Here is a 1,153,433-nt window from a genome sequence, read left to right on the forward strand (position 1 = left end):
GAGCGAGTCGCCGCAAGCGCGGTGGCGGATATGGACCGCTGGAGGCAGCTCCCTTTAACAATCCTGGGCAGAGCGGCCATGTATAAAATGGTTATACTACCAAAATTCCTGTACGCCCTCCAAAACGAGTACTATCCGATACCTACTGCGGTCTTCAGCAAGATCCATGCAGATTTACGATCTTTCCTCTGGCTCGGCAAGCAGGCAAGAGTGGCTTTGGCCACACTGCAACGACACCAGTACAATGGGGGAATCTCGCTTCCCAATTTGGAGGCCTACTACTGGGCGGAACACCTGACTCCAATTAATGACTGGCTCCATGCAGCGGCAGACCACCCGACATATTCCCTAGAAAGAGCCAAGCTGGCGCCTAAAAACATATTGCGGTATCTCTACGGGGACGTGAGGAGGGCTCATCTTCTCCCTGCTACAATCATAACACTTAGGGCTTGGACAAAAGCTACAAAACGCATGGGATGGGAACAGAAACCTACACTGCAGACACCACTATGGCACTGTAGCTGGTTACGTGAACTACACAAACTGCGCGGATTCCAGCGATGGGACGACATTGGCATCTCCACCATTGGGGACGTAGTAGCCAAGGGGGAGCTAAAATCATTCAGAGCTCTTCAAATGGAGTTCGGGTTACACAACACGCAACACTTCAAATATGCTCAGCTGCGCCATGCCTGGAGGGCCCGAAATATCTCACTGCTTGACATCCCTGAATATGCACCACTGAAGGGGAGGCTGCTCCAGGAGCATATGGTTGGACAGGCGGTGTCCCACACATATAAGACATTGACCAACCATATGTTGGGAGACCTAACAAAACTTAGGCATGTATGGGAGGTGGAGGTAGGGGAAATGGAGGACCTGGACTGGGAGATAGTCTTGACACACCCCCGGGAGGTGGCCATCTAGTCCAGATTGCGACTGATCCAGTTATACTTTCTCCACAGAACATACTTTGACAGGGTACGCCTCTACAAAATGGGGAAAATAGAGGAACCAAGATGCCTTAGGTGTGGGCAGGGGAGGGGCACTTCTTTCATACGGTATGGACCTGCACGGTAATACAGAAGTACTGGTCGCAGATCTTTCGGGAACTCGAAGAGATCCTAGGGGCCCCCATCCCTCTGGACCCCAAGCTGGCACTGCTTTGTATGACAACAGAGGTGGATTTGACCCGCCCATTACTCATTTTCCTGGTCTTGGCGCTGGTGGTCGCCAAACGGGATATTGCGAAACATTGGGGAGCGCCAGAACCCCCAACCATGGGGGAGTGGAGGAGAGGGTTGGACCTGTACATGGCAGAGGAACGGGTCACATACAAGGCAAGGGGCTGCCCCCGTAAATTTAGGAATGTTTGGTCGAAATGGAGACAGTACCATGGATTGGATGGGGGGCTGTAGTGTGATGTGCAAGATGGAGGGATTGCGTCGCTGATCTTGACCGGATGGGGAGCAGGAGGGTCTGAACAGTCGTGCTTACGATCACATGGGGAAGAGAGGCCACTGGTTGCGACAGGCTTTGACCAAATGTACTTACCTGGCTGAGAGTGGAGGGAGGGGGGCGGGAATGTATGCGATAATGACACGTTCTTAACATCTACTGGTGTATTGCTGAACCTAACTTGAGTTTTCAAATGTTTGCCCACCTTGGGATAAGGGTGGGAGGTGGGAGGGGGGTTGTTCCATTACTGACAGAAAAAAAAAAGAAAAGCAGACACACGGGACATTTGCAACGGATCAGGGTTGACAATCACGGGTGTAACTATTATACTGACAATGCACGCCGCCCGACCTCCGGGGTGTGGGCTAAATGGCTGTGTACCCCCCAGAGTGCGAGGTATCACCAGCTGTTGTACACAGAGAAATATATACAGTTTATATCTTGGCCCCTTGTGTATCTGCAATAAAAATAATTTTATAAAAAAAAGAAATTATGGAAGGTTCTGTCCGATTTGGGGATGCCGCCCTATTTAGTGTCCCTATTGGTGAAGTTCCATTCTGGGAACTTCGCACAGGTGAGATGGGGCAGGCAGGGCCAGAAGACTGCCAGAATCCCAGTGAACAGGGGAGTCCGCCAGGGTTGTGTTCTTGCCCCCACTCTTCTCATTGTATGTGAACGGAGTGGTGGAGCATCTTCTGAAGATTCCATCTGATTCACCATCCCTGGCGGGCAGGAGAATACCAACCCTCCTATTCGCCGATGATACCCTTTTAATCTCAAAATCCCCTATGGGCCTACAGAGACTTCTGGATAGTTTCCAATCATTTTGTGTTAGTAGGGGTTTAATGATCAACACTGAAAAGACAAAGTATCTGGTACTGAACCCCCCCAAAAAGCTTGGGCAGGCTCCCACGCTAAACATGGTTCCTCTGGAAAGGGTTAGGAATTTGATTACCTAGGCATTCGCCTAACCGACTATGCGGTAGAACTCCCACCTCAATAAGATGCTTCTAGGTCACAGAAGGGTGGTGGGGGCCTTACTTAAAGAACAGCGGACGTCCTCCATTAAACCCATTGCCCCTGTGCTAGACATCTATAAGGCGAGAGGTGTCAGTGCAGCACTTTATGGGGCTGAGCTCTGGGGAACCCATAGCACTGACCTGCTACCCTGCTCAGAAAATAAATTTCTGAAGGATCTAATGGCCCTCTCCCAGAGTACTCCAACGCTCCCCCTGCTTTTAGATATGGGATGCCGCCCTATTAAAGATCAGGCAATGCTGCACCCCCTATTACTTTGGGCCCGCTTGTGGAGGGTGCCAGAACTCGCCAGCTATGCGGAAGGCCTAAAAGAGGCATTGTCGTTGCCCGGGTGGTCAAAAATCAGGTGGCTCAGGGACGTCAAATCCCTGCTTGGGGAGTTGGGGCTTAGGGAGGCTTGGCTATCTAGATCAGCCCCCCCTAAGTCTGTCCTTAAGAAAATTTATTGGAACTGGGTGGACAAGAGGAGTAGTTCTGACCCCAAACACTGTAGAACAACCAGTGAGTTCCTTATGATTAAGGACATGCCCTCCCGTGAACCATATATTGACCTAATCTCAAAATTTAGAGATAGGGCCCTGTATTTTAAATTCAGAATAGGCATGCTTCCAGTAGGTGAACTAACTGCCCGTTGGAATATTCCGGCCCAAACCTCACCTTTTTGCCCATTCTGTATACTTAGGGTCGAGTCTGTTGCCCATCTCCTTTTTGAATGCCCTGCCTACAAATTTCCGCGAAAGAGGTGGTTAAAACCATTTTGCAAGGAGCTGTGGACCAGACACCACATAGCCGCTATGCGTATCCTGAAGTCTGATACCCGGCCCTTGTTCGTGTGTGGTGTGGCTACGTTTTTAAGCTGGACATAGCTGATTAGGCTTAAAAGATTTAATGAAATTGTTTAAAGTAGTTGGAATCATAAGGCTGTATGAAATTGTTTAATTATGGCCACTATGTTGGACCTTCTTAATTAATTTATTGTTGTTGTGTATCTTTTTTAAACCATGTCTATGCATTTTTATTTGTGTTATGTGATGCTTTTTAAGATATGTTTTTATCGAAATAAAGCCTTTGATACTGATACTGGTTTCTTGATGATTAATACAGAAATGGTTGTGATAAGGTCTATAGTTTTACAAAATCGTCTTGCTCTTGATATCCTATTGGCAAAAGAGGGCGGAGTTTGTGGTATGTTGCAAATTCAACATTGCTGCACTCACATTCCTGAGACAAAAGTCAGGAAATTAAAGGGTATATTGAAAATATTACAAGAAGTCATAAAGATTTGACCCAACTGGAGGTTGACGGTGTATGAAGACGACTAACAAAGAGTATAACATCAATAGGGAAATGGTTTACTGATTTTGGGAAGAGTTTTCTAGGTCAACTAATAGTACCAGTAGTTGTGATAATGACAATAGTATTGATAATGATGATTACATGCAGCTCTTGTAGAAGCAAGGGAAAAAGAAGAATACATTTAGAAAAAGAAGGGAAAGAAGGGAAACGAAAGAGGGAGTACAAAGAAATTCAGCTGGGGAAATAAAAGGAAAGCTATATAAAGGGATGAAAGATTTGAAAGGTGACGGAGAGACTGAGAAGGATCAAAGAAAAGGCAAAAAAGCTGAGACAAGCTAAAGTTGGCATCTGGGAGGGATGGGTAATTATGTGATGGCTCAAAAATGCCATCGGGAAGGGGATTGATGGAGCAAGGTTTCGTGGAAAAGAGACTTGCTCGGAAGCAATCCACTTGTTTAACTTACTAACAAAGTTATTAACTAAGTGTTGTGAATAACTAATAAGCACCACATGAACACGCGGGTTAGTGAAGCTTGCGTATGTGTGTACTAAGGCGCATCCGTCAACTGCATCTATGTAGAATGACGTATTAATGCTTGGAGGGAAATTCTGGCGCATGAGCAGAAGACACTAAAATGGAGTCTTGAAGACTCGCTTGCATGGCATCTGCTTACTTGAAACAAAAACAAGCTATTTTACTAATGTTAACGTGGGAAAAGTATTAATAAGTAAACCGGAACAGAGTAGAGGTTGGTGGTGTACAGTGCAACCACTTTATTTGTGAAATTAATATTTGTCTTCCTGACTTTATCACTAGTGTGTATTTGGGCCTCTCATGTATAACTGGATTAAGCTGAGTGATGCAAAGTCCGCGCATGCCCACTGAGTGAAGCCATGAAGGCCATGACTGCGCATTTGAAAGAGAGCCAAGATTGAATATTACAGCATGGGAACGGACGGTGAAGAGTTCAACGATGAAGACTCCTATTCAATATGGTATTATATTGTTTCAAATTGAAATGTGAAAGCGTATGAGAATCAAATTTATGAATAAAAATGAAGGGGCTGGGTTTGCGAACAATAGTTGAACTGGTAAGCATGGTGTGATAGAGCTTCCTCCTTTGCCTGACCAATCATATTTTGTATTTTCACGATATTGAAACATTAATGGGTGGAACATGAAGAACAAAAGGTATAATTAAGATAGCCTTAGTTAGTTAGTTAGAGATTGAAGGCTTGGTGCGGGAGAGGCTGTGGCTGGTAGAGAGATGCTAAACCGAATGCAGAGCCTTAAGCAGAACCTTCTATCCTAATTTATTTGGGTTTGATCAGAAGATCGCGGCAGAATCTCGAAGAGCAAGAGAGTGTCAGAGAGGGGTACAGCACAATCGTCGGTATTCTAGAGAGGTCATCTATCCTGTCCTGGAGTCTTTCTCTCATGCCCAATCCCGGGGACCCTCACCAGCCCTTTGGCCAGGGGGTTAGTCTTTCACACCATCCTTGGTAACTATATTTTCTTGTTATTTGTTGATGTCCTTTTCTCTCTGCCCTCTCCCTTTCTGAGCATTGATTATTGTATGAGTCCGAAGTATATGCTTGGGGTTTATAAACTGAATTTTCTCTGCTATGAATGACGGTGACTGCACTGTATTTTGCACTGTATTTTGGTATGGTTCGCATACAAGTAATTTTAGATAAAGATTTAAAACCTTTGTGAGTCTGTGGTTATTTACATTGAATAAAAAAACAGTTAGTTTTATGTTATTCTCACCATCAACTAGTTCAACTAATGGTCAATTAACCAGAGGAAAGAACTTTTTGATCAGTGAAAGGTTAGTTGGAAGTATTAAATAACTAATCCTGAACACAGTGGAAATTACAAACTTGACCCCAGCAGATTTACGGACTGTGAGTTTATGGGCCCAGGTGAGTATATGGTAGTGGAGTATCTGTTGGTCCAACGCTGGATCAATAGTGCGGGCTTCTGGAGACCGGTATCTCCTCCGATGGTTACTCTCTTTCAATCTGTCCTTGGAGTGGTGGCTGTTGGCCCCTTTGGAATTTTCGCTTGGCTGTGGTTCATCCTGGCTCAGAATCCAGCCAGTTCCCTTCCTTGCATGTCGACCTCTGCTCAGAGATCGCCTGCTTCCTCCTCTCCTGCAGGATTCTCTATCCTCTTGAAGCAGGATATGTTCCGGGTCTCTGTCTCCTCTTCCCGATGAGCATTATACCTCAGTTACCAACTATTATCCAGGCTCATAGGGGGTGCAGAACCTCTATCCATGTCATCAGTTAAGTAGATTGAGGTGATCTCCTGGTTTTAGATTATGGTGGCTTGCACTTCTCTGCCTATTTGCATTGTTACTGTTGCATTCTCTTCACATCTGGGTGCCATCTGCATCAAACTTGAGAGGGGATCACATTGGATGGACTGGGATCATGTCCTGCTGATCTCCTTTTAGCATGAGATTCCACAGTGCACACCTAGTTGTACTGCGCAGGATCTCTTAAGAATCCCTTAGGAATTGACGTAGACATCTCTCTGGGTTTTCACCTACATGGACCGCTATTCTTAGTGCCTTATATATGGTGAGCATGAAGCGTGCTACGTTACCATTGGCCTGAGGCCATTGTTGGTTGATGCAACGGTCTCAAACACCCAGCTGCTGCAGGAGGTTCTGAAATTCTAGACCCTAGAACAGCGGATCATTGTTGGTATTGTTCTCTTTGTAAATACCAAAGTGAGCCCGTCTCTATCCAAGGCGGGAGGGACATTGATGAACTTAGCTGACTAGATAGGTTCCACTACAGGTTAACATGCCATCTCATTCTTTTGTTCGGTAATCACTAGTGCTGGGACCTCTGGGCAACCTGTTACTTGACACACTTCACATTGGTGCACTAGGTCATCTACTGCTGCACTAGGTCATCTACTGCAGCACTAGGTCATCTACTACTGCTTTCAATTCCAGGAACCACACCTTTTCCCATAGCCGACTCTTCATCTTTGCAGCCCCTTGATGTCCTCCATGGGCAAGTTCAGCAACTCGCTGCATCAGCTCAGCAGGGATCACTATGTGGTGCCTCTATGACACTAGGTCTTCAGGGGTGGCACTCAGCTCATGTCTGACTCTCCAAAGCTGTGTCAGTCTACCATAGTCTGGGGCTCTCCACTGGTTGGTGTTAGGCAATAATGCATTCCAGTATCCCAAACATCGCGCATCAATGACCTTCACTAGGACAGCATCTTCCTTCATCTCCTGCCCACTTTATTTGGCGGGCATTGCTTTCAGGCACATGGCTAACATAGTCTCCCACTCGATTATTGCCATTCCCACTGGCATCACCTCACAACTATGGGAGAGAAAGTCAACCAGGTTCTTGGATCCGTACTCGTACATCACTTCAAACCTATATTGTTGCAAATGAATCGCCCAACCGCTCACTCCTTGGCGGGAGTGTGGCACCATGCCCCTGAAAAGTGGAATTTAAGGCTGAAGTACAGTGACCTCACTGGAATAAATGTTTCTCGTCTGTGTTGTGATTCTGAGACAAGTATTTCAAAAGGGTTACTGAGACAAGTAATCCAGGAAAATAGTGCAAGGTATATATTTTGGTTTTCGCTTAGTATTTCATAAACAAAAGAGTGTTCCTTTATTTATTGGTGACATTATCCTGTTTATTTTTAGGCAAACAGCTGATCTATATATATATATATATTGTGCAAATCTGGTACAATCTATTGAATGAGGTCTTTCAAACTACAAGTCCCAGCATGCATACCTGATAAGTATGTCCTTCATTTCTATATATCACATGGAGGGGGTGAAAGCATCACATTTTGAAAAAAACTGTATAAAAACTAAAAGTGGACTACGTGTTTGTAAAGTGAGAAAGAATACAAAGGTATTCGAAACACGTCTGACTATTTGGATAAATAAAGACCTGCATTTTTCCACGATATTTGGAGTCTGTTGTTCATCCTTTGGTGGTGTTCCAGCTGGGCGCTGCAGAGAGGAGTGAAGGTATCTATATATATATATGAGGTACGTGGAGTTCCCAGAGTCAGCAAGTGCAGCAAATATAGCCACTCGAACAAACAGGAACCAGCGAGACCCAAGGAGGTGCACATTTTTCTTTATTAGTTTTTAGCCCAGCACCAGTCCGCCGTGTATATATATATATTACCTACTGGCGGTCGCCAGTAGGTATATAGTTAGGACCTAGTTTCCATAGGAAATCCGCAACATTCTATTGGAAATAACTTTGGCGCTGGTTGATGAATCTTCACAAATTTCTCAAAGAAGATGGCCCGCTCCGCTCCTTCCATGAAAGTTTTGGGGGGATTCGTCAAGTGGGGGCTGAGAAAAAAGGGGGGTCCCAAAACGTGTTTTCTCCATGTTATTTTCCATAGGACGATTAGACACGGCTGAACGGAATTGCACCACATTTGGCAGAGAGGTAGAGTTTGGTTCGCAGATCGGCCTTTTGCTTAAATTGTGTAAATACCTCCAGTAGTTCCTGAGAAAATCAAAAGGAAAATTTATATATCTGGGCGGAGCCTAACCACACATCTCATCATGAGATCTGACTGGCTGTCAGCACTTCATCCAAGAAGTGTTGGCAGCCATATTGGGACCAATATACATGATAGCACCTCATTAAAAAGCAGTGCAGTTAATAGTAAGTTTTAGGACTGTAGTTACATTATAAACCATTTGTTGATGGTACCATACTCATTTTAGGAATTGTGGTGTGTTCTAAGGTGATTTTACCATGTGAAAAAGCCTTCTGCTTGGATATCATGAATCATGTTTGAAAGAAAACTATTATCTCATGCTTTTCCCACAGTGGTTTGGAAGGGGATCTATAAGCTAAACTGAAAGCATATTTTCTGTAAATTCACATTATCTTTCTCAGTCATGTGAGAATGAAGTCTGACATTCTCAGTAAAACATGTACATCCAACAAGGACAGAGACTGTCAGTTGATTCCTATGTGTTCTACTGCAGCCTCCTAGAGTGTTCTAAAGAACAACTAGAGTGCTGACAATCCTACTTATTACAAAGGTATGGCTCACCTGAAGCCATCTTGATTGGAATAAAATGGTAACTCTTAAAACATTTAATTTAAAAAGGAACAAAATGAGGGCGTATATTTTGCCATAGAAAGCATAATTAGTGCTGCAGAAAGAAAAATTAGGGCACATTTTGAGGGACTTCTCAAATCCTCTTCTATTTCATAAAAAAATTCTGGCATGCAGTCTCGCAAGATGGCCACCAGAGACAAAAGAGCCCAAATGTAGCCCAAATATCACCCAAATGTAGCCCAAGTATAGCCCAATGGCAGAATGTCCCAGAGTGTTCTAAAGAACAACTAGAGCGCTAACAGTCTTACTTATGACAAAAGTATGGCACACCAGAAGCCATCTTGATTGGAATGAAGTGGTAAGTCTGAAAACATATAATTTAAAAAGGAACAAAATGAGGGGGTTCATTTTGAAATAGAAAGTATGATTAATGCTTCAGAAAGAAAAATTAGGGCACATTTTGAGTGACTTCTCAAATCCTCTTTTATTTCATTAAAAAAATTCTGACATGCAGCCTGAAACATGCACTTTGAATACAAGCAGCAGACTTCCCTGGTGAGCAGTAGCTTTACTACAGTGATCTAATGAGCAACTAGAGTGCTAAAATTCAGAATTCATGGCAAATGTGTGATACATCTGAATGCCTTCTTGATGGAACCAAAGTAAACAAGCATTGAAAATGCAATAGATCTCGCCCTCGTTTAAGTTAAAGCCATTCTGTTTGTAATGAGGTGGCTTTTTAGCTTTGCTTTTCTTAGTGTTTTTCAAACTTTCATGTAAATAACATGCATATGTATGCATATATGTATATGTATGCATGCATTTATAATTGTATTTATATAGATATGCAGATTATATATGTTTATATATGTATGTATATATATATATATATACACATACATATATATAAATGCATATGCATATATATGCATATATATATGTGTATATGTGTGCGTGTAGAGAGAGGTAGAGAGGTAGAGGTAGAGAGGTAGAGGTAGAGGTAGAGAGGTAGAGACTAGTAGACAGAGGTAGAGAGGTAGAGAGTACAGATTGAGTAATAGAGAGTAGAGAGTTAGTAGTAGAGAGTAGTAGAGAGCAGTAGAGAGAGTAGCAGAGAGTGAGTAATGAGGTTCCGTGACGATTTGAACCCGTGTTTTCAACATTGTCGTAAACTCATAATTTTGGTATCAGTGAACCGCAAATGATCCATTTAGCATATCCTGGTGTTTTCGCTACACTACGAGCAAGAGCACTCCTGTTATAAACACATTTCTGATCTACTTGTACGAAAAAGCAGCAGCGGACCTTAAAGAATGCCGCACATAACCTCCAGTGCCAATAAGTCTAAGATCAAGTCAGTTTGATATTGTGCTGCCAGCCCCGACACCAGCTGCTGTTTGGCGTCGCTGTGCTCTCCAGATCAGTTAAATAGTTTTTAGGTATTCATGGGGGCACACCAGAATGAGAGTCCAAAAAGAATAAGTAGAGAAATGTTCTTTATTTATCTTTGTTCAGTAGAAAAGGCACATTAATAAAATATATCAGCCTGATCTCACTATATATTTTATTAATGTGCCTTTTCTACTGAACAAAGATAAATAAAGAACATTTCTCTACTTATTCTTTTTGGACTCTCATTCTGGTGCGCCCCCATGAATACCTAAAAACATTTCTGATCTACCCATGGCATCCATCTTAGATCACGGCAGCCATTTTGTATTTCTTGCCCTCACATAGTCAATGGACACGCAGTGACCTCTTTCACTTAAGGACACGTAAGCTTTAGCCGGCGATTCACCTTGCTGGTGACACGTGCACCTTAGGACAGAAAACGACATGGCTGCATGACTCGGCAGAAGCTGCCTCCCCAGCCTGAGGCCAGCCTTGCTATACTGGTTCTCGTGTTCGTTGGCCTGATCATGATTAGGCGGCCGAAGCTGGTAGCCTTGCCCATTACGACCCACAAACATCTCTTATCCTGCTTTTTCTATCTTCTGCACCTGGCTCTGCTCCTTTCCTTCTGGGCCTTTATTAGGGGGAGGTAACGAAATTTACGATGAGGCGGTCCGGCTCTTGAATGAAAAGTTGACATGGGATTATGATGGAACCGTGGGAACCCCTCGTTCGTAATGTTTTGACATCAGATATTGTTGACGATTCCTGTGTAACGCCAAATATTTATTGTTTAGGACACGAAGGTTTAGAAATGTACTAGCATGTAAAGAATTTGCCCCAAGCTGAAATTTTAGTATTTAAGGAGCAACCCACTTTGTACAAATCGAACAGGCTCCTAGATACTGCCCGTGTGTAGTTTCTGTGACTTCTGTGTCCCTGCAGTAATAAACCTTTGGTCTTTGACGCCACCATCGAGAAGCCCGTGTTTCTGTTTATTTGTGCACCGAGACAGGTAGAACTCCGGGGTCTTCGGGTGTTATCCCTGACACCTCTGAACGGAACCAAAAAGTCCAGAACTCCAATTGGCGCCCAACGTGGGGCGACGTCATTAGGTACCGGTCCAAAAGCCTGAAGAGTTCGAGAAGCTTCGTGTGAAGATTCTGGAGGGAGGCGCCCCACTTCATCGATCCCGGCATATCGCAAAAGTGGCCCGACGTTCTCTTCCACGAGGGTTCCCGTTCAGACGGCTGCAGTGGTCCGTTGCCTTGACCGTCGCCCTGTCTTGAACCCGAGGTGCAGACCTTAGTACGGCGAGACGAGACGGGTTTCTCCTTGGTGACGTCTTCAGTGCCTCAGTTAAGTATTAAGTGGTTGCTAGTTGGTTACTTCGTAAGGGTTGCTCCTGTTTGGATAATCCTTTTAGTTCTTGGTTTGGTTTGGTTTCGTAAGATTATCACTGGTTGTTCTAGTTACGATAATCATTTGGTTTAGTTAGGGTATCGATACATTTGTTCGCTTTGGTAGGCCTAAGTTCTTGGTTCTAGTGCGCACCTTTGTTTGTGTTTGTTCTGTGTTCCGGATTATAAAATGGTAAGTCGGAAAAATTGTATGTTGTCGTGTTTTGGTTGCAACAGTGATTCCCGATTGGAGGACTCATGTCTGGTTCCTCCGATTGGAACTCCTCTTTATGATCTGTACTGTAAGTTTGGTGTGGGTCCTATATTCTATAACGAGGTATGGATCCGATATACAGAGAAAGACGGTGTCCTTAGTTGGCCACTGCATGGTAGTTTTGAACCCGAAATTCTTGACAATTTGGAAAGAAAATTATTTAAGAAGAAAGCCCGGCCGGCAATGTTTGATTCTTTCCGTTATTGGCGAAAAGAATCCAAACAGAGAGAAACTAAAAAGTTAAAGAAAGAACAGAAAGAGCAAGAGTTGACTTTAGAACAGTCTGCCAAGCAGCTGCAACTCAACGAATCTGAGAAAGCAATGGAGGTGGCCAATAGAGAGCGTAATCTAGCGATAGACAAGTGCTATCCTGCCTTGCCATCGAGTACAGCTAAGATAGTAGAGGACCCCGAAAAGGATCCCCTGTTGTCTTACTTGTTGAGGTCACCCCCACCGTATGCACAGGGTGCTACGGCTCCACCTTTACCGAATGTGCAAGTACCGGTTGCTGGACAGCCTGGTATTCCTGCTCCTGCTCCCCCGAATCAAGCTCCTGTACCTCCTGTGGTCAATATTAATGTTCCTCCGGCACCCCCTCTTCCAGGGTTGCCGGCTCCTTTGCCTATGCCTGTACCGCTCATACCTGTTGTTTCACAAGCTGTCTTGCCTGCTACTCCTACTGTTCCTGTTTTATCTGTTCCGACTGCTACCCTACTTATGGCTTCTGCTAGCATTATGACTCTGCTTTCTGTTCGTCGGAGAATCACTGACTCTGTCTCTAATATTCTATCTCCCTTCTATAAAACTTTAATGAAGACTCCTGCCTCTGACTCCGTTCAAAGACGCAGTCAGCTTCCCAGTACTGAAGATCGGGGAATATTAGATTCCACAGCTCTTAGATGGATTTCGAAAAGTGGAAGATATAGTGTAAGAGATGTATTAGATACATTTATGCAATGGAATGAACCGACACAGCGATATGTGTTTGATGAAATGTGCTCCCTTTTGCGTGAGGAATTGGAAGAGGATGACTCTGAATCAATTCTAGACGAATTAATTCATGTTCAGAAAGAATTTGCTGCAGGTATGATAGTTGGTCAGAGTATAAAGGAAGCGATGGAATTGATTTTAAGTTATAGGAACGATCCATCCCTTCGTTCACCAAGGGAGTTAGAGAAACGTAGTACGAAACAAGGTCGCCAATATCCTATGAGGGAGGTTCCTCCAATTTGGCGCGAAGCTGTACAAGCTGATGCGCATCGTGGTATTGCAGCCGCTCCGGCGCAATTCCAGAGAGTGTGGATACACATTCCGTGGAAACGAGCCGAAGTGTTAGCAGTGAAACAGGCCTTGCCAGATCCGCGTAAGAATCCAGCCGGATACTACAAAGAGTTAGCGCAGACAGTTGAAGCTTGCGTAATGAATTTAGCGGACATTGACATGTTATTTGGCAATGTAGTACCTCAACCAATTTGGGCTAAAATTCGTAAAGAAAATCATCCAGTTGCCCTAGGTGGTGATTGGGCAGCTATAATAGCGGCAGATGGTCAACAAATAGGTGGTTCTAAACCCGAACCTCTAATTGCTGATTTGCCTGGTAGAATAATCGATTTAATGAAGACTCTGATGCCAGCATTGCGCGTTAACTGGGACAAGTTGTCCGCATGCAGGCAGAAGAAGGACGAAAGTGTCTCCGACTTTTTCACACGGTTTGAAGAAACTTTCGTAGATCACAGTGGTCAGGATATGAGCACGGAAGGAGGACAGAGACTATTTGTTGATAAATTTGTGCACAATCTATTACCAGAGCTCAGTAATAAATTGAAAGATTCTGAAAGTGCGTGGGCTGTCTCTACGACTGCGCAAATACTTGCAACTGCCCAGTACTATGAAAATAGGGATAAAGAAGAGAAGGAAAAGTCAGATAAGAAAACGAAAGATTTAAAAACTAAAGTTCTTTTGCAACAAGCATATCCGCCTCGCGCGAATCAGACTAACACACAGCAAGGATCATATCAAAGGACAGATTATGGTTCTCAGAGACCGCTATACCAATGGAATCAATGTGCTTACTGCAAGAAGGAAGGTCATTATAAAAATGAGTGTCCAGTATTAGCACAGAATAATGCTGCAGCAGCTCAGAGAGGTCGTGGTGGTTCTATGCAAAACTCTAGAGGTCGAGGACGAGGTGCTATGCCTCCACAAACGAATGATCGCCCTTCTAATTATTTTGATCAGCGAAATGGACAGTCTGCCCAACAAAATAGATCTCAACAGTATCACGTTGAAGACTACTGTGAAGTTAGTGAGGAATTTCAGCAAAGTGAGTACTAGGACAGCCATGGACAAAGAGAGGGAGTAGTATCAGTTCCAGTAGATCAGAGTGGGCCTTATGTCGCAGTAGCAACATCAGGTGTAGTCGAACCGTTTCTGTTGGATACTGGTGCAGCAAAAAGTTCTATCATACATGCGAAACTCCCTGGCGCACCTTTGTCTGGCTTAACAAATGTTTCCGTAGGTTTTTCAGGCGCCCCTGTTTACAACCCCGTATCTGGTCCTTTGTCTATTTCTGTTGGACCCCGTCAATTGAAAGCACCCTTGATTTTGACGACCGGTTGTAATGAAAATCTGCTTGGTTTAGACTTGTTAAAACGCCTGTACGCGACATTGTACTGTTCTCCGGCAGGAGTACAGCTTACATTGGGTAAGAGAATCATCTCTCCGATGTACTTGTCGATGGATGCGGTCCCACCAGAGCTGCGTTCTCTCCCTGATACTTTTTGGGCGACTGGTCCTAACGATGAAGGTCTTTTAGAAATTCCACCATATGTAGTAACTTTGAAAGCGAATGTCAAATTTCCACGAATCCCACAATACAAGATCTCTAGTGAAGGTGAACGAGCGCTTTTATTGATTGTGCAAGATTTGATCAAGAAAGACGTAGTAGAAGAAACTAGAGGAAATGTCTGTAACAGCCCTGTACTGCCAATTCTGAAACGCACTGATCCTTCAAAGCCTCCAGTCTATAGATCTGTAATCGATCTTAGAGAGGTTAACAAAATTGTGATTCCGCAGTTTCCTGTGGTTCCAGACATTACTGCATTGTTAACGTTGATTCCTGCTACAGCCACATGGTTTTCAGTTATCGACTTGAAGAATGCCTTTTTCAGCATTCCGATAGCCGAGGAAAGCAGAGATATTTTCGGCTTCTCTCTAGGAGGTCGAAGCTTCAGGTTTAAACGTGCTCCACAAGGCTATTGTGAGAGCCCGTCCATTTACAGTCAGGCATTAAAAAGTCAGTTGGATTCCTTTGTACTTCCTCCTGGTTCTGCTTTAGTGCAATATGTCGATGATCTTCTAGTGGCTGCAGATGACAAGGAAACTTGCAAAGCAGCTACAATTTCCTTATTGCATCATTTGTCTAGTTTGAATCACAAGGTGTCACCTTCGAAAATGCAATATTGTTGTCAAGAAGTGACCTACCTAGGTCATCTCTTGTCAAAGGAGGGAAGAAAGTTGACCCCAGAGAGAATAAAAGCAATTACGCAGATGAATGTTCCTAGCACACAGAGAGAAGTGCGTGCCTTTTTAGGTATTACTTCATACTGTAGGCAATGGATCCCAAATTTTTCTCTTTTGGCAAAACCATTGGTGGCCTTGACTGGGAAAGGTGTTCAGAGTCCGGTGCCATGGTCTGCCGAATGTCAGCAGAGTTTTTCTGAGCTACGAAATGCACTGTGTTCAGCTCCTGTGTTGGGTACACCTGACTACAGTAAACCATTTACACTTTATGTTCACGAGAGAGAAGGTTGGGCGATGAGTGTTCTGACGCAAAGATTTGGTGATAAACAACGCCCTTGTGCGTATTTTTCATCAACATTAGATCCGGTAGCCAGAGCATTGCCTAGTTGTTTGAGAGCTACAGCAGCAGCTGCAGCTTCCATTCGACAATCTGCTGGTTTGGTGATGAACAACATGCTAGTGGTCATGGTTCCTCATGCTGTGGATACACTCATGAACCGAACCAAGACACAGCACCTTACCAGTGCTAGATTATCAGGCTACGAGCTGACACTGCTAGCGAGTCATATTCAGATCAAAAGATGCAATGTATTGAATCCAGCAACATTGTTGCCGACTAGTCAGGAGTCGAGTGATTCGGAACCACATGCTGTTCTTTCAGAACCGAGGAAGAGACAAAAGGACGAATTGATCTTAAAGACACTCCATTACCAGATCCAGATGGCACGTTGTATGTTGATGGGTCTTAATTTAAATTGGAGAATGGTGATGTGACAGCTGCTTACGCAGTAACGACTTTGAGTACGATTGTGGAGACTGCAAGAGTGAGTCAGAATTCTGCCCAAGCTGCAGAATTGATCGCGTTAACGAGAGCGTGTGTTTTAGCTAAGGGAAAGAGAGTGAATGTGTTCACAGATAGTCAGTACGCATTCGGCGTGGCCCATAGTTTTGGCCGTTTGTGGAAAGAGAGAGGTTTCATTACGTCCCATGGGACTAAGATTCAACATGGTCAGCTAGTTAATGACTTGTTGGAATCTCTGACCTTGCCGACTGAAGTTGCGATTGTGAAGTGCAGTGCTCATCGAGCAATCACGGATGATGTTGGTCGTGGAAATGCTTTTGCTGATGAGACCGCTAAACAGACAGCTAGAAATATGATGAGTAGGATGTATGTTGCAACATCTGCAAGATGGATTACTGAGTCTGGAATGTGTGAGGATACAGTGGAAAGTGTGAAAGAAATTCAGAAAGAGGCGACTGAAGAGGAAAAGCTTGCATGGAAAGAGAATACGGGTAAATTGGACTCGAGTGGGTGTTGGATTGATTTGTCAGAACAGCAGCGTTGGATGTTGCCTAATGCGTATGTGCTTGCAGTAGTAACGATGGTGCATGGAGCAGCGCACATCAGTTCTAAAGGGATTTGTAAGATGTTGGCTCCAGTTTGGAAGAATGATGGGATTAGTAAGTGTGCAGAGAGAGTGGTGAGAAATTGCATGATATGCCTGATGCATAATCCTGGCAAGGGAATCCCCACTCCCGCTGGCCACTTCGCTCCCCCTTCCTGCCCCTTTGAAGTGATCCAGTTAGATTTCATTCACGTGGATCGTTGCAATAATCTAAAGTACGTCCTAGTGGTAGTCTGTGCTTTTTCCAGATGGATCGAAGCATATCCACTAAAGGACAATACTGCCTTGTCCACTGCCAAAATCCTTCTCAAAGAATACTTCCCCAGGTTTGGAATGCCACGGATTGTATGGTCAGATAACGGAAGTGAATTCGTAGGGAAAGTTATGCAGAGTGTGTGTGCCGGCTTAGGGATAAAACAGAAGTTCCACAGTGCGAATCACCCCCAGTCTGCTAGTTTAGTTGAGGGTTACAATGGCACCCTCAAACTGAAACTTGCTAAAATACAGGCCTCCACGGGTTTGTCCTGGCCAGATGCACTACCTTTGGCTCTGTTATCCACAAGAGCGACAGTACATTCTAGAGTAGGACTTAGTCCTTATGAGATTGTATTCGGTCGACCTGCGAATATTTGGGGGGTACCTAGACCGAAGGAGTTTAAGCAGCTGGAATATCCAATGTTAATTGATTACCTTTTCGACTTGACTGCTAAATTGAGTCTTATTCACCAACAGGTTTTCGATGCATTGCCAAAGCCACCGGAGAGTCCAGGTCATCAGCTGAAACCGGGTGACCAAGTGGTCATCAGAAACTTTGGACGGACGAGAAATCTCCAACCCAAATTCGTCGGACCATTCCAGGTCCTGTTGGCGACGAGGACTGCTATACGTGTGGCTGGCAGAAAGAACTGGATCCATGCGACGCACGCTAAACGTGTACCCCTTCCACTTCCTTACGACAACTGGGTGAAGAAAGGAATCGGTGCCTCTGAAACTGAAACTGTCCCCAGATTTATTCCTTTCAGCGATGCAGAACTGATCACTGATTCACCGAACTCTGGTTCCCCTTCTGAAACTACTCCTTTGAACTCCGAACATTTGTCTTCTGCATCGAAAGAACATTTGCCATCTGTGAACCTGAACATTGCAACATCTGCTGAAAATACACTGTTTCCGGATCAAACAGCTCCAGGAAAATTGAGATACAACTTACGATCTCACTCAAAGGACAAATAAAGCAGGAAACTGCCAATTTTACATATTTGAATTTTGATACATTGCCTCCAGCCAGGAAGTTTGCTAATATTTTGTATTATTATGTTGTTTTAAATTGCCTTGCCGTCTGGGTAGCCGTAGGGTCGTGGCTGTGTGCCTAGTTGAATCTGCGGGGGTCAGACACAAGGTCGATCTTTCTGTTAGTTCTGGGAACTCCCAGGGCTGATAGAGGCATTTTCAACTATGTACACATCATCAGTGGTCGCGAGCGGTTGTAGAAGATGGAGCTTCCTGAGCTGCACCGAGAGAATGTAATTTATGTTCGCAGAAACAGACTTTACAAAATTCTTCATAGCAAATGCTTTCTGATGCAATGTGCAATTACGTTTTTGATTGTTTTAATGACGTTGGTGGGTGGAATCGTCTTTTGTATGCATTTAATTTTTATACCGGTAACAACTACAGTACCTCCCCTTGATCCTGTTTCTTCTACTGTTGCTTCTTATCATTCTTTTCACTCGTTTCCTGAACACGAACAAGCTTGACGCTCAGAATTCATTAATAACACTTTTGTACAGCTCTTGCATCAACACCAACTGGTAGTTAACACAACAGACTGCTGGGTGCGTGGTTTGATACCCCACACTATGGATAAAGGCATTCCTTATCTAGTCTTGCCTTTTAGCTATAATGGATCATTTCAGGCCTTTCAGACTATTTTTGTCTATGCCCTTGAGACCTATCCTCCGCGTCCACCACGTTCCACTAAATATAACTCTGCCAATAAAGCTTTAGTCAAGGGAATCATTGACATGATTAAAGACGTCAATAACACCCCATCTTACCCTAGAGATGAATTACAGGTATATTTGAGTTGGAATTCTACAGAGTATCGCATTAGTTTGGGAGAAAGCAAGCGTAAGAGCTCCGCTCCAGTCTGGGTCGTACCTCACCGAGGTCAAGTCTGTTTGCAAGGAAATGGGAGAAATCCGAGAGCTCAGCTAGGGAAGAGTGAGTGCGTTGAGACTTACGTGTTTCCGTCTAACTCTTCCCCTGCCTTTCTTACTGCTAGGGGTACCTACTTCATCTGTCAAGATAGAGCATATACATGGCTGCCTGCTGACTTTTCAGGTTCATGTTATATTGCTCGACTGTTACCTCCAACATACACTGCTTCTTCAGATTATCACAAGACCAGAGTAGCAAGAGGTGTTTTCAGCAAGGAAGATACCGCTGGTCAGGAAGCTGGAGACTTCTTCAAAGGTTTCCTTCCGTTCTGGGGGCCTATGGCCAATAGTAGAAATCCACGTCAGCTAACACGGGTAGTTGAATCTACTATTACAGAAACTGCTGGTGCCCTTAGTAATTTAACAGCTGAGCTTCAGGCGGATCGTCTCATGACGTTGCAGAACCGTATGGTTCTAGACGTAATACTTGCAGATCGAGGTGGGGTATGCAGAATGATCCAATCGAGCTGCTGTGTTTTTATTCCCAATAATGCTCCGACTGTCTATGAAGCGATCTCTAAGCTACACAAGATTTCCGACTCTATTCACGTAGACAAGGGAAACTGGTCCTTAATAGAGTGGCTTTGGACTCTACTATCAGCGTGGGGATGGAAGGTTCTGATGGTCGTTGGCATTATCCTAGTGTTCCTGTTCTCGTGCTGCCTTATTATCCAATGTGGTCCCGCTTTATGTAGCCTCTGTGCTGCAACCTGTTTCAGAAAACCACCTGCGTTTGGAGACAAGGTACGAGAAAGGATGATGATGCAACAACATGTCACTGACCTGATGAGCATTGAAATAGACTCTGACATAGACTGAGTAATTGCCTATGTAAGGGCAAAAGGAGGGTCTGAGGTTCTGTGACGATTTGAACCCGTGTTTTCAACATTGTCGTAAACTCATAATTTTGGTATCAGTGAACCGCAAATGATCCATTTAGCATATCCTGGTGTTTTCGCTACACTACGAGCAAGAGCACTCCTGTTATGAACACATTTCTGATCTACCCATGGCATCCATCTTAGATCACGGCAGCCATTTTGTATTTCTTGCCCTCACATAGTCAATGGACACGCAGTGACCTCTTTCACTTAAGGGCACGTAAGCTTTAGCCGGCGATTCACCTTGCTAGTGACACGTGCACCTTAGGACAGAAAACGACATAGCTGCATGACTCGGCAGAAGCTGCCTCCCCAGCCTGAGGCCAGCCTTGCTATACTGGTTCTCGTGTTCGTTGGCCTGATCATGATTAGGCGGCCGAAGCTGGTAGCCTTGCCCATTTACGACCCACAAACATCTCTTATCCTGCTTTTTCTATCTTCTGCACCTGGCTCTGCTCCTTTACTTCTGGGCCTTTATTAGGGGGAGGTAACGAAATTTACGATGAGGCGGTCCGGCTCTTGAATGAAAAGTTGACATGGGATTATGATGGAACAGTGGGAACCCCTCGTTCGTAATGTTTTGACATCAGATATTGTTGACGATTCCTGTGTAACGCCAAATATTTATTGTTTAGGACACGAAGGTTTAGAAATGTACTAGCATGTAAAGAATTTGCCCCAAGCTGAAATTTTAGTATTTAAGGAGCAACCCACTTTGTACAAATCGAACAGGCTCCTAGATACTGCCCGTGTGTAGTTTCTGTGACTTCTGTGTCCCTGCAGTAATAAACCTTTGGTCTTTGACGCCACCATCGAGAAGCCCGTGTTTCTGTTTATTTGTGCACCGAGACAGGTAGAACTCCGGGGTCTTCGGGTGTTATCCCTGACACCTCTGGACGGAACCAAAAAGTCCAGAACTCCAGTAATAGAGAGTAGTAGAGTGAGTAGTAGAGAGTAGTAGAGAGTGAGTAGTAGAGAGTGAGTAGTAGAGAGTAGTAGAGAGTAAGTAGTAGAGTGAGTAGTAGAGAGCAGTAGAGAGTGAGTAGTAGAGAGTAGTAAAGAGTGAGTAGTGGAGAGTAGTAGAGAGTGAGTAGTAGAGAGTAGTAGAGAGTGAGTAGTAGAGAGTGAGTAGCAGATAGAATAGTAGAGAGTAGTAGAGAGTGAGTAGTAGAGAGTAGTAGAGAGAGAGTAGTAGAGAGTGAGTAGTAGAGAGTGAGTAGTAAAGTGAGTAGTAGAGAGTGAGTAGTAGACAGTAGTAGAGAGAGAGTAGTAAAGAATGAGTAGTAGAGAGTAGTAGAGAGTGAGAAGTAGAGAGTGAGTAGTAGAGAGTAGTAGAGAGTGAGTAGTAAAGGGTGAGTAGTAGAGGGAGAGTAGTAGAGAGTGAGTGGTAGAGAGTAGAGAGTGAGTCAAGTCAAGTCAAGTTTAAATTTGTATAGCGCACTACTCACCCAGAGGGTCTCAAGGCGCTTAAGGGAGGGGGGGAGCTTTACTTATCAAATATCCAAGTTTTGAGTTGTTTTCTGAAGGAGAGGTGGTTCTGTGTAAGGCGGAGGTGGGTGGGGAGAGAATTCCAGGTCTTGGCCGCTAAGTAGGAGAAGGATCTTCCCCCCATGGTGGATCTTTGGATGCGTGGAATTGCGGCGAGGGCTTGATTGGATGATCGAAGTTGGCGGGTGGGGGTGTAAAAGGACAGGTGCGTGTTGAGGTATTCGGGTCCTAGGTCGTAGAGGGCTTTGTGTGCATGGGTGAGGAGGCGGAACGTTATTCTTTTGTTGACGGGGAGCCAGTGGAGGTTTTTCAGGTGACCGGAAATGTGAGCTTGGCGGGGGATGTCTAGGATGAGTCTTGCTGAGGCGTTTTGGATGCATTGGAGTTTTTTCTGTAGTTTGGCTGTGGTTCCGGCGTGAAGGGTGTTTCCGTAGTCCAGTCGGCTTGTGGCCAGTGCATGGGTGACCGTCTTTCTTGTTTCGGTGGGGATCCAGCGGAAGATTTTTTGAGCATACGTAGGATGTTGAAGCTTGATGATGAGACGGCGTTGACTTGTCTGGTCATCGAAAGGGAGGAGTCTAGGATGAAGCCCAGGTTACGTGCGTGGTCTGTTGGTATGGGTGCGGTTCCCAGGGCCGGTGGCCACCATGAGTCGTCCCAGGCGGAGTGCGATGATCCTAAGATGAGGACTTCTGTTTTGTCCGAGTTCAGTTTTAAACGGCTGTTCTTCATCCACTCGGCTACTTCTTTCATCCCTTCATGTAGGTTGGTTTTGGTGGTGTTTGGGTCGTTGGTGAGGGATAGGATCAGCTGGGTGTCGTCTGCGTAGGAGATAATGTTGAGGTTGTGTTGGCGCGCAATGGATGCGAGGGGACTTATGTATACGTTGAAGAGGGTGGGACTGAGTGAAGATCCTTGAGGTACGCCGCAGATGACTTTGGTGGCCTTTGAGCTAAAAGGGGGGAGGCGGACTCTCTGGGTTCTTCCGGCGAGGAACGAGATTATCCAGTCCAATGCTTTTCCTTGTATTCCGACGTTGCTGAGGCATTGTATAAGGGTGCTATGACAGACTGTGTCGAAGGCTGCGGAGAGGTCAAGTAGGATGAGGGCAGCTGTTTCTCCGTTGTCCAGTAGAGTTCGAATGTCGTCTGTTGCTGCAATGAGGGCGGTCTCGGTGCTGTGTTTGGCTCGGAAGCCTGACTGTGAAGGGTCAAGGGATTTGTTGGATTCGAGAAGGCGGCGAGTTGACTGTTGACGGCTTTCTCAATGACTTTGGCAGGGAATGGGAGGAGCGAAATGGGGCGGTAGTTCTTAAGTTCTGTGGGGTCTGCTGTAGGTTTCTTCAAGAGGGCGCTAAGTTTGGCATGTTTCCAGCTTTCCAGGAAAGTAGCGGAGTTGAGGGAGCAAGTTGATGACGTCTCGGAGATGGGGTGCGATAATGGAGTCTGCTTTGTTGAAGATGTGGTGAAACCATGGGTCGGTTGGCGATCCAGAGTGAATGGTGTTCATCAGGCGGATGGTGTCTTCAGTGGTGATTGGGTTCCAGGCGCAAAGGTTGTTGGAGGGGGGTTTTGGTTCGGATGTGGGTGGGGTGGACTGTTCACCCAAGCTGTTATGTATGTCAGCGATTTTGTTGTGGAGGAACGAGGCTAGAGAGTCGCAGAGGTCTTGGGAGGGAGTGATGTCATTGGTGCCGACGGTGGGGTTGGTGAACTCTTTGACGATGTTGAATAGTTCTTTGCTGTTGTGGGCGTTGTTGTCGAGTCGATCCTTGAATGCTGATTTCTTGGTGGATCGGATCAGTTGGTGGTGTTTGCGGGTGGCGTTCTTGAAGGTGGCCAGGTTGTCAGTGGTTGGGTTTTTTTGCCAGGCTTTCTCGAGGGTGCGACAGATCTTCTTGGATTTCTTAAGGTCATCATTAAACCAGGGGGCTTTTTTGCTGCCTTGCTTGATTTGATGGTTTTTCAGGGGTGCTAATTCGTCAGCGCTGTGGGTGATCCATTGTGTGAGGTTGGTGGCTGCTTGGTTTGGGTCCGTTGATTTAGCAGGAGGGTTTTGGTGAAGAGATGTGAAGAGCTGGTCGGTGGTAATTTTGTTCCAGTTTCTACGGGGAATTGGTTGTGGGTGGGTGTGGGTCATAGTCTTTTTGTAGTTGAAGTGAACGCAGCTGTGGTCCGTCCAATGGAGAGCTGTGGTGTGATTAAAGGAGATGTGCTTGCTGGAGGTGAAGATTGGGTCGAGCGTGTGCCCGGCATAGTGGGTGGGGGTGTCAACAAGTTGTATGAGTCCGAGATTGCCGAGGTTGTCCAAAAGGGTGGTGGTGTTGCTGTCGTTGTTCTTTTCCAGGTGGAAGTTGAGGTCTCCCAGTAGAATGTAGTCCTCGGAGGGGAGGGCGTGAGGGCTGATGAAGTCAGCGGTGTCTTCGCTGAATTGTGTGCGAGGTCCGGGTGGTCTATGGATGAGGGTGCCTCTGAGTGTGGTCTTAGGGTCGGTGTGAATCTGGAAGTGAAGGTGTTCGGCGGTTGTGAGGTTGTCATTGGAGCTAGTCGTGATGCGGATGGTGTTCTTATGGACGATGGCGATTCCTCCTCCTGTTTGGTTGATGCGGTCCTTTCGGATGATCTTGTAGCCGTCCGGGATGGCTATGGCGATGTCGGGCGTTGATGAGGCGTTCATACAGGTTTCTGTAAGAAAGGCGATGTCCGGCGATGTGGTGTCGAGTACGTTCCAAAGTTCAATGGCGTGTCTGTGGACTGAGCGGGTGTTGAGTAGGATGCACTTCAGGTGGTTAGTGTCGGAGCTCTGTTTGGAGTGTGTGGATTTGGTGTGGGTCCTGATGCAGTCGAACTTGCAGGAGTGGCAGGTGAAGGATCCATGGGTGTGTCCTGGGGAGGCTTGGTAGCAGTTTGGGAATCAGCCGGGGTTAAGTGCCGAGAGGGTAGCGGCGTCGTACGTTACACGGGTGGAGTGGATTTTGCGGGGGCCAGGGGGTCTGGCGCTGGGCCCGGTCCAGGCGCAGACAGGCGTAGACGGGCTTACCTTTGGCGCACCTTCGGCGCACATAGGGCGCGTCCGCTGCGCATGAACGCTGCGCGCAGATGCCTTCGACGTAAGAGGATAGTGGAGGGGGGCGGGGTGAGGGAGGAGCAGCTGGGAGGCGGGAGCAGGGTGGAGAGACGGGCTATGAGGCACAACAACAACAAAATGGTAGCAAAAAAGAAAGCGAAACAGAGCGAGACTGGGGCACAATCTGTGGTGTCTCAGGATATGGGCAGAGGCACAATCAGGCACAATTCACTTTAAAACAATGCGAGCAGTGCAATAAAATCTAGGTTCACGCTACCAGGCAGCTTCAAATGGCAATGCAGGCAATGAGAGCAATGTAAAGGCACTATAGTGCTACGAAATCGCAAACAATAACAAACAAAAAGCGCCAATGATAATGCCAGCAAAGCGAGCGAGGCGCAGACTAACTATCAGCAGCGGTGATGAGCTAGAAAGCGCTACATACCAGAAGACTTGGGAGCGTGGGGAGCGACCGCTTCTGAGCGAGTCAGGAGGGTCACAGCGTGGGGACAGTCGGGACGGTCTACAACTATCTGTGGGAGGGAGGAGCAGCTGGGAGGCGGGAGCGGGGTGGAGAGACGGGCTATGAGGCACAACAACAACAAAATGGCAGCAAAAAAGAAAGCGAAACAGGGCAAGACTGGGGCACAATCTGTGGTGTCTCAGGTTATGGGTAGAGGCACAATCGGGCACAATTCACTTTAAAAGCAATGCGAGCAGTGCAATAAAATCTAGGTTCACGCTACCAGGCAGCTTCAAATGGCAATGCAGGCAATGAGATGCTTTTATTTTCCTTAAGTTTATGTACCACAGCCAGCCAACGCATTTCGTTCTGTACAACAGAACTTCTTCAGGGCGTTCTTATTTACTTCAAGTTATGTCGGTATCCTGTTGTCATATAAGTAGATATTTCTTCCAAATGTTAGACGAGACGTAAGTACATTCTTATTCAAAGTGACTAGGTATCAATTTTACCCACACAATTCGGGCAGACTTGAGTAATTTATGGCATCCTCAAAGTCAGTCTTTCAAAAATTCCAAAGTATAGGACATGATAATCCAAATCCAAATGTTTCTCAAGAAAAGTCATTTTCAATCGTTCAGAATATTGGCGTTTGGGCAGATATGACCCACGGACACGGTTTATGACTTTTCTTGAGAAACATTTGGCTTTGGATTATCATGTCCTATACTTTGGAATTTTTGAAAGACTGACTTTGAGGATGCTATAAATTACTCAAGTCCATGGTTGCTGCTGGGAACGCCCCCATCAACACCCATTGCACACCCCTTTAACGCAGGACACTGGGTTAAAGGGACTGATATTTATCAGGCAGGATTACGCCACAAAAAGTGGCTTAGTCCTGCCTGATAAATATCACTCAGTCTTCTGCGCCACCGGAACGTCACAAAAAGTGCATCATTCATGACATGGTCAGTGACATCACTGATGACATCACTGATGACATCTCAAATGACATCACTGATGACATCACCGATGACATCATCCATGTGACAATCAAATATACCTCATCACACACTGGTATAATCTTTCATCACTCACTGTAAAATAGAAAGTGCCATATTTGTAACCATTGACACACCAATAGAAATTTCTAAACACCCACTCAGTTATTCATAGAACTATACATACATCTAATCACTTACCTATAGATTCAGTGTCATATGCAGTGAATAATCAACAGAACACTATCAAATATACTTATACGCCTATTTCAATATTACACACCAGCACACATTGTATTCACTTATAATGACATCCTTCTAACTTATGCAAACAATTGATTATACTTTCATTTACTCACCTACACATACAAACACCACTTCATCTATTTATATAAATAGTAACTCACACTTAGTGTGTTATAAAATCACTATTACAAGTATACAGTTATCCATATAGTGACTCATACAATCACTAAGTCTTAGGCACACTTAATTAGATATAACTGTCACATACACTGCCTTTTTTTTCAAGTTTAATGGAGATGTACCATTGAGAGAAATATTTCATCACCACCACATCCATAAACATATACACTCACAGAAACAACTGTTATAACATGTAGTCTTAACCTCATATACCTACTAAATGAACTATTCACACATTTTTTGGCAATCACACCCCCCCCCCACCAAACCACATAGACATTCATTTACCCATACAAATACGCAGGTAAGAAACCAATAACATATATAGTCTTTAACATAGCAATTAAGACAAAGCAATAAAGACTTTCACACAGTTTAGTAACTACACATTATATATAGTGTGACTTTACAAATTAGTCAAGGAAACAATCAATGACACTGTTACTAAATCCACCATCCACACATTTATATTTATATATCCACTCATTCTTCAATGCAAAGTAGTGTATTTATAATACATCTTTTTATATCAAAGCAAACCACATTCACTGGATGATATCATCAGTGATGTCATCAGTGTTGTCACTGACCATGACATGAATGATGTAATATGTGACATCATCAGCAGTGGATTGTGGGCGCGTGAGTTATAGTGAGTACAACTAACTATAACGGGGTAAGTTCAATGGTTTTGTATGAGTAAAATGTCCAGCTAACTATAATATATATATTTATATATACGTGCGCGGACGTGCGTGGACCTTCGCGTGCGCGAGCTGCATGCTGATTGGCTGCCAATGTCTGTCAACACTCCAAAACAGAAAATTGTTGGCAGCCATCTTGTGCCTCGGTAGACTGAGGCACAAGAAAGCAGAAAAACAAACATGTAGAACTCAAAAAGGGGGCAGGGTAGAAGCACCCTGACCCCCTAGGCCTGCTCAGGGGGTCCCAGTAGGACCCCCAAGGCCAAAAAAAAGTATTTTTTTTAAGTGATGTCATCAGTGATGTCACTGACCATGTCATGAAGGATGTAATATGTGACCTCATCAGCAGTGGATTGCGGGCGCGTGAGTTATAGTGAGTACAACTAACTATAACGGGGAAAGTTCAATGGTTTTGTATGAGTAAAATGTCCAGCTAACTATAATATATATATATTTATATATACGTGCGCGGACGTGCGCGGACCTTCGCGTGCGCGAGCTGCATGCTGATTGGCTGCCAATGTCTGTCAACACTCCAAAACAGAAAATTGTTGGCAGCCATCTTGTGCCTCGGTAGACTGAGGCACAAGAAAGCAGAAAAACAAACATGTAGAACTCAAAAAGGGGGCAGGGTAGAAGCACCCTGACCCCCTAGCCTGCTCAGGGGGTCCAGTAGGACCCCCCAAGGCCAAAAAAAAGTATTTTTATTTCGAAAAATTGCGCGGGTGCACGTACCGTGCGCGCACGGGTCCGCGTACATATGCGTACGGTACCCGGACGGTGCGTGTACCTTTTCTAGAAAGCTGCATGCTTATTGGCTGTCAACACTCCAAACCAGGAAGTGTTGGCAGCCATCTTGTGCTCATTAGACTGAGGCACAAGAAAGCAGAAAAACAAATGTGTAGAACACAAAAAGGGGGCAGGGTAGAAACAGCCTTACCCCCTAGGCCTGTTAAGGTGGTCCCACAAGGACCCCCAAGGCGGAAAAGTTTTTTTAAAATAACTAGGTATGTTTTTTTTTAAATTACCCCCCAGGGGGACCAAATCGTGGGGGCATAGAGATAAAGAAGTGTGGGGGTGCCCAATCCCCCCAGACTGCCCCGGGGACCCCCGCCCTCTGCGGCAAAGCAACACAGTCCCCTGGTGCATACTGGAGGCTCCTTGTGGGCTAGTTGCCCCCCAGGGACCCCCAGTATGCAAGGGAATTAGTTCCCCCTCTGCAAACGCGCCAGGGGGCTGCGTTGCAGAGAGGTGTAACAAGGGGCATAGCCTCATTACACCTCTGTGCAATGCAGCCCCCTAGCGCATACTGGAGGTTCCAGGTGGGCTAGTTGGCCCCCAGGGGCCCCAAGTATGCAAGGGGAATTAGTTCCCCCTCTTCAAACATGCACGTGGGCTGCGTTGCAGAGAGGTGTAAAAAAGGGTGTGGCCTCATTACACCTCTCTGCAATACAGCCCCCTGGTGCATACTGCAGGTTCAAGTTGGGCTAGTTGGCCCCCAGGGACTCCCAGTATGCAAGGGGAATTAGTTCCCCCTCTGCAAACACGCCCGGGGACTGCGTTGCAGAGAGGTGTAAAAAGGGGAGTGGCTTCATTACACCTCTCTGCAATGCAGTCCCCTGGCGCATACTGGAAATTCCTGGTGGGCTTTCAGGTCTTATATAGTTAGGAATTAGCATTAAAAAACCTTTGAAATTCACTGAAGAAACCATAGGTTTCAGGCCTTCTATAGTTAGGAATTAGCATTTAAAAAACCTTGCAAATTCACTGAAAAAACCATAGGTTTCAGGCCTTATATAGTTAGGAATTAGCATTTAAAAAACCTTTGAAATTCACTGAAAAAACCATAGGTTTCAGGCCTTATATAGTTAGGAATTAGCATTTAAAAACCTTTAAAATTCACTCAAAAAACTATAAGTTTTAGGGATGTTATAGTTAGCTGGACATTTCACTCATACAAAACCATTGAAATTGCTCCTATATAGTTAGTTGTACTAACTTTATTTCGCGCACCCGCAATCCACTGCTGATGATGTCACATATTACATCATTCATGACATGGTCAGTGACATCACTGATGACATCTCAAATGACATCACTGATGACATCACTGATGACATCATCCACGTGACAATCACATACACCTTTTCATACACTAGTAAAATCTTTCATCACTCTTTGTAAAATACAGAGTATCATATTTGAATCCATTGTCACAGCAATACAAATATCTAAAAACCCACTCAGTGATTCATAGATGTATACACACATCTAATCACTTACCTGAAGATTCACTCATACATGCTGTCAATGAACAATAGAACACTATCAAAAATACTTATACACCTATATTGACAGTACACACCAGCACACATCCTATTCACATATGAAGTCATCCTACTCACTTATGCAAACAATGGATCATACTTACATATTTACTTAGCTGCACACTTATACAAACACAACTTCATCTATTCATTTAGATAGTAAGTCATACTTAGTGAATTATAAAATCATTATAATTATACAGTTAACAATACAGTCACTCACACAATCATTGAGTCTTATGTATACTTATTTATATACAACAACTGACACATACACTGCCTTTTATTTTTCTAGTTTGTTGGACATGTACCATTGAGAAATATATTTGCTCATCACCACACCCATAAAGATATTCACTCACCCAAAAAACTGTTAGAACATGTAGTTTTAACTTCATATATCTAGTGAATCAAGTATTCGCACATCTTTGGGCAGTCACACACCCCCCACCGAACCACACACACATTCACTCTCCCATACAAATACTCAGTTAACTAATCAATAACTAATATAGACTTTCACATAGCTAGTAACAAACTGGAGAACCAGTTTACACAACAACTGACAAAGTGGTACAGATATTCTCAAAGTTTAGTCACTATCCACTATATTTAGTGAGACATTATATATTGGTCAAGTAAACAGTCAATTACACTGCTACTAAATCCTCCATCCAAATATTTAGTTTTATATATCCACTCATTCTTCAATGCAAATTGCTATATATATATAATGTATATTTAAATAACGAAGCAAACTACATTCACTGGATGATGTCATCAGTGATATCATCAGTGATGTCCTTTGAGATGTCATCAGTGATGTCACTGACCATGTAATGAATGATGTAATATGTGACATCATCAGCAGTGGATTGTAGGTGCGCGAAATATAGTTAGAACAACTAACTATATAGGAGCAATTCCAATAGTTTGGTATGAGTGAAATGTCCAGCTAACTATAACACCCCTAAAACATATAGTTTTTTGAGTGAATTTTAAAGGTTTGTTAAATGCAAATTCCTAACTATATAAGGCCTGAAACCTATGTTTTTTTCAGTGAATATATATATATATTGAAATTGAGCATCATACTGCTATTAGCAATAAGAAGCCTGTGAGAATTCATCAACAGTCTTCATAATGAAACTATAGTTTGACTCATACCAGGTAAAACATTTTGATAAGTAAAATAATAGTTGATGTACCATACCCTGATGCATTCAGATGATTAATCATGTTTTTATTATGTACCAGTGTAACACAGAATAATGCAGTATAACAGAGTCAAGAGCACATCCTGGCAGATTCCAGAGAGCTAACTCCTAGACGTGAACGAAGACATCATTTTCGCTTGTCCGGATGTTTCTCTTTCTTGTCTTCCGATTACCCCATGATCCCTGAGAGGTTCCTGAAGGGCAGAGTATCTCATATTACTGCCTTTTTGTCACCTCTCAGAGTGATTGGGGCACTATCATCACCCATGGAGAGCAAAAGGAGCACAGGTGAGTGACTGAGCCTGACAGGCAGGGCCATGAGCCATTGTGACTACAGGAAGAACATATGCATCTGGCAATATCCATCTTTGCTTCCCTGGCTTGTCAATCCAACGTCACTCAACGTTCAATTGTGCTGTATTTTCTTGCCACACTGCTAATTCCTCCACTGTGGCCTCACTCTGAATTTCTTTCACATTCTCACGTGTATCCTCAAACATGGTGACCTCGGGCACCTACCTAGCAGGAGCTGCTACGAACATTCTTTTCATCCTGGTTCGGGCTGTTTCCGTGGCTGTCTGATCTGCCAAAGCGTTCCCTTTACCCACTTCATCAGTAACCTTCCTATGGGCGCTACACGTGATTATTGCCAAACTTTTGGGGAGTGTCAAAGCAGACAAAAACCTACAGATAAGAAGACTGTGCTGAATCTTTGCCCAGAGTCTCCCAAAATTATGGGCGACTCTGAAGGCATACTGGCTGTCAGTATAAATATTAACAACCAGTCCCTCCCTCAATTCACAGGCTCATATTAGGGCAACAAGCTCTGCATCTTGGGCTGACTGATAAGGAACTTGTGATGTCTCGACTACCATTCGCAGCGGAGTAATAGCATATGCAGCGGTTGTGCTGCCATCTGGTAATTTAAAACAAGAGCCATCGATATATAGTTTCCCTTGGTGGTCAGATAAGGGAACAGCAGTCAAGTCTACCCATCCTCTTGTCACTTCTTCCGTCCGGAAGATACAATCATGTGTGTCAATCTCCTCATTCTCAGAAGGGAGGGGCAGTAACATGGCTGGGTTCAGATTGGCACATCGTTTGATCGTAATGTGTTTGGCAAACAGCGTTAGCTCATAACCTGTCAGGCGTGCACTGGTGAGGTGCTGTGTCTTTGTCTTATTAAAAAGTGTATCTACAGCATGGGATACCATGACTGTGAGGTCAGTATCAAGTATGAGTCCAGCAGATTGCCTTATTGAGACAGCCGCAACTACTCTTAGACAGCTCAGGAGGGATCAAACACGGCAGAGAAATAAGCACACAACTGTTGCTTAGCTCCAAATTTTTGTGTTAGAACAGAAAGCGCACAACCAGCCGTCTCATGAAAATATAATACAAATGGCTTTCGGTAGTTAGGCATGGCAAGCACTGGAGCCAAACAAAGTGCAGTTTTTAATTGCTCAAAAGACTGCTGACATTTAGGCGTCCAAGGCAAGGGTTCATGCACATCTTTAGGAGTCAAAGAGAGAAGGGTTTTGGTTAGTAGGGAATAATTTGGAATCCATTGGCGACAGTAGTAAGTAATGCCAATAAAAGTGCACACATCTTTTTGGGTTTGAGGAATGGGCATTTTAACAAAAGTACTGATGCGCACAGCGATTAATCTCCTACCTCCTTTGACAGTAGGTGACCTAAGAAGGTGACCTCCTGTGGACAATACTGCAATTTGTAAAGGTGATACTTTATGGCCATGTTGAGCTAAATGTAACAGGAATTTAACTGTACTGTCTCTGCAACCTTGTTCTGTATCTGAGGCAATGTAATATAATGTAATGTAACTGTTTTTTATATAGCGCGGGTTACACTCCAGGGAGCATCTTAGTGCTTCAGAGTGTAACAAAACAGGTGGCTATGTTCATGTGGCAGGTCGTGAAACAGGAGTGTTAAATCATGTTTTTACATTGTGTGTCGGATAAGGTGTAGATCCAAGTTTTAAGGGTCTTTCTGAATGTGGTTTCTGTGGAGATTTGCGGGAAAGAGGATGGTAGTATATTCCAGGCTTTGGACCCCCAAACTGCCAGGGCTTTACCTCCCCTAGTTTTCAGTCTAAACTTGGGGACGGTAAGGAGGTTATCACCTTGGGACCTCAGACATTGGGAGGGGGCATACCGTTGGAACATGTTTTCAATATATTTGGGTCCTGTCCTGTTGAAAGCCCTAAAGGTGATTAGCAGAATTTTGAACAGCACCCGTTTATGTATTGGCAGCCAGTGTAGGATGTTCATAGCTATCGTGGCTGAGGTCCTTCTTTTCCATCCCAACACTAATCTGGCCTCTGCATGCTGCACCATTAGTAGTTTGTGGCAAACTGTCCTATTTGTTCCTGCGTATACGCTGTTGCAGTAATCGATGCGTGAGGTAATGAGGGCTACTGCCACCATCTTCCTTGCTGCAAAAGGGATCAGGTCAAAGAATTTCCTGAGCCCTTTTATTATGCCAAAGCAGGTCCCCGCCACGGCTACTGCTTGTTGTTGGAAACTCAGGGAAGGATCAAATTTTATCCCTAGGTTTCGTACTGCGTTGGCTGTGTTAGGGGGGACAATAGCATCCTCTGGCCACCACAGTGTTGGATTGAATGAGTTTCCCTTTCCGAAAGGTAGGATCTCGGTCTTTCCATAATTACATCTAAGGTGATTCTTGCTCATCCAGTGGAAAGTAGCTTTTAAACAGTTTTTAAACCTGGCCTCTGCTTCACTGGTATCATCCTCCATCACTAGGATGAGTTGTGTGTCATCCGCGTATGAGATGGTGGCTATGCCAAAAGATGATATAAGGGTAATCAGAGGAGCCATATAAACATTAAAAAGTGTCGGGCAATGAGCAAGTAAACGACATACTGAAGCAATACATTACCTGTAGGGAGTGACAACAAATCCAGCTGACCTTTCAATGCCTGGCTATATATACTCAGACTTTCTTTATAGCCTTGAGGAGTGCAACAGAATCTAAAACTTCTACCAGCTAGGGTGAACCCATAAAGATACCTGCTGTCAGGATGAATGGGAATACTGAAGAAAGCATTTTTCAAGTCAATGACAGGAAAGTATGTAGCAGAAAAAGGAATCATTGTCAAAAGAGTCTTAACGTCAGGGACCACCGGCAATCACCAAAACCTAGTTGTTTCAGTCGATTCTGCCTCGCTTAAGGTTAACGCCAACATGAGGCTCCATGATGTGTTGGCGTGACGCGACTGAAACAATTAAGTTTTGGCGATTTCCTTCCGTTCCCATTACGAGAGGCTCATGGGGTATTACCTCCCATACTACATAATTAACACATACATGATACTAGTGGGTTTTGTATCAAGTGCATACATTTCATGCATTTCATTTCTTTTTTAATTTTTTCACTTGTATATAGCACACCCGTTGGGGACATTCAACATAGTGAGTCCTGGGTGATCTTTCAGTCCTGATGAAGAAGCCTTTGCTTCGAAACATGTTGACTCTTTAGGAGTGTCCGCGCATTACAAGCAGGATATCTCTGCACCACTTTTTTTAACAGGTCCAGCCTCTGCGAACTAATAACATTTTTTAAGTCAATGAGGCCAGGTCCTTTTTAATCACTTTAACCCATACTCACACCCGACCTCTCCTCTAACTACCCAATCACCACACATAGTGTTGTCAAAACAGTGCTCCCATGTAGTCATAGGTCGTAGCACGCCCGTCACGCAGCGGGGCGGGAAGACCCCTATGATGAAGCATGACACCAAGGGCCCGTTGGTGTGTGAGGGGTATTGAAGCAAACACTGTATGCCTTCTCATCTTGATGGGCAACACATTCCTAGATACATCTCCCTTGAAAACTGTCCGATCTATGTGGTGGATCCTTTTGATTTTATTACTTGATGTTGATGTTGATGTTGGGGTATTTATATAGCGCGCTGTCTCTCCAGGGAGCATCCTGGCGCTGCGACTTCATTACTGGTAAATTGATAAGTTTTAACTGATTGTAGATGTTTTGTATACAGGGGGATCAGACAAGCGATTTGCAAACTGATTCGGCTAGGCAATAGATCCATGTTTTAAGAGATTTTTTAAAGGTCTGTTCTGATGTAATTGTACGAAGATGGGCGGGCAGCTTGTTCCATGCTTTAGCTCCTAAAACTGCCAAAGATTTTCGTCCCTTTGTGGCAAGTCTGAACTTGGGGACACTCATCAGGTTGGCAGTAGCTGACCTGAGTTCTCTTGTGGGGTGGTATCTGTGGAACTTTTTGGACAGATATTGTGGACCACGCTTGTGAAAAGCTCTAAAGGTGATCACAAGGATTTTGAACAATATGCGCTTCTGAATTGGAAGCCAGTGCAACATGTCCAAGGCGGCCGATGGTGATGATTTTCTGGGCCACCTTAGAACCAGCCGTGCCACCGAATTCTGTACCATCTGTAATTTGTGCAGGGTGGATTTTGCCACCCCTGCATACAGACTGTTACAGTAATCTATTCTTGACTAATGCAATTGCTACTGTGCGGCGGGCTGATAGAGGCAGGAGATCAAAACATTTTCGGAGGCCTTTTATGATATTAAAGCAAAGGGTAGCCACTTCTCTAGATTGTTGTTTGAAAGAGAGCATCTCATCAAATTTTATTTCCAGGTTTCGTGTTGCACTGATGGTGTTTGGTGGGGCTTCCGCATCAGATGGCCAGCAAGTGTGTGGAGAGAAGAAGTTATTTTTCCCAAATGGTAAAATCTCTGTTTTAGCAGAGTTACATTTAAGATGGTTATCATGCATCCAGTTGAAAGTCGCGGTCAGACTCTCTTTCAGAACCTGTTCTGCTTTATCTGTGTTGTCATCCAGAACCAGGACCAATTGGGTGTCGTCTGCGTACGCTATAGTACTGATATCATAGGAAGCAATAAGGTTGATCAGGGGCCCCATATAAAGATTAAACAAGGTTGGGCTCAAACTTGAGCCCTGTGGCACCCCTAAACCAATCTTCTTCTCTTCCAAATGGAATTGCCCGAGCATGGTTATCTGTTTTCTGTGCAGCAGGAAGTTTTTAAACCATTTTAACACGGTGCCCCCTATGCCAGCCCTGACATGGCGATGTAATAGAATGGCATGGGACACCGTGTCAAATGCTGCAGATAGATCGGGGAGGATTAAAACTGCCCTCTTGCCTAGATCTAGTGAAGCTCTTATGGTTTCCGTTGTTGACAGAAGTGCCGGTTCTGTGGAATGGTTTGCTCTGAACCCTGCCTGATTTGGATGGAGGATGTTATTTGCTTCCAAGAATGTTGAGAGCTGCTTATTGACGAGGGTTTCAGCACATTTACATATGGCAGGGAGTTGTGAGATGGGCCAAAGATTTGATAAGACAGATGGATCATGTAGAGTCTTTTTTTGCAGTGGTTTTACTATTGCAGTCTTCCATGAGGTAGGGACATCTCCAGATTGGAGAGATGTGTTAAGAATGGCATTGATCACGGGGTTCACATCTTCTTTAATTGCATGAAGCAATGAGGGGGGACAGAGGAGGAAGCAACCGCCATAGTGTCTGCGTGTGACACTACCCGCTCACTCCCTCGCCTTGTTATGTACTGCCACAGTGATACACAGCTTATGGGTGATAGTCACTGTAGCGTAGGACATGTTAACAAAATTGCTACATGTCCTACTTTTAAATACCATGCACCATGCGCTCAGGGCAAGAAGGGAGACCTATTATTAGTTAAAAGGGTGGTTTTTACCTCTCAAAAAGATGTATTGGTTCTTGATGTTAAGTTTTGATAATCCAGTCATGATTTTATTAAGTGGTAGTGCTATATGGATGAGTGTACACTTCAAAGCTCAGGCAAATTGGCTGCTAAGCAACCTGATGGCATTTTTGCTGACAGGGTGGCAGAATAGATTCCCACTCAAACACTTGAGATGTCATCACAGAAGAACAGGATCTCCCTTAGTACGTAGAATGTAGGAGGGCTGGGCTCAGCAGCTAAAAAGACATAACACACGTACATGCTTGAAGAGAAGGGGTACAAGTATCGCATTGCTCCACGGGCCAATCTTACTAAAACTGTGGTCTGTAAGATCTGTAGACTACAAAGGAGATGGATGGGTCAGATATTTGCGACTGAGTACTCATCTTTTGCAAGATGGGAGCTTTGTCTAGATTAGACCGGAGTTCTGATCCCTGCCTCACTTTCTGTGGTAGATTTAGAAAGAAGATATGTGCTGGTGGAAGGTAAGTTTGATTAGCAAGAGAGAGCTATTGTTGAGGAGTATTTATGAGTCTAACTAAAAGCAGGTACCATTTCTTGCATTGCTGACTTTGCAATTGAATCCGCTGCCTGGAGCTTCTATGTTTGTTAGAGGGGATTTATCTGTGCTAGCGATGTACACATAGATCACTCCATGGCACAATAGGCAGGTGCTGAGTCTGTTAAAGCAGCCACAGGCTCTACTAGTTGGATAGCTGATTAAAAATTGGTGGATGATTAGAGGTGCCACCACAGGCACAATATGGACTACTTGTTTGACTCCAGGATGTATGATGACCCCATGCAATTGGATGCAGTGTTCTTCACTAGTACGTTATGTCAATGCATGGTGAGTTTGGAGTTCTTGGGCAGGACATTGTATGATTATAATCCACTTTTGATGGGAGTAAAACTGGGGAAACCCCACAACCGATAGTCATTAGAGATTGCAGCCTATCGCCCTGACAGTTGCAGAATTTCAGACCTCGCTGGAGGAGGTGATTACGGAATACTTCTGCACTAACCAAGGAGCAGCATCTGACATGGGGGTTGAATAGGAGGCTTTTAAGGTGGTGGTGTGGGGTCGTTGTTTTGGTAGGGTAATGGGGTCTGGAAGGAACTAGATGAAGAGCTATGACAAAACCAACCATTCATGAGTTGGAATTAGACCCAGTAGAGGCTCAGGCTACTAATAATAATAAATTAGCTGATAGTAGGGAGAGGGACACTCAGAACTTTAGGAAGTTGCACTGTTATAATTACAAAGAGTACACCAATAGGTTACATGAAGGGCCTGGGAGGATGCCCGCAGAGGGTCTTCAATCACACAGTTACAGGATCCTGGTGGTCACACACTATGCTACCAGACTCAAATAATGATATCTTCCTAGAATATTATATGTCTCAGTAAACCCAATCTGATGGGGCACTAAGGAAAGAAGTGAAGGATTTTTTTAACAAGACACGTATGATTGTGATGGATTCAGGGAGCAGAGTAACTCTGGGGAGCCCAATCACAGAAAATCAAATCAGGCAAGCCATTAAAGACATAGGCTATGGTTAAACGACAGGGAGTGATGAGCTACTAGCAGGGTCTACTTATTCGATTCACTTGGAACCGCATTTGGTCAAGATATATGCAGCGGCTCGGAAGAAGGGCAAGGTCCCAGCTTCAGCTAGGGAGGCCTTAGTGGTACCACTCCTTAAACCTGGAAGAAATTGAGGCAATCAAGTGGATTTATATAGTACAGCTAATCACCTGGGAGGGTATCCAGGTGCTTGAGGGTATTGATGGTTCAGGTGACTCAGTCGATCTACAAACAAGACAAAATCCTGCCTGGTAACAAACTATAAACAATGCATCGAATCATATATAAAATAAAGTGCAAAAACAGCCCACAGAATCCCCACAAATCTCATAATTTGATCTTTCTAATTGGACTGACTCTATCAAATGTATTAATTTTGGTTGACCAATAAAATAGTAAATTCCTTTTTATACAAAATAAAGAGAGGAAAGAAGTCAAGAATACAATATATACATTGATGTGCATAGAAATCTCTGGGAACCCCCAGAAACCAACGACCCCCAAATCAACTCAATCCAACTACTAGTCACTCAAACAGGCAAATCAAGTCAATCCCACACTTCAGTCATTCAAGCATAAATAGCACATATTGATAAAAACAACCAAGAATAATTTTCTATGAACCAGGAAAATAAATTAGTTTGGTAGTAGTAAATCCTTGATATGAATATTCCAAAGTTTCAAATAATACATGGTCCAAGGTTCCTCCATCCAATGGTGCTCGAATAAGATAATGTCCTCCTCTGGATGGTTGTTGAAATAGTGCCGACGCGCGTTTTGGTATAGACCTCTCTCTGAGGTCAACTTTCTTCAGGGCACAATAGAACTAAATAGAACTAGGACACTGGGTTTGCTCCATCAAGATCAGATTGGTTTCATACCAACATGTAACACATCTGGTAATCTCAGGGAACTATATAATATTCTAGATGAGAGAAATGTGGCCTTATTCCGTGGTGCAACAATCGTCTCTGTCGACCTTGAATAGGCCTTCAACACTGTAAAATGGAATTATCTTGATATGGTTATGGACAGAATGAAGCTGGGGCTGGGTTGGATTAAATGTATTAGGGTAATGTACTCTAATCCAGGGACCCGGGATGGAATGTATCTCAACAAAATTCGATATATCACGGGACACAAAAGGGTCACCTTCTATCCCCCCTACTTTTTGCTATTGAACTTCAACCGGTGGTAAGCCAAAGGGCAAGGGGAGGCCAGAGGCATTCCACTATGGTGTGGAGGCAGATTATTGTAAACCCACTGGTGCAGTGTCACCTTTAGTCCAAGGGTTATTAACAAGTAAGGAGGAATTGACACTGGAGTGAAATACAAACCAAGGGTCCGTTGTTAGCATTCATGAATGGGGGCTCATTCGACAAGCACCAAAGAGATGCTCAGGAGGCACCCTGAATAATGGTTACACGTGTTTTCGTAGCAAATGATCACAAACAAGTGACTCCCAGAGGTAAATAGAGCTTTGGGAAAAACACACAAATGAGGTAACGGTAAGAATCAACAGCCTTGGTGCCTTGTGCAATCGTCGCATCCTCAATCAATCAATCATTTGTAAAGCGTACTACATACCCGCAAGGGTCTCAGGGCGCTGGGGGGGGGGGGGGGGGGGGCACTACTGATCGAAAGGCCAGGTCTTGAGTATCCTCATGAAGGTCAGCAGGTCTTGGGTCTGTCGTAGGCTCAGTGGGAGGGTGTTCCATGTCTTGGCGGCGAGGTGGGAGCAGGATCTCCGGTGAGTGAGAGGTCGGCGGAGCGTAGCTGGCGCTTGGGGATGTAGAAGGAGAGCCGCCTGTTGAGGTAGGCTGGGCCAGTCTTGTGGAGTGTCTTGTGTGCGTGGTTGAGGAGCTTGAAGGATATCCTCTTGTTGACGGGGAGCCAGTGCAGGTTTCACAGGTGGGGGGTGATGTGGCAGTGGCGTGGTACGTTGAGGATCAGTCGTGCCGAGGCGTTTTGGATGCGTTGTAGTCGTTTGATGAGCTTGATCGGGGCTCCCGCGTAGAGGGCGTTTCTGTAGTCGAGTCTGCTGCTGACGAGGGCCTGGGTGACTGTCTTTTTTGTATTTGTCGGGTTCCATCTGTAGATCTTGCGGAGCATGCGGAGGGTGTTGAAGAAGGAGGAGGACACGGCGTTGACTTCCTTGGTCATTGAGAGCGTTGAGTCGAGGATGATTCCCAGGTTGCGTGAGTGGTCAGTGGGTGTCGAGGCTGCCCCCAGTGCCGTCGGCCACCAGGAGTCATCCCAGGCTGAAGAGTTGGAGCCGAGGATGAGGACCATTTCCACTTCATTCCTTCGTGGAGGTTGGCTTTGGCTGTGATGGGGTCCTTGGTGAGGGAGAGGATCAGCTGAGGGTCGTCGGTGTAGGAGATTATGTCGAGGTCGTGCTGTTGGGCTACGTGTGCGAGCGGGGCCATGTAAATGTTGAACAGCGTCGGGCTGAGGGAGGATCCCTGAGGTATGCCACAGATGATCTCGGAGACTTTGGAACGGAATGGGGGAGGCGGACGCTCTGGGTTCTGCCGGAGAGGAAGGAGGTGGTCCAATCCAGAGCTTTGTCTTGGATACTTGCGGTGTGGAGGCGTGCGCGTAGTGTGCGGTGGCAGAAGGTGTTGAAGGCGGCAGAGAGGTCTAGGAGGATGAGTGCTGCGGTCTCGCCATTGTCCAGCAGTGTCCTGATGTCGGTGGCAGCGATGAGGGTAGTCTCGGTGCTGTGGTTGCTGCGGAACCCTGACTGGGAAGGGTCCAGGTTTCTGTTTTCTTTGAGGTATCGGGTTAGCTGTATGTTGACGGTTTTCTCGATGACCTTGGCCCGGGAATGGGAGCAGTGAAATGGATTAGAAGTTCTTGAGGTTTCCTGGGTCTGCCTTAAGTTTTTTGAGTAGGGTGTTGATCTCAGTGTGTTTCCAGATCTCTGGGAAGGTTGCTGTCTCGAGGGAGAGATTGATGACGTTGTGCAGGTGGGGTGCGATGGTGCTGCTTGCTTTGTTGAAGACGTGGTGGGGGAATAGGTCTGACGGAGAGCCGGAGTGGTTTGAGCGCATGGTCTTGATGGTGTCATCGATGCTCACGTTGGCCCAGGCTAGCAGGGGCTCGTGGTCAATGGTGTACGGAGGGTCTGTTGTGTTGCTGTCTGCGGGCTGTTTGGGTGTTGAAGCTGTCGTGGATGTCTGCTATATTGCGGTGGAAGAAGGTGGCGAGAGAGTCGCACAGGCCTTGCGACGGCGGTATGTCGTTAGTGTTGGAGCTGGGATTGGAAAGTTCCTTCACGATGTTAAAAGAGCTCCTTGCTATTGTGTGCGTTGTTGTCGAGGCAGTCTTTGAAGGAAGTGCTCTTGAACGCCCTGATGAGGTGGTGGTGGTTGCCGATTGCGTCCTTGTGTGCTGCGTGGCTGTCCGGAGTTTGTTCACTGTGCCATTTCTTCTCTAGTTTCCAGCAGGCTTGCTTGGAGGCAAGAAGTTATGGGGTGAACCAGCTGGCCCTCTTGCTGGTGTCTCTGGGGTGGGGTTTCTTGAGCGGGGCGAGGTGTTGGCGCAGTCCTCGATCTAGCGTCTGAGGCTGTGGGCAGCGTCGTCTGTGTTGGAGGGTTCGGTGGGTGGGCTGAGAGCGAGGTTTGCGTGTAGTTGGTCTTCGGTGATTTTGCTCCAGCAGAGGTGGGGATATGTTGGGTGCGGTGGTGTGTGGTGAGATTCTGGAAGGCGAGGTGGATGCAAAGGTGGTCGGTCCAGAGGAATTCCGTGGTGTGGCTGATGGAGACGTACGGGCTTGAGGAGAAAACTGGGTCGAACGTGTGGCCGGAGGAGTGGGTGGACATTGTGACGAGTTGCTTCAGTCCGAGGTTGGCAAGGTTATCAATCAGGGTTATGGAGTTGTTGTCGCTGTTGTTCTCAAGGTGAAAGTTCGCGTCTCCGAGGAGGATGTAGTCGGTGGAGGTCAGGGCGTGCGTGCTGAACAAGTCGGGGATGGAGTCGCTGAACTGGGGGTGGAGTCTGGGGGGTCGGCAGACGAGGGTGCCGCTGAGAGTGGAATTAGGGTCTGTGTGGATCTGGAAATGCATGTGTTCAGTGGTGCTGAGTGTGTCGTCGGTGCCGGTCGAGTCCCTGATGCTGTTCTTGTGGACGATAACGATTCCTCCTCCGTCTCCATTCGGGGCGGCCTTGAAGCACCTGTGGCTCCGTCCCGAGTTGAGAGCGTGCAGAGTGCTGGCATCATAGTGTCAGCAGTCATCATGGTGGGTGCGGGGGCCAGGGGTTCTGGCGCTGGGCGCGGTCCAGGCGCGGACAGGTGCAGACGGGCTTGCCTCAGGTGCACCTTCTGCGCGCCAGCGGCGCGGCTGCGCATCAGCTGGCATATATAGGGAGGTGGGAGGGAGAAGCAGCTGGGAGGCGGGGGGAGCAAATTGGCAGTGGGCAGTCAGGGGGGCGGGGACGCTGGGGACGCAGCGGTGAGAGCGATGAGGGACAACAAAGGTAACATGAGGAAAAGGGGGCACAAAAATTGAGTGTAAAACGAGTGGCACAGAAGGTAAAACGGCACAAAAAACAGTGGAACAGAAGGCAAAAGGGGCACAGAAACGAGGGAAAAACGAGTGGCACAGAAGGCAGAGGGCATGATAAAACGAGTGGAACGGAGGGCAGAAGGACAAAAATAACGAGGGAAAAACAAGTGGAACAGAGGGCAGAACGGCACAAAAAACGAGGTAAAAATGAGTGGAACATAGGGCAGAAAGGCACAAAAAAACGAGGGAAAAATAAGTGGAACAGAGGGCAGAAAGGCACAAAAACTAGGGAAAACGAGTGGAAAAGAGGGCAGAAAGACACAAGAAACTAGGGAAAAACGAGTGGAACAGAGGGCAGAAAGGCACAAAAACGAGGGAAAAACGAGTGGAACAGAGGGTAGAAAGGCACAAAAAACGAGGGAAAAACGTGTGGCACAAAAGGCAGAAGGGCACAAAAAAATGAGTGGAACAGAGGGCACACGGGCACAAAAAAACAAGGGAAAAATGAGTGAAACAGAGGGCAGAAAGACAAAAAATGAGGGGAAAACGAGTGGAACAGAGGCAGAAAGGCACAAAAACGAGGGAAAAACGAGTGGAACAGAGGGCAGAAAGGCACAAAAAACTAGGGAAAAACAAGGGGAACAGAGGGCAGAAAGGCACAAAAAAGAGGGGAAAACAAGTGGAACATAGGGCAGAAAGGCACAAAAAATGAGGGAAAAATAAGTGGAACAGTGGGCAGAAAGGCACAAAAAACGAGGGAAAAACGAGTGGTACAGAGGGCAAAAAGGCACAAAAAACGAGGTAAAAACGAGTTGCAGAGAGGCACAAATTACGAGGGAAAAATGAGTGGAACAGAGGGCAGAACAGGCAGAGAGGCACGGGGCAGTGAGGGGAACAGAAGAGAAAACCGGGCAGAGAAAGCACGGGGGACAGCGAGGGGAATAGAGGGAAGACAAAGGGGCATGGACCACGTAAAGGCAGCGGGGGAAGACAGAACACAGCAGTCACGGACACAGCAATGAAAATACAGGCATTGAGGGCCTTGCACGTCCTCAGCAGCGGCAGCGGGGGCAGGGAGGCACAGGCGGTGCTGTGCGGCAAGGGAGTGACCTACCTGGTGGGGTCAAGGGTCGCTCCTAAGGCTGCACAAGATATTCTATTTGGGTAAACTTTACTTGAGCCTTTACCATTGTCTGAAAAATGATGTCAGCTGTTCTTTTGCGCTGACTCTGACTCTGCATGTACACACAGCCTACAATGCCCCAATCTAGATTCTTTACTCATGTTTATACAGATGCGGTGTCAAGGATAGAGCCGGGCTGGAAGTAGGGCAGGGGTGAAAATCTTAACATACTTACTTCCTTTATGTATCTATATACTTTCAATGTACTTATGGATCTATATATTTATCACTTTCTTCGAATTTAGCATTTCCAATGCACTAGCCTATTTTGCAGCCTATACTTCACTCAATATATCTTCTAGCCCAACCTTCTTACTCATCTCAAACTTCTTTCTACTACTCCTTCCAATGCACTACCCTATCTCTCATCCTATACATCTATCATTATATCCTCTACATCCACTCTCTCATTTATCCCAAACCCCATACCACTACTATGATCACCAAAATAACCCTTTCTAGACTCTCTCCTGCTCTACCCTTCCTTGCATCATCTGACACCTCTTTTTACTACACTGATCCCCTAAAACAAACTTTTCTAAACTCTCCCCTCTAACTCTTCCCCTCCAAAACTCCTTTTTACTCATCCAAAAGCCTCTTCCTACTGCTAAGACCTAAAAAAAATAGAAATCTTCACTCTTTTATCCCTCCACTATCCTTTTCAATCAAAATTAACAGACTAACATGTTCACTTCTCAAATTCCATATTTACCTATACTAATATACTGCCCAAATACTGAATAACATATCTACTACTCAAATTACTTCATATTTATTTATTTATTTTATTTATTTATTTATGGGATTTTTAATGCGCAACTAATACCCTAGGGTGTCTAGGCGCAATGAGATGCTCTAGGATACACAAAATTCAGGACAGGAACTTATTGATTAAATAGCCAAGTTTTCAGGGCCTTACGGAAGGCAATGAGTGTTGGTGCTGTTTTAATATACAAGGGGAGTGTGTCCCACAGTATGGGGGTCGCTACCAGGAAGCGTCTATCTCCCCATGTGGCCGTTCTTGTTCGGGGAACATGCAATAGGTGGCTTGCTGCTGATCTTAGATTCTTTCCAGGTATGTACACCTGAAAAGCTTCCTTTAAGAACTTTGGTCCAGTCTGATGAATGGCCTTATAGGCGATGCAGAGAGCCTTGAATTTGATTCTGCTCTCCACTCTTAGCCAATGTAGATGGCGTATGGCTGCTGAAGTAGAGTGTCGCCAAGGAATATTAAGCAGAATCCGTGCTGCCATATTTTGCACGGACTGTAGTTTGTTCAGGATGTATTTGTGAGTGCCAAGGAAGAGGGCGTTTCCATAGTCCAGCTTCGAAAACACTAAGGTGGTGATCAGTGTTTTCCCTGCCGAAGCGGGTAGGTATGGCATGAGTTTTTTTATTTTCTTCAGCACGAAGAATGCAGCAGAGACCACCTTGTTGACATGATAACCAAAAGATAGCCTGTTATCAAAGATCACTCCCAAATTCCTAACCTTGACAGCTGGAATCAGGGGGGAGCCCATCTGACTGGGCCACCAAGTTGGGGACCATTCGGGGGAGATCTTACCGAAAGTCATAACTTCGGTTTTCTCTGCAATAAGTTTCAGGCAGTTACTGTGCATCCATGATTGTACATCCAGTAACCCCTCCTGAAACTTAGCTGCTACCACTGGACCGTTCTTATGCACCGCCAACACAAGCTGGGTGTCATCCGCGTAGGTAGTTAATCCCATCCCATGTGATTTAATAACCCTCGCCAAGTCCGCAACATAGATATTAAAAAGCGTAGGACTTAGCGAGGATCCTTGAGGGACTCCACAGGGCAGTTCAGAAGTGGGCGAGTAGTAGTTGCCCAGTTTGACTGCCTGTTTGCGATTAACAAGGAGGGAGGCTATAAGGTCTTTAGCCAGATGACTAATTCCAAGGGCTGCGACAAGGTCGACCAAGATGACGTGGTCGACCTTGTCAAAAGCAGCTGACAGGTCCAATAAGATGAGCACTGCAGCACCTCCCGAATCCATGATCTCTCGAATTTCATCCGAGGCCTTTATCAATGCTGTCTCAGTTCCGTATCCCTTCCGGAACCCAAACTGAGTGTCATCTAGGAGCTTATGTTGTTCAATAAACTCAGAGAGCTGTTTATTCATTATTGCCTCCACTATTTTGGCAGGAAATGGAAGGCAGGCAATTGGCCTGTAGTTGGAAGTGATGGTAGGGTCTAAAGATGGCTTCTTAATCAAAGGTTTAACAATAGCCTTTTTCCAGGTCTGTGGATAGACACCTGTCCTAAAGATGGAGTTGCATATGTTGGTCAGCGGCTGGGTAACCACATTGTGTAGTTGGTTCATTATGGTCGGAGGACATGGGTCCAACGGAGAGCCTGATTTAATTTTGCCAACAAGTGCGTTGACCTGTTCTTCGGTAGCTGACTGAAACTGAGTAAAGGAAGGGTGCTTCAGTGCTGGTTGAATAGTTAAATCAGCGGTTCTTCCTACCGGCTCTTTAGAAAAAGTGGAGTAAATATCCATTACTTTAGTAGTAAAAAATGTGGCTAGGGCGGTACAGAATTCCTGCGAGTTCTCTATTGTGGAGCCAGCTGGAGGACTGGACAGAGAGTTCACCACCTGAAATAACATCCTAGCTGAATTCTGGGCGTGCTCAATACGACCAGTGAAGAAAAGATTCTTTTGTGTGGTGATAGCTTTCTTATATATAGCCAGAGCACTTTTGTATTCTTGCTTAGCCAATGGACTATAGTGCTTTCTCCAGCACCTTTCTAAATTTCTACAGAACTGACGCTGGAGTCGCAGCTCTTCTGTATACCACTGGGCAGATGGAGTGGTTCTATTGGGGCAATAAGTTTTTTCAGGCGCAACTTCGTTCGCTGCTTTTAAGATCCATTCCTGAAATTTAATGGACATAGTTTCAGTATCGTCTCCGCTTTCTGGAGCAGATGACAGCAAGAGATTTGAGAGATGTGGTATGTCTGCGTTTTTTCACATCCGCGCCCCCACTGGTGTCCTATCTTTGGTCTGAGGGGGTTTGAGTGGTAGCATCCGGATCCTAAAAATAATGGCTTGGTGGTCAGACCAGATCAAAGGTAGTGTTGCTACCAACTCAATGCCATGGTCATTCGTAAACAGGCCATCCAGCGTGTGTCCGGCTTCATGCGTGGGGCCCTTCACCAGCTGCTGCAGTCCTATTGCCTGCATATCAGTAATAAGTTGGAGTGTATCTTTGTTTTCCAAGTTTTCCAATGGAAAATTAAAGTCCCCATACTATACTAATTTTCAACACTAATCCTTTAGGGGTTCTGGAGTGGCGTGCTACTCGCCAGAAAAGCGCTTCAACACCCATCAGGGGTAACAAGTGCTATATGAATGCAAATCTTTCTTCCCCTTTTATCCCTCACTATCCTTCTCACTCCAAGTAACAGTCTAATATCCACCACTGAAATTACCTCTTATTTCACAATATTAATTCACCACTAATCCTTTATAGGCTTCCTGAATAGCATGCGTCAACAAGTGATAAATAAATACAACCTTTGTCCTCCTCTATCCTTCTGCTATCATTCCAAATCCAAATAACTGACTAGCCTATCCACCACTTAGAATGTACTTGCATGTTTCACTATACTAATTCAACACTAATCCTCTATGGGTCCCGGAGTAGCGTGCTACCCGCCAAAAAAGCGCTTCAACGCCTCATCAGGGGTAGTAAGCGCTATATAAATGCAATTACAATACCATACAATATCGTAGGGGCACACTGAATGCAGCAACAGCAGGTGAGAAAGATGATTCCTATGGTTGCTATTCCCATTAACAATTTCCAGCGCCAAGTAGAAATGATTTCCAATAACCACTGAGACCAAGTCCATGTTGCTTGGTGTTGGTGTATTTCCGCAGCTATTTTATGCAATTTGGAAATGGCGTCATAAACAGATGGGGATTGGACAGGGATAAACACACAGCAGCTAATGCAATATCAATAGTTATAGTTCATTTGAATCGGTTCAAGGAAACGTCATTAAAAAATGTTTGGTCTTTGTGATAAGATGCAGGTGCTAAGAACACGGGAGGAAGCAAAAAGGACACATAACATATTCCGGACCTTTCAACTGGTAGATTATGATAACCTTTGTTTCCACAAATGAAGTAAGTGTTATGGGAAGAAAGAAAGCTACTATTGTTTGTTCCAGTGATATTCAACATTGTAGTACAGTCACTTTTCCCCACAGGAATACTGCCAACACTGCTTACACAGAGATTTGCTTGGGCTCTAGTAATAGTGATGACAGGAGGTCCATTGCTTTTGGCTGTTCGAGTGTTAGGAAAAATATATCTTGTGGAGGAATATCCTCTGTGATACTCCTCCAGTTCCCTTACAGTTCCTTTGGCCAGTGGGAGGCCTTCATGATTGGGGTAACAGACCAAATTTAGCTGTGTATTAAGTCTTCCTACATCCGGTGGAGCAATATTATCAACAGCAGAGACCCAAAACAGTGCGAACCAGGCTCCACAAGAGCTACTATGTGCAAATGGCAGGGGAATGAGAGGCGTCCCTCCCTTCTTCTGATGGGCTTGCAACATTCCACATACCCAGCAGTTGGTAGTATTCGTAGCATTACGAGTATGATGTTTCCCAATTATATCCCAATAAGGCTCCAGAATCGGGTGGGCCTTAATATCCATGAAACGACCTGTCAGATGCCGGGAGAGACCCTTTGACCTTTCTTCTGTAATCACCATCTCCCAGTACTTTTTTTTAAAAAGAGTTTTGGAGGGGAAAAGCGTGTTTTCCGGGTCTTCCCACAATTCCCTCATTCCCAATTTAAAAAGTAAAGACTGAATGGCCTTTAACCATTGTATTTTTCGGGAGGAATCCTTCTTCATTATCTCTCTCAAGCCCTGAGCATAGTGGCTTAGTTCTTCTGTGGTCCATAGGCGGCGCCAGTAAAGTAGGGGCCGCAAAAGGGCGAGGTCCTGCACCGCCTTTTTTCAAAAGTCCCACATTAATGGAGTTAACGGGGTACTAACGTAAACGCTAGTAGCTTTTCGTAGAAATTCATTTTCTGCTAGCGTCAATTTCCCAAGATCTTCAAAACCCCAAAGTTCGGCACCGTAAAGGGCCGAACTTAGGACCTTCATCACATATACTTCTAATAATGGGCTAATGGGCTTTGTCAATGAAGAGGTACAATTTTTCAAGAGAATGCCTGCCTGCTGTCGGTGTTTTAAAACTACAATGTCTATTTGTCTAGACCACCCCAGATCTCTCTGGAGTATAACCCCCAGGTAAGTGAAGGCATCTACCTGCTCCAGCGGGGAGCCATTCATATGTATCGTCCCTTTAAAAGGCCTGGCAGTCCCATGAGCTTTACCGCCCGTAAGGACCATAAACTTGGTTTTTGCTCTGTTTATTTCTCAGCCCCTGTCGAGACAAAAGTCTTCATAGCGCTGCAGCGCTTGTTGGAGCCCACTGGATGTTTTTGAGATGATGAGGGTATCGTCCACAAACATGAGGATCAGGACCCGCTCACCACACAACGCAGGAGCGTTGGTCGGGACCAGCGAGAGGAAATCTGCAACCCTGTTCACGAACAGCGAGAACAGGGTCGGTGCCATGACGCACCCCTGCCTCACTCCCCGCTCTACATGGAAGGATTCCGTAACCTCCCCCTGGCGACCCCACCGAACCCGAGCGAACGTACCCTCATGTAAGCGGACGATCAGACTCAACAGTTCAGGTGGCATCCCTTGCCCCGCAAGAACTTCCCATAATGTATTTTGTGGGACCAGGTCGAAAGCCGCCTTTAAATCAACAAAGACGGCAAACAAAGTACCCTTTTCCAGGACCACGGTACGCCAGTACAACATTATAAACCGGAAGACCTGGTCTATGGTACTTGTTTTTGGGCGGAAGCCAGCCTGGAGGTGACTCAAAATATTGTCATTATCCATCCAGGTCTGGATTCTGCCCAAAACCAGCCGTCCCATGATTTTTTGTATGCAGTCAATTAGACTTATTGGTCTATAATTGGCTGCGAGCGACTTGTCCCCCTTCTTAAACACCGGCACTATTTCGGCCCCTTTCCAAGATTTAGGTACATCCATACCTTGGGCTACGGCATTAGCCACATACAAGATGTAGACCCGCCATCGCACCTCTGTTACTTAGAAATAAATCTGCGGGAACACAATCCATGCCGGTAGCACGACCCTCTGTGACTTGGTCCAAAGCCCTATCCACTTCCCCTAAATTAAAAACAGGCTCCTCATAGAAGCTATAAACAAAAGAACCTCCACTATTTTCAGAAGTGCTACTAGCGTATTGGGGCTTAAAATAGTCAACCCATATTATTCCATCTTTCAGCTTGGGATCGTAATACATACGTCCTACTCATGTGTTTACTTGCAGTATTTCTTGCAACTTCATCTGCGAAGGCATTTCCTTGTCCCACTTTGTCTATGATTCACTTGTGGGCACTACATTTGATAATGGCTACACTCTTTGGCAATGTCAAGGCAGTAAGAAGACTATTTACCAATTCACTGTGCTGTATTTTTGAACCATGGAAGGTTAGGAATCCCCTTTCCTTCCAAAGCTTGGGAAAATTGTGTGCCACACCAAATTCATACTGACTCTCTGTGTAAATGTTCACTGATAATCATTCACTAAGTTCACAGACCCTTAAAAGCGCAATAAGTTCAGCTGCATGGGCAGATTTTTGCAGAAAACGGGCTGTTTCTACCACAGTTTGTAATGTGGTTATGGTATGGGATGAAGAGGTGGTGCTGTCGGGTACTTTCAAGCAGGAACCATCCACCCATAATTCCCCCTCAGGATCTAACAAAGGTGTATCTTTAAAATCTATTTTTCCAAACGTGTGTTCTTCTATCAGAAAAATACAGTTGTGCAAATTATGAGTTTGTTCAGCTGGCAAAGGTAACAATGTAGCTGGGTTCAATGTCAAACATTTCTTGAGTGTGATATGAGGTGCCAAGAGCGCAAGTTTGTATCCTGTGAGTCTAGCACTAGTCAGGTGTGTCTCGGTCTGATTAAGGAGTGCATCTACGGAATGTGGTACCATAACCATAAGCTTGTTACTTAACACTACCCCCTCTGATTATTTTATAGAGATGGCTGTGGCGGCAACCGCTCTAAGACAGCCTGGAAGTCATCTGGCCACTGGGTCTAATACAGCCAAAAAATAAGCACATGGACGATGTTTACTACCATAAGGTTGTTTCAAAACTGACAATGCACATCCTTCTCTCTTGTGTAAATACAATATGAAAGGCTTGGCATAGTCTAGAGTGCCAAACACTGGAGCAGAATAAAGGGATGCACAAAGCTGCTGTATGCTTGTTGACATTCAGATGTCCATGGTAGAGGAAAGGGTGCGTCTTTAGTAACAAGGGACAAAAAAGGTTTGAAAATAAGTGAAAACTTGTGGAGCCACTGTCTGCAATAGGAAGTAATACCAATAAGTGCCCTGACTTCTTTTTGAGTACTTAGAATGGGAATTTTTAGGATGGTTTGAATCCTATCTTTAGTCAGAGTGTGGCCTTCCTTAGACATAAGGTGACCCAAATAAGTGTCCTCGACTGCCAGTATTACAACTTATTCTTAGAGACCTTATGTCCCTTAACAGCAAGATGACGTAATAGAGAGAGAGTGGCCTCTTTACAATGATCAACTGTGTCTGCTGCTCGCAAAATGTCATCGACATATTGTACAAGTGTAACTCCAGGTGGCAAAAGAAGTTCATCCAATTGTCGTTTAACCCCTTTGATGCTCATGACGGAACGGTTTTGTCATGAGCATCGGTCGCGCTGTGCTCATGACAGAACCGTTCCGTCATGACCACACCCACGAATGGAATGTTCAGCACCGGGGGAGAATCGGCGCTGCAGGCAAGGTGTTAAGTGCCTGACTGTAAATGCTAGGACTTTCTGTATAACCCTGTGGAGCTCTACAAAATCTAAATGAGCAGCCCCTTAATGAGAATCCAAACAAATATCTACCATCCTTATGTTTAGGAATAGAGAAAAAAGCATTTTTGAAATCTATAACCGAAAATACAGTGGCTGTAGGTAGGATTAATGTCAACAGGGTGGTAATATCAGAGACAACAGGATATTGTGGAACCACTATTTTGTTTATTTCTCTTAAGTCAATCACAAATCGGTAAACCTTGTCTCGTGTTCCATCACACCTTTTAGGGATAGGAAGAATCAGGCTGTAACATACATTAGAGGAAACCTCCTCAATGACTCTTGTACGTATCATGTTGTCAATGGTAGATATTAGCGCATCCCCACCTTCTTTCAATATTTTATATTGCAGGACCCTTGGTAAGGAAGCACCCTCCTGAACCTGTATGTGTACTGGGGAAATGTCCATTCTTCCCACATCTGTGTCAGCAGTAGCCCAAACACATGGAGGAACAGAATCAAGATCCGAACATAAAGAGAAATTATATTGTTTAGGCAATGTTTTTTTCCCAAAAATAACACTACCTACAGACGGGGAATAATGTATAGTAGGATGGAAAAATGTAAAAAGATCAAGTCCCATCAAATTATCAGGAGCGAGTGGGGGAGGTAAAAAGGTGGCTAGAGTGTTGAAATTCTCTACCTGCAGAGGTATTCTTTGGGACACAGGGCTAGGAGTTAGTGTTCCATTAAACCCTATCGATGTGATTACTTGGCCAGGCAAGGGTTTCCCAGGGACCAGTCTTTGAGATATCGCACTGCGTGTCGCCCCTGTATCCACTACAAATTTCTGATCCTGCCCAAGTTTGGTGGCTGTTATATAGGGTCCTGACTTGTCTACAGGTATCTCAACTGGTCCTCCTTGTCCTACGCTGTCCTAGGCAAAGTACGTTCCCACAGTTTCCTTTGATTTCTAATCCTCCATAGAATATTGATTATTTCGTTGATCAAAATAATTTTCTGATCTATTCTTCCCTGGAGCTTGAGCTTGTTGTAACTGCTGTTGGGGAGCTGAAATCCCCCGGCCACTGTTCACTTCCTCTCCCACCAGCAGCTAAAACAGGACATTCAGAACTCCAATTTCCCTTTCTTTTACAATAAGTGTATTGATCCAGCCCTAATGGAGTCTGTGGACGTGGCGGCCCTACTGGAGGAGCTTGTCTAAAAGTTTTGACCACGACCTCGGCCCTGGGGTCCTCAGGCCTTAGTTTTCAATTCTTTTAATTTTCCTTCTCTCCGTTCTTACTCAGTGGTCACCTGATTCTGATAATACTGAGCCATATCTAAAATAGCTTTTGGGGTTACCGAAGACCAGGTACTCTCTGAATTTTTTAAGCAAACTGATACCTCGGAAAGTAAGTTTCCCACAAATCTATCTACAAATAAATGTGCACCCGTAGGTGTAGAAGTATCTTGCCCACTAAAACCGTGGAACACTTCCTCAAAGCGAGTAAAGAAATCAGGAACGGTCTCTCCCCATTTTTGTTTACAAGCAGTGAGAAGTTCCCAATCTATTTTCCTTGCCGGAACCAATGTTTTTATCTAAGTAAGTATGTTACCAGGAAGATCCAGTATGAGCTGACTAGGTTTCTGACCAGGTTTCCTATCAGTGTCGGCTGCTATGATGGCAGTCCAGTCTCCACCTAAATCAGCAGCATGATCCTGTTTCCGAGTAAGTCGCCACATATCCGGTGGCAAGATCCTACCAAAAAACATATCAATATCAGCTAAGGTCAGGACACAGGAATCAATGTACATCATCATAAAATCCTCTAGGGTTTTTCCCTTTGTCAGGTAAGGAGGCTTTTAAAGTGAGTACATCTGTCCTTTTCCAGGGCGTATATATCCAATTGTACATAAAGTGGGCTTTAGCATTTGGACCATTAGGGTCATCATCTTTTGCATTCCCTGTGGCAGGAATAAACTGCAGGGCAGCTTCCCTCATTGGTCTTATCCGTGGAGAGGAAAAAAGTTCATTGAGATATCCAAATATTGTTGCTATGGCAGTGTTAACTCTACTTACAGGGAAGACTCGTATCTGACACTGTCGGTTAATAGCTCTAACTTCATCTGGACCATTCTCTCCTTTAGTCATCTCCCATTGAACTATAAGTTGATGAAATAGCTTATTTACCAGTTGAAGAACCTCGCCCTCTGAAAAATACTGTATCTAATCTATCATTTCTTCTACTTTGTTTTCATGATTACTCAACCAATTTAATACTATCAGCCTTATTGCATCCTGACGTGACTGAGCTACAGTAGAACGAAGAATTTGAGGGGTCGAGACAGATACAGAAAGTATGGGATCATCAGTCATTTCAGGTACAATGGCCTAGGATGGGGGCGCAGTGGCCTGGGATGGAGGGGGTAAGGGATGTTCCAGTACTGGTTGGAAAATAGGGAGCTGGACAACCGCGGGCAAAGGAGGTGGAACTGGAGGTACAGGGGAAACGACATTTGGTGGTCCAGGGGGTGAGGTGTTAAAGGTACATATGGGGATGGGGTAGTTCAATCAATAATCCATCAATATCTGAATCCACATCTTGGTGGATTTGTGCTGTTACTGTCGGTCTGACAATATATTCCTTAGATATTAGCAATCTATGCTCTCATTCTAAACATTCCTTTTTCTTCTGAACTTCATTATTCTTCAATTCCTTATACTTCTTATACTCTGTCTTCCTTTCTTGTTTCCTTTGTACTTTCTCCGCCTTGAGCTGCAGCTCCTTTATTTCTTTCCTCCACATAAGCAAACTGTCAAACATAGCTGGCCTAACTTTCTTTAAAAACAATAATTTCTCTAAATACTTGAGTTTGTGAGGGTCCATTGTTCCCTCTAGTGACCATTGCCATTGGGGATCCCCTTTTGTATATTTGTTCTACAATCCTTTATACATGATAAAAAAGATAAGAAAAGACGGGGCACCTGGGCCGAACGGTCTTTCAGGAGCCATTTTTAGAGAAGATCCGGTATATTGGGGCACAATTTTATCCAATCTGTTCATTGAATGCCGATTGAAAGCAAAGGTGCCGGATTCATGGCGAGGCTCTTTTTTCCATCCTATCTTCAAGAAAGGAGATAACACAGACCCAAAAAATTATAGATTAATTGCCCTTTTAGATGTTGAAGGAAAAGCCAATGCCAGCACATTAGTGAATGAATTAAATAGTTGGATCAAAGAGAATGAAATCCTCCCCTCCTACCAGACCGGATTCCGCAAAGGCTGCTCCCCAATTGACAACATCGTGGCCATGTCGTATTTGAACCAGCACGCTAACTGAAAAAATAATAAACCAATATTTGCATGCTTCGTTGACTACTCAGCGGCCTTTGACGGAGTGCCTCAACACAAGATTTGGAATAAGTTGCGCAACGGGTATATCCCAGTAGGTCTTCTTAGCGCTATCATTTCATTGTACAGTAACACCTGGATCAAAGTGAAGCTAGCAGATAATACCACAACGAAGAAGTGTCGGACAAACCGTGGCCTAAAACAGGGATGCGTTCTTGCCCCCACACTGTTTAATTTATATACGGCTGACCTGGGGAAGAAGCTTCAAAAAGCTAGTCTTGTTACTCTGAAAATTGGAACCAACAAACTGCAAATATTACAGTATGCAGATGACTCGGTGGTAATGGACCACACAAAAATCGGGCTACAAAGGGGCCTAGATGCCCTCAATAACTACAATGAAAGAAATGAACTTATAATAAATGCTCAAAAAACTAAAGTAGTTATTTTTGGACACTACCCAAAACAGGCTCTTTTGAAATGGTATGTGGGCAAAGAATCCATCGTCACAGCAAAATCCTATAATTACCTAGGTTGCTGGCTAAGCGAAACCGGTAAAGCAACAATACATCTACATAAAATGAAGGCTAAAGCACATTCAACAACTTATGCCTTATGCAAACTAAATGTGATCATGCAAAGCCCAACAACTGTTCGGATTAGGAAAGTAATACAAGCAAAAATCAGGGCGATTGCTGGTTACGCACAGCAAGCATTCCCGGGTAAAATGGAATTAATGTTAGACAAAGCACAATGCCAGGCAACAGCTTAATTCGTCTAGAATTTGGTCTGAAGCAACAAAGTAAAGAATGCTTGGGAACGCATGCGAAATACTACTACCAAGTCCTAACAGCTCCAGCTGGAACCCTAAAGAGCATGTTGAAGCCAATTTTTGGGGAGTCAATTAACCCGTGGCATCGTTACACAGAGGAAGCAGTGGAAACACTGGGATTAGCAATGGAAAATTGGGATCAGGGAACAGTAAACTATCAGGCCATCAAAAATTCAATCAATAAACAATGTTATCAACTGTCGCACCAAAGTGCTCTAGCAGAACACGCAACAGTAACAGGAAGAGGCTCACCTTGGCTGAAAAAATCATTTGCCGGGAGTACAATCCAGTCATATCTGAAGCAAGCCCCGGGAAGGAAAGCACTAAAAAACATTGTATGGGCCAGACTGGTGCCTCTCCCCATTAAGGAATTAAATCCCGGGTGGAGATCCCTTGAACATAGAATCAGATGCAGAATCTGTGATTATCAATTTGAATCCCTGCTACACTTGATTTGTTGTTGTCCTGGTATGTCGCAGCCCCGTAGGATCCTTTTAAAACAAATATGGCTCCGCAACGGGGTACGGACAGTGAAAGAAGCAACTTCGGTTCTCTTTACCTGTACTACACCACAGGACTTGGCCAGATTTGGGAGATACATGGCCGAGCTGCGTCTTAGGCTTATGGAACAAGAGGGGCCAGGCATTATAAATGGCAACTAGGCCCGTTAAACCAGTATTTTCCAACATGGCCGAACCGACAACGAATTGACAATCATTCGCAGACTTTTTAAATGTATATATTATATCTTCTTACTCAGTATTTACATGGTTGCAAGCAAACCCAATGTCCTTTTATTCTATAAGAATGTATTTTTTAAACAATTGTTTCAATTTGTTTTTCAAAATCACATGTAAGTTATATTGCAGATGGTTTTAAGTAACTGTGCAATACAAAATAAAATAAATACAATACAATACAATACATGATGGCACAAATACCATATTTAATGTACATCTCAAAATACGGCATACCTTCTGGTGGCGCTGGATGACTTGCTTCCAAAATGCTCTGCTTATCGCAGCAGCAGCAAGAAAACTTCCAAAGTGTGCTAAATACTGGCATGTTATAAAAGATATAAAAAATTTATAAACAGAAAGAAATGAAAAAATATTCTCACATTGCCTATAAAAAAAATGTTAATCAATATCACATGGCAAGTTCCAAAGAAGGTTCCAAAACAAATTCCAAACAGATTCCAAACAAAATTCCAAACAAATTCCGAATAACCAAAAGAACCAGTTCAATACAAATCTACCTTATTTCGTAGTCTTCAAATCCCACCTGTCGATTCTCCCTGATCCAAAAGAATGACCATCCGAGGTCCCCAGTCAAGGTTAGCAGCCGCCAGGTAGATCAGAGTCGGAGAGCCGAAAAATCACCTTGGACATGAGAACTAGTCTCTTCAGGTGGTGCGCTCCTCAGGGAAGTTTGTTTTACAGACACAATCTCATTCCCCGGTCAGACTGCAAGCCTTTGATGGGGCCTCATGTTTGGGCACCAATTTGTGGAGGCGGATTATTGAAAACCCACTGGTGCAGGGTCACCCTTAGTCCACGGCTTCTTAACAAGTAAGGAGGAATCGACTCTGGAGTGAAGTACAAACTAATGGTCATTTATTACCATTCATGAATGGGGGCTCATCTGACAAGCACCATAGACTAAAAGGCATCACAGATAAAATCACAGGCTTAAGCATTTACACCCAGACACCCTAGAAGGAATGTCTGGGAACATAACCCCACGTGGCTTATGGCTCCACCTTACGCAGGTACTTCACATAACACATGTGACTTTCTGTCCCTCTAAAAGAAATAACATTAGTAAATGCATTTCGCCTGCTAGCTGGTTTTGCCGCCAGCGTTTCCACGGACCAGCGCTCACCTCATCTGATCACATCAGCTGTTCGCCGCACCCGCTCCGCGGGTGCCGCTTCATTGAGGGTCTTGCTGACTCTGCCTGCTGTTTGTCGGCACACTCCTGGGTGAACTTTGGGCATAGGAAGGCTTGAGGGCTGCGAGCGTGCAGGGACTACCAGATCCAGGTGTCCCTGCGAGACCGTTTCCAGCTTCCGGTCCGCTCTCCCTCTAGCCCCGCCCCCCGCCCATCGGACGGCTGACAAAAACCACCTGTGCTGCCCTTGACCTTTGGGACATTTCGCCTGCTAGCTGGTTTTGCCGCCAGCGTTTCCACGGACCAGCGCTCACCTCATCTGATCACATCAGCTGTTCGCCGCACCCGCTCCGCGGGTGCCGCTTCATTGAGGGTCTTGCTGACTCTGCCTGCTGTTTGTCGGCACACTCCTGGGTGAACTTTGGGCATAGGAAGGCTTGAGGGCTGCGAGCGTGCAGGGACTACCAGATCCAGGTGTCCCTGCGAGACCGTTTCCAGCTTCCGGTCCGCTCTCCCTCTAGCCCCGCCCCCCGCCCTTTCCAACCTACCACAAATAGGGTGTGTACTCCCGCAGCGCGGGACGCAGCTCGGGGCGAAGACCGGGCAAAGAGCGGGCCGTTTGAGGCCGTTCGAGTACGAGAGAGTCCGGTCCGGCCCACCCCCCTAACTGCTTTATCACGGCCATCTCCATATAGGCACTCATTACACTCTGATCCTTTCTAATCCACCCACTGGACAATGAATACTCGTTCTACCAAACAGAAGAAAGCCAAAAAAAATGGGATAGGAGATAAACTGCTTGGTCCAATGGACGATTTCCTCGCCAAAGCTAATACATTTATTGATCAAAGTATAAGCCTAATTGAGGGAAGAGTTTCAACTGAACTCGCCATTGCACGCCGATCATCAATGGGACTACTAGCCTCCGCAAGAACCCCAGATCCCCAGGCAACCCCAACTCCAACAGTTGTGTCTGCGAACAGACTCAGTCTGCCAAACAACGTAGATCTTTCTGCCACCCAACTCTCAGTAGCTTTCTCGGATAGTGACCTCGAAAAAACCCCAGTCATTTTTCCCGACCCAACGCCTGAAGAAGTAAGGCAATCGAGAGGGAGGAGGGAGGGAGCTATCAAAAAAAGAAACGCTAGCAAAAAACAAGACCACATCGAAACCATGGGAGCAGCTAACCTTATAGTCTCGGTAGGCGACACAAATCCCGTAGTATTGCCCCTTCACGCTGTTCCCCCGCCCAATAACATTGAAATGATACATCATCTTCCACACGATCGTCATGATTCTCCAATTCTGGAACCAAAAAGCCCACGACTACAAGGTAAAGAAAAAGAATCAGCTAGATTAATCAAGGAGATAGCTTCCCTGCTGAATTCCTATATACGCCCTTTAGAAGCTAGACTTAGTAACATCGAGAGTCTAATTCTAAAAATCTCCAGCCCTCCCAAAATTACATCCTCGCATGTCCCTCAAAAGCCTTCTTCAGACCCCTCGACCATAACTCACCCAAACAAGAAAACGGTATTGTTGCCCCCTCCACAGACCAAAAAACAACTTACACTAAAGGTTTCAACAGTACCAAATCCTCCTATTGCCCAAAAAATCACTCCCAAGTCCTTGACCATTCCTCCATCATCAAATTCACTTCCTTCACCAATAGTAAACACTCCAAGTTTAAATACCCCCTCCTCTAAAACCCCTGTTACGACAAACCCCCCTGCCTCCACAATTCCTGCCATAACAAACACAAAACAAACAAAAACAAAAGGCACCCCGAGAGAGGTTACTGACCAAAGACCCCCCGTAAATCTGCCCCCCGCAGCATGTCCATACGTAGTGGTCATGACAGGGGTCCCTGAACTTACTGGAGATGGGACCGAACCCAACTGGTCACTGAAGAATAAAGTACAGTTTTGGCTGAACACCAATCGCCCTGTTCCCCAACACTGGAAAAGCACCATAGCCTCTGTCTCCCGGACCTCGTGGGTGGGCCACAGAAAAAAAACTATCCGGGGCGACTGCATTGTAATCACGTTTGAGGATCCAATCATAGCAGAATATATCTGCTCCCGGGAGTTTAATACCTCTGGGGGAATTGCCACAAGACCCTTGTCATACTTCTACCCGAAACGATATCACAACAATAACTATTCCCGTGATATCGATAGCATCTGGAGGAAACCAATACTGCAGCCATGGGAGCTAGATATTGCGGGACCAAAACTAATGCCGCGATACAACGAGCCCGACCACCCTTGGTGGCCATCAAACCAAAACCTCCCGCAAAGAGAAGCACCATGGCAGATCATCGGCCCACACAAAAGATCCAGAAATTGGGAGCAGTGGGAGAGACCACCGCAGAATCCATATGGCACCAGTTACAGAGAGCCCACAAATGGGCAAAACTGGCAAGGGATACCGCTAACGAATCGTTTTAGCGGCCTGGAAATGGTCGATTGACAAAGAAGCCATTCCACGGAGCCAGCACAAACAACTAAGGTCCCGACCAATCTTATAAAAGAACTTCCTCAAATGAAAAGTCCACCGTTAGATTTGGCACTCTCACCGTTATCCATTACCTTCTGGAATGTGGCAGGCCTTCGAAACAAAATAGAGGACGGCTCGGCCGTTGGTTTTCTGAAGGATTCACAAATTATTTGTCTACAAGAGACCTGGACATTGATCCCCTCACATCTCGTGGGCTACAGGACATTTTTTTCCCCCGCCCTTCCCAGCAGCGCAGGTAGACCGAAAGGGGGCCTGGTAATATACCTGGCTAACACAATTTCTGATTTGAAGATCACTAAGGTAGACTTAACTCCACACTTCCAGATCCTCACAATTACAACTGGGAAAAAATTTTGCTTTACAATAATAAACCTCTACAACAACTTAGAGGATGACTTCTTTTTGGACGTTCTTTCAGTAATCCAATTAAAAATAACCGATCACTGGCACCCCAAACAGAAAAAGGAAACACCGCAGATAATCTGGGGAGGTGACTTTAATATTCACCCCTGCTCCCTGAACGACATATGTGGGATAAAAGATGAGAATGACAATCCATTGGTACACTTTTCCCACTCAGGAGCGGGAACTGCCATGAATAGAACATTAGCCGATCTAGATCTACAAATTATGAACCCAACACATCAGAGTCATAGCAAACTGGAACCCACCTATAGAGGAAGGGGTCACGCGACCACTGTAGACTTCGTACTTGTGACAGAAGGTTTAAAAGATCATACCAAAAACTTCAAAATTCTGGAAAACAATCTTAGTGATCACTCTGCCTTAAACCTGAGCTTCTACATACATCAATCAAGGCCACTGATGACAATGATAGCAAACACGCTGACGCAGAATAGACTGGAGCTGGGGAAGAACAATGGTTATACCATAAAATGGGAAAAAGTGGACCCAAACACATTAACAAAACGGCTAGTAGAAACTTCCTACAATAGCTTCATGATCTGCCTTGACCCTTATGCAGAGCCAAAACAAATTTTGGAAAACTTTAACATTATAATAGAGCAAGTCAAAAAGCAGCTGACTAAAACATCCAGGCAAACTAAAATAAACTCCACAGGTTGGTTTAATCGAGACTGCAGGAAAGCCCAAACCAAATTAAGGAATGCTCTCGGAAAACCAATCAGAGATGCAACAGAGATCCAAGCTCTCCGACGAGAGTACATCTCCTCCAGAAAAGAGAGGAAAAAAGAACTGAAACAATCCCTGTGGAATGCCCTACACAAGAGCGCTCTCTTGAAAGACAGTAAGACCTTCTGGAAGATTGTTAAATCACCCATGCTAGCTGACTCTGCTGGTCCAAAAATAGATGTGGCCATCGATGAGGATGAGTGGGTGAATCATTTTTCAGAAATCTTCAAATTGACATTAACCAGCGAAGATAATCACTCCGACATCCCTTTAGTCACCTATCCAATAACCATGGACCTTGATATGCAGGACCTAGAGCGGGCACTCTCTTTAAGTAAAAGCGGGAAAGCTCCTGGCCCTGACGGGGTTCCGGTTGACTTGTTCAAACATCTGCCGGACTTATGGATTCCAATATTGACAAGAGTATGTCTAGCCACAATGGAACTTGGCCTATTAGAGTCATGGTCCTCCTCAATAATGGTCCCAATTTTTAAGAAGGGGGACCGTCAGGACACAAAGTGTTACCGGCCGATATCGCTCCTAGATTCTCTGGGAAAAGTAGTTGGAAGAGTCCTCCTCGAAAAACTACAGCAATGGGCAGAAGATAAAACCATCCTCTCGGACTTACAGTTCGGATTTAGAGAGGGCTTTGGGACAGTTGAGCAGGCCCTAAACTTAAGTCTGTTAACCTCAAAGTATATCCATGCTAAACCTGGTTCCATCTACATGGTCTATGTGGACTTGTCCTCCGCATTCGACTGTGTTTCGCATGCGAAGCTTTGGTCACTGCTGAACGTAATGGGGGTCGATCCTCCCCTCCTGAATTTTTTGAGGGAATTGTACAGCGAAGCTACGGCGAGAGTAAGATACGGAATAAACGGAGAACTGACAACACCATTCAGGGTAGAGCGGGGAGTAAGGCAAGGGTGTGTCCTTGCTCCCTTTCTCTTTTCATTGTATACAAACGGCCTAGAAGAGTCCATGCTGAGAGGGGCGAGGGATCTCCCCAGCGCAAAAGGTCGCTTGATCCCCGCACTCCTATATGCGGACGATGCAGTCATCCTAGCTCGTACCCCTAATGAACTGCAGAAATCCTTAACTAAATACGCAGACTTTATGGGGGCTTTAGATCTGCGTATCAACATCAAAAAAACGTTTGTTATGGTAGCCGGCGGATCAAGAAAATCAACCAAATCGATCTTTTTGAATGGTGAAAAAATTGAAAAGACCCAACAATACCCGTACTTAGGCATCATGATTGATGATGCCTTAAATTGGAAAGCGGCGGTTGAGTCCAGGAGGCTTCTCTTCAAAAGAGCAATCATGGCGCTGATAAAATTCTCTAACAAGCTGGGAAAAAGAGCACCAGTAGAACTGCTTCAGATCTACGCTGCAAAATGCCAATCTATTGCATTATATGGAGCAGGGATTTGGGGTCATGTTTCCTCCAGCTCAATACAAAAAGAAGAGAACATTTTCATCAGTTTCCTTCTCTCCATTCCAAGAGGTACTTCCACCTACGCCTCACATCTAGAGCTGGGAATTTCTCATATTGAAGATTTAATAAAAATTCAACCTCTACTGCTTTGGAGGAGAGCCTGGTTGTCGGTAGAAAACACTCTGACTAAAAGTATCCTACAGGACACCATGGATCTAGACCATGCTCATAAAATCGCATGGCTCTCGTATGTTAGATGCTTCTTTACGGACCTGGGCCTACAAAAGTACTTTTACACCCCTGAAACCCTGAGAGAAATCTCCAAAAAGGAACTGAAACGACTCGCGTTGGGCCATTTGGAGTCACTGAGATTGACTACGCAGATCACAAAAAAATCTGTCACCCACGCTATTATGATCCAGCAGTCCTTGAGTACTCAGCTTTACCTGACCATGGAGCTCACTGTCTACGAGAAAATGCTCTTAACAAGATTTAGAATGAACCTTTTTTTCAGGCTAGTGTCCTTCCCCAATAAAAACAACTGGAACACACAGACAGACCCATGTCCATGCGACGACCTTTCTCAACAGTCCACCATACACACGGTACTGTTTTGCAAGTTTTATCATCCCCATCGGAAAATTTGGTTAATTCCTTTACTAAAAAAATGGGGCCATAGACAATGTCGCCCGGCCATGCTGGCCCTCCAAACCTTGGACTCTGAGAGTACTGTCTACCATGTTTTAAACTTTTTAAAGTGTATCATGAGGCATCGTAATAACTTGTAAGACAGTGGACTTGTAGCAGTATTGGAAAATGTAACTTTTTTTTAAATGTCTAGCTTAAACTGCACTTTTTAAATTGACTCTAAATATTAATTCTGTATTTTGTGATATCTTTTATGGTTTTGCAAATGCTAAAAAACCGAATAAAGATTATTATTATTATTATTAGTAAATGCACTACTGGTGCAATTACACCGCTTAATCTCCAGGGGATGCCCTCTTCCAGACATCCCCAAGCTCAACCCTTCACATTTCGCTCCTTTGCACCATCTTTAACGCAAACTCAGCAAAAGAACAAAAGTTCCAGCCACAGGATGCTGTTGAAGCCGGTGATGACCCCTTGAGGGATTATTTTTTATAAGTCCCCCAGAGACTTAGGGAGGGACTTTCCATTTTAATGCTGGGGGAGACTGCATTGCTCCAGCAACTCCCCCTGTACCTTTGCACTCACTTGGGGGTGCCCTGTTCTCCTAAAGCCACCACAAGTAGAACACAGCAGGTTTTCATGCAGGCCTGTCCAAGCGCTGCAAAGTATTATGGAGCGCTTCTTCCCGGCTCCATGAATATCGTAGCAGCGGCTCCCCCGCTGCACTGGGAGATTCACGCTGTGGGCCACCGGCCGTGTCTTTCCACCTTTGCAGGGTCCAGTCCCACCCGGACCCCCAGATGAGTGATGCAGCTCGGGGAGCCCACCTCCTGCTGCTCATGCTGATTTTCGGAGCCCGGTCCCACCCGGGCCCCTGGCACCTCATTTCTGCCCCACATTGGAGAGCCACCTGGGGAGCCAACACCCAGTGGCGCCCACTGGCTCCCCACTCGGCCAGCACACTCTTGTGCTGCCACGGGAGCCGGCACTCCATCGCAGGTCTGGCCGCCAGGCAGACACAAGGCGGTCTCCTCATCAGCGGGTCTTCGAGGGATAGCGACGGCACTCCCTCCCATCTTCATGCTTCGGGGCCCAGATATGGGGTCCCGGGCCCCAGGACATCTTCACTGGGGTGATGGGGCAAGCTTTCGTACGTAAAGAAACTTGCTCGGGTCCAATCCTCTCAACTAATAAGTAATATTGTAACCAACAATGTTTGTGAATACCAATAATTGCACAACACAGCATTTACTTCATCTAGGGGAAGCTTTCCAATGTGCTTTTACTAACAAGTAACTAAAGTGCCTAATATGGCTGCCAAAACCGCAGAAATCTTCTGCACATGCGTCTACTGCATCTACGTAAATTGGCGTCTTTCGCTTTGGTGGGAAATCTTTGCAGCTGCGCAGTAGTATTAAAGATGGCCGCATTGAATCTCACATGCTAATGCACATGGCTATGCTTAGAATAAACCTCTCTTGTCTTACTAAACTGCTAATGCAATAGTTAAATTAAATTAAAGAGAGTAGAGTAGGAATAAGTGGTATACAGTGCATTCATTTATTTTCGTATTGTAACTTGTTTTTCTTTGACTTTGTAATTAGTTCGTATTTGGGCCTGGAGGGTGATCGAAAGCGCCATCTTGCTAAGGTGTGCACAAGCGCATTGGACTCTGTAAAACTTCAAGCTGTGACATTGAAACTCTGCCAAGTACAGTTGACCAGCAGATGCGCCTGGGAACAGCACTTCTTGACCCGAAGAGGGGAAGGAGAAAAACCAAATTTTGGATACATTGTTAAAATACTAATATGAAATGCGGGTGGGAATTAAAGCATGGGAAAATAAGTAAGGGGAGGGAACATAGAACAATGAACCTAAGAAAATGACATTACATTAGTATGGTGTGATGACCTCTCCCCATCCCATTGTCCAACCACCAGTAGAGGATTCACGAATATTGAAACATTGGGGGTGGTATGAATGCTTACAACACTATAAGTAAGATAGGCTCAGTCATTTAGATTGTCAGACTTGGCACAGACCTGTCACCGACCCATCATTGCTGCAGAAGACCGAGGAAGCCACGGAGGTCAGAGACGTTGCTCGAGCACTGTGACAGAAAAATCGAGAAAAGGGAGATGGAGAGAACGAAGAGTCGGAGAGATCGCTGCGGGATAAGATTCTGTCCATCCTAATGGTGAAGAATCGAGGAGAGTAGCACCAGAGAGGGTGTAACGCTGGTGTTACACATAGAAGAGGTTACCTGTCCTGTCCTGTTGGCTCCTGATTACTCTGGAGTCCCTTTCTAGCTCCTTGGCCAGGGGTTGGTCCTCACATCATTCTAGGTAAAAATAATTCTGTGTGGTATGTCTTTGTACCATTTCCTTTCCCACCCTTCCCAGGTACCAAGGTCAGGAGATTTTATTAAATCTTTAAGTCATCACTTAGGGCATTATTTTTCTCTTTAAAAGTTGGTGTTTGACATGTATTGGTATTTGACTCACAAAATAATTGCATAGATAAAGGTTTTAAAACTCTCCCGAGTCTGTGGTCATTCAAAGAAATAAAAGTAAATGTAATTTATGCCTATTATGCTAACAACCTGATCTATCGACCAGAGGAAATTAAGAGCTAAGGTGTTATGGTTTGGTAAGAATTGGTGGACAGGTAAAAATATATTTCAAGGTAAATCAAATCCTGATCGCAAGCGCATGATTGTCAGCTTATTGTATGAATGTTTTATTGGACCAGTTGAGTAAGGTGCTTTAGAATAAACCTAAGCTGGTAAACTCGCTACATCAGTATTTCTTGGTAGCAGAGCCATGGTTAGATTTTAGTTAAGATAGGTAGATAGTTGTGTATTGGAATACTGATTTATGTATTAACCAAAACCTGTATGTATTGTTGTATGTTGTCCAGAATTCCCCAGGGATATTGGAAGCCACACTGCAGTGAGGTTACTGGCTTTGATGAAGAAAGTGTGGAAAGTTAGGTAGAACTTAAAGCCCTGTTTAGGAATTATTTTCTTGTATAAAAGTGAGAGTGACGGGTAGCAAAAGAGTTCGCTAGTGAAACTTTAGTCTTATATCACCTACAAAAGGGTAATACTGAAGGAGAAACAGGTTCTTTGATGCTTGAGTGAAGAGTAAGCGGAAGAGGTTTTACTCGTAGTGTGTGAAGGGTAAACGGAAAAGTTTTACTTGCAGTGGAATAAATTGACTTTTCTTTGGAATTAGTAAATCAGGCACAGTAGCGAATGTTTCTGCATTGCTAATTAATGAAATGTGTAATTAAAATTTAAAGAAATTGTGTTTTGCATTACCTTGCAAAGGAGGGGTCAGTCGCGGGTGCTGCACTGACGTAACTAAGAGCCGTGCTGGGATTGGTAGAAACAGCGGGCGTGTAGCTGAAGTAAAATTGTAAAGGAGGGGTGAGTCAGGAGGAGTGAAACTAACGTCACAGAAAAACTGCGCCAGCATTAGTTAAAGGGACTAAGTAAACCAAACATTGATTGGTCATCAGAATAAAAGACTCACTGTCATCGGAGAAGCATTAGAGTAAAGGTAAACTATTTGTTAAACGTCAAAATAGAAGTATTGGTGTTAGTAGACAGAGAGGATTGCATGTGGAGTGTAGATCCTACTATAGTAGGGACCTGTCCAGACGGAAGATTTATAGGTTGTGCCCATGAGCAGTAGATTAGAGGGAACCCGAACACAATGTATGGAGGAAACAGGAAAATGTCAATTATGCAGAGAATTCAAAATTATTTTAAGAAGGATTAACCCATTAAAACTAGAGAAGGAATTAATATCCCTCCCCCGAAAACCCCTGCATCTTATATGATGATAGAAAGAGGCTACCACACTTGTGTACGGTTAGAAAATGTGATAGAATACACAAAAGGTTATGGAGTACTAACATTCCCTGAGTACGGAACATTCAATGGAGGAGTTTTACATAATTTACGTCTTTGCATGAATGAGTTAGAACAAAGACCTAGATTAACCCAGTACGAAGCCTTAGAAGAATGGGAGACTGAAGCATTTGAGCGAGACAGAACACAATGTAGCAGTAACATAAGTAAATTCTATCCCAGATTTCCTCGTGAGACCCGAGACAATCAGATGAACCAATGGAGACTAGCCATAGTGGTAGAAGGATTATATCCTATAATGACTACAGAAGAAATGACAGGAAGCAAATGTACAGAGAAAACAAAACATTTAGTAACTGGTAGTGGAGATTCAGAAGATGATTATTTTGAAGATATTTTAATGAAAAATCCTCCACCTTACCAAGAAGAATTAAATAGAATTAACCCTAATGCACCGCTTCTCGGTTCCGCAGGTTGTACATGAGACTACAATAGAAAAGGTACTTCAAGAGAAGGAACGAGAAGCGATAAATAAAAATAGACGTGAGTTGATTCAGAAAATAAGCCAGTTGAATACAAGTCCTGCAGCACTAACGATACCAGTGACTATAGGTCATGTTGTTCCCTTATATGGGGATAAGGAAAATTGTCCTAAAACACCTGTCCTGACCTCACCGATAACCAAACCCAGAAACAAAAATATAATAACAGAAGATCAGGAAAGTGAGTGTGAGTTGATAATTTCTTTAATGGATATGCCAAGAAGAGAGCCAATAAGCGATTCATTCAGAAAGGTCACACCTGGATGCTCAAAAGAGGTACAAATTGAAACACCCACAGGGATGAAAAGTGCCACTGTAGTAACCCCAGAAGAAATTAATAGGTAGACAAGAGAAATAGGGAAGCAAAAATCTCAGCGAAAGGTATTGGATATATTTAAATTACAAGTAGAATTGGAAGAAATTATAGCTGGAAATGTAGGGATAGAAAGATTAAATACTTTCAATGAAGAAGAGCTACTATTCATATGCAGAAGTATCACCAGAAATACGAAAAAATTTCATGAAAAAATTATGAATCTGGCTTCAGAAATGAGAATTGGCAAAGGTAAATCCATAACCATATACCATATAGGGAAGAATTTTCAGACAAAGATTTAGAAAACATGAATGTATCAGGAAGAAAACTACAGATAAAAGTATTATTGACATTGCTGCAAAAATGGGGAGATTTGGATAGATGGAAAACTAGATGGACAAAGAAAAAGGAAGAAGCACAGGAAAATCAAACATCATCTGAGTATTTAATGAAAGAAACTGAAAAGGTTGAAAGGTTGGGTTCAGTGAGAGAAGTTCCGGGAGGAGGTTATGTACATGTTCCATGGACCCGACAAGATATTTTATCATTTACAAATGATTTTCCAAAGCTTAGAGATACATCAGTAGAATGGTACAGACAAGTTGAAAAGTTTGTGAAAGTCTCGAAAGTTTTGTTGAAGGATTTAGATGGTTTATTTTACATAGTTGTTCCTACTGATTTATCGGCAGAATGTAAAATTACAGCGGATTGGCCTAATGAGTACCTAAGAGATGGAAAGACAGGAGCCCCATCAGAAGATGTAATGAACAAATATCATCAGGTAATTGCTTTCCGGAAGGGAAAGATCCTCTCAAAAGAAACTGATTGGATAAAAATAGATAACAACCCAAGAAAATGATGAGTCAGTACATGCACATTACGAAGGTCTCTTACAGGTATTAAAAGAATACAATGGGTTTGAAAACATTGAAAATAAGGACATGACTCATTTTGTGTATCGTTTTGTGTCTGGGTTGTGGTTATACATATCACAAATGATTAAACAGTACATGTTATGCTGGCAAGCGAATACAATAGACGAAAACGTTAAGTATGCAAAGTATTGTGGGGATGACATCAACAATAGATGAACAAATTTAGAAGAAAAGGTCATGTGGGCCCAAGTTAAATTAGCAGAGCAGCAAGAACTTCAGTTAAGTAATCAGGCAGAAAACCCAGGAAAGGGGCACGGTCAAGGTGAAAATAGCGGAGGCAAACCAAGAGGGCGAATGAGCAAAGAAGAGACTAAGAAAAAGTTTCCCTGTCCCCGTGCAGAAAATTGGGGAATTGGAAAAACGAGTGTAAACTTATACAGAATAATAATGTCCAAACTCAAAATTTAAATCCACAGATGCAGAATGAGGTGTTAATGAGGCAACCGCAGCATGTTGTAGAGAGTCAATTGCCACCAGCCCTTATGCCAGATTTTGTGAGTTAAGTCAAGTACAGTGTGGACACCGGAGTTCGGGAGGAAAGTGGTAAGAAAAATTCTGTAACACCACAGTTTCTTTTGCAGGATTATTTTTTGAGGCAGAACTACAATGACAGTGCTTGTGAGGGGAGGAAGAGGAATGGGTATTTGGCGCATCCTTGCTGGTAGATCAGTCAGGTCCATATATAGATGGCAAGGTTGAAGGAAATGATATCACCTTCTTATTGGATACTGGTGCTATCCGTTCTACTGTGAGAACAGCAGACGTCCCAAACCTACCCCTCTCGGGAGAAGCGATCCAAGTAGTGGGTTTTTCTAATAAACAAATCAGGACCACAATTACCGAACCAATGGGGGTATGTATTGGCAACTTCAGAGAAATGCAAAAGTTTGTTATGTGTGCCTCAAGTCCCGTAAACTTGCTAGGAAGGGTTTTGTTGTGCAAAATGAACTGCACAATATTTTGTACACTGAATGGTGTTGCAATTCAACCTCCTGACGAAGATAAAGTATACAAAATCATGTTAGCTAAACAGGGAACAGAAGTGAATGACATGCTTTCTATGATGACACCAAATGAGATACCAGATAAGGTCCAAACAACAGTAAATCCTGATGTATGGGATTTCACTGAAAAAGAAGTAGGATTAATGGCAAATGTAGACCCAGTAAAAGTAACCGTAAAAGAAGTTGCAGTTTATCCTAATACTCGACAGTACAAAATGAGCCCAGAAATTAAAGCAGGTGTTGCAGCAGAGATTGAATGATTGGTTGAGCAAGGCATATTAAAAGCAGTAACGAGTAGCCCTTGCAATTCGCCTATAATCGGTATAAAGAAACCTAACAGAAAATATAGGGTGGTCCAAGACTTGAGGAAAATTATTAAAATTGTTGTACCTTGTTGTTCGATTGTGCTAAATCCAGCAGTAATCTTATATCAGATACCATGGAACGCAGGATGGTTCACTGTAATTGATTTATGCCATGCCTTTTTCTGCATTCCATTGCATCCTGCATTTTGTTCAAATTTGATGAGCATGTTTACGTTTGGAATCGTGTTCCACAAGGGTACACTGAAAATCCTTCCATTTTTAATCAAATTTTTTTTAAAACAAACTTTATTCGTCAATTTGCATAATCAACGCGTGACTCTGCACTTCAGAGTCCACTGCAGTATCTCATTACACATTTATTTTAAGTTCAAAAGAATTTTATTTGATAATAATAAAAAGATAAAGACAGGTGTCAAAACAGAATACAATGGAATACAAAGTTAAAGACTCTTAAAAGGGCATAAATGTACAAATGCATTTGCAATAAGAGAGACAGGAAAAATGCATGAGCGTAAAATATGGCAATCATAAAATTGAATTGAATTGAAATTGAAAATTCCATTTATATAGCGCATAACCACCCAAAGGCCTCGCAGCGCTAAATAAAAACATTGGGAAAATTTAAGAGAGTGATACAGTGAAGGATAGATGGAATGTATCAAGCGTTTAGGGGGGTTTGGGAACTTCTTGTTGTGGGGGCAGTGGATGAAACAAACGTTTACTACATGAGTCCAAATAAAGTGTAACTGGAGTCCATAAGTCCATGCGCTTGACAGCCAAACATGCCGGGAAAACATGAGTGGTATCAAGTCTGTGATTATGGCAGACGTTAAACCACCATGCTTTGAAAGAGATTTTGGAGAAATCCTTCCAGTTAACTGTTATTTGTTGGAAAGCAGCAGCAAGTAAAAGGTCAACAATCTGGGGTTTTAAGTCAACAACATCCCAGCAAGGGGAAAGGCTACCCAGAAAAATATGCGTGTGGGAGAAAGGGATAGAAGTATGAAAAATCACATTAAGTTGAGCCCATACCTGTAACCAAAAACTACGAACATGAGTACATAAAAATAGCATGTGGAATAAGTCAGCTTGTGGAGATGAGCAAGACCAGCATGTGTGAGGAGTGTTAGGAAAGCGTTTGTGTAGGTCAGAGGGTGTGAAGAGGAGTCTGTTGTAAATAAAGAATAAAGTCTGAATGAGTGTTGCTGCCCTTTAAGATTTGCGGAGTTTGGTCCAGATTTTGTCCCAGAAGGGAACTGACCAAGAGACAGACAAGTCATGCTCCCAAGACTCCTCGACTTTGGATTTAGGTCTTGGAGTCTAAGTAGCGTGGAGGTATTTATAGATAGCAGTAGCCTTCGGTGCAGTGCGCAAGAAGGAGTGGAGTGAGAAGGTGGGTGTGGATGAAGAAGATGGAGGGTTGGGTTGAGTAAGGAGATCATATTTCAATAAAACTGCATTTTTAAGCGAGTGATATTTGCGTGCGAAGGAGGTGGGTAAGTCATAAAGGATGCGGAGTTCATGGAAAGGTATAAAAGAGGAGTTGGAAAAAAGTTGGGAAATCCATTGGAGACCCCGAGCGTGCCAGGATTTCCAGAAAAAGGGTCTGTCTCGAATGAGTAAGGAGGTGTTATGCCATATGGGGGAGGATAGGAAATCTGCAATAGTGGTAGGGGGTGAATGAGAGAAGGAGAGGAGTATTTTTGTGGTAAACTTATGAATCGGGGTGGAAACAGATGCAGGTTTGCGAGAGGAGAGGTACTCGGAAAAAGAGAAGGGAGATAGAAAAAGGCGTTCAAGTTTGACCCATAATGGACATGGGGTGTCTGGATCCTGGAGCCAAAAAGAGGCTTGTCTCAATTGGAATGCCTTGTGATAGGCTGGGAAATCAGGGAAGTTAACCCCACCCTCAGATTTAGGACGAATCAGGCGTGCCAAGGACATTCGTGGTTTCTTTTTGTTCCAGAGAAAGGAGGTTAAAATGGAGTTGATCTGTTTGAAAAATTTGGACGGTATAGGGACCGGAATATTAGAGAGTGTGTATAAAACAATGGGAGAGAGCATCATTTTTATAGTGTCTAGACGGCCCCACCAGGAGAGGTAAAGAGGGTGCCATTTGGACGTGAGATCTGTCAATTTTTGAATACATTTGGACATACACAAGAAAACAGTATCTGGGATGGTGGGGGCAACATGCAATCCAAGGTACTTGATATGGGAAGGTTTCCATGTAAAGTTGGAGGCAGCAAAATCTGGCTGGAATGTAAATGTGGTTAAAGGAAGGATCTCGCATTTGTCATTATTAAGTTTGTAACCAGAGATTTGGGAATAAGCATGGACTTCGGTGAGAAAAGCAGGAATGGAGGTAGAGGGGTCGGAGACAAATAACAGAATGTCATCCGCATAAGCAGCTAGCTTGATGTGGGAATCTGATAGTTGGTAACCATGAATGGAGGAGTTTTGACGAAGCTTGGAGAGGAAGGGTTCTAAAGCCAGGTTGAAAAGAAAGGGGGATAGGGGACATCCTTGACGAACACCTCTTTTTAAATCAAAAAATGAAGAAATTTGACCATTGGCACAAACCGCTGCGCGTGGGTTAGAATAAAGCAGTGAAATTAAAGATGTAAAAATAGGGCCAAAACCGAACCATTGGAGGGTATGAAACAAATAAGTCCACTCAACTCTATCGAATGCTTTTTCAGCGTCCAGAGCAATGGCCGCAAGAGGGTGAGGTAAGGGGCAGGATTTAGTGAGAATGTTAAATAGGAGTCTGGTGTTATCAGTAATAAATCGGCTTTTGACAAAGCCGGACTGTTTGTCACCCAACAAGTCTGGAAGAAGAAGGTCGAGTCGAGCTGCAAGGGATTTTGCAAAAATTTTGTAATCAATATTGACCAGAGAAATCGGCCTGTAATTTTTGCAATATTGAGGATCCTTCCCCTCCTTGGGTATGAGGCAAATATGAGCGTCTGAAAAAGAGCCGGAGGAGGAACCCAAGGAAAGGAAGGTGCCAATAAGGGAATGGAGTCTGGGAATGAGAAGCTTTGAGAAGTGGAGAAAGAATTCTACTGTGAAGCCGTCGGGCCCAGGGGCTTTGTCTTTTTGGAGGGTTTGAAGTGCTTTGAGTAATTCCTGTTGGGATAGATCGTGTTCTAATTGAGAAAGGTCAAGTGGAAAATGTGATGGTTTTTGGATGGTGGAGAAAAATGTGTCTAGTAAGTGGGAAGATGGTTGAGTTTCAGAAGAATATAAGGTCTTGTAGAAAGTAGAGAATGCAGTGAGAATGTCTGCATCTGTGTGTTTAAGGGTCAAGTCAGTGTCGTAGACAGATTCAATGTTTAGTTTGTTATGTTTCACCTTTAAATAATTGGCTAAGATCTTGCCAGCCTTATTTTTGCCCCCATAGAACTTGGCACTAGATTTTAATAAATATAGTGATGCATCATCAGTAGATTTTTTGTTAAATTTCATCTTAGCGCTAATAAGGGCGGTTAGAGTTTGCTGTGAGCGGGAGGTAAAATAAGAATGTTCCAATTTCTTAATATCTAGAAGGATGGTTTTAGTAGCTTCACGTGCAGCTCTACGTTTTTTAGCAACAAAGCTGATGATATAGTCCCTCGCTGCCGCTTTAAAAGCATCCCAAATAGTGTGTTTGGGAACAGGAGAATTATCGTTTAGGGCAAAGAATTCATGGGAGAAAGAGGTGAAGGCAGTAGTAAATTTGGGATCTAGAAGAAGAGAATTATTGAAACGCCAACGTTTAGGGCCTGTTGATTTGGGTAAGAGATCCAATTGGACTAATGTAGGGGCATGGTCAGAAAGTAAAATTGGACCTATTTCTGCATAAGAGAGAGTTTGGGCAATATTATGGGTAACAAAGATGTAATCGATTCGGGATTGGGAATGATGACATGGGGAGTAGAACGTAAATTCTCGGAGATTCGGATTACAAAGACGCCAAGCATCGGTGAGTTTATGTTGGGAGATGGTGTGGGAGAAGGATTTGTGGGGTTTATTAGGAATGAAATGTGCTTTGGAGTTCCTGTCTAAAAAGGGATCCAAGGGCTGATTGCAGTCTCCCGCTAAAATAAAATTATCATCAATGAATCTGGTGACATGTTGGGAAAATGAATGCCAAAAAGTGGGATCACCAGTGGTAGGGGCATATACATTTAGGAGAGAAATTGGAACATTCTTAATAGAGAGTTGAACATAAGTCCAACAGCCTTCAGTATCCGACTCTTGAGCAATCACAGAAGGAGAAAGAGCTTTGTGACAAAGAATAGCAACTCCATTGCGTTTACCATCTCCAGGGGAAAAATAAACATCACCCACCCAGCTTCTTTTCAGCTTAACAGATTCTTCAGCAGACAAATGGGTTTCTTGTAAAAAAGCAATGTCCACATTTAAACGCGAAAGATGAGACAAAATTCTTTGTCGTTTGATGGGCGAGTTGACGCCCTTAACATTCCAAGTGATTATTTTAAGAGACATATCATATCAAAGAAGAAGAAAAAAAAGAAAAGCAGAAGAAGGTAATAAAAGAGTACTGAAAAAAGAGGATGCGGAAAAAATGAGAAGGTAGTCCAGGGACATATCATGTCGAAGAAGAAGAAGAAAGCCAAAGAGAGAGAAAGGGGAGCGAAGGAGACCAAAAGAATTGAAAAGCCAGGAAGAATAAGAGAGTCAATAAAAAGCAGTGCAGTATAATAGAGAGGAAAAGGATGAGGGAAGAAGAAATAGGGTGAGGAAAAGAAAAGTATGAGCGAGTTGTGTAGAGGAGAGGATAAGGTAGTCCAAGAGGGAGGCAGAATAATAGACACAAGACAGCAATAGAAGAGTATTCGAGAAGTAAGAAGAGACACCTGTGAAACAGAGAAAATTGGGAGACGTAAAAGCAAAAAAGATACAAAGAGGAAAGTGAACAACTGGGAGAAAAGGGAAAACATACTTACGGAGGGTAGAGACGAGGAGGGGTGATCACCAGGGGAAGGGTAAACGAGGAGATGAGTGAGGGGGGGAGCACCAGGCAAAGGAAGCAAGCGTCCGATGCAAACGAACCAACAGGTCGGGGGGATGACGCCAAACATATGGTAAAACCTGCAAGGAGAAGGGAGGAGAGACAACAATGAATGAGACGAATGAGAGAAGGTGAGAACAAGGCAGTAACAAGTAGCAAAAATGGTACGCAAACAGGCGGCAGTGAACAATACTAAGTAATGAACAGGGAGAGAAGAAATACGAAGGGGATTAAGGGGGAGAACGTGGGAACATAAGAACAGGAGCCGCCTGACATCATAACAAGAACAAGCAAAAAGACGTTCAACCATGCACGAGAAGCATGCAGATTAACTGAACTTGCAAAGCTTTAACACGCAGAAATCATGGCGGAAAAGCTGACGATGAACTAGAGAAGTCCATATCAGATGCTTGAGTTGCATTCAAAAAGCTCCGTAGGCGGACAGGATCCTCGTAAGTCGTAGTTTTATTGTTGTAAGTCACTCGGAATAGACATGGGTGGAATAGACCGTATCTGGCTCCAATGGCGCGAAGTTCTGGTCGCATGTCCAAGAAGGCCTTGCGTCGAGTGGCTGTAGCTCTTGCGTAATCCTGTGCAAAGAAAAGGTTGGAGCCTGACCATTGCAGTCGAGGTGAGGCACGGGCCGCCGTAATAACTTTGAGTAGGTCGGTGTATTCCAAGAAGTACATGATGACACCTCTTGGCCGTGAAGAAGGAGAGGAAGCAGAAGGGAGACGTCCCAGCCGGTGTGCACGCTGGATGTTAAGCGCGGTATCTTCAGGTAGGTGGAGGAGCTTGGGCAGAAATGACTTGAAGAAGGCAATAGGATCAGTCCCCTCACAATTCTCCGCCAGGCCGTAGAGACGAAGATTATTGCGCCTATTTCGGTTTTCCAATTCTTCAACTTGTTTGTGGAGAGAGGAAATCTGAGATTGCATATGTGATATCTTGGAGGATGACTCCTGGAGAGAAGTGATAGAGTGTTCCACTGTAGTCACTCTGGCATCCATTTGGGCCCAATTGTCGGTGAGGACCTGCAACTTAGAATTGGTTTCTTCCATGAAGGGCCTGAGAGCACGAATCTCTTCCAATAACAGCTCCATAGAGACTGCCGATGTGGACCCCGTTGGTGATGGAGGATCTTTTTTAAGACGTTTCGTCGTGTTTTTCCCTGAAGACTAAATAGGTCGGTCTGCAGATGACTGCGACATTTGAGTAGCGAGAGTCTGAGAGGCCTCAAGGTGTGCCAGTGCAGAGAAGACTCTTGAGTTCTTGATGAAGACACGACGCGGAGTCTTGGGGGTCCGAGAGAGTGTCTTCTTTTCCATAAAAGTGAAGTAGAAGGGAGTCGTTGGTAAGGAAGAAAAAAAGGTCCGATGAGAAGCACTGCTTGTGCAAGGCAGTGCCAAAATTCCCAACTAGAAGACTGCACAGAATGTAATAGTGCCAAAGAGTCAAAAAGAAGGGTGGAGCTGCAGCCAAATCACTTTGTGAGATAGAGAGGATCTTTCAAGTGGAATAGATATGGAGAGCGTGTAAAAGTCATGCTGAAAGCTGCCCTAAGAAGCATGTAGCGTAAAATGTAGGAGCATGAGAGAATACAGCGCTTCCAGCACAAAGGTGACTAAGTTCAATGACACCAACAGGGTATTTGAGGAGAGGAAAGTCAATTTGCTCAAAATAGCTGCTCAGGACATGCAGAACGCTGAAGAGACTCGTTTGGCTTCATTAAGGAGCAGCTGTTATAAAACTGGTGCAGCGTTTAGACAAAAGTGCAGAAGAAAATCTCACCAGAAGGAGTTGAAAATGCCCAGGACTCGTAAACAAGCTCGCATGGTCGGGTGAGAGGTGCGCCGCAGTCCGCGCTGACTGAAAACAAAATGGCGGGCGCGACTATCACTGAGCCGCATCCGCTACGAAATTGCCGAAAACAACAATTCCGGTGCTGAACGGAGCCTCCACTCGGAACCGCTTCATTGCCTGTGGTCTCCACTTGAAGAAAAACGGGATTGCAGGTGTAATTGGTAGGTTGATAGCGGCGGAATCCCCGAGCGACCGGGAGCGCTCACATCCGCGCTGCCGTCCTCGCCGGGCGCCAAGCCACGCCCCCCCTCATTACACATTTAAATGGCAGCAATTTACATTTTCGAGAAAACAATAGAACCAGCACATTTGACAATGAGCATCATTTAGGATAACAGCCCCACGTGCCCCAACTGTTCCCCACTCCCCCCACCCCCTGAGTTGCGCAACCACCACCAAGACCCACCCAACTGAGCACACACACACCCCAGACTACGGCCCTGCGCCAGGCCCAACCAACCAGTCCCTACCTTCATTCCACTGAGATATCATCTGTTTCAGCCGGAGGCTCCAGCCACAAGCCCCTATAGTCAGCCCACCGCTTCCAAATTTTGTAATGCTTACGCGGGCATCCCCGGGCCACAAAGATTGGCCGCTCCATCCCCATGCAGAAGTCCATGTAGTTCTTCCAGGCGGCCACAGATGGTGCCTGTGCATCCTTCCACATTTGAGCAATATCACGTTTTGCCAATGTGAGGCCCAACTGTAACAGATGCCATTTATAGAGATTGCCCCCGATCCCTTCCGTCACATGGAATAAGGCAAACTGTGGTGTACGTGGAAGCGAACACCCCAAGACCTCAGAAAGGCAGGTGAATATCCCTCTTCAAAAATGATCCAGTGACAAGCATTGCCAGACGGTATGCAGAAATGTGCCTTCCATCCAACCGCACTCAGTCCCGCCCGCCACAATCGTACCTGAGTAAAATAAACCCGGTGAAGGTATTTAAATTGGATGAGGCGGAGACGCATATGCTAAGGCTGCCCCCGGGGTGCAGCTAAGGCCTCCCTTCAGTCCTCCTCCTCCAAGACCCCCACATCACTCCCCCGTAATTTCTCAAGTTGTGACGCACTGTGGATGACCAGGGTCTGGTATATCCGCAATATCTTTTTGGTCTCCAGGTGACCCATAAAATGTTTCGCATCCAGCTGGCTAAACTCGGGGATAGAGTCAAAGCCCTCCAGACTAGGGGTAAGCGCGTGTCTCAGCTGGAGGTACCGGAAGAATTGGGACTGAGGCATGCTAAATTCCACTTGTAGATCGCGAAACAATTTGAGGGAGCCATCGCACACATCACCCAGGGTGGAGATCCCAATGGTGTCCCAGCCCCGAAAGCCCTGTATGGCCACCAAGTCAGGCAGGTGCCCATTATGCCACATGGGGTTTCTTCCGTTAGTGTACTCCTCCACCCCATGCGCTTCAGAGATTGCCGCCAAATTTGGAAGACTACTTTGGTGGCCGGCGTCAATGCACCACGCAACGCAGCTGAATAAAGTATCGTATGGAGAGTGGACTGCCCCATCATGTACCGCTCCACAGCAAAAGGCTGCGTCCCCCCTGTCCCCATACCACCACTCGTTGTGGACCAACAGGTGTGAGGCTTGATAATATGAAAGGCTATCTGAGGTTGCTAGGTCTCCACAGTAAGTGGAGAGAAAGCACGTACACAATGAGATACGCACCGCTCCTACCCCCCAGAGAAACTGCCCCAGTGTCGAATTTACCAGCAGGAACCATCTGGGCGCGATCGGGTACAGGTGATTCCGTAAATGGTACAGAAGGTGGGGGAGCGCAACCATTTTAAAAATTGCTGACCTGCCATAGATCATTAGTGGCATACGGGTCCATGTTTTGATATCCGCCTGCACGCGCTCACTAACTGGCACCACATTCCGCTCCCATGACACCACTGGCACGTTGGAGAGGAAAACGCCCAGATATTTGAGGCCTCCAACCGCCACCTATAGCGTAGACGCCCATGCACCCACTCCATCCCGAGCCCCCAGTACCCATAGCGTAGACTTACGAGGGTTCATGTATAGCCCGGATGCCTCCCCAAATATTCGCATGATCTCCAGGATCCGCGGCCCGACCTATCCAATGCCATTAAAAAGAAAAGGACGTTGTCAGCATACAATGCTGCAATCCTATCTGAGAGCCCAGTAGCCCACTCAAACCCCTTCAACTGTGCATCAATGCGCACCCAAACCGCAAGCGGCTCCATAGCCAGGACAAATAAATAAGGCGACAGGGGGCACCCCTGCCTGGTGCCTCAATAGATCGAGAAGCTAGGTGATACCGCACCCGCCACATGGACCGACGCTGTCAAGTGGGTGTATAGTAGCCTCACATATGACAGAAATTGGGGGCCAAGATTAAGCCGTCGAAGAAGGGCGAACAGGTAGACCCAGCTCAGGGAGTCGAACGCCCTGTCTATGTCCGTCAGTAGGAGCACCGCTGGTGCCGCTGTCCGTCAGATCGCTGCCAAAGCTACGTGGGCCTGCCACATGTTTTGCCGCATTGCCCTCTGAGGCATGAACCCGCCCTGGTCTGGGTGGACCAAAGAGGAGATATACAGCAAAAGGAGGTTGGCTAGAGCCTTGGCTAAAACTTTTGCCTCCACATTGAGAAGGGAAATGGGGTGGTAAGAGGCATGTTGCTCCGGAGGCCGACTCGACTTATGAAACACCACCACCTCCGCATGTCGCCAGTCCGGGGGGAGCCGACCAGTCTCCCTAGCCTGCTCCACTGCTGCCCGATAGTAAGACGCCAAATGTAGATGGTACAGACGATGGAACTCAGCGGGGAACCCATTGGGTCCTGGGGCCTTCCCGGTATTGAGTTCTCCCAGGGCCGTGCCCAATTCTTCCACCGATAGGGGAAGCTGAAGCCGTTGGCGTGTATCATCGGACACCGCTTTGGGTGGGAGATCCGCAAATAAACTTGTCCACCGTAGCCTCGGGTAGACACTCCCGCGGAGCATATAGATCTGCGTAATAGGTGGCTGGGTCTGTTATCGGTGTCCCACTCTCATTGAGCACCCCTGGAAGGGCCTGTGGATGAGAAACACCCTGGCAGAGCCGATGTAGCATTTTGCTTGACTTGTTGCCCCATTGGCAGATTCTGCTACATGTCGCCAGTCAAATTAGACGGGCCTCATCCAGTAGGAGCGAGGCGTACGACTGTTGTGCCTGCAGTAGCTGACGCACCACCAGACCATCGCTCGCTCCCCAGCTCCGACGCTCAGGGGTCTCCACCTCTGCCTCCACCTGGACCAACTCGTCCCGACATTTTCTGCGTGCCGCCATACACCATGCTATATCCACCCCCCACAGAGTGGGCTTCAGTGCCTCCCAGAGCATTATCGCGCTGGAAACCGATCCCACATTGGCGACAAAATAGTCTGTGATCGCTCCCGCATGTGCCTCTCGTAGTCGGCATTCTGCAAATGCCATACCGCTAGACGCCAGCAAAAGGGCTGCCGCCCTCTACCCAGCTGCAATTCCAATTTTTAATCACATTTTGAAGAAATGTCTTGAATCTCAGGTGTTGTCCAGACAATCAGTTTTGGTGCAATACATTGGCGACTTACTAGTCGCGTCAAAAACTCAAAGTGATTGTGTTACTGATTCAATTGCATTATTTTTAATCACCTGGCTGATGGTGGACATAAAGGGTTGCCAGAAAAATAAAAAATGTTCACAACTTTGGTTAAATATTTGGGACACCAAATAGAAAGAGGAGTCAGAGGAGTGACCTCAGAAAGAATAAAAATAATAAGACATATGCAGTTACCACAGACCCAGGAAGAAATAAGGATGTTTCTTGGAGTTGTAGGTTACTGTAGGCAGTGGATTGTGGGATTTGCAGTACTAGCCAAACCTTTGACACAAATGACCAAGAAACGAGCAAAGGACCCCCAGCAGAGTGGGATGATGAAAGTATGACAGCTTTTATAAAAGTACGAAACTGTCTGTGTAAAGCAACTGCTCTAGGTATGCCAGATTATTCAAAAGAATTTGAAAATGTTCAGTGATGAGAGAGATAACTGTGCACTCTCCGTCCTAACACAGAGATATGGCCTAATGCAACGTCTGGTGGCATATTTTTCAGCTACATTTGACCCAGTGGCATCTGCATTGCCAGTGTGTCTGAAAGCTGTAGCTACAACATGCATGAGTCTAGAACAAAGGGAATCCATTGTAATGGGACACCCTGAGAATGTAACGATAGTCAGGTGTACTGTTGTGAACCCAGCACTCTGTTGCCGGATCCATATTTTGAAGAAGTAAAAGATGAAGTTGATCATAAATGTCTCGACGTCACTGAACTAAGTACCAAACCTCGTCTAGACATACAGGAAGAACCATTAAAGAATGCAGAACATGAGCTGTTTGTAGACGGCTCATTCATGTGTCATGAGGAAGGAGGATAATGTGCTTTTGATGCTGTGTGCACATTGGTTGGAATAGCCAAAGCATCCTCTTTACCAGGAGTCGTCTGCACAAGTAGCCGACTTGGTAGCTTTAATTAAAGCATGCAAAATTGGGAAAAATTGGAGAGTAACCATTTACACTGACAGTCAGTATGGTTACGGGGCTGTGCGTGACTTTGGCCAGCTCTGAATGCAAAGGGATTTCATGTTTTCTTCAGGAACCCCTATCAAAAATGGAAATTTCGTAAAAGAATTTATTGAAGCAATTCAATTGCCCAAATAAGTTGCTGTGGTCAAGTGTGCAGCTCACCAATCAGAAAATGATAAGGTGACAGCTGTTAACCGTTATGCTGACCAAGTGGCCCAACATTGTGCTAAGTACAAAATAGCAGTAAACAAGAAAATTGATGCATGTGGAATCAGCTGCTAACTTATGCTACTTGGGGGAGTAGGAACATGGGAAGAAGTGCGAGATCTACAAAATGAAGCAGATACAAAAGGAGGAATGGGAGTAAATAGGTTGTCAGAGAAGAGCTGACAATGGGGTGTGGATTTATCTAGATGGAAGACCTGTTACCTGACTGTAAGCGTGCACCCATGGCTAGAATGTATCATGGAGACACACACATAGGCAGAGATGCTATGATTAGACTTTTTCGACAGGATTGGTTTAATGCAAGTTTCAGGAATGTTGCAGAGAGTCTTTGCCAGACATGCTTAACGTGTCAACAAATAAACCCAGGCAAGAAAACTGTAGTCTGCACAGGGAAAATTGGAAAGGCTGATGGTCCTTTTATAAAATTTCAGATTGATTTGATCCAATTACCTGTCTGTTGAGGATTGAAATATGTACTTGTCATTGTTTGTTTGTTTTCAAAGTGGGTGGAGGCATACCCGACCAGAAGGAATGACAGCTTGACAGTGGCCAAACTTTTACTGACGGAACTCATTCCAAGATTATGTTTTCCAGTAACTATTGAATCAGACAGAGGGTCTCATTTGAATAATGAAATAATTCGATTAATATTTGAAGCATTCAAAATTGAACAAAAACTGCACAGTGCATACCGTCCAGAGGCTTCTGGAGTGGTAGAAAAACTGAATGGCACAATCAAGTAAAGACTGGTAAAGGTGTGTGCATCCACCCTGATGGAGTAGCCTGATGCTTTACCTCTTGTCCTGATTGGACTCAGAAGTATCTCAAACAAAAATACAGGCTTGAGTCCCCATGAGATAATTATGGGAAGGGCAATGAGGCAAGCATGTATACCAGGACACAAGCTGCTGAATATATCTGATGATTTGGTACTGGAGTACAGTAAAGAGTTAGCTGACTAAGTGCGTTCTATCTCTCACCAGGTTGGGGAAGACACTGTTGCCAGGCAGCCGAACCAAGCGCATGAACTGAATCCCGGTGACGGGGTAGTAGTGAAAAATCACACTCGAGAATCGTGCCTAGCACCAAGGTGGGAAAAGCCACATCAGGTTATATTGGTTAAAACAAAAGCTGTAAAATGTGCAGGCTTGCCAAATTGGATTCATGCTAGCCATACAAAGAGAGTACCAGCACCAAACACAGTAGATCCAGAAGAAACTCAAGCATTTGACGAGGCTGATGGTTGTACTTCTGAAGGATCACAGAAAATAGATCCTGAAGTAGCTGATCAAGAACAACCTAGCACTAGTCAGGACGACAGGATCCCAGTGGTGGATATACCTGAAATTATTGTGAGAACAAGAAGTCAAACTCAATTAGAAAGACAGAATGAGAGTGAGGACAAGACAGGAATAGAAGACCATACTCAGATTACAGAAAATAAAGCTAACATTGAATCAGAAGAGGACCAGATAAGGAAAGAGCAATATACTCAGACAGAAGAAAATGAAAGCAACACCTGTGAGTCTGAGGAGGGACAGATAGGCATTAGAGAAAATGCCCAGGCAGAAGAAAATCAAGAAACTTTAAGACCTGAGCAGGACCAATTAGGTAAAGAAAAACAAGTTCAGGAAGAAGAAGTAGAACAAAGTCAAATCAAACAAACCCCTGAACTGGGTCAGAATAGAAAAGAAGCACCCATCCAGGCAGAAACGGATAAGGTAATACGCCCTGGACAAGGTCAGATAAAGACGAATTCTAAAGACGGAAATAATCAAGTTGTGCCACAAATCAACGAAAACAAAAGAGCACTTGAAGAAACTGAAAGGACAGTGCAAGCTAAAAGATTCAGGAAAGGTGATACTTGGCCTAGTATTATCAAGAAACTGAAATATCGCCTTAAGACAATAAGTTAAGAACCCGATCAAGTACACGAAGTAACCACTCAATCTGGACTGTCAACAGAAAAGCTAAAAAGGAAAAGTCCACGATTGAAAAGGATGAATAACAAATTCAAAGGTTCTGAATGGACATATGTGATCCTTGAAGATTTTGAGAAACTGGAAATAAGTGGAGATAGTGATGAAGAATTAAACGCTGATCGAATTGACGAGGAAGTGAGACCAACTTGAAAGGAAAAACTCCCCAGGTTGTATTCTGTACAAAAAGTTAAAAAGAGGGGGGAAATATCCTTAGTTTAAAATGGCTGACAATAGAGCTGCTGGAAAACCGAAACAAAGCTGTATAAAAAGATGCTGTAGAATGTGTATACGTAGCACATTTTTTGTACTTATAGTATGGTTAGCACTGGCAATAGCTATTCCCTATCTAATGACTGCAAATAAACAGAATGACATTAATGTACACGGAAAAGTTGCTAACATTAAGCAAGACAGAGTAGAACTAGAAGCACCAGATGAGACAGATTTAATTCACAGTGTGTATAAGAATGATACACATTTAAATGTTTTTGATAATTTGTTAGTACATTATGCAGGGACCATGGAAGTTAGTGATTGTTATATATGTATGAAATTGCCGACATCAGTAGCAGAAAGAGTAGCATATCATCATTTACCATTGACATATGGTATTTCATGTAGTATTTTAGCTAGTTTATTTTACATAACTGGAAAATTACAATATTATTATTCCAATATAGATGTGATTTTATTCTGAAGTTCCTCTGCATAAAAATATGAACCCTGTCCTTAGTAGTAGAGGCTCACAATTCATGGGTGAATATTTTCTAACAAAGAAAACAATAAATATAGCTGAAGCACATAAGCACAATCTAACATGCAAGTTAAATGAATAAGAAAATATATTTTTGAATTTAGTAGAGAAAAGGAGACAGGATTTCCATAGAAGGGCTTCTGAACCAAAACCTCAGATACCTAAATGGGCTGAGAGAGAAGACATTATTGCAACTGGCAAGACTCATGCTGCTATGTCCCTGGACCTTAAAAAGAAAGGGAAAATCTGTCTCCATAGGTTGAAAACAGAGTATACCAATATATTTATTGGTTCCAGTGAACGTGATGCAGTATTTCCTGGAATCTATTATATATGTGGGAATAAAGCTTACTTTAAGCTGCCTAACACTGGTATGGGAGTTGCTATTTCGGAATACTTTTCCCAAAGGTATACCATGTAAAAAGAATCACTGGAAGCAATGAAGAAAATAACGGACTAACAAGCAAGAAAAGGGCTAGTTTTTCAGAAATCATTGGAGATATATTTATTGCAATGATACCTTCAGTGGGAGTAGTTCTGAATACACAAAGAATTTGTAAATTATCTATAGTGGTTGATCGCTTATCGACTGAAACTGCTGTAGGATTCTTATTGATCAATACAGAATTAGTTGCGATTAGATCTATGGTTCTACAAAATCGACATGCACTTGATATATTATTATTGGCAAAAGAGGGCAGAGTCTGTAAAATGTTGAAAGTGCAACATTGTTGCACATACATTTGGAAGAAGAATTGAAACCACTGGATGTTGACAGTGTAGGGAAGAATCTAACAAATAGTATTTCTTTTATAGGTAGTTGGTTTTCTATGTAGGAAGAAGTATTATAGGTCAAATACTGATGCAAATAATAGGAATAACACTATTAGTCTTAACAATAATGGTTTGGTGCAAATGCTGCAGCAAATGAAAATGGTATGGAGTAAATGAAAAGGGAAGTAAAGAAAATATGATGAAATGCAGCTGGAAGAAATAAAAGGATATATTTACAAAAGAATGAAGGGTTTTCAAAAGAGAAAGGGAAATCCCAAAGTGATAGAAGAAAGAGAAATGGGAAATTGCTAAAGATGGCATCTGGTTTAGTAATTAGTGATGGCATAGAATGCCATCAAAGAGGGGATTGATGGAGCATGGTTTTGTACGTAAAGAAACTTGCTTGGATTCAATCTTCTCGACTAATAAGTAATAATGTAACCAACAATGTTTGTGGATACTAATAATTGCACAACACGACATTTACTTCATCTAGGGGAAGCTTTCCAATGTGCTTTTACTACCAAGGAACTTGAGTGTCTAATATGGCTGCCAAAACCACGGGAATCTTCTGCGCATGCGTCTACTGCATCTACGTAGTATGGCGTCTTTCGCTTTGGTGGGAAATCTTGCCGAGGTGTGCGCAAGCACATTGGACTCTGCAAAACTTCGAGTTGTGACACTGAAACTCTGCGGAGTAAAGTTGACCAGGAGATGCGCCTGGGAACAGCACCTCTTGACCCGAAGAGGGGAAGGAGAAAAAACAAATTTTGCATACAATGTTATAATACTAATGTGAAATGAGGGTGGGAATTAAAGCATGGGAAAATAAGTAAGGGGAGGGAACATAGAACAATGAACCTAAGAAAATGACATTACATTAGTATGGTGTGATTACCTCTCCCCATCCCATTGTCCAATCACCAGTAGGGGATTCATAAATATTGAAACATCAGGGGTGGTATACACACTGAGAATAGTATAACTAAGGTAGGCTCAGTCAGTTAGATTGTCAGACTTGTTACAGACCTCTCACCGACCCATCATTGCTGCAGTAGACGGAGGAAGCCACAGAGGTCAGAGACGCTGCTCGAGCACTCTGACAGAAGAATCGAGAAAGGGGAGACGGAGAGAAAGATGAGTCAGAGAGATCATTGAGCGAGAAGAATCTGTCCATCCAAAAGGGGGAAGAATCAAGGAGAGTAGCACCAGAGAGGGGTGTAACGCTGTTGTTGCACTTAGAAGAGGTTACCTGTCCTGTCCTGAACCTGTCCTGTCCTGTTGCTCCTGATTACTCGGGAGTCCCTTCCCAGCTCCTTGGCCAGGTGTTGGTAAATAAAATTCTGTGTGGTATGTCTTTGTACCGTTTCCCTTCCCACCCTTCCCAGGTACCAACATCATGAGATTTTATTAAATCTTTATGTCATCACTTAGGGCATTATTTTTCTCTTTAAAAGTTGGCCCTGATCCAGCACGGTCGCTACCTCCACGCTCCCTGACCCCAGCTCCTGCTCGCCCTGGCTTGCTGGTGAGACCGAGACTGCAGATTATTTAAATAACCTCGCGCTGTTGTACATTTATTTAGCTTGACTAGCGCTGTGCATTAATTATCTATTTCGACTCGCGCTAGAATTAATTAATTATTTCAAGTCGCGCTAGGATTTAATTATTTATTTAGAGTAGCGCTGGGATTTATTTAATTATTTTTACCGAACGCTGGAAACTGATCTGTGCCGTGGTGCTTCTGCTGCCCCTGCCATAGTCCCCCTTTGACCCTCCATCTTGTTTACTCGCTCCCTAGCCCGCCCCTCCTCCCTGCTACCGCCTCCCAGCTGCTGACCCTCCCACGCTCCGCCCCCCTCACCATCCATTTATGGCCAAATGCCCCCACGCGCAGCGTCCACGCGCTACGTACACGCCGAAGGTGCGCCAAAGGTAAGCCCGTCTACGCCCGTCCGCGCCTGGACCGCGCCCAGCGCCAGACCCCCTGCCCCTCGCGCTGCCCAGCCCCCCGGCGTTACCTACGATGCCGCCACCCTCCTAGCCCTTAACCCCGGTCGCGCCCCCAACTGCGTCCAAGCCGCTCCTGGACGCACCCATGGACCGTTCTCCTGCTTCTCCTGCAAATTTAGTGGCACCGACAACATCTCCGCTACGACCACAACACAGATTCCCGACCCCAACCACCTAGAATGCATCCTTCTCAACACCCGCTCGGTCCACAGGCACGCCATTGACCTTTGGAACCTACTAGACACCATCTCTCCTGACGTCGCCTTCCTAACGGAAACATGGATGAACGCTTCCTCCACCCCTGACATCGCCATCGCTATCCCTGATGAATATAAGATCACACGCAAGGACCGCACCGACCATACAGGAGGAGGAATCGCTATCGTCCATAAGAAAACAATCCGCATCTCAACCAGCTCTGATGCCAACCTCGCCAACTCCGAACACCTTCACTTCCAGATCCACATCGACCCCAAGACCACACTCAGAGGCACCCTCCTCTACAGACCACCAGGACCACGCGCAAAATTCAGTGAAGACATCACGGACTTCATCACCCCACACGCGCTCCCCTCCAAAGACTACATCCTTCTGGGAGACCTCAACTTCCACCTTGAAAAGAACAACGACCGCAACACCGCCACCCTCTTGGACAACCTCGCCAACCTCGGACTTAAACAACTGGTCACTTCCCCCACCCACATCGCAGGTCACACTCTCGACCCCATCTTCACCTCCAGCAACCATGTCTCCTTCAGCCACACTACGGATCTCCTCTGGACTGACCACAGCTGCGTTCACTTCACCTACAACAAGCCGAAACCCATCATCCACCTCCAACCAACTCTACAAAGAAACTGGAACAAAATCACCACAGAGCAGATCTCCACATCGCTCCTTCAAACCTCCCCAGCCCTCTCTTCTAACGCCAACGAAGCCGCCTCCAACCTCACCCTTTGGTTATCCAACACCGCCGACACCTTAGCACCACTGAAAAAACGTCAACACAAACTTGGCATCAAGAAGGCCTCATGGTTCAACGACGACCTCAAGAAGTCCAAGAAACTGTGCCGCTCCCTTGAAAAGGACCCATCCACCAGCAACAAGGACGCCTTCAAAAGCGCCATCCGTACTCACCACAAACTGATCCGAAAAGCCAAGAAAACAGCATTCAAAGATCGACTTGACAACAACGCCCACAACAGCAAGGAACTTTTCAACATCGTCAAGGAATTTTCCAACCCCTCGGCCAACTCCAACGACATCACCCCCTCTCAAACCCTCTGCGATTCCCTAGCCTCTTTTTTCCACAACAAGATTGCTGACATCCACAACAGCTTTGACAACCAACCCGGAAGCCAACCCACCCTACCATCAGCTGACCATCTTCCCCCCGTTAATACCCTTAACGCCTGGAACCCAATCTCCACTGAGGACACCATCCGCCTGATGAATTCCATCCACTCTGGATCCCCCACAGACCCATGCCCTCACCACATCTTCAACAAAGCAGACTCCATCATAGCTCCGCACCTCCGAGACGTCATCAACTGCTCCTTCAACTCCGCTACCTTCCCAGAAGACTGGAAACACGCTGAACTCACCGCCCTTCTGAAAAAACCAACAGCAGACCCCACCGAACTCAAAAACTACCGCCCCATCTCGCTTCTTCCATTCCCGGCCAAAGTCATCGAGAAAGCTGTCAACAACCAGCTCGCCGCCTTCCTCGAAGCCAACAAATCACTCGACCCCTCACAATCTGGCTTCCGAGCCAAACACAGCACTGAGACCGCCCTCATCGCAGCAACAGACGACATTCGAACTCTACTGGACAATGGAGACACAGTCGCCCTCATCCTCCTCGACCTCTCTGCAGCCTTCGACACAGTCTGCCACAGCACCCTATTACAACGCCTCAGAAACATCGGAATCCAAGGAAAGGCACTGGAATGGATCACCTCGTTCCTCACCGGAAGAACCCAGAGAGTCCGCCTCCCACCATTCAAGTCCGAGGCCTCTGAAATCATCTGCGGCGTACCACAAGGATCCTCACTCAGTCCCACCCTCTTCAACGTATACATGAGCCCCCTCGCGGCCATAGCCCGCCAACACAACCTCAACATCATCTCTTACGCGGATGACACTCAACTGATCCTATCTCTCACCAAGGACCCCAGCACCGCCAAAACTAACCTACACGAAGGAATGAAAGAAGTCGCCGAATGGATGAAACAAAGCCGTCTGAAACTGAACTCAGACAAAACAGAAGTCCTCATCTTAGGTAAATCCCCCTCTGCATGGGACGACTCCTGGTGGCCGGAAGCCCTCGGAAATGCACCCATCCCGACAGACCACGCACGGAACCTTGGCGTCATCCTGGATTCTTCACTCTCAATGAACAGACAAGTCAGCGCCGTATCCTCTTCCTGCTTTAACATTCTTCGCATGCTCAGAAAAACATTTCGCTGGATCCCCTCCGAAACAAGGAAAACAGTCACCCACGCTCTAGTCACGAGCCGACTGGACTACGGAAACACCCTCTACGCAGGCACCACCGCTAAACTCCAGAAGAAACTACAACGAATCCAAAACGCCTCAGCCAGGCTCATATTAGACATCCCACGCAACGAACACATCTCTGGTCACCTTAAAGACCTCCACTGGCTACCCGTCAATAAGAGGATTACTTTCCGACTGCTTACCCACGCACACAAATCACTCTACGACATCGGACCAGATTGCCTCAACTCTCGACTGTCCTTCTACACCCCCTCCCGCCAACTTCGCTCTTCCAGCCAAGCCTTCGCCACTGTACCTCGCATCAACAAGACCACCATGGGAGGCAGATCCTTCTCATACCTGGCTGCCAAAACATGGAACTCACTCCCCGCTTACCTTCGCCTCACCCAGAATCACCTAGCGTTTAAGCGTGGGCGGAAAATCCGTTCCGCTCGCGGATTTTGCGGATTTTCGGGAAATCCGCAATCCGCGAGATTTGCGGATTTCCCGCAAAATCCGCAAATTCGCACGCAGCGGATTTTTTTGGCGGCGCGCGGCGTTGGTGATACAATTTTTGCGGCGCGCGGCGTTTATCATCGTTTGCCGAGTTGTTTTTTTCGATAGTTTGCGAGTGCTGCGCCATTTTGGATCTTGCTGTGTGATCCCGCGGGAATTGGCGAGCGCGATTACGTCATCGCGGCTTGCCAGCGAGAGTTTGTCAACGCGAGTACGGCGAGATCACGTCTCGCGGTACTTCGCAAATTGCGAGATTTGAGATGCGGCGCGCGAAAATATAAATTTGCAATTCTGCACAAGAAATCCACCAGCAAGCAGCATAAACCTTCTAGAAATGATGATTTTTATGTGAATAACTCCTTAGTTTGACATTTGCCTGCACTTTTTTAGCGAGGAGTCCATTTTGGGGAGGGGGGCAGGGGGGTGGGAGGAAGGAAGTGCCCCATAGTCTTCAACTTCCTGTTCCTGTTCAGCAGGCTCCTCCCAGTGCTTTGTCCATCTCCTGGTCACTTTTCATTCGGATGTGGACCTGGAAGGATTACCTTTTGTGGATGCTGCTGGATCTTTGGATTTGAGGCCTTTTTGACTTTCTTTGGATCACTGTTGGATTAGAAATTTTACAAGTAAGTTTGTTTGGGGCATTACAGTTGCTGCAACTAAAAATTTGGGATTTTCGATTTTTGGGCTGTTTTGGGGCCTTTTCCCAGGGGTACTCAGTGGTGGGTGGACTGATTCTTTCTGTGGGTTGTCTTGAATTTAAACATCATGGAGGCCATAGATGAATTGGGATTGTGCTGATTTTTCTGTGTTTTTCGATTTTTTTTTTTTGTAAAATTTTGTGTTTTTCGATTTTTGACCTGTTGTTGGGGCCTTGACCAGGGGTAGTGAGTGGTGCATGGGGCCTAGTCTTTCTGTGGGCTGTCTTGAATTTAAACATCATGGATGGAATGGGATTGTGCTGATTTTGCAGTGTTTTTCGATTTTTGGGGGTGTTCATGGGGAGGGACATGCCATGTGGCTGGTGGCCATTTTGAGTGCAGCTACAGGCACTGGCCATGTGCTGGCAGGCAAGTGGCCATTTTGAATGCAGGCTTTGTTGTTAGGCCTCCAACCATTTTGCCTACTTTTCAACCTTTATTTATGCCAGGGGTAGTGAGTCTTGCATGGGCCTAGTATTTCTGTGGGTTGTCTTGAATTTAAACATCATGGAGGCCATGGATGGAATGGGATTGTGCTGATTTTGCAGTGTTTTTCGATTTTTGGGGGTGTTCATGGGGAGGGACATGCCATGTGGCTGGTGGCCATTTTGAGTGCAGCTACAGGCACTTGCCATGTGCTGGCAGGCAAGTGGCCATTTTGAATGCAGGCTTTGTTGTTAGGCCTCCAACCATTTTGCCTACTTTTCAACCTTTATTTATGCCAGGGGTAGTGAGTCTTGCATGGGCCTAGTATTTCTGTGGGTTGTCTTGAATTTAAACATCATGGAGGCCATAGATGAATTGGGATTGTGCTGATTTTTCTGTGTTTTTCGATTTTTTTTTTTTGTAAAATTTTGTGTTTTTCGATTTTTGACCTGTTGTTGGGGCCTTGACCAGGGGTAGTGAGTGGTGCATGGGGCCTAGTCTTTCTGTGGGCTGTCTTGAATTTAAACATCATGGATGGAATGGGATTGTGCTGATTTTGCAGTGTTTTTCGATTTTTGGGGGTGTTCATGGGGAGGGACATGCCATGTGGCTGGTGGCCATTTTGAGTGCAGCTACAGGCACTGGCCATGTGCTGGCAGGCAAGTGGCCATTTTGAATGCAGGCTTTGTTGTTAGGCCTCCAACCATTTTGCCTACTTTTCAACCTTTATTTATGCCAGGGGTAGTGAGTCTTGCATGGGCCTAGTATTTCTGTGGGTTGTCTTGAATTTAAACATCATGGAGGCCATGGATGGAATGGGATTGTGCTGATTTTGCAGTGTTTTTCGATTTTTGGGGGTGTTCATGGGGAGGGACATGCCATGTGGCTGGTGGCCATTTTGAGTGCAGCTACAGGCACTTGCCATGTGCTGGCAGGCAAGTGGCCATTTTGAATGCAGGCTTTGTTGTTAGGCCTCCAACCATTTTGCCTACTTTTCAACCTTTATTTATGCCAGGGGTAGTGAGTCTTGCATGGGCCTAGTATTTCTGTGGGTTGTCTTGAATTTAAACATCATGGAGGCCATAGATGAATTGGGATTGTGCTGATTTTTCTGTGTTTTTCGATTTTTTTTTTTTGTAAAATTTTGTGTTTTTCGATTTTTGACCTGTTGTTGGGGCCTTGACCAGGGGTAGTGAGTGGTGCATGGGGCCTAGTCTTTCTGTGGGCTGTCTTGAATTTAAACATCATGGATGGAATGGGATTGTGCTGATTTTGCAGTGTTTTTCGATTTTTGGGGGTGTTCATGGGGAGGGACATGCCATGTGGCTGGTGGCCATTTTGAGTGCAGCTACAGGCACTTGCCATGTGCTGGCAGGCAAGTGGCCATTTTGAATGCAGGCTTTGTTGTTAGGCCTCCAACCATTTTGCCTACTTTTCAACCTTTATTTATGCCAGGGGTAGTGAGTCTTGCATGGGCCTAGTATTTCTGTGGGTTGTCTTGAATTTAAACATCATGGAGGCCATAGATGAATTGGGATTGTGCTGATTTTTCTGTGTTTTTCGATTTTTTTTTTTTGTAAAATTTTGTGTTTTTCGATTTTTGACCTGTTGTTGGGGCCTTGACCAGGGGTAGTGAGTGGTGCATGGGGCCTAGTCTTTCTGTGGGCTGTCTTGAATTTAAACATCATGGATGGAATGGGATTGTGCTGATTTTGCAGTGTTTTTCGATTTTTGGGGGTGTTCATGGGGAGGGACATGCCATGTGGCTGGTGGCCATTTTGAGTGCAGCTACAGGCACTTGCCATGTGCTGGCAGGCAAGTGGCCATTTTGAATGCAGGCTTTGTTGTTAGGCCTCCAACCATTTTGCCTACTTTTCAACCTTTATTTATGCCAGGGGTAGTGAGTCTTGCATGGGCCTAGTATTTCTGTGGGTTGTCTTGAATTTAAACATCATGGAGGCCATAGATGAATTGGGATTGTGCTGATTTTTCTGTGTCTTTCGATTTTTTTTTTTTGTAAAATTTTGTGTTTTTCGATTTTTGACCTGTTGTTGGGGCCTTGACCAGGGGTAGTGAGTGGTGCATGGGGCCTAGTCTTTCTGTGGGCTGTCTTGAATTTAAACATCATGGATGGAATGGGATTGTGCTGATTTTGCAGTGTTTTTCGATTTTTGGGGGTGTTCATGGGGAGGGACATGCCATGTGGCTGGTGGCCATTTTGAGTGCAGCTACAGGCACTGGCCATGTGCTTGGCAGGCAAGTGGCCATTTTGAATGCAGGCTTTGTTGTTAGGCCTCCAACCATTTTGCCTACTTTTCAACCTTTATTTATGCCCAGGGGTAGTGAGTCTTGCATGGGCCTAGTCTTTCTGTGGGTTGTCTTGAATTTAAACATTATGGAGGGCATGGATGTATTGGGATTGTGCTGATTTTGCAGTGTTTTTCGATTTTTTTGTGCTCTATAACTGAACTGATGTTCCTCTGTCTTCCATTTTTTTTAGGTGCACAAGACTCAAGAGAACCACCAGTGCCAGGAAGAAGTCCTGCAGCGGTGTGTGTGTGCAGCATAACGTCACGCGACGTCACGTCTGGCCTCAGACAACTCTACAATTCGTGCAACTGCGGCCTGCTGTCTGACCTGCTCTGAAGAAGATGGCCCCAAAGAAAGTTCTCCGTAGCTCCTCTAGCAAGAAAGTTGCTAGTAAGGAGCAGAAGAAGCAAGTTACCAAGGAGGCTGGTGTGCCACCCACCACTTTTTTTGGGAGCAAAAAAAAAAGTACGCCTGCAGCAGCAGGATCTGCTGGGGACCAACCTGAGAGCAGCACCCCTGCTCCATTGGGTTCAGTGCCTCCACCACCACGCCAACTTAAGTCAAAGCCCTTGAGTGCTTCAGAGGCAGTCAGTGTACTTCTCCAATCACCATCGACCAGTGATGTTGGCTCATCGCAAGAAAGTAGCAGCAATGTCCCTGAATCAACACAGGTTGTTGTAACTCATCTGACAAGTGTTGAACAACCACAGCCGCAACAACAACACCATGTGCAAGTACACGCCCAAGTACATGTGGAAGGAGAGGCAGCAAAAGGAGATGCGCAAGCAAAGGTGCATGGACGTTCACAAGTGCCCACAATAGTTGTTCCTCCCGAAGTAGGGGCACATTTGGAAATCGACAATGAAGCTGAGGTATCATTGGAAGCCACTCCTCCTGATGATCATTCATTGTCTTCCACATCCCTAGCAAGGAAAAGATCAAGGGGGGTGTCTACATCTTCTTCAAGCCCACCTCGTTCTGGTGCAAGTGATCTGTCTTGGGAACCACGACAACTGCGGTCTGACAGTGAGGCAGAGGCACACCATGATCTGCCACCGGTACCTAAGCGTAAAAGGAAGGTCGTCCAAAAACTCAAACCTATGGAGTGTGATGAGGCTCAACAAGAAGTGACAGATACTGCTGGTGATGAAGCCTCTCACGATGACGACGAGGCAGTCATCACAAAGGTCACTGCAGCCCCACCGGGCATGCAGCAAAGAGACATTTTGACCCTATCCCGAGAAGCTGCTGAGCGTGATGATGATGTCGGCGAGGAGGCAATGGAAATGGAATCATTAGATTTGGAGTTAAGTAGTACACCAAAACCTACCGCTTCCATATTTCTTCCTCGCAAGAAGGTACCCACCTCGTCCTCGACCTCAATTCGTGGTGGTGAAAGTGCAAAACGTACTGAAGTTCGGCAATCCACATCCTCCACTTCATCTGTCATTAGCAGCAGGACCACCACCACCAGTATCGCCGCCTCCTCCGGCCCCCGAAGACATTTCAAGTCTCCAGTTTGGGACTTCTTTAGTGTTTGCCCAAAAAAGGAAAACGTAGCCATTTGTAGCCTTTGTAAGCTTCGATATAGTCGTGGTAAGCTTGGTTCTAACTATGGTACCGGAGGCCAGAGAGGTCATCTTGAGAGAAGGCACCCTGTCGAATGGTTTCCGCACCTAGAGGCGGTCAAGAAAGCCGGAATTGCACGTAATGAAAACGTTGATTTGTCATCTGCTGATGACGAGGAGGTAGAAGAAGACGATTCAAACACTTCACTTACACCCAGTTCCCATGTCAGCAGCACACCCCATGGGAGCCACACTAAGAGTGTGGGAGAGAGTGAGACATCAATGCGGAAAAGTTCATCAGCGAGCGTAACTGGGTCGAAGAGATCATCATCATCCCGTAAATCATTGGTCCAGGGCAACATTAAAAAGATGTTGTTTACAGAAGCGCAATATGAACGCAACCACCCAATGACCCGTCTGTATAACACTAAGCTGGCTAAAATGCTAGCTCTGGACCTTCTCCCTTTTTCTTTTGTAGAAGGGGTTGGTTTTCTAGAATTAGTGACAGTGCTCTGCCCTAAATGGAAGGTTCCTAGCCGGTTCTATTTTGCCCGAGTTGCGGTTCCAGCACTACATGAAGATGTTCTGAAGGTGATTGGGGCAGCTTTGGAGAAGAGTGCTGTTCACACTATACATCTGACAACAGACATGTGGACCAGTGGCGCAGGCGCTGATTACATGTGCATCACTGCACACTGGGTCTCTTTTTCAGGGGCTAAAGCAAAGCTAAACTCAGGTGTTGACACTAACATTGTTTTTAAAGGTGCTCGGAAACATGCAACACTAGCCATGTTTGGTTTGGAGAAACGTCACACAGCAGAAAACATTTTGGATGTCTTTAACACAAAGGTCCTTAACTGTCTGTCCCCACTAAAACGCAAGGTTGGTTATGTTTCCACAGACAATGGCTCCAATATAGTTAAGGCCATGAGGGACGGTTACTATTTCAGAGTGCCGTGTTTGGCGCACTGTATAAACCTGGTTGTCCAAAAATTCTTGGGTAATAAACGCAGTGCAGCGTACAGTGTATTGGACAACTGCCGAAAAATTTGCAAGCATTTCAGGCATTCTTTTAAGGCCCGCAAGCAGCTGAGGAGCATGCTATATCAAAGTCAAATGCCAGTGAAAGCACTCATCCAGGAGGTGGTAACACGTTGGAACTCAACCTTCTACATGCTTGAGCGTCTGTATGAGCAGTATACGCAACTCAATCAATATTTCTTGAAAGAGGGTATAGAGGAGCTGAGGATGGGTGGGCCGCAATGGAACATAGTTGAAAGCCTAACACGCATGCTTCGTCCTTTTGAGGTCTTCACACGTGCAGTCAGCAAGGAGGACTCTAATTTGGGAAAAGCTATCCCATTGTTGTACATGCTGGAGGACCAACTGAAGGAGGTGTGTTCTGTGTTTCGAAAAGATGACAAAAAGAAAGACTCTTTGCTTCTGGCTGAGAAATTATTAGAGCTCCTACAAGGTGATGAACGTCTTCAAAAGATCCACTCAGAACAGCATTACATTTGTGCTACTATTCTGGATCCACGCTACAAAAAGGCGCTGGCAGGCAGAGCATTCTTTCCTTTTGCTGATGAAGATGTTACAAAGTACAAACGTTGGCTAGCCTTGTCAGCCAAGAAGTTTGAAACAGAACGGCTGGAAATTGAAGGAAATGGCAGTACATCAGCAGGCCATCCCCAGTCAAAACAATCCACTTCTGCACCTGTGGCTGTGGCACAAGTGACCTCTCAGCCGTTAAAGACACCGGCAACCGCATCATCTGCACGAAAGACAGCAGAAACATTGGAGGCTGAAGAGGATTGGCTAGCTCTGCGTGGGTTTGGTTCTCAAAAGGCCAGAGGCACAGCAAGAGCTACGCAAAGTGGAGGAACCTTGGAGGAGGACCTTGAGTCGATGGTGAAGGACTATCTGAATGACTCCACAGAGGTCTATGTTAATTCTGACCCATTGGCGTATTGGCATGGGAAAAAAGAATTGTGGCCACAGCTCACCAACCTGGCTTTAAACTACTTGTCTTGCCCACTCGCAAGTGTGTCTTCTGAACGGGTTTTCAGTGCGGCTGGTGGGATTGTAACTCCCAAACGGAGCCGCCTCTCGCCCAAAAATGTGGAGAGGTTAACAATGATCAAGATGAATCAGCACCTCATACCACCAGATATAAGAGTACGAGAGAGCGTGCTGGATGAAGAGGAGGTGGCCAGCACCATAGATGAGGGAATTTCTACTCTGTCAGGTGGCACTGACCTCACCCGGGCTGAATTCGCAGAGTATGATGACGAAGCCTTATTCTTATTCCTGGACCGTGATTCCGACTTCGAGCCCTGAAAATGAGACAACGAATCAATAACTTTCTTTTTCATCCTTATTCACTTTTATTCCTGTGTGTCTGTCTTTCTTTGTTGTGCACAGTTAATATAATTCAAACTTTAATCAGATAATCACAAAGACAAGCCCATCAGCAGAACTGTCTTCACTTGTTTGCTAATTTATTTGAAGGTGCCGCAGTCTGCATTCCTCAGGTTCACAAGTTCAGAAGAACATGCTCCTCTATCCTCCTCCTCCAGACTCCTATTTCCATCAAAGCAGAGGGCTGGTTTACGCCCAATGAAGAAAGACTCAGCACTTGTGGGGGTGTTGTTCTACCTCTTTGCAGGTGAGTTGACGGGTCTGGGGCCATTGCTGGGAAGCACTAAAAGTGGTTTGTGCCAAATCCGAGGCGGAAATTTTTTTGTGTTTTTGATGACTTGCTTGCCTTTGAGGTGCTCTTAGGGGGGGTTCCGTCTGTTTGTGGGTGAGTTTCATGGTCTGAGAGCATTGCTGGGACACTCTAATCTTGATTGCATTTGCTTTTCAGGAAATCCGTCGTGCCAACCCCGACTTATGGCCCAGCTACGCAGCGCGTTTGGACCGAAGGCCCAGAAATATTGCAAGTATGAGAGTTTGCTTTTGGCCTGTTTGGGGGTGTTATACTTCTTGGCGGGTGGGTTGCCGGGTCTTGGGGCATTCCTGGGAAGGTCTAATACCGGGTAGAAGTGGTTGGGACAAAATCCAGGCCGATTTTTTTTTGGGCTATTTCTGACATTTTGCTCTATGTAGCGTTTTCGGGGGCCTGTTTGGGGGGCTTCCTGGTGTTTGCGGGTGAGTTTCGTGGTCTGGGAGCACTGCTGGGACACTCTAATCTTGATTGCATTTGCTTTTCAGGAAATCCGTCGTGCCAACCCCGACTTATGGCCCAGCTACGCAGCGCGTTTGGACCGAAGGCCCAGAAATATTGCAAGTATGAGAGTTTGCTTTTGGCCTGTTTGGGGGTGTTATACTTCTTGGCGGGTGGGTTGCCGGGTCTTGGGGCATTCCTGGGAAGGTCTAATACCGGGTAGAAGTGGTTGGGACAAAATCCAGGCCGATTTTTTTTTGGGCTATTTCTGACATTTTGCTCTATGTAGCGTTTTCGGGGGCCTGTTTGGGGGGCTTCCTGGTGTTTCTGGGTGAGTTTCGTGGTCTGGGAGCACTGCTGGGACACTCTAATCTTGATTGCATTTGCTTTTCAGGAAATCCGTCGTGCCAACCCCGACTTATGGCCCAGCTACGCAGCGCGTTTGGACCGAAGGCCCAGAAATATTGCAAGTATGAGAGTTTGCTTTTGGCCTGTTTGGGGGTGTTATACTTCTTGGCGGGTGGGTTGCCGGGTCTTGGGGCATTCCTGGGAAGGTCTAATACCGGGTAGAAGTGGTTGGGACAAAATCCAGGCCGATTTTTTTTTGGGCTATTTCTGACATTTTGCTCTATGTAGCGTTTTCGGGGGCCTGTTTGGGGGGCTTCCTGGTGTTTCTGGGTGAGTTTCGTGGTCTGGGAGCACTGCTGGGACACTCTAATCTTGATTGCATTTGCTTTTCAGGAAATCCGTCGTGCCAACCCCGACTTATGGCCCAGCTACGCAGCGCGTTTGGACCGAAGGCCCAGAAATATTGCAAGTATGAGAGTTTGCTTTTGGCCTGTTTGGGGGTGTTATACTTCTTGGCGGGTGGGTTGCCGGGTCTTGGGGCATTCCTGGGAAGGTCTAATACCGGGTAGAAGTGGTTGGGACAAAATCCAGGCCGATTTTTTTTTGGGCTATTTCTGACATTTTGCTCTATGTAGCGTTTTCGGGGGCCTGTTTGGGGGGCTTCCTGGTGTTTCTGGGTGAGTTTCGTGGTCTGGGAGCACTGCTGGGACACTCTAATCTTGATTGCATTTGCTTTTCAGGAAATCCGTCGTGCCAACCCCGACTTATGGCCTAGCTACGCAGCGCGTTTGGACCGAAGGCCCAGAAATATTGCAAGTATGAGATTTTGCTTTTGGCCTGTTTGGGGGTGTTATGCTTCTTGGCGGGTGGGTTGCCGGGTCTTGGGGCATTCCTGGGAAGGTCTAATACCGGGTAGAAGTGGTTGGGACAAAATCCAGGCCGATTTTTTTTGGGCTATTTCAAACATTTTGCTCTATGTAGCGTTTTCGGGGGCCTGTTTGGGGGGCTTCCTGGTGTTTGCGGGTGAGTTTCGTGGTGTGGGAGCACTGCTGGCTATATATACTTTACTTTGCAAGAGGTTTGAAGCAAATCCATGGTGGCTGAGGGGACTTAGGGCCTAGCTGCAGAGCGCGCGCGGAGTGATTTGGGAAATTTGTGAAAAAGTGACTAAGTCCCCATTTTTGTACTTTTGCTCTTTGGCTGTTTGGGGGTCTTCTACTCGTTTTCTCCTGGGTTGACGGCTCTGGGGCCATTGCTGGGAAGCTCTAATACCGGATAAAAGTGTTTTGGACCAAATCCCAGGCGGAATTTTTTTTGTGTTTTTGATGACTTGCTTGCCTTTGAGGTGCTCTTAGGGGGGGTTCCGTCTGTTTGCGGGTGAGTTTCGTGGTCTGGGAGCACTGCTGGGACACTCTAATCTTGATTGCATTTGCTTTTCAGGAAATCCGTCGTGCCAACCCCGACTTATGGCCGAGCTACGCAGCGCGTTTGGACCGAAGGCCCAGAAATATTGCAAGTATGAGATTTTGCTTTTGGCCTGTTTGGGGGTGTTACGCTTCTTGGCGGGTGGGTTGCCGGGTCTTGGGGCATTCCTGGGAAGGTCTAATACCGGGTAGAAGTGGTTGGGACAAAATCCGCGCGGAAAAGCCTTTAGTTTTGGCACTTTTTGTAACTTAGGGTTCGTTAGGGTTAGCCCTAGCAGCAGGATTGCATGTGTTTCGGGGTGTTCTAGATTTTTCAAACTGAGTTCTGGGGTCTTAGAGCACTCGTGAGAATGTGTAATTTTGGTTGCAAGTCATTTGAAGAAAATCCATGGTGGGAAAGGGGGGATTTGGCATAGTTAAAGAAAGCCTTTGCCACTATTCTTAACTTAGGGTTCGTTAGGGTTAGCAGTATTTCTATTGCATGTGTTTGAGTGGGGGGGATTTCGAGTCTTGGAGCGATGCTGGCTATGGCTACTTTTGCTTGGTTGCTTGCAAGTGGTTTGAATGCAATCCACGGTGGGTAATGGGTAATTAGGGTACTTCGGCCTACTTTTACTTTCAAAGTAAGTTTTGTCACCAGTTTTCTGCTAGGCCTCGTTTTTTGAGATTTGATTGGGGGTCTTCTACATTTTTGCGACTGGCTTTAGTAAGGGTCTGGGTGGGAGCACTGCTAGGAAGATCTAATTTTGTTCTAAAACACAGTTTACAGTACACCTAGCTTGAGGGGCAAGATCCGATACATTAATTTGCCCATACATCCTTCAAAAGGTGACTCAGAGTACGCACTTTCAAAAACATTGTACTGTCTACTAGGAAAAACAAATTGTGACTTTTTGCACTCCACAGCCTACATGCCTTATATTTATTTATCAGTGGTGTTGTAATATTATATCACTTCCTGTTTTTCGTTGAATAATTACAGGCCGGGTTTCAGTCTCTGCAATGGGGAAAAAAGGATGGAGTCAGGCTTCACAGTAGCGAGCCACAATTCAGCATCAGGCAGGCAGTGGACAGGGTGTCTTCTGGTGACCAACATCGATGGACGAAGCGTCGGCTGCAATGGAGGAGTGCCGCTAATAGGAGGATTTTTTTTCTGCGGGCAACTTACTTACCACTTCCAACAGGACCACTACAACCACATAGATACAGTATCCCTTGCCTTTTTCTCTGACTGTGACTGCATTTCTTGGCTCTCTCTCTGCTTCTACATTGATCCCTTAACACATCACTTAGTCCACTCCACTATCACATCTGCACCACACATAGTCATTTGTAAGTGCTCCTACGTAATTCGCAAGTCGCAGCACGCCCCAGGCCGTAGAGGACTGGGATGGCCCCAATGATGAAGCATGTCACCAAGGGGCAACCCTGGTGAGTGAGGGGACACCTAGAAAAAAAGCAATTTCTCCTTTTCTATCTACTATACCTTCTGTCAGGTTACGCAGCCCCTAAGCGCCTACCGTACTATGAAACTACATTTCCCATGAGTAGGCGGGAGACTTGCAGACTATTTAGTGAGACTATATGAGAGAGTACCCTTGTATGTTAGGACAGCACTTCACTGATGCCTGTCTTGTCTTCTGTTACAGGTATCCTTTCCCTGCTGACCCTACCTTTACCCATCCCACATTTTTTATTTTAGTTTGTTATTTTTCTCCCCCGCCTAATGCCTCGAACACCCTGTGTTTACACTTCTGGGTGTTGGTGACATTTGGAGGCGGAACCATATTTGCATCGACTGGATCACGGGGAGTAAACCTGACACCTTCCAGACCAACCCCATTGAGTGTTGTTGTAAATGGATTTATAGTGACCAGCAAGGCTCTCAGGTATCTGGCTACAGAGACCTTATGTTGAATATAGTTATCAATATTTCCACCCACGCCCTGTACTGTCGCATTCTTTCTTCCACAGTTGTCGAAAGTACTAATTACTTTTAACTGACATGCATGCAGTTACAGTAGTGTATGCACTTTCAAAGATTGAGGGATAGGTTTGTACCCAAAGATTTGTTTATGTTCACAATTGTTCGTCCATGCTGTGCTACTTTTTCTTGTCTCCCAAAACCTTTCCCAAAAACCCCCGTACCCATCCATTTTTCAAACCCTAACCCTCTTCCCCCGGGCTGTGTGGTTTTGATTGATGTGTGACTAAATTACAGCAATAAATCCACACACTTGCTGGGGAGGATAAGGTGATAGCAACAGGCTGGTGAAGAAATCCGAGGATATATTCTTACTCTGCTTGACAAAGACCCATGGCTAATGTCAAAGAACTTCAACCGAATTAGTTATACTTTAACATTTGTTAGGCTACAACGTGGCACTGTTCTAGTGTACTTCTGTCACCTGCTATATTCTGTATTGTACCTTTGTATTGCTCAGGAGGACAAACCAGATTTCATTTTCTTTTTTTCATAGGCAAGCAACTGCCACTGTGTCACACCAGTAGTACCACCGCTATGAGGAAATTTTATCCGCCCAGGATTGCCAACCTTATTTGCTGTTTCCCGTGGAGCCAGCCCTGGGCCTAGCCCTACTTGCAAACAGAAATTACAGGTAAGATAGGCGTTTGGTTGGAGGTAGTATAATGGAGTATTAGGAGAGACGAGAGATTTGATTGACGGTAGTACTACTAAAGTCCTAGGACTATTCAGGAAAACAAACTTACTGTTATGTTAAACCCCCACCCACCAGACTCAAAAGCAGTAAAAAACAGGTATGGTCAGATAAAGTTTCAAAAAGTATATTTTTATAGCCCTAACAAAAGAATCTCCCGCAAGACCCTCCCTAACCCCAACGATTGTCCTTCAAAAGTCCCCAAAAATCACAACTCCCAATTCCCACCCCCCAAAAGTCTCTAAAAAAGGGGCAAGGGACACTATGGCAGGGTGCTGTTGGAATTAGCAGCCAGGGCATCATGCTCCTTGCGGAGGGTGGCAAGTTCGAAGCGGAGGCCCTCCACCACGTTCTTATAATTATGGACCTCCTGCTCCAGGTAGGACAGTCTGAGGGATAAGCGGCGCCGGTGTGCCTTGCAAATCCTGTGAGGGGCAGCTGCTTTCTTTGCTGCTGGGCGGTGGCGTTTGGCTTTGGTAGCCCGGCTCCGTACCGCTGGAGCACTGCGCTGGCTGGCAGCCCGCACGGAGGAGGAGGCAGCTGTCCCAGTGGACGTTGTTGTTGTTCCAGACTGCGTCTCCTCCTCCTCCAGGGCCACCAGCCGCCGATATTCAGCCACAGTGGCATCCAGCCTCCGTTGCCGGGCCATTCGAGCCTGCTCCTTCCTCCTTGATGGTGTCTTGGATTTGGAAGGAGCAACTACATGAAAAAAGAAAGACATAGTCTGTAACCAATGCTCCTTAAGATTAACACAAAATGATTGAGCAGAAAGTTGTCACAGTACAAGTAGCAAATTGAAAGCACAGTGCATAACTATTGAGGACAGTATCTATGTAACCTCCGACTTCTTCATCCTTGCTCTAACATTAGTGGGAGTTTAAGGAACAAATTCTACGAGCACTATGGACTTCTATTACAGTCGACTATGACAGTACACCACTCTTATTCTTCTTCTTCTCTCTTGTTTAGGACAATTGGTACGTTATCTTATGCAAGCCGGCATAATGCCAGCGCAGTGAACTTGCACCCGAGAAAAACAGACGCACACCATGGTGAGTGAGACAGACTTGCGTTACTGTACCGGTCCAGTACATGCAGGTGGTGAAGCTCTTACTTTTCTATTACGGGTGGCACTGAGAATACTCTGTTAAAAGGGCTACTGCTTAATTAATTTAGCTTTCACCCTACAGTGCAAATGAGTATTAGAAAAGGAAAATGAAGAAGCTAAATTATCTGATTATCTATCACTTCACATGGGATGTATTTGATGACATATGGGATGACTTTAGGTGCTTTGCTTATTATTGAGTGAACAGTGATACCCCCACACATGAATGACGTACTACTACTAAACTAAAGTTATTAAGGGAGGTAGGGAGTGCCCATCGTAATAACTGGATATATGCTGTGCTTGCAGTTGCAATACAAACTACTGCTACTATTCATGGTAGTCTTTGGACAACGTTACAACTTCTTTTCCTTGCCTTTCCTACACTGGAACGGACGTGCGGGTGCGGTGTTACATGCTCTTCAAAGTAACACTTAGTTCATCCAGTGACCGTCTACTCTCTCTAGATTCACATATGCTATCTAAGAGTCAGATAGTACCATGAATGATCCAGGCATCCATCCATTCAAAGTATATTGCAGACATACAGTTTCTGTCTCACCCACCCAGGCTGTTCTCCTTCCACCCATCCTTGCTTCATCATTCACCCAGCCATGCACCATACCATTTTCTTACCTTCCCAGCCACCTCGGGGACCAAGCAAACACATATCATTCTTCTTTGCCAGTCATCATTACATTTCTCGTGCTTCCACACTTACTTACACCCTTCTTTCGCTTTTCGTTCATCCCATCCATCAAGTTCACCTCAGATCTGATTGGGATTCTTCTCGCCAAAAACTTCACAGCTAAGTCGAAGTACATTTAGAGGAGGCTACTACCTGCTTTTTTTATAATACACCCGTGCAGAAAGCACACTCTGCAGTCTTCAATCTCAATGACTAAGGAATGTATAGCTTACCTCTGCCCGCCACCACCGTGTGAACCCTCACAGGCATGTCCTTTTCCGGCACTTGCACCGCCTCCTCCCCAGAGTTGTCCTCCTCGTCCAATGCCACCACCTCCGCGCTGGCCCCGTCTCCAGATGTTCCACCTACAAAGTACATTTAATAATGTTAGAATACACCACTCACTACTATATAATATTTGGTCTAGGAGGAAGAAAGAAATGTGAAAAAAGTGTACAATTTAATAATTTTTGACTGTGTACTCTAGAGTAAAAATGTCCCTTTTTCCAGGGAAGGCTGTTGTCTTGCTGCACTTTTTGGCACAACTGATGAATGTTTGCTTTTTACTTTTTAACACGCACCACTTTTTCTCCTAACAGACAGAACCTTGACTTCTAAGAACACGAGCAGGATCAAGTTCAAACCAGGTGAGAGCTCGGCTCGACCACAAGAAATGTGTCCAATTAATCGTCAGCACTAAGCACTTTTCCATTTTCAGTTACACGTTCACTTTTATGACAAACTTGAATTTAATAAATGTGTTTACTTTTAATAAAGCTTTTAAACTTAAATAGACTCTGTGGTTTTTGGTCCTCCAGACTAGAGTGGATGAGCTAAAGGTTTTCGAATTTTTGCAAGCATGATTCCGTGCCTCTGCCATCGGTGACTTTGGGAGCGAAATGACTCTGCCACACTATCTAGTCAGTAAGGAGATTGGGGGTTCAACTACAAAGTCTGTTATCACTGAGGTATGTGGAAAGTCTAACAGTTACAGCACCTATTATAATTGATAAGCTAAGCGATGCATTATTTAGTGTCCATAGTTCTGTTTGTGCAGATTTGTCCCTGCAACAGTAGTAGAATGGATTGTCCTATCCAAACCAAAAGTAAAGTAGTATCTTATTATTTCTTGGTGGTGGTCATTCACCTTTTTATTGTTGGCAATGGTCAAAGCATAAACATTTAGAATACTTGAAAAGACATTATGGACAATCCCAGAGGACTACACTCAGTGCATAGAGCTATTGCTGACTAGAATGGGAGTCCAATGGAAATGCCAAATGTGCAATCTTAGTTAGCTACACAGACAGACTAATAAGAATAATCTAGTAATACCACACGGAGTCATAGGGATAAGAATTTAGATCCTGTCTACAAGAAGATCAAAGACGATTTAGAAAAAATCGAATGAGGAACGCTAGGAAAAAATAAGTACTCTATATTAAAATTAAAACTTACTGGGGCCAGCAAAGGAGCCCTCGACTGCCCGGTCCTGGCCTGCATCGACAACAGCACCCTCCTCCTCCTCCTCCTGTGTCCTCCTCTTGCCCCTGGGGGAAGCTGATGTACAACATGAAAGAAAGAAAAACAGAAAACATGGATCATATTTATTTCTCAACCAAATCAAACATTTAAAAAAGAACTAACAAAGTAACAAAATATTTTTGCGAAATAGCAAATAGGGAACGACTCCACGGGATATATTATTGACCAATCTCATGTGGTCGACTACGTCATTACTTTAGTATTGCTTGATTTGCGGACCGTCGAATTGGAAACTACCCTATGTAACTCACTAAACAAAGTACTAAAAAGGTTTGCCTAGGATTGGCAGGCAGCAGTCCGCAGCACGCAAAGTGACAGCCAAAGTCCATCGTGATTGAAGATCAGCGACAACACTAAAGTTTCCTACTACATTCACCAGTCATTAAAATACTCAAACTATTAATCCACCACCACTATTTCTTCTTATCGCCATGTGTACAAAGGAAGGACTGGACTTGAGTCTGTAGGGGCTGATTTATAAGGCCCTTGCGGCTCTTTTGCTCCATTGTTGCGTGACTTTTGTGACGCAGCGACAGCACAAAAGAGGCGCAATGGTGCGGCGTATATTAACAACGTGACGCATCTGGGAGATGCATCACGTTGTAAAGCCCTGCGCCAATAGGGGTGTTCCGGCGCAAGGGAGGGCGTTCCTGCGCAGGAACGCATCCTAAAAGTGGCTGAGGGAAATCTACAAGATTTCAATCAGTCACTTTGAGGACAATGATGCGTGACTCAAACCCTGCGCCTGCTTGAAGCAGACGTACGGCTTGACGCAGCATTGGGGAGATAGGGCACCCCAGAGAATTGATGGAGCTGCACCATCGTTGCGACGCAACTCCAGCAATGCGCCACCTTTACGGCACAGATGCGTAACGCTTTGGTGACGTTTTGGGCCCATGGCGCGCCGCATTGTAATACGGCGCACCATGGGTGATGGTGGCGTGACGCACAATTACTGGCGCATCCCTGCAACTTTGCAGGGATGCGCCGGTAATTAAAAATCTGAACCTTAGTGTGTAGCATTGCGCAGTTCTTTCAACTACACTCATACATAATTTCACAGGCCAATGAAATGAACACAAAATCTAAAACAAATAAGCATAGTAGCAACACTACTGAGAAGGAGAGCAGTGTACCTGAAATGCACAGAAGATTTTGAAATAAAATGTACCTACAATGTAATGAGCAGCATTATTGCTCTTGGTAAAAAACAAAAATTTGCAATATAATAACACAGCAGGAGAAAACATAGTAGTAAAGACATAGCTACTACTACTCACCAAGCCCGGGGATCTCAAGGCCAAGGAGGTCGAGCAGATCTCGCTCACGGGTCAGGACATCCGTCCAGCGGTGGGTGGCCTGGTTGTAGGTGCGCCAGACCCGAGAGTGGTGGTAAATGGCCTGGCACACCTTCTCCCACCGCTTCCGGCGCTCCCGGGCCCCGTACCCGGCACTGATCTTGCCGCCTCCCATGATGGTCCTGGGGAGGCGGCGCTGAACATAAAAAATGAGTTGGGCCACCTCCTCCGGGGTAAAGATCTCCCGTGGCATCACTAGCTCCCCCCTCAAACGCCCGCACGGGAGCCGGACACGGGGTGCGGGACCCTTCCCCTTCTCGGGATGCTTCCCGGCTCCCTTCACCATGGTCTGGGCGGAAAGGAATAAAGAAAATAGAATAGGGAAGAGAAGAAAAGAAAAGAGTTTACAAAAGTAGTTTAAAATTAACCAAAAGTAGCAGTAAACACAAAAATATAGGGCTAGAAAAATAGAGGGATAGATAATAAGTAAAATAGATAAAAAAAAACTTCAAACAAGCAAAGGATGGCAGAGATTGACAGAGGATACAAAGACCATGCCCAGAACCATAGCAATGAATGAGAAACAAGATGGCCGCGCCCGTTCACGACCGCGCGGGTAAGTTCGCGCGAGATTTTCCTTGCGAACACGCGCGAGACTGTACTGGCAAACCGCGGACTTTGCGAGATTACACTTCGCGCCCGGAAACGGAAATACGTCAGGCAAACAAGATGGCTGCGCCCTTGAACGACCGCGAGGGTAACTTCGCGTCTTGCGCTACGAGCGGCTCGCAAAAACGCACAAAACCTTGCCAACTAACACGCCGCAAAAAAAACAAATTGCATATTCGCACGAATTTGCGGCTTCCGAATCCGATCTTGCGCGTGTTCGCACCCCGCGAACCCCGCGAAATTGCAGAAAAACGAGTTTTTCAAAAGTGAAAGCACTCGGCAGGGGCAAGAGTTCAAACTCATCATTAGTAGCAATTCCCGGTAGTGCTTCCTGACTGGGGCCCCTCCAGAATTCAGTTGCTAGTTGCAACAATTGTATGACCCTGCTCTGACCCTCACAGCAGGCTCATACAATAGCTACAAGTAGGCCACAAAGAAGGTCCTGGGGAAAAAAAATGCACTGCAACAGAAAGCAAAATTACAGATAAGGAAGCAGGTGCCAGACTGGAATTTTAAAACAGTGACACATTAATAAACTAACCCCAAATTAATTCATCTGAGTTGAAGCAGGGATGGTGTGCTTGCTTTTCCCCCCCATAATCTACAGTAATGATGAACCAGAGGGTGGCATTGATGTAACAGAGGGTTGCAGTGGTGAAACAGAGGGTGCTGGGAACCTGTGATGATGAACCAGACGTAGAAACAACATAATTCGCGACCGTTGCGCGACGAAATGTAAGTTCGCAATTGCGAACTGGTACGAAACCCTCGCGAACTGGCAGAAATCCTTGCGAACACAAAAAAAAAAAAAAATCCGCAAATTCGCAAGAATTCGCGGATTTTGCGGATTGCGAGTTCAAAAATCCGCAAATTCGCGAACGCGAGATCCGCAAAATTCGCTCATGCTTACTAGCGTTCAGAAAGCAGCTTAAAACGTGGATATTTGACAAATAATCCTCCTCCCCTTCCTAAGCGCCTTGAAACCCTCTGGGTATGTAGTGCGCTATATAAATGTTTTGACTTGACTGACTTGACTTGACTTGTGTTTGACATGTATTGGTATTTGACTCACAAAATAATTGCATAGATAAAGGTTTTAAAACTCTCCAGAGTCTGTGGTTATTCAAAGAAATAAAAGTAAATGTAATTTATACCTGTTATGCTAACAACCTAATCTATCGACCAGAGAAAATTAAGAGCTAAGGTGTTGAAGTTTGGTATCAATTGGTGCACAGATAAAAATATATTTCAAGGTAAATCAAGTCCTGATTGCCAGTGCATGATTGTCAGCTTATTTTATGAATGTGTTATGGGCCCAGGTGAGTATGGTGATTTAGAATAAACCCAAGCTGGTAATCTTGCTGCATCAGGGGGCGCAACAGCGGTCCCCTTCCTAAGGAGTCTTCGGGGGCCAGGGTGGGCTCCTGATACCCCTCGGTGGGGACAAACTTCACGGGGAGTGCGCCGGCGCTCCCTGGCTGGACTTTGGTGCGACGGAGCCCGGAGTTGGGATCCCGGGCCCCTGGGGCAGCTTGTGTTCTACCGCGAGGAGGCACGATGGCACTTCCCTCCCTCCCCAGTCTTGTCGGGAGGCAGGGTGTGCTCCTGGCAACCCTTTTGGGCAGTTTCACAGGGACCGCGACAGTGCTCCCTAGCTTATTATCTTCTGGGGGTCGCCCTCGAGACCTGACCCACCCCGGGGCATTTTCTGGACCGGCGGAGAAGCCCCGCGCGCTTCATCGTCAGTTGGCCAAAGGTCGCCTACCTTCTGGGGGATATCTCAGCGCCCAGGGAGCCGATCTTCCTGATTTTGGCCTCATCTTGCTCCCGGTGACACTCCACAGCCACTGGGAGCACTTTATTCTGCCCTATGGGTCTCCTAGAGGATGAAGGCAGCAGTGAGCATTCTTCACTGGCTCCCTGCGTCAGCCTTTCACCTGGCTCTTTTCCTGGGCCTCTCTTCTCCTTGCGCAGAGGCCGAGGCTTCTAGTCACTTGCCATGGTCTCCTCTTTTGGTGCAAGTCAGAGTCCTGGGCCATTCTGGAGGTTCTTCCTTTCAGCTGTCCATGGTGCCAGGCTCCAGCACCAGTTGTCCTCAGCAGACCACACTCCAGAGAGTGGTCCTCTTCCTGTGCAGACTCTTTTTAAAGAATTAGGAGGGGGCTGGCATGAAGTCTCTGTTTGACCTATCACACAGCGACACATCACTTCTCTGCCCCTGCTCCCTCCTTCCTGCCCAGGCCTCTGGGTTTGTTCAAAATGGTGTCACCCAGGGGTCTCATGCCACATGGTCTCTGAGAGTCCCTTCCCCTCTCATTGCCTTCTCTCCAGAGCACCTTGGTGCCTGCCACCAGGTGTCAGCTGCTGATGGATGTCTCTGTAGCTCCATCCATCTTCTCTTCTTGGAGTGGAGGCCTTCACCCTTGGAATGCTTGTGGTGCAGGGCTGGGCCTCTGATGCTACAGCTTGAGGAGGGAGATCATTAATTCAGCCTGGCAGGGTTAGCCCCAGCCAGGCCCTGGTTATGAGCTGACTCAGAGGAATATGACATTTCAGTATGACCCAAAAGCAGTACAACTATGAATATGGACTCTGCAGAATACTTCTTCTCACATACGTTACAGTGAACTTTAGTGTGTGTCTGGAATTTGTAGGCTCTAGGAAAGTAAAACTAGCCCATGTGCTCCCTATACTCTTAGGAGAGTAATGAAGTGAAAAACAGTAAAGCACACTGACTTTCCCTCAAATGTTTCTTCCCATTGTAGAAAGCCCATTCCATGTCACCACCCAGTTCTGCATAAGTCCTACGACACCATTCAATTAGTAGCTGCTCCAGGGCTGTGCACGCCAGGAATCACCTCTGAGCACCCCTTACACTTGTGCACACGCATGTACACACGTGTCTGCATTTAACCAGCCTAGTGCCCCTTACTCTGGCTGCAGCGCAGTGGCGAGTAGGCCACTGGGACACCTGTAAAATACACATGCAGTCCCTTTCATCATGAGTTCACTGTGGGTGAGTCCCAACTTATGAGGGTCTCCCATAGTAAAAGCTCAACAAATAGGTGTTTTAAAAGCGAAAAATCCGGGCGGCTCAGATGCCCAGAACCACCTTCTAACACCAACCTTCCCGATTCTGGGAGAGGCTACTGATTTCAAGGCAGTTTCAGAGTTTTGTAAAACTGCCAAAAATAGAATGTTTTTTGTTTGTCATGCAAGCTTTAATCTCCCCTCCAAGAACCTCTGACCTCAAAGGTTAACTAACACACTGTCTTAATTGTGTAGGGGAAGATTAGAGCAAGCCAGTGGAAGATTAGAGCAAGCCACAGATCTCGGCATTTTATTTTTGTCAGGTTTACGTGCAAACAAAAGCAGAGTTTAAACTCTGTTTGGTTTGCACTATGTTTTATGTCCCACTCGCCTGCTTGAAAATGTTGGCATATATGTTAATTGCCATACAACCTGGCCTAGCTAATTAATAGTAACTAAGATAAAAACAGTTGGAAATCCTACTTCCTAAAATAAAACATGCATTTCCGGATTAAGAAGCATCCGTTTCCAAGAGTCGAAAAGGGAAGTGACCTCTTAAACGAAAACATCAGTTAGAGAGTCATGTGTGTAGCAACCTACCAGCATTCATTTCTTCAGACAGGTCGGGCACGTTATCGCGAGTGACAGTCGTTTAATCCCTTTGTGCTCCGAGAAGGCCTTTGCCTGAGCATCATAGGCATTGTGTTGTTTTAAAGAAAGGCGCACAAGGATGTGCGCGACCAACGGTCGCTGTCCATGTGGGCGGAGCCGCGTGCACTCAGCCGCTCCGGGGCGCTTCAGCTAAAACAACGGGGGAGGCGACGCGGCCCCACACGCCACTATGGCGCCCTGGGTGCTCTTGTGGGCCCTGGGCCTGCTGTTCGTACCGTTTCTTCAAGGGGCGTTTGTTGAACGCACACCGGACGGTTATGAGGTGATCATCCCACGGATATTGTCGAGCGACTCGGAATCCGGACTAGTCTACCAAATGGCCACGGCAGGCCGGACCTACATCCTGCACCTGCTGCAAAACACAGACCTACTAGACCCGGGCTTCTCAGTCTACACCCAGAACAGCACGGGCCAACTGATCGAGGAGCCAGCCTTCTTCCCCCGAGAACACTGCCATTACTACGGCTACGTGGATGGCATCTCTAGCTCTAGCGCCGCCATCAACACGTGCTCCGGGCTTCTGGGCTTCTGGCAGACAGGTGCCTTTACTTATGCCATTGAGCCTGTTAAAGGTTCTGACTCGTTTCAGCACGTTGTATACAAGGTGGAAGATATGGAAACCGACGTAAAGCCTTGCCTTACGGTTCGTGCGGAAAGAACCCCCAGAGAAGAGCTTTACCACAAAATGCGACAAAAAGAAAACCGCCGGCACTCTAGTCAGGCACACTTCATGCAGATTTACGTCGTAGTTGACAATGACTTGTATCAGTACTATCACAAGAACATCACTCTTATTACTGATAACGTTATTCATGTTTTGAACATGGCGGATGCTATGTTTGTACCATTGCGTCTTCAGTTAGTTCTATCTGGATGTGAGATCTGGAACGTAAAGAATGTAGTACCATCATCTAAATACGTAAAAAAGTTTCTCTTGGACCTAGTGACCTGGAAAGAAAAGGATGTAAGTTCACGTCTAAAAGTCGACATGGCTGTTTTAATGAGAAAAGACCAGATTCAAGGTGCCAGTGCGGGAACTTTTGATGGAGAGATCTGTTGGAGTGAAAATGCATTACTGTTTCTTGCAGTCAGTCATGATGTTTTGCCTGTAGTTGCTGGACATTTAGCTCATGTGCTTGGTCATTCCATTGGTATTCCGCATGACTCAAACTATACAAGCGAATGCCTTTGTCCTCAGGCCGCGTGTATCATGCTTCATGGTGGAATCTCTGCAACATCATTTAGTGTTTGCAGTTTGCAATATTACAACAGTTTTATTGCCCAAGGTGGCGGATACTGTTTGCAAACTGTACAATCAGCTTCTTTGCAAAAGCAATACACTTATCAATACTGTGGCAACAGAATAGTAGAAGGAGAAGAAAAGTGTGACTGTGGTACCAAAAATGAGTGCATCACGGATCCATGCTGTAATAGTGATTGTAAACTGAGAAATAATGCTCAGTGTAGTTCTGGTGAATGCTGCAAACGGTGCCAGTTCATTAAACAAGGGATTCCTTGTAGAAAACCAGTTTCTGAGTGTGACCTTGCAGAATATTGCACTGGCATATCAGGCATTTGTCCTGAAGATGTTTATTCTCAAGATGGATCACCATGTAATGACAATCAGTCATACTGTGTAAGTAACATATGCTACGACTATGACCAGCATTGCCAAATGCTTTTTGGTAAAGAAGCAGTTGTTGCTGCAAAGGAATGCTTTGCCTTAAATAACATTGGTGACCAGTTTGGAAATTGTGGTTTTCAAGATAAAGGTGGGCCACCAATAAAATGTAAAACTGCAGATGTTATGTGTGGGCGAGTTCAATGTGAAGCAGGAGAGGATAATTATATATATAAGTTGCATTCTGTTACAGTGCAAACACCCTCTGGAAATGTGTCTTGTTTGAGTGTAGATTTCAATAGCATACCTGACAGTGGATCTGTTGCAGACGGGGCACAATGTGGTATTGGGAAGATTTGTCTGGATAGAAAATGTGTTGAACTGTCAGTTCTTGATTATGATTGTGATATTCAGGAACACTGCAGTGGTCGTGGAGTTTGTAATAGCAATAAGAAATGTCATTGCAATAAGGGTTGGGCTCCTCCAAATTGCACCTTTGGAGGATTTGGCGGAAGCGTTGATAGTGGGCCTTTAGTTTTAGACTCCTTCATTAGTTATATTCCTCCAGAACAGGGGATCAAAATTAAAGATTTTGAATATAGAGAATGCCCTTTAAAAAAGAAAAGAGATCTTGAAATAGGTTTGGGTATCGCTCTACCTTTACTTGCTGTTGGCATTGTTCTTGCAGTCATTTATAGACATGAAATAAGGTCATTTTTCGAAAAATAATATCTTAAAAAATAAAATATTTCTGCTGCCACGAAACTGGGGCTACATAGTCAAATGTTAAGTACTTATTCTATCTGGTATGTTTATCGTCAAAGTTGTTCATATTTTACATGACTCTTGTTGGTGGAATGTAAAACGCAAGGCTGTTGGAAATGTAGCATTTGAGAGCCTTTTCCAGTTCAAAATAATTCTGTCTACTGTGTTTGTGTTTTGTGTCGTTATTACAATAGCGTTAAATTGTTGCAGACTTTTAATTTGAACACTTTAAGCGCCTTGAGACCCTCCGGGTGAGTAGTGCGCTATATAAATGCTTTGATTGATTGCTTGACTTATATGTAAACATAACCATCCTTGTTTGAAGAAGAACAATTATCATTTCTTTATTACTTCATGTAAATTGAAAGAGCATACTCACTGCACTTAACAGTAACCAGAGCATACATATGTGAATGAAGGTACTTTGCTGAGGATGAAGGCCATTGGGTGGAATCAACAGTTTCACTGTTATTGTAATTTCTAAATAGATGGGTCTTTAACCCCTTTACCGCGGCCCCGATTTTCCCACAGTGCGGCACTTCCGCAAAACTGGCAGGCCGCGTCGGCCATTGGCCGACGGCAGCACTGGGGAGGTAGTGCTGCCGTCGGCCAATGGCCGACGGCAGCAAGGAAGGGGTTGATTATTTCCAAAAAAGATTGGTGGTTGGGGTTAAGTTGATTAAGTCTGAGATCACATGGTAGATGGTTCCATAACCTTAGTGCCTGCCTAGAGAAGACTTGATACATGATGACTTTTTTATTTTGAGAACTTTAAGAAACAATCAGGCTTTGCCCCTTATACCACGTCTTAAACAACTGATACAAATCTAATTATAAATGACGGAACCAGATAAAGAGCAAGTCCAGAATCACAATTTAGTGAAACAATCAGTGCTTAAAAATATATACCAAGAACATATTTAACACAAGACCAGACATTCTCTTCTTCCATGTTAATTTTCTTAAGCTTTAGGATAACAGTAAAAACCCGGAGTACAGTTTATAAACATTACTGGCCAATTAAGCCCAGCTTAAGTGCGCAAAGTAAATATGCAAATATAAATGCCACTAATCCATATTCACAGGATTTAGGGCCCGATGTAGGTAAATCCCATTTACCGATTTTGAAATACCGAATTTTACCTATTCGGTCTTTCAAAATCGGTAAAAGGGATGTAGGTCCCAACATCTGGATTCGTTACCGAATCCTTAACAATTCATTAATTACCGATTCGGTAAATACTGAATCGGTAATGCCCATTCATTCCTATGGGCTTTGAAGCCCATAGGAATGATTAGGCATTACCTGGTAATTAATGAATTCACAAGGGTGCAGGGGGTGTCACTTTGACACCCTCTAGCACCCCCAAAACGGGCATGTGTGCAATGTGGCACACAGACATGCCCTAAGGGCACGTCTGTCTGTCACATGGCACATGTGTACATGCACAGATGTGCATGTACACAGGAATCGGTATTTTACCATGGATTTGTATTCCATGGTAAAATACCGATTCTGTAAGCCATGTGCCAATGGAAAATTGGCTACCCACAAAGCATTTTCGGTAATTTTACCGAATCGGTAAATATTACCGATTCGGTAATTATTACCGAATCGGTACTTATTACCGATTGGGTGATAATAACGATTCGGTAAAATTACCGAATATGTGCACCTACATCTCCCTAGCCCTTTACCGATCGGAAACGGCCGAAAATCGGTATTTTCGGCCGATTCCGATCGGTAAAGGGCTACCTACATCTAGTTCTTTGAAAATTACATCAGTAGATGCATCTTCTAAAAGGAAAATTCTACCAGAATGATGGAGTTCTCTCATCGGATAGTTAAAGGCGGGAAGGTAGTAGTGTTTGGTAAAGTTATAATCCTGCAAAAGCCAAAGAACACTGACAAACCCAAAATATTATTGGGAAAAACATTTTGGGTTGCCATTCTTATACTGGAAACACAGAAATCAGCTCAAGGAAAAGCCTGGATTAAATGCAGCTCCCAAATAGGTAAGGCAAGAAAACACCACTATGATACACAGGTAGTGGACAAGGGTTCCCTCATATTGAGATATATTTTTAGATTTAAGAAAAAAGAGCAATACAAATGTGTACATCGGCTGCACTTACAAGATTAGCAGACGAGTCCTCATGAAAATGTATTTATTTTATTAACCGCTTTATTGCAGAGGCCTTGCCCTCTATGTATTACTTTATAATACCTTTAAAGAATGGAGACATTTAGAGGTCCTGTTCTCCCACATTGCATGTAGCAGAGCCTCTGACGCTTGCACTAGAGGATTTCATGTCAGCCAACACCTGGTGAATAATGACATCAGTGTGACCTGGTGTTATTCATCAGTAATTGTGCAAAGCTGTTGCTGGAGACACAGTGAGTCTTACAGACTGAATTGTAGGGAAAGCTTGCTGTCAAAGTTGCACCTAGTCCGATAGTGTGTTCGCAGTACAAACATTCTACAGCAGCTGTATTGGCAGATGGGCCAATGATGGCTTGGGTAGCAACATTTTCCTTTTGGATAATAGGATAGAACCCTCCAGATCACTAACCGTAGAAGCCTGTTTAGGACACTTTCTTCTCCACGGGATTTTGCTGTCAGACTTCTGCTTTAATTTGCCTTTCATCCTGTTTTATTGTGTTTCTTCATTTTCTCAGTCTGTCAGTTGTGTTCCTCCTCATCAGAAGTTCTTTTCCCACCTTGAATTTTCTGGTGACCCAATGCAGTACTCTGCCCTTTGTAACTAAGCCGCAGTCCTAGGTAGACGTCAGCTGTTGCTTTTGATTTACCATTTCTGCTGTCCCCTGTAGGTCTACCTGTTATGTCTAACCAATTGTTGTGCAAAAGAACAGGTATTCTGTGTCTAGTGCTTCATCTGATCATGGTGTACCTCCCTCTGTGAGAAAGACGGATTTCAACTGTTAATTGCCTTTTCTCTCTTTTGATGTTCCACATGCCTTTTCCCCAAGAGACTGAACCACTCCTCACTGCTACACCTAAACAGAAACAGGGAGTGGGATGGTTCAGCAATGGGCTCTTATTGTTGTTGTTGGCCAGTGACACTCTCATCCATGGGCACCTCTGGATACGAGAGAGGCACTGTTGAAAGGAGATAATCTCCCCTTTTTAGCAGTGCATCTCCCAAATTTATTTCTGCTCGAATGTACAGCAGAGCAATGCTAGCCAAGCAGCAATCCATCAGTTGTGCCACTAGTCCGATTGGAATGGGGTGTTTACCTTCATAGGGGCCAAATATATTTGAAAAGTCTTCTCCGATCCCTGGCAGGAAATTGAATCCAGACCTCCAACATTAAACATTCCTTTTTCAGGGTAGGGAAACCCCGCAAGACATCAAGAATGTGTGGCTAATCCCTTGGCAGGAAAGAAAAGTGAATTGGCACCATTGGAATGGATTTCTGCTTGCAGGTTGCAACCGCACCTCTCCGAGTTTTTTTTAACACTCAGATAATGAACCACTAACCCATAAAAAATAAAGCAACAATCTATAGATGTTCCAACAGTGAAGTAAAAGCAGATTAAATGACTATAAAACATCCACACTTCCACTCTCTTTGGCCCTTATTATTGTCCGGCTGAAAAATAATTTTGCTATAGCATGAGCGGCAGCTGATTATAGTTTGCACATCCAGAAATGGGGAATCAAGTGCAATTTGTGCATGATGATACCTTTTCCTGGCGTGAAACTACTATTTTGAGCACTTTGCTTCTATAATTTGTGTAAGATTTTCCTACTACATATTGTAGGAACAAACTCCTGCGTCGGCTCAAATTTGCTTCTGAATCACATCCCATTTTGATAATTAACAAGAGCTTGTTCCCAAAATGGGATTTGCAGCCCCTTCATAATCACTGTTTAAGTATAGAATTAGTATGGCCTTTCTAGCACAGACAATGGGACTAACATGTTATTAGCAGTGCCTCTGCATTGGAAGAGACTTGGAGGTCACATCATAGTATGAAGTGAATGAAAATACCTTGCGTTTCTACAATATCTCCATGAACATAACTGCCTAGGTATTGGAGCAAAATTCCAATCCGTTAGCAGGCATCTATTGGCAGGCCTTTAGTGTGCCTTCTGAAAATATGTGCTTGAGAAACCACAGTCTTTTAGCAAGAATCCTTTTAAGAGGGGCACAGAGGTTCCCCTTTCCAACTCCTGCTTCATTGACGCCATATAATATAAATAATTCCCTGTTTCTGAATCAGGCATAGCGATAGAGATGGAAGGACATGTATTGTTAGAAAGAGGAGATGCTCCCTAGTCAGCGGTGTATCTCTCGTGGTATTCCAGCCTGAATTTGACAGGTAAAACCCCAATTTGCTTTCCAGCTTTTTTCTTTGTAAGTTTTCCAACATCAGTATAGTCCCACATTTGTGATCACAATTTTGGTATTCTCCAACTTCCCATGTATCATGAGCATAGATCAATTTTAACTCTGCAGTGTATGCTGCATTATAGTGCTTACTCTGCAGCACTGCCACAAAATCATCCACTACATGCTATTCAAAATTTGGCATGTGGTGAACCATCTCTGCAAAATTTGCTGAGTTTTATATTGTGGAACAGAATACAGCAGTGCACAAGTCTTTAATCTAGTACCAATTATGGTTCCTTTTCAAACAGACTATACCTAGATAGAGTTTATGGTGTGTCATCAAGATGTGTATGTTGTGCAAGAGTTTCAATCATTATGTACCCAGTTCAAGTTTTTGTACTGGAAATAACTCCATAATCAATTCTGCCGATCCCCCTGCCTCATTTGGAATTAGGGAGAAGATTGAATGATTATGCACAATTTCTATTTCATGAAGTTTCTAACTTTTATGGAGACAATTTCTAAACAGGAATACTCCTGTTAACTGAACTTTTCCATGGTGATAGGGGTTTGCCGGAGAATTCAAAGCAACTACAAAAGTTTCCCTGAGGAGTTTGTTTGTAAAAAACTACAAAAAGGTGACTGCAGTGACTTCCATTACAATGAGCTGCTAGCGACAGCAGATGGGAAGCATTTGGTGAGGTCTCTATAAACTTCACAACCCCGGGTTTCCCCAAGGCTGTGTATTTCATAAATGTCTGACATTCGGAGGTTCAACCTGAAAACCAAATACTGCAGCCATCTCCCATGAATGGCAATTGGGTTTTCTTGGCTTAGGTATGACTTATGTAGGACATTCTGATAAGAAAACATGCAGAGATCACACTGCTTCAGCCCGGCATCTCATGGTTCTCTAGTTATCAGAAATGCCCAAGGTTGCTCGGGTCACCTGCTACCAGCTTATTCCAGACCAGAATACTACAGCCACCCTTGTTTTTAGATGTAGTTCTTAACCTCATCCATGCTGGTGACAAGCTCAGCTCGTCATGGAGTACAGTTGAGCTGTACTCATGACGAGCTGAGCTCGTCACGAGGGCAGCTCCGCTGTGCCTCATGACGAGCTCGGCTCGTCACCAGCATGGGGGCGCTGCGCGCCCCCTCCCCCACCCCCCACACAGCGGGGGGAAACGCCCCGCTGAAAAGGGGTTAACATTACAGAGCATTCTGGTTAAGAAAAAGTAAGGAGATCTGTGCATGCCCAGGTTCCGCTGGGTGCTAGATTTCAGAAATGTCTTGTGTTGGAAGGCTTCTCTGCGTGTCAACTGACTTCAGGTCCAAATTCCACAGCTATGCACATTCCAAGAATCAATATAATTGAAAGCAAAAATGTTTGTTTCAATGGTGCATTTTTGGGCCTTGTCTGTTCTGATCCAGGAGGCAATCTACGGAAATGAGCTACTGTTTTTATTGAGGAAAGTGTTAAAATGTGTTGAAATGTTTAGTGTTAGGCCTTTTCCCATTACCATCAATTTCACAAAAATGCGAGGGAATCTCTTTTTTCTAAGCATACTTTGACATTTTAGGGATTTCTTGGTACAAAAAAATGATGCGACTCACATAAGTGACACCAAGCTGGACTCCCCCAAGTTTCTAGTTTTCAGATATGTTCAGGTTTGGTCAGATTCTTTGGTTGCAGCTCCATCCATGGCCAAAATGTGGCAGGCAGCCACCACAGCAAAAGTGTATCCTATCAAAACATTATTTTCTTTCTTCACATGGTCATATTTTTTGCCCTTTCCTATCCTGTAGGATAAGCCCACCTGCACATGTGGGATACTGTTGTTAGTCGATTACGTTTTTTGATAAAAAATGGTAGGACACTGTGTGTTATCTTTTGAAATTCCTATCTTTTGAACCTCCAGTTGTAAGCCATTGTGGGAGAAATGCCTTCAGAACTCCCTGGCATTAGTAGTAATCTAGAACTGGGAGCTGTATGTTTATTGTATTGTTCTGGATATTTCTTACACGCATAGCCTTCCTTTATATCCTTTTTAATTAATTAGGGTTTACTTTATGAAGTGATGCAATGTTGTCAAATAATAGAAAATCTTTGTCAGCTGAAGCTGGGCTGATATCCTTGGTTGTTAGAGATTTTGACCAGGAGAGTCTGACAGAAGTAACTGTTTAGTCCTTACATAGCTTGTACTTTACTGCACAAATTTACAACTCGAATCCTTTTTACCAATTTCAGTTTAGTTCCACGGGAAAAGCATGAGCAATCTACCAATATCATCCCTTGCAGAATTCAGATTGTTGTCTAGCTTTCAGAATTGTATAGCTTTCTGGTCTCATCCATGGGTTTGAGAATTGTTATATTTTCATAGATACAGCAAGGTAAAACCAAACAGTGCAGTTGATTCTTTGTATGTATCAATATAGACCAGACAGTACAAGAGAGAACATCAATCAGTCTAGTCAATAGTCAGCCCCAGATCTACTTGTGTTTGTGCTGGCACCCCCTAGCTATGTATATGGGCTCTTTCAGCTTTGCCCACCAGTCCATCTACTTACACCATACTTTGATCAATGGTAGTTCAGGCTTACCCCAATGTAAGGGTATAGGCCTGATTTGGATCTCTGCAGATGGGTCTAAATCTGGCACTAAATCTCGTTTAGCAATTAAATGAACTAGTGAACTCTCGCCCCAGAGCCCCCACCACTTCGTCAAGCAATCCTTAGAGCGTCACCCTCAGGGAGACATCTATGCGGTGCTCGAGCACCCATGACAGAGTGTGGAACATCTCTCTCTAATATTGGAGCACTACCTAGCAGGAACCCGTCATATGGAAGAAATTTGACTCCCTTCCCCGCATCTGTAACAAGCCGAGGTTGAGCATAGGTGTGTTTTCCACAGTCTCACTAGCCTAAGGTATGTGGTGTGGGGTTATTGCAATAGGATCAGGCTAAGCCAGAAAGAAATCATAAGCTCTCTTGGAGCCGGTAAGTCTTGCCTTCACACAGAGTCCTCACGTTTTAATGATGTAAAGAAGTAAGGTGAGTTAATTACCAAGGATCTATAGCTGTGGGATATTCCCCCTTTCCTTATGAGTCCCATCAATCCTTGAGCTTCCATGGAACTAGGTTAGGGGGTCTCTCCCAGTACATATTGATGAGATGCCAGCGCATGGCAGAGTTGGAGATATCTGAAAAACTGCAAATGATTTAGCTCAAAGTCCATTTGCATTTACTGAAATTATTTCATTTGGGACCTCTTCCGTAAGTCCTCCCAGCTTTAAGATTCCAATTAAATTGCATTTTCTGAATCCCCTCAGGTTGCAGCCATTGACCTTTCCAATGGGTGGGTACTAGATATATTTTATTGCTTCATTCTGTACAGCAATAGGCTGCTCTGCATATCATAAGGACCACCCTCGATAGTTGCTGGAGAGATCTAAGAATTGGGGCTCCGTATAACATATCTCTGATGGCTTCCCACCGCATCACATGTACTTATCTCTTGACCGCCATATTCATCCAGCCTTCATGTATCCAGTCATTATGAACCACCAGTTCTGATGCTCAGTAGTACAACCATAAATCAGCAGTGGCCATGTCCTCATCATATGTGGATTGAGTACATTTACCGAAGGCTATACATGGATTTTTACCTCCCCTAAGAAAGGCCCGTATCTCCGCTTGGGCATCTGTAAACCATTTTTGTGGAAATAAGTTTGTTTGAAGTTCTTTAAGGTATATTGAATATGTGGTAAGATCTTTATCTTGAAAAGGTCTACCTGCTCTACAGCACTAAGCAGCAGCTGATTCCATTTGTCCAGATCCCTTTTCATTGTGGCCAACAGCGGGGTAATATTTAGTGACCAGGTCAAGTCTGATAGTGGGGAGATGTATGTCCCTAGATATTGAAAACGGAGTAGAAAGTTGTAGATTCAGGTATGCCAGTCCCCCATCTCTGCTGCACCAATGATTGGTAACAGTAGGGACATGGCCCAGTTCACTAAAAGTCCCAATTCTGGACGGTAAAGGTCAAGCATATTAAGGAACTGAAGCACAGTTATCTCAGGTCAGAAAAAGTATGACATTGTCTGCGTGGAGGGCAATGCACACTTCTGGCCTCCCCTCCCCACCTTTACCCTACACCTGAGCATCACAGTGGACCTATGTGGTTCCATTACCAAAGTAAAAAGCAAAAACCAAAGGCGATAGAGGGCATCCCTGCCTAGTGCCACGCTAGATCTGGAATGCCCCATATAGGGTTATATTTACATAGATAGGTAGCGGGGTATTCATACAGCACCTTCAAGTATTTCTTAAATCATGGACCCAGCCCCAGTCATCGAATTACATCCCATAGTAATTCCCAAATGAGGAAATCAAATGTTTTCTCAAAGTCAATGAAAAGAAAGTCACAGGACCAACTTCATTAGTGTGCTATTCTAGCGCCTCTTGGACATGGCGTATAGTGTCTGGTGCTGCATTGTGGCAAAAAAGCTGCACTGGTCTCGGTAGACCAGAGCTGGCGATACCGTACAGTCAATTAGCGAGTATCTTGGCATTGAGCTTGAGCTCACTGTTGATTAGTAATATGGTCCTTTAGGAGGAGAATTCATGCGGAGAGGGGGTTGTCCTTTGTGGAGGACCACAATTATAACTTCACCTGATACTTCCAGGAATCAGCCTTTATCAGCAGCTTCGTTATACTTGCTAGTAGGGGCTGTAGAAGCCTAGAATGGAACCTACAATAATATTAAAATGGGGAACCTGTCCGGCCCCAGGGTTTCTCCCCTGTGTTCATATCTGCCAGGGCTTCTTCCAGTGATATGGGGCATTCTATTTCAATGCGTTCTAGAGCAGAGCTTGATGGCAAACATAGGTTGGCTATCAGGGAGTAATGGTCTCCCAGGGAGGTCATTCCCTGTAAGCATACGGAGGCTGATAAAAATCTGCAAAGGAATTGACATTTGCCTCAGACTCACGTACAGGAGGGTCCTGTAATCTCCGAGATCACCCCGTTAGTCTCTCCATAAGTTGCCAGTCAGTAAAATGACTTGCTGGATTTATTGCCCCAGTCATAGGCACTGCTGGTGGATGCCAGCCAACATTGACAAGCTTCAGAAGGTACAGTTGCCACACGCCTGCTCTATTGAGCGATGCCTGGCAGTTGTCTGTTTCGTCCAGCTCAGTATTCCCCTACAGGCAGGAGATACATGCCTCCCGGTCTGCTTTATCATGCTGTTTTCACTCATCACTGGCTTTGAGGTGCAAACAGGCCACATTGTGCATGCAAGTTTTCCCTGCCCGCCCCCCCAGAGTTCCACAGGAATCTGACTATTTGTTTTTAAGAAAGATCATCGGTTTGTGAGCGCGGTAGTATGAGAACTGTCTGTCCCTCAGGTGCCAGGCGTTCTGCCACCATAGCAGACATGACCCCCTCACCTGACCCCCCATCAGTAGTACCACTGGAGAGTGATCAGAAATGTGGTCACAAGTAAGTCCAGTGCCAGAAAAGGTCTATATGCCACCTTGTGCCATGTGCTGCCAAGGTATGTGTGTATTCTCATGTCGATGAGAGCCATACTCTACAGGTGTTGCAGAGGTCAAGGCTGGCAGCCCATGTCACCAGACCTGACTCCCTTTGCCTACCTCAATTCCTCCTACCAGAGCAGTCAGTCTGTGTATCCATGATGTCATTAAAATTGCCTGATATATTGAGTATCCACTAGGCATGTGGAGAACTTCCTCTTTTATTTTCTCTAGTGCCGGGCATGCCAGCTGTGGGGGTTCTTAGATGCACATGAAATTGTAAGCTTGTCATGATGCCATCCCCTCAATCGAATCTATGACAAAATATCGACTAAAAAAATATCTACCTACCAAAATATTGCAACAAAAATATCGATTACATTAATATAGAGATCCTATATCTAACAAGGTAAGTACAAAAATATCGAAAAAATAATATTGATGTCAAAAATATCGTTTTTTTATATATCATTTTTTTTAATTAAAAAACATGGAATATTAACAAAATAATACTTATAAATGTAATAAACATAGTTAAAAATATATTATAATATTTAAAATTTATAAATAATGTAATAAAATGAATAATAATAAAGATATAATAAATAGTATATAATTCATTATTAATACCACTAATAAATTATTTTAATAACTTATAAATGAATGAAAATATAATAAATTTCAAATAAATTTATATACATCAAATAATAATATAAATAACAACTAATAAACATGTAAAACAAATAAAAAAAATTAAATACATTTTGGATAGCGTACGGGTAAAAATTACTATTCCCACTCCAGAGAGTGAACAGTAGGGAAAGTGTTGGATAGCGTAGGGGTAACAATTACTATTCCAACTCCAGAGAGTGCAACAGTAGGGAAAGTGTTGGATTTGTGTAGGGTAAAAATTACTATTTCCACTCCAGAGAGTGCAACAGTAGGGAAAGTGTTGGATAGCGTAGGGGTAACAATTACTATTTGCACTCAACAGAGTGCAACAGTAGGGAAAGTGTTGGATAGCGTAGGGGTACAAATTACTATTCCAACTCCAGAGAGTGCAACAGTAAGGAAAGTGTTGGATAGCGTAGGGGTAAAAATTACTATTCCAACTCCAGAGAGTGCAACAGTAGGGAAAGTGTTGGATAGCGAAGGGGTAACAATTACTATTCCCACTCCAGAGAGTGCAACAGTAGGGAAAGTGTTGGATAGCGTAGGGGTAAAAATTACTATTCCAACTCCAGAGAGTGCAACAGTAGGGAAAGTGTTGGATAGCGTAGGGGTAACAATTACTATTCCCACTCCAGAGAGTACAACAGTAGGGAAAGTGGTGGATAGCGTAGGGGTAACAATTACTATTCCAACTCCAGAGAGTGCAACAGTATTCCCACTCCAGAGAGTGCAACAGTAGAGAAAGTGTTGGATAGCGTAGGGGTAACAATTACTATTCCAACTCCAGAGAGTGCAACAGTAGAGAAAGTGTTGGATAGCGTAGGGGTAACAATTACTATTCCAACTCCAGAGAGTGCAAGAGTAGGGAAAGTGTCGGATTGCGTAGGGGTAAAAATAACATACTTATAAATAAATGTATTTTTTTAAATATTAAAAAACGTAACTTTTAAATAAATATAAACCATTTACAAATACCAATACATAGTTATTAAAAACATTGGCAAAATATATTTAACTAAAAAAATTATTAAAAAATACCATTTAACCCCTTCGCTGCTAGGCCTTTTCCCCTCCTGTGCTAAGCCCTTTTTTGGCGATTTGGGGTAGTGCGCACTTAGGCCCTTGTAACTTTTTGACCACATAAGGTATCCACGCCAAATTTGCGTCCTTTTCTTCCAACATCATGTGGATTCTAAAGGTGCCCAGGGTTTGTGGATTACCTTGGAGGGGTCCCAGAAATTAACCAAAATATAGTGATTTTTTTGTTTTTTTCAGAAAAATGGGAAAAACAGGCTGCACATGAAAGCCTATGGGTTTTTCCCTGAAAATGTTATCAAAAAAGGGTTTGTGGGGCTGAAATCTCCATTTTCTCAGCTTTTAGGAAATGACAGTCTTTTGTCAGAGAACCGACATTTTTCACACAGTTTTGGCATTTTTCTGGGACATAGCCTATTTTTGCTATTTTTAGAGCTTTCCACCTCCTTCCAGTTAATGGTAGAAATGAGTTTGAAAGCAATAATGGATCCTAGAAAGCTGTACATTTTCAAAAGGTAGACAAAATTCTGAATTCAGAAAGGGGTCATTTGTCTAAATCCATGAAGGTTTCTTTATAGAAACTAACAGTTAAATATTGGAATAATTGAAAATTTGTTGAAAAAAACAGCCTTTTGTCTCAACGTTTTCACCTATAACTTTTTTTTGTTTTGACAGCTCTTAGAAAGCAATATACCGTTACATCCGTTAGACCTTCCTGGTTGTGGGGATATATAGGACTTGTAGTTTCACCAAGAACCCGACGAACCCAGATCCAAAAACTGAGCAGCAACTTGCAATGGTATTTTTTCATTTACTGGGTATAGAGCAGTTTGTCTTGGAAAATGTATACATGGAAAAATCTGTATGAAAGACACCTATGTATTTCTGAATTGGGTACAAAATATAGAGTTCAGAAACAGTATATTATTGCTAATTTTCAAAATTGGGAATACTCATACTAGCATGAGAATTATTGGTCATTTTTCAAAAAAATTTTTTTTTTACACAATGTCTTTCATTGAAAGGGAGAAATGCGCAAAAGCTCAATTGGTAATAACAGTTGATTTACAAATCTGAATTACCCCAAGTCTCCCGATAAAAACGGTACCTCACTTGTGTGGGTCGCCCATGTGCCTGCGACAGGAAACGGCGCAAAATGCAAAGTGGTGACACCTAAATTTTGCAGTTACAAATTGACCCTTTTTTAGCAAAGTGCCTACCTGTAGTTTTTGCACCCTAGCTCTGCCGGCACCTAGGGAAACCTAGCAAACCTATACATTTTTGAAAAGTAGACACCCAGGGGAATTCAGGATGGGGTGACTTGACTGCCTACCACCAGGTCTTGTTACCCAGAATCCCTTGCAAACCTACGAATTTGACAAAAAAAACACATTTTCCTCACATTTCTGTGGAGGAAAGTTCTGGAAACTGCTTGGATCAACAAATTTCCACCCACCCAGTGTTCCCCCAGGTCTCTCGAAAACAATGGTACCTCACTTGCGTGGGTAGGCATAGTGGCTGCGACACGAAACAGGGCAAAACGCAACGTGGTTGCACCTCAATTTCCCAGTGAAATCTTGCGCTCTTTGGACAAAGTGAAATTGTGCACGTATTGGGCAAAGAGACTACCTTTTGTTTTTGTTTTTGAACCCTAGCTCTGCCGGCACCTAGGGAAACCTAGCAAACCTATACATTTTTTAAAAGTAGACACCCAGGGGAATTCAGGATGGGGTCACTCGACTGCCTACCCCCAGGTTCTCTTACCCAGAATCCCTTGCAAAGCTAAGAAATTGGAAAAAAAAACGCATTTTCCTCACATTTCTGTGGTGGAAAGTTCCGGAATCTGCGTGGATCAACAAATTTCCACCCACCCAGCGTTCCCCCAGGTCTCCCGAGAAAAATGGTACCTCACTTGCCTGGGTAGGCATAGTGGCTGCGACAGGAAACAGTGCAAAACGCAACGTGGTCACAACTCAATTTTTCAGTGAAATTGTGCACGTTTTGGGCAAAGAGACTACCTTTTGTTTTTTAACCCTAGCTCTGCCAGCACCTAGGGAAACCTAGCAAACCTATACATTTTTGAAAAGTAGACACCCAGGGGAATTCAGGATGGGGTCACTCGACTGCCTACCCTCAGGTTCTCTTACCCACAATCCCTTGCAAAACTAAGAAATTGGAAAAAAACCCGCATTTTCCTCACATTTCTGTGGTGGAAAGTTCCGGAATCTGCGTGGATCAACAAATTTCCACCCACCCAGCGTTTCCCCAGGTCTCCCAAGAAAAATGGTATCTCATTTGCCTGGGTAGGCATAGTGGCTGCGACAGGAAACAGTGCAAAACGCAACGTGGTCACAACTCAATTTTTCAGTGAAATTGTGCACGTTTTGGGCAAAGAGACTACCTTTTGTTTTTGAACCCTAGCTCTGCCGGCACCTAGGGAAACCTAGCAAACCTATACACTTTTGAAAAGTAGACACCCAGGGGAATTCAGGATGGGGTCACTCGACTGCCTACCCCCAGGTTCTCTTACCCAGAATCCCTTGCAAAGCTAAGAAATTGGAAAAAAATTGCATTTTCCTCACATTTCTGTGGTGGAAAGTTCCGGAATCTGCGTGGATCAACAAATTTCCACCCACCCAGCGTTCCCCCAGGTCTCCCGAGAAAAATGGTACCTCACTTGCGTGGGTAGGCATAGTGGCTGCGACAGGAAACAGTGCAAAACGCAACGTGGTCACAACTCAATTTTTCAGTGAAATTGTGCACGTTTTGGGCAAAGAGACTACCTTTTGTTTTTGAACCCTAGCTCTGCCGGCACCTAGGGAAACCTAGCAAACCTATACATTTCTGAATGTCAATCCCACCAGCTTTTGAAAGAGGGGTTACCTGGGTTTTTGGCCCCGTGCGAGACGGCCATGTAGGAAAACCTACCAAACCCACACATTTATGAAAAGTAGACACCCGGGGGCTTCCAAGGCGGTATGGCTTGCGTGGATCCTCCAACGTTCCTTTACCCAGAATCCCTTGCAAACCTCAATTTTTGCAGAAAAAGTCAGTTTTTTCACACTTTTTTTGTGTGGGAAAGCGTGGCGTCACTGGGCTCACACAAATTTCCTCCCACCCAGCGTTCCCCCAGGTCTCCCGATAAAAATGGTACCTCACTTGCGTGGGTAGGCATAGTGGCTGCGAAAGGAAATGGTTCAAATTGTACGGTGGTGAATTTACAATACCAAATTGCAAAACAACCTTGATTTTGGGGGGGGGGGCACCTGAGTTTTTGGCCCGGGGCTCGGTGGTATTCTTTGGAAAGTACAAAACCCAAACAGTTCTGAAAAGTAGACCCCCGGGGGAGTCCAGGGAGGTATGGCATGCGTGGGTCCCCGAACGTTTTCCTACCCAGAACACCTTGCAAACCTTAAAATTAGGTAAAATAATCACTTTTTCAAACTTTTTTGCGTGGAATCACCGTGCCGGCAAAAATGTCTTATCACCCAGCGCTCCCCTTGTTCTTCCGAGTAAAAGGATACCTCACTTGTGTGGGTGCCCCAAAGCAGAACAGGCCAAAAACGAATGTTGAAAAAAGTAGTATTTCAGTGTAACAAATTAAGCCCCCCTGCCTTAGTCACAGGCCTTTGGCCCACCCACACAAGTGAGGTATCATTTTACTCGGGAGAACAAGGGGAACGCAGGGTGGTAGGACATTTGTGCCGACACGGCGATCCCACGCAAAAATGTATGGAAAACTGTTTTTTTAACCTAAATTTGTGGTTTGCAGGGATTTCTGGGTAGGAACACATTGGGGGACCCACGCATGCCATACCTCCCTGGACTCCCCCGGGTGTCTAGTTTTCAGAACTGTTTGGGTTTGGTAGTTTCCAAAGATGCCCGCCGAGCCCCGGTCCAAAAACTCAGTCCCCCCCCCCAAAAAAAGAAGGTAATGTTGCTATTGGTTATTGTGATGTCTCCACCGTACGATTTGGACCGTTTCCTGTTGCAGCCACTATGCCTACCCACGCAAGTGAGGTACCATTTTTATCGGGAGACCAGGGGGAACGCTGGGTGGGAGTAAATTTGTGTGAGCCCAGTGACGCCACGCTTTCCCACACAAAAAAGTGTGTAAAAACTGATTTTTCCATCAAAAATTGAGGTTTGCAAGGGATTCCGGGTAAAGGAACGTTGGAGAATCCACGCAAGCCATACCTCCTTGGAAGCCCCCGGGTGTCTACTTTTCAGAAATGTGTGGGATTGGTACGTTTCCCGACATGGCCGTCTCGCAAGGGGCCAAAAACCCAGGTAACCCCTCTTGCAAAAGCTGGTGGTATTGAATGTCAATCCCACCAGCTTTTGAAAGAGGGGTTACCTGGGTTTTTGGCCCCGTGCGAGACGGCCATGTAGGAAAACCTACCAAACCCACACATTTATGAAAAGTAGACACCCGGGGGCTTCCAAGGAGGTATGGCTTGCGTGGATCCTCCAACGTTCCTTTACCCAGAATCCCTTGCAAACCTCAATTTTTGCAGAAAAAGTCAGTTTTTTCACAATTTTTTTGTGTGGGAAAGCGTGGCGTCACTGGGCTCACACAAATTTCCTCCCACCCAGCGTTCCCCCAGGTCTCCCGATAAAAATGGTACCTCACTTGCGTGGGTAGGCATAGTGGCTGCGAAAGGAAATGGTTCAAATTGTACGGTGGTGAATTTACAATACCAAATTGCAAAACAACCTTGATTTGGGGGGGGGGGGCACCTGAGTTTTTGGCCCGGGGCTCGGTGGTATTCTTTGGAAAGTACAAAACCCAAACAGTTCTGAAAAGTAGACCCCCGGTGGAGTCCAGGGAGGTATGGCATGCGTGGGTCCCCGAACGTTTTCCTACCCAGAACACCTTGCAAACCTTAAAATTAGGTAAAATAATCACTTTTTCAAACTTTTTTGCATGGAATCACCGTGCCGGCAAAAATGTCCTACCACCCAGCGCTCCCCTTGTTCTCCCGAGTAAAAGGATACCTCACTTGTGTGGGTGCCCCAAAGCAGAACAGGCCAAAAACGAATGTTGAAAAAAGTAGTATTTCAGTGTAACAAATTAAGCCCCCCTGCCTTAGTCACAGGCCTTTGGCCCACCCACACAAGTGAGGTATCATTTTACTCGGGAGAACAAGGGGAACGCAGGGTGGTAGGACATTTGTGCCGACACGGCGATCCCACGCAAAAATGTATGGAAAACTGTTTTTTTAACCTAAATTTGTGGTTTGCAGGGATTTCTGGGTAGGAAAACATTGGGGGACCCACGCATGCCATACCTCCCTGGACTCCCCCGGGTGTCTAGTTTTCAGAACTGTTTGGGTTTGGTAGTTTCCAAAGATGCCCGCCGAGCCCCGGTCCAAAAACTCAGTCCCCCCCCCCCAAAAAAAGAAAGTAATGTTGCTATTGGTTATTGTAATTTCTCCACCATACGATTTGGACCGTTTCCTGTTGCAGCCACTATGCCTACCCACGCAAGTGAGGTACCAACGCTGGGTGGGAGGAAATTTGTGTGAGCCCAGTGACGCCACGCTTTCCCACGCATAAAAAGTGTGAAAAAACTGATTTTTCCAGCAAAAATTGAGGTTTGCAAGGGATTCTGGGTAAAGGAACGTTGGAGGATCCACGCAAGCCATACCTCCTTGGAAGCCCCCGGGTGTCTACTTTTCAGAAATGTATGGGTTTGGTAGGTTTCCCTAGATGGCTGTCTAGCACGGGGCCAAAAACCCAGGTAACCCCTCTTTCAAAAGCTGGTGGGATTGACATTCAATACCACCAGCTTTTGCAAGAGGGGTTACCTGGGTTTTTGGCCCCGTGCGAGACGGCCATCTAGGGAAACCCACCAAACCCATACATTTCTGAAAAGTAGACACCCGGGGGCTTCCAAGGAGGTATGGCTTGCGTGGATCCTCCAACGTTCCTTTACCCAGAATCCCTTGCAAACCTCAATTGTAGCTAAAAAAAAATCGTTTTTTTCACACTTTTTTGCATGGGAAAGCGTGGCATCACTGGGCTCACACAAATTTCCTCCCACCCAGCGTTCCCCCAGGTCTCCCGATAAAAATGATACCTCACTTGCGTGGGTAGGCATAGTGGCAGCAACAGGAAGCGGTCCAAATCGTACAGTGGAAAAATAAGTTTTCAATTTGAGAGCGTGTGATTCAAGGAAATTGTGACAGACAATTTCAAGTTTGCAGGAGATTCTGGATAAAAATCCACAATAGAATTCACCAGAAAGATATGACCATATACTTCCATGGTTTAACAATAATAACTAAATTTAGTAAGTTATTTATAGCTATAATGTTCACCGTAACAGAGTTACTCAAAAGTCAAACATTCAAGGCACGGCTAACTATTCCTGAAAGACACACACATACAGGTTGGATTTGGCACGAGGGCGAGTGATGGTTCAGTACATAAAATTTTATTAACAAGATATTTCAAAATATGAAATGCACTGTCAATAAAAAAATGCATAAAAACCGAACCAGTGACTCGCAACTCGTGAGCTGTAAAGCCACGACAAGGCACCAACCATTTTACAGGCCATTCACGCGCCTTTCATACCTGATACAAACCAGACCATTGACACCATCCAGAAAGAACAGCAACACACTACAACAATCACAATAAGAGACAAGGTACACCCTACTTCAGAAAGAGATAAAAGACAAACATTACTGCACAGCCATCTAATCCGCAAGCACACACACATTCTGGTTGGATTTGGCACGAGGGTGAGTGATGATTCAGTACATACAATTGTATTCGCAAGTAATTTCAAAAAAATGAAATACACTGCGTATAATTGAAAGTATGATAAACTGAACCACTGACTCACAGCTCGTGAGCTGTAAAGCCACGTCAAGGCACCAACCTCTTTACAGGCCATTCATACACCTTTCGTACGTGTGACACATACAAAACATTCACACCGCCAGCCGCGGACCCATCACATTTCAACACTCACACCAGCAGACAGCGCCATTCAAGGGCCCATCACTTTCACACGCCCACATTTCTGACACTGCAACTACACAAAATGATGGACTGCGTGGAGTGTCACTCAACTAGCAGTGTGTGTAGTGACCAACAGAAAGTAACTACTCACACACTGCCAGCCAAGCGCCAGTCCACCCACTCCACCATCCAAGCACCAGACCATGCACACCGCTAGCCAAACCCCACTCAGCACACAACGACAGCCAAGCACAACTCTGTGCACAGACAGCGAAGAACCACTCCACACACACCACCAGCCAAGTACCACTCCACACACACCACCAGCCAAGCACCACTCCACACACACCGCCAGCCAAGCACCACTCCATGCAAACAGCTAAGCACCACTCCACGCACACCATCCAGCCAAGTACCACTCCACACACACCACCAGCCATACACCAAACCACACACTCCACCAGCCAAACCCAACTCCATGCACAGACAGCCAAGCACCACTCCACGCACACCACCAGCCAAGCACCACTCCACACACACCACCAGCCAAACACCACTCCATGCACAGACAGCCAAGTACCACTCCACGAACACCACCAACCAAGAACCACTCCACACACACCACCAGCCAAGTACCACTCCACACACACCACCAGCCAAGCGCCACTCCACACACACCGCCAGCCAAGCACCACTCCATGCAAACAGCTAAGCACCACTCCACGCACACCATCCAGCCAAGTACCACTCCACACACACCACCAGCCATACACCAAACCACACACTCCACCAGCCAAACCCAACTCCATGCACAGACAGCCAAGCACCACTCCACGCACACCACCAGCCAAGCACCACTCCACACACACCACCAGCCAAACACCACTCCATGCACAGACAGCCAAGTACCACTCCACGAACACCACCAACCAAGAGCCACTCCACACACACCGCCAGCCAAGCACCACTCCGTGCACCAACAGCCAAGTACCACTCCATGCACACCACCAGCAAAGCGCAACTCCACACACACCGCCAGCCAAGCACCAGCCGGCACACACCACAAACACATTGAGAATTCTTTTTTTGAAAAAAACACTAAACAAATGGAAATACCTACAAAACAGCTAACACAAATTCTTAAACTAAACACTTTGCACTAATGCCAATCCTTGAAACAAACTAAATATTTCTTACAGAATGCAGACCAGGCAATTCAATTTAGAGCTCATTAAAACTCCCAAAACTTCTTTTGCGTGTGGTACAATTTAAAACAAGCTGACAGACACAATGCAGGCTTAGAAGGACAGTCAGGACAGTATAAACGAGACTCCTTCCGCACGCCTCTTCGCCAACAGACTCTGCATCTTCTAGTCGGAAAGTCTCTTGCGGGAGTGGAAGGAATAGATTCAGGAAAGTGGCGATCTTTCAATCTAGCCACTTCCTCCACCACTCCAAATCTAGGAACACTTGCCTGCTCCAAAAGTACAAGCCTGCCTATTATAGACTCCTGAAACTTAACAAAAGGCATCTTATTCTGAGGACAAGACTTCTGATACACAACAAAAGCATTAAAAATTGCCAAGTGGAACAGATGGATAGCCAACTTCTTGTACCAAACGTAAGCCTTTCGAAGAACAGCATAAGGTTCCAACCTCTGATCTACTCTGTCAACACCTCCCAGGAACTTATTGTAATCTAAAATGCACACAGGTTTGCGCACTTCAGCACCCTGACCCCAAACAGGCACAGGTTCTGTTCTTTCATTGTGGATAGTAGTCAGCATGTACACATCTCTCTTGTCTGAAAACTTCACAGCTAGAAGCTCCCCACATCGCAAAGCCGTAGACTGTCCCCGCACAAGCCTTTTGCAAACAAGTTCCTTTGGGAAACCTTTACGGTTACTGCGCATTGTGCCACAAGCAACAGTGCCCACTTTGCCCAACTCCTTGAACAACCGCACACCAGTGTAGAAGTTATCTACATATAAATGATGGCCTTTGTAAAATAATCCTCTACCTAGTTCCCACACAATTTTCTCAGTCACTCCAAAAGTAGAAGGACAACCAGGAGGGTTAATGCTGGACTCCTTACCAGTGTTCACCCTGAAATTGTAGACATATCCAGTCTCACTGTCACACAGCATATACAGTTTGATTCCATAGCGTGCCCTCTTACTAGGAATGTATTGCCTAAAAACCAAGCGGCCCTTGAACAACAGCAAAGACTCATCCACTGCAATTTCTTTACCAGGGACAAAGATCTCAGAAAAACGATCAACAAAGTGATCCAGGACAGGTCGAATTTTAAACAAACGGTCACAATCAGGGTGATCGCGTGACAACGCTAAACTATTATCAACAAAATGCAACATCCGAAGAAGAAGCGTATACCGATCACGACTTATGATTGCTGGAAATATAGCTGTTGCCATCAAGGGACTAGTGGACCAATATGAAGTAATTGATGGCTTCCTTAGCAAGCCCATCAAAAAAGTTAATCCCAAAAACTTTTTCAACTCTTCAACATTTGTGGGAGTCCACCGGATTGCTCTAGAATGGGGCTTAAGGCTGGCACTGTTGGCCCTCAAATATTGTTCGGCATACAAATTGGTTTGATCAACAATCTCTTGCAAAAACACATTGTCAAAAAACAACTCAAAAAAATTTATTGGCAGAAAATTCTCAGTATCCACTCTACACCCAGGAACACCAGTGAACTCTGGCAATGCCGGCTGCACCATGCCAGGGGGAACCCAGAGGCCATCCATATCAACGGGGGGAGCAGCCTCCCCAGCCTGCAGCACCGAAACATCTTGCTGCTGTTCACCAACGGGAGGCCTAACAGCCACAGATACTTCTGGCTGCACAACATCAACAGAAGACATAGCATCCCCAGAGGGCTCTTCCTGCACTACAACAACGGGAAGCCCAGCAGCCTGAGATGCTTCTTGCTGCACTACACCACCGGGAAACCAAGCAGACCCAGATGCCTCTTGCCCCTCTACACCAATGGGAAGCCTAACTGCCACAGATACTTCAGGCTGCACAACACCAACAGAAGACATAGCATCCCCAGAGGGCGCATCATGCACTACACCAACGGGAAGCCCAGCAGCCTGAGATGCTACTTGCTGCACTACACCACCGGGAAGCCTAACAGCCACAGATGCCTTTTGCTGCACTACACCAGCAGGAAGACGAAAAGCACCAGATGCCTCTTTGCGCACCACAGCAATGTGAAGCCTTTTGGGCGCAGGCTCCAGCCCACTTACCTCTTGCCGACGTAAAAAGAAAGGAAACCTTGCGGCCCTAGGCAGCAGCACAGATGCCTCTTGGCCCACTACCGGCATCACAATGTCCTCCTCTAACATAGGCCCTTCATCAGCACTAGAAGAAGATTCATCTTCCGATGATGATACCATGCGAAGAGAAAACTCACTGCCTGAATCTTCTGCCCCCACCTGGGAGTCCAAATCGTAGTCAGACTCAGAACCATGGTCAGAGGAAGACTCAAAAAGCAAACCAAGAACCTGCTGAGCAGTAATCCTGCGACTAGCCATTATCCTTCAAAAGCAAGAAGACTGCACACACAAGTGAACAACAACCTACACTGTGCAAAGTAAGAAGTAAACAAGGTAAGGCTTTCACAAACAGATAAATACAATCCAAAACTATTTCACTCTAACCAAATATAGCTACACTCACCAGCACCTACTCTGTTGAGACACAGCAAAAAGAAATGATATCCCACTAGAAAGAAAAAAAGAAATGACAGATTAGAAAACAAAGTGCACATCAAGCACTAATACTGAAAACAAAAAAAAACAGAGCCACACAAACTGGTAGAAGTACAACCTTTTTCAATAAGACAAACATCAAGGGAAAGTAGTACAAAATACATTCACTTACCAAGCACAAGCAACTACACAAGCTGCAAACAGACACGCAACCTACAACAATCCAAACAGCAAAAGCCTGAAACAAGACAAAAATAGAGAAGAAAAAAAAATAACTACCACATTTCACAAACAATATAACAATTCAAAAAACAACACACAAACTTGCCCCCCAAATTTAAATTCAGCAAGATGGGCCACCAAATAGGGCTTAGACCAATTGGGATTAGATGAGGTTTAACATCAAGACACTGGTTAATTTTTTGATTTTTTTTTACTGCCAGACCCCTTTGGTGCCACTCAGTCTTTTGCTCCTAACAGTACCCCCATCACACAGGGACAGTAAGGACATTCATATACCTTTTGTACGTGTGACACATACAAAACATTTACACCGCCAGTGCCATTCAAGGGCCCATCACTTTCACACACCCACATATCTGACACAGCAACTACAGAAAAAGATGGACTGCGTAGAGTGTCACTCAACTAGCAATGTGTGTAGTGACCAACAGAAAGTAACTACTCACACACCACCAGCCAAGCGCCACTCCACGCATACCGCCAGCCAAGCACCACTCAGTGCACAGACAGCAAAGTAGCACTCCACGCACACCACCAGCCAAGCGCCACTCCACACACACCGCCAGCCAAGCAGCACTCCATGCACAGACAGCAAATGACCACTCCACACACACCACCAGCCAAGCGCCACTCCACACATACCGCCAGCCAAGCACCTCTGCGTGCATAGATAGCCAAGTACCCCTCCACGCACACTGCCAGCCAAACACCACTCAGCGCACACCGACAGCCAAGTACCACTCCACACACACCGCCAGCCAAGCACCACTCCACGCACACCGCAAGCCAAGCGCCACTCACCGCCAGCCAAACACCGCTCCACGCACACCATCCAGCCAAGTACCACTCCACACACACCGCCAGCCAAACACCACTCCACACACACCACCAGCCAAACACCACTCCGTGCACAGACAACCAAGTACCACTCCACACACACCACCAGCCAAGCGCCACTCCACACACACCGCCAGCCAAGCAGCACTCCGTGCACAGACAGCAAAGTAGCACTCCTCGCACACCACCAGCCTTGCGCCACTCCACACACACCATCAGCCAAGCACCACTCCGTGCACAGACAGCAAAGTATCACTCCACGCACACCACCAGCCAAGCGCCACTCCACACACACCGCCAGCCAAGCAGCACTCCATGCACAGACAGCAAATGACCACTCCACACACACCACCAGCCAAGCGCCACTCCACACACACCGCCAGCCAAGCACCACTCCGTGCATAGATAGATAGCTGTGCATGCTGACGTCATCAGGGATTCCCACGGGGGGGCAGCGGAAGCTCTTCCGCTGCCGCCCCCAGCAGCACAACCAAGATCGCAGACCCTCGGGGGGAGCGCCAGCGCTTCCCCCGAGGGTGGGGCTGATGACGAGCTGGCCTTGTCATCCGCGCACGACAGGTAAGCGCCATGACGAGCCCAGCTCGTCATTAGCCTCGAAGGGGTTAATAATATTTAACTACTAATTAATAATAATCTTCAATGATATAATTAACAAAACAATCAATTAAAAAAACACTTTTACTTAATTACATTTAAATTACTTCCTACCCATTTCCCCTATAAACCCACAACCCGCTACAGAACACAATTATGAATTAATCAATTAATTAAAAATAAACTACCAATTAATTAAAAATAATTATCAATTAAATAAAATTAATTTATAATTCCTACAAATTAATAACTCATTTAACATAATTAAATTACTTCCCAACCTATTCCCCTATAAACCCACAACCCGCTACAGAACATAATTATCGAACAATCAATTAATTAAAATTAATTGCCAATTAATTAAAAATCATTTCCAATTAATTAAAATTAATTTATAATTCCTACTAATTAATAATTAATTTTACATAATTAAATTACTTCCCACCCTATTCCCCTATAAACCCACAACCCCCTACAGTACTAAAATACAAAATGACATAAAAATAAATTAAAAACATAATAAATACATAATAATATACACAAAAATAATTAAAAAATCGATATTAGTAACATCGAAATTATTAACATTGATATTACTAGAATCAATATTTAACACTTCGATATTACTAATATCGATATTAAATCTATCGATATTACTTACCTTCTATATTATGTCCCTTCGATATTTAAACTTCGATATTATTGTATATCGATATTTAAATATCGATATTTTGACTGCATACCCCCTCAAGCACCAGGTATCCACCCATATCATTTATGATTACCTGGGACACCACCATGGGGAAACATGAGTGTGAAAGTATCGGCACCCTTCGGATTTGCCTGGAATGCCCTGTATGAAGCACTTTGTCAGAAGTTTATCGAGCGAGGAACTAACAGCAGCTGTGTCTCCTGGAGGAGCAGAAGCTCTGCCTTATGTTGTTGTGCAAATCCCATGACACCCCCTCTTTTTTTTATCCAGTAATCCATTGACATTCCACCTCGTCTTGGGGGGTGTCAAGAGATAGAATTGTAAGGATTGAGGTTTGTCATTGTGCCTTGGGAGCACCAGCTGAAAATGCAGCCTGTCTGATCTGTACATAGATAGCCAGTGACAAGCCATTACCTGTAATCCGACTTGTGGAACAAAGCAAATGTTGCTATGGACCAACAGGGCCCCACACCTTCCAAATCCCCTGCCCGTACGTCCACCACAGGAGCATTTGCTGCCCCAATAAAATTAACAATCAGCAGAAAGGGAAGAACCTGGTCCTTTATGGATTCCCTTATGAAAAGTCAGGAATACTTGTTGCTGGCTAATAAATGTTACTGGCTGCATTATGTGGAACCATTTTGTTGCTGGTCCCCATCTGCTTGAGATCCTCATGGCTCCTGCAAACAAGCTGGATCAACATCCCCAAGTTTTCCTTCTGCCTTCCAAGCCCCCCACGGGGCAAGACCTCCAGGTTCATGGCGCAGGTCATTAATTCTCGGGTTGCTGTGATTCAGCAACCCATTCCCAGGTTGCGAGTTTCTCGTAGAGTTTCAGCGCCTTTTGCTGGTCACCCACCAGGGAGGGAAGTAGCATCCCATATGCCGATGTTCCATGACAAGACCGGTTTATAAAAGGAGAGTCTTGGAGGCATGCACCACCCTAAGTTTGGCCAGGAACAGGAGCGTGTAAGATGCTTTCATTGGTCTCAATTTCTGCTTAACCGATTCAATTAATTTTTGCTGTTGTTGCACTTGGCATATGTAGAACAGAAAAATCCGGATTTTGGAGAAATGGTAGTTCAGATCTTCTCTCCCTGTCGTCACTCTTAGGATTGTGTCTCTAGCCCTACAATTGAAGATTTGTGCAATCTTAGGAGTGGAGGAGCACCCAACGGGGCTTGGCTACCAACGACCACTGCGTTCGTTTGACCACAAAGCAGGGTGATGGTTGGACCGCAGGAGAAGAGCCACCGCTACATGAACGCCTCCAACACAGACACCTCTGACCCCTCAGGGAATCCAATGAATGAAGCAAAGGATGCTTCTTTGATAGAGCATCGCTCTGTTATGTGTTTCAGACAGACTGCATTTAAAATGGCATGCAGATTTTGGCGCAAGTGAAAACACATGGCACATGAAATATGAAATGAGGCCTAGTAAAATGCTTTTTAAAAGGGGCACTTTTGGTGCATTAAAAGTGATGGACAAGAAATGAGGTCTGGTCAAAATGCTTTCAGTCTGAAACCTTGTGCTGAATTAACATGTGTTTTTGCAGTGTAGAGCAACTCGTGATTGCAGTTTCCTTTTTAGATTTAAACATAATCATGGAATGTGTTCTCTCCTCCTAGCTCCTTTTCATTGTAACCTACACTCCCCATTCCTGCCTCAAGAGACTTTGGCTTTGTTGCATATTTAGACAATGCATATTCAGTTCATAACACATCTTCTGATAATGTGTATTAATTAATCAGCCATGCACCAACACCACATGTGGGGCAAACACATTTTGCATAAAAAGCTATTTAACCCCTTCCATGCTGATGACGAACCCCAGCCGTCACGCTCCACGGTGCTCGTATGCTGATGACGGCTGGGGTTCGTCACGGCCCCGCCCTGTTCGTTTGTTTACCGCACAGCGGCGGAAACGGCCCAGCATGGAAGGGGTTAAAACATTAGAGCATGTTGCTATGAGTATGTATTAATTGTTTGCGCTTTGAAATTTGCACTGGTGCATGTTTATGCTATGTTGTACATTACACATTTTTGCATGATGTCCACAAATAATAGAAACGCTGCTTTAAACTAAAAGCATTTGCTAGGTAATAACTAATACATGGTACTAGTATGGGGGGAGGTAAACATAATGGGTTTTAATTAATAAATTAAATACTCTTTTGTGGGGGGAGGAGCCTAACCAGCGACCATGATGGCCGCCTGATCTCTCGGCTCCGCCGACCCTCTTGCTTTTCTCCCGTTTTCCGCCTCATCCTGCGACCTATCCTGCCACTACGCGACATCGGCGGAAACGGGAAGAAACCCCGGATCTATTGGTGTGCTTTCTGTCTGGATCCCGGCGGCACACCCACTGAACCAACTTCTCCCCTGCCTCGCGCTGCGCGGCTACGGCTGGGTCTTTGTTCTCTGCCTGGGGTCGGCTTCGCCCATTACAACAGCCGCTGTGGCCGGTGGACCATCTACGGCGGTTTCAGCCTCGTCCTGCTCCCCGCGGTGTGCTTTCTTGCTCCTCAGGGTCGCACACATCGCTGGTACTGAAAACACTTTGTATCGTGTTTTTCACCCGGATGCAACATTGGCGGATACTTTGTCTCCCTACGCGCCGGGCTGGGCGCCATCTTACAAGCTGATCTCCCTTTTTGTAGCAGCGGACCCTGGGCTACTACCGAAGATACAGCCGTCCTGCCATACCGCATTATTACTCTGCTTCCATGTCGTGTGCCCTTCCTGTGCCTCAAGGCTGTTTGTGCTGTTGCCCGGATATCGACGGTGCTCTGCTGGCCATGGATGGCAATGGTGGATGGCTAGACGGACAGTGCTGCCTTTGTTCGCCCTGCTTGCCGAGGTCTGCCCAACCCTCTCATTCCGGCGCATCTGTGTCGCTCAGTGATGTGATGTGCGCCCTGGAAACTGTGAGAGCAGCTCTCCATTCTGCCGTTCGTGTATTGGGAGACCGGCTGGCTTTGATTTCCTCTGTGGCACCGCAGCTTGAACATGGACGCTCCCGGGAGCAGGACACAGTGTCTCCTACTGATGCTGCCTTCTGTTGTTCTTCCTCTCCGGCCATCACGGGCACACAACGGGTGCGGGACCCAAGCGCAGTCAAGATGTCGGCTGAACTATTCTGGGGACAGACTGCAGTTACGGGACATGTAGTGTGGCAAGAGCATTGCAGCTGGAAGTCATGTCTAGTTTCTCCTTCTAAGGACCCTGGCGTGTCTCGATTCCTAATCCTGAATCCACTCCTACTGACTGGTTTTTCCAATCTCGGAGAAACTTTGTTGTGCGTTATCCTGGACTCTGCTGCGGACTCCTACACGGCGGACTATCGGATGGACTACATTGATCGTCCCCCCGCTTGGATCATGATGCTTGGATCGCTTTCCTCCTGCAAGATGTCTACCGTGAGGCCGGACTACGTCGTTGCCCCATATCGCAGGGGCCATGGTTGAGTGTGCCCCCCCGTCATGTCGGGACTGTTTTACTTGTACTGCTGGGTCACTGAAAGACTGCCGGGGATATCAACTATGGGTATTGTATTGGTCGCGGGGTCTGGGATCGGGCGGCCGGAATGAAACTGTATAGTGCTTTGAATATATTCGATGGCCCTCCTCCGTTCTTCTGTGAATTACGTTTTTCTTTCACCTCTCTTTTCTCTCTCTACTCTAAATTTCGGGTTCGGTTTGTGGGCGACAGGCACGCAGCTTGGGGGGGGGGGTAGGCCGTAGCCTCCGCTTACGTGCAGGGTGGGGGGTGGGGGGTAGGGGTTTTGTTTTAGTTTCGGTTTCTATGGGCCTTTTTCTTGTGTTTTCTCTTCCTTACCTCTTCCTTTTCTTTTTCTTTCTTTCTTCCTTTGGGTTCTCAGGTGCTTCGGGGTAGTGTTACCTATTCTCTCCGCTGTCGCTGCTGTCATCTTTGTGGATTTGGGTGTTCTGAGTCCGTGGGGCGGGCGATGGCCAGCATGTACTGTTTTCTCGTGCTAGTATCCTTAGGGTCACTATCCTTTGGTGCTGTTAATTTTACTTCTCGTCTTGCTCATGTCTCGCTGGCTCGTTGCCTGCCATTTCTTTTAGTGGATTGAATGCACCTGATCCTAAATTCTCTTCAAAACTTTAAAAATTAACCTTATGCATCCTGTGCCTGGTGGTCCCACTTCAGTTTGGCCACGTTTCAGACAATTATCGTTTGTACATTCATTGGGACTGCTGAGTTGCAATATCCGTACTTTTTGTGCCATTGATTCCTTTCGAGGCCGGCCTGTATGGTTGTAGGCCCGTAATTGTACGCTTGCTATGCACAATAAAGGTTTTCAAAAATTAAAAAAATAAATAAATAAATAAATACTCTTTTGTGTTTGTTTTGTTTTTGGGCCCACCATAAAATGGCTGACTAAGAATCCAGCATGGCTGAGAATTGTGCTGAATGAGAGAAGCATGCGCAGATGCATGAACTGCCAAGTGCCTCAAGTGAAGACACATGGGTCAAGGCCACAGTGAACTGTACACTCTTGTCATCATGCCAATGTACCAGTATTTGTAGGAAAGTGTCCTCCCTGTGTGCTATGTGAAAGAGAGTCAAGAAATTGAGTGATACATTTTGTTGCAAGAAATATTATTACTGATACATGGTATGTATATTGTTCTTAGCATTAAGCGCCTATTGTCAGAACTGGTATGGGTTGGATTTGCAATAACAGGATGGTGAAACCCTCATGTCATCTATGCTAACCAATCACAGTGCGAGTTTCTACTGAAACTGTAACATTATTAGTATAGTCAGCCAAGAATTAGAGTATAACAAATGACACCATAGGGGGCCTTAGTCTCCAAGGGAGGAGAGGAGAAGAAGCAGATGAGCGGAGAAGAAGCTGATATCTCATATGCTTCTTCTCCTCTCCTCCCTCTGAGACTAAGGCTCTAAGGCTGACACGCCCCTATGGGGTCATTTGCTATACTCTAATTCTTCAGACATCATATGGCTTAGGTACGTGAACGTCGCGGGTGCAGCCTGCAAGGTGGTTGCGTCTGAGGAGAGATAGAGGGAGGAGGGGGGAGAGAGGCATAGGTTAGCCTTGCATGGCATATTATTGGCACGGCAGATCACATTCCTCTGTGGTCTTGTGAAGTGAGGGCAGCCTCTCTCAAATGAACAGACCAGGGCAGAGAGTGCAGCTGATGGAACAGGTTTAGATGTAGATACTAAAACTCTAAGTTTATGCTTTGACTAACTAACTAGTTATGAGAAGATGTATTTGTCTTATGCATTTATTTCTCTTTATGGGAGATTTTTGCCTAATATTAATTATTGATTAGCCTTGCATAACTCACTCTTAATTTATATTTTCCTGAACTCTTCAAAGAATTCTGACTGGCATATGATGCCTCATTCCATTCCTATATGGAATGCCTTGTATCCAGTCTGTAATATGTTCAGTATTAATTCTATTTTTCCTATTTTCAATTCTGTAACCTGATTGATATTTGACTAATGAATAAAGGGTCAGAGAACCTTAACTTTTAACTGCAAAATAAAACCCTTTAAAATACTCACAACTCTCTTTATTGGCTTAAATATTAATTGTATTTTAATTTGTCAAGTTTATGTAAAGTCTCCTGAAGGTGGTGCACGGTGGCAAAGGTCCATTCACCTATACAGCGGTAAAATAGAGGTAAATTAGGTTTTGCATTGAGAAATTGCTGCTGGATCATCTTCATGCTTGAATAGCCGTGCAATGTTCCAAAGTCTGTGATGCCATAGTCAAGTGTCCCAACTCGACCTTCAGCATAACAATGTAATCCTCCAAGTCGGAGATCCAGTCCTGTAACCCTGTCATCCTGTCCACAACCACATGAAGGTCCTGGCAGATGAGGCCCACATCCATCTCTCCAATCCTACTTTCCAACACTGACTTCGATGCTTAGATGGCATCCAGCGGAGTCTGATTTTCTGGGGGCAGAAGCTTTTGCTGGGACGATCCCCCTTCACTGACCGTCTGGATGCCGATTGGGGCATAGGGTAGTCAATGGTCCCTGTGCCTGGGATAGAGAGAGGCCGTTCCCCCCCCCCCACCCCCCCCCCCCCCCGTTTTGTGTCCTAGCTCTGGTGCCCTGTACAAGCTTTGTGGAAGTTGTGTGCCCCAGGACCTAGGACAGCTCTGTCTTGGAGCCTCAGGAGTCTCTGATAGTTCTGATAGGTAGAGTTTCTCCGCAGTTTATGGAGTCTGGCAGATGGAGGTAATACCTCTCCCAACTGGTTTGTCCAAGGGGCATCCTCATGGACAGTACATGCATTCAGGCTCTGTTCTGGAAACTCCTGTGTTTCGTCGCCAGGTGCTTTGGCCTGTTGGAAGGGTTGGTTGGTGCCTAGTCTCCCCGGCACCATCCCTGGCGGTTGGAGGGGGGGCACACCAACCCGCTTGCCTAGCGATATAGTCGCTCGTGTAGAACAAGCAGTCAGCCACACACTGCTGCTGATCATTCTGTCCCCAAGTAGGTCCGCTAAGAAGGTAGCCCGAATTCAGTGTCTGACGGGGGGGTCACCTCACTCCCCTACCTCTTTTTTTTGATGTTGGTGTGGTGCCCTTGTCCTAAAGCGTCTACTCAGGCCCTCTCTTCTTAAAGCTGCTCAGGCAAACTCACCCTCAGCTCCAACAGATTCTTTTGAACACTTGTCCATCAGTGGGCTCGCTTGCTGCTCACCTCCCTGTGGGAGCCTGACCATTTTTTCTCATTTTTGGGGCTCTTCACTGGGCACCTGCTGGTTTGGGCTTTCTGCGGAGGCCTCTTCTCACCCTCAAACCTGCACCCACCACTGCTGCCATGCAGTTCTCATGTTCTGGACCGCACCACATCAGCGGGCCGAAACTGTGTTACTTTGGGCAGCCAGTGTGTGAAACTCAGCCGCTGGAGGGCCCGCCGGTGCCTCCTCGCTTGAGGTATATGCAGAGATCTCCCAATGCCGACTTGCAACAGGATAAGTGAGCTGGGTGGGCTCCTGGGGCTAAGAGCTTAGCAAGGAATGCCCGTTATTTTGGCCGCCTTGGCCATGCCCTGGAATTTTACACATCTATTCCCCACTGTTTGCAAGTAGATATTAACTGCAAAAACACTGACCACCATTTTTGCAAAAACTGTTTTAGCGCAGCCAACATGTTCTTAATGACATTTTTAGAACCAAAATACTAACTTGCAAGGCCATTTTTGCATAACGAAATAAATGCCTCATATTGTGTAGTTCCCAGGGCCTTTGTAATCCCTAACACGTGGAATAAAAAGGATGGAATATTGATGAAATATCTTTTGCAGAAAAAAAGGGATGATGGCTTAATCGTGAACTGGCTCAAATGTCAAAAAACTGCTGAAATGTCATAGTGCTTGAGTGGTTAATATTCAAATGGCACAGTTTATATAACTATCAATTTATATGCATGTAGCAAATAAAGGGGCAATCCTGTTTTCCTATGAACCCGGATGGGTATATATATTTTTTCTTGTTGGAATATGTTAGCGGTGATGCTCCGCTCCCGAGCCTCAATCTGCCAGGAAGGGTGTCCTTTTCAGTGTCAAGCTTATTTCGATTTACATGGTAAAGGACGCCCGTCGGCTGCAGAGTGGACACAAGAACAATTATTTGATGTGAGGCCTCTTTCAAACAGAACGGGGGACCTGCCCAAAGGCATATTGATTTTGAAAACACTATCTGTCAGCCAGGATTTACGGGGGGACTGTCCTTCATGCATGCCGGGAGCTTTAAAAGTAGAATACTGTGCAGAGGTTTACTTGGAGGAAGTACAACAAAAACAACAGGTCCAGGGATCCTAGTTCTAGATATTTGTTTCCTAATATATTGAACGGTGAAGGAACCATGTAGTAGCTTCACAAAATCAAATAGGGTTAAGTATTATTGAGCTGATGTTCCTTTGTTGTGAGCAAATATTGAAACAGGATGAATCTTCTTTTTCAAATATTACGCTGATAAACATCTCATACTCCATTTTCAATATTTTAACACTTATTTAATCCATGGTACTCGTTATTTGACTCATCAATTTTCTATTTTATTGAAGTGAGGCAGCCAGCTTATGTTGACAGTGACAGAAAACAGCCGACATGTGTTTTGCCCTTTGTGGCAGATCGAACCAGGGCTTTCTCAAGGTGTAACACAATGAAAGTGCAATCAATACTTTGTAAATATTGATAAAGTGACCCCAAGAGAGTGATCAGAGTGAACCAACATGCCAGTGATCGACTTCAGAAGAGGAAGAAGACAGGAGCTAAATATTCCAGAAATTACAGACTACTATAGGGTAAATAAACTAAAAATGCTATGAAGAGTCACCTGTAGTCCATCTTCAGTGTTTAAGGTCATGGATTTAAACACTGAAGATGGACATGATACATATGATTAAGACCCAGGAGGGTTGAAACGCGTTATGTAAAGAATGTAAAGAACTTTCTGCTAAATAAAGAAGTCATGTATGCTACTTACCGGCTGGCGGGCTCATTTTATCCCTGGACTCAGAGGTTTCTTGTTGTTATATATATGTACCTAAAAGCAGCGCCGCTGTATTGACTGTTTAAATTGCTTGTCATCATGGGAATCAAAATTGGACTGGTATGCACATGTCAACATTTCCAAATAAATATGTCATTCAGTTAATTTCTAGTTTTGCAGTTGCACATCTGTTGGTTTACGTATACTTTATCTCCTTTCATTTTAACTGTGTTGGTCAATTATTTAATCGTAACATCCCAAAATTGCTTATTTTCCATCTTGAGACAGCATGATCATTTCTGTATTACATTATCCTGAGCAACACATATCTATCTATCTATCTATCTATCTATCTATCTATCTATCTATCTATCTATCTATCTATCTATCTATCTATCTATCTATCTATCTATCTATCTATCTATCTATCTATCTATCTATCTATCTATATATTAAAACGGAAGGCCAATGGTGGATGCGTGTCATGTGATCAAGTCCCCATTGGAGGGATGAGACGCGTTATGGCTGCCGATTGTTTGTGAAATCTTTGAATAAACCAGGCGGTATTCAAAAAGAATCCTGTGGTCCGTGTTTTTTCCGTCCGACTACCAGTGAAGGTAAGGCTGTGAAGAGTGCTTTGGGATATATATATATATATATATATATATATATATATATATATATATATATATATATATACACACACACACACATACATGTTTATATCACTTTATGAAGACCAGTGAAAAAAACCTACATTATGAGGGCCACCCTTTCTGATCATCAGAGAATCAAAATGATCATACATTTTATGTTTATACTATAATGACAGTATGAAAGTTATATCAGATTTTCAAAAAACGATTATGGGAATAGTTTTGAGACTTTCTGACATAACCCCCTTATGAGGACCGCATATGTCCCGTATCCAAGAGTTATGAAGACCATTTTTACACACTACATAAAGACAGCAAACAGCTTTACGAGGACCGGTGTGTGTTTTTATACAAGGCTGTTTATGAGGACCAGATTATATTTTACATATAGTGTCTTCCTATTTGGTACAGTATATATTTGTCAAAAAAACAGCCTTTATTTGGATCCCTTTCGTATGTGACTGACAATTTATTACAGAATACATATGCATTTAGCAAACACTGCTTTCCTATTTCATCCAGCGTATATTTAACTGACCATACTGGATTTCAAATAGTGTATTATTTAGACAATACCTTTAAAAAATAGTTCCTAACTGCTAAAATATCCATCTTTTCACAGTGTTTCCCTTTGAATTTGTGTGTTCTGCATCCTCAATTCAGTTGGTATTTTGAACATTTGCGAAGTGAAGAGCTGTTTTTCAGTTTCCAGCCACATGTGCTATATTCTTAAAGTGGTAAAAAATGTAGGGCCCTGATTAGGCATTGTAGCCCTTGTAAAACTGCAGACGGGATCTCCATCTCGTTTGTGAAGGTGTATCCCATTCATCCAACTCTAATTATGGCATCTGACAATTTGTAAGTAAATTCTGTCCATAAATTGTGAAAAGCTGGTTAAACGTCAACTTCAACATAAGAACTTGAGGTCGCTCAGATAAGACCTGGAAGGCAAGAGTAGAGCTGAACCTATTTTGATCTTTAAAATGGGGATACATAGGTTTTTGTCTTTCTGTAGCTATGAGTTTTACACATGTTTAGGTGCCTGATATGTCTGTGCTTCTATTGCCATCATATGGATCATATCTTAGTGTGTGTCAAAAAAGTGTGATCTGTTATCCATCACAACGAGGACCATATGATATTGTGTGTTAAACATCTGACCCTATTCTCATAGCAATTACCTCACCATTAGGTCTGATGCAAATTTGTGCTGTTATCAAAGGTACTGTTATCAAGCATGAATTTCTTTTCTATTCAATAAGGACTATATCACCTAGTATATTACAATTGCATGTGGTTTTACCATTCACACTGAGAAACAGATAATATAGCATGCTACAAGATTTTGTTCTTTGATACATCACATTGAGGGCCACATCATGGTGTTTGTTAGTAATATGAGCGGGTGCCTATTCATCACAGAGGACATTTTCATACTGTGTATTGCAGGGTTGTGCATGCTTTAAACATCACCAGGAGAAAAATATTATGGAGTGTGTTACAAGTCAATGCTTGTTAGACCAGTCAGCCTTAGGGTGGTCGTCCCCAAAGCTGATTGCCTTCACCCCCACTATATTTCTGAATTTGCTTTTGTTGGCCTTAGGACTGCTAACCAGTGCTAAACTGCTTGTTCACATTCCCTAAAACATGATAAAATTGGGCTACAGACCCCATTGTCACATTTAATTTATTTGCAAGTACCTAGTAAAGTAATATTGCATGTACACCCACGGCCTGTAAATTAAATGCTATTAGTGTCCCTACAGCACTTTTTGAGCCACCCACTTAAGAAGACTTTTTTTAACCTGTCCCTGATCTGCCAGTGCAGCTTGTGGGTGCAATTTTAAACTGCCATTTCCACCTGTCAAACTAAACCTTTTACCAAGCGTAAACCATTCTGTTGAGTACATATAAGTCACCTATAGGGTAGGCCCTCAAAAGCACATAGGGCAAGGTGCAGTTTACTTAAAAAAGTTGGACATGTAGTTTTTAATCTGACCTGTCCTGGTAGTCACTATTGCAAGGCCTGCCTCTTTCATAGCATACCATTGGGTACCTTATTACATTTAATAAGTGTTAATTTTTTTATTGGGAGCAGGTAGGAAAGTCATGAATGGTATCAGAGTAATTTAAAACCATCTTGAATGGTAAATTCATATTTCAATCCTCAATTTTAAAAATGCCACTTTTTAGAAAGTTGGAAACAAGAAAAAGGTCTGGACGTACGTTTTTGAATAAATACATTCATAAATAACCACCTTAGATTCTCAAGTAGTTATATTGTTTTCCTTACACTTGTTGTTTGTTCATTTATTTGTGGAACAAACAAGATGGATATTTCTTTCATGTCTTAAAGAAGAACAATTAGTACCAACATATATCAACAACACAATGGTGACAGTACTTTGGACATATAACAAATACTTAGGAAATGACCAAACATGACAAAACAATAGACCAGTCCTTATTTTAACATAAAGAACAATGGCGGTACAATTCAGTTATGTGTTTCACTACATACACCTGCCATAACCAGCGAAGCAGTTAAACAGTTACACCAGGCCTAAATGTCCTGTTTGTACTCGGTATGGGTCGGTTGATTGGTGGTGATTGTTGCTGGCTGGGTGGGGTCGACACATTTCAGAACCCTATTTGATTTCAGGGTTCTCCTCAGGACCAGGACTTGGTCATTCACATTTGAGGTGAGGGAATTCTCACGGGTGATGATGCCTTATGAACTCAAGGGGTGTGGTCCTTTTTCTCTTGTTGTGTCCAGAAATGACTGCGGCGGTTGCTGGTGCTTCAATATGATATTCATGCTTCAAAATAATTAGATGATGACAGGGGGGACTTGTTAATGGCTTTCAAGCTGTAGCTTTGTGAATGGTTCTCATGGGGGCCCCACATGGGTCCTCTCCTCATGTACGATGTACATCCTATGTACTCTGTCCCTGTTGTAAATCACAGATACCCCTTTATCTAAATCCTCCCCCCACCACCAAGTATAAATCACCCAAATCTTTTTCACTTGCCCTTATTAATGTCCGCTCGCTCGGGAAACACCGACAGGACGTAGCCGACCTGATGGAGGACAATAGTTTAGACTTACTATTTATGACAGAAACTTGGATGGATAGTTCGTCCGATCCAGATATAGTGATTGCAGCTCCAAAAGGCTTTTCCATCCATAGACTGGACAGACAACGCAAGAAAGGTGGTGGGATTGCCGTCATTTTACGCGACACTTTTATCGCCAGAACCAACATGATCTCACTACCATCCTGTGAAGCTCTGCAATTTTCTATCAAACTGACTCCCTCCCATAACTTTAATGGGATCCTTTTGTATCGTCCACCAGGATCAAGGACCGGATTCATTTCCAACCTCAGGTCCATTCTGGAATCTTCAGCCCTTGATAGTTCCCTCACTGTCCTCAGTGATTTTAACTTTCATTTTGACAAAACAGAGGACAAAGATACTGCTGCGCTTCTAGGAGATATGACCACCTTTGGTCTCCCATTGTTGGTCAAATCATCCACACATGACGGGGGCCATATATTGGATGGCATTTTTACCAACTCACAGGATTTACAAGTCTCTCAAATCCTTCCAGTTACTTGCTCAGACCACCATGCCATCATGGCGTCACTAACCATTCAAGACATTGGAGCCTCCACACTACCATCCAACTCTCAACAGTCCTTCCAGGCGTGGAATGACATTGATAGTTCCAGCCTGAAAACTCTCTTAACCAAATCCACTCCCCCTCTATCAACCGACCCTAACACCACCACCTCCCAATTCTATGAGTGGGTGGGCTCGGCGGTATCCTCCCTGGCCCCGGTTAAACAACGGTCTCGCAATAGATCTACCCCGTCGGCCCCCTGGTATTCGGAGGCCTTAAGAGAACAAAAACAACAGTGTAGGAATAAGGAGAGGCACTGGAGGAAAGACTACTCTGTAGAAGCCAAAATTAAGTATAAAGAAACGGTAGCCAAATATAAAACTATGATTAATGAGGCCAAGAAAAAATTCTTTAGCGTTAGAATCGAAATGGCCAAAAACTCCAATAAAGCTCTGTACGAAACTACTAAGCAGCTAGCAGGATACTCCACAAACCTGACTCCACCTCCCTCACAACCCCTCTGTGACGCCATAGCCAGCTTCTTCTTTAGTAAAGTCAACGACATCTATTCTGCCTTTGCTAATAACACCAAACTCCCTCCCAACTTGTCGACCGCCGCCCATACTGGACCCATCCACTCTCAGTTCGCAGAAATTTTTAGTTCCCAGATTGCTGATATTATATCCACCATTAGATCAGGTTCTGCTCTTGACCCCTGTCCATTTAAAGTACTGCTACCTGTTATTGAAACGGTTCTTTCTGCCATCACCTCTATCTTCAACGCAGTGTTTAGTACAGGCACTTACCCTGATATTCTAAAAAAAAAACTAATTAAACCACTCTTAAAGAAGCCACATCTCGACATGGCTAAAAAAGCTGAAAAAGCTCTGAATCAACAACTCTCCGCGTTCTTAGAGCAACATAATTTACTTGATGAATCCCAGTTTGGCTTCCGCCAATTCCATGGGACGGAGACGGCTCTGATCAAAGCGGTGGATGATATTAGATCCATCCGCGATGCTGGGGGTACAGCAGTCTTGATACTGCTTGATTTATCGGCAGCCTTCGACACGGTCAATCATGCTACGTTGATCGACCGTGTCGAAAACATGGGTGTCCAGGAAAATGCCAGTAAACTTCTGGCCTCTTTTCTGGCCAATAGAACCCAGGTGGTCACAATGGGACCCTTTCACTCTTCCACCTTGTCCCTGCCATGTGGAGTACCTCAAGGCTCATCCCTAAGTCCGACACTTTTCAACATCTATGTGTCGGACTTAGCCAATGTTATTCGTGCACATGGGATGAGCCTTACTACCTATGCAGATGACACACAGTTGGTCCTTGCCATTAAGAACAACGGCCATAAAATAGCGGAAGATCTTAAATCAGGCATGGTAGCAATTGGGAGCTGGATGGCTTCCAATTGCCTAAAATTTAATTCCGACAAGACAGAAGTAGTCATCTTCGGACCGCTGACTCCGGAATGGTCATCCAATTGGTGGCCATCCTCATTAGGCTCGCCTCCCGAGCCTGTCAGTAAGGTGAGAAACCTGGGAGTCATTTTTGATAACCGCCTCACTTTCCATCCACACGCTAACCAGATCACCTCCTCAGCCTTCCACAAACTAAGACTCATCAAAAAAATCCTCCCCTTTCTTCCTGATACAGACGGTAAAACCCTGGTTACTTCCCTTGTATTGTCCACCTTGGATTACTGCAACGCTTTATTCCTCAATGCACAAGAAGGAGTTTTAAACAAAATGCAAATTATACAAAACTCAGCTGCCAGGCTACTGGGAAAAATTCCCAAATATCAATCCGCCTCGGACACAATCAGAGAGTTACACTGGTTACCCATCAGAAACAGAATAAAATTCAAAACTCTCTGTATTGTGTACAAGGCCTTGCATAATATGGGACCAGCATATCTTGTCCAAAATCTGATTCCCTATTGTCCGTCCAGAACACTACGTTCTTCAAGTCTAATTGATCTTGTGGTTCCTCGGACCAAAACTGTTTCTGGGGTGACAGAAGATTCCTGGTGTCAGCTCCAAAATTGTGGAACACGCTGCCCCATTTGATTAAAGCCAGTCCTTCCCTCTGGTCCTTTCATAAGCAACTTAAGACCTGGCTCTTTAATCACTAGACTCAGCTCCCCCCTCTCAGGTTAAATATTACAGATATCTTAGCGCCGAGACGCCCATGGGCCTTTGTTCACGCTTTAGAAATATCATTAATAATAATAATAATAATATGTGAAGCAAATGATTTCTGGCAGAAACCGTGATGCATTGACATTTTTGTGCAGTGTAATGCCAGTGGCGGGGAACACAAGTATTTCAATGACTTCCGCATTGTTGGCATACCTGGGAGAGATGATGCAGCAGAGGAGGAACTCGATCGGGAACTTATACATAATTGAAGGAGCTGAGCCCTTCATTGAAAGACTCGCAATCCCCACCGCCGGCATTACACTGCACAAAAATTTCATAAGGCTGCCTTAAGATGCTTGATAGAGGCAGAACTGTATCCAATTCTGAGTGCACTCCTGACAGAGATTGTTCCTCTTAGGTGCTGATAAGCAGGAGTTGTTTTTGATAGTTTAGTCCATTAAAATGATTATATCACATTTCATATTGCAACATTGTGCGCTATTAAATCCTTTATTGAAAAAGCATCATGAATCACAGCAGGGTCATGGTTGCGGGGCGGCGTGGCGGCTGCGCATGGTGTGCCGGGATGACAGGCATTGGATTTGTTATTTTCGGGTGGCGTTTCTCAATGTACCTGTGTCGAGTATGTGCTTTTCATTAATTATGCAAGTTTAGAAACTTAGTAGAACTTAAATGTTTATCTGTTATTAAGATAAATATTTATACATATTTTTGATGACCCTATATATTTTGTGATCATGTGAAAGGCTAAGGTAAATCATGCACTTGTGTTAATTTATTTACGCTGCCTAGACCTATTAATGCCAGGCTTTCTTCCAAAGGTTCTAGGCATCGTACAAGGTCCAACAAAGTCTTTTCACTATGTTTACTCATATGTGAGCTTGGTGTTTATAGGTGATATGGTATAATCACCAAGTATGTATTGGCTTTGAGAAAGACCAGTTTGGTTGAAACGCGTCAGCCGAATAAAACTTTCTTTGAAACCTTAAAAAAAAAAAGAACCAGCAGGGTCACAATCACAATCTTGCCAGTGGTTTTCTCCTGCTCTGTAAAATGACCATAGCTTTGATTTTTACAGGTGTGTTGGTATGTTATATATGTGAGCTACTATTATCATACTTTGGATCAAGTCATGGTGTGCATCCCAGCAGTTTGATTTTATCCATCATAATGAGGACCACATGATGTTGTGTGTTACACAACTGAGCTTTTTCCTATCACTGTGATGACCACCCCACTAGGTCTGTTGCAAAAGTGTGCTAGTACCTAAAGTACTGTTACCAAGAATTAACTTCTTTCCATAACAAATAGGAATATATCTCATTGTATGTAACAAATTAGATTGGGTTTATCAAGTGCAATGAGCACTAGATGCCATGACATGTTTCAAGATCGCTTGTTTTGATACATCACATTAAGGAGCACATCATGCTATCTGTTACTACATGAGAGATTGTCTATTTATCATAGAAGGTAATTTCACATAGTTTTACATGGATGTGCATGTTTTAAATATCACCAGGAGGGCAATATCATGCAGTGCACTACAGCTGCATGTTGGTTTATTTCTTCATTTGTAATTAATCGCAGAGACTTTGTGATGTGCTGGCATACAATAACAAGGCTACCGTAGCATTCTTAATAGACATAGATCAATTCCTCATTACAACTGTATTCATGTGAGATTGGTCCGTCCTATCTGGTGTCACTAAATATGATTTGTTTAAGATTTTTGGTCCATCAAACTCATAACGACATCACAGTGCATGATTTAACTCTCTGTTATATTACACCACACTCTGATGAAAAAAAACTCTTGCGTGTTTTTATCCATCAAAATGAGGACTACATTGTGGTATGAAATTCAGATGACCATGTGTGTAAATTGTGAGGTTTTATACATTGCAAAAAGGAGCATAGCAAAGCACATGTTACAGTTTTCTTTTGTGTTTCTAACATGTAGTAGACACTGCCACAACTTTACATGTGTATCAAGCATATGAACCTTTCTTCTGGACACTGAAAACCATTTCATATTTTGTGTATCACAAGAAGGTGCTCTTTTATGCTTTACAATTGCTCCTCTATAAAGGTGGCTTATGCTCCTATGTGCACTTATAGGTCACACTGAGGACCATGTTAAATTGTGTGAGACAGGTTTGTGTACCTTTATCTGCCACAAGTAATATTGTGGTGCCTATTACAGAGGTTGGTGTTTTTATCTATCACAATGAAGACTGTATCAAGATGTGTGTCATAATTGTGTGTTTTTATCCAACACAATGAGGACCACACTTTGGTTCATTTTAGACATGTGTGCTTCTGCTATCACAGAGACACACCATGTGATATTGAACAAGTTCATGTTAATGTAGCTTAATTAGAAGTACAACATTATTGTGATTTAGTTTTATTGCACATTCCTTTAACAGTAAGCTCCATTAACAGTAAGCTTCTTTAACATTATGTTGGGTATTAGTAAAGCGTTTTTATCCATCACAATGAGGACTGTATCAAGATGTGTATAACAACTGTGTGTTTTTATCCAACACAATGAGGACACATTTTTGTGCAGTTTAGACAAGTGGGCTTCTTCTATCACACAGTCGCATCATGTTGAATTGAACAAGTTCATGTTAATTTAGCCATCATTAAAAGTACGACATTAATGTGAATTAGTGTTATCACATATTCCTTTAACAGAAAACTCCTATGACATTATGCTGTGTATTAGTAATGTGTATGATCTTAAGTAACTAAAAGAATCTATATTGTATTGTATCTTGGAAATGTGTGCACTCATCCATCACAATGAGGGCTCTATACAGGCCTGGTCCCTAGGACATGCACCATCCAGCCAATCGACCATCATAAAAAAGCACAGGTGCTAATGTGCACCGGTATACATTTACACTTGCAAAAAGATGACTAGTGAATGTGAGTAAATACTTCTGTGTGTGGGGTTAGTGAATTTCAGAGGGCCTTGTTGTTCTGCAAAGTATTTGTGTGCCTGCAAATGTGCTACTTTGTAACTGTCCACAAACATTTCTTTCTGCCCATTCCAACCCAGGGAACAATCTGATATTCATTCCTAACACGTGCCAGATTAAATCTGTTTCCAGGGTTGGAAGTGGAAGCAATTAGACTAAAAATTGGAAATAGCATAGATGAAGAGATTATTACATAGGGGAAAATGTTTTTAAAATGTTATTACTTCTACTTGCTTCAGAATATTTCCCAAAATCTAAGCATGCAAACTTGTTCAAGGGAAAATGGAATTCTCAAAAGAAAATGAAGACTACCCCTTGAAATACATCCTCTGTAGCTGTATGCTAACTGTCCCCGAGGCAACCTTTGTGAATTAAAAAGCAGCTTGCTCATGTAATCCAAAATTATAATAAATGTAGCACTTGGTGTAGTGAATTGAGTAAATGTAAATGTATAGTATTTATATAGCACACTCCTACCCAGAGGCCTCATAGCGCTGTATTCATACCGCTGTGGAACCCATCACGGCATTCCTGTGAAATGTCTACTCCTGGGCACCCCCAAGGTGAAGCCAGGCATCCAAGCGCTGCTGGGGCCGTTGTGGAGATTAAGCAAGCTATTGCCCAGCGTCACAGAGTGGGACCCATGATTAGACTAGGCACCGAGGCAAGAATTATCAGGTCCGAGGAAATTGAGTCCAAGAACCGCCGAGGCGGGAATTGAACCCTGGTGCCGGGCCAGACCTCTGCATCAGGGTCTGCCGCTCTAACCATTGAGCCACGCTTCTCCAGTAAATGATAAAGGAGTATAAAAGGTGTTTTGTCTATATGAATCACAGCAGGGTCACAATCACAGTCTTTCCAGTGGTTTGCTCATACCCTGCACAATGACCATAGCTTGGAGTGTTATAGGTGTTTTGGGGTTTTATATAAGTGAGCTACTATTATACTTTGAATTGAGTCTTGGTGTGCATCACAATTGTCTGTTTGTATCCATCACAACGAGGACTATATGATGTGTGTTTTATATCTGAGCTTTTGTATATCACTGTGAGGACCACCCCACTAGGTCTGTTGAAAAGTTGTGCTATTATCTAAGCTATTGTTACCAAGAATGAAATTATTTCCATCACAAATAGAATTATACTACATTGTATGTTATAAATTAATTTGGGTTTATTAAGTGCAATGATCACTAGATGCCTTGAAGTGTTACACGATTGTTTGCCTTGATACATCACATTAAGGAGCACATCATGCTGTCTGTTAGTAATATGAGACAATATCTATGTATAACAAAAGACAATCTCATACAGAGTTTTACAAAGATGTGCATGCTTAACCATCACCAGTGGGGCAATAGCATGCAGTGCACTAAAATTGCATGTTGATTTACCTCTTCATTTGTAATTCATTGCAGAGAATATGTGATGTGCTTGCCTAGCATCATAAGGCTGCCTTAAGATACTTCATAGAAACAGACCTGTTCCTCATTAAGACTGCATTCCAGTGAGAGACTGGTCCTCCCTAGTGTCAATAAATATGAATTGTTTAAGAACTGTAGTCCATCAAACTCATTACAGCATCACACTGCATGTTTTTAACTCGGTGTGCTATTACACTGCACTCTAAAACAAAAACACGACAGTGTTGTTATCCATCAGAATGACGACTATATTGTGGTAGGCAATTCATGTGACCATGTGTATAGCGTGTAAGCTTTTATGTAATGCAAAAAAGGGCACATCATGGCGCATGTTACAGAATTGTGTTGAGATTTTTAACATATTATAGACCCTGCCACAACTTTATAAGTGTATCAATCATATGAACATCTGTTCAGGACACTAAAAACAACTTCATATTGTGTGTCACAACATTGTGCTCCTTTTTGCTTTGCAATTGCTCCTATATATATGGGGATTATGCTCCTATGTGCACTTTATAGGTTAAACTGAGGATCATATTACATTGTGTGAGACAGGTTTGTGTGCATTTGTCTGCCAGAGGAAATATGCTGCCTATTGGAGAGGTTGGTGTTTTTATCCATCACAATGAGGACCATATCAAGATGTGTGTCACAATTGTATGTTTTTATCAAACGCAATGAGGACCATATTTTGGGGCATTTTAGGCATGTGTGCTTCTTGTATCACAGAGGAATATCATGTTGCATTGAGCAAGTTCATGATAATGTAGCTATCATTAAAAATACAACATTAATGTGATTTTGTGTTTTCGCATATTCCTTTAACAGAAAGCTCCTTTAACAGTAAGATGGTTTAACAATATGCTGTTTAGTTGTAGTGTGTATGATCTTAGGTAACTCAAAAAACTATATTGTATTTCATCTTGGAAATTAATGCACTTTTCCATCACACTGACGGCTCTATGCAGACCTGGTTCATAGGACATGAATTTATCTACATCACAAAAAATCCCAAGGGTTAATGTTGTGTGCCTTTATCTGCCACAGGAAATATTATGCTGCCTATTACAGAGGTTAGTGCTTTTATCCATTGCAATGAGGACCATATCAAGATGTGTGTCACAACTGTGTATTTTTATCAAACACAATGAGGACACATTTTGGTGCATTTTAGACACGTGTGCTTCTTCCATCACGGAGTAACATCAAATTGTATTGAACAAGTTCATGTTAATTTAGCCATCATTGAAAGTACCACATTAATGTGAATTATTGTTATCACTTATTCCTTTAACAGAAAACATCTATAATATTATGCTGTGTATTAATAAAGTGTATGACTTGAGTAACTAAAAAAAAGTATATTGTATTGTACTTTGGAAATGCGTGCACTTATCACTCACAATGATGGCCCTATACAGCCTGGTCCATAGGACATGCATCATCCATCGAACAATCAATCACAAAAAAGCACAGAGGCTAATGTGCACAAGTACATATGTACACTTGGAAAAAGATGACTATTGAATGTGAGCAAACATTTTTTGTGTGTGGATAGTGATCTCCATAGGGCTTTGTTGCTCTGTAAAGTATTTGTGTGCCTCCGAATGTGTTCCTTTGTAACAGTCCACAAACAATTCTTGAGCCTATTCCCACCCAGGGAACAATCTCAGATTCACTTCTAACAAGTGCCGGATTAAATCTGTTTCCAGGATGGAAAGTGAAAGGAATCAGACTAAAAATTGGAGATGGCATAGGTGAAGGGATTACTTGACAGGGGAAAATGTTTTTCAAATGTTATTACTTCTACTTGCTTTGTAATATTTCCAGAAATGTAAGCATGTAAACGTGTTCAAAGGAAAATGGAATTCTCAAAAGAAAATGAAGGCTACTCCTTGAAATACATCCTCCTTAGCTATAAGCTAACAGTCAACAAGACAACTTTTGTGAATTAAAAAGCAGCTTGCTCTGTTTCCAAAATGATGATAATAAACGAAGCACTTGGTGTTGGGAATAGAGCCAATGATTAAAGGGTATGAAGCTGTTTGTCTACATGAATCACAGCAGGGTCACAATCACAATCTTTCCAGTGCTTTGCTCATACCCTGCACAATGACCATAGCTTGGAATGTTACAGGTGTTTTGGGGTGGTATATAAGTAAGCTACTATTATACTTTGAATCAAGTGTTGGTGTGCATCACAATTGCTTGTTTTAATCCATCGCAACAAGGACCGTATGATACTGTGTGTTACATATCTGAGCTTTTTCCTAGCACTGCGAGGACGACACCACTAGGCCTGTTGCAGAGTTGTGCTATTATCTAAACTACTGTTACCAAGAATGAACTTCTTTCCATCACATATAGGATTATATTACATTGTATATTACAAATTAATGTGGGTTTATTAAGTACAATGATCACTAGATGCCTTTAAGTGTTACAAGATTGTTTGCCTTGATACATCACATTAAGTAGCACATCATGAATTCTGTTAGTAATATGAGACAGTATCTATGTATAACAGAGGACAATCTCATGCACTGTTTTACAAAGATGTGCCTGCTTTAACCCCTTCGATGCGGCCGCGATTCCCCTGGCGTGCTGTAAACAGCACGAACAGGGGCGGGCCGTGACGAACCCCAGCCGTCATCAGCACACGAGCACCGTAGTGCATGACGGCTGGGGTTCGTCATGAGCATGGAAGGGGTTAACCATCACCAAGAGGGCAATATCATGAGGTGCACTAAAACTGCCTGATGGTTTACCTCTTCATTTGTAATTCATTTCAGAGAATTCGTGATGTGCTTGCATACGATCATAAGGCTGCCTTAAGATACTTCATAGACACAGACCTGTTCCTCATTAAGACTGCATTCCAGTGAGAGACTGTTCCCCTCTGGTGTCAGTAAATATGAATTGTTTATGAAGAGTAGTCCATCAAACTCATAACAGCATCACACTGCATGTTTTAACTCTGTGTGCTATTACACTGCACTCTGAAAGAAAAAAATCACATGCATGTTTTTATGCATCAGAATGAGGACTATATCGTGGTAGGCGAATATTCATGGGACCATGTGTATAGCATATGAGTTTTTATGTATTGCAAAAAAGGGCACATCATGACGCATGTTACAGAATTGTGTTGAGATATTGAGATTATGCTCCTATGTGCACTTTAAGGGTTAAACTGAGGACCATATTAAATTGTGTGAGACAGGTTTGAATGTCTTTATCTGCCAGAGGAAATATGCTGCCTATTAGAGAGGTTGGTGTTTTTATCCATCACAATGAGGACCTTATCAAGATGTGTCACAATTGCATGTTTTTATCCAATGCAATGAGGACCATATTTTGGGGCATTTTAGCCATGTGTGCTTCTATCACAGAGAAATATCATGTTGCATTGCGCAAATTCATGATAATGTAGCTATCATTAAAAATACCACATTAATGTGATTCAGTGTTTTCGCATATTCCTTTAACAGAAAGCTCCTTTAACAGTAAGATGCTTTAACAATATGCTGTTTAGTTGTCATGTGTATGATCTTAGGTAACTCAGAAAACTATATTGTATTTTATCTTGGAAATTAATGCATTTTACCATCACACTGGCTGCTCTATGCAGGCCTGGTCCGTAGGACATGAATTTATCACCATCACAAAAAATCCCAAGGGCTAATGTTGTGTGCCTTTATCTGCCACAGGAAATAATATGCTGCCTATTACAGAGGTTAGTGTTTTTATCCATCACAATGAGGACCGTATCAAGATGTGTGTCACAACTGTGTGTTTTTATCCAACACAATGAGGACACATTTTGGTGCATTTTAGACAAGTGTGCTTCTTCCATCACAGAGTGACATCATATTGTATTGAAAAAGTTCATGTTAATTTAGCCATCATTAAAAGTACCACATTAATGTGAATTAGTGTTATCACCTATTCCTTTAACAGAAAGCATGTATAACATTATGCTGTGTATTAGTAAAGTGTATGACCTTGAGTAACAAAAAAAACTATATTGTATTGTACTTTGGAAATGCATGCACTTATCCATCACAATGACGGCTCTATACAGCCTGGTCCATAGGACATGCATCATCCATCGAACGATCCATCACAAAAAAGCACAGAGGCTAATGTGAACAAGCATATATGTACACTTGGAAAAAGATGACTATTTATTTATTTTTATTTATTTACGCGATTTCTAAAGCGCCTGGTGACCCAAGGGCATCCCCGCGCTATGTGGCTTGAATCCTGTTGAGAGGGGAGGAAGCTGGAGGATATTATTTGGGGAACAGATGGGTCTTTAATCCTTTTCGGAACGCAAGGAAGTTGGATTCCAGTCTGAGGGCCCGAGGAAGTGCATTCCAGCCCTTAGCCGCCTGAACTGATAATTGACGACCTCCTGTGCGGACCTTTTTGAATATGGGGATGCGGACTAGATTCTCATTTTGAGATCGTAGCGATCTGGTTGCTGTATAAGGAGTGATCATTTCACTGAGGATCGCGGGGCCAGATCCGTTGTAGAGCTTGTGTGTGATACACATTGCTTTAAAGTGCACTCTTTGGCGCACAGGCAGCCAATGCAGGGCTTTGAGGGCTGGCTTGGCGGATAATCTGGAGGGGGTGTTGGTAATCATGCGTGCTGCCGCGTTTTGTGTCCGCTGGAGTTTCGTGATGGTAGCCTCGGGGGCTCCCAAATAGACCAGATTGCTGTAGTCCAAATGGGACAACACTAGGCCCTGGATAAGGAGCTTTCTGGACATGGGTGGTAGTAAGGGCAGAATTTTACGGGTCGTACGCATAAGCCCAAAGCATGTGCCCGAAGTCTTGGTTGCCTGGGTCTTCATTGTGAGCTGTGGCTCTAGCCATACCCCGAGTGTCTTGATTTCCGATTTGGGGGGGGGGATTTCACCGAACACATCGGGCCATATCGTGGGAGGGATAGTTGTCCATTGATTGCCGAGTAACATTACCTCTGTCTTAGTCCCATTTAGTTTCAAAGATGATTCGTTCATCCAGTTGTGGATGTTTATGAGGCAGTTGGTAAGATTTTGAATGTGAGCAAACATTTTTGTGTGTGTGGAAAGTGATCTTCACAGGGCTTTGTTGCTCTGCAAACTAGTTGTGTGCCTCCAAATGTGTTACTTTGTAACTGTCCCCAAACAATTCTTCAGCCCATTCCCACCCAGGGAACAATCTGAGATTCACTTCTACAAGTGCCGGATTAAATCTGTTTCCAGGATGGAAAGTGAAAGGAATCAGACTAAAAATTGTAGATGGCATAGCTGAAGGGATTACTTGACAGGGGAAAATGTTTTTCAAATGTTATTACTTCTACTTGCTTTGTAATATTTTCAGAAATGTAAGCATGTAAACTTGTTCAAGGGAAAATGGAATTCTCAAATGAAAATGAAGCCTACTCCTTGAAATATATCCTCTGTAGCTATAAGCTAATAGCCTACAAGACAACCTTTGTGAATTAAAAAGCAGCTTGCTCTGTAATCCAAAATGATGATACTAAACAAAGCACTTGGTTTTGGGAATTGAGCCAATGATGAAGGGGTATAAAGGTGTTTGTCTACATGAATCACAGCAGAGTCACAATCACAATCTTTCCAGTGGATTGCTCATACCCTGCACAATGACCATAGCTTGGAATGTTACAGGTGTTTTGGGGAGTTATATAAGTGAGCTACTATTATACTTTGAATCAAGTCTTGGTGTGCATCACAATTGTTTGTTTTTATCCATCGCAACGAGGATTGTATGTTGTTGTGTGTTACATATCAGAGCTTTTTCCTAGCACTGCAAGGACGACACCACTAGGCCTGTTGCAGAGATGTGCTATTATCTAAACTACTGTTGCCAAGAATAAACTTCTTTCAATCACAAATAGGATTATATTACATTATATTTTTGTCACCGGGTCGTCAAGGAAGGGGTTAAGCCCCGGAAGGAATCAACTTGCGACTTTATTCTTTTATCCCTTTTATTAGGTATGGTTTGAATATGTTTTTATTTTTCACGTCCGAGTTCGTCTGTTTACACAGCTAGTAGAGTTTAGGTATGAATACTGCTTCCGTTCTTCCTCTTATGAGGCCACCAGGTCAGTCATGGACTCGTATGTTCCTCGGTCAGAAAACCACTGGTGAACGTCGGAACATCGACAATATGTAGAAGTGTAGAGGGCCAGTGCAGGGAGTATCACCACACTCAAAGAAGCCACCACCACCAAGTGTAGTCCGGTTAACCCACCGGTTTAGCAGAGGTGTGTCCTCTATTTACCTTGGTGCCTTCCAGCCCAGTGCCCGTGAGCAGCCCGCAGCCGGACTATACCTTGTTCAGCCACATTCCTCCTAGAGCGTGGCAGAGCGAAGCGTGAAACGGTTGGCCTCCTGGCGACTCCTTCTCTGCAGGGGTTACCTCCCCACTTGTTGCAGGCGATGAGGTCCCATTTCTCCATCACGCGCTCTGGTTCACCTGGCTCTCTCCGCGTTCTTTAGGTCTCACTTCTTCCTCAGCATCCGTTCCAACATCCATTTCCGCTTTCATCAGCGGGGCTCTCTCTCCCCATTGGTCAGGGGGCAGAGACGTCTTCCGGACTTGCTGACCACCTTCTTCTTGGGTGTCAGAGTCCTGTTCCTTAAAGGGACAGACCGGAGAAAAATCCTGCACACAGAGGAAGAGTGCCTCATTCACCATAGTCACCGGGGAGTATGGAATCTCCTCCAATAAGTCATCCTCGACCTTGTGACACAGTTACAAATTCATTTGAGTTCATCATGTGCATCGAGCACCTGATGTCTTAAGATACCTAATAGAAACAAACCTGTTCCTCATTGCATGTGTATTCCTGTGAGAGACTGGTCCCCTCTGTTGTCAATGAATATGAATTACATCACAGTGCGTGTTTTAATTCTGCGCTATAACACCTCACTCTGAAAACAATATCTCACACATATTTTTATCCATCACAATGAAGACTGCATTGTGTTATGCAATTCATGTGACCACGTGTATAGCATGTGAGCTTTTATCCATTGCAAAAAGGAGCACATCATGACGCATGTTACAGTTTTGTGTTGCCATTTTAAACATGTAATACACACTGCCACAACTTTATATGTTTCAAGCATATGAACGTTTGTTCTGGACACTGAAAACCATTTCATACTGTGTGTCACAAGATTGTGCTCTTTGGTGCTTTACAATAGCTCCTATTTAAATGTGACCTACGGTCCTATAGGCAGTGGTGTAACTAAGAACCATATTAAATTGTGTACAACAGGTTTGTATGCCTTTATCTGTCACAAGAAATATTATGCTGCCTATTACAGAGATTGGTGTTTTTCCCATCACAATGAGGATTGTATAAAGATGTGTGTCACAATTGTGTGTTTTTATCCAACACAATGAGGACCACATTTTGGTGTATTTTGGACATGTGTGCTTCTTCTATCACAGAGTCACATCAATCAATCAATCAATCAATCAATCATTTGTAAAGCGCACTACATACCTGTGAGGGTCTGAAGGCGCTGGGGGGGCGCTACTGATCAAACAGCCAGGTCTTGAGTACCCTCCTGAAGGTCAGCAGGTCTTGCGTCTGTCGTAGGTTCGGTGGGAGGGTATTCCATGTCTTGGCGGCGAGGTGGGAGAAGGATCTCTCACCAGTGGTTGTTCTTTGGATGTGCGGGACGGTGGCGAGTGAGAGGTCGGCAGAGCGGAGCTGGTGGTTAAGGAAGTAGAAGGAGAGCTGTCTGTTGAGGTAGGCTGGGCCGGTCTTGTGGAGTGCCTTGTGTGTGTGGATGAGGAGCTTGAAGGATATCCTCTTGTTGACCGGGAGCAAGTGCAGGTTTCTCAGGTGGGGGGTGATGTGACCGTGGCGTGGTACATCAAGGATCATTCGTGCCGAAGCATTTTGAATACATCGTAGTCGTTTGTTGAGCTTGGTCGGGGCTCATGTGTAGAGTGCGTTTCTTTAGTCGAGTCTGCTGCTGACGAGGGCCTGGGTGACTGTCTTTCTTGCATCTGTCGGGATCCATCCGTAGATCTTGCGGAGCATGCAGAGAATGTTGAAGCAGGAGGAGGAGACAGTGTTGACTTGCTTGGTCATAGAGAGCGTTGAGTCGAGGATGATTCCCAGCTTGCGTGCGTGGTCGGTGGGTGTCGGGGCTGCCCCCAGTGCCGTCAACCACCAGGAGTCGTCCCAGGCTGAAGAGTTGGAGCTGAGGAGGAGGACCTCCGTCTTGTCCGAGTTCAGCTTCAGATGGCTGGTCTTCATCCAGTCGGCGACGGCCTTCATTCCTTCGTGGAGGTTGGCTTTGGCGGTGATGGGGTCCTTGGTGAGGGAGAGGATCAGCTGAGTGTCATCGGCGTAGGAGATTATGTTGAGGTTGTGCTGTCGGGCTACGTGTGCGAGCGGGACCATGTAAATGTTGGACAGCGTCGGGCTGAGGGAGGATCCCTGGGGTACACTGCAGATGATCTCGGAGGCTTTGGAACGGAATGGGGGGAGGGGGACGCTCTGGGTTCTGCCGGAGAGGAAGGAGGTGATCCAATCCAGAGCCTTGTCTCGGACCCCTGCGGCGTCGAGGCGTGCGCGTAGTGTGCGATGGCAGATGGTGTCAAAGCGGCAGAAAGGTCTAGGAGGATGAGTGCTGCGGTCTCGCCATTGTCCAGCAGGGTCCTAATGTCGTCGGTGGCGGCGATGAGGGCAGTCTCTGTGCTGTGGTTGCTGCAGAACACTTACTGGGAAGGGTGGGGATTCTGTTTTCTTCGAGGTATCGGGTTAGCTGCCTGTTGACGGCTTTCTCGATGACCTTGGCTGGGAAGGGGAGCAGAGAAATGGGCCGGAAGTTCTTGAGGTCTCTTGGGTCTGCCTTAGGTTTTTAGGTCTCGCCTGCCAATGCGCTTGCGCATTGCTGGCGAGAATTATAGTAAGTGGAAAAGAAAAGTCTACCAAAATGGCTGCGGATCCCATACAGTTCATGTGAGACAGGCGCGTGCACGCCAGCCACATAACACACCACCATTTGTCTGTGCCTCGGCATCAGACATCAAAGGCTGCCGCTCCCCGCCCCCCTCGTGCATATCGCGCACCACCATTTGTCTGTGCCTAGGCATCAGACTTCAAAGACTGCAGCTCCCCCTCCCACCCCGCCACAGCACGCACACAGGGCACTCTCATTCCCTCCCGCACGTACTCTTAAATACATTTTCACTCAAATCTTTGCTTACCCATATCAATTCAGCTTTTTAAGGCTCTCAGCATCTGTCACAAGGCTCCCTCCTACACTCACCATTAGGAATCACTACCTTCCTTTTATTTATTTATTTTATGTGTTTTTATATAGCGCAGACTTCACCCGAAGATGTCAGAGCGCTTATTACTGCACGTCTCTTTCTCTTCGCTGTTGGCCGCTTCCCTTGCACCCGTCTGGCATTCCTCCCCTCGTCCCCTTGTCATTTCCACTGTTTCCTCACCCGTTGCTGCCATTAGTCAATGCCCTCCACCTCCCCTTCATCTCTTAACTCGCCAGTCACTGGAAGTTGGGAGGGGAACAGCGTGACAGTGCTTCTCTTTGTCGGCAAAGCCAACCGTTTACCTTTAATGTGCTATTATTGCACGCACTCATTATTTCTGTATGTTTGTCTGTATATGCGCTAGGACACCTAGGGCCAGATGTAGGAGCCCTAATACCGGTCGGAAACGGCAGATTTCGTCCGTTTCCGACCGGTATTAGGGTTTTCAGATGTAGGGGGCTGAAAATTACAGAATCGCTATATTTACCGTTTCTGTAACATTACCGATTCGGTAAATTACCGAATCGGTAAATATACCGATTCTGTAATTACAAATGTCGGTGGCACAGTTTACAGTGCCACAGGCCCTTAAGAGTCGGTATTTTACCACCCAATCCCATTGGGTGGTAAAATACCGAATTCAGGTGTGTATGCACATCTGTGCATGCACACCTGTGCAATATGACGCACAGATATGCCCTTAGGGCATGTATGTGTGCCACATGTCACACAAGCCTGTACTTGGGGTACTAGAGGGTGTCAAAGTGACACCCCCTGCACCCTTGCAGGATTCGGTATTTACCGATTCTGTAAATACAGAATCGGTATTTCCCATTGACTCCTATGGGCTTCAAAGCCCATAGGAATCAATGGGAAATAACGATCCAGTATTTACACAATCGGTAAATACCGAATTCTACAGATTGGGTAATTCAGATTTTAAAATTACCTACATCTGCCCCCTTCCCATTTACAGACTCTTAAATACCGAATCAGTAAAATTCGGTATTTAAGAGTCTGTAAATGGGAATTACCTACATCTAGCCCTTAATGTCATACCTGCTTTTTTCATTTATAGGGCGGACGAATGGTACGGACCGTGCAAATCAGCTCATACGAACGTAAAGTGTTTAAAACAAGTGCAAGCAGCTTGAAAGGGACGAGCAGCATCCCTATTCATGCAGTAGTTACAGGCGGTGCAAATCTGGAAAGCATCCAGGACAACTTGCTTCAAATGATGGAGCAGGGAAGCCCAATGGCTCAGAATCTAGCTCAGTGAGTTAAGAGCTCACTACTGAAATCAGTGTGCAACCTGCACGTCTAGGGTTCATATGTATCCTCCCTACTCTTGCTCTGCTTTTCCTCTCCCTCTAGCCTATAAAAGAAGTACCATTATTTTGGGCAACAGTGACCGCTACTACTAGTAGCGTTATGAGAGCAAGCACTACACGTATTATTATTGTTAATGATTAGGTGTGCAAACTGAACACGGGACATATTACACACTTGTCAGTTTTCCTTATCTTGATTTAAATATAAATTGACACCAGTGATACGTGCTATTTTTATCGCTTTTATAAGGATGTCTGCTTCTATCCTTTGAATACCCCGCCCCCCCATGACCCACTGTTAGCAACCTTCTTAGTGTGTCATTGACCCCCAGGGCCCACCGTTAGCAACCTTCTTAGTGTCACATTGACCCACAGGACCCACTGAATGAGATTTGTGCCCTTGTGTCTGCTCCATAACCTTTGAATGCCCCCCTCCCCCTGACCCACCGTTAGCACCCTTCTTAGTGTCAAATTGACCCCCAGGGGCACAGCTCTCTACAACCCTCTCTCTACACCCCTCTCTTTACACCCTCTCTCTTTACACCCCTCTCTCTCTCAACACCCCTCTCTCTCTTTACACCCCTCTCTCTCTACCCCTCTCTCTCTACACCCCTTTCTCTCTACACCCCCTCTCTCTCTACCCCCTCACTCTGCCCCCTCTCTCTACACCCCTTTCTCTCTACACCCTCTCTCTCTACACCCCTCTCTCTACACCCCTCTCTCTCTACACCCCTCTCTTTCTACACCCCTCTTTCTACACCCCTCTCTCTGCACCCCTCTCTCTGCACCCCTCTCTCTGCACCCCTCTCTCTGCACCCCTCTCTCTGCACCCCTCTCTCTACACCCCTCTCTCTACAGCCCTCTCTCTGAACCCCACTCTTTCTGCACCCCACTCTATCTGCACCCCACTCTCTCTGCACCCCACTCTCTCTGCACCCCACTCTCTCTGCACCCCACTCCTTCTACACCCCTCTCTCTACACCCCTCTCTCTACACCCCACTCTCTCTACACCCCTCTCTCTCTACACCCCACTCTCTCTCTACACCCCTCTCTCTACATCCCCCTCTATCTATCTATCTATCTATCTATCTATCTATCTATCTATCTATCTATCTATCTATCTATCTATCTATCTATCTATCTATCTATCTATCTATCTATCTATCTATCTATCTATCTATCTATCTATCTATATATCTATCTATCTATCTATCTATCTATCTGTCTATTTCCCTCACTCTATCGCCCTCACTCTATCTATCTATCTCCCTCACTCTATCGCCCTCACTCTATCTATCTATCTATCTATCTATCTATCTATCTATCTATCTATCTATCTATCTATCTATCTATCAATCACCCTCACTCTATCTATCACCCTCACTCTATCTATCAACCTCACTCTATCTATTGCCCTCACTATCTATCTGTTGCCCTCACTCTATCTATCTATCGCCTTCACTCTATCTATCTATCGCCCTCACTCTATCTATCGCCCTCACTCTATCTATCTATCTATCTATCTATCTATATATCTATCTATCTATCTATCTATCTATCTATCTATCTATCTATCTATCTATCTATCTATCTATCTATCTATCTATCTATCTATCGCCCTCACTCTATCTATCTGTCTATCTATCTATCGCCCTCACTCTATCTATCACCCTCACTCTATCCATCGCCCAGTTCGCGCTATATAAAACATCTATCTATCACCCTCACTCTATCTATCGCCCTCACTCTATCTATCACCCTCACTCTATCCATCGCCCAGTTCGAGCTATATAAAACATATAGCTATCGCCCTCACTCTATCTATCTGCCTATCTATCTATCTATCGCTCTCACTCTATCTATCGCCCTCCCTCACTCTATCTATCACCCTTCCTCTATCTATCTATCTATCTATCGCCCTCCCTCTATCGCCCTCCCTTCTTCTATCTATTGCCCTCCCTCCCTTTATCTATTGCCCTCCCTCTATTTATCTATCGCCCTCACTCTATCTATCTTTCCTCCTCCCTCTAGCTATCTATCGCCCTCACTCTAACTATCTATCGCACAACAACAGCATCACTCCAGGGCACCACTGCATCACTCAGGGGCACCACAACATCACTATGCGCTACCACAGCATCACTGAACGCCACAGCATCACTTGTCGCCACCACAACATCACTCAGCGCCACCACAGCATCAATCTGTGCAACCATTCAACAACAACTGGTTCAAATATGTTCTCTCAATGTTTCAAGCTTTATTACAAATGTTACAAATGTCACAAACATATTCTTCACAAAAGTTATTTACAAAAGTTTAAGCTATTGCCATTATACATTACAATAACTTTTATTTAAGTATTAATTATTAAAAAAAATGCCTTCGTTATTTGTAATTTCAATACATCTAAGTCACGTAAATACAACACATATTGCATTACAAATGCTATAGGTGTCACATTTGCGAAAGCTAAAACTATTGGCATTGTAAATGACAAAGCTATTAAATTAGCTATTTTCAAAACCAACACATAAATACAAAATTTGTCATTTACAATACCAATAGCTCAAACTTTCCTAATGCGAGACCTATTGCATTGCAAATGCTTGTTTGATTAGGTCATTGATCCCGGCGTGTTTCCAGATCTCTGGGAAGGTAGCGGTCTCGAGGGAGAGATTGATGACGTTGCGCAGGTGGGGTTCAATGGAGCTGCTTGCTCTGTTGAAGACGTGGTGCGGGAATGGGTCTGACGGAGAGCCTGAGTGGATTGTGCGCATGGTCTGATGGGCAAATTTTGCGAATTCGCGATCTGCGGATTTGCGAATTCGTGATCCGCAAAATTCACGAATTTGCGGATTTTTTTATTTTTGCGTGTTCGCGGGGCGGTTGGCGTGTTCGCGGGGCGCTTTGCGTGTTCGCTGGGGTTTTTTTTGTGCGAGACCGCAATGCGCCCTTCTGCCCCACTCGTTCTTGTGCCATTCTGCCCTCCGCCCCACTCGTTGTTGTGCCCTTCTGCCCTCTGCCCCACTTGTTGTTGTGCCCTGCTGCCCTCTGCCCCACTTGTTGCTGTGCCCTTCTGCCCTCTGCGCCACTCTGTGACCTTCTGCCCTCTGCCCCACTCCTGTTTTTTTCTAGAATGGCGCCAGCAAGCTGCCAGCGCCATTCTAAAATAGTTACTAAGTTAGCTTCATCAGGAAGCACTATTAGATAAAATAAAGCACGTGCTCGAGCACCTGCATTTTATCTATTAGTGCTTCCTGTTGAAGCTAACTTAGTAACTATTTTAGAATGGTGCTGGCAGCTTGCCGGCGCCGTTCTAAAATAGTTACAAGCTTGAAGCTTGAACTTTTGCCCCCCGGATCCGTTCCGCTTGCGGATTTTCGGCAAATTCAAGGGAATACGCGGATCGCGAATTTGCCGAAAAACCGCGAGCGGAACAGATTTTGCGCCCATGCTTAGTCTTGATGGTGTTATCGATGCTCACGTCATGTTGTATTGAAAAAGTTCATGTTAATTTATCTATAATTAAGAGTACCATATTATCATTATTTCTTTAACAGTAAGCGTCTATCAGATTAAGCACTATATTACAAATGTGTAACTCAAAGAGAACTACATTGTATTTTATCTTGGAAATATGTGCACCTATCCATCACAATTATGGCTATGTAATGGCCTGGTCTATATGGCATACATTTATCTCAATTCAAAGAAAGACAAAGTGCTAATGCGCACAAAGTACATGTGTACACTTGGAAAAAGATTAAAAAACATACAGATATCTATGTGAATAAATATTTTTATGTGGGTATGTAGAGACATTTTAAGGGCTTTATTGCCTTACAAAGTATATGTGTGCCAGCAAACTTGTGAGTTTGTAACTGTCCACAAACACTTTCTCTGCCAATTTCCACCCGGGGAACAATTTAAGATTCACTTCTCACAAGAGGTGGAGTAAATTTGTTTCCAGAGTGGGAATAGGAAGGAATTTCGGAGATGGCATAGATGAAGAGATTACTCAACAGTGAAACATGTTTTTCAAATGTTACTTCTCCCACTTGCTACACAATATTTCCAAGCATTTAAACATGTTCAAGGAAAAAAGGGATTCTCAAAAGAAAATGAAGAGTAAGGAAACCCTAGTGCTACTGTGCATAAAGTATATGTGTAGACTTAGAAAAGATTGACTAGCATATAGATTTCTATGTGAGTATATTTACTGGACTTTAGAGCCCACGCTGCTTTGCCTGATTACCGCGCCAAGAGCGCTGCCGCCATCCTCTCTCGCACCCGGAGGTGCATAAAGGTGCTCGCAGCTCCCGCTTCGCGGGAACCTCTTTACTGGACTTCAGAGCCAGAACTTGGCTATATGCAAATTAGTCTGACCCTGGCCCAGTGCATCATGGGAACAGGGCAGACCAAACTACCAAGCCAATTCTTATACTGGGAAGGAAACAAGCTACCGGGGACCGGTTTCTGGCATTTCAGCTGTCTTCGGCCCGGCTTGCTTGAATCCTGATGGTGCAATGAGCTAGGGACTCACATCTGAGAATACCCTTCCACGCTTATGGTGAACACTATAGGTGTGGCAGGGTATACTCAGACATGAATCCCTTTCTCACTGCACCATCAGGACCCCCGGTAGCTTGTCTCCTTTCTGGTGAAGAATTGGCTTGGTAGTTTAGTCTGCCCTGTTCCCATGATGCACTGGGCCAGGGACAGACTGATTTGCATATAGCCAGGTTCTGAGCTGGGATGGTGCAGTGAGATAAATAACGGTGATGGATCAAGCCCTGATCTTTGGACTGGGTAAGAGTGGTCTGCTTAATTCAGACACTCTGTTCATCACCACCCCCTTTTCTGTATCGTTTTTGGACACAATAGGTGTGGCAGGGTATACTCAGACATGAGTCCCTTTCTCACTGCACCATCAGGATTCAAGCAAGCCGGGCCGAAGACGGCTGAAATGCCAGAAACCGGTCCCCGGTAGCTTGTCTCCTTTCTGGTGAAGAATTGGCTTGGTAGTTTAGTCTGCCCTGTTCCCATGATGCACTGGGCCAGGGACAGACTGATTTGCATATAGACAGGTTCTGAGCTGGGATGGTGCAGTGGACTGGGTAAGAGTGGTCTGCTTAATTCAGACACTCTGTTCATCACCACCCCCTTTTCTGTATCAATATCTTTGCTTGTCTCTTCTTCTAAAGTAATGGCAAGAATGCTGTTGGCCAGGCTAGAGCAATGGGTAGAAGAAAAGAACATCTTATCTGTAGCTCAGTATGGCTTCAGACGAGGTGTTGGGGTGGTCGAACAGTTTCTGAGCTTAGAACTAATAGGGGAACTTTACCTGTTGCTTGTACTTGCTCCTGAGGGCCGGTCATTGCTCTGCTTCATCATCTTGGCCGGGCTTGGCTCATCCGAGCCCCGCATTCCTGTGGCAGCACCTGTGGGTAGGGGCTTTGCTCCACTCACTCCTCCGGCCGGGCTTGGCTCCGCCGGGCCCCTTCCACTCCTGTGACTACACCTCCCAGCAGCCCCACTAGCGGCCAGGACGCCGCGGACGACACACGGAAGCGCCAAGAGGCGCATAAAGGCTCCCTTGGTGCCGAGTCCGGGGGGAACTTTACCTGTTGCTTGTACTCTCTCCTGAGGGCCGGGCATTGCTCTGCTTCATCATCTTGGCCGGGCTTGGCTCCGCCGAGCCCCGCATTCCTGTGGCAGCACCAGTGGGCCGGGCTTTGCTCCGCTCGCTACTCCGGCCCGGCTTGGCTACGCCGGGCCCCTTCCACTCCTGTGACTATGCCTCCCAGCAGCCCCACTAGCGGCCAGGACGCCGCGGACGTCACACGAAAGAGCCAGGAGGCGCATAAAGGCTCCCTTGGTGCCGAGTCCGGGGGGAACTTTACCTGTTGCTTGTACTCGCTCCTGAGGGCCGGGCATTGCTCTGCTTCATCATCTTGGCTGGGATTGGCTCCGCCAAGCCCCGCATTCCTGTGGCAGCACCTGTGGGCCGGGCTTTGCTCCACTCGCTGCTCCGGCCGGGCTTGGCTCCGCCGGGCCCTTTCCAGTCCTGTGACTACACCTCCCAGCAGCCCCACTAGCGGCCAGGACGCCGCGGACGTCACACGGAAGCGCCAGGAGGTGCATAAAGGCACCCTTGAGTGCCGAGTCCGTGGGGAACTTTACCGGTTGCTTGTACTCGCTCCGGAGGGCCGGGCATTGCTCTGCTTCATCATCTTGGCCGGGCTTGGCTCCGCCGAGCCCCGCATTCCTGTGGCAGCACCTGTGGGCCGGGCTTTGCTCCACTCGCTCCTCCGGCCGGGCTTGGCTCCGCCAGGCCCTTTCCACTCCTGTGACTACACCTCCCAGCAGCCCCACTAGTGGCCAGGATGCCGCAGACGTCACACGGAAGCGCCAGGTGGCGCATAAAGGCTCCCTTGGTGCCGAGTCCTGGGGGAACTTTACCTGTTGCTTGTACTCGCTCCTGAGGGCCGGGCATTGCTCTGCTTCATCATCTTGGCCGGGCTTGGCTCCGCCGAGCCCCGCATTCCTGTGGCAGCACCTGTGGGCCGGGCTTTGCTCCGCTCGCTCCTCCGGCTGGGCTTGGCTCCGCCGGGCCCCTTCCACTCCTGTGACTACACCTCCCAGCAGCCCCACTAGAGGCCAGGACGCCGCGGACGTCAGACGGAAGCGCCACGAGGCGCATAAAGGATCCCTTGGAACCTCGTCCCGCGGGGGCGCGCCGGGAGAAGTCCGGGACAAGGGCGGGGCCATCTGCGGCTGTCCTAGGCAGACCGAGGCAGGGCAGGCCCCGCCCCTTACATGTGAGAACTTGAACCACCCATATAAAAAAAAAGGTACTGTGCTTGTTCGTCAAGTTGACTGCTCCCTGATACACAAGATAGTGTTGGGCCACCTTCGAGTTGTTGGATATTATCCCATTTACCAGGGAAAGTTGTAGCTAGCAATGGGTAAAAGGAAGGTAACGGAGGGGGGGAGCACTTGCCATTACAACTAAAAAAAGGAAGAAGTCAAAAAAGTCGCTACATGCTGCCACTAATTGTGTTATGTCAAGCATCGAATCTATTGTTGAAGATTTTGAGGACATTCTATTGACGGCCCCATCCTTAAGAAATGTGGATAACCCTGATCCCCTGGTCGACGGTTTACTGCAGATAAAGAGCAAAGTGATCCCAGCTATTTTTTCTAAAAGACCAACATCCAAGTGCTCAGTAGATGATATGCATTCTAACCCTGCTTGCCCCATTGAGGTAAATGTTACAGAGGCATTAAGAGGGGCAAACATGAGTGCTAATGCCGAACTTCCAGCTATATCAACTGGGAATATAGACAGGTCCTCGCAGGTGATAGCATGTGAAATGGGCATCACTTGTACTAATCGCTTTTCAGTGTTGGAAGGGGAATCCAGGGAATTAAGTGAGGTCTTATCGCAAGGGCTGGGGGGACTGTGGAGGCTGTGAATAGTCCAGGTGAATGCTCCAGATGTTTGAATTTTAATAATTTAATCATGATGAAAATGGAAAGCCTGGAAAGGGATATAGCTATTATTAAGAAATTCATGATGGACTTTACAAAACGGGAGGAACTACACATAACAAACACTCTACACCCAGTGTTAGTGTACAACCTGGTAAAAGCCCCTATCTTGCGATCGGCCCCACCAAACCAAACAGCAGGAGCGGCCCTATCTAAACCCAATACACTAACAGCTCAATTATGTGTCTCCAAAACTGTAGTAGAGTTACGACCCAAAATCCCAGCTCATAACCCCCTAGCTAAAATGCCCACCAGGCAAAACACCTCGGGCTCATATGCCGAAGTAGCAAAATTGAGGGGGTCAATATCACAATGCAGGGTCCTGCAGGGGGATAATAAATATTATAGTGACATGGTTGAAACAACTAATTGGAGTAACAAACAGATAAACACACCATACAGATCCCCTTGTGGTATTGTCTACATGACCGGGGTCACCAAGCTTGGAGCTGCTAACACTTATGAGAACAGTGAATCCATACGCAATAAAGCCATTCACGGGCTTCGCCACGTGAGAGGGTGCAGATCAGTCATTAGGGAGGATATGATTAATGTTAAAAGAATTTCCTTGCCTAGTTCATCAACAGACTGTATTGAGATACAGTTTGGTAACATAGCAATTGCAGAGAACCTAGTAGGACATGCCCCCCTAGGAATTGTAACATACAAATCAGACATGCACCTCTATGGTCTAAATCTAGGCTCGAGGACGCATTGGGTCTAAACAACATAGACTGACCATTAAAGGATAACTATCTGAATAGTGTAAGACAAACACACAATATGTGCAAGCCCGAGGGTCAGACCAATTCCACCACAAGCCTTATAGATATGGAGGCTATGAAGATTAATGATGAGGTTGTTCCTCGGGGGAAGAAAGGTCTAATGAAGTGGTCAACGCTCAATATCCCCTAACAGCAGTTGTAAGACTAGCTTCAGAAGTAGTTCACACAGAGAGGGTTACAAACACAAACATGATTAAATTGTTTTCCTGGAACATAGCGGGGCTTCAAAAAAATATGGCAAATCCAGAATGGAACCAATTCATAGATACGTTCGACATCTGTATGTTCAAGGAAACATGGAGCATGTCTCCCCTATATAAATGCGGATATTCCACCCACTTTATTCCGGCAATTAGTTCAGGGAGAGGTCACCAATCGGGAGGACTGCACGTATGGTTTAGTGTGGCTTTGAATTGGGCACTTACTGCGCATACTTTACCATCGTAGGACATACTACAAATCTCCACTAAGGGCTCCCATATTGGAAGCTCAATGGAGCTGTTTAATATTTATGCTAGAGGTTGCCCAGGAGGTCAAACTTCACCCACTATAGCCTTACTCGAGGTGGTGCTAGCAGGTATCCCCCCATTGTCTAGCATTATTGTAGGGGGAGATTTTAACTGTACATATGAACCCCTAAGCAAAGAAGATCTCCTGGGACTTAATGAAGAGGATTCTAGACAGTCCATCCCGCCTCTAACCATAGCGCCAATCAGAAAATGGACGCCAAGAGCGATCCAAATAAATGTCCTAACACTAGAATATAACCTACGTGCCCTGAATGGTAGGACAACCTCAGACCCAAATGGTATGATGACCTATAACAGATTTAGTTGTCCATCCCGTATTGATTACATTCTGCTCCATACCGGTTCCTGGAACAGACTAGTTGTCATGGAAGTCAGACAGTCACAGGATAGCGATCATAATCCACTTTGCATGGAAATAAGATGGGGTAATGAGAGGGAAGCATTAAATGCCCCACTTATGATCAAAAAAGAAGTAGTTCCATCTAATTGCAAACACAGATTAAAGTGGAACAGGGTGATGTGCCAAGAAGATAGTTTGATCCGTATTAAAGAACTAGTAGAGGCAGAAACTAGGGAACTCCTATCCCATACCTCCGCCCAGTCAACCAAACAAAGCCTGAATTTTATAGACTCCTACAAGAGTCTAATAGAGAAAATTGGTTCATTCTTCACTATAAGAGATACTAGTGGACCAAGGAAGAAGAATCCACCAAAAAGTGGCACCCTATGGTATACAACAGGTTGTAGGGAAAAGAGAAGGGCTATAGCAAACGCCATTAGGAGAAAGGACGCTATAGCAGTTAGGACGGCTAGAAGGTAATATAGCGATTGCATCAAAAGTGCAAAGAAGGACTGGGAGGAAGAATATTGGCAACAACTTAAGATCGCTGCCAGTTCGAAGAACTCTACCCTGTTTTGGAACTTGATAAACAAACTTGACAGGAGAGAAGTAGAGCCCCTCCCTAACCATATAACTGAGCAACCATGGCATTCCCATTTTTCAAATCTGTATTTGGGTGAAGATGATTTAGTTCAATCATGGAGGGTACAAAATAACTTTATTAATGAGGAACTTACACCTGTAGAACCCTTTGTAGCCCGAGAAGTTTCTGATGCTATCAGGAGCATAACACCCTCTAAAGCGGCAGGCCCGGATGGGTTACCGGGCGATCTATATATACATGACCCTAAGCTGTGGTCTGATTTTATTGCTCCTCTAATGAATAGAATCCTTCATGGATACCCTGTCCCTGACTCGTGGAGGGGTGCTGAAGTTGTTACTATCCATAAGAAAGGCGATAGGGAGGACCCTGCCAACTACAGGTCGATTAGTTTAATCGGCGCTGCTCAGAAAATAGTTGGCAGGGTCATTATAAATAGAGTAGGTATGTGGCTAGAGGAGGGGAATATACTGTCCCACTTCCAGGCGGGTTTCCGCCAGAATGTGGGTACTATGGACCATGTTTTCAGGTTTTGGGCAATATACTGGAAATCAGTAACCATTATGAAGGGGAATTTATATCTGACCTTCATAGACCTCAAAAGCGCCTTTGATTTGGTGCCTCGTGATAAACTCTGGAGGGTGCTGCTGGAAATGGGGTTCCCGCGTTACCTCCTGGAGTTTATAGTTAAACTTCACGAAGATAATTATGCTAGAATTAGATGGGGAATGAGGGACAGCTAACAGGTGAATAGGGGGGTACGTCAGGGCTGTGTGATGGCCCGACATTGTTCTCCCTCTTTATCAATGGGGTGGTAGACCATTTGAGGGAGGACAATGCCGATGCTCCGGTCCTGGCGGGGGAGAAAACACCAACCCTCCTCTTTGCAGATGACACCCTCCTGTTGTCCAAAACCCCCTCAGGGCTGGAGAAACTACTGGACAGATTCAGTCTATTTTACGATGAACGCGGGCTGACCATTAATACATCCAAAACCAAGTTAATGGTGCTGCCCCTTCAAAAAAAGCAAAGAAAATTAATTTCACCCTTAATGGGTCGCCTCTTGAGGTGGAGGAGGATTTTGACTACCTGGGAATCAGGATTAACAATAGAATGAAATGGGACTCCCATGTTGCCAAGATGCTGCTAAACCTCAAGAGAGTCTCGGGAGCCATTCTGAGGAGTCAGCGTGTGTCAGTCAGCAGGCCTATAGCCCCGCTCTAACTGTATATGAAGGGAAGGTGCTGTCCTCCGCAGTCTATGGGTCGGAACGGTGGGGCTGCGAAAATGTCACCGATCTGGTTAGAGCCGAGATTAAGTTTATAAGGGACTTAGTTGCCGTTACTATCTCAACCCCATTGAAGCCCCTTTTTCATGATATGGGCAAACGCTCGATTTTAGACATAGTACGCCTTCGCCATGTGCTGTTCTCGGTGCGCCTGAGAAGGACCTCAGAACTAGCAAATTACGCCCTGGTGATGGACGAACTGCTATCCTTGAATAGTGTGAATAAGATCCAGTGGCTAAACAAATTGAGGCAAATGGTCATGAAGCTGGGATTGGCTGAATCCTGGACCTCACAGTCCCCTCCTCCAAAGCAAGTTGTTAAGAAAATGCACTGGGAGTGGGTACACACTGAGGAACAGAAGAGTACAAAATGGGGAGCTCTAACCACACAATTTTTGGAGCATAAGCCCACTAGGAGGTTTGAACCATTATTAGATTTCATCCAAATACTAAAAGACAGATCAATTCTTTTTTAAATGAGGTATGGGACACTACCCCTTAACAAATTTATTAGGGGATGGAAAGGAACGCGGGTCTCAAATGGCACCTGCCCAAGCTGTCCATGTGAGACCGAATCCCTACCACACTTTCTGTTTGGTTGCAAAGCATACAAGAGGGCGAGATCGAGATGGTTGAAGCCAGTATGCAGGGAGTTGGGTGTTAGAGATTTTAGGGTCGCCCTCTGCATTCTCTTAACCGATACAACATCTTTATTTGTTGTATGCAGAGTTGCAAAGTACCTATCAAGTGCCTGGCTTACTCGCACCAGATTGCTAAATACTAATAAAGTATAGATCCTGCATGTACAGAAAGCCCACATGTATATTACCGTTGTTGCACTTTAGTACCGCTATCAGAGTTGTTTTTAAAGTGTAAATAGCATTTTTATTGTTTTTTATCTTATGAATTGTACATTTTTATCATATATGCCATTTTTTATTAACTTGAATGTTAGTACTTTTATGATATGATTATATCGAATAAAGTATTACAACAACAATAATAGGAAAATACACCTTCGCTAGGGAAGGATCCTTGCACCTTTGCTTTGTAGATTTGTCAAGTGCATTTTATGGGAGACGTTGGGAGGGATGGGAGCCCCGGAGGATATTATTAGTTTCTTATCTCAAATCTATGCTCGTCTGTCCGCAAATATACGTTATGGAATACATGGGGAATGCACAAAGCACTTTAATATTACACATGGAATAAGACAAGGCTGCACACTTGCACCTCTTCTGTTTTCACTTCATATAAATGGCATTGATATTTTACGACAGAATTTGGGGGTAGATGTCCCAATGATCGGTAAGCGGGCAACACCCCTATTATTGAACGTCGATGATGCTGTCCTAATTTCAAGGACAGCGAACGGATTACAGACCCTGATGGACAATTTTACTAGTTTTATGACGGAAAACATTTAAAAAGTAACCTGAGTAAGACTTTGGTTATGTCCTAAGGTAAAAAGAATATTAAAACAAAATCACATTATATTAACGAGACATTAATAGAGAGAATATTTACATTTTCTTACTTAGGGATTCTTTTTAACAGTAAAGGTACTTGGAATACACATATAACTCTATGCAAGTTGAAATTTGTGAAATTGGTGGAGGCTATTTTTAGATTATCCCAAACAATTGGTAAAAAATCCGTACGGGAGATTCTCAAGCTATACGGAGCAAAGTGCATCACCGGGAGTTGTTACGGGGGAGCACTATGGGGCCAGACGGATACTTTGCCATTACAAATTCTTGAAAACAACTTTTTAAGACGTTTGTTAGCCGTACCGGCCTTCACCCCTTTCATTATCTTGCATAGAGAAACCGGAACACCTTTCATTATCTTGCATAGAGAAACCGGAACACCATATATACACGATTTGATTAGCATAGCCGCCTTAAATTTGTGGCACCGTATCTGGACTAGGGAAGAAACTCGCTTTACGAGGGATATTATTTTAGACTGTTTGTCCCAAGACCGATGCAAGAAAATACCTTGGTTGAGTTATATTAGTGGTCTCTTAGAAGAATGCAACTTGCCCCTGAATGGAAATCAACCTGAAGACATACAACACATCAGTAAGGTTGATTTGAAAAGGAGTCTCCTGAATGTTAGGACAGCCTTAAGAGATGAGGTTTCAGGTTCTAAGAAAATTGCTATATCTTATCTTAAGGGACCAATCGCCATGGGTCTGCAGCCATACCTCGTTTTTATAACTAAGGTACAGCATAGATTCTACCTAATAAGACTACGGATGAATACATTACACTATCTTTTTGCTTTTCCTAAAAGGGGCAAGTGGTGTGCTAATCTTCTAAACTGCCCGTGTGATGGTAGATCCAAACAAAGCAACCTTCAATTTTTACTCTTTTGAAAGTTTTATATAGAAATTAGAAAAATGTATCTCCGTCCAATTTTTAAAGATAATTGCCTGTAATCCTATAAAACTTCTTTTAATTATTAACGGAATTTGGAAAAAATACCAGTCTGAAATGCAGTAATTTGTTAAATAATGTCAGCAAAAAAACAAAGGAATGAACTTGTTCACTTAGAAAAATTGAACTAAGAATTACTATAGGTATACATGTATAATGATTGTGCTTATTTTAATTGTGTTAAGATGTTGTTTCTTTTGCATATTCTTGGTTATAAATGGATTTTATTGTATTTCATAGAATGCTTTTATGGACATTTTTTATGATCCGAATAAAGCTTGATTTGATTGATTGATTGAGTACATATTTCTGTGTGTGTGGATAGAGAGCTTTCCAGGGCGTATTTGCTCTTCTTGCAGATTCCTCACCTTTTGAGTAAATTCCCCCAACAGTCACAAGACAAGGTGTGGGTGCATGGCTGTTTTTACCAAGAACTTCTCAAGGAACCAGCGAGCGAAACGACTTTCCATTCTCCCTTCTGAGTTCAAATGGTAATGCTACGCAAAAGTGTAGAGGGACACCCAACTCACCACTTTTCAGATGTGTGCTATCGGAACTCCTGTTGCCATTGCAGAAGTACAAAACTTGCTCTGGTGGAATGAGCTTGAATACTTTCTGATGGCTCTTTGTTAGCCAGAGCACTGCACATCGTAATTCATAGGATTATCCATCTCGATAATGTCCTCTTATGCACTTTCTTGCCTTTCACCTTCCCCATATAGCCCACAAACAGCTGATCATCTAGCCTTAACTCGCATGTTCTGTCCACGTAGAAGCTAACTGCTCTCTTAGGATCAAGACGATGCAGTCTCTGTTCTTACTTGGTTGCCTGTGGAAGAGTGAAGAAGGTTGGGAGTCTGCATGGCAGTAAGGCAGCCTTGGTTCTTAACACCAATCTGTTAGGACTGAAAGAAATGAATATATGTTTGACACTAAAAGCTTGCAATTTGCTAACACGTCTAGCTGATGTGTTAGTGATCAGGAAGACTGCCTTAAATGTGAGTAACGTAAAGGACAACTATGTAATAGTTCAAAAGGGGAAAATAAAAGAAACATGAGAACCAAGTTGTAGCCCCATTGAGGCATCCTAAAAGGGATTGGTGGAAACTTGTTAATTGTCCCTTTAGGAACCTCATAACTATGGATGGTTTGAAAAGGGACAGCTGGTCAGGTAAACAAAGAAAAGCCGAAAAGTCTGATAAGTGAGCTTTAGCAGTACCCACTGCGCCCCACTGCTGAGCTAGTGAAAGGACAAACCTAAGATGTTAGACAGATGAACCTGAAGAGGGTCTACTAAGCTGTCTACATATCAATTGGTAAATGAATTCCATCTGCCTCAGAACACTATCTTGGTGACATGACTGTGGGCACATAAATTAATATCCACACCTTCAGAAGGTAAAGAAAGAGATCTCATGTTGCCCGTTAAATCTCTAGAAAGACAGGTGGAGCCTTTAGCAGTTGGGATGGAGAACCCGCCATGTGACTGCAACGAGAGGTCTACTCTGTGAGGGAGACAGAGCGGAGGGCACAGGGAGAAGCGAATAAGGTCTACATTTTACACCCTTTGTGGCAAATCTGGGGGCAATGAGGATTACTTGGGCCTGATCAAGAAAACATTTCCTCAGAATTTGAGCAATCAAGGGAATGGAAGGAAACACATAATGGAGCGGAAAGTTCAACTTCAACTGAAACATGTCCCCCAATGCTCCCTGCATCGGAAACTAGAGGTCACAGAATTTCAGGAATTGAGCGTTCTCGTGAGTGGCACATAGGTCAATATCAGGAGTCCTCCAGGCTGGAATATGTCCTGGATTACTTCCGATTCCAGATGCCACTTGTGGTTGGCAAGATGATTCTTACTGAAACTATCCACTAGCACATTGAGCACACCTGCAAGGTGATGTGCCACCAGGCAAATCTAATGTTCCTGAACCCAAGACTAGAGTCTCAGAGCTTCTTGGTAGAGAGGTATGACCCTACCCACCCCTGCTTGATGATATACTACATAGTTTATTGTCCATCAAGATCTGAAAACACTGATCACTGAGGGAATGGAGGAAGACCTTGAGTGCCAAAATTATGGCCTGTAATTCCTAGAGGTTAATGAGCAATCTCCGTTCATCTAGGGACCAGGGACTTCTGAGCTCACATTCTTCCAGATATATTACCCACTCTAGAGTGGAGGCATCAGCTATAACTGTTGCCACCGGAGGGATAGAGTGAAATGGACTTACTTGGGATAGATTGCTGTCCATCCTCTACCACTGTAAGGCCAATAAAGTGTTTCCAAGGTGCTTGAACCACTGTCTGCAAAGACATCATTGGAGTGCCCTCATGTGTCAGCATGCATAGGTGATCAGAAGGATGAAGGAGGATTGCAGATCGAAGCGGCATAAGACCATCAGGACTGGAACAATCGCTCCATTTTGAAACATCACAATCATAGCCTGGATGTTGTGAACCTTCTGAGAAGAAGGGAAGGCTCAATTTGCAATGGTATACCATCCCAACCCTTCCAATTTATCACGTCTTCAAGCAAAGCATTGCTGCAAGATACCTTGCTGCTCTGCACAAAAGGGAGAGATAAGGAATGTGCCATATTTAACATTATTTGGCATATTCCTGTCCTCTGTTTGTGATGGCGCAACATGCACTGCTTGCACCAGAGCAGGCACCCTTGCACAGGGGTGCAGTATTGTTTTTGTGCAGGAAGGGGCATCTTCCTGCACAAACACAACGCTGAAAGACACTTCCCTCAACTAAGTGTGTTGCAGAATGCCGAACACTTAGAAAGCGGAAACAATAAGAATATATAGACATATTTCTCCTAGCTGTACCTCCCCTGGGAAGGTGTAGAATGTTGACACATTCCCAGATTTATTCGGGGAATGCACCAAAATCAATGGATGGATGCATAGAAACATCCAAGCTTCACCCATGGAACGCCTTGTCAGGGCAGAGTAGAGCAAGGCAATGACTTGCGCAGCCTTTTGTTAATCTAGCCAGGCTTGGTAAATCTCATTCTAGTTTTGTGTAGCCCTGCACTGCCTTGCGCGGTGAAAGGGCAATGCAAAACTTTGATAAATATGCCTCCGGATGCACTGTAAGGGAACTAGGGGAGACATAGGATTGTTGATGGAAAAGTTCATATTGACCGACAACTTGTCAGTTGTGTGCAAATGGTAGGACACATCCCTGGTCAGTTGGCTTTTAGGAGCCAGTTATCCCGGTAAAGGAATTCTGGAATTAATTGTCACCTGTGAAGGTCTGAATCTACCACCACCACTTTTGTGAAGACTGGAGGAGCGAAGTGAGGTCAAATGGGAGAACAGCAAACTAATAGTGGTCAGATCGGACCATGAAGCATAGAAAATTCCTGTGTATCCGCAGGATAGGAAGGTGGAAGTAGATATCTTGCAGGTCAACAGACACAATCTAGACTTCCATTTCCAGTGCTAGAAGAACCAGAGCTAGGGACAGGATCACTAGCCCCTCTCCTGCTCTGGAACACACTCCACAGTACCCATTACTAGTAAGGTCAGAACCTCTTGCTGAAGGACAGTCAGATGGTCTGGCAGGAGTACTGGTAACTGGAAGAGATGGTTGGGGGTTCTGCTGGAAGGATAGGCCATACTCCTTTCCACAATCTACAAGACCCAAAGGTCTGGAATCCTCAAAACTTGTGAAAGGTCTGAGGGGTCCAAACGTGTGAAAATGGGATGTCTGTCCCCAAAATGACTGTGTGTGTTCGGACAAGGGTAACTATGGCTGTTTCCCTGTAGTGGTTGGGGAAGAAGAGGAGGAGGGAGAAAGGGGTAGAGCATCTGTTCTTCCCTTGCTTTGTCCTCTCTACTATTTGTAGAGGGAAGATCCCCTGTTGTTGGTGCTGCTGTTGGGTGTATTGCTGATGGCCCCAAAAGTAAATCCCCTGCTGAAACCTCAGATTATATTGTGGGAAAGGCATCAGGTGTTACCTTGCTTTGTCCTCTCTACTATTTGTAGAGGGAAGATCCCCTGTTGTTGGTGCTGCTGTTGGGTGTATTGCTGATGGTCCCAAAAGTAAATCCCCTGCTAAAACCTCAGATTATGTTGTGGGAAAGGCACCAGGTGTTAGCTTGGAAAAATAACAAGTTTGCACTACTAGGCTCTCCAGGGATGGGTGAGACGAGAGGAAGGTGGGACCTCCTGGAAATGGCTTATAGTGTCAGGCATCGGTTCCTGAAATCTCAGTAGAAGTTATTGTTTTTTTCAAATAGCTAGACTATGTTCTGTTAGGGCCTTATTGAAAGGAAGTAACAATTCTACTGTATGAGGGGTTAAATGTACAACCTCAATAAGGGGGTCTGATCTTTGTTTCTATGGACGGCACTTGGAGGTATTAGCGACCCTCCTAATGACCGAGTGGTATGAATGAACCTCTGGTAGGGGCAAACCCGTAAGAGAGAGAAGCTCCCTCTCTGGTGAAGTGTCAATACCACTTGCATCTTTCAGGCCTCTAAAGTCCAGGTCCAGTGTATACTAACCATCCTAATCATCTGCATTTAGATCTGAGCCCCAAAGAAGAAACTGCCTTCTTCTATTAACCTTTGGCCTCTCCTGGAGCGATAAAGTTGATGGTTAATAAATGGAAGAGAGTCTGTTCGAGTGGTCAGCTGAACTGGTGGAGTCAGAAGAGGTGGAAGAATCAATAGTAGCAGCACCAGGGTATTGTCAGTGGCGTTAGTGGAATTAGAGACGTCATCTGTGGCACCAGAGAGGTGTTTTGGTCTGGCGCTGAAGGCGAGTAAGAAGGGCTGTTCAGTGGAGGTGGTAGCCGCGGCGCTGATCCCGAATGCTGTGTTGGCACTGAGTCTGTGTTGCTGATTATGATAATGCGGGCTAGGGAAAAAAGGGTGAAAAGGGCGTTGAGTGGAATGACGCTGGTAGCCTTCCAGTGCTCGACAAGAGCAAGTCATTGGGCCTGTGGGACCAGCGAGCACTCTAGAAGGGACCACAGATCTGCTTAAAATGCTTATCATGTCACTCAGGGATGCTGAAGGGTCCTCCACCCAACAAATCGGAAAATATGGGCAAAGCTGACTGGCCATGGGCCTTCGGATCGATGATGCAGAAAAATTGACTCCGAAGCCAGCTGCAGGTCTGAAGAAACCACATGCGCCATAGACTCCATTGGGACTATCATTGGTTCCTTGTCCGACATTGAATGTGGCAAAGTCTGGGTTGTAGAGACTTACTTCTTGAAGTATGTCGGAGAGACTCATGCCTCTTCAATAAATTTTTGACTTTGATGAAGATGGCTACTGCAGCAACTTCAATCACTGTCTCAATTTTGTCGTCCCCAATGCTTGTCTTGTGCTAGACCATAAACATCTTTGCCTCTTGTTCTTTATTCACCTTTGGATGCATACACTGACATAATTTGCAGGCCTGTGGGTCGTGGTCAAATCCCAGGCACCAGAGGCACATGTTGCAGGATTTCTGATGGAGATTTGGCCATTACAATCTCTGTATGGTTTAAAGCCATACCGCTCGGCTGGTATCATCGTGAGGTAACTGTAACCAAACTTTTTATATTTTTTAAGAAATCGCCCATGACATCAACACTCATGAGAAGAGTTTGGAGTGCTCCAGAATGTACAGGTGTAGCACAAAGAAGGAAACTGATGTCAGCACTCCTAAAGGTGAATTTTATGGCTCTAGTGACTTCGCAGTGATGCCACTTATGGCAATGAAGTGGAGCCAGCACATCATATTTGCATAGGAGAGCTATTGAAGAGTTTCCGGATCCTGATTGGCACTGGGGATATTCAAAAAGATGAGGAATTTGCAGGTAGAAGTGTCCATCAGAAAGTAAAAAGATCTGTGAGATGTTGTCAGAGTTAAGAGCATGAGAGACACAGAGGAGTAAGTTTAGAGTGAGTAGAGAAGATAATGAGGAAGAATGAGTGAAGAAATGTATAAACTAACAAGGATTAAATGAGGTGAGTGAGGAAAGTGACATAATGAGCAATCAGTTAGTTATAGTTAGTAAATAACTGTTTAAGTGAGGAGTTTGTTACAAAATGGCCCCAGGCTATTTGTCACTGACAAACACCTCTATTTCATAACCAGCAGCACTTTGAAGTTTGAGTGAAGTCAACAACCATACAAGTATCAGAATCCAGACAAAATGGACTCATGCTATACATATTAGGCCTTTGGCTCTAATCCGTCCCCAAATGGCCATTATAATACCACTTTCAGTCATTTTGTTTCTGGTGCACTCAATATAGGCAATAGTTTATGACTGAAAGGATTTTAGCTCTGGGAATGGTCAATGTACATTAGAAGCATAAAAAGATAGAAGTATTCACAGATCTTCAATAGCACTGGACAGCAGATTATCAGCAACAGAGCAGCAAAGGGGAAACAGCATTCTTGATCCTCTGAGGAAGAGCAACCCAAACATACTATTCATTGCTGATGAAAAACAACATGAAATGTATAAGGGGTGAAAAAATTTGATTAAATGCTCATAAGACAGCACATGCCATACTTAAATTCAAGGTTTAAGGACCTAAAGGATCAATATCTGATAAGGTACTTTAGAGGGCGGATTCAGGTGCTAGGTAGGAAGCTATTTGTAGAAAAGCTAATTTGGGGCTTTCACTCTACCATTTTTGATTATTTCTCATAAAGCAAGCCCACCATTGTTTTAGGTGTAAACAAAATTGTGGAGACAACCACAGACCTATAATTACCAGCATCTTGAATTGCAATGATCAGTACTCAGTTCTTAGTGCTCCCAGGGAAAGTGTAAAAATCACCTTATGATTATTAATTAGACCTCTCACAATTTTTGGCAGGCAAAGACAACATTCTACCCTTGAAAAAATATACCTGAAAGAAAAAGTTAGCTCCTTCGCTCTGATTGTTATATTTCTTTTAAGTCAAAACAGTCTATGATCTGTGATGAGATAGTGGCACGAAGGAGATGTGATCTTGGTGTGATGAACACCTAGTCAAACTGTTTGAATTTATATCCGGAAAAACTTGTGTTGGCAACTATTAAGTACAAATTACCTAGAAATAGAGGGTGTATTAAGTGACTGCAGCAACCTGATAACTGAAAGTCCTCATTATAGGTGATTATTAAAGTATGTAGAAAATGGACAAATTGCTAAGAAGTATAAAAAACAAGAAAGCTGCAGAGGGCACTATGTGATGCTCAGGATTTAAGTTAATATGAGTATTAGTACTATTTAAAATTTTACACCCTAAAGAAGAGGTTATAATAACACACAAGAAACTAAATTAAAAATTAGCTGTTACTACTATAACTTTCATATAAATACAATGTTGAAAATATTCATTTAATAACAATAGTGTTATGGTTATTTATACTCCCCTTCAGAATTATGCATTTCAAGTTTTGGATCCTATTATGAAAAACCCCTCTGTTAATCAGTTAACATCCCATTTGAAAAATTGGTGAGATTTTAATCATTTGTGGCCACAATTACTATCACACGTGATTAATTCATAACAATCAGTCAATCAGAAATATAAGGCTTCAAAGGGAAGGACCATCTGCTCTGAGATGTTTGTATTTAAATGAAATCTTTACTCAGACATTATCAGATCTTCCCCAAGTTAGGATGATGTGTTAATTCGTTTGATATCTACATCAACCTCAAGACACAGGCCGTAGGCGTCAGGTGCAGTGGTTGTTCCAGGCATCAGGTTTCTTTGTCCTCAGCAGGCTCTGAGTATTTCTTTAGTGATTCTTTTGAACAGAGCTGCTGGAGATCCGGTCTTTGTTGTAGGGAGTCAGTCCTCACAGGAGTTCTGGAGATTGCTGGCTGCAGGACAAGGCCATCTTTGGCGCAGAATCTCAGGAAACTGCAGGCGGGCCAGTAGGGCTGAGGCCAAGCCAGTTCTTCTCTGCATTCTCCTCTGCTGGTCGTCTTCTTTCATCCTTCTTCTTCCTAGGTATCAGGAATCTGCATCCTGGGTTCAGGACTGCCCCCTAAATACTGCATTTAGGGGGCATTTTATGGGTCTCTGCGTCAGGTACCAATAAAATTCTGACCTATGGGTGACTACACCCTTGGTGTGCTCACCCTATGTGGGAGAGGGGGCACAATCCCTAACACTGATTGGAGAGTGCCTGCCATTTGCAAGATGGTGGGCACTGAAGGGTGAGCTTCACCTTGCCTCTCCCACCTGAGGGGTGGGGTTGGCATAGGTGGGCACACCTTTTGGGTTGTTCTAATTTTTCCTGCCTGGCCTCCCACCGAAAAGGGGGAAAGACAGGAAGAGGGCCAGCTCCTGATAGCAGGAGAGGCTCGGGGTCATGTTACAAAGGTGGAAGGCCTTTGAAGCTCACCTACCACAGATAACCTGGGGGAGGCGTGACCACCTCCGCCCAGGAAAGGCTTAGTTTTTGGGCTGAGGAAGCAAAGGCTCCCATCCCATTGGTCCAGAAACATGTCTTGTGATGGCAGGCTGGTGGTTACCAGTTAGGGAACCCACCAGAGGCTGTTCTCTTTTTCAGGGTGCATCTCTAAGATGCCCTCTGAGTGCATGGTATAATAAATCCCAACACTGCCATCAGTGTGGGTTTATTATGCTGAGAAGTTTGATACCTAACTTCCCAGAATGTAGTAAAGCCATTATGGTGCTGTGGAGTTCGTAATGACAAACTCCCAGACTATATAATCTATATGGCTTCACTTCACTTAAAATGTCTAAGAATGGACTTAACACTGTAGGGGTACAGTGCTCATGTAACTGTACTCTCACCAGTGGTATAGTGCACCCAGCTAGAGGGGTGGCTGACCTGTACCATAGGCAGTGGGATGCATGCATGGCATACAGGTGTGCCATGTCGACTCTTCAATTTTCTCTGCACCAAAACGCACAGCCTGCAATGGCAGTGTGTGTGTGTTAAGGTATAGGGCCTTTAAGGGTGGCACAATATGTGCTGCAGACCATAGAGGTACAAAAGGTGGAGGAGATGGACGGAGCATCTGAACCAATCAAACACTCACACCCAGCCAACAGATCTGGGTTTGATCCATCACCGTTCTTTAGTCCACTCTGCCACCCCAGTTTAGACATGGCCATATGCAAATCAGTCTGACCCTGTGCCTCATGGGAACAGTCCAGCCCGAACTGCCAAGACATACCTTCCCTGGACCGGAATCAAGCGTCCTAGGACCGGTTTCTGGCATTACAGCCATCTTCAGACAGGCTTTCTTGAATCCAGTGGCAAAGTGAGCAAGGGACTCACGTCTGACATACCCTGCCAACTTATGGCGACAAAGCGGTACAAAAGGGGATGGCCATGTCTGAACTGGGGTGGTGTGGAGTGCAAAAAAACAATGGATTTAGGCCCAGATCTCTGTACTGGGGTGAATGTATGACATTGTTCTGCATTCTGTCCATCAATTGTTGTTGTTTTTGCATTTGTCACCCCGAGTGGGATGGGTATGCTCAGACGTGAGTCCCATGCTCTCCACACCACTGGAGTCAAGCTATCCTGGCTGAAGACGGCTGATAGCCAGAAACCGGTCCTAGGATGCTTGATTCCGGTCCAGGAAAGACATGGCTTGGCAGTTCGGGCTGGACTGTTACCATGAGGCACAGGGTCAAGGCTGATTTGCATATGGCCATGTCTGAACTGGGGTGGTGTGGAGTGCAAAAAAACATGGATTTAGGCCCAGATCTCTGTACTGGGGTGAATGTATGACATTGTTCTGCATTCTGTCCATCAATTGTTGTTTTTGCATTGGTCACCCCTAGTGGGATGGGTATGCTCAGACGTGAGTCCCATGCTCTCCACACCACTGGAGTCAAGCTATCCTGGCTGAAGACGGCTGATAGCCAGAATTCGGTCCTAGGATGCTTGATTCCGGTCCAGGAAAGACATGGCTTGGCAGTTCGGGCTGGACTGTTCCCATGAGGCACAGGGGCAAGGCTGATTTGCATATGGCCATGTCTGAACTGGGGTGGTGTGGAGTGCAAAAAAAACATGGATTTAGGCCCAGATCTCTGTACTGGGGTGAATGTATGACATTGTTCTGCATTCTCTCCATCAATTGTTGTTTTTGCATTGGTCACCCCTAGTGGGATGGGTATGCTCAGACGTGAGTCCCATGCTCTCCACACCACTAGAGTCAAGCTATCCTGGCTGAAGACGGCTGATAGCGAGAAACCGGTCCTAGGATGCTTGATTCCGGTCCAGGAAAGACATGGCTTGGCAGTTCAGGCTGGACTGTTCCCATGAGGCACAGGGTCAAGGCTGATTTGCATATGGCCATGTCTGAACTGGGGTGGTGTTGAGTGCAAAAAAACAATGGATTTAGGCCCAGATCTCTGTACTGGGGTGAATGTATGACATTGTTCTGCATTCTGTCCATCAATTGTTGTTTTCGCATTGGTCACCCCTAGTGGGATGGGTATGCTCAGACGTGAGTCCCATGCTCTCCCAACCACTGGAGTCAAGCTATCCTGGCTGAAGACGGCTGATAGCCAGAAACCGGCCCTATGATGCTTGATTTCGGTCCAGGAAAGACATGGCTTGGCAGTTCGGGCTGGACTGTTCCCATGAGGCACAGGGTCAAGGCTGATTTGCATATGGCCATGTCTGAACTGGGGTGATGTGGAGTGCAAAAAGACGATGGATTTAGGCCCAGATCTCTGTACTGGGGTGAATGTATGACATTGTTCTGCATTCTGTCCATCAATTGTTGTTTTTGCATTGGTCACCCCTAGTGGGATGGGTATGCTCAGACGTGAGTCCCATGCTCTCCACACCACTGGAGTCAAGCTATCCTGGCTGAAGACGGCTGAAAGCCAGAAACCGGTACTAGGATGCTTGATTCCAGGCCAGGAAATACATGGCTTGGCAGTTTGGGCTGGACTGTTCCCATGAGGCACAGGGTCAAGACTGATTTGCATTTGGCCATGTCTGAACTGGGGTGGTGTGGAGTGCAAAAAAACGATGGATTTAGACCCAGATCTCTGTACTGGGGTGAATGTATGACATTGTTCTGCATTCTGTCCATCAATTGTTGTTTTTGCATTTTTCACCCCGAGTGGGATGGTATGCTCAGACGTGAGTCCCATGCTCTCCACACCACTGGAGTCAAGTTATCCTGGCTGAAGACAGCTGATAGCCAGAAACCGGTCCTAGGATGCTTGATTCCGGTCCAGGAAATACATGGCTTGGCAGTTCGGGCTGGACTGTTCCCATGAGGCACAGGGTCAAGGCTGATTTGCATATGGCCATGTCTGAACTGGGGTGGTGTGGAGTGCAAAAAAACGATGGATTTAAGCCCAGATCTCTGTACTGGGGTGAATGTATGACATTGTTCTGCATTCTGTCCATCAATTGTTGTTTTTGCATTTGTCACCCCGAGTGGGACGGGTATGCTCAGACGTCAGTCCCATGCTCTCCACACCACTAGAGTCAAGCTATCCTGGCTGAAGACGGCTGATAGCGAGAAACCGGTCCTAGGATGCTTGATTCCGGTCCAGGAAAGACATGGCTTGGCAGTTCAGGCTGGACTGTTCCCATGAGGCACAGGGTCAAGGCTGATTTGCATATGGCCATGTCTGAACTGGGGTGGTGTGGAGTGCAAAAAAACGATGGATTTAGGCCCAGATCTCTGTACTGGGGTGAATGTATGACATTGTACTGCATTCTGTCCATCAATTGTTGTTTTCGCATTGGTCACCCCTAGTGGGATGGGTATGCTCAGACGTGAGTCCCATGCTCTCCCCACCACTGGAGTCAAGCTATCCTGGCTGAAGACGGCTGATAGCCAGAAACCGGTCCTAGGATGCTTGATTCCGGTCCAGGAAAAACATGGTTCAGCAGTTCGGGCTGGACTGTTCCCATGAGGCACAGGGTCAAGGCTGATTTGCATATGGCCATGTCTGAACTGGGGTGGTGTGGAGTGCAAAAAAAACATGGATTTAAGCCCAGATCTTTGTACTGGGGTGAATATATGACATTGCTCTGCATTCTGTCCATCAATTGTTGTTTTTTCATTTGTCACCCCGAGTAGGATGGGTATGCTCAGACCTGAGTCCCATGCTCTCCACACCACTGGAGTCAAGCTATCCCGCCTGTTGACGGCTGATAGCCAGAAACCGGTCCTAGGATGCTTGATTCCGGTCCAGGAAAGACATGGCTTGGCAGTTCGGGCTGGACTGTTCCCATGAGGCACAGGGTCAGGGCTGATTTGCATATGGCCATGTCTGAACTGGGGTGGTGTGGAGTGCAAAAAAACGATGGATTTAGGCCTAGATCTCTGTACTGGGGTGAATGTATGACATTGTTCTGCATTCTGTCATCAATAATTGTTTTTGCATTCGTCACCCTGAGTGGGATGGGTATGCTCAGACGTGAGTCCCATGCTCTCTACACCACTGGAGTCAAGCTATCCTGGCTGAAGACGGCTAATAGCCAGAAACCTGTCCTAGGATGCTTGATTCCGGTCCAGGAAAGACATGGCTTGGCAGTTCGGGCTGGACTGTTCCCATGAGGCACAGGGTCAAGGCTGATTTGCATATGGCCATGTCTGAACTGAGGTGGTGTGGAGTGCAAAAAAACGATGAATTTAGGCCCAGATCTCTGTACTGGGGTGAATGTATGACATTGTTCTGCATTCTGTCCATCAATTGTTTTTGCATTTGTCACCCCGAGTGGGATGGGTATGCTCAGACGTGAGTCCCATGCTCTCCACACCACTGGAGTCAAGCTATCCTGGCTGAAGACGGCAGAAAGCCAGAAACCGGTCCTAGGATGCTTGATTCTGGTCCAGGAAAGACATGGCTTGGCAGTTCGGGCTGGACTGTTACCATGAGGCACAGGGTCAAGGCTGATTTGCATATGGCCATGTCTGAACTGGGGTGGAGTGGAGTGCAAAAAAACGATGGATTTAGGCCCAGATCTCTGTACTGGGGTGAATGTATGACATTGTTCTGCATTCTGTCCATCAATTGTTGTTTTTGCATTTGTCACCCGAGTGAAATGAAATGAAATGAAAAATTCCACTTATATAGCGCATAACTGCCCGGAGGCCTCGCAGCGCTGATGACTGATTACTGTGTTCGACTGCAGGGCAGAGTTAGTACGCTTTTGAGAACAGGTAGGTTTTTAAGTCTCTCCTAAATGACATCAGATTATCATTTTGTCTAAGGGACAGAGGCAGGGAATTCCATGCCTTTGCTGCTGAGCAAGTAAATGAACGGCCACCCCAACGGGCTTTCTTGATTTTTGCCGTGGTTGCCAAATGCAGAGAGGCCGAACGAAGAGTTCTAGGCAGCACATAAGGCGGTACCAGGGGGAGCAGCACTGCCGGGCCAGTTTGATGAAAGGATTTGTGCAGAATGCACATGGCCTTGAACAATGTTCTTGCAGCCACTGGGAGCCAATGAAGCTCCTTTAGGGCAGTTCTCGCTGACTGCCAGCGAGGGATATTGAAGAGCAGGCGCGCCGCACAGTTTTGAGTGACTTGGAGTTTTTTTGTCACCGATGCCGGAGCCCCTAGATATAAAACGTTTCCATAGTCCAGGCGGGAGAGTATCAGGGCCTGTACCATGACCCTTCTCGCCTGGAATGGAAGTAAGGGGAGCACTTTCCTGAGCATTTTCATTAGCCCTACGCATACGGAGGCTGTTTTAGTGGCTTGAACCGAGAAATCCAGAGCTCTATCCAGCCAGATTCCCAAACTCTTTATCTGGTCCTTTGGAAGAGGAGGGGTGCCGAGACACGAAGGCCAGTTCAACTGGAAGGTAGGAGAAGGGTTACCTAGTAACATGATCTCGGTCTTCTCCCCGTTGAGTTTGAGATGGGAGAGTTGTATCCACTCTGCAACAGCCTCTAGACACGGACCCAGGGTGTTAGACGAACCCTCCTTGTGGTCCAAAGAGACCACAAGTTGGGTATCGTCAGCGTAGGTGACAATCCGCACACCGTAGGGGAGAACTATCTTCTCTAGAGGCTGCATATAAACATTAAACAGTGTGGGGCTCAGGGAGGAGCCCTGAGGAACCCCACAACTGAGCGGATGCTTAGATGATACCACCTCGCCCTCAAATACTTGGAAAAAGCGTTCCTCCAAAAAAGAGGTCAGCCATTTCAGGGCCGCGCCCGACACCCCCATGCCCTTCAAACGATGTAACAGGGTGGCATGGTTAACAGTGTCGAACGCGGCACTGAGGTCCAACAGTATGATAGCAGTTTTTCCACCTTGGTCCATTATTGCTCTGGCCGCCTCTGTGACTGCCAGAAGGGCGGTCTTAGTGCCATGTTGAGGACGGAACCCTGTTTGGGAGACCTGTAGAAGTTTGTTGGACTCCAAGTAGTCCCCTAATGTTTTATTGATATGTCTCTCCAACAACTTACTCAACCACGGAAGCAGCAAGATAGGGTGGAAATTGGAGTGGGATGGTATGCTCAGACGTGAGTCCCATGCTCTCCACAGCACTGGAGTCAAGCTATCCTGGCTGAAGACAGCTGATAGCCAGAAACCGGTCCTAGGATGCTTGATTCCGGTCCAGTAAAGACATGGCTTGGCAGTTCGGGCTGGACTGTTCCCATGAGGCACAGGGTCAAGGCTGATTTGCATATAGCCATGTCTGAACTGGGGTGGTGTGGAGTGCAAAAAACCGATGGATTTAGGCCCAGATCTCTGTACTGGGGTGAATGTATGACATTCTTCTGCATTCTGTCCATCAATTGTTGTTTTCGCATTGGTCACCCCTAGTGGGATGGGTATGCTCAGACGTGAGTCCCATGCTCTCCCAACCACTGGAGTCAAGCTATCCTGGCTGAAGACGGCTGATAGCCAGAAACCGGTCCTAGGATGCTTGATTCCGGTCCAGGAAAAACATGGTTCAGCAGTTCGGGCTGGACTGTTCCCATGAGGCACAGGGTCAAGGCTGATTTGCATATGGCCATGTCTGAACTGGGGTGGTGTGGAGTGCAAAAAAAACATGGATTTAAGCCCAGATCTTTGTACTGGGGTGAATATATGACATTGCTCTGCATTCTGTCCATCAATTGTTGTTTTTTCATTTGTCACCCCGAGTAGGATGGGTATGCTCAGACCTGAGTCCCATGCTCTCCACACCACTGGAGTCAAGCTATCCCGCCTGTTGACGGCTGATAGCCAGAAACCGGTCCTAGGATGCTTGATTCCGGTCCAGGAAAGACATGGCTTGGCAGTTCGGGCTGGACTGTTCCCATGAGGCACAGGGTCAGGGCTGATTTGCATATGGCCATGTCTGAACTGGGGTGGTGTGGAGTGCAAAAAACGATGGATTTAGGCCTAGATCTCTGTACTGGGGTGAATGTATGACATTGTTCTGCATTCTGTCATCAATAATTGTTTTTGCATTCGTCACCCTGAGTGGGATGGGTATGCTCAGACGTGAGTCCCATGCTCTCCACACCACTGGAGTCAAGCTATCCTGGCTGAAGACGGCTAATAGCCAGAAACCTGTCCTAGGATGCTTGATTCCGGTCCAGGAAAGACATGGCTTGGCAGTTCGGGCTGGACTGTTCCCATGAGGCACAGGGTCAAGGCTGATTTGCATATGGCCATGTCTGAACTGAGGTGGTGTGGAGTGCAAAAAAACGATGAATTTAGGCCCAGATCTCTGTACTGGGGTGAATGTATGACATTGTTCTGCATTCTGTCCATCAATTGTTTTTGCATTTGTCACCCCGAGTGGGATGGGTATGCTCAGACGTGAGTCCCATGCTCTCCACACCACTGGAGTCAAGCTATCCTGGCTGAAGACGGCAGAAAGCCAGAAACCGGTCCTAGGATGCTTGATTCTGGTCCAGGAAAGACATGGCTTGGCAGTTCGGGCTGGACTGTTACCATGAGGCACAGGGTCAAGGCTGATTTGCATATGGCCATGTCTGAACTGGGGTGGAGTGGAGTGCAAAAAAACGATGGATTTAGGCCCAGATCTCTGTACTGGGGTGAATGTATGACATTGTTCTGCATTCTGTCCATCAATTGTTGTTTTTGCATTTGTCACCCGAGTGAAATGAAATGAAATGAAAAATTCCACTTATATAGCGCATAACTGCCCGGAGGCCTCGCAGCGCTGATGACTGATTACTGTGTTCGACTGCAGGGCAGAGTTAGTACGCTTTTGAGAACAGGTAGGTTTTTAAGTCTCTCCTAAATGACATCAGATTATCATTTTGTCTAAGGGACAGAGGCAGGGAATTCCATGCCTTTGCTGCTGAGCAAGTAAATGAACGGCCACCCCAACGGGCTTTCTTGATTTTTGCCGTGGTTGCCAAATGCAGAGAGGCCGAACGAAGAGTTCTAGGCAGCACATAAGGCGGTACCAGGGGGAGCAGCACTGCCGGGCCAGTTTGATGAAAGGATTTGTGCAGAATGCACATGGCCTTGAACAATGTTCTTGCAGCCACTGGGAGCCAATGAAGCTCCTTTAGGGCAGTTCTCGCTGACTGCCAGCGAGGGATATTGAAGAGCAGGCGCGCCGCACAGTTTTGAGTGACTTGGAGTTTTTTTGTCACCGATGCCGGAGCCCCTAGATATAAAACGTTTCCATAGTCCAGGCGGGAGAGTATCAGGGCCTGTACCATGACCCTTCTCGCCTGGAATGGAAGTAAGGGGAGCACTTTCCTGAGCATTTTCATTAGCCCTACGCATACGGAGGCTGTTTTAGTGGCTTGAACCGAGAAATCCAGAGCTCTATCCAGCCAGATTCCCAAACTCTTTATCTGGTCCTTTGGAAGAGGAGGGGTGCCGAGACACGAAGGCCAGTTCAACTGGAAGGTAGGAGAAGGGTTACCTAGTAACATGATCTCGGTCTTCTCCCCGTTGAGTTTGAGATGGGAGAGTTGTATCCACTCTGCAACAGCCTCTAGACACGGACCCAGGGTGTTAGACGAACCCTCCTTGTGGTCCAAAGAGACCACAAGTTGGGTATCGTCAGCGTAGGTGACAATCCGCACACCGTAGGGGAGAACTATCTTCTCTAGAGGCTGCATATAAACATTAAACAGTGTGGGGCTCAGGGAGGAGCCCTGAGGAACCCCACAACTGAGCGGATGCTTAGATGATACCACCTCGCCCTCAAATACTTGGAAAAAGCGTTCCTCCAAAAAAGAGGTCAGCCATTTCAGGGCCGCGCCCGACACCCCCATGCCCTTCAAACGATGTAACAGGGTGGCATGGTTAACAGTGTCGAACGCGGCACTGAGGTCCAACAGTATGATAGCAGTTTTTCCACCTTGGTCCATTATTGCTCTGGCCGCCTCTGTGACTGCCAGAAGGGCGGTCTTAGTGCCATGTTGAGGACGGAACCCTGTTTGGGAGACCTGTAGAAGTTTGTTGGACTCCAAGTAGTCCCCTAATGTTTTATTGATATGTCTCTCCAACAACTTACTCAACCACGGAAGCAGCAAGATAGGGTGGAAATTGGAGTGGGATGGTATGCTCAGACGTGAGTCCCATGCTCTCCACAGCACTGGAGTCAAGCTATCCTGGCTGAAGACAGCTGATAGCCAGAAACCGGTCCTAGGATGCTTGATTCCGGTCCAGTAAAGACATGGCTTGGCAGTTCGGGCTGGACTGTTCCCATGAGGCACAGGGTCAAGGCTGATTTGCATATAGCCATGTCTGAACTGGGGTGGTGTGGAGTGCAAAAAACCGATGGATTTAGGCCCAGATCTCTGTACTGGGGTGAATGTATGACATTCTTCTGCATTCTGTCCATCAATTGTTGGTTTTGCATGTGTCACCCCGAGTGGGATGGGTATGCTCAGATGTGAGTCCCATGCTCTCCACACCACTGGAGTCAAGCTATCCTGGCTGAAGACGGCTGATAGCCAGAAACCGGTCCTAGGATGCTTAATTCTGGTCCAGGAAAGACATGGCTTGGCAGTTCGGTCTGGACTGTTCCCGTGAGGCACAGGGTCAAGGCTGATTTGCATATGGCCATGTCTGAACTGGGGTGTTGTGGAGTGCAAAAAAACGATGGATTTAGGCCCAGATCTCTGTACTGGGGTGAATGTATGAAATTGTTCTGCATTCTGTCCATCAATTGTTGTTTTTGCAGACCATAGAGGGCTTCCCTGGGCACAGTGTCCTTGGTACCCATTATACTTTTTCCAAGGGACTTAAATGTGGCCAGAGAGGTGACAATCGGGCGCAAAAGGGTACCATTTTGGGAGAGAGCATAGTGCCCTGGAAACCTGATTGGCAGGGACACAGGACACATCAAGTCAAAGTGCATCAGAAACCTGGCAAATAGTGTGTAGGTGGGTTACTGCAACCAGAAACCCACTTTCCTACAAGAGAGTGTTCCTAATAGCCTGAAGTGAAGTGGGCACGGTTTCTCACACTATTCACCTCTGCTTACCGCAACATGCTGCTGTGCACACAGTGATAAAAAGGTGCATACAAATATTGCGATCCTACATACAGAGGAAAACTAGCACAGGAAACATTACTTATGAGTGTCTCTATACTTGAGGGAGCGAGCAATGAATACGAAGTGAGGACAGATGAGTGGACAGCTAATAATGAAAGGCAAGTGAGCAAATTAATGACGTAGGTATCTATTGATGCCACCTGGCCACTTTTATAGCAGCATGACAGGTACAAAAATATGAAAAAAATCACCTAAAGACTGTATTTATTCCCTCTTTCAATACATACTTAAAACAGTAAATGTAGGATGAAAACAATTTAAATGTGCTCTATTGCTGCCCTAATGACCCCTGACAGGTAACTAAAGTAAACAAAGACAGAAAAGTAACGTTAAAAAAAGAATACAGATATTTTCATTTTAGGTTCTACTTAAGAAACGTGTCCTGATGCAATATAAGGCAAGTAATGGGGATTTTCTTGTTTTAGGGTGGGTATGGGTTTTGGGGTACATGGGGATAGTATTTTTATCCCTACTCTATCCAACACTTACCCCACTGTTGCACTCACTAGAGTGGGAATAGAAATGTGTACCCCTACACTATCCAACACTTACCCTACGGTTGCACTCACTGGAGTGGGAATAGTAATTTTTACCCCTACGCTATCCAACACTTACACTACTCTTGCCCTAAAAGTATTGCGCGTTGTAATGGAATGCGTTGTAATGGTATGCGTTGTAAAGGAATGCGTTGTAAATGTAGTTACTAAAAATGCGTTGTGATGGCATGGGTTGTAAAATCATGCATTGTAATGGATGCTGCGATGTAAAAACCGCGTTGTAAAGGCATGCGTTGTAATTGTTTGCGTTGTAACATCATATATTCAGTTTAGCCTCATTCAGACATGTCAACATTTTAAAAGTAGATATTTAGAAAGCAAATTAGGGGGAATGTATTTTGCCAATTGAAATACATTAAAGAAGAAGCAATTTCAGGTCAGAATTCTACAGTCTTCAACTAGTTCAGCCGGGGAAACAACCTTTACATAGAAGTCATTACAACGCACTACCTTCACAACGCAGTCATTATAACGCAGCTGCCCTCACATCACATACCATTCCAACGCATGCCATTACAACGCATGTCACTACAACGCATGCCATTACGATGAATATCATTACAACGCATGCCATTGCAACACATTATAAGGTAAGTAAAGGGGATTTTTTAGTTTTAGGGTGGGTATGGGTTCTGGGGTACATGGGAATAGTATTTTTATCCCTATACTATCCAACACTATCCAACTTACCCTAGTGTTGCACTCACTGGAGTGGGAATAGAAATTTTTACCCCTTCACTATCCAACACTTACCCTAATGTTGCACTCCCTTGAGTGGGAATAGACATTTTTACCCCTACACTATCCAACACTTACCCTACTGTTGCACTCACAGGAGTGGAAATAGCAATTTTTACCCCTACGCTATCCAACACTTACACTACTCTTGCCCTAAAAGTATTGCGTGTTGTAATGGAATGCATTGTAAATGTAGTTTCTAAAAGTGCGTTGTGATGGCATGCGTTGTAAAATCATGCATTGTAATGGATGCTGCGATGTAAAAACCGCGTTGTAAAGGCATGCGTTGTATTTGTTTGCGTTGTGACATTATATATTCAGTTCAGCCTCATTCAGACATGTCAACATTTTAAAAGTAGATATTTTGAAAGCAAATTAGGGGGAATGTATTTTGCCAATTGAAATACATTAAAGAAGAAGCAATTTCAGGTCAGAATTCTACAGTCTTCAACTAGTTCAGCCGGGAAAAAGCCTTTACATAGCAGTCATTACAACGCACTACATTCACAACGCAGTCATTACAACGCAGCTGCCCTTACATCACATACAGTTACAACGCATGCCATTACAACGCATGTCACTACAACGCATGCCATTACAATGAATATCATTACAACACATGCCATTACAATGCATTATATGGTAAGTAACGGAGATTTTTTAGTTTTAGGGAGGGTATGGGTGCTGGGGTACATGGGCATAGTATTTTTATCCCTACACTATCCACACTTACCCTACTGTTGCACTCACTGGATTGGAATAGAAATGTTTACCCCTACACTATCCAACACTTACCCTACTGTTGCACTCACTGGAGTGGGAATAGTAATTTTTACCCCTACACTATCCAACACTTACCGTACTGTTGCAGTGACTGGAGTGGGAATTGTAATTTTTACCCCTACGCTATCCAACACTTACACTACTCTTGCCCTAAAAGTATTGCGCGTTGTAATGGCATGCATTGTAATTGTATGCGTTGTAATGGAGTGCGTTGTAAATGTAGTTTCTAAAAATGGGTGGTGATGGCATGCGGTGTAAAATCATGCATTGTAATGGATGCTGCGATGTAAAAACCGCGTTGTAAAGGCATGCATTGTAATTGTTTGCGTTGTAACATCATATATTCAGTTCAGCCTCATTCAGACATGTCAACATTTTAAAAGTAGATATTTTGAAAACAAATTAGGGGGAAGGTATTTTGCCAATTGAAATACATTAAAGAAGAAGCAATTTCAGGTCAGAATTCTACAGTCTTCAACCAGTTCAGCCAGGAAACAACCTTTACATAGCAGTCATTACAACGCACTACCTTCACAATGCAGTCATTACAATGCAGCTGCCTGTTATCAGAAACACATCTTATTTGGAAAGATAGGAAACTACTTAACCAATTAGGATATGAAACTATGGTCTGCTCATCTGCTGGGACATCTATAAGAGGGGTTGCAATACTTAAGGACAGGCGCGTAAGAGTTGAAGTTTTGCAGACTGCCCATGACAAAGATGGCAGATGGGCAATAATGCAGTTTAAGTATGAAAACAATACATTTGTATTATGTGTGGTGTACGGGTCTAACACAGACGAACCAATGTTATTTGACCAATTGAATATAAAATTATTGGACTGGGTGGGGGAAATTATAATTATGGGTGATTTTAACTGTATCATGGATTATAATCTGGATACAACCAGACCTAATAGCCACAAACGGATGCATAAGACTAGGGCGGCTATATTAGATATTTGTCGTATACATAATATTAAAGATGCCTGGCGTCAGCTACACCCAAGTCGATCTGGGTATACATATTATTCGGCACCCCACAAATTATGCTCAAGATTAGATATGGCTCTAGTCAGTGATAAGGTATTAGAGACTTGCTCCATGACCCTATGCCCTCGCATTTCCTCTGACCATAACGCTATAATTATATCATTTTCCACACCACACAGCACAGCTCCCCCCAGAATGTTCTCCTTTCCCAGATATCTTATCTCAGATGCATCTTATATTTCGCAGCTGAAAGCACATCTTGCCGAGTTTATTAGTATCAACAAGAACTCGGCCTCCTGTCTTGTTGTATGGGATGCCTGTAAGGCGAGCATAAGGGGTTTCACACAGGCCTATGTGTATAGACAAAATGCCGAACTTAAACAACGCAGAGCGACGATAATATCACAAATAACTAATCAAGAACAGCTACTGGCCCTCGCACTTCGACATAATCTACCAGCTGTCACGGATATTAATCTTAAACTTAGCTCTTTAAAAAACAATGCAAAGAAAAGCTTCTATCAGAAACATAGTGCAAATATTCGTAAATATAAAATTGCGCAATACGAGGGGGGGGACAAAATTGGCCGCATTTTGGCTTATAAGGTGTCTGAGTCCAGAGCAGGCTCTCTAATCTCTAATATTCGGGGGTCAGATAACAAGATATATAATAAACCACAAGAGATTTTAGAGCTATTTGCTGAGTTCTATAAAACTCTTTATACTCCAGAGAATCAGCCAGATCCGGATCTTATACGGGCCTATATTGAGGAATATGCAATACGGGCAGCTGATAGCGTAGACCTGAGCTCCCTGTCTGATGATTTAACTATGATAGAACTACATCTGGCTATTAATCATCTGCCCGTGGGCAAAGCGGCAGGGGAAGATACTATTCCGTTGGAGTTATATAAGGCATGTTTACCCGAATTAGACTTGCTATTATTAGAAGTTATGCAGTCAGTAGGGTTGAATAGAAAAGCGCCTAAATCATGGAATAGGGCGAAAATTGTTTTTTTTCTAAAGAAAGACAAACCAAAGGAAGAGAGAGGGTCATACAGGCCAATTTCATTGATAAACACAGATGCAAAAATATTTGCTAAACTCCTCGCAATCAGACTGGTACCTATTATGCCCCAACTTGTCAATATTCAGCAACATGGTTTTATTCACGGGAGAGACACTACCTCACATGTAAACACGGCTATAACGGCTTTCGATATCGCAGAGATAGAATCCACCCCACTAGGCATGATCTTATTAGATGCGGAAAAAGCATTTGATCGAGTGGGGTGGAGCTATCTCTGGAACACGTTGCTTAAAATGGGGTTCAGTGGAAACTTTCTAAGGAGTATACAGGCTCTATATGACAATCCCTATGCCTGCACTAGTTATAATGGTCTAACTTCCTCAGATTTTCCAATTATGCGTGGCACTCGCCAGGGCTGCCCTCTCTCACCCCTCTTATTTGCTCTCTCTTTGGAACCTTTTTTAATGGCTCTTAACTCGCAAAATTTAATCATGCCCTTTAGCTCTGGCTCTCAAGAGCTTAAACTGACTGCATATGCGGATGATATTGCTATCTATACAAACGACATAAATAAGGCCCTAAAAGGAATTAAACTAGAGGCAATTAAATTCGGGAAAGTATCTGGCTATAGGCTTAACATACAGAAGACACAAGTTGTTGCCAACTATTCCCCCTCCGTGGCTACTCCAGAGATTTGCAAGGTAGCTACCTATCTCGGTGTTAAACTCACGGCGAAAATACAAGAAATAAATCATATTAATTATAATGAATTAATCAAATCCACTGCTATACTTTTAAAGAAGTGGCATAGGTTACCTCTGAATATTATCGGCAGAATCAATCTTATTAAGATGAAGGTATTACCTAAGTTCTTATATTTATTTCGATCTATTCCTTTGGCATTGAATAATCGGTTTTTCCAACAATTGGATGGGGTTCTAAACAGCTTTATCTGGGGCTATAAAAAAACAAGAAGATCGCTGAAACACCTGAAAAATAACACAAGTGAGGGTGGGCTTAACTTCCCAGATTTTAAGTTGTATTTTTGGTCCTCATTTTTTCTACGATTACGTTCTTTATTTCATAAGGAAGGAACCATATTTTTTCACTATCTTATGTTGAAGCAAGAGTCAAACATGTTTTTGTTTAGAGCAAATGACCCCAATTACTTCAAGAGGGTAAGGTTCAAGACGGCCAGGGATATAACAAAGATATGGAAGAACGTATTGATATATTGCAGGACCTCGTTCTTTCACCCGATGCTACCTCTTTGGGGTAATCCAGGTCTTCCAAGAGCATTTTCTGATAATATCAATAATATATGGGCAGAGAAGGGAATTAATACCTTGGCTGACCTATATGGCCCACAGGGATTTGTTGATTTTAATCTGCTTAAACTTAAATATGATTTACCGGAAAATGCTAGATATAAACACTTACAGATCCATGATTTCTTAATTAATAAACAAAAGATTCGTAGCATTGCAGACTGTGATATCTGGACTTGTTTATATTCTAAAAAAACTAAATCAGTTATTAGTGGGGCTTATAAACTATTATTAAAATATAAAACAAATGACCTGCCTAAACTAGCGGAGAAATGGGGGGTCCAACTTGGCTCTAATGTCACCCCGAAGCAAATAACGAACTCCCTTTCTAACATCAACAAGCTAGTAAGATCATCCAGCCTTAGGCTACAGCAGTTTAGAACAACGTGCATGCTCTACTATACTCCTGAAAGAGTCTCCAGATGGTCCCCCAATCCCGATTTCATAGACCGCACAAAATGCCCCAAATGCTCTGGGGTAGCCGTTAATTTAGTTCATATGTTGTTTTCCTGCCCTAAGCTTAAAACCTTCTGGGACGAGATTCAAGATATCTGTAGAATTAAGAATATTTTTTTGCCTATTCTTACTGCCCACCTAGTTTTGTTAGATCATCAACCTACCCAAATCCCACATTCTCCCCTGGCAACCATACTTATTTCTTGTGCTAAACTAACTGTTGCAAGAGCCTGGATTGCTATAGATCCACCTACGGCCTGGGATTGGTGGGCTCTAGTAATGGAAATACATTCCATGGAATCTGCCCTAGCTAACCTAAGGGGAGGCCGTTCACTGATAAAATTTGAAAGATATTGGGGAACTTGCTTCTTAACTTGATATTAATTTGTCAAAATTCTATTTCCTTTGACATTGTATGAAATCTATAAACTTATATACCTTTTTTTTAATCTTTTTTTTTTTATTTTTTTTATTTATTTTTTTTATTTTTTTATTTCCACGTTCAGCAACTTTGGACGTCTATGATCTTTCTTTGCGTTTTGATGATACCTCTTTGTTCTCTCCTTGTCGTAATATTTGCTGTATTATTTAACTATTTCTCTAATGTATTTAATGTCCTGGATATACATATTTGTATCGTATTTTTTTTTTCCCTGTTATCTTGTTTACAATAAAAAGTTAAAAAAAAAAAAAAAAAAAAAAAAAATACAATGCAGCTGCCCTTACATCATATACCATTACAACGCATGCCATTACAACACATGTCACTACAACGCATGCCATTCCAATGAATATCATTACAACGCATGCCATCACAACGCATTATAAGGTAAGTAATGGGGATTTTTTAGTTTTAGGGTGGGTATGGGTTCTGGGGTACATGGGCAGACTATTTTTATCCCTACCCTATCCAACACTTACCCTACTGTAGCACTCACTGGAGTGGGAATAGAAATGTTTACCCCTACACTATCCAACACTTACCCTACTATTACACTCACTGGAGTGGGAATAGTAATTTTTACCCCTACACTATCCAACACTTACCGTACTGTTCACTCACTGGAGTGGGAATAGTAATTTTTACCCCTACGCTATCCAACACTTACACTACTCTTGCCCTAAAAGTATTGCGCGTTGTAATGGTATGCGTTGTAATTGTATGCGTTGTAATGGAATGCATTGCATATGTAGTTTCTAAAAAAGGGTGGTGATGGCATGCGTTATAAAATCATGCATTGTAATGGATGCTGCAATGTAAAAACCGCGTTGTCAAGGCATGCATTGTAATTGTTTGCGTTGTAACATCATATATTCAGTTCAGCCTCATTCAGACATGTCAACATTTTAAAAGTAGATATTTTGAAAACAAATTAGGGGGAAGGTATTTTGCCAATTGAAATACATTAAAGAAGAAGCAATTTCAGGTCAGAAACAGAAAAAAACATTTTGGCTTAAACATTGGTAGTCTCAAGCTTGAATCAGGTATGCTGGCATGTATGCTCATTGAAGAGAGTTTAAGTGTTCACATTTATAGGTGGGCAGCTATTGTCACAAAAGCCTTTTACCCTACTCCCCTGAACCATAATAAAGCCAAAAGTGGACTCCCATTGTCTCAATACAGGGTAGGCAAACAATAGCTGTATGTTGTATGAAGTCATTTATTAAATAGGAAAGGCCAAGTAAAACAAAGCTGGCCAGGTGATCAATGCAACAGTTCAGTACAGTGAGAGAACCACAGTCCAATAAAGTGTATCTTATATAACCAAAGGAACACATTTTTTCTGACTGGATTTGTAAATGAAAAGCATGTTTACAACTATACATTTAGTTTTTTGCCTGTGTGAGAACCACAAAAACTGCCTGCTATGCTGAGGATAAAAGGTGTGATGCCACAGCAATACCTAAAAGAATATGAATGAAAATTAATGTTTTTATGAAAATCATGTTATGTATTTGATGGCAACAAACATATTGTTAAAAAAGCAAATGTTTAGTGAGGGAAATGTGAATCAGCTGTGCTATCATTTGTGAAAGATAAAAGTGTGTTTTCACTGATAACACTATTCTTTATTTACGATTCTTTAGCCTAAAATTAAAGAATTGAAGCTCACAACTGTTTGTAAATTTGGATATGGGTGCACTGGAGAACAACCTCCATTTTGTGTGAACTGAGACTTAATACAGTCAGAGGCAGTCCAAGATGGCCGCCGTGTTGAGGGAAATCTCACTGAGGCCACTCTCTTTCTCTCACAGAGAACCAGCATAGGAAATAAATGTGCAAGGCAAAGGAATAAAACAAGGGGTTTGTGGATAGTAAACAATTTAGGAATAAATAGAAAAGGGAACAATACCGGGTGTATGTAATGAATATGAAGTGAGTGAAGTGAGGGACAGGGATAACCTGGAGAGTGTTGGGAAAGGTTGTTGTAAGGTTCAATCATTTGGCCAAAGCAAGAGTGACATGAGCCAGAACCGATCTCTGTATCTAAAGCTTCTGTCACTTTTCATGTTCCTCTCTGAGAAGGGTGCTTGAAGTGGGGGCTGGGCAGGGAAGCTTTAGAATGTTGGCACAGAATACTGACACAGGGCATTCTTCTCTCAGAATGTCCCAGCCAGCCTCTGCCCTGGTGGCAGAAGAGGCCAAAAGTTCAACTCAGCTGATAGAGATACCACTCAAAGTGTGTGCCCTCTTTCAGCCAGACTGCTGGATAAACTGCATATTACTTTTTGGCAATAACTGGGCCCTCCTAACAAGCAAAATACTTCTACAGTCTTTAACTAGTCCAGCCGGGAAACAACCTTTACATAGCAGTCATTACATTGCACTACCTACACAACGCAGTCATTACAACGCAGCTGCCCTTACATCACATACCATTACAACGCATGTCATTACAACGCATGTCACTACAACGCATGCCATTACAATAAATATCATTACAACGCATGCCATTACAACGCATTATAAGGTAAGTAATTGGGATTTTCTTGTTTTAGGGTGGGTATGGGTTCTGGGGTACATGGGGATAGTATTTTTACCCCTACACTATCCAAAACTTACAATACTCTTGCCCTAAAAGTATTGCGCGTTGTAATGGCATGCGTTGTAATGGTATGCGTTGTAATGGAATGCGTTGTAAATGTAGTTACTAAAAATGCGTTGTGATGGCATGCGTTGTAAAATCATGCATTGTAATGGATACTGCGATGTAAAAACTGCGTTGTAAAGGCATCCGTGTTAATTGTTTGCGTTGTAACATAATATATTCAGTTTAGCCTCATTCAGACATGTCTACATTTTAAAAGTAGATATTTTGAAAGTAAATTAGGGAGAATGTATTTTGCCAATAGAAATACATTAAAGAAGAAGCAATTTCAGGTCAGAAATCTACAGTCTTCAACTAGTTCAGCCGGGAAACAACCTTCACATAGCAGTCATTACAACGCACTACCTTCACAACGCAGTCATTATAACGCAGCTGCCCTTACATCACATACCATTACAACGCATGCCATTACAACGCATGTCACTACAACGTATGCCATTACAATGAATATCATTACAACGCATGCCATTACAACGCATTATAAGGTAAGTAAAGGGAATCTTTTAGTTTTAGGGTGGGTATGGGTTCTGGGGTACATGGTGATAGTATTTTTATCCCTACACTATCCAACACTATCCAACTTACCCTACTGTTGCACTCACTGGAGTGGGAATATAAATATTTTCCCCTACACTATCCAGCACTTACACTACTCTTGCCCTGAAAGTATTGCGCGTTGTAATGGTATGCGTTGTAATGGAATGCGTTGTAATGGAATGCGTTGTAATGGAATGCGTTGTAAATGTAGTTTCTAAAAATGCGTTGTGATGGCAGGCGTTGTAAAATCATGCATTGTAATGGATTCTGCGATGTAAAAACCGTGTTGTAAAGGCATGCGTTGTAATTGTTTGAGTTGTAACATCATATATTCAGTGCAGCCTCATTCAGACATGTCAACATTTTAAAAGTAGATATTTTGAAAACAAATTAGGGGGGATGTATTTTGCCAATTGAAATACATTAAAGAAGAAGCAATTTCAGGTCAGAATTCTTCAGTCTTTAACTAGTTCAGCCGGGTAACAATCTTTACATAGCAGTCATTACAACGCACTACCTTCACAACACAGTCATTACAACACAGCTGCCCTTATATCACATACCATTACAACGCACGGCATTACAACGCATGTCACTACAACGCACTCCATTACAATGAATATCATTACAACGCATGCCATTACAACGCATTATAAGGTAAGTAATGGGGATTTTTTTGTTTTAGGGTGGGTATGGGTTCTGGGGTACATGGGGATAGTATTTATATCCCTACACTATCCAACACTATCCAACTTACCCTACTGTTGCACTCACTGGAGTGGGAATCGACATTTTTACCCCTACACTATCCAACACTTACCCTACTGTTGTACTCACTGGAGTGGGAATAGAAATTTTTACCCCTACACTATCCAATACTTACCCCACTGTTGCACTCACTGGAGTGGGAATAGCAATTTTTAGCCCTACGCTATCCAACACTTACACTACTTTTGCCCTAAAAGTATTGCGCGTTGTAATGGCATGCGTTGTAATGGTATGTGTTGTAATGGAATGCGTTGTAAATGTAGTTACTAAAAATGCGTTGTGATGGCATGCGTTGTAAAATCATGCATTGTAATGGATGCTGCGATGTAAAATCCGCGTTGTAAAGGCATGCGTTGTAATTGTTTGCGTTGTAACATCATATATTCAGTTCAGCCTCATTCAGACATGTCAACATTTTAAAAGAAGATATTTTGAAAGCAAATTAGGGGGAATGTATTTTGCCAATTGAAATACATTAAAGAAGAAGCAATTTCAGGTCAGAATTCTACAGTCTTCAACTAGTTCAGCCGGGAAACAACCTTTACATAGCAGTCATTACAACGCACTACCTTCACAACACAGTCATTATAACGCAGCTGCCCTTACATCACATACCATTACAACGCATGCCATTACAACGCATGTCACTACAACGCATGCCATTACAACGAATATCATTACAACACATGCCATTACAATGCATTATAAGGTAAGTAATGGGGATTTTTTAGTTTTAGGGTGGGTATGGGTTCTGGGGTACATGGGCAGAGTATTTTTATCCCTACCCTATCCAACACTTACCCTACTGTAGCACTCACTGGAGTGGGAATAGAAATGTTTACCCCTACACTATCCAACACTTACCCTACTGTTGCACTCACTGGAGTGGGAATAGTAATTTTTACCCCTACACTATCCAACACTTATCGTACTGTTGCACTCACTGGAGTGGGAATAGTAATTTTTACCCCTACGCTATCCAACACTTACACTACTCTTGCCCTAAAAGTATTGCGCGTTGTAATGGCATGCGTTGTAATTGTATGCGTTGTAATGGAATGCGTTGTATATGTAGTTTCTAAAAATGGGTGGTGATGGCATGCGTTGTAAAATCATGCATTGTAATGGATGCTGCAATGTAAAAACCGCGTTGTAAAGGCATGCATTGTAATTGTTTGCATTGTAACATCATATATTCAGTTCAGCCTCATTCAGACATGTCAACATTTTAAAAGTAGATATTTTGAAAACAAATTAGGGGGAAGGTATTTTGCCAATTGAAATACATTAAAGAAGAAGCAATTTCAGGTCAGAATTCTACAGTCTTCAAATAGTTCAGCCAGGAAACAACCTTTACATAGCAGTCATTACAACGCACTACCTTCACAATGCAGTCATTACAACGCAGCTGCCCTTACATCAAATACCATTACAATGCACGCCATTACAACGCATGTCACTACAACGCATGCCATTACAATGAATATCATTACAACGCATGCGATTACAACGCATTATAAGGTAAGTAATGGGGATTATTTAGTTTTAGGGTGGGTATGGGTTCTGGGGTACATGGGGATAGTATTTCTATCCCTACACTATCCAACACTATCAAACTTACCCTACTGTTGCACTCACTGGAGTGGGAATCGACATTTTTACCCCTACACTGTCCAACACTTACCCTACTGTTGCGCTCACTGGAGTGGGAATAGAAATTTTTATCCCTACACTATCCAACACTTACCCTACTATTGCACTCACTGGAGTGGGAATAGTAATTTTTACCCCTACACTATCCAACACTTACCGTACTGTTCACTCACTGGAGTGGGAATAGTAATTTTTACCCCTACGCTATCCAACACTTACACTACTCTTGCCCTAAAAGTATTGCGCGTTGTAATGGTATGCGTTGTAATTGTATGCGTTGTAATGGAATGCATTGCATATGTAGTTTCTAAAAAAGGGTGGTGATGGCATGCGTTATAAAATCATGCATTGTAATGGATGCTGCAATGTAAAAACCGCGTTGTAAAGGCATGCATTGTAATTGTTTGCGTTGTAACATCATATATTCAGTTCAGCCTCATTCAGACATGTCAACATTTTAAAAGTAGATATTTTGAAAACAAATTAGGGGGAATGTATTTTGCCAATTGAAATACATTAAAGAAGAAGCAATTTCAGGTCAGAATTCTACAGTCTTTAACTAGTTCAGCCGGGTAACAACCTTTACATAGCAGTCATTACAACGCACTGCCTTCACAACGCAGTCATTACAATGCAGCTGCCCTTACATCACATACCATTACAATGCACGCAATTACAACGCATGTCACTACAACGCATGCCATTACAATGAATATCATTACAACGCATGCCATTACAACGCATTTTAAGGTAAGTATTGGGGATTTTTTAGTTTTAGGGTGGGTATGGGTTCTGGGGTACATGGGGATAGTATTTTTATCCCTAAACTATCCAACACTATCCAACTTACCCTACTGTTGCACTCACTGGAGTGGGAATCGACATTTTTACCCCTACACTATCCAACACTTACCCTACTGTTGCACTCACTGGAGTGGGAATAGAAATTTTTACCCCTACACTATCCAATACTTACCCCACTGTTGCCCTCACTGGAGTGGGAATAGCAATTTTTAGCCCTACGCTATCCAACACTTACACTACTTTTGCCCTAAAAGTATTGCGCGTTGTAATGGCATGCGTTGTAATGGTATGTGTTGTAATGGAATGCGTTGTAAATGTAGTTACTAAAAATGCGTTGTGATGGCATGCGTTGTAAATTTATGCATTGTAATGGATGCTGCGATGTAAAAACCGCGTTGTGAAGGCATGCGCTGTAATTGTTTGCGTTGTAACATCATATATTCAGTTCAGCCTCATTCAAACATGTCAACATTTTAAAAGTAGATATTTTGAAAGTAAATTAGGGAGAATGTATTTTGCCAATTGAAATACATTAAAGAAGAAGCAATTTCAGGTCAGAAATCTACAGTCTTCAACTAGTTCAGCCGGGAAACAACCTTTACATAGCAGTCATTACAACGCACTACCTTCACAACGCAGTCATTATAACGCAGCTGCCCTTACATCACATACCATTACAACGCATGCCATTACAACGCATGTCACTACAACGCATGCCATTACAATGAATATCATTACAACACATGCCATTACAACGCATTATAAGGTAAGTAATGGGAATTTTTTAGTTTTAGGGTGGGTATGGGTTCTGGGGTACATGGTGATAGTATTTTTATCCCTACATTATCCAACACTATCCAACTTACCCTACTGTTGCACTCACTGGAGTGGGAATAGAAATTTTTATCCCTACACTATCCAACACTTACACTACTGTCGCACTCACTGGAGTGGGAATAGAAATTTTTACCCCTACACTATCCATCACTTACACTACTATTGCCCAAAAAGTAATGCACGTTGTAATGGTATACGTTGTAATGGTATGCGTTGTAATGGAATGCGTTGTAAATGTAGTTTCTAAAAATGCGTTGTGATGGCATGCGTTGTAAAATCATGCATTGTAATGGATGCTGCGATGTAAAAACTGCGTTGTAAAGGCATGCGTTGTAATTGTTTGCGTTGTAACATCATATATTCAGTTCAGCCTCATTTAGACATGTCAACATTTTAAAAGCAGATATTTTGAAAGCAAATTAGGGGGAATGTATTTTGCCAATTGAAATACATTAAAGAAGAAGCAATTTCAGGTCAGAATTCTACAGTCTTTAACTAGTTCAGCCGGGTAACAACCTTTACATAGCAGTCATTACAACGCACTACCTTCACAATGCAGTCATTACAACGCAGCTGCCCTTACATCAAATACCATTACAATGCACGCCATTACAACGCATGTCACTACAACGCATGCCATTACAATGAATATCATTACAACGCATGCGATTACAACGCATTATAAGGTAAGTAATGGGGATTATTTCGTTTTAGGGTGGGTATGGGTTCTGGGGTACATGGGGATAGTATTTCTATCCCTACACTATCCAACACTATCAAACTTACCCTACTGTTGCACTCACTGGAGTGGGAATCGACATTTTTACCCCTACACTGTCCAACACTTACCCTACTGTTGCACTCACTGGAGTGGGAATAGAAATTTTTATCCCTACACTATCCAACACTTACCCTACTATTGCACTCACTGGAGTGGGAGTAGTAATTTTTACCCCTACACTATCCAACACTTACCGTACTGTTCACTCACTGGAGTGGGAATAGTAATTTTTACCCCTACGCTATCCAACACTTACACTACTCTTGCCCTAAAAGTATTGCGCGTTGTAATGGTATGCGTTGTAATTGTATGCGTTGTAATGGAATGCATTGCATATGTAGTTTCTAAAAAAGGGTGGTGATGGCATGCGTTATAAAATCATGCATTGTAATGGATGCTGCAATGTAAAAACCGCGTTGTAAAGGCATGCATTGTAATTGTTTGCGTTGTAACATCATATATTCAGTTCAGCCTCATTCAGACATGTCAACATTTTAAAAGTAGATATTTTGAAAACAAATTAGGGGGAATGTATTTTGCCAATTGAAATACATTAAAGAAGAAGCAATTTCAGGTCAGAATTCTACAGTCTTTAACTAGTTCAGCCGGGTAACAACCTTTACATAGCAGTCATTACAACGCACTGCCTTCATAACGCAGTCATTACAATGCAGCTGCCCTTACATCACATACCATTACAATGCACGCAATTACAACGCATGTCACTACAACGCATGCCATTACAATGAATATCATTACAACGCATGCCATTACAACGCATTTTAAGGTAAGTAATGGGGATTTTTTAGTTTTAGGGTGGGTATGGGTTCTGGGGTACATGGGGATAGTATTTTTATCCCTACACTATCCAACACTATCGAACTTACCCTACTGTTACACTCACTGGAGTGGCAATCACCATTTTTACCCCTACACTATCCAACACTTGCCCTACTGTTGCACTCACTGGAGTGGGAATAGAAATTGTTACCCCTACACTATCCAACACTTACCCCACTGTTGCACTCACTGGAGTGGGAATAGCAATTTTTAGCCCTACGCTATCCAACACTTACACTACTCTTGCCCTAAAAGTATTGCGTGTTGTAATGGCAATGCGTTGTAAAGGCATGCGTTGTAATGGAATGAGTTTTAAATGTAGTTTCTAAAAATGCGTTGTGATGGCATGCGTTGTAAAATCATGTGTTGTAATGGATGCTGCGATGTAAAAAACGCGTTGTAAAGGCATGCGTTGTAATTGTTTGCGTTGTAACATCATATATTCAGTTCAGCCTCATTCAGACATGTCAACATTTTAAAAGTAGATATTTTGAAAACAAATTAGGGGGAATGTATTTTGCCAATTGAAATACATTAAAGAAGAAGAAATTTCAGGTCAGAAACAGAAAAAAACATTTTGGCTAAAACATTGGTAGCCTCAAGCTTGAATCAGGTATGCTGGCATGTATGCTCATTGAAGAGAGTTTAAGTGTTCACATTTATAGGTGGGCACCTATTGTCACAAAAGCCTTTTACCCTACTCCCCTGAACCATAATAAAGCCAAAAGTGGACTCCCATTGTTTCAATACAGGGTAGGCAAACAATAGCTGTATGTTGTATTAAGTCATGTATTAAATAGGAAAGGCCAAGTAAAACAAAGCTGGCCAGGTGATGAATGCAACAGTTCAGTACAGTGAGAGAACCACAGTCCAATAAAGTGTATCTTATATAACCAAAGGAACACATTTTTTCTGACTGGATTTGTAAATGAAAAGCATGTTTACAACTATACATTTAGTTTTTTGCCTGTGTGAGAACCACAAAAACTGCCTGCTATGCTGAGGATAAAAGGTGTGATGCCACAGCAATACCAAAAAGAATATGAATGAAAATTAATGTTTTTATGAAAATCATGTTATGTATTTGATGGCAACAAACATATTGTTAAAAAAGCAAATGTTTAGTGAGGGAAATGTGAATCAGCTGTGCTATCATTTGTGAAAGATAAAAGTGTGTTTTCACTGACAACACTATTTTTTGTTTACGATTCTTTAGCCTAAAATTAAAGAATTGAAGCTCACAACTGTTTGTAATTTTGGATATGGGTGCACTGGAGAACAACCTCCATTTTGTGTGAACTGAGACTTAATGCAGTCAGAGGCAGTCCAAGATGGCCGCCGTGTTGAGGGAAATCTCACTGAGGCCACTCTCTTACTCTCACAGAGAACCAGCATAGGAAATAAATGTGCAAGGCAAATGAATGCAACAAGGGGTTTGTGGATAGTAAACAATTTAGGAATAAATAGAAAAGGGAACAATACCGGGTGTATGTAATGAATATGAAGTGAGTGAAGTGAGGGACAGGGATAACCTGGAGAGTGTTGGGAAAGGTTGTTGTAAGGTTCAATCATTTGGCCAAAGCAAGAGTGACATGAGCCAGAACCGATCTCTGAATCTAAAGCTTCTGTCACTTTTCATGTTCCTCTCTGAGAAGGGTGCTTGAAGTGGGGGCTGGGCAGGGAAGCTTTAGAATGTTGGCACAGAATACTGACACAGGGCATTCTTCTCTCAGAATGTCCCAGCCAGCCTCTGCCCTGGTGGCAGAAGAGGTCAAAAGTTCAACTCAGCTGATAGAGATACCACTCAAAGTGTGTGCCCTCTTTCATTCAGACTGCTGGATAAACTGCATATTACATTTTGGCAATAACTGGGCCCTCCTAACAAGTAAAATACTTCTACAGTCTTTAACTAGTCCAGCCGGGAAACAACCTTTACATAGCAGTCATTACATGGCACTACCTACACAACGCAGTCATTACAACGCAGCTGCCCTTACATCACATACCATTACAACGCATGCCATTACAACGCATGTCACTAAAACGCATGCCATTACAATAAATATCATTACAACGCATGCCATTACAACGCATTATAAGGTAAGTAATGGGGATTTTCTTGTTTTAGGGTGGGTATGGGTTCTGGGGTACATGGGGATAGTATTTTTATCCCTACACTATCCAACACTTACCCTACTGTTGCACTCACTGGAGTGGGAATAGAAATGTTTACCCCTACACTATCCAACACTTACCCTACTGTTGCACTCACTGGAGTGGGAATAATAATTTTTACCCCTACACTATCCAGCACTTACAATACTCTTGCCCTAAAAGTATTGCGCGTTGTAATGGCATGCGTTGTAATGGCATGCGTTGTAATGGAATGCGTTGTAAATGTAGTTTCTAAAAATGCGTTTTGATGGCATGCGTTGTAAAATCATGTGTTGTAATGGATGCTGCGATGTAAAAAACGCGTTGTAAAGGCATGCGTTGTAATTGTTTGCGTTGTAACATCATATATTCAGTTCAGCCTCATTCAGACATGTCAACATTTTAAAAGTAGATATTTTGAAAACAAATTAGGGGGAATGTATTTTGCCAATTGAAATACATTAAAGAAGAAGAAATTTCAGGTCAGAAACAGAAAAAAACATTTTGGCTAAAACATTGGTAGTCTCAAGCTTGAATCAGGTATGCTGGCATGTATGCTCATTGAAGAGAGTTTAAGTGTTCACATTTATAGGTGGGCACCTATTGTCACAAAAGCCTTTTACCCTACTCCCCTGAACCATAATAAAGCCAAAAGTGGACTCCCATTGTTTCAATACAGGGTAGGCAAACAATAGCTGTATGTTGTATGAAGTCATGTATTAAATAGGAAAGGCCAAGTAAAACAAAGCTGGCCAGGTGATGAATGCAACAGTTCAGTACAGTGAGAGAACCACAGTCCAATAAAGTGTATCTTATATAACCAAAGGAACACATTTTTTCTGACTGGATTTGTAAATGAAAAGCATGTTTACAACTATACATTTAGTTTTTTGCCTGTGTGAGAACCACAAAAACTGCCTGCTATGCTGAGGATAAAAGGTGTGATGCCACAGCAATACCAAAAAGAATATGAATGAAAATTAATGTTTTTATGAAAATCATGTTATGTATTTGATGGCAACAAACATATTGTTAAAAAAGCAAATGTTTAGTGAGGGAAATGTGAATCAGCTGTGCTATCATTTGTGAAAGATAAAAGTAAGTTTTCACTGACAACACTATTTTTTGTTTACGATTCTTTAGCCTAAAATTAAAGAATTGAAGCTCACAACTGTTTGTAATTTTGGATATGGGTGCACTGGAGAACAACCTCCATTTTGTGTGAACTGAGACTTAATGCAGTCAGAGGCAGTCCAAGATGGCCGCCGTGTTGAGGGAAATCTCACTGAGGCCACTCTCTTACTCTCACAGAGAACCAGCATAGGAAATAAATGTGCAAGGCAAATGAATGCAACAAGGGGTTTGTGGATAGTAAACAATTTAGGAATAAATAGAAAAGGGAACAATACCGGGTGTATGTAATGAATATGAAGTGAGTGAAGTGAGGGACAGGGATAACCTGGAGAGTGTTGGGAAAGGTTGTTGTAAGGTTCAATCATTTGGCCAAAGCAAGAGTGACATGAGCCAGAACCGATCTCTGAATCTAAAGCTTCTGTCACTTTTCATGTTCCTCTCTGAGAAGGGTGCTTGAAGTGGGGGCTGGGTAGGGAAGCTTTAGAATGTTGGCACAGAATACTGACACAAGGCATTCTTCTCTCAGAATGTCCCAGCCAGTCTCTGCCCTGGTGGCAGAAGAGGTCAAAAGTTCAACTCAGCTGATAGAGATACCACTCAAAGTGTGTGCCCTCTTTCAGCCAGACTGCTGGATAAACTGCATATTACATTTTGGCAATAACTGGGCCCTCCTAACAAGCAAAATACTTCTACAGTCTTTAACTACTCCAGCCGGGAAACAACCTTTACATAGCAGTCATTACATTGCACTACCTACACAACGCAGTCGTTACAACGCAGCTGCCCTTACATCACATACCATTACAACGCATGCCATTACAATGCATGTCACTAAAACGCATGCCATTACAATAAATATCATTACAACGCATGCCATTACAACGCATTATAAGGTAAGTAATGGGGATTTTCTTGTTTTAGGGTGGGTATGGGTTCTGGGGTACATGGGGATAGTATTTTTATCCCTACACTATCCAACACTTACCCTACTGTTGCACTCACTGGAGTGGGAATAGAAATGTTTACCCCTACACTATCCAACACTTACCCTACTGTTGCACTCACTGGAGTGGGAATAATAATTTTTACCCCTACACTATCCAACACTTACAATACTCTTGCCCTAAAAGTATTGCGCGTTGTAATGGCATGCGTTGTAATGGCATGCGTTGTAATGGAATGCGTTGTAAAAGTAGTTACTAAAAATGCGTTGTGATGGCATGCGTTGTAAAATCATGCATTGTAATGGATACTGCGATGTAAAAACTGCGTTGTAAAGGCATCCGTTGTAATTGTTTGCGTTGTAACATAATATATTCAGTTTAGCCTCATTCAGACATGTCTACATTTTAAAAGTAGATATTTTGAAAGTAAATTAGGGAGAATGTATTTTGCCAATTGAAATACATTAAAGAAGAAGCAATTTCAGGTCAGAAATCTACAGTCTTCAACTAGTTCAACCGGGAAACAACCTTCACACAGCAGTCATTACAACGCACTACCTTCACAACGCAGTCATTATAACGCAGCTGCCCTTACATCACATACAATTACAACGCATGCCATTACAACGCATGTCACTACAACGTATGCCATTACAATGAATATCATTACAACGCATGCCATTACAATGCATTATAAGGTAAGTAAAGGGAATCTTTTAGTTTTAGGGTGGGTATGGGTTCTGGGGTACATGGTGATAGTATTTTTATCCCTACACTATCCAACACTATCCAACTTACCCTACTGTTGCACTCACTGGAGTGGGAATATAAATTTTTATCCCTACACTATCCAACACTTACCCTACTGTCGCACTCACTGGAGTGGGAATAGAAATATTTTCCCCTACACTATCCAGCACTTACACTACTCTTGCCTAAAAGTATTGCGCGTTGTAATGGTATGCGTTGTAATGGAATGCGTTGTAATGGAATGCGTTGTAAATGTAGTTTCTAAAAATGCGTTGTGATGGCATGCGTTGTAAAATCATGCATTGTAATGGATGCTGCGATGTAAAAACCGTGTTGTAAAGGCATGCGTTGTAATTGTTTGCGTTGTAACATCATATATTCAGTTCAGCCTCATTCAGACATGTCAACATTTTAAAAGTAGATATTTTGAAAACAAATTAGGGGGAAGGTATTTTGCCAATTGAAATACATTAAAGAAGAAGCAATTTCAGGTCAGAATTCTACAGTCTTTAACTAGTTCAGCCGGGTAACAATCTTTACATAGCAGTCATTACAACGCACTACCTTCACAACGCAGTCATTACAACGCAGCTGCCCTTACATCACATACCATTACAACGCACGCCATTACAACGCATGTCACTACAACGCATGCCATTACAATGAATATCATTACAACGCATGCCATTACAACGCATTATAAGGTAAGTAATGGGGATTTTTTAGTTTTAGGGTTGGGTATGGGTTCTGGGGTACATGGGGATAGTATTTTTATCCCTAAACTATCCAACACTATCCAACTTACCCTACTGTTGCACTCACTGGACTGGGAATCGACATTTTTACCCCTACACTATCCAACACTTACCCTACTGTTGCACTCACTGGAGTGGGAATAGAAATTTTTACCCCTACACTATCCAATACTTACCCCACTGTTGCCCTCACTGGAGTGGGAATAGCAATTTTTAGCCCTACGCTATCCAACACTTACACTACTTTTGCCCTAAAAGTATTGCGCGTTGTAATGGCATGCGTTGTAATGGTATGTGTTGTAATGGAATGCGTTGTAAATGTAGTTACTAAAAATGCGTTGTGATGGCATGCGTTGTAAATTTATGCATTGTAATGGATGCTGCGATGTAAAAACCGCGTTGTGAAGGCATGCGCTGTAATTGTTTGCGTTGTAACATCATATATTCAGTTCAGCCTCATTCAGACATGTCAACATTTTAAAAGTAGATATTTTGAAAGTAAATTAGGGAGAATGTATTTTGCCAATTGAAATACATTAAAGAAGAAGCAATTTCAGGTCAGAAATCTACAGTCTTCAACTAGTTCAGCCGGGAAACAACCTTTACATAGCAGTCATTACAACGCACTACCTTCACAACGCAGTCATTATAACGCAGCTGCCCTTACATCACATACCATTACAACGCATGCCATTACAACGCATGTCACTACAACGCATGTCATTACAATGAATATCATTACAACACATGCCATTACAACGCATTATAAGGTAAGTAATGGGAATTTTTTAGTTTTAGGGTGGGTATGGGTTCTGGGGTACATGGTGATAGTATTTTTATCCCTACATTATCCAACACTATCCAACTTACCCTACTGTTGCACTCACTGGAGTGGGAATAGAAATTTTTATCCCTACACTATCCAACACTTACACTACTGTCGCACTCACTGGAGTGGGAATAGAAATTTTTACCCCTACACTATCCATCACTTACACTACTATTGCCCAAAAAGTAATGCACGTTGTAATGGTATACGTTGTAATGGTATGCGTTGTAATGGAATGCGTTGTAAATGTAGTTTCTAAAAATGCGTTGTGATGGCATGCATTGTAAAATCATGCATTGCAATGGATGCTGCGATGTAAAAACCGTGTTGTAAAGGCATGCATTGTAATTGTTTGCGTTGTAACATCATATATTCAGTTCAGCCTCATTCAGACATGTCAACATTTTAAAAGTAGATATTTTGAAAACAAATTAGGGGGAATGTATTTTGCCAATTGAAATACATTAAAGAAGAAGTAATTTCAGGTCAGAATTCTACAGTCTTTAACTAGTTCAGCCGGGTAACAACCTTTACATAGCAGTCATTACAACGCACTGCCTTCACAACGCAGTCATTACAACGCAGCTGCCCTTACATCACATACCATTACAATGCACGCAATTACAACGCATGTCACTACAACGCATGCCATTACAATGAATATCATTACAACGCATGCCATTACAACGCATTTTAAGGTAAGTAATGGGGATTTTTTAGTTTTAGGGTGGGTATGGGTTCTGGGGTACATGGGGATAGTATTTTTATCCCTACACTATCCAACACTATCCAACTTACCCTACTGTTACACTCACTGGAGTGGGAATCAACATTTTTACCCCTACACTATCCAACACTTGCCCTACCGTTGCACTCACTGGAGTGGGAATAGAAATTTTTACCCCTACACTATCCAACACTTACCCCACTGTTGCACTCACTGGAGTGGGAATAGCAATTTTTAGCCCTACGCTATCCAACACTTACACTACTCTTGCCCTAAAAGTATTGCGTGTTGTAATGGCAATGCGTTGTAAAGGCATGCGTTGTAATGGAATGAGTTTTAAATGTAGTTTCTAAAAATGCGTTGTGATGGCATGTGTTGTAAAATCATGTGTTGTAATGGATGCTGCGATGTAAAAAACGCGTTGTAAAGGCATGCGTTGTAATTGTTTGCGTTGTAACATCATATATTCAGTTCAGCCTCATTCAGACATGTCAACATTTAAAAAGTAGATATTTTGAAAACAAATTAGGGGGAATGTATTTTGCCAATTGAAATACATTAAAGAAGAAGAAATTTCAGGTCAGAAACAGAAAAAAACATTTTGGCTAAAACATTGGTAGTCTCAAGCTTGAATCAGGTATGCTGGCATGTATGCTCATTGAAGAGAGTTTAAGTGTTCACATTTATAGGTGGGCACCTATTGTCACAAAAGCCTTTTACCCTACTCCCCTGAACCATAATAAAGCCAAAAGTGGACTCCCATTGTTTCAATACAGGGTAGGCAAACAATAGCTGTATGTTGTATGAAGTCATTTATTAAATAGGAAAGGCCAAGTAAAACAAAGCTGGCCAGGTGATGAATGCAACAGTTCAGTACAGTGAGAGAACCACAGTCCAATAAAGTGTATCTTATATAACCAAAGAAACACATTTTTTCTGACTGGATTTGTAAATGAAAAGCATGTTTACAACTATACATTTAGTTTTTTGCCTGTGTGAGAACCACAAAAACTGCCTGCTATGCTGAGTATAAAAGGTGTGATGCCACAGCAATACCTAAAAGAATATGAATGAAAATTAATGGTTTCATGAAAATCATGTTATGTATTTGATGGTAACAAACATATTGTTAAAAAAGCAAATGTTTAGTGAGGGAAATGTGAATCAGCTGTGCTATCATTTGTAAAAGATAAAAGTGTGTTTTCACTGATAACACTATACTTTGTTTACGATTCTTTAGCATAAAATTAAAGAATTGAAGCTCACAACTGTTTGTAAATTTGGATATGGGTGCACTGGAGAACAACCTCTATTTTGTGTGAACTGATACTTAATGCAGTCAGAGGCAGTCCAAGATGGCCGCCGTGTTGAGGGAAATCTCACTGAGGCCACTCTCTTTCTCTCACAGAGAACCAGCATAGGAAATAAATGTGCAAGGCAAATGAATGAAACAAGGGGTTTGTGGATAGTAACCAATTTAGGAATAAATAGAAAAGGGAACAATACCGGGTATATGTAATGAATATGACGTGAGTGAAGTGAGGGACAGGGATAACCTGGAGAGTGTTGTGAAAGGTTGTTGTAAGGTTCAATCATTTGGCCAAAGCAAGAGTGACATGAGCCAGAACCGATCTCTGTATCTAAAGCTTCTGTCACTTTTCATGTTCCTCTCTGAGAAGGGTGCTTGAAGTGGGGGCTGGGCAGGGAAGCTTTAGAATGTTGGCACAGAATACTGACACAGGGCATTCTTCTCTCAGAATGTCCCAGCCAGCCTCTGCCCTGGTGGCAGAAGAGGTCAAAAGTTCAACTCAGCTGATAGAGATACCACTCAAAGTGTGTGCCCTCTTTCATTCAGACTGCTGGATAAACTGCATATTACTTTTTGGCAATAACTGGGCCCTCCTAACAAGCAAAATACTTCTACAGTCTTTAACTAGTCCAGCCGGGAAACAACCTTTACATAGCAGTCATTACATGGCACTACCTACACAACGCAGTCATTACAACGCAGCTGCCCTTACATCACATACCATTACAACGCATGCCATTACAACGCATGTCACTACAACGCATGCCATTACAATGAATATCATTACAACGCATGCCATTACAACGCATTATAAGGTAAGTAATGCCCCGGTTACTTACCGGTAATCTTCATTACTCCGAGTATAGTCTTCCTCGCCACATGATTTACATAGTGAGCTTTAGCTCCACGACAGAACCCTCCAAAGCAAAAAGAAACCCCTCCCACCCCCTCCCAACATGGCCGACCAGTCCCACCTGACCTCTATAAGAGGCGGACCGGCCCAACCATCAGCCTGATCTACCAAGCAAACAATGAAGCCGATAGCCAGACAGGGAGGGGGGGAGGGAACTCATGTGGCGAGGAAGACTATACTCGGAGTAATGAAGATTACCGGTAAGTAACCGGGGCATTACCTCCTCGTTAGTCTTCCTCGCCACATGATTTACATAGTGAGCAAATACCCAAGCCAACAAGGCTTCATTGACCACCATAACCACAACACCACATGGTGATGCAGAGAAACCAACCCAAGGTTGATGTAAACAACTGAAAAGAAAACAGGGACCACAGGAAACCTGAAATCAAGACCTCCCGGAAAAGGAGGCCAACCAGGAGTCGCAGCTCCAGCACTCAGAACGGCCTCAGCGAAGTCCCCCCGGGACTGCTAGAGACCCACGTACCAGGCGGGTGATGACCACGCCGAAGACAGACCAATACTCCACAGAGGAGACACCCACTAAGGGGGCCCAGGGAACAGAGCCACACCTCGCAGACCGACCCCGGGCCCCCGCCGGATCCACCGAACCCAGCGAAGCGTAGGGTAGGAAGCCAGCCTGTGTAAGCCCGCGAACCAATGAGGAACGAGGGCTAGCGGCCCGAACGATCGGGCCCAAAAGGCATAACACAGGTCATCCCACCGGGAAAGGAAGAAAAACGTGCGGCCAAGTGAAGCCAAAACAGCACGTCGAACAACCAGCCCGGACAAGGGAGGAACCACGTTGGTCGGAAAAAGCGGTAAAGATACCACCTGAGTCCGAGGCCCCAGGGAAGGGACCCCGGGAAGGACACGGGGGACATGCCGGAGGAGCAACCCCGTCCGGCAAAACCCGTCAGAAGGGCGGGGAGCGGAGGAACGACCCCCGCACGCCCATCCGCCCAGCAGACACCATCGCCACCAGGGGAGCCTGACAGGCGAGGAACCGCCACCGACGGCCGGGTCCCAAAAGGGCGGGCCCTGAAGAGCTCGTAGAACGAGAGAGGGTGCAAGTGTATTGCGATGCGCATAGCGCACGTATTGCCCAAAGGCCACAAGGAGCGTGCCTTGGGAACCCGACCTGGTATTCCCCTGCGAGATCAGGGTGGCATGGCCGTAGGCTGCAGGATACAAGGTGAGAGTCAGGCACCCCGCCGCAAGGGGCCCAGGTGGAGAATAAGCAAGCATCTGCCCAGAGATGCAGAGTGTGAACCCGTGAGACGAGTAGGCACCGGCATGAGAATTCACGCGTCCATGGAAGTATGTAAGCCCAAGACCCACCGAGGCGGGGAATCGAACCCAGGACCAGGACCCTTCTCAGTAGCCGGGTCTGACCCCTGAGCCACACAGCTCCACCAACATGGAACGCTCCACGATTTGCGGGACCTCCTTGCGCCGGAGCCGAGGCAACCCATTCTGTATCTTACCGAATCATGTCTACGTGCCGCCGGAGCGAGCACTGGAACAACCGCGGGAACACAGCAGCCAAAAGGCCTCCTCCGCTCCAGAACCAGGCCAGCACAAGGAGGCAGGCTAGCCGCCAAGAGCCGGCTCAACACCGGCGCCGAGAGCGGGGGACCCAATCCTGTACGGGAAGATCCGGGATCGGCCAGGTGGCTCGAATCGCCAGCTCGGCCAAGGAGAGGGAACCCGGGGCGGAGGACCCCGCCGGGAGCCCAAAAACAGGAATGCCCCAGGACATGCGAGGCAACCACGCGCGGGTGCCATGCGCCGCCGGGTCGAGCACCCAGGAGCACCCCGGCCCTGCCCAAGCGAATCCAGCCGAGGATCCGAGAGAACAGAGGGCACGGGGGAAACGCGCACATCAGTCCGAATGGCATCGCACAAGACCGGGCCTACAAGGACCCGGGCGGACAAACTAGAATCCGGGCAGGAGGGCCGAGACCCCCACCGTGACCAGAGTCACCGGAGGCAGACCGAGACGAGGCCCCAGGCACTGTAACACCACCGGGGACCGGGTGAGACCAGGCAACGAGGGCAGAACCGACACAGTCGATCCGCCCCCACCTAGTCGGACCCCGAGGAAAAGACAGCCCGAAGGGCCAGGACCGGCTACCCAAGAAAACCAGCACCGAGCAAGGAAGCCAAAAGGGAGAGTTTCCGCGTAGTGCGACTGCCGGGGAGCCCATTGACCCCCCAACCGACCCGGTGCCCAAGGGCGCCCCCCCCCTAAATGAACCAGAGGGGAGGACGGGGACCAGACACACGACCCCCGAAGGAGGGGCCCGCGGCAAGATACAACCTATCTATAGCGCATCAAGCGCTAGCTCAGGGAACCCGTCCCCGTAGACCCCTGAGAGAAACCCCGGCCGGGCCTCCGCAAGGTGGAAGCCGGGCAGTTCGCCGCGAGGGGCCGAACAGGGGATCCTCGCAGGGCGTGAATCCGTGAGACGAGAAGTGTCGAGTCCACGGACCCTAAGAGTGGAACACATGCCCCCGTCGAGCCGGGAATTGAACCCCGGTCCCCGGCCGACCACAGCTGCCAGGTCTGCCCACTGAAACCAGTGAGCCACACCACTCCCGAAGGGACCACCGTCCCCAGAGCAGGGAGCCGACGGCGGAGGGACCCCGCCTGACGTGACGCCTCACCCCCGACAAGGATGAGGCCGGGCCGTTCCAAAAAGCCAGACAGGGAACACCTGGCCGGAAGGCAAGCCCAACAGAGGCACGCAACCGAGAGTGGGAACCCCCACTCGCAGACCGGCCGCCCAGGCCAACCACAGGGCCACAGAATAGACACGGGAAGGAGGAGTCCTCCGAACCCGATGGTGAGGGGGGACCCCGCGGGAAAACCGCAAGACCAGCAAGGCCGGACACCGGCCAGCTAGCCCGAAGCTCCCCCGAACCGGGACAGCCACGACCCCAGACGGGCACGCAACGGAGGCAACAGCCCCCCTCCCCCTCAGGGAACCCCTTGGCGTGAGAGGGCCGAAAGCCCGGAACCAGGGGCGAAAATTGGAGCGCAGCACCAGGACGAGACCGGAAAACCGACCTCCGGGCCCGGGATCCCGAATGGGAACAACCCCCGCCGCCGGCGGAGGTAAATGCATATCGTTCCATTATTAGTATATGTGCTGCCTAAGCGAGCACCCAGCCCCAACAGGAACAAAACATGAAGTCAGCCAGCCCCGCGTAGGGGCCCTGCCACACTGCCCAGAAGCGCAACTAGAGACAAGATCAGCGTAAGACACCCTCGCAAGGGCACAAGACGCTCGCACGCCCGCAGCAGCGGTAAGTACCACAGCAGATTCCAAGACCCATTAGTCAGAAGCAAGGAACCTTTTAACTGCGCCTAAAACCCCGGGATTAACCAGGGACCGGTAGATCTTCAGTCCGACGCTCTCGCAACCGAGCTACCTCGGCCTGCGTCCCGGTCAACCCCTCTGAGGCGAACATGCATCTCGGGAAACCACTACCGCCTTGGCAGGACTCGCCCCGTGGCCTGTGAGCCGCACCCCAGGCACAAGCCCGGACACCCCCGAGGAGGAGCCCGCCAGTGCATCGTGGGGGCCGAAAGTGGCGAACAGAAAAAATTCAATCGTAAATATGATTATTGTTACGCAACTCAATGGTACACATTTTATCAATCTCAAATGGATGAAAGGTGGAGTGGACTGGCTAGCATTTGAACCCGTGACTCTGAGGTAGCACACCGGGTTCTGCAGTGGACTCAACAATCCACTGAGCCATCAGACTGCGACACCCCCGCCACCACGAGGAGACTGAAAATCACCGTTTGAAAACTTACAGTACTGGCAGGATTCGACCTCTGGCCTGTGAGGGCTGTCCTCACCAAAAGGTACAAGTCTTACCTTTGAGCCCGGCGCATCCTGACGTGCACAGGAGGAAAACACGGGCTCCCAGGGCGCCAGAAGAAGGGCGACCGAACATCGAGTAGTCACCTCGCTTCAAAACAGAAGTGCACCGGTAAACTGCAGAGAAGTGAAGCACACCTGAGTCCGTGGTGAAAATTCGGACTGCGAGGCCCCGCCCCCTCCAACGCGAGCCGCGTCCACAACGCAGCGCCAGCAGGAGAGGGCCGGCAATCAACGGCCGCACCTGGTGGCAATCAAACCCCGCCCCTGAGAGGCGGGAGGCGCCCGGGCCAACACCAGCGCGGCAAACCGCCGCGGCCCGTAGGGGAGAAAGTGCATGAAGGGAGGCGGCCGTGACCAGCGCTGCGCCTCCGAGACCCAGGCTGGCCGGAAGGGAGAGCCGGTGCAGAAAAACGAGGTCGGACCGGTAAGTGTTGCACGCCGAGGCTCCCCCGGCCAGGCCTCAGCGCAAGAGACCAATTATAGACGTGCAATATAAAAAGTCTTGCACCCTTTAATGCCACTAACGTGGACAAGATATTCGCTGAAGATGTCCCCACAACTCCATGAATAATCAGGAAGTATGTCAGCCGGGAATAAGGCATCACACCCCGGCCCAATTCAGCACAAACCCTGTACATAAAACAGCACAGTGCAGAGACAACATACTGAAGACAGTAATATTGTAGGCTCGGTTACAAAACCCGGGGAAGCTCCGCAACTAGGCTGTGCGTGCATTTGGGATATAGTTACAATAGTATGAGGGGACACCCGGATCTGGACCAGGGACCTCTTGAGCAATTGATATACATTTTCTTTGACCAAGCCGCCTGAACAGGGCCTGAACCCTGGGCTGACTGTGCAGTCAAATGCTCCAACACTGAGCTATATCACCTGGGCCAGGCACGTGGATGACCCCTGCCCGACACGGGTGAGGCTGTAACACACAGAATCATCACACATGCGTCCAGCGCATGGAATGCCACCCCGGCACACACACAGGGGAACCCGCGCCGGACCCCCCCCGGGCAAGGTCCCCCTAGTAACGACCGGGGGAGACACGGGAATGTACACACTACCCACACCCCCGGCCGCCCCCCCCCCCTGTAGACCCTTGGCACGCTAGAGCAGCACCTAACCGGCCCCACAGGACCGGGGGAAGGAAGAGGGGGGGGGGTTAGTAGGTCCAAGGCACTAGAGACCGCTAGAGCAGGTCCTCCACCCTAAACCCCAAGGGCCAGCTCACGCCGGCCCATCTTACCTGAACAGCGCATCTGGAGAGTATTCGCGCAGAACAAAAAAAACAGGCTGATGGTTGGGCCGGTCCGCCTCTTATAGAGGTCAGGTGGGACTGGTCGGCCATGTTGGGAGGGGGTGGGAGGGGTTTCTTTTTGCTTTGGAGGGTTCTGTCGTGGAGCTAAAGCTCACTATGTAAATCATGTGGCGAGGAAGACTAACGAGGAGGTAATGGGGATTTTTTTTGTTTTAGGGTGGGTATGGGTTCTGGGGTACATGGGGATAGTATTTCTATCCCTACACTATCCAACACTTACCCTACTGTTGCACTCACTGGAGTGGGAATAGACATGTTTACCCCTACACTATCCAACACTTACCCTACTGTTGCACTCACTTGAGTGGGAATAGTAATGTTTACCCCTACACTATCCAACACTTACAATACTCTTGCCCTAAAAGTATTGCGCGTTGTAATGGCATGCGTTGTAATGGTATGCGTTGTAATGGAATGCGTTGTAAATGTAGTTACTAAAAATGCGTTGTGATGGCATGCGTTGTAAAATCATGCATTGTAATGGATACTGCGATGTAAAAACCGCGCTGTAAAGGCATCCGTTGTAATTGTTTGCGTTGTAACATCATATATTCAGTTTAGCCTCATTCAGACATGTCTACATTTTAAAAGTAGATGTTTTGAAAGTGAATTAGGGAGAATGTATTTTGCCAATTGAAATACATTTAAGAAGAAGCAATTTCAGGTCAGAAATCTACAGTCTTCAACTAGTTCAGCCGGGAAACAATCTTTACATAGCAGTCATTACAACGCACTACCTTCACAACGCAGTCATTATAACGCAGCTGCCCTTACATCACATACCATTACAACGCATGCCATTACAACGCATGTCACTGCAACGTATGCCATTACAATGAATATCATTACAAAGCATGCCATTACATCGCATTATACTGTAAGTAATGGGAATTTTTTAGTTTTAGGGTGGGTATGGGTTCTGGGGTACATGGGGATAGTATTTTTATCCCTATACTATCCAACACTATCCAACTTACCCTACTGTTGCACTCACTGGAGTGGGAATAGAATTTCTTACCCCTACACTATCCAACACTTACCCTATTGTTGCACTCACTGGAGTGGGAATAGACATTTTTACCCCTACACTATCCAACACTTACCCTACTGTTGCACTCACAGGAGTGGGAATAGCAATTTTTACCCCTACGCTATCCAATACTTACACTACTCTTGTCCTAAAAGTATTGCGTGTTGTAAAGGCATGCGTTGTAAAGGTATGGGTTGTAATGGAATGCGTTGTAAATGTAGTTTTTAAAAGTGCGTTGTGATGGCATGCGTTGTAAAATCATGCATTGTAATGGATGCTGCAATGTAAAAACTGCGTTGTAAAGGCATGCGTTGTAATTGTTTGCGTTGTACCATCATATATTCAGTTCAGCCTCATTCAGACATGTCAACATTTTAAAAGTAGATATTTTGAAAGCAAATTAGGGGGAATGTATTTTGCCAATTGAAATACATTGAAGAAGAAGCAATGTCAGGTCAGAATTCTACAGTCTTCAACTAGTTCAGCCGGGAAACAGCCTTTACATAGGAGTCATTACAACGCACTACATTCACAACGCAGTCATTACAACGCAGCTGCCCTTACATCACATACCATTACAACGCATGCCATTACAACGCATGTCACTACAACGCATGCCATTACAATGAATATCATTACAACACATGCCATTAGAATGCATTATAAGGTAAGTAATGGAGATTTTTTACTTTTAGGGTGGGTATGGGTTCTGGGTTACATGGGCATAGTATTTTTATCCCTATACTATCCAACACTATCCAACTTACCCTACTGTTGCACTCACTGGAGTTGGAATAGAATTTTTTACCCCTACACTATCCAACACTTACCCTACTGTTGCACTCACTGGAGTGGGAATAGAAATGTTTACCCCTACACTATCCAACACTTACCCTACTGTTGCACTCACTGGAGTGGGAATAGTAATTTTTACCCTTGCACTATCCAACACTTACAATACTCTTGCCCTAAAAGTATTGCGCGTTGTAATGGCATGCGTTGTAATGGCATGAGTTGTAATGGAATGCGTTGTAAATGTAGTTTCTAAAAATGTGTTGTGCTGGCATGCGTTGTAAAATCATGCGCTGTAATGGATGCTGCGATGTAAAAGCCAGGTTGTAAAGGCATGCGTTGTAACTGTTTGCGTTGTAACATCATATATTCGGTTCAGCCTCATTCAGACATGTAAACATTTTAACAGTAGATATTTTCGAAACAAATTAGGGGGAATGTATTTTGCCAATTGATATACATTAAAGAAGAAGCAATTTCAGGCCCTAGTTAGACCCTCTTGTATGACCTGTAACTGGATGCTTTTCTAGGTCACGATATTGGCTTCAATGCACTGCTTTTAGATCTACTCCTGCAGCAACTATGATTGAAGGACAACTAGACTGATGCCAGCTTGTAGAGGCCAACCAGTTGTGCCTATGTTACATGTAGTCAGCAGCAAACTGAGTTCTAAAGTTGTATTTGGGTATCTGGCTCTGTATGGTTATACAAAGTGCCTCTGTAACTCTGTCTCCCGAGTCACTGTGATTTTAGACCAGCCCATTGTAAGTGTGAGCACAATGTTCATGGGTCAGATCAAGCCGAGGAATCACAAGTATGAGTGTAGCTGTATCACAAGGTAGACAAGAGCCACCTCAACCCGATTGTGAAGCTCGAAGGAGGACGTCTGAAGCAGGGCCCCTAGCTCAGAAGGGGAAATCCTCACATATCCACAGGGTAGGAGGGGATAATGTGTAATGCTGCTTACAGCTTACAGGCTCTGTTAAAAAATCAAACCTTAACCCTTCAGACCTGGGAAACTATTGCCCTATCTCGTTGCTCCCTGGAGTTAGTAAAATTATTGAAAAATATTTTAATTTAATACTATCAGCGCACTTGGAGACTCATAATCTTCTTCATCGGACTCAAACCGGTTTCCGCCCATTACAGGAAACAGAGACGGCCCTTCTCTCTGTGGTGGAAGAGTTAAGAAGGATAGTCGACGCCGGTGGCACCGCGGTGGTCCTCCTTTTGGACCTCAGCACGGCCTTTGATACTGTAAACCATCAGATTTTGATCCATAGGCTCCATAAATCAGGTATCACTGGTATTGCCCTGGCCTGGCTAAAATCTTTTCTGAACAGCAGATCCTTCCATGTTTTTGACAAGGAAGTCACGTCCAAACGGACACCCCTTCGTTGTGGAGTGCCGCAGGGATCTTCTTTAAGTCCCACTTTGTTTAATGTTTATACCTGCACTCTTGCGGAGGCAGTTTTACCCTTTGGAGTCCACATAGTCTCCTATGCGGATGATACACAACTGGTGATTGGGCTCAATAAAGCGGAAAGCTCTCCTTCCAGTCTTCGTCCTTGCATGGAAGAAATTGCAAGATGGATGAGCAACTCCTTCCTAAAATTTAATGGGGAAAAGAGTGAAATCATGATTTTCGGTAACCACTCCCCCCTTGATTTGACTGAAATCTGGCCTAGATCCATGGGCTCCTACCCCACTCCTAAAACCAGTTAAAGAGTCTGGGCGTTTGGATGAACCATAAACTTACATTTAAATCTCAGGCCCGGAAGACATCTGCCTCTTGCTACTGGATCCTTAAAATGATCCGGAAAAACCTCCCCCTCCTCCCCTTCCAGGCAAGAAAAATAATGGTCCAAGCGCTGGTGTTATCCAGATTGGATTTTGCTAATGCCCTTTACTTGGGTTCCCCTGCTGCTACTATCTCCAAATTACAGACAACTCAAAATTGGGCTGCACGACTTCTTTTGGGCATCCCCAACCATCACTCTGCTAAACCTGCCCTTAAATCACTCCATTGGCTGCCAGTCCAGGAGAGAGTTAAGTTCAAAGCCTTGTGTATTGCTCATAAGTCTATGTTTAAAACCGGACCCTCTATTCTCCAGGGCATTATTCAGCCTTATGAGCCCAAGAGATCCCTTCGCTCCGAAACCCAGAACTTGGCCATTATTCCTAGAATTAGGAAGGCAAGAAGCGGAGGTCGATCTTTCTCATTTAACGCTGCTGGACTCTGGAACTCCCTTCCTCTTGACCTCCGCATAGAATCCAACCACTTTTCCTTTCGTAGATCCCTGAAAACATTCCTCTTTCCAAACTGAGTAACATCCCCCTGTTTTATCACCTTGGCTGCTGAGGCAATTCTTCCCGGGTGCTGAAATTTTTGAATTGCCATTCTTCATGACGAGCTCAGCTCGTCATAAGCACAGCTCAACTGTGCATCATGACGAGCTCAGCTCGTCATGAGCATCGAAAGGGTTAAACTGTAGGCGCTGGGATGCCTCCGGGCAGCCATGCGCTATATAAATGCTTTTTACAATTACAATTACAGAAAACATGGGCAGCAGAAGTCACCAATTGATTCATTAAGGAGAAAATGCCTGAAGCTGCTAGTTCTGCTAGGTCCTAGCCAGAAAACAGCCTGTGTTTTTACTGGGGGTTGTCCATTGGATTGACCCAGCCAGAAACCACTTCCCCCTAGGACAGAAGTGCAAATCTAGCAGGCCTTGTCCTAATCTGGAGATTGTGTGCTGAAGGGAGGATCACAGAAATGCACAACAGCTCGAGCCACCATGATGAGGACGAGGAAGTTCCCATGGAGGGTCCCACAAACTTTGAGGGAAGCCTAAAGGCGAATGTGATCTTGACAGTCAGCCTGTTAATGTTACAGTAAAGGAGGCTCATCTAACTCACCTACATGACAGAATAGGATGCACTGTATCATAACTTTGAGAGCAGGTATAAGATGTGAAATAATAGTCAAAACTACGACATCAGATATACTAAAGTAATGTGTGAGGAGGGTAGCTCAGTTGGTAAGGACACATCTTATGATTTACCATCAAAACACCAACAAATAGGCAAAGTTGTTGATTTGACTTAAGTAAAACAGTACTTTAATGCAAGCTATTGCCAAAGATCATTGGCACTATAGATAATTAAGAACAAATGTGGCATGAGCAGTCTATCATTTAGTGTGCCCTAAAGTCTGTCTCAAGCAAAAGGGAAGGAAAGCACGAAGAATAGTGTTTTCATGTCACCAATGCCTGCAGGTGTAGCCTTAGTGTAGGGCTTTGCTGTAGCCTTAGGTGTAGGGCTTCGGTGTAGCCCTACTCCCCGGGAAACACAGTGAAGGTAATGGTCATCAACCGGAGACACTCAAGCTAGAGGAGGAGGGAAAACACAGCTGCACTTTGATTAGAAATGATACGCTTTGGTAAAGAAATAAACATGGAAACGCTGGAACTTAATGTTTATAATGAATCCAAAGAGCTGACTTGCTTTCTTTTTTAGAGATGGAAATTCATCGAAATCCCCAAAACATGCAACTCAGATGGGTCCTTCAGAAAAGGCGTGTTTTGCCTAAGGTGAAATTTCACCTGATTTTCATCTCACCTGAACCGGTTAGGATATCTATCACTCCTACCTTTTCTTCTCTCTCTAATAGTATATATATTTATAAATATATACATATATATGTATATATATATATCATGTTCCCTGGTAATCTCTCTCTCTCTCTCTTTCTCTCTCTCTCGTTATTCTTTCTCACTCTCATTCACATCTTCTCTCCCTCTCTCTCACTTAGTCACCCCAGGACAGCCTACCAACCATGACAATGATTGTCAGGTCATTTATATTGTATAGTGAAACTTTGATAAGGCTGGGGTGGGACTACGTTGCTTAGCAACCAACCCATGAAGAGCTCAGGATCATACATTCTTAAGCCCACAGCAACTCAGAAGAGACTGGGTCTTTCGTACTTCATCATAGTCTGAAAGAAGAAATGCTAGGCCACTGTACTTGGCACCACCTTTACAGAGGAACCCAACCTAACTCAACCAAATTCCTGCTAGAGGCCTGAGTAGTATATATCATCTGGAGTAAAAGCCAGCAGAGGGGACCCTGACTCACACCTTTACCACTACCCTAATTCCATAGATCGTATGCTCGAAAGGGAAAAAGGGGTAGTGAGCACCAAGATCACCCTCTCAGAAAGGAGAATGTTGTTAAATCTAGGCTCTCCAACTCTGGCCTCACAACCCCTACAGACCTTCCAGCCTCTCAACAGAGGCTCATACAGATCTTGACCTACCTGCCACCCCATTCCAGGGTCTAATTCCCAGTTCCACATCGAAACCACAATCCCTGGCCTTGGTGGAAGCCACCTGTGTGGAGAATGACAACCATTCCCCTGACCATACCACTTCCTTGCCCCCCGCAAATCCAAAAGGGTAACAAGCCCAAAACAAACAAGCAAGGGAGCTAAGGCCACAAACCCCGCTTCCTCTAACAAATCAAGTTGCTTACCAGATAAAGCTTTGCAGTGCGACCTGCATCCTCAGTCCCTCCTGACCGCAAAAAACGAGGGTCCTCAAGAACCCCCATCCCAGTACATGTCCATGCTATTGTAAGCTGTACAAACAGATTAATAGATTATTCTAAGGGCAGAGCTTGTTCCCTTAGTAGCTCGCCTCGATGCTCTGGACATCAAAATAGAGGCCCTTAGGAGTCCTCCTCCCCCTGCGGTAGGAATTACATCTCCCCCCACTATTGTGCTGTTACATCAAGCTGAGCAAGTAAGGCCCAACCCTTTCCCTTTATTGTAAACGCCCTGTCTGCTTGAATGTAAAACTTGAGAGGGTGCAGCAGGCTTAGTGGGTAATCCAGAGGGACGAGCCTGGAGTAACAAAAATGCAGTGGGTGGAAAGAAAAGGCATGTCCAGCACAAATGGCCATTTAGGAAAAGCAAAACGAAAAGATAATGGGCAGAATGTTTAACAATGCAAACATTCACCCCAGTCACATGTCTGGGTTGAATCCATTGTTTTTTGCTCACCACATCATCCCAGTCTGTACCCAGCCATGGTGAATGTTTGACAATGTTCACATTCTGTCCATCATCTTTCTGTGTTGCTATAGTCACTCTAAGTGCAAAAGGTATGCCCAGGAGTGGGTCCCAGGCTCACTATGCCACTGGATTCAATCTAGCCTGGCTGATGTGGGGTGATACCAGGGAACTGGTCCCAGGATGCTAGTTTCTGGTCCAGGGAGGGCGTGGCCTGGCAATTTGGGTTGGATTATTCCATGGGAGACAGGGTCAAGACTGATTTGCAAATGGCTGGGTACCAACTGGTATGGAGTGGTGAGCAAAACATAAAATATGGATTAAACCCAGATCTTTGATCGGGGACGAATGTTTGACCCCCACCCCCATTGTCCCCAAAGTGCACGGCCTACCTGATTGTCCTCCAGAATGTTTCTGGGATACCCCCTGGTGTGCAAATGTGTAGGGAGAGTCCCTTGTTTAGACAAATATCCGAATGACTGTTCTGGGGACAGAGTATTAGTTAACTTCAAGCCTCCGTTATTGGTAGAATTGCTTCTACTGCGATTTAGCTCAATGACTTCTCCTCTAGACCAAATTAAAATGCTTCCAGAAATGTATTTCGAAAGACCAGTTGCTGCGCTCACCTCTAATTTGGATACACCCATCAGCAACCATGGCCAACTCATTTTCAAAATAGTCACAAAAAACACTTTTGAACCCCTTTCACGTTTGAATGCCCAATATTGACGATGTGTGATAATGTTACTCGGGGCATCAACACATCCCCTAGAGGGGGGAACTACCAGAATAACCTGGATTCACAAGTACATTAAATCTAGTACCATCAAAGGGGGCTCATTTCCTTCCAGTGGATTCCCCTTCCTCCATGATTTGCGCTATAGATGCATCTTGTTCCTGATTCTGATTCTGACCCTGTTAATGCCATAACAACTACTGCCAATTTGACACCAACAAAGGGCACACACAACGATTTTGCACCTCTGTCCTCTCCAATAAGTGTATCCCATAGACTGGCATCTCTGTTCTCTAATTCTCCTCACCCTAGCCAAAGCTCCAACTCAGCAGGGACAATCAGAATTCTCTTGTGGAACGTTGCTAGTATTAAGTCCAAAGAGCCGCACCAGACTGTAGAGAATATATAGACCAATTCAATGTATGTAAGCTCCAAGAGATGTGGGCAATTGAACCCCAGTTTAAATCTGGCTACACCACATATCATGTCAAAGCACTGACATCAGTTCGAGGCAGGGCATCAGGGGGCCATTGGACTTGGGTCAAATTGATTTAAACCGACGAATCAAAACATTGACTCGTCAGATATTTTGGGGCTAAAAATGTATTCCCCAGTGAAGACTTGTAGGTATTTGTTTATTGTCTACTGTAGACCCAGAAGCAGAAGTGTGGAATTGTCTACTGTAAACATCTTGCAACATTCTGTTAGACAGATCAACTCCAAGGATATGGTCATTATAGGTAGAGATTTTAATATAGACTTTGAAACCATATATGGCTGTGATTTAGTGGTGGGGTATCCCTTCCCTTCCCTCAGCTCAAGATCCTATATCTTAAGCTCAGTGGTTGCCATGCAGGTTGTCCACTTCATTACACTAAATGGGCTGAGGGCATGTAATGGAGATCTGTATCTGACAAGCTGGGGCATTTGCATTTAAGAAAGGTTCTATAAGATCAAAAATTGATTGCATCATGACCAGGGTTGTCATGTGGGAAAGATTGGCGGACTCTGAAGTGAATAAGAGAGGAGAGTAGCCACTACCCCTTACACCTAAACATCCTGGGTTGTAGCTCCAACTACCCACCCCTACAGCACCACAAATAATGCCAATAATGGGAAACAACCATAGGTCCACCAGGTTGCTCTCAATTGTGGGGAATGCAGAGACCGTGACAGAGATATATGACATATTTGTGAGTGTTCTGTCTCACCTAAATAGCCTGGAAAATCCAAGGATTTTTATCACTTATTGCTTCTCTTAAAAAAGGGCAAAAGCATAATGAATCTTTGTTTTTTAGAGCACACCTACACAAAGATGGCTTAAAAGTGTGTATCTGCTTAGACTGGAAGTGTTTTATGTAGCCAAAAAGCAGTGAGGTACCGCCTGTGCAAGTGGCTAAGTTAAACTATTTTAAATGTGGCATTCATCTACACCTGCTTTGCATGTTTGCCCCATTTTTGATCAGTAATATAATAAGGTCGCAGAAGAAAAATATTGCTCTTTTATTTATGTTGCCGGATTCTAATAAGGCATGGAGCTGATAATTAAATATGATTTTCTGTTAATTTGTTAGCTTGGCAACACTGAGAGTGCGCTGGTAATAATTTAGGAATAGATAGCTCTAAAATTCTTTTGAAGTGTTTTCTTCATGTATTTGTTTTTGATATGTACAGTGAATTGGGAAAAATATCTGTTTTGTTGATTTTCTCATTATTCTCAACAACCTCAGCATAAATAAAAGGCAGCTACATCAGTAATATGCTCGGAAGATGGAAACTGCATTTGTGCTTCCTTACGTCTAGTATTTATTTTCCCAGTACTTGATAAGTAGGATGTCCTGGATTTGCCAGGACAGTCCCGATTTCCGCCCCCTGTCACAGCAGATTTTAGTAAATTTAGCACACGCCCCAAATCGGGTCAACTGAAAAGAAGGGAGTGAAGTTTTCACGTCATGCTTATCAGAAAGCAATTCAATTAACGCACATGGTACTGGATTTAAAAGTTGCATTTAATTTATTCCCTTAGGGGGACATGCATCAAGCCTTTTCCCATTCGCAAACTGTCCGATTCGCAGAATTGGCCCGTTTGCGAATGGAAAAAGGCCTTTTCCAATGCAGGTACCTTTTGTCATTTGCAATTTAGGTCATCAGATTTATCTAAATTGCGAATGCATTTAGGGAATCGCAATTTGCGATTCCGTAATGCCAAGGCGTTTATGCCTTTCCTAAATACAAACTGTGCAATTAGGAAACGCTAATTACCATAAACTTCAAGTTGATGGCAATTTGTGCATGCTTCGAAAAATGCACCAAAATGCATTTTTCGAAGCATGCCATGTAGCGCACTTTGCTTCACATGCGCACACTTACTTTTTTTGGGGGTTGCTTCAGGGGGGCCTTAAGCCCCCGGCACCCTTGGATTTCCATTTGTAATTTACGATTACCAATTTGGTAATTGCACTTTGCAAATGCATTACCATTCATTCCTATGGGCCTGCAGGCCCATAGGAAAGAAAGGAGTCACGTTAGCTAATAGCGATTGGCAACTTCCGAATCGCTATTAGCCAATGTTAAGGAATGACAAATTTGATTCCAATTCCTACATGCATAGGCATTTGCACAGGACCAGCATTAGGAGGACCAGGACAAAGGAGACCAGGAATATCACTATGAAGCCCAGGAGGAGCAGGCTCAGGAAGTCTCACACCAAGGCAAAGAGAACCAGATGACCAGGGGAACCAGAACAAAGAGGACATGAACATCCGAGATCGGAAAAGCACAAAAGGTGATGAAAATAATGTTCTGTCTAATCACTTTTGCCCACAATGCCATCCCAGTTTGGACCCAGCCATTTGCAACCCAAGACCGGTATCACCATGTTTGTGGCTCTTCAGTCAGGTTTAGCTTGACTCCAGTGCACCATGAGAGAGGACCCATGACTGAGCATACATATAGCCACTTGGACCATTACAACAAACTCACAATAGGTGATGAGAGGATGCTTGCAATATATCTAACCACTGGCAAGTGTTCTGGATAGCTTTCCAACCCATTGTTCTTTTGCCCACCATGCCACCTGTTTGGACCAAGCCAAATGCAAATCAATCTTGACCCTGCTTCAATAGGAACAGCACAATAGGCACTTATTGCTTCCTTACCTTTTCTAGTTATACACCCCAGAGGAGGTGCACAACATTTTTCGGCAACTATCACTAGTGAAAGAGTAGGTGATCCTGCCTATAATGACTGAATCTGTAATGTTACCTTAAATGTGCAAGATTTTAAAACCCTAGTGCAAGTTTGCACTGGCATGATATGATGATGCTTTCCTGCCTGCAAGATTGCTTATGGTGTCTGGTTTGCCAAATGACCATGGCCTATATTCTGAGTTGCCTAATTTCTGCTGTGCCATGATAAAAAAAAAGCTTACTGAGGATTGCAGTCAGCCTATTTTACTGATGTGTGAGACTCATATTGTAGGTTTCCTGGAGTCTGCTGACCAGGACAAGGGATATAAAAACAGCATACCATTTTAGAGTTCAAAGTAATGTCCTTTAATCCTGACGCGTTTCAGAGCACTACGGCTCCTTCATCAGAGGAAAATGGTGTTCAACAGCTTAAACGGCTTGAAAGTATTTATGCGCATGCACTCATTTCATGGCACACAGGTGTGTCGTTCTCCCGGCATGCTGATACTTGTAGTCACTGATAGCAAGTCACGTATTTCCCAATGGGCACCGTTGACAAACGGAGGAAAAGACAAAAAGTGGAAAGGGTCTGAGGGGGGTACGAGATTAAAGACCTAACAACACCCTACCCCTAATGGACTAATGGAAAACACAAGGGGTGCTAAGGTCGGTACCGACCTTAGCGCACCGTTGACAAACACCATCTGTTCAAAACATAACATTCATACCCATGTGGCCCTCCGGGCCGGAATGCTGATTCTAATCAAGTCCTGTCCACTGTACCCTATTGCAAACACAAAACTTTTCATGTCAAAGGCCCCGCTCCTGCTATGTCATCTTCCCTGCGGAAGGGCATACGTGACATACATGTGCATTGCCCGCATGTGTGGGGGGTGCTGTGCGTGTAAGCGTCCGTAGAATACTGCTATGATATGATTGAACTTTAAAATGTGGATGTCTAATGCGTTTCCATACGTACACGTTCGTGGTCTTTGGACCGTGATTTACAAGTTTTGTGGATATCTAGGTGTGTACATACATGTGCGTGTCTATGTACAAATACACGTCTCTATGTGTGCTAGTGCCCTGTGCAGTGTTCATGCATGCTGTCTGCATTTACATACGGATGATGCAGTTTGTACCAGTGTGCATACATTCGCACAGCTCTGTACAAAGCTCTTCTGCACCTAAACAGAAGTAGAGAGTGCTATCCAATGTGACAGCAGCGTACATGCGGGCTGGGCACACTGTGCATGGATAAGTTTGTGTCTGTCTGTCAGCGCGTCTACTTTGTGTGCCTGCACAGAGTGTGCTGCGCTGCTGCTGTGGGTCCCTGCGAAGGGCGCCTGCGGTTCATTTGTAGTTTTGTAACTGCAGCAACAATTTCAGAGCGAGGAAGGCTGAAAATCTGCTATGTGTTACTAACCCCGTGCACACAACTCCTCAAAGTGTCTGCCTTCTCTGATGCGCACTTTACCTCACCCGGGCACCCAGACATTAGAGGCAGAGTAGGCACAGAGATCTCAGAGGACTGGGCAGGCAGAGCGCAAGCGGATGAGCAAGGTGGCTGAAGCAGGCAGCAGAGAAGGAGCAGGCAGAGTGCTGAGCAGGCAGGGAGCCCACGCGGAAGAGTAGGGTTGATGGATCAGGCAGCAGGGAGGACAGAAGCCTGAACAGGCAGAGTCCAATTTCATGGTTTTGTTTATTTTATATAAAAACACCCTGTATGAATGTTGTAACATCATACTTTGTCAATTAGCCAGGATATAGAGTCATGCAGGGATGTTTATAGTATGAGCTGGGGTTTCGTTTCCTGATGTATAGGAATTTCAGTGCAATAGTTTTTGTCCTAAGAGGTAGGAGGTTCCTCAATTTATGTTTAAGCCAGTGGTGAGCACATTTCAAGGGAGAATTTTTAAGCAAGAAAAACTGGTTTATGATATCAATGAATCTTATATTGCCTAGTGGCCCCAAGAAGCATGGACTGCCATTACCAATGATGGATAGTGTGTCTGTCATTACCAATAATGGGTAGTCTGTTTACCATTACCAATGGTTGATAGCGTGTCTTCCATTGTCACTGTTTGATAGCGCGTCTGCCATTGCCAGCGGTGGTTAGTGTGTCTGCCATTATCATTGGTTGATAGTGTGTCTGCCATTACCACTGGTTGACAGCGTGTCTGCCATTACCTTTGGTTGATAGAGTGTTTGCCATTACCGTTGGTTGACAGCGTGTCTGCCATTACTGTTGGTTGACAGCGTGTCTACCATTACCTTTGGTTGATAGCATATCTGCCATTACCGTTGGTTGACAGCATGTCTGCCATTACCGTTGGTTGACAGCGTATCTGCCATTACCGTTGGTTGACAGCGTGTCTGCCATTACCTTTGGTTGATAACGTGTCTGCCATTACCTTTGTTTGATAGCGTGTCTGCCATTACCGTTGGTTGACAGCGTGTCTGCCATTACCTTTGGTTGACAGCGTGTCTGCCATTACCTTTGGTTGACAGAATGTCTGCCATTACCGTTGGTTGACAGCGTGTCTGCCATTACCGTTGGTTGACAGCGTGTCTGCCATTACCTTTGGTTAACAGCGTGTCTGCCATTACCTTTGGTTGACAGCATGGCTGCCATTACCGTTGGTTGACAGCGTGTCTGCCATTACCGTTGGTTGACAGCGTGTCTGCCATTACCATTGGTTGACAGCGTGTCTGCCATTACCTTTGGTTGACAGCGTGTCTGCCATTACCTTTGGTTGACAGCGTGTCCGCTGTTACCTTTGGTTGACAGCGTGTCTGCCATTACCGTTTGGTTGACAGCGTGTCTGCCTCTTACCGTTGGTTGACAGCGTGTCTGCCATTACCTTTGGTTGACAGCGTGTCTGCCATTACCTTTGGTTGACAGAGTGTCTGCCATTACTGTTGGTTGACAGCGTGTCTCCCATTACCGCTGGTTGACAGCGTGTCTGCCATTACCTTTGGTTGATAACGTGTCTGCCATTACCTTTGGTTGATAGCGTGTCGGCCATTACCGTTGGTTGACAGCATGTCTGCATTACCGTTGGTTGACAGCGGGTCTGCCATTACCTTTGGTTGACAGCGTGCCTGCCATTACCGTTGGTTGACAGCGTGTCTGCCATTACCATTGGTTGACAGCGTGTCTGCCATTACCGTTGGTTGACAGCGTGTCTACCACTACCTTTGGTTGGCAGCGTGTCTGCCATTACCTTTGGTTGACAGCGTGTCTGCCAGTACCTTTGGTTGACGGAGTGTCTGCCATTACCGTTGGTTGACGGCGTGTCTGCCATTACCGTTGGATGACAGCGTGTCTGCCATTACCGTTGGTTGACAGCGTGTCTGCCATTACCTTTGGTTGATAGCATGTCTGCCATTACCGTTGGTTGATAGCGTGTCTGCCATTTCCAACAGTGGGCAGTGTGCATGCTATAAGCAATGATTTCCAGTGTGTCTGCTGACTGTGTGGTGGAAGTCTGTTTACCACAATAGCGTTGGTTAACAGCGTGTCTGCCATTACCTTTGGTTGACAGCATGTCTGCCATTACCGTTGGTTGACAGCGTGTCTGCCATTACCTTTGGTTGTCAGTGTGTCTGCCATTACCCTTGGTTGACATTGTGTCTGCCATTACCGTTGGTTGACAGCGTGTTTGCCATTACCGTTGGTTGACAGCGTGTCTGCCATTACCGTTGGTTGAGAGCGTGTCTGCCATTACCTTTGGTTGATAGCGTGTCTGCCATTACCGTTGGTTGATAGCGTGTCTGCCATTTCCAACAGTGGGCTGTGTTCCTGCTATAAGCAATGATATCTAGTGTGTCTGCTGACAGTGTGGTGGAAGTCTATTTACCACAGTAGCAGGGAGACCCCGATTCCTAGGGTTGGAGCTGGGCCTGAAGACGAAGTTGCTGTCTGGAAGATTTCCAGCGACTGTCATGTTTGAGATTTCCGCTGGAAGGGAAGGTGTTTGATGATGCTGTCATGGGATGCTCATTTGGGTAAAGTGTTTTTTTTTTTGTGAAAATCTTTTTATTGATTTTTAGAAAACAACCATAAACGTGGTACACATGTTGTCATACACATACAGCTATTTCAATGTGTCATAAACATACATTTAGTGTTCGTCTTGCAAATCAATTATTTCCCGTTACATTGTTCAACGTTGTTATATCAGAGCAAACCAGTCAGATAAATTACACACCCATTACAAAAGAAATGAAACAATAGAAACCCAGGGACTAGAACAGGTCATATTGAGGAAAGGGTAGGCGGGCAAGGGGGCACCTCCACCACAACCCAACAGGTCAACCACTAGTGAGGCAGCTAGCACCCAAACCCTCCCTCAGGTCTAATCCAGCTGGTGTGATAGCATAGATCGCCTGCTGTTCCTGACAATATATTAGCTCATGAAGCCACTGCTTAAACTTGGGTGCTCTCCCTCTTCCCCAGCGGCATGCCACTCTCCTTTTAGCTAGAAGCAACGTCAAGGCCACACATTTACGATGTTCCGCTCTTAGCTGCTCCACATACCCCAATAAAGCCTTCAGTGGGGACATGTCAATCCGGGCATTAATCATAGTGGACAGAGCCTGAAAAATCTGCGCCCAATACTTATATATCTCGGGACAGCCTCATGCCAGGTGCAGGAAGTCAGCGCCTTCAGCATGACACCTATCACACGAGTCGGTATCCCTCAATTTGTATCTATACATTCTGGCTGGGGTATAATACAGTCTATGTAGGAATTTATAGTGGATAATCCTAAGCCTACTGCTAGCTGAAATTCGCTCAGTCTGCAGTGAGCAGAATTCCCACTGTTTATCCGTCAGAGTTATACCCAGTTCGAGGTCCTACCTTTCACTTGCCTTTGCAGGTTGCTCAATCTTCTGTGTGTGTACTGCTTTGTATAGTATTGACACCAGCCGTTTAGCCATCTCGTTCTGAAGTGTCAGCTGTAGCGGTGTAAAGGTCGGTGGCTCCGAAGGGAAATCAGGAGTAATTGAGCGAATTCCCTGCCGCACGCGAATGTATAGGAAGGTTTCTAGGGGTGTCTGTGTTATATTCTGGAACACGTGCGCCACTGTGCGGAATGACCCTTCTTGATACATGTCCCCCCAGTTGTGTATCCTAGTGTGATCTTCAAACTTGTGGAAAAGTGTCTCCTGAAGAAGACGCATGGCGGGATGATATACCAGCGGTAACAATGGCGAGTAAATCATAGGCGCATCCAACATCTTACTCACATGTGCCCAGGCCGCCACCGTGCAACTCACCGTGGTCGGCGTCTTATCCCGCATGAGGGGCGGAATGTACACCGCCGCCTCAATGGGGACGGGAAGAGTGAGCCAATGCTCCACCCCCACCAGGGGCATATAACGTGGTTGATGCACCCAAAAATGGGCATAATGCGCCTGTGGGCTGTAATAGTTTAATTCAAAATTAGGTACACCAAATTAACCCTGAGAATAAGGCCTCGTCAATACATCCCACCGTAATCTCGCGGTTTTACCCCCCCGCCCCACACTAATCGCGTTAGTTCTGACCGCAACTGTTTAAAAAAAAATGACCCCGGGTGAAAGGGTATATTAAGAAACATATACAATAGTTGAAATAATATAACCATCTTTATCAAAGAGACACGCCCGCCATGGAGAGATGGAGGGTAATCCATTTTGATATATTATCCACAATTCGAACCATAGCGGTCCCGTAATTAAGACACATCAATTCATCTCTATCCCTCGTCACACGGATGCCTAAATATTTCAGTTCATCCTCGCACCATGCCATCGGATAGTCCAAGGGAAAGCGACTCATTGTATCAGTAAGGGGAAAGATGCTCTACTTACCCCAGTTTATCAGGACCCCTCAAAGCAATCCAAACACTATAAATTCTCGAAGGATAATATTTAAGTTCTGTTGGGGGTTTCGTATGCAGAGTGTAATGTCGTCCGCATAGAGGGAAACCAATATCCGCCTCATGTTGCATTGCAATGCTCTGTCACGGTGGTGCTGACGCAATTTAGCCGCCAGTGGTTCCACCGCGATCGCGAACAACCGGGGGGACAGGGGGCAACCCTGCCTCGAACCTCTCGTTATTGAAAAACCCTCAGAAGTTTTGCCATTAATCACTATTCTAGCTGTAGGTGAGCAATACAACAAACATATCCAGGAAAGGAAAAGGGGAGGAACCCCATTCGGGACATCAAACCAAACAAATAGTCCTACTCAATGGAGTCAAAAGCCTTTGTGGCATCCAGGAAAACTGCTGCCAAAGGTAACTCCGAAGAAACGTTATTCAATATTGTGAATATGGTCCGCAAGTTATGGGATATTGCACGTCCGGGCACAAATCCCGACTGGTCAGGCAGTATTAAATGTTCTATGAGTAGACTGAGACGATTAGCTATGAGCTTAGCTAATATTTTAACATCACAATTGAGCAGTGACAGGGGCCTATACGAATCACAGTGGCGCGGTGTTTTCCCTGGTTTTAATAGGGAGACGATGATCGCCTCTCTCATGGAAGGGGGGAGACGCCCTACCTCCAGTGCATCCTCATAGACCTCACGCAGTATGGGAGCCTGTGAGAAGTTGGCCTGATATTCAGTGTTCACTATTCTAGTGATCACTATGTATCAGTCCAAACAACCCTTATGGTGATTGGTTGTAAGTCAACCGATAGACCAGCTATCCTAGTAGCATGGACAAGAGCAGTCTTCGGGCTAAACTCTAGAGGGCGTGTTAAGCCAGCTGTTATACCATCACATATACCCCTTGAACACCAAGTGAAAGGACACCACACAGTTGTTATGAAAATAAACAGTGTATTTATTTAGATCACAACAGCCCTGTACTCTTTATGAGGACAGGGTACTAAGCACACAACAAAACTCTTACGAAAATACTTTAAGTTGCACAATTTACACAAATGCCCGAGGGGCACGAAAAACCATATACTATGAAAGTGGAATGCAAAATTACTAGCAGGTAAGTACTGGACTAATAGGCTTTGGAATTGCTAGGACAACATTACTGAACCTTCAGATTACTAGTAGGAGGCCTAGGGGACTCGGGTGCAGAGTGTGCACTCTCACGCGGGATGCGGGACAAAGTCTATGGGAGTTAGTACAAGCAAAGTTAGTGTTCTCGGGCGAACCCGATAAGGTAGGTCGAAAACGACAGTGACTCTGGACCCTTGGATAGTGAGGCTATGCTGGGGCACCAAAATGCCGAAGTTACCTAGCCCAGGGGCTGCGGCTGCATAGGTCTGTACAGACGTCGGGAATCCTCGTTGACGAACCAGGAGCCTGAAGAAAGAGTTGCTGGCAGGCGACCAGTGAAGATTGTTCGAAGTGATCCAAGCCTGGATCGAAGATGGATGACACCTGAAAGCAGAGGGGACCAAGTTCTTAACCACTAGCCAGTGATCAGATGGCACCAGGAGGGCACCGGATGGTAGTCACCTCGACCAGGTGAGTGGGCGACGCTGGGCTGTGCAGTCTCACGGACCAGGAGGTGTTGTCGGCGACCAGGATGGAGGTGCGAGCTGTCCCACGATGGTTGATGCTGTCGACGTCGCTGGACCCAGGATTGGGGCAACAAGTCTTGGCAAATTCAAGCCCACGCGGTGGACCTAAAATGGCGTCTTGAGTGGACCAGGAGGGTCCGGGGTGCTCCTCTTTTGGAAGGGAAAATATTTACAACAAGGGGTGGTGAGGGACAGAGTCTCTGAATTAAACAGAATACTCTCACCCAGTCAAGAGATCAGGGCTAGATCCAACACCGTTTTTTAGCTCACTGCACCATCCCAGTTTCAGAACCTGGCTGTATGCAAATTAGTCTGTTCCTGTCCCAGTGCATGATGGGAACAGGGCAAACCAAACTACAAAAGCCAATTCTTACACTGGGAAGGAAACAAGCTACCGGGGACCGGTTTCTGGCATTTCAGCCTCTTCGGCCCGGCTTGCTTGAATCCTGATGGTGCAATGAGCAAGGGACTCACATCTGAGTATACCCTTCCACGCTTAGGGTGGACAAAAATATTTACAACAAGGGGTGGTGAGGGACAGAGTCTCTGAATTAAACAGAATACTCTCACCCAGTCAAGAGATCAGGGCTAGATCCAACACCGTTTTTTAGCTCACTGCACCATCCCAGTTTCAGAACCTGGCTGTATGCAAATTAGTCTGTTCCTGTCCCAGTGCATGATGGGAACAGGGCAAACCAAACTACAAAAGCCAATTCTTACACTGGGAAGGAAACAAGCTACCGGGGACCGGTTTCTGGCATTTCAGCCTCTTCGGCCCGGCTTGCTTGAATCCTGATGGTGCAATGAGCAAGGCAAATTCAAGCCCACGCGGTGGACCTAAAATGGCATCTTGAGTGGACCAGGAGGGTCCGGGGTGCTCCTCTTTTGGAAGGGAGCAAGGGCCAGTCTGGAGCAACCAGACCAGCAGTGTTGTTGTCGTCGGGCGTCGTCGGGAAGGCCACAAGCCAGCGGGCTAGTAGCCAGACAATGCGGTGAGCAGCCAAAAAGCAGAAGGGCCCCACGCAGATCTCGTGGATGCTGGGGGGCTGGACTTCGGGGCTGGAGGTGCTCAGGGTCGGGGCTTCTCGGACCCCAAAGCACTCACCAGAGGATCCCTCGGCGGTCGTGCTGGATAGAAGTCGTGCAGTTCTGATGATGGCCGGTCCCTCGAGGTCTTGTCGCACCTACGGTTCTCAGCTTAGCTGTAGAGATAGCTAGAGGTCAGAGGTGCCAGGGAAGCCGGGTCTCGTCGAGCTGGTCAGTCAGATTCCGGAGGAAGGACGTGCAGCAAACCGCAGAGTTCTTAGATGGTGCCTGCGGATGCAGGGTGACTACTCCTTAGTCACAAGGGAGAAATCTTGAGAAGAGTCGAGAGTTCCTTTCGTGGAAAGTAGTTTCTTGATTCAAAGATGATCTAATTTGGAAGGGTCCCCGCTCCTGCCTTTATCTTAAAGAAAGGGGTGGGTACGCGACTAGGTCCTGCCCTAGGGGTGGGACCAGGAAGGGGGGTGGTTACACCCCTCTCCCATGCCGGACTTTCCACAGGCCAGGAGCTGGTGTGCCCCTGGAACTGGTTCTAGCCGGCAGATGCGTAGTGAGCACCGGGGTGCCACTTACAGTCACCTTCCTGAAAAGCCCTGCCTACCCAGGATACACAAAACCCTGTCTGGGATGGTGCGAGCACCACCCCTGACAGGAAACCCTTTGTCCAAGCTCCCCTCGCTGGAAGGACTCCCAGCTGTAGGGGGTCAGACTCGTGTCTGTGGTGGCAGCATCCATTTTGTGATGCTAAAGCTCGAGTTAACTTTAACCGGGGTTCAGAGTTACATACATGTCGTGTCCCTCTAGAAGGGTGGAATGCTAACCCCGTCACCAGAATTGGCGAGGGGTTAGTATTCCAATTCGTATGACACCTTACTCGACATGTTTTGATAAAGCGATACCAAAGATAGCATTTAACCTCGAGGATTATAATGCACTTAAGAGTACATGGTACGCGTTATCATGGAACAGCTATTAGGACTTGGTTCCGCAAGCTGCAAACGGGCTCAGCTCATGCCAGAGCACCATCTCACACGATTCAAAGCACTATGCTTTCAGGATTGTCAAGGCCTGCCATAGGAGTGCTGATAGGAATCTGTGTGTCCATTTTTAGGGTTAGATATAGGTATACTATATCTAAAGCAAAGGGTGGTTACACCACCTTGCCCCAGCTGTCGTGCAGCCAGTTGTGTCAGATTTAGATGGCCAGCCAGGGGTGGCATAATACATGCTTCAGCCCCTGGTAGGCCCTGGGTACACCTATGCCCTGAGTTACAGGGTCTGATAAGGTGGCCCAGTACCAATTGGTAAATGCACCTAAGGTACACGTTGTAATTTAGTGAGAGAACAGCTAGGCTGTGGGTCTGATTAGCAGGCCCACAGCCAGAGAAAGTCGTAAACCAGTGAAACAAAAGCAAAAAATCTGGGTGATCATAGGATTGCAGACCCTACTCTCCTACATGACCCCCCCCCCCCAAACTTTGGGACAATAAACTAACCTTGACCAGGTGAGTCTTCTTGCTCTAAGTGGAAATAACTGGAGAGCCCATCTGCATTGCCATGATCAGTGCAAGGTCTATGCTCCACTGTAAAATCCATCCCCTGTAGGGAAATGGACCACCTAAGCAGTTTGGGGTTTTCACCCTTCATCTGATTTAGCCATAAGAGGGGCTTATGGTCGGTCTGAATCTTGAAATGAGTGCCAAACAAGTATGGCCTCAGTTTCTTCAGGGCCCAAACCACAGCAAAGGCCTCCCTCTCAATAGCTGACCAATTTTTCTCTCTTGGGGTCAGCCTTCTGCTTATAAAAGCAATGGGCTGGTCATTACCATCAAAATTCAGTTGAGATAGAACAGCTCCCACACCCAACTCAGAAGCATCTGTTTGGACAATGAATGGTTTGGAGTAGTCTGGACTCTTGAGGATAGGTGCTGTGCACATGGCCTGCTTTAGGTCATCGAATGCTTTTTGGCAGCTCGCTGTCCACTGAACTTTCGTTGGCATTTTCTTACTTGTCAGTTCATTAAGTGGAGTCACAATTGATCCATAATTCCTGACAAACTTTCTGTAGTAACCAGTCAGGCCCAAGAAAGCTCGAACCTGAGTCTGGGTGGTTGGAGGAGCCCAGTCCCTGATTGACTGTATCTTGCTCTCCAGTGGCTGAACTTGGCCTCCACCTACAAGGTGGCCCAGGTATACAACCTGTGTCTGCCCTATCTGGCACTTTGTGGCCTTGATAGTGAGACCTGCTGCTTGCAGTGGCTCTAACACTTTCCTCAGGTGGACCAGGTGATCCTCCCAGGTGGAGCTAAAGACAGCTATATCATCAAGATACGCTGCACAGAAGTCATCCAACCCAGTGAGAACATGATTCACCAGCCTTTGGAAGGTGGCAGGTGCAGTTTTTCAGACCACAAATTGATAATGTCCACCAGGGGTTGAAAATGCTGTCTTGGGCTTGGCATCCTCAGCTAACCTGATTTGCCAATACCCAGCTGTCAGGTCAAATGTACTTAAGTAGTTGGCAGAAGCCAATCTATCTATAAGTTCATCTGCCCTTGGTATTGGGTGGGCATCAGTCTTAGTGACTGCATTGAGACCTCTGTAGTCTATGCAAAACCTCATCTCTTTCTTACCACCCTGGGTGTGAGGCTTTGGCACTAGAACTACGGGACTAGCCCAAGGGCTATCTGAGGGTTCAATGACTCCCAACTCCAACATTTTCTGCACTTCTGTTTTGATGCAGTCTCTAACATGATCAGGCTGCCTGTAGATTTTACTCTTAACTGGCAAGCTTTCACCAGTGTCAACCTCATGGGTACACCAATTGGTCTGACTGGGTGTTAGAGAGAACATATGCCTGAAGGATTGAAGAACTTGTTTGCAATCCTTCTGTTGATGTTCAGAGAGGCTGCCACAAAAGACAACACCATCTACTGATCCATCATCAGGATTCTGAGTGAGCAGGTCTGGGAGAGGATCACTCTCTTCCTCCTGTCCCTCATCTATGGCCATGAGCAAGCTCATGTCCTTCCTGTCGACATATGCTTTGAGCCTGTTCACATGAAGCACCCTGTGGGGGCTTCTGGGAGTTCCAAGGTCCACCAGGTAGGTGACCTCTCCCTTTTGCTCAAGAATTGTGTGGGGCCCAGACCATTTGTCTTTGAGTGCTGCTAGGTCCACTGGCTCCAACACCCACACCTTCTGTCCAGGCTGATAGACAGTCAGGACAGCCTTTTGGTCATGCCAAGCTTTTTGGAGTTCTTGGCTGGCCTTAAGGTTTTCAGATGCCTTTTCCATGTACTGAGCCATCCGGGAGCGGAGACCAAGTACATAGTCCACTATGCTGGTTGCAGGCTTTTTGAGAGGTCTCTCCCATCCTTCCTTTACCAAACACTGAGGTCCTCTTACAGGATGTTTGTACAAAAGTTCAAAAGGGCTGTAGCCAACCCCCTTCTGTGGGACCTCTCTATAAGCGAATAAAAGGCAGGGTATCAGGACATCCCATCTACGCCTGAAATTTTCAGGTAGTCCATGAATCATCCCTTTTAGGGTCCTGTTGAACCTTTCAACGAGCCCATTGCATTGTGGGTGATAGGGTGTGGTGAACTTGTAGTTGACACCACATTCTTCCAAATATAGCAGTTAAGTAGCTTGACATGAAGTTTGCACCTCTGTCAGAGACAACCTCCTTAGGGAAGCCCACTCTGGAGAACACTCCAACTAGGGCTCTTGCCACAACAGGTGCAGTAGTGGCCTAAGGGGAATAGCTTCAGGATACCTGGTGGCATGGTCCACCACCACCAGTATAAACGTGTGCCCTGATGCTGTTTGGGGTTTCATTGGTCCAACAATGTCAATCCCCACCCTTTCAAAGGGCACCCCCACCACAGGCATTGGTATAAGGGGGGCCTTTGTGGTGCCACCTGACTTACCACTGGCTTGGCAAGTGACACAGGAGCGACAAAACTCCTTGGTATCTTCATTCATGTGAGGCCAGTGAAAGTGTGAGACAATTCTGTCCTAAGTCTTGTTCTGGCCTAAGTGACCTGCAAGGGGAATCTCGTGGGCCAAGGTGAGAAGGAAACCTCTCAGAGACAAGGGGCTGACCAGCCTCCTGGTTGCACCAGGCTTGGGGTCTCTTGCCTCAGAATATAGGAGTCCATCTTCCCAGTATACCTTGTGGGCACCTGTGGCGTTCCCTGCAGCCTCAGCAGCAGCCTGCTGTCTGAGGGGTTCAAGAGAAGGGCAGGCTAACTGTTCCTTCCCCAGGTCTGCTCTGGAGGGTCCCCCTGAGCCCAGAAATTCAACTTGATCAAGTTCAAATTCCTTAGGCTCAGTTTCCCTCAGTTCCTGTAGGTCAGCCTCCTCTGAGACTTGATCCTCAACCTGGGGCAAGGGGGAAGGCAATGCCTTTACCCTCCTGCTCTTCTTCTTGGAAAGTGTCTGGTCCATTGTTCCAGGATCCAGCACCTGTTCATTGGGGCATCTTCTGGCCTGTGACCTAGTCACAGCAAGCACATGTGCTGGCAAGCCTAACATCTCCATGTGAGTCCTCTGCTCCACTTCTGACCACTGTGATGACTCCAAATCATTGCCCACCAAAACAATCCACTGGGAGGTCTGAACTAACTACAACCTTCTTTTGGCCATTTACCCCTCCCCAGGAGAAATCAACAATCGCCATACTATGACTGGTAGTGACGTTGCTGGCATTGGTCACCAGGAAATCTGTACCTGGCATGATCTGTCCAGGGTCCACAAAGTTAGGTGTCACCATGGTGACACTGGCACAAGTGTCCCTATAGGCCTGAGCCATTTTGCCATTTATCAAAGGTGTCTGTCTGTATTTGCCCAAAGTATTGGGACTGACATCAGGGCATATATCCACACCCCCTGTACAGACAAGGACAGCCTGAGTGAGTGTGACAACTAAGTTGTCATACCCCTCAGAACCCAAGGTTAACCCAACTATTCCCTTGGGAGGTGCACTACCACTGCTGGCTGTACTAGGGGGTGCAGTTGCCTTAGGGGCTGCAGTGGCAGGAGTTTGCCCTCCTTTCTTGGTGCACTCACTAAACCAGTGAGTTTTACTTTTACAGTATTGGCACCACCTTTTAGACTGGCCTTCTTGATTCTTCTTCTTCTGGGAAGCCTGACCCCCACCCTCTTTGGATTGTTGGGGACCTGTCGAAGACTTCTGGTCATTTTGTTCGCCTTTGGTATCTTTACCCTTCTGGTCTGCTTTCTTCTGACCTCCCTGGTTCTGGCCCTGGTTCTGCTTAACCCTTGTTCTGACCCATCTGTCTGCCTTCTTTCCCAATTCTTGGGGAGAGGTCAGATCCGAGTCAACAAGGTGCTGATGCAACAACTGGTTCTGACAATTGTTTAAAATCTGTTCCCTCATGATCAGATTGTACAATCCTGTATAATCAGTAACCTTACTGCCCGGCAACCAGCCCTCCAAAGCCTTAGTGGCACAATCTACAAAGTCAGACCAATCCTGAGACTGAGTTTTCTGGGTATCCCTGAACAGCAACCTGTACTGCTCAGTGGTTAGGCCAAACCCATCTATCAGTGTATTTTTCAGGACTTGGTAATCATTAGCATCCTCAGCTCTAGTAGTGAGGAGCGTGTCTCTACCTTTACCTTCAAAGGAGAGCCACAAGATAGCTGCCCACTGACTCTGGGGGACACACTGTACAGTGCAAGCCCTCTCCAAAGCAGTTATCCATTTGTGGATATCATCCCCTTGTTTAAAGGGGGCACTGTATTACTCAGGTGTCTAGTGTCTAAACTCCTGTTCTCTCTTGGGAGAATGCTGCCACCAGCGGAATCTAGTCCACTTAACTTTTGCTCTCTAGCAAAGGCAAGCCTCTCTTTGGCCAGGGCAAGTTCTTTCCCTTTCAATCCTCAGATTGGCTTCCCTCATCTTAACTTCGTGCTCCCTTCTCTTAGGGGAGGACATCCCTCTATGAGAAGAGGCCTGAGAGCCATTGGTTCGAATGGATCTATTAGAACCTCTTGATAGAGATCTAACTCATCCATTCCCAATGTTAAGTCTGCCTGAGAGTGGCCCTGGGGGTCCCCCAAATCCATTCTAGTGCCTACTTAAGTTGGTCCTAGTGAGTCTGCTGACTTCTACCTGACCTGTTTCTGCCTCATCCCCAGATAACTCATCTTCCGCTCCCTCCTCAGCACTGTCTGCTGCCTGGAGGTGTCGGTCAGGGTCACCCTGGGTTCCCTCTAGGGGAGGCATGTTCCCATCTGGATGAGAAGGATCTGTGTTAGCAGCCCTCCTAGCATCATAAGTCTCTAAGAGACCAATCAGAAAAGGAATGGTAGGGTTTGAACCCTGTTTTAGTTTCCTGAAGGTACACACTTGTCTCATCTCCTGGAAACTAAGAGCAGCATATCTGGAAGGGACCTGTGGAGGGTCCACAACCACAAGAGGGGTCTCTGAAGACTCTCCGTGGTTAGACATGCTTCTAGTGTGGTGTGAGTGATGCACCTACCTACACTATTTGTTTGCCTACTGATCCCTTGCTAAGAGTTGTAGTCAAGGTGTGCTAAGCTTTGTTAAACTACAACAGCTGGTTCAGTAGAACTCAGAGTATTCTAAGCTAAGTTATACGTACCTTAACCTATGTGATCTTTCACAAAGATATTCTTAGGATACGTGTGGTAAAACAACAGCAAGCTCAAATCCCAACCGCTGCTCACCAATGTGAGAAGTTGGCCTGATATTCAGTGTTCACTATTCTAGTGATCACTATGTATCAGTCCAAACAACCCTTATGTGATTGGTTGTAAGTCAACCGATAGACCAGCTATCCTAGTAGCATGGACAAGAGCAGTCTTCGGGCTAAACTCTAGAGGGAGTGTTAAGCCAGCTGTTATACCATCACATATACCCCTTGAACACCAAGTGAAAGAACACCACACAAGTGTTATGAAAATAAACAGTGTATTTATTTAGATCACAACAGCCCTGTACTCTTTATGAGGACAGGGTACTAAGCACACAACAAAACTCTTACGAAAATACTTTAAGTTGCACAATTTACACAAATGCCCGAGGGGCACGAAAAACCATATACTATGAAAGTGGAATGCGAAATTACTAGCAGGTAAGTACTGGACTAATAGGCTTTGGAATCGCTAGGACAACGTTACTGAACCTTCAGATTACTAGTAGGAGGCCTAGGGGACTCGGGTGCAGAGTGTGCACTCTCACGCGAGATGCGGGACAAAGTCTATGGGAGTTATTAAAAGCAAAGTTAGTGTTCTCGGGCGAACCCGATAAGGTAGGTCGAAAACGACAGTGACTCTGGACCCTTGGATAGTTAGGCTATGCTGGGGCACCGAAATGCCGAAGTTACCTAGCCCAGGGGCTGCGGCTGCATGGGTATGTACAGACGTCGGGAATCCTCGTTGACGAACCAGGAGCCTGAAGAAAGAGTTGCTGGCAGGCGACCAGTGAAGATTGTTCGAAGTGATCCAAGCCTGGATCGAAGATGGATGACACCTGAAAGCAGAGGGGACCAAGTTCTTAACCACTAGCCAGTGATCAGATGGCACCAGGAGGGCACCGGATGGTAGTCACCTCGACCAGGTGAGTGGGCGACGCTGGGCTCTGCAGACTCACGGACCAGGAGGCGTTGTCGGTGACCAGGATGGAGGTGCGAGCTGTCCCACGATGGTTGATGCTGTCGACGTCGCTGGACCCGGGATTGGGGCAACAAGTCTTGGCAAATTCAAGCCCACGCGGTGGACCTAAAATGGCATCTTGAGTGGACCAGGAGGGTCCGGGGTGCTCCTCTTTTGGAAGGGAGCAAGGGCCAGTCTGGAGCAACCAGACCAGCAGCGTTGTTGTCGTCGGGCGTCGTCGGGAAGGCCACAAGCCAGCGGGATAGTAGCCAGACAACGCAGTGAGCAGCCAAAAAGCAGAAGGGCCCCACGCAGATCTCTTGGATGCTGGGGGGCTGGACTTCGGGGCTGGAGCTGCTCAGGGTCGGGGCTTCTCAGACCCCAAAGCACTCACCGAAGTATCCCTCGGCGGTCGTGCTGGATAGAAGTCGTGCAGTTCTGATGATGGCCGGTCCCTCGAGGTCTCGTCGCACCTACGGTTCTCAGCTTAGCTGTAGAGGTAGGTAGAGGTCAGAGGTGCCAGGGAAGCCGGGTCTCGTTGAGCTGGTCAGTCGGATTCCGGAGGAAGGACGTGCAGCAAACCGCAGAGTTCTTAGATGGTGCCTGCGGATGCAGGGTGACTACTCCTTAGTCACAAGGGAGAAATCTTGAGAAGAGTCGAGAGTTCCTTTCGTGGAGTTTCTTTATTCAAAGATGATCTAATTTGGAAGGGTCCCCGCTCCTGCCTTTATCTTAAAGAAAGGGGTGGGTACGCGACTAGGTCCTGCCCTAGGGGTGGGACCAGGAAGGGGGGTGGTTACACCCCTCTCCCATGCCGGACTTTCCCCAGGCCAGGGGCTGGTGTGCCCCTGGAACTGGTTCTAGCCGGCAGATGCGTAGTGAGCACCGGGGTGCCACTTGCAGTCACCTTCCTGAAAAGCCCTGCCTACCCAGGATACACAAAACCCTGTCTGGGATGGTGCGAGCACCACCCCTGACAGGAAACCCTTTGTCCAAGCTCCCCTCGCTGGAAGGACTCCCAGCTGTAGGGGGTCAGACTCGTGTCTGTGGTGGCAGCATCCATTTTGTGATGCTGAGGCTAAAGTTAACTTTAACCGGGGTTCACAGTTACATACATGTTGTAACCCTCTAGAACGGTGGAATGCAAACCCCGTCGCCAGAATTGGCGAGGGGTTAGTATTCCAATTCGTATGACACCTTACTCGAAATGTTTTGATAAAGCGATACCAAAGATAGCATTTAACCGCGAGGATTATAATGCACTTAAGAGTATATGGTACGCGTTATCATGGAACAGCTATTAGGACTTGGTTCCGCAAGCTGCAAACGGGCTCAGCTCATGCCAGAGCACCATCTCACACGATTCAAAGCACTCTGCCTTCAGGATTGTCAAGGCCTGCCATAGGAGTGACTGATAGGAATCTGTGTGTCCATTTTTAGGGTTAGATATAGGTATACTATATCTAAAGCAAAGGGTGATTACACCACCTTGCCCCAGCTGTCATGCAGCCAGTTGTGTCAGATTTAGATGGCCAGCCAGGGGTGGCATAATACATGCTTCAGCCCCTGGTAGGCCCTGGGTACACCTATGCCCTGAGTTACAGGGTCTGATAAGGTGGCCCAGTACCAATTGGTAAATGCACCTAAGGTACACGTTGTAATTTAGTGAGAGAACAGCTAGGCTGTGGGTCTGATTAGCAGGCCCACAGCCAGAGAAAGTCGTAAACCAGTGAAACAAAAGCAAAAAATCTGGGTGATCATAGGATTACAGACCCTACTCTCCTACAGAGCCATCATATCAATATAGGTTTTATAAAACTCGACTGGGATACCATCCGACCCCGTGGGCTTACCCGACTGCATATGCATGATGGCTTTCCTGACCTCGTCAAGCTCAAACGGGGCACACACAAATGTCTGCTGTGTATCGTTCAACCACCCCAGCGATATATCGTCCAAATATGCGTCTAGGTTCAATTTTCCCGTCCTAGTGGTTGTATACAATGCCGTGTAGTGCTCAGTGAAGGCATTAAGTATGGTCGCAGTGTCCCTATATACAATGCCGTCCAACCCTTCCAATTCTAGGATTACATTAGAGCCTCATGACCTCCGAATCGTCTCTGCCAGCGCCTTCCCAGGCCTCTCCCCCTGGCCATAGCGGCGGGCCGTCCAATACTTCCCTCGAAATCTCGCCTCTCTGCGAGCCTCATCCATGTAGGCTGTGAGTTTCGATCTAAACTGAGATTGTTTTTGGATATGCCATCCGGCCTAGTAGCTAATCTGCTCTCCAATGACTTAAGTTTGGTCTCAAGTGTACTTAACGTGTTCAAAATATCTTTAAGCATCCCAGCACCCTTTGCTATGCAAAAACCTTGTAACGTCACTTTGAAAGCTTCCCAGATAATTTCTACGCTATCTACCGAATCCTTATTACGTATGAAAAAATCTTTGATCTCCTCTCTGAGTTCCTCCTGAAACACAGTGTCTAGTAGTATGGTAGGTTGCAACCTCCAGCTGCTTCTGGGAGGACCATAATCTGTGGAGGACAATGTAAGCCGTACCGGTGCATGATCCGAGTAAGTCCTGGCTAAGTGTTGTACTTGTAAAATCGCTGGACATAGCCCGACACTCAAGAAAATATAGTCCAGTCTCGCCCCAGTAGCCCATGCGCAGTAAAGTGGGTTCCCTCTAGGTCGTTAGGGTGCAAGTGTCTCCACGCATCTATCAGATTGTGGTCCGTGAGTGTGGAATGCAGCATGGCACGGGCTTTTGTGTAATGATGGGGAGCTGGGTGGGACCTATCAATATCCGGACTCCGCGCAATGTTAGTCACCTCCCCACACAATATGGTTGGACCCAATGTCCACAATCATAGTTCTGTAATGAACTGGGGGTCGTCCACATTAGGACCATAACAGCAGGCCAGGGTAACAGAATCAGACCCCAACCTCCCCCAAGTCAGGCAATATCTCCCCTGGGCATCCCACGTGGCTCCCGTTAGTGTGAACGGAGTGCCCCTCTTAACCAGAATCGCCACACCTCTCGCATAGGAAGAGAAAGAAGAAAAGATCCTGTGTGCCGCCCATTTACAAGCAAATGTGATGTTACGTCTTGGGTTGAAGTGTGTCTCCTGCAGCATTGCTACGTGTACCTGGTGTCTGTCAAGATAGGATAGTATTTGACGTCTCTTACGCGGGTCACGCAGCCCCCATACGTTCCATGTAATTATGTTTAGTTTAGTGCTGTCAATGGGGGTCATGAGCTAGGCCTTGTACATCTCTACAGTGCTCCATCGGATAGCATTGCCTCTGTTCCAGATCCACCACCTTTAGTCACTCAACAACTGCGGCTCCAGTACAACAACGACATTTCAAAGTAATATTAATCTTTGTGTACGACCATACAGTAAATCCCTTGGATGTGCTTATTGACAACCACATGTACCAAATAACTCCCTCGAACAAACCCCCCACAGACCTACGTCTAATCAACAAGAACTGCAAATTCCCTCCCCCCACCCACTGAAGCAACCCAATCTTGCCAGAATCCCACGTCCACCCTCCCACCCTACCTCCAAATTGGAACCCCACTTCTGTTACCCTCCCCTCATAGTTCAGAACTTGTACTTCCATGGGGTAATACCCGTTGGGGGACCTTCTAGACAGCTATGCAGTCTCCTCACTCCCCTTAAGTTCTCCTCCGAAGGCGCTGCCGGCCCTATCATGAGGAGGGGGGAGCAGGCCTGGAACCACAATAACATGTAAACAATTGAGCCATACTGGAAGGATCTCATCTCGCATCAGCTAGATTGTCCGACCAAGCCTACCAATCCGTAATAGTTTCCTTGGATGTGTGCAGATTACTTTGCTGGAGTCAGTCATTCCAGATCCTCATTTTCATTCATGTCACCATTCCACTGCGAGGCCTCCAGTCGCTCTCCACCCCGGTTTGATCATTTCAATGTTCGGAGGAAGTCTTCGACTTGCTGGGGAGACGTGAAGAATCGCTGCTTCCCTTGGCTGGATAGAGGAGTGCGTAATCAATTTGCTCCGATCGCAACTTCCGCTTGACTTCCAAAAACACTGCGGCAATCTTCTTATCTTCTTGCATGATAGGTGTGAAGTCTGGATATATGGAAAAGGTGTTATCATCATATGTCAACTTCTGCTTGTTTCTCGCAGCTCTGAGGGCTACATCTCGGTCTCTATAATGAAGTAATCGTGCAATTATAGGTTGTGGGGGGCTTCCCGGCACCGGACGTGGACCGAGGGTTCTGTGCGCCCTTTCCACTATGAACTGCGAGGAAAAGGCGTCTTTGCCTATGGACTCCAGCAGTAGTTTTTCTATATAGTCCTCCATTCTACCAGTATTTGTCGATTCTGGTAAACCTATGACGCGTATGTTGTTGCGCCGACTGCGCGCTTCCAAGTCCTCATTTTTTGCGGCTATGATGGGTAGCAGTTTATCCATTCTCATAAGTTGCACTGTACGGGTTGCAGTGACGGCATCTAATTCTGATATGTGTCTTTCCGCCTCCTTAATGCAGTCTTCCTGGCCATCTAGCTTATGTGCAATGGCATTCATCCTAGAGGACATTCGGTCCACCTTGTCCACCACTGTTGCAAATCCTTGCCGCATCTCTTGTAGTATATTGGCCATGTCCGAGGCCTGTGAATTGGCTCCCCCTCCAGCGCACTCAGCCAAGTCCTGCTCCTGGTCGTCAGCAGTAGATTTGCTTCCCTTCTTTGCAGCTTCAAAATTTAGTTTCGGTTGACGAGTGTCGGTCTTCCCCATATTTCAGCAAGAGTGCGACGCCTTCTGCGTATGTATCAGGAGTAATCAAGGCAACCACCAGTCTAGGGTGAAGTGTGAGGGCCAGCCCGAGTCACCACATGGCCCTTTCGTCGTCAACAGCTGATCCTGCCCCGCACTCTTGTCGCGTCAGCTTGCTCTGTCCAGCGCTTCTCAGCAGCTCTCACCTCACTGGGTCAGCTACTTGCCCAAGACTGTGTCCCGCTGAAGCATCACCTCATAATCGCCAGCTGCCTTCTCCACCAATGTATGGCGATTCACAGAGCTACTTGAGCCCCTTCTAAAGCCCTGTAGGGCACAACGGCAGCAGGTTGCTAAGTCCGTAAAACCGCAGCAGCCTGTGACATCCAGCCCCCACAATATGGGGGTGGAGTACTCGTGGCGGCCCGGCAGTCACAGTCCCTGTCAAACCACCACCCAATGCTCCGCCGCTCCAAGGGGGTTGATCGCACCTGTCGCAGGTCGCTTCAGGCGCTCCGCACCGGCCAGTAAGGGTCTCACTCCTCTTGCACTCTCGTCTCAGCCGGCTATCCACGCACTGCCACTGCCCATCTCCCCTCTCACCACGGGCATCACACAGACTGTTCCATACCGTAACCGAGGCGTGTAGGGGAAGAACACTGCTCAGTATCTTCGCGAAGCCTGTCCCCACACCTCGGAACGACTCTCCTGCCAAAGGCGCTTTCCCCGCAGCCGCCATTGTATGTCCGGCCTCCTCAGTATATTTATTATCCTGCCCCGGTGTTCACTAGATCTTCACAGCGGGGGGGGGGAACACGCGCCAATCCTCCACCGCTGCGCTATGTGGGCTCCCCACAAATTCACCTACACAGTCCTCCCCGCCTCCGTCAGTATGTCCGCATCCATCAATCAAATCGCAACACCATTATGGCTCTCGGCAAAGTCTCTTGCGCAGTGGCCTCATGGAAAACTGCGCCGCCACCCCCAGCAGTACAATCTCCACAAATGCCTCCTTGGCGTCCTGTTGCACCGGCAGTCCGCCTCTGCGCCGTGACTCGGTTGTTAGCGATAACGCTGGTTCACTGTGTCGTTGCCGGACGCCCGGCCTGGTTGCCTCGTGGTAATCCCCGGCCTTTCCCAGTCACTGCAGCCGAGTCAAAGCTCCATGCAGGTCAGGCAGGCGGCGCGGCTCAGATTTCAGGCGCCCGCCGCTCCGATTGTCCGCCGCCGATCCTTCCGCACTTCACTCCACTTGTAGCCGCGGGGTAGCGCCACCGATCTCTCGACAATTTACCCCAATTAGCGGCCAATTGTTCAGGATAAGTGAAGGATATCAGTTCCAGGAAGCAGGAGCCTCACATCAGTGCGGCCATGCTGCTTGCGCGCTCTCTAGCGCCCCCCCTCAATGGGGTAAAGTGTGGATTTTTTTGTTTTGCTAAGAAAATGTAAGTGATGTCCAAGATGGTTGTTGTGGCCTCAGGGTGCATTAATGGTGCATTTTCTACTGAGGCCATTGTCAATGCTGCTTAACATCTGAAGGATGAAAGGCTTAGATGGCCATGCAGGGATTCCAGGGCGATCTGCTGATTCCAGCTATCAGCAGTGAGGGCTTAACTTATTTCCCTTTTGTAAAAATCATTGTTATCTGCAGCCTCTGTTTTGACTTAAAGAGCACGCTTTAGTGCCCTGACTTCAGAATCCGTTAGAGTCTTTGAACTACCAGCCACCAAGAACCCTTTTTGCATGCGTGTAGTTGACTTAGAAACCTGTGAAGGTGGGCATAAAATAGTAACTACGAAACACTATTGTCCGGAAAGCACGGCCAACAGGGTGGCTACTGATGTGGCGCTTTCTGTACTGGATGGATGCAGTTGCTGCTTGTTCCAGCAGTCTCCCTCATCTCACCTGGTGGTACCACACGTCCTCCTCATGTTTGAAAGCCCTTGAGTAGCAAACACACCATGGACCATCTGTTTCTATTGGACACACACCATTGAGTGGTGATGCGCTAGCAACTTTTTGGTTGGTACAAACTATCACTTTGTCTGCTTTATCTTCCTTGCAGTTTTCACAGTCATTAGGCTGGTGGACAGACGGAAAACTGTCAGTTTTGAAAAGTTCATTATTATGGAAATGTTCATGTGAATGTTTGTTTAATTTCCAGCTGTTGTTTGGGATTGGTCTGTGTGGAATCCTTGTACACGCATTAGTCTGGTCCTCCTATGACTACTGCCTCCATAGTGTATGATCTTCAGCCTGTTTTTGGTTTCTGCGCCATTGTTCAATTAGGTAGACTAGTATTCTTGGAGCATCCCATATTCACAAGAACATCAGAATACATCAGCTCTGTATGCAGCCATTGGACCTCGATAGATCGAGTCGATGAGACGAGGTCCATGTGCCATCACGGGCTCAGCCTAGACTTGTCCAATTGAGATCCATGGTTCAGTGCGTAAGCTGGGCTTTTGGCTTCTTCTCACAGATTGACCCCACCATTTGATCCAACTCACAGTAGGGCTGTGGTTCTCATGCCCTGGATTATCGTCCTCCTCCAAGCCTCACAGACGCCTTTAATCCCACCTGTCTGCTCGCCATTGCACTACTGCAGCGTGAAGGAGAGGGCTGTCTAGACATGTGCATTTTACCTGTCTCCAGAAAAAGATGTATTTAGCAATTTTACCACTCTCTCCTTTTCTCGTGAAGGCAGAATATTCCAGTAGAGTTGCAGTCACTTCAGCAGGGTCTCCTATCTGGCAGTCGAGTGCTCGTAAAATTCCTGTGGCACATGATTGGAAAGTCCCTATCTCTATCTTCACGTCACTGGCTCAGATCTGGCAGGAGTCATCACTTTGCACGGGCCAATTTTCTTCTTCTTACTTTCATTTTTATGTTGAGCCTGCAGCAGCGCACATGCGCTGCACTGGCGAGACTTTTAGTAAGGGGCTTTGAAAAGCTCACCACAGGCTCGTGCGTGTGTGGCCTATTGCTTGCCGTTACCCACACATGCGCCATATGTTTTGAATTATGGTGCCCAGACACAGATGCGATAATTCAAAACATATGGTCTGGTGCTCGCTCTTGCGCGCGCGCCACTCACTCCATCGTCATGGCTGATTAAGCGCATGGCTTGCGGGCACTCTTATAGCGCGCGCACATGGGCCAAGCGCCACTGCTCCCGCTAGTTTATAAGAATAAAAAGAGTGACCCATTCAGTTTCTGTGTGGTTGGACCGAAGTCTGTGCTCTTTACATGCGGTTTTCATTTAGCATCTCCTAACCTTCATGCTTCCGTCCTCCTCAATCATTTTCTGTCCACTCGCCATGTTGGGAAAGATGGCTCCATTTCATTTTTACCTCCGCCACTGCGACCTTCACATATGTTTTGGAATTGTTAATGAAGCAGCCTAAATATGCAAAGGGAACCCATGGTAATTAATTAATGTCTCAATAAAATAGTTTCCCTCGAATACAGCAGTCTTTCAGCACAAAAAATCCATGTTCTATACTCGAACAATGGTGAAAGCTGCAGCGCTGGAAGACTTAATGGCCTGCTTTTCTTGTACGATTTAAGTGCAGAACTTTTCATTTACATTTTGAGGATGGTATGGTGAGTGACTAGAATGCCTTGCCAAAACACCTGCATAGACACTGCTCATAAATGGATAAACATATTCTAGAAACAGTCTCCTCAAGTGTCCCTTCTGTCGCTCTTCTCCATTGAGGAGCAGAACATGTGGTGCATTTGGACCAGTCAACGCCTGTGCTGTATTTACTTCCTTATTGCCTTTTTTAGAAAACTTCTGAATGTGGGTTGAATGGGAGTATGTTTCTGTTTTTTCACTTATTTGTCCTACAGACACCACCCAAGACATTAGCTCAGAAATCTGAATAGCAAGTGTAGCATTTGGGATTTTCCTTTTTAAATATTCAGTTTTTTTTAATCATATATTAAAGATGCATGCAAGGGCAAAAGAAAAGAAATAGCTCACCTAGCACATGTCAAACATAACATTTGTTACAAGTCCACTATTCACAGATTGAAAGGGTACGATGGGGAGTGGTACATCCATCATAAGAACAAGCCTTCCTCGTCCATTTCTAATGTGAGATTCATCCCCTTCATACTCTTCAGGCGCCAGACTGGATAATCTCTCTCTCTCTCTTTCTCTCTCTCTCTAAATCTCTCTCTCTTTAAATCTATTTTTTCTCTCTCTCTAAATCTCTGTCTCTCTCTCTCTCTCTTCTCTCTCTCTCTCTCTCTCTCTCTCTTTAAATCAATCTCTAAATCTCTCTCTCTCTCTCTGAGAGTTTGCCGTTTGCGGCCGAGGGCCATGCCCCCTACATCTCGGCCACAAAAGACCAGGCATTATAGCATGGAAGCTCTCCTCAGCATAAGGCCGTTAGGAACGAACTGTGGCCTGCATTTACATCATACTACAGAGCTCCCAGAGATCTGTCCAAAATGTAAACTATCGCTCAAACCTAAGCAGGTCCTAGATGCGAAACAGGATTACTGTATGCTCTTATTAAACTGCAGATCCCTGCCCAAACATAGGGTGGAAATTGCCCTTTTGTTAGAGGAACGCATGCCAGACGCAGTGTTTCTTACTGAAACATGGCTCACGTCGGACTCCGACCCTGCATTAGTGACCGCCCTCCCTCCAGGCTTCCAAATTATCCAACAGGACCGCCCTGATGGGAGAGGAGGAGGCCTAGCCATCATCTATAAAGAACAATACCACTGTCGAGTAATCTCTGAAGCAATTCCAGACTGTGAGAGCTTAGCATTTATCCTAGAACTCTCCCCTAGAAACTGCTTTTCAGGAACATTAATATATCGACCCCGGGGCCCCCCCAAACAGTTTCACAATCTCCTCCCATTGATTGTGGCTGACCGTGTTAGCACTGCCTCTAATTATACTCTGCTAGGGGATCTCAATTTTCATTTTGATACTGCCCTGGACCATACAGCTACAGCACTTACAGACGACCTAGCTACACTACAATGAGTGAAGGCACCGACTCACGCTAAGGGCCACTTACTGGACCCTGTGTTCAGTAACTGTGCAGACCTTGTGGTTGGGCTACAAATCTCCCTCCCATGGACTGATCATCTACTAGTGCCTTTCACCTGGACCACATTTAAGCCACCCCCCGTGAGACCCACGGTAAGACATGCCAGATCCTGGGCGCGGCTACCAGTCAATGACTGGACTAGCAGACTCGCGATTGACAAACCCTCTTACAATGAGGACCCATGCCTGGCCAACCTGGATCACGTTGACTGGATCACAAAAGCGCTTGAAACCATTCTCCCCCTGAGTAAAATAACGATGAAACACTCCCACAAAACGGCCCCCTGGTATTCAGAGGCTCTCAGGGAAAAGAAATGCGAATGCAGAAAAATAGAAAGACGATGGCGTCTAGACTACTCTAAGGAGGAAAAAACCCGTTACCCAGAGGCAATCAAACTCTACAAAGGCGAGGTCAAATCTGCCCAATCTGTATATTTCTCGGACAAAATCATACTAGCAAAATCCAAACCTAAGGACATTTTTCAAATTCTGAAAAAACTCATAAACCTCCATCTTCTAACCTGCACGAGGAAAAAACAACAGACCACTGTAATGACTTGGCAGAATTTTTCCACCAAACAGTCAATAAAATCTACTCATCCTTCCCCTCTACAGGTACTGTCTCCATAGCCCAGGATCAAACAAATCTGGGAACCACTTTATCAGAACCCCGTCCTACACTGGACCACTTCCCCCCCTAGACCTTGAATCCTTGGACTCCATTGACCGCAAGGTAAAATCTGGGTCCCCATGCGACCCAGCATCTCCACAAGACATGATGCTGGCACCCCAGGTCACTTTACCAACCATTGTGGACCTCCTGAATGCCTCCATTACCTCTGGTACTGTCCCTCCCGCTTGGAAGCGGGCCATGGTCCGAGCTCTGCTGAAAAAACCCAACTAGATCCCTCTGACTTTAGCAACTACCGGCCGATTTCTCTGCTCCCCTGGGTGAGCAAAATCCTTGAGAGGTACATCAATCTCCAGCTGGTGAATTTCCTTGAAAATAACCAGCTGTTAGATGCCACCCAGGCGGGTTTTAGACCCAAACACGGAACAGAGACCGCCCTTCTAACAGTCAATGAGGAAACCAGAAAAATCCTAGATCGGGGGGGTCAGTGGCAGTGATCCTCCTTGACCTAAGCGCGGCATTCGATACTGTCAGCCATGACACCCTGCTGAGCCGCCTCTCGAGTGTCGGAATAGTAGATAGTGATTGGCTATGGCTCAAATCCTTCTTGAGCGACAGATCATTCCAATTCTTTGATGGAGAAACAGTGTCCATGAGTAGGCCGTTGAGGTGCGGAGTCCCACAAGGCTCCTCTTTAAGCCCTGCGCTTTTCAACATCTATATGAGACCACTGGCTGAGGTCGTTCGTCCATTTGGGGTTAAGATAATTTCTTATGCGGACGACACCCAGCTGGTGGTCTCCTTGGCGCAGGAGGCCGACCTGCCGTCGTCAGGTGGGCTAATGAAGTGCTTACAGGAGGTAAAGGGCTGGATGACCGCCTCATCTCTCAAGCTCAGTGGGGACAAAACAGAGCTGATGCTCCTGGGCCCTGCAAACCCCACCTTTTACAATTCCTTGTGGCCTTCTTGTCTAGGTACCCCCCCAGTACCCAAGGATAATATCAAGAGCCTTGGGGTGTGGCTGGACAAGACCCTCTCATTTAACATCCAGGCTACAAAACTCTCGGCGACCTGCTTCGGAATTCTTAGGATGGTAAAGAAAGTCCTCCCTCTTCTACCCGTGGAGGCAAAGCAGGTGGCCATCCAAGGTCTTATACAGTCCCGCCTCGACTTCAATAATGTTCTCTACCTTGGCGCCCCGGAGTACACCTTGCGCAGACTACAGATAGTGCAGAACTGTGCAGCCCGCACACTGTTACAGCTGCCACGCAGACAATCAGCCAAACCTGGTCTGATCAGCCTGCACTGGCTGCCAGTGCGACAGAGAATCATCTTTAAGGCCATGTGTATTGCCCATCAGGCCTTTTGGGACACAGTACCTAGGATTACCCGGGACCTAGTAAAATAGTACCACCCCAGCAGAAACCTTCGATTTAGCCAGGCCTTTATGGCGATAGTTCCGAGAATAAAAAAGGCAAGGGCGGGTGGCAGGACATTCACCCATAATGCCTCCAAGATCTGGAACTCACTTCCTCTTCATCTTAGATCCAACCCTAATCTCCCCTCATTCCGAAAACAGCCGAAGACTTTTTTGTTTAACTCCCCTCAGTAATATCAACAAGTTACCTCTTCAAGCAATTTCTATTCTGGTCTCTAGCGCTTGGACGCCTCTGGGCAGCAACCGCGCTCTATAAATCTACTTTTCATTTCATTCATTTCATTTCTGAACCTCTGTAAAACTCTCTCTCTAAATCTCTCTCTCTCTAAATCTCTCTCTAAATCTCTCTCGCTCTAAATCTCTCTATCTCTCTCTCTCTCTAAATCTCTCTCTCTCTCTAAATCTCTCTCTCTAAATCTCTCGTTCTCTATAAATCTATTTCCCTAAATCTCTCTCTAAATCTCTCTCTCTATATATATATCTCTCCCTCTAAAACTCTCACTCTCAAAATCTCTCTCTAAATCTCTCTCTCTCTTCCCCCCCCCCCTCAGCTTCCCCCTCTTCTCAATTTTTCCTCCCCCTGTCGGCATTTTCTGGCTTTCAAACTCATCCAGAATCTTTCATTATTTTCCAACTAGCTCTTTGAAACCCACAAGTCCTCTCCCAATCTCTCTCTCTCTCTCTCTAAATCTCTCAATCTTTCTCAATCTCTCTCTCTCTAAATCTCTCCTCTAAATCTCTCTCTCTAAATCTCTTGCTCTCTCTCTCTAAATCGCTCTCTAAATCTCTCTCTTTAAATCTCTCTAAATCTCTCTAAATCTCTTGCTCTCTCTCTCTCTAAATATCTCACTCTCTAAATGTCTCACTCTCTAAATCTCTCTCTCTCTCTAAATCTCTCTCCAGACTCTCCTTGGGCTACAGAAGTTTATTTTCAGTTTTGGCATAGAATGAATAGCCACATTTGTAATGAGTGTACAGTGGGGGTTTAGCTTCCCTTGGCATAGCCATTAGATCTCGCCTTTGGGACCTTATAAGTGTTTAGTTATCCAGCACAATATCCTTGGTGCAACAACATCAACTGTTGCATGGCTAAACACTTATAAGGTCCCAAAGACGAGACCTATTGGCTATGCCAATGATGGTTTTCACTTAGTTACAGCATTAATATGTGGGGAAAATGCATAGGGACAATTTTCTCCCTGCGTCTAGGCCTCCTCAAAATCATTCCATATCCGGACTCTGCTTCTGTCTGAGTTTTCTGATTCTTGATTAAAATGTTTACTGAGACTTGGAATTAGCCTGATTTGTAATTGAAAGTAAAAGTTCGCAGGTCGAGCACTTTGGTGATAGAGATGAATTTGGAAAGAAAGATTTCAAATTGAAACATTCCCCTCACTGTTTATTGCGCCGTTTACTGCTACCTGGCTCACTGTCATCAGTACTTAGTCCAGTTGATGATGATACACATAACTATTACAAATGGGTGATGGACGTGTAATGAGTGCAAAGTGATATCTGATACCCTAGGGCAAGTTTGCATTGAATGATATGATGATGCTTTCCTGCCTGCAAGATTGCTTATGGTATCTGGTTTGCCAAATAGCTATGGGTTATATATAAGCTGAGTTGCTTATTTTCTGCTGTGACATGATAAAAAAAACCTTACTGAGGATTGCAGTTGGCATATTTTATTGATGTTGTCATTGCACCATTGTGAGACTCATATTGTAAGTTTCCTGGACTCTGCTGACCAGGACAAAAGATATATATATTTGCAGTTTATGTCCCAAACGTACAGGTAGCATACAAGACTGGACCATCCCCGTACAAGTTATCACCAGATCCACTGGGGGGTGGCGGGGGTGTAGTTTTTATATTGCATATGGTTTGGAATAATGGCTACACCTCAACTGTCAGCCTATTACAACATGGATGTCTACTGTATGTCCATGGACTGAATGTCTATGTGGTGTGTGAGCCAGAGTCTCAGTTGCCACTTCTTACACTAATCATTGTCATGTACATCCTTCCTACTGTCTTCTGTGCTCCTCATCCTTAAACTGTTATAATTCTGACAGCTCTCTTCTACCTCTGACAGATCATCCCAGTCTCTGACAGATCATCCCAGATCTATCCTCCATTCCAAGCACTTTCAGATCACGCTAAGCTCTAGTACTTTCCTCTCTTGCTACAGCTGCGCAGAGGTGAGCACCGCTATGGTAAGGAGATGAAAGAATGTGAGCACTGGCCGGCCAGAATTCATCCTTGGAACTGAATAGAAAAACAGTGAAACCGCTGAGACATTTCCACATCACATTGTTGTGTGCAGAATCGAGCCTGTGCTTTTAATGATCACATTTTCGTTTTTGACACTCCAAAACCTTTGGCAGGTGCTTTCCAGTGAGAAAATAGCACTTCTATTGAAATTCTGAAGCGTGTACACCTTCAGCTATCTCACTGTAGGAGGGACCTTCCCAGTCCCAATTTTGAGAAGTTGAAATGACTATTTATAAAACATATCTTTTTTTTATGGTTGGCCCTATGTTAGTACTTTTCATTAAAAACACACATCATTGGAGTCTTCAAAACCCCTTCTTCTTCCGAGCCTATGTCACACAAAAAAAAAACCTTTTTAAACTCTGGCTGTTAGGATTTATAATGTTTAGAGCTGGGTTTCCAGCTATAAAAATTTTTTTTTTGTGCAAAAATGATAAATTAAAATACACTTTCTGAAGGTTAGAAGGATATACTCAAACTCTCCTAGACTTCTACTGACGGTATGGGAACCTGCAGCATCACACACACTTTAAGACTTCTATTGATAATATGAGGACCAGGAAGACACACCCCTGAAATCTGATTGGTTGCTTTCTGTCCTTAGCAACCGCACTGTCTGTGTGTGTAGAGAGAGGATATTTTTGTGTGTATAGGAGGGTATTCATCACACACACTGTCTGAAAAATAGGAATTATGAAGCCCTCTTCAAAATTTCACTCAGACAGCTGAGAGAGCTTCCCTCAGTATGTAAGCACTGTAAACGTTATGAGGACCGGCTTTCCGGTCCTCATAGCGCACTGATCCTCATAGCGTTGGTGTGCAAACATGTTCTGGTCCTCATAAATATAGATATACAAACACACACACACACACACACACACACACACACACACACACATATGTGTATATATTACCTACTGGTGGTTGCCAGTAGGTAGTTATAGTTAGGACCTATTTTCCATAGGAAATCCGCAACATTCTATTTGGAATACCTTTGGCGCCGGTTGACGAATCTTCGTGAAATTTTCAAAACAAATGGCCAGGTCCGCTCTGCTCTTATCCTGAATGTCACAGGGTGGTACGTGAAGCGGGGGTGAGAAAAAAGGGGGGTCCCAAAACATGTTTTCCCCATGCAATTTTCCATAGGAACCTTTAGCCACAGCTACAGCCCGAACTGCTGAACGGAATTACACCAAATTTGGCAAAGAGGTAGTCCTTAGTTCAGACTTGTGCCGTTTGCTTTAAAGGCTGCAAATCTGTTAAGTAGCTTTTTAGATATTAAAGGGGGAAAAATACATATATATCTGGGTGTAGCCTAACGACACATCTCATCGTGAGATCTGATTGGCTGTCAGCACTTCATCCAAGAAGTGTTGGCAGCCATCTTGGGACCAATATACATGATAGCACCTCATTAAAACCCTTTGCAGTTAATAGAAGGGTCTAATGCCCAGATGCATCAACCGTTTTAGGAAGTGCAAACGGTGCGATTCGCATAAATCGGCCTTTTGCACTTCCTAAATTGGTTACTGGGATGCATCAAGCATTTTTTGGAATTCGCTTTTTTTGCGAGTTCCAAAAAAATGCGATTGCTGTTAAGGAATCGCACATTTGCGATTCCTTAACAGCAATGCATCATCCCCAAAACATTTGCGATTTCCAAAATTGCAAATGCAAATTACCACGAAGTTGAACTTCGTGGTAATTTGGAAAAATGTTTAAAAACGCATGAAAATGCATTTTTTAAACGTGTACGTTACAGGCACACATGTCCTTAGGACATGTGTGTATGTAACTCACATGTAAAAGTGCATTTCATGAGTGCAGGGGGGGGTCCGTGGGACCCCCCTCTCCACCCTTGAAAGGCTTTGATGCATTCCAAATTTAAATTGCGAATTCGCAATTCCCATTCATTCCTATGGGCATTTCAGCCCATAGGAATGAATGGAAATATCGGATTCGCTTTTTGGAAATCGCATTTTTTTGGAATTCGGTAAAAAATGCGATTTTTACCGAATCCCAAAAAAATTGCGAAATTAATGATGCATTGTCATTTGCGAATCCTTAATTGCGATTCCTTATTTTTCGCAATTAAGGAATCGCAAATGACAATGTTGATGCATCTAGGGGTAAGACTTTAGTTACATTATAAATCATTTGTTGATGGTACCATACTCATTATAGGAATTGTGGTGTGTTCTAAGGTGATTTTATCATGTGAAAAATCCTTCTGCTGGGATATCATGAATCATGTATGAGAGAAAACTATTTTCTCATGCTTATCCCATAGAGGCTTGGAAGGTGCTCCAGAAGCTAAAATGAGAGCATATTTTCTGTAAATTCACATTATCTTTCTCAGTCATGTGATAATAAAGTCTGAAATTCTGAGTAAAACATGTACATCCAACAAGGGCAGAGACTGTCAGTTGATTCCTTTGTGTTCTACTGCAGCTACCCAGAGTGTTTTAAAGAACAACTAGAGCACTAACAGCCTTACTATTAACAAAATTATGGCACATCTGAAGCCATCTTGATTGGAATAAACTGGTAACACTTAAAACATTTAATTTAAAAAGGAACAAAACAAGGGCTTTAATTTTGTAATAGAAAATGTGGTTAGTGTTTTTTTTTGTCCTCATTAGCCGCATTATCATTCCAAGAAATATCCAACCACCATTAATGTCCTGGAAAGGCTAGAGACCAAAGTGGTCTAATTCTTTCCCAGGGCAAACATATCAAATTGGTGGGAGGTATCTTCCGGAAGGTCTTACTCCGTCAAAGCTTATTTCAAGCTGTCGGCCCAGTTTCGCCGTGGCACGGGGGGCCTCCTTCTGGACCTGGAGTACAGGGCCTAATCATCTGACCCGGGGGAAAAAAAAAACCCGGATACCCAGATGGTTTCTCATCTCCACTTAAGTAGAAAATTCCAGAAGGCGAGGCTTCTGGAACTGCCAGATCTTGCCATGTCCACTTTAGATATTTCATAAAGCGATATCAGCCACTCTGCATGAGTCAGCGGGTTGGTGTTGACCCAGTTGTTACATATTTGACGTCTTGCTAAAAGGATAGCATAGTACAGAAAAATTATTTCTGCCCCCACTATGTTGTTGCTCAGTCCGAAAATAACTAGTGACAGGCAAAGAGGGATCAGAGTTTTAAGGATTGACTCTAGAGAAGTCTTGACTTCCTCCCAAAATGTACTAAACCAGGCAGGCTTGATGACTTGGTACAGGAGGCTGAAAGATCTGGTCCATAAGTCCTCCGTCTGAACTTCACCATCACCTCCCCACAGTACCCTCGGGAGATCGAAATCTCCGTCAGCTTCCTCCATGATGGACCAATACCAAAAAGCCACCTCTTTGGGGCCCCTTAATCTATCTACCAGATTTTTTTCTAGAGAACTATACCCCCAAGTTTCACATTTTTCTTTAACTGTTCTCGGAACCAACTGGCCAATTGCATGTATTTAAACCAGGATAAAGCTGAACCGACCCTCTCTGAAAAAATGTCCCATTCTACCAAGATCCCTCCCGCCACCAACTCTCCCCATCTTAGTACCCCTGCATCCAATAAAGGAGGTGTAAGGCTATCAGCAAGACAGGGGGGAGGCCCGGGGAATCCCAGATTGGAGCAAGATTAGAAAAATATGCCAACCCAACCCTAGTTTTTATTTGGGTCCATTCTTTTATGAAGAGGTATAGAATCTTTAACCTCACCCTCTTGAAATATCTCTGATGTCCAAATTTGAACAAAAAAAACATTCAGTGGTAGATTAGAGCCAGATAGCATTGCCTTAAACATACACCGGTTTGAGTTGTCTTCGAGGGTCTTCAGCAGCATCCTGGAATGAGACCGGTGGAATGCCCAGGTGTAATATTCCAGGTCTGGCAGTGCAAGGCCTTCCTTCTCCCTCCTTCTCCTTAGTTTTTTCCAGGCCAGCCTGGCGGACCTAAATCCCCAGATGAAGGAGTTAATATATTGTTGACATTTGTGGAGTTGTTTAGAGTCAAATGTCAGTGGGATAGCATTAAAGATAAATGTATATTTGGGGAGGATGGTCATTTTCACTAAGCTTGTTCTCCCATAAACCGTAAGAGGGAGGAAGGACCATGCTTTCAACAGTGCCTTGGACTCGCGGGAAACCCGATCTAGATTCGTCTGGGCCAAAATACCGATATCATGGGTAATTCTGACTCCCAGGTAGCGAATTGAAGGTGTTACTGGAAGTTGAAGGTTATCGATATTCCAGGTCATGAGATCGGTTTTCCCAGCATTAATTTCATAACCCGAGTACCTCCCAAACTCCTCTGCCCTCCTTAAGACCGTGGGGAAGGTCTGACCGGGGTCTGTTGTATAGATAAGAATGTCATCAGCATAGAGCCCGACCTTTTTCTCCCAACCATGGAAAGAGAAAGGCGGGATGCTGCAGTCATCCCTAAGAGTCTGAACAAAGGGTTAGACGTATAAATTAAACAGGAGGGGCGAAAGCGGACACCCCTGTCTTGTCCCCCTCATAATTTAGAAAGGCTCTGTACGGGCGCCGTTGACCAAGAGGCTGGCCCTAGGATCACTATATAACAGGTTTATTGCTCGACAAAATTTAGGACCAAGTTGGAATTTCCTCATTACGGCATCTAGATAGGGCCAATTGACCCTATCGAATGCTTTTGTGGCGTCGAGCGTCATGATCGCGAGAGGGAGAACAAAAGTTGAGGCGATATCAATCGCCCCAACCAGGTCATAAGTCCGGTCAGCCAGTTGGCGTCCCCGGATAAAACCCTTTTGGTCATGATGGATAATCGTACCGATCTCGCTCCCAAGACGTGCTGCCAAAATTGCTGCAAAGATCTTATAGTCGTTATTTAGGAGCGGGCGATAAGATCCACAATCGACCGGATCCTTTCCCGTTTTTAGAACTAGGGCAATATTTGCCTCACCCCATGACATGGGAGGCGCCACTCCGTTCATTAAGATGTTATTAAACAAGTCAGTTAAGGTTGGAACAATAGTCGTGTCCAAAACCCGATATAGTTCGCCGGGTATGCCATCAGGCCCTGCGGCCTTCCCCTGTTTCAACTGTTTGATTACTCTGGTGACTTCCGCTTCTGTTACCTCCTTATCAAGACGATCGCTCTGTTCCTTGGTCATCGTAGGGAGGTCCACCTTCCCTAGCCACGCATCCCTCTCCCTTGCGTTAATTGCGATTCCATCAGTATATATGTTCTGGAAAACGCCCGAAAGGCTTCCCCTATTTCTGAGTTAGAGATCCTAGTGGTGGCTTCCCCCTCTACTATCACTTCTTTAATGTAATTTCTAGCTTGGTCTGCTTTGATTTTCCAGGCAAGCAATTTGCCTGCAGCCTCACCATATTCGAAGTGTGAGAGCTTACTGGCCTCCCACCTCTTCGCCACTCTCTCCTGCAGTATAGAATCTAGTTTGTCTTTTAGGTCGTTATGTCTTTTTAGATTTACTGGAGACACGGGGTCATTTGAGTCTATGAGTGCCAAATCCAGCTCTATGTTTAATATCTCTTCTCTGTATTTCCTCTTTCTATAAGAGGCACGGTTGGTGATACATCCTCTTACATACGCCTTCCATGTCTCCCACACAGACACTAAGGGGGCAGAATTTAGATTATGTTCTAAGAATGCGGCGGAACTCTTTTATAAGAAATTCCCTCTCGTCTTCTTCGAGTAAGATGGTACGATCGAATGACCATGAGGTGTGTGTGACATTCTGGCCTAATACTAACGTGAAGAGAATAGCCGAATGATCGGACAGATGAGAGGGAAGGTAGGTCTAATTTTTCAAAATATGGTTAATGTTATAGAAAGAAAAATTAGGACATGTTTTAGGTGAGATCTCAAATATCTTCCCGTTATATTTCAACGGGAGCAGCCTGTCAGTTGATTGCTTTGTGTTCTACTGCAGCTTCCCAGAGTGTTCTAAAGAACAACTAGAGCGCTAACAGTCTTACTTATGACAGAATTATGGCACACCTGAAGCCATCTTGACTGGAATAAACTGGTAACACTTAAAACATTTAATTTAAAAAGGAACAAAATAAGTGGGTTTATTTTATCATCGAAATTATGGTTAGTGCTGTAGAAAGAACAATTAAGATGTTTTAAGTGAGATCTCAAATATCTTCCTGTTATATTTCAACAGGAGCAGCCTGTCAGTTGATTGCTTTGTGTTCTACTGCAGCTTCCCTGAGTGTTCTAAAGAACAACTAGAGTGCTAACAGCCTTACTAATGACATAAGTGTGGCACACCTGAAGCCATCTTGATTGGAATAAACTGGAAACTCATAAAACATTTAATTTAAGAAGGAATAAAATGAGGGGGTTCATTTCGTCCTAGAAATTATGGTTAGTGCTGTAGAAAGAAAAACTAGGATTTTAAGTGAGATCTTAAATATCTTCCTGTTATATTTCAACAGGAGCAGCCTGGCGGTTGATTCCTTTGTGTTCTTCTGCAGCTACCTAGAGTGTTCTAAAGAACAGCTAGAGCGCTAACAGTCTTACTTATGACAAAATTATGGCACACCTGAAGCCATCTTGATTGAAATAAACTGGTAAAACTTAAAACATTTAATTTAAAAAGGGACAAAATGAAGGGGCTCATTTTGTCATAGAAATTATAGTTAGTGTTGTAGAAAGAAAAATTAGGGCATATTTTAAGAGAGATCTCAAATCCTCTTCTATTTAATTTAAAAATTCTGACATGCAGACTGAACAATCACTTTCAATACCAGCAGTAGACTTCCAGTTAACTCCCTGGTGAGCACTAGCCCCTACACTACTCAAACACCACTGCACTACCCTTAACCCTAAAACACTACCACTAGCACGAGCCCCTACACTACACAAACACAACTGCACTACCCTAAACCCTAAAACACTACCTCCTACAGTACACAAACACCACTGCGCTTTCCTAAACCCTAAAATACTACCCCCAGCATGATCCCCTATACTACCCAAACACCACTGCGCTACCCTAAACAGTAAACACTACCCAGCACGAGCACCTATACTACCCAACCACATTTGTACTATTCTAAACCCTAACACACTACCACAGCACGACCCTCTACACTACCCAAACCCCACTACACTGCCTAAACCCTAAATCTACCCCCAGCACGACCCCCTACACTACCCAAACACCACTGCGCTACACTAAACCCTACAAAACTACCCCCTACACTACACAAACAGCACTGCACAACCCTTAACCCTAAAACACTACCCCCAGCAGGACCCCCTACACTACACAAAGACCACTGCACTACACTAAACCCTAAAACACTACCCCAGCATGAACCCCTACCCTACACAAACAGCACTCTACTACCCTAAAACACTACCCCAGCACAAACCCACAGAAACTACACGAACACCACTGCACAACCCTAAATCTACCCCAGCACGACCCCCTACACTACCCAAACACCACTGCACTACCCTAAAAACTAAATCTACCCCCAGCACGACCCCTACACTACCCAAACACCACTGCACTACCCTAAACCCTAAAACACTACCCCAGCACGACCCACGACCCCCTACACTACACAAACACCACTACACTACCCCAAACACTAAATCTACCCACAGAACGACCCCCTACACTACAGAAACACTGCTGCATTACCCTAAACCCTAAAACACTACCCCCAGCACGACCCCTACACTACACAAACACCATTTCATGACCCTAAAACACTACCCCCAGCTCGACCCCCTACACAACCCAAAAACCACTGTGCTACCCTAAACCCTAAAGCACTACCCCCTGCAGTACACAAACACCACTGCGCTTCCCAAACCATAAAACACTACCCCCAGCACGACCGCCTACACTACCCAAACACCACTGCGCTACCCTAAACACTAAAACACTACCCCAGCATGACCCCCTACACTACCCAAACACCTCTGTACTACCCTAAGCCCTAAAACACTACCCCAGCATGACCACCTACACTGCCCAAACACCATTGCACTTCCCTAAAACCTACATCTACCTCCAGCATGACCCCCTACACTACCCAAACACCACTGCGCTACCCTAAACCCTAAAACACGACCCTTTACTCTACACAAACACGACTGCACTATACTTAACCCTAAAACACTACCCCCACCACGACCCCCTACACTACCCAAACACCACTGCGCTACTCTAAAACCCTAAATCTCTACCCCAGCACGACCCACTACACTACTCAAACACCCCTGCGCTATTCTAGACCCTAAAACACTACCCCCAACATGACCCACTACACTACCCAAACACCACTTCACTACCCTAAACCCTAAAACACTACACCCAGCACGACCCCCTACACAACCCAAGCACCACTCTGCTACCCTAAACCCTAAAACTCTACCCCCAGCACGACCCCCTACACTACCCAAACTCCACTGCCCTAGCCTAAACTCTAAAACTCTACCCCCAGCACGACCCCCTACACTACCCAAACACCACTGTGCTACCCTGAATCCTAAATACTACCCCAGCAAAACCCCCTACACAACCCCAAACACCTCTGCACTACCCTAAACCCGACACCAACACAACCCCCTACAGTACCCAAACACCACTGCACTACCCTAAACCCTAAATTTACCCCAGCACGACCTTCTACACTACCCTAACACCACTGCAATACCCTAAACCTTAAAACACAACCCCCTAAACTACACAAACAACACTGCAGTACCCTAAACCCTAAAACACTACCCCCTACACTACACAAACACCTCTGCACTACCCTAAACCCTAAAACACTACCCCAGCACGACCCCCTACAGTACCCAAACATCACTGCACTACCGTAAACCGTGAATCTACCCCAGCACGACCCCCTACACTACCCTAATACCACTGCACCACCCTAAACCTTAAAACACAGCCCCTACACTACACAAACACCACTGCACTACCCTTCACCCTAAAACACTACCACCAGCAGGACCCCTTACACTACACAAACAGCACAGCACTGCACTACGCTAAACCCTATAACACTACCCCCTACACTATACAAACACCACTGCAGTACCCTAAACCCTAAAACACTACCCCAGCACGACCACCTACACTACACAAACACCACTTTAGAACCCCAAACCCTAAAACACTACCCCAGCACGAACCCGCAAACACTATGCAAACACCAGAGCACTAGCCTAAACCCTAAATCTACCCCCAGCAGGACCCCCTACATTACCCAAACACTATTGCACTACCCTAAACCCTAAATCTACCCAAAACATGATCCCCTACACTACCCAAACACCACCGCACTATCCTAAACACTACCCCCTACACTAGCCGAACACCATTGTACTACCCTAAAACACTACCCCCAGTATGACCCCCTACACTGCACAAACACCACTGCACTACCCTGAACCCTATATCTACCCCAGCACAACCCGCTACACTACCCAAAAACCACTGTACTACCCTAAACCCTAAAACACTACCCCAGCCCGACTCCTACTCTACACAAACACCACTGCACTTCCCTCAACCCTAAATCTACCACCAACAAGCCCCCTACTCTACACAAACACCACTGACTACCCTCAACCCTAAATTTACCACCAACACCAGCCCCTACTCCACACAAACAACACTGCACTAACCTAAACCCTAAATCTTGCCCAGCACAACCCCTACACTACACAAACACCACTAAACTACCCTAAATCCTAAAACACTATCCCCAGCACGACCCCTACACTACACAAACACCACTACACTACCCTAAACCCTTAAACACTACCCCCAGCATGACACCCTACACTACCCAAACACTGCTGCACTACCCTAAACAATAAACACTACCCCAGAATGACCCTCTACACTACATAAAAACCACTGCACTACTCTAAACCCTAAAACACTACCCCCTACACTACACAAACGCCACTGCACTACCCTAAACCGTAAAACCCTACCCCCAGCATGACCCCCGACACTACACAAACAACATTGCAGCGCCCTAAACCTTAAATCTACCCCCGCATGACCCCCTACACTACCCAAACACCACTGCACTACCCTAAACCCTAAACCACTACCCCCTACACTACACAAACATCACTGCACTACCCTAAACCCTAAAACACAACCCTAAGCATGACCCCTTCACTACTCAAATACCACTGCGCTACCCTAAACCCTAAAACACTACCCCAGCACGACCCCCTACACTACCCAAACACCACTGCGCTACCCTAAACCCTAAAACAGTACCCCAGCAAGATCCCCTACACTACACAAATACCTCTGCACTACCCTAAACCCTAAAACACTTCCCCAGCACGACCCCCTACATGATGAGGAATTTAAGCAGTGCCTCATTTCGTATCCTCCTTTACTAACATGTCTGTTTGCAGGTTCACGGTTTCGCTTTTAGCATATTTTGTTTTCATGCCTCTAGACTGAGGAAACGTATTTCACTAGAGCGATGTCACATAATTGAACCCTCCATTAAAACCTATGATAGTGCTCACTCCTTTTTGAAAGGTTTGGCACGGATATTTCTGCAGGCACTTAGTGCAAATGTAGAAATTATTTAGAACATGCTAAGCATTAGCACAGTTGAACTCTAATAGATCGCTCGCCACTTAAACGGTAAGACATGTGTAAAAAGGGCATGGCTTCAGACCACCTCTCTGCAATGCAGCTCTGTGGTGCTTACTGGAGGTACCTGGTGGGCTAGTTGGACCCCAGGGACCCTGAAGATTCAAGAGGACTTAATCCCCCAACTTAAACGCGGCACGGGCGCGTTTGCACAGTGGTGAAGGAACGGGGCTGGGCCTGAAGTGACATGTGTGCAAACACGCCCTGTGGCGTGTTTTAAGTTTGGGGAATTAATTCCCCTTCAATCCTGAGGTCCCCTGAAGGCCAACTAGCCCACCAGGTACCTCCAGTAAGCGCAAGAGGCCTTCATAGCAGAGTGGTGGTCCAGGCCATGCCCCTTTTTACACCTCTCTGCAACACAGCTCTGTGGCGCTTACTGGAGGTACCTGGTGGGCTAGTTGGACCCCAGGGACCCTCGGCATTTAAAGGGACTTAATCCCCAAACTTAAAAAGTGCCACTGTGCGTGTTTCCATAGTGGTGAAGGGAGGGGCGGGCCTGATATGATGTGTGCAAACACGCCCTGTGGTGCCTTTTAAGTTGGGGAGTTTATTCCCCTTCAATCCTGAGGGCCCCTGGGGGCCAACTAGCCCACCAGGTACCTCCCGTAAGTGCCAGAGACCTGCATTGCAGAGAGGTGGTCCAGACCACGCCCCTTTTTACACTCTGCAATACACCTCTGTGGCGCTTACTGCAGGTACCTGGTTGGCTAGTTGGACCCCAGGGACTGTCAGGATTCAAGGGGACTTAATCTCCCAACTTAAAACTGCCACAGGGCATGTTTGCACACATGTCCCTTCAGGCCCCCCCATCCCTTCACCACTGTGCAAACGTGCCCCGTAGCGTGTTTTATGAGGTAGTTTTATTCCCTCTGCCCTATTATGTACTAGCGCCTTACAGAGGAGGTCATGCTAATCACATGGGTACCCCAACTTATAGTGTTCCCTAGTGTATGTAGGTGTTTTCACTGTATTCTAAGTGTATTTTAGCATACCACTGGTTCTAGGCCTGGTTAGTCAATGTCAGTTACCACCAGTACTCATCTGAAAAAGTTGTGGGCACAGGATGATTTTGCACCAAGGCCTCTTTCTGCTCCTCTGTTGGTTCTTTCTGCACCTCTTACTTCTTCCTGCACTTTTCTTCGTCTTTGTGGACTTCTGTTGCTTCTTTCTGCATTTCTTTTGCTTCTTTCTGTGCGTTTTGTCTTCTTTCTTCACATGTCCTAACTCTCTAGGCATCGCTAGAAGCTAGCATCTGAAAAACCTTTGAAATTCCCTGAAAAAACATAGGTTTCAGGCATGTTATAGTTAGAAATTATCACTTAAAAAAACCTTAGAAATTCACTGAAAAAACCATAGGTTTCAGGGGTGTTATAGTTAGCAGGACATTTCACTCATACAAAACCATAGAAATTCCTCTGTTATAGTTAGTTCTGCTAATTATAGCTTGCGCCCTTGCAATGCACTGCTGATGACATCACATATTACATCACTCGATTGCTCCAATTGTTTTTGAGTTGCTGTGTAGCAAAAGAGAGGTCCCACCCACACCCCATGGATATAGCACCTGCCCTGAGTTCGAAGTTCGAGGTGAAAGATGTGATGGTGATGCATATATATATATATTACCTACTGGCAGTCGCCAGTAGGTAGTTCTAGTTAGAACCTAGTTTCCATAGGAAATCCACAACATTTTATTTGGAATAACTTTGGCACCGGTGGACGAATCTTCGTGAATTTCTCCAAGAAAATGGCCTGCTCGGTTCCGCTCCTTCCCTGAAAGTTTGGGGGTGATTCGTCAAGTGAGGGCCAAGAAAAAAGGGGGTCCCAAAACGTGTTTTCCCCATGCAATTTGCCAATGGGGACATTTACCCAGGGCTACAGCACGAACGGCTGAACGGAATTACACCAAATTTGGCAGAGAGGTAGAGTTCGGTTCGCAGATTGTGCTTTTTGTTAAATGGTGTAAATCGGTTCAGTAGTTTCTGAGAAAATTACAAGTAAAATCATAGTGATATCTAGAGACGGAGTTCAGCACGCGTACGGAAATCGGTTCAATTACGAGCGCGAGTTGCATGCTGATTGGCTGTGAACTGTCTGTCAACACTCGAAACCAGGAAGTGTTGGCGGCCATCTTGTGCCTCTGTAGCAACGAGTCACAAGAAAACAGTAAAACAAAGTTGAGAAATAAAGGAAGGGGGCAGGCTAGAAACATTCTGAACCTATAGTCTTGGTCAGGGGGTGGTACATGGATCTTTAGGCTCAATTTTTATTTTTTTTTTAAATAAAAAAATGGCGGGGTACTCGTGCAGTACTTGTACGTGGTGGAAAAGGTGAAAAAAAACTAGAAGTCCGTTTCATTCATTCGGTCTCGGGGGGGCAAATTACGGGGGCAATTTTTTTGCATAATGGGGGCTTGTAAGGTGCCCCGAGTACTGGGGAACGGCACTCCTCTGGTTTTATTTTGAAGTATGCAGGGGAGTTACGGTCCTTCTCCCCGCAGTCTCGGGGAGTGGCACCCCTCGGGTGTTTTAAAAAAAAATATGTGTTTTGAGCTCTCTCTCTCCCCGTACACGTCGCGGGGAATGCCACCTTTCTAGGGCAGTAATATGTAAAATGACCTTCCAGCTCTGGGTACCTGCATTGTCTGGGGTTTTTTATTAATGTTGGGAGGGTGAGCTTGATAATACGTCCTTGTTAATTCCCATAGAAGCCTATGTTCTGGTGTTAACATGGGCTTCTATGGGAAATAACAAGGTTGTATTATCAAGCTCATTATCGCCATTGTATCGGCAGTTTCCTGCCAATAAAACGGCGATAATTTTAACACCGGTCCTTGATAATATGCACCTAAGTTTACTGGTGAAAAAAAAGAGCAATGGGCCATATTATCAACAAAAGGCGATATATTATCGCCATTTTTATCGGCAGGAAACTGCTGATAAAGCGGCGATAATGGGCTTGATAATACGGCCTTGTTATTTCCCATAGAAGGCCATGTTAACACCAGAACATAGGCTTCTATAAGAATTAACAAGGGCCTATTATCAAGCCCATTATCGCCGCTGTATCGGCAGTTTCCTACCGATAAAAGCGGCGATAACATATCGCCTTTTGTTGCTAATATGCCCCTTCATTTCTATGATAGTATGTACAACTTTCCTTTTTTTTGTGTAGCAGTTGTACTCTACGCATGCGCAGCCTAGTTTCGAAGCCCGCGCTTTTTTCTTCAAGTTCAACAAGCAAACCTTTCTTTATTTCAGGTAGTAAATTTGTCACTTTCTTTTCCCGGGTCGTGTGTGTCATCCGCTGCCGTACTTTTGTAATATATTAATAATCATATTTTTTCTATATTTATTTGAAAGGCGACAAACTTTGATTACGTACTCCGTCCACCGCCATTTTAGTAGTTTTTGACCGTTATTTTTACTTAGAACTCAGTAGTTTTCAATCCTAGTCTTGAATATCTTACTATAGTATTTCAACATTATTTTTATTGTGGACCGTCATACCCCTCCCCCACAAAATAAAAGAAGTAAGTAGTTTTTTTAATTAACTTTTATTAAATCAAGAAATGTAAACGAAACTAAATATTACTATATTAGATGCAACTAGAAAAATAACTTTAACAACAAACAATATTATAAACAAATTATTAAATGGACTCCAAAAGATGTCCGATTGGTAATCTGCAAAACAAAAAAGAAAATTAGAGTTTAGAATTATGTAGATGTGAGTAAATGAGCTGAAGCATTACAAGTTTTGGTAACTCTACGGTTTTACGTATGCAGTGTGCCTCGTACATTTCAGTTGTGTTATACTGCCGCGTTCAAGTGGTGTCTATATGGAAGTGCCTACTGCGTTACTGATGCCCGTTATGCCGATGTATTACTAATGCATTGCTATGAAGGCTTTGTAGATCTAGGCCTCTGTGCTTACCGTTGTATAAACACTGCAGCCAAACACTTCAGCCAGTTGAATTCACAACTTATTTTCACCAATTCTTCTACACGTCCGAGCAGACAGCAGTGTCTATAAGAGAGAAAGAGAAATGATGTAATGGAGAGTGAGAGAGAGAAAGAGAGAGAAAACAACATTAAAACTGTGTCGCAGAGTCTGGAGTTGAGATTTTTTCTTGAAAAGTCAGACGTAGATTTATAAGCTCCTTGTGTCACTTTACCCATGTTAAAAGTGACTCACAAGTGGCGTAATAAAGTTGTGGATCTGTTTGTCAGACTGTTGTAACGTATCTGATTTTACAGAGAAGCTGCTGTACACTACGCACTCTGGGCCATATTATCAAGCCTGGGTGACAAATTTATCGCCACTTTATCGGCAGGAAAGTGCCGCTAAAGTGGCGATAATGGGTTTGATAATATGCTCTATGGAATTCCAATCGAAGCTCATGTTAGATGTCCTTCGCATCTAAAATGAGCTTCGATTGGAATTCCATAGAGCATATTATCAAACCCATTATCGCCACTTTAGCGGCACTTTCCTGCCGATAAAGTGGCGATAATTTTGTCGCCAAGGCTTGATAATATGGCCCTCCCTCCTTTCACAAATAAAGGTAACACTATAGTTTTATGAGTGCAGTGTACCTGTATCATTTCACTTGTTATAGTGCCGCGTTCAAGTGGTGTCTATATGGAAGTGCCTACTGCGTTACTGATGCAAAAGTGCCATAACGGCATTGTAAATATGCTGATTTATTTCTAATGCATTGCTATGAAGGCATTGTATATGTAGGCTGCTGTGCTTACCTTGCATAAACAGTGCGGCCACCGGAGTTCACCATTCGACTTGAACTCTGCTTCTATACGTCAAAGTATATTCAATACGTTGCAGACAATTCCATTGCTGTTGCTCGATAGGCCGTGGTTGCTTCTGAATGATGTTTGGTGAAGAAAACAAAAGAACATTTTGATTAGTCATCGTAAACTGAGTTGTGTAACTACTGTCAAAAGTGAATTTTAATGTAGGTTCTTAATATTCCGTAGTTAGACTGTTGCAGATGCGCCACTTTTATTGGCAGGAAACTGCCAATAAAGCGGCGATAATGGGCTTGGTAGTATGCGCTGGTGAATTCCTATAGCAGCCCAGGTAAACAGAAGAACCTGGGGTGCCATAGAAATACAGAAGGGCATATTATCAAGCCCATTATCGTTGCTTTATCTGCAGTTTCCTGCCGATAAAACGGCGATAATTTGAACACCGGTCCTTGATAATATGTCTGTTTGTATTCTAAATATATTCCGGACATTTTAGCGATTATAAAAAGTTACTGCTATTGGGAGGAAAAAAATTAAATATGTAAATTAATACATTAAATAGGAGTGCGTTCGTCTAAAATATTAAGTCGCATTTTTGTATGTAGTCAGCTACAACCCTTTGACTCCTTCTGATGCGTACTCAAGTGTCACTGCTCACCTTTTGTGGAAACGAGTTTCTTCATGATGTAGTCACGATCTTCAACAAAGAGGTCTCATACCTGTTGCCAAGTCTTGATACCTCTCTGGCTCACGACATACTCGTGCTCCCATCATCATCATCATCGCAGGTTCTTCACCCGCTTAGTGCTTCGGGCACCACTAACTCAGTGACCAAAGAGGGCACGCATGTGGTAGTGGGCCCTTTCTTCGGTGCTTTGGGAGCAACTCTAAAATGGCGTACAACACGTGCGCTCCATCTTTTTTATAGATAGGGTCACGTGTGTAGTGACAGATGCGCTGAATGGGTGTGGTGTGGGTGTATACCAGCCATGAGGGAGTGTGTGTGTCGATCTGACAACTAAATCTGCAACTAAGAAACCACTACAATGGAAGTTTGGGCCTTGTACTTTTGTTGTGTTTTCCGGGTAGCGTAAGAGTGGCCTTCTTTTTTCTATGGGACGTTATAGAGTCACCATTCAAAGACTATCATTGCCAGGAGCTATTGCCAGGTGACGGACTTGCCTGCTTTTGCCACCGGACCCTATACCTCGCCGCACCCGCTCCGCGGGTGCCGCAGCGCCTGAGGGTGAGAGGGGCTGCACGCCGGAGTTAGAAGGAAGGAGGAAGGTACCTTTTGGACTTGGGCGAGGTTGTCAGCGGGGCTGCGAGCGTAGCAGGGACTCCATTGCCCAGGAGTCCCTGCGTGACCGACCGACAGCTTCCGGTCCGCTCTCCCTGTTGCCCCGCCTACCGCCCCTTACTTCCCCAATATCTAAGGATTGAACTCCGGCAGCGCGGGACGCAGCTCGGGGCAAAGACCGAGCTAAGAGCGGGCCGTTTGAGGCCGTTCAAGGTCTGAGAGGCCTGGCCTGGGCCACCCCCCTTGTCTTTTAGCTGCCATATTGTCCCCGCTAATTTGTTGATCCTTCATAACCATTATGTGCACACGGGGTAGTCCAGCAAAACTGCTAAGGGGGTGAAGAAGCCCAATGGGACTCTCGATGATTTCCTTACCATGACCAATATGGCCATTGACGCGGAAATCAGCAAAATGCAACATAGAGTGTCCTTGGAATTAGAAGCAGCACGAAGGCTTTCTCTGAACATAGCGTCCTCTAAGAAATCATCCTTAGGGAAAATTGCAGCTGTTTTAACCCCGGAGCGCCTATCTGTCCCTCGAACACAGGCGGATATCCATCATGTCCCAACTACACCGCTATCTGAGCCTATTCTTATTCCAACACCGACACCTCCAAAGTCCACTAAGGTGTCTGCGCCATACGTCCCTGGGTCAGGTATGGGCTTTACCAGCAAATCTGATCTGTCTAAGCAGGCAGCTAGCGCAAACAAAAAAGATGTTACTCACAAAAGGAAATGTCTTGCCAGATCAGCCTATGCACGCAAAAAGGCCAAAATTGCAAGGTCTCAATTTTTTAATAATCGTCGTCCACTGGTCACTAACGGGGTAGATAAAGAGGTCCCTGAAGCTAACACTTGTACACTGGGAGAGGAAAATGGCTCTGGTTTATCCAGCGCTGTGTTAGACCTAACAACGGGGGCTTCTCTTCCTAACATCGATGAGAGGTCTACTGAGGGTAGGTTGAGTGAGCCAGGGAAGGATCGGGGGGGGGGGGGGGTGACGAAGAATTTCTTAAAATCATATGGGTTACCTTAAAACAGCTCTTAACTCCCTTGGAACTTAGACTTTCTCGTATTGAAAACAGCTTATTAGAAATGGATAAGACTATAGTTACTCTAACTAGTCTTAGCCTAAAACAAATGGAAGCTAAGTTTACCAAGGGTGATGATTGTACCACTCAGGCTCCTGTGGTAGAACCCCCGGCTTTGACCCCCCAAAACCCAAACCCATACCTAAACCCCATACAAAAGTTTGTATCCCTACAGCTACTATCCCAAGAACCACAGCCCCAACCCCCTGTCCCCCACAAGGCATAGTACCATCTAACCAGAGGTCACAAGCTGCTCTTCACCAGCCTATTCAGCCAGCGACCACGTGTACACTTCCCCAGCAACCTAGCCGCCCGAACTTTCGTGGGGGTTTTATTGATCTGCCACCAGAAGCTAGACCTTATGTCATCGTGTTAGCTGGAGTGCCTGCCCTGGATTCACAAACCCAAGAGAACCATTGGTCGCTAAAAAACAAGGTCATTTACTGGCTCAATGTAAATAGACAGCTTCCTAACCACCTAAGAAGCAGGATACTAATGGTACGTAGAGTACCCTGGGTAGGTCCTACACGTAAGTCTATTGCTGGTGACTGTATAGTAGTCTCCTCTGCGGATCCCCACACAGCTCAGCATCTTTGTTCATGGGATTCACGAGGAGATAATTCAACTATTGTTGTCAAACCCCTTACATTTTTCTACCCTCCACGGCAGAATGTTGACATAGAGGGGAACTGGTCAACTGTCCAAAACATCAGACGGAATGGATGAAGGGATGGTCGGCAAGGCCAAAACATCTGGTAGGAAGGGGCTCCTACTTCCAACATGTTCGGTTGTTTGGATGAGGTTGATTGACTTGGGGGGATTGACGCCTCAGTACACACCATCGAACCTAATCCCCTACAGGTGATTCCCTCCACTACCCCCTTAGTAGCTTGCGTAGACAGTCCTGCTCTCTCCGAAGGCCCTAGTCCAGTCCCTGGTCATGTCACCAGATCCACTGAGATCAGGGCGGACGACTTGGGCTTATCGGAGACCATTCCATCTAGTAGCTCAGTAGGAACAATCAGGGTGGCTTCCTGGAATATTGCAGGGCTAAGGGGTCGCTTGGATAACGATGATTGGGGCGATTTTATCGACACGTATGATATCATCATTTTTCAGGAAACCTGGGCAATTGCCCCTCTATTTAGAGCAGGCTTCTTGCATTATTACAAGCCCGCCATACAGTGCCCTAAGGGTAGGGCCTCTGGAGGACTTACGGTGTGGATTAGAAACACCCTGGGACTCCAAGCTAAGGAAATCTTGGTAGAGAATGCTGACTTTCTATGTATCAGCCTTAGAAAGGATAATAATAAGCCCATTCTCCTAATTAACATCTACGCCCGAGGCTGTCAGGGTGGTCGCAAGCAACCGGTCCTGAACGATCTAGATAGCCTTCTGAAGAAGTTCAGTGGTGACCGTTTTATTTTAGTAGCAGGCGACCTGAACTGCTCTTATGAACCCATCCTTAGTATGGCCGAAGATGTGGGAATAGATGAGGATACTGCTTGGAATATCCCCCCGCTGACTATAAGTAAGGGTGTCAGGGGAACCGAGGCGGCCCACCACTGGCTGGGATTCTGCCTGGAGTGGGGGCTACGGGCAGTGAACGGCCGCACTCCGTCTGATAAATCCGGGAAACCAACCTTTGATAATGGGACCAGCATGAGTCGTATTGACTACATACTGGTCAAAGTAGAAAATTGGTCACTCGTACTAAATATGGAGGTAGAGCCTAGGCCAGAGAGTGACCACAATCCCCTCTCCTTGGGTCTTAGGGTTCCCGGACTGGGTGTCGGCCCTATGATAACAACTTGCCTAACGTCCGACACAATATTGTGTAACAACAGAAGACAGGTTAAATGGCCTAGGGTCATAGCTGACCCAGAGCTTACTCATGAAATAGAGGAGTTAGTCTTAGAAACAAGGGGTAAGATGATAGACTTATCCCCCCCTGGTGGGGCCGACCCCTTAATTATCAACCTCCATGAGAAGTGTTTTACGGAACTTAAAAGCCTGCTCACTAAGCCATCAAATAATAAGGTATTCAAGGCCCCCAAAAGATGGTATAACAAGAGTTGCACGGAAGCCCACAGTAAATTAATAGCAGCTGTTAAATCGAGGATCTCCCATGACATCAAGAAAGCCAGGCAGTCCTACAAGCAGGTCCTTTGGATAGCCAAGAGGGATTGGGATGATTCTTACTGGTCAGATCTACTTATGGCGTGCAAGTCATCTAACCAAGTGACATTTTGGGAGACTATTAGGTGGGGCAGGGATCCGGATTCCCAAATACCGGTTAACCATGTCTCTGCTCTGGACTGGGTGGAATTCTTTTCAGCCCAATTTAAAGATATGAGCGCCGAACCAGAACTGGTAATCAAGCCTGCACTGGAGGCACAGTCCATAAACCCCGGGCCCCACTTATTTTTTCCGCCTCAGATACGGTGCATGCCCTCGGCTCCGTCCATTCAGGAAAAGCCCCGGGTCTAGATACCATCCCAGCAGACCTTTTTAAATTAAATTTTGATCTATGGGTCCCATACATCACCCTATTGGCAAATGCCATTGCAGCAGGGGCAAGGATTCCACAATCCTGGAAAGGGGCTGAGATACTGCCTATATATATCAAAAAGGGGATCGTTCATTGCCAAACAACTATCGCCCCATAAGCTTGATCGATTCACTCCAAAAAATAGTATCAAGAATGGTACTTGCAAGAATCCAGGGATGGATAGAACAGAACAATATACTTTCCCCCATGCAGGCAAGGTTTAGATTGGGCACCAGCACTATAGACCAAGTGTTCCGACTCACCATGCTCTATTGGAAGGTGGTCTTCTTGGGTGGAGGGGTAATCTATGCAGCATTCGTAGACCTCAAGTCGCCTTTCGACTTAGTTCCAAGGGTGAAACTATGGGAAGCATTAAGACGTATGGGATTACCTGTCGAACTCTTGGAATTAGTCATGAGATTGCATGAGGATAATTTTGCCCGAGTGAGGTGGGGCAAGGAGGGCCAGGTGACCAACAGCTTCCCGGTCCAACGAGGGGTGCGCCAGGGCTGCGTGTTGGCCCCTACCCTGTTTCTCCTCTTCATAAACCAGGTAGTCGAAAATTTTACCAATACGCAGACTGATGCACCATCTCTGGGTGGGTCAAAATATCCGATGCTAATCTTTGCCGATGACACCCTGCTCCTTTCTAAAACCCGGAGCGGGTTGCAGTCAGCCCTGAACAGGTTTGCAGAGTTCTGTAAGATAAATGCATTACAGATTAACGTAGACAAAACCAAAATTTATGGTTTTTAGCAATAGAACCCCAATCAAAAGTTCAGTTAGTTTGAACGGTGTTTTAATTGAACAGGTCAAGGTTATGACGTATTTGGGTGTGACCCTTGACTACCAACTTAGCTGGAAACCCCAGTTGGAGGCACTAAATCTCAAATTTGTCCACCTCACGGGTTGTCTATTGCATGAACAGAAGAAATCCTTGACTAAACGTATTACCCCAGCATTAAAAATATATGAAACCAAGGTCAATGCAGCAACCCTTTACGGAGCAGACATATGGGGATACAAGGATTTGTCAGTTTTGACCACAGCCCAGAATAGGTTCCTACGGAACTTGGTGGGGCTTCCCCAAGCCACACCTATCAAACCGTTGCTATTAGATCTAGGTCGCAGACCTTTAGATGAGATGGCACAGTTTCGATTAGTGGCACTCTGGCGTCGGCTTTGGACGACTCCAGAGCTCAGCCTCTTCGCTCGTGAATTGGATGAGGTCAAATCATTGTGGGGTGCCAATAGAATCCCCTGGCTCAGGGAAGTCAAAAATGTTTTGTATGCAATGGGCCTTCCTGAGCTGTGGATAAATCCCGGGTGTTCCAGTTTCCCCCCAAAGAAACATTTTAAAGATCTATTCAGGGCTTCGATAAAATCTATGGTGGTGACTCATTCTTCTGACACGAACTTAACAGGGCTTTTTCTAACACATAAATTGACACCTTCCCTCGAGCCTTATTGGGACCTGATATGTAAAACCCTGGATCGTAAACTGTACCATCAGTTTCGTGTAGGTACACTCCCCATTAATTCTTTTACTATAAAGTGGGCGAAGAATGGAAGTAACAAATGTTTCTGGTGTCCCGATCATGTAGAAAGTATTGGCCATTTGTTTTTTGCCTGCCCAGCTTATCGAGCCCCACGATTCAAATGGCTGAAACCTCTATGCAGAAGTTTGGATTGTGGGGGATATCTTGAAGCCCTGCAGATGTTTTGTAATATTAGATCCGAGCTTTTTGTGATTTGTGTGGCTAAATTCCTGGGTTGGGCGTGGCTGATCCGTACCAAGAAATTGAAAACTTATTTAAATTAATTGCCATGATATGAAGTACATGCCGTATGCTCACAACCTTTTAAATATTATGGGTCATGTTTGCAGTTTTTTTAACATATTTTATGTATTGTATGTTGTCTTTTATGAATTTTATTTCGAAATAAAGACATAATGAACTGAACTGAGTCACCATGTATGTAACTTATTTTGTGATGCATTTTATTGTACAATGCGTTTGAAAATCTAGTTGTGGTAGGGTGTTTTTTAAATTAAACTGTGTACTCTGGTTACGAGTTTGTTGAGTGTAGAAGTATATATATATTTTTTCTATTTTGTATTCTATCATAATTGTGCTGACTTTTCTGCTTTAACGTGCAGTACTATATTATTTTATAAAATGTATAATAAACTGTTGAAATCATGTTTGAAATTAGAATGGAAGCGTCTAAGCTGCTCTCGGTGAGGAATAGCAATGCTGGCTCCCGAATGATCCAGGGAGCCGGCTGGTACCGTGGTGGATTTGGGGCTCCACCTACGGTCTTGAACGTTATATTTGAGGCTTGGTGGATGGGGTGTCTGATGATTGTAAAAAATGAGTGATGTATGCTAATTTTTTTTTACCATATATTTATTTTGCACGTACAGTGCGAATTTTGAACGTTATTCCATAAGTGTACGTAAGCAAGAAAAATGAATTAAAAATAAATCTTTTACAGATATTTATCAAGTTTATGTGTTTATTTCTTTGTTGCTTGTAATGAGACGTTTAAGCTTTATTGGTACTTATAAGTAAGTGCTTATGCATATTCTAAATTTGTTGAGGAGCAGTGTTTTATACAGTGCTGAACTTTTGACCTCTATTGACAGTTGACTTTTGCATGATCTGTTGAGGGTAGGGTGGAAAATTATGTCAGTTGGAAAGGTTTGGAATGTTAAATCAATAGAAATGTGTGTTTTGTTTTGAATTAATGTGTGCAGGAGTTTAATTGGTTATTTATATGTATGTATGTGTAAAATGAGAGGGAAAATGTTCCATTTGACGGTTCTGCTGCAAACACGGAACTAGAGAGATTCTGTACAAGAATATCCACTGTGTGAATGGTATTCTTCTTAATCTACAAATCAATTTGAAAGGTGAGTTGATAAGTTGTATGGGAGTGTGTGCGGTGCATCTTTGTACATTAGGGAATTATGGGGTATATCAAGACAGGCGATAACATTTTTGCCGCTTTATGGGTAGAAAACTGCAGATAAAGCGGCGATATTGTTATTGCCTGTCTTGATAATATGCCCCTATATTTGTCCGTTGTTAAACGTTTTATAGTAGTAAATGTGTTTTGCTATTATGCATGCTGTTTTGTTTTTTTGTTTAATATCAGTTTGTGCGTCTCAGTACATTAAGGGATTATGGGCCATATTATTAATAAAGGGCGATACATTATCGCCGCTTTTATCGGCAGGAAACTGCCGGTAAAGCGGTGATAATGGTCTTGATATTATATCCTTCTGAATTGCCATAGAAGCCCAGGTTAACACTAGAACCTGGGCTGCTATGGGAATTTACAAGGGCCTATTATCAAGCCCATTATCGCCGATAAAAGCGGCAACAATGTATTGCCCTTTACTGATAATATGGCACTGACGGGATATTATCAAGGAATTAGGTAAAGAGGGGGACGCTGAATTGTGGGAAGAAGAGGCCTAGATATCAGAGGGTGCAGGAAATGTGGGTTGACTGATATGATGGTGAGTGGGCAAAATTTAAGTTATTAAGGGGCCAATTCTGATTCGGGTCAAAAATCGGCCCGACCGACTCGTACCCGGAACGGAGTCCGACCGACACCTACCTGCACCCTAGTACCCGTGCAGTACAAAGCCTGTGTTTAATAACCGAGCCGTACGGAAACCAAGCCGTTCGACCGAGCTGTGCAAAATTCAGCTATCCAGACGAAAAATGGACACAAGCCGCATCAACCAAACCAAACACAGAATGAACCCAACCGATACGTACCCGCGACGTCCGAGCCGCACAGTATGATGCCAAACGCATAAAATCAGACCGAACCGCATGGAGCCCAAACCCACGGCGATAGACTCGCATGCAACACAGAACACAGTCAGCGTGAAAGACAAAGAGCAGCCCGCACAAGCCAACATGAGAGTCCGACTTGGTCAGAAGAATGTCTCCTACATGCCCACAACAAACAATGCCAAAAACACAAAAAAAGGACCAGTCAAGCCATGACAAAGTCAATAAATACACAAAAAATTAAAAAACACAGAGACACACCACTAACTCCACCTATAAAAAGGCAAAACTACACTACCATGAGCCTTTGCAAGTACAACAGAGCAGCCAGCACAGAACACCTTGAGACACCAACCACAGACACACACACAACTCACCCATAACACAAACCACACACCATCAGCACTCCTCCAAAAGCTCTCACACATATACATAACAAAACAGACATCACTTGCACCCACACACCCACATCACTCCTCACCACCACCCATCACTATGCCCCCTAAGAAAACACAGTTCACAGACACTGAGCTAGAAAAATTGGTAGATGAGATCCTCAGAGTGGAGCCACATTTGTTTGGCGCATTAGTACAAAGGACCCCCATGTCACAGAAAACCAAGATGTGGGACAGAATGGTGGACAAGGTGAACGCACAAGCACCAGCGTATCGCACGAAGACGGACACTCAGACCAGATGGTATGACGTGTGCAGGAGGGTCAAGAAGCTACTCGAGAAGGAACACGCCTTGAGTCAGCGCACTGGCGTTGGCCCTCCTGCCAAACCAATCTACTTCAGGTCCTGGGAGGAGAAGGTCCTGGACATCCTACCATCAACACATAAAACAATCAATCAATCAATCAATCAATCAATCAGAGCATTTATATAGCGCACTGCTCACCCAGAGGGTCTCAAGGCGCTTAGGGGAGGGGGGTCCGCTACTGCTCGAACGGCCAGGTCTTGAGTTGCTTCCTGAAGGCGAGGTGGTCCTGGGTCAGGCGGAGGTGGGTCGGGAGGGAGTTCCATGTCTTGGCGGCGAGGTAGGAGAAGGACCGTCCCCCTGTGGTGGCTCTTCGGATGCGGGGGACGGCGGCGAGGGCGTGGCCGGTCGATCGAAGCTGGCGTTTGTGAGTGTAGAAGTTGAGGCGGCTGTTGAGGTATTCTGGGCCTTGGTTGTGTAGGGCTTTGTGTGCGTGGGTGAGGAGTCGGAAGGTGATTCTCTTGTTGACCAGGAGCCAGTGTAGGTCTCTCAGGTGTCCTGAGATGTGGCTGCGACGGGAGATGTCCAGGATGAGTCGTGCTAGGCGTTCTGGATCCGCTGGAGTCTCTTCTGGAGTTTGGCGGTGGTTCCGGCGTAGAGGGAGTTGCCATAGTCCAGACGGCTGGTGACGAGGGCCTGGGTGACCATCTTCCTAGTCTTGGTGGGGATCCACCGGAAGATCTTATGTAGCATGCGCAGGATGTTGAAGCACGACGAGGAGACGGCGTTGACTTGCCTGATCTTATGTAGCATGCGCGGGATGTTGAAGCACGACGAGGAGACGGCGTTGACTTGCCTGGTCATGGAGAGGGAGGAGTCCAGGATGAAGCCCAGGTTGCGTGCGTGGTCTGTAGGTTTGGGTGCGCTGCCTAGGGCGGGGGGCACCAGGAGTCGTCCCAGGCGGAGGGTGAGGATCCCAGGATGAGGACTTCCGTCTTGTCCGAGTTCAGTTTTAGGCGGCTGTTCTTCATCCATTCGGCTACCTCTTTCATCCCTTCGTGTAGGTTGGCTCTGGCGGTGTTGGGGTCGTTGGTGAGGGAGAGGATCAGCTGGGTGTCGTCGGCGTAGGAGATGATGTTGAGGTTGTGCTGGCGTGCGATGTCTGCGAGGGGGCTCATGTAGACGTTGAAGAGGGTTGGACTGAGCGAGGAGCCTTGATGGACGCCGCAGATGACTTCGGTGGCTTCAGATCTGAACGGAGGGAGGTGGACTCTCTGTGTCCTTCCGGCGAGGAAGGAGATGATCCACTCCAGTGCCTTCTCCTGGACTCCGACGTTGCTGAGGCGCTGTACTAGGGTACGGTGGCAGACAGTGTCGAAGGCCGCGGAGAGGTCTAGGAGGATGAGGGCCGCTGCATCTCCGTTGTCGAGCAGAGCTCGGATGTCATCGGTGGCTGCAATCAGGGTGGTCTCGGTGCTGTGGTTGGCCCGGAAGCCAGACTGCGAGGGGTCGAGGGCGCCGTTCGTCTCGAGGAAGGCGGCTAGCTGCTTGTTGACGGTCTTCTCGATGACTTTTGCAGGAAACGGGAGCAGCGAGATGGGGCGGTAGTTCTTGAGGTCGGTGGGGTCGGCTGAATTCTTCTTGAGTAGGGCGCTGAGTTCGGCGTGCTTCCAGCTCTCCAGGAAGGTAGCGGTGTCGAAGGAGGTGTTGATGATGTCCCGCAGGTGGGGTGCGATGACAGCGTCGGCCTTGTTGAAGACGTGGTGAGGACAGGGGTTGGTCGGCGATCCGGAGTGGATGGAGTTCATCGTACGGATGGTATCTTCGGTGCTGATCGGAGTCCAGGCGCGGAGGGTGGTGGTGGCGGGCGGAGGTTCGGTCGTGGCGTGCGTCGGTTGAGTGCTGAAGCTGTTGTGTATGTCCGCGATCTTGTTGTGGAAGTAGGAGGCGAGGGAGTTGCAGAGGTCTTGCGAAGGGGTGATGTCGTTGTTTCCGGCGTTGGGGTTGGAGAGCTCTTTGACGATGTTGAAGAGTTCCTTGCTGTTGTGTGCATTGTTGTCCAGTCGTTCTTTGAATGCGGTTTTCTTGGTGGCGTGGATGAGTTGGTGGTGCTTGCGGGTGGCGAGCTTGAGGGCAGCCATGTTGTCTGGAGTTGGGTCTATGCGCCAGGTTCTCTCGAGGGCTCGGCAGTTCTTCTTGGAGCTCTTGAGTTCGTCGGTGAACCATGGGGCTTTCTTGCTGCTGGGTCTGCTGGGCGGGGTCCTCAGGGGGGCGAGGTCATCTGCGCAGTCGCTGATCCACTTGGTGAGGTTGGTGGCCGCCTGGTTTGGTTTCTTTGTGCTGATGGGAAGGTTCCTGCTCAGGGAGGTTGCGAGCTGGTCGGCTGTGATCTTGTTCCAGCTTCTGCGTGCAACCTGTTGCTGGTGGTGGTGGATCGTGGTCCTTCTGAAGCTGAAGTGGACACAGCTGTGGTCCGTCCAGTGGCGTGGCTGAAGGCGATGTCCTTGCTGGATGAGAAGACGGGGTCGAGTGTGTCCCCGCCGTAGTGGGTGGGGGTGGTGACCAGCTGCTTGAGTCCCAGGTTTGCAAGGTTGTCCAGCAGGGTGGTGGTTTTGCGTTCATTGTAGTTCTCCAGGTGGAAGTTGAGGTCCCCGAGGAGGATGTAGTCGGTGGAGCAGAGGGCGTGCGGGCTGATGAAGTTGGCGATGTCTTCGCTGAATTGTGTGCGTTGTCCCTAGGTCTGTAGATGAGGGTGCCTCTGAGGGTGGTCTTGGGGTTGATGTGGACCTGGAAGTGCAGGTGCTCGGCGGGTGCGAGGGTGTCTTCGGTGTTGGTCGTGATGCGGATGGTATTCCTGTGGATGATGGCGATGCCTCCTCCGGTGTGGTTGATGCGGTCCCTTCGGATGATCTTGTAGCCGTCTGGGATGGCGATGGCGATGTCGGGCGCTAAGGCAAATTATTTATGAAAGAAGTATGTATACACCTCACTTCTATTTCATGCTCTGCGACAAAACCCTCTTTGTAATTATTTCATATGTGGTAATGTGCAATGCTTATTGCCTTTTATTTTTTGATAAAAACCCTTTTTCAACAGACAGTCTACAAGAAAGTGCAAGGTGACTGAAAAATAGCTTACACAATTCTCAATCAATTCAGTACACCAAAATTAGTGAAAAAATGAGAGAAAGACAAAATGACCCCTCACGGGCGCACCACCAACGGGGTAACTGGTAGGTACTCACCAGATAGGCCCCCTATTCTCATCATAGGCGGTCATTTTTGTCCCAGAAAGAAAAAGGGTCCAAACAAGGGAAAATAAAACCATAAACTGTGTTAGTGCAGTAGAGTGATAAGTAATCACACTCCACTTTGTGACAAGAAGTGAATGAAATTGGCAGACACATTTCTATCACAATTGTATTATTTATTAAGTGTGATCTGGCAAATTAAAAGAGAGGCTGGTTGCTATCCTTGCATACCAACACCCAATGCCAACATGTTTTTTGCCACAACATTTTTGGCAAGTTCTTCAGGGCCAGACACTTCGTCACAGCACCAATGTTAGACACATCATTCTTATAGACTGTCAATTGAAAAGGTATAGAAAAAACACTATGTTAAAAATACAACCGTTTTACCCCATGGACAGTCCCTATTCTGAAGTTGAAAAACATAATGGTTACCCTCAGTCAGCTCATATTTCTCAAACCAGCATGTGAGGTACATTTGTAGTGTAACAAACTCCTCATGTGAGTCCTTTTCAAATGACCCTTCAGTCATTTTGTCAATCTGAAACTATGCCCCAAGGAAGGAATAAAAGTTTTTCAAAAGGCATGTTGGAAAATGCACATAATACATATTATCACACCAACAATCTCAATGTAACTGTATCATCATGACTTGCGAACCCTTAATGTATTTTAATGTCATGGAAAATTGGCATTCAACCAATTACTATTGAAAAATGCGTAATACGCCTAATAGAAAGAAGCAAGCAAAATACTTGTGTCAGATCTTTCTACATAAAATATCAATGCAGGTCTGAAGCTCGCAGTCTCGGGGCATTATGTGCAAGTGCGTTATAAGCCTAACAGAAAGAAGCACGCAAACCAATCCTGTCAGCTCCTTCTACATCAAATCTCAATGCAAATATCAGGCTCGCAATCTCGGGGCGTTTTCCGCAACAACTATGTAACTACCCTATTACATCATATCTCTTTTGGCGTTACCCCAAACTAATGTCAAACCATCTAGGAGCCACGGTTCTCAATACATTCCCGGCCACCCCACTCCTCACTGAATAAGGCCTCACGGAGCACAGCGTCTCCTCCTGTATCTCACTGCCCTGTCTCATTGTATTTAAAACTCTGTATGGGGCGGTCACTTGATGGCGTCACCAACATGTTGTGCGCGGCCACCATCTTAGAATGGGAAGGTTTTATTCTACTTCGGGAATAAGATATTCCATTTCTAAAAGTTTTTAGACCAAACTACAATACAAATACGTTTTTTTTTTAAAACAAGCGATCTTCAAACCTGGGGGTGATGGTGCACATACTCATTGCATTGTCACCAGAAATAATAAAGAAAGGATCAAGAAAAAAATCAAGAAGAGAGTTGCATGTAAGTTCAATTATTGGCAACTTTATTAGGCAGACACGACAATATGGCTAACAATGATCGTCAACCTTCTGACACAAATACATGGGCATCAAAATATCCGATTCAACTTAAAAGACTCAGTGAGGGGCACTGTTAGACCCGTCTGAGTCCCCTCACCACTATGATTTCTTTTGTTCCCCTGTACCTCCCAAAATTTGTCGCTTTTCTTTGTCTACCAGGAATTTTGTGTGCTGTTTCATGGGGCTGGATGTTCCTTGACGCCCAGTTTTTCTCAAGGTTTTTGGCACCTATTTACAAGGAACCTGTGACATTATAGACTGGGATTGGCAACCTGTATGAATGGCCTCAAAATGGTGGCCATCCATTTTCCTCATGTGAGTGACTCCCCTTGGAGCCTCCATGAACCTTGACCTTTCAAGGTTTTGGCGCCCTTTTACTTGGCGCGCATTCCTGACAGGAATTTCTTTATTTCCCTCAGGTACACAAAATGGCTGCTCTAGAACCCCAGTATGGTGGCTGTTAGGGTCCCAAATACCTCTCAGAAGGGCCATGTCATTGGCCTAGCCTAAAGAAGGTTCTAGAACCTACTGGCACGAGCCAGCACCTCAGGGCACTGGCTATATAAGGTCCAGTCCCTGGCGGCCATTTTGGAGATGACCAGAAGACTAGATAGGATAATGATGTTCCAGATCTAGGTGAAGACGGAGATTCCAGACTTGACACCAGATTGACACCTGCCCTGTTGACCCCTGAGGCGGCTGGTAGTGCAGGCAGTAGAGCAAGCAAGGGTCACTGGTGTGGATCCTGACTGGCGTTCCAGTCAGCTGTGTGTGTGCGGTGACCTCGCGCCTACAGCGCCTGCCCAGCGAGTGCCTCGTCACCCCCAAGAGACTGTGGCTGTTTTCGTGTGCCTCCCCGCCCCCGGTGGTGAATTACGACAGACTCTGGTCGCGAGGTGAGAGCAAGTTCACCGTGACCGAGAGCGTCCTCTGTGCATCCTTGTGACAGGCGCCTCCAGCGAGGAGCTCGGACGTCTCCGAGCTCCACCGGCGTAGAGTGCTTCCTGCGCAGACCGAGATGAGGTGGTGCACCGGGGCGGGGAAAGGCCGACCTTCGTTGGGCGGGACTACTGTCTCTGCCCCTCCCCAGTGGATCGGCGGCTGTAGCTGTGGGCAGGAACCATCCTTGTTTGAGGAAGTCGGCGGGAGGTCCGTGGAGCCCCTGAGAACCCGTCGCTGGCGAGAGAAGTGCTGAACCCGACTGAATCGCTTTTCGATTGCAGCCGATGTGAGGTGGGCCCGTTTCTTCAGGTGGGAAGCGCTGATATAAAGGAACTGTGAACCGGCATTCATTTGACTGAGCGCGAAGATTGTGTGACCTCTTCGGCAGCCCCGTTCGGCAGTCTAAAGACTTTGAACTGGTGCCGCCTGAGTGCTAGCAGTGGTAAAGCCCCTAGGCGCGCTTAGATCCCCACCGGCAAACAGAGATCTCAACCCGGTGGCAGCCGAGTGTAAATTAAGTGTTCACTGTCTTTCGTTGCCTTTTAGATACACGCGCATAACCCCGTGTGATTCTTAAAGAATCCCAACACTCCTTTTGTGCCCAGAGAAGCCTGTGTACATTATTGGTGAAATCGTCATAAACTGTAAGAGTTATCTTTCCAACCTGAAATGTATTTCCAAATGTAGTGTTCCTGAAGTATTTAATTGGTGGCAGCGATACCAGAAAGAATATGTGGTTGTTTATTTAAATGAACCAGTATTCATTCTGCTATACAGAAAGTGATATTTATGCTATTTATTGAAGATATTTATTCCCGATATTTATTCTATTTATTGAAGATATTTATTCCTGGTATTTATTCTATTTATTGATGAATTGTAACCCTGAGCTTATTTATTGTATTTATTCCAAAATCGAAACCCAGCCAATTGTGACCAAAAGAAATATAAACGTGCTTTCCTAATTGATCTCCATTCACAACAGAGAGTTTTTACATAAAGGAATCGTATTTTTCTACAGCAGTGGTGTGGTGTCCTTCTTTTTGGTGGTTGTTCAAGGAGATATTATTGGGTCAAAGCCGGCTTAACACAATAGCCTTCACTTGCCTTGACACTTGAGCCAAGCTATCCCCTTTGTGCTGGGCTTGCCCATCACAGGTCCAACATAAAATTGGTGCGCAGCGGGTGGGATTAAGAGCCGTGCTTGTTTTGGACCCCATAATAATTCAGTGTGCGCCACAGGTACACACTCGGAGTTTTCTCCCAGCGGCCCTCCAATTCAATATTTCGCTTTTTCCAAATTCTCTTCTGGAGGTGGTTGGAGGTGACCCTCAGAGTTCCAGGCCCAAAGAGACCACCCCCTCCCACTCGAGGAAAGGCCCCTGGAGTTGCTAGTGTAGCGCTCGGGGAGGAGATGCCCTTAGTTAAGGGGAGGGAGTGGGCGGGTGTCACCTTAGTGTCCCTGGGTGATCGGGAGATGGTTCCAAAGATCCAGGTGCCCCCAAATACTACCAAGTATGGGCAATGGGTCACCATCAATGGCCATAGAGGGGAAGCTCTGAGAGATACAGGAGCCAGTATGACTATAGTCAGGAGTCATCTGGTGTCCTCAGAGCAGGTGATTCCAGGTGTACTTCATCCAGCCGCGATGGCTGACGGCAGAATGAGCCTCTATCCCGTGGCTGAGGTTCCCTTTGAGTGGGGAGGGGTTGCAGGTTCACTTTGAGTCGCCGTAAGCCCCGCCGTGCCAGTCGATTGTCTGCTGGGCAATGATATGGAGCACAATGCTTGGAAGGAGGTGGAATACCGGACTCATTCTGAGATGCTGGGAACACCTGATTGGGCCTGTGTGAGTACCAGGTCGGCGGCTGCTCGGGAGGAGAAGCCGCATGGGTTGGAGCCTGGAACAATGGCCACCCAGCTGCTGATGAGGGAGCATCTCGAGGACAGGAAGAGCCTGCCTCAATGTCCGTGCCCCGTGAGACGGATAGGCCATCGGAGGAGATGGACCCGGAGTCCGTGGAGGAGGACATGGTTCCGTTGGAGGATCTGCCTATCCCCGCTGAGTGGCGAGTGGAGGGGGCACCATCCAGGGAGGAACTGAGCAAGGGGCAGAGGGAATGTCCCACCCTCAAGGGTCTGAGGCAACAGGCTGAAGCCCAGGCAGCAGGTAACGAGTCTGGGAACTATCGTGTTTACTGGGAGGATGGTCTCCTCTACAGTGAGCCCAGGGCACCAGTGCATGGACTGTCACGGGCCCTGGTAGTCCCACAGTGTTACAGAGCCTTCCTATTAGAGTTGGATCACGAGATTCCCTTGGCAGGACACCTGGGACAGGACAAGACCTTTGCACAGCTTGTCCCCCACTTTTATTGGCCTCGAATGAGGGTGGCGTCCGACACATACTGTCGGTCGTGTGTGTCATGCCAAGCCAGTGGGAAAACAGGGATGAAGCTGAAGGCTCCCCTGGAACCACTTCCCGTCGTTGGCACCCCCTTTGAAAGGGTGGGCATCGACATTGCTGGGCCCCTTGATCCACCAACATCATCCGGTCACAGGTTTATCCTGGTACTGGTGGATCATGCTACAAGGTATCCGGAGGCAATACCTCTGAGAACCATTACTGCACCAGTAGTGGCGAAGGCCCTGATGGGGATCTTTACCCGAGTGGGATTCCCCAAGGAAGTTGTGTCTGACAGGGGGACCAACTTCATGTCAGTGTACATGCGGGCTATGTGGAAGGAGTGTGGAGTGACCTACCGGTTTACCACTCCTTATCACCCACAGGCCAATGGCCTTGTGGAAAGGTTCACTAAAAGAGAAACACCCTGTCTTAGACGTTTTTAGGTACGGTATCCTACCATATGAACACAGAGAGTTAAATACTTAGGAAGTCTATAAACCTATAGACTCTCAAAAATCAAATGAAATAAAGCTAAAGCAGGGCAGTGCTGGGTAGACAAGTAGACAAAATGAATAAAACAAGATAATAACACCAAGTGAGAAGATATGTCGGAATACAAACAATAAAATGTATTACCTCCCGAACGGGTTACAATCTAAAAGAATAATTAAAAACCACTATAGGCCACCAAAAAGGTGGATAGTTCATAAAAACAATCATATACAAGCAAGTGAACACAGTCGACGCAGCGTTTCGGTGCTTAAAAGAATCTTCACACCTTCCTCAGGACGTTCACACTAATTTCATATCTAAAGCAATCAAAGAAAAGTTTTTTCAGTCAAGTAAAACTTTAATAAATTAACAAAACATTACGCCATTTGTCTACACTTAAGGATAGTTATAGCTCCTGCATTTCTCTTGTTACTATTTAAATATGTTCTCCATTTTAACATGTATAGTTACCAAAACATATGAATTCAGAGCTGCTATTCGACATGATACTCTCATCTTGTGCCTAGTTAAAAATGCTCACAAGGCCACTCTGTATTTTGTATATATATAGCTAGTAGTTATACATCCTTTTATACCCCGAGTCTGTTAAGCCTTAATGAATTTTCTAGGGCTTAACCGGTTTCATACGTGTATGGTTTGTGAGTACCTGTTGGGGATGTGGGATGAATGTATCAATTCTTTTCACCCAGAAAGCAAGTATTTATCTTCAGCGGAATTATTCTCGCTCAAGCTGTGTAGTAAAGAGGCACAAAAAATATTCAATCATTTTGCTCCCTATTCCTGTGGTGGAATTTCATAAGAGGCTAAAACACTAGTAAATTACCTTCTATAAGGATGCACTTATTTTCTAGGTGCACGGAGGGGCCACCGATGGATAGTCTCAATACCTAGATACACAGATACATACGGATCAATCCATGTTTTCAGATTTTTAGGAAGATCATTTGTTTATTTTATGTATCATTCCATATTCATACTGACCTGATAGTTACTCAGGCTATCAGTGAGAATTTCACGACTCTTGTGGATTGTCGCTTCTGAGGGTTCTTCGTACATTTAGAAACCCCAATTTCTTGGCTCTAGAGAAAAAATATTTTTTAAGGATAAAGGACCTTGTTTTCATAACCCACTTTTTTTGAAAAAAAGTTTACTAATACATTTATATGTCATAGACATTATTACACGTATATATCCTTAGTCCTGTCTGAAATGGGGATATGCTTTAACTATCACAAAGTGAATGGACAATTTAAGAGTGGTATTTACATTGTCCATATTCTGTACTCTGCTGAGTATGCTGAAAAAGGAAGGTAAAGTTTTTCCTTTTGCCCTTGCAGTCCCATACTTTATCTATGTGTTACAAGGCACAACTCTATGGGGCATTTTAAACTATACTGACAAATACGCTATGTGTCCAACTCCATAGGGGAACATTGTCTGTTAACCACTTCCATGCTAATGACAAGGTCAACTCGTCATGGGTTTTACCTGCCCTGTGCTTATGACGAGTTGACCTTGTCATGAATAATGGGAATGAAGGATCTGCAGCACAGGAGGGGAAAACCCTTAGCAGCCAAGGTGTTAATAAAAAGAGTACTTATTTAAAAAAGAACCTATTTAAAAATGGCCATATGTCGATATTTCGACCAATTCTATTTTTCGAATGGGAGAGAGTATTCTTACCAATATTTACTGATTCGGCCTCCCTGCTCCTCCGTGCTGTCGTGGTTGTCGATGCCTTCGTGATGGTGCAGACTCTAAATGCAGCCATTCACGAGGGTGTTTTTATGCTGACACCACTCTTCTTGACCCGGAAGTGTCCTCGCGGGTGAAATATTTACTTAGACCGCGCATGTTAGAAATTTAAATCTTTTAAAATAAACTAAATCATACTTAATGGCGATACTGTCCATAAGGTTAGGACGAAAGAAAAACTACCATATACGCGAAACGCGAGCCGGATCACCCGGAAGTGTTCCATTTACTGATGTGATGGAAAACGGGGAAACAATGCTGATATTTCCCTCGTATATTTTTGTTACTGTATTTTAAGCGAACAGTGCTACGAAGTAGTACCAATCATGCGGTGCTCAAAAAACTTATATCGAGTTTGTAAAGAGAGAAAAAGTGTTATATCGAAAAATATGGCAGCCATATTGGATTGGGCATCTTTTTCTAGTATACAAACGGTCGGGTAATCATTTACTCCGTACTTCTGTGTTTTTGATAGGCCATGAGCAATATACTTTCTCTATTTTACATTCTATATACTGTCTATTCACCAATAAAACGACCTCTACATATGGAAAGGTTCAACAAAACCTTGAAGGGTATGATCAGAAGTCTACCCGAAAGCCTGCGGAGGAAATGGGACGTCCTCCTACCCTGTTTGCTCTTTTCTTACAGGGAAGTGCCGCAGAAGGGAGTGGGCTTTAGCCCCTTTGAGCTTTTGTACGGGCACCCTGTACGCGGACCTCTCAGCCTGGTGAGGGACTCCTGGGAAAAGTCTCCTCAGAAAGTTCCCCGGGACGTGGTGAGCTACATACTGGCCTTCCGGAGCCAAATGGCTAAGTTGTGGAAGCAAGCTTCTGACAACTTGGAAGCCAGCCAGTCTGTGATGAAAGCGTGGTATGACCGCAATGCTCACCCGGTGGAGCTGGAGCCTGGTCAGAAGGTGTGGGTGATGGAGCCTGGAGAGCTGAGTGCCCTCCAAGACCGTTGGACCGGCCCCTATGAGGTGTTGGAGAAGATGGGCAAGGCTACCTACTTGGTGGACGTGAAGACCCCTCGGCACCCACATCGGGTGTTACATGCCAACCGCCTCAAGCCCCACTACGAGAGGCCCGAAGTCATGTTGGTTATGGTGACTGACGGATCAGAGGAAGAGGACACAGAGCCTCTCCCTGACCTTTTTGCGTCTCAAGAAAAGGATGGGTCGGTGCAAGGAGTGAAACTCTCGCCATCCCTGACTCCTGTGCAGGAGGAATGTCGCCAGGTCTTGGGGTCATTCGCTCCTCTGTTCTCCCTTGTCCCGGGTAAGACCCACCTATGTACCCATGATGTGGACACAGGAGACAGCCCACCTGTGAAGTCCAAGTCTTACCGGCTGTCTAACAAGGTGAAGGCCAGCATTCGAAGTGAAGTAGCTAAGATGCTGGAGCTAGGAGTCATTGAACCTTCAAGTAGCCCTTGGTCTAGCCCGGTGGTTTTGGTGCCCAAAGCTGCTCCACCTGGCGCCACACCAGAATTACGATTCTGTGTGGATTACCGAGGACTAAATTCGGTAACCAAAACGGATGCTCATCCGATCCCTCGGGCGTATGAACTGATTGACCGATTGGGAGCTGCCCAATATCTCAGTACCATTGACCTCACTGCAGGGTACTGGCAGATTCCCATGACTGATGGAGCCAAGGAAAGGTCAGCCTTCTCCACACCTGATGGACACTACCAGTTCTGCGTCATGCCCTTTGGGCTCAAGAACGCTCCTGCCACTTTTCAGCGGTTGGTGAACACGATCCTCACCGGGATGGAGTCCTTCTCTGCTGCCTACTTGGATGACATAGCCGTCTTCAGTAGCAGTTGGGAGGATCACTTGCAGCACTTGCAAGCCGTTCTCCAAGCCCTGGAAAGGGCTGGCTTGACGATCAAGGCCTGCAAATGTCAGATTGGTCAGAGGTCGGTAGTGTACTTAGGTCACTTGGTGGGCAGGGGAAAGGTGCAGCCCCTTCAGGCGAAGATTGAGGCAATCATAGCCTGGAAACCCCCAAGACCCAGACTGAGGTCCGAGCCTTCCTGGGCATCACAGGCTACTACAGACGGTTTGTGAGGGGTATGGCACTATCGTGGCACCCCTTACGGAACTCACGGCCAAGAAGCAACCAGGAGAGTCATCTGGACGGAGGCTTGTCAGCGGGCCTTCGACACTCTGAAACAAGCATTGTGTAACGCTCCTATCTTGAAGGCTCCAGACTTCACGAAGGAATTCATTGTCTAGACAGATGCATCCGACATTGGCATTGGGGCGGTGTTATCGCAACTCAATGAAGAGGGTCTGGATCAACCTGTGGTCTTTCTGTCATGGAGACTGCTTCCTCGGGAACAGAGGTGGAGTACCATTGAGCGGGAAGCCTTTGCGGTGGTCTGGGCACTGATGAAGCTGCGACCATACTTGTTTGGTTCACACTTCCTTGCTCAGACAGACCACCGACCCCTTCGCTGGCTCATGCAGATGAAGGGGGAAAACCCCAAACTGTTGAGGTGGTCTATCTCTCTACAAGGAATGGACTTTCGGGTGGAACACCGACCCGGAGTTGACCACGCCAATGCAGACGGTCTCTCCAGGTATTTCCGCCTTAGTGTTGAGAACTCCCAAGGGGTTGGGTAGCTCTCCCCACTTTCAGCTGGGGGGGATGCGTGTTAGACCCGTCTGCTTCTGAGAGTCCCCTCACCACTATGATTTCTTTTGTTCCCCTGTACCTCCCAAAATGTGTCGCTTTTCTTTTTCTACCAGGACCTTTTGTGTGCTGTTTCATGGGGCTGGATGTTCCTTGACGCCCAGTTGTTCACAAGGTTTTTGGCACCTATTTACAAGGAACCTGTGACATTATAGACTGGGATTGGCAACCTATATGAATGGCCTCAAAATGGTGGCCATCCATTTTCCTCATGTGAGTGACTCCCCTTGGAGCCTCCATGAACCTTGACCTTTCAAGGTTTTGGCGCCCTTTTACTTGGCGTGCATTCCTGACAGGGATTTCTTTATTTCCCTCAGGTACACAAAATGGCTGCTCTAGAACCCCAGTATGGTGGCTGTTAGGGTCCCAAATACCTCTCAGAAGTGCCATGTCATTGGCCTAGCCCAAAGAAGGTTCTAGAACCTACTGGCACGAGCCAGCACCTCAGGGCACTGGCTATATAAGGTCCAGTCCCTGGCGGCCATTTTGGAGATGACCAGAAGACTAGATAGGATAATGATGTTCCAGATCTAGGTGAAGAAGGAGATTCCAGACTTGACACCAGATTGACACCTGCCCTGTTGACCCCTGAGGCGGCTGGTAGTGCAGGCAGTAGAGCAAGCAAGGGTCACTGGCGTGGATCCTGACTGGCGTTCCAGTCAGCTGTGTGTGTGCGGTGACCTCGCGCCTACAGCGCCTGCCCAGCGAGTGCCTCATCACCCCCAAGAGACTGTGGCCGTTTTCGTGTGCCTCCCCGCCCCCCGGTGGTGAATTACGACAGACTCGGGTCGCGAGGCGAGAGCAAGTTCGCCGCGACCGAGAGCGTCCTCTGTGCCTCCTTGTGACAGGCGCCTCCAGCGAGGAGCTCGGACGTCTCCGAGCTCCACCGGCCTAGAGTGCTTCCTGCGCAGACCGAGGTGAGGTGGTGCGCCGGGGCGGGGAAAGGCCGGCCTTCGTTGGGCGGGACTACTGTCTCTGCCCCTCCCCAGTGGATCAGCGGCTGTAGCTGTGGGCGGGAACCATCCCTGTTTGAGGAAGTCGGAGGGAGGTCCGTGGAGCCCCTGAGAACCCGTCGCTGGCAAGAGAAGTGCTGAACCCGACTGAATCGCTTTTCGATTGCAGCCGATGTGAGGTGGGCCCGTTTCTTCAGGTGGGAAGCGCTGACATAAAGGAACTGTGAACCGGCATTCATTTGACTGAGCGCGAAGATTGTGTGACCTCTTCGGCAGCCCCGTTCGGCAGTCTGAAGACTTTGAACTGGTGCCGCCTGAGTGCTAGCAGTGGTAAAGACCCTAGGCGCGCTTAGATCCCCACCGGCAAACAGAGATCTCAACCCGGTGGCAGCCGAGTGTAAATGAAGTGTTCACTGTCTTTCCTTGCCTTTTAGATACACGTGCATAACCCCCATGTGATTCTTAAAGAGTCCCAACACTCCTTTTGTGCCCAGAGAAGCCTGTGTACATTATTGGTGAAATCGTCATAAACTGTAAGAGTTATCTTTCCAACCTGAAATGTATTTCCAAATGTAGTGTTCCTGAAGTATTTAATTGGTGGCAGCGATACCAGAAAGAATATGTGGTTGTTTATTTAAATGAACCAGTATTTATTCTGCTATACAGAAAGTGATATTTATGCTATTTATTGAAGATATTTATTCCCAATATTTATTCTATTTATTGAAGATATTTATTCCTGATATTTATTCTATTTATTGATGAATTGTAACCCTGAGCTTATTTATTGTATTTATTCCAAAATCGAAACCCAGCCATTTGTGACCAAAAGAAATATAAACGTGCTTTCCTAATTGATCCCCATTCACAACAGAGAGTTTTTACATAAAGGAATCGTATTTTTCAACAGCAGTGGTGTGGTGTCCTTCTTTTTGGTGGTTGTACAAGGAGATATTATTGGGTCAAAGCCGGCTTATCACAATAGCCTTCACTTGCCTTGACACTTGAGCCAAACTACCCCCTTTGTGCTGGGCTTGCCCATCACAGGTCCAACAGGCACCATAACTTTAAATTATGGCAGTTTGTTATATATAGGTTCGTAGGAACTTTATCAATATGGTTCTGCAATGAAAATCCTCATCCATCTGTTCTCACAAAAGAACCTTGAAAAACAAGGGTGAAAAGACACTGATAGAAGCACCATCACTGACTCAACTTTTACAAAATCGGTGAAGAACACCATAGCATTGAATTATGGCAGTTTTTTAATATAGAAATCTTTTTTCATCTATTCCCACAAAAGACATATTGGAAAGCAGGGGAGGAAAGATACTAGTGGAAACATCATCACTAATACCAAGGGCTTTAAATTCAAAACTAGAGGATAGTGACATGGAGGTTAAATTAACCAACCCTATTTCACTCAATAACCTCATTAAGCCCCTGTTGATCACTTTTTTCTTGATAAATCCATTGTGCTTCTTTGGAAAGAAGAACCTTTTCAACATTTTGTGGGGTACCTCGTACTCTCTCAAGGACTACCTAGGTGAAACCATGTTTTGCTGTATGGCAGTGTTGTACTAGTTTTGTTTCAGTTTTACTGCCATTATGGTGCTCAGATGTTCTTGCATCCTGGCCTTAATCTTTCGAGATGTGAGCCCTATATATTGGAGACCACATTCACAAAGTAATCTGTATACCACGTTAATAGTATTACAGTTACTGAAGTGATTAAGAAACCACTCCCTTCCGGATTTTAAAATTACACTTGTTCTTTTCTTGGTTAAAGGACAAACCGAACAGGATCCACACGAAAATGCCCATTTGGAATAGTAGTCTCATTAGTTTTCACTGCAGTGGGTACTCGAGTGTGGGCCAGTTTGTCCTTCAAATTGCAAGATCTCTTAAGTCAAGTCAAGTCAAGTCAGAGAATTTATATAGCGCACTACATACCCAGAGGGTCTCAAGGCGCTTAGAAAGGGGAGGAGTATTACTTGTCAAATATCCACGTTTTAAGTTGCTTTCTGAATGCTAGGTGGTTCTGGGTAAGGCGAAGGTAAGCGGGGAGTGAATTCCATGTTTTAGCAGCCAGGTATGAGAAGGATCTGCCTCCCACGGTGGTCTTGTTGATGCGAGGTACATTGGCGAGGGCTTGGCTGGAAGAACGTAGTTGGCGGGAGGGGGTGTAGAAGGACAGTCGTGAGTTGAAGCATTCTGGTCCGATCTTGTAGAGTGATTTGTGTGCGTGGGTTAGCAGTCGGAAAGTGATCCTCTTATTGACGGGTAGCCAGTGGAGGTCTTTAAGGTGACCAGAGATGTGTTCGTTGCGTGGGATGTCTAATATGATCCTGGCTGAGGCGTTTTGGATACGTTGGAGTTTCTTCTGGAGTTTAGCGGTAGTGCCTGCGTAGAGGGTGTTTCCGTAGTCCAGTCGGCTCGTGACCAGAGCATGGGTGACTGTTTTCCTTGTTTCGGTGGGGATCCAGCGAAATGTTTTTCTGAGCATGCGAAGAATGTTGAAGCAGGAAGAGGATACGGCGCTGACTTGTCTGTTCATTGAGAGTGAAGAATCCAGGATGACGCCTAGGTTCCGTGCGTGGTCTGTCGGGATGGGTGCTTTTCCGAGGGCTTCCGGCCACCAGGAGTCGTCCCATGCAGAGGGGGATGTACCTAAGATGAGGACTTCTGTTTTGTCAGAGTTCAGTTTGAGACGACTTTGTTTCATCCATTCGGCAACTTCTTTCATTCCTTCGTGTAGGTTAGTTTTGGCGGTGCTGGGGTCATTGGTGAGAGAAAGGATTAGTTGAGTGTCATCCGCGTATGAGATGATGTTGAGGTTGTGTTGGCGGGCGATGGCCGCGAGGGGGCTCATGTATACGTTGAAGAGGGTGGGGCTGAGAGAGGATCCTTGTGGTACGCCACAGATGACTTCAGTGGCCTCGGACTTGAATGGTGGAAGGCGGACTCTCTGGGGTCTTCCGGTGAGGAACGAAGTGATCCATTCAAGTGCTTTTCCTTGGATTCCGATGTTATTGAGGCGTTGTAGAAGGGTGCTGTGGCAGACTGTATCGAATGCTGCAGAGAGGTCGAGGAGGATGAGGGCGACTGTGTCTCCATTGTCCAGTAGAGTTCGAATGTCGTCTGTTGCTGCGATGAGGGCGGTCTCAGTGCTGTGTTTTGCTCGGAAGCCAGATTGTGAGGGGTCGAGGGATTTGTTGGCTTCGAGGAAGGCGGCGAGCTGGTTGTTGACAGCTTTCTCGATGACTTTGGCCGGGAATGGAAGGAGCGAGATGGGGCGGTAATTTTTGAGTTCGGTGGGGTCCGCTGTGGGTTTTTTCAGAAGGGCGGTGAGTTCAGCGTGTTTCCAGTCTTCCGGGAAGGTGGCGGAGTTGAAGGAGCAGTTGATGACTTCTCGGAGGTGCGGTGCTATGACGGAGTCTGCTTTGTTGAAGATGTGGTGAGGACATGGGTCTGTGGGGGATCCTGAGTGGATGGAATTCATCAGGCGGATTGTGTCCTCAGTGGAGATTGGGTTCCAGTTGTTAAGGGTGTTCACGGGGGGAGAATGTTCAGCAAATGGTAGGGTGGGCTGGTTTCCGGGTTGGTTGTCGAAGCTGTTGTGGATGTCTGCAATCTTGTTGTGGAAGAATGAGGCTAGGGAGTCGCAGAGGGCTTGAGAGGGGGTGATGTCGTTGGAGTTGGCCGAGGGATTGGAAAATTCCTTGACGATGTTGAAAAGTTCCTTGCTGTTGTGGGCGTTGTTGTCAAGTCGATCCTTGAATGCTGTTTTCTTGGCCTTTCGGATTAGTTGGTGGTGAGTGCGGGTGGCTTGTTTGAAGGCGTCCTTGGTGCTAGTGGTTGGGTCTTTTTTCCAGGCCTTTTCAAGGGAGCGGCAGTGTTTCTTGGACTTCTTAAGATCATCGTTGAACCATGAGGCCTTTTTGCTGCCAGGTTTGCTTTGACGTTTCTTCAGTGGTGCTAAGGTGTCGGCGGTGTTGGATAACCATAGGGTGAGGTTGGCGGCGGCTTCGTTTGCGTTAGAAGAGTGGGCTGGGGTGTTTAGAAGGAGCGATGGTCCGTGGTGATTTTGTTCCAGTTTCTTTGCAGAGTTGGTTGGAGGTGGTTGGTGGGTTTTGGTTTGTTGTAGGTGAAGTGAACGCAGCTGTGGTCAGTCCAGAGGAGATCCGTAGTATGGCTGAAGGAGACATGATTGCTGGAGGTGAAGATGGGGTCGAGTGTGTGACCTGCGATGTGGGTGGGGGAAGTGACTAGTTGTTTAAGTCCGAGGTTGGCGAGATTGTCCAAGAGGGTGGTGGTGTTGCGGTCGTTGATCTTTTCAAGGTGAAAGTTGAGGTCTCCCAGAAGGATGTAGTCTTTGGAGGGGAGCGCGTGAGGAGTGATGAAGTCCGTGATGTCTTCACTGAATTTTGCGCGGGGTCCTGGTGGTCTGTAGAGGAGGGTGCCTCTGAGTGTGGTCTTGGGGTCGATGTGGATCTGGAAGTGAAGGTGTTCGGAGTTAGCGAGGTTGGCGTCAGAGCTGGTTGAGATGCGGATTGATTTCTTATGGACGATCGCGATTCCTCCTCCTGTGTGGCCGGTACGGTCCTTGCGTGTGATCTTATAGTCTTCAGGGATGGCAATGGTGATGTCTGGGGCGGAGGAAGCGTTCATCCAAGTTTCTGTTAGGAAGGCGACGTCTGGAGAGATGGTGTCAAGTAGATTCCACAGGTCAATGGCGTGTCTGTGGACCGATCGAGTGTTGAGAAGGATGCACTGTAGGGGGTTGGGGTCAGGAATCTGTGTTGTGGTCGTAGCGGAGATGTTGTCGGTGCCGAAGAATTTGCAGGAGTAGCAGGAGAAAGGTCCATGGGTGTGTCCAGGAGCGGCTTGGACGCAGTTGGGGGCGCGACCGGGTTAAGGGCTAGGAGGGTGGCGGCATCGTAGGTAATGCGGGGGGGCTGGGCAGCGCAAGGGGCAGGGGGTCTGGCACTGGGCGCGGTCCAGGCGGGGACGGGCGTAGACGGGCTTACCTTTGGCGCACCTTCGGCACGGATTGGGCGCGGTCGCTGCGCATGAACGCTGCGCGCGGGAACTCCTGTCATATATGGATGGTGGAGGGGGAGGGGCGAGGGCGTCTCAGCTGGGAGGCGGGGCGGGCACACGAGGACTAGCACAACAAACAAAATGGAGGCGGAGGGGGGGGGCACAGCGGAGCGCTAGCGGCAAACGCGCTGAAAACAAACTTAAACAGCACAGATAGAATACCCAAAGCGCTACTACAGCAAAGCGCTAAGCCAGCATACAGCACGTAAGAAAATAAGGCAATGTAATCAGCAATGTAATAAGGCAATGTAATCAGCAATTCAGCGCTACGATACCAGCAGTCAGCAGGGACCCTGGGAGCGACCACTCGGCTCGTGGGAGAGGAGCGAGTCACGGCGCCTGTAGGGAGGTGAGCGCTACTTCAGGACAGTGGGAGGGCGTCTCAGCTGGGAGGCGGGGCGGGCACACGAGGACTAGTACAACAAACAAAATGGAGGCGGAGGGGGGGGCACAGCGGAGCGCTAGCGGCAAACGCACTGAAAACAAACTTAAACAGCACAGATAGAATACACAAAGCGCTACTACAGCAAAGCGCTAAGCCAGCATACAGCACGTAAGAAAATAAGGCAATGTATTCAGCAATTCAGCGCTACGATACCAGCAGTCAGCAGGGACCCTGGGAGCGACCACTCGGCTCGTGGGAGAGGAGCGAGTCACGGCGCCAGTAGGGAGGTGAGCGCTACTTCAGGACAGTGGGAGGGCGTCTCAGTTGGGAGGCGGGGCGGGCACACGAGGACTAGCACAACAAACAAAATGGAGGCGGAGGGGGGGGCACAGCGGAGCGCTAGCGGCAAACGCGCTGAAAACAAACTTAAACAGCACAGATAGAATACACAAAGCGCTACTACAGCAAAGCGCTAAGCCAGCATACAGCACGTAAGAAAATAAGGCAATGTAATCAGCAATTCAGCGCTACGATACCAGCAGTCAGCAGGGACCCTGGGAGCGACCACTCGGCTCGTGGGAGAGGAGCGAGTCACAGCGCCTGTAGGGAGGTGAGCGCTACTTCAGGACAGTGGGAGGGCGTCTCAGCTGGGAGGCGGGGCGGGCACACGAGGACTAGCACAACAAACAAAATGGAGGTGGAGGGGGGGGCACAGCGGAGCGCTAGCGGCAAACGCGCTGAAAACAAACTTAAACAGCACAGATAGAATACACAAAGCGCTATTACAGCAAAGCGCTAAGCCAGCATACAGCACGTAAGAAAATAAGGCAATGTAATCAGCAATTCAGCGCTACGATACCAGCAGTCAGCAGGGACCCTGGGAGCGACCACTCGGCTCGTGGGAGAGGAGCGAGTCACGGCGCCTGTAGGGAGGTGAGCGCTACTTCAGGACAGTGGGAGGGCGTCTCAGCTGGGAGGCGGGGCGGGCACACGAGGACTAGCACAACAAACAAAATGGAGGCGGAGGGGGGGGGCACAGCGGAGCGCTAGCGGCAAACGCGCTGAAAACAAACTTAAACAGCACAGATAGAATACACAAAGCGCTACTACAGCAAAGCGCTAAGCCAGCATACAGCACGTAAGAAAATAAGGCAATGTAATCAACAATTCAGCGCTACGATACCAGCAGTCAGCAGGGACCCTGGGAGCGACCACTCGGCTCGTGGGAGAGGAGCGAGTGGATCAAAAAAAGCTACTGGATCAAAAGTCATGACTACAGGAACACTGTCATCCTTCTCTTTCACACTCTTCTCTAAGAAGACACTGCGTGGATTACTAAGGGCTCTTTTCTTGGCTTGTTTAATTATTCTTGGTGGATAATTTCTCTGCTGTAACTTTGTTGTAAATTCCGGAGATTGTTCCATATAGGTTTCGGTTGATGAACAATTCCTTTTGTAACGCAAGATATGCCCTACCAGGAGATTATCCCTCAATGCTCTAGGATGGTATGAGTCATAGAGTAATAATGAGTTTCTGTCAGTTGGCTTTTGATGCACATGTGTGGTGATAGCCTCTTCCTTGGCTTCTATAACCAGGTCCAGATACATAGCGGTATTATGGCTGTAGGACCATGTAAATCTCAGGCTGGAATCCTGTACGTTAAGCCAGTTGAGAAACTCCAAAAGAAGCTCTTCAGTTCCTGACCAAATGCAGAGCACATCGTCTATATACCTCTTCCAGAGGCGTAGATTTCCCTGGAAGGGATTGGTGGACTGATAGACGATGTGCTCTTCGAATTGCCCGACATAGATACATGCCAGACTGGGTGCCATAGAGGCAACCAAAGATGTTCCTGTTGTTTGGAGGTACAATTTGTGTTAGTAACTGAAGTAGTTCCTGGTTAGGGCTAGTTCGACGCATTGCATCACAAACGATTGGGGAGCATCATAGAGCCACTCTTGCTCCCCCAGTGCACAAGCTGCTGCCACAAGCGTCGCGTCCTGGGGGATACAAGTATAGAGTGATTCTATATCGATCTTGACTAAAAATGTGTTTTCTTGATCAGATTGCATACCGTCTAGAATGTTCAGAGCTTCTGTGGTGTCTTTTATGAATAAATGTTGGTTAATAACTGATTCACGAAAAAAAATCTGCGTATTCTGATAGAGGTTCTAAGACGGATTGAATACCCGACACTATAGGCCGTCTAGGACGGGGGCGTGTGGGCTTGTGAATTTTGGGAAGGATATAGAAGGCAGGAGTCCTGGAATTTTCATTAACCAAGAACTCTGCCTCCTTCACCGAGATCCACTTATTTTCTTTAGCTCTGCACACCATCTCCCGTATAGTCTTTAGAAGTTCTTGTACTGGATCACAACTGAGGGGCCGATAGTTGTTACGTACCTCCAACAGTCTCATGACCTCAGCATCATAATCTTTAGAGTTCAAAACAACCACTGCCCCACCCTTGTCAGCTGACTTTATAGTCAAAGAGTGGTTGCCCTGTAAACTCTTCACTGCATTCCAGTCTTCCTTGGTCATGTTTTTATACTTTGATATGTTATCTTCTGTTTCAAACCTAGCAATATCTTGCAATACTTTGGTTTCAAACACTGCCTCTTCAGGACCTACTGCGGTTGCCGGAGGACAGAATGATGATGGTCTCTTTAAAGTTGTGCTAAGGGCTCTAGGACTCTCTTGTGGTTTATTAGCAAAAAAACTTTTTCAGTTTGATCCTACACATGGTCTCATGAAATTCCACCCTACATTTAAATGAGTCATGTGTAGGTGTAGGAACAAAACCAAGCCCCTTATTTAGGACTAGGCATGGGCGAATTTTGCGAATCTGCGTTCGCGAATTTGCGTATTTGCGAACTCGCAATCCACAAAATCCGCGAATTCTCGCTAATTTTTTTGTGTGTTCGCAAGGGTTTCTGCCAGTTCGCGAGGGTTTTGTACCAGTTCGCAATTACGAACCTACTTGTCGGCTCGCAACGGTCGTGACTTTGTTGTTTCTACGTCTGGTTCATCATCACAGGTTCACAGCACCCTCTGTTTCACCACTGCCACCCTCTGATTCCCCCATGCCACCCTCTGGTACATCACTGCCACCCTCTGATTCATCACTGTAGATTATGGGGGGTAAAGCAAGCACACCTGACCTGCTTCAACTGACATGAATTAATTTGGGGTTGATTAATGTGTCACTGAATTTAAACTTCCTGTCTGGCACCTGCTTCCTTATCTGTAATTTGCTTTCTGTTGCAGTGCAATTTTCTTTCCCAGGACCTTTGTGGCCTACTTGTAGCTATTCTATGAGCCTGCTGTGAGGGTCAGAGCAGGGTCATAGAATAGTTGCAAGTAGGCAACTGAACTCTGGAGGGGCCCCTCAGGAAGCACTACAGGGAATGGTTACTAATGATGAGTTTGAACTTTTGCACCTGCTGAGTGCTTTCAGTTTTGCAAAACTCGTTTTTCTGCAGAACAGCAACTGTAATGCCCCAAACAAACTTACTGGTGAAAGTTGATTTCTAATCCAAAAGTGATCCAAAGAAAGTCAAAAAGCCTCAAATCCAAAAAAGTGCAGGCAAATGTCAACCTGAGGAGTTATTCTGATAAAAATCATCATTTTCAGAAGGTTTATGCTGCTTGCTAGTGGATTTCTTGTGCAGAATTGCAAATTTTGTAATTTTGCGAGTGCGAGATTGTTGCCCCATCTACATGTTCGCAATTGCGAACTCTCGCGATGTGTCGCCAAACTCCCGCGGGATCCCGCAGCAAGATCCAAAATGGCGCAGCACTCGCAAAATATCGAGAAAAACAACTCGGCAAATGCTGAATGATGGTAAGTGAACGCCGCACGCCGCAATATTGTATCACCAAGCAAATAAATCCGCTGCGTGCGAATTTGCGGATTTTCGGTAAATTTGCGAGAGTTTGCGGATTGCGAATTTACCGAAAATCCGCGAGCGGAACGGATTTTCCGCCCATGCTTATTTAGGACCATCTCTTCACTGGCAGTAAGAGTGTGGTCCGATAGATTGACCACAATACTACTCACGTCTGATTCCGCTCCCGGCTGCGGGCTACTCTTGGGGAGATGGATTGCCATTGTGGAGGCTGATTGCCCCTGCTTGGCCTCTTCCTGTCTGCCCCCCACCCCTCTGTTGGCCATCTGTCCTTGTCCTAAAAAAGACCTAAGGAGCACACCCAAATCCTCGTTACTACGATCTTGTTGATTGAACCTCACCCTATATCCTTGCGGGCCCTCTTCTTCTTCACTGGAGGTGTTGCCAAGGGTTCAATATTTAGGGGTACGTCTGATCTGTTGTCTCCCCCCTCTCTCCCTTTGATGTCCTCCTTCTATTCTGCTGTTCAGGTCCTGATTGATAGTACCTGTCGTTTACATATGGGAATGCCCACTCTTGGGTGAATCTCTCAAGGTTACGTTGTAATCCTTTTATTTTTTGGTTGATCATATAATTTTTATAATCACTCAAGTCTCCTTGGATTCTATTGAGGTGCTCTTTGGTATCCTTAAGGGTGGTGTCTTGTTGTATGCTTTCCTCCAATTCCAAAATCTCTTTTAGCAGTTCTTCACTCAACCTCTTGGCGGTGCTTATGATTAATATTAGCCAGTCATGTGTACATTTATCGGCTATGAAGCTCCTGTTTAGCATAAATTTACTATCATCCAAAAAGATTTTTGGGTCAATCCTTACAAGTAGGCTAGCTGGGGCAGCTCTAAGCATGGGCGAATTTTGCGAATTTGCGATCCGCGAATTTGCGGATTTACGAATTCGCGATCCAAAAAATTTGCGTCTTCGCGAGCCACTTGCATAGCGAAGTTACCCATGCAGTCGTTTATGGGAGAGGGAGAGAGAGATAGATAGATAGATAGATAGATAGATAGATAGATAGATAGATAGATAGATAGATAGATAGATAGATAGATAGAAAGAGAGAGAAAGATAGGGAAAGAGAGAGGGAGAGAGAGAACGAGAGAAAGAAAGAGAGGCCAGATCTCTGAAGGGCCAGATTCCTGAGTTGCCCCTACAGAACATACAGCTTTTTATTTTAGGAAAGGCTGAGGGGAGAGAGAACAGTGTGCAATAACATAGTGTATTTTCAATAAAAACTTCAAAAGAGCTCTCACAGCTGAGCCGCCGTACTACCCATCTATTCCAATAGGAGCACAGAGGGAAAAAGAGACCGCGGGTTGCCCTCCACTCAATAAATCATCAACACACAAAACCCGGTCTCTAAGGCAAATTATTTATGAAAGAAGTATGTATATACCTCACTTCTATTTCATGCTCTGCAACAAAACCTTTTTTTTATTATTTCACATGTGGTAATGTGCAATGCTTATTGCCTTTTATTTTTTTATAAAAACCTTTTTCAACAGACAGTCTACAAGAAAGTGCGAGGTTCAATCAACAAGATCGTAGTAACGAGGATTTAGGTGTACTCCCTATGTCTTTTTTAGGATGAGGACAGACGACCAACAGAGGGACAGGAGGAGGCCGAGGCAGGTGCAATCAGCCTCCACAATGGCAATCCTTCTCCCCAATCCCCAAGAATAACCCGCAATCGGGGGCGGAATCAGACATGAGTAGTATTGTGGTCAATTTATCGGACGACACTCTTACTGCTAGTGAAGAGATGGTCCTAAATAAGGGGCTTGGATTTGTTCCTACACCTACACTTGACTCATTGAAATGTAAGGTGGAATTTCTTGAGACCATGTGTAGGATCAAACTGAAAATATTTTTTTGCTAATAAACCACGAGAGAGTCCTAGAGCCTTTGGCACAAATTTAAAGAGCACTTCAAAAAAGGGGGAGTCTAGAGGGAAAGACAGAATGGAACTAGGACGCCCTCCACTCTATAAGCTAATCAGCAACAATAGTCCTAGTTCTAGTGGCAATATTTGATTATTAGTCTGTAAACATTGGCGGTGGACGTTCGTCACCCAAGGGACTCCGTTCAGTATAGGGATAGTCCAAATGTTTCAGTCTATTGCCTCTTTAAAAAAAACAACCTCTCTGATCTATACATATAAGACAGCACAGACAAAAAATGTGAGAAAAGCGAGATGGCACCTCACGGGCGAACCACCAATGGGACCCCTGGCTGGTACTCACCAGGTTGGCCCTGTTCTCATCATTGGTGCCATCAATCTATAACGGAAACGTGTCTCAGACCCCAAGAAAGAAAAAAAGAAAAAAAGGACAGTGGATGGTGCAGTGAACACAACTTATATGTAACACAACTAACAACATTGAACATTTAACATATAAGACACTGCGCAACTAGGACTATCAACTTTACTTTCGTTCCTTACTATGTTGCGAACAGTAAACACAAAACAGTAAAAAAGGAGGGTGTGAATACTACCTATGGACTCACACCCTACTTACAGCCGACATGTTTCATTGCCTTGGTGTCTATCAGGCAATTTCTTCAGGGCAACTAACTTTTAATGTCACTGCCAGAGACACTGATTCTCGAATGCTGTAATATAAACAAACATATATGTGGTCACCTGGCGTTCTCCCCTAATTTCTGCACATCGAACTCTATGTAATGTCAAACAACCATGCTGTATGGGTAAGTTTATTATTACCCTTCAAGCAGTTTTGCCTCTCATACCAGACAGGTGGACTTTAAAATGAGGAATCCAGCCCCCATAGGTGAGCGTGGTCCTATCTCCCCACCTAGAAGTGTGAGGCTGGTGTGGCGCTATATTACTCAAAATTAGAGTCCTAGACCTAGATCATCTGTGTTAAGGTGTAGGGTCCAAGAGTCACAGGGCTAGCCCTGTGACTCTTGGATCCTACACCTTAACACAGATGATCTAGGTCTAGGACTCTAATTTTTAGTAATATAGCGCCACACCAGCCTCACACTTCTCACACTTTTCAAACATGGCTGCCGCTGTAATTGAATATGATCACACACCGCTATAAACTGGTCGTCACTGTATTAACACTTTTATCAACAGCTTGTTAATTAATTAGCCTTTGCGGTTTATAGATACGGACACCCTATACATAAAGATCGATAATGATTAATACGCCCAGGCGACTACCAACGTCGTAAGAACTTCCTGTTTGAAAATACGCTCTTGCGCTGGTATGTTTTAGAAGTTAGTTGTACTTTAAAACAGATACCGCCATACCACCCGTGTCTTTACTTGGGCTGGAGATCCGTTTATTAATGGCCGCGGCAGTTCCTTTATTTCGGAACCGGCATCTGAGTACAACGGGAGTCACCTGACCACGCGGTCCAATTAGCAGCCGATAACCGCGTGAGTCAGCTGATCCTGCTGACCAATCACAGCGCTCAAAAATTGGCAGCGCTGCCGGTAAAAGAAAAGGGCTACACTCGGTCGGCGTTCGAGTGTTGAGAGGACGCCGACCCTTACTCTTCCACCGGTAACATTTTATCCACTTTGTTTCAGGCCAGCATACTTTGACAAGGTAGGAGGCGGCCCCGCGACTGAGATAACCAAGTTTCTTTCTGGTCCTCTCTTTTCAGTAACTTCTCTATGGGGAGATAGGACCACGCTCACCTATGGGGGCTGGATTCCGGATTTTAAAGTCCTCCTGTCTGGTATGAGAGGCAAAACTGCTTGAAGGGTAATAATAAACTTACCCATACAGCGTGGTTGTTTGACATTACATAGAGTTCGATGTGCAGAAATTAGGGGAGAACGCCAGGTGACCACATATATGTTTGGTTATATTACAGCATTCGAGAATCAGTGTCTCTTGCAGTGGCATTAAAAGTGAGTTGCCCTGAAGAAATTGCCTGATAGACACCAAGGCAATGAAACATGTCGGCTGTAAGTAGGGTGTGAGTCGATAGGTAGTATTCACACCCTCCTTTTTTACTGTTTTGTGTTTACTGTTCGCAACATAGTAAGGAACGAAAGTAAAGTTGATAGTCCTAGTTGCGCAGTGTCTTATATGTTAAATGTTCAATGTTGTTAGTTGTGTTACATATAAGTTGTGTTCACTGCACCATCCACTGTCCTTTTTTTCTTTTTTGGGGTCTGAGACACGTTTCCGTTATAGCTTGATGGCACCAATGATGAGAACAGGGCCAACCTGGTGAGTACCAGCCAGGGGTCCCATTGGTGGTTCGCTCGTGAGGTGCCATCTCGCTTTTCTCACATTTTTTGTCTGTGCTGTCTTATATGTATAGATCAGAGAGGCTGGTTTTTTTTTGTTTTTTTTTTTTAAAGAGACAATAGACTGAAACATTTGGACTATCCCTATACTGAAAGGAGTCCCTTGGGTGACGAACGTCCACCGCCAATGTTTACAGACTAATAATCAAATATTGCCACTAGAACTAGGACTATTGTTGCTGATTAACAAATTTAAAGAGACCATCATCATTCTGTCCTCGGCTACCGCAGTAGGTCCTGAAGTGGCAGTGTTTGAAACCAAAGTATTGCAAGATATTGCTAGGTTTGAAAGAGAAGATAACATATCAAAGTATAAAAACATGACCAATGAAGACTGGAATGCAGTGAAGAGTTTACAGGGCAACCACTCCTTGACTATAAAGTCAGCTGACAAGGGTGGGGCAGTGATTGTTTAAAGATTATGATACTGAGGTCTTGAGACTGTTGGAGGTAAGTACCAACTATCGGCCCCTCAGTTGTGATCAAGTACAAGAACTTCTAAAGACAATAAGGGAGATGGTGGGCAGAGCTAAAGAAAATAAGTGGATCTCGGTGAAGGAGGCAGAGTTCTTGGTTAATGAAAATTCCAGGACTCCTGCCTTCTATATACTTCCCAAAATTCACAAGCCCACACGCACCCCTCCTTTACGAACTATAGTGTCGGGTATTCAATCTGTCTTAGAACCTCTATCACAATACGTTGATTTTTTTCTTCGTGAATCAGTCATTAACCAATAATCATTCATAAAAGACACCACAGAAGTTCTGAACATTCTAGACGGTATGCAATTTGATGAAGAAAACACATTTTTCATCACGATCTATATAGAATCACTCTTTACTTGTATAGCTCAGGACGCAACACTTGTGGCAGCAGCTCGCGCACTGGGGGAGCAAAAGTGGTTCTATGACGCTCCCCAATCATTTGTGATGCAATGCATCGAACTAGCCCTAACCAGGAACTAATTCAGTTACAAAGACAAATTGTACCTTCAAACAACAGGAACATCTATGGGTGCCACTATGGCACCCAGTCTGGCATGTATCTATGTCGGACAGTTTAAAGAGCACGTCGTCTATCATTTCACCAATCCCTTCCAGAGGAATCTACGCCTCTGGAAGAGGTATATAGACAACGTGCTCTGCATTTGGTCAGGAACTGAAGAGCTTCTTTTGGAGTATCTCAACTGGCTTAACGTACAGGATTCCAGCCTGAGATTTACATGGTCCTACAGCCATAATAACGCTATATATCTGCATGGACCTGGTTATAGAACCCAAGGAAGAGGCTATCACACACATGTCCATCAAAACCCAACGGACAGACACTCATTATTACTCTGGCTCATACCATCTCTAGAGCATTGAGGGATAATCTCCCGGTAGGGCAGTTCTTGCGTTACAGAAGGAACTGTTCATCAACTGAAACCTATATGGAACAATCTCAGGGATTAACAACAAAGTTACAGCAGAGAAATTATCCACCAAGAATAATTAAACAAGCCAAGAAAAGAATAAGCATGGGCGAATTTTGCGAATGTGGCGTTCGCGAATTTGCGTACTTTCGAACTCGCAATCCGCAAAATCCGCAAATTCTCGCGAATTTGCGGATTTTTTTTTGTGTTCGCAAGGGTTTCTGCCAGTTCGCGAGAGTTTGGTACCAGTTCGCAATTGCAAACTTACTTGTCGGCTCGCAACGTTAGCGACTATGTTGTTTCTACGTCTGGTTCATCATCACAGGTTCCCAGCACCCTCTGTTTCACCACTGCCACCCTCTGTTTCACCCATGCCACCCTCTGTTACATCAATGCCACCCTCTGGTTCATCATCACTGTAGATTATGGGGGGAAAAGCAAGCACACCTGCCCTGCTTCAACTGACATGAATTCATTTGGGGTTAGTTTATTAATGTGTCAGTGTTTTAAAATTCCAGGTCTGGCACCTGCTTCCTTATCAGTAATTTGCTTTCTGTTGCAGTGCAATTTTTTTTCCAGGACCTTTGTGGCCTACTTGTAGCTATTCTTGAGCCTGCTGTGAGGGTCAGAGCAGGGTCATACAATTGTTGCAACTAGCTACTGAACTCTGGAGGGGCCCCAGTCAGGAAGCACTACTAGGAATGGTTACTAATGATGAGTTTGAACTCTTGCACCTGCTGAGTGCTTTCAGTTTTGCAAAACTCATTTTTCTGCAATTTCGTGGGATTCGCGGGGCGCGAACTTGCGCGAGATCGGATTCGGAAGCTGCGAATTTGTGCGAATATGCGATTTGTTTTTTTGCGGCGTGTTAGTTCGCAAGGTTTTGTGCTTTTTAGCGAGCCGCTTGTAGCTCAAGGCGCAAAGTTACCCTCACGGTCGTTCAAGGGCGCGGCCATCTTGTTTGCATGACGTATTTCCGTTTCCGGGCGCAAAGTGTAATCTCGCAAAGTGTGCAGCTCGCTAGTACAATTCCGCGGGTGTTCGCGAGGAAAATCTCGCGCGAACTTACCCGCGCGGTCGTGAACTGGAGCGGCCATCTTGTTTCTCATTCATTGCTATGGTTCTGGGCATGCTTTTGGTATCCTCTCTGTATCTCTGACATCCTTTGCTTGTTTGAAGTTGTTTTTGATCTATTTTACTTATTATCTATCTCTCTAATTTTCTTGCTCTATATTTTTGTGTTTTCTGCTACTTTTGGTTAATTTTAAACTACTTTTTTCAACTCTTTACTTTTCTTCTCTTGCCTATTCTATTTTCTTTATTATTTAGCTTCCTTTCTGCCCAGACCATGGTGAAGGGAGCCGGGAAGCATCCAGAGAAGGGGAAGGGTCCCGCACCCCGTGACAGGCTCCCGTGCGGGCGTTTGAGGAGGGAGCAGGTCGTACCCCAGGAGATCTTCAGCCCGGAGGAGGTGGCCGCACTAATTTTTTATGTTCAGCGCCGCCTCCCCAGGACCATCATGGCAGGCGGCAGGATCGGTAGCGGGTACGGGATCCGGGAGCGCCAGAAGCGGTGGAGAAGGTGTGCCAGGCCATGTACCACCACTCTCGGGTCCGGCGCACCTACAACCAGGCCACCCACCGCTGGACGGATGTCCTGGACCGTGAACGCGATCTGCTCAACCTGCTTGGCCTTGAGATCCCTGGGCTTGGTGAGTAGTAGTAGCTATTCCTTTACTACTCTGTTTTCTCCTGCTCTGTGTGTTATTATATTGCAAAATTGTGTTTTTTACCAAGAGCAATAATGCTGCTCACTACATTGTAGGTAAATTATATTTCTAAATCTTCTGTGCATTTCAGGTGAACTGCTCTCCTTCTCAGTAGTGTTGCTACTATGCTTATTTGTTTTCGATGTTGTGTTCATTTCATTGGCCTGTGAAATTATGTATGAGTGTAGTTTAAAGAACTGCGTAATGCTTGACACTAAGGTTCAGATTTTTAATTACCGGCGCATCCCTGCAAAGTAGCAGGGATGCGCCAGTAATTGTGCGCCACGCCACCATCACCCATGGTGCGCGTATTTACAATGCGGCGCACCATGGGCCGAAAACGTCACCAAAGCGTTATGCATCTGTGCCGTAAAGGCGGCGCATTGCTGGAGTTGCGTCGCATCGATGGCGCAGCTCCATCAATGCTTTGGGGTGCCCTATCTCCCCAATGCTGCGTTAAGCCGTACGTCTGCTTCAAGCAGGCGCAAGGTTTGAGTCACGCATTATTGTCGTTAAAGTGAGTGATTGAAATCTTGTAGATTTCCCTCTGGCACTTTTAGGATGCGTTCCTGTGCAGGTACGCCCTCCCTTGCGCAGGACACCCCCTGATGGCGCAGGGCTTTACAACGTGATGCATCTCCCATATGCGTCACGTTGTTAATATACGCCGCACCATTGCGCCTCTTTTGTTCTGCCGCTGCGTCACAAAAGTCACGCAACAATGGAGCAAAAGAGCCGCAAGGGGCTTCTGAAATTGCCCCTATAGACTCAAGTCCAGTCCTTCCTTTGTACACATGGCGATAAGAAGAAATAGTGGTGGTGGATTGATAGTTTGAGTATTTTAATGACTGGTTAATGTAGTAGGAAACTTTAGTGTTGTCGCTGATCTGCAATCACGATGGACTTTGTCTGTCACTTTGCGTGCTGCGGACTGCTGGCTGCCAATCCTAGGCAAACCTTTTTAGTACTTTGTTTAGTGAGTTACATAAGAAGTTTCCAATTCGACGGTCCGCAAATCAAGCAATACTAATAACGTAGTAGACCACATGAGATCGGTCACTATATCCAGTGGAATAGTTGTCTATTTGCTATTTCACCAAAATATTTTGTTATTGTTCTTTTGAAATGTTTGATTTGGTTGACAAATATCATCCATGTTTTCTGGTCTTTCTTTCTTTCATGTTGAACATCAGCTCCCCCAGGGGCAAGAGGACACAGGAGGAGGAGGAGGAGGACGGTGCTGTTCAGGATGCAGGCCAGGATCGGGCAGGCGAGGGCTCCTTTGCTGGCCCCAGTAAGTTTTAATTTTAATATAGAGTACTTATTTTTTCGTAGTGTTCCTCATTCGATTTTTTCTAAATCGTCTTTGATCTTCTTGTAGACTGGATCTAAATTCTTATCCTGCCTCGACTATGACTCCCTGTGGTATTACTAGATTATTCTTATTAGTCTGTCTGTGTAGCTAACTAAGATTGCACATTTGGCCATTCCATTGGACTCCCATTCTAGTCAGCAATAGCTCTATGCACTGAGTGCAGTCCTCTGGGATTGTCCATAATGTCTTTTCAAGTCTTCTAAATGTTTATGCTTTGACAATTGCCAACAATAAAAAGGTGAATGACCACCAAGAAAGAATAAGATTCTACTTTACTTTTGATTTGGGTAGTAGGACAATCCATTCTACTACTGTTGCAGGGACAAATCTGCACAAACAGAACTATGGACACTAAATAATGCATTGCTTAGCTTATCAATTATAATAGGTGCTGTTAGACTTTCCACATACCTCAGTGATAACAGACTTAGTAGTTGAACCCCCAATCTCCTTACTGACTAGATAGTGTGGCAGAGTCATTTAGCTCCCAAAGTCACCGATGATTGATCCCCAATGATGTCAAAGGCACAGGCTCATGCTTGCAAAAATTCCAAAACCTTTAGCTCATCCACTCTAGTCTGGAGGACCAAAAACCACAGAGTCTATTTAAGTTTAAAAGCTTTATTAAAAGTAAACACATTTATTAAAATCAAGTTTGTCATAAAAGTAAACGTTTAAATGGAAAAGTGCTTAGTGCTGACGATTAATTGGACACATTTCTTGTGGTCGAGCCGAGCTCTCACCTGGTTTGAACTTGATCCAGCTCGTGTTCTTAGAAGACAAGCTTCTGTCTGTTAGGAGAAAAAGTGGTGCGTGTTAAAAATAAAAAGCAAGCATTCATCAGTTGTGCCAAAAAGGTGCAGCAAGACAACAGCCTTCCCTGGAAAAAGGGACATTTTTACTTTAGAGTAGACAGTCACAAATTATTACATTGTATTCTGTTTTTTTCACATTTCTTTCTTCCTCCTAGACCAAATATTATATAGTAGTGAGTGGTGTATTCTAACATTCTTAAATGTACTTTGTAGGTGGAACATCTGGAGGCGGGGCCAGCGCGGAGGTGCTGGTATTGGACGAGGGGAACAACTCTGGGGAGGAGGCGGTGCAAGTGCCGGACAATCCTGTGAGGGATAACACGGTGGTGTCGGGCAGAGGTAAGCTATATATTCCTTACTTATTGAGATTGAAGACTGCAGAGTGTGCTTTCTGCACGGGTGTATTATAAATCAACCAGGTAGTAGCCTCCTCTAAATGTACTTCGACTTAGCTGTGAAGTTTTTGGCGAGAAGAATCCCAATCAGATCTGAGATGAACTTGATGGATGGGATGAACAAAAAGTGAAAGAAGGGTGTAAGTAAGTGTGGAAGGACGAGAAATGTAATGATGACTGGCAAAGAAGAATGATATGTGTTTGCTTGGTCCCCGAGGTGGCTGGGAAGGAAAGAATATGGTATGGTGCATGGCTGGGTGAATGATGAAGCAAGGATGGGTGGAAGGAGAACAGCCTGGGTGGGTGAAACAGAAACTGTATGTGTGCATATACTTTGAATGGAAGGATGCCTGGATCCTGGTACTATCTGACTCTTAGATAGCATATGTGTATCTAGAGAGAGTAGACGGTCACTGGATGAACTAAGTGTTACTTTGAAGAGCATGTAGCACCGCACCCGCACGTCCGTTCCAGTGTAGGAAAGGCAAGGAAAAGAAGTTGTAATTTTGTCCAAATACTACCATGAATAGTAGCAGTAGTTTGTATTGCAACTGCAAGTACAGCATATATCGGTTATTACGGTGGACACTGCCTACCTCTATTAATAACTTTAGTTTAGTAGTAGTACGTCATTCATGTGTGGGTGTATGACTGTTCACTCAATAGTAAGCAAAGCACCTAAAGTCATCACATATGTCATCAAATACATCCCATGTGAAGTGATAGATAATCAGATTATTTAGCTTCTTCATTTTCCTTTTCTAGTACTCATTTGCACTGTAGGGTGAAAGCTAAATTAATTAAGCAGTAGCCCTTTTAACAGAGTATTCTCAGTGCCACCCGTAATAGAAAAGTAAGAGCTTCACCACCTGCATGTACTGGACTGGTACAGTAACGCAAGTCACCATGGTGTGCGTCTGTTTTTCTCGGGTGCAAGTTCACTGCGCTGGCATTATGCCGGCTTGCATAAGATAACGTACCAATTTTCCTAAACAAGAGAGAAGAAGAAGAATAAGACTGGTGTACTGTCATAGTCGACTGTAATGGAAGTCCATAATGCTCGTAGAATTTGTTCCTTAAACTCCCACTAATGTTAGAGCAAGGATGAAGAAGTCGGAGGTTACATAGATACTGTCCTCAATAGTTATGTAATGTGCTTTCAATTTGCTACTTGTACTGTGACACAACTTTCTGCTCAATCATGTTGTGTTAATCTTAAGGAGCATTGGTTACAGACTATGTCTTTCTTTCTTCATATAGTTGCTCCTTCCAAATCCAACAGACCATCAAGGAGGAGGGAGCTGGCTCGAATGGCCCTTCAACGGAGGCTGGATGCCACTGTCGCCGAATATCGGCGGCTGGTGGCCCTGGAGGAGGAGGAGACGCAGTCTACCGGTACAACAACAACATCCACTGGGACAGCTGCATACTCCTCCGTGCCCCCACGGGCTGCCAGCCAGCGCAGTGCTCCAGCGGTACGGAGCCGGGCTACCAAAGCCAACCGCCACCGCCGAGCAGCAAAGACAGCAGCTGCCCCCACAGGATTTGCAAGGCACGCCAGCGCCGCTTATGCCTCAGAGTGTCCTACCTGGAGCAGGAGGTCCTAAGCTATAGAAACTTGGTGGAGGGCCTCCGCTTCGACCATGCCACCCTCCGCAAGGAGCATGATGCCCTGGCCGCTAAAGTCAACAGCACCCTGCCGTAGTGTCCCTTGCCCCTTTTTTAGAGACTTTTGGGGGGTGGGAATTGGGAGTTGGGTTGTTTTTGGGACTTTTGAAGGACAATTGTTGGGGTTAGGGAGGGTGTTACGGGAGATTATTTTGTTAGGGCTACAAAAATATACTTTTTTAAACTTTATCTGACCATACATGTATTTTACTGCTTTTGAGTCTGGTGGGTGGGGGTTTAACAGTAAGTTTGTTTTCCTGAATAGTCCTAGGACTTTAGTAGTACTACCGTCAATCTCTCGTCTCTCCTAATACTCCATTATACTACCTCCAACCAAACGCTTATCTTACCTGTAATTTGTGTTTGAAATTAGGGCTAGGCCCAGGGCTGGCTCCACGGAAAATGGCGATTAATGTTGGCAATCCAGGGCGGATGAAATTTCCTCCTCATTGCGGTGGTACTAGTGGTGTGACACAGTGGCAGTTGCATGCCTATGGAAAAAAAGAAAATGAAACCTGGTTTGTCCTTACTGTAGCATTACAACGGTACAATAGAGTATATAGGAGGTGACAGCACACTAGAACAGTGCCACAATGTAGCCTAACAAATGTTAAAGTATTGAAAGTATAACTTGAACTTGTGTTGGATTTCTTTGACATTGGCTACAACTACAAGAAATAGTACTGAAGCTGAGTAAGTCTAGAATATATCCTCGGATTCCTTCACTAGCCTGTTGCTATGACCTTATCCTCCCCAGCAAGTGTGTGGAATTATTGATGTCATTTAGTCACACATCAAGCAAAACCACACAGCCCGGGGGAAGAGGGTTAGGGTTTGGAAAATGGATGGGAATGGGGGATTCTTTTTGGGTAGGTTTTGTTGAGAGAAAAAAAAAAGCACAGCATGGACAAACAATAATTGAACATAAAGAAATATTTGGGTACAAAGCTAGCCATAAATCTTTTACGTGGCATAAAGGAAGTGCATGCACTACTGAATGCATTGTTACTGAAAAGTAAGTAGTACTTTCGACAACCGTGAATGACAGAATGCGACAGTACAGGGCTACATTAAATTAGGTTTAAAAAATAGCCGAAGTAAAACCTATAGAATGGCTGTAGGGATCAATTTAGAAGCAGATAGAGATCCAAGAAATGCAGTCACACTCATAGAAGAAAACAATGGATACTGTATCTGTATGTTGTTGTAGTTGTCCTGTTGAATTTGGTAAGTAAATTGCATGCAGCAAACAATTCCACTTATTAGCGGCACTCCTCCATTCCAGCTGACGCTTCCTCCATCAATGTTGGTGACCAGAAGACACCCTGTCCACTGCCTGCCTGGCGGATGCTGAATTGCGGCTCGCTAATGTGAAGCCTGACTCCATCCTTTTTTCCCCATTGCACAGACTGAAACCCGGCCTGTAATTATTGAACGAAAAACAGGAAGTGATATAATATTACAACACCACTGATAAATAAATATAAGGTATGTACGCTGTGTAGTGCAAAAAGTCACACTTTGATTTTCCTAATAGACTGTACAATATTTTTGAAAGTGCGTACTCTGTCTGAGTCACCTTTTGAAGGATAAATAAGTATGGGCAAATTAATTTAGCTGGTCTTTCCCCTCAAGCTAGGTGTACTGTAAACTGTGTTTTAGAACAAAATTAGACCTTCCCAGCAGTGCTCCCACCCAGACCCTTACTAAAGCCAGTCGCAAAAATGTAGAAGACCCCCAATCAGATCTCAAAAAACGAGGCCTAGCAGAAAACTGGTGACAAAACGTACTTTGAAAGTAAAAGTAGGCCCAAATACCCCCTTACCCACCGTGGATTGTATTCAAACCACTTGCAAGCAAGCAAAAGTATCCATAGCCAGCATCGCTCCAAGACTCGAAAACCCCCCACCCAAACACATGCAATACAAATACTGCTAACCCTAACGAGCCCTAAGTTAAGAATAGTGGCAAAGGCTTTCTTTAACTATGCCAAATCCCCCCTTTCCCACCATGGATTTTCTTCAAATGACTTGCAACCAAAATTACACATTCTCACGAGTGCTCTAAGACCCCAGAACTCAGTTGCAAAAATCTAGAACACCCGAAACACATGCAATCCTGCTGCTAGGGCTAACCCTAACGAACCCTAAGTTACAAAAAGTGCCAAAAGGCTTTTCCTTATGGATTTTGTCCCAACCACTTCTATCCGGTATTAGACCTTCCCAGGAATGCCCCAAGACCCGCCAACCCACCCGCCAAAAAGCACAACACCCCCAAACAGCCAAAAAGGAAAATCTCATACTTACAATATTTCTCGGCCTTTGGTCCAAACGCGCTGTGCAGCTAGGCCATAACTCCTGTTTTCCACCACGGATTTCCTGAAAAGCAAATGCAATCAAGATTAGACTGTCCCAGAAGTGCTCCCAGACCCCAAAACTCACCCACAAACACCCGGAACCCCCCAAAGAGCACCTCAAAGGCAAGCAAGTCAGCAAAAACACAAAAAGATTCCGCCTCCGATTTGGTCCAAACCACTTTTATCCGGTATTAGAGCTTCCCAGCAATGGCCCCAGAGCCGTCAACCCAGGAGAAAACTAGTAGAAGACCCCCAAACAGCCAAAAAGCAAAAGTACAAAAATGGGGATTTAGTTATTTTCTTGCCAATTTCCCAAATCACTCCGCGCGCGCTCTGCAGCTAGGCCCTAACTCCCCTCAGCCACCATGGATTTGCTTTAAACCTCTTGCAAACTAAAGTATCCATAGCCAGCAAAGCTCCCAGACCCCGAAACCCACCCACAAACACCAGGAAGCCCCCCAAACAGGCCCCCGAAAACGCTACATTGAAAAAAATGTCAGAAATAGCAAAAAAAAAATCTGGATGGATTTTGTCCCAACCACTTCTATCCCGTATTACACCTTCCCAGGAATGCCCCAAGACCCGCCAACCCACCCGCCAAAAAGCACAACACCCCCAAACAGCCCAAAAGGAAAATCTCATACTTACAATATTTCTCGGCCTTCAGTCCAAACGCGCTGTGCAGTTAGGCCATAACTCCCGTTTTCCACCACGGATTTCCTGAAAAGCAAATGCAATCAAGATTAGACTGTCCCAGCAGTGCTCCCAGACCCAACAACTCACCCACAAACACCCAGAACCCCCCCAAAGAGCACCTCAAAGGCAAGCAAGTCAGCAAAAACACAAAAGAAATTCCGCCTCCGATTTGGTCCAAACCACTTTTATCTGGTATTAGAGTGTCCGAGCAATGGCCCCAGAGCCGTCAACCCAGGAGAAAACTAGTAGAAGACCGCCAAACAGCCAAAAAGCAAAAGTACAAAAATGGGAACTTAGTAATTTTCTTGCCAATTTCCCAAATCACTCTGCGCGCGCTCTGCAGCTAGGCCCTAACACCCCTCTGCCACCATGGATTTGCTTCAAACCTCTTGCAAACTAAAGTATCCATAGCCAGCAGTGCTCCCAGACCCCAAAACCCACCCACAAACACCAGGAAGCCCCCCAAACAGGCCCCCGAAAACGCTACATTGAGCAAAATGTCCGAAATAGCAAAAAAAATTCTGCATGGATTTTGTCCCAACCACTTCTATCCGGTATTAGACCTTCCCAGGAATGCCCCAAGACCCGCCAACCCACCCACCAAAAAGCACAACACCCCCAAACAGCCAAAAAGGAAAATCTCATACTTACAATATTTCTCAGCCTTTGGTTCAAACGCGCTGTGCAGCTAGGCCATAACTCCTGTTTTCCACCACGGATTTCCTGAAAAGCAAATGCAATCAAGATGAGACTGTCCCAGCAGTGCCCCCAGACCCCAAAACTCACCCAAAAACACCCGGAACCCCCCAAAGAGCACCTCAAAGGCAAGCAAGTCAGCAAAAACACAAAAAGATTCCGCCTCCGATTTGGTCCAAACCACTTTTATCCGGTATTAGAGCTTCCCAGCAATGGCCCCAGAGCCGTCAAACCAGGAGAAAACTAGTAGAAGACCCCCAAACAGCCAAAAAGCAAAAGTACAAAAATGGGGATTTAGTCATTTTCTTGCCAATTTCCCAAATCACTCCGCGCGCGCTCTGCAGCTAGGCCCTAACTCCCCTCAGCCACCATCGATTTGCTTCAAACCTCTTGCAAACTAAAGTATCCATAGCCAGCAGTGCTCCCAGACCCCGAAACCCACCCACAAACACCAGGAAGCCCCCCAAGCAGGCCCCCGAAAACGCTACATTGAGAAAAATGTCAGAAATAGCAACAACAAAAAATCTGCATGGATTTTGTCCCAACCACTTCTATCCCGTATTAGACCTTCCCAGGAATGCCCCAAGACCCGCCAACCCACCCGCCAAAAAGCACAACACCCCCAAACAGCCCAAAAGGAAAATCTCATACTTACAATATTTCTCGGCCTTCGGTCCAAACGCGCTGTGCAGCTAGGCCATAACTCCCGTTTTCCACCACGGATTTCCTGAAAAGCAAATGCAATCAAGATTAGACTGTCCCAGCAGTGCTCCCAGACCCCAAAACTCACGCACAAACACCCGGAACCCCCCCAAAGAGCACCTCAAAGGCAAGCAAGTCAGCTAAAACACACAAAAAATTCCGCCTCCGATTTGGTCCAAACCACTTTTATCCGGTATTAGAGCTTCCCAGCAATGGCCCCAGAGCCGTCAACCCAGGAGAAAACTAGTAGAAGACCCCCAAACAGCCAAAAAGCAAAAGTACAAAAATGGGGATTTAGTCATTTTCTTGCCAATTTCCCAAATCACTCCGCGCGCGCTCTGCAGCTAGGCCCTAACTCCCCTCAGCCACCATGGATTTGCTTTAAACCTCTTGCAAACTAAAGTATCCATAGCCAGCAAAGCTCCCAGACCCCGAAACCCACCCACAAACACCAGGAAGCCCCCCAAACAGGCCCCCGAAAACGCTACATTGAAAAAAATGTCAGAAATAGCAACAAAAAAAATCTGCATGGATTTTGTCCCAACCACTTCTATCCCGTATTAGACCTTCCCAGGAATGCCCCAAGACCGGCCAACCCACCCGCCAAAAAGCACAAAACCCCCAAACAGCCCAAAAGGAAAATCTCATACTTACAATATTTCTCGGCCTTCGGTCCAAACGCGCTGTGCAGCTAGGCCATAACTCCCGTTTTCCACCACGGAGTTCCTGAAAAGCAAATGCAATCAAGATTAGACTGTCCCAGCACTGCTCCCAGACCCCAAAACTCACCCACAAACACCCGGAACCCCCCCAAAGAGCACCTCAAAGGCAAGCAAGTCAGCAAAAACACACAAAAAATTCCGCCTCCGATTTGGTCCAAACCACTTTTATCTGGTATTAGAGTGTCTGAGCAATGGCCCCAGAGCCGTCAACCCAGGAGAAAACTAGTAGAAGACCGCCAAACAGCCAAAAAGCAAAAGTACAAAAATGGGAACTTAGTAATTTTCTTGCCAATTTCCCAAATCACTCCGCGCGCGCTCTGCAGCTAGGCCCTAACTCCCCTCAGCCACTATCGATTTGCTTCAAACCTCTTGCAAACTAAAGTATCCATAGCCAGCAGTGCTCCCAGACCCCGAAACCCACCCACAAACACCAGGAAGCCCCCCAAACAGGCCCCCAAAAACGCTACATTGAGCAAAATGTCCGAAATAGCAAAAAAAAATTCTGAATTGATTTTGTCCCAACCACTTCTATACGGTATTAGACCTTCCCAGGAATGCCCCAAGACCCGCCAACCCACCCGCCAAAAAGCACAACACCCCCAAACAGCCAAAAAGGAAAATCTCATACTTACAATATTTCTCGGCCTTCGGTCCAAACGCGCTGTGCAGCTAGGCCATAACTCCCGTTTTCCACCACGGATTTCCTGAAAAGCAAATGCAATCAAGATTAGACTGTCCCAGCAGTGCTCCCAGACCCCAAAAGTCACCCACAAACACCCGGAACCCCCCCACAGAGCACCTCAAAGGCAAGCAAGTCGGCAAAAACACAAAAAAATGTCCGCCTCCGATTTGGTCCAAACCACTTTTATCCGGTATTAGAGCTTCCCAGCAATGGCCCCAAAGCCGTCAACCCAGGAGAAAACTAGTAGAAGACCCCCAAACAGCCAAAAAACAAAAGTACAAAAATGGGGACAGTCATTTTCTTGCCAATTTCCCAAATCACTCCGCGCGCGCTCTGCAGCTAGGCCCTAACACCCCTATGCCACCATGGATTTGCTTCAAACCTCTTGCAAACTAAAGTATCCATAGCGAGCAGTGCTCCCAGACCCCGAAACCCACCCACAAACACCAGGAAGCCCCCCAAACAGGCCCCCAAAAACGCTACGTTGAGCAAAATGTCCGAAATAGCAAAAAAAAAATCTGCATGGATTTTGTCCCAACCACTTCTATTCGGTATTAGACCTTCCCAGGAATGCCCCAAGACCCGCCAACCCACCCGCCAAAAAGCACAACACCCCCTAACAGCCAAAAAGGAAAATCTCATACTTACAATATTTCTCGGCCTTCAGTCCAAACGCGCTGTGCAGCTAGGCCATAACTCCCGTTTTCAACCACGGATTTCCTGAAAAGCAAATGCAATCAAGATTAGACTGTCCCAGCAGTGCTCCCAGACCCCAAAACTCACCCACAAACACACGGAACCCCCCCAAAGAGCACCTCAAACGCAAGCAAGTCAGCAAAAACACAAAAAAATGTCCGCCTCCGATTTGGTACAAACCACTTTTATCCGGTATTAGATCTTCCCAGCAATGGCCCCAAAGCCGTCAACCCAGGAGAAAACTAGTTGAAGACCCCCAAACAGCCAAAAAACAAAAGTACAAAAATGGGGACAGTCATTTTCTTGCCAATTTCCCAAATCACTCCGCGCGCGCTCTGCAGCTAGGCCCTAACACCCCTATGCCACCATGGATTTGCTTCAAACCTCTTGCAAACTAAAGTATCCATAGCCAGCAGTGCTCCCAGACCCGAAACCCACCCACAAACACCTGGAAGCCCCCCAAACAGGCCCCCGAAAATGCTACATTGAGCAAAATGTCAGAAATAGCAAAAAAAAAATTCTGCATGGATTTTGTCCCAACCACTTCTATTCGGTATTAGACCTTCCCAGGAATGCCCCAAGACCCGCCAACCCACCCGCCAAAAAGCACAACACCCCCAAACAGCCAAAAAGGAAAATCTCATACTTACAATATTTCTCGGCCTTCGGTCCAAGCGTGCTGTGCAGCTAGGCCATAACTCCCGTTTTCCACCACGGATTTCCTGAAAAGCAAATGCAATCAAGATTAGACTGTCCCAGCAGTGCTCCCAGACCCCAAAACACCCACAAACACACGGAACCCCCCCAAAGAGCACCTCAAAGGCAAGCAAGTCAGCAAAAACACAAAAAAATGTCCGCCTCCGATTTGGTACAAACCACTTTTATCCGGTATTAGAGCTTCCCAGCAATGGCCCCAAAGCCGTCAACCCACGAGAAAACTAGTAGAAGACCCCCAAACAGCCAAAAAACAAAAGTACAAAAATGGGGACAGTCATTTTCTTGCCAATTTCCCAAATCACTCCGCGCGCGCTCTGCAGCTAGGCCCTAACACCCCAATGCCACCATGGCTTTGCTTCAAACCTCTTGCAAACTAAAGTATCCATAGCCAGCAGTGCTCCCAGACCCCGAAACCCACCCACAAACACCAGGAAGCCCCCCAAACAGGCCCCCGAAAATGCTACATTGAGCAAAATGTCAGAAATAGCAAAAAAAATTCTGCATGGATTTTGTCCCAACCACTTCTATTCGGTATTAGACCTTCCCAGGAATGCCCCAAGACCCGCCAACCCACCCGCCAAAAAGCACAACACCCCCAAACAGCCAAAAAGGAAAATCTCATACTTACAATATTTCTCGGCCTTCGGTCCAAACGTGCTGTGCAGCTAGGCCATAACTCCCGTTTTCCACCACGGATTTCCTGAAAAGCAAATGCAATCAAGATTAGACTGTCCCAGCAGTGCTCCCAGACCCCAAAACACCCACAAACACCCGGAACCCCCCCAAAGAGCACCTCAAAGGCAAGCAAGTCAGCAAAAACACAAAAAAATGTCCGCCTCCGATTTGGTACAAACCACTTTTATCCGGTATTAGAGCTTCCCAGCAATGGCCCCAAAGCCGTCAACCCAGGAGAAAACTAGTAGAAGACCCCCAAACAGCCAAAAAACAAAAGTACAAAAATGGGGACAGTCATTTTCTTGCCAATTTCCCAAATCACTCCGCGCGCGCTCTGCAGCTAGGCCCTAACACCCCAATGCCACCATGGCTTTGCTTCAAACCTCTTGCAAACTAAAGTATCCATAGCCAGCAGTGCTCCCAGACCCCAAAACCCAGCCACAAACAACAGGAAGCCCCCCAAACAGGCCCCCGAAAACGCTACATTGAGCAAAATGTCAGAAATAGAAAAAAAAAATTCTGCATGGATTTTGTCCCAACCACTTCTATTCGGTATTAGACCTTCCCAGGAATGCCCCAAGACCCGCCAACCCACCCGCCAAAAAGCACAACACCCCCAAACAGCCAAAAAGGAAAATCTCATACTTACAAAATTTTTCGGCCTTCGGTCCAAACTTGCTGTGCAGCTAGGCCATAACTCCAGTTTTCCACCACGGATTTCCTGAAAAGAAAATGCAATCAAGATTAGACTGTCCCAGCAGTGCTCCCAGACCCCAAAACACCCACAAACACCCGGAACCCCCCCAAAGAGCACCTCAAAGGCAAGCAAGTCAGCAAAAACACAAAAAAATGTCCACCTCCGATTTGGTCCAAACCACTTTTATCCGGTATTAGAGCTTCCCAGCAATGGCCCCAGAGCCGTCAAACCAGGAGAAAACTAGTAGAAGACCCCCAAACAGCCAAAAAGCAAAAGTAAAAAAATGGGGATTTGGTCATTTTCTTGCCAATTTCCCAAATCACTCCGCACGCGCTCTGCAGCTAGGCCCTAACTCCCCTCAGCCACTATCGATTTGCTTCAAACCTCTTGCAAACTAAAGTATCCATAGCCAGCAGTGCTCCCAGACCCCGAAACCCACCCACAAACACCAGGAAGCCCCCCAAACAGGCCCCCGAAAACGCTACATTGAGAAAAATGTCAGAAATAGCACAAAAAAATCTGCATGGATTTTGTCCCAACCACTTCTATCCCGTATTAGACCTTCCCAGGAATGCCCCAAGACCCGCCAACCCACCCGCCAAAAAGCACAACACCCCCAAACAGCCCAAAAGGAAAATCTCATACTTACAATATTTCTCGGCCTTTGGTCCAAACGTGCTGTGCAGCTGGGCCATAACTCCCGTTTTCCACCACGGACTTCCTGAAAAGCAAATGCAATCAAGATTAGACTGTCCCAGCAGTGCTCCCAGACCCCAAAACTCATGCACAAACACCCGGAACCCCCCCAAAGAGCACCTCAAAGGCAAGCAAGTCAGCAAAAACACAAAAGAAATTCTGCTTCCGATTTGGTCCAAACCACTTTTATCCGGTATTAGAGCGTCCGAGCAATGGCCCCAGAGCCGCCAACCCAGGAGAAAACTAGTAGAAGACCCCCAAACAGCCAAAAAGCAAAAGTACAAAAATGGGAACTTAGTAATTTTCTTGGCAATTTCCCAAATCACTCCGCGCGCGCTCTGCAGCTAGGCCCTAACTCCCCTCTGCCACCATGGATTTGCTTCAAACCTCTTGCAAACTAAAGTATCCATAGCCAGCAGTGCTCCCAGACCCCGAAACCCACCCACAAACACCAGGAAGCCCCCAAAACAGGCCCCCGAAAACGCTACATTGAGCAAAATGTCCGAAATAGCAAAAAAAAATTCTGCATGGATTTTGTCCCAACCACTTCTATACGGTATTAGACCTTCCCAGGAATGCCCCAAGACCCGCCAACCCACCCACCAAAAAGCGCAACACCCCCAAACAGCCAAAAAGGAAAATCTCATACTTACAATATTTCTCGGCCTTCGGTCCAAACGCGCTGTGCAGCTAGGCCATAACTCCCATTTTCCACCACGGATTTCTTGAAAAGCAAATGCAATCAAGATTAGACTGTCCCAGCAGTGCTCCCAGACCCCAAAAGTCACCCACAAACACCCCGAACCCCCCCAAAGAGCACCTCAAAGGCAAGCAAGTCAGCAAAAACACAAAAAAATGTCCGCCTCCGATTTGGTCCAAACCACTTTTATCCGGTATTAGAGCTTCCCAGCAATGGCCCCAAAGCCGTCAACCCAGGAGAAAACTAGTAGAAGACCCCCAAACAGCCAAAAAACAAAAGCACAAAAATGGGGACAGTCATTTTCTTGCCAATTTCCCAAATCAATCCACGCGCTCTGCAGCTTGGCCCTAACACCCCTATGCCACCATGGATTTGCTTCAAACCTCTTGCAAACTAAAGTATCCATAGCGAGCAGTGCTCCCAGACCCTGAAACCCACCCACAAACACCAGGAAGCCCCCCAAACAGGCCCCCAAAAACGCTACATTCAGCAAAATGTCAGAAATAGCAAAAAAAATTCTGCATGGATTTTGTCCCAACCACTTCTATTCGGTATTAGACCTTCCCAGGAATGCCCCAAGACCCGCCAACCCACCCGCCAAAAAGCACAACACCCCCAAACAGCCAAAAAGGAAAATCTCATACTTACAATATTTCTCGGCCTTCAGTCCAAACGCGCTGTGCAGCTAGGCCATAACTCCCGTTTTCAACCACGGATTTCCTGAAAAGCAAATGCAATCAAGATTAGACTGTCCCAGCAGTGCTCCCAGACCCCAAAACTCACCCACAAACACACGGAACCCCCCAAAGAGCACCTCAAAGGCAAGCAAGTCAGCAAAAACACAAAAAAATGTCCGCCTCCGATTTGGTCCAAACCACTTTTATCCGGTATTAGAGCTTCCCAGCAATGGCCCCAAAGCCGTCAACCCAGGAGAAAACTAGTAGAAGACCCCCAAACAGCCAAAAAACAAAAGTACAAAAATGGGGACAGTCATTTTCTTGCCAATTTCCCAAATCACTCCGCGCGCGCTCTGCAGCTAGGCCCTAACACCCCTATGCCACCATGGATTTGCTTCAAACCTCTTGCAAACTAAAGTATCCATAGCCAGCAGTGCTCCCAGACCCCGAAACCCACCCACAAACACCAGGAAGCCCCCCAAACAGGCCCCCGAAAACACTACATTGAGCAAAATGTCAGAAATAACAAAAAAAAATTCTGCATGGATTTTGTCCCAACCACTTCTATTCGGTATTAGACCTTCCCAGGAATGCCCCAAGACCCGCCAACCCACCCGCCAAAAAGCACAACACCCCCAAACAGCAAAAAAGGAAAATCTCATACTTACAATATTTCTCGGCCTTCGGTCCAAACGTGCTGTGCAGCTAGGCCATAACTCCCGTTTTCCACCACGGATTTCCTGAAAAGCAAATGCAATCAAGATTAGACTGTCCCAGCAGTGCTCCCAGACCCCAAAACACCCACAAACACCGGAACCCCCCAAAGAGCACCTCAAAGGCAAGCAAGTCAGCAAAAACACAAAAAAAAATCCGCCTCCGATTTGGTCCAAACCACTTTTATCCGGTATTAGAGCTTCCCAGCAATGGCCCCAAAGCCGTCAACCCAGGAGAAAAGTAGTAGAAGACCCCCAAACAGCCAAAAAACAAAAGTACAAAAATGGGGACAGTCATTTTCTTGCCAATTTCGCAAATCACTCCGCGCGCGCTCTGCAGCTAGGCCCTAACACCCCTATGCCACCATGGATTTGCTGCAAACATCTTGCAAACTAAAGTATCCATAGCCAGTAGTGCTCCCAGACCCCGAAACCCACCCACAAACACCAGGAAGCCCCCCAAACAGGCCCCCGAAAATGCTACATTGAGCAAAATGTCAGAAATAGCAAAAAAAAAATTCTGCATGGATTTTGTCCCAACCACTTCTATTCGGTATTAGACCTTCCCAGGAATGCCCCAAGACCCGCCAACCCACCCGCCAAAAAGCACAACACCCCCAAACAGCCAAATAGGAAAATCTCATACTTACAATATTTCTCGGCCTTCGGTCCAAACGTGCTGTGCAGCTAGGCCATAACTCCAGTTTTCCACCACGGATTTCCTGAAAAGCAAATGCAATCAAGATTAGACTGTCCCAGCAGTGCTCCCAGACCCCAAAACACCCACAAACACCTGGAACCCCCCCCCCAAAGAGCACCTCAAAGGCAAGCAAGTCAGCAAAAACACAAAAAAATGTCCACCTCCGATTTGGTCCAAACCACTTTTATCCGGTATTAGAGCTTCCCAGCAATGGCCCCAGAGCCGTCAAACCAGGAGAAAACTAGTAGAAGACCCCCAAACAGCCAAAAAGCAAAAGTACAAAAATGGGGATTTAGTCATTTTCTTGCCAATTTCCCAAATCACTCCGCACGCGCTCTGCAGCTAGGCCCTAACTCCCCTCAGCCACTATCGATTTGCTTCAAACCTCTTGCAAACTAAAGTATCCATAGCCAGCAGTGCTCCCAGACCCCGAAACCAACCCACAAACACCAGGAAGCCCCCCAAACAGGCCCCCGAAAACGCTACATTGAGAAAAATGTCAGAAATAGCAAAAAAAAAATCTGCATGGATTTTGTCCCAACCACTTCTATCCCGTATTAGACCTTCCCAGGAATGCCCCAAGACCCGCCAACCCACCCGCCAAAAAGCACAACACCCCCAAACAGCCCAAAAGGAAAATCTCATACTTACAATATTTCTCGGCCTTCGGTCCAAACGTGCTGTGCAGCTAGGCCATAACTCCCGTTTTCCACCACGGACTTCCTGAAAAGCAAATGCAATCAATATTAGACAGTCCCAGCAGTGCTCCCAGACCCCAAAACCCACGCACAAACACCCGGAACCCCCCCAAAGAGCACCTCAAAGGCAAGCAAGTCATCAAAAACACAAAAAAAATTCTGCTTCCGATTTGGTCCAAACCACTTTTATCCGGTATTAGAGCGTCCGAGCAATGGCCCCAGAGCCGCCAACCCAGGAGAAAACTAGTAGAAGACCCCCAAACAGCCAAAAAGCAAAAGTACAAAAATGGGAACTTAGTAATTTTCTTGCCAATTTCCCAAATCACTCCGCGCGCGCTCTGCAGCTAGGCCCTAACTCCCCTCTGCCACCATGGATTTGCTTCAAACCTCTTGCAAACTAAAGTATCCATAGCCAGCAGTGCTCCCAGACCCCGAAACCCGCCCACAAACACCAGGAAGCCACCCAAACAGGCCCCCGAAAACGCTACATTGAGCAAAATGTCCGAAATAGCAAAAAAAAATTCTGCATGGATTTTGTCCCAACCACTTCTATACGGTATTAGACCTTCCCAGGAATGCCCCAAGACCCGCCAACCCACCCGCCAAAAAGCACAACACCCCCAAACAGCCCAAAAGGAAAATCTCATACTTACAATATTTCTCGGCCTTCGGTCCAAACGCGCCGTGCAGCTAGGCCATAACTCCCGTTTTCCACCATGGACTTCCTGAAAAGCAAATGCAATCAAGATTAGACTGTCCCAGCAGTGCTCCCAGACCCCAAAACTCAAATACAAACACCCGGAACCCCCCCAAAGAGCACCTCAAAGGCAAGCAAGTCAGCAAAAACACACAAAAAATTCTGCTTCCGATTTGGTCCAAACCACTTTTATCCGGTATTAGAGCATCCGAGCAATGGCCCCAGAGCCGCCAACCCAGGAGAAAACTAGTAGAAGACCCCCAAACAGCCAAAAAGCAAAAGTACAAAAATGGGAACTTAGTAATTTTCTTGGCAATTTCCCAAATCACTCCGCGCGCGCTCTGCAGCTAGGCCCTAACTCCCCTCTGCCACCATGGATTTGCTTCAAACATCTTGCAAACTAAAGTATCCATAGCCAGCAGTGCTCCCAGACCCCGAAACCCACCCACAAACACCAGGAAGCCCCCCAAACAGGCCCCCGAAAACGCTACATTGAGCAAAATGTCCGAAATAGCAAAAAAAAATTCTGCATGGATTTTGCCCCAACCACTTCTATACGGTATTAGACCTTCCCAGGAATGCCCCAAGACCCGCCAACCCACCCGCCAAATAGCACAACACCCCGAAACAGCCAAAAAGGAAAATCTCATACTTACAATATTTCTCGGCCTTCGGTCCAAACGCGCTGTGCAGCTAGGCCATAACTCCCGTTTTCCACCACGGATTTCTTGAAAAGCAAATGCAATCAAGATTAGACTGTCCCAGCAGTGCTCCCAGACCCCAAAAGTCACCCACAAACACCCCGAACCCCCCCAAAGAGCACCTCAAAGGCAAGCAAGTCAGCAAAAACACAAAAAAATGTCCGCCTCCGATTTGGTCCAAACCACTTTTATCCAGTATTAGAGCTTCCCAGCAATGGCCCCAAAGCTGTCAACATAGGAGAAAACTAGTAGAAGACCCCCAAACAGCCAAAAAACAAAAGCACAAAAATGGGGACAGTCATTTTCTTGCCAATTTCCCAAATCAATCCACGCGCTCTGCAGCTTGGCCCTAACACCCCTATGCCACCATGGATTTGCTTCAAACCTCTTGCAAACTAAAGTATCCATAGCGAGCAGTGCTCCCAGACCCCGAAACCCACCCACAAACACCAGGAAGCTCCCCAAACAGGCCCCCAAAAACGCTACATTCAGCAAAATGTCAGAAATAGCAAAAAAAATTCTGCATGGATTTTGTCCCAACCACTTCTATTCGGTATTAGACCTTCCCAGGAATGCCCCAAGACCCGCCAACCCACCCGCCAAAAAGCACAACACTCCCAAACAGCCAAAAAGGAAAATCTCATACTTACAATATTTCTCGGCCTTCAGTCCAAACGCGCTGTGCAGCTAGGCCATAACTCCTGTTTTCAACCACGGATTTCCTGAAAAGCAAATGCAATCAAGATTAGACTGTCCCAGCAGTGCTCCCAGACCCCAAAACTCACCCACAAACACACGGAACCCCCCCAAAGAGCACCTCAAAGGCAAGCAAGTCAGCAAAAACACAAAAAAATGTCCGCCTCCGATTTGGTCCAAACCACTTTTATCCGGTATTAGAGCGTCCGAGCAATGGCCCCAGAGCCGCCAACCCAGGAGAAAACTAGTAGAAGACCCCCAAACAGCCAAAAAGCAAAAGTACAAAAATGGGAACTTAGTAATTTTCTTGCCAATTTCCCAAATCACTCCGCGCGCGCTCTGCAGCTAGGCCCTAACTCCCCTCTGCCACCATGGATTTGCTTCAAACCTCTTGCAAACTAAAGTATCCATAGCCAGCAGTGCTCCCAGACCCCGAAACCCGCCCACAAACACCAGGAAGCCACCCAAACAGGCCCCCGAAAACGCTACATTGAGCAAAATGTCCGAAATAGCAAAAAAAAATTCTGCATGGATTTTGTCCCAACCACTTCTATACGGTATTAGACCTTCCCAGGAATGCCCCAAGACCCGCCAACCCACCCGCCAAAAAGCACAACACCCCCAAACAGCCCAAAAGGAAAATCTCATACTTACAATATTTCTCGGCCTTCGGTCCAAACGCGCCGTGCAGCTAGGCCATAACTCCCGTTTTCCACCATGGACTTCCTGAAAAGCAAATGCAATCAAGATTAGACTGTCCCAGCAGTGCTCCCAGACCCCAAAACTCAAATACAAACACCCGGAACCCCCCCAAAGAGCACCTCAAAGGCAAGCAAGTCAGCAAAAACACACAAAAAATTCTGCTTCCGATTTGGTCCAAACCACTTTTATCCGGTATTAGAGCGTCCGAGCAATGGCCCCAGAGCCGCCAACCCAGGAGAAAACTAGTAGAAGACCCCCAAACAGCCAAAAAGCAAAAGTACAAAAATGGGAACTTAGTAATTTTCTTGGCAATTTCCCAAATCACTCCGCGCGCGCTCTGCAGCTAGGCCCTAACTCCCCTCTGCCACCATGGATTTGCTTCAAACATCTTGCAAACTAAAGTATCCATAGCCAGCAGTGCTCCCAGACCCCGAAACCCACCCACAAACACCAGGAAGCCCCCCAAACAGGCCCCCGAAAACGCTACATTGAGCAAAATGTCCGAAATAGCAAAAAAAAATTCTGCATGGATTTTGCCCCAACCACTTCTATACGGTATTAGACCTTCCCAGGAATGCCCCAAGACCCGCCAACCCACCCGCCAAATAGCACAACACCCCGAAACAGCCAAAAAGGAAAATCTCATACTTACAATATTTCTCGGCCTTCGGTCCAAACGCGCTGTGCAGCTAGGCCATAACTCCCGTTTTCCACCACGGATTTCTTGAAAAGCAAATGCAATCAAGATTAGACTGTCCCAGCAGTGCTCCCAGACCCCAAAAGTCACCCACAAACACCCCGAACCCCCCCAAAGAGCACCTCAAAGGCAAGCAAGTCAGCAAAAACACAAAAAAATGTCCGCCTCCGATTTGGTCCAAACCACTTTTATCCAGTATTAGAGCTTCCCAGCAATGGCCCCAAAGCTGTCAACATAGGAGAAAACTAGTAGAAGACCCCCAAACAGCCAAAAAACAAAAGCACAAAAATGGGGACAGTCATTTTCTTGCCAATTTCCCAAATCAATCCACGCGCTCTGCAGCTTGGCCCTAACACCCCTATGCCACCATGGATTTGCTTCAAACCTCTTGCAAACTAAAGTATCCATAGCGAGCAGTGCTCCCAGACCCCGAAACCCACCCACAAACACCAGGAAGCTCCCCAAACAGGCCCCCAAAAACGCTACATTCAGCAAAATGTCAGAAATAGCAAAAAAAATTCTGCATGGATTTTGTCCCAACCACTTCTATTCGGTATTAGACCTTCCCAGGAATGCCCCAAGACCCGCCAACCCACCCGCCAAAAAGCACAACACTCCCAAACAGCCAAAAAGGAAAATCTCATACTTACAATATTTCTCGGCCTTCAGTCCAAACGCGCTGTGCAGCTAGGCCATAACTCCTGTTTTCAACCACGGATTTCCTGAAAAGCAAATGCAATCAAGATTAGACTGTCCCAGCAGTGCTCCCAGACCCCAAAACTCACCCACAAACACACGGAACCCCCCCAAAGAGCACCTCAAAGGCAAGCAAGTCAGCAAAAACACAAAAAAATGTCCGCCTCCGATTTGGTCCAAACCACTTTTATCCGGTATTAGAGCTTCCCAGCAATGGCCCCAAAGCCGTCAACCCAGGAGAAAACTAGTAGAAGACCCCCAAACAGCCAAAAAACAAAAGTACAAAAATGGGGACAGTCATTTTATTGCCAATTTCCCAAATCACTCCGCGCGCGCTCTGCAGCTAGGCCCTAACACCCCTATGCCACCATGGATTTGCTTCAAACCTCTTGCAAACTAAAGTATCCATAGCCAGCAGTGCTCCCAGACCCCGAAACCCACCCACAAACACCAGGAAGCCCCCCAAACAGGCCCTCGAAAACACTACATTCAGCAAAATGTCAGAAATAACAAAAAAAAATTCTGCATGGATTTTGTCCCAACCACTTCTATTCGGTATTAGACCTTCCCAGGAATGCCCCAAGACCCGCCAACCCACCCGCCAAAAAGCACAACACCCCCAAACAGCCAAAAAGGAAAATCTCATACTGACAATATTTCTCGGCCTTCGGTCCAAACGTGCTGTGCAGCTAGGCCATAACTCCTGTTTTCCACCACGGATTTCCTGAAAAGCAAATGCAATCAAGATTAGACTGTCCCAGCAGTGCTCCCAGACCCCAAAACACCCACAAACACCCGGAACCCCCCCAAAGAGCACCTCAAAGGCAAGCAAGTCAGCAAAAACACAAAAAAATATTCGCCTCCGATTTGGTCCAAACCACTTTTATCCGGTATTAGAGCTTCCCAGCAATGGCCCCAAAGGCGTCAACCCAGGAGAAAAGTAGTAGAAGACCCCCAAACAGCCAAAAAACAAAAGTACAAAAATGGGGACAGTCATTTTCTTGCCAATTTCCCAAATCACTCCGCGCGCGCCCTGCAGCTAGGCCCTAACACCCCTATGCCACCATGGATTTGCTGCAAACCTCTTGCAAACTAAAGTATCCATAGCCAGCAGTGCTCCCAGACCCCGAAACCCACCCACAAACACCAGGAAGCCCCCCAAACAGGCCCCCAAAAACACTACATTGAGCAAAATGTCAGAAATAACAAAAAAAAATTCTGCATGGATTTTGTCCCAACCACTTCTATTCGGTATTAGACCTTCCCAGGAATGCCCCAAGACCCGCCAACCCACCCGCCAAAAAGCACAACACCCCCAAACAGCCAAAAAGGAAAATCTCATACTTACAATATTTCTCGGCCTTCGGTCCAAACGTGCTGTGCAGCTAGGCCATAACTCCCGTTTTCCACCACGGATTTCCTGAAAAGCAAATGCAATCAAGATTAGACTGTCCCAGCAGTGCTCCCAGACCCCAAAACACCCACAAACACCCGGAACCCCCCCAAAGAGCACCTCAAAGGCAAGCAAGTCAGCAAAAACACAAAAAAATATCCGCCTCCGATTTGGTCCAAACCACTTTTATCCGGTATTAGAGCTTCCCAGCAATGGCCCCAAAGGCGTCAACCCAGGAGAAAAGTAGTAGAAGACCCCCAAACAGCCAAAAAACAAAAGTACAACAATGGGGACAGTCATTTTCTTGCCAATTTCCCAAATCACTCCGCGCGCGCCCTGCAGCTAGGCCCTAACACCCCTATGCCACCATGGATTTGCTGCAAACCTCTTGCAAACTAAAGTATCCATAGCCAGCAGTGCTCCCAGACCCCGAAACCCACCCACAAACACCAGGAAGCCCCCCAAACAGGCCCCCAAAAACACTACATTGAGCAAAATGTCAGAAATAACAAAAAAAATTCTGCATGGATTTTGTCCCAACCACTTCTATTCGGTATTAGACCTTCCCAGGAATGCCCCAAGACCCGCCAACCCACCCGCCAAAAAGCACAACACCCCCAAACAGCCAAAAAGGAAAATCTCATACTTACAATATTTCTCGGCCTTCGGTCCAAACGTGCTGTGCAGCTAGGCCATAACTCCCGTTTTCCACCACGGATTTCCTGAAAAGCAAATGCAATCAAGATTAGACTGTCCCAGCAGTGCTCCCAGACCCCAAAACACCCACAAACACCCGGAACCCCCCCAAAGAGCACCTCAAAGGCAAGCAAGTCAGCAAAAACACAAAAAAATATCCGCCTCCGATTTGGTCCAAACCACTTTTATCCGGTATTAGAGCTTCCCAGCAATGGCCCCAAAGGCGTCAACCCAGGAGAAAAGTAGTAGAAGACCCCCAAACAGCCAAAAAACAAAAGTACAAAAATGGGGACAGTCATTTTCTTGCCAATTTCCCAAATCACTCCGCGCGCGCTCTGCAGCTAGGCCCTAACACCCCTATGCCACCATGGATTTGCTGCAAACCTCTTGCAAACTAAAGTATCCATAGCCAGCAGTGCTCCCAGACCCCGAAACCCACCCACAAACACCAGGAAGCCCCCCAAACAGGTCCCCGAAAACGCTACATTGAGCAAAATGTCAGAAATAGCAAAAAAAAATTCTGCATGGATTTTGTCCCAACCACTTCTATACGGTATTAGACCTTCCCAGGAATGCCCCAAGACCCGCCAACCCACCCGCCAAAAAGCACAACACCCCCAAACAGCCAAAAAGGAAAATCTCATACTTACAATATTTCTCGGCCTTCGGTCCAAACGTGCTGTGCAGCTAGGCCATAACTCCCGTTTTCCACCACGGATTTCCTGAAAAGCAAATGCAATCAAGATTAGACTGTCCCAGCAGTGCTCCCAGACCCCAAAAGTCACCCACAAACACGCTGAACCCCCCCAAAGAGCACCTCAAAGGCAAGCAAGTCATCAAAAACACAAAAAAATGTCCGCCTCCGATTTGGTCCAAACCACTTTTATCCGGTATTAGAGCTTCCCAGCAATGGCCCCAAAGCCATCAACCCAGGAGAAAACTAGTAGAAGACCCCCAAACAGCCAAAAAACAAAAGCACAAAAATGGGGACAGTCATTTTCATGCCAATTTCCCAAATCAATCCACGCGCTCTGCAGCTTGGCCCTAACACCCCTATGCCACCATGGATTTGCTTCAAACCTCTTGCAAACTAAAGTATCCATAGCGAGCAGTGCTCCCAGACCCCGAAACCCACCCAAAAACACCAGGAAGCCCCCCAAACAGGCCCCCAAAAACGCTACATTCAGCAAAATGTCAGAAATAGCAAAAAAAATTCTGCATGGATTTTGTCCCAACCACTTCTATTCGGTATTAGACCTTCCCAGGAATGCCCCAAGACCCGCCAACCCACCCGCCAAAAAGCACAACACCCCCAAACAGCCAAAAAGGAAAATCTCATACTTACAATATTTCTCGGCCTTCAGTCCAAACGCGCTGTGCAGCTAGGCCATAACTCCCGTTTTCAACCACGGATTTCCTGAAAAGCAAATGCAATCAAGATTAGACTGTCCCAGCAGTGCTCCCAGACCCCAAAACTCACCCACAAACACACGGAACCCCCCCAAAGAGCACCTCAAAGGCAAGCAAGTCAGCAAAAACACACAAAAATGTCCGCCTCCGATTTGGTCCAAACCACTTTTATCCGGTATTAGAGCTTCCCAGCAATGGCCCCAAAGCCGTCAACCCAGGAGAAAACTAGTAGAAGACCCCCAAACAGCCAAAAAACAAAAGTACAAAAATGGGGACAGTCATTTTCTTGCCAATTTCCCAAATCACTCCGCGCGCGCTCTGCAGCTAGGCCCTAACACCCCTATGCCACCATGGATTTGCTTCAAACCTCTTGCAAACTAAAGTATCCATAGCCAGCAGTGCTCCCAGACCCCGAAACCCACCCACAAACACCAGGAAGCCCCCCAAACAGGCCCCCGAAAACACTACATTGAGCAAAATGTCAGAAATAACAAAAAAAAATTCTGCATGGATTTTGTCCCAACCACTTCTATTCGGTATTAGACCTTCCCAGGAATGCCCCAAGACCCGCCAACCCACCCGCCAAAAAGCACAACACCCCCAAACAGCCAAAAAGGAAAATCTCATACTTACAATATTTCTCGGCCTTCGGTCCAAACGTGCTGTGCAGCTAGGCCATAACTCCCGTTTTCCACCACGGATTTCCTGAAAAGCAAATGCAATCAAGATTAGACTGTCCCAGCAGTGCTCCCAGACCCCAAAACACCCACAAACACCCGGAACCCCCCCAAAGAGCACCTCAAAGGCAAGCAAGTCAGCAAAAACACAAAAAAATATCCGCCTCCGATTTGGTCCAAACCATTTTTATCCGGTATTAGAGCTTCCCAGCAATGGCCCCAGAGGCGTCAACCCAGGAGAAAAGTAGTAGAAGACCCCCAAACAGCCAAAAAACAAAAGTACAAAAATGGGGACAGTCATTTTCTTGCCAATTTCCCAAATCACTCCGCGCGCGCTCTGCAGCTAGGCCCTAACACCCCTATGCCACCATGGATTTGCTGCAAACCTCTTGCAAACTAAAGTATCCATAGCCAGCAGTGCTCCCAGACCCCGAAACCCACCCACAAACACCAGGAAGCCCCCCAAACAGGCCCCCGAAAACACTACATTGAGCAAAATGTCAGAAATAACAAAAAAAATTCTGCATGGATTTTGTCCCAACCACTTCTATTCGGTATTAGACCTTCCCAGGAATGCCCCAAGACCCGCCAACCCACCCGCCAAAAAGCACAACACCCCCAAACAGCCAAAAAGGAAAATCTCATACTTACAATATTTCTTGGCCTTCGGTCCAAACGTGCTGTGCAGCTAGGCCATAACTCCCGTTTTCCACCACGGATTTCCTGAAAAGCAAATGCAATCAAGATTAGACTGTCCCAGCAGTGCTCCCAGACCCCAAAACACCCACAAACACCCGGAACCCCCCCAAAGAGCACCTCAAAGGCAAGCAAGTCAGCAAAAACACAAAAAAATATCCGCCTCCGATTTGGTCCAAACCACTTTTATCCGGTATTAGAGCTTCCCAGCAATGGCCCCAAAGGCGTCAACCCAGGAGAAAAGTAGTAGAAGACCCCCAAACAGCCAAAAAACAAAAGTACAAAAATGGGGACAGTCATTTTCTTGCCAATTTCCCAAATCACTCCGCGCGCGCTCTGCAGCTAGGCCCTAACACCCCTATGCCACCATGGATTTGCTGCAAACCTCTTGCAAACTAAAGTATCCATAGCCAGCAGTGCTCCCAGACCCCGAAACCCACCCACAAACACCAGGAAGCCCCCCAAACAGGTCCCCGAAAACGCTACATTGAGCAAAATGTCAGAAATAGCAAAAACAAATTCTGCATGGATTTTGTCCCAACCACTTCTATACGGTATTAGACCTTCCCAGGAATGCCCCAAGACCCGCCAACCCACCCGCCAAAAAGCACAACACCCCCAAACAGCCAAAAAGGAAAATCTCATACTTACAATATTTCTCGGCCTTCAGTCCAAACGCGCTGTGCAGCTAGGCCATAACTCCCGTTTTCAACCACGGATTTCCTGAAAAGCAAATGCAATCAAGATTAGACTGTCCCAGCAGTGCTCCCAGACCCCAAAACTCACCCACAAACACACGGAACCCCCCCAAAGAGCACCTCAAAGGCAAGCAAGTCAGCAAAAACACAAAAAAATGTCCGCCTCCGATTTGGTCCAAACCACTTTTATCCGGTATTAGAGCTTCCCAGCAATGGCCCCAAAGCCGTCAACCCAGGAGAAAACTAGTAGAAGACCCCCAAACAGCCAAAAAACAAAAGTACAAAAATGGGGACAGTCATTTTCTTGCCAATTTCCCAAATCACTCCGCGCGCGCTCTGCAGCTAGGCCCTAACACCCCTATGCCACCATGGATTTGCTTCAAACCTCTTGCAAACTAAAGTATCCATAGCCAGCAGTGCTCCCAGACCCCGAAACCCACCCACAAACACCAGGAAGCCCCCCAAACAGGCCCCCGAAAACACTACATTGAGCAAAATGTCAGAAATAGCAAAAAAAAATTCTGCATGGATTTTGTCCCAACCACTTCTATTCGGTATTAGACCTTCCCAGGAATGCCCCAAGACCCGCCAACCCACCCGCCAAAAAGCACAACACCCCCAAACAGCCAAAAAGGAAAATCTCATACTTACAATATTTCTCGGCCTTCGGTCCAAACGTGCTGTGCAGCTAGGCCATAACTCCCGTTTTCCACCACGGATTTCCTGAAAAGCAAATGCAATCAAGATTAGACTGTCCCAGCAGTGCTCCCAGACCCCAAAACACCCACAAACACCCGGAACCCCCCCAAAGAGCACCTCAAAGGCAAGCAAGTCAGCAAAAACACAAAAAAATGTCCGCCTCCGATTTGGTCCAAACCACTTTTATCCGGTATTAGAGCTTCCCAGCAATGGCCCCAAAGCCGTCAACCCAGGAGAAAAGTAGTAGAAGACCCCCAAACAGCCAAAAAACAAAAGTACAAAAATGGGTACAGTCATTTTCTTGCCAATTTCCCAAATCACTCCGCGCTCGCTCTGCAGCTAGGCCCTAACACCCCTATGCCACCATGGATTTGCTGCAAACCTCTTGCAAACTAAAGTATCCATAGCCAGCAGTGCTCCCAGACCCCGAAACCCACCCACAAACACCAGGAAGCCCCCCAAACAGGCCCCCGAAAACGCTACATTGAGCAAAATGTCAGAAGTAGCAAAAAAAAAATTCTGCATGGATTTTGTCCCAACCACTTCTATTCGGTATTAGACCTTCCCAGGAATGCCCCAAGACCCGCCAACCCACCCGCCAAAAAGCACAACACCCCCAAACAGCCAAAAAGGAAAATCTCATACTTACAATATTTCTCGGCCTTCGGTCCAAACGTGCTGTGCAGCTAGGCCATAACTCCAGTTTTCCACCACGGATTTCCTGAAAAGCAAATGCAATCAAGATTAGACTGTCCCAGCAGTGCTCCCAGACCCCAAAACACCCACAAACACCCGGAACCCCCCCAAAGAGCACCTCAAAGGCAAGCAAGTCAGCAAAAACACAAAAAAAGTCCACCTCTGATTTGGTCCAAACCACTTTTATCCGGTATTAGAGCTTCCCAGCAATGGTCCCAGAGCCGTCAAACCAGGAGAAAACTAGTAGAAGACCCCCAAACAGCCAAAAAGCAAAAGTACAAAAATGGGGATTTAGTCATTTTCTTGCCAATTTCCCAAATCACTCCGCACGCGCTCTGCAGCTAGGCCCTAACTCCCCTCAGCCACTATCGATTTGCTTCAAACCTCTTGCAAACTAAAGTATCCATAGCCATCATTGCTCCCAGACCCCGAAACCCACCCACAAACACCAGGAAGCCCCCCAAACAGGCCCCCAAAAACGCTACATTGAGAAAAATGTCAGAAATAGCAAAAAAAAATCTGCATGGATTTTGTCCCAACCACTTCTATCCCGTATTAGACCTTCCCAGGAATGCCCCAAGACCCGCCAACCCACCCGCCAAAAAGCACAACACCCCCAAACAGCCCAAAAGGAAAATCTCATACTTACAATATTTCTCGGCCTTCGGTCCAAACGCGCTGTGCAGCTAGGCCATAACTCCCGTTTTCCACCACGGACTTCCTGAAAAGCAAATGCAATCAAGATTAGACTGTCCCAGCAGTGCTCCCAGACCCCAAAACTCACGCACAAACACCCGGAACCCCCCCAAAGAGCACCTCAAAGGCAAGCAAGTCAGCAAAAACACAAAAAAAAAAATTCTGCTTCCGATTTGGTCCAAACCACTTTTATCCGGTATTAGAGCGTCCGAGCAATGGCCCCAGAGCCGCCAACCCAGGAGAAAACTAGTAGAAGACCCCCAAACAGCCAAAAAGCAAAAGTACAAAAATGGGAACTTAGTAATTTTCTTGCCAATTTCCCAAATCACTCCGCGCGCGCTCTGCAGCTAGGCCCTAACTCCCCTCTGCCACCATGGATTTGCTTCAAACCTCTTGCAAACTAAAGTATCCATAGCCTGCAGTGCTCCCAGACCCCGAAACCCACCCACAAACACCAGGAAGCCCCCCAAACAGGCCCCCGAAAACCCTACATTGAGCAAAATGTCCGAAATAGCAAAAAAAAATTCTGCATGGATTTTGTCCCAACCAATTCTATACGGTATTAGACCTTCCAAGGAATGCCCCAAGACCCGCCAACCCACCCGCCAAAAAGCACAACACCGCCAAACAGCCAAAAAGGAAAATCTCATACTTACAATATTTCTCTGCCTTCGGTCCAAACGCGCTGTGCAGCTAGGCCATAACTCCCGTTTTCCACCACGGATTTCCTGAAAAGCGAATGCAATCAAGATTAGACTGTCCCAGCAGTGCTCCCAGACCCCAAAAGTCACCCACAAACACCCTGAACCCCCCCAAAGAGCACCTCAAAGGCAAGCAAGTCAGCAAAAACACAAAAAAATGTCCGCCTCCGATTTGGTCCAAACCACTTTTATCCGGTATTAGAGCTTCCCAACAATGGCACCAAAGCCGTCAACCCAGGAGAAAACTAGTAGAAGACCCCCAAACAGCCAAAAAACAAAAGTACAAAAATGGGGACAGTCATTTTCTTGCCAATTTCCCAAATCACTCCGCGCGCGCTCTGCAGCTAGGCCCTAACACCCCTATGCCACCATGGATTTGCTTCAAACCTCTTGCAAACTAAAGTATCCATAGCGAGCAGTGCTCCCAGACCCCGAAACCCACCCACAAACACCAGGAAGCCCCCAAACAGGCCCCCGAAAACGCTACATTCAGCAAAATGTCAGAAATAGCAAAAAAAAATTCTGCATGGATTTTGTCCCAACCACTTCTATTCGGTATTAGACCTTCCCAGGAATGCCCCAAGACCCGCCAACCCACCCGCCAAAAAGCACAACACCCCCAAAAAGCCAAAAAGGAAAATCTCATACTTACAATATTTCTCGGCCTTCAGTCCAAACGCGCTGTGCAGCTAGGCCATAACTCCCGTTTTCCACCACGGATTTCCTGAAAAGCAAATGCAATCAAGATTAGACTGTCCCAGCAGTGCTCCCAGACCCCAAAACACCCACAAACACCCGGAACCCCCCAAAGAGCACCTCAAAGGCAAGCAAGTCAGCAAAAACACAAAAAAATGTCCGCCTCCGATTTGGTCCAAACCACTTTTATACGGTATTAGAGCTTCCCAGCAATGGCCCCAGAGCCGCCAACCCAGGAGAAAACTAGTAGAAAACCCCCAAACAGCCAAAAAACAAAAGTACAAAAATGGGGACAGTCATTTTCTTGCCAATTTCCCAAATCACTCCGCGCGCGCTCTGCAGCTAGGCCCTAACACCCCTATGCCACCATGGGTTTGCTGCAAACCTCTTGCAAACTAAAGTATCCATAGCCAGCAGTGCTCCCAGACCCCGAAACCCACCCACAAACACCAGGAAGCCCCCCAAACAGGCCCCCAAAAACACTACATTGAGTAAAATGTCAGAAATAACAAAAAAAAATTCTGCATGGATTTTGTCCCAACCACTTCTATACGGTATTAGACCTTCCCAGGAATGCCCCAAGACCCGCCAACCCACCCGCCAAAAAGCACAACACCCCCAAACAGCCAAAAAGGAAAATCTCATACTTACAATATTTCTCGGCCTTCGGTCCAAACGCGCTGTGCAGCTAGGCCATAACTCCCGTTTTCCACCACGGATTTCCTGAAAAGCAAATGCAATCAAGATTAGACTGTCCCAGCAGTGCTCCCAGACCCCAAAAGTCACCCACAAACACCCCGAACCCCCCCAAAGAGCACCTCAAAGGCAAGCAAGTCAGCAAAAACACAAAAAAATGTCCGCCTCCGATTTGGTCCAAACCACTTTTATCCGGTATTAGAGCTTCCCAGCAATGGCCCCAAAGCCGTCAACCCAGGAGAAAACTAGTAGAAGACCCCCAAACAGCCAAAAAACAAAAGTACAAAAATGGGGACAGTCATTTTCTTGCCAATTTCCCAAATCACTCCGCGCGCGCTCTGCAGCTAGGCCCTAACACCCCTATGCCACCATGGATTTGCTGCAAACCTCTTGCAAACTAAAGTATCCATAGCCAGCAGTGCTCCCAGACCCCGAAACCCACCCACAAACACCAGGAAGCCCCCCAAACAGGCCCCCGAAAACACTACATTGAGCAAAATGTCAGAAATAACAAAAAAAAATTCTGCATGGATTTTGTCCCAACCACTTCTATTCGGTATTAGACCTTCCCAGGAATGCCCCAAGACCCGCCAACCCACCCGCCAAAAAGCACAACACCCCCAAACAGCCAAAAAGGAAAATCTCATACTTACAATATTTCTCGGCCTTCGGTCCAAACGTGCTGTGCAGCTAGGCCATAACTCCCGTTTTCCACCACGGATTTCCTGAAAAGCAAATGCAATCAAGATTAGACTGTCCCAGCAGTGCTCCCAGACCCCAAAACACCCACAAACACCCGGAACCCCCCCAAAGAGCACCTCAAAGGCAAGCAAGTCAGCAAAAACACAAAAAAATATCCGCCTCCGATTTGGTCCAAACCACTTTTATCCGGTATTAGAGCTTCCCAGCAATGGCCCCAAAGGCGTCAACCCAGGAGAAAAGTAGTAGAAGACCCCCAAACAGCCAAAAATCAAAAGTACAAAAATGGGGACAGTCATTTTCTTGCCAATTTCCCAAATCACTCCGCGCGCGCTCTGCAGCTAGGCCCTAACACCCCTATGCCACCATGGATTTGCTGCAAACCTCTTGCAAACTAAAGTATCCATAGCCAGCAGTGCTCCCAGACCCCGAAACCCACCCACAAACACCAGGAAGCCCCCCAAACAGGTCCCCGAAAACGCTACATTGAGCAAAATGTCAGAAATAGCAAAAAAAAATTCTGCATGGATTTTGTCCCAACCACTTCTATACGGTATTAGACCTTCCCAGGAATGCCCCAAGACCCGCCAACCCACCCGCCAAAAAGCACAACACCCCCAAACAGCCAAAAAGGAAAATCTCATACTTACAATATTTCTCGGCCTTCGGTCCAAACGCGCTGTGCAGCTAGGCCATAACTCCCGTTTTCCACCACTGATTTCCTGAAAAGCAAATGCAATCAAGATTAGACTGTCCCAGCAGTGCTCCCAGACCCCAAAAGTCACCCACAAACACGCTGAACCCCCCCAAAGAGCACCTCAAAGGCAAGCAAGTCAGCAAAAACACAAAAAAATGTCCGCCTCCGATTTGGTCCAAACCACTTTTATCCGGTATTAGAGCTTCCCAGCAATGGCCCCAAAGCCGTCAACCCAGGAGAAAACTAGTAGAAGACCCCCAAACAGCCAAAAAACAAAAGCACAAAAATGGGGACAGTCATTTTCATGCCAATTTCCCAAATCAATCCACGCGCTCTGCAGCTTGGCCCTAACACCCCTATGCCACCATGGATTTGCTTCAAACCTCTTGCAAACTAAAGTATCCATAGCGAGCAGTGCTCCCAGACCCCGAAACCCACCCACAAACACCAGGAAGCCCCCCAAACAGGCCCCCAAAAACGCTACATTCAGCAAAATGTCAGAAATAGCAAAAAAAATTCTGCATGGATTTTGTCCCAACCACTTCTATTCGGTATTAGACCTTCCCAGGAATGCCCCAAGACCCGCCAACCCACCCGCCAAAAAGCACAACACCCCCAAACAGCCAAAAAGGAAAATCTCATACTTACAATATTTTTCGGCCTTCAGTCCAAACGCGCTGTGCAGCTAGGCCATAACTCCCGTTTTCAACCACGGATTTCCTGAAAAGCAAATGCAATCAAGATTAGACTGTCCCAGCAGTGCTCCCAGACCCCAAAACTCACCCACAAACACACGGAACCCCCCCAAAGAGCACCTCAAAGGCAAGCAAGTCAGCAAAAACACAAAAAAATGTCCGCCTCCGATTTGGTCCAAACCACTTTTATCCGGTATTAGAGCTTCCCAGCAATGGCCCCAAAGCCGTCAACCCAGGAGAAAACTAGTAGAAGACCCCCAAACAGCCAAAAAACAAAAGTACAAAAATGGGGACAGTCATTTTCTTGCCAATTTCCCAAATCACTCCGCGCGCGCTCTTCAGCTAGGCCCTAACACCCCTATGCCACCATGGATTTGCTTCAAACCTCTTGCAAACTAAAGTATCCATAGCCAGCAGTGCTCCCAGACCCCGAAACCCACCCACAAACACCAGGAAGCCCCCCAAACAGGCCCCCGAAAACACTACATTGAGCAAAATGTCAGAAATAGCAAAAAAAAATTCTGCATGGATTTTGTCCCAACCACTTCTATTCGGTATTAGACCTTCCCAGGAATGCCCCAAGACCCGCCAACCCACCCGCCAAAAAGCACAACACCCCCAAACAGCCAAAAAGGAAAATCTCATACTTACAATATTTCTCGGCCTTCGGTCCAAACGTGCTGTGCAGCTAGGCCATAACTCCCGTTTTCCGCCACGGATTTCCTGAAAAGCAAATGCAATCAAGATTAGACTGTCCCAGCAGTGCTCCCAGACCCCAAAACACCCACAAACACCCGGAACCCCCCCAAAGAGCACCTCAAAGGCAAGCAAGTCAGCAAAAACACAAAAAAATGTCCGCCTCCGATTTGGTCCAAACCACTTTTATCCGGTATTAGAGCTTCCCAGCAATGGCCCCAAAGCCGTCAACCCAGGAGAAAAGTAGTAGAAGACCCCCAAACAGCCAAAAAACAAAAGTACAAAAATGGGTACAGTCATTTTCTTGCCAATTTCCCAAATCACTCCGCGCTCGCTCTGCAGCTAGGCCCTAACACCCCTATGCCACCATGGATTTGCTGCAAACCTCTTGCAAACTAAAGTATCCATAGCCAGCAGTGCTCCCAGACCCCGAAACCCACCCACAAACACCAGGAAGCCCCCCAAACAGGCCCCCGAAAACGCTACATTGAGCAAAATGTCAGAAGTAGCAAAAAAAAAATTCTGCATGGATTTTGTCCCAACCACTTCTATTCGGTATTAGACCTTCCCAGGAATGCCCCAAGACCCGCCAACCCACCCGCCAAAAAGCACAACACCCCCAAACAGCCAAAAAGGAAAATCTCATACTTACAATATTTCTCGGCCTTCGGTCCAAACGTGCTGTGCAGCTAGGCCATAACTCCAGTTTTCCACCACGGATTTCCTGAAAAGCAAATGCAATCAAGATTAGACTGTCCCAGCAGTGCTCCCAGACCCCAAAACACCCACAAACACCCGGAACCCCCCCAAAGAGCACCTCAAAGGCAAGCAAGTCAGCAAAAACACAAAAAAATGTCCACCTCTGATTTGGTCCAAACCACTTTTATCCGGTATTAGAGCTTCCCAGCAATGGTCCCAGAGCCGTCAAACCAGGAGAAAACTAGTAGAAGACCCCCAAACAGCCAAAAAGCAAAAGTACAAAAATGGGGATTTAGTCATTTTCTTGCCAATTTCCCAAATCACTCCGCACGCGCTCTGCAGCTAGGCCCTAACTCCCCTCAGCCACTATCGATTTGCTTCAAACCTCTTGCAAACTAAAGTATCCATAGCCATCATTGCTCCCAGACCCCGAAACCCACCCACAAACACCAGGAAGCCCCCCAAACAGGCCCCCGAAAACGCTACATTGAGAAAAATGTCAGAAATAGCAAAAAAAAAATCTGCATGGATTTTGTCCCAACCACTTCTATCCCGTATTAGACCTTCCCAGGAATGCCCCAAGACCCGCCAACCCACCCGCCAAAAAGCACAACACCCCCAAACAGCCCAAAAGGAAAATCTCATACTTACAATATTTCTCGGCCTTCGGTCCAAACGCGCTGTGCAGCTAGGCCATAACTCCCGTTTTCCACCACGGACTTCCTGAAAAGCAAATGCAATCAAGATTAGACTGTCCCAGCAGTGCTCCCAGACCCCAAAACTCACGCACAAACACCCGGAACCCCCCCAAAGAGCACCTCAAAGGCAAGCAAGTCAGCAAAAACACAAAAAAAATAAATTCTGCTTCCGATTTGGTCCAAACCACTTTTATCCGGTATTAGAGCGTCCGAGCAATGGCCCCAGAGCCGCCAACCCAGGAGAAAACTAGTAGAAGACCCCCAAACAGCCAAAAAGCAAAAGTACAAAAATGGGAACTTAGTAATTTTCTTGCCAATTTCCCAAATCACTCCGCGCGCGCTCTGCAGCTAGGCCCTAACTCCCCTCTGCCACCATGGATTTGCTTCAAACCTCTTGCAAACTAAAGTATCCATAGCCTGCAGTGCTCCCAGACCCCGAAACCCACCCACAAACATCAGGAAGCCCCCCAAACAGGCCCCCGAAAACCCTACATTGAGCAAAATGTCCGAAATAGCAAAAAAAAATTCTGCATGGATTTTGTCCCAACCAATTCTATACGGTATTAGACCTTCCAAGGAATGCCCCAAGACCCGCCAACCCACCCGCCAAAAAGCACAACACCGCCAAACAGCCAAAAAGGAAAATCTCATACTTACAATATTTCTCTGCCTTCGGTCCAAACGCGCTGTGCAGCTAGGCCATAACTCCCGTTTTCCACCACGGATTTCCTGAAAAGCGAATGCAATCAAGATTAGACTGTCCCAGCAGTGCTCCCAGACCCCAAAAGTCACCCACAAACACCCTGAACCCCCCCAAAGAGCACCTCAAAGGCAAGCAAGTCAGCAAAAACACAAAAAAATGTCCGCCTCCGATTTGGTCCAAACCACTTTTATCCGGTATTAGAGCTTCCCAACAATGGCACCAAAGCCGTCAACCCAGGAGAAAACTAGTAGAAGACCCCCAAACAGCCAAAAAACAAAAGTACAAAAATGGGGACAGTCATTTTCTTGCCAATTTCCCAAATCACTCCGCGCGCGCTCTGCAGCTAGGCCCTAACACCCCTATGCCACCATGGATTTGCTTCAAACCTCTTGCAAACTAAAGTATCCATAGCGAGCAGTGCTCCCAGACCCCGAAACCCACCCACAAACACCAGGAAGCCCCCCAAACAGGCCCCCGAAAACGCTACATTCAGCAAAATGTCAGAAATAGCAAAAAAAAATTCTGCATGGATTTTGTCCCAACCACTTCTATTCGGTATTAGACCTTCCCAGGAATGCCCCAAGACCCGCCAACCCACCCGCCAAAAAGCACAACACCCCCAAAAAGCCAAAAAGGAAAATCTCATACTTACAATATTTCTCGGCCTTCAGTCCAAACGCGCTGTGCAGCTAGGCCATAACTCCCGTTTTCCACCACGGATTTCCTGAAAAGCAAATGCAATCAAGATTAGACTGTCCCAGCAGTGCTCCCAGACCCCAAAACACCCACAAACACCCGGAACCCCCCAAAGAGCACCTCAAAGGCAAGCAAGTCAGCAAAAACACAAAAAAATGTCCGCCTCCGATTTGGTCCAAACCACTTTTATACGGTATTAGAGCTTCCCAGCAATGGCCCCAGAGCCGCCAACCCAGGAGAAAACTAGTAGAAAACCCCCAAACAGCCAAAAAACAAAAGTACAAAAATGGGGACAGTCATTTTCTTGCCAATTTCCCAAATCACTCCGCGCGCGCTCTGCAGCTAGGCCCTAACACCCCTATGCCACCATGGGTTTGCTGCAAACCTCTTGCAAACTAAAGTATCCATAGCCAGCAGTGCTCCCAGACCCCGAAACCAACCCACAAACACCAGGAAGCCCCCCAAACAGGCCCCCAAAAACACTACATTGAGTAAAATGTCAGAAATAACAAAAAAAAAATTCTGCATGGATTTTGTCCCAACCACTTCTATACGGTATTAGACCTTCCCAGGAATGCCCCAAGACCCGCCAACCCACCCGCCAAAAAGCACAACAACCCCAAACAGCCAAAAAGGAAAATCTCATACTTACAATATTTCTCGGCCTTCGGTCCAAACGCGCTGTGCAGCTAGGCCATAACTCCCGTTTTCCACCACGGATTTCCTGAAAAGCAAATGCAATCAAGATTAGACTGTCCCAGCAGTGCTCCCAGACCCCAAAAGTCACCCACAAACACCCCGAACCCCCCCAAAGAGCACCTCAAAGGCAAGCAAGTCAGCAAAAACACAAAAAAATGTCCGCCTCCGATTTGGTCCAAACCACTTTTATCTGGTATTAGAGCTTCCCAGCAATGGCCCCAAAGCCGTCAACCCAGGAGAAAACTAGTAGAAGACCCCCAAACAGCCAAAAAACAAAAGTACAAAAATGGGGACAGTCATTTTCTTGCCAATTTCCCAAATCACTCCGCGCGCGCTCTGCAGCTAGGCCCTAACACCCCTATGCCACCATGGATTTGCTTCAAACCTCTTGCAAACTAAAGTATCCATAGCCAGCAGTGCTCCCAGACGCCGAAACCCACCCACAAACACCAGGAAGCCCCCCAAACAGGCCCCCGAAAACACTACATTGAGCAAAATGTCAGAAATAGCAAAAAAAAATTCTGCATGGATTTTGTCCCAACCACTTCTATTCGGTATTAGACCTTCCCAGGAATGCCCCAAGACCCGCCAACCCACCCGCCAAAAAGCACAACACCCCCAAACAGCCAAAAAGGAAAATCTCATACTTACAATATTTCTCGGCCTTCGGTCCAAACGTGCTGTGCAGCTAGGCCATAACTCCCGTTTTCCACCACGGATTTCCTGAAAAGCAAATGCAATCAAGATTAGACTGTCCCAGCAGTGCTCCCAGACCCCAAAACACCCACAAACACCCGGAACCCCCCCAAAGAGCACCTCAAAGGCAAGAAAGTCAGCAAAAACACAAAAAAATGTCCGCCTCCGATTTGGTCCAAACCACTTTTATCCGGTATTAGAGCTTCCCAGCAATGGCCCCAAAGCCGTCAACCCAGGAGAAAACTAGTAGAAGACCCCCAAACAGCCAAAAAACAAAAGTACAAAAATGGGGACAGTCATTTTCTTGCCAATTTCCCAAATCACTCCGCGCGCGCTCTGCAGCTAGGCCCTAACACCCCTATGCCACCATGGATTTGCTTCAAACCTCTTGCAAACTAAAGTATCCATAGCCAGCAGTGCTCCCAGACCCCGAAACCCACCCACAAACACCAGGAAGCCCCCCAAACAGGCCCCCGAAAACGCTACATTGAGCAAAATATCAGAAATAGCAAAAAAAAATTCTGCATGGATTTTGTCCCAACCACTTCTATTCGGTATTAGACCTTCCCAGGAATGCCCCAAGACCCGCCAACCCACCCGCCAAAAAGCACAACAACCCCAAACAGCCAAAAAGGAAAATCTCATACTTACAATATTTCTCGGCCTTCGGTCCAAACGTGCTGTGCAGCTAGACCATAACTCCCGTATTCCACCACGGATTTCCTGAAAAGCAAATGCAATCAAGATTAGACTGTCCCAGCAGTGCTCCCAGACCCCAAAACTCACCCACAAACACCCGGAACCCCCCAAAGAGCACCTCAAAGACAAGCAAGTCAGCAAAAACACAACAAAATGTCCGCCTCCGATTTGGTCCAATCCACTTTTATCTGGTATTAGAGCTTCCCAGCAATGGTCCCAGAGCCGTCAACCCAGGAGAAAATTAGTAGAAGACCCCCAAACAGCCAAAAAGCAAAAGTACAAAAATGGGAACTTAGTCATTTTCTTGCCAATTTCCCAAATCACTCCGCACGCGCTCTGCAGCTAGGCCCTAACTCCCCTCTGCCACCATGGATTTGCTTCAAACCTCTTGCAAACTAAAGTATCCATAGCCAGCAGTGCTCCCAGACCCCAAAATCCACCCACAAACACCAGGAAGCCCCCCAAACAGGCCCCCGAAAACGCTACATTGAGCAAAATGTCCGAAATAGCAAAAAAAAATTCTGCATGGATTTTGTCCCAACCACTTCTATCCGGTATTAGACCTTTCCAGGAATGCCCCAAGACCCGCCAACCCACCCACCAAAAAGCACAACACCCCCAAACAGCCAAAAAGGAAAATCTCATACTTACAATATTTCTCGGCCTTCAGTCCAAACGCGCTGTGCAGCTAGGCCATAACTCCCGTTTTCAACCACGGATTTCCTGAAAAGCAAATGCAATCAAGATTAGACTGTCCCAGCAGTGCTCCCAGACCCCAAAACTCACCCACAAACACGCGGAACCCCCCCAAAGAGCACCTCAAAGGCAAGCAAGTCAGCAAAAACACAAAAAAATGTCCGCCTCCGATTTGGTCCAAACCACTTTTATCCGGTATTAGAGCTTCCCAGCAATGGCCCCAGAGCCGCCAACCCAGGAGAAAAGTAGTAGAAGACCCCCAAACAGCCAAAAAACAAAAGTACAAAAATGGGGACAGTCATTTTCTTGCCAATTTCCCAAATCACTCCGCGCTCGCTCTGCAGCTAGGCCCTAACACCCCTATGCCACCATGGATTTGCTGCAAACCTCTTGCAAACTAAAGTATCCATAGCCAGCAGTGCTCCCAGACCCCGAAACCCACCCACAAACACCAGGAAGCCCCCCAAACAGGCCCCCGAAAACGCTACATTGAGCAAAATGTCAGAAGTAGCAAAAAAAAAATTCTGCATGGATTTTGTCCCAACCACTTCTATTCGGTATTAGACCTTCCCAGGAATGCCCCAAGACCCGCCAACCCACCCGCCAAAAAGCACAACACCCCCAAACAGCCAAAAAGGAAAATCTCATACTTACAATATTTCTCGGCCTTCGGTCCAAACGTGCTGTGCAGCTAGGCCATAACTCCAGTTTTCCACCACGGATTTCCTGAAAAGCAAATGCAATCAAGATTAGACTGTCCCAGCAGTGCTCCCAGACCCCAAAACACCCACAAACACCCGGAACCCCCCCAAAGAGCACCTCAAAGGCAAGCAAGTCAGCAAAAACACAAAAAAATGTCCACCTCTGATTTGGTCCAAACCACTTTTATCCGGTATTAGAGCTTCCCAGGAATGGTCCCAGAGCCGTCAAACCAGGAGAAAACTAGTAGAAGACCCCCAAACAGCCAAAAAGCTAAAGTACAAAAATGGGGATTTAGTCATTTTCTTGCCAATTTCCCAAATCACTCCGCACGCGCTCTGCAGCTAGGCCCTAACTCCCCTCAGCCACTATCGATTTGCTTCAAACCTCTTGCAAACTAAAGTATCCATAGCCATCATTGCTCCCAGACCCCGAAACCCACCCACAAACACCAGGAAGCCCCCCAAACAGGCCCCCGAAAACGCTACATTGAGAAAAATGTCAGAAATAGCAAAAAAAAAATCTGCATGGATTTTGTCCCAACCACTTCTATCCCGTATTAGACCTTCCCAGGAATGCCCCAAGACCCGCCAACCCACCCGCCAAAAAGCACAACACCCCCAAACAGCCCAAAAGGAAAATCTCATACTTACAATATTTCTCGGCCTTCGGTCCAAACGCGCTGTGCAGCTAGGCCATAACTCCCGTTTTCCACCACGGACTTCCTGAAAAGCAAATGCAATCAAGATTAGACTGTCCCAGCAGTGCTCCCAGACCCCAAAACTCACGCACAAACACCCGGAACCCCCCCAAAGAGCACCTCAAAGGCAAGCAAGTCAGCAAAAACACAAAAAAAATAAATTCTGCTTCCGATTTGGTCCAAACCACTTTTATCCGGTATTAGAGCGTCCGAGCAATGGCCCCAGAGCCGCCAACCCAGGAGAAAACTAGTAGAAGACCCCCAAACAGCCAAAAAGCAAAAGTACAAAAATGGGAACTTAGTAATTTTCTTGCCAATTTCCCAAATCACTCCGCGCGCGCTCTGCAGCTAGGCCCTAACTCCCCTCTGCCACCATGGATTTGCTTCAAACCTCTTGCAAACTAAAGTATCCATAGCCAGCAGTGCTCCCAGACCCTGAAACCCACCCACAAACACCAGGAAGCCCCCCAAACAGGCCCCCGAAAACGCTACATTGAGCAAAATGTCCGAAATAGCAAAAAAAAATTCTGCATGGATTTTGTCCCAACCAATTCTATACGGTATTAGACCTTCCAAGGAATGCCCCAAGACCCGCCAACCCACCCGCCAAAAAGCACAACACCGCCAAACAGCCAAAAAGGAAAATCTCATACTTACAATATTTCTCTGCCTTCGGTCCAAACGCGCTGTGCAGCTAGGCCATAACTCCCGTTTTCCACCACGGATTTCCTGAAAAGCGAATGCAATCAAGATTAGACTGTCCCAGCAGTGCTCCCAGACCCCAAAACTCACCCACAAACACGCGGAACCCCCCCAAAGAGCACCTCAAAGGCAAGCAAGTCAGCAAAAACACAAAAAAATGTCCGCCTCCGATTTGGTCCAAACCACTTTTATCCGGTATTAGAGCTTCCCAGCAATGGCCCCAGAGCCGCCAACCCAGGAGAAAAGTAGTAGAAGACCCCCAAACAGCCAAAAAACAAAAGTACAAAAATGGGTACAGTCATTTTCTTGCCAATTTCCCAAATCACTCCGCGCTCGCTCTGCAGCTAGGCCCTAACACCCCTATGCCACCATGGATTTGCTGCAAACCTCTTGCAAACTAAAGTATCCATAGCCAGCAGTGCTCCCAGACCCCGAAACCCACCCACAAACACCAGGAAGCCCCCCAAACAGGCCCCCGAAAACGCTACATTGAGCAAAATGTCAGAAGTAGCAAAAAAAAAATTCTGCATGGATTTTGTCCCAACCACTTCTATTCGGTATTAGACCTTCCCAGGAATGCCCCAAGACCCGCCAACCCACCCGCCAAAAAGCACAACACCCCCAAACAGCCAAAAAGGAAAATCTCATACTTACAATATTTCTCGGCCTTCGGTCCAAACGTGCTGTGCAGCTAGGCCATAACTCCAGTTTTCCACCACGGATTTCCTGAAAAGCAAATGCAATCAAGATTAGACTGTCCCAGCAGTGCTCCCAGACCCCAAAACACCCACAAACACCCGGAACCCCCCCAAAGAGCACCTCAAAGGCAAGCAAGTCAGCAAAAACACAAAAAAATGTCCACCTCTGATTTGGTCCAAACCACTTTTATCCGGTATTAGAGCTTCCCAGCAATGGTCCCAGAGCCGTCAAACCAGGAGAAAACTAGTAGAAGACCCCCAAACAGCCAAAAAGCAAAAGTACAAAAATGGGGATTTAGTCATTTTCTTGCCAATTTCCCAAATCACTCCGCACGCGCTCTGCAGCTAGGCCCTAACTCCCCTCAGCCACTATCGATTTGCTTCAAACCTCTTGCAAACTAAAGTATCCATAGCCATCATTGCTCCCAGACCCCGAAACCCACCCACAAACACCAGGAAGCCCCCCAAACAGGCCCCCGAAAACGCTACATTGAGAAAAATGTCAGAAATAGCAAAAAGAAAATCTGCATGGATTTTGTCCCAACCACTTCTATCCCGTATTAGACCTTCCCAGGAATGCCCCAAGACCCGCCAACCCACCCGCCAAAAAGCACAACACCCCCAAACAGCCCAAAAGGAAAATCTCATACTTACAATATTTCTCGGCCTTCGGTCCAAACGCGCTGTGCAGCTAGGCCATAACTCCCGTTTTCCACCACGGACTTCCTGAAAAGCAAATGCAATCAAGATTAGACTGTCCCAGCAGTGCTCCCAGACCCCAAAACTCACGCACAAACACCCGGAACCCCCCCAAAGAGCACCTCAAAGGCAAGCAAGTCAGCAAAAACACAAAAAAAATAAATTCTGCTTCCGATTTGGTCCAAACCACTTTTATCCGGTATTAGAGCGTCCGAGCAATGGCCCCAGAGCCGCCAACCCAGGAGAAAACTAGTAGAAGACCCCCAAACAGCCAAAAAGCAAAAGTACAAAAATGGGAACTTAGTAATTTTCTTGCCAATTTCCCAAATCACTCCGCGCGCGCTCTGCAGCTAGGCCCTAACTCCCCTCTGCCACCATGGATTTGCTTCAAACCTCTTGCAAACTAAAGTATCCATAGCCAGCAGTGCTCCCAGACCCCGAAACCCACCCACAAACACCAGGAAGCCCCCCAAACAGGCCCCCGAAAATGCTACATTGAGCAAAATGTCCGAAATAGCAAAAAAAAATTCTGCATGGATTTTGTCCTAACCAATTCTATACGGTATTAGACCTTCCAAGGAATGCCCCAAGACCCGCCAACCCACCCGCCAAAAAGCACAACACCGCCAAACAGCCAAAAAGGAAAATCTCATACTTACAATATTTCTCTGCCTTCGGTCCAAACGCGCTGTGCAGCTAGGCCATAACTCCCGTTTTCCACCACGGATTTCCTGAAAAGCAAATGCAATCAAGATTAGACTGTCCCAGCAGTGCTCCCAGACCCCAAAAGTCACCCACAAACACCCTGAACCCCCCCAAAGAGCACCTCAAAGGCAAGCAAGTCAGCAAAAACACAAAAAAATGTCCGCCTCCGATTTGGTCCAAACCACTTTTATCCGGTATTAGAGCTTCCCAACAATGGCACCAAAGCCGTCAACCCAGGAGAAAACTAGTAGAAGACCCCCAAACAGCCAAAAAACAAAAGTACAAAAATGGGGACAGTCATTTTCTTGCCAATTTCCCAAATCACTCCGCGCGCGCTCTGCAGCTAGGCCCTAACACCCCTATGCCACCATGGATTTGCTTCAAACCTCTTGCAAACTAAAGTATCCATAGCGAGCAGTGCTCCCAGACCCCGAAACCCACCCACAAACACCAGGAAGCCCCCCAAACAGGCCCCCGAAAACGCTACATTCAGCAAAATGTCAGAAATAGCAAAAAAAAATTCTGCATGGATTTTGTCCCAACCACTTCTATTCGGTATTAGACCTTCCCAGGAATGCCCCAAGACCCGCCAACCCACCCGCCAAAAAGCACAACACCCCCAAAAAGCCAAAAAGGAAAATCTCATACTTACAATATTTCTCGGCCTTCAGTCCAAACGCGCTGTGCAGCTAGGCCATAACTCCCGTTTTCCACCACGGATTTCCTGAAAAGCAAATGCAATCAAGATTAGACTGTCCCAGCAGTGCTCCCAGACCCCAAAACACCCACAAACACCCGGAACCCCCCCAAAGAGCACCTCAAAGGCAAGCAAGTCAGCAAAAACACAAAAAAATGTCCGCCTCCGATTTGGTCCAAACCACTTTTATACGGTATTAGAGCTTCCCAGCAATGGCCCCAAAGCCGTCAACCCAGGAGAAAACTAGTAGAAGACCCCCAAACAGCCAAAAAACAAAAGTACAAAAATGGGGACAGTCATTTTCTTGCCAATTTCCCAAATCACTCCGCGCGCGCTCTGCAGCTAGGCCCTAACACCCCTATGCCACCATGGATTTGCTTCAAACCTCTTGCAAACTAAAGTATCCATAGCCAGCAGTGCTCCCAGACGCCGAAACCCACCCACAAACACCAGGAAGCCCCCCAAACAGGCCCCCGAAAACACTACATTGAGCAAAATGTCAGAAATAGCAAAAAAAAATTCTGCATGGATTTTGTCCCAACCACTTCTATTCGGTATTAGACCTTCCCAGGAATGCCCCAAGACCCGCCAACCCACCCGCCAAAAAGCACAACACCCCCAAACAGCCAAAAAGGAAAATCTCATACTTACAATATTTCTCGGCCTTCGGTCCAAACGTGCTGTGCAGCTAGGCCATAACTCCCGTTTTCCACCACGGATTTCCTGAAAAGCAAATGCAATCAAGATTAGACTGTCCCAGCAGTGCTCCCAGACCCCAAAACACCCACAAACACCCGGAACCCCCCCAAAGAGCACCTCAAAGGCAAGAAAGTCAGCAAAAACACAAAAAAATGTCCGCCTCCGATTTGGTCCAAACCACTTTTATCCGGTATTAGAGCTTCCCAGCAATGGCCCCAAAGCCGTCAACCCAGGAGAAAACTAGTAGAAGACCCCCAAACAGCCAAAAAACAAAAGTACAAAAATGGGGACAGTCGTTTTCTTGCCAATTTCCAAAATCACTCCGCGCGCGCTCTGCAGCTAGGCCCTAACACCCCTATGCCACCATGGATTTGCTTCAAACCTCTTGCAAACTAAAGTATCCATAGCCAGCAGTGCTCCCAGACCCCGAAACCCACCCACAAACACCAGGAAGCCCCCCAAACAGGCCCCCGAAAACGCTACATTGAGCAAAATATCAGAAATAGCAAAAAAAAATTCTGCATGGATTTTGTCCCAACCACTTCTATTCGGTATTAGACCTTCCCAGGAATGCCCCAAGACCCGCCAACCCACCCGCCAAAAAGCACAACAACCCCAAACAGCCAAAAAGGAAAATCTCATACTTACAATATTTCTCGGCCTTCGGTCCAAACGTGCTGTGCAGCTAGACCATAACTCCCGTATTCCACCACGGATTTCCTGAAAAGCAAATGCAATCAAGATTAGACTGTCCCAGCAGTGCTCCCAGACCCCAAAACTCACCCACAAACACCCGGAACCCCCCAAAGAGCACCTCAAAGACAAGCAAGTCAGCAAAAACACAACAAAATTTCCGCCTCCGATTTGGTCCAATCCACTTTTATCTGGTATTAGAGCTTCCCAGCAATGGTCCCAGAGCCGTCAACCCAGGAGAAAATTAGTAGAAGACCCCCAAACAGCCAAAAAGCAAAAGTACAAAAATGGGAACTTAGTCATTTTCTTGCCAATTTCCCAAATCACTCCGCACGCGCTCTGCAGCTAGGCCCTAACTCCCCTCTGCCACCATGGATTTGCTTCAAACCTCTTGCAAACTAAAGTATCCATAGCCAGCAGTGCTCCCAGACCCCAAAATCCACCCACAAACACCAGGAAGCCCCCCAAACAGGCCCCCGAAAACGCTACATTGAGCAAAATGTCCGAAATAGCAAAAAAAAATTCTGCATGGATTTTGTCCCAACCACTTCTATCCGGTATTAGACCTTTCCAGGAATGCCCCAAGACCCGCCAACCCACCCACCAAAAAGCACAACACCCCCAAACAGCCAAAAAGGAAAATCTCATACTTACAATATTTCTCGGCCTTCAGTCCAAACGCGCTGTGCAGCTAGGCCATAACTCCCGTTTTCAACCACGGATTTCCTGAAAAGCAAATGCAATCAAGATTAGACTGTCCCAGCAGTGCTCCCAGACCCCAAAACTCACCCACAAACACGCGGAACCCCCCCAAAGAGCACCTCAAAGGCAAGCAAGTCAGCAAAAACACAAAAAAATGTCCGCCTCCGATTTGGTCCAAACCACTTTTATCCGGTATTAGAGCTTCCCAGCAATGGCCCCAGAGCCGCCAACCCAGGAGAAAAGTAGTAGAAGACCCCCAAACAGCCAAAAAACAAAAGTACAAAAATGGGGACAGTCATTTTCTTGCCAATTTCCCAAATCACTCCGCGCGCGCTCTGCAGCTAGGCCCTAACACCCCTATGCCACCATGGATTTGCTTCAAACCTCTTGCAAACTAAAGTATCCATAGCCAGCAGTGCTCCCAGACCCCGAAACCCACCCAAAAACACCAGGAAGCCCCCCAAACAGGCCCCCGAAAACACTACATTGAGCAAAATGTCAGAAATAGCAAAAAAAAATTCTGCATGGATTTTGTTCCAACCACTTCTATTCGGTATTAGACCTTCCCAGGAATGCCCCAAGACCCGCCAACCCACCTGCCAAAAAGCACAACACCCCCAAACAGCCAAAAAGGAAAATCTCATACTTACAATATTTCTCGGCCTTCGGTCCAAACGTGCTGTGCAGCTAGGCCATAACTCCCGTTTTCCACCACGGATTTCCTGAAAAGCAAATGCAATCAAGATTAGACTGTCCCAGCAGTGCTCCCAGACCCCAAAACACCCACAAACACCCGGAACCCCCCCAAAGAGCACCTCAAAGGCAAGCAAGTCAGCAAAAACACAAAAAAATGTCCGCCTCCGATTTGGTCCAAACCACTTTTATCCGGTATTAGAGCTTCCCAGCAATGGCCCCAAAGCCGTCAACCCAGGAGAAAACTAGTAGAAGACCCCCAAACAGCCAAAAAAGAAAAGTACAAAAATGGGGACAGTCATTTTCTTGCCAATTTCCCAAATCACTCCGCGCGCGCTCTGCAGCTAGGCCCTAACACCCCTATGCCACCATGGATTTGCTTCAAACCACTTGCAAACTAAAGTATCCATAGCCAGCAGTGCTCCCAGACCCCGAAACCCACCCACAAACACCAGGAAGCCCCCCAAACAGGCCCCCGAAAACACTACATTGAGCAAAATGTCAGAAATAGCAAAAAAAAATTCTGCATGGATTTTGTTCCAACCACTTCTATTCGGTATTAGACCTTCCCAGGAATGCCCCAAGACCCGCCAACCCACCCGCCAAAAAGCACAACACCCCCAAACAGCCAAAAAGGAAAATCTCATACTTACAATATTTCTCGGCCCTCGGTCCAAACGTGCTGTGCAGCTAGGCCATAACTCCCGTTTTCCACCACGGATTTCCTGAAAAGCAAATGCAATCAAGATTAGACTGTCCCAGCAGTGCTCCCAGACCCCAAAACACCCACAAACACCCGGAACCCCCCCAAAGAGCACCTCAAAGGCAAGAAAGTCAGCAAAAACACAAAAAAATGTCCGCCTCCGATTTGGTCCAAACCACTTTTATCCGGTATTAGAGCTTCCCAGCAATGGCCCCAAAGCCGTCAACCCAGGAGAAAAGTAGTAGAAGACCCCCAAACAGCCAAAAAACAAAAGTACAAAAATGGGGACAGTCATTTTCTTGCCAATTTCCCAAATCACTCCGCGCGCGCTCTGCAGCTAGGCCCTGACACCCCTATGCCACCATGGATTTGCTTCAAACCTCTTGCAAACTAAAGTATCCATAGCCAGCAGTGCTCCCAGACCCCGAAACCCACCCACAAACACCAGGAAGCCCCCCAAACAGGCCCCCGAAAACACTACATTGAGCAAAATGTCAGAAATAGCAAAAAGAAATTCTGCATGGATTTTGTCCCAACCACTTCTATTCGGTATTAGACCTTCCCAGGAATGCCCCAAGACCCGCCAACCCACCCGCCAAAAAGCACAACACCCCCAAACAGCCAAAAAGGAAAATCTCATACTTACAATATTTCTCGGCCTTCGGTCCAAACGTGCTGTGCAGCTAGGCCATAACTCCCGTTTTCCACCACGGATTTCCTGAAAAGCAAATGCAATCAAGATTAGACTGTCCCAGCAGTGCTCCCAGACCCCAAAACACCCACAAACACCCGGAACCCACCCAAAGAGCAACTCAAAGGCAAGCAAGTCAGCAAAAACACAAAAAAATGTCCGCCTCCGATTTGGTCCAAACCACTTTTATCCGGTATTAGAGCTTCCCAGCAATGGCCCCAAAGCCGTCAACCCAGGAGAAAAGTAGTAGAAGACCCCCAAACAGCCAAAAAACAAAAGTACAAAAATGGGGACAGTCATTTTCTTGCCAATTTCCCAAATCACTCCGCGCGCGCTCTGCAGCTAGGCCCTAACACCCCTATGCCACCATGGATTTGCTGCAAACCTCTTGCAAACTAAAGTATCCATAGCCAGCAGTGCTCCCAGACCCCGAAACCCACCCACAAACACCAGGAAGCCCCCCAAACAGGCCCCCAAAAACGCTACATTGAGCAAAATGTCAGAAATCGCAACAAAAAAAATTCTGCATGGATTTTGTCCCAACCACTTCTATTCGGTATTAGACCTTCCCAGGAATGCCCCAAGACCCGCCAACCCACCCGCCAAAAAGCACAACACCCCCAAACAGCCAAAAAGGAAAATCTCATACTTACAATATTTCTCGGCCTTCGGTCCAAACGTGCTGTGCAGCTAGGCCATAACTCCAGTTTTCCACCACGGATTTCCTGAAAAGCAAATGCAATCAAGATTAGACTGTCCCAGCAGTGCTCCCAGACCCCAAAACACCCACAAACACCCGGAACCCCCCCAAAGAGCACCTCAAAGGCAAGCAAGTCAGCAAAAACACAAAAAAATGTCCACCTCCGATTTGGTCTAAACCACTTTTATCCGGTATTAGAGCTTCCCAGCAATGGTCCCAGAGCCGTCAAACCAGGAGAAAACTAGTAGAAGACCCCCAAACAGCCAAAAAGCAAAAGTACAAAAATGGGGATTTAGTCATTTTCTTGCCAATTTCCCAAATCACTCCGCACGCGCTCTGCAGCTAGGCCCTAACTCCCCTCAGCCACTATCGATTTGCTTCAAACCTCTTGCAAACTAAAGTATCCATAGCCATCAGTGCTCCCAGACCCCGAAACCCACCCACAAACACCAGGAAGCCCCCCAAACAGGCCCCCAAAAACGCTACATTGAGAAAAATGTCAGAAATAGCAAAAAAAAAATCTGCATGGATTTTGTCCCAACCACTTCTATCCCGTATTAGACCTTCCCAGGAATGCCCCAAGACCCGCCAACCCACCCGCCAAAAAGCACAACACCCCCAAACAGCCCAAAAGGAAAATCTCATACTTACAATATTTCTCGGCCTTCGGTCCAAAGGCGCTCTGCAGCTAGGCCATAACTCCCGTTTTCCACCACGGACTTCCTGAAAAGCAAATGCAATCAAGATTAGACTGTCCCAGCAGTGCTCCCAGACCCCAAAACTCACGCACAAACACCCGGAACCCCCCCAAAGAGCACCTCAAATGCAAGCAAGTCAGCAAAAACACAAAAAAAATTCTGCTTCCGATTTGGTCCAAACCACTTTTATCCGGTATTAGAGCGTCCGAGCAATGGCCCCAGAGCCGCCAACCCAGGAGAAAACTAGTAGAAGACCCCCAAACAGCCAAAAAGCAAAAGTACAAAAATGGGAACTTAGTAATTTTCTTGCCAATTTCCCAAATCACTCCGCACGCGCTCTGCAGCTAGGCCCTAACTCCCCTCTGCCACCATGGATTTGCTTCAAACCTCTTGCAAACTAAAGTATCCATAGCCAGCAGTGCTCCCAGACCCCGAAACCCACCCACAAACACCAGGAAGCCCCCCAAACAGGCCCCTGAAAACGCTACATTGAGCAAAATGTCCGAAATAGCAAAAAAAATATTCTGCATGGATTTTGTCCCAACCACTTCTATACGGTATTAGACCTTCCCAGGAATGCCCCAAGACCCGCCAACCCACGCGCCAAAAAGCACAACACCCCCAAACAGCCAAAAAGGAAAATCTCATACTTACAATATTTCTCGGCCTTCGGTCCAAACGCGCTGTGCAGCTAGGCCATAACTCCCGTTTTCCACCACAGATTTCCTGAAAAGCAAATGCAATCAAGATTAGACTGTCCCAGCAGTGCTCCCAGACCCCAAAAGTCACCCACAAACACCCGGAACCCCCCCAAAGAGCACCTCAAAGGCAAGCAAGTCAGCAAAAACACAAAAAAATGTCCGCCTCCGATTTGGTCCAAACCACTTTTATCCGGTATTAGAGCTTCCCAGCAATGGCCCCAAAGCCGTCAACCCAGGAGAAAACTAGTAGAAGACCCCCAAACAGCCAAAAAACAAAAGTACAAAAATGGGGACAGTCATTTTCTTGCCAATTTCCCAAATCACTCCGCGCGCGCTCTGCAGCTAGGCCCTAACACCCCTATGCCACCATGGATTTGCTTCAAACCTCTTGCAAACTAAAGTATCCATAGCGAGCAGTGCTCCCAGACCCCGAAACCCACCCACAAACACCAGGAAGACCCCCAAACAGGCCCCCGAAAATGCTACATTCAGCAAAATGTCAGAAATAGCAAAAACAAATTCTGCATGGATTTTGTCCCAACCACTTCTATTCGGTATTAGACCTTCCCAGGAATGCCCCAAGACCCGCAAACCCACCCGCCAAAAAGCACAACACCCCCAAAAAGCCAAAAAGGAAAATCTCATACTTACAATATTTCTCGGCCTTCAGTCCAAACGCGCTGTGCAGCTAGGCCATAACTCCCGTTTTCCACCACGGATTTCCTGAAAAGCAAATGCAATCAAGATTAGACTGTCCCAGCAGTGCTCCCAGACCCCAAAACACCCACAAACACCCAGAACCCCCCCAAAGAGCACCTCAAAGGCAAGCAAGTCAGCAAAAACACAAAAAAATGTCCGCCTCCGATTTGGTCCAAACCACTTTTATCCGGTATTAGAGCTTCCCAGCAATGGCCCCAGAGCCGCCAACCCAGGAGAAAACTAGTAGAAGACCTCCAAACAGCCAAAAAACAAAAGTACAAAAATGGGGACAGTCATTTTCTTGCCAATTTCCCAAATCACTCCGCGCGCGCTCTGCAGCTAGGCCCTAACACCCCTATGCCACCATGGATTTGCTTCAAACCTCTTGCAAACTAAAGTATCCATAGCCAGCAGTGCTCCCAGACCCCGAAACCCACCCACAAACACCAGGAAGGCCCCCAAACAGGCCCCCGAAAACGCTACATTGAGCAAAATATCAGAAATAGCAAAAAAAATTCTGCATGGATTTTGTCCCAACCACTTCTATTCGGTATTAGACCTTCCCAGGAATGCCCCAAGACCCGCCAACCCACCCGCCAAAAAGCACAACACCCCCAAACAGCCAAAAAGGAAAATCTCATACTTACAATATTTCTCAGCCTTTGGTCCAAACGTGCTGTGCAGCTAGACCATAACTCCCGTATTCCACCACGGATTTCCTGAAAAGCAAATGCAATCAAGATTAGACTGTCCCAGCAGTGCTCCCAGACCCCAAAACTCACCCACAAACACCCGGAACCCCCCAAAGAGCACCTCAAAGACAAGCAAGTCAGCAAAAACACAACAAAATTTCCGCCTCCGATTTGGTCCAATCCACTTTTATCTGGTATTAGAGCTTCCCAGCAATGGCCCCAAAGCCGTCAACCCAGGAGAAAACTAGTAGAAGACCCCCAAACAGCCAAAAAACAAAAGTACAAAAATGGGGACAGTCATTTTCTTGCCAATTTCCCAAATCACTCCGCGCGCGCTCTGCAGCTAGGCCCTAACACCCCTATGCCACCATGGATTTGCTTCAAACCTCTTGCAAACTAAAGTATCCATAGCCAGCAGTGCTCCCAGACCCCGAAACCCACCCACAAAGACCAGGAAGCCCCCCAAACAGGCCCCCGAAAACACTACATTGAGCAAAATGTCAGAAATAACAAAAAAAAATTCTGCATGGATTTTGTCCCAACCACTTCTATTCGGTATTAGACCTTCCCAGGAATGCCCCAAGACCCGCCAACCCACCCGCCAAAAAGCACAACACCCCCAAACAGCCAAAAAGGAAAATCTCATACTTACAATATTTCTCGGCCTTCGGTCCAAACGCGCTGTGCAGCTAGGCCATAACTCCCGTTTTCCACCACGGATTTCCTGAAAAGCAAATGCAATCAAGATTAGACTGTCCCAGCAGTGCTCCCAGACCCCAAAACACCCACAAACACCCGGAACCCCCCCCAAAGAGCACCTCAAAGGCAAGCAAGTCAGCAAAAACACAAAAAAATGTCCACCTCCGATTTGGTCTAAACCACTTTTATCCGGTATTAGAGCTTCCCAGCAATGGTCCCAGAGCTGTCAAACCAGGAGAAAACTAGTAGAAAACCCCCAAACAGCCAAAAAGCAAAAGTACAAAAATGGGGATTTAGTCATTTTCTTGCCAATTTCCCAAATCACTCCGCACGCGCTCTGCAGCTAGGCCCTAACTCCCCTCAGCCACTATCGATTTTCTTCAAACCTCTTGCAAACTAAAGTATCCATAGCCATCAGTGCTCCCAGACCCCGAAACCCACCCACAAACACCAGGAAGCCCCCCAAACAGGCCCCCGAAAACGCTACATTGAGAAAAATGTCAGAAATAGCAAAAAAAAAATCTGCATGGATTTTGTCCCAACCACTTCTATCCCGTATTAGACCTTCCCAGGAATGCCCCAAGACCCGCCAACCCACCCGCCAAAAAGCACAACACCCCCAAACAGCCCAAAAGGAAAATCTCATACTTACAATATTTCTCGGCCTTCGGTCCAAACGCGCTGTGCAGCTAGGCCATAACTCCCGTTTTCCACCACGGACTTCCTGAAAAGCAAATGCAATCAAGATTAGACTGTCCCAGCAGTGCTCCCAGACCCCAAAACTCACGCACAAACACCCGGAACCCCCCCAAAGAGCACCTCAAAGGCAAGCAAGTCAGCAAAAACACAAAAAAAATCCGCCTCCGATTTGGTCCAAACCACTTTTATCCGGTATTAGAGCTTCCCAGCAATGGCCCCAAAGCCGTCAACCCAGGAGAAAAGTAGTAGAAGACCCCCAAACAGCCAAAAAGCAAAAGTACAAAAATGGGAACTTAGTAATTTTCTTGCCAATTTCCCAAATCACTCCGCGCGCGCTCTGCAGCTTGGCCCTAACTCCCCTCTGAAACCATGGATTTGCTTCAAACCTCTTGCAAACTAAAGTATCCATAGCCAGCAGTGCTCCCAGACCCCGAAACCCACCCACAAACACCAGGAAGCCCCCCAAACAGGCCCCCGAAAACGCTACATTGAGCAAAATGTCCGAAATAGCAAAAAAAATTCTGCATGGATTTTGTCCCAACCACTTCTATACGGTATTAGACCTTCCCAGGAATGCCCCAAGACCCGCCAACCCACCCGCCAAAAAGCACAACACCCCCAAACAGCCAAAAAGGAAAATCTCATACTTACAATATTTCTCGGCCTTCGGTCCAAACGCGCTGTGCAGCTAGGCCATAACTCCCGTTTTCCACCACGGATTTCCTGAAAAGCAAATGCAATCAAGATTAGACTGTCCCAGCAGTGCTCCCAGACCCCAAAACACCCACAAACACCCGGAACCCCCCCCAAAGAGCACCTCAAAGGCAAGCAAGTCAGCAAAAACACAAAAAAATGTCCGCCTCCGATTTGGTCCAAACCACTTTTATCCGGTATTAGAGCTTCCCAGCAATGGCCCCAAAGCCGTCAACCCAGGAGAAAACTAGTAGAAGACCCCCAAACAGCCAAAAAACAAAAGTACAAAAATGGGGACAGTCATTTTCTTGCCAATTTCCCAAATCACTCCGCGCGCGCTTTGCAGCTAGGCCCTAACACCCCTATGCCACCATGGATGTGCTTCAAACCTCTTGCAAACTAAAGTATCCATAGCGAGCAGTGCTCCCAGACCCCGAAACCCACCCACAAACACCAGGAAGACCCCCAAACAGGCCCCCGAAAACGCTACATTCAGCAAAATGTCAGAAATAGCAAAAAAAAAATCTGCATGGATTTTGTCCCAACCACTTCTATTCGGTATTAGACCTTCCCAGGAATGCCCCAAGACCCGCAAACCCACCCACCAAAAAGCACAACACCCCCAAAAAGCCAAAAAGGAAAATCTCATACTTACAATATTTCTCGGTCTTCAGTCCAAACGCGCTGTGCAGCTAGGCCATAACTCCCGTTTTCCACCACGGATTTCCTGAAAAGCAAATGCAATCAAGATTAGACTGTCCCAGCAGTGCTCCCAGACCCAACAACTCACCCACAAACACCCGGAACCCCCCCAAAGAGCACCTCAAAGGCAAGCAAGTCAGCAAAAACACACAAAAAATTCCGCCTCCGATTTGGTCCAAACCACTTTTATCTGGTATTAGAGTGTCTGAGCAATGGCCCCAGAGCCGTCAACCCAGGAGAAAACTAGTAGAAGACCGCCAAACAGCCAAAAAGCAAAAGTACAAAAATGGGAACTTAGTAATTTTCTTGCCAATTTCCCAAATCACTCCGCGCGCGCTCTGCAGCTAGGCCCTAACTCCCCTCAGCCACTATCGATTTGCTTCAAACCTCTTGCAAACTAAAGTATCCATAGCCAGCAGTGCTCCCAGACCCCGAAACCCACCCACAAACACCAGGAAGCCCCCCAAACAGGCCCCCAAAAACGCTACATTGAGCAAAATGTCCGAAATAGCAAAAAAAAATTCTGAATTGATTTTGTCCCAACCACTTCTATACGGTATTAGACCTTCCCAGGAATGCCCCAAGACCCGCCAACCCACCCGCCAAAAAGCACAACACCCCCAAACAGCCAAAAAGGAAAATCTCATACTTACAATATTTCTCGGCCTTCGGTCCAAACGCGCTGTGCAGCTAGGCCATAACTCCCGTTTTCCACCACGGATTTCCTGAAAAGCAAATGCAATCAAGATTAGACTGTCCCAGCAGTGCTCCCAGACCCCAAAAGTCACCCACAAACACCCGGAACCCCCCCACAGAGCACCTCAAAGGCAAGCAAGTCGGCAAAAACACAAAAAAATGTCCGCCTCCGATTTGGTCCAAACCACTTTTATCCGGTATTAGAGCTTCCCAGCAATGGCCCCAAAGCCGTCAACCCAGGAGAAAACTAGTAGAAGACCCCCAAACAGCCAAAAAACAAAAGTACAAAAATGGGGACAGTCATTTTCTTGCCAATTTCCCAAATCACTCCGCGCGCGCTCTGCAGCTAGGCCCTAACACCCCTATGCCACCATGGATTTGCTTCAAACCTCTTGCAAACTAAAGTATCCATAGCGAGCAGTGCTCCCAGACCCCGAAACCCACCCACAAACACCAGGAAGCCCCCCAAACAGGCCCCCAAAAACGCTACGTTGAGCAAAATGTCCGAAATAGCAAAAAAAAAATCTGCATGGATTTTGTCCCAACCACTTCTATTCGGTATTAGACCTTCCCAGGAATGCCCCAAGACCCGCCAACCCACCCGCCAAAAAGCACAACACCCCCTAACAGCCAAAAAGGAAAATCTCATACTTACAATATTTCTCGGCCTTCAGTCCAAACGCGCTGTGCAGCTAGGCCATAACTCCCGTTTTCAACCACGGATTTCCTGAAAAGCAAATGCAATCAAGATTAGACTGTCCCAGCAGTGCTCCCAGACCCCAAAACTCACCCACAAACACACGGAACCCCCCCAAAGAGCACCTCAAACGCAAGCAAGTCAGCAAAAACACAAAAAAATGTCCGCCTCCGATTTGGTACAAACCACTTTTATCCGGTATTAGATCTTCCCAGCAATGGCCCCAAAGCCGTCAACTCAGGAGAAAACTAGTTGAAGACCCCCAAACAGCCAAAAAACAAAAGTACAAAAATGGGGACAGTCATTTTCTTGCCAATTTCCCAAATCACTCCGCGCGCGCTCTGCAGCTAGGCCCTAACACCCCTATGCCACCATGGATTTGCTTCAAACCTCTTGCAAACTAAAGTATCCATAGCCAGCAGTGCTCCCAGACCCGAAACCCACCCACAAACACCTGGAAGCCCCCCAAACAGGCCCCCGAAAATGCTACATTGAGCAAAATGTCAGAAATAGCAAAAAAAAATTCTGCATGGATTTTGTCCCAACCACTTCTATTCGGTATTAGACCTTCCCAGGAATGCCCCAAGACCCGCCAACCCACCCGCCAAAAAGCACAACACCCCCAAACAGCCAAAAAGGAAAATCTCATACTTACAATATTTCTCGGCCTTCGGTCCAAACGTGCTGTGCAGCTAGGCCATAACTCCCGTTTTCCACCACGGATTTCCTGAAAAGCAAATGCAATCAAGATTAGACTGTCCCAGCAGTGCTCCCAGACCCCAAAACACCCACAAACACACGGAACCCCCCCAAAGAGCACCTCAAAGGCAAGCAAGTCAGCAAAAACACAAAAAAATGTCCGCCTCCGATTTGGTACAAACCACTTTTATCCGGTATTAGAGCTTCCCAGCAATGGCCCCAAAGCCGTCAACCCACGAGAAAACTAGTAGAAGACCCCCAAACAGCCAAAAAACAAAAGTACAAAAATGGGGACAGTCATTTTCTTGCCAATTTCCCAAATCACTCCGCGCGCGCTCTGCAGCTAGGCCCTAACACCCCAATGCCACCATGGCTTTGCTTCAAACCTCTTGCAAACTAAAGTATCCATAGCCAGCAGTGCTCCCAGACCCCGAAACCCACCCACAAACACCAGGAAGCCCCCCAAACAGGCCCCCGAAAATGCTACATTGAGCAAAATGTCAGAAATAGCAAAAAAAATTCTGCATGGATTTTGTCCCAACCACTTCTATTCGGTATTAGACCTTCCCAGGAATGCCCCAAGACCCGCCAACCCACCCGCCAAAAAGCACAACACCCCCAAACAGCCAAAAAGGAAAATCTCATACTTACAATATTTCTCAGCCTTTGGTCCAAACGTGCTGTGCAGCTAGACCATAACTCCCGTATTCCACCACGGATTTCCTGAAAAGCAAATGCAATCAAGATTAGACTGTCCCAGCAGTGCTCCCAGACCCCAAAACTCACCCACAAACACCCGGAACCCCCCAAAGAGCACCTCAAAGACAAGCAAGTCAGCAAAAACACAACAAAATTTCCGCCTCCGATTTGGTCCAATCCACTTTTATCTGGTATTAGAGCTTCCCAGCAATGGCCCCAAAGCCGTCAACCCAGGAGAAAACTAGTAGAAGACCCCCAAACAGCCAAAAAACAAAAGTACAAAAATGGGGACAGTCATTTTCTTGCCAATTTCCCAAATCACTCCGCGCGCGCTCTGCAGCTAGGCCCTAACACCCCTATGCCACCATGGATTTGCTTCAAACCTCTTGCAAACTAAAGTATCCATAGCCAGCAGTGCTCCCAGACCCCGAAACCCACCCACAAAGACCAGGAAGCCCCCCAAACAGGCCCCCGAAAACACTACATTGAGCAAAATGTCAGAAATAACAAAAAAAAATTCTGCATGGATTTTGTCCCAACCACTTCTATTCGGTATTAGACCTTCCCAGGAATGCCCCAAGACCCGCCAACCCACCCGCCAAAAAGCACAACACCCCCAAACAGCCAAAAAGGAAAATCTCATACTTACAATATTTCTCGGCCTTCGGTCCAAACGCGCTGTGCAGCTAGGCCATAACTCCCGTTTTCCACCACGGATTTCCTGAAAAGCAAATGCAATCAAGATTAGACTGTCCCAGCAGTGCTCCCAGACCCCAAAACACCCACAAACACCCGGAACCCCCCCAAAGAGCACCTCAAAGGCAAGCAAGTCAGCAAAAACACAAAAAAATGTCCACCTCCGATTTGGTCTAAACCACTTTTATCCGGTATTAGAGCTTCCCAGCAATGGTCCCAGAGCTGTCAAACCAGGAGAAAACTAGTAGAAAACCCCCAAACAGCCAAAAAGCAAAAGTACAAAAATGGGGATTTAGTCATTTTCTTGCCAATTTCCCAAATCACTCCGCACGCGCTCTGCAGCTAGGCCCTAACTCCCCTCAGCCACTATCGATTTGCTTCAAACCTCTTGCAAACTAAAGTATCCATAGCCATCAGTGCTCCCAGACCCCGAAACCCACCCACAAACACCAGGAAGCCCCCCAAACAGGCCCCCGAAAACGCTACATTGAGAAAAATGTCAGAAATAGCAAAAAAAAAATCTGCATGGATTTTGTCCCAACCACTTCTATCCCGTATTAGACCTTCCCAGGAATGCCCCAAGACCCGCCAACCCACCCGCCAAAAAGCACAACACCCCCAAACAGCCCAAAAGGAAAATCTCATACTTACAATATTTCTCGGCCTTCGGTCCAAACGCGCTGTGCAGCTAGGCCATAACTCCCGTTTTCCACCACGGACTTCCTGAAAAGCAAATGCAATCAAGATTAGACTGTCCCAGCAGTGCTCCCAGACCCCAAAACTCACGCACAAACACCCGGAACCCCCCCAAAGAGCACCTCAAAGGCAAGCAAGTCAGCAAAAACACAAAAAAAATTCTGCTTCCGATTTGGTCCAAACCACTTTTATCCGGTATTAGAGCGTCCGAGCAATGGCCCCAGAGCCGCCAACCCAGGAGAAAACTAGTAGAAGACCCCCAAACAGCCAAAAAGCAAAAGTACAAAAATGGGAACTTAGTAATTTTCTTGCCAATTTCCCAAATCACTCCGCGCGCGCTCTGCAGCTAGGCCCTAACTCCCCTCTGAAACCATGGATTTGCTTCAAACCTCTTGCAAACTAAAGTATCCATAGCCAGCAGTGCTCCCAGACCCCGAAACCCACCCACAAACACCAGGAAGCCCCCCAAACAGGCCCCCGAAAACGCTACATTGAGCAAAATGTCCGAAATAGCAAAAAAAATTCTGCATGGATTTTGTCCCAACCACTTCTATACGGTATTAGACCTTCCCAGGAATGCCCCAAGACCCGCCAACCCACCCGCCAAAAAGCACAACACCCCCAAACAGCCAAAAAGGAAAATCTCATACTTACAATATTTCTCGGCCTTCGGTCCAAACGCGCTGTGCAGCTAGGCCATAACTCCCGTTTTCCACCACGGATTTCCTGAAAAGCAAATGCAATCAAGATTAGACTGTCCCAGCAGTGCTCCCAGACCCCAAAACACCCACAAACACCCGGAACCCCCCCCAAAGAGCACCTCAAAGGCAAGCAAGTCAGCAAAAACACAAAAAAATGTCCGCCTCCGATTTGGTCCAAACCACTTTTATCCGGTATTAGAGCTTCCCAGCAATGGCCCCAAAGCCGTCAACCCAGGAGAAAACTAGTAGAAGACCCCCAAACAGCCAAAAAACAAAAGTACAAAAATGGGGACAGTCATTTTCTTGCCAATTTCCCAAATCACTCCGCGCGCGCTCTGCAGCTAGGCCCTAACACCCCTATGCCACCATGGATGTGCTTCAAACCTCTTGCAAACTAAAGTATCCATAGCGAGCAGTGCTCCCAGACCCCGAAACCCACCCACAAACACCAGGAAGACCCCCAAACAGGCCCCCGAAAACGCTACATTCAGCAAAATGTCAGAAATAGCAAAAAAAAAATCTGCATGGATTTTGTCCCAACCACTTCTATTCGGTATTAGACCTTCCCAGGAATGCCCCAAGACCCGCAAACCCACCCACCAAAAAGCACAACACCCCCAAAAAGCCAAAAAGGAAAATCTCATACTTACAATATTTCTCGGCCTTCAGTCCAAACGCGCTGTGCAGCTAGGCCATAACTCCCGTTTTCCACCACGGATTTCCTGAAAAGCAAATGCAATCAAGATTAGACTGTCCCAGCAGTGCTCCCAGACCCCAAAACACCCACAAACACCCGGAACCCCCCCAAAGAGCACCTCAAAGGCAAGCAAGTCAGCAAAAACACAAAAAAATGTCCGCCTCCGATTTGGTCCAAACCACTTTTATCCGGTATTAGAGCTTCCCAGCAATGGCCCCAGAGCTGCCAACCCAGGAGAAAACTAGTAGAAGACCCCCAAACAGCCAAAAAACAAAAGTACAAAAATGGGGACCGTCATTTTCTTGCCAATTTCCCAAATCACTCCGCGCGCGCTCTGCAGCTAGGCCCTAACACCCCTATGCCACCATGGATTTGCTTCAAACCTCTTGCAAACTAAAGTATCCATAGCCAGCAGTGCTCCCAGACCCCGAAACCCACCCACAAACACCAGGAAGCCCCCCAAACAGGCCCCCAAAAACGCTACATTGAGCAAAATATCAGAAATAGCAAAAAAAAATTCTGCATGGATTTTGTCCCAACCACTTCTATTTGGTATTAGACCTTCCCAGGAATGCCCAAAGACCCGCCAACCCACCCGCCAAAAAGCACAACACCCCCAAACAGCCAAAAAGGAAAATCCCATACTTACAATATTTCTCGGCCTTCGGTCCAAACGTGCTGTGCAGCTAGACCATAACTCCCGTATTCCACCACGGATTTCCTGAAAAGCAAATGCAATCAAGATTAGACTGTCCCAGCAGTGCTCCCAGACCCCAAAACTCACCCACAAACACCCGGAACCCCCCAAAGAGCACCTCAAAGACAAGCAAGTCAGCAAAAACACAACAAAATTTCCGCCTCCGATTTGGTCCATTCCACTTTTATCTGGTATTAGAGCTTCCCAGCAATGGCCCCAAAGCCGTCAACCCAGGAGAAAACTAGTAGAAGACCCCCAAACAGCCAAAAAACAAAAGTACAAAAATGGGGACAGTCATTTTCTTGCCAATTTCCCAAATCACTCCGCGCGCGCTCTGCAGCTAGGCCCTAACACCCCTATGCCACCATGGATTTGCTTCAAACCTCTTGCAAACTAAAGTATCCATAGCCAGCAGTGCTCCCAGACCCCGAAACCCACCCACAAACACCAGGAAGCCCCCCAAACAGGCCCCCGAAAACACTACATTGAGCAAAATGTCAGAAATAACAAAAAAAATTCTGCATGGATTTTGTCCCAACCACTTCTATTCGGTATTAGACCTTCCCAGGAATGCCCCAAGACCCGCCAACCCACCCGCCAAAAGCACAACACCCCCAAACAGCCAAAAAGGAAAATCTCATACTTACAATATTTCTCGGCCTTCGGTCCAAACGTGCTGTGCAGCTAGGCCATAACTCCCGTTTTCCACCACGGATTTCCTGAAAAGCAAATGCAATCAAGATTAGACTGTCCCAGCAGTGCTCCCAGACCCCAAAACACCCACAAACACCCGGAACCCCCCCAAAGAGCACCTCAAAGGCAAGCAAGTCAGCAAAAACACAAAAAAATATCCGCCTCCGATTTGGTCCAAACCACTTTTATCCGGTATTAGAGCTTCCCAGCAATGGCCCCAAAGCCGTCAACCCAGGAGAAAAGTAGTAGAAGACCCCCAAACAGCCAAAAAACAAAAGTACAAAAATGGGGACAGTCATTTTCTTGCCAATTTCCCAAATCACTCCGCGCGCGCTCTGCAGCTAGGCCCTAACACCCTTATGCCACCATGGATTTGCTGCAAACCTCTTGCAAACTAAAGTATCCATAGCCAGCAGTGCTCCCAGACCCCGAAACCCACCCACAAACACCAGGAAGCCCCCCAAACAGGCCCCCGAAAACGCTACATTCAGCAAAATGTCAGAAATAGCAAAAAAAAATTCTGCATGGATTTTGTCCCAACCACTTCTATACGGTATTAGACCTTCCCAGGAATGCCCCAAGACCCGCCAACCCACCCGCCAAAAAGCACAACACCCCCAAACAGCCAAAAAGGACAATCTCATACTTACAATATTTCTCGGCCTTCAGTCCAAACGCGCTGTGCAGCTAGGCCATAACTCCCGTTTTCAACCACGGATTTCCTGAAAAGCAAATGCAATCAAGATTAGAGCTTCCCAGCAATGGCCCCAAAGCCGTCAACCCAGGAGAAAACTAGTAGAAGACCCCCAAACAGCCAAAAAACAAAAGCACAAAAATGGGGACAGTCATTTTCTTGCCAATTTTCCAAATCAATCCACGCACTCTGCAGCTTGGCCCTAACACCCCTATGCCACCAAGGATTTGCTTCAAACCTCTTGCAAACTAAAGTATCCATAGCGAGCAGTGCTCCCAGACCCCGAAACCCACCCACAAACACCAGGAAGCCCCCCAAACAGGCCCCCAAAAACGCTACATTCAGCAAAATGTCAGAAATAGCAAAAAAAATTCTGCATGGATTTTGTCCCAACCACTTCTATTCGGTATTAGACCTTCCCAGGAATGCCCCAAGACCCGCCAACCCACCCGCCAAAAAGCACAACACCCCCAAACAGCCAAAAAGGAAAATCTCATACTTACAATATTTCTCGGCCTTCAGTCCAAACGCGCTGTGCAGCTAGGCCATAACTCCCGTTTTCAACCACGGACTTCCTGAAAAGCAAATGCAATCAAGATTAGACTGTCCCAGCAGTGCTCCCAGACCCCAAACCTCACCCACAAACACACGGAACCCCCCCAAAGAGCACCTCAAAGGCAAGCAAGTCAGCAAAAACACAAAAAAATGTCCACCTCCGATTTGGTCCAAACCACTTTTATCCGGTATTAGAGCTTCCCAGCAATGGCCCCAAAGCCGTCAACCCAGGAGAAAACTAGTAGAAGACCCCCAAACAGCCAAAAAACAAAAGTACAAAAATGGGGACAGTCATTTTCTTGCCAATTTCCCAAATCACTCCGCGCGCGCTCTGCAGCTAGGCCCTAACACCCCTATGCCACCATGGATTTGCTTCAAACCTCTTGCAAACTAAAGTATCCATAGCGAGCAGTGCTCCCAGACCCCGAAACCCACCCACAAACACCAGGAAGCCCCCCAAACAGGCCCCCGAAAACGCTACATTCAGCAAAATGTCAGAAATAGCAACAACAAAAAATTCTGCATGGATTTTGTCCAAACCACTTCTATTCGGTATTAGACCTTCCCAGGAATGCCTCAAGACCCACCAACCCACCCGCCAAAAAGCACAACACCCCCAAAAAGCCAAAAAGGAAAATCTCATACTTACAATATTTCTCGGCCTTCAGTCCAAACGCGCTGTGCAGCTAGGCCATAACTCCCGTTTTCCACCACGGATTTCCTGAAAAGCAAATGCAATCAAGATTAGACTGTCCCAGCAGTGCTCCCAGACCCCAAAACACCCACAAACACCCGGAACCCCCCCAAAGAGCACCTCAAAGGCAAGCAAGTCAGCAAAAACACAAAAAAATGTCCGCCTCCGATTTGGTCCAAACCACTTTTATCCGGTATTAGAGCTTCCCAGCAATGGCCCCAGAGCCGCCAACCCAGGAGAAAACTAGTAGAAGACCCCCAAACAGCCAAAAAACAAAAGTACAAAAATGGGGACAGTCATTTTCTTGCCAATTTCCCAAATCACTCCGCGCGCGCTCTGCAGCTAGGCCCTAACACCCCTATGCCACCATGGATTTGCTTCACACCTCTTGCAAACTAAAGTATCCATAGCCAGCAGTGCTCCCAGACCCCGAAACCCACCCACAAACACCAGGAAGCCCCACAAACAGGCCCCCAAAAACGCTACATTGAGCAAAATATCAGAAATAGCAAAAAAAAATTCTGCATGGATTTTGTCCCAACCACTTCTATTCGGTATTAGACCTTCCCAGGAATGCCCAAAGACCCGCCAACCCACCCGCCAAAAAGCACAACACCCCCAAACAGCCAAAAAGGAAAATCTCATACTTACAATATTTCTCGGCCTTCGGTCCAAACGTGCTGTGCAGCTAGACCATAACTCCCGTATTCCACCACGGATTTCCTGAAAAGCAAATGCAATCAAGATTAGACTGTCCCAGCAGTGCTCCCAGACCCCAAAACTCACCCACAAACACCCGGAACCCCCCAAAGAGCACCTCAAAGACAAGCAAGTCAGCAAAAACACAACAAAATTTCCGCCTCCGATTTGGTCCAATCCACTTTTATCTGGTATTAGAGCTTCCCAGCAATGGCCCCAAAGCCGTCAACCCAGGAGAAAACTAGTAGAAGACCCCCAAACAGCCAAAAAACAAAAGTACAAAAATGGGGACAGTCATTTTCTTGCCAATTTCCCAAATCACTCCGCGCGCGCTCTGCAGCTAGGCCCTAACACCCCTATGCCACCATGGATTTGCTTCACACCTCTTGCAAACTAAAGTATCCATAGCCAGCAGTGCTCCCAGACCCCGAAACCCACCCACAAACACCAGGAAGCCCCCCAAACAGGCCCCCAAAAACGCTACATTGAGCAAAATATCAGAAATAGCAAAAAAAAATTCTGCATGGATTTTGTCCCAACCACTTCTATTCGGTATTAGACCTTCCCAGGAATGCCCAAAGACCCGCCAACCCACCCGCCAAAAAGCACAACACCCCCAAACAGCCAAAAAGGAAAATCTCATACTTACAATATTTCTCGGCCTTCGGTCCAAACGTGCTGTGCAGCTAGACCATAACTCCCGTATTCCACCACGGATTTCCTGAAAAGCAAATGCAATCAAGATTAGACCGTCCCAGCAGTGCTCCCAGACCCCAAAACTCACCCACAAACACCCGGAACCCCCCAAAGAGCACCTCAAAGACAAGCAAGTCAGCAAAAACACAACAAAATTTCCGCCTCCGATTTGGTCCAATCCACTTTTATCTGGTATTAGAGCTTCCCAGCAATGGCCCCAAAGCCGTCAACCCAGGAGAAAACTAGTAGAAGACCCCCAAACAGCCAAAAAACAAAAGTACAAAAATGGGGACAGTCATTTTCTTGCCAATTTCCCAAATCACTCCGCGCACGCTCTGCAGCTAGGCCCTAACACCCCTATGCCACCATGGATTTGCTTCAAACCTCTTGCAAACTAAAGTATCCATAGCCAGCAGTGCTCCCAGACCCCGAAACCCACCCACAAACACCAGGAAGCCCCCCAAACAGGCCCCCGAAAACACTACATTGAGCAAAATGTCAGAAATAACAAAAAAAAATTCTGCATGGATTTTGTCCCAACCACTTCTATTCGGTATTAGACCTTCCCAGGAATGCCCCAAGACCCGCCAACCCACCCGCCAAAAAGCACAACACCCCCAAACAGCCAAAAAGGAAAATCTCATACTTACAATATTTCTCGGCCTTCGGTCCAAACGTGCTGTGCAGCTAGGCCATAACTCCCGTTTTCCACCACGGATTTCCTGAAAAGCAAATGCAATCAAGATTAGACTGTCCCAGCAGTGCTCCCAGACCCCAAAACACCCACAAACACCCGGAACCCCCCCAAAGAGCACCTCAAAGGCAAGCAAGTCAGCAAAAACACACAAAAATATCCGCCTCCGATTTGGTCCAAACCACTTTTATCCGGTATTAGAGCTTCCCAGCAATGGCCCCAAAGCCGTCAACCCAGGAGAAAAGTAGTAGAAGACCCCCAAACAGCCAAAAAACAAAAGTACAAAAATGGGGACAGTCATTTTCTTGCCAATTTCCCAAATCACTCCGCGCGCGCTCTGCAGCTAGGCCCTAACACCCCTATGCCACCATGGATTTGCTGCAAACCTCTTGCAAACTAAAGTATCCATAGCCAGCAGTGCTCCCAGACCCCGAAACCCACCCACAAACACCAGGAAGCCCCCCAAACAGGCCCCCAAAAACGCTACATTGAGCAAAATGTCAGAAATAGCAAAAAAAAATTCTGCATGGATTTTGTCCCAACCACTTCTATACGGTATTAGACCTTCCCAGGAATGCCCCAAGACCCGCCAACCCACCCGCCAAAAAGCACAACACCCCCAAACAGCCAAAAAGGAAAATCTCATACTTACAATATTTCTCAGCCTTCAGTCCAAACGCGCTGTGCAGCTAGGCCATAACTCCCGTTTTCAAACACGGATTTCCTAAAAAGCAAATGCAATCAAGATTAGAGCTTCCCAGCAATGGCCCCAAAGCCATCAACCCAGGAGAAAACTAGTAGAAGATCCCCAAACAGCCAAAAAACAAAAGCACAAAAATGGGGACAGTCATTTTCTTGCCAATTTCCCAAATCAATCCACGCACTCTGCAGCTTGGCCCTAACACCCCTATGCCACCATGGATTTGCTTCAAACCTCTTGCAAACTAAAGTATCCATAGCGAGCAGTGCTCCCAGACCCCGAAACCCACCCACAAACACCAGGAAGCCCCCCAAACAGGCCCCCAAAAACGCTACATTCAGCAAAATGTCAGAAATAGCAAAAAAAATTCTGCATGGATTTTGTCCCAACCACTTCTATTCGGTATTAGACCTTCCCAGGAATGCCCCAAGACCCGCCAACCCACCCGCCAAAAAGCACAACACCCCCAAACAGCCAAAAAGGAAAATCTCATACTTACAATATTTCTCGGCCTTCAGTCCAAACGCGCTGTGCAGCTAGGCCATAACTCCCGTTTTCAACCACGGATTTCCTGAAAAGCAAATGCAATCAAGATTAGACTGTCCCAGCAGTGCTCCCAGACCCCAAAACTCACCCACAAACACACGGAACCCCCCCAAAGAGCACCTCAAAGGCAAGCAAGTCAGCAAAAACACAAAAAAATGTCCGCCTCCGATTTGGTCCAAACCACTTTTATCCGGTATTAGAGCTTCCCATCAATGGCCCCAAAGCCGTCAACCCAGGAGAAAACTAGTAGAAGACCCCCAAACAGCCAAAAAACAAAAGTACAAAAATGGGGACAGTCATTTTCTTGCCAATTTCCCAAATCACTCCGCGCGCGCTCTGCAGCTAGGCCCTAACACCCCTATGCCACCATGGATTTGCTTCAAACCTCTTGCAAACTAAAGTATCCATAGCCAGCAGTGCTCCCAGACCCCGAAACCCACCCACAAACACCAGGAAGCCCCCCAAACAGGCCCCCGAAAACACTACATTGAGCAAATGTCAGAAATAGCAAAAAAAAATTCTGCATGGATTTTGTCCCAACCACTTCTATTCGGTATTAGACCTTCCCAGGAATGCCCCAAGACCCGCCAACCCACCCGCCAAAAAGCACAACACCCCCAAACAGCCAAAAAGGAAAATCTCATACTTACAATATTTCTCGGCCTTCGGTCCAAACGTGCTGTGCAGCTAGGCCGTAACTCCCGTTTTCCACCACGGATTTCCTGAAAAGCAAATGCAATCAAGATTAGACTGTCCCAGCAGTGCTCCCAGACCCCAAAAGTCACCCACAAACACCCGGAACCCCCCCAAAGAGCACCTCAAAGGCAAGCAAGTCAGCAAAAACACAAAAAAATGTCCGCCTCCGATTTGGTCCAAACCACTTTTATCCGGTATTAGAGCTTCCCAGCAATGGCCCCAAAGCCGTCAACCCAGGAGAAAAGTAGTAGAAGACCCCCAAACAGCCAAAAAACAAAAGTACAAAAATGGGGACAGTCATTTTCTTGCCAATTTCCCAAATCACTCCGCGCGCGCTCTGCAGCTAGGCCCTAACACCCCTATGCCACCATGGATTTGCTGCAAACCTCTTGCAAACTAAAGTATCCATAGCCAGCAGTTCTCCCAGACCCCGAAACCCACCCACAAACACCAGGAAGCCCCCCAAACAGGCCCCCGAAAACGCTACATTGAGCAAAATGTCAGAAATAGCAAAAAAAAAATTCTGCATGGATTTTGTCCCAACCACTTCTATTCGGTATTAGACCTTCCCAGGAATGCCCCAAGACCCGCCAACCCACCCGCCAAAAAGCACAACACCCCCAAACAGCCAAAAAGGAAAATCTCATACTTACAATATTTCTCGGCCTTCGGTCCAAACGTGCTGTGCAGCTAGGCCATAACTCCAGTTTTCCACCACGGATTTCCTGAAAAGCAAATGCAATCAAGATTAGACTGTCCCAGCAGTGCTCCCAGACCCCAAAACACCCACAAACACCCGGAACCCCCCCCCAAAGAGCACCTCAAAGGCAAGCAAGTCAGCAAAAACACAAAAAAATGTCCACCTCCAATTTGGTCCAAACCACTTTTATCCGGTATTAGAGCTTCCCAGCAATGGTCCCAGAGCCGTCAAACCAGGAGAAAACTAGTAGAAGACCCCCAAACAGCCAAAAAGCAAAAGTACAAAAATGGGGATTTAGTCATTTTCTTGCCAATTTCCCAAATCACTCCGCACGCGCTCTGCAGCTAGGCCCTAACTCCCCTCAGCCACTATCGATTTGCTTCAAACCTCTTGCAAACTAAAGTATCCATAGCCATCAGTGCTCCCAGACCCCGAAACCCACCCACAAACACCAGGAAGCCCCCCAAACAGGCCCCCGAAAACGCTACATTGAGAAAAATGTCAGAAATAGCAAAAAAAAAATCTGCATGGATTTTGTCCCAACCACTTCTATCCCGTATTAGACCTTCCCAGGAATGCCCCAAGACCCGCCAACCCACCCGCCAAAAAGCACAACACCCCCAAACAGCCCAAAAGGAAAATCTCATACTTACAATATTTCTCGGCCTTCGGTCCAAACGCGCTGTGCAGCTAGGCCATAACTCCCGTTTTCCACCACGGACTTCCTGAAAAGCAAATGCAATCAAGATTAGACTGTCCCAGCAGTGCTCCCAGACCCCAAAACTCACGCACAAACACCCGGAATCCCCCCAAAGAGCACCTCAAAGGCAAGCAAGTCAGCAAAAACACAAATAAAATTCTGCTTCCGATTTGGTCCAAACCACTTTTATCCGGTATTAGAGCGTCCGAGCAATGGCCCCAGAGCCGCCAACCCAGGAGAAAACTAGTAGAAGACCCCCAAACAGCCAAAAAGCAAAAGTACAAAAATGGGAACTTAGCAATTTTCTTGCCAATTTCCCAAATCACTCCGCGCGCGCTCTGCAGCTAGGCCCTAACTCCCCTCTGCCACCATGGATTTGCTTCAAACCTCTTGCAAACTAAAGTATCCATAGCCAGCAGTGCTCCCAGACCCCGAAACCCACCCACAAACACCAGGAAGCCCCCCAAACAGGCCCCCGAAAACGCTACATTGAGCAAAATGTCCGAAATAGCAAAAAAAAATTCTGCATGGATTTTGCCCCAACCACTTCTATACGGTATTAGACCTTCCCAGGAATGCCCCAAGACCCGCCAACCCACCCGCCAAAAAGCACAACACCCCCAAACAGCCAAAAAGGAAAATCTCATACTTACAATATTTCTCGGCCTTCGGTCCAAACGCGCTGTGCAGCTAGGCCATAACTCCCGTTTTCCACCATGGATTTCCTGAAAAGCAAATGCAATCAAGATTAGACTGTCCCAGCTGTGCTCCCAGACCCCAAAAGTCACCCACAAACACCCGCAACCCCCCCAAAGAGCACCTCAAAGGCAAGCAAGTCAGCAAAAACACAAAAAAATGTCCGCCTCCGATTTGGTCCAAACCACTTTTATCCGGTATTAGAGCTTCCCAGCAATGGCCCCAAAGCCGTCAACCCAGGAGAAAACTAGTAGAAGACCCCCAAACAGCCAAAAAACAAAAGTACAAAAATGGGGACAGTCATTTTCTTGCCAATTTCCCAAATCACTCCGCGCGCGCTCTGCAGCTAGGCCCTAACACCCCTATGCCACCATGGATTTGCTTCAAACCTCTTGCAAACTAAAGTATCCATAGCGAGCAGTGCTCCCAGACCCCGAAACCCACCCACAAACACCAGGAAGCCCCCCAAACAGGCCCCCGAAAACGCTACATTCAGCAAAATGTCAGATATAGCAAAAAAAAATTCTGCATGGATTTTGTCCCAACCACTTCTATTCGGTATTAGACCTTCCCAGGAATGCCCCAAGACCCGCCAACCCACCCGCCAAAAAGCACAACACCCCCAAAAAGCCAAAAAGGAAAATCTCATACTTACAATATTTCTCGGCCTTCAGTCCAAACGCGCTGTGCAGCTAGGCCATAACTCCCGTTTTCCACCACGGATTTCCTGAAAAGCAAATGCAATCAAGATTAGACTGTCCCAGCAGTGCTCCCAGACCCCAAAACACCCACAAACACCCGGAACCCCCCCAAAGAGCACCTCAAAGGCAAGCAAGTCAGCAAAAACACAAAAAAATGTCCGCCTCCGATTTGGTCCAAACCACTTTTATCCGGTATTAGAGCTTCCCAGCAATGGCCCCAGAGCCGCCAACCCAGGAGAAAACTAGTAGAAGACCCCCAAACAGCCAAAAAACAAAAGTACAAAAATGGGGACAGTCATTTTCTTGCCAATTTCCCAAATCACTCCGCGCGCGCTCTGCAGCTAGGCCCTAACACCCCTATGCCACCATGGATTTGCTTCAAACCTCTTGCAAACTAAAGTATCCATAGCCAGCAGTGCTCCCAGACCCCGAAACCCACCCACAAACACCAGGAAGCCCCCCAAACAGGCCCCCGAAAACGCTACATTGAGCAAAATGTCAGAAATAGCAAAAAAAAATTCTGCATGGATTTTGTCCCAACCACTTCTATTCGGTATTAGACCTTCCCAGGAATGCACCAAGACCCGCCAACCCACCCGCCAAAAACCACAACACCCCCAAACAGCCAAAAAGGAAAATCTCATACTTACAATATTTCTCGGCCTTCGGTCCAAACGTGCTGTGCAGCTAGGCCATAACTTCAGTTTTCCACCACGGATTTCCTGAAAAGCAAATGCAATCAAGATTAGAATGTCCCAGCAGTGCTCCCAGACCCCAAAACACCCACAAACACCCGGAACCCCCCCCAAAGAGCACCTCAAAGGCAAGCAAGTCAGCAAAAACACAAAAAAATGTCCACCTCCGATTTGGTCCAAACCACTTTTATCCGGTATTAGAGCTTCCCAGCAATGGCCCCAGAGCCGTCAAACCAGGAGAAAACTAGTAGAAGACCCCCAAACAGCCAAAAAGCAAAAGTACAAAAATGGGGATTTAGTCATTTTCTTGCCAATTTCCCAAATCACTCCGCACGCGCTCTGCAGCTAGGCCCTAACTCCCCTCAGCCACTATCGATTTGCTTCAAACCTCTTGCAAACTAAAGTATCCATAGCCAGCAGTGCTCCCAGACCCCGAAACCCACCCACAAACACCAGGAAGCCCCCCAAACAGGCCCCCAAAAACGCTACATTGAGCAAAATATCAGAAATAGCAAAAGAAAATTCTGCATGGATTTTGTCCCAACCACTTCTATTCGGTATTAGACCTTCCCAGGAATGCCCAAAGACCCGCCAACCCACCCGCCAAAAAGCACAACACCCCCAAACAGCCAAAAAGGAAAATCTCATACTTACAATATTTCTCGGCCTTCGGTCCAAACGTGCAGTGCAGCTAGACCATAACTCCCGTATTCCACCACGGATTTCCTGAAAAGCAAATGCAATCAAGATTAGACTGTCCCAGCAGTGCTCCCAGACCCCAAAACTCACCCACAAACACCCGGAACCCCCCAAAGAGCACCTCAAAGACAAGCAAGTCAGCAAAAACACAACAAAATTTCCGCCTCCGATTTGGTCCAATCCACTTTTATCTGGTATTAGAGCTTCCCAGCAATGGCCCCAAAGCCGTCAACCCAGGAGAAAACTAGTAGAAGACCCCCAAACAGCCAAAAAACAAAAGTACAAAAATGGGGACAGTCATTTTCTTGCCAATTTCCCAAATCACTCCGCGCGCGCTCTGCAGCTAGGCCCTAACACCCCTATGCCACCATGGATTTGCTTCAAACCTCTTGCAAACTAAAGTATCCATAGCCAGCAGTGCTCCCAGACCCCGAAACCCACCCACAAACACCAGGAAGCCCCCCAAACAGGCCCCCGAAAACACTACATTGAGCAAAATGTCAGAAATAACAAAAAAAATTCTGCATGGATTTTGTCCCAACCACTTCTATTCGGTATTAGACCTTCCCAGGAATGCCGCAAGACCCGCCAACCCACCCGCCAAAAGCACAACACCCCCAAACAGCCAAAAAGGAAAATCTCATACTTACAATATTTCTCGGCCTTCGGTCCAAACGTGCTGTGCAGCTAGGCCATAACTCCCGTTTTCCACCACGGATTTCCTGAAAAGCAAATGCAATCAAGATTAGACTGTCCCAGCAGTGCTCCCAGACCCCAAAACACCCACAAACACCCGGAACCCCCCCAAAGAGCACCTCAAAGGCAAGCAAGTCAGCAAAAACACAAAAAAATATCCGCCTCCGATTTGGTCCAAGCCACTTTTATCCGGTATTAGAGCTTCCCAGCAATGGCCCCAAAGCCGTCAACCCAGGAGAAAAGTAGTAGAAGACCCCCAAACAGCCAAAAAACAAAAGTACAAAAATGGGGACAGTCATTTTCTTGCCAATTTCCCAAATCACTCCGCGCGCGCTCTGCAGCTAGGCCCTAACACCCCTATGCCACCATGGATTTGCTGCAAACCTCTTGCAAACTAAAGTATCCATAGCCAGCAGTGCTCCCAGACCCCGAAACCCACCCACAAACACCAGGAAGCCCCCCAAACATGCCCCCGAAAACGCTACATTGAGCAAAATATCAGAAATAGCAAAAAAAAATTCTGCATGGATTTTGTCCCAACCACTTCTATACGGTATTAGACCTTCCCAGGAATGCCCCAAGACCCGCCAACCCACCCGCCAAAAAGCACAACACCCCCAAACAGCCAAAAAGGAAAATCTCATACTTACAATATTTCTCGGCCTTCAGTCCAAACGCGCTGTGCAGCTAGGCCATAACTTCAGTTTTCCACCACGGATTTCCTGAAAAGCAAATGCAATCAAGATTAGAATGTCCCAGCAGTGCTCCCAGACCCCAAAACACCCACAAACACCCGGAACCCCCCCCAAAGAGCACCTCAAAGGCAAGCAAGTCAGCAAAAACACAAAAAAATGTCCACCTCCGATTTGGTCCAAACCACTTTTATCCGGTATTAGAGCTTCCCAGCAATGGCCCCAGAGCCGTCAAACCAGGAGAAAACTAGTAGAAGACCCCCAAACAGCCAAAAAGCAAAAGTACAAAAATGGGGATTTAGTCATTTTCTTGCCAATTTCCCAAATCACTCCGCACGCGCTCTGCAGCTAGGCCCTAACTCCCCTCAGCCACTATCGATTTGCTTCAAACCTCTTGCAAACTAAAGTATCCATAGCCAGCAGTGCTCCCAGACCCCGAAACCCACCCACAAACACCAGGAAGCCCCCCAAACAGGCCCCCAAAAACGCTACATTGAGCAAAATATCAGAAATAGCAAAAGAAAATTCTGCATGGATTTTGTCCCAACCACTTCTATTCGGTATTAGACCTTCCCAGGAATGCCCAAAGACCCGCCAACCCACCCGCCAAAAAGCACAACACCCCCAAACAGCCAAAAAGGAAAATCTCATACTTACAATATTTCTCGGCCTTCGGTCCAAACGTGCAGTGCAGCTAGACCATAACTCCCGTATTCCACCACGGATTTCCTGAAAAGCAAATGCAATCAAGATTAGACTGTCCCAGCAGTGCTCCCAGACCCCAAAACTCACCCACAAACACCCGGAACCCCCCAAAGAGCACCTCAAAGACAAGCAAGTCAGCAAAAACACAACAAAATTTCCGCCTCCGATTTGGTCCAATCCACTTTTATCTGGTATTAGAGCTTCCCAGCAATGGCCCCAAAGCCGTCAACCCAGGAGAAAACTAGTAGAAGACCCCCAAACAGCCAAAAAACAAAAGTACAAAAATGGGGACAGTCATTTTCTTGCCAATTTCCCAAATCACTCCGCGCGCGCTCTGCAGCTAGGCCCTAACACCCCTATGCCACCATGGATTTGCTTCAAACCTCTTGCAAACTAAAGTATCCATAGCCAGCAGTGCTCCCAGACCCCGAAACCCACCCACAAACACCAGGAAGCCCCCCAAACAGGCCCCCGAAAACACTACATTGAGCAAAATGTCAGAAATAACAAAAAAAATTCTGCATGGATTTTGTCCCAACCACTTCTATTCGGTATTAGACCTTCCCAGGAATGCCGCAAGACCCGCCAACCCACCCGCCAAAAGCACAACACCCCCAAACAGCCAAAAAGGAAAATCTCATACTTACAATATTTCTCGGCCTTCGGTCCAAACGTGCTGTGCAGCTAGGCCATAACTCCCGTTTTCCACCACGGATTTCCTGAAAAGCAAATGCAATCAAGATTAGACTGTCCCAGCAGTGCTCCCAGACCCCAAAACACCCACAAACACCCGGAACCCCCCCAAAGAGCACCTCAAAGGCAAGCAAGTCAGCAAAAACACAAAAAAATATCCGCCTCCGATTTGGTCCAAGCCACTTTTATCCGGTATTAGAGCTTCCCAGCAATGGCCCCAAAGCCGTCAACCCAGGAGAAAAGTAGTAGAAGACCCCCAAACAGCCAAAAAACAAAAGTACAAAAATGGGGACAGTCATTTTCTTGCCAATTTCCCAAATCACTCCGCGCGCGCTCTGCAGCTAGGCCCTAACACCCCTATGCCACCATGGATTTGCTGCAAACCTCTTGCAAACTAAAGTATCCATAGCCAGCAGTGCTCCCAGACCCCGAAACCCACCCACAAACACCAGGAAGCCCCCCAAACATGCCCCCGAAAACGCTACATTGAGCAAAATATCAGAAATAGCAAAAAAAAATTCTGCATGGATTTTGTCCCAACCACTTCTATACGGTATTAGACCTTCCCAGGAATGCCCCAAGACCCGCCAACCCACCCGCCAAAAAGCACAACACCCCCAAACAGCCAAAAAGGAAAATCTCATACTTACAATATTTCTCGGCCTTCAGTCCAAACGCGCTGTGCAGCTAGGCCATAACTCCCGTTTTCAACCACGGATTTCCTGAAAAGCAAATGCAATCAAGATTAGAGCTTCCCAGCAATGGCCCCAAAGCCGTCAACCCAGGAGAAAACTAGTAGAAGACCCCCAAACAGCCAAAAAACAAAAGCACAAAAATGGGGACAGTCATTTTCTTGCCAATTTCCCAAATCAATCCACGCACTCTGCAGCTTGGCCCTAACACCCCTATGCCACCATGGATTTGCTTCAAACCTCTTGCAAACTAAAGTATCCATAGCAAGCAGTGCTCCCAGACCCCGAAACCCACCCACAAACACCAGGAAGCCCCCCAAACAGGCCCCCAAAAACGCTACATTCAGCAAAATGTCAGAAATAGCAAAAAAAATTCTGCATGGATTTTGTCCCAACCACTTCTATTCGGTATTAGACCTTCCCAGGAATGCCCCAAGACCCGCCAACCCACCCGCCAAAAAGCACAACACCCCCAAACAGCCAAAAAGGAAAATCTCATACTTACAATATTTCTCGGCCTTCAGTCCAAACGCGCTGTGCAGCTAGGCCATAACTCCCGTTTTCAACCACGGATTTCCTGAAAAGCAAATGCAATCAAGATTAGACTGTCCCAGCAGTGCTCCCAGACCCCAAAACTCACCCACAAACACACGGAACCCCCCCAAAGAGAACCTCAAAGGCAAGCAAGTCAGCAAAAACACAAAAAAATGTCCACCTCCGATTTGGTCCAAACCACTTTTATCCGGTATTAGAGCTTCCCAGCAATGGCCCCAAAGCCGTCAACCCAGGAGAAAACTAGTAGAAGACCCCCAAACAGCCAAAAAACAAAAGTACAAAAATGGGGACAGTAATTTTCTTGCCAATTTCCCAAATCACTCCGCGCGCGCTCTGCAGCTAGGCCCTAACACCCCTATGCCACCATGGATTTGCTTCAAACCTCTTGCAAACTAAAGTATCCATAGCGAGCAGTGCTCCCAGACCCCGAAACCCACCCACAAACACCAGGAAGCCCCCCAAACAGGCCCCCGAAAACGCTACATTCAGCAAAATGTCGGAAATAGCACAAAAAAAATTCTGCATGGATTTTGTCCAAACCACTTCTATTCGGTATTAGACCTTCCCAGGAATGCCTCAAGACCCGCCAACCCACCCGCCAAAAAGCACAACACCCCCAAAAAGCCAAAAAGGAAAATCTCATACTTACAATATTTCTCGGCCTTCAGTCCAAACGCGCTGTGCAGCTAGGCCATAACTCCCGTTTTCCACCACGGATTTCCTGAAAAGCAAATGCAATCAAGATTAGACTGTCCCAGCAGTGCTCCCAGACCCCAAAACACCCACAAACACCCGGAACCCCCCCAAAGAGCACCTCAAAGGCAAGCAAGTCAGCAAAAACACAAAAAAATGTCCGCCTCCGATTTGGTCCAAACCACTTTTATCCGGTATTAGAGCTTCCCAGCAATGGCCCCAGAGCCGCCAACCCAGGAGAAAACTAGTAGAAGACCCCCAAACAGCCAAAAAACAAAAGTACAAAAATGGGGACAGTCATTTTCTTGCCAATTTCCCAAATCACTCCGCGCGCGCTCTGCAGCTAGGCCCTAACACCCCTATGCCACCATGGATTTGCTTCACACCTCTTGCAAACTAAAGTATCCATAGCCAGCAGTGCTCCCAGACCCCGAAACCCACCCACAAACACCAGGAAGCCCCCCAAACAGGCCCCCAAAAACGCTACATTGAGCAAAATATCAGAAATAGCAAAAAAAAATTCTGCATGGATTTTGTCCCAACCACTTCTATTCGGTATTAGACCTTCCCAGGAATGCCCAAAGACCCGCCAACCCACCCGCCAAAAAGCACAACACCCCCAAACAGCCAAAAAGGAAAATCTCATACTTACAATATTTCTCGGCCTTCGGTCCAAACGTGCTGTGCAGCTAGACCATAACTCCCGTATTCCACCATGGATTTCCTGAAAAGCAAATGCAATCAAGATTAGACTGTCCCAGCAGTGCTCCCAGACCCCAAAACTCACCCACAAACACCCGGAACCCCCCAAAGAGCACCTCAAAGACAAGCAAGTCAGCAAAAACACAACAAAATTTCCGCCTCCGATTTGGTCCAATCCACTTTTATCTGGTATTAGAGCTTCCCAGCAATGGCCCCAAAGCCGTCAACCCAGGAGAAAACTAGTAGAAGACCCCCAAACAGCCAAAAAACAAAAGTACAAAAATGGGGACAGTCATTTTCTTGCCAATTTCCCAAATCACTCCGCGCGCGCTCTGCAGCTAGGCCCTAACACCCCTATGCCACCATGGATTTGCTTCAAACCTCTTGCAAACTAAAGTATCCATAGCCAGCAGTGCTCCCAGACCCCGAAACCCACCCACAAACACCAGGAAGCCCCCCAAACAGGCCCCCAAAAACACTACATTGAGCAAAATGTCAGAAATAGCAAAAAAAAATTCTGCATGGATTTTGTCCCAACCACTTCTATTCGGTATTAGACCTTCCCAGGAATGCCCCAAGACCCGCCAACCCACCCGCCAAAAAGCACAACACCCCCAAACAGCCAAAAAGGAAAATCTCATACTTACAATATTTCTCGGCCTTCGGTCCAAACGTGCTGTGCAGCTAGGCCATAACTCCCGTTTTCCACCACGGATTTCCTGAAAAGCAAATGCAATCAAGATTAGACTGTCCCAGCAGTGCTCCCAGACCCCAAAAGTCACCCACAAACACCCGGAACCCCCCCAAAGAGCACCTCAAAGGCAAGCAAGTCAGCAAAAACACAAAAAAATGTCCGCCTCCGATTTGGTCCAAACCACTTTTATCCGGTATTAGAGCTTCCCAGCAATGGCCCCAAAGCCGTCAACCCAGGAGAAAAGTAGTAGAAGACCCCCAAACAGCCAAAAAACAAAAGTACAAAAATGGGGACAGTCATTTTCTTGCCAATTTCCCAAATCACTCCGCGCGCGCTCTGCAGCTAGGCCCTAACACCCCTATGCCACCATGGATTTGCTGCAAACCTCTTGCAAACTAAAGTATCCATAGCCAGCAGTTCTCCCAGACCCCGAAACCCACCCACAAACACCAGGAAGCCCCCCAAACAGGCCCCCGAAAACGCTACATTGAGCAAAATGTCAGAAATAGCAAAAAAAAAATTCTGCATGGATTTTGTCCCAACCACTTCTATTCGGTATTAGACCTTCCCAGGAATGCCCCAAGACCCGCCAACCCACCCGCCAAAAAGCACAACACCCCCAAACAGCCAAAAAGGAAAATCTCATACTTACAATATTTCTCGGCCTTCGGTCCAAACGTGCTGTGCAGCTAGGCCATAACTTCAGTTTTCCACCACGGATTTCCTGAAAAGCAAATGCAATCAAGATTAGAATGTCCCAGCAGTGCTCCCAGACCCCAAAACACCCACAAACACCCGGAACCCCCCCCAAAGAGCACCTCAAAGGCAAGCAAGTCAGCAAAAACACAAAAAAATGTCCACCTCCGATTTGGTCCAAACCACTTTTATCCGGTATTAGAGCTTCCCAGCAATGGCCCCAGAGCCGTCAAACCAGGAGAAAACTAGTAGAAGACCCCCAAACAGCCAAAAAGCAAAAGTACAAAAATGGGGATTTAGTCATTTTCTTGCCAATTTCCCAAATCACTCCGCATGCGCTCTGCAGCTAGGCCCTAACTCCCCTCAGCCACTATCGATTTGCTTCAAACCTCTTGCAAACTAAAGTATCCATAGCCAGCAGTGCTCCCAGACCCCGAAACCCACCCACAAACACCAGGAAGCCCCCCAAACAGGCCCCCAAAAACGCTACATTGAGCAAAATATCAGAAATAGCAAAAGAAAATTCTGCATGGATTTTGTCCCAACCACTTCTATTCGGTATTAGACCTTCCCAGGAATGCCCAAAGACCCGCCAACCCACCCGCCAAAAAGCACAACACCCCCAAACAGCCAAAAAGGAAAATCTCATACTTACAATATTTCTCGGCCTTCGGTCCAAACGTGCTGTGCAGCTAGACCATAACTCCCGTATTCCACCACGGATTTCCTGAAAAGCAAATGCAATCAAGATTAGACTGTCCCAGCAGTGCTCCCAGACCCCAAAACTCACCCACAAACACCCGGAACCCCCCAAAGAGCACCTCAAAGACAAGCAAGTCAGCAAAAACACAACAAAATTTCCGCCTCGGATTTGGTCCAATCCACTTTTATCTGGTATTAGAGCTTCCCAGCAATGGCCCCAAAGCCGTCAACCCAGGAGAAAACTAGTAGAAGACCCCCAAACAGCCAAAAAACAAAAGTACAAAAATGGGGACAGTCATTTTCTTGCCAATTTCCCAAATCACTCCGCGCGCGCTCTGCAGCTAGGCCCTAACACCCCTATGCCACCATGGATTTGCTTCAAACCTCTTGCAAACTAAAGTATCCATAGCCAGCAGTGCTCCCAGACCCCGAAACCCACCCACAAACACCAGGAAGCCCCCCAAACAGGCCCCCGAAAACACTACATTGAGCAAAATGTCAGAAATAACAAAAAAAATTCTGCATGGATTTTGTCCCAACCACTTCTATTCGGTATTAGACCTTCCCAGGAATGCCCCAAGACCCGCCAACCCACCCGCCAAAAGCACAACACCCCCAAACAGCCAAAAAGGAAAATCTCATACTTACAATATTTCTCGGTCTTCGGTCCAAACGTGCTGTGCAGCTAGGCCATAACTCCCGTTTTCCACCACGGATTTCCTGAAAAGCAAATGCAATCAAGATTAGACTGTCCCAGCAGTGCTCCCAGACCCCAAAACACCCACAAACACCCGGAACCCCCCCAAAGAGCACCTCAAAGGCAAGCAAGTCAGCAAAAACACAAAAAAATATCCGCCTCCGATTTGGTCCAAGCCACTTTTATCCGGTATTAGAGCTTCCCAGCAATGGCCCCAAAGCCGTCAACCCAGGAGAAAAGTAGTAGAAGACCCCCAAACAGCCAAAAAACAAAAGTACAAAAATGGGGACAGTCATTTTCTTGCCAATTTCCCAAATCACTCCGCGCGCGCTCTGCAGCTAGGCCCTAACACCCCTATGCCACCATGGATTTGCTGCAAACCTCTTGCAAACTAAAGTATCCATAGCCAGCAGTGCTCCCAGACCCCGAAACCCACCCACAAACACCAGGAAGCCCCCCAAACAGGCCCCCGAAAACGCTACATTGAGCAAAATGTCAGAAATAGCAAAAAAAAATTCTGCATGGATTTTGTCCCAACCACTTCTATACGGTATTAGACCTTCCCAGGAATGCCCCAAGACCCGCCAACCCACCCGCCAAAAAGCACAACACCCCCAAACAGCCAAAAAGGAAAATCTCATACTTACAATATTTCTCGGCCTTCAGTCCAAACGCGCTGTGCAGCTAGGCCATAACTCCCGTTTTCAACCACGGATTTCCTGAAAAGCAAATGCAATCAAGATTAGAGCTTCCCAGCAATGGCCCCAAAGCCGTCAACCCAGGAGAAAACTAGTAGAAGACCCCCAAACAGCCAAAAAACAAAAGCACAAAAATGGGGACAGTCATTTTCTTGCCAATTTCCCAAATCAATCCACGCACTCTGCAGCTTGGCCCTAACACCCCTATGCCACCATGGATTTGCTTCAAACCTCTTGCAAACTAAAGTATCCATAGCGAGCAGTGCTCCCAGACCCCGAAACCCACCCACAAACACCAGGAAGCCCCCCAAACAGGCCCCCAAAAACGCTACATTCAGCAAAATGTCAGAAATAGCAAAAAAAATTCTGCATGGATTTTGTCCCAACCACTTCTATTCGGTATTAGACCTTCCCAGGAATGCCCCAAGACCCGCCAACCCACCCGCCAAAAAGCACAACACCCCCAAACAGCCAAAAAGGAAAATCTCATACTTACAATATTTCTCGGCCTTCAGTCCAAACGCGCTGTGCAGCTAGACCATAACTCCCGTATTCCACCACGGATTTCCTGAAAAGCAAATGCAATCAAGATTAGACTGTCCCAGCAGTGCTCCCAGACCCCAAAACTCACCCACAAACACCCGGAACCCCCCAAAGAGCACCTCAAAGACAAGCAAGTCAGCAAAAACACAACAAAATTTCCGCCTCCGATTTGGTCCAATCCACTTTTATCTGGTATTAGAGCTTCCCAGCAATGGCCCCAAAGCCGTCAACCCAGGAGAAAACTAGTAGAAGACCCCCAAACAGCCAAAAAACAAAAGTACAAAAATGGGGACAGTCATTTTCTTGCCAATTTCCCAAATCACTCCGCGCGCGCTCTGCAGCTAGGCCCTAACACCCCTATGCCACCATGGATTTGCTTCAAACCTCTTGCAAACTAAAGTATCCATAGCCAGCAGTGCTCCCAGACCCCGAAACCCACCCACAAACACCAGGAAGCCCCCCAAACAGGCCCCCGAAAACACTACATTGAGCAAAATGTCAGAAATAGCAAAAAAAAATTCTGCATGGATTTTGTCCCAACCACTTCTATTCGGTATTAGACCTTCCCAGGAATGCCCCAAGACCCGCCAACCCACCCGCCAAAAAGCACAACACCCCCAAACAGCCAAAAAGGAAAATCTCATACTTACAATATTTCTCGGCCTTCGGTCCAAACGTGCTGTGCAGCTAGGCCATAACTCCCGTTTTCCACCACGGATTTCCTGAAAAGCAAATGCAATCAAGATTAGACTGTCCCAGCAGTGCTCCCAGACCCCAAAAGTCACCCACAAACACCCGGAACCCCCCCAAAGAGCACCTCAAAGGCAAGCAAGTCAGCAAAAACACAAAAAAATGTCCGCCTCCGATTTGGTCCAAACCACTTTTATCCGGTATTAGAGCTTCCCAGCAATGGCCCCAAAGCCGTCAACCCAGGAGAAAAGTAGTAGAAGACCCCCAAACAGCCAAAAAACAAAAGTACAAAAATGGGGACAGTCATTTTCTTGCCAATTTCCCAAATCACTCCGCGCGCGCTCTGCAGCTAGGCCCTAACACCCCTATGCCACCATGGATTTGCTGCAAACCTCTTGCAAACTAAAGTATCCATAGCCAGCAGTTCTCCCAGACCCCGAAACCCACCCACAAACACCAGGAAGCCCCCCAAACAGGCCCCCGAAAACGCTACATTGAGCAAAATGTCAGAAATAGCAAAAAAAAAATTCTGCATGGATTTTGTCCCAACCACTTCTATTCGGTATTAGACCTTCCCAGGAATGCCCCAAGACCCGCCAACCCACCCGCCAAAAAGCACAACACCCCCAAACAGCCAAAAAGGAAAATCTCATACTTACAATATTTCTCGGCCTTCGGTCCAAACGTGCTGTGCAGCTAGGCCATAACTTCAGTTTTCCACCACGGATTTCCTGAAAAGCAAATGCAATCAAGATTAGAATGTCCCAGCAGTGCTCCCAGACCCCAAAACACCCACAAACACCCGGAACCCCCCCCAAAGAGCACCTCAAAGGCAAGCAAGTCAGCAAAAACACAAAAAAATGTCCACCTCCGATTTGGTCCAAACCACTTTTATCCGGTATTAGAGCTTCCCAGCAATGGCCCCAGAGCCGTCAAACCAGGAGAAAACTAGTAGAAGACCCCCAAACAGCCAAAAAGCAAAAGTACAAAAATGGGGATTTAGTCATTTTCTTGCCAATTTCCCAAATCACTCCGCACGCGCTCTGCAGCTAGGCCCTAACTCCCCTCAGCCACTATCGATTTGCTTCAAACCTCTTGCAAACTAAAGTATCCATAGCCAGCAGTGCTCCCAGACCCCGAAACCCACCCACAAACACCAGGAAGCCCCCCAAACAGGCCCCCAAAAACGCTACATTGAGCAAAATATCAGAAATAGCAAAAGAAAATTCTGCATGGATTTTGTCCCAACCACTTCTATTCGGTATTAGACCTTCCCAGGAATGCCCAAAGACCCGCCAACCCACCCGCCAAAAAGCACAACACCCCCAAACAGCCAAAAAGGAAAATCTCATACTAACAATATTTCTCGGCCTTCGGTCCAAACGTGCTGTGCAGCTAGACCATAACTCCCGTATTCCACCACGGATTTCCTGAAAAGCAAATGCAATCAAGATTAGACTGTCCCAGCAGTGCTCCCAGACCCCAAAACTCACCCACAAACACCCGGAACCCCCCAAAGAGCACCTCAAAGACAAGCAAGTCAGCAAAAACACAACAAAATTTCCGCCTCCGATTTGGTCCAATCCACTTTTATCTGGTATTAGAGCTTCCCAGCAATGGCCCCAAAGCCGTCAACCCAGGAGAAAACTAGTAGAAGACCCCCAAACAGCCAAAAAACAAAAGTACAAAAATGGGGACAGTCATTTTCTTGCCAATTTCCCAAATCACTCCGCGCGCGCTCTGCAGCTAGGCCCTAACACCCCTATGCCACCATGGATTTGCTTCAAACCTCTTGCAAACTAAAGTATCCATAGCCAGCAGTGCTCCCAGACCCCGAAACCCACCCACAAACACCAGGAAGCCCCCCAAACAGGCCCCCGAAAACACTACATTGAGCAAAATGTCAGAAATAACAAAAAAAATTCTGCATGGATTTTGTCCCAACCACTTCTATTCGGTATTAGACCTTCCCAGGAATGCCCCAAGACCCGCCAACCCACCCGCCAAAAGCACAACACCCCCAAACAGCCAAAAAGGAAAATCTCATACTTACAATATTTCTCGGCCTTCGGTCCAAACGTGCTGTGCAGCTAGGCCATAACTCCCGTTTTCCACCACGGATTTCCTGAAAAGCAAATGCAATCAAGATTAGACTGTCCCAGCAGTGCTCCCAGACCCCAAAACACCCACAAACACCCGGAACCCCCCCAAAGAGCACCTCAAAGGCAAGCAAGTCAGCAAAAACACAAAAAAATATCCGCCTCCGATTTGGTCCAAGCCACTTTTATCCGGTATTAGAGCTTCCCAGCAATGGCCCCAAAGCCGTCAACCCAGGAGAAAAGTAGTAGAAGACCCCCAAACAGCCAAAAAACAAAAGTACAAAAATGGGGACAGTCATTTTCTTGCCAATTTCCCAAATCACTCCGCGCGCGCTCTGCAGCTAGGCCCTAACACCCCTATGCCACCATGGATTTGCTGCAAACCTCTTGCAAACTAAAGTATCCATAGCCAGCAGTGCTCCCAGACCCCGAAACCCACCCACAAACACCAGGAAGCCCCCCAAACAGGCCCCCGAAAACGCTACATTGAGCAAAATGTCAGAAATAGCAAAAAAAAATTCTGCATGGATTTTGTCCCAACCACTTCTATACGGTATTAGACCTTCCCAGGAATGCCCCAAGACCCGCCAACCCACCCGCCAAAAAGCACAACACCCCCAAACAGCCAAAAAGGAAAATCTCATACTTACAATATTTCTCGGCCTTCAGTCCAAACGCGCTGTGCAGCTAGGCCATAACTCCCGTTTTCAACCACGGATTTCCTGAAAAGCAAATGCAATCAAGATTAGAGCTTCCCAGCAATGGCCCCAAAGCCGTCAACCCAGGAGAAAACTAGTAGAAGACCCCCAAACAGCCAAAAAACAAAAGCACAAAAATGGGGACAGTCATTTTCTTGCCAATTTCCCAAATCAATCCACGCACTCTGCAGCTTGGCCCTAACACCCCTATGCCACCATGGATTTGCTTCAAACCTCTTGCAAACTAAAGTATCCATAGCGAGCAGTGCTCCCAGACCCCGAAACCCACCCACAAACACCAGGAAGCCCCCCAAACAGGCCCCCAAAAACGCTACATTCAGCAAAATGTCAGAAATAGCAAAAAAAATTCTGCATGGATTTTGTCCCAACCACTTCTATTCGGTATTAGACCTTCCCAGGAATGCCCCAAGACCCGCCAACCCACCCGCCAAAAAGCACAACACCCCCAAACAGCCAAAAAGGAAAATCTCATACTTACAATATTTCTCGGCCTTCAGTCCAAACGCGCTGTGCAGCTAGGCCATAACTCCCGTTTTCAACCACGGATTTCCTGAAAAGCAAATGCAATCAAGATTAGACTGTCCCAGCAGTGCTCCCAGACCCCAAAACTCACCCACAAACACACGGAACCCCCCCAAAGAGCACCTCAAAGGCAAGCAAGTCAGCAAAAACACAAAAAAATGTCCACCTCCGATTTGGTCCAAACCACTTTTATCCGGTATTAGAGCTTCCCAGCAATGGCCCCAAAGCCGTCAACCCAGGAGAAAACTAGTAGAAGACCCCCAAACAGCCAAAAAACAAAAGTACAAAAATGGGGACAGTAATTTTCTTGCCAATTTCCCAAATCACTCCGCGCGCGCTCTGCAGCTAGGCCCTAACACCCCTATGCCACCATGGATTTGCTTCAAACCTCTTGCAAACTAAAGTATCCATAGCGAGCAGTGCTCCCAGACCCTGAAACCCACCCACAAACACCAGGAAGCCCCCCAAACAGGCCCCCGAAAACGCTACATTCAGCAAAATGTCAGAAATAGCACAAAAAAAATTCTGCATGGATTTTGTCCAAACCACTTCTATTCGGTATTAGACCTTCCCAGGAATGCCTCAAGACCCGCCAACCCACCCGCCAAAAAGCACAACACCCCCAAAAAGCCAAAAAGGAAAATCTCATACTTACAATATTTCTCGGCCTTCAGTCCAAACGCGCTGTGCAGCTAGGCCATAACTCCCGTTTTCCACCACGGATTTCCTGAAAAGCAAATGCAATCAAGATTAGACTGTCCCAGCAGTGCTCCCAGACCCCAAAACACCCACAAACACCCGGAACCCCCCCAAAGAGCACCTCAAAGGCAAGCAAGTCAGCAAAAACACAAAAAAATGTCCGCCTCCGATTTGGTCCAAACCACTTTTATCCGGTATTAGAGCTTCCCAGCAATGGCCCCAGAGCCGCCAACCCAGGAGAAAACTAGTAGAAGACCCCCAAACAGCCAAAAAACAAAAGTACAAAAATGGGGACAGTCATTTTCTTGCCAATTTCCCAAATCACTCCGCGCGCGCTCTGCAGCTAGGCCCTAACACCCCTATGCCACCATGGATTTGCTTCACACCTCTTGCAAACTAAAGTATCCATAGCCAGCAGTGCTCCCAGACCCCGAAACCCACCCACAAACACCAGGAAGCCCCCCAAACAGGCCCCCAAAAACGCTACATTGAGCAAAATATCAGAAATAGCAAAAAAAAATTCTGCATGGATTTTGTCCCAACCACTTCTATTCGGTATTAGACCTTCCCAGGAATGCCCAAAGACCCGCCAACCCACCCGCCAAAAAGCACAACACCCCCAAACAGCCAAAAAGGAAAATCTCATACTTACAATATTTCTCGGCCTTCGGTCCAAACGTGCTGTGCAGCTAGACCATAACTCCCGTATTCCACCACGGATTTCCTGAAAAGCAAATGCAATCAAGATTAGACTGTCCCAGCAGTGCTCCCAGACCCCAAAACTCACCCACAAACACCCGGAACCCCCCAAAGAGCACCTCAAAGACAAGCAAGTCAGCAAAAACACAACAAATTTCCGCCTCCGATTTGGTCCAATCCACTTTTATCTGGTATTAGAGCTTCCCAGCAATGGCCCCAAAGCCGTCAACCCAGGAGAAAACTAGTAGAAGACCCCCAAACAGCCAAAAAACAAAAGTACAAAAATGGGGACAGTCATTTTCTTGCCAATTACCCAAATCACTCCGCGCGCGCTCTGCAGCTAGGCCCTAACACCCCTATGCCACCATGGATTTGCTTCAAACCTCTTGCAAACGAAAGTATCCATAGCCAGCAGTGCTCCCAGACCCCGAAACCCACCCACAAACACCAGGAAGCCCCCCAAACAGGCCCCCGAAAACACTACATTGAGCAAAATGTCAGAAATAGCAAAAAAAAATTCTGCATGGATTTTGTCCCAACCACTTCTATTCGGTATTAGACCTTCCCAGGAATGCCCCAAGACCCGCCAACCCACCCGCCAAAAAGCACAACACCCCCAAACAGCCAAAAAGGAAAATCTCATACTTACAATATTTCTCGGCCTTCGGTCCAAACGTGCTGTGCAGCTAGGCCATAACTCCCGTTTTCCACCACGGATTTCCTGAAAAGCAAATGCAATCAAGATTAGACTGTCCCAGCAGTGCTCCCAGACCCCAAAAGTCACCCACAAACACCCGGAACCCCCCCAAAGAGCACCTCAAAGGCAAGCAAGTCAGCAAAAACACAAAAAAATGTCCGCCTCCGATTTGGTCCAAACCACTTTTATCCGGTATTAGAGCTTCCCAGCAATGGCCCCAAAGCCGTCAACCCAGGAGAAAAGTAGTAGAAGACCCCCAAACAGCCAAAAAACAAAAGTACAAAAATGGGGACAGTCATTTTCTTGCCAATTTCCCAAATCACTCCGCGCGCGCTCTGCAGCTAGGCCCTAACACCCCTATGCCACCATGGATTTGCTGCAAACCTCTTGCAAACTAAAGTATCCATAGCCAGCAGTTCTCCCAGACCCCGAAACCCACCCACAAACACCAGGAAGCCCCCCAAACAGGCCCCCGAAAACGCTACATTGAGCAAAATGTCAGAAATAGCAAAAAAAAAATTCTGCATGGATTTTGTCCCAACCACTTCTATTCGGTATTAGACCTTCCCAGGAATGCCCCAAGACCCGCCAACCCACCCGCCAAAAAGCACAACACCCCCAAACAGCCAAAAAGGAAAATCTCATACTTACAATATTTCTCGGCCTTCGGTCCAAACGTGCTTTGCAGCTAGGCCATAACTCCAGTTTTCCACCACGGATTTCCTGAAAAGCAAATGCAATCAAGATTAGACTGTCCCAGCAGTGCTCCCAGACCCCAAAACACCCACAAACACCCGGAACCCCCCCCAAAGAGCACCTCAAAGGCAAGCAAGTCAGCAAAAACACAAAAAAATGTCCACCTCCAATTTGGTCCAAACCACTTTTATCCGGTATTAGAGCTTCCCAGCAATGGTCCCAGAGCCGTCAAACCAGGAGAAAACTAGTAGAAGACCCCCAAACAGCCAAAAAGCAAAAGTACAAAAATGGGGATTTAGTCATTTTCTTGCCAATTTCCCAAATCACTCCGCACGCGCTCTGCAGCTAGGCCCTAACTCCCCTCAGCCACTATCGATTTGCTTCAAACCTCTTGCAAACTAAAGTATCCATAGCCATCAGTGCTCCCAGACCCCGAAACCCACCCACAAACACCAGGAAGCCCCCCAAACAGGCCCCCGAAAACGCTACATTGAGAAAAATGTCAGAAATAGCAAAAAAAAAATCTGCATGGATTTTGTCCCAACCACTTCTATCCCGTATTAGACCTTCCCAGGAATGCCCCAAGACCCGCCAACCACCCGCCAAAAAGCACAACACCCCCAAACAGCCCAAAAGGAAAATCTCATACTTACAATATTTCTCGGCCTTCGGTCCAAACGCGCTGTGCAGCTAGGCCATAACTCCCGTTTTCCACCACGGACTTCCTGAAAAGCAAATGCAATCAAGATTAGACTGTCCCAGCAGTGCTCCCAGACCCCAAAACTCACGCACAAACACCCGGAATCCCCCCAAAGAGCACCTCAAAGGCAAGCAAGTCAGCAAAAACACAAAAAAAATTCTGCTTCCGATTTGGTCCAAACCACTTTTATCCGGTATTAGAGCGTCCGAGCAATGGCCCCAGAGCCGCCAACCCAGGAGAAAACTAGTAGAAGACCCCCAAACAGCCAAAAAGCAAAAGTACAAAAATGGGAACTTAGTAATTTTCTTGCCAATTTCCCAAATCACTCCGCGCGCGCTCTGCAGCTAGGCCCTAACTCCCCTCTGCCACCATGGATTTGCTTCAAACCTCTTGCAAACTAAAGTATCCATAGCCAGCAGTGCTCCCAGACCCCGAAACCCACCCACAAACACCAGGAAGCCCCCCAAACAGGCCCCCAAAAACGCTACATTGAGCAAAATGTCCGAAATAGCAAAAAAAAATTCTGCATGGATTTTGCCCCAACCACTTCTATACGGTATTAGACCTTCCCAGGAATGCCCCAAGACCCGCCAACCCACCCGCCAAAAAGCACAACACCCCCAAACAGCCAAAAAGGAAAATCTCATACTTACAATATTTCTCGGCCTTCGGTCCAAACGCGCTGTGCAGCTAGGCCATAACTCCCGTTTTCCACCACGGATTTCCTGAAAAGCAAATGCAATCAAGATTAGACTGTCCCAGCAGTGCTCCCAGACCCCAAAAGTCACCCACAAACACCCGGAACCCCCCCAAAGAGCACCTCAAAGGCAAGCAAGTCAGCAAAAACACAAAAAAATGTCCGCCTCCGATTTGGTCCAAACCACTTTTATCCGGTATTAGAGCTTCCCAGCAATGGCCCCAAAGCCGTCAACCCAGGAGAAAACTAGTAGAAGACCCCCAAACAGCCAAAAAACAAAAGTACAAAAATGGGGACAGTCATTTTCTTGCCAATTTCCCAAATCACTCCGCGCGCGCTCTGCAGCTAGGCCCTAACACCCCTATGCCACCATGGATTTGCTTCAAACCTCTTGCAAACTAAAGTATCCATAGCCAGCAGTGCTCCCAGACCCCGAAACCCACCCACAAACACCAGGAAGCCCCCCAAACAGGCCCCCGAAAACGCTACATTGAGCAAAATGTCAGAAATAGCAAAAAAAATTCTGCATGGATTTTGTCCCAACCACTTCTATTCGGTATTAGACCTTCCCAGGAATGCCCCAAGACCCGCCAACCCACCCGCCAAAAAGCACAACACCCCCAAACAGCCAAAAAGGAAAATCTCATACTTACAATATTTCTCGGCCTTCGGTCCAAACGTGCTGTGCAGCTAGACCATAACTCCCGTATTCCACCACGGATTTCCTGAAAAGCAAATGCAATCAAGATTAGACTGTCCCAGCAGTGCTCCCAGACCCCAAAACTCACCCACAAACACCCGGAACCCCCCAAAGAGCACCTCAAAGACAAGCAAGTCAGCAAAAACACAACAAAATTTCCGCCTCCGATTTGGTCCAATCCACTTTTATCTGGTATTAGAGCTTCCCAGCAATGGCCCCAAAGCCGTCAACCCAGGAGAAAACTAGTAGAAGACCCCCAAACAGCCAAAAAACAAAAGTACAAAAATGGGGACAGTCATTTTCTTGCCAATTACCCAAATCACTCCGCGCGCGCTCTGCAGCTAGGCCCTAACACCCCTATGCCACCATGGATTTGCTTCAAACCTCTTGCAAACTAAAGTATCCATAGCCAGCAGTGCTCCCAGACCCCGAAACCCACACACAAACACCAGGAAGCCCCCCAAACAGGCCCCCGAAAACACTACATTGAGCAAAATGTCAGAAATAGCAAAAAAAAATTCTGCATGGATTTTGTCCCAACCACTTCTATTCGGTATTAGACCTTCCCAGGAATGCCCCAAGACCCGCCAACCCACCCGCCAAAAAGCACAACACCCCCAAACAGCCAAAAAGGAAAATCTCATACTTACAATATTTCTCGGCCTTCGGTCCAAACGTGCTGTGCAGCTAGGCCATAACTCCCGTTTTCCACCACGGATTTCCTGAAAAGCAAATGCAATCAAGATTAGACTGTCCCAGCAGTGCTCCCAGACCCCAAAAGTCACCCACAAACACCCGGAACCCCCCCAAAGAGCACCTCAAAGGCTAGCAAGTCAGCAAAAACACAAAAAAATGTCCGCCTCCGATTTGGTCCAAACCACTTTTATCCGGTATTAGAGCTTCCCAGCAATGGCCCCAAAGCCGTCAACCCAGGAGAAAAGTAGTAGAAGACCCCCAAACAGCCAAAAAACAAAAGTACAAAAATGGGGACAGTCATTTTCTTGCCAATTTCCCAAATCACTCCGCGCGCGCTCTGCAGCTAGGCCCTAACACCCCTATGCCACCATGGATTTGCTGCAAACCTCTTGCAAACTAAAGTATCCATAGCCAGCAGTTCTCCCAGACCCCGAAACCCACCCACAAACACCAGGAAGCCCCCCAAACAGGCCCCCGAAAACGCTACATTGAGCAAAATGTCAGAAATAGCAAAAAAAAAATTCTGCATGGATTTTGTCCCAACCACTTCTATTCGGTATTAGACCTTCCCAGGAATGCCCCAAGACCCGCCAACCCACCCGCCAAAAAGCACAACACCCCCAAACAGCCAAAAAGGAAAATCTCATACTTACAATATTTCTCGGCCTTCGGTCCAAACGTGCTTTGCAGCTAGGCCATAACTCCAGTTTTCCACCACGGATTTCCTGAAAAGCAAATGCAATCAAGATTAGACTGTCCCAGCAGTGCTCCCAGACCCCAAAACACCCACAAACACCCGGAACCCCCCCCAAAGAGCACCTCAAAGGCAAGCAAGTCAGCAAAAACACAAAAAAATGTCCACCTCCAATTTGGTCCAAACCACTTTTATCCGGTATTAGAGCTTCCCAGCAATGGTCCCAGAGCCGTCAAACCAGGAGAAAACTAGTAGAAGACCCCCAAACAGCCAAAAAGCAAAAGTACAAAAATGGGGATTTAGTCATTTTCTTGCCAATTTCCCAAATCACTCCGCACGCGCTCTGCAGCTAGGCCCTAACTCCCCTCAGCCACTATCGATTTGCTTCAAACCTCTTGCAAACTAAAGTATCCATAGCCATCAGTGCTCCCAGACCCCGAAACCCACCCACAAACACCAGGAAGCCCCCCAAACAGGCCCCCGAAAACGCTACATTTAGAAAAATGTCAGAAATAGCAAAAAAAAAATCTGCATGGATTTTGTCCCAACCACTTCTATCCCGTATTAGACCTTCCCAGGAATGCCCCAAGACCCGCCAACCACCCGCCAAAAAGCACAACACCCCCAAACAGCCCAAAAGGAAAATCTCATACTTACATTATTTCTCGGCCTTCGGTCCAAACGCGCTGTGCAGCTAGGCCATAACTCCCGTTTTCCACCACGGACTTCCTGAAAAGCAAATGCAATCAAGATTAGACTGTCCCAGCAGTGCTCCCAGACCCCAAAACTCACGCACAAACACCCGGAATCCCCCCAAAGAGCACCTCAAAGGCAAGCAAGTCAGCAAAAACACAAAAAAAATTCTGCTTCCGATTTGGTCCAAACCACTTTTATCCGGTATTAGAGCGTCCGAGCAATGGCCCCAGAGCCGCCAACCCAGGAGAAAACTAGTAGAAGACCCCCAAACAGCCAAAAAGCAAAAGTACAAAAATGGGAACTTAGTAATTTTCTTGCCAATGTCCCAAATCACTCCGCGCGCGCTCTGCAGCTAGGCCCTAACTCCCCTCTGCCACCATGGATTTGCTTCAAACCTCTTGCAAACTAAAGTATCCATAGCCAGCAGTGCTCCCAGACCCCGAAACCCACCCACAAACACCAGGAAGCCCCCCAAACAGGCCCCCAAAAACGCTACATTGAGCAAAATGTCCGAAATAGCAAAAAAAAATTCTGCATGGATTTTGCCCCAACCACTTCTATACGGTATTAGACCTTCCCAGGAATGCCCCAAGACCCGCCAACCCACCCGCCAAAAAGCACAACACCCCCAAACAGCCAAAAAGGAAAATCTCATACTTACAATATTTCTCGGCCTTCGGTCCAAACGCGCTGTGCAGCTAGGCCATAACTCCCGTTTTCCACCACGGATTTCCTGAAAAGCAAATGCAATCAAGATTAGACTGTCCCAGCAGTGCTCCCAGACCCCAAAAGTCACCCACAAACACCCGGAACCCCCCCAAAGAGCACCTCAAAGGCAAGCAAGTCAGCAAAAACACAAAAAAATGTCCGCCTCCGATTTGGTCCAAACCACTTTTATCCGGTATTAGAGCTTCCCAGCAATGGCCCCAAAGCCGTCAACCCAGGAGAAAACTAGTAGAAGACCCCCAAACAGCCAAAAAACAAAAGTACAAAAATGGGGACAGTCATTTTCTTGCCAATTTCCCAAATCACTCCGCGCGCGCTCTGCAGCTAGGCCCTAACACCCCTATGCCACCATGGATTTGCTTCAAACCTCTTGCAAACTAAAGTATCCATAGCCAGCAGTGCTCCCAGACCCCGAAACCCACCCACAAACACCAGGAAGCCCCCCAAACAGGCCCCCGAAAACGCTACATTGAGCAAAATGTCAGAAATAGCAAAAAAAATTCTGCATGGATTTTGTCCCAACCACTTCTATTCGGTATTAGACCTTCCCAGGAATGCCCCAAGACCCGCCAACCCACCCGCCAAAAAGCACAACACCCCCAAACAGCCAAAAAGGAAAATCTCATACTTACAATATTTCTCGGCCTTCGGTCCAAACGTGCTGTGCAGCTAGACCATAACTCCCGTATTCCACCACGGATTTCCTGAAAAGCAAATGCAATCAAGATTAGACTGTCCCAGCAGTGCTCCCAGACCCCAAAACTCACCCACAAACACCCGGAACCCCCCAAAGAGCACCTCAAAGACAAGCAAGTCAGCAAAAACACAACAAAATTTCCGCCTCCGATTTGGTCCAATCCACTTTTATCTGGTATTAGAGCTTCCCAGCAATGGCCCCAGAGCCGTCAACCCAGGAGAAAATTAGTAGAAGACCCTCAAACAGCCAAAAAGCAAAAGTACAAAAATGGGAACTTAGTCATTTTCTTGCCAATTTCCCAAATCACTCCGCGCGCGCTCTGCAGCTAGGCCCTAACTCCCCTCTGCCACCATTGGTTTTGCTTCAAACCTCTTGCAAACTAAAGTATCCATAGCCAGCAGTGCTCCCAGACCCCAAAATCCACCCACAAACACCGGGAAGCCCCCCAAACAGGCCCCCGAAAACGCTACATTGAGCAAAATGTCCGAAATAGCAAAAAAAAATTCTGCATGGATTTTGTCCCAACCACTTCTATCCGGTATTAGACCTTTCCAGGAATGCCCCAAGACCCGCCAACCCACCCGCCAAAAAGCACAACACCCCCAAACAGCCAAAAAGGAAAATCTCATACTTACGATATTTCTCGGCCTTCGGTCCAAACGCGCTGTGCAGCTAGGCCATAACTCCCGTTTTCCACCACGGATTTCCTGAAAAGCAAATGCAATCAAGATTAGACTGTCCCAGCAGTGCTCCCAGACCCCAAAAGTCACCCACAAACACCCGGAACCCCCCCAAAGAGCACCTCAAAGGCAAGCAAGTCAGCAAAAACACAAAAAAATGTCCGCCTCCGATTTGGTCCAAACCACTTTTATCCGGTATTAGAGCTTCCCAGCAATGGCCCCAAAGCCATCAACCCAGGAGAAAACTAGTAGAAGACCCCCAAACAGCCAAAAAACAAAAGTACAAAAATGGGGACAGTCATTTTCTTGCCAATTTCCCAAATCACTCCGCGCGCGCTCTGCAGCTAGGCCCTAACACCCCTATGCCACCATGGATTTGCTTCAAACCTCTTGCAAACTAAAGTATCCATAGCGAGCAGTGCTCCCAGACCCCGAAACCCACCCACAAACACCAGGAAGCCCCCAAAACAGGCCCCCGAAAACGCTACATTGAGCAAAATGTCAGAAATAGCAAAAAAAAATTCTGCATGGATTTTGTCCCAACCACTTCTATTCGGTATTAGACCTTCCCAGGAATGCCCCAAGACCCGCCAACCCACCCGCCAAAAAGAACAACACCCCCAAACAGCCAAAAAGGAAAATCTCATACTTACAATATTTCTCGGCCTTCAGTCCAAAAGCGCTCTGCAGCTAGGCCCTAACTCCCCTCAGCCACTATCGATTTGCTTCAAACCTCTTGCAAACTAAAGTATCCATAGCCATCAGTGCTCCCAGACCCCGAAACCCACCCACAAACACCAGGAAGCCCCCCAAACAGGCCCCCGAAAACGCTACATTGAGAAAAATGTCAGAAATAGCAAAAAAAAAATCTGCATGGATTTTGTCCCAACCACTTCTATCCCGTATTAGACCTTCCCAGGAATGCCCCAAGACCCGCCAACCACCCGCCAAAAAGCACAACACCCCCAAACAGCCCAAAAGGAAAATCTCATACTTACATTATTTCTCGGCCTTCGGTCCAAACGCGCTGTGCAGCTAGGCCATAACTCCCGTTTTCCACCACGGACTTCCTGAAAAGCAAATGCAATCAAGATTAGACTGTCCCAGCAGTGCTCCCAGACCCCAAAACTCACGCACAAACACCCGGAATCCCCCCAAAGAGCACCTCAAAGGCAAGCAAGTCAGCAAAAACACAAAAAAAATTCTGCTTCCGATTTGGTCCAAACCACTTTTATCCGGTATTAGAGCGTCCGAGCAATGGCCCCAGAGCCGCCAACCCAGGAGAAAACTAGTAGAAGACCCCCAAACAGCCAAAAAGCAAAAGTACAAAAATGGGAACTTAGTAATTTTCTTGCCAATGTCCCAAATCACTCCGCGCGCGCTCTGCAGCTAGGCCCTAACTCCCCTCTGCCACCATGGATTTGCTTCAAACCTCTTGCAAACTAAAGTATCCATAGCCAGCAGTGCTCCCAGACCCCGAAACCCACCCACAAACACCAGGAAGCCCCCCAAACAGGCCCCCAAAAACGCTACATTGAGCAAAATGTCCGAAATAGCAAAAAAAAATTCTGCATGGATTTTGCCCCAACCACTTCTATACGGTATTAGACCTTCCCAGGAATGCCCCAAGACCCGCCAACCCACCCGCCAAAAAGCACAACACCCCCAAACAGCCAAAAAGGAAAATCTCATACTTACAATATTTCTCGGCCTTCGGTCCAAACGCGCTGTGCAGCTAGGCCATAACTCCCGTTTTCCACCACGGATTTCCTGAAAAGCAAATGCAATCAAGATTAGACTGTCCCAGCAGTGCTCCCAGACCCCAAAAGTCACCCACAAACACCCGGAACCCCCCCAAAGAGCACCTCAAAGGCAAGCAAGTCAGCAAAAACACAAAAAAATGTCCGCCTCCGATTTGGTCCAAACCACTTTTATCCGGTATTAGAGCTTCCCAGCAATGGCCCCAAAGCCGTCAACCCAGGAGAAAACTAGTAGAAGACCCCCAAACAGCCAAAAAACAAAAGTACAAAAATGGGGACAGTCATTTTCTTGCCAATTTCCCAAATCACTCCGCGCGCGCTCTGCAGCTAGGCCCTAACACCCCTATGCCACCATGGATTTGCTTCAAACCTCTTGCAAACTAAAGTATCCATAGCCAGCAGTGCTCCCAGACCCCGAAACCCACCCACAAACACCAGGAAGCCCCCCAAACAGGCCCCCGAAAACGCTACATTGAGCAAAATGTCAGAAATAGCAAAAAAAATTCTGCATGGATTTTGTCCCAACCACTTCTATTCGGTATTAGACCTTCCCAGGAATGCCCCAAGACCCGCCAACCCACCCGCCAAAAAGCACAACACCCCCAAACAGCCAAAAAGGAAAATCTCATACTTACAATATTTCTCGGCCTTCGGTCCAAACGTGCTGTGCAGCTAGACCATAACTCCCGTATTCCACCACGGATTTCCTGAAAAGCAAATGCAATCAAGATTAGACTGTCCCAGCAGTGCTCCCAGACCCCAAAACTCACCCACAAACACCCGGAACCCCCCAAAGAGCACCTCAAAGACAAGCAAGTCAGCAAAAACACAACAAAATTTCCGCCTCCGATTTGGTCCAATCCACTTTTATCTGGTATTAGAGCTTCCCAGCAATGGCCCCAGAGCCGTCAACCCAGGAGAAAATTAGTAGAAGACCCTCAAACAGCCAAAAAGCAAAAGTACAAAAATGGGAACTTAGTCATTTTCTTGCCAATTTCCCAAATCACTCCGCGCGCGCTCTGCAGCTAGGCCCTAACTCCCCTCTGCCACCATTGGTTTTGCTTCAAACCTCTTGCAAACTAAAGTATCCATAGCCAGCAGTGCTCCCAGACCCCAAAATCCACCCACAAACACCGGGAAGCCCCCCAAACAGGCCCCCGAAAACGCTACATTGAGCAAAATGTCCGAAATAGCAAAAAAAAATTCTGCATGGATTTTGTCCCAACCACTTCTATCCGGTATTAGACCTTTCCAGGAATGCCCCAAGACCCGCCAACCCACCCGCCAAAAAGCACAACACCCCCAAACAGCCAAAAAGGAAAATCTCATACTTACGATATTTCTCGGCCTTCGGTCCAAACGCGCTGTGCAGCTAGGCCATAACTCCCGTTTTCCACCACGGATTTCCTGAAAAGCAAATGCAATCAAGATTAGACTGTCCCAGCAGTGCTCCCAGACCCCAAAAGTCACCCACAAACACCCGGAACCCCCCCAAAGAGCACCTCAAAGGCAAGCAAGTCAGCAAAAACACAAAAAAATGTCCGCCTCCGATTTGGTCCAAACCACTTTTATCCGGTATTAGAGCTTCCCAGCAATGGCCCCAAAGCCATCAACCCAGGAGAAAACTAGTAGAAGACCCCCAAACAGCCAAAAAACAAAAGTACAAAAATGGGGACAGTCATTTTCTTGCCAATTTCCCAAATCACTCCGCGCGCGCTCTGCAGCTAGGCCCTAACACCCCTATGCCACCATGGATTTGCTTCAAACCTCTTGCAAACTAAAGTATCCATAGCGAGCAGTGCTCCCAGACCCCGAAACCCACCCACAAACACCAGGAAGCCCCCAAAACAGGCCCCCGAAAACGCTACATTGAGCAAAATGTCAGAAATAGCAAAAAAAAATTCTGCATGGATTTTGTCCCAACCACTTCTATTCGGTATTAGACCTTCCCAGGAATGCCCCAAGACCCGCCAACCCACCCGCCAAAAAGAACAACACCCCCAAACAGCCAAAAAGGAAAATCTCATACTTACAATATTTCTCGGCCTTCAGTCCAAAAGCGCTGTGCAGCTAGGCCATAACTCCCGTTTTCAACCACAGATTTCCTGAAAAGCAAATGCAATCAAGATTAGACTGTCCCAGCAGTGCTCCCAGACCCCGAAACTCACCCACAAACACACGGAACCCCCCCAAAGAGCACCTCAAAGGCAAGCAAGTCAGCAAAAACACAAAAAAATGTCCGCCTCCGATTTGGTACAAACCACTTTTATCCGGTATTAGAGCTTCCCAGAAATGGCCCCAAAGCCGTCAACCCAGGAGAAAAGTAGTAGAAGACCCCCAAACAGCCAAAAAACAAAAGTACAAAAATGGGGACAGTCATTTTCTTGCCAATTTCCCAAATCACTCCGCGCGCGCTCTGCAGCTAGGCCCTAACACCCCAATGCCACCATGGATTTGCTTCAAACCTCTTGCAAACTAAAGTATCCATAGCCAGCAGTGCTCCCAGACCCCAAAACCCACCCACAAACACCATGAAACCCCCAAAACAGGCCCCCAAAAATGCTACATTGAGCAAAATGTCAGAAATAGCAAAAAAAATTCTGCATGGATTTTGTCCCAACCACTTCTATTCGGTATTAGACCTTCCCAGGAATGCACCAAGACCCGCCAACCCACCCGCCAAAAACCACAACACCCCCAAACAGCCAAAAAGGAAAATCTCATACTTACAATATTTCTCGGCCTTCGGTCCAAACGTGCTGTGCAGCTAGGCCATAACTTCAGTTTTCCACCACGGATTTCCTGAAAAGCAAATGCAATCAAGATTAGACTGTCCCAGCAGTGCTCCCAGACCCCAAAACACCCACAAACACCCGGAACCCCCCCCAAAGAGCACCTCAAAGGCAAGCAAGTCAGCAAAAACACAAAAAAATGTCCACCTCCGATTTGGTCCAAACCACTTTTATCCGGTATTAGAGCTTCCCAGCAATGGCCCCAGAGCTGTCAAACCAGGAGAAAACTAGTAGAAGACCCCCAAACAGCCAAAAAGCAAAAGTACAAAAATGGGGATTTAGTCATTTTCTTGCCAATTTCCCAAATCACTCCGCACGCGCTCTGCAGCTAGGCCCTAACTCCCCTCAGCCACTATCGATTTGCTTCAAACCTCTTGCAAACTAAAGTATCCATAGCCAGCAGTGCTCCCAGACCCCGAAACCCACCCACAAACACCAGGAAGCCCCCCAAACAGGCCCCCGAAAACGCTACATCGAGAAAAATGTCAGAAATAGCAAAAAAAAATCTGCATGGATTTTGTCCCAACCACTTCTATCCCATATTAGACCTTCCCAGGAATGCCCCAAGACCCGCCAACCCACCCGCCACAAAGCACAACACCCCCAAACAGCCCAAAAGGAAAATCTCATACTTACAATATTTTTCGGCCTTCGGTCCAAACGCGCTGTGCAGCTAGGCCATAACTCCCGTTTTCCACCACGGACTTCCTGAAAAGCAAATGCAATCAAGATTAGACTGTCCCAGCAGTGCTCCCAGACCCCAAAACTCACGCACAAACACCCGGAACCCCCCCAAAGAGCACCTCAAAGGCAAGCAAGTCAGCGAAAACACAAAAAAAATTCTGCTTCCGATTTGGTCCAAACCACTTTTATCCGGTATTAGAGCGTCCGAGCAATGGCCCCAGAGCCGCCAACCCAGAAGAAAACTTGTAGAAGACCCCCAAACAGCCGAAAAGCAAAAGTACAAAAATGGGAACTTAGTAATTTTCTTGCCAATTTCCCAAATCACTCCGCGCGCGCTCTGCAGCTAGGCCCTAACTCCCCTCTGCCACCATGGATTTGCTTCAAACCTCTTGCAAACTAAAGTATCCATAGCCAGCAGTGCTCCCAGACCCCGAAACCCACCCACAAACACCAGGAAGCCCCCCAAACAGGCCCCCGAAAACGCTACATTGAGAAAAATGTCAGAAATAGCAACAAAAAAATCTGCATGGATTTTGTCCCAACCACTTCTATCCCGTATTAGACCTTCCCAGGAATGCCCCAAGACCCGCCAACCCACCAGCCAAAAAGCACAACACCCCCAAACAGCCCAAAAGGAAAATCTCATACTTACAATATTTCTCGGCCTTCGGTCCAAACGCGCTGTGCAGCTAGGCCATAACTCCCGTTTTCCACCACGGACTTCCTGAAAAGCAAATGCAATCAAGATTAGACTGTCCCAGCAGTCCTCCCAGACCCCAAAACTCACGCACAAACACCCGGAACCCCCCCAAAGAGCACCTCAAAGGCAAGCAAGTCAGCAAAAACACAAAAAAAATTCTGCTTCCGATTTGGTCCAAACCACTTTTATCCGGTATTAGAGCGTCCGAGCAATGGCCCCAGAGCCGCCAACCCACGAGAAAACTAGTAGAAGACCCCCAAACAGCCAAAAAGCAAAAGTACAAAAATGGGAACTTAGTAATTTTCTTGCCAATTTCCCAAATCACTCCGCGCGCGCTCTGCAGCTAGGCCCTAACTCCCCTCTGCCACCATGGATTTGCTTCAAACCTCTTGCAAACTAAAGTATCCATAGCCAGCAGTGCTCCCAGACCCCGAAATCCACCCACAAACACCAGGAAGCCCCCCAAACAGGCCCCCGAAAACGCTACATTGAGCAAAATGTCCGAAATAGCAAAAAAAAATTCTGCATGGATTTTGTCCCAACCACTTCTATACGGTATTAGACCTTCCCAGGAATGCCCCAAGACCCGCCAACCCACCCGCCAAAAAGCACAACACCCCCAAACAGCCAAAAAGGAAAATCTCATACTTACAATATTTCTCGGCCTTCGGTCCAAACGCGCTGTGCCGCTAGGCCATAACTCCCGTTTTCCACCACGGATTTCCTGAAAAGCAAATGCAATCAAGATTAGACTGTCCCAGCAGTGCTCCCAGACCCCAAAAGTCACCCACAAACACCCCGAACGCCCCCAAAGAGCACCTCAAAGGCAAGCAAGTCAGCAAAAACACAAAAAAATGTCCGCCTCAGATTTGGTCCAAACCACTTTTATCCGGTATTAGAGCTTCCCAGCTATGGCCCCAAAGCCGTCAACCCAGGAGAAAACTAGTAGAAGACCCCCAAACAGCCAAAAAACAAAAGCACAAAAATGGGGACAGTCATTTTCTTGCCAATTTCCCAAATCAATCCACACGCTCTGCAGCTTGGCCCTAACACCCCTATGCCACCATGGATTTGCTTCAAACCTCTTGCAAACTAAAGTATCCATAGCGAGCAGTGCTCCCAGACCCCGAAACCCACCCACAAACACCAGGAAGCCCCCCAAACAGGCCCCCAAAAATGCTACATTCAGCAAAATGTCAGAAATAGCAAAAAAAATTCTGCATGGATTTTGTCCCAACCACTTCTATTCGGTATTAGACCTTCCCAGGAATGCCCCAAGACCCGCCAACCCACCCGCCAAAAAGCACAACACCCCCAAACAGCCAAAAAGGAAAATCTCATACTTACAATATTTCTCGGCCTTCAGTCCAAACGCGCTGTGCAGCTAGGCCATAACTCCCGTTTTCAACCACGGATTTCCTGAAAAGCAAATGCAATCAAGATAAGACTGTCCCAGCAGTGCTCTCAGACCCCAAAACTCACCCACAAACACACGGAACCCCCCCAAAGAGCACCTCAAAGGCAAGCAAGTCAGCAAAAACACAAAAAAATGTCCGCCTCCGATTTGGTCCAAACCACTTTTATCCGGTATTAGAGCTTCCCAGCAATGGCCCCAAAGCCGTCAACCCAGGAGAAAACTAGTAGAAGACCCCCAAACAGCCAAAAAACAAAAGTACAAAAATGGGGACAGTCATTTTCTTGCCAATTTCCCAAATCACTCCGCGCGCGCTCTGCAGCTAGGCCCTAACACCCCTATGCCACCATGGATTTGCTTCAAACCTCTTGCAAACTAAAGTATCCATAGCCAGCAGTGCTCCCAGACCCCGAAAACCACCCACAAACACCAGGAAGCCCCCCAAACAGGCCCCCGAAAACACTACATTGAGCAAAATGTCAGAAATAGCAAAAAGAAATTCTGCATGGATTTTGTCCCAACCACTTCTATTCGGTATTAGACCTTCCCAGGAATGCCCCAAGACCCGCCAACCCACCCGCCAAAAAGCACAACACCCCCAAACAGCCAAAAAGGAAAATCTCATACTTACAATATTTCTCGGCCTTCGGTCCAAACGCGCTGTGCAGCTAGGCCATAACTCCCGTTTTCCACCACGGATTTCCTGAAAAGCAAATGCAATCAAGATTAGACTGTCCCAGCAGTGCTCCCAGACCCCAAAAGTCACCCACAAACACCCCGAACCCCCCCAAAGAGCACCTCAAAGGCAAGCAAGTCAGCAAAAACACAAAAAAATGTCCGCCTCCGATTTGGTCCAAACCACTTTTATCCGGTATTGGAGCTTCCCAGCAATGGCCCCAAAGCCGTCAACCCAGGAGAAAACTAGTAGAAGACCCCCAAACAGCCAAAAAACAAAAGTACAAAAATGGGGACAGTCATTTTCTTGCCAATTTCCCAAATCACTCCGCGCGCGCTCTGCAGCTAGGCCCTAACACCCCTATGCCACCATGGATTTGCTTCAAACCTCTCGCAAACTAAAGTATCCATAGCCAGCAGTGCTCCCAGACCCCGAAACCCACCCACAAACACCAGGAAGCCCCCCAAACAGGCCCCCGAAAACACTACATTGAGCAAAATGTCAGAAATAGCAAAAAAAAATTCTGCATGGATTTTGTCCCAACCACTTCTATTCAGTATTAGACCTTCCCAGGAATGCCCCAAGACCCGCCAACCCACCCGCCAAAAAGCACAACACCCCCAAACAGCCAAAAAGGAAAATCTCATACTTACAATATTTCTCGGCCTTCGGTCCAAACGTGCTGTGCAGCTAGGCCATAACTCCTGTTTTCCACCACGGATTTCCTGAAAAGCAAATGCAATCAAGATTAGACTGTCCCAGCAGTGCTCCCAGACCCCAAAACACCCACAAACACCCGGAACCCCCCCAAAGAGCACCTCAAAGGCAAGCAAGTCAGCAAAAACACAAAAAAATGTCCGCCTCCGATTTGGTCCAAACCACTTTTATCCGGTATTAGAGCTTCCCAGCAATGGCCCCAAAGCCGTCAACCCAGGAGAAAAGTAGTAGAAGACCCCCAAACAGCCAAAAAACAAAAGTACAAAAATGGGGACAGTAATTTTCTTGCCAATTTCCCAAATCACTCCGCGCGCGCTCTGCAGCTAGGCCCTAACACCCCTATGCCACCATGGATTTGCTGCAAACCTCTTGCAAACTAAAGTATCCATAGCCAGCAGTGCTCCCAGACCCCGAAACCCACCCACAAACACCAGGAAGCCCCCCAAACAGGCCCCCGAAAACGCTACATTGAGCAAAATGTCAGAAATAGCAAAAAAAAATTCTGCATGGATTTTGTCCCAACCACTTCTATTCGGTATTAGACCTTCCCAGGAATGCCCCAAGACCCGCCAACCCACCCGCTAAAAAGCACAACACCCCCAAACAGCCAAAAAGGAAAATCTCATACTTACAAAAATCCCAGACCTGAGGCGGAAGCCGGGCTCTGGAGGTACGCGATATTTTTAAAACTTTGACAAATTGATTTTACTGTGTGGATTGAATAACTTGTATCAAGCTGACCATTATTGGCATCCTACCTTCTTGCCACGCAGCCGATTGAGCGCTGCTACGGCAATTGTTTGTATTACATCCAGCGGCCGCCATCGCAGGCGTGCTCACTAGCCACGCCCCCTTGAGGCCACGCCCCCTGCCCTTTAAAAGCGCCGCCTGGAAGCACACTCACAGAAATCAGATCCCAGACCTGAGGCGGAAGCCGGGCTCTGGAGGTACCCGATATTTTTAAAACTTTGACAAATTGATTTTACTGTGTGGATTGAATAACTTGTATCAAGCTGACCATTATTGGCATCCTACCTTCTTGCCACGCAGCCGATTGAGCGCTGCTACGGCAATTGTTTGTATTACATCCAGCGGCCGCCATCGCAGGCGTGCTCGCTAGCCACGCCCCCTTGAGGCCACGCCCCTTCCTTCTTCTTCATTATGTGCCAGGGCAGGAAGCGCAGCGGACGAGCGCAGCGGGAGCGCCGTTTGCGCGCCGAAGGCGCGCCTAAGGCAAGCCCGTCTGCGCCCGTCATCGCCAAGTCATCGCCTCTCGCCAGTTCCCCTGGCCTAACTCTGTCACAACCCCTCTCCTATGACAGCGAGCTACTACATAGCCTGAACCCCGGACGGTCTTGCGCTAAAACTACAGGTAAGCCCGGTCTCACATGCCTACAATGTCAAAGCTGCAGCTTTACTACTGCTACACCCCACCTCATTCGACAGCTCCAGGCATCGGAGAAAACCACCTCCATTACGATCTTTCACCTCAACGTAAGATCGCTAGCTAGACACCACCTTGAGGTCAATACCCTTATCCTGGACGAAAATCCAGACATCCTCTTCCTCTGTGAAACCTGGTTACGGGATGGCACCTCTACCATTCCTAACCTTACGCTGCCAGATGACTATCTCATGTCGACAATTAACAGAGATGGAAGAGGAGGCGGTATCGCTATAATCTATAAAAGAACGTTTTCCTGTTCATTTACTAAGGAAGATCTACCAGACTGTGAAAGCGCCCAGTTTAAAATCACTATAAACCCTAACTTCACTGTATCTGGTCTCTATATCTACCGTCCACCCGGCCCCACTGTAAAATTCATCGAGGCTCTTCTTGAAACAACAACCTCCTTAATAACCAAAAGCTCTAACTTTACGATCCTGGGAGATCTCAATCTTCACTTTGATCTAACAAACGACTCTACGATCAAAACGCTCCTTGCAGATCTCTCTGCACTACAACTCAACTCCTTCATCTCCACTCCAACCCACCTTGCGGGTCACATCCTAGACCCAGTTTTCTCAAACCTAGAGAAACTCACCTCAGAGACACCCCTTCCTATGGGATGGACGGATCACTCCCTCATTAAATTGGCCATCCCGGTCAATAAAAGCAGGCACAACACGGCACCGCCCCGTCGCCTAAAAAGACAATGGCATAAACTATCTCGCGGCGCCCTCCACTCGACCTTAGGGGACTTCCACCTTGACACCAACTCTGACATAAACGCCAATTACAGTGCGTTTCATGAGTGGATCACGGGCGGACTAGACAGTCTCATCCCTGCCAAATGGGTAAAAGGTCGTAACTCTCCTTCTAACCCTTGGTACAACGACACTCTCAAAAACTTACGTAAAGAGTGCAAAAAGGCAGAACGCCTCTGGCGTAGGGAGTACAACGCAGAAGATAAAACTAAATACCTACTTGTACAAAAAACGTATCACAAAGCCATTCGTGCTGCACGGACCGCTTTCTACTCCGACAAGATCGAATCTAGTCCCACCCCTGCTAAAGAAATTTTCAAGCTCGTACAAAAACTTCAGAGCAGCAAAGCCCCCCTCCCGAGTATCTCCTCCGAGCAACAATGCGAAGACCTTGCCAGGTTCTTTGTTGATAAGGTACAGAAAATTTACACTTCCTTCCCTCAGCACCCCCCCAGCCCTACCAGCAATCCTTCCCCTTGCCCCAACTACTCGACCTTGACCCACATCCCGGAAATCTCTGATGATATCCTCATCAGACTTTGCAAAAAAGTTAAATCTGGTTCCCCTGCGGACCCTATGCGCCCGGCTCAATTCCTAGAATCACTTAACTTCTTTCTACCGACACTTACCACCATCCTGAACCTCTCCTTCACCTCCGCGTGTGTACCATCTGCCTGGAAGCAAGCGTGGGTTTCGCCTATCATCAAGAAACCCACCCTAGATCCATCCAAACCGGAGAACTTTCGTCCAATCTCCCTGCTTCCATGGCTGTCTAAACTCGCTGAAGCGCACGTTAACAGTGCTCTATCCCAGCACATGGTCGAAAACAACATTCTAGACCCATCGCAAAATGGGTTTAGACCAGGCCATAGCACTGAGTCCGCCCTCTTAGCCACCACAGAGCACCTCCGAACGATCTTAGATGCCGGTCAAAGTGCTGCGCTGATCCTTCTGGATCTCAGCGCGGCCTTTGACACGGTGTCTCATAACATCCTTCTAAATCGTTTGGAGACCTTTGGAGTAGCCGAGCAGGCCTTGGATTGGTTCAGATCTTTCCACGAAAACAGGTCCTTTCGAGTTTCCGCCCCCCCCTTCCTGTCCAAACCCCACCCCATTGCTCAGGGAGTTCCGCAGGGCTCTGCGCTGAGTCCTTCCCTTTTTAATCTCTACGTCCAACCTTTGGCGGCAGTGGCCAAAGAATGGGGCTTGACATTAGTGTCGTACGCCGACGACACACAGCTGGCCATAGCTCTCTCAAAAGGCCCTTCCAGTTCATCCTCTAACTTTAAAAACGGACTCTCTGCGGTCGCCCAATGGATGACAATGAATTGTCTGCAACTTAACGGCGGAAAGACAGAGGTGCTATTCCTTGGCAAAGACACCAGCCTCTGGAATGAGTACTGGTGGCCGTCTTCCCTAGGCACCATCCCTCCCCCCAAAACCCTAGTAAAAAATCTAGGTGTTTGGATGGATGCCTCACTCAACTTTCGGTCTCACACCAAAAAGGTTGCCGGCACCTGCATTGGCTTGCTGAGAAGCCTCAGCCATATACTAGGCTTTTTCAACGCTAAAACCCGCCAACTCATTATCCAAGCCACCATCCTCTCACGCTTGGACTACGCTAATGTGCTCTTTCTTGGTGCCAACAAATGTGAGATAGCGCGGCTCCAACGCGTGCAGAACTCTGCGGCTAGAACTCTGGTCGGCCTACCCCGCAGATGCTCCGCCAGAGCGACCATCAAAAAATTACACTGGCTACCCGTTGATTCTAGAATCAAATTCAAGACCCTCATTCTGTCTTTCAAAATCCTCAAACTCAACTCCCCTCCTCTGCTTCGACCCCTTCTCACTCCCTATGCGCCGTCACGGAACCTAAGATCTTCCAACCAAAACCTCCTATGCGTCCCACGCATAAAACTCAGCCGCATGGGCGGCCGCTCCTTTAGGTTCCTCGGAGCCAAACTGTGGAATGACCTCCCACAACACATTCGCTCCATTGACAGCCTATCGGCATTCCGGAAAGCAGTGAAAACGTTCCTATTCCCTTGCCTGTAAAGCCTCTCTCCAGCCTTGGTTTCTCCCTGCTCAGGCTAGGATCTTACGTTCTTAGCGCCGGGACGCCTCATTGCTGGGGCAGCTGTCGCGCTCTACCAAAACGAATAGAATAGAATAGAACAATATTTCTCGGCCTTCGGTCCAAACGTGCTGTGCAGCTAGGCCATAACTCCCGTTTTCCACCACGGATTTCCTGAAAAGCAAATGCAATCAAGATTAGACTGTCCCAGCAGTGCTCCCAGACCCCAAAACACCCACAAACACCCGGAACCCCCCCAAAGAGCACCTCAAAGGCAAGCAAGTCAGCAAAAACACAAAAAAATGTCCGCCTCCGATTTGGTCCAAACCACTTTTATCCGGTATTAGAGCTTCCCAGCAATGGCCCCAAAGCCGTCAACCCAGGAGAAAAGTAGTAGAAGACCCCCAAACAGCCAAAAAACAAAAGTACAAAAATGGGGACAGTAATTTTCTTGCCAATTTCCCAAATCACTCCGCGCGCGCTCTGCAGCTAGGCCCTAACACCCCTATGCCACCATGGATTTGCTGCAAACCTCTTGCAAACTAAAGTATCCATAGCCAGCAGTGCTCCCAGACCCCGAAACCCACCCACAAACACCAGGAAGCCCCCCAAACAGGCCCCCGAAAACGCTACATTGAGCAAAATGTCAGAAATAGCAAAAAAAAATTCTGCATGGATTTTGTCCCAACCACTTCTATTCGGTATTAGACCTTCCCAGGAATGCCCCAAGACCCGCCAACCCACCCGCTAAAAAGCACAACACCCCCAAACAGCCAAAAAGGAAAATCTCATACTTACAAAAATCCCAGACCTGAGGCGGAAGCCGGGCTCTGGAGGTACGCGATATTTTTAAAACTTTGACAAATTGATTTTACTGTGTGGATTGAATAACTTGTATCAAGCTGACCATTATTGGCATCCTACCTTCTTGCCACGCAGCCGATTGAGCGCTGCTACGGCAATTGTTTGTATTACATCCAGCGGCCGCCATCGCAGGCGTGCTCGCTAGCCACGCCCCCTTGAGGCCACGCCCCCTGCCCTTTAAAAGCGCCGCCTGGAAGCACACTCACAGAAATCAGATCCCAGACCTGAGGCGGAAGCCGGGCTCTGGAGGTACGCGATATTTTTAAAACTTTGACAAATTGATTTTACTGTGTGGATTGAATAACTTGTATCAAGCTGACCATTATTGGCATCCTACCTTCTTGCCACGCAGCCGATTGAGCGCTGCTACGGCAATTGTTTGTATTACATCCAGCGGCCGCCATCGCAGGCGTGCTCGCTAGCCACGCCCCCTTGAGGCCACGCCCCTTCCTTCTTCTTCATTATGTGCCAGGGCAGGAAGCGCAGCGGACGAGCGCAGCGGGAGCGCCGTTTGCGCGCCGAAGGCGCGCCTAAGGCAAGCCCGTCTGCGCCCGTCATCGCCAAGTCATCGCCTCTCGCCAGTTCCCCTGGCCTAACTCTGTCACAACCCCTCTCCTATGACAGCGAGCTACTACATAGCCTGAACCCCGGACGGTCTTGCGCTAAAACTACAGGTAAGCCCGGTCTCACATGCCTACAATGTCAAAGCTGCAGCTTTACTACTGCTACACCCCACCTCATTCGACAGCTCCAGGCATCGGAGAAAACCACCTCCATTACGATCTTTCACCTCAACGTAAGATCGCTAGCTAGACACCACCTTGAGGTCAATACCCTTATCCTGGACGAAAATCCAGACATCCTCTTCCTCTGTGAAACCTGGTTACGGGATGGCACCTCTACCATTCCCAACCTTACGCTGCCAGATGACTATCTCATGTCGACAATTAACAGAGATGGAAGAGGAGGCGGTATCGCTATAATCTATAAAAGAACGTTTTCCTGTTCATTTACTAAGGAGGATCTACCAGACTGTGAAAGCGCCCAGTTTAAAATCACTATAAACCCTAACTTCACTGTATCTGGTCTCTATATCTACCGTCCACCCGGCCCCTCTGTAAAATTCATCGAGGCTCTTCTTGAAACAACAACCTCCTTAATAACCAAAAGCTCTAACTTTACGATCCTGGGAGATCTCAATCTTCACTTTGATCTAACAAACGACTCTACGATCAAAACGCTCCTTGCAGATCTCTCTGCACTACAACTCAACTCCTTCATCTCCACTCCAACCCACCTTGCGGGTCACATCCTAGACCCAGTTTTCTCAAACCTAGAGAAACTCACCTCAGAGACACCCCTTCCTATGGGATGGACGGATCACTCCCTCATTAAATTGGCCATCCCGGTCAATAAAAGCAGGCACAACACGGCACCGCCCCGTCGCCTAAAAAGACAATGGCATAAACTAACTCGCGGCGCCCTCCACTCGACCTTAGGGGACTTCCACCTTGACACCAACTCTGACATAAACGCCAATTACAGTGCGTTTCATGAGTGGATCACGGGCGGACTAGACAGTCTCATCCCTGCCAAATGGGTAAAAGGTCGTAACTCTCCTTCTAACCCTTGGTACAACGACACTCTCAAAAACTTACGTAAAGAGTGCAAAAAGGCAGAACGCCTCTGGCGTAGGGAGTACAACGCAGAAGATAAAACTAAATACCTACTTGTACAAAAAACGTATCACAAAGCCATTCGTGCTGCACGGACCGCTTTCTACTCCGACAAGATCGAATCTAGTCCCACCCCTGCTAAAGAAATTTTCAAGCTCGTACAAAAACTTCAGAGCAGCAAAGCCCCCCTCCCGAGTATCTCCTCCGAGCAACAATGCGAAGACCTTGCCAGGTTCTTTGTTGATAAGGTACAGAAAATTTACACTTCCTTCCCTCAGCACCCCCCCAGCCCTACCAGCAATCCTTCCCCTTGCCCCAACTACTCGACCTTGACCCACATCCCGGAAATCTCTGATGATATCCTCATCAGACTTTGCAAAAAAGTTAAATCTGGTTCCCCTGCGGACCCTATGCGCCCGGCTCAATTCCTAGAATCACTTAACTTCTTTCTACCGACACTTACCACCATCCTGAACCTCTCCTTCACCTCAGCGTGTGTACCATCTGCCTGGAAGCAAGCGTGGGTTTCGCCTATCATCAAGAAACCCACCCTAGATCCATCCAAACCGGAGAACTTTCGTCCAATCTCCCTGCTTCCATGGCTGTCTAAACTCGCTGAAGCGCACGTTAACAGTGCTCTATCCCAGCACATGGTCGAAAACAACATTCTAGACCCATCGCAAAATGGGTTTAGACCAGGCCATAGCACTGAGTCCGCCCTCTTAGCCACCACAGAGCACCTCCGAACGATCTTAGATGCCGGTCAAAGTGCTGCGCTGATCCTTCTGGATCTCAGCGCGGCCTTTGACACGGTGTCTCATAACATCCTTCTAAATCGTTTGGAGACCTTTGGAGTAGCCGAGCAGGCCTTGGATTGGTTCAGATCTTTCCTCGAAAACAGGTCCTTTCGAGTTTCCGCCCCCCCCTTCCTGTCCAAACCCCACCCCATTGCTCAGGGAGTTCCGCAGGGCTCTGCGCTGAGTCCTTCCCTTTTTAATCTCTACGTCCAACCTTTGGCGGCAGTGGCCAAAGAATGGGGCTTGACATTAGTGTCGTACGCCGACGACACACAGCTGGCCATAGCTCTCTCAAAAGGCCCTTCCAGTTCATCCTCTAACTTTAAAAACGGACTCTCTGCGGTCGCCCAATGGATGACAATGAATTGTCTGCAACTTAACGGCGGAAAGACAGAGGTGCTATTCCTTGGCAAAGACACCAGCCTCTGGAATGAGTACTGGTGGCCGTCTTCCCTAGGCACCATCCCTCCCCCCAAAACCCTAGTAAAAAATCTAGGTGTTTGGATGGATGCCTCACTCAACTTTCGGTCTCACACCAAAAAGGTTGCCGGCACCTGCATTGGCTTGCTGAGAAGCCTCAGCCATATACTAGGCTTTTTCAACGCTAAAACCCGCCAACTCATTATCCAAGCCACCATCCTCTCACGCTTGGACTACGCTAATGTGCTCTTTCTTGGTGCCAACAAATGTGAGATAGCGCGGCTCCAACGCGTGCAGAACTCTGCTGCTAGAACTCTGGTCGGCCTACCCCGCAGATGCTCCGCCAGAGCGACCATCAAAAAATTACACTGGCTACCCGTTGATTCTAGAATCAAATTCAAGACCCTCATTCTGTCTTTCAAAATCCTCAAACTCAACTCCCCTCCTCTGCTTCGACCCCTTCTCACTCCCTATGCGCCGTCACGGAACCTAAGATCTTCCAACCAAAACCTCCTATGCGTCCCACGCATAAAACTCAGCCGCATGGGCGGCCGCTCCTTTAGGTTCCTCGGAGCCAAACTGTGGAATGACCTCCCACAACACATTCGCTCCATTGACAGCCTATCGGCATTCCGGAAAGCAGTGAAAACGTTCCTATTCCCTTGCCTGTAAAGCCTCTCTCCAGCCTTGGTTTCTCCCTGCTCAGGCTAGGATCTTGAGTTCTTAGCGCCGGGACGCCTCATTGCTGGGGCAGCTGTCGCGCTCTACCAAAACGAATAGAATAGAATAGAACAATATTTCTCGGCCTTCGGTCCAAACGTGCTGTGCAGCTAGGCCATAACTCCCGTTTTCCACCACGGATTTCCTGAAAAGCAAATGCAATCAAGATTAGACTGTCCCAGCAGTGCTCCCAGACCCCAAAACACCCACAAACACCCGGAACCCCCCCAAAGAGCACCTCAAAGGCAAGCAAGTCAGCAAAAACACAAAAAAATGTCCGCCTCCGATTTGGTCCAAACCACTTTTATCCGGTATTAGAGCTTCCCAGCAATGGCCCCAAAGCCGTCAACCCAGGAGAAAACTAGTAGAAGACCCCCAAACAGCCAAAAAACAAAAGTACAAAAATGGGGACAGTCATTTTCTTGCCAATTTCCCAAATCACTCCGCGCGCGCTCTGCAGCTAGGCCCTAACACCCCTATGCCACCATGGATTTGCTTCAAACCTCTTGCAAACTAAAGTATCCATAGCCAGCAGTGCTCCCAGACCCCGAAACCCACCCACAAACACCAGGAAGCCCCCCAAACAGGCCCCCGAAAACGCTACATTCAGCAAAATGTCAGAAATAGCAAAAAAAAAATTCTGCATGGATTTTGTCCCAACCACTTCTATTCGGTATTAGACCTTCCCAGGAATGCCCCAAGACCCGCCAACCCACCCGCCAAAAAGCACAACACCCCCAAACAGCCAAAAAGGAAAATCTCATACTTACAATATTTCTCGGCCTTCGGTCCAAACGTGCTGTGCAGCTAGGCCATAACTCCAGTTTTCCACCACGGATTTCCTGAAAAGCAAATGCAATCAAGATTAGACTGTCCCAGCAGTGCTCCCAGACCCCAAAACACCCACAAACACCCGGAACCCCCCCAAAGAGCACCTCAAAGGCAAGCAAGTCAGCAAAAACACAAAAAAATGTCCACCTCCGATTTGGCCCAAACCACTTTTATCCGGTATTAGAGCTTCCCAGCAATGGCCCCAGAGCCGTCAAACCAGGAGAAAACTAGTAGAAGACCCCCAAACAGCCAAAAAGCAAAAGTACAAAAATGGGGATGTAGTCATTTTCTTGCCAATTTCCCAAATCACTCCGCACGCGCTCTGCAGCTAGGCCCTAACTCCCCTCAGCCACTATCGATTTGCTTCAAACCTCTTGCAAACTAAAGTATCCATAGCCATCAGTGCTCCCAGACCCCGAAACCCACCCACAAACACCAGGAAGCCCCCCAAACAGGCCCCCGAAAACGCTACATTGAGAAAAATGTCAGAAATAGCAAAAAAAAAATCTGCATGGATTTTGTCCCAACCACTTCTATCCCGTATTAGACCTTCCTAGGAATGCCCCAAGACCCGCCAACCCACCCACCAAAAAGCACAACACCCCCAAACAGCCCAAAAGGAAAATCTCATACTTACAATATTTCTCGGCCTTCGGTCCAAACGCGCTGTGCAGCTAGGCCATAACTCCCGTTTTCCACCACGGACTTCCTGAAAAGCAAATGCAATCAAGATTAGACTGTCCCAGCAGTGCTCCCAGACCCCAAAACTCACGCACAAACACCCGGAACCCCCCCAAAGAGCACCTCAAAGGCAAGCAGGTCAGCAAAAACACAAAAAAAATTCTGCTTCCGATTTGGTCCAAACCACTTTTATCCGGTATTAGAGCGTCCGAGCAATGGCCCCAGAGCCGCCAACCCAGGAGAAAACTAGTAGAAGACCCCCAAACAGCCAAAAAGCAAAAGTACAAAAATGGGAACTTAGTAATTTTCTTGCCAATTTCCCAAATCACTCCGCGCGCGCTCTGCAGCTAGGCCCTAACTCCCCTATGCCACCATGGATTTGCTTCAAACCTCTTGCAAACTAAAGTATCCATAGCCAGCAGTGCTCCCAGACCCCGAAACCCACCCACAAACACCAGGAAGCCCCCCAAACAGGCCCCCGAAAATGCTACATTGAGCAAAATGTCCGAAATAGCAAAAAAAATTCTGCATGGATTTTGTCCCAACCACTTCTATACGGTATTAGACCTTCCCAGGAATGCCCCAAGACCCGCCAACCCACCCGCCAAAAAGCACAACACCCCCAAACAGCCAAAAAGGAAAATCTCATACTTACAATATTTCTCGGCCTTCGGTCCAAACGCGCTGTGCAGCTAGGCCATAACTCCCGTTTTCCACCACGGATTTCCTGAAAAGCAAATGCAATCAAGATTAGACTGTCCCAGCAGTGCTCCCAGACCCCAAAAGTCACCCACAAACACCCGGAACCCCCCCAAAGAGCACCTCAAAGGCAAGCAAGTCAGCAAAAACACAAAAAAATGTCCGCCTCCGATTTGGTCCAAACCACTTTTATCCGGTATTAGAGCTTCCCAGCAATGGCCCCAAAGCCGTCAACCCAGGAGAAAACTAGTAGAAGTCCCCCAAACAGCCAAAAAACAAAAGTACAAAAATGGGGACAGTCATTTTCTAGCCAATTTCCCAAATCACTCCGCGCGCGCTCTGCAGCTAGGCCCTAACATCCCTATGCCACCATGGATTTGCTTCAAACCTCTTGCAAACTAAAGTATCCATAGCGAGCAGTGCTCCCAGATCCCGAAACCCACCCACAAACACCAGGAAGCCCCCCAAACAGGCCCCCGAAAACGCTACATTCAGCAAAATGTCAGAAATAGCAAAAAAAATTCTGCATGGATTTTGTCCCAACCACTTCTATTCGGTATTAGACCTTCCCAGGAATGCCCCAAGACCCGCCAACACACCGGCCAAAAAGCACAACACCCCCAAAAAGCCAAAAAGGAAAATCTCATACTTACAATATTTCTCGGCCTTCAGTCCAAACGCGCTGTGCAGCTAGGCCATAACTCCCGTTTTCCACCACGGATTTCCTGAAAAGCCAATGCAATCAAGATAAGACTGTCCCAGCAGTGCTCCCAGACCCCAAAACACCCACAAACACCCGGTAACCTCCCCAAAGAGCACCTCAAAGGCAAGCAAGTTAGCAAAAACACAAAAAAATGTCTGCCTCCGATTTGGTCCAAACCACTTTTATCCGGTATTAGAGCTTCCCAGCAATGGCCCCAGAGCCGCCAACCCAGGAGAAAACTAGTAGAAGACCCCCAAACAGCCAAAAAACAAAAGTACAAAAATGGGGACAGTCATTTTCTTGCCAATTTCCCAAATCACTCCGCGCGCGCTCTGCAGCTAGGCCCTAACACCCCTATGCCACCATGGATTTGCTTCAAACCTCTTGCAAACTAAAGTATCCATAGCCAGCAGTGCTCCCAGACCCCGAAACCCACCCACAAACACCAGGAAGCCCCCCAAACAGGCCCCCGAAAACGCTACATTGAGCAAAATGTCAGAAATAGCAAAAAAAAATTCTGCATGGATTTTGTCCCAACCACTTCTATTCGGTATTAGACCTTCCCAGGAATGCCCCAAGACCCGCCAACCCACCCGCCAAAAAGCACAACACCCCCAAACAGCCAAAAAGGAAAATCTCATACTTACAATATTTCTGGGCCTTCGGTCCAAACGTGCTGTGCAGCTAGACCATAACTCCCGTATTCCACCACGGATTTCCTGAAAAGCAAATGCAATCAAGATTAGACTGTCCCAGCAGTGCTCCCAGACCCCAAAACTCACCCACAAACACCCGGAACCCCCCAAAGAGCACCTCAAAGACAAGCAAGTCAGCAAAAACACAACAAAATTTCCGCCTCCGATTTGGTCCAATCCACTTTTATCTGGTATTAGAGCTTCCCAGCAATGGCCCCAGAGCCCTCAACCCAGGAGAAAATTAGTAGAAGACCCCCAAACAGCCAAAAAGCAAAAGTACAAAAATGGGAACTTAGTCATTTTTTTACCAATTTCCCAAATCACTCCGCGCGTGCTCTGCAGCTAGGCCCTAACTCCCCTCTGCCACCATGGATTTGCTTCAAACCTCTTGCAAACTAAAGTATCCATAGCCAGCAGTGCTCCCAGACCCCGAAATCCACCCGCAAACACCAGGAAGCCCCCCAAACAGGCCCCCGAAAACGCTACATTGAGCAAAATGTCAGAAATAGCAAAAAAAAATTCTGCATGGATTTTGTCCCAACCACTTCTATTCGGTATTAGACCTTCCCAGGAATGCCCCAAGACCCGCCAACCCACCCGCCAAAAAGCACAACACCCCCAAACAGCCAAAAAGGAAAATCTCATACTTACAATATTTCTCGGCCTTCAGTCCAAAAGCGCTGTGCAGCTAGGCCATAACTCCCGTTTTCAACCACAGATTTCCTGAAAAGCAAATGCAATCAAGATTAGACTGTCCCAGCAGTGCTCCCAGACCCCGAAACTCACCCACAAACACACGGAACCCCCCCAAAGAGCACCTCAAAGGCAAGCAAGTCAGCAAAAACACAAAAAAATGTCCGCCTCCGATTTGGTACAAACCACTTTTATCCGGTATTAGAGCTTCCCAGCAATGGCCCCAAAGCCGTCAACCCAGGAGAAAACTAGTAGAAGACCCCCAAACAGCCAAAAAACAAAAGTACAAAAATGGGGACAGTCATTTTCTAGCCAATTTCCCAAATCACTCCGCGCGCGCTCTGCAGCTAGGCCCCAACACCCCTATGCCACCATGGATTTGCTTCAAACCTCTTGCAAACTAAAGTATCCATAGCGAGCAGTGCTCCCAGATCCCGAAACCCACCCACAAACACCAGGAAGCCCCCCAAACAGGCCCCCGAAAACGCTACATTCAGCAAAATGTCAGAAATAGCAAAAAAAATTCTGCATGGATTTTGTCCCAACCACTTCTATTCGGTATTAGACCTTCCCAGGAATGCCCCAAGACCCGCCAACCCACCCGCCAAAAAGCACAACACCCCCAAAAAGCCAAAAAGGAAAATCTCATACTTACAATATTTCTCGGCCTTCAGTCCAAACGCGCTGTGCAGCTAGGCCATAACTCCCGTTTTCCACCACGGATTTCCTGAAAAGCCAATGCAATCAAGATAAGACTGTCCAAGCAGTGCTCCCAGACCCCAAAACACCCACAAACACCCGGTAACCTCCCCAAAGAGCACCTCAAAGGCAAGCAAGTCAGCAAAAACACAAAAAAATGTCTGCCTCCGATTTGGTCCAAACCACTTTTATCCGGTATTAGAGCTTCCCAGCAATGGCCCCAGAGCCGCCAACCCAGGAGAAAACTAGTAGAACACCCCCAAACAGCCAAAAAACAAAAGTACAAAAATGGGGACAGTCATTTTCTTGCCAATTTCCCAAATCACTCCGCGCGCGCTCTGCAGCTAGGCCCTAACACCCCTATGCCACCATGGATTTGCTTCAAACCTCTTGCAAACTAAAGTATCCATAGCCAGCAGTGCTCCCAGACCCCGAAACCCACCCACAAACACCAGGAAGCCCCCCAAACAGGCCCCCGAAAACGCTACATTGAGCAAAATGTCAGAAATAGCACAAAAAAATTCTGCATGGATTTTGTCCCAACCCCTTCTATTCGGTATTAGACCTTCCCAGGAATGCCCCAAGACCCGCCAACCCACCCGCCAAAAAGCACAACACCCCCAAACAGCCAAAAAAGAAAATCTCATACTTACAATATTTCTCGGCCTTCGGTCCAAACGTGCTGTGCAGCTAGACCATAACTCCCGTATTCCACCACGGATTTCCTGAAAAGCAAATGCAATCAAGATTAGACTGTCCCAGCAGTGCTCCCAGACCCCAAAACTCACCCACAAACACCCGGAACCCCCCAAAGAGCACCTCAAAGACAAGCAAGTCAGCAAAAACACAACAAAATTTCCGCCTCCGATTTGGTCCAATCCACTTTTATTTGGTATTAGAGCTTCCCAGCAATGGCCCCAGAGCCCTCAACCCAGGAGAAAATTAGTAGAAGACCCCCAAACAGCCAAAAAGCAAAAGTACAAAAATGGGAACTTAGTCATTTTTTTACCAATTTCCCAAATCACTCCGCGCGTGCTCTGCAGCTAGGCCCTAACTCCCCTCTGCCACCATGGATTTGCTTCAAACCTCTTGCAAACTAAAGTATCCATAGCCAGCAGTGCTCCCAGACCCCAAAATCCACCCGCAAACACCAGGAAGCCCCCCAAACAGGCCCCCGAAAACGCTACATTGAGCAAAATGTTCGAAATAGCAAAAAAAATTCTGCATGGATTTTGTCCCAACCACTTCTATCCGGTATTAGACCTTTCCAGGAATGCCCCAAGACCCGCCAACCCACCCGCCAAAAAGCACAACACCCCCAAACAGCCAAAAAGGAAAATCTCATACTTACGATATTTCTCGGCCTTTGGTCCAAACGCGCTGTGCAGCTAGGCCATAACTCCCGTTTTCCACCACGGATTTCCTGAAAAGCAAATGCAATCAAGATTAGACTATCCCAGCAGTACTCCCAGACCCCAAAAGTCACCCACAAACACCCAGAACCCCCCCAAAGAGCACCTCAAAGGCAAGCAAGTCAGCAAAAACACAAAAAAATGTCCGCCTCCGATTTGGTCCAAACCACTTTTATCCGGTATTAGAGCTTCCCAGCAATGGCCCCAAAGCCATCAACCCAGGAGAAAACTAGTAGAAGACCCCCAAACAGCCAAAAAACAAAAGTACAAAAATGGGGACAGTCATTTTCTTGCCAATTTCCCAAATCACTCCGCGCGCGCTCTGCAGCTAGGCCCTAACACCCCTATGCCACCATGAATTTGCTTCAAACCTCTTGCAAACTAAAGTATCCATAGCGAGCAGTGTTCCCAGACCCCGAAACCCACCCACAAACACCAGGAAGCCCCCAAAACAGGCCCCCGAAAACGCTACATTGAGCAAAATGTCAGAAATAGCAAAAAAAAATTCTGCATGGATTTTGTCCCAACCACTTCTATTCGGTATTAGACCTTCCCAGGAATGCCCCAAGACCCGCCAACCCACCCGCCAAAAAGCACAACACCCCCAAACAGCCAAAAAGGAAAATCTCATACTTACAATATTTCTCGGCCTTCAGTCCAAAAGCGCTGTGCAGCTAGGCCATAACTCCCGTTTTCAACCACAGATTTCCTGAAAAGCAAATGCAATCAAGATTAGACTGTCCCAGCAGTGCTCCCAGACCCCGAAACTCACCCACAAACACACGGAACCCCCCCAAAGAGCACCTCAAAGGCAAGCAAGTCAGCAAAAACACAAAAAAATGTCCGCCTCCGATTTGGTCCAAACCACTTTTATCCGGTATTAGAGCTTCCCAGCAATGGCCCCAAAGCCGTCAACCCAGGAGAAAACTAGTAGAAGACCCCCAAACAGCCAAAAAACAAAAGTACAAAAATGGGGACAGTCATTTTCTTGCCAATTTCCCAAATCACTCTGCGCGCGCTCTGCAGCTAGGCCCTAACACCCCAATGCCACCATGGATTTGCTTCAAACCTCTTGCAAACTAAAGTATCCATAGCCAGCAGTGCTCCCAGACCCCGAAACCCACCCACAAACACCAGGAAGCCCCCCAAACAGGCTCCCGAAAACACTACATTGAGCAAAATGTCAGAAATAGCAAAAAAAAATTCTGCATGGATTTTGTCCCAACCACTTCTATTCGGTATTAGACCTTCCCAGGAATGCCCCAAGACCCGCCAACCCACCCGCCAAAAAGCACAACACCCCCAAACAGCCAAAAAGGAAAATCTCATACTTACAATATTTCTCGGCCTTCGGTCCAAACGTGCTGTGCAGCTAGGCCATAACTTCAGTTTTCCACCACGGATTTCCTGAAAAGCAAATGCAATCAAGATTAGACTGTCCCAGCAGTGCTCCCAGACCCCAAAACTCACCCACAAACACACGGAACCCCCTCAAAGAGCACCTCAAAGGCAAGCAAGTCAGCAAAAACACAAAAAAAGGTCCGCCTCCGATTTGGTACAAACCACTTTTATCCGGTATTAGAGCTTCCCAGCAATGGCCCCAGAGCCGTCAAACCAGGAGAAAACTAGTAGAAGACCCCCAAACAGCCAAAAAGCAAAAGTACAAAAATGGGGATTTAGTCATTTTCTTGCCAATTTCCCAAATCACTCTGCACGCGCTCTGCAGCTAGGCCCTAACTCCCCTCAGCCACTATCGATTTGCTTCAAACCTCTTGCAAACTTAATTATCCATAGCCAGCAGTGCTCCCAGACCCCGAAACCCACCCACAAACACCAGGAAGCCCCCCAAACAGGCCCCCGAAAACGCTACATTGAGAAAAATTTCAGAAATAGCAAAAAAAATCTGCATGGATTTTGTCCCAACCACTTCTATCCCGTATTAGACCTTCCCAGGAATGCCCCAAGACCCGCCAACCCACCCGCCAAAAAGCACAACACCCCCAAACAGCCCAAAAGGAAAATCTCATACTTACAATATTTCTCGGCCTTCGGTCCAAACGCGCTGTGCAGCTAGGCCATAACTCCCGTTTTCCACCACGGACTTCCTGAAAAGCAAATGCAATCAAGATTAGACTGTCCCAGCAGTGCTCCCAGACCCCAAAACTCACACACAAACACCTGGAACCCCCCCAAAGAGCACCTCAAAGGCAAGCAAGTCAGCAAAAACACAAAAAAAATTCTGCTTCCAATTTGGTCCAAACCACTTTTATCCGGTATTAGAGCGTCCGAGCAATGGCCCCAGAGCCGCCAACCCAGGAGAAAACTAGTAGAAGACCCCCAAACAGCCAAAAAGCAAAAGTACAAAAATGGGAACTTAGTAATTTTCTTGCCAATTTCCCAAATCACTCCGCGCGCGCTCTGCAGCTAGGCCCTAACTCCCCTCTGCCACCATGGATTTGCTTCAAACCTCTTGCAAACTAAAGTATCCATAGCCATCAGTGCTCCCAGACCCCGAAACCCACCCACAAACACCAGGAAGCCCCCCAAACAGGCCCCCGAAAACGCTACATTGAGAAAAATGTCAGAAATAGCAAAAAAAAAAATCTGCATGGATTTTGTCCCAACCACTTCTATCCCGTATTAGACCTTCCCAGGAATGCCCCAAGACCCGCCAACCCACCCGCCAAAAAGCACAACACCCCCAAACAGCCCAAAAGGAAAATCTCATACTTACAATATTTCTCGGCCTTCGGTCCAAACGCGCTGTGCAGCTAGGCCATAACTCCCGTTTTCCACCACGGACTTCCTGAAAAGCAAATGCAATCAAGATTAGACTGTCCCAGCAGTGCTCCCAGACCCCAAAACTCACGCACAAACACCCGGAACCCCCCCAAAGAGCACCTCAAAGGCAAGCAAGTCAGCAAAAACACAAAAAAAATTCTGCTTCCGATTTGGTCCAAACCACTTTTATCCGGTATTAGAGCGTCCGAGCAATGGCCCCAGAGCCGCCAACCCAGGAGAAAACTAGTAGAAGACCCTCAAACAGCCAAAAAGCAAAAGTACAAAAATGGGAACTTAGTAATTTTCTTGCCAATTTCCCAAATCACTCCGCGCGCGCTCTGCAGCTAGGCCCTAACTCCCCTCTGCCACCATGGATTTGCTTCAAACCTCTTGCAAACTAAAGTATCCATAGCCAGCAGTGCTCCCAGACCCCAAAACCCACCCACAAACACCAGGAAGCCCCCCAAACAGGCCCCCGAAAACGCTACATTGAGCATAATGTCCGAAATAGCAAAAAAAAATTCTGCATGGATTTTGTCCCAACCACTTCTATACGGTATTAGACCTTCCCAGGAATTCCCCAAGACCCGCCAACCCACCCGCCAAAAAGCACAACACCCCCAAACAGCCAAAAAGGAAAATCTCATACTTACAATATTTCTCGGCCTTCGGTCCAAACGCGCTGTGCCGCTAGGCCATAACTCCCGTTTTCCACCACGGATTTCCTGAAAAGCAAATGCAATCAAGATTAGACTGTCCCAGCAGTGCTCCCAGACCCCAAAAGTCACCCACAAACACCCCGAACCCCCCCAAAGAGCACCTCAAAGGCAAGCAAGTCAGCAAAAACACAAAAAAATGTCCGCCTCCGATTTGGTCCAAACCACTTTTATCCGGTATTAGAGCTTCCCAGCAATGGCCCCAAAGCCGTCAACCCAGGAGAAAACTAGTAGAAGACCCCCAAACAGCCAAAAAACAAAAGCACAAAAATGGGGACAGTCATTTTCTTGCCAATTTCCCAAATCAATCCACGCGCTCTGCAGCTTGGCCCTAACACCCCTATGCCACCATGGATTTGCTTCAAACCTCTTGCAAACGAAAGTATCCATAGCGAGCAGTGCTCCCAGACCCCGAAACCCACCCACAAACACCAGGAAGCCCCCCAAACAGGCCCCCGAAAACACTACATTCAGCAAAATGTCAGAAATAGCAAAAAAAATTCTGCATGGATTTTGTCCCAACCACTTCTATTCGGTATTAGACCTTCCAAGGAATGCCCCAAGACCCGCCAACCCACCCGCCAAAAAGCACAACACCCCCAAACAGCCAAAAAGGAAAATCTCATACTTACAATATTTCTCGGCCTTCAGTCCAAACGCGCTGTGCAGCTAGGCCATAACTCCTGTTTTCAACCACGGATTTCCTGAAAAGCAAATGCAATCAAGATTAGACTGTCCCAGCAGTGCTCCCAGACCCCAAAACTCACCCACAAACACACGGAACCCCCCCAAAGAGCACCTCAAAGGCAAGCAAGTCAGCAAAAACACAAAAAAATGTCCGCCTCCGATTTGGTCCAAACCACTTTTATCCGGTATTAGAGCTTCCCAGCAATGGCCCCAAAGCCGTCAACCCAGGAGAAAACTAGTAGAAGACCCCCAAACAGCCAAAAAACAAAAGTACAAAAATGGGGACAGTCATTTTCTTGCCAGTTTCCCAAATCACTCCGCGCGCGCTCTGCAGCTAGGCCCTAACACCCCTATGCCACCATGGATTTGCTTCAAACCTCTTGCAAACTAAAGTATCCATAGCCAGCAGTGCTCCCAGACCCCGAAACCCACCCACAAACACCAGGAAGCCCCCCAAACAGGCCCCCGAAAACACTACATTGAGCAAAATGTCAGAAATAGCAAAAAAAAATTCTGCATGGATTTTGTCCCAACCCCTTCTATTCGGTATTAGACCTTCCCAGGAATGCCCCAAGACCCGCCAACCCACCCGCCAAAAAGCACAACACCCCCAAACAGCCAAAAAGGAAAATCTCATACTTACAATATTTCTCGGCCTTCGGTCCAAACGTGCTGTGCAGCTAGGCCATAACTCCCGTTTTCCACCACGGATTTCCTGAAAAGCAAATGCAATCAAGATTAGACTGTCCCAGCAGTGCTCCCAGACCCCAAAACACCCACAAACACCCGGAACCCCCCAAAGAGCACCTCAAAGGCAAGCAAGTCAGCAAAAACACAAAAAAATGTCCGCCTCTGATTTGGTCCAAACCACTTTTATCCGGTATTAGAGCTTCGCAGCAATGGCCCCAAAGCCGTCAACCCAGGAGAAAACTAGTAGAAGACCCCCAAACAGCCAAAAAACAAAAGTACAAAAATGGGGACAGTCATTTTCTTGCCAATTTCCCAAATCACTCCGCGCGCGCTCTGCAGCTAGGCCCTAACACCCCTATGCCACTATGGATTTGCTTCAAACCTCTTGCAAACTAAAGTATCCATAGCCAGCAGTGCTCCCAGACCCCGAAACCCACCCACAAACACCAGGAAGCCCCCCAAACAGGCCCCCGAAAACGCGACATTGAGCAAAATGTCAGAAATAGCAAAAAATAAATTCTGCATGGATTTTGTCCCAACCACTTCTATTCCGTATTAGACCTTCCCAGGAATGCCCCAAGACCCGCCAACCCACCCGCCAAAAAGCACAACACCCCCAAACAGCCAAAAAGGAAAATCTCATACTTACAATATTTCTCGGCCTTCGGTCCAAACGCGCTGTGCAGCTAGGCCATAACTCCCGTTTTCCACCACGGACTTCCTGAAAAGCAAATGCAATCAAGATTAGACTGTCCCAGCAGTGCTCCCAGACACCAAAACTCACGCACAAACACCCAGAACCCCCCCAAAGAGCACCTCAAAGGCAAGCAAGTCAGCAAAAACACAAAAAAAATTCTGCTTCCGATTTGGTCCAAACCACTTTTATCCGGTATTAGAGCGTCCGAGCAATGGCCCCAGAGCCGCCAACCCAGGAGAAAACTAGTAGAAGACCCCCAAACAGCCAAAAAGCAAAAGTACAAAAATGGGAACTTAGTAATTTTCTTGCCAATTTCCCAAATCACTCCGCGCGCGCTCTGCAGCTAGGCCCTAACTCCCCTCTGCCACCATGGATTTGCTTCAAACCTCTTGCAAACTAAAGTATCCATAGCCAGCAGTGTTCCCAGACCCCGAAACCCACCCACAAACACCAGGAAGCCCCCCAAACAGGCCCCCGAAAACGCTACATTGAGCAAAATGTCCGAAATAGCAAAATAAAATTCTGCATGGATTTTGTCCCAACCACTTCTATACGGTATTAGACCTTCCCAGGAATGCCCCAAGACCCGCCAACCCACCCGCCAAAAAGCACAACACCCCCAAACAGCCAGAAAGGAAAATCTCATACTTACAATATTTCTCGGCCTTCGGTCCAAACGTGCTGTGCAGCTAGGCCATAACTCCCGTTTTCCACCACGGATTTCCTGAAAAGCAAATGCAATCAAGATTAGACTGTCCCAGCAGTGCTCCCAGACCCCAATACACCCACAAACACCCGGAACCCCCCCAAAGAGCACCTCAAAGGCAAGCAAGTCAGCAAAAACACAAAAAAATGTCCGCCTCCGATTTGGTTCAAACCACTTTTATCTGGTATTAGAGCTTCCTAGCAATGGCCCCACAGCCGTCAACCCAGGAGAAAACTAGTAGAAGACCCCCAAACAGCCAAAAAACAAAAGTACAAAAATGGGGACAGTCATTTTCTTGCCAATTTCCCAAATCACTCCGCGCGCGCTCTGCAGCTAGGCCCTAACACCCCTATGCCACCATGGATTTGCTTCAAACCTCTTGCAAACTAAAGTATCCATAGCCAGCAGTGCTCCCAGACCCCGAAACCCACCCACAAACACCAGGAAGCCCCCCAAACAGGCCCCCAAAAACGCTACATTGAGCAAAATGTCAGAAATAGCAAAAAAAAATCTGCATGGATTTTGTCCCAACCACTTCTATTCGGTATTAGACCTTCCCAGGAATGCCCCAAGACCCGCCAACCCACCCGCCAAAAAGCACAACACCCCCAAACAGCCAAAAAGGAAAATCTCATACTTACAATATTTCTCGGCCTTCGGTCCAAACGTGCTGTGCAGCTAGGCCATAACTCCCGTTTTCCACCACGGATTTCCTGAAAAGCAAATGCAATCAAGATTAGACTGTCCCAGCAGTGCTCCCAGACCCCAAAACACCCACAAACACCCGGAACCCCCCCAAAGAGCACCTCAAAGGCAAGCAAGTCAGCAAAAACACAAAAAAATGTCCGCCTCCGATTTGGTCCAAACCACTTTTATCCGGTATTAGAGCTTCCCAGCAATGGCCCCAAAGCCGTCAACCCAGGAGAAAAGTAGTAGAAGACCCCCAAACAGCCAAAAAACAAAAGTACAAAAATGGAGACAGTCATTTTCTTGCCAATTTCCCAAATCACTCCGCGCGCGCTCTGCAGCTAGGCCCTAACACCCCTATGCCACCATGGATTTGCTGCAAACCTCTTGCAAACTAAAGTATCCATAGCCAGCAGTGCTCCCAGACCCCGAAACCCACCCACAAACACCAGGAAGCCCCCCAAACAGGCCCCCGAAAACGCTACATTGAGCAAAATGTCAGAAATAGCAAAAATAAATTCTGCATGGATTTTGTCCCAACCACTTCTATACGGTATTAGACCTTCCCAGGAATGCCCCAAGACCCGCCAACCCACCCGCCAAAAAGCACAACACCCCCAAACAGCCAAAAAGGAAAATCTCATACTTACAATATTTCTCGGCCTTCGGTCCAAACGCGCTGTGCAGCTAGGCCATAACTCCCGTTTTCCACCACGGATTTCCTGAAAAGCAAATGCAATCAAGATTAGACTGTCCCAGCAGTGCTCCCAGACCCCAAAAGTCACCCACAAACACCCTGAACCCCCCCAAAGAGCACCTCAAAGGCAAGCAAGTCAGCAAAAACACAAAAAAATGTCCGCCTCCGATTTGGTCCAAACCACTTTTATCCGGTATTGGAGCTTCCCAGCAATGGCCCCAAAGCCGTCAACCCAGGAGAAAACTAGTAGAAGACCCCCAAACAGCCAAAAAACAAAAGTACAAAAATGGGGACAGTCATTTTCTTGCCAATTTCCCAAATCACTCCGCGCGCTCTGCAGCTAGGCCCTAACACCCCTATGCCACCATGGATTTGCTTCAAACCTCTTGCAAACTAAAGTATCCATAGCCAGCAGTGCTCCCAGACCCCGAAACCCACCCACAAACACCAGGAAGCCCCCCAAACAGGCCCCCGAAAACACTACATTGAGCAAAATGTCAGAAATAGCAAAAAAAATTCTGCATGGATTTTGTCCCAACCACTTCTATTCGGTATTAGACCTTCCCAGGAATGCCCCAAGACCCGCCAACCCACCCGCCAAAAAGCACAACACCCCCAAACAGCCAAAAAGGAAAATCTCATACTTACAATATTTCTCGGCCTTCGGTCCAAACGTGCTGTGCAGCTAGGCCATAACTCCCGTTTTCCACCACGGATTTCCTGAAAAGCAAATGCAATCAAGATTAGACTGTCCCAGCAGTGCTCCCAGACCCCAAAACACCCACAAACACCCGGAACCCCCCCAAAGAGCACCTCAAAGGCAAGCAAGTCAGCAAAAACACAAAAAAATGTCCGCCTCCGATTTGGTCCAAACCACTTTTATCCGGTATTAGAGCTTCCCAGCAATGGCCCCAAAGCCGTCAACCCAGGAGAAAAGTAGTAGAAGACCCCCAAACAGCCAAAAAACAAAAGTACAAAAATGGGGACAGTAATTTTCTTGCCAATTTCCCAAATCACTCCGCGCGCGCTCTGCAGCTAGGCCCTAACACCCCTATGCCACCATGGATTTGCTGCAAACCTCTTGCAAACTAAAGTATCCATAGCCAGCAGTGCTCCCAGACCCCGAAACCCACCCACAAACACCAGGAAGCCCCCCAAACAGGCCCCCGAAAACGCTACATTGAGCAAAATGTCAGAAATAGCAAAAAAAAATTCTGCATGGATTTTGTCCCAACCACTTCTATTCGGTATTAGACCTTCCCAGGAATGCCCCAAGACCCGCCAACCCACCCGCTAAAAAGCACAACACCCCCAAACAGCCAAAAAGGAAAATCTCATACTTACAATATTTCTCGGCCTTCGGTCCAAACGTGCTGTGCAGCTAGGCCATAACTCCCGTTTTCCACCACGGATTTCCTGAAAAGCAAATGCAATCAAGATTAGACTGTCCCAGCAGTGCTCCCAGACCCCAAAACACCCACAAACACCCGGAACCCCCCCAAAGAGCACCTCATAGGCAAGCAAGTCAGCAAAAACACAAAAAAATGTCCGCCTCCGATTTGGTCCAAACCACTTTTATCCGGTATTAGAGCTTCCCAGCAATGGCCCCAAAGCCGTCAACCCAGGAGAAAACTAGTAGAAGACCCCCAAACAGCCAAAAAACAAAAGTACAAAAATGGGGACAGTCATTTTCTTGCCAATTACCCAAATCACTCCGCGCGCGCTCTGCAACTAGGCCCTAACACCCCTATGCCACCATGGATTTGCTTCAAACCTCTTGCAAACTAAAGTATCCATAGCCAGCAGTGCTCCCAGACCCCGAAACCCACCCACAAACACCAGGAAGCCCCCCAAACAGGCCCCCGAAAACGCTACATTCAGCAAAATGTCAGAAATAGCAAAAAAAAAATTCTGCATGGATTTTGTCCCAACCACTTCTATTCGGTATTAGACCTTCCCAGGAATGCCCCAAGACCCGCCAACCCACCCGCCAAAAAGCACAACACCCCCAAACAGCCAAAAAGGAAAATCTCATACTTACAATATTTCTCGGCCTTCGGTCCAAACGTGCTGTGCAGCTAGGCCATAACTCCAGTTTTCCACCACGGATTTCCTGAAAAGCAAATGCAATCAAGATTAGACTGTCCCAGCAGTGCTCCCAGACCCCAAAACACCCACAAACACCCGGAACCCCCCCAAAGAGCACCTCAAAGGCAAGCAAGTCAGCAAAAACACAAAAAAATGTCCACCTCCGATTTGGTCCAAACCACTTTTATCCGGTATTAGAGCTTCCCAGCAATGGCCCCAGAGCCGTCAAACCAGGAGAAAACTAGTAGAAGACCCCCAAAGCGCCAAAAAGCAAAAGTACAAAAATGGGGATTTAGTCATTTTCTTGCCAATTTCCCAAATCACTCCGCACGCGCTCTGCAGCTAGGCCCTAACTCCCCTCAGCCACTATCGATTTGCTTCAAACCTCTTGCAAACTAAAGTATCCATAGCCATCAGTGCTCCCAGACCCCGAAACCCACCCACAAACACCAGGAAGCCCCCCAAACAGGCCCCCGAAAACGCTACATTGAGAAAAATGTCAGAAATAGCAAAAAAAAATCTGCATGGATTTTGTCCCAACCACTTCTATCCCGTATTAGACCTTCCTAGGAATGCCCCAAGACCCACCAACCCACCCACCAAAAAGCACAACACCCCCAAACAGCCCAAAAGGAAAATCTCATACTTACAATATTTCTCGGCCTTCGGTCCAAACGCGCTGTGCAGCTAGGCCATAACTCCCGTTTTCCACCACGGACTTCCTGAAAAGCAAATGCAATCAAGATTAGACTGTCCCAGCAGTGCTCCCAGACCCCAAAACTCACGCACAAACACCCGGAACCCCCCCAAAGAGCACCTCAAAGGCAAGCAGGTCAGCAAAAACACAAAAAAATTCTGCTTCCGATTTGGTCCAAACCACTTTTATCCGGTATTAGAGCGTCCGAGCAATGGCCCCAGAGCCGCCAACCCAGGAGAAAACTAGTAGAAGACCCCCAAACAGCCAAAAAGCAAAAGTACAAAAATGGGAACTTAGTAATTTTCTTGCCAATTTCCCAAATCACTCCGCGCGCGCTCTGCAGCTAGGCCCTAACTCCCCTCTGCCACCATGGATTTGCTTCAAACCTCTTGCAAACTAAAGTATCCATAGCCAGCAGTGCTCCCAGACCCCGAAACCCACCCACAAACACCAGGAAGCCCCCCAAACAGGCCCCCGAAAATGCTACATTGAGCAAAATGTCCGAAATAGCAAAAAAAAATTCTGCATGGATTTTGTCCCAACCACTTCTATACGGTATTAGACCTTCCCAGGAATGCCCCAAGACCCGCCAACCCACCTGCCAAAAAGCACAACACCCCCAAACAGCCAAAAAGGAAAATCTCATACTTACAATATTTCTCGGCCTTCGGTCCAAACGCGCTGTGCAGCTAGGCCATAACTCCCGTTTTCCACCACGGATTTCCTGAAAAGCAAATGCAATCAAGATTAGACTGTCCCAGCAGTGCTCCCAGACCCCAAAAGTCACCCACAAACACCCGGAACCCCCCCAAAGAGCACCTCAAAGGCAAGCAAGTCAGCAAAAACACAAAAAAATGTCCGCCTCCGATTTGGTCCAAACCACTTTTATCCGGTATTAGAGCTTCCCAGCAATGGCCCCAAAGCCGTCAACCCAGGAGAAAACTAGTAGAAGACCCCCAAACAGCCAAAAAACAAAAGTACAAAAATGGGGACAGTCATTTTCTAGCCAATTTCCCAAATCACTCCGCGCGCGCTCTGCAGCTAGGCCCTAACACCCCTATGCCACCATGGATTTGCTTCAAACCTCTTGCAAACTAAAGTATCCATAGCGAGCAATGCTCCCAGATCCCGAAACCCACCCACAAACACCAGGAAGCCCCCCAAACAGGCCCCCGAAAACGCTACATTCAGCAAAATGTCAGAAATAGCAAAAAAAATTCTGCATGGATTTTGTCCCAACCACTTCTATTCGGTATTAGACCTTCCCAGGAATGCCCCAAGACCCGCCAACCCACCCGCCAAAAAGCACAACACCCCCAAAAAGCCAAAAAGGAAAATCTCATACTTACAATATTTCTCGGCCTTCAGTCCAAACGCGCTGTGCAGCTAGGCCATAACTCCCGTTTTCCACCACGGATTTCCTGAAAAGCCAATGCAATCAAGATAAGACTGTCCAAGCAGTGCTCCCAGACCCCAAAACACCCACAAACACCCGGTAACCTCCCCAAAGAGCACCTCAAAGGCAAGCAAGTCAGCAAAAACACAAAAAAATGTCTGCCTCCGATTTGGTCCAAACCACTTTTATCCGGTATTAGAGCTTCCCAGCAATGGCCCCAGAGCCGCCAACCCAGGAGAAAACTAGTAGAAGACCCCCAAACAGCCAAAAAACAAAAGTACAAAAATGGGGACAGTCATTTTCTTGCCAATTTCCCAAATCACTCCGCGCGCGCTCTGCAGCTAGGCCCTAACACCCCTATGCCACCATGGATTTGCTTCAAACCTCTTGCAAACTAAAGTATCCATAGCCAGCAGTGCTCCCAGACCCCGAAACCCACCCACAAACACCAGGAAGCCCCCCAAACAGGCCCCCGAAAACGCTACATTGAGCAAAATGTCAGAAATAGCACAAAAAAATTCTGCATGGATTTTGTCCCAACCCCTTCTATTCGGTATTAGACCTTCCCAGGAATGCCCCAAGACCCGCCAACCCACCCGCCAAAAAGCACAACACCCCCAAACAGCCAAAAAAGAAAATCTCATACTTACAATATTTCTCGGCCTTCGGTCCAAACGTGCTGTGCAGCTAGAGCCATAACTCCCGTATTCCACCACGGATTTCCTGAAAAGCAAATGCAATCAAGATTAGACTGTCCCAGCAGTGCTCCCAGACCCCAAAACTCACCCACAAACACCCGGAACCCCCCAAAGAGCACCTCAAAGACAAGCAAGTCAGCAAAAACACAACAAAATTTCCGCCTCCGATTTGGTCCAATCCACTTTTATTTGGTATTAGAGCTTCCCAGCAATGGCCCCAGAGCCCTCAACCCAGGAGAAAATTAGTAGAAGACCCCCAAACAGCCAAAAAGCAAAAGTACAAAAATGGGAACTTAGTCATTTTTTTACCAATTTCCCAAATCACTCCGCGCGTGCTCTGCAGCTAGGCCCTAACTCCCCTCTGCCACCATGGATTTGCTTCAAACCTCTTGCAAACTAAAGTATCCATAGCCAGCAGTGCTCCCAGACCCCGAAATCCACCCGCAAACACCAGGAAGCCCCCCAAACAGGCCCCCGAAAACGCTACATTGAGCAAAATGTTCGAAATAGCAAAAAAAATTCTGCATGGATTTTGTCCCAACCACTTCTATCCGGTATTAGACCTTTCCAGGAATGCCCCAAGACCCGCCAACCCACCCGCCAAAAAGCACAACACCCCCAAACAGCCAAAAAGGAAAATCTCATACTTACGATATTTCTCGGCCTTTGGTCCAAACGCGCTGTGCAGCTAGGCCATAACTCCCGTTTTCCACCACGGATTTCCTGAAAAGCAAATGCAATCAAGATTAGACTATCCCAGCAGTACTCCCAGACCCCAAAAGTCACCCACAAACACCCAGAACCCCCCCAAAGAGCACCTCAAAGGCAAGCAAGTCAGCAAAAACACAAAAAAATGTCCGCCTCCGATTTGGTCCAAACCACTTTTATCCGGTATTAGAGCTTCCCAGCAATGGCCCCAAAGCCATCAACCCAGGAGAAAACTAGTAGAAGACCCCCAAACAGCCAAAAAACAAAAGTACAAAAATGGGGACAGTCATTTTCTTGCCAATTTCCCAAATCACTCCGCGCGCGCTCTGCAGCTAGGCCCTAACACCCCTATGCCACCATGAATTTGCTTCAAACCTCTTGCAAACTAAAGTATCCATAGCGAGCAGTGTTCCCAGACCCCGAAACCCACCCACAAACACCAGGAAGCCCCCAAAACAGGCCCCCGAAAACGCTACATTGAGCAAAATGTCAGAAATAGCAAAAAAAAATTCTGCATGGATTTTGTCCCAACCACTTCTATTCGGTATTAGACCTTCCCAGGAATGCCCCAAGACCCGCCAACCCACCCGCCAAAAAGCACAACACCCCCAAACAGCCAAAAAGGAAAATCTCATACTTACAATATTTCTCAGCCTTCAGTCCAAAAGCGCTGTGCAGCTAGGCCATAACTCCCGTTTTCAACCACAGATTTCCTGAAAAGCAAATGCAATCAAGATTAGACTGTCCCAGCAGTGCTCCCAGACCCCGAAACTCACCCACAAACACACGGAACCCCCCCAAAGAGCACCTCAAAGGCAAGCAAGTCAGCAAAAACACAAAAAAATGTCCGCCTCCGATTTGGTCCAAACCACTTTTATCCGGTATTAGAGCTTCCCAGCAATGGCCCCAAAGCCGTCAACCCAGGAGAAAACTAGTAGAAGACCCCCAAACAGCCAAAAAACAAAAGTACAAAAATGGGGACAGTCATTTTCTTGCCAATTTCCCAAATCACTCCGCGCGCGCTCTGCAGCTAGGCCCTAACACCCCAATGCCACCATGGATTTGCTTCAAACCTCTTGCAAACTAAAGTATCCATAGCCAGCAGTGCTCCCAGACCCCGAAACCCACCCACAAACACCAGGAAGCCCCCCAAACAGGCTCCCGAAAACACTACATTGAGCAAAATGTCAGAAATAGCAAAAAAAAATTCTGCATGGATTTTGTCCCAACCACTTCTATTCGGTATTAGACCTTCCCAGGAATGCCCCAAGACCCGCCAACCCACCCGCCAAAAAGCACAACACCCCCAAACAGCCAAAAAGGAAAATCTCATACTTACAATATTTCTCGGCCTTCGGTCCAAACGTGCTGTGCAGCTAGGCCATAACTTCAGTTTTCCACCACGGATTTCCTGAAAAGCAAATGCAATCAAGATTAGACTGTCCCAGCAGTGCTCCCAGACCCCAAAACTCACCCACAAACACACGGAACCCCCTCAAAGAGCACCTCAAAGGCAAGCAAGTCAGCAAAAACACAAAAAAAGGTCCGCCTCCGATTTGGTACAAACCACTTTTATCCGGTATTAGAGCTTCCCAGCAATGGCCCCAGAGCCGTCAAACCAGGAGAAAACTAGTAGAAGACCCCCAAACAGCCAAAAAGCAAAAGTACAAAAATGGGGATTTAGTCATTTTCTTGCCAATTTCCCAAATCACTCTGCACGCGCTCTGCAGCTAGGCCCTAACTCCCCTCAGCCACTATCGATTTGCTTCAAACCTCTTGCAAACTTAATTATCCATAGCCAGCAGTGCTCCCAGACCCCGAAACCCACCCACAAACACCAGGAAGCCCCCCAAACAGGCCCCCGAAAACGCTACATTGAGAAAAATTTCAGAAATAGCAAAAAAAATCTGCATGGATTTTGTCCCAACCACTTCTATCCCGTATTAGACCTTCCCAGGAATGCCCCAAGACCCGCCAACCCACCCGCCAAAAAGCACAACACCCCCAAACAGCCCAAAAGGAAAATCTCATACTTACAATATTTCTCGGCCTTCGGTCCAAACGCGCTGTGCAGCTAGGCCATAACTCCCGTTTTCCACCACGGACTTCCTGAAAAGCAAATGCAATCAAGATTAGACTGTCCCAGCAGTGCTCCCAGACCCCAAAACTCACACACAAACACCTGGAACCCCCCCAAAGAGCACCTCAAAGGCAAGCAAGTCAGCAAAAACACAAAAAAAATTCTGCTTCCAATTTGGTCCAAACCACTTTTATCCGGTATTAGAGCGTCCGAGCAATGGCCCCAGAGCCGCCAACCCAGGAGAAAACTAGTAGAAGACCCCCAAACAGCCAAAAAGCAAAAGTACAAAAATGGGAACTTAGTAATTTTCTTGCCAATTTCCCAAATCACTCCGCGCGCGCTCTGCAGCTAGGCCCTAACTCCCCTCTGCCACCATGGATTTGCTTCAAACCTCTTGCAAACTAAAGTATCCATAGCCATCAGTGCTCCCAGACCCCGAAACCCACCCACAAACACCAGGAAGCCCCCCAAACAGGCCCCCGAAAACGCTACATTGAGAAAAATGTCAGAAATAGCAAAAAAAAAAATCTGCATGGATTTTGTCCCAACCACTTCTATCCCGTATTAGACCTTCCCAGGAATGCCCCAAGACCCGCCAACCCACCCGCCAAAAAGCACAACACCCTCAAACAGCCCAAAAGGAAAATCTCATACTTACAATATTTCTCGGCCTTCGGTCCAAACGCGCTGTGCAGCTAGGCCATAACTCCCGTTTTCCACCACGGACTTCCTGAAAAGCAAATGCAATCAAGATTAGACTGTCCCAGCAGTGCTCCCAGACCCCAAAACTCACGCACAAACACCCGGAACCCCCCCAAAGAGCACCTCAAAGGCAAGCAAGTCAGCAAAAACACAAAAAAAATTCTGCTTCCGATTTGGTCCAAACCACTTTTATCCGGTATTAGAGCGTCCGAGCAATGGCCCCAGAGCCGCCAACCCAGGAGAAAACTAGTAGAAGACCCTCAAACAGCCAAAAAGCAAAAGTACAAAAATGGGAACTTAGTAATTTTCTTGCCAATTTCCCAAATCACTCCGCGCGCGCTCTGCAGCTAGGCCCTAACTCCCCTCTGCCACCATGGATTTGCTTCAAACCTCTTGCAAACTAAAGTATCCATAGCCAGCAGTGCTCCCAGACCCCAAAACCCACCCACAAACACCAGGAAGCCCCCCAAACAGGCCCCCGAAAACGCTACATTGAGCATAATGTCCGAAATAGCAAAAAAAAATTCTGCATGGATTTTGTCCCAACCACTTCTATACGGTATTAGACCTTCCCAGGAATTCCCCAAGACCCGCCAACCCACCCGCCAAAAAGCACAACACCCCCAAACAGCCAAAAAGGAAAATCTCATACTTACAATATTTCTCGGCCTTCGGTCCAAACGCGCTGTGCCGCTAGGCCATAACTCCCGTTTTCCACCACGGATTTCCTGAAAAGCAAATGCAATCAAGATTAGACTGTCCCAGCAGTGCTCCCAGACCCCAAAAGTCACCCACAAACACCCCGAACCCCCCCAAAGAGCACCTCAAAGGCAAGCAAGTCAGCAAAAACACAAAAAAATGTCCGCCTCCGATTTGGTCCAAACCACTTTTATCCGGTATTAGAGCTTCCCAGCAATGGCCCCAAAGCCGTCAACCCAGGAGAAAACTAGTAGAAGACCCCCAAACAGCCAAAAAACAAAAGCACAAAAATGGGGACAGTCATTTTCTTGCCAATTTCCAAAATCAATCCACGCGCTCTGCAGCTTGGCCCTAACACCCCTATGCCACCATGGATTTGCTTCAAACCTCTTGCAAACGAAAGTATCCATAGCGAGCAGTGCTCCCAGACCCCGAAACCCACCCACAAACACCAGGAAGCCCCCCAAACAGGCCCCCGAAAACACTACATTCAGCAAAATGTCAGAAATAGCAAAAAAAATTCTGCATGGATTTTGTCCCAACCACTTCTATTCGGTATTAGACCTTCCAAGGAATGCCCCAAGACCCGCCAACCCACCCGCCAAAAAGCACAACACCCCCAAACAGCCAAAAAGGAAAATCTCATACTTACAATATTTCTCGGCCTTCAGTCCAAACGCGCTGTGCAGCTAGGCCATAACTCCTGTTTTCAACCACGGATTTCCTGAAAAGCAAATGCAATCAAGATTAGACTGTCCCAGCAGTGCTCCCAGACCCCAAAACTCACCCACAAACACACGGAACCCCCCCAAAGAGCACCTCAAAGGCAAGCAAGTCAGCAAAAACACAAAAAAATGTCCGCCTCCGATTTGGTCCAAACCACTTTTATCCGGTATTAGAGCTTCCCAGCAATGGCCCCAAAGCCGTCAACCCAGGAGAAAACTAGTAGAAGACCCCCAAACAGCCAAAAAACAAAAGTACAAAAATGGGGACAGTCATTTTCTTGCCAGTTTCCCAAATCACTCCGCGCGCGCTCTGCAGCTAGGCCCTAACACCCCTATGCCACCATGGATTTGCTTCAAACCTCTTGCAAACTAAAGTATCCATAGCCAGCAGTGCTCCCAGACCCCGAAACCCACCCACAAACACCAGGAAGCCCCCCAAACAGGCCCCCGAAAACGCTACATTGAGCAAAATGTCAGAAATAGCACAAAAAAATTCTGCATGGATTTTGTCCCAACCCCTTCTATTCGGTATTAGACCTTCCCAGGAATGCCCCAAGACCCGCCAACCCACCCGCCAAAAAGCACAACACCCCCAAACAGCCAAAAAAGAAAATCTCATACTTACAATATTTCTCGGCCTTCGGTCCAAACGTGCTGTGCAGCTAGAGCCATAACTCCCGTATTCCACCACGGATTTCCTGAAAAGCAAATGCAATCAAGATTAGACTGTCCCAGCAGTGCTCCCAGACCCCAAAACTCACCCACAAACACCCGGAACCCCCCAAAGAGCACCTCAAAGACAAGCAAGTCAGCAAAAACACAACAAAATTTCCGCCTCCGATTTGGTCCAATCCACTTTTATTTGGTATTAGAGCTTCCCAGCAATGGCCCCAGAGCCCTCAACCCAGGAGAAAATTAGTAGAAGACCCCCAAACAGCCAAAAAGCAAAAGTACAAAAATGGGAACTTAGTCATTTTTTTACCAATTTCCCAAATCACTCCGCGCGTGCTCTGCAGCTAGGCCCTAACTCCCCTCTGCCACCATGGATTTGCTTCAAACCTCTTGCAAACTAAAGTATCCATAGCCAGCAGTGCTCCCAGACCCCGAAATCCACCCGCAAACACCAGGAAGCCCCCCAAACAGGCCCCCGAAAACGCTACATTGAGCAAAATGTTCGAAATAGCAAAAAAAATTCTGCATGGATTTTGTCCCAACCACTTCTATCCGGTATTAGACCTTTCCAGGAATGCCCCAAGACCCGCCAACCCACCCGCCAAAAAGCACAACACCCCCAAACAGCCAAAAAGGAAAATCTCATACTTACGATATTTCTCGGCCTTTGGTCCAAACGCGCTGTGCAGCTAGGCCATAACTCCCGTTTTCCACCACGGATTTCCTGAAAAGCAAATGCAATCAAGATTAGACTATCCCAGCAGTACTCCCAGACCCCAAAAGTCACCCACAAACACCCAGAACCCCCCCAAAGAGCACCTCAAAGGCAAGCAAGTCAGCAAAAACACAAAAAAATGTCCGCCTCCGATTTGGTCCAAACCACTTTTATCCGGTATTAGAGCTTCCCAGCAATGGCCCCAAAGCCATCAACCCAGGAGAAAACTAGTAGAAGACCCCCAAACAGCCAAAAAACAAAAGTACAAAAATGGGGACAGTCATTTTCTTGCCAATTTCCCAAATCACTCCGCGCGCGCTCTGCAGCTAGGCCCTAACACCCCTATGCCACCATGAATTTGCTTCAAACCTCTTGCAAACTAAAGTATCCATAGCGAGCAGTGTTCCCAGACCCCGAAACCCACCCACAAACACCAGGAAGCCCCCAAAACAGGCCCCCGAAAACGCTACATTTAGCAAAATGTCAGAAATAGCAAAAAAAAATTCTGCATGGATTTTGTCCCAACCACTTCTATTCGGTATTAGACCTTCCCAGGAATGCCCCAAGACCCGCCAACCCACCCGCCAAAAAGCACAACACCCCCAAACAGCCAAAAAGGAAAATCTCATACTTACAATATTTCTCGGCCTTCAGTCCAAAAGCGCTGTGCAGCTAGGCCATAACTCCCGTTTTCAACCACAGATTTCCTGAAAAGCAAATGCAATCAAGATTAGACTGTCCCAGCAGTGCTCCCAGACCCCGAAACTCACCCACAAACACACGGAACCCCCCCAAAGAGCACCTCAAAGGCAAGCAAGTCAGCAAAAACACAAAAAAATGTCCGCCTCCGATTTGGTCCAAACCACTTTTATCCGGTATTAGAGCTTCCCAGCAATGGCCCCAAAGCCGTCAACCCAGGAGAAAACTAGTAGAAGACCCCCAAACAGCCAAAAAACAAAAGTACAAAAATGGGGACAGTCATTTTCTTGCCAATTTCCCAAATCACTCCGCGCGCGCTCTGCAGCTAGGCCCTAACACCCCAATGCCACCATGGATTTGCTTCAAACCTCTTGCAAACTAAAGTATCCATAGCCAGCAGTGCTCCCAGACCCCGAAACCCACCCACAAACACCAGGAAGCCCCCCAAACAGGCTCCCGAAAACACTACATTGAGCAAAATGTCAGAAATAGCACAAAAAAATTCTGCATGGATTTTGTCCCAACCACTTCTATTCGGTATTAGACCTTCCCAGGAATGCCCCAAGACCCGCCAACCCACCCGCCAAAAAGCACAACACCCCCAAACAGCCAAAAAGGAAAATCTCATACTTATAATATTTCTCGGCCTTCGGTCCAAACGTGCTGTGCAGCTAGGCCATAACTTCAGTTTTCCACCACGGATTTCCTGAAAAGCAAATGCAATCAAGATTAGACTGTCCCAGCAGTGCTCCCAGACCCCAAAACTCACCCACAAACACACGGAACCCCCTCAAAGAGCACCTCAAAGGCAAGCAAGTCAGCAAAAACACAAAAAAAGGTCCGCCTCCGATTTGGTACAAACCACTTTTATCCGGTATTAGAGCTTCCCAGCAATGGCCCCAGAGCCGTCAAACCAGGAGAAAACTAGTAGAAGACCCCCAAACAGCCAAAAAGCAAAAGTACAAAAATGGGGATTTAGTCATTTTCTTGCCAATTTCCCAAATCACTCTGCACGCGCTCTGCAGCTAGGCCCTAACTCCCCTCAGCCACTATCGATTTGCTTCAAACCTCTTGCAAACTTAATTATCCATAGCCAGCAGTGCTCCCAGACCCCGAAACCCACCCACAAACACCAGGAAGCCCCCCAAACAGGCCCCCGAAAACGCTACATTGAGAAAAATTTCAGAAATAGCAAAAAAAATCTGCATGGATTTTGTCCCAACCACTTCTATCCCGTATTAGACCTTCCCAGGAATGCCCCAAGACCCGCCAACCCACCCGCCAAAAAGCACAACACCCCCAAACAGCCCAAAAGGAAAATCTCATACTTACAATATTTCTCGGCCTTCGGTCTAAACGCGCTGTGCAGCTAGGCCATAACTCCCGTTTTCCACCACGGACTTCCTGAAAAGCAAATGCAATCAAGATTAGACTGTCCCAGCAGTGCTCCCAGACCCCAAAACTCACACACAAACACCTGGAACCCCCCCAAAGAGCACCTCAAAGGCAAGCAAGTCAGCAAAAACACAAAAAAAATTCTGCTTCCAATTTGGTCCAAACCACTTTTATCCGGTATTAGAGCGTCCGAGCAATGGCCCCAGAGCCGCCAACCCAGGAGAAAACTAGTAGAAGACCCCCAAACAGCCAAAAAGCAAAAGTACAAAAATGGGAACTTAGTAATTTTCTTGCCAATTTCCCAAATCACTCCGCGCGCGCTCTGCAGCTAGGCCCTAACTCCCCTCTGCCACCATGGATTTGCTTCAAACCTCTTGCAAACTAAAGTATCCATAGCCATCAGTGCTCCCAGACCCCGAAACCCACCCACAAACACCAGGAAGCCCCCCAAACAGGCCCCCGAAAACGCTACATTGAGAAAAATGTCAGAAATAGCAAAAAAAAAAATCTGCATGGATTTTGTCCCAACCACTTCTATCCCGTATTAGACCTTCCCAGGAATGCCCCAAGACCCGCCAACCCACCCGCCAAAAAGCACAACACCCCCAAACAGCCCAAAAGGAAAATCTCATACTTACAATATTTCTCGGCCTTCGGTCCAAACGCGCTGTGCAGCTAGGCCATAACTCCCGTTTTCCACCACGGACTTCCTGAAAAGCAAATGCAATCAAGATTAGACTGTCCCAGCAGTGCTCCCAGACCCCAAAACTCACGCACAAACACCCGGAACCCCCCCAAAGAGCACCTCAAAGGCAAGCAAGTCAGCAAAAACACAAAAAAAATTCTGCTTCCGATTTGGTCCAAACCACTTTTATCCGGTATTAGAGCGTCCGAGCAATGGCCCCAGAGCCGCCAACCCAGGAGAAAACTAGTAGAAGACCCTCAAACAGCCAAAAAGCAAAAGTACAAAAATGGGAACTTAGTAATTTTCTTGCCAATTTCCCAAATCACTCCGCGCGCGCTCTGCAGCTAGGCCCTAACTCCCCTCTGCCACCATGGATTTGCTTCAAACCTCTTGCAAACTAAAGTATCCATAGCCAGCAGTGCTCCCAGACCCCAAAACCCACCCACAAACACCAGGAAGCCCCCCAAACAGGCCCCCGAAAACGCTACATTGAGCATAATGTCCGAAATAGCAAAAAAAAATTCTGCATGGATTTTGTCCCAACCACTTCTATACGGTATTAGACCTTCCCAGGAATTCCCCAAGACCCGCCAACCCACCCGCCAAAAAGCACAACACCCCCAAACAGCCAAAAAGGAAAATCTCATACTTACAATATTTCTCGGCCTTCGGTCCAAACGCGCTGTGCCGCTAGGCCATAACTCCCGTTTTCCACCACGGATTTCCTGAAAAGCAAATGCAATCAAGATTAGACTGTCCCAGCAGTGCTCCCAGACCCCAAAAGTCACCCACAAACACCCCGAACCCCCCCAAAGAGCACCTCAAAGGCAAGCAAGTCAGCAAAAACACAAAAAAATGTCCGCCTCCGATTTGGTCCAAACCACTTTTATCCGGTATTAGAGCTTCCCAGCAATGGCCCCAAAGCCGTCAACCCAGGAGAAAACTAGTAGAAGACCCCCAAACAGCCAAAAAACAAAAGCACAAAAATGGGGACAGTCATTTTCTTGCCAATTTCCCAAATCAATCCACGCGCTCTGCAGCTTGGCCCTAACACCCCTATGCCACCATGGATTTGCTTCAAACCTCTTGCAAACGAAAGTATCCATAGCGAGCAGTGCTCCCAGACCCCGAAACCCACCCACAAACACCAGGAAGCCCCCCAAACAGGCCCCCGAAAACACTACATTCAGCAAAATGTCAGAAATAGCAAAAAAAATTCTGCATGGATTTTGTCCCAACCACTTCTATTCGGTATTAGACCTTCCAAGGAATGCCCCAAGACCCGCCAACCCACCCGCCAAAAAGCACAACACCCCCAAACAGCCAAAAAGGAAAATCTCATACTTACAATATTTCTCGGCCTTCAGTCCAAACGCGCTGTGCAGCTAGGCCATAACTCCTGTTTTCAACCACGGATTTCCTGAAAAGCAAATGCAATCAAGATTAGACTGTCCCAGCAGTGCTCCCAGACCCCAAAACTCACCCACAAACACACGGAACCCCCCCAAAGAGCACCTCAAAGGCAAGCAAGTCAGCAAAAACACAAAAAAATGTCCGCCTCCGATTTGGTCCAAACCACTTTTATCCGGTATTAGAGCTTCCCAGCAATGGCCCCAAAGCCGTCAACCCAGGAGAAAACTAGTAGAAGACCCCCAAACAGCCAAAAAACAAAAGTACAAAAATGGGGACAGTCATTTTCTTGCCAGTTTCCCAAATCACTCCGCGCGCGCTCTGCAGCTAGGCCCTAACACCCCTATGCCACCATGGATTTGCTTCAAACCTCTTGCAAACTAAAGTATCCATAGCCAGCAGTGCTCCCAGACCCCGAAACCCACCCACAAACACCAGGAAGCCCCCCAAACAGGCCCCCGAAAACACTACATTGAGCAAAATGTCAGAAATAGCAAAAAAAAATTCTGCATGGATTTTGTCCCAACCCCTTCTATTCGGTATTAGACCTTCCCAGGAATGCCCCAAGACCCGCCAACCCACCCGCCAAAAAGCACAACACCCCCAAACAGCCAAAAAGGAAAATCTCATACTTACAATATTTCTCGGCCTTCGGTCCAAACGTGCTGTGCAGCTAGGCCATAACTCCCGTTTTCCACCACGGATTTCCTGAAAAGCAAATGCAATCAAGATTAGACTGTCCCAGCAGTGCTCCCAGACCCCAAAACACCCACAAACACCCGGAACCCCCCCAAAGAGTACCTCAAAGGCAAGCAAGTCAGCAAAAACACAAAAAAATGTCCGCCTCTGATTTGGTCCAAACCACTTTTATCCGGTATTAGAGCTTCCCAGCAATGGCCCCAAAGCCGTCAACCCAGGAGAAAACTAGTAGAAGACCCCCAAACAGCCAAAAAACAAAAGTACAAAAATGGGGACAGTCATTTTCTTGCCAATTTCCCAAATCACTCCGCGCGCGCTCTGCAGCTAGGCCCTAACACCCCTATGCCACTATGGATTTGCTTCAAACCTCTTGCAAACTAAAGTATCCATAGCCAGCAGTGCTCCCAGACCCCGAAACCCACCCACAAACACCAGGAAGCCCCCCAAACAGGCCCCCGAAAACGCGACATTGAGCAAAATGTCAGAAATAGCAAAAAATAAATTCTGCATGGATTTTGTCCCAACCACTTCTATTCCGTATTAGACCTTCCCAGGAATGCCCCAAGACCCGCCAACCCACCCGCCAAAAAGCACAACACCCCCAAACAGCCAAAAAGGAAAATCTCATACTTACAATATTTCTCGGCCTTCGGTCCAAACGCGCTGTGCAGCTAGGCCATAACTCCCGTTTTCCACCACGGACTTCCTGAAAAGCAAATGCAATCAAGATTAGACTGTCCCAGCAGTGCTCCCAGACACCAAAACTCACGCACAAACACCCAGAACCCCCCCAAAGAGCACCTCAAAGGCAAGCAAGTCAGCAAAAACACAAAAAAAATTCTGCTTCCGATTTGGTCCAAACCACTTTTATCCGGTATTAGAGCGTCCGAGCAATGGCCCCAGAGCCGCCAACCCAGGAGAAAACTAGTAGAAGACCCCCAAACAGCCAAAAAGCAAAAGTACAAAAATGGGAACTTAGTAATTTTCTTGCCAATTTCCCAAATCACTCCGCGCGCGCTCTGCAGCTAGGCCCTAACTCCCCTCTGCCACCATGGATTTGCTTCAAACCTCTTGCAAACTAAAGTATCCATAGCCAGCAGTGTTCCCAGACCCCGAAACCCACCCACAAACACCAGGAAGCCCCCCAAACAGGCCCCCGAAAACGCTACATTGAGCAAAATGTCCGAAATAGCAAAATAAAATTCTGCATGGATTTTGTCCCAACCACTTCTATACGGTATTAGACCTTCCCAGGAATGCCCCAAGACCCGCCAACCCACCCGCCAAAAAGCACAACACCCCCAAACAGCCAGAAAGGAAAATCTCATACTTACAATATTTCTCGGCCTTCGGTCCAAACGTGCTGTGCAGCTAGGCCATAACTCCCGTTTTCCACCACGGATTTCCTGAAAAGCAAATGCAATCAAGATTAGACTGTCCCAGCAGTGCTCCCAGACCCCAATACACCCACAAACACCCGGAACCCCCCCAAAGAGCACCTCAAAGGCAAGCAAGTCAGCAAAAACACAAAAAAATGTCCGCCTCCGATTTGGTTCAAACCACTTTTATCTGGTATTAGAGCTTCCTAGCAATGGCCCCACAGCCGTCAACCCAGGAGAAAACTAGTAGAAGACCCCCAAACAGCCAAAAAACAAAAGTACAAAAATGGGGACAGTCATTTTCTTGCCAATTTCCCAAATCACTCCGCGCGCGCTCTGCAGCTAGGCCCTAACACCCCTATGCCACCATGGATTTGCTTCAAACCTCTTGCAAACTAAAGTATCCATAGCCAGCAGTGCTCCCAGACCCCGAAACCCACCCACAAACACCAGGAAGCCCCCCAAACAGGCCCCCAAAAACGCTACATTGAGCAAAATGTCAGAAATAGCAAAAAAAAATCTGCATGGATTTTGTCCCAACCACTTCTATTCGGTATTAGACCTTCCCAGGAATGCCCCAAGACCCGCCAACCCACCCGCCAAAAAGCACAACACCCCCAAACAGCCAAAAAGGAAAATCTCATACTTACGATATTTCTCGGCCTTCGGTCCAAACGCGCTGTGCAGCTAGGCCATAACTCCCGTTTTCCACCACGGATTTCCTGAAAAGCAAATGCAATCAAGATTAGACTGTCCCAGCACTGCTCCCAGACCCCAAAACTCACCCACAAACACACGGAACCCCCCCAAAGAGCACCTCAAAGGCAAGCAAGTCAGCAAAAACACAAACAAATGTCCGCCTCCGATTTGGTCCAAACCACTTTTATCCGGTATTAGAGCTTCCCAGCAATGGCCCCAAAGCCGTCAACCCAGGAGAAAACTAGTAGAAGACCCCCAAACAGCCAAAAAACAAAAGTACAAAAATGGGGACAGTCATTTTCTTGCCAATTTCCCAAATCACTCCGCGCGCGCTCTGCAGCTAGGCCCTAACACCCCTATGCCACCATGGATTTGCTTCAAACCTCTTGCAAACTAAAGTATCCATAGCCAGCAGTGCTCCCAGACCCCGAAACCCACCCACAAACACCAGGAAGCCCCCCAAACAGGCCCCCAAAAACGCTACATTGAGCAAAATGTCAGAAATAGCAAAAAAAAATTCTGCATGGATTTTGTCCCAACCACTTCTATTCGGTATTAGACCTTCCTAGGAATGCCCCAAGACCCGCCAACCCACCCGCCAAAAAGCACAACACCCCCAAACAGCCAAAAAGGAAAATCTCATACTTACAATATTTCTCGGCCTTCGGTCCAAACGTGCTGTGCAGCTAGGCCATAACTCCCGTTTTCCACCACGGATTTCCTGAAAAGCAAATGCAATCAAGATTAGACTGTCCCAGCAGTGCTCCCAGACCCCAAAACTCACCCACAAACACACGGAACCCCCCCAAAGAGCACCTCAAAGGCAAGCAAGTCAGCAAAAACACAAAAAAATGTCCGCCTCCGATTTGGTCCAAACCACTTTTATCCGGTATTAGAGCTTCCCAGCAATGGCCCCAAAGCCGTCAACCCAGGAGAAAACTAGTAGAAGACCCCCAAACAGCCAAAAAACAAAAGTACAAAAATGGGGACAGTCATTTTCTTGCCAATTTCCCAAATCACTCCGCGCGCGCTCTGCAGCTAGGCCCTAACACCCCTATGCCACCATGGATTTGCTTCAAACCTCTTGCAAACTAAAGTATCCATAGCCAGCAGTGCTCCCAGACCCCGAAACCCACCCACAAACACCAGGAAGCCCCCCAAACAGGCCCCCAAAAACGCTACATTGAGCAAAATGTCAGAAATAGCAAAAAAAAATTCTGCATGGATTTTGTCCCAACCACTTCTATTCGGTATTAGACCTTCCCAGGAATGCCCCAAGACCCGCCAACCCACCCGCCAAAAAGCACAACACCCCCAAACAGCCAAAAAGGAAAATCTCATACTTACAATATTTCTCGGCCTTCGGTCCAAACGTGCTGTGCAGCTAGGCCATAACTCCCGTTTTCCACCACGGATTTCCTGAAAAGCAAATGCAATCAAGATTAGACTGTCCCAGCAGTGCTCCCAGACCCCAAAACACCCACAAACACCCGGAACCCCCCAAAGAGCACCTCAAAGGCAAGCAAGACAGCAAAAACACAAAAAAATGTCAGCCTCCGATTTGGTCCAAACCACTTTTATCCGGTATTAGAGATTCCCAGCAATGGCCCCAAAGCCGTCAACTCAGGAGAAAACTAGTAGAAGACCCCCAAACAGCCAAAAAACAAAAGTACAAAAATGGGACAGTCATTTTCTTGCCAATTTCCCAAATCACTCCACGCGCGCTCTGCAGCTAGGCCCTAACACCCCTATGCCACCATGGATTTGCTTCAAACCTCTTGCAAACCAAAGTATCCATAGCCAGCAGTGCTCCCAGACCCCGAAACCCACCCACAAACACGAGGAAGCCCCCCAAACAGGCCCCCGAAAACGCTACATTGAGCAAAATGTCAGAAATAGCAAAAAAAATTCTACATGGATTTTGTCCCAACCACTTCTATTCGGTATTAGACCTTCCCAGGAATGCCCCAAGACCCGCCAACCCACCCGCCAAAAAGCACAACACCCCCAAACAGCCAAAAAGGAAAATCTCATACTTACAATATTTCTCGGCCTTCGGTCCAAACGTGCTGTGCAGCTAGGCCATAACTCCCGTTTTCCACCACGGATTTCCTGAAGAGCAAATGCAATCAAGATTAGACTGTCCCAGCAGTGCTCCCAGACCCCAATACACCCACAAACACCCGGAACCCCCCCAAAGAGCACCTCAAAGGCAAGCAAGTCAGCAAAAACACAACAAAATGTCCGCCTCCGATTTGGTCCAATCCACTTTTATCTGGTATTAGAGCTTCCCAGCAATGGCCCCAGAGCCGTCAACCCAGGAGAAAATTAGTAGAAGACCCCCAAACAGCCAAAAAGCAAAAGTACAAAAATGGGAACTTAGTCATTTTTTTACCAATTTCCCAAATCACTCAGCGAGCGCTCTGCAGCTAGGCCCTAACTCCCCTCTGCCACCATGGATTTGCTTCAAACCTCTTGCAAACTAAAGTATCCATAGCCAGCAGTGCTCCCAGACCCCAAAACCCACCCACAAACACCAGGAAGCCCCCCAAACAGGCCCCTGAAAATGCTACATTGAGCAAAATGTCGGAAATAGCAACAAAAAAAATTCTGCATGGATTTTGTCCCAACCACTTCTATCCGGTATTAGACCTTCCCAGGAATGCCCCAAGACCCGCCAACCCACCCGCCAAAAAGCACAACACCCCCAAACAGCCAAAAAGGAAAATCTCATACTTACAATATTTCTCGGCCTTCGGTCCAAACGTGCTGTGCAGCTAGGCCATAACTCCCGTTTTCCACCACGGATTTCCTGAAGAGCAAATGCAATCAAGATTAGACTGTCCCAGCAGTGCTCCCAGACCCCAAAACACCCACAAACACCCGGAACCCCCCCAAAGAGCACCTCAAAGGCAAGCAAGTCAGCAAAAACACAAAAAAATGTCTGCCTCCGATTTGGTCCAAACCACTTTTATCCGGTATTAGAGCTTCCCAGCAATGGCCCCAAAGCCGTCAACCCAGGAGAAAACTAGTAGAAGACCCCCAAACAGCCAAAAAACAAAAGTACAAAAATGGGGACAGTCATTTTCTTGCCAATTTCCCAAATCACTCCGCGCGCGCTCTGCAGCTAGGCCCTAACACCCCTATGCCACCATGGATTTGCTTCAAACCTCTTGCAAACTAAAGTATCCATAACCAGCAGTGCTCCCAGACCCCGAAACCCACCCACAAACACCAGGAAGCCCCCCAAACAGGCCCCCAAAAACGCTACATTGAGCAAAATGTCAGAAATAGCAAAAAAAAATTCTGCATGGATTTTGTCCCAACCACTTCTATTCGGTATTAGACCTTCCCAGGAATGCCCCAAGACCCGCCAACCCACCCGCCAAAAAGCACAACACCCCCAAACAGCCAAAAAGGAAAATCTCATACTTACAATATTTCTCGGCCTTCGGTCCAAACGTGCTGTGCAGCTAGGCCATAACTCCCGTTTTCCACCACGGATTTCCTGAAAAGCAAATGCAATCAAGATTAGACTGTCCCAGCAGTGCTCCCAGACCCCAAAACACCCACAAACACCCGGAACCCCCCAAAGAGCACCTCAAAGGCAAGCAAGACAGCAAAAACACAAATAAATGTCCGCCTCCGATTTGGTCCAAACCACTTTTATCCGGTATTAGAGCTTCCCAGCAATGGCCCCAAGGCCGTCAACCCAGGAGAAAACTAGTAGAAGACCCCCAAACAGCAAAAAAACAAAAGTACAAAAATGGGGACAGTCATTTTCTTGCCAATTTCCAAAAATCACTCAGCGCGCGCTTTGCAGCTAGGCCCTAACACCCCTATGCCACCATGGATTTGCTTCAAACCTCTTGCAAACTAAAGTATCCATAGCCAGCAGTGCTCCCAGACCCCGAACCCCACCCACAAACACCAGGAAGCCCCCCAAACAGGCCCCCGAAAACGCTACATTGAGCAAAATGTCAGAAATAGCAAAAAAATTCTGCATGGATTTTGTCCCAACCACTTCTATTCGGTATTAGACCTTCCCAGGAATGCCCCAAGACCCCCCAACCCACCCGCCAAAAAGCACAACACCCCCAAACAGCCAAAAAGGAAAATCTCATACTTACAATATTTCTCGGCCTTCGGTCCAAACGTGCTGTGCAGCTAGGCCATAACTCCCGTTTTCCACCACGGATTTCCTGAAAAGCAAATGCAATCAAGATTAGACTGTCCCAGCAGTGCTCCCAGACCCCAAAACTCACCCACAAACACCCGGAATCCCCCAAAGAGCACCTCAAAGACAAGCAAGTCAGCAAAAACACCACAAAATTTCCGCCTCCGATTTGGTCCAATCCACTTTTATCTGGTATTAGAGTTTCCCAGCAATGGCCCCAGAGCCGTCAACCCAGGAGAAAATTAGTAGAAGACCCCCAAACAGCCAAAAAGCAAAAGTACAAAAATGGGAACTTAGTCATTTTTCTACCAATTTCCCAAATCACTCCGCGCGCGCTCTGCAGCTAGGCCCTAACTCCCCTCTGCCACCATGGATTTGCTTCAAACCTCTTGCAAACTAAAGTATCCATAGCCAGCAGTGCTCCCAGACCCCGAAACCCACCCACAAACACCAGGAAGCCCCCCAAACAGGCCCCCGAAAACGCTACATTGAGCAAAATGTCCGAAATAGCAAAAAAAAATTCTGCATGGATTTTGTCCCAACCACTTCTATCCGGTATTAGACCTTCCCAGGAATGCCCCAAGACCCGCCAACCCACCCGCCAAAAAGCACAACACCCCCAAACAGCCAAAAAGGAAAATCTCATACTTACGATATTTCTCGGCCTTCGGTCCAAACGCGCTGTGCAGCTAGGCCATAACTCCTGTTTTCCACCACGGATTTCCTGAAAAGCAAATGCAATCAAGATTAGACTGTCCCAGCAGTGCTCCCAGACCCCAAAACTCACCCACAAACACACGGAACCCCCCCAAAGAGCACCTCAAAGGCAAGCAAGTCAGCAAAAACACAAAAAAATGTCCGCCTCCGATTTGGTCCAAACCACTTTTATCCGGTATTAGAGCTTCCCAGCAATGGCCCCAAAGCCGTCAACTCAGGAGAAAACTAGTAGAAGACCCCCAAACAGCCAAAAAACAAAAGTACAAAAATGGGACAGTCATTTTCTTGCCAATTTCCCAAATCACTCCGCGCGTGCTCTGCAGCTAGGCCCTAACACCCCTATGCCACCATGGATTTGCTTCAAACCTCTTGCAAACTAAAGTATCCATAGCCAGCAGTGCTCCCAGACCCCGAAACCCACCCACAAACACCAGGAAGCCCCCCAAACAGGCCCCCGAAAACGCTACATTGAGCAAAATGTCAGAAATAGCAAAAAAAAATTCTGCATGGATTTTGTCCCAACCACTTCCATTCGGTATTAGTCCTTCCCAGGAATGCCCCAAGACCCGCCAACCCACCCGCCAAAAAGCACAACACCCCCAAACAGCCAAAAAGGAAAATCTCATACTTACAATATTTCTCGGCCTTCGGTCCAAACGTGCTGTGCAGCTAGGCCATAACTCCAGTTTTCCACCACGGATTTCCTGAAAAGCAAATGCAATCAAGATTAGACTGTCCCAGCAGTGCTCCCAGACCCCAAAACACCCACAAACACCCGGAACCCCCCTCAAAGAGCACCTCAAAGGCAAGCAAGTCAGCAAAAACACAAAAAAATGTCCACCTCCGATTTGGTCCAAACCACTTTTATCCGGTATTAGAGCTTCCCAGCAATGGCCCCAAAGCCGTCAACCCAGGAGAAAACTAGTAGAAGACCCCCAAACAGCCAAAAAACAAAAGTACAAAAATGGGGACAGTCATTTTCTTGCCAATTTCCCAAATCACTCCGCGCGCGCTCTGCAGCTAGGCCCTAACACCCCTATGCCACCATGGATTTGCTTCAAACCTCTTGCAAACCAAAGTATCCATAGCCAGCAGTGCTCCCAGACCCCGAAACCCACCCACAAACACGAGGAAGCCCCCCAAACAGGCCCCCGAAAACGCTACATTGAGCAAAATGTCAGAAATAGCAAAAAAAATTCTACATGGATTTTGTCCCAACCACTTCTATTCGGTATTAGACCTTCCCAGGAATGCCCCAAGACCCGCCAACCCACCCGCCAAAAAGCACAACACCCCCAAACAGCCAAAAAGGAAAATCTCATACTTACAATATTTCTCGGCCTTCGGTCCAAACGTGCTGTGCAGCTAGGCCATAACTCCCGTTTTCCACCACGGATTTCCTGAAGAGCAAATGCAATCAAGATTAGACTGTCCCAGCAGTGCTCCCAGACCCCAATACACCCACAAACACCCGGAACCCCCCCAAAGAGCACCTCAAAGGCAAGCAAGTCAGCAAAAACACAAAAAAATGTCCGCCTCCGATTTGGTCCAAACCACTTTTATCCGGTATTAGAGCTTCCTAGCAATGGCCCCAAAGCCGTCAACCCAGGAGAAAACTAGTAGAAGACCCCCAAACAGCCAAAAAACAAAAGTACAAAAATGGGGACAGTCATTTTCTTGCCAATTTCCCAAATCACTCCGCGCGCGCTCTCCAGCTAGGCCCTAACACCCCTATGCCACCATGGATTTGCTTCAAACCTCTTGCAAACTAAAGTATCCATAGCCAGCAGTGCTCCCAGACCCCGAAACCCACCCACAAACACCAGGAAGCCCCCCAAACAGGCCCCCGAAAACGCTACATTGAGCAAAATGTCAGAAATAACAAAAAAAAATCTGCATGGATTTTGTCCCAACCACTTCTATTCGGTATTAGACCTTCCCAGGAATGCCCCAAGACCCGCCAACCCACCCGCCAAAAAGCACAACACCCCCAAACAGCCAAAAAGGAAAATCTCATACTTACAATATTTCTCGGCCTTCGGTCCAAACTTGCTGTGCAGCTAGGCCGTAACTCCCGTATTCCACCACGGATTTCCTGAAAAGCAAATGCAATCAAGATTAGACTGTCCCAGCAGTGCTCCCAGACCCCAAAACTCACCCACAAACACCCGGAACCCCCCAAAGAGCACCTCAAAGACAAGCAAGTCAGCAAAAACACAACAAAATGTCCGCCTCCGATTTGGTCCAATCCACTTTTATCTGGTATTAGAGCTTCCCAGCAATGGCCCCAGAGCCGTCAACCCAGGAGAAAATTAGTAGAAGACCCCCAAACAGCCAAAAAGCAAAAGTACAAAAATGGGAACTTAGTCATTTTTTTACCAATTTCCAAAATCACTCAGCGAGCGCTCTGCAGCTAGGCCCTAACTCCCCTCTGCCACCATGGATTTGCTTCAAACCTCTTGCAAACTAAAGTATCTATAGCCAGCAGTGCTCCCAGACCCCAAAACCCACCCACAAACACCAGGAAGCCCCCCAAACAGGCCCCTGAAAATGCTACATTGAGCAAAATGTCGGAAATAGCAACAAAAAAAATTCTGCATGGATTTTGTCCCAACCACTTCTATCCGGTATTAGACCTTCCCAGGAATGCCCCAAGACCCGCCAACCCACCCGCCAAAAAGCACAACACCCCCAAACAGCCAAAAAGGAAAATCTCATACTTACAATATTTCTCGGCCTTCGGTCCAAACGTGCTGTGCAGCTAGGCCATAACTCCCGTTTTCCACCACGGACTTCCTGAAAAGCAAATGCAATCAAGATTAGACTGTCCCAGCAGTGCTCCCAGACCCCAAAACTCACGCACAAACACCCGGAACCCCCCCAAAGAGCACCTCAAAGGCAAGCAAGTCAGCAAAAACACAAAAAAAATTCTGCTTCCGATTTGGTCCAAACCACTTTTATCCGGTATTAGAGCGTCCGAGCAATGGCCCCAGAGCCGCCAACCCAGGAGAAAACTAGTAGAAGACCCCCAAACAGCCAAAAAACAAAAGCACAAAAATGGGGACAGTCATTTTCTTGCCAATTTCCCAAATCAATCCACGCGCTCTGCAGCTTGGCCCTAACACCCCTATGCCACCATGGATTTGCTTCAAACCTCTTGCAAACGAAAGTATCCATAGCGAGCAGTGCTCCCAGACCCCGAAACCCACCCACAAACACCAGGAAGCCCCCCAAACAGGCCCCCGAAAACACTACATTCAGCAAAATGTCAGAAATAGCAAAAAAAATTCTGCATGGATTTTGTCCCAACCACTTCTATTCGGTATTAGACCTTCCAAGGAATGCCCCAAGACCCGCCAACCCACCCGCCAAAAAGCACAACACCCCCAAACAGCCAAAAAGGAAAATCTCATACTTACAATATTTCTCGGCCTTCAGTCCAAACGCGCTGTGCAGCTAGGCCATAACTCCTGTTTTCAACCACGGATTTCCTGAAAAGCAAATGCAATCAAGATTAGACTGTCCCAGCAGTGCTCCCAGACCCCAAAACTCACCCACAAACACACGGAACCCCCCCAAAGAGCACCTCAAAGGCAAGCAAGTCAGCAAAAACACAAAAAAATGTCCGCCTCCGATTTGGTCCAAACCACTTTTATCCGGTATTAGAGCTTCCCAGCAATGGCCCCAAAGCCGTCAACCCAGGAGAAAACTAGTAGAAGACCCCCAAACAGCCAAAAAACAAAAGTACAAAAATGGGGACAGTCATTTTCTTGCCAGTTTCCCAAATCACTCCGCGCGCGCTCTGCAGCTAGGCCCTAACACCCCTATGCCACCATGGATTTGCTTCAAACCTCTTGCAAACTAAAGTATCCATAGCCAGCAGTGCTCCCAGACCCCGAAACCCACCCACAAACACCAGGAAGCCCCCCAAACAGGCCCCCGAAAACACTACATTGAGCAAAATGTCAGAAATAGCAAAAAAAAATTCTGCATGGATTTTGTCCCAACCACTTCTATTCGGTATTAGACCTTCCCAGGAATGCCCCAAGACCCGCCAACCCACCCGCCAAAAAGCACAACACCCCCAAACAGCCAAAAAGGAAAATCTCATACTTACAATATTTCTCGGCCTTCGGTCCAAACGTGCTGTGCAGCTAGGCCATAACTCCCGTTTTCCACCACGGATTTCCTGAAGAGCAAATGCAATCAAGATTAGACTGTCCCAGCAGTGCTCCCAGACCCCAATACACCCACAAACACCCGGAACCCCCCCAAAGAGCACCTCAAAGGCAAGCAAGTCAGCAAAAACACAAAAAAATGTCCGCCTCCGATTTGGTCCAAACCACTTTTATCCGGTATTAGAGCTTCCTAGCAATGGCCCCAAAGCCGTCAACCCAGGAGAAAACTAGTAGAAGACCCCCAAACAGCCAAAAAACAAAAGTACAAAAATGGGGACAGTCATTTTCTTGCCAATTTCCCAAATCACTCCGCGCGCGCTCTCCAGCTAGGCCCTAACACCCCTATGCCACCATGGATTTGCTTCAAACCTCTTGCAAACTAAAGTATCCATAGCCAGCAGTGCTCCCAGACCCCGAAACCCACCCACAAACACCAGGAAGCCCCCCAAACAGGCCCCCGAAAACGCTACATTGAGCAAAATGTCAGAAATAACAAAAAAAAATCTGCATGGATTTTGTCCCAACCACTTCTATTCGGTATTAGACCTTCCCAGGAATGCCCCAAGACCCGCCAACCCACCCGCCAAAAAGCACAACACCCCCAAACAGCCAAAAAGGAAAATCTCATACTTACAATATTTCTCGGCCTTCGGTCCAAACTTGCTGTGCAGCTAGGCCGTAACTCCCGTATTCCACCACGGATTTCCTGAAAAGCAAATGCAATCAAGATTAGACTGTCCCAGCAGTGCTCCCAGACCCCAAAACTCACCCACAAACACCCGGAACCCCCCAAAGAGCACCTCAAAGACAAGCAAGTCAGCAAAAACACAACAAAATGTCCGCCTCCGATTTGGTCCAATCCACTTTTATCTGGTATTAGAGCTTCCCAGCAATGGCCCCAGAGCCGTCAACCCAGGAGAAAATTAGTAGAAGACCCCCAAACAGCCAAAAAGCAAAAGTACAAAAATGGGAACTTAGTCATTTTTTTACCAATTTCCCAAATCACTCAGCGAGCGCTCTGCAGCTAGGCCCTAACTCCCCTCTGCCACCATGGATTTGCTTCAAACCTCTTGCAAACTAAAGTATCTATAGCCAGCAGTGCTCCCAGACCCCAAAACCCACCCACAAACACCAGGAAGCCCCCCAAACAGGCCCCTGAAAATGCTACATTGAGCAAAATGTCGGAAATAGCAACAAAAAAAATTCTGCATGGATTTTGTCCCAACCACTTCTATCCGGTATTAGACCTTCCCAGGAATGCCCCAAGACCCGCCAACCCACCCGCCAAAAAGCACAACACCCCCAAACAGCCAAAAAGGAAAATCTCATACTTACAATATTTCTCGGCCTTCGGTCCAAACGTGCTGTGCAGCTAGGCCATAACTCCCGTTTTCCACCACGGACTTCCTGAAAAGCAAATGCAATCAAGATTAGACTGTCCCAGCAGTGCTCCCAGACCCCAAAACTCACGCACAAACACCCGGAACCCCCCCAAAGAGCACCTCAAAGGCAAGCAAGTCAGCAAAAACACAAAAAAAATTCTGCTTCCGATTTGGTCCAAACCACTTTTATCCGGTATTAGAGCGTCCGAGCAATGGCCCCAGAGCCGCCAACCCAGGAGAAAACTAGTAGAAGACCCCCAAACAGCCAAAAAACAAAAGCACAAAAATGGGGACAGTCATTTTCTTGCCAATTTCCCAAATCAATCCACGCGCTCTGCAGCTTGGCCCTAACACCCCTATGCCACCATGGATTTGCTTCAAACCTCTTGCAAACGAAAGTATCCATAGCGAGCAGTGCTCCCAGACCCCGAAACCCACCCACAAACACCAGGAACCCCCCCAAACAGGCCCCCGAAAACACTACATTCAGCAAAATGTCAGAAATAGCAAAAAAAATTCTGCATGGATTTTGTCCCAACCACTTCTATTCGGTATTAGACCTTCCAAGGAATGCCCCAAGACCCGCCAACCCACCCGCCAAAAAGCACAACACCCCCAAACAGCCAAAAAGGAAAATCTCATACTTACAATATTTCTCGGCCTTCAGTCCAAACGCGCTGTGCAGCTAGGCCATAACTCCTGTTTTCAACCACGGATTTCCTGAAAAGCAAATGCAATCAAGATTAGACTGTCCCAGCAGTGCTCCCAGACCCCAAAACTCACCCACAAACACACGGAACCCCCCCAAAGAGCACCTCAAAGGCAAGCAAGTCAGCAAAAACACAAAAAAATGTCCGCCTCCGATTTGGTCCAAACCACTTTTATCCGGTATTAGAGCTTCCCAGCAATGGCCCCAAAGCCGTCAACCCAGGAGAAAACTAGTAGAAGACCCCCAAACAGCCAAAAAACAAAAGTACAAAAATGGGGACAGTCATTTTCTTGCCAATTTCCCAAATCACTCCGCGCGCGCTCTGCAGCTAGGCCCTAACACCCCTATGCCACTATGGATTTGCTTCAAACCTCTTGCAAACTAAAGTATCCATAGCCAGCAGTGCTCCCAGACCCCGAAACCCACCCACAAACACCAGGAAGCCCCCCAAACAGGCCCCCGAAAACGCGACATTGAGCAAAATGTCAGAAATAGCAAAAAATAAATTCTGCATGGATTTTGTCCCAACCACTTCTATTCCGTATTAGACCTTCCCAGGAATGCCCCAAGACCCGCCAACCCACCCGCCAAAAAGCACAACACCCCCAAACAGCCAAAAAGGAAAATCTCATACTTACAATATTTCTCGGCCTTCGGTCCAAACGCGCTGTGCAGCTAGGCCATAACTCCCGTTTTCCACCACGGACTTCCTGAAAAGCAAATGCAATCAAGATTAGACTGTCCCAGCAGTGCTCCCAGACACCAAAACTCACGCACAAACACCCAGAACCCCCCCAAAGAGCACCTCAAAGGCAAGCAAGTCAGCAAAAACACAAAAAAAATTCTGCTTCCGATTTGGTCCAAACCACTTTTATCCGGTATTAGAGCGTCCGAGCAATGGCCCCAGAGCCGCCAACCCAGGAGAAAACTAGTAGAAGACCCCCAAACAGCCAAAAAGCAAAAGTACAAAAATGGGAACTTAGTAATTTTCTTGCCAATTTCCCAAATCACTCCGCGCGCGCTCTGCAGCTAGGCCCTAACTCCCCTCTGCCACCATGGATTTGCTTCAAACCTCTTGCAAACTAAAGTATCCATAGCCAGCAGTGTTCCCAGACCCCGAAACCCACCCACAAACACCAGGAAGCCCCCCAAACAGGCCCCCGAAAACGCTACATTGAGCAAAATGTCCGAAATAGCAAAATAAAATTCTGCATGGATTTTGTCCCAACCACTTCTATACGGTATTAGACCTTCCCAGGAATGCCCCAAGACCCGCCAACCCACCCGCCAAAAAGCACAACACCCCCAAACAGCCAGAAAGGAAAATCTCATACTTACAATATTTCTCGGCCTTCGGTCCAAACGTGCTGTGCAGCTAGGCCATAACTCCCGTTTTCCACCACGGATTTCCTGAAAAGCAAATGCAATCAAGATTAGACTGTCCCAGCAGTGCTCCCAGACCCCAATACACCCACAAACACCCGGAACCCCCCCAAAGAGCACCTCAAAGGCAAGCAAGTCAGCAAAAACACACAAAAATGTCCGCCTCCGATTTGGTTCAAACCACTTTTATCCGGTATTAGAGCTTCCTAGCAATGGCCCCACAGCCGTCAACCCAGGAGAAAACTAGTAGAAGACCCCCAAACAGCCAAAAAACAAAAGTACAAAAATGGGGACAGTCATTTTCTTGCCAATTTCCCAAATCACTCCGCGCGCGCTCTGCAGCTAGGCCCTAACACCCCTATGCCACCATGGATTTGCTTCAAACCTCTTGCAAACTAAAGTATCCATAGCCAGCAGTGCTCCCAGACCCCGAAACCCACCCACAAACACCAGGAAGCCCCCCAAACAGGCCCCCAAAAACGCTACATTGAGCAAAATGTCAGAAATAGCAAAAAAAAATCTGCATGGATTTTGTCCCAACCACTTCTATTCGGTATTAGACCTTCCCAGGAATGCCCCAAGACCCGCCAACCCACCCGCCAAAAAGCACAACACCCCCAAACAGCCAAAAAGGAAAATCTCATACTTACGATATTTCTCGGCCTTCGGTCCAAACGCGCTGTGCAGCTAGGCCATAACTCCCGTTTTCCACCACGGATTTCCTGAAAAGCAAATGCAATCAAGATTAGACTGTCCCAGCACTGCTCCCAGACCCCAAAACTCACCCACAAACACACGGAACCCCCCCAAAGAGCACCTCAAAGGCAAGCAAGTCAGCAAAAACACAAAAAAATGTCCGCCTCTGATTTGGTCCAAACCACTTTTATCCGGTATTAGAGCTTCCCAGCAATGGCCCCAAAGCCGTCAACCCAGGAGAAAACTAGTAGAAGACCCCCAAACAGCCAAAAAACAAAAGTACAAAAATGGGGACAGTCATTTTCTTGCCAATTTCCCAAATCACTCCGCGCGCGCTCTGCAGCTAGGCCCTAACACCCCTATGCCACCATGGATTTGCTTCAAACCTCTTGCAAACTAAAGTATCCATAGCCAGCAGTGCTCCCAGACCCCGAAACCCACCCACAAACACCAGGAAGCCCCCCAAACAGGCCCCCAAAAACGCTACATTGAGCAAAATGTCAGAAATAGCAAAAAAAAATTCTGCATGGATTTTGTCCCAACCACTTCTATTCGGTATTAGACCTTCCCAGGAATGCCCCAAGACCCGCCAACCCACCCGCCAAAAAGCACAACACCCCCAAACAGCCAAAAAGGAAAATCTCATACTTACAATATTTCTCGGCCTTCGGTCCAAACGTGCTGTGCAGCTAGGCCATAACTCCCGTTTTCCACCACGGATTTCCTGAAAAGCAAATGCAATCAAGATTAGACTGTCCCAGCAGTGCTCCCAGACCCCAAAACTCACCCACAAACACACGGAACCCCCCCAAAGAGCACCTCAAAGGCAAGCAAGTCAGCAAAAACACAAAAAAATGTCCGCCTCCGATTTGGTCCAAACCACTTTTATCCGGTATTAGAGCTTCCCAGCAATGGCCCCAAAGCCGTCAACCCAGGAGAAAACTAGTAGAAGACCCCCAAACAGCCAAAAAACAAAAGTACAAAAATGGGGACAGTAATTTTCTTGCCAATTTCCCAAATCACTCCGCGCGCGCTCTGCAGCTAGGCCCTAACACCCCTATGCCACCATGGATTTGCTTCAAACCTCTTGCAAACTAAAGTATCCATAGCCAGCAGTGCTCCCAGACCCCGAAACCCACCCACAAACACCAGGAAGCCCCCCAAACAGGCCCCCAAAAACGCTACATTGAGCAAAATGTCAGAAATAGCAAAAAAAAATTCTGCATGGATTTTGTCCCAACCACTTCTATTCGGTATTAGACCTTCCCAGGAATGCCCCAAGACCCGCCAACCCACCCGCCAAAAAGCACAACACCCCCAAACAGCCAAAAAGGAAAATCTCATACTTACAATATTTCTCGGCCTTCGGTCCAAACGTGCTGTGCAGCTAGGCCATAACTCCCGTTTTCCACCACGGATTTCCTGAAAAGCAAATGCAATCAAGATTAGACTGTCCCAGCAGTGCTCCCAGACCCCAAAACACCCACAAACACCCGGAACCCCCCAAAGAGCACCTCAAAGGCAAGCAAGACAGCAAAAACACAAAAAAATGTCCGCCTCCGATTTGGTCCAAACCACTTTTATCCGGTATTAGAGCTTCCCAGCAATGGCCCCAAGGCCGTCAACCCAGGAGAAAACTAGTAGAAGACCCCCAAACAGCAAAAAAACAAAAGTACAAAAATGGGGACAGTCATTTTCTTGCCAATTTCCAAAAATCACTCAGCGCGCGCTTTGCAGCTAGGCCCTAACACCCCTATGCCACCATGGATTTGCTTCAAACCTCTTGAAAACTAAAGTATCCATAGCCAGCAGTGCTCCCAGACCCCGAACCCCACCCACAAACACCAGGAAGCCCCCCAAACAGGCCCCCGAAAACGCTACATTGAGCAAAATGTCAGAAATAGCAAAAAAATTCTGCATGGATTTTGTCCCAACCACTTCTATTCGGTATTAGACCTTCCCAGGAATGCCCCAAGACCCGCCAACCCACCCGCCAAAAAGCACAACACCCCCAAACAGCCAAAAAGGAAAATCTCATACTTACAATATTTCTCGGCCTTCGGTCCAAACGTGCTGTGCAGCTAGGCCATAACTCCCGTTTTCCACCACGGATTTCCTGAAAAGCAAATGCAATCAAGATTAGACTGTCCCAGCAGTGCTCCCAGACCCCAAAACTCACCCACAAACACCCGGAATCCCCCAAAGAGCACCTCAAAGACAAGCAAGTCAGCAAAAACACCACAAAATTTCCGCCTCCGATTTGGTCCAATCCACTTTTATCTGGTATTAGAGTTTCCCAGCAATGGCCCCAGAGCCGTCAACCCAGGAGAAAATTAGTAGAAGACCCCCAAACAGCCAAAAAGCAAAAGTACAAAAATGGGAACTTAGTCATTTTTCTACCAATTTCCCAAATCACTCCGCGCGCGCTCTGCAGCTAGGCCCTAACTCCCCTCTGCCACCATGGATTTGCTTCAAACCTCTTGCAAACTAAAGTATCCATAGCCAGCAGTGCTCCCAGACCCCGAAACCCACCCACAAACACCAGGAAGCCCCCCAAACAGGCCCCCGAAAACGCTACATTGAGCAAAATGTCCGAAATAGCAAAAAAAAAATCTGCATGGATTTTGTCCCAACCACTTCTATCCCGTATTAGACCTTCCCAGGAATGCCCCAAGACCCGCCAACCCACCCGCCAAAAAGCACAACACCCCCAAACAGCCAAAAAGGAAAATCTCATACTTACGATATTTCTCGGCCTTCGGTCCAAACGCGCTGTGCAGCTAGGCCATAACTCCCGTTTTCCACCACGGATTTCCTGAAAAGCAAATGCAATCAAGATTAGACTGTCCCAGCAGTGCTCCTAGACCCCAAAACTCACCCACAAACACACGGAACCCCCCCAAAGAGCACCTCAAAGGCAAGCAAGTCAGCAAAAACACAAAAAAATGTCCGCCTCCGATTTGGTCCAAACCACTTTTATCCGGTATTAGAGCTTCCCAGCAATGGCCCCAAAGCCGTCAACTCAGGAGAAAACTAGTAGAAGACCCCCAAACAGCCAAAAAACAAAAGTACAAAAATGGGACAGTCATTTTCTTGCCAATTTCCCAAATCACTCCACGCGCGCTCTGCAGCTAGGCCCTAACACCCCTATGCCACCATGGATTTGCTTCAAACCTCTTGCAAACCAAAGTATCCATAGCCAGCAGTGCTCCCAGACCCCGAAACCCACCCACAAACACGAGGAAGCCCCCCAAACAGGCCCCCGAAAACGCTACATTGAGCAAAATGTCAGAAATAGCAAAAAAAATTCTACATGGATTTTGTCCCAACCACTTCTATTCGGTATTAGACCTTCCCAGGAATGCCCCAAGACCCGCCAACCCACCCGCCAAAAAGCACAACACCCCCAAACAGCCAAAAAGGAAAATCTCATACTTACAATATTTCTCGGCCTTCGGTCCAAACGTGCTGTGCAGCTAGGCCATAACTCCCGTTTTCCACCACGGATTTCCTGAAGAGCAAATGCAATCAAGATTAGACTGTCCCAGCAGTGCTCCCAGACCCCAATACACCCACAAACACCCGGAACCCCCCCAAAGAGCACCTCAAAGGCAAGCAAGTCAGCAAAAACACAAAAAAATGTCCGCCTCCGATTTGGTCCAAACCACTTTTATCCGGTATTAGAGCTTCCTAGCAATGGCCCCAAAGCCGTCAACCCAGGAGAAAACTAGTAGAAGACCCCCAAACAGCCAAAAAACAAAAGTACAAAAATGGGGACAGTCATTTTCTTGCCAATTTCCCAAATCACTCCGCGCGCGCTCTCCAGCTAGGCCCTAACACCCCTATGCCACCATGGATTTGCTTCAAACCTCTTGCAAACTAAAGTATCCATAGCCAGCAGTGCTCCCAGACCCCGAAACCCACCCACAAACACCAGGAAGCCCCCCAAACAGGCCCCCGAAAACGCTACATTGAGCAAAATGTCAGAAATAGCAAAAAAAAAATCTGCATGGATTTTGTCCCAACCACTTCTATTCGGTGTTAGACCTTCCCAGGAATGCCCCAAGACCCGCCAACCCACCCGCCAAAAAGCACAACACCCCCAAACAGCCAAAAAGGAAAATCTCATACTTACAATATTTCTCGGCCTTCGGTCCAAACTTGCTGTGCAGCTAGGCCGTAACTCCCGTATTCCACCACGGATTTCCTGAAAAGCAAATGCAATCAAGATTAGACTGTCCCAGCAGTGCTCCCAGACCCCAAAACTCACCCACAAACACCCGGAACCCCCCAAAGAGCACCTCAAAGACAAGCAAGTCAGCAAAAACACAACAAAATGTCCGCCTCCGATTTGGTCCAATCCACTTTTATCTGGTATTAGAGCTTCCCAGCAATGGCCCCAGAGCCGTCAACCCAGGAGAAAATTAGTAGAAGACCCCCAAACAGCCAAAAAGCAAAAGTACAAAAATGGGAACTTAGTCATTTTTTTACCAATTTCCCAAATCACTCAGCGAGCGCTCTGCAGCTAGGCCCTAACTCCCCTCTGCCACCATGGATTTGCTTCAAACCTCTTGCAAACTAAAGTATCCATAGCCAGCAGTGCTCCCAGACCCCAAAACCCACCCACAAACACCAGGAAGCCCCCCAAACAGGCCCCTGAAAATGCTACATTGAGCAAAATGTCGGAAATAGCAACAAAAAAAATTCTGCATGGATTTTGTCCCAACCACTTCTATCCGGTATTAGACCTTCCCAGGAATGCCCCAAGACCCGCCAACCCACCCGCCAAAAAGCACAACACCCCCAAACAGCCAAAAAGGAAAATCTCATACTTACAATATTTCTCGGCCTTCGGTCCAAACGTGCTGTGCAGCTAGGCCATAACTCCCGTTTTCCACCACGGATTTCCTGAAGAGCAAATGCAATCAAGATTAGACTGTCCCAGCAGTGCTCCCAGACCCCAAAACACCCACAAACACACCGGAACCCCCCCAAAGAGCACCTCAAAGGCAAGCAAGTCAGCAAAAACACAAAAAAATGTCCGCCTCCGATTTGGTCCAAACCACTTTTATCCGGTATTAGAGCTTCCCAGCAATGGCCCCAAAGCCGTCAACCCAGGAGAAAACTAGTAGAAGACCCCCAAACAGCCAAAAAACAAAAGTACAAAAATGGGGACAGTCATTTTCTTGCCAATTTCCCAAATCACTCCGCGCGCGCTCTGCAGCTAGGCCCTAACACCCCTATGCCACCATGGATTTGCTTCAAACCTCTTGCAAACTAAAGTATCCATAGCCAGCAGTGCTCCCAGACCCCGAAACCCACCCACAAACACCAGGAAGCCCCCCAAACAGGCCCCCAAAAACGCTACATTGAGCAAAATGTCAGAAATAGCAAAAAAAAATTCTGCATGGATTTTGTCCCAACCACTTCTATTCGGTATTAGACCTTCCCAGGAATGCCCCAAGACCCGCCAACCCACCCGCCAAAAAGCACAACACCCCCAAACAGCCAAAAAGGAAAATCTCATACTTACAATATTTCTCGGCCTTCGGTCCAAACGTGCTGTGCAGCTAGGCCATAACTCCCGTTTTCCACCACGGATTTCCTGAAAAGCAAATGCAATCAAGATTAGACTGTCCCAGCAGTGCTCCCAGACCCCAAAACACCCACAAACACCCGGAACCCCCCAAAGAGCACCTCAAAGGCAAGCAAGACAGCAAAAACACAAAAAAATGTCCGCCTCCGATTTGGTCCAAACCACTTTTATCCGGTATTAGAGCTTCCCAGCAATGGCCCCAAGGCCGTCAACCCAGGAGAAAACTAGTAGAAGACCCCCAAACAGCAAAAAAACAAAAGTACAAAAATGGGGACAGTCATTTTCTTGCCAATTTTCAAAAATCACTCAGCGCGCGCTTTGCAGCTAGGCCCTAACACCCCTATGCCACCATGGATTTGCTTCAAACCTCTTGCAAACTAAAGTATCCATAGCCAGCAGTGCTCCCAGACCCCGAACCCCACCCACAAACACCAGGAAGCCCCCCAAACAGGCCCCCGAAAACGCTACATTGAGCAAAATGTCAGAAATAGCAAAAAAATTCTGCATGGATTTTGTCCCAACCACTTCTATTCGGTATTAGACCTTCCCAGGAATGCCCCAAGACCCGCCAACCCACCCGCCAAAAAGCACAACACCCCCAAACAGCCAAAAAGGAAAATCTCATACTTACAATATTTCTCGGCCTTCGGTCCAAACGTGCTGTGCAGCTAGGCCATAACTCCCGTTTTCCACCACGGATTTCCTGAAAAGCAAATGCAATCAAGATTAGACTGTCCCAGCAGTGCTCCCAGACCCCAAAACTCACCCACAAACACCCGGAATCCCCCAAAGAGCACCTCAAAGACAAGCAAGTCAGCAAAAACACCACAAAATTTCCGCCTCCGATTTGGTCCAATCCACTTTTATCTGGTATTAGAGTTTCCCAGCAATGGCCCCAGAGCCGTCAACCCAGGAGAAAATTAGTAGAAGACCCCCAAACAGCCAAAAAGCAAAAGTACAAAAATGGGAACTTAGTCATTTTTCTACCAATTTCCCAAATCACTCCGCGCGCGCTCTGCAGCTAGGCCCTAACTACCCTCTGCCACCATGGATTTGCTTCAAACCTCTTGCAAACTAAAGTATCCATAGCCAGCAGTGCTCCCAGACCCCGAAACCCACCCACAAACACCAGGAAGCCCCCCAAACAGGCCCCCGAAAACGCTACATTGAGCAAAATGTCCGAAATAGCAAAAAAAAATTCTGCATGGATTTTGTCCCAACCACTTCTATCCGGTATTAGACCTTCCCAGGAATGCCCCAAGACCCGCCAACCCACCCGCCAAAAAGCACAACACCCCCAAACAGCCAAAAAGGAAAATCTCATACTTACGATATTTCTCGGCCTTCGGTCCAAACGCGCTGTGCAGCTAGGCCATAACTCCTGTTTTCCACCACGGATTTCCTGAAAAGCAAATGCAATCAAGATTAGACTGTCCCAGCAGTGCTCCCAGACCCCAAAACTCACCCACAAACACACGGAACCCCCCCAAAGAGCACCTCAAAGGCAAGCAAGTCAGCAAAAACACAAAAAAATGTCCGCCTCCGATTTGGTCCAAACCACTTTTATCCGGTATTAGAGCTTCCCAGCAATGGCCCCAAAGCCGTCAACTCAGGAGAAAACTAGTAGAAGACCCCCAAACAGCCAAAAAACAAAAGTACAAAAATGGGACAGTCATTTTCTTGCCAATTTCCCAAATCACTCCGCGCGCGCTCTGCAGCTAGGCCCTAACACCCCTATGCCACCATGGATTTGCTTCAAACCTCTTGCAAACTAAAGTATCCATAGCCAGCAGTGCTCCCAGACCCCAAAACCCACCCACAAACACCAGGAAGCCCCCCAAACAGGCCCCCGAAAACGCTACATTGAGCAAAATGTCAGAAATAGCAAAAAAAAATTCTGCATGGATTTTGTCCCAACCACTTCCATTCGGTATTAGTCCTTCCCAGGAATGCCCCAAGACCCGCCAACCCACCCGCCAAAAAGCACAACACCCCCAAACAGCCAAAAAGGAAAATCTCATACTTACAATATTTCTCGGCCTTCGGTCCAAACGTGCTGTGCAGCTAGGCCATAACTCCAGTTTTCCACCACGGATTTCCTGAAAAGCAAATGCAATCAAGATTAGACTGTCCCAGCAGTGCTCCCAGACCCCAAAACACCCACAAACACCCGGAACCCCCCTCAAAGAGCACCTCAAAGGCAAGCAAGTCAGCAAAAACACAAAAAAATGTCCACCTCCGATTTGGTCCAAACCACTTTTATCCGGTATTAGAGCTTCCCAGCAATGGCCCCAAAGCCGTCAACCCAGGAGAAAACTAGTAGAAGACCCCCAAACAGCCAAAAAACAAAAGTACAAAAATGGGGACAGTCATTTTCTTGCCAATTTCCCAAATCACTCCGCGCGCGCTCTGCAGCTAGGCCCTAACACCCCTATGCCACCATGGATTTGCTTCAAACCTCTTGCAAACCAAAGTATCCATAGCCAGCAGTGCTCCCAGACCCCGAAACCCACCCACAAACACGAGGAAGCCCCCCAAACAGGCCCCCGAAAACGCTACATTGAGCAAAATGTCAGAAATAGCAAAAAAAATTCTACATGGATTTTGTCCCAACCACTTCTATTCGGTATTAGACCTTCCCAGGAATGCCCCAAGACCCGCCAACCCACCCGCCAAAAAGCACAACACCCCCAAACAGCCAAAAAGGAAAATCTCATACTTACAATATTTCTCGGCCTTCGGTCCAAACGTGCTGTGCAGCTAGGCCATAACTCCCGTTTTCCACCACGGATTTCCTGAAGAGCAAATGCAATCAAGATTAGACTGTCCCAGCAGTGCTCCCAGACCCCAATACACCCACAAACACCCGGAACCCCCCCAAAGAGCACCTCAAAGGCAAGCAAGTCAGCAAAAACACAAAAAAATGTCCGCCTCCGATTTGGTCCAAACCACTTTTATCCGGTATTAGAGCTTCCTAGCAATGGCCCCAAAGCCGTCAACCCAGGAGAAAACTAGTAGAAGACCCCCAAACAGCCAAAAAACAAAAGTACAAAAATGGGGACAGTCATTTTCTTGCCAATTTCCCAAATCACTCAGCGAGCGCTCTGCAGCTAGGCCCTAACTCCCCTCTGCCACCATGGATTTGCTTCAAACCTCTTGCAAACTAAAGTATCCATAGCCAGCAGTGCTCCCAGACCCCAAAACCCACCCACAAACACCAGGAAGCCCCCCAAACAGGCCCCTGAAAATGCTACATTGAGCAAAATGTCGGAAATAGCAACAAAAAAAATTCTGCATGGATTTTGTCCCAACCACTTCTATCCGGTATTAGACCTTCCCAGGAATGCCCCAAGACCCGCCAACCCACCCGCCAAAAAGCACAACACCCCCAAACAGCCAAAAAGGAAAATCTCATACTTACAATATTTCTCGGCCTTCGGTCCAAACGTGCTGTGCAGCTAGGCCATAACTCCCGTTTTCCACCACGGATTTCCTGAAGAGCAAATGCAATCAAGATTAGACTGTCCCAGCAGTGCTCCCAGACCCCAATACACCCACAAACACCCGGAACCCCCCCAAAGAGCACCTCAAAGGCAAGCAAGTCAGCAAAAACACAAAAAAATGTCCGCCTCCGATTTGGTCCAAACCACTTTTATCCGGTATTAGAGCTTCCTAGCAATGGCCCCAAAGCCGTCAACCCAGGAGAAAACTAGTAGAAGACCCCCAAACAGCCAAAAAACAAAAGTACAAAAATGGGGACAGTCATTTTCTTGCCAATTTCCCAAATCACTCCGCGCGCGCTCTGCAGCTAGGCCCTAACACCCCTATGCCACCATGGATTTGCTTCAAACCTCTTGCAAACTAAAGTATCCATAGCCAGCAGTGCTCCCAGACCCCGAAACCCACCCACAAACACCAGGAAGCCCCCCAAACAGGCCCCCGAAAACACTACATTGAGCAAAATGTCAGAAATAGCAAAAAAAAAATCTGCATGGATTTTGTCCCAACCACTTCTATTCGGTATTAGACCTTCCCAGGAATGCCCCAAGACCCGCCAACCCACCCGCCAAAAAGCACAACACCCCCAAACAGCCAAAAAGGAAAATCTCATACTTACAATATTTCTCGGCCTTCGGTCCAAACTTGCTGTGCAGCTAGGCCGTAACTCCCGTATTCCACCACGGATTTCCTGAAAAGCAAATGCAATCAAGATTAGACTGTCCCAGCAGTGCTCCCAGACCCCAAAACTCACCCACAAACACCCGGAACCCCCCAAAGAGCACCTCAAAGACAAGCAAGTCAGCAAAAACACAACAAAATGTCCGCCTCCGATTTGGTCCAATCCACTTTTATCTGGTATTAGAGCTTCCCAGCAATGGCCCCAGAGCCGTCAACCCAGGAGAAAATTAGTAGAAGACCCCCAAACAGCCAAAAAGCAAAAGTACAAAAATGGGAACTTAGTCATTTTTTTACCAATTTCCCAAATCACTCAGCGAGCGCTCTGCAGCTAGGCCCTAACTCCCCTCTGCCACCATGGATTTGCTTCAAACCTCTTGCAAACTAAAGTATCCATAGCCAGCAGTGCTCCCAGACCCCAAAACCCACCCACAAACACCAGGAAGCCCCCCAAACAGGCCCCTGAAAATGCTACATTGAGCAAAATGTCGGAAATAGCAACAAAAAAATTCTGCATGGATTTTGTCCCAACCACTTCTATCCGGTATTAGACCTTCCCAGGAATGCCCCAAGACCCGCCAACCCACCCGCCAAAAAGCACAACACCCCCAAACAGCCAAAAAGGAAAATCTCATACTTACAATATTTCTCGGCCTTCGGTCCAAACGTGCTGTGCAGCTAGGCCATAACTCCCGTTTTCCACCACGGATTTCCTGAAGAGCAAATGCAATCAAGATTAGACTGTCCCAGCAGTGCTCCCAGACCCCAATACACCCACAAACACCCGGAACCCCCCCAAAGAGCACCTCAAAGGCAAGCAAGTCAGCAAAAACACAAAAAAATGTCCGCCTCCGATTTGGTCCAAACCACTTTTATCCGGTATTAGAGCTTCCTAGCAATGGCCCCAAAGCCGTCAACCCAGGAGAAAACTAGTAGAAGACCCCCAAACAGCCAAAAAACAAAAGTACAAAAATGGGGACAGTCATTTTCTTGCCAATTTCCCAAATCACTCCGCGCGCGCTCTGCAGCTAGGCCCTAACACCCCTATGCCACCATGGATTTGCTTCAAACCTCTTGCAAACTAAAGTATCCATAGCCAGCAGTGCTCCCAGACCCCGAAACCCACCCACAAACACCAGGAAGCCCCCCAAACAGGCCCCCGAAAACGCTACATTGAGCAAAATGTCAGAAATAGCAAAAAAAAATATGCATGGATTTTGTCCCAACCCCTTCTATTCGGTATTAGACCTTCCCAGGAATGCCCCAAGACCCGCCAACCCACCCGCCAAAAAGCACAACACCCCCAAACAGCCAAAAAGGAAAATCTCATACTTACAATATTTCTCGGCCTTCGGTTCAAACTTGCTGTGCAGCTAGGCCATAACTCCCGTATTCCACCACGGATTTCCTGAAAAGCAAATGCAATCAAGATTAGACTGTCCCAGCAGTGCTCCCACACCCCAAAACTCACCCACAAACACCCGGAATCCCCCAAAGAGCACCTCAAAGACAAGCAAGTCAGCAAAAACACAACAAAATGTCCGCCTCCGATTTGGTCCAATCCACTTTTATCTGGTATTAGAGCTTCCCAGCAATGGCCCCAGAGCCGTCAACCCAGGAGAAAATTAGTAGAAGACCCCCAAACAGCCAAAAAGCAAAAGTACAAAAATGGGAACTTAGTCATTTTTTTACCAATTTCCCAAATCACTCAGCGAGCGCTCTGCAGCTAGGCCCTAACTCCCCTCTGCCACCATGGATTTGCTTCAAACCTCTTGCAAACTAAAGTATCCATAGCCAGCAGTGCTCCCAGACCCCAAAACCCACCCACAAACACCAGGAAGCCCCCCAAACAGGCCCCTGAAAATGCTACATTGAGCAAAATGTCGGAAATAGCAACAAAAAAATTCTGCATGGATTTTGTCCCAACCACTTCTATCCGGTATTAGACCTTCCCAGGAATGCCCCAAGACCCGCCAACCCACCCGCCAAAAAGCACAACACCCCCAAACAGCCAAAAAGGAAAATCTCATACTTACAATATTTCTCGGCCTTCGGTCCAAACGTGCTGTGCAGCTAGGCCATAACTCCCGTTTTCCACCACGGATTTCCTGAAGAGCAAATGCAATCAAGATTAGACTGTCCCAGCAGTGCTCCCAGACCCCAATACACCCACAAACACCCGGAACCCCCCCAAAGAGCACCTCAAAGGCAAGCAAGTCAGCAAAAACACAAAAAAATGTCCGCCTCCGATTTGGTCCAAACCACTTTTATCCGGTATTAGAGCTTCCTAGCAATGGCCCCAAAGCCGTCAACCAAGGAGAAAACTAGTAGAAGACCCCCAAACAGCCAAAAAACAAAAGTACAAAAATGGGGACAGTCATTTTCTTGCCAATTTCCCAAATCACTCCGCGCGCGCTCTGCAGCTAGGCCCTAACACCCCTATGCCACCATGGATTTGCTTCAAACCTCTTGCAAACTAAAGTATCCATAGCCAGCAGTGCTCCCAGACCCCGAAACCCACCCACAAACACCAGGAAGCCCCCCAAACAGGCCCCCGAAAACGCTACATTGAGCAAAATGTCAGAAATAGCAAAAAAAAAATCTGCATGGATTTTGTCCCAACCACTTCTATTCGGTATTAGACCTTCCCAGGAATGCCCCAAGACCCGCCAACCCACCCGCCAAAAAGCACAACACCCCCAAACAGCCAAAAAGGAAAATCTCATACTTACAATATTTCTCGGCCTTCGGTTCAAACTTGCTGTGCAGCTAGGCCATAACTCCCGTATTCCACCACGGATTTCCTGAAAAGCAAATGCAATCAAGATTAGACTGTCCCAGCAGTGCTCCCAGACCCCAAAACTCACCCACAAACACCCGGAATCCCCCAAAGAGCACCTCAAAGACAAGCAAGTCAGCAAAAACACAACAAAATGTCCGCCTCCGATTTGGTCCAAACCACTTTTATCCGGTATTAGAGCTTCCCAGCAATGGCCCCAAAGCCGTCAACCCAGGAGAAAACTAGTAGAAGACCCCCAAACAGCCAAAAAACAAAAGTACAAAAATGGGGACAGTCATTTTCTTGCCAATTTCCCAAATCACTCCGCGCGCGCTCTGCAGCTAGGCCCTAACACCCCTATGCCACCATGGATTTGCTTCAAACCTCTTGCAAACTAAAGTATCCATAGCCAGCAGTGCTCCCAGACCCCGAAACCCACCCACAAACACCAGGAAGCCCCCCAAACAGGCCCCCAAAAACGCTACATTGAGCAAAATGTCAGAAATAGCAAAAAAAAATTCTGCATGGATTTTGTCCCAACCACTTCTATTCGGTATTAGACCTTCCCAGGAATGCCCCAAGACCCGCCAACCCACCCGCCAAAAAGCACAACACCCCCAAACAGCCAAAAAGGAAAATCTCATACTTACAATATTTCTCGGCCTTCGGTCCAAACGTGCTGTGCAGCTAGGCCATAACTCCCGTTTTCCACCACGGATTTCCTGAAAAGCAAATGCAATCAAGATTAGACTGTCCCAGCAGTGCTCCCAGACCCCAAAACACCCACAAACACCCGGAACCCCCCAAAGAGCACCTCAAAGGCAAGCAAGACAGCAAAAACACAAAAAAATGTCCGCCTCCGATTTGGTCCAAACCACTTTTATCCGGTATTAGAGCTTCCCAGCAATGGCCCCAAGGCCGTCAACCCAGGAGAAAACTAGTAGAAGACCCCCAAACAGCAAAAAAACAAAAGTACAAAAATGGGGACAGTCATTTTCTTGCCAATTTTCAAAAATCACTCAGCGCGCGCTTTGCAGCTAGGCCCTAACACCCCTATGCCACCATGGATTTGCTTCAAACCTCTTGCAAACTAAAGTATCCATAGCCAGCAGTGCTCCCAGACCCCGAACCCCACCCACAAACACCAGGAAGCCCCCCAAACAGGCCCCCGAAAACGCTACATTGAGCAAAATGTCAGAAATAGCAAAAAAATTCTGCATGGATTTTGTCCCAACCACTTCTATTCGGTATTAGACCTTCCCAGGAATGCCCCAAGACCCGCCAACCCACCCGCCAAAAAGCACAACACCCCCAAACAGCCAAAAAGGAAAATCTCATACTTACAATATTTCTCGGCCTTCGGTCCAAACGTGCTGTGCAGCTAGGCCATAACTCCCGTTTTCCACCACGGATTTCCTGAAAAGCAAATGCAATCAAGATTAGACTGTCCCAGCAGTGCTCCCAGACCCCAAAACTCACCCACAAACACCCGGAATCCCCCAAAGAGCACCTCAAAGACAAGCAAGTCAGCAAAAACACCACAAAATTTCCGCCTCCGATTTGGTCCAATCCACTTTTATCTGGTATTAGAGTTTCCCAGCAATGGCCCCAGAGCCGTCAACCCAGGAGAAAATTAGTAGAAGACCCCCAAACAGCCAAAAAGCAAAAGTACAAAAATGGGAACTTAGTCATTTTTCTACCAATTTCCCAAATCACTCCGCGCGCGCTCTGCAGCTAGGCCCTAACTACCCTCTGCCACCATGGATTTGCTTCAAACCTCTTGCAAACTAAAGTATCCATAGCCAGCAGTGCTCCCAGACCCCGAAACCCACCCACAAACACCAGGAAGCCCCCCAAACAGGCCCCCGAAAACGCTACATTGAGCAAAATGTCCGAAATAGCAAAAAAAAATTCTGCATGGATTTTGTCCCAACCACTTCTATCCGGTATTAGACCTTCCCAGGAATGCCCCAAGACCCGCCAACCCACCCGCCAAAAAGCACAACACCCCCAAACAGCCAAAAAGGAAAATCTCATACTTACGATATTTCTCGGCCTTCGGTCCAAACGCGCTGTGCAGCTAGGCCATAACTCCTGTTTTCCACCACGGATTTCCTGAAAAGCAAATGCAATCAAGATTAGACTGTCCCAGCAGTGCTCCCAGACCCCAAAACTCACCCACAAACACACGGAACCCCCCCAAAGAGCACCTCAAAGGCAAGCAAGTCAGCAAAAACACAAAAAAATGTCCGCCTCCGATTTGGTCCAAACCACTTTTATCCGGTATTAGAGCTTCCCAGCAATGGCCCCAAAGCCGTCAACTCAGGAGAAAACTAGTAGAAGACCCCCAAACAGCCAAAAAACAAAAGTACAAAAATGGGACAGTCATTTTCTTGCCAATTTCCCAAATCACTCCGCGCGCGCTCTGCAGCTAGGCCCTAACACCCCTATGCCACCATGGATTTGCTTCAAACCTCTTGCAAACTAAAGTATCCATAGCCAGCAGTGCTCCCAGACCCCGAAACCCACCCACAAACACCAGGAAGCCCCCCAAACAGGCCCCCGAAAACGCTACATTGAGCAAAATGTCAGAAATAGCAAAAAAATAAATTCTGCATGGATTTTGTCCCAACCACTTCCATTCGGTATTAGTCCTTCCCAGGAATGCCCCAAGACCCGCCAACCCACCCGCCAAAAAGCACAACACCCCCAAACAGCCAAAAAGGAAAATCTCATACTTACAATATTTCTCGGCCTTCGGTCCAAACGTGCTGTGCAGCTAGGCCATAACTCCAGTTTTCCACCACGGATTTCCTGAAAAGCAAATGCAATCAAGATTAGACTGTCCCAGCAGTGCTCCCAGACTTCAAAACTCACCCACAAACACCCGGAATCCCCCAAAGAGCACCTCAAAGACAAGCAAGTCAGCAAAAACACAACAAAATGTCCGCCTCCGATTTGGTCCAATCCACTTTTATCTGGTATTAGAGCTTCCCAGCAATGGCCCCAGAGCCGTCAACCCAGGAGAAAATTAGTAGAAGACCCCCAAACAGCCAAAAAGCAAAAGTACAAAAATGGGAACTTAGTCATTTTTTTACCAATTTCCCAAATCACTCAGCGAGCGCTCTGCAGCTAGGCCCTAACTCCCCTCTGCCACCATGGATTTGCTTCAAACCTCTTGCAAACTAAAGTATCCATAGCCAGCAGTGCTCCCAGACCCCAAAACCCACCCACAAACACCAGGAAGCCCCCCAAACAGGCCCCTGAAAATGCTACATTGAGCAAAATGTCGGAAATAGCAACAAAAAAATTCTGCATGGATTTTGTCCCAACCACTTCTATCCGGTATTAGACCTTCCCAGGAATGCCCCAAGACCCGCCAACCCACCCGCCAAAAAGCACAACACCCCCAAACAGCCAAAAAGGAAAATCTCATACTTACAATATTTCTCGGCCTTCGGTCCAAACGTGCTGTGCAGCTAGGCCATAACTCCCGTTTTCCACCACGGATTTCCTGAAGAGCAAATGCAATCAAGATTAGACTGTCCCAGCAGTGCTCCCAGACCCCAATACACCCACAAACACCCGGAACCCCCCCCAAAGAGCACCTCAAAGGCAAGCAAGTCAGCAAAAACACAAAAAAATGTCCGCCTCCGATTTGGTCCAAACCACTTTTATCCGGTATTAGAGCTTCCTAGCAATGGCCCCAAAGCCGTCAACCAAGGAGAAAACTAGTAGAAGACCCCCAAACAGCCAAAAAACAAAAGTACAAAAATGGGGACAGTCATTTTCTTGCCAATTTCCCAAATCACTCCGCGCGCGCTCTGCAGCTAGGCCCTAACACCCCTATGCCACCATGGATTTGCTTCAAACCTCTTGCAAACTAAAGTATCCATAGCCAGCAGTGCTCCCAGACCCCGAAACCCACCCACAAACACCAGGAAGCCCCCCAAACAGGCCCCCGAAAACGCTACATTGAGCAAAATGTCAGAAATAGCAAAAAAAAAATCTGCATGGATTTTGTCCCAACCACTTCTATTCGGTATTAGACCTTCCCAGGAATGCCCCAAGACCCGCCAACCCACCCGCCAAAAAGCACAACACCCCCAAACAGCCAAAAAGGAAAATCTCATACTTACAATATTTCTCGGCCTTCGGTTCAAACTTGCTGTGCAGCTAGGCCATAACTCCCGTATTCCACCACGGATTTCCTGAAAAGCAAATGCAATCAAGATTAGACTGTCCCAGCAGTGCTCCCAGACCCCAAAACTCACCCACAAACACCCGGAATCCCCCAAAGAGCACCTCAAAGACAAGCAAGTCAGCAAAAACACAACAAAATGTCCGCCTCCGATTTGGTCCAATCCACTTTTATCTGGTATTAGAGCTTCCCAGCAATGGCCCCAGAGCCGTCAACCCAGGAGAAAATTAGTAGAAGACCCCCAAACAGCCAAAAAGCAAAAGTACAAAAATGGGAACTTAGTCATTTTTTTACCAATTTCCCAAATCACTCAGCGAGCGCTCTGCAGCTAGGCCCTAACTCCCCTCTGCCACCATGGATTTGCTTCAAACCTCTTGCAAACTAAAGTATCCATAGCCAGCAGTGCTCCCAGACCCCAAAACCCACCCACAAACACCAGGAAGCCCCCCAAACAGGCCCCTGAAAATGCTACATTGAGCAAAATGTCGGAAATAGCAACAAAAAAAATTCTGCATGGATTTTGTCCCAACCACTTCTATCCGGTATTAGACCTTCCCAGGAATGCCCCAAGACCCGCCAACCCACCCGCCAAAAAGCACAACACCCCCAAACAGCCAAAAAGGAAAATCTCATACTTACAATATTTCTCGGCCTTCGGTCCAAACGTGCTGTGCAGCTAGGCCATAACTCCCGTTTTCCACCACGGATTTCCTGAAGAGCAAATGCAATCAAGATTAGACTGTCCCAGCAGTGCTCCCAGACCCCAAAACACCCACAAACACACCGGAACCCCCCCAAAGAGCACCTCAAAGGCAAGCAAGTCAGCAAAAACACAAAAAAATGTCCGCCTCCGATTTGGTCCAAACCACTTTTATCCGGTATTAGAGCTTCCCAGCAATGGCCCCAAAGCCGTCAACCCAGGAGAAAACTAGTAGAAGACCCCCAAACAGCCAAAAAACAAAAGTACAAAAATGGGGACAGTCATTTTCTTGCCAATTTCCCAAATCACTCCGCGCGCGCTCTGCAGCTAGGCCCTAACACCCCTATGCCACCATGGATTTGCTTCAAACCTCTTGCAAACTAAAGTATCCATAGCCAGCAGTGCTCCCAGACCCCGAAACCCACCCACAAACACCAGGAAGCCCCCCAAACAGGCCCCCAAAAACGCTACATTGAGCAAAATGTCAGAAATAGCAAAAAAAAATTCTGCATGGATTTTGTCCCAACCACTTCTATTCGGTATTAGACCTTCCCAGGAATGCCCCAAGACCCGCCAACCCACCCGCCAAAAAGCACAACACCCCCAAACAGCCAAAAAGGAAAATCTCATACTTACAATATTTCTCGGCCTTCGGTCCAAACGTGCTGTGCAGCTAGGCCATAACTCCCGTTTTCCACCACGGATTTCCTGAAAAGCAAATGCAATCAAGATTAGACTGTCCCAGCAGTGCTCCCAGACCCCAAAACACCCACAAACACCCGGAACCCCCCAAAGAGCACCTCAAAGGCAAGCAAGACAGCAAAAACACAAAAAAATGTCCGCCTCCGATTTGGTCCAAACCACTTTTATCCGGTATTAGAGCTTCCCAGCAATGGCCCCAAGGCCGTCAACCCAGGAGAAAACTAGTAGAAGACCCCCAAACAGCAAAAAAACAAAAGTACAAAAATGGGGACAGTCATTTTCTTGCCAATTTTCAAAAATCACTCAGCGCGCGCTTTGCAGCAAGGCCCTAACACCCCTATGCCACCATGGATTTGCTTCAAACCTCTTGCAAACTAAAGTATCCATAGCCAGCAGTGCTCCCAGACCCCGAACCCCACCCACAAACACCAGGAAGCCCCCCAAACAGGCCCCCGAAAACGCTACATTGAGCAAAATGTCAGAAATAGCAAAAAAATTCTGCATGGATTTTGTCCCAACCACTTCTATTCGGTATTAGACCTTCCCAGGAATGCCCCAAGACCCGCCAACCCACCCGCCAAAAAGCACAACACCCCCAAACAGCCAAAAAGGAAAATCTCATACTTACAATATTTCTCGGCCTTCGGTCCAAACGTGCTGTGCAGCTAGGCCATAACTCCCGTTTTCCACCACGGATTTCCTGAAAAGCAAATGCAATCAAGATTAGACTGTCCCAGCAGTGCTCCCAGACCCCAAAACTCACCCACAAACACCCGGAATCCCCCAAAGAGCACCTCAAAGACAAGCAAGTCAGCAAAAACACCACAAAATTTCCGCCTCCGATTTGGTCCAATCCACTTTTATCTGGTATTAGAGTTTCCCAGCAATGGCCCCAGAGCCGTCAACCCAGGAGAAAATTAGTAGAAGACCCCCAAACAGCCAAAAAGCAAAAGTACAAAAATGGGAACTTAGTCATTTTTCTACCAATTTCCCAAATCACTCCGCGCGCGCTCTGCAGCTAGGCCCTAACTACCCTCTGCCACCATGGATTTGCTTCAAACCTCTTGCAAACTAAAGTATCCATAGCCAGCAGTGCTCCCAGACCCCGAAACCCACCCACAAACACCAGGAAGCCCCCCAAACAGGCCCCCGAAAACGCTACATTGAGCAAAATGTCCGAAATAGCAAAAAAAAATTCTGCATGGATTTTGTCCCAACCACTTCTATCCGGTATTAGACCTTCCCAGGAATGCCCCAAGACCCGCCAACCCACCCGCCAAAAAGCACAACACCCCCAAACAGCCAAAAAGGAAAATCTCATACTTACGATATTTCTCGGCCTTCGGTCCAAACGCGCTGTGCAGCTAGGCCATAACTCCTGTTTTCCACCACGGATTTCCTGAAAAGCAAATGCAATCAAGATTAGACTGTCCCAGCAGTGCTCCCAGACCCCAAAACTCACCCACAAACACACGGAACCCCCCCAAAGAGCACCTCAAAGGCAAGCAAGTCAGCAAAAACACAAAAAAATGTCCGCCTCCGATTTGGTCCAAACCACTTTTATCCGGTATTAGAGCTTCCCAGCAATGGCCCCAAAGCCGTCAACTCAGGAGAAAACTAGTAGAAGACCCCCAAACAGCCAAAAAACAAAAGTACAAAAATGGGACAGTCATTTTCTTGCCAATTTCCCAAATCACTCCGCGCGCGCTCTGCAGCTAGGCCCTAACACCCCTATGCCACCATGGATTTGCTTCAAACCTCTTGCAAACTAAAGTATCCATAGCCAGCAGTGCTCCCAGACCCCGAAACCCACCCACAAACACCAGGAAGCCCCCCAAACAGGCCCCCGAAAACGCTACATTGAGCAAAATGTCAGAAATAGCAAAAAAAAATTCTGCATGGATTTTGTCCCAACCACTTCCATTCGGTATTAGTCCTTCCCAGGAATGCCCCAAGACCCGCCAACCCACCCGCCAAAAAGCACAACACCCCCAAACAGCCAAAAAGGAAAATCTCATACTTACAATATTTCTCGGCCTTCGGTCCAAACGTGCTGTGCAGCTAGGCCATAACTCCAGTTTTCCACCACGGATTTCCTGAAAAGCAAATGCAATCAAGATTAGACTGTCCCAGCAGTGCTCCCAGACCCCAAAACACCCACAAACACCCGGAACCCCCCTCAAAGAGCACCTCAAAGGCAAGCAAGTCAGCAAAAACACAAAAAAATGTCCACCTCCGATTTGGTCCAAACCACTTTTATCCGGTATTAGAGCTTCCCAGCAATGGCCCCAAAGCCGTCAACCCAGGAGAAAACTAGTAGAAGACCCCCAAACAGCCAAAAAACAAAAGTACAAAAATGGGGACAGTCATTTTCTTGCCAATTTCCCAAATCACTCCGCGCGCGCTCTGCAGCTAGGCCCTAACACCCCTATGCCACCATGGATTTGCTTCAAACCTCTTGCAAACCAAAGTATCAATAGCCAGCAGTGCTCCCAGACCCCGAAACCCACCCACAAACACGAGGAAGCCCCCCAAACAGGCCCCCGAAAACGCTACATTGAGCAAAATGTCAGAAATAGCAAAAAAAATTCTACATGGATTTTGTCCCAACCACTTCTATTCAGTATTAGACCTTCCCAGGAATGCCCCAAGACCCGCCAACCCACCCGCCAAAAAGCACAACACCCCCAAACAGCCAAAAAGGAAAATCTCATACTTACAATATTTCTCGGCCTTCGGTCCAAACGTGCTGTGCAGCTAGGCCATAACTCCCGTTTTCCACCACGGATTTCCTGAAGAGCAAATGCAATCAAGATTAGACTGTCCCAGCAGTGCTCCCAGACCCCAATACACCCACAAACACCCGGAACCCCCCCAAAGAGCACCTCAAAGGCAAGCAAGTCAGCAAAAACACAAAAAAATGTCCGCCTCCGATTTGGTCCAAACCACTTTTATCCGGTATTAGAGCTTCCTAGCAATGGCCCCAAAGCCGTCAACCCAGGAGAAAACTAGTAGAAGACCCCCAAACAGCCAAAAAACAAAAGTACAAAAATGGGGACAGTCATTTTCTTGCCAATTTCCCAAATCACTCCGCGCGCGCTCTCCAGCTAGGCCCTAACACCCCTATGCCACCATGGATTTGCTTCAAACCTCTTGCAAACTAAAGTATCCATAGCCAGCAGTGCTCCCAGACCCCGAAACCCACCCACAAACACCAGGAAGCCCCCCAAACAGGCCCCCGAAAACGCTACATTGAGCAAAATGTCAGAAATAACAAAAAAAAATCTGCATGGATTTTGTCCCAACCACTTCTATTCGGTATTAGACCTTCCCAGGAATGCCCCAAGACCCGCCAACCCACCCGCCAAAAAGCACAACACCCCCAAACAGCCAAAAAGGAAAATCTCATACTTACAATCTTTCTCGGCCTTCGGTCCAAACTTGCTGTGCAGCTAGGCCGTAACTCCCGTATTCCACCACGGATTTCCTGAAAAGCAAATGCAATCAAGATTAGACTGTCCCAGCAGTGCTCCCAGACCCCAAAACTCACCCACAAACACCCGGAACCCCCCAAAGAGCACCTCAAAGACAAGCAAGTCAGCAAAAACACAACAAAATGTCCGCCTCCGATTTGGTCCAATCCACTTTTATCTGGTATTAGAGCTTCCCAGCAATGGCCCCAGAGCCGTCAACCCAGGAGAAAATTAGTAGAAGACCCCCAAACAGCCAAAAAGCAAAAGTACAAAAATGGGAACTTAGTCATTTTTTTACCAATTTCCCAAATCACTCAGCGAGCGCTCTGCAGCTAGGCCCTAACTCCCCTCTGCCACCATGGATTTGCTTCAAACCTCTTGCAAACTAAAGTATCCATAGCCAGCAGTGCTCCCAGACCCCAAAACCCACCCACAAACACCAGGAAGCCCCCCAAACAGGCCCCTGAAAATGCTACATTGAGCAAAATGTCGGAAATAGCAACAAAAAAAATTCTGCATGGATTTTGTCCCAACCACTTCTATCCGGTATTAGACCTTCCCAGGAATGCCCCAAGACCCGCCAACCCACCCGCCAAAAAGCACAACACCCCCAAACAGCCAAAAAGGAAAATCTCATACTTACAATATTTCTCGGCCTTCGGTCCAAACGTGCTGTGCAGCTAGGCCATAACTCCCGTTTTCCACCACGGATTTCCTGAAGAGCAAATGCAATCAAGATTAGACTGTCCCAGCAGTGCTCCCAGACCCCAATACACCCACAAACACCCGGAACCCCCCCAAAGAGCACCTCAAAGGCAAGCAAGTCAGCAAAAACACAAAAAAATGTCCGCCTCCGATTTGGTCCAAACCACTTTTATCCGGTATTAGAGCTTCCTAGCAATGGCCCCAAAGCCGTCAACCCAGGAGAAAACTAGTAGAAGACCCCCAAACAGCCAAAAAACAAAAGTACAAAAATGGGGACAGTCATTTTCTTGCCAATTTCCCAAATCACTCCGCGCGCGCTCTGCAGCTAGGCCCTAACACCCCTATGCCACCATGGATTTGCTTCAAACCTCTTGCAAACTAAAGTATCCATAGCCAGCAGTGCTCCCAGACCCCGAAACCCACCCACAAACACCAGGAAGCCCCCCAAACAGGCCCCCGAAAACACTACATTGAGCAAAATGTCAGAAATAGCAAAAAAAAAATCTGCATGGATTTTGTCCCAACCACTTCTATTCGGTATTAGACCTTCCCAGGAATGCCCCAAGACCCGCCAACCCACCCGCCAAAAAGCACAACACCCCCAAACAGCCAAAAAGGAAAATCTCATACTTACAATATTTCTCGGCCTTCGGTCCAAACTTGCTGTGCAGCTAGGCCGTAACTCCCGTATTCCACCACGGATTTCCTGAAAAGCAAATGCAATCAAGATTAGACTGTCCCAGCAGTGCTCCCAGACCCCAAAACTCACCCACAAACACCCGGAACCCCCCAAAGAGCACCTCAAAGACAAGCAAGTCAGCAAAAACACAACAAAATGTCCGCCTCCGATTTGGTCCAATCCACTTTTATCTGGTATTAGAGCTTCCCAGCAATGGCCCCAGAGCCGTCAACCCAGGAGAAAATTAGTAGAAGACCCCCAAACAGCCAAAAAGCAAAAGTACAAAAATGGGAACTTAGTCATTTTTTTACCAATTTCCCAAATCACTCAGCGAGCGCTCTGCAGCTAGGCCCTAACTCCCCTCTGCCACCATGGATTTGCTTCAAACCTCTTGCAAACTAAAGTATCCATAGCCAGCAGTGCTCCCAGACCCCAAAACCCACCCACAAACACCAGGAAGCCCCCCAAACAGGCCCCTGAAAATGCTACATTGAGCAAAATGTCGGAAATAGCAACAAAAAAATTCTGCATGGATTTTGTCCCAACCACTTCTATCCGGTATTAGACCTTCCCAGGAATGCCCCAAGACCCGCCAACCCACCCGCCAAAAAGCACAACACCCCCAAACAGCCAAAAAGGAAAATCTCATACTTACAATATTTCTCGGCCTTCGGTCCAAACGTGCTGTGCAGCTAGGCCATAACTCCCGTTTTCCACCACGGATTTCCTGAAGAGCAAATGCAATCAAGATTAGACTGTCCCAGCAGTGCTCCCAGACCCCAATACACCCACAAACACCCGGAACCCCCCCAAAGAGCACCTCAAAGGCAAGCAAGTCAGCAAAAACACAAAAAAATGTCCGCCTCCGATTTGGTCCAAACCACTTTTATCCGGTATTAGAGCTTCCTAGCAATGGCCCCAAAGCCGTCAACCCAGGAGAAAACTAGTAGAAGACCCCCAAACAGCCAAAAAACAAAAGTACAAAAATGGGGACAGTCATTTTCTTGCCAATTTCCCAAATCACTCCGCGCGCGCTCTGCAGCTAGGCCCTAACACCCCTATGCCACCATGGATTTGCTTCAAACCTCTTGCAAACTAAAGTATCCATAGCCAGCAGTGCTCCCAGACCCCGAAACCCACCCACAAACACCAGGAAGCCCCCCAAACAGGCCCCCGAAAACGCTACATTGAGCAAAATGTCAGAAATAGCAAAAAAAAATATGCATGGATTTTGTCCCAACCCCTTCTATTCGGTATTAGACCTTCCCAGGAATGCCCCAAGACCCGCCAACCCACCCGCCAAAAAGCACAACACCCCCAAACAGCCAAAAAGGAAAATCTCATACTTACAATATTTCTCGGCCTTCGGTTCAAACTTGCTGTGCAGCTAGGCCATAACTCCCGTATTCCACCACGGATTTCCTGAAAAGCAAATGCAATCAAGATTAGACTGTCCCAGCAGTGCTCCCAGACCCCAAAACTCACCCACAAACACCCGGAATCCCCCAAAGAGCACCTCAAAGACAAGCAAGTCAGCAAAAACACAACAAAATGTCCGCCTCCGATTTGGTCCAATCCACTTTTATCTGGTATTAGAGCTTCCCAGCAATGGCCCCAGAGCCGTCAACCCAGGAGAAAATTAGTAGAAGACCCCCAAACAGCCAAAAAGCAAAAGTACAAAAATGGGAACTTAGTCATTTTTTTACCAATTTCCCAAATCACTCAGCGAGCGCTCTGCAGCTAGGCCCTAACTCCCCTCTGCCACCATGGATTTGCTTCAAACCTCTTGCAAACTAAAGTATCCATAGCCAGCAGTGCTCCCAGACCCCAAAACCCACCCACAAACACCAGGAAGCCCCCCAAACAGGCCCCTGAAAATGCTACATTGAGCAAAATGTCGGAAATAGCAACAAAAAAATTCTGCATGGATTTTGTCCCAACCACTTCTATCCGGTATTAGACCTTCCCAGGAATGCCCCAAGACCCGCCAACCCACCCGCCAAAAAGCACAACACCCCCAAACAGCCAAAAAGGAAAATCTCATACTTACAATATTTCTCGGCCTTCGGTCCAAACGTGCTGTGCAGCTAGGCCATAACTCCCGTTTTCCACCACGGATTTCCTGAAGAGCAAATGCAATCAAGATTAGACTGTCCCAGCAGTGCTCCCAGACCCCAATACACCCACAAACACCCGGAACCCCCCCAAAGAGCACCTCAAAGGCAAGCAAGTCAGCAAAAACACAAAAAAATGTCCGCCTCCGATTTGGTCCAAACCACTTTTATCCGGTATTAGAGCTTCCTAGCAATGGCCCCAAAGCCGTCAACCAAGGAGAAAACTAGTAGAAGACCCCCAAACAGCCAAAAAACAAAAGTACAAAAATGGGGACAGTCATTTTCTTGCCAATTTCCCAAATCACTCCGCGCGCGCTCTGCAGCTAGGCCCTAACACCCCTATGCCACCATGGATTTGCTTCAAACCTCTTGCAAACTAAAGTATCCATAGCCAGCAGTGCTCCCAGACCCCGAAACCCACCCACAAACACCAGGAAGCCCCCCAAACAGGCCCCCGAAAACGCTACATTGAGCAAAATGTCAGAAATAGCAAAAAATCTGCATGGATTTTGTCCCAACCACTTCTATTCGGTATTAGACCTTCCCAGGAATGCCCCAAGACCCGCCAACCCACCCGCCAAAAAGCACAACACCCCCAAACAGCCAAAAAGGAAAATCTCATACTTACAATATTTCTCGGCCTTCGGTTCAAACTTGCTGTGCAGCTAGGCCATAACTCCCGTATTCCACCACGGATTTCCTGAAAAGCAAATGCAATCAAGATTAGACTGTCCCAGCAGTGCTCCCAGACCCCAAAACTCACCCACAAACACCCGGAATCCCCCAAAGAGCACCTCAAAGACAAGCAAGTCAGCAAAAACACAACAAAATGTCCGCCTCCGATTTGGTCCAATCCACTTTTATCTGGTATTAGAGCTTCCCAGCAATGGCCCCAGAGCCGTCAACCCAGGAGAAAATTAGTAGAAGACCCCCAAACAGCCAAAAAGCAAAAGTACAAAAATGGGAACTTAGTCATTTTTTTACCAATTTCCCAAATCACTCAGCGAGCGCTCTGCAGCTAGGCCCTAACTCCCCTCTGCCACCATGGATTTGCTTCAAACCTCTTGCAAACTAAAGTATCCATAGCCAGCAGTGCTCCCAGACCCCAAAACCCACCCACAAACACCAGGAAGCCCCCCAAACAGGCCCCTGAAAATGCTACATTGAGCAAAATGTCGGAAATAGCAACAAAACAAAATTCTGCATGGATTTTGTCCCAACCACTTCTATCCGGTATTAGACCTTCCCAGGAATGCCCCAAGACCCGCCAACCCACCCGCCAAAAAGCACAACACCCCCAAACAGCCATAAAGGAAAATCTCATACTTACAATATTTCTCGGCCTTCGGTCCAAACGTGCTGTGCAGCTAGGCCATAACTCCAGTTTTCCACCACGGATTTCCTGAAAAGCAAATGCAATCAAGATTAGACTGTCCCAGCAGTGCTCCCCGACCCCAAAACACCCACAAACACCCGGAACCCCCCCCAAAGAGCACCTCAAAGGCAAGCAAGTCAGCAAAAACACAAAAAAATGTCCACCTCCGATTTGGTCCAAACCACTTTTATCCGGTATTAGAGCTTCCCAGCAATGGCCCCAGAGCCGTCAAACCAGGAGAAAACTAGTAGAAGACCCCCAAACAGCCAAAAAGCAAAAGTACAAAAATGGGGATTTAGTCATTTTCTTGCCAATTTCCCAAATCACTCCGCACGCGCTCTGCAGCTAGGCCCTAACTCCCCTCAGCCACTATCGATTTGCTTCAAACCTCTTGCAAACTAAAGTATCCATAGCCATCAGTGCTCCCAGACCCCGAAACCCACCCACAAACACCAGGAAGCCCCCCAAACAGGCCCCCGAATACGCTACATTGAGAAAAATGTCAGAAATAGCACAAAAAAAATCTGCATGGATTTTGTCCCAACCACTTCTATCCCGTATTAGACCTTCCCAGGAATGCCCCAAGACCCGCCAACCCACCTGCCAAAAAGCACAACACCCCCAAACAGCCCAAAAGGAAAATCTCATACTTACAATATTTCTCGGCCTTCGGTCCAAACGCGCTGTGCAGCTAGGCCATAACTCCCATTTTCCACCACGGACTTCGTGAAAAGCAAATGCAACCAAGATTAGACTGTCCCAGCAGTGCTCCCAGACCCCAAAACTCACGCACAAACACCCGGAACCCCCCCAAAGAGCACCTCAAAGGCAAGCAAGTCAGCAAAAACACAAAAAAAATTCTGCTTCCGATTTGGTCCAAACCACTTTTATCCGGTATTAGAGCGTCCGAGCAATGGCCCCAGAGCCGCCAACCCAGGAGAAAACTAGTAGAAGACCCCCAAACAGCCAAAAAGCAAAAGTACAAAAATGGGAACTTAGTAATTTTCTTGCCAATTTCCCAAATCACTCCGCGCGCGCTCTGCAGCTAGGCCCTAACTCCCCTCTGCCACCATGGATTTGCTTCAAACCTCTTGCAAACTAAAGTATCCATAGCCAGCAGTGCTCCCAGACCCCGAAACCCACCCACAAACACCAGGAAGCCCCCCAAAAAGGCCCCCGAAAACGCTACATTGAGCAAAATGTCCGAAATAGCAAAAAAAAATTCTGCATGGATTTTGTCCCAACCACTTCTATACGGTATTAGACCTTCCCAGGAATGCCCCAAGACCCGCCAACCCACCCGCCAAAAAGCACAAAACCCCCAAACAGCCAAAAAGGAAAATCTCATACTTACAATATTTCTCGGCCTTCGGTCCAAACGCGCTGTGCAGCTAGGCCATAACTCCCGTTTTCCACCACGGATTTCCTGAAAAGCAAATGCAATCAAGATTAGACTGTCCCAGCAGTGCTCCCAGACCCCAAAAGTCACCCACAAACACCCGGAACCCCCCCAAAGAGCACCTCAAAGGCAAGCAAGTCAGCAAAAACACAAAAAAATGTCCGCCTCCGATTTGGTCCAAACCACTTTTATCCGGTATTAGAGCTTCCCAGCAATGGCCCCAAAGCCGTCAACCCAGGAGAAAACTAGTAGAAGACCCCCAAACAGCCAAAAAACAAAAGTACAAAAATGGGGACAGTCATTTTCTTGCCAATTTCCCAAATCACTCCGCGCGCGCTCTGCAGCTAGGCCCTAACACCCCTATGCCACCATGGATTTGCTTCAAACCTCTTGCAAACTAAAGTATCCATAGCGAGCAGTGCTCCCAGACCCCGAAACCCACCCACAAACACCAGGAAGCCCCCCAAACAGGCCCCCGAAAACGCTACATTCAGCAAAATGTCAGAAATAGCAAAAAAAAATTCTGCATGGATTTTGTCCCAACCACTTCTATTCGGTATTAGACCTTCCCAGGAATGCCCCAAGACCCGCCAACCCACCCGCCAAAAAGCACAACACCCCCAAAAAGCCAAAAAGGAAAATCTCATACTTACAATATTCTCGGCCTTCAGTCCAAACGCGCTGGGCAGCTAGGCCATAACTCCCGTTTTCAACCACGGATTTCCTGAAAAGCAAATGCAATCAAGATTAGACTGTCCCAGCAGTGCTCCCAGACCCCAAAACTCAACCACAAACACACAGAACCCCCCCAAAGAGCACCTCAAAGGCAAGCAAGTCAGCAAAAACACAAAAAAATGTCCGCCTCCGATTTGGTCCAAACCACTTTTATCCGGTATTAGAGCTTCCCAGCAATGGCCCCAAAGCCGTCAAACCCAGGAGAAGACTAGTAGAAGACCCCCAAACAGCCAAAAAACAAAAGTACAAAAATGGGGACAGTCAGTTTCTTGCCAATTTCCCAAATCACTCCGCGCGCGCTCTGCAGCTAGGCCCTAACACCACTATGCCACCATGGATTTGCTTCAAACCTCTTGCAAACTAAAGTATCAATAGCCAGCAGTGCTCCCAGACCCCGAAACCCACCCACAAACACCAGGAAGCCCCCCAAACAGGCCCCCAAAAACGCTACATTGAGCAAAATGTCAGAAATAGCAAATAAAAATTCTGCATGGATTTTGTCCCAACCACTTCTATTCGGTATTAGACCTTCCCAGGAATGCCCCAAGACCCGCCAACCCACCCGCCAAAAAGCACAACACCCCCAAACAGCCAAAAAGGAAAATCTCATACTTACAATATTTCTCGGCCTTCGGTCCAAACGTGCTATGCAGCTAGGCCATAACTCCCGTTTTCCACCACGGATTTCCTGAAAAGCAAATGCAATCAAGATTAGACTGTCCCAGCAGTGCTCCCAGACCCCAAAACACCCACAAACACCCGGAACCCCCCCAAAGAGCACCTCAAAGGCAAGCAAGTCAGCAAAAACACAAAAAAATGTCCGCCTCCGATTTGGTCCAAACCACTTTTATCCGGTATTAGAGCTTCCCAGCAATGGCACCAAAGCCGTCAACTCAGGAGAAAACTAGTAGAAGACCCCCATAAAGTCCAAAAAACAAAAGTACAAAAATGGGGACAGTCAATTTTTTGCCAATTTCCCAAATCACTCCGCGCGCGCTCTGCAGCTAGGCCCTAACACCCCTATGCCACCATGGATTTGCTTCAAACCTCTTGCAAACTAAAGTATCCATAGCCAGCAGTGCTCCCAGACCCCGAAACCCACCCACAAACACCAGGAAGCCCCCCAAACAGGCCCCCGAAAACGCTACATTGAGCAAAATGTCCGAAATAGCAAAAAAAAATTCTGCATGGATTTTGTCCCAACCACTTCTATCCGGTATTAGACCTTCCCAGGAATGCCCCAAGACCCGCCAACCCACCCGCCAAAAAGCACAACACCCCCAAACAGCCAAAAAGGAAAATCTCATACTTACAATATTTCTCGGCCTTCGGTCCAAACGTGCTGTGCAGCTAGGCCATAACTCCCATTTTCCACCACGGATTTCCTGAAAAGCAAATGCAATCAAGATTAGACTGTCCCAGCAGTGCTCCCAGACCCCAAAACACCCAGAAACACCCGGAACCCCCCCAAAGAGCACCTCAAAGGCAAGCAAGTCAGCAAAAACACAAAAAAATGTCCGCCTCCGATTTGGTCCAAACCACTTTTATCCGGTATTAGAGCTTCCTAGCAATGGCCCCAAAGCCGTCAACCCAGGAGAAAACTAGTAGAAGACCCCCAAACAGCCAAAAAACAAAAGTACAAAAATGGGGACAGTCATTTTCTTGCCAATTTCCCAAATCACTCCGCGCGCGCTCTGCAGCTAGGCCCTAACACCCCTATGCCACCATGGATTTGCTTCAAACCTCTTGCAAACTAAAGTATCCATAGCCAGAAGTGCTCCCAGACCCCAAAACCCACCCACAAACACCAGGAAGCCCCCCAAACAGGCCCCCGAAAACGCTACATTGAGCATAATGTCCGAAATAGCAAAAAAAAATTCTGCATGGATTTTGTCCCAACCACTTCTATACGGTATTAGACCTTCCCAGGAATGCCCCAAGACCCGCCAACCCACCCGCCAAAAAGCACAACACCCCCAAACAGCCAAAAAGGAAAATCTCATACTTACAATATTTCTCGGCCTTCGGTCCAAACGTGCTGTGCAGCTAGGCCATAACTCCCATTTTCCACCACGGATTTCCTGAAAAGCAAATGCAATCAAGATTAGACTGTCCCAGCAGTGCTCCCAGACCCCAAAACACCCAGAAACACCCGGAACCCCCCCAAAGAGCACCTCAAAGGCAAGCAAGTCAGCAAAAACACAAAAAAATGTCCGCCTCCGATTTGGTCCAAACCACTTTTATCCGGTATTAGAGCTTCCTAGCAATGGCCCCAAAGCCGTCAACCCAGGAGAAAACTAGTAGAAGACCCCCAAACAGCCAAAAAACAAAAGTACAAAAATGGGGACAGTCATTTTCTTGCCAATTTCCCAAATCACTCCGCGCGCGCTCTGCAGCTAGGCCCTAACACCCCTATGCCACCATGGATTTGCTTCAAACCTCTTGCAAACTAAAGTATCCATAGCCAGCAGTGCTCCCAGACCCCAAAACCCACCCACAAACACCAGGAAGCCCCCCAAACAGGCCCCCGAAAACGCTACATTGAGCATAATGTCCGAAATAGCAAAAAAAAATTCTGCATGGATTTTGTCCCAACCACTTCTATACGGTATTAGACCTTCCCAGTAATGCCCCAAGACCCGCCAACCCACCCGCCAAAAAGCACAACACCCCCAAACAGCCAAAAAGGAAAATCTCATACTTACAATATTTCTCGGCCTTCGGTCCAAACGCGCTGTGCCGCTAGGCCATAACTCCCGTTTTCCACCACGGATGTCCTGAAAAGCAAATGCAATCAAGATTAGACTGTCCCAGCAGTGCTCCCAGACCCCAAAAGTCACCCACAAACACCCCGAACCCCCCCAAAGAGCACCTCAAAGGCAAGCAAGTCAGCAAAAACACAAAAAAATGTCCGCCTCCGATTTGGTCCAAACCACTTTTATCCGGTATTAGAGCTTCCCAGCAATGGCCCCAAAGCCGTCAACCCAGGAGAAAACTAGTAGAAGACCCCCAAACAGCCAAAAAACAAAAGCACAAAAATGGGGACAGTCATTTTCTTGCCAATTTCCCAAATCAATCCACGCGCTCTGCAGCTTGGCCCTAACACCCCTATGCCACCATGGATTTGCTTCAAACCTCTTGCAAACGAAAGTATCCATAGCGAGCAGTGCTCCCAGACCCCGAAACCCACCCACAAACACCAGGAAGCCCCCCAAACAGGCCCCCGAAAACACTACATTCAGCAAAATGTCAGAAATAGCAAAAAAAATTCTGCATGGATTTTGTCCCAACCACTTCTATTCGGTATTAGACCTTCCAAGGAATGCCCCAAGACCCGCCAACCCACCCGCCAAAAAGCACAACACCCCCAAACAGCCAAAAAGGAAAATCTCATACTTACAATATTTCTCGGCCTTCAGTCCAAACGCGCTGTGCAGCTAGGCCATAACTCCTGTTTTCAACCACGGATTTCCTGAAAAGCAAATGCAATCAAGATTAGACTGTCCCAGCAGTGCTCCCAGACCCCAAAACTCACCCACAAACACACGGAACCCCCCCAAAGAGCACCTCAAAGGCAAGCAAGTCAGCAAAAACACAAAAAAATGTCCGCCTCCGATTTGGTCCAAACCACTTTTATCCGGTATTAGAGCTTCCCAGCAATGGCCCCAAAGCCGTCAACCCAGGAGAAAACTAGTAGAAGACCCCCAAACAGCCAAAAAACAAAAGTACAAAAATGGGGACAGTCATTTTCTTGCCAGTTTCCCAAATCACTCCGCGCGCGCTCTGCAGCTAGGCCCTAACACCCCTATGCCACCATGGATTTGCTTCAAACCTCTTGCAAACTAAAGTATCCATAGCCAGCAGTGCTCCCAGACCCTGAAACCCACCCACAAACACCAGGAAGCCCCCCAAACAGGCCCCCGAAAACACTACATTGAGCAAAATGTCAGAAATAGCAAAAAAAAATTCTGCATGGATTTTGTCCCAACCACTTCTATTCGGTATTAGACCTTCCCAGGAATGCCCCAAGACCCGCCAACCCACCCGCCAAAAAGCACAACACCCCCAAACAGCCAAAAAGGAAAATCTCATACTTACAATATTTCTCGGCCTTCGGTCCAAACGTGCTGTGCAGCTAGGCCATAACTCCCGTTTTCCACCACGGATTTCCTGAAAAGCAAATGCAATCAAGATTAGACTGTCCCAGCAGTGCTCCCAGACCCCAAAACACCCACAAACACCCGGAACCCCCCCAAAGAGCACCTCAAAGGCAAGCAAGTCAGCAAAAACACAAAAAAATGTCCGCCTCCGATTTGGTCCAAACCACTTTTATCCGGTATTAGAGCTTCCCAGCAATGGCCCCAAAGCCGTCAACCCAGGAGAAAACTAGTAGAAGACCCCCAAACAGCCAAAAAACAAAAGTACAAAAATGGGGACAGTCATTTTCTTGCCAATTTCCCAAATCACTCCGCGCGCGCTCTGCAGCTAGGCCCTAACACCCCTATGCCACTATGGATTTGCTTCAAACCTCTTGCAAACTAAAGTATCCATAGCCAGCAGTGCTCCCAGACCCCGAAACCCACCCACAAACACCAGGAAGCCCCCCAAACAGGCCCCCGAAAACGCGACATTGAGCAAAATGTCAGAAATAGCAAAAAATAAATTCTGCATGGATTTTGTCCCAACCACTTCTATTCGGTATTAGACCTTCCCAGGAATGCCCCAAGACCCGCCAACCCACCCGCCAAAAAGCACAACACCCCCAAACAGCCAAAAAGGAAAATCTCATACTTACAATATTTCTCGGCCTTCGGTCCAAACGCGCTGTGCAGCTAGGCCATAACTCCCGTTTTCCACCACGGACTTCCTGAAAAGCAAATGCAATCAAGATTAGACTGTCCCAGCAGTGCTCCCAGACACCAAAACTCACGCACAAACACCCGGAACCCCCCCAAAGAGCACCTCAAAGGCAAGCAAATCAGCAAAAACACAAAAAAATTCTGCTTCCGATTTGGTCCAAACCACTTTTATCCGGTATTAGAGCGTCCGAGCAATGGCCCCAGAGCCGCCAACCCAGGAGAAAACTAGTAGAAGACCCCCAAACAGCCAAAAAGCAAAAGTACAAAAATGGGAACTTAGTAATTTTCTTGCCAATTTCCCAAATCACTCCGCGCGCGCTCTGCAGCTAGGCCCTAACTCCCCTCTGCCACCATGGATTTGCTTCAAACCTCTTGCAAACTAAAGTATCCATAGCCAGCAGTGCTCCCAGACCCCGAAACCCACCCACAAACACCAGGAAGCCCCCCAAACAGGCCCCCGAAAACGCTACATTGAGCAAAATGTCCGAAATAGCAAAATAAAATTCTGCATGGATTTTGTCCCAACCACTTCTATACGGTATTAGACCTTCCCAGGAATGCCCCAAGACCCGCCAACCCACCCGCCAAAAAGCACAACACCCCCAAACAGCCAAAAAGGAAAATCTCATACTTACAATATTTCTCGGCCTTCGGTCCAAACGTGCTGTGCAGCTAGGCCATAACTCCCGTTTTCCACCACGGATTTCCTGAAAAGAAAATGCAATCAAGATTAGACTGTCCCAGCAGTGCTCCCAGACCCCAATACACCCACAAACACCCGGAACCCCCCCAAAGAGCACCTCAAAGGCAAGCAAGTCAGCAAAAACACAAAAAAATGTCCGCCTCCGATTTGGTTCAAACCACTTTTATCCGGTATTAGAGCTTCCTAGCAATGGCCCCACAGCCGTCAACCCAGGAGAAAACTAGTAGAAGACCCCCAAACAGCCAAAAAACAAAAGTACAAAAATGGGGACAGTCATTTTCTTGCCAATTTCCCAAATCACTCCGCGCGCGCTCTGCAGCTAGGCCCTAACACCCCTATGCCACCATGGATTTGCTTCAAACCTCTTGCAAACTAAAGTATCCATAGCCAGCAGTGCTCCCAGACCCCGAAACCCACCCACAAACACCAGGAAGCCCCCCAAACAGGCCCCCAAAAACGCTACATTGAGCAAAATGTCAGAAATAGCAAAAAAAAATCTGCATGGATTTTGTCCCAACCACTTCTATTCGGTATTAGACCTTCCCAGGAATGCCCCAAGACCCGCCAACCCACCCGCCAAAAAGCACAACACCCCCAAACAGCCAAAAAGGAAAATCTCATACTTACGATATTTCTCGGCCTTCGGTCCAAACGCGCTGTGCAGCTAGGCCATAACTCCCGTTTTCCACCACGGATTTCCTGAAAAGCAAATGCAATCAAGATTAGACTGTCCCAGCACTGCTCCCAGACCCCAAAACTCACCCACAAACACACGGAACCCCCCCAAAGAGCACCTCAAAGGCAAGCAAGTCAGCAAAAACACAAAAAAATGTCCGCCTCCGATTTGGTCCAAACCACTTTTATCCGGTATTAGAGCTTCCCAGCAATGGCCCCAAAGCCGTCAACCCAGGAGAAAACTAGTAGAAGACCCCCAAACAGCCAAAAAACAAAAGTACAAAAATGGGGACAGTCATTTTCTTGCCAATTTCCCAAATCACTCCGCGCGCGCTCTGCAGCTAGGCCCTAACACCCCTATGCCACCTTGGATTTGCTTCAAACCTCTTGCAAACTAAAGTATCCATAGCCAGCAGTGCTCCCAGACCCCGAAACCCACCCACAAACACCAGGAAGCCCCCCAAACAGGCCCCCAAAAACGCTACATTGAGCAAAATGTCAGAAATAGCAAAAAAAAATTCTGCATGGATTTTGTCCCAACCACTTCTATTCGGTATTAGACCTTCCCAGGAATGCCCCAAGACCCGCCAACCCACCCGCCAAAAAGCACAACACCCCCAAACAGCCAAAAAGGAAAATCTCATACTTACAATATTTCTCGGCCTTCGGTCCAAACGTGCTGTGCAGCTAGGCCATAACTCCCGTTTTCCACCACGGATTTCCTGAAAAGCAAATGCAATCAAGATTAGACTGTCCCAGCAGTGCTCCCAGACCCCAAAACTCACCCACAAACTCACGGAACCCCCCCAAAGAGCACCTCAAAGGCAAGCAAGTCAGCAAAAACACAAAAAAATGTCCGCCTCCGATTTGGTCCAAACCACTTTTATCCGGTATTAGAGCTTCCCAGCAATGGCCCCAAAGCCGTCAACCCAGGAGAAAACTAGTAGAAGACCCCCAAACAGCCAAAAAACAAAAGTACAAAAATGGGGACAGTCATTTTCTTGCCAATTTCCCAAATCACACCGCGCGCGCTCTGCAGCTAGGCCCTAACACCCCTATGCCACCATGGATTTGCTTCAAACCTCTTGCAAACTAAAGTATCCATAGCCAGCAGTGCTCCCAGACCCCGAAACCCACCCACAAACACCAGGAAGCCCCCCAAACAGGCCCCCAAAAACGCTACATTGAGCAAAATGTCAGAAATAGCAAAAAAAAATTCTGCATGGATTTTGTCCCAACCACTTCTATTCGGTATTAGACCTTCCCAGGAATGCCCCAAGACCCGCCAACCCACCCGCCAAAAAGCACAACACCCCCAAACAGCCAAAAAGGAAAATCTCATACTTACAATATTTCTCGGCCTTCGGTCCAAACGTGCTGTGCAGCTAGGCCATAACTCCCGTTTTCCACCACGGATTTCCTGAAAAGCAAATGCAATCAAGATTAGACTGTCCCAGCAGTGCTCCCAGACCCCAAAACACCCACAAACACCCGGAACCCCCCAAAGAGCACCTCAAAGGCAAGCAAGACAGCAAAAACACAAAAAAATGTCCGCCTCCGATTTGGTCCAAACCACTTTTATCCGGTATTAGAGCTTCCCAGCAATGGCCCCAAGGCCGTCAACCCAGGAGAAAACTAGTAGAAGACCCCCAAACAGCAAAAAAACAAAAGTACAAAAATGGGAACAGTCATTTTCTTGCCAATTTCCAAAAATCACTCAGCGCGCGCTTTGCAGCTAGGCCCTAACACCCCTATGCCACCATGGATTTGCTTCAAACCTCTTGCAAACTAAAGTATCCATAGCCAGCAGTGCTCCCAGACCCCGAACCCCACCCACAAACACCAGGAAGCCCCCCAAACAGGCCCCCGAAAATGCTACATTGAGCAAAATGTCAGAAATAGCAAAAAAATTCTGCATGGATTTTGTCCCAACCACTTCTATTCGGTATTAGACCTTCCCAGGAATGCCCCAAGACCCGCCAACCCACCCGCCAAAAAGCACAACACCCCCAAACAGCCAAAAAGGAAAATCTCATACTTACAATATTTCTCGGCCTTCGGTCCAAACGTGCTGTGCAGCTAGGCCATAACTCCCGTTTTCCACCACGGATTTCCTGAAAAGCAAATGCAATCAAGATTAGACTGTCCCAGCAGTGCTCCCAGACCCCAAAACTCACCCACAAACACCCGGAATCCCCCAAAGAGCACCTCAAAGACAAGCAAGTCAGCAAAAACACCACAAAATTTCCGCCTCCGATTTGGTCCAATCCACTTTTATCTGGTATTAGAGTTTCCCAGCAATGGCCCCAGAGCCGTCAACCCAGGAGAAAATTAGTAGAAGACCCCCAAACAGCCAAAAAGCAAAAGTACAAAAATGGGAACTTAGTCATTTTTCTACCAATTTCCCAAATCACTCCGCGCGCGCTCTGCAGCTAGGCCCTAACTCCCCTCTGCCACCATGGATTTGCTTCAAACCTCTTGCAAACTAAAGTATCCATAGCCAGCAGTGCTCCCAGACCCCGAAACCCACCCACAAACACCAGGAAGCCCCCCAAACAGGCCCCCGAAAACACTACATTGAGCAAAATGTCAGAAATAGCAAAAAAAAATTCTGCATGGATTTTGTCCCAACCACTTCTATTCGGTATTAGACCTTCCCAGGAATGCCCCAAGACCCGCCAACCCACCCGCCAAAAAGCACAACACCCCCAAACAGCCAAAAAGGAAAATCTCATACTTACAATATTTCTCGGCCTTCGGTCCAAACGTGCTGTGCAGCTAGGCCATAACTCCCGTTTTCCACCACGGATTTCCTGAAAAGCAAATGCAATCAAGATTAGACTGTCCCAGCAGTGCTCCCAGACCCCAAAACACCCACAAACACCCGGAACCCCCCCAAAGAGCACCTCAAAGGCAAGCAAGTCAGCAAAAACACAAAAAAATGTCCGCCTCCGATTTGGTCCAAACCACTTTTATCCGGTATTAGAGCTTCCCAGCAATGGCCCCAAAGCCGTCAACCCAGGAGAAAACTAGTAGAAGACCCCCAAACAGCCAAAAAACAAAAGTACAAAAATGGGGACAGTCATTTTCTTGCCAATTTCCCAAATCACTCCGCGCGCGCTCTGCAGCTAGGCCCTAACACCCCTATGCCACTATGGATTTGCTTCAAACCTCTTGCAAACTAAAGTATCCATAGCCAGCAGTGCTCCCAGACCCCGAAACCCACCCACAAACACCAGGAAGCCCCCCAAACAGGCCCCCGAAAACGCGACATTGAGCAAAATGTCAGAAATAGCAAAAAATAAATTCTGCATGGATTTTGTCCCAACCACTTCTATTCGGTATTAGACCTTCCCAGGAATGCCCCAAGACCCGCCAACCCACCCGCCAAAAAGCACAACACCCCCAAACAGCCAAAAAGGAAAATCTCATACTTACAATATTTCTCGGCCTTCGGTCCAAACGCGCTGTGCAGCTAGGCCATAACTCCCGTTTTCCACCACGGACTTCCTGAAAAGCAAATGCAATCAAGATTAGACTGTCCCAGCAGTGCTCCCAGACACCAAAACTCACGCACAAACACCCGGAACCCCCCCAAAGAGCACCTCAAAGGCAAGCAAGTCAGCAAAAACACAAAAAAAATTCTGCTTCCGATTTGGTCCAAACCACTTTTATCCGGTATTAGAGCGTCCGAGCAATGGCCCCAGAGCCGCCAACCCAGGAGAAAACTAGTAGAAGACCCCCAAACAGCCAAAAAGCAAAAGTACAAAAATGGGAACTTAGTAATTTTCTTGCCAATTTCCCAAATCACTCCGCGCGCGCTCTGCAGCTAGGCCCTAACTCCCCTCTGCCACCATGGATTTGCTTCAAACCTCTTGCAAACTAAAGTATCCATAGCCAGCAGTGCTCCCAGACCCCGAAACCCACCCACAAACACCAGGAAGCCCCCCAAACAGGCCCCCGAAAACGCTACATTGAGCAAAATGTCCGAAATAGCAAAATAAAATTCTGCATGGATTTTGTCCCAACCACTTCTATACGGTATTAGACCTTCCCAGGAATGCCCCAAGACCCGCCAACCCACCCGCCAAAAAGCACAACACCCCCAAACAGCCAAAAAGGAAAATCTCATACTTACAATATTTCTTGGCCTTCGGTCCAAACGTGCTGTGCAGCTAGGCCATAACTCCCGTTTTCCACCACGGATTTCCTGAAAAGCAAATGCAATCAAGATTAGACTGTCCCAGCAGTGCTCCCAGACCCCAATACACCCACAAACACCCGGAACCCCCCCAAAGAGCACCTCAAAGGCAAGCAAGTCAGCAAAAACACAAAAAAATGTCCGCCTCCGATTTGGTTCAAACCACTTTTATCCGGTATTAGAGCTTCCTAGCAATGGCCCCACAGCCGTCAACCCAGGAGAAAACTAGTAGAAGACCCCCAAACAGCCAAAAAACAAAAGTACAAAAATGGGGACAGTCATTTTCTTGCCAATTTCCCAAATCACTCCGCGCGCGCTCTGCAGCTAGGCCCTAACACCCCTATGCCACCATGGATTTGCTTCAAACCTCTTGCAAACTAAAGTATCCATAGCCAGCAGTGCTCCCAGACCCCGAAACCCACCCACAAACACCAGGAAGCCCCCCAAACAGGCCCCCAAAAACGCTACATTGAGCAAAATGTCAGAAATAGCAAAAAAAAATCTGCATGGATTTTGTCCCAACCACTTCTATTCGGTATTAGACCTTCCCAGGAATGCCCCAAGACCCGCCAACCCACCCGCCAAAAAGCACAACACCCCCAAACAGCCAAAAAGGAAAATCTCATACTTACGATATTTCTCGGCCTTCGGTCCAAACGCGCTGTGCAGCTAGGCCATAACTCCCGTTTTCCACCACGGATTTCCTGAAAAGCAAATGCAATCAAGATTAGACTGTCCCAGCACTGCTCCTAGACCCCAAAACTCACCCACAAACACCCGGAACCCCCCCAAAGAGCACCTCAAAGGCAAGCAAGTCAGCAAAAACACAAAAAAATGTCCGCCTCCGATTTGGTCCAAACCACTTTTATCCGGTATTAGAGCTTCCCAGCAATGGCCCCAAAGCCGTCAACCCAGGAGAAAACTAGTAGAAGACCCCCAAACAGCCAAAAAACAAAAGTACAAAAATGGGGACAGTCATTTTCTTGCCAATTTCCCAAATCACTCCGCGCGCGCTCTGCAGCTAGGCCCTAACACCCCTATGCCACCTTGGATTTGCTTCAAACCTCTTGCAAACTAAAGTATCCATAGCCAGCAGTGCTCCCAGACCCCGAAACCCACCCACAAACACCAGGAAGCCCCCCAAACAGGCCCCCAAAAACGCTAAATTGAGCAAAATGTCAGAAATAGCAAAAAAAAATTCTGCATGGATTTTGTCCCAACCACTTCTATTCGGTATTAGACCTTCCCAGGAATGCCCCAAGACCCGCCAACCCACCCGCCAAAAAGCACAACACCCCCAATCAGCCAAAAAGGAAAATCTCATACTTACAATATTTCTCGGCCTTCGGTCCAAACGTGCTGTGCAGCTAGGCCATAACTCCCGTTTTCCACCACGGATTTCCTGAAAAGCAAATGCAATCAAGATTAGACTGTCCCAGCAGTGCTCCCAGACCCCAAAACTCACCCACAAACACACGGAACCCCCCCAAAGAGCACCTCAAAGGCAAGCAAGTCAGCAAAAACACAAAAAAATGTCCGCCTCCGATTTGGTCCAAACCACTTTTATACGGTATTAGAGCTTCCCAGCAATGGCCCCAAAGCCGTCAACCCAGGAGAAAACTAGTAGAAGACCCCCAAACAGCCAAAAAACAAAAGTACAAAAATGGGGACAGTCATTTTCTTGCCAATTTCCCAAATCACTCCGCGCGCGCTCTGCAGCTAGGCCCTAACACCCCTATGCCACCATGGATTTGCTTCAAACCTCTTGCAAACTAAAGTATCCATAGCCAGCAGTGCTCCCAGACCCCGAAACCCACCCACAAACACCAGGAAGCCCCCCAAACAGGCCCCCAAAAACGCTACATTGAGCAAAATGTCAGAAATAGCAAAAAAAAATTCTGCATGGATTTTGTCCCAACCACTTCTATTCGGTATTAGACCTTCCCAGGAATGCCCCAAGACCCGCCAACCCACCCGCCAAAAAGCACAACACCCCCAAACAGCCAAAAAGGAAAATCTCATACTTACAATATTTCTCGGCCTTCGGTCCAAACGTGCTGTGCAGCTAGGCCATAACTCCTGTTTTCCACCACGGATTTCCTGAAGAGCAAATGCAATCAAGATTAGACTGTCCCAGCAGTGCTCCCAGACCCCAATACACCCACAAACACCCGGAACCCCCCCAAAGAGCACCTCAAAGGCAAGCAAGTCAGCAAAAACACAAAAAAATGTCCGCCTCCGATTTGGTCCAAACCACTTTTATCCGGTATTAGAGCTTCCTAGCAATGGCCCCAAAGCCGTCAACCCAGGAGAAAACTAGTAGAAGACCCCCAAACAGCCAAAAAACAAAAGTACAAAAATGGGGACAGTCATTTTCTTGCCAATTTCCCAAATCACTACGCGCGCGCTCTCCAGCTAGGCCCTAACACCCCTATGCCACCATGGATTTGCTTCAAACCTCTTGCAAACTAAAGTATCCATAGCCAGCAGTGCTCCCAGACCCCGAAACCCACCCACAAACACCAGGAAGCCCCCCAAACAGGCCCCCGAAAACGCTACATTGAGCAAAATGTCAGAAATAGCAAAAAAAAATCTGCATGGATTTTGTCCCAACCACTTCTATTCGGTATTAGACCTTCCCAGGAATGCCCCAAGACCCGCCAACCCACCCGCCAAAAAGCACAACACCCCCAAACAGCCAAAAAGGAAAATCTCATACTTACAATATTTCTCGGCCTTCGGTCCAAACTTGCTGTGCAGCTAGGCCGTAACTCCTGTATTCCACCACGGATTTCCTGAAAAGCAAATGCAATCAAGATTAGACTGTCCCAGCAGTGCTCCCAGACCCCAAAACTCACCCACAAACACCCGGAACCCCCCAAAGAGCACCTCAAAGACAAGCAAGTCAGCAAAAACACAACAAAATGTCCGCCTCCGATTTGGTCCAATCCACTTTTATCTGGTATTAGAGCTTCCCAGCAATGGCCCCAGAGCCGTCAACCCAGGAGAAAATTAGTAGAAGACCCCCAAACAGCCAAAAAGCAAAAGTACAAAAATGGGAACTTAGTCATTTTTTTACCAATTTCCCAAATCACTCAGCGAGCGCTCTGCAGCTAGGCCCTAACTCCCCTCTGCCACCATGGATTTGCTTCAAACCTCTTGCAAACTAAAGTATCCATAGCCAGCAGTGCTCCCAGACCCCAAAACCCACCCACAAACACCAGGAAGCCCCCCAAACAGGCCCCTGAAAATGCTACATTGAGCAAAATGTCGGAAATAGCAACAAAAAAAATTCTGCATGGATTTTGTCCCAACCACTTCTATCCGGTATTAGACCTTCCCAGGAATGCCCCAAGACCCGCCAACCCACCCGCCAAAAAGCACAACACCCCCAAACAGCCAAAAAGGAAAATCTCATACTTACAATATTTCTCGGCCTTCGGTCCAAACGTGCTGTGCAGCTAGGCCATAACTCCCGTTTTCCACCACGGATTTCCTGAAGAGCAAATGCAATCAAGATTAGACTGTCCCAGCAGTGCTCCCAGACCCCAAAACACCCACAAACACCCGGAACCCCCCCAAAGAGCACCTCAAAGGCAAGCAAGTCAGCAAAAACACAAAAAAATGTCCGCCTCCGATTTGGTCCAAACCACTTTTATCCGGTATTAGAGCTTCCCAGCAATGGCCCCAAAGCCGTCAACCCAGGAGAAAACTAGTAGAAGACCCCCAAACAGCCAAAAAACAAAAGTACAAAAATGGGGACAGTCATTTTCTTGCCAATTTCCCAAATCACTCCGCGCGCGCTCTGCAGCTAGGCCCTAACACCCCTATGCCACTATGGATTTGCTTCAAACCTCTTGCAAACTAAAGTATCCATAGCCAGCAGTGCTCCCAGACCCCGAAACCCACCCACAAACACCAGGAAGCCCCCCAAACAGGCCCCCGAAAACGCGACATTGAGCAAAATGTCAGAAATAGCAAAAAATAAATTCTGCATGGATTTTGTCCCAACCACTTCTATTCGGTATTAGACCTTCCCAGGAATGCCCCAAGACCCGCCAACCCACCCGCCAAAAAGCACAACACCCCCAAACAGCCAAAAAGGAAAATCTCATACTTACAATATTTCTCGGCCTTCGGTCCAAACGCGCTGTGCAGCTAGGCCATAACTCCTGTTTTCCACCACGGACTTCCTGAAAAGCAAATGCAATCAAGATTAGACTGTCCCAGCAGTGCTCCCAGACACCAAAACTCACGCACAAACACCCGGAACCCCCCCAAAGAGCACCTCAAAGGCAAGCAAGTCAGCAAAAACACAAAAAAAATTCTGCTTCCGATTTGGTCCAAACCACTTTTATCCGGTATTAGAGCGTCCGAGCAATGGCCCCAGAGCCGCCAACCCAGGAGAAAACTAGTAGAAGACCCCCAAACAGCCAAAAAGCAAAAGTACAAAAATGGGAACTTAGTAATTCTCTTGCCAATTTCCCAAATCACTCCGCGCGCGCTCTGCAGCTAGGCCCTAACTCCCCTCTGCCACCATGGATTTGCTTCAAACCTCTTGCAAACTAAAGTATCCATAGCCAGCAGTGCTCCCAGACCCCGAAACCCACCCACAAACACCAGGAAGCCCCCCAAACAGGCCCCCGAAAACGCTACATTGAGCAAAATGTCCGAAATAGCAAAATAAAATTCTGCATGGATTTTGTCCCAACCACTTCTATACGGTATTAGACCTTCCCAGGAATGCCCCAAGACCCGCCAACCCACCCGCCAAAAAGCACAACACCCCCAAACAGCCAAAAAGGAAAATCTCATACTTACAATATTTCTCGGCCTTCGGTCCAAACGTGCTGTGCAGCTAGGCCATAACTCCCGTTTTCCACCACGGATTTCCTGAAAAGCAAATGCAATCAAGATTAGACTGTCCCAGCAGTGCTCCCAGACCCCAATACACCCACAAACACCCGGAACCCCCCCAAAGAGCACCTCAAAGGCAAGCAAGTCAGCAAAAACACAAAAAAATGTCCGCCTCCGATTTGGTTCAAACCACTTTTATCCGGTATTAGAGCTTCCTAGCAATGGCCCCACAGCCGTCAACCCAGGAGAAAACTAGTAGAAGACCCCCAAACAGCCAAAAAACAAAAGTACAAAAATGGGGACAGTCATTTTCTTGCCAATTTCCCAAATCACTCCGCGCGCGCTCTGCAGCTAGGCCCTAACACCCCTATGCCACCATGGATTTGCTTCAAACCTCTTGCAAACTAAAGTATCCATAGCCAGCAGTGCTCCCAGACCCCGAAACCCACCCACAAACACCAGGAAGCCCCCCAAACAGGCCCCCAAAAACGCTACATTGAGCAAAATGTCAGAAATAGCAAAAAAAAATCTGCATGGATTTTGTCCCAACCACTTCTATTCGGTATTAGACCTTCCCAGGAATGCCCCAAGACCCGCCAACCCACCCGCCAAAAAGGACAACACCCCAAACAGCCAAAAAGGAAAATCTCATACTTACGATATTTCTCGGCCTTCGGTCCAAACGCGCTGTGCAGCTAGGCCATAACTCCCGTTTTCCACCACGGATTTCCTGAAAAGCAAATGCAATCAAGATTAGACTGTCCCAGCACTGCTCCCAGACCCCAAAACTCACCCACAAACACACGGAACCCCCCCAAAGAGCACCTCAAAGGCAAGCAAGTCAGCAAAAACACAAAAAAATGTCCGCCTCCGATTTGGTCCAAACCACTTTTATCCGGTATTAGAGCTTCCCAGCAATGGCCCCAAAGCCGTCAACCCAGGAGAAAACTAGTAGAAGACCCCCAAACAGCCAAAAAACAAAAGTACAAAAATGGGGACAGTCATTTTCTTGCCAATTTCCCAAATCACTCCGCGCGCGCTCTGCAGCTAGGCCCTAACACCCCTATGCCACCATGGATTTGCTTCAAACCTCTTGCAAACTAAAGTATCCATAGCCAGCAGTGCTCCCAGACCCCGAAACCCACCCACAAACACCAGGAAGCCCCCCAAACAGGCCCCCAAAAATGCTACATTGAGCAAAATGTCAGAAATAGCAAAAAAAAATTCTGCATGGATTTTGTCCCAACCACTTCTATTCGGTATTAGACCTTCCCAGGAATGCCCCAAGACCCGCCAACCCACCCGCCAAAAAGCACAACACCCCCAAACAGCCAAAAAGGAAAATCTCATACTTACAATATTTCTCGGCCTTCGGTCCAAACGTGCTGTGCAGCTAGGCCATAACTCCCGTTTTCCACCACGGATTTCCTGAAAAGCAAATGCAATCAAGATTAGACTGTCCCAGCAGTGCTCCCAGACCCCAAAACTCACCCACAAACACACGGAACCCCCCCAAAGAGCACCTCAAAGGCAAGCAAGTCAGCAAAAACACAAAAAAATGTCCGCCTCCGATTTGGTCCAAACCACTTTTATCCGGTATTAGAGCTTCCCAGCAATGGCCCCAAAGCCGTCAACCCAGGAGAAAACTAGTAGAAGACCCCCAAACAGCCAAAAAACAAAAGTACAAAAATGGGGACAGTCATTTTCTTGCCAATTTCCCAAATCACTCCGCGCGCGCTCTGCAGCTAGGCCCTAACACCCCTATGCCACCATGGATTTGCTTCAAACCTCTTGCAAACTAAAGTATCCATAGCCAGCAGTGCTCCCAGACCCCGAAACCCACCCACAAACACCAGGAAGCCCCCCAAACAGGCCCCCAAAAACGCTACATTGAGCAAAATGTCAGAAATAGCAAAAAAAAATTCTGCATGGATTTTGTCCCAACCACTTCTATTCGGTATTAGACCTTCCCAGGAATGCCCCAAGACCCGCCAACCCACCCGCCAAAAAGCACAACACCCCCAAACAGCCAAAAAGGAAAATCTCATACTTACAATATTTCTCGGCCTTCGGTCCAAACGTGCTGTGCAGCTAGGCCATAACTCCCGTTTTCCACCACGGATTTCCTGAAAAGCAAATGCAATCAAGATTAGACTGTCCCAGCAGTGCTCCCAGACCCCCAAACACCCACAAACACCCGGAACCCCCCAAAGAGCACCTCAAAGGCAAGCAAGACAGCAAAAACACAAAAAAATGTCCGCCTCCGATTTGGTCCAAACCACTTTTATCCGGTATTAGAGCTTCCCAGCAATGGCCCCAAGGCCGTCAACCCAGGAGAAAACTAGTAGAAGACCCCCAAACAGCAAAAAAACAAAAGTACAAAAATGGGGACAGTCATTTTCTTGCCAATTTCCAAAAATCACTCAGCGCGCGCTTTGCAGCTAGGCCCTAACACCCCTAGGCCACCATGGATTTGCTTCAAACCTCTTGCAAACTAAAGTATCCATAGCCAGCAGTGCTCCCAGACCCCGAACCCCACCCACAAACACCAGGAAGCCCCCCAAACAGGCCCCCGAAAACGCTACATTGAGCAAAATGTCAGAAATAGCAAAAAAATTCTGCATGGATTTTGTCCCAACCACTTCTATTCGGTATTAGACCTTCCCAGGAATGCCCCAAGACCCGCCAACCCACCCGCCAAAAAGCACAACACCCCCAAACAGCCAAAAAGGAAAATCTCATACTTACAATATTTCTCGGCCTTCGGTCCAAACGTGCTGTGCAGCTGGGCCATAACTCCCGTTTTCCACCACGGATTTCCTGAAAAGCAAATGCAATCAAGATTAGACTGTCCCAGCAGTGCTCCCAGACCCCAAAACTCACCCACAAACACCCGGAATCCCCCAAAGAGCACCTCAAAGACAAGCAAGTCAGCAAAAACACCACAAAATTTCCGCCTCCGATTTGGTCCAATCCACTTTTATCTGGTATTAGAGTTTCCCAGCAATGGCCCCAGAGCCGTCAACCCAGGAGAAAATTAGTAGAAGACCCCCAAACAGCCAAAAAGCAAAAGTACAAAAATGGGAACTTAGTCATTTTTCTACCAATTTCCCAAATCACTCCGCGCGCGCTCTGCAGCTAGGCCCTAACTCCCCTCTGCCACCATGGATTTGCTTCAAACCTCTTGCAAACTAAAGTATCCATAGCCAGCAGTGCTCCCAGACCCCGAAACCCACCCACAAACACCAGGAAGCCCCCCAAACAGGCCCCCGAAAACGCTACATTGAGCAAAATGTCCGAAATAGCAAAAAAAAATTCTGCATGGATTTTGTCCCAACCACTTCTATCCGGTATTAGACCTTCCCAGGAATGCCCCAAGACCCGCCAACCCACCCGCCAAAAAGCACAACACCCCCAAACAGCCAAAAAGGAAAATCTCATACTTACGATATTTCTCGGCCTTCGGTCCAAACGCGCTGTGCAGCTAGGCCATAACTCCCGTTTTCCACCACGGATTTCCTGAAAAGCAAATGCAATCAAGATTAGACTGTCCCAGCAGTGCTCCCAGACCCCAAAACTCACCCACAAACACACGGAACCCCCCCAAAGAGCACCTCAAAGGCAAGCAAGTCAGCAAAAACACAAAAAAATGTCCGCCTCCGATTTGGTCCAAACCACTTTTATCCGGTATTAGAGCTTCCCAGCAATGGCCCCAAAGCCGTCAACTCAGGAGAAAACTAGTAGAAGACCCCCAAACAGCCAAAAAACAAAAGTACAAAAATGGGACAGTCATTTTCTTGCCAATTTCCCAAATCACTCCGCGCGCGCTCTGCAGCTAGGCCCTAACACCCCTATGCCACCATGGATTTGCTTCAAACCTCTTGCAAACTAAAGTATCCATAGCCAGCAGTGCTCCCAGACCCCGAAACCCACCCACAAACACCAGGAAGCCCCCCAAACAGGCCCCCGAAAACGCTACATTGAGCAAAATGTCAGAAATAGCAAAAAAAAATTCTGCATGGATTTTGTCCCAACCACTTCCATTCGGTATTAGTCCTTCCCAGGAATGCCCCAAGACCCGCCAACCCACCCGCCAAAAAGCACAACACCCCCAAACAGCCAAAAAGGAAAATCTCATACTTACAATATTTCTCGGCCTTCGGTCCAAACGTGCTGTGCAGCTAGGCCATAACTCCAGTTTTCCACCACGGATTTCCTGAAAAGCAAATGCAATCAAGATTAGACTGTCCCAGCAGTGCTCCCAGACCCCAAAACACCCACAAACACCCGGAACCCCCCTCAAAGAGCACCTCAAAGGCAAGCAAGTCAGCAAAAACACAAAAAAATGTCCACCTCCGATTTGGTCCAAACCACTTTTATCCGGTATTAGAGCTTCCCAGCAATGGCCCCAAAGCCGTCAACCCAGGAGAAAACTAGTAGAAGACCCCCAAACAGCCAAAAAACAAAAGTACAAAAATGGGGACAGTCATTTTCTTGCCAATTTCCCAAATCACTCCGCGCGCGCTCTGCAGCTAGGCCCTAACACCCCTATGCCACCATGGATTTGCTTCAAACCTCTTGCAAACCAAAGTATCCATAGCCAGCAGTGCTCCCAGACCCCGAAACCCACCCACAAACACGAGGAAGCCCCCCAAACAGGCCCCCGAAAACGCTACATTGAGCAAAATGTCAGAAATAGCAAAAAAAATTCTACATGGATTTTGTCCCAACCACTTCTATTCGGTATTAGACCTTCCCAGGAATGCCCCAAGACCCGCCAACCCACCCGCCAAAAAGCACAACACCCCCAAACAGCCAAAAAGGAAAATCTCATACTTACAATATTTCTCGGCCTTCGGTCCAAACGTGCTGTGCAGCTAGGCCATAACTCCCGTTTTTTTATACCACGGATTTCCTGAAGAGCAAATGCAATCAAGATTAGACTGTCCCAGCAGTGCTCCCAGACCCCAATACACCCACAAACACCCGGAACCCCCCCAAAGAGCACCTCAAAGGCAAGCAAGTCAGCAAAAACACAAAAAAATGTCCGCCTCCGATTTGGTCCAAACCACTTTTATCCGGTATTAGAGCTTCCTAGCAATGGCCCCAAAGCCGTCAACCCAGGAGAAAACTAGTAGAAGACCCCCAAACAGCCAAAAAACAAAAGTACAAAAATGGGGACAGTCATTTTCTTGCCAATTTCCCAAATCACTCCGCGCGCGCTCTCCAGCTAGGCCCTAACACCCCTATGCCACCATGGATTTGCTTCAAACCTCTTGCAAACTAAAGTATCCATAGCCAGCAGTGCTCCCAGACCCCGAAACCCACCCACAAACACCAGGAAGCCCCGCAAACAGGCCCCCAAAAACGCTACATTGAGCAAAATGTCAGAAATAGCAAAAAAAAATCTGCATGGATTTTGTCCCAACCACTTCTATTCGGTATTAGACCTTCCCAGGAATGCCCCAAGACCCGCCAACCCACCCGCCAAAAAGCACAACACCCCCAAACAGCCAAAAAGGAAAATCTCATACTTACAATATTTCTCGGCCTTCGGTCCAAACTTGCTGTGCAGCTAGGCCGTAACTCCCGTATTCCACCACGGATTTCCTGAAAAGCAAATGCAATCAAGATTAGACTGTCCCAGCAGTGCTCCCAGACCCCAAAACTCACCCACAAACACCCGGAACCCCCCAAAGAGCACCTCAAAGACAAGCAAGTCAGCAAAAACACAACAAAATGTCCGCCTCCGATTTGGTCCAATCCACTTTTATCTGGTATTAGAGCTTCCCAGCAATGGCCCCAGAGCCGTCAACCCAGGAGAAAATTAGTAGAAGACCCCCAAACAGCCAAAAAGCAAAAGTACAAAAATGGGAACTTAGTCATTTTTTTACCAATTTCCCAAATCACTCAGCGAGCGCTCTGCAGCTAGGCCCTAACTCCCCTCTGCCACCATGGATTTGCTTCAAACCTCTTGCAAACTGAAGTATCCATAGCCAGCAGTGCTCCCAGACCCCAAAACCCATCCACAAACACCAGGAAGCCCCCCAAACAGGCCCCTGAAAATGCTACATTGAGCAAAATGTCGGAAATAGCAACAAAAAAAATTCTGCATGGATTTTGTCCCAACCACTTCTATCCGGTATTAGACCTTCCCAGGAATGCCCCAAGACCCGCCAACCCACCCGCCAAAAAGTACAACACCCCCAAACAGCCAAAAAGGAAAATCTCATACTTACAATATTTCTCGGCCTTCGGTCCAAACGTGCTGTGCAGCTAGGCCATAACTCCCGTTTTCCACCACGGATTTCCTGAAAAGCAAATGCAATCAAGATTAGACTGTCCCAGCAGTGCTCCCAGACCCCAAAACACCCAGAAACACCCGGAACCCCCCCAAAGAGCACCTCAAAGGCAAGCAAGTCAGCAAAAACACAAAAAAATGTCCGCCTCCGATTTGGTCCAAACCACTTTTATCCAGTATTAGAGCTTCCTAGCAATGGCCCCAAAGCCGTCAACCCAGGAGAAAACTAGTAGAAGACCCCCAAACAGCCAAAAAACAAAAGTACAAAAATGGGGACAGTCATTTTCTTGCCAATTTCCCAAATCACTCCGCGCGCGCTCTGCAGCTAGGCCCTAACACCCCTATGCCACCATGGATTTGCTTCAAACCTCTTGCAAACTAAAGTATCCATAGCCAGCAGTGCTCCCAGACCCCGAAACCCACCCACAAACACCAGGAAGCCCCCCAAACAGGCCCCCGAAAACGCTACATTGAGCAAAATGTCAGAAATAGCAAAAAAAAAATCTGCATGGATTTTGTCCCAACCACTTCTATTCGGTATTAGACCTTCCCAGGAATGCCCCAAGACCCGCCAACCCACCCGCCAAAAAGCACAACACCCCCAAACAGCCAAAAAGGAAAATCTCATACTTACAATATTTCTCGGCCTTCGGTCCAAACTTGCTGTGCAGCTAGGCCGTAACTCCCGTATTCCACCACGGATTTCCTGAAAAGCAAATGCAATCAAGATTAGACTGTCCCAGCAGTGCTCCCAGACCCCAAAACTCACCCACAAACACCCGGAACCCCCCAAAGAGCACCTCAAAGACAAGCAAGTCAGCAAAAACACAACAAAATGTCCGCCTCCGATTTGGTCCAATCCACTTTTATCTGGTATTAGAGCTTCCCAGCAATGGCCCCAGAGCCGTCAACCCAGGAGAAAATTAGTAGAAGACCCCCAAACAGCCAAAAAGCAAAAGTACAAAAATGGGAACTTAGTCATTTTTTTACCAATTTCCCAAATCACTCAGCGAGCGCTCTGCAGCTAGGCCCTAACTCCCCTCTGCCACCATGGATTTGCTTCAAACCTCTTGCAAACTAAAGTATCCATAGCCAGCAGTGCTCCCAGACCCCAAAACCCACCCACAAACACCAGGAAGCCCCCCAAACAGGCCCCTGAAAATGCTACATTGAGCAAAATGTCGGAAATAGCAACAAAAAAATTCTGCATGGATTTTGTCCCAACCACTTCTATCCGGTATTAGACCTTCCCAGGAATGCCCCAAGACCCGCCAACCCACCCGCCAAAAAGCACAACACCCCCAAACAGCCAAAAAGGAAAATCTCATACTTACAATATTTCTCGGCCTTCGGTCCAAACGTGCTGTGCAGCTAGGCCATAACTCCCGTTTTCCACCACGGATTTCCTGAAGAGCAAATGCAATCAAGATTAGACTGTCCCAGCAGTGCTCCCAGACCCCAATACACCCACAAACACCCGGAACCCCCCCAAAGAGCACCTCAAAGGCAAGCAAGTCAGCAAAAACACAAAAAAATGTCCGCCTCCGATTTGGTCCAAACCACTTTTATCCGGTATTAGAGCTTCCTAGCAATGGCCCCAAAGCTGTCAACCCAGGAGAAAACTAGTAGAAGACCCCCAAACAGCCAAAAAACAAAAGTACAAAAATGGGGACAGTCATTTTCTTGCCAATTTCCCAAATCACTCCGCGCGCGCTCTGCAGCTAGGCCCTAACTCCCCTCTGCCACCATGGATTTGCTTCAAACCTCTTGCAAACTAAAGTATCCATAGCCAGCAGTGCTCCCAGACCCCGAAACCCACCCACAAACACCAGGAAGCCCCCCAAACAGGCCCCCGAAAACGCTACATTGAGCAAAATGTCAGAAATAGCAAAAAAAAAATCTGCATGGATTTTGTCCCAACCACTTCTATTCGGTATTAGACCTTCCCAGGAATGCCCCAAGACCCGCCAACCCACCCGCCAAAAAGCACAACACCCCCAAACAGCCAAAAAGGAAAATCTCATACTTACAATATTTCTCGGCCTTCGGTTCAAACTTGCTGTGCAGCTAGGCCATAACTCCCGTATTCCACCACGGATTTCCTGAAAAGCAAATGCAATCAAGATTAGACTGTCCCAGCAGTGCTCCCAGACCCCAAAACTCACCCACAAACACCCGGAACCCCCCAAAGAGCACCTCAAAGACAAGCAAGTCAGCAAAAACACAACAAAATGTCCGCCTCCGATTTGGTCCAATCCACTTTTATCTGGTATTAGAGCTTCCCAGCAATGGCCCCAGAGCCGTCAACCCAGGAGAAAATTAGTAGAAGACCCCCAAACAGCCAAAAAGCAAAAGTACAAAAATGGGAACTTAGTCATTTTTTTACCAATTTCCCAAATCACTCAGCGAGCGCTCTGCAGCTAGGCCCTAACTCCCCTCTGCCACCATGGATTTGCTTCAAACCTCTTGCAAACTAAAGTATCCATAGCCAGCAGTGCTCCCAGACCCCAAAACCCACCCACAAATACCAGGAAGCCCCCCAAACAGGCCCCTGAAAATGCTACATTGAGCAAAATGTCGGAAATAGCAACAAAAAAAATTCTGCATGGATTTTGTCCCAACCACTTCTATCCGGTATTAGACCTTCCCAGGAATGCCCCAAGACCCGCCAACCCACCCGCCAAAAAGCAAAACACCCCCAAACAGCCAAAAAGGAAAATCTCATACTTACAATATTTCTCGGCCTTCGGTCCAAACGTGCTGTGCAGCTAGGCCATAACTCCAGTTTTCCACCACGGATTTCCTGAAAAGCAAATGCAATCAAGATTAGACTGTCCCAGCAGTGCTCCCCGACCCCAAAACACCCACAAACACCCGGAACCCCCCCCCAAAGAGCACCTCAAAGGCAAGCAAGTCAGCAAAAACACAAAAAAATGTCCACCTCCGATTTGGTCCAAACCACTTTTATCCGGTATTAGAGCTTCCCAGCAATGGCCCCAGAGCCGTCAAACCAGGAGAAAACTAGTAGAAGACCCCCAAACAGCCAAAAAGCAAAAGTACAAAAATGGGGATTTAGTCATTTTCTTGCCAATTTCCCAAATCACTCCGCACGCGCTCTGCAGCTAGGCCCTAACTCCCCTCAGCCACTATCGATTTGCTTCAAACCTCTTGCAAACTAAAGTATCCATAGCCATCAGTGCTCCCAGACCCCGAAACCCACCCACAAACACCAGGAAGCCCCCCAAACAGGCCCCCGAAAACGCTACATTGAGAAAAATGTCAGAAATAGCAAAAAAAAAATCTGCATGGATTTTGTCCCAACCACTTCTATCCCGTATTAGACCTTCCCAGGAATGCCCCAAGACCCGCCAACCCACCTGCCAAAAAGCACAACACCCCCAAACAGCCCAAAAGGAAAATCTCATACTTACAATATTTCTCGGCCTTCGGTCCAAACGCGCTGTGCAGCTAGGCCATAACTCCCATTTTCCACCACGGACTTCGTGAAAAGCAAATGCAACCAAGATTAGACTGTCCCAGCAGTGCTCCCAGACCCCAAAACTCACGCACAAACACCCGGAACCCCCCCAAAGAGCACCTCAAAGGCAAGCAAGTCAGCAAAAACACAAAAAAAATTCTGCTTCCGATTTGGTCCAAACCACTTTTATCCGGTATTAGAGCTTCCCAGCAATGGCCCCAGAGCCGTCAAACCAGGAGAAAACTAGTAGAAGACCCCCAAACAGCCAAAAAGCAAAAGTACAAAAATGGGAACTTAGTAATTTTCTTGCCAATTTCCCAAATCACTCCGCGCGCGCTCTGCAGCTAGGCCCTAACTCCCCTCTGCCACCATGGATTTGCTTCAAACCTCTTGCAAACTAAAGTATCCATAGCCAGCAGTGCTCCCAGACCCCGAAACCCACCCACAAACACCAGGAAGCCCCCCAAAAAGGCCCCCGAAAACGCTACATTGAGCAAAATGTCCGAAATAGCAAAAAAAAATCTGCATGGATTTTGTCCCAACCACTTCTATACGGTATTAGACCTTCCCAGGAATGCCCCAAGACCCGCCAACCCACCCGCCAAAAAGCACAAAACCCCCAAACAGCCAAAAAGGAAAATCTCATACTTACAATATTTCTCGGCCTTCGGTCCAAACGCGCTGTGCAGCTAGGCCATAACTCCCGTTTTCCACCACGGATTTCCTGAAAAGCAAATGCAATCAAGATTAGACTGTCCCAGCAGTGCTCCCAGACCCCAAAAGTCACCCACAAACACCCGGAACCCCCCCAAAGAGCACCTCAAAGGCAAGCAAGTCAGCAAAAACACAAAAAAATGTCCGCCTCCGATTTGGTCCAAACCACTTTTATCCGGTATTAGAGCTTCCCAGCAATGGCCCCAAAGCCGTCAACCCAGGAGAAAACTAGTAGAAGACCCCCAAACAGCCAAAAAACAAAAGTACAAAAATGGGGACAGTCATTTTCTTGCCAATTTCCCAAATCACTCCGCGCGCGCTCTGCAGCTAGGCCCTAACACCCCTATGCCACCATGGATTTGCTTCAAACCTCTTGCAAACTAAAGTATCCATAGCGAGCAGTGCTCCCAGACCCCGAAACCCACCCACAAACACCAGGAAGCCCCCCAAACAGGCCCCCGAAAACGCTACATTCAGCAAAATGTCAGAAATAGCAAAAAAAAATTCTGCATGGATTTTGTCCCAACCACTTCTATTCGGTATTAGACCTTCCCAGGAATGCCCCAAGACCCGCCAACCCACCCGCCAAAAAGCACAACACCCCCAAAAAGCCAAAAAGGAAAATCTCATACTTACAATATTTCTCGGCCTTCAGTCCAAACGCGCTGGGCAGCTAGGCCATAACTCCCGTTTTCAACCACGGATTTCCTGAAAAGCAAATGCAATCAAGATTAGACTGTCCCAGCAGTGCTCCCAGACCCCAAAACTCAACCACAAACACACGGAACCCCCCCAAAGAGCACCTCAAAGGCAAGCAAGTCAGCAAAAACACAAAAAAATGTCCGCCTCCGATTTGGTCCAAACCACTTTTATCCGGTATTAGAGCTTCCCAGCAATGGCCCCAAAGCCGTCAAACCCAGGAGAAAACTAGTAGAAGAACCCCAAACAGCCAAAAAACAAAAGTACAAAAATGGGGACAGTCATTTTCTTGCCAATTTCCCAAATCACTCCGCGCGCGCTCTGCAGCTAGGCCCTAACACCACTATGCCACCATGGATTTGCTTCAAACCTCTTGCAAACTAAAGTATCAATAGCCAGCAGTGCTCCCAGACCCCGAAACCCACCCACAAACACCAGGAAGCCCCCCAAACAGGCCCCCGAAAACGCTACATTGAGCAAAATGTCAGAAATAGCAAATAAAAATTCTGCATGGATTTTGTCCCAACCACTTCTATTCGTTATTAGACCTTCCCAGGAATGCCCCAAGACCCGCCAACCCACCCGCCAAAAAGCACAACACCCCCAAACAGCCAAAAAGGAAAATCTCATACTTACAATATTTCTCGGCCTTCGGTCCAAACGTGCTGTGCAGCTAGGCCATAACTCCCGTTTTCCACCACGGATTTCCTGAAAAGCAAATGCAATCAAGATTAGACTGTCCCAGCAGTGCTCCCAGACCCCAAAACACCCACAAACACCCGGAACCCCCCCAAAGAGCACCTCAAAGGCAAGCAAGTCAGCAAAAACACAAAAAAATGTCCGCCTCCGATTTGGTCCAAACCACTTTTATCCGGTATTAGAGCTTCCCAGCAATGGCACCAAAGCCGTCAACTCAGGAGAAAACTAGTAGAAGACCCCCATAAAGTCCAAAAAACAAAAGTACAAAAATGGGGACAGTCAATTTTTTGCCAATTTCCCAAATCACTCCGCGCGCGCTCTGCAGCTAGGCCCTAACACCCCTATGCCACCATGGATTTGCTTCAAACCTCTTGCAAACTAAAGTATCCATAGCCAGCAGTGCTCCCAGACCCCGAAACCCACCCACAAACACCAGGAAGCCCCCCAAACAGGCCCCCGAAAACGCTACATTGAGCAAAATGTCCGAAATAGCAAAAAAAAATTCTGCATGGATTTTGTCCCAACCACTTCTATCCGGTATTAGACCTTCCCAGGAATGCCCCAAGACCCGCCAACCCACCCGCCAAAAAGCACAACACCCCCAAACAGCCAAAAAGGAAAATCTCATACTTACAATATTTCTCGGCCTTCGGTCCAAACGTGCTGTGCAGCTAGGCCATAACTCCCATTTTCCACCACGGATTTCCTGAAAAGCAAATGCAATCAAGATTAGACTGTCCCAGCAGTGCTCCCAGACCCCAAAACACCCAGAAACACCCGGAACCCCCCCAAAGAGCACCTCAAAGGCAAGCAAGTCAGCAAAAACACAAAAAAATGTCCGCCTCCGATTTGGTCCAAACCACTTTTATCCGGTATTAGAGCTTCCTAGCAATGGCCCCAAAGCCGTCAACCCAGGAGAAAACTAGTAGAAGACCCCCAAACAGCCAAAAAACAAAAGTACAAAAATGGGGACAGTCATTTTCTTGCCAATTTCCCAAATCACTCCGCGCGCTCTGCAGCTAGGCCCTAACACCCCTATGCCACCATGGATTTGCTTCAAACCTCTTGCAAACTAAAGTATCCATAGCCAGCAGTGCTCCCAGACCCCGAAACCCACCCACAAACACCAGGAAGCCCCCCAAACAGGCCCCCGAAAACACTACATTGAGCAAAATGTCAGAAATAGCAAAAAAAATTCTGCATGGATTTTGTCCCAACCACTTCTATTCGGTATTAGACCTTCCCAGGAATGCCCCAAGACCCGCCAACCCACCCGCCAAAAAGCACAACACCCCCAAACAGCCAAAAAGGAAAATCTCATACTTACAATATTTCTCGGCCTTCGGTCCAAACGTGCTGTGCAGCTAGGCCATAACTCCCGTTTTCCACCACGGATTTCCTGAAAAGCAAATGCAATCAAGATTAGACTGTCCCAGCAGTGCTCCCAGACCCCAAAACACCCAGAAACACCCGGAACCCCCCCAAAGAGCACCTCAAAGGCAAGCAAGTCAGCAAAAACACAAAAAAATGTCCGCCTCCGATTTGGTCCAAACCACTTTTATCCGGTATTAGAGCTTCCTAGCAATGGCCCCAGAGCCGTCAACCCAGGAGAAAACTAGTAGAAGACCCCTAAACAGCCAAAAAACAAAAGTACAAAAATGGGGACAGTCATTTTCTTGCCAATTTCCCAAATCACTCCGCGCGCGCTCTGCAGCTAGGCCCTAACACCCCTATGCCACCATGGATTTGCTTCAAACCTCTTGCAAACTAAAGTATCCATAGCCAGCAGTGCTCCCAGACCCCGAAACCCACCCACAAACACCAGGAAGCCCCCCAAACAGGCCCCCGAAAACGCTACATTGAGCAAAATGTCAGAAATAGCAAAAAAAAAATCTGCATGGATTTTGTCCCAACCACTTCTATTCGGTATTAGACCTTCCCAGGAATGCCCCAAGACCCGCCAACCCACCCGCCAAAAAGCACAACACCCCCAAACAGCCAAAAAGGAAAATCTCATACTTACAATATTTCTCGGCCTTCGGTCCAAACTTGCTGTGCAGCTAGGCCATAACTCCCGTATTCCACCACGGATTTCCTGAAAAGCAAATGCAATCAAGATTAGACTGTCCCAGCAGTGCTCCCAGACCCCAAAACTCACCCACAAACACCCGAAACCCCCCAAAGAGCACCTCAAAGACAAGCAAGTCAGCAAAAACACAACAAAATTTCCGCCTCCGATTTGGTCCAATCCACTTTTATCTGGTATGAGAGCTTCCCAGCAATGGCCCCAGAGCCGTCAACCCAGGAGAAAATTAGTAGAAGACCCCCCAAACAGCCAAAAAGCAAAAGTACAAAAATGGGAACTTAGTCATTTTTTTACCAATTTCCCAAATCACTCAGCGAGCGCTCTGCAGCTAGGCCCTAACTCCCCTCTGCCACCATGGATTTGCTTCAAACCTCTTGCAAACTAAAGTATCCATAGCCAGCAGTGCTCCCAGACCCCAAAACCCACCCACAAACACCAGGAAGCCCCCCAAACAGGCCCCCGAAAATGCTACATTGAGCAAAATGTCGGAAATAGCAACAAAAAATTTTTTGCATGGATTTTGTCCCAACCACTTCTATCCGGTATTAGACCTTCCCAGGAATGCCCCAAGACCGCCAACCCACCCACCAAAAAGCACAACACCCTCAAACAGCCAAAAAGGAAAATCTCAAACTTACAATATTTCTCGGCCTTCAGTCCAAACGCGCTGTGCAGCTAGGTCATAACTCCCGTTTTCCACCACGAATTTCCTGAAAAGCAAATGCAATCAAGATTAGACTGTCCCAGCAGTGCTCCCAGACCCCAAAACTCACCCACAAACACCCGGAACCCCCCCAAAGAGCACCTCAAAGGCAAGCAAGTCAGCAAAAACACACAAAAAATTCCGCCTCCGATTTGGTCCAAACCACTTTTATCCGGTATTAGAGCTTCCCAGCAATGGCCCAGAGCCGTCAACCCAGGAGAAAACTAGTAGAAGACCCCCAAACAGTCAAAAAGCAAAAGTACAAAAATGGGAACTAAGTCATTTTTTTGCCACTTTCCCAAATCACTCCGCGCGTGCTCTGCAGCTAGGCCCTAACTCCCCTCTGCCACCATGGATTTGCTTCAAACCTATTGCTAACTAAAGTATCCATAGCCAGCAGTGCTCCCAGACCCCGAAACCCACCCACAAACACCAAGAAGCCCCCCAAACAGGCCCCCGAAAACGCTACATTGAGCAAAATGTCGGAAATAGCAAAAAATAAATTCTGCATGGATTTTGTCCCAACCACTTCTATCCGGTATTAGGCCTTCCCAGGAATGCCCCAAGACCCACCAACCCACCCGCCAAAAAGCACAACACCCCCATACAGCCTAAAAGGAAAATCTCATACTTACAATATTTCTCGGCCTTCGGTCCAAATGCGCTGTGCAGCTAGGTCATAACTCCCGTTTTCCACCACAGATTTCCTGAAAAGCAAATGCAATCAAGATTAGACTGTCCCAGCAGTGCTCCCCGACCCCAAAACTCACCCACAAACACCCGGAACCCCCCCCCCCAAAGAGCACCTCAAAGGCAAGCAAGTCAGCAAAAACGCAAAAAAAAGTCCGCCTCCGTTTTGGTCCAAACCACTTTCATCCGGTATTAGAGCTTCCCAGCAATGGCCCCAGAGTAGTCAACTCACCCGCAAAGAAGTAGAACACCCCCAAAAGTGCTGAGTCTTTCTTCATTGGGCGTAATCCAGCCCTCTGCTTTGAGGGAAATAGGAGTCTGGAGGAGGAGGATAGAGGAGCATGTTCTTCTGAACTTGTGAACCTGAGGAATGCAGACTGCGGCACCTTCAAATCAATATGCAAACAAGTGAAGACAGTTCTGCTGTTGGGCTTGTTTTTGTGATTAGCTGATTAAAGTTTGAATTATATTAACTGTGCACAACAAAGAAAGACAGACACACAGGAATAAAAGTGAATAAGGACGAAAAAGAAAGTTATTGATTCATTGTCTTATTTTCAGGGCTCAGTGTCAGTGAATAAGAATAAGGCTTTGTCATCATACTCTGCGAATTCAGGTAGGGTGAGGTCAGTGTCACCTAACAGAGAAGAAATTCCCTCATCTACGTTGCTGTCCACCTCGTCTTCATCCGGCGTGCTTTCTCGTACTTTGTAATCTGGTGGTATGAGGTGCTGATTCATCTTGATCATTGTTAACCTCTCCACATTTTTGGTTGAGAGGCGGCTCCGTTTGGAAGTTACAATGCCACCAGCAGCACTGAAAACACGTTCAGAAGACACACTTGCGAGTGGGCAAGACAAGTAGTTTATAGCCAGGTTGGAGAGCTGTGCCCACAATTCTTTTTCCCCATGCCAATACGCCAATGGGTCAGAATTAACATAGACCTCTGTTGAGTTATTCAGATAGTCCTGCACCATCGACTCAAGGTCCTCTAAGGTTCCTCCACTAGGCTTACTTTTTGCTGTGACCTTTTGAGAACCAAACCCAAGCCGAGTTAGCCAATCCTCTTCTGCATCCAATGTTACTGTTGTTTCTGGTAAAGATGATCCGGTTGGCGGTGTCTTTAACGGCTGAGAGGTCACTTGTGCCACAGCCACAGGTGCAGAAGTGGATTCTTTTGACTTGGGATTGCCTGCTGATGCTGATGTACTGCCTTTTCCTTCAATTTCCTGCCGTTCTCTTTCAAAACTCTTGGCTGACAAGGCTAGCCAACGTTTGTACTTTGTAACATCTTGATCACCAAAAGGAAAGAATGCTTGGCCTGCCAGCGCCTTTTTGTAGCGTGGATCCAGAATAGTAGCACAAATGTATTGCTGTTCTGAGTGGATCATTTTAAGACGTTCATCACCAAGTAGGCGCTCTAATAATTTCTCTGCCAAAAGAAAAGCGTCTTGCTTTTTTTCATCTTTTTCAAACATAGAAGAAACCGCCTTCCGTTGGTGCTCCAGCACGCGCAACAATGGGATAGCTTTTCCCAAATTACAGTCCTCCTTGCTGACTTAACGCGTGAAGACCTCAAAAGGACGAAGCATGTCTGTCAGGCTTTTAACTAGGTCCCATTGCGCCGCATCAAGCCTCAGGTCCTTCAGAGCAGTACCCTGTGTTAAGAAATACTGATCGAGTACCGTATACTGCTCATACAGACGCTCAAGCATGTAGAAGGATGAGTTCCAACGTGTTACCACCTCCTGGATGAGTGCTTTCACTGGCGTTCGACGTTCATGTAGCAGGCTCCTCAGATGCTTCCGGGCCTTAAAAGAATGGCTGAAATGGTTGCACATTTTTCGGCAGGTGTCCACTACCTCGCACGCCGGACTGTCTTTATCACTCAAGAATTTTTTAACAACCAGGTTTATACAGTGCGCCAAACACGGCACTCTGAAATAGTGACCCAGCTCCATGGCCTTAACTACATTGGCGCCATTATCCGTGGACACATAACCAATCTGGCATTTTTTTGGGGACAGCCAGTGAAGGACCTTTGTGTTAAACTCATCCAAAATGTTTTGTGCTGTGTGACGTTTCTCCAAGCCAAACATGGCTAGTGTTGCATGTTTCCGAGCAGCTTTAAAAACTTGTTCCGGGTCAACACCTGCGTTTAGCTTTGCTTTAACCCCTGAAAAAGAGAACCAGTGTGCAGTGATGCACATGTAATCAGCGCCTGTGCCACTGGTCCACATGTCTGTTGTCAGATGTATAGTGTGAACAGCACTCTTCTGCAAAGCTGCCCCAATCACCTCCAGCACATCTTCATGTAGTGCTGGAACCGCAACTCTGGCAAAATAGAACCGGCTAGGAACCTTCCATTTAGGGCAGAGCGCTGCCACTAATTTTAGAAAACCAATCCCGTCTACAAAAGAAAAAGGAAGAAGGTCCAGAGCTAGCATTTTAGCCAGCTTAGCGTTATACTGACACGTCAGTGGGTGGTTGCGGTCATACTGCGCTTCTGTAAACATGGCTCTAATGTTGCCCTGGACCAAGCATTTACGGGATGATGATGACTTCTTCGACCCAGTTACGCTCGCTGATGAACTTTTTCGCATTGGTGTCTCACTGTCTCCCACACTCTTAGTGTGGCTCACATGGGGTGTGCTGCTGACAGGGGTACTGGGTGTAATTGAAGTGTTTGACACGTCTTCTTCCTCCTCGTCATCATGAGATGAAACATCAACGTTTTCTTGACTTGCACTTCGGGCTTCCTTGATCTCCTTTAGGTGCGCAAACCATTGGACAGCGTGCTGTCTCTCAAAATGACCTCTCTGGCCTCCGGTACCATAGTTGGTACCAAACTTACCACGACTAACCGCATGCTTACAAATGCTACAAATGGCGAGGTTTTCCTTTTTTGGGCAAACACTAAAGAAGTCCCAAACTGCTGACTTGAAATGTCTTTGGGGGCCGCAGGAGGCGGCGATACTGGCGGTGGTGGTCCTGCTGCTAATGCCAGATGAAGTGGAGGATGTGGATTGCCGAACTTTAGTACGTTTTGCACTTTCACCACCACTAATTGAGGTCGAGGTGGATGGAGGTCCCTTCTGGCGAGGAAGAAATATGAAAGCGGTACGTGTTGGTGTACTAGTTAACTCCAATGATTGTGGTGTTTCTTCCATTGCCTCCTCATCGACAACATCATCACGCTCAACAGCTTCTCGGGCTAGGGTCAAAATGTCTATTTGCTGCATGCTCGCTGGGGCTGCAGTGACCTTTATGATGACTGGGTCGTCGTCGTGAGAGCCTTCATCAGCAGCAGTATCCGCCACTTCTTGTTGAGCCTCATCACACTCCATTACTATGAGTTTTTTGACGACCTTCCTTTTACGCTTAACTACCTTTGTCAGATCATGGTGTGCCTCACTCTCAGACGGCCGTGGTGGTTCCCAATTTTCATCCATATCATCAGAAGGAGGTGGGCTTGAAGAAGATGTAGACACCAGCCTTGATCTTTTACTTGCTAGGGATGTGGAAGACAATGAATGATCATCAGGAGGAGTGGCTTCCTCAAATGATACCTGGGCTTGATTGTCAATTTCCTGATGTGCCCCTACTTCGGGAGGAGCAACTATTGTGGGCACTTGTGACCCTTCATGCACCTCTGCTTGCGCATCTCCTTGCACTGCCTCTCCTTCCACATGTACTTGGGCTTGTACTTGCACATGTGGTTGTTACTGCGGCTGTGATTGTTCAACAATCGTCAGATGAGTTACAACAACCTATGTTGATTGAGGGATTGCTGCTACTTTCTTGCGATGAGCCAACATCACTGGTCGATGGTGATTGAACAACTAGACTAAGTGCCTCTGCAGCACTCAAGGGCTTGGACTTAAGTTGGCGTGGTGGTGGTGGTGGCACTGAGCCCAATGGAGCGGGGGTGCTGCTCCCAGCTTGGTCCCCAGCAGGTCCCGCTGCTGCTGCAGGCGTACTTTTTTTTTTACTCCCAAAAAATGTGGCGGGCGGCACACCAGTCTCCTTGGTAACTTGCTTCTTCTGCTCCTTACTGGCAACTTTCTTGCTAGAGGAGCTACGGGGAACTTTTTTTGGGGCCATCTTCTTCAGAGCAGGTCAGAACAGCAGGCCGCAGTTGCACGAGTTGCAGAGTTGTCTGTGGCCAGACGTGACGTCGCGTAGCGTTATGCTGCACACACATTCCGCTGCAGGACTTCTTCCTGGCACTGGTGGTTCTCTTGAGTCTTGTGCACCTAAAAGCAATGGAAGACAGAGGAACATCAGTTCAGTTATACACCCCAAAAAAATCGAAAAACACAGAAAAATCAGCACAATCCCATGCCATCCATGATGTTTAAATTCAAGACACCCCACAGAAAGACTAGGCACATGCACCACTCACTACCCCTGGTGAAAAGGCCACAACAACAGCCCAAAAAAACGAAAATCACAGAAAAATCAGCACAATCCCAAGCCCTTCATGATGTTTAAATTCAAGACACCCCACAGAAAGACTAGGCCTATGCACCACTCACTACCCCTGGGCATAAAGGTTGAAAGCTAGGCAAAATAGTTGCAGACCTAAGAACACTGCCTGCATTCAAAATGGCCCCCTCCCTCCCAGCACATGGCCAGGGCCTGTAGCAGCACTCAAAATGGCCCCCACCCACACGGCCTGTCCCCATGAACACCCCAAAAAATCGAAAAACACAGAAAAATCAGCACAATCCCATGCCATCCAGGCCCTCCATGATGTTTAAATTCAAGACACCCTACAGAAAGACTAGGCACATGCACCACTCACTACCCCTGGTGAAAAGGCCACAACAACAGCCCAAAAAAACGAAAATCACAGAAAAATCAGCACAATCCCAAGCCCTCCATGATGTTTAAATTCAAGACACCCCACAGAAAGACTAGGCACATGCACCACTCACTACCCCTGGTAAAAAGGCCACAACAACAGCCCAAAAAAACGAAAATCACAGACAAATCAGCACAATCCCAAGCCCTCCATGATGTTTAAATTCAAGACACCCCACAGAAAGACTAGGCACATGCACCACTCACTACCCCTGGTGAAGAGGCCACAACAACAGCCCAAAAAAACGAAAATCACAGAAAAATCAGCACAATCCCAAGCCCTCCGTGATGTTTAAATTCACGACATCCCACAGAAAGACTAGGCACATGCACCACTCAGTACCCCTGGTGAAAAGGCCACAACAACAGCCCAAAAAAACGTAAATCACAGAAAAATCAGCACAATCCCAAGCCCTCCATGATGTTTAAATTCAAGACACCCCACAGAAAGACTAGGCCTATGCACCACTCACTACCCCTGGGCATAAAGGTTGAAAGCTAGGCAAAATGGTTGCAGACCTAAGAACACTGCCTGCAATCGAAATGGCCCCCTCCCTCCCAGCACATGGCCAGGGCCTGTAGCAGCACTCAAAATGGCCCCCACCCACATGGCCTGTCCCCATGAACACCCCAGAAAATCGAAAAACACAGAAAAATCAGCACAATCCCATGCCATCCAGGCCCTCCATGATGTTTAAATTCAAGACACTCCACAGAAAGACTAGGCACATGCACCACTCAGTACCCCTGGTGAAAAGGCCAAAACAACAGCCCAAAAAAACGAAAATCACAGAAAAATCAGCACAATCCGAAGCCCTCCATGATGTTTAAATTCAAGACACCCCACAGAAAGACTAGGCCTATGCACCACTCACTACCCCTGGGCATAAAGGTTGAAAGCTAGGCAAAATGGTTGCAGACCTAAGAACACTGCCTGCATTTAAAATGGCCCCCTCCCTCCCAGCACATGGCCAGGGCCTGTAGCAGCACTCAAAATGGCCCCCACCCACATGGCCTGTCCCCATGAACACCGCAAAAAATCGAAAAACACAGAATAATCAGCACAATCCCATGCCATCCAGGCCCTCCATGATGTTTAAATTCAAGACACCCCACAGAAAGACTAGGCACATGCACCACTCAGTACCCCTGGAGAAAAGGCCACAACAGCAGCCCAAAAAAACGAAAATCCCAGAAAAATCAGCACAATCCCAAGCCCTCCATGATGTTTAAATTCAAGACACCCTACAGAAAGACTAGGCCTAAGCACCACTCACTACCCCTGGGCATAAAGGTTGAAAGCTAGGCAAAATGGTTGCAGACCTAAGAACACTGCCTGCATTCAAAATGGCCCCCTCCCTCCCAGCACATGACCAGGGCCTGTAACAGCACTCAAAATGGCCCCCACCCACATGGCCTGTCCCCATGAACACCCCAAAAAATCGAAAAACACAGAAAAATCAGCACAATCCCATGCCATCCAGGCCCTCCATGATGTTTAAATTCAAGACACCCCACAGAAAGACTAGGCACATGCACCACTCAGTACCCCTGGTGAAAAGGCCACAACAACAGCCTAAAAAAACAGAAATCACAGAAAAATCAGCACAATCCCAAGCCATCCAGGCCCTCCATGATGTTTTTATTAAAGAGACCCCACAGAAAGACTCAGTCCACCCACCACTGAGTCCCCCTGGCAAAAGGCCCCAACAACAGCCCAAAAATCGAAAATTAGAAAATTGTAGTTGCAGCAACTGTAATGCCCCAAAGAAACTTACTTGTGAAATTTTTAATCCAAAAGTGATCCAAAGAAAGTCAAAAAGGCCTCAAATCCAAATATCCAGCAGCATCCACAAAAAGTAATCCTTCCAGGTGAAGAATCCGAATGAAAGTGACCAGCACATGAAGAAAGCCCTGGGAGGAGCCTGCTGGACAGGAACAGGAAGTTGGAGACTGTGGGGCACTTCCTTCCTCCCACCCCCCCACCCCCCCCAAAAATGGACTCCTTGCAAAACAAAGTGCAGGCAAATGTCAACTTGAGGAGTTATTCTGATAAAAATCATCATTTTCAGAAGGTTTATGCTGCTTGCTGGTGGATTTCTTGTGCAGAATTGCAAATTTTGTATTTTCGCGAGTGCAAGACTGTTGCTGCCGGCCGAATGTATGGGTTCGCGATTGTGAACTCCCGCGATACGTGATCACGGCGTACTCGCGTTGACAAACTCTCGCTGTGCAAAGTGGCGAGCGCGATGACGTAATCGCGGTCGCCATACTCCCGCGGGATCTCGCAGCAAGATCCAAAATGGCGCAGCACTCGCAAAATATCGAGAAAAACAACTCGGCAAACGCTGAATGACGGTAAGTGAACGCTGCGCTCCGCAAAATTGTATCACCAAGAAAATAAAATCCGCTGCGTGCGAATTTGCGGATTTTCGGTAAATTCGCGAGCGTTCGCGGATTGCGAATTTACGCAAAATCCGCAAGCGGAATGGATTTTCCGCCCACGCTTAGAAAAGAGCCCTTAGTACTCCATGCAGTGTCCTCTTAGAGAAGAGTGTGAAAGAGAAGGATGACTGTGTTCCGGTAGTCATGACTTTTGCTCTGGTAGCAACCAGAATTAGACAATCGATCCACAAGGACTGGTCTCTTTTATCAAACAAGGACTTTAAGATGCCACCCCCCAGGTTTGCTTTTAAGAGATCTAGCAATTTGAAGGAAAAACTGGTCCACACTCGTGTACCCACTGCAGTGAAAACGAATGAGACTACTACTCCTAATGTGCATTTTTCGTTTTTGATCCTGTTCAGTAACTGTAATACCACTAATGTGGTATACAGATTACTTTGTGAATGTGGTCTTCAATATATAGGGCACCATAAGGGCGGGAAAACTGACAACAAAACTAGTACAATATTGCCATACAGCAACACATGGTTTCACCTGGGAAGTCCTTGAGAGAGTACTTTGTACCCCACAAAATGTTTAAAAGGTTCTTCAGTGGCTTAATGAGGTTATTGAGTGGAATAGGGTTGGTTAATTTAACCTCCATGTCACTATCCTCTAGTTTTGAATTTAAAGCCCTTGGTATAAGTGATGGTGTTTCCATCAGAATATTTCCACCCTTGCTTTCCAATGTGTCTTTTGTGGGAATAGATGAAAAACGATTTCTATATTAAAAAACTGCCATAATTCAATTCTATAGTGTTCTTCATCGAGCTTGTAAAAGTTGAGTTTGGTGTCAGTGATGGCGTTTCTATCAGTGTCTTTTCACCCTTGTTTTTCAAGGTTCTTTTGTGAAAACAGATGGAATATGATTTTCATTGTAGAACCACATTGATAAAGTACCTACAAAACTATATACAAAAAACTGCCATAATTTAACTTTATGGTGCCCCTCACCGATTTTTTTTAAGTTGAGTCTGATATTTTGATGCCCATGCATTTGTGTCAGAAGGTTGACGATCATTGTCTGTTAGCCATATTGTCGTGTCTGCCTAATAAAGTTACCTAAATTGAACTTACAAGCAACTCTCTTCTCAATTATTTTCTTGATTCTTTCTTGATTATTTATGGGGACAATGCAATGAGTATGTGCATCCTCACCCCCAGGTTTGAAGATTGCATGTTTTTTAAAAAAAAAACGTATTTGTATTGTAGTTTTTTTAGTACAAAAGGAACATCGTATTCCCAAAGTAAAGTAAAACCTTCCCATTCTAAGATGGCGGCCACACACAACACGTTGGTGACGCCATCACGTGACCGCCCCTCGCAGGGTGTTAAATACACGGAGAGTCAGCAGTGAGATACAGGAGGAGACGCTGTGCTCCGTGAGGCCTCAGTCGGTGAGAAGTGGGGTGGCCGGGAAATTATTGAGAACTGTGGCTCCTTGATGGTTTGACATTGCTTTGGGGTAAGGCCTAAAGAGATATGATGTAATAGGGTAGTTACATAGTTGTTGCACATAACGCCAGAGGGCCCGATTCACAGAATGAACTTACTACTTTTGGCATTCACAGAATGCACTTACTACTTTTGGTATTCACAGAATGAACTTACTCATTTCGGTATTCACAGAAGTTAGGACTACTAACTTTAGGACTCCTAAATGCCTTCTGTGAATACCGAAAGTCTTAAAATTAGGACTTTTCTCTATTTAGTAGTAGTAAAGTTAGGACTCCTAACTTTAGGATGCCTAAATGCCTTCTGTGAATACCGAAAGTCTTAAAATTAGGATTTTTCTCTATTTAGTAGTAGTAAAGTTAGGACTACTAACTTTAGGACGCCTAAATGCCTTCTGTGAATACCGAAAGTCTTAAAATTACGATTTTTCTCAATTTAGTAGCAGTAAAGTTAGGACTACTAACCTTAGGATGCCTAAATGCCTTCTGTGAATACCGAAAGTCTTAAAATTAGGATTTTTCTCAATTTAGTAGTAGTAAAGTTAGTAGTCCTAACTTTACTACTACTAAATAGAGAAAAATCCAAATTTTAAGACTTTCGGTATTCACAGAAGGCATTTAGGCATCCTAAAGTTAGGAGTCCTAACTTTACTACTACTAAATTGAGAAAAATCCTAATTTTAAGATTTTCGGTATTCACAGAAGGCATTTAGGAGTCCTAAAGTTAGTAGTCCTAACTTCTGTGAATACCGAAATGAGTAAGTTCATTCTGTGAATACCAAAAGTAGTAAGTGCATTCTGTGAATGCCAAAAGTAGTAAGTTCATTCTGTGAATCGGGCCCCGAGATTGCGAGCCTGATATTTGCATTCAGATTTGATGTAGAAGGAGCTGACAGGATTGGTTTGCTTGCTTCTTTCTGTTAGGCTTATAACGCACTTGCACATACCGCCCTGAGACTGCGAGCTTGAGACCTGCATTGATATTTGATGTAGAAGGAGCTGACATGAGTGCTTTGCTTGCTTCTTTCTGTTAGGCATATTACGCATTTTTCAACAGAAATTGGTTGAATGTCGATTTTCCATGACATTAGAATACATTAAGGGATCGCAAGTCATGATGATACAGTTACATTGAGATTGTTGGTGTGATAATATGCATTATGTGCATTTTCCAACATGCCTTTTGAAAAACTTTTATTCCTTCCTTGGGGAATGATTTCAGATTGACAAAATGACTGAGGGTCAATTGAAAAGGAGGACTCACATGAGGAGTTAGATACACTACAAGTGTACCTCACAAGCTGGTATGAGAAATATGAGCTGACTGAGGGTAACTATTATGTTTTTTTACTTCAGAATACGGACTTTCCATGGGGTAAAACGGTTGTGTTTTTAACATAGTGTTTTTCTATACCTTTTCAATTGACAGTCTATAAGAATGATGTGTCCAACATTGGTGCTGTGGCAAAGGGGTCGATTCCGATTCGGGAAAAAAAAAACATCCGACAATTCGTATTCGTAGCCGTTTCCGTGCGAATCATACAAACCCGTCCGAATTGCGTAGTACGATCCGTTTCCCAAAAATACGTCCAAATGTTTTCGAACCGTACAAAAAATAAGCCAAGATCCGTACAATATGGTTTGGGAAATTGAACCGTACGATTCGTAAACATGCCATACGACCCGACAAGTACGATCCGGACCGGGGACCCAGGACGCGATTTATACGGGTAAACATAGTCGCGTATGAACTGTGATTTGTACGGAAAACATTGCGTATGAGCGAGCAGCACAAACTAATACGAAACGTACCCCTCTTAACAAAGCGCATGCGAACCCACGGAAAACGTCCTGTATGAGCGAACCACAAAAACAAATATGCAACGCACTCCCCATTAACAAAGCCCACGTGAAGCCCCGGAAAACGTTCCGTCTGAGTGAGCCACACAAACAAATACGATACGCACTCCCTCTTAACAAAGCACCCACGAACCCTGTATAAACGCCGCATATGCACGAGCCACAAAAGCAAATACGATTCGAACCCCCCATGAACGAAGCCAACGCAAAGCTATAAAAATAGCACAAGGAGGGTGCAAAGGACTCGCACAACACCACAAAATGTCTCCTGTGTACAAACCATTGCAAATGAATGTCCAGGCCACATCAAAACAGGCAAACAGAGGGCCTAATTCAGAACCACCCCTTATACCACACCCAAATTCAAAATAAGCCCCACCCTCAAAAGGACCAATAAAAGGGCCCATACACACACACAACCCATCATCCTTTGCAACCCACACATTTGCCTACAGAGACTGACAACACACCAACAACTGCACACATACACCGTCAAACACACACTTCAATCACATTCCGACCCACACACCCCTTCACATTCAGTTCCACACCCCTCCATCCATACACTCCGTCACACCACCCCAATCACAGACACCCCACACCATGTCCACACACAAGAATCCAAAGTTCACAAACCCGGACATGGAGATCCTTGCAGATGAAGTCATCAGAGTTGAGCCACAGCTGTTTGGCGCATTGGTCAGACAGACCAGCATAGCTGATAAAAACACGGCTGTGGGAGAGGATCGTCAATATGGTCAATGCTGTTGCACCCATCAGGCGCACCAGGGGGGATTGCCAGGCCAGGTGGCACGATCTGCGGAGGATGGTCAAACGGAAGATGGATGAGGAATACGCCCAGAACCAGCACACTGGAGGTGGTGGTCCCCGCAGATCAGTACAGTACCATCCCTGGCAGGAGAAGGTCATGGCCCTGCTACCACCAGTGGGAGTACATGGAATTGAAGGAGTCATGGAGCCTGGTGATTATACTAACAACTCATGTAACATGGGGGGACTCCCAGCAGTGTCCAGACATATGAGGGGTGTGGGCACAGGACTCCCAGCATAGGCCAACAGTATGGGGGTGGGTGGATATGACTCCCACCAGTGTCCAGACATAAGAGGGGTGGGTGAATAAGACTCCCAGAAGAGCCCAACAGTATGGGTGTGGGTGGATAGGACTCCCACCAGTGTTCAGACATATGAGGGGTGGCTGGAAAGGACTCCCACCAGTGTCCAGACATATGAGGGGTAGGTGCACAGGACTCCCAGCATAGGCCAACAGTATGGGGGGTGGATAGGACTTCCACCAGTTTCCAGACATATGAGGGGTGTGTGCACAGGACTCCCAGCATAGTCCAACAGGATGGGGGGGGGTGATAGGACTACAACCAGTGGCCAACAGTATGGGGGTGGTTGGATAGGACTCCCACCATTGTCCAGACATATGAGGGGTGTGTGCACAGGACTCCCAGCATAGGGCAACAGTAAGGGGTTGGATAAGACTACGACCAGTGGCCAAAAGTATGGGGGTGGGTAGATAGGACTCCCACCAGTGTCCAGACATATGAGGTGTGTGTGCACAGGACTCCCAGCATAGGCCAACAGTATGGGGGGTGGATAGGACTCCCACCAGTGTCCAGACATATGAGGGGTTTTTGCACAGGACTCCCAGCATAGGCAACAGTATGGGGGGGTGTATAGGACTACGACCATTGGCCAACAGTATGGGGGTGGGTGGATAGGACTCCCACAAGTATCCAGACATAAGAGGGGTGGGAGGGTAGGACTCCCACCAGTGTCCAGACATATGAGGGGTGTGAGCACAGGACTCCCAGCATAGGCCAACAGCATGGGGGTGGATAGGACTCCTACCAGTGTCCACACAAATGAGGGGTGTGTGCACAGGACTCCCAGCATAGGCCAACAGTATGGGGGGTGGATAGGACTCCCACTAGTGTCCAGACATATGAGGGGTGGCTGGATAGGACTCCCTTTTAATCAAATGTGGAGGGAGATGGAATGCTGATCCATTCAGTTTCCAAATTACATATGCTAATCAAAATGAGAATGGATCACTTGTCCTGCACAACCTTAGGTATGCAGGCGAAAAAGGAGGAGGGGGTGTCCCGATATAAAAGACCCTCATCCACGTGATAGGTATGTTGGTGTCAAAAGCGGTATATCTTGATTCTCCGCTCTTGGATCACATGTGTGCATAATCATTAGGTCGATCAAGTTATGCAGCCTCCACCAGGAGGTTCTTACCCAAGGTTGATACAGTAGTGAGCCAGTGATAAGGAATATAAAGAAAATAAAAGGCCCGAAAATCCAGAAGGAAAATTTTATTGGTCTAGTTTTAGGGTCTGGTAACTCTTAGAATAGTGCATCTTTGAACTTGGTTAGGAGTAGAAGGTGCACTCAGAGTATAGAGATCATAAATAGTGGGGGGGAAAAGTTAAAAAGTGGTCGACATGTTTCTGCCTCTATTGCCTCGGTTAGGACTTACGGGCATTCATCAGGACCGTTAAGTGAATAACGTGAGTAGAATATAAATTAGGTGCTCTCGAAAAGTGAAAAGAAATAGGGATGTTGACCTGCTTCTCTGTTATGAAGGTTTCAGTGTACCTGCGAAGAATAAACACAATTGTTTTGCAACACACAAAAGGAAGGGGGTACACGGGGACACACACCAAGCTTAACACATCTATCCATTGATAGAGTTCTAAACAACTAAAAAATGGCAATACTTCATTGAACGGTTAGCAATCATGGCAGCGTCAACTCTCTCTTCAACACTCCAAACTCATGCAGAGGACTATGGCATGCTTGCAGTTGGGGATGCATGCAAGTATATACAACATATTCATCGGTGCAGGGTGAATCTAAGCGTCATTCGGTCTCACTTAATAGGTGATTGTGCAACTGGAGTCAACTCTTTATGTATATTATCATGAACATTCACGAAAGCACCTTCTATTTGGTAACGTGTGAAAATGCAGTAACGTGAAAAAATTCGAGGCGGCCGGGTCAGGTGTGTCATTGCGTGTGTGATTTTACAAGTGTGACCCTGACAGACCGTAGTCTGTTGTTAAACGCCATCGCAAAGTTGTTACCTAGCGCATATGGCTAACGCTCTCCAATCGGATGGTAGAGCCTCAGGGGGACTAGGGAGAAGAGACACTTTGATTAACATTGTCTTTTGTAATATACTTGCGGTTAGTAATGATCTTGTTCCTCCTCCTTTGCTACCTATTGCGTCCGTGCCTGGCGTCCACTGTGTGCGCTGCTCAAGCCGATCCGGAAACAGTCCATTCTGTTTCCGGGTCGACATTAAAGGCGGGGGTAATCTTGTGTGGTGATCCTATTGGTCTACGCACCGTTGTCATGGTAATCTTGGCGTACCTTCTTTTTAGGGAGTTAGGACGCGTGTTAACAATAACAATAATACTGTTTGATTTCGTGAGGTAGCTGGGGCCACAATTACAACGCTAGTCAGTTAATTGATATGGTTATGATGTTACGATTCGTGCATAATCTTGTGCGTAGATACTGAGATTGGTAAACAGCATATCTGAAGTTGCTGTCCACCGGCACGAGTGAGGAGATTCGTTAAAATGTGAGGATTAATACTGTGTATAATGCGTAGATGTCAGTACAGGTAAATATTATAGAAAGATGTTTGAGGCACAACAGGGGCCAAGGTTGTTAGACTTGGACAATAGTCACATGCTGACGTGTGTTGCAATAGGGAGGAGGTGTGATGGTGTTAGGAGGAATATGACGTTCAATGCAACATTAATTACTGTCATAAGTAATAATCATATATTATGGTTACATCGTCTTGTGGGTACTCTATGAATACGTTTACACATCTTATAGATTCTCAATATGGTATTAAGTGAGACAGCCAGTATTTAGAAAAAAGTCTATGAAATTCTCAAAATAGAGAGGGTTGCAGATTCTCAGACTTAGTAGTAGTTACTTCATCTCCTCGCAAGGCTGAGCCATGGTATGTTATCATTCAGCCCTTCGCTATCAGTTCTAAGCCTATGTACCCACCCACCGAATACTCTCCTACTACCATGCTCCTGGTCGGATTCGATGTGGAAAGCCTGTATACTACCCTTCCACAAGGCAAAACCATGGAATCCCTCGAAAACATACTCTTCATTTCCACATGGACTTACAAGACTCCCAGACACTTCGTACTGGAATGCTGCCAGACTTCAAATGGACCCTGAAAGGCCACACAAACTGTAATACCACCCACGGGGTCTACATGATCACCTGCCCATGTAACCAAAAATACATTGGCATGACATGCAGGAAAGCCATCAAACAAAACAAGTCCTAGTTCTCACGGCAATACTACTTAATGATATATAGACGTCACTGGTTGCTCATAAATCAAACCAGGGAGTTCCTTAATATAGGATTACTCGCGACATCTCTTATCTATTGCTTAGATAAAAAAGCAACCTCGCTCTGATCTGGACAATATGACACAACACAAACCTCACAAAACATTTTGAACGGACAAAAAAATGTGTGAAGAGCAAGATGGCACCTCACGGGCGCACCACCAATGGGACCCCTGGCTGGTACTCACCAGGATGGCCCTGTTATCATCATTGGTGCCATCAAGCTTTAACGGAAACGTGTCTCAAACCCAAAATAACAGTGCGTGATGCAGTGAACACAACTTATATGTAACAATGACTAACAAACATTGAACATTTAAACATATAAGATACTGTGCAACAAGGGCGTTAAACTTTACTTGTGTTCCCTTTGTTGTAGCAAACAGTAAACACTTAAATATAAAAAAGGGGGAATGCAAAGACTACCTATCGCTTCACATCCCACTTACAGCCGACATGTTTCATTGCCGTGGTATAAATCAGGCAATTTCCTCAGGGCCACTCACTTTGAATGCCACTGCTGGAGGCACTGTGCTGCCAACGCTGTAAAAAAACAGACACAAGTATATATATATGGGGTTACCCTCCCTTCACCTAACTGAAGTGTAGAAAACAGCATTAATGCAGTCTAACAATCATGCTGTCCCAATTACAGGATCTTATATTTACCCTTCATGTGGTTTAACCCCTCATACCAGCCGAGAGGAAAACCAAGTAAAAGAGGAAACGCCCCCAAAGGTGAGCGAAGTCCTATCTCCCTTCGATATGGTCACTGCAATAAAGTATCAAACATCAAGGGTTATCCTCATTTAAAACGCGACTTTGCCTATGTTCGCATAGATTCACTCCTAAGGTTACCAGCTCCGCCAATCTCACCAGTGGAGAACCCTCGTTCGGCGTCTTCTCATTCCTCGAACGCCGAGCGAGTGCATCGCTGAACTATTTGTTTACCCCAGTGCCGGTTTTCGCGGTCTCTCATTGGCCGCGATTCCGCCTCGCTAATTGGCTCTGCTAGCGTGCTCCGATTTTCGCGGTCTCTCATTGGCCGAGATTCCGCCTAGCTGATAGGCCCTCCTGGTCACATGGTCTCCGCAATCATTGCGATGGCGATAATCATACTGTCATATTGGTCATTTCCTTGTTTACAACCCGTCGGCCATGCTTAAACTGGCCGATTACAATCACCAACCCGATTTCAAGGGGTGCCTTCACCACATTTTAAAGGCTATATAACTAGTGGACATATTGTTTCCTCCTTTTGTTTTTATATTTTCAAAAAACCAAAACGAGCGAGTTTATCTATTATTTTCATGAAAATCATTTTTATAGAAGATTCAATATATTCACCGCTACTATATTGCAAGGGAAGGGTATCAAGAAGACACACATAATAGTATCGTGATTCACATCTACCTAATGCAACAGTCCCAGACTGAAAAAGGCATGTATATCAGATCTATGGAGTGTATATGGACAAACAGGTATCAGTCCCACTGGTATGGGCTATATCAAGTACCCTGTATAACCTCTATTTCATTTTGCACTTAGGTGATAGACCAAGTTAATTTCTAGCCCGTAAGGGCTGCTAAGAGAATCTAGCAACCTACTGTGCCAAGGAGCATTCACGTCATTTTTTACTTAGACACAAAGTAATACAGGATGAATACTATCTCAGTTTAGTTTTTTTTTGGCAGGATCTGGCAACCAACAGGGTCAAGAGGCATCCACGTCTTTTGTCTCAGCGTAGCTTGTTCCACTCCAAGAGTTCATTTAGTCCTCTCTGCTCGCTTTGTTCTTGGTATATCCAACGTGCTTCCTTGGTTATCAGACGTCTCTCAATGGTCTGGGTGTCGCCCATCACTCTCTCTAATACCACCCACGTAAAAGTGTGTTTATTGCGGTGGCAGTGCTGCACTAACTTGGTGGTCAGTTTCCCCATCCTGATTGTACTCAGATGTTCCTGGATCCGGAGTTTAATTTTGCGTGTAGTGAGCCCTATATATTCCAAACCACATTCACATCTCAGTCTGTACACAACATTAGAAGTGTTACAATTACTGAAATGGTTCAGTGTCCAAGTCTTGCCTGATTGTAGTGTCACTGTGGTGGCTTTTTTTGTCATTGGGCACACAGAGCAATTTCCACAAGGGAAATGCCCATTTGGAATGGATGTCATTTCTGCTTCTCTCACAACAGTCCTGGTGTGGACTAGGTTGTCCTTCAAATTACTAGCTCTGCGGAAGGCAAAGCGCGGGGGGGGGGCATCTTAAAATTTCCAGTGGAAAGTAAGGACCAGTGTTTCCTGATGGATTGGCGAATCTTAGTGGCCATAGGGTCAAAAGTCATGACCACTGGTAGACAGTCTTTTCTTTCCTTTATTTGCGTCTCCAACAGGGCCGCCCTCGGTGTGTTTAAAGCTCTTTTATGCGCATGTTTAATGACTCTTTGCGGGTAATCTCTGGCCTCCAATTTCTCACTTAATGCTCCTGCTTGTTCTTTGTACATTTCTGTAGATGAACAATTACGCCTGTATCTTAAAAATTGTCCTACAGGGAGGTTGTCCCTGAGTGCTCTCGGATGGTATGACTGATATGAGAGTAGTGAATTCCTATCAGTCGGTTTTTGGTGAACCCTCGTGCGGAATCCTCCGTCTACTGCTTCAATATCCAAATCCAGATAGACTGCACTGGTGTGATGGTAATTCCAGGTGAAACGGAGGCTAGTATCATGTGTATTCAGCCAGTTCAGAAACTGAAGGAGGGACAATTCATCCCCGGTCCATAGGAGGAGCACATCATCAATATATCGCCTCCAAAGGCGGATATGATCTTTGAAAGGATTACTCCCAACTTCGATGATGTGCTCCTCAAATTGGCCAACATAAATACAGGCCAAACTGGGAGCCATTGTGGATGTTCCGGTTACTTGAAGGAACAGATCGTTTTTGTAACTGAAGAAATTGCGCGTAAGCGCCAGTTCAACGCATTGCATGACAAAGCTCTGGGGGGCATCATAAAACCACTCTTGTTTGGCTAGCGCCCTCGCTGTTGCCACTAACAGGGCGCTAGCCAAACAAGAGTACTTTCCACTGGAAATTTTAAGATGCCCCCCCCGCGCTTTGCCTTCCGCAGAGCTAGTAATTTGAAGGACAAGCTAGTCCACACCAGGACTGTTGTGAGAGAAGCAGAAATGACATCCATTCCAAATGGGCATTTCCCTTGTGGAAATTGCTCTGTGTGCCCAATGACAAAAAAAGCCACCACAGTGACACTACAATCAGGCAAGACTTGGACACTGAACCATTTCAGTAATTGTAACACTTCTAATGTTGTGTACAGACTGAGATGTGAATGTGGTTTGGAATATATAGGGCTCACTACACGCAAAATTAAACTCCGGATCCAGGAACATCTGAGTACAATCAGGATGGGGAAACTGACCACCAAGTTAGTGCAGCACTGCCACCGCAATAAACACACTTTTACGTGGGTGGTATTAGAGAGAGTGATGGGCGACACCCAGACCATTGAGAGACGTCTGATAACCAAGGAAGCACGTTGGATATACCAAGAACAAAGCGAGCAGAGAGGACTAAATGAACTCTTGGAGTGGAACAAGCTACGCTGAGACAAAAGACGTGGATGCCTCTTGACCCTGTTGGTTGCCAGATCCTGCCAAAAAAACCCTAAACTGAGATAGTATTCATCCTGTATTACTTTGTGTCTAAGTAAAAAATGACGATAATGCTCCTTGGCACAGTAGGTTGCTAGATTCTCTTAGCAGCCCTTACGGGCTAGAAATTAACTTGGTCTATCACCTAAGTGCAAAATGAAATAGAGATTATACAGGGTACTTGATATAGCCCATACCAGTGGGACTGATACCTGTTTGTCCATATACACTCCATAGATCTGATATACATGCCTTTTTCAGTCTGGGACTGTTGCATTAGGTAGATGTGAATCACGATACTATTATGTGTGTCTTCTTGATACCCTTCCCTTGCAATATAGTAGCGGTGGATATATTGAATCTTCTATAAAAATGATTTTCATGAAAATAATAGATAAACTCGCTCGTTTTGGTTTTTTGAAAATATAAAAACAAAAGGAGGAAACAATATGTCCACTAGTTATATAGCCTTTAAAATGTGGTGAAGGCACCCCTTGAAATCGGGTTGGTGATTGTAATCGGCCAGTTTAAGCATGGCCGACGGGTTGTAAACAAGGAAATGACCAATATGACAGTATGATTATCGCCATCGCAATGATTGCGGAGACCATGTGACCAGGAGGGCCTATCAGCTAGGCGGAATCTCGGCCAATGAGAGACCGCGAAAATCGGAGCACGCTAGCAGAGCCAATTAGCGAGGCGGAATCGCGGCCAATGAGAGACCGCGAAAACCGGCACTGGGGTAAACAAATAGTTCAGCGATGCACTCGCTCGGCGTTCGAGGAATGAGAAGACGCCGAACGAGGGTTCTCCACTGGTGAGATTGGCGGAGCTGGTAACCTTAGGAGTGAATCTATGCGAACATAGGCAAAGTCGCGTTTTAAATGAGGATAACCCTTGATGTTTGATACTTTATTGCAGTGACCATATCGAAGGGAGATAGGACTTCGCTCACCTTTGGGGGCGTTTCCTCTTTTACTTGGTTTTCCTCTTGGCTGGTATGAGGGGTTTAACCACATGAAGGGTAAATATAAGATCCTGTAATTGGGACAGCATGATTGTTAGACTGCATTAATGCTGTTTTCTACACTTCAGTTAGGTGACCAGGAGGGTAACCCCATATATATATACTTGTGTCTGTTTTTTACAGCGTTGGCAGCACAGTGCCTCCAGCAGTGGCATTCAAAGTGAGTGGCCCTGAGGAAATTGCCTGATTTATACCACGGCAATGAAACATGTCGGCTGTAAGTGGGATGTGAAGCGATAGGTAGTCTTTGCATTCCCCCTTTTTTATATTTAAGTGTTTACTGTTTGCAACAACAAAGGGAACACAAGTAAAGTTTAACGCCCTTGTTGCACAGTATCTTATATGTTTAAATGTTCAATGTTTGTTAGTCATTGTTACATATAAGTTGTGTTCACTGCATCACGCACTGTTATTTTGGGTTTGAGACACGTTTCCGTTAAAGCTTGATGGCACCAATGATGATAACAGGGCCATCCTGGTGAGTACCAGCCAGGGGTCCCATTGGTGGTGCGCCCGTGAGGTGCCATCTTGCTCTTCACACATTTTTTTGTCCGTTCAAAATGTTTTGTGAGGTTTGTGTTGTGTCATATTGTCCAGATCAGAGCGAGGTTGCTTTTTTATCTAAGCAATAGATAAGAGATGTCGCGAGTAATCCTATATTAAGGAACTCCCTGGTTTGATTTATGAGCAACCAGTGACGTCTATATATCATTAAGTAGTATTGCCGTGAGAACTAGGACTTGTTTTGTTTGATGACTTACTGAGTGGAGGGCGTCCTAGTTCTGTCTTTCCCTCTAGACTCCCCTTGTGTATGCATGCAGGAAAGCCAAACAAAGACTATGTGAACACCGTAGCAACGTTAAATGCAAGAAGAGCACTACAAAAATGGCCACCCACTATTTAGAACAGGGCCATACTGTACAAGATCTACAATGGGTCATTCTTGAGACCTTGTCCAACAAAGACAGCAATGCAGAAAAAACCCTCTTTGAAAAAGAGCAAAGGTGGGTACATAGGCTTAGAACTGATAGCGAAGGGCTGAATGATAACATACCATGGCTCAGCCTTGCGAGGAGATGAAGTAACTACTACTAAGTCTGAGAATCTGAAACCCTCTCTATTTTGAGAATTTCATCAACTTTTTTTTAAATACTGACTGTCTCACTTAATACCATCTTGAGAATATATAAGATGTGTAAACGTATTCATAGAGTACCCACAAGACGATGTAACCATAATATATGATTATTATTTATGACAGTAATTAGCGTTGCATTAAACGCCATATTCCTCCTAACACCATCACACCTCCTCCCTATTGCAACACACGTCAGCATGTGACTATTGTCCAAGTCTAACAACCTTGGCCCCTGTTGTGCCTCAAACATCTTTCTATAATATTTACCTGTACTGACATCTACGCATTATACACAGTATTAATCCTCACATTACAACAAATCTCCTCACTCGTGCCGGTAGACAGCAACTTCAGATATGCTGTTTACCAATCTCAGTATCTTCGCACAAGATTATGCACGAATCGTAACATCATAACCATATCAATTAACTGACTAGCGTTGTAATTGTGGCCCCAGCTACCTCACGAAATCAAACAGTATTATTGTTATTGTAAACACGGCGTCCTGACTCCCTAAAAAGAAGGTACGCCAAGATTACCATGACAACGGGTGCGTAGACCAATAGGATCACCACACAAGATTACCCCCGCCTTTAATGTCGACCCGGAAACAGAATGGACTGTTTCCGGATCGGCTTGAGCAGCGCACACAGTGGACGTCAGGCACGGACGCAATAGGTAGCAAAGGAGGAGGAACGAGATCATTACTAACCGCAAGTATATTATAAAAGACAATGTTAATCAAAGTGTCTCTTCTCCCTAGTCCCCCTGAGGCTCTACCATCCGATTGGAGCACGTTAGCCATATGCGCTAGGTAACAACTTTGCGATGGCGTTTAACAACAGACTACGGTCTGTCAGGGTCACACTTGTAAAATCACACACGCAATGACACACCTGACCCGGCCGTCTCAAATTTTTTCACGTTACTGCATTTTCACACGTTACCAAATAGAAGGTGCTTTCGTGAATGTTCATGATAATATACATAACGAGTTGACTCCAGTTGCACAATCACCTATTAAGTGAGACCGAATGACGCTTAGATTCACCCTGCAACGATGAATATGTTGTAAATACTTGCATGCATCACCAACTGCAAGCATGCCATAGTCCTCTGCATGAGTTTGGAGTGTTGAAGAGAGAGTTGACGCTGCCATGATTGCTAACCGGTCAATGAAGTATTGACAGAAACAGGTCAACATCCCTATTTCTTTTCACTTTTCAAGAGCACCTTATTTATATTCTACTCACGTTATTCACTTAACGGTCCTGATGAATGCCCGTAAGTCCTAACAGAGGCAATGGAGGCAGAAACATGTCGACCACTTTTTAACTTTCCCCCCACTATTTATGATCTCTATACTCTGAGTGCACCTTCTACTCCTAACCAAGTTCAAAGATGCACTAATCTAAGAGTTACCAGACCCTAAAACCAGACCAATAAAATTTTCCTTCTGGATTTTCGGGCCTTTTATTTTCTTTATATTCCTTATCACTGGCTCACTACTGCATCAACCTTGGGTAAGAACCTCCTGGTGGAGGCTGCATAACTTGATCGACCTAATGATTATGCACACACGTGATCCAAGAGCGGAGAATCAAGATATACCGCTTTAGACACCAACATACCTATCACGTGCATGAGGGTCTTTTATATCGAAACACCCCCTCCTCCTTTTTTGCCTGCATACCTAAGGTTGTGCAGGACAAGTGATCCATTCTCATTTTGATTAGCATATGGATAGGACTCCCGCCAGTGTCCACACATATAAAGGGTGTGTGAACAGGACTTCCAGCATAGGCCAACAGTAGGGGGAGCAGATAGGACTCACATAAGTGCCCAGACATAAGATGGGTGGGTGGATAGGACTCCCAGAAGAGCCCAACAGCATGGGGGTGGTTGGCTAGGCCACCCTGCAGTGTCCAGACATATAAGGAGTGGTTGGATAGGACTCCCAGCATAGGCAAACAGTATGGGGGTGGGTGCAAGGGAGAGGGCCAGAAGGCTGCAAGGGGGAGGGGTTGAAGTGTGCAAGGGGAAGGTAGGAGGGTGCAAGGGGGATGGTGAAGAAGCCAAAAATGTGCACACCACTACCACCAATACTGTGTACGCACATGCCCAATTGCACTCATCCCATATGGCCCAGGTACACACCCATGCACCATGCTCAATGTGCAGGGAGTGTGAAAGTACTGACGAGATAGCTGACACTACCAGCACGGCCTGTCACACACATCCCTTACATAAACATAGCCTCCTGGGACAGGCAATGGAGTGCCCCACTGTCACAATTGTCATGTAACACAACAAAACAAATACAGATTTGATTACGCATCCAAGCAAAAAATGCACAGTGCTGATTCACAAGTACCTTGTGCTTCTTACAGGATGCCGTAGCTTCGCCTTTGTGACGCAGCAGACGCACAAAAGTTGCGCCATGGTGCTTGGTATTGACAAGGTGATGCATCTGGGAGATGTGCCACGTTCTAAATCCCTGTGCCACAAGTAGGTGTATTGGTCCAGGGGGGTGGGCAGTGGGTGGCCCTCACGGCGCAGCAACACCTCCCAAAAGTTGCTGAGTGAAATCACAAAGATTTCACTCAGTCACTTTTATGCACATGCTGCATCAAAACCCTGTGAATGATTGAAGCAGGCATAAGGATTGACGCTGCATTGTGCAGATAGGCCACACAGAGAATTGCTGGATCTGTGTTGCGCCGACGACACAACCACAGCAATGTTCCACCTCTATGGCACATATGCGTGACACAGTCGTTCTTTTTTCCACCATAGTGATCCGCATAGTCAATGTGTTGCATCCATGCTGTCATAGCTGTGGTGCACAATGACTGGCAAATCCCTGCTGACATGCTGTGTCATTGTAAACAGTCTCTCACATGTCAATGACTGCTGAGCACATATCAATCTGACACCACAACATACCCATTCACAAGTGAACATTGAGAACAATCCAAAGCAGGTGGAACAGTGCCAGCGACAATGTATATGAAAATTGGATGTTGCATGAAATGGCATTAACATTGTCTGTCTCTCACACCCACAGGGCAACGTGCGGAATCTACCCCCAACCAGGGGAGAGATGGATCACAGTCCCAGACTCCGCAGGACCCTGATCCCATTGACAGCGACGCCTCTCACCACTCCATGGATGACCACAACCCACCTGGCACTTCTGGAGCCCAATCCTGTGCAGCAGCTGGACCAGGGACATCTGTGCCAACCATCACACCCATTCCTGCCACATCCCAACAGACAGCTCGGAGCCCTACCCACACTCCATAACTGAGCCATTCTGACAATGAGGGACAAGCTTCGCCGGGCACCCAGGAGGAGGCAGACAACTCCACCACTGCCATCCCTCAGGGGTCCCATCGACCCGATGTGCCCACAACAGCAGGCCAGGTTCCTGTGGGCAGGGGTGGTAGGAGTGGCACAAGGCGGAGGCGAGAACCTGACCAGCCAGCTGCAGGGCCCGGTATGTCTGAACTCAGAAACATAATGGAGGTATACCGGCAGGACACCAGGGAGTTCAGCCAGGTAGTGGGGGAAATAAAAAAACAGCAGGCCGCGCAACACGCCAGTCAACGATGACAACAAGGATGGATGGAGGCAAGACTGGCTGAGCTCTTGACGGTGCAGAGGGACATAATCCATTCACTCCGTCGGATCGCTGACAACATGCAGCTCCCTCCCTGTGTCACCAGGCCAGAAACATCTAGGCAAAGACTGTCAACAGGCACAGGGAGGGAGGAGGATTGTCCGACGGAGCATCCCAGGCATCGTCAAGGCCTGCACATGACGGTCCCCCAAGGAAGGTGGGTCGTCCACGCAAAAGACAGTGAAAGGCAGTGGGCCATATGCATCTCCTAGGTCACCTGGGCTGGCATCTTGCCTTTGTGTGCAACAGCATCACCTTATTGACTGTCTTACTCGCCCACATGGACTTTCTGGTCCCAGTCTTAACAATGCTGCCAAGCACTGTGGTCTTGACTCTGTTGACTCAAACTGCAAGGCATCACATCTCCCTCTGTGAACTTTGGATTCCCCCCCTTTTTGTACAGTCCCTAGCACCTACTCACGTTTCCCGCACAAGATTGATAAATAAACATAACAAACACAATAGATCCTGATGTTGCAGTCTTTTTCCCTAAGTCCACAACATACATGTGGGGATATGTCAAAGTATGCCAGAGTGTGGAACAAACTCAAGCCATCCATACACTGGGTTCTGAGTCCGGTTGAGGATACACATAGGTCACAATGTATCATCAACTACATATTTGGATGGCAATACTCACCCGTGATAGTTTCTATCTGCTGGGGGGGAGGGGGGGGTTGGCTTACTGCACTGACCCTTATTCCTGAAGAGTTTCATGAAGATGTAGAGGTCATGGGTAATGTGTATGTGCCCAGGGAGGGAGTACCAGGTCTGTTTGGTGAGGTGGGAGAACTATCGCCCGCATGCAGTTGTACTGTGGATGTGATGAATGTTGCCCAGGGCAAGGGTGGCAGGACGGAGTTGGGGCAACGGGGTGTTGTATGGGTGACGTCCCTAATCGTTTTTGGGGCTGGGGTTGTGGAGTGCCTACTGAGTGTGGCTGAGAATTATGAAGGTGATCCTGCAGTTGACAGTGATACTATTGTAGGTATCCCAGGTGGACGGTCATGTCGCTGTGGTAGGGGATGTTGAGGATGAGTTTTGCGCATGTACCCTGGATGTGCACAAATCCTCCTGGAGTCTGGCTGTTGCTCCTGCGTAGAGGGTGTTGCCGTAGTTGAGCCGGCTGGTGTCGTTGACCTGGGTGGCTGTCTGTCTTCACTCGGAGTGGATCTATCTGAAGATCATTTCCAGAATGTGGAGGGACTAGCAGCATGAGGTAGTGATGATGTTGACTTGCATGGTCATTGTGAGCAAAGAGTGTACAATGATCACCTGCTTGCATTCATGGCCTCTGTGTGCTTGTGCTATGCCCAGGCCGTTATGACACAAGGATTCGGCCCAGCCATAAGGGGACATTCCTCAGATGATGAGCTCAGTCTTGTCTAAGTCCAGCCTCAGGTGGCTGATGTTCATCCATTTCTCAATGCACCTCATGCCTACTTGAATGTTGGATCTGGGAGTGGCTGGGTCTTTGGTGAGGGTGAGGTGCAGCTGGGTGTCAATGGCATAGGACATGATGATGATGTTGTGTGTGCATGTGATGGTGGACAGGGGGGTCATGGAGACATTGTAATTGTCACGCTGATAGATGAGGCTGGGGTATGGGCCCAATGACCCTAGTGTTCTACATGACGAAGGGGGGATGCGGAGACCCAGGGCCTTGCTGGGGATGTACTTGGCCATTTCATTCATGTGGATCCCAGTGTTGGAGATGTGTGATCTGACAGTGTGGTAGCACATGGTGTTGAATGCCGTTGAGCAGTCGATGGGGTGAGGGTGGTGGTCTCACCATTTTTGAGCAGGGTCCAAGATGGCGTTGGTGGTGGAATTGAGGGCTGTGGCAGTGGGGTGAATACTGTGGACGATGGTCTGGGGCGGGTTGCCTGGAGATGTGTGCTTGGAGGGAGATGGTCAGTTGCTCCTTGACTGTCTACTTGTTGACATTTTCTGGGTAGGCACTGTCTACTTGTTGACATTTTCTGGGTAGGCAAGCAGGGCGATGTACCAGGACATCCTGCGGTACTGACCTCCATTGTCAAATAAGGGCCTGGGTTACTGCATGCCCCCAGCTCCCATGGGAAGAGGCATAGGCAAAGGAGCCATGCATGTCGTGCCGGAGGTGGGCTTCAAGGATGGTGTATGCTGTGCTTGAGATGTTTTGTGGGAAGAGTCCTGATGGAGAGCCAGAGTGGATGGTGTACATGATCCGGGTGGTGTCTTAGCTGCTGACAGGAGTCCAGGAACTGATGGGTGGCATGTCCTGTGGAAAATAGCAATGTCTGCCTATGTGTGGTTAGGCTGTCGGGTACGTCCACGAGCTTTGAGTGCTAGAAAGTTGCAAGGGATCCCTTTGGCCTTGCAAGGGTGGGATGTTGTTTGGATGGAGAGCTGGGGTTAGATAGTTCACACACAATGCCGATGAGGCCATTCATGTTGTGTATGTTGCTGCCTAGCCCAAACATGAAGGTTATCCTCTTGTCCATGCTGATGATATGGTGATGTGTGTAGTGGATTTCATGTATGAAGGGTAAATGATGGTTGTTTAGTTTACACGGTTTACACATTAGTCTGGCTTTACCTGTATGAGTCCAGGAGGCCTGCCTTGTCCCTGGTGACTTAACAGTAGTGGTGCTACACAGGAAAGTCCCCCAATGTGGCAAGAGTGTTGGAACAGTCGCGGATCCAGTATGTGCGGTTGCAGGGTGTGGCGGTGGAGTTGTTTGGAGTGTCCTGTGTGAGGGTGCCACACAGCTTGTCTGTGTCCACTCAGGTAAAGTACTATTTGGTGGATCAGTAGCCGAGTATGGTACAGTGTGTTGTGACTTGGACAACTGGATGCAAATGTTGTTGTACCAATGCAGGATGGTGGTGTGGGTGTCCTCCAGCCACGAGTTGCTCTCACCCTGACCCATGTAGTCTGTGTAGGTGCGGCCCTATGTGCAGATTTCGTTGTCCAATGTCTGAGGACCAATCAGTATATATGTTTCACAGCTCTGTGGTCTCAGAATTTGTCTCAATTCCTGAGGAAGCCTCTCTGCTCAATTAGCAGATGTGTAAATCTGGTTACCCTACTGACCCCTTGTCCGCCAAGCAATACAACATCTTTGCTAAGCTTCACAATCACCATATAAACGCCATTTGTAATCTTTAGCTCTGATTGGGCTCTAATCCGGATGCGTGGAAACACACGTTCCTCCTGCCCATGTTAAGTAAAACAAACGCAGATCCTGAATATCCTTCCAACCATAGACCTAACTCTCTTTTAACAGCTCTGGCCAACATTTCAGTGAAATATGTCTGTCAGCAAATGATGACCTTTGTAGAAGATAATAGCCTCCTCCACGACTCGCAATCCAGCTCCCATCCGTGATATAGTATGCAGTCAGCCCTCATAGAAATGACAGACTCTAAACGCTGTGAGGGCAATAGAGGTTCCAAGGTGGGATTGGTGCTGTTAGACTTGTCTACAGCATTTGACACCGTCAAACATCCCATTTTTCTTCACTGCATTAAGACCATAGGTGTGGGGGGCTTAGTGCAGAACTGGATATCGTCCTAACTAACTGACCGCACACATAAGGTCCGGATTTACACATTCATCTCACCAGTCAAACCACTGAAGTGGGGCTTGCTGCAGGGCTCTGCTCTGAGCCCACTGACTTTTAATATTTGCTTAACCCCGCTGGCTGAATCAATTGCCATGTCTGAAGTCAACATCATATCATGTGCTGATGATCTTCAGCCTCTATTCACCTAAAATGCTGTGTGTGTTGCAAAATTTGACCCACTCAAAAATTGACTCACAAATTTTGCGGCCTGGATGGACCCCCTTTGCATCAAAATTAATCCAGATAACACCTAGGTTGTATATATTTACAGAAATCATTCTCCCCTCTCTAACAATCTTTGGTGGCCAGAGGAACTGGCCATTGCTCTGGCACACAAGGACTTGGTCAGGAATCTGGGAGTCAGATGGGACAATCGTCTATCCCTTGCCACACAGGTACAAGAGGCGGGTGCTGCTTGTTTTGGCAAGATTAAAATAATCTAGAGAATCATTAAGTATCTGCACAATATAATCCAGGAAACGGCGGTTGACGCACTGATCAAACCCATTTTGACTAAGCAAATGGGTCATCTGTGGGCCTCACATTAGGCTTGCTACGTATACTGCAGATGGCCAAAAATGTGGCTGCCTGCATGGTATGTGGAGTCTCTGTTTGACAACATATCTCCCCTTTACTTCAACTAGTCCATTGGCTGCCCAAGGCTACCCAAACAGATTTCAATGTGCTGATACTCGCCTACAGTGCAGGACTCGGTCGTGGGCCGGTCTACCTTAGGAGGAGGCTCCGTCCCTATTGTCACTCACGACCTCTACGTTCCATAGACAAGCACTTGCTCATTGGTCCTTGGTCAGCAAAACCAAGATCAGGAGATGAAACCTTTCAGGTAGGAACCACCCAATATGGGACTAAGCCACCTCTTCCGCTGCATAGGAATCTGTCTGAATGTGAGTTTTGCAAAGGCCTTGAAACCTGGCTATTTTGCATGCTTGATGACTTGCTACTCCGTAAGCTGCCTCCTTTTCGGCACCCAACAGTTCTGTGACACCTCGTTGGGTTAGATGTGCGCACAAGAAATGATCATTCACATATTCATAGATGGCTTAGCAGAATTGTGGGTGTAGGCTAGAAGACCTGTAGATGACAGTTATACTGAGGGTGGTCAGGGTGTTGGTGTGAAACATAAAGTGCAGATGGCTGACAATGCTGAGTGTGTCCTTGGTGTTGTATGTGACTCTGAGGGGGTACTTCAGACACTATTTCAAATCACACGCCTGGATTGTTGGTGTGGTCACTACGGGTAATAGAGTTTCCGTCTATGATGGCAATGTAGAAGTAGTGTACTGAGGTTGCGTACAACCAGGTTACAGTAATGAAGGCAATGTGTGTGGCTGTTGTGTTGATGAGGTAACAGAGTCCAATGGCATGCTGGTGGATGTAGCGGGTGTGCAGTACGAGGCACATGACCTGCTTGTACGGAAATGCACTGTTATGTGTGGCAGCGCGGTGTGGACAGTATGAGTTCCACACACTGCCTGACAAGCTATCATGGGTGCGCTTAGGGGTTGCCTGATAGTAGGTGGATGATTGTCTGGTGTTCACTGTTTGGAGGGTGGTGGAGCATGAGTCTGTCGTTTTACCTGGGTCATGAAAGGACCAGAGTGTCTTGCACTGTGCACCTTGCAGGCGCTGACGGTCCTGCCTTTGGCACAGAGGTGCTGCAACACCCCCATTTCTGAATCAACACTGGCACTGACCAGCTGCTGCCTGCCTTAAGAATGGAGGGAGGAAGGAGCATCTTTGAGGTGTGTGTGTTGCAGAATCAGGGCACTCAGAGGTGCGGTGTTGCTGGGGAGGCAGCAGCAGGAACGAGTGAACACATGACGGCAGAAGGGGTGAGACACCATGCAACAGTAGCACACAAAGACTAGGAGTTTTGAAAGGCACCATGTAACATGTGTATGGAAAGGAAGGTGTGTCTGGTTAGTCACGGGTCACTGAAAGAACATGGATGAACAATCACCAATTATGACAGGCACAGGATCAGGCACCAAAAGGCCAAGCGGGGCACAGGACACACAGTGTCAGCAAGTGTTGGCTGACCATTGTGGGTAGCTAGGTTAAACAATACATACATAACCATGTACGTCATGCACAATATGGATGTTTAGCCATTATGAACTGCATGCATGTTGCCACAGTACGCATACTCAGATATGCACAATCATTGAAAATTCTGCCATCGATGACACATGCAGACTGTCAACTGATCCACGGTGACAGTGATGAGGCAAAATGTACTGTGGGGAACACATTTCATACACAAATGGATCTAGTTTGTTTTGAGGCCATGCTGCTTCAGCCAATGTCCATGGCCAGGGCCATTGCTCCAAACAAAATTAACAGTATTGCAATGATGTTACCTGTGATGCTGGTGAAACAATCTCCACACGACTGACAGGGACTGTCGGTACCTTGAATCCTCGGAGACGTGCAATGCTGAAAGAGGTCCATCTCCCGATAGTCCCTTGGTCTGAGTATAAATATCTGACTCAAAAGGGTGATCAGGCGAGGGAAGGAGTGGATGGGAACAGCAAGGAGAGAGATCTGCAACAAAGTTAAACAAGGATAGGATACTACACTTGTTGTCACTGAACCACAAATTACCTCAGGACCTGTACTGTTACAGTTACAACTGTAAAGGAAAACAACAGCCACTGTATCCTAGTTGGCATCACAGAAATGTAAATGATACTAGATATGTGTATTGAACACGGTCACATGAAAGGTAGCAGAGGTTGTCATCTAAATGAAGGGGGCAAAACACTCTCCAGGCTGCTTCAATGCAATCAGATCCATGCGGTCATCAAGTGAGTCACAGTGTATGAATTTGGGGCCAATATACAGATTAACAAATGTGTGTAAGTGTTACTCACACAAAGCCAGCAATCCATAGTTAACCCTGGGAATCAGTGGGGGCCAAGAATGGAAATTACACATCACCCACAAGAGCCGTATGAGGCTCATACAACGACGGAGGGAATTTGTAAACACAAGGAAGCCACGCATAAGCCAGTCATTGGCTCTTCCAACTGGCCTTTACAATGCCTAACATGACAAGCAGGTGGGAACAAACTCAACAGAGAGTAATGAGAAACAAAGCCACCAAACCGCCCCTACCATGACCATGATATGCAGCACGGTACAAGAGAATCCTGGAATCAACTTCACCCGACTGGCGCCACGGAAGCGTTCAATTTTGCTACAGCACAATGTTGTGATGTCATATGCGCAACATTCCTGCCATCATGGGAATAGAAAGTAACATCAACTTACAGAGAAGGCTTGCAAAGCAGTGTTCTCCACTGGCACTGAGGTAGCGACGTGACAGTGACATTACATACTGGCACAAGGGGCAATGCATCCATACGAACAGACCACATGACAGTTGACAGAACATGTGGGACATACACTGGACCACAGCTTCACAACATGGTTGTTTGGAAATCTAACTATACTGGCACACAAGATTAAGGGGATGACCAAACACATCCTGCTGCACACAATGAGGCTACAATTCCCCACAGACCCTGTGATTGTGATGTCACAAACAATGTCAACCGGTGGTATACGCAATGTGTCAGGGTCAAGTTTTACATACATTGATGCATTCACCATACTCAAAACTCAACAACAGATGACTGTCAAGAAGGGTGACTGTCCTGTCATGGGAGTGGTGCAACATGAAATTTGATCCATGGTGATGAGACATGTATGGATGGTTCTACAACATGCACAGAATCAGTTCCCACACATTCCCAAACCATAACAACCCTAAACTGCCTGTTTGGATATCTTACCCGAAATAAAATTTGCACATGTCCGTGCATGGAACGCACATTTGGCCCACGTTGCACTCATCATGAGAAATAGCAGGATGACTGATGGGATACGAACAGACAACAGGCACAGCAACCTGGGAATGAGAGGCACACAAGGGGTCACCTTCAATATTCCTTCATAAAGACATGGTCATGGTAAAACCATAAACAATGTAGTACACATGTACATTTCAAGATCAATCATTGCACATTTGTGTGTGGCATGACATCAGCACTTGCGTGACACATCGGATAACACATCAAAGTGACTTTGCATACAGTCAGCTGGACACACACATTGCAACACATGCCACTTTAGGCTACGAGCTTCCACACTCATTCCCAGTGACTCACCATCATGAGAAGTTGCGTATGAGCTGACTCCGGATATCATCCTCCTCCTCATCATCACTTGCATCGTGGCCAAGCACTTGATCCTCAATGGGTGGATGTTCCAGCTCCTCAGGATCCAGGATGAGTGGCACGGCCTTCTCAACTGCCATGTTTTGCAGCATGCAGCACACAATGAAGATGTTACAGACCTTGGCCAGGGCATATGGGAGGGATCCACCGGTCTTATCGAGGCATCGGAATCGGCTCTTCAGGAGGCCAAACGTACGCTCAATCACTCGCCTGGTCTGCCAGTGTGCATTATTGTACCGCTGATCTGCCGCTGTTCTCGGGTTGCGCAGATGTGTCAATAGCCATGGCATGTTGAGATATCCTGCATCACCTACAATTATACATCATGTAAATAATTGGCTCAGGAGATGCCGTCAGAGCAAAAGATACTGAGACACACAGTACAAACAGATTTTACCCACCAACAAGACATGCCCGATCGTTGTGCAGCTGCAGCATCATTCGTGGTACCCTGCTACGCCTCATGATGAATGCATCATGGCACGATCCTGGAAAACGTGCACAAACATGTTAAATCAGCATGTTAGCAAGACACACCACATTTACCTTGGGGGACAGCGCCGTCGGATACCTGTGTCGCGGTTGGAGATGTGGTCCCAGCCTGTTTGTCAAGTCCTGAATCAACGCTCAAATGAATCAGTAACGTCGGATGCTGTCCCATTCCCTCATGATAGCCAAGTCTGGAAATGGCCTTGGTAGAGGTAGTGCCCTGCAGGACATATGTGTGAAGAATTGAGAATAACTGTTAGCCAACAACGAGATGAATGTACATAGCACATGCAACACTGCTACTACACATCAGGTCACTATGGAGTCTGATGTGTGCAATACATCCAGCCCACATATGCCAGCTTGCTGGCCCTCCTACAAAAACCCACATACACCTGTTGATTGAGAAATATACATTACATGCCCTCAAAAGAGCTGCTGGGCTGGTCTGAGTGATCAGCCCAAGATGTCACTGGAGTGGCACACGTCACCAGACCAGCATTGGAATATTGTCATCCCATCCAGACAGCTGACTGCAAGGCACACGCCCAGGTCACATGGAATATCAAATGTACATATGAAACAAATTGCAATGAAGGTGTGCATGTGACAACAAAACACCACAGTCATTGTCACGATGAAGACATGTATGCCTGGGAATAAATGATGTATGATGCCATCAGACCCAAATGCCGTGGAAATTGTCATGTGGCATGGTGTGCGTATATGTCAAACCACTAACATCTCAACAGAGACCCATGATAGATGCACCAACAGCAGATGCAGTTTGCGTAACACAAACAGCAAGCTCATACTTTAACATGACACACACTGGACATAGTCACATAGGGTCATGCTAAGCCTCTGATTGTCAATTGACAAAGTGCCCCGGTCACTGGTATCATGGAACTGGTGCCGGTAGTGATGACTGTGCCATCCCAGTGTTGATGTGTATGTCTACATGTGCATAATGATACATATGGGCCAAGTGTGAAGGTGATGTGTACCACATAGTGCCCAAGCACACATGACATGTGTCAACAGGACATCACACATTGATTGTACAACAAGATCAGATGCCCTGTGCTATATCACAGCCTGCGCAAAACCTAGGGTCTTCTCATGTAAGTAAAAATGACAGGATCTTGATAACCATCCTTGTTTCAACCGTACCCCTACATTACGTGCGTGTGTGCGGGACGTTACACTATTGAAATGATGCCATCCTTGTTTGAACCGTACCCCTACATTACGTGCGTGTGTGTGGGATGTTTCACTATTAAAATGGTGCCATACGCAAGTGAATCGGACCCCTACATTATGTGCGTGTGTGCGGGATGTTTCACTATTGAAATGGTGCCATCCTTGTTTGAACCGTACCCCTACATTATGTGTGTGTGTGTGTGCGGGACGTTTCACTATTGAAATGGTGCCATATGCGAGCGAACCGTACCCCTACATTACATGCATGTGTGCGGGACGTTTCACTATTGAAATAGTGCCATCCTTACGTGAACTATACCCCTACATTACGTGTGTGTGTGCGGGACGTTTCACTATTGAAATGGTACCATATGCGAGTGAACAGTAACCCTACATTACGTGCGTGTGTGCGGGACGTTTCACTATTGAAATGGTGCCATATGCGAGTGAACCGTAACCCTACCTTACATGCGTGTGCGCGGGACGTTTCACTATTGAAATGGTGCCATCCTTGTTTGATCCATACCCCTACCTTATGTGCGTGTGTGCGGGACGTTTCACTATTGAAATGGTGCCATACATGAGCAAACTGTACCCCTACATTACAAGCGTGTGTGCGGGACATTTCACTATTGAAATGGTGCCATACGTGAGCAAACCGTAACCCTACATTACGTGCGTGTGTGCGGGACGTTTCACTATTGAAATGGTGCCATACACGAGCGAACCGTAATCCTACATTACGTGCGTGTGTGCGGGACGATTCACTATTGAAATGGTGCCATATGCGAGCGAACCGTAGCCCTACATTACGTGCGTGTGTGCTGGACGTTTCACTATTGAAATGGTGCCATACGTGAATAAACCGTACCCCTACATTACGTGTGTGTGTGCGGACGTTTCACTATTGAAATGGTGCCATACGCGAGCGAACCGTCCCCCTAAATTACGTGCGTGTGTGCGGGACGTCTCACTATTGAAATGGTGCCATACGCGAGCGAACCGTACCCCTACATTACGTGTGTTTGTGCGAGATGTTTCACTATTGAAATGGTGCCAAATGCAAGCGAAGCGTACCCCGACATTACGTGCATGTGTGTGGGATGTTTCACTATTGAAATGGTGCCATCCGCGAGCGAACCGTACCCCTATATTATGTGCGTGTGTGCGGCTCGTTTCACTATTGAAATGGTGCCATACGCGACGTGAAACGCACCGTACACGTCAGGGGACCTCAAAAAATACTCTGGGGACACCTAGGGGACAAGTAGTAGGCCCTGAATGCAGCCTGGTTGTCATGGATACTGAGATTTGAATGTGTGCTACAGGTGTCCTGCAATAGTCAGGTGGTCTAAAATATACAATGTTGCAAAATGATTGTGGAGCTGAAGCTCAAATTTATAACCCACACAAATGTGTGTCAGGGCCGTATGTTTAAAGGGATTGGATGAAAGGTAGGATGCAAAGTAATCTGGCCCATCATACTGTACTCCTGAGACTGAAAGCACCTCATCAGCACAGATTTAAGGCTGCATGTGGCTGTGAGAGAGCACTTGCCTGCACAACATTGGAGTGGACCACACTGCTGCTGTCTCTGCATTCCCTGGACTCTAATGTCGCGTACGAAGGAGAGGGCACTAGCATTCTCTGAGGAGGAAACCAGGCCCTGCTGGAAACCCTCCTACCACAGTACAGCAAGCTGTATGGGAGACCATGGAAGCAGGTACGTGCTGACTGCACTATCTTTGACTGTGCACCTGTTGTGTGGGTGTCAAAACAGGCATTGTGTATTGGTGGGTCAGACATGCAATGTGGTTTTGAGAGAGTCCCAGGGGGTGTACATGGTGGTGTCTCTCATGCAGAGCATGATGTAGTTCATGTGTGTTCACTCCTCACTTGAATTGTGCTTACTGTGACATTCACTGCATAGTGAATGACACATTCAGCCGTGCAAGCCCTTGGTGGTTTATTCACTGATGTCCTGAGATGTAACAGTGTTTCCCCCAGGCTGACAGCTGAATGTATGACTTGTGGGGACCTGTGGTGATATTAAACAAATGATGTTTGTGACCTCATGGACATTGAAGTGTGTGAATGTTCCTTGTCATCTGGGCGAGTGTATATGTGATGTGTTGCACCGCAGCTGCATGGCTTATGCATCAGCTCTGGCCATCTGATGTGACAAGTAAGCAGTGCTGTGTGCCTGACTAGCAAAGTTAGCATGACACCTGTAACACCTCTTTGTCAAGTGGCACATGTGCAAAGTGAGGGTTGTACCTACTGCGGTCAGTGACAGGCGAGTGATCTGTGCCAGGGTGTATAGGCCTGGTCTGCTGAGGGTTGTTAAGTGGAGTAGGAAATGTGACTGCTTGCCACGTGCTGTCCCACACCCTGCCGTTGCATGTGTTGTACAGTGTGTGCCATGATCAGTGAGTGTGTTGCCCCCCTTATGCCATCTGTTGTCTTACATAGGCATGTAGTGCATTGGGGTTTGCCCGCAGGCCAAATTCACATGCACGATGATGGAAGTCCTGTCAGCATCCTATGGAAGTGGTCTTTCCAGACCTCCATAGGCAGTTGCAGGAGAGACAGCAGCAAGGAGGTGGTATGTACATGGCTGTTTGTAGTGTTGTGTGTCACCTGCTACTTGAGGTGCTCTGAAGCCTGGAAACACTCCCACAATTGGGGTGTCTGGTCAGACAGGCTATTTGTGCATTTTAGTTTCAATTCCCCATATTCAGCTGGTGCCCTTTTTCATCACTTACCCCCCTTCTCCACATGTGTCCCCTGGTCTGTGTTTTTTTACATTTGCACATGTTCTTCTAGGGTGCCAGGTAATTAGACTGCACATTGATTAGTGCATCATGTGGGAGGGAGGTCTGTGACATGTGTTGGTACCTTGCCTGTGCCATGGCCTGTGCACTGTGTTTGTGCTTCATATTTGTTAGCACTGATGATGAATCTCAACATAGGAGTGTGAGGTTTTAACTGCACACCCTTGCAGCATGCATGACCCATGTTGTGTTCTCAGACATGATGTACATCATTTGTGAGATATGCATAGTGCCATGATGGTTAATCATGGTACAGTCAGCTCATTCCAGAACCACGGATCAGTGTGCCAACTACAGTCACCAGACACACCCTGGCCTCCTAATCATGTGTGTCATCCAACACTGTGCCCATTTAATGTGTGTTCAGCATGGGTCTGCCTCTGTGGCATTGGTCCCTGGCATAGTTTGTATTTATCCTGTGTCTGCTACTTGTGCATGCTCACACTGGGCAGTGCCTGTGTGCCTATTCACAACAATCTGTGGTTGGTTGTTTGTGACTAATATGTATTGGCAGCCCCACAAGGTGAGTTTGTGTTGCTTTTGTAATTGTTGCTGTACAGTTTTTGTTACCCAGATTCTGAGTTCACACTTCTTGATCTGTTTCAATCACATTGACTGAGGGATGGGGGTGTTGTGCAGGTGAGGTCTAATGGGCCTGCCTGATTTCGCCTTGCCAGGTGTGACCGGTGGGTGAGAATTGGCTGGTCGGTGTTTCATCATGCTCTTCACCTGTGATGGTGGGCAGTGCTTTAATTTTGTGCTTGACAGCCTATGTAATTTGTTTCCAGACATGATTGTGCCTCCTTCATTTTTGCCACATGTATGTAGTTCCGGTGGAACGCTGGTTTGTCTTAGTGCGCCCACTACTGTGTTGTCATTTTGCCTGGGGATGAGGGTGTGTCCCCGATGCAGCTATGAATTATTTTTTCACAATTTCAGGCCCATTAGCTTGAGCATTGTTCTGATTTGGGACATGTGGGCCACTTCACATGACAGCCAGTAGGTCTTATGTGCTAGCAAATGCATGATCAGGTAATAGATGCTCCAGTGAGGACTGACATATTTCAATTTGACTCTTATTAATGATTGTACCTTGCCAACCCCAAAACTTGTTATTAGTTCTTTACGTTTTGAATGTGTACATATGATGATTTGTGTAAGTATCACTTATGAGCCTGCATGATAGTTGTCTCACAAGGTAGTGCACACGAAACAACATTAGCACGCTTTTGTTACAAGCTGACAGATTTTGAATGAGGCCAGCGTTAGTGATTAATGTTGTGCGTTGATCTCCATATACATGTCCCCACAGTGGTCTTGAGGTCTTGCAACTCCTTTGTTTTCAATTGTACAAACTAATGTGTGTCAAGCCATGAAGACGTCCGTTGGCCCATGTATATGGCAAATCTGCAATGCCATTTATTTCTAACAGTGTTTCAGCTTACAGGGTGCCAGCTGTTTCAATGAATGTGTCTATGTTTTTTGTGTGCATTTCCTTGTGAGAGATCTTTCATGTAGGCACATATGTGTTCTCTTCACAAATTGGCAAATTTACACATTCAATGCATGTTGAATGTATGAAGTATTGTGAGTCCCAAGATGTAAACTATTTGTTACATTTTTGATCACCCAAATGTACTTACAGGGCTCTGAATGTGGTGTCACCTTGGGGAGTGAGGTGTGTTAGTTTGCCCTGAGGGTCACCACAACTGTTTATTTGTTGGTGAACTTGAAGTGGCATCACTTCATTGTATAGATCTGCTCTCATGTAAACACACAGATTCTTCTAAGTGCAACTCTCATTCAAGTTGGGGCCTGGTGTGTTCTTTGTATCCTTGTGTCCAAGTAGCATTGTGTCAATAACACCTGGTCAGTACTAGTCTCAAATATGTGCAGAGCTATCTGGCTGTTACTCATGATGCATGCCATGATTTGCAATGTGACCAACTGATTTTGTGCTCATGTGTCTGATGTGTACAGGTGAATGATGCATTTTTGTTTCTTCTCCTTGCCCACAGCATCATAAACAGAGTCAGAAGGAGGAGACATGAGCATGGACCAAGAGAGGGGACCAAGCCACAGTGCCACCATGGCTGAGGAGTCGGAGGGAGCCAGTGGCGAACAGGGTGAGGGGAGTCAGCCGTCCGTACCTTTTGAAGGTGACACTTCATACCATGCGGACGGATCGTCTTCTGACTCCCTGGAGGAGGGGGAATACGCGGCAACACCATCTTCCATCTCGGTGTCTGTCCCAGCCTCCTTCAGACCCATCTCCACCCTCCCAGTTGCTAGTGTCCCTTCAGTCCGTGCTGCCCCTCATGTCTCCTTCGGCCCCAGCACCACAGCCCCTGCCCCTGTCTCCCCTGCTGCCCTCAGTGTGGAGTCTGTGGACATACGCTGGCAGATTCAGGTTGGTCAGACATCAATGCTGACTGTCCTCCATGGCCACACTACAATACTGACACAGTTGTTGTCCTTCATGGAGGGCATGTCAGCTATGATGTCTAACCAACGTCGGATTCTATCATCCATGGAGTCCTCAATGACGGCAGCAGTATCCCTCCTGCAGCGGTCCGCCCCCCCTCCTTTGGACCCATCCACACCCGCCTCTACCATACCTGTCCATGGCACACACAGACGAACAAGATCACGCACACCAACAGACACAACCAGAACACCACCACGAAAGTCTAAGCGCAGATCTCCAGGCGCACAATCTCAGAGGGATGCAGGCACACCCACAGGGGCAGGGGACAGACGGCATGCACGCAGCTACAGACAAAGCCCGCTTGACTCACATCCCTCTACCTCCACTACCGTTGTGTCCCCGGGTGCAGGTGGTGGTCTGGCTGAACTGACAGCAGTGTGCAGCGCTGAGTTTGTTTCCACCTTCGGCGCTGCATAAGCCACTGAGGAGGAATCCTCCCCCCCTGCATGCACAACACCTACCCTTCCCTCTACTGTCCCTGCGGTGCCTCTCCGTGACCAAGAAGATGCCACACACAGGTCACCAACCCTTTAGCTCCTACAAGTGCAGGCAAGTTTGGGGTCGACGAGCTCCCCAACGTCCCCCATACAGACTATACTGTGGACTGGCCATTGGCCTTGTTTGAGCCTGGACTCATTTTCTAAATCATTTTACTTTGGAGCTGAATAAAGCATTTTATTTTTCATTCTAAACTATTGCATTTCAGGAACTTGCTTTCGGTGCTGTGGGCCTAGGAGTTTGTGTCATGGTAATGTTTTGGGGTTCTGGAAGATGTCTATTTTATGATGATGATGATGATGTGGACCATGGTATCTATGTGCTATCACAATGTTGCAGCTATTGATCTTTGGTTGTGTGTGTTCAGTTTGGCTAGAGATATTGTCCCAAGGAGTGTTCCTTCATCAGTGACACATGAGCTCTTCACTACAGATGGTTGCACAATTGTTCTGACATGTGTGCAGATTTCCTATTTCGTTGACTGTTCCCTTCAGCAATGGACATGCCTGCTCAGAGATGACTACTGCTCATTAGTCTGTGCCACCCATGCTACTCACTGTACTTGTCTTTTTTAGTATGTAGAAATGGCTTCATGGACACAGTAACCCTTTTCCCCACTATGCAGATGTGCAATCAAAACCTACCCCTATGTTGGGTTTTGTTATGCAGGGTATTTGCGCACATGACTCACAATTTTGTGCTTTGTATCTAAGGGGTTTCAACCCTATTCCTTCCATGAGAGAGTACATGTTGGCGGTCTGACCATCACCTGGACATTCAAATCAGCCCAGGGATGTACATGACAGACAGTGTGTGTTCCCTTTCGCTGTCTTTGTTTGGTGGGCTGTCACATGACTATACAGTATTGTGTCATGATGTTAGGGTGTGTAGGTTGTCTGCAACCTCCATGGGTGGGTATGGATGTGGGATCTGACATCACATACACACACATGTGGTGTGTCACGCTGTGTGTGACAGAAATCCATCCTCCGTGGAGTGGCACACTGCTGTAAGTGATGTGTTGCTATGGCAAGACACTCACAGGTTAGGGATGTAAACATACACCCATGTAGTTGTATGATGATGATAATAACCCCATGTATATCTGAGCAATGCTGGGAGTCCTGTGCACCCACACCCATACGATTGAGCACTTCTGGGAGTCATATCCATCCACCCATCTTATGTCTGGGCACTGCTGGGAGTCCTCTGCACCCACCCCCATACTGTTGGGCACTTCTGGAAGTCATATCCAGCCACCCCTCGTATGTCTGGGCACTGCTGTGAGTCATATCCACACACCCCTCTTATGTCTGGGCACTGCTGGTAGTCCTCTGCACCCACCCCCATACTGTTGGGCACTTCTGGGAGTCATATCCACCCACCCCTCTTATGTCTGGGCACTGATGGGAGTCATATCCAGCCACCCCTCTTATGTCTGGGCACTGCTGGGAGTCATACCCATTCACCCCTCTTATGTTTGGGCACTGCTGAGAGTCATATCCACCCAACCCATACTGTTGGGCACTGGTGGGAGTCATATCCACCCACCCCTCCTATGTTGTCTGGGTTCTGCTGGGAGTCCTCTGCACCCACCCCCATACTGTTAGGCACTGCTGGGAGTCATATCCACCCACCGTTTCTTATATCTGGGTACTGATGGGAGTCATATCCAGCCACCCCTCTTATGTCTGGGCACTGCTGGGAGTCATATCCACCCACCCCTCTTATGTCTGGGCACTACTGGGAGTCATATCCACCCACCCCCATACTGTTGGGCACTCTGTGAGTCATATCCAGCCACCCCTCTTATGTCTGGACACTGCTGGGAGTCATATCCAGCCACCCCTCTTATGTCTAGGCATTGCTGGGAGTCATATCCGCCCACACAACTTATATCTAGGCACTGCTGGGAGTCCTATCCACCCACCCCCATTCTGTTGGGCACTGCTGGGAGTCATATCCAGCCACCCCTCCTATGTCTGGGCACTGCTGGGAGTCATATCCACCCACCCCTCTTATGTCTGGGCACTGCTGGGAGTCCTCTGCACCCACTTCCATACTTTTGGGCACTTCTGGGAGTCATATCCACCCACCCCTCTTATGTCTGGGCACTGCTGGGAGTCATATCCAGCCACCCCTCTTATGTCTGGGCACTGCTGGGAGTCATATCCAGCCACCCTTCCTATGTCTGGGCACTGATGGGAGTCATATCCACCCAGCCCTCTTATGTCTGGGCACTGCTGGGAGTCCTCTGCACCCACCTCCATACTGTTGGCCACTTCTGGGAGTCATGTCTAGCCACCCCTCTTATATCTGGGCATTGCTGGGAGTCATATCCACCCACCCCTCTCATGCCTGGGCACTGCTGGGAGTCATATCCACCCACCCCCATACTGTTAGGCACTGCTGGGAGTCATATCCACCCACCCCTCTTATGCCTGGGCTCTGCTGGGAGTCCTCTGCACCCACCCCCATACTGTTGGCCACTTCTGGGCATCATATCCAGCCACTCCTCTTATGTCTGGGCACTTCTGGGAGTAATATCCACCCACCCCTCTTATGTCTGGGCACTGCTGGGTGTCATATCCAGCCACCCCTCTTAAGTCTGGTCACTGCTGGGAATCATATCCAGCCACCCTTCTTATGTCTGGGCACTGCTGGGAATCATATCCACCCACCCCTATACGGTTGGGCACTTCGGGGAGTCATATCCAGCCACCCCTCTTATGTCTGGGCATGGCTGGGAGTCATATCCAGCCACCCCTCTTATGTCTGGGCACTGCTGGGAGTGATATCCACCCACCCCTCCATTGTCTGGGCACTGCTGGGAGTCCACTGCACCCACCCCCATACTGTTGGGCACTTTTGGGAGTCATGTCCATCCACCCCTCTTATGTCTGGGCACTGCTGGGAGTCACATCCACCCACCCCTTTTATGTCTGGGCACTGCTGGGAGTCCTCTGCACCCACCCCCATACTGTTGGGCACTTCTGGAAGTCATATCACCCACCCCTCTTATGTCTGGGCACTGCTGGGAGTCATATCCAGCCAACCCTCTTATGTCTGGGCACTGCTGGGATTCATATCCACCCAGCCCCATACTGTTGTGCACTTCTTGGAGTCCTATCCAGCCACCCCTCTTATGTCTGGGCATTGCTGGGAGTCATATCCAGCCACCCCTCTTATGTCTGAGCTCTGCTAGGAGTCATATCCACCCACCCCTCTTATGTCTGGGCACTGCTGGGAGTCCTATCCACCCACCCCATACTGTTGGGCACTGCTAGGAGTCACATCCAGCCACCCCTCTCATGTCTGGGCACTGCTGGGAGTCCTCTGCACCCACCCCCATACTGTTGGGCACTTCTGTTAGTCATATCCAGCCACCCCTCTTATGTCTGGGCACTGCTGGGAGTCCTATCCATCCACCCCTCTTATGTCTGGGCAATGCTGGGATTCATATCCATCCACCCCTCTTATGTCTGGGCACTGCTGGGAGTCATATCCACCCACCCCCATACTGTTGGGCACTTCTGGGAGTCCTATCCACCCACCCCTCATGTCTTGCGTGCGGCTCGTATCTCTATTACATTGGTGCCATACGCGTGCGCATGTGATGCACCATACCCCAATATTCATGGCGTGCGTGCGGCTCGTATCTATTACATTAGTGCCATACGCATGCGCGTGTGATGCACCGTACCCCAATATTCATGGTGTGCGTGCGGCTCGTATTTCTATTACACTGGTGCCATACGCGGGCGCGTGTGATGCACCGTACCCCAATATTCATGGCGTGCGTGCGGCTTGTATCTCTATTACATTGGTGCCATACGCGAGCGCATGTGATGCACCGTACCCCGACATTCATGGTGTGCGTGCGTGGTATATGCAGCAATATATGACGCACCGTACAGGTACACTTCCCTTATTACGGTATGTAATTCTCACTGTCTGCGTTGTCGTCGGTTTCTATGCACCAGATCATAGGCGTACAGGACTGGGATGACACGGATGATGGGGTTCATGGCGTGTATGTCGCGTACCGGGGTGCGGTTCGAGGTGGACTCTGCTTTTACGGCAGATTTTGGGTCCCGTAGAAGAAGGGTCGTACGGAGTGTCGCAGGGACAGATCGTACTTGGTGGGCCAGAAACTGCTGCTTTTTTATGTACGGACGTACCGTACTGCGTGATCCGGAAGCAACTCGTATGTATTTCCATGTTGTACGGTGTTTTTCCGAATCATACGTGGATTAGCTTGGTTATGTGATCGTACTTGGACGTACATACGAGAATGTTGTAGGTGTACGAATCATGCGGGAAAAACGCTCCGAGCAGCGAATTGTAGGGAATTTTACCGAATTGGAATCGGCCCCAAAGTATCTGGCTCTGAAGAACTTGCCAAACATTTTGTGGCAAAGAAACATGTTGGCTTTGGGTATGCAAGGATAGCAACCAGCCTCCCTTTAATTTGACAGATCACACTTAATAAATAATAAATTGTGATAGAAGTGTGTCTCCCAATTTTCATCACTTCTTGTCACAAAGTGGAGTGCAATTACTTATCACTCTACTGCACTAGCACGGTTTATGGTTTTATTTTCTCTTGTTTGGACACTTTTTCTTTCTGAGACAAAAATGACCGCCTATGATGAGAATAGGGGGCCTATCTGGTGAGTACCTACCAGTTACCCGTTGTTGGTGTGCCAGTAAGGGGTCATTTTGTCTTTCTCACAATTTTTTCACTAATTTTGGTGTACTGAATTGATTGAGAATTGTGTAAGCTATTTTTCAGTCACCTTGCACTTTCTTGTAGACTGTCTGTTGAAAAAGGTTTTTATCAACAAAAAACATAAAAAAGCAATAAGCATTGCACATTACCACAGATGAAATAATAAAGGTATATAAATCTTTCATAAATAATTTGCCTTAGAGACCGGGTTTTGTGTGTTGATAATTTATTGAGTGGAGGGCAACTGCAGTCTCTTTTTCCCTCTGTGCTCCTATTGGAATAGAAGGTGGGACATCCTACCACCAGAGGGCGTCCATGGCCTACTTGACATGTCACAGCCTGGTGAGTACACAACCAATATGCCCAATATTGTGTCGCAATACACACACAGAACCGTTAAGGGGACTTTGAAACCATGCACTGAGAACAAAGGCATAGGAAAGAAAAGTCAATAAGCCCAAGAAGTCAATGCCAGTCAGACAAACTCAATAATGGCCGCATCATAGTGAATTGTAACTGTGTCGTGACATGTACAAACTTACCAACAAATAGGGCAAGGCAGTGGCACTAATCAGAGTTAACACTGTCAGACATCCCTGCCACCAAAACCAATAACTCACAGTAAAGCTGACTGACAGGAAGGAATAGTGGGCACGCTTGCTAAGTAAGTGTATAACAAAGCGCGATGGTGTTGTTGTCACAGATAATGCACCCCCTCACAATTGCACCATCAACACCTCTCTGAACAATGCTCACCTCACAGGGGCATGGAAATGGGCTGGCAAGTACTCTGGGAGTGGTCTCTGTTGTGGGGAGCACAAGGCCCAGCTGGGAATTGGCCACTACCAAACACCAGGACTCCACTGCCAGCCATCTTGCCATCGCTGCCACACCCCCTCACAGGGAGGCAGAGTCAGAAGGAGGGAAGTGAGGGCATGCTGGGAAGGGGGTGTAGCCCAGAGCATGCTGGGAGCTGCAGTCACTCACACACCTCAGCCACCTACATGGCCCAGCATGATCACACTGCACAATGCTCATCTCAGAGGGGGTGAAAATGGGCTGGCAGGTTGCCTGAGACTGGGCTCTGTTGTGGGGAGCACAAGGCCCTGCTGGGAATTGGCCACCACCAAACACCAGGACTCCACCGTCAGCCATCTTGCCATTGCTGCCACACCCCCTCACAAGGCAGCAGAGTCAGAAGGAGGGAATTGAGGGCATGCTGGGAAGGGAGGTGTAGCCCAGGGCATGCTGGGAGTTGCAGTCACTCACAAACCTCAGCCACCTACATGGCCCAGCAAGATCACGCTGAACCATGCTCACCTCAAAGGGAGTGGAAATGGACTGACAAGATGTCTGACACTGGGTCCTGTTGTGGGGAGCACAAGGCCCTGCTGGGGACTGTGCACCAACAAACACCAGGACTGCACTGTCAGCCATCTTGTCAGTACAGGCACACCCCCTCACAGGGAAGCAGAGTCCAAAGGAGGGAAGTGAGGGCATGCTGGGAAGGGGGGTGTAGTCCAGAGCATGCTAGGAGTTGCAGTCACTCACAAACCTCAGCCACCTACATGGCCCAGCAAGATCACACTGAACCATGCTCACCTCACAGGGAGTGGAAATGGACTGACAAGATTTCTGACACTGGGTCCTGTTGTTGGGAGCACAAGGCCCCGCTGGGAACTGTGCACCAACAAACACCAGGACTGCACTGTCAGCCATCTTGTCAGCACAGGCACATCCCTCACAGGGAAGCAGAGTCCAAAGGAGGGAAGTGAGGGCATGCTGGGAAGGGGGTGTAGCCCAGAGTATGCTGGGAGTTGTAGTCACTCACAAACCTCAGCCACCTACATGGCCCAGCAAGATCACACTGAACCATGCTCACCTCACGGGGGGGTGGAAATGGGCTGGCAGGTACCCTGGGACTGGACTCTGTTGTGGGGAGCATAAGGCCCTGCTGGGAAGTGGCCACCACCAAACACCAGGACTCCACTGTCAGCAATCTTGCCATTGCTACCACACCCCCTCACAGGGAAGCAGAGTCAGAAGGTGGTAAGTGAAGGCATGCTGGGAAGGGGGTATAGCTCGGAGCATACTGGGTGTTGCAGTCACTCACAAACCTCAGCCTCCTCCATGGCCCAGCAAGATCACACTGAACCATGCTCACCTCAAAGGGAGTGGAAATGGACTGACAAGATGTCTGACACTGGGTCCTGTTGTGGGGAGCACAAGGCCCTGCTGGGGACTGTGCACCAACAAACACCAGGACTGCACCGTCAGCCATCTTGTCAGCACAGGCACACCCCCTCACAGGGAAGCAGAGTCCAAAGGAGGGAAGTAAGGGCATGCTGGGAAGGGGGGTGTAGCCCAGAGCATGCTGGTAGTTACATTCACTCACAATCCTCAGTCACCTACATGGCCCAGCAAGATCACACTGAACCATGCTCACCTCAGGGGGGGGTGGAAATGGGCTGGCAAGTACTCTGGGACTGGGCTCTGTTGCGGGGAGTGCAAAGCCCTGCTGTGAATTGGCTACCAACAAACAACAGAACTCCACTGTCAGCCATCTTGTCAGCACAGGCACACCCCCTCACAGGGAAGCTGAGTCTAATGTCAACAGGGATCACACCCCTGTGTCAGGCACCTGATGGCCCTTGAGTAACAATGACCATGTATATGGAAATCCATACATGAGCTGGGTATTTGCACATATCAACATGCACATAGAAAGGCTTCATGTTGTCAGGACAATGCACTACCAAAACATCAACCTCTGTCTGTGACAAATGAAGACAATGCAGTGTTCAGGCATGCATCCTGACGTCATATTGATAATGTCATGTACATAAAACATTGTTACAAAGCTCAAGGAGGGGTGAATGGTCTACTCCTCCTGTGCAACCTGGTTCATAACACCCAAAGGCAAAGGAAAAATGTTGAACATTGTGATGCATGAAGTCACAAACAAAGGTGTTGTGTCTGGACCCAGATACTCATCCACCACACCAGGGTTGGTCACTGTTGGTCAACATGTAGCAGCCCCATGGGTGCGTGGCTAGCCAGCCAACATGGCGGACGTGTCCGTGTAGAGCTCCAGTGTTTGACCTCTAATTATCCTGCAATTTACCCTGCGGATGTGTTTCCACAGCCCGTGCTTTAAGGAGCTGGTGCGGGTATACAATGGGGAGCCTGCGGAGAAAACCGGATTCGGAATTGGGGCTGCGGCTAAGACTGTAGAGACCGCTGGCGGGCAGAGGCACTGAGGCCCGAGACGGAGTGGCGCAAAAAGTGCCTGGCGGCCGTTGGAGTTGCTGAGCACCGCTATGGGTCGTCGGGCCTTGCTCTGAGCCCAGACATCCTGTGAGTCCTGCTCCAGCGCTGCTGGGAGGCACGAGAGGCAGGGCAGCTGGCTGTGATAGCCGAGCAGTGTCTCGCGTGGACGAGGGGTGTGCCGGTTCTTGCGGCCGGCGGAGGCTGGTGCTGACCCCCTGTGGAGCCTAGGAATAGCGGAGACTCGCGGCCTCCCCGATCGCAACGTGGCTGCCAGGTGGAGGCGGACATCTGAGCTGGTGAGGAGAGGGACTCGGGCGGACCGGGGGAGCCCTGTGGCAGTGTCCTGTCACCCTGAGGAGCCAGAGCGGTAGCGGGGGGACTAGCGCCCCAGATGGTGGACTAGGTGCTCGGGGACCGCCGCTTGCAGTGTGCGTCGGCTGGGCGGCACAGCGAACTGTAGGCCGCATTGCCTCGGATCATTAGCAACGAAGAGAGACCCGTGTCTGAGGCCCGGAGCCCGAACTGCCTACATCGCATAGGAGTCCCAGGTGCGTGGCTAGGGTCAAGAACTACATTGGTGGAGGCCGCGAGGAGTGACCACCCAGGGGACTGAGGCGGATTGAGGTGATTGCCCCTGGGCCTGACAAAGTGCTGTGTGGGACAACGTGCTGTATGGGCTGTGACCTTCTAGACAGAGTTGTGTGCCTATAAATCGACGCACTGGACCCGGGCGCCATTTTCACGCTGGCGCCATTTTAGCTGTTGTTGCTCCTTAGGCGGCCGCCCCTGGTGCGTGCTCGGCGCTGCGCTTAGAGAGGACGCTGGGCGCTCAAGACTGCTCAGGGAAAGTTGGATTTCACCACTGCGGCACTGTGGCCTCTGCTGCTGGGAGACATTGGAGTGGTGCAGTTGTAGTTTGCCGACGGGGGGGCACTGGTGCAGTGGTCTCTGGAGAGACGGAGAGGGCACACCCCTGCCGAACGACATGGTGCGGGTCAGTCACTTGCCAGAGGCACCCACGGGGCAGACGCAGGCTGTTGGGCGCTGAGGCTTAGCCTTTGCTGGTGCTCAGTCTGAATCGGCTGTCCCTCTGATCACGCCTGGTGGCACCGGACTGGTGAGGCGTCCTCTTATCTGAGACTCTGGTAGGGGCCTGATGATGGGTGACGGGTGACTGTCGGCGGGTGTGGATGCCTTCTGCACAGCAGCTGGTGATGGGCAGGCTCAGGGATAAGTCCCTGCAGAAGCAGCAGGTAGCTGATGGACTGGGCTCATCGCATGGATCGCAGAATGAGAACCTGGGCCCGGCGGCAGCCCTTGCGGCCAAGATGGATTCCGTGCTGGCAGCAGTGGAGCGCATAGGCACTACGTTGGAGCAAACAAATGCATCCCTGGAGGCCCGGATCGACAAGGAAACGTTGGACTTTACTCCATGCTGACCACCACAAGCTGGCGGAGTCAGTCATTGAGCAGCGCCAGTCGTTTCAAGAGTTGCAGCCTGTGGTGCAGAATCATGCTTCGGCGCTTCAAGCCATCATAGACAGGGTCCATGTACTGGAAGATCGCATTTAGGATGCGGAAGGGGGCTCCCGGTGCAACAACGTTCGGGTGGTCGGACTCCCAGTAGGTGAAGAAGGGAAAGACCCGGAGCGGTATACCGAGAACTGGCTGCAGGACCTCCTGCCCCCGGAGGTGCTGTCCCCGCACTTTGTAGTAGAAAGAGAGCACAGTGTGCCGGCGCAGAAGCCTCGACCCGGAGCCCGACTTTGCCCGTTTCTCTTCAAATTACTAAATTATTTTGCCCGGGATTTGGTGCTGCGTGAAATGAGGAAGCTGGATAATGTGACAGTGGGGAACAGCCGTGTGATGTTTTTCCCTGATTATACAGCAGCAGAGCAGAGAAGGAGGAGAACATATCTGGTGGTGAAAAAGCAGCTGAGAGAACTGGGACTGCCATATTCCTTGCTGTTCCCATCTCGTCTTCGCGTGATCACCAAAGAGGGTGCCTGCTTCTTTGACGGACCATCAGATGTCTGGGACTGGCTGGAGGAAACGGGGCAGTGGAAGGGCACGCGACCTACAGGCACGGAGGAGGAGGAGGGTGAATGGCAGGTGCAAAGATCAAGAAGACGCAGCAAACGAGGCACCCGCCGTGGCCAGGGCCCCGGCCCAGCTGCGCCCAGTCCGGAGAAAATGCGGCTCGAGTGGCAGGAAGCGCTTGAAGCGGTTGCGAACCTGAGAGCAGTGCAGGGTGTGGTCCGAATAGCCTCTCAGACACGCAGCGAACCAGACATGAGCGGCCCGTCATCCCCATCTACAGTACTTTCTGAAGACACAGCTGTTGGACCCGGCCCTTTGGGCAGGTTCACCCCGAGACTTTTTGCTTTTTCCTAGCCTGTTTCTGGAACCTGGTGGTGGTGATTTTAGGCCTCAGCGCACTTTTTCACTGTGGTACAGTGTAAAGTGCTTGAGCTCTCTGTGTATGTGTGGTGAGTGAACTGCCCTCCCATAGGAATGAATGGGGAATATGTATGCCCATGGTAGTTCCTGATGTGTGGGGAGTGCAGGGGCGAGTTTGGTATGAGAGAACTCGTGAGACTGAATGCTGCGAAATGGTATATGCGGCATGAGTGTGTCTAGTCTAGAAGTGCCACTTTTAGAAGTTGGCATATTTGTGTTATTTGTGTCTGGCGTGTGATTGGCTGGTGAGCCTGGGTCAGGAGTGCCTGGGCCTGCTTGTGGATTGACTGTCTGGTTTGAGGGTGACAGGGGCTGGAGAGCCCAGGAGGTTGTCTGAGTCAGCCCATGGATGAAAGGCAGCATCTGCTGCCAGGGAAGTGGGAGGAGATGGCACCTGATAGTGAAGGGCTGTGCCTGCCTGACTACAAAGCTGGCTCCACCTCCCGCTGGGAGACTGTCACCTCTGTCCCTGATACTGACAGGACTTCCCTATAACCAGTTCTAGCTGGTTCTCACACTGCCTACACAAAGGCTTCAAAGACTTTTCTGTGTATAAGAAGGGGCTGTGTCCCCTTCCAAAATGTTCTTGTTTCTGACTTGAATTTACCAGGGGCGGGCGCTGCCCAGCCCCTGGATGCCCTTATGGACTGCTGGGGGACTCTCCCTGACTGTCCCCCTGCCTGCTGCATTTCTTGGAGGACTTTGCTGGTCAATAGCGCTTAGGAGCACTTTATTTGCCTTTCCTAGCGCTTGGGAGCACTCTGCCTATTTTCTAGTGCTTTGGAGCGCTTTATTGCCACCAAGCGCTGGAGAGCGCTTTACTTGTACTTATAGCGCTACTTGGCCCCAAGCGCTTAATAGCGCTTTTATTTTTATTGTTTATTTTTTATTGAGGGTGCCACCCCTTGGATCGTGATTCCCCGCCTGCCTGCCTAAGCGGGGCCGCTGCACTGCCCGCAGCGACCCGGAAGTGGTTGGCCGGCCGGCCAATCGCAGCACGGCCGGCCAGAAGTCCCGCCCCCGCTGCCGGCCAAGGGAAGAAGAGAAAAAGTGGTGCGGCAGAGATGGCGCGGGGCTCCCGTGAGGCTGGGAGAGCCCCGCACCCAGAGAAGAGGCAGCGTAACGATGTCCCAGCGAGACTCCTGTGAGGGAAGAGGAGCCCCGCCTGCTGCCCCGGTGAAGCTGCGTGTGCTGGTGGCTGGGACGAGGGAAGGAAGCTGCCTGCCGGGTCCCCCGGGGCTCCCGAGTGTAGGGAGAGCCCCGGAGGTTTTGCGGGAAGGCAGAGACCAGTGCGAGTCGTCGTGGGGCTCCCGGAGTCCAGGGGAGCCCCGCTGGAGAAGTACCGCCGCAGCCCGGGATGCCTCAGGGAAACTCCGGTGAGTGGGGCTCGTGTGTGTTGCCGGAGTCCGGCCCGAGGACTGGGATGCATTTATGGCGGCCTTGGATGGCAGTGAATGTAAATGTAAATGTACATGTATTTATATAGCGCAAATCACTGACCAAGGTCGGTATCTAAGCGCTTGCTTAGGGAACCCGTCCTGGTATTCCCCTGTGAGATAACCCCAGCAGGGTATCCACAAGGTGAAAGCCAGGCATCCCGCCGCGAGGGGCCGTTGTGGAGATTAAGCAAGCTATTGCCCAGAGTCGCAGAGTGTGAACCCGTGAGTCGAGAAGGCACCGGAGCGAGAATTATCGAGTCCGTGGAATTTTTTAGCCCAAGACCCGCCGGGGCGGGGAATTGAACTCTGGTCCATGGCCGATCTCAGCTTCCGGGTCTGCCGCCTCTAACCCCTGAGCCACACTTCTCCACCACACAGTGGGCCGCCCCAACGCTTTTAAGAGTATCTTAGTGCCTCGAGGGCTCCGTGGGGCACAGGTACAATGTTCAGAGCCCATGATGGCTCCAACATGCCGGCGCATGACCCAGACAGTTTGCATTTAGAGCGGCCCGAGTTGCAGCGGGCCGCTCCACCTGCAGTGGCAAGTTCCCCCCACCTTGGGGGCATGTTTTGTTTCGTGGGCCACAGTGTTTAGGGGGTCCAGAGGAGCCCAGTTCCCTTTTTCAGCCCCAGTGCGTGGGGACCCGTGTTATTCCAGAGCGCTAGTGCGCTCCACCAGGGGCATGGCGGATTTTAGAGCCTAGAGGGCTCCTATGCTGTGCGCAGTTGATCCTAGAGCCTAGAGGGCTCCTACGTTGCGCAGTCTGGGTATTTCAGGAGCCAGAGTGCTCCAGAAGGCATGTGGTTATTGCTAGAGCCAGAGGGCTCCAACCCTTTGCACATTTGTGCACAGGTTTATTATAGGGGCTAGTGACAGTCCCTGTCGCAGTTTTGAAGTTCTCCAGCTGCCCAGCAATTAGTGGGCAGCTGCACCGTTTAGGCGCAAGTTGGAGAGTGAGTCCCTGAGAGGGACAGAGATGTCACAGAGGTGCCCGGCCAGTCACAGCTGTGCAGCACTTAGTGCCAGCTGCAACGTTTAGGCCCTTGTGATTGTTTCCAGGTGCCCAGCAAGTAGTGGGCACCTGCACCGTTTAGGTTTTGCACCAGTGGCGCATCCCTGACTGGCGCTGCATGGCAGCGCGCCCTGACATTCTGGGCACAGGGATCTTTTAGTCCCTTTATTAGATGGGGGCTGGTATGTGATTTCTGCGCAATGTGATTTCTATGTTTTTAATAGTAATTGTCTACTGTGTGTTTTTGCGCTATTGTGTTGTTCAGGCACCTCTGAATGTTTTTAGGCATCATGTGTCTTTCTTTTCATGCGCTGCACCTCTGAATGTTTTAGGCATCATGTGTCTTCTTGCGCTGCACCCCTGAATGTATTTTATTGCATCATGTGCTTTATTCTTAACACCTCTGAATGTTTTAGGCATCATGTGTTTCTCTTTATTACTCCTCTGAATGTGTTTCATGCATCATGGGTAATGTGTTCTTGGGGGCGTGGCTTAACAAGCCACGATGGCGGCTGTGTCCTGCTGAGGCTCCGCGATCGGGCTAGCACCTTGCCCAGTTCCTGGATCGCGGGAGCCTCAACATATCCGAATCCACACCCGGGATGCCCCCTGCACACCAGGGCACCCCTTGAGTGACCAGCGGCTGCTGTGGACGGCGCGAGCCAGGCTGCCTCTTGCCGAGACCGAGGGACGCCTGCCCTGGGGAAAGGCGGGCGCTGCTGAACCCGGCGGACCCGTGAATCGTCGAAATCCAGCTATATAGAGGACGACCCCAGGAGTCATACCCAGCGACGCCTGCAACGAGCCTGCGGGGAAGCGGACATTAGCCCGCCGGGGTACACAGGGCACAGCGTCTCTCTGCGCTCCGGAGCCCCGATGCACAAGATGGCGGCCGCCGTCCCGGGGCTCCGATTCATCGAGGCTACATTGCCGCCAGGAGCCTGATCGGCACCCGGACCCGATCTGCCTGCCTCCACGCACCGCAGGGAGCCAGCGAGCACACCACTGGCGCGGAGTCGCCCACCCCAGACACCCGGAACCATCGCAGTGCGCAGTGAGAGGAGATCTCCCCATTCCCCCTCCCCCCCCTCCCAGGGATCTGGACTGTGACACCCCGGTCTCAGCCTCGTGGGCCGACATCCCGCAGGAGCTGCGCTGCCACACGGCGCCCTTCTCCATCCCGGAGTTCCGGCACGTAGGAAGGCACCCCGGGACCCCGGCACTCTGACGGCGGCTTACTACCAGGGTCTTGATCGAGCCCCGTGAGGCCAGACGGCTTACCGCCGCGGAACACTGAGCATTACAGCGGTGGGGGTCGCCCTGGCTGTTCCCCGTCCCCCCCCCCCCCCCCCCGTGGACCGACCTTTATCTCACGTCCACCATTGCAGGGAGCCACTGAACACACCGCCATCCGTCCAGGGCGGCCACCTCCACTAACTGTGCCTGACCCTAACGTGGCGCCCATAGGGACCTGGCGCCAAAGACGATCGCTTTGTGGATAGGAGCGCCCTACCTAAACGGCAACCGACACCAACCCACGCTTCCTGACTCTGCCCTGTCAGGTACCGCGGACCCCTCCGCGCAGAGAGGAGACGACCCCCACACGACCCCCATACGGACGGAATCGCCAACCGCGGCAGCCGCGCGCCACCCCTGACGCCCCCTGGCAGAGACCCCTCAGGGCCGCATGGCTCCCGGCGAGGGACAGAGGCCCTGTCCAGTATTCGACGACCACTCATCCAATGCTGCTGTGTGACGACGACCTACCGCCCTCGAGACACACGGCGGCCACAGGGAGAACCCCCTCTCCCGTCTAGCAGTGCCCATGGGGAAACCGAGGGCCACCCAGACAGTCCCGGAAACAGCTGTCGAAAGGATGCCGCAGACGAGGGCATGGACGCAGACTAATGCGTCGCAAACCGACCCTACGCTATCAGCAAAGCTGGATCAAGTGCTGGCGGCAATTGAAATGTCCCGCCTCTCGATGGAAGAGAGATTGGGCACTTTGACGACTGACATCAGCCTGATTCGAGATGACCACCGCAAACTGGCGGACAGAGTGAAAGAAGGTGAACGGATTATGACCGAAATGCAACCAGCGGTGAAATCACAAGAAGCAGATATGCAGGAGATAATGCGCCGCGTGACGACCCTGGAAGAACGCACAGTGGATTTGGAGGGACGCTCGAGGCGCTGTAACATTCGCGTACTGGGCCTGCCGGAGGGGATTGAAAACTCGGACCTCCTGGCTTACATGGAATCCTGGACTAAATCGTTTACCCCAGACTGCGACCGGTCGCCGTACTTCTCCATCGAAAGGGCCCACAGGGTCCCGGCCCGAGCTCCCAAGCCTGGTCTCCCTCCACGGCCCATGCTAGCCAAGTTCCTGCACTTCCGAGACCGGGATGCGGTCCTCCGCGCAGCCCGAACGGCCGGCCCTCTGCAAGTTGAAGACCAGCATGTTATGGTGTTCCCAGACTATGCCCGAGAGATCCAACAGCGACGTTCCACGTTCCTGGAAGTCAAAAGACGCCTCCGCGCGAATGATCTTCAGTATTCCCTGCTGTTCCCTGCCCGCCTTAAAGTGATCCACAAAGGGAAAGCTCTCTTCTTCGACACAGCAGCGGATGCGCAGGATTGGACCGAATTTCATTGCCCACTGATCCCTAAACCAGGACCCCAGAAGAAACGCAACAATGACTCCGGACGATCTAGAAAACGGGGTGCAAGCCGCTCGCGAGCTAGTCACTCCAAGAGTCGGGCGTCTTCCCAGGCGGGCTCGCCCGATCTCACACAAATCATGCAGGAACGACGAGACGCTATACGGGCGGTCTCTGGACTACATTCGTCACCCCCAGCATCGGACTTGGAAGGTCCACCGCACCTGTTCACCCCAGAGAAAGACCGGGACAGTGATGGAACTATGTCAGGATTTGGCCCAATCTCTTCCCCCCTTGTTGTGACACACACGCTGGACGCTGCCTTAGCCAGTCAGCCTACCACCTCTTCGTGAGCAACTGAACTGTCAACTGACATATCCTTTTCATGATTGCCTGTTTTAATGCGCGATGTCTAGAAGCCTAGACTGCTTTACCAGATAACTGCGAGCTCCGGCGAGCGATCCACACTTCTCCTGCTAGAGCCCGACTCGCGCACAGGCCCAGCAGCGACACATGCTGCCACCCCCGCGAATTTCTGTTGGTTTTCTCCCCTAGTGGGACACTAGTTTGGATATGCCACCCCCAGTGACGTATCCTCAGAATTGGGACAGTTGCCCACCCAAAGTTCTAGTTGCTGTTAACGCCCCCAGTCCCCCCCCCATGTTTGAGGAAGCTCGGCGCGCAGGACCACATACGATACACATTCACAGGCGGCATACAGGAATGGTAGAGGAACCCCCCCCCCCCACCACACCACCCTAGAAATGGTAGTCCCCCACTCAGACATTAATATTCTCACACTAAACGTGCGGGGCCTACACACACCCAGCAAACGCTACTCTGTATACTCCTACATACGGCGCATGGCAGCCAATATAGCGTTCCTACAAGAGACACACATTAACACCACTGAACTCAATCGCCTACAAGCCAAATGGCGAGGGACCATCTGTGCCACACAATATTCGTCATTTGCGCGCGGCGCATTGGTCTGGGTGAGGCCAGGTACCCCCTTCCGAGCGCTCAGGCGCATAGTGGATGGGATGGGCAGGTATGCACTTCTGGAGGGCATTCTTGATGGGCAGGGGATACTTCTAGGCAGCATTTACGCCCCCAATACGGATCAGGACCAATTCTGGGATCACCTTACGGGCGTACTGGCCCAGTTCACCACAGTCCCATGGATATTGGGAGGCGATTTTAACTGCACGCTAGACCCCTCACTGGACCGCTCACACCCTCCCCCCACTAAGCGTGGGCGGAAAATCCGTTCCGCTCGCGGATTTTGCGGATTTTCGGGAAATCCGCAATCCGCGAGATTTGCGGATTTCCCGCAAAATCCGCAAATTCGCACGCAGCGGATTTTTTTGGCGGCGCGCGGCGTTGGTGATACAATTTTTGCGGCGCGCGGCGTTTATCATCGTTTGCCGAGTTGTTTTTTTCGATAGTTTGCGAGTGCTGCGCCATTTTGGATCCTGCTGTGTGATCCCGCGGGAATTGGCGAGCGCGATTACGTCATCGCGGCTTGCCAGCGATAGTTTGTCAACGCGAGTACGACGAGATCACGTCTCGCGGTACTTCGCAATTGCGAGATTTGAGATGCGGCGCGCGAAAATATAAATTTGCAATTCTGCACAAGAAATCCACCAGCAAGCAGCATAAACCTTCTAGAAATGATGATTTTTATGTGAATAACTCCTTAGTTTGACATTTGCCTGCACTTTTTTAGCGAGGAGTCCATTTTGGGGAGGGGGGCAGGGGGGTGGGAGGAAGGAAGTGCCCCATAGTCTTCAACTTCCTGTTCCTGTTCAGCAGGCTCCTCCCAATGCTTTGTCCATCTCCTGGTCACTTTTCATTCGGATGTGGACCTGGAAGGATTACCTTTTGTGGATGCTGCTGGATCTTTGGATTTGAGGCCTTTTTGACTTTCTTTGGATCACTGTTGGATTAGAAATTTTACAAGTAAGTTTGTTTGGGGCATTACAGTTGCTGCAACTAAAATTTTGGGATTTTCGATTTTTGGGCTGTTTTGGGGCCTTTTCCCAGGGGTACTCAGTGGTGGGTGGACTGATTCTTTCTGTGGGTTGTCTTGAACTTAAACATCATGGAGGCCATAGATGAATTGGGATTGTGCTGATTTTTCTGTGTTTTTCGATTTTTTTTTTTTGTAAAATTTTGTGTTTTTCGATTTTTGACCTGTTGTTGGGGCCTTGACCAGGGGTAGTGAGTGGTGCATGGGCCTAGTCTTTCTGTGGGCTGTCTTGAATTTAAACATCATGGAGGCCATGGATGGAATGGGATTGTGCTGATTTTGCAGTGTTTTTCGATTTTTGGGGGTGTTCATGGGGAGGGACATGCCATGTGGCTGGTGGCCATTTTGAGTGCAGCTACAGGCACTGGCCATGTGCTGGCAGGCAAGTGGCCATTTTGAATGCAGGCTTTGTTGTTAGGCCTCCAACCATTTTGCCTACTTTTCAACCTTTATTTATGCCAGGGGTAGTGAGTCTTGCATGGGCCTAGTATTTCTGTGGGTTGTCTTGAATTTAAACATCATGGAGGCCATGGATTGAATGGGATTGTGATGATTTTGCAGTGTTTTTCGATTTTTGGGCCTGTACTTGTGGCCTTTTCACCAGGGGTATTTGAGTCTAGCATGGGCCTAGTCTTTCTGTGGGCTGTCTTGAATTTAAACATCATGGAGAGGCCACGGATGGAATGGGATTGTGCTGATTTTGCAGTGTTTTTCGATTTTTGGGCCTGTACTTGTGGCCTTTTCACCAGGGGTATTTGAGTCTAGCATGGGTGTTAGACGGACCGGGAGGGTCGGCCGAGATTACGGGGAGAGGTCTCCAGGGAGAGCCGTCTCCAACGACTGTACAGATAAGTAACTTCCCCCCCACAGACGGACACCACACAAGATTGAAGGTTAACGAGACTTTATATGCACTTCTTAGGTTACGTTGATATAATACAAGGAGGTCTGGACTCAGGGGTCCCCTCGGTTCTGATCTCTGGTTGAGGAAAAGGGTAGCGGGACAGTCTTAGTTACCAATGAGTTCAATAGCTCTCAATCCTCGAGCTCGGCGTGGTTGCTGATCGGGCCGTGGAGGAGCCAAGCAGGTCCCGAGATGGAGGAAGGGTGGTCGACGGGCCGTGGAGAAGCCAAGCAGGTCCCGAGATGGATGAAGGATGGTCGACGGGCCGTGGAGAAGCCAAGCAGGTCCCGAGATGGATGAAGGATGGTCGACGGGCCGTGGAGAAGCCAAGCAGGTCCCGATGCAGATGACAGTTACAACGGTCCGCGGCCTCGCCAGCAGATCCGGACGACGGTGAAGGATGAAGGTTACGACGGCTGTGGCAGCGCCACCAGGCAGGATGATGGTGCACAGGACAGAGCTACGGCAGCGCCAGTAGTCCGTCCAGGATGAGTTCTTCTTTCGTCTCTCGACTCCAAGATACAACTGCCTTCCTGTTCTGGAGCTGCCCCAGTTATAGGGCTGGCGTGCTTTGATGTCCGGACCCTCGCACTTGGAGGTCGGGAGGTCCGGGATGAGGGAGTCCAGACACCCAGCAGGGGGGTGGAGCCAGCGCCCGGGGAGGCGAGGGGCGAGCGGCACTGGCCGGGGGAGAACCATCGACACCTCTTTCTCCCATTGACTGGCCAAGTAGCTCGCTCACCTCCTGGGTGGAGGGTGGTGCCGGAATGTCTGAGGCCGGGCTAGGCCCAGGGTTGAGGTCGATCGGGGGCCAGGCGGCCTCGTGGCGAAGTGTCCAAGATGGCGGCCCGGGCTGGGCGCGTGGGTCGGCCGTGGATCGGACCCACGAGGTTATCATGCTCGGGGGCAGGTGTCCCTGAGGGGACGTAGGACGTGCAATGGTGGGGTGTGGTGCTTGTATGACTGGCTCGGGCTTGGTCGAGCCGGGGGAGAGCGGCCCGTCACGTGGCCTGTCCAACATGCGTCCCCCCCAGCTGAAGGCGGGGAGAGTTACCCATCCTCTTGGGGACTCTCTTCGTCGAGGCGGAAAAACCGGGACAGGCCATCCGCGTTGGCGTGGTCAGACCCAGGCCGGTGTTCAACGGTAAAGTCCATACCTTGCAAGGAGATGGACCAGCGTAGCAGTTTTGGGTTTTCCCCCCGCATATGCATCAACCACTGCAGGGGTCGGTGGTCAGTCTGCACCCGGAAGTGGGTGCCAAAAAGGTAGGGTCGGAGCTTCTTGAGGGCCCATACCACAGCGAAGGCTTCCCTCTCTATGGTGCTCCAGCGTTGCTCCCGTGGTAGGAGTCTCCGGCTGATGAAGGCCACCGGTTGATCAAGGCCTTCGGTGTTCACCTGGGACAGGACCGCCCCAATGCCCTGGTCGGAGGCGTCCGTCTGGACGACGAACTCCCGGCTGTAGTCTGGGGCCTGGAGTACAGGAGCGGAACACATGGCGGCCTTTAGCTGTTCGAAGGCCGCTTGACACTCTGGGGTCCAGTTCACCTTCTTGGGCTGATTTTTCGACGTGAGTTCGGTGAGAGGCCCCACGATGGTACCATAGTCTTTCACGAACCTTCGGTAGTAGCCCGTGAGGCCCAGGAAGGCTCGCACCTCAGTTTGAGTGTTAGGGGGTTGCCAGTTCTGGATGGCGGCAATTTTCAGTTGAAGAGGGGCCACTAGACCGCTTCCCACTTGGTGTCCGAGGTAGGTCACTGACCCTTGTCCAATTTGACATTTGCTGGCCTTGATCGTGAGGCCAGCTCGCTGAAGGGCTTGCAACACTGCCTGGAGGTGGTGGAGGTGCTCGGTCCAGTGGTGGCTGTACACAGCGATGTCGTCCAGGTAGGCGGCGCTGAACTCTTCGAGCCCCGCCAGGACCTGATTGACGAGCCGTTGGAAAGTCGCTGGGGCATTTTTCATGCCGAAGGGCATGACCGTGAAGTGATAGTGGCCATCGGGGGTGGAGAAGGCAGAACGTTCTTGTGCTCGGGGTGTGAGGCCGATCTGCCAATAGCCTGCCGTTAGATCGAAGATGCTGAGGTAACGGGCAGCGCCCATTCGGTCGACCAGTTCATCTGCCCGGGGGATGGGGTGTGCGTCCGTTCTGGTGACTTCATTCAGGCCCCGGTAGTCGACACAGAACCGGAGTTCGGGTGTGGTTCCGGGGGCGGCTGCTTTGGGGACCAGTACGACCGGGCTGGCCCATGGACTGTCGGAGGGCTCGATGACCCCGAGCGTGAGCATCTTAGTTACTTCCGCCTGGATGCAGGCCCGTACCCGATCAGGTACGCGGTAGGCCCGGTGGCGGATAGGAGGGCTGTCTCCGGTGTCCACATCGTGCACACACCAGGAAGTGACACCTGGGGTGAGGGAGAACAGGCTGGCAAATCGTGATAGGAGGGCTTGGCACTCTTGGCGTTGTTCCTGGGTGAGGGTCTCCGAGAGTCGGACCCCATCCACGGAGCCGTCTTGCTCCTGGGTCCGCAAGAGGTCAGGGAGAGGCTCGGAGTCGTCCTCAACCCCGTTGTCTGTGGCCATCAAGAGGCTGAGTTCTGTTCGTGCAAAGTGGGGTTTCAGTCTGTTGGTGTGGAGGACTCGGAGCGGATTCCGGGCGGACTCCATATCGATCAGATAGGTGGCGGGTCCCTTGCGCTCGATTACCTTGAAGGGTCCCGTCCATTTGTCTTGGAGAGCGCACGGTTCTGTGGGGGACATTACCCAGACCTGTTGCCCCGGCTCGAATTCAATAGATGAGGCGTTCTGGTCATACCATCTCTTCATGTCCTCTTGACTGGCCTCTAGGTTGGCTTTCGCTAGGTCTCTGAACCGCTGGGACTGGTTGCGGAGGGTGAGGAGGTACCGGAAGACATCTGGAGGACTCTTGGCCGGAGGCAACTCCCAGCCTTCTTTGATCAGGCTGAGTGGCCCCCGTACTGGGTGCCCATAGAGCAGCTCGAATGGGCTGAAGCCTAGGGACTTCTGTGGGACCTCCCGGTAGGCGAAGAGGAGGCACGGCAGCAGCACGTCCCACTGGCGACGGAGGGGTTCTTCCAATCCCCCGATCATCCCTTTTAGTGTGCGATTGAACCGTTCAACAAGTCCGTTTCCTTGGGGGTGATAGGGGGTCGTGAAGCGGTAGGTGACCCCACACTGTTGCCAGAGGGACTTCATGTATTTGGAAATAAAGTTCGTGCCTCTGTCACTGACGACTTCTCGGGGGAACCCCACACGGGAGAAGATCCCCATCAGGGCCCTGCCGACCACTGGGGCTGTGACGGTCCGGAGAGGAATAGCCTCAGGGTAGCGGGTGGCGTGGTCCACTAGTACTAGGATGAAGCGATGGCCTTGTCTTGTACGTGGGTCTAGGGGTCCCACAATGTCTATTCCGACCCTCTCAAATGGGGTTGTGACTACGGGAAAGGGTTGCAGGGGGGCCTTTAATTTGCGGCCGCTCTTCCCACTGGCTTGGCACGTGGGGCAAGATCGGCAATGCTGGTGCACATCGTTTCTCATTTTTGGCCAGAAGAAGTGGGTCACTAGGCGGCTGTAGGTTTTATCTTGTCCCAGGTGCCCTGCCAGGGGGACATCGTGGGCCAGATTTAGCAGGAAGTCTCTAAAGCGGAGTGGCACCACTAGTACTCGGTTGGCCCCCAGCTCGGCGATTCGTTGCTCGCTGTACAGTAGGTCATTGTCCCAGTAGACCCAATGAGCTCCGGAGGTATCCCCTGCGCTTTGGGCGAGCGCTTGTTGTCGGAGTCCCTCAAGGGAGGGACAGGTCTTCTGCTCCTGACGAAATTGTTCTTGTGTGGGCCCCCCTTCTTGAGCCCACTGGTCGAGATTAGCAAGGTCGGAAGGTTGAGCAGGTTCGAGGGGGATGCACTGGTCGGGGGTCTCGGCGGGGGCGACCGGAGGCGGAGGCGCCGGCCATTCTGGTTCTTCCGGGTGATGGTTGGCACGGGCGGCCATAGACCGGGTGGTGACGCACGCCCAGTCTGGGACGCCCAACATCCCCAAGTGTTCTTTTCGCTCCACGGCTGCCCACGGGGAGCTTTCCAGGTCATTTCCGAGGAGGCAGTCCACGGGGGCGTCGTCTCGGACCGTTACTTTCAACATGCCGGAGACCCCTCCCCATTCAAAGGGGACGCAGGCCATCCGACACAGACTCTCCGAGTTGTCGGCTGATCGTACAGGGCAGAGAATGTTCGGTAGATATTGCTCTGGGGTCACCAGATGACAGCGGACGGCTGTCACACTGGCCCCGGTGTCTCGAAGGGCTTCGGCCCGTTGTCCATTGATGCTCACCCATTGGCCGTACTTCTGGGTGTTAGCGGGTAGGGGGACCCGCGGGACCATGTCTCTTCCCCCTAAGCACGCGAGAGTCATGGCGGCTGGCTCCCACCCTTGATACTCTTGCTCGTCTGTTTCTTGTTCCTCGGAGATCTGTTCTTCCCCTAGTGCCGCGGCGGTCACCTGGCGGGGTCTTGGGCTCTGATACTGCGGGCAGCTTGGGTCATTTGCATAGTGGCCGACTCGTTGGCATCGGTGACATGTAACATTGGCTCTGTATCCCGGTCGCGCCGGGGTGCTGCCCCGGTTGGCCGGGGGGGTGGTGCTGGTAGTGGGGGCGGCCGGAGTGTTGTCTCTTCCTCGTCCTTGGCCCCCTCCTCCTCCTCCGGATCGGTGGTGACCATTGTTGTTCCTGTTCTGCTCGTAGGACCCATTCCGGCCCACTCGGGTGATCTCCCACCGGTCAGCTTCGGCTGCGAGCTGCCGGGGATCGGTTAACTTGCTGTCGAGGAGGTGTTGGCGTAGTTCAATGAAGCAGTTGTTGGACAGATGCTCCCATACCATCAGATTGAACAACTGCTCGTAGGTCGTGACGTTGTTCCCTCTGATCCAGCCTTCGAAGGCTCGGCTAAAGTACGTTACATAGTCCACCCAAGTTGTACCTGGAATGCGTGTGCAGTCTCGGAACCTCTGACGGTACATCTCGGGCGTGAGGCCATAGCGAGTGAGGAGGGCCGCTTTCATATGGTCGTAGGAGGTCATCTGGTGGTCTGGGAGCTGTAACAGAGTATCGCGGCCCTCATTGAGGAATTTGCCCCATAGGCCGGCTCCCCAGTCGGCTCTATCGATCCGGTGCGCAGTCATCGCGATTTCATATGCTTTAAACCATTGCTGGATGTCGTCTTCTCGAAAATATTCTCGGACCACATCCTTGGGGATGTGCACTTTTTTGTCCGTGGTCCCGGGGGTGGACGGTCTGTCGGGCACCCCTAATTCTTTATTCTGTTTGCGCAGGTTGATCTCGGCTAGGTTCCGCTCGTGCTCGTACGTTAGTCTTTTTTCCTCGAGCTCCCTTTGCCTCTGTTTCTCCTCTCTTTCTTCTCGGAGGCGAAGGTGCTCTAAGTTTATTTTTTGCTCGGCCAATTTGAGTTCTATGTCCATCTTGAGTCGGGCCATTTCAAGTTCGTGTAGTCGGGCTTTTTCTCTTTCTTGGATCTCGTCTTGCGAGAGACCCGTTCTTTGCTCTTCAGGGGCCGTGTTGGTCTTTTTCGCGGTGCTTTGCTCCGGGGCTTCGACATCCCCGGTCTCTGCCCAAGATTCTAGGGCATGCTTAAAATCGTCCTTGGTACTTAGTCCGGTGGTAGCGATACCTAGTTCGATGCAGAACTGCTTTAGTTCACGATGGCTGTATTCCTCTAGCTTTTCCATTTGGAACTTCTCAGTTGATCCGCTCTCTTTAGTCGACATTGTTGTTCGTTGTGGGGTGAGCTACTCTCTGTACGTTATGCGGTGATTCGGATCCCACCGCTGCCACCAATGTTAGACGGACCGGGAGGGTCGGCCGAGATTACGGGGAGAGGTCTCCAGGGAGAGCCGTCTCCAACGACTGTACAGATAAGTAACTTCCCCCCCACAGACGGACACCACACAAGATTGAAGGTTAACGAGACTTTATATGCACTTCTTAGGTTACGTTGATATAATACAAGGAGGTCTGGACTCAGGGGTCCCCTCGGTTCTGATCTCTGGTTGAGGAAAAGGGTAGCGGGACAGTCTTAGTTACCAATGAGTTCAATAGCTCTCAATCCTCGAGCTCGGCGTGGTTGCTGATCGGGCCGTGGAGGAGCCAAGCAGGTCCCGAGATGGAGGAAGGGTGGTCGACGGGCCGTGGAGAAGCCAAGCAGGTCCCGAGATGGATGAAGGATGGTCGACGGGCCGTGGAGAAGCCAAGCAGGTCCCGAGATGGATGAAGGATGGTCGACGGGCCGTGGAGAAGCCAAGCAGGTCCCGATGCAGATGACAGTTACAACGGTCCGCGGCCTCGCCAGCAGATCCGGACGACGGTGAAGGATGAAGGTTACGACGGCTGTGGCAGCGCCACCAGGCAGGATGATGGTGCACAGGACAGAGCTACGGCAGCGCCAGTAGTCCGTCCAGGATGAGTTCTTCTTTCGTCTCTCGACTCCAAGATACAACTGCCTTCCTGTTCTGGAGCTGCCCCAGTTATAGGGCTGGCGTGCTTTGATGTCCGGACCCTCGCACTTGGAGGTCGGGAGGTCCGGGATGAGGGAGTCCAGACACCCAGCAGGGGGGTGGAGCCAGCGCCCGGGGAGGCGATGGGCGAGCGGCACTGGCCGGGGGAGAACCATCGACACCTCTTTCTCCCATTGACTGGCCAAGTAGCTCGCTCACCTCCTGGGTGGAGGGTGGTGCCGGAATGTCTGAGGCCGGGCTAGGCCCAGGGTTGAGGTCGATCGGGGGCCAGGCGGCCTCGTGGCGAAGTGTCCAAGATGGCGGCCCGGGCTGGGCGCGTGGGTCGGCCGTGGATCGGACCCACGAGGTTATCATGCTCGGGGGCAGGTGTCCCTGAGGGGACGTAGGACGTGCAATGGTGGGGTGTGGTGCTTGTATGACTGGCTCGGGCTTGGTCGAGCCGGGGGAGAGCGGCCCGTCACGTGGCCTGTCCAACAATGGGCCTAGTCTTTCTGTGGGCTGTCTTGAATTTAAACATCATGGAGGCCATGGATGGAATGGGATTGTGCTGATTTTGCAGTGTTTTTCGATTTTTGGGCCTGTACTTGTGGCCTTTTCACCAGGGGTATTTGAGTCTAGCATGGGCCTAGTCTTTCTGTGGGCTGTCTTGAATTTAAACATCATGGAGAGGCCATGGATGGAATGGGATTGTGCTGATTTTGCAGTGTTTTTCGATTTTTGGGCCTGTACTTGTGGCCTTTTCACCAGGGGTATTTGAGTCTAGCATGGGCCTAGTCTTTCTGTGGGCTGTCTTGAATTTAAACATCATGGAGGCCATGGATGGAATGGGATTGTGCTGATTTTGCAGTGTTTTTCGATTTTTGGGGGTGTTCATGGGGAGGGACATGCCATGTGGCTGGTGGCCATTTTGAGTGCAGCTACAGGCACTGGCCATGTGCTGGCAGGCAAGTGGCCATTTTGAATGCAGGCTTTGTTCTTAGGCCTCCAACCATTTTGCCTACTTTTCAACCTTTATTTATGCCAGGGGTAGTGAGTCTTGCATGGGCCTAGTATTTCTGTGGGTTTTCTTGAATTTAAACATCATGGAGGCCATGGATTGAATGGGATTGTGATGATTTTGCAGTGTTTTTCGATTTTTGGGCCTGTACTTGTGGCCTTTTCACCAGGGGTATTTGAGTCTAGCATGGGCCTAGTCTTTCTGTGGGCTGTCTTGAATTTAAACATCATGGAGGCCATGGATGGAATGGGATTGTGCTGATTTTGCAGTGTTTTTCGATTTTTGGGGGTGTTCATGGGGAGGGACATGCCATGTGGCTGGTGGCCATTTTGAGTGCAGCTACAGGCACTGGCCATGTGCTGGCAGGCAAGTGGCCATTTTGAATGCAGGCTTTGTTCTTAGGCCTCCAACCATTTTGCCTACTTTTCAACCTTTATTTATGCCAGGGGTAGTGAGTCTTGCATGGGCCTAGTATTTCTGTGGGTTGTCTTGAATTTAAACATCATGGAGGCCATGGATTGAATGGGATTGTGATGATTTTGCAGTGTTTTTCGATTTTTGGGCCTGTACTTGTGGCCTTTTCACCAGGGGTATTTGAGTCTAGCATGGGCCTAGTCTTTCTGTGGGCTGTCTTGAATTTAAACATCATGGAGAGGCCACGGATGGAATGGGATTGTGCTGATTTTGCAGTGTTTTTCGATTTTTGGGCCTGTACTTGTGGCCTTTTCACCAGGGGTATTTGAGTCTAGCATGGGCCTAGTCTTTCTGTGGGCTGTCTTGAATTTAAACATCATGGAGAGGCCATGGATGGAATGGGATTGTGCTGATTTTGCAGTGTTTTTCGATTTTTGGGCCTGTACTTGTGGCCTTTTCACCAGGGGTATTTGAGTCTAGCATGGGCCTAGTCTTTCTGTGGGCTGTCTTGAATTTAAACATCATGGAGGCCATGGATGGAATGGGATTGTGCTGATTTTGCAGTGTTTTTCGATTTTTGGGGGTGTTCATGGGGAGGGACATGCCATGTGGCTGGTGGCCATTTTGAGTGCAGCTACAGGCACTGGCCATGTGCTGGCAGGCAAGTGGCCATTTTGAATGCAGGCTTTGTTGTTAGGCCTCCAACCATTTTGCCTACTTTTCAACCTTTATTTATGCCAGGGGTAGTGAGTCTTGCATGGGCCTAGTATTTCTGTGGGTTGTCTTGAATTTAAACATCATGGAGGCCATGGATTGAATGGGATTGTGATGATTTTGCAGTGTTTTTCGATTTTTGGGCCTGTACTTGTGGCCTTTTCACCAGGGGTATTTGAGTCTAGCATGGGCCTAGTCTTTCTGTGGGCTGTCTTGAATTTAAACATCATGGAGAGGCCACGGATGGAATGGGATTGTGCTGATTTTGCAGTGTTTTTCGATTTTTGGGCCTGTACTTGTGGCCTTTTCACCAGGGGTATTTGAGTCTAGCATGGGCCTAGTCTTTCTGTGGGCTGTCTTGAATTTAAACATCATGGAGAGGCCATGGATGGAATGGGATTGTGCTGATTTTGCAGTGTTTTTCGATTTTTGGGCCTGTACTTGTGGCCTTTTCACCAGGGGTATTTGAGTCTAGCATGGGCCTAGTCTTTCTGTGGGCTGTCTTGAATTTAAACATCATGGAGGCCATGGATGGAATGGGATTGTGCTGATTTTGCAGTGTTTTTCGATTTTTGGGCCTGTACTTGTGGCCTTTTCACCAGGGGTATTTGAGTCTAGCATGGGCCTAGTCTTTCTGTGGGCTGTCTTGAATTTAAACATCATGGAGAGGCCATGGATGGAATGGGATTGTGCTGATTTTGCAGTGTTTTTCGATTTTTGGGCCTGTACTTGTGGCCTTTTCACCAGGGGTATTTGAGTCTAGCATGGGCCTAGTCTTTCTGTGGGCTGTCTTGAATTTAAACATCATGGAGGCCATGGATGGAATGGGATTGTGCTGATTTTGCAGTGTTTTTCGATTTTTGGGGGTGTTCATGGGGAGGGACATGCCATGTGGCTGGTGGCCATTTTGAGTGCAGCTACAGGCACTGGCCACTGGCCATGCACCTGGCAACCAAAGTAAAAATCAAGAGAGCCCGATGGGGCGGCCGCTCTTTCACCTATTCAGCGGCGAAGGCATGGAACTCCCTACCTCTGTCCCTCAGGAAAAACAGCAACCTGATGTCATTTAGGAGAGAATTGAAAACCCATCTGTTCTCAAAAGCGCATTAATCTCTCCCTGCAGTCGCACACAGAATTCAGTCCCTAGCGCTGCGAGGCCTTCGGGTGGTTATGCGCTATATAAATGGAATTTTCAATTCAATTCAATTCAAGTGGCCATTTTGAATGCAGGCTTTGTTGTTAGGCCTCCAACCATTTTGCCTACTTTTCAACCTTTATTTATGCCAGGGGTAGTGAGTCTTGCATGGGCCTAGTCTTTCTGTGGGTTGTCTTGAATTTAAACATTATGGAGGGCATGGATGGATTGGGATTGTGCTGATTTTGCAGTGTTTTTCGATTTTTTTGTGCTCTATAACTGAACTGATGTTCCTCTGTCTTCCATTTTTTTTAGGTGCACAAGACTCAAGAGAACCACCAGTGCCAGGAAGAAGTCCTGCAGCGGTGTGTGTGTGCAGCATAACGTCACGCGACGTCACGTCTGGCCTCAGACAACTCTACAATTCGTGCAACTGCGGCCTGCTGTCTGACCTGCTCTGAAGAAGATGGCCCCAAAGAAAGTTCTCCGTAGCTCCTCTAGCAAGAAAGTTGCTAGTAAGGAGCAGAAGAAGCAAGTTACCAAGGAGGCTGGTGTGCCACCCGGCACTTTTTTTGGGAGCAAAAAAAAAAGTACGCCTGCAGCAGCAGGATCTGCTGGGGACCAACCTGAGAGCAGCACCCCTGCTCCATTGGGTTCAGTGCCTCCACCACCACGCCAACTTAAGTCAAAGCCCTTGAGTGCTTCAGAGGCAGTCAGTGTACTTCTCCAATCACCATCGACCAGTGATGTTGGCTCATCGCAAGAAAGTAGCAGCAATGTCCCTGAATCAACACAGGTTGTTGTAACTCATCTGACAAGTGTTGAACAACCACAGCCGCAACAACAACACCATGTGCAAGTACACGCCCAAGTACATGTGGAAGGAGAGGCAGCAAAAGGAGATGCGCAAGCAAAGGTGCATGGACGTTCACAAGTGCCCACAATAGTTGTTCCTCCCGAAGTAGGGGCACATTTGGAAATCGACAATGAAGCTGAGGTATCATTGGAAGCCACTCCTCCTGATGATCATTCATTGTCTTCCACATCCCTAGCAAGGAAAAGATCAAGGGGGGTGTCTACATCTTCTTCAAGCCCACCTCGTTCTGGTGCAAGTGATCTGTCTTGGGAACCACAACTGCGGTCTGACAGTGAGGCAGAGGGCGAGGCACACCATGATCTGACACCGTTACCTAAGCGTAAAAGGAAGGTCGTCCAAAAACTCAAACCTATGGAGTGTGATGAGGCTCAACAAGAAGTGACAGATACTGCTGGTGATGAAGCCTCTCACGATGACGACGAGCCAGTCATCACAAAGGTCACTGCAGCCCCACCGGGCATGCAGCAAAGAGACATTTTGACCCTATCCCGAGAAGCTGCTGAGCGTGATGACGATGTCGGCGAGGAGGCAATGGAAATGGAATCATTAGATTTGGAGTTAAGTAGTACACCAAAACCTACTGCTTCCATATTTCTTCGCAAGAAGGTACCCACCTCGTCCTCGACCTCAATTCGTGGTGGTGAAAGTGCAAAACGTACTGAAGTTCGGCAATCCACATCCTCCACTTCATCTGTCATTAGCAGCAGGACCACCACCACCAGTATCGCCGCCTCCTCCGGCCCCCGAAGACATTTCAAGTCTCCAGTTTGGGACTTCTTTAGTGTTTGCCCAAAAAAGGAAAACGTAGCCATTTGTAGCCTTTGTAAGCTTCGATTTAGTCGTGGTAAGCTTGGTTCTAACTATGGTACCGGAGGCCAGAGAGGTCATCTTGAGAGAAGGCACCCTGTCGAATGGTTTCCGCACCTAGAGGCGGTCAAGAAAGCCGGAATTGCACGTAATGAAAACGTTGATTTGTCATCTGCTGATGACGAGGTAGAAGACGATTCAAACACTTCACTTACACCCAGTTCCCATGTCAGCAGCACACCCCATGGGAGCCACACTAAGAGTGTGGGAGAGAGTGAGACATCAATGCGGAAAAGTTCATCAGCGAGCGTAACTGGGTCGAAGAGATCATCATCATCCCGTAAATCATTGGTCCAGGGCAACATTAAAAAGATGTTGTTTACAGAAGCGCAATATGAACGCAACCACCCAATGACCCGTCTGTATAACACTAAGCTGGCTAAAATGCTAGCTCTGGACCTTCTCCCTTTTTCTTTTGTAGAAGGGGTTGGTTTTCTAGAATTAGTGACAGCGCTCTGCCCTAAATGGAAGGTTCCTAGCCGGTTCTATTTTGCCCGAGTTGCGGTTCCAGCACTACATGAAGATGTTCTGAAGGTGATTGGGGCAGCTTTGCAGAAGAGTGCTGTTCACACTATACATCTGACAACAGACATGTGGACCAGTGGCGCAGGCGCTGATTACATGTGCATCACTGCACACTGGGTCTCTTTTTCAGGGGCTAAAGCAAAGCTAAACTCAGGTGTTGACACTAACATTGTTTTTAAAGGTGCTCGGAAACATGCAACACTAGCCATGTTTGGTTTGGAGAAACGTCACACAGCAGAAAACATTTTGGATGTCTTTAACACAAAGGTCCTTAACTGTCTGTCCCCACTAAAACGCAAGGTTGGTTATGTTTCCACAGACAATGGCTCCAATATAGTTAAGGCCATGAGGGACGGTTACTATTTCAGAGTGCCGTGTTTGGCGCACTGTATAAACCTGGTTGTCCAAAAATTCTTGGGTAATAAACGCAGTGCAGCGTACAGTGTATTGGAGAACTGCCGAAAAATATGCAAGCATTTCAGGCATTCTTTTAAGGCCCGCAAGCAGCTGAGGAGCATGCTATATCAAAGTCAAATGCCAGTGAAAGCACTCATCCAGGAGGTGGTAACACGTTGGAACTCAACCTTCTACATGCTTGAGCGTCTGTATGAGCAGTATACGCAACTCGATCAATATTTCTTGAAAGAGGGTATAGAGGAGCTGAGGATGGGTGGGCCGCAATGGAACATAGTTGAAAGCCTAACACGCATGCTTCGTCCTTTTGAGGTCTTCACACGTGCAGTCAGCAAGGAGGACTCTAATTTGGGAAAAGCTATCCCATTGTTGTACATGCTGGAGGACCAACTGAAGGAGGTGTGTTCTGTGTTTCGAAAAGATGACAAAAAGAAAGACTCTTTGCTTCTGGCTGAGAAATTATTAGAGCTCCTACAAGGTGATGAACGTCTTCAAAAGATCCACTCAGAACAGCATTACATTTGTGCTACTATTCTGGATCCACGCTACAAAAAGGCGCTGGCAGGCAGAGCATTCTTTCCTTTTGCTGATGAAGATGTTACAAAGTACAAACGTTGGCTAGCCTTGTCAGCCAAGAAGTTTGAAACAGAACGGCTGGAAATTGAAGGAAATGGCAGTACATCAGCAGGCCATCCCCAGTCAAAACAATCCACTTCTGCACCTGTGGCTGTGGCACAAGTGACCTCTCAGCCGTTAAAGACACCGGCAACCGCATCATCTGCACGAAAGACAGCAGAAACATTGGAGGCTGAAGAGGATTGGCTAGCTCTGCGTGGGTTTGGTTCTCAAAAGGTCAGAGGCACAGCAAGAGCTACGCAAAGTGGAGGAACCTTGGAGGAGGACCTTGAGTCGATGGTGAAGGACTATCTGAATGACTCCACAGAGGTCTATGTTAATTCTGACCCATTGGCGTATTGGCATGGGAAAAAAGAATTGTGGCCACAGCTCACCAACCTGGCTTTAAACTACTTGTCTTGCCCACTCGCAAGTGTGTCTTCTGAACGGGTTTTCAGTGCGGCTGGTGGGATTGTAACTCCCAAACGGAGCCGCCTCTCGCCCAAAAATGTGGAGAGGTTAACAATGATCAAGATGAATCAGCACCTCATACCACCAGATATAAGAGTACGAGAGAGCGTGCCGGATGAAGAGGAGGTGGCCAGCACCATAGATGAGGGAATTTCTACTCTGTCAGGTGGCACTGACCTCACCCGGGCTGAATTCGCAGAGTATGATGACGAAGCCTTATTCTTATTCCTGGACCGTGATTCCGACTTCGAGCCCTGAAAATGAGACAACGAATCAATAACTTTCTTTTTCATCCTTATTCACTTTTATTCCTGTGTGTCTGTCTTTCTTTGTTGTGCACAGTTAATATAATTCAAACTTTAATCAGATAATCACAAAGACAAGCCCATCAGCAGAACTGTCTTCACTTGTTTGCTAATTTATTTGAAGGTGCCGCAGTCTGCATTCCTCAGGTTCACAAGTTCAGAAGAACATGCTCCTCTATCCTCCTCCTCCAGACTCCTATTTCCATCAAAGCAGAGGGCTGGTTTACGCCCAATGAAGAAAGACTCAGCACTTGTGGGGGTGTTGTTCTACCTCTTTGCAGGTGAGTTGACGGGTCTGGGGCCATTGCTGGGAAGCACTAAAAGTGGTTTGTGCCAAATCCGAGGCGGAAATTTTTTTGTGTTTTTGATGACTTGCTTGCCTTTGAGGTGCTCTTAGGGGGGGTTCCGTCTGTTTGTGGGTGAGTTTCGTGGTCTGAGAGCATTGCTGGGACACTCTAATCTTGATTGCATTTGCTTTTCAGGAAATCCGTCGTGCCAACCCCGACTTATGGCCTAGCTACGCAGCGCGTTTGGACCGAAGGCCCAGAAATATTGCAAGTATGAGATTTTGCTTTTGTCCTGTTTGGGGGTGTTATGCTTCTTGGCGGGTGGGTTGCCGGGTCTTGGGGCATTCCTGGGAAGGTCTAATACCGGGTAGAAGTGGTTGGGACAAAATCCAGGCCGATTTTTTTTGGGCTATTTCAGACATTTTGCTCTATGTAGCGTTTTCGGGGGCCTGTTTGGGGGGCTTCCTGGTGTTTGCGGGTGAGTTTCGTGGTCTGGGAGCACTGCTGGGACACTCTAATCTTGATTGCATTTGCTTTTCAGGAAATCCGTCGTGCCAACCCCGACTTATGGCCTAGCTACGCAGCGCGTTTGGACCGAAGGCCCAGAAATATTGCAAGTATGGGAGTTTGCTTTTGGCCTGTTTGGGGGTGTTATACTTCTTGGCGGGTGGGTTGCCGGGTCTTGGGGCATTCCTGGGAAGGTCTAATACCGGGTAGAAGTGGTTGGGACTAAATCCAGGCCGATTTTTTTTTGGGCTATTTCTGACATTTTGCTCTATGTAGCGTTTTCGGGGGCCTGTTTGGGGGGCTTCCTGGTGTTTCTGGGTGAGTTTCGTGGTCTGGGAGCACTGCTGGCTATATCTACTTTACTTTGCAAGAGGTTTGAAGCAAATCCATGGTGGCAGAGGGGACTTAGGGCCTAGCTGCAGAGCGCGCGCGGAGTGATTTGGGAAATTTGTGAAAAATTGACTAAGTCCCCATTTTTGTACTTTTGCTCTTTGGCTGTTTGGGGGTCTTCTACTCGTTTTCTCCTGGGTTGACGGCTCTGGGGCCATTGCTGGGAAGCTCTAATACCGGATAAAAGTGTTTTGGACCAAATCCCAGGCGGAAAATTTTTTGTGTTTTTGATGACTTGCTTGCCTTTGAGGTGCTCTTATGGGGGGTTCTGTCTATTTGTGGGTGAGTTTCGTGGTCTGGGAGCATTGCTGGGACACTCTAATCTTGATTGCATTTGCTTTTCAGGAAATCCGTCGTGCCAACCCCGACTTATGGCCCAGCTACGCAGCGCGTTTGGACCGAAGGCCCAGAAATATTGCAAGTATGAGAGTTTGCTTTTGGCCTGTTTGGGGGTGTTATACTTCTTGGCGGGTGGGTTGCCGGGTCTTGGGGCATTCCTGGGAAGGTCTAATACCGGGTAGAAGTGGTTGGGACTAAATCCAGGCCGATTTTTTTTTGGGCTATTTCTGACATTTTGCTCTATGTAGCGTTTTCGGGGGCCTGTTTGGGGGGCTTCCTGGTGTTTCTGGGTGAGTTTCGTGGTCTGGGAGCACTGCTGGGACACTCTAATCTTGATTGCATTTGCTTTTCAGGAAATCCGTCGTGCCAACCCCGACTTATGGCCTAGCTACGCAGCGCGTTTGGACCGAAGGCCCAGAAATATTGCAAGTATGAGATTTTGCTTTTGGCCTGTTTGGGGGTGTTATGCTTCTTGGCGGGTGGGTTGCCGGGTCTTGGGGCATTCCTGGGAAGGTCTAATACCGGGTAGAAGTGGTTGGGACTAAATCCAGGCCGATTTTTTTTTGGGCTATTTCTGACATTTTACTCTATGTAGCGTTTTCGGGGGCCTGTTTGGGGGGCTTCCTGGTGTTTCTGGGTGAGTTTCGTGGTCTGGGAGCACTGCTGGCTATATCTACTTTACTTTGCAAGAGGTTTGAAGCAAATCCATGGTGGCAGAGGGGACTTAGGGCCTAGCTGCAGAGCGCGCGCGGAGTGATTTGGGAAATTTGTGAAAAATTGACTAAGTCCCCATTTTTGTACTTTTGCTCTTTGGCTGTTTGGGGGTCTTCTACTCGTTTTCTCCTGGGTTGACGGCTCTGGGGCCATTGCTGGGAAGCTCTAATACCGGATAAAAGTGTTTTGGACCAAATCCCAGGCGGAAAATTTTTTGTGTTTTTGATGACTTGCTTGCCTTTGAGGTGCTCTTAGGGGGGGTTCCGTCTGTTTGTGGGTGAGTTTCGTGGTCTGGGAGCATTGCTGGGACACTCTAATCTTGATTGCATTTGCTTTTCAGGAAATCCGTCGTGCCAACCCCGACTTATGGCCCAGCTACGCAGCGTGTTTGGACCGAAGGCCCAGAAATATTGCAAGTATGAGAGTTTGCTTTTGGCCTGTTTGGGGGTGTTATACTTCTTGGCGGGTGGGTTGCCGGGTCTTGGGGCATTCCTGGGAAGGTCTAATACCGGGTAGAAGTGGTTGGGACTAAATCCAGGCCGATTTTTTTTTGGGCTATTTCTGACATTTTGCTCTATGTAGCGTTTTCGGGGGCCTGTTTGGGGGGCTTCCTGGTGTTTCTGGGTGAGTTTCGTGGTCTGGGAGCACTGCTGGGACACTCTAATCTTGATTGCATTTGCTTTTCAGGAAATCCGTCGTGCCAACCCCGACTTATGGCCTAGCTACGCAGCGCGTTTGGACCGAAGGCCCAGAAATATTGCAAGTATGAGATTTTGCTTTTGGCCTGTTTGGGGGTGTTATGCTTCTTGGCGGGTGGGTTGCCGGGTCTTGGGGCATTCCTGGGAAGGTCTAATACCGGGTAGAAGTGGTTGGGACAAAATCCGCGCGGAAAAGCCTTTAGTTTTGGCACTTTTTGTAACTTAGGGTTCGTTAGGGTTAGCCCTAGCAGCAGGATTGCATGTGTATCGGGGTGTTCTAGATTTTTCAAACTGAGTTCTGGGGTCTTAGAGCACTCGTGAGAATGTGTAATTTTGGTTGCAAGTCATTTGAAGAAAATCCATGGTGGGAAAGGGGGGATTTGGCATAGTTAAAGAAAGCCTTTGCCACTATTCTTAACTTAGGGTTCGTTAGGGTTAGCAGTATTTCTATTGCATGTGTTTGAGTGGGGGGGATTTCGAGTCTTGGAGCGATGCTGGCTATGGCTACTTTTGCTTGGTTGCTTGCAAGTGGTTTGAATGCAATCCACGGGGGGTAATGGGTAATTAGGGTACTTCGGCCTACTTTTACTTTCAAAGTAAGTTTTGTCTCCAGTTTTCTGCTAGGCCTCGTTTTTTGGGTGGGAGCACTGCTAGGAAGATCTATTTTTGTTCTAAAACACAGTTTACAGTACACCTAGCTTGAGGGGCAAGATCCGCTACATTAATTTGCCCATACTTATTTATCCTTCAAAAGGTGACTCAGAGTACGCACTTTCAAAAACATTGTACTGTCTGTCTACTAGGAAAAACAAATTGTGACTTTTTGCACTCCACAGCCTACATACCTTATATTTATTTATCAGTGGTGTTGTAATATTATATCACTTCCTGTTTTTCGTTGAATAATTACAGGCCGGGTTTCAGTCTCTGCAATGGGGAAAAAAGGATGGAGTCAGGCTTCACAGTAGCGAGCCACAATTCAGCATCAGGCAGGCAGTGGACAGGGTGTCTTCTGGTGACCAACATCGGTGGACGAAGCGTCGGCTGCAATGGAGGAGTGCCGCTAATAGGAGGATTTTTTTTCTGCGGGCAACTTACTTACCACTTCCAACAGGACCACTACAACCACATAGATACAGTATCCCTTGCCTTTTTCTCTGACTGTGACTGCATTTCTTTGCTCTCTCTCGGCTTCTACATTGATCCCTTAACACATCACTTAGTCCACTCCACTATCTGCACCACACATAGTCATTTGTAAGTGCTCCTACGTAATTCGCAAGTCGCAGCACGCCCCAGGCCGTAGAGGACTGGGATGGCCCCAATGATGAAGCATGTCACCAAGGGGCAACCCTGGTGAGTGAGGGGACACCTAGAAAAAAAGCAATTTCTCCTTTTCTATCTACTATACCTTCTGTCAGGTTACGCAGCCCCTAAGCGCCTACCGTACTATGAAACTACATTTCCCATGAGTAGGCGGGAGACTTGCAGACTATTTAGTGAGACTATATGAGAGTACCCTTGTATGTTAGGACATCACTTCACTGATGCCTGTCTTGTCTTCTCTTACAGGTATCCTTTCCCTGCTGACCCTACCTTTACCCATCCCACATTTTTTATTTTAGTTTGTTATTTTTCTCCCTCGCCTAATGCCTCGAACACCCTGTGTTTACACTTCTGGGTGTTGGTGACATTTGGAGGTGGAACCATATTTGCATCGACTGGATCACGGGGAGTAAACGTGACACCTTCCAGACCAACCCCATTGAGTGTTGTTGTGAATGGATTTATAGTGACCAGCAAGGCTCTCGGGTATCTGGCTACAGAGACCTTATGTTGAATATAGTTATCAATAATTCCACACAGGCCCTGTACTGTCGCATTCTTTCTTTCCACAGTTGTCGATGATATATTCTTACTCTGCTTGACAAAGAACCATTGCTAATGTGAAAGAACTTCAACCGAATTAGTAGTTATACTTTACCATTTGTTAGGCTACAATGTGGCACTGCTCTACTGTACTTCTGTCACCTGCTATATTCTCAGTTGTACCGTTGAATTGCTCAGGAGGACAAACCAGATTTCATTTTCTTTTTTTTCATAGGCATGCAACTGCCACTGTGTCACACCACTAGTACCACCGCTATGAGGAAATTTTATCCGACCAAGATTGCCAACGTTATTCGGTGTTTCCCGTGGAGCCAGCCCTGGGCCTAGCCCTACTTTCAAACACAAATTACAGGTAAGATAAGCGTTTGGTGGTTTGGGGGTATAATGGAGTATTAGTACGAGAGACGAGAGACTGAAGGTAGTACTACTAAAGTCCTAGGACTCTTGGATTCACTTCACTTAGTCTGTGAGAGGCACTTAGTGTTGAAAACATTTGGGCATTTACACTTAAAGGAAGAAAATGGAACTAAACTTTCAGGAAAACAGTCAACGTTAAACCCCCACCCACCAGGCAAGCAGTAAAAAACAGGTATGCTCAGATAAAGTTTGAAAAAGTATATTTATATCCCTAACAAAATAATCTCCCGCAAGACCCTCCCTAACCCCAACGATTGTCCTTCAAAAGTCCCCAAAAACCCAACTCCCAATTCCCACCCCCCAAAAGTCTCTAAAAAAGGGGCAAGGGACACTATGGGTGGATGCTGTTAACTTTTTGGGCCAGGGCATCATGCTCCTCGCGGAGCAAGGCGAGCTCCTGCTGAAGGCGGGACACCATCAGGGTAGTGCGGCGCAGGCGTGCCTTCACTGCCTTGCAGGTGCAAGGCCTGTGAGAAGCAGCTGTTGGCCTTGCTGCTCGGCGGTGGCGTTTGCCTTTGGCAGCCCGGCTCAGTCTCGGTGGACCACTGTGCTGGGTGGCAGCCGGTGGGGCCACGGAGGCCGATGCAGACGACGTTGTCGTTGTTGTCGACCGCACACTTTCCTCGTCCTCCAGGGCCACCAGCCGCCGATATTCCGCAACAGTGGCCTCGATTCTCCGTTGCCGGGCCGCTCTAGCCAGCTCCTTCCTCCTTGTTCGTTTGGAAGGAGAACCTATATGAAGAAAGAAAGACATAGTCTGTAACCAATGCTCTTTAAGATTAACTCAATCATTCAGCAGAAATGTGTGCTGCAGTACAACTAGCAACTTGCAAGCGCATTACATAACTATTGAGGCCAGTATCTATCTAACCTCACACTTCTTCATCCTTGCTCTAACATTAGTGGGAGTTTAAGGAACAAATTCTATGAGCACTGTGGACTTCCATTGGAGTCGACTATGAAAGTACACCAGTCTTATTCTTCTTCTTGTCTCTTGTTTTGGAAAATTGGTACGTTATTTTCTGCAAGCCGGCATAATGCCAGCGCGGTAAACTTGCACCCGAGAAAAAGAGACGCACGCCATGAGGAGTGACCTAGACTTGCGTTGCCGTTGCGTTACTGTACCCGTCCAGTACATGCAGGTGGTGAATCTCTTACTTTTCTATTACGGGTGGCACTGAGAATACTCTGTTACAACTCAAGGGCTACTGCTTAATTAATTTAACTTTCACCCTACAGTGGAAATGAGTACTAGAAATGGAAAATTGAAGAAGATAAATAATCTGATTATCTATCACTTCACATGGGATGTTTTTGCTTATATATGGGATGACTTTAGGTGCTTTGCTTTTTATTGAGTGACAGGCAGTGATACATCCACACATGAATGACTGAGTACTACTAAACTTATTAAGAGAGGTAGGGAGTGGCCACCATAATAACCGGATCTATGCAGTGCTTGCAATACAAACTACTGCTACTATTTATGGTAGTATTTGGACAAAATTAAAAGTTCTTTTCCTTGCCTTTCCTACACTGGAACGGACGTGCGGGTGCAGTGTTACATGCTCTTCAAAGTTACACTTAGTTCATCCACTGACCATCTACTCTCTCTAGATCATGGGTACTCACAAACTTTCTCTCAGGGGCTACATTTACAGTGTAGTTTGGGGCCGAGGGCCGCACTGGTGGGGGCGGAGTCAGAGGGGGCGGGGCTAAAGCAAAACGATAACTTGTGACCATGAGGTTGCACACAGGTCCCTGCAGCAGATGCCCTCATCCACTGAGCCACCAGACCCAGCATTTACATACATCTCTCTCCCTCCTGCTGTCCCTCCTGCCCTCCCTCCATCTCTCTCTCCCTCCTGCCCTCCCTCTCCCTCTGTCATCTCACTGTGTGTGTGTCTATCTGTGTCAGCCTTCAGCCCGGGTTGAGACCGCTTCCTCAACGCGCACACACAGACAACAACACCAAAGTACTTAACAGGTCTTTAAAAGACCATTAACATATTATTGAGGCTTTGTTTGTTTTAGCGCCCCTGCTTCTCCACCCTGACAATCACTGCTTGCCCGGCCCCACAGAGCAGAGGCTTTGTTCTATTTCACCTCTTTGTGGCCTTGCATCTCCACTCTGCTCTGTGGGGGCCGGGGGAGCAGTGATTGTCAGAGTGGAGATGCAGGGGCGCTAACAGGTGAAATACAAAAAAGCCTCTGCTCTGTGGGGGCCGGGGGAGCAGTGATTGTCTGCAAGGTCTGCGCACCGCCAAGGAAGGCTTGCCGGGCCACCACCGGCCCGCGGGCCGTACTATGAGTACCCCTGCTCTAGATACACATATGCTATCTAAGAGTCAGATAGTAGCATGATCCAGGTATATGGACACATACAGTTTCTGTGTCACCCACCCAGGCTGTTGTCCTTCCACCCATCATTGCTTCATCATTCACCCAGCCATGCATCTCATATTCTTGCCACCCCAGCTAGTCTTCAATCTCAATAAGTAAGGAATATATAAGAGCTTACCTCTGGCCGCCACCACCGTCTCAACTCTCACAGCCGCCGCCGCCGCCTCCTCCCCTGATGAATTGCCCTCCGCCTCCGTGTCGAGCACCACCACCACACTGGCCCCGCCACCAGATGTTCCACCTACAAAGTACATTTAAGAATCTTAGAATAAAGCACTCACTAGTCACTAGTATTTGGTCTAGGAATGAAGACATGTGAAAACAATGTAATTTGTGACTGTCTACGTTAAAGTTAAAAAAAATGTCCCTTTTTCCAGGGAAGGTTGTCTTGCTGCACTTTTTGGCACAACTGATGAAGGCTGATTTTTTAACACGCACCATTTTTCTCCACACAGACAGAAGATGGACTTCTAACAACAAGATCAAGTTGAAACCAGGTGAGAGCTCGGCTCGACCACAAGAAATGTCTTCAATTAATCGTCAGCACTAACCACTTTTCCATTATCAGTTAAACGTTTAGTTTTATTATGACTTCATTTTAATAAATGTGTTTACTTTTAATAAAGCTTTTAAATTTAAATACAATCTGTGTTTTTTGGTCCTCCAGACTAGAGTGACTGAGCGAAAGGTTTTGCAATTTTTGCAAGCATGAGTCCAGATAGAACACTTCAAAAGACATTATGGACAATCCCAGAGGACTGCACTAAGTTGATAGAGCTATTGCTGACTAGAATCATGGGAGTTTCGCCAACCGTGCAATCTTAGTTAGCTACACAGACAGACTAATAAGAATAATCTAGTAATACCACAGGGAGTCATAGTAGAGGCAGGATAAGAATTTAGATACAGTCTACAAGAAGAGCAAAGACAATTTTGAAAAAATTCAAATGAGGAACGCTAGGAAAAATAGGTACTAGTCTAAAATGAAAACTTACTGGGGCCAGCAGAGGAGCCCTCGCCTGCCCGATCCTGGCCCTGTTGAACAGCATCCGCCGCCTGCTGCTCCTGTGTCCTCCTCTCGCCCCTGGGGGGAGCTGACGTACAACATGAAAGAAAGAACAGAAAACATGGATGATTGTTGCTTGTCAATGTCAACCAAATCAAACATTTCAAAAGAACAATAACAAAATATTTCCGCGAAATTATATTGATTATGGTTACTTTTTATTTATTTGCGGACCTGTGACTTCGAAAGTCACGTAACTCACTAAACAAAGTACTGAAACGTTCACCTAGGACTGGCAGGCAGCAGTCCGCAGGCAAGACGCAAAGTGACAGACAAACTCCATTGTGATTTCAGTCAGATCAGTGACAACACTAACAGTTGCCTGCTACATTACCAGTCATTTAAATAGTCAAACTATCAATCCACCGCCACTATTTTTCTTATTGTCAGGGTTACAAAGGAAGGGGCAGATTTAAGCCCTTGCGGCTCTTTTGCGCCGTTCTTGCGTGACTTTTGTGACGCAGCAGCTAAACAAAAAAGGGCGCCATGGTGCGGCGTATAATATTATAACAACGTGACGCATTTGGGAGATGCATCCCGTTATAAAGCCCTGCGCCATCAGGGGGCGTTCCGGCGCAAGGGAGGGCATTCCTGCGCTGGAACACATCCTAATAGTGGCTGAGGGAAATCTACAAAATATCAATCAGTCACCTTTAGGACAATGATGCGTCACACAAACCCTGCACCTGCTTGAAGCAGACGTACGGCTTGACCCAGCATTGGGGAGATAGGGTACCCCAGAGCATTGATGGAGCTGCGCCATCGTTGCGACGCAACTCCAGCAGTAAAGCTTCGGTGACGTTTTGGGCACATGGGGCGCCGCATTGCAAATACGGCGCACCATGTTTGGTGGTGGTAGCGGGCCGCACAATTAATGGCGCATCCCTGCTACTTTGCAGGGATGCGACGGTAATTGCAATTCTGCCCCTTAGGGGCATACTTACTTACGCGTTCTGGCGCATCTCCAGAGATGCGCCAGATCAAATGCGTCACGCAAAACTACCCTTGCGACACGGCAGATGTGCCTCATTTACAATGCGGCGCGCCCTGGCGCAAGGGTAGGCACTTGCGTGACGCATCTCGTCACGTAAGAGCGGCGCATCGCTGGAGTCACGTCGCCAACGCAATGCAACTCCAGTAATGCTCAGGGCCACCCAATACTTTACATGCTGTGTCAGTCCTTTCGCCTGCTTCGAGCAGACATAAGGAATTGAATTGACGTAGCAGCGTCGCAGAAGTGCCTGCGTTAAATCTTGTAGATTTCACGCAGGCAATTTTGCGAGGCGCACAGCCGCTGGACCGCCCACCCTGCGTACTAGGAACGCACCCATTGTGGTGCAGGCCCATGGCTTTATAACGTGACGCATCTCCCTAGATGCGTCATGCTGTAAATGACTTGCAGGGATGCGGCACGTTTACGCCGCTGTTGCGTCACGCAAGGCAACGTAAACGTGGCGCAAGGGGCTTGTAAATGTAATCTGCCCCCTAGTGTCTAGCATTACGCAGTTCTGTTAAGTACACTCATACATAATAGTTACTCAGGCCAATGAGACCACGAAATAGAAAACAAATAAGCATAGTAGCAACCCCACTGAGAAGGAGAGCAGTGCACCTGAAATGCACAGAAGATTTTGAAATATAATTTAACTACAATGTAATCGTCATCAGCGGCATTATTGGCTTGCTCCATGTAAAAAACAAATATTTGCAATACAACAACACAGAGCAGGAGAAAACATCATAGTAGTGAGTGATTAAATGCCAATGGCTACTACTACTCACCAAGCCCGGGGATCTCCAAGCCGAGCTGGTCCAGCAGGTCGCGCTCGCGGTCCAGGAGGTCCGTCCAGCGATGGGTGACCTGGCTGTAGGTGCGCTGGACCCCGTAGAGGTGGGATATGGCCCAGCACACCTTCTCCCACCGCTTCCGGCGCTCCCGCATGTTGTAGCCGCCGGCCGCGATCCTGCCGCCTCCCGCGATGGTCCTGGGCAGGCGGCGCTGGACGAAGTAGACCAGCGCGCCCACTTCCTCCGGGCTGAATATCTCCCGGCGCGTCACCTGCTCCCCCCTCGATCTCACGCCTGCTGTCCTGCCACTGGGTCCAGCACTACTCCCCGCCGCCGCTGCGGCCCTCAAGTGCCTGGGCAGCTTCACGGCGCCTGGCTTGACCATGGTCTGGGCAGGTAAGGTAGGAAGAAGTAGAAAATTAAGAAAGAATAGGATAGGGAAGAAGAAAAGAAAAGAGTTTACAAAAGTAGTTTAAAAGTAAAGAAAAATAGCAGAAAAGACAAAAATATACAGCTAGGAAAAGAGAGGGATAGATAAGAAGCAAAATCGTAAAAAAAAAACTGAAAACAAGCAAAGGATGGGAAAGATATCAAGAGGATTAAACACCATGCCCAGACACAGGAAATGAATGAAAAACAAGATGGCCGGCGCCCGTTTCCGAGCGCGAAAGTCAGTTCGCGCGAGATTTTCCTCGCGATCTCGTGCGAACCTCTAGATTTCCCGCGCGATCTCGTGCGAACCTCTACTCGCAATGCGCTTACTGCGCGAGATTATACATAGCGGGCGGAAACGGAAATACGTCACGCAAACAAAATGGCCGCGCCCGTACTCGACCTTGGGGTAAATTCGCGTGTTGCGCTGCAAGCGGCTCGCGAATACTGCAAAAAAACTCGCGAAACAACAAGCCGCAAAAAAATAAAATGCTCATTCGCACGAATTGGCGGCTTCCGCGGTCGGTTTCGCACGACGCCGCGCCCCGCGAATAGCGCGAAAAAAACCGCAAAACGATTTCAGCAAAAGCAAAAGCAATGAGCAGGTGCAAAAGGTCAACCTCATGATTTGTAACGATTCTTTGTATTGCTTCCTGAGGGGGCCCTCCAGAATTCGGTTGCCTGCTTGCAACTATTGTGTGACCCTGCTCTGACCTTAACTGTATGCCACAAAGGTCCTGATTTACAGCTAAAGGAGCAGACAAGCAGGTGCCAGGCTGGAACTTTAAATTCTTTCAGTGACACATTAATTAGCCCCTAATTCATTATTGTCAGTTGGGGCAGGGCAGGTGTTGTAACTAATTTTGCAACAATGAAAGCACTTAGCAAGTGCAAAAGATCACTAATCAGGGCGCACTAAGGAAGCAGGTGCCAGCTAAAAAAATATTCTGTGACACATTAATCAGCCCCAAATTAATTCAGGTCACTTGAGGCAGGGAAGGTGTGCTTTGCTTTGCCGAAAATAATGTACACTGGACAACCAGAGGGTGTGGTGATGAAACAGAGGGTGGCATGGGTGGGCCAGAGGGTGGCATGAGTAGTCAGAGAGTGGCAGTGGTGACAGAGAGTGGCAGTGATGAAGAAGAGTGTCCCAAACAGGCTGGACATGTAGAAACAACAAGTTCGCAAAACTTGCGACCCGACAGGTAAGTTCGCAAATTGCGAAATTGTAAAAACCCTCGCGAACTGGCAGAAACACGGGCGAACACAAAAAAAAAAAAAAATCCGCAAATTCGCGGGAATTCGCGGATTTTGCGGATTGCGAATCCGCAAATCCGCAAAATTCGCGAACGCGAGATCCGCAAAATTCGCCCATGCTTACCCCCCACACACTCCCCGGCCCCCCGGCAAGCAGCCCTCTTTAGAACATGGACTGCACACTGGGCGCTCACAGACGCATGGCGACACCTCCACCCACTAGATCGCATATACTCCTTCCACTCGATCCCACACAATCTCCGGGTCCGCCTGGACCGTTTCCTTTGCTCTGCTCCGATCCTTCCTAAGATTACATCCACGGACTATCTGGGCCGGATCCTCTCGGATCATGACGCCCACATTATACGTCTTACCTGGCGCCCCCCGCATCCACCAGTCCCCACCTGGCGCCTCCCCAGAGACTGTCTGACGGACCCGATTTTCAGAGATGCGCACGCATCCAGCATACGCGATTACTTTACACACAACGAGAACACTGCGTCATCGGTACTGGTGGAATGGGACGCGTATAAAGTGGTGGCGAGGGGAGAATGCATCAAACAGATAGTGGGGGTCCGCCGCACCTTAGAACGGACGCTTTTAACGACGGAACGGGCCTTAGCTGCCCTCACCAAGCGAACTGACGACTCGGAGGAACACGCCGTGCTCACGGCGGAGGCTAAATCGGAATATCAGACTGCCTGCACTGACCTGCGGAAGTACAATTTTAGGGCATATGCCTCTAGGGTGCACAAAGACAGGGACAAAACCGGGGCGCTCCTGGCCTGGATGGCGAGGCAGGAAACTGAAATCAAACCGATCACAGACATCGTCAATCCGGAAGGCGTGTTGGTGCAATCACAGGCCGAGATTCTCCTGGCATTCCAACGCCATTATACACGAGTATACGAGACCCCAACTTACTGCTCCCCGTTTCCCGCGACCCACTTTTTGGACCCCCTGACACTGCCCGCGATATCGGATGATGACAAGCGCACACTGGACGCCAAAATTATTCCCTCTGACATCACCCGAGCGATGCGCGCCATGTCCCGGAATAAAGCACCGGGACTGGACGGCTTCCCACTAGAATACTACACAACATTCTCTTCCCTGGTGGTCCCCCGCCTGTCACGGATGCTCGGGGCGTCACTTCGTTTGGGGAGGTTACCCCAGTCGCTACGGGAGTCTGTGATTGTCACCTTTCTTAAGCCTCACAGGGATCCGCTCCACATGGGGTCGTACCGGCCCATCACACTCCTGTCAGCGGATTGTAAGATCCTAGGGAAGATCCTGGCCGACCGATATGCACAAATCATACGCCCACTGGTCCACCCCGACCAATGTGGCTTCATCCCAGGGAGAAATACCTCCCAGAACCTCCGCCGGGTCTTCCATATTCAAGATCAGGTACGTGACAGATTTCCCCGAGCCGCCTGCCTCATTATGGACCTAGAGAAGGCGTTCGACACTCTCACCTGGCCCTACCTGTTCTCAGTTCTGCACCGCCTCAATATCGGCCCGACCCTCATGGCATATACCCGCCTCCTATACACCGACCTCACCGCTCGAGTTCGTATCGGGAAGCGCATCTCACCGGCGTTTGAAGTTCGGCGAGGCACAAGACAAGGATGCCCCTTGTCGCCCCTTCTATTCGCACTGGCAGTCGAGCCGCTGGCGGTTCGACTGCGTCAGGAAGGTGTGGACTGGGGCATACCACTCGCAGACGGAACCCATTGTGTGTCCATGTACGCGGATGATCTTCTTATATATGTCCGCGACGTAGAATCGGACCTGACCCCCATAGGGACCGCATTAGCGGAATTTGCAGCGGCCTCCGGCCTACAAGTAAATTGGGACAAGTCCACAGTCTATCCTCTACACCCAGACCTACCCTCCCGGGACGTCGAACTCGGTTTACATAAACTCTCATGGTCAGCGGAAGCCCCCCGATACCTCGGCGTGCGCCTATACCATTCTCCAGCAGACATCTTCGAAGGCAATCACCTTAAAATACTAGCATGCCTACGCCCGACGGTCGCCTTCTGGAATAAACTACCGCTAGCCCCGATAGGACGGATAGCCCTCGCTAAAATGGTGATGCTTCCCCGGCTCCTTTATCACTTTACAAACCTGCCGGTGATACCGCCCAGATCCTTCTTTCGCGATGTAGATTCCCTCTTAGGAACCCTTATTTGGGGAGCTGGCCGCCACAGGGTCGCTCTGAAAACTCTCCAACTCCCCGCGACACAGGGGGGACTCGGAGCACCATCCTTTGAGGCATATTTTCTTGCGGCACAGCTCCAGTGGCTATCCTACTGGACGGCGGACCGCTACCCTCAGGAGACGGTTACCTCTACTGGCAGAATCACAACACCGGAGCTTACTCGTCTACTCCTCCCGGGCACCAAGCCGCGGCGCACATATCCCCTCCATGTGGCGGTGGCGCGCCGGTGCATGATGCGGGTACACCGGCTATCCCCTGGTAGGCCCCCATACTCTCCGCTGCTACCATTAATAGGCAGCCCCAGGCAGGATTCCTATTTCACGGCTCCACTACTCGCCGATTGGTCCAACTGTGGTATCACAGACCTGGAATCACTCTTCGAGGAGGGACAGCTGAAGCCGCTGGACCGCCTGATAGCGGAATATGGGCTCCCCCCGGGTCAGTTCCTAAGGTACAGACAACTGCTCGATGGATACCGACCCCACTTTAATCTCCACACTGGCGAACCAGACACGCATCCAGTAATACATACTATCCTGCATATGGGGGTGGGTCGCCACCTAGTCACATGGTTGTACAAATCCATCCGAGAACTCTCATACGCTCCCCTGACAACCCTGCGCGCCACCTGGGAGGAGGACATAGGCCGCGCTCTACACGACTCAGAATGGACCAAGGCGCTTGAGGCCCCTAAACGCGTCTCTAGGAACGCCCGCTTCAAAAATATACAGTATTACATACTACACAGGGCATATCTCACCCCAGCGCGATTACAGAAGTTCTACCCCTCCACGCCATTCCTATGCCCCAGATGCTGCTCCCCAGCTGCAAACTTTCGTCATATGTTTTGGGACTGTCCTGACCTCCAGCCCTTCTGGCGGGCAGTACACGACACACTACGGGAACTCACGGGCCTTACTACACTAGCCACCTGGGAGTCCAGTGCACTAGGCATCCTCCACATCTCAAAGCAGGAACCTGCCCACAGACGCTTCGTGCCCCTGGCGCTCTTGTTAGCCAATAGGTGTATAACCATGCGCTGGCGATCCCCAGAGGGCCCCCCCATAGCACAGTGGAAAGGGGCGGTTAGCAAATGGGCAGCAGCGGAGGAAGACGCCTTAAGAGAAGAAGAAGCCAAGGGTGCGCGTAAAATTCCCATCTCCATGGAATGGGCCATGCTCCTTCACAATTTCCGTCAGTCCACGCAGGCGGGAGACCAGCCTGACCCTTCCCCTCCCCCCGCCCAGGAAGGCCAGTAGCCCTTATCTGATGTGAGCCACCCCAGGGTCAAACCCCGATAACCCCCGCATCTGGAGCGGCCTCTCGTACGTCCAGCCACTTGACCCCCACCCCGCTGGCCGAGATACAGCAGGCCCCCCCTGCCGATCACCCCCCCCCCCTACTACACCCTGCTGCCGATATCTTCCCGTTTGGACCCTGCTAGCGCCTACATGCTTCCCTCCCACAGTTCTGTTTCCCCTCTGTTTACTGGTCACACTATCATATGCACAGTACAGACCCAGATCCTGCGCCGCTGTGGCAAGCGAGGGCCCGCCTCTCCTTACTCACCGCCCCCACGGCAGTACCGTCCCATCGCTTCCCAGCTCGCAGGCGCCCTCACACGCGTATAATGCACGGATTACCCGATGTCATGTTTAAGTGTACCAGTTCTATAAAACGAGAAAATGTTGCACACATGGCTGTTCGTGGCTGAATGTTGAGGCCACGTCGGCGGATTGTTTACTGTACTGGTGTACCTTTTTTTACTGCAACAATAAAAACAAATTTAAATAAAAAAAAAATGGGTAATGTGTTCTTGTGTATACCCCTAAATGTATTTTATTCTTAGGCGGTTGTTCTTTTTAGTACAGGTGGTCCTAGTAAGGTCCTGGTTCCTGTTACCAGTGGATACTGGTTGTGATCTTTTTGATTACCATTTTATGTTTATTATTCCTTATTCTAAAACTGCTATATCTGATTCTGACAGTGGCCCATGTGGCCCTGTCTTGTAAATAATCCCTTATGAATGTTGCCCGTGCCAGTTGGCACAATGTACATGTGTGATTTTTATCTGATATGTGTTTTGACAATACAAAAGTTATTTTATAATAACCTTGTGTGGAGTTCCTTTTGTAGTGTGCCTAGTATGTTGTTGCTGTTGTATGCTGGCGCAAATGCTTTACACATTGCCTCCGAGTTTAGCCTTACTGCTTGTGCCAAGCTACCAAGGGGGTGAGCAAGGGTTATCTTGGCCTGTGACTTCCTTGCCCTGACTAAAATGGTGGTTTCAGCCTGGCTTTGGCGTCAGCCTTAGCCTACCAGAAATAGCCAGTTCTAACAATGGCCATGCCAGTGGTAACACCACAAACAGCCGACCTCCTTATGTGCTGTGACCTGTGGCAGACATACCAGGGTCGCTACCCTCGGCTTCGCACTTGATTGGGATGTATTTCTCATATTATTGCTGTGCGCGCTGATTTGCTATGTTTGCTTTTCTCCAAACATTATCGTGCTGCTGCGGAAAGCGGCGAGGCTGAGTGACTGTGGGTATTGCTGCAGGGCCAGGGCTAGCGGGTGCTGAGTGTTTATTCCACTAGTGGGCTCCCCTGCAGGTGTCCTACACTGGCCTAGTGCGGTTATAGGTCCTAGACGGCCCGAAGCACCTCCCGCATTTCCAGGCGATATGAGTTAGGGGTGTAGGGTAATGTGGTTGTTGGCAGCACACACACCCAGACAGCAGCCGCGCTGACTAAGCCTACTCTTGTGTGGTGGATCTTGTTGAAGTTTGGACGTATACCCTACCGGGGATGCGCCCTTCTTGTTACACTGTTTGTGATCGTTCACATGTTTCAGTTGGGGCACACTGACCTTTTCCCCGCTGGCGTTTGTTCGCCCCCCCCCCCCCCGAGGCGCTCCCTTGCCCCTGTGCTTGTGCGAAAAGACCTGACACATGACACACACTAACATAATGACTTGGAACATCCGCCGTATGCACACCCGTCCCGCTGTTACTCAGTGTTTTCCTACCTACAATGTCATGAGGTGGGGATTGCTCTTCTCCAGGAGACACACATGACACTGGTCGAGCTAGATAAACTGTGCAGGCGTTGGAGGGGGCAGATATTCGGTACAACCTTCTCTGCCCATGGGCGTGGCACTCTGATTTGGGTAAGGGCGGGTGTCCCCTTCAATTGTACGGAAGTGCTGGTAGATCCTGCGGGCAGGTATACCCTAGTGCGGGGGCGGTTGAATGGTCAGGAAATCCTGTTAGGATCCCATTATGCCCCGAACACAGACCAGCCCTCCTATTTAGAGAGCCTGAATCAAATCCTTCATCTGTACGCTGGTCTCCCTTGGCTGATTGGCGGGGATTTTAACATGGTACTAGACGTGCACTTGGACCGGTCTTTCCCCACCTCCGAGCTGCGGCAGTAGCATCTAATGCGCATGCGTTTAGGGATTGTGCTTGCGCACTGGGGGGTGTATGACCTCTAGCGCGCGCAGCACCCCATAGATAGAATTTACTTTTACTATTCCCCAGTTCATGATTTGCATGTCCCATTAGATCGGATAATAGGCACCCAGTTGTTGCTTCCGCTCCTCTTCAAGACAGAATACCTAGGGAGAGCGCACTCTGAGCACAATCCCCTATGGTTCCAGATTAGCTGGGAGGCAGATCGCCTACCCGTACCCACGTGGCGGCTGCAGCCTGCTGCGCTCGAGGATTCTGGGTTCCGATCCTCACTGGGCACGGCCCTCTTAGCTTACTTTGAGGCCAACGAAGGGACGGCGAGCAGCGCAGTGGTGAAGTGGGAGGCACATAAAGCAGCTATTCGCGGGCATTGCATGAGGGCCACTTGGAATATACGTAAAACGTTATCGGCCTCCCTGGCGCGCCTGGAGTCGGAGCTCCTCTGCTATGAGAGGGCGGGTGAGGGGACAGGTGAGCACTCGCGTACACTAAGTGACCTGCTCACTAGACATGCAGCGCTTATGGAGCAGCTGCGCCGCCATAACTATGCGGCACACACGGCCAGGACGCATGCCAAGGCGGACAGAGCTGGCCACTGCTAGCCTGGCTTGTGCAGAGCGATGGGCGCGGAGTCCCCACAGGAGCACTGTGCACAGCGGTGGGGGAGATGGTATACACGCAGCGAGAAATTCACCGTGCTCTGTCTGACCATTATAAGCAACTGTACAAGGCCCGCGGCACTGGCCCTCGGCATGCGTTGGACACGTTCCTGGACGCTGTCACCTTGCCTGCTGCATCTGAGGAACACAGGGGCGAGCTTAATGCCCCCTCACACTGGAGGAGGTAGGAGACGCGATCAGGGATATGGCAGCTGGTAAAACCCCCAGGCCGGATGGCCTACCCGCCGAATACTATAAGGCGAATAGGGATATTTTGGCACCCCTACTCCTCCAGCTGTATAACACCGTTATAAGTGAAGGCTCGTTCCCTCCGACCACGCGGAAAGCGTTCCTGGTCTCATTGCCCAAGCCGGAGAGGGACCCCACTGCTTTAGGTTCGTACAGGCTGCTGGCAATGCTTAATGCAGACTATAAAGTTTTCGCCAAAATTCTTGCAGAGCGGCTTGCGGCAGTGGTCCCTCATCTAGTGCACTCCGATCAAAACGGGTTTGTGCCGGCGAGATCCACATCTCAGGAGGTTCTTTAGGGTGGTGGCTGAAGCGACAAAGGAATGGCCCAGGGCGGGGTGCCTGATAATAGACTTGGAAAATGCCTTTGACTGCCTGGAGTGGGGGTACCTGGCTGCGGTGCTCTCGCGCTATGACCTTGGCGTGGATTTCCTGCAGATGGTTCAGCTCCTCTATTAAAATCCTGTGGTTCGGGTGAGGCTGGGACCCTATATTTCTGAATCGGTGGCGGTGGGCCGGGGAACCCCGGCAGGGATGACCCCCTGTCCCGGCTATTATTCGCGCTGGCTGTGGAACCTTGGCGACAGCACTGCGGCGGACACTGGGAGTGGGAATTCCCCTGAGGGATGCGATCCACCAGGTCTTGCTTTATGCGGACAACCTGCTGGTGTTTGTTAAAGATGTAATAATAAGAACAAAACGGATAGAGTGAGGGTCCTAGGGAACGTTTAAAGGCCGAGCACAGTTACGATCCCCAAATTACACAACATAAGAACACACAAAGAAACTGTGGGTCTAAATAAACAGGTTGTTAAACAGTGTCTGTAGGAACGGGGGTCGCCAGTTCCCCGGGGGTAGCCTGGCACAAGCAGGTAGGCACCCGAAAGCTTAGGTGTAAAGTGACCATACAGCACACACAACCAGAGACAATAAAATGCACGCAATGACTGATGCCACTCCAGGGTGTTTGATTAAAAATCAAATAACTTTTATATAAGATTAAGGTTCGGGAGTGGAAAATCACAGTATCAATTAGTCATGAAAGCATTTCATAGGAGGGGAGAAAAGGGACAGTTCAATAACCAATTTAACATGTTACCATGACATTTCATTGGGAAATTAGCAGTTCATTAGTCAACGATGAACATTTCCTGAAAGAATTAGCATCTCATCAAACAGGAGCAAAACATCTCATTAGGTATGAAATACCATCACATTACCTGGTACCTTAATCAACAGTTCCTTAGATAACTGTAGACCTGGAGTCAACAACTTCCTTTGCGGCCTAAACACCTTAGGGAAAATAAGGCAACCTCTCATGAGGCAAAAGAATAGTTCATTAAACATGTGCAGAGGATTTCATCAAGGAAATTAAACACTGCATTGCCCAGCAGTAACCATTTCATTAACCATTTGTGGAGAACTTCATTAGGGCAAGAATAAACAGTGCCTAAGGTAAAAGGAGCATAGATACACTATGCATTAACATCTTCCTTCCAGCATTTCATTAGAGGAACAACGTTGCATTAGGCAAAACCCCAAACATTTCCTAATCAGGAATAACCCTGTCAGCAGGTAAGAATAAAACATTTCAGCAATCAGCCATTCATTAGTAAATTACCACCATTCCATTACTCAGCACCAAGGATTTCATAAGGCTCCCCATAAGCCCAGCATAAGGCTGAAAATGAGCATTTTCGTTAATCACAATAACCCTTCCATCAGATAGGAAGGGCCTCTTCATAAAGGCCTAGTACTGGCATTAACATTTCAAACCACAGTAACAGACCCCTATGCCGGGCTAAATATTTCAACAGGCAAGCATAAGCATTTCATGCCGCAAGAATGAGCTTATAGGACTGGGCTTGCACATATAAAACCTTTCAGTAGGGAAGGGCCACCATTCCTGTAGTTAACTGTAGACATTCAGGACATGCAGCACAAAACAAGAGCCTACAACATTTCATTAGCAATCAGAATACTCGGCTCACTAGAAATCCGGCAGGGATGGCATTTCATGGCTCCAGGATAAACAGATCATTAATAATCAGCCCAGATGGAACAGTACTTCCCTATGCAGTACCAGACCCCTAGCCAGGGGTTAACTCTTATTAAGTGATGCCCCCAAGGTGTCTTTTGGGGTTCTGACCCAGGTTCAGTGCTGACAGGGGGGTCAAATAGGGCCAACAGGGCCCAATCTCCAGTCTCCAATGGGGCTATTCCCCAGTTCAGGGAGCCTTGCGAGGGCCAACGGGGCCCAATTTCAACTTTCCCTGGGGAGGGGCGAACTCGGGGCCTTCTCCGGCCTCCCACCCACCTCCCCGAGGTTACCTCCTCTCTTCGGCCTTTCTCCGGCCCTTGCGTTGGTTCTCAGCCGGTGTGGGGGTTCCGGCCCTCTGGTAGGCCCTACTCGGCCCCGTGCTGTGGTGGGGCTGGTTGCAGCACACAGGCGGTCTAGTCGGGGCCCCGAGGGTGTAGCAAGTTGGAGGGGGGCTCTCTCACCTCCCGGCCCCCTCCGCGACGTTTCCCCGGCCCGGCCGGGGCTTCTCAGGGTGTTGGGCCAATCAGAGGCCTCGCTGGAAGGGCGCGCCCGGCAGACCAATCGCTGCACAGCGAGGGCGGGGGCGCGGCCTGTGACACGGCCAGCGCCCCCGTCACGCGGTGCATTTGTAGGCGGTTCAGACTTGGACTGCAGCGGCGGTGGTGGGGGCGGGGCTAGACTCGCCCCCCGTCATGTGAAGAGGATACATGCTTCATGGCCTAGCGCGGCCCTCTCTGGATGCCTGTGGCCCCCTCCTGACACCGGGTGCCGTCGCGAAGGTCGGAGCAGCAGCCGGGTCCACTTAGGGGCAAGCGCCAAGGTCGCGACAGCGATGGCGAGGCCCGAACACCTCAGGGGCCCCGGGGATGACAGCGCCGCACTTCTCACACAGCGCCGGGCCGCGACGGTGAGTTCCTGACAGGAGGGACTCGGGGTCAGCAGCGCTTCCTGGCACGTCCGGTTCCCTAATTACAGTGCTCAGGAGGGTCAGCGCTTAGAAGCGGCTAGCAGATCAGCAGCCACAGTGCTTCGGGCGGTTTCTATGATAGCGCTTTGGGGGCAGACAGTAATGCAGGCCCAGAGCACAGCAGGGATAGCGCTTAAGCAGATCACAGCGCTCTGAAGGACACCACAGCTCAGGCAGTCTCTGGCGCTTCCCAGGGGTACAGCAGAAGAGAGCTGGGAAGGCAGTCTAGCAGTCCAGACAAGGCAGGACAGGCCACACGACAGTGGCAGTATAGCGCAGGGACCCAGGTGAAGGCAGGGGGGGCGCAGGTGCAGCACAGTCCAGTACCTGGTCAGCGCAGTTAAACTTCTTCTTCTTGGCACTTGATGGTTCCTGCGCCCTTGTAAATAGCAGCTTCTGTTTCTTGTTTCTTGAAGGGGGGTTGAGTTGGGGACTGCAGGCAGGCTTCCTCTGCAGGTCACTGTAGATGGTCCCTGGGGTTCCCTACCGCTGGGCCAGATCAGGGAGCTAGTCTAGGACACCTCACCCAGCTTAAGAGGCAGCACCCAAATCCTGTCACTCCCAGTAGCATAGGTTCCTAACTAGGCTCACCCGCCTAAAACTCCTGCGTGGGTTCCCCAGGTCAGTGATGCCCCAACTGACTGGAAAGTTTCCCTTCCTTTCTTTATATAGGCCCAGGTCAGGTGACCACCCTCTAAGGCGGCAAAACTAAGCTCCGCCCTTGTTCTAGAAGGTACCAGGATCTTCCCCGCTCTAACTGTGGGCAGGCAAGGCAGGCTGGAATGGCAACCTTGTTTGGAGACTCAGCCAGCTCCTGGCAGCTAGAATGCGCTTTACCAAGACCATGCTGCAGTAACAGTGGCCTTTGGCAGCCATGTTGAAGGTAGAGCACCTGTACCTAACATTGATTTTAAGAATACACAGGGCATTACAACCTCGCAGGGCCTATACAATTACATTATAAAGGGGGGACATCCTGAATTAGGGGAGCGAAAAGCAAACAATTTCAGTGAAAAGGGCCAAGTCCAACAGTGTCTGACCACCAACTCAAACCTAACTAAAGCATAATCTCAAAAGATAAGTGATACTTCCAGAGCGTAAAAGTACCCATCAGTTATCGTTCAGTGCCGTCCTTGTCATCACTTGGGACTCCTTACACCAAGGAGGATATTCCTGCATCCATAATAAGTGTGGAAAAACTGAACGGATGCCCCAGTGCAACTAAGGGTGTATGAAAGGTAACCTTATGCTGATAACTGTAAAGCAGTGCGTGATGGGGTGTGTGAATAAAGGGAACAATATGAAATTGGAGAGTGGAGAGGGAAAGGAATTTATTAGATACCTCTCATACTTCCAAAGATTAAAACCAGTGCGGGAACATACTAGTTACAACAAATAGCTACTATTTAGGTTGAATAGGTCGACATGTTTCAGCAGTGTGTGGACCCTGCCGGGTGTCCGCTGCATTCTTCAGGACCAAACTTCGCTACTGCATTAAAATGAGAAAGAATAAATAACAAGTGCAAATATAATTCAAAATTGTCCCCTGGACGTCTTGGATATGTAATAGTCCTCCAAAATTCTGAAAGAGGTAACGTCCAAGTGGAATGAGTCAACGCGTCAGACAAACATAACAACAAGTAAAAAACACAAACACACATTGGTATTTGAAAAGTAACATCACATTCGATGGTAGGTAGAAGAAGAATTTCTTAGACCTTTAGTACCCAAAAGTATGTACTAGGCCCAAAATTAAGGCTGTCGTCCACATACCTAATTGGTAGGACGTGGGTGCTACACCTCACCTGGCTGCGGCTCAGGTAGGAAGAACACCGCTCTGGTAGAAACCAAGCAAAATAAGTCAGGGACAATTAGTATTTATCATTGCCACCTGGTCTTCATTATTCAGATATAGAGTGCATTAAGATAGGTCCTCACTCAAAGGTCTACTGTAAACTCGAAAGTGTTGTAGTTGGTACACCTCATTCGGGTCATCGTAGGCCATGAGAATATGCTGGCCCACTGTCTCACAATGTTAACATAACATCATGTGGCTTCATGGTGGGAGAACTACCACGCTATCGTATGTCTTCAATGGGGACAGTCGTAATTGCCAGCCATTGCCACTAATCTCTAAGTAACTATTCTTTCAATCCTGTCTCATTATGAGAAAGCGCCAAGTTGCGTAGTCTAATTTCAAGTATATGTGGCCAGGAAGCCAGTGAATCGTTCATCAGCATCTACATATATGACACATCTCTTTTTAATATTCATTCAGTGAACGGCAACACGGATCATAACTAAGATGTAAATGTTATGTCCAGTTGACCCTACACATCTGAAAGAGCTCATTGCGTGAATGCGCCGCATTACATAATGTGATTACAGGCATAAGTGACTGGGGAGCCAGAGTACGATTCATTAACATCTATATGTGTGGCACATCTCTTTTAGCGTTTGTTTGATAGACGGCCGCCCCAAGCATAGCCAAAAAGCAAATATTATGTCTAGCAGCCCCTACCCGTATGAAGATAGCTCGTTTTGGTTCTTTAAAATGGCATATCTTATATTTGCGTGGCAGTGTTGTTGTTAAGTTATCTTCGCTGTTGTTCCAACCGCTCAAATGGAACTTTGCACTTTAAACTGCCTGCGTATAAAAATGTTATTTATATTAGATAAATTATACAGGGAAGGATGCCCACTCCTTACCTGCCCGTCGGTACCCCGGGCATCCCTCTGGGCCGTCTTGGGGAGGTACCAATCGGGTTATCTCGGCCATTATTATCACTTCCGTCTTTCTTTACCGCGCATTACATGGATCTACCACGTGTTGCTCTGAGAATGCCGGGAACTGTAGTTCTCTGCCTCGGCACTGCGTTATGTTATTTCTTATGAATTAATAAAGCTCTATTACTTTTGAATGTCACGGCAGGGGCTTAATCGTATATCCATAGTGTCTTAGCTGGATATAATATTGAAGTTAAACTGCCCCATTCATGTCCATAATAGGAACGCTCTTTGCGGCGTAAACAGGTACTAGTCATATATCCTTTCAAACTTAAATGGATATAGTTTCGATGTAACACTGCCCCATTAGTATCTATAATGGAAACGGTCTACGACCCACATCATACGTTGGCTGATCACGGAAAAACCCAATAGTAACTCCTGCAGAGGGAGAGAACTTCCTAATTCTTACGTTTGGTGGTGTCCGTAGGCGTATACTAAGTCTCGATTTATTCATGATGATAGTAACATACTCGTGTGTTTAACATCCAAGGGTAGGTTGTATCATACTGATAGACTCAAGCCTAAAAACTGTTTTTTAGGGAATGAGCCTACTTTTAATGCTAGTGGTCTCATCAGATCAATGTTAGATTTTCTAATTATGTCATATAGTAATGCACTTGCAGTTATCAAATATGTCAGTCAGTCAGTCAAAAGCTTGTATTATCGGTTAATAACCATAAAAAGGCATATTTACACATATACAAATAAAATAAAAAAATGTACAATGCTAAAAGACCTCAAGGGGCACTAAGTCATACAAATGTTAAGAAGAGTAAAAATAGAACAGACATCGTTGGCTCAATATGCAATGCAATGAGACTCACGGTGGGACACCCCAAACAGTTTATTAATGAAAAGGCTCCCCACAACAGTCAACATGCAATCCCAGGGGTAGTAGTCAATGATTTTGCATTTTGTAATATTGCACACCTAGAATACCACATAGACAAGAGGAATCTTGCTGTTGCGAACACTGTCAAAGGTGTGGTATCAACTTTAAGAATTCTAAAAACCTCCTTATAGTCCCTTAAGCCCCTGGTCTTACAGAATTGGATAATCCACTTGGCTCTCGCCCTTGAGTACGAGGAGGAGAAGAGCAGAACGTGCTGATCCGTCTCTCTGCAGCCCGTACACCCTGGGCAAGAGCTCACTTGCGAAGAAGCTTTTGACCACTTGTAAGTAAGGCCCCTAAGGGGCAGTGAGCCATGCCTAAACTGGATACATAGTTTCTTTGCCAGGGGAGGCAGGATGACATCCAGAAATTTCTCAAATTTGGGAAGAGCCTTGAAATCTAGAAAGTTATTAGTCAACCTGCCCATAGAAGAGTTTGACGGCAGTACGGTGTTGTGTTAGTGCCAAACTCAAGGATTTCTGGGAGAGCATGGAGCAAGCCACCTCAGGGGACGACCACAAGTGCCCCATACCGAGAGCTTGAGAGAGGTGCTTAATGTGCTTTAACCAAGGGATCTTCCCCCCGCCTCCTCTGGACAGGAGATCCCCCAGATCATCTCTGTAACTCACAAGTTCCAGAGTGGACCAGAGTCGTCTCCAATATAATAACGTGGGGTTCAAGACAATTTCCTGAATAGGCACTAGACCTAGATCCAACCTTAAGGGAGTTAAAGGGGTACTCCGGGGGAGTCTCAAAAGGCGCCTAATGAAACTATTCTCAGTGAGAGATAGCGGAGCAGCGCTGACATGCCCCCATAGATCTGCACCATATAGCGCACCCACTCTCGCCTGGGCTTTATAGATTTCAACGGGCGGTCCCACCAAATTCCATCCAAGTGCGGGTGAGGGCAATTGGGATGTTGCATATTGTAGACCATGTACTTGGTTTTAGAAACGTTGATCTTCAAATTCCTCAGTCTGCAGAAGCGGCAGAAAGCTTTCAATGTACGCTGGATAGCCCCAGATGACTTTGACAATAGGACGGTATCGTCAGCGAACATTAGGGCAGGTATTTTCCGCCTGGCTAGACTGGGGGAGTCCGGGTCTCTAGCTTCAAGTAAATGTGCAATCAAACCATTGAGGAATAGTGAGAAAAGCGTGGGGGCTAAAACGCAAACCTGCCTCACGCCCTTTTCCACCGGAAACGGAGCTGACAGCTCCCCACCCCTCCCAAACCTCACCCATGCGTACATGCCCTTGTGCATACGTTTAAATAGCTCACACAGGTAGGCCGGGGTGCCCATCTCAAGTAGTATTGCCCAAAGCTTGTCCCTCTGGACCAGGTCGAATGCGGACCGAAGGTCCACAAAGATAAAATACAAACTACCAGCCCCTAGGGTTACCGTCCTCCAATATATAAGCTGTAACCAAAACAATTAGTCAATCGTAGAGACCCCTGCCCGAAATCCTGCCTGGAGGGAGGTTAGGATGTGGTGGTCGCCCATCCAACTCTGCAACCTAGTTAGGAGGACACGGGCAAAGAGTTTCTGGAGGATGTCGATCAAGCTAATGGGGCGGTAGTTGACCGGGTCCAGGGGAGAAGCTTTCTTGTAGATGGGTATGATTTCTGCTCCTAGCCATGTCATGGGAATATCCAGACCCTGCATAATGGCATTAAAAAGAACGCAAATATAGGGAGTCCACACCCTTTGCTCACTTCGGTAAAGATCACCGGGGATCCTATCAAGGCCCGGTGCTTTCCCCGCAACCAAACTTTTGAGTGCCACCTTAACTTCCAAAAGCGTGCAGGGGTGACTGTCATATACCATTCCCTTCGGATAGGCTGTTGCGGGAAAGCTTAATAAATCAAATGCAACAACAGGAGGATCTAAGGGACTAAGTGAATAGAGGGGCTTAAAGTGAGCAAGCCAAACATCTTCACTAAGGTTGGGCAGGATAGAGGACATCCCTTCCGCCGGTCCCCCAAGCACCAAATTCCAAAAGCACCTGTAGTCGTGGGCGTCAAGCGCCGCACTGACTTTTTCCCATCTGTCAGCCTCCCACTCAGACCTGGCCTCTGTAATCAATTTTTTACAGAATGACCTAGCATTTCTGATGCGCGAGGGTGACCCCAGTTTCACCTCCTTTACCAGAGCAATTTTGGCCGCCCTACAATTTTTGTTGAACCAATGATCGTGCTTAGTTACCCTGGTCCTGCCGATCTTGGTGGAATAGAAAAAGTCAGCCAATGAGATAAGGAGCACATTATGGGTACACTGCAGGGCCAGAAGATAAGAGGGCTCAGAAGTGTAGCTCAGCAAATCACTGACCACTACTAAAGCGCCTGCTATGTGATTATATAGCTCTGCTATCAAGTCCGGCGCTAGCGCCACCTTCGCCCACCTAATGCGTCTGCCTCCCGCCATTTGGAGTAAGTTCTCGTTACTGGGGGTCTCCGCTTCTACTTGTACTTTTTGGTACCTCAAGCAATTGGCCAATTCCAGTGACAGTAAGTTATGGTCACTATCGACCCTGGGAATTACGGAGAATGGTTTGGCTTGAACCCAAAATTCCACATTAACCAGAATATAGTCAATTGTTGTACTTTTCCCTGGTCTATTGAAAGTACAAAAGCCCGGGATATCGGGGAGAAGTCTACCATTACATGCCCTTAGGGAGTAAGTTACAACCAGGTTATTTATGGCAAGAGCCAAGGGCAGGAGGCGCTTTTCCAGATACATGGAACATTCCGGGATAAACCAAGTATCATCCTCTTTCGAGGTTACAGAAGGGATTCCCATGAGCGGTTCGAAGTGGCAGTTAAAATCTGCACCAATAATTTTGTGGTAGGACGAAGGGAAGGAGAGAAGGAGAGCCTCCATAACCTCTAAGATGGATAATCCCAGCTGATGGGGGTTGGGGCGTAGATAGATGTTAATCACTGCCAGTACCATACTATCCTTAAAAGTAAGTAAAATGCAAAGGATGTCTGGGCAGTGCAGTTATCAAATATGACCTATCAAGGACTCGGCCTGGTGTGGTACTCCCAACTCCGAATACTCTTAATTAAGTGTGGGTCAGTTACTCAAGTACCCACTACAGCGATTCATAGGTATCTTAGCTACGCTGTTACTTCTTATCGTTTAACATAGCTGTTTACTGGACAAACTATATGGCTAACTGGTCATTTATGGCAAAAGGCGCATGGATCTAGTAGTTGCCTGCTAAAGCAATTCACAGGTATCTTAGCTGCATTATTACCTCTTCTCGTTTGACATGGCTATTTGCTAGGCAAAATATATGGCTGGCTGGTCATTAGTGGTAAGAGGCACTGGGATCTAATGGTTAAAGTGACATCCAAGGTATGTCCTCGTTAAGACCTTCCTCGTCTGTATTAAGTTTGTATACCCATTTTTGTTCTTTCTTGAAGAGGTATTTAATAATATGTGAGGTGTGTTCCGGGATCATTGGTTGTTCAATAACTGTCCAGGTGAAGTCTGTGTGGGTATGACCAACCTCCAGGAAATGGTTAGTGAGAAGAGTAGCCTGTTTTTTTACACCGGATGGTGCTTTTATGTTGTGAGATCCGGACCTTTATCTTCCTGGTGGTCATACCACATACTTGAGCTGACAAGGACAAGTGATAAGATAAATTAGATTTTGACTGTTACAGTTAGTAAACCGCCTTTGTTGCCACGGACAGTTGCTTCCAATATCTAGGCTAGTTGATTTGGAGGTTTGAGGGCAAGCTGTACAATTACCACAAGGGTGATGCCCTTCAACGGCCGGCATGTCCCAAAGAGTCCCAACTGACCGTGCAATTTTTGTCTTCGGTCTCGTGTGCACGAGTTTGTCTCTTAGGTTGGGTCCTCTTTTAAAGGCAAAGAGTGGAGGTGGTAGATCGTCAGAACCAGTGTTCAAGATGGTCCAGTGCTTCTTGATGATTTTTTGTTTTATTCGATTGAGTACTGTAGGTGTTTACGCACGTAATCCTTTGGTTTTTCTCTTTGGGAAAAGAAGGTTCCAACAAAGACTCCCGATTATTATTAGCTGCTCTCTGCAAAGATTGATGTACCAGTTTCTTGGGGTATTTTCTATTGCGCAATTGTTTCTCTAGAGTCCCCGCATGTTCACGGAATGACTCCCGTGTGGAACAGTTACGTTGAATCCGTAAAAACTGCCCATACGGTAAGTTATCTTTCAGAGCCTTTGGGTGACAGCTATCATAGCATAAAAGAGAATTATGTGCCATGGGTTTTTTGTATAACTCCGATCTCAGACCTGTTGGAGTTGCTGCTATGAGAAGAGCCAGAAATGCTAGTTGTTGTTTGTGATGTTCAACTGTGAAACGTAGGCAGTTGTTCCCTGTATTTAACCAATGATGAAACTGTAAAAGTTCCTCAGTAGTGTCACGCCATACTACCAAGATATCATCAATGTATAAAAAGGATTAGTAGGTGTCAAAACATGATCTTGCTCAAACTTGTGTTCATAAAGGTTCGCTAAGTTTGGGGCAAAAACACTGCCCATGCTGGTCCCTGATGTTTGTAGGAAGATAGTTTCCTCAAAGCGAAATAAGTTTTCTTTTATGGCCAAGCTTGCCAAGTTTATTATCAGATGCACTGGTGTGATTGAGTCAAGGTCTCTTTCCATTAGGAGGTTTTCTATCACGGCCAGAGTGTCATCCTGAGGTATTGACGTATATAAAGATTCGACGTCAAATGACACTAATAGGTCAGTGGTGACGTCGAACTCTATTTCTGGGAGAATTCGGAGCACATCTTTGTTATCTCGTAGAAATGTTGGTATTTTTCTAACCATAGGTCGTAAAAAGATGTCCACGAAAGTAGATAGCGGTTTTAGAAGCGAGCCAATCCCAGATATATATAGTCTCTCAGTCGGGTCCTCAGTTAGAGACTGATACGCACTGGTATCTTGTAATTGTCTCCTCTTTGTCATCCAAAAATTGCCTTGGCGCATTGGTGACAATCAGTCCTGTAGGGGCACAATTGCCCCTCAGGTATTCGCCCATTGTTATTCCATGTATGCAGGTGTGTGAATTACTTTTTTAAGAACTAAAAAAAACACTCATTCACGCACCTGCATACATGGAATAACAATGGCCGAATACCTGAGGGGCAATTGTGCCCCTACAGGACTGATTGTCACCAATGCGCCAAGGCTATTTTTAGATGACAAAGAGTTTCTAAAGGACTGGTCATTAATCTCATGGAGGTGCACATGGGACTGGCTTGTCTTGATTATCAATACAGCCAAGAAAGTGGCCGATAAGATCTTAGTTGAATTCCAACTCCTAGAAGGCCAAATTAAAGCCACAATCTCTGGAAAGTTATTCTCCAAGAGTCAGGAAGAGAGTAATAAGAACAATAAGGAGTTCAAGGACTCGGTACTATTCACCAAACTAGAGAAATTCCAAAAGGACATGGCTAGATTCTCCTCTGAAAAAATGTACCCATACACCAGCGACAGTTATGTTCCTGCCACATACAATAGAAATGGCAGGAGAGGAGGGTCTACATATGGGACATCCAGTTCCGAAGAAATATCAAGTGACTCAGACACATCAAGTACTGGCAACTCGGCGAATAAGACCCGTGGCAGGGGTAATCGTCGAGGTTGGAGAGGTTATAATTACAACCAGCCCCAGTTCTCTCCTTGGTGGCCTCTGAACCCCTGGGCACAAGGTGGTCCACAGTTTCCACCCCAGATGGGCACATATGGCCCCCGACAATTCCACCCTGATTTTAATATGCAGCCTTTTTTAGGGTTTGGCTGCGGGATATCGAGAGGAAGGAGGTGGACACAACAAGGGCAGGTGCATTGGAACCTTCCCCCTCCCTTCATGGACCTGAGGAGCGGGAGGAAGATCCCACAAGGGCAGGCAGGACCTAGTGCGGGGACATCCTCGTAATCAACCTCAGCTCTAGACTTATCACTGAGAATGAAGAGAGAGCACTAAGCAGAGGGTTAGGATTTGTGGCGACACATACAGGCGACCCCTTCCTGACTCAAATAGAAATGGCAAAATTCTTTAGGAAGATACGCCTCCACTTCTTCTTTGCCAAAAACACAAGGGAAGTGGTAGACATCACAGAGAAAAACACAGGTCTCAAGAGACCCTCCACGCTCAATCCTCCTACAGCAGGCATTCCAGCTAAAGTGCTTACATTTGAACAAGCAGTGGAAAGTGATATCAAGAGACTATGCCAACAAGAACATCGGCCTTTTGTCAAGTTCCCTAAGAAGGAACAAGAAGCGCTTAGGAGTCTCACAAGTGATGACTCCCTAACGATCAAACCAGCCGACAAGGTCGGGGCCATAGTCCTGCTCGACACTACCACTTACCGCAATGAATGCCTTAGACAACTACAAGATACCAGTGCGTATTGGTCTCTAACTGAGGACCCAACTGAGAGACTTACGAACACCATAGGACACATAATTGAAGAAGCACTCTCAGAAGGGTTGGTCACTCAAAATGAAGCACAGTACCTACATACCACACATCCTACCATGCCTTACTTTTATGTGCTTCCTAAAGAACATAAAAACCAACAACCACCTCCAGGCTGTCCAAATATTTCTGGGATTGGCTCTCTTCTAGAACCGCTATCTACTTTCATGGACATCTTTTTATGACCTATGGTTAGAGAAATACCAACATTTCTACAAGATACTAAAGATGTGCTCCGAATTCTCCCAGAAATGGAGTTTGACGTCACCACTGACCTATTAGTGTCATTTGACGTTGAATCTTTATATACGTCAATACCTCAGAATGACACTCTGGCCATGATAGAAAACCACCTAATGGAAAGAGACCTTGACTCAATCACACCAGTGCATCTGATAATGAACTTGGCAAGCTTGGCCATGAAAGAAAACTTCTTTCGCTTTGAGGAAATTATCTTCCTACAAACATCAGGGACCAGCATGGGCAGTGTTTTTGCCCCAAGCTTAGTGAACCTTTATGTACACAAGTGTGAGCAAGATCATGTTTTGACACCTACTAATCCTTTTTATGCATCCTTACGCATATGGAAAAGATACATTGATGATATCTTGGTAGTATGGCGTGGCACTACTGAGGAACTTTTACAGTTTCATCATTGGTTAAAAACCAGGAACAACTGCCTACGTTTTTCAGTTCAACATCACAAACAACAACTGGCATTTCTATATCTTCTCATAACGGCAACTCCAACAGGTCTGAGATCGGAGTTATACAAAAAACCCATGGCACGTAAATTCTCTTTTATGCTATGATAGCTGTCACCTAAAGGCTCTGAAAGATAACTTACCGTATGGGTAGTTTTTACGGATTCAACGTAACTGGTCCACATTGGAGTCATTCCATGAACATGCGGGGGCTCTAGAGAAACAATTGCGCTCTAGAAAATACCCCAAGAAACTGGTACACCAATCTTTGAAGAGAGTGGCTAATAATAATCGGGAGTGTTTGTTGGAACCTTCTTTTCCCAAAGAGAAAAACCAAAGGATTACGTGCGTAAACACCTACAGCACTCAATCAAATAAAATACAAAAAATCATCAAGAAGCACTGGACCATCTTGAACACCGGTTCCGACGATCTACCACCTCCACTCTTTGCCTTTAAAAGAGGACGCAACCTAAGAGACAAACTCGTACACACGAGACCGAAGACAAAAATTGCACGGTCAGTTGGGTCTCTTTGGGACATGCCGGTCCTTGAAGGTCATCACCCTTGTGGTAATTGTGCAGCTTGCCCTCAAACCTCCAAATCAATGAGCCTAGATATTGGAAGCAACCGTCCGTGGCAACAAAGGCAGTTTACTAACTGTAACAATCAAAATCAAATTTATCTTATCACTTGTCCTTGTCAGCTCAAGTATGTGGGTATGACCACCAGGAAGATAAAGGTCCAGATGTCAGAACATAAAAGCACCATCCGGTGTAAAAAACAGGTTACTCGCCTCACTAACCATTTCCTGGAGGTTGGTCATGCCCACACAGACTTCACCTGGACAGTTATTGAACAACCAATGATCCCGGAACACACCTCAGATATTAGTAAATACCTTTTCAAGAAAGAACAAAAATGGGTATACAAACTTAATACAGATAAAGAAGGTCTTAACGAGGACTTACCTTGGATGTCACTTTAACCATTAGATCCCAGTGCCTCTTACCACTAATGACCAGCCAGCCATATATTTTGCCTAGCAAATAGCCATGCCAAACGACAAGAGGTAATAACGCAGCTAAGATACCTGTGAATTGCTTTAGCAGGCACTTCAACTACTAGATCCCTGCGCCTTTTGCCATAAATGACCAGTTAGCCATGTAGCTTGTCTAGTAAATAGCTATGTTAAACGATAAGAGGTAACAGCGTAGCTAAGATACCTATGAATCGTTGTAGCAGGCACTTGAGTAACTGACCAACACATAATTAGGAGTATTCGGAGTTGGGAGTACCACACCAGGCCGAGTCCTTGATAGGTCATATTTGATAACTGCAAGCGCATTACTATATGACATAATTAGAAAATCTAACATTGCTCTGATGAGATCTTCAGCATGAAAAGTAGGCTTATTCCTTAAAAAACAGTTTTTAGGCTTGAGTCTATCAGTATGATACAACCTACCCTTGGATGTTAAACACACGAGTATATTACTATCATCCTGAATAAATCGAGACTTAGTATACGCCTACAGACACCACCAAACATAAGAATTAGGAAGTTCTCTCCCTCTGCAGGAGTTAATATTGGGTTTTTCCTTGATCAGCCAAAGTATGATGTGGGTCGTAGACCGTTTCCATTATGGATACTAATGGGGCAGTGTAACATCGAAATTATATCCATTTAAGTTTGAATGGATATATGACTAGTCCCTGTTTACGCCGCAAAGAGCGTTCCTATTATTGATATGAATGGGGCAGTTTAACTTCAATATTATATCCAGCTAAGACACTATGGATATACGATTAAGCCCCTGCCGTGACATTCAAAAGTAATAGAGCTTTATTAATTCATAAGAAATAACATAACACAGTGCTGAGACAGAGAACTACAGTTCCCGGCATTCTCAGAGCAACACGTGGTAGATCCACGTAATGCGCGGTAAAGAAACACGTAAGTGATAATAATGGCCGATATAACCCGATCGGTACCTCCCCAAGACGGCCCAGAGGGATGCCCGGAGTACCGACGGGCAGGTAAGGAGTGGCATCCTTCCCTGTATCATGTATCTAATATAATTCACATTCTTATGCGCAGGCAGTTTAAAGTGCAAAGTTGCATTTGAGCGGCCGGAACAACCGTGGAGATAATTTAACAACAGCACTGCCACGCAAATATAAGATACGCCATTTTAAAGAACCAAAACGAACTATCTTCATACGGGTAGCGGCTGCTAGACATAATATTTGCTTTTTGGCTATGTTCGGGGCGGCCGTCTATCGAACAAACGCTAAAAGAGATGTGCCACACATATAGATGTTGATGAATGATACACTGGCTTCCCGGTCACTTATGCCTGTAATCACATTATGTAATGCGGCGCATTCACGCAGATGTGTAGGGTCAACTGGACATAACATTTACATCATTTTATGATCTGTGTTGCCGTTCACTGAATGAACATTAAAAAGAGATGTGTCATATATGTAGATGCTGATGAACGATTCACTGGCTTCCCGGCCACATATACTTGAAATTATTCTACATTACTTGGCGCTTTCTCATAACGAGACAGGATTGAAAGAACAGTTACTTAGAGATTAGTGGCAATCACGAATTGTGTGGCTGGCAATTACGACTGTCCCCATTGAAGACATAAGATAGCGGGGTAGTTCTTCCACCATGAAGCCACATGATCTTATGTTAACATTGTGAGACAGTGGGCCAGCATATTCTCATGGCCTAAGATGACCCGAATGAGGTGTACCAACTACAACACTTTCGAGTTTACAGTAGACCTTTGAGTGAGTTCCTATCTTAATGCACTCTATATCTGAATAATGAAGACCAGGTGGCATTAATAAATACTAATTGTCCCTGACTTATTCTTGCTTGTTTTCTACCAGAGCTTTGCTCTTCCTACCTGAGCCGCAGCCAGGTGAGGCATAGCACCCACGTCCTACCAATTAGGTAAGTGGACGAAAGCCTTAATTTTGGAACTAGTACATACTTTTGGGTACTAAAGGTCTAATAAATGTTTTTTATACCTACCACCAATGTGATGTTACTTTTCAAATACCAATGTGTGTTTGCCTTTTTTATTTGTTGTTATGTTTGTCTGACGCATTGACTCATTCCACTTGGACGTTACCTCTTTCAGAATTTTGGAAGACTATTACATATCCAAGACGTTCAGGTGACACTTTTGGATTATATTTGCACTTGTTATTCATTGTTTCTCACTATAATGCAGTAGCGAAGTGTGGTGCTGAAGGAAGCAGCAGACACCTGGCAGGGTCCTCACACTGCTGAAACATGTCCACCTATTCAACCTAAATAGTAGCTATTTGTTGTAACTACTAAGTTCCTGCACTGGTTTTAATCTTTGGAAGTATGAGAGGTATCTAATAAATTCCTTTCCCTCTCCACTCTCCAATTTTATATTGTCCACTTCATTCACACACCCCATCACGCACTGCTTTACAGTTATCAGCATAAGGTTATCTTTCATACACCCTTAGTTACACTGGGGCATCTGTTCAGTTTTTCCACACTCATTATGGATGCAGAAATATCCTCCTTGGTGTATGGAGTCCCAAGTGATGACAAGGGTGGCACCAAACGATAACTGATGGGTAATTTTACACTCTGGAAGTATCACTTATCTTTTGAGATTATGCTTTAGTTAGGATTGAGTTGGTGGTCAGACACTTTTTAACAACCTGTTTATTTAGACCCACACTTACTTTGTGTGTTTGTTAAAGATGTGACACACATACCAGAGAGGCTGGCCCACTTGCTGGAACAGTTTGTGGTTGTCTCAGGGTAAATGCGGGCAAGTCTTGCCTCTATGCCTTCAACACTGAGATAGAAGACCCGGGGTACTGTCTTGGTGACACAAGAGTCCAATGGAAGGCCGCCATATACAACTTTATGTTGTTCATAGGGCCTACCTCATGCATGCGCTCATCAATAGATACTTCCACCGCGTGGATGCGTCCTGCCCCAGGTGCGGAGAGCTGGACACGGGGATCCTCCACCTCTTATGGAGCTGCCCTAGGCTAGGCTCCTTCTGGAGTGTAATCGGCTAGCTGCTCCGCGGCTGCACTGGACGCATTATATCCTTTGACTGGCCGGAATACATTGTGCACAAATTTAAGAGGCCCCCTAAAGATAGGGCGTCGTCCCGCTTTCTGGACCTGGGGATGGTGGTGGCTACGCCCCTCCTTACGAGGCGCTGGTAGGAGAGTGACCCACCAAGCGTGCAGGCGTGGACCTCCTCCTTTCAGGCATGGTCCTGGGCGGAGTAGACGGCCATACGCAGGGAGGAAGCGGTGGGGCTCCGAAAAGAACCAATGGCGGAGCGCTGGGAGTGTATGCTTAATGCCTTGCAGCCGACGGGTGGGGTCGGGAGCGTAGGAGCTGTGGAGGATTAGGTGGCACCCTCTGGGATTGGGGTGTGCCGTGGGCTGATCTCCTGCCTAAGCAAATGATTAGACGCCTTCTTTGACTCCTGGGGTTATATAGGTTTTAGGTGTAGGTCCATATGTGACTGGGGTGTGCGCGCGCGCAGGGGGGGGGCTGGCGGGAGAGGGGGGGAGGAATAACTAGTATCAGTGTTGTTGGTTTTGCCGCTATTGTTTTCTTCTTCTTTTCCTTTTTATTGCTGTTCACAGTTGTTGTATAAAAGTCATCTTTGAGCACAAGCCTGGCGTTGGGAAGATCCACTCTCAACTATGCTAACGCAAATAAACTTAGCGTGTGGACAGTCATGGACCTATTTTGGGGCGGCTGCCTCGGCAACATGTGCTTTCGCCAGTACTGGGCGGGTATCCTTCCTTCGTATTTCACCACTGGCCTTGTACCTCTTACCTGTATGCTATATTGTCTCTGAATGCGCATCTGACATGCCCAATTGCTGAGCTGATACTGTTGAAACGTCTAATGTACTGTGATATCTTTTTAAAAAACTGCAAATAAACAGATTTGACAAAAAAAACATGTAGCAGCCCCATGTGATCCTAGACCTAATATCTCCTCTGCACACTACTGGGAAAGCACCCAGTCTACCTCCAGGATGAGGCACTTCATATTTGCAGTAAAGGTGAACCAAAGTAAATGCAGTTATAGTACACTGAGGCAGCAATCCAAGTAGCACGGCCCCATTCCTGTATACCTATGGGAGGGAATTTACAAAGGAATGAAATCATGTACATATCATGGCTGCACAGGATGAGTGATCCACTGCCCCCTCCTTCATTGTTAGTACTACCCATTGCAAGATGAATGTGTCAGTACCTCTTCCCCCCTCCCTGTTGCAATATACATAGGTCAACCCTTGATGTCTGTAGTAACAGAAATGACAATGTCTGTCTCTTCCAAACACAGGTGCCACTGGGGATTCAGCACCAAGTGAAGAAGAGTCCCTGGACCGGACCCTGGTGGAGGATGAGCTCTCTGGTGTCCATCTGGCCCTGTCCTCATCGGATGACGACACTCAACCTGGAACCTCCGTTGTGAGACATCAGGCAGCCCCACCATCAAAAACACCTGCACCCCCTGCAGCCATGTCTACACATCTGCCGACAGACCTAACACCCCGCAACCACGGACCGACCTAGGAGACTAAGTTCAAGCAGCACAGGGCCCCCGGCCACCCAGGATGCTACCAACAATGGCCTGTATCTGTGGCAACAGCCAAGGGGGCCCCGGGTTAACTGTGCCTGCCACCACAGGTACAGGCCGTGTGTCTAGGGGTGGTGGGAGAGGTGTTAGGTCGAGGACACGGTCTGCAGAGGGGCCTGGATTGCCTGATGACACCCAACTGGTTCGCACCATAGATGTGTACCAGGATAGCACCAGAGGATTCAAGAAGGTAGTGGGGGTCCTCAAGGACATGCAGCAGGAGCAGGCTGGCCATCATGCCCGCATGGAGGCCAATTGGGACAAACTCACAAGTGTGCATATGGACATATTGACCTGTCTCCGCCAGATCAGCACAAATATGTCCACACCTCCCTGTGTGCCCACAACATCTCAAGCAACAACATCTGCTAATGCCACATGGAGGGAGGATGAATCTGGTGGAGACTCCGATGCATCGTCGGCGCCTGCTCCTGAGGTTCCCCCACAGAAGAAGAGGAGGGATCATCCGAATTCGACCTATTCAACCTAAATAGTAGTTATTTGTTGTAACTACTATGTTCCCGCACTGGTTTTAATCTTTGGAAGTATGAGAGGTATCTAATAAATTCCTTTCCCTCTCCACTCCCCAATTTTATATTGTCCACTTTATTCACACACCCCATCACGCACTGCTTTACAGTTATCAGCATAAGGTTATCTTTCCTGATTGGCTCCTGAGGCGGAAAGCCGGGAGCCGGGCCATTTGTTTTTAAAATTTATCTGTCACTGATTACTGTGTTTTACCAGGCTTCTTTCACTTACTTATTACTTCTGACCTGCTACAAACAGCGCTACTCGCTGCAACGATCCCCTACTTCTCCCGCCATTCTCGAGGGCGAGGCGAGACACGCCCCCTCGGCTGGCCACGCCCCCGCCAGACCGATAAATAGAGCGCGCCGCTGACGGGCGTCGCATTCCTGATTGGCTCCTGAGGCGGAAAGCCGGGAGCAGGGCCATTTGTTTTTAAAATTTATCTGTCACTGATTACTGTGTTTTACCAGGCTTCTTTCACTTACTTATTACTTCTGACCTGCTACAAACAGCGCTACTCGCTGCAACGATCCCCCTACTTCTCCCGCCATTCTCGAGGGCGAGGCGAGACACGCCCCCTCGGCTGGCCACGCCCCCCCAACCCCCTATCTCGCCAGCATAAAGCATGTGTCTTGGCAGGAAGCGCAGCGGACGAGCGCAGCGGGCGCGACTTTTGCGCGCCGAAGGCGCACCTAAGGCAAGCCCGTCTGCGCCCCTCCGCGGCCGGTCGGGGCTGGGGGCACGACTCCATGCCAAAAATATTTCTTACTCTACTAAGGACCTTACTGCCCTCCAGGGCCATTGGCCACTCCCGGACCACATCCGCAGGTTGATCTCTTCACTAGACCTTGCTCCTTCTTCCCCCATTGCACTCGATCCCCCGCAGCACGTCCCCCCGCTACCCCGCCCCCCACCCCTTGACCCTCCCCCCTCTTCTTTGGCACTGTCTGTCATCTTACTCAATACCAGATCAGCGGTCAAGCACCATCACGAGCTGTTTGTCTTACTCGACTCAGAGAAACCTGACATACTGCTCCTGACCGAAACCTGGTACTGCGACTCATCCCTTCCTGCGCTCCTGGCCACCTTACCCCCTTCTTATGTGGCCCTGCGAGCCGACCGGCCGACAGGAAAGGCTGGTGGCGGAGTCGCCTTAATCGCTCGGTCGGAGCTGAATTTCCAACCACTCCCTTTCTCCCCTATTCCCCCTGCTGACTTCTTGGTAGTCCGCTCCCTCTCATTTTCCCCCCCCATCACTTGCCTTCTTATGTACCGTCCTCCTCAACCCTCGCCTTTATTTTTGCCGGCATTTCAAGACCTGCTAGCCAACTTGGTGGTCAACTACGCCTCGGTCTTGGTGCTGGGGGACTTCAATTACTGGCCCTCAGACCCTCATGAGTGTTCAGCCTCTAAAGATTTTACCGATTTCCTTTCATCCCTTAATTTCGTGTCACACATTTCCGTCCCCACTCACTCCCATGGACACACACTGGACCAGGTCTGGTCCCTTAACCTCCCTGTAGCCTCGGCTGCTGTTTCGCCGTGCCCATGGTCCGACCACGCCCTCATTTCCTTTCTCATTCCCAGAAACCTGATACCCAAACCTCCGCATACCAAAAACACCTGGGCGCGTAACTGGAACAAAGTGGATTATCCATCCTTGACCTCCTCACTCCGCAACTCCTCTCCCACCCTTGCTGGCTTACCATCTGCCTCTCAAGCCAAGGCCATCAACACCTGGCTGGCTGGAGGCTGCGACTCAGTGGCGCCCTTACGCCGCATCTCCATCCGCCGACCTAAGGACTCCAACAGATGGTTCAATGACCACCTAAAAGACCTTAAACTGAGCGCCCGACGGGCGGAGAGGCAATGGAGGAAAAATTACAGCCCCTTATTAAAAACTCACTTCCTATCAGCACTTGCCGAATATAAAACAGCAATCCTGGATGCAAAAACTTCTTATTTTTCTTCAAAAATAATCTCTGCAGAAAACAAAACCAGGGAAATTTTCGGCATAGTGAATGACCTGGCATTCTCAGACCGCACCTCGTCCCAAATTCCCCCTTCTCAGCCTCTCTGCGATCAACTTAACACCTATTTCGTAGAGAAAATTGCTACTATCAAGACCAACATCCCACCACCTTCGTCTGCCTTCATCGATCCCTCCCCTCCTCCCGTTCTACACCTTTTTACCGCTATCCCCCCCCTCACTCAGGATTCTTTTTTGGAGATACTCCCCAAAGTGAAGTCAGTGTCCCCTGCGGACGTCTGCCCGGCAAGAGTCCTGCAGCAAGTTTACTCCAGCTGCCCGGACCCCCCCATCGCCTTCCTCAACAGTTCTCTGGCACAGGGCGTTGTGCCCTCTGTGCTAAAGGCAGCCACAATAGTGCCCATCCTAAAAAAACCTGGCGCGGACCCTTCCATCTCGGCCAACTACCGCCCCATCTCCCTGTTACCCTTCTTGGGTAAGGTGATGGAACGCCATGTCACCGCGGCACTCAGCGCTCATGTTGAGGCATATGGAGGACTGGCATCCCGCCAAGCCGGGTTCCGCCCCAGGCATTCTACCGAATCAGTCATGGTTGCGGTCTTAGACAATCTCAGAAAGGGTATGGACGAGAACAAACGCCAGGCACTGGTCCTCCTTGATCTTTCCGCCGCCTTTGACACGGTGGACCACACCATCCTACTTACCCGTGTCAAGGCTGCCGGCATCGGGGGATCAGCACTGGTCTGGCTCTCCTCCTTTCTGAGGGACCGCACTCAGGCGGTTCGGCTAGGCGACTTCATGGCCACCCCTCTTCCTGTCACCTGCGGTGTTCCCCAGGGTTCCTCTCTCTCCCCCTTGCTCTTCAATCTCTATATCTTTCCTCTCATCTTCGCACTCCAACAGCTGGAGGTCACCGTCTATAATTACGCGGACGACCTCCAGCTCATCTTTGATCTATCCCCCTCTTCTCTTTCTGTCTCCAATTTCCAGTCTACTATGACATTCATCAGGGACTGGATGAACCACAACCATCTCAAGCTGAACCCGGATAAGACCGAGCTGGTTCTCACGGGTGGCTCATCCAGCCCCTGGAACTCTCTCTTTTGGCCTCCCTCTCTTGGTCCCTCTCCTACCCCCTCCACCTCGGTCAAAACACTTGGTGTGAAAATTAACAGCCAGCTCACTCTTCATTCACAAATCAGCTCTGTGGTGTCCTCTTGTTTCCTCACCCTCCGCACTATCCGCTCTATTTCTCGCTTCTTTTCCCCTCAGGCACTTAAGATCATCATGGCCGCATTAGTGATGTCACGATTGGACTACGCAAACGCTCTCTACCATGGCATCCCCGCGTACAGCCTGCGTAGACTCCAGATTATTCAAAACCAGGCAGCCCGGCTGGTGTATGGCCTTTCTCGTTATCACCATTCTACCCCCCTTCTCAAGGAGCTTCACTGGCTCCCTGTAAAAGAACGCTCCCTTTTTAAGATCGGCTGTATGGCCTTCCAGGCCCGCCAGGGCACCGCCCCCGCTTTTATTTCCTCACTAATCCACCCGTATGTACCTGCAAGAGATCTTCGGTCTTCCTCCAAGTCCCTTCTTCAGACCCCCCGCTTCACACGCAAAAAGTGGGGCGGGGCCAGTTTTTCCACACTGGCTCCAACTTTTTGGAACTCACTCCCCGACCACCTCCGCTCTGCCACTCAGTACCTCTCCTTTCGTAGAGACCTGAAAACGTTCCTCTTCGACCAGGCCTTCCCTTCTTAAACTCCCTAAACACCCCCCTTTTTCCTTTCTTCTGGTCTCTCTCCCTCAGTTGCCAATCCCCCCAGCGCCAAGAAACCGCAAGGTGTACGCTGCGCTCTACAAATATTTTAAATTAGAAATTAGAAATTAGAAATTAGAATTCATACACCCTTAGTTACACTGGGGTATCCGGTCAGTTTTTCCACACTCATTATGGATGCAGGAATATCCTCCTTGGTGTAAGGAGTCTCAAGTGATGACAAGGGCGGCACGGAACGATAACTGATGGGTACTTTTACACTCTGGAAGTATCACTTATCTTTTGAGATTATTCTTTAGTTAGGATTGAGTTGGTGGTCAGACACTTTTTAACAACCTGTTTATTTAGACCCACAGTTACTTTGTGTGTTCGTTAAAGATGTGGCACACATACCGGAGAGGCTGGCCCACTCGCTGGAACAGTTTGCGGTTGTCTCAGGGTAAATGCGGGCAAGTCTTGCCTCTTTGCCTTCAACACTGAGATAGAAGACCCGGGGTACTGTCTTGGTGACACAAGAGTCCAATGGAAGGCCGACACCTTCAGGTATCTAGGAATTCAGATCTACAGGCAGCCAGATGATCTTTTTGAAGGCAACCTGGGAAGAGCGGTGGCAGCGCTTAGATCCCAGATACACTTTTGGTCCTCCCTCCCGCTAACCACAACGGATAGGATGGCTCTTGCCAAAATGCTTATGCTCCCCCGACTCCTGTACTACTTTGTCAATCTGCCTCTTTATGTCCCGGCCTCCTTCTTTTCGTTGCTCAATGCGACACTGTAGGACTTCATTTGAGGCACATCCCGGCACCGGTTGGTGCTTGCCAAGCTGTTCCTGCCAACAGTCAGTGGTGGGCTGGCCGCTCCCTGTTTCGAGCACTTCTACTTGGCCGCGAAGCTTCAATGGATTGCCCGCTGGTTGGTGGACAGAGGTAGGGACAATACCTCCACAGATGAGCCGCCGTACTCACTGGAACTAGTCGCCAGGCTTTTCCACCCCCTGTCGGCCCCTGCGAGACCCACCCCGCTGCTGCTTACAGTGGTGTATAAGTGCTTCCGCAGAGCACTCTTCCTTACCTGACAGGTGCTCCCGTACGCACCTGTGGTGCCTTTGGAGGGTCTCTGGGAGGTGAGGCAGTCCTTACGCGACCCATGCTGGAGCACTGGAGAGAGGCAGACATTCAGATGCTAGGTGACCTCTTTAGGGACGGTGCGTTAGTGGCGTATGAGACATTGGTCTCAGACGATGGACTCAACCCTGTGGGGTTCCTGTTGCATCGCTCCATAGTGGCGAAAATGACAGCCAAGTGGGGAAACATGGCATCGGAGCCTGAACAGCACCTAACTATACAGTACCTACACGTCATGAGGAGGGGCAAGCATCTGGTTTGTTGGTTTGCGGGGTCATTAAGGATCCACACAGGGACTAGTTTGGCCCCGCTCAGGGGTAAATGGGAGCGTGACATGGGCAGGCAACTATCGGATAAGAAGTGGGAGAGAATTCTTAAAAGTCCGGTACGCATCCCCAGAAACTTGCGCTTCCGCCAGATACAACTTTATGTTGTTCATAGGGGCTACCTCACGCCTGCGCTCATCAATAGATACTTCCACCGCATGGATGCGTCCTGCCCCAGGTGTGGAGAGCAGGACGCGGGGATCCTCCAGCTCTTATGGAGGTGCCATAGGCTAGGCTCCTACTGGAGTGTAATCGGCTAGCTGCTCCGCGGCTGCACTGGACGCATTATATCCTTTGACTGGCCGGAATACATTTTGCACCAATTTAAGAGGCCGCCTAAAGACAGGGCGTCGTCCCGCTTTCTGGACCTGGGGATGGTGGTGGCTACGCGCCTCCTTACAAGGTGCTGGTAGGCGAGTGACCCACCAAGCGTGCAGGCGTGGACCTCCTCCTTTCAGGCATGGTCCTGGGCAGAGAAGACGGCCATACGCAGGGAGGAAACGGTGGGGCTCCGAAAAGAACCAATGGCGGAGCGCTGGGAGCGTATGCTCAACCCCTTGCAGCCAACGGGTAGGGTCGGGAGCGTAGGATCTGTGGAGGATTAGGTGACCCCTCAGGAATTGGGGTGTGCTGTGGGCTGATCTCCTGCCTAAGCAAATGGTCAGACGCCTTCTTTGACTCCTGGGGTTACATAGGTTTCAGGTGTAGGTTCAGATGTGACTGGGGCATGCGCGCGTGCAGGGGGGGAGCTGGCGGGAGAGGGGGGGAGGAATAACTAGTATCAGTGTTGTTGGTTTTGCCGCTATTGTTTTCTTCTTCCTTTCCTTTTTATTGCTTAATTACAGTTGTTGTATAAAAGTCATCTTTGAGCACAAGCCTGGCGTTAGGAAGATCCACTCTCAACTATGCTAACGCAAATAAACTTAGCGTGTGGACAGTCATGGACCTATTTTGGGGCGGCTGCCCCGGCAACATGTGCTTTCGCCAGTACTGGGCGGGTATCCTTCCTTCGTATTTCACCAGTGGCCTTGTACCTCTTACTTGTATGCTATAATGTCTCTGACTGTGCATCTGACATGCCCAATTACTGTGCTGATACTGTTGAAACTTCTAATGTACTGTGATATCTTTTTTTAAAAACTGCAAATAAACAGATTTGACAAAAAAAACATGTAGCAGCCCCATGTTATCCTAGGCCTAATATATCCTCTGGACACTACTGGGAAAGCAGCCAGTCTACCCCCAGGTGGAGGCACATCATATTTGCAGTAAAGGTGAACCAAAGTAAATGCAGTTATAGTACACTGAGGTGGCAATCCAAGTAGCACGGCTGCATTCCTGTATACGTATAGGAGGGAATTTACTAAGGAATGAAATCATGTACATATCATGGCTGCACAGGATGAGTGATCCACTGCCCCCTCCTTCATTGTTAGTACTACCCATTGCAAGATGAATGTGTCAGTACCTCTTCTCCCCTCCCTGTTGCAATATACATAGGTCAACCCTTGATGTCTGCAGTAACAGAAATTACAATGTCTGTCTCTTCCAAACACAAGTGCCACTGGGGATTCAGCACCAAGTGAAGAAGAGTCCCTGGACCGGACTCTGGTGGAGGATGAGCTCTCTGGTGGAGACTCCGATGCACCGTCGGCGCCTGCTCCTGAGGATCCCCCACGGAAGAAGAGGAGGGATCGTCCAAAGAAGGACAAGTGAGCCACAGTTGTGCCCACACATCCCCCAGTAACCCAGAACCTGTTTTGGATTTTGGTCTTTAGGTGCAAAGCGTTCACCTTGTTGCACATGACACAGGTCCCCATCATGACATGGAGGGTCCATGTTGTATCAATGTAGAAGATGAATGTGGACTTCACTCTGAACATTTCATCTACCAATACTTCTTACTCATGTGTGAACTGTGGATTCTCAACCTCATGTACAGCACTATCTCCACACATGTATGTAAATAAACTCACCATTACATTATACTTGCCTATGTTGTGATTCAAACTTGGTATGTGTCATGGAGATGATGAAATGCTGAAGCACACAGTGCATGCCGACTACTATAGCAATGTCATTACCATTATGTGACTTACCATGGACATGTGACACATTGCCTACAAAGATGGTTGCCAGATATACGGTGGAATGCAGACACCACACCTTTCCACAGTCACTGCCAACAAGCCCACAGGTGAGGTTACCAAATGTCAGTCAGTTGTGTGAAGACAGACGACACGCATTACTAAGTGAAGCACAGGTTCATTACAAATCAGAAACAAGTTTATTACACAACAGTTTCAACGTGAATCCACATGACAGTGGGCACATGGTCAACAAATGTTGTCAAATGAATTCTGGTTGTTGGTGTCAGACTTGCCCCAGCAACTAGCAAAGACCCTTGTGAAGGACAGAAATGAGACACAGTCAGAAGCACACCAGAACAGGTAGGAAAGGCAATAAACATGTCACAAGAAACCTACACAGTAACAACTTAGCATGTCCACACAATTGTGGACTACAGACCATCGGACTGGACACATCACAGCACGCTTCCAGTCAAGTACCACATGGACAAACACAAACAGCAACTGGGCTGCACTAACACATCACAGGCTCACGCAGGACATTGACATGACAACGCTGTCAACTCACCTTCAGCTGAAGAAGTCATTGATGAGCTGAGTGTGGACTTTAGCCTCATCATCATCACTGGCCTCGTGGCCCAAGCCAGGATCCTCCACAGGTGGTGGATGTTGGTCGTCATCGTCCTGGATAAGAGACACCTCCTCCCTTACTGCCATGTTGTGAAACATGCAGCAGACAATTATTATTTTTCAGCTTTGGGAGTGCCCCTCCGTTCTTATCCAGGCAGCGGAAGCGGCTCTTCAGGAGTCCAAAGGTACGCTCGATGACTCGCCTGGTTCTGCCATGTGCCCGATTGTATCGCATCTCCGATGGTGTCACAGGGTTCCTCAGGGATGTCAGCAACCAAGGCATGTTGGGATATCCAGTCTCGCCTACATACAAAGAACCACACATTAGTTGAGTATTGTAAGGGTGTGGGAGACAACATTGCAAAACACATACAACGTTAAACAAGACACACCAACAAGCCAGGCACGCTGGTTTGGCATCTGTGACATCATCACCGGGATGCAATTCCTCCTCAAGATGTAGGCATTGTGGGCTGAACCAGGAAACCGTACACACACATATGAAATAACAATGTCCGCCAGACATACCACCAGAGCATTTATTGAGTCTTAATGTTTGCGGTTGCGGTAGGTCTGTAGCTGTGCTCATGGTGGTATCAGGGCCACATGTGTGTCATCGATTGAGCCAATCACATTTGGCATCCTCCTCAGTCCATAGAAGGCATTCTAAATCCCTACGAGTTAACCTGGTGTTTGAAACTTGATGCATGAGTCAAGGTGGTGCAACATTCCCTCCAAAACATCCCGTAGCACATGGCTGAACATTGTCTGTGACATACCCCCAACACTAGCCACAGTGTGTTGGAAGGTACCGGTGGCAAAGAAGTGCAGGGCTGCCATCACCTTCACCTTTGGTTACAGTGCTGTCGGGTATGTGCGGCCAGGTAGCAGATGTGGTGCCAACTGCTCCGCCAACTCATCAATCAGGCTCCTGGTGAAGCGGTACTGATGGATGCTGTTGCGTTCCATCACGGTCTCGAGGTCCTGGAACTGTCTATGGACTGCTGGCGCCCTGCAGTACAGAGATGGGTAAAGTAACATTATACATTCAGCTACCCATGTAGCACTCACCTTGCAGAAAATGACTATATACATCACAGTAATTCACAATTAACTAAGGAGTGTGCTTTCTTGTTATGGACACATATGTCACCTTCATGACCATCATCTCACATATCATTGACACATGTGTGCATGAGTTCCCTGTGGCGCTATGGCAAATCATTGGGCTGTGGCACAGTACCCATGGACTGCTGTCACATTACAAACACACAACACAGTGACAAGTGATGACAGATGTTTCACAGGCATCACAACTCCATGTCAGAGAGATAGCCATGGCCCCAGCATTGCCACTTGTGCACTGGAATGCCATGTAGTATCATGGACATACCACAAATAATAATGACTTCCCCAGTTAGTGGGCCCTGTGGTCCCTGCAGGCCATACATGGATGACCCTTACACACACAGCATGAAATAGCATGCACAAGGAACATGGTGGACCCTGTCTCACATTGGGGCCATGGAAACATAAACATCAGAGATACAACATGCACACAGACTTTGTGGATAGATCATGAATGTAGCCATGGCTCTGTCTGTGACGTACATGACATGCAACCCTCTACTCATGTTGTATGTGACACGTCATACAGATCTCCAAATTGGTACTGTGTCCATGACTCATGCCCATAAGCCAACACTTTGAAATTACATTTGTGAGGTGCACACACCAAAAGTAATCTGTCCCCATGAACTCATGCCCAGCCTGGGAGTGGTTTGACCTAAGTGCCATTAAATGATAGGAATGTTGCACCACCCCATACACACAGGTGATACAGCCTTACATGCCATGGGATGTAGTATGGGACATGCTGTGTTGTTGAAGGTGGGGCCATGGCACTTAAATCAGTGTTTAAACCGTCTGCAAGTCACACCAATGTGATCCGACGCGGCTGACTTGTATGCAGACGCGCCGTACATGCATGGACCGAGTTGTGCACACACCTTGTCCATTGACTGTACGATGCGTATGAATTACAGTCACCTGCATCGGATCAAATTGCTGCCAATTAGCAATGCGTACACATGGCTCGGTTCATGCATGTTGGACGCGTATGCAATCTGACCCAACGCGGGTGAGTCGTAAGCAGACGCGTCATACAGTCATGGACCGAGCTGTGCGCACGCATAGCCCATAGATTCGTATCCAGACGGATGCGTATTTTTTAAAATAAACACGTTGGATAGTAAGTTTTCCGAGCCGTGCGCACTCATTGGCAATGGGCTGTCATGGAGACGGACGCAAATTAAAAAAAACGCTTGAGTCGTGCGCTGGAAATACAGTTGGATGCGTACAACAATGTTGCAATCCTAGGGCGTCCTGAAGTTGTTTTGAACGATGTGGAAGAAGTGTAGGAGTCTTTAATTTCCATGGATTGGACAGATTCACAGAATACAACAGTGTCTGGCCTATCAGTGAGGCTGGCTGTTGTTAAGCCTTGAAAATTAAATGAGGACACAAGGACTCTTCCTTGTCATAATATTAATTTTCTATTTTTGTTCACTTCAACTGTTTCTCCGCATGTTTTTACAACTATGAATAATGTATACATTTACCTACGTTTATAGAAATATATAGTGTGTGCATAGGGTACGTCTGTGTAGTAATTGTGAGGTCCTGTCAGCTCGCTGACATTACCATTGGGTAGTTACCTGGTTTTCAACTCACCCAGTTACACCACAAACTAATGTACATTAGTGCTTCCATACAGGCAGTGCGCCCATTTCTAGATTGACATCTAAAAACCATTCCTACTTTTTCCCTATCAGTGAGGGGCAATGTCACCGAATATGCCTCTGCAGCACAGATTTAAGGCTGCCAGGCCCCCGGGGACCCCACTTGCCTGCACTACATGCTAGAGGACCACTTTCCACAATCCACTGCTGCTGCTGTCTGTGCTTCCTCTGGATCCTGCAATGGCATGTACTTTGGAGAGGGCCCCAGCATTCACTGAGGAGGAGAACCAGGCCCTGCTGGATGGGGTCCTCCCAGAGTACAGCAAGCTGTATGGGACACCATGGAAGCAGGTGAGTGTGCAGTCCACTGCCCATCATATCATGCAAGTGGTCTGACTAAAAGTAATGGAAGTGTGCACAGCAGTGGGAGGCGTATGCACTCAGTACTTTCAGCTACCTATTCATGTGGGTACATGTGTTGAAAAAGTGTCCTGCTGCTGTAGTGCAGTACTGCTGGCCTTACAGTCCTAGCCAATGTTACCATGACAGACCTGCAAATTTCTATGGGTGCACTACCTGTGTACCTCTTTTGGCTTTGTGAGGACTACATGTATTTTCAACTGTATGCAGCACAATTATGTGGCATGTGTGGTAATGTCCTCTTCACTTTGTCATCCTCACAGGTTGATGCCTACCATAAGCAGTAAATCTGGCTGACCATCGCCAGGGCAGTCAGATCAGTGGGGGTCTACAAGCGCCGGATCCGCAACTGCCAGAAGAGGTGGCAGGACCTACGTGGCTGGACCCGGAGGATCTCAAGGGTCCAGCTGAAGCTGTTGCCTCTTCACCGTAGGGGAGTGGACACCGGACCCTGACCCCCACATGCTGCAGATTCTGCCGGTGGTCTTCCCGGACCTGGATGGGCAACTGAAGGCCAGACAGCAGCTAGGAGGGGGTAAGCCCATGCCTGATCTATGATCATGTCTGACATGCTATGTGCAGTGTTTTGGCCTGGTCATACTCCCACATTAAGTTGGTCTTGGAGTCCAGGACTTGTGTCCCTCTATTGTGTAAGTCACACTCCTCATCTGATCCACGATTGTGGCCCCTACAGTCTGTGACTATTTTCACCTTGGGCACTGTGTCCCTCAAATTAGCTATTCTGATGGTCCTGCACAGCATATGTTACTGTGACTCTGATGTGTGCATCGTGGGTGGGTCTCTTCTTTGCACTTTGCTTGGTCTCTGACATGTGTTCTGTGTGTGCCTTTCATATCTGTTCAAATTGCTGGTCTGGGTCACAGCATGTGTGTGGAGTTCTTAAGACTTACCCATGCAGCAAGTGAGTCCATGTAGTGTCCTCAGGGCTATGTAGAGGAAGTATGTCACAGTGGGCCAGACACCTGCCCACTGTCCATGCCAATACGCTGTATTTGGCTTACCTGCTCTGTCATGCCCACTCCACTGCATAGTGAGTCTCTGTACTCACACTCACGTGTATGGACCTACTGGTTGTTGTTCCTGAAATGTGCCATCAGGTGTCTAACACAATATCATTGTAGTGTGCCTTCCAATTTTGTGGCAACTGGTGTGTAGAGGATTTTAGTGTGAGCAGGACATCGGAGTTGCGACAATGGGGATGATACCTGTGCAACATTTAGGGGTGTGGTCAGTTCAATGAGCACAATGTTGTATGCAAGAGTGTCTTTAACGCAGCTATGTGTCATTGGCAGCAGACTGTGTAGTGCTAATGTTCAGGTAGTTGTGTTTGCAGGCACTCATATGTCAGATTTCCACAGTCCTCCGATCCCTCTTCCTCCAAGAGCCCTTCCCTTGCTCACCTGCAACCCCATCTCCTAAAAAGCTCTTCCTGTGTGACCTAGGCCTCTTCCCCTCAGATCCAGCAGATCCTGACTACAGGGGGATGGGGAAGTCACCACACACAGAGAAGAGTGCCCCTCACACCCGGACACCCTCCCCCAAGCTCAGGCAGACTGAGGCCCCCACCCGCAAGTCACCCCTTAGCCGGAAGAGCAAGACCCAACCCCCACCCCCCAGGTCCAATACACAGACTCCTTCCTCCATCCCCTAGGTCAGCACACCACAGGTTCCCCCACCACACCCTGTCCCGGGTTCCCCCACCCACAGATACATCATCCCCAAAATTATCAGGCCCTCCCCCCTGCCACTTGCTCTTCGACTGACACCACCACCTGCAACTGCAACTACTGTGGGGAACGTGTCACCCCAGCTGTCCTGCCAACCCCACCTGCACCCCTTTCCACTCCCATGGTGTTAGACACTGCAGTGGAGTCCACGCCCACCCAGTCTGACATGGGCACTGCAGTGGGGACCATGTCCACTACACCTGATCTGCCCACTGCAGTGGTTCCAGTACCCACTCCATTAGACTTGTGCCCCACAGTTGTGACGGCACAACCCATGTCAGACCCCTCCACTGCAGGTGCTACTGACTCTCCTGCACCCAGCACCCCTTCCCAACCTCCTTCTGAACCCTGATCCAGTCCCTTCGGTGCCTGGCCTGCCCAATGTATGCACCTCAGAATGGATGTCCCCCAGTCCTTATCAGTGCAGGCAAGCAATGGGTGACAGGTGTCACTGATACCATCATTGGACTTTTGATTTTCACTGAACATTGGACTACATGTATTTATTTATTTTGCCTTCCAGATGGCAGTTTGCTGAATAAAGCATTTTTTATTCTCCTTGTACATTTGATTTAGCTGTAGATTTTGTTGCTGCTGTTTACCCTGACCTTGGTGTGAAGATGCAGGATTTACAAATGTCTGTTACTGAGGTGTTGATGTGGTGTACTCCAATTGGGCCATAAGATGAATTTTATGTTCAGGTTGGTATCCATGTCATCCTTTGCAGCTGAGTGGGGGTGTCATGATTGACTAATTTGGCACAGGGATGGTAACATTTATTTGGCATGGCCACATCTGTGGCTTGCACCCATGCACATATGATGTGCTTCACAATGTCCAATGTGACACTTTTCCTGACTGTTGTGCCACCTACACTGTACATGCAGGTGCTGGACATCATTGGTGTAAAGTCAACTGTGTCCTCTGTGCAACTTGGTAGACATATGTATTGTCTATGGGCAGGTGACTTAAGGGGTAATACTGTACCCATGCGTATGTCACTAGTGCCTACACTGGGTGGCAGATGAAGGTTGACTGTACAGGTGTTGTCCTGACATACACAAAAATCATACATACTGTTTGTCAAGTGCTGCTATTTCCATGATGACACCTACCTTGTGGTCACTGTGATGATGGGTGATTTTGACAATGCTGCACTTTGTGTCCACACATTTTACATTGGATGTACACACTGATGGGATGTTTTCACACATTGGCCTAGTTCTATTTGAAAGCTTGACTTGAGTAGCCCACACTCTTGTTTACTTCACACATGTGATGGTAGATACTGTGTGTGTGTCATGAATCAAAATCCCTGTTGGGGCTATTTGTCAGGCACTACACACTGTTGGCATGATGTTGTTGTGGAATGTATTTGGCTGACATGCCTGTGGCTGATGTTTGATGGATGTGTGTCACATCATCCGCTCTATGGGTGGGATGGCATCAGTAATAGGCAACATGCCACTATGGGTGGGGGGGCATCAGTGATAGGCAACATGATACATATGGGTGGGGTGGCATCAGTGATAGGCAACATGCCCATATAGGTGGTTTGGCATCAGTAATAGGCAACATGATACATATGGCTAGGGTGGCATCAATGATAGGCAACATGATACATATGGGTGGGTGGCATCAGTGATAGGCAACATGATACATATGGGAGGGATGGAATCAGTGATAGGCAAGATAACCCATATGCTGTAACACATATGGGTGGGGTGGCATCAGTGATAGGCAAGATGATGCCAGGAAACCCATGGTGTCAGCGCACTTTACAAATATCACCTAACATAACATAACATAACACATATAGGTGAGGTGGCATAAGGGATAGGCAAGAGAACACATATGGGTGGGGTGGCATCAGTGATAGGCAATATGCCCCTATTGGTGGGGTGGCATCAGTGATAGGCAACATGATACTTATGGGTGGTGTGGCATCAGTGATAGGCAAGACAACACATATGGGTGGGGTGGCATCAGTGATAGGCAACATGCCCCTATTGGTGGGGTGGCATCAGTGATAGGCAACATGCCCCTATGGTTGGGGTGGCATCAGTGATAGACAACATGATACATATGGATGGGGTGGCATCAGTGATAGGCATGATAACACATATGGGTGGGGTGGCATCAGTGATAGGCAAGATAGCACATATGGGTGGGGTGGCATCAGTGATAGGCAACATGCCCCTATGGGTGGGGTGGCATCAGTGATAGGCAACATGCCCCTATGGGTGGGGTGGCATCAGTGATAGGCAACATGGTACAAATGGGTGGGGTGGCATCAGTGATAGGCAATATACCACATATGGATGGGGTGGAATCAGTGACAGGCAAGATAACCCATATGGGTGGGGTGGCATCAGTGATAGGCGACATGCCCCTATGGGTGGGGTGGCATCAGTGATAGGCAAGATAACACATATGGGTAGGATGGAATTAGGGTAGGCAAGATAACACATATGGGTGAGGTGGCATCAGTGATAGGCAACACACCCATATGGGTGGGGTGGCATCAGTGATAGGCAACATGATACATATGGGTGGGTGGCATCAGTGATAGGCAACATGCCCCTATGGGTGGGGTGGCATCAGTGATAGGCAACATGCCCCTATGGGTGGGGTGGCATCAGTGATAGGCAACATGCCCCTATGGGTGGGGTGGCATCAGTGATAGGCAAGATAACACATATGGGTGGGATGGAATTAGGGTAGGCAAGATAACACATATGGGTGAGGTGGCATCAGTGATAGGCAACACACCCATATGGGTGGGGTGGCATCAGTGATAGGCAACATGATACATATGGGTGGGTGGCATCAGTGATAGGCAACATGCCCCTATGGGTGGGGTGGCATCAGTGATAGGCAACATGCCCCTATGGGTGGGGTGGCATCAGTGATAGGCAACATGCCCCTATGGGTGGTGTGGCATCAGTGATAGGCAACATGATACTTATGGGTGGGTGGCATCAGTGATAGGTAACATGCCCCTATGGGTGGGGTGGCATCAGTGATAGGCAACATGATACATATGGGTGGGTGGCATAAGTGATAGGCAAGATAACACATATGGGTGGGGTGGCATCAGTAATAGGCAACATGCCCCTATGGGTGGGGTGGCATCAGTGATAGGCAACATGGTATATATGGGTGGAGTGGCATCATTGATAGGCAAGATAACACATATGGGTGGGGTGGCATCAGTGATAGGCAAGATAGCACATATAGGTGGGGTGGCATAAGTGATAGGCAAGAGAACATATATGGGTGAGGTGGCTTCAGTAATAGGCAACATGCCCCTATGGGTGGGGTGGGATCAGTAATAGGCAACATGGTATATGTGGGTGGGGTGGCATCAGTGATAGGCAAGATAACACATATGGGTGGGGTGGCATCAGTGATAGGCAAGATAACACATATAGGTGGGGTGGCATAAGTGATAGGCAAGAGAACTTATATGGGTGGGGTGGCATCAGTGATAGGCAACATGCCCCTATGAGTGGGGTGGCATCAGTGATAGGCAACATGATACATATGGGTGGGGTGGTATCAGTGATAGGCAAAATGCCCCTATGGGTGGGGTGGCATCAGTGATAGGCAACATGCCCCTATGGGTGGGGTGGCATCAGTGATAGGCAACATGATACATATGGGTGGGGTGGCATCAGTGATAGGCAACATGGTACATATGTTTGGGGTGGCATAAGTGATAGACAAGATAACACATATGGGTGGGGTGGCATCAGTGATAGGCAAGATAACACATAGGGGTGGGGTGGCATAAGTGATAGACAAGATAACACATATGGGTGGGGTGGCATCAGTGATAGGCAACACGCCCCTATGGGTGTTGTGGCATCAGTGATAGGCAAGATAACACATATGGGAGGGGTGGCATCAGAGATAGGCAAGATAACACATATGGGTGGGGAGGCATCAGTGAAAGGCAACGTGCCACTATGGGTGGGGTGGCATCAGTGATAGGCAACATGCCCCTATGGGTGGGGTGGCATCAGTGATAGGCAACATGATACGTATGGGTGGGGTGGCATCAGTGATAGGCAACATGATACATATGGGTGGGGTGGCATCAGTGATAGGCAACATGCCCCTATGGGTGGGGTGGGTGGCATCAGTGATAGGCAACATGCCCCTATGGGTGGGGTGACAAAATGCAAAACAACAGTTGATGGACAGAATGCAGAACAATGTCATACATTCTACCCAGTACAGAGATCTGGGCCTACATCCATAATTATTTTTTTTCGCACTCCACACCACCCCAGTTGGGGTGGTGTGGAGTGCAAAAAAACGATGGATTTAGGCCCAGATCTCTGTAGTGGATTCAGGCCCAGATCTCTGTACTGGGGTGAATGTATGACATTGTTTTGCATTCTGTCCATCAATTGTTGTTTTTGCATTTGTCCCCCTGAGTGGGATGGGTATGCTCAGACGTGAGTCCCATGCTCTCCACACCACTGGAGTCAAGCTATCCTGGCTGAAGACGGCTAATAGCCAGAAACCGGTCCTAGGATGCTTGATTCCGGTCCAGGAAAGACATGACTTGGCAGTTCGGGCTGGACTGTTCCCATGAGGCAGAGGGTCAAGGCTGATTTGCATATGGCCATGTCTGAACTGGGGTGGTGTGGAGTGCAAAAAAACGATGGATTTAGGCCCAGATCTCTGTACTGGGGTGAATGTATGACATTGTTTTGCATTCTGTCCATCAATTGTTGTTTTTGCATTTGTCACCCCGAGTGGGATGGGTATGCTCAGACGTGAGTCCCATGCTCTCCACACCACTGGGGTCAAGCTATCCTGGCTGAAGACGGCTGATAGCCAGAAAACCGGTCCTAGGATGCTTGATTCCGGTCCAGGAAAGACATGGCTTGGCAGTTCGGGCTGGACAGTTCCCAGGAGGCACAGGGTCAAGGCTGATTTGCATATGGCCATGTCTGAACTGGGGTAGTGTGGAGTGCAACAAAACGATGGATTTAGGCCCAGAACTCTGTACTGGGGTGAATGTATGACATTGTTCTGCATTCTGGCCATCAATTGTTGTTTTTGCATTTGTCTCCCCGAGTGGGATAGGTATGCTCAGACGTGAGTCCCATGCTCTCCACACCACTGGAGTCAAGCTATCCTGGCTGAAGACGGCTGATAGACAGAAACCAGTCCTAGGATGCTCGATTCCGGTCCAGGAAATACATGGCTTGGCAGTTCGGGCTGGACTGTTCCCATGAGGCACAGGGTCAAGGCTGATTTGCATATGGCGATGTCTGAACTGGGGTGGTGTGTGTTGGGGTTCAGGGGGGGACAGTGCCTTCTGTCTAGTTCCCCTGTTATTGGTTTTAGCTTAAGGTGCCAAGTGCATATGCAAATTTATGGACGCTCCCTCTGGCTCGCTTTAAAAGGGCCTGCCTACAGGAAACAGGTGCTTGGTTTCTTGAATGGTCCCTTGCCGTGTGTTTCCTGTTCCTGTTGTTCCACCTTGTTCCCTTTCCATTGAGCTCTATTCCAGCGGTCCTTCCAAGGGCTGGATTTTGATTCCCCTGTTTCCCCTTTTACCCTGTTTCTTATACCTTTGGGCATTACTGAACCCTTACTGGGGACCTGTTTTGATATTTCGGTGACAATTTGGGATTCGCGGCTGCGTTTCCTATGAGTTCTGGCGTCCCGTTATTTACCCTTTTTTGTACTCAAACCATCTTGTTGAGTGTCTTTTGGGTGGTTTCACAAAGGAGCTGAACAACGGCCGTTTTTTGCGCTACCTTCGTGTTCTTTTAAAGTCCAGAGGTTTTTTGGGTGTCTTTCAAATTCCCTTGACGCCTTTTTTCCCCTGTCTCTTTTTTGTCTTTTCATTTTGAATTCCACCCCCTTTCACATTCTCGGTGTTTCCTGAGGGGGCGTGGTTGGTCTGTTGGTTACACAAGAAAAAAACAATACGATTGCAGTGGAGTTATTCCTGTTTCATATCAAGCCACTCCCGTTTGTTAACTGGGGTAAGCAGGGAGGTCGGTGGTTCGTGTGTGTACTTGGCACTGGTATTATTAGTGGGGTGTGTCTAACCTTGTCCCCCTTTTTCTTTTACAGCGGTCTCGTCTGAGTCAATCAGTTAGCTGCCGAGAAGCTGGAGGAGACGAGCTGTGTTCCCCAAGACCTTGGGTTCCCTTGTTTTATTTACCCACCTTCTCCTGGTGTCTTGTTCTCCACCACCCGGTTTATTCATGGGTGTTGGGGGTCACGGCGAGGGTAGGGGATTGGGATGTTCTTCACTCCTGCGGTGTTTAGCTGGTCGGCATTGGAACAGTGTGGAGTGCAAAAAAACGATGGATTTAGGCCCAGATTTCTGTACTGGGGTGAATGTATGACATTGTTCTGCATTCTGTCCATCAATTGTTGTTTTTGCATTTGTCACCCCTGGAGAACCTGGCCTTATGGGCCCGGCGGCGCAGGGCACGCCTAAATCCCCGGATTCACCTGCCTTGTAACTAACAGAGATACGAGACACTCCGTTGAGCGTGGAAGCCAGGTTTATTAGCTGCAGCTAAGCACAGTTATCCTAGAAGTTACACATGAAGTGGGTTCTAAAGAGACTGCCACTTCAATCCGTGGCGTACAATCTCTTATACTAAACATATTTACAATATCCCACTCCCCATATACACAAAACGAACCAATGAGAAAAGTTGGAAAACAAGCTATCAGGTGTCTCAGAATGCGCCTCTTTCTCGGACCTCGAGTGCCACCCCTCCCATCAAATTAATCAGTGATGGTGTTCACAATCCCCTCTCGCAGGTGACAGGACATGCTTGTGTATCCCAAAGGATAGTTGTGTAATAGGAGCATACAAGGAGAAAATAGCAAAGGCCAGTCGGATAAGATAGTGTAAGGGAAGAATTGGAGAGGGCAAATAGTTGGCTGAGACAAGGATCAATCGAACCAGACATGGATTAGTAAACTCAGCCAGACCTCGACATCGAGTTTCATGAACAAGGACAATAGAGTTACTTTTTAACTGAAAAGACACATAGCAGCTGGAAAAGCAAAAGCACATTGTTCGCCGTGCTGCCTGGGTGAGGGCAACACAAAATGGCGACAAGACACAAAATGGTGGCTAGATACGAGACGAAATCTAAAATCGCAGAACCTTAGATCCTCCTTTTGCCATTACTCATGCAATACATCAGGGACTCAAGTCAATCTGAGTCGATGCCAATGGCCATGAGGTCATCGAGCTGTTGCTGTAACATCATTCTAATGTTCTCTGTTTTTTGTGAAGCAGGATTCGGGACACAAATAGCGGAACACAGACCAGATATTGCAGGTCCACACTGCACACAAAGGCAACAAGAGAAGATAATAGCTAAGACCATTCCAAGGAAAGTTAGTATCTTTCATCCCCATATGGACAGTAGTCCCCAAAACCATCCCATCACAGACCAATCTCCCGTGTCCTGATGTATAGACTCGGAGATGGTATGTAACTTAGAGATAGCTTGGTATACTGTGGGGGCATTATCAGGAATGTAAACACAACAACTAGACCCGATCAATTAACAGACTCCATCCCTATCTGCAAGGATAATATCTAAAACTATCCGATTTTGTAAAGTCATAAGACGATCCGCCTGAAGCTCGGCTGTCACATTACTCAAGGCTCCGGAAGTTTCATTTATGGTAGCCTCAACAACACAAGCTAGGTGTCTGATGTCTCTGCTATTGGCCATTGGGCCCCAGCAAGGAAGCAACCCTTTGATGAAGTCAGCTGCCTCCTGTCCTGCTGTGTCCTTCTGATCAAAGACTCCCCTACCATGTCTCTTTTTGTAATTACTTGAAGGAGCGGTATATGTTGGAGGAAGAAGAAAAGCCACATAACATGTTCCTGAGAAGTAAGTAGGAAGCCATGTATAGGCTCTATCATGACAGATGAAATATGTGCCTTGTGATGGCACTAACGGTGAGGAAATCTGAGGTGTGTAAACATAGGTATGAGAACAGATACTCCTCTCTGGCTGATTCTTGACATTCTGACCATTAATTTGTAAGCAGAAATTACCTCGATGAGGCACAGTCCAGATTGGCGGAGAGCTCCTTAGTTTAGCCTTTTCTGTAAGGCTAGTAATATATTGTGTTATGTTCCATCCATCATATGCGCTCTTCTCATCTACAGGAATCTTGCTAATCTGAGCAATTTTAGCCATAGTCACAATTCCCTTAATCAAAGTACTATGACTAAAGTCTGCTCCACCGCCATATGGACTGCCAGGGGAATATCGCAGCTGATTTTGATAAAGATTAGAAAACATAGCCAGATAAGCCCAGGCGGAACCTTCATAGGAGAATGGAAAAACCAAATATGGCATGCCCCTGTCTGTATTATGAGGCATAAGCCCACAAACCCAACAATCAGTAGTATTCATTACTAACTGATGTTGGTGTAATAGCTGAATGAACGAATTGTTGAAGTATTCGGTCCTCCTAATCTGTTCGTGTGCTGAAAGTGTATAGAACCGGTGTGGGGAGGCAGTAACAGAAAAAGATACAGGGACAGAGGTAGGGACAGGTAACAGCTGTAGGACATAAACAATCCAACTTCCACAAGCTAATAAAGTACATAAGCATATCAAAATATATAAGGTTATCCCACATGGACTAACCATCAGTTTCATAAATCGCTGTTTCATATTTACAGTCTGATCATTAATTTCCACTTTAACATCCATTACTCTAAAGGCGTTGCTCACGATAATCTTCCTTAATCACTTAGCTGTGGTTGTTAGCCGTCCTATGACACAGCAAGTCCTGCGGAACCTAGGTCACTACTCAGGTCACAGCTTAAGACTCCTACCGTGACCCTGCAACTTGCTGAATAGTGGAAGAAAACACATAAACAAAATGTCTTTTCAAAACAAAAAGTTATAACCCGAAAAATAATAAAAAGTCAATTGTTCTTGACCACTCTCGGTCGCAAGTTATATCAAGTCTTATTGGGGATCGTCTGGTCCTTAAACAAGGCCTCTGGATTAAGTGTTCAAACGCAAGTGTGTTGGGACGGCCTCCTGTAACACGTCGTCGTCTTCTTTCTCAGAGTTTTTGTGGTCCAGGCGTGCACTACTAAACGGTACAAATCTAGTCACTGTTTCACTTTCATTGTCCGCTATACCCTCACGAACCCACTGATCAAAAGGCAAGGGCAGGGGTATCTTTTTACAGTGCATGCCATGGACCCAGTTCTTTTTCCCAACAACCTTTACTGCCGTCCGTGTAGTTAATAGCACTTGACGCGGTGGGCCCCAACGAGGTTCCAGATTCCGCTTCCGCTGAAAATTCTTCACGCAGACCCAGTCACCAGGTTGGATGGAATGACCTGGGTCTGCGGAGGCCTCTGGCAAAGCGTTTTGAACCTGTTGGTGGAGAACACGTAATTTAGTGGTAAGGTCATGCAAGTAGTCAATCAGCATTGGGTATGGAATATCAGAATATTTTTTAGGTCGAGGCACTCCCCAAACATTTGCTGGTCGCCCTAAGACGACCTCATACGGAGTCAAACCTAAACGAGAATGAGCAGTAGTTCTTGTAGACAGGAGTGCTAATGGTAAGGCAGCAGGCCAGGCGAGACCTGTGCTCGCCTGAATCTTTGCCAATTTGAGCTTGAGAGTACCATTATAGCACTCCACCAATCCCGCTGACTGAGGATGGTTTGCAGCATGGAATTTCTGCTTGATACCAAGACCTACACATACTTTCTGCATGATCTCGCCTACGAATTCACTCCCATTGTCAGACCAAACAATGCACGGCAAACGAAACCTCGGGAAACACTCCTTCAAAAGAACTTTAGCAGTAGATAAGGCAGTATTGTCCTTTAGGGGGTAGGCCTCTATCCATCTGGAGAAGGCACAAACCACCACCAGAACATAATTGAGGTTATTACAACGATCCATATAAATGTAATCGATTTGCAATACCTCAAAAGGATACGTGGGGGGAGCAAAATGACCTGCTGGAGTTGGGGTTCCCTTTCCTGCATTATGCTTTAGACAAACAATGCAGTGCTTCACTACGTTTTCCGCACATTTAGGAATTCCCTCATTCTGCCATACTGGAGCCAAGTTTTTACGAATGCCTTTTGCACTAATATGGGCTGGACCATGCACCATAGTAACTTCAGGTAGTTCATAAGCGTCTGGTAACAGCCATCGTTGATGCTCTGACAATTCCCTCCAACACCCAGTCGTGTCCAACATTCCCGTACCTTCTCTCCACTTACTCAACTGTTTCCCAGTAGCCTCTTCTTGAATCATTCTTACACTTTCTATCGTGTCCTCACACATTCCTCCTTCTCTGATCCATCTTGCAGGGCCCGCAATGTACATTCGACTCGTAACATCTCTCGCTGTCTCTTTTGCTACCTCGTCTGCAAAAGCATTTCCACGACCTACATCATCGGTAATCTTTTTATGAGCGCTACACTTGACTATTGCTATTTGTTTAGGCAAAGCAAGTGAGTCGAGAAGATCAGTCACCAACTGGCCATGCTGTATTTTAGTCCCATGGGAAGTAAAGAATCCTCTTTCCTTCCACAAGCGACCAAAACTATGAGCCACACTGAAAGCATATTGGCTATCAGTGTAGACATTTACTCTCCTTCCTTTCGCCAAAACACACGCTCTCGTTAAAGCAATTAAATCAGCTGCTTGGGCTGAATTCTGTGTGTTACGTGCTGTCTCCACTACAGTATGCAAAGTAGTAACAGCATAAGCAGCAGTTGTCTCTCCATTTGGAAGCTTAAAACAAGATCCATCCACCCATAGGATCCCGTCCAGATCCACAAGTGGTGTATCTTTTAGATCTATTCTGCCTTTCGTTTCCTCCTCTGTTCGGAGAAAGCAATCATGCTGTTCCTGAATGCCTTTCTCATCCGGTATGGGCAACAATGTCGCTGGGTTCAGAGTATTACACCGCTTGATATGTATATGACTAGCCAAAAGCGTTAGCTCATATCCAGACAAGCGAGCACTCGTAAGGTGTTGTGTCTTAGTCCTATTCAAAAGAGTATTTACTGTATGTGGTACCATAACAACAAGGGTGTTGTCCGATACCAATCCAGCAGACTGACGAATAGAAATTGCTGCCGCTGCTGTAGCTCTGAGACAACTAGGCAATGCCTTGGCTACTGGATCCAACGTAGCCACAAAATAGGCACATGGCCGTTGTTTGTCTCCAAATTGTTGTGTTAAAACTGACAATGCACAACCTTCTCTTTCATGCACATAGAGTGTAAAAGGCTTACTGTAATCCGGAGTACCTAACACAGGTGCAGAACACAAAGCATTACGTAAATCAGAAAAACTCTTTTGGCATTCATCGGTCCAAGGGAGAGGTTGTGGCGTATCTTTCAATGTAAGCGCCAGCAAAGGCTTAGCTAACAAAGAAAAATTCGGAATCCATTGCCTACAATATGAGGTAATGCCCAAAAAGGCACGTACCTCCCTCTTTGCGGTTGGCTCAGACATTTGTGCAATCGCTTGAATTCGCTCTGGGGTCAATCGTCTTCCCTCCTTCGACAAGAGATGACCTAAGCAGGTAACCTCTTGGCGGCAATATTGCAACTTAGAAGGGGCCACTATATGATGTAGATCAGACAAAGAAACCGTCACATCCTTACAAACATCCTCTGAATCATCAGCAATCAGCAAATCGTCAATGTATTGGATCAAAGTAGCACCTGAAGGCAAAGTGAACGCGTCAAGCTGAGATTTCAAAGCTTGACTGCAGATAAACGGACTTTCACAATAACCTTGTGGAGCACGCTTGAACCGAAAGCTTCGGCCTCCAAGAGAGAAGCCAAAAATATCTCTACTTTCCTCAGCAATGGGAATACTAAAGAAAGCATTCTTTAGATCGATAACCGAAAACCATGCCGCTGAGGCGGGTATCATAGTAAGCAAAGCAGTGATATCTGGGACAACAGGAAACTGGGGGACAACAATCTTGTTGACCTCCCGAAGATCAATCGCAAAGCGATACACAGGTGGTTGAGAAGGATCGCTGCGTTTAAGAACGGGGAGAACAGGACTGTTACAAACATTGCCTCTCGTTTCTTCAACCACGCCCTTCTGGAGCAAATCATAGATCATAGCCATCAAGGCTCGCTCACCATCATTAGAAATCTTGTATTGCAGAATATGTGGCAGTTTAACATTAGGCTTGATAGTAACCACATAAGGAGGAAGTGTAGCAGGAAGAGACTGTAATTCAGGTGGAAAACTATCCTTTGATAGATATATAGGAGAAACCAATTTCTTACCCAAAGTAAGATGCACACCAGAGGGGGAGCAATACATTGTTGCATGAAGACGTTTCAACAGATCCAAACCCAACAAATTCTCTCCGCAACCAGTCGTTAAAATAAGGGGAGCTTCCAGATCGTAAGGACCAATCGAAAGAGGCAAAGGACACGAAACTGGGTTAGCAACTGGGGCGCCAGAAAATCCTACAGAAACGTTCGTTAAGCCAGACAAAGGTGCCCCAGGGAGTTTTGAATGCATCATAGAGCTTCTCATTGCACCGGTATCCAAAAGAAATGGCTCTGCAACACCCAAGGCAACTACCTCAACATAAGGCCCATTCTGATCCACTGGAACTGATACGACTCCCTTACTTTGTCCATGGCTGTCCTAACTGGAATGAAAATCCTGAACCTCACCCTCAACACAATAATCATCATTGTAATATTGCGCAGACTGAGTATTCTGCTGATCAAAATAATTCGACGAGTTCTGAGGGGGAAAGGAACGCTGCCCCTGAGGCAACGCACCTCGCCCTCTACCCCTAGGTGCTGATTGAAAATCACCACGGCCTTGCTGTCCTTGAATCCACCACTACGCTGCAATAAAACCGGACATCTATTCTTAAAATGGCCTTCCTCTTTACAATAGGCGCACTGATTAGGACCTAACAAAGGTCGTGGCACAAAAGGTTCAGGTTTCAGCAGTAACCTTTGAGACTGAACAGGTTGCTGAAACTGACGCTGACCGGAACGAGGAGGATAAGCCTGCTGAAGAAGAACTCTCATTTTTAAATCCTTAGTCTTCTTCACAGCCTTATCTTTTTCCTCCTTGTCCCTATTCTCATAATATTGAGCAGTAGCCAATATTTGGGAAGATGAAGAAACAGCCCAAGAACTTTCCGAATCTTTAAACTTATGAGACAATTCAGAAAGTAAATTGAAAACAAATTTATCCACAAATAATCGCTGTCCCCCTTCAGTACTCAAGTCCTGACCACTATGGTCAATAAACATTTCTTCAAACCGAGTAAAGAAATCGGAAACACTCTCATCCTTTTTCTGTTTGCACGCAGCTAACTTATCCCAGTTAACGCGTAAAGCAGGCATCTTCATCTTCATTAAAGTTATAATTCTACCAGGCAACTGTGTAATCAAATCATCTGGCTTAGCACCACCCACTTGTGCTGTATCTGCGGCAACTATATCAGCCCAAGTACCACCTAAAGCTTGGTCGTGGTCCTCTCTACGAATCCGAGCCCACAATGCTGGTGGAACTACATTCCCCATCAGCATATCAACATCAGCCAAATTCATAATTCATGCATCAACAGTCTGGGACAACTCTTTATAATAGCCAGCAGGATTTTTACGAGGGTCTGGCAAAGACTGCTTAAGTGCTAACACTTCAGCTCGCTTCCAAGGAACATGTACCCATACCCGCTGAAAATGAGCAGGGACAGGTTGAGCAGCACCTACTTGCGAAACTGCTTTCCTCCAAACTGGAGGAACTTCTCTCATAGGATAATTCTCAGTTTTCTGTCTAACTGCAGGATCAGGTTCGGGAATAGTCCGGGAAGAATATAACGACCTAAAAGTACCAAGTGTTCGTATGGCATCCTGAACATCAGGACCCACTATAAGTCCTTTATCGAACTTATTCTGTATCTCCAATAGACCCTGAGGAGTTAAATCCAATTCCATATACTCCGATCCTTTAGTGAGTATATCACACATAACATTAAAAACGTATCTTTGTGTAGGCGCATTCCATTGGAGAAAGGTACTCAGTATATCGGGTACACTATATAATGGACCATTCATCATCCATCTATGGGCAAGGGAGTCAAATACAACCCATTCTTCGGAATCTGGGAGTTGACTACGGGATTGCCTTCGAGAAAAAGCAGGAGTCCTGTTAAACGAACCAAAGAGGGGGAGAAAAGACCAGAAACAGTATCAACTAACCAATTACGAATCGGAGAAGAAGTAGGGAGTAAAACTGGAGATGAAGTATTAAGCAAAGGCAGAGAAGGGCTACCTGTTACAAGAGACACAAAAGGCAAAGGAGACTGAGGTACAGATGTGTGTGGCAAAGGAGGTGCAGGCGGTATTACTGGAAGAGCCAAGGGTGCAGGAGCCAGAGCTCTTGGCTGAACAACAGGTTGCTGTGCAGGTGGCAATAATACAGGTGTATTAGCGCCTGGCGCATAAGGCAGAGGCAATTTCAGCAAATGAGACATTAACGGATCTTCATCAAAATCTTTACATTGCGGGGGTAACACAGGATAGCACCTATCTATTGCCATCTGATGCTGTCTATCCGAAACCTCAATCGTTCGATCAGTCTCATCATCTTTAAATTGCTGGGCAGCCTGTGTAAACGTCATATCTTTCATTTTCCTATCTCTTTTTGCTTGTTTAATTTCTCTCTGTTTGGCTTCCTTACGCCAAAGGCGGAAAGAGTCAAACATTGCCGGCCGGGCTTTTCTTTTAAACAGAATTGACTCCAGATTATCTAATATATCAGGCTCAAAGCTACCATTTTATGGCCACCGTAAGACACCATCTTTCTTTGTGTATCGGATCCATGCATCGTTAAAGGCAATAGGACCAACACCATGCTTGGAATGGAGCTCATAAGTGGGAGTTCCACCCGGAAGAATCGGACATGACTCCTCAAGCCGGGAATCCCTAGAACAGCAAAAACAACAGACTTGCCTAAATCTGCTCAGACCAGGCATTTTAAGCACACTGATCCATTTACCAATTTCGAGGAGTGAAAGCAAAGAACACAGTACAAAAGTACTCACCCCTCGGCTTCGACTATTGCAACAGGCGAATAACAAAAATCAAAAACAAAACAAAGAAGTGGGCACTACCCACGAATACTTAACTAGATGGTCTTCTCACGCCAACGGAGGTCCGTCTAACGTCTCACGATACCAATCATCACCAGAGGGTCCAAGGCAGGGCGATAGTCAGGGCAGCAGTCATCAGCAGCCGTCGGAAAGGAGTAGTCACGCTGCAAAAGACCTTCGGTCCACTTCGACATACAGGGGTCGCTTGGTGTGGCTTGCGAATCTTCCGGAATTTTCTTGCGGGGCTTCTCACGACCCTCGGGCTGAACCGCCACCACTGAAACCGCCCCACGTTGGGCGCCAGTTGGAGAACCGGGCCTTATGGGCCGGGCGCCGCAGGGCACGCCTAAATCCCCGGATTCACCTGCCTTGTAACTAACAGAGACACGAGACACTCCGTTGAGCGTGGAAGCCAGGTTTATTAGCTGCAGCTAAGCACAGTTATCCTAGAAGTTACACATGAAGTGGGTTCTAAGGAGACTGCCACTTCAATCCGTGGCGTACAATCTCTTATACTAAACATATTTACAATATCCCACTCCCCATACACACAATACGAACCAATGAGAAAAGTTGGAAAACAAGCTATCAGGTATCTCAGAATACACCTCTTTCTCGGACCCCGTGTGCCACCCCTCCCAACAAATTAATCACTGATGGTGTTCACAAACCCCTCTCGCAGGTGACAGGACATGCTTGTGTATCACAAAGGATAGTTGTGTAATAGGAGCATACAAGGAGAGAATAGCGAAGGCCAGTTGGATAAGATAGTGTAAGGGAAGAATAGGAGAGGGCAAATAGTCGGCGGAGACAAGGATCAATCGAACCAGACATGGATTAGTGAACTCAGTCAGACCTCGACATCGAGTTTCATGAACAAGGACAATAGAGTTACTTTTTAACTAAAAAGACACGTAGCAGCTGGAAAAGCAAAAGCACATCGTTCGCCGTGCTGCCTGAGTGAGGGCAACAAAAAACGGCGACAAGACACAAAATGGCGGCTAGATACGAGACGAAATCTAAAATCGCAGAATCTCACCCCAAGTGGGATGGGTATGCTCAGACGTGAGTCCCATGCTCTCCACACCACTGGAGTCAAGCTATCCTGGCTGAAGACAGCTGATAGCCAGAAACCGGTCCTAGGATGCTTGATTCCGGTCCAGGAAAGACACGGCTTGCCAGTTCGGGCTGCACTGTTCCCATGAGGCACAGGGTCAAAGCTGATTTGCATATGACCATGTCTGAACTGGGGTGGTGTGGAGTGCAAAAAAAACGATGGATTTAGGCCCAGATCTCTGTACTGGGGTGAATGTATGACATTGTTCTGCATTCTGTCCATCAATTGTTGTTTTTGCATTTGTCACCCCGAGTGGGATGGGTATGCTCAGACGTGAGTCCCATGCTCTCCTCACCACTGGAGTCAAGCTATCCTGGCTGACGACAGCTGATAGCCAAAAACCGGTCCTAGGATGCTGGATTCCGGTCCAGAAAAGACATGGCTTGGCAGTTCGGGCTGGACTGTTCCCATGAGGCACAGGGTCAAGGCTTATTTGCATATGGCCATGTCTGAACTAGGGTGGTGTGGAGTGCAAAAAAATGATGGATTTAGGCCCAGATCTCTGTACTGGGGTGAATGTATGACATTGTTCTGCATTCTGTCGATCAATTGTTGTTTTTGCATTTGTCACCCTGAGTGGGATGGGTATGGCAAGACGTGAGTCCCATGCTCTACACACCACTGCAGTCAAGCAATCATGGCTGAAGGTGGCTGATAGCCAGAAACCGGTCCTAGGATGCTTGATTCCGGTCCAGGAAAGACACGGCTTGGCAGTTCGAGCTGGACTGTTCCCATGAGGCACAGGGTCAAGGCTGATTTGCATATGGCCATGTCTGAACTGGGGTGGTGTGGAGTGGAAAAAAACGATGGATTTAGGCCCAGATCTCAGGACTGGGGTAAATGTATGACATTGTTCTGCATTCTGTCCATCCATCAATTGTTGTTTTTGCATTGGTCACCTGGAGTGGGATGGGTATGCTCAGACGTGAGTCCCATGCTCTCCACACCACTGGAGTCAAGCTATCCTGGCTGAAGACTGCTGATAGCCAGAAACCGGTCCTAGGATGCTTGATTCCGGTCCAGGAAAGACACGGCTTGGTAGTTCGGGCTGGACTGTTCCCATGAGGCACAGGGTCAAGGCTGATTTGCATATGGGCATGTCTGAGTTGGGGTGGTGTGGAGTGCAAAAAAACAATGGATTTCGGCCCAGATCTATTTACTGGGGTGAATGTATGACATTGTTCTGCATTCTGTCCCACAATTGTTTTTGCATTTCTCACTGCGAGTGGGATAGGTATGCTCAGACGTGAGTCCCATGCTCTCCACACCACTGGAGACAAGCTATCCTGGCTGAAGATGGCTGATAGCCGGAAACCGGTCCTAGGATGCTTGATTCCAGGCAAGGAAAGACATGGCTTGGCAGTTTGGGCTGGACTGTTCCCATGAGGCACAGGGTCAAGGCTGATTTGCATATGGCCATGTCTGAACTGGGGTGGTGTGGAGTGCAAAAGAAATGATGGATTTAGGCCCAGATCTCTGTACTGGGGTGAATGTATGACATTGTTATGCATTTTGTCAATCAATTGTTGTTTTTGCATTTGTCACCCCGAGTGGGATGGGTATGCTCAGACGTGAGTCCCATGCTCTCCACATCACTGGAGTCAAGCTATCCTGGCTGAAGCCGGTTGATAGCCAGAAAATGGTCGTAGGATGCTTGATTCCAGTCCAGGAAAGACATGGCTTGGCAGTTCGGGCTGGACTGTTCCCATGAGGCACAGGGTCAAGGCTGATGTGAATATGGCCATATCTGAACTGGGGTGGTGTGGAGTGCAAAAAAACGATGGATTTAGGCCCAGATCTCTGTACTGGGGTGAATGTATGACATTGTTCTGCATTCTGTCCATTAATTTTTGTTTTTGCATTTGTCACCCCGAGTGAGATGGGTATGCTCAGACATGAGTCGCATGCTCTACACACCACTGGATTCAAGCTATCCTGGCTGAAGACGGCTTATAGCCTGAAACCGGTCCTTGGATGCTTGATTCCAGTCCAGGAAAGACATGGCTTGGTAGTTCGGGCTGGACTGTTCCCATGAGGCACAGGGTCAAGGCTGATTTGCATATGGCCATGTCTGAACTGGGGTGGTGTGGAGTGCAGAGGTGGTGTGGAGTGCAAAAAAACGATGGATTTAGGCCCAGATCTCTGTACTGGGGTAAATGTATGACATTGTTCTGCATTCTGTCCATCCATCAATTGTTGTTTTTGCATTGGTCACCTGGAGTGGGATGGGTATGCTCAGACGTGAGTCCCATGCTCTCCACACCACTGGAGTCAAGCTATCCTGGCTGAAGACTGCTGATAGCCAGAAACCGGTCCTAGGATGCTTGATTCCGGTCCAGGAAAGACACGGCTTGGCAGTTCGGGCTGGACTGTTCCCATGAGGCACAGGGTCAAGGCTGATTTGCATATGGGCATGTCTGAGTTGGGGTGGTGTGGAGTGCAAAAAAACAATGGATTTCGGCCCAGATCTATTTACTGGGGTGAATGTATGACATTGTTCTGCATTCTGTCCCACAATTGTTTTTGCATTTCTCACTGCGAGTGGGATAGGTATGCTCAGACGTGAGTCCCATGCTCTCCACACCACTGGAGTCAAGCTATCCTGGCTGAAGATGGCTGATAGCCGGAAACCGGTCCTAGGATGCTTGATTCCAGGCCAGGAAAGACATGGCTTGGCAGTTTGGGCTGGACTGTTCCCATGAGGCACAGGGTCAAGGCTGATTTGCATATGGGCATGTCTGAGTTGGGGTGGTGTGGAGTGCAAAAAAACAATGGATTTCGGCCCAGATCTATTTACTGGGGTGAATGTATGACATTGTTCTGCATTCTGTCCCACAATTGTTTTTGCATTTCTCACTGCGAGTGGGATAGGTATGCTCAGACGTGAGTCCCATGCTCTCCACACCACTGGAGTCAAGCTATCCTGGCTGAAGATGGCTGATAGCCGGAAACCGGTCCTAGGATGCTTGATTCCAGGCCAGGAAAGACATGGCTTGGCAGTTCGGGCTGGACTGTTCCCATGAGGCACAGGGTCAAGGCTGATGTGAATATGGCCATGTCTGAACTGGGGTGGTGTGGAGTGCAAAAAAACGATGGATTTAGGCCCAGATCTCTGTACTGGGGTGAATGTATGACATTGTTCTGCATTCTGTCCATCAATTTTTGTTTTTGAATTTGTCACCCCGAGTGAGATGGGTATGCTCAGACATGAGTCGCATGCTCTCCACACCACTGGATTCAAGCTATCCTGGCTGAAGACGGCTGATAGCCTGAAACCGGTCCTTGGATGCTTGATTCCAGTCCAGGAAAGACATGGCTTGGTAGTTCGGGCTGGACTGTTCCCATGAGGCACAGAGTCAAGGCTGATTTGCATATGACCATGTCTGAACTGGGGTGGTGTGGAGTGCAAAAAAACGATGGATTTAGTCCCAGATCTATGTACTAGGGTGAATGCATGACATTGTTCTGCATTCTGTCCATCAATTGTTGTTTTTGCATTTGTCACCCGAGTGGGATGGGTATGCTCAGATGTGAGTCCCATGCTCTCTACACCACTGGAGTCAAGCTATCCTGGCTGAAGACGGCTGATAGCCAGTAAATGGTCGTAGGATGCTTGATTCGGGTCCAGGAAAGACATGGCTTGGCAGTTCGGGCTGGACTGTTCCCATGAGGCACAGGGTCAAGGCTGATGTACATATGGCCACGTCTGAACTGGGGTGGTGTGGAGTGCAAAAAAACGATGGACTTAGGCCCAGATCTCTGTACTGGGGTGAATGTATGACATTGTTCTGCATTCTGTCCATCAATTGTTGTTTTTGCATTTGTTACCCCAAGTGGGATGGGTATGCTCAGACGTGAGTCCCATGCTCTCCACACCACTGGAGTCAAGCTATCCTGGCTGAAGACGGCTGATAGCCAGTAAATGGTCGTAGGATGCTTGATTCGGGTCCAGGAAAGACATGGCTTGGCAGTTCGGGCTGGACTGTTCCCATGAGGCACAGGGTCAAGGCTGATGTACATATGGCCACGTCTGAACTGGGGTGGTGTGGAGTGCAAAAAATCGATGGACTTAGGCCCAGATCTCTGTACTGGGGTGAATGTATGACATTGTTCTGCATTCTGTCCATCAATTGTTGTTTTTGCATTTGTCACCCCGAGTGGGATGGGTATGCTCAAACGTGAGTCCCATGCTCTCCACACCACTGGAGTCAAGCTATCCTGGCTGAAGACGGCTGATAGCCAGAAACCGGTCCTAGGATGCTTGATTCCGGTCCAGGAAAGACATGGCTTGGCAGTTCGGGCTGGACTGTTCCCATGAGGCACAGGGTGAAGGCTGATTTGCATATGGCCATGTCTGAACTGGGGTGTTGGGGAGTGCAAAAAAATGATGAATTTAGGCCCAGATCTCTGTACTGGGGTGAATGTATGACATTGTTCTGCATTCTGTCCATCAATTGTTGTTTTTGCATTTGTCATTCCGAGTGACATGGGTATGGCTGAGACGTGAGTCCCATGCTCTCCACACCACTGGAGTCAAGCTATTCTGGCTGAAGACGGCTGATAGCCAGAAAACTGTCCTAGGATGCTTGATTCCGGTCCAGGAAAGTCATGGCTTGGCAGTTCGGAATGGACTGTTCCCATGAGGCACAGGGTCAAGGCTGATTTGCATATGGCCATGTCTGAACTGGGGTGTTGTGGAGTGCAAAAAAACTATGGATTTAGGCTCAGATCTCTGTACTGGGGTGAATGTATGACATTGTTCTGCATTCTGTCCATCAATTGTTTTTGCATTTGTCCCCCCGAGTGGGATGGGTATGCTCAGATGTGAGTCCCATGCTCTCCACACCACTGGAGTCAAGCTATCCTGGCTGAAGACGGCTGATAGCCAGTAAATGGTCGTAGGATGCTTGATTCGGGTCCAGGAAAGACATGGCTTGGCAGTTCGGGCTGGACTGTTCCCATGAGGCACAGGGTCAAGGCTGATGTACATATGGCCACGTCTGAACTGGGGTGGTGTGGAGTGCAAAAAAACGATGGACTTAGGGCTAGATCTCTGTACTGGGGTGAATGTATGACATTGTTCTGCATTCTGTCCATCAATTGTTGTTTTTGCATTTGTCACCCCGAGTGGGATGGGTATGCTCAGACGTGAGTCCCATGCTCTCCACACCACTGGAGTCACGCTATCCTGGCTGAAGACGGCTGATAGCCAGAAACCGGTCCTAGGATGCTTGATTCCGGTCCAGGAAAGACATGGCTTGGCAGTTCGGGCTGGACTGTTCCCATGAGGCACAGGGTCAAGGCTGATTTGCATATGGCCATGTCTGAACTGGGGTGTTGGGGAGTGCAAAAAAATGATGAATTTAGGCCCAGATCTCTGTACTGGGGTGAAAGTATGACATTGTTCTGCATTCTGTCCATCAATTGTTATTTTTGCATTTGTCATTCCGAGTGGGATGGGTATGGCTGAGACGTGAGTCCCATGCTCTCCACACCACTGGAGTCAAGCTATTCTGGCTGAAGACGGCTGATAGCCAGAAAACTGTCCTAGGATGCTTGATTCCGGTCCAGGAAAGTCATGGCTTGGCAGTTCGGGCTGGACTGTTCCCATGAGGCAGAGGGTCAGGGCTGATTTGCATATAGCCATGTCTGAACTGAGGTGGTGTGGAGTGCAAAAAAATGATGAATTTAGGCCCAGATCTCTGTACTGGGGTGAATGTTTGACATTGTTCTGCATTCTGTCCATCAATTGTTGTTTTTGCATTTGTCATTCCGAGTGGGATGGGTATGGCTGAGACGTGAGTCCCATGCTCTCCACACCACTGGAGTCAAGCTATTCTGGCTGAAGACGGCTGATAGCCAGAAACCGGTCCTAGGATGCTTGATTCCGGTCCAGGAAAGTCATGGCTTGGAAGTTTGGGCTGGACTGGTCCCATGAGGCACAGGGTCAAGGCTGATTTGCATATAGCTATGTCTGAACTGAGGTGGTGTGAAGTGCAAAAAAACGATGGATTTTGGCCCAGATCTCTGTACTGGGGTTAATGTATCACATTGTTCTGCATTCTGTCCATCAATTGTTGGTTTTGCATTTGTCACCCCGAGTGGGATGGGTATGCTCAGAAGTGAGTCCCATGCTCTCTATACCACTGGAGTCAAGCTATCCTAGCCAGAAACCGGTCCTAGGATGCTTGAATCCGGTCTAGGAAAGACATGGCTTGGCAGTTCGAGCTGGACTGTTCCCATGAGGCACAGGGTCAAGGCTGATTTGCATATGTCCATGTCTGAACTTGGGTGGTGTGGAGTGCAAAAAAACGATGGATTTAGGCCCAGATCTCTTTACTGAGGTGAATATATGACATTGTTCTGCATTCTGTCCATCAATTGTTGTTTTTTCATTTGTCACCCCGTGTGGGATGGGTACGCTCAGACGTGAGTCCCATGCTCTCCACACCACTGGAGTCAAGCTATCCTGGCTGAAGACGGCTGATAGCCAGAAACTGGTCCTAGGATGCTTGATTCCGGTCCAGGAAAGACATGGCTTGGCAGTTCGGGCTGCACTGTTCCCATGAGGCACAGGGTCAAGGCTGATTTGCATATGGGCATGTCTGAACTGGGGTGGTGTGGAGTGCAAAAAAACGATGGATTAAGGCCCAGATCTCTGTACTGGGGTGAATGTATGACATTGTTCTGCATTCTGTCCATCAACTGTTGTTTTTTGCATTTGTCACCCCGAGTGGGATAGGTATGCTCAGATGTGAGTCCCATGCTTTCCACACCACTGGAGTCAAGCTATCCTGGCTGAAGATAGCTGATAGCCAGAAACCGGTCCAAGGATGCTTGATTCCGGTCCAGGAAAGACATGCCTTGGCAGTTCGGAATGGACTGTTCCCATGAGGCACAGGGTCAAGGCTGATTTGCATATGGCCATGTCTGAACTGGGGTGGTGTGGAGTGCAAAAAAACTATGGATTTAGGCTCAGATCTCTGTACTGGGGTGAATGTATGACATTGTTCTGCATTCTGTCCATCAATTGTTTTTGCATTTGTCCCCCCGAGTGGGATGGGTATGCTCAGATGTGAGTCCCATGCTCTCCACACCACTGGAGTCAAGCTATCCTGGCTGAAGACGGCTGATAGCCAGTAAATGGTCGTAGGATGCTTGATTCGGGTCCAGGAAAGACAAGACTTGGCAGTTCGGGCTGGACTGTTCCCATGAGGCACAGGGTCAAGGCTGATGTACATATGGCCACGTCTGAACTGGGGTGGTGAGGAGTGCAAATAAACGATGGACTTAGGCCCAGATCTCTGTACTGGGGTGAATGTATGACATTGTTCTGCATTCTGTCCATCAATTGTTGTTTTTGCATTTGTCACCCCGAGTGGGATGGGTATGCTCAGACGTGAGTCCCATGCTCTCCACACCACTGGAGTCACGCTATCCTGGCTGAAGACGGCTGATAGCCAGAAACCGGTCCTAGGATGCTTGATTCCGGTCCAGGAAAGTCATGGCTTGGCAGTTCGGGCTGGACTGTTCCCATGAGGCAGAGGGTCAAGGCTGATTTGCATATAGCCATGTCTGAACTGAGGTGGTGTGGAGTGCAAAAAAACGATGGATTTTGGCCCAGAGTTCTGTACTGGGGTGAATGTATGACAATGTTCTGCATTCTGTCCATCAATTGTTGGTTTTGCATTTGTAACCCCGAGTGGGATGGGTATGCTCAGACGTGAGTCCCATGCTCTCTATACCACTGGAGTCAAGCTAACCTGTCTGAAGACAGCTGATAGCCAGAAACCGGTCCTAGGATGCTTGAATCCGGTCTAGGAAAGACATGGCTTGGCAGTTCGAGCTGGACTGTTCCCATGAGGCACAGGGTCAAGGCTGATTTGCATATGGCCATGTCTGAACTTGGGTAGTGTGGAGTGCAAAAAAACGATGGATTTAGGCCCAGATCTCTGTACTGAGGTGAATGTATGACATTGTTCTGCATTCTGTCCATCAATTGTTGTTTTTGCGTTTGTCACCCCGCGTGGGATGGGTACGCTGAGACGTGAGTCCCATGCTCTCCACACCACTGGAGTCACGCTATCCTGGCTGAAGACGGCTGATAGCCAGAAACCGGTCCTAGGATGCTTGATTCCGGTCCAGGAAAGACATGGCTTGGCAGTTCGGGCTAGACTGTTCCCATGAGGCACAGGGTCAAGGCTGATTTGCATATGGCCATGTCTGAACTGGGGTGTTGGGGAGTGCAAAAAAATGATGAATTTAGGCCCAGATCTCTGTACTGGGGTGAAAGTATGACATTGTTCTGCATTCTGTCCATCAATTGTTGTTTTTGCATTTGTCATTCCGAGTGGGATGGGTATGGCTGAGACGTGAGTCCCATGCTCTCCACACCACTGGAGTCAAGCTATTCTGGCTGAAGACCGCTGATAGCCAGAAAACTGTCCTAGGATGCTTGATTCCGGTCCAGGAAAGTCATGGCTTGGCAGTTCGGGCTGGACTGTTCCCATGAGGCAGAGGGTCAAGGCTGATTTGCATATAGCCATGTCTGAACTGAGGTGGTGTGGAGTGCAAAAAAAACGATGGATTTTGGCCCAGAGTTCTGTACTGGGGTGAATGTATGACATTGTTCTGCATTCTGTCCATCAATTTTTGGTTTTGCATTTGTAACCCCGAGTGGGATGGGTATGCTCAGACGTGAGTCCCATGCTCTCTATACCACTGGAGTCAAGCTATCCTGTCTGAAGACAGCTGATAGCCAGAAACCGGTCCTAGGATGCTTGAATCCGGTCTAGGAAAGACATGGCTTGGCAGTTCGAGCTGGACTGTTCCCATGAGGCACAGGGTCAAGGCTGATTTGCATATGGCCATGTATGAACTTGGGTAGTGTGGAGTGCAAAAAAACGATGGATTTAGGCCCAGATCTCTGTACTGAGGTGAATGTATGACATTGTTCTGCATTCTGTCCATCAATTGTTTTTGCGTTTGTCACCCCGCGTGGGATGGGTACGCTGAGACGTGAGTCCCATGCTCTCCACACCACTGGAGTCAAGCTATTCTGGCTGAAGACGGCTGATAGCCAGAAACCGGTCCTAGGATGCTTGATTCCGGTCCAGGAAAGTCATGGCTTGGAAGTTTGGGCTGGACTGGTCCCATGAGGCACAGGGTCAAGGCTGATTTGCATATAGCTATGTCTGAACTGAGGTGGTGTGGAGTGCAAAAAAACGATGGATTTTGGCCCAGATCTCTGTACTGGGGTTAATGTATCACATTGTTCTGCATTCTGTCCATCAATTGTTGGTTTTGCATTTGTCACCCCGAGTGGGATGGGTATGCTCAGAAGTGAGTCCCATGCTCTCTATACCACTGGAGTCAAGCTATCCTGTCTGAAGACAGCTGATAGCCAGAAACCGGTCCTAGGATGCTTGAATCCGGTCTAGGAAAGACATGGCTTGGCAGTTCGAGCTGGACTGTTCCCATGAGGCACAGGGTCAAGGCTGATTTGCATATGGCCATGTCTGAACTTGGGTGGTGTGGAGTGCAAAAAAACGATGGATTTAGGCCCAGATCTCTGTACTGAGGTGAATATATGACATTGTTCTGCATTCTGTCCATCAATTGTTGTTTTTTCATTTGTCACCCCGTGTGGGATGGGTACGCTCAGACGTGAGTCCCATGCTCTCCACACCACTGGAGTCAAGCTATCCTGGCTGAAGACGGCTGATAGCCAGAAACTGGTCCTAGGATGCTTGATTCCGGTCCAGGAAAGACATGGCTTGGCAGTTCGGGCTGCACTGTTCCCATGAGGCACAGGGTCAAGGCTGATTTGCATATGGGCATGTCTGAACTGGGGTGGTGTGGAGTGCAAAAAAACGATGGATTAAGGCCCAGATCTCTGTACTGGGTTGAATGTATGACATTGTTCTGCATTCTGTCCATCAATTGTTGTTTTTGCATTTGTCACCCCGAGTGGGATGGGTATGCTCAGACGTGAGTCCCATGCTCTCCACACCACTGGAGTCACGCTATCCTGGCTGAAGACGGCTGATAGCCAGAAACCGGTCCTAGGATGCTTGATTCCGGTCCAGGAAAGACATGGCTTGGCAGTTCGGGCTGGACTGTTCCCATGAGGCACAGGGTCAAGGCTGATTTGCATATGGCCATGTCTGAACTGGGGTGTTGGGGAGTGCAAAAAATGATGAATTTAGGCCCAGATCTCTGTACTGGGGTGAAAGTATGACATTGTTCTGCATTCTGTCCATCAATTGTTATTTTTGCATTTGTCATTCCGAGTGGGATGGGTATGGCTGAGACGTGAGTCCCATGCTCTCCACACCACTGGAGTCAAGCTATTCTGGCTGAAGACGGCTGATAGCCAGAAATCTGTCCTAGGATGCTTGATTCCGGTCCAGGAAAGTCATGGCTTGGCAGTTCGGGCTGGACTGTTCCCATGAGGCAGAGGGTCAAGGCTGATTTGCATATAGCCATGTCTGAACTGAGGTGGTGTGGAGTGCAAAAAATGATGAATTTAGGCCCAGATCTCTGTACTGGGGTGAATGTTTGACATTGTTCTGCATTCTGTCCATCAATTGTTGTTTTTGCATTTGTCATTCCGAGTGGGATGGGTATGGCTGAGACGTGAGTCCCATGCTCTCCACACCACTGGAGTCAAGCTATTCTGGCTGAAGACGGCTGATAGCCAGAAACCGGTCCTAGGATGCTTGATTCCGGTCCAGGAAAGTCATGGCTTGGAAGTTTGGGCTGGACTGGTCCCATGAGGCACAGGGTCAAGGCTGATTTGCATATAGCTATGTCTGAACTGAGGTGGTGTGAAGTGCAAAAAAACAATGGATTTTGGCCCAGATCTCTGTACTGGGGTTAATGTATCACATTGTTCTGCATTCTGTCCATCAATTGTTGGTTTTGCATTTGTCACCCCGAGTGGGATGGGTATGCTCAGAAGTGAGTCCCATGCTCTCTATACCACTGGAGTCAAGCTATCCTGTCTGAAGACAGCTGATAGCCAGAAACCGGTCCTAGGATGCTTGAATCCGGTCTAGGAAAGACATGGCTTGGCAGTTCGAGCTGGACTGTTCCCATGAGGCACAGGGTCAAGGCTGATTTGCATATGGCCATGTCTGAACTTGGGTGGTGTGGAGTGCAAAAAAACGATGGATTTAGGCCCAGATCTCTTTACTGAGGTGAATATATGACATTGTTCTGCATTCTGTCCATCAATTGTTGTTTTTTCATTTGTCACCCCGTGTGGGATGGGTACGCTCAGACGTGAGTCCCATGCTCTCCACACCACTGGAGTCAAGCTATCCTGGCTGAAGACGGCTGATAGCCAGAAACTGGTCCTAGGATGCTTGATTCCGGTCCAGGAAAGACATGGCTTGGCAGTTCGGGCTACACTGTTCCCATGAGGCACAGGGTCAAGGCTGATTTGCATATGGGCATGTCTGAACTGGGGTGGTGTGGAGTGCAAAAAAACGATGGATTAAGGCCCAGATCTCTGTACTGGGGTGAATGTATGACATTGTTCTGCATTCTGTCCATCAACTGTTGTTTTTTGCATTTGTCCCCCCGAGTGGGATAGGTATGCTCAGATGTGAGTCCCATGCTCTCCACACCACTGGAGTCAAGCTATCCTGGCTGAAGACGGCTGATAGCCAGTAAATGGTCGTAGGATGCTTGATTCGGGTCCAGGAAAGACATGGCTGGGCAGTTCGGGCTGGACTGTTCCCATGAGGCACAGGGTCAAGGCTGATGTACATATGGCCACGTCTGAACTGGGGTGGTGTGGAGTGCAAAAAAACGATGGACTTAGGCCCAGATCTCTGTACTGGGGTGAATGTATGACATTGTTCTGCATTCTGTCCATCAATTGTTGTTTTTGCATTTGTCACCCCGAGTGGGATGGGTATGCTCAGACGTGAGTCCCATGCTCTCCACACCACTGGAGTCACGCTATCCTGGCTGAAGACGGCTGATAGCCAGAAACCAGTCCTAGGATGCTTGATTCCGGTCCAGGAAAGTCATGGCTTGGCAGTTCGGGCTGGACTGTTCCCATGAGGCAGAAGGTCAAGGCTGATTTGCATATAGCCATGTCTGAACTGAGGTGGTGTGGAGTGCAAAAAAAACGATGGATTTTGGCCCAGAGTTCTGTACTGGGGTGAATGTATGACATTGTTCTGCATTCTGTCCATCAATTGTTGTTTTTGCATTTGTCATTCCGAGTGGGATGGGTATGGCTGAGACGTGAGTCCCATGCTCTCCACACCACTGGAGTCAAGCTATTCTGGCTGAAGACGGCTGATAGCCAGAAATCTGTCCTAGGATGCTTAATTCCGGTCCAGGAAAGTCATGGCTTGGCAGTTCAGGCTGGACTGTTCCCATGAGGCAGAGGGTCAAGGCTGATTTGCATATAGCCATGTCTGAACTGAGGTGGTGTGGAGTGCAAAAAATGATGAATTTAGGCCCAGATCTCTGTACTGGGGTGAATGTTTGACATTGTTCTGCATTCTGTCCATCAATTGTTGTTTTTGCATTTGTCATTCCGAGTGGGATGGGTATGGCTGAGACGTGAGTCCCATGCTCTCCACACCACTGGAGTCAAGCTATTCTGGCTGAAGACGGCTGATAGCCAGAAACCGGTCCTAGGATGCTTGATTCCGGTCCAGGAAAGTCATGGCTTGGAAGTTTGGGCTGGACTGGTCCCATGAGGCACAGGGTCAAGGCTGATTTGCATATAGCTATGTCTGAACTGAGGTGGTGTGAAGTGCAAAAAAACAATGGATTTTGGCCCAGATCTCTGTACTGGGGTTAATGTATCACATTGTTCTGCATTCTGTCCATCAATTGTTGGTTTTGCATTTGTCACCCCGAGTGGGATGGGTATGCTCAGAAGTGAGTCCCATGCTCTCTATACCACTGGAGTCAAGCTATCCTGTCTGAAGACAGCTGATAGCCAGAAACCGGTCCTAGGATGCTTGAATCCGGTCTAGGAAAGACATGGCTTGGCAGTTCGAGCTGGACTGTTCCCATGAGGCACAGGGTCAAGGCTGATTTGCATATGGCCATGTCTGAACTTGGGTGGTGTGGAGTGCAAAAAAACGATGGATTTAGGCCCAGATCTCTTTACTGAGGTGAATATATGACATTGTTCTGCATTCTGTCCATCAATTGTTGTTTTTTCATTTGTCACCCCGTGTGGGATGGGTACGCTCAGACGTGAGTCCCAAGCTCTCCACACCACTGGAGTCAAGCTATCCTGGCTGAAGACGGCTGATAGCCAGAAACTGGTCCTAGGATGCTTGATTCCGGTCCAGGAAAGACATGGCTTGGCAGTTCGGGCTACACTGTTCCCATGAGGCACAGGGTCAAGGCTGATTTGCATATGGGCATGTCTGAACTGGGGTGGTGTGGAGTGCAAAAAAACAATGGATTAAGGCCCAGATCTCTGTACTGGGGTGAATGTATGACATTGTTCTGCATTCTGTCCATCAACTGTTGTTTTTTGCATTTGTCACCCCGAGTGGGATAGGTATGCTCAGATGTGAGTCCCATGCTCTCCGCACCACTGGAGTCAAGCTATCCTGGCTGAAGATAGCTGATAGCCAGAAACCGGTCCAAGGATGCTTGATTCCGGTCCAGGAAAGACATGCCTTGGCAGTTCGGAATGGACTGTTCCCATGAGGCACAGGGTCAAGGCTGATTTGCATATGGCCATGTCTGAACTGGGGTGGTGTGGAGTGCAAAAAAACTATGGATTTAGGCTCAGATCTCTGTACTGGGGTGAATGTATGACGTTGTTCTGCATTCTGTCCATCAATTGTTTTTGCATTTGTCCCCCCGAGTGGGATGGGTATGCTCAGATGTGAGTCCCATGCTCTCCACACCACTGGAGTCAAGCTATCCTGGCTGAAGACGGCTGATAGCCAGTAAATGGTCGTAGGATGCTTGATTCGGGTCCAGGAAAGACATGGCTGGGCAGTTCGGGCTGGACTGTTCCCATGAGGCACAGGGTCAAGGCTGATGTACATATGGCCACGTCTGAACTGGGGTGGTGTGGAGTGCAAAAAAACGATGGACTTAGGCCCAGATCTCTGTACTGGGGTGAATGTATGACATTGTTCTGCATTCTGTCCATCAATTGTTGTTTTTGCATTTGTCACCCCGAGTGGGATGGGTATGCTCAGACGTGAGTCCCATGCTCTCCACACCACTGGAGTCACGCTATCCTGGCTGAAGACGGCTGATAGCCAGAAACCGGTCCTAGGATGCTTGATTCCGGTCCAGGAAAGTCATGGCTTGGCAGTTCGGGCTGGACTGTTCCCATGAGGCAGAGGGTCAAGGCTGATTTGCATATAGCCATGTCTGAACTGAGGTGGTGTGGAGTGCAAAAAAAACGATGGATTTTGGCCCAGAGTTCTGTACTGGGGTGAATGTATGACATTGTTCTGCATTCTGTCCATCAATTGTTGTTTTTGCATTTGTCATTCCGAGTGGGATGGGTATGGCTGAGACGTGAGTCCCATGCTCTCCACACCACTGGAGTCAAGCTATTCTGGCTGAAGACGGCTGATAGCCAGAAAACTGTCCTAGGATGCTTGATTCCGGTCCAGGAAAGTCATGGCTTGGCAGTTCGGGCTGGACTGTTCCCATGAGGCAGAGGGTCAAGGCTGATTTGCATATAGCCATGTCTGAACTGAGGTGGTGTGGAGTGCAAAAAAAACGATGGATTTTGGCCCAGAGTTCTGTACTGGGGTGAATGTATGACATTGTTCTGCATTCTGTCCATCAATTTTTGGTTTTGCATTTGTAACCCCGAGTGGGATGGGTATGCTCAGACGTGAGTCCCATGCTCTCTATACCACTGGAGTCAAGCTATCCTGTCTGAAGACAGCTGATAGCCAGAAAAAGGTCCTAGGATGCTTGAATCCGGTCTAGGAAAGACATGGCTTGGCAGTTCGAGCTGGACTGTTCCCATGAGGCACAGGGTCAAGGCTGATTTGCATATGGCCATGTCTGAACTTGGGTAGTGTGGAGTGCAAAAAAACGATGGATTTAGGCCCAGATCTCTGTACTGAGGTGAATGTATGACATTGTTCTGCATTCTGTCCATCAATTGTTGTTTTTGCGTTTGTCACCCCGCGTGGGATGGGTACGCTGAGACGTGAGTCCCATGCTCTCCACACCACTGGAGTCAAGCTATCCTGGCTGAAGACGGCTGATAGCCAGAAACCGGTCCTAGGATGCTTGATTCCGGTCCAGGAAAGACATGGCTTGGCAGTTCGGGCTGGACTGTTCCCATGAGGCACAGGGGGAAGACTGATTTGCATATGGCCATGTCTGAACTGGGGTGGTGTGGAGTGCAAAAAAACGATGGATTTAGGCCCAGATCTCTGTACTGGGGTGAATGTATGACATTTTTCTTTCTGCATTCTGTCCATCAATTGTTGTTTTTGCATTTGTCACCACGAGTGGGATGGGTATGCTCCGACGTGAGTCCCATGCTCTCCACACCACTGGAGTCAAGCTATCCAGGCTGAAGATGGCTGATAGCCAGAAACTAGTCCTAGGATGCTTGATTCCAGTCCAGGAAAGACATGGCTTGGCAGTTCGGGCTGGACTGTTCCCATGAGGCACACGGTCAAGGCTGGTTTGCATATGGCCATGTCTGAACTGGGGTGGTGTGGAGTGCAAAAAACGATAGATTTATGCCCATATCTATGTACTAGGGTGAATGTATGACATTGTTCTGCATTCTGTCCATCAATAGTTGTTTTTGCATTTGTCACCACAAGTGGGATAGGTATGCTCAAACGTGAGACCCACGCTCTCCACACCACTGGAGTCAAGCTATCCTGGCTGAAGACGGCTGATAGCCAGAAACCGGTCCTAGGATGCTTGATTCCGGTCCAGGAAAGACATGGCTTGGCAGTTCGGGCTGGACTGTTCCCATGAGGCACAGGATCAACGCTGATTTGCATATGGCCATGTCTGAACTGGGGTGTTGGGGAGTGCAAAAAAATGATGAATTTAGGCCCAGATCTCTGTACTGGGGTGAATGTATGACATTGTTCTGCATTCTGTCCATCAATTGCTGTTTTTGCATTTGTCATTCCGAGTGGGATGGGTATGCTCAGACGTGAGTCCCATGCTTTCCGCACCACTGGAGTCAAGCTATCCTGGCTGAAGACGGATGATAGCCAGAAACCGGTTCTAAGATGCTTGATTCCGGTCCAGGAAAGACATGGCTTGGCAGTTCGGGCTGGACGGTTCCCATGAGGCATAGGGTCAAGGCTGATTTGCATATGGCCATGTCTGAACTGGGGTGGTGTGGAGTGCAAAAAAACGATGGATTTAGCCCCAGATCTCTGTACTGGGGTGAATGTATGACATTGTTCTGCACTCTGTCCATCAATTGTTTTTGCATTTGCCACCCCGAGTGGGATGGGTATGCTCAGACGTGAGTCCAATGCCCTCCACACCACTGTAGTTAAGCTATCCTGGCTGAAGACGGCTGATAGCCAGAAACCGGTCCTAGGATACCTGATTCTGGTCCAGGAAAGACATGGCTTGGCAGTTCGGGCTGGACTGTTCCCATGAGGCACAGGGTCAAGGCTGATTTGCATATGGCCATGTCTGAACTGGGGTGGTGTGGAGTGCAAAAAAAGATGGATTTAGGCCCAGATCTCTGTACTGGGGTGAATGTATGACATTGTTCTGCATTCTGTCCATCAATTGTTGTTTTTGCATTTGTCTCCCCGAGTGGGATGGGTATGCTCAGACCTGAGGCCCATGCTCTCCACACCACTGGAGTCAAGCTATCCTGGCTGAAGACGGCTGATAGCCAGAAACCGGTCCTAGGATGCTTGATTCCGGTCCAGGAAAGATATGGCTTGGCAGTTCGGGCTGGACTGTTCCCATGAGGCACAGGGTCAAGGCTGATTTGCATCAATAAATCAATCAAAGCATTTGTATAGCGCGCTACTCACCCAGAGGGTCTCAAGGCGCTTGGGGTTGGGGGGTCCGCTACTGCTCGAACAGCCAGGTCTTGAGTTGCTTCCTGAAGGCGAGGTGGTCTTGGGTCAGGCGGGGGTGGGTGGGGAGGGAGTTCCACGTCTTGGCGGCCAGGTAGAAGAAAGATCTTCTTCCCGTTGTGGGTCTTCAGATGCAGGGGACGGCGGCGAGGGCGTGGCTGGTCGATTGAAGCTGGCGGGTGGGAGAGTAGAAGTTCAGGCGGTCGTTGAGGTATCTTGGGCCTTGATTGTGGAGAGCTTTGTGTGCGTGTGTGAGGAGCCGGAACGTGATTCTCTTGCTGATGGGGAGCCAGTGCAGGTTTCTCAGGTGTGCGGAGATGTGGCTGTGACGGGGGATGTCCAGGATGAGTCGTGCTGAGGCGTTCTGAATGCGCTGGAGTCTTTTCTGGAGTTTTGCAGTGGTTCTGGTGTAGAGGGAGTTGCCGTAGTCCAGTCGGCAGGTGACCATGGCCTGGGTGACCGTCTTCCTGGTTTCGGTGGGGATCCACCGGAAGATCTTTTGTAGCATGCGTAGGATGTTGAAGCATGACGAGGAGACGGCGTTGACTTGTCTGATCATGGAGAGGAAGGAGTCCAGGATGAAGCCCAGGTTGCGTGCGTGGCCCGTTGGTTTGGGTGCGCTGCCCAGGGCAGGGAGCCACCAGGTGTCGTCCCAGGCGGAGGGCGACGATCCCAGGATGAGGACTTCCGTCTTATCTGAGTTCAGTTTCAGGCGGCTGTTCATCATCCACTCTGCTGCGTCTTTCATCCCTTCGTGTAGGTTGGTTCTGGCGGTGGCGGGGTTGGTGGTGAGGGAGAGGATCAGCTGGGTGTCGTCGGCGTAGGAGATGATGTTGAGGTTGTGTTCGCGTGCGATGGCCGCGAGGGGGCTCATGTAGATGTTGAACAGCGTGGGGGTGAGTGATGATCCTTGTGGTATGCCGCAGATGACTTCGGTGGCATCTGATTTGAACGGGGGGAGGCGGACTCTCTGTGTCCTTCCGGCGAGGAAGGAGATGATCCATTTCAGTGTCTTCTCCTGGATTCCGATGTTGCTGAGGCGCTGTACTAGGGTGCGGTGGCAGACCGTGTCGAACGCCGCGGAGAGGTCCAGGAGGATGAGGGCCGCTGTTTCCCCATTGTCGAGCAGGGTTCGAATGTCGTCGGTGGCTGCGATGAGGGCGGTCTCGGTACTGTGGTTGGCCCGGAAGCCGGACGGCAAGTGGTCGATGGATCCGTTCGTCTCGAGGAAGGCGGCCAGCTGTCTGTTGACGGTCTTCTCAATGACTTTGGCAGGAAACGAGAAGAGCGAGATGGGGCGGTAGTTTTTGAGGTCGGTGGGGTCAGCTGATGGTTTCTTCAGTAGGGCGCTGAGTTCAGCGTGCTTCCAGCTCTCTGGGAAGGTTGCGGTGTCGAAGGAGGCATTGATGATGTCCCGTAGATGGGGTGCGATGACGGAGTCGGCCTTGTTGAAGGCGTGGTGAGGGCAGGGGTCGGTTGGTGATCCGGAGTGGATGGAGTTCATCGTGCGGATGGTGTCTTCGGTGTTGATCGGGGTCCTGGCAAGGAGGGTGGTGGTGGGGGGCGTTGGTGTGGTCGTGGGGTGCGTCGGCTGTGTGCTGAAGCTGTTGTGTATGTCTGCGATCTTGCTGTGGAAGAACGAGGCGAGCGAGTTGCAGAGGTCTTGCGATGGGGTGATGTCGTTGTTTCCGGCGCTGGGGTTGGAAAGCTCTTTGACAATGTTGAAGAGTTCCTTGCTGTTGTGGGCGTTGTTGTCCAGTTGTTCCTTGAATGCGGTTTTATTGGTGGTGTGGATCAGTTGGTGGTGTTCTTGAGTGGCGAGCTTGAGGGTGGTCATGTTGTCTTTTGTCGGGTCTCTGCGCCAGGCTTTCTCGAGGGCTCCGCAGTTCTTCTTGGAGCTCGTCGGTGAACCAGGATGCTTTCTTGCTGCCGGGTCTGCTGGGAGGGGTCTTCAGTGGAGCGAGATCGTCTGCGCAGTTGCTGATCCACCTCGTGAGGTTGTTGGCGGCTTGGTTGGGGTTCGCTGAGCTGGCGTGAGGGTTCTGGCTAAGGGCTGCTGCGAGCTGGTCGGCTGTGATCTTGTTCCAGATTCTGCGGGGAACCTGTTGCTGGTGGTGGTGGAGCGTGATCCTTCTGAAGCTGAAGTGGACGCAGCTGTGGTCTGTCCAGTGGAGTCCAGTGGCATGGCTGAAGGAGATGTCCTTGCTGGAGGAGAAGACGGGGTCTAGCGTGTGGCCGGCGTAGTGGGTGGTCACCAGTTGCTTGAGTCCGAGGTTGGCGAGGGTGTCCAGCAGGGTGGTGGTGTTGCGGTCGTTGTTGTTCTCCAGGTGGAAGTTGAGGTCTCCGAGGAGGATGCAGTCAGCGGAGGGGAGGGCGTGTGGGCTGATGAAGTCGGCGACGTCTTCGCTGAATTGTGTGCGTGGTCCCTGGGGTCTGTAGATGAGGGTGCCTCTGAGGGTTGTCTTGGAGTCGGTATGGATCTGGAAGTGCAGGTGTTCGGAGGCTGTGAGGGTGTCGTCGGAGTTGGTCGTGATGCGGATGGTGTTCTTGTGGACGATGGCGATGCCTCCTCCCGTCTGGTTGGCGCGGTCCCTCCGGGTGATCTTGTATCCGTCCGGGATGGCGATGGCGATGTCTGGTGCTGAGGAGGCGTTCATCCAGGTTTCCGTGAGGAAGGCGACGACTGGAGTGGTGGTGTCGAGGAGGTTCCAGAGTTCTACGGCGTGTCTGTGGACGGAGCGGGTGTTCAGCAGGATGCATTTCAGGTGGTTGCTGCTGTTGCTCGTCTTGGCGGGTGCGGTGCAGGTCCGGATGCAGGGAAACTTGCAGTATTGGCAGGTGAAGGGTCCGTGGGTGCGTCCTGGGGTGGCTCGGTGGCAACCAGGGGTCCAGCTGGTGTTGAGAGCATTGAGGATGGCGTGGTCATAAGTCCGGCGGGTGGGCTGGCATCTTCGGGGGCCAGGGGGTCTGGCGCTGGGCACGGTCCAGGCGCGGACGGGCTTACCTTTGGCGTGCCTTCGGCGCACAATTGGTGCGCCCGCTGCACGCAGACGCTGCTTGTGCACGTGGACTCTGCCATAAATGGAGTAGTGGGGGGGGAGCGAGGGAGGAGCAGCTGGGAGGCGGGAGCGGAGTGGCGAGTGGGGGGGAGCGTGCAGGGATGCCGGAGGGAGTGGGGCTGGGGCCGCAGGGGAGCAGCGACAGGGAGCGGGGTGGGGCAGGCAACAACGAGGGACAGAGGGACAACTAAAGGGCACACACGAGAACGAGAACGGCAGCAGAGAAGAGTACAGTTACCAAAACAAAAAAGAAATGGCAAGCAGGCACAGGGACGGTCAGGGAACAGGGGCCAACCAAGACAGGGGCAGTTTTGAGCTCGGCAGCGGGGGCAGCAGCGGGAGGAGAGCGGGCACACTCTGGGTGGCCACGGGGCAGGAGGAGCGACCGGGCCGACCAGGTCAGGTCAGGTCACAGCTCCTGGCCCCGTGAGCCACTCCTTAAATACCTAAGTGGGAGGGAGGAGCAGCTGGGAGGCGGGAGCGGGGTGGCGAGTTGGGGGGAGCGTGCGGGGATGCCGGAGGGAGTGGGGGTGGGGCCGCAGGGGAGCAGCGGCAGGGAGCGAGGTGGGGCAGGCAACAACGAGGGACAGAGGGACAACTAAAGGGCACACAAGAGAACGAGAACGGCAGCAGAGAAAAGTACAGTTACCAAAACGAAAAAAAACAGCAAGCAGGGACAGTCAGGGAACAGGGGCCAACCAAGACAGGGGCAGTCTTGAGCTCGGCAGTTGCGGCAGCAGCAGCGGGAGGAGAGCGGGCACACTCGGGGTGGCCACGCGGCAGGAGGAGCGACCGGGCCGTGTCTGAACTGGGGTGGTGTGGAGTGCAAAAAAACGATGGATTTAGGCCCAGATCTCTGTACTGGGGTGAATGTATGACATTGTTCTGCATTCTGTCCATCAATTGTTGTTTTTGCATTTGTCTCCCCGAGTGGGATGGGTATGCTCAGACCTGAGTCCCATGCTCTCCACACCACTGGAGTCAAGCTATCCTGGCTGAAGACGGCTGATAGCCAGAAACCGGTCCTAGGATGCTTGATTCCGGTCCAGGAAAGACATGGCTTGGCAGTTCGGGCTGGACTGTTCCCATGAGGCACAGGGTCAAGGCTGATTTGCATCAATCAATCAATCAAAGCATTTGTATAGCGCGCTACTCACCCAGAGGGTTTCAAGGCGCTTGGGGTTGAGGGGTCCGCTACTGCTCGAACAGCCAGGTCTTGAGTTGCTTCCTGAAGGCGAGGTGGTCTTGGGTCAGGCGGAGGTGGGTGGGGAGGGAGTTCCACGTCTTGGCGGCCAGGTAGAAGAAAGATCTTCTTCCCGTTGTGGGTCTTCGGATGCAGGGGACGGCGGCGAGGGCGTGGCTGGTCGATTGAAGCTGGCGGGTGGGAGAGTAGAAGTTCAGGCGGTCGTTGAGGTATCTTGGGCCTTGATTGTGGAGAGCTTTGTGTGCGTGTGTGAGGAGCCGGAACGTGATTCTCTTGCTGATGGGGAGCCAGTGCAGGTTTCTCAGGTGTGCGGAGATGTGGCTGTGACGGGGGATGTCCAGGATGAGTCGTGCTGAGGCGTTCTGAATGCGCTGGAGTCTTTTCTGGAGTTTTGCAGTGGTTCTGGTGTAGAGGGAGTTGCCGTAGTCCAGTCGGCAGGTGACCATGGCCTGGGTGACCGTCTTCCTGGTTTCGGTGGGGATCCACCGGAAGATCTTTTGTAGCATGCGTAGGATGTTGAAGCATGACGAGGAGACGGCGTTGACTTGTCTGATCATGGAGAGGAAGGAGTCCAGGATGAAGCCCAGGTTGCGTGCGTGGCCCGTTGGTTTGGGTGCGCTGCCCAGGGCAGGGAGCCACCAGGTGTCGTCCCAGGCGGAGGGCGACGATCCCAGGATGAGGACTTCCGTCTTATCTGAGTTCAGTTTCAGGCGGCTGTTCATCATCCACTCTGCTGCGTCTTTCATCCCTTCGTGTAGGTTGGTTCTGGCGGTGGCGGGGTTGGTGGTGAGGGAGAGGATCAGCTGGGTGTCGTCGGCGTAGGAGATGATGTTGAGGTTGTGTTCGCGTGCGATGGCCGCGAGGGGGCTCATGTAGATGTTGAACAGCGTGGGGGTGAGTGATGATCCTTGTGGTATGCCGCAGATGACTTCGGTGGCATCTGATTTGAACGGGGGGAGGCGGACTCTCTGTGTCCTTCCGGCGAGGAAGGAGATGATCCATTTCAGTGTCTTCTCCTGGATTCCGATGTTGCTGAGGCGCTGTACTAGGGTGCGGTGGCAGACCGTGTCGAACGCCGCGGAGAGGTCCAGGAGGATGAGGGCCGCTGTTTCCCCATTGTCGAGCAGGGTTCGAATGTCGTCGGTGGCTGCGATGAGGGCGGTCTCGGTACTGTGGTTGGCCCGGAAGCCGGACGGCAAGTGGTCGATGGATCCGTTCGTCTCGAGGAAGGCGGCCAGCTGTCTGTTGACGGTCTTCTCAATGACTTTGGCAGGAAACGAGAAGAGCGAGATGGGGCGGTAGTTTTTGAGGTCGGTGGGGTCAGCTGATGGTTTCTTCAGTAGGGCGCTGAGTTCAGCGTGCTTCCAGCTCTCTGGGAAGGTTGCGGTGTCGAAGGAGGCATTGATGATGTCCCGTAGATGGGGTGCGATGACGGAGTCGGCCTTGTTGAAGGCGTGGTGAGGGCAGGGGTCGGTTGGTGATCCGGAGTGGATGGAGTTCATCGTGCGGATGGTGTCTTCGGTGTTGATCGGGGTCCTGGCAAGGAGGGTGGTGGTGGGGGGCATTGGTGTGGTCGTGGGGTGCGTCGGCTGTGTGCTGAAGCTGTTGTGTATGTCTGCGATCTTGCTGTGGAAGAACGAGGCGAGCGAGTTGCAGAGGTCTTGCGATGGGGTGATGTCGTTGTTTCCGGCGCTGGGGTTGGAAAGCTCTTTGACAATGTTGAAGAGTTCCTTGCTGTTGTGGGCGTTGTTGTCCAGTTGTTCCTTGAATGCGGTTTTATTGGTGGTGTGGATCAGTTGGTGGTGTTCTCGAGTGGCGAGCTTGAGGGTGGTCATGTTGTCTTTTGTCGGGTCTCTGCGCCAGGCTTTCTCGAGGGCTCCGCAGTTCTTCTTGGAGCTCGTCGGTGAACCAGGATGCTTTCTTGCTGCCGGGTCTGCTGGGAGGGGTCTTCAGTGGAGCGAGATCGTCTGCGCAGTTGCTGATCCACCTCGTGAGGTTGTTGGCGGCTTGGTTGGGGTTCGCTGAGCTGGCGTGAGGGTTCTGGCTAAGGGCTGCTGCGAGCTGGTCGGCTGTGATCTTGTTCCAGATTCTGCGGGGAACCTGTTGCTGGTGGTGGTGGAGCGTGATCCTTCTGAAGCTGAAGTGGACGCAGCTGTGGTCTGTCCAGTGGAGTCCAGTGGCGTGGCTGAAGGAGATGTCCTTGCTGGAGGAGAAGACGGGGTCTAGCGTGTGGCCGGCGTAGTGGGTGGTCACCAGTTGCTTGAGTCCGAGGTTGGCGAGGGTGTCCAGCAGGGTGGTGGTGTTGCGGTCGTTGTTGTTCTCCAGGTGGAAGTTGAGGTCTCCGAGGAGGATGCAGTCAGCGGAGGGGAGGGCGTGTGGGCTGATGAAGTCGGCGACGTCTTCGCTGAATTGTGTGCGTGGTCCCTGGGGTCTGTAGATGAGGGTGCCTCTGAGGGTTGTCTTGGAGTCGGTATGGATCTGGAAGTGCAGGTGTTCGGAGGCTGTGAGGGTGTCGTCGGAGTTGGTCGTGATGCGGATGGTGTTCTTGTGGACGATGGCGATGCCTCCTCCCGTCTGGTTGGCGCGGTCCCTCCGGGTGATCTTGTATCCGTCCGGGATGGCGATGGCGATGTCTGGTGCTGAGGAGGGGTTCATCCAGGTTTCCGTGAGGAAGGCGACGACTGGAGTGGTGGTGTCGAGGAGGTTCCAGAGTTCTACGGCGTGTCTGTGGACGGAGCGGGTGTTCAGCAGGATGCATTTCAGGTGGTTGCTGCTGTTGCTCGTCTTGGCGGGTGCGGTGCAGGTCCGGATGCAGGGAAACTTGCAGTATTGGCAGGTGAAGGGTCCGTGGGTGCGTCCTGGGGTGGCTCGGTGGCAACCAGGGGTCCAGCTGGTGTTGAGAGCATTGAGGATGGCGTGGTCATAAGTCCGGCGGGTGGGCTGGCATCTTCGGGGGCCAGGGGGTCTGGCGCTGGGCACGGTCCAGGCGCGGACGGGCTTACCTTTGGCGTGCCTTCGGCGCACAATTGGTGCGCCCGCTGCACGCAGACGCTGCTTGTGCACATGGACTCTGCCATAAATGGAGTAGTGGGGGGGGAGCGAGGGAGGAGCAGCTGGGAGGCGGGAGCGGAGTGGCGAGTGGGGGGGAGCGTGCAGGGATGCCGGAGGGAGTGTGGCTGGGGCCACAGGGGAGCAGCGACAGGGAGCGGGGTGGGGCAGGCAACAACGAGGGACAGAGGGACAACTAAAGGGCACACACGAGAACGAGAACGGCAGCAGAGAAGAGTACAGTTACCAAAACAAAAAAGAAATGGCAAGCAGGCACAGGGACGGTCAGGGAACAGGGGCCAACCAAGACAGGGGCAGTTTTGAGCTCGGCAGCGGGGGCAGCAGCGGGAGGAGAGCGGGCACACTCTGGGTGGCCACGGGGCAGGAGGAGCGACCGGGCCGACCAGGTCAGGTCAGGTCACAGCTCCTGGCCCCGTGAGCCACTCCTTAAATACCTAAGTGGGAGGGAGGAGCAGCTGGGAGGCGGGAGCGGGGTGGCGAGTTGGGGGGAGCGTGCGGGGATGCCGGAGGGAGTGGGGGTGGGGCCGCAGGGGAGCAGCGGCAGGGAGCGAGGTGGGGTAGGCAACAACGAGGGACAGAGGGACAACTAAAGGGCACACAAGAGAACGAGAACGGCAGCAGAGAAAAGTACAGTTACCAAAACGAAAAAAAACAGCAAGCAGGGACAGTCAGGGAACAGGGGCCAACCAAGACAGGGGCAGTCTTGAGCTCGGCAGTGGCGGCAGCAGCAGCGGGAGGAGAGCGGGCACACTCGGGGTGGCCACGCGGCAGGAGGAGCGACCGGGCCGTGTCTGAACTGGGGTGGTGTGGAGTGCAAAAAAACGATGGATTTAGGCCCAGATCTCTGTACTGGGGTGAATGTATGACATTGTTCTGCATTCTGTCCATAAATTGTTGTTTTTGCATTTGTCTCCCCGAGTGGGATGGGTATGCTCAGACCTGAGTCCCATGCTCTCCACACCACTGGAGTCAAGCTATCCTGGCTGAAGACGGCTGATAGCCAGAAACCGGTCCTAGGATGCTTGATTCCGGTCCAGGAAAGACATGGCTTGGCAGTTCGGGCTGGACTGTTCCCATGAGGCACAGGGTCAAGGCTGATTTGCATCAATCAATCAATCAAAGCATTTGTATAGCGCGCTACTCACCCAGAGGGTTTCAAGGCGCTTGGGGTTGAGGGGTCCACTACTGCTCGAACAGCCAGGTCTTGAGTTGCTTCCTGAAGGCGAGGTGGTCTTGGGTCAGGCGGAGGTGGGTGGGGAGGGAGTTCCACGTCTTGGCGGCCAGGTAGAAGAAAGATCTTCTTCCCGTTGTGGGTCTTCGGATGCAGGGGACGGCGGCGAGGGCGTGGCTGGTCGATTGAAGCTGGCGGGTGGGAGAGTAGAAGTTCAGGCGGTCGTTGAGGTATCTTGGGCCTTGATTGTGGAGAGCTTTGTGTGCGTGTGTGAGGAGCCGGAACGTGTTTCTCTTGCTGACGGGGAGCCAGTGCAGGTTTCTCAGGTGTGCGGAGATGTGGCTGTGACGGGGGATGTCCAGGATGAGTCGTGCTGAGGCGTTCTGAATGCGCTGGAGTCTTTTCTGGAGTTTTGCAGTGGTTCTGGAGTAGAGGGAGTTGCCGTAGTCCAGTCGGCAGGTGACCATGGCCTGGGTGACCGTCTTCCTGGTTTCGGTGGGGATCCACCGGAAGATCTTTTGTAGCATGCGTAGGATGTTGAAGCATGACGAGGAGACGGCGTTGACTTGTCTGATCATGGAGAGGAAGGAGTCCAGGATGAAGCCCAGGTTGCGTGTGTGGCCCGTTGGTTTGGGTGCGCTGCCCAGGGCAGGGAGCCACCAGGTGTCGTTCCAGGAGGAGGGCGACGATCCCAGGATGAGGACTTCCGTCTTATCTGAGTTCAGTTTCAGGCGGCTGTTCATCATCCACTCGGCTGCGTCTTTCATCCCTTGGTGTAGGTTGGTTCTGGCGGTGGCGGGGTCGGTGGTGAGGGAGAGGATCAGCTGGGTGTCGTCGGCGTAGGAGATGATGTTGAGGTTGTGTTGGCGTGCGATGGCCGCGAGGGGGCTCATGTAGATGTTGAACAGCGTGGGGGTGAGTGATGATCCTTGTGGTACGCCGCAGATGACTTCGGTGGCATCTGATTTGAACGGGGGGAGGCGGACTCTCTGTGTCCTTCCGGCGAGGAAGGAGATGATCCATTCCAGTTTCTTCTCCTGGATTCCGATGTTGCTGAGGCGCTGTACTAGGGTGCGGTGGCAGACCGTGTCGAACGCCGCGGAGAGGTCCAGGAGGATGAGGGCCGCTGTTTCCCCGTTGTCGAGCAGGGTTCGGATGTCGTCGGTGGCTGCGATGAGGGCAGTCTCGGTACTGTGGTTGGCACGGAAGCCGGACGGCGAGTGGTCGAGGGATCCGTTCATCTCGAGGAAGGCGGCCAGCTGTCTGTTGACGGTCTTCTCAACGACTTTGGCAGGAAACGGGAAGAGCGAGATGGGGCCGTAGTTTTTGAGGTCGGTGGGGTCTGCTGATGGTTTCTTCAGTAGGGCGCTGAGTTCAGCGTGCTTCCAGCTCTCTGGGAAGGTTGCGGTGTCGAAGGAGGCGTTGATGATGTCCCGTAGATGGGGTGCGATGACGGAGTCGGCCTTGTTGAAGGCGTGGTGAGGGCAGGGGTCGGTTGGTGATCCGGAGTGGATGGAGTTCATCGTGCGGATGGTGTCTTCGGTGTTGATCGGGGTCCTGGCACGGAGGGTGGTGGTGGGGGGCGTTGGTGTGGTCGTGGGGTGCGTCGGCTGTGTGCTGAAGCTGTTGTGTATGTCTGCGATCTTCCTGTGGAAGAACGAGGCGAGCGAGTTGCAGAGGTCTTGCGATGGGGTGATGTCGTTGTTTCCGGCGCTGGGGTTGGAAAGCTCTTTGACAATGTTGAAGAGTTCCTTGCTGTTGTGGGCGTTGTTGTCCAGTTGTTCCTTGAATGCGGTTTTATTGGTGGCGTGGATCAGTTGGTGGTGTTCTCGAGTGGCGAGCTTTTCGGGTGGTCATGTTGTCTTTTGTCGGGTCTCTGCGCCAGGCTTTCTCGAGGGCTCCGCAGTTCTTTTTGGAGCTCGTCGGTGAACCAGGATGCTTTCTTGCTGCCGGGTCTGCTGGGAGGGGTCTTCAGTGGAGCGAGATCGTCTGCGCAGTTGCTGATCCACCTCGTGAGGTTGTTGGCGGCTTGGTTGGGGTTCGCTGAGCTGGCGTGAGGGTTCTGGCTAAGGGCTGCTGCGAGCTGGTCGGCTGTGATCTTGTTCCAGATTCTGCGGGGAACCTGTTGCTGGTGGTGGTGGAGCGTGATCCTTCTGAAGCTGAAGTGGACGCAGCTGTGGTCTGTCCAGTGGAGTCCAGTGGCGTGGCTGAAGGAGATGTCCTTGCTGGAGGAGAAGACGGGTGTTGGACAGGCCACATGAAGGGCCCGCTCCCCCTCTGCACGACCAGGCCCGAGCCCGGCTCCTCAAGTGTTACACGCCACCACTCCACGTTTCCCGTCCCCTCTGGGACCCCTGCCTCTGAACATCTCGACCTCATGGGCCCGATCCCCTACCGGCCCTCTCGCCCGGCCGCCATCTTGGACACTGCACCACGAGGCCGCGTGGCCTCCGATCGACCCTAACCCTGGGCCTGGCCAGGCCTCCGACATCCCGGCACCACCATCCACCCAGGAGGTGAGCGGACTACTTGGCAGGTCAATGGGAGAAAGAGGTGTCGATGGCTCTCCCCCGCCAGGTGCCGATCGCCCCCAGCCTCCCCGGGCACTGGCTCCACCCCCCTGCTGGGTGTCTGGACTCCCTCATCCCGGACCTCCCGACCTCCAAGTGCGAGGGTCCGGACATCAAAGGGCGCCAGACCTATAACTGGGGCAGCTCCAGAGCAGGAAGGTAGTTGTATCCTGGAGTCGAGAGACGCAGAGAAGAACTCATCCTTGACGGACTACTGGCGCTGCCGTAGCTCTGCCTTGCGAACTATCGTCCTGCCTGCCGGCGCTGCCGCAACCTTCCTAAACCTTCATCGTCGTCGGGACCTGCTGGCGTGGCCGCGGACCGTTTGTAACTACCATCTTCATCGGGACCTGCTGGCTCCGCCGCGGACCGTCGCTACCGTCATCCATCTCGGGACCTGCCGGCTCCGCCGCGGCCCGATCATCTAGAACGCCGAGCTCGAGGATTGAGAGCTATTTCATCTATTCAATTGGTAACAAGACTGTCCCGCTACCCTTTTCCCAATCCAGAGACTAGAACCGAGGGGACCCCGGAGTCCAGACCTCCTTGTATCAAACTACCGTACTTGAAGAATTACTTATAAAGTATCGTTGAACCTTATCCTTGTGTGGTGTACGTCTGTGGGGGGGGAAGTTACTTGTCTGTACGATCGCTGGAGACGGCTCTCCCCGGAGACCTCTCCCCGTATCCTCGGCCGACCCTTCCGGTCCGTCTAACATTGGTGGCCAGCGGCGCGATCCGAATCACCGCATAAACGTACAGAGAGTAGCTCACCCCACGACGAAATCACGATGACAACCAAAGAAAGCGGATCCACCGAGAAATTCCAGATGGAAAAATTGGAAGAATACAGCCATCGTGAATTAAAACAATTCTGCATCGAACTAGGTATCGCTACCACCGGTCTAAGTACCAAAGACGATTTTAAGCACGCCCTGGAGTCCTGGGCAGAAACCGAGGCCGTCACACCCCCGGACCAAAATGTCGCAGCAGTAGAAAAAGACACCGCGACTTCCGAGGAGCGAAGAACGGGTCTCTCGCAAGACGAGATCCAGGAACGAGAAAGAACACGACTACACGAACTAGAAATGGCCCGGCTCAAAATGGATGGTGAACTCAAGTTAGCCGAACAGAAACTGAACTTAGAACATCTGCGGCTCCGAGAAGAAAGAGAGGAAAAGCAGAGACAAAGAGAGCTCGAGGAAAAAAGACTGGCATATGAACATGAGCGCAAACTAGCTGAGATAGACTTACGCAAGCAGAACAAAGAATTAGGGGTGCCCGAGCAACCCCGCACCCTGGGGGCAACAGATAAAAAGGTACACATCCCCAAGGATGTCGTTCGAGAATACTTCCGAGAGGACGACATCCAGCAATGGTTCAAGGCCTACGAAATCGCTATGACCTCCCACCGGATCGATCGAAGCGACTGGGGAGCCGGTCTATGGGGGAGATTCCTCAATGAGGGCCGCGATGCCCTGCTACAGCTCCCGGACCATCTGATGACCTCCTATGACCACATGAAAGCTGCCCTCCTCACCCGCTATGGGCTCACACCCGAGATGTACCGTCAGAGGTTCCGAGACTGCACCCGCATCCCGGGTACAACTTGGGTGGAGTACGTGAACTATTTCAGCCGAGCTTTCGAGGGTTGGATCAAAGGAAGCAATGTCACAACTTACGAACAACTCTTCAATCTCATGGTGTGGGAGCATCTATCAAACAATTGCTTCATCGAGCTCCGGCAGCACCTCCTCGACAGCAAACTGACTGATCCACGGCAGCTCGCCGCCGAGGCTGACCGGTGGGAAATCACCAGAGTGGGCCGAAATGGGTCCTATGAACAGAACCGGAACCACCACGGTCAGCACCGTCCCCGAGGAGGAGGAGGAGGGGGCCAAGGGCGAGGAAGAGACAACGCTCCGGCCACCCCCGCTACCAGCACCACCCCCCCGGCCAACCGGGGCAGCACCCCGGCGCGACCGGGATATAGAGCCAATGTCACGTGTCACCGATGCCAGCGAGTCGGCCACTACGCAAACGACCCAAATTGCCCACAGAATCAGACCCCGAGACCCCGCCAGGTGGCTGCCGCTGCCCTGGGGGAAGAACAAATCTCCGAGGAACAGGAAGAATATGAGCAAGAACACCAAGAATGGGAGCCAGCCGCCATGGCTCTAGCATGCTTAGGGGGGAAAGACATGGTCCCGCGGGTCCCCCTACCCGCTAACACCCGGAAGTACAGTCAATGGGTGAGCATCAATGGACGCTGGGCCGAAGCCCTACGTGACACCGGGGCCAGTGTAACAGCCGTCCGCTGTCAACTGGTAACCCCAGAACAGATCCTACCAAACATTCTCTGCCCTGTCCGTTCAGCCGATAATTCGGAGAGTCTATGTCGGATGGCCTGCGTCCCCTTCGAGTGGGGAGGAGTATCCGGCATGTTAAAGGTGACGGTCCGAGATGATGCCCCCGTAGACTGTCTCCTGGGGAATGACCTTGAAAGCTCTCCGTGGGCCACCGTAGAACGAAGAGAACACCTGGGGATGTTGGGCATCCCGGACTGGGCGTGGTTCACCACCCGGTCCATGGCCGCTCGTGCCATTCCCCGGCCCGAAGCACCTGAATGGCCGGCACCTCCTCCCCCGGTCGCTCCAGTGGAAGACATCGACCGTGCCGTCCCTCCAGAACAAGCTCCCGAGGGGCTCGCTCAACCTCCGGACCTTTCCGGCCTGGATCAGTGGCATCAAGAGGGGGGGCCCACCCAGGAGCAGTTTCGCCAAGAACAGAAGACCTGTCCCTCCCTCGAGGGACTCCGCCAACAAGCCCTCGCTCAGAGCGCAGGAGATACTTCCGGAACACATTGGGTCTATTGGGACAATGACCTGCTATACAGTGAACAGAGAATCGCGGAGTTAGGGGCCAGTCGAGTGCTAGTGGTGCCCCTCCGTTTTAGAGACTTCTTGCTAAACCTGGCCCACGATGTCCCCCTGGCTGGCCACCTGGGTCAGGATAAAACTTACAGCCGCCTGGTGACCCACTTTTTCTGGCCTAAAATGAGGAACGACGTACTCCAGCACTGACGATCTTGCCCCACGTGCCAAGCCAGTGGAAAGAGCGGCCGCAAACTGAAAGCCCCCCTGCAACCATTTCCAGTGGTCACCACCCCGTTCGAGAGGTTGGGGATAGACATTGTGGGGCCCCTCGACCCCCGTACAGCACAAGGACACCGGTTCATCCTGGTACTGGTGGACCACGCCACCCGCTACCCTGAGGCTGTTCCCCTGCGAACTGTGACAGCCCCGGTAGTCGGCCTGGCCCTGATGGGGATCTTCTCCCGTGTGGGCTGTGAGAAGTTGGCCCGATATGCAACGTTCGCTATTCTAGCGACCGCTATGTATCGTTCCAACGACCCTTATGGTGTTTGGTTGTAAGTCAACCTATAGACCAGCTATCCTAGTAGCGTGGATACGAGCAGTCTAAGGCTAAAGACTCGAGAGGGCGTGTTAAGCCAGCTGTTTACCACACATGTACCCCTTGAACACCCAGTGAAAGGACACCACACAAGTGTTATGAAAATAAACAGTATATTTATTAAGAATCACAACAGCCCTGTACTCTTTATGAGGACAGGGTACTAAGCACAAACCAAATCTCTTTAGCAAATACTTCAAGTGCACAATTAAAACAAGTGTCCGAGGACACGGAAAGATTAAGGTCTCGGGCGGACCCGATAAGGCAAGTCGGAAGCGAGGGACTCGGGACCCTAGAGTAAGGAGGCTATGCAGGCACCGAAATGCCGAGTTACCTAGCCACGAGGGCTGCGGCTGCACAAGTCTTACAGGCGTCGGGGTCTTCGCTGACGAGCCAGGAGCCGGAAGAAAAGGAGTTGCTGGCCGGCGACCAGTGCTGAATAGTTCGTAGAGATCCAAGCCTGGATCGGAGATTGAAGAAACCTGAAAGCAGAGGGGACCAAGTTCGTACTACTAGCCAGTAGTCAGAGGGTACCAGGAAGGCACCGGTTGGCCGTCACCTCGACCAGGTGAGTGGGCGACGCTAGGCTCTGCAGTCTCACGGACCCGGAGGCGTTGTCGGCGACCACGGCGGAGGTGCGAGCTGTCCCACGAAGGATGATGCTGTCCGCGTCGCTGGGCCCAGGATGGGGCAACAAGCCTTGGCAGTTCTCAGGGCCACGTGGTGGGCCTAAGATGGCGTCTTGAGTGGACCAGGAGGGTCCGGGGTGCTTCTCGCAAAGATGGAAGCAAGGGCCAGTCTGGAGCAACCAGACCAGCAGTGATGATTCTCGGATGTCGTCACAGAAGGGCACAAGCCAGCGGCTAGTGACCAGACAACGTGCTGAGCAGCGAGCAGAAGGGCCCCACGCAGATCGTGGAGATGCTGGGAGACTGCACTTCGGTGCTGGAGCGGCTCAGGGTCGGGGCTTCTCGGACCCCAGAGCACTCACCAGAGAGTTACCTCGATGGTCGTGCTGGCGTTAAGAGCGTGCAGGTTCTGATGATGGCCGGTCCCTCGAGGTCTCGTCGCACCCACAGATCACAGCTGAGCTGATGACGTGGGTAGAGGTCAGAGGTGCCAGGGAAGCCGGTTCTCGTCGAGCTGGGCCGTCGGATTCCTTGAGGAAGGACTTACAGCAAACCGCAGAGTTCTTAGTTGGTGCCCGCTGATGCAGGGTGACTACTCCTTAGTCACAAGGGAGAAATCTTGAGAAGAGTCTTGAATGTCCTTTCGTAGAAAGTAGTTCTTGAATCAAAGATGATCTAATTTGGAAGGGTCCCCGCTCCGGTCTTTATTCTAAAGAAAGGGGTGGGTACATGACTAGGTCCTGCCCTAAGGGTGGGACCAGGAAGGGGGGTAGTTACACCCCTCTCCCCTGCCGGACTTTCCCCAGGCCAGGGCTGTCGCCCCTGGAACTGGTTCCAACCGGCAGATGCGTAGTGAGCACCGGGGTGCCACTCCGCAGTCACCTTCTTGCCAAAGCCCTACCTACCCAGAATACACTAACCCTGTCTGGGACGGTGCGAACACCGCCCTCGACGGGAAACCCTTTGTCCAAGTGCTCCTCGCTGGAAGGACTCCCAGCAGCAGGAGGTCAGACTCGTGTCTGTGGTGGCAGCATCCATTTTGTGGAGCTGAGGCTTCAGTTAACTTTAACCGGGGTTCACAGTTACGTGCATGTCGTGTCCCTCTAGAAGGGTGGGATGCTAACCTCATCGCCAGAATTGGTGAGAGGGCAGCACCCCGATTCGTATGACACCTTACTTGACATGCCTGGATAACGCGACACCGGAGTTACCGTTATGGTACGCGTTATCATGGAACAGCCATTGGGTCTTGATTCCGCAAGCTGCAACCGGGCTCGGCTCGGGCCTGAACCTAGCTCACACGAGCCCACGCACTCTGCCTTCAGGATTGTTAAGGCCTGCCATAGGAGTGACTGATAGGAACTCGGGTGTCCATTGTATGGTTAGATATAGAGCTACTATACCTAAAGCGAAGGGTGGTTACACGGCTTCGCCCCAGCTGTCGTGCAGCCAGTTGTGTCAAATTTAGGAGGCCAGCCAGGGGTGGCATAATACATGCTTCAGCCCCTGGCGGCCCTGGGTACACCTATGCCCTGCGTTGCGGGGTCTGATAAGGTGGCCCAGTACCAATTGGTAAATGCACCTAGGGCACATATCGTAATTTAGAAAGAGAACATCCAGGCTGTGGGTCTGATGAGCAGGCCCACAGCCAGAGAAAGTCGTAAACCAGTGAAACAAAAGCAAAAAATCTGGGTGATCATAGGATTGCAGACCCTACTCTCCTACATGACCCCCCCCCAAACGTCGGAACAATAAGCTAACCTTGACCAGGTGAGTCTTCTTGTTCTAAGTGGAAATATCTGGAGAGCCCATCGGCATTGCCATGATCAGTACCAGGTCTATGTTCCACTGTAAAGTCCATCCCCTGTAGGGAAATGGACCACCTAAGCAGTTTGGGGTTTTCACCCTTCATCTGATTTAGCCACAAGAGGGGCTTATGGTCGGTCTGAATCTTGAAGTGAGTGCCAAACAAGTATGGCCTCAGCTTCTTCAGGGCCCAAACCACAGCAAAGGCCTCCCTCTCAATAGCTGACCAATTCTTCTCTCTAGGGGTCAGCCTTCTGCTTATAAAAGCAATGGGCTGGTCTTGACCATCAAAATTCAGTTGAGAAAGAACAGCTCCCACACCCAACTCAGAAGCATCTGTTTGGACAATGAATGGTTTGGAGTAGTCCGGACTCTTGAGGATAGGCGCCGTGCACGTGGCCTGCTTTAGGTCATCGAATGCTTTTTGACAGCTCGCTGTCCACTGAACCTTTTTTGGCATTTTCTTACTTGTCAGTTCGTTTAATGGTGTCACAATGGAACCATAGTTCCTGACAAACTTCCTATAGTAACCAGTCAGGCCCAAGAAAGCTCGAACCTGAGTCTGGGTGGTTGGAGGAGCCCAGTCCCTGATTGACTGTATCTTGCTCTCCAGTGGCTGAACCTGACCTCCACCTACAAGGTGGCCCAGGTATACAACCTGTGTCTGCCCTATCTGGCACTTGGTGGCCTTGATAGTGAGACCTGCTGCTTGCAGTGCCTCTAACGTCTTCCGCAGGTGGACCAGGTGATCCTCCCAGGTGGGGCTAAAGACAGCGATATCGTCAAGATACGCCGCACAGAAGTCATCCAGCCCAGTAAGGACTTGATTCACCAACCGTTGGAAGGTGGCAGGTGCATTTTTCAGACCAAAGGGCATTACCACGAACTGATAATGCCCACCAGGGGTTGAAAATGCGGTTTTAGGCTTGGCGTCCTCAGCTAACCTGATTTGCCAATACCCAGCTGTCAGGTCAAACGTACTTAAGTAGTTGGCCGAAGCCAATCTATCGATAAGCTCGTCTGCCCTTGGTATTGGGTGGGCGTCAGTCTTAGTGACTGCATTGAGACCCCTGTAGTCTACGCAAAACCTCATCTCTCTCTTACCACCCTGGGTGTGAGGTTTCGGCACTAGAACTACGGGACTAGCCCAAGGGCTATCCGAGGGTTCAATGACTCCCAGCTCCAACATTTTCTGCACTTCACTTTTGATGCAGTCTCTAACGTGATCAGGCTGCCTGTAGATTTTACTCTTGACGGGCAAGCTGTCACCAGTGTCAACCTCATGGGTGCACCAATCGGTCTGACTGGGTGTTAGAGAAAACATATGTCTGAACGACTGAAGAACCTGTTTACAGTCGCTCTGTTGATGTTCGGAGAGGCTGCCACAAACGACAACACCATCTACCGAGCCATCATCAGGATTCTGAGTGAGCAGGTCGGGGAGAGGGTCACTCTCCTCTTCCTGTCCCTCATCTAGGGCCATGAGCAAACTCATGTCCTTCCTGTCGACATATGCTTTTAGCCTGTTGACATGAAGCACCCTGTGGGGGCTCCGGGGAGTTCCCAGGTCGACCAGGTAGGTGACCTCTCCCTTTTTCTCCAGGATGGTGTAGGGCCCGGACCATTTGTCCTTGAGTGCTGCTGGGGCCACTGGCTCCAACACCCACACCTTCTGTCCGGGCTGGTAAACAGTCAAGACAGCCTTTTGGTCATGCCAAGCTTTTTGGAGTTCTTGGCTGGCCTTAAGGTTTTCAGATGCCTTTTCCATGTATTCAGCCATCCGCGAGCGGAGGCCAAGCACATAGTCCACTATGTTGGCTGCAGGCTTTTTGAGAGGTCTCTCCCATCCTTCCTTCACCAAACACAGGGGTCCCCTTACAGGATGCCCGTACAGAAGTTCAAAAGGGCTGTAGCCAACCCCCTTCTGTGGGACTTCTCTGTAGGCGAACAAGAGGCAGGGGATCAGGACGTCCCATCTACGCCGAAGCTTTTCCGGTAGTCCATGAATCATCCCTTTTAGGGTCCTGTTGAATCTCTCAACAAGCCCATTGCATTGTGGATGATAGGGTGTAGTGAACTTGTAGTTGACACCACATTCCTTCCACATAGCAGTTAAGTAGCTCGACATAAAGTTTGCACCTCTGTCGGAGACGACCTCCTTAGGGAAGCCCACTCTGGAGAACACTCCAACTAGGGCTCTTGCCACAACAGGTGCTGTAGTGGTCCTAAGGGGAATAGCTTCAGGATACCTGGTGGCATTATCCACTACCACCAGTATAAACTTGTGCCCTGATGCTGTAGGTGGTTCCATGGGACCGACGATGTCGATCCCCACCCGTTCAAAGGGCACCCCCACCACAGGCATTGGTATAAGGGGGGCCTTTGTCGTGCCACCTGACTTACCACTGGCTTGGCAAGTGACACAGGAGCGGCAAAACTCCTTGGTATCTTCGTTCATGTGAGGCCAGTGAAAGTGTGAGACAAGCCTGTCCCACGTTTTCGTCTGGCCTAAGTGACCTGCTAAGGGAATCTCGTGGGCCAAGGTAAGTAGGAAACCACGCTGAGACAAGGGTACAACCAGCCTCCTGGTCATGCCAGGCTTGGGGTCTCTTGACTCCGTGTACAGGAGTCCATCTTCCCAGTATACCTTGTGGGTACCTGTGACGTTCCCAGCAGCCTCAGCAGCAGCCTGCTGTCTGAGGGGTTCAAGAGAAGGGCAGTCTAATTGGTCCTTCCCCAGGTCTTCCCTTGAGGGTCCCCCTGAACCCAAGAATTCAACTTGATCAAGTTCGAATTCCTTAGGCTCAGTTTCCCTCAATTCCTGTAGGTCAGCCTCCTCTGAGACTTGATCCTCGACCTGGGGCAAGGGGGAAGGCGCAGCCTTAACCCTACTGCTCTTTTTCTTGGGAGGTGTCTGGTCCGTTGTTCCAGGATCCAGCACCTGTTCAGTGGGGCATTTCCTGACCTGTGACCTAGTCACAGCGAACACATGTGCTGGCAAACCTAACATTTCCATGTGAGTCCGGTGCTCCACTTCTGACCATTGTGACGACTCCAAATCATTGCCCAACAAACAATCCACTGGGAGGTCTGGACTAACTACAACCTTCTTGTGGCCAGTTACCCCTCCCCAGGAGAAAGCTACAATTGCCATACTGTGATTGGTAGTGACATTGCTTGCATTGGTCACCAGGAATTCTGTACCTGGCATGATCTGTCCAGGGTCCACAAAGTTAGGCGTCACCATGGTGACGCTGGCAGAAGTGTCCCTATAGGCCTGAGCCATCTTTCCATTTATGAAAGGCGTCTGTCGGTATTTGCCCAAAGTATTGGGGCTTACGTCAGGGGATACGTCTGCGTCCCCTGTACTGACAAGGACAGCCTGAGTGAGTGTGCCAACTAAGTTGTCACGCCCCTCAGAACCCAGGGTTAACCCTACTAAACCCTTGGGAGGCGCACTACCACTGCTGACTGTACTAGGGGGCACAGGTGCCTTAGGGGCTGCAGTGGCAGGAGTCTGCCCTCCTCCTTTCTTGGTGCACTCACTAAACCAGTGAGACTTACTTTTACAGTACTGGCACCATCTTTTGGATTGGCCTTCTTTCTTCTTTTGGGGAGCCTGACCCCCACCCTCTTTGGGTTGTTGGGGACCTGTCGAAGACTTCTGGTCATTTTGTTCCCCTTTAGAATCTTTACCCTTCTGGTCTGCTTTCTTCTGACCACCTTGATTCTGGCCCTGGTTCTGTTTAACTCTTGTACGAACCCATCTGTCTGCCTTCTTTCCCAATTCTTGGGGAGAGGTCAGATCCGAGTCGACAAGATGCTGATGCAACAACTGGTTCTGACAATTGTTTAAAATTTGTTCTCTCATCATCAAATTATACAATCCTTGATAATCAGTAACCTTACTGCCCAGCAACCAGCCCTCAAAAGCCTTAGTGGCACAATCGACAAAATCAGACCAATCTTGAGACTGCGTTTTCTGGGTATCCCTGAACAGCACCCTGTACTGCTCAGTGGTTAGGCCGAACCCTTCAACGAGTGTATTTTTCAAGATTTGGTCATTGTTAGCATCCTCCACCCTTGTGGTGAGGAGCTTGTCTCTTCCTTTTCCTTCAAAGGAGAGCCACAAGATAGCTGCCCACTGACTCTGGGGAACACCCTGCACAGTGCAGGCCCTCTCCAAAGCAGTAATCCATTTGTGGATGTCGTCCCCTTGTTTAAAGGGGGGCACTATCTTACCAAGGTGTTTCGTATCGAAACTCTTTTCCCTATTACTAGGTACATTGCTGCCACCAGTGGGGACTGCCCCACTTAACTGTTGCTCTCTAGCAAAGGCAAGCCTTTCTTTGGCCAGGGCAAGTTCTTCCCTTTCGATCCTCAGATTAGCTGCCCTTTCCTTAGCTTCGTACACTCTCCTCTGAGGGGACGTCATCCCTCTCTGAGAAGAGTTGTGAGAGCCATTGGTTCGAAGGGATCCGCCAGAGTCTCTTGACAGAGATCGGGCTCGGCCATTCCCAATGTTAAGCTGACCTGATAGTGGCCCCAGGGGTCCCCCAGTACCGCTATCATGTTTGCTTAAGTTGGACCTGCTTAGTCTGACGACTTCTACCTGTCCCTTATCTGCCTCATCCCCAGAGAGATCCTCATCCTCATCCTCCTCCACATCTTCGTTCTCAGTTGCGAGGTGGATGAGGTCAGGATCGTCTCGGGTTCCCTCGAGGGGAGGCATGTCTCCTTCTGGATTAGAAGAGCTACGAAGTTTCTCAGCTCTCCTGGCATCATAAGTCTCCAAGAGACCAATCAGAAAGGACGTTGTGGGGTTAGACCCCTGCTGAATCTTCCTGGAGTGACACAGTCGTCTTAACTCCTTGAAGCTCAGCACAGTATATCCTGAAGGGATGACCTGTGGAGGGTCAACTGACACAAGGGGAGACCCAGAGTTTCCTCCTTTGTCCGACATACTGGTTCTAGTGTGGTGTAAGTGATGCACCTACCTACACTACGTGTTTACCTACTGTACCCTCGCTAAGAGTTGTAGCCAAGGTGTGCTAAGCCTTGAGGAGCTACAACAGCTGGTTCAGTAGAACTCAGAGTATTCTAAGCTTTTAGTTATATGTACTAACAGTACTTGTGCGATCTTTCAACAAGATATTCTTAGGATACGTGTGGTAAAACAACAGCAAGCTCAAATCCCAACCGCTGCTCACCAATGTGAGAAGTTGGCCCGATATGCAACGTTCGCTATTCTAGCGACCGCTATGTATCGTTCCAACGACCCTTATGGTGTTTGGTTGTAAGTCAACCTATAGACCAGCTATCCTAGTAGCGTGGATACGAGCAGTCTAAGGCTAAAGACTCGAGAGGGCGTGTTAAGCCAGCTGTTTACCACACATGTACCCCTTGAACACCCAGTGAAAGGACACCACACAAGTGTTATGAAAATAAACAGTATATTTATTAAGAATCACAACAGCCCTGTACTCTTTATGAGGACAGGGTACTAAGCACAAACCAAATCTCTTTAGCAAATACTTCAAGTGCACAATTAAAACAAGTGTCCGAGGACACGGAAAGATTAAGGTCTCGGGCGGACCCGATAAGGCAAGTCGGAAGCGAGGGACTCGGGACCCTAGAGTAAGGAGGCTATGCAGGCACCGAAATGCCGAGTTACCTAGCCACGAGGGCTGCGGCTGCACAAGTCTTACAGGCGTCGGGGTCTTCGCTGACGAGCCAGGAGCCGGAAGAAAAGGAGTTGCTGGCCGGCAACCAGTGCTGAATAGTTCGTAGAGATCCAAGCCTGGATCGGAGATTGAAGAAACCTGAAAGCAGAGGGGACCAAGTTCGTACTACTAGCCAGTAGTCAGAGGGTACCAGGAAGGTACCGGTTGGCCGTCACCTCGACCAGGTGAGTGGGCGACGCTAGGCTCTGCAGTCTCACGGACCCGGAGGCGTTGTCGGCGACCACGGCGGAGGTGCGAGCTGTCCCACGAAGGATGATGCTGTCGGCGTCGCTGGGCCCAGGATGGGGCAACAAGCCTTGGCAGTTCTCAGGGCCACGTGGTGGGCCTAAGATGGCGTCTTGAGTGGACCAGGAGGGTCCGGGGTGCTTCTCGCAAAGATGGAAGCAAGGGCCAGTCTGGAGCAACCAGACCAGCAGTGATGATTCTCGGATGTCGTCACAGAAGGGCACAAGCCAGCGGCTAGTGACCAGACAACGTGCTGAGCAGCGAGCAGAAGGGCCCCACGCAGATCGTGGAGATGCTGGGAGACTGCACTTCGGTGCTGGAGCGGCTCAGGGTCGGGGCTTCTCGGACCCCAGAGCACTCACCAGAGAGTTACCTCGATGGTCGTGCTGGCGTTAAGAGCGTGCAGGTTCTGATGATGGCCGGTCCCTCGAGGTCTCGTCGCACCCACAGATCACAGCTGAGCTGATGACGTGGGTAGAGGTCAGAGGTGCCAGGGAAGCCGGTTCTCGTCGAGCTGGGCCGTCGGATTCCTTGAGGAAGGACTTACAGCAAACCGCAGAGTTCTTAGTTGGTGCCCGCTGATGCAGGGTGACTACTCCTTAGTCACAAGGGAGAAATCTTGAGAAGAGTCTTGAATGTCCTTTCGTAGAAAGTAGTTCTTGAATCAAAGATGATCTAATTTGGAAGGGTCCCCGCTCCGGTCTTTATTCTAAAGAAAGGGGTGGGTACATGACTAGGTCCTGCCCTAAGGGTGGGACCAGGAAGGGGGTAGTTACACCCCTCTCCCCTGCCGGACTTTCCCCAGGCCAGGGCTGTCGCCCCTGGAACTGGTTCCAACCGGCAGATGCGTAGTGAGCACCGGGGTGCCACTCCGCAGTCACCTTCTCGCCAAAGCCCTACCTACCCAGAATACACAAACCCTGTCTGGGACGGTGCGAACACCGCCCTCGACGGGAAACCCTTTGTCCAAGTGCTCCTCGCTGGAAGGACTCCCAGCAGCAGGAGGTCAGACTCGTGTCTGTGGTGGCAGCATCCATTTTGTGGAGCTGAGGCTTCAGTTAACTTTAACCGGGGTTCACAGTTACGTGCATGTCGTGTCCCTCTGGAAGGGTGGGATGCTAACCTCATCGCCAGAATTGGTGAGAGGGCAGCACCCCGATTCGTATGACACCTTACTTGACATGCCTGGATAACGCGACACCGGAGTTACCGTTATGGTACGTGTTATCATGGAACAGCCATTGGGTCTTGATTCCGCAAGCTGCAACCGGGCTCGGCTCGGGCCTGAACCTAGCTCACACGAGCCCACGCACTCTGCCTTCAGGATTGTTAAGGCCTGCCATAGGAGTGACTGATAGGAACTCGGGTGTCCATTGTATGGTTAGATATAGAGCTACTATACCTAAAGCGAAGGGTGGTTACACGGCTTCGCCCCAGCTGTCGTGCAGCCAGTTGTGTCAAATTTAGGAGGCCAGCCAGGGGTGGCATAATACATGCTTCAGCCCCTGGCGGCCCTGGGTACACCTATGCCCTGCGTTACGGGGTCTGATAAGGTGGCCCAGTACCAATTGGTAAATGCACCTAGGGCACATATCGTAATTTAGAAAGAGAACAGCCAGGCTGTGGGTCTGATTAGCAGGCCCACAGCCAGAGAAAGTCGTAAACCAGTGAAACAAAAGCAAAAAATCTGGGTGATCATAGGATTGCAGACCCTACTCTCCTACATGGGCTTCCCCCGAGAAGTCGTCAGTGACCGGGGCACAAACTTTATTTCAAAATACATGAGGTCCCTCTGGCAACAGTGTGGGGTCACCTACCGATTCACGACCCCCTATCACCCTCAAGGAAACGGACTCGTTGAGCGGTTCAACCGCACGCTCAAAGGGATGATTGGGGGGTTGGAAGAGCCCCTCCGTCACCAGTGGGATGTGCTACTACCGTGCCTACTCTTTGCCTACCGAGAAGTCCCCCAGAAGTCCCTCGGCTTGAGCCCGTTTGAACTCTTGTATGGACACCCGGTGCGAGGGCCGCTCAGCCTAGTCAAGGAAGGCTGGGAGATGCCCCCTCTAAAGAACCCTCCAGATGTCTTCAAATACCTCCTAACCCTCCGCAACCAGACCCGACGATTCCGAGAGATGGCGAAAGCAAACTTGGAGGCCAGTCAAGAGGACATGAAAAGGTGGTACGACCAAAATGCCTCCTCCATCGAATTTGAACCCGGCCAACAAGTATGGGTAATGTCCCCCACCGAACCATGCGCCCTGCAAGACAAGTGGACGGGGCCCTTCAAAGTAATCGAGCGCAAGAGCCCTGTCACCTATCTCATCGATATGGAATCTTCACGGAACCCTCTCCGGGTCCTCCACGCTAATAGGCTGAAACCCCATTTTGTGCGTTCAGAACTCAGCCTCCTGATGGCAACAGACAATGGAGCCGAGGAGGACTCCGAACCCCTCCCTGACCTCCTACGGACTCGGGAGAAGGACGGCTCCGTGGACGGGATCCGACTCTCGGAGGCCCTCACCCTGGAACAACGCCAAGAATGTCGAGACCTCCTGCTGCAGTTCGGCAGCCTGTTCTCCCTCACCCCAGGGGTCACCCCCTGGTGCGTACACGACGTGGACACGGGGGACAGTCCCCCTATCCGCCACCGGGCCTACCGCGTACCAGATCGGGTACGGGCCTGCATCCAAGAGGAGGTGGCCAAGATGCTCACGCTCGGGGTCATTGAGCCCTCCGACAGCCCCTGGGCCAGCCCAGTAGTACTGGTCCCCAAAGCGGCCGCCCCCGGCACCACACCAGAACTCCGGTTCTGCGTCGACTACCGGGGCGTGAATGCGGTCACCAGAACAGACGCACATCCCATTCCCCGGGCAGATGAACTAATCGACCGCATGGGAGCTGCCCGCTACCTCAGTATCTTCGACCTGACGGCGGGCTACTGGCAGATTGGCCTCACACCCCGGGCCCAAGAACGATCTGCGTTTTCCACTCCTGATGGCCATTATCAGTTCAAGGTCATGCCCTTCGGCATGAAGAATGCCCCAGCAACGTTTCAGCGGCTAGTCAATCAGGTCCTGGCAGGACTTGAAGGATTCAGCGCCGCTTACCTAGACGACATCGCTGTATACAGCCACCACTGGTCCGACCACCTCCACCACCTCCGAGAGGTGCTACAGGCCCTTCAGCGAGCGGGCCTCACGATCAAGGCCAGCAAATGCCAAATTGGTCAGGGGTCCGTGACCTACCTCGGACACCAGGTGGGAAGCGGTCTGGTGGCCCCTCTGCAGCTCAAGATCGCCGCCATCCAATCTTGGCAGCCCCCCATCACCCAGACCGAGGTACGCGCCTTTTTGGGACTCACAGGCTATTACCGGCGGTTCGTGAAGGACTATGGCAGCATAGTGGGGCCCCTCACGGAACTCACATCCAAAAACCAACCAAAGAAGGTCAACTGGACCCCAGACTGTCAAGCCGCCTTCGAACAACGGAAGGCCGCCATGTGCTCCGCCCCTGTGCTCCAGGCCCCCGACTACAGCCGGGAATTCATCGTCCAGACGGATGCCTCCGACCATGGCATTGGGGCGGTCCTGTCTCAGTTGAACCCCGAAGGCCTGGACCAGCCAGTGGCTTTCATCAGCAGGCGACTCCTGGCCCGAGAACAACGCTGGAGCACCATCGAGAGGGAGGCCTTCGCCGTGGTATGGGCCCTCAAGAAGCTCCGGCCCTATCTCTTCGGCACCCACTTTCGGGTACAGACCGATCATCGACTCCTGCAGTGGCTGATGCAGATGCGGGGGGAAAACCCGAAACTACTACGTTGGTCCATCTCCCTGCAGGGGATGGACTTCACTGTGGAACATCGACCTGGGCAAGACCACGCCAACGCGGATGGCCTGTCACGCTTTTTCCGCCTCGACGAGGAGAGTCCCCAAGAGGATGGGTGACTCTCCCCGCCTTCAGCTGGGGGGGACGCATGTTGGACAGGCCACATGAAGGGCCCGCTCCCCCTCTGCACGACCAGGCCCGAGCCCGGCTCCTCAAGTGTTACACGCCACCACTCCACGTTTCCCGTCCCCTCTGGGACCCCTGCCTCTGAACATCTCGACCTCATGGGCCCGATCCCCTACCGGCCCTCTCGCCCGGCCCGGGCGCCATCTTGGACACTGCACCACGAGGCCGCGTGGCCTCCGATCGACCCTAACCCTGGGCCTGGCCAGGCCTCCGACATCCCGGCACCACCATCCACCCAGGAGGTGAGCGGACTACTTGGCAGGTCAATGGGAGAAAGAGGTGTCGATGGCTCTCCCCCGCCAGGTGCCGATCGCCCCCAGCCTCCCCGGGCACTGGCTCCACCCCCCTGCTGGGTGTCTGGACTCCCTCATCCCGGACCTCCCGACCTCCAAGTGCGAGGGTCCGGACATCAAAGGGCGCCAGACCTATAACTGGGGCAGCTCCAGAGCAGGAAGGTAGTTGTATCCTGGAGTCGAGAGACGCAGAGAAGAACTCATCCTTGACGGACTACTGGCGCTGCCGTAGCTCTGCCTTGCGAACTATCGTCCTGCCTGCCGGCGCTGCCGCAACCTTCCTAAACCTTCATCGTCGTCGAGACCTGCTGGCGTGGCCGCGGACCGTTTGTAACTACCATCTTCATCGGGACCTGCTGGCTCCGCCGCGGACCGTCGCTACCGTCATCCATCTCGGGACCTGCCGGCTCCGCCGCGGCCCGATCATCTAGAACGCCGAGCTCGAGGATTGAGAGCTATTTCATCTATTCAATTGGTAACAAGACTGTCCCGCTACCCTTTTCCCAATCCAGAGACTAGAACCGAGGGGACCCCGGAGTCCAGACCTCCTTGTATCAAACTACCGTACTTGAAGAATTACTTATAAAGTATCGTTGAACCTTATCCTTGTGTGGTGTACGTCTGTGGGGGGGGAAGTTACTTGTCTGTACGATCGCTGGAGACGGCTCTCCCCGGAGACCTCTCCCCGTATCCTCGGCCGACCCTTCCGGTCCGTCTAACAACGGGGTCTAGCGTGTGGCCGGCATAGTGGGTGGTCACCAGTTGCTTGAGTCCGAGGTTGGCGAGGGTGTCCAGCAGGGTGGTGGTGTTGCGGTCGTTGTTGTTCTCCAGGTGGAAGTTGAGGTCCCCGAGGAGGATGCAGTCAGCGGAGGGGAGGGCGTGTGGGCTGATGAAGTCGGCGATGTCTTCGCTGAATTGTGTGCGTGGTCCCTGGGGTCTGTAGATGAGGGTGCCTCTGAGGGTTGTCTTGGAATCGGTGTGGATCTGGAAGTGAAGGTGTTCGGCGGCTGTGAGGGTGTCGTCGGAGTTGGTCGTGATGCAGATGGTGTTCTTGTGGACGATGGTGATGCCTCCTCCCGTCTGGTTGGCGCGGTCCCTCCGGGTGATCTTGTATCCGTCCGGGATGGCGATGGCGATGTCTGGTGCTGAGGAGGCGTTCATACAGGTTTCCGTGAGGAAGGCGACGTCTGGAGCTGTGGTGTCGAGGAGGTTCCAGAGTTCTACGGCGTGTCTGTGGACGGAGCGGGTGTTCAGCAGGATGCATTTCAGGTGGTTGCTGCTGTTGCTCGTCTTGGCGGGTGCGGTGCAGGTCCGGATGCAGGATTGGCAGGTGAAGGGTCCGTGGGTGCGTCCTGGGGTGGCTCGGAGGCAACTGGGGGTCCAGCCGGTGTTGAGAGCATTGAGGATGGCGTGGTCATAAGTCCGGCGGGTGGGCTGGCATCTTCGGGTGCCAGGGGGTCTGGCGCTGGGCACGGTCCAGGCACGGACGGGCGCAGATGGGCTTACCTTTGGCGTGCCTTCGGCACACAATTGGCGCGCCCGCTGCGCGTCGACGCTACTTGTGCGCGTGGACTCCGCCATAAATGGCGTAGTGGGGGGGGAGCGAGGGAGGAGCAGCTGGGAGGCGGGAGCGGAGTGGCGAGTGGGGGGGAGCGTGCAGGGATGCCGGAGGGAGTGGGGGTGGGGCCGCAGGGGAGCAGCGACAGGGAGCAGGGTGGGGCAGGCAACAACGAGGGACAGAGGGACAACTAAAGGGCACACACGAGAACGAGAACGGCAGCAGAGAAGAGTACAGTTACCAAAACGAAAAAAAACGGCAAGCAGGCACAGGGACAGTCAGGGAACAGGGGCCAACCAAGACAGGGGCAGTTTTGAGCTCGGCAGCGGCGGCAGCAGCGGGAGGAGAGCGGGCACACTCGGGGTGGCCACGGGGCAGGAGGAGCGACCAGGCCGACCAGGTCAGGTCACAGCTCCTGGCCCCGTGAGCCACTCCTTAAATACCTAAGTGGGAGGGAGGAGCAACTGGGAGGCGGGAGCGGGGTGGCGAGTTGAAGGGAGTGTGCGTGGATGCCGGAGGGAGTGGAATTGGGGCCGCAGGGGAGCAGCGGCAGGGAGCGAGGTGGGGCAGGCAACAACGAGGGACAGAGGGACAACTAATGGGCACACAAGAGAACAAGAACGGCAGCAGAGAAAAGTACAGTTACCAAAACGAAAAAAAACAGCAAGCAGGGACAGTCAGGAAACAGGGGCCAACCAACACAGGGGCAGTCTTGAGCTCGGCAGTGGCGGCAGCAGCAGCGGGAGGAGAGCGGGCACACTCGGGGTGGCCACGCGGCAGGAGGAGCGACCGGGCCGTGTCTGAACTGGGGTGGTGTGGAGTGCAAAAAAACTATGGATTTAGGCTCAGATCTCTGTACTGGGGTGAATGTATGACATTGTTCTGCATTCTGTCCATCAATTGTTGTTTTTGCATTTGTCACCCCGAGTGGGATGGGTATGCTCAGACGTGAGTCCCATGCTCTCCACACCACTGGAGTCAAACTATCCTGGCTGAAGACGGCTGATAGCCAGAAACCGATCCTAGGATGCTTGATTCTGGTCCAGGAAAGACATGGCTTGGCAGTTCGGGCTGGACTGTTCCCATGAGGCACAGGGTCAAGTCTGATTTCCATATGGCCATGTCTGAACTGGGGTGGTGTGGAGTGCAAAAAAACGATGGATTTAGTCCCAGATCTATGTACTAGGGTGAATGCATGACATTGTTCTGCATTCTGTCCATCAATTGTTGTTTTTGCATTTGTCACCCGAGTGGGATGGGTATGCTCAGAGGTGAGTCCCATGCTCTCCACATCACTGGAGTCAAGCTATCCTGGCTGAAGATCGCTGATAGCCAGAAACCGGTCCTAGGATGCTTGATTCCGGTCCAGGAAAGATATGGTTTGGCAGTGCGGGCTGGACTGTTCCCATGACGCACAGGGTCAAGGCTGATTTGAATATGGCTATGTCTGAACTGGGGTGGTATGGAGTGCAAAACAACAATGGATTTAGGCCCAGATCTCTGTCCTGGGGTGAATGTATGGCATTGTTCTGCATTCTGTCCATCAAATGTTGTTTTTGCATTCGTCACCCCGAGTGGGATGGGTATGCTCAGACGTGAGTCCCATGCTCTCCACACCACTGGAGTCAAGCTATCCTGGCTGAAGACGGCTGATAGACAGAAACCAGTCCTATGATGCTCGATTCCGGTCCAGGAAATACATGGCTTGGCAGTTCAGGCTGGACTGTTCCCATGAGGCACAGGGTCAAGGCTGATTTGCATATGGGCATGTCTGAACTGGGGTGGTGTGGAGTGCAAAAAAACGATGGATTAAGGCCCAGATCTCTGTACTGGGGTGAATGTATGACATTGTTCTGCATTCTGTCCATCAATTGTTGTTTTTGCATTTGTCACCCCGAGTGGGATAGGTATGCTCAGATGTGAGTCCCATGCTCTCCACACCACTGGAGTCAAGCTATCCTGGCTGAAGATGGCTGATAGCCAGAAACCGGTCCAAGGATGCTTGATTCCGGTCCAGGAAAGACATGCCTTGGCAGTTCGGAATGGACTGTTACCATGAGGCACAGAGTCAAGGCTGATTTGCATATGGCCATGTCTGAACTGGGGTGGTGTGGAGTGCAAAAAAACTATTGATTTAGGCTCAGATCTCTGTACTGGGGTGAATGTATGACATTGTTCTGCATTCTGTCCATCAATTGTTGTTTTTGCATTTGTCCCCCCGAGTGGGATGGGTATGCTCAGACGTGAGTCCCATGCTCTCCACACCACTGGAGTCAAGCTATCCTGGCTGAAGACGGCTGATAGCCAGTAAATGGTCGTAGGATGCTTGATTCGGGTCCAGGAAAGACATGGCGTGGCAGTTCGGGCTGGACTGTTCCCATGAGGCACAGGGTCAAGGCTGATGTGCATATGGCCATGTCTGAACTGGGGTGGTGTGGAGTGCAAAATAACAATGGACTTAGGCCCAGATCTCTGTACTGGGGTGAATGTATGACATTGTTTTGCATTCTGTCCATCAATTGTTGTTTTTGCATTTGTCACCCCGAGTGGGATGGGTATGCTCAGACGTGAGTCCCATGCTCTCCACACCACTGGAGTCAAGCTTTCCTGGCTGAAGACGGCTGATAGCCAGAAACCGGTCCTAGGATGCTTGATTCCGGTCCAGGAAAGACATGGCTTGGCAGTTCGGGCTGGACTGTTCCCATGAGGCACAGGGTCAAGGCTGATTTGCATATGGCCATGTCTGAACTGGGGTGGTGGGGAGTGCAAAGAAATGAAGAATTTAGGCCCAGACCTCTGTACTGGGGTGAATGTTTGACATTGTTCTGCATTCTGTCCATCAATTGTTGGTTTTGCATTTGTCACCCCGAGTGGGATGGGTATGCTCAGAAGTGAGTCCCATGCTCTCTATACCACTGGAGTCAAGCTATCCTGTCTGAAGACAGCTGATACCCAGAAATCTGTCCTAGGATGCTTGAATCCGGTCTAGGAAAGACATGGCTTGGCAGTTCGAGCTGGACTGTTCCCATGAGGCTCAGGGTCAAGGCTGATTTGCATATGGCCATGTCTGAACTTGGAAGGTGTGGAGTGCAAAAAAACGATGGATTTAGGCCCAGATCTCTGTACTGAGGTGAATGTATGACATTGTTCTGCATTCTGTCCATCAATTGTTGTTTTTGCATTTGTCACCCCTCGTGGGATGGGTACGCTCAGACGAGAGTCCAATGCTCTCCACACCACTGGAGTCAAGCTATCCTGGCTGAAGACGGCTGATAGCCAGAAACCGGTCCTAGTATGCTTGATTCCGGTCCAGGAAAGACATGGCTTGGCAGTTCGGGCTGGACGGTTCCCATGAGGCACAGGGTGAAGACTGATTTGCATATGGCCATGTCTGAACTGAGGTGGTGTGGAGTGCACAAAAACGATGGATTCAGGCCCAGATCTCTGTACTGGGGTGAATGTATGACATTGTTGTGCATTCTGTCCATCAATTGTTGTTTTTGCATTTGTCCCCCCGAGTGGGATGGGTATGCTTCGACGTGAGTCCCATGCTCTCCACACCACTGGAGTCAAGCAATCCTGGCTGAAGATGGCTGATAGCCAGAAACCGGTCCTAGGATGCTTGATTTCGGTCCAGGAAAGTCATGGCTTGGCAGTTCGGGTTGGACTGTTCCCATGAGGCACACGGTCAAGGCTGATTTGCATATGGCCATATCTGAACTGGGGTGGTGTGGAGTGCAAAAAACGATGGATTTAGGCCCAGATCTCTGTGCTGGGGTGAATGTATGACATTGTTCTGCATTCTGTCCATCAATTGTTTTTGCATTTGTCACCCCGAGTGGGATAGGTATGCTCAAACGTGAGTCCCATGCTCTCCACACCACTGGAGTCAAGCTATCCTTGCTGAAGACGGCTGATAGACAGAAACCAGTCCTAGGATGCTCGATTCCCGTCCAGGAAATACATGGCTTGGCAGTTGGGCTGCACTGTTCCCATGAGGCACAGGGTCAAGGCTGATTTGCATATGGGCATGTCTGAACTGGGGTGGTGTGGAGTGCAAAAAAACGATGGATTAAGGCCCAGATCTCTGTACTGGGGTGAATGTATGACATTGTTCTGCATTCTGTCCATCAACTGTTGTTTTTGCATTTGTCACCCCGAGTGGGATAGGTATGCTCAGATGTGAGTCCCATGCTCTCCACACCACTGGAGTCAAGCTATCCTGGCTGAAGATGGCTGATAGCCAGAAAACGGTCCAAGGATGCTTGATTCCGGTCCAGGAAAGACATGCCTTGGCAGTTCAGAATGGACTGTTCCCATGAGGCACAGGGTCAAGGCTGATTTGCATATGGCATGTCTGAACTGGGGTGGTGTGGAGTGCAAAAAAACTATGTATTTAGGCTCAGATCTCTGTACTGGGGTGAATGTATGACATTGTTCTGCATTCTGTCCATCAATTGTTTTTGCATTTGTCCCTCCGAGTGGGATGGGTATGCTCAGATGTGAGTCCCATGCTCTCCACACCACTGGAGTCAAGCTATCCTGGCTGAAGACGGCTGATAGACAGAAACCAGTCCTAGGATGCTCGATTCCGGTCCAGGAAATACATGGCTTGGCAGTTCGGGCTGGACTGTTCCCATGAGGCACAGGGTCAAGGCTGATTTGCATATGGGCATGTCTGAACTGGGGTGGTGTGGAGTGCAAAAAACACGATGGATTTAGTCCCAGATCTATGTACTAGGGTGAATGCATGACATTGTTCTACATTCTGTCCATCAATTGTTGTTTTTGCATTTGTCACCCGAGTGGGATGGGTATGCTCAGACGTGAGTCCCATGCTCTCCACACCACTGGAGTCAAGCTATCCTGGCTGAAGATCGCTGATAGCCAGAAACCGGTCCTAGGATGCTTGATTCCGGTCCAGGAAAGACATGGTTTGGCAGTTCGGGCTGGGCTGTTCCCATGAGGCACATGGTCAAGGCTGATTTGAATATGGCCATGTCTGAACTAGGGTGGTATGGAGTGCAAAACAACAATGGATTTAGGCCCAGATCTCTGTCCTGGGGTGAATGTATGGCATTGTTCTGCATTCTGTCCATCAATTGTTGTTTTTGCATTTGTCACCCCGAGTGGGATGGGTATGCTCAGACGTGAGTCCCATGCTCTCCACACCACTGGAGTCAAGCTATCCTTCCTGAAGACGGCTGATAGCCAGAAACCGGTCCAAGGATGCTTGATTCCGGTCCAGGAAAGACATGCCTTGGCAGTTCAGAATGGACTGTTCCCATGAGGCACAGGGTCAAGGCTGATTTGCATATGGCATGTCTGAACTGGGGTGGTGTGGAGTGCAAAGAAACTATGGATTTAGGCTCAGATCTCTGTACTGGGGTGAATGTATGACATTGTTCTGCATTCTGTCCATCAATTGTTTTTGCATTTGTCCCCCCGAGTGGGATGGGTATGCTCAGATGTGAGTCCCATGCTCTCCACACCACTGGAGTCAAGCTATCCTGGCTGAAGACGGCTGATAGCCAGAAACCGGTCCTAGGATGCTTGATTCCGGTCCAGGAAAGACATGGCTTGGCAGTTCGGGCTGGACTGTTCCCATGAGGCACAGGGTCAAGGCTGATTTGCATATGGCCATGTCTGAACTGGGGTGGTGTGGAGTTCCAAAAAACTATGGCTTTAGGCCCAGATCTCTGTACTGGGGTGAATGTATGACATTGTTCTGCATTCTGTCCATCAATTGTTGTTTTTGCATTTGTAACCCCGAGTGGGATGGGTATGCTCCGACGTAAATCCCATGCTCTCCACACCACTGGAGTCAAGCTATCCTGGCTGAAGACGGCTGATAGCCAGAAACTGGTCCTAGGATGCTTGATTCTGGTCCAGGAAAGACATGGCTTGGCAGTTCGGGCTGGACTGTTCCCATGAGGCACACGGTCAAGGCTGATTTGCATATGGCCATGTCTGAACTACGGTGGTGTGGAGTGCAAAAAACGATGGATTTAGGCCCAGATCTCTGTACTGGGGTGAATGTATGACATTGTTCTGCATTCTGTCCATCAATTGTTGTTTTTGCATTTGTCACCCCGAGTGGGATAGGTATGCCCAAACGTGAGTCCCATTCTCTCCACTCGACTGGAGTCAAGCTATCCTGGCTGAAGACGGCTGATAGCCCGAAATCAGTCCTAGGATGCTTGATTCCGGTCCAGGAAAGACATGGCTTGGCAGTTCGGGCTGGACTGTTCCCATGAGGCACAGGGACAAGGCTGATTTGCATATGGCCATGTCTGAACTGGGGTGGTGTGAAGTGCAAAAAAACGATGGATTTAGGCCCAGATCACTGTACTGTGGTGAAAGTATGACATTGTTCTGCATTCTGTCCATCAATTGTTGTTTTTGCATTTGTCGTCCGAGTGGGATGGGTATGCTCCGACGTGAGTCCCATGCTCTCCACACAACTAGAGTCAAGCTATCCTGGCTGAAGACGGCTGATAGCCAGAAACCAGTCCTAGGATGCTTGATTCCGGTCCAGGAAAGACATGGCTTGGCAGTTCGGCTGGACTGTTCCCATGAGGCACACGGTCAAGGCTGATTTTCATATGGCCATGTCTGAACTGGGATGGTGTGAAGTGTAAAAAATGATGGATTTTGGCCCAGATCTCTGTACTGGGGTAAATGTATGACATTGTTCTGCATTCTGTCCATCAATTGTTGTTTTTGCATTTGTCACCCCGAGTGGGATAGGTATGCTCAAACGTGAGTCCCATGCTCTCCACACCACTGGAGTCAAGCTATCCTGGCTGAAGACGGCTGATAGCCAGAAACCGGTCCTAGGATGCTTGATTCCGGTGCAGGAAAGACATGGTTTGGCAGTTCGGGCTGGACTGTTCCCATGAGGCACAGGGTCAAGACTGATTTGCATATGGGCATGTCTGAACTGGGGTGGTGTGGAGTGCAAAAAAACGATGGATTAAGGCCCAGATCTCTGTACTGGGGTGAATGTATGACATTGTTTTGCATTCTGTCCATCAATTGTTGTTTTTGCATTTGTCACCCCGAGTGAGATACGTATGCTCAGACGTGAGTCCCATGCTCTCCACACCACTGGAGTCAAGCTATCCTGGCTGAAGACGGCTGATAGCCAGTAAATGGTCGTAGGATGCTTGATTCCGGTCCAGGAAAGACATGGCTTGGCAGTTCCGGCTCGACTGTTCCCATGAGGCACAGGGTCAAGGCTGATTTGCATATGGCCATGTCTGAACTGGGGTGGTGTGGAGTGCAAAAAAACGATGGATTAAGGCCCAGATCTCTGTACTGGGGTGAATGTATGACATTGTTCTGCATTCTGTCCATCAATTGTTTTTGCATTTGTCACCCCGAGTGGGATGTGTATCCTCAGACGTGAGTCGCATGCTGTCCACACCACTGGAGTTAAGCTATCCTGGCTGAAGATGGCTGATAGCCAGAAACCGGTCCAAGGATGCTTGATTCCGGTCCAGGAAAGACATGCCTTGGCAGTTCGGGCTGGACTGTTCCCATGAGGCACAGGGTCAAGGCTGATTTGCATATGGCCATGTCTGAACTGGGGTGGTGTGGAGTGCAAAAAAACAATGGATTTAGGCACAGATCACTGTACTGTGGTGAATGTATGACATTGTTCTGCATTCTGTCCATCAATTGTTGTTTTTGCATTTGTCACCCCGAGTGGGATGTGTATCCTCAGACGTGAGTCGCATGCTGTCCACACCACTGGAGTTAAGCTATCCTGGCTGAAGACGGATGATAGCCAGAAACCGGTCCTAGGATGCTTGATTCCGGTCCAGGAAAGACATGGCTTTGCAGTTCGGGCTGGACGGTTCCCATGAGGCACAGGGTCAAGGCTGATTTGCATATGGCCATGTCTGAACTGGGGTGGTGTGGAGTGCAAAAAAAGGATGGATTTAGGCCCAGATCTCATTACTGGGGTGAATGTATGACATTGTTCTGCATTCTGTCCATCAATTGTTGTTTTTGCATTTGTCACCCCGAGTGGGATAGGTATGCTCAGACGTGAGTCCCATGCTCTCCACACCACTGGAGTCAAGCTATCCTGGCTGAAGGCGGCTGATAGCCAGAAACCGGTCCTAGGATACTTGATTCTGGTCCAGGAAAGACATGGCTTGGCAGTTCCGGCTGGACTGTTCCCATGAGGCACAGGGTCAAGGCTGATTTGCATATGGCCATGTCTGAACTGGGGTGGTGTGGAGTGCAAAAAAAGATGGATTTAGGCCCAGATCTCTGTACTGGGGTGAATGTATGACATTGTTCTGCATTCTGTCCATCAATTGTTGTTTTTGCATTTGTCACCCCGAGTGGGATGGGTATGCTCAGACCTGAGTCCCATGCTCTCCACACCACTGGAGTCAAGCTATCCTGGCTGAAGACGGCTGATAGCCAGAAACCGGTCCTAGGATGCTTGATTCCGGTACAGGAAAGTCATGGCTTGGCAGTTCGGGCTGGACTGTTCCCATGAGGCACAGGGTCAAGGCTGATTTGCATATAGCCATGTCTGAACTGGGGTGGTGTGGAGTGCAAAAAATTGATGGATTTTGGCCCAGATCTCTGTACTGGGGTGAATGTATGACATTGTTCTGCATTCTGTCCATCAATTTTTGGTTTTGCATTTGTCAGCCCGAGTGGGATGGGTATGCTCAGACGTGAGTCCCATGCTCTCCACACCACTGGAGTCATGCTATCCTGGTTGAAGACGGCTGACAGCCAGAAATCGGTCCTAGGATGCTTGATTCTGGTACAGGAAAGACATGGCTTGGCAGTTCGGGCTGGACTGTTCCCATGAGGCACAGGGTCAAGGATGATTTGCATATGGCCATGTCTGAACTGGGGTGGTGTGGAGTGCAAAAAGCGATGGATTTAGGCCCAGATCTCTGTACTGGGGTGAATGTATGACATTGTTCTGCATTCTGTCCATCAATTGTTTTTGCATTTGTCACCCCGAGTGGGATAGGTATGCTCAGATGTGAGTCCCATGCTCTCCACACCACTAAAGTCAAGCTTTCCTGGCTGAAGATGGCTGATAGCCAGAAACCGGTCCAAGGATGCTTGATTCCGGTCCAGGAAAGACATGCCTTGGCAGTTCGGGCTGGACTGTTCCCATGAGGCACAGGGTCAAGGCTGATTTGCATATGGCCATGTCTGAACTGGGGTGGTGTGGAGTTCCAAAAAACTATGGATTTAGGTCAGATCTCTGTACTGGGGTGAATGTATGACATTGTTCTGCATTCTGTCCATCAATTGTTGTTTTTGCATTTGTCCCCCCGAGTGGGATGGGTATGCTCAGACGTGAGTCCCATGCTCTCCACACCACTGGAGTCAAGCTATCCTGGCTGAAGATGGCTGATAGCCAGTAAATGGTCGTAGGATGCTTGATTTGGGTCCAGGAAAGACATGGGTTGGCAGTTCGGGCTGGACTGTTCCCATGAGGCACAGGGTCAAGGCTGATGTGCATATGGCCATGTCTGAACTGGGGTGGTGTGGAGTGCAAAAAAATGATGGACTTAGGCCCAGATCTCTGTACTGGGGTGAATGTATGACATTGTTCTGCATTCTGTCAATCAATTGTTGTTTTTGCATTTGTCACCCCGAGTGGGATGGGTATGCTCAGACGTGAGTCCTATGCTCTCGACACCACTGGAGTCAAGCTATTCTGGCTGAAGACGGCTGATAGCCAGAAACCGGTCCTAGGATGCTTGATTCCGGTCCAGGAAAGTCATGGCTTGGCAGTTCGGGCTGGACTGTTCCCATGAGGCACAGGGTCAAGGCTGATTTGCATATGGCCATGTCTGAACTGGGGTGGTGTGGAGTGCAAAAAAACGATGGATTTTGGCCCAGATCTCTGTACTGAGGTGAATGTATGACATTGTTCTGCATTCTGTCCATCAATTGTTGTTTTTGCATTTGTCACCCCGAGTGGGATGGGTACGCTCAGACGTGAGTCCCATACACTCCACACCACTGGAGTCAAGCTATCCTGGCTGAAGACGGCTGATAGCCAGAAACCGGTCCTAGGATGCTTGATTCGAGTCCAGGAAAGACATGGCTTGGCAGTTCGGGCTCGACTGTTCCCTCGAGGCACAGGGTGAAGGCTGATTTGCATATGGCCATGTCTGAACTGGGGTGGTGTGGAATGCTCCGACGTGAATCCCATGCTCTCCACACCACTGGAGTCAAGCTATCCTGGCGGAAGACGGCTGATAGCCAGAAACCGGTCCTAGGATGCTTGAATCTGGTCCAGGAAAGACATGGCTTGGCAGTTCGGGCTGGACTGTTCCCATGAGGCACACGGTCAAGGCTGATTTGCATATGGCCATGTCTGAACTAGGGTGGTGTGGAGTGAAAAAAACGATGGATTTAGGCCCAGATCTCTGTACTGGGGTGAATGTATGACATTGTTCTGCATTCTGTCCATCAATTGTTGTTTTTGCATTTGTCACCCCGAGCTGGATAGGTATGCCCAAACGTGAGTCCCATTCTCTCCACTCGACTGGAGTCAAGCTATCCTGGCTGAAGACGGCTGATAGCCATAAACCGGTCCTAGGATGCTTGATTCCGGTCCAGGAAAGTCATGGCTTGGCAGTTCGGGCTGGACTGTTCCCATGAGGCACAGGGTCAAGGCTGATTTGCATATGGCCATGTCTGAACTGGGGTGGTGTGGAGTGCAAAAAAACGATGGATTTTGGCCCAGATCTCTGTACTGAGGTGAATGTATGACATTGTTCTGCATTCTGTCCATCAATTGTTGTTTTTGCATTTGTCACCCCGAGTGGGATGGGTACGCTCAGACGTGAGTCCCATACACTCCACACCACTGGAGTCAAGCTATCCTGGCTGAAGACGGCTGATAGCCAGAAACCGGTCCTAGGATGCTTGATTCGAGTCCAGGAAAGACATGGCTTGGCAGTTCGGGCTCGACTGTTCCCTCGAGGCACAGGGTGAAGGCTGATTTGCATATGGCCATGTCTGAACTGGGGTGGTGTGGAATGCTCCGACGTGAATCCCATGCTCTCCACACCACTGGAGTCAAGCTATCCTGGCGGAAGACGGCTGATAGCCAGAAACCGGTCCTAGGATGCTTGAATCTGGTCCAGGAAAGACATGGCTTGGCAGTTCGGGCTGGACTGTTCCCATGAGGCACACGGTCAAGGCTGATTTGCATATGGCCATGTCTGAACTAGGGTGGTGTGGAGTGAAAAAAACGATGGATTTAGGCCCAGATCTCTGTACTGGGGTGAATGTATGACATTGTTCTGCATTCTGTCCATCAATTGTTGTTTTTGCATTTGTCACCCCGAGCTGGATAGGTATGCCCAAACGTGAGTCCCATTCTCTCCACTCGACTGGAGTCAAGCTATCCTGGCTGAAGACGGCTGATAGCCATAAACCGGTCCTAGGATGCTTGATTCCGGTCCAGGAAAGACATGGCTTGGCAGTTCGGGCTGGACTGTTCCCATGAGGCACAGGGTCAAGGCTGATTTGCATATGGCCATGCCTGAACTGGGGTGGTGTGGAGTGCAAAAAAACAATGGATTTAGGCCCAGATCACTGTACTGTGGTGAAAGTATGACATTGTTCTGCATTCTGTCCATCAATTGTTGTTTTTGCATTTGTCACCCCGAGTGGGATGTGTATCCTCAGACGTGAGTCGCATGCTGTCCACACCACTGGAGTTAAGCTATCCTGGCTGAAGACGGATGATAGCCAGAAACCGGGTCTAGGATGCTTGATTCCGGTCCAGGAAAGACATGGCTTGGCAGTTCGGGCTGGACGGTTCCCATGAGGCACAAGGTCAAGGCTGATTTGCATATGGCCATGTCTGAACTGGGGTGGTGTGGAGTGCAAAAAAAGGATGGATTTAGGCCCAGATCTCTGTACTGGGGTGAATGCATGACATTGTTCTGCATTCTGTCCATCAATTGTTGTTTTTGCATTTGTCACCCCGAGTGGGATGGGTATGCTCAGACGTGAGTCCCATGCTCTCCACACCACTGGAGTCAAGCTATCCTGGCTGAAGACGGCTGATAGCCAGAAACCGGTCCTAGGATACTTGATTCTGGTCCAGGAAAGACATGGCTTGGCAGTTCGGGCTGGACTGTTCCCATGAGGCACAGGGTCAAGGCTGATTTGCATATGGCCATGTCTGAACTGGGGTGGTGTGGAGTGCAAAAAAAGATGGATTTAGGCCCAGATCTCTGTACTGGGGTGAATGTATGACATGGTTCTGCATTCTGTCCATCAATTGTTGTTTTTGCATTTGTCACCCCGAGTGGGATGGGTATGCTCAGACCTGAGTCCCATGCTCTCCACACCACTGGAGTCAAGCTATCCTGGCTGAAGACGGCTGATAGCCAGAAAACGGTCCTAGGATGCTTAATGTCCGGTCCAGGAAAGACATGGCTTGGCAATTCGGGCTGGACTGTTCCCATGAGGCACAGGGTCAAGGCTGATTTGCATCAATCAAATAATCAAAGCATTTGTATAGCGCGCTACTCACCCGGAGGGTCTCAAGGCGCTTGGGGTTGGGGGGCCGCTACTGCTCGAACAGCCAGGTCTTGAGTTGCTTCCTGAAGGCAAGGTTGTCTTGGGTCAGGCGGAGGTGGGTGGGGAGGGAGTTCCACGTCTTGGCGGCCAGGTAGGAGAAGGATCTTCCTCCCGTTGTGGCTCTTCGGATGCAGGGGACTGCGGCGAGGGCATGGCTGGTCGATCGAAGCTGGCGGGTGGGAGTGTAGAAGTTCAGGCGGCCGTTGAGGTATCTTGGGCCTTGATTGTGGAGAGCTTTGTGTGCGTGTGTGAGGAGTCGGAACGTGATTCTCTTGCTGACGGGGAGCCAGTGCAGGTTTCTCAGGTGTGCAGAGATGTGGCTGTGTCGGGGGATGTCCAGGATGAGTCGTGCTGAGGCGTTCTGAATGCGCTGGAGTCTTTTCTGGAGTTTTGCAGTGGTTCTGGCGTAGAGGGAGTTGCCGTAGTCCAGTCGGCAGGTGACGAGGGCCTGGGTGACCGTCTTCCTGGTTTCGGTGGGGGATCCACCAGAAGATCTTACGTAGCATGCGTAGGATGCTGAAGCATGCCGAGGAGAGGGCGTTGACTTGTCTGGTCATGGAGAGGGAGGAGTCCAGGATGAAGCCCAGGTTGCGTGCGTGGTCCGTTGGTTTGGGTGCGCTGCCCAGGGCAGGGAGGCACCAGGAGTCGTCGCAGGCGGAGGGCGACGATCCCAGGATGAGGACTTCCGTCTTATCTGAGTTCAGTTTCAGGCGGCTGTTCATCATCCACTCGGCTGCGTCTTTCATCCCTTCGTGTAGGTTGGTTCTGGCGGTGGCGGGGTCGTTGGTGAGGGAGAGGATCAGCTGGGTGTCGTCGGCGTAGTAGATGATGTTGAGGTTGTGTTGGCGTGCGATGGCCGCGAGGGGGCTCATGTAGATGTTGAACAGCGTGGGGGTGAGTGATGATCCTTGTGGTACGCCGCAGATGACTTTGGTGGCTTCTGATTTGAACGGGGGGAAGCGGACTCTCTGTGTCCTTCCGGCGAGGAAGGAGATGATCCATTCCAGTGCCTTCTCCTGGATTCCGATGTTGCTGAGGCGCTGTACTAGGGTGCGGTGGCAGACCATGTCGAACGCCGCGGAGAGGTCCAGGAGGATGAGGGCCGCTGTTTCCCCATTGTCGAGCAGGGTTTGAATGTCGTCGGTGGCTGCGATGAGGGCGGTCTCGGTACTGTGGTTGGCCCGGAAGCCGGACGGTAAGTGGTCGAGGGATCCATTCGTCTCGAGGAAGGCGGCCAGCTGTCTGTTGACGGTCTTCTCGTTGACTTTGGCAGGAAACGAGAAAAGCGAGATGGGGCGGTAGTTTTTGAGGTCGGTGGGGTCTGCTGATGGTTTCCTCAGTAGGGCGCTGAGTTCAGCGTGCTTCCAGCTCTCTGGGAAGGTTGCGGTGTCGAAGGAGGCGTTGATGATGTCCCGTAGATGGGGTGCGATGACGGAGTCGGCCTTGTTGAAGGCGTGGTGAGGGCAGGGGTCGGTTGGTGATCCGGAGTGGATGGAGTTCATCGTACGGATGGTGTCTTCGGTGTTGATCGGGGTCCAGGCGCGGAGGGTGGTGGTGGGGGGCGTTGGTGCAGTCGTGGGGTGCGTCGGCTGTGTGCTGAAGCTGTTGTGTATGTCTGCGATCTTGCTGTGGAAGAACGAGGCGAGCGAGTTGCAGAGGTCTTGCGATGGGGTGATGTCGTTGTTTCCGGCGCTGGGGTTGGAAAGCTTTTTGACTATGTTGAAGAGTTCCTTGCTGTTGTAGGCGTTGTTGTCCAGTCGGTCCTTGAATGCGGCTTTCTTGGTGGCGTGGATCAGTTGGTGGTGTCCTCGAGTAGCGAGCTTGAGGGTGGTCATGTTGTCGTTTGTTGGGTCTCTGCGCCAGGCTTTCTCGAGGGCTCGGCAGTTCTTCTTGGAGCTCTTGAGTTCGTCGGTGAACCAGGATGCTTTCTTGCTGCCGGGTCTGCTGGGAGGGGTCTTCAGTGGAGCGAGATCATCTGTGCAGTTGCTGATCCACCTCGTGAGGTTGTTGGCGGCTTGGTTGGGGTTTGCTGAGCTGGCGGGAGGGTTCTGGCTAAGGGATGCGGCGAGCTGGTCGGCTGTGATCTTGTTCAAGCTTCGGCGGGGAACCTGTTGCTGGTGGTGGTGGAGCGTGGTCCTTCTGAAGCTGAAGTGGACGCAGTTGTGGTCTGTCCAGTGGAGTCCGGTGGCGTGGCTGAAGGAGATATCCTTGCTGGAGGAGAAGACGGGGTCTAGCGTGTGGCCGGCGTAGTGGGTGGGGGTGGTCACCAGTTGCTTGAGTCCGAGGTTGGCGAGGTTGTCCAGCAGGGTGGTGGTGTTGCGGTCGTTGTTGTTCTCCAGGTGGAAGTTGAGGTCCCCGAGGAGGATGCAGTCAGCGGAGGGGAGGGCGTGTGGGCTGATGAAGTCGGCGATGTCTTCGCTGAATTGAGTGCGTGGTCCTGGTGGTCTGTAGATGAGGGTGCCTCTGAGGGTTGTCTTGGGGTCAGTGTGGATCTGGAAGTGCAGGTGTTCGGCGGCTGTGAGGGTGTCGTCGGAGTTGGTCGTGATGCGGATGGTGCTCTTGTGGACGATGGCGATGCCTCCTCCCGTCTGGTTAGCGCGGTCCCTCCGGGTGATCTTGTATCCGTCCGGGATGGCGATGGCGATGTCTGGTGCTGAGGAGGCGTTCATCCAGGTTTCCGTGAGGAAGGCGACGTCTGGAGCTGTGGTGTCGAGGAGGTTCCAGAGTTCTACGGCGTGTCTGTGGACGGAGCGGGTGTTCAGCAGGATGCATTTTAGGTGGTTGCTGCTGTTGTTCGTCTTGGAGGGTGCGGTGCAGGTCTGGATGCAGGAGAACTTGCAGGATTGGCAGGTGAATGGTCAGTGGGTGCGTCCTGGGGTGGCTCGGTGGCAACCGGGGGTCCGGCCGGTGTTGAGAGCATTGAGGATGGCGTGGTCGTAAGTCCGGCGGGTGGGCTGGCATCTTCGGGGGCCAGGGGGTCTGGCGCTGGGCACGGTCCAGGCGCGGACGGGCGCAGACGGGCTTACCTTTGGCGTGCCTTCGGCGCACAATTGGCGCGCCCGCTGCGCGCAGACGCTGCGTGTGGACTCCGCCATAAATGGCGTGGTGGGGGGAGAGCGAGGGAGGAGCAGCTGGGAGGCGGGAGCGGGGTGGCGAGTGGGGGGGAGTGTGCTGGGATGCCGGAGGGAGTGGGGGTGGGGCCGTGGGGGAGCAGCGGCAGGGAGCGGGGTGGGGCAGGCAACAACGAGGGACAGAGGGACAACTAAAGGGCACACACGAGAACGAGAACGGCAGCAGAGAAGAGTACAGTTACCAAAACGAAAAAAAACGGCAAGCAGGCACAGGGACAGTCAGGGAACAGGGGCCAACCAAGACAGGGGCAGTTTTGAGCTCGGCAGCGGCGGCAGTAGCAGGAGGAGAGCGGGCACACTCGGGTGGCCACGGGGCAGGAGGAGCGACCAGGCCGACCAGGTCAGGTCAGGTCACAGCTCCTGGCCCCGTGAGCCACTCCTTAAATACCTAAGTGGAAGGGAGGAGCAGCTGGGAGGCGGGAGCGGGGTGGCGAGTTGGGGGGAGCGTTCGGGGATGCCAGAGGGAGCGGGGGTGGGGCCGCAGGGGAGCAGCGGCAGGGAGCGGGATGGGGCAGGCAACAACGAGGGACAGAGGGACAACTAAAGGGCACACAAGAGAACGAGAACGGCAGCAGAGAAAAGTACAGTTACCAAAACGAAAAAAAACGGTAGGCAGGCACAGGAACAGTCAGGGAACAGGGGCCAACCAAGACAGGGGCAGTCTTGAGCTCGGCAGTGGAGGCAGCAGCAGCGGGAGGAGAGCGGGCACACATTCGGGGTGGCCACGCGGCAGGAGGAGCAAACGGGGTGGTGTGGAGTGCAAAAAAACGATGGATTCAGGCCCATATCTCTGTACTGGGGTGAATGTATGACATTGTTCTGCATTCTGTCCATCAATTGTTGTTTTTGCATTTGTCACCACGAGTGGGATAGGTATGCTCAAACGTGAGTCCCATGCTCTCCACACCACTGGAGTCAAGCTATCCTGGCTGAAGACGGCTGATAGCCAGAAACCGGTTCTAGGATGCTTGATTCCGGTCCAGGAAAGACATGGCTTGGCAGTTCGGGCTGGACTGTTCCCATGAGGCACAGGGTCAAGGCTGATTTGCATATGGCCATGCCTGAACTGGGGTGGTGTGGAGTGCAAAAAAACAATGGATTTAGGCCCAGATCACTGTACTGTGGTGAATGTATGACATTGTTCTGCATGCTGTCCATCAATTGTTGTTTTTGCATTTGTCACCCCGAGTGGGATGTGTATCCTCAGACGTGAGTCGCATGCTGTCCACACCACTGGGGTTAAGCTATCCTGGCTGAAGACAGATGATAGCCAGAAACCGGTCCTAGGATGCTTGATTCCGGTCCAGGAAAGAGATGGCTTGGCAGTTCGGGCTGGACGGTTCCCATGAGGCACAGGGTCAAGGCTGATTTGCATATGGCCATGTCTTAACTGGGGTGGTGTGGAGTGCAAAAAAAGGATGGATTTAGGCCCAGATCTCTGTACTGGGGTGAATGTATGACATTGTTCTGCATTCTGTCCATCAATTGTTGTTTTTGCATTTGTCACCCCGAGTGGGATGGGTATGCTCAGACGTGAGTCCGATGCTCTCCACACCACTGGAGTCAAGCTATCCTGGCTGAAGACGGCTGATAGCCAGAAACCGGTCCTAGGATACTTGATTCTGGTCCAGGAAAGACATGGCTTGGCAGTTCGGGCTGGACTGTTCCCATGAGGCACAGGGTCAAGGCTGATTTGCATATGGCCATGTCTGAACTGGGGTGGTGTGGAGTGCAAAAAAAGATGGATTTAGGCCCAGATCTCTGTACTGGGGTGAATGTATGACATTGTTCTGCATTCTGTCCATCAATTGTTGTTTTTGCATTTGTCACCCCGAGTGGGATGGGTATGCTCAGACCTGAGTCCCATGCTCTCCACACCACTGGAGTCAAGCTATCCTGGCTGAAGACGGCTGAAAGCCAGAAAACGGTCCTAGGATGCTTTATGTCCGGTCCAGGAAAGACATGGCTTGGCAGTTCGGGCTGGACTGTTCCCATGAGGCACAGGGTCAAGGCTGATTTGTATCAATCAATTAATCAAAGCATTTGTATAGCGCGCTACTCACCCGGACCGTCTCAAGGCGCTTGGGGTTGGGGGGTCCGCTACTGCTCGAACAGCCAGGTCTTGAGTTGCTTCCTGAAGGCGAGGTTGTCTTGGGTCAGGCGGAGGTGGGTGGGGAGGGAGTTCCACGTCTTGGCGGCCAGGTAGGAGAAGGATCTTCCTCCCGTTGTGGCTCTTCGGATGCGGGGACGGCGGCGAGGGCATGGCTGGTCGATCGAAGCTGGCGGGTGGGAGTGTAGAAGTTCAGGCGGTCGTTGAGGTATCTTGGGCCTTGATTGTGGAGAGCTTTGTGTGCGTGTGTGAGGAGTCAGAACGTGATTCTCTTGCTGACGGGGAGCCAGTGCAGGTTTCTCAGGTGTGCGGAGATGAAAACAAGTTACTTACCTGTAACTTTGGTTCCCCAGTATTGGTAACTTTCATAGATTCCCATGCTTTTTTGATTCCCATGCTTTGTATCATTCCCCGTCGTCGGACTGGGAGTCTCGGTAATAAAAAAAAAATATCATAGTAGTAGGTACAAAAGAGAAAGGAAGGGCCTAGGCCTCATTCCCTTTTGTAACATATCAGCCTCTTTTTGTAAAAGAGACCAAACTCTAGGCGTCAGCCAATCAGAAGAGCCTCACCCTTAGAACCTTCCTGAAGGAACCTCAGAGCCTCAGATTTTCGTAGCCGTAGAGTGCTAGACACCATACCTGCTGAAGGCTGAGCTTTCCCCAGGGAGGTGGGTGGGCGCATGGGAATCTATGAAAGTTACCAATACTGGGGAACCAAAGTTACAGGTAAGTAACTTGTTTTCTTGCCCCAGTATTGGAACTTTCATAGATTCCCATGCTTTGTATCAGAATAGCAAGCAGTAAAACATCATAAACACATTTTGTAAAGCAGTACATTATCACATTAGCAAGAAATTACAAAATGTGTCACCCATGGAAGGTGGGATAGAAAGGAAAGCTCACCCATCACTTGAAGAGGTTTCTCAGGACAGCTTGGCCCACAGCCGCATCATCCTGCTGCAAGGATTCTAAGCAATAATGCTTAGTGAACGTGTGTACGCTGCTCCAGGTAGCAGCCCTGCAGATGTCCTTGACATGTACCCCCGCAAAGAGGGCCGAAGAAGAAGCCACCGACCTTGTTGAGTGAGCGCGGATCTTGCCCACCAGAGGTTTTCCTGCTAACTGGTGGCAATGCAGAATGGCACTTGAAATCCATCTCGAGATCCCCTGTTTGGAAAGAGGGAGACCCTTGTTTGGACCGCCGAAGCAATGAATAATTGCGAAGATTTCCTAAAGTCCTTGGTGCGGTCTATGTAGAACTTTAGACATCGTTGCAAATCCAGAGTGTGCAATGTCTTTTCTGCTGGAGTGACTGGGTTCGGAAAAAACGTTTTAAGTATGACTGGTTCATTTAGATGAAAGTCAGTGGGGACTTTTGGAATGAACTTTGGGTTCGTCCTTAAGATGGTAGTGTTCTTTTTGAATTGCAAAAATGGTTCTTGGATAGTCAGGGCCTGTATTTCCCCTACTCGCCTCGCTGACGTGAGGGCCAAGAGTAGAGCTAACTTCCACGATAAGAACTTTAGTTCTGAGCGGTGAATCGGCTCAAAAGGTCCTTTCATTAGCTGAGCCAGGACTAAGTTCAGATGCCACGTTGAAGGAGGAGATCGCACTGGTGGATAAACTCTGAACAGGCCTTTGAGGAATTGCTTGACAATTCTCGCAGACCACAAAGAAGGGCCCGAGTCCGCCCTTCTGAATCTCGAAATCGCCGCTAAATGAACCTTGATGGTAGAATGGGACAGATTAGACTTAGCTAGCGAGAGTAGGTAAGGCAGGAGCTGATGAGGTTGTGACATGAAAGGATCAATCTTTTCTTTATTGCACCAAATACAAAATCTCTTCCACTTTAATCTGTATGTTTTGTTCGTGGACGGAGCCCTCGCCTGAGAGAGGATGTTCTTGACCTCCGTGGAAAGTGGGACATTCATGTATTCTCGCTGGTCAGGAGCCATGCGGTCAGGTGCAACGACCTTGGGTCTGGATGCCAAACTTGCCCTCCGGACATTGCCAAGAGATCCGGAACGTCCTCTAGTGTTATCGGAGGTACCAGCGACAGCAGATGTAGTTCGGTGTACCAGAATTGTCTTGGCCATGCCGGGGCTATTAGGATGAGTCTGCATGGTTCCGTTTTCATCTTCCTGATGAGTCGAGGAAGCAGGGGGATCGGTGGAAATGCATAGAGGAATCTCCCCGTCCAGGCTATCGACAGGGCATTGCCCAACGAGTCTTGGTGATGGAACCTGCTGGCGTAGGCTGGACACTTTCTGTTGGTTGGAGTTGCAAAAAGGTCCACCTCTGGTGTGCCCCATTGTTGAAAGATTAGATCCAGAACTTGTTGCTTCAGCTCCCACTCGTGAGTGACTGAGGTGAGTCTGCTCAGTCTGTCTGCGCCTTCGTTGAGCACCCCTGGTAAGTGCTCCGCCCTCAGAGAAATTCCGTGAAGAATCGTCCATTCCAGAATCTGCTGAGCCTCTCGTGACAAGGGAAGTGATCTGGTCCCTCCCTCCTTGTTCACATAATGCATAGCTGTGGTGTTGTCTGTCCTGACTAGCACCTGTGAACCCCGGAGACGCGGAAGAAAGGCTTGAAGGGCCAGCCTTATTGCTCTCAGCTCCAACAGGTTGATGTGTAACTTTTGGTCGCTTGGGGACCAACGGCCGCTGACCTGCAGGTCCTGCATCACGGCTCCCCATCCCTCCAATGACGCATCCGTCGTCAGTACGTGAGGTGAAGGAATGCTTGCGAAGGATAGACCTCGGCATAAGTTCTGTTGATTTGACCACCAACGCACTGCATCTTTCATGTTTCGAGTGACCAGCACTTTGTCGTCGAACGATCCGTGCACTTGTTGCCACTGGAGGTCCAGTTGCTCCTGCAGGGGGCGCATCCGGAGTCTGCAGTGCGGGATCAGGGGGATACAGGATGACATTACCCCCAGCAGCGACTTGTAGCTGCGTACAGAAAGACACTTTTTTCTTTGAAGGTTTCCTGCTAGTGTCTGCAGTTTCTGAATTCTCTCTTGAGTCGGAAAGGCTTTGGAAAGCTGTGAATCCAGCATTGCTCCGAGGAACCGAGCTCTCTGTGACGGCAGCAGCGTGGACTTGTCTCTGTTCAAGGTGAGACCCAGATTGTGGAACAGAGTGGTGCAAGCCTGCACCGCGTCCTGCGCTAATGTCTTGGTTGGGGCCTTCAGTAACCAATCGTCCAGGTAAGGGAAGACCTGAAAGTGATGTTTTCGCAGGAATGCTGCGACAGGTGCCAGCACCTTCGTAAAAATCCTTGGAGCAGAGCGAAGGCCGAACGGCAAGACTCTGAATTGAAAATGGCTCTTGGCTACTGTGAAGCGCAGGAACCTTCTGTGCGCTGGGTGAATTGGGACATGGAAGTACGCGTCCTCCAGATCGAGTGTGGCCATATAATCCCCCGGGTTGATCATCTTCAAAACATCCTGCAGGGATACCATCCTGAAGGATAGGGAGATGAGATAGGCATTTAGCTCCCTGAGGTCGAGGATGGGACGCCATTTCTCTCGCGTTTTCCTCACCAGGAAGAACCTGGAGTAGAAGCCCTGGCCCCGTTGATTGGAGGGGACCGGTTCCACCGCTCCCTTGCGGAGCATCTGTTGAACCTCTAGTCGTAGGAGATGAAGATGATGCAATGGTATGGCTGATGGGGGTCTGGGTGGAGGGACTTCCGTAAACTCTAAAGTATGTCCTCGTTTGATTATGTTGAGCACCCAACGGTCCGATGTAATTTGGGACCAATTCAGAAGGAATTTTGACACCCTGCCTCCAACTGATGATCTCTTGGAGGAGGGAACAGTAGGCAGAGCCAGGAGGCCGCTATTGGCGTTTAGATGAGTCCCGTCCACGGGCAGCCTGCTTGCCCTTATTGTATGGCCGTGTATAACCAGAGGACTGGCCCTGTCTCTGTTGGTAGGATTGGCGATTCGGTTGGTATCCAGAGCTGGTCGAAGAGTAGCGCTGTTGTTGGTATGCGCCTCTGTAAATGCCACCTCTGCCTCTTGTGCCCCTAAAAGGAGTTTTGCGGTACTGGAGCGTTCCCAACGATCTAGCCGTCTCTGTGTCCTTCTTTATCTCCTGAAGTGTGTCGTCGATTAGTTTGCCGAAGAGTGCCTCGCCATCAAAAGGAAGATCCAGGACCTTATTTTGGATTTCTGGTCTAAACCACGTCGCTTTTAGCCACCCCTGGCGTCGTAACACTGCCGCTCCTGCCAAAGCTCTAAAGGACGTAGTGGCAATGTCCATGGCACAATCTATGATCTCCATGGAGACCGCTTCACCTTCTTGCAAGGTCTTCTTGGCTTCCAGCCCCGATTCTGGGGGAAGTTGATCCAAATAGGGAGCTATATCGCACCACAACTGGCGATCATATCGTCCCAGTATCGCCAAAGCATTGGCTGCGCGAACCAGAAGGCTAACGATGGATGAAAATCTCTTGCCTGTGCTATCCAACCGACGTCCATCCTTATCAGGAGGGGCCGTTAAGGGTGCCGAAGGGTTCCGTGACTTCCTTTGCGCTGCCTGTGAGATTACAGAGTCCGGTCTGGGATGACCTGTCAGGGCAGCCGGTCCATCCTCCGGCGCTTTATACTTTTTGTCAAGGCGCGGTAGCACAGGGACTACCGTGGCTGGGTTTTTCATGGTCTTTAACCCCTCCTCCCATATATGGTCCACAATCGGAATGGACCTCGTAGACTTACGGTGAGTGTCTTTAAAGTCATACAAGAAACAATCCGTTGTTTGCGCAGGCAAGACCAACTTAAATCGGCCGGCTGCACGTTCCATCAGTTGGTGAAAACTACCAATGTCAGCAGGAGGAGAATCGCCTAGGTCCTGGTGTGGCGATGCCTGATCCGGGTGGACGTAATCATTGTATTCATCTCCATCCTGATCCGAGTCCGGACGATTATCGGAAGACACATCCGTGTCATTATTATGATCCCTATCCGGATCATCTGCTGGATCAGACGGAGTCTGGGGCAGTGGCCGCTGTGGTTGAAGAGGAGACTGCACCGGGTGCATAGGTGGGACAATTAAAGAGTGGTCCCTAACTGGAGTTGATGGAATAGATCGTCTCGGAGCTGGGCGCTCAGCCTTGGATTTATAGTCATGCAACATCTTGTGCAGGTCATGTAGGAAGGACGTCGGGACTGAAACCATGCCCTGTGATTCATATTCCCTTGGCTCATAAGTTTGTGGGTAGTAACCGCCACCCTGTTCATACGCTTCCTCCGAGTCAGTTTCTTGACTTTTAATGAGTAGTTGCGAAGGGCTATTCGCATAATCAAAGCCATCCTGACCGTCTCCCTCAGAGTCCTCCTGGTCTAGCAACAGTGTGGGAGGCAATGACGGCACTCTTCTTGGGGACGTCATTTCAGGCGTGATCCTCGTAAGAGAAATCGTTACCCTCCTCTCTGCAGCCAATATTGTAGGCTGCTCCGTCGGTGCCGGTGAAATCCTCGTCGACGAGATAGGAATGGAGGAAGTCGTCGTCGACGCCACCGACGACGAGCCCGCCGTCGATGTTGAAATCGTTGTCGTCGTTGAAGCACTCGTCGACGACATGACCGTCGTCGACACCGTCGTCGACACCACCGTCGACGGCGTCGTCGTCGATGTGCCCGTCGTCGACAACGTCGTCGTCGGTATCGCCGTCGTCGCCACCACCGTCGACGGCTTCTTCGTCGACGATGTCTTCACCTTCGTCGACGATGTCGTCGGCATACTGTCCGTCGACGCTGTAGTCGTCGAGGCCTTCTTCGACGACGACGGCGCCTTAGCCGTCGACGCTCCCGTCGACGAGCCCGTCGAGGGAACCAATTGGATCTTGGGCTTCATTTTCGTCGTCGACGGAGCCACCGTCGACGATGTCTTCGTCGTAGAGGACTTGGAACTCCTCTCAGAAGAATGTGAAGAGGGTTTCTTGAAGGCTGGGTCTGTCTTCTCACCCTTAGGAGGCGAAATCAATTCCGTCTTGCCCGACCCACTGCGGTGGGGGGAACCTCCTGAACCCCGGCCATCAGACTCACTGGGGGTCTTCCTTGAAGCCTTAGAGGGGCGCCCAGTAGAGGAAGAGGGGGGACCTCTACCCCTTTTCACTGACCTTCTAGAAGAAGCGCAGGACACTGATTCCTCCTCATCACTGGAAACTCCATGTTTCCTCTCCTTCTGCCTCTGCAACCATGTCAGAAGCCGTCCAGCACGATCTCTCAAGGTCTTGGTGGAGAGAGTGCGGCAAATTCGACAGTCCTCTGCCTTGTGATCAGGATACAGGCAGTAAATGCAATCCTTGTGTTTGTCTTCCACAAACAGCCTCTTCTTACCATAGGTGGAACAGGGCTTAAAAAGGGCTTTTTTCTTCTCAACTTCTGCCATCTTGATGAAGAAAGGTGTTTCCTGAAGAATCTGAAGAAAAATCTGAAGAAATATCTATCTAAATGAGTTCAAAAGAGTAGAAATAGAGCAGAGCTCAATGGAGACTCCCTAGCACAACGTGCGGTAGAAAATCTGAGGCTCTGAGGTCCCTTCAGGAAGGTTCTAAGGGTGAGGCTCTTCTGATTGGCTGACGCCTAGAGTTTGGTCTCTTTTACAAAAAGAGGCTGATATGTTACAAAAGGGAATGAGGCCTAGGCCCTTCCTTTCTCTTTTGTACCTACTACTATGATATTTTTTTTTTATTACCGAGACTCCCAGTCCGACGACGGGGAATGATACAAAGCATGGGAATCTAAAAGGCATGGGAATCTATGAAAGTTCCAATACTGGGGCAAGTGGCTGTGTCGGGGGATATCCAGGATGAGTCGTGCTGAGGCGTTCTGAATGCGCTGGAGTCTTTTCTGGAGTTTTGCAGTGGTTCTGGTGTAGAGGGAGTTGCCGTAGTCGAGGGCCAGGGTGACCGTCTTCCTGGTTTCGGTGGGGGATCCACCAGAAGATCTTACGTAGCATGCGTAAAATGCTGAAGTATGACGAGGAGAGGGCGTTGACTTGTCTGGTCGTGGAGAGGGAGGAGTCCAGGATGAAGCCCAGGTTGCGTGCGTGGTCTGTTGGTTTGGGTGCGCTGCCCAGGGCAGGGAGCCACCAGGAGTCGTCCCAGGCGGAGGGCGACGATCCCAGGATGAGGACTTCCGTCTTATCTGAGTTCAGTTTCAGGTGGCTGTTCATCATCCACTCGGCTGCGTCTTTCATCCCTTCGTGTAGGTTGGTTCGGGCGGTGGCGGGGTCGTTGGTGAGGGAGAGGATCAGCTGGGTGTCGTCGGCGTAGGAGATGATGTTGAGGTTGTGTTGGCGTGCGATGGCCGCGAGGGGGCTCATGTAGATGTTGAACAGCGTGGGGTTGATTGATGATCCTTGTGGTACGCCGCAGATGACTTCGGTGGCTTCTGATTTGAACGGGGGGAGGCGGACTCTCTGTGTCCTTCTGGCGAGGAAGGAAATGATCCATTCCAGTGCCTTCTCCTGGATTCCGATGTTGCTGAGGCGCTGTACTAGGGTGCGGTGGCAGACCGTGTCGAACGCCGCAGAGAGGTCCAGGAGGATGAGGGCCGCTGTTTCCCCATTGTCGAGCAGGGTTCGAATGTCGTCGGTGGCTGCGATGAGGGCGGTCTCGGTACTGTGGTTGGCCCGGAAGCCGGACGGCAAGTGGTCGAGGGATCAGTTTGTCTCGAGGAAGGCGGCCAGCTGTCTGTTGACGGTCTTCTCGTTGACTTTGGCAGGAAACGAGAAAAGCGAGATGGGGCGGTAGTTTTTGAGGTCGGTGGGGTCTGCTGATGGTTTCTTCAGTAGGGCGCGGAGTTCAGCGTGCTTCCAGCTCTCTGGGAAGGTTGCGGTGTCGAAGGAGACGTTGATGATGTCCCGTAGATGGGGTGCGATGACGGAGTCGGCCTTGTTGAAGGCGTGGTGAGGGCAGGGGTCGGTTGGTGATCCGGAGTGGATGGAGTTCATCGTACGGATGGTGTCTTCGGTGTTGATCGGGGTCCAGGCGCAGAGGGTGGTGGTGGGGGGCGTTGGTGCAGTCGTGGGGTGCGTCGGCTGTGTGCTGAAGCTGTTGTGTATGTCTGCGATCTTGCTGTAGAAGAACGAGGCGAGCGAGTTGCAGAGGTCTTGCGATGGGGTGATGTCGTTGTTTCCGGCGCTGGGGTTGGAAAGCTTTTTGACTATGTTGAAGAGTTCCTTGCTGTTGTAGGCGTTGTTGTCCAGTCGGTCCTTGAATGCGGCTTTCTTGGTGGCGTGGATCAGTTGGTGGTGTCCTCGAGTAGCGAGCTTGAGGGTGGTCATGTTGTCTTTTGTCGGGTCTCTGCGCCAGGCTTTCTCGAGGGCTCGGCAGTTCTTCTTGGAGCTCTTGAGTTCGTCGGTGAACCAGGATGCTTTCTTGCTGCCGGGTCTGCTGGGAGGGTTCTTCAGTGGAGCGAGATCATCTGTGCAGTTGCTGATCCACCTCGTGAGGTTGTTGGCGGCTTGATTGGGGTTTGCTGAGCTGGCGGGAGGGTTCTGGCTAAGGGATGCGCTGAGCTGGTCGGCTGTGATCTTGTTCAAGCTTCGGCGGGGAACCTGTTGCTGGTGGTGGTGGAGCGTGGTCCTTCTGAAGCTGAAGTGGACGCAGTTGTGGTCTGTCCAGTGGAGTCCGGTGGCGTGGCTGAAGGAGATGTCCTTGCTGGAGGAGAAGACGGGGTCTAGCGTGTGGCCGGCGTAGTGGGTGGGGGTGGTCACCAGTTGCTTGAGTCCGAGGTTGGCGAGGTTGTCCAGCAGGGTGGTGGTGTTGCGGTCGTTGTTGTTCTCCAGGTGGAAGTTGAGGTCCCCGAGGAGGATGCAGTCAGCGGAGGGGAGGGCGTGTGGGCTGATGAAGTCGGCGATGTCTTCGCTGAATTGAGTGCGTGGTCCTGGTGGTCTGTAGATGAGGGTGCCTCTGAGGGTTGTCTTGGGGTCAGTGTGGATCTGGAAGTGCAGGTGTTCGGCGGCTGTGAGGGTGTCGTCGGAGTTGGTCGTGATGCGGATGGTGTTCTTGTGGACGATGGCGATGCCTCCTCCCGTCTGGTTGGCGCGGTCCCTCCGGGTGATCTTGTATCCGTCCGGGATGGCGATGGCGATGTCTGGTGCTGAGGAGGCGTTCATCCAGGTTTCCGTGAGGAAGGCGACGTCTGGAGCTGTGGTGTCGAGGAGGTTCCAGAGTTCTACGGCGTGTCTGTGGACGGAGCGGGTGTTCAGCAGGATGCATTTTAGGTGGTTGCTGCTGTTGTTCGTCTTGGCGGGTGCGGTGCAGGTCTGGATGCAGGAGAACTTGCAGGATTGGCAGGTGAATGGTCAGTGGGTGCGTCCTGGGGTGGCTCGGTGGCAACCGGGGGTCCGGCCGGTGTTGAGAGCATTGAGGATGGCGTGGTCGTAAGTCCGGCGGGTGGGCTGGCATCTTCGGGGGCCAGGGGGTCTGGCGCTGGGCACGGTCCAGGCGCGGACGGGCGCAGACGGGCTTACCTTTGGCGTGCCTTCGGCGCACAATTGGCGCGCCCGCTGCGCGCAGACGCTGCGTGTGCGCGTGGACTCCGCCATAAATGGCGTAGTGGGGGGAGAGCGAGGGAGGAGCAGCTGGGAGGCGGGAGCGGGGTGGCGAGTGGGGGGGGCTGTGCTGGGATGCCGGAGGGAGTGGGGGTGGGGCAGTGGGGGAGCAGCGGCAGGGAGCGGGGTGGGGCAGGCAACAACGAGGGACAGAGGGACAACTAAAGGGCACACACGAGAACGAGAACGGCAGCAGAGAAGAATACAGTTACCAAAACGAAAAAAAACGGCAAGCAGGCACAGGGACAGTCAGGGAACAGGGGCCAACCAAGACAGGGGCAGTTTTGAGCTCGGCAGCGGCGGCAGCAGCGGGAGGAGAGCGGGCACACTCGGGGTGGCCACGGGGCAGGACTATTCCCTTGAGGCACAGGGTCAAGGCTGATTTGCATTAGGTCATGTCTGAACTGGGGTGGTGAGGAGTGCAAAAAAACAGATGGATTTAGGCCCAGATCTCCGTACTGGGGTGAATGTATGACATTGGTGTGCATTCTGTCCATCAATTGCTGTTTTTGCATTTGTCACCCCGAATGGGATGGGTATGCTCAGACATGAGTCCCATGCTCTCCACACCACTGGAGTTAAGCTATCCTGGCTGAAGACGGCTGATAGACAGAAACCGGTCCTAGGATGCTTGATTCCGGTCCAGGAAAGACATGGCTTAGCAGTTCGGGCTGGACTGTTCGCATGAGGCACAGGGTCAAGGCTGATTTGCATATGGCCATGTCTGAACTGGGGTGTAAGTATGAGCGAATTTTGCGAATCTGGCGTTCGCGAATTTAGCGAATTTGCGAACTCGCAATCCGCAAAATCCGAGAATTCACGCGAATTAGCGGATTTTTTTTTTTTGTGTTCGCAAGTGTTTCTGCCAGTTCGCGAGGATTTGGTAGTAGTTCGCAATTGCGAACTTACTTATCGGCTCGCAACGGTCGCGACTATGTTGTTTCTACGTCTGGTTCATCATCACAGCCTCCCAGCACCCTCTGTTTCACCACTGCCACCCTCTCTTTGACCCATGCCACCCTCTGTTACATCAATGCCACCCTCTGGTTCATCATCACTGTAGAAGATGGGGGGGGAAAGCAAGCACACCTGCCCTGCCCTGCTTCAACTGACATGAATTAATTTGGGGTTAGTTTATTAACAACACCTGCCCTGCCCCAACTGGCAATAATGAATTAGGGGCTAATTAATGTGTCACTGAATTTGAAGTTCCAGCCTGGCACCTGCTTGTCTGCTCCCTTAGCTGTAAATCAGGACCTTTGTGGCATACAGTTAAGGTCATAGCAGGGTCACACAATTGTTGCAAGCAGGCAACCGAATTCAGGAGGGCCCCCTCAGGAAGCACAACAGGGAATCGTTACAAATCATGAGATTGACCTTTTGCACCTGCTCATTTGTTTTGCTTTTGCAAAAATCGTTTTTCGGTAATTTCGCGCTATTTGCGAGGCTCGGCGTCGTGCGAAACCGACCGCGGAAGCCGCCAATTCGTGCGAATGAGCTTTATATTTTTTTGCAGCGTGTTATTTCGTGAGGTTTTTTGCAGTATTCGCGAGCCGCTTGCAGCGCAACACGCGAATTTACCCCAAGGTCGAGTACGGGCGCGGCCATTTTGTTTGCGCGACGTATTTCCGTTTCCACCCGCTACGTATAATCTCGCGAGGTAAGCGCATTGCGAGTACAAGTTCGCACGAGATCGCGAGGAAAATTGTGTGCGAACTTATTTTCGCGCTCGTGAACGGGCGGCCATCTTGTTTTTCATTCATTTCCTGTGTCTGGGCATGGTGTTTATCCTCTTGCTATCTTTGCAATCCTTTGCCTGTTTTCAGGTTTTTTTTCAACGATTTTGCTTCTTATCTATCCCTCTCTTTTCCTAGCTGTATATTTTTGTCTTTTCTGCTATTTTTGTTTACTTTTAAACTACTTTTTAAACTCTTTTCTTTTCTTCTTCCCTATCCTATACCTTCTTAATTTTCTACTTCCTACCTTACCTGTCCAGACCATGGTGAAGCCAGGCGCCGTGAAGCTGCCCAGGCACTTGAGGGACGCAGCGGCGGCGGGGAGGAGGAGTCCTGGACCCCGTGCCAGGACAGCATGCGGGCGATTGAGGGGAGAGCAGGTGACCCGACGGGAGATCTTCAGCCCGGAGGAAGTGGGCGCGCTGGTCTACTTCGTCCAGCGCCGCCTGCCCAGGACCATCGCGGGAGGCGGCAGGATCGCGGCCGGCTACAACATGCGGGAGCGCCGGAAGCGGTGGCAGAAGGTGTGCTGGGCCATGTCCCAACTCTCCGGGGTCCAGCGCACCTAAAGCCAGGTCACCCACCGCTGGACGGACGTCCTGGACAAGGAGCGCGACCTGCTGGACCAGCTCGGCTTGGAGATCCTCGGGCTTGGTGAGTAGTAGTAGCTATTTCATCACTCACTACTATGTTTTCTCCTGCTCTGTGTTGTTGTATTGCAAATATTTGTTTTTTACATGGAGCAAGCCAATAATGCTGCTGACGATTACATTGTAGTTAAATTATATTTCAAAATCTTCTGTGCATTTCAGGTGCACTGCTCTCCTTCTCAGTGGCGTTGCTACTATGCTTATTTGTTTTCTATTTTGTGGTCTCATTGGCCTGAGTAACAATTATGTATGAGTGTACTTTACAGAACTGCGTAATGCTAGACACTAGGGGGCAGATTACATTTACAAGCCCCTTGCGCCACGTTTACGTTGCCCTGTGTGACGCAACAGCGGCGTAAACGTAGCGCATCCCTGCGAGTCATTTACAGCGTGACGCATCTAGGGAGATGCGTCACGTTATAAAGCAATGGGCCTGCGCCACAATGGGTGCGTTCCTAGTATTCAGGGTGGGCGGTCCTGCGGCTGTGCGCCTCGCAAAAGTGCCTGCGTGAAATCTACAAGATTTAACGCAGGCACTTCGGCGCCGCTGCTACGTCAATTCAATTCCTTATGCCTGCTTGAAGCAGGCATAAGGACTGACACAGCATGTTAAGTATTGGGTGGCCCTGAGCATTACTGGAGTTGCATTGCGTTGGCGACGTGACTCCAGCGATGCGCCGCTCTTACGTGACGAGATGCGTCACGCAAGTGCCTACCCTTGCGCCAGGGCGCGCCGCATTGTAAATGAGGCGCATCTGCTGTGTCGCAAGGGTAGTTTTGCGTGACGCATTTGATCTGGCGCATCTCTGGAGATGCGCCAGAACGCGTAAGTAAGTATGCCCCTAAGGGGCAGAATTGCAATTACCGTCGCATCCCTGAAAAGTAGCAGGGATGCGCCAGTAATTGTGCGGCCCGCTACCACCACCAAACATGATGCGCCGTATTTGCAATGCAAACAAAACAGGTGATGGACCGAATGTGGATCAATGTCACACATTCATCCCAGTCCAAAGATCTGGGCCCAAATCCATCGTTTTTTTGCACTCCACACCACCCTGGGTTAGACAATGGCGATATGCAAATCAGCTCTGACCCTGTGCCCCATGGGAACAGTCCAGTCCGAACTACAAAAGCCATGTCCTTCCCAGAACGGAATCAAGCATCCGAGGACCGGACCGGTTTCGAGGTAACACCTCTCATCAGCCCGGCTAGCTTGACTCCAGTAGTGTGGAGTTCCTGGGACCCACGTCTGGGCATCCCCAGCGCACTTAGGGCGGCAATTGCAAACAAAACAGGTGATGGACCGAATGTGGATCAATGTCACACATTCATCCCAGTCCAAAGATCTGGGCCCAAATCCATCGTTTTTTTGCACTCCACACCACCCTGGGTTAGACAATGGCGATATGCAAATCAGCTCTGACCCTGTGCCCCATGGGAACAGTCCAGTCCGAACTACAAAAGCCATGTCCTTCCCAGAACGGAATCAAGTATCCGAGGACCGGACCGGTTTCGAGGTAACACCTCTCATCAGCCCGGCTAGCTTGACTCCAGTGGTGTGGAGTGCCTGGGACCCACGTCTGGGCATCCCCAGCGCACTTAGGGCGGCAATTGCAAACAAAACAGGTGATGGACCGAATGTGGATCAATGTCACACATTCATCCCAGTCCAAAGATCTGGGCCCAAATCCATCGTTTTTTTGCACTCCACACCACCCTGGGTTAGACAATGGCGATATGCAAATCAGCTCTGACCCTGTGCCCCATGGGAACAGTCCAGTCCGAACTACAAAAGCCATGTCCTTCCCAGAACGGAATCAAGCATCCGAGGACCGGACCGGTTTCGAGGTAACACCCCTCATCAGCCCGGCTAGCTTGACTCCAGTGGTGTGGAGTGCCTGGGACCCACGTCTGGGCATCCCCAGCGCACTTAGGGCGGCAATTGCAAACAAAACAGGTGATGGACCGAATGTGGATCAATGTCACACATTCATCCCAGTCCAAAGATCTGGGCCCAAATCCATCGTTTTTTTGCACTCCACACCACCCTGGGTTAGACAATGGCGATATGCAAATCAGCTCTGACCCTGTGCCCCATGGGAACAGTCCAGTCCGAACTACAAAAGCCATGTCCTTCCCAGAACGGAATCAAGCATCCGAGGACCGGACCGGTTTCGAGGTAACACCTCTCATCAGCCCGGCTAGCTTGACTCCAGTGGTGTGGAGTGCCTGGGACCCACGTCTGGGCATCCCCAGCGCACTTAGGGCGGCAATTGCAAACAAAACAGGTGATGGACCGAATGTGGATCAATGTCACACATTCATCCCAGTCCAAAGATCTGGGCCCAAATCCATCGTTTTTTTGCACTCCACACCACCCTGGGTTAGACAATGGCGATATGCAAATCAGCTCTGACCCTGTGCCCCATGGGAACAGTCCAGTCCGAACTACAAAAGCCATGTCCTTCCCAGAACGGAATCAAGCATCCGAGGACCGGACCGGTTTCGAGGTAACACCTCTCATCAGCCCGGCTAGCTTGACTCCAGTGGTGTGGAGTGCCTGGGACCCACGTCTGGGCATCCCCAGCGCACTTAGGGCGGCAATTGCAAACAAAACAGGTGATGGACCGAATGTGGATCAATGTCACACATTCATCCCAGTCCAAAGATCTGGGCCCAAATCCATCGTTTTTTTGCACTCCACACCACCCTGGGTTAGACAATGGCGATATGCAAATCAGCTCTGACCCTGTGCCCCATGGGAACAGTCCAGTCCGAACTACAAAAGCCATGTCCTTCCCAGAACGGAATCAAGCACCCGAGGACCGGACCGGTTTCGAGGTAACACCTCTCATCAGCCCGGCTAGCTTGACTCCAGTGGTGTGGAGTGCCTGGGACCCACGTCTGGGCATCCCCAGCGCACTTAGGGCGGCAATTGCAAACAAAACAGGTGATGGACCGAATGTGGATCAATGTCACACATTCATCCCAGTCCAAAGATCTGGGCCCAAATCCATCGTTTTTTTGCACTCCACACCACCCGGGGTTAGACAATGGCGATATGCAAATCAGCTCTGACCCTGTGCCCCATGGGAACAGTCCAGTCCGAACTACAAAAGCCATGTCCTTCCCAGAACAGAATCAAGCATCCGAGGACCGGACCGGTTTCGAGGTAACACCTCTCATCAGCCCGGCTAGCTTGACTCCAGTGGTGTGGAGTGCCTGGGACCCACGTCTGGGCATCCCCAGCGCACTTAGGGCGGCAATTGCAAACAAAACAGGTGATGGACCGAATGTGGATCAATGTCACACATTCATCCCAGTCCAAAGATCTGGGCCCAAATCCATCGTTTTTTTGCACTCCACACCACCCTGGGTTAGACAATGGCGATATGCAAATCAGCTCTGACCCTGTGCCCCATGGGAACAGTCCAGTCCGAACTACAAAAGCCATATCCTTCCCAGAACGGAATCAAGCATCCGAGGACCGGACCGGTTTCGAGGTAACACCTCTCATCAGCCCGGCTAGCTTGACTCCAGTGGTGTGGAGTGCCTGGGACCCACGTCTGGGCATCCCCAGCGCACTTAGGGCGGCAATTGCAAACAAAACAGGTGATGGACCGAATTTGGATCAATGTCACACATTCATCCCAGTCCAAAGATCTGGGCCCGAATCCATCGTTTTTTTGCACTCCACACCACCCTGGGTTAGACAATGGCGATATGCAAATCAGCTCTGACCCTGTGCCCCATGGGAACAGTCCAGTCCGAACTACAAAAGCCATGTCCTTCCCAGAACGGAATCAAGCATCCGAGGACCGGACCGGTTTCGAGGTAACACCTCTCATCAGCCCGGCTAGCTTGACTCCAGTGGTGTGGAGTGCCTGGGACCCACGTCTGGGCATCCCCAGCGCACTTAAGGCGGCAATTGCAAACAAAACAGGTGATGGACCGAATGTGGGTCAATGTCACACATTCATCCCAGTCCAAAGATCTGGGCCCAAATCCATCGTTTTTTTGCACTCCACACCACCCTGGGTTAGACAATGGTGATATACAAATCAGCTCTGACCCTGTGCCCCATGGGAACAGTCCAGTCCGAGCTACAAAAGCCATGTCCTTCCCAGAACGGAATCAAGCATCCGAGGACCGGACCGGTTTCGAGGTAACACCTCTCATCAGCCCGGCTAGCTTGACTCCAGTGGTGTGGAGTGCCTGGGACCCACTTCTGGGCATCCCGGGCTGATGAGAGGTGTTACCTCGAAACCGGTCTGGTCCTCGGATGCTTGATTCCGGTCTGGGAAAGATATGGCTGTGTAGTTCGGACTGGACTGTTCCCATGGGGCACAGGGTCAGAGCTGATTTGCATAAAGCCATTTTCTAACCCAGGGTGGTGTGGAGTGCAAAAAACGATGGATTTAGGCCCAGATCTTTGTACTGGGGTGAATGTAAGACATTGATCTACATTCTGTCCATCAAATTGTTTTTTGTATTTGCAATGCGGCGCACCATGGGCCCAAAACATCACCGAAGCTTTACTGCTGGAGTTGCGTCGCAACGATGGCGCAGCTCCAGCAATGCTCTGGGGTACCCTATCTCCCCAATGCTGGGTCAAGCCGTGCGTCTGCTTCAAGCAGGTGCAGGGTTTGTGTGACACATCATTGTCCTAAAGGTGACTGATTGAAATTTTGTAGATTTCCCTCAGCCACTTTTAGGATGTGTTCCAGCGCAGGAATGCCCTCCCTTGCGCCGGAACGCCCCCTGATGGCGCAGGGCTTTATAACGGGATGCATCTCCCAAATGCGTCACGTTGTTATAATATTATACGCCGCACCATGGCGCCTCTTTTGTTTAGCTGCTGCGCCACAAAAGTCACGCAAGAACGGAGCAAAAGAGCCGCAAGGGGCTTAAATCTGCCCCTTCCTTTGTACACCTGACAATAAGAAAAATAGTGGCGGTGGATTGATAGTTTGACTATTTAAATGACTGGTTATGTAGCAGGCAACTGTTAGTGTTGTCACTGATCTGACTGAAATCACAATGGAGTTTGTCTGTCACTTTGCGTCTTGCCTGCGGACTGCTGCCTGCCAGTCCTAGGTGAACCTTTCAGTACTTTGTTTAGTGAGTTACGTGACTTTCGAAGTCGCAGGTCTGCAAATCAATGAAAACTAACCCTAATCAATATAATTTCGCTGAAATATTTTGTTATTGTTGTTTTGAAATGTTTGATTTGGTTGACATTGACAAGCAACAATCATCCTTGTTTTCTGTTCTTTCTTTCATGTTGTACATCAGCTCCCCCCAGGGGCGAGGGGACACAGGAGCAGCAGGCGGCAGATGCTGTTGAACAGGGCCAGGATCGGGCAGGCGAGAGCTCCTTTGCTGGCCCCAGTAAGTTTTCATTTTAGACTAGTACCTATTTTTCCTAGCATTCCTCATTTGATTTTTTCAAAATCGTCTTTGATCTTCTTGTAGACTGTATCTAAATTCTTATCCTGCCTCTACTATGACTCCCTGTGGTATTACTAGATTATTCTTATTAGTCTGTCTGTGTAGCTAACTAAGATTGCACGGTTGGTGAAACTCCCATTCTAGTCAGCAATAGCTCTACCAACTTAGTGCAGTGCAGTCCTCTGGGATTGTCCATAATGTCTTTTGAAGTGTTCTATCTGCTTTGAAAATTCCCAACTATAAAATGTGAATGACCACCAAGAAAGAATAAGATACTACCTTTTGGTTTGGATAGGAGGACAATCCATACCACTACTGTTGAGGGGACAATTCTTCTGGAGAAACAACTATGGACAATAAATAGTGCATTGCTTATCAATTATAATAGGCGCTGTTAGAGTTTCCACATACCTCTGTGATAACAGACTTTGAACCCCCAATGTCCTTACTGAGTGACTACATAGTGTGACACAGTCATTTACCTCCCGAATTCATCCATGATTGATCCCCAATGATGATTATCCAACGTAGCTCAAGAGTATGGAGTCAGAGTCAAGAAGTGTCAGAGGCACGGACTCATGCTTGCAAAAATTGCAAAACCTTTCGCTCAGTCACTCTAGTCTGGACCAAAAAACACAGAGTCTATTTAAGTTTAAAAGCTTTATTAAAAGTAAACACATTTATTAAAATGAAGTCATTAAAAAAAAACTAAACGTTTAACTGAGACTGGAAAAGTGGTTAGTGCTGACGATTAATTGAAGACATTTCTTGTGGTCGAGCCGAGCTCTCACCTTGTTTCAACTTGATCTTGTTGTTAGAAGTCCATCTTCTGTCTGTGTGGAGAAAAATGGTGCGTGTTAAAAAGCCAGCCTTCATCAGTTGTGCCAAAAAGTGCAGCAAGACAACACCCTTCCCTGGAAAAAGGGACATTTTTTTTTACTTTAGAGTACACAGTCACAAATTACATTGTTTTCACATGTCTTGATTCCTAGACCAAATACTAGTGAGTGGTTTATTCTAACATTCTTAAATGTACTTTGTAGGTGGAACATCTGGTGGCGGGGCCAACGCGGAGGTGGTGGTGCTCGACACGGAGGCGGAGGGCAATTCCTCAGGGGAGGATGCGGCGGTTCCAGTGCCGGCTGTGTGAGTTCAGACGGTGGTGGTGGCGGGCAGAGGTAAGCTCTTATATATTCCTTACTTATTGAGATTGAAGCCGTGGCTGGGAAGGAAAGAATATGAGATGCATGGCTGGGTGAATGATGAAGCAATGATTGGTGGAAGGACAACAGCCTGGGTGGGTGACACAGAAACTGTATGTGTCCATAATATACCTGGATCATGCTACTATCTGACTCTTAGATAGCATATGTGTATCTAGAGCAGGGGTACTCATAGTACGGCCCGCGGGCCGGTGGCGGCCCGGCAAGCCTTCCTTGGCGGTGCGCAGACCTTGAAGACAATCACTGCTCCCCCGGCCCCCACAGAGCAGAGGCTTTGTTGTATTTCACCTGTTAGCGCCCCTGCATCTCCACTCTGACAATCACTGCTCCCCCGGCCCCCACAGAGCAGAGTGGAGATGCAGGGCCACAAAGAGGTGAAATAGAACAAAGCCTCTGCTCTGTGGGGCCGGGCAAGCAGTGATTGTCAGGGTTGAGATGCAGGGGCGCTACAACAAACAAAGCCTCAATAATATGTTAATGGTCTTTTAAAGACCTGTTAAGTACTTTGGTGTGGCTGTCTGTGTGTGCGCGTTGAGGAAGCTGTCTCAGCCCGGGCTGAAGGCTGACACAGACAGACACACATACAGTGAGATGACAGAGGGGGAGGGAGAGGGAGGGCAGGAGGGAGAGAGAGATGGAGAGGGATGGCAGGAGGGAGAGCAGGAGGGAGAGAGATGTATGTAAATGCTGGGTCTGGTGGCTCAGTGGATGAAGGCATCTGTTGCAGGGACCTGTTTGCAACCTCATGGTCACAAGTTTTCGTTTTGCTTTAGCCCCGCCCCCTCTGACTCCACCCCCACCAGTGCGGCCCTCGGCCACAAACTACACTGTAAATTTAGCCCCTGAGAGAAAGTTTGTGAGTACCCATGATCTAGAGAGAGTAGACGGTCAGTGGATGAACTAAGTGTAACTTTGAAGAGCATGTAACACAGCACCCGCACGTCCGTTCCAGTGTAGGAAAGGCAAGGAAAAGAAGTTGTAATTTTGTCCAAATACTACCATCAATAGTAGCAGTAGTTTGTATTGCATGCACAGCATAGATCCGGTTATTACGGTGGCCACTCCCTACCTCTCTTAATAAGTTTAGTAGTACTCAGTCATTCATGTGTGGATGTATCACTGGCCACTCAATAAAAAGCAAAGCACCTAAAGTCATCCCATATGTAAGCAAAAACATCCCATGTGAAGTGATAGATAATCAGATTATTTCTCTTCTTAATTTTTCCATTTCTAGTACTCATTTGCACTGTAGGGTGAAAGTTAAATTAATTAAGCAGTAGCCCTTGTAACAGAGTATTCTCAGTGCCACCCGTAATAGAAAAGTAAGAGCTTCACCACCTGCATGTACTGGACCGGTACAGTAACGCAAGTCTAGGTCACTCATCACGGCGTGCGTCTCTTTTTCTCGGGTGCAAGTTCACTGCGCTGGCATTATGCCGGCTTGCAGAAGATAACGTACCAATTTTCCTAAACAAGAGACAAGAAGAAGAATAAGACTGGTGTACTTTCATAGTCGACTCCAATGGAAGTCCATAGTGCTCGTAGAATTTGTTCCTTAAACTCCCACTAATGTTAGAGCAAGGATGAAGAAGTGGGAGGTTAGATAGATACTGGCCTCAATAGTTATGTAATGCGCTTGCAAGTTGCTAGTTGTACTGCAACACAAATTTCTGCTGAATGATTGAGTTAATCTTAAAGAGCATTGGTTACAGACTATGTCTTTCCTTCTTCATATAGATGCTCCTTCCAAACAAACAAGGAGGAAGGAGCTGGCTAGAGCGGCCCGGCAACGGAGGATCGCTGCCACTGTTGCAGAATATCGGCGGCTGGTGGCCCTGGAGGACGACGAAAGTGTGCAGTCGACCACAACAACAACGTCGTCTGCATCGGCCTCCGTGCCCCCATGGGCTGCCACCCAGCACAGTGCTCCAGTCAGAATGAGCCGGGCTGCCAAAGCCAAACGCCACCGCCAAGCAGCAAGGATAACAGCTGCCTCTCACAGCCATTGTAACTGCAAGGCACGCCTGCGCCGCAGTACCCTGAGGGTGTCCCGCCTTCAGCAGGAGCTCCACCACTTCACAAACGTGTTGGAGGGGCTCCGCGTAGAGCACGCCTTGCTCCGCCAGGAGTATGATGCCCTGGCCCAAAAAGTAAACAGCATCCACCCATAGTGTCCCTTGCCCCTTTTTTAGAGACTTTTGGGGGGTGGGAATCGGGGGTTGGGTTTGGGACTTTTAAAGGACAACCATTGGGGTTAGGGAGGGTCTTGCGGGAGATTATTTTGTTAGGGATATAAATATACTTTTTCAAACTTTATCTGAGCATACCTGTTTTTTACTGCTTGCCTGGTGGGTGGGGGTTTAACAGTAACTTTGTTTTCCTGAAAGTTTAGTTCCATTTTCTTCCTTTAAGTGTAAATGACCAAATGTTTTCAACACTAAGTGCCTCTCACAGAGTAAGTGAAGTGAATTCAAGAGTCCTAGGACTTTAGTAGTACTACCATCAGTCTCTCCTAATACTCCATTGTACTCCCTCCCACCAAACGCTTATCTTACCTGTAATTTGTGTTTTAAAGTAGGGCTAGACCCAGGGCTGGCTCCAGGGGAAACAGCGAATAAGGTTGGCGATCCTGGGCGGATAAAATTTCCTCATAGCGGTGGTACTAGTGGTGTGACACAGTGGCAGTTGCATGCCTATGAAAAAAAAGAAAATGAAATCTGGTTTGTCCTCCTGAGCAATACAACGGTACAATAGAGAATATAGCAGGTGACAGTACACTAGAACAGTGCCACATTGTAGCCTAACAAATGGTAAAGTATAACTACTAATTCGGTTGAAGTTCTTTGACATTAGCCATGGGTCTTTGTCAAGCAGAGTAAGAATATATCCTCGGATTTCTTCACCAGCCTGTTGCTATCACCTTATCCTCCCCAGCAAGTGTGTGGATTTATTGCTGTAATTTAGTCACACATCAATCAAAACCACACAGCCCGGGGGAAGAGGGTTAGGGTTTGAAAAATGGATGGGTACGGGGGTTTTGGGAGACAAGAAAAAATAGAACAGCATGGACAAACAATTGTGAACATAAACAAATCTTTGGGTACAAACCTATCCATCAATCTTTGAAAGTGCATGCACTACTGCATGCATGTCACTGAAAAGTAAGTAGTACTTTCGACAACTGTGGAAGAAAGAATGCGACAGTACAGGGCGTGTGTGGAAATATTGATAATTATATTCAACATAAGGTCTCTGTTGCCAGATACCTGAGAGCCTTGCTGGTCACTATAAATCCATTCACAACACTCAATGGGGTTGGTCTGGAAGGTATAGTAGATAGAAAAGGAGAAATTGCTCTTTTTCTAGGTGTCCCCTCACTCACCAGGGTTGCCCCTTGGTGACATGCTTCATCATTGGGGCCATCCCAGTCCTCTACGGGCTGGGGCGTGCTGCGACTTGCGAATTACGTAGGAGCACTTACAAATGACTATGTGTGGTGCAGATGTGATAGTGGAGTGGGCTAAGTGATGTGTTAAAGGATCAATTTAGAAGCAGAGAGAGATCCAAGAAATGCAGTCACAGTCCTAGAAAAACACAATGGATACTGTATCTGTATGTTGTTGTAGTTGTCCTGTTGAATTTGGTAAGTAAGTTGCATGCAGAAAAAAAATCCTCTTATTAGCGGCACTCCTCCATTGCAGCTGACGCTTCTTCCATCGATGTTGGTCACCACCAGAAGACACCCTGTAAAAAAAGCACAGCATGGACAAACAATTGAACATAAACAAAGCTTTGGGTACAAACCTATCCATCAATCTTTGAAAGTGCATGCACTAGTGCATGCATGTCAGTGAAAAGTAAGTAGTACTTTTGACAACTGTGGAAGAAAGAATGCGACAGTACAGGGCGTGTGTGGAATTATTGATAACTATATTAAACATAAGGTCTCTCTTGCCAGATACCTGAGAGCCTTGCTGGTCACTATAAATCCATTCACAACACTCAATGGGGTTGGTCTGGAAGGTGTAGTAGATAGAAAAGGAGAAATTGCTCTTTTTCTAGGTGTCTCCTCACTCACCAGGGTTGCCCCTTGGTGACATGCTTCACCATTGGGGCCATCCCAGTCCTCTACGGGCTGGGGCGTGCTGCGACTTGCGAATTACGTAGGAGCACTTACAAATGACTATGTGTGGTGCAGATGTGATAGTGGAGTGGACTAAGTGATGTGTTAAAGGATCAATTTAGAAGCAGAGAGAGATCCAAGAAATGCAGTCACAGTCCTAGAAAAACACAATGGATACTGTATCTGTATGTTGCTGTAGTTGTCCTGTTGAATTTGGTAAGTAAGTTGCATGCAGAAAAAAAATCCTCTTATTAGCGGCACTCCTCCATACCATCTGACGCTTCGTCCATCAATGTTGGTGACGAGAAGACACCCTGTCCACTCCCTGCCTGGCGGATGCTGAATTGCGGCTCTCTAAAGTGAAGCCTGACTCCATCCTTTTTTCCCCACTGCACAGACTGAAACCCGGCCTGTAATTATTCAACGAAAAACAGGAAGTGATATAATATTACAACACCACTGATAAATAAATATAAGGTATGTAGGCTGTGGAGTGCAAAAACTCACACTTTGATTTTCCTAGTAGACAGTACAATATTTTTGACAGTGCGTACTCTGTCTGAGTCACCTTTTGAAGGATAAATAAGTATGGGCAAATTAATGTAGCGGATCTTTCCCCTCAAGCTAGGTATACTGTAAACTGTGTTTTAGAACAAAATTAGATCTTCCCAGCAGTGCTCCCACCCAGACCCTTACTAAAGCCAGTCGCAAAAATGTAGAAGACCCCCAATCAAATCGCAAAAAACGAGGCCTAGCAGAAAACTGGTGACAAAACGTACTTTGAAAGTAAAAGTAGGCCCAAATACCCGCTTACCCACGGTGGATTGCATTCAAACCACTTGCAAGCAACAAAGCAAAAGTATCCATAGCCAGCATCGCTCCAAGACTCGAAAACCCCCCCACCCAAACACATGCAATCGAAATACTGCTAACCCTAACGAACCCTAAGTTAAGAATAGTGGCAAAGGCTTTCTTTAACTATGCCAAATCCCCCCTTTCCCACCATGGATTTTCTTCAAATGACTTACAACCAAAACTACACATTCTCACGAGTGCTCTAAGACCCCAGAACTCAGTTGCAAAAATGTAGAACACCCCGAAACACATGCAATCCGGCTGCTAGGGCTAACGAACCCTAAGTTACAAAAAGTGCCAAAAGGCTTTTCGGCGTGGATTTTGTCCCAACCACTTCTACCCGGTATTAGACCTTCCCAGGAATGGCCCAAGACCCGCCAACCCAGCGCCAAAAAGCATAACACCCCCAAACAGGCCTAAAGCAGCATCTCCTACTTACAATATTTCTCGTCCTTCGGTTCAAACGCGCTGCGTAGCTAGGCCATAAGTCCGGTTTGCCACCACGGATTTCCTGAAAAGCAAATGCAATCAAGATTAGAGTGTCCCAGCAGTGCTGACAGACCCCGAAACTCACCCACAAACAGACGGAACCCCCCCCTAAGAGCACCTCAAAGGCAAGCAAGTCAGCAAAAACACAAAAAAATTCCGCCTCGAATTTGGTCCAAACGACTTTTATCCGGTATTAGAGCTTCCCAGCAATGGCCCCAGAGCCGTCAACCCAGGAGAAAACGAGTAGAAGACCCCCAAACAGCCAAAGAGCAAAAGTACAAAAATGGGGACTTAGTCATTTTTTCCCAAATTTCCCAAATCACTCCGCGCGCGCTCTGCAGCTAGGCCCTAACTCCCCTCTGCCACCATGGATTTGCTTCAAACCTCTTGCAAAGTAAAGTATCCATAGCCAGCTGTGCTCCCAGACCCCGAAACCCACCCACAAACACCAGGAAGCCCCCCAAACAGGCCCCCGAAAACGCTACATTGAGCAAAATGTCAGAAATAGCAACAAAAAAAATCGGCCTGGATTTTGTCCCAACCACTTCTACCCGGTATTAGACCTTCCCAGGAATGGCCCAAGACCCGCCAACCCACCCGCCAAAAAGCATAACACCCCCAAACAGGCCAAAAGCAACAACTCCTACTTACAATATTTCTCGGCCTTCGGTCCAAACGCGCTGCGTAGCTAGGCCATAAGTCCGGTTTGCCACCACGGATTTCCTGAAAAGCAAATGCAATCAATATTAGAGTATCCCAGCAGTGCTGACAGACCCCAAAACTCACCCACAAACAAACGGAACCCCCCCTAAGAGCACCTCAAAGGCAAGCAAGTCAGCAAAAACACACAAAAAATTCCGCCTCGGATTTGGTCCAAACAACTTTTATCCGGTATTAGAGCTTCCCAGCAATGGCCCCAGAGCCGTCAACTCACCTGCAAAGAGGTAGAACAACACCCCCACAAGTGCTGAGTCTTTCTTCATTGGGCGTAAACCAGCCCTCTGCTTTGATGGAAATAGGAGTCTGGAGGAGGAGGATAGAGGAGCATGTTCTTCTGAACTTGTGAACCTGAGGAATGCAGACTGCGGCACCTTCAAATCAATTAGCAAACAAGTGAAGACAGTTCTGCTGATGGGCTTGTTTTTGTGATTATCTGATTAAAGTTTGAATTATATTTACTGTGCACAACAAAGAAAGACAGACACACAGGAATAAAAGTGAATAAGGACGAAAAAGAAAGTTATTGATTTGTTGTCTCATTTTCAGGGCTCGGTATCACGGTCCATGAATGAGAATAAGGCTTCGTCATCATACTCTGCGAATTCAGGCAGGGTGAGCTCAGTGTCACCTGACAGAGAAGAAATTCCCTCATCTATGTTGCTGGCCACCTCGTCTTCATCCGGCGCGCTTTCTCGTACTCTGAAATCTGGTGGTATGAGGTGCTGATTCATCTTGATCATTGCTAACCTCTCCACATTTTTGGGCGAGAGGCGGCTCCGTTTTGAAGTTACAATGCCACCAGCAGCACTGAAAACACGTTCAGAAGACACGCTTGGGAGTGGGCAAGACAAGTAGTTTAAAGCCAGGTTGGTGAGCTGTGGCCACAATTCTTTTTTCCCATGCCAATACGCCAATGGGTCAGCATTAACATAGACCTCTGTTGAGTCATTCAGATAGTCCTTGACCATCGAATCAAGGTTCTCCTCCAAGGCTCCTCCACTTTGCTTAGCTGTTGCTGTGACCTTTTGAGAACCAAACCCAAGCCGAGCTAGCCAATCCTCTTCAGCCTCCAATGTTACTGTTGTGTCTAGTGGTGCAGATGATCCGGTTGCCGGTCTCTTTAACGGCTGAGAGGTCACTTGTGCCGCAGCCACAGGTGCAGAAGTGGATTGTTTTGACAGGGGAGGGCCTGCTGATGCTGATGTACTGCCTTTTCCTTCAATTTGCTGCTGTTCTCTTTCAAACCTCTTGGCTGAGGAGGCTATCCACTGTTTGTACTTTGTAACATCTTCATCAGCAAAAGGAAAGAATGCTTGGCCTGCCAGCGCCTTTTTGTAGCATGGATCCAGAATAGTAGCACAAATGTAATGCTGGTTTGAGTGGATCATTTTAAGACGTTCATCACCTTGTAGGTGCTCTAATAATTTCTCAGCCAGAAGAAAAGGGTCTTGTTTTTTTTCATCTTTTTCAAACACAGAACACACCTCCTTCAGTTGGTGCTCCAGCATGTACAACAATGGGATAGCTTTTCTCAAATTACAGTCCTCCTTGCTGACTGCACGCGTGAAGAACTCAAAAGGACGAAGCATGAGTGTCAGGCTTTTAACTATGTTCCATTGCGCCGCACCCATCCTCAGGCCCTCCTTCTGAGCTGTACCCTGTGTTAAGAAATAGTGATCGAGTACCGTATACTGGTCATACAGACGCTCAAGCATGTAGAAGGTTGAGTTCCAAGGTGTTACCACCTCCTGGATGAGTGCTTTCACTGGCATTTGAAGTTCATATAGCAGGCTCCTCAGATGCTTCCGGGCCTTAAAAGAATGGCTGAAATGGTTGCACATTTTTCGGCAGGTCTCCACTACTCTGTACGCTGCACTGTCTTTATCACCCAAGAATTTTTTGACAACCAGGTTTATACAGTGCACCAAACACGGCACTCTGACATAGTCACCCAGCTGCATGGCCTTAACTATATTGGAGCCATTGTCCGTGGAAACATAACCAACCTGGCGTTTTTTTGGGGACAGCCAGTCAAGGACCTTTGTGTTGAAGACATCCAAAATGTTTTCTGCTGTGTGACGTTTCTCCAAACCAAACATGGATAGTGTAGCATGTTTCCGAGCAGCTTTAAAAACAATGTCCGGGTCAACACCTGCGTTTAGCTTTGCTTTAGCCCCTGAAAAAGAGACCCAGTGTGCAGTGATGCACATGTAATCAGCGCCTGCGCCACTGGTCCACATGTCTGTTGTCAGATGTATAGTGTGAACAGCACTCTTCTGCAAAACTGCCCCAATCACCTTCAGAACATCTTCATGTAGTGCTGGAACCGCAACTCGGGAAAAATAGAACCGGCTAGGAACCTTCCATTTAGGGCAGAGCGCTGCCACTAATTCTAGAAAACCAACCCCTTCTACAAAAGAAAAAGGGAGAAGGTCCAGAGCTAGCATTTTAGCCAGCTTAGTGTTATACAGACGCGTCAGTGGGTGGTTGCGTTCATATTGCGCTTCTGTAAACAACATCTTTTTATGTTGCCCTAGACCAAGGATTTACGGGATGATGATGATATCTTCGACCCAGTTACGCTCGCTGATGAACTTTTTCGCATTGATGTCTCACTCTCTCCCACACTCTTAGTGTGGCTCACATGGGGTGTGCTGCTGACAGGGGTACTGGGTGTAAGTGAAGTGTTTGAATCGTCTTCTTCCTCCTCGTCATCATCAGATGAAAAATCAACGTTTTCATTACGTGCAATTCGGGCTTCCTTGACCGCATCTAGGTGCGCAAGCCATTGGACAGCGTGCGTTCTCTTAAGATGACCTCTCTGGCCTCCGGTACCATAGTTGGTACCAAACTTACCACGACTAACTCAAAGCTTACAAATGCTACAAATGGCTACGTTTTCCTTTTTTGGGCAAACACTAAAGAAGTCCCAAACTGGAGACTTGAAATGTCTTTGGGAGCCGGAGGAGGCGGCGATACTGGTGGTGGTGGTCCTGCTGCTAATGCCAGATGAAGTGGAGGATGTGGATTGCCGAACTTCAGTACGTTTTGCACTTTCACCACCACTAATTGAGGTCGAGGTGGATGGAGGTCCCTTCTTGCGAGAAAGAAATATGGAAGCGGTAGGTGTTGGTGTACTAGTTAACTCCAAATCTAATGATTGTTGTGTTTCCATTTCCATTGCCTCCTCGTCGACATCATCATCACGCTCAGCAGCTTCTCGGGATAGGGTCAAAATGTCTCTTTGCTGCATGCCCGCTGGGGCTGCAGTGACCTTTATGATGACTGGCTCGTCGTCATCGTGAGAGGCTTCACCAGCAGCAGTATCCGTCACTTCTTGTTGAGCCTCATCACACTCCATAGCTATGAGTTTTTCGACGACCTTCCTTTTACGCTTAGGTACCTTTGTCAGATCATGGTGTGCCTCACTCTCAGACTGCCGTGATGATGGTTCCCAATCTTCATCCAGAATGGGATCACCAGAGGAGGTGGGCTTGAAGAAGATTAGACACCAACCTTGATCTTTTCCTTGCTAGGGATGTGGAAGACAATGAATGATCATCAGGAGGAGTGGCTTCCAATGATACCTCGGCTTGATTGTCGATTTCCTGATGTGCCCCTACTTCGGGAGGAACAACTATTGTGGGCACTTGTGACCCTCCATGCACCTCTGCTTGCGCATCTCCTTGCGCTGCCTCTCCTTCCACATGTACTTGGGCTTGTACTTGCACATGGTGTTGTTGTTGCGGCTGTGGTTGTTCAACACTTGTCAGATGAGTTACAACAACCTGTGTTGATTCAGGGACATTGCTGCTACTTTCTCGCGATGAGCCAACATCACTGGTCGATGGTGATTGGAGAAGTACACTGACTGCCTCTGAAGCACTCAAGGGCTTTGACTTAAGTTGGCGTGGTGGTGGAGGCACTGAACCCAATGGAGCGGGGGTGCTGCTCCCAGCTTGGTCCCCAGCAGATCCTGCTGCTGATGCAGGCGTACTTTTTTTTTTGCTCCCAAAAAACGCGGCGGCCGGCACACCCGCCTCCTTGGTAACTTGCTTCTTCTGCTCCTTACTAGCAACTTTCTTGCTAGAGGAGCTACGGAGACCTTTTTTTGGGGCCATCTTCTTCAGAGCAGGTCAGACAGCAGGCCGCAGTTGCACGAATTGTAGAGTTGTCTGAGGCCAGACGTGACGTCGCGTGACGTTATGCTGCACACACACACCGCTGCAGGACTTCTTCCTGGCACTGGTGGTTCTCTTGAGTCTTGTGCACCTAAAAACAATGGAAGACAGAGGAACATCAGTTCAGTTATACACCCCAAAAAAATCGGAAAAAAAAAGAAAAATCAGCACAATCCCATGCCCTCCATGATGCTTAAATTCAAGACACCCCACAGAAAGACTAGGCACATGCAACACTCACTAGTCACTACCCCTGGTGAAAAGGCCACTACAACAGGCCAAAAAACGAAAATCACAGAAAAATCACTACAATCCCATGCCATGATGTTTAAGTTCAAGACAGCCCACAGAAAGACTAGGCACATGCACCACTCACTACCCCTGGGCCCTGGGCATAATGGATGAAAGCTAGGCAAAATGTGTGCAGGCCTGAGAACACTGCCTGCATTCAAAATGGCCACCTCCATCACAGCACATGGCCAGGGCCTGTAGCAGCACTCAAAATGCCCCCCAACCACATGGCTTGTCCATCCACAACAGGCCCAAAAAACGAAAATCACAGACAAATCACCACAATCCCATGCCATGATGTTTACATTCAAGACAACCCACAGAAAGACTAGGCACATGCACCACTCACTACCCCTGGGCCCTGGGCATAATGGATGAAAGCTAGGCAAAATGGGTGCAGGCCTGAGAACACTCCCTGCATTCAAAATGGCCCCCTCCATCACAGCACATGGCCAGGGCCTGTAGCAGCACTCAAAATGGCCCCCAACCACATGGCCTGTCCATCCACAACAGGCCCAAAAAACGAAAATCACAGAAAAATCACCACAATCCCATGCCATGATGTTTATATTCAAGACAACCCACAGAAAGACTAGGCACATGTACCACTCACTACCCCTGGGCCCTGGGCATATTGGATGAAAGCTAGGCAAAATGGGTGCAGGCCTGAGAACACTCCCTACATTCAAAATGGCCCCCTCCATCACAGCACATGGCCAGGGCCTGTAGCAGCACTCAAAATGGCCCCCAACCACATGGCCTGTCCATCCACAACAGGCCCAAAAAACGAAAATCACAGAAAAATCACCACAATCCCAGGCCATGATGTTTATATTCAAGACAACCCACAGAAAGACTAGGCACATGCACCACTCACTACCCCTGGGCCCTGGGCATAATGGATGAAAGCTAGGCAAAATGGGTGCAGGCCTGAGAACACTCCCTACATTCAAAATGGCCCCCTCCATCAAAGCACATGGCCAGGGCCTGTAGCAGCACTAAAAATGGCCCCCAACCACATGGCCTGTCCATCCACAACAGGCCCAAAAAACGAAAATCACAGAAAAATCACCACAATCCCATGCCATGATGTTTAAATTCAAGACAACCCACAGAAAGACTAGGCACATGCACCACTCACTACCCCTGGGCCCTGGGCATAATGGATGAAAGCTAGGCAAAATGGGTGCGGGCCCGAGAACACTCCCTGCATTCAAGATGGCCCCCTCCATCACAGCACATGGCCAGGGCCTGTAGCAGCACTCAAAATGGCCCCCAGCCACATGGCCTGTCCATCCACAACAGGCCCAAAAACGAAAATCACAGAAAAATCACCACAATCCCATGCCATGATGTTTACATTCAAGACAACCCACAGAAAGACTAGGCACATGCACCACTCACTACCCCTGGGCCCTGGGCATAATGGATGAAAGCTAGGCAAAATGGGCACAGGCCTGAGAACACTCCCTGCATTCAAAATGGCCCCCTCCATCACAGCACATGGCCAGGGCCTGTAGCAGCACTCAAAATGGCCCCCAACCACATGGCCTGTCCATCCACCACATGCCCAAAAAACGAAAATCACAGAAAAATCACCACAATCCCATGCCATGATGTTTACATTCAAGACAACCCACAGAAAGACTAGGCACATGCACCACTCACTACCCCTGGGCCCTGGGCATAATGGATGAAAGCTAGGCAAAATGGGTGCAGGCCTGAGAACACTCCCTGTATTCAAAATGGCCCCCTCCATCACAGCACATGGCCAGGGCCTGTAGCAGCACTCAAAATGGCCCCCAACCACATGGCCTGTCCATCCACAACAGGCCCAAAAACGAAAATCACAGAAAAATCACCACAATCCCATGCCATGATGTTTAAATTCAAGACAACCCACAGAAAGACTAGGCACATGCACCACTCACTACCCCTGGGCCCTGGGCCCTGGGCATAATGGATGAAAGCTAGGCAAAATGGGTGCAGGCCTGAGAACACTCCCTGCATTCAAAATGGCCCCCTCCATCACAGCACATGGCCAGGGCCTGTAGCAGCACTCAAAATGGCCCCCAACCACATGGCCTGTCCATCCACAACAGGCCCAAAAAACGAAAATCACAGAAAAATCAGCACAATCCCATGCCATGATGTTTAAATTCAAGACAACCCACAGAAAGACTAGGCACATGCACCACTCACTACCCCTGGGCCCTGGGCATATTGGATGAAAGCTAAGCAAAATGGGTGCAGGCCTGAGAACACTCCCTACATTCAAAATGGCCCCCTCCATCACAGCACATGGCCAGGGCCTGTAGCAGCACTCAAAATGGCCCCCAACCACATGGCCTGTCTATCCACAACAGGCCCAAAAAACAAAAATCACAGAAAAATCACCACAATCCCATGCCATGATGTTTATATTCAAGACAACCCACAGAAAGACTAGGCACATGCACCACTCACTACCCCTGGGCCCTGGGCATAATGGATGAAAGCTAGGCAAAATGGGTGCAGGCCTGAGAACACTCCCTGTATTCAAAATGGCCCCCTCCATCACAGCACATGGCCAGGGCCTGTAGCAGCACTCAAAATGGCCCCCAACCACATGGCCTGTCCATCCACAACAGGCCCAAAAAACGAAAATCACAGACAAATCACCACAATCCCATGCCATGATGTTTAAATTCAAGACAACCCACAGAAAGACTAGGCACATGCACCACTCACTACCCCTGGGCCCTGGGCATAATGGATGAAAGCTAGGCAAAATGGGTGCAGGCCTGAGAACACTCCCTGCATTCAAAATGGCCCCCTCCATCACAGCATATGGCCAGGGCCTGTAGCAGCACTCAAAATGGCCCCCAACCACATGGCCTGTCCATCCACAACAGGCCCAAAAAACGAAAATCACAGACAAATCACCACAATCCCATGCCATGATGTTTAAATTCAAGACAACCCACAGAAAGACTAGGCACATGCACCACTCACTACCCCTGGGCCCTGGGCATAATGGATGAAAGCTAGGCAAAATGGGTGCAGGCCTGAGAACACTCCCTGCATTCAAAATGGCCCCCTCCATCACAGCATATGGCCAGGGCCTGTAGCAGCACTCAAAATGGCCCCCAACCACATGGCCTGTCCATCCACAACAGGCCCAAAAAACGAAAATCACAGAAAAATGAGCACAATCCCATGCCATGATGTTTAAATTCAAGACAACCCACAGAAAGACTAGGCACATGCACCACTCACTACCCCTGGGCCCTGGGCATATTGGATGAAAGCTAGGCAAAATGGGTGCAGGCCTGAGAACACTCCCTACATTCAAAATGGCCCCCTCCATCACAGCACATGGCCAGGGCCTGTAGCAGCACTCAAAATGGCCCCCAACCACATGGCCTGTCCATCCACAACAGGCCCAAAAAACGAAAATCACAGAAAAATCACCACAATCCCATGCCATGATGTTTATATTCAAGACAACCCACAGAAAGACTAGGTACATGCACCACTCACTACCCCTGGGCCCTGGGCATAATGGATGAAAGCTAGGCAAAATGGGTGCAGGCCTGAGAACACTCCCTGCATTCAAATTGGCCCCCTCCATCACAGCACATGGCCAGGGCCTGTAGCAGCACTCAAAATGGCCCCCAACCACATGGCCTGTCCATCCACAACAGGCCCAAAAAATGAAAATCACAGAAAAATCACCACAATCCCATGCCATGATGTTTAAATTTAAGAAAACCCACAGAAAGACTAGGCACATGCACCACTCACTACCCCTGGGCCCTGGGCATAATGGATGAAAGCTAGGCAAAATGGGTGCAGGCCTGAGAACACTCCCTACATTCAAAATGGCCCCCTCCATCTCACAGCACATGGCCAGGGCCTGTAGCAGCACTCAAAATGGCCCCCAACCACATAGCCTGTCCATCCACAACAGGCCCAAAAAACGAAAATCACAGAAAAATCAGCACAATCCCATGCCGTGATCCAGCCCCTCCATGATGTTTAAATTCAAGACAACCCACAGAAAGACTAGGCACATCCACCACTCACTACCCCGGGTGAAAAGGCCACAACAGGCCAAAAAAACGAAAATCATAGAAAAATCAGCACAATCCCAAGCCACCCAGCCCCTCCATGATGTTTAAATTCAAAACACCCCACAGAAAGACTCAGTGCACCCACCACTGAGTACCCCTGGGCAAAAGGCCCCAAAACAGCCCAAAAATCGAAAATTCCAAAATTGTACTTGCAGCAACTGTAATGCCCCAAACAAACTTACTTGTGAAATTTCTAATCCAAAAGTGATCCAAAGAAAGTCAAAAAGGACTCAAATCCAAATATCCAGCAGCATCCACAAAAGGTAATCCTTCCAGCTCCAGATCCAAATGAAAAGTGACCAGGAGATGGACAAAGCACTGGGAGGAGCCTGCTGGACAGGAACAGGAAGTTGAAGACTGTGGGGCACTTCCTTCCTCCCACCCTCCCTCCCCAAAATGGACTCCTCGCAAAAAAAGTGCAGGCAAATGTCAACCTAAGGAGTTATTCAGATAAAAATCATCAGTTCAAGAAGGTTTATGCTGCTTGCTGGTGGATTTCTTGTGCAGAATTGCAAATTTTATATTTTCGCGTGTGCGAGATTGTTGCTGCTCGCCGCATCTCAAAGCTCGCAATTGCGAAGTACCGCGATACGTGATCACGGCGTACTCGCGATGAAAAACGCTCGCTGTAAAAGTTGGCAAGCTGCGATTACGTAATCGCGCTTGCCAAATTCCCGCGGGATCCCACAGCAAAATCCAAAATGGCGCAGCACTCGCAAAATATCAAGAAAAGTAACTCGTCAAACGATGATAAACGCCTCGCGCCGCAAAATTGTATCACCAAGAAAAAAAAAGTCCGCTGCGTGCGAATTTGCGGATTTTGCTGGAAATTCGCAAATCTCGCGGATTGCGAATTTACCGAAAATCCGCAAAATCCGCGAGCGTAACGGATTTTCCGCCCATACTTACTGGGGTGGTGTAGAGTGCAAAAAAACCGATGGATTTAGGCCCAGATCTCTGTACTGGGGTGAATGTATGACATTGTGCTGCATTCTGTCCATCAATTGTTTTTGCATTTGTCAACCCGAGTGGGATGGGTATGCTCAGACGTGAGTCCCATGCTCTCCACACCACTGGAGTCAAGCTATCCTGGTTAAAGACGGCTGATAGCCAGAAACTGGTCCTAGGATGCTTGATTCCGGTCCAGGAAAGACATGGCTTGGCAGTTCGGGCTGGACTGTTCCCATGAGGCACAGGGTCAAGGCTGATTTGCATATGGCCATGTCTGAACTGGGGTGATGTGGAGTGTAAAAAGCGATGGAGTTAGGCCCAGATCTCTGTACTGGGGTGAATGTATGACATTGTTCTGCATTCTGTCCATCAATTGTTGTTTTTGCATTTGTCACCCCGAGTGGGATGGTATGCTCAGACATGAGTCCCATGCTCTCCACACCACTGCAGTTAAGCTATCCTGGCTGAAGACGGCTGATAGCCAGAAACCGGTCCTAGGATGCTTGATTTCGGTCCAGGAAAGACATGGCTTGGCAGTTCGGGCTGGACTGTTCCCTTGAGGCACAGGGTCAAGGCTGATTTGCATTAGGCCATGTCTGAACTGGGGTGGTGTGGAGTGCAAAAAAAACGATGGATTTAGGCCCAGATCTCTGTACTGGGGTGAATGTATGACATTGTGCTGCATTCTGTCCATCAATTGTTGTTTTTGCATTTGTCAACCCGAGTGGGATGGGTATGCTCAGACGTGAGTCCTATGCTCTCCACACCACTGGAGTCAAGCTATCCTGGCTGAAGACGGCTGATAGCCAGAAACCGGTCCTAGGATGCTTGATTCCGGTCCAGGAAAGACATGGCTTGGCAGTTCGGGCTGGACTGTTCCCATGAGGCACAGGGTCAAGGCTGATTTGCATATGGCCATGTCTGAACTTGGGTGGTATGGAGTGCAAGCAAACGATGGATTTAGGCCCAGATCTCTGCACTGGGGTGAATGTATGACATTGTTCTGTATTCTGTCCATCAATTGTTGTTTTTGCATTTGTCACCCCGAGTGGGATGGGTATGCTCAGACGTGAGTCCCATGCTCTCCACACCACTGGAGTCAAGCTATCCTGGTTGAAGACGGCTGATAGCCAGAAACCTGTCCTAGGATGCTTGATTCCGGTCCAGGAAAGACATGGCTTGGCAGTTCGGGCTGGACTGTTCCCATGAGGCACAGGGTCAAGGCTGATTTGCATATGGCCATGTCTGAACTTGGGTGGTATGGAGTGCAAGAAAACGATGGATTTAGGCCCAGATCTCTGCACTGGGGTGAATGTATGACATTGTTCTGCATTCTGTCCATCAATTGTTGTTTTTGCATTTGTCACCCCGAGTGGGATGGGTATGCTCAGACGTGAGTCCCATGCTCTCCACACCACTGGAGTCAAGCTATCCTGGTTGAAGACGGCTGATAGCCAGAAACCGGTCCTAGGATGCTTGATTCCGGTCCAGGAAAGACATGGCTTGGCAGTTCGGGCTGGACTGTTCCCATGAGGCACAGGGTCAAGGCTGATTTGGATATGACCATGTCTGAACTGGGGTGATGTGGAGTGTAAAAAGCGATGGAGTTAGGCCCAGATCTCTGTACTGGGGTGAATGTATGACATTGTTCTGCATTCTGTCCATCAATTGTTGTTTTTGCATTTGTCACCCCGAGTGGGATGGTATGCTCAGACATGAGTCCCATGCTCTCCACACCACTGCAGTTAAGCTATCCTGGCTGAAGACGGCTGAGAGCCAGAAACCGGTCCTAGGATGCTTGATTTCGGTCCAGGAAAGATATGGCTTGGCAGTTCGGGCTGGACTGTTCCCTTGAGGCACAGGGTCAAGGCTGATTTGCATTAGGCCATGTCTGAACTGGGGTGGTGTGGAGTGCAAAAAAAACGATGGATTTAGGCCCAGATCTCTGTACTGGGGTGAATATATGACATTGTGCTGCATTCTGTCCATCAATTGTTGTTTTTGCATTTGTCAACCCGAGTGGGATGGGTATGCTCAGACGTGAGTCCCATGCTCTCCACACCACTGGAGTCAAGCTATCCTGGCTGAAGACGGCTGATAGCCAGAAACTGGTCCTAGGATGCTTGATTCCGGTCCAGGAAAGACATGGCTTGGCAGTTCGGGCTGGACTGTTCCCATGAGGCACAGGGTCAAGGCTGATTTGCATATGGCCATGTCTGAACTTGGGTGGTATGGAGTGCAAGAAAACGATGGATTTAGGCCCAGATCTCTGCACTGGGGTGAATGTATGACATTGTTCTGCATTCTGTCCATCAATTGTTGTTTTTGCATTTGTCACCCCGAGTGGGATGGGTATGCTCAGACGTGAGTCCCATGCTCCCCACACCACTGGAGTCAAGCTATCCTGGTTGAAGACGGCTGATAGCCAGAAACCGGTCCTAAGATGCTTGATTCCGGTCCAGGAAAGACATGGCTTGGCAGTTCGGGCTGGACTGTTCCCATGAGGCACAGGGTCAAGGCTGATTTGGATATGACCATGTCTGAACTGGGGTGGTGTGGAGTGCAAAAAAACAATGGATTTAGGCCCAGATCTCTGTACTGGGGTGAATGTGTGACATTGTTCAGCATTCCCTTACAGTGAACATCAGACCCTAGCCATCAGAGTATGCCATGAGGGCTCTACCATGCTAGCAGGAGCCGTAGTTTACAACCCCCCTGGATTACAAACCAACTTTGGCGCTAAACTACTCAATCAGCTGCTACCTCTCTGCCTAAAATTTAAGAACTACCTCATTGTTGACGATTTTAATATCCATTTTGAGAAAATAAACACTCTGGCTACCTCCCAATTAAAAGACGACATGGAGATATTAAATCTCAGACAGTGGGTAGTAGGCCCTACTCATATAGCGGGCCACACATTGGACCTACTTTTCACCAACATAGAGTCAACTTACATATCTGAGGTCCAGCCCTTGTCTTGGTCGGATCATTTTCTTATTTCTTTTTCTTTTGACCTCCCTTATAAAATTAAGAAACTAAGTATCACTCACAGAATATCTAAACGAGCTTGGAGACTAGTTGAGGAATCTAACTTTGCTAAACACTTCCAGGAGGCCATACTTGAATTCCTGCCGGACTCTCCTGCCTGTACATATGTCGCATCTTTAGATGCAGGCATTCTGCAAACCCTAGATAAGTTAGCCCCAATGCGGGTATCCAGGAAAAAGGCTCCAACGGAGAAATGGTATACTCCCCATTTAAAAAATCTTAAACGAGAAAGCCAAAGGCTTGATCACCTTTGGAGACAGTCTAAGGATCATGATGCCAAATTAAACTATGTCCAGAACCGAAAACAATACACCCTGGCCATCAAACACGCTAAGAAAGATCATTTTACCCAACGTATCCAAGAGAATAGTAACTCTGTGAAAGAACTGTTTAAGATAGTGAAGGAACTGAGCAAACCCACCAGTATTTCACAAACACTTACCCCCACGACTGAGGCTTGTAATCGCATCAGCACCTTCTTTTCGGAGAAAATTAAGAAAATCTATTCAACTTTTTCTCCTCAGCCTGTTAATAGTTACTCTGACAAACCTTCTGATAGTTTGCTAGACACGAAGTCTCAGCAGTTATGTCTGCCGAGGGTATTGTACCCTGTCTAGCTGACTTTGAACCACTCTCAGCTGAAGATGTTCGAACAGCCATGCTATCAGTACTATCTGGCTCCCCTTTGGACCCCTGCCCCCATTTTGTGTTCTCTAAGATTGCATCTACAATCTGCCCTTTAATTACACAACTTTTTAACAAATCGCTCAGTACTGCTACCTTCCCCGACGTTTGGAAGCATGCTGCTGTGATCCCCCTCCTGAAGAAAGCGGGATCCGATATCCTCAATCCAGAGAACTACAGACCCATTTCTCAGCTCCCTTATCTCTCTAAGGTCCTGGAGAAATTGTTCAATGCCCAGCTGACAAAATTCTGGAAGATAATCTTCTCCTGGATCCCTCCCAGATGGGCTTTAGAGCCAACAATAGCACCGAGGCAACGTTGCTGGCAGTGTTGGACAGTATCAGATCCTCCACTGATCAAGGAGGAGCGGTGGCACTGATACTGCTTGACCTGTCAGCGGCGTTTGACACGGTGTCCCACAATTGTCTGCTGAAAATACTTCGGCAGAAAGGAGACCATTCCAACGCTTTGAGTAATCGCACCCAGGCGGTCCATATGGGTCAGTTCCAATCTAGGCCTACTCCCATCGACTGCGGAGTACCCCAGGGCGCCTCGCTGAGCCTCACTCTTTTCAATTTATATATATGTCATCTTTAGCCGACATTGGAAGGAAGTGGGGCATCGGCATTTGCTCATATGCGATTGACACGCAGTTGACGGTTGCCCTAAATGAGAAGCCGGATATTATCAAAACCAAACTTCATGACTGCCTTTCTTAAATGGCCCAATGGATGCATGCCCACTGTTTAAAACTGAATGCAGGAAGTCCGCGATCCTTTTATTCAGTGGTGCCAAGCAAGTGTGGGACATCTCATGGTGGCCGCCCTCGTTGGGTTCAGCGATCCCTCTGTGGCAAGGGCTTTACCACTTTGAAACTGTTAGCCAGGCTTTTTCCCAGGATACCCCTGGACTGTAGACGTTCAGTAACACAGGCCTTATTGGTTAGCCGCCTGGACTACGGCAATGCGCTATTTGTGGGGATGAAGGAACATCTATTCTCTCGACTACAGATACTGCAGAACTCGGCCGCAAGACTGATTTGCGACAAGGGCAGGCTAGACTCGACATCGGAATGTCTGAATACACTTCATTGGCTTCCAATGCGTCAGAGGGCTGCCTTCATACTATTTTGCCAAGCCCATAGGGTCCTGCATAGGACGACCCCACCATTCTCTCAGGGAAGATTGAATTTTACGCCCCCACTAGGAACCTACGATCAGCTCAATCAGCATTAGCCAGGATGAAACGCATTTATAAAGTTAGAACAGGTGGCCGCTGCTTCTCTTATCTGGCAGCCAGGTGGTGGAATGAGCTTCCGCATGACCTTAGACACACCACAAATTATCTCTTGTTTCTGAAAAAGCTGAAGACCCACCTCTTTCCTACTCATCGTTAGGTTCTATTGCCTCGGTCTTCAGTAGTGTTCACTTGGTATAAGCGCCGTGATATCCCTCGGGATGAGTGTTGCGCTCTACAAAACCCATAAATAAATACATTCTGTCCATCAATTCTTGTTTTTGCATTTGTCACCCCGAGTGGGATGGGTATGCTCAGACGTGAGTCCCATGCTCTCCACACCACTGGAGTCAAGCTATCCTGTCTGAAGACGGCTGATAGCCAGAAACCGGTCCTGGGATGCTTGATTCCGGTCCAGGAAAGACATGGCTTGGCAGTTCGGGCTGGACTGTTCCCATGAGGCACAGGGTCAAGGCTGATTTGAATATGGCCATGTCTGAACTGGGGTGGTGTGGAGTGCAAAAAAACCATGGATTTAGGCCCAGATCTCTGTACTGGGGGGAATGTATGAAATTGTTCTGCATTCTGTCCATCAATTGTTTTATTTGCATTTGTCACCCCGAGTGGGATGGGTATGCTCAGACGTGAGTCCCATGCTCTCCACACCACTTAAGAGTCTACCATCCTGGCTGAAGATGACTAATAGCCAGAAACCGGTCCTAGGATGCTCTATTCCGGTCCCGAAAAGACAAGGCTTGGCAGTTCGGGCTGGACTGTTCCCATGAGGCACAGGGTCAAGGCTGATTTGCATATGGCCATGTCTGAACTGGGGTGGTGTGGAGTGCGAAAAACGATGGATTTAGGCCCAGATCTCTGTACTGGGGTGAATGTATGACATTCTTCTGCATTCTGTCCATCAATTGTTGTTTTTGCATTTGTCAACCCGAGTGGGATGGGTATGCTCAGACATGAGTCCCATGCTCTCCACACCACTGGAGTCAAGCTATACTGGCTGAAGACGGCTGATAGCCAGAAACTGGTGCTAGGATGCTAGATTCCGGTCCAGGAAAGACATGGCTTGGCAGTTCGGGCTGGACTGTTCCCATGAAGCACAGGGTCAAGGCTGATTTGCATATGGCCATGTCTGCAATGGGGTGGTGTGGAGTGTAAATAAAACGATGGATTTAGGCCCAGATATCTGTACTGGGGTGAATGTATGACATTGTTCTGCATTCTGTCCATCAATTGTTGTTTTTGCATTTGTCACCCCGAGAGGGATGGGTATGCTCAGACATGAGTCCCATGCTCTCCACACCACTGGAGTCAAGCTATACTGGCTGAAGACGGCTGATAGCCAGAAACTGGTCCTAGGATGCTAGATTCCGGTCCAGGAAAGACATGGCTTGGCAGTTCGGGCTGGACTGTTCCCATGAGGCACAGGGTCAAGGCTGATTTGCATATGGCAATGTCTGAACTGGGGTGGTGTGGAGTGCAAAAAAACGATGGATTTAGGCCCCGATCTCTGTACCGGGGTGAATGTGTGACATTGTTCAGCATTCACTTACAGTGAACATCAGACCCTAGCCTTCAGAGTATGCCATAAGGGCTCTACCATACTAGCAGGAGCCGTAGTTTACAACCCCCCTGGATTACAAACCAACTTTGGCGCTAAACTACTCAATCAGCTGCTACCTCTCTGCCTAAAATTTAAGGACTACCTCATTGTTGGCGATTTTAATATCCATTTTGAGAACATAAACACTCTGGCTACCTCCCAATTAAAAGACGACATGGAGATATTAAATCTCAGACAGTGGGTAGTAGGCCCTACTCCTATAGCGGGCCACACATTGGACCTACTTTTCACCAACATAGAGTCAACTTACATATCTGAGGTCCAGCCCTTGTCTTGGTCGGATCATTTTCTTATTTCTTTTTCTTTGGACCTCCCTTATAAAATTAAGAAACTAAGTATCACTCACAGAATATCCAAACGAGCTTGGAGACTAGTTGAGGAATCTAACTTTGCTAAACACTTCCAGGAGGCCATACTTGAATTCCTGCCGGACAATTCTGCCTGTACATATGTCGCATCTTTAGATGCAGGCATTCTGCAAACCCTAGATAAGTTAGCCCCAATGCGGGTATCCAGGGAAAAGGCTCCAACGGAGAAATGGTATACTCTCCATTTAAAAAATCTTAAACGAGAATGCCAAAGGCTTGAACACCTTTGGAGACAGTCTAAGGATCATGATGCCAAATTAAACTATGTCCAGAACCGAAAACAATACACCCTGGCCATCAAACACGCTAAGAAAGATCATTTTACCCAACGTATCCAAGAGAATAGTAACTCTGTGAAAGAACTGTTTAAGATAGTGAAGGAACTGAGCAAACCCACCAGTATTTCACAAACACTTACCCCCACGACTGAGGCTTGCAATCGCATCAGCACCTTCTTTTCGGAGAAAATTAAGAAAATCTATTCAACTTTTTCTCCTCAGCCTGTTAATAGTTACTCTGACAAACCTTCTGATAGTTTGCTAGACACAGAAGCCTCAGCAGTTATGTCTGCCGAGGGTATTGTACCCCGTCTAGCTGACTTTGAACCATTCTCAGCTGAAGATGTTCGAACAGCCATGCTATCAGTCATATCTGGCTCCCCTTTGGACCCCTGCCCCCATTTTGTGTTCTCTAAGATTGCATCTACAATCTGCCATTTAATTACACAACTTTTGTACAAATCGCTCAGTACTGCTACCTTCCCCGACGTTTGGAAGCATGCTGCTGTGCTCCCCCTCCTGAAGAAAGCCGGATCCGATATCCTTAATCCAGAGAACTACAGACCCATTTCTCAGCTCCCTTATCTCTCTAAGGTCCTGGAGAAATTGTTCAATGCCCAGCTGACAAAATACCTGGAAGATAATCTTGTCTTGGATCCCTCCCAGACGGGCTTTAGAGCCAACAATAGCACCGAGGCAACGTTGCTGGCAGTGTCGGACAGTATCAGATCCTCCACTGATCAAGGAGGAGCGGTGGCACTGATACTGCTTGACCTGTCGGCGGCGTTTGACACGGTGTCCCACCATTGTCTGCAGAAAATACTTCGGCAGAAAGGAGTCCATTCAAACGCTTTGAAATGGCTTTACTCTTTTTTGAGTAATCGCACCCAGGCGGTCCATATGGGTCAGTTCCAATCTAGGCCTACTCCCATCGACTGCGGAGTACCCCAGGGCGCCTCGCTGAGCCCCACTCTTTTTAATGTATATATGTCATCTTTAGCCGACATTGGAAGGAAGTGGGGCATCGGCATTTGCTCATATGCGGATGACACGCAGTTGACGGTGGCCCTAAATGAGAAGCCGGATATTATCAAAACCAAACTTCATGACTGCCTTTCCTAAATGGCCCAATGGATGCATGCCCACTGTTTAAAACTGAATGCAGGAAGTCTGCGATCCTTTTATTCAGTGGTGCCAAGCAAGTGTGGGACATCTCATGGTGGCCGCCCTCGTTGGGTTCAGCCCCTATCTCTAAACAACATGCTAGGAACTTGGGGATTATCATGGACGATGATTTATCCATAAAAGATCATGTGCGATCCCTCTGTGGCAAGGGCTTTACCACTTTGAAACTGTTAGCCAGGCTTTTTCCCAGGATACCCCTGGACTGTAGACGTTCAGTAACACAGGCCTTATTGGTTAGCCGCCTGGACTACGGCAATGCGCTATTTGTGGGGATGAAGGAACATCTATTCTCTCGACTACATATACTGCAGAACTCGGCCGCAAGACTGATTTGCGACAAGGGCAGGCTAGACTCGACATCGGAATGTCTGAATACACTTCATTGGCTTCCAATGCGTCAGAGGGCTGCCTTCAAACTATTTTGCCATGCCCATAGGGTCCTGCATAGGACGACCCCACCATTCTCTCAGGGAAGATTGAATTTTACGCCCCCACTAGGAACCTACGATCAGCTCAATCAGCATTAGCCAGGATGAAACGCATTTATAAAGTTAGAACAGGTGGCCGCTGCTTCTCTTATCTGGCAGCCAGGTGGTGGAATGAGCTTCCGCATGACCTTATCCACACCACAAATTATCTCTTGTTTCGGAAAAAGCTGAAGACCCACCTCTTTCCTACTCATCGTTAGGTTCTATTGCCTCGGTCTTCAGTAGTGTTCACTTGGTATAAGCGCCGTGATATCCCTCGGGATGAGTGTCGCGCTCTACAAAACCCATAAATAAATACATTCTGTCCATCAATTCTTGTTTTTGCATTTGTCACCCCGAGTGGGATGGGTATGCTCAGACGTGAGTCCCATGCTCTCCACACCACTGGAATAAGCGAAGAAGAAGATAGATCTGCCCCGTTTTTAATCAATAATAGGCTCTTCAAGAGTCCAGTTTTTTTCAATAGTCACCCATTTAGCGCTCACCAAAGTATCAGTGCCACATTAGATTCAGACAAGAACACATTCAAATTTATAAAAAAATATATCATTTTTATTTACTTCATGTTTTAGAGTGCATATAGACATATTCATTTATTCAAACATTTCAATATAACAAGATAAAAAACACCCCATCAACAACCAGTCTTCCTGCATTCAAACTCAAACACATTCATCAATCACTAACAAACATTCTCATACATAATTCATTCATTCAACTCAGACAGGAATTAAGGAATAATGCTCTGAGAACATCCTGAACATGTCCTCTCAGCCATAGGCCGGAGATCGGTGATTAAAGGTTCAGGGCAAGTTGTTTCAACGCCGACGCGCGTTTCGGTGCCAGGCCCGTAGACTGGCCGCACCTTCGTCAGGGCAAAAGAAAGGGAAGGAGAGGGGGTAGTAGGTAACAGTATCACAAATGCTTCTGATATCCAGGCACTCTGTAGAAAAAACACATATTTTAATATTGTGTTTCGCCCCCATTCCATAAACAATTTAAAAATATAATCATTTACTATCATATTTTTTCTCTCAAATGATTTTCCTGTAGACCTATATGCATATGTACTGATCACATAGTAATTTATCACAGTGATTTAATCACAAGTTGGGGGTCTTGGTGAGCTCGAAAAATGGGTGACACAATAAGCAAAAATTAAAAAACAAGTCATTAGCGTCAAAGGTACATTCACGACCCCTGCAGTGGACCCTCACATACATCCTGGCTCTTTTGTTTCTGTACTTGTGTGCACTAAGCATTTATCCATTTTTTATATCTGCATTTCACTATTTATTTCATATCATACGCCAAGGTGGCCTTGTCCCAAAATCTGTTTGGTTAAATAGAATCGCTATTGTAATTATAATTGGTTAACCCCTCGTTTTCGAGGACCCAAACATTCAGGTTCCTAATGCAGTTTTAAGAAACATTCAGGTTCCTAGTGCAGTTTTAAGTGACAGTCATTTAAAAATGCTCAATAGCCCCATCAAGATCGTGTTTTGGAAGGGTATTACCTTGTATTCAGGCCCGAATTCACTTAAGCAGTCCGCCCAAGGGGAAATGATGGCAGGTCACCACCTTTAAATAACAAACAGATTTCCAAAATTACTGTGATGGAAAGAGGTGTTTTAAACCCTGTTTTCCCTTTTTCCAGGCCGATTCAGTCTCCGGCCCCGAACCTACTACCACGCTGCTTTATTCGCATATTAGGACTCTTTTGTGCCTAGATAAGACGTGACACTTGTGAATCTGTGAAAGAAGTGTGAAATTAAATCTTAGTTAGATTACTAAAACGCTACTGTTATCTATTGTTCAGGATTCCAGGAAGGTTCCGAAATCCTGTTTGTTACTTAAAGGTGGTGCCTGCCATCATTTCCCCTTGGGCGGACTGCTTAAGTGAATTCGGGCCTGAATACAAGGTAATACCCTTCCAAAACACGATCTTGATGGGGCTATTGAGCATTTTTAAATGACTGTCACTTAAAACTGCACTAGGAACCTGAATGTTTCTTAAAACTGCATTAGGAACCTGAATGTTTGGGTCCTCGAAAACGAGGGGTTAACCAATTATAATTACAATAGCGATTCTATTTAACCAAACAGATTTTGGGACAAGGCCACCTTGGCGTATGATATGAAATAAATAGTGAAATGCAGATATAAAAAATGGATAAATGCTTAGTGCACACAAGTACAGAAACAAAAGAGCCAGGATGTATGTGAGGGTCCACTGCAGGGGTCGTGAATGTACCTTTGACGCTAATGACTTGTTTTTTAATTTTTGCTTATTGTGTCACCCATTTTTCGAGCTCACCAAGACCCCCAACTTGTGATTAAATCACTGTGATAAATTACTATGTGATCAGTACATATGCATATAGGTCTACAGGAAAATCATTTGAGAGAAAAAATATGAGGATAGTAAATGATTATATTTTTAAATTGTTTATGGAATGGGGGCGAAACACAATATTAAAATATGTGTTTTTTCTACAGAGTGCCTGGATATCAGAAGCATTTGTGATACTGTTACCTACTACCCCCTCTCCTTCCCTTTCTTTTGCCCTGACGAAGGTGCGGCCAGTCTACGGGCCTGGCACCGAAACGCGCGTCGGCGTTGAAACAACTTGCCCTGAACCTTTAATCACCGATCTCCGGCCTATGGCTGAGAGGACATGTTCAGGATGTTCTCAGAGCATTATTCCTTAATTCCTGTCTGAGTTGAATGAATGAATTATGTATGAGAATGTTTGTTAGTGATTGATGAATGTGTTTGAGTTTGAATGCAGGAAGACTGGTTGTTGATGGGGTGTTTTTTATCTTGTTATATTGAAATGTTTGAATAAATGAATATGTCTATATGCACTCTAAAACATGAAGTAAATAAAAATAAAAATGATATATTTTTTTATAAATTTGAATGTGTTCTTGTCTGAATCTAATGTGGCACTGATACTTTGGTGAGTGCTAAATGGGTGACTATTGAAAAAAACTGGACTCTTGAAGAGCCTATTATTGATTAAAAACGGGGCAGATCTATCTTCTTCTTCGCTTATTCTGATTATTTCCCCTGCTGATCTGCCTCATATCCTACTCAGGGGGCCCCTTCCTTTGTGATATATTGGATACTCCACACCACTGGAGTCAAGCTATCCTGTCTGAAGACGGCTGATAGCCAGAAACCGGTCCTGGGATGCTTGATTCCGGTCCAGGAAAGACATGGCTTGGCAGTTCGAGCTGGACTGTTCCCATGAGGCACAGGGTCAAGGCTGATTTGCATATGGCAATGTCTGAACTGGGGTGGTGTGGAGTGCAAAAAAACGATGGATTTAGGCCCAGATCTCTGTACTGGGGTGAATGTATGACATTGTTCTGCATTCTGTCCATCAATTGTTGTTTTTGCATTTGTCACCCCGAGTGGGATGGGTATGCTCAGACGTGAGTCCCATGCTCTCCACACCACTGGAGTCAAGCTATCCTGGCTGAAGACGGCTGATAGCCAGAAACCGGTCCTAGGATGCTTGATTCCGGTCCAGGAAAGACATGGCTTGGCAGTTCGGGCTGGACTGTTTCCGTGAGGCACAGGGTCAAGGCTGATTTGCATATGGCCATGTCTGAACTGGGGTGGTGTGGAGTGCAAAAAAACGATGGATTTAGGCCCAGATCTCTGTACTGGGGGGAATGTATGAAATTGTTCTGCATTCTGTCCATCAATTGTTTTATTTGCAATTGTCACCCCGAGTGGGATGGGTATGCTCAGACGTGAGTCCCATGCTCTCCACCCCACTGGAGTCTACCATCCTGGCTGAAGATGACTGATAGCCAGAAACCGGTCCTAGGATGCTTTATTCCGGTCCCGGAACGACAAGGCTTGGCAGTTCGGGCTGGACTGTTCCCATGAGGCACAGGGTCAAGGATGATTTGCATATGGCCATTTCTGAACTGGGGTGGTGTGGAGTGCAAAAAAACGATGGATTTAGGCCCAGATCTCTGTACTGGGGTGAATGTATGACATTGTTCTGCACTCTGTCCATCAATTATTGTTTTTGCATTTGTCAACCCGAGTGGGATGGGTAGGCTCAGACATGAGTCCCATGCTCTCCACACCACTGGAGTCAAGCTATACTGGCTGAAGACGGCTGATAGCCAGGAACCGGTCCTAGGATGCTTGATTCCGGTCCAGGAAAGACATGGCTTGGCAGTTCGGGCTGGAGTGTTCCCATGAAGCACAGGGTCAAGGCTGATTTGCATATGGCCATGTCTGAACTGGGGTTGTGTGGAGTGTAAAAAAACGATGGATTTAGGCCCAGATATCTGTACTGGGGTGAATGTATGACATTGTTCTGCATTCTGTCCATCAATTGTTGTTTTTGCATTTGTCACCCCGAGTGGGATGGGTATGCTCAGACGTGAGTCCCATGCTCTCCACACCACTGGAGTCAAGCTATCCTGGTTGAAGATGGCTGATAGCCAGAAACCGGTCTTAGGATGCTTGATTCCGGTCGAGAAAAGACATGGCTTGGCAGTTCGGGCTGGACTGTTCCCATGAGGCACAGGGTCAAGGCTGATTTGCATATGGCCATGTCTGAACTGGGCTGGTGTGGAGTGCAAAAAAACGATGGATTTAGGCCCAGATCTCTGTACTGCGGTGAATGTGTGACATTGTTCAGCATTCACTTACAGTGAACATCAGACCCTAGCCTTCAGAGTATGCCATGAGGGCTCTACCATACTAGCAGGAGCCGTAGTTTACAACCCTCCTGGATTACAAACCAACTTTGGCGCTAAACTACTCAATCAGCTGCTACCTCTCTGCCTAAAATTTAAGAACTACCTTATTGTTGGCAAGTTTTAATATCCATTTTGAGAAAATAAACACTCTGGCTACCTCCCAATTAAAAGACGACATGGAGATATTAAATCTCAGACAGTGGGTAGTAGGCCCTACTCATATAGCGGGCCACACATTGGACCTACTTTTCACCAACATAGAGTCAACTTACATATTTGAGGTCCAGCCCTTGTCTTGGTCGGATCATTTTCTTATTTCTTTTTCTTTTGACCTACCTTATAAAATTAAGAAACTAAGTATCACTCACAGAATATCTAAACGAGCTTGGAGACTAGTTGAGGAATCTAACTTTGCTAAACACTTCCAGGAGGCCATACTTGAATTCCTGCCGGACTCTTCTGCCTGTACATATGTCGCATCTTTAGATGCAGGCATTCTGCAAACCCTAGATAAGTTAGCCCCAATGCGGGTATCCAGGAAAAATGCTCCAACGGAGAAATGGTATACTCCCCATTTAAAAAATCTTAAACGAGAATGCCAAAGGCTTAAACACCTTTGGAGGATCATGATGCCAAATTAAACTATGTCCAGAACCAAAAACAATACACCCTGGCCATCAAACACGCTAAGAAAGATCATTTTACCCAACGTATCCAAGAGAATAGTAACTCTGTGAAAGAACTGTTTAAGATAGCGAAGGAACTGAGCAAACCCACCAGTATTTTACAAACACTTACCCCCACGACTGAGGCTTGCAATCGCATCAGCACCTTCTTTTTGGAGAAAATTAAGAAAATCTATTCAACTTTTTCTCCTCAGCCTGTTAATAGTTACTCTGACAAACCTTCTGATAGTTTGCTAGACACGGAAGCCTCAGCAGTTATGTCTGCTGAGGGTATTGTACCCCGTCTAGCTGACTTTGAACCACTCTCAGCAGAAGATGTCCGAACAGCCATGCTATCAGTCATATCTGGCTCCCCTTTGGACCCCTGCCCCCATTTTGTGTTCTCTAAGATTGCATCTACAATCTGCCCTTTATTTATACAACTTTTTAACAAATCGCTCAGTACTGCTACCTTCCCCGACGTTTGGAAGCAAGCTGCTGTGATCCCCCTCCTGAAGAAAGCGGGTCCGATATCCTCAATCCAGAGAACTACAGACCCATTTCTCAGCTCCCTTATCTCTCTAAGGTCCTGGAAAAATTCTTCAATGCCCAGCTGACAAAATACCTGGAAGATAATCTTCTCTTGGATCCCTCCCAGACGGGCTTTAGAGCCAACAATAGCACTGAGGCAATGTTGCTGGCAGTGTCGGACAGTATCAGATCCTCCACTGATCAAGGAGGAGCGGTGGCACTGATACTGCTTGACCTGTCAGCGGCGTTTGACACGGTGTCCCACCATTGTCTGCTGAAAATACTTCGGCAGAAAGGAGTCCATTCCAACGCTTTGAAATGGCTTTACTCTTTTTTGAGTAATCGCACCCAGGCGGTCCATATGGGTCAGTTCCAATCTAGGCCTACTCCCATCGACTGCGGAGTACCCCAGGGCGCCTCGCTGAGCTCCACTCTTTTCAATGTATATATGTCATCTTTAGCCGACATTGGAAGGAAGTGGGGCATCGGCATTTGCTCATATGCGGATGACACGCAGTTGACGGTGGCCCTGAATGAGAAGCCGGATATTATCAAAACCAAACTTCATGACTGCCTTTCATAAATGGTCCAATGGATGCAGGCCCACTGTTTAAAACTGAATGCGGGGAAGTCCGAGATCCTTTTATTCAGTGGTGCCAAGCGAGTGTGGGACATCTCAAGGTGGCCGCCCTCGTTGGGTTCAGCCCCTATCCCTAAACAACATGCTAGGAACTTGGGGATTATCATGGACGATGATTTATCCATGAAAGATCATGTGCGATCCCTCTGTGGCAAGGGCTTTACCACTTTGAACTGTTAGCCAGCCTTTTTCCCAGGATACCCCTGGACTGTAGACGTTCAGTAACACAGGCCCTATTGGTTAGCCGCCTGGACTATGGCAATGCGCTATTTGTGGGGATGAAGGAACATCTATTCTCTCGACTACAGGTACTGCAGCACTCGGCCGCAAGACTGATTTGCGACAAGGGCAGGCTAGACTCGGCATCGGAATGTCTGAATACACCAAATTGGCTTCCAATGCGTCAGAGGGCTGCCATCAAACTATTTTGCGATGTCCCTAGGGTCCTGCATAGGACGGGCCCCACCATTCTCTCAGGGAAGATTGAATTTCACGCCCCCACTAGGAACCAACGATCAGCTCAATCAGCATTAGCCAGGATGAAACGCATTTATAAAGTTAGAACAGGTGGCCGCTGCTTCTCTTATCTGGGAGCAAGGAGGTGGAATGAGCTTCCGGATGACCTTAGACACACCACAAATTATCTCTTGTTTCGGAAAAAGATGAAGACCTACCTCTTTCCTACTCATCGTTAGGTCCTATTGCCTCAGTCTTCAGTAGTGTTCACTTGGTATAAGCGCCATGATATCCCTCGGGATGAGTGTCGCGCTCTACAAAACCCATAAATAAATAAATTCTGTCCAACAATTTTTGTTTTTGCATTTGTCACCCCGAGTGGGATGGGTATGCTCAGACGTGAGTCCCATGCTCTCCACACCACTGGAGTCAAGCTATCCTGTCTGAAGACGGCTGATAGCCAGAAACCGGTCCTAGGATGCTTGATTCCGGTCCAGGAAAGACATGGCTTGGCAGTTCGAGCTGGACTGTTCCCATGAGGCACAGGGTCAAGGCTGATTTGCATATGGCAATGTCTGAACTGGGGTGGTGTGGAGTCCAAAAAAACGATGGATTTAGGCCCAGATATCTGTACTGGGGTGAATGTATAACATTGTTCTGCATTCTGTCCATCAATTGTTGTTTTTGCATTTGTCACCCCGAGTGGGATGGGTATGCTCAGACGTGAGTCCCATGCTCTCCACACCACTGGAGTCAAGCTATCCTGGCTGAAGACGGCTGATAGCCAGAAACCGGTCCTAGGATGCTTGATTCCGGTCCAGGAAAGACATGGCTTGGCAGTTCGGGCTGGACTGTTCCCATGAGGCACAGGGTCAAGGCTGATTTGCAAATGGCCATGTCTGAACTGAGGTGGTGTGGAGTGCAAAAAACAATGGATTTAGGCCCAGATCTCTGTACTGGGGGGAATGTATGAAATTGTTCTGCATTCTGTCCATCAATTGTTTTATTTGCATTTGTCACCCCGAGTGGGATGGGTATGCTCAGACGTGAGTCCCATGCTCTCCACACCACTGGAGTCTACCATCCTGGCTGAAGATGGCTGATAGCCAGAAACCGGTCCTAGGATGCTTTATTCCGGAAAGACAAGGCTTGGCAGTTTGGGCTGCACTGTTCCCATGAGGCACAGGGTCAAGGCTGATTTGCATATGGCCATGTCTGAACTGGGGTGGTGTGGAGTGCAAAAAAACAATGGATTTAGGCCCAGATCTCTGTACTGGGGTGAATGTATGACATTGTTCTGCATTCTGTCCATCAAATGTTGTTTTTGCATTTGTCAATCCGAGTGGGATGGGTATGCTCAGACATGAGTCCCATGCTCTCCACACCACTGGAGATAAGCTATCCTGGCTGAAGGCGGCTGATAGCCAGAAACCGGTCCTAGGATGCTTGATTCCGGTCCAGGAAAGACATGGCTTGGCAGTTCGGGCTGGACTGTTCCCTTGAGGCACAGGGTCAAGGCTGATTTGCATACGGCCATGTCTGAACTGCGGTGGTGTGGAGTGCAAAAAAACGATGGATTTAGGCCCAGATCTCTGTCTGGGGTGAATGTATGACATTGTTCAGCATTCACTTACAGTGAACATCAGACCCTATTCTTCAGAGTATGCCATGAGGGCTCTACCATACTAGCATGAGCCGTAGTTTACAACCTCCTGGATTACAAACCAACTTTGGCGCTAAACTACCTAATCAGCTGCTACCTCTCTGCCTAAAATTTAAGAACTACCTCATTGTTGGCGATTTTAATATCCATTTTGAGAAAATAAACACTCTGGCTACCTCCCAATTAAAAGACTACATGGAGATATTAAATCTCAGACAGTGGGTAGTAGGCCCCACTCATATAGCGAGCCACACATTGGACCTACTTTTCACAAACATAGAGTCAACTTACATATCTGAGGTCCAGCCCTTGTCTTGGTCAGATCATTTTCTTATTTCTTTTTCTTTTGACCTCCCTTATAAAATTAAGAAACTAAGTATCACTCACAGAATATCTAAACGAGTTTGGAGACTAGTTGAGGAATCTAACTTTGCTAAACACTTCCAGGAGGCCATACCTGAATTCCTGCCGGACTCTTCTGCCTGTACAGATGTTGCATCTTTAGATGCAGGCATTCTGCAAACCCTAGATAAGTTAGCCCCAATGCGGGTATCCAGGAAAAAGGCTCCAACGGAGAAATGGTTTACTCCCCATTTAAAAAATCTTAAACGAGAATGCCAAAGGCTTGAACCCCTTTGGAGACAGTCTAAGGATCATGATGCCAAATTAAACTATGTCCAGAACCGAAAACAATACACCCTGGCCATCAAACACGCTAAGAAAGATCATTTTACCCAACGTATTCAAGAGAATAGTAACTCTGCGAAAGAACTGTTTAAGATAGTGAAGGAACTGAGCAAACCCACCAGTATTTTACAAACACTTACCCCCACGACTGAGGCTTGCAATCGCATCAGCACCTTCTTTTCGGAGAAAATTAAGAAAATCTATTCAACTTTTTCTCCTCAGCCTGTTAATAGTTACTCTGACAAACCTTTTGATAGTTTGCTAGACACGGAAACCTCAGCAGTTATGTCTGCCGAGGGTATTGTACCCCGTCTAGCTGACTTTGAACCACTCACAGCTGAAGATGTTCGAACAGCCATGCTATCAGTCATATCTGGCTCCCCTTTGGACCCCTGCCCCCATTTTGTGTTCTCTAAGATTGCATCTACAATCTGCCCTTTAATTACACAACTTTTTAACAAATCGCTCAGTACTGCTACCTTCCCCGATGTTTGGAAGCATCCTGCTGTGATCCCCCTCCTGAAGAAAGCGGGATCCGATATCCTCAATCCAGAGAACTACAGACCCATTTCTCAGCTCCCTTATCTCTCTAAGGTCCTGGAGAAATTGGTCAATACCCAGCTGACAAAATACCTGGAAGATAATCTTCTCTTGGATTCCTCCCAGACGGGCTTTAGAGCCAACAATAGCACCGAGGCAACGTTGCTGGCAGTGTCGGATGGTATCAGATCCTCCACTGATCAAGGTGGAGCGGTGGCACTGATACAGCTTGACCTGTCTGTGGCGTTTGACACGGTGTCTCACCATTGTCTGCTGAAAATACTTCGGCAGAAAGGAGTCCGTTCCAACGCTTTTAAATGGCTTTACTCTTTTTTGAGTAATCGCACCCAGGCGGTCCATATGGGTCAGTTCCAATCTAGGCCTACTCCCATCGACTGCGGAGTACCCCAGGGCGCCTCACTGAGCCCCACTCTTTTCAATGTATATATGTCATCTTTAGCCAACATTGGAAGGAAGTGGGGCATCGGCATTTGCCCATATGCGGATGACACGCAGTTGACGGTGGCCCTGAATGAGAAGCCGGATATTATCAAAACCAAACTTCATGGCTGCCTATCAGAAATGGCCCAATGGATGCATGCCCACTGTTTAAAATTGAATGCGGGGAAGTCCGAGATCCTTTTATTCGGTGGTGCCAAGCGAGTGTGGGAGATCTCATGGTGGCCGCCCTCGTTGGGTTCAGCCCCTATCCCTAAACAACATGCTAGGAACTTGGGGATTATCATGGACGATGATTTATCCATGAAAGATCATGTGCGATCCCTCTGTGGCAAGGGCTTTACCACTTTGAACTGTTAGCCAGCCTTTTTCCCAGGATACCCCTGGACTGTAGACGTTCAGTAACACAGGCCCTATTGGTTAGCCGCCTGGACTATGGCAATGCGCTATTTGTGGGGATGAAGGAACATCTATTCTCTCGACTACAGGTACTGCAGCACTCGGCCGCAAGACTGATTTGCGACAAGGGCAGGCTAGACTCGGCATCGGAATGTCTGAATACACCAAATTGGCTTCCAATGCGTCAGAGGGCTGCCATCAAACTATTTTGCGATGTCCCTAGGGTCCTGCATAGGACGGGCCCCACCATTCTCTCAGGGAAGATTGAATTTCACGCCCCCACTAGGAACCAACGATCAGCTCAATCAGCATTAGCCAGGATGAAACGCATTTATAAAGTTAGAACAGGTGGCCGCTGCTTCTCTTATCTGGGAGCAAGGAGGTGGAATGAGCTTCCGGATGACCTTAGACACACCACAAATTATCTCTTGTTTCGGAAAAAGATGAAGACCTACCTCTTTCCTACTCATCGTTAGGTCCTATTGCCTCAGTCTTCAGTAGTGTTCACTTGGTATAAGCGCCATGATATCCCTCGGGATGAGTGTCGCGCTCTACAAAACCCATAAATAAATAAATTCTGTCCAACAATTTTTGTTTTTGCATTTGTCACCCCGAGTGGGATGGGTATGCTCAGACGTGAGTCCCATGCTCTCCACACCACTGGAGTCAAGCTATCCTGTCTGAAGACGGCTGATAGCCAGAAACCGGTCCTAGGATGCTTGATTCCGGTCCAGGAAAGACATGGCTTGGCAGTTCGAGCTGGACTGTTCCCATGAGGCACAGGGTCAAGGCTGATTTGCATATGGCAATGTCTGAACTGGGGTGGTGTGGAGTCCAAAAAAACGATGGATTTAGGCCCAGATATCTGTACTGGGGTGAATGTATAACATTGTTCTGCATTCTGTCCATCAATTGTTGTTTTTGCATTTGTCACCCCGAGTGGGATGGGTATGCTCAGACGTGAGTCCCATGCTCTCCACACCACTGGAGTCAAGCTATCCTGGCTGAAGACGGCTGATAGCCAGAAACCGGTCCTAGGATGCTTGATTCCGGTCCAGGAAAGACATGGCTTGGCAGTTCGGGCTGGACTGTTCCCATGAGGCACAGGGTCAAGGCTGATTTGCAAATGGCCATGTCTGAACTGAGGTGGTGTGGAGTGCAAAAAACAATGGATTTAGGCCCAGATCTCTGTACTGGGGGGAATGTATGAAATTGTTCTGCATTCTGTCCATCAATTGTTTTATTTGCATTTGTCACCCCGAGTGGGATGGGTATGCTCAGACGTGAGTCCCATGCTCTCCACACCACTGGAGTCTACCATCCTGGCTGAAGATGGCTGATAGCCAGAAACCGGTCCTAGGATGCTTTATTCCGGAAAGACAAGGCTTGGCAGTTTGGGCTGCACTGTTCCCATGAGGCACAGGGTCAAGGCTGATTTGCATATGGCCATGTCTGAACTGGGGTGGTGTGGAGTGCAAAAAAACAATGGATTTAGGCCCAGATCTCTGTACTGGGGTGAATGTATGACATTGTTCTGCATTCTGTCCATCAAATGTTGTTTTTGCATTTGTCAATCCGAGTGGGATGGGTATGCTCAGACATGAGTCCCATGCTCTCCACACCACTGGAGATAAGCTATCCTGGCTGAAGGCGGCTGATAGCCAGAAACCGGTCCTAGGATGCTTGATTCCGGTCCAGGAAAGACATGGCTTGGCAGTTCGGGCTGGACTGTTCCCTTGAGGCACAGGGTCAAGGCTGATTTGCATACGGCCATGTCTGAACTGCGGTGGTGTGGAGTGCAAAAAAACGATGGATTTAGGCCCAGATCTCTGTCTGGGGTGAATGTATGACATTGTTCAGCATTCACTTACAGTGAACATCAGACCCTATTCTTCAGAGTATGCCATGAGGGCTCTACCATACTAGCATGAGCCGTAGTTTACAACCTCCTGGATTACAAACCAACTTTGGCGCTAAACTACCTAATCAGCTGCTACCTCTCTGCCTAAAATTTAAGAACTACCTCATTGTTGGCGATTTTAATATCCATTTTGAGAAAATAAACACTCTGGCTACCTCCCAATTAAAAGACTACATGGAGATATTAAATCTCAGACAGTGGGTAGTAGGCCCCACTCATATAGCGAGCCACACATTGGACCTACTTTTCACAAACATAGAGTCAACTTACATATCTGAGGTCCAGCCCTTGTCTTGGTCAGATCATTTTCTTATTTCTTTTTCTTTTGACCTCCCTTATAAAATTAAGAAACTAAGTATCACTCACAGAATATCTAAACGAGTTTGGAGACTAGTTGAGGAATCTAACTTTGCTAAACACTTCCAGGAGGCCATACCTGAATTCCTGCCGGACTCTTCTGCCTGTACAGATGTTGCATCTTTAGATGCAGGCATTCTGCAAACCCTAGATAAGTTAGCCCCAATGCGGGTATCCAGGAAAAAGGCTCCAACGGAGAAATGGTTTACTCCCCATTTAAAAAATCTTAAACGAGAATGCCAAAGGCTTGAACCCCTTTGGAGACAGTCTAAGGATCATGATGCCAAATTAAACTATGTCCAGAACCGAAAACAATACACCCTGGCCATCAAACACGCTAAGAAAGATCATTTTACCCAACGTATTCAAGAGAATAGTAACTCTGCGAAAGAACTGTTTAAGATAGTGAAGGAACTGAGCAAACCCACCAGTATTTTACAAACACTTACCCCCACGACTGAGGCTTGCAATCGCATCAGCACCTTCTTTTCGGAGAAAATTAAGAAAATCTATTCAACTTTTTCTCCTCAGCCTGTTAATAGTTACTCTGACAAACCTTTTGATAGTTTGCTAGACACGGAAACCTCAGCAGTTATGTCTGCCGAGGGTATTGTACCCCGTCTAGCTGACTTTGAACCACTCACAGCTGAAGATGTTCGAACAGCCATGCTATCAGTCATATCTGGCTCCCCTTTGGACCCCTGCCCCCATTTTGTGTTCTCTAAGATTGCATCTACAATCTGCCCTTTAATTACACAACTTTTTAACAAATCGCTCAGTACTGCTACCTTCCCCGATGTTTGGAAGCATCCTGCTGTGATCCCCCTCCTGAAGAAAGCGGGATCCGATATCCTCAATCCAGAGAACTACAGACCCATTTCTCAGCTCCCTTATCTCTCTAAGGTCCTGGAGAAATTGGTCAATACCCAGCTGACAAAATACCTGGAAGATAATCTTCTCTTGGATTCCTCCCAGACGGGCTTTAGAGCCAACAATAGCACCGAGGCAACGTTGCTGGCAGTGTCGGATGGTATCAGATCCTCCACTGATCAAGGTGGAGCGGTGGCACTGATACAGCTTGACCTGTCTGTGGCGTTTGACACGGTGTCTCACCATTGTCTGCTGAAAATACTTCGGCAGAAAGGAGTCCGTTCCAACGCTTTTAAATGGCTTTACTCTTTTTTGAGTAATCGCACCCAGGCGGTCCATATGGGTCAGTTCCAATCTAGGCCTACTCCCATCGACTGCGGAGTACCCCAGGGCGCCTCACTGAGCCCCACTCTTTTCAATGTATATATGTCATCTTTAGCCAACATTGGAAGGAAGTGGGGCATCGGCATTTGCCCATATGCGGATGACACGCAGTTGACGGTGGCCCTGAATGAGAAGCCGGATATTATCAAAACCAAACTTCATGGCTGCCTATCAGAAATGGCCCAATGGATGCATGCCCACTGTTTAAAATTGAATGCGGGGAAGTCCGAGATCCTTTTATTCGGTGGTGCCAAGCGAGTGTGGGAGATCTCATGGTGGCCGCCCTCGTTGGGTTCAGCCCCTATCCCTAAATAACATGCTAGGAACTTGGGGATTATCATGGACGATGATTTATCCATGAAAGATCATGTGCGATCCCTCTGTGGCAAGGGCTTTACCACTTTGAAACTGTTAGCCAGGCTTTTTCCCAGGATACCCCTAGACTGTAGACGTTCAGTAACACAGACCCTATTGGTTAGCCGCCTGGACTACGGCAATGCGCTATTTGTGGGGATGAATGAACATCTATTCTCTCGACTACAGGTACTGCAGAACTCGGCCGCAAGACTGATTTGCGACAAGGGCAGGCTAGACTCGGCATCGGAATGTCTGAATACACTTCATTGGCTTCCAATGCGTCAGAGGGCTGCCTTCAAACTACTTTGCCTTGCCCATAGGGTCCTGCATAGGACGGGCCCCACCATTCTCTCAGGGAAGATTGAATTTTACGCCCCCACTAGGAACCTACGATCAGCTCAATCAGCATTAGCCAGGATGAAACGCATTTATAAAGTTAGAACAGGTGGCCGCTGCTTCCCTTATCTGGCAGCCAGGAGGTGGAATGAGCTTCCGGATGACCTCAGACACACCACAAATTATCTCTTGTTTCGGAAAAAGCTGAAGACCCACCTCTTTCCTACTCAGCGTTAGGTCCTATTGCCTCAGTCTTCAGTAGTGTTCACTTGGTATAAGCGCCGTGATATCCCTCAGGATGAGTGTTGCGCTCTACAAAAACCATAAATAAATAAATTCTGTCCATCAATTGTTGTCTTTGCATTTGTCACCCCGAGTGGGATGGGTATGCTCAGACTTGAGTCCCATGCTCTCCACACCACTGGAGTCAAGCTATCCTGGCTGAAGACGGCTGATAGCCAGAAACCGGTCCTAGGATGCTTGATTCCGGTCCAGGAAAGACATGGCTTGGCAGTTCGGGCTGGACTGTTCCCATGAGGCACAGGGTCAAGGCTGATTTGCATATGGCCATGTCTGAACTGGGATGGTGTGGAGTGCAAAAAAGATGGATTTAGGCCCAGATTTCTGTTCTGGGGTGAATGTATGACATTGTTCTGCATTCTGTCCATCAATTGTTGTTTTTGCATTTGTCACCCCGAGTGGGATGGGTATGCTCAGACGTGAGTCCCATGCTCTCCACACCACTGGAGTCAAGCTATCCTGGCTGAAGACGGCTGATAGACAGAAACCAGTCCTAGGATGCTTGATTCCGGTCCAGGAAAGACATGGCTTGGCAGTTCGGGCTGGACTGTTCCCATGAGGCACAAGGTCAAGGCTGATTTGCATATGGCCATATCTGAACTGGGGTGGTGTGGAGTGCAAAAAAACGATGGATTTATGCCTGGATCTCTGTACTGGGGTGAATGTATGACATTGTTCTGCATTGTCCATCAATTGTTGTTTATGCCTATGGGTGGGGTGGCATCAGTGATAGGCAACATGCCCCTATGGGTGGGGTGGCATCAGTGATAGACAACATGATAAATATGGGTGGGGTGGCATCAGTGATCGGCAACATGCCCCTATGGGTGGGGTGGCAGTGGGGGTGGCCATGGGCTCCCTAAGGAGGCGTGGTAATGGTTGGCAGGGTCTGGACCCCCTGTATTTGTTTGTGGGGTGGGTGTCGGATTTACCGTCTGCGCCGTCCGTGTCTGTTCCTGATCCGGTCTTATATGTACAGGACTGGTATGACCTGCGCGATTGGATTCATGGTCCATCTCAATACGTTGCCAGGTGCTCCCGTTCGAATCCGTGGAATGGGTTAATTGCGCGAATCGGAGTTTATATGCAGCTCTAGCAGGGGGCTGAGACGTCCTGTACGTGGTGACCCGTCCAGAACGTAGGAACTGCGCTTTGTACTTGACCGGCCGGAAGTAGCAGTGTTTAGTTTGCCGTACGGCGTGAATTGAGTGTTTCAGGGTCAGGCTTAGTCGGAGATTGATGATGGAGTCGGAGCGTGCGGATCGGTCGGGATTTTGGCACTTTTCCGCATCGTACTTCCTCGCCCGGACTGTCCCGCTCCTGGTACGGTTTGGCCGTAAGGTAAGGCTACTAACACGTCTTGGAGGGCTGACCGACCGAGATCGGAATCGGCCCTTAAGTGTATTTTTAATCCTCATAAATATTTTGTCAAAGCGACTGAGATTCAGGTCCGAGGCTTGAACGAGGATGTTACCATTATTGTAAAGTGAAATAGTCAGATCTGCCTTAAGGGCAGGAGAGGGAAGTGTGACTAAACGGAAACCGTGAGGTGTTTGGAGCAGCGGTTTGGAACGCAGCGCAGAAGTTAGAGACTTTCTCCACAGAGCTCGTCAGTTAGTGTAGAAAATGAGGTCTGTCACCACGGTACCCACAGACGTGGAAACATAGGTGTCTGAGATAAGAGTTTCAGGACATCGTTTGAGGAGATTATGTTTGAAAGTCTTTTCCGCTTTCTTCGACAGGTTGGGGGTGGGTAGATAATCGTAAAAGAATTCAGTCCTACCTGAGCAAGGAAGTCGGAGGAACTAGAGGTGTGTTGAGCCATGACGCGGGGAGCGATCAGATTGAAGGAGGTAAGGTAAATCAGATTCAAGGGGGAGCAATTTTCCATGTTCAGAGAGCAGGAGATCAGAGATTGTTTTACGTGTAGCTTACAGAAGTGTGAATCTTTGTTGTGGCTAACAAAAATGTAATGCAATTGGTGCTATGTAAAGCGCTCTCCTAACCGATTCGGGTCAAGTTTGCGCTGAATTAAACTTTTTACAATAAAAGTAAAATACATTTTAAAAAAATAAGGAGGGTTTACATGTACACTCGAAATGCGCTCAGATGTACTCATGATATACCTGTTAAACATATATGTGAGGCATTAAGATCTGATGTCACTTCTTGTGATTCTACTTCCTGTAAAGTCATGGCTTGTGATGCCACTTCCTTTGATATCACGTGCCATGGTGTCATACGCCAAGATGTCACTTGCAAACTGCCCAATAGGGTGACCAACCGTCCGTAAATTTCACGGACTGCCTGTAATTTGGGCCTCTTGTCCGTTGTCCGTAAGGGTTTCTTGGATCACTGACATAATATCGACAGTCAAAATATCGACTTGCAAAAATATCGAGGTAAAAATATAGGATGCCAGAATATCGACTTCCTATCTACAAACAGGTAAGTACAAAAATATTGACTCCAAAATATTGATAGGAAAAACATATAGACAGTCAAAATATCGAATTTTTTAAATACCTTAAAAGTAATTTAAAAGTAATATAATAATAAATACAATTAATTTAAACATACTTAAAATACTTAAATACACTTAAAATTATTAAATAATTCATGTAACTTAAAAAAAATTATAGTCAATTTTAAAATATATATATATATATATATATATATATATATATATATATATATATATATATATATATATATATATATATATATATATATACATATATACATATATATATACATATATATATATATATATACATATATATATATATATATATATATATATATATATATATATATATATATATATATATATATATATATATATATATATATATATATATATATATATATATATATGTTCAAAAGACGCCAGGTTGCCCTGACAAGCCTTTGCTCAGGTAACGCCAACACAGGTGGAGAGTCTTTTCCTTTATTGATCATAGGCAGCAAACACAGCGACTTTCACCTTCCCCACAGATGCGCCAGACTAGTTTCGGGCTCCTTGCCCTTTATCAATGGCTATCAGCTCAAGCCCTCGGCAGCTGCATGGACTTATACACCTCCGACCCCGCCCTCTTGGGTCTTCCTATTGCACAGTGGTTTGTGGGAGAGGTAGTCCATTTCTTCGCCAAAGTGGATGCAGGAACGGGGCTTTATTGCTTTTATTGTTTTCCCCAAGTGGGTACTGCAGGGGGAAAACCGCACACAGTGCCTGCCACGACGTTGTCCCACAATCACGGCATCTCCACCTCCTCAAGCGTCCGCTTTCCAAACGCCGAGGTCTGCAGGTACAGCGGGGCGTCACGGCGCGCCGCAATTCAATGTTCAAAAAACGCCAGGTTGCCCTGACAAGCCTTTGCTCAGGTAACGCCAAAACAGGTGGAGAGTCTTTTCCTTTATTGATCATAGGCAGCAAACACAGCGACTTTCACCTTCCCCACAGATGCGCCAGACTAGTTTCGGGCTCCTTGCCCTTTATCAATGGCTATCATGGCTAGTCTGGCGCTTCTGTGGGGAAGGTGAAAGTCGCTGTGCTTGCTGCCTATGATCAATAAAGGAAAAGACTCTCCACCTGTGTTGGCGCTACCTGAGCAAAGGCTTTGTCAGGGCAACCTGGCGTTTTTTGAACATTGAATTGCGGCGCGCCTCGCCGCGGTGACGCCCCGCTGTACCTGCAGACCTCGGCGTTTGGAAAGCGGACGCTTGAGGAGGTGGGGATGCCGTGATTGTGGGACAATGTCGTGGCAGGCACTGTGTGCGGTTTTCCCCCTGCAGTACCCACTTGGGGAGAACATGTAAGCAATAAAGCCCCGTTCCAGCATCCACTTTGGAGAAGAAATAGACTACCTCTCCCATAAAGCCACTGTGCAATAGGAAGACCCAAGAGGGCTGGGTCGGAGGTGTATAAGTCCATGCAGCTGCCGAGGGCTTGAGCTGATAGCCATTGATAAAGGGCAAGGAGCCCGAAACTAGTCTGGCGCTTCTGTGGGGATGGTGAAAGTCGCTGTGCTTGCTGCCTATGATCAATAAAGAAAAAGACTCTCCACCTGTGTTGGCGTTACCTGAGCAAAGGCTTTGTCAGGGCAACCTGGCGTTTTTTGAACATTGAATTGCGGCGCGCCTCGCCGCGGTGACGCCCCGCTGTACCTGCAGACCTCGGCGTTTGGAAAGCGGACGCTTGAGGAGGTGGGGATGCCATGATTGTGGGACAGCGTCGTGGCAGGCACTGTGTGCGGTTTTCCCCCTGCAGTACCCACTTGGGGAGAACATGTAAGCATTAAAGCCCCGTTCCAGCATCCACTTTGGAGAAGAAATGGACTACCTCTCCCATAAAGCCACTGTGCAATAGGAAGACCCAAGAGGGCGGGGTCGGAGGTGTATAAGTCCATGCAGCTGCCGAGGGCTTGAGCTGATAGCCATTGATAAAGGGCAAGGAGCCCGAAACTAGTCTGGCGCTTCTGTGGGGATGGTGAAAGTCGCTGTGCTTGCTGCCTATGATCAATAAAGAAAAAGACTCTCCACCTGTGTTGGCGTTACCTGAGCAAAGGCTTTGTCAGGGCAACCTGGCGTTTTTTGAACATTGAATTGCGGCGCGACTCGCCGCGGTGACGCCCCGCTGTACCTGCAGACCTCGGCGTTTGGAAAGCGGACGCTTGAGGAGGTGGGGATGCCATGATTGTGGGACAGCGTAGTGGCAGGCACTGTGTGCGGTTTTTCCCCTGCAGTACCCACTTGGGGAGAACATGTAAGCATTAAAGCCCCGTTCCAGCATCCACTTTGGAGAAGAAATGGACTACCTCTCCCATAAAGCCACTGTGCAATAGGAAGACCCAAGAGGGCGGGGTCGGAGGTGTATAAGTCCATGCAGCTGCCGAGGGCTTGAGCTGATAGCCATTGATAAAGGGCAAGGAGCCCGAAACTAGTCTGGCGCGTCTGTGGGGAAGGTGAAAGTCGCTGTGCTTGCTGCCTATGATCAATAAAGGAAAAGACTCTCCACCTGTGTTGGCGTTACCTTAGCAAAGGCTTTGTCAGGGCAACCTGGCGTTTTTTGAACATTGAATTGCGGCGTGCCTCGCCGCGGTGACGCCCCGCTGTACCTGCAGACCTCGGCGTTCGGAAAGTGGACGCTTGAGGAGGTGGGGATGCCGTGATTGTGGGACAACGTCGTGGCAGGCACTGTGTGCGGTTTTCCCCCTGCAGTACCCACTTGGGGAGAACATGTGAGCAATAAAGCCCCGTTCCAGCATCCACTTTGGAGAAGAAATGGACTACCTCTCCCATAAAGCCACTGTGCAATAGGAAGACCCAAGAGGGCGAGGTCGGAGGTGTATAAGTCCATGCAGCTGCCGAGGGCTTGAGCTGATAGCCATTGATAAAGGGCAAGGAGCCCGAAACTAGTCTGGCGCTTCTGTGGGGAAGGTGAAAGTCGCTGTGCTTGCTGCCTATGATCAATAAAGGAAAAGACTCTCCACCTGTGTTGGCGTTACCTGAGCAAAGGCTTTGTCAGGGCAACCTGGCGTTTTTTGAACATTGAATTGCGGCGCGCCTCGCCGCGGTGACGCCCCGCTGTACCTGCAGACCTCGGCGTTTGGAAAGCGGACGCTTGAGGAGGTGGGGATGCCGTGATTGTGGGACAACGTCGTGGCAGGCACTGTGTGCGGTTTTCCCCCTGCAGTACCCACTTGGGGAGAACATGTAAGCAATAAAGCCCCGTTCCAGCATCCACTTTGGAGAAGAAATGGACTACCTCTCCCATAAAGCCACTGTGCAATAGGAAGACCCAAGAGGGCGGGGTCGGAGGTGTATAAGTCCATGCAGCTGCCGAGGGCTTGAGCTGATAGCCATTGATAAAGGGCAAGGAGCCCGAAACTAGTCTGGCGCTTCTGTGGGGAAGGTGAAAGTCGCTGTGCTTACTGCCTATGATCAATAAAGGAAAAGACTCTCCACCTGTGTTGGCGTTACCTGAGCAAAGGCTTTGTCAGGGCAACCTGGCGTTTTTTGAACATTGAATTGCGGCGCGTCTCGCCGCCGTGATGCCCCGCTGTACCTGCAGACTTTGGCGTTTGGAAAGCGGACGCTTGAGGAGGTGGGGATGCCGTGATTGTGGGACAACGTCGTGGCAGGCACTGTGTACGGTTTTCCCCCTGCAGTACCCACTTGGGGAGAACATGTAAGCAATAAAGCCCCGTTCCAGCATCCACTTTGGAGAAGAAATGGACTACCTCTCCCATAAAGCCACTGTGCAATAGGAAGACCCAAGAGGGCGGGGTCGGAGGTGTATAAGTCCATGCAGCTGCTGAGGGCTTGAGCTGATAGCCATTGATAAAGGGCAAGGAGCCCGAAACTAGTCTGGCGCTTCTGTGGGGAAGGTGAAAGTCGCTGTGCTTGCTGCCTATGATCAATAAAGGAAAAGACTCTCCACCTGTGTTGGCGTTACCTGAGCAAAGGCTTTGTCAGGGCAACCTGGCGTTTTTTGAACATTGAATTGCGGCGCGCCTCGCCGCGGTGACGCCCCGCTGTACCTGCAGACCTCGGCGTTTAGAAAGAGGACGCTTGAGGAGGTGGGGATGCCGTGATTGTGGGACAACGTCGTGGCAGGCACTGTGTGCGGTTTTCCCCCTGCAGTACCCACTTGGGGAGAACATGCAAGCAATAAAGCCCCGTTCCAGCATCCACTTTGGAGAAGAAATGGACTACCTCTCCCATAAAGCCACTGTGCAATAGGAAGACCCAAGAGGGCGGGGTCGGAGGTGTATAAGTCCATGCAGCTGCCGAGGGCATGAGCTGATAGCCATTGATAAAGGGCAAGGAGCCCGAAACTAGTCTGGCGCTTCTGTGGGGAAGGTGAAAGTGGCTGTGCTTGCTGCCTATGATCAATAAAGGAAAAGACTCTCCACCTGTGTTGGCGTTACCTGAGCAAAGGCTTTGTCAGGGCAACCTGGCGTTTTTTAAACATATATATATATATATATATATATATATATATATATATATATATATATATATATATATATATATATATATATATATATATATATTATTAAAAAAACATATACAATATTTTTTCCGTAGGATAGGGAGAGGTTTAAATTTACTATTCACACACCAGAGAGTGCAACAGTAGGAAAAGCGTTGGATAGCCTAGGGATAAAAATTACTATTCCCACTCCGAGGAGCGCAACAGTAGGGAAAGCATTGGATAGCGTAGGGGTAAAAATTACTATTCCCACTCCATTGAGTGCAACAGTAGGGAAAGCGTTGGATAGCGTAGGGGTAAAAATTACTATTCCAACTCCAGAGAGTGCAACAGTAGGGCAAGCGTTGGATACTGAGAGGGTAAAAATTACTATTACCACTCCAGAGAGAGCAACAGTAGGGAAAGTGCTGGATAGCGTAGGGGTAAAAATTACTATTCCCACTCCAGATAGCACAACAGTAGGGAAAGCATTGGATAGCGTAGGGGTAAAAATTAACTATTCCCACTCCAGAAAGTGCAACAGTAGGGAAAGCGTTGGATAGTGTAGGAGTAAAAATTACTATTCCCACTCCAGTGAGTGCAACAGTAGGGAAAGCGTTGGATAGCGTAGGGGTAAAAATTACTATTCCCACTCCAGTGAGTGCAACAGTAGGGAAAGCGTTGGAAAGCATAGGGGTAAAAATTACTATTCCAACTCCAGGGAGTGCATCAGTAGGGAAAGTGTTGGATAGGGTAGGGGTAAAAATTACTATTCCCACTCCAGTTAGTGCAACAGTAGGGAAAGTGTTGGATAGCGTAGGAGTAAAAAGTCCTATTCCCACTCCAGTGAGTGCAACAGTAGGGAAAGCATTGGATAGCGTAGGGATAAAAATTACTATTCCCACTCCAGTGAGTGCAACAGTAGGGAAAGCGTTGGATAGCGTAGGGGTAAAAATTACTATTCCTAATCCAGTGAGTGCAACAGTAGGGAAAGCGTTGGATAGCGTAGGGGTAAAAATTACTATTCCAACTCCAGAGAGTGCAACAGTAGGAAAAGCGTTGGATAGCGCAGGGGTAAAAATTACTATTCCCAATCCAGTGAGTGCAACAGTAGGGAAAGTGTTGGATAGCGTAGGGGTAAAAAGTACTATTCCCACTCCAGTGAGTGCAATAGTAGGAAAAGTAAATACTTCATATATAAATATAAATAACATAAATATTAATACCAATTACAAAATTATTAAAATATTTTACAATTTTATAAAACATATTAATTAATCAATTAAAATTACAAATAGAAATTAAATAATAATAAAAATGACCTACTAATACTAATTATTTACCAATTACCAATAAATTAATTTACAATATAAAAATAAATAAAAATTAGACACAAAAAATATTTAAAAAATGTAATTACTTACAATTAAATTACTTCCCAAGCTATTCCCCTATAAACACACAACCCACTACAGAAAAATAATGTAATAACATTAACACATTTATCAATTAATCAATTAAAATGAATTATCAATTATATTTTAATTAATTACCAATTAATAATTAATTAACAATTAATTCTAAATAAATACCAATAAATAAAATAACATATTTAAATAATTATAATTAAATTACTTCCCACCATATTACCCTATAAACCCACAACCAGCTACAGAATTATATTGCACAAAAATTAAAAATTATTATTAACTTACCTTAAATTCGATATTTTTGTTGTCTATATTATGTCTAGTCGATATTATGTCCATTCTATATTTTGATTCCATATTATGTCCATTCTATTCGATATTAAAATTTTCTAGTCGATATTTTGGAAGTCTATATTATGTCTAGTCGATATTTTGTCTATTCTATATTTTTTACTCGATATTATGTCTAGTCGATAATTAAAAGTCGATATTTTGTCTCTATACCGGGTTTCTTCCACGGACACCTTTTGTCCGTAATTTCAGACATTAGCGTGAGCTGCCCCCTGCAAGCAGCCTGTAACTCTCACTGCAGGGGTCAGCTTACATCCCTGTTGTGATCTGTGGCCTGCAGCAGCCCCTCCCCGACCTGGCACAGACTGCTATCAGGCCCATTATCATTCTGTTTGTTGCCCTAATTATCACATACAGAATGATAATGGGCCTCTCTGCCCAGTGACAGCATTTCGGATCCGGTGTTTTTTTCCAGTGGGGGAGAGGGGGGAATCAAAATGTCCTGATAAAATAAATAAATAAAACCCTTTCAGCATCTCTGAAGTTTTAACCATTACATGCCTGCTAGAAACAATATACGTGCTTTAATAGGGGCTTCTGAAGAGGTTTGCCAGGACTCCTTGAAAATGGTAGACGTCTATAATGTGACGGACATCTCTGTATGGCGTGGGCTACAGTATAATACGCAATGTCTTTGGCATGATATGAATGGCAAGTGTTGGTAAAGCAATAACGTGGAAGGGGCCAAGGTCTCTCCAAAAAAAGAACAGACTGTGTGTCAAAGGATCCGTGCAAAGGCACTGTCACAGAAGACTCTGCAACGTGGGAGAGGTAAGGCGGGTGTCATTGGAGGTCTAGTCACAAATGACTTGTACTGTTTTTATGACATCATTCGTTTTAGACCTACAATGTTAGAAGCATGTAGTAGGTGATTGAGCGCTGTACCTGTTTCAAGGCCCTCTCTGGCAAATACGTTGAACCAAATAGAAATTAACTGCTTTATTCAGTACATTATAAAGTGTCCCTTAAAGTGTCACACTTAATGTATTGAAATATCACACATAGGCAAGTTGCAGAAATGGAAATGTTACTCATAACGAAACTAAAAACTTGGCAGATATGTGAGCAAAACACTTCAAAACAAGCTAAAATATGGGTGATAGCTTTTTGTTTAGTGTTGTTTTCATTGATTGGCGAGTTTCTGCATGCAAGTCTCTTTGGGGAGACATGTGAATGGTTGCAAGAATGCATTATTGGGTGAGGATAGAGAGATGAACAAGTTTATTGGTGGATGGATGAATGAATGCAAGAGGAGATGAGGTATGTGGGTGAGCGCACAGATGAATGACATGGTGGCTGAGTCAATGGATGAGTGAGTGCATGTATGAATGAGTGCTACTTGGATATATTAGTGAATGAATAGTAGAATACATGGATCAAGGAAGAACTGTGTGCATGCAGTGATTACTAAAAGCATGAACAGATCGATGGATGAATAGATTAAGAGATTGTATTGATGGAAAAATGAGTGTGCAAGCAGATGAGAGAATGGATGAGTTAAGTAATTGCCTGAGCTGAGCTCTGCACTTCAGTCACAGTCTGCACAAAGTGGAGTTCAGCATCAGTGAGGCTGGTTCAGGCTCCACGCGAGGGCCTCTCACACATCCTACTGCCCTTCCATTTCTGGTGCTGGGTGTAATTTCTGATATTTATATGTTTTCCTTGTCTTCATTGTTTGATTTTGCAACTCGTGAGGAAGTGTCACTCATAGTCATTGAATGTCACTCATAATTACACTGAAATAATGAAAATGTCACACGTAAGCAATCTGAGACCTTGGCAGCTATGTGAATGTAAGATCTGAGAAGTCTTCAGCTGTGATCTTTTTCTTCACTTTTTTTTATTTGAATATGCAAACGCAGGTGTGTTTCGCTCACATACACAACAGATGCAGTGAGTGCAAGGTTCTATCAACCTAAAATAAACTTATTTTGACTTGTGCTTGTGTTTGTTGCTTATTTACTTATGCACTATTGCGCGATTTCCTCTGATGTATATGTAAAACGTACCTTTTGTCTGGAATTTTTGTCCTGAATTCTTACCTTCTGTCCTGAATTTTAAAACTCACTGTCCTGAATTTGCACCCATGCCAGTTGGTCTCCCTACTGCCCAACTAGGTTAGCCACTGCCCCCTTCTTTTTCTTTTTAGGACTTGCCCTGTTTGGCTCCCTTATTCCCTAAAACAACTGAAGGTTAATGGTCTGAACGTCTGGCCTCGATAATTAATAGCGACTATTAAGCTAAAACAGTTGGAAATTCTACTTCCGAAAAGAAACTTGCATTTCCCTATTAAGGAGCACCAGTATCCAAGAGCCGAAACAGGAAGTGGCTCGCTTGAGCGATAACATCAGTTAGAGAGCCATATGTGTAGCAACCTACCAACATTCATTTCTTCAGACAGGTCGGGCACGTTATCGCGAGTGACAGTCGTTTAATCCCTTTGTGCTCCGAGAAGGCCGTAGCCTGAGCATCATAGGCATTGTGTTGTTTTAAAGAAAGGCGCACAAGGATGTGCGCGACCAACGGTCGCTGTCCATGTGGGCGGAGCCGCGTGCGCTCAGCCGCTCCAGGGCGCTTCCGCTAAAACAACGGGGGTGGCGACGCGGCCCCACACGCCACTATGGCGCCCTGGGTGCTCTTGTGGGCCCTTCGCCTGCTGTTCGTACCGTTTCTTCAAGGGGCGGTTGTTGAACGCACACTGGACGGTTATGAGGTGATCATCCCACGGATATTGTCGAGCGACTCGGAATCCGGACTAGTCTACCAAATGGCCACGGCAGGCCGGACCTACATCCTGCACCTGCTGCAAAACACAGACCTACTAGACCCGGGCTTCTCAGTCTACACCCAGAACAGCACGGGCGAACTGATCGAGGAGCCAGCCTTCTTCCCCCGAGAACACTGCCATTACTACGGCTACGTGGATGGCATCTCTAGCTCTAGCGCCGCCATCAACACGTGTTCCGGGCTTCTGGGCTTCTGGCAGACAGGTGCCTTTACTTATGCCATCGAGCCTGTTAAAGGTTCTGACTCGTTTCAGCACGTTGTATACAAGGTGGAAGATATGGAAACCGACGTAAAGCCTTGCCTTACGGTTCGTGCGGAAAGAACCCCCAGAGAAGAGCTTTACCACAAAATGCGACAAAAAGAAAACCGCCGGCACTCTAGTCAGGCACACGTCATGCAGATTTACGTCGTAGTCGACAATGACTTGTATCAGTACTATCACAAGAACATCACTCTTATTACTGATAAAGTTATTGATGTTTTGAACATGGCGAATGCTATGTTTGTACCATTGCGTCTTCAGTTGGTTCTATCTGGATGTGAGATCTGGAACGTAAAGAATGTAGTACCATCATCTAAATACGTAAAAAAGTTTCTCCTGGACCTCGTGACCTGGAAAGAAAAGGATGTAAGTTCACGTCTAAAAGTCGACATGACTGTTTTAATGAGAAAAGACCAGATTCAAGGTGCCAGTGCAGGAACTTTTGATGGAGAGATCTGTTGGAGTGAAAATGCATTACTGTTTCTTGCAGTCAGTCACGATGTTTTGCCTGTAGTTGCTGGACATTTAGCTCATGAGCTTGGCCATTCCATTGGAATTCCGCATGACTCAAACTTTACAAGCGAATGCCTTTGTCCTCAGGCCATGTGTATCATGCTTCATGGTGGAGTCTCTGCAACATCATTTAGTGCTTGCAGTTTGCAATATTACAACAGTTTTATTGCCCAAGGTGGCGGATACTGTTTGCGAACTGTACAATCAGCTTCATTGCAAAAGCAATACACTTATCAATACTGCGGCAACAGAATAGTAGAAGGAGAAGAACAGTGCGACTGTGGTACCAAAAAGGAGTGCATCAGGGATCCATGCTGTAATAGTGATTGCAAACTAAGAAGTAATGCTCAGTGTAGTTCTGGTGAATGCTGCAAACAGTGCCAGTTCATTAAACAAGGGATTCCTTGTAGAAAACCGGTTTCTGAATGTGACCTTGCAGAATATTGCACTGGCATGTCGAGCATTTGTCCTGAAGATGTGTATTCCCAGGATGGATCACCATGTAATCACAATCAGTCATACTGTGTAAGTAACAGATGCTATGACTACGACCAGCATTGCCAAATGCTCTTTGGTAAACAAGCAGTTGTTGGTGCGAAGGAGTGCTTTGCCTTAAATAACATTGGTGACCAGTTTGGAAATTGTGGTTTTCAAGATAAAGGTGGGCCACCAATAAAATGTGAAATTGCACATGTCATGTGTGGGCGACTTCAATGTGAGATAGAAGAGGATACATATATATATAAGTCGCATTCTGTTACGGTGCAAACTCCCTCTGGAAACGTGACTTGTTTGAGTGTAGATTTCCATAGTATACCTGACATTGGGGCTGTTGCAGATGGGGCACAATGTGACATTGGGAAGATTTGTCTGGCTAGAAAATGCGTTGACATGTCCGTTCTTGATTATGATTGTGATATTCAGGAACACTGCAGTGGCCGTGGGGTTTGTAATAACAATAAGAAATGTCATTGCAATAAGGGGTGGGCACCTCCAGATTGCACTTATGGAGGATTTGGTGGAAGTGTTGATAGTGGGCCTTTAGTTCTAGACTCCTTCATTAGTTATATTCCTCCAGAACAGGGGGTTAAATTTAGAGATTTTGAATATAGAGAATGCCCCTTAGCGACTAGAAGAAAGCAAGAGAAAATGAAAAAAGATCTTGCAATAGGTTTGGGTGTCGCTGTACCTTTACTTGCTGTTGGCATTATTCTTGCAGTCGTATTTAGACATCAAATAATGTCAGCATTCAAATAATAACATCTGAAAAAATAAAATAATTTATGCTACCACGAAATTGGGACTACATAGTCAAATTTATGACTAGTACGTATTATATCTGGTGTGTTTATTGTCAAAGTTGTTCATATATGTACATGTTCATTGTTGGTGGCAGGTAAAACGCAAGGGTGTTGGAAATGTAGCATTTGAGGGCCTTTTCCATTTGTTCAAAATAATTCTGTCTCATGTGTTTTGCATCGTTATTGCAATACAGTCAAAATGTCGCAAACTTTTAGCTTGAACACTTTATGGACCACTTATATGTGAACGTAACCATACTTGTTTAAAAAAAAATGTAATTTCTTCATTACTTAATGTTTAGTAAATTGAAAGATCATGACAGGCTGAGTCTATCATTCTAGCTTGTTCTATGCATTATTTCTCAGCACCTAAAGTTTCATCTGCTTTATTTTCCATGTGTATTCTTCCCACTCTCTCTTACTTTTTCTTAGTTCTGAATTCTAAATTGTTATCCTATACTGCTGATTGTACGTTAAAAATACAATTCAATTAACGTTGCTGGTTATGTAGGTAATGCATTTAGTGGTGTTCAGGCATAAATATGTATTTGCATAACTATTTAGTACTCTCTGTAAGAGAGTAGACCTTTCATAACTATTCTGTAGGAAGGTGTCTGGATGTTGCTTCTGGTAGTCGACTGAAAGACTGCAACTTTCAGCAGCTGAGAGTGACTGTAGATTTAGGGTGAGGATCACGTTATTTAGAATCAATAAACACACAATGAATCAATCTCAGTTCGATACCAATTCTAATATAGTTTAACTGTCATATCTTTGGATCACAAAGAAGGAATTATACTGATGTCACCTTCATGTATATTGATCGACTTTAGAATAAACACTTTTTCTAACTGGATAATTTAAACATAAACTGGTATACATGTTAAAATTATGTATTTTACTATCCATTAGTCAAACCTGAATAACCTGCTTCAATTAGTGAATAATTGATTAGATTGGCTAATGCTTGATTATTGCTCCTGCCAAAACTATTACCCAATCACTCCCCCCATGCCATTGGATAAAGTTTCAAAGAATATAGCTGACAAACAGTTGGCCTATTTCCTGCATGAACATCAGGTTCGATACAAGTGGCAGCTTGGTTTCCACCCCAGGAGGAAAACAGAGTCCTCTATGGTATTGGTCACTGAGGACGTAAAGGTCATTGTTACGGAGAGTAGTGTGATGGGAGTGGTCCTGTTGAGCCTCACTGCCACATTTGATACTGTAATTTACGTAATCTTAATCTAGAGAGTGAAGGATTTAAGCATGAAATGCACGACCCTTTAGTAGTTCTGAAAGTTCTGGAGGGCTGCTAACTGCCTATTATGCTAGCACATTTTTTTTTATATTCTAGCTCAATGACTTCCTTAGGGGTCCTACTCTCATTTTCATGCCACCAGTGTATGATAATGTAATTGTCTGCCTCCTGTTTAGACTTCTCTGCTTTTTAAACTGCATACCACACCCATATGCAGATAAAACACAGTTCATAATGTGGCTCGTCCATCTTGCCCCAGGCTCTCAGTCTCATTTATATAGCTAATTTCTGGCAGTAGACGAGTGGATGACCTATTGTTTTTAGAGGCGAAACGCCAGTGAAATTGACATTTTTATTACTGGTTGTTACAAAGAACACTGGGTTATCTGACTGCAAGCTTTAGTATTAGGGCATGCCATAATACCTGGAACTAAGGTTAAAACACTGAGAAGCTTTCGGGGCTAAGATCTGACTACGAATGCTCAGGTAAATGCAATGTGCAGCTCTGAATTGAAGGTTTTGCATCACTTAATAATAGGTGCTGCCCTTTCTTCTGACAGATCTTCACGGATTAGACGTCACCCCGTGGCTTCTGTCTAACTTGGATTATTTGAATGTTACACCTTATGTTCTAATGAAATTGCAGAGTACATAATGCGGCTGTGCAAGTACATTGCCAATTGAAAAAGGCGTACGTAACAGTTCTCTTTGGCGGAATCTATTAAAATTATCAGCTTAATGAAAACTTATTTTTACCAGCCGGACTTGTCATACGTGGCTCCCTTTATTCTGCCCATACATTCCAACAGGAGCTCACTACTGTAATATTAAATAATAGTTGTAGGCCGCAAACATGGAACATGGTTGCATGGAAGGGCGTTCTTTTAACTATATAAGGGTCCATGCATTTGGAAAAAAAATACAGATCGCGCTAAGCCAGATTTAGTCATATATGGCCTTCAGAAAATTTCTAGAGGACTTCTTTTGTTATGCTCCCATTTTAGTTACGCTACTCTGTCTGTTTAGGTCTTACCTACGCAGCGCGCATGCGCTACATAGGCCAAAAGACCTTTAGCAGTCGCTTCAGCTTTTCAGCCAAAAACGTGCACATGTTCCATTGCCTTCAATGGCAACGCTTGCACATTTGGCAATTCACTTGCGGGAGCGTGCGGCGCCATATGGTAGCAATTATCTCTCCTGGCGCTACTCGCTCTCGCAAGTGAAACGCTTTCACTTTCGCCGACACTTTTTTTTATCCAGTACTCCCCCCACTTGTTTTTTTTTTTGGGGGGAGATTCCTGCCGCCCCTTGTTCTTAAGATGGTAACGGTATTTACCATGCCACGTCTAGCCAATAAGATGCTAAAGTGGTGTTTGAAAAGGATTGGCAAAATGCTTCATTGCTGCATTTATTTCACTTAGCCGATTCCAAGGTATCAAAACGGTGTGCTTGGAAGCGACAGGAGCCCTGTTACGGGGCCTTCTCTCCAAGGCTCCATGTGTTGCCGCTGGCCGTGCTGTGCGATCAGCCGGATGTATGTTCTGTGTACTTTTCTCTCCCTGGGGGCACGGTTGCCACGTCTGGGCCATTGTTCCGCAAACGAATGTAGGCTAGGCTCCTCCTCTCCCCTACTGCTGCGCAGCCACCGTAGGACTTCAAAGGAGGCTTTTTGTCATGCATCTGGAATCTCAGGTCCCCCCTCCCCCTGTGAGGGTCTTTCTCATGCAGGCGCATAACAATGCAGCGAGATTCTTACACTGCAGACCCCGATATTTGTGCCTCAACCCCACTCTCCCTACCACCCACCCCCACATGCACCACTTTATTCCCCAAGACCCCGCAACCACAGGAGAATGTGCAGGTGCACTGGCGGAGTTCACAGCCCTGCTTCCTGGGAGCCCAGCCACATGAAGCGACGAGTCACCCTTTTACGCACAGCTTAATGCATAAATGCCAACATACCGTTTTTATTTCAAAACCTTCCTTTTCCTACATCAAAATGTTGGCATGTCTGCTAACGCGCAGGGCGTGCAACTGTGAAGCACATCTTTTGGAGCTCAGTCACATACAATTATATTACCGTGTTTAGCAAACACGCATCTTCAAAGCATGTCACTAAAAAGCGTTGTGAGCCCCCTGGAACCGCCGTGCACTGCTTGTTGGTTGTGCGTTTTGCTGCGTAGTCTGCTGGAGCCAGAGCACCCGAGCCTAGTCCCCCTGTCACGCTGTCAGTCTCTCAGTAGGTGCGCCGCACATGCACATGTCTGGGTTTGCAGGTGCAAACACATGCTCTGCTTGCTGGTGTCAGGACCGTTGCATTTAGGCGCAGCATACGTGTAATAGCCCACCTTGTATATAGTAGACAAACTCCAGAGTGGAATTAAATCTCTTTATTGGTCTCATGCAGCGAAACAGCTTGTAGCCTTCACAACTAAACTGCCTAGATGCTAACATTTTTATGAGATGCCAGCACATGGCGGAGTTGGAGATATCTGTAAAACTGCGAGCAATGTAGCCCAAAATCCATTTGCATTTACTAAGTTATTTCATTTGAGACCCCCTCCATAAGTCCCCCCAGCTTTAAGATTCTTGTTAAATCACATTTGTCGAATCCCTGAAGGTTGGATACCCATTGCAACCATTGGCCTTTCTATGGTGGGGGTACTAGAAATATTTTACCCCCCATTCTGTCCAGCATAAGGCAGCTCTCCATATCGCAAGGACCACCCTCGACAGTTCAGGAAGAGATCTGGGAATCAGGGCTCAGTATAACATATCTATGATGACTTCCCACCGCATCACATGTCACATCATAGGAGGGGACTGTCGAGAGAGAACAGAGGAACAGCGCCTGGTCAATGTTAGGGGCATACACCGCGCACAGCACCAGTGATATACCATTTAGACGGGCTTTTATGAATACACATCTCCCACTAGGATCCATTTTAACCTCCTCTGGTGCAAATGGGGTCCCTTCCCACACCCATGTAACGCCCCTCTCGCGTACGTGGAGTAGCCAGCAGCATAAATCTGGCCTCGCCAGCGACAAAGCAGGCGCTTCTTCTCCAGGAGAGCAGGTGACCTGCGCTTGAGATAGGAGTAGATAGAGTAGTGCTGTGCGGGTGTAGGCATGCCCTTCACATTCTATGTTATATTTGCATATGACATTGCCACTGTATCAGCATGTGACTTGTGATATCCCACCCCCCTGTATCGTAGCTGCATGCCCACTCAGGTAAGGTGTGTACATGGGGGTGGAATGGGGGTGGAACGCAGCATTTAAGACAGTATTGCTCAGTAACTAGATAACTAACATTACAACTAGTGAAATGCAACCTGTGCAACAGTAGTGGAGCAGATATGGAACAGTGATCAATCATGGGTTTATTCAGTGCAACTACTCACCCGAGAGGGTCTCAACACGCGGGGGGGTCCCGCAGATCCTGGATGTTCCTGGTGATCAGTTGAAGAGCCAGGTCTTGAGGTCCACCATGAACTTGGATTGTGTTGGCATTGGAGGTGGAGAGGGAGGGTGTTCCAAGCCTTGGTCGTGAGGAAGGAGAAGGAACGGCCTCCCGTTCTGGTCTTCTTGATGCGCAGTACCATAGCGTGGGAGAGCTGGGCTGAGTGGAGGGATCTTAGGGTGCGTGGAAAGAGAGGCAGTGGTTCAGGTAGGCAGGTCTGGTGTTGTGCAGGGTTTTGTGGGCGTGGGTATCAACCATACTTTTCCATTTGTGAGGAATTTGGTTCTCATATCTTGAGGAGAATGGGGGGTCAGGTCTGCTGTGCCCCAGTGCCCGTGTGATTACATAAGCTATTTGGCAGTTAAGCTGCCTATAGTCTCAAATTTCGATTTCACATCCATGCGTACTTTCAGCTAAATCCCTCCCTATGTGTACCTTACAGCTATTGTTGGCTGCAGATGAAGAGTGGGCGAGGGAAGGAAGTGGGGCTCATCCTGATCCCACGCCCGCAGGCATTGAAGAGTGGGAAACCATGGTTAGTTGTGTCCTGAGGATTATTTCTAAGGGTGTGAACTGTGAGGTTTGTTGTTCTCAATAAAGGTGGATAGAGTATGCTGAACATGTTTCTCCAACACCTTCGCCAGAGCAGGGAGGAGGGAGATCGGTCGGTAGTTAGCCCATTGCAGGGGGTCAAGCAGAGGCTTCTTAATCAACGGCAGAATGAGTGCGTGTTTCCACTGTCGTGGAACCACCCCCGAGCTCAATGATAGATTAAGCAGGGGGTTCAGCAAGCTGTTCAACGCTGAGGCCACCCTGCCCAGGCATTTAGCCGGACAGGCATCCAGTGGCGAGCCAGATTTCAGCAGAGATAACAGCTCAAGCGAAGTTTCGCAGGACAGCTGGGGAAAGACAGATAGTGTGGGCCCAGAGTCAGCCTGAGAGGGATCTAAATAGGTCGGCTTACCCCCTGAAGCGGCGTCGGCCGTGCAGGAGTCCACCGATGGAAAGGTGTCCTGAATCTTTAGAATTTTGGCCACAAAAAAGTCGGCAAGCTGTTTGATCCATTCCTCCGTGTGTGAATGGACGGGGGTACCTACAACTGGATTGACAAACTCCTTCACAATTCTAAAGAGTTCCCGGCTGGTATTATCGGCTTTGTCAATTCTCTGTTCGAGATAGCTCTTTTTAGCTGCGGCAATCTGTTTGTAGTATGCCTTTATCGCGTCGCGGTATTTCGTTTTCTCCACAAGATCATACTTGCGCCGCCAGCGCCTTTCCAGCTTCTTGCAGTCTTGTCGCATTATGCGTAGAGTGGAGGAGAACCAAGGAGCAGAGTTTAGATCAGGGGCTGTTCTAGCAGCCCTCAATGGGGCCAGCTCCTCGATTCTTGCCTGCATCCAGTTCTGGACCAGAATTAAATCGGTTTCCAGAACCCCGGTCAATTGACACGGGTATTGGCCAAGAGCATCGGAGAGCATATCTGCTGTCACTAGATGGAAGGCTCTGGACTGCCGGGACCCTACCTTCGGAGCCCTTTGGCTAGGTTTAGAATCAAGCACTAAGGCAAAGTTTATCAGATAATGATCTGACCAAAGGACCGGGAGTGGGGGGGACGCCTCAATAGGCATGGAGGAAAAGATTACATCTAACGTGTGGCCTTTCACGTGATTGGGACTGTGGATAAAAGGGGCTAACCCTAACATGTGCTGTGGGCATCTGTCAGACTGTGGGTGCCATGCAACATTCCTGTGTATGTCGCGGCTAATGATATCTAATTCTTGCCTCCCGGGTTCCAGGGGCCAGAGCAGTAGAGCAACACCCCCACTCCTGCCACCAACTCAATGTAACTACTCAGTAGGCCTACAGGGAACAGATATGCTTATCCACCCACTCTGGCACTCCCTGTCTCGAGTGCCGCACAGCGGGCCTCCGATGTGTCCCCAATGTATAAAAGCAACAATCTACCTCTGATGTGTCTTCCCCCCTTCATATACCATTAACTGGACCTCTCTGTGGGTCAATGTCATGCTGTAATAGGAAACAGCTACGATTTCTAGGTGCCCAATTGTAGAGTTAGTGCTTCCACCTGCGATCAACCCCCCAATCCAACTGCCCCGCAGCTCCCCAGACTGCTATGCTGACTAAGCTGGCGCCACTTATTCTCTACCCTAGGGTATAGGCCTCCCAGGCCTGCTTCACTTGGCCACAGTGTGAACCCTCGATGTTGCTAATCAGGGAGTGTCAGTTCCAGCAGGACCTATCGAATCAGAGCTACTTTGCTTTACACAAGATGCGGCGGATAAAGGTGCCGCTACCAGTGTTATGTCCTCAGGACTACCCCCACTGTGTCAAGTACATCACCACATCTATTTGTCTCACTCTTTTGCAACATTTAAACAACATACGTCATGATCGACAGGGGTCCTCAGGGCTTTGTAGCTGACAGCACACGATTTTGGGTGGCCCGCAGACAGCCCACAAGCAGGTACAGCACAACTTCACTGCTTTTGGCCTGGGCCACATCCAACCCACGGACCCACGCAGCCCCTTTCACCCAACAATGGTGTCCAACAATCAGCTCGCAAATGCCGGGCTCTCCCCACTGCACCCCGGCCCGGTCTGGCCCTCTGGCTCGCTCGACTGTGCCGACTTGTAGAATAGAAGACGGTCTTCCTCCTCAGGCAGCAGCCAAACGATGCCACTGCGTCACGATCCGGGCCCCACGGCAGCCGCAGCACCAGCAAGAGGGGGAGGCCCCAGCTACTAGGCAGTGAACAGGTGGTGACCCCCCTCCAGGTCACACAGCCTGTGCCTATTCTGGAACCCGGCCACGTCCAATCACTCCCGCCCAAGCTAAGAACCCAACGGATGGTGGCAAGAGGGGCCCGCCGCCATCCTGCTCGCGCATCACATGGCCTCGGCGCGAGCAGATCTCCAGGCACTCCTAGCTGCGGACGTGCAGGGGGAGGCTCTCAAGTCAGTGATCTGGTGCGAGAGGTATTCGGGCGGCACTCACCTTTCAGTACTTGCCCACTCGGCCACCTCAGTGTAGCTCACCTCACTGGTGGGTTGCAGCTGCCTCAGCAGTGTCCCACGCAACACTGTAGCACCACGGCTTCAGCTGGTTTCAACCAGTGCAATCATCGATCCACAGCACGCGGCACAACCGCATGCCAGGTTGAGCAGCCGGTCTCAGCCAGTTCCGTCAGGCGCAAAAGCGGTAATCTTCTCCCGCACAGTGCCACTAGGCCAGGACCCACAGAGCAAGGGCTTGCGTAGGAGCTCAATCTCTGGTGCAGGTCTCCAAGGCCTTGCATTTGCTTTCTGGACAGCATGACACTCCTCCAGCCGCACTCATGTCCCCCGGGTGACAATCTTCTGCTCACTACTCAGTGGTGTCAGTTAGTATGCTGGTCGCAGGCTGCACCCTCCATCAGCTCTCAACGCCATAGGCCCCTAGCCGCCAACAACTCCAGCACAGAGCGGGCCAGGCCCAGCATCGATGCGGCTCTATCTAGTGCTGCCAAAGGCCACACTGCTTGAAGGGTACCCAGCAAGATGTTCTGGGTGGGTTAAGCCGTTCTGCTGGCAACAGAATGGCTACGTAAGGAGCCAGGCGGCAAAGACATGTGATGGATAAAGGACTTTGGGTTCGGCGCTACAGGTAAGTGTGTCTGCCATCTTGGCCCATTTCCTTGCCCCCTCCAGTAGCTCTCATAGGTGAGACATATTGACTTTGCATTAGCTTGTTTGAGTTTCTGGGTATTTCGGTTTTCCATCATTGCCCCAAACACTTGTGTTGCTGACACTCGGGCTGTGTGTAAGTTGCTGCAGCTTGTAGAACAGAGCGTGTTTTCATTCTCTGTTCGGCAAGCTCTTGTATTCTTATTGCTGTGAAAGTTTGGAAGTTTATTCCCATGAAGGAGAGAGGAGTTAGGATTGTTAAAAGTGCAAAATACACTCAGTTCTAATTTACTACTAATTATGTTTCTAAATAGTGGGTCTTTATTTTTAGGGTAACCTTTTGAGGTTAACTCCCATTGATCTGCACTAGCGGCTTCCTGAGATTGAGGAAAGCAATCTAACTCAATGTATTCGTTTGAGATGTTTTGGTGATCGCGGCAGGTTGATTCTGGTAATGCCATTTTAGCGTGGTTGCTTTCACGAGAGCGAAGTGTAACAGGTTATTTGGCCTTAAAGCAAGCCATGTTGTGCAGAAGCTGCCAGGGAACATAAATGTTTGTGGGCTTTTGAAACAAGCAAGCAGCTGAGTCAAAAGCGTTTTGTTAGAATCCACAGCTTCTCTGCCAAAAAAGCGAATCACCTACAACGCATAATAAATTATGGTCTACGCGAGACTGGGGAAGAATTGTCGCAACAAACACTGTACTTCTTTGTGATGCACTGTTTTGCAGATTATTTGCATCAATTTCCAGTTTTAACACTATTCTGCTGAAGGGGTGTAGCAAGAACGCCAGAAGTCAAGTGGGTTGGGATAGAGGGCAGGTGGCAACACAGGAGTACCTGTGGTGGGCATAACATGGACAACGGAGTGGGTGGGGGGAACAAGCTGTATGACCGGCCAGTGCTGGCAACGTCATATCACTTACTTTAGTTTATTGTGGGGCAGGAGGCAACACTTGAGTCAGGGGCAACACGGACAACAGAGGATGGGAGAGATGCAGCAAGCAACTGCACGTGCAAAACATGGGCTATAACGGAGGGTGTGTAGAGGCAAGCAACAAAAACAGAAAACAACAAAGGGAAGTTGAGTGGACGCAAGCACAACACAGGCAACAACAGAAAGATGAAGGGTGGGTGGGGGCAGGTAAAATAGAGAAGGGAAGGTGAAACATGGAGGAGGGAGAAGTACACAAGGAAGCTAGCTGAAAAAGATGCATTCTGCTAAAGTGCTTAAACGCTTGAAACAAAGTATATTCTTTAAGAATGAGCAGTGGAAGGACACAAGCAATGCATCAATGTGCGGGGGACAAACACAAGAAGAGGAAGTCTACGACAGCTTACCAATAAAAAGAAAGCAAAAGAGGGTGACAGTGAAACCAGTTGTAAGCAATTGATGGGTTCTAAGCACACTGATAGAAAATAAAATGACTCGAGGAGATAGCACATGCAGTGTCTCGGCAAGGCCTAAAAAAGTCCCAACTTGTTTAAGATAAGGGCATCCCTCTAAAAAGGTTTTAGGTATTGGAATAAAAGTTTGTTGGTGTTCATCAAAATTATTAAGGTGTATAATTTTGTTGTTGGTAATGTGTCAGTATCTATGGACGTGTTAGTAGTAACGGCACTATTGTAGGCTGGACTTGGAACATGCAATGTGGCACAGGCTGGATCTGCTGAGCAAAATTAAGTTTGTGATTGTAGTAGAGGATCAACGTCTACTCAAGCAGCAGTTGATCATTGGAGGAGTCTAGAAATATTGCCCCGCAGGTGTTGCCACAGTTGTTGGTATGAATTCAACTGCACGTTCTGTGAGCTCAAAGCTGAGTAGGCAGTCCCAAGATAGACAGTGGTAGCCCCTTGCAAGTTTTTCTAATTTCCAAAAAGACCTAAAACGGGTTTATGTTGCCATGGGCTACGCAGTCACCACACAATGTCCCAGGGTTGGCTCTACAAGGTGCCCTAGCTCATCCCTACAAAGATTTTCTCACTTTATAATTTCACAGATAGTTCAATTTTAATTGTCAGCAATTTCTGTTGAGCAGTTGACCCTTAGCGTAAACAGTAATTATTGTAATCTCTATTATGGTAAATGTGCTATGGTTCAGCATCTGTCCTTATCTAAACCTCAGCAGAAAATATTTTGTTGCTAAACATTTGAAATCATGAAGTAGAGGCATCCCTAACTCCAACAGCAAATTGCAAGGCACAGGCATTGAAGGACGTCTGCAAAAAAATAATCTAGAAATTACACCTGATTTAGCTTTTAAAATATTTATCCCTTTTTGGAGTGTCTTGATTTCCAGACAGCTAACACACACAAGTAAATCACATGGTCGCTGCGTCCTCATGGATGGCTTCTCCACATCAGAATCCAGACTCAACCCAGGACTTCCAACAATATGCTGAAATGCACCTCTTTCTTTTAAGAGGGCCACAGTACTCTGGGCTTCAAAATGCATAGCCCACAGCTTCTACATCTATGGGGAAACTTAACTTTATGGTTGTTGTTGGCTTCTAGTCACTCAAGTTATCATTTAGGGCCAGATCTAGAGGTCTCTGGGTGAACCTGTGTTCCTTCATCATGGTGAAATCCATCAGGCCAGCAGAAAAAACACCCGCTGTATTAAGGGTTTTGGCTGATGGTTCACTATTGGGGAGGGAGAACTATTGGCTGTCCTTCTGTCCTTTATCATCGGTTTCTCTGTCCCCTGTTGTCAGACTACCCTCTATCAATGTTGGATTTGTCTGTCATATTTAAAGTTGTTAGCTGTCACAGTGGGACAGAGGTATTCTCACAACAGAAGATAGAAATAGTGAATGGAATTTTTGATGGCAGACGCATCCGTCAGTGTTGACAGTTGCTTTTATCAACACGGTTCAGATCTAAATTTACTCAACACCTGCAGCCCCAACCACAAAAAGAGACTCCTCAAACTACACAGACCATCTACCACTCACAGCACACAACAGCATCTCTTTTAGATCCTGTCTCATGAATGCCTCAAACATGTCTTGAAGAAAACAACCCTGATTCTCAGAAAATGAGCTAACTGTGATGGTGGATGAAATTACTAGGATTGAGGCCCATTGTGTTTGGAGCTCATGTCCGGACAACAACCATGTGCCCAAAAAATTAAATCTAGGCCAGATTCGTGGAGAAAGTGAATGCTTTACCCAGTGTCAGATGCTTACAGGAGGACCCCCTTAGAAGGTGAAATGACTTTCAGGGAGAGTCCTTGCTTCCAGAGTACACCAAGATTCCCTGGCAACAGGATGTGTGATGTGTCCCACTCTCCTCAACTTCATGTCTTAGGAGGGGCAGGTAATGTCCATACTCCCCAGTAAAGTTATTGTGGAAATTCCAGGGAGAGTGGATAGAGGTTACTAGGAATACAATCTCTAGTGGAGGAGTGTGGCTCAATGGTTAGAGCGGCAGACCTTGATGCAGAGTTCTGGCCAGGGACCAGGGTTCGATTCCCGCCTCGGCGGGTCTCTGGCTCATAAATTCCGCTGACTGGATATTCTCGCCTCAGTGCCTATTCTAATCATGGGTCCCACGCTGCAACTCTGGGCAATAGCTTGCTTAGCCTCCACAACGGCCCCCTACAGCGCTGGGGATGCCTGGTTGCACCCCGGGGATGCCCAGGAGTGGACATTTCACGGGGAAAAGCCAGGACGGGTTCCCTAGCGGTATGAGTACAGCGCCAGGACACCAATCTTGCCGGGGTATCAGTGCGCTTTACAAATACGTCTACATTTACATTTAACTCCCAAACACATTCGCCCTCTCAACATTCTATCACCCTCATTCTCTAAAACAAGTATATGCAAACTATTCACAGAAGTATGGTGTCTGAAATCTCACTGCAATTAAACATTCTGTATCTAATGATATTTTAACTTTCGCTTACTCTGAAAAGCCATTCTCCGTTACATAATTCACATTAGTAACTTATTCAAAGAGGTGTGGGATCATCTCATGTTTACTTCATCTCACACCCTCCTCTATGTTACGACAACATCTGTCAAGTTATTCATCTCGCTGAAAGGTGCACCCAATCCTATGACAATCATATAGCGTATACTAACCTTCAGGAGCAACTACAGTGCAATATCATAATTAGGTGGTAGTATAAGGTTGACCAGATGAATTCATGCGCCTGAGAGAAAAATGTTCCAGTTTCTGGGTTTTGATTTAACATATGACTGCATTTTGGGAGTTGTAGTTTTGCTTCTATCCAGTTATGCCCATGGAACCAATGCCCCTGATCCAAATGATACATAAAAGCAAGGTCAGGGAACGGAAAAGTGGTGTTCTGGTGACCACAATACTCCATACCGATATCAGATAGAACATTGCATTATAAGGAGGTGTTATTATAAAGCCTATTGCCAAGGGGTTACCACATTACTGAAAACAATAAGCGTGCGTCAATATTCATCATTAAAGCCAATAGAATAAATTAACATGTTTGAATATCTTCATGAATAATAATTTGCATTGCATTGTTCAACAACAATCACTGGCAATAGTCAGCTTTAAACAAAACCTTGTAAATCAAAGTAACATGTGACAGAGTATGTTTTTCACATTGCTCAGGCCACAACCAATGGGACCAGCCAGTAGAGGTCCTTCTCTCAGCTATAGAGAATACTGCTCCATCCCACTGTGGGTAATAATACGTTAAATGTTCCAGGGGCCATTCTCTCAACATCCCCAGATATGCAGGGCAAGTTTTGATAACATTCTCCTGCTGTACCCAATGCATCCACCACAGTACTTTACGTATGCTGTTGGTGCACCTACCATCATGATGCCTATGCAAATTAAGCCTGCTCGGGGCAATATGCAGTCCTTCTGGCTTGGGAAATGCATAATTAATGAACGGCTTAGCCTCTTTCTCTTGTGGCCTTGCGGCCTTGCGCTGCAGTGTTCTTATGTTTCTGGGGTGACACAGTCGCACCTGTGATGCCCACAGCCTTTATTAACTTCGAGGCAGCACAGGGAGCCCACTCCCATGCTACCCAGGCAGCTCCATGTCTGGTTTGCACTGCTCATTGCCAGCACAGGAGCCAACATTTTTAACCTTCTGCCCACATTGTATACTCCCTTCACCTCTGGAGACAGGCATGGGGACAGTGGCGGGGTGCAGTGATGCTTTCCCTCCCCTCCTCTGACATGGGGTGAAGGACCGGGTTTTTAGAACCCAGCGGCGTCAGGGAGAACGCCTGAAACCTTCGAGTTCACCTGTCTTGGCAAACAGAGACACAGGATACTTCTTGATGACGTCAAAGACCAAAGTTTATTGGCTGCAACCAGGAACAGAGATCTACGAAGCACACACGGGTGGTTCGCTAGAGACTGCACAAATTCAATAAGCGGAGCATGGTCTTTTATGCCAAAAATCAAGCCTCAGGCAACATTTCAAATTAGCATTCGGTGCATACAAACTGACCAATGACAGTGTAACATTTCAAAAGTAGCGTATGACGACAATCTCAGACAATCCCATTTTCCGTTGTCCAGCCCACCAGAAATGACCAAGCAAATTCCAGGTTTCCTGTTCGATCAGGCCGGACAAACCCATCATAAAGCCTTCAACCCAAATCAATGATTATGTCATAAAGGAAAGGCAGAAACAGATTGGAAAGGAGATAGAAAGGTGGGAGCAGTGTACCATAAACTCGGGCACGTCCTGCTCTTTGATCTTTATCAGGCCAGCTGCTGAACAAGGAACTGGCTCAGCGAGGTCAGCCTCGGGCAAGGAGTCAGTTCGGCCAGGTCACCCAGGAGTCAGCTAAGGCGTACTTGTCTCAAGGACTCGTTCGGCCACAGTCATCAGGCCTATGTTAGGGCAACCACACAAAATGGCTGCCGTATACAAAATGGAACCCGGAGGTTCAAACTAAATCCTTGAATGCAGAGTGTTCTCCTATATCGATTCATACGAAAACACTCAGACACGCTACACTCTCCATTTGCGGTCTGCTGACACCAAAATCGTCCATTTCCGACGGTCTTTATTGAACGGGTTCGGAACCATCGAACCCAGTTCGAGAACCACGGAACCACAGGCCCTCCTTTTGCCCTTAAATAGGCAACAGACCCAAACCCATGTTAATCTGAATCCGGATCTATATTCATCAGATCATCGATATGTTGCTGTAGCATCATCCTATTACTTAGTACCTCTCTCTGGACAGGTCTCCTTGCACACAAAGCAGCGCAGAGGCCACAAATAGCAGGAGCACACTGTACACAGAGACAGAACATGAAAAGGATTGCTAAGACCATCCCAATGACCATCAAAATCTTCCAACCCCAAGTGGATATCAATCCCCATAACCATCCCATCAAAGACCAATCTCCTTTGTCCAAATGGACAGAATCGGAGATTTTATGTAATTTGGAAATGGCCTGGAAGACTGATGGAGCGTTGTCTGGAAAGAAAACACAGCAGCTCGATTGAATCAGCTTGCAAACTCCACCTCGATCTGCTAGAATAACATCAAGGGCAACTCTATTTTGAAGTGTCACAAGTCTATCCGACTGGAGCTCAGCAGTCAGGTTACCAAGGGCACCAGCAGTTTCGACTATGGTGGACTCAACCACTCTCGTCAACTGGCGAATATTCCTACAGTTAGCCATAGGTCCCCAAAACGGCAGAAAACCCTTAAAGAAATCTCCCAGTTCTTGTCCTGCAGTGTCTTCTTGACTATAGACACCTCTAGCAACTCTCGTCTTATGGTAATCTGCCGCAGCTGTAAAAGTGGGAGGCAACAGAAAGGAAACAAAACATGTGCCCGAGAAGTCGGGGGGCAACCATGTATAAGCTTTGTCGTAACAAACAAAGTAGGTACCCTTTGCAGCTAGGAACGCTGGGGAAGACTGAGACGCAAATACATAAGTCTCAGCGCAAACACTCTTCCCTAACTGAGCCTTTGGATTCTTGCAATTGCCCTGCAGACAATAGTGGCCCTGATGGGGCACTATCCAAATCGGTGGAGAGCTTTTCGCTCGCTGGTTAACACTCAGACTAACCCCATATCCAGTAACGTTCCAACCAATGTAAGCTAGTGTCTCATCTCTCGGAATAGTCTCATACGAGCTAATCCCTCTAATCATGTCAACAATGCCTTTAACTATAGCACTGTTCTTTGGGTTGTCTTTCAGTGAACGTTGGGGGTAAACACTATGGGCATAGATAAACATCGTTCTATAAGCCCAAATAGAACCGTTTAAACTAAAGGGCAAAACTAAATAAGGAATACCCTTATCGGTTGTATGAGGCATCAAACAACAAATCCAACAGTTTGTCGTATTCATCACTAACTGGTGTTGGTGCAGAAGTTGGATGAAGTAATTGTTAGCAAATTCCAATCGTCTAACTACCTCATGCTCAGGCAAAGGATGGAAAGAATGAGAAGAAATAGTAGGTGAAAATGTAGGTTGTACAGTGGGATTAAACGTCATTTTAAAAACAAATGTTACATAACTAGCTATAAATATCACGAAGCTCAATAGTAAAAATAAACATGGTATCAAAAAACTTTTCTTCGATATTATTTTACATATTCGTTTTCTAAAAGTCAGTGTCTGTACAGGTCTCTCCAACTCAAAGAAATCCATCTTAAACTAAATGTGCTGCCCGCGGTGGTAGGTTGTTTCTGCTCCGGAATGCCTCTGCTAACCCAGGAAAGCTGCCTTGGGCCAACAGAACCCTGGACATATTGTCTCAGGCTTGCACTCCAAAGACTGGTGGCAACCGCGACCCTAGCAGCAAGAACCGGATGGCGGTTCAAGAAAAACAAAAATGAGTAGATCCTTGGTGGAGAGTTAACCTGTAAACAGAAAAAATCATCAAACTTTATTAGTCTTTATTTATTTGTCCGTAACTCTCGGTCTCAGATTATAGCAGCTCTTTCCAGTCGATTCTTGATCAGCGAACAAAAGGCGAGGCTCTGTAGTGTCCAATCGATCTGCAGGAGGTACTGATTCTTGCAAAATTCTATCGCTCTCTTTCTCTGAGTTATTTCCATTCAGTCGAGCATCGCTGAACGGTATAAACCGTGGGACAACTTCTGTTTCAGAGTCTGCAAGTCCCTGCTGGGCCCACTTATCGTATGGCAAGGGCAGAGGTGCCCTTTTAGTATGAGATCCGTGGATCCAGTTACGCTTGCCTCGCACTCGGACTGCAGGTCTTGTTGACAGGAGTACTTGGTAGGGCCCCGTCCTACGAGGCTGTTCGTTCTTGGTCCGCTGAAAGTTACGTACAAAAATCCACGATCCAGGTTCAATAGAGTGGCCTGGATCCTCTGCAGCTTGTGGAAGGCTGTCATGCACCTGTTGGCGTAAAACACTCATTTTAGTTGTCAGTTCACGCAAGTAGTCAAGCAACACAGGATACTCGAGGTCACTGAACCTCGTTGGTCTTGGTACGCCCCAAATATTTGCCGGGCGACCAAACACGACCTCATACGGACTCAAACCCATTCGCGAATGCACAATCATTCTTGTGGACAAAAGTGCTAATGGCAAGGCATCTGGCCATAGTAAACCAGTGCTCGCTTGGATTTTGGCCAGTTTTAACTTAAGAGTGCCATTATAGCACTCGACTAAACCAGCTGATTGGGGGTGATTTGCAGCGTGGAATTTCTGCCTAATCCAGAGACCCTCACACACTCTCTTCATAACTTGACCCACAAATTCACTCCCATTATCACTCCAGATAATTCTCCGCATTCCAAACCTCGGGAAAAAATATTTTATCAAGGCCTTCGCTGTGGACAAAGCAGTATTGTCCTTAAGGGGGTAAGCTTCTACCCATCTAGAAAAGGAGCAAACAACCACTAACACATATTTCAAGTTGTTGCATCTCTCCATGTGGATGAAATCTAGCTGCAAAGCCTCGAACGGATACGTAGGAGGAGCAAAATGACCAGCTGGTTTTGGAGTTCCCTTACCAGGATTATGCATCAAACACACCATACAATTCTTGACCAAATTCTCTGCACATCTGGGGATTCCCACATTCTGCCAAACAGGGGCCAACAGTTTGCAAATCCCTTTCACACTAATATGTGCCATTCCATGAGCCATTGTAACAACTGGAAGCACATACACGTTAGGCAACAACCATCTCTGATACTCTGACAAATCAGTCCAACAACCATTCGAACCCAATCTACCCTTACTTTCTCTCCATTCATTCAACTCTTTCTCTGTGGCTTCACCTTGAATAGATTTCACACTCTCAATGGTATCTTCACACATACTCTTCTCTGGAGCCCATCTTGCTGGACCCGCAACGTAAATTCGACTCATCACGTTTCTAGCAGTTTCTTTCGCAACTTCATCTGCAAACGCATTACCACGACCAACATCATCTGTAACCTTTTTATGAGCACTGCATTTCACAATCGCTACCTGCAATGGTAACGTAAGAGATTCAAGAAGTTCATTCACCAGTTGCCCATGTTGGATCTTCGTCCCATGCGATGTCAAAAATCCACGTTCACGCGACAAACGTCCAAAGCTATGAGCCACACCAAACGCATACTGACTATCCGTGTACACATTCACACGTTTTCCTTTCGCCAACACACATGCTCTCGTAAGTGCGATTCACTCAGCTGATTGGGCTGAGTTATGTGGTGCAGCTTCAACAACCGTATGCAAAGTCATCACAGCATATGCTGCAGTTGTATCACCATTCGGCAACTTAAAACACGAACCATCAACCCACAAAGCATCATCACAGTCAGGAAGAGGAGTATCTCGGAGATCTACTCTCCCTTTCGTCTCTTCTTCGGTTCTTAGAAAACAATCGTGCTGCTCTTCATTATCGTCATCTGTCCCAAGCGAAATCGGCAACAATGTAGCTGGGTTTAAGGTATTACACCTTTGGATGTGCACATGACTCGCTAACAGTGTAAGCTCATACCCTGACAGCCGAGCACTAGTTAAGTGCTGTGTCTTGGTACGATTCAACAAAGTATCCACTGCATGTGGAACCATAACCACTAACTTGTTATCCATAACCAAACCAGCAGATTGTCGAATTGACACAGCCGCTGCCGCTGTGGCTCTCAAGCAACTTGGCAACGCTCTAGCTACAGGATCCAAAGTCGACGAAAAGTACGCACATGGGCATTGCTTATCGCCAAACTGCTGAGTCAAAACCGACAATGCACATCCCTCTCTCTCGTGGACAAACAATGTGAAAGGCTTACTGTAGTCGGGAGTACCCAACACAGCAGCCGAACACAACGCATTGCGTAATTCAGAAAAGCTCTTCTGACATTCGTCAGTCCAAGGAATAGGATTTGGAGTATCCTTAACAGTAAGAGCTATCAAAGGCTTCGCTAGCAAGGAAAAATTAGGAATCCACTGCCTACAGTACGACGTGATACCCAAAAACGCACGTACTTCTCTCTGTGTCGTAGGAACACTCATTTTCGAAATAGCCTGATTTCTCTCTGGGGTCAATTTCCTTCCCTCCTTCGATAAGAGGTGACCTAGGTAGGTAACTTCTTGTCGACAGAATTGCAATTTTGAGAGAGAAACTTTGTGATGACAATCAGATAAATGACGTAATAATGACAAAGTGGCATCCTTACAAATCTCCTCAGTATCGGCGGCAACTAACAAATCATCAACATACTGAATAATATCTGCACCTTCAGGTAAAACCAACAGATCAAGTTGTGTCTTTAAAGCTTGACTGTAAATCGATGGACTCTCACAATAGCCATGAGGAGCGCGCTTAAAGCGGAAACTTCGGCCTCCTAAAGAGAATCCAAAGATATCCCTACTCTCCATAGCAATCGGGATGCTGAAGAAAGCATTCTTCAAGTCAATCACTGAAAACCAGGTGGCAGAAGCCGGAATCAAAGTCAATAATGCAGTAATGTCAGGCACAACAGGAAATTGCGGAACAACAATCTTGTTCACTTCACGAAGATCGATGACAAATCTATATACAGGAGGCTGTGAAGGATCACTTCTCTTTAGAACAGGCAAAACAGGACTGTTGCACACATTACCTTGCGTCTCTTCAATAACACCCTTGTCGATCAGATCATAAATGATCGCTAAAAGTGCACGCTCACATCACTCGAGATGCGATATTGTGGAATGCGCGGTAACTTAGCATTCGCCTTCAGTGTCACAACATACGGGGGAATATCTAACAGGCCCACATCATTTGGACCCGTAGCCCACAATGAATCTGGTAACAAAGACAATTCCGATGGAAGACAATCTTTCAATACATACATCGGAGAGATCACACTCTCACCCAAAGTAAGATGTACTCCTGTCGGAGAACCATACAAAGTCGCATACAATCTCTTCAACAAGTCCAATTACAACAAATTCTCAATACAACCTGTAGTCAAAAGAAGGGGTGCTACAAACTTACAAGGACCAACAGAAAGGGGTAATGGAGCGGAAATCGGATTCGTAACGGGGGCGCCAGAAAAACCTACAAAAACATTATTAAAGCCAGACAAAGGTGCGCCAGGGAGTTTAGAATGCATAATAGAACTCTTCGTACCACCAGTGTCTAGCAGAAAAGGTTCTGACACACCTGATGCAATCACTTCAACATAAGGTCCACTCTGATCTACTGGAACTGAAACAACTCCCTCTCTTTGTCCATGGCTGTCCTAACAATCACTACCATGTGCTTCGTCACCTTCAACGTAATAATCATCTACGTAGTACTGTGCTGTCCTACCGGACGAATTCTGTTGTTGATCAAAACTATTCATTGAGTTCTGCGGAGGCAAAGGACGCACGTTCTGTCCGCGACCTCTACCTCTAGGTTCTTGCTGAGCACCTCTACCTCTCACATCAGGAGCACTATTCACTCGTTGTAACAAGACCGGACAACTATTCTTATAATGACCCTCTTCTTTACAATACGCACACTGATTAGGGCCATACGGAAAACGCTGTTGAGAAGTCTCGTCTCTTTGCGAGTTTCTCGAATACTGTTGAGGTTGCTGATAATCACGCTGATAATTAACACGGGGTGGATGAACTTGTTGTAGAAGAACTTTAGTCTTCAATTTCTTAGTCTTCTTATCCGCTTTCTCTAACTCATCCTTACGTCTATTCTCATAGTACTGAGCCGTACCTAAAATCTGCGCTGATGTAGAAACAGGCCAAGCACTCTCAGAATCCTTCAACTTAGTGCATAACTCGGGAAGAAGATTGTGTACAAATTTGTCGACGAACAATCTCTGGCCACCCTCGGTAGCCATATCCTGCCCACTATGATCGACAAAAGTTTCTTCGAAACACGTGAAAAAATCTGACACAGTCTCATCTTTCTTCTGCTTACATGCAGACAACTTGTCCCAATTAACACGTACTTCAGGCATCAGAGTCTTCATAAAAGTAATAATCCTACCAGGAAGTTCTGTAATGATATTTTCAGGCTTAGCACCTCCAACTTGTCTATCGTTTGCAGCAACAAGATTAACCCACGAATCACCCAATTCATTATCATGATCCGTATGTCGAATGACATTCCAGATGGACGGTGGAACAACATTCCCAAACAACATGTCTATGTCCACCAAATTCATGACGCACAAACTCACAGTTTGCGTAAGCTCTTTATAATATCCCGCTGGATTTTTCTGCGGATCAGGCAACGTCTGCTCAAGCGCTAGAACTTCAGCACGCTTCCATGGAACATGTACCCACACTCGCTGAAAGTGCGCAACAACAGGCGGAACAGCATTGTCATCAGCAGGTCTCCAAACCGGAGGAACCTCTCGCATCGGATACTGACACGCTTTTCTCGCAACTAACGAATCGGGCTCAAACAGTCGTTCAGAAGAAGCATTATTTCAAAATGATAATAACGTCGACACCGCTCTCTCGATGTCGAGGAGACTCACAATCTTTCCTTTTGCAAACTCAGAGCGCAATCGGAACAACTCTTCAGGAGGTTTACCCACTTCGTCCATCCATTGATCATGGAGGAACGCACACATGATCTCAAAAACATATAGTTGCTTAGGTGCTTCCCATTGCCGAAAGACATCCATGATACCCTCAAGGTTATATGAGACGTGTACGTAACCCATCTACGTGCCATGTGATCCAAAACCACTCGTTCATCCGTATCAGGCAACTGACTACACAACTGTCTACGCTCACTCACTGGAGACATACCCAATTGTCCCAACCACGGAGTCAGAAAACCAGAAAAGGCAGCAGTCATCCGCTGTCTAGGAGAAGGAGTAGTCGGAAGAATAAGGGAAGATGAAACAGTAGTAGAGGAATCCAGAGTCGGAACTGAAGAAGCGTTAGGGACAGACACAGAAGTAGCAGTCGAAGAAAAAGGCAAAGTTGGCGGCCCCTGAGGAGGCTGCGCCAAAGGAACAGTAGCCAACGGAAGAGCTGGCTGTGGAGGAATTACAGGAGGCACCATAACCTGCAATTGCACAGCCACCACTGGTGGCGGTGGTGCCGTAGCATTCTGCCCATAAGGTGGCGGTGAATTTAACAGATGCGACATTAAAGGATCTTTCGCAAGATCTTTCTCGTCTTTCTGCTCTTTAGGCGGCAAGACTGGTTAGCATCTATCTACCACTAACTTCCTCACTCTGAGCATCTGTTCACTTTCTTGTTCTTCTTCATTATCTCTATACGCAATAGCAGCTTGCACCATTGACATTCCTCTTTCCCTCTTGTTCTTTTTCGCTAATGTCATTTCTTTCTGTTTGGCTTCTTTGCGCCATATGCAGAAAGAGTCAAACATCGCCGGCCGGGCTTTCTTCTTGAACAACTTCACCTCGAGGTTATCTAGAATTTCAGTTTCAAAACTACCGTAACGGGGCCACGGTAGGACACCGTCACTCTTCGTATATTTTACCCAGATCTCATTATAACTGATAGGGCCCACACCATGTTTCACATACAATTCGTATGTAGGAGTTCCGATCGGAGGAACCGGACACGAATCCTCTAACCAGGAGTCCCTCATTGAACCACAACTAAACAAGTTTCTAAAACTGCTAAAACCAGGCATCTTGCTCACTAGTCTAGCTTCAAACAACAAGGGGAATCTTAAAACGATAGTCTAGTGAATACACGAATCCCTTGGCTTTGGGGCCTGCAGGTACCAAATCAAAGCGATCCACTAAAGGATTCCAAACAAACTAAGGACTAGGAGACGCTCCGCTTATACTTAACTGAAATGTCGATGGCGTCACCAGAAGACCCGTCAATCGTCTCGCTCTACAAACGTCTAAGGCTTCAAAACAGGGCGACAGTCAGGGCAGCAGTCCTTCGTAGCCGTCGGAAAGCGGGAAACCTCGCAGCAAAGACTTTTGGACCACAACGACATACAGGGGTCGATGAAGTGGCTGGCTTTCCTCCAGAATTTTCACACGAAGCTTCTCACGAACCTCTGGCTTGGACCGGTACCGCTGAAGTCGCCCCACGTGGGGGCGCCAACTGAAGGACTGGGTTTTTAGAACCCAGCGGCGTTAGGGAGAACGCCTGAAACCTTCGAGTTCACCTGTCTTGGCAAGCAGAGACACGGGATACTTCTTGATGACATCAAAGACCAAAGTTTATTGGCTGCAACCAGGAACAGAGATCTACGAAGCACACACGGGTGGTTCGCTAGAGACTGCACAAATTCAATAAGAGGAGCATGGTCTTTTATGCCAAAAATCAAGCCTCAGGCAACATTTCAAATTAGCATTCGGTGCATACAAACTGACCAATGACAGTGTAACATTTCAAAAGTAGCGTATGACGACAATCTCAGACAATCCCATTTTCCGTTGTCCAGCCCACCAGAAATGACCAAGCAAATTCCAGGTTTCCTGTTCGATCAGGCCGGACAAACCCATCATAAAGCCTTCAACCCAAATCAATGATTATGTCATAAAGGAAAGGCAGAAACAGATTGGAAAGGAGATAGAAAGGTGGGAGCAGTGTACCATAAACTCGGGCACGTCCTGCTCTTTGATCTTTATCAGGCCAGCTGCTGAACAAGGAACTGGCTCAGCGAGGTCAGCCTCGGGCAAGGAGTCAGTTCGGCCAGGTCACCCAGGAGTCATCTAAGGCGTACGTGTCTCAAGGACTCGTTCGGCCACAGTCATCGGGCCTATGTTAGAGCAACCACACAAAATGGCTGCCGCATACAAAATGGAACCCGGAGGTTCAAACTAAATCCTTGAATGCAGAGCGTTCTCCTATATCGATTCATACGAAAACACTCAGACACGCTACACTCGCCATTTGCGGTCTGCTGACACCGAAATCGTCCATTTCCGACGATCTTTATTGAACGGGTTCGGAACCATCGAACCCAGTTGAGAACCACGGAACCACAGGGGGCATAAGGATTGGGTCCTGGGCCCCGCCTAATGCTGCACCGGCCCAACAGGGCTTTTATGTTGGACCCCAGGGGATGGTATCCCAGTGGCCAATGTTGGTTTTGGTAGGTGGACAGACACATGCCCCGTCCCCATGGTCATTTCAGAAAATAAGGTTGAAATGTCCCTGGGGGTACTGTCCCCCCCCGGGGATTGTTAAAAAACATTGACAAAATACCACATGCTCAGTCTCTTGAAGTTTGAAGGTCACAATCTTCTACCCATCATGTCTCAGGCTTCAATGAAACGGTTTTGAAGATCTCATATTGCTCCTGGTAGTCAGCCTTAGTTACCTGGGGCAGTTTTAACAGGCCTTCAGGCATGTAAGGGACATGCTTTGTGGTGAGTTGATTAAACTGCCTCCCTGTGCCAGTCTTCTCCCTCCTGGCTCCTGGTGCTCTTCTCTTGCGGAGGAGGCATCTTTTGCAGTCCCTCTGCTACCAGCCAGCAGAGCACCTTCCTTCCCACACTCCTAAGCCCTACAGCTTCTAGGCTGATTGCAGTGCAATTGAGGTGGCTGCTGGTCCTCAGAGGTTCTAAGGGGGGCTGTACCACTGGCCCTGGATAGGCCCGTCCGGCCCTGGGCTTAGCTACAGACAAAGACAAAGTCCTTAATCCGTCTTGGCAAGGCATCAAGGTTCTCGTCCATCCAGCTGCCCATGATTCTAGTGTTGTCAACTTCAGGGTCTTACTCACTGTGTCTCCCTTGTGCAGAGGTTTTTAAGAGTGGGTGGAAAGTTCTAGATGCCAGACACCACTGGGCAATCCAAGAATGCCACCTTATACCTCTATCCCTGTTCCAACCCTCCTGCATAGCAGTCTGGGACATTCCAGTATGGCAATGTGAAGTTTTCTATGGGAAAAGCTCCACTGAGGGAATCAACTCCACTGCTGGTTGACACCCCCCCCCCCAACTACCTTCCCATCAAATTGTTAAGGGGGATCCCCTCAAGTGATGGCTCCAAATATCGGGGGTTCCTCCTTTGTTCTGTGGGCCAGGTGTGTCCCACCCCTAATGCAGTGGAATAAGCTAATTACCAGATGCAGGTTTTCTTTCCTACCCCTTCCTTCTCAGGGACTGAGTCAATCACTGATAATTGCTTCCTTTGTGCTGGTAGGCCTATGTTCCCTCTGCTGGGAAGCAGAATAATTTACTGGGTCCTTCAGGGAGATAAAAGGCCTGGAATCTGCCTATGAGCTGAGCCAGAGAAGTGCAACAGTTTCTTGACTAACCATATGACGTGCATGTATGTTATTGGGATTTGCATATTCAAACTTGGCATGGATGGCGCACCCCAGCTTGACACCTCACTGGAATATGTAGGCCTAGCTGGAGCAAAACTGCACTTTCAGGCAGATTTCCCCTATGTGTGTAATACAGCAAAGCACTACATACCGATTTTCCAGTGAACTCTACTGACCTATCTATGAATTTCCTCTATTATAAGGCCTACTCCCGCTCAATACCTATTTTGGCAGAGTCCCTTCTGCACCAGGCTACCTATGTGCAGTTACTGGGCTGCACACGATGGTAGTCTCACACATGCATCACACATGTTCACAACCCAGTGCCCCTTATCATGAAAGGTGGAAACTAGGGGTAAACATGCTCATTCTAATTACTGTGTAAGTACTGTAAGTGAGACTCTAATGGTGAGACACACCCACCATAAGGGTCCAAAAACCAGGTGATTAAAAGTGAAACATGTGGGTGGGCAAATACGATTGTGTACCATTGCCAACACTGTGCTGGAGGGGTTGTAAATGGTTCAAGTTTGCTAAGACAATAGTAGAATGAACCCAAGGACAGAACAGGCAAGCACCCCTAGACCCCACAGCTGAGGCCCCGGAACCCAAGCCTGGCCTGCAGAACCCAATCTCAAAACTCACAATTGGTAATACAACAAGCTGTGATAGAAATGAGATGCTAAATATCATCCCACACAAGATCCATTAAAAATTACACATGTAGGAAATGATTTCTGTGTCAAAGCCATAGACCCGATAACAGTACATTGACAAAAAAATATACCCAACAACAAGAAGGAAAGCTCAAGGAAGAATAGAAATTGGCTCTAAAAAATCATACGCAGGAGATACCTGTGTAATAATTGGCTACACACTTAACAGCACAAATACACACCTAATTCAGGAAATAGAAGGAGCACAATAGAGTACAGCCTTCCTGCTACCATAAATTACATCAAGTTGTATATATGCCATAGCAATATACAATAACTTAACAACATAAAATTACAAATATGAAAGAAGAAAAAGACAGTATCAGGACAATCCCCAATGGAACTGTAGTGTAGTTCCTATTTTCCCTATAGGCCCTGCGCATTGGAATAACATAAACAGCAGTGTAGACGTAGGACTGAGGTCTTCTAGGTCTCTACTGACTATGTTAGACTTAATTTAGGTTTGCGCCAGCTAGCTCTGAGGTCACTGGAAACTTTCTTGACTGAATAGGAAGTGATCAGCTTCCCTGGCTCAGACAAGAAGGGATTCAGCTTCCGACAACCGCATAAACATGACAACTTTGCTCCTCAGAATAAGAGTCAATCTCTATAGTCGTGTGAAATAATAGACAGCTATTTCACTCAGTAATACGTGCGTTCTTAGTTTCACCAGGGTGCAGAGAATAGAGAGACGGGCGTTTTCAATAAAAGATATTATTTATTGAGCAGTCTTCCTTCTCATGCAAGAGAAATGAATTGCCACAATTGCAAGACTTGTTATTATGAAAAGTGCGTACAGTAAAAGGAGTATTATGAAATAATACTGTAAAAGCATTGATATGGTTTCTTAGCCATAAGATAGTTAAAATTATTAAAATATGTACATTCATATATATATTGGCTAACGACCTCAACTGGTGCTTCTAACTACGCCTACCCCGGTGTACCTGACCTAAGCCTAATACGTGGGAGGGAGTAAGTAAGTAGCAGTTTAAGTTAATTTGGTTTTGCCAAGAGTTTGATTCAAGAATTACCTCTGGAATAGAATGTAGGAGATCTGGTATCTCCTTCTTAGGACCTGATATCCCAGTCACCCGCAAGGGTAGGCTGGAAACGCCAGAGCTGGATTTTCTCGGCAGGAGAAAAGACAGCGTCTTTCTCAGCGCGTCAAGGAGGAGGGGCAGCGTCCGTGGGCTTCTCGCATCTGCTGGGCTGTCTGCAAGGGGACAGCTGTTCTGCTCCAGTATTCACCACCGTGTGTTTGCTTAAGGCAACGTTGGTATATTTATACCTGAAAGATGCCGAGTTTGACGTAAGTTTTTGGACATAAGACGTCAATAAAGATGTCACTAAGAACTGGTCGTTCTTACAGTGCTCGCAGGAGTTCTATTACTAATCAAAACAAAGCAAGCGGGGCTTTCCCAGGTTGCTGGGGGTTTGGCATGGTGAAAGAACTCGGTGTGCTATCTAGGAATCTAAGGAAGTGGCTTCTGCTGTGTCATGGACTGCAGAGGCGAGTTACTGAAATATGGCTCTGATTATTATGCCATTATAGGGATATGTATTGATTATAGCCGTATAGGGGCATGAGGTCACAATATTGATCGGGGTCCTAGATAAAACACATCACCCACTCCACGAATTTATGTCCATCAAATTACTAAAAACGTAAGCAATAAGATGCCCGTGTATTCCTACCCACCCCAAAATAAATTTTGCATTTGAAATGGTGTACATGAAATACATGAAAATTATAATAGGTACTGTACATTATCAAGTAGAGTAATCATTCCAAAAATGTTTTGCATATATTTTCAGTTGAACGATTTTGCGAAAAATTACACATGAAATGTCTCTCAATACAGGAAAGAAGGGCGAGACTATTTCATCACATATAAATACAATTGCTGTAAAATGTGCTAGAGGCTGAGGTAATATTTTGTCTCTAGATCTGTTAAAAATAGAAGTTCTGTTCTTTCTGAATAGTTCTACTTTAAGCAAAGTACGTGTGCCATAAAAAGTAAATACTTTGGCATTTTTGGAAAAAATAATTTCATGGTGAGCGGGGCAAAAATAGTTCCAAACTTTTTTCAGTAGCTCTTGTTTATCAAAGCCGAAGGCGGAATTCAGAGTTCAAGGGAACGCTGTGTGCCGGATTGTTTTCCAAAAAAGTTATTGTTTCTGTTCAGGGGAGAACATCATTTCAGACAGGCTCGCAAAGAATTGGTCTACATATTCAGGTGACAGCTCGACCAAGTTCGATAATGCTGTAACTTGGCAGTTGTGAGAATGATTGCTATCATCGATTTCAGGATCAGCAATGCTCACAGAAGGTCGTACCTGGGTGACGTTGCTTTCTTTTCTTGCTTCACTGCCACCACCTAGTCGTAGCGCAGGAGTCTCAACGAATGCCGTCATCAGGATTGGTAACCGCTGGGGACAACACGATGCGTGAGCCGTTACTGGACTTAGCAAAGTATCGACATCCATTGGTACTGCTGATTGTAGTGCAAGACAGGTGTCTAACACGCATTCCTCTCCGCATAGCATACATCAAAGCACAGGTAAGATGCAGGTCTGCCATATAGGTCTAAATGAAAGAAACCAGGTCATATTCAGATCTCTTAGCCGGGCTAGTCCAAGGGCTTTAGTTATGCGGTCCCGGTAGCGTATTGCTAGGATTGTTTCTTCCATCTTTGCTGGAGTCATGTCTGCGTTTTGGTTTGCCATATCGGAGCAGGAGGGTCAAAAATAAAATACCTGCTACGAGTCGAAAAAGTAGTGGTAGGCCGCCAAAGACCGAATGGACAAAATTGGGAAAGATGCCCAGGACTGCTTCGAAGGGTGTTAACAGTCCCAAAAAAATTGTCTTAAATACATTCGAGATACCACTGGCATTCGACATATCTAGGATTTGGCCGAGCATTTCTTTATTTGTTGATAAAAGTGTATGTGTCTGTGCAGTTGTTCTTGCATCTTTGAGATCATACGTCTCTTTTGATGACGTGATGGGCACTGTTGTCTGCAAAAGCACAGACTTCATTCTGCTTAAAGTATCAATTCGTATAGAAGAGATATTCAAAGGAGGCCAAATCAGAGCCACTGAGTCTCCAGGGCCATTTGTATACAATGCTTGCATACAGCAAGTGACCATGGAGCTGACGCTTAAGAGATATGCTTTTCCTGGCACCAAGCCACAACAGCTGTGATCCGTTATTAGAACGTAACTCCCGTTAGAAAGTTGCCTAAAGAATGGCTCTATCTGTGTTGCAGGTGTGCCGTGCTGGTAGCATGAAAGGTTATTCGAAGTACCCTCACAGGCCCCATGCAAGTTAATACCTTCGCACAAAAGTATACCGCTTAGTGATTGTTTACACTTATCACCACTAAGAAATACATTTTTGTTGTTGTCACTATAACATGTATGTGTATAAGGTAATTTCCATGATGACTTAATGTATCCTTTACCCAACCTTTCATACTGGCATGCCGGTATATACTCAAGGCAATTTTTAAACTGGAAAGTTGTTATCGGAATTGTGATAATCCCGTGTAATATCCATTCAATGACAGGTCTTTCTGACATTGTCAATGGTAATCTCTCAAGTTTTTCGATGCTCAGGATTGTATGGTCTGCTCCTTTTTGTGCCAAACTGATTTGTTTATCAGTAAGGTTAAAGATAGAAAACAATGACGTTGTGTTGATTAAACGCCATGGCACATAGCCCGAACGAAGGTTTTGCAACGTCCAGCCTAGCTGTACAATAGAACGTAATTGGGACTTCCCATGTTGTAACATTAGCAAGTCCTGGTCTATTATATCAATAGCAGATGATACAATACTGTCCAGTGAATATATTCTGGAGGACAGAGTCATTAACCCATTGTCCACAACAGAAAGTGATTTTTCCAAATTAATACGATCAATTTCTTGTATTTTCTCTGCTGTCTCAATTTGAGTCTCTTTCCATGCCTCGTTGTAAGCAGCATATATACTGGCCGCTATGAAACGTTTTTGACGCTGTTTGCGTGGTCCCATTATGAAATCGTGCAAGTCAGCACGATCTTTAAGTAAAGACAAGTGTTGCTTAATTTGTGCCAGTGTGGATGTTTGTAGCCATTCAAGGCATAGTTTCCCTACACTGTAAGTTGTTACTATCCCTGGATGTTGTCTCTGGGAGTATCTAGGGTCTGGTCTGGTCATTTTTAACCCCTGTAATTTGTTCAGGAATCTGTCTTGACAGTTATTCGTGTCTGTAGGCCAAATTAACTACTTTTTCCAATCAGGATGTGTTCTGTTTTCATTTAAAATTTGGTATACGTCTACTTCAATATCTGTGGTTGCATTATCAGGTATTGGCTTTGGAATAGACGGTTTGTTAAGGTCCTTAATCTTGGCTAGGCCAAGACAGGTCGTTTGTTGAATTGTGTCATTCAAGAACATTATTTGTTCTGGGATCATGCAGGCTCGAAATTATGCTTCTAGGCCTTGTACCTGCCAATCTTTTGTACCCCAGATGGTTTTTGTTTCAATGTTATTTTTCCAGAAATCAAAACCAAATGTAATCATTTTTTCATAAAATGCTTCCGAATATATCAATTTAGTATTTGTCAGCATGGTTTTTGTCCCTGTTTTATCCAACAGTTTATAATAAAATGTTTCTGCATTACTTGTGTTAAACCCTGAGAAGTATTGGAATTTCTCATAGAATGTTTTTGAACTGCTTTTAGGTGGAGTAGCACAATGTTCCCATTGGTTATATTTAAAAACATTTCTAGGTTGAGCAGATTTATGTAAATAGTGGTCTGCATAATGGGTAAAACAGTACATCTGTTCATAATTAGATGAACCTTGCAAATAATCATGTTCTGTAAATTTTGCTGATAAAACTAAATCCGACATCATATCATTTATACTTTTAAAGTCCCAATCATCAGACAATGTACTTGGTTTTACAAAGTCACTTAATGAAACCTTAAACTGATGAGGATATTTCAAGAGCTCGACCGGCCCATATATTTCGTAGTCTGTCTTGTCCCAAACTACCCCGCCGGGTATTGGAATAGCTGTGACATTTACTGATGATAGTTCTCTTTTCTCGATGTGAGATGATTTGTGAGGCTTCAGAACTAAGTTGATGCTCTGACTTGCTGTGTCCATTGAACTGTATTTTCCCTCAATGAATTTTCCCAAACAAAGTACCATGATGAGCCAAAGCAGGAGGAAGAATACACCTAGCCCAATCCAAAATTCTAACCATGGAGAAACAAGATAGGTTTCTTTGAGTTGATGAAAGAGTTCTGTTGCTTTTTCTTTAAAAGTCTTTGTTGCTGGCATCACTTCAGGGTCGCTTTGATCTTCAGAAAAGTTATCGAAATTGATGAAGTAGCCAGATGCAGTTCTGTCGATTGTTGGAATTGTTTTCTCAATTTGCCTTTCATTAGCACATTCTGATGCCACATCATTGTAGACTGGCTTTTCATGACGAACTGTTTCAATTTGGTTTTCAAGAGGCACAAGTTCCATAGCATTTCTGCATAGTCCTTTTTTATTCACTGCAGGTTTATCAAAGGTGATTAGTCTTTCAGTTTGAACCTCTTGGATACTAGCAAATTTGGGTATTCTGTTACTTCTTGGGAGTCCACTGGGCCTACTATTTATTATAGGTCACATGATTGTGGTTTTACCAGGTCGATGGATACAACTCTGTTCTCCTTTTTACCAGCAAGGGGCGGTAGTACTACTGATCTTGTTCCGTTGATTGCTAAGACAGGTACTGCTTTTCTGTAAGAAGGCCCAAATTCCTTCTTCACCGCTATTTTCTCTCTGACCAGATCCCCAATCTTTGGAATCCAGACAGGTCTTGCTGGGACAGGTGGTGTGTCTTCAGTGGTTGTTGGCTGTTGGTTTTAACTTTATGTTGCTCAGGGCTTTATTTGTTTCATTTAAGTCCTGTAAAACAGCCAAACGATCTTTGATGTCAAAGTCTTTTTTCTTATCTTCTACCACTGAAGCAAGACTATCTAAGTCCTGAACATACATTCTAGTTCCGAACAATAGTTTGTACGGGCTCAAACCTTTTGAAGAATTTCTTGGCAAGTTGTTAAAACTACGTTGGACACTTGTTAAATGCTGGACCCACCCATCACCCGAACCTAATACCTTTGCCGTTATAGATTGCTTTATGTCTCGGTTTTTTTCTTTCCACTACCCCGTTTCCCTCAGGATGGAAGGGACAAGAGAACCGCAATTCAATGCCCATACTGGTCATGGCCTCCTTATAAGCTTGAGAGCTAAAAGCAGGACCCTGGTCAGAATGAAGCATGGCAATTGCGTATGTGCCGATAAAGACTCGCAAATCTTTTATAACAGTTCTGGCGTCAGCCGAGCGCTGGGGCCACATTTTTAAGTGAAAGTAGTCTTAAAAAAAAATTAATAGGACGCTGGATTTCATGTGTAGATAGCCCTATGCTACCTTCAGAAATGTCCATGGCATTACTCCGGTTGACTCGTTACTGTGGTCTCTGTCGCAGTCTGGACAGCTCTTTACAAATTTATAATGGTGCAGGCTCATCCCCAGCCACCAGTATTCTGATTGTAATTCAGTCAGAGATTCCTTCATCTGTTTGTGCCTTGGACCTTCACCCATGTGTGCGTCGGCTATTAATAAGATTCTCCGATTCGTGTTTGGAACTACCCTATCCCCACTCCAGGGATTCGAGCAAAAGGAACGGAGTTTGCATCAATTACGTATGTATAATTGAGTGGATAGTTCACAGGTAGTGCTGCACAGTTGCCTTTTGAACACGTTTTTACCGCCAGCATGGTTTCCCCGTCTATGTATTTTTCTGAACGCTTTTTTGTGGCTACGGAAGCCGGTTTAGTTGCTTCCGCTGTGGCTGAATTAGCCAATGAGTTCCCTGCAAAGTGAACGCCATCACGTTGATGACTCAGAGTGTGTATCACGTGAGTCTTTTGTAGTTCTTTCTGTAAAAGAACTAATTGTTTCCAAAGCATTTTATGCTTGATTGTGGCACCTGTGTCGTCTTTGTAATCATTTTGAACCCAGTTCTGCAAATCATTTTTGTAAGAATTGACGCAAAAATGCGAATCGCACGCGATAAGTGTCGGGAATTCACGTTCGGCATTTTCAAGCGCCATCTTTAAAGATCTAATTTCAGCTCGCTGAGCCGAACATTTTCTAAGTGATTCAGTTTTTGTTATTTTCGGTCTGAATTTACCGCAGAGCTAGCGACCTTTAACAATCGCTCAGGCGGCATTGTAGGATTTATCATCTACATTGTAATGCTGTACAAATCTATCTGTATAGATTATACAGGAGTACTGTTCTAGAGGGAGAATTTCGATTGGCAGAGGATATTCTTTTTCATATTTTAAATCATTCAGTTTTTTCATGTTCGGGGCGAAATAGTATTTCACGTCTTCTGCAGCAAGAGAATTTTCCCACTGTATCCATTTCGGATCTAGTGCCACTGTTTTCAGATTTACTGGGCTGAATAGTGCCTTGAAGGCTGATTCTGCTGTGAGAACAGTTATTCTTTTGCCTTGGGCTAGGGCTCGTTCTCTTGCTATAGCAGTTTGAACTGCCTTTACAGTATTTTCTGTGAGATTGAATGTTTTTTTCTGCTTGTGTGTACAAATGTGATTTGTAAGCTATTGGTACCGTTTCTCCCTCATTAGAGGTCAGGTACGTGAATCTGCATCTTCCTTGGATGACCCGGATTACAAGGTTGCACGTATTGTCACGTGTTTCTAATTTTGTTTTAGCTAACATGTCTGTTTGCAGTGATCTCAAAATTTCTGTGTGTTTTTGAGTCCAGTTGATTGGTTTAAAATCAGGTTTTATTAATTTGTAGAGATGTTTAATCCTCTCTGCATAGTTTAGAATGTAAGTTCTTCCGAAATTCAGGAAGCCTAGAATCGATTATAAGTTCTTCAGCGTTTTCGCTGCTTGGAGTTCAGCGCACTTCTCTAAGAAGTTGTCCGCTAGGAATTTTCCTTCACTTGATAATTCGTATCCTAAGAATAAGACTGTTAGATGGGCAATTCTTGACTTTTTAAAGTTGAATTTGTAACCCTCTGCTGCGAACCCAAGTATTATGGTGTTCACTCTTTTCAAGTGAGTATCCAAGTCGTTGTCAGTGAGATAGATGTCATCGACATAAGATAATGCCTCATCATCATACATTTGTAGTAACTCTGTTACTCTGGCTGAGAATAGTCCTGGGCTGTTCTTGAATCCTTGTGGGAGCCTACAGAAATTTTTCTGTGACCCCATTATTGAGAAAGCGGTCAAGTACCTGCTTTCTGGTGCAATATTTTGACAAAAGAACCCATTAGATATGTCTAATGTTGTTTTGTATTTTTTGTGAACTATGTTATTCATTAGTGCCGCACTGTGCGAATTTTGTACCGCAAATGTTTTGCAACATGAGTTAAGGTGTCTGTACTCCAAGACTAGACGATACGAATCGTCCGGTTTGGAGACAGGAAACAAAGGATTGTTCATTTTAGAGGTGCATGTTTCAATCACCCCTTGGTATTCAAGTTGATCTAAAATCTCCCTGACCTGTTTTTTAGTTTCTTAATTAATTGGGTACTGCCTTTGTGCAGTTGGTTGATATTTTAACTGGATTTTGTGAGGAGGAGAGTCCTCTTCCCATCCTACATGATTCTTATATAATGCTAGTGCCTGGGCTACTGCCCATTTCCTTGCATATATATATTTAGTGTGAATTGGAATGTGATTTGAGAAGGCAGGCATAATCATTTCTTCAGCATGAGGGCACTCCCTGACAAACTCTGGGGGCCAATCTTTCTCGGCTAACAGGATGTCATAGCCTTTTGAGAGGTTATCCCAAAATAGACCCCTTATTTTCCTAGTCTTGTCACCCTCTATACGCAGTGTTATTTCGTATATCTTATGAGGTTCGCTAACTCTGGTATCTGCAGTTTCTACTTGAATGTATTCATTTGTGTCCACTGTCTCCAGATGACCCATCAGGATCTTGCGAGCTATGCTGATTTCTGCTGCGCTGTCTAGCATTGTCTGTGCCCACTCTCCGTTTTTCAGCTGTGTCCTCAGTATTCTCGGCATGTTCGATTACTCTAATACTGGCTATCTTCTTTCTTGGAAATTGTAATTTTTTACTTTGAGCAGGTTCCTTGTCTTTGGACTTGGTGTGCTCTTCCCTTGGATCTGACCGTCCTCTTCTTTCCGATTTCTGAGAAAAAGATCGAGAGGGACGTGTATCAATACTTTGATATCTATCAGGATTTTTCAAGTTATCCCTATTTCTAAGGTTATATCTTTTCTCAGAGTGCTCCCTCTGGGGAGACTGGCGTTCTCGATTCAGAGTTCTTTCCCTCCGCCGAGGAGACCTTCCTCTGGACTGGAAAACTTTTTCTTTGGGAGTGGATTGTTTATTTTCATCCCAGCTCTTTTAAGAAGAGTTTAGATTATTTTTAATAAATTATTTTTCAGGATTTTCAAGTAGTTGGGGTTTTACTGGTTTCCCACCCAAACTATCTCTACCTAATTCTTCATAGCATTTTTCTATTATTCTGGCAAGCTCAATTGGTTGATCTGTTATATCTGTTTCTTTCAATTTCTGGCGGATCGCCACAGATGCTGCTTTTCCTTTTATGTTGGCTAGTAATATAGCTGAGACCTGCTTGAAGTCTTTCAGTAATTTCATACCAAGAGTTAAAGCAGGTTCTGGACCGTATTCATTCTGAATTTGTTTTAGCACATCTGGTATAACCGCCATGGACGGAACACCATGTGTTTTTGTTTAAATGGAAGCAAAGACCGTACCCCAAGTGTCACAGTCCTCCACATGTGGTGTGACCCCCATTGGAAGGCAGATAGTCAGAATTCTGTGTTTCTCAATAGGGGTAGTATTCGGGAATACTGCCTCAATTTGAATAATTTTCTGTGCTAACCAGAAAGGAATTTGTTCCCGTTTTGCTGGAGTTTTTCCAAGACATGATTGTATGTTCTGTGGTGTGATTTTATTTGTGTTCCCCTGATGAGGGGTTAGCTGTGGAATATTAACAGCTGTTTGGACTGTTGCAGTCCGCATTACATATTGGACTAACTGTCTGTGAATTTTAATTAATAATTTTAGCTGTGCTAAAAGTTCTTCTTTTGACATTTTTTCAATGTCTGGATGTGGTGTGTAGCTGGCTATAACCGGCCACGTTGCTCCTGGTCTACCTAGTGGACCGAGCCTGTTGATGTGATCATTATGTTTTAGGGCGCCATTAAACCAGAGCAGGTGCTCTTGGTATTTTAATGGGATTTCAATCTCCTCGAAAGGAGCGTACTCTTCCGTTGGTTCCTCAATTTTGTAATAGTGGAACTCGTGTGTTGTAGCGTTTGCCTCTGGAAAGTTTATCCAAGAATAGAATACCTCTGTCTGCCGATATTCGTGTGCCTCTATCACGAAAATGACTGTACCACCTCGTGATGTCAGTCCCTTTTCTATAAGTTTTAAAGTTATAGTTTTTCTTCTGTTTGCTGGGATGATAATTGCATCCGGTTCATTAATCCCTGTAACATCGAAACCCGGTTGATTCGCATCTACTGCGACTTCATTGGTTCCGTTGTTATTGCCATTATTTGACATTGTTTTAATGAAAGTTTGCAGAGCAGGTTTCAAGGAAACAAAGATTAGGTGCATGATATTTTGGAACACTGTATCCTTCAATGTTGACTAAACCAGAAACTCTACATAGGAATCTCTTCCTACTAAGTTCCAGCGGATTTTAACCTTTCACCCACTCCAGACGTCTATTGGAGTATTTACGGGAGAAAGGGTCTGTGTGAAAAAGCACGACTGAGTTACTCTAACGTCCAGCGTTAGTTTTATCGCCTTACCAAATGTTGGGCGCCATGTAGTGTAGTTCCTATTTTCCCTATAGGCCCTGCGCATTGAAATAACATAAACAGCAGTGTAGGCGTAGGACTGAGGTCTTCTAGGTCTCTACTGACTATGTTAGACTTAATTAAGGTTTGCGCCAGCTAGCTCAGAGGTCACTGGAAACTTTCTTGAATGAATAGGAATGAATAGGAAGTGATCAGCTTCCCTGGCTCAGACAAGAAGGGATTCAGCTTCCGACAACCGCATAAACATGACAACTTTGCTCCCCAGAATAAGAGTCAATCTCTAGAGTCGTGTGAAACAATAGACAGCTATTTCACTCAGTAATACGTGCGTTCTTAGTTTCACCAGGGTGCAGAGAATAGAGAGACGGGCATTTTCAATAAAAGATATTATTTATTGAGCAGTCTTCCTTCTCATGCAAGAGAAATGAATTGCCACAATTGCAAGACTTGTTATTATGAAAAGTGCATACAGTAAAAGGAGTATTACGAAATAATACTGTAAAAGCATTGATATGGTTTCTTAGCCATAAGATAGTTAAAATGAATAAAATATGTACATTCATATATACGACCTCAACCGGTGCTTCTTACTACGCCTACCCCGGTGTACCTGACCTACGCCTAATACGTGGGAGGGAGTAAGTAAGTAGCAGTTTAAGTTAAGTTGGTTTTGCCAAGAGTTTGATTCAAGAATTCTCTCTAAGGGTTTAGTCAGCACCGTACCTCTGGAATAGAATGTAGGAGGTCTGGTATCTCCTTCTTAGGACCCGATATCCCAGTCACCCGCAAGGGTAGGCTGGAAACGCCGGAGCTGGATTTTCTCGTCAGGAGAAAAGACAGCGTCTTTCTCAGCGCATCAAGGAGGAGGGGCAGCGTCCGTGGGCTTCTCGCATCTGCTGGCCTCTCTGCAAGGGGACAGCTGTTCTGCTCCAGTATTCACCACCGTGTGTTTGCTTAAGGCAACGTTGGTATATTTATACCTGAAAGGTGCCGAGTTTGACGTAAGTTTTTGGACATAAGACGTCAATAAAGATGTCACTAAGAACTGGTCGTTCTTACAGTGCTCGCAGGAGTTCTATTACTAATCAAAACAAAGCAAGCAGGGCTTTCCCAGGTTGCTGGGGGTTTGATATGTCGAAAGAACTCGGTGTGCTATCTAGGAATCTAAGGAAGTGGCTTCTGCTGTGTCATGGACTGCAGAGGCGAGTTACTGAAATATGGCTCTGATTATTATGCCATTATAGGGATATGTATTGATTATAGCCGTATAGGGGCCTGAGGTCACAATATTGATCGGGTTCCTAGATAAAACACATCAGAACTATTAGCTGCAAAACTCTGGTTGAATTACTTTCCATTTCCTATTTCAGATTTGTATGAAATTGAGCCTTCAGTGGGAGGAGCACTACTCCTGGTGAGGGTGAAGATCTTGACCTGGCCCATCATGTTTGGTAAGCCAGTGCCCTAGACCTCTCCCTCTCCCTAGAGCCATAATATCAAACAGAATCCAGTCATTATACCAACGTCATTATCTGTACAAGGCCCCTGTGACATCACTCCATCAACAACCGTGGCCAACCCTCTCCAGGCTACTATAACCACTATGGACACAAAACTAGATGTACAGCCAGGACACACTACATCTAAGGCCATGCATTCAAGGTCACAAGATGTTTGGAAAGGGCCGGGGGCAGAACCTGCTGCGAGGAGGGAGGTTCAGGGGGCAGGCAATAATCTCAACACCATGCGAAGGCACCTAATGGGTGTAGCTACTTGGAAGGATGATCAGCTAGGCCAAATTATTTAACTCATAAGAATGCTATCCTCTACCGTTACCTTAGTGTACAAACCCTACATTCTGGGGGGGGGGGGGGGGGGTGCAGGATGGATTCAAACATTGATTGCATTAGTGTCTGAATTAGTTGCTGCTTTCTGTGGTCAAGCACCATCTGTTACCAGCTCTGTACGCAAAAATCTCCAGTTGGCAGCACCACAGAAAGCGGGACTCTGCTTCCCTCATAGCCACCTGTCATCACTCACCTTTTCTCACTTAGAACCCTCTTGTGGAACTTAAGAGGGGTCAATCATCCAGTCCAGTTGATGACAACACCAAAACCCTTCCAGCAAGAGATGCAAAAAGTGACTTCCCATCTGCCCATGGACTGCTGCATGGAGAACTTCACTAGACAACTGTTGGCCAATGTGAACTTTCTCATCCTACATCCAAGTTACATCATTTTCTTGAATCTTACATGGAATCTCAAAAAGGTATGCTCCGTATTTTGTAAATAAAAATCAGATGATGTGTGTATGTAACAGCTTCTTGGAATCCATTTTAATATGATTGTTTTTTTCGCAACCTGTAGACAACTAACATCACTGCTAATACTATTGACAATCAATATATCAGGCATGAAATGTACATTTGTGTATCATCAACAGTGCTAGTCAAACAAATATGTCTCTAAATAAGCAGCAAATTGTGTGAATCCTGTTGGACCCGGCCCATTAGGCAGGTTCACCCCTAGACTTTTTGCGTTTTCCTAGCCTATTTATGGAACCTGGGATTGGTGATTTTAGGCCTCTGCGCACTTTTTCACTGTGGTACAGTGTAAAGTGCTTGAGCTCTCTGTGAATGAATGGTGAGTGACCTGCCCTCCCATAGGAATGAATGGGGAATCTGTATGCCCATGGTAGTTCCTGATGCGTGGGGAGTGCAGGGGCGAGTTTGGTATGAGAGAACTCGTGAGAATGAATGCTGCAAAATGATGTATGCAGCATGGCTGTGTCTAGTCTAGAAGTCCTACTTTTGGAAGTTGGCATATTTGTGCACGTTGGTGCTAGCGTGTGATTGGCTGGTGAGCCTGGCCCAGAGTGCATGGGCCTGCTTGTGGATTGACTGTCTGGTTTGAGGATGACAGGGGCTGGAGAGCCCAGGAGGTTGTCTGAAGTCAGCCCATGGATGAAAGGCAGCATCTGCTGCCAGGGAAGTGGGAGGAGATGGCACCTGATAGTGAAGGGCTGTTCCTGTGTAACTACAAAGCTGGCTCCACCTCCCGCTGGGCGACTGACACCTCTGTCCCTGATACTGAAGGGGACTTCCCTCTAAACCAGTCCAGCTGGTTCTCACACTGCCTGCTTCAAAGGACTTCAAAGAACTTCAAAGGTTTTGCACTGTATAAAAAGGGGTTGTATCCCCTTCCAAAATGTTCTTGTTTTCAACTTGAATCCGCCAGGGGCTGCTGCTGCTTGAGCTCAGGGGAATCCCTGGCTCTGCCCAGCCCTGGGCACCTGATGGACTTTCCTGGACTCCTGGGGGACCCCTCTGCCTTGCTGGGCTGATGGGGGGGACTTTGCTTGACCCCTGGGAATTTCTGGGATCTTTGCAGCATGGAGAAGCTGCATTTTCCTCTGGAGGGCGCTTGTGGGGGATTTCTAGCACCTGGAAGCGCTGTGCTTCCCCCTGAGCGCTCTGCCTGTTTTCTAGCGCTTTGGAGCGCTTTATTTTGATTATAGCGCTGAGGAGCGCTCTGCCCGTCCTGGCGAGTGCCCACCTCGCTTATTCTTAATTTTATCTAACTTCGGCTGCCCACGCCGTGATTGCCGCTGCCCGGGGGCCTGAAGACGCCCAGAAGTTGCCGTTGTCCGCGGTGAAGATCGAGCCCGCCGCGCTCTGATTGGGTGAGAGAGCCGAGCCCCCTCACCAGAGCCGCGACGGGATTGGCCCGTGGAACGCCGCGTCATCGGCGAGGCCGCGCTGCCATTGGTTGGCGGCCTCGCGTCATGAGGGGCTCGTCGCAGGAGCCGCGACGCGATTGGCTGGGCCGCCCCTGAGGCCGGGGCACGAGGGAAGAGGCAGGGAGAAGATGGCGGCCGCTGCTGGGGCTCCCGTGTGCCGAGGGAGCCCCGAGTGAAGAAGTGAGCGGCTGACAGGGCTCCCGTGATGCGAGGGAGCCCTGCTGTATCCAGGAGCCGCCGCCGCCTGAGAGCCCCGCAGAGAAGAGCCGACGCCGCCTCCCAAGGTATCGGTGAGTGCGGGCGTGCAGGGGACAGTGCTGCTTCTGCTCCAGGAGGGAGCTCGAGGGGGGTTCCATGCCGGTGAGGCAGAGTGGGTGCTTGGGCGGCCCCGGTTGGCAGTGGGTCGCCCCAACGTTAAACCAGAGCCTTGAGGCTCCACCGAAGGGGCAGAGTGGGGCAGAAGAGAGGAGGGGCGCCGGGACACGTTGTCGGTGTCCGCCCCCCCCCCAGTGGCGCGAGAGCGCGCCTGTGGCCAGTGTGAAGCCACGAGGGCTTCAAGGGCGGCCCCAGTTGACAGTGGGTCGCCCCAACGTGTTAGAGTCCGGTGAGGCTCATGGGGGCACCATTGCTTTAAGAGCCTGTGTGGCTCCAACGTGCGCAGTGTTGGATTTAGAGCCTGTGTGGCTCAACTGGCGCAGCTTTGTTGATTCTTCAGGTGCCCAGCACTTTGTGGGCACCTGCCACGTTTAGGCCTTTCTGTGATGTACACAGTTGCCCAGCACTTTGTGGGCAACTGCCACGTTTAGGCTTTTGTACTCTGTGACTGGCGCTGCATGGCAGCGCGCCCTGACATTGGACACAGGGCATCCTTGCCCCATCAAGGCCAGTTGGCCTAGGGACTGCCACAGGTAGTGGCTTATGTAGTTTTGGCGCAATGTGATTTCTATGCTTTTTAATAGTTATTGCTTGTGTGAGTTTTTGCGCTATTGATTTATTATGCACCTCTGAATGTGTTACTGCTTCATGTGTCTTCCTTTCCATGCGCTGCACCTCTGAATGTTTAGTCATCATGTGTCTTCTTGCGCTGCACCCCTGAATGTATTTTATTGCATCATGTGCCCTATTCTTAACACCTCTGAATGTGTTACTGCATCATGTGTCTTCCTTTCCATGCGCTGCACCTCTGAATGTTTAGTCATCATGTGTCTTCTTGCGCTGCACCCCTGAATGTATTTTATTGCATCATGTGCTCTATTCTTAACACCTCTGAATGTTTATGGTGTCATGTGTTTCTCCTTATTACTCCTCTGAATGTGTTCATGCATCATGGGTAAGGTGTTCTGGTTTATGCCCCTAAATGCTGAGTGATACTTAGGTGGTTGTCTTTTCTACTCCTCTGAATGTAGGTTTATTGCATCATGAGTAATGTATTCTTTCTTAGACCCCTAATGCTGGGTGATACTTAGGTGGTTCTTCTTTCTTAGTACAGGTGGTCCTAGTAAGGTCCTGGTTCCTGTTACCAGTGGTTACTGGTTGTTATCTTTGTGATTACCATTTTATGTTTTATTATTTCTTATCTAGGAGTTCTATATCTGACTATGACAGTGGCCCTTGTGGCCCTGTCTTGTGTACATAATCCCTGTGAATATTGCCCGTGCCAGTTGGCACCATGTATATGTGTGATTTTATCTGATGTGTTTTTACAATACAAAAGTTATTTTTATAATAACCTTGTGTGGAGTCTCTTCTGTGGTGTGCCCAGTATGTTGTTGCTGTTGTGCGCTGGCGCAAATGCTTTACACATTGCCTCCGAGTTTAGCCTTACTGCTTGTGCCAAGCTACCAAGGGGGTGAGCAGAGGTTATCTTGGCGTGTGACTTCCTTGCCCTGACTAGAATGGTGGTTTCTGCCTGGCTTTGGCGTCAGCCTTAGCCTACCAGAAATAGCCAGTTCTAACATTGTTGGTCAGCGGTGCGGATTTTGGACTTGTGTTTGCGCAGTGCCATAGCAACAACTGGCTACATTACAAAACTCTACAATTGTTTTTTCAGATAGTCACATGTTTGGGATTATTGTTTTTGATTTTTTTCCTCAAGAGTGTCATTTTCAAATGTGTTTCTGCGCTTTATGTTTAGTGGCAGATGAGAGAAGTGACAGGGCGGGACGCCATTAGAGGGGGGAGGTTCCCATAGATTAGGAATCCCTTGCTGGGTCCCGTGTCCAATCCCAAATCCTGTCCCTGTGTGGGTAGATGGAAGAGAGGGAGTGTGAGGAGAAATGACTAGCTCAGGAGGGTGTTGTTCCCTGAGTGTAGTGTGTGTGTGTCTGGATTCCCCAGTGTGGTAGGATCCAGTGGTGGCAGCTTTAATGTGTCCAGTGTGTTAATTCCCATTCCCCGCTCCCAGAGTTTGGTACCTGTGTCACGTGTGGTCAGGTTGAGTGATCAGGGGTGGTGGAAACTGCCTTACCAGTCCGAGGGGGGGGAGTGTGCGAATGAATGATGTGCTGAACTGGAGGAGTTGGTGTGAGTTTTCTTTTTGTTAAAGAGCTTGCATGAGAGGTGTACCTCTGGTGGTGTGCAGGAGGTCCTGCAGAGGCACTGGACAAGAAGGTAGATGTCTGGCGGTGTGCTAGATGTCTTGCAGAGGCATTAGGGAGTAGTTCCAAAAGGAGTGGCTTGTGTATCTGATGATCCTGTAAAGGGGAAGAGGTTCATGTGTAACCCAGCTTGGTCCCAGTAGTATGGTAAAGGTGTAGGGGCTCACGCCCTGTCTCAGTGGAGGCGGAGTGAGTGTGGGACAGTGTGTCCCACGTTGGCCTGAAACCCTATCTCAGGGCCTGGAGGGTTCCTTAAGGGAGCGCCAGGTCAGGGGCCTAAGCTGTACATAGGTCATTTGAGGAGGATCTTCCTGTGTCTAGAGGACGGGGAGTGTCTGTAACCAGAACTCCGGCGGTCCTAGTGTTGGGCAGTACCGCTCCTAAGTGGAGGGTGCAGAAGTCCTGGCTCGCTGAGCATTTGACCGTCTAGAGTGCTTGACCATTTGTGGGGCCTCTGGAGGTCGTTCCCCGAGGAGGGGGGAAAGCCGGGTTGGGGTGTGGCCTGACCTGATAGGGAGTACTGGAGGAGAGTGTGTCGCTGATACACCGCTGGCGTGTGCTCTGTCTAGCCTGAGACATACTGGAACTGGAAGGGGGTGCAGAGGGACGGTGTCCTTACTTCTGACCCCGGTGTAACCTGAGGGTTTAGATCTTAGGTTGGGAGATTAGGAAACTTCTAGGTCAAGAGGAATCTCTACCAAAGTGGATCAGCTGAAGAGACTGAGGGGGCTGCCCTTGCTGTGTGTTCTGGGGCTCACCTGCAGTTTGTTGTTTCCACCAAGGTAGAGGAAAGGGGGCTTTGCTGTGTGCTGTGTCCCCCCACCTGCTTGAAGAGTAACTGTGCTGTGTGCTTTGTACCTCAGAAGTGAAATAGTTCCCAGGTGGTAGACCAGTGATGGAGTGAGGTCCTGATCTGGTAGGAGAATTGTGTTCTGGTGAAGTGCTTTTCTGTGAAGGTGCGGAAACCCAGAAGTAGAGGTAGGGTGGGGCATTCTTGCCCGTGACCTCTGGTCAGCCTGAGGGTATGGTTCCTAGGTTGTTGGATCAGTAGTGGTTGTAGCTACACTGAGAGAGAAAGTGGAGCATGGCTATTGTGTGCCAGGGGTTACTACCCCCCACTCTGTGGATTAGTTAGGACCTGTGATTTGGATGGCCTATGGCCTGGTCTTGGCTGTGGATGACTAGTGTGTACCAGTGGGGTACCCTAGTTGAGTCAGAGAGTTATTATTTGGAGGAAACCATGTAGGTTCAGAGTGGCGAAAAACTGGACGGTGTCCCTGCTGTGCGAGGCCGTGTCCGTGGTTTTGTCGCCCAAAGCTGTGAAGCCCATCAGTGGTGTGATTGGTCTACCATGCGTTTTGGCTGGAAGGGGGTTGTGTTGGACCCGGCCCATTAGGCAGGTTCACCCCTAGACTTTTTGCGTTTTCCTAGCCTATTTATGGAACCTGGGATTGGTGATTTTAGGCCTCTGCGCACTTTTTCACTGTGGTACAGTGTAAAGTGCTTGAGCTCTCTGTGAATGAATGGTGAGTGACCTGCCCTCCCATAGGAATGAATGGGGAATCTGTATGCCCATGGTAGTTCCTCATGCGTGGGGAGTGCAGGGGCGAGTTTGGTATGAGAGAACTCGTGAGAATGAATGCTGCAAAATGATGTATGCAGCATGGCTGTGTCTAGTCTAGAAGTCCTACTTTTGGAAGTTGGCATATTTGTGCACGTTGGTGCTAGCGTGTGATTGGCTGGTGAGCCTGGCCCAGAGTGCATGGGCCTGCTTGTGGATTGACTGTCTGGTTTGAGGATGACAGGGGCTGGAGAGCCCAGGAGGTTGTCTGAAGTCAGCCCATGGATGAAAGGCAGCATCTGCTGCCAGGGAAGTGGGAGGAGATGGCACCTGATAGTGAAGGGCTGTTCCTGTGTAACTACAAAGCTGGCTCCACCTCCCGCTGGGCGACTGACACCTCTGTCCCTGATACTGAAGGGGACTTCCCTCTAAACCAGTCCAGCTGGTTCTCACACTGCCTGCTTCAAAGGACTTCAAAGGTTTTGCACTGTATAAAAAGGGGTTGTATCCCCTTCCAAAATGTTCTTGTTTTCAACTTGAATCCGCCAGGGGCTGCTGCTGCTTGAGCTCAGGGGAATCCCTGGCTCTGCCCAGCCCTGGGCACCTGATGGACTTTCCTGGACTCCTGGGGGACCCCTCTGCCTTGCTGGGCTGATGGGGGGGACTTTGCTTGACCCCTGGGAATTTCTGGGATCTTTGCAGCATGGAGAAGCTGCATTTTCCTCTGGAGGGCGCTTGTGGGGGATTTCTAGCACCTGGAAGCGCTGTGCTTCCCCCTGAGCGCTCTGCCTGTTTTCTAGCGCTTTGGAGCGCTTTATTTTGATTATAGCGCTGAGGAGCGCTCTGCCCGTCCTGGCGAGTGCCCACCTCGCTTATTCCTAATTTTATCTAACTTCGGCTGCCCACGCCGTGATTGCCGCTGCCCGGGGGCCTGAAGACGCCCAGAAGTTGCCGTTGTCCGCGGTGAAGATCGAGCCCGCCGCGCTCTGATTGGGTGAGAGAGCCGAGCCCCCTCACCAGAGCCGCGACGGGATTGGCCCGTGGAACGCCGCGTCATCGGCGAGGCCGCGCTGCCATTGGTTGGCGGCCTCGCGTCATGAGGGGCTCGTCGCAGGAGCCGCGACGCGATTGGCTGGGCCGCCCCTGAGGCCGGGGCACGAGGGAAGAGGCAGGGAGAAGATGGTGGCCGCTGCTGGGGCTCCCGTGTGCCGAGGGAGCCCCGAGTGAAGAAGTGAGCGGCTGACAGGGCTCCCGTGATGCGAGGGAGCCCTGCTGTATCCAGGAGCCGCCGCCGCCTGAGAGCCCCGCAGAGAAGAGCCGACGCCGCCTCCCAAGGTATCGGTGAGTGCGGGCGTGCAGGGGACAGTGCTGCTTCTGCTCCAGGAGGGAGCTCGAGGGGGGTTCCATGCCGGTGAGGCAGAGTGAGTGCTTGGGCGGCCCCGGTTGGCAGTGGGTCGCCCCAACGTTAAACCAGAGCCTTGAGGCTCCACCGAAGGGGCAGAGTGGGGCAGAAGAGAGGAGGGGCGCCGGGACACGTTGTCGGTGTCCGCCCCTCCCCCCCCAGTGGCGCGAGAGCGCGCCTGTGGCCAGTGTGAAGCCACGAGGGCTTCAAGGGCGGCCCCAGTTGACAGTGGGTAGCCCCAACGTGTTAGAGTCCGGTGAGGCTCATGGGGGCACCATTGCTTTAAGAGCCTGTGTGGCTCCAACGTGCGCAGTGTTGGCTTTAGAGCCTGTGTGGCTCAACTGGCGCAGCTTTGTTGATTCTTCAGGTGCCCAGCACTTTGTGGGCACCTGCCACGTTTAGGCCTTTCTGTGATGTACACAGTTGCCCAGCACTTTGTGGGCAACTGCCACGTTTAGGCTTTTGTACTCTGTGACTGGCGCTGCATGGCAGCGCGCCCTGACATTGGACACAGGGCATCCTTGCCCCATCAAGGCCAGTTGGCCAAGGGACTGCCACAGGTAGTGGCTTATGTAGTGTTGGCGCAATGTGATTTCTATGCTTTTTAATAGTTATTGCTTGTGTGAGTTTTTGCGCTATTGATTTATTATGCACCTCTGAATGTGTTACTGCATCATGTGTCTTCCTTTCCATGCGCTGCACCTCTGAATGTTTAGTCATCATGTGTCTTCTTGCGCTGCACCCCGGAATGTATTTTATTGCATCATGTGCCCTATTCTTAACACCTCTGAATGTGTTACTGCATCATGTGTCTTCCTTTCCATGCGCTGCACCTCTGAATGTTTAGTCATCATGTGTCTTCTTGCGCTGCACCCCTGAATGTATTTTATTGCATCATGTGCTCTATTCTTAACACCTCTGAATGTTTATGGCGTCATGTGTTTCTCCTTATTACTCCTCTGAATGTGTTCATGCATCATGGGTAAGGTGTTCTGGTTTATGCCCCTAAATGCTGAGTGATACTTAGGTGGTTGTCTTTTCTACTCCTCTGAATGTAGGTTTATTGCATCATGAGTAATGTATTCTTTCTTAGACCCCTAATGCTGGGTGATACTTAGGTGGTTCTTCTTTCTTAGTACAGGTGGTCCTAGTAAGGTCCTGGTTCCTGTTACCAGTGGTTACTGGTTGTTATCTTTGTGATTACCATTTTATGTTTTATTATTTCTTATCTAGGAGTTCTATATCTGACTATGACAGTGGCCCTTGTGGCCCTGTCTTGTGTACATAATCCCTGTGAATATTGCCTGTGCCAGTTGGCACCATGTATATGTGTGATTTTATCTGATGTGTTTTTACAATACAAAAGTTATTTTTATAATAACCTTGTGTGGAGTCTCTTCTGTGGTGTGCCCAGTATGTTGTTGCTGTTGTGCGCTGGCGCAAATGCTTTACACATTGCCTCCGAGTTTAGCCTTACTGCTTGTGCCAAGCTACCAAGGGGGTGAGCAGAGGTTATCTTGGCGTGTGACTTCCTTGCCCTGACTAGAATGGTGGTTTCTGCCTGGCTTTGGCGTCAGCCTTAGCCTACCAGAAATAGCCAGTTCTAACAAATCCCCAAATTACTTTAATGCAAATGTTGTGGGCATCCTAAAATCCAACAAATAAGAAGGGCACATCAACAATGTGCACAGACACTCATGGAAATACAGACTTGTAGAAAAAAGACATTAGGAAGTACAGGTAAGACCACGTTAATTTAGTCCTTGTCAATTTTTGTTATGAATGCAATGGTTTATTGTAAACAACATAAAATCACTGTTATATATCAGTCACAACTAATCCTAAAAATATATTAGGATGCCAAAGGAAGTCTGGCAGCCTTCATCTCTACATATATACTCAGGTGCAGTTATGAGTCACCAAATTATCATGGATAGGATAGTGCAGATATCAATTCAATTCAATTCATAAAGCTTTATTCGGTACATATAAAATGACCATAAAAGCACATAAGAAACACATTGAAATAACAAAATTGCAGAATTTGACAATAAAATGAAAAAAAGGAAGGAAGAAAAATACATTAAAACATCATACTTTTCCTGGCATTAATTGACTGGTTTAAAAATGTAGCAGTATAAAAACATATATCTACAGATTGCATGTTAAAAATTAATTTCATAGCATCGTTAATAGATCGGGTACAGTATTTGATAAACAGGGGTTTTAAATATACAGTACAGAAGTTCAAATAAAGTTTACATGACATAAGAAAATGCAAGGTGCTCTGTTTTGATAGACCATCGCATGGGCATGGTCCGGTTGGATGGCTTTTAATTTGGGGAAAAGCCACAAGATGGTGCACCAACCCGAACCTGAGTCTAATATGTACAAATCTATGAGAGGGTCTAGTTACCTGCGATAAATATGGGGGATAACCATCATTCACAATATAGCTGCTATAGAACAGGGTAGATGACAATGACCCATTCTTTGTTAACCGTCTCCTCATTCTGTGCAATAGGAATAATGACTTAAATTCGCTTTTGGGTATTGCGGCCGCAGCACACGGGTCCACCGTAATATTTATATTGAAGATTTCCTTAAAACAGTCGACAATATATTTTAACCAAGGAATTTTTCGATAATTATCTAAAGCAAAGCAGTCCTCTATTACAGATCTGTTAAAAGCTGTCTCCTCCTTTAACCAGCTGGATCGCCAAACCATAAGGGGCCTTAGGGATAACAGATCGATCAGATAGTTAATCCCCAATTCTCTACGTATCAACTCGTTGGAGCAGAGGTAGGCAAACATAGAAGCTTTTTGAGGAAAGAATTTTCCCCCTTTCTGCAAACTATTATCACAATGATATCCCCAAACTCCAGCCCCGAATAGAGCTATCGACACACATCTGGCTTGGTAGATCTGGAACATATCCTTCATTCGTCTGTCTCCAATCTTAGCCGCAAATCTAAAAACCCAGTGGGCACTTTTGGCCATCGTATTATGTACATCTGTGAATTCATTAGACCATGTTCTATCTTTAGAAAAGGTTATCCCCAAATAACAAAATTTGTCTATGTGTAACACTTTATGACTGTCTATAAAAAATGCATTAGGAAGCTTTCTTTTAGCCCCGCAGATCATGGTATGGGCTTTCTCTTTATTGATTACCAGTTTCCTATCCTTTATAAAGACAGAAAATCTGTCAATCAAACGTTGGAGGCCAATAGGGGTTCTTGATAGTCGTCCGCATATAACAACACCGGCTCTACGACCCCATTGACCTGGGGAGCATAAGCATTAATAGATTTTAAAACTACATCCATTTCATTAATAAATAATGTAAAAAGCAGGGGGGCAAGGACACAGCCTTGTCTAATACCTCTCTTTACACTAAACTTAGGGGTACACTCTCCTTTGATGCCAAATCGTACGCTTGTTTGTAGTTTTTCATAAAACCTGGCCAAAAAGAAAATTATGCCCTCCGGAGCCCTAAGCTGTAACAAGGTTGGCCAAAGGATGGAGTGGTCCACTAAATCGAAAGCGCTGCTTAAATCTGCTAAGCAGAGATAAAGTGAACCTTGTTTGGCCTGGGTGTACTTCCCGATCAATATATCTAGATTTACACATTGGTCAAGTGTACCCCACCCTTTCTGAAAGCCATACTGGCTATTAGCCAAAATCCCTCTGGTCTCCACCCATTCTTCCAGCCTGGCCAACAAAGCTCTACTCATGATAGTAACTGAGGAGTCTAAAAGGGAGATAGGATGATAGTTTTTTGCTTCTGATCTATCGCCCTTCTTATGAATCGGAATAATGATAGACTCCCCCCAAGTCAGGGGCGCCTCATTGCATACAGCTGGATTAAAAACAATTGCTAAAATGGGGCTCCATAGCACAGGAGAGGTTTAAAGACGTCAATAGGGACCCCATCTGGCCCCTGGGCCTTCCCCCCTTTGCTGGCACAAATGCCTAATTCTACCTCAGAAACAGTAATATCCAAAGGCACAATAGGCCAATTACTGTGATTAATTCCAAGACAGTTATCAGACTTAAAAATCATAGAGAAATGGGATACCCACCCCTTGCTAGAAGCATGCGAATGAAGGTCAGGGATAGAATCCTCCTTATGAAAAGGAGAATTGACAGTAGCCCAGAAGAGGGCCCAATTAGGCAATTCTGCGGCTTGGTTCAAATTATCCCATGCCTGCTGTTGTAGCTCTTTTTTCCTACATTTCAGGGCAGTTTTATAATCCAATCTCAGCGTAATAATCATTTCTGTATCCCTCGGCCTTTGCGTTAGAGCATGTTTTAATTCTGTTAGGAGTGTAGTACAGGAATGATCAAACCATCTCTGTCTATGGTTAAAGTGTCTTCTCTCAGGCCTAGTGAATATAGCATCAATACGTTTGTTAATGCCGTTAAAAGTGTCTAAAATACGGTCTGAGTCATTATTATTATTTCGGATCAGTAATTCAACTGATTTTTCCCCTTTCCATCTCAGTCTTACTCCGTTGGGCCTATGTGGTTCGATATTCATAACTATTTTCCCCGAGTGGGCAGACCTATCTCCCCAGATTGTAGTTTCTAGGATAATGCAGTTATGGTCACTCAAAGAGGAGACTTCTATCCGAGGGGCCTGACAATAGGGAACAATATTGGAGGAAACAATTACATGATCTATTATAGAACTAGTGTTCTGACTCTTAAACGTAGGAATAGTCTGGACATTTACATCTTTCGTGTAGGTTAGAATTTCCAAATCATAGTCCCGCATGAATGTATTAAGTATCTCCCCATAACTGTTGTGACGAAAATGCAGATCATCAAGACCGGCATTATTTTTGATCCCACAGACCCTTTGAGTATACATTTCACAGATCGGAATGTAAAAATCACCCACCCAAATAAAATCAAAAAGGACATTAGATTCTGCAATCAAATTTTCTATTACAACGGCCAAATCCTTTACAACTTGCATCCGGGTATTATCAAAGATGTTATTATAAAAATTAAGAAGTACATTGTGGCCATCACTCCCATACAACCATAGTATCTGTACATCATCACCCACTATCAAATACCTTTTTTACATTTATGTACTTTGGCATCACTTAATGACCGATATCACTTCAAAGCCAGTATCTGTACAGTAGTTCAATGTATCCACTTATGTATCCACCAGCGATTTGCTAGTGCCCCAGCAGATGACTGGATGGCATGACCAAGGAAGTAATAAGAAGATAAATAAAAGCCTATTAAGCAAGCATTGCCTTTAAGGTTCTTGACTGTATACACATTTTTCTTCCTCATCACTTTCATCTCGCTGACACATGTCCCCAGCATTACCCTGGGATTGCCACTGGTAATTGTCTTCTGGAAATGAATGGACTGGTCCTCTGTAGAGCAATGGCGTGAGAACATCACAATCTTGCAGACCTTGCACGGAGAGTAGATGAGGGCCGTTGTGGTCTTCTCCAGGCACCTGAACAGGAGCCCAAATGTACACAGCATAAGACCCCTTGTTCGCATATGGACCTCATTGGAATGGGCATCCACTGGCGTTGTTAGGTTCCTCAGAGATACTAATAGCCAAGTATGACTAGGATACCCTGAATCACCTGAAAAATATAAAAACAGAAACTACTGTTAACCATCTGGTGTAAGGCTCCCACAACATAAAAGTTAACATGGGTGAACATAATGGCTGACACCAATAAGCCATGCTCTCCATTGGGCAAGGACCAACATTTGTGTGGTAGGCTGCTGTTGCATAGTATCCCAGAGATGCATAGGTAGAACCAGAAAATCTTGCATTAAAACTAGTGAAGTAGAAGTCCTTATAGCAAGTCACATGCTCATTGATGGAGTAGAAAAGAATCTGGCTGTGGTAAACCCATTCTCATTGATGAGGTTGCACCAATGCAACCAGGGTATCATGTATGACACCTACCACATACGGTATGCCTCCTAATCCATAAAACTCAGCCTTGATATTGTTCAGTGTTACAATATCCATAAGAAACTGAATGTACTTTTGCATGTTTCTGATCATAACATCCATGACCCTGTTGAAGACAGCTGAAAAAATTTGCAGAGGCTTCACCTTTTGACTCTCCCACTGTATTCTAAAATGAACCAGTTGCAGAGAACTGTAACACTACCATGATCTTAACAATAGGTAGGAATGGCAGTTGGAATTCTGTGTCTGAATCTTTATTTAATTTGTAAGCAGAAAAATGTACATATTACATAGTACAGATGCAGAAAACCTGCAAAAATGCAAATAACATACGAAAACAGTATCACAAGTTGTCTTGTGTACTCGCAATTCCCTCTCCATAATCAAGAGATGTATCATAGCATACAACGGGAAAAGAGCGACATACGCATGCCGCCTTCTACTGTTGACGTGTGGGCTGTAAGGGATAGGAACTTACAGTTGTGGCAGATTATGCCATTGTGGAAGGGTAGACAAGGACAGTGTGATAAAAAAGTCACTAAGATTTTAAACCTGCTTGGTGAAATGCAAAACATCGGTTCTACAGCAGATGTATGAAAATAAGTGAAGGGGATGGGTGGTAAGTCAGCGGAGCCCCCATCATTCACAGTTAATTAAGCAGCATCGGGTCATCAATTTGGAAGGAGAGAGCGTGGAGCCTCACAGGCAACTATGTTTACAAGCCTAAGAAACTAAGTGACAGACCAGGATTGGATAAAATACTGTCATACAGTCATCCAACAGCCCTGGATCTAGGGATGTCATTCTGTCACAGAGCTTCAAGTATTAGGACACCCCAAATGCCACTGAATATATGTTCCTTATCATTCAGTCGGTAGATCAACAGTGCATGTGCAGCCGTGATTGCCATGCTGTCCAGCCAGTTCTCCCGAGTTGGGAAAGTGAAATTAGACCACCAGCGTTTTCGAGATTGAGGCAATCCATCAGACTTTGTGTAAAGTAAAAACTAGTAAGCCTCAGGTGCTGTGAAGAATCACCAGCGGAGCCTGAAGGGGAGTGGTGTGGGCGAGAGTGGCCCACAAAAGGTAATCAACCCGGTTCCAAAAAGGCTTGAGCGCAGGGCAGGACCATAGAATGTGAAGTATGTCACTTTTTGGACTATGGCAGCACCAACAAACCAACTTAGATGTCAGCCAGGCTCTGTGTAGCTTATCTGGAGACCAGTGGCAATCTTGCAAAACCTTAAAATAACAGAACTTCATCTGGGCTTCTCTCAGACCCTTGCTACGAGAGGCAAGGAGATGTGACCAGTGGCCGGAAGTAGTCAAATTGTAGTTAAGTCTGCCATTGAGTCCAGAGAAAGCTTTCCAGGGGTTCAGAAAACAATTTGGACACTATATGCTTCAATGCCAGAATTACTGCAGAGCAGGTTTTTTGATTGGGTGACAAAGGAAAGTGATAGTGTGGTGGTTAAAAATGCCAAGATTGTGTCCAAAAACAATTTATTAGTTGGCCAATCAGACACACTTAAAAACGGGGTGTGGGATGAAAACTAGATAGATTGTTCTGCTATATCCCATTGTGTAGGGTCGACATGTTTCTGCCTAAATTATGCTATTTGCCAGGCATTCTTCAGGACCAAAAAAGGTGTACCTCGGCGGTATGGGCTCACTAAGGCCCACCCTGACCAGAGGGCATGAATGTGGAAAATTGAAAATTTAAATTGCAATCCTATTATTCAGGGGTTGCTCTGTTTATAGAAACCAAATTGCCCCTGTAACAGGAGAGAGAACAATGACAGACACCCAGAGTAAAGACAAACAATTATTAATCATGTTGCACATTTGTTGTCGCAGAATTCTCATGTTCTAGTTGTCTTCACAGTGCACTAACGACGTAGCTCAGTGAGCAAAAGTGTACTTTGGTGAGTAGGATTGTGCACTTAAATTCACAATTAATGATCTAGCCAGCTTAATTTATGTAGGTTCCTCAAGGATAGCTCTATTTCACCTGCACGCCTACTAGGGCGTTTAGCGGTATCAATGATTATTTTGGACAACGGTATTTACTTATAGGGAATAAGCCGGTGTGATTAGGCAAATGTCCTTCACACTTCACACAAAACGTCTCACATGAGGTGTAATAATTTATCACACCATGGGTCTCGGAAAGGGGAAGGGGGGTGGTGGCAGGTTGGCACACCCTGTAAAAAGAGGGGAAAAGGAGACAGGGAAATCAATACTGTATCCCCGTGACACACAGGTTATTTATCTTGTGTAGATGCGCGGCGTTCACTCACGCCGTCAATGCCAGGCACCAGCTCAGTACCTGCAGCAACCCTTGTATACCAGACCCCATAGGTGGCTGATCCGGTATTCCTTACGGAGTAATAAAGGAGTGAGCAGACCCGTAGGACGCCACCCAGGCGAGGCCGTTGGTGTGTCTGCACGTGTCCTTGCATCTGCGTGCGGGACGCTGCATCCGACTCAGCCAATCTCGGGCGTGTATTAGATCTTTAGGAATGCTTGGCCAATCGGTGTATCGAGCAGTACTTCCTGCCCGACAGGCGGACAAAAACAACTAGTATCGAGTCTCTACTCGAGCCATTGTACGCTTCTGTGACCACTTCCTGAAACCTATAATTCAACATACCTGAAGGATACTTAAAGCCTGCTACAACTTCTACAGGAAATGACCATTGATGATGACTCTACTATACTTGTGACCCTCGACATAGAGAGTCTATATACAAGTGTTCCCCAGGGCGATACCATCAGGGTCCTCGGTGAGGTCTTAGATGGAATCAGTTGGGAATATCAGACAACTAAGGAGTTCATTTTGGAGTGTGCCACATTCAATCAATCAATCAAGCAGATTTGTATAGCGCGCTACTCACCCGTTGGGGTCTCAAGGCGCTGGAGGGGGGGGGGAGTCGCGACTGCTCGAACATTGGCTCTCAAACATTTTTTTTTATATAAAGGCAACCTGTTCCTCCAATCAACTGAAACTTCGATGGGCAGCACCTTTGCCCCCAGTGTGGCTGAGCTTTACGTCCATGATTTTGAACATAAATTCATTCTATCTGTTGATAACCCGTATATCTCTTTAATAGGGTTTTGGAAGAGGTATATTGACGATGTCCTCCTGATCTGGAGAGGCTCGGAGGAAATCCTCAACGACTTTCTCTTGTGGATCAATACTCTTGATGTGAATCTGAAATTCACCCACACCTGTAACAAACAGGAGGTGGTTTTCCTTGACGTGGTGATTTCTAAGACAAATAGTAGCCTCACCACTAAAACCCACTACAAACCAATGGCGAAAAAGAATCTACTTGAGTTTGCGAGCTTCCATCCCAGACCCCTAAGGGAGAATCTGCCACATGGACAGTACCTCTGGGTCAGAAGGAATTGCAGCAAGCTGGAGGATTTTCTGAAGCAATCCACCGACCTGACCACAAGACTTAAAGATCGGGGCTACCCAGACAAAGTTCTGAATGAAAGCTATAAGAGAGCACGAAACCAACCAAGGGAGGAAATGTTAGAAGACAGTCCCAGGGAGCCCAATGCAATCCCCCTCACTTGAGTCACTACTTATAGTAGTGCATCAAACATTGTTAAAAAAGTGATCCACAAACACTGGAGGATAATAACCAACAGTAACAGGTCGTGGGAAAAACCACAGTTCTCTTTCAAAAAGGGACGGACCCTAAGGGACACTTTGGTCCATACACGCCCTAGAGACAAGCCTGTCACAAATACCACACCTATCACACATGGGGTCTAGCGAAGGTTGTGGGTCATTTTTCCTGTGCCAATTGTAGCGTTTGCTTTTTAACTTCACACACTAAGGTCCTCAATCTTGAACCAGGCAAAACATGGACACAGCGTGCCCTCACCAACTGCAACTCCACAAATGTGGTATACCTGATCACATGTCCTTGCGGGTTGCGGTATGTGGAGATGACCACACATAAGGTGAAACAAAGGCTGTGTGAACAAGAAGTAACATTAGATGTGGGAGGGCCACAACTAAAATGAGTGAAGACTTCCTCCGACACAACCACACAACGAACGATTTGAGGTGGACAATTATCGAACAGGTTAGATCAGGCAAAAATATACAACAGACACTGTTCGAAAAGGAACAAAGGTGGTTCTATCACTTGCGCACACAGACACAAGGACTCAATTACAATATTCCCTGGGGCGCAGTATAATGACGCTAGTAACTCTTTTCCCTGAAACTGTGTTCCTTTGCTAAATATGACTACCACGTCTCTTGAATTCTGTCCCAAAAGCAAGGACTGGACAACAGAGTTCCTTGGGGTAAGGTATAACAACGCTAGTAACCGTCCCCCCTGATACTATGTTCCTTTGACACTATGTTTCTCTGTCAAAAGTGATTACCACGTCTTTTACCTCCTGTTTTATTCAAACCTAGGGATGTGATCTTGACAGGTCTCTCTACCACATGACATGTCATCTTTTAAAACCCCCCCAAACTCCCGCCTTTTCTGCTGCTTTTTCCTCTACACATCTTCTGGGGGCATCAACAATTAATTAATGCCTCTTTTTCTTTTTCTTCTGTTATCAGGATTGTCGTCCAACTGACGACGTCCTACTCGCAATTAACCACCGTATTAGGAATTCCCTCTAGTGGCTTAACATATGCTAAAACTATTCTTGCCAGATTAACATTGTGCATCATAAAGTTTTCCTACAAAGACCGATACCCTAACGGTCTATTTGTTTTTGGCCGGCAACCGGGCAGGAAGTACTACTCATTACACCGATTGGCCGAGCATTCCTAAAGATCTAATACACGCCCCGAGATTGGCCGAGTCCGATACAGCGTCCCGCACGCAGTGGCAAGGACACGCACTGACACCCACACGCCTCACCTGGGTGGCATCCTACGGGTCTGCTCACTCCTTTCTTTATTACTCCGTAAGGAATACCGGATCAGCCATCTACGGGGTCTGGTTTACAAGGGTTGCTGCAGGTACCGAGCGGGTACCTGGCATTGACGGCATGAGTGAACCCCGCGCATCTACACAAGATAAGTAACCTGTGTGTCACGGGGATACAATATTCCCTGTCTCCTTTTCCCCTCTTTTTACTTACAGGGTGTGCCAACTTGCCACCACCCCCCTTTCCGAGACCCATGGTGTGATAAATTATAACACATCGAATCGAACAAAGTGTTATCCCGGTGCACTCAAAATTTCGTGAATTATCCACTCAGTTAATCCAATTAATGAAATGGCGCTCTAGTCGTCACACGTAGTCTGAACGTGCCCTTTAAATACCAAAAATATTGAGGTTAGAACCCACTATCCTCGAGGCTGAGCACCAATTTTACAAAGAAAACAAGTTTCTAATCGAAGTTCATTTGTTTTATTGACTTCATCAAAATGTTGCAATTCATCAGTTCTGTCTATTTAAATGAATATCCTTAGCCAACATAATTCCATTCTTATGTAGCCATGTTATGATACAATTTCCTCAATATTTTTGATAAATTATAACACCTCATGTGAGACATTTTGTGTTTTGTGTTCTGTGTGTAGTGTGAAGGACACTTGCCAAATCACACCAGCTTATTCCTTATAAGTTGAATATCGTTGTCCACAATAATCATTGATACAGCCAAACACCCTAGTAGGCGTACAGGTGAAATAGCGCTATACGTGAGGTACCTACACAACTTAAGCTGGCTGGATCGTTAATTGTGAATTTAAGTGCACGATACTACTCACATAGTACGTTTTTGCTCTCTGAGCTACGTCGTAAGTGCACTGTGAAAAGTACTAGAGCATGAGAATTCTGTGACAACAAACGTGCAAAAGGATTAATGATTGTTTGTCTTGTCTCTGAGTGTTTGTCATTGTTCTCTCTCCTGTTACAGGGGCAATTTGGTTTCTCTAAACAGAGCAACCCCTGAATAATAGGATTGCAATTTTAATTTCACATTTTTCACATTCTGTTCAGGATGGGCCTTAGTGCACCCATACCGCCAAGGTACACCTTTTTTGGTCCTGAAGAATGCCTGGCAAATAGCATCATTTAGGCAGAAACATGTCGACCCTACACAATGGGATATAGTCGAACAATCTATCCAGTTTTTCATCCCACACCCTGTTTTTAAGTGTGTCTGATGAGCCATCCAAGACATTATTTTTGGACACAATCTTTAAATTTTTAACCACCACACTATCACTTTCACTTATCACCGAATCAAAAAACCTGCTCCCCAGTAATTCTGGCATTGAAGCACACCGGGAGGCACTCGGCCTCTCCTGGTGGGGCCTGATGATGAAGCATGTCACCAACCAGGTTGGTGAGTGAGGGCTTTCAAAAGAATCTAGTGAGATTCTTCATGCCTGCTCTTCTCTCAAGAAGGCACACTCTTTTGTTGTTTACATTACCTTAGCTGGGGGATCAAGAGTGCTCATTTAATTATCTTCCCTCTCTCTCCTGTTGATATTAGGCAATTAATCTTGTAGCCATAAAAGCGGATGAAAGAGTCATCTATATTCATGAGAGCTGGGATCGACGCACAAGGATTGATCAGGGTCAAAAGGATGTCGCCCACGTACAGTAGTAATTTCAATTGTTCTTCCCCCTTATAAATACCTGAGATGTGTGCTGAACATCTAACCACTATGGCCAGAGGTTTTAGTGCCGAGAATAAGAGGAGGGGTGACAGGACAACCCTGCCTTGTTCCAGAGTAATGGTTATAAGGTCAAAGAGAATGCTGTTGCAGCTGACGATCGCCATGGGCGACTGGGAGAGGCCCCAGACCATGTGGATGAATTTGGGACAAAATTTGACTCTAGCCATGGGGATGGTGCAGGGCAGGTATTTCCTTTCAACTCAGTCAAATGCCTTCTCCTTGACAAAAAAACATGTGCAAATATATACAGATGATTCCGGTACAGGACGGAGCCCAACTAGTTGTCATGAATCAGTGACCTGAACATTCACCCTAGTCTGGTGGCCAGAACCTTAGCCAGTGTTTTCATGTCATAGTTCAGAGGCAAGATGGGGCATTAGTTGGCACAGTAGAGGCAGTCTTTTCTCAGTTTCGGAATGAGGGATATGTGCGCTCCATTAAATTCAAGTTGGAGAGAGCCTGATGTAGTAGGCTGCTGAAGTAAGGAGTGGAACAGTTATGTCACTGGTAGCCATGTAAAATTCCAGAGGAAAACTGTCCTCCATGGGTGTCTTGCATAGTGTTTAAGGATTTAATGGCATCTGCAATCTCTTACTCCAATATAGTCTACTCCAGTGCCTCCTAGTCGCTCGAAATGAGAGTGGGGAGTTGGAGATTCAGCATGAAAGCATGCTCCCGCATAGTGTCAACTGGGCTGTCCACCATGTAAAGCACCGTATTAAAGGTTGAAAATTCTTGCACAATGTCCAGTGTATGAGTGAGGATGGTACCGGAAGCCTTTTGGATAGCTGGGATCACCAATTGTGCTTCCCTCTGCTTCAATTGCATTGCTAGAGGCACTCCGCTTTTTTGTAGTGTTCATAGTTATTCTGTCTGATGCGGGCCATGCCTTTTTTGCTATTAATGTATATTTCCTGTTAAGTTTGAGTTTCTGTGCCATAAGAGTTTGCAGACCAAGTTGGGGTGTGGTGATCTCGGTATTCTCCAAGAGGGCTGGCACGTCCTTTTCTAAAACTGTCCTCTTAGCAACAGCTGTGGATTGTCCAATACCAGCCTCATTCATCAGCATACAAGTCTGTGTTCTGTGCCGCCTATAAGAGTTTCTTGAAAGTTGCAGTCTGGTAATTTAGCACTAGATAATCACTGAGAAGGGTCTTCAGTCTAGTTTTGACGTCTGGCGATTTGAGTCACAAAGTATTCAACTGCCACGTGAGGGATATGGGCAGAGCCAGTTGTAAATCTAAGGTGGAGACAATGGGAGCATGATCCAAGATTGCTTCTATATTGATGTGGAATGTATGACTCAGCTGCAGTGCAGCAGTGTCTGTCAAGAAGAAGTCTAGATGTGATTCCAAGCCATAGGCAGGGTAGAGGTATATATATAACTAGCAGCCCGTCCCGACCTTGTCTAGGAGCAATCAGGCTTCCTGGACCCCCGCCCGCCCCGACATTGTGCAGCAGCCCGGCTCCCCGCCCGCCCTGACATTGTCAAGCAGCTCAGGCACCTGCCTGCCCGTCCCCCGCGAGCAATGAGGCTTCCCAGACCCCCGCCCGCCCCGACATTGTGCAGCAGCCCGGACCCCCGCCCTCCCTTACATTGTCAAGCAGCTCGGGCCCCTGCCCGCCCCGTCCCCCGCGAGCAATGAGGCTTCCCGGACCCCGCCTGCCCCGACATTGTGCAGCAGCCCGGCCCCCCGCCCGCCCTGACATTGTCAAGCAGCTCGGGCCCCTGCCCGCCCCGTCTCCCGCCTGCCCCGACCCCCACCTGCCCGGAGCCTTACCTGGGCCACCGCTCCTCCCCCGCGCTCCTCATTTCACCGCTCCGCCGCTCCTGGCCGCTCACCGCTCCTCCCCCCTGTCCGCCGGTCCTCACCGCCATTCCGCCGTTCGTCACTGCTCCTCCCCCGCGCCATGTCCGCCGCTCCTCTTCCGCTCCTGCACGCCGCTCCTCCCCGCGCTCCTGATGTCACCACGCAGGTCGCGGCCGGCACTACTTGCAAGGGACTACTTTTTTTTTTATCGTCAATTTTTTAAATAACGTATATATTTTTTTATTTATATAGCCTATGTCCATCTGCACACCCTGACGATTACAATGATGTATAGGGTGTGTGGATTGGCGCTGTGGTTCCCGAGTTTACCCGCCTCAAAGGTGCAAAGTTCTTCCTTTATTATAGTAGTATAGATCAGTCCCTAGGATGCCGTAGGTGCCACACATCATGTAGAAAATGGTCATCAATCAAAGCACAAATTACAGTTCCAATCTCCATGGATGATTAGTTTGTGGGAGCCAAATTCAACCAGCAATCTGTGAAGTTTGATTAATCATGGGCGCTGTCACCCATAGCGGCATATGTTGAGCCGATGGCCAATATTCAATCAGAAATTATAATCTGTGCAAAGATGTAGCAGCTGTGTGCATCTGACCACGATTTCAGAATTCTTACTGGGAGACACTTACGGAGCAGTATGGCAGCTTCATTCTTCCACAAGGTAGACATGTTGCTTTAGGTTCCTGGTGGGCCCTCATCAGATACTGTTAGAACGAGGATTTTACCTAGCCAGTCAAAATTAAGTTTTGCTGACTGTTCCGTTGTGAGGTGTGTTTCCTACATAAGGGAAACGTTCAGTTTTTGGGAACCTAAAGCGGATAGTGCCTTGTTACATTCAATAAAGTGGGTTATGCTGTTCACATTGAGGGACCGGGGAGTCAAATGCACAGCACAATGTTGAGACTTAGGGCTAGATGTAGGTAGGAACGATTTACCGATTTTAAATGACCGAATTTTACCGATTCGGTAATTTAAAATCGGTAAATCAATGGGTCCGACATGTAGGTATTCCAGATGTGCTGGAATACCGAATCGGATGAATTCGGTATTTACCTATTCGGTAAATACCGAATCGGTAATGCCCATTCATTCCTATGGGCTTTGAAGCCCATAGGAATGAATGGGCATTACCGATTCGGTATTTACCGAATCGGTAAATACCGAATTTCACAAGGGTGCAGGGAGTGTCACTTTGACACCCTCTGGCACCCCCAAAACAGGCACGGGTGCCATGTGACAGGCAGACCTGCCCTAAGGGCAGGTCTGCCTGTCACATGGCATGGGTGTGCATGCACACATGTGCATGCACACCGGAATCGGTATTTTTACCATCAAATTGGATTTGATGGTAAAATACCGATTCGTTAAGGCTCATGGGACTCTGAAGAGTCCCACCTACATATGGGTGGCTCCGATTTTTTATTTTACCGATTCGGTAAAATTACCGAATCGGTAATTTTACCGATTCGGTAAAATAATGCCCCCTACATGCCATTCCCCTGTTTACCAATCGGTAACGGCCGAAAATACCGATTTTCGGCCGTTACCGACCGACCTACATCAGGCCCTTAGTGAACTATCTAGTGGGGAGTGGAAGGAAAAAAAAGAATATCAACCAAACTTTCGATGGAAGTGGTAGATCACCACGAGCGGCCACCGCTCCATAAGTGAGGGATGAAGAAAACCGTTGGGCCATAGGGAGGGTAGTCTTAGGTGGCCTCTGCCTCTCAGACGATGGGTGAAAATCACTGTTTATGAGATGATCTGGATTTGTCTGTATCATGGCGATGATACAACCAGGAGTCCCTGTCCAAGTCTCTGCTCCTGATAGTCATTGCCATATGTGGTGTCTGCGGTGGGAGAAAATGAGGTGGAGTGACATCCATGGTCTGCTGCAGTTGGTTTACCACATCTTCCAGCCAGAGCTCCAGTTGGGCAGTCAGCATTCTGTTATCTAGCAACAATTCTAATTAAAATTGCTGATCCAATATATGTATGGTGTTGCAGTCAAGCCTGCACTTCTTAATGATGTGTTTCCCAGTATGTTCCGTGGATCTGAACGTGGTCTTACATGTGCTCATTACGCAGTAATATCCTCCTTCTTGCCTTGAGTAGTTAATGGACATATCTGGACAACAGAAACTAATGTTTAAAGGACATTGTGAGACTCATGATATAAAATCAATTTTTGTTTAAATGGTAAAAACTGAACTATTTATTAAAGGAGACACAAATCACTTGGCAATAATATGAGCATTGTTTGTGACCCAGCTCACTCACATAAAAATATAATTTACTACAGAGAAAAGAAAAATGTGTTCGGATGAGTCACTTTCAATATACCTATACTTTTAAACATGTTCAAGCACTTTTTAATATATATTTAGTAATTTCTGTACAACTTGACATAATTTACACAGTGGACAGTGTAACTATTGATTATAAAGGGAGCTGTATGATTGTTATTTATAGACTAATGTAACAGATGATTGATGCTTCCGTCAATGGCGTACCTTCAGTCCGCCACATTGTCAGGCTTCCCCTATGTGGACAATCATGTTTTTTATAGCGGAACAAAAATGACAGATGTTTTATGTATCTGTCATCGGCAATGGGCTAGCAATCAGGGGCATGGCTTCACACTAGCCCAAAATGGCAACTTTTAAATCTAGCTCCGCAGGTTTTAGCACTGATTATCAGTGTAACCCCACTCTGCCCACTTTTTCTTTGGCAGTATTGGGACGTGAATTCTCCGCCAACAAGCCTGTTCTTAGCGGCTGTGTCCGGGTCCCGCTGTGGCGCCCGATGGACAAGGATTGGAGGGAGACCCCCTAGGCGGGGCCTGTACCACCAGACTGCCAACTGCGGCCCTCGGCTCCTGGGGCGCGGCACTGCTGCCGATCTAGATCTCGGGGTCGGTGGGATACCCTGAGTTGCACCGGAGTGGTTGGTTGTGGGCCTGGGTCTGCGGTTGGCGCTGGACATGCTGAGGACGGCCGGCATAGCCTGACGGCGACTTGGTTTGCCTAAGGCTTAGTCAATTTCTCTAAGTTGAATTCCTGCCTCTCTATTGTCCCCCTATCATGGGCTAAGTGTGTTACGCATCTAAGCATAATATTTTGACTCCACTGCTCCCCTTAGGGCCTAAAACTCTCTCTCTTCAGCGGTTGAGTCCTATATTAGAAAGGTGAGATCCTGTTGTCATCTGCAGTCTGCCTAATAGGTGGCTTCAGTTTCCTACCCCACTGCTGCTGCCTCCTGGTTCTCTTGATCCTCCTGCAGGCCCACGCTCCGCAGCTCAGCATGCCAAGACACATACCAAAACAGCGCCTTATCTTAGAAGCCCGGAGACAGTCACGCCTTCCTTCCATCTCTTCTGAGCAACTGCCAGGTGGAAGGGAAGACCCTGAGAACACCTTCTCACCCCAGCTGAGGACATCAAAGATTTGCTGTTGGAAATGTGTACAAGTCTTAACGCCATTGATTGTAAACTTGACTCCCTGGAGTCCCTTGGATGATATGAAAGGTAGCATGGGCAAGCAATAGATGTGACTGTCTGACGCCAAATAGGGCATCTCAGATGTTGAGGATTTTCAGGTGCAGCAGGTTAAGACCATGGCAATGTTGATGCCGGAATTTTGGAAGGTGCAACTAAAGAACAAAGACCTGTAGGCATGCTCTAGGAGGAAAAGTGTCTGCATTATTGATATTTCTGAGTCTACAGCGATGGGGCGCACTTAGGATTATGTTGAGTGGGTCTTCCTTACTCTGTTTGGCGCTGAACACTTTTCAAAGTCCGTTGTAGTGGAGCGGGCACATAGATCACTGGCCCCGCGGCCTGTTCTGGGGGCACCCCCTTGTCCCATCATTGTAAATTTTTGGAATTATCGTTACAGGGATCATGTGCTCCGCTTGGCCCGTGAGGCGCCGGAGGTGAATTATGGGTGAATGCGCCTTTTTATTCAAATTTTACTCAATCAGTACAAGAGGCTCGCCGGAAGTTCCACCCAGTAAAAAAGAAGCTGCAAGAATGGAGCATTACATATGCCATTTATATCCTGCCAAGCTGTGCTTCTCCTAGAAGGGTAAACCCAAACTCTTCACTGACCCCTCTGCAGCACTGGCCTTTTTGCAGAAGACGTGCTCTCCTTCGCAGAGGTCTTCACCCACTCGTAAAGAAGCTGGAAATAGTTCGACATATTGCATGATACTGTTAACAGCATGTTGATGAATCTGTTGCATGCTGAACTAGACTGAGAATCTGACGTGTGTGTATGATTGCTTCTATTACAGGTTGGCATGTTATAAGGTACACCACATTTAGGTTTTATTTGTGATTGGATTACTCTTGATACTAACCTGTGTTCCAACTACTGTGTAGATGATATAGTTTTCTTTGGTCCTGATGTGTTGCCAATTAATCAATTTTTGACAGGCTAGGCAAGAAACATGTTGATTTTGACTATCTAGAGCTACCAGAGATCATTGTGTCTAAGGTTAGCCACTATTGTTTTTAACCAGACAAGTCGACTCACTCATTAGAACTTGTTTTACAGAACGTCTTACTCTGTTTTAATAACACTTTCTTGAGGCGCCCACACTTCATAACACTCATCTACACTTCACGGCCCAACACCCCGACTTCACATGACAGGTTTGGAATAAAAGATCTCTTGTAAAAAGCCCCTTTATGGGTGCCCTTAGGGCATTGCAGCACCGGCCTGACGAGGAGAAAGCCTAATGATGAAGCATGACACCCAACTGGGTGTGAGGGTTAATCCCTCAAGGAGCAGACATCTGTCCTTTCCTTTTGATATCTGACTGACCATTCACATACATTCTCTCCCTTACTTCTTATAAAGAACTGCATTTCCTTTTGACATAATTGAGGCCAGAGGATACACCTTCCACTCTAACGTCCATGACACTTCCTCAAGGCTTGACTTTGGGTGGGATCACGGGACATTCTGGCTGGACGCACAGTATCCAACATCCCTCGAAAACACTCTACGACCAATCCCTGGTAATACTGCTTTTAGATTTGCCAAGTGAATGGTCGTGCACGTCACTGTGGTGCCATCAGTCTAAAAACTTGTTGGACTGTGCCTTTGTGGAGGAAATCCGTGCTACCATTGAGGACTATATAGCACTAAATAGGGGCTCTGTGGCGTCACTGGCTGTGATCTGGGAATCCTTGGAGGCTGTTATCAGAAGAGAGTGCGTCTCTAAAAGTCATGGTACCTTCAAGTCCATCCGGAACCGATTGGCCAAATTAGAGCTGGAACTTCATGACTTAGAATTACAATATGAGGAAACTAGGGACCCTACTCTTTTGGCCATTATATGCTCATTCCTGCTGGAGTTCGATTACGATGCTGACCGGGAGGTAAAATTCTTAGGCAAATATTTGCTGGCACGCAGATATGGGGAGGGTGACAGTACTAGACATACTTTAGCCATGCTGATAAAGCCTACATGGGCTGCCAATCATGTCTGTGGCCTGGACACAAATGATGGGCTTTCGATATATCATCCTAAAGATCTACTGAATGAGTTTGTCACTATCCATCACTGCCAGCATACCCCACATATAGTAACAGATCCTACTTATATTTCGGCTTACCTGGACAGGGTGACCCTTGTGTGGTTAGATCAAATAGAGCGATGGATGCTGTCAACCTCCTACCAAGACTAAGATCAAATGTGTCACACTTAAATTACAAAATGGGAAGCCTCCGGGTAATGACAGCATTCCCATGGAGTTTTATAAGGTATATGCTGAAGAATTGACACCTATTCTTTTAGCTGTCTATGAGGAGGCTCTTCAGACTGGTCAGCTGCCGCAGACAATGTGGGAATCCATCATAGTCACACTTCTTAAGCTTGAGTAGCCCAAAACTAAGGGGCCTATCAGGATCTCTGACAGTGGCCACCGCCGGCCCTGCTGTGGCGATCCACCCGCCAAATGTTCCTGTGTCACCCCCGCCATATTAGTATGGTGAGGGACACTGTTGTGGATGGAAAGACCGTCCGCCGCTTTTCCGCCAGTCGGATTGCCGGTCGGGCGGAAAAGGCTGACAATATGGTGGCGGTGCCTTGCAGGCCATATTATCATGTGCAATTTAAAAGGCCTCTCCATGGCGGTGATGCTGATGCCACCATGGAAAGGCCAGCGGAAAATGCTTCAGGGGGGGGCTGCACTTGGTGAGTACATTGGCATACACAAGGCGGCAGGCACCTCGCCTATGCACAACATGCATATTTTACATTTCGGCGGATTCTGCTTACAGCACTGCCCGCAGCAATGTAAAATATGCAGGATGTGACCACCAGGGTGGCGGTCACATTCTAATGGGCCTGGTGGGACCGCCACACCTCTGACAGTCGGTCCCGTTTACCGTTATGGTGGCCGCCATCGTAATGGGGCCCTAAGTGTGAATCGTATCCCTTATCCCTTAAAAACGTCAATAGTACAATTCTGGCCAAGCTAGTAGATTGTTAACATTGATGCCGTGACTGATTAGACCTGGTCACTCGGGGTCTATTCTGTGCCGGTCCACGGCGGATAATCTCCAGTGACTCTTTGCCCTCACACACCAGCTAAATCCCAGTATGCCTTCTGTCGCTGCATTTTTAGATGCTGCTAAGGCGTTTGACACTGTTGAGTTGCCTTTTTTTACTCACAGTGCTGCCTAGATTGTGACTGGGTGAGGAATTCATTAAATTGGTTCAGCTTCCGTGCACAGCTACTTCTGCCAAATTGCATCTGAATGATGGGCTCTCTGAGCCGTTTATGATCGGGCAAGACACACAACAGGGATGCCTCCTGTCATCTCTCCTTTTTATCATGACAATGGAGCAAATTGCATGTGCTCTGTAGGAGTACCACTGTTGACTAGAGGTGAATATGGGATTCCGATATACTCTGTTATCCAGGTATGCTGACGATACCATGCTAGTGGTAAAAAATCCTGCTGTCAATCTACTTGCTATTATTGAAGAAATAGTGAACTTTGGTTGCTGGTCAGGCCTTCAGATTAATTGGAACACATTTATTATGGTTCCTCTCACCAGTTCCACTATTCACCCACACATATCGTACCAGGTGCAATGGCAGACAGACCCCTTTCGATATCTGGGCATTCTTTATTATATGGATATCCCTGTTATTCTTAGGGGAAATTATGGGTGCTACAATGAGGCCCTGAAATCCCATATTGATGGCTGGATTACTCTGCCACTTTCTCTGGCGGGAAGGGTGGCCCTGATGCCGAAATTACTTTATCTTTTTCAAAACACCCCCATCCCTCTGAATAAGGCCTTTTTTTCTCAATTGCACTCTCTTTCTTTGATAAGCACATTTTTTATTGATTTGATTAAAAAAAGACACCAGCCATACATTACGACACCATGAAGGCCAGAAGTACAATCAATAATCTGCACGACCCATTCCAGAAATACAAATGAATATAAAACAGCAAATGTTAGGACATTACCTTGAGACTAAACCATTCCCCCCAACCACTTTCCCCAGATCTTATGTTACTTCTTAGAACACCCACGTGCTTCATACATAGTTTTTTCTTGCGTGGCAGACCAGTCGACTCCGGTCCGCCAGCGTCTGACATGGGGGGTCAGGGCATTTCCAAGAGGCCGCTATGTCCCTTTTAGCCACCACCATTGCTGTAGTAAAAACAATTTATCATTCCTAGACCCATCCAGCCCATCAGTGATACCCAGGTTCGTGTGTTTCGGGTCATGCGGGACTCCCCACCCAGTATTTCAGTGAGTTCCCCCTCAATCTCACTCAGAACCACGCCAAGCGAGGACAGGCCCAAACCATATGGATAAAATCAGCTGGGTTGTGACCACTTCTAGTGCAAGCGGAGGTCGGGCTAAATCCTGCTCGCTGAAGGCGTACAGGGGTGAGGTAAGCTGCGTGCAAATAGTATAGTTGTATCAAACGCAGCCTGTTGTAGGCGGTGACCATCCTGGTGGCCATAAGGGCGTCACGCCAATCTTCTGTCTCCAACTAGCCTACCCTTTCCTCCCACTGAGCAAGTAATCGATCTAGGGAAGTAGGGGTATTATTGATCAGCTTACGGTAGATGCGGGAGATGCCCCCCTCCCCAAGCCCCCAGCATAATCTGCGCCTCAGACGGGCTATGATCAGGCAGCCGTGTGCCTGTTGTGAGGTGTGCATGAAGATCATGTCGCAGCTTTAGGTATTTATTGAACTGCGACTGATGTAGGGAGTGTCGGGTTTCAAGGTCTTCGAAGGAGCGCATGTGATCCCCCACCACACATCACCCAATTGCGAGATTCCTATAAGGTCCCAGGATCGGAAACCTTGCAGCCCAGAAACCTCCTTAAGCCCAGTCCCTGCCACAGGGGTGTGCATTGGGTCAGTGTATGTGTCCACTTGGTGTGTCGCAGTGCGGCCCGGCAGGCCAGCAGCGCGGAGTGCGTCACTTCCGGCATTTGGAACGGGATAGGATCCCCGTACAGCATATATTGGACCCTGATCAGACCCAAATCACCCAGCTCAAGCCTGTATGCCGGGTCAGACCAACCCCAGTTGAACCAGTTGTGTATAGTGAGCAGGCACGTGGTGAGATAATATAGATATAAATGGGTCATCCCTAGGACCCCGTCAAATGAGGGAATCCTGCAGACATTCAGAGCTATTCTGTCCCTACCTTTCCACCAGAGGAATTTATTGGTTAAAGTATCTATTTCGCGAAACCAGGTCCTGGGGAAGCAGAGGGGGTGTTTTGGAGTACATAGAGGAACCAGGGAAGAAACATCATTTTAAAGAGGGCAACCCTCCCCATGGGGATCAGGGGCAGTGTTTGCCACTTCTGAAGGTCTGCTTCTGAAGGTCTGCCTTAGCCCTCTTCATTAGGGGAGTAACACTGAGGGCCCAGCTGAGTTCAGGAGCAGAGTCACCCATATCCCCAAGTACTTGAACGATTGGCTATGGAGTGGTATGGTGGACTGCTAATCAAAGCATTCTCGGGACAAGTGGAGGGGGAACAGGACTGATTTGTTGGAGTTTAGCCGGAGGCCTGAAACCCATTCAAAGGACTGTATGATATGGAGGAATGTGGGCCTTACAGGGCAGGGTCCGCTAAATAGATGAGTACATTGTCTGCGTAAAGAGCGATCCTATCGGCTTCAGTGTTGGGCCATTACCAACCCTGCACCATCACGCACGATCGTATCAAGGTCTCCAGGGGCTCCATCACCAGAGCAAAGAGGAGGGGGGGAAAGAGGACATCCTTGCCTCTTTCCCCTGCAGACCTAGAAGGGTTCCGACAGGACCCCATTCAACAGGACACGTGCCTTCGGACAGGCGTACAAGACCCTGACCAGCCCCCAAATGTGGGGACCAAAGCACATCCCTTCGAGAACATCCTCCAAAAAACCCCAATCTACTGTATCAAAATCTTTCTCAAGTCTACACGGAGGAGCGCTGAATAGGGGGTGGCCAAATGGCGGTGAGCCAGAGTCATTTGCAGCCTCCAGTGACAATGTCTTGTGCCACGCGAGGGCATTAACCCACATTGATCGGGGTTAACCAACGCTGTTAAGTGGGGCTTGAGCCGCTGGACAAGGACCGTGGCAAACAGTTTCAAGTCAGTATTTTTCTTTTTTTCTTGATAATCAACTTTATTGGATTTTTCAATAACACAAAAAGTAATTGGCAGCAGATCACTTATCATTGGAAGAAACATGACATTGTACACAGTCGACAAGGCAAGGGCGGCCCAGCTGGGCTGGGTACGGCAGTTTAGATAATCATTACAGATATATACAGTTAGACAGATCATCAGAGTGGTAGTAGATTAAACCATTTACCCCACAGTTTACTGAATAAGTCGGGGCATCCCCGGGCTTCGAAGAGAGACTCCTCCTGCACTCCACACCAATCTACTCCTCTTTTCCATTTCTGTACAGTTGGCGCCTTATCCTGGGACCAAAGAGCAGCTATATCTCTTTTTGCCACCCCCACAGCTGTCCCCAGAAAGTGCTTGTCTGCCCTAGAGCCATCCAGGCCGTCGAACACCCCCAGCAGCAAGCGTTTCGGATCATGGGGGACCTCCCATCCCAGGGCCTGCTTGAGTTTGAGTTCAACCCCTCTCCAGAACGGCCTTAAAGCCGGACATTGCCATACCATGTGATAGAAATCGGCTGGGGCAGAGTCACAGCGCGTGCATGCTGGGGAAGATATCATATGGGCCCGGAATAGGCACGCCCAAATGAGATAGGCGAAAGAAACAGGAGTATAACCCATAGACCAAAATGGGACTGGGTACGTAAATTGTAATAAGAAACAATGTCCCACTAGGTATCAATCATAAAGACAGTTCAAAATTATGCATACAGTACGTATTGCAAGAAAGGAACACCAGGGAGTCTCAGTACATTTTGTGAGAGGGTTATTAATCACCAATTGCATTAGACAAGGGAAGCACAGTTAAAGGCAGCACTGTACATGAAAAAACATCATGAAGCAACCCAAATAACACTTGGTGAAAATGTGATGATGCAGTGATAGTGACGACGCAAGTGAAAGTGAAAAGCAGCGTGGTCGGCGCAAAGTGATAAAAACAATCAAATAAAGGCTTTCACATTAAATATATACAATTAGACATGTTGAATTTGAGATAGTGATAAGCCTATTGGTAGTGCGCCGTGAAATCGCGCTGTTGTTGTCGACGGCGTTTCGATCCTCTATAATTCGGGATCCTCTTCAGGACAGGGTTGGCGTTGAATTAAGGTGCTGAAAATTAGGTACACTAACTGGATCCAGTGGTGGGTAGTGGGTCCGGGGCCTCGTACACATTTAATGAGTGTAGTTTTAGGTAGTGGTCACAGCGCCTGAATCGCTGGAAGCAGAGCGTTGCAGGTTAGGAGTCAAGCGATCACGCTGGGCGATTAGACATTCTATTCCGTCTAGGTGGAGTGCCTGGGTAAGTCAGGCAGCGGTTGCCGATTAGATCTAGGCAGTAGCGTCCCGTGCAGAGTAGCTACTCATTAAATGTGTACGACAACCCTGTCCTGAATGTACTGAGACTCCCTGGTGTTCCTTTCTTGCAATACGTACTGTATGCATAATTTTGAACTGTCTTTATGATTGATACCTAGTGGGACATTGTTTCTTATTACAATTTACGAGTGAGATAGGCTGCATGAAGGTAGTAAAGTTGCACCAGGCGCAGCTTAGAGGATGTGGTCATGGTTTTGAGTGCCATAAGGGCATCTCGCCAGTCCGCCTCCTCTAGGGGCCCCAACCATCTAGGGGGCCCAACCATCCCTCCCATCGAGCCCAGAGCCGGTCCAGGGATGCGGGACCATTGTTCACCAGTGACCGGTATATGTGGGAAACTCCCCCCCCCTCCCCAGGTTCTCCATCATCACCTGAGCCTCCAGGGGGCTTAACTCCAGAAAAGAGGTAGGGGATGAAATGTGTGTATGGAGGGCGTGTCTGAGTTGTAGATATTTATAGAATTGGGAATGAAGAAGGGCATGGAATTTTTGCAGGTCAACGAAGGATCGAATGTGGTCTCCCACCCATACGTCTCCGAGCAACAAGATCCCAATGAGGTCCCAGCGGCGGAACCCTTGCAGGGACGAGACCACTTACAACCAGGCCCCATGCCAGAGCGGTGTTTGTCGAGTGAGCTTCCGGTCCCACCGCACATGGCTTAGGGCTAGTGACAGGGGGTAGAGCCGGCGGCAACGGGCTGCCATATAAAAACACCTGGATCTGCTTGAAGTCTGTTGTGTAGAGTTCCACTCGGTATGCAAACCCGCAAAACCAACCGTGGATCACAATAAGTCTTGTGGCTAAGTAGTAGAGGTGGAGATTAGTCAATCCCATGCCTCCATCGAAGGGGGGGATACGACAGTGCGCCAGGGATAAACGTGTCCTCCCTCTTCCCCAGAGAAACCGGGTAAGAACGCCGTCTAGTTCCCGAAACCAACTACCCGGGAGGTGGATGGTGATGTTTTACAAAATGTAAAGAAAATGAGGGAGGATCATCATTTTAATGAGTGCACTTCTGCCGAGGGGGTTCAGGAGGAGGGTCTGCTGTTTCTTGAGGTCTGACTTCATCCTGGCAACCAAAGGCACGACATTCGAAGCCCATTCGAGCTCTGGCAGAAGGGTAACCCAGACTCCTAGATATTTGAGCGATTGCCTTCGAAGGCGGATATCCGTCTGCCAGGCAAAGCAAGCCCGGGAGGGATGTAAAGGGACCAAAGTTGATTTTGCTGGTTGGGTCGGAGTCCAGAGACCCGCTCGAAAGCGGAGAGGACCTCCAGGCATCTGGGGCCAGAACTGTCTGGGTCCGTCAGATAAGGCAGGACTTTGTCCACATAGACGGCTGTCTTATCATCCTGACTCAGGACCCAGGCCCATCCCCGGATGAGCGGGTCCTGCCGGATGAGCTCCGCCAGGGGTTCCATCGCCAGCGCGAATAAGAGTGGTGAGAGCGGGCAACCCTGACGCGTACCCCTCCGGATTGGGAATGTCTCAGAAAGCTCGCCGTTAATGAGAACGCAGGCTCGGGATTAGTATAAAGGACACTGATCAGGTGGCGCAAGGGGAGACCAAAGCTAATCCTCTCCAACACATCCTCAAGGTATCTCCAGTCCACCGTATCAAAGGCCTTTTCAAAGTCGATGAAAAGCAACGCCGAATACGGGGTTAGGCAACTACGGTGGGCCATAGCCATGTGGAGGTGACAAATGAAGTGACGAGTGCCCCTGGCAGGCATGAACCCGCATTGGTCGGGGTGGACCAAGTCCCGCAGAAGGGGTCGGAGTCTCTTGGCTATCACAGTAGCGAAGATCTTGATCTCCATGTTAATCAGCGAGATCGGGCGATAGTCCGCACAGTCCAGGGAGGGCGGTTGCGTCTTTGGAATGACCACTATAGTGGCCACGTCAGATTCAGGTGGGAAGGATCCTGCCTCCGCCACATGATTGAATAGTTCCACTAAATGGGGAACCAGAATATCGCGAAAGGCCGCGCAGTACTCCTGGAGGTAGCCATCAGGACCAGGCATTTTACCAGGGTGTAATAGTGAAATCACCTCGTGGATTTTCTCTGGGGTGAAGGGGTGGTCCACACCTACGCTTTCTCCCGGGGGAGACACTGCAACCGAGTACCGGTCCTCTCCAGGAAGTCCGCCAGGGGAGCACCAGGAGGGCGAGTGGCATATAAGGTCACGTAGTAATCAGCAAAAGTTTGTGCTGTGGCTGGAGACGACACCTAGTGGACCCCGATATCCGAGCGGATCTTGGGAGTAATCCGGTTGAATTTGGAATAGGACACGAGGTTGTGGAGGAGCTTGCCATTTTTATCACCCCGCCCATAAAATTTTGCCACCGATGAACGCCAGAGCATTTTAGTGGATTCCAGCGAGATCTGGCGAATCCCCTCTTGGACCACTGCCAATTGCCAAGAGGAGTCTCCGCGACCGTTAGTTAGCTGGGTGCATTCCAGCTGCGCTGCCTGAGATTCCAGCTGCACAAGTAGGGCTGTTTTCTCCACCCGTTTCGCGTGGACAAGTCCCCCGGCCACCCCCCGTACAACAGCCTTGCCGGCCTCCCACAGCATCCCCGGTGAGGGAACCAAGCCTGTATTAGTGGAATAGTATTGACGAAGTTCCTGTCCGAGTGATTTCACTAGCGTAGAGTCCTGCAGGAACCAGGTGTTGAGCCGCCAAGTCGCCCGTGGACCCGCAGAGGAGGTCCCAAGACGAAGGTAGACCGGGGAGTGACCCGAGATCCCCCTTTGCAATATCGTGGCCCCAGATACCAGTTGGCAGTCCGTGACAGGAGGAGGTGTATACGGAAGTGAGTATGATGGGTCGCCGACGTGTGGGTGTATTGTTCTATGCAGGGGTTCTAGACCCTCCACATGTCACAAAGGCCCAGGGCCGAAGACCAACTCGAGAGGGCCCTCGCGGAGGCGAGACGGCCCTCCGATGGGGTCCCCGTCACATCACGCAGGGGTTGCAGGACGGCATTGAAATCCCTCCGACCACCGTGAGGCCCTGTGGAAAGGAGGAGAATACCAGCATGAGGTGTTGAAGCTTGGAGGGCATGAGTGCAGGGGGAATGTAAGTGCATAGGAGGTTCATAGGGCGACCATCAATCGTTTCCGAGATGGCCACATATCGGCCCTGTGCATCCGTCCCAGTTTTAGCCACGGTAAAGGGAAGCCCCTTTCTGAGTAAGATAGCCACCCCTCGGGAACCCCGTGCAAAGCCAGAATGCCAGACCCTGTCAAATCCATATCGGGCTAGGAAGTTGCATTGTGTACCCAGGAGGTGCGTCTCTTGGAGAAACAGGATGTCTGGCGTGTTGGAGTGAGCAGCGCGGAGGACGGCCGTGTGCTTGATTCGGTCAAGGAGGCCATTGACATTCCAGGAGAGGATGTGGATAGGCCTTTTTGAGGGTGTAGGTCATCTAGAGGAATGGTGTGTGGAGGGGAGGATGCGGACGTGGGGCTGTTTCAGCCCGGGGGTCCTGTGCCTAGGAAAAGGGGCATGGGGAGTGGTGATCTGCGGAAACAACTAGGGAATCACGGCTGCCAGTGAGAACAACGGACAGCCACCCGTAAAAAATAACAAACTGTTGGGAGACAACGGCCCCCCACCCCTCCCTCCCCTCCCTCCTCTCCCTCGCCCCCCAACTCCCCCCACCCTACACTTCTGGAGTGGAAGCATCTGTCGCCCCAAAAAGAACCAACCACGAACGACCCCACAAAGAGGTGATTTGCTAATCTAAAACGGTTAGCAACAAACAATCAAGAGCATGGCTGAATTGGACCCCCCTCCATGTATACGGATGAATGCCAACAGCTGGAAAACATGAAGTGGTTAACATAAGATTAATAGGATGAATCAGGCCCGGGACTGCACTGGAAAGGCAAACCCCGACCAGGCCTCCCAGTAGAGCCAGGTTGGTCCCCGCTCATGTGGTCAGAAGCAGTCCCACTGTAGAGAGTCTTGAAGGGTAAAATGTGAGTTCCATAGTCTGTAGCGCTAGTCACACTCCCTCCTCCCCACAAGAGCCACGGATCATGGGGCTCCCAGACAGGTCGGAGTCTGAAATGGTCCTTCGCAGAGTGACATCTGGCCCGGGGATGCTACCCACGTCGATCAGAGAAGAGGCAAAGGTGGGGGAGGAGGCTCTCTGGTTTGGGGTCTGAGTTGGGGAGTGCAGGGACTGTACCTCTGGCAAAAGGGACCCCCTCCTCGGCAGTTGCCCCGTCTTCGAGATCCAGTTCGCCGCTGGGATTTGGGCGCATCCTGGCTTGGCTGCGTCAGTGATCTTCGGGCAGGAGAGGGGGCCGCACCAAGTATGAGGGGGCGCTCCTCCGGGAGCCAGGTCCATGCTGCCTGGGGGTGTCAAAGAAGATCACCTTAAGTTGAGCTGGGAAGAGGAGACCATAGCCCTGAGTTTTTGCTTGGCCTCGTCATAGGACTGGCGCTGAGTCTGCACCTCTCTGGAGTAATCTGGAAAGACCATAATTCTGGAGTTCTGGAAGTGTAACGGTCCCTGGCCGCCCCCAGAATCTCGTCCCTGTCCCGGAAGTTGAAGATTCGGAGGATGATGGGAGCTCCGGGAGGGGGTTTGGGAGCGAGAGAGCGATGGGCCCGCTCCACCGCGAACCAGGGGGAGGGTCTCTCTTTGGGCATCCAGGAGCAGACCCAGGCCTCAATGAATGTATCGGTGTGACCTTTCTTCACTCCCTCCGGAAAGCCCAGGAGGTGCAGGTTGTTTATTTGTTCCCTATTTTTGGCATCTTCGGCCCTGCTGTGTAACTCCGAGGTCTGTGTCTGAAGGCGAGCCACCTGGGATTTGAGAGCGCCCACATCATCCTCCACCGTGAGATACGGGACTCCGTTTCCATGATACGCGCCGTGCCTTCACAGAGGTCTTGTCGAATTAGGGCCACGTCCACCCTCACCTCTCCAATCCTCCTTTCCACCGAGGCCTGTGACGTGCTTATCGCCTACAGGATGGTGGAGAGATCTCCTCAGGGAGTCCCGGGAGCAGTCGGGGACCCGTCTGACTTAGTGAATTGGTCCATTTTTGTTTGGGTTGGGGGAATGGGGGTCTGGGTGGTGCAGGTTCTCCCCTTGTCTTTGAAGAATCAGCTTGGGGTGGGCGGAGGGGGGGGGCACACCAGCGTCTCGGCCTCAGCCCCCGCCACCCAGTGCAGTGGCCAATCCCTCTCTCATTCACCGACTTTGAAGGGAGGAGGCCGCTCTCCAGGGGAGCCCAACCTCCGACAGCAGTGGTGATCCTTCAGGCAACCCCGGTGACCCTAAGACCTCCGGGCCGCTCCAGCAGGCTCCAGCAGCAAAGCCTCAGGTGTCCAGGGGGTGAAGGGGGTGCAGGCATGTGCGCCACCCGACACAGTGGCCAATGTGCCCCCGTACCAAACCACAGAGCTCCACTCGTCCCGCAGACAGTGGGGAGAAGTGGGCCCTCACAGCAGCGATCCCGGGGCAGGTCAGAGAACCTTCGGGGCCTTGGAAGTTGCGGCACCCTGCATCTCCGGTGCCAGTGCAGGCAATAGAAGTTCCACACCGCGCAGGGGACCAGGCAGCCTGTCCCCAGGGATTGCAGGACGGTCTCAGGCCAGCTTCCCCGCTCACCTAATGGATACAACAGCACCACGCATCCCCAACACTGCCTCCCCAAGGTGGCGGAGGGCGTGAAAAGCAGTAGCAGACAAAAGGGGGAGTAGGGTACTCAGAGGGAGTCTCACACAGGTGTGGAATGAGGCGCGCAGGATTTCACAGCAGTCCACACGAATGACGGAGGTGGTCCGGAGCACTCTTAGAGCGCGACCGCCATCTTGACGGCTCAAGCCACGCCCCCGTTTTTAAGTCAGGATTAATGAGGAAAGTAGGGCTGTATTCCGCACATCGCAGCGAGGGCTGCTGGGATTTTGGAAGGACCACTATGGTGGCCATGTCCGTCTCCGGAGTGAAGGAGCCCTACTCAGCCGGATCCTGAAACAGACCCACAAGGGGAGGAAGAAGCATTTTGCAATATAGAGCGTAATATTCCTGGGGGGGGGCCGTCAGGGTGTGGCGTCTTGATGGAGGAGATGAGGGTGATCGCCTCCCCTATTTCATCTTGGTTGATAGGGCGGTCCAGATCTTTTTGAGCTGTGAGGTCCAGGCGGGAGAGACAGCCAGTCCTGACTCCCAACAGGCTGGAAAGATGGAGGGTTGGAGTTCTATCTGAGTATAACTGACGGTAGTGTGAGGTAAAGGCGCAGGCCATCTCCGCTGGGGAGCGATACACCGAGCCGTCTTGGTCCGTGATTTCAGGGATTATGTGGTTTGCTCTGGGATAGGTGGCTCGTCTGGGGCGGAGTGAGCCATTTTTGTCACCCCAACCGTAGACCTTGGCCACAGATGTGCGCCTGAGGAGCTTGACCGCAACTAGTGAAAGTTGTCTAATCTCTGAACGAAGATGAGCAAGAAGTCGTACCTCAGAGGCATCAGGAGGTTGGGTGCATATTTGTTCAAGACGCAGTGCTTGCGCCTCATGCAAGGTAATTTTTTCCATTTGCGCCTGCCGCTGGAGTTTGAGCTGGCCCTTGACGACCCCTCTAATCCTGGCCTTGCCAGCCTCCCACAGAGTGCCTGGTGTGGGTACTGATCCCTTGTTCCTCAGGAAGTCTTGCTTCACCACCATTCGGAACTCCTTGTCCTGAAGGAACCAAACATTTAGCCTCCACGGTTGACGCATTGAGGCGGGCCCGTGTTAAGCATCACTGGGGAGTGGTCAGAGACATCCCAAGGGAGAATGGAAAAATCCTGGATCATGATACAATCAGTCAAAGGAACAAAAAACATGTCGATACGCGCCTGTGTATGATGAGCTGCCGATGTATCTGTGAACTGCCTGTGGTGTGGGTGCCAGACACGCTACGCATCGAAAAAACCCAATGATTCAGACCACGATGTCAGTTGTCTTGCCTGTGCGGGTCTGCCAGGAGAGGGAGGGTCAGTTGTGTCCAAGTAAGGGAAGGAAACAGCATTAAAGTCACCCCCAAGGAAAGTAGGACCTAAGGTCAGGGACGCTAGCAGGTCAACAGATTTCGCCAGGGTCACTGTCAACATCGAAGGGAGAGAATAAAGTGATCCAAGATTGATGGGACCACCGCTCAGCGTGCCACTCAAGGCCACGAAGGTGCCCTGATTATTGTGGATGACGCTAACGGCCATGAGAGGGACGAAACGTTTCATCAGGATCGCCATCCCACGGGAGTCCCAAGTGAAACCTGAATGCCAAACCCTATCATAGCCATAGCGTTTTAAAAAGGGACAGTGATTACCCAGTAAGTGCGTCTCTTGTAGCAATAGGACTTTTACCCCGAGGCGTTGCGTGTACCTGTTAGACATGGCATCTTTGGTGTGGTTTTCCCTGTCTTTTTGCGTCTGCCTTTTTGACGCTGTGCTGGATTTCGGTTTTGCTGGTTTAGATGCTTTGGGCACTTTGCCACTGCTGATCAGTGTCAAAGTGCAAGTGCTCCCTGTATAAATTGTTATTGTAATTGGTTATCCATGATTGGCATATTTGTAACACCAAGAAGTCCTTAGTAAAGTGCACTGAGCGTGCCAGGGCTGGTGATACAAATGCTACTAGTGGGCCTGCAGCACTGATTGTGCCACCCACATGAGTAGCCCTAAAATGGTGTCTCAGGCCTGCCACCGCAGTGCCTATGTGCAGTCTGTGAAATGCCATGTCCTCCTGGTCGGTGTCCCCACTGACCAGGCCTAACCCTTCCCTTTCTGTATACATTGTTCACCCCTGTGGAAGGCCCAAGATACCCCATTGGGCAGGGTGCAGTGTATGTGAAAGGTAGAGCATGTACTAGTGCAGGTGACGTGCTCTGGTAGTGAATGACAGCCATTTTCATTTTTTCATTATTGTAAGGCTACCTTGCCCATTGGCTATCACGGGGAATGCTGGCTACAGTGGCTACCAGCATATCTTTCCATAGGAGCAAGGTAGGACATAAAAGTCTGGTATCCCTGAACTCAGAATTTAATAACACATCTTTTAGGATAGGTGGTTTTTAAATCCTGTGGTTGAGAACAGCACTTTTAGAAAGTTGCTGTTCTCTTGTCTGACCTTTCTGTGTGCCTTGGCCTATTTGTGAATTGACTGTCTGGTTTGAGAGTGTCAGGGGCTGGTGATCCCCCAGGAGGCTGGCTGAGTCAGCCCTAGGCTGAATGACTGCATCTGCATCTTGAGTGGTGGGCCTGTATAGGGCTGTGCCTGCCTTCCACAATGCTGGCTCCACCTCCTGCTCCTCTAGCGGCTGACGACCCTGCCCCTCTCTCTGAAAGGAAAGGAGAAGCCAGAAAAACAAAGTGGACAAGGAACAGACAGAACTGGTTCAGACCGGGCTCAAAGCCCTCCTGCACAAAGGGAACAAAGACTTTTCGGGGTATAAGTACAGGACCCTTGACTACAGAAAATTAGATCATCCTGGAATCAAGAAGGAACCTCTGCCAAGGAGAAAGCTGGAAGACTGAAGAAGGAAGACTGTCCTGCTGTTGCTTTGCTGGACTGACCTGCAGTTGCTTTGCTGCCAAAGAGAGGGGAAGGACTTTGCTTTGTGCTGTGTCCCCTTGCTTGAAGGAATCTCCAAGAGCCTGAAGAAGAGCTGGCTCCCTGTCAAGAAGTCCCAGGAACAAAAGGACTTCACCCCCAGCTTCCCTGAACTCTACTGAGGGAGTTCTGTCCTTCCTGTAGTGCTTGGGCCAGTTGTGGTGCCTCTGGAAGTTATACCTGTGTGGGGAAACCAAGGTTTTAAAAACTTCCTGCAAGTTTTAACGCATCGCTTGCTTGGGGAGCGCATCCCCGTCAGTGCGAGGAAATTCCCGCTGCTATGATGGCCGAGATCGCCGTAGTGCCTGTTGCCGCTGCCAGAGTCATCGCATCCTTCGTTTGCGGGAAGCACCAGTCCGGTGTGGGAAGATTACCATCGTCGCAGAACCTGTCGTCACTGGGTAAGATCGTCGCATCGCTTGCTTGCGAACTGCATCACGTCACTGCGAGAGTCGTCGCAGAACCATCGCATTGAGGGGCAGTGAGAGGAGAAGATCGACGCTGAGCCGCGCATCGTCGCCGCACGGCAGATCGTCACCACCCTGAAGTTCGTCACATCGTACCTTTTGCAAGCCACTTCCACTGAAACCTGTGCACCGGAATCCACGCACGGTATCACATCCCTCCCCATACAGACCGGAGTCACCGCAACACGCCCGCTGCGTCCAACTGGGTTGTCGCATCGCCTCGCCAGGGTCTCAGGAGTGACGCATCGCTTGCTTTTCAACTCTATAGCTTTTCCCTTGGAACTTTTGTCACATCTAAAGGTACTGTTGGCTAAAACGTGACGCAACTGTGGATTATTTAACGCAACTCTTTTGAAACCATATTCTTGAACTGTGTATGTTGGATTTTTGTTGTGGTGGTCTTGTGTAGGTTAGAATAAATACCTTTATTTTTCTAAACTGTAGTGGTGTCAATTTGTGGTGTTTTCTCTTTCTTACTGTGAGCGTTGGTACAACTACTTTGCACATTGCCTTCAATAGGCCTGACTGCCCGTGCCAAGCTACCAAGGGGGTGAGCAGTGGCTATCTGAGGAGTGTTTCCTCCTTACCCTAACTAGAAGCAAGGGTCCCTATTTGGACAGTGGTACTGACCTCTGCCAACTAGAGACCCCCAGTTCTAACAGTACCGTAATACTGCCATGCGCTTAAAATGGTCTAGGAGGCCATTGACATCTCAGGACATGACGCGCAGAGAGGTCCCTAACGGATGTGTATCAGATATAGTGGCAATCGTTGTCAGTGATAGGGAAAAATCTCAAAGGGAAGCCCGGCCATAAGTTGGGTCGTCCATAGGTCTGGTTGGTTGCCCAAAGGTGAGCTATTGTGTCCCACTGGAAATGTAACAGGGTGTCATGTGAGTGCTGGTGTGGCAAAATGAAGAAACAAACACTAATCCACCCCCCACCCTACACTTCAAGAAGGGAAGCATCTGTTGCCCTAACAGTGAACAAATCTAACGAAAGACCAAACTGAAACACTTGGGAATGGGGAAGCGTGGAGGACAGGATATGCATAATCAGTCCTTTGGGAATGAAGGTAATGGTGAGCTGAAGCGCCGTCTCCGGCTGTGGAGCAAAGCCCGGCCGGCAGAAACAAGTTCAGGCAGGGTCCCTCAGAAGCATAGGACTACGTGAAAGATCTGTGTCCGGGAGGTCCAGGAGAGAGGGCCGGGCGGCCAGAGGAGCCAGATTGCCTCTCAGGCAATGATTCTCCAGAAAGCAATACTGGTTGCCAAGAGGGGCCCAACGGGGAGTCTGAGCGGGCCTGCTGTTGGCCATAACACCTGCGGCAGCCGGGGGGAGGAAGGCTCGGTATTGGCAGCCCAATGCCCACATCACCAGGCGAGGGATACCGTTCACCAATCCGCAGAGAACGCTCCTCCCTTGCCTAAGCCTCTGCAGGTGTGTCAAAGAACAATGTTTTGCTGGAAAACACCACTCGCAGGCATATCCGGAAGAGGAGTCTATACTGGATGTTAAGAGTCGTTAGCTTTTGTTTGACTTCGCCGAACGAGCTGCGTTGGCCTTGGACCTTGCGAGTGTAGTCCGGAAAGACCATAATCGTATGATTTTCATAACGGAGTCGCGGTCCTTGAACTTGAGAACCCGCATTAAAACTGGTCTGGGAGCTGCTCCCGGTGGTGGTTTAGGAGCAAGGGAACGGTGGGCCCGCTCTATCGCGAACCAGGGGGTGAGTGAGCCCTCGGGGACCCATGATCGCAAACACTTCTTCAAAAAGATGACAGTATGACCATTCCTCCACACAACCCACCAGGTTGAGGTTGTTGTGCCGGCACCTGTTTTCTGCGTCTTCTGCTCGTCAGTGCAGTTCTTGGGTATGCGACTGGAGACAAGCGACCTGTCCCTTTAGTTGCTGGACATCGTCCTCCACGGTGGAGATCCAGGATTCGTTCTCCTTAATCTGGGCCGTGCGTTCCAGAGATCCTGCCGGATGAGGGTCATGCCCACATGTACTTCCGTGATTACCCTCCACAGAGGATTGTGAGATGTGGATAGCTTGCAGGATGATAGACAGGTTGGCAGGTGGTGGGGGATCCCCGTCAGTGGTTCCTCCGGTTGCCCCATATCGGTAGTTGTGAAATGGTCCATTTTGGTCTGAGTGGCAGAGGTCTTGGTCTCTGCCCTTGATGTTGTTCAAACTGGGCAGGGTCCCCAGGATCTCTGCTGAAGGATTTTGCGGCAGAGGGTTTCCGATCCACCCCAGAAGTCAAAAGAAAGGAGAATGCTCCCTCAAGACCCACCGCCGCTCTGTGAGTGCGGCGGCGACCACCCCTCCAGACAGAACTGCACTCCAGTGGCTGAAGGATAGAGTTCCAGACCAGGGCTGCATCGAGGTCCCCGCACTCAAGGCCCTTGGACCCCACCAGGCCTCACTTGAGGTGTGCAGTACCGAGGGGGGGCTGGTGAAGGAGGCATCTCCAGGGGCCTCACACACCACTCAATGACAGCAAGGTCAGGGCAGTGGGAGGCTCACCCAGGAGCCACAGCCACGCCTCAGCAAGGCGGAATCGCGGACCCAGGCAGGTATGGCGTGCACAGATCAGGGGGCAGCAAGGGAGGTCGTTGCCTGAGTCAGCTCGCTACTCGATGACTATGGCTGAGAACCCCCGCTGCCGGCGACCCAGCCTCCGGAGGTGGCGTGACCGGAATCAGACTTCAGGGCAGATGCAGGGAGATCGCCACACTGCTAGACCCCGCTACCACCTCGGGCCAGGAAACAGCAGGCTGGGGCGGCTGGAAGGCGGCAAGGGGTCCCACCACAGACCCCTGGCCACTCGATGGTCGCAGCCGACACCACCCTCCAGGCCGCCCCAGGTAGTAATCCGAAGTCAGTCCCAAATCGCCACCATTGGTGGCTGCCAGGTCCCAGGAAAACTTGCACAAGGCCGCAGGGCACAGGGGGCGAGGGGGATCCAGCCCAGCCAGGCGACAGGCAGCACTATCCGGGGCCGGCCTCTCTCTACCACAGGTCACTCATGTGCACTGGGGGGCCCCACGCAGCTATCCCCGGATGACCCCGCTGCCGGGATTCACAATTATGCAGGTCAACTGTTCACAGGCCTGATTCACCCGGCTCATATCCCGGCAGGCGAAGCAGACGGCCGTTATGCCCTTGCCCTGCTGCCCGAAATGGCGGCCGATGCTGTGGCAGCGCCGCTGGGGGCCCAGGTGCGGCAATAGTCTTCACCCGAGCCACAGGAGGTCGGCAGCACCGTGCCGGGCATGTTCTTTCAGCTCCGGTGGACAGGACCAGGCACCCTCAGCCGCTCACGGGCAATCGAGCCCCTGGGAAGGGAGGGGGGACACAGACGGCACCCCGGAGACAAGAGTCTCTCCCGGCAGCTCCAGGTCGAGGAGGGTCCTTCCGGTTCACCAGGCAAGCAGGGGAGAGATCAGGTAGATCACAAAACCAATATCATGCAGATAACACCAGTGAGAGAACACCATGCACACTAGTTTATGCTGGCCAAGTCAAGGCACAAGAGCATATGGAGAAAAGTATTCCCATCAGAAGCCACACTGTACCGCCCTCTTTTTCATCATTTGGGTTCTCCTTACCCAGGAGACAAAACGGCCGGTCTGATGTTACCGTGACCGATAGATGTGACAAGTGGGTAGTAAATGTTGTTACAAAGAATGGCTACTGAAAAAAAGCAGTGTATAGTGGTAGGAGTGAAATGGTGAGGGGTTATACTAAAATTAGGTGAATCGGGTAGAAAAACAAATTTTATTAGTATCTCCCAATCCCTAAGGTTAAAAAACAAGTGTAAGTGCGGGTTTGAAATAATAACCGTACTTAATCGTGGTCAACATGTTTCTGCATCTTTAGAAAAAAGTTTCAAATGCATTCTTCAGGACCTTATGGTGTTAAAACTACTGCTTTAAGTGAAAAGTAATAAAATGATATCACCTGAGAATTCCAGGTAATGTGTTCAACCATATACTGTTACAACATCATACCAAACGGTATTGGATCCAAACAGAAAGACAAACAAACAAGAAAGAAAAAGGAACATGAATGTATCATATTCACGTGGTCTGTGTCAATTAGAACCACAGTGCGATGGTTGCGCATTCACACATATCAGAAAGTGAATTCTAATATGGACACTCACCCATACGTAGTGGTTGAGAAGCTTCACCCCACCTGGCTGCGGCTCAGGTATGAGGAGCACCGCTCTAGAAAATGAGTCGTTTTTTGAAAAGAGTTTAAGTAAAGGGAAAAAACAATTATGGCTCAATTACTCCATCAAGTACAAAGTGGATTGCTCAAAGATAACCTTGCTTATACCGATCCCCAACAGTCGGATGTGTAACTACGTTGCTCAATTTAAAACACAATGTGCCTCACAAACGTCCAAGCCAGGCCTGGAAAAATATTCGTTGCGGGGTTTAAAAGTGTCTATAAGAAGGGCTACCTGCGCTGCCTGTCTCATGCGTTTACATCGTTAGACGCGTGTTAATTTGCATAACACAAGGTTGGCTCGACAAATGATCAAAGGTGTCTATGAGAGTATAATGTTGCGCATTTTACAGCGTCAATCCGCTAGACATTTCGACAAGCAGGGTTAAAGAAATGCTCATTACGGAGTTTAAAGATTTCTACGAGACTTACTGCCTGCACTGTCTGTCTCATGGGCCGAGTGACGAATATTTGTCAAACGCGCGCTAGCTTGATGCAGGCACGTAGAAATCATATTGCCAGCTCACCTGACCGTCGGTGTCTCCTGACAGTCGTCCGAGCTGTCTGGGGGGGGCACCGCTTGTTGCAACGGAGCGATGTTTATGCGTTCGCTCTCAGTCAGTGGAATCACATGATCAGATGCGGTCATGTGATTCGAGGAGCGCTGGGAAATGTAGTTCCAGAGTCGATGTTTAAGAAAACAATGCTTTGGAGACATAACATTGCGTTGAGTGGACGGTATTCATCCATGAAACGTTATAGATGTTTTATGGGAAAACATGATGGGAGTACTCATTGGTTTTAGAGTGGAAGTTGATATCAAAAATATTTCGAAAAAAATATATTTAAGAGGTATTGCACTAAGTGGCCTGTGTTCGTCCATAAGATGGGGAGACCTGTATTAACTGGCAGGAAATGGACTCTTACTGATGTGCTTATTTGTAGGAGTGTTTGTTTGAATATTCTAAGCCTTAAGCAAAGGTTATGTATACGGTGTTTTAGTGTATAACAGAACCAAGCTGCAAGAAAGTAAACCAAACAAACTTGTATTAGCTAACAGGAAATGGACTCTTACTGATGTACTTGTGCGTGTTTGGGTATTCTCAGCCTTAAGCATTCGGTGTTTTAATATATAACATAACCTTGCTACAAGAATGTTATTGTGAATACAGAACAGAATGGGATGCTTGTCTAGAGGGACATCCAAGGTATTGGCTCATTAAGTCCCTCTTTGTCACTATTTAATCTGTAGACCCATTTCTGTTCAATCTTGAATAGAAAAAGACTGATGTCAGTGCAAAACTCAGGAATTTGTGGTTGTTCAAGTACTGTCCAGCAAAATTCATCAGGGCCATGTCCTTTCTCCAAGAAGTGTGCAGTTAGGCGAGTAGCCTGTTTCCGACATCGTACTGTACTCTTATGTTCTTGTATCCGTGTCCTTATTTTTCTTGTTGTCATGCCAACGTATCGGAGTCGGCACGGGCATGTTATCACTTCTGAGGCCGCCACCTGGAAGGCCTATTATCTCAGGCATTGGCTCTGTTTTGGAACCTTTATCGACCTTTGTCGACTACTTTTTGAATCCCATGGTCAAGGCGATGCCAACGTTCCTTCAGGATACGAAGGACGCCCTTAGACTGCTTCCAACTGTACAATTCAACATCGACACTGACATTCTTGTATCGTTTGACGTAGAGTCTTTGTATACATCGATTCCGCAAACTGAAACATTGGAGGTAGTGGGTAATCTACTTGAACAGAGTAACCACCAGTCCATCACTCCAATACAGTTCATTATGAATTTAGCAGAAATTGCTATGAAAGAAAATGATTTTCGCTTCGAGGGCACTACCTACCTTCAAACATCTGGTACCAGTATGGGTAGTGTCTTCGCGCCGAGCCTGGCGAATCTTTACGTTCATAATTTTGAACAGCAAGAAGTCCTGACGCCCGCCAACCCCTACTTACCATCTCTGCATCTATGGAAACGATACATTGACGACATCCTGGTAGTTTGGCGAGGCACGGAAGAAGATCTCGTGTCATTCCATGAGTGGTTGAACAGCAGGAACGTATACCTTAAATTTACTATTGAATACAGCCGGACGTCCCTGGCGTTTCTTGACTTGAAGATACATGCAACTCCAAACGGTATAGAATCAGAACTCTATCGTAAACCGATGGCCAGGAATGCACTCTTGAGATACGACAGCTGCCACCCTCGAGCACTAAGAGATAACTTAGCTTTTGGCCAGTTTCTCAGGGTGCAAAGAAACTGTTCCAGCAAAGAGGCCTTCAAGATCCACTCACAGAATTTGGAAACACAATTGAGTGAGAAGAACTATCCAAAGAAGATCATCCGTCAGTCCAAAAAGAGGGCATCCAATAATAACAGAGAGTCTTTACTCGAGATACATCCTCCAAAAGAAAAAACCAATCGGATCGCCTTCGTGAACACATTTAACAGCAGATCGAACCAAGTGCAAAAGATCATTAAAAAACACTGGTCGATTTTAAAATCTGGAGGCGATGATATCCCTTTACCAATCTTTGCTTTCAAGAGAGGACAAAATCTCAAGGACCAGTTGGTCCACACACGTCCACGTAACAAAGAATCAAGACAAGTGGGCACATTGTGGGACTTGCCACCTGTCGTAGGTCATCATCCTTGTGGGGCGTGTACTGTATCCCCAGACTTGCAAATCCACCAGCATTGATATAGGGACAAACAGACCATGGACACAAACTAGGTTTACTAACTGCAATAGTAGTAACCTCATTTACCTGATAACATGCCCGTGCCGACTCCGATACGTTGGCATGACAACAAGAAAAATAAGGACACGGACACAAGAACATAAGAGTACAGTACGATATCGGAAACAGGCTCCTCGCCTAACTGCACACTTCTTGGAGAAAGGACATGGCCCTGATGAATTTTGCTGGACAGTACTTGAACAACCACAAATTCCTGAGTTTTGCACTGACATCAGTCGTTTTCTATTCAAGATTGAACAGAAATGGGTCTACAGATTAAATAGTGACAAAGAGGGACTTAATGAGCCAATACCTTGGATGTCCCTCTAGACAAGCATCCCATTCTGTTCTGTATTCACAATAACATTCTTATAGCAAGGTTATGTTATATATTAAAACACCGAATGCTTAAGGCTGAGAATACCCAAACACGCACAAGTACATCAGTAAGAGTCCATTTCCTGTTAGTTAATACAAGTTTGTTTGGTTTACTTTCTTGCAGCTTGGTTCTGTTATACACTAAAACACTGTATACATAACCTTTGCTTAAGGCTTAGAATATTCAAACACACACTCCTACAAATAAGCACATCAGTAAGAGTCCATTTCCTGCCAGTTAATACAGGTCTCCCCATCTTATGGACGAACACAGGCCACTTAGTGCAATACCTCTTAAATATATTTTTTTCGAAATATTTTTGATATCAACTTCCACTCTAAAACCAATGAGTACTCCCATCATGTTTTCCCATAAAACATCTATAACGTTTCATGGATGAATACCGTCCACTCAGCGCAATGTTATGTCTCCAAAGCATTGTTTTCTTAAACATCGACTCTGGAACTACATTTCCCAGCGCTCCTCGAATCACATGACCGCATCTGATCATGTGATTCCACTGACTGAGAGCGAACGCATAAACATCGCTCCGTTGCAACAAGCGGTGCCCCCCCAGACAGCTCGGATGACTGTCAGGAGACACCGACGGTCAGGTGAGCTGGCAATATGATTTCTACGTGCCTGCATCAAGCTAGCGCGCGTTTGACAAATATTCGTCACTCGGCCCATGAGACAGACAGTGCAGGCAGTAAGTCTCGTAGAAATCTTTAAACTCCGTAATGAGCATTTCTTTAACCCTGGCTTGCCGAAATGTCTAGCGGATTGATGCTGTAAAATGCGCAACATTATACTCTCATAGACACCTTTGATCATTTGTCGAGCCAACCTTGTGTTATGCAAATTAACACGCGTCTAACGATGTAAACGCATGAGACAGACAGCGCAGGTAGCCCTTCTTATAGACACTTTTAAACCCCGCTACGAATATTTTTCCAGGCCTGGCTTGGACGTTTGCGAGGCACATTGTGTTTTAAATTGAGCAACGTAGTTACACATCCGACTGCTGGGGATCGGTATAAGCAAGCTTATCTTTGAGCAATCCACTTTGTACTTGATGGAGTAATTGAGCCATAATTGTTTTTTTCCCTTTACTTAAACTCTTTTCAAAAAACGACTCATTTTCTAGAGCGGTGCTCCTCATACCTGAGCCGCAGCCAGGTGGGGTGAAGCTTCTCACCCACTACGTATGGGTGAGTGTCCATATTAGAATTCACCTTCTGATATGTGTGAATGCGCAACCATCGCACTGTGGTTCTAATTGACACAGACCACGTGAATATGATACATTCATGTTCCTTTTTCTTTCTTGTTTGTTTGTCTTTCTGTTTGGATCCAATACCGTTTGGTATGATGCGGTAACAGTATATGGTTGAACACATTACCTGGAATTCTCAGGTGATATCATTTTATTACTTTTCACATAAAGCAGTAGTTTTAACACCATAAGGTCCTGAAGAATGCATTTGAAACTTTTTTCTAAAGATGCAGAAACATGTTGACCACGATTAAGTACGGTTATTATTTCAAACCCGCACTTACACTTGTTTTTTAACCTTAGGGATTTGGAGATAATAATAATATGTGTTTTTCTACCCGATTCACCTCATTTTAGTATAACCCCTCACCATTTCACTCCTACCACTATACACTGCTTTTTTTCAGTAGCCATTCTTTCACAACATTTACTACCCACTTGTCACATCTATCGGTCACGGTAACATCAGACCGGCCGTTTTGTCTCCTGGGTAAGGAAAACCCAAATGATGAAAAAGAGGGCGGTACAGTGTGGCTTCTGATGGGAATACTTTTCTCCATATGCTCTTGAGCCTTGACTTGGCCAGCATAAACTAGTGTGCATGGTGTTCTCTCACTGGTGTTATCTGCATGATATTGGTTTTGTGATCCATGTTGAATGACTTACCTTCTTTGACCCCCAGGTATAATTTAGTGTTATGATATTGTGTTTGGGGTATGTACCTGGTTGGTCGTTAAACTTGCCCTTAGACCCTCCTCTCATTGTTTGTTGTGTATGAGAGATCAGGTAGTGCAACATAGAGGTGGCTGGTGCCAGAGATCAAAACAAAGAGGCCGCCATTTTGGTGCGAGCCTCGGTTGCAAGCAGTGTGACGTCGAAATGCGGGGCTCTTCATCGTCAAGGACCCAGCCAGAGGTGCGGCGTAAAGGCGGTTTCGATTTCAGGGCTGGATTGCCCACAGATCTGGAGGATTAGGGGCTGATGGCGGAGGGGTGCAGGAGCACACTCAAGGTGCGTCCACCATCTTGGTTCATTAAGCCACGCCCCCTCAATTGCACTCTCTTATGATTAAATTAGTGCGGGCAAGCCGGTAGCCTCGAATTGTGTGGTGTATACTACAACTCCCATACCACAATAAGGGTTTTGCAGCCCCTAACTTCGAAGTGTACTAGCAATTAATTAATCACTGGTTCCATAACAGTAGGACAGCCCCACATGATGTATTAGCGCGAGGTATGATTTCCATACTCCACTTTTTGCGGCCCCTTTCGAGTTACTTTCACTGCCTTCCCAGGACATCCACACTGCTGGATGTACTGTTTGGGCCTGAAACAGACTCTCCTTGCTTTGTGGTGTTTCTGTCCAGTACTCACCTCAATTACCCATTAAATGTTGCTGTTAGTCCCAATCTTGCCATGCCCCGGAGCTTCTACTGCCTCTTACTAAAAGAAATATTAAAACACTAGGCGATTTGTTACAAGACCATGAGTTTAAATCATACCATGAATATGTGGGTCAATCGCCTGCTACACCAATGGATGTTTTGGTTTATGGCAGGGCTTCACGTATTTTTCATGACCTTTTTTTGATGTTCCCGAAGGAATCCCATCTATGGCCTGTCCTGGCAGTACTGCTTTCTGACCAACAGCCATGCAGGCTTATCTCAAGATTGTATTCTGCAGTGATGGATAATATGATTGCAGAGCTTCCCAGGGCCTAGATGGCGTGGGTGAGGGATATTGGTCATGACATGACAGATGACCAGTGGCAATAGCCAATATCGTTGTCAACAGACCAGTCTTGTGTCCCCTAATGTTAGACACCTCCTTATACACTTTACATTTCAGGTGCAGGCCTATCTGTCACCCACAGAAATTGCTAGCTATTATCACAGTGAAGATACCATGTGTAGGCGCAGCAGCGCTTGGAGGGGCTGACTTTTTTCACCTGGCGAGATCCTGCTCAGAAGTGGCAAGATTTTGGTCTCATGTCATTGCAGTCCTGACCGCCATGACTGGGAACTCTTCCCCCCCTTGTTCCCATGGTTGCTCTATTGTGTTACGTAAAAGAGGTACCAAAAAGATTTCAAGTTTGCAGCCATGGGTCTACTGTTAGGTAGGCACAGGGTGGAAATGCATTAAGGTGGCAGGCGGGTGCCAGCATTTTGTGATTAGCTGAAGGACATGTCACTATGTGAAGATTGCTCCAGAGCATACACTACAACACTGTCATCAACTGCTAGTTCCTGGGATTTTTTAGATACACGCACTACTACTTGTCAAAACTTGATCCTGATTCATGGCTAGGTTTATCCTCTGCTCCATCTTTGCATGGCATTTTATTTGATGTGTTCTAACATTCTGATTAGGTATACCTTTGTACCTCCATACACTTATTATATATAGGGTTGTTATGCTATACTTTTTGTGGCCCGGTTGAACCTTTGTATCGTCACACTTTCCCTTCACTCTGCATATGCTGTGTGACCACTCATGACTTGCTAGTTTCTTATGTTATCATGCCATATGCTGTTTTGTTGCACTGATGACCTTATCAGTTTTGTTCTTATAAAACTTGAATAAATAAATAAAAAATAATGGGCTAGTAATCAATATTTTACCTACCTTTCCAGTCAGTCATGGTCCCTCATTGGTTAAACAGGTTCCAAAAGGATTGCATCTGACCTCCCTCTTAGCGTATGTTGAGAGAAAATACTTTATTTTGAATTACAACACTTGCCTCCTAACCACCTCCTGTACTGCTGCCTCAAAATCGCCTGCGGGGATGATACATGTCTAAAAGAACTGGTGACAGGGTCCCCAAATTCATACCAAGGGAATGGGAAATCCATGCAGAGGGGTCCACTACAGGCAGGTATACGGCACAGCAGAGAGTCACTTAGGTGAAAATAAATAAAGACTATACATTTGCAATAATTACAACAACTGTTTGAATATTATTGTACATGATACTCTGAACCTAATGTGGTGGATATGACAGCCACTCCTGTAAATGCGCCATATAATCTCAGATCATTATTTTGATTTTGGCACACAGAATACTTCACCACAAATGTAGTAAAGTATGTCAGATGAATAATGGCACCATTTTTTTTCAAGTTTGGTGGCCTGTGAACTTTCCAAAAACAGCACCCTGGACAAATGCCCAGCTTGCCCCTTCAAAAACAGGCCCTGATACTGCCGCTCAGACAAGTGTCCCTTAAGGAGATGAATCCAAAAAAAAAACACTTCTCTGTCAGGCTGTGATCAGGCCCTGGCTTTAGCTTTAGTTTGCTCAGTCCCCCGTTCGCACTCTCCTGCACTCTCCTTCTAATCCTGTTTGGGCATGAGTTCCCATGCCCTGCATACACATTGGATGCCTTCAGGTCTACTGGGCCAGACTAGGTGGGCAAGGATGCAGAAAAGACTGGTGAATTCCCAGTATGTGGGGTTAGAGTGACCCGTGACACAGCTTAGTTAGATGCTGAACACCGGTAGACCTGGTAACGGGGTCAAAATTATCATCTGAATCTGGGGCCGGGCAGTCTGCAGACTATGAATTCTGTGCAGGCAAGACATTGAACTACGTTAGGGGTGTGGGAGGGAAAGTGCAGCGGGGTGTGGGAGGGAAAGTGCAGCGGGGTGTGGGAGGGAAAGTGCAGCGGCTGTAGTCAGTCATCGCCATCTAAGGGCCTTAAATGTACTGCTCACCAATCATGACCTTACCACCTGACCAAGGAATAGCACTAAATACGACGATTGAAGACCTGTCAACGGGATAAAGTTCGAAGGAACAAAACATTACTACGACACACCTGTAATCCATTACATATGCAACAAACCTGTGAAAAAACATCATAAATCACAACACCAATAATCTGCTTTAGGGGGTAATAATTACAGCCTCTCTAGAGGCTGTTGCGGCAGACTCTCGCGCTCCTCAGCCTTTTAACCCTTACCTGTCAGGCCAGTTCTAACCGGCCTGACCTTCGCTCCATAGGTGACCCGGAAGTGATTGTATCACCTTCGGGTCACTCTAAGGACGGGGGACCAACCAGCTTTGGGGCGCGCCTGTCGCGTCATTGCTGCGCGGACGGCCCACCCCTTTGATCGAAGGAGGGGGGCCGGTGCACTCGCCATACTTGTGGCGTGGCAGATGCCGGCCCCGCCTTTCTCTATGGCCAGGGACTACCTAAACCCCCCCCTTATCAAACCTTATTAATTGACGTGAGAGAAATTTCTTCGGAAGCGGGAGTCGTACTGCCCCCGGCCGTATTTATTAAACATAAAAATAAAACAAAATTGAAATAAACAAATATTTTCATGATTACGCAGAAAACCATTTTTACATGATATTGATTACAATTGATAAATACAGATTATAGATGGCTAACCTTAGCATAATTCTAGTACAAAGGTATTTCCTATCCGAATCTAACATATCATCCATAATCATACAGCATTTCTTTTTTCTGCATATCCTATTTGGGCCTTCGACAAGGTAACTAACTGGTGTCAGATCCTTATCAATTAACCACGCTCTCCAGTTGAAGTGCGCATGTGCCGAGGGCCCTTTTACCGTGAGGGTACTCCCCCTCCGGTTACACCTGTATGCTCTATTAACTCCATTAAAGGGGGCCCTTGCATTTCTGTGCTGTTTACTGGTGTCATTGTGCACGTGTGGGGTGGCCAATCAGCCTAGAGAAAGCGTGACTCCCCCCTCCCCCGCAACCATCTAGCCAACTGTCTGTAACTGCCCCTGGAGTTCTAGGAGAGACCACTTGTCCCTCCACTTGGGCGACCCCATTCAAGAATGGCGCCACCCTCTAAGGACTTTAAAGAAGGAGATTGCCGCCACATGTTGCCTGGCTACCACCGCTGAGCGTCCTTCTTTATTCAAAGTATCTAAATACCGCAGGAGTGCCCCTATGTCATGGCAGCTTTCAGGCCAATCCTTCCCCAAAAAAGCGCAGTAAGCCGAAAACGCCCCTTCATAAGCTTTCTTGGTCTTGGGAGCTAGGCTAGCTGCCACGAGTTTCTGTAGTTGGGGGCACCAATCTGCCAAAGTACTTCTGGGAAGAATGTTAGGGTTGCCTCCGCAGAGGGTAGGTGTTCCCTAAAAACCTGCATCTTGAAGCAAGAGAGTGCGTCAGCAGCATTATTCAAGACCCCGGTACATGTTTAGCCTTAAACTGCATGTTCAATTTCATACATAACAACACTATCTCCTTCATAAGGCGGATGATCATTTTACACCATGCTGCCTGTTGGTTGATGCATTCTACTACAGTCATGATGTCCAACCAGAAAACCACAGATTGATTACGCAGACGTTCAGGCCAAACAGTAATTGCCACCCAGATGGGAAAAAGTTCCAGGAAACCAATGTTGGCTGTCACACCATTCTCCACCCACCATGCTGGCCAATGTTGAGCCACCCACTCATTACCGAGTATGGCACCAAATCCCACACTGCCCGCAGCATCAGTCCATAAACCTAACTCTGCAGAAGTAGTGGGTGGACCAGGCCACACCACCCTGCCGTTGAAATACCACAGGAATGCCATCCAAATACGCATATCCTGGCGAACCTCGAACGACAGTCTTGTGTGATGGTGTTTTTCTTAGAGACCTGCCAAGGCCTGTGAGATGGAGCGGTAGAATGGTTGTGCCGTAGGTATGACTCTCAGCGTAAAGTTCAACTGACCCACCGTCTGTTGTAGCTGATGTAAGGTTACCTTATCTTTTGCTAGACATTGCTGTAATGCTGTCTTAAATTTCTTAATTTTTTCTGTAGATAACCGGAAACACCCCTGTACTGAGTCTAACTCTATGCCCAGGAATTCGATTGTAGTCGTTGGACCTACTGTCTTTCCAGGTGACAGGGTAACCCCAAAAGCCCACATGAGCATGCAAAATTCCTTCAATGCCCAATAATCCACATTTGTAAAGCGCACAATCACCCATAAGGGTCTCTAGGTGCTGGGGGCCGTCGGGAAAATTAAGCAAGCCATTGCCATGGGTGAATTTTGCGAATTCGCGGTTCGTGAATTTCCGTATTCACGATTTTGCAATCTGCAAAATCTGCGAACTCTCGCGAATTTACGGATTTTTTCCTTTTTTTTGTGTTCGCAAGGGTTTCTGCCAGTTCAAAAGGGTTTTGTACCAGTTCGCAAACTCGAACTTACTTGTCGGGTCGCAACGGTCTGGACTATGTTGTTTCTACGTCTTGTTCATTACAGCACCCTCTGTTTCACCACTGCCACCCTCTGGTTCACCCATGCCACCCTCTGGTACATCACTGCCACCCTCTGGTACATCACTAGCCACCCTCTGGTTCATCACTGTAGATTATGGGGGGAAAAGGCAGCACACCTGCCCTGCTTCAACTGACATGAATTAATTTGGGGTTGATTAATGTGTCACTGAGCCTGGCACCTGCTTCCTTATCTGTAATTGCTTTCTGTTACAGTGCAATTTTTTTTCACAGGACCTTTGTGGTCTACTTGTAGCTATTCTCTGAGCCTGCTGTGAGGGTCAGAGCAGGGTCATAGAATAGTTGCAAGTAAGCAACTGAACTCTTGAGAGGGCCCTCAGGCAGCACTACAGGGAATGGTTACTAATGATGAGGTTGAACGTTTGCACCTGCTGAGTGCTTTCAGTTTTGCAAAAATCCTTTTTCTGCAATTTCGCGGTATTCGCGCAGCGCGAATTTGCACGAGATCGAATTCGGAAGCCGCAAATTTTGTGGGAATATGCGTTTTGTTTATTTGCGGCGTGTTAGTTCGCAAGGTTTTGTGCGTTTTAGCGAGCCGCTTGTAGCGCAACGGCGTGAAGTTACCCTCACGGTCGTTCACGGGCGCGGCCATTTTGTTTGCGTGACGTATTTCCGTTTCTGGGTGCTATGTGTAATCTCGCAAAGTGTGCGGCTTGCTAGTACGAGTTCGCGTGTGATTGCGAGGAAAATCTCGCGTGAACTTACCCACACGGTCGTGAACGGGCACGGCCATCTTGTTTTTCATTCATTGCTATGGTTCTGGGCATGCTTTCTGTATCCTCTGTCAATCTCTGCCATCCTTTGCTTGTTTGAAAGTTTTTTTGATCTATTTTACTTGTTATCTATCCCTCTATTTTTCTAGCTCTATATGTTTGTGTTTTCTGCCACTTTTGGTTAATTTTAAACTACTTTTTTAAACTCTTTTCTTTTCTTCTTCCCTATTCTATTTCTTCTTTATTATTTACCTTCCTTTCTGCCCAGACCATGGTAAAGGGAGCCGGGAAGCAGCCTGAGAAGGGGAAGGGTCCCGCACCCCGTGCCCGGCTCCCGTGCGGGCGTTTGAGGGGGGAGACAGTCACAGCCCGGGAGATCTTTAGTGCGGAGGAGGTGGCCGCACTAGTCTTTTATGTCCAGCGCCACCTCCCCAGGACCATCATGGCAGGCGGCAAGATCGCTAGCGGCTACAGGAACTGGGAGCACCGGAAGGGGTGGGAGAAGGTGTGCCGGGCCACCTACAACCAGGCCACCCACCGTTGGACGGATCTCCAGGACCGGGAACGCGACTTGATCGACCTGCTCGGCCTCGAGATCCCCGGGCTTGGTGAGTAGTAGTAGCTATTTCTTCACTACTCTGTTTTCTCCTGCAATAATGCTGCTGATTACATTGTAGGTAAATTATATTTCAAAATCTTCTGTGCATTTCAGGTGCACTGCTCTCCTTCTCAGTAGCGTTGCTACTATGCTTATTTGTTTTCGATTTTGTGTTCATTTCATTGGCCTGAGAAATTATGTATGAGTGTAGTTTAAAGAACTGCGTAATGCTAGACACTAAGGGTCAGATTATTAATTACCGGCGCATCCCTGCAAAGTAGCAGGGATGCACCAGTAATTGTGCGCCACGCCACCACCACCCATGGTGCGCCGTATTTACAATGCGGTGCACCATGGGCCCAAAACGTCACCGAAGCGTTAAGCATACGTGCCGTAAAGGCGGTGCATTGCTGGAGTTGCGTCGCAACGATGGCGCAGCTCCAGCAATGCTCTGGGGTGCCCTATCTCCCCAATGCTGCGTCAAGCCGTACGTCTGCTTCAAGCAGGCGCAGGGTTTGAGTCACGCATCATTGTCCTAAAAGTGACTGATTGAAATCTTGTAGATTTCCCTCAGCCACTTTTAGGATGCGTTCCTGCGCAGGAACGCCCTCCCTTGGGCCGGAACGCCCCCTGATGGCGCAGGGCTTTAAAACGTGATGCATCTCCCATATGCGTCACGTTGGTAATATACGCTGCACCATGGCGCCTCTTTTGTTCTGCCGCTGCGTCACAAAAGTCATGCAACAACGGAGCAAAAGAGCAGCAAGGGGCTTGTAAATCTGCCCCTACAGACTCAAGTCCAATCCTTCCTTTGTACACCTGGCAATAAGAAGAAATAGTGGTGGTGGATTGATAGTTTGAGTATTTTAATGACTGGTTAATGTAGTAGGAAACTTTTTAGCGTTGTCGCTGATCTGCAATCACGATGGAGTTTGCCTGTCACTTCGCGTGCTGCGGACTGCTGCCTGCCAGTCCTAGACGAAACTTTTTAGTAGTTATTTTAGTGAGTTACATAACCTTCCAAGTTGACGGTCCGCAAATCAAGCAATACTAATATCGTAGTAGACCACATGACATAGGTCAATATATCCTGTGAAATAGTTGTCTATTTGCTATTTCGCCAAAATATTTTGTTATTGTTCTTTTGTAATGTTTGATTTGGTTGACCACAATCATCCATGTTTTCGGGTCTTTCTTTCTTTTGTGTTGTACATCAGCTCCCCCCAGGGGCAAGAGGACATTGGAGGAGGCTGCTGCTGTTGAACAAGGCCAGGATCGGTCAGGCGAGGGCTCCTTTGCTGGCCCCGGTAAGTTTTAATTTTAATATAGAGTACCTATTTTTTCCTAGAGTTCCCCATTCGATTTTTTCTAAATCGTCTTTTATCTTCTTGTAGACTGTATCTAAATTCTTATCCTGCCTCGACTATGACTCCCTGTGGTATTACTAGATTATTCTTATTAGTCTGTCTGTGTAGCTAACTAAGATTGCACATTTGACAAAAGGTGTTAAACGAAACTCCCATTCTAGTCAGCAATAGCTCTCCATGGAGAACATCCTTTAAAACGCGGATTTTACTCCGCAGTACCCTTACAACACGTCTTTTACAACGCAAGTCGTGACCACGACTTGCGCTGGAGGGCGCTACAGGACAAGGAATAATTTAATTTACTATCCAACACCTTCCCTAATGTATGTAGGCTGGTGTTGGAATAGTAAATTAAAAAATTCCTAAGTCCGTACCCCTCCAACGCAAGTCGTGGTAACGACTTGCGTTGTGAAAAAGGCGTTGTAAGGTACGCGTGGTAAAACCATGCGTCGTAACTTCGTACATCCCTCTCTATGCACTGAGTGCAGTCCTCTGGGATTGTCCATAATGTCTTTTCAAGTCTTCTAAATGTTTATGCTTTGACAATTACCAACAATAAAAAGGTGAATGACCACCAAGAAAGAATAAGCTACTACTTTACTTTTGGTTTGGATAGGAGGACAATCCATACTACTACTGTTGCAGGGACAAATCTGCACAAACAGAACTATGGACACTAAATAGTGCATTGTTTATCAATTATAATAGGCGCAGGTACACTTTCCACATACCTCAGTGATATCAGTCTTTGAAGAACCCCCAATCTCCTTACTGACTAGATAGTGTGGCAGAGTGATTTAGCTCCCAAATTCATCGATGATTGATCCCCAATGATGATTATCCAACGCAGGACAAGAGTAAGGAGTCAGAGTCCAGAAGTGTCAGAGGCACGGACTCATGCTTGCAAATTGCAAAACCTTTTGCTCATTCACTCATGACCAAAAACCACAGAGTCTATTTATGTTTTAAAGCTTTATTAAAAGTAAAAATATTTATTAAAATCAAGCTTGTCATAAAACATAAACTGTTGATTAAAAATTGAAAAGTGCTTATAGTGAATTATTTCACACATTTATTGTGGGCGAGCCGAGCCCTCACCTGCTTTGAACTTTAATTTTTCCTTTTGGTGCTGAATCGTTGGTCCCTCTGTCCTAGTGGTGATGATGATGATTTGTTCTTAGAAGTGAAGCTTCTGTCTGTTATGAGAAAAATGGTGCGTGTTAAAAAACAAGCATTCATCAGTTGTGCCAAAAAATACAGCAAGACAATACCCTTCCCTGGAAAAAGGGACATTTTTACTTTAGAGTAGACAGTCACAAATTATCAGATTGGTTTCTGTATTCACATTTCTTCATCCCTAGACAAAATACCAGTGAGTGGTGTATGTCTATGAAATCTAACATTCTCAAATGTACTTTGTAGGTGGAACATCTGGTGCTGGGCCCAGCGCAGAGGTGGAGGAGGAAAGCTCTGGGGAGGAGGCGGTGCAAGTGCCGGACCAAACTGCTGTGCGGGTTGCCACGGTAGTGGCGGGTAGTGGTAACCTCTTATATTCCTTACTTATTGAGATTGCATATTGCATAGTGTGCTCCCCGTGAGAAAACGTAAGGTTTGTCCAGATGAGAGACATGAAGAAGAATGATTGACATATAGTTTGAATGGATGGATGCCTGGATCATGGTACTATCTGAATCTAAGATAGCATATGTGTATCTAGAAAGAGTAGACGGACACTGGATGAACTAAGTGTTACTTTGAAGAGAATGTAACACCGCACCCGCACGTCCGTCCCAGTGTAGGAGAGGCAAGGAAAAGAAGTTGTAATTTTGTCTGAATACTACCATGAATAGTAGCAGTAGTTTGTATTGCAAGCACAGCATATATCCGGCTATTACGATGGCCACTCACTCACTACCTCTGTTAATAAGTTTAGTAGAACTCGGTCATTCATGTGTGGATGTATCACTGTTCACTCAATAAAAACCAAAGCACCTAAAGTCATTCCATATGTAAGCAAATACATACCATGTGCAGTGATAGATAATCAGATTATTTATCTTCTTCATTTTCCTTTTCTAGTGTTCATTGGCACTGTAGAGTGAAAGTTAAATTAATTAAGCAGTAGCCCTTGTAACAGAGTATTCTCAGTGCCACCCATAATAGAAAAGTAAGAGCATCACTGTGGAGAAGTGTGGCTCACTGGTTAAAGCGGCAGACCCTGATGCAAAGATCCGACCCGGGACCAGGGTTCAATTCCATCGCGGCAGGGTCTTGGGCTCAATGTCCACGGACTCGATAATTCTCACCACGGTGCCTACTCAAATCATGAGTCCCACTCTGCAACTCTGGGCAATAGCTTGCTTAATCTCCACATCGGCCCTAATTGCTAAGGATGCCTGGCTTCACCTTGGGGTGCCCAGGAGTGAAGAATAAGAGTGGTGTACTGTCATAGTCGACTCTAATGGAGTGAGTCCATAGTGCTCGTAGAATTGAATCCCTAAACTCCCACTAATGTTAGAGCAAGGATGAAGAAGTGGGAGGTTAGATAGATACTGGCCACAATATTTATGTACTGCGCTTGCAAGTTGCTAGTTCTACTGTGACACAACTTTCTGCTGAATCATTTTGTGTTAATCTTAAAGAGCATTGGTTACAGACTATGTCTTTCTTTCTTCATATAGATGCTCCTTCCAAACCAACCTGGAAGGAGCTGGCTAAAAGGGCCCGGCAATGGAGGCTGGAGGCCACTGTCGCCGAATATCGGCGGCTGGTGGCCCAGGAGGAGGAGGACACGCAGACTAGTATGACAACAACATCCACAGCGACACCTGCATCCTTCTCCGCGCTCCCTGGGTCAGCCAGTCAGCGCAGCAGGTCTCCAGCGGTACGGAGCCGGGGTACCGCAGCCACCCGCCACCGCCCAGCAGCAAAGAAATCAGCTGCCCCCCACAGCAGTTACAAAAAAAGGATGCACCGCCTTTCCCTGAGGGTTTCCTACCTCGAGTAGGAGCTCCTCAACACCAAAACCCTGCTCGAGACCCTCCGCAAGTAGCATACCGACCTGGCCCGAAAAGTCAACAGCAGCCAGCTTGCTAATGTTAGAGCAAGGATGAAGAAGTGGGAGGTTAGATAGATACTGGCCACAATATTTATGTACTGCGCTTGCAAGTTGCTAGTTCTACTGTGACACAACTTTCTGCTGAATCATTTTGTGTTAATCTTAAAGATCATTGGTTACAGACTATGTCTTTCTTTCTTCATATAGATGCTCCTTCCAAACCAACCCGGAAGGAGCTGGCTAAAAGGGCCCGGCAACGGAGGCTGGAGGCCACTGTCGCCGAATATCGGCGGCTGGTGGCCCAGGAGGAGGAGGACACGCAGACTAGTATGACAACAACATCCACAGCGACACCTGCATCCTTCTCCGCGTTCCCTGGGTCAGCCAGTCAGCGCAGCAGGTCTCCAGTGGTACGGAGCCGGGGTACCGCAGCCACCCGCCACCGCCGAGCAGCAAAGAAATCAGCTGCTCCCCACAGCAGTTACAAAAAAAGGATGCACCGCCTTTCCCTGAGGGTTTCCTACCTCGAGCAGGAGCTCCTCAACACCAAAACCCTGCTTGAGACCCTCCGCAAGGAGCATGCCGACCTGGCCCGAAAAGTCAACAGCAGCCAGCAGTAGGAGGAGACTGTCCATTGCCCCTTTTTTAAAGACTTCTGGGGGGTGGGAATTGAGAGTTGGGTTTTCTACTTTTTTGGACTTCGTTTTCAGGGACATTCGTTGGGGTTCGGGAGGGGGGGTGGGTTGTGTCTTGCGGGAGAATATTTATGTTAAGGATATATAAATATACCTTAAACTTTATCTTAGCATACATGTTTTTTTACTGCTTTTGAGCCTGGTGGGTGGAGGTTTAACAGTCCAGAAACTTAAGTGGCATCTTGATCCAAGTTGTGTAAGTACTAATGGCCCAAATGTTTTCAAAACTAACTGCCTCTCGCAGAGTAAGTGAATTCAATAGTCCTAGGACCGTCAGTCTCTCGTCTCTCCGAGTCCTAATACTCCATTATACTACCTCCCCCCAAACGCTTATCTTACCTGTAATTTTTGTTTGGATATAGGGCTAGGCACAGGGCTGGCTGCACGCGAAATGGCGATTAAGGTTGGCAATCCTGGGTGGAGGAAATGTCATCATTGCGATGGTACTTGTGGTGTTACACAGTGGCAGTTGCAGCATCTGAAAAAAGAAAATGAAACCTTGTTTGTCCTTACCGTAGCATTAGAACGGTACGATAGAGAATATAGCAGGTGACAGTACACTAGAACAGTGCCACAATGTAGCCTAACAAATGGTAAAGTATTGAAAGTATAACTAGTACTTGCGTTGAATTTCTTTGACATTGGCTACTACTACAAGAAATAGTACCGAAGGTGAAGGACACAGCAGCGTAATAATTTGCCACGTCTAGGAGGAGGATGTTCTTGATGACCAATCAAGTTGATGGCGCACATGAAAATCTGCTTTCATTTGCCAATAGTGACTGAGTGTCAAGCTGAGTAAGAATACAATATATCCTCGGATTCCTTCACCAGCCTGTTGCTATGACCTTATCCTCCCCAGCAAGTGTGGGGAATTATTGCTGTCATTTAGACACACATCAATCAAAACCACACAGCCCGGGAGAAGAGGGTTAGGGTTTGGAAAATGGATGGGAATGGGGGATTTTGGGAAAGTTTTGTTGAGAGAAGAAAAAAAAGCACAGCATGGACCAACAATAATTGAAGATAAAGAAATCTTTGGATAAAAAGCTAACCATAAATCTTTTAAGTGAAATAAAGGAAGTGCATGCACTACTGCATGCATGTTTACTGAAAAGTAAGTAGTACTTTTGACAACCGTGAATGATAGAATACAGGGCTGCAGTAACAATTATGCGTTTTCACTTGCTTATCTCTGCACTCAGAGAAACACTTCTTACATTAAATTAGGTTTAAAAAATAGCACAAGTAAAACCTATAGAATGGCTGTAGGGATGAATTTAGAAGCAAAGATCAAATCAATGCAGAGTCACCCTCATAGAAGTTCACAGCAATAGCATTACTTAAAAGATATTTAGAAAAGAACGGATACTGTATCTGTATGTTGTTGTAGTTGTCCTGTTGAATTTGGTAAGTTGCATGCATCAAACCATTCCTCTTATTAGCGGGACTCCTCCATTCCAGCTGACGCTCCGTCCATCAATGTTGGTGACCAGAAGACACCCTGTCCACTGCCTGCCTGGCGGATGGTGAATTGCGGCTCGCTAATGTGAAACCCGGCCTGTAATTATTGATGGAAAAACAGGAAGTGATATTATAACACCACTGACAAATAAATATAAGGTATGTACGCTGTGTAGTGCAAAAAGTCACACTTTGAGTTTCCTAATAGACAGTACAATATTTTTGAAAGTGCGTACTCTGTCTGAGTCACCTTTTGAAGGATAATTAAGTATGGGCGAATTAATTTAGTGGATCTTTCCCCTCAAGCTAGGTGTATTGTAAACTGTGTTTTAGAACAAAATTAGACCTTCCCAGCAGTGCTCCCAGACCCTTACTAAACCCAGTCACAAAAATGTAGAAGACCCTCAATCAGATCTCAAAAAACGATGCCTAGTAGAAAAATGGTGACAAAACGTACTTTGAAAGTAAAGTAGGCCCAAATCCCCCCTTACCCACCATGGATTGTATTAACACCACTTGCAAGCAAGCAAAAGTATCCATACCCAGCATCGCTCCAAGACTCGAAAAAACCCCTCACAAACAGCCCCCCACCCAAACACATGCAATACAATACTGCTAACCCTAACGAGCAATAAGTTAAGAATAGTGGCAAACACTTTCTTTAACTAGGCCAAATCCCCCCCTTTCCCACCATGGATTTTCTTCAAACCACTTGCAACCAAAATTACACATTCCCACGAGTGCTCTAAGACCCCAGAACTCAGTTGCAAAAATCTAGAACACCCCGAAACACATGCAATCCTGCTGCTAGTGCTAACCCTAACGAGCCCTAAGTAAATGTGCCAAAACGCTTTTCAGCATGGATTTTCTCCAAACCCCTTTTATCTGGTATTAGACCTTCCCAGCAACACCCCAAGACCTGCCAACCCACCCACAAAAAAGCAGAACACCCCCATACAGGCAAAAAGAATAAAATGGAAAATCTCATACTTTGAATATTTTCGGCCTTCTTTCAATTCTGTCCAAACGCGCTGTGCAGCTAGGCCCTAACTTCCCTTTTCCACCATGGATTTCCTGAAAAACAAATGCGATCCACATTAGACTGTTCCAGCAGTGCTCCCAGACTCCAAAACCCACCCACAACAACCTAAAAGCCCGCCAAACAGCACCTCAAAGACAGGCAAGTGATCAAAAGCGCAAAATCTTTTTCTGCTCCGAATTTCTCCAAACCACTTTTATCCGGTATTAGAACTTCCCAGCAATGGCCCCAGAGCCGTCAACCCAGTCAAAAACAAGTAGAAGACCCCCAAACAGCCAAAAAGCGAAACTACAAAAATGGGGACTTAGTAATTTTCAAGCAAATTTCCAAAATCACTCCGCACGCGCTCTGCAGCTAGGCCCTAACTCCCCTTTGCCACCATGGATTTGCTTCAGACCACTTGCAATCAAAAGAATCCATACCCAGCATTGCTCCAAGACCCAGACCCAGAAACCCACCCACAAACACCAGGAAGCCCCCCAAACAGGCCCCCGAAAACATGATAGTGAGCAAAAAGGCAAAAAAAAGTCAACTCTGATTTTCGCCAAACCACTTTTATCTGGTATTAGACCTTCTCAGCAATGCCCCAAGACCCGCCAACCCACCCGCAAAAAGGCACAACACCCCCAAACAGGCAAAAAGCAAAAATGGAAAATCTCATACTTACAATATTTTTCGGCCTTCTGTCCAAACGCGCTGTGCAGCTAGGTCATAACTCCACTTTTCTACCATGGATGTCCTGGAAAACAAATGCAATCAACATTAGACTGTGTCAGCAGTGCTCCCAGATCCCAAAACCCACCCCAAACACCAGGAACCCACCCAAACAGGCCCCTGAAAACACAATAGTGAGCAAAAAGGCTAAAACTTTTTCCTCATGGATTTTCTCCAAACCACTTTTATCCGGTATTAGACCTTCCCAGCAATGGCCCCAGAGCCGTCAACCCAGGCGAAAACTAGTAGAAGACCCCCAAACAGCCAAAAAGCAAAACTACAAAAATGGGGACTTAGTAATTTTCAGGCAAATTTCCAAAATCCCTCAATTTCCACTCTGCAGCTAGGCCCTAACTCCCCTTTGCCACCATGGATTTGCTTCAAACCACTTGCAATCAAAAGTATCCATACCCAGCGTTGCTCCAAGACCCCGAAACCCACCCACAAACACCAGGAAGACCCCCAAACAGGCCCCCGAAAACATGATAGTAAGCAAAAAGGCAAAAAAAATTCAACTCAGATTTTCGCCAAACCACTTTTATCCGGTATTAAACCTTCCCAGCAATGCCCCAAGACCCGCCAACCCACCCTCAAAAAAGAACAACACCCGCAAACAGGAAAAATGGAAAATCTCATACTTACAATATTTTTCGGCCTTCTGTCCAAACGCGCTGTGCAGCTAGGTCCTAACTCCACTATTCCACCATGGATGTCCTGGAAAACAAATGCAATCAACATTAGACTGTGCCAGCAGTGCTCCCAGACCCCAAAACCCACCCCACAAACACCAGGAACCCACCCAAACAGGCCCCCAAAAACACGATAGTGAGCAAAAAGGCGAAAACTTTTTCCTCATGGATTTTCTCCAAACCACTTTTATCCGGTATTAGACCTTCCCAGCAATGTCCCCAGAGCTGTCAACTCACCCGCAAAGAAGTAGAAAACCCCCACAAGTGCAGAGTCTTTCTTCATTGGGCGTAATCCAGCCATCTGCTTTTATGGAAATAGGAGTCTGGAGGGGGAGGATAGAGGACCATGTTCTTGTGAACTTGTGAACCAGAGGAATGCAGGCTGCGGCACCTTCAAATCAATAAGCAAATAAGTGAAGACAGTTCTGCTGATGGGCTTGTTTTTGTGATTAGGTGATTACAAATTTTTTTATATAGACTTTGCAAAACAAAGTAAGACAGACACACAGGAATAAAAGTGAATAAGGATGAAAAAGAAAGTTATTGATTCATTGGCTCATTTTCAGGGCTCGGTGTCAGGAAAGAAGAGTTCGTCCTCATACTCTGCGAATTCAGGCAGGAGTAGGTCACCTAACAGAGAAGAACTTCCCTCATCTAAGTTGGTGTCCTCCTCGTCTTCCTCCTGCGTGTATTCTCGTATTTTATAATCTGGTGGTATGAGGTGCTGATTCATCTTGATCATTGTTAACCTCTCCACAGTTTTGGCCGAGAGGCGGGTCCTTTTGCAAGTTACAATGCCACCAGCAGCACTGAAAACACGTTCAGAAGACACGCTTGCGAGTGGGCAAGACAAGTAATTTATAGCCAGGTTGGAGATCTCTGGCCACAATTCTTTTTTCCCATGCCAATACGCCAATGGGACATCATGAACATAGACCTCTGTTGAGTCATTCAGATAGTCCTGCACCATCGACTCAAGGTTCTCCACGGTTCCTCCACTTTGCTTACTTTTTGCTGGGACCTTTTGAGAAGCAAACCCAAGCTGAGTTAGCCAATCCTCTTCTTCACACAATGTTACTGTTGTGTCTGGTGCAGATGATCCGGTTGCTGGTGTCTTTAACGGCTGAGAGGGAAAATCACTCACTCCTGCCACAGCCACAGGTGCAGAAGTGGATTATTTTGACTCCGGATGGCCCGCTGATGCTGATGTACGTCCTTTTCCTTCAATTTCCTGCCGTTCTCACTCAAACTTGATGGCTGACATAGCTAGCCAACGTTTGTACTTCGAAACTTCTGCGTCACCAAAAGGAAAGAATACTTTACCTGCCAGTGCCTTTTTGTAGGGTGGATCCAGAATAGTAGCACAAATGTAATGCTGTTCTGTGTGGATCTTTTGAAGGCGTTCATCGCAAAGTAGGCGCTCTAATCATTTCTCCGCCAAATCAAAAGCTTCTTGCTTTTCTTTATCTTTTTGAAACGTAGAAGATACCGCCTACAGTTGATGCTCTAGCATGCGCAACAATGGGATAGGTTTTCCCAAATTACAGTCCTCCCTGCTGACTGCACGCGTGAAGACCTAAAAAGGATGAAGCATGTCTGTCAGGCTTTGAACTAGCTTCCATTGCTCCGCATGTATCCTCAGGTCCTTCATAGCTGCACCCTGTCTAAAGAAATACTGATCGACTACCGCACACTGCTCATACAGACGCTCAAGCATGTAGAAGGTTGAGTTCCAACGTGTTGCCACCTCCTGGATGAGTGCTTTCACTGGCAGTTTATGGTGATGTAGCAGGCCCCTCAGATGCTTCCGGGCCTTAAAAGAATGGCTGAAATGTGTGCACATTCTTCAGCAGGTGGTCAGTAACTCGCACACTGGACTTTCTTCACTCAAGAATTTTTTAACAACCAGGTTTATACAGTGCGCCAAACACGGCACTCTGAAATAGTTACCCATATCCATGGCCTTAACTACATTGGCGCCATTATCCGTGGAACCATAACCAATCTTGCGTTTTCTTGGGGACAGCCATTGAAAGACCTTTGTGTTAAACTCTTGCAAAATGTTTTCTCCTGTATGACTTGTCTCCATGCCAAACATGGCTAGTGTTGCATGTTTCCGAGCAGCTTTAAAAATGTTGTCCGGGTCAACACCTGCGTTTAGCTTTGCTTTAACCACTGAAAAAGAGACCCAGTGTGCAGTGATGCACATGTAATCAGTGGCTGCGCAACGTGTCCACATGTCTGTTGTCAGATGTATACTGTGAACAGCACTCTTCTGCAAAGCTGCCCCAATCACCTCCAGCACATCTTCATGTAGTGCTGGAACCGCAACTCTGGCAAAATAGAACCGGCTAGGAACCTTCCATTTAGGGCAGAGCGTTGCCACTAATTCAAGAAAACCAACCCCTTCCACAAAAGAAAAAGGGATAAGGTCCAGCGCTAGCATTTTAGCCAGCTTAGTGTTATACAGACGCTCCCTTGGGTGGTTGCGTTCAAATGGCGCATCTGAAAACAACATGCTTCTAATGGTGGGCAGGACCATGATTGTACTGGATGATGATGATGATGACTTCTTCGACCCAGTTACGCCCGGTGATGATGAACTTTTTCGCATTGGTGTCTCACTCTCTCCCACACTCTTAGTGTGGCTCACAGGGGGTGTGCTGCTGACAACGGGTACTGGGTGTAAGTGAAGTGTTTTACGCTTCTTCCTTCTCATCATCATCAGATGAAACATCAAAGGATACAGTTTGTTGACTTGCAATTCGGGCTGCCTTGCCTCTCTGGCCTCCGGTACCATATTTGGTACCAAGCTTACCACGACTAACTGCAAGCTTACAAATGGTACAAATGGCTATGTTTTCCCTTGTTGTGCAAACACTAAAGAAGTCCCAAACTGCGGACTTCAAATGTCTGTGGGGGGCGGAGGAGGCGATACTGGTCATGCTGCTAATGCCAGATGAAGTGGAGGATGTGTGTGGCCAAACTTTACTACGTTGTGCACTTGCAGGACCACTAATTGAGGAAATGGAGGTCGAGGTGGACGGAGGTCCCTTCTGGCGAGAAAATATATAAGCGGTAGGTGGTGGTGTACTAGTTGACTGCAATGGTGGTGGTCCCATTTCCTCCTCGTCAACAACATCACGCTCAGCAGCTTTTCGGGCTAGGGTAAAAATGTCTGTTTGCTGCATGCCCGCTGAGCCTGTAGTGGTGTTTATGATGACTGCGTCGTCTTCGTGGGAGTCTTCATCAGCAGGAGTAGTATACGCCACTTCTTCTTCAGCGTCATCATTACACCCCATAAGTATGAGAGTTTCGGGGACCTTCCTTTTATGCTTAGCTACCTTTGTCAGATTATGGTGTGCCGCACTCTCAGGCGGATTTGGTGGTTCCCAATTTAGATCCATATCATCAGAAGGAAGGGGGCTTGAAGAAGATGTAGACACCATCCTTGATCTTTTACTTGCTAGGGATCTGGAAGACAATGAATGACCAGGAGGAGTGGCTTCCTCAAATCATACCTCGGCTTGAATGTCGATTTCCTGATGTGCCCCTACTTCGGGAGAAACAACTATTGTGGGCACTTGTGCCGCTCCATGCACCTCTGCTTGCGCATCTCCTTGCGATGCCTTTCCTTCCACATGTACTTGGGCTTGTACTTGCACATGTGGTTGCTGTTGCGGCTGTGGTTGTTGAACACTCGTCAGATGAGTTACAACAACCTGTGTTGATTGAGGGATGCTGCTACTTTCTTGCGATGAGCCAACATCACTGGTCGATGGTGAATGAACAACTAGACTGGCTGCCTCTAAAGCACTCAAGGGCTTGGACTTAAGTTGGCGTGGTGGTGGTGGCACTGAGCCCAATGGAGCGGGGGTGCTGCTCCCAGCTTGGTCTCCAGCAGATCCGGCTGCTGCTGCGGGCGTACTTTTTTTTTAATCCCAAAAAATGTGGCGGACGGCACACCAGTCTCCTTGGTAAGTGACGCCACTTGCTTCTTATGCTCCTTACTGGCAACTTTCTTGCTAGAGGAGCTACGAGGAACTTTTTTGGGGCCATCTTCTTCAGATGTCAGAACAGCAGGCCGCAGTTGCACGAGTTGCAGAGTTGTCTTGGTTGTGGCCACACGTGACGTCGCGTGACGTTATGCTGCACACACCGCTGCAGGACTTCTTCCTGGCACTGGTGGTTCTCTTGTGCACCTGAAAGCATTGGAAGACAGAGGAACATCAGTTACACACCCCAAAAAGTTGAAAAACACACAAAAATCAGCACAATCCCATGCCATCCATGCCCTCCATGATGTTTACATTAAAGACAGAGAACCCACAAAAAGACTCAGTCCATGCACCACTCAATAGCCCTGGGCAAAAGCCCCAACAGCAGCCAAAAAAATAAAAAAACACACACAAATCAGCGCAATCTCATGCCATCTATGCCCTCAATGATTTTTAAATTCAAGACACCCCACAGAAAGACAAGGCCCATGCACCACTCACTACCCCTGGGCATAATGGATGAAAGCTAGGCAAAATGGGTGCAGGCCTGAGAACACTGCCTGCATTCAAAATGGTCCCTTGCCCCCCAGCAAATGGCCAGGGCCTGCCTGTACCAGCACTCAAAATGGCCCCCACCCACATGGCCAGTCCCCATCAACACCCCACAAAATCGAAAAACACACAAAAATCACCACAATCCAATGCCATCCATGCCCTCCATGGTGTTTACATTAAAGAGACCCCACAGAAAGCCTCGGTCCATGCACCACTCACTAGCCTTGGGCAAAAGCCCCCAACAGCAGCCAAAAAAATCGAAAAACACACAAAAATCAGCACAATCCCATCCCATCCATGCCCTCAATGATGTTTAAATTTAAGACACCCCACAGAAAGACTAGGCCCATGCACCACTCACTACCCCTGGGCATAATGGATGAAAGCTAGGCAAAATGGGTGCAGGCCTGAGAACACTGCCTGCATTCAAAATGGCCCCTTGCCCCCCAGCACATGGCCAGGGCCTGACTGTACCAGCACTCAAAATGGCCCCCACCCACATGGCCAGTCCCCATCAACACCCCACAAAATCGAAAAACACACAAAAATCACCACAATCCAATGCCATCCATGCCCTCCATGATGTTTACATTAAAGAGACCCCACAGAAAGACTCAGTCCATGCACCACTCACTAGCCCTGGGCAAAAGGCCCCAACAGCAGCCAAATAAATCGAAAAACACACAAAAATCAGCACAATCCCATGCCATCCATGCCCTCAATGATGTTTAAATTCAAGACACCCCACAGAAAGACTAGGCCCATGCACCACTCACTACCCCTGGGCATAATGGATGAAAGCTAGGCAAAATGGGTACAGGCCTGAGAACACTGCCTGCTTTCAAAATGGCCCCTTGCCCCCCAGCACATGGCCAGGGCCTGCCTGTACCAGCACTCAAAATGGCCCCCACCCACATGGCCACTCCCCATCAACACCCCAACAAATCGAAAAACACACAAAAATCACCACAATCCAATGCCATCCATGCCCTCCATGATGTTTACATTAAAGAGACCCCACAGAAAGACTCAGTCCATGCACCACTCACTAGCCCTGGGCAAAAGGCCCCAACAGCAGCCAACAAAAAATCAAAAAACACACAAAAATCAGCACAATCCCATGCCATCCATGCCCTCAATGATGTTTAAATTCAAGACACCCCACAGAAAGACTAGGCCTATGCACCACTCACTACCCCTGGGCATAATGGATGAAAGCTAGGCAAAATGGGTGCAGGCCTGAAAACACTGCCAGCATTCAAAATGGCCCCTTGCCCCCCAGCACATGGCCAGGGCCTGCCTGTACCAGCACTCTTTGGCCCCCACCCACATGGCCAGTCCCCATCAACACCCCAAAAAATAAAAAAACACACAAAAATCACCACAATCCAATGCCATCCATGCCCTCCATGATGTTTACATTAAAGAGACCCCACAGAAAGACTCAGTCCATGCACCACTCACTAGCCCTGGGCAAAAGGCCCCAACAGCAGCCAAAAAAATCTAAAAACACACAAAAATCAGCACAATCCCATGCCATCCATGCCCTCAATGATGTTTAAATTCAAGACACCCCACAGAAAGACTAGGCCCATGCACCACTCACTACCCCTGGGAATAATGGATGAAAGCTAGGCAAAAAGGGTGCAGGCCTGAAAACACTGCCAGCATTCAAAATGGCCCCTTGCCCCCCAGCACATGGCCAGGGCCTGCCTGTACCAGCACTCAAAATGGCTCCCATCCACATGGCCAATCCCCATCAACACCCCAAAAAATCGAAAAACACACAAAAATCACCACAATCCAATGCCATCCATGCCCTCCATGATGTTTACAATAAAGAGACCCCACAGAAAGACTCAGTCCATGCACCACTCACTAGCCCTGGGCAAAAGGCCCCAACAGCAGCCAACAAAATTGAAAAACACACAAAAATCAGCACAATCCCATGCCATCCATGCCCTCCATGAGGTTTACATGAAAGAGACCCCACAGAAAGACTCAGTCAATCCACCACTGAGTACCCCTGGGCAAAAGGCCCCAACAACAGCCTAAAAATCGAAAATTCCAAAATTGTAGTTGTAGCAACTGTAATGCCCCAAACAAACTTACTTGTGAAATTTCTAATCCAAAAGTGATAAAGAAAGTGATAAAGAAAGTCAAAAATGCCTCAAATCCAAATATCCAGCAGCATCCACAAAAAGTAATCCTTCAAGGTCAAGATCCAAATCAAAGTGACCAGCACATGAAGAAAGCACTGGGAGGAGCCTGCTGGACAGGAACAGGAAGTTGGAGACTGTGGGGCACTTCCTCCCCCCCCCCCCCCAAAATGGTCTCCTTGCAAAAAAAAGTGCAGGCAAATGTCAACCTGAGGAGTTATTCTGATAAAAATCATCATTTTCAGAAGGTTTATGCAGCTTGCTGGTGGATTTGTTGTTCAGAATTGCAAATTTTGCAATTTCGCGAGTGCGAGATTGTTGCTGCCCGCCGCATCTACGTGTTCGCAATTGCAGGCTCTCGCGATGCGTGCTGTGCAAGGTGGCAAGCCGCGATGACGTAATCGCGGTAGCCAAACTCCCGCGGGATCCCACAGCATGATCCAAAATGGCGCAGCACAGGCAAAATATGGAAAAAAACAACTCTGCAAACGCTGAATTACAGTAAGTGAACGCCGCGTGCCGCAATATTGTATCACCAAGCAAAAAAATCCGCTGCATGGGAATTTGCGAATTTTTGGCAAATTCGCGAGAGTTCGCGGATTGCGAATTTGCCGAAAATCCGCAAATTCCGTGAGCGGAACGGATTTTACTCCCATGCTAGCCCAGAGACACATGGTGCTGGGCTAATCTGCAGCCGCTGCCGGGGATCGAACCGTGATTCTCAGATTCCGGAGTCAGTCTCCCTAGCCGCGGCGCCACATCTGTCAAGGTCCTTACCTTAGCACTGTTGGAGGTACACAAACTGCCCGTAAGCACCACACAACTGGAGCTGCTCCACACCAGCTAACCTGGGGGATGGGCAAGTAATCTCAAGCCTGTGCGGCCCACAGTGCAGCCCTGTCTGTGTCCCCTTTTAGCGATGTCTGCGTGTCACCTCCGATGCGCCCCTGCGGTGAGTCTCTTATGTATTTGGATTCTGTAATTGGTACAAAAAGAATGTTATTGCATTGACATCACTCCATCTGTCAAAAGGAGACTTGGCTCCAAAGCAGTACACAGTTAACTAAAACGAACGATGTCTACCTGAACTCACTCCTAAGAACAACAATGTGCCTGAGAACAAAATCAGGCCCCAAAACAGTCAATAATAAGTGCAAATGTATTGCGCTGCACGCTAACCCCCTGGCCTGTGAGGGACAAAAGATACTTAAATGAATCGGGAGCACTGTTCGCCAAACATTAAGTGTCCCCCAAAGTAGTAACAGTCTAAGCTTACTGCACCTTAGTAGCACAAAACCTCCCTTAATTCGTTATACCCCCAAACCAACTTCTTGCAAAAAATGATCAGGCAACTCCCGTGTTGCAACTGAACAATATGGCACACCGTATTCCTCACACGCGCCCCCAACTCTGTAACCGCTATGAGCCACCAAAGTTACCCGATCGGGATTAATCTAACACGTGTGCGATAACAGGAAACGTGCACAGGTCGGTTCTGATTTAAACCGTCGCCCAACAGAGAGGCAAGGAATAGCAGAGTTGGCCATAGAGCTTCGAAATGCAATTATCGCAACAAAATCGGCCCCAAACTTCTCCTTGAGCACAAGGCACTGAATCCAGCAGCAATGCCTTATCCTGTGCCGCTGGAAACACTGCCCCTTGCACCAAACATCACCCGTGGTACCTGTGAGGAGCGCCGTGTGCGCCCCTCTCCAAAACCAACAAATTCCGCTGTAGCGTACCGATCCCCAGCCTCCGCTGCAGCTGGTCAAAATCGCTGCGCCTGCAAGGGAAAGAAAATGGAGAAAAAAGGACGCCGACACCTGCCTGATTCTTCAACGCCACTCGCTCCTCGTCGTCCCGACAACGAAACCTGCAATGAACAAAAACAGAAAATAATTACAGCCTCTCTAGAGGTAGGTGCGGCAGGCTGTGGAGCGCGGAGTCAAAGAGGCAGACTCTCGTGCTCCTCAGCCTTTTAACTCTTACCTGTCAGGCCGGTTCTAACCGGCCTGACCTTTGCTCCTTAGGTGACCCGCAAGAGATTGTATCACCTCCGGGTCACTCTAAGGACCGGGACCAACCAGCTGCGCGACAGGCCCACCCCCATGATCAAGGGAGGGGGCCGGTGCGCCCGCCATACTTGTGGCGTGGCCGATGCAGACCCACCTTTCTCTTAGCACAGTCTTTTTCTCCACTAAGAGCTCCCAGAAAGACCTAAAAGAGCCCCATAGAAGAGAGCCTTATATTATACAGCTAACACCACGTTCTTATATTGCTGCAAGGACTCTGTGGTTTGCTTCTGGGTGAATCGGAGTACTGTTTAATTGCACAGTAGCATTTTGAAAGCGACCATGCCCAGCATGCTGTGAGTGAACACCTACTGACCAGTAACAGCAATCGCAAAAGAATCCTTTGTTGAAGGAGTAGAAGTATAGGGGTGCGGGAACCTACCTTCCTCCCTTTGATGTGGGGTTCCAACTCCTCTACGGTTGGCCTAGTTAAAATGACTTTAAGGAAATTATGTTCTAGTTGATTGATTGCCGCAAATAATCCATTTAATAATCCCCTGAAATTTGAAAAATCTATCTGCTGGAAGACATCTCAGCTGCTCCACTTGAAGTCCTATTCCCTCATTCCGAACTTTTTTTCTACGAGCAGCATAGAGCTGACTAAAGAAATGGATAACACTATTGAGACGACCAATTCCTTGAGGCGTAGAACAATATTTCGACCCCATTCTCTGTTTCTGTATGCCAAGGTGCTCAACTGGCCAAACCTTTCATCCTTCATCGGAGTTAAGTATGTTGACTAGGCCTCCTGTCTCAGAAAAGGCAGGATTTGGTGTTAAGGAGTGTCTTGGGGACATACACCACCATTTGTGATGCTTGTCGTGATGTGAATTGCTGGACCGGCGCTGTGTAATCTTGGAGGATGAGCTCTGCATAAACCCTCATTTATAACCAATGTGCATCTGTGGGGCATATCTGTGTGCTTTCCATGTTGGCATCCAATTGTTTTTGTGCTCTCATCCCGTATAGTTTGTGTGTAGTTATGCTGACACCATTACCTTATGGTCTGGGCGCCTGATGATTATACCTTCAGGAAATGAGTCACCCAGACTGGGTCTGATGATTATACCATCAGGGATGAGTCACCCAGAACACCTCATGGTATGAGTCTGGTGATTTTACAATCAGGAAATGAATCACCCATTCATCAGTTATCTTAATTAGACCGGGACTATAAAGGTACTCCCTGCCTGCACCCGCTTTCTAGGCAATCAGAAATCGGTGCGGTCTCTGTCACATCTTCAGAGCAGCTCCTATCACTGTTGGACTTCATGATAACGGCATCTAATGGATCATGAGTCACAAGCCTGCAGAGGGCATTGGCGCATCATTCTTAGTCATAAATCTGTAGTGAACGTTGTCATCCTGTGTCACGAGTCTGCAGTGGACGTCAACATGTCATCCTGTGTCACAGACCTGCAGTGGACATCAGTGCATCTGAATCTGTACAGTAAGACACGCCACCAGTCACGCGCTCCCAAGGCGGCATCTTTAGAGCCTTACAGTAGAATCTTGCCACAGCAGCTCTCTGCAAATGTAACAAGTCTGTATATACAGGACTATAACTGCTAGCACGTACGACACTGCCCTCAGCATCGCATGCCCAGCTTGCTGCAATGTTTAGGGATAGCGGCTAGGGATAGTGGGAGGGTGAAGTAACCCAAAGGTTTACCTGGTTCAGGTCTGGAGCGTTCATTATTCTGTGCCTTAGGAGAAGGGCTGAATTCCTTCAAGCGATTATTCAGTGGCTTAAATGAAGGCAACAGCCTGCCGTCTTCCCGGGCCAAGACCTCTCGCTACCTACTGATCTGTTTGCATGAAAAGGTAATACTGAAGTGAATGTGGTGGGATGCGCAGGGGTTTGCTTGCATTAGGTGTGATGATCTGTGTGTAATTTTCAAAAGGGGTAACGCACTCTGGGGAGGTATACTCTTCCCTTGTAGAGACCACCACAGGCCTTCTTTCAATGCGAATTAAAGCAACTTGTGAACACACAGGAAGTGTGTGATTGTAAAAACGCAAGCCAAAAAAATTACCTAATTAAGATTCACAAGTACCTCCGCTAACGTTGTGCCTTCCATTTCCCCCACAAATACCATTTTACCGGATCGTGTTCCCTCGTCTTCTGGTTCAGTGTCCGGTCGACTAGAAACTTTTAACCCTTTTACACTGACTGATGAGGTAGAGGAGCCCTTTTGTAGTGCAACAAGTCAAAACATTATGCTGGATTTTTATATTGTAAAAGTGACAATAAGGACCAACTGTACCTCCCCTTGAAAAGTTTCCTCTACGGCATGAACAAAGGCCCACTAGACCCCTTAATGAGAATGCACCCCCTTTTTCCCCCTTCACAGAATTGTGAATATAGAACTGAGATAAAGTTATATAATCTGAAAGAGGGCCCAAAGAGTCTAGAAATTGCCCCAACCTTGAAATTGTTCGATCATGAATTGGGTCCTCTGAATAGACATTTTATTTGGGTCCTCTGAATAGACATTTTATTCGACACTATTGGAATTCGAGTTTTTGAGATTGGTGGCAAGCACAGATGTCGAAAATGTTTATATAAATTTCTCCACACCGCTGCCCAGTCTGAGGGTAACATTTACCTCTAAGATTATTGTAATGCTATGTTGGGATCTGGTTCTTCTAATCTGCGTACCTTGTTCTTGAGCGTTCCCTGCGTGGAACATTCTGTGGGGAAGGTTCTCTCATCGGCAGTTGCTGCCGGGGAGTTGCTGTAGCTGGGAGAATAAAGTACTCTCTCCTCACCTACCTGCCTGGAGATCTACTTCTTTTCAGTGGCTACGATTTCCAGCCTCCAGCCTCCCCATTGATGTTCGTCGTGTTGGGGTGTTGTGTGGAATTTCCTGCTCCTGTCTCGTGTGCCCGTGCTTCTGCTTCAACTACTGGACTGCTCGTGTTTCCTGTGCCTTCTTCGCCATGTTGAAGTGCAATTGCTGTGCTCCTGCTCATTCTTGTGCTTGTCTGCCTGAGGTACTCTCTTTTTTCCTTTTTTTGCAGCGATTGAACTATTCCTTGTTCTCGCGTCTCTCACGCATGCGCATCTCCAACTTGCCTGATTCTCAACTCGGACGTGCACGCAACATTCTGACGTTGCGTGCGGCCATTTTGGACCATTTCCATGGCAACTTCCTCGATGTTTACTGTTTGGCTCCTTTGATGCGCATTTCTTCGGCAACTTCGCTGATGCGCACAGCTTGGCGTTAAATGCGTTTTGCTAACGCGCTCTACACCATCACAAGTGTGCATCTTGTATCCTCGGTATTTCTACCGTTCTGAGTCTATTCAATATAAGAAATTGACAATATTGTGTTGCACTCAATTTTCATCCTTCATTGATGTGCACAGTTTTCTTTCAAAACATTGCTGAACATCTTGCACATAACTTGTGTGCACAATTCATTATAACTTGCTCACCCTTGTTACTTATTTTGCGCATTATTATTTTGTAATTGCATTGTTTTTCTTGCAGTTCTCTTGTTCTCAATATATCCTTATGGGGCAGCAACTCACCCACGTGCCAATATGGATCATATAATTGCACCTCCACCTTTTTTACAATCTGCAGGTATGCCTCCTGTAAAATGGGATGATTGGAAAGACACCTTTGAAGCTTATTTGGAGGCAATTGACGGTGAGACTTTTACTTCTAAAAAAAAGAAGGCTTTATTGATTTATAATCTTGGGACTGAAGGCAGGAGTGTTTTAAAAGCTCTACCCATGGAAACTGTAAGCACTTTAGTGACTGGTGGAGACAGTGGTGATTCTTTGCTAGTGGATGAGTATGCCACAGTCGTCAAAACCTTGGACTAACGCTTTAGTCCAAAAAGGAACATTGTTCTTGAACGACACAAATTTCTTCAGCGAGCTCAAATTCCGGGTGAATCAATTGATGACTTTGTGGCTGCGCTCAGAATTCTTGAAGTCAATTGTAATTACAGGGAATTTAGGGATGAAATCATCCGAGATCAGTTAATTGAAAAGACCTACAACAAGAAAATTCAAGAGAAGCTGTTATCGTCTGATGATCCTGACTTAGAAACTGTGCTAACTCTTGCCAGATCTATTGAACATTCTCAGTTTTGCGTGAAAGAGATGAGCAATCCTACCTCTTCCGCCGAAGTTAAACTTTTAAGGCCCACTTCCAGACCCACCAAATCACTGTCTGTTACCAAGCCTGCTTCTGGTGTTCCACGTTCCTTTGTTATGCCTTCTAACCAAACCAAGGTTATACCTAAGGATGTAGCATGTTTCCGTTGTGGCAGCACCACTCACCACGGCAATGCCAAATTTTGTTTTGCGCTAAATCAGACTTGTTACAACTGTGAAAAGAAAGGCCATTATTCTAGGATGTGCAAAGTTGACTCCTCTAAGAAAAATCAGGATCAAATTGTGAAAACCATTACTGATGACTCTGACGAAGAGTGCTATGAATGGCTTATGCTGTCCTCCTCGGCATTTCTTGGGGATGTTGTGGTAGAATTAGCTGCTTTGGGGGGTGTTCACAAAAGAAAATCACCTTCTTGCAAAATTTCTGTAAATGATACCTGTCTGACCTTTCTAGCTGATTCCGGTTCTCCTTTTACCATAATTAATGCTGCAGATTATGACACTTTAAATAATGTGGAACTAGGGGAATCTTGTATAAAAATCTTTGCGTATGTGGTTTGAAGTTTTAGGGAAATTTGTTGCTAATCTCAAATTTCATTCTGATCTTGCTTCTAGTACCGTATTTGTGGTTAAGGAGGGAGCCAATCTTTTAGGGTGGGATGATCAGGGCAATCTAAACATTGTGTTAGATCCCAATCATTCTGACATGGTGATTTTCCGTAGTGAATAGAATAATGAACTCTCTCCTCACCTACCTGCCTGGAGATCTACTTCTTTACATGCTATCTTGGAGAATGTTGATTATTTCCTGAAAAGAAGAATTTATGTTTTTCTTAGTAGAGCCCGGGTCAGGGTTCAACTGTAATAGTCCAAAGTTTAATATTCAGGCAAAGTTCAAGGGCTCTGTATTAATGGGGTCTGTTAACCCTACAGATATCACAGTCTCGGTAGGTAGAGGCTTAAGAAGGAGAGTTATAAATGCTTTGGAGTCAGATGAATTGGCAGCCCGGGTGCCTGAGTAGGGGGGACGAGTTACTAACTAGAGTTGGGCAGCAGGTACACTGAATGTCCCCAGTAACATCACAAAGTATCCACTGTTGCAGAGGTAACCCCTGGGGTAAACTTGTATCTTGCGATATAGCAGGCCTAGAGAAAGCGCATTTGAAATGAAATTCAGTAATGCAACTTAATTATTTTATGTCTGCAGGAAACCTGGTTCGGCTCTGACTTTGCATATGGGAATTAATTTGTCTTTTCTTGTGGAGCAAAACTGCCCGCATTGTATTGGTATTGCCATCTTGCTTAAATATAATGTCAACTGGAGCCAAAACATATTTGTTCATCCTTCGAACCTATGTCTTTGTTTAAAGTTGGTTTCTTTAAAGAGAGGGGAGAGCTGTCATCTTTCTTGCTAGTCAATTTGTATATTCCCTCGGGCAGGCCTCATGACAATTTAGTTAATTCCATGTTTGCTTTTGTTCGTAACATCAGCCAAATAGAGGAATGCCCCCTGATAATTATTGTAGGAGATTTCTATGCTAAGGTATCAAATTGAGGATGTATGACCTTTAGTAATAATGAAATGGATGAAGCATGGTCTATTCCCAAAACGGTGCTCTCGGAAAAGGCCAGAACCGACAGGCGGCTTATTATTTCTAGATAATGTGAGATTGCATGATTTTATTTCTTTGAATGGTAGGTTCCCTGAAGATTCATGTGCCTCTTACACCTTTCATTCCGCTTGTGGTCAATCTCTAATTGATTATGTGGTAGTGTCTCATCAAATGTTTAGTGCCTCCTCACACCTGAAGTTCCTCGGGACACATTTAAGTGATCATAGTGTCCTCCTATTTTAGTTGACTTAGAGTTCAAGGTTCTTGATTCCTGGAATATCAAGAGGAAAAATGTGCACTACAATAATATGAAATCTTTCTTACATAAGATGGCGGCCGCTTAGTTGAGGCCGAAAGCAGCTGAACAGTGGAGCCCGTGAAGAACCCTGCTAAAACTCTACATTGCGTAGTTATGACGGCGGAAAGCAGAAAGTTAGCAGAAAGCAACGGTGGTAGTACGAGAAATGTAATTTACAGCTCGAACGGCTGGGAGAAACTGATAATCCTCCTGCTTACCTGCAGCTCGATACTGCAACTGATGCGCGAGCTGACCCGATTCCCCATCGCTGTGTGTGCCTGTGCCTGTGAGATTCTGCAGAGCTGTACGGAGTCGGAGGCAAGGCGGAGAGTCGGTAAAGCTGTCTCGGGGCGGATTGGAAGGAGATCTCTGGGGTCGACGCGGTCGGCTCTCGCTGTGTCCCGGCATCAGCAATGGAGGAGGAGGAGGCGGGGCAAGGGTGAAACTCTGCGTAGCAGACCAACGAGAGCGAAGCCAGAAGCAGACTCAGAGTCAGCAGAATCAGGAGTGAAACAGAACGCGAGCGGAGAAGGAACAGAGAATATTAAAAAGAACTGCGGGGCCGACAGCAAAGTCAAAGCAATGGCTCCTAAAGTGAATACGGGAAACAAAACTGCTACAGAAAAGAAAAAAAAAACAGGAGGTGAGACGGCACCAACATCAGCAGAAGTAGATCCGGAAACGCAGTTCCCTCAGGTAAAGAAGCAAATTGCATCTAGAACAAGACAAGCCATGGCTGCAGCCTCCACTGCCCCTATCGCGGACTTTTTCTCTAAGGTGGTTAAGGAGAAGGGGTTAAAAAATACATCGCCAGCAATGGAAGGAGGGGGGAATGACCTATTGATAACTGAGAATGTAGTCGTGCTAACGCCAAGTGATCAGGATGTGATTCCTGTGCTCCAAGGCGGACTAGAACAAGTGGAAAATTGGGAAGTAACAAGTACCAAGGCATTAAAGTCCAACGTATCCGAGGGTGCAGAAAGTGATGCTGGGAACAGTAACAGAATGATTGAAGGTGAGGTAGCACATATAAACAAAGGACCTCAGTGCTTTAGTCAGACAACTGACCAGGATGGGCCGGATTCAGGAGATCCCAAAGAAGGAGATATAAGTCAAGTGAATCGGGCTGACAAGGACGAGGCTGAGTGCACAGCAGATGCTCAGGTTGAGCAGGAATCTGCCGAGCCGCTAAAAGTATGCCAGGGGCATCCGGGAGGTCGCCCTGAGGCTGAAAAATGCAAAGAGAATGAAAAAGTCTAGAGTGAATGCTTCTTCTCAGTGTCGGAGGGGGGCGAATGGTCAGAGGACGAGGACAGTTCCAATCTGGGATCAGATTTGGACTCAGAGAGTGATCATGAGCTGGACTTACCGGTGAAGGCAGTAAAATCACACAAAGCTCGAGAGCATTCACAAGGTGAGCTAAGCTGGGACCATTCGTCGGCAATGCCCCTTCAGGGTAGTCTGGGGGGAGCGGCGGCCCAGATGTCACTTTTTGGAGACTATACATAAAGAGATCTTGGCCCACAGGGAGGAAGCCCGGCAGGACAGTCGAAAGTCTAGAGCGGCTTTGAGGAAAATGCAGGGTGTAGTTAGGAAGTTATCCAAGGTCTGCATCAACCTGGGGGACCGAGTGACGAATCTCGAAGACAGAGTGGTCTCGACAGAGGTGGAGGCCGCAGCGGCAACTAATAAAGTCGAAGCCCAAAGCTCGCAAATAACAGACATCCAGTGGAAGCTGGAGGACATGGAAAATCGGCTCAGGCGAAACAACCTCCGGATTCTTGGGATACCCGAGGGAATGGAAGGATCTGATACAAGGGCCTATGTCATTAAACTATTCGGGCAAGTATTCCCTGAGCTCTCGAGCTGGGACTGGGCCGCAGAAATTCAACGAGTGCACCGCTTCCCGTTCAAAATCAAAAGGGGGGCAAAGGGGGATGATAAACCCAGAGCAACTCTTATCTTTGTGAGTAACTTTTTGCTTAGGCAGGCTATTTCGGAGCAGGCAAGACCAGACGCCAAGAGGAATGTGGACGGGGTCTGTTTCTTTGTTCGTCCGGATTTTTGCCACGCAACAGTGGGGAGACGTTGACGACTCAGACAATTGATTAAACAGTTCATCGAGAAGAAGATGCAGGCTGATCTGATAAACCCAGCACAACTAAAAATTATCAATGAGGGGAGAACTATTTATTTCTCATCCGAAATCAAAGCCAAAGAGTTTCTGGACTCTCACTGGAAGTAAAGTAGTAGACTCGGGGTCATAAGAATGGCCGGTTGGTCATTGTAGCAATTCTGAAGTATAAGCGAAGGGTCACATGTTGGTAGGGTATAGCAATGTAGAGGGCGGTAAGGGGAGTTAGGATTGGCAAAGAATTGTTCAGGAAGGGCTTCACTGTTCTCACTGTATCCATCACACGCACAGACTAGGTCTGAGCGCCTCACGAGTAAGGGTGGAGGAGTGCCGGGGAAGGGGTGTGGGGGCAAGGGGTGGGGGGGAGGGGGAGGAATGGGAGGGGAAAAAGCAAAAAAATGGAGATAGGGAGTTTTGAAGAAGAAATCATCAGAGCTAGGAGTGTTTCGCAGAATATAATCACAATTCAGGTTCTACGGGGAGAATTAGATCAAAAGCATGTCAAGCATTAATATTTGCACAGCTAATGTAGGCGGCTTGAACGATGTGAGAAAACAACATAATTTGGAGTATTTTGCAAAGTATAATAATAATGATATCCTCTGTATGCAGGAGACCCATCTCCCTTGGGCTAAACAAAATATGATGAAAATGAGGGGGTATGAAATTCTGTCTAGCTCCTCACAAACGTCAAACATTAGGGGGGTTTAGCCATATTGGCTAAACCGTATTTGGGGGGGCTAAACGACATAAAGCTGATAGTGGTGGTAGATGGGCGATAGCAGAACTCAACTTAAGGTACACTCTTTGTGTGGTCTGTGGGTCAAACCAAGACGATCCAGAAGTTTTTGATTTTCTGGAGGGAGAGCTAGCTAATTGGCCAACACCCATAATATTTTGTGGGGATTTAAATATATTGGTGGATTTGAATGATCCGGCGGGCTACTCTGGGCAGAAACCAAGGGTGTTCCGAGCCCTAGATTCCCTCAAGAATTCCCATGGGCTTAAGGATGTCTGGGGGGATAAGGAGCCTCATGACCCGGGCTACACCTATTTCTCTTTCCCTAATGTGAAATACACCAAGCTAGATTACTTTTTGATCTCTTCTTCGGAAACAAATAAGGTTGGCATCAGGAAACTCCCTAAATCAATCTCAGACCACAATCCTCTGATTATGACTTGTAAAATACCCAGTATTGAGAGGAAACAAACCAGCTGGTCTTTTGAGCGGAAGTTATTTTTAGATACCAGATTCGTAGAACATCTTAGAAAATGGGCAGAGGAGTTTTATGATGCCAGTAGGTACAGCTCATCTAGCAATTTGGTGTGTGAGGCCTTCAAAGCCTCTCTGAGGGGAGAAACAATTAGTTGCTCAGCTAGGCTTAGGAGGGAGGATAGGACAGAGGTCGAGAAGCTGAAGGATGGGCTTGCTATGGCAGAAAAACAGCATATTAGGGAAATCAGTCTAGGGCAGGAGGGTCATGGAAGTCTTACAAGAATTACAAATATCAAAGCTAACCTCCAGAAAACAGTTATGGAGAAGGAGGCTACAGGGGCGTAGCTAGAGCTTGTGGCGCCCGGGGCTACCCTTCAGATTGCCGCCCCCCCCGGGGGGGGGGTGGGGAGGGGGCGGAGGTAGGGGGTGCTGGGGAAAAAGAACGGCGAGCACCTGAAAGAGGTCAGAGAGACATGTAGTATCGCCGCTAATAGTTACCTCGATCATGCAGGCCTGCAGGGGGATCAAATATTCATAATATAGCACACTGTCACCGTTTTGGGTACAGACTGGGACAGTACTCCAAATCCATAATATAAACCTATGGGTTTTGCATGTTTCAGTTACATTCTTTAGGTAACTGGCACCTCCATTCAATGGGAAACAAGGGTGGATTCTGTGGTATGTTGTGGCAGATGCACTCGAAAAGCAAGCATTCAAAATGCAACAGGTCTCGCCTTTGATTACGTTCAAAAGCCATTTGCTTGGCTAATGGTATTGTATAATAAAAGCAAATGGCTTTATCTTAATGAAAGGCGAGACTTATTGCATTTTTCCACTCTGCAGCCTATCCCAGTCTTCGGCCTCTTCCACTCCCCAGAATCTCCCTACCCAGAATCTTCATTTGCAACCTCTTCCAGTTCCAAAACACACCCTCTTCCATGTTCCACTCCTCAGACTCTCCCAGTCCCCAGTCTCTTCCACTCCACAGACTCGTCCTACAAACTCCTCACACAGACGTCTACATTCAGTGGGCTCTTCTATTCCCCAGACACCTCGGCTTTCAGTACACTCCTCCCCTTCTCCTCTCTTCAGAATCTAAATCCCAACCTTCTTCCATCCTCGCGCTCTTTTAAGGAGGCGGCCCTCTTGCAAGGGAAGCAAAGTCTCCAGTGCCCCCATATTCACATGAGAGCGCTTAGTGGCCTTGTCATGAGTATGAAGCACTACATAACGTACGATACAACCTTCCATGTTTTGCACTGTATGAGGGCAGACGCTTACAAAAAAATGCTTATCTTCGGTTAGCTATCTCTCAAGAGGTAGCAGGACCTCGCTCAGCCATCACAAACACGCGAAGAGTGAGTTCCGGAGCTCTCTCCAGATCACTTTTCCCCTCAGTGCACTCTGAATAGGTGGAGCTGTTGCGCTTCGATGAGCTGATCCCCTAGATCCCCTAGCTCAGCAGCGTGTGCCTTGAAGACATATAGTGCTTCCTATCTAGTCTAGTCTCTTCAGGTTGTAGGAGTAATTATGAAGTTTATTAAGACAAATGTCCATAAAACATGAAAAGCAGCATCATTAAAAACATGTAACAATCATATAAACCATCATCCTGACATGCACCATCATTAAAAAGTAACCCCTGGTTACTAATAAACAATAAATAAGTGCTTCTCTGCGCTGTCTGGCCCGGCTCTGCTCTGTCCAGTTGGGCTTCCAGGACTGGTACCCGAGCTCCCTACAGCACCCTGACGCTACCGGGCCCTGACTCATGTTTTACAGACCCTGCAAATCCTTCACTACCAAAAGACACCGGCAAACCAAGCTTTGCAATCACGACCCCAGGCCCGGCGCGGCTCTATGAAGCGCCTAAAAGCAATTAGTTTACGCAGAAGTGGAGGACGTGGCAGAGCTAGCACTCCATGCTATTTCCCTGATGGTGAATCCTCTGGCATGGTCACAATATCAGGGCAGACAAACTCAATTTCCTATTTACATTTTTAAATTGCAAACCTTGTGTATGTGACTAAACATATTTTTGTAAACATTATACCCACATACGTAAGGTTTTCAATTAAAAAAAGTAAATAAGGACGAAAAGACAGGCTGCTTGACAGATGCCCTGCAAAGCACATTCCCCAAAAAACAATTTGAATAGAGACACAGAGCCTTTAAACGCACCTCTAAATGTGAATATATTTTCATCTTCTCACATCGGCAAGCTATGCAAATTTTATTATTGGAGCGTTTCAGGCAACTTTTGTCTTTAGCTGGCAGGCATAACCTAACATAAGTCTGGAAGAACGCAATCTCTAACATTTAGCCTTAGGAAACTCAGGGGGTCAGAGCTTCTTAGTTCTTTACAGTGAAACAGATAAGACATGTTGGTAAAAATGCGCTGAACAGGACACCTTGGTGTACAGCAGCATCCAGTGCCCGGTGGCGCTCAATTTAACCTCACCGTGAAAGAGGGAAGGCTGCGAGCGGTGGTGCCAAGATTTCAAGTTGCGTGCAGGCCAGGGCAGGACTTTCTGCTTTTTTGCCAACACTCTGGCCAGCGCCGCCACAAGGAAGCCCTCACCTTGCAGGCTCGAAGTCGAACACGTTTGAGCAGCACAGGGACTGGAGGCACAACTGAAGAACTCGGGAGCTTCCGTAGATAACTACCGCGCATTGTCACGTTGGGGTCAGGAGAGCTCGAGGGCACCGGCTCTGACGTGCGGTGCGGTGCTGCTGCGCCTGCGCAGCGCTGAGATCAGCAATCAGCATGCTGGAGCAGCGCTTGCAAAACGGCGGCCGCGTGGCACTGGCCACCCGTTGCGGCGACCTTTATAATGTATTCGAGGACACTGACTGACAGAAGTCAATGTCCCCAAATAAATTATAAAGGCCGCCGCAACGGGCCAGTGCCTATCGACCGCCGCCTTCGAATTAGCACCGCCTGGGGCGGACCGCCCCCCGCCCCCCCCTAGCTACGCCAGTGGGAGGCTAGGAGCTATCAGCAAGACGCTACGAAACAGGGGAGCAGGCAGGAAGAGCTCTGGCTTTGCAGGTAAGACAGGAAAGGACTAAAAACGTATTTTCGTGTATACAGGAAGAGGGTATCAAGTATACAGAGCCCAAAGAGAAATTGAGAGTATTTCATGATTTTTATAAAAAATTATACGATGAAGAAGAGCGGACCAGCGAGCAAAGTCCGGGTTATGCGGACGGCGGTCCCAGATTAAATGTGCAGGGTCGGGCAGAACTGGAAAAAGATCTACAGATTACAGAGGTAACAAAGGCCCTACATGAGTTAGCTGCGGGTAAGGCTGCAGGTCCCGATGGGATACCCCTTGAGGTATATGTGTTTTTAGAAAAACAGATTGCCCCTATTTTGCTTGACCTATTTAACGGGATTCTACACACAGGGAGAATACCAGAATCATGGAAAGAGATGAAAATCATTATTTTCCATAAGAAGAGGAAATTCAAGGAACTACCTGGATCATACCGCCCCATATCACTCATTAATGTAGACACAAAGCTATACTCAAAGATCTGGGCGAGTAGGTTGGGGGGGATCATTGGCCAGCTCGTATCCCCGTGGCAGTATGGGTTCATGCCAGGGAGGGGCACCACAGACCATATTAGAAGGACAACAGCATTGTTCGATGCTCAGGGTGCCGCGGGGGAGGAGATGGCCATGATCCTCCTCGACACGGAGAAAGCGTTTGACCGTGTGGTCTGGGACTATCTCTGGGGCATTTTGGTGGGCAGAGGGTTTGGCAGCAATTTTCTGAGAGAAATTAAAGCTATGTACCTTAATCCGGTGGCTAGGGTTTCCGTTATGGGGCATCAATCTGACAAAATAATAATTAAGAGGGGGACACGCCAGGGGTGCCTCTGCTCCCCGATTCTGTTCTCTATGTATATAGACCCCTTTATACAAAGAATCCTGGCCTCACGACAAATAAACCCGGTGGTGGTCAACAGATTGACCACTAAACTGTTAGCCTATGCAGATGATCTGGCAATTACAACCTCGGACCTCCATCAAGCAATGTCGGAAATGGTACAACTGGCTAATGAATTTTGCAGCTGTTCAAGGTATAGGCTGATTGATGGGAAAACCCAGATCATCTGCACCAAAAACATCAGGAAGAGCAATCATAGGTTTGTAGAGTCTGCCGTCTATCTTGGGGTCAAAATTAACTCATCCATCGAGAAGATGGTTGAAGAGAACTATCTTCCACTGTTGGGCTCAATCGAAACAGAGTTAAGAAGAATTGATGTGCTGCATCTATCCCTGATAGGTAGGGTGAATGCCCTAAAAATGACCATGTTCCCCAAAATATTATATCTTTTCAGGGCTATTCCCCTATTTCTAGAGGAAACAATGATCAGTAAAATTGAATCCACATTTGTTAGGTTTGTGTGGCAGTACGGTAAAATTAGACGCTCTATTAATTATCTATCACTACCAGCGGATAGGGGCGGTCTGTCGTTGCCGAACCTAAAACTTTACACTCTGGCATGCCTTCTTACACAAATGAATATATTGATTCAATCCGATCCCCTGCCAGCAGTAGGATCTAATGAGAATCAAGATCCCCCTTCCATATTCGAGCTACTGTTGGGTAGAAAGGCATATGGATTATTGCAGTGCGAGGTGGATTGGAGATTCTATAGCAGGACAAGATATAACTTTATTGAAGGGGTTTGGTGGACGTGGAAACTATTTGCAAAACCTTGGGAATCCCTAAAATAAATGCTAATACTAGCCTGTGGAAATCGAGTTTATTTGCTCACCTAGGCCAGAATGAGAATTTTGCTATATGGAGGGAACAGGGGATAAGATGTGTGGGTGATATCATGTTGGGCGAGGATATATTCAGCTTCAATGAACTACAGCGGAGGTACGGGATCCCTGGAAATCATTGGCTGTTATATTGGCAAGTTGCTCAAACTATATCTGCAGTAAGACCAAAATTAGTGCTGACACCAGGTAGTCAACTGATTGATTATTTAAAAAGAGGGGGAAGGAAGATTGGTACTGCCTATAACTTTCTGGTGTCCGGGCTCCTAGATGATCTGGATAAAACTGGGGTGGCGTGGTCGCTTAAGCTGGGGGACCCGGATGTAGATATAGACCATGCCTTACTCTTAAGTAATAAAGTATTTTGAGCTTCAAACTTGAGGGCCCAACACTACAAGACAGTGTTTAACCTTTATTATACACCCGCGAAACTGTATGGGTGGGGGTTAGGGGAAGATGATAAGTGCCCAAGATGTAACACAGGTACAGCAGACATGGTGCATATGTTTCATGGTTGTCCTAGTCTGGCCCTAATCTGTAGTGAGATAACAATGATTTTGAGGGGGCTGCTAGGCAATAACATCAACCTATCCCCCACCTTGGTTCTTTTAGGGTCGGACGCCAAACTTAAGGTTGGAAGACACACACAAGCATTGTTATTTATTGCTGTTGCAGTACTTCGAATGCTGATATCTGCTGGGTGGAAAGATTCTAATGCCCCCACGTTTCAGATAAGCATGGGCGGAAAATCCGTTTCGCTCGCGGATTTTGCGGATTTTCGGTAAATTCGCAATCCGCGAGATTCGCGAATCTCCCGCAAAATTTGCAAATCCGCGAGCAGCGGATTTTGCTCGCACTGTTCGCGTGAGTTCGCGGCTTCCCAGTACAACTTCGCGCCCCGCGAATAAGTGCAAAATTGCAGAAATACGAGCAAAACTGAAACTACTTACCAGGTTCAAAAGTTCAGGCTCATCATTAGTGGCCATTTCCTGTAGTGCTTCCTGAGGGGCCCCTCCAGAGTTCAGTTGCAACTATTATGTGACCCTGCTCTGAACCTCAGAATAGTTACACATATGCCACAAAGGTCCTGAATTACAGCTAAGGGAGACAAGCAGGAGCCAGGCTGGAAGTTCAAATCCATTAATCAGCCCCTAATTCATTATTGTCAGTTGGGGCAGGGCAGGTGTTGTAACTAATTTTGCAACAATGAAAGCACTTAGCAAGTGCAAAAGATCACTAATCAGGAAGCACTAAGGAAGCAGGTGCCAGCTAAAAAAATATTCTGTGACACATTAATCAGCCCCAAATTAATTCAGGTCACTTGAGGCAGGGAAGGTGTGCTTGCGTTGCCACAATAATGTACACTGACTGGACAACCAGAGGGTGCTGTGATGAAACAGAGGGTGGCATGGGTGGGCCAGAGGGTGGCATGAGTAGTCAGAGAGTGGCAGTGGTGACAGAGAGTGGCAGTGATGAAGAAGAGTGTCCCAAACAGGCTGGACACGTAGAAACAACAAGTTCGCGAAACTTGCGACCCGACAGATAAGTTCGCAATTTGCGACATTGTACAAAACCCTCGCGAACTGGCAGAAACCCGCGCAAACACACAAAAAAAATCCGCAAATTCGCGAGAATTCGCGGATTTTGCGGATTGCGAGTTCGCAAATCCGCAAAATTCGCGAACGCGAGATTCGCAAAATTCGCCCATGCTTAGTTTCAGATGTGGTTGTCTAGGTTGTTGGGTATTCATAATCTGGAAGCCTGCCTATATGAATTTAAGGGAAGAAAGAAGCAGGAGTTTGGTAGGAATATATGGGCACCAGTGAAGAACTGGAGGAATTTAGATTCATGAGCCATGCTGGGATGAAGTATTTATGAACCATGATTGTATGTTCAAAGGGATTTGGAGCACCCTGCTGACACTTCACAGCTGAATTACCTCATGCATCATGGTCAATGTGGTTCAATGTTGCATGCTTCACACACAGTTCTCACAGTTTGTTGGCCAGTGCCAGTACCAGTATTCTTTTCAAGTGTATCCCCAGACACGTGTTTCTAGATTCCTCTTTCATCAGTGGGGAAAAATGTTTGTAGGTCGCTGGACGTGCTGCCGCAGTTTCCTCAGGGTTAGTGCCACTATCAGCACGCAGGTGCTCACAGAGCTCGTCAGCTCACGGCACACGGGAGCCATCTTAAACAGTCAAAGGGATTTGGAGCACCCTGCTGACACGTCACAGCTGAATTACCTCATGCATCATGGTCGATGTGGTTCAATGTTGCTTGCTTCACACACAGTTCTCACAGTTTGTTGGCCAGTGCCAGTACCACTATTCTTTTCAAGTGTATCCCCAGACACGTATTTCTAGATTCCTCTTTCATCAGTGGGGAAAAATGTTCGTAGGTCGCTGGACGTGCTGCCGCAGTTTGCTCAGGGTTAGTGCCACTCTCAGCACGGAGGTGCTCACAGAGCTTGTCAGCTCACGGTCCACGGGAGCCATCTTAAACAGTCAAAGGGATTTGGAGCACCCTGCTGACACGTCACAGCTGAATTAACTCATGCATCATGGTCGATGTGGTTCAATGTTGCATGCTTCAAACACAGTTCTCACAGTTTGTTGGGCAGTGCCAGTACTAGTATTCTTTTCAAGTGTATCCCCAGACACGTGTTTCTAGATTCCTCTTTCATCAGTGGGGAAAAATGTTCCTAGGTTGCTGGACGTGCTGCCGCAGTTTCCTCAGGGTTAGTGCCACTCTCAGCACGCAGGTGCTCACAGAGCGCGTCAGCTCACGGCCCACGAGAGCCATCTTAAACAGTGAAAGGGATTTGGAGCACCCTGCTGACACGTCACAGCTGAATTACCTCATGCATCATGGTCGATGTGGTTCAATGTTGCTTGCTTCACACACAGTTCTCACAGTTTTTTGGCCAGTGCCAGTACCAGTATTCTTTTCAAGTGTATCCCCAGACCCGTGTTTCTAGATTCCTCTTTCATCAGTGGGGAAAAATGTTCGTAGGTCGCTGGACGTGCTGCCGCAGTTTCCTCAGGGTTAGTGCCACTCTCAGCACGCAGGTGCTCACAGAGCTCGTCCGCTCACGGCCCACAGGAGCCATCTTAAACAGTCAAAGGGATTTAGAGCACCCTGCTGACTCGTCACAGCTGAATTACCTCATGCATCATGGACGACGTGGTTCAGTGTTGCTTGCTTCACACACAGTTCTCACAGTTTGTTGGCCAGTGCCAGTACCAGTATTCTTTTCAAGTGTATCCCCAGACACGTGTTTCTAGATTCCTCTTTCATCAGTGGGGAAAAATGTTCGTATGTCGCTGGACATGCTACCGCAGTTTCCTCAGGGTTAGTGCCACTCTCAGCACGCAGGTGCTCACAGAGCTCGTCAGCTCATGGCCCACGGGAGCCATCTTAAACAGTCAAAGGGATTTGGAGCACCCTGCTGACACGTCACAGCTGAATTACCTTATGCATCATGGTCGATGTGGTTCAATGTTGCTTGCTTCACACACAGTTCTCACAGTTTGTTGGCCTGTGCCAGTACCAGTATTCTTTTCAAGTGTATCCCCAGACACGTGTTTCTAGATTCATCTTTCATCAGTGGGGAACAATGTTCGTAGGTCACTGGACGTGCTGCCGCAGTTTCCTCAGGGTTAGTGCTACTCTCAGCACGCAGGTACTCACAGAGCTCGTCAGCTCACGGCCCACGGGAGCCATCTTAAACAGTCAAAAGGATTTGAAGCCTGAAGTGAAGTGTGAAGCGAGCAACATTGAACCACATCGACCATGATGCATGAGGTTATTCAGCTGTGACGTGTCAGCAGGGAGCTCCAAATCCCTTTGACTGTTTAAGATGGCTCCCGTTGGCCGTGAGCTGACGCACTCTGTGAGCACCTGCGTGCTGAGAGTGGCACTAACCCTGAGGAAACTGCGGCAGCACGTCCAGCGACTTACAAACATTTTTCCCCACTGATGAAAGAGGAATCTAGAAACACGTGTCTGGGGATACACTTGAAAAGAATACTGGTACTGGCACTGGCAAACAAACTGCGAGAACTGTGTGTGAAGCGAGCAAAATTGAACCACATCGACCATGATGCATGAGGTAATTCAGCTGTGACGTGTCAGCAGGGTGCTCCAAATCCCTTTGACTGTTTAAGATGGCTCCCATGGGCCGTGAGCTGACGAGCTCTGTGAGCACCTGCGTGCTGAGAGTGGCACTAGCCCTGAGGAAACTGTGGCAGCACGTCCAGCGACCTACGAACATTTTTCCCCACTTATGAAAGAGAAATCTAGAAACACGTGTCTGGGGATACACTTGAAAAGAATACTGGTACTGGCACTGGCCAACAAACTGCGAGAACTGTGTGTGAAGCGAGCAACATTGAACCACGTCGACCATGATGCATGAGGTAATTCAGCTGTGACGTGTCAGCAGGGTGCTCCAAATCCCTTTGACTGTTTAAGATGGCTCCCGTGGGCCGTGAGCTGACGAGCTCTGTGAGCACCTGCGTGCTGAGAGTGGCACTAACCTTGAGGAAACTGCGGCAGCACGTCCAGCTACCTACGAACATTTTTCCCCACTGATGAAAGAGGAATCTAGATACACGTGTCTGGGGATACACTTGAAAAGAATACTGGTACAGGCACTGGCCAACAAACTACGAGAACAGTGTGTGAAGCGAGCAACATTGAACCACATTGACCATGATGCATGAGGTAATTCAGCTGTGGCGTGTCAGCAGGGTGCTCCAAATCCCTTTGACTGTTTAAGATGGCTCCCGTGGGCCGTGAGCTGATGAGCTCTGTGAGCACCTGCGTGCTGAGAGTGGCACTAACCCTGAGGAAACTGCGGCAGCATGTCCAGCAACCTACGAACATTTTTCCTCACTGATGAAAGAGGAATCTAGAAACACGTGTCTGGGGATACACTTGAAAAGAATACTGGTACTGGCACTGGCCAACAAACTGCGAGAACTGTGTGTGAAGCGAGCAACATTGAACCACATCGACCATGATGCATGAGGTAATTCAGCTGTGACGTGTCAGCAGGGTGCTCCAAATAGCTTTGACTGTTTAAGATGGCTCCCGTGGCCCATGAGCTGACAAGCTCTGTGAGCACCTGCGTGCTGAGAGTGGCACTAACCCTGAGGAAACTGCGGCAGCACGTCAAGCGACCTACAAACATTTTTCCCCACTGATGAAAGAGGAATCTAGAAACACATGTCTGGCGATACACTTGAAAAGAATGTTGGTACTGACACTGGCCAACAAACTGCGAGAACTGTGTGTGAAGCGAGCAACATTGAACCACATTGACCATGATGCATGAGGGAATTCAGCTGTGACGTGTCAGCAGGGTGCTCCAAAACCCTTTGACTGTTTAAGATGGCTCCCGTGGGCCGTGAGCTGACGAGCTCTGTGAGCACCTGCGTGCTGAGAGTGGCACTAACCCTGAGGAAACTGCGGCAGCACGTCCAGTGACCTACGAACATTTTTCCCCACTGATGAAAGAGGAATCTAGAAACAAGTGTCTGGGGATACACTTGAAAATAATACTGGTACTGGCACTGGTCAACAAACTGCGAGAACTGTGTGTGAAGCGAGCAACATTGAACCACATCGACCATGATGCATGAGGTAATACAGCTGTGACGTGCCAGCAGGGTGCCCCAAATCCCTTTGACAGTTTAACAAGGCTCCCGTGGGCCGTGAGCTGACGAGCTCTGTGAGCACCTGCGTGCTGAGAGTGGCACTAACCCTGAGGAAACTGCGGCAGCACGTCCAGCGACCTACGAACATTTTTCCCCACTGATGAAAGAGGAATCTAGAAACACGTGTCTGGGGATACACTTGAAAAGAATACTGGTACTGGCACTGGCCAACAAACTGCTAGAACTGTGCGTGAAGCGAGCAACATTGAACCACATCGACCATGATGCATGAGGTAATTCAGCTGTGACGTGTCAGCAGGGTGCTCCAAATCTCTTTGACTGTTTAAGATGGCTCCCGTGGGCCGTGAGCTGATGAGCTCTGTGAGCACCTGTGTGCTGAGAGTGGCACTAACCCTGAGGAAACTGCGGCAGCACGTCCAGTGACCTACAAACATTTTTCCCCACTGATGAAAGAGGAATCTAGAAACACGTGTCTGGGGATACACTTGAAAAGAATACTGGTACTGGCACTGGCCAACAAACTGTGTCAACTGTGTGTGAAGCGAGCAGCATTGAACCACATCGACCATGATGCATGAGGTAATTCAGCTGCGACGTGTCAGCAGGGTGCTCCAAATCCCTTTGACTGTTTAAGATGGCTCCCGTGGACCGTGAGCTGACGAGCTCTGTGAGCACCTGCGTGCTGAGAGTGGCACTAACCCTGAGGAAACTGCGGCAGCACGTGTACCGACCTACGAACATTTTTTCCCACTGATGAAAGAGGAATCTAGAAACACGTGTCTGGGGATACGCTTGAAAAGAATACTGGTACTGGCACTGGTCAACAAACTGCGAGAACTGTGTGTGAAGCGAGCAACATTGAACCACATCGACCATGATGCATGAGGTAATTTAGCTGTGACGTGTCAGCAGGGTGCTCCAAATCCCTTTGACTGTTTAAGATGGCTCCCGTGGGAAGTTAGCTGACGAGCTCTGTGAGCACCTGCGTGCTGAGAGTGGCACTAACCCTGAGGAAACTGCGGCAGCACGTCCAGCGACCTACTAACATTTTTCCCCACTGATGAAAGAGGAATCTAGAAACACGTGTCTGGGGATACACTTGAAAAGAATACTGGTACTGGCACTGGCCAACAAACTGCGAGAACTGTGTGTGAAGCGAGCAACATTGAACCATGTCTACCATGATGCATGAGGTAATTCAGCTGTGACGTGTCAGCAGGGTGCTCCAAATCCCTTTGACTGTTTAAGATGGCTCCCGTGGGCCGTGAGCTGACAAGCTCTGTGAGCACCTGCGTGCTGAGAGTGGCACTAACCCTGAGGAAACTGCAGCAGCACTTCCCGCGACCTACGAACATTTTTCCCCACTGATGAAAGAGGAATCTAGAAACACGTGTCTGGTGATACACTTGAAAAGAATACTGGTACTGCCACTGGCCAACAAACTGCGAGAACTGTGTGTGAAGCGAGCAACATTGAACCACATCGACCATGATGCATGAGGTAATTCAGCTGTGACATGTCAGCAGGGTGCTCCAAATCCCTTTGCATGATTGTATGGTATTAACTTTTGTACAGCTCTGATTAATTTTATTGCATACTATGAATTTCCATATTTATATTTCTCAATATGTATGGTATTATCTTTGAATAATGTCAATTAATTTATTTCATATTATGAATGTCGTATTTATATTTTTCTGGATATGTATTGGTTTTTAATTGAAACTGCCTTATCTCTTAACAAAAAAATGTTTTTAAAAAAAACAATAAATCAAATGAGAGCTTCTTTTGGTCCTGCAGTACTATAATGGCTTTGGGCCACTGTCTTAAACAGCAGGTTTGTGCCCTCCTGATGTGTTCCAGTAGGACCCCATATCATGGTACGAAAGGCAGTTAAAGAAAAAAGAACTAAACCACCCAATAGGATTACCTGGGCTTTAAAAATGGTAAATCAAGAATTAAACTTCCTAGTTAGAAACCAATTCACATCTTTCACAATTTACCGCCTTGAGAGTAAGAGAGCTAGACTGAAAGTGTCAGAACGTAGAAAGGAAGAGGACAGGCAGTGGATTCCTTTGATAGAAGCTGCCACCTCTAATAATCCAGGAAAATACTGGTCCCTAATCGCACAATATTGTGATTCTAAAGTTACCACTCAAGCAATCCCGATATCAGATGATGATTGGACCCAGTATTTCTCTGAGTTACATCCTTGTAACTCGTGCATAGTGATTTCCCTGTCATAAGAGGTGAATGCAGATTCCTTAGCTTTATTTGGTCCACCTGATCAGGAGATTGCAGGCTTTATTAAAGGTTCAAGAACTTCTGGTGCCATGGACGCTGATGAAATCCCGAAAGCAATCATTAAGCAGGAGGTTCTTCTATGAGCTGCCTTTTTATGCCCATTATTCCATCATTGCTAACTTTCGGGCGATAGTCCATCTTCCTGGAAGGGAAGAATTTGTGTTCCCCTGTATAAAAATAGACTGAAAACTTATCTCACCAGTTCTAGGTAAATTTCCCTTATGGATGCGACAGGCAGATTATTTGTCAAGAGCATCCCACTCCCATCTGTAAGAGTGGGCATTTGGAAACAACATTCCGCCCACTATGAGTTATGCCTGCAGAGTTATGGACAATGCAGCACTGGACCTTTTTCGACATAGTGGATGGGTGTATTTGGCATCAAATCTGTAATATGAATTCTTTGGTTTCCCCATTTGTTCTTCAACTCGGGTTTGGACTACCCTCCACAGTTGTGCTTGTTATGGTGGCAGCCCTGAGGCGGGGTAATAGCTTGCTCAGAAGCGAAATGACGTGAACCCAAGACACACTAAAGCATGACATTTTCAACATAATGAGAGGGAAAAGTGCATTTTATTCTTCCTTCATAAAACCAATGGATATGTTTGAGATTGTACAAAATGGGGACTCGCCTCTTCCAAAACTCTTTGTATAAAGTGCCCATGCAAAGGGACCTTTCGCTCTGTACATAGCATGTGAGGAATAGGATTGTCTTAGAAAGTATTATATTTAAAAATCCTCAACCTCACCTGGAATCTTGGACATGTTTTTCAGAGAATTTTCTTGCTCCTAAAGCTGAGTTTGCTTCCCATGCTGGTCACTGGAATATGGGGAGGTTTACCGAAAGAAGGGAGACTTTGTGAACTCTTTTTAAACATGTTCAAGATCTAAACCATGTGGTTTTTGCATGCCCTCAACAGCTTTTTGCACGTCCCCACTTTTTGAGACTGATCTTTTTGTAACTTAGTAAACATTCGGCAGTTGAGGCTCATCAATGTTTATTTGCACCGCCCCCCCCCCCAACTGAAACGTTCTGCTCTAAAATTTTGTAACAATTTTCAATGTTTTTTAAATGTGTTTTAATCTTGCATGATTGTGTGTATTAGCACGTTTGCACTTTATTACTGAGTAATAAAGAATTGTAAATTTCATCATACAGTTATACGTTCCATTTGCACCTTACATGTTGTGTCTTTTTTAGATTGTTTATATTAGCCAGATTCCCGCTCTCCGCCCCAGCAGCTCAGCTGTGCTTTGCCTGCCTCTGCCCCCAACACTTCCTCCTGGTAGGAGTTTGAGGCCCTCCTGATGTCTGCCTGTGTTTCATTCCCTGCTTGCTTCCTGCATTATTGTGCCTTATTGTAACTATGCCTTTTTGTAATTGTGCCTTATTTTTCCAGTTGACATTGTATTTTGGTTTTCAGCGCCCTTTTTCCTGCCGCTGACCCCCTGCTGCCCCTCCCCCCTGCCAACTCCTGCCTCCCGCTGCACTTCCCTCCCTCCTTCCCTATTTAATGGCAGCCACTGTGGGGACGACCGAGCAGGACCTCTGTCCTCCTGGCCAGAGTCCTGCTCTCCGCCCCAGCAGCTCCGCTGTGCTTCGCCTGCCGCTGCCCCGGACACCTCCTCCTAGTAGGCATTTTGAGGCCCTCCTGTTCTCTGCCTGCATCTCGTTCCCTGCTTGCTTCCTGCATTATTGTGCCTTATTATAATTGTGCCTTATTTTTTCCTATTGACAATGTATTTTTGGCTTTCGGCGCTCTTTTTCCTGTCTCTGACCCCCGCGGCTCCTCCCCCCTGTCAGCTTCCGCCTCCCGGCTGCGCTTCCCTCCCCCTTCCCTATATAATTGCGGCTGATGTGCACGCACACGCAGCGGGCACACTGCTGGCGGGCCAAAGGCAAGCCGTCTGCGCCCGTCTGCGACCCGACGAAGATCAGCACCAGGAACCCTGGATCTCGACCATCCACCGCTACGACTCAGCTGCCCTCCACGCACTAAACCCCAGAAGGAACAACAACTGCCAGCTGTCCACGTTAAACACCACCCAGGGCCAGTCTCCTGCCGTCACTGCTGCCAGACCCTCACCAGCCTCCGCACCTTCATGGTCACCGTCCCCCACATCAATGCCAACACAACCTAAGCCTTATAGTGCATCCTCCTCAACGTGCACTCCCTGCACAGATACGCCATAGATATCTGGAACCTCCTCAACACCCTCTCACGAGACGTCACCTTCTTCACAGAAACCTGGACCAACGCCTCCTCAGCCTCGACATTGCCACCACCATTCCTGATGGATACAAGATCCACAGGAACTACCACCCCAACCGCCCTGGAGGAGGACTCGCAATTGAACACAAGATCACCCTCCGACTCTCCACCTTCACCACGAGTGACTCCTTCTCCATAACCGAACACCTTCACTTCCAGATACAGACCAGCCCTAGAACCACACTTCACGGCACCCTCGCCTACCGACCCCCCCGGAACTTGTGCCTCCTTCGCCACAACCATCGCTGACCTCACTGCATCCCACGCCATCCCCTTCATGGTCTACGTACTCATTGAAGACCTGAACTTCCACCTTGACAAACCCATCAACCCCATCTCCGCCACCCTCCTGGACAACCTCGCCTACATCAGACAGAACCAGCTCGACACCACCCCCACCCACAAGGCAGGACACAACCTCGACCCCATCTTCGCGGATGTTGTTCCGCTTCAGCCACACCAAGCAACCCCCATGGACTGACCACCACTGCGTACACTTCTTCGTCAACAAACCCACACCGCCCAAACCAGCACCCCGCCCTGCATGAAGAAACTGGAGCAAAGTCACCTAGGAGCAGCTCAACTCCACCCTCAACCGCGATGCCCCAACCACCTTGACCAACGCCAACCTCGCAGCCAAAGATCTCCACAGATGGATCACCAACTGCGCAGACGTGCTCGAACCCCTGCGCAAACCCCAACAGACAGCACCCAAGAAAGGCCGCTTGGTTCAACGCTGATCACCAAGAATCCAGACGCACCTGCAGACGTCTCAAGAAGAACTGTAGAAACAGCAAAACCTTGGAAGATCACACCAACTACAAGAATGCCATGACGGAATACCAGCAACACATTAGATCCACCAAAAGGAACTTCATCTAGAACAAGATCCTCGCCAACTCCAGCAACTCCAAAAAACTCTTCAGCGTCACCCAGGAATTCACCAAAGACCCCTGCAAGGAGGGGGTCACCCCTCCCAGGACCTCTACAACAAACTCGGCGCCTATTTCCACTGAAAATCAAGGGCCTCTACAACAACTTCCACAGCCAGACTTCTTACTCCAAGACCACTCCATCCTCCAGCAACGCCGGCCAGCCCACCATCTCCTCCTAGACCCCAGTGACCTCTAAAGACGCCACATCGACCATGAAAGTCATCCACTCAGGAGCCCCCACAGACCACTGCCCCTGCACATCTTCCACAGAGCCGCCACCACCATCGCTACGGTACTTCGACACACCATCAACACCACCCTCGTAACCGACAACCTGCATTCTGTCCATCAATTGTTCTTTTTGCTATTGTGACCCTGAGTGGGACGGGTATGCCCAGACGTAGGTCCTGTGCTCTCCATGCCACTGGAGTCAAGCTATCCTGGCTGATGAGGCTGAAAGCCCGAAATCAGTCCTAGGACGTTTGTTTCCAGTACAGGTAGGACCATACCTGGCAGTCGGGGCTGGACTGTTCCCATTGGGCGCAGGGTCAAGACTGATTTGAATATGGCTGGGTCCAAACTGGAATGGCATGGTGAGCAAAAAAACTATGGATTTGGGCCCAGATCTCTGCACTTTGGTGAATGTATGACATTGTTCTGCATTCTGTCCCTCAATTGTTATTTTTGCACACTTAGCTCATCCTCTCCCTCACCAAGGACCCCACTAAGAGAAGTTAGCCTGGCATATGATATCCACTAGTTCTAGTGGGCACCTTGTGCCAGTCTAAACGACCCTTATTGATGGTGGTTGTAAAGTCAACCTATAGAAAGCTATCCTAGTGGAGCAAGTTGTTTTACCATATATAATCCCTTGAATACCAAATCAAAGGACACCACACAAGGTATATATCAAATATATATGTATTTAATCTAAACACAACCCCTCTGCACTCTTTATGAGGTCAAAGGTAAAAATACAATACAAGTCACCCAGTTAATACACAACCCCTCTGCACTCTTTATGAGGTCAAAGGTAAAAATACAATACAAGTCACCCAGTTAATACACAATAAGTTGCACAGTATACTTTATGCCCTAGGGGCCTCACTAACCATATACTAAGAAAGTGGTATAAGTACCACATGAGAGTTATAAAGCAAGCCTAGCGCCTGTAGAATCACTGGGGCTACACTAAACAACCAAAGATTAGGAAGTAGGATACCCCCGGGAGCCGTGTTGCAGTGGCGCGGGTTCCCATTGACTTTCTATGGAGTTCGTAAAAGTTACAAAGTTACAAAGTTACAAGTTAAGGACACTTCCGGATGGACTAGGACGGAACCCTTTAAGACTTAGACACTAGGAGGGCCAATACCTTCGAGACTACCAGAGTACTCGTGTTACCTCACCCACGGAAGCCGGGTGCATAGGTGTCTTTTGATGTCGGGTTTCGTCGTAGTTTTCTATGGAGAGCTGCAAAGAAGTGCTGCAGGCGACCAGAGGAAAAGTGTCCAGGTGGATCCAAGGGTGGATCGGAGATGTGAAGAACCTGAAAGCAGAGGGGTCAGAGTCTGGGTCACTAGCCAGTGACCAGGAAGGAACCAGGCGATGTTGGGTGGTTTAAGGTGAAGAAGGTGAGTTTGTCTCTTCAGCCACGAGGTCCAGGAGGCATTGACCATGACCAGGAGCTTGATTCGAACTGTCCCACTATGGATCTAGATGACTGCAGTGTTAGTATCCAGATTGGACCCAACAAGCCTTGGCAACCGCAACACATGCAGGATGTCAAGATTGGCTCTGTTGCAGACCAGCAAGGTTTGTGGTGCTTCTCCTTTGCAGGAAAGCTGTAGCAAGCCTGGAGCAACCAGGATCACAAGTTAGATTTAAGATAGCATCTTCAGGAGGCTCACTAGCCAACAGGCAAGGAACCAGGAAGACATGGCAAGCACAATGTAAAGGCGGGGTCTACGGGATACTCGCGGAGTGTGGGGGCATAGGCTTTAGGTCAAATGATGCTCTGGGCTGGGGCTTCTCATACCCCAATGCACAACTTACTGAGGCTTCAGGAAAGCAGTGCAGGTAGCAAAATGCAGGATGTCGATGATGTCCAGTCCCATGTCTCTTGTGTTCGCCACGGGTCTCAGCTTTGCTGTGGATGTGGGTCGGGGTCAGAGAAGTCTGTAAGTCTAGTTTTTGAGTCACAGAGTTTTCGGGTTCCGGCAGGAGCCTTGAAACTGCAGACCAGCATAGTTGCTGTTGGTGCCTGTTTGAACAGGGTGGTCACTCTTTGACCACAAGGGAGATGTCTTCTTTATTCTAGTCAAAATAGAATGTTGAAGGTCCAAGAGATCTGTATCAAAGTTTCATTCCAGGATAATCTAAAGTCCTGGGGACACAGCTCCTATACTTATACTAAGGATGTGGGCTGGATTACCGGACTAGGTCCCTCCTATGAGTGGACCTGAGAAGGAGGTGGTTACACCCCTTTCCCTTTGTCCAGTTTCATGCCAGAGCTGGGGCTGGAGTGCCCCAGCAACTGGTTTGAACCGGCCTATGCATGGAGCACCTTGTGTGCCCCAGGCAGTGTCTAGATGCATTCACTGAATACAGCCCTCCCTGCCCCAATACACAAAACCCCTGTCTCGGGAGGTGCTGGCACCTCCCTGGACAGGAAACCTATTGTCCAGGCCTCCTCTTCCGGTGTTTCGTCCAGCAACAGGAGGTCAGACTCGTGTCTGTGGCAGCAGCATCCATTTTGTGATGCTGAGGCTCTGTTTAACTTTAACTAGGTAAAGCAGTAACATACATGTCTTTTCCCTTTAGAAGGGTGGAATGCTACCCCCGCTGCCAGAATTGGCAGGGGGGGCTAGTATTCAAAGTATAGGGTATGGCTATATCATAGAACACCTATAAGGAGATGGTTCCGAAAGCTGCAGAGGGGCTCAGCTCATGCTAGGGCACCCTCTCACACAAAACCAAGCACTCTGCCTCCAGGATTGTCGAGGCCTACCATAGGAGTGGCTTATAGGTGTATATGTGTCCATATGTAAAGGTAGATATAGGTATACTATATCTAAGAAAGAGGTGATTACACTACCTTACCCAGGCTGTGCTAACAGACCTGTGGTGTCAGTTTGGAAGGCAAACCAGGGGTGACACAAGACATGCTGCAGCCCCTGGTAGGCCTAGGGTGCACCAATGCCCTGGATACCTATGGTACACTATACAGGGGCTCACAAGGGTGACCTAGTAACCAATCTGGTATGTACCTAAAGTACATGGAGTCCATTTTATAGAGAAAGCAGACAGTCTGGGGCCCTGAATAGCAGGGCCCAGCGGACTAAGTAAAAAAACAGCAAAACACCAGGAAAAAAGTTGGGGTAACCATATAGTCAGATTCCACCTTCCTACACCCACCACTACCAGACTCAGCTTCCCGGAAAGATAGAAGGACGTTGTATCCTGAATGAGCAGCAGCTGCCTGAAGTTCAACTCGGAGAAGACAGATGTCCTTGTCCTCGGACCCTCCCCCTCACCCTCTACATGGGACAACACCTGGTGGCCCACAGCCCTCGGCATCCCCCCAACCCCACTGACCACACCCATAACCTCAGCTTCGTACTCAACTCCTCCCTCTCCATGACCCGACAGGTCAACGCCGTCATCTCTACCTGCTTCAACACCCTCCGCATTCTCCGAAAGACCTTCAAATTGACCCCTCAAAGCAAGGAAGACCATCATCCACACACTCATAACCAGCAGACTGGACTACAGAAACGCCCTCTATGCCATGATCAACAAGTCTCTGCTCCACAAACTCCAGACGATACAGAACACCGCAGCCAGACTCATCCTCAGGTTCACTTGACACAAACACATCACCCAACACCTGTGTGACCTCCACTGGCTCCCCGTTGAGAAGAGAATAACTTTTAAAATGATCACCCATACTTTCAAATGCCTCCACAACACAGGACCCCAATATCTCAACAATAGAATTGACTTCCAAGTACCCAAAATAACCTCTGATCTGCCGGCCTAGCCCTCGCCGAACCCCTGCGCTTCCGCAGAGCAAGAACAGGTGGAAGAACCTTCTTCTACGTCGCAGTAATTACCTGGAACGAGCTCCCGATCAACATCAGGCACGCCCCCACCCTTCACATCTGCAGGAAGACCATCAAGACCTGGCTCTTCGACTGACCAGAGCTGCTCCCCCTTCACCCCCAGCCCCTTGAGACCCTCACAGATGAGTAGCACGCTTTAAAAATACACTGATTGATTGGTTGATTGATTAGTATTCTTGCACCCTATTAATAAGTTGTAATGAATTGTAAGCCTTAATTATGCAGCTATACATTCCATTCGCACTTTATACCTGGTGATTTTTGCGCATATAAGTATCTTTGGACTTACTATTGAGTTTTTAGGAACTGTACATTCCAATTTTACAGCTACTCGTTCAATTTGCACTTAATACACTGTGACTTTCTTAGATTGTCTTTATTGTTCTTACAGTAATGATTGCGATAATGTAAATAAAGTAGTTCCCCTGCTCATAACTAAGGTTCCTAGGGAAGGGACAAATTTCAATTTCAAACAGATCCTGCTCAACTATTTATTCACAAAACAGGAATGAAAGCACGTACAACCTTAGAAAAAGAAGCATAAACCTTGATACAAAAAATAGGAATGTTTATTATTCAAAGTTATTATATTCACAGTAAGTTTTTTATTTTTAAATAATTACATCAATTAATTCATAAAATCAAGTCTTCCACCAGTTCAATCTCTGCTCACATATACCCATACATGCACGCACATCCATCATGCACTCAGCGGACAGAAAAGGATAGAGAAAAATTATTTTACTTTGATATGCATTTGTATCCTATTACATCGAACAGAATATTTTATTTTCCAACACAACTGCAATAATGTGAAGATTTCTCTATAGTCCGTTTTATCATTGCTGTATCTGTGGACTTAGGGCGAGAATTGCACGGTGGTGGTGTTTTTGATAGATATTCGAAAAAGATCATCACTTAATTGTAGCATGCAACGTGATAACATCAGTGGATCACTTGGGCCCTCACTGGGAGACTTCTTTAAAATCTGAGGTCACATGACTATGGCCAATGCCTGATAAGCTATGGTAGGGACTTGCTACCTGGTCTGCATGAACACTGAAAAAAACTTTTTTGTGCACCACATTAGTTCTGGTATGGCACACAAACCGCTTTTAACTTTTGTTATTCCATAACGTATATGATTTTATTTAAATACAGTCTGAGGGCATGTATACTTATATTGTATTTTTTTGATTGACTATTGTCCACATGTACAGCATTTTGATGGGAAACAACCATTACAACACAGTTGTTACAAAGCACTACCTTTACAACGCAGCTGTTAAAACGCAACTGCCTTTACATCGCATGCCTTTACAACGCATGCCAGTTCAGCGCATGTCACTACAACATATGCCAGTACTACACATACCATTACAACACATGCCATTACAACGCATTAAAAGGTAAGTAATGGGACATTTTTTTGATTTAGGGTTGGTATGGTTTTTGGGGTACATGGGGATAGTATTTATACCCCTACACTATCCAACACCAACCCTACTGTTGCACTCACTCGAGAGGGAAAGGGAATTTTTACCCCTACACTATCCAACACTTACCTTACTGTTGCACTAACTGGAGTGGGAATAGTATTTTTTACCCCTACACTATCCAACACTTACCCCACTGTTGCCCCTAAAGTATTATGCATTGTAATAGCATGCTTTGTAATGGTATGCATTGTAAAGGTAGTTTCTAAAAGTGCGTTGTAATGGCATGCGTTATAAAATCATGTGTTGTAATGGTAGTTGTGATGTAAAAACCGTGTTATAAAAGCATGTGTTTAAATTGTTTGCGTTGTAACATCATATATTCCATATTGATACAAACTTTCAGTGGCTTCCTGAAAAAGGCGGTTCGCCAAAACGCACATAGAGATAATGAAAAATTTACAATAGCTACAGCCTTCACATTATATCAGTTGTGATGGAAAATAAAATGCTAAACAGGATACAAATGCATATCAAAGTAGAATAATTTATCCCTATGCATTTTTCTCTATCCATTTCTGTCTGCTGAGTGCATGATGGATGTGCATTTATGGGTATATGTGAGTAGTGGTTGAACTGGTGGAGGACTTGATTTTATGAATTAAATTGATGTAATTATTTATATTTATATTTATAAAAAAACTATTGTGAATATAACAACTTTGAATAATAAACATTCCTATTTTTTTGTATCAAGGTTTATGTTTCTTTTTCCATGCTTGTACGTGCTTTCAGTTCTGTTTTGTGAATGAATAGTTGCCTCAGAATATTTTGAAATTGCAATAATGGTTGTGCAAATGTTTATAATGGACGTATTATTGTATTTCTCATGTGGGTTGAGTTCCAAAACATAAATAAATAATAAATAAGAATTGGACTCAAAGCATAATGTTCTGTAATAAGAGAGAGGAACATTAGGCAAACAAAGAAGATTGAACAACACACTGAGGACTACATTTTGATGCTGATTGATGGAATGCTCCATTACAAACATGGAAGATATTGTGTCCGCTTTATTGCAATTGCATAGGATACAATGCACTCATAATATGGTGGACTGCAAATCAGCCATGTGTGTGACAGAGTATCTTCTCAGCCAAGCTCTAAGTAAGGCCCATAAAATAACAAAGGTTACTGTGATGTCCTTAACAATTCTGATCAATGAGCCAATAATCCAAAATCGGACCAATATTTGTGAAGTTAAATTCACTTGTTTTTACTATTTTACTGTTTACATTTGTGATGTTTCTCATTACTTGTGTGCTATTTGTTTTTTGTCTTTCTTCATATCTTCCTTGGAGTAGGTCAACTCCCATTACAAGAAAAATATCTGGTGACCCATTGCCCGGAGTTTGCTCCTTCAAGTGTCTATAGGTGATGCAACATTCACTGTAAGAAACATTTGAGAGACCGTTTTGTGGAGTACACACCTCATTGCCTTAACTTAGCTGGAAGGTCGTTCCACCACTAATAGCAAGTGCAGAGTTTGTGGAACCACTACCCCCCCCCCATGATGCAGGCATTCATGGATTGTCTGGTCCTGCATTGGATAGGGCGCTGACGGAGGTGATTTTGATCATCTTTGTAAGAACTGATGCTGCTTATGTACCTGGGTAATGGCTTAAGTGTTTATACTAATAAACCTTAACCAATTTCCCACATTTTAACATGCTGTCAAATTAATATATTTGCTAATACTTAAATTCTTATGTAACAAGAATATGCCAAAACAATAAAATGGTTGTAATTTGTTTAATGACACTGGCCATCACACTCATTTTTACTTTGTTTATAAATTAATGGATAGGACACTGAAAACGTGGTGGATATCCAGTCTGCCATATTACAAGTGTTTACATGTCTACAACATTTCTATACTGCACACTAGATATCCACTGACTGAATATCACACCCACCAAACTGTTAAGAAGCCCCTTATGTTCTTAGGTGGAGCCAAGTCACCTTTCCCCAAATCTGTGTATAGGTTCCTTCCCTCTAGCTTCATGATTGTTAGCAATACACTTTCGGTGCAAGTATAAGCAGCCTTACCTTCAGTTTGTGCGTAGGGGCCGGCCAAGGTATCCAAAATTCAAAAACACAGGCCTGTGACACTTTGTTTTGCCCAGAAGAAGATACATTGTCTAATGCCATCATCAAATGTTACACACAGATTTAGCAGAAGGATTGTGTGATTTCAACATTTATTTTATTTTATTTTGCGTGTTTGTAGAGCGCTAGAATAGACTCCCAGGGGAGTATCTCCGCGCTTTATGACTGCCGAACCTACAGGAGAACAAGTTACATAACTGCAATCCAATTCTGAGACTGTATAGTTAGACCTGGAACAGAAACGTCTTCAGCTTTTTCCTGAAGGCCAGATGATTTTCAAGCTGCCTAAGCTGGAGGGGGAGGCCATTCCAAATCTTCGGTCCCCTTACCGACAGAGCCTTACCCCCTTGCCTTGCCCGCTTGATCCTAGGAATCATAAGAAGCAATTGATCACTGGACCGTAGAGCACGGGAAGGGACATACGGCACAAACTTGTCTGCCAGATAAGAGGGACCCAAACCATGAAGACCTTTATGTACCGTACAACATCAGCTCAAACGTAATCAAGTGACGAGAAAGTAGACACTCCCGTAGTGTGCTGGTGAAAAATCTTATACAAGAAAACAATGGTTCTAGTGGATAATAGGAAAGCAATTTTGGTAATAAGTATGCGGAATGGCAGTAAGTTTTGTAAAGGCCCTATTAATATCAGAGGGCAAAATGGACACTCTACACAATTTGACCTTTAACGTTTTTATAAATATACAATCAGATAGTATAAAACACTTTCCTAAATTAAAAAAGCGCTACACTTTGTGCGCTGTATCCCCAAGTGAAACATGGAACCAAAAAGTGTGACTATATACAGTGAACAATTTACAAGGGGTTTCCATAAAAGCAAGAATCAACCATTCAGTTTGTACACTTGTCAACAGCCTAGGTATATAGTGACACTGGCTGTATGACTGTACACTGGCCAGGACAGACCTAGACTCCCGGCCAAAACAGAAGGGCGTAATTGGAGCAAGATCACCCTTGACAGCGTAACAGCTCATCTTCCACCGACTGTCTCAACAGAACCTTTAGACCTTGACTCTAGGTTAACTGATCTCAACAACAGAATTTCCTTTGCAATAAACATTATTGCTCCTATCAGACCTATTAAAACTTTTCGAGCGGCTCCTTTAGCACCCTGGTACTCTGATGAACTGCGCAAAAGCAAATCAGCTTGTAAAATCTTGGAGAGACACTGGAGACAAACATATTGTTCGGATAGTAAACAACTATACAAAACAGCTCTCAAGGATTATAGAAAAAAGATAATTGACATAAGAGAGTATATCTGGAGGAGAAAATCAACCGACCCCATGGCTCATCTCGAGAAATTTTTAACACTGTTAGAGCTTTTACCGACCCCATGGCCCTTAAACGTCAATCCCCAACGTCCCAATCTCTCTGTGACCGCCTCTCGGACTATTTTGAGGATAAGATTGCCACCATATATGCCTCCTCCCCAGATAAAAAACTCCTTCGGCCTACTGATAACAATCCAGCTACAGTAGTTGCCTCTTCTGATACCTCTTCAGACAAAAAACCCTTACAGCCCACTGATAACAGCCCAATTAATTCAGTTTCTTCCCATATCTTCACCCATTTCGCTGAAATCACCCTTGAACGTTCCCTGACAGAACTATCAAAATGTAAATCAGGGTCACCCACAGACCCTTGGCCGGCCAAACATTATAAATCCTTGGCCCCGCTTCTTAATCCATTTCTTAATAAGTTCTGGAATGATTCATTCCGGACAGGTATCTTCCCTGACTCCTGGAAACATGCCCGTCTGGTTCCTATTCTTAAAAAACCAAATGCCGATCCCAACGAACCATCTAACTACAGACCAGTCTTGCTGCTACCTGCCCCGGCAAAGGTACTTGAAAAACTAGCCCATCAACTACTCGCGGATTTCTTGGAATCCAATGGCTCCTTTCATAACTCCCAACACGGGTTCAGAACCGGTCATAGCACCGAATCAGCACTAATAGAAATGGCGGATGTTGTAAGATGGAGACTGGATGAAGGATCTAGAGCGGTGTTGGTGCTGCTCGACTTGTCGGCAGCATTTAACACCGTCTCCCACCCAGTCCTCCTTGACTGACTTCATTCTAAGGGCATTCAAGGAAAGGCATTGGAATGGCTTTCCTCTTTTCTAAAAAACCAAACCCAAGCGTTTTTCACTCCTCCCTACACCTCGGCCAATCGTCCTTTGAAGTGGGGAGTCCCACAGGGCTCCTCGCTCAGCCCCCTCCTATTTAATGTTTACTTTTCCCCACTAGCTGAGATTATTGCCCAATCAGGTATAAAATCCACCTCTTATGCTGATGATATTCAGCTGCTGTTTGCCTACAATAATCCTAATCAGTCTACCTTTGACCCAATAAAGAAATGTCTCAACAACATAGACAGCTGGATGGATGATAATTTCCTTCAGCTTAATGCCGGAAAAACTGAGGCCCTCTTCTTTCACCAATCCTCCCCCCTTGAATCCAATCTCTGGTGGCCCCAGGAATTAAGCACACCCCCATACCCAAAGAGTCAGTAAAGAATCTTGGAGTCAGATGGGATACTAATCTCTCATTCGACAAACAAATCCCAACGGTATCTGACGCCTGCTTTTCGAAAATTAGAATGATTAAAACGTTTATTAACTTTTTACCCAATAACACCAGAAGAACTATCATTCAGAAATTGATCACACCCCATTTGGACTATGCCAATGGCCTCTATATTGGACTCCCCTCTGGCCTATGACATCGCCTTCAGATGGTCCAAAATGCTGCAGTCCGCCTGGTCTGTGGCATTTCCCTGCGTGATCACATTTCTCCTCACAGACGTCGCCTCCATTGGCTCCCGATTAAACAAAGAGCAGAATTCAAGGCCTTGATTCTGACCCACCGAGCTGTAAGGGGCAAGGGTTCTGCAAATCTTTCCTCCTCCCTTCGCCTCTACAGGAACACCAGACTCCTCCGCTCCAGCTCAAAAAATGTTCTTGTCATCCCTAAATTTAAAAAGGTACACTCAGGTGGTAGGACATTTCAAGTAGGTGCCACCACTCTCTGGAACAACCTTCCCCTACCCATCCGACTCATTCAAGAAGAACTACCATTCCGAAAAGCTGTAAAATCATTCCTATTCTGTTAAACCCCGTTAAGAACTTGTAACACTATACTCACACACAATGAGCGCCGGGACACCCCGTTGGGGTAGCCATGCGCTATATAAGATACACTAAATAAATAAATGATGGTCTGTTCTGTAAAGTTGTCTACGACGTTTCAACCCACTATGTATGGGGGGTCTCCTCAGGACTGTTTACGTGGGGAGATCTACAAAGGATAAGGAGAGCATTAGGCCCAAGTTAACGGCACATATGCGAGAAACTAGTTGAAGGCCTACCATAGAAGGCAATTACCTCGTTTCGTAAGGCGCAGCTCAGTGAAAGTGACGTGACCCAAGTGTGGTGAAAGGAATAAAAAGGACTCACGTGAGGACCCGGCCGGGTTCTTCTATGTGTGGCCAAGGAAGGAAGGGACTTGATTGCATAGGATATTCACATGTGGAGTAGTTTGTATATATAATGAAGAACTAGCACTCAAAAATTGCTTTCCTATTATCCACTAGAACCATTGTTTTCTTGTATAAAACTAGCACCCTGGTTCCTTGTGAGTAGGGTTCCCCTGTCCTTAGCTGTGACTTTTTGAGCGGTGGCTGCGCCGCGAGGGATCTATCCATTACCCAGATTTTTTCCTTCACACCTTATTTTAAATAGGGTTCTATTTTTTGGTAAAGCCTATAATGTCGGAGGACGAAGCTCCTCTCTACACAGAAGACTATATCACTAAAATAACCAGTGGACCCTCACTTTTTTCAGCACATCACATACAAAACAACAACCCTAGGCAACAGTTGTTATAGAAACTTGAGAAGGCTAAAAAGAAGCATGTTAGGACTGGGCTTCACGCCCGGATGCTAACAGAGTACCTTAAGGCCGGCATAATCCTGCAAGGTCACCAAATCAGAAACGTCCTTGGAATTTTCAGGGAAGACCAGAAATTCAAAGGCAAATTTAGTAACATCTCTACCACCTGCTCGCGCCATTGGATGGCCCTGGGCGTAGAAAATGCACTAGAACACGCAAAGGCAGAGCTAAAAGAAATTGAAGAACTTGAAAAAGAACTGTTAAGTAGTGACGCCGTAACTGACGCCAAGGCACTACTCAGCGAAACGTTGTCGACAACTTTACAGAATAGACCATCATACAGCCAGGGTCACCATATACCTAGGCTGTTGACAAATGTACAAATTGAATGGTCAATACTTGCTTTTATGGAAACCCCTTGTAAATTGTTCACTGTATATAGTCACAATTTTTGGTTTCATTTTTCACTTTGGGACACAACGCACAAAGTGTAGCACTTTTTTAATTTAAGAAAGTGTTATATACTATCTGATTGTATATTTATAAAAACGTTAAAGATCAAACTGTGTAGAGTGTCCATTTTGCCCTCTGATATTAATAGGGCCTTTACAAAACGTACTGCCATTGTGCAGACTTATTACCAAAATTGCTTTCCTATTGTCCACTAGAACCATTGTTTTCTTGTATAAAACTAGTTCACTGGTTCCTAATGAGTAGGGTTCCCCTGTCCTTAGCGGTGAAACATCTTAGTCACACTCATATATCTACAAAACATGATGTGCGGGCCTCAACATGCACCATTCACAACTCTGCGACAGGACAGGATTATTTGGCCACTACTTAAGGGGGAATGCTTGAAGTGGACATACAAGTCCTGGGAAAGCACATGGCCTGATTGTTTTTACAAATCAAACACACACACACATACACACTTATGCAGCCAGTCACACATGTATTCACACAGCCACTTACACACCCATCACACATACTCACACAACCACTCAGGCACCCACTCACACAGCCATATAACCAGTCATAGACCCATTCAGAGTTCCTAAAACCACTCACACACCCATTCACACACCAATACATGCACTCACATACCCACTTACAGACCCTGAGAACCACTCTCACACCTATTTACAGACCCATACAAGCTCTAACATACCCACTTGCACACCCACCACACACTCCCACACCCAGTTACTCACATATACAGCTTCTCAAACACTCACCCATATAACTACTTACAGACCTACACAGTAGGTCACACACACCCACACAACCACTCACAACACCTATACAACCACATACACACCCACTCACAGATGCAGAATTTTTTTTACACACACAGGTAGTAGACTCCTACTCACACACCCACACAGTCACTCTGACACCCAGTTACACACCTAAACTACCAACATACCCACTCACACACCGATATAGCCGGTCATACACCCACACAGTTAGTTATACATCTACTCACACACCCACAAACAGGCTGAAAATTGTAATAGGATATGTTTGTATTAAATTTGTTGTTTTGTATTGCATGTGTGCTTTCGGTTGGGAAATCTAGGTCCCTGTCAATGCCACTCTGTCCAGTACTCTACCTGGCCAAAAACACAAAAAACTATGGCCGAGAATGCAGACTCTGATCATTTTTGAGATAAGCAGGATTAAGCAGATTGAAAAAAAGTGGCAACAGAATGAGGCAGTTCTGAAGGCGAAAAGGCAGGAACATTGAAGGACAGAATGTAAAATATAAAATAACATATTTGATTGGATGGTGGAGATGTGTAGGGCACTTAAATATGGTGGTGACTTCAATAAAAAAGAAACTAACTCCGTAATTGGCTTTAGAACAAAAAAACATGGTTGCTGTGGAAACAGAACTAAAAGAGTGCGGGAGAAGGCAACAAAATAGACTGCAGTGTGAAACTGAAAATACAGACTGGTGTAAATAAATTGCTCAGTATGGAGCGTATGTATTGTAATTGATAATATTTAGCAAAATGAAATATAAATTAAAAGCATTAACAGCAAATTGTTGAATGCTTATCAGTGCTTGTGTGTGGATCCACGGATCCACCGCAGATTCACAAAGGGGGGTCATGCTGAGTGCCACACTTGACCTGCTTCTCCACAAACAATCCCTACCAACGTTTACTTCTTTACAGGAAACATGGAAAGGGTTAAAAACAGTGACCATTTAGGAGTGGCATAAAAAAAATAAAAGATGAAAAGAACTCTGTGATTTGCTAAGAAAGTGTGAGAGCACAGTGGGACGGGTAGCCATTATTGGTACTTTTGTACTGAGAGTGGAAGAGAATTAAGAGATTTATGATTTGAGATGTGCAGTGGAAAAAACGTTATTAACAGCACAGATATTTTACTGGTATGTTAATTAGGTTACACTATAAAAAAGTATATTTAAAAAAAACCTATGAGAGATTATAAGCTGAAGGAAAATGTGTAGCTCCTCGAAACTACAGTTAAAGGCAAAATAGAAGCGAGGCTAGATTAGAACAGTAAGTAAAAAGAAAGTGAGCAGCAAAGGAGGAAGAGGAATTATTATAATGACAATTTAGACATTTTATTAAGCCAGTATGAATGAATGTGTTAGAAATTAGATGTGGCTGCTTGCTTATAGTATGTAATTTAATAGTATGTAATTTGCACTGACTCACACAGTGAGGCAGGTTCTTGCACACCTAGTTACACTCCCTCAAAACAAAAGCACTTTTGTTCCTGGACTCAAATATCGCCAGATAGTGACTGACACACTCAGTCACACCCCATAAAACTATTTACACACCAATTTACTCACCTACACATCCACTTACATAGTCATTCACACGTCCATAAAGGTACTGTCACACCCACTCACACACCTACACAGCCATTCACATTCCCAGCACTCAATCAGTTACACATATATTTACCCTCTCATACACCCATTTATAGACCCCTTCACCCACCCATACAGCCACTTACATACCTATTTACAAAACCGTACCGCCACTCACACACCCAGTCAGACTACGACAAAGGCACCTACACATCCACTCACATTACCACATAGCATTTATGTATCTACCTCTAACAGAGCCACTTGCACACACAGTTACACACCCCAACACCCAGTAACACAGCCTGTTACCAATCCATACGGTCAATTACATAACCATTTACACAACCATACAGTCTCTAATACACCTACTGATACAGCTACGTACACATCTAATCACACACCTACACAGTCACTAATACACCCACTGACATACACAGTCATCCACTTACATACCCTGTCACCCACTCACACAGCCACTCACATACCCATTCATATACTCATATACAGGCACTTACATAGCCACTCACAAACCCACACAAGCACTTATGTAGCCACTCACTTGCTTATAGTATGTAATCTAATAGTATGTAATGTAAAGTTGAATGTATTGACAATTTGTTTTTCAGATATCTACCTGTGTTTAAAGAGGATTTACAATATAGAGAAAGACACAAAGTAGAAAAAAACAAAGAAAGAGTGCCATCTGCTTAAAAGTGGTACAAAAGGGGGTGTAATGGGCGGAGCATCTGAACCAATCAAACACTCACACACAGTCAAAAGATCTGGGTTTAATCCATCACCGTTCTTTAGCCCACTCTGCCACCCCAGTTCAGACATGGCTATATGCAAATCAGTCTGACCCTGTGCCTCATGGCAACAGTCCAGCCCGAACTGCCAAGCCATGCCTTCCCTGGACCGGAAACAAGCTTCCGAGGACTGGTTTCTGGCATTCTAGCCGTCTTCGGCCCGGCTTGCTTGAATCCAGTGGCAAAGTGAGCAAGGGACTCACGTCTGAGCATACCCTGCCACGCTTATGGCGGCCAAAAGCGGTACAAAAAGGGTGGTAATGGACGGAGCATCTGAACCAATCAAACACTCACACCCAGTCAAAAGATCTGGGTTTAATCCATCACCGTTCTTTAGCCCACTCTGCCACCCCAGTTCAGACATGGCTATATGCAAATCAGTCTGACTCTGTGCCTCATGGGAACAGTCCAGCCCGAACTGCCAAGCCATGCCTTCCCTGGACCGGAAACAAGCTTCCGAGGACTGGTTTCTGGCATTCTAGCCGTCTTCGGCCCGGCTTGCTTGAATCCAGTGGCAAAGTGAGCAAGGGACTCACGTCTGAGCATACCCTGCCATGCTTAAGGCGGCCAAAAGTGGTACAAAAGGGGGTGGTAATGGACGGAGCATCTGAACCAATCAAACACTCACACCCAGTCAAAAGATCTGGGTTTAATCCATCACCGTTCTTTAGCCCACTCTGCCACCCCAGTTCAGACATGGCTCATGGGAACAGTCCAGCCCGAACTGCCAAGCCATGCCTTCCCTGGACCGGAAACAAGCTTCCGAGGACTGGTTTCTGGCATTCTAGCCGTCTTCGGCCCGGCTTGCTTGAATCCAGTGGCAAAGTGAGCAAGGGACTCACTTCTGAGCATACCCTAACATGCTTAAGGCGGCCAAAAGTGGTACAAAAGGGGGTGGTAATGGACGGAGCATCTGAACCAATCAAACACTCACACCCAGTCAAAAGATCTGGGTTTAATACATCACCGTTCTTTAGCCCACTCTGCCACCCCAGTTCAGACATGGCTATATGCAAATCAGTCTGACTCTGTGCCTCATGGGAACAGTCCAGCCCGAACTGCCAAGCCATGCCTTCCCTGGACCGGAAACAAGCTTCCGAGGACCGGTTTCTGGAATTCCAGCCGTCTTCAGCCCGGCTTACTTGAATCCAGTGGCAATGCCCATGAGGCACAGAGTCAGAGCTGATTTGCATATAGCCAGTGTCTAACCCAGGGTGGTGTGGAGTGCAAAAAAACGATGGATTTAGGCCCAGATCATTGTACTGGGGTGAATGTATGACATTGTTCTACATTCTGTCCATCAACTGTGTTTTTTACAATTTTCACCCCGAGTGGGCTGGGTATGCTCAGACGTGAGTCCCAGGCTCTCCACACCACTGGAGTCAAGCTATCCAGGCTGATGAAGGCCGATAGCCAGAAACCGGTCCTTGGATGCTTGATTCCGGTCTGGGAAAGACATGGCTTGGTAGTTCAGACTGGACTGTTCCCATGAGGCACAGGGTCAGAGCTGATTTGCATATAGCCAGTGTCTAACCCAGGGTGGTGTGGAGTGCAAAAAAAAACGATGGATTTAGGCCCAGATCCTTGTACTGGGGTGAATGTGTGACATTGTTCTACATTCTGTCCATCAACTGTGATTTTTGCAATTTGCACCCTGAGTGGGCTGGGTATGCTCAGACGTGAGTCCCAGGCTCTCCACACCACTGGAGTCAAGCTATCCAGGCTGATGAAGGCCGATAGCCAGAAACCGGTCCTTGGATGCTTGATTCCGGTCTGGGAAAGACATGGCTTGGTAGTTCGGACTGGACTGTTCCCATGAGGCACAGGGTCAGAGCTGATTTGCATATAGCCAGTGTCTAACCCAGGGTGGTGTGGAGTGCAAAAAAAACGATGGATTTAGGCCCAGATCCTTGTACTGGGGTGAATGTATGACATTGTTCTACATTCTGTTCATCAATTGCGTTTTTTGCAATTTTCACCCCGAGTGGGCTGGGTATGCTCAGACGTGAGTGCCAGGCTCTCCACACCACTGGAGTCAAGCTATCCAGGCTGATGAAGGCTGATAGCCAGAAACCGGTCCTTGGATGCTTGATTCCGGTCTGGAAAAGACATGGCTTGGTAGTTCGGACTGGACTGTTCCCATGAGGCACAGGGTCAGAGCTGATTTGCATATAGCCAGTGTCTAACCCAGGGAGGTGTGGAGTGCAAAAAAACGATGGATTTAGGCCCAGATCCTTGAACTGGGGTGAATGTATGACATTGTTCTACATTCTGTCCATCAACTGTGTTTTTTGCAATTTTCACATCGAGTGGGCTGGGTATGCTCAGACGTGAGTCCCAGGCTCTCCACACCACTGGAGTCAAGCTATCCAGGCTGATGAAGGCTGATAGCCAGAAACCGGTCCTTGGATGCTTGATTCCGGTCTGGGAAAGACATGGCTTGGTAGTTCGGACTGGACTGTTCCCATGAGGCACAGGGTCAGAGCTGATTTGTATATAGCCAGTGTCTAACCCAGGGTGGTGTGGAGTGCAAAAAAACAATGGATTTAGGCCCAGATCCTTGTACTGGGGTGAATGTATGACATTGTTCTACATTCTGTCCATCAACTGTGTTTTTTGCAATTTTCACCCCGAGTGGGCTGGGTATGCTCAGACGTGAGTCCCAGGCTCTCCACACCACTGGAGTCAAGGTATCCAGGCTGATGAAGGCTGATAGTCAGAAACCGGTCCTTGGATGCTTGATTTCGGTCTGGGAAAGACATGGCTTGGTAGTTCCAACTGGACTGTTCCCATGAGGCACAGGGTCACAGCTGATTTGCATATAGCCAGTGTCTAACCCAGGGTGTTGTGGAGTGCAAAAAAACGATGGATTTAGGCCCAGATCATTGTACTGGGGTGAATGTATGACATTGTTCTACATTCTGTCCATCAACTGTGTTTTTTGCAATTTTCACCCCGAGTGGGCTGGGTATGCTCAGACGTGCGTCCCAGGCTCTCCACACCACTGGAGTCAAGCTATCCAGGCTGATGAAAGCTGATAGCCAAAACCGGTCCTTGGATGCTTGATTCCGGTCTGGGAAAGACATGGCTTGGTAGTTTGGACTGGACTGTTCGCATGAGGCACAGTGTCAGAGCTGATTTGCATATAGCCAGTGTCTAACCCAGGGTGGTGTGGAGTGCAAAAAAAGATGGATTTAGGCCCAGATCCTTGTACTGGGGTGAATGTATGACAGTGTTCTACATTCTGTCCATCAACTGTGCTTTTTGCAATTTTCACCCCGATTGGGCTGGGTATGCTCAGACGTGAGTCCCAGGCTCTCCACACCACTGGAGTCAAGCTATCCAGGCTGATGAAGGCTGATAGCCAGAAACCGGTCCTTGGATGCTTGATTCCGGTCTGGGAAAGACATGGCTTGGTAGTTCGGAATGGACTGTTCCCATGAGGCACAGGGTCAGAGCCGATTTGCATATAGCCAGTTTCTAACCCAGGGTGGTGTGAAGTGCAAAAAAACAATGGATTTAGGCCCAGATCCTTGTACTGGGGTGAATGTATGACATTGTTCTACATTCTGTCGATCAACTGTGTTTTTTGCAATTTTCACCCCGAGTGGGCTGGGTATGCTCAGACGTGAGTCCCAGGCTCTCCACACCACTGGAGTCAAGCTATCCAGGCTGATGAAGGCTGATAGCCAGAAACCGGTCTTTGGATGCTTGATTCCGGTCTGGGAAAGACATGGCTTGGTAGTTCGGACTGGACTGTTCCCATGAGGCACAGGGTGAGAGCTGATTTGCATATAGCAAGTGTCTAACACAGGGTGGTGTGGAGTGCAAAAAAACAATGGATTTAGGCCCAGATCCTTGGACTGGGGTGAATGTCTGACATTGTTCTACATTCTGTCCATCAACTGTGTTTTTTGCAATTTTCACCCCGAGTGGGCTGGGTATGCTCAGACGTGCGTCCCAGGCTCTCCACACCACTGGAGTCAAGCTATCCAGGCTGATGAAAGCTGATAGCCAAAACCGGTCCTTGGATGCTTGATTCCGGTCTGGGACAGACATGGCTTGGTAGTTCTGACTGGACTGTTCCCATGAGGCACAGGGTCAGAGCTGATTTGCATATAGCCAGTGTCTAACCCAGGGTGGTGTGGAGTGCAAAAAAACGATGGATTTAGGCCCAGATCCTTGTACTGGGGTGAATGTATGACATTGTTCTACATTCTGTCCATCAACTGTGTTTTTTGCAATTTTCACCCCGAGTGGGCTGGGTATGCTCAGACGTGAGTGCCAGGCTCTCCACACCACTGGAGTCAAGCTATCCAGGCTGATGAAGGCTGATAGCCAGAAACCGGTCCTTGGATGCTGGATTCCGGTCTGGGAAAGACATGGCTTGGTAGTTCGGACTGGACTATTCCCATGAGGCACAGGGTCAGAGCTGATTTGCATATAGCCAGTGTCTAACCCAGGGTGGTGTGGAGTGCAAAAAAGCGATGGATTTAGGCCCAGATCCTTGTACTGGGGTGAATGTATGACATTGTTCTACATTCTGTCCATCAACTGTGTTTTTTGCAATCTGCTTAAAAGTGACAGAGAAAAAGGAACTGGTGGGGAGGACACGCTAGAACAAAAGAGCTGCTGGTAAGAGAACCCCGCAGTTTGTCAAAGCAATATGTGGAAAAATGCAAAGTGTGGAAAAAGTTTCAGAGAAAAAAGTGAAGTTTAAAATCAACTCACACAGGTGAATGAGTAAGTCAGATTGAAAGAGAATATTTGTATAAAAAACACCTAATTTGGCAAGAAGGCAAAAACAATTTCAAGAAATATGACTGAGAATGTTTAGAAGTAGGGTAATACAGAATTTGGTGTTGAGATAAAGCAGTGCAAGAGAAGAGCAGTGTTGAAAAAAAAACAATATATTGAGAGTGTGATTAAACAGTATTGTCTATGCAGAAAAGAAGCAAAAAAAGAAAAGCAATACCATTATTGCAGAAAAGCAAAAACAATAGAAGCATATATAAATCTCCAGTTAAAGAATCCTTGACACAAACTTGGTATCATATTTTGATTGCTAAGGGAAGACAGAAAAAGCAATACTCCAATCATTAGGTAACCAGCTAGAAAAGCTTAAACAATGGAAATGTGTCTATAAAACAAAATGTATAGAAATATAATGAGTGTTGATCATGTAGAGGCACTGAGATCGGAAGGGTAATGCAGGCCTAAGGGACAGTACAGAAGCAGTGTGCAGATACTCCAGCGCTGTTGTGCTTTGTGGGACAAGGCAGCATGTGCCTCTGTGCTACAGTGTCATTATGATGGGCCTCTGTTCATGTGCATGATGGGGCTGGCGCCCAGGAACGTATAAGGCTAGGTACACTGTGTGGGTCACTCACATTCATTGAGTGTGAGGGCTTCCCTAGGGGAGAGGGTACCAGTGAAGGGATAGTCGCCAATCGGCCAGTCCATATAACTACACCTAGTCCTTTCGTCATCATGCATACCATTTGAGGTAACAGTGTTGTGTCCATTTCCTGGGCACATGGTCCTCTTCAAGGTGGACAGATATATTTCTTTGCTTAATGTTAGTGAGGTATAGTTCCCAATTCTCGCCTCCTGTCCTAAGGTCCTCTCACATTCTAAAGAGAAGAGTTAAAGGGTATTCTCGTGTGCCTGCACCCATGTTTGTAATGTAGATAGCTCCGGATCAGGAGCTGCGAGTGCCTTCCACAACATCGCTTTCTGGTGTTGAACAGTATAAAGGACAGGTCAATAAACCCATGTAAATGTTTGTCCCCTTAAAGTTTTGGGGCATGTCCCTAGTAAACAGGATTCAAGAGTGGGTGTGAGGGTATGATCTGCAAGTTCAGCAACCATGGTTGTAATCTCATGCCAAACCACCTGTAGTCTCAGGCAGTCCTGTACATATGATAGAACCCTGCTTTACTGAATTTACACCTATTGCACTCTTTGGTCAGGGCGATAAACATATGCTGAATGTATTGCTGGGAGAGGTAGGGCTGAATTATGTAGTTGAATTGTGTGAAGCAGATCTTCGGGTTATGTGACTCCTCTTTTACCTGCTCTTGTACCTTGGACCAGGTATTATCCCAAAGCGACTGTGGAGGATCCCGTTTCATCTGTCCCTCGAACCCACAGGCGCAAAATTGAGGGAAGTGTAGAGGGTAGTAATGGAATGATGTGGATCCATGTGATAAAATCATATATAATGTGGGTGACAGGTTAGGTTCCTCTTCTCCGTGATCCCAATTGGCTTGGATTACGCGCTTTATAGTATGGTGGGACAAAAAGTGACTAGCCCCTATGCCATAGGTGCCATTTGTGTGCCTGTAATCAGCCCATCGGCCACTGCAATTGTGCTGCCGCATAATATAATTCCGAATTAGATGTGCCAAGACCGCCCTCAAGTGTGGGGCATTGTTGAGTAGCAAGGGCCAACCGTTGACTGCCCTCCCTCACCACATATCAATTCCAGGAGGAGACCATGGAGCTCATTAAAGAAACATCAGGGCAACATGATCGGAAGTGCTGTGAAACAGTAGAGCAATTGGGGTAACACCAACATCTTTGACATTGCCACCCAGCCTAACGGGCACAAGGGTAGCGGCTGCCAAAATGGCAGTGACTGACAGATGGATCTCACTACCCTGTCCACTTTATCTTCCCAGAGGTCCTTTTCTGATTGGTAGATCTGAACACCCATATATCTAAATGTGGTGTACCAGCAGCAAAGACAGAATCTCATTGGAGCAACCATGTGTGCTGCCAGGGTTGGGCCATAGGAAATATTGGAGTCCAGATGCTACCACAAATTCTTCTAGCAGGAGCATCAGGTCTGGAATGGGAGGCCTCCCCCTTGCGTAAGTACCCCAAAGTGTCATCTGCATAATAACGATATAATATGAAGCGCATCTAATTTCGATATCCCCCAGTAGGGCACTTTCTGCCGTAGCCTGCAAGCCAAGGGCTTCACTGCAGGGGTAAAGATCAGCGGTAATAGAGGACACCCTTGCCTGGTGCCCCTTTGTATCATAAAGCTGTCTGATATTACCTGCCCTGTACAGACTTGACTCATCGGGTTCGTTTATAGAGCACAAATCCACCGTAGGTAGCCCGGGTTGAACACCATATACTCAAGAGTTAGGTACAAAAAGCCATGTGTACTCAGGAGTTAGGTGCAAAAAGTCCCAACTCAATGTGTTGAATGCTTTTTCAATGTCAGAAGAGACTACCACCCATCTATAAGCATGGGGGTTGCCCTAGATGAGGAAAAGCAATTGATGGATATTAAGGAAGGTCCTGCACCCAGGTATAAATCTTGACTGGTCCTCATGCACAAGAGCACCAACTGTGGGGAGCAATCTGTTAGCAAGTACTTTGCCATGAATTTTGTAATTCAAATTGAGTACAGATATCGGTCTATAGGATCAGACATCCAGTGGGTCCTGTCCAAGTTTAGGCGGGACCACAAATAAAGCTTCCCATAACGAGTCCAGAAGTTGGCCTGCCTCTCTGACCTTGGGGTATATGGCCAGTAAGTTTTGTGTAATATGGAACACAATCACTACTGAAGACACCATCCGTCTGATGAACTCCATCCACTCAGGTTCACCAACTGACCCATGCCCCCACCACATCTTCAACAAAGCAGACTCCATCATCGCACCCCATCTCCCCGATGTCATTAACTGCTCCCTCAACTCCGTCACCTTCCCAGAAAGCTGGAAACATGCCGAACTCAGCGCCCTTCTGAAGAAACCCACAGCGGACCCCTCTGAACTTAAGAACTACCGCCCAATCTCACTCCTCCCCTTCCCGGCCAAAGTCATCGAGAAAGCCGTCAATAGCCAGCTCGCCGCCATCCTTGAATCCAACAATTCACTCGACCCCTCACAGTCCGGCTTTCGAGCCAAACACAGCACCGAAACCGCCCTCATCGCTGCTACGGATGACATCCGAATGCTACTGGACAACGGAGAATCAGTTGCCCTCATCCTACTTGACCTCTCCGCCGCCTTCGACACAGTCTGTCATAACACCCTTATACAACGCCTCAGCAACGTCGGTATACAAGGAAAAGCGTTGGACTGGATCATCTCGTTCCTCTCCGGAAGAACACAGAGAGTTCGCCTCCCACCATTCAAATCAGAGGCCACTGAAGTCATCTGCGGCGTACCACAAGGATCATCACTCAGTCCCACCCTCTTCAACGTGTACATGAGTCCCTTCGCAACCATCGCGCGACAACACCACCTCAACATCATCTCCTACGCTGACGACACCCAGCTAATTCTTTCCCTCACCAAAGACCCCAACACCGCCAAAACCAATCTAATAATAATAATACAGACTCTTGTATAGCGTGAACAGCTACCTCACAAGGAGGTGTCCCGGCGCTGAAAAGAAACTACAACAGCAGAGTGGATTGCAAGGTGAAATTCTTAGGCTTTCTGCAAAAAAAGCCAAGTCTTTAGGAGTTTCTTAAAACTAGCTTTTGACGTGGCCGATTGGATGGCAGAGGGGAGGGAGTTCTAGAGTTTTGCCGTGCCAACAGAAAAAGACGTGCCGCCAAGTCTAGCTTTCCTAACTCGTGGGACAGCTAGTTGAAGCCGGGAGTTAGATCGCAGGTGTCTCTCTTGTGGTACTGCAAATCCGGACCCCGCTGTTTTACAGATATCGAGGTCCAACACGCGTGTCATAAAATATCGTCGTACCATGACGAATTTGGTATCTACAAACCGGTAATGATTAGGGCATTATCCCCATGCATTTGCGTCACGATTGAGTGATGCTAAAACCCTTAAATCGTAGTTTCCGTCCCGAACCCTCGGACTCCATTTTGTAAACGGCATCCATCTTACGGCTTGCCCTCATATAAGTCAATTGATTAAAGCCGAGCTTGATCTAAAAGGACACGTCCTTTGTAGCTGACTTCTCCATGACCTGGCCGAAGCTGCCTCCACTGCCTCCAGCCAAGCCTGTTTGGGCAGCTCCTCGCCCAGTGGCCGAACAAGATATCATCAAGGCACAACATGTCATAAACCATCCACTACATACAGACCCTGTTTTCCATACACATACACCAGTCCATGATTCTTGTTTACAACCCGTTTTATGATGGGAGGGTGCCCGACCTTATTGGTGTTTCATCGATATCTGATGGGAGTTCTGGATCTGGCGGGGTAATCCATCACCAACTGGACATCTAAAATATGTGCTGACCAGCATGACTTCGCTCTTTGTATTATTGCAGAAATATTTGTATAGCCATATCATAAACTCAAGAATTCTTGCCTACAGCTGTTATTTCTGTATATAAGGAGAAGGCTGGTTCTGTAAAAACGAACAGTCTCCTGAGAACTTACGGCCCGTGTTGTCGTACTTCTAGGATGCATGTTACTTGGTTGCAGCCAATAAAACTCGATCACTGACTTCAACTAGAAGACTCTGTGTTTCTGTAAGTCCAGAACAGGGAGAACTCAGAGGTCTTCGGGTGTGATCCCCTGGCACCACCGGGTCTCTAAAAACCCGGCACCTCAGTTGGTGCCCAACTCGAGGCGATATCAAGCGGTGACGGTCCAAGCCAGATGTTCCTGAGGAGCTTCGTGTGAAAATTCCGGAGGACGGCCAGCTACTTCAGCGACCCCTGCATGTCGACGTGGTTCCGAAGGTCTTTTGCTGCGAGGTTCCCCGCGTCCCGACGGCTACGAAGGACTGCTACCCTGACTATCGCCCTGTTTTGGACCCAGTGATCCTTGGTAGAGCGAAACGATAGACGAGTCTTCTAGTGACGTCACCGATCTTCAATATTCAGTTAAGTATAAGTGGAGTGTCTCCCAGTTCTTAGTTTGGTTCTTAGTTTGGTTCTTAGTTTTGGTATCCCAGAGATACGGTTTGTATTGGTTCTTGCAAGCACCAAAACCGAGGGATTCGTGTATTCACGACAATATCATAATTAGATAATCCCTTGAAGTTTGAAGCTAGACTAGTGAGCAAAGATGCCTGGTCTCAGCAGACTTGGAAACTTGTTTTGTCTTGGTTGTAGTAAGGACTCCCGATTAGAGGATTCGTGTCCGGTTCCTCCGATTGGAACTCCAACATATGAGTTATATATAAAGCACGGAGTAGGTCCTATCACGTATAATGAGGTATGGATGAAATACACCCGCAAGGATGGTGTTTTAAAATGGCCCCAATATGGTAGTTTTGACTCCGAAATATTAGACAACCTCGAGGTCAAATTGTTCAAGAAGAAAGCCCGGCCGGCGATGTTTGACTCTTTTCGCTTATGGCGCAAAGAAGCCAAACAGAAAGAAATAAAATTAGCAAAGAAGAATAAAAGAGGCATGTCGATGGTACAAGCTGCCATCGCATACAGGGATAATGAGGAAGAGCAGGAAAGCGAACAAATGCTCAGAAGCAAGAAACTAGCCATAGATAAATGCTACCCGATGTTACCACATGGGGGACAAGACTCAAAGGGAACACCTGAGAAAGATCCAATAATGTCCCATTTATTGAACTCACCACCCCCATATACATCGAGTATTGTTGGACCCCCGAGACGTATTGTTATACCGCGCCCTGGAGCACGAAAAGCAGCTCTTGCACAAGCACCAGCTCCTCTTCAGCTGGTTCCTACTTCTCCGGCGCAGCCTTCTCAAGGGCCGCCGCCTTTGCTACATACTCCTTCTACTTCTACAACTTTGCCTACTGCTCCAACTATTCACTACGATACTACGTCTGCTACTGCCTCGACTTCTTCTGCTGTTGCTTCGACTTCCTCTTTACATCAGCCTGTCTTTTCTGGCGCATCTGCTTCGCCGCAAGCTTCTCCTTCTGTCAGACAGAGAGTGGCAAGTACTGTCACTGGTCTATTCTCGCCCTTCTTTGGGTCGCCTAAAACGGCCCCTAAACCAGAACGTAGACAGTTGCGTAGTCAACTACCCGACTACGAGGAAAGAGAAGTACTGAATGAATTAGCACGCAAATGGCTTACTGATACTGTAAGATATGATCTTCAGTCTGTTTAGGAAGTTTTCCATCAGTGGGATCCATCCACTCAAAGATATGTGTTTGAGGAAATGTGTGTGTACCTCTGGGAAGATTTACGATACAATGACCCAAAACGCAGAATGCAGGAACTAGCCCGCATGCGATTCAAATTTTACGAAGGCATGATTATAGGTGCAGATGTTGAGAAAGCAATGGATTTGTTGTTATCTTATAGGAGCACGGGAAACAGCTCTAGATCGTTTGACGAGGATGATGTGTCTGGTAGGAAAAAGGCGCGACATTGACATGAGAGAGGTTCCTCCGGTATGGAGGGAAGGTGATGTGAATGCGCAACCGCCTGTCCCACCGCATTTCCAGCGTGTATGGGTACATGTCCCCTGGAAAAGATCCGAAGTTTTAGCACTCAAACAGACACTTCCCGATCCCCGTAAAAACCCAGCAGGATATTACAAGGAATTATCGCAGACTGCCAGCTCATGTATAATGAATTTAGCAGATATAGACATGTTGTTTGGGAATGTTTTTCCGCATCCTTTATGGAGTAAAATTCGTCATGTAGATCATGATCAAGAACTAGGTGACTCATGGGCTAATATCACTGCTACTGATGCTAGACAAGTTGGTGGTTCTAAACCCGAGCCTTTAATAGCAGATCTTCCCGGTAGGATTATCGCGTACATGAAAACGTTGATGCCTGAATTACGCGTAAATTGGGACAAGCTATATGCGTGCAAGCAAAAGAAAGATGAGAATGTGTCTGACTTTTTCACGAGATTTGAGGAGACTTTCACTGATCATAGTGGTCAGGACATGGCTACCGAGGGTGGCCAAAGATTGTTTGTAGACAAATTTGTACATAATCTGCTTCCTGAATTATGCAATAAATTGAAAGATTCAGAGAGTGCTTGGGCTGTTTCCACGTCAGCACAGATTCTAGCCACAGCCCAGTACTATGAAAATAGACGCAAAGACGAGCTAGATAAGTCAGACAAGAAGACTAAAGAATTAAAAACTAAAGTTCTTCTCCAACAAGCCTATCCGCCTCGCGCTCCTAGTCAGCCCAATTATCAGCAACCACAGCAGTATTCGAGAAACGCGCAAGGAAAGGAGTTTTCCCACTAGCGTTCTCCATATGGCCCGAATCAATGTGCATATTGCAAAGAAGAGGGTCATTTCAAAAGTAATTGCCAAGCTCTTGCACGATGTTTAAACGGTGTCTCCGGCGCAAGAGGTAGAGGTGTTCAACAGGCTCCTAGAGGTAGGGGCCGTGGAAATTTCCCCCAGAACACCAATTCTTTTCCGCTTCAGAATTCTATGAATAGCTTTGACCAACAGAATAATACATCTTCTAGGTCAGCTCAGTACTATGCAGATGACTATTACGCAGAGACTGAGAATGAGGGTAATAATTGCTAGGACAGCCATGGACAAAGAGAGGAAGTTGTTTCAGTTCCAGTAGATCAGAATGGACCTTATGTCGAGGTGATTACATCCAGAGTGTCGGAGCCATTTCTGCTGGATACTGGTGCTACAAAAAGTTCTATTATGCACTCAAAACTTCCTGGCGCACTTTGTCCGGCGAAATGAATGTTTCAGTAGGTTTTTCTGGCGCCCCTGTTAGAAACCCGATCTCCAGTCCCATGCCCCTTTCTGTTGGCCCATGCGAATTAGAAGCACCCCTCATTCTTACAACAGGTTGTGGCAAAAATTTGTTAGGTTTGGATTTATTGAAGAGATTATATGCGACTTTATACTGTTCTCCCTCGGGAGTACAACTCACCCTTGGTAAGAAAGTGATTTCCCCGATGTACTTGGCAAAGGAAAGCATTCCGACTGAGTTGTCATCTCTTCCAGATGTACTTTGGGCGAAGGGTTCAAATGATGTAGGTCGTTTGGAGATAGCACCGTATGTCATAACATTGAAAGCTAATGTCAGGTTGCCACGTATTCCCCAATATAGAATGTCCCAAGAATGTGAAAAGGCTTTGCTAGAAATAGTCCACGATCTAATTGCGAAAGATGTCATCGAAGAGACTACAGGCAACATTTGTAACAGTCCTGCTTTGCCTGTCTTAAAGCGTACCGATCCTTCACAACCCCCTGTGTACCGATTTGTGATCGACCTAAGGGAAGTGAATAAATCGTTGTACTGCAGTTTCCAGTCGTACCCGACATTACTGCCTTATTGACAATGGTTCCAGCCTCAGCCAATTGGTTTTCAGTGATCGACCTGAAGAATGCCTTCTTCAGCATCCCAATTGCCGAAGAGAGCAGAGACATCTTTGGCTTCAATTTAGGAGGACGAAGCTTCCGCTTCAGACGCGCTCCTCAGGGCTACTGCGAGAGTCCATCAATATTCAGTCAGGCTCTGAAAACACAACTAGATACGATTGTTCTACCTGGTGGCGCGACTCTGATTCAGTATGTAGACGATTTACTGATCGCTGCAGATACTGAAGAGGTTTGCAAGCAAGCCACGTTGTCCTTGTTGTGTCATTTATGTGACATGAAGCACAAGGTCTCGCTTTCCAAATTACAATTTTGCCGACAAGAAGTAACCTACTTAGGTCACATCTTATCGAAGGAGGGAAGGAGACTGACCCCAGAAAGAATACAGGCAATTGCAGAACTGAGTGTCCCAAGGACACAAAGAGAAGTGCGTGCCTTCTTGGGCATTACATCATACTGTAGACAATGGATACCGAATTTCTCACTGTTGGCCAAGCCCTTGCTGGCATTAATGCGTAAAGACACACCCAATCCTTTGCCTTGGTCTGAAGATTGTCAGGCGAGTTTCCATGAGTTGCGTGAAGCATTATGTTCGGGTCCTGTGTTAGGCAATCCCGACTACAGCAAGCCGTTTACATTATACGTCCATGAGAAAGAAGGTTGCGCATTATCAGTCTTGACACAGCACTTTGGGGACAAACAACGCCCATGTGCATATTTCTCCGCGACTCTAGATCCTGTAGGTAAGGCATTACCAAGTTGCTTGAGGGCCACTGCCGCAGAGGCTGTCTGTATTCGACAGTCGGCTGGGTTAGTCATGAATAATACTCTGACCGTTATGGTCCCACATGCAGTAGATATCCTACTAAACAGGACGAAAACACAGCACCTAACGAGTGCTCGACTGTCCAGTTATGAATTGACCCTGTTAGCAAGCCACATTCACATAAAGAGGTGTTATACACTCAACCCTGCTACGTTACTACCCATTCCACCAGCAGAGACAGATAAGATCGACAAACATGATTGCTGCTTTAGGACAGAGGAAGAGACAAAAGGGAGAGTAGACTTGCAGGACACTCCCTTTCCTGAATGTAATGATAATTTATGGGTTGATGGTTCATGTTTCAAGTTGCCAAATGGTGATACGACTGCAGCATATGCCGTGACAACATTACACCCGATTGTAGAGACAGCTCGCATCCCCCAGAATTCTGCACAAGCAGCAGAGCTAGTTGCACTCACAAGAGCGTGCGTGTTGGCGAAAGGAAAACGAGTGAATGTGTACACTGATAGTCAGTACGCCTTGGGCGTCGCCCACAGTTTTGGAAGATTGTGGCGTGAACGTGGGTTCCTGACGTCACATGGTGCAAGAATACAACATGTTTTAAGGAAAATTGCCAGCAAGGGGTTTGTTTGTGGGTCTGTGTTTAAATAGTCTAGCGCAGTCTGTATTACTTAGACTTGGCAGCTGAGTGAAACAGTGACTGTTAAAAATCTTCTGAATCTGTCAACCCAAAACTATGATAGCTACCACACTAGCCCCAAAGAGATGCAATAGTTTGGACAGATCCTGATTCAACAACAAAATTATGCTTTCTGACAATCAATGATCAAATGAAGCATAAAAGAACAAGTGAAGCAACACGAAAAGGTTATTTTTGAAAAAATTATTATTATTCTTATATTGAAATGAATCAAAGAAAATCAAGGGTGTACAGTAATAAACAATTGCATGTGTTTCTAAAGTAAATGGAACTGAAAGAAACAATCCATTAATACAGAAGAAAACAATCCAGTCAAAAATGTATTAAATCAAATTGAATTCTTTCCCGGATGGTAAATAGAAAGCCAGAAGTAAAACACGGAGGGAGACTTGGATTGAAGAGTCGACGTTTCGGTCTCAGTCGATTGATCCAGAGACCATCATCAGGACAACAGAATAATGCAATATGGATGACCCTTATTTCATGATTGGAGCGAAAACTGTTGATAAACTCATGCTTAGTATGAACAATTAATTGCCTTCGGGAAGCTTTTAGTCTGCCCCGATGTGATATCCAAGTGAATGAGCCAAAAGCATTTTCACTTTTTAGGGAGCCTGCAGTTTCAATCTCAGGGTCCGAGATAATTTTAGAACGAGTGATTCGCTTTAGGCTTCTCTTCTGAATCCAATCAGAGGGGAGTGACTCTATTGCATCTCTATGGGGCTAGTGTGGTAGCTATCATAGTTTTGGGTTGACAGATTCAGAAGATTTTTAACAGTCACTGTTTCACTCAGCTGCCAAGTCTAAGTAATACAGACTGCGCTAGACTATTTAAACACAGACCCACAAACAAACCCCTTGCTGGCAATTCACTGCCCAAGCCCGCAAGGGTATATTGGGTTACCCACCCCTACTTCTAGAATACAACATGGCCAGCTAGTACACGACCTTCTCGAGTCACTGACCTTGCCCCTACAGGTTGCGATTGTGAAGTGTAGCGCGCATAGGAAAATCCGAGATGATGTTGGTCGAGGGAATGCATTTGCCGATGAGGTCGCGAAAGAGACTGCAAGGAACACAATGAGTCGGATGTATGTTGTAGGTCCTGCTAGATGGACCCCTAATGTAGGAATGTGTGAGGACACCATTGAAAGTGTAAAGTCTATACAAGCTGATGCTACCGAGAAAGAGGTGAATGAATGGAGAGAAAGCAAGGGTAGGTTAGACACGAATGGTTGTTGGGTCGAACTGTCAGAACATCAGCGATGGTTATTACCTAACGCCTATGTGCTCGCAGTGGTAACGATGGCCCATGGAATGGCACACATCAGTGTAAAAGGAATATGTAAGCTGTTGGCCCCAGTATGGCAGAATAGTGGTATCCCAAAATGTGCAGAGAATCTGGTCAGAAATTGTATGGTGTGTTTGAAGCACAATCCCGGTAGGGGACCCCCAACCCCAGCTGGTCATTTTGCCCCTCCAACATACCCGTTTGAGGTCTTGCAACTCGATTTCATTCACATGGAGAGGTGCAATAACCTGAAATATGTCCTTGTTGTCGTTTGCGCCTTCTCCAGGTGGGTAGAAGCATACCCCCTTAAGAACAACACTGCATTGTCAACTGCCAAAGCCCTTGTCAAGGAATTCTTCCCTAGATTCGGCATGCCTAGAATTGTCTGGAGTGATAACGGAAGTGAGTTTGTGGGACGAGTGATGAAGAGAGTGTGTGAGTGTCTAGGCATCCACCAAAAGTTCCATGCTGCAAATCATCCCCCATCGGCAGGATTAGTAGAGTGCTATAATGGCACGTTAAAATTGAAACTGGCCAAGATCCAAGCTAGCACTGGTCTCAAGTGGCCAGATGCCCTGCCTCTAGCACTCCTGTCTACCAGGATGATTGTCCATTCCAGATTAGGACTTAGCCCGCACGAGATCGTGTTCGGGCGCCCCGCAAATATATGGGGAGTCCCGAGACCCAGGAAGCTCAAAGACATAGAATACCCTGCACTGTTTGACTATTTACACAAACTGACAACTAAACTGCATGCTTTACATCAACAGGTCCACAGCTCCTCTCCACCGGCGTCTGACGATCCAGGCCACGCCATCGAGCCCGGCTCCTGGATCCTGATTCGGAATTTCAGACGTACCAAGAACGAGGAGCCTCGCTGGACCGGACCTTTCCAGGTTTTACTGTCCACCCGCTCTGCAGTACGTGTCCTCGGGAAGAAACACTGGGTGCACGGCGCCCACTGCAAAAGGGTCCCGCTACCCCTTCCATATGATCGATGGGTCCGGCAAGGAGTCGCTGACTCCGAAACTGAGTCTACACCTCGTTTTATCCCCTTCAGCGATGCACGATTAAAAGGAACTGGTACCGACAAAGAGAGTGATTGTATTTTGCAAGGATCTGTGCCTCCTTCTATGCAGTTGGACACTACAGAACCTGAAACATTGTTTGAAGATCACACCGTGCCTGGAAAGGAATGATATAATCTGAGGCCAAAACCAAGGAACTGACATAATCGAATTTGTGTGACCCCCCCCTTTTTCCATGAACTATTTTTGATTCCACAGCTCTCTCGCCCAGGGAACTAGCTCATTTTTGATTTTCGAACCTCCATCCAGTTCTGCTGCTTGGGCCGCGGTTGAAGTCTGAGGAGTGCAGCCGAGGACGCCTAGGTCAACGGTTCTGGTCAGTCTGAGGGAATTACCCCGGACTGGGCAGAGCGCACATCTTGGCAGAAGCAACCTCCCACCGCGGGCAGCAACCAGAGGATGGAGTTTCCAGGGGTTGAGAGACCTGCTAAACACATGACCTTTGAAAAGAAAATATGTGCTATAATGGCAAGAAGACGAACTCTAGTGTTAAGCATCTTAATGTTGTGTAGTATAATAATGTTTTTGACTGGTTTTGCTCTGTCCATTTTTCGAGTTCCATTCATACACAACACACAGCTCGCTCCTCCTCCTACTGTTCCCACACACTCCTTTCACCCTCTACCTGAACACAAGTCTGCCAGAAGACTAGAATTCGTAAATAACTCCTTTGTCCAGCTCCTACACCAGCACCAGTCTATTATGAACACATCGAATTGTTGGATATGCGGACTCATGCCACACACTGCATATAAGGGCATCCCTTACTTTGTCCTGCCATTCAGTTATTTCGGTTCCCTATGGGCTTTCCAGACTATGTTCCTGTATTCCCTTGAACCCTACGTTCGAGGGGAGAACTCAAACAATAAGGCACTAGTGGCATGGATCCGAAATATGAGTAGAGATATTGACACGGTTAGAGCAACTCCCAAAGATGAGTTTACCCCATACAGCAGGTGGAACATCACCAAGTATGGGATCTCCTTAAGTGAGAGCCAGAAATCAAAGAAATCCTCCCCAGTCTGGATAGTACCCCACCGAGGTCACTTATGTCTGCAAGGTATTGGCAGGGATCCCAAAGCACAGTTGGGGAAGAGCATATGTACGGAGACGTATGTGTTTGCCACCCAAAATTCCCCTCCATTCTTGGCGGCTAAAGGCACCTATTTCGTCTGCCATGACAAAGCCTACACATGGTTGCCCCCTGACTTCTCGGGCACATGTTTCATCTCGTTTCTGCTGCCACCCACCTACACGGCCGGGGCAGATTACCATAGGACAAGGATAGTTAGGGGTGTTGTGAGTCAAGACGACACTGCGGGTCAGGAGTTTGGAGACTTCGCAAAGGGTTTTCTGCCATTTTGGGGGCCCAGGGTGAACAGCAGGAACATTCGACAACTGACGAGAATAGTTGAATCCGCCGTGACTGAAACGGCCGGTGCCCTTAGCAATCTGACAGCTGAGCTTCAGTCGGATTGACTTATGACCCTTCAGAACCGGGTTGCCCTAGATGTCATACTTGCAGACCGTGGTGGTGTATGTAGAGTGATCCAATCTAGTTGCTGCATTTTCATCCCCGATAATGCTCCGACGGTATACCAGGCCATCTCCAAATTACACAAAATCTCTGATTCCCTTCACATGGAGAAAGGAGACTGGTCTCTGCTAGGGTGGTTCTGGGAAATGATCTCTGCCTGGGGATGGAAAACTCTGATTTTCATCGGGATGATCTTAGCCATTCTGTTTATGTTCTGCCTGTTTGTGCAGTGCGCTCCTGCAATATGTGGCCTCTGCGCCACTTCATGTGTAAGGAAGCCTGTGTCAAGGGACGAATTGAGCAGCAGAATGATGCTACAGCAGCATCTCCGTGAATTCATCAATACAGATTTGGACTCAAATTAGCGTGAGTTATTGCCTAATATGAGGGCAAAAGGAGGGTCTGTGGTACTGCAAATCCGGACCCCGCTGTTTTACAGATATCGAGGTCCAACACTCGTGTCATAAAATATCGTCGTACCATGACGAATTTGGTATCTACGAACCGGTAATGATTAGGGCATTATCCCCATGCATTTGCGTCACGATTGAGTGATGCTAACACCCTTAAATCGTAGTTTCCGTCCCCAACCCTCAGACTCCATTTTGTAAACGGCATCCATCTTATGGCTTGCCCTCATATAAGTCAATTGATTTAAGCCAAGCTTGATCTAAAAGGACACGTCCTTTGTAGCTGACTTCACCATGACCTGGCCGAAGCTGCCTCCACTGCCTCCAGCCAAGCCTGTTTGGGCAGCTCCTCGCCCAGTGGCCGAACAAGATATCATCAAGGCACAACATGTCATAAACCATCCAATACATACAGACCCTGTTTTCCATACACATACACCTGTCCATGATTCTTGTTTACAACCCGTTTTATGATGGGAGGGTGCCCGACCTTATTGGTGTTTCATCGATATCTGATGGGAGTTCTGGATCTGGCAGGGTAATCCATCACCAACTGGACATCTAAAATATGTGCTTACCAGCATGACTTCGCTCTTTGTATTATTGCAGAAATATTTGTATAGCCATATCATAAACTCAAGAATTCTTGCCTACAGCTGTTATTTCTGTATATAAGGAGAAGGCTGGTTCTGTAAAAACGAACAGTCTCCTGAGAACTTACGGCCCGTGTTGTCGTACTTCTAGGACGCATGTTACTTGGTTGCAGCCAATAAAACTCGATCACTGACTTCAACTAGAAGACTCTGTGTTTCTGTAAGTCCAGAACAGGGAGAACACAGAGGTCTTCGGGTGTGATCCCCTGGCACCACCGGGTCTCTAAAAACCCGGCACCTCACTCTTGATGGTAACGGGGAAGTCAGAGTTTTAGGTAGTTGGGACATGTCCCTTTTTGTGCTCTAAACGCCAGGGTGAGAGCTTTGAATTTTATTCTGCTCGCCACCGGAAGCCAGTGCATCTCGTGCAGATGCGGAGAGATATGATGTTTAAATGGAATGTGCTTTATCAATCTCGCAGCCGCATTCTGCACGCTCTGCAGGCGTTGCACCAGATATTTCAGCAGACCAGGGTAAAGGCCATTTGAGTAATCCAGTCTGGATGTGACTGTCGCATGGACGACCATTTTTCGACAATCAATTGGTAGAAGGGAGAGAAATTTTCGGAGGTTTCGGAGTTTTTGGTGGCATCCTGTAGTGACTTGTTGTATGTGAGAGGAGAAGGAGAGAGTCTCATCCCACCTTACACCCAGATTTTTTGCATTGGTTCCAGGGGTTGGTCCTGGGCCCATTTCGGAGGACCACCACAGATCTGGGGAAGGGTGAGCACTTTTTCCAAAGAATAGTACCTCAGTTTTGCTTGCGTTCAATTTTAATTTGTTAGTGTTCATCCTGGTTACATCTCTAAGACAGCCTTTTATTTTGCTAAAAGCTGCTTCTGACACCTCCGCGTAGGGGAAGACTAATTGCGTATCATCTGCATACGAAATCGCCTTGACCCCCCATTTGGCAATTAAGTTGAAGAGTGGGGCCAGATAGACATTAAAAAGTAGCGGGCTAAGTGCAGACCCTTGCGGGACACCACACCACAGCCGTTTTGGTTTGGAGGAGAAGGCACCCAGTGCCACTTTCTGAGAGCGGTGTTTAAGATATGAGTGCATCCAGCTCAGTGCCTTGTCTTCCAGACCTATGTCCTTCAACCTAAGCAGCATTCTGCCATGATCCACAGTATCAAAGGCGGCAGATAGATCCAGGAGCACCAGCATAGCTGATGCTCCTGAATCTAGAGACCACCAGATCGACTCAGCAACCTCAATGAGGGCAGTCTCAGTGCTGAAGCCAGCCCTGAAACCTGACTGTGTTTCGTGTAGTATACCTCTTTTTTCGATAAAACTGTTAAGTTGGCGTTGAATTAGTTTTTCGAGCATATTACCTGGGACTGCTAATAGGGAGATGGGGCGGAGATTGCTCAGGTCATCGGGGGCACCATTGGTATTTTTTTTCAAAGGGAGAATAGTGGCATGTTTCCAGCAGTCAGGGAAAGGGCCAGTCTCAATGGACATGTTCCAGATATGTAGGAGTGGTGCCACAATTGCATCTGACATCATTTTCCAGAGTTTGGGAGAACAGGGATCATCAGGAGCACCTGATTTGCATTTTTGTAATTCTTTCAGTGCCTCCTCGTGGGCGATAGAGTGGAATAGAGTTAGGGGAGGGGTAGGCAACTCAGTATTGTCGTGGTCCGCCATAGCTGTCGGCTCAGGGGGGTAAACGAGTCATAAACCTTCATGATTTTTTTGTCAAAGAAATCAGAGATATCTTCACAAAGTTTAGAGGAGGGGGTGATTTCTGTTTCGATAGCCTTAGGTTTGAAAAAGGTTTGAACTATTTTAAAAATTTCTTTACTAGGTTGTTCCGCTTGCTGAATAGAGGATACGATGAACAGTTTTTTGGCTTTTTTTATGGATTGATGTAGGCTGTGTAGGGCTTTTTTGTAACAGATTTTTGCTGAATCAGAGTAGTTTGTCCGCCACTGGCATTCTAATCTTTTGCATTTGCTTTTTTCAGCCATCAGTTCTATGGAGAACCAGGCAGCAGACTGGGATTCTCTTCGTGATGTGGCTACTTTAGGAGGAGCAATAGAATCTACTGTACTACTTATCCAGTGATTCAGTAGCAACGCATCGGAGTTCACGTCTGATGATAGTAGTGGGGGGGGGGGCGGCTGCGAGAGCGGGACATAAAGTCTCAGCTGATAATTTATCCCATTTCCTCCGCACATAAGAGCGTTTTCCTGTTGTTTGAGAGAGGGAAGGGAATGAGATTAAGAAAGGGACTAGAAAATGATCCGTCCATAACAATGGCATCGGGGGTTTAGCTGAAGTGTCCAATATGTTAGAGAAAATGAGGTCTAGCATATGGCCTGCCTGGTGCGTTGGACCAGGAGTGAATAGGATTAAATTGGCCGATTGTAGCGTATTAATAAGTTGGGAGGCCAGAAGACAGTCAGGTCTGTCTGCATTAACATTAAAGTCGCCGACTACAATGTAGTGTGGGTGAGAAAGAGTACTTTGGACTATAAGGTCCATAAGTTCATGGGTGTGGGTCGGAGAACAGTCCGGGGGTCTGTATATGATCAGACCAGCTAAGGACGTTTGAGGGTTGATTTGAAGGCAGAAGTGTAACCCCTCTATGCCAGAAAGGCTAGTTGGTGTAGAAGAGGACAGGGTATATTTATCTTTAAAGATAATAGCCACTCCGCCACCTCTTCTGTTCTTCTCTCTATTAGAGAAGCTTAGTGTGAATCCGGGCGAGACAGCCAGAGAGATGGATGCTATGTTGTCCTCATTGAGCCATGTTTCGGTAAGAAATAAGGCGTCCCACTCAGAGTCAGCTAACAGCAGATAGACATCATCTGCATGTTTAGGGAGGGATCTGCAGTTCAGTAGCCCAGCTCTAAAAGGAGCGGTAGAGGTGTTGGCTGAGCGATAATTCAATATTTTTGGGTAGGTGTTTATTGAATGTGAAGCTTCACACAGTGGCTTGTTGCACAGTGAGCAGGAGGGGGAAAGGTCAGGGTTAGAGAGGTCGAGCCTGGGCGCCTGACATGGTTTGGCTGAGTTTAGTGCCAGTAGTTCACTGCTGGTCCAAACTATCCTGCTTGTATGTAACTGTTCACTGGCAGCGTGGCCGGCGCCGGGCGCGATCCGGTCGCGGACGGGCGCAGACGGGCGTGCCTTAGGTGCGCCTTCGGCGCGCAATCGGCGTGCCCGCTGCGCTCGTCCGCTGCGCTTCCGGTAGAGACACATTTTTATAATGAGAAGGGGGCGTGGCCAGATGGGGTGGGCGTGATCGCAATGAATTCCCCTCGGCTGGCGTCAATGAGGGTGTGTTCCCCTCGTCAGCGCTGAGGTCCGCTGAGCAGGGCGTGGGAGAGGAGAAAGGCAATTTTAAAAAGTACACGACGGTATTTAAATCACACACAAGAGCTTAAAACCAAAACGAATTCTACACGAAGAAATTAAAGAAGTAGCCGAATGGATGAAGAACAGCCGTTTAAAACTAAACTCAGACAAAACAGAAGTCCTCATCTTAGGATCGTCCCCCTCGGCATGGGATGGCTCTTGGTGGCCACCGGCTCTGGTCACAGCACCCATACCCACTGATCACCCACGGTACCTGGGCTTCATCCTAGACTCCTCCCTCTTGATGTCCAGACAAGTCAACGCCGTTTCATCATCATGCTTCAACATCCCACGCATGCTCAAAAAAATCTTCCGCTGGATCCCCACCAAAACAAGAAAAACAGTCACCCACGCACTTGTCACTAGCCATCTAGATTACGGAAACACTCTTTACGCCGGAACCACAGCCAAACTACAGAAAAATCTCCAATGCATCCAAAACGCCTCAGCCAGACTCATACTGGACATCCCCCGTCAAGCCCACATCTCCGGTCACCTGAAAGATCTACACTGGCTTCCCGTCAACAAGAGAGTAACGTTCCGTCTCCTCACCCACGCACACCAGGCCCTCTACGACCTAGGACCCGAATGCCTCAACAAACGACTGTCCTTCTACACACCCACCCGCCAACTACGTTCATCCAATCAAGCCCTCGCCGCAATTCCACGCATCAATAGATCCACCATGAGAGGAAGATCTTTCTACTACTTAGCGGCCAAAACCTGGAATTCTCTCCCCACTCAGCTCCGCCTTACACAGAACCATCTCTCCTTTAGAAAGCAGCTAAAAACCTGGCTATTCGATAAGTAATGCACCCACCCTCCCCCAAGCGCCTTGAGACCCTCTGGGTGAGTAGTGCGCTATACAAATTACTGAACTTGAACTTGAACTTGGGCCGAGAAGGCAGTATAATACTTGACAGGGAGCCCGTCTGTGTCTGGTGTTTTATTCCATAGCAGCTCTAATTTCTTCCACTTGGGATACTTTAGTTAGTGGGAGGTTTTGCAGGAACTTGTGCGTGCTTTCCAGTGATTGTATAGCTACCGCCTTGTGCAAGGACTGGTGGTAGGCACAAAACACATAATTTATCGCTAAATGTGTTGTCAGACGGATACCCTCATCCATTCTGATTGCACCTATTGGAGAACTCTGCTAGCTTCCTGCATCCGCCATGCTAATAATTTCCCTGAGGGTTCTCCTTTAGCATTAAGCATAGTCATGCAAAGCTTATGATCATGTCTTCCTAACTGCGACTCTGCCTCATTACGCCACCTGTGCATCCTCTGAAGTTGTTCAGCTGGTAGAGTACAATTTGCCACCTCCATTTCCAAAGGCCGCCGATCTCCCTCTAGGGACAACAATTCGTCCTGTAGTAGCTGACTTATTTCCAATGTGGCCACCGTACAGTGGCTCCTCACTACTTCTGTATGTGCGTCCCATTGCAGTGCCTGGGAATCTGTAGATTCAGTAGTTCAACGTACTGTATGATGTACATCACCATGTCTTCGCAGAACAAAGGGTCTGATTATGGCTCGGTTTGCAATTGCCTGATGGGTATTCTGGGGCAGGTTCTCTACCACTGAAGGGCCATCTGTAGTGGGCAGATATCCGAGAGGGTACGTGGCAGGTATTCAGACTGTAATACCTTTAAGCCTAGATCTGCATTACCTAAAAAAAGATCTAGATAGGTATGGACGTCATGAACTGGGGAATAAAATTAGAATTCGTAGTCGATTGGATGTCCAACCCGCCAGATTTCGTGCAGGCTATGGTGGCTGAGCCATTAGTTGAAAGGATAAGTCGTGCGGATACACATGGTGTTATGCAATGGGGTGAGAGCAGTTGTGAGCTATATCTGACACATAGCTAAAGTCACCCTCCCATAAGGTTAGGGAGTGAGGATCCTTAAAAAGCACAAGAGTGAATGTGTCTAAAAAGCCTGATTGGTTAACATTAAGGGCATACACCGCCACCAATATAAGGAGAGCTCCATCAAGGTGGCCCTTCATAATGGCAAAACGCCCCCTCATCCACTATTTGATGGTCCACCACATATGGGACTCTCAGGGCAACCCAAATAAGCACTCTGCGAGCATAGGCCGATGATGTTGTGCCATAGACCTGTTGCCTCCTTTTCGCACAAAGCTTTTCAAGCTCAGTCAGGATTAGTTAGGTCTCCTGCAGCATAGCAGAATACCCTTGATGGTGCTTAAGGTATGTGTGGACACAGTATCTCAGGAGAAGGTATGCCATGTACATTCCACGTCCAAATATTATAGCGTGGGATCCGACTATCTATGTTAGTCCGCATGGTGTGTGGTAATAATACGCGCTGTGCGTAGAGCTCATATGGGAAATAGTGTTGTAGCAGCATTAATCAACTCTAAGACGACCCACCCTGCTTTATAAAGCTTAGTTACCAGCTTCTTTCTCGCCGGGGCCGTGATTACCTGTTACCGAGCAGCCAGTGCACCGGCGCCCCTGGAAAACTAGGGTAATGCTCCATCACAGCCCGCCGCAATCGGTAGCATGTGAACTGAAATAGCAGAGTGGGATTACAGATATAAGATAAGTCATCCCAGGAAATGTATTTCCCTTCCGGGAACAGATCGCTCATCTGGGCAATGCCCACGTCCCGAAGTGCCACAACAGATCCCCCATCCTTAGTGACCGATAGAGCGGCATGTCCAGGTATCGTGCGTCGACCAATCGCCTGCCACGCCGCCACCGTGACGTCAATAGTGTTAATCTCCTCTCTAGGTGTGCGCCTATTAACATGGGTAATGACACTACGCAAGGGGATGGGATGAGCATCACCTTGCTCTACCGCGACATGAGGGATGAAGCCATGCGGCTTATACTAATAGTAAGCATACTGGGCCTGACCACTGAGGTAGTAGACATAAAAATCTGGAACGGCGAACCCCCCTTTCTCATACGGCAGATACAGCGTTCGCCAACTGATAGGCGGCTGCTTGGTGCCCCAGACCAAACGTAGCAACTGAGTCTGCCCGGTTGTGAAAAAATGCCTAGTCAGTGGAACCAGCACGTTGCTGAATAAATACATGAATTTAGGCAAAATGACCATTTTGATTACGGAAATGCGATCTGCCAAGGACAACGGAAGACAAAGCCACCTGTCAACTTACTGGACTAGCCCCGCGTAAGCCTTACCATAATTCTCGCTGACTAATACTCCTGGATCTCGGTATATCCACACCCCTAGATATTTGACAGGGTCCGTAGACCAGACCAGCGGGTACTCAACCGGGGGAGAGCAAAGGGACTATAACAGATTTGTCCCAGTTTATTTGAAGTCCAGAATACAGAGCAAACTTGACGTATTCACGGAGGATTGGAGATAAATACTGCGCGGGCTCCCGAATGTATAGGACCATGTCGTCCGCATACATTGAAATCCCCACCGGGCGGTTACTAAAGTTGGGGGCCGCCGCTCTGTGGAGCTGCCTGATCATACACGCCAGGGGTTCAAGCGCAATCGCAAGTAAGAGTGGGGAGAGGGGGCAGCCCTGACGTGTGCCCCTCCCTATATCAAATGGCTCCAATGTACATCCGCCAACTCAGACCCTAGCCGAAGGCTCGGTGTATAGTATCTGAACCCAGTGAATAAATACTGGAGGAAAGCCCATTCTGTGCAAGATGAGCAACATATACCGCCACTCTATAGAATAGAAGGCATTTGCAGCATCCAAAAGCACTGCAACAGCCGGCAAGTCAGGGTTAAGGACGTGAAGTATGGCAAAAATAGTGCGCAGATTCAAAGAGGTAGAGTGATCAGGGATAAATCCGGCTTGGTCTGGGAGTACCAGCAGCGGCATAAGGGGTTGCAGCTTAGTGGCAAGAATTTTTGCCAGAATCTTAGCGTCCAAGTTTATAAGAGACAGGGGGCGGTAGGAGTCAGAGCACTCCAGGGATTTGTCCTTCTTCAATAACGTAATAATCAAAGCCTGATGCAGAGAGGGGGGAAGGCGAACATTTCCAGCAGATGGGGAGCCAGAAGGTCAGCATGGGCCTTGTAAAATTCTGCAGTCATACCATCAGGCCCGGGCACCTTGCCGCTCGGGAGGGATGAAATGGCTTCCTTCAAATCCTCCTCATCCATGGGGAGACTAAGACATTTCCGAGGTACATCTGACAACCACTTGCAAGCAATGTCGTCTAAATAGTCGTGCATAGCCTTATCATCCATCTCCCCTGTTAGAACTGGCTATTTCTGGTTGGCTAAGGCTGATGCCAAAGCCAGGCAGGAACCACCATTCTAGTCAGGGCAAGGGAGTCACACGCCAAGATAACCCTTGCTCACCCCCTTGGTAGCTTGGCACGAGCAGACAGGCTTAACCCGGAGGCAATGTGAAAAGCATTGCGCACGCACACAAAAGCAACAACATCCTAGGCACACCACAAAAGGAACTCCACACAAGGTTATATAGAAATAACTTTTGTATTGTCAAAACACATCAGATAGTAATCACACAATATACATTGTGCCAACTGCCACGGGCAATATTCACAAGGGATTATTTACAGGACAAGGCCACATGGGCCACTGTCAGAATCAGCACTTAGTAGAAATAGCACTTCTAGAACATAGAATATAGGATATAAAATCACTGTAGCACAAAATAGCAAATATAGCACACAACCAGTAACCACTGGTAACAGGTAAGTACCACCTACGCAACCCTAAACACCTTAGGAGAATGTCACGCAGTGAACCAGGACCTCACTAGGGCCACCTGTACTAGAAAGAACAACCACCTAAGCATCACAGTACAATTAGGGGTATAAGCAAGAAAACATCAGACATGATGCATCACAAACATTCAGAGGTGTAGGGAAGGAAAACACATTATGCATAAAACATACATTCAGCGGTGTAAGAACAAGGCACATGATGCATCAAAATCACATTCAGCGGTGCAGGGAAGGAAGACACATGATGCATAAAAACATTCAGAGGTGCCAGACCACAACTCAATAGCGCAAAAACACATGATGCCTAAAAACATTCAGAGGTGTAAGATCAAGGTGCATAATCATATTAAATGCATTACATTTCCTAGCACCACATCACATTGTGCAAAACTCACATTAGGCAATTACCATCACATTGTGCAAAATCACCATTAGGGCCTTATGCCAAAGCAGCGCCAGTCAGGGGTGCGCTACCGGCGCAAACCTAAACGTTGCAGCTGGCTCTAATTGCTGCGAGCTTTAGAAGGCCTGGCACCACTGTGCCATCTCTGTCCCACACAGGGACTCTCTCTCTCCCTTGGCGCCTAAACGGTGCAGCTGCCCCCTAATTGCTGGGCAGCTGGAGACAAAACTGCGACATGGACTCTCAATGGCCCTTGGTACAAACTGCGCCCACTGCTGGAGCCACACAGGCTCTGAAATCCACTGGGCACCTTGGAGCCCTCTAGCTCTAACATCATAATGAGGCAAAATATGGGGACAAGAACCCGGGCCTTTCAAAGAAACATAGCCCACGTTGGGGCCACACAGGTCCTGACACAAAACATGCCCTTGAGACTCTCAGGCTCTTAAAACATATATGGCCCCATCGTTGGAGTCCCCCCTCTGGGGACTCGCGCTCAAAAGAAATGCCCCCTGAGCCTCTCGTGGCTCGACAAATGACAGGCCCTCAGAAGAGCCTCGCGGGCTCTAGACAACAATGGGGCGACCCACTGCCATCTGGGGCCGACCTAAATGCACCACCATCGTGGAGCGCACAGGCTCCTAAAATCATCGTGACCCCACAGAGCCTCGTGAACTCTAAGTAAAGCACACCACGGGGGAACAGCCCTCTTCCAGGCTGGGTGGCTCACTAGCAACTCTGTGCCCGTGCCTCCAAGGCACCCTGCTGCACCCCGGAGCTCCCCCCCTCTGCCTTTTGACACTCACCGGGCGTTTCTCTGGGGGGGAAGCTCCTCCGGGCCGTCATCTCCTTCTCCTCACGGCCGCAGGTGGGACTTGGCAGCAGGCGGGGCTCCCACGGACTTCACCTGCTTGCTCCTTGCCTCACTTCTCCCTCGGCCGCAGCATCTTCGGTCTCCCTGTAGGCCCCACCCACGTTGTCCCAGGCAGGATTGCCTGACTTCCTCTTGGGCAGCAAATGGCAGCGCGGCCCCTTGGACGAGCCTCCAGGCTCCTGGCGTGCTGCTGAGGTTAGCGGGTGATTTCTCTCTTCAATAAGGGGTGGGCTCCCGTAAGCTAAATAAATAAGGGCGAATATGCGGCATGGTCAGCCGCCGGGCACATAAGCGCTTCCAGGCGCTAGGGGCTAATTTCAGCGCTCCCAAGCGCTTACAAGCATACAGGACTCAGGTGCACTCCTCCCCTCACCTCAGCATGCTAATCTCAACACTCACCACTAGGCAGACCTATCCAGACATCCTGGAGCCAGGCTCCAGCCAATCACGTGTCAGCACACTCACTACACATGCACACCCATGTCTAGAAGTGGCAATTCCCCACTAGACACATTCATGGCGCATATCATTGCACAGCATTCAATCTCACGAGTTTGCACATACCAAACTCGACCCTGCACTCCCCACACATCAGGGACTACCATGGTCATATATATTCCCCATGCATTCCTATGGGAGGGCAGGTCACTCACCACACATACACAGAGAATTCACACACTTTACACTGTACCACAGTGAAAAAGTGCGCAGAGGCCTAAAATCACCAACACCAGGTCACAGAAACAGGCTAGGAAAAAGCAAAAAGTCTCGGGGTGAACCTGCCAAAAGGGCCGGGTCCAACACAACCCCCTTCCAGCCAAAACGCAGGGTAGACCAATCACTCCACTGATGGGCTTCCCTGCTTTGGGCGACAAAACACGGACACGGACCCGCACGGCAGGGACACCCTCTGGTTTTTCGCCACTCTGAACCCACATGGTTTCCTCCAAACAAGAACTCTCTGACCCAACTAGGATACCCCACTGGTACTCTCTAGCTGTCCACGGCAAGGACTAGGCTCTAGGCCATCCAAATATCACAGCTCCTGACCAATCCACAGAGTGGGGGGCAGTAACCCCTGGCACACAATAGCCATTCTCCACTCTCCCTCTCAGTGTAGCTACATCTACCACTGATCCTACAACCAAGGGAAAACACCCTCAGGCTGACCAGAGGTAACAGGCAAGAATGCCCCACCCTACCTGTACTTCTGGGTTTCCACACGCTCACAGGGAAGCACTTACCAGAACACCATTCTCCTACCAGATTAGGACCTCACTCCATCACTGGTCTACCACCTGGAAACGATTTCACTTCTGAGGTACAAAGCACACAGCACAGTTCCTCTTCAAGCAGGTGGGGGGACACAGCACACAGCAAATTCCCCTTTCAAGCAGGTGGGGGGACACAGCACACAGCAAAGTCCCCTTTCCTCTACCTTAGTGGAAACAACAAACTGCAGGTGAGCCCCAGATCACACAGCAAGGGCAGCCCCCTCAGTCTCTTCAGCTGATCCACTTTGGTAGAGATTTCTCTTGACCTGGAAGCTTCCTAATCTCCCAACCTAGGATCTAAACCCTCAGGTTGCACCGGGGTCAGAAGTACACCGTCCCTCTGCACCCCCTTGCAGAGTTCTGCACCCTCCCACCTTGGAACGGTACCCCTGGAAGCCAAAACCGGTCAGGACACTGGGTACAGATGCCCTTCCCTCCAGGTCAGGCTGAACCTGAACCTGGCTTCCCCCCTCCTCGGGGAACGACCTCCAGAGGCCCCACAAATGGTCAAGCACTCTAGACGGTCAAATGCCCAGCGAACCAGGACTTCTGCACCCTCCACGTAGGTGCGGTACTGCCCAATACCAGGCCCACCGGAGTTCTGGTTACAGACACTCCCCGTCCTCTAGACACAGGAAGATCCTCCTCAAATGACCTGTATGTACAGCCTAGGCCTCTTACCTGGCGCTCCCTTAGGGAACCCTCCAGGCCCTGAGATAGGGTTTCGGGCCAACGTGGGACACACCGTCCCACACTCACTCCGCCTCCACTGAGACAGGACGTGAGTCCCTACACCCCTACCATCCTACTGGGACCTAGCTGGGCTGCACATGAACCTCTTCCCCTACACAGGATCATCAGATACACAAGCCACTACTTTTAGATTCACTCCCTAATGCCTCTGCAAGACATCTAGCACACCGCCAGATGTCCACCTTCTTGTTCAGTGCCTCTGCAGGACCTTCTGCACACCACCAGAGGTACACCTCACGTGCAAGCTCCTTAAAAAAAATTCACACCAACTCCTCCAGTTCAACACACCACTCATCCACACACTCCCCTTCCAGACTGGTGAGACAGTTCCTCACTGCCTCTGACTCTCAACCTGTACCCCTCTTACTGAGCAACAGGCACCATACTCTGGTAACTGGGAATGGGACTTCACGCACTGGACACATTTTAGCTGCCACCACTGGATCCTACCATACTGGGGAATCCAGACACACACTACACTGAGGGGATAACCACCCTCCTGAGCTAGCCATTTCTCCTCCACGCTCCCTCTCTTCCATCTACCCACACAGGGACAGGAACAGGGATTGGGCACAGGACCCAGCAAGGGATTCCTTATCTATGGGAACCTCCCCCTCTACTGGCGCCCCGCCCTGTCATTTTCTCTTATCTGCCACTAAACATAAAAGCGCAGGAACACCATTTGAAAATGACACTCTTCAGGAAAAACAAAATCATGAACAATAATCCCAAACATGTGACTATCTAAAAGATGCAGAGTTTTGTAATGTAGCCAGCTGTTGCAGTGGCACTGCGCAAACACAAGTCCTAATCCTCACCGCTGTCCAACAATGTTAGAACTGGCTATTTCTGGTTGGCTAAGGCTGACGCCAAAGCCAGGCAGGAACCACCATTCTAGTCAGGGCAAGGGAGTCACACGCCAAGATAACCCATGCTCACCCCCTTGGTAGCTTGGCACGAGCAGACAGGCTTATCCCGGAGGCAATGTGTAAAGCATTTGCGCACGCACACAACAGCAACAACTTCCTAGGCACACAACAAAAGGAACTCCACACAAGGTTATATAGAAATAACTTTTGTATTGTCAAAACACATCAGATATTAATCACACAATATACATTGTGCCAACTGGCACTGGCAATATTCACAAGGGATTATTTACAGGACAGGGCCACATGGACCACTGTCAGAATCAGCACTTCTAGAACATAGAATATAGGATATAAAATCACTGTAGCACAAATTAGCAAATATAGCACACAACCAGTAACCACTGGTAACAGGTAAGTACCACCTACGCAACACTAAACACCTTAGGAGAATGTCACGCAGTGAACCAGGACCTCACTAGGGCAACCTCTACTAGAAAGAACAACCACCTAAGTATCACAGTACAATTAGGGGTATAAGCAAGAACACATTACAGATGATGCATCACAAACATTCAGAGGTGTAGGGAAGGAAAACACATTATGCATAATACATACATTCAGCGGTGTAAGAACAAGGCACATGATGCATCAAAAACACATTCAGAGGTGCAGGGAAGGAAGACACATGATCCATAAAAACATTCAGAGGTGCCAGACCACAAATCAATAGCGCAAAAACACATGATGCCTAAAAACATTCAGAGGTGTAAGATCAAGGTGCATAATCATATTAAATGCATTACATTTCCTAGCACCACATCACATTGTGCAAAACTCATTTTAGGCAATTACCATCACATTGTGCAAAATCACCTTTAGGGCCTTACGCCCTACTCACATACCAGCCCCCTCGGCCAACTGGCCATCTCAAGGAGACTCAACAGCCCTGTGTCCAGAATGTCAGGGCGCGCTGCCAATGCAGCGCCAGTCAGGGGTGCGCCACTGGCGCAAACCTAAACGTTGCAGCTGGCACTAAGTGCTGCGCAGCTGTAGAAGACCTGGCACAACTGTGCCATCTCTGTCCCACACAGGGACTCTCTCTCCCTTGGCGCCTAAACGGTGCAGCTGCCCACTAATTGCTGGGCAGCTGGAGACAAAACTGCGACATGGGCTCTCAATGGCCCTTGCGACAAACTGCGCCCACTGCTGGAGCCACACAGGCTCTGAAATCCACTGCGCACCTTGGAGCCCTCTGGCTCTAACATCATAATGAGGCAAAATATGGGGACAAGAACCCGGGCCTTTCAAAGAAACATAGCCCACGTTGGGGCCACACAGGCCCTGACACAAAACATGCCCTTGAGCCTCTCAGGCTTCTAAAACAAATATGGCCCCGTCGTTGGAGTCCCCCCTCTGGGGACTCGTGCTCAAAAGAAATGCTCCTGAGCCTCTCGTGGCTCGACAAATGACTGGCCCTCAGAAGAGCCTTGCGGGCCAGGAAGCAGACTTATCTACAGACTGACCCGGTTAGCTCCTGGTACCGCGGAATTACACTCCTGTAACGTGGCTATACCGAATTGCGCCCGATTGTGGGCCACCTCGCCTTCACTAGGCTACCATCCCACTCGCTGCTGTACGTACCTACCGGGATATTCCCACCCCGGCATTAGAGGCTTAAACATTAAGGCATTTACTAAGTGTCCTGATGATGGTCCCCATGATTAAGTAGTGGGACCGAAACGATGTCGACCTGTTGTGCACCTCATACAAAAAACTTGATTTATACGTTATGTATGTAATGGTGCTTTTCTGATATTTCTGTACACTGGAATTCTAACAGAAATCGCTGCTTTTGCCTTACAAAATGCCCTGTTTTTGTCTTCTGTCACCCTTCTGTACTGATCTGATTGTGCCTGGGTACAGGTTTGTGCCCCTCACTGGTGATCTGTTGAAGGTATTCCTTCTGTATATAAAAACTTTCAATTGAGTAAAAATTGAAGACCTCTGTCCAGCTGTACATGTGGCTCCAAATATAGAATTGATTTTGTCTATATTCATTGTTTCACATATAGCATGTATGCATGGGACCGTTGTTGTTTTACAAACTAAATGCACCATCCTTGTTGGAGCGCACAGGCTCCTAAAATTATTGTGACCCCACGGAGCCTCGTGAACTCTAAGTAAAGCACACCACAGGGGAACAGCCCTCTTCCAGGCTCACTCACCGGGCGTTTCTCTGGCGGGGAAGCTCCTCCGGGCCGTCATCTCCTTCTCCTCACGGCCGCAGGCGGGACTTGGCAGCAGGCGGGGCTCTACCATAGAACAGGAGCCCCACAGACTTCTCCTGCTTGCTCCTGGACTCACTTCTCCCTCGGCCGCAGCATCTCCGGTCTTCCTGCAGGCCCCGCCCACGTTGTCCCAGGCAGGATTGCCTGACGTCTTCTTGGGCAGCAAATGGCAGTGCGGCCCCTTGGACGAGCCTCCAGGCTCCTGGGCGCGCTGCTGAGGTTAGCGCTGTGATTTCTCTCTTCAATACGGGGTGGGCTCCCGTAAGCTAAATAAATAAGGGCGAATATGCGGCGTGGTCAGCCGCCGGGCACATAAGCGCTTCCAAGCGCTAGGGGCTAATTACAGCGCTCCCAAGTGCTTACAAGCAAAATAAAGTGCTCTTAAGTACTAGGAGCAAAACAAAGCTATTAAAGCGCTCCCAAGCGCTTTAGGACAATCAACAGCGCTCCCAGGCGCTAGAGCAAAAAGGAAGCGCTCCCAGGTGCCAAGGGGCAAAGGGACCACCAAGTCCCCAGAAAGGACAACACAGCAGAAAGCAGGTCCCAGCAACAAGGCAATCCCGAGAAAAAGCGCTTCCCAGGTGCTAGGGGGCAGAGTCTATCAAGCCCCCCAGGGAGGACTCTCAGCAATGCAGTCCAGCAGGCATCCAGGGGCTGGGCAGGGCCCAGGGAGGCAAGCCTTCCCCTGAGCCCAAGCAGCAGCACGCCCCTGGCAGGATTCAAGTCAGAAACAAGAACATTTTGGAAGGGGACACAGCCCCTTTTTATACAGTGAATTCCTTTGTCTAAAGGTGCAGGGTGGGGAAAAAACCAGGCGCAGCTGGTTTGGGAGCCACCTTGATGAGCTCAGCCAGCCCTTTCATTCACTTGTCAGGCTAGGGTCATCAGTCGCACCACAGGGGGCGGAGCCAGCATTGTGTGGGGAAAACCCAGCCCCATACAGGACCCAGGTGCACTCCGCCCCTCACATCAGCATGCTAATCTCAACACTCACCACTGGGCAGACCCATCCAGACATCTTGGAGCTAGGCTCCAGCCAATCACATGTCAGCACACTCACTACACACGTACACCCATGTCTAGAAGTGGCACTTCCCCACTAGACACATTCATGCCGCATATATCATTGCGCAGCATTCAATCTCACGAGTTCGAACATACCAAACTCGACCCTGCACTCCCCACACATCAGGAACTACCATGGTCATACATATTCCCCATGCATTCCTATGGGAGGGCAGTTCACTCACCACACATACACAGAGAGCTCACGCACTTTACACTGTACCACAGTGAAAAAGTGTGCAGAGGCCTAAAATCACGAACACCAGGTCACAGAATCAGGCTAGGAAAAAGCAAAAAGTCTCGGGTGAACCAGCCAAAAGGGCCGGGTTCAACACCCACCTTAGAAGAGTAACGCGTGGCTTAGCAGCCCCGAAACTGATCCACAATGGCAGTCATGGAATAATACTCTTGTCCGTCCGCACCGACAATATGGTTAATCGGAGGGTGAGACACCCTGTCCTGCAATCGACCAGCCAAAGATCTTCCGGGACGCCCCCCTCACCATAACGCCTAGCAATAGTTCTTTTTGATATATATTTGACCTCTGTCTCTGCAAGAGTGTTATATTCGTCAATGTATGCTTTGATGCTGGATAGTGTGTCCCTGGATGGTGCTTGATCATACTTCGCCTCCAATTCCCCTATTTGTTTCTCAAGCGCAGTTAGTCTACCCTGGATGTCTCTTAGTATCCCTGCCGATGTGCTCATGCACGTCCCTCTAATCGTGGCCTTGAAGGCCTCCCAAACGGTCTTCTGACACTCAACTGACCCAACATTTTCCTCAAAGAAGTGTATGACAGCCGACCTGATCGTGTCCGCATACACCGGATCCAGCAAGGACTCCACCCTAAAGCGTCACGTAAAAGGCTTACAGGGATTATTAGGGACAACCAAAGAGAGAATCACTGGGTTGTGGTCAGACAACGCTCTCGGGAGTGTACAGACCCCTGAAACCCATTCATTCGTGCCTTCATTCAGCAGCCAGTAATCTAATCTCGACCACCCATTGGTCGCCGGTGTGTCATGGGTGCCTGCTAATACCCCCCTGTTATGCTGACGCCATACATCCACTAAACCAAATTCTAGCATGCTGTCAATTATGCATTTGGCAACTTTAACCATGCGTGCACCCTGCGGATTATACTTGTCAACCCTCGGATCAAGATGTGTATTTAGGTCCCCCCACAAATGATTGCTGTCTCTGGCCAGCTACACAAAACATCAAGCATGTGCAAAAAAGGAGTGGGATCATCTACCACAGGCCCATACATGTTTACAATCGTTATTAACATATTGCCCAGCTTCCCCATCACCATGGCCCAACGACCCTGATTATCTGTACTAGATCGCAGTACAGTGAATGGGACCCCCTGTTTAATCCCCTTGCGTAATTAGAGTAAGAAGACGCTAAGCGGTAGGATGCCCATTGTCTCGCTACCTTTTCACCAGACGCCTTAGAGGTGCGTTTCTTGTAGGAGAGCAATTGTTACCCGGTACCTATCCAGTTGTGCTAATACCTGCCGGGTTTTCTGTGGTGAGTTAAGCCCACAAACGTTCCATGTTACATAGGTATATGTTTCACTTGCCATACATCCCATGAGGCATGAACACAGTGGTAACGGATCCCATCAAGATGCAGGTGCCCACCGTAACAAAGCAGAGACAAAAGAGTGACCATTGAGCATGGTACCTTTGACAAAGAACAACAAAACTAACCCTCCCACCCACCGCCCACTTTAGCATTCTCAAACTGCCAAAGACATGACCCAGTACGAACTCCCCTTGCAATCCCAACATCAACAGGTAGGAGAACCATCAGGGATCACCCATCAGTGGTCGTAGCGGCTTCAGCCACTCCCAGATAGAAGAGGGAGAGGAGCCGCTGACATACTGTCACCTTTGCCAACCATGGTAAGTACATCATCCCAGAGTGCAGGATCCAGTAGGAGAAGGCAACACCAACCGCCCCACCAGGAATACTGTAACAAAGAAAAGGCCAGCTCAGTCTGTCGCAAGGAAGAATGTGCATATCATCCCACATGGTACCCAACAGCGACCACCTTACTGTTCACTCATCAATGTCCGACGTAGGAGATGCTGAAGATCGCTGCCGCTTCAAAGATTTTGCATGCTCCATTGCATGTTTGGGATTGGAGAATATCTTCCCGCTATCTATGGCACCGATCCGCAGGCGCGCCGGATACAGCAATGCATATGGCACCTGCTCTTTTTGCAACAATTTTTTTACATTCGCAAATTACTTCCGAGCTGCTTGCACTGATGCAGAAAAATCCGGAAAAAAGTATAGAGCGTTGCCTTGATATGTGACCGAGCCCTTTAGCCGAGTGACGCGCAGAACTATGTCTCTATCCCTGAAGTTGAACAGTCGGGGTATTATCGGTCTCAGGGAGGCCCCCGGAGGAGGGCGCGCCGCCAGGGATCTGTGCGCACGTTCGACAGCAAAGAGGGGAGAGAGTTCCATCTTGCCACATATATCTTGGAGCATCGCCTCCATGTAGTCCTCCAGCCGTCCCACATTTGTGGACTCCGGCAGGCCTAGCACCCGGATGTTATTGCGGCGGGACCGCACTTCAATGTCCTCATTCTTAGCCTGGATAACTGCCAGCAGTTTAGTAATGTCCGATGTCTTTTCCGCCACTTGTTGGAGACCCTCCTCTGTGTCAGCAATGCGCTGCTCCGCCTCACCTATGCGCTCCGCTTGTTTGTCCAGCTTCGCCGATAAGGAGTCCATTATACCATTGAGGGCCTCGATTTTGCCATCAATCGCTTGAAGACTGGCTTGAATGGCAGCCAGAGATTTTTCAAGTGCTGTCGGAGCCTGCCCCGGCAGGTCCAGTTCAGAATCAGATGTCGTGGTCTGTGACTGTTTGCCCCACTTGCGCAGCTCGAACATGAGGCGCGGCTGATTTTTTTCAGGCTTCCCCTTATCGCTGGTGAACGGAGCCCCAAGCAGCCTCAATGTAATCTGCCGGACCACCGTGGCCCCCCAGAACCTGAAACTGGCTTATAATGCCCCACAACGCGTGTCCAGTTGGTGCGCTGTAGCAGAAGGATGGCCCCCACACAATGCGAGCGCCTGGCAGGCAGCTAGGGCCCAGTCAGTTGTTCTCCGCAAACAGACCAGTCGGCAGCAGCAATCACCCCGCACAAATAGTGGATCCGAGCAGGGCCGTCTAAGCAGGCAGCTATGGGGAACTCCGCTCTAGGTAGCGGCGGAAAAGGACGGAAGCTCACCTTTAGGCCCACATCGCGTCACTGAGCTCAAATGGAGGGCAAGAGGCCACAACAAGAAAATGGCAATTCTGTACCCCAGGCGCAATTCTGTGGCAGTAAAGAATATGTAGCAGGGAGCCCCGCACTGCAGTCCACACACTCTTCAACGCCACCATGAACCCATACTGTCACGCAGGCCGAGAGCAGTCCCCCACTTCCTCAGGGGTTCGATATTACACCAGTCCAGCCACAGTGTCCAGACGTTAGCTCTCCTACAGGCCCCAACAAAGCCCTGCAACCATGTCGCTGTAGTGCGCACCGGCCACTGCAATCGGCCCTCAGGTGCAAGCAGCACACCCACCTTAATCAGGGCACCACTCCTTCTAGCACCTCAGAGGGGGGGACCAGCCGTCAGTTCAGTGCCCAGACGGGGGAGCGCCAATGCGGGCTACGCGCAGCACCAGAGCCGGCTGGTCACGTAATGCGGCGTTCCCGACCCTCGGTACCTCCAATCTTCACGGGCTCTGCCGCCAGTCATGTCACACCTTCCGGACTCCTCCGCTTCACCAGGACTCCGCGCAGCGCACTCCGACTCCCCAGGGGTCTCTGCAGCAGTGATGTGGTGCGGCGGTTCCCAACGCCTCAGCAGCTCGCCTCTGTCACTCCGGGCGCCGCTATTACCTCTTTGGCCCTAGTCACCACTAGGCAGGCACCGAACCAGAACCACGGAGCTGGACGTCTAAGAGAAATATCGCCAGACTCCACAGTGTCCCAGCAGGTTGGCTCCAGGGAAATCATGCACCCATAACATGGAATTGGCAGGATTTATTAAGGATATCTTTCGGCGGCTGGCAGAGCAGCACTATGGTGCAGCCATCTTGCCGTGCGCCAAGCCAAGCCCCCCCCCCCAACATCCCACTTGATGCAGCTGTCAATCTTTGAGAATAGTTATACCAAGTCATCTGCAGCCTGTGATGTGAGGTTCAGACTGTGACTGGTGCTGACAGTCGAGGTTTCCGATTCAGACATATCTGAGCCAGAGTCTGACTCCCTTCTGTCCCGCAAGAGGGTGAGAGAGATTGTGCTGTTTTGAGAGGGTATCTCCACCACCCTGGCCCACTCCTTGGCCACCTGAGTCCAAAATGTGAAATATGAATGTGAAACATTTGCCTCAGATTCTCCTTTCATAGCATTGCTCTGCAAGATTCTACCCTTATGCTTATACTTGAAGGCGGAGAGAGGGTTTTGCCCTTAAGTTAAGACTCCTGCACTTTTCTTGTGTACCATGCAGACGTTTCATGGTAGAAAAAGTGCATCATGAGGCATACAAGTGTAATCATAGGACATGTGTTCTGTCCCCTAAAACTCTATCCTAACCAGCTTTTCAAGGTTAGCCAAAAGGCATTTTTTTTCTTCCCAGGATCTGCTACATCTAGCCTAATAAGGCTGTTCACAGACTGTACCCAATCATTAGACAAGGTGGGGCTTACATTAATCCACTTCTTATCTCCCTACGTGCCAATAGCATCGAATAAAACAATAACTTCGACTGATCTCTATTTACTCCAGTTTATACATTTACTAATCCAAAAAAAAGACAGGAGATAGGCTTACCTGAATTTGGATTTTAAGAATATCAGATAAAGCCTTACCAGTGTCTTCCCGGAATGTTTGTATCCATGAACATGTGTATGTCATCAGCTTATTTAGCCCGCATTTGGAGCATGCTATGATTGCTCCTTTCCCAAACATCGACAACCTGAGTGGGGTCCAGTATGCCCTGTGGAGCGAAAATAAATGGTTCCTTCTTATAGAAGCAGCGTAAAAGTCCCCTCAGTCATGTCGATCATCAGGCAGTATCATGTGGAAATTTCTTTAGACTTTCGTGCATCCAAAAACAGTTTTTCTTTAAATTAATTTGGACCCCTATTTATATGCTAGAAAATACTAACCAGCTTTGTATTTGGAGGAATTAAAATTTTGACACAGTATTTTCCATTCTCTCTCGACACTCTTAACCACGTGATTAACTGTCCTTCATTATTTAAATGTTCACATCTCAGGATACCGGCTTCTTTCAGAGGGCATGCCAACTTATTCTTGGACCATCTGGAGAGCCCAGAGAATCCGAAATCGGGGCCAGAGTACTAAAATACACCAGTTTTGTACTTCTCTCAATGCGATACCAAGTTTCCCCCATACCTTGTAATACTTTCAATCTCACCTTCTTAAAAAACGTAGGGTCTGCGAACTTCTGCCTATAACCAAGGCCACTCTCTTTTATGTCCTTAAGCATTGCACAGAATAATCTACCTATCTCTGAGCGCTGAGGTTTGTCCAAGAGCATTTTCCATTCTTAAGTAGAAATGCCCAAGCATAAAATTGCAATTCTGGAAGGGCTAAACCTCTTTTCTCTCTTTTCCTACTCAGTTTCTTCCATGCACTGCGGGACCCTTTTGAAGCCCATATAAAACTGCCTATCTGCCACTGCCATTTTTCAAACCACTCTCTCTTAAAAAGGTTATGGTATTGTGTTAAAACAGGATGGTGAACTTTGACGAATGACCATTTTTACCAAATTGGCTCTGCCAAAGATAGTTAGAGGTAAATGTCACTATTAAATTACAAACTTCTTTCCTGACCTTCATAAAAATAACATGTGGGAGTGCCATAATATCTTGTGTTATTCTAACCCTAAGATATCGCATTTCCTTCTTGACCCCCTCGCTCCCTCTCCTGGTATTCCAAACCATTATCTCTGTCTTTTCACTATTGACCTCATAACCAGCAACCTCGCCAAAATCAGTAGTCAACTTAACAATTAATGCAAGAGTAGCCTGCAGGATTGCTGTGTGGATCATTAGGTCATCAGCGTACAAAGCTAGTTTTTTCCCCAATTTTTGCACCTAAAGGGGAGAATACATGGCCATTCCTAAATCTTCTTGCCAGAGGTTCGATATATAAATCAAACAATAAGGGAGACAGGGGACAGCCTTGTCTTGTCCTTCTGGTTATCTTAAAAGAGGACGTCAAATTCCCATTTATGAACACTTTAGCACACAGGGAATTATATATTGCGGCGCATGACTTACAAAATCTATCTCCTAAATTTAGAGATTTCATGACTGTTTGCAAGAATACCCAATTTGCATGATCGAATGCTTTCGTAGCGTCCAAGGCTATGACTGCCAAAGGGATGTTATAAGCAGTCACAAGATCTATTGGACAGATACAAGTGTACGTCAATTCGTGTAATGCTCATCCTGGGATAAAACCCTTCTTATCCTCATGGATGAGATCACCCATAATACCATTAAGCCTTTCAGAATAGATTTTGTAGTCATAATTTAACAATGACACTGATCTATACGAATCACAGCTCTTTGCACACTACCCTGGTTTCAAAATTAGTGTGAAAGTTGCTTCGTTTCATGATACGGCGACCCTTTTTCAAAAATCTTATTAAATAATTCTGTCAGAATCGGCAGTAGAGTTCCTGCTAAGGCCCTATAAATCTCATGTGGCAACCCATCCGGGCCCACTGCCTTGCCCTGTTTACCAGCCTTCAGAGCTTGTTCTACTTTTAAGGTTGTTATATGACAATTTAAGGAAGTGTTTTTATCTTCATTCAGTATATCTGAGCTGGTACTAGTTGGAGGCTCCACCAACCCGTGGAATTCCACCTTTTGGCCCTCCTCTCTGGGGACTCCACCCAACCCAGTCAGCACGGTGAAGAGCTTGGGGGTGATCATTTCTGAGGACCTCTCCATGAGGCCTCAAATTAATGCAGTTACCTCATCCTGCTTTTTCCACCTTAGGCGGATCCGTAAGATCAGTAGGTTCCTCACTAGAGATGCTCTGATCTTGGTCATCCTAGCTCTGATCACTTCCAGGCTCGATTATGCGAACACGTTGTATGTCGGAATACCATCTATCCATCTTCACCGGCTACAACTTGTTCAAAATCAGGCAGCCCGCCTGATTTTTCGCCAGCCAAAATACCAGCATGTCACTCCTCTTCTGCATAGTCTCCACTGGCTCCCCATCACTAAACGCTGCATCTTTAAACTTGGCTGTGTCATTTTCAAAGCCCTTTCAGACTCAGCCCCAGCATTCATCTCGTCCTGCTTGACACGGTACGTCCCTCATAGAGACCTCCGTTCTGCCACTCACAACCTCCTGGTAATCCCTAAAACCAGGCGCAAAAAGCACGGAGGCCTCAGCTTCTCAGCCATGGCACCCACCACCTGGAATTCTCTCCCTAATACACTCCGCCTATGTCCCACTTATGATCACTTCCGAAAACTCCTGAAGACCTTTCTCTTCCAGTCAATCCCCGAGTAACTCCTCCTCCCTAGCTGCCGTTACGTCAATTAGCGCCATGAAACCGTTGGTGTACGTGCGCTGTATAAATACTTTTAACGTAACGTAACGTAACGTATATCAAAAGGGTCCTGGTTCTGCCAGCTTTCCACCTCTTCCTCTGTGCTCTGTGAAGTTTTCTTGGTATAGGTTTTCAAAGCAGCTTGGAAATACTTCCTCAATTTCTTTACTACCACTACCCCAGCGTCTTTGCATTTAATTTCACTGACCGAATTCCTCACTTGATCCATTTTTGTTTTCATTGCTAGTAATTTACTGCAATTTTCCCCATATTCAAAGTGAGCCAGTCTGCTAGCCACCCATCTTTTTTTTACCCTATCCTTTACCGTAGAGGCTAACTTTGTTTTCAAATTTAATAACGCTAACTGTAAAACCTCTGTCTTTGCCTGTTTTAAATTTAAAATGGTTCTTTCCTCTTCTGCTGCTCTTATCCTCTTTTACAGGTCTGAAATCCACCTTCCGTACGCCCGCCTCTTAGCCAAAAAGATATCTATTCTTTCTCTTAATAAGCCTTAAGTGTCCCATACTACTCCCACCCCGGTAGAACCTAAATTGGCTTGAAAGAATTCTTTTGTCTCTTCATTTAATAATCCTGCCAGTTCTTGGTCGAGTAACAAAGTGCGATCAATTGTCCATCTAGTATGCACATTCTTATTTACTAGGGCTAAGTTCAATAAAACAGCGGAGTGATCTGATAAATTGGCCCCTATTTGCTTAATATCTTGAACCTGATCTCTTAAGTTGGAGTCTATTAAAAAGTAATCAATCCAGGATTGATGACAATGTTTTTTGATTAATATGGGTGTATCCTCTTCTGGCCCCTGCCCTCTGTCGCCACATAACACTTAAGCCTGTATGCTTCATGGCCAGTTTTATCTGTGCCATCATCTTTAGATGCACTATTGATCTACTTTTAGTGGGCCTATCTAAGACACTATCCAAGACTGCATTAAAATCTCCTGCTATAATGATTGGGCCTGGGAAGTTCAACAATTCTACTAGCATCTCTCTAAAAGGAGCTGTTTCATCCCTAGTAGGTCCATAATACCCATCAATGTAAAACCTTGTGTATATGCCACCAATTTTGCTATGAGCGACCTCCCGGAGCTACCTGAGACACTCTCCTTAATAGTTATCTTAGCATCTTGTTTTAACAAGATAGCCACTCCATTTGCTATACCCATCTCCTTGATTTAAGTAGGTCTACACACTATTTCTCTGTCAAATGTGTCGCTTGCAAAAATATTACCTGAGTGGGATAATCTTTTATGTATTGCAATAACCTTTCCCTTCCACCCTTAACCCATTTACATTCCAGGATAGTATCTTGATTTGTGCTATCTTATCCTCCATCATCCTTTTGTACACCTTAAGTAGTAGCCACCAGATCTGAAGCGCCTGAGGTTTTTTTCCTTTTAGCCCACATGCTCCCCACCCAGTGCCCATTCCCATTCCCCTGCCCCTCCCCGGAGAACCTGCCTCTATTTCTTCATGGCTTCAGCCTTATGGATATCCCTCCTAGTGTGCCCTTCTTAATTGAATACGCTCAAATAGTAGATGTTAGAGACAAACAATTCTATTAGTTGCTTAATCAAAATCCCAAATAAGTGGCAAAAGGAAATGGAAAAGTAAGAAGGCCCAACCCATATCTTAATTTGGGAATCAATTACCTACCAGGCCTTGAGCTGCTCTCAATAAAGGTGTCCACTTCCCTTGGACATGGAAACTTTGCATTCTATTATTTAACATCACCTTTAGACTGCTGAACATTTTACCTGTACTGTAGCCCCTAATTTCTTCAGAGGGTCTATCCTCTTTTCCTGCTCCCACTTTTTATTTGACCTGATATGGGAAATATCAGACCTTATCTCACATGTAATCCCATCTAACTTTAGTGATTTCATTGTCAACTTGACTTCAGCTTGAAGCTGATCCTACTATAAGATGGGCTACCCCACAGGGTTATACTATAAAGAGACTGGACCGCAACACGGGTAGAGGTGGAGGGTTAGCCATCATATACAGAGAACAGTTTAAATGTCGCATCACTCTCCTTCACTACATCTGTCGGTGAAAGTCTACTCTTTATTTTAGAGCTATCCCCTACCAATACTTTCACATGCCTTCTGGTACACAGGTCAATTTGTTACAAACAGACTGACTTAGTTGCCAATCTAGTACTCACCTCAGCAAATAATACTGTGTTAGGTGATCTAAACCTACATTTAGATGACCTGCTTGACCCCGCAGCCAACAGTCTTCGACTGAACTTTCAAGCTATTGACTTGACCCAAAAAGGATTCCTCCCCACACATACTAAAGGTCATCTTTTAGACCAAATGTATAGTAATCTTGATAGTCTAAATGTTGAGTCGGCTGTGCTACTGCCCTGGACCGATCACAGCTTAATACCCTTCACATGGACCACCAGAAACCCCTCTGCTACACAAGAGTCAAAAAAACACTGGGGTATGAAATGGGCCTCACTCCCTTCCTACAAATGGGAATCGGTACTTGCTGAACTCAAACTCTCGAAAACTACCAACCTCAATTTAGCTAGTACCGACTTTGACAATTGGATCACCAATTCCCTCAACATAGTCCTCCCGAAGGTACCTTTGCAGTCTATAAAAAGACAAAAGGTGGCCGGTGGTACTCTCCCACTTTAAGAGACATGAAACAATCATGTCGTAAACTGGAAAGAGCCTGGAGGCGGGACCGTACACAGCATAAGAAAGCAGATTACAGAGCCGCAATTGGACTGTATAAAAAGGAAATTAAGTTAGCCCAAGCCCAATTTTACGAATCAAAAATCAATCTGGCTTTGAACGCCCCCAAAGAAATTTTTAAAGTAGCTAAATCATTGATTTCCCTCCCCCCAAACGTATGTCACCAGATGGTGCATTAGCTCGTTGCAACAATCTAGCAACTTATTTCTCGCAAAAAATTCCGACTATCTACTCCTCTTTTGCCATGGATAAAATAGGCGCGGACGTTGCCACCACTGCAAGTCCTAATACTTTAGCCCCCTGTCTGTTAGACAAATTTACTCTTTTAGATTCCACCTCTTTGGATAAAATAATCCCTAAAGTTGTTTCAGGATCTCCTAAGGATCCAGCACCCCCTCAATATCTTACCATGGTCATTGACTCTATCCGCCCAGTCATCCTCGATGTCCTCAACTCCTCCATCATTTCGAGCACTGTTCCAGTCGCATGGAAAAGTGCAATGGTCAAAGCCCTTTTAAAAAAACCCTCTCTAGACCAAAATAATCCAGCTAACTTCCGCCCCATCTCTTTATTACCTTGGATGAGTAAACTGCTAGAAAAGCATATTAATAATATTTTATTAGATTATTTAAAATCTAATAATCTGCTGTGCACTTCCCAGACGGGATTCCGCCCTCAGCACGGAACTGAGACAGCGTTGCTAGCAGTAACGGAAAAAGCAAGATCTGTGCTTGACCGGGGAGGGAAAGCAGCCATCATACTATTAGACCTCAGCGCCGCGTTCGACACGGTTACCCATGCCACCTTATTACATCGTTTGAAGGGCATAGGAGTGTCGGGCGCGGCCCAGGCTTGGCTGACTTCCTTCCTGGATGAGCGCTTCTTCCAGGTGTTCGAGGGGGAGGTACTAGCCTCCATGCAGTCGCTCAATTGTGGGGTCCCTCAGGGCTCTGCCCTGAGCCCCACGCTTTTCAACGTTTACCTGAGGCCCTTGGTAGAGATAGTCCATCCCTTTGGTGTCCGTATTGTCACCTACGCAGACGACACTCAGTTGGTGGTCTCATTGGACCATACTGAGGGGTCGTCTAGTACACTTGGCCCCTGTCTAGAGGCAGTGGCTAAATGGATGCAATTCTCCTGCCTCAGACTAAATGGGGAGAAGACAGAAATAATGCTATTGGGCAACCCCTCACCTACCATCCTCGCGTCGAGTTGGCCCACGTGTCTAGGTTCCTCTCCCCCCGCCAGACTTCAGATAAAGAGCCTGGGTGTTTGGCTTGATAAATCTCTGGATTTTACCTTCCAGGCCACTAAAACAGCCTCCACCTGTTTTGGGCTAATGAGAATGCTCCGGAAAGTGCTCCCTTTGCTTCCGTTCCAAGCGAGGAGAGTCATGGTTCAGGCCATGATACTCTCCCGCCTGGATTATGGCAATGCTCTCTATCGAGGAGCCCCGGTGGCAGCAATTAACAAACTTCAGGTCACCCAAAACTGTGCGGCCCGACTGCTCTTTAATATTCCACGCTGGCAGTCGGCCAAACAGGCCCTAAAGAAGCTGCATTGGCTTCCTGTGGCTGCCAGGGTTCAATTCAAAGCTATGTGCCTTGTTCAAAAAGCCATTCATAGAACAGGTCCCGCCATCATGTACCCCCTAGCCAATCCCTACCTCCCTCTCAGAGCTCTCCCATCCAGCTTGTTGTATCTAGCCACCACAACTAAAAATCAACAAGGCCCGCTGGGGCGGACGCTCATTCTTGCACAATGCTGCGAGAATATGGAATTCCCTCCCACTTGATCTTAGAGAGAACACCAACCGGATGTAATTCAGGAGGTCTTTAAAAACTCACCTGTTTGGAAGAGCCTGTTAACCACCCTAGCCTACCGCCCTGGATTTCAGTTAAGCGCTGTGAGGCCTCCGGGTAGTCTATGCGCTATATAAATATAATTTTTCATTTAGTTTCATTTCATTTCAACGCTCCTGACAGGATACAATCTTTTAAGCTGAAGGTAAGAAAATTGATCAGAATCTTCCTTGGCTTAGATCTATTTGTATTCAACCTAAATGGGTCCCTATGAACCAGTTGAATGTCCTTAAAAATCTCTTGCTCAGAATCTTCCACTTGCACTCCCCTTTTTATCAGATTAACCACGGAAATGTTCATACCTTCCCTTCTGCTCCTCCAGGTGGTGTTTACTTGTTACAACGCATTTTTTACAACGCACTACTGTTACAACGCATCCATTACAACGCGGATACTGTTACAACTCATGTTTTTACAACGCATTTTTTTACAACGCAGGTACCTTTACAACGCATACCATTACAACGTAAGTATTGGTAAGTATATAGTTATATTTTAAATGTTATATGTTTGGGGTTAAGGGGTATTTTTAGGGGTTAGGGTCAGTTTTGGGTTTTAGGGTAAAGGGGTATTTTTAGGGTTCAGGGTCAGTTTTGGGTTTTAGGGTAAAGGGGTATTTTTAGGGTTCAGGGTCAGTTTTGGGTTTTAGGGTAAAGGGGTATTTTTAGGGTTCAGGGTCAGTTTTGGGTTTTAGGGTAAAGGGGTATTTTTAGGGTTCAGGGTCAGTTTTGGGTTTTAGGGTAAAGGGGTATTTTTAGGGTTCAGGGTCAGTTTTGGGTTTTAGGGTAAAGGGGTATTTTTAGGGTTCAGGGTCAGTTTTGGGTTTTAGGGTAAAGGGGTATTTTTAGGGTTCAGGGTCAGTTTTGGGTTTTTGGGGTACAGGGGTATTTTTAGGGTTCAGGGTCAGTTTTGGGTTTTTGGGTAAAGGGGTATTTTTAGGGTTCAGGGTCAGTTTTAAGTTTTTGGGGTACAGGGTAAAAATAAATTAAATTTAATTTTAATTTAAATTATTTAATAGCACATAAATTAAAATAAATTACTTTGCATTATTTTTGGGGTTGAGGGTCAGTTTTGAGTTTTTGGGGTACAGGGGTACAGGGTAAAAATAAAGTAACATTTATTTAAATTTAAATTAATTTACGGAAATTAAATTATTTAAAATTACATTAAATTATACTTTTAAAATTAAGTTACTATTATATTATTCTTATTAATATATACTTACCAATACTTACGTTGTAATGGTCCGCGTTGTAAAGGTACCTGCGTTGTAAAAAAATGCGTTGTAAATACATGCGTTGTTACATGACCCGCGTTGTAAAAACCGCGTTGTAACAGTATGCGGAGTAAAAGTCCGCGTTGTAACATCATATATCCCCTCCAGGTACATTTAAAGTACCTAAATTATTCAGTCTCTGGCTATTTTCCAATACTTCTATTCTCTCCTGGTGACCCTGCTCATTTGATCTTAATACATTAATGTTCTCTTTATTAGTTTGAACACTAATTCTTAGCTCTTTTATTGATTCTTCAAGGGTAGCTGTTCTTTTTGTGAAATCGTCAATTTTTTTTTCAAGATTTTCACCGGCCATCCCAATCTCCTTTGGTTGACTTCTGTTCTTTCAAATCTGTTCTTCATTTCTCAGGAGAGAGCAGTATTCAAGGCTCCTACTGACTGCCCTTCATCATTACTCCCATATACTGCAACCGCATTCACCTCTATAGTTGATTGTATTTCAAGCAATACTTTAGTAAAGTGTAGGGTTGGGGTTATAGGATATTTTCTTAAGCTTTCCTCAGAGGCCTCCCCAGGCAGAAGGTCGTCTAAACCTGCCTCTCGGACTCCTAGGTTATCCATAGCCAACATATGGAACCTATTTGGGCTTGTGACATTGGCCCAATCAGACATGGCATTCATGCCCAGTGATTCCAACTGTACTACAGCCTCCACAGCTTCCACCTCATTCTGGCCTCCTTTACCAGACATAGCTCCTCCTTCACTTCACAATAGGGTTTTCTGTAGAACTTTAAAAAAGGTTCTAAGAGAGGGGGTAACCCTAATCTTCTGATTCACCTTACTCCATTCTTTCCTCTCCAGATTATATTTCTTATTTAAGGCAGTTTTCTTCAATATCGGGACTCTAATTTCTATCTTGCTTTCACCAGCCCCACCTTTGCAATTCTCCTCCCCCTCTATAATCCGACCCAAAGGGAGCCCCCCTTTTTTAGCACTTTTGAAGGAGTACCTCGAATTGCTCTTCTCTTTGTGCTCTCCATGAGCCACCCTACCAAAACTGGTCTCATCTCTACCTTTGCTTTTTATCTTTTTCCTGTACATCTTCTTACCCCCTGGGTTGCTCTCTGTTGCCTACCACCTCCTAGCTATGCCTGCCCCTGGAGCTCTGAATAAACCTCTTGGTGTCGAGTGGGCGATGTCTCCAACTCTGCCTCAGTACGACCCCTGAGGCTGTCCCTTCCTCCCTTGCCTCGGAAGGGAATTCTCGCAGCTGCCCGCTGACCTCTACCCAGCTTGAGGGCGGATCTCAACAAGCCCGCTGTGACTGCACCACAAGCTTTTTCCGACCGGCTTCGGTTAGTGAACCTGCAAGTTATTATCTGTGATTTGAAAAAGGGCCCACTTCCTTGTTTTCCACTTAAGTTCCTTCACTTAAATTCCTAATCATTCCCGGCATTTTCTCTCTTCACAATCATTCTTTTGGCACACTTCGAGAGGTTCCCGTGACCGACCACTATCCAACCACCATGTTCTCCCTCCATTTGAAATGTTGATCTGTGCTTAAAAACTAAAGAAGAAAACATAGAAAAGTGGATAGAATTTGCAGTGTATTTATTTGTGGAGGAGTATTTTGATTTGTCGACACTTCAGATCATGTTCTAGTATTGCTATGAAAAATGTTAGGACAAAAAAGGCCTGCCAGAGCAGTATAAAATAAGTTAGAGGAGGTTGAAATTCCAGAGGAACTTTGACATCTGAATGTTTATGAAGTAATTCTCATACAATCTATACACCCTTTGCAAGCAGTAGTTCGTATGGAACCAAAGGCTTGGTAACTACCACCCAGTAAGAATCAGAAAGGGCTTACAGGTAGAGTTGTGTATTTACTTTAATATTTAAAACGCAGTATTCAAACTGTTGGTGTAGAGACAGATTTTGAAAAAAACCCTTGCTATTGTAGTGGATGCTGTACCCGCAAAAAGCAAAAAAATCTGTCATATACTAGTTGATGTAAATAAGGTGCAGAAAGGTACATTGTACCTTAAAGACAATAATGTGTACTATAAAGATGTAGATATTGTTTAATATGGAAGCTGAATGAAGAAAAAAGTGTTCAAGTGAACAGTTTAAAAAAAAGGATAAAAGTAGATGTGAAGAAATATATGAGCACTATAGTATCCATAAACTACATTTAAAATAGGTTTAGGGGGTATGTCATTACACTGTATAGGATGAAACAAGCTAAAGGAACTCCAATGAGTGTCTGGGATAACAGTTTAGAGGCTCAATGTTTTCCTCAACTATTTTCATCTAGAAGGTGGACAGTAGGCTGGCTGCCCTGTGCAAATACCTGCATTAGAGTATAGGTGAACAAGATTATATTCAAAGGACCCTTGATTTCGACAAAGTATTCCATCTGTTGTTTGAAAATGATTTGTCTGGATTGTCATATGCTGTTAACCAAATTCTTAATACAGGGGTAAATGAACAAAATATATCTGCAAAAGAGTCTGTTGAAAATATTCATAGAAAAGATGAGAACCTCGTGTACAATTTGATCAATTTGATGACATGCCAACTTGGGACCACTGATCAGTTGTAGCTTCGTCATGATGAGATCAAGTGTATGTTGCGAAATTTTGGTGCACCAACTTGTTTTGTAACACAGAGTTTTGCACAATGTGCCTGGGATGATTTCATGACTTTTTAAAAGAAGCAAACTCTAACATGAATGTTATTGAATAGAAGGCACCAGGGGAGAACTTAACTCTTTGGATCCTGCAAATGTTTCCAGGTACTTTAGCTACCAATGTCAAGCTATGCTGTCCTTAATTTGCAAACAAAAATAAAATCCACCTCTTGGAGAAATTACTTTTTGGCAAAAGGAGTACCAAGCAAGAGCTGCTCCTCATATTCATATGCTGTTGTGGGTAAAAGATACATCTCATTTTAGAACAGACACATATGAGTCTGTACTTTCTTTCATAGAACAGCACATTACATATAGGATTCCAAACTGCACTGAGGAAAAGGGCCTAAAGCAGCAAGTACTGTGTTTCTAGTCACATATTTGTGGAAAATACTTTCAGCAAAAATAGAGACCAAAATGAACATTTCAAACAAAATGTTGGTTTATTTTTCCAAGATCTGCTATTTCAAAAGGAAGAGGAACCATTTTATGTCTGCAGTGAGGCAAAAATTTACTTACAACTCACTCAAAAACACCTACAACCTCAGGAGAACAGGGGCCTCAGACTATATTGATGACTAAAATCCTGTCATTTTGAAAATGTGGAATGTGAATATAGATATTCAGTTTGTGGTAGACAACTCTATAGCTGTTGCTGGATATTTTACTTTATATATAACAGAATCTGAGAAGACATATATAAAAGATGTGTGGGAGGAAATCTCTGCTGAAAAGTCTCCAACAAAGAAATTGTACAGTTTCAATTTGACGATGCTTTCACACAGGTAAATTGGATCCTATGAATGTCGCAATCTTTTGAGTTCTTCTAGTTTATATTCTAAGTCCAAAGAAATTCTAGGCCTGGCATCAACTCGAAACAGAGGGGCATACTACCAACAACTAGCGATAATTATCGCTATGTTGGTTTAGCGGTGATATTTTTATTTTTATTGCTTAGGAACCTTGCTATTATCAAGGTTTATCTCCTAAGCGATAAACATCGGCCGAAATGCATGAATATCGCTGAAAAGTCAGCGATATTCATGCATTACCGAGCTAATGCTCTTAGCCATGTTATCCACCTACCATTGGATAACATGGCTAAGAACTGCTCAGGGGCAGGTGTTAGGTTTTGGAGATATTCGCGCTTAGCGCGAATATCTCCAAAAGTTGGTAATAGGAAATAGCAATGTTAGCGACTGTTTCCAGTTGCTAACATCTTGGCACGCCCACTTTGCATGTCATTAGTGATAAATATCACTGACATACAAAGCAGGGGCCCAAGATGGTAGCTATCTCCTACTAGCAGTCGCTAACTGGTGTTAGCGACGGCTAGGTAATAGGGAGATAATTTTATCTCCGCTTTCTTGGCTTATAAAGCCAAAAAAGCAGAGATAAACCCCCTTGATATTATGCCCCAGAGTTTTTATGTGTTTTCCTAAAATTCAATATCTTGCCAAATTTGAGCCAGACAGTATAGACATAGTAAAAACAAAAATGTTGGCCACTTCCTATACAGAAAGGACTGCAGATCTTAAAAACATCTATCTATATGAACTAGTCCATTACTACACATAAAGAAACAATGTGACAGGAAATGGAGATGATTGCAGGCACATATTCAGTAGTTGGTTGCAATGGGTGTTTGGTGTAACATAGCAAAAGCAGTCTAATCAACCATAGAAAACTGAGTTGCCAGACTGCTAAAAAAAGAGACATTTTCTATTTGCCACTTTCGCAGCTGTTTAAACCTTTGCATTGTGAAACAGATTTTCTAGGAGAGTTTGACTGCTATGTAAAGTCTTTCAGTGCTGCAAAGGATGGCATTGAGTGCTCAGTATTTACAAACTACATGAAAATGTTGAATGATGAAATTCAACCAGAGGATACAATGCTGCTGAGAGTTTAAAATCACTGAAGTTACTCGGATAGTCAATAATTGAAAATGAGGCTGCTATTACCATGAATGAGGCGGAGACTGCAATGGAGCAAGCAAGACAGGAAACAATTGATTTGGAAGATTTAGTTTACTTAACAAATGGAAATATATATGATGTGAAAACTACAGTTGATCACGGATTCCTTCATTGCAAGAAAGAGAATGCATGCTCAACATTTAAACTTTTACTGCTGTACGTCAAATGTCAAGGCTGGCACTGGGAAAAGATTCATAGTACAAGTTCTTACTGCTTTTCTACAAAAGACTATGTGGCGCCTGTCGGTTACCGACCCGCACCTTGTGTAATTATGGTGTCTCAAGCGTTACCATGACACAAAACCTTGCATGGACTGCTGGGCCATGACACCAAAGGCTTTGAGAGAGAGATCTCTAAAGCTGCTTATGGCAGTCAACGCCATCTTGCGAGACTCCAAGGAGGTCTCGGTCCCGATTGAGAAGAAGAAAGTTGTAGAAACGCTCCTGCTGCCCCAACTCTTCTTCATCACACTCGAGGTCCTCGGGACACCCAGGGAAGAAGCAAAAAAAAAAGAAGTCTATATGGACTTTGACTTCACATTGTCCATATGGGATTAAGAAGATGAGTGTGGAACATCGACGTTCCCGGCACCATTCTGCAGAGCCACTGCCAGTGCTGATTCCACGCCCCCCGTTTCCGGGACCAGGAGCGGCCACCACTCAAAAAACACAGTTTTACAAGGCCATGCACCGAGTATTTGTATGTGCCCACTCTTCCAGTGCAAAAACAACAATTGATGGACAGAATGCAGAGCTATGTCATACATTCACCCCAGTACGGAGATCTGGGCCTAAATCCATTGTTTGTTTGCTCACCATAACATTCCAGTTTGAACAGCCATATGCAAGTCAGTCTTGAACCTGTGCCCAATGGGAACAGTCCAGCCCGAACTGCCAGGCCAGGTCCTCCCTGGATTGGAAGCAAGCACCCTAGGACCGGTTTCGCTCATCATTTGTTTGCTGTAACACTTTTCACCCTAAGTGGGATGGGTATGCTCAGACGTGGGCCCCGTGCTCACTGTGCCACTGGATACAAGCTAGCCTGGCAGAAGAAGGATGACATACCCTGAAACCGGTCCCAGGATGCGTGTTTCCACTCCAGGGAGGACCTGCCCTGGCAGTTTAGTCTGGACTGTTCCCATGCTGCACAGGGTCAAGACTGATTTGCATTCCGTCCATTATTTGTTTGCTGTAACACTTTCGCCCTAAGTGGGATGGGTATGCTTCTATGTGGGTCCCTTGCTCACTGTGCCACTAGATTCGAGCTTGACTTGCTGAAAAAGGGTGACGTACCCTGAAACCGGTCCCAGGAGGCCTGTTTCCGGTCCAGAGAGGACCTGGCCTGGCAGTTCGGTCTGGACTGTTCCCATGGGGCACAGGGTCAAGACTGATTTGCATATGGCTGGGTCCAAAGTGGGGTGGCGTAGTGGGCAAAATAACGATGGATTTAACCCAGATCTTTTGACTGGGGGAGCAAGTTTGCATTGTCAGCATTCCGTCAACCATTTGTTTGCTGTAACACTTTGCACCCTAAGTGGGATGGGTATGCCCAGACGTGGGTCCCTTGCTCACTGTGCTACTGGATTCAAGCTAGCCTGGCTGAAGAAGGGCAACATACCCTGAAACCAGTCCCAGGTTGCTTGTTTCCGGTCCAGGGAGGACCTGGCCTGGCAGGTCGGTCTGGACTGTTCCCATGGGGCACAGGGTCAAGACTGATTTGCATATGGCTGTGTCCAAACTGGGGTGGCGTAGTGAGCAAAAGAACAATGGATTTAACCCAGATATTTTGACTGAGGGAGAATGTTTACATTGTCAGCCTTCTGTCCATCATTTGTTTGCTGTAACACTTTTTTCCCTAAGTGGGATGGGTATGCTTCTATGTGGGTCCCTTGCTCACTGTGCCACTTGATTCAAGCTAGCCTTCCTGAAAAAGGGTGACGTACCCTGAGACCGGTCCCAGGATGCCAGTTTCCGGTCCAGAGAGGACCTGGCCTGGCAGTTCGGTCTGGACTGTTCCCATGGGGCACAGAGTCAAGACTGATTTGCATATGGCTGTGTCCAAACTTGGGTGGCGTAGTGGGCAAACTAACAATGGATTTAACTCAGATCTTTTAACTGGGGGAGAATGTTTTTATTGTCTGCATTCCGTCCATCATTTGTTTGCTGTAACATTTTTCACCCTAAGTGGGATGGATATGCCCTGATGTGGGTCCCTAGCTCACTGTGCCACTGGATTCAAGCTAACCGTGTTGAAGAAGGGAAACATACCCTGAAACCGTTCCCAGGATGCTTATTTCCAGTCCAGGGAGGACCTGGCCTGACATTTCTATCTGTACTGTTCCCATGGGGCACAGGGTCAAGACTGATTTGCATATGGCTTGTTCCAAACTGGGGTGGTGTAGTGGGCAAAAGAATAATGGATTTAACCCAGACTTTTTGACTGGGGGAGCATGTTTGCATTGTCAGCATTCCGTCCACAATTTGTTTACTGTAACACTTTTCGCCCTAAGTGGGATGGGTATGCCCAGACGGGGGTCCCTTGCTCACTGTACCACTTGATTCAAGCTAGCCTGGCTGAAAAAGTGTGACATACACTGAAACCGGTCTGAGGATGCTTGTTTCCGGTCCAGGGAGGACTTGGCCTGGCAGTTTGGTCTGGACTGTACCCATGGGGCACAGGGTAAGAATGATTGAATATGGCTGTGTCCAAACTGGGGTGGCGTAGTGAGCAAAAGAACGATGGATTTAACCCAGATATTTTGAGTGGAGTAGAATGTTTGTATTGTCAGCATTTCGTCCTTTATTTTTTTGCTGAAACACTCTTCCAGTGCGTCTTTGGCCATGGTGGGTTGGAGGAGGCCCCATCAGGTTCTGAGCCGATGGCTGAGGCCTTGGCTCAGATGGGGTCTCATGGATTCGATCCTGAATTGGCACTGCTCATGCCAACGCGACCTTGTCTGGTGCTGGTCCTGATGTTGATGGTCCCAGCGCAAGCGGTGCCCCCTGGCGTCGCCATCCCCATTCTAAACCCTGATGACTCAGAGTCAGAGCGGCATTGATCAACGCTGATTCCGGAACTGATGGAGGTCGGTGGCTCTTGGTTGTTGCCTGAGCATTTTGAGGAGCATATAGGCATAGAGGTGAAGGGTGAGAAGTTACTGCAACTCCCTCGCCACGTTCTTCCACCGCAAGATCGTAGATATACACGACAGCTTTGACACCCAGAATCTGCCTCCAGTTACCAAACCTACGACCCCCACCACCACCCTCAGCGTCTGGACCCCTATCAGCACAGAAGAGACCACCCACATCATGAACACCATCCACTCTGGCTCTCCCTCTGACCCTTGCCCCCATCACATCTACAACAAAGCCAACACCGTCATTGCACCCCACCTGCGGAGCGTCATAAACAACTACTTTGCGTCTGCCTCCTTCCCAGAGAGCTGGAAGCACGCAGAGATCAACGCCCTTCTGAAAAAACCCACAGCAGACCCCAAAGACCTCAAGAACTTCCGCCCCATCTCTCTTCTTCCCTTCCCGGCAAAAGTCATCAAGAAGACGTCAATAAACAGCTGACTACATTCCTCGAGGCAAACAACTCACTCAACCCATCCCAGTCCGGATTTCGAGCCAACCACAGCACCGAGACCGCCCTCATCGCAGCCACCGGCGACATCAGGACCCTGATGGACAACGGGGAGACAACCACCCTCATCCTCCTAGACCTCTCAGCGGCCTTTGATACCGTATGCCACCGCATCCTAAAAACCCGCCTCTACAACACTGGGATCCAAGGAAAAACCCTGGACTGGATCACCTCGTTCCTCTCCAACAGAACCCAGAGAGTCCGCCTCCCGCCGTTCCGCTCCGCGGCCACCAAGATCATCTGCGGCGTACCCCAAGGCTCCTCGCTCAACTCTCTTCAATATCTACATGAGCACCCACGCCGCCATTGCACGCAAACACAACCTCAACATCATCTCCTACGCCGACGACACCCAGCTGATACTCTCCTTCACCAAACACCCAGCCACCGCCAAAACTAACCTCCAGGAAGGAATGAAAGACGTTGCAGAATGGATGAAGCTCAGTCGACTGAAACTTAACTCAGACAAGATGGAGGTCCTCATCCTCGGACAAACCCCATCCGCCTGTGACGACTCCTTGTGGCCCACAGCGCTGGGCACCGCACCGACACCCACAGACCACACACGCAACCTGGGATTCATCCTGGAATCCTCCCTCACGATGACCAAACAAGTCAACGCCATCTCATCCTCATGCTTCAACACCCTGCGCCTGCTCTGAAAGATCTTCCGGTGGATCTCCACCGAAACCAGAAAGACGGTCACCCAGGCCCTCATCACCAGCCGACTGGACTACGGGAACTCCTGAGGTTCCGTGACAATTGTAAGTGGTGTTTTCGACTCGCACGAATATGGTCGAGTCTGGTATCTATGAACCGCAAATGAGGAGTTTAGTAAGTGTGCGCAGTTTCGCTGTGCTAACTTAAACCGTTCGTTTGTTATGTGGGTTTTTCATCTGTACCCACGGGTTCCATCTTAGATACGGCATCCATTTTGTCTCTTGCCCTCAAGTAGCCAGCGAACGGACGTTGTCCACTTCGCGACCCTGGGACTCCCAAGATATTTGCGGAAGACACATGTCCTTTGTAAGTGTCTTTATGACGAGGGGGATGATACTGTAAGGCAGATGGCCCCGCTCGAGGCTCATCTTGCCGTGCCGGTTTATTGTCTCAGCCGTGCATCTCATTAGGCACGTCCCTTTGATGCTTGTAGCTCGTGTTTCTCGATACCTCCCCCTTTTACACCCTTTCCGATCTCCCCACTGTTTCCATCTTCCTCTGCACCTGTCCTTGTTCCTATTTCGATCTGTTTTACTGCCGATTGGAATGCACTAATGTTGGGAAGATGGGTTTTTACAGTTGGGAACCGCCAAATGTTTCCGCACTTATGTTCCGGACCTTGTATGTTTCAAAGTGACCAAAGCGACCCCTCTGGGGGATAATTGTGGGAACTGGGTTGTAAACTTTTGTTTGCCATGTTAACCTATGGGAAAATCGTGTATAAAAGGAGCGATCCACAGAACCAATTTGAAGCAGTCTCCCCAAGTTGCATGCGTTGTACTTGTCGTGACTTCTGTGTTCCCTGCAGTAAATAAACCTTGAATCTTTGACGCCGAAGGAAGTGTCCCGTGTCTCTGTCATTCGTACGCCGGAACAGGTAACCCACGAAGGTTTCAGGTGTTGTCCCCTGGCACCGCTGGGTCTTAAAGAACCCAGTCCTTCAGTTGGCGCCCAACGTGGGGCTGCATCAGTGGTACCGGTCCAAGCCCGACGATCGTGAGGAACTTCGTGTGAAATCTCCGAGGGAAGGTGCACTCCGCTTCATCGATCCTGTTGTCGAAATAAGTGGCCCGAAGACTTTTCCTACGAAGATTCCCGCCTCCTGACGGCTGCGACGGACTGCTGCCCTGACTGTAGACCTGTTTTGGCGCCTGGCGTAGACCTTGGTATAGCGAGACGACTGACGGGCCTTCCTGGTGACGCCATCGATCTTTGAGTTAAGTATTTGTGGGTCGCTCCCAGAGTCCTTAGTTGTTGACACTTTAGCGAGTGTTTTTGTTGTTGACGCTGTGTGAGTGTTTTTGTCGGTGACACTTTGCTAGCGTACTTTGTTGTGTTATTTGACTTCTGCAGACGCCAAAAACCGAGGGTATTAGCTCTTTGCTGGGACTTGGTAAATCCCGTAACCCTTGAAGTTTGTGAAACTCGGCTAGTGTGCAAGATGCCTGGTCGTAGTACTTTGTTTAGTTGCTTCAGACCTTGTGGTGTGGATTCCCGACTGGAGGACTCGTGTCCGATTCCTCCGGTTGGAACTCCGACTTATGAACTGTACAGTAAACATGGGCTAGGCCCGATTACCTTTAATGCTTATTGGATTCGCTATACTAAGAAGGACGGTGTCCTTAGTTGGCCACCTCACGGTAGTTTTGAGACCCCGATCTTAGATAACCTAGAGGCTAAATTGTTCGAGAAAAAGTCAAGGCCGGCCATGTTTGATGCCTTTCGGTTGTGGCGCAAAGAAGCCCGACAGAAAGAAATCAGACAGACTAGACTAAATCAGAAAGATAATGTTGCTACCATTGTAAAGAAAGCAGAGCAGTTTCAGCATGATAAGGAGGTTAAGGATAAGGAAGTGTTTGATAGACTACAGCGTATGACTATAGATAAATGTTATCCTGCTTTGCCTACGGAGTCGGATAAGAAGGAAGAATCAGTTGAGGATCCTTTAATGTCTCATCTTATGAAGTCGCCACCTCCGTATGTACAGGGTACCGCACTTCCTGTGGTTCCTCCTGTACCTGTTCCTGCACCTATTCTTCCTTTGCCTGTTCCTCAACCTGCACCCGTTCTTCCGACTGTTCCTGCTCCTTTGCCTGTTGCTATCCCTACTGCTCCTCCGCTTCCACATACTCCTGCTCCCGCTACTGCTCCTGCTCTGTTAACTCCTGCTGTTGCTACTGTTTCTACCCCTTCACTTGTTAGTCCTGTGTCTTATACTTCTCCCTCTACTCGTAGTCGTAATTCTCCTCTTGCGGCTAGCTTCTTTCATTCGCTCGGACCTGTTCTTGGGTCCGCTGGTTCCGATGGTCCTCAGAGACGTAGTCAGCTTCCTGGTAATAGTGAACGTGCTTCGCTGTATAATATGGTGATGGGTTGGATGACACATCCTCTTAGAAATCCACCCCGTGTTGTGCTCGACACATTTTGCCAATTCAATATAACAACCCAGAGATTTGTGTTCGAGGAAATGTGTAAGGTCCTTCGCGATCAGATATCGGCTGATGCACCTGACGAGGTGCTGACCGCTTTGTCTGATCTACAGCTTCAGTTCTCGACTGGACTGATAGTGGATACCAACGTTCGACGCGCTGTTGAGCGGTTGCTATCTTTCCGTCCCACTCCTATACCTAAAGCCTTGTTTGTTGAGGATGTTGAAAGACAGTCAGATGAGTCTGGTCAGTTTCCCATGCGAGAAGTTCCACCGGTGTGGATGCCAGGTAATCCTGCAGCTCAACCTCCGATCTTGCCATTCTTTCAGAGAGTATGGATACATCTCCCATGGAAACGATCAGAAGTTTTACAGGTGAAGCAATCTTTGCCTGACCCTCGCAAAAATCCTGCAGGGTATTATAAAGAATTATCGCAGCTCGTAGACGCTACGGTAATGAGTCTTGCCGATATTGACATGCTCTTTGGTAATGTCGTACCGCAACCGGTGTGGGCTAAGATTCGTCAGGAAAATCATCCCAATGAATTAGGTGGTGCTTGGGCTGCCATTATAGCGGCGGATGCTCGACAAATTGGTGGTGCTAAACCCGAGCAATTGATTGCTGCTCTTCCTCAGAGAATAATAACACTCATGAAAACTCTTATGCCAGCTATGAGAGTAAATTGGGACAAATTGTCGCCTTGTAAACAGAAGAAGGATGAGAGTGTCTCCGACTTCTTTACGAGGTTCGAGGAGGCATTCATCGACCATAGTGGTCAGGATATGGGTACTGAGGGTGGTCAGCGGTTGTTCGTGGATAAATTTGTTTCGAACTTATTGCCCGATTTGAGCAATAAATTAAAGAATTCAGAAAGTGCGTGGGCCGTTTCTACTTCAGCTCAGATATTGGCTACGGCACAATATTATGAGAATAGAGAGAAAGAAGAGAACGACCGCGCTGATAAAAAGACGAAAGAGCTTAAAACTAAAGTGTTGTTGCAGCAAGCCTATCCTCCGCGTTCGAATCAGAATGCTTCGCAACAGAATAGATCACAGCCACAATCGAACCGATCACAATCTCGTAATGACTCCTCTTCCCAAAGATCGTCGTTAGGGTACAATCAATGTGCTTATTGTAGACAGGAGGGGCATATCAAATTCAATTGCCCTGCTCTGAGCGATCGTAATAGTGGTAATTCATTTAGAGGAGGTCGTGGTGGTTCGCAACAGACATCACGCGGTAGAGGTCGCGGTGCTCAAAATGGCCGATCAGATAACTCATCAAATTCCGATAACTGTTTCGATCAACGTGGATCGTCGCAAGGACGATCTGCGCAGTACAATGTAGACGATTACTACGTCGATCAGGGAACTGACGACAGTAATTACTAGGACAGCCATAGACAAGGAGAGGGAGTGGTATCAGTTCCGGTTGATCAGAGGGCCTTACGTCGCAGTTGCTACATCGGGCGTCGTTGAGCCTTTTCTGTTGGACACTGGTGCAGCGAAAAGTTCCATAAGGCATTCGAAACTCCCTGGCGCACCTTTGTCTGGCTTAACAAATGTTTCCGTTGGATTCTCTGGCGCCCCCGTTAGCAATCCAGTTTCACGCCCTTTACCCCTTACAATTGGGCCTCGTGAGCTAGAAGCTCCGTTGATTTTGACTACGGGTTGTGGTGAAAATCTTTTGGGCCTGGATTTGCTTAAACGTTTGTATGCAACTCTGTATTGTTCTCCTGCGGGTGTAAAGCTTACGTTAGGAGAGAGGGTTGTCTCTCCTATGTACTTGTCTCTCGATAAGCTTCCACCGGAATTGAGTTCTCTTCCTGCATCTTTGTGGGCAACAGGTCCCAATGACGTGGGCCTGCTTGACATCTCCCCTTATGTTGTTCAGTTGAAATCTAATGTGCGACTGCCACGTATTCCCCAGTATCGTATCTCTCTTGATGGTGAACGAGCACTGTTAGCGATCATCTATGATTTGATCGAGAAAGACGTTATTGAAGAAACACGGGGAAACGTGTGCAACAGCCCTGTACTGCCCATTCTAAAACGTACTGATCCTTCGAAACCACCTGTTTATCGTTTTGTTATCGATTTACGGGAGGTGAATAAAATTGTGATTCCTCAGTTCCCTGTTGTGCCTGACATCACGGCGCTACTGACTCTGATTCCAGCTTCTGCATCGTGGTTTTCGGTGATTGATTTGAAGAATGCGTTCTTCAGCATCCCGATTGCAGAAGAGAGCAGGGACCTCTTCGGTTTCTCTCTTGGTGGACGCAGCTTCCGGTTCAAACGCGCTCCTCAGGGCTACTGTGAAAGTCCATCGATTTACAGTCAAGCCTTGAAGGGTCAACTGGATGCGTTTACGTTGCCGGCTGGTGCGGCCTTAATCCAATACGTCGATGACTTATTGGTGGCTGCAGATACTCAGGACATTTGCAAAATTGCTACGGTGTTGCTGCTGCAACATCTCTGTGAGTTAAATCACAAGGTGTCACCTTCTAAACTCCAATATTGTTGTCAAGAAGTAACCTATCTAGGTCACTTATTGTCAAAGGAGGGAAGACGGTTGACCCCAGAGAGAATTGCAGCGATTGCGCGAATGGCTGTGCCAACAACCCAAAGAGATGTGCGTGCCTTTCTAGGTATCACGTCGTACTGCAGGCAATGGATCCCAAACTTTTCATTGCTAGCGAAACCATTGGTGGCTCTTACGTGCAAGGATGTTTCAACTCCTTTACCATGGACGGAAGAATGTCAGAAAAGTTTTTCTGAATTACGTGATTCATTGTGTTCGGCTCCTGTGTTAGGTACTCCTGATTACAGTAAACCGTTCACATTATATGTTCACGAAAGGGAAGGTTGTGCGTTGAGTGTCTTAACGCAACCTTTTGGTGGTAAGCAACGTCCATGTGCATATTTTTCCTCGACCTTGGACCCGGTAGCTAGAGCATTGCCGAGTTGTTTAAGAGCAACAGCGGCAGCCGCGGTCTCCATCCGACAATCAGCAGGACTGGTCATGGATAATATGCTTACGGTGATGGTTCCGCATGCAGTCAATACTCTTTTAAATCGTACGAAAACTCAGCACTTGACGAGTGCGAGGTTGTCTGGGTACGAGTTGACGCTGTTGGCAAGCCACATTCAGATCAAACGTTGTAATGTTCTGAACCCGGCAACTTTGTTACCAATTAGCTCAGAGTCAGATGGAATAACAGAACACGACTGTTATTTGAGAACAGAAGAAGAAACAAAAGGTCGAGTGGACCTTAAAAACACTCCTTTAGAAGACCCAGATGGAACATTGTATGTGGATGGTTCATGTTTTAAACTGCCGAATGGCGATGTGACTACTGCATATGCTGTTGTAACGTTGAATACTGTTGTTGAGGCTGCAAGATTGAATCAGAATTCTGCCCAAGCTGCAGAGCTGATCGCTCTCACTAGAGCGTGTGTGTTAGCGAAAGGGAAACGTGTGAATGTGTTTACGGACAGCCAATACGCTTTTGGCGTCGCGCATAGTTTTGGACGATTGTGGAGAGAGAGAGGTTTTCTAACATCGCATGGTACGAAGATTCAGCATGGCCAGCTTGTAAATGATTTTTTGGATGCACTTACGTTGCCTAAGCAGGTAGCGATTGTTAAATGTAGTGCGCATCGTAAGGTGACGGATGATGTTGGTCGTGGTAATGCTTTTGCGGATGAAACTGCTAAGGAGACTGCTCGAAACCTTAGCACTCGAATGTATGTGACGAGTTCGGTTAGGTGGCCTACAGAATCGAGTATGTGTGAAGACACTATAGAGAGTGTGAAAGCAATTCAGAATGAGGCCACCGACACTGAAAAGACGAAGTGGAAAGAAAGTACGGGAAAGTTGGATGCAAATGGTTGTTGGATTGACTTATCGGATCAGAAAAGATGGATGTTGCCTGATGCGTATGTGCTGGCTGTTGTGACAATGGCGCATGGGTTAGCACATATTAGTGCGAAAGGTATTTGTAAGTTGTTGTCTCCTGTGTGGAAGAATGATGGTATCACAAAATGTGCTGAACGCTTGGTTAAGAACTGTATGGTGTGCATGCTGTACAATCCTGGTAAGGGAACCCCAACTCCTCCTGGTAGTTTTGCTCCCCCTTCATGTCCCTTTGAGGTGATCCAATTGGACTTCATCCATATGGAGCGATGCAATAACTTGAAATACGTTTTAGTTGTGGTTTGCGCATTCTCCCGATGGATCGAGGCCTATCCTCTCAAAGACAATACTGCTTTGTCGACTGCGAAAATCCTACTGAAGAAATACTTTCCTCGGTATGGAATGCCTAGAGTTGTGTGGTCAGATAACGGAAGTGAGTTTGTGGGGAGTGTGATGAAGAGTGTGTGCAAGGGCCTTGGAATTAATCAGAAATTCCATAGCGCCAATCATCCCCAGTCAGCTGGTTTGGTTGAAGGGTACAATGGCACCCTTAAACTGAAGCTAGCGAAGATTCAGGCTACGACTGGTCTCTCGTGGCCTGACGCATTACCCTTAGCATTATTGTCAACAAGGGCAACCGTACACTCCCGAGTAGGGCTCAGCCCCTATGAAATAGTGTTCGGTCGTCCTGCAAATGTTTGGGGGGTCCCTAGACCGGGTGCGTTCTGCGATCTTGAGTATCCAATGTTGATCGATTATCTTCATGACTTGACTGCTAAACTGAGGTTAATTCACCAACAGGTTTACGAAGCACTGCCGACGCAGACGGAAGGTCCAGGCCACCAGCTCCAGCCCGGAGATTGGGTGGTGACGCAAAACTTTTCGCGCAAGAACAATTTGGATCCAAGGTTCACTGGACCCTTCCAGGTCCTCCTTGCCACGAGAACTGCAGTTCATCTTGAGGGGCGGAAGAATTGGGTGCATGCCACCCACACAAAAAAAGTCCCTATTCCGTTGCCAGCAGACTCGTGGGTGAGGAGAGGCATTGCATCAACTGAAACCGAAGGATTGCCGGCGTTTGTACCTTTCAGTGACGCACAACCTGTCGGAGAATCCTCAGTGCAGCAAAAAGACACTGTTGAACACTTGTCATCAAAACACTCAAGACCAGAACATTCAGCTGATCAACAGGATGCTGTCCCTTCGACGGATCCTTTGTTTGACGAACAGACACGTCCTGGGAAAACCCGATACTTTTTGCGATCTAGCACCAGAGACTAATAAAAGATCCTGTTCTGTCCCTTGACAATTGCATTATCCCGTTTTCCACGATCAGTTTGAACACTCATATCATTGTAATTATTTTGTATATATATATTGAGTTTCGTTCCTTATACTTTTTGTTTCCACAGCTGAAGAGACATTTTTGCATATATATAATTGTGAAATAAAGGCCGTAGGGCCGCGCGTGTACTTCCTTCTGGTTAGTAGGTCTTGACACTAGGTTAAAGACCGTCGGTTCCTGGGAACTCCTAGGGATTGACTACTGCTACACAGAACGAAGTGCGTCAAGAAACGTTGCGGACGGTCGTAGGGGATGGCGTTTTCGAAGCTGATGGATTTGGAAAAAGCTCAGGCGCAAAGGTTCAAGTTACAACAACCTAGTCGTACCAAATGTTTTATGTTCCAAATATTCGTATTGTTTTTGACTGTTTCTGCATTATTGGCGGGTGGGGTGTATTACACGATGTCTTACTTCTTACCTTCTGCCATACCTACTCCTACCCCTGGCCCTAAACTTATCTCCACTGCTTCTCCTCATTCTTTTCACATCCTACCTGAACACGAGCAGGCTAGACGTGCAGAATTCCGCAACAATTCCTTTATTCAGCTCCTTCATCAGCATCAGTTAGTGGTTAACACTACTAATTGTTGGGTGTGTGGGTTGATGCCACATACTACGGATAAAGGAATTCCATATCTGGTGTTACCGTATAGCTCCCAAGGGTCTGCTCGAGCATTTCAAACAATGTTTCGAAGCGCACTAGGTTTCCACCCCATTCGAGAACCACGTTCCCCCTACTCTGGTCCTACCTCGTATCAAAAACCTTTGTCTATAGCAATTGAAGATCTAGATAGCGATATCTATGATCCCTCGCTTATTCCAGAAGAAGAGGTACAAGCCTATAGGGTCCTGAGTAGAGGCGAGTATAGTGTGTTCACTAGTGAAAAACAGCTTAAAAGCTCACCTCCGATATGGGTCGTACCCCACATTGGTAATTTTTGTCTAATAGGTCGTGGCCGAAGATCGAAAGCCCGACTTGGAGAGAGTGCTTGCACTGAAAATTACATTCTGCCGATGGTCTCGTCCCCTGTGTTTCTGGCTGCCAAGGGTACATACTTTGTCTGTCATGATCGTGCGTATGCATGGTTGCCCTCTGACTTCATGGGCTCATGTTTTATCGCAAACTTGTTGCCTCCGACGTTCACAGTAGATGCAGATTATCACAAGACTAGAGTTGTGAGAGGCGTAATTAGCGAAGAGGATACTGCCGGTCAAGAGGCAGGAGACTTTTTCAAGGGTTTCCTCCCGTTTTGGGGACCTATGGTTAATAGTAGGAACCTGAGACAGTTGACTCGAGTGGTAGAATCGACAGCTAATATTTCTGCCAGTGCCCTTGGTAATATCACCACTGAACTTCAGGCGGATAGACTTATGACGTTACAAAACCGTATGGTTTTAGACGTGATCTTAGCAGATCGAGGTGGGGTATGTAAGGTGATCCATTCGAGCTGCTGTATTTTCATTCCTGATAACGCTCCGACTGTCTATCAAGCCATCTCAAAGTTGCATAAGATCTCTGAATCCATACACGTGTATGTAGGGGATTGGACGCTGCTTGGGTGGTTTTGGGGCCTGATGTCGACTTGGGGTTGGAAGATTCTGATGATTATCGGAGTCGTTGTAGCGTTCCTGTTCACGTGTTGCCTTTGTGTGCAGTGCGGTCCTGCCTTAGGTGGCCTCTGTGCTACAACGTGTATGAGACAGCCACCTGTTACCAAAGGGACTCGGTTGGACAGAGCTATGCTACAGCAACATCTCGATGGTCTGATGAATATCGAATATGATTCCGACTAGTGCTTGCCTACATGAGGGCAAAAGGAGCGTCTGAGGTTCCGTGACAATTGTAAGTGGTGTTTTCGACTCGCACGAATATGGTCGAGTCTGGTATCTATGAACCGCAAATGACGAGTTTAGTAAGTGTGCGCAGTTTCGCTGTGCTAACTTAAACCGTTCGTTTGTTATGTGGGTTTTTCATCTGTACCCACAGGTTCCATCTTAGATACGGCATCCATTTTGTCTCTTGCCCTCAAGTAGCCAGCGAACGGACGTTGTCCGCTTCGCGACCCTGGGACTCCCAAGATATTTGCGGAAGACACAAGTCCTTTGTAAGTGTCTTTATGACGAGGGGGATGATACTGTAAGGCAGATGGCCCCGCTCGAGGCTCATCTTGCCGTGCCGGTTTATTGTCTCAGCCGTGCATCTCATTAGGCACGTCCCTTTGATGCTTGTAGCTCGTGTTTCTCGATACCTCCCCCTTTTACACCCTTTCCGATCTCCCCACTGTTTCCATCTTCCTCTGCACCTGTCCTTGTTCCTATTTTGATCTGTTTTACTGCCGATTAGAATGCACTAATGTTGGGAAGATGGGTTTTTACAGTTGGGAACCGCCAAATGTTTCCGCACTTATGTTCCGGACCTTGTATGTTTCAAAGTGACCAAAGCGACCCCTCTGGGGGATAATTGTGGGAACTGGGTTGTAAACTTTTGTTTGCCATGTTAACCTATGGGAAAATCGTGTATAAAAGGAGCGATCCACAGAACCAATTTGAAGCAGTCTCCCCAAGTTGCATGCGTTGTACTTGTCGTGACTTCTGTGTTCCCTGCAGTAAATAAACCTTGAATCTTTGACGCCGAAGGAAGTGTCCCGTGTCTCTGTCATTCGTACGCCGGAACAGGTAACCCACGAAGGTTTCAGGTGTTGTCCCCGGGCACCGCTGGGTCTTAAAGAACCCAGTCCTTCACTCCCTTTACACAGGAACCACAGCCATACTTCAGAAACGTCTTCAGCACATACAGAACGCCTCCGCACGACTCATCCTCGACATCCCTTGCCACAGCCACATATCTGCCCACCTGAGAGACCAGCACTGGCTCCCCGTCAGCAAGAGGATCACGTTCAGGCTCCTCACCCATGCACACAAAGCACTCCCTGACATGGGCCCAGAATACCTCAACAACCGCCTCTCGTTCTACACTCCTACCCGCCAGCTCCGCTCCACCAGCCTCGCCCTCGCCACCGTCCCACGGATTCGCAGAACCACCACGGGAGGAAGATCATTCTCCTACCTGGCCGCCAAGACATGGAACTCCCTCCCTGCACACCTACGGCTGACCCAGGAAACTCCTCAAGACCTGGCTATTCGAGCAGTAGCGCCCCCCCTTCAGCGCCTTGAGACCCTCGCTAGTGAGTAGCGCGCTTTATCAAATGTATTGATTGATTGATTGACTGGATCCTTTAGAATACTATTTATACATCCCTTGTGAGAATTTGGACTGGTATGAGGAACTAGCAGAGGCCAGTGGAGTTCTGGACTTTTTGGTTCCGTCCAGAGGTGTCAGGGGACAACACCCAAAGACCCCGGAGTTCCACCTGTCTCGGTGCACAAATAAACAGAAACACGGGCTTCTCGATGGTGGCGTCAAAGACCAAAGGTTTATTACTGCAGGGACACAGAAGTCACAGAAACTACACACGGGCAGATTCTAGGAGCCTGTTCGATTTGTACAAAAGTGGTTGCTCCTTATATACTAAATATTGGCCTTCAGGCAAATTCTTCACATGTTAGTACATTCCCAAACCTTTGTGTCTTAAACAATAAATATTTGGCGTTGCACAGGAATCGTTGGCAATATCTGATGTCAAAACATTACGAACGAGGGGTTCCCACTTTTCCATCATAATCTCATGTCAACCTTTCATTCAAGACCCGGACCGCCTCATCGTAAATTTCGTTACCTCCCCCTAATAAAGGCCCAGAAGGAAAGGAGTAGAGCCAGGTGCAGAAGATAGAAAAGCAGGATAAGAGATGTTTGTGGGTCGTAAATGGGCAAGGCTACCAGCTTCGGCCGCCTAATCATGATCAGGCCAACGAACACGAGAACCAGTATAGCAGGATTGGCCTCGGGCAGAGGGGGCAACCTTTGTCGAGTCATGCAGCTACAGCGTGTTCTGATCTAAGGTGCACGTGTCACTAGAGAGGTGAATCTCCGGCTAAGCCTGCGTGTCCTTAATTGAAATGGAGAAATCAGAGGTTATTGCGTATGTGAGGGCAAGAAACACAAAATGGCTGCCATGATCTAAGATGGATGCCATGGGTAGATCGGAGATGTGTTCGTAACAGGAGTACTCTTGCTCGTAGCGTAGCGAAAACACCAGGATATGCTAAATGGATCATTTGCGGTTCGCTGATACCAATATTATGTATTTCCGACAATATTGAAAACACGGGATCAAATCGTCACGGAACCTCAGACCCTCCTTTTGCCCTTACATAGGCAATTACTCAGTCTATGTCGGAATCTAGTTCTATGCTCATCAGGTCAGTGACATGCTGTTGTACCATCATCCTTTCTCGTGCCTTTTCTCCAAACGCAGGTGGTTTTCTGAAACAGGTTGCAGCACAAAGACTACACAGAGCAGGACCACACTGGATAATCAGGCAACATGAGAATAGGAATACTAAGATGACACCAATGACCATCAGAACCTTCCATCCCCACGCTGATATCAGAGTCCAAAACCACTCCATGAAGGACCAGTTTCCCTTGTCTACGTGTATAGAGTCGGAAATCTGTTGTAGCTTAGAGATCGCCTCATAGACTGTTGGAGCATTATTGGGAATAAAGACACAGCAGCTCGATTGGATCATTCTGCATACCCCACCTCGATCTGCAAGTATTACGTCTAGAACCATACGGTTCTGCAACGTCATGAGTCTATCCGCCTGAAGCTCAGCTGTCAAATTGCTAAGGGCACCAGCAGTTTCGGTAATAGTAGATTCAACTACCCGTGTTAGCTGACGTATGTTTCTACTATTGGCCATAGGCCCCCAGAACGGAAGGAAACCTTTGAAGAAGTCTCCAGCTTCCTGACCAGCGGTGTCTTCCTTGCTGAAAACACCTCTTGCTACTCTTGTCTTGTGATAGTCAGATGAAGCAGTGTACGTTGGAGGCAATAATCGAGCAATATAACATGAACCTGAAAAGTCAGCAGGCAACCATGTATACGCTCTGTCCTGACAGATGAAGTAGGTACCCCTAGCAGTAAGGAAGGCAGGGGAAGAGTTAGACGGAAACACATAAGTCTCAACGCACTCACTCCTCCCTAGCTGAGCTCTCGAATTTCTCCCATTTCCTTGCAAACAGACCTGACCTCGGTGAGGTACGACCCAGATTGGAGTTGAGCTTTTACGCTTGCTTTCTCCCAAACTAAGGCGATACTCTGAAGAGTTCCAACTCAAATATACTCGCAATTCGTCTCTAGGGTAAGATGGAGTATTATTGACGTCCTTAATCATGTCAATAATTCCCTGGACTAAAGCTTTGTTGGCAGAGTTATATTTAGTGGAACGTGGTGGGCGCGGAGGATAGGTTTCAAGGGCATAAGCAAAGATAGTCTGAAAGGGCTGAAATGATCCATTATAGCTGAAAGGGAAAACCAGATAGGGAATACCTTTATCCATAGTGTGGGGTATCAAGCCACACACCCAGCAGTCTGTAGTGTTAACTACCAGTTGGTGTTGGTGCAAGAGCTGTACGAACCTGTTGTTAATGAATTCTGAGCGTCGAGCTTGCTCATGTTCAGGAAACGAGTGAAAAGAGTGTATAGAAGAAACAGTAGAGGTAGCAGGATCAAGGGGAGGTACTGTAGTTACTGGCACAAAGATCAAATTTATACCAAAAACTATTCCACCCACCAACGTTATCAAAACAATTAAAAATGTAATAGCACATTGCATCAGAAAACATTTACTATGAAGGATTCTGTAAAGTCTGTTTCTGCGAACATAAATCACATTTTCTCGTTGCAGCGCAGGAAGCTCCATCTTCTACAATCCGCTCGCGACCACTGATGATGTGTACGTAGATGAAAATGCCTCTATTAGCCCTGGGAGTTCCCAGAACCAACAGAAAGATCGACCTTGTGTCTGACCCCCGCAGATTCAACTAGGCACACAGCCACGACCCTACGGCTACCCAGACGGCAAGGCAATTAAAAACAATAAAAACAGTAGCAAACTTCCTGGCTGAAGGCAAAGTGTTAAATTTTCAAATATCACAATGGGCAGTTTCCTGCTTTATTTGTCCATATTACGAGATCGTAAGTTGTATCTTAGTTTTGCAGGAACTGTTTGATCAGGAAACAGTGTAGTGTCAGTAGAGTTTGCAATGTTCAAGTTCGCAGATGGTAAAGTTTCTTCTGATGCAGAGGGCAAGTGTTCAGGAGTCAAAGAAGTAGTTTCAGGAGGAGAGTCAGAGTTCGGAGTGTCAGTTATCAATTCGGCATCGCTGAAAGGGATAAACTTGGGTGTTTGCTCGAACTCAGAGGCACCAATTCCCTTCTTAATCCAGTTGTCATAAGGAAGTGGCAGGGGCACACGCTTGACATGTGTTGCATGAATCCAATGCTTGCGACCAGCCACACGAACAGCAGTTCTCGTCGCCAATAACACCTGGAAGGGGCCAACAAATCTGGGCTGAAGGTTCTTCGTCCTCGCAAAATTGCGCACCACAACGTGGTCGCCGGGTTTCAGCTGGTGGCCTGGACTCTCCGGTGGCTTTGGCAATGCATCGAAAACCTGTTGGTGAATAAGACTCAATTTAGCAGTCAAGTCGTAAAGGTAATCAATCAACATTGGATATTCCAGAGAACAAAACTCCTTTGGCCTTGGCACTCCCCAAATGTTAGCAGGACGACCAAAGACAATCTCATATGGACTAAGCCCTACTCTAGAATGTACAGTCGCTCTCGTGGATAACAAAGCCAAGGGTAGTGCGTCTGGCCAGGATAAACCTGTGGATGCCTGTATTTTAGCAAGTTTTAGTTTGAGGGTGCCATTGTAACCCTCAACTAAACCAGCAGACTGGGGATGGTTTGCACTGTGGAACTTTTGTTTAATGCCCAAACCGGCACACACACTCTGCATAACTTTCCCTTTAAACTCACTTCCATTATCTGACCATACAATCCGTGGCATTCCGTACCTAGGGAAATATTCTTTTAGAAGAATTTTGGCAGTTAATAGGGCAGTATTGTCCTTTAGTGGATATGCTTCGATCCATCTGGAGAAGGCACAGACTACCACCAGGACGTATTTTAAGTTATTGCACCGATCCATGTGAATGAAGTCTAACTGAATCACTTCAAAGGGGCAGGAAGGAGGAGCGAAGTGACCAGCAGGAGTAGGGGCTCCCTTGCCAGGATTATGCATCAAACATACCATACAATTTTTCACCACTCTCTCTGCACATTTACTAATCCCATCATTCCTCCAGACTGGAGCCAACATTTTACAGATTCCTTTAGAACTAATATGCGCTACTCCATGTGCCATTGTCACCACTGCAAGCACATACGCATCTGGCAACATCCATCGCTGTTGTTCCGACAAGTCAATCCAACACCCACTCGAATCCAACTTGCCCGTACTTTCTTTCCATGCACGTTTTTCCTCCTCAGTTGCCTCTTTCTGAATCTCTTTCACACTTTCCACTGTATCTTCACATATTCCAGACTCGGAAATCCATCTTGCAGATGTAGCAACATACATTCTACTCATCATATCTCTAGCTGTCTGTTTAGCGGTTTCATCAGCAAAAGCATTCCCACGACCAACATCATCCGTGATTGCTTTATGAGCACTGCACTTCACAATTGCAACTTCAGTCGGCAAGGTTAGAGATTCCAACAAGTCGTTAACTAGCTGACCATGTTGAATCTTAGTCCCATGGGACGTAATGAAACCTCTTTCTTTCCACAAACGGCCAAAACTATGGGCCACGCCAAACGCGTACTGACTATCTGTGAACACATTCACTCTCTTTCCCTTTGCAAACACACACGCTCTCGTTAGAGCGATTAATTCTGCAGCTTGGGCAGAATTCTGACTCACTCTTGCAGTCTCCACAATCGTCCTCAAAGTCGTTACTGCATAAGCAGCAGTCACATCACCATTCTCCAATTTAAAACATGATCCATCCACATACAACGTGCCATCTGGATCTGACAATGGGGTGTCTTTTAAATCAATTTGACCTTTTGTCTCCTCCTCGGTTCTGAAACAACAATCATGGGGTTCAGAATCACTCGACTCTTGATTAGCCGGCAACAGTGTTGCTGGACTCAATACATTGCATCTTTTGATCTGAATATGACTCGCTAGCAGTGTCAGCTCGTAGCCAGATAATCTAGCACTGGTAAGGTGTTGCGTCTTAGTTCGATTCATGAGTGTATCCACAGCATGAGGAACCATGACCACTAGCATGTTATTCATCACCAAACCAGCAGATTGTCGAATGGAAGCCGCAGCTGCCGCTGTAGCTCTCAAACAACTAGGTAACGCTCTAGCTACCGGATCTAATGTTGATGAATAATACGCACAAGGGCGTTGTTTATCACCAAATTTCTGTGTCAGAACACTCAACGCGCAACCTTCTCTTTCGTGAACATAGAGCGTGAATGGCTTGCTGTAATCGGGTGTACCCAATACAGGAGCTGAACACAATGCTTTTCATAACGCAGAAAAACTCTCCTGACATTCAGCAGACCATGGCACCGGACTCGGAACATCTTTCCCAGTCAAAGCTACCAATGGTTTTGCTAAAAGAGAAAAATTTGGGATCCACTGCCTACAGTAAGAGGTAATACCTAGAAAGGCACGTACTTCTCTCTGTGTGCGAGGAACACTCATCTGCGTAATTGCTTTTATTCTCTCTGGGGTCAACTTCCTTCCCTCCTTTGACAAGAGATGACCTAGGTAGGTCACCTCTTGGCAGCAATATTGCATTTTCGAAGGTGACACTTTGTGATTCAAATTAGACAAATGATGCAATAACGAAATCGTAGCTGCTTTGCAAGTTTACTTGTCATCGGCAGCCACTAGAAGGTCATCTACATACTGTACTAAAGCAGAACCTGGAGGAAGTACAAAGGAATCTAACTGACTTTTTAATGCCTGACTGTAAATGGATGGGCTCTCACAATAGCCTTGTGGAGCGCGTTTAAATCTGAAACTTCGACCTCCTAGACAGAAGCCGAAAATATCTCTGCTTTCCTCGGCTATCGGAATGCTGAAAAAGGCATTTTTCAAGTCGATGACTGAGAACCATGTGGCTGTAGCAGGAATCAAAGTTAACAAAGTAGTAATGTCCGGAACCACAGGAAACTGTGGAACCACAATTTTATTAACCTCTCTGAGATCGATAACAAATCTATATACTGGAGGCTTTGAGGGATCAGTACATTTCAAAATCGGTAATACAGGACTGTTACAGACATTTCCTCTGGTTTCTTCAACCACACCTTTCTTAATCAAATCTTGTACAATCAGTAAAAGTGCACGTTCACCTTCACTAGAGATTTTGTATTGAGGAATTCGTGGAAATTTTACATTTGCTTTCAAAGTGACTACATATGGTGGTATTTCCAAAAGGCCTACATCATTAGGACCAGTCGCCCAAAGAGTATCAGGGAGTGAACGCAGCTCCGGCGGGAGTGCATCCATTGACAAGTACATCGGAGAGGTGATTCTTTTACCCAATGTAAGCTGTACTCCTTCCGGAGAACAGTACAATGTCGCATATAGGCGTTTTAACAAGTCTAAACCAAGCAGATTTTCATTACAACCTGTCGTCAAAATCAGGGGTGCTTTCAATTGACACGATCCCACAGAAATAGACAAAGGACCAGATACGGTATTATAAACAGGGGCGCCTGAAAAACCTACAGAAACATTTGTTAAGCCGGACAAAGGTGCGCCAGGGAGTTTCGCATGCATGATCGAACTTTTTGCGGCACCAGTATCCAACAGAAATGGTTCGACTACACCTGATGTTGCTACTGCGACATAAGGCCCACTCTAATCCACTGGAACTGATACTACTCCCTCTCTCTGTCCATGGCTGTCCTAGTACTCGTTTTGTTGAAATCCCTCAACGTTTTCACAATAATCTTCAACATGATACTGTTGCGACCTATTCTGTTGAGCAGACTGTCCATTACGCTGATCAAAGTGGTTGGAAGGGCGATCATTTGTCTGTGGAGGCATAGCACCTCGTCCTCGACCTCTAGAATTCTGTACAAAACCACCACGACCTCTCTGAGCTGCGGCTGCATTATTTTGCGCTAAGACTGGACACTCATTTTTATAATGACCCTCTTTCTTACAATACGCACACTGATTCCACTGATATTGTGGTCTCTGAGAACCATAATCTGTCCTTTGATACGACCCTTGCTGCGTATTGGTCTGATTCATGCGAGGCGGATACGCCTGTTGCAAAAGAACTTTAGTCTTTAAATCTTTCGTTTTCTTATCTGATTTCTCCTTCTCCTCTTTATCCCTATTTTCATAATACTGTGCAGTTGCAAGTATTTGCGCAGTTGTAGAGACAGCCCACGCACTCTCGGAATCTTTTAATTTATTGCATAGCTCTGGTAGCAAATTGTGTACAAATTTATCGACAAACAATCTCTGTCCTCCTTCTGTGCTCATATCCTGACCACTATGATCTACAAAAGTCTCTTCAAACCTCGTGAAGAAGTCGGAGACACTTTCGTCTTTCTTTTGCCTGCATGCGGACAACTTGTCCCAATTAACACGTAATGCTGGCATCAGAGTCTTCATTAAGTCGAGTATCCTACCTGGAAGATTAGCAATTAGAGGTTCGGGTTTGGAACCCCCTATTTGCTGACCATCTGCTGCAATGATAGCTGCCCAATCACCACCTAGAGCAACTGGATGATTCTCTTTACGAATTTTAGCCCAAATTGGTTGTGGAACTACATTCCCAAATAACATATCGATGTCTGCTAGATTCATTACACAGGCCTCAACTGTTTGTGCTAATTCCTTATAGTACCCAGCAGGATTCTTACGCGGATCTGGCAAGGCCTGCTTCACTGCTAACACTTCAGCTCGCTTCCACGGAATGTGTATCCACACTCTCTGGAATTGCGCCGGAGCGGCTGCAATACCACGGACCGCATCAGCTTGCACAGCATCGCGCCAAATTGGTGGAACCTCCCTCATTGGATATTGGCGATTCTGCTTCGTACTGCTCTTCTCTAAATCCCTCGGTGAACGAAGAGATGGATCATTCCTATAACTTAAAATCAGTTCCATCGCTTCTTTTATATTTTGACCTACTATCATTCCTGCAGCGAACTCTTTCTGAACCTTAATTAAGTCTTCTACATTCACTTCAGAGTCATCTTCTTCTAATTCCTCACGTAAAAGAGAGCACATCTCGTCAAAAACATATCGTTGCGTTGGTTCATTCCACTGCATAAATGTATCTAATACATCTCTCGTACTGTATCTTCTACTTTTCGAAATCCATCTGAGAGCCGTGGAATCTAAGATTCCCCGTTCCTCAGTACTTGGGAGCTGACTACGTCTTTGTACAGAGTCAGAAGTAGGAGTCTTAATTAAAGATTTATAGAAAGGAGACAGCATGTTAGAGACAGAATCAGTGATTCTTCGACGAACAGAAAGCGGAGTCATAATGCTAGCAGATGTAGAGAACACAGTAGCGGTTGGGACAGATAGCGAGGCAGTAGGAGTATCGAGTAAGATAGCTTGTGAAACAGTAGGTGTAAGCGATACAGGTATAGGCAGAGAAGTCAGCAACCCAGGAAGAGGAGGTGCCGTAGGAACATTTACATTAACCACAGGTAGTACAGGAGCTTGATTCTGGGGTGCAGGAGCAGGAATACCAGGTTGTCCAGCAACCGGCAATTGAACATTTGGTACAGGTGGAGCCGTAGCACCTTGTGCGTACGGTGGAGGTGATCGTAACAAGTAAGACAACAGAGGATCGTTTTCGGGGTCCTCTACTATCTTAGTTGTTTTCGATGGCAGGGCAGGATAGCACTTGTCAATCGCTAAATTATGCTCTCTAATGGCCACATCTATGGCCTTTTCAGACTCGTTGATTTGCAGCTGCTTAGCCGCCTGTTCTAAAGTCAACTCTTGCTCTTTCTGTTCTTTCTTCAACCTTTTAATTTCTCTCTGTTTAGATTCTTTTCGCCAGTAACGGAAAGAATCAAACATTGCCGGCCGGGCTTTCTTCCTAAACAATTTCGCTTCTAAATTGTCAAGGATTTCGGGTTCAAAACTACCATGCAGTGGCCAACTAAGGACACCATCCTTTTCAGTGTAGCGGACCCATACCTCATTATACGATATAGGACCCACACCATGCTTACAATACAAATCATATAGAGGAGTCCCAATCGGAGGAACCAGACATGAGTCCTCCAACCGTGAATCACTGTTGCAACCAAAACATGACAACATACAATTTTTCCGACTTACCATTTTGCAATCCGGAACACAGAACGAACAAAACAAGAAACAGATATGTGCACTTGAACCAAGAACTTAGGCCTACCAAAAGCAAACTGATGTATCGATACCCAAACTAAACCAAATAGATTATCGTAACCAGAACAACCAGTGATAATCTTACGAAACCAAACCAAACCAAGAACCAAAAAGGATTTTAACAACCTTCACGAAGTAACCAACTAGCAACCACTAAATATTTAACTGAGGTACTGAAGACGTCACCAAGGAGAAACCCGTCACGTTCCGCCGTACTAAGGACTGCACCTCGGGTCCAAGACAGGGCGACGGTCAAGGCAACGGCCCACTGCAGCCGTCCTGAACGGGAACCCTCGTGGAAGAGAACGTCGGGCCACTTTTGCGATATGCCGGGATCGATGAAGTGGGGCGCCTCCCTCAGGAATCTTCACACGAAGCTTCTCGAACTCTTCAGGCTTTTGGACCGGTACCGAATGACGTCGCCCTACGTTGGGCGCCAATTGGAGTTCTGGACTTTTTGGTTCCGTCCAGAGGTGTCAGGGGACAACACCCAAAGACCCCGGAGTTCCACCTGTCTCGGTGCACAAATAAACAGAAACACGGGCTTCTCGATGGTGGCGTCAAAGACCAAAGGTTTATTACTGCAGGGACACAGAAGTCACAGAAACTACACACGGGCAGATTCTAGGAGCCTGTTCGATTTGTACAAAAGTGGTTGCTCCTTATATACTAAATATTGGCCTTCAGGCAAATTCTTCACATGTTAGTACATTCCCAAACCTTTGTGTCTTAAACAATAAATATTTGGCGTTGCACAGGAATCGTTGGCAATATCTGATGTCAAAACATTACGAACGAGGGGTTCCCACTTTTCCATCATAATCTCATGTCAACCTTTCATTCAAGACCCGGACCGCCTCATCGTAAATTTCGTTACCTCCCCCTAATAAAGGCCCAGAAGGAAAGGAGTAGAGCCAGGTGCAGAAGATAGAAAAGCAGGATAAGAGATGTTTGTGGGTCGTAAATGGGCAAGGCTACCAGCTTCGGCCGCTTAATCATGATCAGGCCAACGAACACGAGAACCAGTATAGCAGGATTGGCCTCGGGCAGAGGGGGCAGCCTTTGTCGAGTCATGCAGCTACAGCGTGTTCTGATCTAAGGTGCACGTGTCACTAGAGAGGTGAATCTCCGGCTAAGCCTGCGTGTCCTTAATTGAAATGGAGAAATCAGAGGTTATTGCGTATGTGAGGGCAAGAAACACAAAATGGCTGCCATGATCTAAGATGGATGCCATGGGTAGATCGGAGATGTGTTCGTAACAGGAGTACTCTTGCTCGTAGCGTAGCGAAAACACCAGGATATGCTAAATGGATCATTTGCGGTTCGCTGATACCAATATTATGTATTTCCGACAATATTGAAAACACGGGATCAAATCGTCACGGAACCTCACCAGTGGACTGGGCAACCCTCCAGATACTGGTAAGCTCTCTCTACCTACCGTGGCTATAGAGGAGGGAGCGTCTTATGCAATGACGGTGAAGAGTACAGCAGAGGTCCTGGAGCTGCCCTTGGTTAGGTCAAGACTAGACCTAGGGCGTCTTCATCCAAACCCTTTTAATGCTTCAATGAGGCACTGTCAGATGTCCTTCTAGGCACTTGATCCAAGCCTAGCACAGGGGTTCCTTTGAATAGGACAATAGCATGCCGCCATCACCCAGCACCAGGTGATCCTATTTTCCTCAGCCAACACCCCACACCTAAGAGCTTGGGGGCCAAGCCTCAATATCCCATGGTGCGTTCCCAGCTGCTCCCCCAGACAGGAAATCCAAGAAGATGGGCACACTTAGGAAAATGTTTTCTTCCTCGAACCTAGTGATGCAGCGAAAGGCCAGGATAAACTTCTCACACATTGAACTATCACTTACAATAGGCCCATATACACATTTGGATTTCCTTACTGTTTCGCTGGGGGTCAAGTTTTATTTTCTTTGATCTGATTTAGTCAATACCTAACTAATCTTCACAGATCAACACTCTTCCTTTGGTCAATGGACCATTAGCCGAGTAGTTGATGGTGGTATTAACAAAATTCATTTAAAAGTTTCTCATAACTTTGCAGTAAAATAATCACAGACTCCAGGTAAGATTCAATACATTTTATCTAATAATTTAATCAAAATGAACACTCATCTTTACAGATTCACAGTACAAACTCCATCAACTTTCATAGGAGATAAAATTTCATTTATCAAATTTCATTCAAAATACAGACTCTTTCAACAACCCCCAACACATTAAGAATGATAGATGAAGAGACAAAAGCCACACAAATCTGTACTTTGCAGAAAATGTTCAAAATTTTAAGGAAGAGTGATAGTTACCAAAGTGAAACAGGAAATACAACCCCTGGCCAAAAGTGTTGAGGGTGGTCACCTGATGTAAGAGTCAGACAATAAAGACTTTAGGACAGGTGCAGTAAAGGATTATGCATACTATATATTTCTAGAAACCCAATGCACCGGAGCACTGCCATCTCATACTCTCTCTCCCTCCTCGATATTCTTCCGCAAATCTTTAATATAATCAGGCTGCCACTTAATATTGAATCTTCCTAGTCAGCTCTTCTCAGTCAATGATTCTCCTCAGCAGCAGCAGCTCTCATCATCTTTCATCATTGTCTTTTCTGCAACTCTATCATCATCAATATTGCTACTTACTTAAGTCCCTCAAATGATACCCTTTAATTTTGCATGTCTCACCCTCAAAGGTTGCAAATGTCTGTGCATTCTGTACTATGATTGGGCCAGGACAGGGGAGTTGTCATCACCTCATGTGGTCATCCTGAGATTTTTTACTAATTCTTTGTTTAGCAAACCCTTCCCACTGGTGCAAGCATCCTCCTGGCGAGATCCCCGGCACTTATATTTTTTACAAATGAACCATTAGGTATGATACATGTATACATAGAAAAACTCACAAACACTTAAACACACAATTGTACAAAAACATAAAACATGTGGTTAGCTCTTTCTTTGACTAGATGAAGTTGTCCTAAAAAGAAAAACATTTTGGGGCCCATTAGGATGGCGGTGGCTACCGCCGGCGGTGGGGGGGATCCGCCCACCATCCATGCTGGAATGACCCCCAGTCATATTAGTATGACTGGGGGGTCCGCGGCAGACGGAAAGGCTGTCTGTCGCTTTTCAACCCCGGTCGGTGGCGGTGTCTATCAGACACCGCCAGCCATATTAGGATGGGCATGTAGCAATGCCTTTCTGTGGCGTCAATGTCGCCATGGAAAGGTATGCGGAGTCTGCTTTGGGGGCCCGTTGCGGGCCCCCAAGAACTCCAGAGGGGTGGGGGGTGCACATGGGGGTATTTCTATGGACAACATAGCAGGCAACGCGCGGTGCCTGCCATGTTGTGCATGGAAGTGCACAGCATGCTTTCCTGCCATTGTGGCTGGCGGTACTAAGTGCACCGCCCGCCACAATGGTAGGAATGCTGGATGCACCCGCCACTGTGGCGTGCGCATCCTAAAGCCACCATCGGGACCCCCGCCCTTTTGGCGGTCCCTTTTTCCGATAGGATGGCGGGCGAACAAAGTCCGCCAGTCATCCTAATGGGGGACTTTGTGTTTGATTTTTTTTTTTTTTTAAGTTTGAATTTTTTGGTGGCTTTTTTATGGAGCACAAATAAGAGTAGTAAAAGGAGTAAGTGTAGGCAACTTGGAAGAAGCAGCTGTCTACAGTCTTTAAAATAAATGGAAGGAGTAACAGTGAGGTGAAGAAACATTTAATAGTATTAGTGGTTCACAGCATCCATGAACTCAGCAATAGATTGCATTTTCAGTCCGACTGGCATATATTTGCCACAATGATTGACCTTGTCTGTTAGTTTTCATGAGATAACGGGGATGGTAATCATTTGGTAGGGTGCTCACTGTCCCAAAGATAGTCCAGCTGTTGAGGTTGATGCTGAGCCACCTTCCTTCTCTCACATCATTCTGTCATCTATCCTCGAATTAATGGTTTTGAGATGTTTCCACATGGAGAATGTACCATGCGAGTACTTCTTCCTCATTCCTCTTGACAGTTTTTTGTTGCATATGTTTCACAGCACAATTTTTGCAACAACTTTCTTTTCTCTTGATGGGATGAAGAAGTGTTTCCATATGTCAGAGGATTATTTTAGAGGTGGGAAGTCATCTTCATCTTGTTCTTCCTCTTGTTCTTCCCTTGTCTTCTATCTTCAGCAGAAGACATCTTGATGTTTAAAACTGTTCTTTTGGAGGAAACCCAAAAAATTATGGAGCAGGGGTTTTGAATCTCCATAGAGATGTGAAATCCAAATACCTGAAATAGGGTGTGGTTTGCAATGTGCATGGATAGAGACTTACTGTATCAAATGAGAAGTTGAAGTTTGGGAGTGTTCCTGGCTTCACAGCGGATCCACAGATTTCCCAAACTCATAAAATAAATAATTGTGTTGTGAAACACAGATAGGCTTCCAAGTATTAATGTATGGATATGATTCCTCTGATTCCAATGTTAAAATCTGTAGTGCTATGATATGATATTTCTATTATGTTTGTGACGTTTTATAAAATCTGCGGCTCCACCACTATTTCATCACAGGAACGAGTAACCATAGATTGCTCCTATGGACTCCCTTCTCAAATTTGTGGTGGTTCAGCGGATCCATAAAAAAGAATAAAGAAAAGGGAAAAGGTTGGTGTATTGCATTTATAAAAAGACTACATAAGTTACCTTACCTTCATTTGTTCATTGTTACTTTTAAAATGTATAATTCAAATAAAGTTGTGAATAAAATGTGTTTATAAACTTGTAAAAATGCTTATTACTAAATGAATTCAAAGGTGAAATTGTGGTACAATCTATATTTTAAAAAAAAGTGATATTTACTAAAAAACCAAAGGTTACAGAGACCGTATCGTTAGGATATAGCATTAAAAAAACATAGAAATTAACTAAAAGAAAAACAAAGGTTACAAGGACTTTATAGTTAGGAAATAGCATTACAAAACCTTATAAATTCACAGAAAAAAGCAAAGGTTACAGGTACATTATAGATAGGAAAGTTAATAAAAAACCTTAGAAATTCACTGAAAAAGCATAGGCTACAGGGACGTTTTAGTTAGGTTCAGGTTGTACATGCACAAAACCGTAGAAATTCAGCAGTTATAATTAATTACCTGAGCTAAAAATAACGTACACCCGCATTGCGCTGCTTATGACCTCACATATTACATCACTCATGACATGATTAGTGACATCACTATTGACATCATCTAGCAAACTCCCATTTCAATTTAAAAAAAGAGAGAAACATGAGAGATGTACATCTCAGAGTTCACTGTAACCTTATGAACTACTACACTCACGTATCACCTTAGAGACAGTTCTCATCGGATAGTCCTATCTCTTCTGAACCATTACTCTAACCACTAATGGCCAAAGTAAAACGTCTAACTGTATGGGCTAGTCTATTGCATACCACAGCACCACCATCCAACTAGTAGAGAGGTCTTAGCGAACAGGCCACTGTGTCACAAGCCCACAAGTAAGAAAGGTGTGAGCATAAAGGTCAGTCGGCTGTAAATGGCCACTATACTAAGCTATCACCCCAGAGAAAGGTCTTAGTGAACAGATACATGTATTGCAATCTACTACTACAGTCATTCATCACAAAGGAGAGAGGTGTAAGGAAACTCGTCAGTATGTATAAAAAACAGACCTATACTCAGCAATCACTATTGAGTGAAGTCTCAATGAACAGCTTTGACTGTTGCAAAGTACTACCTTACACATACATCAGCAGGGGAAATATGTCAATGTAGAGTCTGATTCATTGATAAATAGAACACACTTTAAAAAACCTGGATTATACATCGGATGACATATGTTAAAAATAGTATCACTCATTAGTAGTACATAAAGAATAGTAATTTACCTTATGCATTTTGCAGTAGCTTGGTATATATCTTTAAGTCTTAGAAATGTTTACAAAACACACTCACTGGATGATGCTATCAGTGATGTAAGTTGAGATGTCATCAGTCATGTCACTGACCATGTCATAAGTGATGTAATATGTGAGGTCATAAGCAGTGCATTGGGGGGCGTAAGTTATAGTTAGCTCAGGTAAGTATAACTGTTTCATTTCTATGGGTTTGTGTGTGCAAAATCTGCTTAATTTTGATGGGGTTTTGTGTGTAAAATCTGAACATATCTATGTGTATGTATTCATAGATATACAAACACACACACACACACACAAGAAATATCTAATCCCCATGAGAAAGAAAGAGGCTGCATGCCAAATTCTCGCACTGCAGTTTATTGGTTTGTTACAACCCAATGTGTTTTGACTATCCTGTAGCATTTGTCAGTTAAAGTTTTAAGCCCCAAAGCCAGGAAGATAAGTGCTCACGTTCATAAACATAGAGGAAGTACTTGTAGTCCACTTTCCTGCTATCACTTTCAGCAAACTAAAATGCATTTTATCAGAATAATATAGAATTCATTATTTATATGATCATGTCAAAATCAATCAAAAAACATTGCTGCATAAAATTATACATATGCAAAGTAGTTGTAATCACTTTGAGCAGGACCACATCCTTGGATATAGGCATAGAACAAATCTATTACCATCGGAATTAATTAATAACTGTCTCAATAGACTGATAGAATCAAATGCAAAATAGCAGCAACATATCCTAAAGTAATATCTTATTCTTTTTGTAATCCTGAAATGATTCAAGATGCAACCTGACTTACGCAGAATTAGTGGTGCCATGATCAACAGCTCAATATCAATACCTAAGCAATGCTATGCAATCTTGTTAAAACAATCTTTTTAATTGCGTTATAACTACGGATACAAGTAGAAGAGCTGCAAAGTAAGATAACATAATACTAAAATATACAATGTTCTTCAATGTTGGGGACAACAATAAACTTGTGATTTGTCCAAGTGAAACACCCGTAAGGAAAACATCTCATGTTAGCAAATGAAAAAATGAATACATAAAATCATAACCATCCGGGGTTTCAAAACTAGTACTACACATTATATGGATTGCACCAATCAATGTTGTAATGAGCAAGTGCTCAACATGACTTCATGAATCCACCAAAATCAAGTGGCAATAAAATCCTATGCATACAATTTCAGATGTATATTGAACGGCTACTGGTTGGGGGATGGAGTCCTCCTAAATGCTGAGGGTCCTTGGGGCCAAGAAGTCCTCCTGTTACCTCTAATATATCCCACACATTGGAATTCCTGAGAGCTGGTCGGAGAACCAGCCCCCTTTCTCCATCACTCTGCGACTACTAGTTGAAAAACCATTGAAATTCACTTTAAAAAAAACAAAAGTTACAGGTAAATTATAGTTAGGAAATAGAATTAAAAACCCTTAGAGATTCATAGAATAAATCAAAGGTTACAGGGATGTTATTGTTAGGCTCAGATTTCACTCGTACAGAACCATAGAATTTCAGCAGGTATAGTTTAGGACTGTGCGTAGTTCGCGAAGTAGCGCTACACGTAGCTACGCGAAGTGCACTTCGCACTATGCGAGCTACTGGTAGCACTACGCGAACTGCCTAGTACCCTGTTCGCACTGTGCAAGATGCCGTTTTCAAAATAAATAAATGATTGCACACTGCGGACAAGCATCCGGCACTGTGCAATCATTGAAAACAGCATCATGCACAGTGCGAACTGTAGTTTTCTGCCGCTCGAGTAGATTTTTCCTCGAGCTGCGGCATTCTCAACGAGGACTGGTAGTTTCTCATCACGACCACTCGCAATGAGAAACCTGACCTCCCCACATTGAGAATCTCGCCGGGAGGTTTATTTTCCATGATCGCGGTCGTCAACTTGATGTTGCTAATCGCGAACAAGTAAAAATTCTCACCGGAATGTAATTTTGCTTGCTCGCGGTCACCAAACAAATGAGCTCTGCACTATGCTACGTGTGTTTGCACTGTGCTACGTGCATTTTGCATACTGCGAAGTAGCGCAAACTTCGTAAACTACATGAGCGTAGTCCAGTGCTTTGCCCAGGGTTAGAATAGTTACCTGAGCTAACCATAACTTATGGTCCCACAATCCACTGCTTATGCCCCCACATATTACATCACTCATCACATGGTCAGGGACATCACTGATGGCATTTCAAATGACATCAATGATGACATCATCCACAAAACCACTCACACCCCCATACAACCTTTTGTATGCCCACTCACACATTCACACAACCACTCACATACCCATTCACAGACCCACACCAGTACTCACACACCCACACTCCTCCATAGAACCACTCACACACCCACTCACTCAACCATACAGCCATTCATACAACCAGTCACTCACCTATACAGCCAGTCACATAGCCACACATTCACCCATGCAGCTACTCACATGCCCACTTACTTACCTACACAGTCACTCACACACCACTTACTCACCCATACAGCCTCTCAACACAGCCAGTCACTCACCCATATAAGCACTCACACATCTACTCAACCACTTACATAACCATTCTCCAATACAGCCACTCACACGCCAACTCACTTAACTAAACTGCCACTGAAACAGCCACTCGCTCACCTATACAGCCACTTACACACCCAGTCACTCACTAATACAGCCATTCAGATACCCACTCACTCACCAATACTGTCACTTCACACCCACATACCCACCCATAAAGCCATAAAGCCACTCACACTGTCACTCACTCACCTACACAGCCACTGACAAACCCACTCACTCACCAATACAGCCACTTACACATCAACTCACTCACCCACACAGCTGCTCAAACACCCACTTATACACCCACTTATACACCCCTACAGCCAGTCACACACCCATACATATAAGTATACATACAGTCACACAGCCTCTTACATAATATATGTTAGAAGTAGTATCACTCAGTAGTACTATACCTAGTATACTAATTTAACTTTTGTAGTAGGTTAGTATATATGTTTAACAATCATAAACTCTTAGAAAACACTCACACTCACTAGATGATGTCATCAGTGATATCATTTGAGATGTCATCAGTGATGTCATTGACCATGTCATGAGTGATGTAATATGTAAGGTCATACGCAGTGCATTACAGGGGCGTACGTTATGGCTATCAGATAACTATAACTTCTGATTTTCTATGGTTTTGTATGAGTGAAATTTCAGTCTAACCATGACATCCCTGTAACCTTTGTTTTTTTCAGTATATATATATATATATATATATATATATATAAAATCTAAGTGAAATATGTGTGTGTATATATATTTGTATATATATTTCATTGTTTATTTAAGGTTGGTGTGCACTTATTCAAAACAACGATAGTTTGTTTTTTATGTCTATACACCATGTGACTCACTGAGAAGGTGGAGCATCACATAGCAAAAAAAAGTGTATAAAAATGTTTGCTGACCAGGTGTGCGGTGTGTGAACAAGAGCACTAGTTGCTCGAAACGCGTCACCTGAGAGGTTGGAATTAAATCTCCCTTACTGCAGCCTTCTGGGTCCGTGTCTTCATTTTTGGCAGGAGTGTGCTGATTGAAGATTTGTTTGTACGTTTCACGGAGGGAAGCTGTCCCCCGTTCACGGTACCCGCTCGTCAGCAAGAGGTCTGGCTGTCAAACAGCTAACTGCGCTTTTGTTCCGTGGAGGAAATTTTGCCTGACCCCCTGAACCGAAGAAGCAGCCTCGTGAGGTGGAGGACGAAGACGCACTAACGGCTAGTCTGGTAGGCGAGCTGGAAGTGAGTGGCGTCCAACCGCAGCGGAGGTGTCATTCCGGGATTTACAGGTGACGAGTGTGAGGCATGCAGTAAGGAGACCGAAAGTGGCGTTTTGTCATCGGTGCAACATTAAAATTAAAACCCTCTCGTAAAGCACCATGTCAGCAAGTTTGGAGAGAGAACGAGAAGACGCCGCGGAAACGCTTTTTAATAATATACGGAAAAGCGCTCTAAACACTAACGCGGCTAGCATTCAACCGAGCAGTGCACATCAGGACGCCAAGCAGTTACTTAAAGTCCTTGAAAAAAAGACCAAATCAGAGATTACTAAATGGTGGGAGCGCAAATCGCTCACCAAGTACGTGGAGGCTGGTCGGGTTCCGCGTGGTCTTCGGATCATGTTGGCACCTAGCTTCGAATACCCCAATCCGGCAATGTTAAAAGAATGGGGAGAGTTAAACTTGGATGCATCAATGAACCTGGTGAAAGTCCTTATTAAATATGCTGTCATAGGTCGGGAAAAGCTGTTGGAGGACATTAAGGGCTTGAATGAGCAGCTGGATGCTATCACTGAACCTGAGATTAAACTGTTGATAACATCAACTCGCAAGGAGATAAGTGAAAGGCTGCACAAACACGAAGAGCGCATTAAAATCAGAAAAGTGCATAAATTTGTGAGGGATTTAAAGGACTATGAGACCGGTCAGATTTACACATTCTCCCGCAAATATGATAGAGCCAAGCAAGTCAAACTAACCAAACAATCAGCAAGCGGTGGTGGCGGCATGGTTAGAACCAACCAGCTGGAGGAGCCTAATGAAAACTCTGATGCGGAAACAATCTCTCTGGCCAGTACATCCCTCTCAGAAATCAGTAATGTGGATGGCCAAGCAGGAAGAATATTAGATCTCGGCGAAGAGATTGATTTTTTAGTGGAGGACCGGCTGCAAACATTGCGTCCCAGACTGAGAAAGAATCAAAACGCAAAAGGCGCAATGCAAGACGTCACACAAGACGTAAGAAAAGAAAAGCCTCAGCAGCAGCAACAAAAAAAGAAGAAGCAATGGTTCAACAAAAAGAAACAATGAAGGATTGCACCATTACTAATCTTTCCGATGTAACATTAACAACAGCAGAGGAACAATTACTAGCTTTAGGACTGAACTTTTGCCCTGAAAGTTCATTTAACTACACCAACACCAGAGCGGATGTCTTCAAGTTTATTCGCAAATTAAAACTAAAAAAGTTTTTTTCTTCGAAATCCATATCCAAAGAAAAGGAAAGTAATGCCAAACGGAATATCAAGACTGTGACCAGCGTTACAGCCCCAGCAGCACAAGATGCTAGGCTGCTACTTACCCTATGTGATCTGTGGGAGGCTGTAAATCCAATGCCGAGTAATGGAGTCGTTCCGAACACACAGAGTGAACTTTTTCAATGTGGATATTTGCCAAAAAGGAGCTGGAGAGAGTCCATTCAAACCGGTAAGCACGTTTATGCCTGTTATGCCAAAAGACGCGGTAGACATATATCACGAATGTGTTACAAAAGATCTGAAAAAGTTAAACCGTGTGGTGCAGGCACAAACACATAACAACAATGCCATGGTGAATCAATACAATACGCTAATGAAAAAACTGAGTCAAAACCAGGAAATGGTAATAAATAAATCGGACATGGGTGGGAATATTGTTTTGTGGAGGAAGGAGGATTACACTGCCGAAGCCATGAGACAATTAAATGACCCTAATTGTTATGAAAGATTGAACGGGATGGCATATAAGAGAGCAAAAGACAATTTGAAAAAAATGCTTATCTCATACAAAAGAAACAATTCGATTTCACAAACTGAATTTGACTATTTACATATCGAACATCCTGTGATACCCATTTTGTATTTGATCCCAAAAATACACAAACAGAAAGTTCGTACACCGGGCCGACCAATTATAGCAGCAATCAATAGTGTTGGAGAAAATATTTCTCGCTATATTGATTACTTTCTGCAGGACATTGTAAAAGACTTACCTAGCTACCTTAAAGATACAGGGGACTTTTTAAATAAATTGAACTCCATCCAGTGGCAAGAAAATTGGTGTCTGTTAACTCTCGATATAGAGTCATTATATACATCAATAGATCACTCTAAAGGTCTGGAAGCTATTAGACATTATCTTGGTTTACGATCTTGTGAATACTACACACACAACAAAATGTTATGTGAACTAGTGCACTGGTGCCTTCATAATAACTATTTCATGTTTGCTAAAAATGTATGGAGACAAGCCTGAGGTGTGGCGATGGGATCGTGCTTCTCCCCCAGCTATGCGTGTTTACACGTAGGCTGGTGGGAGGAGCGCGGTCTCATCAACACACCGGGATTTCAACATGTTCAATACTGGAAACGGTTTATTGATGACGTGTTCTGTATATGGGAGGGGGATGAGGAAAGTGCTCGTTCCTTTGTTGATGCACTTAATAAGAATAATGAAAATCTTTTCTTTACGGCTAACATCAGTAAAGTGCAGGCGGACTTTTTAGACGTCCATGTAACCGTTGAGAATAATGCTGTCACTACATCTTTATTTCGCAAACCTACGGCTGGTAACAGCATACTTCATGCCAGTAGCAAACACCCACAACATGTGATTGCGAACATTCCATACGGTGAGTTGCTGCGTGTTAAAAGGATCAGCAGCACTCCTGAATTATTTGAGCAAGAAGCTCAAAATACTATCAGCAGACTTAGAGCGAGAGGCTATAAGGACAACATTTTAAACAATGCCCTGAGACGTAGCCGTGAGAAACCTAGGGAAGCGCTACTGAGATCAGAAACATCAGAGCTAGATTCTGACAACAATGCCCCTCGCCTGATTCTGACCTATAGCAAACAAGAGAGACAAATCAGGTCAATTGTTAGGAAACATTGGTCCATCCTTATGACGGACGGTTTCTTGAGTGATACACCAGCTGATCCGGACAACAACGCACACGCACACAACTGCAAGGAACTCTTCAACATCGTGAAAGAGCTATCCAACCCCAGCGCAGGAAACAACGACATCACCCCATCGCAAGACCTCTGCAACTCCCTCGCCTCATACTTCCACAACAAGATCGCGGACATACACAACAGCTTCAACAACCAACCAACGCACACCACGACCGAACAACCACCCCGCACCACCACCCTCCACGCCTGGACTCCGATCAGCACCGAAGACACCATCCGCACGATGAACTCCATCCACTCCGGATCGCCGACCGACCCCTGCCCTCACCACGTCTTCAACAAGGCCGACGCTGTCATCGCACCCCACCTGCGAGACATCATCAACACATCCTTCGACACCGCCACCTTCCCTGAGAGCTGGAAGCACGCCGAACTCAGCGCTCTACTCAAGAAACCCACAGTGGACCCCACCGAACTCAAGAATTACCGCCCCATCTCGCTCCTCCCGTTTCCAGCCAAAGTCATCGAGAAGACCGTCAACAAGCAGCTGGCCACCTTCCTTGAGACGAATGGATCCCTCGACCCCTCACAGTCTGGCTTCCGAGCCAACCACAGCACCGAGACCGCCCTCATCGCCGCCACCGATGACATCCGAGCCCTGATGGACAACGGAGAAACAGCGGCCCTCATCCTCCTAGACCTCTCCGCGGCATTCGACACTGTCTGCCACCGCACCCTAGTACAGCGCCTCAGCAACGTCGGAATCCAGGAGAAGGCTCTGGAATGGATCACCTCCTTCCTCGACGGAAGAACACAGAGAGTCCGCCTACCACCGTACAAGTCAGAGGCCACCGAAGTCATCTGCGGCGTCCCTCAAGGATCCTCGCTGAGCCCCACCCTCTTCAACGTCTACATGAGCCCCCTCGCGGCCATCGCACGCCAACACAACCTCAGCATAATCTCCTACGCCGACGACACCCAGCTGATCCTCTCCCTGACCAACGACCCCGCCGCCGCCAGAGCCAACCTGCACGAAGGGATGAAAGAGGTAGCCGAGTGGATGACGACCAGCCGCCTGAAACTGAACTCAGACAAGACGGAGGTCCTCATCCTGGGCTCTTCACCCTCCGCCTGGGACGACTCCTGGTGGCCTCCCGCTCTGGGCACCGTACCCAAACCGACAGACCATGCACGCAACCTGGGCTTCATCCTGGACTCCTCCCTCTCCATGACCAGGCAAGTCAACAACGTCTCCTCGGCGTGCTTCAACATCCTACGCATGCTACGGAAGATCTTCTGGTGGATCCCCACCGAGACCAGGAAGACCGTCACCCAGGCCCTCGTCACTAGCCGACTGGACTACGGCAACGCCCTCTACGCCAGTACCACCGCCAAGCTCCAGAAGAGACTCCAGCGGATCCAGAACGCCTCGGCCAGACTCATCCTCGACATCCCACGAACCAGCCACATCTCCGGACATCTGAAAGACCTGCACTGGCTCCCCGTCAACAAAAGAATCACCTTCCACCTCCTCACCCACGCACACAAGGCCCTACACGACCAAGGCCCGAGCTACCTCAACAACCGAATCAACTTCTACGCTCCCAAACGCCACCTCCGATCAGCCAACCACGCCCTCGCCGCCGTCCCCCGCATCCGAAGAGCGACTACAGGAGGAAGGTCCTTCTCCTACCTGGCCGCCAAGACCTGGAACTCCCTCCCGACCGACCTGCGCCTGACCCAGGACCACCTCTCCTTCAGGAAGAAGCTGAAGACCTGGCTGTTCGAGCAGTAGCGGCACCCCCCTACCCCCAGCGCCTTGAGACCCTACGGGTATGTAGTGCGCTCTATAAATGTCTTTGATTGATTGATTGATACTTCCCAGCACTCCTACAATAACTTACAAGAGGGCCCCTAGTATGCACAACTGTCTAGTCAAAAGTAGTCCAGAGCTGGGTAGTGGCAGTGCCTGGCTTAAACAAAAGGGTTTCTTTAAATGTTCCTCGTGTAGGGCGTGCAAATTTGGTGTTAATACCACACATTATAACACACCTTTCAGTTCCATCAGAAAAACTATCCGGGGTCACTATAACTGTCACAGTGAGTATGCAATATATGTCCTGACATGCACCTGTGGCCTTCGTTATGTGGGCAGTACCAAACTACAGGTGCATGTCAGGATTCTGCAGCACCTACGTGCGATAGTGAATAATGACAATACTTACCCGGTAGCACGCCACTTCAGGTCTACCCACAATGACTTGTCTAAGTTAACGTACTTTGTCATAGATGTGGTAGCTCCCCTCAATCGAGGAGGAGACAGAGAAAGATTGTTGAGGAAAAAAGAAACAGAGTACATAATGGAGCTGGACAGCAAATATCCCAATGGGTTAAATACAACGGAAGATTTGCATCATTTGTTGTGATTTTGCACATGATCGTTATTTTCTGTTTGTTTATCTGATAATATTTCTCTAATAAGATATAGAGTGAATATTTATGTGGTCTTTCATGTTTATTCTTTTCAAGGTCTTGCAGAACTTAAGAATATGTACATATACAGAAAATTCTAACTGCGCTGAAGTTGCACCCTGTTTGGAACATGTTAAGATATTTTATCTCATATGATCTGGATATGAATATATTTGTCTCTGTAATTATTTGTCTCTCATGCAAACTTTATGTATATATTGTTGATGAGTCAGTTATTGGTATCAACAAAGGTTTTTTTGCTTTCATTATTTCACATTATCACTTATATGTAAAAATCACTTAGGGTTGGTCGTATGAGTTGAGGCACTGGTAACATACACTTATATACTCCAGTCACAAGTACTATTCCCTCATGTGAATTTTGTGATAACTTGAGGTACTACGTATTGTGGTACTGGGCTATTGAGTCATGATTTTTGAAAGTTGTAAATAGCAATGTAAATAGATAGATTATATGTAAATTATTGTACATAGGAAATGAGTATATACATATATATATTTTTCTATGTGTTAATACTTTCTTTTGTATTTAAGTTGGAGTATTTCCCCAACAAAATTAATTTTGTCATGACTTTATACATCTGGAGTATAAGATGTCAAAGTTAGTGTTTTTGCATTCATGCAGCTATATTGTTTCAGTGCCTTTCATTGTTTATTTAAGGTTGGTGTGCACTTACTCAAAACAACGATAGTTTGTTTTTTATGTCTATACACCATGTGACTCACTGAGAAGGTGGAGCATCACATAGCAAAAAAAAGTGTATAAAAATGTTTGCTGACCTGGTGTGCGGTGTGTGAACAAGAGCACTAGTTGCTCGAAACGCGTCACCTGAGAGGTTGGAATTAAATCTCCCTTACTGCAGCCTTCTGGGTCCGTGTCTTCATTTTTGGCAGGAGTGTGCTGATTGAAGATTTGTTTATATATATATATATATATATATATATATATATATATATATATATATATATATATATATATATATTCACTGAAAAAACCATAGGTTATAGACCATATATAGTTAGGAATTAGGATTTACAAAACCTTATTTTACTCACACAAAACCATTGAAATTCGCATATATAGTTAGTTGCACTAACTATATATCGCGCACCCGCAATCCACTGCTGATCATGTCACATATTACATCATTCATGACATGGTCAGTGACATCACTGATGACATCACTGATGACATCTCAAATGACATATATGGGCCTCCTCAGCCACCCTCAGAAAACCTAGGGGGTCAGGATATGTCTTCCGTGCCCCCTTATACCCATTCCCAACATTGTTTATCCTCCATCTTGTGACTAAATTCGTCCGAAACACAAGATGGCGGACTCCCGTTACGCTACCGGTGAGCTACCCGGTTCGCGTACCGGGTAGCGCTTCCACTGCGAAAAATCAAAAAAATATTATTTTATTTTTTTGCCCCGCGGGGCCCTTTAATAGCCCCCACATCAATCCTAGGGGGTCAGGAGGGGATATACCTTGCCCCCTTTCATTTATTTCCCCCTTCGTTTATTTCCACCTCTTGTCTCTCAATCCTACCGAGAGACAAGATGGCGGCCGCTCCGGACTGTTTAGAATGTTGAGAGTCACCGGAGAGCCAATCTGCTTCTCCTCGCGAAGTTCCGTTACGCGTCTGGTACGCGAACCGGGGTGCTAACCGGGACGCTGTCACAGATATATATATTTTTTTGAACATTCATTTCTTAAAATCCACTGGAGCACATATCTTGAGACCTAGTAAAGGCACATCGGGCAAACAGGGGGTCAGGATATGTCTCCCTTGCCCTCTTTTACACAATCCCAGCATTGTTTATCATCCATCTTGTGTCCAAATTAGACCTAAACGCAAGATGGCGGACTCCCGTTACGCTACCGGTAAGCTACCCGGTTCACGTACCGGGAAGCGCTTCCACCGCGAAAAATCAAAAAAAAATATATATTTTTTTTTGCCCTGCGGGGCCCTTTAATAGCCCCCACATCAATCGTAGGGGGTCAGGAGGGGTCTACCTTGCCCCCTTTTATTCATTTCCCCCTTTGTTTATTTCCACCTCTTGACTCTCGATCCTACCGAGAGACAAGATGGCGGCCGCTCCGAACTGTTTAGAATGTTCACAGTCACCGGAGAGCCAATCCGCTTCTCCTCGCGAAGTTCCGTTACGCGTCTGGTACGCGAACCGGGGCGCTAACCGGGACGCTGTCACAGATATATATCTTTTTTTGAACCTAAAATACTCAAAATCCACTGGAGCACATATCTTGAGTCCTAGCAAAGGCACATTGGACTACCAGTCCCTACAATTTTGCCAAGTTTCATAGAAATCCATTCAGCCGTTCGAGCTAAAAGTGAGTCCAACCGCCTTATGGAAAACTCAATGTTAAAAACACGTTTTGGGACCCCCCTTTTTCCTCGGCCCCCGCTTGACGAAACCCCCCCAAACTTTCAAGGGACGTTCAGAAACAAAATGTGCCATTTTCCTGAAAATTTCAGCCAATTCCGCACATCAACGCCAAAGTTATTCAACATAACTGTATAGATGAAGAAATCAAAGTGTGATTGATTCTTTACAGGACTGACTAGGTGTGTGAGTAACTCCATGGATGAGTGGCAGTGTGTGAGTGTCTGCATAGGTGTATGAGTGCATATGATAGTGTTGTAATAATGAGTGACTGTATGTATGAGTGATTGTATGGCTGAATGAGTGAATGTGTGTGTAGACATAGGAATCAGTGAGTGCGTATGTAGTAACTGGTATTCGTGTGTCAATGGTTTCAAAAATGATACTCTGTATTTAACACTAGGTGTAACAGAGGTTATATTAGAGTGTAAGGAGGAGCATTGTATTATCACATGAAATATATTATCAGTGGTGGTCATTGATGTCAAATTAGATGTCATCAGTGATGTCATTTGAGATGTCATCAGTGATGTCATCAGTGATGTCACTGACCATGTCATGAATGATGTAATATGTGACATCATCAGCAGTGGATTGCGAATGCGCGAAATATATAGTTAGTTCAACTAACTATATAGGAGCAATTTCAGTGGTTTTTTATATGTTAATTCCTAACTATATAGGGCCTGAAACCTATGGTTTTTTCAGTGAATTTGCAAGATTTTTTAAATGCTAATTCCTAACTATATAAGGCCTAAAACCTATGGTTTTTTCAGTGAATTTCAATGGTTTTTTATATGTTAATTCCTAACTATATAAGGCCTAAAACCTATGTTTTTTTCAGTGAATTTCAAAGGTTTTTTAAATGCCAATTCCTACCTGAATAAGGCCTGAAACCTATGGTTTTTTCAGTGAATTTGCAAGGTTTTGAAAATGCAAATTCTATTAGCGAATAACGTTTAAATATGTTAATATCCTTGTGGGACCACCTGAGCAGCCCTAGGGATCCAATTTTTGGACCGGAGCAAGATGCTCTCTGATTGGGCCGTATTTCTTGCCTTCTGCCCCCCTGATTGTGCCGTAGTTCTTGGCTTCTGCCCCTCTGATTATGCCATATTTCCTGCCTCATGCACCCTGATTGTGCCATATTTCTTGCCTTCTGCACCCTAATTGTGCTGTATTTTTTGCCTTCTGCTCCCTGATTGTGCCGTATTTGTTGCCTTCTGCCCACTAATTGTGCCGTTTTTTCTTGCCTTCTGCCCAATGATTGTGCCGTTTGTCGGGCCTTCTGTCCCCTGATTGTGCCGTTTTTTGTGCCCCTGCCCCCCTGATTGTATTATCTTTGCCAGTGTTGGTTCGCTGCTGGTATTGCCTTTGTCCGTGGTTTTTTTTTGCTGCCGTTATTGTCTTTGCCTTTTTTTCTGCTGTTATTGTTTTTGCCAGTGTTTGTTTGCTGCCGTTATTGTCTTTGCCAGTGCTTGTTCTCTGCTGGTATTATCTTTGCCAGAGCTGTGTGGGCTGTGGGAGCTGTGTGGGCTGTGAGATCTGTGTGGGCTGTGAGAGCTGTTTGGGCTGTGAGAGCTGTGTGGGCTATGAAAGCTGTTTGGGCTGTGAGAGTGTGGGCTGTGTGGGCTGTGAAGGCTGTGAGAGCTGTGTGGGCTGTGAGAGCTGTGTGGGCTGTGAGGGCTGTGTGGGCTGTGAGGCCTGTGAGAGCTGTGTGGGCTGTGAGACCTGTGGGGCTGTGAGAGTGTGGGCTGTGTGGGCTGTGAAGGCTGTGAGAGCTGTGTGGGCTGTGAGAGCTGTGTGGGCTGTGTTGGCTGTGAGAGCTGTGTATGCTGTGAGGGCTGTGAGTGCTGTGTGGGCTGTGTGGGCTGTGAGGGCTGTGTGGGCTGTGAGAGCTGTGTGGGCTGTGAGAGCTGTGTGGGCTGTGAGGGCTGTGTTGGCTGTGAGAGCTGTGTGTGCTGTGAGGGCTGTGAGGGCTGTGTGGGCTGTGTGGGCTGTGAGGGCTGTGTGGGCTGTGAGAGCTGTGTGGGCTGTGAGAGCTGTGTGGGCTGTGAGAGCTGTGTGGGCTGTGAGCTCTGCTTCTTTTGTGCCTCGGTCTACCTAGGCGGGCTGTGAGAGCTGTGTGGGCTGTGAGAGCAGTGTGGGATGTGAGAGCTGTGTGGGTTGTGAGGACTGTGTGGGCTGTGAGGTCTCTGTGGGCTGTGAGAGCTGTGAGAGCTGTTTGGGCTGTGAGAGTGTGAGCCATGTGGGCTGTGAGAGCTGTGTGGGCTGTGAGAGCTGTGTGGGCTGTGAGAACTGTATGGGCTGTGTTGGCTGTGAGAGCTGTGTGGGCTGTGAGGGCTGTGTGGGCTGTGTGGGCTGTGAGGGCTGTGTGGGCTGTGAGAGCTGTGTTGGCTGTGAGAGCTGTGTGGGCTGTGAGAGCTGTGTGGGCTGTGAGAGCTGTGTGGGCTGTGAGAGCTGTGTGGGCTGTGAGCTCTGCTTCTTTTGTGCCTCGGTCTACCTAGCACAAGATGGATGCCAACACTTCCTGGTTTGTAGTGTTGACAGCCAATGAGCATGCAACTTTCTCTGGAAGGCATGCTGATTAGCTACTACTGTCTATCAACACTCCAAAACAGAAACAGTTGGCAGCCATCTTGTGCCTCAGTAGACTAAGGCACAGGAAAGCAGGAAAACAAATGTGTAGAACTCAAAAAGGGGCCAGGGTAGAAGCACACTGACCATCTAGGCCTGCTCAGGGGGTCCCACAAGGACCCCCAAGGCCCCTAAAAATTATAATTTTTTTTGGGAAAAATCGCGGGGTGCTCGCACGGTGCGCGCACGGTGCTCGCACTGTGCGCGCTTATAGATATATAATTGATTTCAACTTGAATTTTCTCAGCAACTACTGGAGGGATTTACACCATTTAAGCAAAAGCGTGATCTGCGAGTCAGACTCTACCATTTTGCCAAATTTCTTGTAATTCCGTTCAGCCGTTTGGGCTGTAGCCGTGTCTAAAGGTCCTATGGAAAATTGCATGGGGAAAACACGTTTTGGGACCCCCCTTTTTTCTCGGCCCCCGCTTCACGAATCCCCCCGAAACTTTCAGGGAAGGAGCGGAGCGTAACGCGCCATCTTCTTTGAGAAATTCACATAGATTGATTTACCGGCGCCAAAGTTATTCTCAATAGAATGTTGCGGATTTCCTAGGTCCTAACTATATATACCTACTGGCGACCGCCAGTAGGTAATATATATAATATATATATATATATATATATATATATATATATATATATATATATATATATATATATATATATATATATATATATATATATATATATATATATATTACCTACTGGCGGTCGCCAGTAGGTAGTTATAGTTAGGATTTTTTTCAATGTTAAATCTCAAAATTCTATTTGGAATAACTTTGGCACCGGTTGACGAATCTGCCTGAAAATTTCCTGAAAATGGCCTCGTCGAGCTCCGGTTCTTCCTTGGAAGTTTGGGGGGGATACGTCAAGCGGGGGCCGAGATAAAAGGGGGGTCCCAAAACGCGTTTTCCCTATGTTACTTTCCATAGGGCGGTCGATTTCACTTTTAGCCCGAACGGCTGAATGGATTTCCACCAAACTTGGCAAAATTGTAGGGACTGGTAGCCCGATGTGCCTTTGCTATGTCTCAAGATATGTGCTGCAGTGGATTTTGAGTAATTTAGGTTCAAAAAAATATATATATCTATTGGCGCTCTCCGGTGCGCGCACCGGGGTGCGCTTCAGGCGCGACACGCGACTTGCGCGCAGGAAGCTGATTGGCTCTTGGGTGTCTGTAAACATTCTAAACAGTCTGGAGCGGCCGCCATCTTGTGTCTCGGTAAAATCGAGACACAAGTGGTTTGAAAAAAAAAGGGGCAAATGACCATAAGGGGGAAGAGTAGACCCTCTCTGACCCCCTAGGTTTGATGTGGGGGCTAAAATAGGGTCCTGCGGGGCATTACATTTTTTATTTATTTTTTTGTTTTGCGCGGGGGAAGCGCATGGTACGCGCACCGGCGAAGCACGGGGAAAATCCAGGACCATATTTATGAAGGTCTTGCGCTGCCAGTTTTGCGCCGCCTGTGCGTCAATTTTTGTGACGCACCAGCGGTGTAAAAAAATGCGCATTGTTACGCAATATTTAAAAAGTGACGCATCTATCTAGATGCGTCACTTTTTAAATATAGTGCAACGAGGCACATTTTTTTACACTGCTGGTGCGATGCGTCACTTTTCTGTGCGCACTCCTTATGACATTCCAGATGTGTCATATTTAATGTATGACGAATCATGTTGCAAGGAGTTACAGATACATCAGTATTTCTGACATATCTGTAAACATAAAAGTGACGCGAGGCAGGCGCAAGATTTTGACGCAACAGCATCCTAAAAGTGACGCAGAGAAATCTCATAGATTTCAGTACGTCGTTATTACCAAGCTTTTTGCGGGGGAATGCCCCCTCTGCATACATTATACCTGACGCAGATATAATGTGGCGCAGAGTTTTAAAAAGTGACCCATGTACCTAGATGCGTCACTTTTTAAAAATAGCGTCAGGTATAATGCATGCAGAGGGGGTGTTCTCCCGCAAAAAGCTTTCTAATAGCGACGCAGTGAAATCTTTGAGATTTCACTGCGTCACTTTTAGGATGCTGTTGCGTCAAAATCTTGTGCCTGCTTTACAGCAGGTGTTAGACTGACGCAAGACCTTTCACATGGTGCTTTTTCCATGTGAAAGGACACATTACTGGAGTTGCGTCACTTTTGTGACGCACTCCAGCAATGCGTTACTTGGAATGTCATAAGGAGTGCGCACAGAAAAGTGACGCATCGCACCAGTGGTGTAAATAAATGCGCCTCGTTGCGCTATATTTAAAAAGTGACGCATCTAGGTAGATGGGTCACTTTTTAAAATCCTGCTCCACATTATATCTGCGTGAGGTATAATGCATGCAGAGGGGGTGTTCCCCCGCAAAAAGCTTGGTAATAGCGATGCAGTGAAATCTATGAGATTTCACTGCGTCACTTTTAGGATGCTGTTGCGTCCTTTAAATATAGTGCAACGAGGCACATTTTTTTACACTGCTGGTGCGATGCGTCACTTTTCTGTGCGCACTCCTTATGACATTCCAGATGTGTCATATTTAATGTATGACGAATCATGTTGCAAGGAGTTACAGATACGTCAGTATTTCTGACATATCTGTAAACATGAAAGTGACGCGAGGCAGGCGCAAGATTTTGACGCAACAGCATCCTAAAAGTGACGCAGAGAAATCTCATAGATTTCAGTACGTCATTATTACCAAGCTTTTTGGGAGGGATTGCCCCCTCTGCATACATTATATCTGATGCAGATATAATGTGGCGCAGAGTTTTAAAAAGTGAACCATGTACCTAGATGCGTCACTTTTTAAAAATAGCGTCAGGTATAATGCATGCAGAGGGGGTGTTCCCCCGCAAAAAGCTTGGTAATAATGACGCAGTGCGTCACTTTTAGGATGCTGTTGCGTCAAAATCTTGCGTCTGCTTCACAGCAAACCTTTCACATGGTGCTTTTTCCATGTGAAAGGACACATTACTGGAGTTGCGTCACTTTTGTGACGCACTCCAGCAATGCGTTACTTTTGTGTTTACAGATACGTCAGAAATACTGACATATCTGTAACTCCTTGCGAATTGATTAGTCATATATTAAATATGACATATCTGGAATGTCATAAAGAGTGCGTCCAGAAAAGTGACGCATCGCTGTTTTCACGTAGCGATGCGTCACTTTTTAGAAATGAGGCCTCCAGTTTATTCACTGTGTCATAACTTTCTTTTCTAACACTCACCTTCTTTCATTCCTCCTACTTCACTTCCTTTCACCTCTCATACCTTTCTGTTCTTTCTTACTCATTCTCCTTTCAATTATCAATGCACTATATTTCACTTACTCTTCATTTTTTTAAGAATATAGCTCTTTGATGAGAATTGGAGGTAGTTCTGAAAAGAACTTTTGGTTTTCTTCTTTTAACTGAACAGGAACAAAAACAGGGAAGGGAAACTGCTCAACAGGAGCAAAAAGAAAACAAAAAAATTAGGGGTGGGAAGGGCAGCGATGGTTCTCCAATGCTCGAACCATGAGCAGGACACTTTGCTCCCCATAGGTGAGGAGTTGATTGCAGTATCTGCATTTGACGACCCCATGGTTAAATGCAGGTTGTATGTTTGGCACCTGCTCCTGCGATTGCTCTCTCCCAGAAGAAGTTGCTCCTCCGGTTGATGTAGAGGCCCCATCTCTGGGAACCTCTTGTGCCAGAGCCCTGACACTTTCCCGGGCAAAATTCTGGGGGTGCCTCCTCTCCACATGTCGGATCATGGTAAAGTTCCCAAAAGAGTACTTTTTTTGGGGGTTACCCCGTGACAGGACCTGTTTGCAGATCCTGCACTCCACTTTTGGTGCATTCACCTTTTTCTGGTCTGCTGGAAACTTAAAAAATTTCCAAATGAAATGCTCTTTCACCTTTGGTTGAGGAGGCTCTTCATCGATGAATTCAGGCTCATCTTCACTGCTGGATGGTCTGGCAGCCATGATTAACCAAGAAATATGCAAGAGCAAAAAGGCAGGTCTTTCAGTCACAAAAGTGAAAGAAGAAGTGAAGGAAATGGGTGGGGATTTCATTCATTGTAAAAAAAACTGTTAGCAACCAATGAAAAGTGTTATTTTAAGGTCACATGACCCGACGCGTTTACGCTGCGCGCTCCGGAGCACTTCCGGTGCGTTTACGCAGCGCGATCGTAGGCGCTTCCGGGGCGCAAACGTGGCGCGATCGTAGGCGCTTTTGCGTGCGTTTACGCGCCGCGAACGTAGGCGCTTCCGAGGGCACTTACGTTGCGCGCCGAAGTGACGTCATCAAACTTTTACAGAAATGCATAATCATTTTCCTTATTAAAAAAAACTAATTTTATTTGTATGGTACGAAATGTTTTGCATTATTATTAACTTTTCATTCATTTTTTTTTTCACGAACGACAGTAGCGCTCTGGGTGCGCTTTCCGATGAGCTCACGGAAAAGCTTACCGGAGAGCTTAGCTGAAAGCTTCCCGGAGCGCGCACCCAGAGCGCAAAAGAAAAAAATTATATAAAAAAAATGAATACTTAAAAAAAAACAGCAAATTGTAAAAAAAAAAAAAAGGTTAGAAACTCGATATACAAAGGAATTAGCATTTTAAAAACCTATGAAATTCAATGAAAAAACCATAGGTTTCACACCAGTTATAGTTAGGAATTAGCATTTAAAAAACCTATCAAATTCACTGAAAAAACCATAGGTTTAACACCAGTTATAGTTAGCTGGAAATTTTACTGATATAAAACCATTGAAATTCCCACGTTATAGTTAGATGGACTCACTATAACTTGCGCGTGCAATGCACTGCTGATGACGTCACATATTACATCACTCATGACATGGTCAGTGACATCACTCATGACATCACTGATGACATCATCCTTGAGACAGAGTGACAGACCTCCTTTCAGTGTAATGTAACCCATGAAACACATATTCAAAAATAGAAATTAACATTTTCAAAAAAATGGAGATACACATAAAAGTTACAACAACCAATTCAATAATTCCACCATCTATATACACATCCACTCATTCACCAACAGTTCTATATAGTCACTCATACATATACTCACTCATCATATGTAGTGATACACCTATACATCCTGTTACACACCAACAGTCATCCAAAAGTTACTCTCACACATACTCACACATGCAAGTAAACTATTGAACATCCATTTATTTGCATATACATCTAAACACACACTACCACCTTACTTCTAAGGAAACTTACACATACTTACTCTCTTAAACAATCACTTATAGAAACACATAGTTATTTAAACAGGAACTCTTACAATCTCTTACTCTCACATATACTCACTTATATACATCAATATTCACAAATACTAGATTAAAACATATGTAGTTACTGATAAAGACACTAGTGAGACAGTCATTCACGCAGTAACACACACATATACACACTCATCCACCCATACAGTCCTGCACATATGCTGTCTTCAAAACATATACAAAGAGAGAGTTAGTCATTCATGCATCTATGTGATAAGTAATACCCCCACCAAACCATACAAACACTCATACTGATACTAAAAAAACATCTAATAACCCATATACCTACACATGTAGCTACTCACCAACCCATGCAGCCACTTATAAACAAAGTGAAACACTAATACATATATTTAAATATTTAAACATTACTCACTAATATATGTATTCACTAACATACACTTAATAAGCCAGTTAACCAATCAATTTTTTTTAAAAACCATCCATTTAGACACTTATTTAAACATTTATTCTTCCATCAACTTTTACATATACATATATAAAATATATTTATTTTTCAGAAAGACACACATTCACTGGATGGTGTCATCAGTGATGTCATGAGTGATGTCACTGACCATGTCATGAGTGATGTAATATGTGACGTCATCAGCAGTGCATTGCACGCGCAAGTTATAGTGAGTCCATCTAACTATAACGTGGGAATTTCAATGGTTTTATATCAGTAAAATTTCCAGCTAACTATAACTGGTGTTAAACCTATGGTTTTTTCAGTGAATTTGATAGGTTTTTTAAATGCTAATTCCTAACTATAACTGGTGTGAAACCTATGGTTTTTTCATTGAATATATATATATATCCAATTACCACTCCGGCGCTTGAAACCACCAAACGGAGAAAGACACGGACTCCAAAATTGACTTGCTCACTGCTGGCTGCAGTGACTTTTATTAAAGTTGGTGCGAGATGTTGTCAGACAGGATGACGCATTTCGGCTAATGTGTAGCCTTGCTTACATATATATATATATACAGAAATTCATTTCACTTAGATGTTAAAATACAATTGTATATATTTAACGTTCTGAGAGTGTGGGTTTCCCCATAAATTAGACAAACTCCAATGTACCTTTGTGTCCATGTGATGGCACAATTCAGATATAGAAGCTGGGGTTGAGGTAAAGACATAAGACATGACTCCATTTTAGGTAGGCTGAGGCTCCATTTTCTGTATTTTCGCAAAAGCATCAACATGTCTGACTGACGCAGATATCATCAGTCCTTGTCTTTCAAAGGACTTTGAAGGCGTCAAGTCAATTAGACATAACTATCAAGAAAACACCTGATGCCACATCAGTTTGGAACAGCCTTGTTATTGCAGTCTCAAGGTCAATAAAATCCAAAAAAGTGTAGTCTGAGTTGTTGTACTTTCACCTGAAATGTTTAAAGGAATGAGTCTTAGGCCAGCATCTTGACGCTCATTGGTTATATCAAACATTCCTAAAGTGATGTTGGAAATTCCACCTTCAATAAGATACAATATAAAAGGACTGCCACTTGACCGCTTTGCCTCAGATTATCATGCAAGATTCTGCCTAACAAGATTCTGCTTACCAGAGTTGTTGCTGTATCACACTTTCCACTGAAAGCTGATATCGAGCCTCATCCTGGAGTAGTTAATGCTGATGCTGAACACATGTTTGCCTTTTGCAAGGAACAGTCTCTTCACTCCAGATAATTGCACCATTTGACAGTAAACAAGGTGTGCTCATCCTCCCTATGAAGATATTGTTGCAAGTCATCCTACTCAATGGTCTCCCAGCGTAGCACATAGAAATAGGTTTTAGGGTACTAGGATTTTAGCTGACATTTTAAACCTGGTAGAAATGGTCATCTGATTTCTCATTGTTTGCAATGTGCATTTGTGCTATTTTTTTCATATTCGATATGGTTATTTCAGATGTGTTAAACAACAGAGTGCATCTGTTGAAATAAGCGTGCTATTTAGTTAAAATGTATTTTCCTTAGTGCGTGTTGTGTGTGTGTTTTTAATGAGAAAAACTTTTGTTTCTGATCAACTGTCCCTGGATCCCTGTGTAGGAACTGTTATTAACCCAAAAACATTGAAGCCACTTCAAATATGTATTTGGGTGGGGTTCTGCAGGGATACCAAACCCTTTTAATTCACATAAAAGCGTTGGTGCATTGAACTTAGTTCACTCTTGTCACCGGTGGGTTTGAAAACAAATCTTTTACAACTCAGCCAGAGACTCAATTTATGCAACAAACCCATTACCTGGTTCCTGCGAGTAAACAGCTCCACATAAGACATCATCTGAAGAGCCTCAACCTCCACCCTTCTCCATGGCTTGGTGGCTCACAAAAAAATTCTCCACATTCAGTGCTAAGACAGAGGGCGGTCACCATGAAAAAACTTATGACAACCATTCATACACACTGCTGTGCACTGCAGTTTTGGGGACCACACACTTCAGCTACAGCTGAATTATATGAGCGGATTTACAATTGACATCATTTGCTTTCATTAACTTTCAAGACACTGCACTTTTTAAAACGTGTACGTCAAAGGATTTTAAATGTAGCTGAGGCAGATAGATATTATTTGCATGTTTGTAGTGCCAACAACAATAAATACCCCGGGAAAAGCAACTTTTGAGGAAATGCAAGACTACAGGCGTTTAGTGCTTAGGCGCTCAAAGGCCCAGCCCCAGCGGAGAACGTTTTGAAAATTCATCCTTTTTAGTAGTAGTGGTATTTGAGATCAACGACTGAAGGGTCTGGCCCCAGCACAGAATGACACCACCTGATATGAAAAGACTGAAAAGTGCGAGCTGCACCAGGAGATATGTAGGCCGCCACAACAGAGGAGAGGGACCTAGAGCCAGGGAGATAAAGGGTATCACAGAGATGAGGGAAACCTGCAGACGGGCATATACAGGCCCTCACAACAGAGGGGCATACAGACCTGCATAACATTCATTTTTGAAGCTTCTGTGCACTGAGTACTGCTGCAAGTACCTAGTTGGCCTCTGATTTTTGCATGGTGCAAAGCATGCAGAGGAGAATTACTCAAGGAAATACAATTATATTTTAACTGACCTCTTCCCTACAACCCAAAAGCTGAGACTTTACTGTGCCACTAGCTGCCTCAAGCCTTGGCTGCTCTTTTAACCCCATGGACCCAGATCCATCTTCCATAAAATGGAGACTGGTGGCGGGCCCCAGTTAGGCACTGACAACAAAATGTAAGTGGGCCTTCATAATTAAGAGCAGTTGGTCCAGAAGGCTGGGCACCTTATACTCCTTGGCCCCAGTGCCACTTCAGCTGCTACACCAGCCATGGCAATGCCCCTTTAGATAACATTGACAGACTTCTACTAGCTGCTAGACCCATACCTGAAAACCTGTGTGATAGTACTGGGATGGCAGAACAGCAGCACGCCCTCCACAACATCAGACCAGCATACCTAAACAACCACATCTCCTTCCGCGCACCCAATAGGCACATCCGATCAGTTCACCCCTCTCTGGCTACCGTCCCACACATCTACAAGACCAGAACAGGAGGAAAGTCCTTCTCCTACCTTGCAACCAAGGCCTGGAACGACCACCCCCTCCACCTCCGGCAAGTCCCCATACTGTTCCAGTTCAGGAAGGACCTCAATACCTGGCTGTTCGGATGGCCCCAGCACTCAATGGAGCCAGCCCCTCTCCCCCCCCTGCACCTTGAGACCTTCACAGGAGGGTAACTGTGATTTACCAACCCCTGAATGATTGATTGGTAAAAGCAGTTCAATATATCTTAGGTCTCTGTGACTGCATCTGTGCCTGGATGAACAGGCAGGCACAAGGCAGCACTACACAAAATACTGTTAACGGTGGAGCCCTCATAATGACATTGTCGATACTGGGGTGCATGCATACAGAACAGCCCACCTACTATCATCAACACAGGAAGTCTTTACTGATTTAACTCCCCTTTTCCCTAATCATCAGAGGGTGGGGTGGGGTGAGTGAGGCTTGCTGACACCACCCCACCCCACCTTATGACAACATAGGAAAGTATGGACCATTCATGAGGCTTCCCTGATTAACTGGCAAGCAGTCTTGGTCAATGCAGGGCTTGTGCCTGCAGTGCCTAAGACTGTCTTTAAGAATGACACTGCTGTTACGTCATAGAAAGCCTTCACTGAGTGTGTTACCATTGGGGCATACAAGGCTGTAAAATACAATGGGCCATATGTATCATCAAACTATTTTGCATTTCCTAAATAGCTAATTTTAAGGAATCGCTATTTAGGAAATGCAAAATGGTATGTATGAACAAAATAGCATTTAATTTGCGATTCCTTAAGCTTTAGCAATTTGCGAATTCGCAATTAAGGACTATTTTCCAATGCATTCCTATGGACCAGGAGGCCCATAGAAATGATGTCCAAATAATTCTCAAATGGCGAATTCGCAAATTGCTAATCGCAATTTGAGAATTTTTGCAAGGGTGCAGGGGTATCTCAAGGACACCCTGCTGCACCCCTGTAAATTACATGTGTGTGCATATGGCGCAAATACATGCCCAATGGGCATGTATGTGCGTCATATGCCACCCTCACAAATGCAGAATTGTGCATATTTACAAGAAATCGCAAATTACCACCAACTACAAGTTGGTGGTAATTTGCGATTCCTTAACCGAAATTCGCTAGCCAAAAATGCTACATACATAGCATTTAAGGAATCGCAAAATTGCGATTCCCTAAATGCTATGGCAAAATAAGGAATCGCACAAGTTTGCAATTCCTTATTTTGGGAATGTTTCATACATCCCAAAAGATGCAAAAAGGCTGTTTGCGATTCGCAAAGGCCGAAATTCTGCGAATTTCGGCCTTTGCGAATCACAAAAGGCTTGATACATATGGCCCTAAGCCCGGTAAAAATGGCGATTGATTTAGCATGCACAATAGAATAAACAATTTGCAGTGCCTCCAAGAGTGTTTGTCTGACCCTTGTTTATGTAAGACTCACATAGACTAACAGTGAGACATGATGCCTGGCTACCAATATTTACAACTTTGTGCAAATAGATTAATTAGTAAAATGTAATAAATAGGGTGGGTGGGTCCCTGGCACTCGCAATGACCAGCCGACCCTGGAGTATAATCCATTAAGCCTTGAAAAAAGTGTCTTTCCAATATAAAATGTATACCTGGCATCCTCTTCTCTTGCAGGTCATGTGAAGTATATAATCCCATTAAGTTGAATAGAAAAGTGTTCCCACTTGTGGTGTTACATTATTTCAAGACTAAAACTTTATAAGACGGTGTCACAGTGATTGTATGATGTAATCAGTAATGTCATCAATGATGTCACTCCCATGGGATCAACCGCACAGATATCACTATATTTTGAACTTAATTTCTCAAAAGCGACTTAACACCAACTCACAAAATGCACCCTTTCTGATTTAAGATCTAGCTTTCTGTGAAATTTGATGTAATTCTATTTTGCTGTTTTTTCTGTATCCCTTCTTAAAATTCCTGTGGGAATTAGCAGGGGAAAATGCATTTTGACCCGAGCTTCATGGATCACCTCAAAGCTTAGCAAAACAAACAAGCATTGGTAAATGCAGTAGGTTTCTCCTGTGTGATTAATAATAAGCTGTGTTTTGTTGTAAGTTGTAGCTTGGTGACTAGTTGTACAATATAAGTTACAGAAAGTCTGTTAAAGTGTTATGACTTGTTTATGTACAAAAAGTCAGTATATTGTGCTGTTAGTAGTTGTATAGTGCGGGTAAGCAATAGCAACCATACACCCAGTGAATCACCCACTCCCACATCCAAGCAGGGAGTCACACACCCCCTCACCCACCCACATAGGCACTCAGGCACCTACACAGGTACTCAGACAACCAATCAATAACCCATTTAGACACTCATGTAGCTACTCACCAACCCATGCATCCACTTACACACCAACTGACAGACTGATACAGACATTAACACAGATTAGTCCCATATCCATAAATTCACCGAGACACGTCTAATCATTCACTTATACAGTCAGTCACGTATCCAGTGAACCATCCAGAGACACTAATACACCCACTCATTCATCAATACACCTTGGTGTATGTGTATATATATTATTATTATTATTATTATAATTGCATTTATTGAGCGCACAGCTACCCGGAGGTTTCCCGGCGCTAGTGAACAAACAAAAGGTAAGGTAAGCTGAGACGGATTGAGCACACATTTTAAGAATTAAAAAGCCAGGTCTTAATTCCCCTGCGGAATTTAAGATAGCAGATTTCGGATCGCAGGGGTTGAGGCATGAAGTTCCATAGGGAAGGTGAGAGCAGCGCAAACGAGCGACTGCCAATTTTGGCTCTGTTAAAGCGCGGGATTTGAAACTTATTTTGCGTAGAGGATCTCAGAGTGCGGGTAGGGACATAATCCTGTACCAAGGAGGACAAGTATTTCGGGGCTTTGCCAGATTTGAAATGATGCATTATGCAGAGAGCTTTAAATTTCACTCGGCTCTCAATGCGCAGCCAGTGCAGCCTGCGGAGATGGACGGCGACCGAGGAAATATATATATATACATATATATATATATATATATATATATATATATATATATATATATATATATATATATATAATTCTTAAACTTTTTAGAAACACTCACAGTCACAGGATGTCATCAGTGATGTCATTTGAGATGTCATCAGTGATGTCACTGACCTTGTCATGAGTGATATAACATGTGAAGTCATCAGCAGTTCATTGTAGGGCACGAATTAAAGTTATCTCAGCTAACTATAATGGCTGAATTTTACAGATTTTGTACAGCCTGTATATACACACACACACATACACACTGATACATATGTGCTTGTGTACCCTCTGCGATTGCCCATTACTTACTGAGATGAAAATGTCCTTCCACTGCTGGTTACAATTGACATAAATATACATTAATGATTGACGAACGGATTTATTTTTCTAATTTGCGAAATAATGTCAGGAATCACGCCATAAAACGCATTTGAAATAGAGCTGTTTTTGATAGAGTGACATCAATGAACGGTTTTAGGGGTCGTGTCCGATTTCATGTCATTACTTGTCGAGTGTGTGCAGCAAGGGAGACACAAAGTGCTACTGTTGATCTTGAGGGTTAGCTGTGAAACCTCTTGAGGCTTTCCCCAGATAACATCTGAAAGTTTGTTTGGAATAGAACAGGACTGGGGTCGCTTTTCAAGACAACAAGCTGTCTGGTGCATTCTCTGACCCCGAAAGGTTAGAAGTTAGGAATTTCCTGGCGAGATTGTGTTTGGTCTAACTGTTTATAGAAGTAACGAGGGAATACGCGCAGTTGTGGATGAGATTACGCAACAGAGGTTCTCCTTTACAAATCCCAGAGAGTCCTAGCTAGACTCATTTTGAACTGCCTGGATATGCCACCAGAGGAAATACAATAGTCATTACGGTCACTCATCCTTAAATTTACGTTAGTAATGCATCGTATTTGTTCCTATAACACGTGAGAAAACTTTAGGCCACGAGTATAAAATATCCTGGTAATTTCCGCATAAAATGACTGGTTCACTAATAGCACAGCCTGCAGTCACATGTGGTGTATTTAGATTTAGACTCATTAACTTAGACAACAACACAAGGAGAACATGTTTTCTGTCACTGGGCTCCCCAGCACACTCTGGAAGTAAAAGGGGTACTGGCGGTATCTCTGAGAAACACTGAGAGGTGCACGGTTTAGGCGGAATGTCACCGTCAGCGATACCTTCCATATGTTAGTAAGGGTGTGTAGCAGAAACATTGTCTGCTACACTGGTAATCAGTAATTTTCCACAGTTGCTAGCAACTTTATGTTGAGAAGTTACTCTTGTAAAAGTGGTCTAGTGAAAGACTACTGATAATTTACTCGAAATGAAAAAATATATTTCAGCACAGAACATTAACGGTATAATGGACTAAAAGTTAATGCATTGGTGCCAATTCTCAAAGTACTATGTTAAAACGTTTCAAAATTGCTGCCGACATGCTTCATTCAGAGCAGGCCTACGCAGCGACCCACGATGAATGCCAACAAACAGCTTCTCACACATTTATAGAAAGCATGTCGAATTATTTTTATGTTACCAATGCTTGCTCTTAGGAATTAGAAAGTAAATTCGAGTTCAGGGATTATGGAATCCTAGTAAATTCATGAATACCATATTATTAATAATATTTGACATACTATCTTATGCACCGTAACTTTGCTAAACGAACATACTGTCTAAAACGACTCCAATTGTGTACCCTCCCTCGTCTAATTACAGCCTTGTTTCTTGTTTCCAAGCAAGTCTCCACAAGCACGGATGTCTCTTGCGAACAGTGCCGTTTGTTGCAATTGCCCTTCTTAAAATAAAGAGGTGGCTTCTATACTCCCTACAATATCAAATATTTACTATAAATTAACATAATCAGATACGGCATGTGTTTGACTAGACCAATGATGTTTCATAAAGAGAGAGCGAGATACTCGCTTCAGTGAATCTGCTCCTCACTCAGGGAGGAGGGAGGGAAAGTACCGCTATGATAACACTACTCAGAAGTCTCAAGAGGATTGACAGAAATGGCCCCCCTCGAGAACAATATGCCCAGCTGTCCAACATTTCAAGCAGCCTGTTGTAACTAAAGGCTCGCGCAAGAGGCAGAACAAGGACTCAAATGAGCCCGTTTCTTTGAAAAGCCAGTGATAAAGCACTTACATTGGCATATTGCTATATTAAGGGCTGAAATTCGAATTGTTTCTACAGACTTTTTTCTACTGCAAAAGGCTTTCTTTCTTTGCTCCGGCAGGGGGAATTTGCAACAGCAGAAATCAGCAGAAATCAGTAGAGTAGAAATATTCCTCATCCTCACTTAGCCAAATAGTTGAGGGACTTTTTTAGCCTACAGAACCAATACCTACACAGCTCCTCTGGGTAACTTAGTTAACTTATTTTAAGACTGGGGAACTATCAGGTTAAAAAACGAGTTGTAGTAAGAAGAACAAGCATTAGCAATGCCAATCATTTTGATCTTTGTACTAGTTTTAGGGCTCGCCTGCTGATGCGCTTGCGCATAGCTGGCGAAGCTCTATAGTGGCTTATCCAGAGTTCAACCACTGGCGATTCCACTGGCGATTCCATGCAGTGCATGTGCTTTTTAGGTCATTGCGCAAGCGCAAGCCCTAAAAAGCGCGTGCACAATGCCACCAGCCGCCTGCCTGCCTGCCTCACATTACCATATCAAAGGCAACCCAGCCTCCCTCCCACAAGCTTTTCAGCGTGCGCTCTGCATTTCTCCTCCCAGAGCATTTGTCACCCCGCGGCCGCGTCCATGCCTGTCTGTCTTGCCTATCTCCACTTATTATTTGCCTGTCTCTGCAGTCGCATGTACTCTTGTTTTCCTCTCCCCGCCGCCTCACTTTCTCCTCGCTCTCATCTCCGACACACACTCCCAGGATGATGCTGAATTTGAAAGTCCGGTTTCTAGATAACACCCAGAAGATTTTTGCCAGCCTTGATTAACCCATTACAATTTATTTGTGTTTAATACGTTTCTTCGGAACTTGGTTAGCTCATGCTTTATCAAAATGAATAGCGCTATCAGATTGTCTTATTTTATCATGCTCCATTACATAGCGCTTCATAGTGATTCATATAGCGCTTCCTATTACTGGCGAGGCGCCGAAGCACGATCGGAGGGCAAATAGCTTGATCAGATTGCCTTATTTGATCATCTTCAGTTACATAGCGCTTTGTAGTGCTTCATACAACTCTTCGCATCGAGGCACTGTAGCGCCTTCCATGGGCTGCTCCTCTTTTGAAATAAACAATTGATTTTGCACATGCGAGGGATTACGTTGGGCGGCGGAAACATATTTAAGTGTGCCTTCATCACCCTTGCCCTAATGCACTGCAGATGATTATGAAACAGAAGTACTCCTTACAGCGAAGCCATTCTTAATGCTTCTTCCCAACATCGAGCCTCGAGCCCTCACTTTTGTGTCTAAATACGAAATATTCCAGAGCGCGGAGAGCCTAGAAGAGCTCAGATGCTCGTTTTAATTGAGAGTTACAACAAGGAGGTCCTCACCTCACTCTGCATTTGCTGCACTTTCTCGAATCAAATATTGATTTTCAGGATCTGCATTAATGCAGTTTTATTAATCGAAATTTAGAAAGCTTGTAGTGCTGGATACACATTACAGGGCGAACAATATGGGTCACCAGAGCATTTTACATGCACAGGTTTTGGATCTGATCTTGCAGGAATCTTCTTGTAAAATTGAGTGTACAAGTTAGATACATTAAAGTACAAAAATATCCCTTATCAGTAACCTAAATATAAACATAAATTTTTTTGGTGTACAACGGAGTTTGCTTGTTTTTTTACTGCCTCATTAGATAACCGCCCAGTGCGCTCTGGCATTTCTCCTCCCCTAATTATTCACTGCCCACGGCCGGCCAGCACATCAAAGGCTGCTGCTCCCCATGCATCTCGTCACCCTTACTCTCCCCTATTCTTCCCTTCTTGCCTCTCCCCGCCCCCTCCTCCCCACCACAGCAATGCCGAGGGCTTGTCTGCCTTCTCCCAGACTTGTTTTGTATTTTGATGTTTTGGAAGAAAAACAAATTAAAGCTGCCAGGCTACTAGTTTGCTCTTAAACAATGCCTGGCTATTTGGAAGCCCCATGTCCTCTCCTTGGCTGAGGCGCAGATCCCAGATGCCTTTCGATCCATAGGTCATGGGCTAGCATGTCAGCAACTCCGATTCGAGCAGTTAAATTTTGGCCTCCATGGTGTGATGTAACTTATCCTGTTTTGTAGATTTCTTGGAGGCTTTAAGGAACAACCACTGTCTACCCATTTTTATATTGAACCAGATGTTATCCTAAACTCCAGGGATTGTGATTTAATTTGTTTTAAATGTTCAGCCACATTTTGCTAATGCAAGATATCTTCTGTAACAGAATCTGGTGTATTTACTCTTGTGACTGACCTTTCAAAATCTCAGTGGCCATCTTTTTTCCCCTTTTTAGGGCTCGACCTCTGCCAATGCGCCTGCCAACCCACCATACAGCTCCGCCGAGGCACCCACCACACAGCTCCGCAGAGGCACCCACCACACAGCTCCACCAATGCACCCACTAAGCTCCACCGATGCACCCACCACACAGCTTCACCGATGCACCCACCACAGAGCTTCACCGAGGCACCCACCACACAGCTCCACCGATGCACCCGCCACACAGCTCCACTAATGCACCCACCACACAGCTCCACCGATACACCCACCACACAGCTCCACCTACACAGCTCCACCGATGCACCCACCGCACAGCTCCACCGATGCACCCACCACACAGCTCCACCGAGGCACCTACCACACAGCTCCACCGATGCACCCACCACACAGCTCCACCGATGCACCCATGACACAGCTCCACCGATGCAGCCACCACACAGTTCCACCGACACAGCTCCACCGATGCACCCACCACACAGCTCCACCAATGCACCCACCACACAGCTCCTCCGAGGCACCCATCACACAGCTCCACTGAGGCACCCATCACACATCTCCACCGATGCACCCAACACACAGTTTCACCGATGCACCCACCACACAGCTCCACCGATGAATCCACCACACAGCTCCACCGACACAGCTCCACCGATGTACCCACCACACAGCTCCACCGATGCACCCACCACACAGCTCCACCGATGCACCCACCACACAGCTCCACCAATGCACCCACCACACAGCTCCACCGATGCAGCCACCGCACAGCTCCACCGACAAAGCTCCACCGATGCACCCACCACACAGCTTCACCGATGCACCCACCACCCAGCTCCACTGATGCACCCACCACACAGCTCCACCGACACAGCTCCACCGATGCACCCCCCACACAGCTCCACCGATGCACCCACCACACAGCTCCACCGAGGCACCCACCATACAGCTCCACCAAGGCACCCACCACACAGCTCCACCGATGCACCCACCACACAGCTCCACCGAGGCACCCACCACACAGCTCCACAGATGCACCAACCACACATCTCCACAGATGCACCCACCACACAGCTCCACAGATGCACTCACCACACAGCTCCACTGATGCAGCCACCACACAGCTCCACCGATGCACCCACCACCCAGCTCCACTGATGCACCCACCACACAGCTCCACCGACACAGCTCCACCGATGCACCCACCACACAGCTCCACCGATGTACCCCCCAACACAGCTTCACCGAGGCACCCACCATACAGCTCCACCAAGGCACCCACCACACAGCTCCACTGATGCACCCAGCACACAGCTCCACCGAGGCACCCACCACACAGCTCCACAGATGCACCCACCACACAACTCCACAGATGCACCCACCACACAGCTTCACAGATGCACCCACCACACAGTTCCACCGATGCACCCACCACACAGCTCCGCCGATGCACCCACCACACAGCTCCACCGATGCACCCACCACACAGCTCCGCCGAGGCACCCACCACACAGCTCCACCGATACACCCACCACACAGCTCCACCAATGCACCCACTAAGCTCCACCAATGCACACACCACTCAGCGCAACCACAGCATCACTCAGCGCAACCACAGCATCACTCAGCACCACCACAGCATCACTCAGCGCAACTACGGCATCACTTAGCGCAACCACAGCATCACTGGTTCAAATATGTTCTTTAAATGTTTCAAGCTGTTTTCAAGCTTTCACGCTTTATTACAAATCACAAAAAGATGTTAATATTTCACTTCTGTTCTTGGATTTTCGTCACAATAAAAAATACTGAACATAATCTTCGCAAAAGTTATTTACAAAAGTTTAAGCTATTGCCATTACAAATTAAATAAATTATTTGAGTATTAATTATTTAAAAAAATTAAAAGCCATTGTTATTTGTAATATCAATACATCTAAGTCACATAAATACAAAACATGTTGCATTACAAATGCTATAGGTGTCACATTTGCGAAAGTAATACCTATTGGCATTGTAAATGACAAAGCTATTAATGTAGCCATTTAAAAAAATAACACATAAATAAAAAAAAATCATTTATAAGACCAATAGTTCAAACTTTCCTAATGCGAGCCCTATTGCATTTCCAATGCTTGTTTTATTTGTGACCCTAACCTCACACTAATCTAGTGTGTGTTTGTGTGATGAGGGCTATTCTCATCCCTGGGCAAGAGAAAGGCCCAGTGCCTATCATGTAACCTGGAGAAGTGCAATATAGGTGCTCGCTTTGCACTGACAGTTGACTACTTTCCCAGTCTCTGTCGTTGATTAAATAAAAAAAAATCCTATTTGTAAAGCATGGACATATCACCCCCTTTAAGGGGCAGAAAGCCCACTAGATACCAGGATTTTTTTTAAATTGAATTTAGGGTTGGGGGCTGACCAAGATGGGCATGCTAATGCCCCCACTGCCCACAAAATTCTACAATCTTTCTGCCCCCCCCAGAGGCAGATGGGGCAGTAGCCCCCAGTCTCCCCCCAGGGGGGGGCAGAAAGCCCAATAGATGCCAGGAAATTTGTTAAAATTGTTTTTAGTCCCAGGCTCAGTGACCATCTAAGGAAAACTACCAAACCTACACATTTCTGAAAACTTGACACTCTGAGTAGTCCAAGGAGGTATGGGTTGTTTGGATCCCCCAACGTTTTCCTACCCAGAAACCCCTGCAAACATCAAATTTAATTGAAGAAATCAAAATGTTCTCGAATTTCTGTGTGGGAAAGTTGTGGGATGACTGGGCTTGCACAAATTTCCTACCACCCAGCTTTCCCCCAGGTCTCCCGATAAAAATGGTACCTTACTCGCATGGGTGGGCAAGTACCCTTGACAGGCAAGGGCCCAAAACGTATTGAGACAACAAAATTACCTATCACAAAACGACTTGGTTTCGCAAGTGGGGTCACCTAGGTTTTTGGCGCCAGGTTCGGCGGTCATCTAGAGAAACCTATTAAACCCACACATTTCTAGATACACGTGGGAGTTCAGCGAGGTATGGCTAGCGTGGACCAACCAACGATTTCTTACCCAGAATCCCCTGCAACCTCAAATTTTGCTGAAAAAATCAAATTTTTCTCAAATTTTCATGTGGGAAAGTTGTGGACTCACCGGGCTGACACAAATTGGCTGCACTGGTAAGTGTGGGGATGAAAAAAGGTTGTGTCCCGTTACCTGGAGCCACAACCTTTTTTCATCCCCGCACTTACTCATGCGGCTACCCGTAAAGAACACAGGACCCTGCTTCTGACCTGGGACGTACCCGTTCTTTGCTTACTCTCCACTTCTAGCAGGAAACGGCCTCCGTCGCTTTTCCATACAACGCACGCAGCCGGTTTACAGCTGCCATTGCGATCTCTTCACACACAAGCAATCTGAAAGCCCTGATGAGTCACATCAAGCACACGGTGTGACGAAGCACGTGTCGGCTGGCGAATATCGATTGTACTGATCAAGATTGAATGATAGATCTTTATCACAGGCAAAACCTGGAGTCTGACCCTCATTTATTCTAATAAACATTTTGCTTACGTCGGGGTTCTGACAACAGAACCCATTTTGCTAAAACATGTGCACCGGACTTTGTTCTAATCAAAATTACCTATCAGAAAACAATCTGGTTTTGCAAGGGGGCACCTGGGTTTTTGCCCCCATACTCGGTGGCCATTTAGGGAAACCTACCAGCCCCACATATTTCTGAAAATTAGACTCCCTGGGGAGTCCAGGGAGAAATGACTGGCATGGACTCACCAACGTTTTCCAACCCAGAACCCCCTGCAAACCTCAAAATTGGCTGAAAAAGATTCAGGGCTCTTCGGGACTGCTAGTGGGCTTCTTGCGTCTGCAACAGTCACCGCATATACTGCCAATTTGAAGTTCTGACAGTGAATTGCTCTTCAATCTAAACAGCGACCCATGCCTCTCCCTTCAATGACAACTGAGCTCCAGTGACAACTGCTTCTTTTGCAAGCAATGAACCCCTCCCTTGTAGGCAGCTCCCACATACATGAAGCTCCAACTGGTGCTTCTTCAGTGATTTTAGACCTTGAGAAGGTACACTCTTCTCTGAGATGAACCTGGTCCCTTTATTCCATGCTCCATTGTGGTCAACCTGAACTTGTGCCTTTGAACCCAGAGGCCCAATAGTTGTTTGTTGTGCTTTTTGGTGCTATTTTGACCTAGAACATTACAAATTGATTACTTTGATTCTACTATAGGATTGTTTTATTTTTGGTGTAATTTTCTCTATTAAATTCTACTCAATATTTCTAAATTGGGTTGGGATTTTTCTTATGTTGTGTTTTCGCTTTATTACTATTTGAGTGCTGCATAAGTACTTTACACATTGTTTCTAAGTTAAGCTTGGCTTCTTTTGCGCCAAGCTACCAAAGTGAAGGTCTAGTTTATCTAGTGACTTTTGTGGTTAACATTGACAAGGACTGTGTTGGTTATTTGCGTAGGACTCTCACCTCTCGCAACTAATTCTCAGTTTCTTACAGCAGTATTTAGCTTTAATGTGTATTAAAGTGCTTGGGTTGGTTAATCAGTTATTGTGATTCTACGATATGACAATCTTGTGCATGGTACACCGCTAGATTTTTGCCTTAACTGTTTTTACTGCCTGTAGAACTCTGTGCCCTTTACCCCTGATACAGAAAGGTAAACTGCTTGAGCTCCACCTTTCAATATGATGAAATTGGTCTTCACTGGATTGGCATATTTAACTTGTCTGTAAGTCTCTATTATATGGTCCAAAGTGTACACAGGGCCTGGAAGCTAAATGTCATTAGTGGACTACAGTGTTATGTAGTTAAACCTATATAGGATCTGTGCGTTTAGACAACATAGACTGTTGGATTGGGTCCAGATTGATTCCAGACACCCCCACTAGGAATGTTTGCCTATATACCAGCTAGCTCACAGTGCCACTGTAAACTCCTCATACCAAGGAGAGAATAGTTCTTGGCAACTATCAAACATGACAACTCCGTCCCATCAGGGATTGTGGAAACAGTACAGTATTTTTCGTTCAGTCACTCGTGCTCACTTTGTCTCAGAGGGGTACACAGAATAAATCGGTGGGGACGTTTTCAATAAGCATTTATTGAACCAGCGTCATTCTAGTGTAAAATATGTGTGCTGAGACAACCATAACACAGAAACAGATATAAATGATTATAAACATCAAAAGAGTAAAAGGATGGTAGATTCCTACCATAGTGCTAAAACAATGAATAGTGGCAGGTATGTAAATACATGACAGTAATAATGCCTACTCCTACGAAGCAACACTAACTAGATGTACCTACGTGTACCTAGCATGTATGTAGGTGTCGAGCCTAGAATTCCCCTAGGCTGAAGTCAACTCCATTACCTGAAGTGAGAGATTGTGGGACCCTGTCTTGGTCTTGACATGGACACCATACGAGGGATGTCAGACCACTATGAGCTGGAATATCTGCGTGCAGGAACCTCAGCATGTTGTGTTAGTATGTCAGCATGGAAGTCCTTTTCCTCCTCTCCCTGCCTCAGCAAAGATATGGTCTTTATCTACTCAAATGGTATTCTCAGAGGATCTACCTTGTTGTGTCATGTTGGACTAGGATGAGGGAAGGAATTACCCTTATACATAGTTATTATGCAGGAGATGTTAGTCCTGCTGAGATTCCAACATCCTTATGCATAATGAAGGAGGCTAGTTTTTCAGAGAAAACCCCATGTCCTGTAAGCAGTACAGTAACTAGGTCAAAGGTCAGTACAAAGAACTGTTATATAGTGTAATGTCAGGGGCAATGTAGGTGAAAGACTTTGTTATTACCTTAGCCTATATCAGGGTACCTGTAAGAAACATAACAGCAGCATCTATTGTGCCATCCACTGTAGTGATAGTGAGATATTACTTCAGGTGTATGCAGTATAGCCTGACTGTAGCAGTGTGAAAACTGCAACTCGAACTGTCAAAAAAAAACGAATTGACTGATAAAATCCTCACTTTTAAATATTAGTAAGTCACCCCTATGTAGACCTTGTAGTACACAAAGCAGAGTGCAGAATATTTAAAAGTAGGAATTTAGTGTTGACATGTCCATACAGTGTCTACACCCTGAAAGCTATTTTTCTCAGTGGCAGGCCTAGCTGTCCTATGTAGAAAATCTAAGCACAGAGTAACATCCTAAATAGTATATCATGGGAATGATACTAGCTGGAAATAATGTAACATTTTATTATCAGGTATTACAAATCCAATTCAATGGTGAAGTCAGATAAATATTAGGAAAAGGTTACTTTTGGAAAGTTACCTTTACCCTGCCTGATGTTCCTAGAGGCTAATTTGCATATTTCTCTCAAACGTCTCCTAGTCAGAATTAGCAATTTAATAGTTAAGTGCCACACTCTTTGCGAGAAACAGAACTAATGTCAGACCCGAGAAGCTGCGGACAGTCAAGCAGTTCGAAGAGCAGCTCCCCCACAGCCCAAGCATTTTTGCCCCACTTCACCTGTACAGTAATCTGCCCAGCCCATGACAAAATGCGAGATAGCTCTAACCTACCCGACTGTGTGTTCTTTGGGCTCTGGTGCTGCTGGGCTACCGGTCTGCCTTTAAACTGCAGAATAAATGGGAGTTCAAGGGGCCTTGGAAGTGGCTGGCTTTTCTGTGGCTGGTTGACTGTTTGTTGGCAGCTACCAGAGCAAGATCAATAGAGACAAAGACAAAGATCGAGCAGGAGTGGGACAAGGCCTCACCCTCACGCACCCATCTCTGAAGATGGGAACGTCCCCGCCAATCATTTGAAACATGGTGTTCTGGCCCATCTACTTGTGCCAACTTGGAGGCACCACACCTACCAGCAGTAGCTTAACCCCTCCAGTCTATCATTGACTCGTTGAGGTCATTGACATTGCTAAGTTAGCATAAGCTCTGCTGCAATGAGGCTGCTTTTGCACACGCTACTACATGACTTTATTTTGCAAGATTCTGTGTTTGCTTTTCACATGAGAACCGTCCGCTTTCTGCATTCTCTGCATTCTCTGCCTATTCCTGGAGTTTAGTCTGAACATGATGTGCAAGGTCGATAAACAATGCCCCTTGTTATTCTGTTCTGGTCAGTCCCTAGCACCTAGACAAAACAAGCTAACACAGCTGTGGCTGCTGGAGACTTGTGTTTTGATATTATGAGAATGCATGTTGTTTTGACACACTTGGAGAAGGACCTTTCCAGGGAGAAGAGCTCCCCACTGGAGGTCAGCAGAACACCAACATAAGTCGTACCAATACAAAAGCTAGTAATTCAACTACTGGATATAAGTATGCTCTCGGCCCTTGAGATCAACCAACAAAAAACAAGGAAAAGAATCGCAACAAAATCAATAGAGTCTTTCCTTATGAAAAAATAACCCTAAGGTAATGGTCATGTGCAAGAATCCATAGGTAATACAAATATGCAAGAACCCACAAAGCTATTTTCCCTGCATTTAGTTAGCTCATGCAGAAGATGCATTTCATCCTGCTCCCAACTGATGGGGGTCAATTTTATCATTGAGCCATTGTCTCATAGCATTATAATGGACCTTGAACTTACACCCAAGTCCGAAGCTCGGTCTACCACTACAATTCTAAATGTGGGGAGGGGGGGGCTGTTATTATTTGTACTAGAAGGTCCTCAAATTCTATCTTAGTGCAGTGGCATCGGCTGCTGCTCTGCCTCCACCCATTACTACATTGGCGCTGATGCATAAGTGCAATTCTATGGCCTTGGATGACAACACTCTATATAGCAATACAGAGGGCAGATTGGAAGGTGGGGGGTGTGCGAGAATCTACTGGGGATTTTGATTTAAACAATGCGTTGCAATATGGCACACCAGTGTGCACTGGTAGGATTAGCAATGCATGCAGAAGGAGTGATATTATTACTCGGGTGGCTCCTCCACTATGGCGGAGGAGTGTCACCACACAGTGTGAGAAAGCCAAAACATAAAATGGTAATAACTTTTAGTTATTACCATTTTATGTTTGCTTTGCACATTGGGGGCGGGCGGGCAGGTGGGGGGAGCTTTTGTGCTCTTTGAGCATGGCAGGGGAAGAGTGGTTTGTCCCATACTGAGTGCACAAAGACTGTTGGTAAGCCCTCTCGGGCCACCCAAGCCAATCATGCGCACTCTGCCCTTCTCCATGCAGGCAGCATTGCAGCCTACATGAAGAGCATGCCCACCCCACTAGCCTATGGCTGGGAGCTGTCCCGAACAATCACCATGCTGCTTGCAGCATGGTGATTGGCTTATGGGAGGGCGCCTGGCTGCCTGCTTCCTATTCCTGTCGGAGGCAGGATAGCAGGAGAGCAGAAGCAGAGAAGACACGGGACCAGGCGGAAAGGTAAGTTTAATTTTACTTCTTTATTTTTTTATTTCCCTGAGACACCCCCACAATACCCCCATGACAACCCCAACAAATCCCCTCATTTCCCCTCGTGCCCCCCTCACCCAGGAGCTAGGCTAGCCGCTATTGATTGTTACGCCTCAGCAAAAAGAATGAACGTCAGTATCACATCTAATACTCACCTAGAAGTTGGGATTGAAACTACAAATCTGACTAGTCTATTCTCCAGTCCAGTGCTGAGCAGGGAAACTTACAAGCATCAAATCACTCCTCCCTGGTTTCGACAATCAATGCTTTGACTTGGCAACTGGATATCTAGAACTGATTCATGCCGTAGCTATTTCTATTACCAAAATTGAGTGTAAACTATCCACCTTAGAACAATAGAAACAAAGAGCACTCTTGGCCAACTTGAGAAGAACCATCTGTGTATGCCACCCAATAGTTGTGCCTTACCAGAGGTGCTACCCTCAGTTATTACAGATTTGAAGTAAGCTCTTGAATGCCCAAATAAAATAATCAGTAAAAAACTATGAAATTGCCTCATCCAATAAACATGCCGTCGGATACAGCGTGCAACCTATTAACTGCACAGGGGTGTAAGAGCATGGAGAGACAATCCACGTGCCTGGCCACAAGGAATTATCTACCAAAGCACTACTCCCTAATTGGAATGGCCCACCTGGGGAAAACTCAAAAGGTCACACTGTAGCAAACAATAACAATATGTCATTGTGCTGCACTAAAAATAATACTCCAACACCCGTTCAGACTAGGCAAGGAGCAGTAAACACTGAGATTGAACAATTGACTAAAGCACTTTAAAAAAAAAACATTAAAATAAATCCCAAAATAATGTCTCCAAAAAACAGTTGCTAAGCTTAAGAAACAGAGAGAATCAAATCTGTGCAAATTCAACTGACAATAGTCTAGTGAGCATGTACCTGATTTTCAGGGGAAAAGTGTCAGCCCAGAAAGTTTATGATCATTTAATAATAATGCAAAAATGTGTGCTCTGAACGTCAGAATACATCACCAAGCTAGCACTCTATTGACTATTTTCAAGATTTTTCCAAAAAGTTATTCAACGATTGTATGCTTTTTCATCATTACTTGTTTATTATAAGTTCATAGACTATTTACGTCATAGTCTTTTCATTATTTTTCTTCATTCATTTGTAGTTCAAATTTGAGCCCAATGCATTTCGGGCACACTGCCCTTCATCGGGGGACTTTGTAGCATCTGCAAAGTACATGGTACACATGATCACTAATACATGAATTAAACAGATTGATGCCACTATACCACATGTGCATATGTGTGCCGTGTATAGACATTAGGAAATATAGTGACTTGTAACCAAACGATTGTGTTTATATCCGAGTGAAAACATGCGCCGCCTACGTGTTCTGGTGTGCTCGTATTTACAATGCTAAGTGCCATCGTAGTGATAACAACGAACAGTACTATTCAAAATGCTGACCTGTGTTGGACGCTGAGGGTACTCGTTCTTAAAAGGAAATAGACGTAAAAAATAAACTTAGTACAAGTAGAGATCTACTACGTGCGCAAGTCGACTAAATGTAACAGGTGCCAGAGCTCGCTGCAGAGTCCTACCGATATTGTGAAGCGGTCGCGGCTGTATTTGTGCGCGTCTTCTGGTATTGGCGTAAGCTTGCGGTGTCTTCCTATGTTACGAATAGTCTGGTCATGTGTGATAAGGCTAGAAAACAGACTAAGTCACCTAAAACAAAGACTGTGATGTATGGAGATACGCGACTAGTGTCAAAGTGTGCCACTACGGTATATCGGCGCAATGTCATCAAAAAATGGAAGTGTGTAAAAAATTAAATAAACTGCATATTGTGGGGTGAGAAAAACACTCTATACGTTTGAATAAATAGGCGTGACAACATTCTTATATCGTACATGCAAAACTCAATGTGAATTCAGTAAATGCTGATATGTTCATTATACCAGTCAGTACAGAAATTAAATTTATAGAAAACATATAGTATGCGAACAAAGTCCTGCTTAATAAAAAGCAGCTTAAATCCATCCGTTCATTTTACCCCTTCGGGTGAAGGGTGCCTAAATGGTTGATCCAAAATATTTCTCTTCTCAGTAAGTGGCTGGAGTTGTCTCTTCCTGGTATTATATCGACATTTTCAAGGATACACCATTTCCATTCGGTTTGGGTTGTGTTTTCCCTCGATGAAATGTAGTGCGATTGTGGATTTCATGTTTTTTAGTCTGATGTTGCTTTTGGATTCAATTATTCTGGTTTTGATTTTTCTTTGGAATTTTCCAACATATGATAAGCCACACTGGCATCTCAGCATATAAATAACATTGCTGCTATCACAAGTTCCAGAAGTCTTTAGTTTCACTGGTGTTCCCTTAGTTGGATGACTAATGAAGTTCCCTTCAATTATTGTACTGCAATTTCCACAATTATGACAGGGTAATGTACCCCTGCTTTTAGTTCCATCTGTGTTCTTTTTTTCTTTAATGAGTTCTTTAAGATTTTTGGTGCGTTCATATGCGAATCTCGGCTGGTTACCAAAAATGCCTTTGAAATCTTCTTCCAATGCCAAAAGTGGCCAATGCTTTATGATTGTTTTTTTGATTTGGTGACTCCTGGTAGAAAATTTGGAAATTAATACAGTACTTTGCTTTTCATACTTGTAGTCAACAGATGTGTCCTTTGTAATTTAAAATCTTGAAATTAGTCAATAGAGTGCTAGCTTGGTGATGTGTTCTGACATTCAGAGCACACATTTTTTGTATTTAATTTAATATCCTCATGCCCAGAAGGATTTCCAGCTTAGCACCACAACATTGATAAAAAGAAGACATTCAGACAAGGGAGAGTGCGACACCACATACCAATTGGCTTCTACTAAATTTAATAATAATGCAACATTCTAGTGGCTACTATTGGCCCAGGAAAATCATATGTCATATGTTGGCACAAAAAGTCAGACATACCTACTCTGCCCATAGCCATACCTTCTCTGGTCACTGCATTAAACATATAATGGTTGCCAGACTGATGGGACTACATAAAAAAGAAACAAATCCTAAATGGACCTTTCTTTCCAAAATTGCAAGTTGCCAACTTTGCACCATTAAGCATGTGTCATTTAACCAGCTTCATTGTTACTGCCTAGCACTTTTGCATGCCCAAGTTATTTTGTTGAAACCGATGTTTATGTGCATGGAATTCTCACCTGAAATGAGGCAAGGAACAGAGCCCTCACTGGTCCCCTCTTCTCTCCGCTCTTGTGATCTATTGGTAGGCACTCAGCTAGTGAGTGGCTATATGGTCAGGTGCACACATGGGTGAAATATGACCACCATGCCCTGAAAAAATTGCCAGTAAGGAGGGGTTGGCAATGGAACATGTTGGTGGTTCCGCTTAAAATGGTCTAAGCATGGCAGTTTGTTTTTAATCATGAGTTTGGGCATAAAAATTAAAGCCAGATGCTAAATTCCACACACAACTCATTTGTAATCTTTTTTGTTGTGAGGAATAATTCTCTCCTCCCCATATGAGGACCCAAGGAGGTCTTTGAGATGTGTGCCATTCACAATAGGGTTATATAGATACACACACACTCCCAGCATTCTTCTGTTCTTGTTTGGGTGCTGGTTCATCTGTATACATAGGAAAGTTGCCAATGATGACAAAATAAGCAAATTTGTGAAAACCTGCCAATTAGCTCCTGGTCGGTTGCTTACGTGAGGCACTTCCAATATTTGTCTATATATTTTTCTTCGCACATATTTATGATTTATCCTTGGGCAGAGGACCTGTGTTTTTAATGTAGAGCACACATAGGGGGTGTATCTTGATGGATGCTAGAACCGCTTCCTTCCTGAAAGGTTGAATGGGAAACACTATATTGAGAATTAAGGGCCACATGCATAAGACTCCTCATTTGCGATGACCAAATAGCTATTTTTAAGGAATCGCTATTTGCTAATTGCAAATGCCTAGGCATGTAGGAATCGCAATAAAATGTGTGATTCCTTAACATTAATAGCGATTCAGAAATTGCGAATCGCTATTAGCTAATGTGACTGCATTTATTCATATAGAAATGAATGGCAATGCCTTCAGAAATTGCGATTACCAAATTGATAATCGCAAACTGTGAATGCAAATTCAAGGATACCTGGGGCCTAAAGCCACCCTGATGCATCCCCCCAGTAAAAGATAAGTGTGCACATGTGAAGTACACACATGACCTAAGGGTATGTGTGTGCTACATGGCACTTTGAAAAATGCATTTTTGTGCATTTTTTAGAGCATGCACAAATTACAATCAGCTTGAAGTTGATTGTAATTAGCGTTTCCTAAATGCACAATTCGCATTTAAGAAAGGCTACATGCATCGGCAAATAGAGAATAACAAATTGCGATTCCCTAAATGCATTTGTAATTTAGGTAATCGCAAAAAATTACGAATACCTAAATTGCGAATGAAGAGTCCTTTTTCCATTCACAAATGGCTTGCGTTCATCCCCCAACGTTTTCCTACACAGAATCCCCTAAAAACATCATATTTAGCTAAAAACATGATATTTTCCTCACATTTTCGTGTGGGAAAATTGTGGAATCACCGTGCTAGAACAAATTTCCTACCATGGGTCCCCAAGGTCTCTTGATAAATACAATACCTCAATTGCATGAGTAGGCCACGTGCCTCCGACAGGGTAGGGCCCAAATGTTATTGTGGAGACATCAAAATTATCTACCACAAAACAAACTGGTTTTGCAATGAGGGCATCTGCATTTTTGGGGCAGGGCTCAGCGCCCATTTAGGAAACCTGCCAAACCTAGACACTTATGAAAATTAGACACCCTGGGGAGTCCAGGGAGGTATTGCTCATGTGGATCCCCCAAAGTGTTCTTATCCAGAATCCCTTGCAAACCTCTCATTTAGCTAAAAACATCACATTTATGTGTGGGAAAGTGGTAGGATCACTGGGCTGACACAAAGTTCCTACCAACCAGTGTTACCCCAGATTGCCCGATAAAAATGGTACCTCACTTGTGTGGTTGGGCCAAGTGCCTACTACAGGGAAGGGCCCACAACCTATTGTGGAGACATCAAAATTATCTATCACAAAACAAACCTAGTTTACAAGGGGCGTTTTTGGTCCTCGGCTTGGAGGATATCTGGGGATTCCTACCAAACCCAGACATTTCTAAAAAGTAGACACCCAGGGGAGTCCAAGGATGTGTGGCTTGCATGGATGCGCCAACGTTTTCCTACCCAGAATCCCTTGCAAACCTCCAACAAAATGTTTTATGTCCATGTTGGGTTTTGGTTCAATTCCTGCTCCGGGCACTAGGACTACCCACACAAGTGAGGAACCATTTTTATTGGGAGCCTTAGGGGAATGCTGGGTAGGTGGGAGTTTGTGGTTCCCCACTGATTCCAGAACTTTCAAAGAAATATGAGGGAATGCGTTTTTTTCATAAAGTTTAAAGTCTGCATGGCATTCTGTGTAACAGAACCTGGTGAGAGCCACACAAGACAATCCATACTAGTTTCCCTTGGGTGTTTAGTTTTAAAAAATGTACAGGTTTGCTAGGTTTCCCTAGGTGCCAGCGGAGCTAGGATCCAAAATCCACAAGTAGGCACATTGCGAAAAACGGGTCCGTTTTCATTGGAAAAATGTGACGTGTCCATGCAGCATTTTGGACCGTTTACTGTCGTAGGCACTAGACCTACCCACTCGAATGAGGTACCATTTTTATTGGTAGACTTAGTGGTGTTGCCAATTGACTTTCTAAGCACTTCTGCCTTCCAAATGTAAGACATGCTAGTATAGGTACCCACAGATCTCGGAGATATGTAAATATTCACTGATTCTAAAGTCCATATGTTGTTCCAATTTCAGAAATACATAGGTTTCCTTGATACCTTTTTTTGTTCTTTACATTTTACCAAATGAATTGCTGTATACCTGGTACACAATGAAAAGGCATTGCAAGGGGCAGCTCAATTATTGGCTCTAGGTACCTATCGTTCTAGGTGAAACTATAAGCCCTATATATCCCTGCAACTAGAAGTGTCCAGTGGATGTAACAGTATATTGCTTTAAAAAATCTGTCATACGTAGAAGAATTTACAGGTGAAAACATAGGCACAAATTGCTGTTTTTCTCAAAGCATTTTCAATATTTTTTTATTTCAACTGTTAGTGTCTTAAGGAAAATCTTGAATGATCTACACAAATGTCTGCTCACTGAATTTAGAATGTTATCTACTTTTTAGAAATGTATAGCTTTTCAGGATCACTTATTGTTTTCATGCCATTTCTACCACTAACTGGAAGGAGGTTGAAAACACAAAGATGAGGAAAAATAGGCTATGTCTCAGTGCAACGCCAAAACTGTCAACAAAATGTTTTTCTGACAAACGTCTGCTTTTTCCTGAAAGCTGGGAAGATGTGCTTAGCACTGCAAACCCTTTGTTGATACCATTTGCAGGGAAAAAAACAGACACTTTCTTGTGCAGCACTTTTCCCCCATTTTTCACAAAAAAACAAAATTTTAGCTAATTTTTCAGTCTCCTCTGTGGGAATCCACAAACCCTAGGTGCCTTTAGAATTCTCCGGATGTTGGAGGAAATGGTCATAAATTTGGCATGTATACTTTACGAGGACAAAAATTACAGGGGCCTAAGAACAAACTTTCCCAAGTAGCCAAAAAAAGGCTTAACACAGGGGTGAAAAAGGCCTAGCAGTGAAGGGGTTAAAGGTTAGGATCTGTTTTGGCAGGCCCAGCTTCCTTGTCTGTCTCTTTCTCTGATTGCTACTATGTTGCCAAATATTGTTATGCCTCTACCCTTACAGAGGTGAGACCTGATATTTAAAAACTAAAATGTATAATATTTATTAATCAAATTCCATTTTTCATAGCTGTTCTGTCTGTGGGGATATTCCTAGGCACCAACAAATCATTTGGCACAAACAATGGCCTCAGAAAAAAAAATTAATTTTTTTTTCTATGGTCATGTTTTATATGTTCATAATTACAACTCTTAAAAACAGTAAGAGTGGTGCTCATAGTCATTATTTGGGCTCAAAAGCACTATCTTGATTAGGCCAGGGCAAAAGTTTAATTACACCAGTGTAAATCATGTAATTTCAGGAATGATGTGTTATACTTGTTACACAAAATGATGCAGTTATGTCAATTTCACATAATTGTGTGGCATTTTCGGAAACATTTTACAGAGCATGGTGCAATTTGCGATAACATTTACCCAATCCATGGTAACAATAAAATTTGAGCGTCTGTAGTTCGCACTAATTTTTTTTAAATGCGTCCTCTCACCCAAAATTGATAGCATAGAATAACTGATTTACATTTTGTATAATTTTGAATAATTCCGGTGTAATTTCGCACAATTACACAAAAGCTAATCGCACGAATTTCACAACCCCCAACTTCAGCTTTGAATTAATTACATATCCAAAATATCACCAAAGACTTAGGGTTGTCATAATGCTTGAGTATTATTACCCTCATAGTCTTCTTCCTATCCTACTTATTGCTAAACCTGAGATCTGTTATCAGTTTATCGTTTTGCATGTAACAGGACATTTAAGACATACTTATCTACATTTTAGGTCTTTTTTTCTCACTAGGTGTCTCAAGGAAGATAGCAACTTATTTTAATGTGTTATCACACCACTACCGAATTAAAAAAAAGCTGGCATCAGGTTCATTTTTTTTTATTGGTAGTTGCTTTTTAAAAATGTAACATCAATGTTCCTGATGCGCTGGTAGTTTTCTCCTAGCCATGGGGACATTTGATTTTGATTAGATTCTTTTTTAATTTATAAAGTGTGGCTTATGCCCAAAGGTATTTTGGCGCTGCTAGCAGTAAAGGTAAGAATAGACACAAGATTAAAACTGAAGATTAAAAAGCCAAATTTTAAGAAGCTTTCTAAAAGCCAGGAAATTACAGCAGTTTCTTATAGAGATTGGCATTGTGTTCCAAAGGTAGGATGTGGAAAGCGCAAAGCTTCTTCCGCCTCAATTATCTTTGTTTATTTTATTTATTTTGAAAGTTCTATAGAGCGCAAACAAGATCCTTACGGATATTAGAGCACTTTTCACACAAATGGGATAAAAAGACAAAAGAATAATAATTAAACAAGCATTTTGTGCAAAGATGAGCAAAAGGTTATCAATAGAGCCAAGGCAAGGTAGCAACGGTGAATAGGTGGTCTGCTGGACATAGTCATGAAAGGAAAAATAATGAGTCACGAGATTTCTTTAGTTTATATTCATGTGAATTTAACTAAGAGGAGCGATTTTACTTCTTTTTTGAACGAGGCCGTGGATGAGATAAGTCTGGTTTCTGGAGGGAGGGCATTCCAGATCCTGGGTGCCATCCCTGAGAAGGAGCGTTTATATGTTTTTTTCTTGCGGAATCTATGAGGTTTCAAAAGAAGTTTTCTGCGTTTCTTGTGGCTCTTGAGCCACACGAGATTGTCAATTTCTGAGCGAGGTAACTGAGTGAGTTGTGGTGTATAGCCTTGTGTGTCATCCGTGCGATTTTCAGGTGTATTCTAGCTTCGTATGGCAGCCAGTTCAAGGATTTTAAGTCGGGAGATATGTGTGAACGTTTTTTTTGAGCCAGTGATGAGTGTCGCTGCAGCATTAATAGAGGCTCTTTGGGGTGCGGTTGTCGATATGGGGAGGCCAGAGAGGGCGACACTTCCATAATCTACTTGAGGGATAACTAGGGCTTGTACTGCAGTCCTGAAGTCATTGGTTGGGAGGAAGGGTTTCAGCTTCCTCAATGTGTTGATTTGGAAATTAGCTCCCTTCTTTGCATTGCTGATATGATGCTGCATATTGAGATTGTAGTCGAGGGTTATGCCTAAAGTTTCGCTGAGTCCACGATGGTAGGTTGAACGTTGAGTGCAGTGAGATGTTTAAGCCAGGCCTGAGTGATGGGGACTTTGGCGGGAACTTTGAGATGATTCTCTGCCAGCCAAGTCTGTGTGTTCGTAAGCGTTGTGTTGAGTAGTTTGATGTCTTCAGGGGTGTGTATTTTAAGGTGGAGTTGGGTATCGTCTGCGTACATGTGAAATTGCACATTAGATGCTTGAAGCAGTGCGGTGAGTGGTTCCATGACTAGATTGAACAATGTTGGGGATAGAGAGGATCCTTGTGGGACACCTAGTGTTACAGGAACGGGTGTGGACATCGCATTTGTTAATCTTGAATTTTTGAGTCCGGTTATGCAGAAAGGAGGTAAACCACTTTAGTACTGTCCCTGATAGACCCATTCTGAGATTCAGCAGATCAAGTAAATTCTCGTGTTTGACCGTATCAAAGGCTGATGAGAGGTCGAGTAGGATGAGGAGGCAAGTACCGTTCTGATCAAGAATTTGAAGCGTGTCATCAATAATGTGTGTCATGGCTGATTCCGTGCTGTGGCCTGCTCGGAAGCCTGATTGGTGTGAGTTGAGTAGGTCAAAGTGCTCGATGTGTTTTGTCGGTTGGAGGTATACACATTTTTCTAACAATTTGGCCAATGCAGGGATATTGGAGATAGGTTGATAGTTGTTCAGGTAGGTGGGGTCTGCTGTGGGTTTATTTAGTATGGGCAATACTTGTCCCACTTTGAGGGAGTCCGGGATGCATCCTTGTTGAAGTGAGCTGTTAATGATTTTGGTCCAGAGCGGAAGAAGCAATGGGATAAAGTCCTTTACCGCGTTTGCGGGTAGGGGATCAGTGAGGTGATCGGAGGGCTTCAGTGTGCTGAGAATCTTGCCTATAGTTTCTTCCGAGTAAGTTTCGAAGGACGACCACATAGCCTTGTTTTTTAGATCAAGGGGTGTTCTGCTGTGGGGGCTAGAGTATAAGCTTACAAAGTAAGCTTTTATTTTTTTCTTTAGTGTTTTGAGGTGCATAGCCGAAGGGACTGATCTCCAATTGCATTCAGCCAGTCTCATAGCTCGTCTGTCTTCGTAAGGCTGCCCGTCGTACCATGGTTTAGAGTTTTTAGAGGAAACTCTCTTTAATTGAAGGGGGGCAACCTCGTTGATAATAGAGGTCATCGACTTGAGGTAGTGGTCGGTTAGAACCTGTATGTCGGAGGCGCCGGTAGGGGGTAGGAGAAGGTTGTAGCTGGGAGAAGGTAATGAGTTGGGATTGAGTTTCTTCAGGTCTCTCTTCCAGACCTTTGGTTTGGTGGATTGAACTGGGTTAGATTTTACGTTTTCATTGATGAAGAATGTGATAATTTGGTGGTCAGACCAGTCACAGGGTTGGATTGACTCGAGTTGGATGGAGTCGCCTTTGGAAATGATTAGATCCAGGATAGAGCCTTTATCGTGAGTATGGCTGTTGTAAATTTGGGTGAGGTCTAAAACACTGAGGAAGTTTTGGAGACTATTGACCACAGAGTTGTTGTGATCGTTCCAGTGGAAGTTGAAATTACCAAGGAATATTTGTGCGTTTTTTTTGTCCAGAGTTCGTTGTGATCATGTCCATGAGGTGTTCAGTAAAGGTGAGGTTTTCCCCGGGTGGGCGGTAGATAATATGTAGAGAGCATACAAGATTACCTTCGCTGTTGATGTCTAGGCAGAAGTGTTCACAGGAGGAGAATGTAGGGGATATGGCTCTAATTACTTAGAGGTTGCTCCGGTGAATACATGCAATTCCACCCCCCTGTCTTGCCACTCCTATCGAGTCTGATGATGTGGTAATTAGGGGGCACTAGAATGTCAATGAGTGGCGAGGAAGATTATGTTAACCAGGTTTCGGTGAGTATCGTCAGGTCTAGGTCATGTGCGATAATGAGGTCGGCTACGTCTGATGCGTGTCTAGGGTCCGATCTACAGTTCAGGAGTGTGCATTTAAGCCGAGGAGTGGCAAGGGAGGAGGAGGGGTCCAGAGTGAGTGCGATTTTTTTAAGATTATTGGCAACGATACCTCTATTGTTTTGTGTGGAAGACCTATGAGGGTTGGGGTGGATAGTAGGGATGGGAAGGTGTGTGGGGGCTATGTGAGTCATGAGAGAGGGATCATAAGAGTGCAGGAGGAGCGTACGTCGTACGCCAAAAGTGGATTGATGCTTCGCAGAGGGCGGGTGGCAGAATTACGGAAGGGAATTGGGGTCCAGTAAGAAGGATTATGTTTGTATGAGAGTGGAGGATCGGTGGGGGGCAAGTTGGGTGAAAGGGTTCTGGGGGTGTGGGGTGCCTGGGTTGATTCGAGATCAACTCTTTGAAAGTATGAAGTTTGTCTTTAATTTGGAGAAGAGTGGACATAATCTTGTCCAAAGTGGTGTTTGGAACGGTAGTGGTGGTAGACCGAGGTATGAGTTGAAGAGGTTTGGCTCGGTTCGGTGTGAAATCTGATGAAGGCGAGGGAAGAGTAGGGGTGGTGATGAGTAGAGGGTTGGGCACATCATTGGCATGTATGTATGGGTAGTTGGAGTAGCTGGTGGTAGGAGAAGAGGTGTGGTAGGTGTGTCCAGGAGTGTAGTATGCTCTGGTGTATGAATTGGTGGAAACGTATGAGAGGGTGTAGCGTGTGTGATTAGGAGTGTTGTAGTTGCAGCTAACTGGGTAGTGGGTGCGTTTGGTAGGAGAAGGGGAGTGGGAGGAGTAATAAGGGGTGGGATATGTTATAAAGGTGGATTAGAGGGTGGTGGGACGATCATTGAGTGGTCGTGGTGGGGAGACCTTTTATACACCACCTGGTGAACACAGGGGTGTTGGCTGGGATGGGGGGGTTCAGAGTTCAAGGTGACCAAGTGGAATAGGGAAGGTGCAGGGGAAGAGAGAGTTAAGGTGGGAGAGCTGTTAGAGGGGGAGTGGCCTCTGATTGGAACCGGTGGGGGGACAGCTTCTATAGTGGGTGCGTGAGTGCTTTCAGTACTGGGGTGGGGGAGGAAGAAGGTGTCATTGTGAGGCAGGGCTGAGGTAGGGTGAAGGATGGTGATGGAGGAGGGACTAGAGGTGGGGCGGCTATGGTTGTTGCGGGGGATCCTAACAGATTGGGTAAGAGGTGAGTTTGTTGTTACAGTCGTGCAAGTTGGAAGTATGTGAGGGTTAGGTGAAGAGAGGAGACGTGTGTTGGAGGGTAGGGTAGAAAGGTTGAGGGAGGTGTAAGGTTCAGAGCGCCTTGATGGCAGGGGGGCTAGGGGGTGGGAGGGTGTTATAAGGGGTTGGAGCTGTGGTGTCTAGGGTGCTAAGTGTGAAGGCCAGTTTGGTGGAAGTAGGTGGATTAGAGACATGCTCATTAATAATGGAGAAGATTTTATCAAATAGGTTTAGACTACGGTCCGTGGACTGAGTGAGAATAGTTCAGTTGTTGTAAATGGTGATGGTTGCTATCGCTTGGAAGAGTTGTGATGGTGCAGTGTAGATCACTAGACCACGTGTGGATTACCTAGTGGAGGAAGGCTAAGAAGGCTTCCCTCCATTGAGCTCTACGTTTAGTGTAGAAAATTATATTGGTGGTCGTGATCCCATTGTGTAGTGAGAAATATGGGTCAGCAAAGGGCGTTTCTGGATGAGATTTTAAAAAGTTGCGTTTGAAGCGTTTAGTGAGTTTGGGGGGTAAATGATTTTGTTGGTGTGAGTGCCTGTGAGTTCCATGCTGTGAGCTGTGGTGTAGGTGAGGGGAGTGTGTTGTGTTGTGGTGTAGGCTAGAGAGTCATAGCTGGCTGGGGTCAGTGTTGAGTCAGGTCTAATGTATTAGAGATGGGGAAGTGGTTGGGTCAGCCTAAAATACGGGCATTCTTAAGTACCAGCAGGGATAGGTCGAGCCAAATTTGGGGGGAATGCACTGAGGTTCTGATCTAGTGTATGCAGGAGGTGAGGTCGGTAGCCGAAGAAACCAAAGAAACTATGATTTAGGGACTAGTCTAAAATGGCCGACTCCTTAGGAGAGCTAAAGAATGGCTATGTAGTCCTCTGTCTGGTTCCATGAATTATGAGATAGTGTGTTGTCCTGTTTCGCTTTCTACCCTGGGGCTGAGGAGATAAGTCCTGTTTCAATATGGATGTTTAGGTCATGAGGATGAGGAGTCAAGTCCTATTTCGGTTTTGATGATCCCAGGTCAAAGATATTGCTATTACCCGGGCTTAGTAACGGTCAGTGGTTGGGGGAGGCAATTTGCCATTGTAGTTTACCACCCCAGCCATTTTGAGCCACTGCCCTCATGGAAAATGCTTAGTTATATGAAAAAGAGACAATCAAGATAAAGAGAGGTAGTAAATAAAACCAAAGGTACCTTTGTGTAGAGCACTATGTTGTCTCGGGAGTCAGTTGAAACACATAAAGCTAAAGTTGCAGGTTGCATCATGTGTCCCATTGGAAGTAGAGGGAAGTTGCATCATGTGTCCCATTGGAAGTAGAGGGAAGTAGAGGGAAGTGCGGCAGCAGAAACTGGGCGCTGTGTGCATCATCCTTTGTATTAATAGTTCCGATGGGAGGGCCCAGTTGAATTGAATGTGGAATCGACGTTGTTGTGTGTAACTTCTCCCGAGGGGGAGGGGCTGCGTGGAGAGATTGTTCCTGTGTCTTCCCAGCGTCATCAAACACTCCCTGGCCCCGGAGTGGCACCCCCGCTGCGGGGAGGGATCTCACCCCCTAGGACCCCTCCAGTCACCACGATTGGGGGCTGCAGGGGTAAACAAGAGCTAATCAGCGGCCAGCATAAAAGTCAAGCCGCACAGCAAACGGAGGGTTCACCCGGGGCCCGCCACCTCCGCAGCCCGGCAATTCAGCCGCTGCGTTCTGCTCCGATCTCCCGCCTCTTGTTGTGGTCCTCGGGTGCCTGGCAGTCGCTCTGCCAAGCTCTGTAGTTCAGCCGCCGTGCTCTGCCCTGATCTCGGGTCCCCAGGGACACATTGCTGCCGGACCCGAAAAGAGAGAAAGAGCCCTCCCGCCTCTTCTTGCGGTCCTCGGGTGCCTGGCAGTCGCTCCGCCGAGCTCATGGGTCTATCACCGATGCCCCCGCTCAGCGGCCCCACCAGGTCACCAGGGACCCTCCAGTGCCCTCGTGGGTCTCGTCCTGGGGTCGAGGGGCTACAGCTGTTGTGGCAGAGTGGGCCTAGGGAAGCGGCTTGCGGTCTACTGGACCCGAGGCACTGCCGCTGGAGTAATCCAAGCCCCAGCCTGTGTGGATGTCGGTGGGCAGAGGTGCCCTTAGGACGAGCACATTCTCATTATTATGATTATATTAATATAATTACCATTGAAGCAGCCTGCTTCCCTATGCCCTAAACCCTATGCCTATTGCACACATTCTGTAATATTAAATGCACCCACGTTCACATACAAGCAGGCCTATCTTGCATGTAACATGCACTAATATTATATGAAAGATTCCACCCACAGCAAAAGGAATGCCATCCAAGCATGGAGACTGTAATTTCAGGTCCTCTGGATGCAGCAAGATGAATGGGACTCACCAGAGTCTGATATGAGGTAAAGTACTGAGTACCAAAATACAGAAGTTCCCTCAAGGTCTAACACTCTACTTTTAGTACTGTTGGTTCAGAGTTTGAAAGTTCAAAAAGGCTTTCCTAAATTTTGCTAGCGCCTTGAAGATAAACAAGCTGGATGAAACTAGTACAAGAGTTTTCAAAACAACAGAAGCAATGAACAGATAAGGCGCCTATGCGTTTAACGGATAAAAAAATACTCGGGTGACGGGAGTACAAAATACTGCAATACCAACGTATTAAACTGACGGTTATTGTACACAGTATATCGTCTCCTTCACTAGAATTGTTAGAACACTGTTAAATAAGAATGCTAAGTGTTAGCAACAGTTTGATTCATAACATGAGTTGCTATGTATTTCTGAGGGGTCCCTTGGGTCAACATAAATGACAAACTGATAACATAAATCAATCAATCAATCATCGAATTTATATAGCGCACTACTTACCCAGAGGGTCTCAAGGCGCTGGGGGGGGGGGGGGGAGGTCTGTTACTGCTCGAACAGCCAGGTCTTGAGTTGCTTCCTGAAGGCGAGGTGGTCCTGGGTCAGGCGAATGTGGGTGGGGAGGGAGTGTCAAGTCTTGGCGGCGAGGTAGGAGAAGGACCGTCCCCCTGTGGTGGTTCTACGGATGCGGGGGACGGCGGCGAGGGCGTGGCTGGTCGAGCGAAGCTGGCGTTTGGGAGCGTAGAAGTTGAGGCGGCTGTTGAGGTATCCTGGGCCTTGGCTGTGTAGGGCTTTGTGTGCGTGGGTGAGGAGACGGAAGGTGATTCTTTTGTTGACCGGGAGCCAGTGCAGATCTCTCAGGTGACCGGAGATGTGGCTGCGACGGGGGATGTCCAGGATGAGTCGTGCTGAGGCGTTCTGGATCCGCTGGAGTCTCTTCTGGAGTTTGGCGGTTGTTCCGGCGTAGAGGGTGTCCAGATGGCTGGTGACGAGGGCCTGGGTGACCTTCTTCCTGGTCTCGGTGGGGATCCACCGGAAGATCTTGCGTAGCATGCGCAGGATGTTGAAGCACGACGAGGAGACGGCGTTGACTTGTCTGGTCATGGAGAGGGAGGAGTCCAGGATGAAGCCCAGGTTTCGTGCGTGGTCTGTTGGTTTGGGTGCGCTGCCTAAGGCGGGGGGCCACCAGGAGTCATCCCAGGCGGAGGGTGAGGATCCCAGGATGAGGACTTCCGTCTTGTCCGAGTTCAGTTTCAGGCGGCTGTTCTTCATCCATTCGGCTACCTCTTTCATCCCTTCGTGAAGGTTGGCTCTGGCGGTGGCGGGGTCGTTAGTAAGGGAGAGGATCAGCTGGGTGTCGTTGGCGTAGGAGATGATGTTGAGGTTGTGCTGGCGTGCGATGTCTGCGAGTGGGCTCATGTAGATGTTGAAGAGGGTTGGGCTGAGCGAGGAGCCCTGAGGGACTCCGCAGATGACTTCGGTGGCTTCAGATCTGAACGGGGGGAGGCGGACTCTCTGTGTCCTCCCGGCGAGGAAGGAGATGATCCACTCCAGTGCCTTCTCCTGGACTCCGACGTTGCTGAGGCGTTGTACTAGGGACAATGGCAGACAGTGTCGAAGGCCGCAGAGAGGTCTAGGAGGATGAGGGCCTGCTGTTTCTCCGTTGTCAAGCAGCGCTCGGATGTCATCAGTGACTGCGATCAGGGCGGTCTCGGTGCTGTGGTTGGCCCGGAAGCCAGACTGCGAGGGGTCGAGAGATCCGCTCATCTCGAGGAAGGCGGCCAGCTGCTTGTTGAGGGTCTTCTCGATGACTTTTGCAGGAAACGGGAGCAGCGAGATGGGGCGGTATTCTTGAGGTCGGTGGGGTCAGCCGATGGTTTCTTGAGTAGAGCGCTGAGTTCGGCGTGCTTCCAGCTCTCCGGGAAGGTAGCGGTATTGAAGGAGGTGTTGATGATGTCCCGCAGGTGGGGTGCGATGACAGCGTCGGCCTTGTTGAAGACGTGGTGAGGGCAGGGGTCGGTCGGAGATCCGGAGTGGATGGAGTTCATCGTGCGGACAGTGTCTTCGGTGCTGATCGGAGTCCAGGCGCGGAGGGTGGTGGTGGGGGGCGGTGGTTCGGTCGTGGCGTTCGTCGGTTGGGTGCTGAAGCTGCTGTGTATGTCCGCGATCTTGTTGTGGAAGAAGGAGGCGAGGGAGTTGCAGAGTTGGGACTCTGCGCCAGGTTCTCTCGAGGGCTCGGCAGTTCTTCTTGGAGCTCTTGAGTTCGTCGGTGAACCATGGGGCGTTCTTGCTGCCGGGTCTGCTAGGCGGGGTCCTCAGGGGGGCGAGCTCGTCTGCGCAGTCGCTGATCCACTTCGTGAGGTTGGTGACCGCCTGGCTAGGGTTCGTTGTGCTGGTGGGAGGGTTCATGCTCAGGGAGGATTCGAGCTGGTCGGCTGTGATCTTGTGCCAGTTCCTGCGTGCAACCTGTTGCTGGTGGTGGTGGATCGTGGTCCTTGCGAAGCTGAAGTGGACGCAGCTGTGGTATGTAGCAAGTTGTAAATATCTGCGACCCTAAGTCCAAATCAAAGGTTTTCTTCTTAGGTTATTTCAGTTTTCAACTGATAGGCCGAAAGTGATGGTATATTACCAGCGAATTTGTTATGCACATATAATTGGGACTTGAAATCGGAAACTGTCTTTTCCCGGTAATGAGCATTTACGACATGCTTGAAGCTGCGATGCTAAATGTTTGTGGCGGTTTTCCAATTGGGAGGAGAGAGGTTAGAGATTGGCTGCATGAAGTTTCATTACTTTTCAGATCTTAAGGAGAACTTCTCTGCTCCAGCCATGTTGAAAAATGCGACAGGTGAGGGTGCCACCCGCAGCTCCGCAGATTTCTCCGTCCTCAATGTCTCTGGGCCCAGAGTATCCACATCGGTCCGGAGTTTGCACAAGGATAGCTGCGGGCCCACCTTACATACTGAGAGAAACAAAGTTACTCGACGTTCAGTTCCACACATTTTTTCTTCAAATAAACGATTAATTGCATTGTATGACAAACATACAGCTCTTGGCATTTTTCCTGACCCGCTTCAAATATATATATATATATTTTTCACGAAGGTAACTCTTAAGAAAGCTTTCACCGCAAGGACCGGTTAATCCGTATTTGTTTATTTTGTCATAAATGATCTCTGAACTTCACGTTTATACACTTGGGGCTAGACGTATTATGCCGTCAGCGGTTTTAAAAGCAAAACACTTACATTTGTGAAAAGTGACGCATCGCTTCATGAAAACAGTGATGCGTCACTTTTCATTGCGCCCTCCTTGCGACACCAATGATGCATCATATTTACAGTATGATGCATCATTGCACAAGGAGTTACAGATACGTCAGTATTTTTGACTTATCTGTATGGCGCAAAAGTGACGCATTGCTGGGGTGTGTTACAAAAGTGACGCAACTCCAGCAATGTGTCCTTAAAAGGGCCTGCATCTGTCTTACGCCTGCTGTGAGGCAGGCGTAAGAAATTGGCGCATTTGCGTCCTAGAAGTGGCGCAGTGAAATCTTATAGATTTCACTGCGTTACTTCTATGACCTTTTCTTGCGTCAGAACGCCCCCCTGCATAAATTATACCTGGCGCAGGTATAATGTAGCGCAGGGGTTTATGAAGTGACGCATCTACCTAGATGCGTCACTTTGTAAATATGGTGCAACAAGGCACATTTTTTACGCTGCTGGTGCGTCACAAAAAGTGACCCACTGGCGGCGTAAAAGTGACGCACGGGCTCATGAATGAGGCCCATACTGTATAGCTAGTGGTGGATTGAGTCTGCTGTGTAAACCCCCTGGCAGATGCAAATGTATATTTAGCAATTGTTACACGGTACATTATTTCACACATGGTGATTTAGTTCTTTGTGGTAAAGTGAAAACCGCAAAAAAATCTATCTTCTGCAAAACCAAGAAATAGACAAGTTGTGGGCGGGAGTACGTAAAAACCAGGGAAATAAATACACACAAAAATACACACATCAAGTTTTAGAAAGGCAGCACATTTCTAAATTTCATCCCACACATATATTTATATATTTAAAACAAAACGGTACTTGCTCAATATGATGAACAATGTCTCGCCGAAAGCCATTTAAAGAGAGTTTAGGAATATGTTCCAAAAACTTCAGGGCACCAACGTGGTACAGACCCAAAATGTTTACTTAATATGTAGAATTCTGGTGGTTCAGGCACAGGGAAAGTGTTTTGTCTCCAGGGTGATGTCCCCTCACCCAGATGAGGGTCCCCAGTCCTGGTTCCAGCAGCAAGAAAGTCTTGGCAATCTTCCCTCTCCTGATAAAATGGTGCTGTTCAACAAAGTATGAGGTTCATGCTCCTATTTTTATTGTCCAAATCCCGACAGATATCTGATTTAATTTGTGTCCTTGGAAATTCATACTGGGATACATCTCCTTTAATTTGCTCCCTCCTCAACAATGAAGTTTGCCAAAAAAGGGACGGTGTGCCATAGCAGGAGTTGCTACAATTCTTATTTACCCTAGACGCAGGCCAATAGAGTAACTGAGAATCACACCTGACCATAAGCTTCCACTGAAATATGCAGCATAAAGGTTGAAAGGACTAAAGTTCTGATTAAAAGAGTTTGGCATTGCTGGAGAGGGCCGCCACAACAGAGCCCTACTGCAGGTCCGCCAAACCCGTAGTCAGATCACACACCAGAATAGGAGTTTTTCCTGGTCCGGCAGGAGGTCTTTAGGCATTTCCACAGCAGTGCCTATTAAAACAGCACTGCAATAGAAATGCCGAAGCCCGTTCCTGCACGGCATGGACTGTAAAGTCCATGCCGTGCAGGAAGAGGAGATAGAGGAGCACCCTGAGTTTCCTCACTGCCTTTTTCCGGCGGGCTCACCGCCATTGAAAGTGAGGCAGTCAGGAAACTCTTAATATGCTTGGTGGTGCCGCGGTGTCCCCACCAAGCATATTCAGACCTCTGACCACCACGCCACCACTGCTGGGTTCCATGATCTCCAGGGGATATAGACAAGATATGTAGGTGAGCAACCCAATATACCCTTGCGGGCTCGGGCAATACTTGTTATAAGAGGAAAGGCCAGCAAGGGATTTTATTCTATTTATATTTGTCAGCGTTACTAGGGCCTGTTGTAGAAATCAAGGTACCTAAAACTGTTTTTAATCAGTAGCTGTGATAAATCATTCACTTCGAAAAAAGAGTCACAAGGGATCAATTCATACAGTGTTACCACACTACCACAGTAAATATAATGAATAAATGCAGGAAACCAGGGTTTTATATTGTCTGAAAATTATTATTTGTTTACAAGACAAGACATAGTTTTATAAAAAGAAGAAAACATTCTTATAAAATAGGGTACATACACAGATATTGATTAGATATACAAAGTATAGGTTATTTCCTCCTTTGATATATCTAAACAGAAAGTCCAAACTGCTAACACAAAATAACACAATGATTTCAACTCAAAATCAGAAGAAAATCAAAGATGATACAATGGATCATATGCAGAGATGAACTAAATAGTCGACATTTCGGTCTTTTAAGGAATTTTCATAAGACCGTCATCAGGACAAAGCAATTCTACATACAGTAGATGACCCTCTGTGAAAGAAATAACATTATATTACAATATATTCAAACCTGGTTAAAAAACTATACAAAAATCATTTCGAACAGTGCTTATTTACATTAATTAAAGCCTTTAACTAAGTTCTTTAAAAGTTGGTGTGGCGACTAAAAGACATAGGCAAAACAAATTATTTATCTATCTTTCAATCAAGATCAAAGTCGTTGAATCAATAGTACTGAAAACTCACTTTTATTCTAATAGAGATAAGTCCTTTCTCTAGTCAAAACGACAACAGCAATTCCAATTTAATTGCGTTGATAGAAGGCACAGAAAATGAATCCTTTTATGCCAGAGGTAACTGTAAAAAGCAGGGCAACAGACAATAAGATTTCTATCCACTGTAATTTTTAGAACAAAGAATAAGGGCAGTTTTTTTAATTTTTTTTAAATTTAAGTTTACCTCGTTTCATATGCGGAAGTAATATCGAGTATTTAACAGGGTGTCCAATATTTGTTGATCGATACAGGGACGACCATTCAGTTCTATATAATTAAAAAGATACACATTTTCAGGCTTACAGTACATTATTATTCATACATGCAGTACTTTGGTTTTTCATTTTAAATTTTATATTTAATACAAGACTCTAAGATGTTGAGCTCAGTCTGTAAAGGTTTTGTCAACTTAAGAAAACCATTTACTTGTCACGGAATGTCAGGTTGACATATTGATTAAAAAGCTAGACTTTTGTTATTGCCACAACATGACGGTGATTCAATTATTGTGCTAGTCAGTTGTAGTCATATTCGATCATGTTACCCGGTTCCTCGACTGGGTAACCAGTCAAATTGCTAGCGTGCCGGTTTAAAGTTCACAAACCCGTTTTTTAGATGGATAAAGATTTGTATTTTAGTTGTAGCAGACATGTTAACAGTTCCTTTACACTGAATTGATAGCTGTTGCAATTGCTTGCATATATTAAACGCCATCTTATCGTAGTCAGTTAAATGAATACAGATATATGCGTGCTATACTTAGTTATAACAGTTCGAAACCAATTGGCATTTCACTAAATATACGAAGTTCTAAACCCTCATAGGCCAATATATCTCGTTATACTATGGCGTCAAAAAAGAAACTTTTTTTAGACCCAGTGGAGAAATTAACGAAAAAGGCAAGTTTAGCGGGATTTTGATGATTTCAAAGGTGAAGGCGAAATCATTTTAGGTCATTCCTTCAGGTTACTTACTTCACGGAGATAAACAGGGGAACTCAGTCGTAAACGCGCAGGGCCACAAATGAATCGGGTTAAGGCTAGTAACAATGTTTCCATATTGCGGCTTGTTTTTAAAGCGTAAATGCACGTGAAGGTACTGTGTAGACGGAGAGATGCTATGGAGTACGATGTAAAAGAGGCGGCCATTTTAACCTATGCAAATTGTTTACAACATTCGCACAGATCTGTCGTTCTTTATAGCTGTTAATTTAACAATGGAGATATCTTTTAATTATTTGTAATATGAATCAATATTAGATAGCTATTGTTATATTATTGAAATTACAACAGGTGAAGTTATCACAAAGGACGATTCCGATGTCACAATACTAGTTATAGTAAGGTTTGAATGGAGTCAGATGTCAAATATTCGCCAAATATGTAGTGCAGTTTGTAATAAATTAATTTTCGGGTAATTGTATGTCAGATATGAAAGTGCTGTCGCCTAGAAAGAGGTGCTCACAATCTACACAGAATATACAATATTTAAATTTACATAGTGGTCACAGTAAGCCAGAGTTTTAATTGTTAGTCTCATCTAATCAACAAACACATTATAGTCAATATAGGGCGGTATAAAAATGTAATTCCAGTAGGTCAAGGTTAGCAAACATTCAACAATGCTGTCAATGAAAACAGAAAGTACAGACAGTTATATAGTCATAGCTTTCAAGTCAGACATGCAAGAGTATGCCACTCAGTGCAGGAGTTTAATCCGTTTTTTACACTATTTGCAATTTCAATCCAACAATTTTCTTTAATGATCAGGATTTTGTCACAGTTTCCAGGGGATATGGCAGTCCTGAGGGGGGTCGCTCTACCGTGTTCGTAATATGGCTTGCGGGCAGTCTGGGGGTCCATGGACCGCCACCACAGGTTCGGACCGCTGAACTTGTAATCAGTCCCTAAACCTTCCTTTCTATCAGATTCCCTGGTAGTGCCAACCCTATCATTCCCAACATCTCTCTGGCAATCAGCTTAGGCCCCATTGACCTGTAACTCTTAATGGACTCAGAGAGACAATATATTTGTCAACTGTCACCAAAATCCCGAGATAATGCAATGCTAACACTGTTGTTTTTCTTAAATGTCATTACAAGTTGTTCCTTTCCAGGCCACAGTGGCATGACTCCTATTTTTTCACAGCCTTCTTCTCATGCATCATCGTATGTGAATCATCATAAAGAAAGCTGGCTTGTAAAAAGATGACCGCTGCATCCCCTTTATAGAATTACAGTCCTTGGCGGGTGAGGTAAGGTGACATTTTATGACACTGCTGTTACCAAATATGACTGCCTGTATCAAGTTCAAAATAACTTTATTTGATTCAATTGAATCATAAAAGTTTGCATACATACATTAAAAAAGCAAGACAGAATATACATAGGAACGATTTTGTGCGTAGATTAAATATACAGTACACCTATTTTCTTTTCCTAGGTCATAATATACCAGCATAAATTCTAGGAATTTGAAGAAAACCTCCTATCGTACTACAACATGTTTATACAAGAGATTAAAAATCTAAAATCACTAAAAATGTAAATTCGATTTACAATTCATAAAGTTTCCTGATTAAAAGTGCAGTTCTAATGAAGTTGAGCACAGCGCAGCAGATGGCAGCAGTAGGTAATGGCAGTAAATAATTAAAACCCTCCTAGTAAGAACATGGACGGATTTCCTTTAAAACAGGCTTGATAAAATGTGACATTGGGTCTTTATAAAGTGTGCAAAACAAAATAAAGTGCATTCTGCTGTGATGGGCTAAATTATTGCAGGGACAGTGGGTTAGTCTCTCACTCCAACCGGCCTGATTAGGGAAAGCCACAAGAACGTGCAATGTGCAAAGACATAATCTAGTCATAAGGAAACGTGATAAAACATGTGTAGTAAAAGACAAATAAAATTGATGTTGACTTGGAAACACACAATCTGGTAATCCATGATCCCGATTAGACATGCATAATGAAAAATTTCCTAGCTAATGTAACGGAAAGTTTCAATTCTATTAAGGACTCAGAGGCGAGGATAAAGCCTTCTTTATTCACTTTATTGGCACATAGCAGCAAGAAGAAATAACACAAGACTACATTTCCCATGATCCAAAGGGAAAGGGTAGTCGAAACAAACAATGTCATTAACCAATCAGAACCAAGCAACACTGTCCAATCACTGTCGTCCAGCAGCTTTATAGTCTCTCGCCAGTGTCCTTTCCTCCTCTTTGGAAGCGCAAAGACAGCCCCAAACTTCCTCTTCAGGCATCCTGTTTGTTGGAATCTGAACCTGAAAAGACCAGAGAGGCGTTATCAGAGGTACTATTCCACCACCCTACAAGGAAAACGTGAGGTAAGTTGTGACACATGAACATCAACCATCAACAACAAAAAAAATGGTTAATCAACGTAAACTGATACTTACTACTGTACGTGGAGGGGACTCCTACAGGAGCAATGGGTGGGATAATCCTCGCCTCCGAGTCCTTAATAGAACTGAAACTTTCCGTTACGTTAGCTGGGATATTTTTCATTCTATGTCAGGACTGGAGGCGAGGATTATGATTGTTTAAAGCTTGCCCACAACCAGTTGAGCCATATCCAAAATAGGCTTGAAGTAGAACCTCTTAAAGGTGGAATCAGAATACCAGTCAGCTGCATTGAGTATATCCTCCAGGCGGGCACTCAAACCGAACATCTTCAAAGCCATGGCACCATTTGTTGAGTGTGCTCCAAACTGACTGAGTCTGATGCCTGCTTCCTGCATCGCCCACTTAACCCATCTGGCAATGGTAGGAGAAGAGACCGCCTTGAAATGCTTACGCAGAGCAATCAATAATTGCTTTTCACCCAGAGGATGAAATTCCTCCGTCATCTCCTCATAGGCCTTGAGGCAACGAACTACTCAGAGTTTAGGGGAATCCAGGAATTCTGGGTAGGATATAACCTTAGTGTGGCACTTAGTGCGTCTGAGCAAGGTGAAAGTAACCCCGTTAGGAGTGAACACTTGCTCAGTAATGTCCAGGGCACTGACATCCGACACCCTTCTACAGGATACCAGGCACAAGAGCATTGCTAACTTAGCAGATAATTCCTTCCTGGACAGGTGCCTATTAGGTTGCCAGGAGAGGAAAAGATTCAGAACCAAATTAACGTCCCATAACGCGGAAAAGCGTGGTTCTGGAGGTAAGGAAAGTCGAATACCTCGTAACAGTGTACAAACTGTTGGATGCTCCCCCACAGGGAGCCATTGTCTGGAACGTGAAAAGAGGAAATGGCCGATCTGAAGGTATTGATTGACCGATAGGCCAAACCCTTTGAGGCCAAATGGGCCAAAAAAATCACCACATGGACAGACCACGTCCGCGACCAAGGGATCGACACCCCGTCGCACACACCAACGGGACCATCTGCCCCAAGCGGATCTGTATCTCTTAACGGTACTGTCCGCCCAAACCTTAGAGATGAGGATTTCAGCTTCTCTCAAAAAGCCAGGGGTTTGCCATCTGACTCTAAAATCCTCCACGCCATGAGAGACAATGAGTTTGTCACTACTAGAGGATGAGGATCTCCGTTCGGGTCCGTCAAAAGAGTAGGAAACCGGGAAAGTAGGATTGGAAAATCTCAAGAAAGTTCCAGAAGAACCGGAATCCACACTTGAGACCTCCAGAGTGGAGTGACTAGGACCATGTCCGCGGCCTGTCTGCAGACTTGAGCAGTTGTCCGCATGATCATCGCGAAGGGGGGAAAATCATACCCGTTCCACGCTCCAGTCCTGGAGAAATGCATCCGTGGCCACCGCTAGAGGGTCCGGCTTCCACCTGCAAAATCTCAGGAGCCGGTGGTCCAGCCTGGAGGCAAAGAGGTCGATCGTGCTAGGACTCCAAAGGTCGTGGAGAGACGAAAAGACCTCCTGATACAGTTTCCATAGACTGGAGTCCTTGAAGTGACGAGAATGGTAATTCACTGTCACATTGTCCCGACCCGACAGGTGATACTTATAGCGGACTACTGAGACATTGTCCAATTTTAAGAGGACGCAAGACTGCACCGAATCTTTCGTCTAACACTGCGCGGTGAAGAAACCCCCAGGAGTTCTAGACAGTTTATATGTAACCTCCGTTCTTCGGGAGACCAGAATCCTCCTATAGAAAGGCCTCCGCAGCGGGCGCACCAACTGAGTCTGCAGGCGTCTGACTCTATGACAAGGTCCGGAGGCGACCCAAAGATCGCCCTGCCATTCCAGGTATCCATATGTTCCAACCACCCCAGGATTTCTGCTTTGTCTCTGGCAGACAAGTCCACCCTGTGTGAGTAAGGGTAGCCTTTCCGAAGAAAGTAAGCCTTGAGCCGTTGGAGGGCCCTGTAGTGAAGAGGGCCCGGGAAAAAGGCCTGAATCGAGGCCGACAGAAGACTGATCACACACGCCAGCTGCAGCAGGGAAACCTGTTGCTTGGACATGACTCGCCGCAACTCGTGACAAATTTTTGCCACTTTTCTGGTTGGGAGGCTGAGAGTGGAGGACACGGAGTCAATGACGAACCGCAAGAATGTAATTGATTGGGTTGGATGTAACAACAATTTCTTCTTGTGGATTACAAAGCCAAGATCCTGGAGGAGAGTCTTAGCCATCTGAAGCTGTTCCGACAATTGACGGGGGCACAAGGCCATCAGAAGAAGATCGTCTAGGTAAACAATCATCCTGACACCCTGAGCTCTCAGGAATTCCACCCCTGGTTTGAGCACCTTGGTGAAGCACCAGGGCGCCGAAAAAAGCCCGAAAGGTAGAGCTGTGAACTTGAAAACCTGTTGCCGCCAACGGAACTGGGCGGAAAGATCGGAAGCACCAGGCAAGCGTCTGTGAGGTCCAAGCGGACCATCCAATCTGAAGGACGAAGGACGTCCCACAGGAGGTAAACGCCCTCCATTTTGAAATCGAGGTATACCAACCATTCGTTGAATTCGCTCAGGTTGATCACTGGCCTCTTGCCGCCATTGCTCTTGTCGACCAGGAAGATATTGCTGAGAAAACCCTGCGGGCTAAGTGGCGCGGGAACAATGGCTCCCTTGTGGAGGAGTGAGGAAACCTCCTTGTCCACTAGGGACGCATCCTGGGCTGAGAAGTGAATGGGACATGGTGACACCTTTTGCACGGGAAGCCCAATAAGCTCCATATGGAAACCCCTCATGGTCTATAGAACCCAGGCATCCCAGGTAATTGCTAGCCAGGCCTGGTAACAACTTGCCAACCACCCCCTATGCTTTGAGGGGAAAAAGGGTGAACACTCACTGGAGTTAGTTAGATGCTCCTGTTCTGAAGCATCTGCCTTTCCTCTGTCGGCCACGTGTGGGGTAGAAATTGCCAAACTTGGATTGGTCTTGGAAAGTTCCGGAACTTCTTTGGTTGGTCTGCTGGTTTTGACGACCGGTCGAGCAGCACCTGCCTCGACCGGCCCCTCCGAAAAACATGAGGGAATACCTTTTTTAATGGTAGATTGAGCCCTGTCTAAGGACGTAAATGTATTTACGAATTTTCCTAATTCTTTTATGAATGTCTCTCCAAATAATCCTCCTTGAGCGACGGCGCCGGCCTCCGAATCTGCTAGGTCTCCTAGTTTTGGATCGATCTTAATCAGGAGGGACCGGCGGTGCTCAGTGGAGAGGGCACAATTAGCGTTACCTAGAAAATTACTACCCTCTACGCCCAACCGGATAAAATCTCAGGGGAAATGAGTGAGCCGGAAGCCTTGGCCTCTTCGGCCATGTCTAGAATCTTGGTGGTCAGGCCGATGGCGTCCAGGATCTTATCCTGGCACGCCCCCCTGGATCTATCGATGCCCTTTTTAGGGTCCTGTGACGGGCTGTATGGGGATAGGCAAAAGACGAGTCTTCGTAGGGTTCAAACTGGGTTTTATTGAGCTAAACAGTCTGTCTGTACAGGTCTGTCTGATGTGAAGTCGTCGAGGAGAGCGGCTTCTTTCCCGCCGACTCTTGCTGATTACTCCCTCCTCTCTACGCCTTGTCGGGCTCCGCCTTCCTCTCTCTTCGGGATCCGTCTTGGCACAGATTCCACCGAAGGGGATGACAAAAACAAAGGAGGTATAAGTACAGTGGACGGTACAACCTTCGGTGTCAGGATAGGGGGTGAGGGTTCACTCAGTGCTCAGGTCGGTATCGGGAGAGTGAGGGACGTGCATCAGGGTTTTACATTAAAGGGTTATGGTACTCCCCGTCTCTGGTGCCGCACCCACCCCGCAACCCTTTCACGCACCTCTGTTAGCCGCCGCCCCTCCAGGGGAGTGGCTGGGCGACTCGTGTATCCGTTGTCCTCCTGGCGCTGTAACTCCCGCTGTTCTCCGTAGGAACCTGAGGCGTCGGCTTCCAGGCTTCTCCTTCTCGGCAGGTGAGACTCCCAACTCCGCAGCCGCTCCTGCTTCCGAAGCAACGCCAACCTCTGTTCCTTCTCTCGCCTCCGATGTAGTGGTCTCCCCGACTCGCTCCTTCCTCTCCTCCTCTGCTACCACGCTCTCGTCCCTGGACACACCGCCGTCCGCTACTCTGCTCCACGCCTCTCCTCCGCTCCACGCTGTTCCTCTCCTCCACGCCTCTCCTCCTCTCCACGCTGTTCCTCTGCTCCACGCCTCGCCTCCACTCCAATCTGCTCTGACCGCTCCTCCGGTGTATAGACACACCTGGTCCTGCAGCTGGGCGTCTTTTAAGGCGATGGTTGGCTCCTCCTTCTCTTTACCTGCTCGGGGCCAGTTAAAGGGACCATGCTCCATGTCCTCCTCGTCACAGCTGTACTTCTCCTCAACTCGGTTCCAACTCGGGGTCTCGGATACCTGCAGAAACAAGAGGGGTGGTCACATTTTACGGGCTCACTCCGGGTTACAGGGGGCGGGGGCCACCCCTCCCAGTTACACACCACCCCCCCTGGACACACCGATCGGGAAGTGGATTACGGGATAGGTAGTCCGCCCCAGTGTTGTCCACTCCTTTCTTGTGTTGCACGGTGAAGGCAAAAGGCTGCAGCGCCGAAAACCACCGCAACACCCTGGGATTGTTGGACCGGTTATGGGCCATCCATTGGAGGGGGTCATGGTCCGTATACAGGGTAAACGGACGTCCTTCCAGGTAGTAGGCCAGCTTGTCCACGGCCCACCGAATGGCTAAGCATTCCTTTTCCACCGATGGATACTGTAACTCTCTTGGGAACAGTTTCCTACTAATGTATAGAATGGGATGGTCCACCCCGTCCTCCCCGGTTTGGGATAAAACCGCCCCTATACCATAATCCGAGGCGTCTGTATGCAGGGAGAAAGGCCCGTGAAATCCGGTGATGTCAGGATAGGTGTTGTGGTTATCCTTCGTTTCAGGGTTGCAAAACCGTTCAACATCTCGATCGTGGGAGATGACAAATCTGATTGCTTGACTTTGGCCTGGAGGGTGTTTGTGAGGGGAGCGGCAAGCTGAGCGAACTGTGGGATAAACCGCCTGTAATATCCAATGAGTCCAAGGAAAGCACGCATTTCCTTCTTAGTACTCGGGAAGGGGGTTTCGGCTATAGCTCGGACCTTCTCGATTTGCGGCTCAATGAGGCCGTGCCCGAGCACGTATCCAGATACTTCACCTTCTGGAAAGCCATGCGAGTTTTCCTTGCGTTTATAGTCAATCCAGCTTTCGCGAGCGTACCCAACACCTGGTCCAGATGGGCTAGGTGGGTCGGCCAGTCAGGACTAAACACTACTATGTCGTCCAGATAGGCTGACGTGAAGGTCGTAAGGTCTTTCAATACATTGTTCATCAGTCTCTGGAATGTGGCAGGCGCTCCATGGAGCCCGAAGGGCAGGACGTTAAACTCGTAGTGTCCGGAGTCTGTAGAAAAGGCCGTTTTGTGACGGTCTTCCTCCCTCAGGGGCACCTGCCAATACCCCTTACTTAAATCTATGGTACTGATGTACCTTGCTTTGCCTAGTTTTTCAATTATTTCGTCGATCCTGGGAATCGGATAGGCATCAAAGGTTGACATTTCGTTAAGGGCGCGGAAGTCCATGCAAAACCGGCGGCTTCCATCCGGTTTGGGTATCATTACTATTGGACTGGACCTGTCAGGCTTCCGTCCAGGACTCTTCAGGTTTACACCAATGATGTTATGGGCTCCATCTCATGACGGCCCCAAAGTCTGAAGTAGTGTACACAGACTATTGGGATAGTCACACGAGGGAGAAATAAGAAAACAGAAAGATAGAAAGCCGGGAAGGAAAGGAAGGGAACAGCGGGGAGGAAGTCCTGTAACGGCAAGTAACAGATATTCAAACACAATGTTGTTTTGTGCACACGTAACCAAAATCACATTCCTTCCATCTATGTTGTTGCTAATCTACTCTCTGCCTACCTGTAAAGAAAAATACGATGGGCTTTATTTAGGAGAGTTCTAGGAATGGAACACGGTATTTGGATAACTGGGAGAAAGGAGAAAACAAGATTTGTGTTTTAACATTGGAAATACATTCTGCACGTTGAGAAGAGGATTGTGCTCATTTTAGGAAACACACCGGGGAATCTAGTCTTATTGCTTAACCAAACCCACTGACAGTTCCTCCGTTCTTTCTCTCCTATAAAATATAAACAGGAATACACTTGAAAATAAACTGTGCAGCTTCGAGAGTTAATAATTCTTAACTTTGAAAATGTTGATATTAATATTGGTTTCTCATCTCTCCGGCATGAAAATACAGTGTGCAGAATGAGAAGGTCTTTGCCTCAAAACCAAGGGCAGAGTATAGCCACTAAAGTTTGCAGCTATAACACAAAGCACCCCACACGTTTAGTCTCTGCAAACCAATGAATCGCACACCAAATTATGACTCTTAACCTCAGAGCCCGCTGTGATTGGTAAAGAGTCCCCAATCATGGAAAATGCCAAAAGAAACAAAGTCAATAACGAGGGAAGAAATAATCCCCTTTGCTGGTTTGATAACCAAGTCTGATTTCTCCTTGAGAACCAATGTTGGGTCACGCTCCAACACCAATATCGCACTTTAAACACCACAATCACGGGAAGACAAAGAAGCCTTCTTCTTCGTCAAACCTGTAAGACAAATACAGGAACCAAGTCAAGGAGAACACAGAACAGTCTTACCGGACTTCTTTGAAACACGCCAAACACATGAAGAATTATCGGCAGCGTTCTGTATTCCTTGACTCCCTTTACTTCCTGAATGACATCACCACGTGCAGGACGCCTGACGCTCCGTCTCCCTCCCGTGCTAGCATGCCGGGAGTGGTAGTTTCTGTTTCCCGACCGGCTCTGATACCTAAAAGAAGAACAGTTCGAGGCTGGCCGTGTGACCGCGGTGACGGCCGTCACGAAGCAAACATGTGAAACATGACAGTATATCCCCCTTTACAAGGGGTTCCTTCCAACCCCTGGCCAAGTTGGATGCAACCTATGGAAGTCTTTCACCAAACGGGGAGCATGCACATCCTTAGCTGCTTCCCATGAATTCTCTTCAGGACCAAAACCCTTCCATACTAACAGATACTGCAGCTTTCCTCTCACCACTCTCGAATCCAATACCTTCTGTACTTCATACTCCCGGTCCTGGTGCACCCAAACAGGGTGCAGCGCTTTTTTCACTGGACTACACGAAGGCTTAAGTAGGAACACGTGAAATACTGGGTGTATTTTCATATGAGCAGGTAATCGGACTTTCACTGCTACCGGGTTAATATGTTTAACCACCTCATAGGGCCCTATGTACTTGGGGTTAAAGACACTGTGTTTCTTAAACCGAATGTTCTTGGTAGAAACCTACACCCGATCCCGGGGTTTGTACATTGGGCAAGCTCTACGATGTTTATCAGCCTGTACCTTGTATCTGGCCTTGGCAGTGGTCAGATTGTTCCGTGTGGCAAGAAGAATTCTGCGGACACGTGACAATCTTTCTTGTGCTAATGGTGACTTATAGACAGCGCCTGGGAGCATTAACGGCGTGAACCTAGGGTGATGACCATATGAACAAAAGAAAGGTGTATGTTTGGTGGAAGAATGCTGAGCGCTGTTGTAGGCTACCTCTGCCACCCACAACCAATCCACCCAAGACCTCTTGTTACTTTGGACATAACATCGAAGATATTGTTTGAGTGTTTGGTTCACCCTCTCCGTTTGTCCATCTGTTTGCGGGTGAAAGCTAGTAGACAAGGATGAATTGATCTTTAAATCGGAACACCAAGCTTTCCAAAAGTTAGCCGTGAACTGGGCCCCCCTATCTGACACTATGACCTTGGGGAGACCATGCAGACGTACAACATGGATCATCAGTAAGTGTGCTAGTTGACCTGCTGTGAGCACCTGATTACAAGCTATAAAATGTCCCATTTTTGTGAGGTAATCCACTACGACAATAATAGCTGTTTTCTCCTGGTCTTTAGGAAGGCCCACAATGGAATCTACTGAAAAGCTGTCCCATGGATTCTCTGGTGTTGGGAGTGGTTGTAATAAACCTTGGGGTCTCTGTCTGTCGGATTTCATCTGAGCACAAATGGAACATTCTTTTATCCATTGTTTCAAATCGGGCCTGATTGAAGGCCACCAAAACTGCCTCAAGGTCTTTTCCACTGTTTTAGCATATCCCATATGTCCGGCACTGGGTGCTTCATGACACCACTGGAATACAGTCTTTCTAAGATGCAGCGTGGGTACCAACACCTGAGATCCCTTCATGGGTATTCCTTGAACCATCTTCCACTCTCTATGATGCCGTAACCATGTTCTCCAAACACATGTTTTAACCCCGTTTCTGACTCCCAACACAAAGTCCTCGGTTTGAACAGCCCCTATGACTCTGGACGGTTCTACGATGGCTCGACATGGGGTAACATCGTGTAACACTGGATGTTCTTGTCTGGTAAGGGCGTCGGTCTTCTTGTTCTGGGCTCCGGGGTGGTAGGTTACCAAGAAGTGGTATTCCTCAAAAAATAACATCCAACGCAATTGCCTGGGAGTAAGATGTCTTGCATCTCGCATAAATTGGAGGTTCTGATGATCCGTATAAACAATCACCTGGTGTTTGGCCCCCAGCAACCAATGTCTCCATTCCCGAAAGGCATCCCTGATGGCCAGCAGCTCCTTCTCCGCAATCGTATAATTCACCTCAGCGGGGCTTAATTTTCGTGACATGAAAGCGATGGGGTGAAAACACCCTGTCTGTTTGTTCTTCTGGGATAAGACCGCTCCAATCGCCACTTCGGAAGCGTCAGCCTCCACTATAAAGGGGTCTTTGGGATTGGCATGTACCAGCACTGGAGCGGTAGAAAAGGCCTTTTTTAATCCGTCAAAAGAGTGTTGTGCTTCGGTGTCCCAGACAAACGGTGTGTTCTTTCTTGTGAGTTTAGTTAAAGGTGTAACCAGATTGGAAAAGTTACTAATAAACCTCCTGTAGAAGTTGGCAAACCCCAATAAACATTGAATGTCTTTGATGGTATGGGGTTGTGGCCATTCTTTGATGGCTTTGACCTTCCGTTCAGCCATCTCCTGACCGTCCGGTGTGAGCATGACACCCAGAAACTACACCGTGGTGACATGAAATTCATATTTTGTGATTTTGCAGTATAAATGATGTTCCTGTAGTGCTTTCAGCACGTTCCTCACATGTATCACATGTTCTTCTGTGGTCGCCGAATAAATCAAAATGTCGTCTACATAGACCACAACGTAATGATCCAATTGTTCTCTGAGGACTTCATTAAAAAAAAATTGAAATGCGGCCGGGGCGTTACATAGCTCGAACGGCATCACGAGGTACTCATAAAGCCCGTACCGCGTCTTGAAGGCCATCTTCCATTCATCACCTTCCTTAATCCTCACAAGATGGTAGGCACCCCTGAGATCCAACTTGGTGTATATTCGAGCTGCTCTTACTTGTTCCAATAGCACCGAAATTAATGGCAAGGGATATTGATTTTTTATAGTGATGGTATTTAACGCTCTATAATCAATACAGCAGTGTTTCTCACCATTAGCCTTAGGGATAAAGAACAATGGGGAGGCAGCAGGTGAACGCGAGGGCCGTATGAATCCTAAGGCAAGGTATTTGTCCAAGTATTCTCGAAGGACATCGTTTTCAGGCAAAGTTAAGGCGTACACCCTTCCTTTGGGTATAGTTGCTCCGGGTACCAGGTCAATGCGACAGTCAAAATCGCGATGTGGTGGGAGTACCTCTGCCTTTTTATCACTAAATACCTCCTCGTATTCCTTGTATTCTAAGGGTAATTCTACTTCTTTTTCGGCTGCCGTAGCTACATGGTGTCTCAATGCTAGGACTTGTGCAGGTCCTTTTCTTCCCGGTACACAATGTTCATTGCAATATGTCGAATTAAACACCACTGTGTCAGAAGGCCAATGAATACCTGGGTGATGTTTCTTCAACCACGGAAGACCCAATATGGTTCCAAAATGAGGTGCATCGATGAGACCAAAAGAGAGACGCTCTTGATGTTCGTCCTCAAAAATTAGATCATAATCAGGAGTGTAGTGTTGGATAGGGCCCATGGATAACTCCCTACCATCCACAGCATACACTGTTTCGGGGGGTGTTTTGGCGATAAGGTGTACTCCCAATCTTTCTGCCTCTTTGTGATCCATGAAACACCCAGTGGCTCCTGAATCAATCATAGCACGGAGTGATTTTTCATCATTGTCTATTACAATTTTCATATCCAAGAACAAATGGCTTCTTTCCTGACGACAGGGAATGGGTTGAAGGGATGATCATTGCGCTCGAGGGTTTCCCTTCTTCTACCTTCAAGCTTTGGAGTTTTCCGTCTTATTCTCCGACGTACCTGCCGCTGCTTGACCGGTACGAAACCTCCCCGATTTGGGTTTAACAGGGCAATCACGTAAATAATGCCCCTTTTTCCCGCAGTAGAGACACAAACCCTGTTTTCTCCGATGGTCTTTTTCGCTGAGGGTTAAAGAGGCCCTGACTGCACCCACTTCCATAGCTTCTACAGGCGTAGGCGTTTTGTCCCCTGTTCGGTCATACACAGTCAGAGGACGTTCTTTTTTCTTTAAATCCCCTTTTCTGTCCTTCATCCTATGACCCAACCTGAGTGTGAGTTCGATGAGAGCGGCACTGGTTCTGGGTTGGGGATCTATGGTGGCCAAAGCGTCTTTGAGATCGTCGGAAAGGCCATGATAAAACACAGCGGACATTTTTGCTTCAGGCCAATCAGTTTCTGCTACAAGTCTTCTGAAACTATTCAGGTATGTTACCAGGTCTGAGTTCCCTTGTTTAAGTTTCAGTAAATCCTTATCGGCTGAAAAAGTTTCAGCTCGTCTATCAAAAGTCTTTTCGAATTCACACCGGAATTCCGCCCAATCATACAGTAGAGGATCGTCCCTTCGAACCACTGGTACCGCCCATTGTGCAGCTTCGCCTCCCAGGTATGATATCAGAAACGCCACTCTTGCTTGGTTGGTAGCAAACATCTTCGGTTTGCACATAAAGTGCAAAAGGATTTGGGACATGAAGACATGTACTTTCTTATTATCCCCCATAAACCGCTCGGGAGGAGCCAAAGGTATTTGAGAAGGTATTTCTACCACTACAGACGTTGATGGACCTGGCGTACCTCTGGTATCATATGAATCTCTCTGCATACTATCTACTTGTGCTTGTAACTGAGCAGTATGAGCCCTTGCAGTGACAGCTTCCTGTCTGGACGTCACTAATTCTGCCTGTACCACTGCCAAAGCTGCCAAAATATCATCCATGGTAGCCATAGCGTGTATGCAATCGGGAAGAGTAATAACCGTGGGCCGATAATTCTGTCATGCTTCGGTCCAGGACTCTTCAGGATTACACCGATGATGTTATGGGCTCCATCTCATGACGGCCCCAAAGTCTAAAGTAGTGTACACAGACTATTGGGATAGTCACACGAGGGAGAAATAAGAAAACAGAAAGATAGAAAGCCGGGAAGGAAAGGAAGGGATCAGCGGGGAGGGAGATCTGTAACGACAAGTAACAGATATTCAAACACAATGTTGTTTTGTGCATACGTAACCAAAATCACATTCCTTCCATCTATGTTGTTGCTAATCTACTCTCTGCCTACCTGTAAAGAAAAATACGATGGGCTTTATTTAGGAGAGTTCTAGGAATGGAACACGGAATTTGGATAACTGGGAGAAAGGAGAAAAGAAGAATTGTGTTTTAACATTAGAAATACATTCTGCACGTTGAGAAGAGGATTTTGCTCATTTTAGGAAACACACCGGGGAATCTAGTCTTATTGCTTAACCAAACCCACTGACAGTTCCTCCGTTCTTTCTCTCCTATAAAATATAAACAGGAATACACTTGAAAATAAACTGTGCAGCTTCGAGAGTTAATAATTCTTAACTTTGAAAATGTTGATATTAATATTGGTTTCTCATCTCTCCGGAATGAAAATACAGTGTGCAGAATGAGAAGGTCTTTGCCTCAAAACCAAGGGCAGAGTATAGCCACTAAAGTTCGCAGCTATAACACAAAGCACCCCACACGTTTAGTCTCTGCAAACCAATGAATCGCACACCAAATTATGACTCTTAACCTCAGAGCCCGCTGTGATTGGTAAAGAGTCCCCAATCATGGGAAATGCCAAAAGAAACAAAGTCAATAACGAGGGAAGAAATAATCCCCTTTGCTGGTTTGATAACCAAGTCTGATTTCTCCTTGAGAACCAATGTTGGGTCACGCTCCAACACCAATATCGCACTTTAAACACCACAATCACGGGAAGACAAAGAATCCTTCTTCTTCGTCAAACCCGTAAGACAAATACAGGAACCAAGTCAAGGAGAACACGGAACAGTCTTACCGGACTTCTTTGAAACACGCCAAACACATGAAGAATTATTGGCAGCGTTCTGTATTCCTTGACTCCCTTTACTTCCTGAATGACGTCACCACGTGCAGGACGCCTGACGCTCCGTCTCTCTCCCGTGCTAGCATGCCGGGAGTGGTAGTTTCTGTTTCCCGACCGGCTCTGATACCTAAAAGAAGAACAGTTCGAGGCTGGCCGTGTGACCGCGGTGACAGCCGTCACGAAGCAAACATGTGAAACATGACAGGACCATTGGCTTTTTGAAGGACGAATCACTCCCAATTTTAGCATATCGTCTACTTCTTGTTGGATCCCTCGTCGTCTGGCTTCTGGGATGCGATATGGTCGGATCTTTACCACCATACCAGGTTGAGTTCTTATCTGATGTTCTGTCAAAGAGGTCCGTCCCGGCTGGTCTGAGAAAACAGGGGAATGCTGAAGTAGGTTTGTCATTAATTCGTTCTTCTCCTGTGCCACTAACTCGTCGTTGATCACGAGATGTCGTAGGGTGCTCCTGTCTGTGGGGGTTGTTTGCTCTGCCATATGTACTCCTGAAGGTGGAGGACCCAGCCACATTTTGAGCATGTTTATATGGTACACCTGGGTCTTCCTGGGATGTACCTGCAGTTTATAACCAGTGTTTCCAATAGTGGATAGGACAAGATAAGGCCCTCCCCACTCTGCCTTAAATTTATGAGAGGAGGAGGGTAACAACACCAAAGCCCAGTCCCCTTTTTGCAGTCTTCTGCATCGTTTTCCCTTGTCATAGAACTTTTTCTGCTTCCTCTGACTTTGTTCTAGGTTTGTATAGGCCAGGTCCCCTCATCTTTCCGAGCTTAGACCTGAGATTTCTGGCATACTCCAAAGTGTTCAGGGTCTCTTCAGGGGTCTCCTTCTCCCACGCCTCCTTCGTCATGTCCAGGAGGGATCGCGGTTGTCTTCCGTAAAGCAGTTCGAATGACGAGGAGCCTGTACTGCTCTGTTTTTGACCCCTTATCACATAAAGAGCTAGGGGCAACACTTGATCCCAGTCCGTCCCGTTCACCTCCAACATTTTCCTCAGGGTGGTCTTTAATGTTCGGTTATATCTCTCTACGAGACTGTCTGTCTGCGGGTGGTATACCGCGGTTCGTATTTGTTGTATGTTGAGTAGTTGACAGACCTCCTTCATCAGCTTAGACACGAACGGGGTCACCTGGTCGGTCAAGATTTCTTTGGGGAACCCCACTCGTGAGAACAGTTCCAGCATTTTATCGGCTACTTGTCGAGTGCTGGTTGAGGACAGGGAAAACGCCTCGGGGAACCTAGTGGCGTAGTCCACCATCACTGGAACATATTGGTGTCCTTTCCTGGTCTTCGGAAGGGGCCCAATGAGGTCCATCCCCACTCGTTCGAAGGGTACTCCGATAATGGGGAGCGGTTGTCGGCCGCCATCTTTAGACGTACGAACAATGTTTTGGGTGTTTCACCGGGGACACCTCTCTCCTTCCTAAACCTGATCCGATAGGCCTCTGTGTCCAGTCCCAGATGATCAAGTATTCTTCGTTTGATTTCTGCATATGCGGTGTCGCCCGTGGGATTAGCCACCTGGTAGGCGGCCTGGGCTTCCCCAACCAACAAGGGGGCAAGAAAGAAGGGCCACTTGGCTACAGGCCACTCACACGCCCTTGCAGCTCTTTCGAAATTTAGGAGAAAAGAGTCAGGGTACTCTCCTGGTATATATTTTTGCAGTGATACCCCTCTAATGCTGTGTGGTACTGTTCCAGACGTTGGGGCTACTGTAGCTATCACTGGGTCCAGGGCATGGGCAGTCACGGCTGCCTTCATTATTTCCCTCTCGGCATCAGCCGACTGTATCTGCTTTTCAATCACCCATTCCAGCCTTTCCTGTCCCTTCGCCAGTCTCTGCAGGATTTCATCCATCTTCGTTAAGCAGACGGGTGGTGTGCCCGCATTCTCCACCACTGTGATGGGCTGTATGGGGATAGGTAAAAGACGAGTCTTCGTAGGGTTCAAACTGGGTTTTATTGAGCTAAACAGTCTGTCTGTACAGGTCTGTCTGATGTGAAGTAGTCGAGGAGAGCGGCTTCTTTCCCGCCGACTCTTGCTGATTACTCAAGTCAAGTCAAGTCAGATAATTTATATAGCGCGCTACATACCCAGAGGGTCTCAAGGCGCTTGGAGAAGGGTGGGGAATTACTGGTCGAATATCCAAGTTTTAAGTTGCTTTCTGAATGCTAGGTGGTTCTGAGTGAGGCGAAGGTGAGTGGGAAGTGAGTTCCAGGTTTTAGCTGCCAGGTAGGAGAAGGATCTTCCTCCCATGGTGGTTTTGTTGATGCGAGGTAAAGCAGCAAGGGCTTGGTTGGAGGAGCGTAGCTGGCGGGAGGGGGTGTAGAAGGAAAGTCGTGTGTTGAGGCATTCGGGTCCAAGTTCATAGAGAGCTTTGTGAGCGTAGGTTAGGAGGCGGAATGTTATCCTCTTATTAACGGGGAGCCAGTGGAGGTTTTTCAGGTGACTAGAGATGTGGTCTTTACGCGGGATCTCTAGTATGAGTCTGGCTGATGCGTTCAGGATGCGTTGGAGTTTTTTCTGAAGTTTTGCGGTGGTACCGGCGTAAAGGGTGTTTCCGTAGTCCAGGCGGCTCGTGACCAGTGCGTGGGTGACCGTTTTTCTAGTTTCGGTGGGAATCCAGCGAAATGTTTTTTTGAGCATGCAAAGAATGTTGAAGCAAGATGATGAGACGGCGTTGACTTGTCTGTTCATCGAGAGTGAGGAGTCCAGGATGACGCCCAGGTTCCTTGCGTGGTCCGTCGGGATGGGTGCTTTTCCAAGGGCCTCTGGCCACCAAGAGTCATCCCAGGCGGAGGGGGAGGTACCTAAGATAAGGACTTCTGTTTTGTCTGAGTTCAGTTTCAGGCGGCTGTGCTTCATCCACTCGGCTACTTCTTTCATTCCTTCATGTAGGTTGGTTTTGGCGGTGTTGGGGTCTTTGGTGAGTGAGAGGATCAGTTGAGTATCATCAGCGTAGGAGATGATGTTGAGGTTGTGTTGGCGTGCGATGGTCGCGAGGGGGCTCATGTATACGTTGAAGAGGGTGGGGCTGAGTGAAGATCCTTGTGGCACGCCGCAAATGACTTCTGTGGCCTCTGATTTGAATGGTGGAAGGCGGACTTTCTGAGTTCTTCCGGTAAGGAACGAGGTGATCCATTCCAATGCTTTTCCTTGGATTCCGATGTTTCTGAGGCGTTGTAGCAGGGTGCTATGGCAGACTGTGTCGAAGGCGGCGGAGAGGTCAAGAGGGATGAGGGCGACTGTGTCTCCATTGTCCAATAGGGTTCGAATGTCGTCTGTAGCTGCGATGAGTGCGGTCTCAGTGCTGTGTTTTGCTCTGAATCCGGACTGTGAGGAGTCAAGGGATTTGTTGGTTTCGAGAAAGGCGGCGAGCTGGTTGTTGACAGCTTTCTCGATGACTTTGGCCGGGAAAGGGAGGAGCGAGATGGGGCGGTAGTTTTTGAGTTCGGTGGGGTCAGCTGTGGGTTTTTTCAGAAGGGCACTGAGTTCGGCGTGTTTCCAGCTTTCCGGGAAGGTGGCGGAGTTGAGGGAGCAGTTGATGACGTCTCGGAGGTGTGGTGCAATGATGGAGTCTGCTTTGTTGAAGATGTGGTGAGGGCATGGGTCTGTGGGGGATCCTGAGTGGATGGAGTTCATCAGGCGGATGGTGTCCTCAGTGGAGATTGGGTTCCAGTCATAAAGGATGTTCAAGGGGGGTGAAGGTACGGCAGAAGGTTGGGTGGGTTGGTCTCCGGGTTGGTTGTTGAAGCTGTTGTGGATGTCTGCGATTTTGTTGTGGAAGAACGAAGCTAGGGAGTCGCAAAGGGTTTGAGAGGGAGTGATGTCGTTGGAGTTGGCTGAGGGGTTGGTAAATTCTTTGACGATGTTGAATAGTTCCTTGCTGTTGTGGGCGTTGTTGTCTAGTCGGTCTTTGAATGCGGCTTTCTTGGCAGTCCAAATCAGTTGGTGGTGTATGCGGGTGGCGTTTTTGAAGGCGTCCCTGGTGCTGGTGTTTGGGTCTCTTTTCCAGGCCTTCTCAAGGGAGCGACAGAGTTTCTTGGATTTCTTAAGATCATCGTTGAACCAGGGAGCGTTTTTGCTGCCTTGTTTGATTTGACGTTTTTTCAAAGGTGCTAGGTTGTCGGCGCTGTTGGTTAGCCATTGAGTGAGGTTAATGGCTGCTTGGTTGGGGTTCGAAGAGTGGGCAGGGGGGTTTTGAAGAAGCGATGAGGAGATCTGGTCAATGGTGATTTTGTTCCAGTTTCTTCGCAGAGTAGGTTGAGGATGGTTGTGAGTTGTGGTCTTTTTGTAGGAAAAGTGAACGCAGCTGTGGTCCGTCCAATGGAGAACTGAGGTGTGACTGAAGGAGATATGTTTGCTGGAGGTGAAGATGGGGTCGAGTTTGTGTCCTGCGTAGTGCGTGGGGGTATTAACAAGTTGTTTGAGTCCGAGGTTGGCGAGATTGTCCAGAAGGGTGGTGGCGTTGCTGTCGTTGCTCTTTTCCAGGTGAAAGTTGAGGTCTCCCAATAGAATGTAGTCCTCGGAGGGGAGGGCGTGTGGGGTGATAAAGTCAGTGATGTCTTCACTGAATTGTGCACGGGGTCCTGGAGGCCTGTAGAGGAGGGTGCCTCTGAGTGTGGTCTTGGGGTCGGTGTGGATCTGGAAGTGAAGGTGTTCGGCGCTAGCGAGGTTGACGTCTGAGCTGGTAGAGATGCGGATGGAATTCTTGTGGACGATAGCGATGCCTCCTCCTGTTTGTATGGTGCGGTCCTTATGGATGATCTTGTAGCCGTCCGGGATGGCAATGGTGATGTCTGGGGCTGATGAGGCGTTCATCCATGTTTCTGTTAGGAAGGCGACGTCCGGAGAGATGGTGTCTAGTAGATTCCAAAGGTCGATGGCGTGTCTGTGGACCGAGCGGGTGTTGAGCAGGATGCATTTAAGGTGGTTAGTGTCGGAGCTCTGTTCATGGATGAGGAGTTGGTCTTGGTGCCGTCATACTTGCAGGAGTTGCAAGTGAAGGGTCCATGGGTGTGTACAGGTGCGGCTTGGGCGCAGTTGGGGAGTCGGCCGGGGTTTAGGGCTAAGAGGGTGGAGGCGTCGGCCTTCCTCTCTCTTCGGGATACGTCTTGGCCCAGGTTCCACCGAAGGATATGACAAAAACAGAGGAGGTATAAGTACAGTGGACGGTACAACCTTCGGTGTCAGGATAGGGGGTGAGGGTTCACTCAGTGCTCAGGTCGGTATCGGGACAGTGAGGGACGTGCATTGGGGTTTTACATTAAAGGGTTATGGTACTCCACATCTCTGGTGCCGCACCCACCCCGCAACCCTTTCACGCACCTCTGTTAGCCATGCCCCTCCAGGGGAGTGGCTGGGCGACTCGTGTATCCGTTGTCCTCCTGGCGCTGTAACTCCCGCTGGCCTCCGTAGGAACCCGAGGCGTCGGCTTCCAGGCTTCTCCTTCTCGGCAGGTGAGACTCCTGACTCCGCAGCCGCTCCTGCTTCCGAAGCAACGCCAACCTCTGTTCCTTCTCTCGCCTCCGATGTAGTGGTCTCCCCGACTCGCTCCTTCCTCTTCTCCTCTGCTACCACGCTCTCGTCCCTGGACACACCGCCGTCCGCTACTCTGCTCCACGCCTCTCCTCCGCTCCACGCTGCTCCTCTCCTCCACGCCTCTCCTCCTCTCCACGCTGTTCCTCTGCTCCACGCCTCGCCTCCACTCCAATCCGCTCTGACCGCTCCTCCGGTGTATAGACACACCTGGTCCTGCAGCTGGGCGTCTTTTAAGGTGATGGTTGGCTCCTCCTCCTCTTTACCTGCTCGAGGCCAGTTAAAGGAACCGTGTTCCATGTCCTCCTCGTCACAGCTGTACTTCCTGTCAACTCGGTTCCAACTTGGGGTCTCGGATACCTGCGGAAACAAGAGGGGGGGGGGTCACATTTTACGGGCTCACTCCGGGTTACAGGGGGCGGGGGCCACCCCTCCCGGTTACAGGTCCCTTATACATTTTTGCAGGAATGTTGACATTCTTGGGTCAATTTTGGGAGTGAGCGCAACCTTTCCCTCCAAGGAGGGACGGGGACACTCTGCCCGAGGGCAGTTACGGGCCTCCTTTTCTAGAGGCCGGTGTATGTGTTCTGCGACATATGTGGCTACCTTCTCCGAAGGGAACCATTCAGATGATCAGGGATGTACAATCTCATTGGAATCTAGCATATTAGATGCTGGAGTGGTAGTCTGAATATCTTTGGAAGGACGGGATGGGCGCCATGGTCTAGACGGACTGGAAGCGGGGTCGGGGTCTCTGGAGGGGCGGGGCCGGAGGGAGGGCAGGAGTCGAAGGTTTAGGGACAGATGAAGAACCTGGAGGTTGACTGTCCAGGAAAGCCTTCTGTAAACGTTCAAAGGCATCAACATCAATACCCGGTTCCCTAGGGCGTTTGGCAGGTGGGGAAGAACCGGGCTCTTGGGTCGAAGTGGAAGGAGCTTGGGAGGGGGCCGCCACCCTACGCTCTAGGCCTTTAAACTCCTGCTCAATATGGGGGAAAAGCCCGTTGTCTACAGACCATGCAAGGCGTTCACCTCAGACCAGCTCCTGTTAGAAGTTGCACGTGCCGTCAGCCCTGACCCATAGAGGCTTCGGTGACGCGAAGCGACTTCAAAGGCGACGCCCCGTGGTAGGAGGTTGTCAAGACAATGCCAGCAGCACACCGCGTAGAGACGGGGAAACCGTCCCCGCGGCAAAGGGAGAAACAACAAAGCCATGCGCCGGGAGGTGCTGATCAATTTCAAAGCAGGGCGGTGCTCAAGGAAAACAAACGCGCCCGCCCTCGCATGAAACCAAAGAATAGACTACAGGCAACGCACTGAAAGAAAACCCTGTCAGGCAACGGCAGCAGTCACTGCACCCCCGCCGATCACTACCAGCACAAGCAGGTGAAATATAAATATAGTGCAATGAGCGCTTGCATTACTGACATAGCGATATAAACATTAAGTCAGCAAGAACCAGACAAAGCACACAGCAGAAAAATTGAAGGGCACTTATCTGGCTACATAGCAGCGAAGAAAGAGAAGGAAACGACACTGGCGAGAGACTATAGAGGAACTTGACGACAGTGATTGCTTGGTTCTGATTGGTTAATGACATTGTTTTGTTTCGACTACCCTTTCCCTTTGGATCATGGAAAATGTAGTCTTGTGTTATTTCTTCTTGCTGCTATGTGCCAATAAAGTGAAGAAAGAAGGCATAATCCTCACCTCCAGTCCTGAGATAGAATTCAATATGAAATGCACTTTTTGTAACCTGTTTCATGTTCGGTGGGATACCCTCTGGATCATCATAATCATTTTCCAAGCCTATTTTATAAAAAGTATCTCTGATATAACGAAGCCAAGGGAGTTACATTTCATTATCAAGATTCATACAATCTCTAAGGATACTCCTTGAGAATATTAAGTCCTCAGAGGTCCAGATTTCCCCCCATAAAATCAATGGGGCAATATTTATCCTACATTTTACATAATCCAGACCCACTTCAGAGTGACAGAAAAGTGTTGAAGAACTACTAGAAGTCATCAGTAACCTTTTTAAAAATGTGTTCTTTAAAATCTGAATCTGGGAGCTTTCATGGTGGCCCCATACTCCTGCCCCAAAGGTAGCTACTGACAGACATTTCGATTTATATAAAGTTAACATTTCTGCTACTGGCTTATGTCCGAGCTCACAGCAAAGCTAAAAATCCCCTCTATTATTCTACTGGTGTATTGACTCCTAGCCACAATTAGATTATCCCAATCTGATTGGGACCGCATACCATAATAAATGATTTACTAAATTTTACCTTTAAGTCCAATTCCATCACAAATTCGGTAAACACGTTCAAACATTTTTAGAGGCTATTGGTCATTAAGGACATCAAAACTGTATCGTCTACATAAGACAGCAATGGGACCTGTTTGCCTTCTATGCTTGGGATGTCCAGTTGCTATTTTAACAAGAATGATTCCAATCTATTTGTATAGATTAGGAAGAAGAAAGGAGCCAGAATGCAACCCTGACGTACCCCCTTAGTGGAAGCAATGGGCCTAGTCGTCTCTCCTCCAGGACCAAAATGAATAGCTACAGTGGTTGACGCGTGTAGCCTACACAACAGGGTGAGGAGGGGTTCTTCAAAACTCATATTTTCCATCAGTGTCCATAACTTCCCCTGGCTCACTGTGTTGAAAGCACTGGACAAGTCCATGAAGGCCAGGTGGACCGACCCCCTCCTGGCCTTCATGTACGTGCCCATGATCATGGACAAGTTGAGGCACTGTTCATTTGTTCCCATCCCCAGTCTGAAGCCATATTGAGTATTCGATATAAGTCCAGCGGTTTTGGCCTATGACTTTAAACGTACAAGGATTACCCTCCCCATAACTACACACATTGCTTCAATTAAGGAGATCGGCCTATAGCATTTGGGGTCATTCCTATTTCTTGTCTTAAATATCGGAACTATCAATGCATTTCTCCATGATAATGAAATACGACCCACTATAACTGCCTTAAAAACATTTAGCATCAGGGGGCCCCAAAGTTGAGGATTACTTTTAAATAAGTCCAAGGGCGCCCCATCTGGTTCTGGGGCTTTCGCAGAAATGCCCTTTGCTAGGGGATCCTCAACCTCATTTAAGGACAGGGTTGAACTAAGTTGACATGCCATTTGTAAGTTAATGGCTATTTCATCCCTTTTGCTCTTGTGAAGAGACGCCTTTTGGGTTAAAAATGCTCAAAAAGTGAGACTCCCAGGCTTTCCCTGTTATAGTGGAATCCATACTCCTTGTGCCATTGGAGAAAAGAGGACAATTTATGGCTTCCCAGAAACTCTTGGAATCCTTGAGAGCGCTAGCTCTTTCAAGGTCCTTCCGGGCCAGTCTTCTCAAATCGTTCTTTGTACGATTAATAGTAATGTAATGTAATGTAAAAATTATTTATACAGCGCACGGACACCAAGCGGTTTCATGGCGCTAGGAGCAGAAGGGCGATGATGGGAGACAGTGTGCAGTTGTTATTCATAGGCTTGAAGAAACAGGTGAGTTTTCAAGGATTTCCTGAATAGGGTATAACTGGAAGTTGACCTGAGTTCATGTGAAAAGAGATTCCATAGCCTGGGTGCCAGAAATGAGAACCTAAGGCCCCCATGTTTTTCCGTTTGGAAGAGGGGACGGAAAGAAGGTTATGGTGGAAAGAGCAAAGGTTACGGGAGGGAACATACCAATGAATCTTGGAAGTGATAAAGGCAGGGCCCTTACCAGATAGTGACTTAAAGATGGTGCAGCCAAGTTTGAAAATACAGCGTTTGGTCACCGGGAGCCAATGAAGGTTCTTCAACAAGGGGGGAGACATGTTGATGTTTAGGTTGATGGAAAATCAGTCTCGCTGCTTGGTTCTGAACCAGTTGTAATTGGTGGAGCTGATATGCCGGGATGCCAATGTAAAGAACGTTGGCATAGTCGAGGCGAGAAGTAACCAGGGCCATGATGACAAGTGTGACGGCCTCAGTGGTCAGGAACCTGCAGATTTTCCGGATTCTCTGAAGATGGAAAAAGCATGAGGAAGTTACTGCGTTAATTTGAGGTTTTAATGATAAATCTTTGCTGATGATAACCCCAAGACTCTTCACAGAGTCAGCGGGGGAGGGGGAGAGCCCCAGGAAGATGGCCAAAAACTGGGGTTCCAAGGATTGAGGCGCCCTCCAGTTAGAACAAGCTCTGTTTTGTCAGGGTTAAGTTTCAATTGGCTTTGACACATCCATTTGCCTATAGAGAGCATGATGGATTGAAAATTGGTGATGGATGCAGGGGTGGAGTCGAGATTAAAAACTAGTTGAAGGTCATCAGCGTAGTTGAAAATGGTGACCGGGCTATTGCGTAGAGAGCAGATCAAAGGTTGCATGTAAAGATTAAATAGAAGAGGCGATAGGGCGGAGCCCTGGGGGACCCCGCAGGTCAGTTTCATTGGAGTAGCTGAGAAGGTGGGCAAGTGAACAGCCTGGGAGCGACAATGTAAAAAAGATCTAATCCACTTGAGAGCCAAACCTTGGATGCCAGCATTGTTGACACAGTCGATCAAGAGATCATGATCGACCGTGTCAAAGGCCGCCGATAGATCCAAAAGCACCAGTGCCTGGGTGATGTTATTATCGGCTCCCCTCCTAAGCTCATCCATCACAGCCACAATGACCGATTCAGTAGAATGTGATGGCCTGAAACCTGCCTGCTGGGGGTCCAAAAATTGGGAAAGCTTAATGAATGAGCTAAGATAATTAGTCACATGAGCCTCTAAGATTTTACTGAGGTAAGGGAGCAGAGAGATGGGACGAAAATTGCTCATCACCAAGGGGTCAGCATTAGGTTGTTTCAGGATAGGCACTACTGCGGCACATTTAAAGGTGTCCGGGACGATGCCTGTAGCTAGAGAGTTGTTGAGGAGTAAAAGTGGGGGATCAGGGCAGGCGAGGAAAGCTTCTTTCAGGATATAGGGAGGGCAGCAATCGTTCGGAGAGCCGGAACCTACTTTATTCAAGAGAGTCAAAAACTCTGCCTTGGAAATCAAGGGAATATGGTCCAACAGAGCAGAGTTATTACAGGTGGTAGTAGGAGCAGCAGACGGGGTAGGAGGAGAGATTTTATTTTTAATAGTAATGATTTTATTGATAAAAAAAGCATTCAGTGAGTCACACAGAGTCTGTGAGGGGACAGGTTTAGCCAGTACCCAGTCAGGTTGTGTGAGCTAATTGACGATAGAAAAAATGTCCTTGGACTTAGAAGATGAATTAATGATTTTTTGGGAAAAATATGCAGTTTTGGTCTGGAGAATAGAGTTTTTATTATGTTTTAATAAGGTTACATAAGCAGTTTTCTCCTCAGGGGTATACACACGCCGCCAAAGGCGTTCAGCCTGCCGGAGGGGCAATTTTTCCTTTTTTGTTCCTCAGAGAACCATCGCTGAGCATCGTGGGGGCGTTTGGTTTTAATTTTTTTCAGGGGGGGCAACCTTATCGCTGGCTAATTCTAGCCAGCTGTCAAGGTTGGACGCTTGACATGAGATGGAGGCCTGTTCCTTAGGAGCAGAAGTAGCCAGAAGCATACGAAATTCTTCCTGATCGGCCCGCTTTTGTATGTTTGTCTAACAATCTTGATCAGAACCCTATCACGGGGGACTGAGTGCAAAGCTTTCTTCAAGTCTTTGCACGCTTTTAACATTTAGCATTAAACCATCTTATTTCCGGTAAATCCCGACTCCTCACTGTTTTAGTTAGATTTTTAGCCACATCTTCACAAATAGATTCGAAACATTGAATAATAGAATCTGGATGGGAGTCATACGCTAAGCATGTCATGATTTTACTTAGATTTGCTTTTATAATGGTCTCCTTAAAATTTGAGGGATCTATTGTGCTCCACTTTAACATAACACCCTGATTGCGATTATGTTTTAATTGGTAAGCATCACCCCTGCCCTTCTGTGCAGTAACATACATTGATGCAGTAAGGGGATTATGATCGCTAGCTGGGTTTGGTTCTACCGCAAAACTATCTACAAGGCATGAATACTTATTAGAAATGAGCATAAAATCTATTGTACTGACTCAACCATCACCCTGATAAGTTGTAATCTGGGCAGAAAGAGTACTAACCAGAGACTGCTTGTATCATTTTCACACTTTTACAAATAATACCACCAAAGAGCAAACAGAACGTACTCTGCTAATGAAAGATGGAGCACGCCATCATAGTTCAAGTCACAAGTGATGGTAAACTAACCCACCTGAATCCATGGCAAGAAGTCATAATGTGGGAACATGCTATTGGGTGGCAAATGTATACAGTGAGTGTCAGACCAGCACCTGCTGGCATGATGTGAAAAACCCACCATGCTCTCAAATGCATGCATGTTCTACAAGCCCAACTACCAAGGCATACACACGAGAGTGATCAACGTTGACTTCTGTAACATATGTATAATGTAAAAGGTCGTCTTTAAGACGCACAGTGGGACATCCTTATTACACTGTCACACTGGCATGCACTCGACAAACAGCACAGAGATATGCATAATAATTCACTGCTCACATGGCTGTTACTCACCTTTCCTCTGTAGATGGTGAGTATTGATTGCTGCCATAGGTGAGGAACACCATAAGGGATTAAAGAATACAGTGTAAGATCGTCCTTGCCTTGTCTGATAATGAAAATGGCACACCAGAAAGTAATATTGCTAACCAGCTCCATTCACACATACGTGAGGATGAAAAAGGAAGAATTGATAAAAATAGTGTATTCCAAAACCGCTTTAATTAAATACATAAAGGCAGAAAAGGCACGAATTCTATATGGTTGAAAGTTAACCACTCAAAAGACAAATAGCGCAAAACATGTTGACACGTGGATTGAAAAGAATTACCAAAGCAACACTCACACTCAGCCATACACAAACACGCACAACGCACAGAGACAGATACATACACAGACGCAAACACTCACAATTTCGGTACTCACAAAGAGCATGACTTGCACACAACAACGTAGTAAAACATTCTTGAAAGCATGCAGACAATTAATTAAAGCAAATGCTTGCGAGCTAAAAACCGGATGTATTGTGGCACCACAGGGTTTCGTTGGAGCTGCCCTTTTGAATTAAACTGGGTCCCTGCTCTCTAAATAAATATACACGTCTCTGTGATTTTGTTCTTAAAAGGAGCAGGTCAGCCTTTCCTTTTCTGGCTGAGCCCATCCAATTTTCTGTGGAAACGTGTTGAATTTTGTTTTAGGGAAATTATTTTTAGTTTTTCTTCTGTAATTATTAATGTATTACGATTTATATAGCGCACGTATCACCCGAAGGCATCAAGGCGCTTGCCTTGGGAACCCGTCCTGGTATTCCCCTGTGAGATAACTCCAGCAGGGTATCCACAAGGTGAAAGCCAGGCATCCCGCCGCGAGGGGCCGTAGTGGAGATTAAGCAAGCTATTGCCCAGAGTCGCAGAGTGTGAACCCGTGAGTTGAGTAGGCACCGGAGCGAGAATTATCGAGTCCGTGGAATTGACTGGGCTTCATACATTTCTGCTACGACAACATCTCCTTGCATGGACTGAGCTATTTTAAGTATTAAAAGACTAGCGAGGCATTTACTTTTTGTGTGGAACCGCCTGGCTGAGTGAAATTGTTGGATTTTGTTTGAATGAAATATATTTTATTTTGAATTATTTTTAACTAATGGGATTATAAATTGTGTATTTCCGTCGCTACATTTTCTTCCAAGAGGTAGGTCTGTAACATGTTACAGAAAAAAAGCCACTGTTGGTTGGCTAAAGGGTGTTGCAGTGTTCTAAGATGGGCCTCCCATAATATGTGGGGAATGGTTATGTTGTCCCACCTGATTATATTTTAATGACAAGGTTCTAGGGGCTACATGCATCAAAACTGTAAATTGTGAATACCTAATTGTAAATTCCTGTTAATCGCAATTAGGATATCGCTATTTACAATATGTGAAACTCAAAGATTTTCAGATAGCGATTCCTAGGGGGTGCGCAATCGCTCTACCTCATTAACATTATGCGAATCGACCCGTTTGCGAAGACAAAAATGCTAGATACATGTGCCCCTAGATCTTTTGTTCACTTTCCCCTGAGTATCCCATCAACCAGGTGTCTTTGGATTAAGAGTTTTCAAAGTAAAGGGTGAGGACATCTTCCAAAGGTGTGATCACAGTTTGGGCCTGCTGGTATTGATAAGGCCTTAAATCAGAGCCCCTCTGTATTCCTTTCTGTTGTGCCTCCTTCAATCCCTTCTCACTCAATCCTGGCTAAGCACCATACTTAGGGCCTGATTACGATGGCGGGTAGACCACCAGCTTGCCGGTGGCAGTCTTCCCCCCATTGGCGACTGAATTATTGCCCACCAAATTACGATGACTGGCAGTTTGATGGCAGTCAGAAAGACGAACCGACACAGTCCTGATGGTTGGAAGCATTGTGACTGCCTGGCAGACCACCCTCCATCCCCAGAATGGTGGCAGTCACATTGTAATTCGGAGTGTGGGTAGGCCACCTCGTGGGCAGCCAGTCCCAATTCCGAGATGATGGCGGACGAACTTAAGTCCGTCTGCCTTCATAATGAGTCCCTTAACTTCTTTGTTGGGTTAACAGTGTCTCTAATGTGTTGCTTCTCTGTCACTCCCTGGCAGAGACTAATTAAGATCCCCTGGTGGATTAACAGTGCCTCCAATGGTTTGCTTTTCTTTTGCTTCTACCTCCAATAGTTTGCTTTTCTGTTGCTTCTATCATGCTCCTCGGTGGACTACGTATAATACCCCTTGGTGGTTTAAAAGAGTCTCCATTGGGTTGCTTGTCTGTTGCTACTTGGAATTCTCCTCGGTGGTATAAGAGTTTCTACAATGGGTTGCTTTTCTTTTATTCATCTGACACTCTTGGGCAAAATCAATATAATACTTCTTCATGGCTCAACAGTGCCTCCAATAGGTTTCTCTTCTGCTGCTTCTGGGTACTCTCCATTTAATACTCCATAGTGGTTTAGCGGTGCTTCCAATCTGTTGCTATTCTCTTACTCCTCTGTCACTCCTAGACGAGTCCATATAATACCATTTGCTGATTTGTTAGTGCCTTCAATAGGTTGCTGTATTGTATCTCCTGAGTTACTCCTCTGTTGCTTTTATTAGACTCCATAACATGTAATATTTCTTGGTGGTTTAACAGTGACTCCAAAGTTTGCTCTTCTGAAGCTCCTGCGAAGAATCCATATACTACTCCTTTTCTGGTTTAAAAGTGCTTGATGGTGCATTTACTGTTGGGAACGTGACCCATGAATAAAATGCCTCTGTCCTGTATGCTTCATGAGCCTCTACCACAAAGGTTATGTCTCCTCCTTTAAGGGGAAGCCCCTATTAATGTAACATCTGTGTGACTGTGTGTCTGCAGTTTACCGGTATGTTAACTGGTACTGCATTAGCCATTTGAATATGTGGAATTCAGAGAGGGTATCTCTGTGGGGGTGATCCTTTTTAAAGGTTCATGCTTGAAAAACCTACAGCCAATAAATAGGGGTTCCCTACTCAGCTCAGGAGAATTTTTCCCTTACACCACGGACGACTCCAGATTGATGGTGTTAGAGGCTTTGGGTACACCAAAGAAAACTACTCTGGTGATCAATTATATGAGAATCCAAGCTAGAACATTGGTGGTGACGTGTCGTGCAGTTCATACTTTCTCAGTAAAGCTGTGCGCTTGTTGGACAGGATAAACATCAAAACTGTGCAAGACTGTGTCCACGCACACTATTAGGCTAAGTTGGCTGAAATCCTGCTAGCTCACAGTGCACCGTCTGTACCCATAACCTGGCAGAGTAACAGGTGTAATGTGCAACCTCAGAACATGACAACGCTGACTCCCCGAAGAAGTGGTGGAAACAGATCTAGAACCCTTTTGTTTGGTAGCTCATGCATAACCAAAGAGATCCACAAGAAATATACAACGCAGCGTTTCAATATTTATTGAAGTAATGTGATTCTTGTGCAAAATATGTGTGCTGCAATTATTAATAGAAGGAAATAAAGCGAAGTATTGAGCATCATGAGAATGGTCAAGAAAATGAAAAATTCCACTCTTTTTGCTTTTACACAGATGATATGCTCGCATATGAGTACTGTTATATATTTTACTCCTACCTAGTGCTACCAATCCTGGTGTCTCTTCCACTTCAACTGAACCACCAGCATGGCAGTTCCGCTAGAGGAACTGAACTTTGCCTAGTGTGCACGCAGCAGTTTGTTGCATCCAGTTTGCAAGTTTTTCTGTTTTCAAGAAACAAACTCCCGGAGCTTGGCAATAAAAGGTGCCCTAATGTACAGGGAGCTTTCTCCCTGCACGTGGGGACTTTATGAACTTTCCCTACTTGAGAATGTCATATGGCACAATGCAGTCCCATGCAGGGAAAATTAATGCCGGTCAGCAGAGGTGAAGGTTTGACTAGTAGCACTATTGAAGGCCCTGCCAATGAAACGCAGCACTTGCACAACATCTAAATAGAGTAGGGAAATACATGATTGGTCAGGCAGAATCACCAGCAATTTATAATGGAGCTTCCACTCCACAAAACTCTGAATGACTCCATAAGTAGGAGAATCTGGGTGCTACAATAGGTAGGGAAAAAAGCAAACTATATGGAACACATGACCTTTTTCTGCCACAACAGTCTAAAGCACTATGAACCGAGAAATGGTGAAGCATAGTTAGGTGTGCTGTTGGCAGTTGTTGAGAGATGCAATAGACACTTCCCCATGCATTATAACTGAAGCACAGAATAGGATCCCAATAATAGGACCAGAAAGGAAAAATGCAGTTGTGTGGTCACTTTTGATACAGGATGAGGATCATTTGGCTGTCCAGTGAAACATCTTTAATGTTTATGCATGTACAGTTCTGCCATCAGGGTTTTAGTGCACTTGGAGTATGTTAAGGAATACCTGGAATGCAGATATAACACATGAGATTTGAAGGAGTTAAACACTTCCTTTCTAGAAACTTTAACTCCTAGATTTTTTTTACCTATTTAGCATTCTCATCCAAAGTTAGAACAAATATACTAGCCGATAAAACCATAGGGATCCACAATTTGAACCAAGGAGCAGCAAAGTAGAAAATAAGCACCTTGTTAGCAAATGTCTGATAAAGCAAGACGAAGATAGTTGATATATTGACTATAGCTATTCAAAATATAAGGAAGAAACTTAGATGTAACACAGATTTTACAAGATAGATCCGCCAGTTTTGCCACTTGTGTGTCCAGAAATTTGAATATATACCAGTGTCCTATGCAAAAAGAACAATTGATGGACAGATCCTAGGACCTGTTTCAGGCTTTCAGCCTTCATCAGTCAGGTTAGCTTGACTCCAGTGGCTTGGAGAGCACCGGGCCCATTGATGGAAAGAATGCAGAACAATATCATACATTCACCCCAGTACAGAGATCTGGGCCTAAATCCATAGTCCATCCATAGTTTTTATGCTCACCATGCCATTCCAGTGTGGACCCAACCATATGCAAAGTCTAGACCCTGCGCCCAATGGGAACAGTCCAGCCTGAACTGCCAGGCCAGGCCCTCCCTGGACTGGAAACAAGCATCCTAGAAACAGTTTCGAGCTTTCAGCTCTAATCTGCCAGGATAGCTTGACTCAAGTGGCATGGAGAGCACAGGACCCACGTCTGGGCATACCAGTCCCACTCGGGGTGACAAATGCAAAAAGAACAATTGATGGACAGAATGCAGAACAATGTCATACATTCACCCCAGTACAGAGATCTGGGCCTAAATCTATCGTTTTTTTGCTCTCCGTGCCATTCCAGTTTGGACCCAGCAGCAGCACCATTCTAAAATAGCTGCAAATAGCTTCAACAGAAAGCACTAATAGATAAAGTAA

The 1,153,433-nt window shown here is 47.2% G+C and overlaps 2 protein-coding genes, 1 long non-coding RNA gene and 1 pseudogene across 3 annotated transcripts; 2 read left to right on the plus strand and 2 right to left on the minus strand.

Annotated features, from left to right (window-relative positions):
* Positions 1 to 112,510: 112,510 nt before the first annotated feature.
* LOC147728695 (disintegrin and metalloproteinase domain-containing protein 9 pseudogene) lies at positions 112,511 to 114,715 on the plus strand (annotated as a pseudogene).
* A 191,650-nt stretch (positions 114,716 to 306,365) lies between these two features.
* LOC147728696 (uncharacterized) lies at positions 306,366 to 307,252 on the minus strand. Its single transcript, XR_015309571.1, has 4 exons — positions 307,158 to 307,252; positions 307,000 to 307,063; positions 306,823 to 306,906; positions 306,366 to 306,472 (listed from the first exon to the last, which is right to left on the minus strand). It is a non-coding gene; the product is annotated as an uncharacterized LOC147728696 (long non-coding RNA).
* A 315,307-nt stretch (positions 307,253 to 622,559) lies between these two features.
* LOC147728697 (uncharacterized) lies at positions 622,560 to 625,418 on the minus strand. The gene is made up of 2 exons (XM_086963327.1): positions 625,283 to 625,418; positions 622,560 to 623,493 (listed from the first exon to the last, which is right to left on the minus strand). The coding sequence occupies exons 1-2, from the start codon at positions 625,416 to 625,418 to the stop codon at positions 623,093 to 623,095; spliced, it is 537 nt and encodes a 178-aa protein (XP_086819453.1). The 3' UTR covers positions 622,560 to 623,092.
* Positions 625,419 to 819,201: 193,783 nt separating this feature from the next.
* LOC147728698 (disintegrin and metalloproteinase domain-containing protein 9-like) lies at positions 819,202 to 821,681 on the plus strand. Its single transcript, XM_086963328.1, has one exon. It carries the CDS (start codon positions 819,202 to 819,204, stop codon positions 821,398 to 821,400), a length of 2,199 nt encoding a protein of 732 aa, XP_086819454.1. The 3' UTR covers positions 821,401 to 821,681.
* Positions 821,682 to 1,153,433: the final 331,752 nt, after the last annotated feature.

The sequence above is a fragment of the Lissotriton vulgaris genome, chromosome 3_1 (assembly GCF_964263255.1).
Source record: "Lissotriton vulgaris chromosome 3_1, aLisVul1.2, whole genome shotgun sequence".
Classification (NCBI taxonomy): Eukaryota; Metazoa; Chordata; class Amphibia; order Caudata; family Salamandridae; genus Lissotriton; species Lissotriton vulgaris.

Coding starts and splice junctions, on each gene's coding strand:
- LOC147728697 (XM_086963327.1), bottom strand. CDS start 625,418: ATGTACTTTGTAGGTGGAACATCTGGTGGCGGGGCCAGTGTGGTGGTG. Junction 623,494..625,282: donor GACGGTGGTGGCGGCCAGAG/GTAAGCTCTTAT, acceptor TTCTTCATATAG/GTTCTCCTTCCAAACGAACA.
- LOC147728698 (XM_086963328.1), top strand. CDS start 819,202: ATGGCGCCCTGGGTGCTCTTGTGGGCCCTTCGCCTGCTGTTCGTACCG.